Source organism: Triturus cristatus, chromosome 5_1 (assembly GCF_964204655.1).
Source record: "Triturus cristatus chromosome 5_1, aTriCri1.1, whole genome shotgun sequence".
NCBI lineage: Eukaryota > Metazoa > Chordata > Amphibia > Caudata > Salamandridae > Triturus > Triturus cristatus.
Window position 1 is genome coordinate 441575959 of NC_140587.1, and position 1153433 is coordinate 442729391.

Sequence of the window (1153433 nt, forward strand, 5' to 3'; positions counted from 1 at the left end):
TATTCTACAACTCTCTCCAATGAACTACCCTATTTCTCCCCCTATCTCTCTCTCAATATATCCTCTACCTACACTCTCTCACTCATCCCAAACCCCATTCTACTACTATGATCCCCAAAATAATCCTTTCTAGACCCTTCCCTCTTCTATCCCTTTCAATCCAAATAACAGACTAACATGTCCACCGCTCAAATTTATTTCATATTTCCTAATACTAATTCCCCACTGATCCTGTTTGGGTTCCAGAGTAGCGTTCTACCCGCCAAAAGCACTTCAACACCTCATCAGGGGTAGCAAGCGCTATATAAATGCAAACCTTTCCTTCTTCTATCCCTCCACTATCCTTTCCAAATAACAGACTAACATGTCCACTGCTCAATTCAACTTCATATTTCCCTATACTAATTCACCACTAATTCTTTTTGGGTTCCAGAGTAGCGTGCTACTCGTCGAAAAATCACTTTGACACCTCGTCAGGGGTAGTAAGAGCTATATAAAGGCAATTACAATATTTATATATAAAGATTTCTTTTTTTAATGCAACCCACAACATAACTTTGTATTTATTTTACATGATATTAGTGACACACCAAGATTCACAACTGGTTCCAGATTCTGAATTCAACCACAGCCAGAGAGCACCAAACATGCAAATGGTAAATGGGAATTAGACCCATACTGTGCAGGCCCTATGGCAATTTATTTGCCTGGGAATAGGGGGAAGAGGAGGGCTCCCTTCAGAACCTTTACTTTGTGATGGCATAGGATGGGATCTGTTAAATTAGATATGGGCAATAAGGTCCCTGTGTGTCGCTGGGTCTTGCCGTTCTGGTTGCAAGGTGGAATATGTCTCAGCCTTCAGGTTGCACCTTGTCATGCTTTTTAGTCACATCTCATTTGCCGGGGGAGGACTTTTAGCCGGGATGTCCCACTTCCATTATTGAAAGAAATTATAGGATGACAGTCACCTAATGGCTTTGGAACACCAGCTACATATCCCAGAAGTACTACCAAGGGGGCAGCTTGCATACCATAGTTCAATATAACGAAAATCATTGCTAATTCTTCATTCCATTATCCCTGTTGGATGGATGTTGGATGGATGTTGCGAGGACAGATGCATAAAGTCTGCCTGTCTAGTTCTACACCATTGCTTCCCAAAGTTTTTAGAACCACATATTTTGAGAATGATAAACATTTGCTATTCACCTAGCTTTAAAGATCATGAGGCGGTGGCGATGTTTAATGTAATAACACCAATTGTTTGTAAACATCACAACCTTGACCACACCCTTCGATATCAGTCAGTGGCCAAGTGTTGATCTGCCCATAAAAATACCAGCTAGTGAACTGCACTGGAGTCTGGAGCTGGACAACGTTTCAGAGCGGCAAGCTGGCCTGAGGTGTACATTCATTAAAATCACAAGGCTTCTGAAAAATATTGGTGTGGATTTTAGCAAATGTGAGAAACCTCTTCTCCAGCAGAGTATGGGGTAAGGCCTAATATCATTTTCTTGTTCAAATGACGCCCAGTGGTGCATTCTGGACTCCGTATACATGCCAACAGACCCCATTCAGACAGGAGACTGCAACAAATTTAAAAAAAAAATTGCCTTATTTTACCTTTCTCCCACCTACAATGGCCTATGTTTCAATACATGTCAATGTGGAAAAGCATTCCCCTGTGTAGGAATGTATGTATGTATTTTGCAGATTTATATAACAGGAACATGGCCAAAAGGTATTGGAGCACTTTACATGAGCACCAGATTATATTATTCAAGGTCAGGCTCTTTTTATTAGAAGCACAGGAGATTGAGTGATTTGCCCAGAATCAAAGGATGTTGAGACAATGACAAGACTCAAACCTGGATCCCCAGGTACAAAGTTTAAAGAAGGGTATGCAGTTCCTAAGGAACTGCATACCCTTCTTTAAACATTGTCCTGGGCACGTATGCTGGACCTTGAAAAAATCCCTTGTGTCCCTTCTCTTGTTAATCATCCCCAGGTACAAAGTCAGTAGCGCAGGCTGTAAGGCAGCATCTATATTTCTTAATGTATGTGTCAAAGTATTACATAACTGGTGCTGTATATGATCATATATACTGATCATATTCTCTTTTAAAGGGGCTTTGTGAATTAAAAAAACAGGTGTATCTAATGCTGGTAGATTCAACCAGAGTCTTGCTTGAGAATACTTGCAAGGGTTTGTTTAAAAACTGGCCTGATGGGCATTGTTCAGCAACTTTGTACTAATACACAAACAAGCCTACTCGTTTTAAATATTACTTGCATATAGACAAGGAATTTTGCAACTCACCAAATTTCGGCTTGTGACCCACCGTTGAGTACTACCCACAGTTTGGGATACGTTGCTCTACACCAACAAGTGCGATCTATCATAGCGTCTAGTTTGTGAAGTAAAGCTGGTTTGTAACTCAGGCTTTGTGAGAATTTAAAACTAAGCAGTTTGTGTCTATAACTCATAGATAAGTTGCAGGTTGAGAGCAGAAATTCGCCCATTTATCATCCGACCACTGATCACCCCCTACCCGACCTGCCGCATAGGTGGGAGCTTGTGTCCATCCTAGCTTCATTTGCCATTTTGTACATTTCAGTAATCCACACCCTGCCATCTCCAGCTATAGAATTTTCAACAACATCAGCAATCAGGAAGTCAGGCAGTTCGTCAGGAAAGTGTGAGTTCTGAGCTTTAGTTGTGAGTGGTTATTTTTAATCATGTGACCCATGCAAGTAGGGCCATTCCATGTCAGTGCCTCTTTCACTGTGCATTCAGCTAACTTGGGCTCATGGGCCTCTGGAATTATGCGATTCAGCAGCAGTGGTATTTTTGTATAGGTATGGATTTGCCGCATTTGCCACAGAATCCATCATCTACTACATAATTTGCAGATTTTAACAAAAAATGTTCTTCCTTGTTTATATGGGTCAACAGTTACTAAAAAAGAGACAAAACATGCTGCAGTTGCTTATTGCTGTATGTGGATGTTAAACTGATACTAATAAGGTAAGAACTTGGCCCAGAAAGTGTTAACGTGTAAAAAGGTCAAAACAGTGTAGTATTATTAACAAAACATGTGCTACAAAATTTTCCTTTTCTTGCCATACAATTTAGTTAATCCTGCCGCATTATTTTGTCCTACCTTCTAGCATAATTCCAGTGGCCTGGGGTTATCTAATAGAGGGCTGGGGGTAAGTATCGCTAGGTGAGTCCAGAGCACTTAGATATACTAAACTAGAAGTAAAGGCGACTGCACAAAGCGATCCCTGGGATAATGTAAACGTTTGAAGCAAGTCCAGCAAGTGAGTTTCAGCAATTATATGCGGCACGAGGGCAGCTGAAAGTGTCCCAGAGGTATCAAATAGTAGCACTCTGTATCGGGCACTGAAAACCCAACCTTCTCATATGACAAGGTCATGGTGTCCCATTAGGCTAATCTGTTTGCTGGATCAGCTCAGTTTAGTCATAGCAGTATGGGCCAGTGGCGACTCCTTTGCAATGGCGGAGGAGCGTCGCCTTACTGGCTCAGAGCCAGCAGGTGAAAAATAAAAGGATATATTACTATCATTTAATTTTTCACCTGTTGGCTCAGCCAGCAGGTGCAGGGAGGGACGAAGAGGGAGCCATGGGAGGGGGGAGGATGAGTGCTATGTGCACTTCTAAGTGCGCATGTGTGTTTGGCCAGCCGTCTCAGGCCAGCCAAACACACATGCGCACTTAGGTTTCTCCAACCCAGCTGTATTGAACAGCCGGGCTGGAGAAACAGCACAGACTCCCTGTCCTGGGCGGAGTGTCAAGCAGCCTTCTCAGGCCAAATGCAATCTCTGATGCTGCCCCAGTGCCAGCATCAGAGAACTGACGTGCGAGGCGACAGAAGCAGCATCAGGTACGTTTTTTTAATTTTTAAACCCGCACTCCCCCCTCCTGAGCTCGCACCTCTGTCCCCTCCACCCACCCACCACTGTTTACATGCGTCGGCCTCCACTAGTATGGGCAGTAGTATTACATGATTGTAAAAGTTAAATGGATGTTTACACAGTTTTGGCAGAATGCCCATCTGATGACCTCCCTCCATTTGTCCTCCGGTGGCGCCGTGCGGGATCACCAGCGCTGTGTAATTAACCGTTTGGCGAGCATCAGTGCTAAGCCCGCAAATCTGCAGTAATTTCGCCTTCTTCTGGAGTGGGAAAAGACCCAGCAAACACGCCTCCATAGTAGACAAAGGAGAGCGTTCAGTCAGCTGGGATAGACCTCAGGTGATCTCTGATCAAAACCTCCCCAATGTAGGGCACGTACATAACATGTGGGTAAAATCTGCGGGTTGATGTGAAAATCTGGGGCATACCGCAGAGGCAGCGGGATACATCCTCTGAATTGCCAACGGTGTGAGGTAGGCCCTGTGTAATATTAATAGTTGTATTGTCTTTAGCCTGAAGTTACGGGACACCCTTCGGGAATGTTCTAGGGCAGAGCTCCATTCCCCATCCTCTAATTCCTATGTCAGTGCCACTTCCCATTTCTGCTGGAGAGAGAATAGTTGTGTATTTAAGTGCTCCCTCAGTCCTCGGTACATCCATCTAACAAGATGGCGTCCGTGCCCCATTATGTGTATGGACCGCAACAATTGAAATGTAGTGGGTTCTTTCCGGTCCATTAGCCAGTACTTCCGAATATATTGTGTGATCGATGTGTGTATGAGAAACAAAGTATCTGGCACTGCGTTAGTGTGCACAAACTCATCGTGGGGCATCAAATTACCATCTAAAAAGAAGTCCCCCACAGAATTCGTCCCTGCCTGTGACCAGTCTCGCAACCAGGCATTGAACAGAACTCCACGGCGGGTGGGTAAGCCACAAAGGGGAATATTAGGGGCGTATGGGTTTGGCACTTTTGCATATTTTAGAGCTTGCTTCCAATAGTGTAATGCAATATGCAAAAGGAAGCGATGTTCTTGCATCCTGTCAGCACCAGGGCACAGCGATGCTTGTAGTATTCTGCGCTGTAATCGTGCAGGAGTATAACCAATTTCAAACAGGTTGTGACCAGCCAACCAGTATGCCAACCACTGTAGCTGCCCAACAATGCAGTATGTCTTAAAATCAGGTGCCCCATACCACCAGCGGTATTCAGGAGTTGCATTTTGGACAGGGCTATTCTGTGTCTCCCTTTCCCCCATAATAAGGATGACAGCAGGGAGTCCAGTCTTCTACAAATCCATGCCGGTATAACAACAGGAAGATTCACAAAGTGATATAGGAGTCTGGGTAACATGACCATTTTGGACACCGCTAATCGGCCTGCCAATGATAACGGCAAGGTAGTCCAAAATGTCACTTGCGACCGGACGGAGTTAATAGTCCTCACTACATTCCCATCTATAGTGTCTGTCGAATACATATAAATTTGTATCCCAAGGTACTTAAAGGTCGTGGGTTATACCCAGAACTGTAGTGGCCAAATTGCAGGTGGGGTCTCTCGTAGGTGTCATAAAAGGAGTATACCACTGACTTCAGGGCATTAAGATGTAAACCAGAGATGTCTCAGAGAAAACAGAAGCTATGGGCTGCATATTTATGCTGAGGCCCTTCAAATAAATAGTGATACTGTGTGGATTACTGTATTCATTGGGATGCCATATGGGGCCATAATACAACGTAATTGTTGTACCAGGGGTTCCATTGCCAACACAAATAATGGGGGCAAAGAGGGGCATCCCTGGTGAGTTCCACGATAAATATGATATGTAGGAGATATAACTGCACCAGTCTTAGCGTGGGCTGTGGGACTGGTATAAAGAAATTTAATCCAATTACAATATTCGGGGGGTATTCCAAACTTTGCCAGTACGGCGAGCATATATGGCCAACTCAATGTATCGAACGCTTGTCGTACATCAAGTGACAAGCATCCCGCTAGGGGTACTGTCCCAGCCACTGCATGCATCCGGGCATGTAAACGGCGAATATTAAGAGAAGTGCAACATTTGGGTATAAATTCACACTGGTCCATGTGTATTATTTTGGGAAGTAGAGGAAGTAATCTGGATGCTAGGATTTTACTAAGTATTTTGTATTCAGTGTTGAGTATTGATAAGGGTCTATAAGATGCCCGTTCAGTCTGAGAGTGCCTGGGTTAACCACAATAGAAATGTGTCTTGATCCACATTTGGAGCATAAATGGAGCCTAAGACTACCTGCCTGCCATCTAGGGTCCCCCAAAGCAAAACATACCTGCCTTGTTCATCTATTCTAGTCTCGCTATGGGCAAAGGGGACTCCCGCCTGTATCCATATTGCAGACCCTCTGGAAAAGGCGGAGTATGCCGTTGCACAAAGTTGACCTCTCCATCTTTTCTGCAATTTACTAGTCTCCAGTGGTATTAAATGAGTCTCTTGGAGATATACAATTTGAGCCCTGCAGCAGTGGAGCTGTGCAACTATTCTATGGCGCTTCTGGACCGACGCCAGCCGTTGGACATTCCAGGATATGAAAGTATACAGTTTGGCAATCCACATCGTTAGCTATTATTCAAAAAGGCTACCCTGCCCCACCCCCATCCCCTACCCCCAGGTCCTCTATCAGAATGTGCAGCAACAATAAAACCAATACAAATAAATCCTAATACTGGGTCCAACGATTTAACTTAGCCCGACCAAACTGTGCAAAAAGGGTCGACATTATACACTTTTAACTCTTGCTTTCATCTCTGGAGTAAGCTGTGTGCTCAACTCACCAGAATACTAGTATACAATAAGGGTACGTGCCCAAGACGGGCCAGGCCTCAGTACTGCCATACTACCCCCTTTGTTTTTGCGCGACATTACTTCTTGATTATTGTACATTATATACTGGTTAGAAAGACACCTAGGCCCTTCATGGTTCCTCTGCAAAGCTGGCTGTGTGTGTTTCAGATACATAGCGTCAGTGTTCTTTCTATTACCATCCTGGTTCAGCCCAGCGGGTCATGACTGTGTTGCGTAGTTCCTGACGGGGATAATGCCACACTACCTCCTGAATCAGAGTCTGTGTTCGCCTCGTCGGAAGGGCTAGTACTGATTGGTGGTTTTGAAACTCGGAGTGCCTCAGCAGATCGGAGGGCCTCCTGCCTGCCCTCCATTACCTGCTGGTGAGGCGGGGGACCGGATCCCGTGCTCTGCATAGTGTGGCCTGTCCTGCACATCTTGGGGGCTCTCTGAGATTTCGGTTGTGTTGACTCCAAGCGCCTCTCCAGCAATACTTCAGGGAAGTGCCTGTCCAACCAATCCCATGCACTGTCAAGGGTATCAAAAAATAAAGAACACTGGTTGTAGTTAATTTTGAGTTTGGCAGGGAAAAGCAGTGCAAAGTCAAGCCCGCCGCCCGGACTTTTGCTTTGACTTCCATAAATGAGATGCGTTTCCACTGAACTGCCAGTGTGCAGTCCGGGAATATGGGAATTCTTGAGTTCTCCACTTGCAGTGGGCCATTGTCTCTTGCCGCCTGTAGCACATGATCCCGGTCCCTATAGTTCAGATTTCTAGCCAATATTGGATGTGAGTTTGATCCGGGTATTGGTCGACGCGTGGGCACTCGGTGGGCTCGTTCTACAGTAAAGTGCGTAGACAGACCCGTAGGGGCCACAGAAGACTTCAGCCATTCTTCTATGTATATTGTCGGGTTGGGGCCCTCTGTCCCCTCAGGGAGACCCACTATCCTAAGATTGTTGTGACTTGCCCGCCCCTCTCCATCGTCCGCACGGGCTTGCAAGGATTCTATCTGTTGGCGCATCTGTTTCAATTGTCCATCATGTTCCATCACCTGAGGCCCCATCGTGTCTAGTAGTTGCTCAGTGTTCTTGACCTTATCGGACAGCTTTCTGTGGTCATCTTTAAGTAGGTTAAGTTCCACAGAAATTGTGCCCAGCTGGTTTTCAATCCCAGAGTGTGAATCTCAAATTTCCTTCAGGATCATGTCCAGTTTGTCCCCCGCAGGGGCGGATGCTGTCTCCAGCTCCGTCTGACGAGAGCGACCGGAAGAGGACTCCGAGGGCAGTGAGCGAGATCCCATCCTACCGGACCTCAAGGTGGTTCTCGACTTCCCTCTGCCCATGATTAATACAGATCAGGTAAACTAGATTCCATGCACTAAGGTGTTAGTTCATTTCAGTATTCTGAGTCCACCATCTATTTATCTTCACCCCGTGCTGCTCCAGTCTCACACGATCACCGGCCACTGTTCTTACAGTTCTCTACCATGTCATCACCGACTGGACACCATCAGCACTACACAACTGTTGTTGCCCTCTATAGCATGGTGTACTTTCTGGGTCACAATCCGACTACAGCACATGGTTCCACCCAGGGATCATCTCCAGACAGTCACAGTCACTCCAGTCAACGCATCCAGTGACTTTGGAATCTAGGTACCGCACAAGTCTGTCCCCTGCAGGACCCCACGATGACCATGGGGATGGAGGGGGGGCACCTCCAATACTGCTCCTGCATTGTAAATATCGTCTGTATGTCCCCAGTGGGCCGCGCAGTCAGCACTGGTCCCAAGCCATCACACAATGACTCAGTTATACCAGCCGCTGTATTTCCAGTCAATCAGACAGCCCGATAGCTTCTCCAGCCACCTACCAAGTGCCCCGTCAAGGAACACCAACACCACCGGTAGCGCGGCCCCAAAGTAGTGTGGGCACTCTACCCAATAGAGCAGGGGCACTGGTGGTGGGGATCAAGGAACTGCTCCTTGATGCTGCTAATTATGTGCCAAGTCAGCTCACGTGTTCACACTGGTTCAAACACCTCTGGGGTGCCACTTCAAGCCATACAAGTTGGAGCCGGAACGGGCAGTGTGCCCCTGTAGGCCCCCCTCAGGACCCAGGCCAGTGGGGTCCACCGTGACAGGAACGCTTCCTCGGATAACCCAGGGGGAGGAGGGTCAATCATCGCCTGCTGTGAGGGGAGGAAGATCTTATAGTCCAGCCGGCCACCCCCACACAGTCAATCGCCAACTCAGGAGTGTCTCTGACTCCGACACCTCTCACAACCTCTCTACCACTGCAGAGGGTGGGGGGGAACATACCTCGTTATTTAGTTCTTGACCCCCAGCCGTGCAGTGTCGGGACCCTCTGATCTCTTTTGTAGGGCGTGCCCCTCCAGGCCCGAAGCCTGGGCCCTGCACGAGTCAGCACTCCGCCCTCGGGTTCACTCCAGTCGGCCTGCTCTCAGGAAAGTCTGCTGCGACAGTAGGCCACTCACAATCAGCAGGCAGCCTGCACTGCCGACACCTGCATCGGTCTGTATTCGGGCACCGGTAGCGCGGTCCCAAAGTAGTGTGGGCACTCAACCCAATGGAGGAGGAGCACTGCCAGTGGGGATCAAGGAAATGCTCCTTGATGCTGCAAATTATGTGCCAAGTCGGGCCACCGCGTACACAACGGCTCCAACAACCCCGGGTGTGATTTTAAGTCGGCGCTGGATCGGGCGGAGCACCCCTGTATGCCCCTCTCAGAACCCAGGACCCCAGGGTCCACCGCAGCATGAACGCTTCCTCAGTCAACCCAGGGGGAGGTCAATCATCGCCTGCTGAGGAAGATCATCTAGTCCAGCCAACCTCCCCGGACAGACAATCGCCAACTCAGAAGTGTGTCTCCGACTCCGGTGTCTCGCTCAGCCACTTCAGGGGGTGGGGGTGGGAGGCAGCATGCCCGCTATTTAGTGAACGACCCTCAGCCACGCAGTGTTGCGACCCTCTGATCTCTTGTGCAGAGCGCGCCCCTCCAGGCCCCTAGCCTGGGCCTCGCATGCATCAACATTCTGCCATGTTCAGCGGTTCCCCAAGCTACACAACCATGAAGAGGGCCAGAGATAATTGTTCGGATTTGGCAGCCCAGTCCAGAGCTCGTCGCTTATGCGACCTCCATCTTAGGCTGCAAGCCATGCCCCCCCCGTGTCCAGTCTTATAATGAATATTAAAGCTACTGGAACCAGAATGGATACAGAGATTCAAAAGTGTGCACAATAAAGCACAAAATGCTTTGGGAACAAGTGCCAAAGCTGAAAGATTGCTTGCCATGGACTCATGTAATTCACTCATTGTAATAAGCGTGTTGGCGTACACGTTGTATAGAATTAATTAACTGATGAAGCCTCAAAAGCAACAGTGCGAACTGCTGCGGTCGCTGCAATAACTCATTCTAGAACAAGAATAGACACAGACATGAAGGCAGTCAACGCCGCATGCAATGACACCCATCTGCTGAAAGGCTTTCAACTCAAGTACTCCTACAAGTTAGATGCACAAAATATACAATTTTCTCACATTTCTGAAGTGGGAGATAGAGTGATACCAAATTCAGATCGCAGGTTAAGATTAATTCTAGCTTTTCACGCAGGTCTTGCTGCTGCACACGCGTGGGGCTGCTACAGTTTCATTATTGCAGCAACACTACGGGTGGCCAGGTCTATACAAACAGACCAAGGACTTTTTCCTCAAATTTGGCATCTGGCAGCAGATGGAGGGCACCACCATGGCACCTCCACTACAGACACCTTTGCTGATTTCAAACAAGCCTCTGGCCTGTGCTTACTTGGACCTTTGCAGCCCTTTGTCATCAGATGGGGTTTGCGAGTATATCTTGGTTGCAGCGGATTCCTGTGGGTATGGCCACAGTGATCGGCTGATACCTGAACTGTTATAGAGGGTTTCTGCAAGTCTTTGTCGGGACATACGCAGTAGGCACACTACATTCTGACCAGGGCGTACAAAGCTGCCATGGGAAATTTGGGTGTGACCCTGTGGTTTTACCCCATACCATCTTGAGGGAAATTCGGTTGTGGTGAGAAAAAACAGGACTTAAAGCAGTCTTTAACAGCTAGGGTATTAGACTAAGGTCACAGTTGGGTCCAGAGGGAATTTTACAATCTGCCTACAGAATCCCTGGGTGGTTGGACTCCCCATGAAATCCTGTTTGGGGTAAAGGTGTGGGTCCCAGACCTCGACAGTCTTAACACAGTGGCAGCAGAAACACCATTTGACATAAAACAATGTCTGGCTGTTTTACAGGAACTGAATAGCTTCCGGGATGAACAAAGCAACGTACGCCACTGAAGTGAAGGTAGTCCCGGCGAGGCCTGGTTGGATCCCAAAATGTTAGGGAGAAAATTGTGGGCCAGAAAGAATTTGGGCCATCCTACAGAGCACCTGTACCTGTCCTGACTGTTGACGGTACCAGAAAAGTACTTCTTCCGCCTGTCACGATCCGCGCTCGGGTGGCGCTGAGTGACGCATCTCCTCTACCCCTGGACTACGGCCGAGCAACTCGGCGACCGCAAGAACTACATCCCCCAGAACTCCCGGTAGTTCCCGTCCCACGTGGCAGTTCACGTTGCCGGAAACGCTGAAAAGCGGCCAATTCCGGGGAAGCAGTGCCGATGATTCTCTGAAGCCTTCGGTACCGGAAGACCCGAGCGGATGGTTCTCCTCAAGCGGCTTGAACTCCAGACCACGAGAGACTCCGACCACGCCTCTACTGCTTCTTGTTCCTCGCTCGGCAGCCTGTGAGTACTTGAGACAGGAACAGCCCGACTTTAGCCCTTTCGACTTAGACGCGACCTCGGACCATCGAGGGAGAGCGCTACGAGGCAGACAACGCCCACGGATTTCCGGGCATCTCCACCTGGGGGTTTCGCTCCTCTGCTCCCGGCTCCTCCTGGAGCATTGAGTAGCAGCGAAACGCCGCAGGCAGCGCCCACGGATTTCCGGGCATTTCCACCTGGGGTTTCGCTCCTCTGCTCCCGGCTCCTCCTGGAGCATTGAGTAGCAGCGCAACGCCACAGGCAGCGCCCACGGATTTCCGGGCATCTCCACCTGGGGGTTTCGCTCCTCTGCTCCCGGCTCCTCCTGGCGCATAGAGTAGCAGCGAAACGCCGCAGGCAGCGCCCACGGATTTCCGGGCCACAGCTTTCCCATAGTATCGCGCTCCTCGGCTCAAGACCTTGCTGAGCCTAGAGTAGCAGCGCAGACACCTGACAAGACCAACCTCCACCTCTTCCGCAAATCTGATCGCCACAGCGAGGTTCTTACAGTTCCGTGACGTAACGGTGCTGGAGACCTTCGTGCGCTCGGAAAGGAGGAGAAGACAACCCTTCTCGTTCCCTCCACAGTAGACGGAAGAGACGACCGGTAAGAGAGCTACACACAAGGGGGAGCCAGGGGAAGGGGTAAAGGGAGCCATCACTCATTGTGTGTTTGTCTATTTCACAGATCTCCCGCCAAGCCGTCCCTATCCGTCCTTCCCTCGCTCACCTACCCCTTTCGTCCGAGTGTATTACACATCCGCCGGACTAGGGGCAGATGGGAGGTGGACCCCTTTAAGCTTCAGCGTCATCCTGAGGAGCGAAACCAGTGGGATCCCGACACCGCCCCTTGCTGGCTGCAACAACAAAAAAAGAGATTCATCCCCATTGATCTGATCAAACCACACTATGTGTCCGATTCTGAACAGTAAGCCACGTGGGCTCCTGGGTAAGTACCTGCCTCCTCTTGCAACCATACAGAAATTTCAGATGGAAGCTTTAATAAATGATGAAGCACCCTCACCCCAGAAGGAGATTGTAGTAACCAACAATGAAGTATTCATGCTACTTGTTACTACAACAAAAACTGCACAAGAGATTAGTACAGAAACACAGATTTCAATCTTTAATCCTTACACGAATCCTGTTTCCGTCAACGTACCACAGATAGAGTCATCTCCCACTTCCACGAAACCTGCAGAGCTGGCAAAAATAGATTGGACTGCTTCTTGCTACTTCATTGGCTTTGATGACTTTTCCTCAGATTAATCTGATCCACTGACACAACCACCTTTACCGTTTTGGCTGATAGTGCGTGGTTTCTATCTTTGGGTTGCAATAGCGTTACTTTTCCTGGTCCTTTGGATTGGTTTTGTGACAGTCTTTTTCTTGCTTCTCAATAGACACTATCTCCCAGAATGCTCTTCAGTACAACTGGTGAACTTGGGTCTCAATTCACACTTGTCATCACACAAAGAACTAACAAACCTTTGCCTAGTGAACATTTCAGCTGTTCCAGTTCCTGATGGATTGTTTGGGAAAGGATATTGTATGATGTGTATGATCCCACTGAACTTTTACAAATTCCATATTTGTTTAGATTGTCCTCAAATGACACTGTCACGCATAGTAAAATGCTAAAAGATCTAGGGCATCCTCCTGTTTTTACATCTGATGAATTGTACAAAGGTACATCTCACTATGATGAAATTTTCTGTTTTCAACATTACAGTCATCATTTCCTGCATAAAACAGGTACTTCATGTGCTGTTATAACTACACACAATGGGAACATTGCCCTACACAACCATGGGGTTATTTAAAAACATTTTCGCAGAACTTTGTCATTTGTCTGATTATGATAACGTTAAACCCAGTGTCTTAATATTATAAGCTTGCTCCATCAACTGCAAAGAAAAATGTAAAAAAAACACCAAGCTGAGTTATTCTGCTTTTCTTTCCCAGCTGTCTACACAAGGGTTCAACTTTTGGAGGGACACAAAAGATTGGCAGGTTCAGGGGAACTAGGCTTTTTTTAGAGCATGTCTTATACCACAAAACATGATTTTCCTGAACAAAACTGTGTAACAAATGTCATGTCATGGTTTAGCTAAGATAAAAGATTTGAACACACGACGCATTCCCACATTTGCACGTTTTGAAAACTAGCAGCAATTTACAAAATAGAAGGAGGAAACACTTGACATCATGCTACACAATGGAATGTACACTACATCAGAAACCAACTGGAAGGGATGGCTAGTGTGGCAGTTAGATACTACCGGATGTTGAGCACAATTCCTGGGTAACACCGAGGGCTTTAAGATCAGCAGGCCTGACCTGCGTTACATGCAGACAGAACACTCCGGGGTGGTGACAACTTACAGTGTTGGGAAGCTGTGCCCTGATTGGCTCAAAACCTCAGCACTGTCCCAGGTGAAACAACACTTGACCCTTCTTTCAGATTGTTAGACCTGGCACCTTGGCGTGGGTCTCTCTTCCATTTTTGCTGTTGCCTCATGTGTTTTTGTTGGTGTTAGATGCTTTGGGCACTGTGCCACTGCTGTCCAGTGCCACAGTGCAAGTGCTCCCTATTGTAAATTGATGTATGAATTAGTGATTCTGTGATTGGTTGGTTTGGTTTACCTGTCAGACCCTAGTACAGTGCACCAGGAGTGCACAGGGCTTGTAAATACAAATGCTGCTGGTGGGCTTGCAGCACTGGTTGTGCCACCCACAGAAGCAGCCTGTAAAAGTGTGTCTTCCAAGGCCTGCCATTGCAGAGCCTGCGTGCAGTCTGGTACTGTCATGCTGACTGGGCAAGTGAAGTGCACCCATTTGCCAGTCCCTAAACCTTCCTTTTTCTTCATGTCATACACCCCTATGGTAGGCCCAAGGCCAGGGAGCAATGTAAGTGTAAGGTAGGACATGGCCTGGTGTGTGTGGCATGTTCTAATAGTGAATTACAGCCATTTTCGTTTTTCACTATTGCAAGGCTAACTTTTCTCCATAGGCCAGAATGGGCAGTTTGATTATTACATCTTATGGTCCTAACTGACTCAGGGAACATGGCAGAAATTCGAATTTAGTATGCCTGACCTCAGAATGATAAAATACATCTTTTAGTGAAGTTGGTTTTAATATTCTGTGTTTGAAAATACCACTTTTATAAAGTAGGTATTTTCTTGTCTAACCATCCAAACCTGCCTCTGCTAGGCTGTGTAATCATTGTCTGGAGTTTGAGTGACAGGGGCTGGGGCATTCCAGGAGACAGGGTGAGTCAGCACAGGGCTGAATCAAGAGATCTGCATCTAGATGGGTGGGAGGAGTGGCACCTGGGACCTGAATAGGGCTGTGCCTTCCCTCCACAATGCTGGCTCCACCTCCTGTGGTGCGTCTGATGTCTCTGCCCTGCACTCTGAAAGGAAAGAAGGAGTCATGTAAACAAAATGCTCTAGGACTGACCAGAACTGGTATGGACTAGGCAAAGGCCTCTCTGCCTTCAGAGAACAAAGATAAACTTGTTATAAATATTGGGACCCAAACCCAAGAACTTTAGATCACTTTGGGAAACAAGAAGAAACCTTTGCTGAGGAGTGGAACCAGAAGAAACTGAGGAGAGACCATCCCTAAGCTGAAGTGCTGCTTGGGGGATTGGCCGGCAGTGGTTGCCTGACTGCTAAAGAAAGGAGAAAGGACTTTGTGTGCACTTTTATTCAACTTGTGAAGGATCTCCAAGGACTTGGAAAAGAGCTTGCCTCCTGCTGAAGTCTCAGGGACAACAGACTTCACCCACCAGCTCCCCAAGAGCTCTTTTAAAGTGTCTGCAGTTGGGCTGGACTTTTGAGGACTTGCGTGTCGCAAGGGGCTGGAAGCGCGACTCAAGAACCAGAAGCGTGTCTCCAAACTGCCGCTGCACAACACGAAGGACCTCGCATCGCCACTTTCGTTGCCCTGCGTGTCGCATCTAAGGTACATTGAACTCTGAGTGTCGCATTTACCATCTTAAGAGAACTAAGCTAAATTCTACCACTTTAAAGTAACAGTATTGTGGATTTTTGTCGTTTATGCTCTTGTGTTAAACCTATATAAAGAATACTTATTTTTTATATAAAACTTGTGTGGTGTTCATCTGTAGTGTTGTCACTTGATTACTGTATGTGTTCACAAATTCTTTACACGCTGCCTCTGAGATAAGCTTCTCTGCTCGTGCCAAGCTACCAAGGGGGTGAGCCAACACCCTCGCCCCACTCAATAGTCCATCCCACAGCCACGCCAGCAGGAGAGCCACCTGGTTCACCGACGAGCTCCTGACCTCCAAACGCGCCTGCCGTAACCTGAAGAAGAAATGGCTCCACGAACGAACGCCAGAAAACCACGCAGCCCACAAGGACGCCACCCGCAGACATCACCACCTCATCAGACTAGCCAAGAGAGCCTCCTTCAAAGACCGCCTGGATAACAACGCACACGACAGCAAAGAGCTCTTCCGCATCGTGAAAGAACTCTCCAATCCCGACGCCAGCGCCAACGCCATCCCGCCCTCACAAGAACTGTGCAACTCTCAGGCCATCTTCTTCCACCGCAAGATCGCTAACATCCACGACAGCTTCAACTCCACGACCGCTCCAACGATGAACGACTCCACCCCCCCCCCCCCGCAATCACCAACAGCGCCGACCGCCTGACCTCCTGGGCCAACACCAACGACGATGAGACACGCAAGATCATGAACTCCATCCACTCATCCTTGACTCCTCCCTCTCCATGTCCAAGCAAGTCAACGCCATCTCCTCCTGCTACAACACCCTACGCTTGCTCCGCCGGATCTACAAATGGATCCCGACCGAAACAAGAAGAACAGTGACACAGGCCCTCGTCAGCAGCAGACTGGACTACGGCAACGCACTCTACGCAGGAATCCCAGCCAAACACCAACGGCGGCTACAACGCATCCAAAACGCCTCCGCCCGACTGATCGTCAACGCCCCCCGCCGCAGCCACATCACCCCCCTCCTCAGAGACCTGCACTGGCTCCCCATCAACAAGAGGATCACCTTCAAGCTCCTCACCCACGCAGACAAAGCACTGCACAACGCCAGACCAGCCTACCTGAACAGCAGACTCAGCTTCTACACCCCCACCCGCCAGCTCCGCTCCGCCAGCCTCGCCCTCGCAGAGGTCCCCCGCATCCAACGTACGACCGCCGGTGGCAGATCCTTCTCCTACCTCGCCGCCAAAACCTGGAACACCGTCCCTACTCACCTACGACAGTCCCAAGACCTACTCGCCTTCAGAAGACTCCTCAAGACCTGGCTCTTCGAGCAGTAGCGGCACCCGCCCCCCCCCACCCCTCAGCGCCTTGAGACCCTCACGGGTAAGTAGCGCGCTTTACTAGTACCCTGATTGATTGATTGATTGAGCAGGGGTTATTTTTAGGAGTGTACCCCCTTACCCTGACTAGATGCAAGGGTCCATATTTGTCACAGGTACCTACCTATGCCAACTAGAGACCCCCAAATCTAACATTGGTGGTCAGCGGTGAGGATCTGGACTTGCATTTGTGACTCATGTACAGTGATTGGTAAACACTACTAGTGAGTGCAGACCAAAACGCAACCACATACTTTTGGTAGATTGTTTTTTCTGGGACTTTCTATTTTTGAAAAGAACTGCCAAGTTTAATCACCATGGAGAAAGCAGCATCCATAGCATCTGTTGATCTTGAGTGGGAAGAGGAGAGACTAGAATGCTACACTGTTAACCAGCTCAAGCACTTCTGCAAGAGGTTCAAAATTTCTACGACCGGTATCGCCAGAACGGAGGATTTCCAAAAGGTGCCGAGGGCCTGGGTTGAAGCAAGGAGCACCCCTGAGCATGACGAGGGGGCAGATAATGCAGATAAGCTGTTAGGTGGGCCATTGGGTCCAGGAGGGAGGAGAGCAGCCACCCCAACAGGTAGCAGTGTTTCTGCCAGAGGCCTGTCCCCAGAAGAGCTGGCGGACAGGAAAGAAAACAGGATGCATGAGATGGAGCTGGCAAAGCTCAAGTTGGGTGGGCAACTGGAGGTAGAAAACAGGAAACTGGCCCTAGAGGAAAAGAAAATGCAGTTGAATCATGAGAAAAGTTTGAGGGAGTTGGAATTGAAAGCCAGGAGCTTAGAGATTGCTCCCTCTGGTGGCAGCACACCGTCATTGCCTGTTGAATCTAGAGTGTATATTCCCAAAGATGTGGTGAAAGAATTTTTCAAGAATGGTGATATTGGGCAGTGGTTCAAGGCCTATGAGGTAGCATTGTCTTCCCACCGGGTCCCTGAGAGGGATTGGGGAGCGGGGTTGTGGGGACGGTTCCTTAGTGAAGGGCGGGACACACTTGCCTTTTGAAGTCTATAATTCATATCCTCACATGAAAGATGCATTAATGTCCAGGTATAGTTTAACTCCTGAATTGTACAGACAGAGGTTCAGGGGTTGCAAGAAGATAGAGGACAGTACACGGGTGGAATATGTCACTTTTTTCTGCAGATCATTGGATGGTTGGGTGAAGGGTAGCAAAGTTGATGATTTTCAGGGGCTCCTTGACTTGATTGCATGGGAGCACTTGTCCAGTAATTCTTTTCCAGAGCTATACCAGCACCTGATTGATAGTAGGCTGACTAATCCTAGGAAGCTTTCTGAAGAGGTGGACCGCTGGGTCAGTACCAGGGTCCACAAGGGTCCCCAGCAGAAGAGTGGGGGGGACAAGGGTAAACAGAGGGAGTTCCAGAGAAGGCCCCAAAGTAATCCCCAAGGGAAAGTTTCCCAGCCTCCCCAACAGAAACCGTCAGGGGCCCCGACAGGTCCACCTGTTCAAGGGGGAACCCTGAGATGCTACAAATGTGGGGACCTGGGTCATAAAGTGAATGATCCCAGGTGCCGCCAGTTTGTGAAGACAGCACACCCTGGTGCAGCCCCCTGGCAGATGGCTACTGTAGCCCTGGGTGAGGAGATGGGTGCCCAAGGTGGGTGGGGGCCAGCAGAGATGTTTCTTGTCTCTTTAGGAGACTGAGAGGTGGTCCCCAGGACCCAACTGCCTGATAACACTAAGAAATACAGACAGTGGGGGACCATCAATGGTCGTAGAGTGGAGGCTCTTAGAGATACAGGAGCCAGTGTGACAGCTGTCAAGTGTCACCTGGTATCTCAAGAGCAGGTTGTCCCCAATGCATTCTATCCAGTTGTTGCCGCTGACAACACAGAGAGCCACTGCAAGGTGGCTCCGGTTCCCTTTGAGTGGGGGCAGGGGGTCTCTGGTACTCTTCAGGTAGCTGTGAGACCTGCCATGCCTTTTGACTGTTTAAGGAACGATCTGGGGAGCTCACCTTGGGCGAAGGTGGAGCGGAGTGCTCATCTGGAAATTTTGGGTCTGCCTGACTGGGCGTGTGTCACTACATGGTCCATGGCATCCAGTAGGGGTGTCAAGAGGACCTGGAGCCTGAGAGGGGGGGCCCAGGTATCTGCCTTAGAGAGAGGAGGCAGGGGTTGCGGGAAACCGGCCCCGAAGTTCCCACAGTCCAGGAGGGAGCAGACCCTAAGGGGGATGCCCTGGAGCCTACAGTGGAACAGGTAGCTGAACTGGGGGATCTGCCTGAGCTGACCCATTGGCAGCAAGAAGGAGGACCCTCCAGGGAGGAGTTCTGTGAGGAGCAGAACAAGTGCCCTTCTCTCGTGGGTCAGCGGCAGCAGGGTGCAGACTAGGCAGCAGGTGATCAGTCTGGGTCACATTGGGTCTACTTGGAGAATGGTCTCCTGTATTCGGAGTCTAAGGTCGCTGAGCCTGGGTCAGCCCGTGTGCTGGTGGTGCCCCAGCGCTTCAGAGCCTTCCTAATGTGGCTGGCTCATGATGTACCATTGTCAGGACATTTGGGGCAGGACAAGACCTTTGAGAGGCTTGTCACCCACTTTTATTGGCCCCAAATGCGCAGGAGTTCAGACACTCACTGCAGGACATGTCAGACTTGCCAGGAAAGTGAAAAGAGTGGGAGGGAGCGCAAGTCTCCTCTCCAGCCATTCCCTGTGGTCAGCATCCCCTTTGACCGGGTGGGTATTGACATTGTGGGGTCACTGGACCCCAAGACAGCCATGGGCAACAGGTTCATCCTAGTCTTGGTGGACCATGCCACCCGGAAGCCATACCTCGGAGGACAGTGACAGCCCCCGTGGTGGGACGAGCACTGATGGTAATTTTCTCCAGAGTGGGATTCCCTCGCGAGGTAGTGTCTGACCGAGGTACTAACTTCATTTCCAAGTACATGAAGTCCCTGTGGCAGGAGTGTGGGGTAATCTACAAGTTTACCAGTCCTTACCACCCCCAAGGAAATGGGTTGTTTGAAAGGTTCAACCGAACCCCGAGGGGCATGATTATGGGTCTTGAGGAACCCATGAGGCGTAAGTGGGACGTCCTCTTACCATGCCTACTCTTTGCTTACCCTGAGGTGCCACAGAAATCTCTAGGGTTCAGCCCCTTTGAGCTTCTCTATTGACACCCAGTGAGAGGATCTCTAAGTTTGATCAAAGAAGGCTGGGAGCAATCTCCCAGGAAACCTCCCCAGGATGTATATAGCTACATGCTGCCTTTAGGAACCAAACTAGGCGTTTCAGGCAACTCGCTGACGCGAATCTGGAAGTCAGCCAGGAGGAGATGAAGCGGTGGTACGACCAGAATGCCACTCTGGTAGAGCTTCAGCCTGGTCAGAAAGTGTGCGTCATGGCCCCAGTGAAGCCCTGCGTGCTCCAGGATAAGTGGACCGGAACATTTGAGGTTGTGGAGCGCAAAAGTCCGGTTACCTACTTGGTGGACTTGCGGTCTCCCCGGAACCCCTTGAGGGTCCTGCATGTCAACTGCCTGAAGCCCCACTTGGAGAGGTCCCAAGTGGGCATGCTCTTAGCGACAAATGTTGGAATGGAGGAGGCGACCGAGCCTCTTCCAGACCTCCTGTCAGCGACAGAGCAAGATGGGTCACTGGATGGTGTCAACCTCTCTTCCACCCTGACCCCTGAGCAACCCAATGACTGCCGCCAGTTGCTGGGACAGTTTTTTGATCTGTTCCCTCCGATTCCCCATGTCACTGATTGGTGCGTCCATGATGTGGACACTGGGGACAGTACACCTGTGAGGCACAAAACCTACAGGGTGACTGACCGGGTGAGAGCTTGCATCAAGGAGGTCTCCAAGATGCTTGCGTTAGGGGTGATTGAGTCCTCTAACAGTCCTTGGGCCAGCCCAGTGGTCTTGGTCCCAAAGGCTGCCGCACCGGGTGCCACGCCAGAACTCCGGTTCTGTGTGGACTACCGAGGGCTCAATTCAGTCACCAGGACTGACGTGCACCCCATCTCCAGAGCTGATGAGCTCATAGATCGGCTAGGGGCTGCACGGTACCTCAGCACGTTTGACCTAACGTCTGGGTACTGGCAAATCGCCTTGACTGATGGGGCAAGAGAGAGGTCAGCAGTCTCCACACCAGATGGGCACTACCAGTTCCGGGTTATGCCCTTTGGGATGAAGAATGCCGCTGCCACCTTTCAGAGGTTGGTCAACCAGGTGTTGGCTGGACTGGACGAGTTCAGTGCCGCCTACCTGGATGATATCGCAGTGTTCAGCGCCAGTTGGGAAGAACATCTGCGTCACCTCTGGGAAGTGTTGATGGCGCTGCGGAGAGCAGGCCTCACGATCAAGGCGAGTAAGTGTCAGATCGGGCAGGGTTCCGTGGTGTACTTGGGACACCAGGTTGGGAGCGGCCATGTGGCGCCCCTACAGCCCTTGTCAAAACACCGACCCTGGGCAACTAGGCTAGGGGATGCGTAGGAGTATACTACATACAGTATTCATATGCCAGCATATATACACCGTCTTAGCACCATGGTGGAATTATTCATTCTGTTCGCTGTTTTTATATTGTTAATTACTTATATCTGCTTCTGTCTATTAATCATTGCAGCGCATATATTTCATAAAAGAATCACAATGGTTCAATAAATATTGAAAACGCCCCTTTGTGCTTTCCATGTATATCTCTCTGAGTGAGCACGAGTGACTGAATGAAAGATTTCTAGAACGGTTACCACGATTCCTTGGGGGCCAGAGTTGTCATGTTCTGAGATTGCCCAAACTATTTGCTATTTATTTATTTATTTTGTATATTTGTAAAGCGCATCATTCATCCCAAGGGACATCACGGCGCTAAAAAGTACTAACCGAGTATAGGCGGGGAAAGAGTTTCTAGATAACAATTTATTGGTTAGGGAATAGATATGTTTTTCGTTTTTTCCTGAACATTAAGTATTCTTCAGTCAGACGCAGTTCTAAAGGAAGTATATTCCAATTTACAGCTGCTACTTTAGAGAAAGATCTATCGCCCATCCTAGCCTTGGTTGTGCGTTTGACTGAGGCCAATGCCTGATGGCGCGATCTCAAATTACACGAAGGGGTATGAAATTTTAATCTTCCATGCAGAATTTGGGGGCCAGTTTTATATAGAGCCTTGTGTGCAAAACACATGAGCTTAAAATTGGCTCTTTGACGTACGGGTAGCCAGTGTAGTTCTTTCATGCGAAAAGAGGCAGAACTATATCGGCTTTTATTACATACAAGTTTAGCAGCTGCATTTTGGACTACTTGCAGTCTAGTGAAAAGAAAATCGGCCATGCCCATATATAGTGCGTTAATTATTCCAAACAAAAGGTTCAGAGTGTACAATTCAAAAGCAAATATCCAAAAACAATAAAAGCATGAAATGTATATAAACAAAAAAGAAAAAGAAAGAAGAAAAAGAAAAAGAAGAAAAAAGAAGAAAGAGACCCTAATAGAAAAACATACAAAATGTATTCAATAAAACAGCTCAGTGTGTTAAGCTGGTACATATAACATTAAAAACATATACATGACCAGACAAGTGGCAGACAAGGAGAAAAGTACATAACATGGGAGTTTACACAATTTTTCATAAAACTCCAGTAGACAAAGAAGTGTGTGGCCACAATAGCGTTGACGGCGTTTCGACCTTTGGTGTTAATCCATGGTCATCTTTAGGACAATAAATATACTGAGCATCCTAAGCAAGTAATCTAAAATTACAGAAATTGCATTACATCATAAACATTTAAGAAAGGGCCAAAAAACAGTATTATTTTACAGAAGAGAGAAAAAGAAAATAAAAGAAAGAAAAGAAAAGAAAGAGACCAGAATTTGAAAAAAGTTATTTAGAAAAATTCAACCAAACCGGGATTAAGAATTAACAATAAAGAACCACCGGTGCAGTGGAAATGATTATGTTAGCCGTGCAAAAGATATATAATAACCTACTAAAAACCAATGTGCAGTCAGATCCTGCCACCCATTAATTTCAGAATTTCAAAGGTGACTTACTTCTGTGTTAAACAAATTAGATACCACTGTTATTTTACTTCAGCGGTCAAAATTTCAGAAGCCGCTTGAAATAATATGCAAACGTCGGGATGACTTCGACAACCTCAGTTTGAAGAGCCGATCAAAAACATTTTAGTCAATATGTAATGCTACAGTCAAAATCGTGGCTCTGTGAGTAGTTATTATCGCTTGGTTGTATTATATATGACAATAATTTGTGAAACTGCTGGGATGATGATTTTTTATCTTTAATATTTTTTTGTCTGTCTTCCCATTTTTTGTGGTGGTACTAATAATCAGTTTTCATTTCTGTCTGGTGTTGGGGCTTTTAAAGTAGTTGCTGAGTTTTCCTTTCAGTATAATCTACTTCCTTTCAGCACGGCCACTTTTCGATAAATTGCCTTTTGTAGCGGTGGTATAATTGTTTGGCATTTGAGCTCGGTATTTATTAGTGTGAGTTTTTAGCTGCCGTAAGACGGTACTTTATTTGTCGTTTAATTTTTGAAAATTGAACAACATTAAATGAGGTTCGATCCGAAAAATATCTACTTATAATAAACTGCCCTTGTATCAGTGCGATTTGAAATCAACAATGGGATTTAAGGTTGCATAATTATTGATATCCAGCACTATGATATCATTTATGTTTATTTTACTTTTGCCTGTTTCAAAATGGCGCTGTGGTTCAACTGTGGACAATGTGAAGTCCTTTTTCCATTGTTATAGCCCTTCACGGCGTCTTTATGCCTGGCGGAGACATTTTGTCCTACAGAAACTGCTGCTACTGGTCTTGTGATTTACCTTCCCCTGGAGCCCTGTTTTGATTGTATTAAATTATATGATAGATTGTTGATTAGGTTTGCATTTTCAACTAAATTACTTTGATGTATATACATAGTACAGTTGACAATATTGGTGATATATCTGTTTGTACAGGTGATTAGATACCATGTTTTTCTTTTCTTTTGTACATATGCAGCCTTGAGAAAGCCCGTTGGGCGAAACGCGCGTCGGCTGCGCTGTGAAAATATGGATACCGATTTGATTACTACAGAATAAATACTATATATCCAGTGATATCAAAAACGGATATTGATTTTGTGCTTTGAACAACATTTACTATTAACGGACTACACCCGGAAATAAGATTGGCTTGTGGGGTGTATGTGACTTTTGTGGTGTGCTGCATCGCCTGTTTGACAAATTGTAACATCTTGGGAATTTTCTATTCTTTGAGATGACTATTACTCTAGGTGGATGAGTATGTGGTGATTTGCTAGCACCTAATACAACTGTGAATAATAATCTATCGTATTACAGTGCAGACTTTACGATGTGCAGGTCCTTATAGCATATCCACTGTTAAGTATTTCCATTTATCGTGTGGTGTTTAAGTCCCGGTAAGCGCCCGTGCTAGTTTGTTTGTTTACAATGTTTTTGTGCAACTGATATGCACTCGTAACTTTAACCCCTTCAGTGCCCATGACGAGATAGTCTCGTCATGGAGCGCGGTTGCGCTGTGCCCATGACGAGACTATCTCGTCATGAACCCCGCCCGCTAATTCAACGCCCGGCACAGGGCGGGGAAAGGGCGGGGCACTGAAGAGGTTAAGTATGTTGGGTCCTGAGATTTGCCGTTTGTTTAAGTCCCGGGAAGCACCCTTGTTTGTTTGCCTTGATTGAAACGTGGTTCTCCAGCATTCGTAACTTGGAATATGCTGGATGATTCTAGTGAGGTGGACGCGAACTATTGCACAGCATATTTGAAATATATTTGGCAAGAAGTATTGAAGCCTGATTGACTTGCTTGATTGGTATATTGTGGCAAGATCTTGCACTTTAGGCATTTTTTCGTATTGCATTGCCATACATAATTTTGCAATAAAATGTATTCCGTCATTTCTAACATTAGGATGATGATTTCTTTTTCTGTTGTACTATGAATGATTACATATTCATGTGAAGCTTTTACTTAGTTAGCTTTAACATTAAATAAGTTTATCCCTACAGCGTGGATGGAAAACATGGACTGGAGCATGTTCAGGGAGAAGACAGTGTATTGTGCTCGAGGGCGCCCTCGGAAATGGCACTCTGTATGGGCGCGATGGAACCAGTACAGAGGGGGCATATGCCTGCCCCCAGACCCGGACCCGCCTGAGGAGCAGCTCTCCCTTTAGCTTTCTTTCCGGCTTTGTACTCCTTGCTGGTATGTGTTTGTCTTCTTGAGTCTCTGACTTCCCCTCCTTTCCCTTACTATAGACCTGTGTCTGATGGACGAAATGGGGCTCGCTGCCCCTGATGGGAACCCTTTTTGTGCTTTCAGTACTTATCGCCTTGCTTGTGTTTAGGTTTGGGTTTGTGTTTATTTAAAACGGAACCTTTGATTCTCCTGTCAGTGAAATGTGGACGCTCACATGTGTTGTGTTTCTAAAGCTGCCGTGCCTCCGGGTTGTCGGCTGAATAGCTGTGTCACTGATTTAAAAGAATAAAGGTTTTTGGAGAAAAAAAAATAAGTTTATCCCTTTCTCTCCCCCTCCTCCCGTGTTGTTTAGCATGGATTAAATAGGGTAAAGTTGAGGATGATTTGCTGTGAGTTGGGCACGAATTATTGCATAGCATATTTGAAATATATTTGGCAAGAAGTGTTGAAGCCTGATTGACTTGTCTGATTGGTATATTGTGGCAAGATCTTGCACTTTAGGCATTTTTTGTCTTGCATTGCCATACATAATTTTGCAATAAAATTCATTCCGTCATTTCTAACATTAGGATGACGATTTCTTTTGTACTATGACCGACTACATATGCATTTAAAGCATTTAAAGCTGTACACTTAGTGAGCTTTAACATTAAATAAGTTTATCCCTTTCTCCCCCTCCTCCCGTGCGGTTTAGCATGGATTAAATAGGGTGAAGTTGAGGACGATTTGCTCGCTCCATGACCCCCTGAATTTATGTTCGGCTCTTCAAACTGAGGTTGTCGAAGTCATCCCGACGTTTGCATATTATTTCAAGCGGCTTCTGAAATTTTGACCGCTGAAGTTAAATAACAGTGGTATCTAATTTGTTTAACACAGAAGTAAGTCACCTTTGAAATTCTGAAATTAATGGGTGGCAGGATCTGACTGTACATTGGTTTTTAGTCGGTTATTATATGTCTTTTGCACGGCTAACAATCATTTCCACTGCACCGGTGGTTCTTTATTGTTAATTCTTAATCCCGGTTTGGTTGAATGTAATGCAATTTCTGTAATTTTAGATTACTTGCTTAGGATGCTCAGTATATTTATCGTCCTGAAGATGACCATGGATTAACACCAAAGGTCGAAAGGCCGTCGACGCTATTGTGGCCGCAACTGTTGGAGGACACACTTCTTTGTCTACTGGAGTTTTATGAAAAATTGTGTAAACTCCCATGTTATGTACTTTTCTCCTTGTCTGCCACTTGTCTGGTCATGTATATGTTTTAATGTTATATGTACCAGCTTAACACACTGAGCTGTTTTATTGAATACATTTTGTATGTTTTTCTATTAGGGTCTCTTTCTTCTTTTTTCTTCTTTTTCTTTTTCTTTTTTGTTTATATAAATTTCATGCTTTTATTGTTTTTGGATATTTGCTTTTGAGTTGTACACTCTGAACCTTTTGTTTGGAATAATTATTGAATGCCCCTGGTTCAGGTGGTTTGGGCTGCCCTTGTGGTGGTTAATCATATATAGTGCGTTGCCATAGTCCAAATTACTCATCAGTAACTCCTGTGTCACAGTTTTCCTATAGTTCAAAGGAATCCATGGAAAAAGTCTTCTGAGACGTTTTAATATAGCAAAGCTTTTTCCACATAGTGAACACACCTGATTCTGCATAGACAGGGCATTATCAAAGATAATGCCCAAATTCTTGGCGGCCTGCCTAGGTTCAGGAGCAGTTCCCAAAGCCTGGGGCCACCAACTGTTATCCCAAATTGTCTGGGCTGCTCCGAAAAGTAGAATCTCTGATTTTCCGGCATTGAGTTTTAGACAATGTCCAGACATCCAATTTGGTATTTCAGTAAGACAATTGATAAGGTTTTCCTTAGAGTTCCCTTTATGTAGCTTATCCGACAGAGGAATTATCAGTTGTGTGTCGTCAGCATAGGAGCATATATCAAAGCCCCATTTCCTGCTGATATCTGCCAAGGAGGATACGTATATATTAAAAAGAGTGGGGCTCAGAGTAGCTCCCTGTGGTACTCCATAATCAATGTTCTTAACCGTGGAGGAGTATGGTCCCATTTAGATTATCTGGGTTCAGTATTTAAGAAATTACGCGAACCATGCTAAAACATTTGAACATATTCCTTTTTCATGTAGAATTCGCAATAGTTTGTTATGGGATACAGTGTCAAAAGCTGCTGTAAGATCCGAAGGATCAGTGCCACCGTTTTACCCTGATCAACTAGAGATCTGATATTATCTGATACAGCTAATAAAGTAGCCTCAGTACTGTTATTAGCTCTGAAACCGGTTTGGGAGAGGTCAAGCAAATTATTGGATTCAATAAAGGCCGTGAGTTGTTTATTGACCAATTTCTCTAGGACCTTCGATAAATACGGTAATTGTGATATCGGTCTATAATTAGCTGGATCATAGATTTCAAGGCCTGGCTTTTTTTAAAGTGGAAAGACAACAGTTTTTTTCCAGATTTCCGGAAAGGAGGCAAGTTCTAATGATTAAGGACTTTAGTAACATGAGGACAAAGTGTTAAAACCAGCCGTGAAAAAATAAAATGTGGACAGGGGTCCAATGGGGAGCCTGCCTTGATTTCAGTCATGGCTTTGGCCACTTGTTCTTCAGAAAAAGGGGTCAGCATATCTAGATGGCTGTGGGCTGCGGGATGAGGAGCTAATTTTTCCCAATCCTTGGAGTCTTCCATATTTGTGGATGCAAAAGTAGTGTACATTTTTGTCACTTTATTTATAAAGAAATTGAGTAGTTCGCAGTTCTCAGAAGAGGGTGCCATAGATTGTGACAGCAAAGTAGGCTTGCGAAGTTCTCAAATTATTTTGTAAAGTTCTTTAGATGAGCCTCCTGTTTCTTCAATTCTTTTCGAGTAATACTCAGTTTTGGCCTCTTTTAGAGCTCCATAATAAGTTTTTTGTTTTGCTATAAAAATAAGTCTATCTGTACTTGATGTTGAAAGTCTCCATTTATGTTCTTTAGTTCTACAGTCCCTATTCATAAGTTTTAAATTCGATGTATACCATCATTCTATCTATAGTCAGTGGTACTTATGGTGGCACTGTGAGCTAGCAGGTCTATAGGCAAACATATCCTAAGAGGGTGAATGGAATCAGCCTGGCACCATCCCAACATTTAAGTTGTCCAACAAACTAACATTTCCTCCTGAAAGGTGGACACCATACAAAACAATGACATAAAAAGAGATGTGTTTAATTACATTGAAAACTCATATTAACGATTTAATTGCAAAAGCAAGGGATAGAAGTGATTTGACGAAATATCGAGAAAGATTAAAGAAAGGGACAGAAAAAAAATGAATGAGAGACTGAAGGTAGTGAGAGGTAATGCAGCAGTGTTCGATTTGTAAAAGAATAAGTGGTGATGCCCAAAGTTGAACATAGAAGCCCGCATTCGGCACTATCAAGTTTCAGGGGTGTCGTATACCAAGGTTGCATAGTCTTGATTCCACCTCATGCCTCTAATCAATTCCAGGCTCTCCCTGCCCCTTTATCTCACTCCTGCAAGTTCCTTTTTCATCCCTGCCTTCTCCTTTGTCATTGTTTTTCTATCTTATTCTTCCTTCTTCTTTACCCTATTTGTGTTTTTCTTTCTCGGGCTCTTGATCAAAGTCTGTTGAGGAAAAATATGTGCTGGTCCCCAAAAATGAGTGCCGGTGGGCACCACCTGCAACCACTAGTTGAAATTAAGCACTGGTTGCAAATGATTCAGATGTTGGAACAGGAGCAGTTTTCGCATTTCCTTTGAGAGAAGTTCATGAAGGGAATTTTGTGCAGGTCTCATGGACACAAGATGATTTATATGCATTTACTAATAATTTTCTGAAATTGAGAGGATCCATTTTCCAAATGTTGTGGGCTGATTTGAATATGCTGTTTGACATTATTGTTGCTAGTGATTTGTGGGGTGGGTTTAAGGCTGTTGTTGGATGGCCTACACAAGAACCAGCTAGGATTATGACAAGTGGTGCTCCTTTTGAAGCAGTAGCTTCCAAATACAAGAATATGATTGAGCATTTGAGAAGGATAAAAATTGGACTAAAATGTTCAAAACTTCATAAGAGATGGAGTCAGTAAATGCCTTTTATGAGAGGTTTATGTAGGTTTTCAAGAGGCATAGTGGAGTCGAAGAACGTGAAAGAGATGGGGCCAGTGCATTAGTGTCTGCTTTCATGATGGGTTTGGGGCGAGATATTAGTGATCATATTCAGAAGAATGTGATACATTGGCAGATAAAGAATATAGATGAGATTTTGAAATTAGTGAAATATAGTGGTGAATATCTTGAAATTAAACCAAAAAGGAACAAGGAGAAGTTGATGATTGCCAAAACGAAGCAAACAAAGAAAGGATCCTGGAAACAAATGAGTTAAAATATGAATTTTGTTCAGTCTGTTCTGAATCAAATGGAGAAGCAAAGTAGTGGTAGAGGTGATGATATGAATATGAATGTTGAAATTATGAAAAAGAATACAGTTTGTCACTTCTGTGGGAAGTTCGAGTATTGGAAGAGGAAGTGTCTTCAGAATCCTAATAGGATTCAGGGTAATGTGGAACAACTTTCACAAATGCAGAGAAATAATGCGATGGTCTTGAATATGCAAACTTCTGAACAAAGTTTGCAGAATCAAAAACCCAGTGATGCAGCAAAACATGAGGAACAAAATGATGTAAGTGCAGGGCATGGTTCCCACCTGAGTGAACGTGCACCCCAAGGTTTCCCTCCACGCAGACACCTACAATCAGTGCACACTACAAAGGACTACATTCATTAAATGCTTCACTGGAGCCTCTGAAGTGCAGCTGATGGTGATGATGATGTGCTTCCAAATGCATTTTTAAAGACTCTTTTTTTGTCTTTAGAAATGCTAAAGGACGTTTAAATACCTACAGGGCAGTCATATAACAGCAGGAGAGAATTCCCAAAGCTTTCCCTGCAGCATGAGTCCAGTTTGCCAAGTCCACTGACCTATAGCTCTTCCACAATTTAGTTTCTCCTTCTCAGTCTTTGCACCTCATGGTGTCACTATTTTGGCTGCAGCATTACACGTGCTTGTCCAAGGCCTGATCGGTCTGCAGGCTGGTCTCAGTTCAGTGGCGTCTTCTATTTTTGCTAGCCAAGCACCTCTTCAGTAATTTATTAAACGCTCTTCACCGACATGCTGCACCTTACATCACTGCCTCCCACTAGACCACCTCTCGATTTCTCCAGTTCTTTTTTTTTTTTGCACTGTGTAGATTCACTGGCTTCGGCTGTGCTTTTCCGAGGCGATCTTAGTTTGTAAGCTGGTTTCATCCAGTACAGCACCTTCAGCTGTTATTGTTAGTCAGCTGCATCTGCAGTGACTAGTGAAACGCTTGCAACTGCATGCTGCCATTCACATTCGTGTCTCCTGCCAGATACTGCTGAATATGTTAGTTTTTATTCCAACCAGAACTTCTCTAAATTGCCAGGCTCTCTGCAGAAGGTGCTGTTGACACTGAATCGGAGATTACAGATACAGCAGCAGGGCCGGTTCTAGGGTTTGTGGTGCCCAGGGCAGTCTAGGAACATGTGAGTGCCCTTTTTCATATCTTTAGTTGGTGCAACAGGTTATTGCCAACAATATACACATGACAAAGCAAAAGAAGAACAAATAGGGCAAAAAGTTTAGGCTTAGCGGAAAGTATACTTTAAATGGCCGCTGAAAATACATGTCCAGGCACTTAGTACATGTAAGGTCACCCAGCATGTAGGGACATTTGGGGAATGATTTTGTAATATTACTTACCTGATTATAAAAGAAATATGGGAAGTACTTCGGAACGTGAGCCAGAAAGCAAGGACTTGCAGCAGACTTCCCAAACAATAGGGCTGACCCACAAACCATTTCACAGAGTACTTCCACTCACTCTTCACTCTTCTATCCCTCCACTATCCTTATCAATCAAAATAACAGGCCAACATGTCCACTTCTCAAACTTCATATTTCACTATACTAATTCACCCCTAAACCTTTATGGGTTCCAGAGTAGTGTGCTACAAGCCAAAAAAGCACTTCAACACCCCATCAGGGGTAACAAGCGCTATATAAATGCAAATCTTTTTCCCTCTTCTATCCCTTCCCCACACTTCTCAATGCAAATAACTGACTAACATATCCACCACTGAAATTACTTTCATATTTCACTACACTAATTCAACACTAATCCTTTATGGGTTCCAGAGTAGCGTGCTACTCGCCAAAAAAGTGCTTCAACACCCCATCAGGGTTAACAAGCGGTATATAAATGCAAACATGTTTTCCCTCTACTATCCGTCCGCTATACTTCCCTATCCAAATAACTGAATAACATATCCACCACTGAAATTACTTTCATATTTCACTACACTAATTCAACACTAATCCTTTATGGGTTCCAGAGTAGCGTGCTACTCGCCAAAAAAGTGCTTCAACACCCCATCAGGGTTAACAAGCGGTATATAAATGCAAACATGTTTTCCCTCTACTATCCGTCCGCTATACTTCCCTATCCAAATAACTGAATAACATATCCACCACTGAAATTACTTTCATATTTCACTACACTAATTCAACACTAATCCTTTATGGGTTCCAGAGTAGCGTGCTACTCGCCAAAAAAGTGCTTCAACACCCCATCAGGGTTAACAAGCGGTATATAAATGCAAACATGTTTTCCCTCTACTATCCGTCCGCTATACTTCCCTATCCAAATAACTGAATAACATATCCACCACTGAAATTACTTTCATATTTCACTACACTAATTCAACACTAATCCTTTATGGGTTCCAGAGTAGCGTGCTACTCGCCAAAAAAGTGCTTCAACACCCCATCAGGGTTAACAAGCGGTATATAAATGCAAACATGTTTTCCCTCTACTATCCGTCCGCTATACTTCCCTATCCAAATAACTGAATAACATATCCACCACTCAAATTACTTTCATATTTCACTATACTAATTCAACACTACTCCTTTATGAGTTCCGGAGTAGCATGCTACTTGCCAAAAAAGCCATTTGACGCCTCATCAGGGGTAGTACGCGCTTCATAAATGCAATTACAACACAATGCAATACACTCACCTCATAGACAGTTCAAGAGAATCCCTAATGGCAACCTGAAGGCCATTCCAGACAAGCCAGCCCCCAGCGTGTTGTCTGCCAGTACTTCTAGAGGAGTGACAATGTCACCCTCTGGGGCATTTCAGCTGGATCACTGTGAAATCAGATAGCCCTTTCTAAAAAGGAGATGCACTACAGTGCATTCAGCTATGTGACTGCACCCCAAATAAACCCTTTACAATATCCTCAGGCCAATCAAGTATGAAAATTAAGAGCTTAAGATAAATACATACTGTATTTATCCAATCCGTTACAAACTTTGCAAATCACATTTTTCAAACAATCATAACCGTTATAAACTAACTTTATTTGAATCCATCAATCAGCATTTGTAGAGTGCAGCACTGTCACCCCTAAGGATATCTGGGTGCTGGGGTGCAAGGTCTCTGTTGAAAAGCCAGGTCTCGAGTTTCTTTCTGAAGTCCACCAGTGAGGTTGTCCTGGGGGGATGGAGGGGTGCTGGGTGGCAGAATAAAGGGAAATGTGAGGAGGAGGGCAAGAAACAAGCAGAAAAGGCAAAATAGGGCAGGAAACAAGCAGAGAAGGCACAGACTGAGGGCAAGAAATTAGCAGAAAAGGTAAAAAGAGGGCAAGAAACAAGCAGAGAAGGCAAAAAAGAGGGCAAGAGACGAGCAGTGAAGTCAAAAACAGACCAAGATGTGAGCTGAAAAGGCTAAAAGAAGCCAAGAAACAAGCAGAGAATGCACAGAGGGCAAGATACGAGCAGAGAAGGCACAAACAGAGGGCAAGAAACTAGCAGACGTCCACCTACTGCTTTGTTTAACGTTGTTCTTGCAAGCAAACATCTGCCATTTTTAGGCTACAGCATGTTTTATTTTTTCTATTTTTATTCTTTCAATTTATTTTGCATAAGTGGCTGAACTTGTGTATGTGCTGTATTATGGTTGCGTAAGTTGGTGAATACAAGAATGAATAAGTGATTTATGGATGCACAAGTAAAAGGATGATTGACAGGGTGCATGTGTGATGACTTATTCGGTGCTTAAACCAATCAGTGACTAAGAAGTAACTTTGAATTAAATTCAAGACCTATTGGCAGAGGTAATACTTGTTATTTACCCTTTAAGTGGCAGCTGATCGACTTACCTTCTTGCACATCTGATCACTCAGTTGCGCACACAAGCAAGAAAAAAGTGTGCACACCAACATTCTATTGCCGCACGCAAGAATGAAAAATTAAAGGGAACCTTGGTTTGGACTCTACCTTAAGGTTGAGGCCCCACTCTTGGCCTAATGGCATTGCGGATGTTAGGAAATATTAGCCACAAAGCACGTCAACCAAACTAGGCAAGACAGCGTATGGACATGTATCCATACTCGACAATCAAAATTGGACTTAGAATCTCAGGGAACAAATATACTATGACGCAGCACAAGGCACAGATATCTAAACCTATTCATATGGTTTTGATTATTATTATTATTATTTTTTTTTTTTTGAAACCGTTTATTACAAGACTCAAAAATATACAAATATGGGCCTACAACCTTCCGGCCGGCCGCTAGCAATGAAAGGAGCATACGATATACATTTATAAAACACATGGTGCCGCGGCCGAGTATGCACAGGAGGTAACATCGTTGCGAGCCACACTATCCAGACCCCACTATACGGTTCCATTTTAAACTTAAAGAACAACAAATACAAACAAACCCACAAGGCAATCCTCAATCGGAAATAGCAACACGTGCTCCCCTAGAGGGGGGATCCTAGCCATCCATGGGAATCTCAAGAGGGGGGAGAGATCAAAACTAGGGCTGGGTACACCTAATGCCCAGGTACCGGGGGGATGAGTTGGCTAAGGGGACGGGGCCGGCGACGGATCAGGCAATAACGGTGGAGCACAGATTCCCCCGCGGTAGGCGTTCCAGGGGCCCCATACTTTCACCCATGTCGCAGGCTTACCTCTCGCCACATACACCACCTTTTCCCGAAACATGCACCAATCTATATGTTCCTTCCAGGCCGAGACAGTCGGGGGCCTCTGGGATCCCCACAGTTGGGCAATATCACGCTTGGCAACCATATATCCCAGAGTCACCCACCACGTCTGCGGCACAGAGTAATCGGTAGGCTCCCACACATTCAACAGGCATCTCCTCGCTTCGGGCAACAGCGCCACATGCGTGACCACTCGCAGCACCTCATGCACACCACGCCAGAACCCCTCCACCTCCGGGCACTCCCACATGATATGCAGAAAAGTCCCCAGCGCACCACACCCACGCTTACACAAACCATCCTCAGCATAGCCCATACGCAGGAGCTTTGGCCCCGTCATGTAGACCCTGTGGAGTATCTTGAGCTGGACGAAACGAAGGCGAGCCGGTATGGCCACCTCTTTCGGGGAGGCCACCGCGGAGATCCAGTCCTCTTCGTCCAGCTCCAGACCATCGGCTACCCAAGCCTCACGAAGGGCAGTCAACAAGTCTGAGCGGTCGTTGATCAGTTTTTTGTAGATCAGTGAGATCGTGCTGTCAGGGACGTGTCCATCCAGCACTCTATCCTCCAGGGGGGAACACTCCGGGATGGAGGCAACGTCCGGAAAGACGGAGCCCAGCGCATGCCGGACCTGCAAATACCGAAAGTACTCGCTGCCCTGCAACTGAAATTCCGCCTGCAGCATCTCGAACGTTTTAAATCCTCCCCTCGTCCAGAGATCCCCCACTTTGCTAATGCCTATTAGGTCCCACTTCTCAAAGCCCTTCGAGGTCCACAAGGAGCCCAACCGCTCAGACGCGTATAGTGGTGACGCCCGGGTCAAACGGTCCTTCCATCCCATAGCTGCATTGGCCGCGTGCCACACTCGCACCATGACACGCGTGGGGCCCGTTAGGCGAGCGTCGGGCGCGCTAGAGTAGAGCGCTCGATTATGGTCACCACCTGGAAGTAGCATCCTATCCATTTCAAACGCCGGGTTTAAGGCGGGCCCATATAGGCCCTGATTAATCGCAGCTAGCTGGGAGGCCCAATAGTACCGTTTAATATCCGGGAGGGCAATCCCCCCGTCATACCATGGGAGCGTCAGCTTAGCCAGGGCAATACGTGGCCTCCCGTCCCAGAACAGGCGGCGCTGCAAACTCTCCACTTCGCGGAAGTAGCGCGCTGGGACGAGGTCCATAGTGTTCTGCAACGCGTACAGGAAACGCGGCAGCGACATCATTTTAAACAATGCCGCCCGGCCGAGCGGCGAAAGCGGCAAACGCCGCCAGCGCGCGACATCCTCTTTCAGACGCTGGAGGGGGGGAAGCAAGTTCCGATCATACCGAGCCTCCGGGTCCAGAGTAATGAAGACACCCAGGTACCTAAATCCCTGCGGGGCGACCTGGATCGGACAGCCCCGCGGGAGGATAGGAGCCTCCCCGGAGAGAACATACACACACGATTTAGCCCAGTTGATGACCAGACCGGAGTTACGACCGAATGAATGCAAAACATCAACCAGTACTATGAGTGATTTACGTGGGGAAGCTAGGTACAAGAGAATGTCATCAGCGTATAGGGATACGCGGTCCTCATACTCAGGGGTCCAGCGGAGACCACGGATGGAAGGCTCCCACCGCAGCCACTCCGCCAGGGGCTCCAAGGCAAGTGCAAAGAGGAGCGGTGATAAGGGGCAGCCCTGCCGTGTGCCCCGGCCCAGCTCGAACGGAGCCGACACTCTTCCGTTCACCACCACCTGCGCCAATGGGCCCGAATACAGCAATTTGACCCAACTGATGAACCCTGGACCAAATCCAAACTTCGCAAGCATCGCCCAGATATATGGCCACTCAAGCGTGTCAAACGCCATGGTGGCGTCTAAGGACGCCAAAATGGCCGGCTCCCGTATGAACGGGGCACGTGCGAGCACACCGTGCAAACGCCGCAGATTAAGGGCTGTGTTGCGATGGGGAATAAAGCCAGACTGGTCCTGATGAACCAAATCGCCCACCACGCCGACCAGTCGATTGGCCAGTACCTTGGCGAGAATCTTGGGCTCCGCATTCAGTAGCGAAATGGGCCGATAGGATGTAACCCGGTCCCGAGGTCTCCCCTCCTTGTGGATGACCACGATTGTAGCCAGACGCTGGTCCAGCGGGAGGGAGCCCACCGAGTGTGCCGCCAGGAACATAGCCCGGAGGTGGGGTGCCAGCGTATCCGGTCGCAACTTGTACAATTCGATAGGGAGACCATTCGGACCCATGGCCTTGCCGGAAGCGACCGAGCGTATGGCAAGGGCGATCTCGTCGGAGGTGGGAGCGGCGTCCAACGACACCCTGTCATCCCCGGAAAGGGACGGCAGCGCGATATCACTGAGCAGGGCACGGGAATCCTCTTCCGAGCAGGGAGACACCGGGGAATACACCCCACGGAAATAATCCGCGAAGCAGGAGACGATTTCTTCTGGCTCAGTTACACACACACCATCCGTTTTCTCAATCAGCGGGACCACACGATTCGCTCTCTCTTTTTTGTCCAACCACGCTATAAAAGTTTACCAGCCTCATCACCCACATCATACAGTCGCCCCTGTTGCTCTCTACTGAGGCCCCTGGCCGCCTCCGTGACGAGGGCCCTATAGGCCGCTTGCTTGAGTTGGAGGACATGTAATGCGGCATCCGTCACCCCACCTTCTAAATTACCCTCCAACTCGGCTATTTCAGCCTCCATCCGGGTCACCTCCTCCCGCTCGCGCCTCCGGGCGTGGGAAATAAGGGATAGGGCCTCCCCTCGGAGTACTGTCTTGAAGGCCTCCCATAGCGGTACAGCCGAAGGCACGGACCCCACATTCTCATCAAAATATCGCTGAAGGGATTTAATCAGTCGCGCAGGTACCAAGGATTGATTGGGACCACCCTACCCTCACCCCTCGGAAAGACATCAAAGTGCAGTAGGAGCGGGGAGTGGTCCGAAATACCCCGTGGCAAATGGCGCACCTCTCCCACCCTCCCAACATAGGCCGCCGGGACAAGGACATAGTCTAGTCGTGAGAGACTACCATGGGCTCCCGAATGGAAAGTGTACTGCAGCTGCGTGGGGTGTTTTAAACGCCAGCAGTCCACTAATCCAAATGTATCCAAGAGGCCGGGTAGCCACGCCTGTGCCCGGGGGAGGTCCCTAGGGGGGTGACGATCCACAGTCCCAGATACCACCGCATTAAAATCCCCCCCCACAACCAAAAGCCCCCCCGGAAGGCCAAAGAGAAGGCGCCCAAGGTCCGCAAAGGTGGTCGACTGCAGCCCCGGTGGGATGTATACTGACACAAAGACAACCACTTTGCCCTCCAGTCTTCCCACCAAGACCGTGTAACGTCCCCTGTCATCGTGGAGCACCTCCTCAATCTCCAACGGGAGCGAGTTCTTCACCATGATGCCCACACCCCTTGAGCCGGACGTGAAGCCCGAGTGAGCCACTAGGCGATAGCCACGCCGATTCATGGCGCAGAAGGAGTTGCCAATGAGGTGTGTCTCCTGCAGAAAGACTACATCGGGCGAGATTCGCTTCAAAAACTGCAGGACCACACCCCGTTTGATCCTGTCCCCCAGTCCATTCACATTCCAAGACAACAAAGTTAGTTCCCTACCCCCCATCATATACAGAAGCCATCATTTGTCCCCCGGAGAGCACTTTAGAACTAACACAAAAATACGTTTGCCTTGTGATAAAAACGAACAACACCCCATCCCTACCCACCCACCCCAACAGAACTCCCCCCTCCCTGCACCCCTGCATGAGCCCGAACAGCCCCCCCAACGTGCAGTGTGCCTGTCGCCCCATATATAGTTAAACTAACTAGACCCCCTAGAGGAGGAGGGAGAACCCCCAATAGACCCAACACAACCTCCATAGGAGGGGAACTTACAAAAACTGACGCAGAATCGAAAGTGGCATCATTTTCGTCCAGAGTGAGGCCCAATATTAGACCCTCAGTCCCGATCCAGCGTGCAGTCTCCCCCCGCCGCCCCCCCCCCGCCCCCCGATCACGATCCCCGGGCAGAGTATCCAGCCAGTCCCCGGCCGCTTCGGGACGATCAAAGAAGTGCGTGCGACCATCCACCTCCACACGCAGCTTGGCCGGGAAAAGCATGGCGTATTTGAGGTTTAGGTCCCGAAGACGGCGTTTGACGCCTAGGAAGCTCAGTCTCTGCTTCTGGACCGCTGGGGTGAAATCAGGATAAAAATTAACCTCCATATTGTCAAGCTTGACCGGTCCATGCAGTCTGGAGGTTTGCAGGATAGCGTCTCTGTCCCGAAAATTGAAAATCCGGGCGATGAGAGGTCTCGGAGGGGCTCCGACCTTCGGCCTTCCCCCGGGAACCCTGTGGGCCCTCTCCACAGCGAAGAATTTGCTCAGCCCCCGTGGCTGGAGATGGGTAGCAATCAGGTCCTCCACATAGAGATCCGCCGCCGCCTCCTCGCGTCCCTCGGGCACCCCGATAATGCGAATGTTGTTCCTCCGTGCCCGACTCTCGGAGTCCTCCAGGCGTCGATCCATAAGCGCACTCGCCTGACTAAGCCGGCGCACCTCTGTTTGCAAGGCCGCCACATCTGTCGTTAGGCCCGATGCGGTGTGGGCCAAAGAATCTACTCGGTCGTTGGTTTTGGAAAGATCGGCCCTCACCAGGCCAACATCCACGAGGACCGAGTCAATCTTCTGCGCCAGTGTATCAAACCGCTGGCCCACCGAGGCCTTCATCTCGGCAATGGCGCCCATGACATCTCGCAGAGTCAGATCTGCGGGCAGGTCTGGGGCATCAGGAGGGCTCTCAGGGGACTTGCGCGGTCCATCGGGAGATCCCTTCTGGAGGGTATAGCGGTCCATACTGTTGGCCTGATGGACGGCGCCACGCCGGGTCGATTTGGTCTTTGCCCGGTCTCCATCTTGTTTCGTGGCCATGGCCACCAGTCTCCCAGTCGCACCAGCCACGTCGTGTAGGGCAGGAAAGCAGGGCCACGAGCTCCGGGGGGGGCCCCTCAGAGCAGCGGGGTGGATCACAGCCTGCAGGCAGGCAGGGTCTCCCAGCAAGGCCACACCAACACCAAGGGCTCCGCGACCCAACCTCGCAGAGACGACAAGGTGGTGTGAAAGCGAAAGCGAAAGTGCAGGGTACGCGAGTCGCCAGGCCCTGCCTGCCGCTGTTGTTCACTTTGTCACTGGATCACCCCACAGCGCAAATCCGGGGTCCGGCGAGGGGAAGGCCGCAAACCTCAATCGGTGCTCACTCCGGTGTCCGAGGTCCGATTCGGAAGCGGGAAACGGGTGCCACCTCAGCTCAGGTTGGTTTTGATTTTTTTAAGTCCGTTTTTTGCCCTGACCTTTCCACCACTCTTTGAATTGAAGGCTGGAACGCTCACAGTCTCAATTCATAAAAGAAGCCAGAGATTAGAACTTTTAAAGAGATTTCACTCTGATAAAAATGTTGAGATCCCTCACATAGTAGGAGGCATCTTGAAGATAAACGGAGCTCTCATGAAGATTATAAAACATAATTTTCTTCCTCGGTATCACAAATATTGATCAGATTGTTTTTCAAATTTTTTTTTTTACAAGTCAACGCATTTGAGTAGTATGAATTGGTGCTCATGCACAAATATGGATTGTGCAGATTTCGCTTCATCGTCAGTTTGCAAACAACATACACCAAGGACAAAATGTAAAAATCTGTTTAATAGCTTTTTTTCCATGACTGAATATACAAATGCCAGGGCAGTAGCGCGTTCTTCCTCTGTAAGCTTGGATGGAATACGTTAAAGTCCACTTTCCGTAGTTTACTTAAATACCTGTCCAAGGCAACCTGAAAAGTAAAACACCGGCATTAGAACCTACAGCATAAATTTAGCGTTTTTTCTTCAATACATAAATATATAATTATTTGTTGCCAACCGAAATTTTTTTTTAAAATCAAGTTGTTGAGAAAGTCATAACAAACTACACAAAACTAGCGCACCATCGAAGATTTTTCTGGTAAAAACGGAGCCAGAGTTTGTTATTCTACGACCCAGAGACAGGGGCCCTCCAGAGGTAAATGTGAAGGTTCAATCTATTTAAAACAGGCCTTCCTAGCTAATACAATCACTATTAATGCGCCGGCTGCAGATATCTGCAAGCACTAAAGAGGCTTTCCAAATCTTAAAGGCTCGTAGGCCAAATCAAGCTTTTAATTTGTCAAAGTCAAAAAGTCCATGCTTACTAATGCTAGCACTGATGCCAGGGCATCAGTCACATCTGGGGTGTGTGCCACCCCCAGGACGTATCTCCAGTGAAATGTTCTATGGGGGCATTTTAATTGAATCAGGAGGTACAGGTCCAAGATTGCAAACGGCCCTGCTGCACGAAAAGCAAGGTCAGTAGTGGGGCTCACCATAATCCTTATAAAACAAAACAATCGTGTGAAGGAGAGTAGTTGTCTGAAACAGCAAGGACAGAAGAAGGGAAGAAGAAAGGAAAGTGAACTGATGTAAACAAGCGCTCGCGCGAGGCAATAGTTTCGGGGCCGCTGAGGCAGAGCCATGTTAGGAAAATGTCAACATTAGGGAGTCCTCAGCGGTTTGGAGTAGATGTGTACATGAACAAAGTCCACTCTCTCATGGGGGAGAAACCTAAAGAGAGTGTATGATTACAGGCAGCTTTCCAAGAGATTAAGGGGTCATTAAACCCAGACATGCTGCAGTGGTTGTACTTGCGCCTTCTCACTTACATCATCTCAGGCCCCCTCCCAAATCAGTGGGTCTCTCCAATGGAGAATGTTTGGGGTGGATGTTTGTATGTCCCGGGGGAGTGGATTAGGCACAGTCACAGTCAACAGATGCTGACCGTTTTACAGCTAGGGGGGCCCAACCCAGTCATCCCGGGGCACGGGATCAAGAAGGCTGGACCCATCATTCTTCAGTCTAGGCCGGTCTTCCACCCATTCCAATGCTTTTTCTAGGCTGTCAATGAAGACCACCTTGGATTGGAAGGCCAACCTGAGTATGCCATGATATACGCGCATTTATTGTAGGTCAATCACTTGCATCACTCCCTCAAAGGATTTCCCCATGGCCTGCACATGCCTGGTGTAGTACGGAAATGCCATGATTCAGCTGGACCCAAAGAGGACATGGTCCAGAGTAAATACATGCCCTCTATTGCGCCTCAATCTCGGAAGTTGAGGATTCTGGTTATAACTGGACAAGGGGAGCCCTGGGGGGAGGTCTCTGAACGAGGAAACTTTGAGCCAACTCAATAATCAATCTGGGTAACAGACTCACCCAATGGAATAGTATCCGTCAGACACATTTCAATGATTTGTTCTGGCTGCATGTCCTCTGCTCCCTCTGAGAAACCCATGAAGCACAAGAGCAAGTTTTTGCATCTAGCACAGCCCTCTGCTACATTCATCCAGTCTTCAAGAGTTTTGGATGTTGAAACTATGCGGGCTACAGATGTCCGCAGTGCCTTGACAGTAGCCTTGAGATCTACAATTCTAGTGCTTGCCAAGGTAACTCGTTCAGCCTTATTACAGGTCTTGACATGTGGTTGATACATCCATCCTCCGGTCCCCAATCTTTGCCTCAAAGGCTCCGAGAACCTTTTTAAATTTTTTTTTATTAGAAACATGTGATCAGTGTACAGCTCGGCATCATGCCTACATCCCCTCTGGGCCGGCAATGCGACAACGAATCTTTGCATATATCGAAGCAGCTGGGGGTAGGGAAGTACACACCAAGCCGCCTACAACCCTTCCGGGCCGGCCGCGTCTAGAGGTCATTCGGCTGTATCACCTAAAGCAGTATCTGATACAAGCTATGTCTAGCATTAATAAACATCAAACAACATAAATAACAGTCAGCTCTACTTGTGACCATAATATGATGAAGTGCATCTACGCTGTTGGAGTACCGTAAGCTACCCCGTGTGGCAGTATTTCGCAACACCCCGCGCTCTCCAGTGTGCTAAATGTGTGGGCTCAGATCAAAGGCAATGGTTGGGGATATCGCTGGAGGTCCCGATGTGGGCATGTCAATATCCGTGGCAGCGGCATGTTTCAGCAGATAAGCTTGCAGGGGCCCCCATATGTCTCGTGGTCGAGGTGAGGGGGGCTGGAAATCCGCATATACCTGCAACTGTTCTTGACAATAAGTAAGATCACGGATCCAGTCTTTGAACTTCGGCGCCCGCCCTCTACCCCACCGGCAAGCAATTCTTCGTTTAGCTAACCGTAACGCCAACGAGGTGTATCTCCGCATTTTGGCAGCCAGGGGCTCAGTGTATCTGAGCAGGGCAGTAAGGGGGTCTGCAGGGATGTGTAGTCCTGTCATCAGGTTTAGCGCAGTAAAGACCTCAGCCCAGTAACGCTGAAAGGCTCTGAGAACCTTGAATTGCTTGGAGAATAGCTTCAGTGGAGGAGTGTGGTCTGGTGTTGGGGCTACACAGACAAGACAAGGAGGCTGCTGCAGAGCCACTCCCTATTAAGCTTTTCGTGTTTTTGTTCAGCTTAACCTGTCGGGGAATTGGGGAAGGGTTGTCCTTCGGCATTCTGACTTTGGATATTATTATGTTCAGGGTTGGGATTGTAAAAATACTTTAAAAAAGGCCCCTTAACATTTAGGAACCTCATCATATAAATGGCCCCGCAAGATAGACTGCGTGTAATCAATGAGAGAAAAGCAAGAATGTGAAACAGAACAAAATAAAAACCTCTGCAGTTCATCCAGAGAAATCAGGCAATTCATTCTCGCAGAGGACCGGACCACGCACTGTGGCATATCGCCCGTGAAGACCATCAATACAGTTCCCATCTCCACACCCCAAAAGACAGCCATACCCACTAACACTTTCAAGATGGCTATGTACGCGTGAATATATACAAATGTTCTAATTTTGCCAAACCAAGATACAAGGTTGTAGTATAGTTTGGCATAAACCACTAGAGGTCTGTGCTGTGAATTGGACACATCGGTTGTGAGCACAGAAAGTGCTATGAAACGGATGCAATTCAGCCCAGAACCACCAAGACGTTTAATATTAGCAAAGACTGACCCGATGCTTCGAGGCCAGCAGCAACAAGGCAGATCTTATACAGCCCAAAAGTTACATTTGTTGCTTACCGTGTGAATGAAGGCAGGAACGGCTTTAGCAGGGACAGTTTTCTGGAACGATCTCGCCTAAAAATCGAAATCAAAAGTGTTTCTTAAAGAAATGGTCAACAGAACTCCAATACGCATGTGTCATTTAAGCAGACTGTGAAATATTGAAATATTTAGACTAAGTTGGCAACATGTAGCAATGCCAACCAAGATTAAATAAAAAGGCATAAGAGGAACATGTACCCTGAAATAAATGCTCTGTCTGGGTCAAAATGAGCACGCTTTGGTTGCTAGATTTGAAAAAACAGAGGGAGCTGGGAGGACTTTTTCAAAACGCTACTTCACATCACAGAACTATAGGGCTGAGTTAGCTGTTGGCTGAGAGGGAACTCTGTCGCAACAACAGCGGAGTTCACTCCCCGGCCGACAGTGGTCCGGCCGCCAGATTTAAATGCTAGTGGACCATAGGTCTGGCTACAGAGGTGACTACTTCGTCACAGCAATAGCCAAACGTCTCTGATGGTCCCTACTCCTTCGGAGAATAAGCTGTATGTCCATCTGACTACTTAGGGTGGCGGACACAGAGCCGTTTTTTTTTATTATTCGCCACTGTCAGGAAAAGTGACAGTAAGAAACAAAAAATGACCCTTTAGTCATTAGAAATGACTCCCAAGCCGAGGAAGGTGTTGACTTTTTTATTTTCAAAAAGAAAATTCCGCTTTGGGGTTTTCTTTTTTAAAATAAAAAATCAATTAGTTGGGTGGAAGTCTCAGTAATGTTGACAGAGCCTTGCACCAAACTGCATAAAGCATTGACAGGAACCTCTGTAAGGACAGTTACCGCCAATGATTTAGAAATGACCGCCAGCTTGGGGGTCATTTCTAAATATGGCAGGAAGAATCTCCGTCAGGGTGACGGAGTAATTTAAATTGTCGTCCTGGTGGAGAAACTGGCCTCCTGCCAATATATAATAATCTGCCCCTGTGTTCTGTTCTACTCATCTCATTTGAGTCACAACAAATATTGTTTTGTAAATCCAGCTTGTTGGAAATTGCAGACATTGTGCACTTTGAGTTCAAGCAGTGAAACAAAACAAACAAGGCACACAACACTAAACATATCCGGATAAACACATGTGGCCGGATACTGCATTAACTACCAACAACAGAAGAACAAGTGTGAGTGCACAGAGTACTTCAAGGGTGTGGTGCTCTTTAACTACACTGTTCTTGAGCAACGTCATTGAGGCACAAGAATACCAGTTTGCCACAGGGCGGATGTCGGTTTTGAAAAATGCCTTATGTCTTACATCTGTCCCACGACTTGACCACAATCTGTGAGGCCGGTTTCATTTCCTGCAGGCAGGCATGCGAAGAAAATCTATGAATGGCTGTCCAAATCAAGAAGTTTAACAACTGATCATGCTCCTGCTTACATTAGAAGTAGATTTCCAACTTTGTGGGGATTCCCAAACTGTAACGGGAGTAACCCTGGAAAAGTACAACCGGATTTACACGAGTCCTTTTACTCTGCAAAATGAACCAGTCTCATTTTCAACTCTGCGGGAAACCTGCATGAGTAAATCATCTCCAAATATCCATATTTCCCTTTGGAGAAACCCCTTTTCTTGCACTCACAAGAAATGTTCTGTAATGTTTTACGACCTAAAAAGACAGCTGCCCTGCCTTTCTCAGAAATACTTTGATGTGTCTTTTCATGGTGGAAAACTAACTACACAATATTAATATTTGCTCGCAAACACACACGTTTATGGTTATTCATTTATTTTGAAAGTTTCCTATGCCTTGTTTTTCCAGCCCGAAACTTTAGACAGTAGAAAATATTTTAACATTGGAAGTGCTGATTATGATCATAAATGTTCACAAATTATGATTTTGGGATTTAGATCTCAAATGTATTATTGAAATTCCACTCAATAGCATAACATATGGTGAGTTTGGACCAGGTAAATTCCTTAGAAAGTACAGAAAGACACCGAAGCCCACAAATGAAATCCACAAAGTAGGGCATATAGAAAAAACACAATCCATAGGTATTTATTCAAGAGAAAGTTCATAACAAATCCAATGGCCCATGTGCTTGTGACATGAAGAAAAACATCTGCCACATGTTTCGTCACAACAGTGACTTTTTCAAGGCATGTAGTATACGGTCGTTACTTAGTAAACGTTAAAAATAACCGAAAGGCACCCTAGTCATCAAATGGACTCGTACACTGTTAATGTGATAGTTTTGAGAAGAGAAATATCCCTTTTATCAGGCACATACCCTTGGGTAATAGGGTAGTCGATATCAAGTGAGCACCAGTAAAAATTACTTTTGTTCCTATTAAAAGATGCTATTATCATACCACTATTACCCATCTTCAATTCTAAAGTGATTTCGTAGGAAGACGGGCTGTGCGGAACAGAAACGATTGACCACGTTTCGAATAGTTAGTATTTAAATGGATTAAGATACAATAATCCTAAGCGATCACATGAGAGCTGCAACGGATGTTGCCAATTGCGGATAAGAGATTCTTTGAAGAGGTGTATATTCAGGTCCCTACTAAAACAGAGGAGTGAAGGTGCTTATTGAATCTATATTGTGCTCATGTCACAGGTAGAAGACAGTGGCTATGCTTCGGACCTTTTATTCTCGCACTTTTTGCTTTCAAGCCCAGCAAAGTTAAGACTGCGTGTGTTGGTATGACTGCCATATATATTCATTGTGTCTGCCAGTGAATGTGGTGTGCTGGCGGTAACAGCCTTTAAAGTGACGCAGTAAATCATGAGGCTGGTGCCGGACAACCAATGCCAGTTGATTTCCTGAAGTGTGGGTGAGATCTGGTTGCATCTTCTCAGTCCTTTGAGGAGTCGTGCAGCCACAGAGTGAATGCTGTTCAATGGTGTCAGATGAGTGTCCAAGATAGCAGTGAGCATTCAGGTGTTGCTGTAGCCTGTGGGAGAAAGCACAATAGCTTAAACAGCCGTTTTGAGGTCTAATTCTGAAAAGTGACAACTTAACTTCATCCAGAAAAGTGAGACCAGGATCCAGACTACTGAGATGTTCTTGACGAGGCACGTCTTGAAGTTGGAGCTCTTCTTGATCTGAAATCTGAGAGATCTGATGCAGTTTAGAGTTATGGTGTAAATGAATCCAGATTCACTGCAAGGTCCCACTTAAGCACTTGAACTGGTCTTTTACTGGCACCGCTGTCATTTGGAATTCTACAAGTTTAGCACACTTCGTGACTTATGAAATTCATGACTAAATATTCATTGAATGGAGCAAATTTTGCATTTAAACTTGTCTATTTCTGGTGATTTGGACAACTTTCATTTTTAAGGGGTTCATCTTGAAGCAGGCCTTGAACATCCAGGCTTTAATGGCGGAGCGGCAGTTCTTTAATTGATCGAAGTTTGCATAAAATGAGATCTTCGAGTAGAGATAGGTGCCATCTGCATGCTGGTGGGTCCTGGTGTTCTTGCCAGTTCAGCAATAGGTGCAGTTTAGTGGATGAAAAAGCCCACTGACAGCACAGAGCTATGAGGAAACCCAGCAGTAGCCTATGCCACCACGGACGAAGCCCTCTCTGAACGTACACTCTCTTCTGGTAGACTGCTTGAGAGACAGCACCAGACGCAACCCTAGAGACGTATTCTGATCAAACCTACGACCCAATATTAAGGGGAATTGTTACTCCATCAGCAAACAAACTTGATTCTCTTCACTCATCGAGACCCTCCCCTCGGGGGGTCTGAATACAGACTGCCGGCTTCCAGCTCTCTGCATCTCCTCCACCCTCATCACCCTCACCACCATCTATCACCCTGGGGTGATACGCAATGCCATATCTCCCTTACTCTATCACATCTGATTTGACGTTTTGAACTGCAACATTGTACTTAAAACAAGGAAATGTTTCAGATTATGTTATTTATTAAAAAGATGATTGCTGATGTAAAGACAGATAACTGGACTAGCAAGAGGCAATATTAATGACTGTTTCAGCTATATTACAAATCAGGCCACATATATGAAAGGTCTACCATCCACCAGTGTATACTTCTTTAAGTCTCGTTGCACAATTTACTTTTTTGTTCCTAAGCAAGGAAATTGACACCTGAAATGATAATTCATTAATACTTGAATCCAGACAACAGCTACATTCTTATGGCAAACTGCTCTATAACTGCCAAGACTTATTTGACCACAAGCTTTAAAGAAAAGAGGAAACCGTACAAGCTGTGACCCCAGAACACAAGACAAGCCATGTACTGGCAAGGTGGCACATGGATCTGGATGTATGAATCAAAAGTGTGTGCAGGGGTGTTTAAACCACTGGTCAAAACATCTTTCTCCAATGCAAATACAATACCAAATTAAAGCTGGGTGAAATTGACCTGGCGTTTATAAAGAACATTCATGGGATGAACTGATGCACTTCTACACTTTGAATCATTTTTCATCATGAATGACCCGGGGCGCAGGGGGGTAATGGAGGGAGGAAAGGGGGGCATCTGCATACAGACAAAGTCAATCTAGAATCCTGATTGGGACCAGTATGTGAGAGTGGAGGAGGTGAACATTCAGGTTAAGCCTAACATCACTGGGCTGGTTTGTGAGGAGAGGTCAAGTGGAGAAGGAAAAAACAAACATGTTCGAGTGACTCTACTTTCTTGGTCTAGTACTATGCGCCCAATGCACTGAAGTATTTCTGGGAATCACAAGACAACCACTCTTGAACAGAAGTGTGGGACTGGAACTCCGTTACCTATAGGTTGAGAACAAATGTCAATGGCCCCTGCAAAAACCAGGCCATTTATTGCCACTGGAGGGCATGCCAAACATGTGACTGCTCCTGTTATGGGCTGAAAACTAAGGGAGATCAATGCTAACACAGTGATCTCTAAGTGGAGTGTAAGGCTGTAAATTTTACTACTCAAATGGAAGACATTTTACCACCATGACAAAAAGGAAAGAACACTAAAGGTCACAAAATACACCCTCCCTCCCCCCACTTCTAAAATGTGTATTACATTGCACAAAGTTAAATTGTTAATTAAAACAAGAAGGTTTTGATTTCCCTCCTTACATGCTCCAGGTGAACATGAGCTTGGCTGGCAAGGTCAAACGCCACATCCTTCACTGGTTTATCTTGACTTCCTCTGATAAAATCTTCTTGGGAGACACCGTGCTGGTGGGCAAAAGAAAACAAAATCCCCATTTAGCAAACTAGCTTAATTTTTTTTTTTGTAAAACATTTTTTATTGAGAAAACAAAGAAACAGGCATCAGCAATAGCATTACAATGTAGAAGGACCAATACAATAGGCATCAGCGGTACAGTAGGTAATGTTACAATAGATACATGTGTATGGTGGAAGGTCTAGGGTGACGGGGGATCATCCCACACAAGGGCAAGGGGGGGAAACAAGCTTAATCTTGGATTGCAAGTAACACCCTTTGTATGTAACACTCCAAGACACAATTCGGATGTTTCTAAGCGCTGTACGGAACAGATAATACTATTACCCAGTTTGATGCAAATCAATTTACAGACCTCGGAATGATGGAAGTTCAAATTTGCCTAGCCAGGGCCGGAATTTGAGATTTTTAGATCACTGGCTATAGCAGTAGCAAGAGCTCACACGTGAAGCCAATTTTTCCAGCTTGGAAGCTGGTAGAAAGCAGGGTGAAAATATGAATAAAGATTAGTGCAGACTATCACATATGGGGCAATGATTGTTCAAGACTGGTGACACGATCACTTGTTATTCATTCTGTTTCCAAATGGCCTGAGAAGATTCTTTGTTTCGAATGTTACCATACACATTGGGATATTCAGGGGCACAGGAAAGCCACACACCCCTTCTTAAGCTATAAAATTATACTAAGTGAATAAGTAATTAAAATGTGATTTGCCTTAACTAAGATATTCAAATGAAAATACTTCTGAAAGGGTTTCAGAGGGCATCACCAAGGAAATTCCTACATTATTTGAGGCATGGCATGATCACTTTACATGCTAAAATAACATGTGGAAGCCTGTGGTAATAAAGGACTTTCACATGTCCATGTGCCACAACGCTTCAAACATTCATTAGATTTTGATCCTTCTAGGTAGAATGGAATGTCCTCGGTTTTCCACTTAATCAGTAGCTGAGCGGCTATGATTTTCTCATCTTTGCCCCACTTAGTCTGCGGGTTTGGTCACAATATAAGCGAGACAACTACAGAGAGGTAGACCTGCACATCACTGAGGAAAGACTATTAATGTAATACTTTTAAGAAACAAAATATTATGTACTACCCACAGCAATCAGACAGTTCTCATGGAGTGTTGAGGCAACAAAATGTGTATATTATACTAATGGCCAATTTTTATTCATATGATTAGCTAGTGGAGTACACACTTACCATTTGGCAGGTGTGTCTCAGGCTATTTTAATACCCTAATCGAGGTACATTTCTGCGCTTACTCTTCATGTTTTTTCAAATGTGACATTGCAAATCCTGCGGCAGTACGCGATAGGGCTACATGCTGTTGGTGCTTCTGGTGCCCCACAGCTAGGAGCGCTCTATTGACCAGCTCCCATATGGCTTATGTATAGAAAGAGCCTTACACAGAAGTAATATAAACAACATTTTGAAACAAAAGTTTTGAAGTAAATGTTAGCGTAGAAGCTACTGACAAACCTGAGCCCATTTTCTCATGAACATTGCTTCATGCAATGTCCACCTGAGTGACATCTGATAGTCAAATATCTTAATATTTATCTTATTGTGTGTAAGTAAACCACTAAATAACAGATACAGAAATCCACAGAAGACAACTGATGCTGGCTGACCTTGGAGAAGCACATATATATGTATATCTTTCAGACATACAAAGAAATGGTTACTCTCTCCGGTAATTAAATACGCATTTCAGCCGCACACAGCCTTGTTCAGTGTACGGCTAAAATGCGTAGGAGTCTGTGTTCTTTGCCTAAATAAAGAGAATTATATATTTACTGAGAATACAAGTGAATATGTCACTGACATTAACGTTTCGAACTAAAAAAAACCACAGAAATTCACCAGTTATAGCATAGCCAACTACAACTTGTGCCCCCGTCATGCACCGCTTAGGACCTCACATATTACATCAATCATGACATTATATGACATAATTTATGACATAACAGATTGTGAGGGAATTGGGGGTATTACATGATGTGGTAGTGCAACCTTACCGTGTAATACACTTGCCAACCCCTTTAGGACCCTTGAGTCAACCCTGGGTAGCCGTGGCACAGAGTAGCAAGACTTACACAGGATACACTTTTTGCCCACTCCCAAGGTGAGCTGGAGTACAGACCTTCCTACCCCACCCCGGGGAGTGGCTACGTCAGGGCTACATGCCCCTGGGAAACCAGTTCAGCAACAGGTTTCCCCTCTCTGTTTCCCGTGCCAGTCTGCCTACCTCAACAATGGAGCATCCCTCCCCCAGTGCTACGCATCTGCCCTTAAAAGGTGGCTTCATCATGGAGACCTGCCTTTTGGGGCTAGCACTCAAGTGACTTCCTGCAGGAGGGAGGTGACACCTCCCTGACCTGCAATCCCTCATTGTTCTCCTTCCTGAGAGTCATTAACACATCTCTCCACGAGATCAGAAAGTGGTCTCATGGAGCAGGCATCATGTGTGCCCAGGAGTATTAAAGGAAACAAAGTGGCATTAATTTTGATTTGAGAAAGAAGTCTAGCTTACTGTAACCAGTTGTTTGATACCCTGGAGTGCCGACTTTGGTCGCACCATTTCAGAGTTAGTACGCGTGAAGGGTTAAGCTTATAGCCCTGTACTCTCTAATTGGGCAACCAAGTCTTTCCGCAGTTATACAGTCATTTCAAGTATTTAACTGTTAGGATATGTAAAGTACATGTCCTGTCTGTGTCAAATGTGGCACCCAGACTTTAGGGCTCTGTAGGCCTGGCAGAGGGGTGACTTACACATATGTCCAGGGGAAGTGGTGGCTTTGCAATTGCTTTCAACGGCAAAGTCTGGCTAGCAATGCACAACTTCTCTACCAGTCTGCAGTGGTGAACTTGTTTTACATGGGGAACCTCCAGGATGGCACAGTCAGTGCTGCAGGTTCTGGGTTACCCCTCTCATTTACATACCCTGGGTTCCATTTACTAGTGACTTACAGGTATGTTAGCCATTTCCAATTGGGTATAGCCAATTTGACGTACACTTATACGGTCATGGCACTAGCACTGAAGTCTGGTTAGCAAGCCTCAGTGCAGTTTCAGAATCGAAAATCAGCATCATCAGTCGAAAAACTTGGAGTGACTATACAAAAAGAGGCATTTCCTAACATGGCCCCTTCCCAGACGAAAGGCGACGAACAACTGACCCTTTTCCTGGTGATTCTCTTCATCGGAGTGGAAATACCTGGAAAGGTCATCTACATTTGCATGATCAGCCCAAATCGGTGTTCCACTGTGAAGCCCATCCCCTGTAGGGAAATGGACCAACTTAACATGGGGGCTCTCTCCTTTCATCTTCATTAGCTATTTGAGGGGTCTGTAGTCGGTTTGAACACTGAAGGGAGTCCCAAAGAGGTGGGGTCTTATTTCCTTCAGGGACCAAACCACAGCAAAGGCCTTCCTCTCAATGGCATGCCAATGCTGCTCTCTAGGAAGGAGTCACCTGCTGATGAAAGCAACTGGCTGATCCTGCCCCAAATCATTCACTTGTGACAACACTGCACCTATCCCTTGCTCAGAGGCATCTGTCTGTACAACAGACTCTTTGCTGGGATCAGGGGCCTTCAAAACAGGTGCTGAGCACAGTGCTTCCTTGAGAGTGTCAAAAGTCTTTTGACACTTCTCAGCCCAGATAACTTTTCTGGGCTGCTTTTTGGAGGTCAAGTCAGGAAATGGTGCCACTATGGGGCCATAACCCCTTTACAAATCACCTATAGTATTCAACTCACCTAAGGCGGCTCTGACCTGGGCCTTGGTCTTTGGAGGCTCCTAAGCCAGTAGGGACTAGATCTTTGTTTCGAGAGGTTGTACATGGCCTCCACGAACATGGTGGCCCAGGTACATAACAGAGCCTCGTCTTATCTGGCAATTACTTGACAGTAAGGCCTGCCTGCTACAAGCCCTGAAACTTCCTTGAGGTGGACCACGTGATCCTCCCCGGTGGAGCTAAATAGAGTTATATCGTCAAGATAAGCCGCACTGAAACTCTCCAATCCTGACAGTACTCCGAAGGTGGCAGAGGCATTCTTTAAAGCAAAGGGCATCACTTTGAACTGAAAGTAGTATTCTGGTGTTGAGGAGGCTGACCTCTCCTTGGCTCCTGGGGTAAGGGCAATCTGCCAAGAACATGATATCAGGTTAGAGGTGCTCAGATACTTATGTGCCCCCAACTAATCAATGAGCTCATCAGCTCTTGAGTCTTGAGATGGGGTGGGGTTCAGTCTTAGTGACTGCATTGAGGCCCTTATAGTCCACACAGAACCTCATCTCAGGTTTACCCCCTTTGAGTTTGGGCTTGGGCACCAGTATCACTGGGCTGGCCCATGGACTACTGGAGGCCTCAACATCCACAGCTCCAGCTTCTTGGCAACCTTAGCCTTGATGCGGGCATTGACCTGATCAGGCAACCTGTAAGATTTACCCTCGACAGGCAAGCAGTCACTGATGTCCACATCATGGGTACGCCATATTGTCAGACCTGGGGTCTGAGAAAACAGTCCAGCAAACTGCTTCAGCAAGTGATAACAGTCCCTTTTTGCTGGTCTGTCAGTGTGGTGGAGAGAATTACTCCTTCCACAGTTCCATTTTGGGCATCGGAAGATAGGAGCTCTGGGAGAGGGTCACTCTCTTCTTCCTCACCTCCAGCTGTTATTATTATTATTGGGAAGCTTGTAAAGCGCTCTGGTTACTCCAAACGGAGTGTCCCCGCACTAGGACATCAATGAGACCCAGCAACCCTCCCATGCTAACCAACTTCCTATCATCAACATGGTGATGTCTGCCATTTCATGGTATAGCTTGAAACGGTTCACATGGATCATCCTGTGAGGGCTCCTGGGAGTAGCCAAATAGGTGACTTTCCCCTTCTTCTCTAAGATGGGGTAGGGTCCAGTCCACTTCTCCTGTAAGCACGATCATGACTTTTTTGGTATTGTTTAGTCTCTAAACTAAACCATTGTCTTGGGGATGATATGGGGTGGTGAACTTGTACGCCACACCACATTCTTCCAACTTTGTTTTCAGATAGGTGGACATGAAATTTGTGCCTATCTGAAATTACCTCCTTAGGGACCTCAAACCTGGTGACGATTCCAAGGAGGGCTCTAGCCACTGCAACGGCAGTGAATGTCTTAAGTGGAATAGCCTCAGAATACCCAGTGGCATGGTCCACTACCACCAGGATGAACCTGTTCCCTGAAGCTCTGGGTGGGTCTAGGGAGCCAACAATATCTATCCCCACCCTCTCAAGGGGTATCGCCACCACAGGTAGTGAGTGGTATGAAGGAAGTCTTTTACTTGCCCACTGCCTTGCTAATGGCATGGCAAGTGACAAGGGAGCGACAAAAATCCTTGACCTTCTCGGACATCTGGGGCCAGTAGAAGTGGTTAATCAGTGTTTTCCATGTCCTAGTCTGCCCCAGTTGCCCAGCCAAGGGGATATCGTGGGCCAGCTTAAGAAGGAATGCCCTGTACTGATGAAGGATATAATGGGAAGTCATAAGCAGTGCCTGGCAGGGGCAGACATTATAGTTTGTTCAGTAAATATTATCTGATGAATTTCATTGTTTTTAGGTTTTCAAACTTTAGTCATCTTATTTCAAACCTAAAACGTCACTTTAATCTTTGGGGTTTTTTTAAATGAATTTCTAGTTTAACGTATGATAAGATTTTATTAACACACCGACCCATAACATCTTGTTATCATTTGTTTTTCCACATGTTTCCCATGTTTAAGATGAGGACACTTACCTGTGAAGTAAAGTCCTGCGATGTAAAAGACTGTAAAATTAACAGCTAAAACGACATCTTTCCTTTATTCCCTTCAGGACCAAGATGCTTGTGATTGATAACAACAGCCTTTCACACTTAAAGCCCCACAGTCTTTTGGTGTAAGACGATTAGGATCCAGATAGAGCAGCCAGGAATCCTTGGGAAACAATGATCAGTCTAGCTCGCAACTCTTATGGAGACCATGCTTTTTCTACAGCAGTGGCCAAACTGTGGAACTCTCGCCCTGTGAGTTTGTGGTCACGGTCATCCAAAAGCATTCCTATCTGAACTATTAGTTACCTATATTGACAGTCCTGAAAATATAATGAGCTATAATTTGCAGAAGTTGATCTTACTTCCGGTGACCATTCATCAGCAACTTTAGAGATTCCCTCACTCTATCATTATACATAATTACCAGAGTCTTTGTAATTAGAAAGAAAATATTTCACCTACTGCTCTTCAAAAGGGTGCTAAAAGTTTTGAGTAGTTGTTTGCACTCCGTAGCCCTGTTCTGCTTGTAAAGGTTAGCAATATTGAGCTAACCGAGCCATAGGGGGCCAAACGCTATGACTTGAGTGAGACTGGTGCCAACTGCCAAGCATGTCAAGTGAGACAATAAATCGTTGAAAGGTCAGCTTTATCTCGCAAGACAGTCACTTGGGTGATCACGTCAGGTGAATGTCAAATGAGGATCCCCTATGCCAGTTCACTCAGTCCTAAAATTGCCATTTTATGCTACTAAGAAAGACAGGGAAACCTTTTGTTAGAAAGCTTATAGAAAATACAAAGCAGCATCATTGCTTCAGCTTACTATATTTTATAACTATATCTCCCATTACCTGCAAGTGCTAATTGCAGTATGAATGAGGATACAGATTTCCTTTTACATTTAACAAGCAGAAACAGTCAACAACATTATGGCTTTGTTGACATATCCAACATGTATAAAAACATTTGAAATGGGCTAACAAGCATTCATTATATATCCAATTATTTTCATTTAGTTTTAACGATATAGCTACAATGCTCATTTTGTTTCAGAGGACATGAAAAAAACAAAGGTACGGACTGCTAAGAAGATGGTCAGCTCTGTGCCACGTCAGACACAAACAGGAGGAAAAAGATAACATTTTGTTTCTGCTGTCAAACAGCAGCAGTTTTGGGAGCTCAGAAAAACAAACAGAAAACAGAGAAAAGGGGAAGGACATACTGAGCCATATGTGGGGATGTTTAGGTTGAGTGCGGAAGTTTGTTACGGAATCTCTTCCTTTTAATAAATAAGAGCCATAATGTACAAAGATTCCTAATAAGAAATCGTAAACTGCATCAAATAACAATTTGCAATTTATTAGGAATCGCCATTCAAAAACATGTGATTTATTAGGAATCTACTAGAATAGATTGAGTAGAAGTGGGTGCAATATGCACACAGACTTCTACTGAATGCATCAATACTTTGTGAATGAACCTATATATTAATAGGTGGGTTCTCATAACACAGATTCGTAGTGGGTCACAAATTCCGCCTACTTCATTAATATGCATGAGGTAGGTCGCAAATCAAGACCAGTACGAGTCACAGGCATGGTGGCCTGCTCATGTCAGCAGCCCACCATGTCTGTGATTGCTTTTAAATAACGCAATCTTTTTTTCTTACATGCAGCCCATTTTTCCAAAAGGAAAACAGAATGCGTTCTGTAGGAGCAGCCAGTGGACCACTGCTTGTTCCCAAAAATATTTTTTGTTGACATTCACTAAGTGGAAGGGGCCCCTTCCAGTTTGAGAATGGGTACCACCAATCTGGATTTGGTGCCAAAATATTTTGCGACTGGATTTTGATCGCAAAAATTAATACACAAGTTAAGGAATCTGTATTTGGAAGGGACACCCTTTAGATCCCCTTCCAAATACAGATTTTGTCTGAAACACAAATTGCGATTCAGTAACCTGTAACTGAATCATAATTTGGGTTTTGTACTTTTTAAAACAAAAAAAGCCATTTTGTGGTTGCAAAGGCTCAAATTTGACCTTTACCACCGTAAAATCGCTTTGTGCATCAAGCTCAAAGACCCTTAATAAATACTCACATTCATGTCTTTACCAACCACATGATTACTTTTGGTTTCAGGGAGACAGATTCATTGTTGGTAGGCAAATCGTCCTAACCACCCAGCAGTTCAAGCACTCTATGCATGCACTACTGCTCAGCTCTAGGAGAGGAAAATCATCCCTGGTCTCTTCCAAATTTCACACCCAACATTAGAACAATGGGGCTACCACCCTAGCTAAACAACATATGAGACCATGTTTGCATGCAGCAGTTTGACATTAGAGAAGACACATCTACGAATATCTTCTAAATCATTTGGCATTTAGTAAATATTCTTACCATCATACAAATATCCATTGGCAGAAATACTTTATGTCTGCTGCTGTGGTATGGAACTGCTCTTAAACAAGTTATTATCCCATGAGCTTTCCCAATGTGGCTGGCTGCATGGTCTGCATGGACATCCTTTACTCCTGTGTTAAAGGGAAACAGAGACACACAAGACATGATTTGGATTTTCCCAGTACTACGGAAAAGTAACTTAGTTGCAACTATGGTTGGCCAACGTTGTTATTCTGTTTATTCTCACACATTTGGTAATATAGTAAAAGTCTGCCCTTCCTCACCTAAGCTGAATGAAAGTACTGGAAAGCAAAACCAATAGCTGTGTGCTCTATGGCACCGATACAAAGTCTCTACCACGAAGCAATTTACACAGATGTGTTATCATATCAATCACCTTTACAACAATACAGCATTTATAGCCAAAAAAAGTTGTTTATTTTCCCAGAAGGGCCAATACGTTCACCCACCATGTCCTTCAACTATCAGATTTACAAATATAACTTTAGTGACACCAACTGTAAATCTCAAGTCAAATCAAAGTCATGGACTGAAGGATACTTTGCGAGAGCTTCCTGCCTGAGAAAAAATTGATCTGTCAATATGGTGGTCCTTGGCAAGGAGCACCAAATGAAAATGATCACTTTGTAGCACATGTTGTGGTAGAACATATGGTGTTAACTCACATGCCCATTCAGATTAGGAATGGACCATTATAAGGGATGGTCTTCAAATTATAAGGTTCTTTCATGCATGTAAAGTAAGACTGGTGAACATGTCGTCTGAGACGCACAATGCAGTGCGACCTAGATTCATAGATAATTTTTTCTGCCATTGGGGTAAGACCTGGTGGCGCATGCTGTGTAGCTAGAGCCGAATTCATACCAACGATAGGCATTTAAATAAAAGCATAAGGTATCAAAAGATAGGGAGAGGATGTAGCCTAACGGCTAGGGCAGTCGACCTCAAATCTGGGGAACCTGGTGCAAGTCTCTGCAATGATGCTCAACATCCTGTGATTTTGGGCAAATCACTTAACCTCCCCATGCCGAACAAAAATGAATGCGTTGTTAAGTAACGAAACTGGTGCTCATATAAAGCGCTCTGATACCCAATTTCGGGTCAAGTTCGCGCTATATAAAACTTCAGAAAAACAAAATCAAATCGGAAAAAAAAAAAAAAAAGACAGCATCCAGTGCTCAAAACACTGGTTACTACTTTAACACTTAATTCATGCTCCCTAGGTCGACAACTCGTTTGAGAAAGACTCCTGGAGGTGTGGAGACTGAATTACGGAAAACATACCACTTAAACTGTGCCCTTCAGGCAGTACCGGGTTCCCTTGTATAGGCTTGCACAATGTATTTTCTTTGCCTTCATAGGGATCACAACTGACTTGCATGTTGTCCATTTTAGTGCAAGAATACAAAGTAAAAGAGAGGACAGCGCATTAAGCCCTATTGGATTCCAATTACTCTAGTGCTTTACTCAAGGCCTAAGGGGTATTTCAAGAGAATTTAGAGGGCACCAAAATGGACAGTGTGGGGAAGCATGGAAGTGACCTTCATCTGTAGGCAGACTCTAATTCAGGAGAACAATGGACTACTAGTATCCGTAATCCAGACACAAATCAGGGATCATCTATCCCGGGAAAGAGCATCATCATTAGCAAGTAAACAGGCTTCGAAATGCAATCATCAGCAAGGTACAAGTCGGCCTAGGAAACCCTGGTACCTTACACAGTGAAGACAATGTGCTTTTAGCCACAGATTAAGATTAACCCGGTCTCCAAATACTGCTAGACCACCTAGCAGCCTTCGACAAAATCTACCATCCTACCTTCCTACATACCCACAAGTTTGGAAGAAGATTCACCAGCAATGTCCTTCATTGATTCTCCTCCTACCTTTCCAACCAAAACTAGTTAGTTCACATGGACACCTCCAGGACCTCTATACCCAGTGGAATACCCTAGGGTTCCATCCTGTGTCCTGTCATCTTCAACCTGTGAATGGAGTCGCTTAGTGCTTTATGCTAAGATAACAGCATCAAGATTCACCAATATACCAATGATACATAACTGTACTTGAAAAACTCAACTTCAGCTATCCAAAACCTCAAACACGGCTTGCACATCATTCAGACCTGGATGTCCAACGCCTACCTGGAGCTCAACCCAACCAAGACAGAATTCCGGGAGTTTAACAAAAACATCAAAAAGATACAGTACAAACCGGACTAAATGACATGAACCCTGAGGGCTTCGTGCCCCAACTCTCACTGAATGCCAAGTCATTTGGATTCACCCTGGACACTAACCTCAACCTCAAGGAATATATTGCCGAAAAAACCAAAAGACCACCCAGTATCAGTTCTCTCTTTTAAAAGAACTCAGTTTCTTCCAGAAAGCATGTTCAGAACTGCTGTTCAAGCATTGTATTCTTGCATCTGGATGGACGTAGTGCCCTACTCCGTGGCATGCCAGAATCCACACTGGCTACTCTTCAGGGCATCCTACACGTCACAGCACGTCTCATCCAGGCCCTGAAGAAATATGATCATACTTCCCTATTTTGATGGAGCTCCATTGACTCTCCTTGCTGCCCCACACCATCTTCAAAACCAGCTGCATCATTTACAAAAGTATTACTCCCTGCACATCCGTTTATATGAGGACTAGCTCGCCATCTCTGGTGGTTCTAGGCACACCCGCAGCTAGGATGCCATCAGGTTGAAGACAAAAAAGATAAACAAGACAACAGGCATTTTCCAACTAAGCACTCAGGATATGGAATACCTATCCTGTATCCATCCGGCCTGCCAAAATGCTGCTCCTATTTAGGAATAAGTTGAAGACGCACCTCTTTAAAGAATGCTACATCACAGCGTATTAACTGTCAACAACAGAGCCTCCTCTTCTATTAATCACTGACTTTATGTCCTGCACTCTGCTGCCTTTTGGCTATGTTCGTGCAATAGAAACACCATATACATACATACATACATAATTGCTTCCGACATCTCAATCATTGCTGTATAAAATAATTCAGACAGACCTAGAAGAGAGACTGGGTCAAGAAAACAGGACATAACTGGTGTAGGGAAGAGAGGAGCCAAGCCACTTCAAAAGTTGCCCACACTATAGCAAAAACACGGCCCTCAGCCGCCAAAGGAGGAACCTAAAAAAAGAGATTAAGCCCCAAACTCTCCAGATATGGCAAAATATTCAAATAAAAAAAAGTCCTGAACAACCACTTGGGTGAGAAAATCCCATGGACATATGCCAAGCAGAGGCTATATTGGCCCAATAATGGATTATACTCTTAGTCGGCCCCTACCTCCAAACCCTTCCCAGTAGAAGTTTTAAAGTAGGAGACAAAACATGCTTTTAAAGTTTTGAAAAAACCTGTCAGAGGAAACTAGACAATTCCAATCTCAAAAAAAGTCAAGGTCCACCAAACCTATTAGTACCAAAGAAAGTAAGTACATGAATTCGTCCCTCAAGGAAACGAGCAAGAGGATGTATGGTGTTAATGACAGATAACTCTCACTCCATTAGTGCTTTCCTAATGGAAGATATCACTTATAGGAAGCTGGCTCTTTATACGCTATATCAAAATGAGATATATTGTGTAAAGAGTCCAGGGGTTCCCTCATGAGTGGACCGGGGGCTTGCTAAGGCAATCCTAAGGTGCTCTGTTAGGGGGTAGTGTGGTCAAGCAGACAGACTTAACACAGAGGAGTGCAAGACATCTGAAAATACACACAATGGTCAATAAGTGAGACACAGGACTCAAAAAGGAGAGCCACACACATTTATAAAAATAGCACGTATATATATGTTTAGGCATCAGAAGAAAATCATTCAGATAACTATATTTTAAATATAAATAAATATCAGTTTCAAAAAGTCGGCAATTTCAGAGTTCTGCATTGTTATCCTTTGGAAGGAAAATCAGATGTGGTTTACTAGTTCTGGTCAGCGACTTATGGAACCCTTAAGGTGAGTGGTAGGCAAGGTCCAAGGCAGACCCAGCAGAACACCACCAGCGGCACTATGGCAGCTGTGTGCAGAGGTGCCAACCAGCGTTGAGTGCCCAGTGCTATCTTATGGAGAAAAGTCGCGGTTGAAAGAGGCTGCAGAATTGGACTGTAGGACCAGTCGGTTGAAACCAAAGAGTGGCTTCAGTTCTTGCGATGTTGGGAAACGCTGGGACACCTTTGCTCCTCTTTTCCTCAGGACAGGGCGTCCGGGTACAGAGGGTCTTTGGGGTGCCGAGTTTCTCCATCCAGCAACACTCGCTGTTGAGGGGACCTGCTAACAGAGGCTGCAGGCAGCGTCAGGGAGTTCATGAGGAGTCACTCCACGGTGGACTCAGTACCTGGAGGGCTTGGGTACCACACAGACACCGTTGGCACACTTTGACACAGGCTGGGGGGCTCAGGTGCAGAGGTGCTTGGCGGCGGCGGCGGGTTTTGGCAGGGTCAAAGTCCTCTTGGTCCTTCATGTACTGTCTACGGGATGCAGGGGACAGGTCTGATGTCCCTCAGGAGGTCTTGGTTCCTGGGCGTAGGCTGGCAGGTCTCCTGGGTTTTGGAGACTCAGCAACTGCAGGACAAGTCAACTTTTGGTGCAATAGGGGAAGGCAGCAGGCCGGCCAGCAGGTTTGGCGCCAAGTCAGCTGCTGGGTCTTCTGTTCTTGCTGTGCGATCTTCTTGTCCATCTTCAGGATCTGCTCTTCTGGTACTTGGGGTTCCCCTAAACACTCACTTTAGGGGAGTGTACGGTAGTAGCCAATGCGCTACTGACCCTTGGGGTCCCTATGCCCTCTATATGACCATTTCCTGTTGGAAGTGGGCATAACCCTATCCCAGAATTCCTAAGTATGCCATCACAAAGATGGCTACTCCTGAAAAAACGTGTCCACCTCAGTTTAGCCCACCCTTCGGGGTGGTAGTAGCCTGGGGGTGCCATGCCTATCTGACTAGCTAATTCTCCCACCTGTTCCGGTATCAAAGGGGCTCTGGACAAAGGGGGTCAGCTTCCGCTCCTGTGAGGGGAGCCAGATTCACATTTCAAAGGGAGCAGCTCTTTGAAGCTTGCCGGCCTAGGAAGGCTAATCAGCAGGTCATCCTGTGGAAGTGCGTATCACACCCTCTTCCCGGACAGGCTTTTGTTCTGGGTCTTCTGACTCCTACCCTAGAAGGTCAGAACAGTGTCTCGGGTGGCAGGCTGATTGAAACTATTCAGAGAGCACACCAGAGGTTGGTAGGTTTTCAGGAGACACCTGCAAGGTGCCCTTTGAGTGCATGTATAGGTAAATCCATCACTGGAATCAGTGTGGGTTTATCAATATGAGATGTTTGATACCAAACATCCCTATCTTCAGTCCATCCATCACGTAGCTGGGGTACTTGCTTTCACCAGTGTCCATCACATGTTTTAAGATGGCTTCCCTGGTCACTTGTAATGACAGTAATGGGACTGACCAGCACAGGGGCATTTCTGCTCATGCAGGTATGCCCTCACATGCAATATTCAGCACCCTCCCTTACGGCTGTCAGGCATGCTGTAGGGGTGACATATAAATAGGGCTCCCGGTTTTCTGGCATTTTTTTTTCTACATTTCCGTTTGTATTTATCCATATTTATTTTTGGGCCATTTTATCTGTATTCATCCATATTTATTTTGTGTTTTGCCTATAAATGTAGTAGTAAAACTGTACATTTCCATATTTATTTAAATGATAGATGCACACTCATACCTTGATGTCTGTTGTGTTTAAGCTATTTAAGTTGCCAGATATTACATACCAGTAGACCCACTGGCAAAAATTAGCATTATGCCACAAATGTATGTTGACACATGTCGTTATTAAAAGAAATATCATCCTGTTTTTGAATTTCCCATGCTGTCCATCTTCTCAGCTGTTGGGCTATAATTCATGAAAGACAATACGAAGAGTCACTTAAAAGAAGCATATTTTCTGTATTTATCCATTTAAGAAAATGAATGCAGACAGAAAAAACATTATTTTCTGTCTGTATTTATCTGTAAAAATCCGTAAAACAGGGAGCCTTACTTATAAAGATTACATGCAGTGTTAGGGGACATGGCACACAGGGATGTGTGACGTTGTGTTTTCAATTTTGTCTGCCCTACGTCACGCAGCCTGCGATGGCAGCGCTGCATGTGCTTCATGAGGGGTACCTTAGGGTGGCACAATTCGTGCTGCTGCTCTCAGGGACCCTCTTTAGTACCTCAGGCCCTAGGTACCAGGGATTTACAGAGGATGCTAAAGGTTTTGCCAATTGGGTGAACCAATTGTACAGTTTTGGGAAAAAGTGCTGGTACTCGGGACCTGGTTAGCAGGAACCCAGTGCACTTCCATTCGAAATCACATCAGTTACCAGGCAAAAAGTGGGGTGACCATGTCAAAAAAGACTACTTTCCTACACCACTAAATACCATTCTGTTAATCAACAAGCAGGTTCCCAGTGTGGGGTTACAATGCAGAGAGAGCAGAAGGTAGATTTTCTGGTTGAGACTGTCAATCAGCTAGAGAAGCAATCACTATCTATCAATTAAAAAAAAACTGTTTTCAAATCCACCCCTAAGAATTCTAGGATTTAGTGAGAAATTAGATTGCCACTTCACAAGTTGAAAAAAAAAAGATCAAGAGCAAGCCAAAGGACCCCATCTACACTAGGGGTCAGTCAGTCAAATATTCTTTATTCGGCTTATCAAAAGCCATAAAAGCACACTAAAAATACTAGACCTCCCCCCTCCCCTATGAAACTATAAAAATCATCTAAAAAGGTTGTTGTAGTCCATTTGCAGTCCTTGAAATTAGGACAGCATCATCGAAATACAGTTAAATCGAGAGGGTGCTAGACTTCACTTTGGGCAGATCTTTCCCTGCTTTACTCAGACAAAACTTTATGGCATTGATATATATGAGGAACAATAAGGGGGCCATCACACACCCCTGCTGACCCCCATAGAAAATTTGATAACAGGGGAGAGTGCACCCTCAGTAGCATGCCTGACCCTGATCGAACAATCCTAGTGCATCCTCTTGCAAACCAATTACGGACTGGTCAAGTTCCATTCTTGCCATCATGCTTCAAAGCTTGGTTCTATTGACACTAGGGGTCGTTTTGCCAGACTCCTGGGGAGTTCAAACTTCAAAGCAAGAGATAACCATCTCAAACTGCTGTAGGTGGTCATCCCCATGACTACGTGTATTGATGCAGTGACTAAAAGAGTAGTGGCAGGCTAGGAACTGAACCTACACCTTCATGACGCTCTTTGGAAAAGCGTATAGGAGACTGCAAGAAAGTAAAATTAGTTGAAAGTGGGAATAAAATATGTGATGTGTTTATGAGTTGTCAGGGGTTCCTGTTTGTCTTGCCTAGTTTACAGGAGCATCTGTATGTCTGTTGGTCTGTGTGCATTGGTCTCTATTGGTATGTTTGGCTGATGTGCATGAGCAACTGTACGTGTGCTCTGAGTGCATCTATGTGTGAAAGTGTAGCTGAATATTGCATATACCTAAGTAAGTGCACTATAAAAAAAGTCATACCTAATGGCTTTGTCGATAACGTTTTTGTCTGCCAGCTACATGAATTGATCTAAATTGTCTACAACAGAAGCACAATACAAATTTAGATTGCCATTTTAGAAGGTTTTACACCATCACTAGAAACCAACCTCAAACTTAAAGTATGCTGGTGTTTGCTAAAAGTTGTTAAAGATATTTTACAAATATTCACTCTACTTGATGTTTCTCGGCTCAGGCTAAATAGCAGCAACATTATTCTACTAACATCGGTCTCTTATTTCATTGTGTGAATTTTTCATGATTTCTACATCCAAAACAGTTCTCCTTATACAGAGCCTGGAACAGGATTGGATAGAATGGAATAGATAGCAGAGGACAGAAGGTAAGGGAAGGGAATAGTGTCCACTGGTATTTTTGCATGGAATGTTATAACAACATACCCAATGTTTCTAGAGTGAGATACAGAAGTGAGCTCTGAGTGTTCTCAGCATACTTCTCAAGTTCCGAAATACTACGGTATGCTCGGTCATCCAAATTCTTTTCCTATAGAAGAAATGCAAAATGTTACAAATGAAAGAGCATAATCTCCAAAGTTATGCTGGGTTGCCATTTTCATTCAAGTTGCAGAGTCAGATTTCACAAAGAAAAACAAACAAGAGCCTCAAGCCATGTGGGTAATTCAAGCTGTTATGCCAAACCACAGAACTAAAGTTTCAATTGGTAATGACTGGGAGCAGTCAGATAACGCATTCTCCTGGACCTCTCCCAGCTGCTCTTGAAGAAAATGAGAGGTGGTAATTCAGTTACTCTCACGGCCAAACTGTAGTGATGATTCTCGTCCTCTACAACAGGCAACAAAAGAAAGTAAGTCCTTACTTATTCTGGTGCATAACATGAAAATATGTAGAACCACAAGTACCCCAACACATCCCAAGAATCATTCCCAATGTACATCATGAAGGGAACCAAGCGCTGAACTCGAACTGGGATGCATAAGGTGGTCTCAACAGGTTCCAATACTGGAGGATTATACAAGTGATTTTGTTTTCTTGATTGTTTCATTTATAAAGCACAACACACACTAGACACTACTTGTTGCTTCTTGGTACTACAGGCAAACAATAAATTCTGACTCATTAACTGTGTAGGAAAACAACAACCTGATTTATCAAATCAACAAAACTGAGCCACTTTTAAAGATTTCCTAAAAGCCAGAGGGCACAGTTCCTAAGTTTCACGAGTAAGGCTTTCTATAACTTGGCCTCCAAGTTTCTAAAACAGTACCCACTATAAAACACACTGCTGAATCGTTGGACAATGAAAGGAAGGTAACGGAGCTCAAACGTCGGGTGGAGAAAGTAGCTGCAAGAGCCGAGACCACCTTCTCATGGAAACATTAGTGGACAAAGCATAGGTGCTTGAATTTGTATACACTATTCTACAGCTAACTATGCAAGTTTCTGAGAAGTTCTGACAGATGATTAACTTTGGGCAAACAGAAAGGAGCACACCATAAAGTATTGCCCACATTGACATCTGGCAAGCATACACGAATGGAGACCCAGGTGTAAGACGGTACAATAATCTATATGCAATAATGTGCCGGAGATCACCACCATAACATTGGTATTCTCTGAAATGAATGGTATAGCTTTCCAAATAATGCAGAGGAGATGGGAAACGTGTTGAACACCGCATTTATCTTGGCTGCTACAGACTGACCTTACTCCAAAAAGATTTCACTTTCTTGTTGAAGCTTGAAGAGCCAAAACTAGTGAGCCACAGAGAAGTGCCCTAGAAGGATTTGAGGCTACCAGTCCCGAAATAGCTTGGTCTTGCTCAAACTAAGGCAAAAAAGATTATGGCTCATCCATTGCTAATAATCATTTTTTCAATTCCAGATAGTGGGGTACAGACTGCAATTCAGACCTGATAAGGGTCATCCATCTCAAAACACACCCAGATCAATTTGTCCATCGGGAAAATTAAAAGGTTTGTGCCTTAATGGAAAAGCGAAAACGGGAGCCAGAAGAGCAGATTCCTTTGAAAGGGAGACCCTCAATGCAGAAGGGTCACTCGCTATTTCCTAATGAGTATCAGAAAATGCACAGTCTCCAATCCCCACTCTATGTATTCTCTCAAGTGAAGATGCAAATCTCACAAATTTAAAAATGAAGGATTGTTCTAAGAAATTTTTTAAGATTTAACAGTATAAGAGATTTAATGCAACAGGCAATCAACATCTGTGAAAAACATGCAATACATATTTATACTAAAGGCACAGTCTTCATTAGGCCGGCAACAGAAATAGGAGAGCAATCGAAGATATTTTGAACACCTTTAAAAGACAAACGTAACTTCCTCATAACGCTTTCCCATCCCTCAATATTGGTAATAAAACACCACACTACACTGTGGAGCTGCATATATTGTTTATGTCATGTATGAATAAGTCACAAAGAAACTTATTAAACGAGAATACAAGGGGGTACATCAATGCATTGAAGGGAAAACCAAAATGGGAAGGCCGCCTGACTATTAGCACTTTGGTTTTACTATATCAAGCCATAATAAAAATGTAGTGTCAGAGACAGTAAGCAGTGTTTTCTGAAGTCAGTTTGTTACACTGTACTGTAGTAACAAAGTGTCTTTTGTACTATACTAATCCATATGGATGTGTGTTTGTTAGTACACGTGCTCTCAGCAGAGTGACACTGAGCCAGATTTAATTTAATTGGCATAGAATAAATATATACATATGTTCACTGAAAAACAACTCAGGGAGAGGTATCAATTTCAGTGGAATAACTTGTAAAATTGGCCAGTTAGAGCTACTAACAACCATAACTTGCATCCAATAGACTGCACATCACCTCACATGATGTCACAGACAGCACAAATATAATTAATTACATCGCTGGTGCCTTCACATATCACCTCACCATTAAAACACAGAGCATTCACTTGCATGACGACAAACATCTTTATCAAATTTACATTAAGTGCAATTTCAAAAATTACAATAATTTGTGGTGTTAAAGATTTTTGCTCTCATACATATCCATGTGTATACATTTTAATAACAGATGTAACTTGTGATCTATATTATGTAATGTGGTACATGTGAATACATTTGATGTAAGATAGAGTATTTGGAGGGGTTTGGAACTAAAGTTAATAAAGTAAGGTGAGGTGTGAACTAAGCTGGTTCAGTCCTGCCCTCCACGAGTCCAGACATACCTGCAGACGTCTCGAGAAGAGAAGGAGGCACAACAAAACCCCGGAAACTCGCGCAACCTTAAAATCCGCCATCAATGCACACTATCGCCTCCTGAAAACCACAAAGAAAACAGCCCTCCAAGACACAATAAACGCCAACGCACACAACAACAAAAAACTCCTCCTCTACATCGTCAAGGAGTTCACCAGGCCCAACAGCGAGACCACAGATGTGTGCCCCCTCCCAAGACCTCTGGAACAAACTCGGCACCTTCTTCCACCACAAGATCAGGAAGATCTACAACAACTTTGACACCCTTGACCCGGCCACCACGCCCGCCACCATCACACACAACCAAGCCACACCCCAACTGACCATGCTCTGCTGGACCCGTCTCTCAACAGAGGACATGCTCATGAAGAGTACCCACTCAGGTCCCCTGACGGATCCCTACCTGTACAACATCTTCCACAGAACAGCTGCCGCCATTGCCCCCCTGCTTCGCCACCCCATCGAAATCGGCACCTTCCCCATTGACTGGAAACACGCCAAGATCAACCCCCTGCTGGAGAAGCCATCCTCAGACCAGACAGACCTCAAGAACTTCAGGCCGATCTCACTCCTCCCCTTCCCAGCCAAAGTCATAGAGAAGGCCATCAACGCCCAACTCTCCGAGTTCATCGAGGTTAACCACATCCTGGACACCTCCCAATCCGGCACCTGAAGCAACCACAGTACAAAGACTGCACTCCTCGCCGCCACAGACGACATTCGCTTCCTCCTCGACCGGGGTGAGACAGCAGCCCTCATCCTACTAGACCTCTCGACCACCTTCGACACAGTCTCCCACTGCACCCTAATCAAAAGACTCCACGACGCTGGCATCCGTGACAAGGCCTTAATGTTAATGTTAATAGAGATTTATAGAGCGCACGTACGCCGATTGGCTTCATGGCGCTGAGGCTCAAGAGGTTGACAGAAAAGACAGAAGCTAACCCTGTATAAATAGCCATGTTTTCAGAGATTTCCTGAATTGAAGAAGGTCGGTGCATGATCGGATTTCAAGCGGAAAGGAATTCCACAATTTGGGGGCAAGAGTGGCGAATCTGCGACCTCCTTGGCGTACCAGTTTGAAACCCGGGATAGCAAGAAGTGAGAGATGAGCGGACCTTAAATTGCATGTGGGAATGTGCCTGAGTATCATGCTATTAATGAACTCAGGACTGGTACCATGCAGGGATTTAAAAATGAGGCAACCCGTTTTGAAGGCACAGCGCTGTGATATTGGAAGCCAATGTAGTTACCTCAACAAAGGGGTAGCGGTGTGCCATTTAGGTTGGCGATAAATCAATCGTGCTGCCTGGTTCTGGACTATCTGTAGGCGCTTAAGCAAGTAGTGAGGCATGCCCAAGTATACAGAATTGGAGTAATCTACATGGGATAAGACCGTAGAAATCATGGCCTGGTTCAAGGCGTCATGAGTGAGGAAACTGTGAATTTTCCTGATTTTGCGCATTTGAAAAAAGCACTTAGACACCACAGCTCCAACCTGAGTTTCCAGGGAGAGGTCGCTGTCCAGAAATACTCCTAAAGTTTTGGCTGACGTGGACGGGCGGGAGGAGAGCCAAGCTCTGAGGGCCAGTAGTGGGGGCCCCAGTGCTTATGGCTGTCACCAGTGAGAACTATCTCCGTCTTACCAGGATTCAGTTTAAGATGATTAAGATCCATCCAACTTTGGATATATAACATGGTATCCTGGAATTCAGTGATAGAGTTGTGGGAGCTATCAACCCTGAGGATGAGCTGAAGGTCATCAGCGTAGTTGAGAACCAGCACATTCCTGTCTTTAAGAGACTGGATCAGGGGTGCCATATAGATGTTAAATAGATGGTGAGAAAGGGACGAACCCTGAGGGACCCCACAGGTGGTATTACGTGGGGGTGCTAGAAACTGACCCAGACGGACAGCCTGAGAACGATCCTCCAGGAAGGAAGGAAGCAAACGAGCCGCAGTCCCCTGAACACCAGCCCTCCTGACACGGTCGACCAATATAATATGGTCGACCGTGTCGAAGGCTGCGGAAAGATCCAGCAAGACCAGGGACTGGGGACAGCCTCTATCAGCATTATCCCGCAAGATGTCCACAACCGTCAGGATCACAGATTCGGTGGAATGGGCAGGCCGAAAGCCAGCCTGATGAGGGTCCAAGGCTTTGGACTGGATCCACTCCTTCCTCACCTGCCGGATTTAGCTAGACAGACTACTGCTGTTCCTCTCAAAACCCATGGAGATAAACTGTGGAGTGCCCCAGGTTTCCTACCTGAGCCCCACCATCTTCAACGTCTACATGGCCCCCCACGCGGCTACCATCAGAAGCCAAGGACTCAACATAGTCTCCTATGACAACGACACTCCGTTGATCCTCTCCCTCACCAATGAGCCCACAACCGCCAGAACCAATTTCCACAGTGGAATGAAGGCCGTTGCTACCTGCATGAAAGACAGCTGCCGCAAGCTCAACTAGGACAAGACCGAAGTACTCATACTGGGACCCACCCATTCAGCCTGGGACGACTCCTGGCGGCCAACCGCTCTGGGATCTCCCCTCCCACCCTGACGGACCATGCATGCACACAACCTCAGCATCATACTGGACTCATCACTCACTATGAACTGCCAAATATACGCAGTTTCCTCAGCCTGTTTCCACACGCTCTGCCTGCTTTGAAAGCCATGCAGATGGATAACCAGAGAATCCAGAACGACGGTCACCCACGCACTCATCACCTGCAGAATAGACTACGGCAATGCACTCTATGCCTGCATCACCCAGAAACAGCTCAAGAAACCACAGAACATACAAAACGCCGCAGCCAGACTGGTCCTCGACATCCCCCGCCACAGCCACATTACGCAACACCTCCGACAACTCCACTGGCTCCCAGTCAACAAGAGAGTCACTTTCAAGCTCCTTACCCATGCCTACAAAGCTCTACATGACAAAAAAACAGCATACCTGAACTACCACCTCACATTCCACGCACCTGCCTGACTACTTTGATCCTCCCAACTCACTCTCGCCTCAGTCCCCAGGACCCACAAGACCAGAGTAGGAGGAAGGCCATTCTCCTACCTCGCCGCCATGACTTGTAACACCCTGCCCCTGCACCTCAGGCAATCTGTGTCGCTGACCGAATTCAGGAAGGACCTCAAGACTTGGCCCCGGAATGATCCTCCACCCAGTCCAACCAGCAGCCCCCCCCCCCCCCCCCCCCTAGCGCCTTGAGACACTCACGGGAGAGTAGCTTCGCTTTACAGGACTCTGATTGAAGGCTAAGTTAGAACTTTCTTAAGTTGCGAATTTGGTGTCTTTTGATGTATTGTTCTTTAGACCTTCAGCAGTGACAACTTTATTGATTTTCTTAAAGAGAATGCAGATAGATATATCTATCTATCTAAACTATGCCCAGTAGGCAAGCAGATAAAAAAGAGACATGGACGAGGCTGAAGCTCAACTCAAAGCAATGACTTTCCATAATACCCTTCTTGAAGTGTACCCCTGCATTAAATGAACAAAAGTAGCCCATTTGCCAAAGGGGAGTAGTCAAACATTAACCTACATTGGTTCCTGTAACTACTCTGTTAGATCCCTTACCAGTGGAGTCCCCCAGGGCTCCATTCTGTCTCCACTACTCTCTAATCTTTACATGATCCCACAGGCTCATCTTGTACAGTATTTTAACTTTGTCCTCTTTATGTAAGCAGACGATAAGCAAGTTATACTAGAACTCAGGCGATGCTACCAGCTGTGCTGCTAAACATTGCTTGGCCAAAATCAAAACTTGGATGTTTTAATCAGCTGAAGTTAAAAGGTGACAAGAACGGGATTCAGCTGCCCATTGCACTTTTTGGGAACGTTCATTCTGGCATTCTTCCCTTGGCCAGAAAACAGTCTTTTTTTCTTGTTTGAAGAACTTTGGTGTCAAATTCACTTCTGTCCTCGCCATGGTGGTCAGTTCATGCTTTTTTCAACTTTGCACTTTAAAATGCATTATTAATCTTTTCCCATTTCTTCAAAGTGCAAATCCAGAGATATTTTACCTCGGCACACTTGGCTACTGCAACTATGTCTACCGGATGCAACTTGTTGTGTATAACCTCAGGCAGGTGACGAATTACACTACCACACTAGTGCTGAACTTCAAGAAAATGGACTAGATTTCTTGTTCTTTAGCCTCTTTAAATTGGCTTCCTGTCAAAGAATGCATTTTCTTTAAATGTCTTTGTCTAGTACTTAAGACTATAAAAGACCATTTCCTCTTCCCCAATTCTTTAAATGGTATAATCCTGGCTGTCCCTTAGGATTAGCAGGACTGCATCTCCTTGTGGCACTCTGATTTCGTCAGCAAGGCTTCTTCAAGGGCTGTTGCATTAAAGTGGAACTCCCCTTCACCTGCCATATGGCCAGAGCTTCATTTACTCGTGTTTAGGAAGGTCCTAAACTCCTGGCTCTTCCCTCGCTTTACCAATTACATATCTTGTCAGCCTGGATCTGTAAACCTTTTACGGTTTGTCTTTTTCTCAATGCGAAGGTACCAGATTGGTGAACGCCGTCTACTATATTCAAACAGCTTATCCACTCAGAAGTTCAGATTATTCAAAAAAGCAAACAAGCCAAAAGAATGCACAGAAACGTCTAGTACACTACAAAGGACCTGGAAGGAAATATCATAACACTATATTCAGCTTTCAAGCGCTCGGCAATGTAATGGACAAACATGACCAACTTGTTCCTCAATGCAGTGATCTTCTGACCACGGGTTACAATCTCATTCATGGGCAAATTTCTCAAATTGAATCTGAAACGCACCTGAAAAGGAGGCCCTCTGAAAATGCTGCCAAGATAGGATTTCATTTTTATCGGTGGACACACTTGGCACAAATTCAGGAACAGACTCAATACAAAGCATGTGCTCCCTGGATATCAGACAAGCAGTTAAAGACTCCAGACAACAGCTGGCCACATTCTTCAGTTAGTGTTCACTTTCAGTGCAAATTAACAACCATAATGCTGCAAATATCTTTGGACCACTCACTTTGAAAATGGGTGTACTGCCCACCCCACTGCCACAACTGAACAGAAAAAATTCTGTTCCAGTCACGCAATCCAACAACATACATATATGTAAAGCAAGGACAATAAACCAACAGCACATAGCCAAATAGGTGGGCGTGCCAGGACATTTCATTTTTTTACCATAAAATATAAAGAACCCTGACAAGTTGCCGTTACTCATAATAATAAAAAAATAAAAAAAATCGAATCCTGGTATAATAAAAATAATTTGGGAAAAGGGAAGTAGGCCAGACCGAACCAATAGGCTTCAATAAGGAAGGTCAATAAGAAGGGCAGTGATGTAGGTCCTCGTCTGAAGAGGATGGGGCATGACAATGGAGAGGTATTATGTAGTGGATGAGAGCAAAAAAATGCTTACCTCATCAGGTACATAACAGAGGAACTCTTACATATCTGCAACATACTCCAGAAAACATACACTGGGGAAGACCTGAAGAACACATACTCCATAATGAGACAACACTACAAGAACTTTCAACTGCCTCAAAGTTCAGAATAACAAAGGCCCACAAATCCATACTAAACAAACATGAACCATGGACATCCCATCCACTCTGCGTCCATCTCCACTGGCTTCCTTCACTAACGTCATGCCGTTGGAAGGAAGTGAAGTACAAGGTTAACGCAGAAAATCAATGTTTTCAAACTGCAGGCAGAGCAATGGTGGCAGAGCAATGGTTGCAAATGGTCTTTGCAGCTGCCATCAGTGTTACTGTCCCAGGCTTCCTGAAATGCACAGTCATTGCAATTCTCTTGGAAAAAGCCTCGCCTGCTCGACATGCACTAGCCTATTGACTAAAAACTGATTTCATTTACCCCAGTAACAACTTGCAAATAGAAATGACTGGTCGCCTGCAGGAGAATATGGATTCAAACTACCTTCTACATATTATTTATTATTTGGCAAGATCTCCTGAAGCCCGGACAATGACTTGCTTTGAGCTTTCAAAGAAGGAAATGGAGTGAGGTAGTTTTATTAAATTTAGAGAGGTGGGGTGGCATACTTTTAATTTGCCCTTGATTGTATGAAATATGTGACCTAGTGCACCTACCTGTGGGAAAACTGCAGTACTTAGAGAAAAAATCAGAAGCATAAGTAAATATGTTGTACAAGGCCAATTATCCAGAACTGTTAAGGGAGGTATCACATTAGATGTGAAAATGCAAATGCCAATACATTGCGTGGCTGGGAACAATAGTATCCATGAAAATGTTTTAATGCCACAATCGCTATATCTAATTGAGGTTTTAAGTGTAAAACTACCCCCAAAAAAGATCTACAGATTACAAAGCCAGCTCCTTAACCCAACATGGAAAGCGATAAAAGAACGAGCTAGCAAGAGAATACGTATGCATGCAGGACAGTAAGAGCGGTTGTCATGCCCAGAGGTGGAGCAGTAAAACCACACAGCTCAGCTAAACACTTGATATCTTTAATGTACAGAAAAGGCACGGGGGATTTATGAAGCAGGCAACGGCAGGTAAACCCTTATGGAGAATCTTGTGGCTTCTCAAACAACTTAGACCCTGATCTTTGTATGCAAAAATCAAAATAACTTTTATAAAAAGCATGGGATAAACGTACATACTCCGTGCCGGAGACTACATTTCATGTTTCTTTGCTAGCCATTCATATGAGCCCAGATTTCACACCAGCACTAGATGGTTTGATATATAGTGGTTGGCTGGAAAGTGTGTAGAACGATTGTAGGCAAGTTTGGAAAGGGGCAGGTTAAATCGTTTATGATAAGCAAATATCACTTTGTAATGAAAGAGGAAAAGGTACACTACGTCCAGACTAGGCACTGAATTATGACCCTGAAAGTTATAAGCTCTGCCACAAAAGCATTTACTGACTTTAAAGTTGAGCATATATTTCTTAAAGGCATAACAGGTCAGATTTCATTGATATACACTATAGGTTTTTTTTAACACAAGTATCAATTGGGGTTGGAAACAAGCGGAGAGAGGCATCTGCACAAGAAAGGGAGTCCTTACATGAAAAAAATGCAAGTCTAATGTGAATGTCTACCGTACGGAGGTGGGTTTACAAATTGTTGAACGGTAGTACTTTGTTAGGAAGAGGATGTGTCATATATTTGGAGGGGATGCCCTAAATGGAAAACGTACTAAACAGCAGGCGAAAAAGTTGTGATTACAGGCCAAGGGCTAATGATTTGTGGTGCAGCTGCCTGGATACCATATAGTGTTAGAGCAAACAAATGATGGATGGAATGATGACAATGCAAACATTCTCCCCCAGTCAAAAGATCTGTGTTAAATCCATCGTTCTTTTGCCCACTACGCCACCCCAGTTTGGACCCAGCCATATGCAAATCAGTCTTGACCCTGTGCCCCATGGGAACAGTCCAGACCGAACTGCCAGGCCAGGTTCTCCCTGGACCGGAAACAAGCATCCTGGGACCGGTTTCAGGGTATGTCACCCTTCTTCAGCCAGGCTAGCTTGAATCCAGTGGCATGGAGAGCACAGGACCCATGTCTGGGCATACCCATCCCACTTAGGGCGAAAAGTGTTACAGCAAACAAATGATGGACGGAATGCTGACAATGGAAACATTCTCCCCCAGTCAAAAGACATGAGGCACAGGGTCAAGATTGATTTGCATATGGCTGGGTCCAAACAGATACAATGTGATATGAAAAATGAAAACATTGGTGCTTGCTTCTCATAGAGAATGCTATGTACATCATGAGAGGAGAGACAGATAATTTAGCGAAATATCAGGTCCTTTTTGGAGGTAAAGACATACAAGGCCACCACACCTCAGGACACTTCAAAGGTTTAGATAACAGTTGAGATGTTAAGTCCACATCGTGCTCAGCTGCAAGTCAAGGGATGGCATTTTTACCATCTCTGTCATCAACAAAACAGTTGACCTTCTTCTCACCAACAAACAAATGGTGGGGATGGAAGAACTCCGAGAACAGTCATAGAAATGTGGATTAGTCTGACGACAGCTACTGTGGCTGTTATCATTCACATAAATAGTCGTCCAAGGGAATAACAAACAATAGTTTAATTCATAATAAAATTAAGAAACGTGAACTTACTCTTTCATCAATAATTCTCATGAACCATCTTTTGGTGAGGTTATGCCGCTTCATTGCCTAAAAAGGTAGAGATAAATATTAAAATAAGTACATAAAGACAATAAGTAATGGAAGATGCAGAGTATGGACCTAACCACAGAAATAGAAATCACAACTCAAAACAAACGGAGACACTTCTTGCACGGATAACCATTTACTCAGAACAAAACACCTTACAGGCTGACAGCATTTAAACTCCATCCATCAAACAAAGTGAGGCTCTCTTTTTTTGTACCTTCCAGAGCTGCATGGCAACTGGTTGATGGGGAGGGTTGTCATGGTAAATATCTTCTACGGCTGTCCTCCAAAACTGCATTCTCATAAGACCAATGTTCTTCTGCGATACCATGTCTTTGACCTGGATAAAAGAAAGTTCTCGTGAAATCTATAAACACACTATGACTAGTATCCTAAAGAAAGATACAAAATATATTTAAGGTAGAAAACCCTCTAGTTGCAAGAGGCTGTTGACTGCATTTTGTGCAATACACAAAAGGCTACAATATCTTGCATTGAAAAGCTAACTTAAGCAGAGAACTTTGTGTGAACTTCTCTCCTGTAGGTCACAACATTGTAGTGATTATACTTAAAATGCATGAAGGAGAAGAAGAGTCCTCACTGCTCTTGGGGAAGGCAAAATGAATTGCAAATTGCAAGCATCTCATTGCACTATTCCCTAGCAGAACACTCTGCCTGATGGACAAAGCATATGACAAAATTATGAAACAAAAACAGATAATGTATGTACGAAGGTACAGTGTATTTGTATATTGCAAATCTAGTAAAAACAGCAAAGAGCTTAGGCGGATCGATTGCCGTGATAACATCAGTGTGTGAATCTAGACGGTTGGTGCTTGTTCTGAGAAGTTGTGTGTATGCCTAAGGTTTTAAGGACATTCATTTGATTTAATGAAAGAACCAATGAGGAGAAAATACATTTTCTGCAGATTTGGATACAAGTTGGAGGAAGCATTTCTAACACATGCGGCATCTGGCACAAAGCCATTGTAAAGACTGTCCTAACTCTATTATGAATGAGTGTAGGAAACTGGCTCCATCTATACTACACCAAAATGAGGTAGGCAGAGGTTAAAGTTAAATAGAACCTTACTCTCTATTTGTGGTAGAGTGGTCGAGCAGTAAGGCAGTATCAGAGGTCAGTGTTAAGCATTTGATGTACATAGTCAGCAAATTAATTCACACACTCAAGGACTGAACTCTAGACCAATTGTTTTTGTATTAAAAAATATACTGTGGTTTTATTTTAGAAGCAAGCAAGCCTGGCACAGGTAAGCATTAAATACTTTTCAGTAATAAGTTGCCGATTGTCATACAGTTTGAAAATGCAATAGGAATTGTACTTTGTTTGATTTACAGGGGATGCAGTAGGTTGCAATACTTAGCAAATACAGTACATTGAAATGAATAGGCTTTTTCAGTAAATTACAGGTAAGTTACTTTTTACGTTACTTTTCTAACTCAGTGCTGGATACCTAGATTCAGCACTGGGACAATTCCTGCAAACAGGTAACTAAATACGTTTTGGTTATTCGTGCGATTTTTAAAAAGAATATTTTTAGATTTAAAAACTCCACACTTAAAAACTTTTTGGAAGAAAATTGACAATGTTATCCTAAGGAGGAAAAACAGGTTATTGGTTCACAAGTAAGTTATCAACTGTGGGAGTTAAGGTTCTGGGGTTAGACTCGGGGGGGGGGGGGTCCCCCAGGGTCTGTGATGCACTCTTGTTGCACCCTCAGCGGCACTAGGGCGGCCAGGTGCAGAGTGTTGGGACCCAATGTTATCCAATAGGGGATAGAGGGCCTCCGTTTGGTGGCTGCTGGCAAGCAGGCCACTAGGTTGTGGGAGCAATGCTCCTAGGGTTTAGGTCAGGGCCAATGGGGCAACAAAGTTGCACAAAAGGTGCACCCTCAGCGGCACTGGGGCAGCCGGGTGCAGGGTGCCATTTCAGGGTCGGGTGCCCTGTTTTCAATGGAGAACCTCCGGTTTGAAAAAGCACTGCAGGCAGGGAAACAAAGGACTTCTGGGTGCGACCACCACTTCGAGAGGTAAGTTGGGAAGTTAGGGGTTGGTTAGGCACCGTCGGTTTGGGCACACAAGGCAATGGGGCGTCGGGTGCAGGGGTGCCTTTTGGGGTCGATTTTCTTACCAGCTTCGGGTCGCGGTTAGGGGGGCCTTCTGGATTTAGGCTGCAGGCATCGGCTGAGTCTTGAGGCAGGTCAGGGGTCGCCAGATCTCAGGTCAGGATCGGCGGGGTGTCTTCCTCGTGGTGTTTTTCCACTCGAGCTCAGGCCAGGTACGGCAGGTGCAGAGTGGGCTGGATTCGCGGTCTCCGGCCGCTGCCAGAGGTTGCAGTTGAACAAATCCGGTGTTCACGGGAGAAGCAGTCTTTGGGAGTGAAGGCAGGCAGGTCCTCTGGGGTTTTTGAGGTTGCTGGCTGCAGGACACACCAGGATTTCGCCGGAGCATGTTCAAGGGGGGGGGGACAGGCCTGTAGGGCTGGGGCCAAGTCAGTGGGCGTCTTCCTCCTGTTAGCTGGCTGCACGGCTGTTCGGACCTTCTTTTCTTGTCATTTCTGGATCTGAGGGAGCAAGGTATAGGGTGCCCCCTAAATACTAGATTTAGGGGTGTTACAGGTAGGTAAGGGGCAGGGACCAATGGGTCCCTTCCCTGGGGTGGGTACACCCCCCATCGTGCCACCCTCCAGTGGGAAGGGGCTGGAACCTGTGCCTGGTTGGTTGGGTCCCCCCATCCTCAAGATGGCCGGGACGCGGAGTTGTGCTTCACCTCACCTCCCCAACCAGAGGGGTGGAGTTGGCAGAGGTGGGCACACCTCTTTCCCTCACTTGTTTTCCCGCTGGTTCTCCCACCCAAAGAGGGGGGTAGAACCAGTTGGGACCAGTTGCTGAGAGCAGCAAATGGTCTGGGGAGGCTCACAAATGCGGCATGCCTTTGAAGCTCCCCCTTCGTGAACTCTGCCCATCCTGGGGGAGGAGGCTTGGCACCTCATCCCAGGATGTGCATTGTTTCAGGCCCCCCGAGAGCAGCAGGCTCTCAACCCAGGGGTCCAGAAACATGTCTGTTGGTGGCAGCCTAAGCAGCCACTCAGTCGGGACACTAGAAGTTGGTCGAGTTTCAGGGGGCATCTCTAAGATGCCCTCTGTCATGCATTTTACATTAAATACCACACTGGCATCAGTGTGGGTTTAATGTGCTGAGAAGTTTGATACCAAACTTCCCAGTTTTCAGTGTAGCCATTATGGTGCTGTGGAGTTCGTAATGACAAACTCCCAGTACTATATACTCTTAATGGCAGCACTGCACTTACAATGCCCAGGAATGGACTTGGGCACTGTAGGAGTACAAGGGCTGATGCACCCGTACCCTCACCACTGGCATAGTGCATCCAGCTAGAGGGGTGACCGATCTATGCCAGGGCAGTGGTTTGTAGGCATGGCACACGGGGATGTGTGCCATGTCAACTCTTCACTTTGTTCTACACCAAGACACGCAGCCTGCAAAGGCAGTGTGTGAGTGAAAAGGTGCAGAGCCTCTAAGGGTGGCACAATAAGTGCTGCAGCCCTTAGGGGCCTTCCCTGGTCACAGGGCCCTGGGTACCTGTGGTACCATTTCCCAGGGGCCTACCTGTGGCCAGAGTTGCCAATTGGGTCTAGGCTTCAATACAATTTTAGGGAAGGAACCTAGACCCTGGGTCCCTGATTAGCAGGAGCCCAGGGCACACTCCGTCAAAGAACATCAGCAATTTAGCAAAAAGTGGGGGCATACCATGCAGAACGAGGGCACTTTCTCACAATGAGTTCTCCAGTAAAAAGGTTGTCAGTCTAGCTTGACCCAAATTGCTAAGACTCCACCATTCCTCCTCTCTGGAGGACAAATGCAATAGCCTTACTCTTAAGTGTCTTCTGCCAAGACAGCAGAATGTCCCCTCTGAAAAAAAACACTGCTCAACAGCTATCACAACATGGTATCTACACTGACGGGCGGCTATAGTCGAAGCATGCTACTGAAGGAAACCATTGGATGAAGCATTGGGTCACGAGGAATTGTGGGAATCCTACATCATGAGATAGTGAAATAAAATCTTGAATAAATTCTGTAAAGCCCTACGAAGCGAGAATTTCACAAAATACGCGTTGGCTGTTCAAATCATTACATATTGATGAAGATGTATACCCTTTTATTTGTTGGGTTTTAATACCCATGTTATACAAACTGAAGACGAATTGTTTCAAGTGTCTGGGAGAAGGACGTGAAATAAAAAGGGATTTATATGGACAGTCAAGCTGCAATTGTGTTTTTCTCAGTTCATGATTTAAAATGATAATGATAATAATAATAACACTATTGTTGCAGCTGGCACCAGCAACCACAGAAACGTGGGTGAACCCAAAATGCTAACCACTGCTGATTTTTATGATCATTCAAGCATTTTTTTATCCCATGAAGAAAACCCATTGCTTTAGAAAAATGAATACACAAGCACCTGTTTCCCTCCCTTAAGGTTAGAAAAACATCATGGAAGTGTTTTGAGAGAGTAGGTCCCTTTTACCAGGCTAATCTGTGGCTAGCCCAAGACCATCCCTTGTTGCTTTAGCAAAAGCAGCAGTGCCAAGAGGTTTACAATCACTTTGTTTTTCACTCGCTGCCATGCTTCAGCTGCAATGCAGCCAAATGGCGCTTGGGGCATGCCATTTGTAAGTGTTTTGCCTGCACAAAGAAACCTTCGCTTATTGACCTCTCATCATTGATTAGTGTGGGATTCATTGACAAATAGTATTATGTGAGACCAGCGGTGGAATCTCTCACCTGCCCGTTTCCAGTTTCAGCTGCATGCCCTATGAACTGAGGGCTGAGATGTTCTCCACAACACAGTTGGAGTTTGAAAACATTGACTCCTTATAGGTTTGCATTGTTTTGTTCCTTTACTGATCTTGTGTTTTATGTAACTTCTATTTCATTGCTTTATTTGCATTACTACTTTAAAGTTCGAGTGACCATTTGGGGTAGCCCACCCATTTCTTCCACAATTAGTTGAACCTGCTTATTGTATGAAGTGCCTTAATGCCCAAACACTATGGAAGGTCAGCCATATTTAGCTAATGGAGAAATCGGCAATAGTGGAAGCACATTTATATCCGGCATTGGTGCTGGATTTGGTGTCTAAAATTCTCCCAATTCTAAAGCACTTGGATGAGTCAGAACACCCAACAGTTACACACACAATAAATCCGTATCCTTGTTACACATCTTTCAACATATGTTTTAAAAAAAAGGTTTTTATTGGTATTTTGCAAAATAACAATATGTTTATAGCCAAATGTAATACAAGAACATTCTCAATCGTCTTCACCATTGCTGTGTTACAAATCACACATTTTGGTTCTTAAGTCTCCTCCGAGACGGTTACAGTATACTATGTATATACCAAGGCTCAATTATATAGAAACTTAACATTGAACTTATCCCCCGTCCCTCCCCCAACAGGGTTGTGCTACGTTGTGCCATCTTAGGAGCAGTAGGAGGCACCACTTGTATGTTCATGGTTCTATATCACCTACCTTTATTAAAGAGTCCCCCAGCTCTGCCCCTAATACGTTTTCTCCTTGACCTGAATGAGTTACTTTTACCTCCCCAAGCAGGGGGTTGTCCTTTTTTAGGTCAAGCCTAACTTCTCCATGTGGGTCTGCCTCCTCTCACACATCCCATTGGCCTTTGCGTATTACTTTCAGTAATGAAAGCACGCAAATGGCCAAAGACGGGTGCATGTCCCACCTTTCCACAAACCTTTCATTCTGATGGCCTAGGGGTCTCGGGAGCGAGCAGCAGCGCGCAATGTGCCAGCAGCATTCCTCCCTTATCGTTATCTTGGCTGCACTTGTTTTTTCCGTTGTGTTTTGTAGAATGTATTTTTACAGTACATTTTCATGTCATTGTGTAGAACGTTTGTACCCCTATTGAAGAGAATGCTTTTATTATACTCGTGCTGGAAGTTGCCTGTAAATGAATACTTCTCATAGGGTCATCATCATTCGTTGTGAGATTTCAAACGCGGACTATCATGTAATATAAAACGACGCTGAAATGGAGGGGAGCATGGTGTGTGTGTGTGTTTCCCTGTTGGTCTCAGTTCACTAGAACACCCCTACACACAGTAGGGGTGTTCTAGTGATCTGAGAGCAACAGTTTACTGCATGCGCTGCCTTAGCACAATCCGAATGTTATTGTAGTTTCTGCCATCCCAGCTGCTGGGCCCTGTAAACGGATTTGTTTTCGAGAACAACTGAAAGAAGTAGATCTGGGTAGAGTTGGTGACTGCACAGTTGGTTATCTGGTGAATTTTGATTAAAGCTCTCTTCCCGTCCTTCTTACACACTCCCTCAGAACAGTTAAACATGTGTGCCAAATAGGGCTTTAAGTGGGATGAAAAGACTGGGTGGGGTTTCTATCTAGATTGTGGGTTGGGACTGATGTAATTAAGGACGTGGCTTAAATACACGTAAGCTATCACAATCTGTGCTTAGCATAGTGTGCCACCAGTGGTAAATTTTCTGCTTCTCTCATTGCATCGAGATAAATAATACAACAAGTAACCTTCTACCTAGAACAAGCCAGGACTATTGGCTTTGTCAATGGTTGTTAGTTGCATAAGCTAAAAAAACAACAACTTTGGCTCGTTGCCATAATGGTCTTAAGCTATCTAACATTCCTTTCTCACCTAGGTGTGCTGGACTATGCGTAGTTTCTATGATTATGGGTACCATTGAATCCGGTAGGAACCACACTGTTTTGTCTTATGTCACCCACCCCTGTTCAGTCTCTGTCCCTCCTGCTTCAGTCCATTTTTTCCTTTTCCTCTGGGGTGGCGTGGGCCTGTATGTCTATGATGTCTTTGGAAGGGTCTCTTACTACCAGAACTGTATCCTGTTGAATTTTATGGGAAATGGCGCTGGTACATTTGAGTTTGTGTGGGGGCTTTAGCGGGGGGTCGGGCCTGGGCCGTAGGGGCTGTGGCCTCATTCTTTCGAGGGGCATGGGGACGGGCTTGCCTTTTTCCTGTTGCTATATTATGTTTTAATACGGGACACTCCCTGACGAAGTGGCCAGGTTTCTTGCAATAATTACACGACCCCTTTTCAGTAGATTTGCTATTTTTACCCGAGTTGGATACAGTCGTTGTCTGGGCTACCAGGGCTTTCATTTTGGTGTCCTTGACGCGTCTTTCATCTTGTTCTTCTTCTTCTTTAATTCTATTGTGGTGGTACTGTAACATTTGCAGCATCTGTTGAGAGGTATTCGCTTGCCAGGTACTTTCAACTTTTTGGAGTCTATTCTTTATTGGGGGAAGCGTATTTTCCACCAATTTTGCTACAAAAAGACGTTGGTATCCATCACTGCCTGAGGAGAGGCCGCTGTTAATGGCGAAACATTTCTGTAGACTTACAAAATAATCTCCTAGATCTTCATCTAACTTTTGTTTACACGCTGATATTGCGTCCCAATCCTTTTTCTTCGTCGTTAATAATTTGGGTAATACTTGCATAAGGACATCGGGGAATGCGCATATTAGGGGTCCCAACCCATCTCCTGGTTGGCGAGCTTCATCCTCATTACCCAGTGCTGTCCAATATATAGCTGCTCCCCCATCTATATTCCAATCTTTTTCCACCAATTTTTCATATATCCCTTCGGGAAGGAGAACCTTCAGTAATATCTTTATATCCGGGAAAGTATAATTTCCCAGACTCAGAATGTCCCTTATTTCTTTATGGAATCCTGCGGGGTCTTTTTCGTGAGGTGGTACTATCTTCTTGATTTCCAATATCTCTAATTTGGTAAGAGGGGTGTATACCTGCACCCGCTCAAAAAACACCGTCATCACGTCTCCTTGGGTGTACCTCTCGCAGGGGAAATTGTCCCTGGTCATAGGTACCTACACCGGACATTTCAGTTTCGAACTGTATGTAACGTTGTCTTAGATCCAAAACTTTAGTAATGAATTCTTCATCCCTTGTGGACCAAAAACCGTCTGCACAGTCACGTAATAAGTGATATATTGTCTTAGGTGGAGGACATCTTTTTTCATATAGTGTCGCCAAACGCTGTAACATGAACATACCCGCTATTCTTTGATCAGACAGGGAGAGGGAGAGGAAGATCTGTCCTATTATATCAGGGTCATAAAGTTGGTGCTGGGCAATCCAATCAGTGGCTGATCGTGCTATTTCTTTTTCATGTGGGGTGAAAGGTGGGTCGTCCTCGAGCCAGCACTCTAATGACTGGACAGTGCACTGGAACAGTTTAGCGGAAGCGGTATCCGTTCTAGTATTTTTGTATTCAGTCCCATGACAGTAGTTCTCCCTTCCTCTTCCTCATCACTCGTCTCTTCCGAGACGTTCTCCTGTCTTTCCCTATCTTGATGGATGGAATGGATGCCCGATACCAATCGTATTACCAACTCATCTAACTGTTTGTGTTTAGTGAACTTGGACTGTTCAAGCAAGTCGATTAGGTCCAACAAATGGTTGGGCGCCTTGTGATTACTGGAGTCCAAAATTCTCAAAAAACAGGTCACCGCAAATTGTAACATGGTCTGCTTGGTCACGACCTTTCTATTTTGCATCATTGTTAACGAGGCCTGTTCATTTTGGCCCGTCCGGACGAAATCGTAAACTGCGTCCAATTGTGTTTTACTGTTGGGAATTATCTGGAGTGCGTCTAGGGCCTGTTTCAATCTACAAGATATTGTGGCCATTCTACCCTCCCCGGGGCATTCATCATAGGGACATTCCAAAAGCGGGATATCCGTTTTATCCTCCGTCCCGTCTTTAATATCTTCTGAGGGAGGAGCGGTGGCCATTTGGCCACCCGTCGGTACTGGTGGTATAAGTTGCAGGGCTTGTCGTTGAACCACATAAGGCGGGGGACTTTCTATTAAGTAAGAGGACACGAAATCCTCTGAAGGAGTCATTTTTTCCTTTTTCATATTGTCTTGGATGCACATCTCCCCACTAGTAGTCTACCCCTTCTATACCATGTTTAGTATACATGAAATGTCCAGGTGTATCTCTAGGTGGGACCGGAACGGCCTGTTCTAATAACCTTTTCTTGGTACTTAATCCTCGTAATTTGGAAAATAAAGGCATTTTAAGGTGTTTTTAACTAAGCCTTATGAAGGTGAGAATTACGAAAACAATATACTTGATATCTTTATACACTGGGAAGCCAGTGCAACTTTACCGTGTTCTGTCACAGAACCCGTCTTTATACATTCTCAGTAGTACTCACCGGGAAGCAGAACTTGAAGACCTGGTCATCGGACTGGAACGCTGCGTAGTGGACTGAGGAACAACGGGACTCTGGAAACCTCGGACTCGACAGGTTCACTGGTCGGGCTCTGGGTCGGAACACTCCGCCAATCTTCCTCACCGCCTCGTGTGGATGTTCAGTCTCAGTCTGTCTCCTCTTCGCCGCGAGGGAGTCAGCAGGAATACCCCGCTTCTTGTGCACTTGAGAGTCCGTCAGGGGGTCTGGAAGGGACAAGGACCTGACCTAGATCTCCAGCGCGTGGGGAAGGGGGAGTGTCCCTATTCGGGCGCCAGTTAATGTGGTAAATAAATTAATTACCAGATCTGAATTTCTATAAATTAGTAATACCAATAAAATAATGAACTGAGGAGTCCGTGGTGTGCGAGTTAAATGGGCCTTTATTCATTAACTCGAGTTAAGGGAGAGCTCCATCACCTCAGCAGGTTCAGGAGTGGTCTGAAGCTTTATTCACAGAGTACAGCTTTTATACATTTACACAGTATTTTGCAAGTCATTGGGAGAAACCCTCCTTCTTTGTAGCAAATGTCTTTGCAAATCAGCATTGCTCAAGGCGCATAAGCAAAACACAGATAAGCACATACTTTTCAAGGATGTAGCTTGAGGGGATGCTATCAGAGGGTGGGGGAGCTTGCGTGCCTGAGAGATAAGGGTGTGGTGCGTGGGTCATGAACAGTCAACCTTGAAGGGGACTGAAATATGTGACAATCTGCGTGGCCCCAGTGAGTCTTAGGCCAGCTGGCTTAAAAGAGATACGAGATAAACTTGTTTTCTCAGAAAAAGGGAAGACTGGTGGGCCATTTCTCAGAGTCGGCCTAACCACAAAAATGCATGGGTGTAACTGACTGAAAACAAGGGGCAGCTTGAGGAGATACGTGAACTGGCTGGCCCTGGGCAAACTAAAGTGAATTCTAAAATGGATGCTGTGTCTAAAATGGATGCTGTATAGCATTGTTTTTAGAACAGCAGAGAAAGGAAAGTGTGCGAGGGGACAGAATCGGGAGCGCGATCTTTTAATTAATTTTAATTTTTATTTTCTCAGTATAGAACATTGAAAATGTTTCAGTTATGAAATAATGATACTGTGAATTAACTATAGCGAGTCTCTTTGACGTTACATCAAAGGTAGTGAAGGGTGGTACTGCTGCCCAGTTAAGATTTTTATTTTATCTTGAAGAGTCACAAATGGAGAGCCCGATAGGGACCCGTCACAGCACCTAAGTTTTAGAACTGCCGGTGCTGAGTACCGGCAGGACCCGTCCCACTTAAAGCTCTGGTCCTTTACATGGTACATTTACCAGAAAGCAAACAAATGAAATATGACAGTACTTATCCTTTGTGAAATCGCGTCAGAGGCATGCCTCCTTATTCAAAAAGGTCTCCTTCCATACCATGTGCACCAGCACATACACAACGTGCCAGAAAAGCTTGTGTTGGAGTTTGTCTCACAAAAAGGCATCATTGAACTGTGACAGAGTTCGCTATTAGCTCATCTTTATTTGCTTTGGAATAGAACACTAATATCCATTTTACAAATTATTCAGTCGACCATAAGATTTGAATCTAGTTCCCCAGTTCCCTTGTCGGCAGCTCTGGCCATTACACCACATCCTCGCTTAACTTTAAAGCTCCTAAACTGTTTCTCACTATCACTTCCGCTTTTATTCAGCAACAACGAGCAAGCTTTGGCAAAGCCAATAGATCACCGCAATGCCCGAACTATTGGCCTCGTCAATGTGAATGTCTTTTAGCCATGTTTTATAGAGTACACTACATCAATTTAGTACAGTTACACAGAATGTACTGCTTGGCTAAACACTTACAAAATGCCCCAAAGGCGAGACCTATTGGCTATTCCAATGCTTGTTAATATGCATGTCATCATGAGGTACCAGGCTCTCGCATCATCCTCAAGCTTTTCATCTCTCCTAACTTGTGTCATACGAATAAGTTCCGCCGCTGCCAATTCATGAACATCTCTAACCCAACTTCCAACTTCGGGGGGGGAAGGGGGTGGGGGAAGGGCTCAGCCACTTGAACGCTATCTTTTGACATATGTTTATTCCAAAATTTAGATTCAAAACTTTCTCTCTACCTCCGATAAAAGAGTGAAGTGGAGCTCACAGGGTGACAACTGCTGCATTCTTTGCCTGTATTCGAAATAGGTAGACTCCATATTATATATAATCCAACACCCAAATGCCCCCTTGACAATACCTGTTAATAGAAAATACAAAATGAGGAATTTTACTTGAGTTATGCTTTGATGAGGATGCAGTGACATGAGCCCTCTTTCCCTTTTCAACGAGACATGCATCCAGGGCTATTTCTAAGCTAACGAGAAATAGGCAGTTAACTATGGCTTCTCATACGGGGAGGGCGGAACCACCAGTACAACATGACGAACCCTATGATTGCTGTGTTTCTGATAACAGGAGAGTGAGAGATGGTGATACAGAACAGCAAAACAACAGTTTTAACATGCAGATGCTACGGTGCCTCGTGCTCATCAGCAGGCTGTAAAGAGTGACACCCATTGCAACCAGTGAGTGAGTCTTAGGGCCAGCTGTACAACCATTAAATTTAGCAAGTCGCAAATTGCACAAAATTGCGACTCGCAAAACTTAATGTACAACAGTGTCTCAGACACTGTTTGTGATTCCCAAAGGGGGTCGCAAATTGCATGCCTCATGAATATTAATGAGGCTCTCGCAATTTGCCACCCCATTGGGAATGGCTTGCACTCCCAGGGATGGTGGCCTGCTGGGGTCAGCAGACCACAATGACTGTCACTACTTTTTTAATAAAGCAGTTTTTTTACATTTATTTTTTTAAATGCAGCCGGTGTTCCTTAAAGGAAAACAGGATGCATTTAAAAAATACAAATTAAACTTTCCAGTTACATTTTTCAAGGGCAGGCAGTGGTCCCTGGGACCACTGCCTACTCTTAAAAAATATTTGCAGACCCATTCACAAAGGGAACCCCTTCCAGTTTGCGAGTGGCCTACCACCCTTTTGTAAAGGGTGGTAAACTGCGAGTATTTTGCGACTGCAAATGCGGCGGCAAAACAATCATACATAGGTTTTAGACTCGCTATTAGGAAGGGACGCCCTTGGTATGCCCCTTCCAAATAGCGAGTCGCTGATAGGTTAGCGACTCGCAAAATAGGGTTAGTACATTGGGCAGATGTTTTTAGCAGTCGCAAAGGGGCCAAATTCCCCTTGGCGACCGCAAAAACGGTTGTACATCGGCCCCTAAGAGCCTATCAGCATCTGGCCTATCACTAGGCACGAGCACCGCCTCATGCTGGTGAAGGTGACCAGGGGTTTGGGCTTCCAGCCGAGTACTAAGGTGAGACAATGCACCACGTGCCATTCGTGCTTCCAGTGAGTCACCCAGGAGGGGGCTTTTAAGGAGTGCAGTACCAATAAGCAGTCTTGCACGCTGCTCACACTCCTGCAGCTGACTGCAACTGCAGAGTTGAAAGAAGCTCCAGAGACAGCTCATTGAAGGGAGACTGAACTGAACCTCAGTCACCAACATACAAGTGAACCTCAGTCACTAGCACACAAGTGAATCTCAGCCACTAGCACACAAGCCAAAGCAGCAAATACATAGCTGTGGCAAAGCACCAGCCCGGTCATGACATAGAAGACTAGGTCAAGTCTGTTGATGCTCTTATGACACTTTCACTTTTGAATAATTATACAAATTAAATAAAAAAATTAGCTCACTGTTGAGGTGCGAACTGTGTCCTGTGCAAGGGCCATAGCTTTTGAGATACATTTGAGATTAGTACCTGGGCACAGGGAAATGTATCATTGAACAAGATTGTCAAAAGCTGACTGGGTCTGACCAGGTGTTGGAATAGGAATGTGCCCAGCATGGTAAACGCACATGTACATCTACAATGAGTGACCAACTGCTTGTGAAACTGGTTCCTGACTTAGATTTTGGCCTTAGAGCCATGCTGATCTAGCCCATGTAGAGAGGCCTTGGCATGTCCATGGAAAAGCGTGGTCCAGAAATCATCCTGTAACCTGGAAGGGTGTAATGTAATGTAAGCCCTCAAACAGCCCAGCACGATTGACATAAAGTGGTAATGGCAGCATACTGCGTTTTGTGAATTAAAGGTGCGACCAGGCCTTTTTCTCTCAATCAGGGAGATAATAGCCTATTGCCACCTCTAATTTAAGGTTCCACTGTTATGTGAGACCAAGAACCTTGAGCTGGCATCCCATGTGCATTTCGCGTGAATGTATGTGCAGCGAGTGCGTAACACAAGTGTGGTAGTAGGACATTTAGTGTTGTACGAGTCTGAGTAATGTGGCAAGTGGTGTTCATTTTAGGTGGGCCAGGTTTAGCATAGCACAAGATGGAGGACGAGGACAGCTTCCGCAGACTGTGGATGTGTATTGCCTACATTCCTGGGGCTGAAAGAGGAAGACCCGGACACTGAAGTGATGGAGGATGTAGAGAGGGCTACCTTTTGAAATTCAATAAGGGCTGCTGATTAGTTCTCCGGAGCACTGTCATTAGGTAGATGGCAGGAGTGAGGGGTGTGACTGCAGTTTCTGTTGTTCAAGGTGAGGACATTTTTAGCCATGGCCTGCCCTTTGGTCTATCCCCGATTACTACTTAACCCCTTCGATGCGCATGACGGAGCGGTTCCGTCATGCGCATCGGTTGCGCTGTGCGTATGACGGAACCACTCCGTCATGGCCCCGCCCGCGCAATAGAACCTTCAGCACAGTGCGGTAATCCGCACCGCGCTGAAGGGGTTAAGGAAGCCCGATGACAGCAGAGAGTTCACTCTTGCACTGCTGTTTAGGATGCCCTTGCATGTCCCAGTGCTGCGAGACCCATCACTTTGTACGAGTGGCTGGAGCAGCCAGAATATTATATTTGATTAGAAAAGAGAACTGGCACAAACAAGTTCTGAAACCTTAGACAGCGCGTCCTAATTCTCTGTCTGGAAATTGTGTATAACGTGGAATTCATACTAAGGCTGTTACATACCAAGTAAAACTTGGATGACCTGTTGTCCGCCAAAGCTTGGAAGATGACTGCTGCCAATGCTAAAGTGACAGAAACTGAAGTCACACTGCCTCCACTGAAGCAGGAAGCCCTGATCAGCCTGAATGCCACAATTACCTAAAGTCTATCATCACAGATGACTCAGCCTGGAAGCTACCACTACCAATTCTGAACCCCCTCTGTAACGGGCCAGGAAGGCCACCGCTGCCGAAGACGCGGATTGCAGAATTGCCATACCAACCTCATGTCGCGAACACTGTCCCGATATGAAGCTGCAGTAGTGTCCCCCACACAGGAGAGGAGCTACCACCATGAGGGCAGGAGCATCAACCGCATACACTGCAGTGCTACATCCTTCCACAGTAGGTAAACATGGGAAACTGATTGTATTAGTCGCTATCTGTGCCGGAGTAATTGGTGCTGGGGACAGTAGACGTAGAATATCGGCCCTAGTAGGGAGAGAGGACTGCAGCAGGGAAGGGGTGTAAAGCCCTATTGTTAAAACGCAACTCAAATTACAACTGTTTATCATGTTCTTATCAAATTACATAGTACTTAGTTCTGCTTTGAGACTCAAAATACTTTATTTTATGCTTAAAAGCAATGGAATAGACGTTACATTATTGTGTCAGTTAGTTGGCTTGAGCGCCGACCTCTTGTCCCCGTACTATCTCCCCATGATGGCATGGACTGCTTACCAGTGGTGTAGGAGGCGGGGGGGGGGGGGGTGGAGGGCGGTCCGCCCCGGGCAGCACGAGTTTTTTTTACAAATTTTATTGCCCTTCATAGTCAACATATATGAAGTGACCTGGTTCCATAGGTTGATGTGACACAGCAGACGTAGCCAGTATATATCTTTAGGTAATTTATTAAGATGTAAAGTCCATAGAATAGCCCCATGTAGATGTACCTGCTGGTCTGTGGAGGGTCAGTGCAACTACCAACGTCTAGCCTCCAGTACTTAAGGACAACGTGCCTCTGTGAACAAGGTAATTGGTGACTGCCTGTCCAGTTTTGCTTTCTTGGGAGAGTGTCTCCATCGAGAGGAGTTTCCCAGTGGACCCACAACTGAAATGGCTAACCACCTAGTGCGTGATGTTGTGTTGGGAAAATATGTTCGGGGGCAAAAATCGGGCCCCGGTGTTAAACTTTGGTGTTTTGCAGTACCATAATAATGTTTACTGTGGTCAGTTCAAGTTTTTTAGCGCTCCATTCAGTCAGCGCTATAAGCGATCCGTGTTATTTGGAAAGCGATGCCTTTTGAGAGGACCAGTGTTTGTGCCAAGTGGAGTTACAAGCGTAAACTTGCTCGTGAGTTTCCATCAACTGGTGGCTTGTTGCGGAACGCTGCAGTGTTTCCGGTTTTTAAGTCAAGTGGAGCTACACCCTGTCATTAGCAGCATTGTGGTAGAAAGTATTACATTTTTTTTTGTGGTTTGTACTGAGAAGGCATTTTGACTAAGGGCAGTTCAACCGCCATGCTTAGTTTTAAAAATGAGGCGCGTGTCTCTGCCGGTGCGCGCTCTTACCTTTTGCACATCTGACGATCTTCCTTTGTGACGTGCCTCATTCCGATTTCACGAAGGCGACTGTGTCCTGTATCCTGAGGCGCACACATTCACCTTGAGCCATCCGGTGACAGCGTGCCGCCATCTTAGGAATGGTTTACGATCGCATACTAATCTATTGCTCGTTCAAGACTGATTTGCCAACCACGTTGTTTGCTATCAATAAAGTTTTGGAAACCTGTACCAGAGTCGAAATGGGAGGATCGTTTTGAGCCCAACCGTCATCTGTAGCGGAGTAGACTTTCAAGTTGTTTCGTATTTATTGTGTTTTTACTTGGTTGGGCATGAACACTTCACGAGTCAGGTGGTGAGTTAAAACTGACAAGTAATTTGCTGCAAAGAATTTCTTCTGCTGCCTACGCCTGTTTTTCATCATCCCAGTGACAGGCACACTAGTGACATTATTTTTGGAAAGGTCATTCGTACACAACATACTTCAGTGTGTGATTGTTTTTTTTTGTTTTTTTTAAATGTGTTGTGTTGTTTTTATGATTTAAATGTTGGAGTTGTTGCTCAAGTTTAAGGTCCGATGCAAGTGACTGAGTTTTTTTTTCATCTCATTCAACAGTGGCGTGTCACCAAGTACAGTGGCACGCACACCTATTGTGCAGCATTCTCTGACTTGTTACGCAGCTATTTTTTCACCTGGTGCTACATGTGGTTTTTGTAGTGTGTATGCACTAAGTTGGGTTTGGGTTGTAGTCTCATTTCCACGCCGTAGCTGCATTTTCCTTTTAGGGGTTGGTTAAGGGTTTTTTTTTCCTCGTATGCTGGATTTTGGTCCACTAGTGTGTGTGTGTTTTTTGTCACGTTATGCTGCTCATTGGTCATTCTGAAGGTTGTGCTCCAAATTTAGTTATTTGGAATGGGTTTTAGCCCTATTTCCATGTTGCAAGTCACTGTTTAGTTACTTTACCAGTTATGGGGGGTGAGTGTTCCATTTATTAATCAGTTATGGGTGTTAATCCTTTAGTGGTTTAAGTCCCATATACTCAGAGTTTAGGGGGTGTTAGTCCCACCTACGTTATTGGTAATGGGTGTTAGTCCCATCTACCCTGTGTACAGGGGGTCCTAGTCCCTCCTATGTTATTAGTAATGGGTATTTGTCTTTTTACTAACCACACCAACCTCCAACATTCCAGTCACGTCAACATTCCACATGGAACTCTCACACTGGCTGAGCAGCTAGTTACAAGATACAGGAGAACAGTTAACCTTATATGAAGATACTACAATATAATCTGCAATTTCAGTAATACATTTACATCTTCCAGTCTCCGTTTCACTTTCTTACATCACATCTCTGTTAATTGTATAATGCACCCGTACACTTCGGCTCTCCCCCGCACTCTTAGCCGCGGGCGCAAATGCAGGATTGTTTGCCAGCACCCCTCCCCCGCTCCTACGGCCACCGCAGGGCAGCTAAGGCTGGGACCGCCACGGGTGGCAAAAGGCCTAGCTACGCCACTGCTGGTCACCTCAATACCCTGACAGTCAAGAGTGGAAAGGGCTGTACTTGGCCTAGTTTGGAGAGATGGTTGCGGCTCAGTAGTCTCTGTCTGCCCTGTGGCTCCCTAAATGGGGCCTGACACCAGGCCTCCTTCTCGAGCCCCTGCCTATAGCAATGGTTCCCCTGGCCATCTCTATGATGGAGGTTGGTGCGACTGTTACCAACTCAAAATATTTATAGTGCACCTGTCACTTTATAAACACACACATGCAGGCATAAAAAAAAAGGAGGCGGGAAAAGTGGAAAAGAGAAAAAGGATGGTAAAAGAAAACAGACCAAGACCAGGACAGAACAAAAGAGAAGAGAAAACCCGGCAAGAGCAAGCAATGACTGAAACATAGGAAAGTGAAGCAAACTGAACCAAACTTGAGCAGGAGGAAAGAACAAAACAAAAAGGACAAAATACTCCAGTCGGAAGTAAAACTGAAATACATAAAAAGGATGAGAGATGATAGTGACTCGTAATGCATGACATAGTGGGCAGAACAAAGGGGACGGATTTAGACAAGTGGAGCAGAAAACCTAATTAAAATGATAAAAATAAAAGAGCACGCAGAAAGAGGCAATGATTAGCAAAGCGAATACATCTGGATTTAATATGCAAATGCATGCAAGTCAGGGAGCCAGTAGGAGCGGACAGAGAGGGGTATAGTTGTAAAGTAGTTCCTCATGCAGTTCAATGCAAGCACTCCAGTGTAGGCAGAAAGAAACGCAGAACAGCCGATCGCGTTAGGTGAGAGATGAATACAGCGATGGCCTGAGCCAAGACATGAGTGACAAATTCTCAAGGAAAAGGCTAATAGAGGCTGGCCATAGCCAGCCAATAGTTTAGGGGACAAGCCCAAAGACCATCCTTTGTATTTTGTCAGCAATAGGGCAGTATTTCAACTGTGCTGTCAAAGCGAGACCTAAATAGGGCTCACTGAAAAAGAGAGACACTGGACAAAACGGAAAAAAAGCTTAAAAAGTGGTACCGAAGGATAGAAAAGGGAAAGGACAGAAAATAGAAAGACAATACCTTGTATTTGGAAAATTCATGAAAAGTGTAGAGGATGTGGTAAGAGAAGAAATAAGCGTACCTGCTGATTCTATATTATCAGTGCAACTGAACTGAGAAAGATATCATGTTTTACTACTAGCACGTTTCAGAACTGTGAAAAGAAATATTTAGTAGAGATGAATGATTTACAAATATTTTAAAGAGACAAAAAATAATAGTAAAGAAGTGATTATGGTAATATGCATATTTTAATATTTCAGTTAACATTTTTGACAGCATGGTTACAGATCCACGCTCAGTGTGTCATGGTTTTATGTATCCAAATGAAACTATTAAATACATTATAATAATACAAAAGGGAAAAAGTCTCCACATGGTACTTGTCAAAACGGGTGTGAGCGATCAGATATTGAAGTAGTGACTGTAAATGTATGTGTAATCTGAAGGTCACTGGTTCTAATCCTTGGAATACGAGCAGTTCAACTGATTAATATGAAGGCTTCCAGTTTTCCATTTTAACTGATTTTTACAGATAAATACAGACTGAAAACAATATATTTCCTGACTGTATTTATTTTTAAAAGCGGAAAAATACAGAAAAGTGTGCTTCTTGTGAATGACTCTTCTTGTTGTCCTTCATGAATTCCAGACCAATCGCTAAGCAGATAGACACCATGGGGATTAAAAAAAAAAAAAAAGATGAGATTGCCTTAAATATAGGCATATGTTTACAGGTATTTGTATATAATGCTAATATTGACCTGTCAGAGTTTTGTTTTGTTCTATGTGCCTGCTTAATTTGCTAAAACGTGAAAGGCATCAAAGTATGAGTGCATGTAGACCAGTTAAATAATTGTGAAAATTTACCATTTAACGTCTCATTTTATTCTCAAAACATAAAATAAATAAGGATAAACACCACTAAAATGGCAAAAAATAAATATGGATAAATAGCAGACGGAAATATTTAAAAAATAAGTACCATAAAACCGGGAGCCCTAATTAATATACAGAATGTAGAGATTTATGATTAGCCTGCAACCTCCAAGTTCTAATTCTAGGTAGAAAACTCAGCGAGTTAAAGCATTTACTGAAGAAATTCAAGTGTTAAAATCTGTCATATTTAAATTATGGTGAAATAGATCAGTGGTTTAACGCACTTACTGCAGTGATCTGTGTGTAATCTGTGTGTTGCAGGCTCCAGTCTTACTGAGATAACTCCCACCCAGCAGTGCACTGACAGTGTGAGATCTGCAAGTTAAAAAGTCGAGAACATACACACTGAAATATGTACTTGTAAAAAGCAGGCAGGCTGCAGGAAAGTAACCACTCTAAATTCCTCCCTTAAGCCACACCGAGGGCCCTCTATGATTATTGCAAGCTGGACCCTCTACCTTACATCTGCCACAGTGGCAAGGTCACAGTCAGGTGTGTCCTATGATGATGCTTCTCTGTTCCCACATCTCCACAGTTCTCAAAGATGATATCTGCCAATATTCGAGGACCAAATACAGTAGTTTAATTTCAGCCCTTTGGCATGTTAAGGACATCATAGGATATTAATTACATGGGAAAGTGACAGAGGAAATAACAGTGTGTCTCCTGGCCCACATGGAACCTTGAAAAATAAAATGAGAGGCCTCTGTGCAAGTTGGCTGTATTAACCTCACTACCAGCCATGGCCTATCGTTAAGGGCAGTGCCCCCCCCCCCACCCCACCTTTTTCTGAGCTGGAACAGTGTCGGTCAGGTTGATCAAAGGTCAGTCTGACAGACACATTCCATCGAGTGTAAGGTAGCTAGACACTGAAGATGAGGTAAATGCAGAGGTGCCTGGCTGCCTGAGTCGAAATTTTCTGGTATGAAAATTTCACAGCCTGGTGGGCGTGACCTCCTTATGCCGCCAAAGTCTTCTGTGAGCATCCCCCTTCATGACGAGAGGGTGCGTCACTGATCAGACTCAGACCTGGGAGCTTCAGCTTTAAGGCATAAAGTGCCCATTGCCCAGTGTCCATCAGTGACGCTCATCACAGAATGAGGTGGGGTTGGCAACTCTTACTTACCCCATCCCACTCTTTGACGAGATAAGGAAGGTCACGGTCAGGCAGTGAGAGGAAGCCTATGTTGAGGAAGCCAATTAGCATCTGTTGTGTCTTCCAGAAACAACAAAGTCTTACCTCCCACCACCTGAGATCTCCGCTGTGGCCAGGCACGTTTTTTTTAAATTTAAATGTTGTTGGGTGTGTGCATGCACGTACAAAGTTTGTGTGCATGCTTGTATGCTGTGAATGGGTGTGTGCATGTGAATGTGCAGTGTGTGTGTGTGTGCGCGCACATGAATGTGGTGTCTGTGTGTGAATGTGGTGGGTAGGTGTGTGTGTATGTATGTCAATGTGATGTCTCTGTGTGTGTGTGTGTATACACACCAGAATGTGGTGTCTGAGTGTGCTAGTGAATGTGGTGTGCGAGTGCATGTGAATGTGGTGTGTGTATGTGCACGGCCGCCCCAGCTCTACTGCACATTACGGGGCTGCCACTGATGACTACCACACCTTCACCATGAGTCCCACCTGAGCAATCCAGTGTACTTGTCTGTTTTTAACTACAGTAGCAGCTGTGTGAAATGTGGTACTTCATTTAAGCAGCACATCGAAAGGTGTCCTATCAATTAATCATGTTTAAATTAAGACTTTCACATTTGGAGTCCCAGCAATTTAATTCTGGGTTTTTGTGTAAATATATACTGTGTAAATGTAAACAATAAAATCAGCATATATACAAGTATAATCCAATAATACATTTAAAATAATTAATAATTTCCCAAATGAGCTTGGCAGAAATGTGAGCGTACAGCTTTTTCGAACACTACTCTTTCTGCGAAGTGCTGTCGGGAAAAGGGAAAATCGCAGTACTTCAGCATTCTAACTCAAGTGTTGCGCATGGATTTACAAGAGCTAGTAATGTACTCAAGTCATAATGAAGAATAACAGGGGCTGAAAAGTATCCTTTTAGCAAGTAACATCACTTCAATTATCTTCTTTACATGGAATGGTCTTAACAGGGTTAAACCCCGTGTTTTCATGAAATCAACTAAAGGAAAGATATTAATGCGGAATTTCAAGAATGCCCACTTGAAGCATGATTCAGTGACTCCATGCTTAGACAGAAAGGCGGTCAATGTTCTAATTGCAAATAGTGGATGGATCCGACCACAACTCTAGACCATCAAAGGCACAAGAACAATGGAACTGACAAGAAAAGGCTTCAGTAAACACCCTGCATTGTTACCCGTGAGGCCATCCCTAATCTCTGCTCTCAGGGTCCTCAAGTCAGGTGATGACCATGATCTCAACATTGCCAAGACCAAAACAGGGAAGGAATAACTGATTGCGACCTAAACATTTCAGATAATATAAGAAAGAGTTATTGATACTGGTCAGCTTTGTGCAGCAAGCACATAGCCGAGGTTCTGCCTGATTTACGGCAGCAGAACATCTTAAGATCCTACATTTTAAGAGTCAAACCTGTTCTGATCTTTTTCCTTGAGTCACACTCCTTAACTTGACTCCTAGTTACACAAGTTCAATGACAAGCACTAACACGGTTTCCCCCCAATATGATATTTAACCCTAATATGATATTTAACGTAGTCCATGCATTCGATTTTTGCCTTATTGATAATCAAACCAATATCTTCGCAGAATGGAGCAGATGTTTATGAAGGCCATGTGGATGGTGCATGATCAGTGAAGAGTCGAGTTGGCAGCAGTTTGCCAGCCAGGTCTTAATCACATGTACAATATCAAAGTTGCATTTTATTTTTAAAAATGTGACACACAAGCCTTTCTTCCTTAAGGACACATTTATCAAGGCCTGCAAACTTTTGGAACGCCTGGTCATGTGTTCTGGCACTTTTGAAAACCTGCCTGCGTCTGGGAAATCTGCAATTCAATAATATATCACCACAGCTTTTCTGCACTGAGTTGATTAAGCTGAATGGGCCATTGTTCAGAGGAAGAACTTGTAAACCCTTCTGAAAACTAGTCCTGTGCCTAAACATGAATATGGAGGAGACTATGGTGAGCAATGGCATTGAATCAAATTTAAAAAATACGATGGCTAAATCTCTGACTTCACCCGAATGCCTGAAGGTGATCAATGTAGATGTAGGGCTTTTTTGCTGCCAACAGACCTCCTATGACCTCATGAAGTATGAAAATCAAGGGGCTTTTTTATGGCCTGGAAAAATGGGGCGCACAGAAACCTGTGGTTTTATTCTCCCCTTCTACTGCAGAGGGCTATGCCAGTGTATAGCTAGGGTTATGATATATAGACACCCACACACATACTTGCATACTATGTTCATCAGTCCCTATATTCAAGAGCTACAAACACTTCAATCAAGGTATGGGAAACGATCAGTCATAACTGATTTGAAAATCTAATACAAGCATATTTTCTCCCAGTACTGGAGAAAATCTCAATGTATTTTCTACGTCGTAAGTACCTCTTTTATTTCTCTGGTGGCAAACACTTCAAAGGTGTTGTTTTTAGCACTCGGAAATGAGGGACAACTCTTCAAGAATCATCCCTATCTCTGCTATTCAGGCCCTAATTAATCCAGATCGTCTGGTCTGGCAGAGTTACCCGAGAGTTTACAGTGGAATTCAATTTTCATTTTGTACCTTGTTTCTCTGGTGCAGTTCCTTAATAAAGGGCTGAAACGGTATCTGTGAAGTGTAGGTTACCATAGGCAAAGTTTGCATTTTTTTTCTGCTACACATCTGAAGAAAAGTGAATTTTCTTTTTTTTCTTGTCATGTCATTGGGGACTTGGCTTTTCAAAAACCCTACATAAGCTCACTGTCCATTTCAACAAAAGCAACTAAATTAGTGGTGCTGGTCTCGGTAGCTCACAGGGTTCTAAGCAAGAATAAGGATAACAGTTGAAAGACTCAAGAAAGCTGCTGTTTCTTTTGGACTCTTTTCCTAGCACTTAAAATTAGATCATAAACAAGCCAACTCTGAGGACTGTACTGGTTCTCAGTTGCAAAAATATAGCATTTTTTCAAACTGATCTGTGTTACCCACCAAAACTGAACAATAAATGTGAAATGACTACACACTGAAGCTAAACGACAAGAGGTTGCAAACAAAAGTTGCTTACAGTTTACAGGAAAAATAGCTAATCATGACCCTCCCTCCCTCAAGATCCCTACCGTTCTCTTTATTTAGAGACACTAGCATATACTGTTAACTTCAGCAATGTGTCAATACCACAATACCCGTTTTTGCGGAAGTTAGTATTCAAACATGCTAAGTATAGCATTTTTATATACCATCAATCATATCCATACATGAATGTGCATGTTGTTAGGATGCTCGGAAATAGCATAATTCTGAGTTCACGCCTTGGTTTCTCAATTAAAACAATGACATTTGGCTGGTGCTCAGAAGCTAGCTTGGCAGCTATGGAGCTGTATATAAACTGACTGCTCATAACTGGATCACCTGGTACCCTTTATGCATCTGCAACTGGTAACCTAGATTTTGGCAGACATCATTACAGTCCATTATCTCTCATCTCCATAGGCTCTTAAATTATGCAATACCTGCCTGAGCCAGTTCCACGTTGAAGGCCTTCAGTGCCAGAGCAGAACTTCGTGATTCTGGAGGTAGCAGCAAGGAGCACAGGAAGCCTTCATGGTCACGTGTCCTGAGAAGAGTTATCAGAAATGGAAATGTTACTGTTTGATCACTTCAAAAACATTACACTTAAAAAGCCAAAAAGAAAGTGTTTTTTTTAATTACGACAATTCAACTTTTTGTTCTACCAGACTTCTGTGCCTGGGTTTATTGGGGGTGCTGTGGCAGCTTCAATCTGGATTTTTTTGCTCAATGTGGGACGGCACTAGGATTGCCATAGTACGCTCTAAACACACCCACAGCCAACAGAGTCCAAGTTTAGTGTGTCTAAAGACTTCTGCCATCTTGAAAACACCCATAGTGGGTATGGTTGGCACTGAGAACCTTTACCCTATTGGTTAGGATATACCCAAGAGTCATTCCCATCCACTAGCTCGTGCCCGGCACAGATGTGACATCTCCAGGCGCCCACTTCAGAACACTCCTGGTCCAATGGCAAATTGGAAGGTGACTGAACCTGTTGTCTGAGACCTGAGAAGCCTGGTCCTGCTCTCTCTCTTATACCCAGGACACAGAAATGGGTTATCAGGCTGACCTCCTATTAAAGTCACTGGGACACAAACAGCTGTAAGAGGCATTTCCCTGCAACTGCCCAGCGGACCAGTGGCAACTGGACCTGGACCCTCTTGTTAGGCCTCTTTCTGACACCCTGTGAGTCACAAGGTGCGTTCCCTGAGGTCTTGGGGGCTGTAGAAGTGTACTCCTGTGGTGGATTGGGACTTAAAGGACTAAAGTCAGTAGGATAAATCTTTGATCAGGACGAACTTGGTTGGTGTATCCGGCCTGTGATCCAACATGGGTGGCAAATTGAGCCTAGGTCCCAGCTAGCCTCAACCATTGACCATCAGTGGCATTTTGTGCTCCTTGGTGCTATTCCTACTTAAAACTTGAAAATCATATCTCCTTTTCCTTTTATTGGAATTTTGTAGTTTTGGTGTCATTTTGTTATTTACATTTTACTCTATTTTTCAAATCCATTCGGAATGGTTATTGGTTTGTATTTTTATGTTATTACTGTTTTGGTACTGCCTAAATAATTTACACAGTTAAGCCAGTCCGCTCGGCGCCACAGCTACCAGGGCGTTGATCTCAGGTTCATTTAGTGACTGAGGGTTTGGCCTGACAACAGTTAGGATAATTTCTTTAGGTGGGCAGTCACCCACCAACCAAAAAAAAAAAACCTGAATTCTTACAATAACCATCCTGGGGGTCTTCTGAACAGTGATCTTCGAATATTGGTTTACAAAGATTGAATCCCACGGCACTTGTATTCTCAAACATGACAAGAAAAGAATTGCCATTTTGGCCGAAGTCTGCTGCTGACACCTTTGCCACATATGAGTGTGTGCAACAAACAAATTTCCTTAAGATATACATGAGACGTGTACACATCTGGGGCAATATTATACAGCGTGTTTCACATACCAAAGCAATACAGGATCTTGCTAAGCATCCACAAGCCTCAACTCACTCCCCATCGAGAGTAGGGGTCTTGAGATCTCTGTCCATCTTTCCCCATAGGATATACTATGTGCTCAGTTAAACTAAAATTCTGTTATATAAAAGGTATTATGTTGGTCTTTTCTAGTTCAAACGCTGAGAAGATTTGGATTCAGTTAAACCTTTATAGGCATGCTGAGAGCAAACTACCATTCCCCAAGGTCCAAATTCCTAGCAAATGGAGTGGCTTCGTTCTCCTTCGATCTCTCACGGGGCACAAGGCAGGGGTGCCCACTTTCCCCTCTGCTTTTTGCTCTAAATATAGAACCTTTGGCGGAACGGATCAGGGAAAACCCAGGGGTTAAGGGGGTGACATTTGGTTCGGATCACCACAAGATTTCCCTCTTTGCGGATGATGTCCTCCTACCTGTCGCTGAGCCATTGACCTCTCTGCCAACCATTCAAGTGGAGCTTCAATTCTTTGAAACAGTTTCAGGTTTCAAGGTGACACTTTCTGAATCCTTCCTGCTTAACTGGAATCTAACACGTGAAGTGATGGGGGTGCTGGAGGAGACATCGACAATCTGCGGCGCCCGAAAGGAAATAACATACTTGGGGATGAGACTTACCCCTAAAATAGCGCGTCTTTATAAGGCCAACTACCCCCCTTGATGCGATAGCTCAGGGAGGATCTGACGCGGCGGGGACCAGCCCACATCTCATGGATAGGGAGAATTAAAGCTCTCAAGATGAACGTCCTCCCCAGCCTGCTATACCTATTCCAAGGGCTCCCGATCCCGGTGGACAGAGCACGCTTTACAGAGTTGAATAAAATAACTACTAAATTCATCTGGCAGGGACAAAGGGCCCGTTTATCACACCGCCTTTTAAATAGGCCATGGGGAGGGGGGTTTGGCTCTTCTGGATTTCCGTGGGTACTACACAGCGGCTCAACTCCGGGTGATGACAGAATGCTCTCTTAGGGAATCCGAGAAACACTGGCTCCACATAGACCGACAGATCACAGGCAAGACTATCTGGAACCTCTTGTGGAAGAAGAAATAACAGACCCCCGAACGCTTACATTAGCACCCCCACGGCTACCACTCTGCAGGTGTGGGATGTGCTAACACGGGACTTGAACTTAACAACCTTTCCCTAACCTGACTCCCCCATTCACTTTAATCAGGACTTTCCCCCAGATCTTCAAGAGGGTCCCTTTGATGGGTGGAGAGTGGGGTGGCTGCCTTATTATCTCCGACTTATACAATAAAGGGAGGCTACGGACTTTTGAGGACTGTGTTAAGGCTTTCCAATTGCAACCGGCAGAAAAATATCACTACTTCCAGCTCAAGAATTGGGTGCAGCAACCCCAGGTGCGGCTGGCTGCTACCAGGGACCTGCTCCCGATTGAAAAATGTGCGCAATCAGTGGCTTCTTCCACGGGAACTATCTCCTTTCTGTACTCCCTCTACCGGGCATTGAGCCCACAGGGGACACCGAGCCACCAGAAATTCTGGGATGCTGTCCTTGCTACCCCTCTTGGGGAGAAACAATGGGGATCCCTATATAAGGACATCGTCAAATATAACAGTTCAGTGCACATACGAGAGGCCCACTATAAAATGATGTATGACTGGTACCTCCACCCCCAGAAACTACATAGAATTTTCCCAACACCACGGACAGATGCTGGAGGGGCAGTGGGCTACTAGGAACGCCACATGTGGTGGGATTGCCCTTCTATCCAACAGTTCTGGAAAGAGATCCTCTCCCAAATCAAACTGATTTTAGGCTATCTGATTCGAGACACTATAGACCATACCCTCCTAGGGATCCGGGACCCTATGCTGAAGCGTCAAACGCATGGGGACCGATCCATTATGTGGCTGTGCTTTGGGGCCGCCAAAATGGCAGTAGCGGCCGCCTGGACGAAAGCTGAGGCCCCTTCTCTTACCCATTGGCACGCCAGGCTCTGGTGAGCTCTAGCGTTGGAGCGACTGACAGACATTGCGGAGGATGCACGAAAGGGATTAGTTTATTTGGTCCCCACTGGTAGCATACATATCAGAAGGTCTGCCATTACTGGCCTGTGGCCCCAGGTTAAGGGTGCTCCATCTTTTCCAAATATAGATATATGTGTCCCGTGGACAAAGGGCAATAGGGGAGGGAGACTTATGACCCACTTCACGCCACTACACCCCACCACCTACCGATTAGATTTGTTGCGTAACCACCATGATGCATATGTTGTTCTTTGATTGTATATTATTTTTCTTTTTCTTCGGTTGGGCAATGAGCACAAGTATTATTTAGCGGATGTCCAACCTCTGAACTTACCTGAGGTATGATTCACATTTGCATTTGGGGGAACAGGGAGGGACATAAATGTAAGATGCTTAGAGAGGCTAAGACCTTGGAAACAAGCTGTGTATGTTTATTACAATATCCGTCACTCTTGGCCTAGGAATACTTCTTGTCGCAATTGCAATTTTGCTGTTCTGATACAAAAATCAATAAAAAGATTTTGAAATAAAAGGTATTATGAATGAGGTGATCAAGAAATTATCTGGACAATAAACTTTCCATGAGCTTCCAACATTTAGAGCTATAATGGAGAGGGCCCAGTAGAGCAAACGGAAGCCAGTTTAGAGGATTCAGAGAAGATAGGTCTAGTAGTTCCTGGAATGGTGAGAATGTATTATTACTAGTCAACTGAAGTGTGACAAATAATGGGGTAGGATGTAACCTAAGGCGTGGCCCTAAAGGAAATAAATGGGACTGGGGCATGGGTAGATTACCTGTGATGACCTATTACAGTCATTTCCAGACTAGCCCCCTAGGTTCGGCATTCCATGCTCTTCCACCTCGCTCGCCGACCCAAGAACTCTGTTTCATTTGTGGTATTCTATCATGCTATATACATTGCATGCAAGTCTTGGTCATGGACCATTAGGTTCAGTAATGTCCTGGTGTTATCAGTGCTATGTCACTCCTTGGTTCAGGTACAATCGTTGAATAAAGGTTTATAACGCTAAGGCCTGCAGTTTTAACTGAATATTCTGCTTCAGTATTAAGGATCAAGATACAAAGGAGAGTGCTTATGTTTTTTTATACGTTATTGAGACATTTGCCTTGCACATAGACTGCGGGGGGTGCCCCTGCTGCATTTTCCACTTCACTGAATATAGGCAGGGCCACTGGAATTATGTGGCAGGGGAGCACCTAATTATAGGGCAGAGTTGACTCAATTATGCGGCAAGAAAAGGCAAATGATGAGGCATAACAGCCTATTTTTTTTTAATAGTATAACATCATTATTTTGAACTTTTTACACAAGGTAACACTGCCTGGGCAACGATTTCACCTCAGTACCCAGTTTAACAACCAAATACAAAAATAAGCAACTGAAAGAGGACTAGTCAACCCTTGAACCCGTGAAAACACATTGCCACATTTTTAGAAACTTTTGATGGGTTATGTGGCAAATCCATAATTATGCTAAAAAACTGCATCCGCAGAATCACTTAATTCTCTGAATAAAGGTGAATGAATGTCACAGAGTTTCCCTTGAAGTTCTGCTAGGAGCTAAATGGCCCTGGGATTTTGTAAATTGGAAATGGGGCCATTGCTTCCATGATCTCCTCTGGCCTGATGGGGGGAGTACAGTTGAAGAGGTTCCTCGAGGGCAATCAAAAAAGCTGAATGAAGTCTAGAAAGAAAGCCCGGTATGACCGAGTTAAACCTTTGATCTGAGAAAGGAATGCAAACGTGAGTGTGATAACCTGCAATATCCAAGTTGCTTCTCCACAGCCTAATTTATAATCAGACTATTGTGGTGGTCTGCATAGGATAATCTAAAGCCTGCACGACATCTTGATTTGCTTTTGTGCCCCCACTTCTCTCAAACCCCCAAGTTGTCTTCTTTCAGATCATACAATACTGACCATACACACAAATGGCAAGAGAAAATGGAGAGTACAATATAGGCAGGAACATGACAACATAAGAGCAACATAAGAGCAACTTTGTGAAATAAAATAGGGCACGTTTTATAAGCCATTGTAACTGACACTACAAGGAGAAAATAACCATGTTTGCCAAGTGCAATAAATAAAATTACATAAAAGTGAAAAGAGTAACGGGCTGTGTGTAAAAAAGTCATCCTTTGCTACACTGCCGCTATTAAAACAAGTATTTACAATACAATGGTCTCGGCATTGGTAAAGTTAGAGCTATTGGCATTGCTCACGACATTATTTTTGTTTACGTTTTTGTTTTTAAAACATTTAAAGAAACGGCATTGTTATTTACAATGTCAATAGCTTAATCACTCTCAAATGCGAGACCTATTGCATTTGCACCCACACACAGAGCCACTGAGTGCTGACCGGACAGAAGCAGTGAACGGGCAGGAGCAGTGAACGGGCAGGAGCAGTGAACGGGCAGAAGCGGTGCCGGGACAGGAGAAGCGACAGGGCGGGCAGGAGAAGCGACAGGGCAGGAGAAGCAACAGGGCAGGAGAAGCGACAGGGCAGGAGAAGCGACAGGGCATGAGAAGCGACAAGGCAAGAGAAGTGATGTGGCAGGTGCTGTGATTAGGCATGAGCAGGACCAGTGAACGGGCAGGAGCGGTGACGGGGCAGGAGAAATTGACCATGCCGGAGAAAGTGACTTGTACTTATGTTCTTTGCCTAATAATTTGTATACTATTGCATGACATTCCCTGATGTGTCTGTAAAGCATACCTTTTGTCCCGAATTTTGACCTCCTGTCCTGAACTTTTGTCCTGAATTTTTACCCTTTCTCCTGAACTTTTACACGCACAGTCTTGTGTTTGCGCCCATGCCACTTGGCCACCCTACATACCCACCATATTTACTAATTCGAACCCACTGACAGAAGAGGACACAAACTCTCCCGTCCATGCTGTGCAGATGTTCACAAGCTAGGACACTGGCTTGCCGTGGGTTAATGTGCGCGCGGCATTGTGTTGTCCTTTTTGTACGTCAACGCTGCATACGAGAGAATACGCGTGCAAGCTGTTAGAACCGGCGCTGCTATCAATCCCATCGAGAGGACAGACTGCGGCTTTGTTTTAACTATCATCAGCACAAAGAAAGGGAAGCCAGACAGTTGTTTAAATGCCATTCAGGGCTGTGTGTTTGATGTATCAGGAAAGCCCACATCTAATAGCAGTCTAAAGGCAATTTGGTGAAATGAATTAACATGCTAATTGCCAGGCTGTGGAGGGTGCGGAGGCATATTTTGCTTACGCGAGAGAAGCCCGCTTCAATAAAAATAAAATAAAAAGTGTGGAAAAGAACTGGGGGCGCGTGAGCGCGTGATTTGGGGTCATGTTCTCATAGCACAATGGTTGATTATATCACTAACAGTACTCCTACTTTATGGCTTTAAAGCGAGTCGTGAGCCTTCACGTGTACGAAGGGCGATAGTTTTTTTTAAAAAAAATCTTTTCATAGTCGAGCTACTGCAACATTTCACAGCCTTCAGACACATTCAGCACCAGGGTGCACTCCTTGCCTGTGCACTGTGGCGAGTGACGCTGCGGCGGCATTGTCGGGGAACGTAACCAAAGTATTCATTTTGCCGACAGCAGGGGCATGAACGGCTGAGTGAACCCTCCGTTTAAAGCTGTAACCACGAGGGCAGTGTAGTGGAGTAAAGTGTAGTAGAGGGGAGTAGTAGATTGGAGTGGCATATAATGGAGTCTCGCAGAGTGTCGTCCAGAAACCAGGTCTCACAGAGAAAAATACTATCACGCCGACCTTGCTCCGGCACGGTTATCCCCCGTGGGTGCTTGGGGAAGGATGTAATATTTAAAAGAAGGCTCAATCACCAGAGGGGACATCAACACCAATCCCCAAGGTCTCTTGACTTCGGACCATCTGAGGGCAGCAAGTACAGAGTAATCACAGTGACCATTTTTATGAAAGCTTGATTCACATTTCTATTCTTTGGAGAAGATGGCTAAGAATAAACAGTCAAGTAAATGGCGACAGGCCCACACATGACAAGCAGCTCACAGCGTGATCATGAGCACAGGTAAAAAAACTGCTGGCAAACACTTTCTTACTGGAGTGTACGTTAAAAACACTGAACTGCATCTGCCAGAATGCAATGCATAATTGCTACCGACTTGCTGGCAGAGTCCTCCCTCCCCTCGACTGTTCGGCTCCTCCAAGAGTTATGTGTTTGACCTGCCATGGGTTGACCCCGTTTCGCTTGCAGAGGTGCTTCACATTTACAGACTCTCTGCCTGATTCGTACCGGCACACCCTTCCTTACGGACCCCTCCTCGGTGATTCACTCGCCTCGGCTAAATCTTCCTTATTGATTGATCTCCGTCCCCCTCCTGACCCTGAATTTCCACGGACCCTTCTAACATTACGTGGTCCAGCGTTGCCGTTTCATTCGGCTCGTCCTTTTAGAATAATTTGGACTCCCCCGGACCCGTCTGACTCCTTCTTGCCGATTCACCTGGCTCGCCCCTTCCACGCGACACTGTTCAAAATATGTGTAACCAGTCCTGATGATGGCCTTGATTGTCACGGGCCGAAACGCCGTCGACTTCAACAGCGTTACTGTTGGCGCATTTACAAACATGGGCATTTGCTTTACTGTCCTTTGAATTCCCATACATTTACTGTGTAAATGCCCTAATTTTTGCATATTCAAAATACCATTGTTCTCTTGCTGCGCCGTTTCACCGCTGTATATACCACTTTATGTGTCACTTGCGCCGTCACAAACTGCACGAGCACTTGTGCACAGTATCTTTTCGGTTACACTTTCACTAAGTGTCACGCAGTGCTTTTTTAACCTATATGATATGTACATATGACGCAATATGTTCATCATGTGTTGAAAATACAATCTTTCCTACTAACTTGGTCTCCTGTTGTCCTCTGTGTATGGATTCATTCCCCTGATACTGTAACATACAGCTCACCTTTAATTACTTGTCCTTCTATTGAATTCCACGTTGAGACATTGTTGTTTGATATTATGTACTGCCCCAGTCTCACTGTGGTTTATGGGCTACCTCCTGTGGTCTGATACTGCTCACATTTACAGGCAGCGTTAAGAACCCATACTTTCTGCTTAAGATCGATAAAACTCCAAAAACATCTGCAACTATCCGCTAGTCAGTAACTGTCGCAAGCTCTCCTATGCCGGTGGAGCGAATGATACTTCAGAAGCCTTAGTATTGTGCTTACCGCTTGGATCCTACGGAGTAAAGGTAGAGTGGGGGTGATGCGGGGACTGCGGGGCTGATTCCCTTCCCATTTTGTCACGTGTTCACGGTCGGTATTCCTGCCGAGAATCTTCGGAGCCGCGAATGGCAAGGTTGAGTCGGTGAGACGCTGGGAGGAGTATGGGCGGAGGCAGCAGCACGGCTCAGTCGGAGCTGCCGCCAGGACTTGCTTTCCACGGAGAGGCATCGATAGAACTCAGGTCCAAAGAGCCGCTTAAGATATTTCAAACGAAAAAAGCAGCGGGAAGTGTATCCTGGAAACTCCCCTTCTAAATCAGCGGGAGCAGGAACCGGAACCGGGACATGCCGCCAGAAGAACTAGGATGATTCCGGTAAGAAGGCGGGAGCGGGACTCATCGGAAGACGGGGATTTTGGAAAAGGGGCACGAAAGGGGGCTGAGAATTCCAAGCACAACACAACCGCAGCAAATAAGGAACAAGCCTGGGGATGCAATGATTTGCGAACATGATGCCCTCGAGAACATCTCTTCGTTGCGGTGTCTCGCCACACTGAGCACGAGACTGTCTCTTCTTCCAAAATAGCACTCGAAAATATAAGCATGCTGCTGGAGCTTAACTCTTTAGTTCACCTCAAACAAGCAGAGCAAAAGGCAAGCACACCACTGCCTTTCTCCGAGGCGAAGCAGAAATGCCTCGGAGAAACGCAGTGTCGTTTTCGGATTCGGGGGCGTGTTTTGCTGTTATCTCCTCTTGCCATTGGCTGGAGGAGAGAATTAGACTTTCTGCAAAAAACACGCCCCCCGATCCGAAAAGGACGGGGCCTGATCGGAGTGACGGGACCTCTTCTCCAATGGCTGGCCAGCATTTAAGAGGCCAGCCAATGGAGAACAGGGGAGAAGAGGGGCGGGTTCAAGCCCCTCTTCTCCAAGTCATTAAATCTCACGAGCGAGACTGCGCAAGCGCAGCCTTCGCTAGCCGAGACCTAAAAACGCTCCATCTCCATCTCACCCGGTCTTGTATTGTGCTGTTTATCAGAATGTTGAGATATGCTCATTTGCCATCAGCGCAGAAATTGAGCGCAGCAGTTATTATTGAAGCCTGATAGGGATAACACCAGTGATATATGCTGAATTTGCCTCGGTGTCATTGGCTGACACCAGGACACTCAACAGTGCTTGTAAGGTGTCTACTTTCCGTTCACAGCAGCGACCTGCAGGCGGCTTTCCTAATTTCATTTCCATCTTGGCTGAAAACAAAGGTCACATGTAAAGGGTCACCAGCCCTCTTTTTGCTCGAGTATTATTCTGTCTAGATGCCACTGCAATGGAGAGAAACAAAGGCAGGCTTAAGAGAAACTATGATTTGGAGGCAAGTGTTTGACTTTGTTCAAGTCTGTAGATGCATGCATTGTAAGAACGCCAGATGTATCGGTCTGTATAAGCAATTACACAAATAATTTAAATAGCACTATATATTTTTTACTGGATTTCTTTTATAGCACTACTCTGCTTAATGAGGGGTGTAAAAGTGATTTACATCGCAAAGACACATTATACCTAAACACTAAATCATGCTAGCGTACGATCAATATACAGGAAATGTTACATAAGACATTTAAGTTCCAAGGTGTAGGAGTCCCATATTACCCACCTGGTAAGGCATTATAAATTAAGAGTATGTGTTCTGGATTTAAAATGAAACAAAGTTATTGAGGTTGTCTTATAAAAACGTTATTACTACCCAAAGCAACCCTTTTTAGCGACCTGCAAATAACGACAGATTGTCAAAAAAATTCAATTTCTTAAGCCATGCCTTGACGTTTGCATGCAGGTTCTTGATACTGGTTCACAGCTCACTGTGCTATATTAGGACTGCAACTTATGAACTACAAGTAACAAATGGATCTCTGCTTCAAAAGCACTAACCCACTTTCCTATCTACATAAAATACAAATCTGTGATCTGCATGTTACATGATGTGCTTTGCAGCAAGCACATTAACTCCCTAGGCTACTTTGAGTTAATAATGTGACCCTCGTAACCATCTGTTCTGAATTTGAATTTGTTACTCTAAGATATCCGACGTTTCTTCCAATAACCGTTCTGCATTATAGTGTAGGCCATGAATCTCTGGTTGTAGGACACAACCAGCCATGCCTAAACCACGCATGCCTTAACCATACGGTCTTTACAACGATCGAGTCTTTGTCACACATTCCTTTACAACGAATTTCATTGTAAAGGAATGTTTGGAAAAGGTATATGTGTCGTAAATAAAGATCCCACCTCAGCACCCCCTCCCACTGAGAACCTTACAATTCGGTCCTCCTGCTTTATAATCTACCCACCCCAGCCCTATTAACTAGCCCGATCCCCTACCCCGAGTCCTAAAACAAGGCCCCCTAGCCCAAAAAACTACTCCGACCCCAGCACCCCCACCCTGAGCTCTAAAAACGGCCGCCAGCCCTGATAACTGACCCGTCCCCACCTGTCCGAAGCCCGAAAACTCTGCCTCCTGCCCTGAAAACTGCTCCTTCCTCCCAGAGTCCTAAAATTTGGCCACCTGCCCTAAAAACTACCCTGACCCCAGCCCCCACCCAGAGCCCTAAAACCGGCCCCCACCCCTAAAACCTACCAGTCCCAGCCCAACTTACCACGCTCCGTCCCGGTCCTTTCTGCAGCGATCCTTCCGGTTTCTCTCCCCGCCCGCTCAGACAGCTAGAGCGTTGACTGCCTTAACCATGAATATGCTTGGTCAGGCATATGCGTGGTTAAGACAGGCGTTTTTCAGCTAGTAGGGAAACGGCACACATGCGTAAGGCCACTTTGTAAAGGCCATTTTACCTAAATCTCTAGAATTATTCATTTAATTTTTTTTTTTTTTATAACAAATTTTATTCGTCAAAATAACACATATAATGCAGACCTCTGAATCCCAGAGACAACTGCCGCATGTACCATACAAAAAATATCGACTTTGACCATTTTACTCATTTAAGACAGGAGAATCTGAAAAGCGTTACATATAGAATCAACCCCTGCAAACCCCCAACATCCCCCCTCGCACCATCTCCTCACTCCTAAAAAGCATATCTCTAAACCAAACTGCCACTGCTCCACTTAAAGGGGCAATGAAAAAATGTCGGCTCTTGCCATGGAGATAAGGGCAACCCATGAAAGAATAAAGACAACAAAAATACAGAAAGAAAAAAAAAAGGGGGGGGGGGCCACAGATCACTCCAGGTCCCGGGTCCGGGCCTCCAGTGGCGGTTCCAGTTCCAAGCAGCAATAATCAGTCCAGCGCTTCCAGATCTTATAGTGCTTACGGGGGCACCCCCTAGCTTCAAAGATGGGAATCTCAAGACCCATGCAGAAGTCCAAACCTCTCTTCCAGACCGAAACCGAGGGAGCCACCACCACCTTCCAGGCTCTAGCTACATCTCTCTTCGCTAAGGTGAAGCCTAAGAGCAAAAGGTGGCGCTTATAAATATTACCCCCGATCCCTTCCATCACATGAAGGAGGACAAGTTTCAGCGAACTAGGAAGCTCCCATCCCAGAACCTCGTAAAGGCAGGCCAGGACCCCCCTCCAAAATCGCGCTGTGCAGTGCCAGATAGTGTGTAGCAGGATCCCTTCCTCGAGCCCACAACGAAGACACACCGGGGAAGCCACCAAGCCAGCCCTCCAGAGCCTAACCCTGGTAAAATAGACCGTATGAAGATATTTGAATTGAATAAGCCGCAGGCTTATAGCAATAGCCGCCCCACGCGGGGAGACCAAGGCCTCTGTCCAGTCCTCTTCCTCCATCTGACCTACATCACCCACCCATGCCTCACGCAGACGCTGCAAGGAGGGGGGAGCAATGCTTAACCAGAGATTGATACATTTTAGAGATCTTATGGTCCAAGAGGTCTCCCATGAATACCTTGGCCTCTATGGGGCAAAACTCCGGCAAAGAATAGAGACCCTCCAAGCTGGGGCATATTGCGTGTCTAAACTGTAGATATTTGAAGAATTGGGTTTTGGAAATCCTTCTGGATGTCCTGAAAATATTTTAGAACCGTGCCCCGCATGACGTTCCCTAGGATAGAAATCCCAATGTTGTCCCAATCACGAAACCCGGAGAGAGACAGCAACTGCGGGAAACGGCCATTGTGCCAAAGTGGGGTCTCCCGGGTCAGCCTATTCCACCAGCCCATTCTCCGCAGAGCCTGCCTCCAAAGCTGAAACACAATCCGTGTAGCCGACGGCAGGGGACGCCTCATCGGGACAGAGTAAAGGAGAGTATGTAGGGACCGATCCCCCATGCAGCGCCGCTCCACAGCATAGGCTGGGTCCGCTCTGTCCCCATACCACCACTCATTCAAAACAAGGAGATGCGACGCAACATAATAGGACCCAATATCGGAGGTAGCCAGCCCCCCACTATACGTAGATAGAAAGCACGTCCGAACCGCCACCCTCCCCGCTCCCCCATCCCAAAGAAACTGACCTAGGGCAGAATTCACCTGCCGGAACCACCGCGGGGGGAAATCGGGTAGGGATGATTTTGCAATTGATACAACAGTCGCTGGAGCAATACCATCTTAAAAATGGCGGACCGGCCGTATATAGACAGGGGCATGTGGGACCATGTCTTGATATCTTCACGCACACGCTCCCATACAGGTGCGATGTTGCGCTCCCAAGCCGTAGTGGGAGAGTCTAACAAAAATACCCCCAAATATTTCATGCCCCATGCACCACCTGAACCGACGATGCCCAATGACCAAGCTCACCCCACTCTCCCAATACCCACAGGGTGGACTTTCGAGGGTTCATATATAGACCAGAGGTTTCCCCAAAGATCTGCATGAGCCACATCAATCGGGGGCCCATGCGTTCCAGATTGGTCAGGAAAAACAAAACATCGTCTGCATACTGGGCGATGCGATCAGAAAGCCCATGTGCCCACTCAAAGCCAGACACCTGAGCGTCCATCCGCATCCAAGCAGCCAGGGGCTCCATTGCTAATGCAAAGAGATACGGGGAGAGCGGACACCCCTGCCTGGTGCCCTGCCCAATTGAAAAGCCCGATGAAGCGAAACCCGCCACCTGCACTGAGGCGTCAAATCTGTGTACAACAAGGTTAAATAGGACAAGAAACGCAGACCAAAATTCAGCCGCCGCAGAAGCGCAAATAAATAGACACAGTTCAGGGAGTCAAAGGCCCTGTCCATATCTGCCAACAGAAGCGCTGCCCTCTCCCCCAATCCCTGAACCGTCGCGACCACCACATGAGCCCGCCGAATATTATGGCGGGTGGCACACTGGGGCATGAACCCAGCCTGGTCCGGGTGCACAAGTAGAGCTATATGAGGGCGGAAGCGGCTCGCCAATGCCTTGGCAAGTATCTTAGCCTCCACATTCAGGAGGGAGATAGGGTGATATGAGGCGTGATGTTCCAGCGGTCTACCGGGCTTGTGGAAGACCACTATCTCGGCGTGCCTCCAGTCACTTGGCAGACATCCCCTGTCCCTGGCCTCCTCCACCACCCTGCAGTAGTGGGGCCCGAGCGGTCGAAAGTATTTCTTTAAACATTTGCAGGGAAAGCCATTGGGGCCAGGGGCCTTGCCTGAGTTCAGCTCCCCTAGGGCCACCCCCAGCTCCTCATCAGTAAGCGGGTCCTCCAGCCTCTACCGTATCTCATCTGGAAGTGCCTTTGGCGGAAGATCGTCTAAAAAACGATCAATAACTTCCGCCTGGAGGCACTCCGTGGGGGTATATAACCGAGCATAATATTCCGTAAAGCTGCATGCAATATCCAAAGCGCCAGATAATGGTAGCCCATCCAACCATACGATACCCGAGAGAACCTGGGGGCGAAGCGACCCCTGGCACAACCGATGTAACATTTTACTAGATTTGTCACCCCACTGGTAAATCCTACTATGGGTAGCCAGCCAGGCCTGGCGAGCCTCATCCAAAAGAATACGAGAATATTCCTGCTGCGCCAGAAGTAGCTAATGTCGAGCCAATCACCCTCCCTCTTTACTGCCGCATGTCTCCAACTCCAGAATAATAGCTTCCGCCCAGACCAGTGCCTCTCTACGCAAACATCGGGCCGTAACGCAATACGAGATGTCTACCCCCCAAATAGTGGGCTTCAAGGCCTCCCAAAGAGTATCGGCCCCCCGGGACCGAACCCAAATTAACAGCCAGATACTGATCAATGGCATCGTCCATCTAGACACCGTAATCCTCCTTCTGTAGGTTCCAGACTGATAAGCGCCAACGGAATGGCCCACTGGCCCCCCCGCTCGCACCGTAATGGCCACTGGAGAGTGGTTGGAAAGTCCTCGCGGGAGAGTGTCAGCCGCCGTCACCCTACTGTCGAAGGCCCGCTGAACAAACAAATAATCCAGACGGGAAAAGGAACCATGAACTGACGAGAGATATGTGTAGCCCTGTGTACTACCATGTATCCTACGCCAGGGGTCCACCCAATCCAAGCTCATCACCAAGGAGCATAATTTAGTGGGGAGGCGGGTATCAGATACAGCCCTGGGCCTCCACCTATCCCTGGCCACCTCCATCACATCATTCCAATCCCCTCCACCTATCCCTGGCCACCTCCATCACATCATTCCAATCCCCTCCGACGACCGCTAGGCCCTCCGGTATATCTGCCCACAGGGTCATAATATTCTCCGCCAGTCCCCAGGAAAGAGGCGGGGCGTAGACACTCCCCAGAACCAAGATCTCCCCATCCACAATGCCCTGTACAAATATATACCTGCCCTGAAGGTCCCCCCAGGTCTTGACATGCGTGTAGGCAACTCTACGATGTATTAAAATTGCAACCCCTCTGGAGCCCCTCACGAATCCGGAGTGATAGACCTGTATAAATCCAAAGCGCTGAAAACATAAGGCCTTAGTCCCCATAAAGTGGGTCTCCTGCAACAATAATATGTCTGCGCTGGCACGCTTGGCTAATTTTAGGATAGCCCCCCTTTTGATCTTATCGAGTGCCCCTCTCACATTCCAACTAAGTACTCTAAGAAGACCCAAGGCCTCCCGTGCACCAGCAGGCATTCCTACGCCATGTAGGTCCCATGCAGTCCAGTGGCAGTAGCAGGAATCCTCCACACAATACAAGAGAGTCTAGGAACCAGGTAGACGGTGCAACAACCCCAAGACACACCCCCAAAATACAACCCAACAACGCTCCCCCCCTATCCTGTACCTCCAAAACAATGAAGTACCTGTTGCGGCAGGCATAGCAGGCTGACCCCAACAGGAGGTCCCACCCCTCACCCACCAATGGATCCCCAAAACACAGCCCATTGTCACAAGGCCTCCTCTCCTTCTGTGGAGCCCCACGGAGAGACTGGCCGGCCTACTCGCTTCTCCAGTCTATGAAGAATGTTCAAGGTCGGGTAACTGCCTGGTCAACCTGACATCAGTCCGCTGATGTATGTGCCCGAGAGATGGACCCCTCCCGGGCCGCGGCCCCCGCCGACAGCGAACGACGCCTGGACTTGGAGCGCCTTCTCCCTCTCCTCCTCGGCCCACTAGGATTCCAGGCCGGCCCGCCTGAAGAAGAGTCAGATTCTCTTCCTGGGGGAGTGTGAGGGCGCAACTGCACAGTTTCATCTGCCCAATTAAGTACCTCCTCCGGTGAGTCAAAGAAGTGGGTGCGGGACCGGTAAACCACACGCAGCCTGGCCAGATAAAGCAAGGTATAGGGGGGTTTGAGTTCACTCAGACGGGCTTCGGCGGCCAGGAACGACTGCCGCCGCTTCTGTACTAACTTAGTGTAGTCTGGAAATATCAGAATGCGTGAGTTGTTGAAGAGCAGCGATTCGATTTTTTAACTTTTATTTAATTTATTTCGTGGTAATGAATCAGATGTAATTGATAGAACTTTTTATTAAGTAATAATTCATCATGTAATCCTTCCACTTCTTTAATGCTCTTCTTGATCACACCTTCTGTGCTTAGCCCACACGTGTTTCGTCGCAGTTTTAGCAACTTCTTCAGGGCTCTTATAGGACAGGACAACTATCGCTCTGGTGATAATTCCAAATCGGACACTGCAAATTCTCTTGTGTGTCTGCAAATTTGTGTTCCCATTCATCCAGAGCCCCCATATATCTAAGACCGTATGTTGTTATTGTTAGATTCCAGACGGTCTCTTATGCCTAATATTCTTGTATCATGCTCCAAACAAGTGATCCTCACTCCTGTATCTATGTATCTTGTGCCGTCTCCGCGAGTACGCTGAGCATGTAGTATCTGATTTGATTATACATTGTGATTTGATCCTAATGATCATTTACTAATGGTTTTAGGCAATGCCTAGCCCTGAGAGCAATTCAGGACATTTCAACAAGTTACTACACTAATTGGATTAGTGGGTACAGACTTTTCTTGATTATATACTTATAGCATCAATGTCATGCACCGTTCTGGGACCGATTTTCGCTCACCGCTTTTTAGATCAACCTATGGCCATTTCTCTGCCAGGGAGCATGGTATGTTTTTAGTCAGTGCATGTTTACTATTTTTGTTACCATTTGCCTACACAATTTCGAGTTACTACACCTGCATTTGCAGTGAGACACAAGAGATCTTCCAAGTTTGCAGTGCCAACACCCTCACCATTAGGAGTGTAATTAGTTCGACGTACACTTAATTCTTGGTTTCTTTCCATCCAAAACTTAATATGGGGTCTCCAACAAACACCATATGCAGTCAGTCCTGAGGATGGTATCGCGTATTTAGTACAGTAGTAGACCAAAACATTGCAGCAGATTCCACTACTTTCTCGCAGATCAACCAACACAGAAACATTCTACATCCCAAAAGATATGATCTCTGAAATGTTCCGTAAATTAGAGTGGAGTATGAATATATGAATATAAAAAAATGACATTATATATATATATATATATATTTGTCAACAGCAAAGAATTTCCAGTATCCAAGGAAAGAAGGCACGCGCGCTCCCAGCAGGTAAGTTGCATATATTAGTTTAATGAGCAGCACACTTTACGCGTTTAGACACCAGAAGTGTCTTGTTCACTATATATCTATATCCACAAGACACTTGCTCAAACAGCGGTAACATATGTGAGAACAGCAACACACACTGAATGAGATGGATTGTAGAACTCTATCTACCAAGATGCAGTTGGTGCACACACCCACTGGACGGAACATTTAAAATCATGCAGGTGCGTGACAAAAACTTTGATGCTGGACTCCATTTGCCTATGTCAGTGAGCAAGGGCTGTGTGTGCCCGAAACGCGTTTGGCGATGATTCTAATCTTAAAGGCAATGCTGTATGTGAATTGACATTACGGAATCCTGTGCAGTCTGCCGATTAAAAAGGAATATTCATCACGTTGTGTGGGCGCCTCATGCTTTTTGCGCAAGTGTCTTGTGGATATACATCTTTTTTTTTTTCAGCACACCAGTTTGTCGACAATAGGCTCCAACGTGATCTGGCTCGCTTGGAAATAGACTTTTATTGTGGCTTGAGGTAACACATTTCACCGTATCCGTGGTCTTTTTCACAACGAATGCCTGGTGTCATTTTACTCTTTTATACCACCATATTTTTAAAGTGACAGAGCAGATAATAATAAACAACATATAATGCAATATACCATTCATCCTTTTGTCATTTAGTATGATTGAAGAATCTAATTTTCTATGCAATCTATTCTTTTAATAAGATGAGACCAAATTCAAATATGGTAGAATGGATTGCACATACAAATTGCAAAAATACAATTATAAAATGTGAAAATAATAATGAAATTGAAAATGAATCACACTAAATAAAACAATTCATTCAAATAAATTACTTTGTTTGATGACTATTTCCATATTGTGCAGCATTCTGTCCCATATTGAACGATTGCACATTGGAAATTCTTAGATTAAATTCTATCTTCGTCAACCCCTGTGTCAGACTATATACTACTGCACTAAGTACTGGTACAAAAACAAATGTATATCAAAAAGGGCAAATGCCAATTTCTCTACAGGATAAAGTGAAAAAAGAGCTAGATGTAATTTTAGCATATCTGATCACACTTCTGGCTTCAACACCCTTCTATGTAGCCAAAAGTTGTTGCATAGTATATATCTATAGATTGTGCAAAACCAGCCTAAAGTGCATATGTTTTCTATTCCGACAATGTGCAAAATTATATATAAACAAAAAATATATATTTACATAATCACCAACGCTTTCACCTCACGCAGCAAGGCAACTACGGCACCATGAAGAAAGTCAGGTCTGGACAATATATTTCTTTCTCAGTATTTATTCCAATCCACCATTTGTGCAGAGATATGGACGGTCTATGCGTTTCGGCTCTATGCCTTCAACTGGATATATCTCCCAACTACGTTCCACCAGGCGGCCGAACTCTCAGCGGGTGCCTCCGTGCGACGGGTGAGGTCGTTTGTTGAACAAAAACTATCATAAGAAAACTGAGCACTCACGGGTTCTTTCCATATGATTTATTAGGCCGACGCGTTTCGGTATTATACCTTCCTCAGTGCCTTCAATCATTAAAAATTTTCTGCACAGCTTACGATATATATATATATATATCTCCACCTCTCTGTGCCTAACAAGTGGGCTGTTAAATATTCAGCAAAACCAATTCAAAAAGTTTAAGGCAATAAGATGAGAAAGCCCTGTGCAGGCTGCCACAATAAAAGCCAGTTGCCCTATAAATTAAACCATAATCATAATTTTTGTTGGACTATAAATTAATCCAAATGTTATAAATCATAAACATTAGAAACGTTATAAACATATATGTCATAATAATTCCGCCATTATATTTTTGTTGTTCTTTAATGATATTGCTCATCTATATCGAATCCACAGAGAATACTACGCTGTAAAAAATAAGAGAACTTTATCTTTGTACTTTGGATTAATATTATGATTATGTACAACCAACACACTGGATAGATGAGTGTCTATTGCTTTTCCTGTACCCCTTAAAAATTAATTTGTGTAGCTTTGTCTGGAATTTAATATAAAAAAGTGAATACTATTACTTTTGTACACTTGTTTTTTTCTTTTATTTTTGTTTTGTTCCATTATGGATAATAGCCGATTTCGATTGATTCTCATAGGTTGATTCGATGCACAGTATTCAAGAGAAACTTAAATACAGACCACTAAGCCTCAATGATACTGTAAATTACCCCCAATAGGTCAATTACCCCCAATAGGTCAGTCACTTAAGGAGATCTACTGTTACATTTGTTCTTCTTGCCAATTTCTTGTGGCATAGTTTTGTTTTTTTAAATGTATAAGTTGACTGTCAACTCCGATTTTAATGACTACGCTTCCTTTTCACCGTCACCCATTGACCCTCAATTTAAGGGTAAAAACATATATCTGCAGTTAGTCTCAATATGCGGACGACATGTTTCAGCCTAGTCACTCTCACATAGAAGTGCAGCGGCTTTCTTCAGGACCTACTGGTTAGTGCTGCTGCTCAGCGTATGTTATTCAAAATAAGAGTGAAAAAGGCATCTAACATACAAAACCATCCATTTGCTCTGCTACACTCAGGGAATGAGTCCTTTAAAAGGGATATCCCTTTACTACCCATGATACGGTTGGGGAGAGTCCGTTTGGCCTAATGCGAGGTAGATTTCCCCATTGCAAAATTAATCCGGGATGGATTGGTAGAGGCAGAAAATATGACTGGGATTATGAACTAGTAGTGAGGGAGTTCATTATAAATTCACAATCCAAAAATAAATTGTATTTTGATGCTAAACACGGCACTAGAGAAGCTTGTGTGAAAGTTGGACAAAGCGTCAGGGTTAAGCAAGGAAAAAAGTCGAGCACAGTACAATCCAAGTTTTCGGAACCAAGGACCGTTACTAGGGTCATGAGAAACACAGTGCAACTCGACGATGGCAATGCCCATCATATGAGTCGCATTGCGATTTCTGCAGATCGTGTAGTTAGGAAAAAATGTGTTTTGGAAGGGAGAAGAGACTATTGGTGGATGGATATTTTTCCTTCCTTTGAGAACCGCAATGAGAAACTTGGAAACACGGAAGCTGGGAGTAGTGTACAGTCTATAACTCTTTTGGACACATCTCAAGCACCTCAGATTTTGGAGGATGGAGTAAATGGTGAAGTCTCTCATGAACAAGATAACATCTGTGGTCAGCCCCCTAATTGTTTGGAGGAAACTGAAGGGCAGCATCAGGAGGTGGTTAGAGAGTTAGACGCACATGGCAAAGGGGTGATTAATGACTCCACCATTGAAAACAAAACTAGCAAATTTGGGAGATGCATTATTGCTCCCAAGAAACTTGATGATTTTGTGCGTTTCTGAATGTTGTGCCTGTTTATTTTTCTGTAATTTTATTTTTTTGATTGTGCTTTGTATAATTGACAGATTTGTAAAATTTCGTTAAGAAGGAAGATGTGTAGTAATGGTGTATCGCTTTAAGTGATGTTCCATTACTAGAATCTTATTATGTAATAGGAATGTTATAGTATGAACAGGAGGTCGTTAGGGCACTCTACCTGCCTTTACCTTTAGAGCTGCATGTCCTTGATATACTCAGCTTACAGAAATAAACCTTTACCTGTAATCTCCTGCCTACTTCGATCTTGCTCTTTCCTACAAGATTACGACACTAGGTCTTTGTTTTGATAGTTCATTATCTTTTAGACCCAAAGGTTTCTTGATTGTGGTATAAGTAGTGTTCTGGCCATATGGTAGGCCTGGTCGACTTGAAGGTGAGCGAAGCACGGCCGCTGCAAGCGGAGTGAAGTGTCAGCTTGCGTAGAGAAATACCAACAAAGATGTCAGTATAATAAAGTATTTATTTCAACATAAAGACCCGCATACAGCTGATAAGAAGTCGGGACAGTCAGGAACAGCCGGTAAGAAGAATGCCGTGCCTCTCAGTGACGTAGCTTAAATAACATTGGAACATTCTAAATGACGTGGAGGGAAGACAACCAATGGGAAAAGAGTGCAACCCCACATTGCGCAAGGAAGCAAAGCACGTTACGATATACTACATCTCCCTTTCTCACACAAACAAACATTAATACATTATAAAGTCTCTAAACCTGTTTGGAATACGTGTTATTCCAGAACCAGTACAAGACCCTTCACAGAGATTAGAAGCAAACAAATCATAGTTATCACTACAACTTCCATCTGTAGCTACTACCCTTGGTACTTGCATCTCTTGGTCAGTTGATGCGCCCAAAGTTTCACTGTTATGTAGCGTTTCCTTTTCAATAACAACATGCCTAGGAATCCCTGATGTCTCCTTTGGGATAGAGCATTCTCCGGTTGGTACATTTGTGTCTGATTGGGCATTTGTGGAAACACCTTCATTTTTATTTAGACTCAAGTCAAACCAACAATCACTCTGATTGGAATCTACATTCTCATTTTGTGGACATGTCATTAGTTCTTTCTGCCCACCTTTGAGCTTGATAACATCACTTTTGTTTCTCCACCCCAATTTATGCAGGCGAACAGAACCACTCAAGACCTCCATCACTTCACTAGGTTCGTAGTACTTGGACTCTCCTTTCTGCTTGACAAAAGGTTTTTTGTCAATTACCCAATCACCCTTGCAGATATCTTTAACAATGGCTCTGTGGATCTTGTCATGGTACTCTTTTGACTTAATTTGTTGCTTTAAAATCTTATCTCTCACTTTAAGGTTAGAGTCATTCAATTTTGTCACTTCCTGAATTCGTTCCTGAAGGATAGAAAACTTTGGAGTGATGGCAGTGTTACATTGCCGTCCTCTCATGAGGAAAAAAGGAGTATACCCTGTTACACTGTTAATTGTGTTGTTGTACATATCAACTCTTTCGCGAGTGAATTCAACTACTGGAAGACCTGCAGGAAGTGCCATCTGAATACCATCTTTAAGGAAACGGTTAACTCTTTTCACTTGTCCATTGGATTTGGGCGAGTAACACGGAGTCTTTTCCTGACGTATTCCATTTCTCTTTAAAAATGTGGTCATTACTTCAGAGGTAAGCTGTTTTCCATTGTCCGAAACTAAGACCTGCGGGAAACCTTCCAAAGAAAAACATGACTCCAAGAATTCTATTACACATTTGGAGTCTATGGTTGATACAAATTTGACATATATCCATTTACTATATTAGTCACATAATACAATTATAAATCTTGAATTATGTTCCAACACACTGAACGGACCTGCAAAATCAATAGCAACCTTGTTCCAAGATGAATTAGGAATATCAACTAACTGCATTTCTTGCACTCTAGGCTTCCAATGTTTATCTGACTTCAAACATATTGAACAATTATCCACAAATACATTGACATCTGAGTCCAATCCAGGCCACCAATAATACTGTTTCAACAATTTCTTGGTCATGGTTGACCCCAAATGGGAATTATGAGCTAACTCAACTAGATGTTTTCTTAGTTTTGTAGGTGGAATCAACAAATCCCCCCGGAAAATAAAACCTTTCTCAATGCTCAATTCTTCCGCAACTTGCACCTAAGTTTTTAACCCAGCATGTACATTTCTGATTGGCGGCCATTTGCTCAATATATACGCTTTTACCTTGTTTAACACTGGATCTTCCTCTATGAGGCTCAACCATTCAGATTCTTTACACACCTGTTCTGATTGGTTAAAACCATGCACATACGACACTACGCATTCAGTGTCTTCTTCCATTTTGGGTTCATCATTGTTCAATGGAAGGCGTGAAAGGAAGTCAGCACTTATGTTTTTCTTACCTGCTATGTGTTTAATAGTAAAATTGTATTCCTGAAGTTTTGATAACAATCTTACTAACCTTGCAGACACTTTGCCATTTCCCCTGCCACATCCGTCCATTAAGAAAGTCAAAGGTTTGTGATCTGTGATCAACTCAAAACGTTTTCCCCATAAGTACATTTTGAGTTTATCAACAGCCCAAACACAAGCCAGGGCTTCCCTCTCTATAGTGCTATAGTTACACTCTGCATCCAGTAAACGTCTAGAAATGAATGCGATGGTATGCACATTACCTGCTACTTTTTGAGTATAAACTGCACCTATGCCAACCGAACTTGCATCTACAGTGATGATATTGGTACCATCCGGATCATAGGGTTTCAAAGTAGGGGCTCTCAATTGCTTTTTTGATCTCTGTAAAAGCAAAATCTTGATCTTCAGACCAAACATATTTTTCTCCTTTGCGAAGCAAAACGCGTAAAGGCTCAGCTATTTCTGAGTAGTTTTCAACAAAACGTGAATAATATTCACTGAGCCCCAAAAAGGATTTAAGGGTATCTTTATCAGTTGGTTTAGGAGCATCAGTTATGGCTCTAACTAAGTTGAGTTTAGGTTTGATACCACTACCACTCAAGATATGGCCCAAGTATTCAATTTCAGTTTGTAGAATCTTACATTTGTCTTTAGCAACTGTCATACCTCTCTCGTTTAATTTGTTAAGAACAATGTCTAAAATTTCATTGTGTTCTTCGATTGAACTAGCATGAATGAGTATGTCGTCCTGAAACTTCTGAACGCCCAACACTCCTTTAAATATACATTCCATCAATTTTTGAAACACGCTGGCTGATGAAGCCAAACCGAAGGGGAGTCTTACAAATCTATAAGCACCCAACGGAGTAATGAATGTTGTTAGATCTTTAGATTCATCAGACAGTTGAACTTGGTGATAGGCTGATTTGAGATCTATCAACGAAAAATATTTTGAACGCTTCGTGGCCGCTAGAATCTCCTGGATTTTGGGTAAAGGAAAACAGTCCACTAATATATTTTTGTTTAATGATCTCAAATCAGCACACAAGCGAACTTCACCATTTTTTTTTTTAATCAAAACAATAGCAGAAACCCATTCCGCTGAATTGGTTTGTTCAATAACCCCTTCATCAACCAATTTGTTGAGAAGTTTTTGTAATTCAGCTTTTACAGACAAAGGGATGGATCTTACCTTATGCTTAACTGGTATTGCATTTTTCTTCAACTTTATGGTATGTTCAAACCCTTTTACACAACCAATTCGGTCTTCAAAAAGAGTCTCATATTTACTTAGAATTGATTCGACTTTGTCAGACGTTACGTTACGATATACTACACGGAGGTTCACACAGCGTGCCCGATTGACTAAGGCACAGCTACCAGAAGGGGACGGCCACCTGGTATGTTCGATTAACTGAAGGTGAATGAAACATGGCCGCTGTAAGATGATGAATGTTGAAGCATGTCCACCGGAAGTGAAAGTTGACGATGTCTGCCTGATTGACTGAGGCTTGGCTACCGGAATTCAAGTCGATGACCAGCAGGCATGTCTGATTGAATGAAAGTAAATTAAACATGGCTTCTGTAACATTGTGACTGTCGAAGTACTGCCACTGAAATGGAATAACATCCGGTGGTGTGCCTGACTGAGGCTCAAATACCTAAGGAGGACGCCACATGGCATGCCTGATTCACTGAAGGTCATCATGACACATGGTTTCTTTGACATGGTGATTGTAGAAGCAAAGCCATCAGAAAGGACAGGTCACCCGGGTGCCTGGCTGAGTGTCAGCTACCAGTAGTGAACAGCCACCCGGTACCGTCTGCTTGATTAACTAAAAGTGTTACCAATGAACGATGAACAGGTGGAGAAACAATATCAGAACTTCTGCTTTGAATGTAGAGCACAAAGCAAAATATGATGGATGGCTTGTAAGCGAAAGCAGCCAATACTCTTCCAAACTGAGTGAAGGGTCATTATTGCCACCTGGAGGTGGCTGACCACCACTATCAGCTCTATGCAGTTCGCCTCTGGCCTCCCGAACTAAAGTTTCTGAGCTTTGCCCTAAAGTGTAAGGCTGGCAACTGGCAGGGGCTAGGAGCTCTGCGCAATTGGGAGTTGGCATTGCTTTCCAATCAGGGCTAGCTAGTTATTTGCAACCAACCCCCGCTAGGCAGCATAATAGAGCTCTACGTAAGAGCAACGGGGTAGAGGAATATTCGGAATTGTGTGCTTGTGCGGGGAGGTTTCGAGGTGATGGGCATAGTGATTAAGACGTGGGGAGTTGCTCTACCGCATGGACTATATGTATGATCTGCAGCCGGGGGATGGGCTTACATTCAAGGGCAGCAGAGGTGGAGCGCTCGGCAGGCTCTCTGCACTCGGGTATTGGGTTGGGATCTCTCCATTCAGCTTCTGGGATCTCAGTACTCACGGGCTCGAACCAATGCACGCAGGTACGGGGCTCTCCAGAAAGATGACGCTATTACCTGACCAGTTGCAGACAGTATGCTTCATCCTGCCCCGCTGACCCGGTCGAGACTGAGCTGGCTGATACCCTGCTGGCAGTGCCCCGCGGTAGCGCCAGTACCCGGCGGTGTAGGCACAGAGGTGCCAGCCTCACTGAAACACCCATTCTAACTCCAAGGCTGTACTGCCTACTCTCTTCATAGGCAAGAGCACAGGGTCATCGCCATGGAGGGCAGCAACAGTGAAAAGGGACATGAAGAAAACGCCTGAACCCGCTGAAATAAAAAGAGGACGGGACCGCACGGAGCTTGTTCGTAAAGGACTCCCAAAGTCAAAATAAAGAATTCACTCCCCATCAGGGGTCGTTGGCATGGCTGTATTGTCGTTGTTTTTTTTCAGTACAAAAGTGTCTCCACGTCACAGTCTCACCCTAATCGGTTTCAAATCAGACACAATCACATTTTTGTAAAATAAGGAAAGACTTTTTCGCCATCATCCTAGCCTGTTTGGCTGCGGCCTCCTAATACGTCTTGGTGGTGCCCTCGTGCTGACTAATGTACGCAAGAAGTAATCTGTCAGGTTCCGCAGTAACTATAGTGATGAGAAACGCGAATGACGTAATTTTTGTGCGACCCGCTTCTTTGCTCTGGTGACGTTGTTGTGAGAGGCCGGCGTGTGTGCACTTGTGTAAAGTGAATAGGAAAGAAGCTGAAAACACCAGCGGTGCCGAGAAAGACTTCTGACAGGTACGTGAGAGTGCCTTGGGGTCAGCTATCAGCACTACACACTTTATCCTGACCGACAGTACAAACTGAGGAGTGCCACTCCGGAAGCCGGCTCCAGTGCTTCCCAGCCGACTGCCACTACACAGTATAGCAACGCTGTCTGCTGCTTCTCAGATGGTTCAGACCAGCGACCTGATGGTGGGGTGGGGGTTGGTTCGTGTGTTCGGCTATTTTATGCAAAACACATGCACTGTGGCCACATTTTAGTCTGTTGAAGTGCGGCTCTTTAGAAAGAGTTTTCATCACAGAGTTCACATAGTCAGATATTGTATTGTACTTAAATTGTGTTTATATAGCATTTATTACACCCGATGGGGCGTTAACGCGCCTTACATCGGGCGGCACGCTAATCTGGAACCAGGGTTAGTCATTAGTATTGTTATTGGGATTAGTTTTTTGCACTCACGCAAACCATTCCATTCATTCAGTCCATTTTTTTGTGGCATATAAAATTAATAGGAGTTAGAAATGTTATCCCTGGAAAGAGCATAGGAAGTTATGTGAGTTCATGCAGCTGGTTGATGATTAATAGATGCACTAAAGGAGGTGTGGTATTGTTAGTTTGCAAGAGTTTGGAGTGATGATTTTTTTTTTTTAAAACAAATTTTATTGCATCAATCGTCAAATACTATGCAGAGCCCTGTAACCCAGAGGCCAACTGCTACGTTTTACAATACAGTGAAACATTGTGTTGACTTTTATGAAATATCCCTACAAAACAACAGAATAATATGCAACAAGAATCCCTCCACCCCCCAATGCACTGTCATTGTACCATATCTTTTGCAAAGAGTGATGTGATTTGTCAAATAAGTTGGGCACAAATTGCAGAAATGCATTTATAAAGATTAAGGAAAACATGCAATTGACTTTGGTTGCGCCGAGAGGGAAAATGCATGAAGAGGATGGGAAAGGAAGGAGAGTCTTTTGAAATGAAAAATCACAGGTGACAATCAGAGGTTTTAAATAAAGATAACATTTTCATGCCTTATTTTGTGAATACACAGGACACATTTTGAGAGAGCATGCAGCCGTGAGGATGCAAGACTCTAGACAGAAGTAACATTATTTGCATGTGTCTGCCTGTAATGCAACTGATGCTCATGTAAAGCGCTTTGAAACCTTCGAGTCAAGCTCGCGTTATATAAAACTTAAAAAAAAAAATATATATATATGTCACTAAATTTGGTATTTTAGATTGGCACCAGAATTTAGTAAACAGTCTGTGTTTCAGTAAGGACCTCTGATCAGCCCCAGGATTGGAAGCATAAAATGTTGAGAGGAGAATCTGCAAATGCTGGAGCAGATGTTTTCTCAAGTTCGGCCTTGTTTGACACCCTCCTGGATTGACATGTCACAAGAAGGTGGGCGAGTACAGCTTCCCTAAATAGTACAAGTGTATTACTTACATTCCCGTGGCTGGAAATCCATACAATGAAATTCAATGAAGACTTTGTTAGCAAAGGGCTGCTGATTACATTTCCTGGAACACTGCCCTTTGTTAGATGGTAGGGGTATTGACAGAATTTGTGAAATAACCAATAGTTCACTGATACATTGATAATAACTAAGCTCATTGCTGAGGTGTAGACGCACACATAACACACCAACATCACCAGATTAAGTCAGCTAAAGGCATGTTCTATGATTGTGCTCATGACAGAAAATATTTGATTGGAGATGATGGTGCTGCAAACTGCAAAGTGACCTACAGTTCCCTGTAAGTTGCAAGCAAAATTGGTGAAAAAAATCTATAGGATTATGCAAATGTCTTCTGCAAGCCATTTAAAACATGTATACGGGACAAAAGTTAATTTCTACAATGCTCAACTCGAATAGGTTTACTTGATGCCTATGTGTAAAAAATTGGGTTATTAGTTGAAGGTGATAAGAGCCCCGTTCAAATAATTAACACAATCCTATTCAGGGTAAGTCACAAAAGTCACTTAAAAACCTATGCTTAACCCCCTAGTAGTGTGGCACAAAAGCACTCAGGGTTAAGTTAGAGGAGATGGCTGTTGTTTGTGTGAAGAGCAGTTCGTCATCAGAACTTTGCTTTGGCGGGAGACGCGGCGGTTGTTGTTGTTGATATGAAAGGTCTGCCCAGGATTGCAAAGAGCCCAAAACATCTGAATTTTCACCTGTAGCTCGGTTTTTGCAGTTTTGAAGTAGGAGGAGTACACTCTAATGCCAACCAAGGGTCCAGGACCTGTTGGGGCGCCTCTTGGCGATCAGGACTCACTCCAACAGCGGCCAGCGGCCAGCAGCAGGGCTCAAGCAGGTCCAGTTGGTGCTAGTCAGCTAGGCAGTTACTGGGAAGGCCTCTGGAAACATGTTATGTTCCTCAAACAGGAGCCCAGCATACTGACCGTTTGAGTCACTTTTGGGGATCCTGGGTTCAAGACAAGCAGGTCAAATCTTCCTTCTTCACACAGCAGGGAAGTCCTTCTACTCAATTTTCCACAGGTTCGGGAGTGTTTGTTCTGAAGAGAGGTTCTGAGGATGCCATTCTCATACCTAATGCCAGCCTGAGGGTGGGGAATGCTTCCTTTGTTTAACCTTCCCTGATTTCTGGGTTTGGCTTCAGTCCGCCTAGGAGGACAAAGGCAGACAGGCCTAGGTGTGAGGTGCATTTATTAGTACCAGGACAGGCCGCCTTAAAAGGCAGGAAGGGGGTGAGCACAGGTGCCCTTTGGAGCTGAGTAATACCCCCAGGCAATCCTGTTCAGGGGAGGAAAACCTTGCCCCGCACTGAAGGCTCTTTTGTCCCTATGTCTGGAAGGAACACACAGCACACCACAGGAGAGCCATTCACAGTCATGTGACCATGGACACTGGCAGAAAGGCACATTTGGTTTGGGCAGAAAGATAACAACTTTTGAAATGTGGCATTTCCAGAATAGTAACTTAAAATTCGACTTTACCATTTAAGAGGGTTTTGAATTGCAATTCATATGAGTAGAAGAAGCATTTCTGTACCTGTTCCCAAACCGAAGGTATCACTTATTAAGTGTATTAAGGGAACCTAGTCGTAGGCTGTGGGAGAGCTAGCCTTGCTACAGTGAAAAACAGCTTTAGGAGTTTTCACTGTCAGGACATGTAAAAGGTAAGCACACATTTCCTACTTTTTAAATACCATGCACCCTACCCTATGGTCTTTAGGGTCTACCTTAGGGGTGAGTCATAGGTATTACAAAGAAATGCCTAACAAAAGGTTTTGGCCGGGTCAAATTGACAGTTTAAAACTGCACTACAGGCTCAGTGGCAAGCCTGAGACATGTTTGACAGTGCTACTTAGTGGGTGGCATGAGGGGTACATGTAGTAATATTTATTGGGTGCTTCTAATTAAATTAAATGTGCCAATCAGTTGTATACCAGTATTATCATGTTTCAGTAAGAGAGCACAGGCTCTTTACCACTGGGTAGCAGGGGTAAAGTGCACAAAGTTCAGGCATCAAGAAATATACTCGTACACTCGCTTATGGCGAGTCAGATTTTATCAGGGAGAGCTTATTTTAGGGCCTACTACACCGTACTGGGGGGAGAGCTCGAACAGGCAAAGAACAGGTGTTCTGTTCATTCAGAACGTTAATGAGCAATAAAGATGCATTTAAATCTTGTTTTTATCTTGTCACATTTGCTGTGAATTCAAATATAGAGGTCAAATATCAGCTTATGTTTTCTTTAACGTTTGAATAACTTTATTCGATGTCAAAAAACATCATAAAAGTATAAAGCAGATTAAGAAGAACACTTCATTATTTACATTGTTTTTTACAGTATAGTGAGCTAATGGCCGCTTTCCCCAATGTAGCCATACTATATATTCGGTGGGAAATGTAACATACATAATGGAGTAATACATAAGTCGAATTGCTATACATTAAAACCCAACCATATCGAATAAACTGGGATGAAATTAGCTCACAGCAGACTTATTTATCTATTATTTCATTTTGATAAGCTTTTGTCTGATCCTCCATGTGTTTCCAAGAAACTTTGCTGTGCCACAGGTTACGCTCGGAATTAGTGTCTCGTATGTTAGGATATGTAGAGCCACCCTGTGGGATGAACAACCCAGGTTAATGCAGACTGGTTTTAGCCACCTTGACCTCACTTGACTGTATGCCCTACATGCAAACATAAAATGTGCGATGGATTCCGTGGGGGAAGCACAGCCCGGGCAGCCCTTATCATTTCCCGTCTGGCCATTCCAGCCTCCTTGGAAGTCACAGAGAGGAAGAGTACCATACCTAAATTTTAGGTAGAGGACCCTATCCCCCGGGGTCTCAATGAGGTCCAGGAAGGGTTCCAGTCTTGGGACATGCTTAGCATCCAAAAATCTCTCAGATAAAATACCATTCTGATTCTTGCTAACAGTAGCAGAAATCCAATCCCAGTAGAGCTTTTTTACTAGATGTTTAGGCGGGGGCATCTGACTCTCCCATGCCTGGTCCAAACCAATTACACCCACTAGTTTTTTCAGGTTGGACACCCAGCCTACTTTATGACCTGCACCCAGATTTAACAGTTCAGTTAGGCCAGAGGCATAATGGCTTAGGTCAGGAGACCTCCTGAGCCGGATCCAATACAGCAGGGGGCGCAGCCTCGCCACTTCATTTATTGGGTGTCTCCCAAGGTCCTAGTGGAGCGGGACTAGGGGGGTAGACGAAGGGAGCGAGACTAAATCTCTATAGAATTTATTCTCAGATCTTACTAGCTCGGAAAGATTTTCGAATCCCCACAGTTCCGCCCCGTAGAGGCACCCAGGCAGGGCCTTGCCCTCATATACTTTAATAGCTGGAGCTACAGGCCGGCTATAGGAAAGTCTCTGGTGCCTGGCTATAGCCCCTGAAATCCGTTTATGATTTAGGAGCATTTTTGTCAAATGGAGAGACCACTTCATTTTATTATTCACCCTTACCCCTAGATAGTCAAATGCCTCCACAAACTCCAAAGGGCAGTCGTTCAGCTTGATTTTATTCCTAAAGCTTTTTGGTGGTGCCAGAGCCATTAACTTGGTTTTAGTTTGTGTTAATAACCAAGCCTCTGGCTTCACAAAACAAGGTGAATCGATCAAGGAGTTTCTGCAGGCCCATGGGACTTTTAGAAATCAGGAGGGTATCGTCCGCAAAAAGTAAAGTCGGTGTTTTTTCCCCACACAGGGTTGGGGCATCGGTCATGTCCTCTCTCAAATGGTCCGCCACCCCATTTATGTAGAGAGAGAACAGGGTCGGCGCCAAAACACAACCCTGGCGTACCCCTTTCTCAACTACTATTTTCTCAGTTAGCTGGCCCTGGCCACCCCACCTCACTGTAGCAAAATTGTCTTCATGCAGGCGCTTGACAAGATTCAGGATCAGGGGAGGAATTCCTAGGTCTAGCAAAATTTGCCATAGCTTGGGACAAGGGACCAGGTCAAAAGCTGTTTTTAAGTCTATAAATGCTAAATATAGCCTACCCTTCTCGATGGTTACAGTTTTCCAATAGATCAGGCAGAGTCTAAATACCTGATCCATTGTTCCAACACCACATCTAAACCCTGCCTGAAAGTGGGACAGGACGCCCTCCTCATCGATCCATTCTTTCATCCGCGTTAAGAGGACCCTGCCAACCACTTTTTGGGCAACGTCAATTAAACTAATCGGTCTGTAATTAGCAGGGTCCTCTCTATCCCCCTTCTTAAAGATGGTCACCACCTCCGCTCCTTTCCAGGATTCTGGTACAGGGTGGCCATTCGCTATGAGATTTAAAGATCTGCAGATAAATTGAGCCCAAAGGTTTTTTTCATGGAGCATGAGATCTCCTGGGAGGCCGTCGAGTCCAGCCGCTTTACCGGGCACAATCGATGCAATAGCTGTAAGTACCTCGTTGAGCCCAAACTGCTCTCCCTCAAGTGGAAGTACAGTTGGCTCTAGATCACTCCCTTGCTCTAATAGTACTAGCCCCTCGTCACCCATGTATAGTTTCTGGAAGTGGTCGAACCATTCTCGCCCTGCAATATGGTTCGGTATTGGGTCAGCCCCCCTCCTCGTGCCAACGTTGATGAGGTCCCAAAATAGGGTAGCATCCTTCAGCTGGGCGGCGGATTTGAGTTCTTGCCAGTGTGTTTCTTCCCAAGCTCGTTTCGCTATGGCGATAGACCTATAGTATGATTTTCTTGCGGAGAGGATATTTATCTGGACCTTAGATTTTAAAGCTCTCGATAGGTCCTGCCTCCTTTTCCTGCAATCATCAGAATACCATAGGTTTTCAACCTTTGGGGAAAGACGCTTACAACCCCAATTAACTTTGGCCTGGAAAAACCCGCCCACCTTGACCACAGTTGAAAGATATATTTCCTTAAGCTTTGAAGAATAAGCAGGTGAAGGGGGAGTGTCAGGAACACCATTGAGCGTTAAAATACTGGCATTCATAATCTTCCTGATACCCTCCAAAGATAATTCTCGTTCGGCAACCTTGGGCCATTTAAGGCGCAGATTACAGTTAGAGGGCACAATTTCCCTCAACCAAGGGCTCCTGGTGCTAACATACTCGGTTGGTATAAGATCAGAGTTGCGCAAAAATTGCATGGACAAGGGGTTGTGATCGCTTTCGCATCTTGGGATAACTTCCATATCGATGAGGTCGGCCCATGACCCAACGTCCAGCAAGATATAATCGATGCGCAAAGGCATCCTGGTTCTAATAAAGGTTGGGCTTCCCGTTCGATCAGATTTTGTTCTACCATTTGTCGCCCTCAGGTTATGCTCTACGGTCAGAGCATTGATTTGTATGGCTCTTTGAGACCATTTCTTTATTGGAGGGAGGCTAAGGCAGGGAATTTCCCACTTAGTGTCTAAGTCCCTAGTGCCCTGGACATCCTCGTCGCAAAAGGGTTCGAAAGTGCAGTTAAGATCTCCTGCAACGATGATACCTGCTGTGGAAGTGATGTCCGTAAGCTCAGAGTCCAGGGACGATATAATGGGGCTTACTTGGCCTCCCGCGGTCCCTCTGGCATAGATGTTAAACATTTCTAAGCCATCTTTTAAATCTGGTCCACCAATAGAGATACGAAGGATGTCCTGAGAGGAGGTTGCATGGTTTTTAGCTGACCAATTCGAGTGGATGTTAACCCAAACAAGGAGCCCCCCTGAAGGCCTACCTCTGGATGAGCTAATCGCTGGAATATGGAAGGTGGAATAGCCTGACCTATAGAGGGGAACTAGGCTCCATGTCTCCTGAAATAGAATAATATCGAATTTGTTAATAAAGTCATTCCAGAGGGGGTCAGCGAGATTCTTTTCCAAACCCGCAATGTTCCATGATAAAAAGTGAATTGGTCTTGGGTTATTAAGGAAAATATCGCTGTTTACACCCAACACCCCATTTGGATGAGTGACTCCTCTTATTGGTTGTGCCTGGACAAAATTGTCGGTACAGACCCCACCCCGGTCCAAAGACAAGGAATAGCCTGATACGCTATATTCCGCTTGGTAATACCGTTCCGGGACAGATGGAGAGTTATCTGGGCAATTATTCGCCAGTCAGTCGACCTGTCTAAGCCCTGACTCATCATCCTCCTGCAGGTGTGGCCAAGAAGAAGAGGAGCGGATCTGTATCGAAGAGTACTCCGGTGGGGATGTCCTGAGCTCTAGCAGGAATACATTTTCTGCTAGAGAGGGATCCCTGAGTTCAATCTCCAGACAGTCCACCTGCACATCTGCCCTGGAGATCCTTCTTACTCTTATCATATCATCTCTGATAATAGATCTACATGGCGCAACCAATGGATAGCTTTATTAAATAATGAGTCCCTGCTTTCATATCCCCCCGAGTTAGCTAATTTCGGGACGTTTGTCATATACACCATGGCCCTATTGGGTGGGTGGTGTGGGCGAGGACCATGGGTGGCTCTAGAGAGGGGTGATATAGTATGAACTCGGGGGAGGGAAGATGTAGTATGGATGTGTTTCATGGATTTAGGTCTAGAGTCGGGTGCCCCATTCCAAGCTTTACCTCTCGTGATATCTGCATATGATGTAGCATTATCATTAATAAACGTCTTATTACCAACCCCCTTGTTCCTGTGGCCTTGGGGTGGTAACGAAGAAGTATTTAGGGAGGTATGTTTTATTGTCCCCTGAGTATCCCTCCCAACGGGAGCAATGTCTTCCCGTAATGGAGGTAAGGCAGGAGTCACGGGTGGTGTAACTTGTCCATGGACTAAACTGTCCAACCTCTCGGTCAGCAGTACCAACATATCCTCCAACTTCCTAATCCTAGCCAGTAGGTCCAGCTCAGAAGTCCCACTCCCTGGGCCAGTGGCTAACCTACCTATTGGGATTGAGTCCATATTATCCTCTGGGGCCGATGTAGTCATATTGCTGGTGTCTGGGTCGAGGGGAGAGAATCTGTTTGAGCATGAGACTGGAAGAGGAGTCATCTGGGCTTGCTGCAGCGCCAACCCCTGATCTAATAACGAAGGTGGAGAGCTGGACGAAACAGCGTCCGCAAGGAAATCAGGTGTTGTCAATAAAGAAGCTTGCGAAAGCTGATTGCTACTTTGCTGGTTAGCAAACATTGTAGGGATGGTTTTCTTTCGGAGTTTGTTAGAGGATTTAACACCCCTCGGTTCCACATTTTCTATACCTTTTGGAGTGTTACAGCCCAGTGTTTCCTCACAATCATTAGCAATGCCCTCAATTCTGCCCAAAACACAATTGAGAGCGGCATGTGGGCTCTTTTTGGCTTTTTTCCCTTTTTTGGTGCCAGCGGCACTGCCTCCCTCCATGTCTTTCCTCTTCCCCATTATGGTCCCCCACAGAACCTGTACAGGCTGTTTTACAATAAAAAACAATATCGCAATATAATGGGATAAAAACCCTTAAGAATCTAAGGGTAATAAAATCTAAAAGCATAAAAACAAGATAACACAGAAAAGTAATATCACGCAGTGACGGTGTATAAATGGTGTAACGTGGACTAAGACCCACATACAAGATGGTTTAAGTGGGGCAGCTACCACAGAAAATGTCTAATAATCACCACCACAGTCCAGTGCGTTATACAAGAGCTGCCAAGAATCAGCTAAAGTACCTGATGGTATGCAAGGAGGCGAGCACCAATGCTAGGAGGGGGGGGCCCAGCCCAGCCTCTGCCAGCCGCTGACGGCCACAGACGGCCCGCCCTTTGCCCGGGCTTAGCCCGGCGCCGCTCGCGCGTGTCCCGCGACGCGGGGCCTCTGTTCGCGCTTTTATGCCTCCTGGCGCGGTTGTCTAGCGGCGTCTTCCGGCCGCTGAGGCTTCTGGGGCTCGTAGTCCCCCCCCACACTGCGTCCGCGATGATTGTAGCTGCGGCGGCGGTAGGGACCAGGGTACGGTGGTTACTGTGGCCGAGTTTGGAGGTCAGTGCGCTTAGGACCCAATGCAGGAACGCAGGAAAGCAAACGGTGAGTCCCACTGCAGTCTACAAGGCTTATGTTTTCTTACAAATTGATCCTTATTTTATTGTGAAGATTGGTGTTTACTCTTCTTTCTCTTACTGCAAATTTTAGAGGATTTTGTAAAGTGAACAGTCTGGCAATCATGCTAGGCACAGAAAATGTAAATAGCTTGTAAGTGAACTGTACAAATGTTAAAACAAATATTTTAGTAGTTTAGAAAACACTTTTTTTGTAATTCGGAAGTGAGATGGAAACAAAGATTTTAACAGGATCAAAATAAATCAGAATACTTCACTTGGCGATGTACAGATGACAAATGCTGAAACCAAATTTCCACTCATTACTTTTCGTACACTATATAGTTTTACCAGTAAAAGCGCATATCAGTGAGCACGATTAGGCCCATTTCAGTGGAAAATAATGTCTGTATGCTAATGACAGTGCACTATCACATTATGCTTTAATAATCTATTTTATAAAAGTGAGATGTTTTAAATATGAACTGAGAAACATTCCTGTCATGCCATGACAATGCTGTTGGTGAACTACGAGGTAGGTCATGGGTCATTTGTGCCCTATATGTGGTTAAATTTTTATTATACAAGGAGCAAAAGTTTAGTCTCTTAAATCAGACAAAATAGTTTTTTTGTACAGATGAATTCACATGTTTGAAGGTACTCGCAAATGTGATGATGACTAAAAAGACGACTCCAAGAAATAAAGTATTTCCCTAGGATCACACAATTTGAGACCAGTTTATCGGTCAAGCACATTACAGTTAGGTTGAATAGATTATTCAAGTCACGAGACCTGCAGGTCTGGTAACATTTTTTCTGATTTTTTGAGGCCTCTCCCAATGCCAACAAAAACGAGTTCAGCAAAAAAATAGATGAATGAAGGGAAAAAGTCTGGGGTAATACCAGGTCAGGGATGTCAGGTCAAACAGTATGGTATTTGGACCACATTCCAGATTGCAAGGTTGGACAGCCCATCACAGCAGCACTTGGCCACTCTACTCCCAATTTAAACATTTCTAATGTAACTGGCATGTTTTATTTCACATAAAGACACAAGATGATGGACAGAGTGCTGAAACTTTTCAAACACTCACCCCCAGTCACAGATCTGGGTTAAATCCATTGTTCTTTTGATCACTATGCCGTCCCACTTTTGACCCAGCCATGTGCAAATCATTCTTGACCCTGCCCCCCATGGGAACAGTTCAGCCCGATCTGCCAGGCTGGGTCCTCCCTGGACTGGAAACAAGCATCCTGGGACTGGTTTTGGGGTATCACCCCTCATTTGCCAAGCTAGCTTGCATTCAGTGGCACAGCGAGCAAGGGACCCACGTCTGGACATGCCCTAGCCACTTAGTGTGAACATAGCAACACAACAAGATGATGGACTTAGTGCTAGTACTTTTCAAACACTCACCCCCAGTCACCGATCAGGGTTAAATTCATCCTTCTTTAGCTCACCAACCACACCACCCCAGTTTGGACCCAGCCATATCCAAATCAGTCTTGCCCATGCTCCCCATGGGAACAGCCCAACCCGAACCTCCAGGCCAGGTCCGCCCTGGACTGAAAACAGGCATTCCTGGGGTCGGTTTTTGGGGTGTCACCCCTCATCAGCCTTGATGAAGTTTATTTTACATAAACTCACGTTTAGAGTCTCCTGGGATGTTCTTTATGAAATTTATAGGTTGCTCACCAGAAGACTACTTGACGGTGCTGGAGATAGGATTCACTCCAAAGTGGAACTCCTTTCAAGTTGTAATACCATCACCATGAGCAGGCTACGACGGGTTCAGCTGTTGGGTGCAGCTTAATAATATTTGTGGCGTTTGAGTCTTTTTTACTGCACCCGAAGATGGAGGTAGGCTATGTGGTGGCTTCTCCCTTGTAACTCTGAGCAGTCTGTCATGCCTGGGAGCCCACACTTCTGCCAGTGTGTTTGAGGGAGGGGGTATGGGTGCAGATAGCTGTGTATATTTGTACATGGGGGTGGGGGATCTAAGCAGTTGGGGTATTCCTCAGAGCTGCCTCGGGCAGACTAAAGCGTGTTGGTCCTTGTAAAGTTAAGAAGCCACTCCCACTGGCCCACAACTGATTTAGACCAGGAACATTTGTGCCCTTTCCTCCCCCGCCTACTTAATCTAAATTCCACTGTTCTTTGGGGGTGTAATGGCTGAGAAAATAATTGTTCTTCCTGATTTCCCCAGTATACAGAAGTCAGTGTGCTGTGGACTGTATTTTAGAGTGGCTCTTTAAAGGACCGTGAATGCCTTGAATAATTTCAACATCCAGAACAAGCTCTCACTGTCAGTATATCAAAGCCCAAGATGGTGGTGTCTGATTGCCCTCCCAAGCACGGGGTGAGAGGAGTCATGGTATCTAAATAATAGGTCGACTGAGAGATCAGCTGCTTATAATTACCTTGGAATGTGGTTTGTGTAGTTGGCACGGAAGGTTAAGTTTACCGATTGGAGAAAAAAAAATTAACAAAAATAGAATCACAGTAAAAAAAAAACATGTATGAAACATACTTGGGCTGGCCCTATTGTTTAAACATTGGAAGGCAAAAATAAAAAATGAAGCACGAGGAGATTTCCAGCCTGTACCAAAAATGTAGTGGCACCAAATTGCATTTTTTAGCATTATTTTCATTCACTTTTGACTCAAATATTTCAAACTAATGGTGCAAAACGTTTAATAGAAATGCACTGTAAAACCAGAGACTGGAATTCCGCCACTACTTCCTCCCCTGCAGAGCATTTGCAGCGTAGTACACAGAAAGAGTAGGGCGCTGGGGTCTGTTGGCATCCACCCTCTCTCTCTCTCCCCTCAAGCTTGTGCACCCAATGTGATTACATGGACATGGAGGAGAGCAGGATCTACACTACACCTAAGCTAAGGTGTAGTGTAGATGTAAGAGCATGTCCACTCTTGGCAGAGTCTGTAATAGAATGTCAGCCCATGTGATGATAACATTTCCGTTATCACTTTTTCATATTCGACATTTACAGTTTGAGATACTGGGGGGCGGGGGAGGGGTTTGAGGAATCTTCATGCAAAACCTATTTTCTAGTCACATTTGGAAACTGGGATTAGAAACTAGGCCTAGAGCTGGGAAGGTTAGAATCATTACATTTGAAAATCGGGGTGATCTCACCCCCTCGTGAGCTTGCTGAAATCAGCATGTACATGAGGGTATAGTATATGAGCCATATGATTGTGGATTTGGAGGAATGGCAGAATTCCTGGTGCAGGTCTATGTTTCAGGACTTGGGGCTGACAAGACACCGGATATAGGGCTATGGTTGCACGGATCAATGTGTATGAGTTTGGGAGAGCACAAGAACACTAGTGTCAACTGCTCCCAGATACACGACCTGTAGGGGTGCAGGCTGCCTGCACGGAAATGACCCAACCCATCTTACCTAACCTTTGGTCTACTCTAGAGGAAGACTAGCCTAGTTCTCTTTACCGGCCTGTGCTTTTGGCACCGCAGCAGTAATCACACCTCCCAGCCTTTTCTGCCAGCGCTGCTGTGCCCCAGGAGCCTTGGCATGAAAAGAGAAAAATGGCTGATGGGAGCACTGCAAATGTACTGTTTTAGTTCCCCCTGGGGTTTAGTTTAAAGCTGTGCTTTTCGATTGGAACTGTAAAGCACCACTTCTGCTCTGGTGGGGATGTGTCCATGGTTACTGGTTAAAACCCAAAACAAACCCTCATGTCACAAACAAGCTGAAATTGGGGAGATTGTACGGGACTATAGATCTTAATGTGTTGTTACCATCTGTTTCTGTGGGGAATCTCTCACTCCTGTACTCCCCTAATGCAAATGTGATTAGAAATGGCAAAACAAATTTAGTGCATGAGATAAGACGTGGTCCATGCGTCATGAGCAAGCAGAATTTGGTCCCTGATTGTACAAGGTTTTTTTTATATGCTGCTGTGTTATATGAGCAATTCATCACTCTTGCAGGTCCTTAATAAACACGTTTAGAAAATTGGTTTACTGCAAATCATAAAATGCCGAATAATCATTGATTAAGACAACAGACCTGATTTGGACAGCTTCCAAAGGAACAATTATATGGCACATGTAAACATTAAGCTTCTTCTTTGGTTTTGCAACAAAGTAGATAGATGCAGGAGTAATTTATGCATTCTCTTGAATTATTTTACTGTCCTGCACTATACAGCTTCAGATAGTTTGTAATTACATTTGCCTGTAGAAAATGTGTTCTATGTAGTAAATCTCTATAATAAAACAGATATAAGGGGTGGCCTTCGAACTAGTTACGTTTTGTTTAGCCAGTGCATTTAAATGCATCACAAAGGCCTTTAAAGCAAACTTAATTTTGAGAATTTATATAAATGCAAAATCATTGGCATGGAAAAGATAAACTGTATACTTTAAACATGGCACTTGCACAACATCTTTTAGTTCACCAATTCCAAACCCTGCAATACGCCTTGATATGCTGCCATTCATTTTAATCTCCATCCTGCTATACCACGATTAAATGCCACATATAGCATAGGTTCTTGCTAACCCCCGAGAGAAAATGATTTTCACGACCACAAGGATTAGATTCCTGTAGTGTTCAAACTTTTTTTGCATTAATCTTCAACAATCCTTCACAAGGAGTTTCTTGAGATACTTTGCATTTTATTAGTTCTTGTGTAAGGCTATGCCATCATTTTTTGATTCCAACTCACAAAATAGGCTTTCAACACGTGCCACATTGAGCTATACTTAATTATCCACTCATATGGGAAGTAAAATAAATGTTTATTTTATGAGTGTGTGATTTTTTGTAGTGTGGGGAATTGAACTCTTAGGACATTTTATTTTTTCAGATGTGACCAAGTATTCAAAATGGACAAAAACCAAGCAAAGAAAATGAGCGCTGAAGCTGCCGACAGGGAAGCAGCAATAGCTGGTCGGCCTTCCACCCCACCCCAAACCTCCTGGTTTGAATTTCTTTTGGAGGAATCCTTGCTTGAAAAGCACTTGCAGAAGCCCTCACCTGGTAAGAAACCTGCACAAAGACACTGTGAGACACAGAAAAATTTAATCTTGTAATATTATCTTTTCCCTAAAACAATTGTCCAACGTCTGTTGGTGAGGGTTGGTGAGACCTTAGACTCCTGAGGCGTGAGCCGGGAGTAAGTGTAGTGCATTCTATACTGCTTAGTGTGTATTGAGATTTGTAATACATTTTATGCTTTATTTTATGTTTGATTTTAATCACTTTAGACTGTTGGGATTACCCTCCTTACCTGACTGACTTCCGTCTGCTGCGCTTTGGGGGCACTGCGGAGGAATCACTCGTGGTGGTGGTTTGGTGGGCGAGTGAAGGGGAAGCTGCTTCTCGAGCTAGGTTCGGGCGGAGTTAGGAACGCGACCGCCATCTTGGGGGTGACTCGCGGTTAGCGCTCTAGTTGCCAGAGGATTAGACGCTGTTTATGGAGGCACTGACGGGACCGCGCAGCGGACAGGCGCCGGCGGCGCGCCAAAGGCAAGCCCGTCTGTGCCCGTCCGGGCCGTCGCCAGTCACCAGCCACCTTGCCCATTCCTCAATTATATCTTGGAGTTATTCGCGTGCTGAGTTAGTGCGGCTGCAGTCTAAATGCCCCTCCTCACCATGGCATCCGCTGGACGGCCCTGTTAAATGTAAGTGTTGCTCGTTCCAACTCACAGGGGAGGAGTTGGATCCTTGCCCTTCTGACCATACGGATTTCAGGTTCCTGAACTGTCGGTCTCCGGTTAAACACCATGCAGAGGTTTTTGACCTTCTGGAGGATGAATCCCCTGATGTTCTCTTTTTAACTGAGACATGGCTTACATAAGACTCCATAGCAGAACCTTGGTTGGCTCTTCCTCCCGGGTTTGTTATGAAGAGTCTAAATAGAGTGGGGCAATGGGGGGGCGGGATTGCAATCATTATGAAAGATATTTACTCCTGTAGCTTTATTAGGGAAAATGTCATGGACTGTGAGAGTGTCCTATTTAAAATTATGCTGAACCACAACCTCACCATCTCCGGCTTTCTTATTTACCGTCCTCCTGGGCCATCAGGAGATTTTAGGGAAGACCTAGTGAATAAAGCCATGTTTTACGCCAGTCAAGCGGCCAATTTCAGCATTTTAGGGGACTTAAACCTTCATTGTGAAAACACTGGGAAGGCGGATATTGCCAGTTTTTTGGCTGATCTAGAGGCTTTTCAACTGACTCAGTGGGTGCGTGAGTGCACGCATGCCGCCGGGCATTTATTAGATCCCTTATTTTCTAATCTCGCCCTGCTGAAGGTTCAACCTCCGGCTCCACAGTGCTGGACTGATCATTTTTTGGTCGCTTTCTCACTGCGGTGACGGGGCAAGCCGGCTGGTTACTGCTCTGCCTCTGTTCTGAAACGACCTTGGCATAAGCTACATAGCAGTCGTCTGTCCGTTTTTTGGTCTAGCCACAGCCCACAATTGCCGCAGGACATGGAGGTTGCTGGTACGCATGTCCATGACTGGGTGACATTAGGCCTAGACAGCTGCATCCCGGCAAAGTTGGGTGGGAAATATCGTGGGCAGTCCAAACCCTGGTTCAACGAATCTTTGTCCAAAGCCAAGAAACACTGTAAACAGCTTGAGCGAGTGTGGAGGCGCTCGTATGATGTAGTAGGGAAAACTAACTATCGTGCTGCTATCAAACATTATCATAAATTAACTCAGAGAGCGAGGGCTGAGTATGTTGGTAATAAAATCTTAGACAGTCCTAACCTCTCCAAGACAGTTTTTTCCTTGCTTAAGAATTTGAATAATGGGGGTGTGTCCGGGATCTCCCCTATTTCATTGAATAGCCAGTGTAATGACCTGGCCAGGTATTTTATTAACCAGGTTGAGAAGATATACCAAAGTCTCCCCCCGCGGTCAGGTAGGGCAGCAAGGGCGGGTCCGATGCTCCTGGTTCCCAAGGGGCTAATAGTTTGTTATCTTTTCCTCTGCTATCTCTTGCAGATTTGGAGACCCTCTGTAAAAAAAATTAAATCAGGTTCACCAATTGACCTGTTGACACCTAATCATTTTCGCCAGTTTTTCTCCATGATCGTGCCAGTAAGCTTGGATTTGGTTAATCTCTCCTTCTCCTCAGCTACATTACCGGCAGCGTGGTAACATGCGAAAGTCACTCCTCTGCTAAAAAACCATCTCTGGATCCTGGTGAGACAGGCAACTATCGCCCTATCTCACAACTTCCTTTTCTGGCAAAGCTGGTGGAATTGCATGTGAATACTATTCTCACTGAGTTCATTGAGCATAATGCAATTCTTGACCCTTCGCATAATGGTTTTAGAGCACGTCATGGTACAGAGTCTGCTCTGTTGTCTGTGACGGACGAAATCCGAGGGATCTTGGATGTGGGTGATTGTGCGGCCTTAGTTCTTTTAGACCTAAGTGCCGCTTTTGACACTGTTTCCCACGAGATTTTGCTGAAGCGTCTGCAGGACATTGGAGTGAGGGATTTGACCTTGGATTGATGTCGGTCTTTCTTGACGACAGATCTTTCCAGGTCTGGGTGCCACCATTTCAATCGCAGGAGTTCGTTTTGCAACCGGGGGTGCCTCAGGGCTCTACTTTGAGCCCCCTTCTGTTCAATATTTACATGCAACCTCTTGCACTGGTGGCTAAGGGTGGAGGGTTGTCATTGGTGTTGTACGCTGACGACACCCAATTGGTGATCGCTTTCTCCAAGAGAAATAATGTTAGTTTGGGAAAGTTCAAGGAGGATCTGGTAGAGGTGGCAGGCTGGATGTCAACCAACTGCTTGCAGCTGAATGCTAGTAAGTCTGAGGTGCTGTTATTTGGGAAAGACCGGGACCTATGGTCCGAGCAGTGCTGGCCAGACAGCCTCAAACCGGCCCCTGTGCCTAAAGAGGCAGTTAAAAACCTGGGTGTGTGGATAGACAGTGGGCTCACCTTCGATACACAATCGAAAGCCGTGGCAGGGACATGTTTTGGGCTGCTGCGTGGCCTGAAGCCTTTGCTCGGTTTCCCCCCCCCCCCAGTGTGCGTCAGACCATTATCCAAGCGACAATCTTGTCTAGGCTGGATTATAGTAATTCTCTGTATCTTGGGGCCAACAAGTCTTGTATTAGACGCCTACAGAGAATCCAGAACGCTGCTGCACGTATTATGGTGGCACTGCCGAGATCCTGTTCAGTTTCCCATGTCTTGCCCAAGTTACACTGGTTGCCTGTTGAAAAGCAAATCCAGTTTAAGACTCTTTGCGTTTCGCACAGGATTCTGACTCAACAGGCTCCTTTGGGCCTGTCCAACCTGCCACAGTTCTATGTGCCGCGGCGTTCCCTCAGATCGGCTGACCAAGCGTTAGCGAGTGTCCCTCGTGTTCTGAGAGCCGGAGGCCGCTCTTTTCGCAGTCTTGCGCCGCAACTCTGGTTCCGATCAGAGAGATCCAGAGTCATCTTGTTTTTCGAAAAGCCATCAAGACCTGGCTTTTCCCGGTTCACGTCTAAACTGCTCTCCTTCCTGCTACTCTCATTGTCTCTGGTCGCGCAGGGGACGCCCCGTTGCTGGGGCAGCTATGCGCCATACAAATCCGACAAATAAATAAATAAATAAATTGGTGAGGGTTTTTGAGGATCATTTTAGTCAAAGATGCATATATGTCTTTGGTATTTAGACTTTAGATTTGGGGAAGCAGTGTCTGGTTTACAAAAACGCATGTATAGCAAAGGCATGTGACCCATATCCTTATAACTACATTGTTTCCTATGCATTATTTGACATGCTGAATAATCTGAAGTAACTTCTCAGTCATGGAATTTTTATTTATTGTCTTAAACACAGAGTTTTCTTGCACATATGCCAGATCCCACTGCTATTTTTCAAAACATATTTGATATCTTTTTCTAAAAACATTTTTCAATACATGTGCCTTTTGCAGCCTAGGTCCCAAGAATGTTGTTTACTTTTTCTTTTTAACTTGGCCTGGGCGGTGAACTCTGCTCCGTTCGTGGAGTTTTCTGCACTCCGCGGAGCTCCCGGAGTGCAGAAAACTGCACTGTGCGTAGTGTAGCGGAGTTTTTCCCCACTCGCGAACGCTAAGTTGGCAAGCACGAGCGGCCGTTTGAGTAGAATTTCTACCCCGAGCTGCAGGAAGATCAGCTCGAATGGCAGTTCATGCTCAGGAAAAGGTTTAAAATTAAGTTGAGCCCTTGAGATGGCTTGCTGTTTTGCAAGGGCCCGCCTCCCAAATAAATCCTCTCTCTCAAATAAATTATTGCCTGGTGGCACAGTGTAGGATCCCTGCTTCTGGGACGTGGCCCAGATGTGGTCATAGAGCCATAGTCCGTTGGCAAAACTCTCTCCTTTCCAGTGTTGCCTTTTTTTGGCAATAGTTTACCTGGGCGCCCACTGGCCAATAAACCTTTTCTCACGGCACAGGCGTTTTGAAGACTTCGTCGTGGCCTCAAGAGGTTCCCCCTTTTACACAGTCACAAAATGCACCCCACTGTGTCTCGTTGACCCCACTCAGTTGTCCTTTGACCTCCCCAATTGTTTGCTCCTAGCATCAGGAGCCACAGACTCTGCCCCCGACCACAGCGCCTAATGCGGCTTCATTCCTTGTTTTGGTGAAACCAAATGCAACAGTTCATTTCAGTCGCCCCCCCCCTCCTCCTCCCCACCACTTACACTTCTGCTCCAGATGTTACAATTGTAATGTTGCTGACTGGGCGTGCAGGGATATCTTGCATCTGTGGAGCAACAGCCAAAACACAGGAACAGAGGCAGAGGATGAGACAATGACATCGTACTGACCCCCCCCTCCCCTAGGTGCCCCGGCGTTGCCCTGGGATCCAGCAGGCCATAAACCAGCAATATATCTATGGCCACATGACAACGCCGAGCCCCTTGACACTGGCACACAATGAGGGCAGAACACACAGGGAAAGAAACACTATAACCCACCCACGTTTCTCCACACCCACTGCCAACACATTTTTCCCACCCCACAACCATTCAAACAACCCCTCCTACTTGCCACGATCTTCAGACTCACCACCCTACCCCTCTATCATCCTCACCCAGCCACCAACCCTCACTAATATCTTGCCGCAATCCAGGTCCCAACCCAACACCCTCCCACCAGTGCCACATTCACCAACCCAACCTCCATCCTGCAAACATCCAGCTCTACACCATCCAAGATGCAAATGTCATTCTGCACCATCTTTATCAGTGCTTTAAACTCAGCTGCCACCCTGAATTATCCATGCTATCATCCCCACTCCAACCCACCAAGCAATCAACTCTCACAAATACCTTGCTATAAATTGTACCTGTTATTAAAGCATGTGTAAATGAATGTGTGCCGGGACAGCGCCGGGCATTGATGCAAAGTTAAGCTACAGTGTCCAACTAGGTGTGATTAGTTGTGGCAGATAATTAAAGCACATTTATGGCAAGGACAACGTTTGTAAAAATAATAAATAAATGGAATTAGACCACACATGCAGTATAATTAATTGCATGTGTAGAAAGGAACATAAGACATTGGCAGTAATCATGAAACAAGCATTGGCATAGTCAATAGGTCTCGCTTTTGTGACCTTATTAGTATTTAGTTATGCAGCACAATATCCTTGGTGCAACAACATCAACTGTTGCATGGCTAAACACTTGTAAGGTCCCAAAGGCGAGACCTATTGGCTATGCCAATGCTTGTTTACCTCAGTTGTTGAAATTTTCCAAGCAGTGGTCAATTTTTCCTGTTTCTTGTGGTTTCTACCTTCTTGCAGTTGATATTGGAAACAGATGTGAAGCCCATGGATGAACCTGAAAAGCTATGCATTACTGAAAAGTAGACGACATTCTGAATTCAGCAAGGGGCCATTTGTGTAGGTCGCTGAAGTTTTTCCCAAAGAAACTAATCATTGAAATTAAACACTAATGATAATTAAGTAGGAAAAAATAGAAATAGGAGATAGAGTTTTCGTCCGTAATTTTTGCACTGATGGTCAATCTACCAAAGTAATTTAACATTATGTTCTAGTCTCAGCAATCTATACTGTGTTTTTAAAAAAAAATGTTTTTATTTTTATTTTGTTTTAACGAGAAAATAACATGGACAACAAAGCATGACTTGACATAATATTGGATAATCCATTGTAGTTTCGTCTGGTATATGTTCACAGTAAATGTCCTTTGCAAGGCATTACATTGAATGACACAAAAGAACTAGTGTTGTATGAAGCATAGAGTAAGGTTACGAACTTTCTGTGTGGCATCAATAGGAACATAGAATTCATCATTCAAGGGTCTTCCATTAACCTTCGTGGCGGTGCTCCCCCTCCCTTCGTTTCCCCTTCCAATTCTAAGCCAGCAATCTATATTGTTGATCACTCAAGAACACGTGATACCCTGAGCCATCAATTTGGCTGCAGCTCATAATGATTTTCCATTGTGTATTGACCATGCATCAATTCTTGTGGTAAAGCCTGAAAAATAGAAAATAGGTATGAAGGACACTTATGCATTTTTTTAGATGTGCCCAAGAATAGTGTTTTTTCTTTAGTACAAGTCTAAATTTGGGGTTGCCCATGAAACCATGTGATCCAGGGCATTTTGTCAAATATGTTCTTTCTTGCTCACTGTTTTTAAGGTTAAAAGCCAAAAATGAAGAGAAATTCAGTTGGTTATAATGAATATTATACTATACTCTCTTTCCACGTGTCTCTGTGTAGAAATTGGCCCGTCACAGGAAATTTCTCAAGACATTTCCTTTGAAATTTGCTTATGACAATGTGGGCTGGTGTGATAGTTGGTTCCGGGCACGGCTGGGACCCAGGAAAACCTATAGCTGCCCCAGACATTTCTCAAACGTAGACACCAGAGAGTCCTGGGTGGTGTGCCATGCGTGGATTGGCGTACTTTTCTTGCCCAGAATGCCTTGAAAACCTCAAACATTAGCTGCAATCAATTTTTCCGCACGTGTGTGAGGGAGAGCTCTAGAATCTGTGTGGTCCACTTAATTTTTACCATCCAGTGTTTCCACACATCGCACAATAAAAATAGTACCCCCTTGCGTGTCCTGTCCTATTGCCCATGACAGGATAGGACGAACAGTGACCAAATGAACTCCATGTGCTATCAATGTGTTCTTCACATGGTCACTGGTTTTGGTCCATTCTTGTCTCGGGCAACAAGCCTCCCCTCACAGCTGTGGTATAGTTTTCATTGGGAAAAATCTGAAATGCAGGTTTGTAAGACTTTTGCCATTCATTGTATGTTTCTGTTTTTGTTTCTCATATAATATAGACGTCATTTGAATCTGGGTATGAAATTCTTCAGGGGTTTATGCACCACCACCATGGCTCCCGAGTGTCCACTTTTTAAAAATGTCTGGGGTTTGTAGGTTTCACTGGGTTCCAGCCAACCATGTGCTCATATACTCCAGTTACCCCCTCTGTGAAGTCACCATTGACCTCATTTGGGTGGTGTGTCAAACCTTCCATTACAGAAAGTGCATACATACCAGTATAAGTATTAAGAAAGAGAACAGCTATTGGCCAAAGGGCTATGGTGCCGTGACACCTAGTTGCAAATATCTATATTTAGAGGTTTCACTATGCATCAACCTAGAGCAAAGCCTTTAAACGTAGCTAGAGAAAAATTTAGGGATATAGGAGATTATTTTGTTACAGAGAAAACTACTAAATTGCTTAGTGCTAGTTCTATTGGTACATAAATTACTTGGATGAAAAATATATGCCTTTAATGTCCCTCCATTAATATATTGGCTGTAATGTGTCACCGGAATCTATTCTGTGGTCACAATATTGTAAAGGAAAGACTCAACCCTACCTTGTGGCACATAGAATAAAATGGCAGCTGCCATTTTGTTTGTTTGAAGCCCTCACCCCTGTGAAGGTAGGCAAACAAAAGAGGCTCAGTTGGAAAGTCGGAGACTCCCCTCTCTATTGGTGCCTCTTGTATGCCTACTTTCTTGGGCAGTGTTATACCCCCGTGTTTAAAATACAAACAAACAAAATGGTGGTCACATTTCACCATGGTAGATAGTGGACCTTTTGCCTCCAATGGGAAGGAACTGGGAAAATGGTCTAGGCTCAGGAAAAGGTTTAAAATTAAGTTGAGCCGTTGGGATGGCTTGCCGTTTTGCAAGGGCCAGCCTCCCAAATTAATCCCCTCCCAAATAAATTATTGCCTGGTGGCACAGTGTAGGATCCCTGCTTCTGGGTCGTGGTACAGATGTGGTCATAGAGCCATAATCCGTTGGCAAAACTCTCTCCTTTCCAGTGTTGCCTTTTTTTGGCAATAGTTTACCTGGGGGGCAGGAAAGCTCGTATGGTGCGGTCTGCAATAAAACATGGCATATGCTATGTTCCCTGGTGACTATTAGCCCTTCTCCCATCTTGCCACGTATGGGGAGACGATGGTCCCCTTCAGGGAAAGGAAAATGTTGACTAAACACTTTGTCCCTCAAGGTGGGTTGAAGTGGGGGGAGGAAGGGTTGGTCCAGAGCAGGAATATCTTGTGGAGAAGCACCCTTGGAAAGCAGTGACTTTCGCCTTTCCAGCAGCACTTCTTCCATAATTAGAAGTGTGCAGGAAGGGACAGCTATTTCCCCAGACGGTGACCATGCAACTTGTATGTCTCCGGCTGATAAGTCTTCCTCCCACATTATGAAGTTTGCTTGTCCCCGGTTTCTCACCTCATAGTGCTTTGGCTTTGTGTTTCTGTGCTTCCCATATCTCGGCTGTGCTTGGTACCAGTAAATCAAATTCTACATCCTTCATCAAATAAAGCATCAGAACTTTTCACATACTTATTACCATTGTTGGGTACAGATTGTATTATTTGGAAACAGCATGTGACTGGAAATTAATATCAAAACAACATGTAGCTGCATGTTTTTGCATTTGGCGGCTGGGAGACTTATTCTTAGTCAGATATTTTCCACCAGTTCTGAAAATGTCCAGTTTTTCCTGCTTCTTAGAATCAACTTTCCTTATTGACCAATTTTGCAATGTGTAGTATTTATAGTTATTTGTTTAGTACGTTTAGATTTGCAATATTATGAGTCTGATTAAAAGAATAGTCATCTGATGATTTATTGTTTAACACTGTCCTATCACCCTTCTCTGTTAAGAGTAAGGTAAGCAGAATTTAGCTTTTGGAAACTATCACAACAGATCAGAATTTCATTTAAACCATATATGTTTCTTTGTTGACATCGATCTTTAAAATTTATTGGTAAAAAATTGGGTGAGTTATCTCCTTTTTCACCGGTAGTTGTATTTTTATTTTCTCACTTAATGGTCTACAATATCTTGAAATAATACCACCTGCATCACTGATTGATTTGTGAATATAGATAATATTGGATTGAGAGTGCAGTGGACAATCTTCGTAATGCTGCATATAGGAAACAAATGTCTGATGGAGGCATGAGCAGCTATTGGTATAAACCTATTTAAAATGTTTCTGTTTCCCTCACATTTAGACCCTCCACCTGTCATGCTGATTGTTCATTTCCTGGAACAAGCTTCCAAGCCCTTGGTTAATGAGCAGAACCAGGTTCAACCCCCGCTAGACAACAAGAAGAACCGTACCTTGAAACTCCTAGCTCTTAAAATCGCGGCCCACCTGAAATGGGATCTGGAAACACTTGAGAAAAGGTGTGGATTTTTTGTTTTTAATGATTATTTCTGTTTTTTTAAGTATCCAGTAGGATCTAGCTTTCCGTCAATGTGTTCCCTATATGTGCTACATATGTGCAATATATAGAAAGGGCACTGGGCAAATCAAAATGAATGCCTAGATGCTATGTGGAGAGGCCTCACAAAAGGAAAACGTAGGTGCTGTTAGCAAAGCACACTTCACTGCAGTCTCGTCTAGAGTCACGGTATGGAAGAAGCATTTAATGAGATTACTCACTTTTAGCCAGGTTTCAACATTGTGCTATATTCTGTGCCCAGTCAGAAATGCAAGCACACAGTTAGATTGCCAGCTTCAGACATCACTCTTTAGCAGTTTGCCTGAGTGCCCCTGAATCCTGGCACTGGTTTTAGGGTTCTGTTAGTTTGAAGGTGGCTGTGGCCAAGGGCTGCACTTACTTCAGGTCCTCCCTGGTCTTGTCTGCAATGACTGGGATGCAGTGGTCCATGCCCAGGCCCTTTTCTTTGCACATGGCCAGGCTGGTTGTATGACAGAGCCCGCATGTATTTACCACACATGCCTTAACACTGCAGTCAGTACTCCTACTGCGACGTTACCATGTGTTCCTTTACCACGCAAGTTGTTGCAATGACTTGCTTTAGGAGGGCGCTGGACTTTGGAATAGCATAAATTACTATTCCAACTCCAGTGGGTGTATCGGTAAGAAAGGTGTTTGACTTAATATCCAACACCAATTCAACATGGCGTTCCCTAAAGCAAGTCGTCGTAACGACTTGCGGGGTAATGGAACGCGTAGTAACGTCAGAGTAGTTACGTCAGTCGGAGTAGTGACTACATTGTAAAGGCAGGTCGTGGGTCTCCCTTCATGGTAAAGGATGTTTCCTGGCTAGGCCACCACTGCAATCCAATCTGTGAACCACCCCTCCCCCCTACCCCCTCCCTCTAGTCCCCTGTCAAAGGTACACTGGGTCAAAATCATAAAGCTGCATGAGGTACACTCTGCGCTCACTCTGAGAGGATACTTTAGACCAGGATATGAGCTTTAATGTAACATGACCTAAAGCAACCAGGGAGTCTTCCATTTACGTGGTGTTTACCCCCTTGCACATTAATTCACACCCTCTTTTCAGTCCAATCTCACAGACTTGTCATGCATAGTGCCCCAAGCTCATTTTATGTACTAATGACCCTGGAGTTCTGCACTCAGTCCTGAAGGCCAGAAAACACATTTTATTATGCTGATAGTTCAAGTTTTGTGTGGCTCTTTGAGTGTGCATTACAGGTGTAAACAAATAAAACGATAACGTGTAGAGATGAGGCTTCCTTCACATACTCTGGAAGTGTCCTGCAATCCAGAGACACTGGCGAACGATAGGGAACATCCTCAGCAGGGCTCTGAAATGTCAGATTCAACTCACACTTAAGTTGGGGCTCTCAAACTATGGGCGACTGTGAGGCTCCAATGAAACAAGGTCCCTCGATGATGGGGAACACCCTCAGCAGGGCTCTGAAATGTCAGATTCAACTCTCACTGAAGTTGAGGCTCTCAAACTATGGGCGACCGTGAGGCTCCAATGAAACAAGGTCCCTCGATGATGGGGAACATCCTCAGCAGGGCTCTGAAATGTCAGATTCAACTCACACTTAAGTTGGGTGTCTTAAAAACCCTGGGCGACCGCGAGGCTCCAATAAAACAAGGTCCCTCGTGCGTACGGGTTGTCTGTTACCAAACGTGACATTTCATGCTGATGATGATTGGACAGAGCCTCACGTTTTGTTGACTGGTTGCTCCTAAGTTAAGGTGGCTTACTTTGCGAGGGTGTGCCTGGCTACACACGGAAAGACCTAGAGTTCCAAGGAGGATCATTGTGGTTTGGATGGGCTGTAATATATCCGAATGTCTTACACATGCTTCTTATGGCTGCTGTGAAGCATACAAGTTGAGTGTCCTCTCCATGTTACTCATTGCCTAATGAATGAATACTGTTACCTCTTCTTTCCTGTTGGTGATTGGTAATAAAAGTGTTTAAACAATAGTAGCTCCCAGCTCAGCGACCTCTCTATCGTCCTTTCTGCCATGTTAAAGAATAGTGGGGCTCTGGCCTTGCTGCTTGCTACACCTGGGTATTTTATACCTGGATGTAAATCGTGGGTACCAAAAACCTGGTCCAAAAAACATTAGCTAGAGGGTGCAGGAGGTATTTGAGTTCAGTTTATACCTAGCTCTAAATTATTGGACAATAACAAACCTGTGCAATTTTGTGCCACTGGTGCGCTGTATCTTCCCCTCGCACTGTGGTTTGAACAAGCACTTACCACCAAGTAGGACCTAGTGGTACTTGGCTGCGGGAGCTAAGGAGTGAGTGTAATTTGCATACAGCTCCTGATCTGCAGTCGTTTAAAAACTGGTACAAATAGCTTTTGGACCCAGTTTTAAACCAAGGACTGATTTTAATGGTCCCATTAAACATTTCCTTTATCTCTCATCTTTTAAAGTGATCTAATCCAAAAACACTGCTGCTGTGTCCTTCCTTGAAAGAAGAGCAATTTGGATTTCCCAGGCTAATGAGAGGAGCAGGCCCCTAACCCGAAAGCTAACCTGAAAAAAGATCCCCTTTTGAGTGTTTGAGCTTCCCAGGAGCAATGCCGACCTTGCTTGTTGGTCCAAATGTGCTGCTGGGCTGCATGTATGTAACCAGAGGTGGATAATTTACGCAGGAATGTGAATGTTGTCAAATGCAAAAGTGGTGAACCTGCAGCATCGCCAGCCCACTGGAGCCCATATCCACCAATTCACCCTCCCAGGGGTAGACAGAGTAGTTTCCTATTTTATCTCCGGTCCTGTGAAACATTAACACTGACTATCGGTACCGTATGTAATGTTGCTAGAGTGTCTGACCGTCTAAGCATTTGTACAAGTATTTGAAGTTGTTGGCTCATATTTTAACTGCTGCAGGTTTGCCCTTAAGTATGCAATTACTGCTTGTCTGTCTAACTTCTGGATAGTCGAGTGTACAAAGAGAATACTGGGGTTATTTATTTGGAGTGCATTAGTACCTGAGAGCTGTGACAACTAGTGGTAAACCACAGTACCTACCATCAATGTTGACCGTTAACCACGTGTCTGTCTGTCTGTCCCCATGTCCGGTAAGGATGTATTGTGGTCCAGTAATGACACTGAGGGTTTCTGGTGACAGAAAAAAATACTTGGGTAAATCCAGAGTAGCTTTTTATGTGATGTAATACATTTATCTGGTATATAGTCTTAGATTGCATGTTTAATATCATGTAGTTTGCATTAAAATGATTCTGTAAACAGGAAAATATATATTTTAAATACACCGTATCCTGGACATACCACTTGCTTGTCTTCAATAAGCAGAAAATTAACTGTTAATTATATTATCCAGAAGGGTAGCTTTAGTGAACAAATGCTAAGAAGCACATTATTTTTATTGAAGGCACGTTTATGAAGCAGCTGCTTGCATTGTTCAATTACTAATGGATCCTGAAGACAATTAAACTTTTCAGTTTTTTGTCTTTCATGAAGAGGGTGTTGATACAGTAAAGCGCAGTGGCTCAGCAGTGTTGTTTTGGACGTGATTATCTAAATGCAATCCTGCTTTATTGTTTTTACATAATGCTAGTAGCCAAATATTAAAAATATATATTTCTTTCTGCAGATTTGGTCGGATGTAGAAACACGTCTAATTCCCTGCATAGTTAACGCTGTGTCTTATTTTTTAGTCTGTCTGTTCCTGTGTTAAATATGCTGTTGAACGAATTACTGTGTGTGAGTAAAGTTCCTCCTGGGACGAAACATGTGGACATGGACCTGACGAGCCTGCCTCCCACCACTGCCATGGCTATCATTCTCTACAACAGATGGTACTGCTTTTTACTTTTCTTAATTCAGATCCAGCATTGCTGTGTGTTTATTCCATGAAGGCACACTAGGAGCAGTTTCTTTATAGCATAGATGTGTTTTAGACATAAATGACCTACGCTTGCACACCTGATCTCCATAAGTGGTGAAGTAGTATTTTTTCCAATCTCCTGTACTTGGTGGATTTTTAATGCGTGTGTTAAAACCTTTAAATAGACTTTGTGGACAGGTATAGTCTTTCATAGAAGGAGTAAATGGGATTATCTTGTATGTTGACATTATCTCACAATCATTTTGTGGCTATCCATGATATGGGAGAGTTTCTGTATGGTTTTCCGTTAGCCTTAACTATATTCAGGCATTGTTATGTGACTGATTGTTTCTGCTGTTCAGCATTCCTGGTGACCTGTAAGGGAGAGGTCTGGACACTTTTTGTTCATGGATGTCTCTTCCATGATCTGTTTCCAGGAGAGTAGCCTATATTGTCTTTTATTCTTTTAAATTAGTTGCAACCTCGTTTTTGTCTTACAACACTTTATCGTTGTACACTGTGTGAATAATTTGCACGTCTGACACTGCCCTTATTGGATGTATTTATGCTGCTGGGGTTGCGTTTGTCTGTTTCGAAAACTCTTAGTAGCAAGAAACTGTGTCTTGTTTATTCTATTTACTTTGTACCTCCTGAATGCAAAGACATTGGAGCGCTATCCATCGCAAAGGAATTCATTGAACCTTATTTTTTTTAGCTATTTCGGCTTGGTGGGTACGACCTGTTTACAGGTATATAGCACATTTGCTTTAGATACTTAAAGTGAATAATGCACAAATTACAGTTGGGTGTGAGTATATTGAGTTGTGTGCAGCATAATGCCCAGTTCACCTGCTCCAGTGGCCGGTCCAGTACTGCATTCCATCTCTAGCGCTGGATGCCGGGCCGTCCGCCTATGCCGCATTGTAAAGTTTTGTGATCGGGTTCCTATATTTGTCACTCCTTATCAAGGTTTGTAAGGCACAGTGTGGGAAGGATGCATTAGGGAATTGAGGATAGCACATGCGCAAAGCAGCTCTGAGGCGATAGTATGTCAAGATCAATAGTGGGGTGTGATGCTGTGTCTGTGAGATGTCATTCAAGGTTATGCACTTGCCATTGGGGTAGGCATCCACCACTGTCTTCAGCCCAGTCCGACCAAGCAGTCCCAACGCCTTATTTTAGTGCGCGACTGATAAGGCAGGGTGGAATTTCAGGGGGAGTTCCGGAGTGTATAAGGGATCTTGCCAGACTGCACCACCAGATCCCGACAGGCATGTGCGATGGAGTGTATCGTGTTGATTTTAGTGTACATCATGCCCTCGTGTTTATGTAGCGAAATGGGAAACGCATCCTTATTTTCTACCGCTAGATGAGGGACATATTCCTGGGTAACATACCAGTAGTGAGTGAAATGGGCCCGGGCACATACATAGTACAGATGTAGGTATTGAAAGTATGAGTTTCACAGGAGCATAATCTGATAATGTCCTGGGGGGATGAATAGCTTATTTTGTATATTCACTAACCTCGCGGGTGACCAACCAATAGTCAAGCCGAGAACACGATTCGTGTACATGAACATGCCGTTGCGGTGAGTCAGTTATCGAAGTCTCCATATATCCACAATACCATATTCTTCCATACCGTCACATGCAAAGTGATTAGAGTGCTTACCGTGCCAGTCCACTACACCCGACCAATCAAGTACGGGGTCTAGATATGTGTTGAGGTCCCCCCCACCCCATTCACTGGTCATCGGAGGCAAGGCATGAACGTGCCGCCAGATTGTCATGTAAAATCCCAGATCATCTGCATTAGGGCCATATGTATATATTGACCGGAGCGATAGGTGTTCCACAGAGCGTACCCTGTGCTATGGTATAACTGCCCTGGTCATCTACTACAGAGTGTGTAGCTGTGAATGGTACCTCTTTTTGATCAAAATCATGACTCCCCTGGAGTATGAGGAGTAAGTAGAAGCCAATTTATAAGCTGGCCAACAGGACCGTGTAGCTGGGACCGTGTGGCGTGAGGTGCGTTTTTTGTAGGAATGCAATCTGTATATGATGCGTGTCTAGGTAGGATAGTACCTGTCTAGTCTTGCGAGGATTGTAAAGCTCCTGAACGTTCCAAGTTAGGGACTACTTGTCCGCGGGCGGTTCCAATTGATTAACTTGTAGGCCACCAGTGTATTACAGATCAGGGTAGAGTTTATGATGTACAGAAGCAAGATAATGACAATGAGCACTTGCATGGTCACCAAAACAACAAGCAAATATCCCTCCCCCACCCACTTCAGCATCCCAACCATGCTAAAGACCGTCCCACAGTCAAAAGACATAGAAATCATAAACCAAAACATAATAGTAAACATTATCTCAGTCAACCAATTACCATAATTAGGTGGCGTAAGGGGTGTTCCCTCAGGAGGGGTCATCAGATTCCCAGTATTCCTCTTTGTGATTGGAGGTGACTAGGACAAACAACAGCAGTATTCCGGCCTGTGTAGGCGAACCAGAAGTTTAAGGCAGGACATGTCGCAGGAAGGCCAGAGCCCCCACATGTCCTTTACACACGCTGCTCCTCATGTGCCGTTGGTATGTACTGGACCAAGGCATCTCATAAGCTCACAGTTAATTTCCATTCTCATCAATGTCCTCCGCAGGCTGACCCCGTCGTTTCTGGGTAATGGTCTAGAGATAGTCCTTGGCAGCACATGGAGTAGTGAGATTTTCTGGGTACCTTGATAGTCTATGCGTTGGCGTGCTGGGTATAGCATAAAATAGCATAAGGAATTTCGGCCTTTTGCAATTGCTTCTTCCTGGGTGAGGACTCTCTGCGGGCAGCCTTTAACGCTACTGTAAAATCAGGGGAAAAAGCAATGTGGTTACCCTGGTAAGTGATGTCCTTCATCTTGTGTGCCAGCCTGAGTACTGTGCCAAGGTCACGATAGTTTAGCAATTTTGTTATTATTGCGCACGGAGGCTCACCCAGAGGTGGATGCGCCCAGAGGGAGCGATGTGCTCTCTCCACCACCAGCAATTGCGATATTTGTTCAGGGCCAAAGAACGATGTGAGGAGTGTTTCTATATAGGTTTCCATTTTACCCATGTTGGTGGATTCCGGAATGCCAGTGATGCGCAAGTTGTTTCTATGGGAGCATGCTTCTAAAACTTCATTTTTAGCATGTATGACTGCCAGGATTTTCTCGATATTCAGGCATTTCAGGCTCACCGACTGTATGTCGCCTTCCGCTGTGGCGATGCGCTGTTTCTCTGCCTTGATGTGTGCTGTGTGGACATGTGGTCGATCCGCAGGTTTAAAGAGTCTATCTTAACATCTATGGACTGGAGGCTGTGGTGCATGGAAGCCAGCGTGGCCTCCAGGGCAGACGCCCCCTGTGATCCCGCTTCTTTTTCCTGCTGTGATATGGTCTCTGGCAGCTGCCTAGTGGAGCACTTAGAATCGAAAGTTAGGCAAGCCTGGGTTCAGTCCACCTTTCCCAGGCAATTGAACTCTAGATCTCTTTGTGAGACTTTAAGGCGCATAGCATGTACTTCTCTGCACAACTCTGTACTCCGGGCCAGTTTTGATGTCATACAGCAAATAACTGTGTACTGTAAGCACATTTCTCTCGCTTTGTGTTTGACTCGGATATTTCTATCAACCTCACAAGGGAGCAAGAACCCTGACCTGCTCGTCTGTTGGATCCATTTCACGGGGTAAAAAATGCAGCTACTCCACTTCTAACTGGGCCATTGACGTGCAGCCAGGGCCTGGGGTGTCACAGTGGGGGAGGCTAGGGTGGCCAGGGGTCTCAGAACTATCTACTTAACAGAAGATTAGCATTCTAACACTTACCATTACCGAGGACCAGGCACCAAAACACATGTGCATGCATCCACTCCTACGTGTGATGAAAGGGGAAGTGGGGGATCTATGCCTGTGAATGACAGACCGCTGCTCTCACGCAGGGATGGAGATTACAGCGCCCAAAACCATGATGCTGAAAGCGTCACTGGCCTATAGTGAATATTGCCTTTGGCTACAATGGCATTGATTCATTATGAAGGGCTGTGCGTCGTGCGTAAAAGTTCAGAAACTTGATTTACTGCCTGGCTTCCGTCTCCTACTCCAGTGGCAGGCGGGGCAGGCAGACTGGGACAGACCGCCCATACTTAAATACTTTGATTTGTTTAGAGATGCGATCTAAATAAATTGATCTATTTAATATTCGTACCGCAATGTTAAGGATATAATTTCAGGGAGGCACAGCCCCATAGCCCTAATGGATTATCTGCCCCTGCTTTTAGGTTCTATAAAATAAATTCAGCAGTGCAACACACGCTCTTCAAATTAAATTTAAAGTTTGAAATAAATGCAAATTGTAAACAAGAGTGTGCCATGTTTCGGTAGTTTGAATACATGAAAAATGATATGTGAAAAAACTTCACCTCTATGCTTTGTACGAGTATAAAGTCTAAAAAAAATTAACATAATCAAAGTGAATTAGCATAAGAATATTGCAGGACAATAACATACTTCATATACAAATATGGTCCATCTCAATAAAAACAAAGGAGCAGAACTACTATTTCTTTTATTTTTTGCTTATAAATATGTATACACTAAGGGAACCATGAAATGGATATTTGTTGTATAAATTATTTAGCTTCACAGTGCTGTGCTGTTTTTTATGGCACTATAGCCTCCTCTTCCAAAACATCTATTTTTCATGTAATACTGAGAGAAATAAGCAATGTTCCCCAGGTATATCATTTTAGCACCCTAATTAAAATATAAGTGGCACCTAAAATATACTTTTATCTGTGCTGCATTATACTAATCATACAATTATTATCGAACTTAAGCGATTTCAATGTTCAGGTCATGTGAGATCACTTCCCTTTGAAAAGTCAGGTCCAGGGGTCATATGATGACATTTTATGTGATGCAATTGGGGTTATTATAGGCTGTGTACTACTGGCATTTTGGGGAATCGATTTTCATATTAAGTTCAAAAATGGCACTCTGTTTCTTTCCATTGGGTTGCGTTCTATACACGCAGGCCTTTCTGGGACTTGAGCGCTAGGTGGCAGTATTGCCTTAATATAGTAATGTTTCAGTGAATTTTTACATTGGATTGCGTCATGAAAGAACAATCGCCGAACTGCTGAAACCTCAATGAAAAGATAAACACTATTTTGAAATGAAAAACTGAAGCCAATGAAAACGTCAACAAACTGTTGTTACCTCCGAACAAACACGCTCCGCGTGAACGCACACGCCATTTCAGGTTTGTTTGCTTTTAATTCTATAGAAAACTTGGCATTACCTTTACCTAACACATTATGAAATGCCTGGAAGCTTTTAAAGTGCAACAGAATGCGCTAAATTATGAGCACGTTGCTGTTCAGGGCGTCTCCAAATCCCGCGTTACATAATATACAAAAAAGGATATACGGTATAACCAAATTTATCCTGTTTGGATTTTCCACACACGAAGTGTTATTTTCTTTGTTTTTACTATGATAAAAATTGCCCCAGTTCCTGTATTTCTCCTCCCTCCTGTTCACAGTAAACTGTAATGAACCTCAGTATTCCAGAGAATTCACTTGCCCCCTTCAGGCCTAACCCGATCCATTCTCCTGAATAAAGTCTTGCAAGCGTCTGTGTGTTTATAGTAAACATCAGCCTGTCTAGGGGGCAGTGCTTCATCTTTAAAGGCAAAGGTTGCTTGATTTATTTGGGTTCTCCGTACCTGTGATCGTCAACTTCAGTAGATAACCATAGTTGCGGCCTTGCTACTTTTGGGAGACATTGTGTATGTTTTTCTCAGCCAGTCTTGCAACTTGTCTTTGGCAGAACGTGAAGAGTCCGCGGAGCAGCACAGTGGAATCGAAAGAGACTATTTTCCAGCGGACCTATTTTGTAGGTCTCTCTTGGAAGAGCAGAATTAAATGAAAGCATAATGGCCACTTTGGCATGAACCACCACATCACAGAAGAGCTACCTGTAGTACTCTGCTTCACCAGGCTTTCTGAGGTCATTACCTATTTACAGTCCGAATGTTTGGCGTGCGGGATTCCTCTCGAGTCAGCTGCTCTGTGGCTGGCGAGGGAGGAATCCCGCCGCGTTTGGTGTTCTCCAATAAACCGTTTCTGCCGGATTAACTTCTGTGTGTGTGACGTGTGTAGTCACGTCAACATTTTGGCGACGAGGGTGGGATACGAACCCGTAGTCACTTCAACACTACCATAGCATCATGAGGCATATGGGCGCATCATAGTTCCTCCGATTCGTATTTGTATATATATATATATATATATATCGTCCCAAGTGGTTCAGTTTTTCTCTGCTCCATATATATATATATATTTTTTTTTTTAAATGTATGCTATTCTGCATCGGCAAAACAGCAGTTTTTTATTCATGTCGGTGCAGAACAGAGCATCGTCAAAAGCAATTGCAAATTCAAAAGGTTAGATACCACTATTGGCAGGAGAGATCTGCCGGCTTCTTTCAGCGTGTTTGTCCCATAACATAAGACTTAACAATGCCTAAGGTTTATCTTGGATATTTATACAAAAGCAGTTAAGCCCATCAGGCATCAATAATTTTCAAAAAATGTCTGGAATGATTTTGTTTTCTCAGGTCTCTTAATTTTTTTTATTTATTTGGGCTTTCCTACCTCACGAGAAAAACGCTGGATGTAGTTGTTGTTTTTACAGTGTCGGCTGCCGAGTTCGAAAGCCATGGAGCACTATGTATCTAGTGGGGTTGGAAGGCAGTTCAAAGTCCTCTACGTGGTGAGTCTCTACTATTATGGCTGGGGTGGACACTTGTTAGCTCCTGATTTATGACTAATTAAAAGATGTGGAAATATTTTAAAATTTTGCACAGGGAATGTAGAAAGCCTGGTGTGCAAAGCTAGATTATTCAAATTGTGGATTGCAGCCACAATCTGCATATTTTACTTGTATTCTGGCAGTATCTCAGCTATTTGTCTTGCAATGGCCCCCCCTTAGATGTTCATTTTTTCCAGCAGATTTGCTGAGGGATTGATAACCTTTGCTGTGTAGGTGATGCATCAGGCCTTACAAATGAGGCTTAAAGTTCTGTCTCTCTCTATCGGCTAGCTTCACTGTGAGTGACAGCATTCTGTTCTTTCACAAAGAGCATATTGGCACACAGTTGTTTTGTTCAGTGTCAGGAACTACTGTGGCAATGTATGCTTTTTGAAACCAAAACAATGTTTGCTTTTGCCAATGTTTATTATAATGGGGAGGGCCCGGCATCTCCCACAACAATAAAAGTTTTACAAAAACCATGTCAAAACAAGTCACGCATTGATAAAACCAAAAGTCTGGCCAACAATTTCAGACCTACTGGCTTTACCAATGCCTATTTATTTTTATGTTTCCCATAAGCTTATTAAAACTGGTTACACTGATTTTTCATTATGAATATTTTTGGGAAATACTAGCATACATCAACACATGTTACTAAATGATGCTTCAAACAAATGCTACCTAAAAGTTTACAGTAGTTTAGTGAACTGTCTTTGAATTTTTTGGTGAACATTGTATTTTGAAAGCAAAGAATCATCAAACTTAGTTTCAAGCTTCTGCAAATATTTGCATCTAATCAGAGAGCATTCTGGGAGCATTATACATAACCTCGTATTGCTAAACAGTGAAAACGTGTGTACACATTTTTATACTAGAACCACTGTCAGTAGTGCAGTCTGAGCTTACAACATTTACTTAGAGCTCTCACCCTAATAATAAATGCTTTGCATTAATGAACCATAAATACAAGTTTGAACAGCATTAACACTGATCCATAATGTGGTACTGTAAACTGGCAGCCAAAGGGTTTGTGCTGTAGGGGGCTGGACCTACTTATCCCAAGGACAAAATACACATGAAAACGTTTTGCCCTTGACCCCAAACAATATGTCCCGGGCTTTGGGCTATAGGAATTCCACATCCAGAACATTAGAAGTTCTAAACTTCTAGGTGTAACTTAAATTTAGAATTCACGTGTCACCATCAAATTACTATACGTTGTACATTGCTGTACACAGTCTTGTCGCATCACTCGCCACACTACATTAAATTAACACTCCACTCTACCATGCACGTGTTCTCACAAATTATGTTAAATAAATGTTATCATTGCTTTCATTTCCTATGGTATAAGTGATGAAATTTGCAAGGGTATAATAAGTAGTGCATGGCATAGCGGTGAGTTATAGTTAATGTAGTGTGGCGAGTGATGATACTGAACTCGGTAGCCAGACTACATTAACTATAACTCGTGCATTCTACATGCACTGCTTAAACTCTGTAATATTATATTACTTGTACCATCCTGAAATCATACCATTTACAACAACAATTATGATATCGTAAATCGCTTAATTAGTGAGCACACAGTGTATCGTAGGGTGTTGAGTTATAGCTAATATAGTGTGGGTACCGAGTTCAAACATTGTGTATGGAGGTGCGTGACTTATAATCATTTGAAGGTGTCGTGTACATTCTAAATTTAAGGAAGAAATATAACTCCGAATTTCTAATGCCTGTGTGGTTTGAGTTTGTTTTACATAGAAAGAAGAATTAAAGTTATAGTAATTTAAAGATGGTGTGTAAATAATACATTTTAGGTATTACTTGAACATTTGTAATGTTTGTGTAGTTTGCTTGGTGTCTATAGAAAGACTAAATAATGTCTTCCTAACTATAACCAAGGTTTAACCTTTGTTGTTTCTCATTGAATTTTAATGTTTTAAAAATAAAATTAAAATGCTTTTCAAATTGTAGAGTGGAGTGTCGTACTGTAGAGTCGAGTGGAGTGTCGTACTGTAGAGTCGAGTAGAGTATCGTAGAGTGGAGAGGCGTGTTGTACAGTAGGGTGGCTTTGAGTGCAGTACAGTGGAGAAGCGTAGTGTCGAGTAAACTGTCATAAATTGAAATGGCGTCTTGTACAGTGGAGTGGTGTATCATAGTGTGTTGGAAAGTGTCATAGAGTAGAGCAGAGGGTTGTACTGTGTACTACAGTGGCATAGAGTGGAGTGGAGTACATTGTGTTATAGTGGTACAGAGTCTTTTAGAGTCTTGTATAGCGGAGTTGCTTGGAGTGAAGTAGAGTGTGGTGGAGTATCGTACACTAGCATAGAGTGAGGTAAAGTGTCATGCAGTAGAGTGGAGTAGAGTTGAGTGAAGTGGCATAGCATAGTGTGGAATAGCGTGTTGGAAAGTCGAGTGGCATGGAGTGTACTGGTGTAACATACAGTGGAGTTGAGTGTTGTGGAGTGGTGTGTCATACAGTGGAGTGGACTGGCGTGTTGTAGAGAAGAGTGCCATAGAGTGGATTATAGTGTACAGTGGAGTAGAGTAGAATGTGGTACAGCAAGGTAGAGTGGAGTTTCATAGACTGTGGTAGAGTTGAGAGGCATAGAGTGGAGTAGAATAAAGTAGTTTCTCGTAGAGAAGCGTATAGTAAAGAGGGGTGTAGTGGCTTAGAGGGAGCTGCGTAGAGTGTTGTAGACTGAAGTAGCGTTGTGCAGCGGCATAAAATAAAGTAGAGTGCTGTAGACTCGCATTGACAGGAGTACGTTGTTGTACAGTGGAGTGCTAAAGAGTGAAGTATAGTGTGGTAGAGTGGAGGGGTGTAGACTTGTTGAATTGAGTACAGTGTGATTGAGCGGGGTAGAGTCAAGTGGTGTACAGGGAAGTGACGTGGAATGATGTACAGTGAAATAGCATTGAGGGAAATGAGGTACAGTGGAGTGGTGTAGACTGGAGAGGTGTACAGTGGAATGACTTATAGTGGAGTAGCATACAGTAAAGTGGTGTGGTGTGGCATAGACTGGAGAGGATTGGCATAAAGTGGAATAGCATACAATAGGGTGGCATAGAGTAGAGTGAAATAGTGTACATTAGAATATCGTACAATAGAGTGGCGTGGCATAGAGTGTAATCACGTGCTGTTTCGCAGAGTGGAGTGGCACAGCGTGGAGTTGGTTAGAGTGGCGCAGAGTGGCATAGATTGGAATAGTGTGGAGTGGTGTAGAGTGGAATAGCATAATGTGGAGTGGCGTAAAGTGGAATAGCATAATGTGGAGTGACGTAGAGTGGAATAGTATATTGTGGAGTGTTGTAGAATTGAGTGGTGTTCAGTGGCATAGTGTGGAGTGGCATAGCGTGACATGGCATTGGATTAAGTACCGTAGAGTGGAATAGCGTTGAGTGTAGTGATGTACATTGGAGTGATGTGGAGTAGCATATAGTGGAATGGCGCAGAGTCAATTGGCCTAGCGTGGACTGTTGTAGTGTGTAATAGCGAAGAGTTGAGTAGTGTGGAGTGTCATACACCGGAATAGCATACACTGTAGTGGCATGGAGTAGAATAGCATAGAGTGTAGTGGCATAGAATGGAGTTGCTTATAGTGGAGTGGCATACACTGGAGTGTAATAGAATGGAGTGGCATGAAGTGTAATAGCGTGGAGTGGCATACAGTGTATTCGTGTAGAGTGGAGTGGTATATAGTGGAGTGGCATAGAGTGGAATAGCGTTCATTGGAGTGGAGTGTGGTAGTTTAAACAGACGTGGCGTGAAAGTGGTTACACGGAATTAGATGTAATGTTACAGGAATATAGATCATGGGGTGTAAATGGCAATTTTTGGTACGGGTGTAAATAGTTTAAGTAGTGTTAAAGCTGTCAGTCTCAAAATGCTTAGTTATATATTGTGCTGTGGTATACAGCACTAACTTCATAGTATAACGCGCTAACTGGGCTCTCTACCACTGTAAATGCCAATTGCAAGGCAGTATATGATTGGCTAATGGCTGCCTTTACAAAACGGGCTGCGTTGTGGGTTAGGGCCTTAGATATAGGTAAATAGTAGGTTGAATTGTTTTTACCTACCTATTTCCACCTTATTAAAGGGATAATACTTATTGAAATTTATTTATTTTTCTATAGATTTTCAAAACGCTTTGCGGAGAAATGTGCTAGTACCCACAAAGGTCCGTGGTAGTTACAGGAAAAAATATATATATATACAGCAAAAAAAATCAAATGTACTGTAGTACACTATGTTAGTGAAGTATAGTGTAGTACAGTATATTTATAATTTAACAAATGTAATAAAAATAATGATGTAGCAATGTAATTTGGAGGAATTACTGAGGTGCTCCTGAGACATTTTTGTAAAGAATTAAATATGTAAGAAAAAAATGAAAATGTTCTGTAGTTCACTATATTTGTGAAGTATAGTGTAGTACAGCAAATGTTTAATTTTTTTACATATTTAATTTTCTGAACATTATTTTAAGTACAGTGGTACTTCCAAGGTAGTACCTCAGTATTCCGTAATTATTTTTTAAATATATAGAAACTTATAATTTTCCCTACCTATTACCACTTTAATAAAGTGGTAACAGGTAAGGAAATTTTTTTAAACCTAATACTTACCTATACCTAAGGCCCTAACCCAGAACAGAGCCAAAGTGTACGTAAAACAACATTGCAACCTTTACGTTTTGTAAAGGCATTCATTAGCCAATCACATAATGCCATGTCACTGGCAAGTACCATGGTAATTTCCCTAAACTACCGTGGCCACAGATATCACCAAGTTAAAATGCCTTATAACTTTAAAAATACTTACCTGTTCTATGAAAAAGGCTAATCGGCACACCATAATGTATAATCTTGCAAAATCTCATGAAAATCTGACTTTCACTTTTGGCTCTATGTCCAATACAAATGTCTAGGGAAAATACATTGGGAGAACTGTGCGTTTTTGCACCCAATTCATTTTCCTTTGCGCCTCCTTGACGAATAACCACAAACCTTTGCGTCATCTGCCAATTTAGAAAAAGCTATAGGTCTGCAAAGTTTTGTGGACATTTGTCAAACGGGCGCAAAGTTATTACAGATCAAAAATCTGAGGCATTCCAATCTCTGGAAATCCTGACTATAACTATAGAGTGGCTACCAAGAGTACACTGTACGATTTGAAACACTTTTTTTATTCTAAAAAATAAATAAAATGCAAACCATTGAAATTCAACGAGAAACCAAAGGATAAAACTTAGTTACAGAATTCTTAAATTCATAATTAATGCAAACCCTTCAGATTATTATAACTCGCGCACCTTCATATACGGTGTATTCAACTCAGTAGCCGCACTACATACTGTGACTCGCCAGTCTTCCATACAATGTGATATCACATATGTGATTTGCGATGTCATAAGTGTTGTTGTAAAGGCTATGATTTCAGATGGTATAAGTGATGTAATATGAAATAGCATAAGCAGTGCATGTTGAAAGCACGAGTTATATTTAATGTAGTGTGGCATTGAAATGGGATCTGTGTGAGTACCCCCTAACCAAGCCCATGAGGGGGGCCCAGAGTGATACTCCATGAATGAAATACTAAATAAAAAAAATGCAGGTTTTGACTTGATGTTCACAGACCTCAAGGCTAGATTTGCCCCTCCCAGCGGATCCCCTGAGATCTGTGAGACCTTAGAACCAGTGTAGGCACATGCAGCCTTAAGGGATTTGCGATGCGATACTCGCACCAGGTTTGTGGCCCCAGTCTTGCTTGGGTTCTTCCCAAGCCTATGAAACCTGCTGTGAGTTCGCAAACTCATATTTGTTTTTTAAAACAATCGGGTCTGGACACAGGGTGTAGGTTGTAGGGCCTAACCTGGGACAGGGCCTGCATCAACTCCCCACTATGCACTGCCTTAAGCCCTGTAATGTGAGGGTTGGCCACTTGAGGTGGGTGGGCACATGGCGTGGGCATAGGCTTGGCCCTGCGGCTGACCAATGCTGTGCACTGCATTCTGGCGTTTGCCTGTTGGGTTGGGCACAGGCCATCCAGCCCCAAACCCAGTAGCACCCAGCCTTCAGCTGGACATGGCAATGTGGGTGTGGTGGTTTTGACATTGTCCATCCCCATTAGTTTGGGCGCAAGGTCTGGCCAGAGGCCAGGTCCTGAGACTAGCCTCCACCACACACACACGGCGGTGCACTATGGATGTTGGCTACCTGCAGCAAGTTGAAAAACTATTGGATCTGGTATATTCTAGCAAAACACCAAAAATTAACTGAAAAATTAATGAAGGTGAAAGTGAAGTTATGGGTAACCTTAGTTATAACACCTACGGTTTTGAAACACAGTTTAAAATGTAGTTACGGTTACGAAATAATTAGGATCTTAATCCGTAACTCGCACAACAGACATGCAAACGTATATAGCCAACCAAATATAATGCCTATAACCTAACAACATCAATTCCAATAAATAGCAACAAAACCTCAATAACTTGTGTATTTAAGCAGTTTCTTGGTTTTAATCTGTAACCATGAGTGCAATTTTTTTTCCTTCAAAAAGTATAATCGGAGTCCAAGGAAAATATTTCAAAAAGCATATTTTGGGCCAAAGGATAACTTTAGTGTTCGGCAATAGCCAGCAGGTATTTATAGTTGGGACCAAAATTTCCATAGGAAAAGCGTAATTTGGTTTGCCAATAATTTTGTCGCTGCTTAACGAATTCTCACGAAGTTTTAAAAAAACTTCACCTTTTTGGTTCAGCTGCTGTGTTGAAAATTTCTTGGTGATCTGACAAGCAGGCCAAGAAAAAAGGGGGGCCCCAAAATACATTGTCCCGATGTTATGTATATGGGTATATTTCAATTCTGAACACGACTACAGCCCGAATCGCTGAACGGAATTACACAATATTTGGCAGAAAGCTAGATGTTTGTCCATAAACCGTGGTTTAAATCCCTTCAGTAGTTTGAGATATTTCAGTTAAAAAAATATAGATATCTAGGAGCCCAGAATCCTACTGAAATTTGATTGGCTGCCAATACTTCAACCAGGTAGTGTTGGCATCTGACTTGGGTTGTAGAGAGTTCCATAGTAAAAGTGAAAAACAAAGATAAAGGGGCAGGGTAGGTTTTGCGCTGGATCAGCGAATCCTGCTGAGAATAAAAGAAAAAACAAAGCACATTATTTACTGGCCCCTGGGTGGGCCAGGTCCTGAGGGCATTGTGTAAATAAAAAAGGGGGCGCACAGGCCCTCACCCCCCAGTGGGGCTTATTATGCCTTGGGGACCACCACCTCCCTGGGGCTTATTTACTAATTAATGCAGGGGAGACTCGAACAGCATCCCCTGCTGGCCAGCGGACGGCCACCTCCCCGGGGCTTCTTACATTTTAGTAATGGGTGTACTCTCGGACCACTCCAGACCCAGGGACTGCCATTTCCCTGGGGTTTTTCTTAAAGGAATTCAGGGAGCCGCATGGAAGCCCTGCAGCCCAATGGGCCGCCACCTCTCCAGGGCCGGGGACCGCCACCTCCCCAGGGCAAATGACAAATATGGAGGGGGGGCCATGCAAACCCCCCTCCTGTAGCCATAGATGGGCCTCCTGACCGCCACCCCCAGACCCATCTCCTGCTATGTCTCGGGGTGCCCATCCTCGGGACATAGCTGTTTACTGTGGCTTAGCAGGAGCTTTACCGATCCCACCAAGCCATAGAAAACGCTGTTCCACTTTCAGCAAGCGAGAGCATTAAAAATGTTCTCGCTTGCTGAAAGAAGAGCAGAATTGCTTTTGGACAATGGGAACTGCATGTTCAGCAGCTCCCTCTGTCCAAAAGCAATGCCTGTTCCTGCAGGAGGCCAGGAGCTGGCAGGGACCGCAGGGTCGTTGAGGATCTTCCCACGGTCCTCAACAAAATGTCTGGGTGCCCTGAGTGGAACCAGGGCACCCAGACTACAGGCTGTGCCCCGAGGGATGGGGTCCCCAGGACCGAAATCAACCCTGGAGGGGGGCCGCACGCACCCCTCCCTTTTAAAAAAAAATAAAATAAAATGGGGCAAGCTCTGCGGAATGGGGTACCTGGGGCTAAATAAGGGATGGGAGTGGGGCTGGACGGCCCTCCTCCCTTTATTGATAAAACAGGAAAAAACTGAAAGGCTGGGCCCAGGGGTTAAGGTCCCTGGGGCCAAAATCGGCCCGGAGAGGGGGGCCACACGGTCTCCCTCCCCATTCCAAAAAATGCATTGGTGATGGGGTCTCCGAGACTGAAATCGGCCCAGGGAAGGAGGGCTACGCAGCCCCCTTACCTAAAAAAACACAATAAAAATAAATGCCTGGCGAATCGATGGAGGCCCGCCCCCTTTCTTCACCACTCTGCAAAAGCACCTCCTGGCGCACCGCTCGTTGGGGAATGAAGTCCCTTCGGCTAGAGAGGGTCCTTGGGGGGCCAACAAGCCCTCCTGTTACCTCTAGTAACTCCCACACAGCGGGATTGCTGAGAGGTTGTCAAAGGCCACGCCCCTTTTCCCGCCACTCTGCAAATGCACCTCCAGGTGCATTGCTGGTTGGGGGCTGAAGTCCCCTTGGATGCTGAGAGTCTTTGGGGGCCAGGAGCCCCTTCTGTTACCTCCAGTATGTCCCAGACAGCGGGATTGCTGAGAGCTGGTCGGAGGCCCCGCCCCATTTCTCAAACAACATTTACAGGCAAGTTATAGTTAGAAATAGGCATTTAAAAAAACCTTTGAATTTCACTGAAAAAACTAAAGGTTACAGGGATGTTATAGTTTGGGAATGGAAAAAAAACCTTAAAAATTCATTGAAAAGACCGTAGGTTAGAGCGAAGTTATAGTTAGGCTCCGGTCTCACACATACAAAACCAGTGAAATTCAGCACTCGTCCCCCACAATGCACTGCTTATGACCTCACATATTACATCAGTCGTGACATGGTCAGTGACATCACTGATTATATCGTCCACAGAATTACTGATGCACCCACTCACACCCCCACAGAACCTTTCATACACCGACTCCCACGCACCCATTCACAGACCAATATCAGTACTTAAACACTCACTTCCTGATTCATATATCTACACACACATCCATTCACTCATCCAGACAGTCACTCATACACCCACTCACCCACAAATACAGCCACTGACCTATCCACTTATACACCAGTACAGCCACTCACACACCGAGTCAGTCACCCATAGAGTTACCCACACACACACCTAGTGTAGGAAGCTTGCTCTGTATTTACTATCCAGTGAATCCCCAAAGGTATAGCAGAGGCTAAATTCGATATTACCTTACTCTCTTCTGTGGTAGTGTGGTTGAGCAGTCAAGCTTATCAGGAGGGTAGTGTTAAGCATTTGTTACACACTCCGGCAAGAAAGCATTTCACACACTCAAGATTGAATCCGGACCAATTGTTTGTATAAAAAGTTATTATTTTGTTATTTTATTTCTAGAACCAAGATGGGTTCAGTAGCAGGTAAGTTAAATTATTCATACAATGTTTGAGAAATACAGTGAACACTGGATGTGTAGGAACATTCAGACTACTTTTTCAATGCAGAAAAGGATTTGTAAACTGTTTAAAAATGCTTGTAATTACTTATTGATTACTCTTTGATTACTTTTAGATTACTGTTCTTGTTTGGCATGAAACACACTCCTAACACAGTTTACACAGGACATTTGCAAAGAGGTTAACTATTGTGCAAGCAATAGGTTACGTTTTGTGCAGTACAAGACTGTTCAGAGAAAACCCACTGTTCAGTCCTATTGGGAAAAACGAAGGGTTAGGTTTGCAGGTAAGTAAACAGTTTCTTAGTTAGATTTTTGGAGGGTAGAACCAAGGTTCAGGTTCCGCGCGAGCTGCCACCGCCGGGGACTGCTCACAGGCAGGCCACTCTGTCTCAGGAGCCAAGCTCCTAGGGTTAAGGTCCGGGCAAAGGGGGTCCTAGATTGGCACCAAGTCCACATCACCAGCGGCGGCCAGGTGCAGTGTGCTCAGGAGGTGTCCAGAGCCCAATGCTTTTCAATGGTGAACGTCGGATGAAGGGAACCAACAACTGTAGAATGAAGAGTTGGTGGAAACCGTCAGTCGGGAACCTCAGGAGCTGTGAGTGCAGGGGTGTCCTTTCATGTCAGATTCTTCTCACCGGTTCCAGTTGCGGTTGGTGGGACCCTTCGGCTGCAGGCGTCGAGGAGAAGGTTGGTGGAGGTTGTCTAATGCTGGCAAGCAGGTCAGCATGGCCAGGGGGACCTCGCTACGGTGTTGGGCTACTCTGCACCCGATGCCCACGGCCCGAGTTCGAGTGGCGAGGACTCATGGATCCGGCTGGATCTGAAGTCTTGGCTTGGGTTGGTGTTTGACCAATCCGATGTCCACAGGAGATCAGAGTCTTTTAAGAATGCAGGGCAGGTCCCCTGGGTTTTTGGAGGCTGCTGGCTGCAGGACTCGCTGGTTTCAGCTTGCAGGAGCTTCAGAGCAGGAGACAGGCCGGGAAGGCTGGGACCAAAGCAGTTGTCTTCGTCGTCCTCTTCTGTAGCACGGCTCCTCGATCCTTCTTCTTGTCACGTCGAATCTGCAGAGGTTCAGGTGCCCCTAAATACTAGATTTAGGGGTGTGCAGGTTGGGACCAAAGGAGCCCTTCCCTGGAGTGTCTACACCCCCTAGTATGCCACCCTCCAGTGGGAGGGGGCGGGGGCATAAGCCTCTTTATAAACATATCAAAAAATTAACATTTATTTATAGGTTTATTAAAACCGAGTACATTGAGTTGGTACAAAATTAAATGACCGTGCATATGTATAATATCCCCTAGCACACAGTTGCATAGATATCAATTACAGCTTAGTTAATACAGCACAGAGGTTGGTTAATATGCACTAATTTGAACGTAGAGCTTACAAAAAACCTCAACAACTACAAAAAGCAACAATAGCAGTGCAGTACAATAGCGTATTTAGGGTCACAGTCAAATAAGTATCAGCCAGTCATCATCAAGGCAAAGCAGCGTGTACAGTTCAGTGCTGGATTACCAAATAGCCAGCATCTACAACACATCTGGGTTTTGCAACATGTAGCTCGTGAATGGTGCCCAAATGTCCTTAGGAAGCCTCTGGCAGTTCTTCCGCATATGTGGCCAGTTGCTCTTTACAGTACACAATCTCTTGGAGCCATTGCGACAGTTTGGGCTCATATTTCCCGCCCCTATGCTGAGCGACCAGTCGTTTGGCCAACAATGCAGTAACAGCCACTAGATGCCTGTTGCAAGGTTTAAGTTTATTTACATTGCCTAATAAACAGATCTCAGGTGTGCATTCAGCAGTGTCGCCTATAATCACCGTCAGCGTGCGCATGACATCCACCCAGAATCTGGATATAGGTGCACATACCCAAGAAAGATGTACAAAGTCGGCCCCCTCTGTCCCGCATCTAGTGCATGTTGCGTCATCGCGCAGCCCAAACCTTTTTTAGCTTCAGCAGTGTGTAGTATAGCTGATGCAAAAATTTGAAGTGGATTATATGGAGGATACAATTGGCCGTCCGTGAGGCAGCCAGTTAGTGCACAGCATTCAACCCAATCCTCCCGAAAGAGGGGCCTGTCCAATTGCTAATTCCACTTATCTAAGGATTTACAATCGTGCACCTCTGATTCCCTTTGTGAGGCATTATAAAGTCTGGTAATAAGGCCAGCGGGGTTCCCCTGCGACAGTATCACTTATAATGCTTTCAACCTTTTCGGCTCCGTAGGAAACCGGGGTCCAATGCTCTGATGGCCAGACGTAGCCTGGAGTAGCTGAACCTCTGCATCGGGTGTGTGAAGACCCTTTCTTAAAATGGGCTAATTATAGAAATGTGCCAGACTTAAAGATATCCCCCATTTTTGTGATAACCGCAGTTGCTAGTATGCTCAATGCACCCTTCTCACATGTGGCTAAGATATCCAGGTGTTCTACTATCGGCATAGCTGGTGCATATAAAGTTGAGAGTCCGGCATGTTTTACAAGTGCCCACCACACATGGACAGTGCATGCCACTGTTTCGAAGCCAGTCACATCTTGCAATTTGTTATAATGTAGTACCAGAGCGGGTAGCGGTGTTGGGTGTGCATTATCTGCTTTGACTGCTAGGTGCGGGAGATAGCACTGTGGAAAGAACCAGTTATGTGCAAACTGGGCCTGCGTGCAGAGTTAATATAGATGCATATCTGGAGCTTCAAAGCCGCCCCTGGCAAATGGCAATGTTAGCTTTTTCCCAACTACATCTGGGCGGTTTTCCAGCCCATACCATCCCCAACAAACAAGACTGTAAAGACTGGAAGGTGGCTCTATTGAGTTTTAAGGGAATATTTATAAACCGGTACAGTAGTTTGGGTAGGATTTTCATTTTGGTGACCGCTATTCTATCAGCCAGTGACAGAGGAAGGCGTGTCCACCTAGTAACCTGATCGTTTAACTTAGCAAGCACCCTACCATAGTTCATATTAATTACAATGTTCCGATCCCTATGCACCCAGACACCCAGATAGCGCACCGGCTCCCAAGATCACTCCAGCGTCGATTCTAACTCAGTCTGTGTAGTGCAAGCAGTGAGGAGCATCACCGTGGACTTGTTCCAATTGATGGCAAGTCCAGAGTATCTCTCGAAGCAAACATATTCTCGCAATAAAGGTTCCAAATGCACTGTTGGTTCCCTGAAGTATAATAGCATGTCGTCCGCATATAAAGAAATCACCAATGGTCGCTGTCTAAAACCCAGTCCTGCAGCAGCATGATTCTGCCTAATCTTACACGCCAAGGGTTCCAGTGCCAAGGAAAATAGCAGAGGGGATAAAGGGCAGGCCTGCCGGGTGCCTCTGCATATGGCTATGGGATCTCTATCCTCTCCATTGACCCGTATCCTGGCCACCGGCCTATTATACAAAAGCCAAACCCAGTCCAGGAAAAACCGTGGCATTCCCATGCGCTGCAGCACCGTAAACATGAAGTCCCATCTCAGGGAGTCAACAGGCTTGGCTGCGTCCAATAGGACAGCAGTCGCAGGGAGCTCAGGATTCAGCTGTTCAAGAACCACAAAAAGGGTTAGTAAATTATCTGTTGTAGATCTTTTTGGTATAAATCCGCATTGGTCCGGCAATACCAGCTTAGGGACTAGAGGCTGTAGCCTATTGGTAATTATTATGGCCAAAATCTTGGTGTCTATGTTTATCATAGATGGGGGGGCGATATGACTCACATTTGTTTACAGCTTTATCAGGCTTCAGTAGTGCAACAATTAGGGCTTCTCGGAGGGAGGGGGAGAATACCAGATTCTTAAGCTTCTGCATATACTTCCAGTATTCGTGGGGCAAGCGAGTCCACATATGTCTTATAGAATTCACTTGGTAGGCCGTCCAGTCTAGCCACCTTACCATAGGGAAGGGACATTATAGTCTCTTTTACATCCTCCACTGTGATGGGCTGCGTAAGGTATTCTCGCTGTCAAGCGGTCAGCCAGCCCAATGCCATATCGTCTAAGTATTGTGCAGTTTCTGTTTCCTCAATCTGGGACGTAGGTCCATATAGCGTAGAGTAAAACTTCATAAATACTGCACCGATACGCGGGGTAGTGTACTGAGGGTCGGAGTTATCATCTAGCAGCTCAACAATAGGTTCCTGCCTTCTAATAGGCTTGAGTTTGCTCGCTAATGAACGGCCAGGTCTACCTCCCTCTCCAAACTGCTGCGCAATCCACCATCTAGATATGTTACGCATTTCCTGTTCAGCAGTTTTGTTGTATTCAGAAATTAGTTCCCTAGTTTGAGCTAATAGTGCAGAGTCCGGTTGTCGTGCATATGTACGCTCCAGTTCACGTATCTTGTCTTCTAGCGTACGTAACCTGGATCTCAGCGCTTTTAACAGCCCCGCTCGGGCTGCAATACACTCCCCCCTCACAGTGACTTTAAATGCCTCCCATAGTAGACCTGCCCCCTCTACCGTTCCCTCATTGTCTGAGAAATAGTTAGTAATGGCAGTACCAATTTGAACTCGAAATACTTGATCCAGCAGAGGGTTACAGTCACCATTGAAATGCTGGCTTCCGGAAGGCAGGCACTCCAGAAGCACCGGAGAGTGATCCGAGAGTGTTCGTGCAAGGTGTTTGACAGATGTGACCCATGCAGCAGCTTCTCTGGACACCAGCCAATAGTCCAATCTGGATCACAAGCCATGTACAGTGGATACAAACTACTCTCCCTGCTACCCGGTTTCCGCACCCTCCATATGTCCACAAGGCCTTCCACTTCCATTAGTTCACTAATAATTTGCGCTGCCTGCTTGCCATGCCATGCAGTGTCTGCAGATCTGTTCATATCGGGGTCCAAATAGACATTAAGGTCCCCACCCTATAGCACTGCGCAGGGGGTAGTGCGGCCATTCGCCTCCATATGTCGTTCTGAAATGCAGGGTCATCTACATTAGGGCTATTTGCATTAATGAACAGTAGTCTCGTGCCACCCAGGCAGCCCTGAATCAGAAGTACTCTCCCCTGATCATCCATTTCAGTGTGTGTCAGGACAAATGGGGTTCCCCACTTAATCAAAATTAACACCCCCCTAAAATAGGTTGAATATGATGATGCCACCCTAATTGCAGCCCAGCGTGCACCCACCTTGTGTTCCGGATATTTAGTGAGGTGTGTCTCCTGCAAGAAGGCCACTTGGACATTATTCCTGGCTAAATACGCTAACACCTGACGGATCTTTTTAGGGTTGTTGAGGCCCCGCCCATTCCATGTTAATAATTTAATAGAACCACCACCATTGCATTATAACTATTCGCCAGACACCTCTACAGCAAATATTTGAGAGCCGGACCCTGTATGCTTTTGAATCATCTACTATGTGTTTTCCATACTGCAACTGACCCCAATAGAAACCCCACCCACTTCAGCGACCACAACATGCCAAAGCCATCCTTAAAACAAGTGAAAACGACCGAATGCAAAAACATGCATGGGTACACCCATAAGGGGTGCCAGAGCCTCCCAGGTGTGAAGGGAGGTGGCTGAACAGCAGAATCCTATCTCATCTAGAAAAAATAGGTACTCAGTAGAACTATATTTACTATACCATGTTTTCCCAGTCAGAGCTTGTTCCAAGCTTGCTCACTCCCTGATGCATAAAGATAAACAGCATTTTAACAGTGATCGAATAGCCAATTACAGATATATAAGTTCGTATACAGGCCTCAGTGTGGAGATGCGTCCGCCAGTTGGCCTGACAGACCACTGACAGTTCGATTTGTTGAGCAGTTGGTCATATATTTGGTCCTCCTAAAAGGATACAGCATGGCATACGGACTTTCTCTGCGATCAGCGGCTTCTTGACGACTGAAAATCCCGCCTGGCGGCCTGGACCGACACCTTGAAATCAGGGAAAAAGAACAAATTCTTACCCCGATAGGTTATTGCACCCTTCTCGCTGGACATTCTCAGGATCGCGTCCCGATCCCGGTAATTCAGGAACCGGACAATAATGGGCGTCGGAGGGGCCCCAGGTGGAGGACAGGTGGCCAAGGCCCAGTGAGCTCTCTCGACCACCAGCATTGCAGACAGGTGCTCAGATCCAAAGCTTTCACAAATTATGCCCTCTACATATGTCTCCATCCTGCCGGTGTTGGTTGATTCCGGCAGGCCTGTTATCCTGATGTTATTACGGCAGGACCTAGCTTCCAAATCCCCGTTTTTCGCTTGGATTACTGTTAGCACCTTCTCCATATTGAGTGTCTTCGAGGTAACAACGTGCAGGCCATCCTCAGCGTCCGATATTCGCTTTTCTGCTTTGCCCAGTCTAGCGCCCTGTTTGTCTAACTTAGCACACATACGATCGATTTGAAGATTGAGAGCGTCAATTTTACCATCAATAGATTGCAAGCTGCTCTGCATGGCCAACAGTGTGGAATCCAGTTAGGTGGTACTCTCCGTGGGGGTATCCAGCTGAGAGTTAGATGTTGCCCCCTGCTGCGCGTGGCTGAGTTTTGTCTGGTTTACCCATTTTGTATCTGGGTAGGTGCAGTAAGAAGTCTCAGCTGGTCATACACCGTAAGCAGACTGCACAATATGTCTCTCACAATATAATGGGTGCTTGGGCTCAGCAGGATTAGACTAGTGGGCGCCACTAATGCAGACCGATCATTGTCCACTCTCAAAGTGGCACGCTCAACTCCAGTGCCCAGAACTCCCCAGGTCGCCAGTTATCCAGCCAATGTTTGCAGTGGAGACGCGGTACAGTTCTCAGGGTCAAACCATGTCCCAATTCACCTTTGAACCCGCCAGATTAGTGTCCCCAGAGTAGCACAGGTGTGGGAATGCAGCTTGGGCTCCACTCTCATCCAAATGTGCGGCGCTAATTATAAAGGTGGCCCTCAATCACATCGGGCACAGTGTGCCCCACAGACACCACACAGGAGAATGGGTAGTCTGGTAAATAAGCTCCACCACCCGATCCACACTCCCACCCAGCAATACCTGCAGATATGGAGAATAACCAGACCGTCGGGCGTGAGCCGCTTCTGAGGTCCGTGTAACTCAGACTCGTGGTCTTATGATCGGTGTGGTCAGGTTTGTTTGTTTGTTTTGTTGTCCCCCTGCAAGACTTCTGGTAAAGCCTTCTGCTGCAATGTAGCTCCGCAAGTGCGGCCCAGCAGGGACACAGCATGAGGCCCTCAAGCGTCCCGCACTGCGCTCCAATATCCCTCCTTCAGGACAGCGACCAGCCAGGGAGTCCGATCCTAACTGCTACTTTTGCAGCCCCCAACGTAGGTCACTCACCGGAGGCATTTTCAGAGGCAACGAGTCACGATCTCAAACACCTCCATTTCTCCGCCGCTGATTCCAGTGCCTGCTCTCTCCCACACGCAGCAGGGATCGCCGCTCTAGCCCGAGGCTCACGCTCAGCCTCCAGGGTTCCGCTATAAATTTCGACGGGTGTCACAGCACTCCAGCCGCAGATAAGCGAACGTTCCGGGTGGAGAGCATTGCCTCAAGGGTTCCGGCAGTCCCATCTCCCACACAGCTCGTGACTCGCAGAGTCAACGGGTAAGGGCCGCAGGGTAGCAGCCTGCCGCCATGATTTAAGTAGGCCTGTTCAGGCAGGGCTGGCAAAACGTTGATTTCTGCGCACAGCGACGCTCCAAAGTCGCCCCAGCTGCATGTAGGGTGTCGTGGCGACTTCGCCCCAGGGTGCGGGGCGAAGGATGGCGAGATTAGAGCAGGATAATGATCGGATGTAGTGTTCAGCCGGCGGAGCTGCACTAAGGCACAGCCATATTGCCATGTGCCCTCTAGCACCCCCCACCCGGCATATGCCTCTTTCTGATTGGAGGAGTTCCCCATCTACAAGATGGCAAGGGACTGAGGTGTTCTTCTTCACCTCGCGCCCCCCTACCTGTGGTGTGGAGTTGGCAAAGGTGGGCATACCTCCCTTTCTGGCTAGGTTTTCCTGCCAGTTCTTGCGCCCAAAAACGGGGGTCTGAACCGGTGGGAGGCAGTTGCTGATAGCAGCAAAGGGTTGGTGGTAGCTAACAAAGGCTGCAGGCCTTTGAAGTTTCCTCTTCGAGGACCCTGCCCATCCTGTGGGCGGAGGCATGACACCTCTGCCCAGGATGTTCGTTGTTCCCAGAGAGCGGAGGGCTCTGTACCCAAGGGCCCAGAAACCTGTCTGGTGGTGGCAGATGGCTGGGAGCCAGTCAGCAACCACACCAGAGTTGATCGTTTTTCTGGGGGCATCTCTAAGATGCCCTCTGTGTGCATTTTTATTAATTCCAACACTGGCATCAGTGTGGGTTTAATGTGCTGGGAAGTTTGATACCAAACTTTCCAGACTTTAGTCAAGTCATCATGGAGCTGTGGAGTTTGTGTTTAAAAACTCTACTCAAAATGGCTTCACTGCACTTACAATGTCTGTAAATGGCACAGACACCAAAGGGGCATATTACTTTTGCAGGACTGCGTTGCCCCCCTCCTGGGCCATATTTGGTCCTGGGACTGCCACCCTCTAGTTCTGCCATCTGCTTTCTTCTGAGGTGCCCACCCTTGGTAGGTAGCTGTTTGCTTTTCCTTTGCAAGAGCTGTGACAGCTCCCGCCAAGCAAAAGCAAACACTGTCAAACTGCTCCCACTTGCTGGAAGCGGAGTTTTCATCTGGGGAGGGAAGGAGATGAAAGTATTGCTTCCTCACGCATGGGGCTGCATTACTAGCATCTCCCTGTGTGAGAGAGCAATGCTGGATCCTGCATAAGGCAGGGAGCCAGCTGGGACCATGGCGGCATTCAGGCACCCTGCGGTCCCCAATATGCACACTGGGTGCCCTGGGTCGAAATTGGCCTTGGGATGGGGGCCCCCCCCCTTTGAATTTCAGCCGGACCCTGGGGGATGGAGTCCCCGGGTTGAAATCGCCCCCCTCTGAATTTCGATCCTGCTTTGTAGCCCTGAACATCTCTCCCAAGTAGGGAGCAAAGTCGATTCGAAGGCATTTGAAAAATTCTGGAGGGAATTGTTTGAGCCTGGGACTTTCTTACTGTACAGGTGTGTCAGGGCTTCTGCTATCTTGGCTTTCTTAATTTCGACCTCTAGGGTGTCCCGGGCCTCATCCTCCAGCTTGGGAATAGAGAGTTCCCTAATGAATTTGGTAGTTCTTCTCTTCTCACGGGAGGCCTGTTCTATAAACTCACCTCGAGTAAGTCACGAGCTGCTGGGCTATGCCTGCAGGCATCTCTCTCGGGCACCATCTTGTTCCGCAAATGATCTATCCATGACTGCCCCTCCTTTTACCTCCCCTTGTCTGCCACACCAGGAGTTTCCAAGCTTTATCTCCCAGTTCGTACATATGCCCCTGTTTCACCCAGTATCGGGCCAGACTTCCTTTTGTGATCTTACGCGCCATTCCAGGGGTTGGCGAGGCAATAAATGTGAGAAGTTGGCCTGGTATATGCTGTACACTAGTTAAAGTGGGCACCTTGCACCAGTCCAAACAACCCTTATTGATGATTAGGTTAAAGACAACCTTTATTGAAAGCTATACTAGTGTTAGCTATGGAGAGCAGCCTTCAGGCTAAGTCTCGAAGGAATGTAAAGCTGCTTGGTTTGCCAGATTATAACCTCCTGAATGACCAAATGAAAGGAGAACCACACAAGGTATATATAAAATATATGTATTTATTTCTAAACACTATCTACTAACCTCTTTATGAGATTAGAGAACAAGGCACACAATATTAATGCACTAGAATGAAGTAAATAGCACAATGCACAGTGGGCCCTAGGGGAAGACCAAACCATATATTAAGAAAGTGCTGTACGAAAGGCATAACTGTATTGCATGACCATTTTTCTTGTTCAATAAACAGAATAAAAAAATTAAAAAAAAGAAAGTGGTATAACAACCACGACCTGACTAGACACAGTGCCTAGAGCATGTTGAATCGCTGGGACCCCAAGGAACTACCCAAGGTAGTGAAACAGGGGACCCACGGGGACGCGTGCAGTGTGAGAACACAGCCGCGAGCTCCATACAATCCTATGGGAAAGTCGCGGTTAAAATTTTAAAGATTAAGGACACTTAGGAGAGGACTTTGAGACCACCCTTTCAAACTTAAAAGGTCTCGAGGCCAGCACCCATGTGAGCACCGGAGTACTCGTGTTACCTAACCCAGGGAAGCCGGGTGCATAGGTGTCAAATGGTATCGGGAATCTTCGTCGTTTTCAATGGCGTGATGCTGCAAAGTGCTGCTGCCGGGTAGATGAGAAGTGTCCGGTGTGATCCAAGCCTGGATCGGAGCTGAGAAGAACCTGAAAGCAGAGGGGACAGAGTCTGAGTCACTTCAGGGTGACCAGGGGCACGATAGACCAATGCCCACCAATGTCGGGTGTTTCAGGTGAGATGAGGTGAAACTTGACTCTGCAGCCACGGGGACTAGGAGACGTCGACGATGACCAAAGTCTGCAGGCGAGCTGTCCCACGAAGGATGTCGAGTGCTGGGGGGGTCAGTGTCCGGATTGGAGACCAACAATCCTTGGCAACTGCAACCCACGCGGTTAGAGAAAAGATGCTTCGGTGTAGACCAGCAAGGTCCTGGGGACTCCCCAAGCGATGGAGAGTCAGGGCACGTCTGGAGCAACCAGAAAAGCCCACTGAAAGTTAAAGTTCCCTTCTCAGGGACCCACAGGTCGACGGACCAGGGATCGCGAAGGGACCTCGAGAGGAATCAGGGTCTCAGGTTTGCTGAGAGCACTAGTCGACCTCGGGGAAGCGTGGCAACCCACCTCCTGTGTTACAAAATCTGCAGAGTCCTTCAGGAGCTGCGTAGATGCAAACCGGTCACATGTGTTTCAGGAGCCTGCCTTGCGAGGGAGTAACTCCTTTACTCCAAGGGAGATTCTTCGGTCATCCAACGTAGTGTAGATAGTTGAAGTACTTGGTTTCTGTAGTAGAGTTTCGTCCAGGTGAATGTAAAGTCCTGTAGCCAGGGGTTCCTACTTTATACCCAAGGAAGGGGTGGGACAAACTCTGGGGACCCACCTATGGGAGGGTCAGGACAGAGGGGAGGCTGCACCCATGTCCTTTGTCCAGTTTCGCGCCAGAGCAGGGGCTGATAGCCCCTGCAACCGGTTTGAGCTGGACTATGCATAGGGACACCAAATGTGCCCCCAGTGCAGACATCAAAGCACTCTGAGTGCACCCACCCAGCCCCAATACACTAAAGCCTGTCTGGGAGGTGGTCACACCTCCCTGTGACAGGAAACCTATTGTCCAGCCTTCCCCTGCCGGAGTTTCGTCCAGCAGCAGGAGGGCAGACTCATGTCTGTAGCTGGCAGCATCCATTTTGTGATGCCAGGGTCTGTGAAGCTGGTACCGGGTGTACCGGTGCTGTCATATTTCTCCCTCTAGTAGGGTGGAATCATACCTCCCACACCAGTTACTGGTGTGGAGGTATGATTCCAAGGTGTTTTGACACCAAACAAGACATGTTTCCATGCAGCCGTTTTAAAGTTAGCATTTACCGCAAGGTTATAATGCACTTAAGTATATATGGTTGGCTGCATCACAAACAACCCCGGAATATAGGTTCTGAAAGCTGCAGAGGGGCCCTGCTCATGCATGGGCACACTCTCACATAAAACACAGCACCCTGCCTTCAGGATTGATAAGGCCTGCCATAGGGGTGACTGATAGGTTTATATGTGCAGTGATTAGGATAGATATAGTGCACCTATACCTAAGTAAGGGGTGCATACACCACCTTACACAGGCTGCTGTAGCAGACCTGTTGTGTCATTTTGAATGGTCTCCCAGGGGTGGCTTAATACATGCTGCAGCCCCTGAGAGGCCTCTGAGGTACCTATGCCCTAGGTACATAGTATACCATATACTAGGGACTTATAAGGGTACCTCAGAATCCAATCTGGAGTGTACCTAAAATACATGCAATCAATTTAGGGAGAAAGCAGATAGACTGGGGTCCTGATTAGCAGGATCCCAGGCAAACTAAGTCGAAAACCAGCAAAAGACCAGGCAAAAAGGGGGGGTAACCATGCAGTCAGATTCCACCTTCCTACAATAAAGTCCGCATCCCACCATGCCAGTCTTGCCATCAAGTCTGTGGCCTCCTGGTCTCTCTGTCTCCTTTACCCCACTACTTGGGTAATAATTTGCCCTAAGTGTCCGCTTTGTATGCCTCCATAAAACCACCTCTGAGTCCTCTGACACCTTATTGCCCTCAAAGTTCCTCTTCATGGCCTCCACTACATACTGCCTGGTGCCCCAGTCTCAGAGCTCCCATGGGTTGAGCCGCCATCCCCGCCCTGAGCTACCTAAAGTCCCCCCATACGTTGTGGTCATCTGGGAGCTGTCTGATATTCTGCTGGGCAGGTATCTAGTTGCCGAGAACCAGTCATTTTGATGTTTTGGGACTAGGATGTAATCAATCCTAGATAGTGACCTCATGTCGTTTGCTGCGTATAAATATTACCTCTTTTCCAGGTTCTGGGTCCTCCGGAAGTCCACCAAACCCACTTGAATTTAAAAAGGTGGCTGGTCGAGTGCCCATCCTTGGGGCATCACCGGAGCGTGTCACTCTATCCCAGTCTCCCTGTGGGGTCATGTTGAGGTCACCTCCTCAGGGTCATTAGTGCTTCGGGTGCAGTCAGAAGCCAGTCCACCAGTTTTAATTACCCCTCTGATTACAATCCCGGTAGTAGATAGCACGATGCTACCAGCAGAGGTGTACCATTCATGTGAGCCGCTGCTCAGCCATTGGGGGGGGGGGGGTCACCCATGTTTGTGTTATGTGGAAGGGGACTGTTTTCCGTACCAGAATCCTAACTCCCCTGGAGCCTGCCGAGTATCCAGCGTGGGCCACCATGGTATATCTCCCTTGATTGAATCATCCGCACTTATGTCGCACTAGGTGGTCTTTCAGCAACAGGGCAATGTCAGGGTCATGTCATGCCAGGAAATTTACGACAGTACTTCTTTTTAATCTGTTGCCCAGCCCATTGACATTCCAAGAAAGGATCCGTAGAATCCCTCTCCCATGCGCTGGGGCTCTGACCCCTCTATCGCAGGCTCATCCATCATCCATTGTCTCTCAATGTGACGTCTCCTCCATCGCTATTTTTATTTCCGATGTCCGGAAATGAGTAACCCCCCAACTAAAACGACCCCCCCTCCCTATAACCTTGTACAGTGAGCTTAGAACTGCCCACCACCCAAGGTATCTTCGCCCCCATCCTTGTCCACCGGTCTCCTTGGCCTCTCAATACATCATTTTGCCTGCACGCTGTGTGCCATATGGAGGGAGGCATTGTCCCGCAGAGAATCCTTGTCTTGTCAGATTATCGTATCTGGGGTCATGGGGCTAAACTCCAGCAGCATCCCTTTTTCCTGATCGTTCTCGGTGTTGGAGGCTTCCCCATCTGTGGTGTTTCTGTCCACAGCCAGCGCCTCCCACTGAGTGTCTACAGTCCTGGTCTTGTGTCTTCGAATTTCTGCAACAGCCTCAGATTCTGGTGGGGTGGAGCCTGGTCAGTTTCTTCAGTGTCATTGCGCCCTTGGCTGCTTCCAGGCTTCCTTCTGATTGCTCTTGGACTGCCCAGGCATGTGGTAGCCTTTTGCCTCCAGTCAGTTCCATGCTGCAGCTGAAGATTCAAAGAAAGTTTTAACCAGCATCTGTTATTCATAGCCTTCGAGGGTACTTGATGCTCAGTTGGCACAGTGCACGCATCACTTTCCTAAACGTCTCTCTCTCTTTCTGCACTTTGGAGGTGTAGTCTGGATAGATATTTACTACTCCCCCACCCCCTCCAGCTGCCACAGTCTGAGTGCGAGCTGCCTCTATGATGTGGTCCCTGTCTCGAAAATGAAGAAGTCTGACCACTATGGTTCACAGCGCGGCCCACGAAGGCTTTGGCTGCTCCGGCACCCTATGCCCCTTCTCCACCGTGAATAGTCTCTAGGTCCGTCCCTCCAACACTTCAGAGCCCAGCCATTCTTCCGTGAACAGTTTGGGGATGGGCCCTCTGCTGGCTCTTGGATACCAATTATCCGGACGTTGTTGTGTCACGAGCGGCTCTCCGAGTCTTCTAACTTCGCTGCCATGGGCGGGGTGTGGTCTGGCCACGCAAGAAGATGGCCACTTAGAACCGGAGCTCCAGCTGTGGGGAGCCCCGGACCGGCAGCTGCAGCTCTTCGGTGGGACAGAGATGATTTATAAACTGCTTCTGTGACAGCGGAGAGAGAGCGGATGAGGCAGTGTTATTTTTTTTTTTTCAAATGAGGGCACCTGCTGCTTGTCACAGCCCTTGTAAATAATTTCTCCAATGCTGACAGGAAAATTACCTCATGGACTGCGGAGCGGCTAACGTGTGAAAAGACCGGAAGGTGAGGCAGTTGCTTCGCTTTCCTTAGGAAGACGAGGTGATTTACTCAGCTCAGCCCAAGGGTTCATGTCAGCTGAGGAAAATCTGGAGAGCTTCTGCTTAAATTGCAACATTGTATGCCAGTGACTTGTATTTGACCCTTTTGTGCAGTGAAGGGTTTCAATTGAAGACAGGAGTTCTCTGACAGCTTTTACCATAATTTATTAACAGTGAAGACTTTCAGAGTAAAAAGATAGTTTCTTTCATTCTATATAATGGTGGAAATCTACAGTTTAAAAATAAATAGACTGTGTATTGAAGATTTAACACCTCATAAAACACAGAGGCTATGTTGATGAGGTAATTTATGTGAACCACTTATAACAACATTTGACTTTCTGCTCTACAACACTGGCCTTTCAGTCATTTGCAACAGCAATATTGTAAAGAAAGACTATTGACGGCTGACTTCCTCAGACAGAAATTCACTCTTTGAAAACACTTGCCTGCTACCCTGAACACCTGGTATGTCCCATCTCTGAAATTAAAGGTGATGCTTTCACACTTGTTGGAAACAGCTGAGCTTGCACCTCTTCTAGATGTACTGCATAGCATTGCCATTTTCGCTACCAGAGAAGACAGTGTTTTTTTTTTTCTTTTCGTTTTTTTTTCTCTTCATCTGCAACACTTCAGTTCTTGACAGAAGGCAGCTGTCTGGATTTATGCCTCTTGGAATACAGGTACAGTGTTGCACTACAAAGTTATAATTATTCTGCCCAATCCCAGCTTCATTTGAATGATTGGCAGAACGTGGTCCTGTCTGGTATATTTATGGACAGGCAACCTGTTATGGTGTTCTGGCAGTTAATGGAAGCAAACTACAATTGGAGTGCCTTTGAAATGCATGGAACAGAATAGAACTGTTTAATAAAGCGCGCCTTATGAAATGTGGTGAATGACCCTTTGTTTCCTCAGACGGAAATCTGCTACTTAATATACACCTGTCTGCCCTGAACGGCTGGTGTGTCACAACCCCACTATTAAAGGTAGTGCTTTTAAGTTATTAATAGCAGCTGCATTTGCGCCTCTTTTGACTGAGTTAAGTGTCTCCTACATTTGAGCTGGCAAAGAAGACAAAGCATTTTCCATTGTCATAATTCACATTTTGAAATGAGGCAACTGTTTGGACTCGTGCCTTTTAACCAACGTGACCAACAACACCACGGTAAGCGGCATTCTGCGTCTGTTCACACCCTTTGACAGACCTCGTGCCTCTGAAAATGTGGTGAGTGACTCCTTAATCTTAGAAACATCCGCAGAAACTTTGTAATTACTGTTACCGGCTTTATCAGACAAGGATCCATTGCTTTGGCTATATTTGTCTTCTACTCTATGTACTCTTTGTGATAAGACTTTACTATTAACCACAATACTTTGACACTGTTAAGAACGGAGGATAGCCGACTGAGTTTACATCATCTTTGATTATACTTTGTGATTTCTACATTCCTAAACCTGTCTGAAGAGACTTCATTGCTGATATATTATTGACATGGCGTACCAGTGTTGATTGGAGTCAGACTGCCTTTAGCTTCTGCACGTTTCTATTCTGTGCTGAAAATACTTGCACTACAACTTTTAAACAGAACTATACAGTAATGCCTTCCGGTAAAACCTCTGGTAAATCCACAAAGCAACCTTCATACTCTGAAATCCTGAATCAAGGTAGTTCCACTTCAGATACTTGGGATTCTAACCTACCAGCCCAAAAATCCTCTAGTTCCCTGATGTCTACCGCGCCAGACCCCAACATGGAAAAAATACTTCAAGAAATCACTGCGGTCGGACGCCGTTTAGAAGGAATGAAGTCATCCATATCTACCCTTACTATTGAAACAAAATCGAATTCCAGGGACATCTAGATGGACTTACTGACCGTATAGCCACAGTTGAAAACCGCTTCTCTTCCTCAGAAGTAAGATGATGGATTTGGAAGATAGAAGTCGTCGTGACAATGTGCACTTCTTTGGATTTCCAGAGGGATTGGAAGGATCTGATGCCAAGTCCTTTCTTATAGCAACCCTCCCAAAAATGACAGGACTCACTTTTGATCCACCGTTAGAGTTGCAAAGAGCACATTGTATTGGTCCTTTTAAGAGTGGGAAAAATCTGCATCCACGTACACTTATTGTTTGCTTTCTAAGACATGAACAGGCACGTCAACTAATTAATGCAGCTCGAATGCATGGTCCATACCAATTTGAAGGTTAGCAAATTCAAATGGCAGCAGATTTTTCAAAAGAAACAAATGATCGCCGTAAAGCCTTTCTTTCTTTTAGACCCTGCTTACGTCAGTTGGACATCAAATATGGCCTCTTTGAACCAGCGCGTCTACGAATCACAAAAGATGGCATCTCCAAAGACTTCTTTAACCCAAAGGATCTTCGTATTTTTCTTGACACTCTCCCTCCTCAAAGTATGGAATGTAACACACCTATACCTGAACTTCCATCTACACTTCCTTCCCTGCAACCCAAAAAAACTCCTGATGAATCCTATCACTTTCCAAATAGATCGCAAAGCAGAGGAACAGATTCTGATCGACATATTCGCTCTTTTGGAGATCAAGCTCAAGCCCTACAAGCAGTAACTACTATTACACAGGAAAGAGACAGAGATAAGTCACGTTCCCCCTTAAAATCTCTTCCATCGTCTGAAGATGTTACCTGAACTATAGTCCATCATTTATTTTGATACCACTGTAAAGCAGTAAAGAAGTAATTTACTTCACTATTTGCTGACACTGCGATCTGACGTAACAGCCACTCGCTTTGTTATATATTGAAACTTCACTCTGATGAACATTTCGATATTTATTCATTATGTTATACATTGTTTATAGGGTTACATTCATTATATTCTATAATATATAGTATTAGACTATATACTATATTATGCTATCTTATATTATATTTCTTCTCCTAAATCTTTTCTCCTTCCCTTCTTTTCTTTACTTTTTACTAATATATAAATATAATAAAAATCCAACTATTTCATAGTGTTATAATAAAATGTATGTTATGAATTTTAGGAATATTTTTTAAAAATTGGTAAGTATCAATATTTAATTTTAAAGACATACATTTTTTTCTCCTCTCCCTCTCTTTACTCTGAAAAATCCTACTGACATATAAATCCTACACAATTAAGGATTACAGTTCTTTTATCCCTACGTCTCTTCCTTTTCACCTTTTCTTCCTTACCATATAGTATGAATGTTATGAATTAATATACGATGTTTAATATCGATGTTCTCTCGTCTTTACATTTATTTTCTTTTATTCTCTTATTCACTCAACTCCATTATCACATTATTTAAACTTTATTATATTTAATATTGAATATAAATATCATACTATGTAATTTTCATATATCTAACTTGTACACTTATCACACTGTTTTTTCCCCTTTCCTCTCTATCATTATTTATATTACACTTTTTTTTCTATTCCTTTCATTATACCTTCTCTTCCCTCCTTTACCTTCTTTATCTCCTTTCATTTCCACATAACAGGATTACAATTATTTTGTAATTTTGCACTGTTATAATTTCAATGTTATGAATTTTATCTCTAATATGGATTAAGATTTAATATATATATATATGCAAGTCAAAATGTAATATTACTCACCGGAATTTCATGGATATGTATAGTACAGACGTGTCTCCTTCCTACTTTAATTTCTTTTCTTCTTCCTCTAGCTATCAATTTTTCATTGCGCCACTTATTATGTTAAGTAAATGTTAAAACATCAAAGTAACTAATTAAGATAACACCTTATCATATTACAATGCCTTTGCTGTATTATATTATTCATTGTAAATGTCCTATTACCTAAATATGTTTTTATCCAATACTCATTCCCATTACCATACCATTTAAGATATTAAGTGTATTATTCTATAAGTTTATCTCTTTACTTTCCTTCTTCCTCTCTTCCTTTCTTTCTCTTTTATCTTTTTGTAATTTCTTTTATGTCTATCTCTATTTATACAATGTTTTGTAAATATCGCTAGTCTAATATTTATCTTACTCATTTATATCTATCTAATTAATTATGGTAACGCTTAAACTATATTACTATACAGCTGTTTTACTATTTAGTTGTTATATTATCTTAACATGATTGTCTTTTTTTTTTACTATCATTATATTGTATAAGATCTCCCATATATTAAATTATTTTATATATTGTTCGTTACTATTCATATGATGACTTTATCATAACCTTTTCACCTACTTTATTGCCAGATGGGGCTCCCCCGGCGCATGTAGCCCGAAAGTTTAGATCCACAGGAAACAGTTTTATCCCCTTAACTATCGTATTACTTTTACGTAGTATAATTACCCTTTTTCTATTTTTTCCTTTATTAATTCTTTCTTAGCTCTAGTATACCAATCTCCTTTTAATCAATTATCCTACTATCTATTGTCAGTCATCTGATACTTCTTCCTCCTTGTCCAACGCTTTCTCTTTCATCCTTTTTCCTTGTACGTTCCCTTATCCTTCACAGAGGTTAATATCCTTTCGTCTCAACGTTCAAATGGCATTTAGTGTCCCTTCCACTTCTCATCCACTGCGTATCGTTTCATGGAATGTTCATGGCCTCACACATTTTATTAAACGGAAAAAAGTATTATCATACCTAAAAACTAAAAAGACGGATATTGCACTTTTACAAGAAACTCATCAGAATGCTTTAGAATCCTCTAAGCTACGAAGAGACTGGGTAGGAAAAGCTTATACATTGTGGCCTGACAACACAGCCTCTTTCTAATGATGCTCAACCAAGGAAATGTGGAGTGGCCATTCTACTTCATAAATCCTTACCTTTTACTGTTATTAAAACCTGGATTGATCCAGAGGGCAGATACATTTTTGCAAAGCTAAAAATACTTCACAAGATCCTTTGTGTAGGCTCTGTGTACGCCCCAACAGGAGCCAAACGTTCCTTTTTTCTTAGCTTAAATCGTCTGTTGATTGAAATAGGCGCATCCAAATATATAATTGGTGGTGACTGGAATTTAGCCTGTGACCCTGTATTAGATCAAACGGGCCCTTTAGTCAAATGTAATGTAGGGGATAGAGCTTTATTAAGCGACATAACCTCAGATCATGCACTAATAGATCACTGGCACCTTTGCCATCCATTGGACCAGGAGTTTACCTTCCTCTCTTCTGCCCATGGCACCCAATCCAGAATAGAATATTTTCTTATCTCACATACGATGACTAGTAACACCACTGATTCCCAAATCTTAGAAACTGCAATCTCCGATTATGCGCCTGTTCTTCTTTCCTTAGAAGTAGGTTTAATCTCTCCAGGCCGCAAACCATGGCGTCTAAATATCCAAAGGTATCGCCCACCTAAAGGTAAAACCCTACTGCGCTCTCACCTCTCTGATTATTTGAAGATTAACAAGTTTTCAGTTTCTTCTAATAGAACTGTTTGGGCAGCTGCTAAAGCAACCATTTGTGGTCAATTAATGAGAGATGCAGCAGAAGCCAATAAGTCGGTGTCACTTCGTCGTATTGAGTTGGAGACTCAAATTATTTCCCTAACGCGACAATATTCGCCCCACCCTACAATACCCAACCGTCGTAAATTAGAACTTGCTAAAATGGAACTTAATAACTTATAAACTTCCAAAGCGGAATATGCCCTACAACGCCTTAAGGGTAGACACTATGAACAAGGGTAGAAAGCAGGTCGATTGCTCGCAGCCCAACTGAAACAACGTGAAGCAGCTATGGCCATTCCTGCAATATGTAGTGAAACGGGTGAGACCCTTACAAAACCGCAAGAAATTGTCGACACCTTTGCATCTTTCTATAAACATCTTTATTCTCCCGATACGTCAAAAACCGAAGATCAATTAGCCGTCTACCTTGCTGACATCAATCTTCCTTCCCTTACAGATGAAGGTAGAGCCTTCCTTGATGGAAAAATTACCAAAGAAGAAATAGCTGCAGCCATTACCAAATTACCTTACCATAAATCTCCTGGGGAAGACGGTTTTCCTGCAGAATTTTATAAATGGACTGGATCAGAAACAGTTGACACCTTGTTTTCTGCTTTTCAGGAAGCTGTCCAAGTAAATTCACTTGGTCCTATTTCTAATAAAGCATTAATTGCAGTTATTCCTAAATCTGGTAAAGATCGATTACTCTGTAGTAGTTATCGACCTATATCATTAATAAATACTGATATTAAGATCTTTGCAAGTATTTTAGAATCACGCCTCCGCAAAGTTATCCCTTCTCTTATACACAGATCACAAGTGGGTTTTGTTCCAGGTCGTTCATCTAGAAATCACCTTCGAACCTTGGCCCACACCTTATAGACTGCAAACGAGTTGACAGAAGATGCTGTTGCTCTATCATTAGATGCAGAAAAAGCATTCGATCGAATTGACAGCCGATACCTGTTCACAACCATGAAACGCTTTGGCCTGGGTGATTCATTTATTTCCAAAGTTCGTCTTCTATATGATAACCCAATAGCTCAGGTTAACTGTGGTGGTTTTCTCTCAGACCCTTTTCCAATTCGTAGAGGCACCCGTCAAGGTTGCCCCCTTTCTCCCCTTTTTATTTCAATTAGCAATAGAACCTCTTGCCTCTTTAATTCGACACTCGCCACAAATACAAGGTATACCTATGCCACACGGTGATTCTAAATTATATTTGTATGCTGACGATATCCTTCTTACGCTTAAAGATCTTCCATGTTCCTTACCAGCTTTACTTGAAATTATTGACAATTTTGCAGCTCATTCTGGTTACAAAGTAAACTGGGATAAAAGCGAGGCTCTTCCACTTTCTCCTGGTACCACAAAAGCTTCAATAGATGGCCATCCTTTCTGTTGGAAATCATCACAATTGAAATATCTTGGAGTTCTAGTTAATAGAGGCCTATCCAATATGATTTCAGGTAATCTCAATCCTCTTATAACGCAAATGGAAATTGATTTTGCTAAATGGTCTCTTTTAGGCTTTTCCATGTGGGGAAGGGTGCAGGCTGTTAGGATGGTCACCTTGCCTCTCTTCACTTACATATTAGGAATGCTCCAGATAGTTATTCTCTTATCTACATTGCGTCGAATAGACAATTGTATTAGGTCTTTTGTTTGGGGTTCTATCCGTCCTCGCTTAGCTGCCACCAAACTAATGGCTCGACGTCCTTATTTTGGTTTGGGGTTACCATCTTTGGAACATTACTCCTTAGCCCTACACCTTTCACAACTAGTTTTACTCCCAAACTACACCGACCCTCCACAGTGGGTTCAAATTGAACAATCTCTTCTGCATCGAAACGATGGCCTCAACTTTCTTTATGGTATTAGATATCCACGTTCTTCCCCTCCACATCCGGTGATGCAAGCTACTTATCAAGCATGGCATCGAGCACATCGATTAACACAAACGTCTTACCGATTACATTATAAAGCTCCACTTTGGAACAATGAAAGTATTCGAATAAATAGTAAAGCACTTCAATGGTCTATTTGGATGTTATGTGGCATCAATACACTTGATCAAGTCTTATCAAATGGGGAGCTAAAATCATTTGATCTGCTTCATAAAGAATTTGATCTTCCATTGCATCAAATATCACAATACTCACAATTACAACACTGTCTAAGGAGATGTTTAGGTTCTCCCCCCTGGATATTACACCCCTCACCATTATTGGATTATCTTTCTGTTTGGGGACGACAGAAAGGAGTGATGTCAGGCTTATATAATACTTTAACTCGTCACTTATTTTCACAACCGCTTGCTAAAACTCTTCAAATTAAATGGCAGGAACGCCTGCACATTTCTATTGAAGATAACGTATGGTTGGATAACTTGGAAGATCTTGATAAAGGCACCCGAGAAGCTCGCTTGAAATTATGTCTTTTTAAAATCTTGCATGACTGGTATTGGACCCCTTTGAAATTACAAAAAGCCGGACTATTGTCGCACTCTAAATGCTGGAGATGCTCGGGACTTAATTGTGATCTTCCCCACTTACTTCATGATTGCCCCTCCATAATGAATTATTGGACTTTTATAGGGACCACACTACAGAAAACTATTCTTTCCCTTCGTCTTCCACTCACCCCTTTTATTACTTTATTACATGATTTTCAAACTCTTCCTTCCATTACACGTCCACAACGTCGCCTTTTACACACTGCACTCTCCACTGCTAAAATATGTATCTTAAGACATTGGCAGTCATCTAACCCTCCCTCAAATGAAGAATGGCTTGTAACAATGGTTCAAACAGCGTCTCATGAACGTATTATATACCGACTTCAAGATCAAGAGGAAATCTTTCAACAAGTATGGAATCCCTTTCTTAAAGACCCCTAAACGCCCTTTTTCTCCTTTCATATATTCTCTTTAATTTCTACCTCTTTATGCTGAGACAAGGAGTCTATCTATATCTATCTCTATATCTATATCTTAATCTATTTCTACAATTACGCTTGCATAAACTTATTTCTTTATAAACTTGTATCTATTTAAATTTTACTTCCTTGTATACTTGTACTTGCGTTAATATTCACTTATGTATTCCTCTTACTTATGCTTTATTATTATTATAATTTTTTTTCCTTTCCATTTACATTTCACTCCCTATCAATTTCCCTTATATCTTTCAATTCTCAACCCACTTTACCCTTTTTTCTATATCTTTATAAATATCTCAATGATACTTGCATATTAAAATAAGTGTACTTATAAACTTACTCTTTATATCATATAAGATACCTTATGTAAATTTCTAATTTTCTACGTTTTATGTGATAATGATATTCTATATGCTTAAAATGTTATTTGCAATTATATATCTTTATATATGTATTTATTACAAGTTTTTCAATAAAAAATTTTGACACAAAAATAACTTCGCTGCCATGGCTGCGTTTTCTTTTTCTAGGGACACCAGCCAGGCTTGCCCCTTCTTTACCACTGGTGTCAACTTTATGAGGGTGTGTTCCGTCGCCCCCCACTCTGTCAACCTCTGGTGGTCCGCCCTTAGCAATCCCACTTCCAGGGCCACTATTCCTATGTTCTGTTCCAGGGCAGTTTGGGTGTCCTTCATGGCTGCCAGGATGACCACCGTATATGACTCGAAGCTCTGATCGGACTCCGCTAGGCGGTCCACAAAGCCGAGCTGTTCGAGGTGGTCTTCCTTCTCTTTTTTTGCTCCCTTGATGTGGCCCATAATCGTGTTTGTACCCCTAGCCCTTCTCCCCTCCAAGGCGATGCTGCTCTGTGCCAGTCACTGTTGGGCCTGGTGCGCCTCTGCAGACTCACATCTGCGGTCTCTTCCAGTGGGTCGCTCGGTGGGGCTATCCGGACCAGCCCTGCTTTGCTATGACTACCCCCCAGGGCACAACCCCTACAGAGCCCCCTTGCCCGGGGCCGCTATCAACTCCCCGACCAGCGCCCCAGCCGCAGGTGCACAGCCACCCTGGGTGGAGCAGCCAGCCACTGCAACAGGAAATGAGCACCCCTCTCCCCACATTCCCCCACTCACCACCCTGTCCAGGTAGGCCTGGCTCACTCGCCTCCTTGTGGCCGCCGCTGCTCCCACCGGGCCATCCACGTGCTGAATTCAGCTGCTGGTGTGCCTCCACGACGGGAAGCGTCCCTTTGCCCCCGCACCCACTACTCCAGGCTGAGTTTGTTTGGCCTTCACGCCCCCTTCACGTCGGCCCACCCTTCTCCACAGCCCCAATCCCCCAGGCGGATCTGCTGCCATTTTGCTGTGCTACCTTGGCTGCTCACCGGCTCGGTCGCCTGCCTCGCCATTGGTCTGCAGCTGTCTATGGGGGTCTCATTGCCTTGGGGCACCTCTGGTCCAGGTGACGGGTCACACAAGATCTCCCTCGTGCAGGATAACTGCCTCTATGGGCCGTGTACACCAAGAGCTCCTAACTCACATGACCCGTGCCATATTGCTTCAGGCCACTGCCTCCCAGTAATGGCATACATTGTGTGTGTTGCCTACCATAACATGCTCATTTCAGTGGTTTTGTGCATTTGAACTATAACTATAACTCTGTTTTTAGTTGGTTTTTTTAAGTATATGTTTAACGATGTGGAGGTATTTTGATGTAAGAAGATAGTTATCTGGATTGGATATGTACTCTGTTTTTTGCACATTTGTTTTAACCACTTGTGATGTTTGGAGATTTCCCGCTATATGGATAAATAAGGTGAGTGGTCAATAGCATTACATTTCTTCAAAGGGAGGTGCCTAAGAATATATATTTTTTTCTTTCTTTAATATAATTTTGTCCTTCGTTCTGTTTTGCAGGGCTATTCGGACTATAGTGCAAAGCACTTTCCCGTTGAAACCAGTGAAGCCTGGCCCCCCTCAGTTAAGTGTGTAAGTGAGCAAGCCTACGTCAAGATACTTTTCAAAAGTTCTTTGTTCTGATGTGCCTGTGAAACTATTGCTACAGGATGAAAACAATGAATAGCTTGATATTTAGGGCTACCGTTCATCATGGTACACGTCATCTAAGACTAGTGCAAGGATTTTTTTTACCTAGATAATGTTATTAGATCCTCCTCTCTATCTGAATTTAAATCACATTTGATACTTGTTGTGGTTATTTGGTGGTGGTAGCTCCCTAGGTGGCCAGCTATGCCTCGACTGAACTAGAATCATACCTGACACTATAAGCAGACCTAGGAGTACACCAATTCAAATTAGTCCATAATTTCGGCAACCTTGGCTGGATTACTGTAACTTTCTGTTTGTAACCTTTGCCACTTGCTTCCTATTATACTATTGCAATTTAAATATGTCTATGTGAAAACCAATGCACTTCATGGTGACAATCTTACTTGTGAACAAACCCCCTTCTCTAGATACATACCAGATGATTCTCCCACATTGTCAAAGTGTAAGTGGCAGGGTTGCTGGTCTTTCTCTCCATCTGATTTTGAAAGTTTGCATACTTACACCAAGACTGCCCCCAGCTAGTGAAGATTGAAGGCATGCAACCTTTAGAGTGCTCCAAGACTCTATTGTCGCTTGTATATATATTTTTCTATTTTTGCACATACCTGGAGACGAAATTGTGGGCTACCCGTCTTTCCATTCATGTATATTTGTATGGTAATAGGCTACGCATTCAAAGTAATATAATTGCCAACGTGGTGCATTGCTTTGAAAAACATAGACCAATGTGGCACAGCAGCACCTTCTGTTAACCCTAGAAAAGATGAAGTTCCTTCACTACTTCTGTCATTCCAACATTGTGGTCTAAAATTGGGACAATGCTTACCTTAGTATGGGTTTCTCAACTACATGTTTCGTTTCATTTTGGACACCAAAACACAATTCAGGTTGAAAACTGGCATATGTGAAACGGGAAAAAAAACTACACCCAAATGAACCTTCTGTTCGCTTGTGCAGGACTTTGTGCTTTCTCGACTTGACTTGGAAAACTCTCCTTAAAGGTTTTGCATGTTACTAGTCTTAATCAAGTACTGCAAGCTGCAGTAAACTATGGTTACATGCATGTTTTTGCAACCGTCCACCTGCCTCCATTTGTCTAAGTATTTGTGGAAAATAAATCTCTTCGCTCTAAGGCCAAGGGTAGTTTGGTTGCAATGAGTTCTAAGGTTCAGAAGGATTGCTTCCGAAAGTGTGGACCCCTCACTACCTGCAGTTGTGCCAGTCCTTGAGACCTTTGTTGCAGTCCTGGGACAGTAAGTGTTTACCTGTAAATTAGTGCACTTGTTTACCACAGTTGGCTAGGGCCACCAATACTATTGTACTTCAACCAGGTAACTAGGTTACTCTTTTTGCAAACTTGACCCTCCAAGGGTTTAGAAGTAAAGCAACCAAGGCTTAATGTGAGAGGAGTGCATGGTTAGAGGCTCCAGTATAGCATGACACAGTAAACAAAACTCAGAAATCTGAGGCACAGTGATGGTAAGGATAACAAAGTGCTGGCCTGGTTGTCCTTAACTTTAGAATTATTATTATTAAGTTGCTCGCCTTATGTACGTGACGCAGTAGTGATCGGTCCATATAAGCGCCCGTTGGGGAATGCATTTGGGCTCAGATTGCCTTATCAAACATTCCTTTATGTTCCAAGAAGGGTGGAGCAAGCCGCACTTAGCCAAAAGAAATCGCAAGTCTGCAGCCATTATTAATTTGAAAACCTTGCTTAGATTTATGGCTTAACTATGCAGGGACAGGTTCCGGGTTTCCAGTAGTGGAAGACAACACCAGCGTAATCTAGAGACCAATATATAGATGCACTATTAGGGTAAACTGCATCAACTGTGTCATACTGTCTGCTGCCATGCACTATTACCGAACACCTGTTTTGGGAAATCTGCAGTGCTACGATGTGATGTTATCTAAATACACTCTGTATGCATTCCTCACCTAACACCAACTCCATTTTGTTATCCCAGTTTGGTGAGGCTGTGCTGTAGGTGAATAGCAGGTTACTTACCCAGTAACAGTGTTTTTCACGCCTCAAAAGAGCCTCTCACCACACTACACTGGTCTCTGATTTATTCTTCTGGGCAGTAAAGCTTGTAGCAGAGTCACGGCATGACATGCTGACCATGTTGCATGGATAATTATTTTCATAATAATTTTCTCAATAATTTTTGCATCTTTATTGTTTTTTTCCAGTTGAGTTTTACTGTGTTCAGAGGCATGTTATGTTATGTTATGTTAAACACATTTGTAAAACGCATGGCTGCCCCAGCAACAGGGCATCCCCACGCTGGCGGACAGGAGGCCAGAGAAAATAGGGCTGGATGGAAGAGAAAAGCCAAGTTTTAATAAATTTCCTGAATGCCCAGTAATCTTGTGTACTACGGGCAGCCAGTGGAATGGAGTTCCATAAGGCAGGAGCCTGAGCCTTGAAGGAGCGTCCTCCTGCTCTACACCTGCGCACCGAGGAGTGCAAGCCAGATACAGGTCAACGGAGCGCAGTGCTCGCGATGGAACATATGAAGTGCACAATCCCTGTAGAATTTGGGGACCCTTGCCATGTAGAATCTTCTGTGTGGTGCAGAGAGTTCTAAACTGGACTCTGTGTTTGATTGGCAGCCAGTGAAAACGGTGAAGAAGATTGGAGGTGTAGCAGTACTTTGGTAGGGCAAAAAGAATGCGTACCGCAGCATTCTGTGCCCGCTGGAGACTTTTAATGACTGGTTTATTCACGCCAAGCAGAAGCCCATTGCAGTAATCTAGGCACAATTGGACTACAGATTGAACAATCAATTGGCGGGTAGGGGCATCAAAAAACCCCAGAATGGGTTTTAGGTCACGTAGGAGGCCAAACCATGTCCCGGCCACTTTTTTTTGTGTGAGGCTCAAATGAGAGGGCGTTATCAATCAGGACCCCCAAGTCCTTGACTGCAGTTTTCGGTTGGGGAGGGGTACCCAAAGCCGTGGGCCACCATTGGTAGTCCCATGTATGGGTATCACGGCCTACCAAGAGCACCTACATCTTGGTGGAATTAAGTTGTAGATAGTTGTCCGCCATTCAGACCGAGATGGCCAGGACATCCTCAAGATCAGGATTGTTCGAGAAAGTGAACACCAACTGGGTATCATCAGCTTAATATACCATATTAATGTTCCGTGCTTTGGCCAAGAGTGCCAGTGGGCGGACATACACGTTGAACAACGTGGGACTCAAGGCAGAACCTTGAGGAACACCACAACTAAGGTGGTAGATACTGGACAGATAGGGAGGGGCATGGACCTGAAAGGAGCGCTCGGATAGAAAAGAGGAAAACCAGGCCAAGGCCTTGCCTTTGACACCGATCTACCTTAGCAGTTGGAGTAGAATCATGTAGGAGACCGTGTCAAAGGCCGCACTGAGGTCAAGTAGAAATAGAGCTGAAGTGTTACCCTCTTCTAGCATGTCCCACAGCTGCTCTGTGACCACCAGAAGGGCTGATTCCGTAGTGTGTCTGGACCGGAACCCATTTTGTGAGCTGTCTAGAATCTCATTAGCTTCCAGATATTTGGTCAGAGAGATGTTAACATGGGACTTCATAATCTTGGCCGAATATGAGAGCAGAGAGATTAGCCGAAAGTTCTCCGGCAGAGACGTGTCTAGTGTGGGCTTTTTCAACAATGGAACGACCTTAGCATGCTTCCATGACTTGGGGATCTCTGCCGACAGAAGCGATCTATTGATGAGTTCCCTGCCCTCAATCATGAGACAATCTTAGAATTTCCTAAAGATGTCCAGTTTTATAGGATCATCAGGAGAGCCTGATTTAACCTTCAGCTGCCAGGACATCCAAATCTTTGGCAGATCTTGTAGGGAGTAAGGGAGGACTGTTGAGGTGGAGATCACCAAAGATTTGGAGGCACCCCGCCTCGAGTCGATTGTGTTGTAGATGCATTCTACTTTATTAATTAAATACCTCTCCAGTGATTCACATTGTGTATTAGTGGATATGGTATCATTGGTTCCTGTTGGGGATTTTAACTTATCTTTCATAAAAGAAAAAATAGTTTTAGAGGGGTTGGAGCTCGACAAGATCGAATTGGCATAGAACGAGACTTTAGTCTTTTGAACTAATTTGTGGTAGACTTTGATTGCCTTCCTATGGGTATTTTTTGCAGTGGCGTCATAAGTACGCCTCCAAGCTTGTTTCAAAATGTTACAGTTTTTCTTTTGCTAATCCATGGAGCATCTCATTGATGGGGATAACTACATTTTATGTAGGATTTCTTCTTAACTAGGACCAACTATAAATTCAACTTGAGGCCTATGTCCGGACACTCTACGTGCAATATCAGTATAGCTTTTTGATGATTTGAGTGATGCGCATGGGATACAGCAGCACCGCCTGTTTTGTTGAATTATATGATACCATGGATGTGTTTGGTACCATATTTACCATATTGGTAATGCATAATTGTATTCAAATAATCTCTTATCTTGCCATTCACATAACTTTGCTTCATTCCTCTTTTAGAATAAATCAAATGCAGCAAGAAAAGGAATTAACAGATAACATATTAAAAGTGGTGAGTTGAAAGCTTTTTTTGTAGTAATGTTGCTTAATTGATGTTTTGATAAATGTTTTTTTATATTTAACAAGATGTTGGTGGCTGTGTGGCGGGACTGAGTGAAACTGAATAGCATCTATCAACCCTTAAAATTGTTCTACAGAACGATGCATTAATGGAACACCTTCCCTCGTTCCCCACTTTTGCCAACTATGACTTTGCTATAACAACGTGGTTGCTTTTTAATCTTTTTTTGCACCAAATTCAAATTTCTGAATTTATAACCTTACAGAGTTTGGCAGCAGCTCAGTTAGTCCACCAGGACAGCAGGATGGTGGACTCCGCTGCCTCTGTGGAAGACTGATCTCCATATTCAGAGATTTGGCATGTGTAATGCGGTTGCTCAACAAAGGTGGAGTTTGTTTGTGAAAATTGAAAAATAAATATCTCTGCCATGCTGGGAATTTTCTCTCTGCATGTGAGGGTAATTTGTTTGCTTTCCTGACCAGCTTTCTTTTGTGCTCTTAAAACAGGTCAAAAAAGTACATTTGACCGTCCGCCAACTGACATTTGGCAGACAGTCTAGGGTACATTGACTGACCGCCCAGTGTCAGTTTGTACCAGCAGAGGCTCACTCAGTGGAATGTGGCGGTTCACGCCACTCAAAGAAGAGTAGATGGACCGTATATTTTGCAGGCAGTGTACTCTACAACATGTTATGCTGCGTACCCTCTCTACCAAACTTCCACCAAACTCTAAGTAAGGTCCTCATTCTCTTACATTCGTTTTGTGCCCACCTGCCCATTGTCAGCCTAAAATACTGCAGTGGTAAAAAACGTCATGATGAGTTTTGACTTGTGTCCTTTTGAAGATCCTGAACTAGTTAATTTTAGTTGATTTTTAAGGTTCAGAAGTTGTGATGTCTTCATTGACTTGCGTCCGCCTTCATTTGTTTGTTCACATCCTCTTTAGATTATTGTAATTTTTAAAATATTTATTCTAGCTGATGTCCAGAAATAACTTCTTTCCTGAAAGTCAGCTCTTGTCATACTTGTAACATAATAAACTGGCAACTCCTCCCTCCAACTTTGGCTGCATTGGTTAGTTGCTGGCCTCCTTCAGGATCTGTATTTTAAAGTCTTCGTTTCTTTGGTTGTGGCCCTTATAAACACAGGTAGGATCTACGGGGGATTTGTTCGTGCACCTTTTGTTTGGGGCTACCTTTCTCTCACCCTATTTTGTTAAGAAAGTGAATTGCAAGGTTTGTTGTCTGCCTCCATGCAATACAAGGATCATTTTCCTAGAATGTATTGTTTATGCAAGTAGATATGTGCTAAGTCTACCCTTATAACGCCTGCCGTTAGCCAACACCTTTTGATTTTACTATAATTATATATGTAACATACGTACAAGGGCTTTCAGCCAGCCTTCGTCTTCTACTGGACTGTTGTTGCATCATTCTCATGTTTCTTCTACACTATACAGCCTGGGGCACAGGGTCAGCTCACTTGACCTACCGGCTACCATCACTGTGAGTGATGGCTTTCCGATCTTTCAAGAAGAGCGCGTTCACACAAAGTAGGCCCTTCAGTATCAGGAACCACTATGGCCAAGCGTGCTTGCGTTTATCCAATGTTTGTTTTTTATATTGGCAAGGCCCTGATAGTTTCTCCCCCAAAAAGTTTTACCACAGCCGTGACAAAATAAAACAAGCATTGACGAAGCCAAAAAACTGACAGCCAACGCCAGACCTATTGGCTCTGCCAATGTTAGTTTCCATTGCATTGAACCTTGTGTTACCAAAGTGATGGACCACAATTTTCTATTGGTTATTATTGACTATATTTTCTGCTACTGTTTGCTTTTGTGATTCTCCCAGCCTACTTAATGCTGCAGATTAACCGGCATGGAATTACGATGCTAAGTGGTAATGCAATGCAGATTCATTCAGTCTTTTTTTTTTTTTAGAAGAGTTACACTCTGGTATTAGTTTGAAGATCGCTTATATTTTCTCAGTGTTGTCTGCTCTCCTTCTGTCAACTACGAAGTAGAACCTCTCATTTAGCTTTTCAGTGGAAATTAGGTTTCTTCAAAGACAATATTTGTATGCATTAAAAGGGAAGATCCAGCTCTTCCCACTTGTGATTTCTGAGTGTCGATTCAACTCATACATGATTTTTTTTCTGGGATTTATATTTACTAGCCCAGAATCTGTTTTAAACCATTTGGATAAAAGCTGTGCTGTAGATTGTTGACACTGTTATGTGTGACGTCATAGACCTCCTGAATTACTTTTCTGAGCCCCTGTAAGGGGTTGGGACGCAAGTCATCAAATATCATTCTGTTTCCAAGATTTGAATCACTTGTAACTTTTTTCAGAACTCTTTCAAAGCCATTTTAACCATTTCCTGGGTTTCCAAAAAGGCTCTGCTCCCAGGAGAGCTCATAAATTATTTCAACCAGCCTGTGTTCTCCTTCAAGTCTTAGCATTCTTTTAAACACTGACTATTTCTGTTTGTCTTTTATCTTAGTTAAAAGAACAGGCTGAAGATTCTATTCTGGTGTTGGAAGCTGCTCTTCAAATGCAAAAAGATCTGTACATTCACACCATGAGGACCCTGGATTTATTAGCAATGGACCCTGGTACTCTGAACGGCGAAACGGAAAACTCAACTGCTGGGCTAAGAATTAGCTCTGAAGAGATACAGTGTCAGGTAAGGATTTGAATTATGAGTTTTTGTCATTTTTCTGCATGGATAAACTTTAAAATCGATATTGGACATTTTGGGCATGGGGCAGGAATGAATAGTATGCTTCTCTATCTCATCAAAAGAGTGTTTGATAGCAATGCATCCTGCTGTGGTGGATGTTGGTGCAAGCATAGTCTTCTCTTACACTTGTATGAAAACCAACAGTGCTAGCCTGTTATCAGTCACTTTAAGTATACATCCAAATTAAGTAGCCATCTTGAATTGTTGATGTTCCTTAGAGATTGCAAAAGGGGGTTAAAATTTTACTAGGTGTTCATTGTTTATATGTATATTTTCTTCAGTTGCATTTTTCATAGCAAAGTAGTAAAACTATGTAAGGAAGTAAAACCAAGAGGTGGAATGGAGAAACAGAAGAAAGTGTCATTAGTTTCTATACTAGAAACACTGGTCCCACCGTTGAAAACAGTACAATCAATACAAATGAACCAAATGGTTAATTTCATCATTAGTTAGAATAAATCATGTATAAAAAACTTTTATAAAAAACATATACTTTGTGACAGCGCAGTGGGTATGTAATGAGAAAAGTGCTCGGTGTTCTCATCAAAGTGATACACACGTGAAAAAATTTGGTGATCAAAGTTGTGTATCTTTTTGATAAACAAGTTTTATTAGGTTTTGTAAAAACACAGTAAGAAACGTTGAGCCTGACAAACCACCACTGTACAAGCGCACGGTGTGGGATCACGCCCCCCCCGTCCCCACCCGGGGCAGGAAGCGGGGATGGGAGCACCATACAGGCGATCCAAAATGAAGGGGAAACCCAAGTCAGCTAGTTCCACCCTGTAGGCCGGGTCGGACCATCCCCCTCCGAACCAATCATGAATGACGAGAAGGCGAGTGGCCAAATAGTAGAGGTAGAGATTGGTCATACCGAGCCCTCCATCAAAGGTGGGCAGGCGACACGTCGACAGGGCCAGTCGCGGTCTCCCACCACCCCAGAGAAATCGAGTCGCCAACCCGTCCATCTCTCGGAACCAAGGCCTCGGAAAGGACACAGGGGTGTTTTGTAGTACATAAAGGAACCGGGGGAGAATCATCATTTTGTAGAGTGCCACCCTCCCCAGCGGGTTGAGCAGGAGCGAGTGCCAGCGTGCCAGATCCGCCTTGGCCTTCTTGACCAGGGGGGCCACGTTAAGGGCCCAACTCAGCTCTGGGAGAAGGGAGACCCAAATACCCAGGTATTTGAAAGACAGTCGGCGGAGGGGAATCCTGTCCTGCCAGTCAAAGCATTCCCGGGAGGGGTGCAGAGGCACTAGGACCGATTTGTGCGGGTTTAAATAGAGGCCAGACGCACGGCCAAAAAGGCCCAGGAGATGGAGTGCACGGGGACCAGATCGCGCCGGATCGCTAAGGTACAACAAAACGTCGTCCGCATAAAGGGCTATTGTGTCGGGCGCAAGATCCGGCCACTCCCAGCCCCGAAGAAGAGGGTCCACGCGGACCAGGGCGGCAAGGGGTTCCATAGCAAGGGCAAAGAGGAGGGGCGACAGTGGGCACCCCGGCCGTGTCCCCCGGCCGATCCGAAACGGCCGCGACAGCGCCCCAAAGTTGTGTATCTTAAAAACAAAAACAACATGGCCCATTTGTATATAATATATCTAGTGACGTAGTTTAGTCCACAACATTTCAGTCCCTCAAGAAGATGGGGGGACCCTCATCAGGACTCATAAGATAAAGAGGAGAACAAGGGCTGAAAGAATTATAAACATAGTTCCGAAAGGATAGAGTTATGGTGTGAGGTGTAAGCCTTTAATATAGAGTGTATACTCAGAGAGTGAAAATTGAAAACTTCTATGGAGAAGAAAGGCATCCTTCCCTAAAATAAGAGGTCGAAATTCAAGATCTAGCTGGTAGGCTGCTCAATAAAAACAAACATTGCAGAAGTGGGGAGAACAAGCTCTGTCTGAATCCTGGTAGGTCGAATGAACAGATATCTATTGTAACTGTGATGCCTGTCCCACTGAAGTATGGCTGGTAAAGACAATTATAAACAAGCATTGGCATAGCCAATAGGTCTCGTCTTAGAGACCCTGTATGTGTTTAGCCATGCAGTACATTATCCATTACGTTACATTAGCTCCTCGCTAAAGCATAGATATACTGGTGTTCAAAGATGGCCGGCTTTACCATACACACCAAGGGATGTGCAAACCAACATCACTGTTGTTTCATGAGGCTGTGCTCGGGGCTCAGTGAAGTACCAGCCTTAGGTGTGCAAGATCCTAGAGCACTGAAGGGGCGTGCCAGACCCCATCATGGAAACTCAGGATTGAATGTGGTAGTGGCAGTACTAGGTTGGCCTGCCAGGCGGAGACACCATGCTGGCTGCGGGCAGGGGCTAGCGGGCTGTGCTACAGTGCACGAAAAGAGCAGCGAGTGGACCTTGGCGGCGGGTGTGTTGTGTGTGAGAGCACAGCACCAATCACATTTGAAACTTTATTTAAGCAGCATTACACCCCGTCAGGCAACTGAATGATTTGTATGCTTCACTCCAGGGCTATGCACACTTACTTTGGAGCGAGGGCTGGTGGCCGGGAAGAGCAGCTGCAATTTAACACGGCCTAGCTCGCCTCTCTCTGTTCAGCACAGTCGGGGGTTACCAGTGCTCTGGGCAGGCAGCGGAGCTGTGAACGAACCACCACGCCTACTCTCAGCATTTCCAGCGCAACCCTATAAAAAGCATTCATAAAGAATCACAGATACTGACTTTCAGTAAACAAGCTTGTTGGCAAATAAAGCAGCCATTCACGTTTCTTGTCTGAAAATGCCGCCCAAAGTTAACAAAACACAAACACTGCTCCTAAAGCAAATTAAAACAAGCACACAGTAAGAATAAAAAAGGATCAACATCAGTAATTATAACGACCTACATTTCCTCTCTTCAAAAGACACACAGCTGTGCCGTTAAATACAATAAAAACGCGCCCAGTTCCTGGCATGTTCCTCCACAAGTTTTCCGTAGAGACAGACCTGGCCGAATCCCTCTCTGGATAAATAATGTAATCTAGAAAGCTGGACATGTGGCGGTCACACTGTAAATCAACTAACTGCTCCTGAAAGCATCCCTTCACCGAAGCAATTTAGGCCCAGACACCAAAAGTGCCTTGAAGGCGCACCAGGGACCGAAGAGCGCTGTGAGATCAGATTACAATTATACAGTCTGTCAGGCACGCCTGGCAGGGTGCAAATAACGACAACCAAAAGCGAAAGCACAGCGTGGCGCATTGCGTGTAACCTGACCCACCAGGAATGCAGCTGCCACCCTGCGCGCCGCTGCTCGCACCCGAGAACAAAACGCCGTGGGAGTGACACATTGGAAAGGAGGTGGGACATGCACTCGCCTTTGGCCATTTCACAAGAAGCCTCCCATAGAGCAGCACATACGCGCTGTGCTAGGCTCGACCTAAAATGGAGGGAAAAGGTCTTCAAGTGTCCTGAGGGAAGAAGTGTGAATAAAAAACGTATAAAATGAAAAAGTCCATACCTCTCAGAGTTACCAGATGAAAAATTATAATGGGTGGGAAATAATACCAATTCCTTGATATCGGAGGTAATTTGGGGTTCCAAAAGTCCTTACTGTATTCTCCAGGAAGGTAGAAATAAAGCCAGCATATATACACACAGAAATCATGCACACTGTGTTGCAGGGTGTGCAAGCGGGTACATAGAGTGGTCACCGCGCTCAGGAAATAAAAAGGGGTTCCCAAAGAATGGTCTGTTGATAGCAGATCTACACACCGGTCGGGTAAATTCCGGCGAAGAAAGAGCTTTGCCCGGATATATAGATTAGTGTCTCTCACTGTAAATGCTCAGTGGGGAAGGCCTTCAATGCCATCGGAGAGTGGTGGAGGACAAAGAAGGACTTAGGGAAAAAGTGGCTGCCATGTTGGTAAAACACTGTTTGTCTTACGGAAAGGTCACAGGAATGAAGACTAGGAAAAATAGCTAGATCAACAGATTAGAAACAGATGTATTGTCATGCAGAAGAAATCAATAGAGGTAATGTGTGACACAACAATATAGTATACATGATACATGTAGAGACCAGCCAAGTTAAACCACTTAATCAGTACATTATAGTAGTGCCAATCATCAAAAATAAGGCAAAATCAAGGGAGGAAAAGTGATGGAGTCCGAAGCAGTCCAGTTGAAAACCCAGAACTGATATCCGATTAAAGGGCCTATAGTGAAGGTGCTAATCATCGTGCACTGGGGATTGCTGAAATCAAATTAGTCAATTTTTCCTGCCAGTTCAGGCCGATCGGCCCAACTTTAATATACTTCTGTTATAATTAAGCAGTTGGATTGAGTATTGCAGGTATTTTGGGGAGAAAAGATGTTGGCAATGTTCTTTTTTTCTCTTTTGGTTTATTGTCTGTCCCAGAGTTTTTACTGAATTAAGTGGAGTCCCGTTAATAGTTTACATAGGCAGCGTTTTATTGACGGCTAAGGATCAGAACTGGGAACAAAAATGTTATATGACAGTTGTTGGAAAGTCTGGGTAACATGCTAAGCATGGAGAAATCAATTTTAGATGTTTATGTAAGTGGAGTTTCTAGGTTTCATAGTAGATTCTGAACAGGCCATGTTGTGCCTATCCTCAAGGAATAGAAGAAAAGTCCGGAGGGTGTTAAGGACGACTTTATTCAGAAAATAGTTTCTGGTGAAGGATTTGGCTCACAAAAGGCTTGTTGTCGTCAATGATTCAAACTGTTTTCTAGTAGTTGTTACATGTGTGCCTTACAGAGACTGTAAGGAGATTACCTATGGAGGGATTGATGGTATCATCACTAACTAAGATTTAACATTGATGCAAGAACAGAGGTTTTATGGTGGATTAAGAATGTCCAGGCCTGTAATGGCAAGGCAATATTTGTAAACAGATTAGATAGAGATGGTGATCAAGTCTATGCAAGTCAAACTGGATGGGAAGAAAATACTGTCCCTTGTACAACAGGTAGAAATTGTACGGAGAAGGAGAAGTATTTTGCGCTAAAGTGTTTGGTGGAAGGAAGGAACAAGTCTACGTTGTTGAGAATGGATGATATGTCAGTAGTTTATTATCTGAATTGTTTATGATGAACGAAATCAAAGAAGATGGAAGATTTATCCTAGGAACCTTGACATTACTGTGTGAACTATCAGATAAGGCCAGGTTCCGGGCATGGCAGAATAAAATACGTGTTTGGAATTCAAGGATATTTTTGAGGATTCAAGCAAGTAGATGTTGGGCAGGGAAGAAATTCTGAGGTTTCAGGACAGGCGGGAGATCACTGAATGTGGATCTCTTTGCTTCAAGGATATCAAGACCGTTTTAGAGGTCATCATGGCAGTTGCTGTTGATTGCTTGGATAATTTCAAGCTTCTGTTGCCTTCAGATGCCTTTCTTGAGGAGCTCAGAGGTGCAGGTGCGGGGGAGCTAGGAAGGTAAATAATTCAGCTTGGATAGCTTGGCATTAATATTATTCTGAACACTGTTTGGGTCTTGTGGGAGCACCTGTAGTAGAAGCAGTTCATTTGTTTGTTGGCCTAGTTATTGTCAGATTCCTATGACGGTGAAGTGTCTCACCTGTGTTTCTGCAGAGGCGCCCCGGAACTGATGACAATGTCCACAACTTCCCTCAACCACCACCTAAGCATATCAGACTCTATACTATGGAGGTGATTAGGGGAAGAAGGGAAACAAAACAAGGGAAGAAACAAAAGGGATGAACGTCTTGCACAGTCTCTGCCTTCAATCTCTTCACTGTAAGGTAGCTAAAAGAAAGAAGGAGGGGTTAGCTAACAAATGAGATGACGTATCCTATCTAACCCTCCCAAGGCAGTGCTGTACCTTATATCTCTCTTCTTCGTGTTCAGGTATGGGGAACATGTAAAAAGGGGCCACCCAGGAGGCTGTAAGAACAAGGAGAGTACACTAAATATATATACATAGCATAGAGAGATAGTAGTTGTAGCTAATTAGATTCAGGCTCACCATTAATCCCTCCTAACTAGCGTATAACGCTGCACTTGTAAAGTCTGGATTTCAGGATGCAACAGTCCATGCATAAGGCTAGCAGCAGTTGAAGCAACACAGTTACAGACGGAAAGAAAATAAAGGAAAAGAGCGACCTTCAAATGTTACCGGAGTTCAGGTGTTTTCTTGATGTCGCCTGATGTCCGGTGTACTCACAGTTGTGTCGCATTGAGGGAATGGGAAACTCCGTAGAGGGTGGCTGCAGGCAATACGATGCGAAACCAAGGGCTCAGGCAGAGAGTTCGGGAATCCCAAGATTGAGTGGATTGAAGTCAGGAGACAAAGGCAAGCGACGTTCGAATTGCAGGGGCCAGGGGCAGTGGAAAACCGTTCGGGAAGTTAAACGCAGAGTCTTCAGCCCGACCCACCGGCGGGACGCTGGGTCAGCATACAAGCTAACCACAGATCCGATCGGCAGGCGGAAAGTAAGCTCTCACGCCACAACACCACAGCGGAATCCCTCCCTCTCTGCTAATGCCGCCGGGCAGCCCTACGAAGTCAGGGATGACAAGGGCAGCGGTGAGGGCCAACGGCGGTCAAAGGCAAAGCGGGCAGAGAGAAATACGGGACACGAAATCGAACCAAGACACGGAAGAGCTTCGGGAATACGGGGCTTCAGGATTCAGTACGCAAAGCGCTTCTTCCGGGGGAAGCCAGGCTTTTATTCCTGCCTGACTCCTCCGCGCATGCGTGTTCTCTAGGCGCCATCTTTGGGTTGGCGCGGCGACAGTCCTGACAGTACACTCCTCCCAACGACCCTCCCACGGGTCTGGGTTTATCGGTATGTCGTCTGTGGAAGAGGCGAAGCAGTCTGGGTGCAAGCACATTACTAGCTGGTTCCCATGACTGTTCGTCGATTCCATAACCTTTCCAGTGAATCAAGTATTGCAGTCTTTGTCGGACTCTTCTGGAGTCTATGATTCTTTCTACTTCGTATTCTGGTTCCTCGTCTATAAGAAGAGGTGCAGGAGAGGGCAGCAGCCGAGTTCCTGGCTCAACAGGCTTCAACAACGATATGTGGAAGACAGGATGGATTTTTAGAGATGGGGGAAGAGCTAATTTCATGGCCACCGGGTTGACTACCTTGAGTATCTGGTATGGACCTATGAACCTAGGCTTGAACTTGCAGGAACCCTTTAGAGCTACATTCTTTGCAGATAACCATACCTTGTCTCCCTGTTTATACTCCGGCCCGGGTCTTCTATGAGCATCTGCTCCTTCCTTATACCGAGCCTTTGCCTGTTCAAGATTACTTTTAGCTGTCTGATGCACTATTTGAAGGTCTTGTATCATGTCTATGGCTTTGGGAGTAGAACAAGAAGAATAGACAGGTTGACAGATGGTTCTGGGATGATACCCGTAAGTGCACATGTAAGGGGTGGTCTTGATAGCTGTGTGGTAGCTGTTGTTATAGGCTATCTCTGCCACCTAAACTAAGTCGTCCCATTCTCTAGTAGACTGCATGACCTGATACCTGATATACTGCTCGAAGCATTGATTTACTCTTTCTGTTTGTCCGTCCGTCTGAGGGTGGTGGCTGGATGACAAACGGGCCTCTATCTCTAGTAAGGTACACAATCCGTTCCAAAACTTAGAAACGAATTGAGCTCCTCTGTCCGAAATGACGACTGACGGGAGTCCATGCACTCGAACTATCTGTTGTAAGAAGATCTGAGCCAATGTTCGTGATGTGGGGAGTTTGGTTAAAGGAATGAAGTGTGCCAATTTTGAGAACATGTCCACAACCACTAATAACGTAGTGTGTCCCTTTACTGTAAGTGGTAGGTCTACTATAAAATCAAGTGAAATGGTATGCCATGGGCGAGGAGGTGTGGGCAAAGGAAGTAAAAGCCCCATTGGTCTTTGAGTGGACGACTTGCCTTGGGGGCAAATGCTGCATCGCTGAATATAGTGTTTGGTGTCTTTTCTCATATCAGGCCACCAGAACCGTCTACGTAAGGACTCTAGCGTCTTCACATACCCTGGATGTCCTGCAAGGGGATGTGAATGGGTCCATTGTAATGCTTGTTCCTGTAGCTCGACAGTGGGAAGCACCAGGCCGCCTTCTATGTAAGAACAACCAGCTTCGTTTGTGACCGGATTTGAACCAATTATGTCCTTCATATCAGCGGCAATTTGTTCTCGCCGGACTCGATCAAGAAAATCTTCTTCAGAACAGATTCCCCCTACTATCTTCTTGTGGGCTATGATAAGGGGTGGTTCTAGATGGGTTTCTTCGTTTTCGTAGCCTAGTCGGGATAAAGCGTCCGCCTTCCCATTCTTTTTTCCTGCCTGATAACGAATAAGGAAGTCCAATTCATTAAAAAACTGTGACCAGCGTAACTGTCTCAAGGAAAGGGCTCTTGCAGATTTTAAATATTGTAAATTTCGATGATCAGTCAATACTGTGAATGTGTGATTGGCTCCTAGTAAGTATTGCCTCCATTCTTCAAACGCCTTTCTTATGGCCAATAATTCTTTGTCCCCTATAGCCTAGTTTACTTCAGCGGGAGTAAGCTTTCGTGAAAAGTATGCCACTGGATGCAATATTCCAGTCTGGGGGTCGTACTGTGAGAGAACACCTCCTACAGCTACATTGGAGGCGTCTGCTTTCACTACAAATTCGTGAGCAGGGTTCGGATGTCTTAGCACTGGGGCTTGAGTAAAAGCTTTCTTCAGTCTTTGAAATGCGTCTTCCGCTTCTGGGGTCCACAGGAATTTTACGCCTTTTTTCAAGAGAGCAGTAATGGGGGAAACCAACTGGGAGAAATTACAAATAAACCTACGATAAAAGTTGGCAAAGCCAATTAAACTCTGTGTCACTTTTACCGTCTGGGGAGCTGCCCAACGGTGTGTGTCGCTTCCACTTTTATCGGATCCATCCTAAGACCTTGGGGGGAAATGATGAAACCTAAGAAGGGCACTTCTTGTACATGAAAGATGCATTTCTCCAGTTTACAATAGAGTTTGTTAGTTCTTAACCTCTCAAGTACATTTCTAACATGTTTCTCATGTTCTGCCATGGAACGGGAAAAAATAAGCAGGTCGTCGATATAAACAATCACATACTTATTAATCATGTCCTTGAGGGTTTCATTGATGAAGAACTGGAATGCCGAAGGGGCATTACACAGCCCAAACGGCATCACTAAATATTCGTAGAGACCGTATTTAGTGCAAAATGCCGTCTTCCATTCATCCCCCTCTCTAACACGGACGAGATGATATGCTCCGCGTAAATCCAGCTTAGTGAACACTGTTGCACCCATTACATGGTCGAGAAGGTCAGAAATCAGAGGCAACGGGTACCTGTTGTTTATGGTAACCGTGTTAAGCGCGCTGTAATCTATGCAACATCTCAGACCTCCCTCTCTCTTTGGTATAAAGAAAAGAGAGGAAGAAGCCGGAGAGCGTGAGGGACGAATAAACCCCATATGTAGCATTTTATCTAGGTATTCTCGGAGATAGATGTTCTCTTTTTCAGTAAGGTTATATACTCGACTGCATGGTATACGAGCTCCTGCCTGTAAATCTATCCGGCAGTCGTAGATTCTATGCGGAGGAAGCCTGGTGGCCTCCTTCTCATCAAATATAGAGTGCAGATCACGGTACACCGGGGGCAAAGACCCCTCTTCAACAGTACTCGAGGCTACTTGATCACTCCCAGAGATCAAAAAGGAAGATTTGGTATCCGAACTAGGTTCTTGCCTAAATTCCAAAGTTAAGTCTTTCCAATTGATAAGAGGGTTGTGTTGACGCAACCAGGGCAACCCTAAAATAACTGGGAACTGGGGAGCTCCGATCAGGTCAAAGACCATAATCTCCGAATGCTGGTCTTCTATGTCAACCCGTAGGGGTGCTGTATGGTGGGTAACAGGACCAGAGGTTAAGGTACTGCCATCTATGGTCGTTACGTCTTCCCAGACCTCTTTAGCTACTTGCTCGATATTGTGATTCCTGGCCCATAGGAGGTCCACAAAATTCCCAGACGCTCCTGAATCGATCATCACCGGGACCACGACCTTGTGCCGACCCCATGTAATACAAGCTTTGACAAAGAAATGACGAGCTTGTCTTAAAAGCATGTCAGAAGAGGAGACAATTAATCCTGAAGTACCCGAGAACCCTGTCTCCTTAGATCCCGGGCTTCTTAGTTTTCCGAGCGTGAACTTTGTTTTGGTCTCACAGGACACTCTCTAAGGAAATGACCTGATTTCCCACAGTACAGACAGAGCTTATTATCTCTTCGTCTTTGTCTTTCTTCGTTGGTCAATGGTCCTTTCACAGTCCCTATTTGCATGGGTTCCGTATCATCAAGACTCTTCTCTGTATCAGGTTTCTTCTCACGGTAAGGCATCCATTTATAATCCCCCTTACCCTTCTCTCTCTTTCTTTCGTTAAGACGGTGATCGATCATTACCACTAAGTCTATCAGAGCTGGACAAGTATCGGGGGGATCCACTACCTGCGCTAGGGCATCCTTTAACTCCTCTCTTAATCCCTTATAGAAAAGTGCACTCCGCTTTTCCTCCGGCCAACCCGCCTCTACTACTAATCTCTGGAAGGTGGTTATATAACTGGCTAAATCTTTGGTACCCTGCCGTAAATTCAAGAGTTCAGTGTCAGCTGAATGTGTAAACGTGTGTTTATCGAATAGCTTCCTAAGCTCTCGACGAAAAGCATTGTAGTCATGCAATAAGGGGTCGTCTCTCTCTATGAGTGGTATGGTCCAATTAGCGGCTACCCCACCCAGATAGGATATAACAAAAGCTACCTTGGCTTGTTCTGTGGGAAAGCAAGAGGCTTTGCACATAAAGTGCAACTGGCATTGGCTAATAAATACAGGGAATTTAGCAGAGTGCCCAAAAACCCTTTCAGGGGGAGCTAGAGGTATAGTTTGGGGCGTTGACACCTGTATCACTGGGGAGGCAGTGCTCGAACCTGGTCTACCTCCTTCACTCTCTACCCTCCGGTCTCTTTGTAGGGAATCTACCCTGGTTGCCAAAGACTGAGTCTCCACCTGGAGATTTCCTATCATATGCGCCAGATCCGCTAAAGATACCTGGCTCAGTTCCATGGCGCCTGGGCAGAAATATCAGTTATATCGTTTTAGGCTTTGCGTTCTGTCAGATTCCTATGACGGTGAAATGTCTCACCTGTGTTTCTGCAGAGGCGCCCCGGAACTGATGACAATGTCCACAACTTCCCTCAACCACCACCTAAGCATATCAGACTCTATACTATGGAGGTGATTAGGGGAAGAAGAGAAACAAAACAAGGGAAGAAACAAAAGGGATGAACGTCTTGCACAGTCTCTGCCTTCAATCTCTTCACTGTAAGGTAGCTAAAAGAAAGAAGGAGGGGTTAGCTAACAAATGAGATGACGTATCCTATCTAACCCTCCCAAGGCAGTGCTGTACCTTATCTCTCTTGTTCGTGTTCAGGTATGGGGAACATGTAAAATGGGGCCACCCAGGAGGCTGTAAGAACAAGGAGAGTACACTAAATATATATACATAGCATAGAGAGATAGTAGTTGTAGCTAATTAGATTCAGGCTCACCATTAATCCCTCCTAACTAGCGTATAACGCTGCACTTGTAAAGTCTGGATTTCAGGATGCAACAGTCCATGCATAAGGCTAGCAGCAGTTGAAGCAACACAGTTACAGACGGAAAGAAAATAAAGGAAAAGAGCGACCTTCAAATGTTACCGGAGTTCAGGTGTTTTCTTGATGTCGTCTGATGTCCGGGTACTCACAGTTGTGTCGCATTGAGGGAATGGGAAACTCCGTAGAGGGTGGCTGCAGGCAATACGATGCGAAACCAAGGGCTCAGGCAGAGAGTTCGGGAATCCCAAGATTGAGTGGATTGAAGTCAGGAGACAAAGGCAAGCGGCGTTCGAATTGCAGGGGCCAGGGGCAGTGGAAAACCGTTCGGGAAGTTAAACGCAGAGTCTTCAGCCCGACCCACCGGCGGGACGCTGGGTCAGCATACAAGCTAACCACAGATCCGATCGGCAGGCGGAAAGTAAGCTCTCACGCCACAACACCGCGGCGGAATCCCTCCCTCTCTGCTAATGCCGCCGGGCAGCCCTACGAAGTCAGGGATGACAAGGGCAGCGGTGAGGTCCAACGGCGGTCAAAGGCAAAGCGGGCAGAGAGAAATACGGGACACGAAATCCAACCAAGACACAGAAGAGCTTCGGGAATACGGGGCTTCAGGATTCAGTACGCAAAGCGCTTCTTCCGGGGGAAGCCAGGCTTTTATTCCTGCCTGACTCCTCCGCGCATGCGTGTTCTCTAGGCGCCATCTTTGGGTTGGCGCGGCGACAGTCCTGACAGTTATATGAGAAAAGATTTAATTATCACTCATTGAAAGGATATGGAAGATGCATTGCTGCTAGACATGTGCAGGAGGAAGGAATTTTAGTAGGGAGAAATGTACGTTAATGGGGAATATTCATAAAGAGCCCTATGAAGCCAAACTATTCCATCTTTTGGGGTGTAGCTTTGTTTTTGAGTTTCCTTAGGGATTATCTGACAGTAAAGATTTGAGATTGAAGCAGTAGGCATGATGAACAATGTTACTTTGTTTGGTTCTTTTAAGGGCAATTCAGATTTTGGAATATTAGACCCTTAAATGGTTGAGTTTAACATCACTGGGTGGAGGAAAACATTAGTGAGAGTAGCCAAATATCCAGTATTTCGTTAGCAACTTGAGATTTGTGTAATGCGTTGTGTCATGGAGTTTGAAGTGAAAGGAAGGGTTGTTAGCCATCTGGTGCATTACATTTGATGATTTTGCATGTAGAGCTGTTCAAGCCTGTTTCATTGACTACTATTGCGAGATGGTTTATATGTATAATGTGAGGTATGTTCGATTAGTGAGATGGCTTCAAAAGAGTTTGTGAAAGGAGGATGAATGGCAGACATTTTGTATTCTACAGTTTGGTTGAATGTTTCTGCATTTTTCAATTTTTATTTTAAGCCATTTGGGCATGTTTATGGGTGTGTTGTCCTGTGATGCGTAAGAAAAGTCTTTGGGGGGGTATTGAACCTCAGCATGGTTTCTTCAAGAACAGCCTAGGGCAGTTAACAGTCGCCTTCTTACCATTTCCAGTTACAGGTTTCTCTGAACTACCCTCATAACAAACAGCAACACTTATTTTTCCACACGTCTTAACAATTTGGCTTTAGTTTAAGTCCTACCTGGTTTTTTATTACATTGCGCCCACTCTAACCTCCACTCTCTTCACACCCCACTTCCAGTCATGGCGTTTTTTTCTTGAGCCCTCCTCAATCTTTCCTTTATTTCTTCAACATTCACTTAACTCTTACTACCCATACATATCCTCTGTGGTTAGCTTGGTACTGGGTTTTCTTCCTCTTCAATTCATATGGACTGTAGCCTGTAATTGCTTGAATGGTTGTTCACTAGGCCCGTATCATTTGGTTGACAAACTCCATGCAAGGTGTACAACGGCAGCCTGAATACGATTTTTGATCACTCTATTGATATGTTCAACTAGACCATTTGCCTTGGAATTATACAAAACCATCCTATTGTGATTTGAAATGCTTATCTATTTCCTCCAAATAATACTGCACACCATCATATGAATTATCAAACTTATTCTGAATATGCCTTGCTAAGAAACATCATTTCTGTAAACCATACGACTGGGAACAATACTCAAATATGATCTGAAACTGCTTTGAAAAATAGTCAACCATCATCAAAACTAACTTGCTCTGCATTTCTAAAACCACTGTTTGGCCCATGATAACGTATTGCCACTTTAGCTCATGCCCCCATTGGATACTGCACCGGCTCCAACAGTTGAACATTTGTTTTGGGTACCTTGTAGCTATTACTACACACATGGCAGTCTTGCACCTCCTTTTTCAGTCTCCTCTTCCATTTGAGGTCACCAGAATAACTCCTTAAGTCTTGTTTTGATCCCGCTAAGGCCCAGCTGTCCTTTTTGAGCAGCCTCAATAAGTTTTCCTATCAGTATCTTAAGCGGAATCAATTTGTTTCCACTTCTCAAAGCCCAGCAATCCTCTCTCAATTACTTGCTAATGTGCTTACAGTTTTCTAAACCTTCATATTGCTTTGGCCAGCAGCCTCCTTAGCGCCTCCCTAAATCCCAAATATATGTGGACATTTTTTATAACTCCTCATCCTCCATAACATGTTGTTTTTACATTGCCTCCGAAATCACCTCTACCCTAATAGTGCAGATGACTGCTACCCATCATTGTCCTTCTACTGTCTCCTTTGCTATGCAACATCCATCCATGTTGCTTAATCCTAGATGAAAAAATCAGCCAGTCCATCTTCGCTAGACGAAAACTCCACAACAGAATTTCTCTCCAAATTTTCTAACAATATGGCAGTACTAAGAGAAGCCCATCCAGACCCTTTAGAGGTTAACAAATGTATCATAGATTTATGGTCTATTCAGACTTTGAACGGTTGCCCCACACATATGTTTTAATGTACTTCATACCCCAAAACATGGGAACATTATGCATGTGCCACAGCAATTTCTTCCTGATTCTGGATGTGCATCAAAGTGGCCACTAAACCATAGGTAAAGGCATTAGTGGTAATAATTCCATCTTAAAGTAAACTTTCCCAAAGATGGGACCACCATAATCTATTTTTTTTTTTATTTTGTCAAATTTATGCTGATGGTTCTTATCCCATGCAAACTTGTTTTCTTTTTCAAATGCTCTCACATTCCCTTAGTCATTTTTGAAAAGTTCAAAATAATCTTTAAATAATATTCTACAAGTGAATAATTCCCTTATCATCAGTAATGTCACAAATATCTAACACTATTGTAGGAAGCTGGCACCTTATGTGGTACATCAAAAATCTGATATATCATATAAAGAGTCCAGGGGTTCCCTTATGAGCGGACAGGGCTTGCTGTGCAATCCCAAAGTGCTCTATTAAGGGGGTAGTGTGGTCGAGCAGCCTTCGGCTTAACGCAGATACACACAATGATTATTAAATAATGTCACAACTCAAGAAGGAGATCGACATCAATTTATAAAACTAGCAAGTTTTTTTTTAATATGTTTAGGCATCAGGAGAAAATCGTTCGGGTAAGTACTTTTTTAAATATAAATTCTTTTCTGTTCAAAAAGTGCAATTTTTGAGTTCTGCAATGTATTCCTAAGGGAGGAATAGTAAGTTCTACAAAGAGGTACAGTACATTGACTTACAGGACCAATCTCTGGAAGTTAAGGTGAGTGGTGGGCAAGGTCCAAGGCAGGCCCAGCCTTACACCACCAGCAGCACGAGGGCGGCCGAGTGCAGGTTGCAAAACAATGTTGGGAGAACAATAAGTTTTAATGGAGATCGATCCCTGCAGAAAGAGGCTGCAGGCTCTGACTGAGAGACCAGTTGGGGTGAACCAACTGGGGGGGTTTAAGACTTGCAATGCTCTGGGACATCGGGACACCAGGGGACCTCTTCTCCGCGGCCCAGGAGTGACTGATGCAGAGCCATCTTTAGGCGTTGGGTTTCGTTAATGGTAGCAGTTGCAGCCGAGGGGGCCTGTGTGCAGAGGCTGCAAACGACGTCTGGGAGACCGCGCTGGACTCGAAATCTGGAGCGCTGGGGAGACTTGTTCGCACCGGTGGGCCACTTCAACTTGGGTAGGAGGCTTTGGGTGCAGAGATGACCATGTGTGTCAGAACTGACACGTAGTCAATGGAATCACCACTAACCTGTATCTTTACCCAGCAGGGGCGATGTGAAGCTAAATCTCCAAGTTCCCTTTGTGATACCTCTCAAGAGCATTGATAAAAAGCTATCAGTGGAAGAGACAGGTCTTGAGGTCCTTCCTGAACGTGTGCAGGGTTGGGGAGCGTTTGATGTCCACCGGGAGCTTGTTCCAGGTCTTGGCTGCGATGTAGGAGAAGGCTCTCCCACCTGCTCTGTTCCTGCGGATGCGGGGGACTTCTGCCAGGGTGAGGTTGGCGGAGCGGAGGTTCCTCTTGGGTACGTGGAAGGATACTCTCTCGTTGGGGTATTTGGGTCCGATGTTGTAGAGGGATTTATAGGTGTGGGTGAGGAGCTTGAAGGTGATTCTCTTCTCGACGGGGAGCCAGTGAAGGTCTCGTAGGTGTTGGGTCATGTGTTCGTGACGTGGTGTCCTGAGGACGAGTCTGGCTGTGGCGTTCTGGATGGTTTGAAGTTTGTGTAGAAGAGTTCTGTTGATTCCGGCGTATAGGGCGTTGCCATAGTCCAGTCTGCTGGTTATGAGCGCGTGGGTGACGGTCCTTCTGCAATCGTGGGGGATCCATTGGAATGATTTGCGGAGGATGCGCAGGTAGTTAAAACTGGTGGAGGCGACGGCGTTGATCTGGCAGTTCATGGTGAGGGAGGAGTTGAGTATGACGCCGAGGTTTTGTGCGTGGTCTGTAGGGGTCGGTGGGTTCCCGAGAGCGGAGGGTCACCAGGTGTTGTCCCAGGCGGAGGTGGAGGGGCCGAGGATGAGGACCTCGTTTTTTTCTGAGTTGCGCTTTAGGCAGCTATCTTTCATCCAAGCTGTGACGTCTTTCATTCCTTCATGGCAGCAGAGAAAAGCACAATCCGCGAGAGAATCCGGGCGAATTGTCAAGCACCTTTCTCTTCCAGGTCGGATCTTAAATAACCGTTCCACAGGTGCTTCCTTTTAGCTTCTTGCACTCGCTTTCCTAGGATTTCTGGGAGTTGTAGTTTTTATGTTGCTCCACATTCTTCCCCCAGTCATACCGTTCTAGAGAAAAGGGGGAGTGAAAGGGGGAATGCTGACTCTGGTGCAGATAACCATGTCAGAGTGTTGGGTCTTTGGCAGTTCCGCAGGTGTCAGAGTCTTTTCTTAGGAGTTTCCTTTGAACAGGTCCGCTGTTCGCAGGAGGTCTTGGTCTTCATTGAAGGCAGGCAGCCCTCCCAGATTCTGGAGGCACTCATCTGCAGAATGAGTCGACTTTGGCGCAGAGTAGGTGGAGAACGGCAGACAAGTCAGCGGGACTAGGGCCAGGTCAGGTACTCTCTTATGCTTTCGCAACTCTTCCTGTCCTCCTTCTTCGTAAGTCATCGAGATCTGCTTCTCTGGTGCCACAGACTCCCCTAAATCCTGAATTCAGGGGTGTTAGGGGAGTGTAGGGTAGTAGCCAATGGTATCCTATATGACCACATCCTGTGGGAAGTAGACATCACCTTGTCCCAGAATTCCTAAGTATGCCATCACAAAGATGGCTACTTCGAAAAATGTGTGTCCACCTTAAAGTAGCCCAGTGCTTAATTTGCAAAACAATAAGTGTTAGGGCCCTTCTCGGGAGACCACTGTAGCCTGCACCTCCCATTGCCCCTGCAGCACTGCCAATAGCAGTACCAATTGAACTACTAACCACCGCACTCCTACAAGTGTGAAAATTCAGCTGATTCTAGGTCATCTAAAGCTTTAACTGCATGAGTCGCAGGTTATGTTCTTTTTTGATGTATATTGACTTAGTAAACCCTGTTGTAGTGCTCATGGCAAAATTAGGGAAACCGCGCCGCCATGTGGTGGACTGTCACTAGAGCCGGTGCTAACAATTACGTGCCGGTGCTCGGCACCGGAAACCCCTGACTCATATTAAGCACTGCAGTAGCCCGTCTGGAGGTGGCACTCCAACCTGATTAGCTAATTTTCCCACCTTTCCAGGTGTTAAGTTGGGCTCTGGACAGGGGAGCAGCTTCCTCTCCTTTGAGTGGAGCCAGATTTGCAGTCCAAAGGTGGCAGCTTCTTTAAAGCTTACTTGCCCAGGAAGGCTAATCAGCAGGTCATCCTGTGGGAGGGGGTGTTACACCCCTTTCCCGGACAGGCTTTTGTTCTGAGTTGCCTGGGCGTAAAGACTCTATCCCTAGGAGGTCAGAACAGCATCTCAGGTAGCAGGCTGGCAGAAACCAGTCAGCAAGGACACTAGAGGCTGGTAGGTTTTCAGGGGGCACGTCTAAGGTGCCCTCTGGGTGTATGTATTTGTAAATTCATCACTGGCATCAGTGGGGGTTTACCAATACGAGATGTTTAATACCGAACATCCCTATTTTCAGTGAAGTCATCATGTGTTTTTAAAATAGCTTCCCTGGTCACTTGCACTGGCAGCAATAGGACTGACCAGCACAGGGGCATATCTGCTCATGCAGGTATGCCCTCACATGGAATATTCAGTACCGTGCCTTAGGGCTGTTAGGCCTGCAGTAGCGGTGACTTACAAATATTGCATGCAGTGGTAGGGGACATGGCAGACAGGGATGTGTGACATGTTGTGTTTCACTTTTGTCTGCACCAAGACACGCAGCCTGCAATGGCAGTCTTGCATGTGGCTGGTGAGGGGTACCTTAGGATGGCACAATTCATGCAGAAACCCTTAGGGGCCTTCTTTAGTAACTCGGGCCCTACGTACCATTTAACAGGGACTTACTGAGGGTGCTAAACGTTTTGCCATTTGGGGGAACAATTGTACAGTTTTGTGAAAGAGCTATGGCACTGGGGACCTGATTAGCAGTAACCCAGGGCACTTTCAGTCGAAATCACATCATTACTAGGCAAAAAGGGGGGGTGACCTTGTCAAAAAGAGCCACTTTCCTACAGCTATTGAGTTTAAGTCTGCATTTTTTATGCTTTAACCTTCAAACTCTCCACCTCTAACTTATTCCAAATGTTGCACAACCTATTACCATGTTGTCTGTTTCAATGTAAACCAAGATGATGTTCTGAAAATTTCACACGCCACGAGTCCCCGAAGATATCCTGAATCATTATTTGAAACAAATGCTGAAAGCAGATGCCAACTCAAACAGCATGTGTGTGTGTGGTGAAATGCTTCAAATGATGTTATAAACAACGTTAAGATGCAGTTGTAATTCTGTTTGATGATATGATCATGATTCTAGGTCAATCTTGGAAAACCATTTTGCTTTTCCTATCGTAGCTAATATTTCTCCAGTATGTGGGAGTAGATGACCATCTACCCACATTTAATTATTTAAGTCTGAATGGTTAAAACACACTCCCTCATATTTATCCGGTTTTCAAACTGTCATTGTGTGTCTGGGTTTAAGTCATCCAGATGCCTCTATTTCTTCTATAATTCCTGCTTCACATAATTTAAAGATGTCTTCCTTTACTTACTAGCTAGCTGCTAATGTAATATTTCTGTATTTCTTGCTTTGTGCTGGGCTCATCTTCGCAATATGATCTTGTACATAAACTCTTTCACTTTCCCTAATTTGTCTGAAAACACTGTTTGGTACCGTTCTACCCAGGAATCAGTCTCTTCTGCAGGTTCATCTAACATTCTCTTTTCTTTAGGGTATGGTCTTCGTTTGGTATTCCTAAAGTAGGTTAATGGATCTAACCCAAAATACTTGTTCCCTTCTTTGTGGTGTACCTACCCTTGATTTCCTGTTTCTGAACTCAGTTTCTGCCACAAGATATATAGTCATCTCTAGCCTTTCTCACCTATAACCTTTGAACCTTACATTTGTCTTGTATATGTTTTTGTTCTCTAGGTTTAGCAGACACTGACAATCCTATTGAGCTATGGTAGTGTATCTTGCTCTCGATTCAACTAGTATTTCAAATACATAATTGTCTACTTTAATAATGCATTTAGGATCGCTCGCATGTTTCTCTGTATGATCACAATCCATATTTAGGACATAATCTTTGTTGTAACCCCTCTGAGCTTTTTATTCTTTAATGGTGTTGGAAACCGGGCAACCGGGTCAGCAGTCACCAGGTTTCCAAGCACAACGGTTGCTTGGCTCGAGCGGTCGGGGGTCAGGCACCGTGCTAAGCGTACGTCACACCCTCACAATAACCATGCGTTCATCCGTTCCAAAAACGACACTACACCGTAAAAATTATGAAAGAAAGTAGCTTGTCTTTATCTTTTTCTCTTAGTTGCAGGTTTCATAAAAATAAATACAATACAATACAATAAGGTTTTCCTCAAAAGAGCAGGTCAAATAAATAATACCACAGTGGGGTTTCAATAAATAGGATCAGGTCATAAATAAACACGGAATAAATATAGGTGCAATAAATACAGAGGGCAATTAAATACTGTCAGACAATAAATACTATGCAGGAATAAATACAGTCAGACCATAGATAAAACGCCTTCAATAAATAATATAAGCAATCACTAACAATGGCAAATCAGATCACACTTATGAGGTAGTCTGGTTTTACTATGCCCAGGTACAGCTTGTGGTCATTTGGATGACATGAGGGGTGTCCCACCTAGATTGATCAAGGCTGGGCATGCACTGAGGTAGAATAAGGGTAACCTAAGGATCTGGCTCTCCCCAAAACACACAACCCCTCACAGAGGTCACTGCACCAGTCTCAGTTCACCCCTGGCACTCCCAGGCTGGTTCTAACACCCCTCTAGCCCCTAGAATGGTCTTTTAGGGCTCCACAGGGCCTCAGATGCCCCCTCTACCACTTACTGCCCTTTTCAAGATGATCGGCTCCGCTCGGCGCCGTGTCGACGTCGCTGGACGGCTCCGGTTCGATGTCGCGTCGGCCTGTTCCACTTGACGCCGTGTCGATGCCGTCTGGCGGTTCCAGTTCGATGTCGCTGGGCGGCCTCGGTTCGATGTCGCGTCGATCTGCTTTACCTGACGCCGGGTCGGTGCCGTGAGGCGGCTCCGGATCGATGTCGCTGGGCGGCCTTGGCTCGATGTCGTGTTCCGGCGTCACAGGGTCACGGTCTCCCCGCTTCCGGGTGTCTCCGGAGTGCGACCTCCACTCCCGACCTCCATCGGCTCCACCTCGGGTTCCGGCGACTCCGGAGTGCGATCTCCACTCCCGACCTCCTGCGCGCTTCACCTCGACCTCAGGCGACTCCGGAGTGCGATCTCCACTCCCGACCTCCTGCGCGCTTCACCTCGGTTTCCGGCGACTCCGGAGGGCGGACTTCACTCCCCCGTCGACGCCTCACCTCGACCTCAGGTGACTTCCTACTCGACCTCCGGTGACTCTCCACGACCTCCGTCGGCGCCCTCTATCGACCTCTGGCGGCTCCGGGTACGACGTCTGCTTTCCGTCAGCGCCGCTTCTCCACCTCGGGCTCCAGGTCTCCAGGCTTCTCGACGTCGGGACTCCAGGAGGACACTGCTGTACAGGTCAGGAACTTGCTGGTTGTCTTTTTTAAGGCCTCTTCACAATCTTTAGGTCCTTAAGATGGTGTTTCTGGTCTTGGTCCCACACAGGGCTCTAGGCTGGGCTTGGTCAGTAGGGACTAGCATCAAGGGTGGGTTTCTGGACCCCACTCCAAGCACTGGTTTCCACCCCTGCTGCCTCACTCCTTCCTCCTTCTGAATCTCTGTCCTCTCTCCTCTCCAGTCAAGTGCCAACTGCCACACTGAGATGGCTTCCCAACATTCCAAACTGCCTCCAACTGTCACAGGGTTCCAGAATGTTGCAGAAGGTTCTAGAAATCTCCAGTGGGTTCTGATGATGTCACAGGTGGCCTCCATTTTGTGTCACAGGCCCTCAGACAGAAGTTCCAGGGGTAGGGAAAATGGCTCCCTGACCCTGCATCAACACTAAAAAGTCTGGTGGTTCCCAAAAAAGGAAAAATTCATAACAGGGTTTGAGGCAAAAGTGGGACAAAATAAATAATGATGAGGAGGGACCACCCAAAGGGCTGACAGGTCTAACAAATGGTCAAAGCATACTAGTAGTTTTCATGATCTTCACTGCTGATCATTTTTCTTTCTAGGACAGTGTTCAAACTACAATATTTCTGTTTATCCTTGCTACTCTTAGACTTGTTAGCATAATGATCTAACTTCTGGCATTGAATACGAGTTGCGTTATGTACAAGACAGTTCTTATCGATCGCCTAATGACTTCCACACCTTCCACAATTGTTTTCAAATTTCTGTTACCTAGTGCGTTTGTCTCCCTTTTCATTGTCACTATGTTTATTATATTTGTGACTGTAGACTTAATTGCACATACATTGTCACCTTTATTACCTATCCTTTCCCCTTTGGGCTTGTAACACCCTTCCTTCTTCATCTTTTTTCTTATTTATGTATCAGACACATCATGACGTTATATCTTGCCCTGGGTATGTCCGACGGTTCTCACAGTTTTGGATTTGTGCACTCCACAGCTTTTCTAATATTGTTTTAGCAGATGTATGCATCATCATTTGTCATCTTATTTATTCATTGTGGTTTCCCGTAAAAGCCCAGTTTATTATTAGACCTCCTAAATTAGTCAGAAAATTGTCCGTGTACTAATTTCTCCCCTTCAGGTTGCAATTCTGGAATGGGTACGATCAGCTATTAAGACTTCTGCCCCTAATCATTGCAAGAAAGTTGCTGGGTTTGTATACTCGGGCAACTTCCCTTCCAGAAGCAAGATTAAATGTCTTGAATGCATTAATTCAATCCTCCCAGGGGATTTCAGGGTTTCTCAGATAAGGTAAAACAATTCTAGAAGTGTAATTTGAGACATAACACACTGCCTGTAGCTTACTGTAAGATAAGATACCGTATGAGTCTGTTGATTTCTTTGAATAATCTCTAGAAGGTGGTAGCTCTGAATGTAATGTTTTGAAATAATAATTTAAAACCACTAAAGTACTTCACATTGTCAGTGAGAGCTGCTGTGCTGTCTCCACATTTCTTTGTTGGTGGCCTTTCTTAAGTGAATTTAAGTTTCAATTTGATGAAGTTTTATTCTACACACAAGGGATCATCGGGGATCAAAAGGAAGCCAGGGGGTGCTAATCCCTATAAATTGCTAAATATCACACAGAGTACGCCTGGCTGTGTGTGGAAAAAAGGAGGAGAAAACTAGAAGTCGTTGAATGTCAGAAGAACTACGAAGAAAGAAATGGAGGAGAATTTCCCTTTAGGACGAGAACCCTCACTCACGTTAGGTGACATGCTTTATCATATGGGTTCCCTCCTCACACCGAGGTGTGGGCTACAACTCTCGCCAGGACGTCCATACAATTTGAGCACCACACAAATGAGTTGGGCACAATGAGGCGTACCTAGAGCTTGGCGAGTTGGTTTGGTACATCATTTTAGAGAAAAGACGAACCCCTTTGAAGTTATTGGGTTGTTGATCCCCTGACCTCCCTATTCCTGTGGTGGCCAGTATATTCATATTTATATATTTTTGCACATATGCAGAGTGACTGTTAAACAAAGGTCCTGACGAATGCCACTGGATCCCTTTAGGGGACTAATTTATGTCAGAAATATGTTGACCTACATCTAGGGATATATTGGTTTGATCCCTAGTCCTCTCTTTTTAACCATGGCCTTGAGGCCACCCAATAAACATTTAGTGGACCCAGAGAGACAATTTTAAATCACTACTCTTTTTTGCACTCTGCCCCGCATTGACTTCTTTTCAAACGCTCATCTTGAGAAAACACCTCAGCTCCTTCCTTCGGGAAGTTGTAGCCCATACCTCCGTGAGAGGAGGGGAACCCATGTGATGAAGCATGTCACCGAACGGTGAGTGAGGATTCTCGTCCTGAAAGGAAATTCTCCTCCCTTTCTTTCTTCACAGTTCTTCTGACATTACACGACTTCTAATTCTATTAAGGAAATGGATCCGAGGAATATGCTTTCTTCCTTCACTTTAATGACACAATTTACAACACAGCAGCCATTTTTAACATTATTAAAGTACTTTTCCCATTAACACCAGGGAATATCAGAACAAGTTCATAAGTCGTCCTTCTACTCTGGCAGCATGGCCCCAACATAGTCCTATGTAGCTGCTTGCACTCTTTCTTTCTTTGCACGAATCACGCTATAACTGTATCCACATTGTCCTGTTTAGATTAATAATTTTCTGCATAGACAAGCTTCATCAGTGACCCGTTCTAAACCAACAGTATGATCATAACATCAGCAATATATGCCATTAACCATCATTATAATTAGTAACCTAAATAAGCATAGCCTTCTAACAAAGACTTTCAATCATGGAATAGATTTACTCACTCCAAACGGGAAGGGTCAGCATCTGAATTGATAACCGGGTGGGATAATCCTCATCTCTGTGTCCTTAATAGAATTTAAATCGATCTTCACTTAAGGTATGCAATTTTTCATTCTATGTCAGGAACGGAAGCAAGGATTATGCTAGTTCAAAGCTTGCTCACTACCAACTGTGCCACTTTCTTCTTTTTCTAATCTGGTTATTAAAATAGTGCTATCTTTTATCACAGTGTAAAAACTGAACCACTTTCAACACTGGCATAAAGTAGAACCTTTTAAAGGTGCATGCATTAGGTCCTCCAAACCTTCTCCCAGGCAAAAAGCCTTTGAAGCCATTGCTCCTCTCACTGAATGCGCTCCAAACACTTTGGTATCTATACCTGCCTCCTGCATGACCCAACAGACCAATCTGGGTATTGTAGGGGAAGATACCACTTTGAACGGTTTTCTCAAAGCAGTGAGAAGCTGTTTTCCCCTGGAGGGCGGACTTCCTCAGTCATTTCCTGATAAACCTTAAGGCACTAAACCACACACAGCTTGGGTGAATTCCTGAAGGCCAGGTAAGAAATTATACGAGTGTTGTACTTGGTACGGCTACTCACCTTAAAAGACACCCCATCAAGGAAAAATAATCTGCCCAAAATGTCCAGGGCTCTCACATTCAAAACTTGCCTGCACAAAACAAGACATAGAAGCATTGCCAATTTGGCTGAGAGTTCCTTCTGTAAAATCTATTCGTTTGCTGTGTTAAAAAAAGATTAAAAACCACGTGAGCGAGGAGCCAAGATGGCGACCGGGACGGCAGCGTAGACTCCCGGCTCCGTGAACCTCCGCATCCCGCACGGATATCCTGCACGAGATCCTCAGCCTGTGCTATGCGATTGTGTTTCTGAAGGAGAGTGGCACCCGATCGTGTGACTCCGAGGTTTCTGGCTGCGGTATCGCCGGAGAAATGTGCATTTGAACTTTGCGGCCCGTGCAGCCCTGGAGCCAGGACCTCGAGTGGACGCCTTGGCCGGGTGGCAGTTCAACAACAGCGGCCTGTGTTGACTGGGTGGAGTCGGTCCACCGGAGCGGTGCCAAACTCGGCCTACATTTCGTCGTGGTCGTTCCTACTGTCAAGCGTAGCGGACCGAGTGCATGCCCGGGGGTGCAATTCTCAGATCCTCCGGTGATTGCCCCTGCCTTTGATGGTGAGCTGCCCGGACGCCGCCCGTATCTCGCCCTGATCCTTGCGGGCCGCTCCCGGATTTTCGCGGGAGCTGGTCCGTGGTGGGGACGACTGTTGCCCGTGACCACGCAACGGATAACTTTTTTGCCTGCCCCCGGAACCCTGTCTCCAGCGACGTGGACCTCGAGGCGCTTGTCCCTGGGTCCCGGCCCCAATACGGGTCGGGCATACTTGGCGGCCATCTTGTTGCGATGCGGCCTACCATCCTGTCCACTGGGTCGCAGCAGGATTGGGAGTGTGTGACTTTTGGGAGTGTGGCGGAGCGATCGCAGAGAGCTGTGCTGGGGTACGGCGACCTCCTCGAGGCCCTTGGTGCTCTTCATTCCTCCTTGGTTCATGGCGTCGGGGTCTTGGGGAGTAAGCTCGACGGTGTGGCATCAGCGTTGGGACAGTGGCGGCCCGCCTGTCCTCGGGTACACAGGGACTTCCCACACTGCGCACAGGAGGACACTGTTGCGGCCACCCCTGAGATTAGCGCACAGCTGGACACTCCGGACAATGTGCTACCATGTGATCGGCTAGCTGAGGGTCTGATCTGTCCCGGAGGTATTGGACCTGAGTGGGAGGTGGTGGCCTCGTCCCGTACACAGCCTCCGGCGACCCGGGGACAATTCCAGCAACAATTGTCTACTTTGGCTGCTTCTGCCTTCCTGGACCTCGAGTGCAGTGCAGCTCCTGGGGCAGCACTGGGAAGCCCGTCCCTCCATGATGCGGACTGTGTTGGTGCTCAGAGACTTCCACCCCACCTGTGTGCGTCGCGTCTTGGTCGTTTTTGGACACTCCTCTACCTTGGAACATCGGACATGGCGCTGGGTCGAGGGGTAGGCATGGGCGGAATTGCAAAGAGTGGTCAGGGATAAGGCTGATCCTTCAGGGGTGGTCATCTAGTGGACGGGCGGGCTCAGGGGTTGCGTGCTCTCATGGCATAGCTATTAGCATAATAGGTGCATAATGCTCCCCATCTTTCTTTGATACGATCGATTTTGTGCTGTTTATTGTCTACTTTGGGGAAAACTTACCGTGCGGGAGGGAGAAGCCGGGGGTATGTTGTTGAAGGCCCTCCTCCAGTTTATTAACACTTTCTACACCCCCCCCCCGTCTGGTGGGGTTCTTTTCCTACTTCCTTTTTCCTATTCTTCTATATTTCGGGTCTGGTTCTAGGGCGACAGGCACACTGCTGGGGGGGGGGGCCGTACTCATTTGCAGAGGTGCAGGGTGGGGGGTTGGGGGAGGGGATTCTTTAGTCTTTCACCTCTTTTTCCATGGCCTCCTTTTTCTTCTCTGATTCCTCTTGTTTTTCTTTTTCTGGGATCAGCGTGATACACCTCCTTTGTTATGGCTCGTTGCCGTTTCACGTGTGCCACAATTTCCGGGGTGTTCTCTGGGAGTTCGGGCGGGGGACTGCAGGCGCAACTGTTTATGATATTGTTCCCCATCCTGAATTTCCTGTGTCTGCGCCATTGATCCAATAGATTGCTGTTTATTGCTTACGTCTATTACTCTGCATACCTTTTATCGCTGTTGGGAAATTGTTCGGCACCTGATCCTTCTGTCTTGTTCCATTGTAAAATGAAAACCTTCTTTCTCCTGGTGTCCTACCTGCGCGGTTCACAGTATTAGCATGAAGATTCTGCTCCCCGAGGTGCTGCCGGTGTTTACATTTGATCTTTGTTGCTCTGATTGCTTAGCGGCCGGCCCCGGGGGGTTGTAGGCCCATACTTGTTCTTGATTGACATGTCAATAAAGGTTTTTCAAAAAAAAAAAAAAAAAAACACGTGAGCATCCCAAAGAGCTGAGTACCATGGTGCTGGGGGAAGAGAGAGGCAAATCTCCCTAAGCAACCAGCCAACAAAAGGATGTTCGCCCACACAGGCCCCTTCAATGGGGGCATGTCCCTCTGAAGGCATTGATTGAACAATAAGCCATCCCATCATCCGCTAGGTTGGACAGAAAATGAAGCACTTGTACTATTTCGGCGCCCACGCGATTCACACCCCATCGCAGACACCAACGCACCCATCTCGACTTTGAAGAACAATATAATTTGGTTGTGCTGTCCACCCATGCTCTGGATATGAGGAATTCAGTGTGAGAAAATCCGGTATTGCATGCAATCCTTTAAGCCATCAGCTGTAAGGAACCTTCCGTTATCAGCCGATGCAACACTAGATCCGGGCTCAACAGAATGAGAGGAAAGAGGGTGAGTCGAATTGGAAAATCTCTGGAAAGTTCCAGTAGCACCGGAAACTACACTTGAGACTTCCATATCATCGTTATCATGATCTGCTGGGGGCCAGTTTCGGGAATGAGGGCTAGGTGTTTTCAGGGCGTTTTTAGGGCTGGTGTTAGGGTCATTTTCAGGGCAGGGAGCTGGGTTTTAAGGCTCTGGTCGAGGGGCTAGGGTGTAACCTTTACCACGCATATACCTTTATCAATCATACCTTTACAACGAAATTCGTTGTAAAGGCATGCGTGTTAAAGGCATGTGTGGTAAAGACGCGGCCATGGTAAAGACCACGTTGTTAAGGCATGCAATGCAATTGCATGCATAGTTCCATCATACAACCCCAACTGGGAGTATGTCAGGCCTTTGCTCAAATGATATGCTTTAAGGCGCTTTAGAGCCCGATAGTGAAGAGGTCCCTGAATCGATGAAGAGAGGAGACCCACCAAACAAGCAATCTGTCAAAGGGGCGTGTGAGGCTTAGCCAGATTTTGGTGGAGCTCGTTCCTGACCTTTGCCATCTTCTTAGAAGGGAGGCTCAGGGAAAATGTAGTGGAATTTATGACAAACCCTAGGAAAGTCATTCTCTGGACAGGAGAAAGAAGCATCTTCTATTCGTTGATTACGAACCCCTGGCCCTGTAAGAGGTCCACCTCTGTCTGTAGGTGCAGAGCCAGTTTTTTGGGGCATTGGGCCAGGAGGAGCATGTCTTTTACGTAAATGATCAGCCTTATTTCCTGGGCCCTGAGGAACTCTATTGCCGGCTTAAGGACCTTTGTGAAGCACCAAGGTCCCGACGACAGTCCGAAGGGGAGAGTGACTAACTCAAAGGTCTGGGAGTGCCGTATGAACTGAAGAAATTGATGAGGAGGGGAGGAAAACTGTAACTTTCAGGTACACATCCTTCAGCTCTAAGTGCACCATCCAGTCAGAGAGGATTAAAACGTCTTTGAGAAGGTGAATACCCTCCATCTTGAAGTGGCGGTACACCAGCCACTCGTTGAAGTCTCTGAGGTTGATAACCGTTCTGCGGCAGCCACGGGACTTGTCGACCAGAAAAAGGTTACTCCGAAAACCAACCATTGGGGTGTAGGACTGACCGGCAGATGGCCCCTTTTTGTAGGAGGACTAAGACCTCTTCATTGATGAGAGCTGCACAGCGCTGGGAAAAGCATATAGGATGCGGTCGGGAGGTTTGCTGAGGGTAGTCGTAGAACTCTATATAGAAGCCCTGCACTGTCTGTAAGACCCATGCATCTGAGGTGATAGAGGCCCATGCTGGGAGAAAACATGGATGACAGCCCCCTACCCTTATCTGAGAGGAAGGGAGGACACTTCCAGAAGTGCCGCCAGCTCAGCCCTTGTAGCCTCGATGACCTTTTAACCTCTGTCCTGTTGTCGGGTAGAAAATGTTAAAGCGCAGATTGTTCTGGTATTGGCCACGCGCTGAGACTTGGCCCATGGGGGGCAGGTAGGAGAAGTGGGCGGTCGAGCTGTCCTTGCATCGGCCGCCCCTTTGGAAAACCTTTGGGGTAAAGATGTGCTTTAGGTTGGACTGCGCCTTATCCAGCAAAGTGAAAGTTGCCACGAACTTTACAAGTTCCTTCACAAACAGATCCCCAAATAACTCCCGTGGGCTACCACTCCTGCCTCAGAAGCAGCCAGGTGCCCCAGCTTTGGGTCCACCTTAACCCCTTCAGTGCCACGCCCTTTCCCCCTCCTGTGCCGGGCGTTGCATTAGTGGGTGGGGTTCATGACGACATAGTCTCGTCATGGGCACAGCGCAACCGTGCTCCATGAGGAGACTATCTCGTCATGGGCACAGAAGAGGTTAATGAGTAGAGAGCAACAAAGCTCTGTAGAAAAAGCGCAGTTTTCCTTCCCCATAAAAAATAATTGTGCGCTCTGCCCACTCCGAGAGGACGTCCAGGGAATGAGGGAACCCGAGGCTTTGGCCTCTTCCACCATATCCAAGATTTTGGTCGTGGGACCTATGGCATCTAGAAGCTTGTCTTGGCAAGAGCCCCACCACCGGTCTATGCCCTCCTTTTGATCTTTAATGAACTTGGCCAAGACGGTGGCCATCTTGGAGTCTGTCTGGAGTGAGGCCGACCTTCCCCTCCAACGTGGGGCACAGGCCGTGTGCCCGAAGGCGGCTACAGGCAACCTTCTCTAAGGGTTTGTGACATCTGCTACCTACTTCGCCACTTTACCAGGTGTAACCCAGTTCGCCAACCTGAGATGGATGATATCATCTGGTTTCAGCATATCCAAAGTACCGTCCATCACGACAGCTGGATCTGTAGCTGGGTCCCAGGGTCTGGAGGTGCCCGCTTCGTCGTCCAAATTCCCTGTGGAATCTCCGTCATGCAGGTCTGGCGTGTCTGGCCGAGGGGTCTCGGGATAAACCTCCGGGGGTCTCTGCAGGACCCTCAGGAGGGGAAACCTGCACCAAGAAGACCTTCTTGAGGCACGCAAAGGTGTCGCAGTAAACCCCTTCCTCACATTTTTTCTTTGGGGGTGGAAACCCATCACCTGGGGCGTCTTGGGTGGGCTTAACTGATTCGGGTTTTGTAGATTTAGTAAGTTTTGGCACTCCCAAGTGATCAGTTTGGAGATGTGCTGTTTAAGTGGAGCCATAGCTTCATTCACTGCCCTGTAGATGGAGGCGTCTACTGCCTCGTAAAAGTCTTCGTCCTCCTGAAGGAAGGACAATGAGTTTTCCTCTTCATAGGTGGTCTGAGAGAAGTCCATGGTTAATTTACGTCATCTGGCTATATAAATGCGCTTTGCGCTATGCCCTGGGGTCACTAGTGGCAAGAATACGGCCTGAGAACAAGTAATATGGGCTAGGGAAGCCCAGATAATGTACACGCGGAGTGTATGAGATAAGGTGCTGGGAAGGAGCCCATGCGCTAGGTGTGGGCCGGAGGCGCACTATAGGGTCCTGGGGACACACGCACACCCTGTACTATTTAGACGGGTTCACTGGCTCCCTGGAACGGTGTCTCACTACTGGCCTTCAGCAGCCGTGCAACATACAGACCCTGCAGGACGTTCAAAACAAGGCAGAATACAGACTCCGAGGGGGCGTCAAGAAATTGAATGTATATGGGGGAATACAGATCCAGAGTTTACTGGGCGTCACCAGGGAAGCAGAGGGACAAGACTCTGCAGCTGCAGGCTGCGACGCACGCCTGACTCCCGCTGTGTGGGAGACGTGCATTGCAGAGACATGCCACTAGCAGCACCCTCTAGCGGGCAGAGGACTGCTCCGTGGTCAAGTATTGGACAAAAGTTGCGTAAGGAGCACAGTAGCGGTCCTGCAACGGTACGGGGATCTGAAAAATAAGAGCCGCAGTGTTAACATGGTCAATTCATCATATGCCAACAATTAATTAGCAGACACATAAATCTTTATAAAACGGGAGTAAATAGAAACACCACTTAACTGGTGATGAGCAGCAAAGAAAGAGGGAGTGCAAGCAGTGACAAAGGACTATGTTGGGGACATGCTGCAGGAGTAGAAGGACTTATGAACTTGTTCTGATTTTTCCCTGGTATTCATGGGAAAAGTAGTTTAATAATGTTAAAAATTGCTGCTGTAGTTGGTGTGGCAAAGCTGTCCAACATGGCGGACACGCTTTAGACGAGCTCCAGAGGCCCGCTTTTAAATCCTTCCATTATCCTGTGCCATCAGCTAATTTTTTCCCCCCAGTCTTTCATACACCAAGCCTATCTGCGCCCGCCATATCGTGGCGGCACCTAACGGCTGAATCAGCGACGGTGCGGCCAGCCGGCAGAGTCATTTGCCAGACCGGGGCCTGCCGCTCGGGCCCTTGCTGCGCTGCATCCCGGCTCTTCCGACGTATTGCGGCCAGATTACACCTGAGACCCACTGATGGACGTGCGGAAGATCCATGAGGACGACCTGGGTTGGGATTGTGATACATCCACCCCGAAGACCACGGGGAGAATACGCGGGAGCTGCAGTGTCATACTACCGGCCCCGTGCGGTGAGAGGATAGGAGCCGTAGACCTGCGCTCGAGTGTTCCCCTCCGTTGGCCTTGCTTAGAGGCTCTAGTGACGGTTGACTCCGCGCCTGCCACCCTGCCTGTCATGTAGACGAACACTGTCTGGATTGACTGTTCACTGTTGGGACCCCTTCTCTTCTCTCAACCCTCAAGTGCTACTATCACCACGACCGCCAATTTGGGTGAGAGCGTGCCACTTACTGGTTTCTATAGAACTCTGCTGGCGCTGTGAGGGCCTATCTGTTGTCGCTAAACATGACTCGCGACAAGCTGCAGAGCACCTAACAAAGCACGCTCGATCGCTATGCCGGCTCTGGGGCGCAATCGGTGGATCCAACGAATCAGGGCTCTGCTGGTCCAGACAACGCTGCGTTGATGGCAGCAATAACTCAGTCACGAGATGCGCTGGAGGCCTGAATCGGGGCCGTAGGGTCGGATGTGATGTTGATCCGCCAGGACCGCCACAAGGCGGTGGACAGGATAACAGAAGCCGAAACCCGGATATCCACCACGGAAGACACAGTTGCATCCCCCACAAGAAAGTGTCCTCTCTGGAACCCATCACCAAGGGTCTCGCGCTCAGGACGGAGAACGCCAAAGGCAGGGCCTGGAGGAACAATCTTCGCTTTGTGTGCTTTTCTGAGGGCTGCGAAGATAATAATGTGGAACAATTCCTCACCGTGTGGATTATGGGCTGGGTCCCTCAGACGTCTCTTTCTAAATGTTTCATCATTCAACGCGCGCACAGCGCTTTGCTGCAAAAACCTCCGCCAGGGGCCAGGCCTCGGCCCATTATAGCTAGATTCCTAAATTTTCATGACCGAGATGCGATCCTCACACAGGCCAGATTGGCGGGCAAACTCCAGTATGACTCCCATCACATTCTAATCTTTCCTGATTACACGAGACTTGTACAGCAACGTCGGCAATCGTTTAGGGCTGCTAAAGCCCGACTGCGAGATCTCAAGCTCCAATATGCACTGCTCTTCCCGGCCCGGCTGAGAGTCATCTACGAATCACGTACACTTTTCTTTGATACTCCCAAGGAAGTTTTCGCCTGGACGGACGAAAGACAGAAACTCAAACCACACGCCCTGCCGCGTTTTGACTCGGAATCGTCCTCTGGGGAGCCCACGTGGCAGCTTACCCAGCCTAAAGGGAAAATAAATCGAAGATCACGTTCGCAGCGCCGCTCGCACTCTCAAGGCGCTTCCAGCTCCCGGGTGGATGGAGGTCCACGAGACTCATTGCTGTCGCATTATGGAGACTGAGGGCAACTGACAACGTCTTTATGCGGACCGGACTTGCTGGTGAACCCTACCTCACTTACCCTCTTATATGTACCAATTTAGACTATACGATATTGGAATTGGGGCCTAAGAACTGGGACCTGTTTGTTTATTATGCTGATGTCACTCTGCATAGGCCTACGTGAGGCCTCCTCCCTCCCCCATCCCTCTTTTCTCAGTATCTGAGAATATATTATTGGTTTGGGGACTGTTCTATGGGGAACCGTTGGTGTGGGGCTGTGCCTTGCTCCCGTTGGGGCAGCAGTACGACGCCCACCGCGAGGGGAGGGGTTGGGTTTCTTGAACTGTTTGATGCTATTTGTCACTGCCACTAGGTCTTCCGTCATATGTGCTCCTGCGATTGCCAATGTCACTCACTTTGTTAGTTTCCTATGCACATGCCACTACTGTCTATGCTGCAGGATTTACCAGGGGTCGGGAGTAGAGAGCTCCAAGTCCTTAGTTGGAATGTCAATGGTCTACTCTGTAAGATTAAACGAGGAGCCGTGCTGCGCCAAGCAAAGCGACACAGGGCGGGTGTCCTCCTCTTACAGGAGACCCACTTAGTGGGCACTAAGACACCTTGTTTGGGACGGTTTGGCTTTGCTCACACATATCATGCTGGTTTCACTAGAGGCTCTCGAGGAGTTGCAACCCTCATACATCGCAGTGTCCCCTTCGTTCATAGCTGAACGTGGTCAGACCCGCAGGGTAGATTCATGGTGATATACAGAACACTATATGGTAAAACCTATTGTTTTAGGTAGTGTATACGCCACCCCCTCTCTCGTGGTCCCTAGTCGAAAAATTGACGATTGGACTGACCTTCCATCGGTATTGACTCTAGTTAGGGGGGACTGGAAAGATGTTATGTCCCCGTCACAACATAGGTGGCGCGTCACGGTCCAAATTGCAGAGACCCCGGACTCCAAATTATTGCCCCTGGTCCAAGGCTTGGGGTGGGTTGACTCGTAGAGGACCATACACCCCCAACACACGTGCACACACCGATTTCTCTGGAGCCCATGCATCCTTCTCTCGTTTAGATTACATTTTCCTCTCGGGGGCGCACACCCATAGGTTGACCGAGCCTGTGATTCTTCCCAGGGGGCTATCTGACCATTCACCGGTGTCCATTCTCCTGTCCCTGGATCCCAAGCGTTCCCAATTTTAGTGGCATCTGTCGCCGTGGCTGCTCTGGGATGATAACTATAGGACGCTTATTCATAAATCTTTAGCGGATTTTCTATTACTCAACATGGACACGTTGGAGTGTCCAGTCACCCTGTGTGAGGCAATGAAGCCCACTCTCAGGGTAGCAGAAATTGCTTTCTGTACCGCACAACACAGACAGCGATAAGGTGACAAAAAATGGAGGCCCAGTTACTTAACCTAGAGTGCGCTATTAGGGACACAGCGGGGCAGGTTGCATGCAGACAATAACTGAACGTACAGCAATCATACGCCAGTGAACTCCTAAATGAAGCCCAGCTCTATTGGCTTGCCACCCGTAGCCGGATATACCAATGTGGAGACAAATCCGGTGCTCGGTTGCATCGCCTGTGCCAGCAGACACTACGCCCTCAGATGCTGCTGAGTGTACGGGGCCCCGATGGGACGGCTCCTATGGACCCGTCCGCCATTGCTGTCAGTTTTGCCTCGTATTTTGCAGACCTGTATGCCCCCCATGAAGTACTGCCTGCTGCCCTTGTACAGAAATGTATCGATGACTTTCCTCCCCAGGCACTATCCGATACAACACAGGGATGTGCTGGACGCCCCTCTGTCAGTGGATGAACTGCTGCTCGCACTACTAGATATGCGGGTGGGAAAAGCACCAGGCCCAAATGGCTACCCTGGTGAGTTTTTCCAAAAATATTACCCGCAACTCTTAAAACCCTACCTAGCGGCGCTGGAGGCTTCCTCGAAGAGTGGGTCTCCCGCCAGATTGGCGGCATGCGGAGATCGTTGTGTTCTTGAAGCTGGGTCGTCCACCGGAGCACTACTCATCCTATTGCCCGATCTCTTTACTTAATGTGGAAGCTAAGCTTCTGGCCAAGGTGATTGCAAACCGCCTAGTCCCCTATATTGCGGAGCGGATTTACCCGGATCAGGCCGGATTTATGCCAAACCGTGCTACACGGCACAATATCAGACGTGCCCATAATGCTATCGCCACTGTTGATAAACTCGATACCCCTGCTATGCTCCTGTTGGCGGACATGAACAAGGCTTTTGATTCCCTCAGCTGGACGGATCTCTCTGCCTTGCTCGATCGCCTAAATATCGGTCCCCTGTTGCTGAGCCTTATTCGCTTGCTCTACACAGACATAACCGCCTCAGTCTGAGTGGCCGACTCGGTTTCCAGAAGTTTGCCTATTGGGCGGGGGAGGCGCCAGGGCTGCCCGCTGTACCCTTATCTTTTTGCTTTTGCTATGGAGCCACTTGTGACTTGGATACATATAGACGCGCAGTTGCGCTATTTCGAGTGGGCACCGGGCATATCCGACCGCATATCGCTTTATGCGGATGATGTTTTGTTTTTCCTCACATTATGCAGATCTTTGGCGAAAAGTCCGGCCTCTATATGAACCGGGGAAATCCTTTTTGTGGCTGCTGCGGGGCGGAGATCGGCTGGGCAAGTGGTCGCGGGAAGTGGTGGTGGTCCCAGACGGTTTTAAGTATCTGGGAGTATATCTCTCATCGTCTCAGGCATTGGCGTGGAACAAGAACCTCGCCCCCCTATGGACACAGGTGGGTGACCAGACGCGAGTGTGGTCCCACCTACCTTTATCTCTCTTTGGTAGGTTCGCTATTTTTAAAATGATTTCCCTGCTTCGTCTCCTTTATCAATTACAGAACCATCCCTATCCGATAAAACTAACATGGGCCAATTGAATGCCTATTTTTGGCCCGTTTTGTCTGGGGGTGCGGTGTCTCGCGAGAGGCCCTGAGGACTTGCTTCTAATCTACCTACTCAGGCGGAGGTGCCACTCCGGACATTCAGGCATATTTCATGGCCTCCCACCTACTTGTCCTCAATGATTGGTGGTATGGCGACAGCGGGGACCCGGCGTATGCTGTGGAACGTTGGCTGCTGGGAGACAATGCTCTCCATATAGTTCTCTTTTCAGTGGCACTACTTCGAGTGCTACCACCCGCTACAGCCACGATCTTCAAGATTTAGAAGTCGGCGCTACGTCAGATGGGTTGGTGGGGGAGACTCACTTGGGAAAATCCACTGTGAAGTAATGGACAATTACCGCAGATGACGCAGTTGTCCAGCTTTCAGTGCTGGGAGACCATTGGGATAGATACGGTGGGGGCAGTTGTACACTAATGCACTCTTAAGTCCTTTTTTGATATACAAACGGAATATGATATGCCCCGCAACCAATTCTACCGCTATCTCCAGTTCCGACACGCCTTTACCCCATACATATCTCACCTAACAGAGATTCCTGAATTTAACCCCATTGAGGCTAAGGTTTTTATGGGTGACTTGGGGGACCATAAAATAACTAAAATATACTGCACACTTATCAACAATACCCTTTCTACACTACACAAAAACTAGAGAGGCATGGCAGCAGGACTTAGGTCCCTTAGTGTAGGATGACTGGGTAGAGGCTCTTGAATCCCCGCGCAGCACAGCAATCGCAGCCCGTCTGCATCTTATCCAGTTTAAATACTTACACAGAGCCTATTATACCAGGCACAGGCTGTGGCGTCCTGGGCTCATCGCGTCCCCACATTGCCTATGCTGTAAATCTATGGAGGGTACCTTCCTACATATTGTCTGGTCCTGCCCAACACTGTCAAGGTTCTGGAGGGTGGTGTTTGCTTTCTTGTCTGAGGTTTTGGGGTGGGACATTGCATCCTCACCGAGGCTAGCCATGCTGCATATTACGGAGGACATAGGTGGAAATAGGTGTAAGCGCCACCTCCTGTTTCTGGGACTCATGCTGGCAAAAGGAGATGTCACCCGCGTATGGAAAGACGAATCTCCACCGTCGCTTGGGGTGTGGAAAAAAGGGGTCTAGACTTTTGTATGGGCCTGGAACTCCCGGTCTTCAAAGCGAGGGGATGTCCCTGGAAGCACTACAAAATTTGGAAAAGGCGGGCTGACTACAGGGGACTGTATCTGGAGCAGGACCCCCCTCACCTCCCCCCCCCCCAACTGACGCTGAAGAACCATTGCTATGACACTAGTCGACTGGCATTTGCATAGTGCTTTTATTCAATGTGACTATGAGTGGCAAAAACTCTCCCTATATTCAGGATTGTTGTATTTGTTAAACGGAGGTAATGTGGCACAGTTGTTTCCTTTTTAGGTCGAGGGACCGTCCGGTCTGCCGAAGGCAGACCCGGAAGTCCGGAGATCTTATGTTTCTTAGAGTGGCTATTTAACCCGCCTCTCTTTTTGGCTCTCCTCCATTGGCTGGCTTCCTAAACGGAGGCCAGCCATTGGAGGAGAGAGCCGTCCCTCAGAATAGGCTCCGTCTTTTTCAGATTCGGGGGCGTGTTCCGTGCTCTTCTTTCCCCTTTTTTGCCACACCCTTTTTAGGCGTGTTTTTCTCTCCTCCAGCCAATGGCAAGAGGAGAGAAAAAGAAACACGCCCCCGAATACGAAAACGCCACTGCGTTTCTCCGAGGCATTTCTGCTTTGCCTCGGAGAAAGGCGGCAGTGTGTGTTTTCTTTCCATAGATGCTCGCTTATCTCCCTGCCTTTCTGTCCTTCGCCCCCCTACTCTCGTCTCTTGTTCCAAGAGTCCGCTGATTAGGCATATAGCACTCAAATACGGGATTCAGTCACTCTGGCCATGTGTATACTGTGCCCCTCTCAGGCCACAATCCTCGGGTGATGTGTAAACCCACCTCCCCCTCAGGCCTATCCCTCTCACCCGGAGTATACCACCCCGTCTTCAATCCCGCCCAAATCCATCCTCTCCCTGACCCTGCGCATCCCACTCCCTTCTCAGGCCCCTGTGTATCCATCTTTGGTTGCACGCCCTGTAACCATGGACCCGGTTTTCTCTCTCCCTTGTCTGGCCTTGCCCCACGTTTCCGTGGTCCCCTCCTGCCCATCCGGTCCCACCCACTGATCCTGTGTATCCCACTCCCATCACAGAGCCTGTCCTTCCGGTTTGGTATTGCCCTTTTCTGAGGTCTTTCCTCTGTCGCCCCCTCCTCGCTCAGGGTTTGCCCCTGGCTCCTTGTCATTGCAGATAATGTCACTATTGTACCCTGTGCCTCAGTGTTCTTTCCTGGAAGAGCCGGATGCTTGGGGGTCCGGGGCTCTTCCGGGACATCTCGTGAGATGGAGAGACACCAACAAATGCGCCTTTGCCACACACAGTTGGTGAGATCGCGGGGCATGTATACACGGACAGGGTTCAGTTTTCATCTCTGAGAATGAATGCAAAACTCATTCAGCTCTAGAACATAAACCACGTGTAAAGCAAACACCAGTTGTTTGTTGCCTCTTTAAATATGCATCATTAATCGACTCATTTCATAAATCGGAAAGGGGTGATACACTGAGTCAGCCAGGCTGTGTTTTGCACGTCACAGGCAGTTCTAGGCAGCAAGGACTCAACCCACTGAGCTATTTTTGCCCCAGTGCAGGCAGCTGAGATCCAGCGTAACTTAGAGCGGTCGAGGGGTTTTTTCTCAAGTCCATCGAGTTATACCCTTGCCTCTCACCCAACCTGTTTTCATTTTACCATCTAACCATTAACCTGCTATCTCCGGGGAACTCAGGGCTAGATAACCGCGCAGGAGCGGTCTGCGGATCGTACATTAAATAGTCACTGAAGAGAGCTGGGATTTCTCATTTCTAATACTCCGTGCGGTGTCACGCTCAACCATCTATCCTACACTTTTGACCCGATTTACAGACTTTTTGGCACACAAGTTGAACACAGGTGCAATACAAGCTTTTTTTTATAAGCATTAATTCCTCGTTGCTCACAGAATGGTGGAATATTATGTCTTTACGGTGCAGTAACTTGTATGGCGGAGGAAATGCAGTGCTCGCATGTTTAGCGTTAACAGTAGGATCGTGGGGCTGTTTCATAAGTAAATGAAAAACCCCGCTCGTGCGAGATACGTTTCAGAAGCAGGGTGAACATGCTTACACTTTGTAGTTTCTGGATATTTACTCGCCTCATGCATAATTTCCCAACCCTGGAAACACTCACAGATTTGCCCCTGTACTTTTCCATTGTGGCGAAGGCGAGGGATCACCCCCATATTTCATGGTAGCAGGAGTACGGGTCCTCATCAAAAAATAAATAGATCACCATGGAGAAAAAACGTAAGAATTTACCAGTATTCATTACCTTTTTAGGTCGAGGGACCGTCCGGTCTGCCGAAGGCAGAACCGGAAGTCCGGAGATCTTATGTTTCTTAGAGTGGCTATTTAGCCTGCCTCTCTTTTTGCCTCTCATCCATTGGCTGGCTTTCTAAACGGAGGCCAGCCATTGGAGGAGAGAGCCGTCCCTCCAAATAGGCTCCGTCTTTTTCAGATTCGGGGGCGTGTTCCGTGCTCTTCTTTCCACTTTTTAGCCACGCCCTTTTTTAAGGCGTGTTTTTCTCTCCTCCAGCCAATGGCAAGAGGAGAGAAAAAGAAACACGCCCCCGAATCCGAAAACGCCACTGCGTTTCTCCGAGGCATTTCTGCTTTCCAATCGCACCCTAGCGCTACACCTTCGATTTTATTAATATAGTGTGGAATTTAAAGTTGCGTATGCTGTGCCAGCTGTTAAGTGCCAAGAAGCAGTTCATTGTTCACTGTTCTACAACAATGTGCTAGTCAGTGTATATGTTTCTCAGTTGAGTTGCACAAAGGGGAACGCTCTTGCAGTCATCCATTGACGGTGTGTATTTTTATTTTTAAGTATTATTATTTTATGTTTTCAGTTTAATCAGACTGAATTAGTTTTCCATTTAGGAAGATTCTTCCTACTCTGGCTGAAGCGCGCAGTTTCATTCTACCTGGGTTATTTCTGCTTCGACGCAACTTCGTGCATTAATTAAAACGTCACCTTTAAAATGCAGGCGAAATGTTCATGGGGAATTTGATGCAACACATTGCGCTTTGAAAGATTAAGTGCGTCTCGCAATACAGTGGGTTTGCAAAGTGCTAATTTCTCAGACTAACGTTATCAGCACGGACTGATTCAGAGGGATGTGAATTGAACAGGTCTGTTGGCGGCGTCTAGGAGTAGGTATGCCAACTAATTGGTATTCACCTATTCAAGCTCAGGAGGAACGGAAGATGCACTAGCCTTTGTAGCCACACATACCGAAATCAGCTACATTCACCCAGTAAACTCAATATTGTCAGACAAGTACGTGTGCAGCCTCAGACAAACATTGAAGTAAGGGACAAGCTTTGATTATATGCTATGAAAATGTGTATAGCGCTTCCGTCGCTTGGCGAGGCGCTGCAGCACTTTGCAGAAGGGGCACTACGTTACTCTGCGTTGTCAGAGGTCCTTCCTCATTTACACTCACAAATGGGGGCTTTGTTTTGTGTTGCCAAGGCTGATACTAAGTTGTGTTGTTTCCCCGCCTTGAAATACAGGATGTTACTACCTCCTGTCAGTTTCAGAATTATTGTCTTTCTTTTCTGGAGTGCTGTAAGAATTCTTAGAAAACATGCTTTTATTTGTATTTCTTTACATCAGCAAATAGATGAAGAGACGGTACTGAAACTAACAAGACAGGAATCGGATGCAAAAAAAGTGCAGTTTAGAACGTCTGTGAATTTTATGGTGCAGGGATAGCTTAGTGAGTTTAGTGGCACTGCCGAGAGCATACATGCTATTTTTTATGTAATCTGCTTGAAAAAGATTCCAATATTACATTCGGGACGGTTAATGCTACCCATTAATCTCGTAGTGATGTTGGTGCAATATGGTACCTGCAAAGCCATTTGAATTATGCAACAGGAAAGGAGCCAATTATGTTGCAGGATTGACTAAATTATGGGGCAATACAAGGCACATTATGCATCATAATGCGGTGCATTTAGTGATGGTATTGCTTAATTAGTTTGTCATTTTTACATATTAAAACTGCATGGACAAAGGTTTTTACACCATTGGTACCAGTTTCACACGCAAGTACAGCCATAAGCAATAAAGAGACCAGTTAACATTTAAACAGGAGGTGAAGTGGGTGCCACTTCTGCTTTGGCTCCCAAGATCAATGTGTATGTGTCTAGATCTGTGTGTGTGTGTGTGTGGCTCTCTGTGTGTGTATGGCTCTCTATGTGGGTGTGTGGTTCTGTATGTGGGTGTGTGGTTCTGTATGTGGGTGTGTATGTGGCTCTGTGTATGTATGTGCGGCTCTGTGTGTGTGGCTGTGTGTGCGTGTGGTTCTATGTGTGTAGCTGTGCATGTGTGTGGCTCAGTGTATGTGTAGCTCAAAAAGTGCATAGGTGCCTCTGTGTGTGTGTGTATAGATGGCTCAGTATCTTTATGTGGCTAGCTCGGTATGTGTTAGGTGACTATGTCTCTAGCTAGCTCTGTATGTGTAAGTCAGTGGCTCTGTATGTGGATGTCTGTAGCTCTGAATATTTGTGTGGATAGCTCTCTGTGTCTGGCTGACTCTGTAGGTGTGGCTCTGTATGTATGTCTGGGGGATACACTTTGTATGTGTGTGGCTCTGTGTGGGTGGTTCTGTATGTGTGTGGGGTTGGCTCTCTCACTACGTCACTCTCTCTCCCTAACTCTCTCTCTCACTATCTCTCACTATACTACACTCTCTCTCACTAACTCTCTACCTCACTCTCTAACTCACTACTCAACTCTCTCTTTCTCACAGCAACACAATATCACTACCACAGTAACTATCTCTCACTACAACACACTACTTAGAAACTTCACTCTCTCTCTATCTCACTACCTCACTCTCTATCACTACATCACTATCTATTTCTATCTCACTCTCACTACCTCACTATGGGCCATATGTAGGGAGCATCACATTTACCGATTCATAAATACCGAATTTTACCGATTCGGTATTTATGAATCGGTAATTAAGATGTAGGTAATAATTCGGTAAATTTTACCGAATCGGAAAAATTCGGTAATTATGAATCGGTATTTACCGATTCGGTAATGAGGCATACCTTCCCATTGATTCCTATGGGCCTGGAGGCCCATAGGAATCAATGGGAAGCCATTCACCATTACCAATTCGGTAAATACCGATTCGGTAATGGGGGGAGCATATTCAAGGGTGGCAGGGTGTCACATTGACACCCTGTTGCACCCCTGAATCTTGCATGTGTGCACATGTGGCGCACATACATGCCCTAAGGGCATGTATGTCTGCCACATGGCACTCTTAAATCTGCAAAATATTACTTTTTGCAAGGTATTCGTTATTTATCACCAACCTGTATTTGGTGGTAAATAACGAATTCTTAATACTAATTTTCATTCTTTAGAGTGCTCCCTACATCTGATTTCAGGATTCGGTATTTACCGAATCGGTATTTTACCGATTCGGTAATTTACCGAATCCTGAAATTATGCCTCCTACATCTCAAATAGCTAAATACCGGTCGGTAACGGGATATTTACCGAATTTCGGCCGATACCGACCGGTATTTAGCTACCTACATGAGGCCCTATATCACAACACACTCTCTCAAAACTTCACTACATCATTCTCTCACTACCTCGCAAATTCACTCTCTCTTTCTAACTCACTAATTCACTCTCTCTATCTCACTACCTCACTCTCCCTCTCAAATACACTAAGTCACTTAAACTCACTCTTTCACTACCTCACTCTATCTCACTACTTGACTACATCACTCTCTGTTTCTATCTTAATACCTCACAACATCCCTCACTACCTCACTCTCTCTTTCACTACCTCAATCTTTCTCTATCTTACAACATCACTCACTGTTTCTAGCTCACTACGTCAGAAAATACCTCACTCACTAACTCACTCTTTCACTACCTCACTCTCTATCTACCTCACTCTCTCTCACTACCTCACTCTCTATTTCAATACCTCACTCTCTCTCTCTATCTCACTACCTCACTCTCTCTCTGCTAATGCAATAGATATCACATATGCAAAAAAAAACTAATGCCAATAGAAATGACAATGCCATTTATTTAGAGATACAAAAATGCTCAAAAAATAATGAGCAATACCAATAGCTCTACCTAGAATATTGCCGAGACCATTGCATTGTAAATGCTTGTTCTTTTCTGTTCTTATTTTTCCTCGCAATATATCTTCTGTGTAACGAATCCTCTATTTTTGCTGATAATATCGACTTTCATATATGTCACCCTGTTTACATACCTTGGGTGCCCTGTAAGACCTGTGTATCGTATTGGCTGTCAACAATAAAATTATGTTGTGAGAAAAAAAAATGGCTGCTGTATTATAACTGGTGTTATTAAAGTGAAGGAAAAAAGCATAATCCTCACCTCCGGTCTGGACCTAGAATCAACGTTTCCCCTGCTCGCCTCTGATGTTGTCTGGCTCTCACTCAAGGTCCTTGTGGCAGGACCTCTTACTGTATTCAGTGCGGTTGGTTATTTATGCTCTACAAACAGGAGAGCACTGCAGGCCACCTCTCAAACTGTCATTGTGGGGTTCTGCTTGCCTTTCCGTAGGTATTATTACTTCTGCATCGCTCTGTCTCTCCACCATCAAACTCTGTTCAATATCCTTGTCCGCTCTCATACCCTCTCTTCCACCAAAGATCTCACAAATACCTCAGCAGGTTCTTCTCCATTTCCTTTGTTGTCTTTGCAATCCCTGCCTTTTCACTCTCAAACTGCTTTCTGACAGCAATCCATATTTATTACAATTATTTTATTGTTCATGAGGAGTTTAGAGGAATTACACTTGTTGTGGTGACCATAATTCTGCAATAAAACACAATGGGTGTATATTTAGAGTGTGCATTCACCTTATAGGTATATCTTGGCACTACTGACAGGTATCTGATGCATATTGCCGTCAAACTAAATAGTACTCCTTTTATCAATTTCGTAAGTGTCCCACCCCATTTGTTCTCTGTCACCACAGTGTCAAACAAATCACTCAGTGGATGCATTTGTCCTTAGAGTCACTAGACCTGCCTTGCAAATACAATGTAGACTTTTGAAAGTACATCTTGTATTAATGTAAATTAAGTGTTTTTATTCATGAAGTCATGATTTACACTGTATGTTTTCTTTCCTCTAAAAGTCTATGTAAAACATATGTTTGGTGTTAAAGCCGAGAATCTGTTATAACATAAATATGTATTTTACAGGTTTCTTACGACTTGGGCACCATGTACTTCCAGCAGGGTTCCTCGGACTCCTCTGCTTATGAAAAGGCTAGGGAAAAAATCTTCAGAACAAAAGAGCTGGTTTCAAAGGTATTTTGAAATACTTCTTAATGTAATGTCTAAATCTTAACAGATTGAGTTTCTTAAAAAGGCAGTTATTAGTAACCAAACTGTTGACTTTATGTGGACTTCATGAAGAAGAGAAGTAACGACTGAAGAATATTAAACAGGGGCAACCGCTTTCAAGTAACTAACCTCCCCATCTTAGCACAGCTTTGCCAAACTCCCTAGTACTATGACATATTAGAAAGTCAACAAACAGTCATTTTAAAAGCTATTTAATAAAAAACAAGGACATCTGTGTTTTCAGGAGGGTGACCATGCTGCAGTTTTTAATTAAAAAATTAGCAGTCTTAGTGTTATTTTTATAATATTACCTTGCAAGAAGAAATTTGCTAGCGATGTGTGTATACTGCTTTTTGCTTCAGTGCTTTCTGTCAACTTCTGTAAAAAATAAAAAAAAGTAGTCTTTTGAAGTCCATCTTAGGCCTACAACTGAGGAAAGAGTAGTGTTACTTGATTTTTAAAATGTATGTATGAGAAACCCTGTCATTTGCCCACCCACAGTACAATGGTCAGTTATGATGTCATGTTTAACTTTGATTATTGCATTATTTTTCAGTTGCATCCATATTAGCAGTATTTTTAAAAGTAATTAGTTACATCAACAATCAGAGCACCACAAAAAATGCATCAATCCTATTGTGATAATTTCATTTTATATTAAAATGCAACCTGAATGCTGGATCATCTCGGAAGAGAAGGGAGCAGTATTAATATGTAACCGTAATCCTTCTTTTAATATATAGCTCATTGTGAACAGTCAAACTGGATGGCACAAGCTAGAGAGTCCTAACTTTTACTTGAGTTAGTGCTTTGTACTGAATGGCACTATGTCTATGCAGCTATCTTCTAGACGGGTACATATGTTTACCTACTTTCAAACTCATACCTGGTCTCCCCTTCCCATGAACTGATTAGAGTATCCATGTATGGAAAAATAAAACGTTCCCCTTGTCCTGGATCTGGTGCCTCCCTAGACCCTAAGCTGTGGCCAGAGTATCTGGACTCCTTGTGCTTTTCCTGGAAAGCTGCATTTCTTTACACTTTAAAATCTCAGTAGGCTTCGGATCTTGAAACAAGTGTTTACTTCTTACAATCTTGTCTCCTGACACTATTTGCTTGAATTCTAAATGAGTTCTTCACTTTTATTGGAAGGGCGGTTACCTCGTAGCGCACAGTTGTAGAGAGAAAAGTCTTCATGTTCTGCTACAGCCAACCTAACATTGGACTGTACGCTGCCCATTATCTGCAATCTGAATATGGCATATGCATCACATTTCTGGAAGTCTGCTAGTCATACCTAAGATGTGCCCTATCTTAACCTAACCTTTGTTTTTTTGTCTTTTGTTCTTGCTGCTTCCTCTTGCTCTAACCCCCCCCTATTTTTCCCTGCTCTTTTCCCCCTTCCCGTGGTGTGTGCGCGCAGTGCAGTGTGGATCACATGGCACACAGGATGGAGCAGCAAACAAGACTCACTGGGCTTTTCGCCTAACCTTTCTTACTCCTTAGCAATAGCTTACGTTCAACGTCCAATACTGACTTCAAGCCCACACTGAAGTTCTACTGAGGTTGCTAGATTGGTTGGGTGGGTTACTTAAAATGCATGGGAAGACACTTAGTGAGTGATGGACATGGCTGGTGTTACTTTTTGAAATGGCTGACGTAGTGCGCATGCTGACATAGAATGTGCAGGGGCTGAATTGATTGTCAAATGATATAGAACCCACACTTACCTTAGGAGGCCAGGAGTGCGCTTTGCGTTCCTCCAGGAGATACACCTCTTGGAGGCCGAAGCCCAGAAACCCCATAAAAAATGCGGGGCAACTAGATTCCTTCACTTATTCCTCCTGTGCCAGAGGGGTGTCCATATGGATGGCCCCGGGTAGCCGATTCCAAATGCGAGGGATGGTTGCTGACATGGCTGGGCAGTATGTACTGGTACATGGTATACTGGACGGACGGGAACTTTGCATGCTTAATGTATGTACACCTAACACTGACGATGAAGAGTTCTTCAGAGCTCTAGAAACTGAGTTACTACCCTACGCTGGACTGCATATCATTTGGGCGGTTGATTTAATTGTGTTTTCGATGGTCACCTAGACCTAGGGTTGCGTGAAACAATGAATAGACTTCAATTTTCTGACGTATGGAGGAAGCTCCACCCCACAGTAAAAGAATATTCTTGTTATTCCCCCACTCATAGTCGGTTGGACTGTTTTCTCCTTACGAATGAGGCCATCTTTAATATCGTGAAGGTAAGCTACCCGGTACAGTTTCTGTCCAACCACGCCCCCTTACTATTGGAGTGTGAAGTGATGGGGTCACAGGTCCCATGTCCCCTTGTGGAGTTTTCGACCTGATGTGTTAAGAGACCCAGAATATAACATGGATATGAAGGAAACTCTCCAAGGCTTCTTTACTACAAATTGGAATACTTAAGGTGGTTGTCCGAAGTGTAAACCTTCGCAAGACATGGCATCAGAAGGAAATTGGAGCAGGAGTTGAGGCAAGCACTGGGACATGAAGTGGGCGGTGCGTCTTTAGCGTAGGCGAACAGGAAAATGGCGGCCATCTGGGACAGACTAGGCTGTCATGTTCGGAAAGAGTACAGACAGCGTCTTCACAGAGAAGGTGATAGATTGGCCTGGCTGCTTAAACGTGAACGCCCCCACCGCTTATTTTCACCCTCCGTAGACCTGATGGTTTGGTAATCATGGGTCAGGTAGTGATTACCCAATTATTATGCGCCCACCTCGTTGGGGTGTATGCTGCTCCGGCACATGTGAAAGCCCCTGGAGTCAAGGGTTTTCTAGCTCAAGTGACCATTTCCCGGTTGATGGAGGCTCAGGCAGAGGGGCTCGTAGGGGTCATAACACTGGAGGAATTGGGCAAAGCCTTTCGGGACATGGCCGGGGTAAATGTCGAGGACCAGATGGTTGAATAGTTCCAGGCAAACTCCGCCACCTTGCTCCCCGAGACTTTCTTCGAGGCACGTAAAGCTGGCACACTCCCAGCTCATATGCGGGACGGCCTTACAGTAATGCTCCCCAAACCAGTCAAAGACCCCGCTGACCCTGGATCTTGTAGGTCTTTATGCCTAATGTTGATGTGAAACTGCTTGCCAAGTTCTGGCACTATAGTTGACCTGGGGGATTATACATCTAGTTCCGGATAATCAATGTGGCTTTATGCTGAGAAGAGGTACCCATATGAACTTGAGACAACTGTCTCATGTAATGCGTGAAACCCAGGGCACTGACTTAAGAACACCAGTCCTCTGGCAGATGGGACTCGGTGAAGAGTTCCTAGAGTCGTTGCAACTCCTGTATAAGGGGCATAGTGCGAGACTGTACGTGGGTACTGAGGTGTCCGACAACTTTTGCATTGAGAGGGATACCGACAGGACTGCCCATTGTCGCTGCTCCTGTGTGCCCTCGCTATGGAGCCCCTGGCGACGTATCTCAGGGATCCGATGCGAGATTGGGGCATATGGGTGAGAGACAAGACACACATCATGTCCACATATGCTGATGATACGTTGACTTATTTGAGGGATCCGGAGTGCTCTGTTCCTCTTCTCCTGTGACTGATGGCGAACTTCGGCGAGGTGTTGGGGCTCCGCGTTAATCGCCACAAGACGGTACTGTACCGCCTGGCAGCACTGGATGAATCTGATCTCCCAGCTGTGAGCTTGTATTGGGAAACCCAGAGTTTCTGCTATCCTGGTCTGCAGATAACTCATGACCGCCGCCTCTAATACGAGCTGAACATTGGTAGAGTAATGGAAGGCCTTACAGGCTCTGTGCGGTTCTGGGTTACACTGCCTTTGTCGGCGATAGGTAGGGTGGCTTAAAGCATTATGGTCTTGTTACCCCCGCTGGCTGTAAGCAATGCAAAATTTGTTTTGTTTGCTGCCATCCATGCTGTTTCAGCAGATCGATATGCTGTTGGTGAATCTGGTCTGGGCGGGTAAGACTAGCAGGAGCTGCCTGGAGATCATGAAATTGGATCTCCGCCGGGTTGGACTTGGTCTCCCGGATCTCCAACTACATTATCTAGCGGTTCTATTACCATACGCTGCAATGTGGTGCGATGACAGACCTAACTGGGAGAAGGAATTGCCCACTGGATCCTCTGTGACTCCTAAGCTCCCCAAGCTGCTTTTGAGCGGTAGTAGTCTCCCGGTGGATACCCCGAATATTGTTACTCAGGTGGCCCAAGCATGGGAAGACCCTATCACGAAGGTTCTAAAGTGGGCACGCTATGCCAGGCTCCTACCGATCTGATGGCTGTACCCCTTCTTGCATGTTCAGGATTTTATGGATGTTACTAAGTGGCTGGAGGGGGTTTGCCAGAGTATGGGAGATCTATTCCTAACTGGCAACTTTATGTCCATGGAGGAAGTTGGAACGTACTGTGGCATATACCGGGGACAGTTTTTGCAATATGCAAGCATATTTCGCACAGCCCAAGAGATCTGGAAAAAATTTCCTGAGGAACCAGAGCAGTCGCAAGTCCTACAGGTGATTCTAGATCCTGGCTCATTTAAGGGTATTACCTCCCGGCTAAATGCAACACTAGAAAACGACAGGCAGACGAATATTGCACTGAAGCGTGCCACCTGGGATAGAGAGTTGGAGAACCCGCTTATGGACTGGGAATGGAACAGAGGTGTGAGAAGTAGCCAGCAATGCCAGATTTAGGTTGGTGCAATTTTACTTCCTGTATAGAGCATACTTGATGCCACGGCGCTTGCACACGGCTTATCTGACGCATCCTGCCGGTTGTGCTAGGTGTGGTGCGATCCCATCAGATTTTGGATATGTAGTGGGACTGTGCGCAGTTACAGACATTTTAGGGTGAGGTACAACACAGGGTGACAAAGGTGACTGTAGAACTTACGACCCGGCACTGCCTACTGGGGCTGTTGCCTCTTCCCAAGAAGGGGGGAAAAAAATAATCCACATTTGCTCAACTGGGCTTAGTACTGGCACGACAGCGCATAACCATACACTGGGCCAGCCCTACCTTGCTAACTCTGTCTAAAGGGAGGGCTGGCTTCCTGGAATGGGCGGCAGCGGAGGAGTCCTGGCTCCGAAGCGTTCGCACGTGTAACATAGAAAGAGACCTTGAGGAATGGGGGAACATTCTAGATACGTTGGGTGAACATGATGCAGCCCTGAGAGATGAGTCTGATTCAGCCGCACCCGAGGGGGGTGGCAGGACCTCTGCTGCGATAGCTGATGCTCGGACTGAACTAGTTAAGCCGTTAAATCTCCCACACCCACACACTCCTGCTTTGTCTACTGCTGGTGGGTCCACTTCAGAATCACAAATAGACTAGCCTTACGCATTATTTCCTCCTGTAGCGCCTGTCAGTATGTGGATGCCTGGTAATGGTCTGTCCCTCTTATTTCTTTGCCCTCATTTGCGAAGCTTCTGATTCTGCGCCAACCACATCCATAATGTGAAAGTACCTAATGATGCTATGCTGCACTAATTTGTTTTGTGTTGTCTTGAAAGCTGAATAAACACATTTTCATGAGAAAAAATAGATGTGCCCTATTACTGAGCACTCCCCTCTTCTACAATGCTGCATAACTGACTACAGCAAAATCACAAGAACATGTGGAAGCCATGCAGCTCTATCTCCTCCTCCAACTCAGTTATGGGAGAATTCCTCCTTTTGTTCAATGCTGATGGTGGATCAGATAACGTCTGGACCACCTTCGAACACAGTCTTTGAGCTTAAAGTTTTCTCACAGTAAATGAGCAACTTCCGATTGGATCCTGCCCATTCACACAGATGTAGAAAGGTTCAAAGTTCCCATTGAACATACTACAAAGGTGATTTACATCTCTATAGAGAATATTGTGAAAAAAGTACAATGTGAAACTAGGGAATCAATAGAAACTTAAAAAAGTTAAGAGTAGAACATAGAAGGATTTTCTTTTCTCTTTCTGCTGAAAGGCTCAATGGAAGACATGCTTCCTAAATATAATAGTACTACGAATGCATTTGTAAACACAAATACCCCTAACAAGAGGCAGTCAAAGCCGGGATTAAAATGAATGAAAATGAGGACCAGAAACCTCATGGCAAAACATCACTCTTTAACTATGATAGAGCAGCTAAGGCAATATTGAATAAAAATGATGGAAATAAAAATTAGTTTTACTAATGGAATTAAAGAAATTAGCAATTCTACCGGAAACATATTAAATATCCTTACAACTATGACCTACAGACAATTCATAGACTCACACTTTAGAATAAACCTTTTTCTTAACGGATTTATGAATTTGTCTTGAGCTAGAACATCCTGTAGAACAAAAGGTAGCCTCGATATCCCTCATTAGTATAACAACAATACTGGATAGTACAGAGCCCAACAAAAATGACAGGCTGATTTACAGCATCCCCTTTACCTTCAACATTACCTAGAGATGAACAGTGTTTTGGGGACTCATTAGTCTGGTTTTAGGGATAATCAAGGTGCAAAGACTGCCCTGTTCTTCAAATACAAGGATGACTCTACTCTTTTCATATATTAGATTTCTTAGCTGCTTTTGATAAGCTTTGCCACACTATTATTTTTGTGTCACTGCCTGACACAACAAGGAAGGGGGGGTATGACTTCTCAGTGATTGGAGGGCGATGGTCTGTGTAATGTAGGCAAATTCCTTCTTCAAATTCCTTCTTGTAGAGAAGTTGGTGTAGCCCAGAGATCATATCATTACTAAAATTAAAGATTATCTTTCATAACTGATTTGACGACACCCAGGTAGTTGTTCACTTGACTAAAGACCATTAAAAAATTCAAGATTCTGTTTGAAATGTAGTGAACATTAAGTAATGGATGGATCTGAACTGGCCAAATCTCATTGAGCATATGATGGACTTTTTATTATGAGACTGATGTAACTATAAAATGGGGTAAAAAAAAGTATCCTCGTTCTGTAGAGAGCACTTCAACAGTTGTATTGAGGGACAAAAATGGAAACTTTAGGGATCTACTTTGACTTGATAATGTTTGAGTAGTCATTTCAGTGTAACTTTCTGTGGCTTAATAGCATATCAACTTTCTGAGACAAGCCACTTCTGTTTTAGAATTGTAAGAGATGGCCACATCTCAAGAATAACGATTGAAGCCAAAATAGATTATTTTAAAGCACTTTTGGTGACTACTATCAAAGAAAGACGGTTACTTCAAGCAATTGATAATATAGCTTTGAGGGGTGTAAATGACCTCCCAAGGAGGAAACACATTACTCCAGGCTTGATGGAAAGATTCAGGTTGCCCTTTGAGATGAGGGTTGAGTTTAAATACCTACCCTTAATGCATAAATCTGCATTGGTAAAGTGCTAGTACACTAAGAAAATGTAACAAATGTACCGACTAGACAGTGAGCTTAGGTCATGGGGATAAACTCTAATTAGCTGCCCTTGATCGAATAAGCTATGTCAGAATGGAGATCTTTTCTCTCTCGAGCCATTAAAATATTGAATTGCCCTACCTGTTTTCAACTTTACACCAAGTTATTGCCATTCAAGAAAGAAAAGAAAACTCTTATGTTCTAGGTAACAGTCATTATGATATGACACTGTTGCTGAGCCTTTGGATGCCCAAGGCTTTTTGTTTTTTATACTATACCAATTTATAATTACAAACATAAATGCATAATTGAAGCCTCTCTATTTTGACCTTTGTTGTCATAATTTTTGCACTTGTTTTCACCTTTTTGTGCGCTTTGGGGCCAGTAAGGAGACCATTCAGACTTGCTCTCCCCTCAATTGACTTTTGCGTCACTGCTTACAAAGTCTTTCTTTTTCTACTTCAGTATCTAATCAAGGGATCTTCTTTACCTTGGCTGAAAGTACTTATTTTGTTCACTTGAGCATACCTTCAGAAAAAGTGTTGCAAATTCTGTGTACTCACTTTCCTACAACTTCTCTCTCCATTGTGGGGTTGTGAAGCACTTACAAAATATTTGAAAATGGTTGAGTCCTGGGGTATTTAAAGGTCCCGATTGTGAGACAGATATCCACACTGGAGAAATTTGTTTTTCAGTTACTTTTGTCATTTTCTGCCTCTGCTCTATAACAATTGCCTTCATTTTTGTAGATTGGTTCAGTATCGGTCCATTGCACGATTGATGAGAAGAGGCTAGCTGGTTATTGTCAAGCGTGTGGTGTTCTTGCTCTCTCTTCTGATATGCCATCGTCTCAAGGATCACTCTATAGTGTAATCCATAACTGCCTGAGATCTGGAAACTGCCAAGTAAGAAACATGAGAGCACAGTTTGTTTGATATATTTCCTGTGTTGTCCCTTTCTTTTTTACTTTTGAACCATGCATGATATCCTGTAAGTTAGAGAGATCCCTTGGGTTAGTAATTTGTATGTTACTTCATCGACTAGTCAGTCCAGCAGTTAGTCTGATTGAATTTTGGAGTACAATGAATTGCTAGTAGATCATTGAATGTTATTTCACAGACCCCATCTGTCTTGGGTGGAAAGAATACTAGCTACAGTTTCCACTTTTAGAAACATCTATTGTTTCTTGCTATACTTCATTTTGAAGTGATAATTTGAAACACTGTTTACATGCACAACTAATGAGAAATGTAGACTAGTAGTTTTGGTGATTTGAACAGTATAAATAACAGGTGCAATTATTACTCACCTAATAGAAGTTAGTAATAACATAAAACATAACATTTGTATTTGTAAAGCGCCCGTTCTTTCAGAAGGGTAACTTGGCACTGGATAACAGATGTTTATTGCCACCCAATTCAATGGTAGTCGTTTAATCGACCTCAGAAGGATAAAAGGCTGAATGGACCCACCAGGATGTAAACCTGTGACAGTGAGGTCAAACACTGACCCCTTCAGTGGACGCATTAGTCCACTAAGCCACCAGACCCTCAGAAGGGTGAAGGGCTCCAGCTCACATTTAAACTTGTGATCTGTAAGTCAAATCTGATGTCAGCAGTGAGTACTGATCTCGGAGAGATGTGATTCCAGCTACCTGCTTTTACTTGTTTTCCAATCTGAAAAAATGTAAATAGAGTGAACAGGGTGCAATTTATTTTGTGTCATCTCGAAATGTTGGTTCTTTGAATCAGAACAGCTTTATTGCAAATTGTATTCAAAATATCTTTAGGATCATGAATTGAGCAGTAGTAATGGCGAGTTAGACTCAAACAGCTTGGCATATATACAACATTGACAGTGTTACAATATAGTTTTAAATTGAGAATATTTTTCAAGTAACTGATGCAGTGCGGTGTACCATTTTTTCAGCCAATAGTCAAGATTTTCCTTGAAGACAATCAAACAAACAGTTTACCTGACCAGTTCCGGCAGTCTGTTCTAAGGGAACTCTTCCAGAAAGCTCAACAAGGGTAAGAAATTGAGTGGCAAATCCCTGAGGAAAAATCATTTGTTAAAATGTACCTAAATAAAAATGTAGAAGCCATGTAATAATCCTCTGATTTCTCTGCATTCATAGAATATTGGTGTCTGGTCAACTGGTCTTGACGTTATAGACATGCCCTAAATTAGCTTTCCCATTTTCATGTTTCCTGTTTTAATTTTTTGATGGTTAATATGAAGACATGTGTATGTCTTCTGTGCATGTAAGTATGTTGTGTACTTTGGATGCTCCCCTTGTGCATCAGATTCTGAGCCCTTCTTGTATATCAGGAATGTTGACGTGGGTGAGGGCTAACCCTCATGAAGTGCTTGCTGAGGGACGTACTATCTCTTGGCACCACATTGTACTTCCTTCCCATTTGTGGCATGCAGTTAGGAATTGTTATAGCTCCGAATTCATCAAAATTATCAGTTGAGAGAAAATAAGACTTTTGGTTCTGTGTGATTTCGACATGAGTTTGTTCAGAACGCTATGCCAGAGTAAACAGGTAGCGAACACAGAATGCCCTATTACCATTGTCTTTATTTTATATGAATGGTTCTCTGGAAATTTTGTTGTTGATTTTGAGACAAATTAATAATTGAAAAAAAGCTGTCCACTGAAGAGAACAGGGTGAAGCATTAAAGAAGGAAGATCATACTCAGTAATTCAGCCTCAATTTGGAAAGTTTTTACAGCTTTTCTGCAGAAGTGGATGTTTCGAATCAGTCTTTGCGAGTGAGTTACACTGTCCAGCATGTTTACAAAATCTGTTGCCTCTAAAAAGTTGGACTGTTGATTTGAAGAAGACCATATTTGCTAGATCTCGAAGTATGTGATTACTTGACAGCTAGGCTGTAAATATATTTGAATCTTAACTCAGATTGAAAGTAACACTCTTGATGACTGTGAGGCAATACAGTTAAATAATGGCTTTAAAGACGATGTCCTATTGTTTGGCCTTGAAAACCAAATGAGTAGGAACTTGTGCACAAACTGGAGCACAACCACTTGATATATTAGCAGCCCCTAAACAAAGCTTTGTTTTTTTCTAGTTTACTATTAATATGGGCGCCCTCTAACCCTTCAGCAAGATTCCGTCTATGCCAGTGAGTGTGTGTTTAAGCAGGTCATAGAGACCTGAACCACTACTCCTATATCAGCATTGAATTGTTTGCACACAAATACTTTCCCAGATTAGGTGCCTGTTTGAGAAAAAAAGGATGATCACCAAAAAGATGGTGGATGACACCCTTTTTCCCCGTAGTGTAGCATTAGCCTATCAAAGCCACAGTCTCCTCTAACCCCTAAGTTATCAATGAAAAATCATCTCCACACCACCAACGCACATACTCCTGCATGTCACTGGCCTTATGAGTATAACTGCTGTATATTTTGACCTGATTAAGTGAAATAAAGCTCTTAAGAAAATATTGAGTAACAAACTTGACAGAGAAGAGCCCTGCAGGGATCTTACATTTAATTCCAAACTACCAGGAGAAGACATTACCCAGTTTGCTACATTGTTTCTTCCTGACCATAAATGCGTGTATCAAATACAGGGCTTGGTTTCAAAACAGCAGCTCGAAACCCATGTTGTCAATGACTTTACTCTTCTGTGGTAGCAAGAACATTATCCAGCAGAGATATCTTCTTGTGCAGGGACAGAAGGTATTCTAATAATCAGTGCAGTGGTAGTGATCAACAAAGCCCTGCAAGTGCTGTGTTACAACTCTCACTGTTATCTTTGCAAAGTGAGGGAAGGGTGAAATGGGATAATAACTTTAAATGCTGTTTGATCAGGGAGATGTGTCTTAGCGATACTTCTTCGTAGAATGTAATTTTAATAGTGTTTGAGGATGATGCATTGAAAATCTTTCTGTTCATATTAAACACATCTTTCTTTAATAGAACATGTTGGCTTCTGTCTCGGCATTGGATGATTCCAAGTTGCAAACTTTCTTTTTAGTCCATGAGATGATGGGGTTGACATCTCTCCTCAGTTGAGGCACGTTGGTATAACTGTATTCTAAGTTACAGATCCGTTCTTTTAACCAACCTAAATTAAGTGTAGCTTCCATTGTTGTAGCTTTTGTAATTCTATTCTTGTATATGACAGCTTATTTGGAGCAGGTTTATAACTTTCAAACAAAACAATATCACGGTTATAGATATTTGATTGGTGGTACAGTTGTAACTAGATGTTGCCAATATGAAAATCAAAAATTGGTATTAGGCATCTGGGTATAAAAGATGAGATGCACCTGTATCCTGACCTTAGGAAGACTTAGTCCTGTTGCCTCTGAAGTAGAAGTATTTGTCTTTACTGGCTAACAGCACATTGTGGGTCTCTCAAGTACCATTGCCAGCCTTACAACTCTGACTCTCTCACATCATTAGTACATATTCGCTACTTGTATCTAATCTGAAAACGTCCCTCCTTCCAACTATTGGACTCCCAAAACCTCTAACAATCTGCAGCATCTCATTTGAGTCAAGCTAATTATTACTTAGGAGGTCCGGCAATTCATTGTATCACCCCACCTGCTCAATGTCTTCCAGGCAGGATTCCTGTGCTCCAGTGGTACAGTGTCTGTATAATCATTAGTCCTAAATTACCTCTACAGACAGCGAATCCATCTCCTCTTTTATTTTCTTTGGCCTAGCTGTAACGTGAAACTCAATAGTCCATCAGACTTCCTTGTTACTTACTGGACTTGAACCTACATCTGAACTGACTTCTAAACTGACTTGAATCCTTCCTCTGCATTTGATGTTCCTCTCCACCATGGTAATCCAGATCTCTCCAACAGTAACATTGGAAGCAGACCCCATTCTGTTGTGAGTTTTCATGTGCATCTACAGCCTTCAAGCCCTTCTTAAGCTCATTGTACAACAAGACTCAAATAATATACAACTTCTTTGCTGCCTTCAGTCTGGGCTACACCAGATATAATTCTAACCAAAAAACCTTGTGAACTCATGGTAGCAAGAAGAAAGAAAATATCCTCTACTGGCATCCTCAGGTCAATCTGTTCAGTGCCTTCTATGAAAGACAACGGTTTCTGATTTGGCAAGCTCCCCCCCCCCCCCCCCCCCTTGTCCCAGAGACGGACTTGGTGGGAAATTCCTGCTACATCCAATTAATGATTGTTCATAAATGTTGGCTTATTTGTCAGTGAGGTAAAGTAAGCAAGGTTATGTAAAATGTAGATTATTGCCAACTATTCAGTAGTCAGGTGAAAGGTCCTGATATGATGAGCTCTTTTTATTTTTTACTCTCTAGTGAACTCCATTCCTCTTAGACCATTTGGCTATGCTCTCATTTTGAGGGGGGACAGGAGAGGGCTGCTGGAGGATACATGTAGTAGTGTGGAGTACATATTACCACATCACTAATCATTTCCTCCGGTGCTTCTACATTTAAGCAGTCAGGGACCACTGAGCAGATCTAACCTTAAGTTCATTTTATTTATGTTCATTGCATTTAGAGTGTACTCCACGGATGCAGGACTTGATTTTCAGAAACAGTAATCTCAGCAAGAGAGATGGTCCTGCATTGTAACCTAAGATCCTTATACCTCCAGAATTGAATGCTGAAAGGCTAATTTTGAAACAATCCTGTTACAGCAATCAGTGAGTTCTTGGGCATAGTAGCACAAAGTTAAGACTGAAATTAATCAAAATCACATTTCTCTCGTCTAGATGTATTCTTGTGTTGGGAGCAACTGGAGTGAGGGAATATCTGAAGGTTGAGACTTATCTTGAAGATGTGGTGACCTGCCACTTCGACAAGGATTCTTCAATACTGTATTTAGAGTGTGACTAGCAGAGTGTATAGGAACAGAGATCACCTAGCTTGAGTTAAGCGCTTAGAGATTACTTAAGAAGAGTTTGGCTTCCCAAAGCGGGTGTTGAGATCTCCAAAGCTACGTAGGGAGGGATTGTCAATCGCAATATAAGAGTTTGAATCCAGCAATCCAAGAAGGCATCATGTCTGACTGAATTGTATGGAGTTGGTTGGGTAAATATTGAGTAATGAAGGAGAGAATGTTGAAGGGAGTGAACAGTAAGCAAGTAGGTAGTCACAGGGGGATGCTGAGAAAACTGTAATACTAGATGTAGAAAGTAGTAGCTAGACCGCCTCATTTATTCATGTTCAAGTTATTCCTAAATGTGGTTAGGTAACCCTCAGAGATGGCCTCCTGAAGGATTGGTGCTTAACTGCTTCCTAAATGATGAAGAGGAGGTCAAGATTGTTATCCGGTATGAGGTTGTAGCTGTAGATCTTATTCTTGGTTAATGATCTGATGTTTGTTATAAAGCGTGATACGTGGTTGTGGCAATGAAAAGAAATTTGGGTATTCCCAGAAAGAACAGGAGAAATTGTGGATCCTTTTTGCCAGAGAGGAAGAAGTGGGTAAAAGAACGAGATTGTGGAGATTCCAGGTATTTGGGAATTGATTAACCAGTGCTCTGGTGACAGTCCTGGCAATTGTTCTGGTTGATCTGACGGCAGAGAATGTGTGCAGGATGCAGAAAGATGCAGCAGAAGGTTTATTGAGTTGCACCGGGAGGCAGTGATTTACAGCGGTTAGGATAAAGAACATAACAATGTATTTACCTATATGCTTTAGTGATTGCTTATGTACTGTGAAAATGCACCTCCACATGTGTGCCTTAACATTAGATGACAGATTTGTATTAATAACTCGTGATTTCATTTTGGTACCCGTTTGAAGCCCAGTAAAGCCTTAGTATTATTGTACACATGCATGAGTTCCTGTTTTGTCATTTCATGTTGTATAATTCACATTTTAGCTGAACCGTTCTAGTAAGCCTTGTTCTGAAGTCGGTACATCGAAGCGGGGATTTCAGAAAGCAGTAGAGTCTACTCTTGCTGGCATTACGTGTATCTCTTCTTTCAAGGTCTTCTTATATTCTTCCACGGAAAGAGTCACACTTGCTTATTAGTGCCTGTTGGTAGGTTTCGATTTTCACGTGTTCTAGCTTCCATTCACTTCCATTAAGAAATAGTGTATAAATGTTGTACCAAAATGTATGTATTTTTGCATTTTATGCTCCAAGTGATAGATTGTGAAGCTCTGGGTAGTTGGTCAGGTAATTGCCTTGCCTATTTTGAATGCTTGCTGGCTGTTTTTGCATTAAATACGTTAGACTTCTATGCACTATCCCACTAGTTTGTGTTTTTCTTCACAGGATGGCTAGGAGCTATATATAGGGCAAGAGTACTCCGTATAACATTGAAAGGTCAGTGATTAACAGATGAAGTTACAAAAATGGGGTTGTGGGCAATAGGTCTGGTGCAAGGAAGTGAAGGACACAATAGGAATGCGTGCAGGAGGGCAAGTGTGATAGGATAGCATGTAGGCGGGGAAGGTAAAGTGAGAAGGATGTGCACTTAGGGAAATGATGTTGGTTTGTGTCTCACCCATGACGCATGAGTAAGAGGGCGAAGGCGAAAGTCAGAGGAAAGAGGTTAGTGTGATTTGTAGAGCAAGAAAGAGATAATGGCTGAGAGGAGAGAAAAACTTCAGATGGGGACCACAAGTGGCAGAGTAAAAGAAGACAAAGTAGAGTGTGAGGGTGTGAAAACTTAGTGACTGGAGAGTGTGAGGAAATGGGGCAGGCCTAGATGGCTTTTGGAGGGAGAGTGATTAGTCAGTTGGAGGCTAAAGGGGTTAGTTAGGTAAAGATAATGCAAGTTAGATATAGGGTTGCGGGAGAAAGAATTCCACTTCAGGTGGGAGGAAGTAAAGAAGGGTGGGTAGAGACGACATGTTAGAAGTGTGATTGAAGATGTGAGCTATAATGAAATTGAACAGTGCGAGGATGTGGTGAAAGATAGTACCAGCTGAATGATAATTGTGATGAAGACATGAATGGGTCAGAGGAAACTGGGTGAGAACAGGAAGATGGGTGAAATGAAGTATCTTCAAGCAAGGGAGTGGGTAGGTGGGAATGGTCAGAGAAGAATGCAGAGTGGAATTTTGGAGGGAGAGGCCTATCCGGAAAGTATCAGCACATGTAAATATGCTGAAATGATGTGGGATGATTTTGCCTGCTTTGGTACTTCATGAAGAAGACTGTAAGGCTGTAGTTGAGAGAGAAGCTCTTTGGGATTTTCTCTATGGAGTTAAATGTGGATCAACTCTACAAAGACATCTCGTAAGAGAGGAAGAGCTGCTCAAGTAGGTCTGCCTATAAGTGAAAGAGGAGCAACCCACAGATGGCATGGCCTAAGAGGAAGTGATACCCTCATTGGAGTTTACATTAAAGTGAAAGAGGAGCAACCAATAGGAAGACACATTTAGGGAACAGAAGGGAGATGCTTTAGGAGGTTCACACTTGAGTGAGGGCAGAGCGGCATACAGATGGGCAATGCTACACCAGGAAAGCACAGTAAGGAATCCACAGGCAGATACTGTATCCACCAGAAAAAGCGTTACCGAAGGTAAGTAACTTTTTCTTCTGATGGATACATCTGCCAGTGGATTCCTCACCTTGTGAATAGAGTCCCACAGCAGTCCCCACTCCCGGAGGAGGGTGTTCACCCTTCTATACCAAAAAGTCCTGAAGGACGGAACGTGCAAAGTGTCCGTCCCTCCTCACCTCGGAATCTAAGCAGTAATGCTTCGCAAAAGTGTGGAGGGAGGCCCAAGTTGCTGCTCTACAAATGTCCTCCACAGGAACATCTCTAGATAAGGCAGATGTAGAAGAGTTTGCCCTGGTAGAGTGAGCCCTTATACCCCCTGGAGGTTCCTTACTGGCCAAAGAGTAACAGATCTTGATGCACAAGATAATCCATCTAGAAAGGGTGCGCTTGTGCACTGCTCTGCCTTTCCTGCAGCCAATGAAGCCCACGAAGAGCTGGTCATCCACTCGAAAGTCTTTAGTTCTATCGAGGTAAAAACTCACTGCCCTTTTAGGGTCCAACCTTAGGCAGAAAAGCAGCCCTGGTCCTGAGTACCATTCTTTCAGCATGAATGGTCAAGAACGGGGGTTTCAAACTCAGAGCTTGAAGCTCACTTACCCTCCTTGCCGAGGTAATGGAGATGAGAAAAACTGTTTTAAGAGACAATAGCCTTAAGGCACACTTGTGCAAGGGTTCAAAGGGAGATCCCATCAAGTAAGTTAAGACCATATTGAAGTCCCATTGAGGCACAATAAATGGAGTGGGCGGAAATTTGTTGGTAAGGCCCTTAATGAACCGTAACACAATAGGTGATTTAAACAAGGACGGCTGATACGGCAAGCAAAGGAATGCCGACAAAGCCAATAAATAACCCTTCACAGTAGCTGCAGCAAAACCTTGCTGAGCTAGAGAGAGAGCAAACTGAAGGATGTTGGATAAACGAGCCCTCAAAGGGTCAATAGACTTCTCCCCACACCAATGGACACATTTGCACAACCTATAGGAATAGATAGACTTGATGGAGTGATGCCTGGCAGACAAAATCACGTCCACCACGTCAGGCGGGAGAGAAAAAGAATTCAGGTTGCCCCGTTCAATCTCCAGGCATGAAGGTGTAAGCTCTGGAGGTGGGGGTGTAGAACCCGCCCCTGTGACTGCGAGAGGCGGTCTGCCCTGAGAGGGAGATGGAGCGGAGGGCACAAGGAGAGGTGGAGAAGATCTTTATACCACACCCTTCTTGGCCAATCCGGGGCGATCAATATGACTTGGGCCCGTTCTTGGCGAATCTTCCTCAGAACCCGAGGAATCAAGGGTATGGGAGGTAACGCGTAAAGGAGATGTGAGTCTCATCTCAACTGAAACGCGTCCCCCAAAGCTCCCTGCATCGGATACTGGAGACTGCAGAATGACAGGCAGTGAGCGTTCTCGTGAGTGGCAAACAGGTACACCCGAGGAGTTCCCCCTCGTCCGAAAGACGTGACGAACCACCTCCGGATGGAGCCTCCACTCGTGGTCGGTAGAGAACTGCCGACTGAGACTGCACGCACGTTTAGAACTCCGGCCAGATGATTTGCCATCAGACATATCTGATGATCCTGAACCCAGGACCAGAGACGCAGAGCCTCTCTGCAGAGACAATGCGACCCCACTCTTCCCTGCTTGTTAACATACCACATCGCGGTAGTGTTGTCCGTCAGGACTTGAACCGACTGACCGCAAAGGGAAGGGAGGAAGGCCTTGAGTGCCAAACGTATCGCCCGCTACTCCAAAAGGTTGATGTGAAGCAACCTTTCCTCAGGAGACCAAAGACCCTTGATCTCCAGATCCCCCAGATGCGCACCCCATCCTAAAGTGGATGCATCCTTTATCTCTGCGGCCACCGATGGAGGTAGATGGAAGGGCTTTCCTTGAGACAGATTGCCCTCCACGCTCCACCAAGACAGATCCGCTGCAGCTTCTCTGGAGATCCTCACAGACTCCCTGAGCTCTCCGTTGTGCTGTAACCACTGCCTGCGGAGGCACCACTGGAGCGCCCTCATGTGCCAGCGTGCATGGTTGACCAACAGAATGCAGGAAGCAAACAGACCGAGCAGACAAAGGACCTTCAGGACTGGAACGACCGCTCCATTGTAAAACAAGGGGATAATTTCCTGTATGTCGAGAATCCTTTGTGGAGGTGGGAATGCTCAACACACAGTAGTGTCCAGTACCGTCCCTATGAACAGGTTGCGCTGAGAGGGCACCAGGTGAGATTTGGGCACGTTTATCGAGAAACCCAATTTGTACAACAGCTGAGTTGTAACCTGCAGATGATAAAGCACCTTCTCTGGCAACTCCGCTTTGATCAGCCAGTCGTCCAGATAGGGGAAAACTGGAATCCCCGACCTTCTGAGATGGGCTGCCATCACTGCCATCACATTGGTGAAGACTCGAGGTGCAGTAGTAAGACCAAACGGGAGAACCGCAAACTGATAATGTTGCGACCCTACCGTAAAACGGAGCTACTTCTTGTGCGACTCCAGGATCGGAATATGAAAATACGCATCCTGCAAGTCGATCGACACCATCCAGTCCTCCTGTTGCAGCGCTTGAAGAACGTGCGCAAGGGCAAGCATCTTGAACTTCTCCTGCTTCAGAAAAAGGTTCAAGATCCTGAGATCCAGGATTGGACGTAGCCTGCCATCCTTCTTGGGTATCAGGAAATACCGGGAGTAGCATCCCTGACCCCTTTCCCGCTCTGGAACCACCTCTATCGCATCTTTTTTCAGTAATGTTAGGACTTCCTCCTGCAGGAGAAGAAGGTGGTCCTCCGAGCAAGCACCTTGGTAAGGAGGGTAATTTGGAGGGAATTCCCGAAAGGGAAGATCATACCCATTTTCCACAAGATTTAGAACCCAAAGGTCTGTAGTGACCGATTCCCAATCTTGCAGAAAATGGGTAAGCTGACCCCCCACAGGACCAACATGATCCAGAATGGTGGATCTAGGGCTGCTTTGCTGTGGCAAGAGGTAGGGAGGTAGAGGAGGAGGAGGAGGAGGGCTGACGACCTTGTGGACGACCTCTGTTCTTGCCCCTGTAGGTCTTATACAGGGTATTTTGCCGCTGCTGCTGAGGCTGCCTGTAGGTCCGAAAGGACGACCTCCCAGGACCTCTGTACCTTCTGAAAGAGGAACCTCTAAGCTGTACCTGCAGGCCCAGAGACTTAGCTGTGGCTTTGCTATCCTGGAACCTTTCCAAGGCTGCATCTGCTTTCTTTCCAAACAGTCCAAAACCATCAAAGGGTAGGTCTAGAAGTGTTGCCTGCACATCTGGAGAGAACTCCGACGACTTAAGCCAAGCACTTCTTCTTGTGGCAACCGAGGAGCCCATGATCCTGGCAACAGAGTCCACAGTGTCCAAACCACTCTGAATAACTTGACGTGCAGCTGCCTAAGTGTCCGACAAGACTTCATTAAAATTCTGCCTGTCCTCCTCAGACAATTTAGGAGCCAGCTGTTTTGCAGAGTCCATTAGGGCATGGATGTAACGGCCCAAAAGACAGATGGCATTTGTGGACTTCAAGGCCATACTTGCCGAGGAGAACACCTTCTTGGCTGACTGGTCAAGCTTTTTTGACTCTCTATCACCAGGAACTTGAGGAAAGGCTCCAAAAGACTTCTCCGAACAGGCAGCTTGAACCACTAGGCTCTCAGGAGAAGGATGGGATGTTAGGAAGTCCGGATCTCCTGGAGCCGCCCTGTACCTCCTAGCAATAGATTTTGACACTGCTGGAGCCGAAAAGGGCTTACGCTAAACCTCCATAACTGGCTCAGTGATGGCATCATTGAAAGGAAGCAAAGGTTCTACTACAGTGAAGGGAGAATGAAGAACCTCCGTCAAGATATTGGACTTAAATTCAGCGTTGGGAGCTGCAAGTCTAAGAGCTCCACTGCCTTCCTTATAACTGTGTGGTAAGGAACCACATCCTTAGAGGGAGCATCTGAAGGAGGAGAAAGCTCCCATTCTGGGGACATATCAAGGCCACTTGCCTCCCTTAAGTCTTCAAATAAGTAATCTGACTCTTGAAGTTCACCTTCCTCCATTTCTTTTGCCCGATACTCCTGCTCTTCCAAAATCCTCTGCGCCTCCCGCCTGGATCTTATCCTCGGAAACGGCGTCGGCGACGCCACACACGACTCAGCTGGAGCCGGCGTCGAACACGGATCCGGAGGCACAGTCTGATCCGAATGAGGTTGAGCTGACGGAGCCGGAGATGAAGGGAACGGCATCGACGTCTTCGGCGCTGGGAAATGCCAGGACGGCGCCGCTGGAAGGAATGGCATAAAGGGAGCCTGAGCCAAGGCCTGAGGAACCCCCAAATTAAAGGCCATTGGACCCATGGGACCCGAAGGTGCTCCAGAGGGGTACATTGCTCTTGTAAAGACACCATACATGGCATTCACGTAATGCGATGGGTCTTGACCCGGGACAGGGAAAGGTGGGTAAGGGCCAGATAAAGGCTCAGGCTGAGGCATTACCGGACTCGGGCCAATCGGCGCCGACGGTGGAGCCAATGGAGTCGACGACTCATCAGGTACCGGAGCCTCTTCCACTGGAGCCGGAGAATGCGTCGGCGTCAGAAATGGAGCCGGAGCTGGAGAACGCTCCTGAAAAGCTGCAGGCGAAGCCGGACGAACAGGTGAAGCCGGATTCGATCCCGAAGGAGAAACATAGTCCTTACGATGCCGAGGAACTGGAGAAGTCGATTTTGGAGCAGTCTCCTTATCTGAACGGCGTCGAGAGCCGTGCCTCTTCTTCTTCTTATGCTTCTTTGATTTTGAAGCATGACCCGACGTCGACTTTGAACCCGACCTCGACCGCCTTCGACCTCTCTTCTCTTTCCTCATCTTTGCCATGAACAGCTTTGCCTCTCTCTCCTTTAAAGCCTTCGGGTTCATCTTACGGCAGCAAGAGCACCCCTCGACGTCGTGATCCGACGACCGGCAGCAGACACAATCTTCGTGAGGATCCGTGATGGACATATGTCCTCCGCACTCTCTACAGGGCTTGAACCCTGACTTCCTCGACGACATCTTCAGGAAAGAAGCAAGAGAAGACCAGAAACACAATCCAGAAATACAAAGTAACTAGACAAGCTACGGAGAGTCCCAGAAAACCGTTAGCGTTGACGGCGCGGAAAAAAGGGAACTGACGTCATCACGCTGACGAGGCTCTCTTATGGCTCCAGTGACGTCAGCGGAGCTGCGTTCGGAGCCATGCTATTGTGACGTCGTCCTCGTCGGCGTGGAGAGCTACGAAAAATTTCCGAATGTTGCTGGCGCAGGGGATATTCACAAGGTGAGGAATCCACTGGCAGATGTATCCATCAGAAGACCCAGTTAATGCATGTGTTTGAATGACATTTTAGTCCTATTGGGCCTTAGAATGGAGCCATAGTAATCGCTATACCGTACATTTCAAAGCTGGATATTTCCAATAATGCCAAACATAGGCAATTAATTACAGTTCAATTGTAGTGGATTTAGTGAAAACACATCAAGAATGGTGCGGTAAGCTACAGGTTGCTCTGAGGCCTGGTTCACACACACATCTACTTTGTTTTTTCATCTCCACTAGTCCATATCAGAATTGGCATAATAGGAGTAGTACGAAAATCTACAATTTGCCCTGTGGGCAGGTTCAAGGAGACACTGATTATCATCCAATGTCACTGGTCCAGTTTATGTCCACCCAGACATTTGGGATTTTAATCTCATGATCTCATACGGTGATGACACTCCGCTGCTTTTCTCTTGTGGTAAGGGAGAAGAGATTGTGGGCAATCCGTCAAATCCTGCCTTACAGCTGTATTCCACTGGATGACCACCCATCAACTAAAATGCAACACAGACAAAACCGAAATACTATTTTTTGGTCATAAACCCCTGGAAACATGGCAGACCTTCTGGCCTGAGGACGTAGGCTACCACGCTAATACTTTACCTATTGGTGAGATAATTGAAGATCAAAGTGACAATGCAACTCTTAATTCTCCTTCCTTTAGTCTCTCTAGGATGGAATGTTGTTGACCTCTGTTAAAAGCAAACAATAGGCCAAGTTGAAGGGCTGCAACCCCATGCCTGTCCAGGGTTTTGCATGCTGTCTTCCCATGGAGAGCAAAGGAGATTATGTGACTCTCCATGGGTAAACCTGTTTTGTTGGTCTGATAATAGCTTGTTTTCCTCAAGCAAGTTGCAGATCTTTGAAAAAGATGTTTTTTCTGTGAGTTTTCTAAGAATGGCCATTTTGATATTAGCCTGTAGCTGGCTGAAACTTCGGGACCGAGACAGTTTTTTGATGAGTTGTCATATGTAGGTTATATTGAGCTCTGTGGTTATAGTACCCATTAAGTAATTGCGGAGGATTCAGCGCCAGTAGATAGCAAGGTTATTGAAGGTTTGTAGAGTTTGGGGTGATCTTATGGCAAGTCCAGTGGCCGGGCCCAAATTGTGGAATTCAAAAACCTAGTTGCTTGAAAGGTATAAGTATAGGGTGATCTTTCTTTAGTGCAATTCACCTTGCCTTGCATCAGGGCTCTGGAAAGACTGATGAAGATCCAGTATCTTAGCTTTGGCTCAAGACAGTCTTCACTGGAGTAACAGAAGTCTTAAGATTGGAGAATTTTTCAGCAGGTGCATGTTGTGTTGTGGAATGCCAATGGTATTCTTTTGAGCTTGCTTGCAAGGCACTTGGCATAGGAGACCCTGTTTGAGTAGCGAAGCATTTTTGCATTCTTGAAGGTATATTGGTAGCTCTTATGTCTCTGGAGGTTGATTTTTATCAAGCATGTTTCTTGATTTCTTCCATTAACTCTGAGGTGTGGCCAATTTTTATTTGTCTGTATTCCTTTATCAATCCATAGCGACTTGCAGGATCATTTTGGGTGTTTAGCTGTTTTGAAGGGGCTCAGCTTGTCTAGTACTTTGTAGAGCTAATTGTACAATGCTTCACATCCATTATTTGATTGGTTCGGAGGAGTGCAAAAAGGTGAGTCTAATTTGGTCCAGTTTAAGTGGTTGATGTTGGTGGTGACAGGAAGCCACGATGAGAGGTTATGAGCATTTAAATGTGTATGTGGGTAGCCTAAGCAGCGAGTGAAAGAGATGAGGTGGCAGTCACTGCAGCAGATGGGTTCATTCCCTGTTATAGTGATGATTACATGTGAGCAACATATTATATTCAGGGTATGACCTGCTTGTGTTTTGACCCAGTGACTAGCTGTCAAAGAGAGTTTTTTCAGATTTGTTGTAATGTTTCTTGGCTGTGAAGTTTGCTGGAATTAAATGTTAACATTACTACGGATGTGCAGGTTGGTGTGTTTGGTGGAGATGTTTGTGGTGGTTTTCAGAGTGGCTTCTGTGAAACCTCCATTGTTCAGCTGTGTCTATTTAACAGTAGGAATGTCGATGAGCATTTAGGGGCAGGTGTGCCTTGCACTAGAAGGGTTTTGAAATTGTGAGGCTTATGTCGTCTTTCTTGGTGATTTGTAGTATTTTTTTTAACATTACTGACATTTTCCTCTGGCTATTCTCAAGTTTTTTTGGGGGGGTTTGGGTTTGATATTCTATTGAGATGGTCTTATGAAGTACTAGTGCATTGTCTTCTCCAAGCCATGTTTTTGTTTTGAATAGTATGTCTGTTTTGAGTCTGTTAGTCATAAAAGACTTAAGAAACTGTGAGGATTCCATTTATGATTGAGGGCACAACAGATGTGAGGTAGGTGAGAGAGACGAGGAGGTTGCAGGGTACCAATACCATCTGGTAGGTGTTCTTTCCAGCTCAAGGAAATTAAGTAGAGACGTAACCATATTAGTTGGGTAGGGTAATGGCGGGTGGTGATTTCGGCAATTGGTGTCTGTGGATGTAGAGAGGAGGACTTAGACTGGGGTTTAAGCTGGGGGAGAAGCTGAGAGTTGAGAATGGTGAGTCTATGAAACCTTTGTTTATTCCTTTCATGCTGTCTGTTGAAGATTGGTGTGTGTTAGGAAGGGTTGGAAAAATGCTTTGAAGGGGCGTTGAGTTTGCAAGGCTGCTATGGATCTTAAAAGCTTAGCTTTGTCCCATTAGTGTGAATATGAAAGGAGAAGGAAGAACTTGCAGAAGAATAACTATAGTGACAGTCAGCAACTGTGATGCGTTACAAACATTCCACAACCTAGTACTCCTGTACCTGATTTTACACCACCATAAAGCCACTGTCACCATATAACATTGGAGGAGTTGCAAACACGACCATAGAAAAAAAGATGTAAGGTGCCAAGAAAAGGTGTAACATTACAGCAGTATAGTTTGACTCACTAAAAGCACTCATCCTGATGGAGCTCCATTGGCTTCCCCTGCCAGCTGCAGCATTTACAGAGCCATCACAACCATCATCCCTGCTTCTGTTGCTTCTGTTGTCAACACGCTCACCCCCTCTGGTGGCTCTCCCTCACCATCAGACTGGAGACTTAGAGGTTTACAAAAAAGAAAGAAATACAAAGCTGCAGTCCTTTTCCACCTATGCACCCAGAATCTGTCTCTACCACGAGAGTTCCAATGCAGTTTCACTTTAGGAAAGGGTTGAAGTTGCACCTCGTGGTAGAAGACTACATCACAGTGCAGTCACAGTGCAGTTCTGCTCTCAGAATCCAGCTGCCTCCCCTATGCCTCGATGCCTTAATGCTGGCCTTTGGCGGGGGCCTGTGCAGCGTTCGCTGCCATACATACTCACGCCGAGACCGGAAGTGTTCTTTTCAGTGGCAAGCATTGCACCTCAGACGTTTGCTTCGCTGCAGTGTTTTTCCAACAAGCTAGAAACAGCTCTGACCACCCCCACACTACACGACTATCTCTGATCCTGGAGCGCAAGGAACAAAACACATTGCGTAATCCTGTGCTCGCAGCCTGCAGTCAATAATTGTTCAGGACATTGTATGCCCGCAGGTTTGTGAAATGAGACAGCCTGTTTTCTCGTCATATCAGTCATTGTGTTTACACGTTCTGTCTTTTGAAAACACTTCTCCCAGTAGCCGGCATGGGACATTATGTTTATTTCCGGAGTTCTTCCCTGGTGCAGAAAAGCAATTAAACTGTACTTCAAAATGAGTTCTGTAAAATCTGCCAACCGAGTTTCCTGATGGAACAGTGATTGGGAGGCGCTTTACGTACTGCAGATAAAATGAGGAGCTCATGCAGTGCACCCAGGCTGAAAGGGATGCGTGGGAACAGGCCTTGGCAAAATATGCATTTTAGTTTGTAAAACGTTTTTAAAGTCTTGTCTTTTTTTTTTTTCTTTTTTTTTTTATTGGTGCATGATTACTATTAGAATACTGTATTACATACATACAGACATGTATACATTAGGACATATATATTTATGCAGTAGATATAAATTAAATCTTACGCTATACAGCATGCACAGTATTTTAATAAACTTTTCGCCCCCCCTCCCTACCCTCCCATCCCCCGGGTTGGACATAAAAATTCATATAGGTAATAATGACAGATCTGACTCATTAAATTAAATTTATTTACTCTCGAGCCATATAGCCAGTGGTTCCCATATCCTTAAGCCTTTCCTTCGAGCATGCATCCCTCTATTCCGATAAATAGGTTTTTCAAAATTATAATTAGAAATTAATCGTATTAACCTTTGATGAAATCCTGGTGGGGATGGATCTAACCAAGCTGATGCTAAACAAAGCCGATATATTGCCATGCAGATAAAGACCAATTGTTCTCCCGGTTTTCCACAGCTCTCCTTATCCACCCCAAGGCAGATCAGAGATGGTGAGAAATCAAAGTCCCTTCCGAGCCCTTCTTTTATAAAGTATGCGATCTCTTGTTTCAAACTACTTAATTTATTACATGAAGCAAACATGTGACTAAGATCTGCCTGGTTCAAGGAGCATCTAGGACAGAGGGTCCCCTTCCCTGTCCCCCATTTCGCGATCCTTTTTGGAGTATAATATAATGAGAAGCAGGAATTATAATACTGGGCTTGTAATCTCGCCAGGATTAACAGACTCAGTGCTAATTCGATTGAGTAAAAAAATAAATCTTCCGAAATATCAATTTCCTCTTCCCATTTCCTCGCACGCAATGTTTTTTAATTATTAAGTCATTAAACATTTCTGGCAAGTTAGGATTATTATAAATTGGAGTGTAATAGTTCAAACGACCCAGTCCTAACATTTTACGAATCGACTTCATGATTTTAAACCCGGCAATGAGCGTTTTAAAGCGGACTTTCTTGTAATGTGAATCGTTTAGGAATCTCCAGATCCATCCCCATGGGTCTCTACCCATTATAAGTTCTATTGGGGTGGGTATGTCTCCCAAACAGCTACCTATGGGCTTGTTGCAAAAAAGAGTTACATTATAAAGAATAGTTGTTGCCCAATAATAAAGTTTTATATTTGGGAGTGCCAACCCCCCTCTTTCCCTTGGTAGAGAGAGAAACTTATAAGCTCTCTGAGGCTTTTCGTACGCCCATATAAATCGAGAAAATAAATCTTCAATCCTTTTCAAACAAGGGGTGCTAAATTCTAACGGAATAGCTCATATGAAATACAAAAATTTAGGGGAAAAAAGCATCTTAATTAAGTTACATCGACCAATTATTGAGAGATGAAAGTTGTGTAGTCGGATTAATTCCGGTTTCATTTGTTTGATCAGGGGGTCTATATTGCACTCCACTATCCGATACACATTGGCCAAGATATCAACACCCAGATATGTAGCCTTTTCTACCTGACGTATATCGGTGCCCATGCTGACGTTCTTACAGATAATCTGAGTTTTTGATCTGTTGAGAGAGTATCCCGATAAAGCTCCAGATCTTTCCGCCTCTTTTTCTAGCTCATCCATCGATGTTCTAGGGTTAGTTGTTACTAGAGCTTTGTCGTCGGCATAGGCCAAGACTTTGGTTACCCAACCATAACTAATAATAGGGCTAATCTTTTCATTAATTTCCAGTATTCGTAAAAAGGGATCTATGTATAAAGCAAACAAAAGTGGTGAACTCGGGCATCCCTGGCGGGTACCTTTGATGATTTTAAATGTATCTGTCAACATACCATTTATGAGTAGTTTTGCAGTAGGCTCAACATACAACATTTTAAAAGCCTGTATAAATCCCTGGCCAATCCCAGCCCTTGTCTCCCACAAAAAAGACCAGGAAACCCTGTCAAAGGCCTTTTCCGCGTCCAGTAGAATAAGTGCTATTGGGTCTTTAGATATTTGAGCAGCATCAAACAATGCTATAGCTCTCCGAATATGGTCTATGGTACCACGGCCGGGGATAAAACCATGTTGCCATGGTGATATTACTTTATGTATGACCCCGGCTAGACGACCTGCCAAATTTTTGAATACATTTTACTATCTACATTGATTAGTGTAATAGGGCGATAGGAGGCTGGTTCTTAAGGAGATGTATGCTTTTTCACGATAATGATGATTTTCGCTTGTGACCATGATTCTGGTGGCTTCCGCCCCATAAATACATGAATGAACAACTGCAGCATAACCTTTTTTAGTTCAGTAGAAAATGTTTTATCGAATTCCAAAGGAATGTTGTCCAGCCCAGTAGCTTTTCCATTGGGAAGACTATTGATACATAATAAAATGTCTATCCATTGGGGAGGCTCCTCAAGTAGCTCCTGGTCCTCTTGGACTAACTGTAACGCTGGAATTTGTTTGAGGTATATATTAATATCTTGAAGCGATGCTATGTTAGTTTCGTGATATAAATTTTGATAATAGATAAAAAATACATTTCAAATTCCCTCGGGATCTGTAATTATGTTATGAGTGTTGTCTTTAATTTCGTAATAATATTTCTGGTAGGATTTTTGCCTCGCTCTAACCGCAAGATGATGGCCAACCTGTTCGCTGCATTCATATGCTTCCATCCCCCAGGTAGATAATCTATCCTAAGCTTTTTTGGCGATTTGCTCTAGCAGGAGTGATTTTACCGACATTATTTTGGCAAGTGCTTCTGCTGGCTCAATACCATTTATGATGACCGTAATTAAATTCTCCTCTGCGGCTGCGAGTTGGGCTTGCAAATTGTTCAAGAGCTGTCGCTTATCCCTATTTAAAGTTAGAGAAAAACTCAGTGTTTCTCCCCTGATTGAAGGTTTTAATGCATCCCATACAATTTCGATCCCGGTGCTGCCTAAATTGTCCTTAATAAATTGTGGGATCCAATGCTTCATACGTTTACAATAATCATCATTTAAATGAAAGGATCGTTCAAACGTCCAATTAGACAGTTTTCTAATACCATCTATGGTCCCCTTTATTTCTACCACTAACGGATTATGATCAGAAATGATACGTGGGGTCTTTTCAATTGAATATGATCGAAGAATTGAATGAGATGCAAAGACGAAATCTAATCTTACCAACCTATTATGTGGAAAAGAATAAAAAGTGTAGCCGGAATCGGTAGGGTTTTGTGCATGCCAAATATCAGTTAATGCCTGTTGATAACATAGTGTCTTCAAAGCTTTAAAAACCAAGGATATATCCAATCTTTATCTAACACTATGTTCTTATTGGCAGGTAAGTTTATATTGAGGTCGCCATAGAATGTAAACATAGAATATCGGCTTTAAGTAACTGAAGGGCTTCAGCGGCATTTCGTCGTTTCTTGGGGTCATTAAGTCCACAAACATTGATTGTTGCTATACGTAAACTACTCATTGAAGATTAACAAAACTATGCAAACGAACCAAAAAGATGAGTCAACTCTCTCCTTGCCAACCCCTTCCCCCACCCTGCCCTAACGCAATGAACTCCCTCCCCCGCCACCCATACGGGCAACCTGGTTCACTAAGAACCAGGGTGTGGACATCTGAGCAAACAGGACCTCATGCCCCTCCCCCGTCCAGCCCCTTCCCCAGACCCTCCCCAAATCAGCCACACTGGCAGTGTGATTGTAAATTATAGTAACCAATTTAAGCAGTATTCATTAATTGAAAAGGTGGTCTTTTTGCCCATAAGTGTCCATAAGCGTCTAAAATATTTAAGCCTTGGTTGTGTCTCTTCTTGTTTCTACCACTTCTTTCAAATAAGCTTGGGCTTGCACTTCAGAATTGAAGCTACGTGTGACTCCATTAAAAATAATTTTTAAGCTCGCTGGATTCTGCAAATAAACCGTTGCTCCTATTTGCTGGAATGGAGCAAATAACTGCCTCAGCCTCCAACGACGCTCGACTGTGGCATGGGCAAAGTCGGGACTGCTGAAAAACGTGACGCCATTAAACCCCCTCTTACTAGTAGGTTTCGCTAAGTCAAAAAGTGCTTGACGTAAAAGAAAATTCCCAAAATATACTAAAAATGCACCGGGATATTGCTGTGGAGATGGAGATCTTTTAGAAAGTATTAACGGGAAGCGGTGGGCCCTTTGAATTTCCTTGTCCCAGGACTGCAACTTCGGAAATGTTCCTTTGAAAAGTGAAAATATATAGGCCCTGGGATCACTCCCTTCCACTCCTTCTGGGACACCAAGGATGCAGAGATTATTCCATCGCAGTCTATTCTCCCGCTTCTCAACCTTTGTCATTAGGTCCTTGACTATACAGTCGTGTGCTTCCCCTTGAACTTTTAGTGAAGAAACATCTTTCTCCAGATTCTCCGTGCTCACTTCGACAGACGACATTCTATCAACAATTTCGGTGCAAGTACGACCGACTTTCCTGATTGCTCCCTGTAATTTCTGTGTCGCTTGTCGGTTCTTAAGGTTGTCCAACTTTACCTCTTCTTGGAAGCCCTTGATTGACTGTAGGACTTCCGCCAAAGTGGGCTCTTTTTCTTTATTTCTTAAGATTTCAGAGTTCTTGCCGCCCAGGTCTCCCATAGCCGAGAGGTTACCACCTGAGCGAATAGTACAATCCGATGGACTCGCAAACTGAGAAGAAGAATAATCCCATCTAAGCTCAGCACTGCTTCCTTGTTCCGTAGACTCCCTGCTTTTTTGTCTGTTTTGCGTTGTTTTTTTTTTCAATCTACTTACTGTTTTTTTTTTTCCGCACAACGATCTGCCCCGGGGTCTCTGAATCAGTCTCTGAGTTGGTAGTAGTCCCCCAATCTCGCTTCTTCTCCCAGTCTTCGGCTTCGCTGGATGTTGAAATGCCAGTCTCATATAGCTCTGACTCCTCTGTAACCAAATGGATTTTTTCTCCAATGGTGTCTGACATATCAGGATTGCCTAAATTATTAAGATTGTCTGGTTGAGTGCTTATAGGGTCTGCTGATATGAGTAAATTTTTAGAACACGTAGCACTCGTATTTGCGATGATTTCATCCATTACCACTGTATTTATGAAAGATTCTGTCACTGATATTCTTGAGTCAGAGGGTAATGTTGTTGGTGATAATAAAGCTTCTAGCTGGGCAGTGTTTGACTGCATATTACTGACATTTGCCGCTGTTTCCTCAGCTGATCCTAGATTGACCATTGGAATGGGGAGACTTGCAGCCAGTATTGTTGAGATGTCTAGCGGAGTAACCCCAGAGTCATTGGCGCTTGCAGAAGGTGCCTCTAGAGCAGTTAGGGTGAGCTGATCCTCTGATACCGCTTCCCCTAGCTCATTTTGTAGATCATGGGCCAAACATGTTAGAGATTAGCGGTTGTGAATTAGGGATTTGAGCAGTATTAGTGATTTTTCCCTTAACAATTCTTAAATTTTGCTTAACTTGCTTAACATGCTTAGTATGCTTGGCCACTCGCACACTGCTAACTTCTGGATTAATTCTCTCCTCATAGTCTTTATTTGTCTGCCCTCGAGTCTCTGGGCGATGTAGTAAAGTTTCTGAGCGTTTCTCTGAGTCGATTAGCTGGCTGCCTTTAGCTTTAATGCCTTTTCCTGAACGCCCTGCCATCCTTACTTGGCTTTCCGGCTTACTCCGTGAGCTCTGAACACAATGTATCCTCTGCTGAATCCGGGAACAGTAGCTGCCTCTCTTCTCGGCGTCTTGCAAAGCCGTCAGAGCCCTGTGGATCGCTGATAGCACTGTCTCGAAGCAAGGCAGCGTCGAGCGCCGCCGCCGCAGGGCAGAGTGGAGCGTGGATGTTTGAGCCACTCGGCGCGCTGCATGGGACGCTACGGTCAAGTGCGTCCCGTCATGAACGCGTTCCTCAGGTGAGTCTGTCGAGAGGGAGACAACGGACATAGAGAGAAGCCACCCCATACGGTAGGCAGACCAGCAGTTTTCCTGCTTCTTTTGCGGAATTGTCACTGCCCCATGGCAGCGTTATGGTCCTTGATTAGGGGCTGAACCGGCGGAGCTGCGGTGAGTGGCCGCTACCCAGATGCCATCTTGCTTCCCAGTCCTCCTTATTGAGCAAGGTCAAGCAAGTCTTGTCTTATTTAGTTTTATTTGTAAAACATTTTGTCAGCAAATGGAGGGAGATATTTAGTTGACAGTAACTGGAATCGAAACCTTTTTTTTTAAATTTACATAATACCGTTTGTTCCGTTTGCAGAAACTGAAATCAAAAATGTTATGTTGTATTGCATCATATATATAGTGCTTCCTACCCCGTTATAATGTGAGAACGCTGATTTGTGGATGCAGAGAAAGCTATTCCGAGGGCAAGTGTGTTGTATTTGTGGGGTTCTTACACGGGGCGGGAAGAGTTTTAGTGCCGTGTTTGAGTGACCAGAAAAGTGCTCTTGTGTTGGGGCAGAGCACCTACCAAGTCACAACATGTTATTGCGATTAGCACACAGTTTTAACTTACATTGAAGATCTATGTTATGTCTCATGATTTCTCTTATACTAAAGGCTTGGGGAAAAGGCAGCAATCTGCATGGATGGACTGTGTGGTATGTAGTCAACTGCGGGTGGTGGGTAGGGACGGGGGACTAAAACATGCATGCAGTACACAGCACCAGCCTTGTGAGGGGAGCAGCGATGTGTGTGCACACCAATAAAGAGCGGTAACCAGTGAAAGTGCAGGTATCCATATGGCAACATGCACCAGGCAGTAATTGATGTCATAAGAGTAAAAGGATGCTCAATGGGCAGGTTTAGAAGTTAGTAACAGTAGCCATGCAGATTTGTAAGGCCAGGGATATACTGCCTACTGCTGCACAAGTACAATTTGTGAGCGACAAAAGAATTGAATTAGTAATCAAGTTTGGCAATATGAGCAGGAATTACATAATTGTTAAGACCTAGGTTCCACCCACACCTGCTATGGGGAAGAAGGCTCCCAAAGACAGATGGGAACTGTTGGACCAGTTCTAATCTGGTCATGGCTCAGTGGCCAAACTAATACCTTTCCATGTCTATAAATTGACATACGTATTCATCAAACGGATATATGGGTACCTTTGCCTGTTCCATCAATGCTCTAAACACCTGCTTTGCCATGATGCCTTCTGTGGTGGAACTAGCCGCGTCTGTACAAGATATTTACAGATAAAGCACTCTCCATCCACCATTGCACACACTTTGCTGTTTCCAATCGACTACTGAAATGCTTAAGTGACAAAGCCTTTTTCTAGTCTCTATTTGGACATTGGGTGCAGTCCTCTTTTGTTTCTGCCACCACCCAAGACACTCAGCATCACTTTTTACATCACTGATACTCTAAAACTGCTTCCTCAGCCCCATGTTAAACTTGCTTCACTCAAAACTGATGAAAAGATGGATTTTCTCCTCTGTGACATAAAGCTTCACTGAATATAGATATCATTAGCCCAAAGAATAATACTGACTTGTACTTTTGTAACTGATAGAGACCTCTATGCGCAGATTCCTTACCTTTGAATATCTCCAGGCGTGAAACTGGATCCGGAAAATGTTATTGTAGTACCCTTCCATGCTGGTAGGTGGCTTTGTTTGTTTTCGCATCGGCGTTGTTCTCCCTGGAAGTGATGTGCGCAGTACCTATAACTGCACCACCTTGGTGCGCTGACGTTAGTTAATTCCTTTCCACTTCAGATAGCGCTGTTCCAGATTGGGCTACCCCTCAGTCATTATTTGACTGACCTTCTTTTGTCAACCATTTGTCGGGTCATCGGCGAAGTCCAGAAAGTCCCACAAACACAAGTAGTTCAAACATTCTTCGACTTCCCCCGCATCCCTCAAAGTCAGCCGATGAAACAAGGTAGCATCAGCACCCCAGGGCCTGCGAGTTGGCAGGGACTGAACCTGGGTTCTCTCCTCACTTCTCTGATTTTCCCAGAGCTGCAGTAACCCCACCAAGCTAAAGGAATTTTTTGAGGTCATGCGCCTCATTTTTGGGCGGGCCCAGCCCCTGGAGCAAATACGGGCCCGACAGGCGCGGGAGGTGCCTCTATTGGAACCATGCCGGTGAGGTTGCCCGCTGCACCAGTTGTCCCCCAAGGATTCCCAACTGGATGTGGAGCAGAGCAGCCGGTGAGACCGAGACCTTCCTCGGTGCCTGCTCCAGTGTTGATGCCCCAAGTGCCACCAACACCCCTAGGCGGCACCATCCCCATTGTCATACTAGACTGTGGCACAGAGCTGTATGGTCGTCAACCGACGCCCCCTCCCACTCCGATCGAGGACATCCCTCCCTCCCGGAGCGGAGCCAGTGCCTTGTTTAATGGATATGCCTGGAGAGGGAGACATTTGGGAGGGGTCTATGGACCCTTATGGAAAGGACCCACTTGAGGAGGACAATTGGTATGAGAAACTGGGTGAGGCCAGTGAATTAGACACATCACCGGACACTGGCCTGGTTTCCCCTCCTACTGTGGCCATGCAGGAGGGAGCCTCTTTTGCAAAAGTGGTGCATGGGCCGGCTGAGGTCCTAGACCTTAACCTACCCTCAGTGGCAGTCAAAACAAACATTTTGGCAGAGGTGCTTCTGCTGGACGTTTTCCTCTCTGAACCCTTATTTCCATTTAATGAAGCCCTGATGGACATTCTACTTGGGACCTGGTCCAAGCCCTGCACAGGGTCTTCTGTGAATAGGACGATTGCCTGATCCCATCATTCCACTCCTTTGTGATCCCAGTTTCCTTACCCAGCATCCCACCCGGAGAGTTTAGTGGTCCAAATCGCCTCATCCCGCATTCAGCCTGGCACATTCCCTACCACTCCATCGGATAGGTAATCCAAGAGGCTGTACTGGATGACTTTGGTAAGAGAATGTTCTCTTTCTCCAGCCTTGCTCTGTACTGCATGCCTATTTAGCCATGATTCCCATACACAATGGGATTCTTTTGTGCAATTGCTGCCTATGGTCCTGTAGGAGGCTCGGGTCATAGTCTCACAGGTAGTTGCCGATGGAAGAAATGCAGCAAAGTTCTCTATCATGTGTGGACTTGATACAACCGACTTGCCAAGCAGAGCAATTTCGTTGGTGGCTTTGCAGCGCCATGCCTGGCTGAGAACATCTGGATTTTCAGGGGATAACCAGGCTTCCCTCATGGAGATGCCCTTGGATGGCTCTCACCTTTTTGGAGACAAGGCAGATTCAGCGCCAGAGCGTTTCAAGGACAGCAGATCCACGGGCAGGTCCCTGGGCTCGTCTGTGGCCCCTCATCAACCCCAATCCACATTCTGCCCCTTTCATGGCTACGGAAGGGGTCTACAGCCACGCCCATACCCTCCCAGCCACCCGGCTTCCCAGTCTTTTTGTGGCTGAGGGAGTAGTTCTCACAGACAAACAAAACAGACATCCAGCGGTCAGGTCAATCCACCGCACCCCCTGCCTCCAAAGCCTCTTAAGGCTGCCTTCAGACAATCAAGGGCACCCAGTGGGAGGCAGGATATGCCATCACCTCCCCCACTGGTGGTCAGTAACATCAGACAGTTGGATATTACTTTCCTTCCTTTGCGGTACCCCCTTCACCCATCCCACCCACTTACGATCAGCTGACAGATTACCATCTCTCCTTGCTCCATCAAGAAGTGCAGGCTCTCTTAGCTAATGGAGCCATCAAGAGGGTGCCTGCATCAGTAGTATGTAGTGGTTGCTATTCTGCTACGTTCTGGTGCCAAAAGAGGATGGAGGACTTCGTCCTATCCTAGGTCTGATCTGCAGCATCTCAACCTCTTCTTTAAGAAGGAGAAATTAAAAATGCTTACGCTTGCCCAAGTTTTTTCTGCCCCGAATCTGGGAGACTGGATGGTAGCGTTGGACTTGCATGACGCTTATTTCCACATCCTCGTCCTGCCTGCCTGCAGACGTTATCTGCAGTTCACGGTGGGCCACAAGCACTTTCAATTCGCTGTGCTCCCCTTCAGCCTTACTCGCGCCCCTTAGGTGTTCACCAAGGTGAGGACTGTGGTTGCAGCTCATCTGCGGAGGGCCGGGAATCCAGTCTTCCTCTACCTCGACAACTGGTTGTTAAAGGTGGGTTCACCCCAGAAAGTCGTGTCCCACCTTCATACTAAAGTGAATGTCCTGCGCTCTCTGAGGTTCAATATCAATATGCCGTAGTCACACCTGACTCCCTCACAGACACTCACTTTGATCTGAGCTGTTCTGGCCATGGTGCGTATAGGACCTATTATCCCGAGCGGCTAATCCAGCATATTCAGGCAATGATACCGATGTTTTGGACTCTATCCTTGATTTTGGTGAGAAGGACTCTGAGGCTGTTGAGCCTCATGGTCTCCTGGATCCTGCTGGTGACACATGCCCGCTGGCATATGCAGGCTCTGCAGTCGGACCTCAAGGCCCAGTGATCTCAGCATCAGGGGAATGTCACTGACATGGTCCAGATCTTGGAGGGAACTGCAAAAGACCTGCAGTAGTGGCTAAAGAACAGTGATTCGGTCAGTGGCAACCCCTCTCCCTACCCTAAACCAGAGCTGACTGTAGTGACAGATGTGGCACTTTTGGGCTGGGATATCCACCTGGTAGAGGTGGAGGTGGAGATCCTAGGACTCTGGTCCCCGAAGTAGTCAGAGTTCCACATCAACCCGTTGAAGCTCTGGGAGATTAGGTAGGCTTTGAAAGCCCTCTTCTTCGATCGAGGTAAGGCTGGTGCAGGTCTTCATGGACAACACCACCGCCATGTGGTACCACGACAAACAGGGCGAGTGGTGTCGCGGACTCTGTGTCAAGAGGCTCTGCGTCTCTGGACATGGCTGGAACGGTAGGGCATTTCTCTGGTGATTCAACACTTGACAAGCTCCTTGGAATGCCAGGATACACAAACTCAGCCGAAGATGCCTAGTGGATCACGATTTGCATATCCACCCGGAGGTGGTCCAAGGTCTCTTTCAGCAGTAGGGAGAGCCTTGGTTAGATCTGTTTGCCACAGCCGGAAATGTGTAGTGCTAGCTATTCTGTGTGCTGGAGTTTCCAAGGAGGCTCTGTCTTGGAGACTCTTTTCATCTAAAGTGGAGCTCCGGCCTCCTGTACTCTTTCCTGTCAATACTACTCCGGCCCGGAGTAGTAGAAGTAGATCAGGAGCGACCGGTCCCAAGTTATTTTTGTGGCTCCGGATTGGACATGGAGAGTCTGCAATCCAGATCTGTTGAGCTTGACCATCGGTCCACAGGTTAGGAAACCTCTTCTGGAGAATCTTCTGTTGCAGCAACAGGGAAGGATTCTGCACCCAAACCTGCGCACCCTTCACCTCAATGCATGGAGATTGAGCAGCGACACTTGACAGCTTTCGACTTTTTTCTCGAAGTCTGTGATGTTGTTCTGGCAACTAGGCATCCCTCCACCCCAATGGTATATGTTTGCCTTTGGGAAACGTTTGTATCATGGTGTGCCTCCCACAACGTTGACCTCTCACCTGCACCTCTTTCATTAGATCTTGTGTTTGTACTTTGTTTGGCTTTCAGAACTCTGCTTTGGGCACACTTAAGGGTTACCTGTCTGCCATCTCGGTTTTTTGTGGTTGCCGGACCAACCTTCTCTTTTTAAATTATCAGTTGTGGCTACGTCCCTTAAAGGCCTGCAACATATGTTTCCACCTAAGCTATTTATCATGCCTCGGTTGGACCTCATCCTGGTTCTCACCTTTCTCATATGTGCACCATTTGAGCCTTTACACAATTGTCCTCTTAGGAAGCTCACCATCAAAATTGCCTTTTTAGTGGCCTTAACATTGGTCAGTTGGTCAGCGAGCTACAAGCGTTCTCATTGCACCCTCCTTATACCACTTTTTGCCCAGATAAACTGGTCTTCCGGACCCGTGCCTCCTTCATTATAAAAGTTGTCACTCCTGTCCATGTAGGCCAGAATATCACTTTGCCTACCTTCTTAGCATCATCTCATCCATCCAAAGAAGAGGAGAGACTCTACCGCCTAGACCCAAAAAGAGCACTGTCGTTCTACCTTGACTGCACAAGAGAGTTCCAGGTTGACGATCAACTCTTTGTGGGTTATTTGTGAGCAAAGAAAGGAAAACCTATAAAGAAAAGAACCATCTCACTGTGAATTGTCCTGTGCATTAAGATCTGCTGCGCATTGGCCAATAAACAGTGACTGAGGGCTTGCAGGCTTCCTCTGTCAGAGCCAAGTCTATGAGCACGGCGTTATCATGCAGTGTTCCTCTCATGGATATCTGTCAGGCAGCGATGTGGGCATCCTTGCATACATTCACAAACATTACTGCATGGACAGTCCGGTCTGTCATGATGGGCACTTCTCCTGTTCAGTCCTACAACACTTTTTGTTTTAATTAGATTTGCAGACCCACCTCCAGGGAGTATTGCTTGTTTATCTATTCAAAGATAAGGAATGTGCGGAATGAGGACTCTATCGGATGAACAAGTTACTTACCATTGGTATCGTCTTATCTGGTAGAGACTGTATCCAGTAACAGATTCCTCCTCGCTTTGCAAACCAGTTCAGGTATATAAGGGACACCCCTTTCAGGGCCTTAGTCTTTTCTGCACCATTTGTCAGTAATCATCGTGGCTCCATGCTCCTGGCGTAGAAAGTCAGGAAAGTAACTGACGTCCGCACGCTGAGTTGGCACATATATAGGTACCCCGCATGTCACTTCTGGTGCGGACGACTCCGAGGGGGAACCAAACAATGCCACCTACCAGCGTGCAGGGCTACTGCTTGAAAATCTTCCATATCTAGTCTGACGCCTAGTCAGGAATATGCATCTAGATAGAGTCTCTACCAGATAAGGCGTTACCGAAGGTAAGTAACTTATTCAATATGCCCTTTTTTTCCCCAATCTTTCTGTTTTGTTGTGAGCTTAGTTATTAAATTACTACCATTTTTTACTTGGGATGGTTTAAACTGAGTTTCCTTAGTTGAGCTAGTAACTTTGTATTAAGTAACTCAGCTGACCTGCCTCAATATGGTGAGGTAAGACCCCCCCACACACACACCTCCCATCTCTCCAATACAATGGCATATACTCGGCTAGTCACAGTAAGCACCTGACTGAACATGGAAGTAAAGATGCAATTTAGCCATCCACATACAATGGGCTGATGTTACCAGTTTGTGTCGGTGCGTGGGAGAATGCTGAAATCTCCATCTGCCCTTATTGGCAAGTTTTCTTGGCACCATTTATCAACCATCTGTATGGACTGGCGACTGATGATGAGTTTCTCTCCGAGGTGGAATGAAACCATTATCCCAAACAAGGCAGGCCATAGATGTCCACTGTATCCTAACTGAATAAATACTATCCAAAGAATGTGCTGTGTGCCCCACTTCAATCATTTACAGAGCCAGTACCTCAACACTCATAGTTTTCTGGTCACATCCAGCTCTCTGGAAAATAATCTTTGAATTCTAGAGATTGGCCCTTTGACAAGACGTTAGAAGCCTGATCGCAGATTGTTTCTCTGTACATGATTCGGCCTGACTAATGCATTTACTCCAGAACTTATCATGTGCATGAATGACAGTTTAGCATATAGAGAACAAAATGGCACAGCTGTTTACATTGGCTGCATCCAGATTGTCAGGAGATGGCAACTAGTGGGTGGACTCCAGGACTGTAGGCGAGCTTTGCACTTACCGACTGATAATCAGGCAGTCGATCACTCATCCTACAGCCACACATTAGAACCACATTTTAAATCTGGTTTGATTCCGGACTGATCAATAGCTTGAGGCCTGGAAATATTCTAGAATGGCAACCTTTTGTATTGGTTTTATATTATTTTCCCCTGCCTTTCATCATAATTAAGGCTCCCTGTTTTCCGTTTTTACTGATTTTTACAGATAAATACAGACAGAAAACATTTAGTTTCTTGTCTGTATTTATTTTTAAATGTGGATAAAAACGGAAATTGGGTTGCTTTTTGAGTAATTCTAAATACTGTCTGCCAGGCCAATAGCTGTGTGAATTGATAGGCGAGGAGGTTAAAAAAGAAATTCATTTTAGTATACAGGCTTGAACACCAGTAGATATGCACAAGGTTGATACTGAAATGTGCATATTTTCATATGAGTGCATTGATTTATCTTCTGCGGGTGTTAATATCTCTGAAATCTGGTAGGCATGCAAGCATGAGTGTGTATTTATTGGTTAAATAAACGTGGAAATATACTAATTTCAGATTAATTTTTCCACAAAACCCAAAATAAATATGGATACATACAGATAAACTAAGCAAAAAATAAATATGGATAAATACAGACGGAAATGTCAAAAAAATAAATTCCATAAAACCGGGAGCCCTAATCATAATCAAAACATAACCACCATCCGTTCAAAACAGATGAAGGAAAATGGACTGAATACTTTCCTGTCAATCAAGGCCAACAAGAGAACTAGGGTATAGCCTGTAGCAGTAGAATGACTTTCCCTTACAAACCAAGGTGAAGTCTTTTGCCGCAGAATAACTTTGTCAGCGAGCCAGAGATAAAGCATGTAACAGCAGAATATGTTTTTTAACCAGCAAGCTCGGATAAAGCCTGTGATGGCAGAATACTTTTCACCCTGCAAGTCAAGATAAAGTTTGTACCAGCAGAACACCTTTGCACCTCCGAGCAGGAACTCGGACTGTAGTAGCGGAATTCTTTTTAACATGCAAACCAGTGTAACACGTGTAGCAGTAAGATACATTTTGACTTGCATGCCAAGTACAACCCCTTCCGCACTTGACTACAAGGAGCAGAGAGGTCAAGCAGTCAAGTGCTTGTTATATACGTAATATGACAGTGCTTGCCCTCAAAGCTCACCGCCAACCAGCAGTCCCAATAAGGTAAATGTTCAGCACAGTGTTTGTCTTTGTAAGAAAGAAAGTACATTCATCTCACAGTTGTATGCAAGACTACACACTCCTGTAGTCATACTTAATTAATGTCTCCCTAACTGTCCCGTCCCAGGGCTCTTCCTGAGTACTGCGTCCCTTTACTGCAAGGGCAATCCGGTGTAGTGTGTATTCAGCTCAACTGCAGACTTGATCACCCACATTTCACAAGATGCACTCAGTCTGTACTTCTTACCCCTTCACGGCTAGAACAGTATCTAGAGCCCTTTTGGCTACTGCCTTGTGCTCCGAGAAGGTTCTCTCTCAGGCTTGTGGAAAGTCACTGAGAAGCGCTGTGTTTGGAAGCGAATCTGCCAGTCATCTTCTTGCCGTTGCTGCACCAGGTCCCTTGAAGCTTTTTGTAGACCAAGCCACTGCAGCCTGTATGCTAACTGTCCCAGCTGCAAGCGTAGCATGTAGCTTGGCAATTGGAGGTCATGAAGTGGTATAGTCCTAACCAGACTGTAGGTAGGTGTGGTCCCAAGGGAATCCTCTGCAATTGTCCATTGCAGCTTATGTTTAGGCCTATTCTGGAATTGTTGCCCCAACTTGTTTTTAAATAATTCGCCAGCTGCAAGCGTCTCAAGCATTCAGATATTTGTAGTTGCAGACTCGATTGGGCCTTCAGTAATCACATAAATGTAGCCCCAGCTGATATTTGACAGTTGTGGTATTGCAGCAGTCAGCTTCTTCCTGAGAATCTCACAGCCACCAAGGATGTGATGGACCTCGCTCGTTCCTGGGCAGCTTCTCTTCCTGCAGGTCAAGGCAGGCTCCTTCCCTTTCTCAACAGGCAGGTAGACTTCTCATTTCAGGACAGGCACATAGCGCTGCCATCTGGAAACCCAGACTTCAAATGATATGGTTTTACCTCTGGGACTGGCTTTGAGGCAGACACACGATCTGGTTGCACAGCAGTCCTTTGAGTATTCTGCGGAGCACTCCCTTGGTCCTAGAGTACTTTGAACTGGAAAAAAAGTGGGTTGGTTTGGGTAAATCTTTTGTATACACCTTCCAGACAGGGGTTGTATTGCCACTGTCACAAACTATAGAACCCGTTTCAAGTGGTTATCGTTTGAAGTGTCCATCCCAAGTTATACTCCTTGTGTAAAGTGTGGTTTCACACAGGAGGTTGCACAGGAGCTGTCTCTATTCTGGAGTAACCACTCCAGAGCCACTAAGAGGAGTGAGGTTTCTGCAACTGACTATCATCAGCCCATCTGAAGGCATAATCCGGGAAAGACTAAAGGTCAGACCTCTCCTATAGACTTTTTCCTCTTTTTTAATAGAACCTGTAGTCCTACCCCTCTCCCCCATCATCCGCCAAATGGCAGTGCTCAGGAAGACTGATCAGCTCCCTCTTAATTAAAAGGCCTTGTATACTATTTAAAAGAGTCCTGTCTGGCCTCGTCATACTTCATGGTCTGGGTCTAAGCCCTCCAGCTGCATAAATGTAACCAGTACACTTCCAGGGTCTGGGAGCACAGTCCTCAAACTATCTCTTGTGCTAGGCTAATTTAGGAGTATCCAAAATGGATCCCACTGTCCTCCATACTCTGCACATACGTTTAGATTAGCTTGATGCCAGGGCCAAAATAAAAGTCAAAAAAAATAACCATAAAAACCCAAGGATCACATTGCCCTGGCAGCATTATTGTTCAGAGAATTCTGTATTCCAGGATCTCTGCATCAAGCTATCTAGATTCTTGCAAAAAATGTTTTATGACACAGACTGCCAGACAATTGCCATGCAAAAGGCAGCGCGCTATTCACGTTTCATATTATTGTATTTTAAAGTCCTGTTTTCACATTTAGCAAAATTTTGATTATGAGGGTAGCATCTCAATTGGGAAGCTGTACATATTTGGAAGCTGTGAGACATAAACGTTCATCGAGGAGTCTCAGTGGTGATGAAATCAGCAGCAACATTGTTAGTAAGTATACAGTACAGCATTTTAGATTTTTTTTGTCTTACCTTATTTGATTTGTCTTAAAAACTAGTTATTTTCCAAAGTGGGACAGGGCTTGGTCAAGCTGAGTCACCTGTCCCAACCACTTCAAACTGCCAACCATATCACAATTCATTCCCAAATGAACATGAACTCAGTATGAGAAATGAATTTAAACATTTTATAGCTGTTGCAGAATGCATCTCCAGTACCCCGTGCTGGACTGAGGCACCAGGCCACATCTAAATACACAACACAGCTATCCTTGTCCTCCAGTAAGCCCAGCTGTTTAACCACAATCCTGATGCTGTGGAATAAACACCTTGCAACCAGATCCACCATAATATCAGAAATGCTTAATCATCCTCTGCCCTTGGAGTTCACACCCCGTACACATGACAACTGGCATGCTGGCATTCTGCGAGCCACTGAAAATTAAAGGTACAACTGATGTCAGTCCACCAAAACCAAAAGAACACCTCCAAAAAAAGGATGAAAACCACTTTAGTGCTGTACCCCCAAATGAGATGATCAAGAAGGATGGGCACTAGGAGTTTCCCGCACTCTAGTCATGAAAGTTTCTGTCTCCTTCTTATATTATGTTGGTAACATAGAGCTAGTGCCAGCAGGCAGTTGATTCAACAATTTTTTCATGGTTTGCTTTTGTTATCCCATTTAAGAACTTTATGGTGTTAATTCATATTGCCACTCAGTCAAACAGTTGTTTTTGCAAAGAAAGTCAATGATTTGGTATTCAGTTTTAAGCCATGTTTACATAAACAATTAAACTGTTAAATGTCTCCATCTTTCAAAGGGGTGATTCTTTGGCGGACGTTTGTTTTAAAGTCTGTGCCTGCAACACGGTTCGTGATATCCTCCAGGGTCGACCTATTAGTGTCCAATTCAACCAGTTGTTTCTTAAACCAAACAAAGATAAAATTGAGTTTCTCCTTGAGGTAAGTGTGTTTGTTTCATAATGTCCTTAATCAGTGAACATAATGTATACCAACACCCTGCTATGAATTGCGCCTTTTGATTAGATTGCTGCATATTAAAGCAAATTACACTGGAACGCATCTGTCTTTAAAAAGTCACCATGGATTGGCTAACTCAGTAAAGTAAGGTAGGTGGTTGATTTCCAGTTAACCTTGATTCAGATCCTCTTTCCTGGGTGTTCAGAGAAGGTGTATATTCAGGATCTCCTGAGAGGTTAGAACATTGTTTTATCCTGTATATTATTTCTACAGACAGTTACTTAAAAAAAAATCCAAGATAATTTTTAAGAATTCTTTTTAAGAATTAGTAGCTCTCCAACAAGAATATATATTTCCCATAGCGGTGCAGGTGTCAAAAAGGAGTACATTGCCTCGCTGATAAGACCTTCACTGAAACAAATGACTACCAGTGTCTGCTTCCAATTGTGAGACCTCTATAATTTATTGAAGGGCAATGTTTTAGCTTTTTTAATAATTTTGTTCAAACATGACATGTGTAGACACACTTTTTAGCATAATTTGTGAAAGATTGTAGCGTAGATGGGAGTTGAACTCTGGTTAAGGAGTAGTGTAATGCAGGAAAATTGGTGTAAAAGAAAGAGCTCAGTCAATAAAATTAGTGGCATTCGCTTGCGTGTATTGCTCAGGCCTTGCAGGTGAGAAAATAACCTTCATATTATTTCAATCTAGATACTTCTAATGCTGATTCCTGACATTTCGAATATCCCTGGCACCCGACTGGGTCCAGAATATTCTCACAGCAACGACACCTACACACTGCCATATGGTATGGTGGTGACCTCACAAGTGACAGAGTGAAGTCACATAAGGCGCCACCCCTGCTTGCTGACAACAGTTGCTTATATTTCTGCATCCTACAACATTACCCAGAGTTCTGGGCTCCTTATAAAAATAAATTTCCAGTGTTTTAGGAAAGCTGTCAGCCCCCGAAGACGACAGGATTCAAGCCCTGTCACGACTGCAGGAACTACATGTCAGTCACAGACCATTGCAATGTATCTTTGGTGCCTGGGCTCCGGTCAAGACTCGAAGTAGTTTGAGAGATGTGCCATCCTACCCCCAAAGTCGATATAAGAGTAAGAAGCAAAGCTTTACATCACCGACCATAATAAAAATTAAACTCAAAGAAGAAGTCCTGCTTCAGGTTGTGAGGCTGCTTCTGGTCACTGGTTCAATACCACATGAAGTCCTGCTCCCATTCCAAGTCTTCGGGTAAGTCAACGTCAAAAACTAAACAAGTTCAAAAAAAACAAGTAGGATTTGACTTCCCTGCCACTCTAAATGAAGCAAAAAGTCACAAGGGTGACATTCAAAGTTCCCCTCTCCTCCAGGGCCTTCTAGCAGCAATCTGGTTCCCCAGTTGGTACAGGCGTACCTCAGATTCAACGCTGCAGCAGGTTGAGGCCTTTAGTAAAGGCCATGTTGCATAGCTATAAGACACTGGTTGACCCCTTAGAAATACTGTCAGATCCCATGGAGCGTTATAGTCCTCCAGTTCAAATGACACCTGCAGACACTCCCACAATGCAGACTGCTTACATGGTATTTGCTTCTTTCCCCCATATTAGCACTCGTACAGACAACCACTCTGGGTCCAAGGCCTACGCCAGTCCCTTCCGTGTCGATGCCGCCACTGTCTCTGCTGGCATGTGTGCCAGATCCAGTTCTGATGTCAGTCTCAGAGCGCAGACTGACTTTGGCCCATACTGTGTGTAGGAAAGTAGAATCTGCTTTCATGGTCACCCCCACTTTTTGCTGGTGTCATTATGTTTTACTGACGAGTCTGAATGGAATCCTGCTAATCAGGAGCCCAGTCTCTGTGCCTCTCCGCTAAATTGGGCATGGTGTGTACACTCCAGATTGGCTACTGGTGTACCTTTGCAAGTTCCATTTTTCTTCAACTACGTTGTTTGCCGATGCCAAGGTGTGTTGGTGCCCCTGCCAGACACTGACCTCTTGGCATCCAACGTGGGGCAGCTTGTGCACGGCTCCTGGACTTCCTTTGCGTTGCCTGGTCTGCACAGCTGCAACTTGAAGGGCACCGTCAACCCGCCGGCCTCCTCGACATCGGTGGGCATTCATCTTCCGTGCCTCCTGGTCACTCCTGAGTGGTATAGACTCTGTCCCCTCTGTTTGCCGGTATCTCTCACCTTGGACCCACCTTTGGGTTCCACTGGACTCTTCTCACCTTCTTCATCAGCGGCATCTTCCTGAAGTGGTTTTCGACACCACTTCTCACCAATGCACCCGGCTTCCCAAGTGTAGGTATCCTGGTTCTTGGGGTATCCACGGGTGGAGTGGCTCTCCACCTTTCCGTCTTCCATGGGGTGCCTTTAGGGTCCACTGGGAAGGGTCCTTTTTCTTTAAAACTGCAGCAGCGACTTACCTATTGACTAACATTGAGCACGCGGTTGTGTTCCCACTCTGCACACAACCTCCATGGGGTTCCTAGATACTCACCTTGGGTGGTTCCTTGGGTCCCCGGCTCTTCTACGTCTTGTGGGTCCACTCTTGTCTTGAGTCGTGGTTCGCATTCCACTATTTTAGTATAGGGTTTGGTCTCCCCCTGGAGACCACTATGTATTTGTGCTACTTATGTACTCTATTTCCTAAGTATTGTGTTTGTATCTGCGGGTAGGAGATAATACAATGTGTTAGTGAGTGTTTGTAATAAAATACATATTTGTATACCTACACTGTGCGATTCTTTTTCACTTAACCTATACTATAAGATTAAGCACTGGTAAAACAAGCTGCTTTACACTCCTTCTGGACTAAGCCTGAAGGCTGCTCTCCACAGCTACCACTTAGAAAGCTTTCTACGGTTGTCTAAAATCTCTAAAATCACCATAAGGGTTGCCCGGATTAGTGCAGGGTGCTGCACTTACAAAAATGAGCACCATATACTAAGCCAGCCTCTCAAAGTAGTTCACAGTGGGGTCAGGACACTTCCAGTTTGCTGTGTTGCTCTTTGCCTTACACCAGTCCCTTGACTGGTTCTTAATAGAGGTTGCATGGTGGGCAAAAAACAATGGACTGTGGTATGACTGTGATTAATTCTAGCATTTCACTCATCACTTTTTTGTATACCTCATTGCTACTCCCTAAGTGCGGCCGGTATACCCAAGCATAGGTCCCATGCTTCCTGTTTCATAAGGCGCAGATATGCACACCAGGGCAGTCACTAGTAGACACCTTCACAAGTGATGGGACACTGGTCTCGGGTGTGTTTCTGCTGTTGCCTCTTCTGCCTCATGTTCTGAGAAAAGGCAGAGCAGATTAGAACCCAGGTCATCTTAATAGCATTTACCCTCCTATCTGGCTTCCACTTGTGAAATATCTCCTTTCTCAGCAACTACTTGTGGAAGACCTCCTGTCTCAGCAACCACATGTGGACAACTTCCTGTCTGAGCAACAGGGGAGGGACTTCCACCAGAATCTCTCTGACCGATACATCCATGCAGTTACTTCTACTTGCCGCCCAAGGTAATTGATGTCATCCTTACAGCTGGATGTCCTTCAATGAAATCTATTTATGCTGGATGCTGAGAGAATTTTGTGGGCTGGGATGTGGGATCCATCATCTTATTCCTTTGCAGGCCAGCTTTCTGATGCGTTATTTGGACAGTCATTGGCAGGAAGGCGAGTTCATGACCGCCCTCGACCCTAAAGAGACATACCTCCACATGACCGTCCTCGACCCTAAAGACACATACCTCCCAATGACCGCCCTCGACCTTAAAGACACATACATCCACATTCACATCCATCCTGTTCACCACAAATACTTGAAGTTCGTGGTAAGTGGCCACCATTATCAGTTTAAAGTATTAACCTTCGGAGTTGCAACAGGTCCAAGGGTATTCGCAAAATGTCTTGCAGTAATATCAGCTCACCTGAGGAGACAGAATATTCATGTCTTCCCCCTATCTGGACTGTTGGTTGATAGAGTGCAGACAGAGCCAAATGGGTACAGGATACACAAGGCACCATCTCCCTACTCCACAGATTGGAATTCACAATAAATGCTACAAAGCCTCACCTAGATCCTCTCCAGATCCAACCTTATTAGGGAGTAATTCTCACCTCTGCCACAGCCAAAGCCTACCCCAATTCCCAGGGGGTTTTCAGTCTCCAGAAACAATTTGCTTTTTTTCCAGCCCAGTCATAACCTGCCAGTCAAGACGGTAATGGGTCTCGTAGGCACGATGGTCTCTTGCATCGCCATCGTACCCCTTGCGAGACCACATATGCTTCCATTAAGGATTGCTTAGTGTCACAGTGGTCACATGCGGAGGGCAGTCTAAAAGATCTAGTGTTGATTCAGCCCACAGTACATTGGTTGCTGCAGTGGTGGAAGGGAAACAATCTGATGCTGGGAACGGCTTTCATGGACCCACTCCCCCAGGTAATCATTACCACAAACGCATCACTCAAGGGTTGGGTGCGCATATGTCTGAGAAGACAGTCTAAGGGGTTTGGACTGCTCAAGAAAGATTAATCGCTTCAGCTTTTCAGCGCTCTAGTGATGCAGCTTACGCTCAAAGTCTTCCTCGCTTACATTCACCACAAAATAATCCTCATAAAGATGGACAATATGAAGGCAATGTATTACATAAAGAAACAAGGAGGCACCCTGTAGTAGCGCCGGCGAACAGACCGACCGTTCTAAGATAGCCACCGTCTTGACCAGGACCGAATGGGGGATAGGCGCTAGTTGCAGGAGGAGCTTGGGTCGTAAAGAGGAAGACTCACAACCTAGAAGAGGAGAGAGAGTTGGAAAGAGAAGAGGCAAAAGAAGGCACTGCCAAGACGGACGTGAGGATGGAAGATTCTCCAGAACTGACGAGAGCAGCAGAAGTGGAGCCCGGTGGAGGTTGTAGATCCGATGTAATGGGATAGAATGCCCAGGCGGCGGTAGGAGCTGTGGGAGCAGAGCGAGGCGACACACAGAGAACAGACGCCACAGAGGAGGGGCCAGAGAGAAGCTGATGGCTCAACAACTCCTAGGACAAATCATCAGAACAAATGCAGCTACCTGGCCTCGCTTAAAGCTGTATCTCTCAGAAGAGGAGATATGAGAAGAATTGGTCAATAAGGCATTCAAGAATACATCAGACTGTCCGTTGAGGCGGAAAACAATGCCTCTAATCTTCGTGTGCTGCATCCCACCATGAATGCAGGGAAATGCCAAGTATCTGCATTCATCGTGGGATTGGGGCAGACCAAGATTAGCAGCATTGTTTTCCGCCTCTATGGACAGTATGATGTATTCTTAATATCTTCTTTTCTGAGGGATAAAGATTTAAGCTAGGTCAGGTAGCTGCATGTGTCCTGATGAAGAACATTTCTAAATCTTATTCTTAGGGTCCAGACATTCACTTGTTATCAACCACATGTTCATTCAATGGAAGGACTACCAGTTTTGCGTGATTTTGCATTTCTGTATAAGCATCCCTTTGTCCTTCTAGTTTACTAATTTCTTATTCTGTTTCCTTCTTTGTGTGTTGTGTTCTGTATATATTTATCCACATTTTTCCTCACTTGATCACCTTTGCACTGCACCAGCACATGTAGCGCCACATTATTTATTGGAATTGTCATATGAGGAGTTTTGAATATGAGTAATCCAATCATTAATTTTGGAATTTTCTTCACGTTACTTTTCTTGTCACATTTTGTCTGAGTAGGAATTTTTCTTTCTACTTCATCCATATTGTATATAGGCGCTTGCCTTGGGAAACATTTTTAGCTTGATTACCCTTGTTCCTTGGGATCACAGCGTTTCCCCAATGTGTTTAATGACCTGCTCTGTCACAGACCATTCAGGATGGTCATGATGCGGACAAGTTTACAATTTGTTGTGGCCAGGACACCACCGACTTCGTCGTACAGGCTGTATGCACCAATGTTGTCATGCTTGTTATATTATGTGGATTTGCGCAGCACGCTAATCACCCGTTAAGGTATCCACGCGCTTGAGCAGGCGTGTAGGCGCTGGGCCCCTCCGAGTTAGTCAAAGAGCCAGGTCTACAGCTTCCTGCAGAATTTGAGAATTGAGGAGAAGGCTCTGATATGTTGAGGAAGGTTGTTCCAGAATTTGGGTGCTATGTAGGAAAATGGGCGACCTCCATTTCTGCTTTTGTGGATGCTGGGTGTGTGCTTGCAAGTGAGAATGTGGCTGACTGTAGGTGTCTTTTTGACTTGTTATAGTTTATGCAGTTGTTCAGTTAGGCTGATCCAATGTTGTGAAGTAATATGCCTGCGTGAGGAGTTTTAATTGGCTCTGTTTGTGTATGGGGGGGCCAATAGATCCCTCCGAGGTGTGGTGATTTGTGAATACTATGTGGGAGGTTGGGGATGAGTCTTGCTCCTGCATTGTGTAAGGTCTGGAGTCTGTGTAGGAACTGTTTGGAGATCCGAGTCTACTTGTGATGAGTGCTCGTACAAGGGTACGCTTGGTGTTCTGGGGCAACCATTTGAAGATCTTGCATAGCATTCATAGGATGTGGAAGTAGGAGAAGCTTACTTGCGCTGTTATGTTCAGTTTATCGTCTAAGGTGATTCTCAGGTTTCTGGCATGGTCAGTGGATTTAGGTATTGATTCTAGCTCTGACAGCAACCAGGTAGAGTCCCAGGGACAGTTGTTGGTTCTGAAGACCTGCACTTGCATCTTGTCAGAGCTGAGCTTCAGGCAATTGGTTCTTATCCCTCCTGCTACCTTGATCGTTTATTTGTTGAAGTTGGTTCTGGTGGTGGTCTTTGTACTGTCGGTCAGGGATAGGATGAGTTGGGTGTCACTGGCGTATGATATGATGGCTATGCCTTTGGTTCTGATGATGATAGTGAGCGGAGTCAGTCATGTAGATGTTCAACAGGGTGGGACTGAGAGATGAGCCCGGAGGGACTCCGCAGATCAGGGTCTTGGATTCAGATGTGTAGGGTGGTAGTCTGACTCTGCGTTGTTCTCGTGAGGAAGGAGTCTATCCAGTTGAGGGACGGTCCTTGGATGTTGATGTGGAATCTTCTGATGAGTATCTAGTGAGAGACTGTGTCAAATGCTACGGAGATGTCCAGTAGGATGAGTGTTACGGTCTGTTCTAGGTCCAGTATTTATTTATTTATAAAGTTTGTATAGTGCGAGCGTTACCCTTACGGGTATCAGAGCGCTTCCCAATTTTGGGTTAGAGGGATAAAGTATTGGGTAGCAAAACATTAGTTACATAGTCATGCCAGGTGTGTGCAAGACTCCTGTAGGTATCAAAACATTTCACATAAGGGTAGGGCGGATACAGTAATGTGTGAGGAACATTCAAACATATGTATGTACAACGCATGCTAACAATGTCATTCCCAGGTATATACCCATGCCAAAAGTCAATCAAGACGACCAAATGGAGGGAATTAATGAGGTCTAGGAGCCAAGGCCAATTAGGGCAGGAACTTGAGCATTAGAATTTTTTTCACTTCCTTTTTGAAGGAAGCAGAGAAGGAGATTGTACGGATTTCCAGAGAAAGAGAGTTCCAAATCTTTGGGGCAATGCCTGAAAAGGCTCTGTTACTCAATCTCTTTTTGTTGAAAATCTGTGGTTCAGGAGCATTGTACTTGCACTTCGTGATGCTCTGCAGCCCCCTGATAGTTCTAGTTTTTGAGCCAGATAGATGGGAGTCTTGAAATGAAGGGCTTTGTGCGTCATGCAGGCACTTTTAACTGTGTTCTTGCCTTGCATGGTAACCAGTTTAGGGTTTTCAGGGCTAGGGATATGTGTTCTTTTTTGTCCCAGTAATCAATCTAGCTGCGGCATTAAGGGAAGCCCTTAGTGGGGCCAGGCTCTGTTTGGGGAGACCACATAGCGTGGAACTACCGTAGTCTAGTCTTGGCAAAACTAGAGCTTGTACCGCCAATTTGAAGTCTTTTTGTGGAAGGAATAGTTTGAGACTCCTTAGAATACTCAACTGATGTTTACCTCCGTTGGTTGCATTGCTGATATGGTTCTCCATATTCAAGTGCATGTCTAGCGTTATTTTGAGGGATTCGGCTGATTCAATAATGTGAGGGGAGCAGTTGAAGGCTGTGAAGTGTTTCTCCCAAAGGTCAATCTTGGGAATGTGATTAGGGGGAGCGATGAGAAGGAATTCAGTTTTGGATGTGTTGAGCATGAGGTAGTTGTCAGTGAGCCAGTTTTGAGTGTTCATCAGGATTGAGTTGAGTGAGATGAAGTCTTACGGGGAGGTGATTTTCTGATAGTTGAGTGTCATCCGTGTACATAGGAACAAGAATGTTCTTGGAGTTCAAGGCATTTGCTAACTGCTCCAAGAGTAAATAGAAGAGTATGGGTGATAGGGTGGACCCCTGTGGAACTCCCATAGTTACTGTACGGGGCTGAGAAAGAGATTGATTCATCTTGATTCTTTGGGATTTGTTTTGAAGGAAGGAAGTGAACCAATTTAATACCGGCCCTGATAAGCCCATCCTGTGTTCTAGAGTAGATAGTAGTTTGATATGGTTCACAATGTCGAAGGCAGAAGATAAGTCAAGGAGGATCAATAAGCAAGATTCATTATGGTCTAGGAACTTTAAAATGTCATCCATGATGTGCGTGAATGCAGATTCGGTGCTGTGCCCAGATTGATGATGATCCAACAGTTGGAATTTCTCGATGTGTGAGCAGAGTTGAATTAACACGCATTTTTCAAGAAGTTTCGCCAGAGTGGGAATGTTGGAAATAGGAAGGAAGTTGTTTAGATCGGAGCTGTTTGCGTTAGTTATTTTTTTTAGAATGGGGGTTACCTGTGCTGCTTTTAGACAGTCTGGGATTGTGCCTTGCACTAGTAAAACATTGACTATCTTAGTCCATAAAGGGAGGATGGAGGCTTTTATTTCCTTGAAGATAGGAGGTGGAAGAGGGTCGCTGAAGTGGTTAGACGGATTGATTGCCAGATGAGGGTTGTAGATGTCACTTTCACTGAGGTGAGTAAAGGTGTGTATGGTTTGTATGTTGTCGGTGGACGCGACGAGTGCAGTGTCGGTGCTATGATTACTTCGGAATCCTGATTGGGTGTGATCCAGAAGGTATTGTAGTTTGAGGTGGCTGGTGAGTAGTTTATTGGTGGCCTTCTCTATCACTTTGCCTGACGAGGGGAGCAGTGAGATGGGACGGAAGTTGCTCAGTTTGTTTTGGTTGGCTTATGGTATTTTAAGAAGGGCGTTGACTGCTGCCCACCCACCCAGGTCTTCCGGGAAAGTGGTGGATCTGATAGAAGTGTTGATGATGTGGGTCAGGGTGTTACTGATCGGTGATCCTTCCATGTTGTAGATGTGGTGGGGACATGGATCTGTTGTGGTAAGTGTTTTTCATTCTGTCAAGTGTCCTACTTGGTTGATGGTGGGTGGCTAGGTTGGTGATGAGGTCTCTGGGGTGCGGTTGGTGTTCAAAGTTAATGTAGATGTTTTCTATTTTGCTGTGGTAGAAGTATGATAAGTTGTTACAGAATTCCTGTGAGGGGGTGATGCCGTTATCTGCAGCATCCGGCATGGGGAATTTTTTAACAGTGGAGATTTCCTTGTAGCTGTTGGTGTTTGCCTCGTTGCGTTTAGCTAGTGCTGTTTTTTTTGTTGGTGTTTCTTAGTTGCTGGTGGTAGCTTCTGAGAGCTGCCTTGTATGTGGTCTCCAGGTTGGTTCTCCATTTCCTTTCCAGCTGTTTGCAATGATGTTTGGATAATCTGAGGTTTTCTGTGTATCAGCTGGCTTGTTTGTTGGCTCTTTATCTGTTGGTTGTGTCAGATTTGAAGGTGTCTGTGCAGTTTTTGCTCCATTCGTTGAAGTTGATTCATGGCTATGTTCCACTTGGTTCTCTGGCGATGTCCAGTCCTCCCTGATGGGCACGCCATTCGATGGGACTCACCTTTTTGGGGACCAGGCTGAAACTGCCCTTTAACGCTTTAAGGAGAGTAGGGCCACCGCTTGTTCTCTGAGTCTCCCCACCGAACCTCAGCAGCAACATTTCCAACATTCCTTTTGTGGTTCAACCGAAGGACTCCTCTTTTTTTTTTTGTTAATTTTTTTTTTAAATATCTTTTATTGGTTTTCATATAAGTAAACATACAGTTGCACATGTATCTTACACAGTAAGGATGATGCTTTCACGAGCTTGTGTACATATAGACGGATGTTCCCATCATGAGATCGTGACAATATACACTGTAATAGCAGATGTACTTGTTTACATGTACTGAGCATAACTTTCTCCTTTGACATGCGCAAGTCGTTACCTCCATTGACAAACTGTATTGTCATCTTATGAGTGCATATTTCTGCCAATTATTTCAAATCTTTGAGTTCACCCGTTAACTTACAGGTATTTTCCAACATATATATCTCATGCTGTAGCATCACTGGTGATTACATACGATTAATATATATAAACATCATTGAGGATGATAGATATTATTGCTTTAATGTGAAAATTGAAAACTAAGAAAAAAAAGGGGGAAAAAAAAGAATAACAAAATTATGGTGATACCAATGATAAAGGCCTTGTTAAGGGTGCCGTCTAGGTTGTACTGTAGCTAATTCTCATTATTTGAGGTCAGTGTGAGCTGTGTCTCATGTTCTACATGTGGCCGAGTGGGCTGCAGAATGGAGTATTGCAGAGCTTACTTTAGCAGAATGTCTCTGAGGCATGCGGGTGCGGGTTTTATCCCAACAGGCACACTGAGTGCCGTCGACACGTATAGTGTGACGGACTCACTGAGCACACCGAAGGACTCCCTATTGCCAGCCTAACCCATCCTAACAGGGAACTCAGCAGTTTTGTGGGAGAGGCCGTGATACCCACTACCCCCGCAGCCAAGAGAAGCATGCCAAACCATACACCTCCCACTCTCTGCACCCCTCACCTGCCAAGCCTCTTAAGTGTACCCTTACAGGGTCACAGCCACCTAATGGGAGGCAGAATCCACAGATTATATTCTTGTTGGGAAACAATCACATCAGACAGGTGGTGCTCCAAATTGTTTGCGAAGCCTACACCTTACCCTTCCTTTTGTCCCCGCCGCACCTTCCACCCAGTGACTGACAGAGGACTATCTCTCCATTTTGCGGCAGGAACTGCAAGTCCTTTTAGCCAAATGGGCTATCAAGAGGGTCACATCACATGACACAGTGGTCAGTTGGATAGGTATAATTTTTTTTCTTAGTTCCTTATCTGAGACTTCTCGTATACTTAGGTTACCTTCCTAATCAAGATCTCGACAATTCCTAGAGTTGGATGAGGTGGGCTCATTCACGTAGTTTGACATGCTTCATCCTAGGCCACCTCATCTCCCCCTGGTAAGGCGATACTACCAGGGCGGACTCAACCTCAAGTGGGATTGTCTCGAGGGAGCTCTAAGAAATTATTTATCTAGACACTTGTCTGGGATCCAGTACTCCTGCATAAAAATACATTGGGATAAACCACAAGACATTCTTTAGTAGGTGGTACCCTAAGTATGAGTAAAAAAACATCAAGAGTATCTTCAGAGGACGTTCCTGGATACCATGGCCCTTACTTACCTCTTGGTGCCAACTTGATTCTGCCCACAGTTAGCCTAGCAAAGGTCTGAGACATAACAGGTGTGTCCCATTCTATGTATGTGGAAAAGTCCCAAAGAGTCTGTAGTGATTGATCAGGAAGCAGGAGATGTCTTGAGTAATTTATTTGTAGGTTACATGGATAGCGAGCCAGATTAACTATATCCAGCTCCAACAGACACCAACTCAAGAATGACACATGTACATTCTAATGTAACTAAGCAGCATAAGAATGTCCCTAAAGAAACACTAGACTAGAAACTAACCAATGGGTATTTCAGAATACTACATTACCTTCCCTTCTTATAACAACAAAAAAACAATTAAAAAAAACAAAAACAACCCCCCCCCCCAAAAAAAAAAATAACTCAATACAACATAAGTGTACAAAAACTTAACTACCGGAAACAGAAAGTTTAGATGACATTACCAAGAGTTCAATCACTAAACCTTTCAGGTTTTTTGATGGTGCGCAGACTTCTCCTGAAGATTCCAGTGGCATGTCTCACTCTAGAAGAAGTATTTTTATTAATTTTTGAGGATACCTGCTGGTTAGAACACTGAACCTTAGCTACTTTGCTCAAGTTCCACCAACAACCACCCTCAACTTGAACAGCATTCCCAACAATTTTAATAACTTTAACAAGAGGGCCAAATTTACTTTCACCTTTGTTGACATGAATAGATTTCCTTATTTTAGCCGTGTCCCCAACCTTCAGGATAACCATTTTTGAACCCATCTCGATGTCAAAATTAAGCTTCTGCTTGGCTTGGGTGATGGAAGCATTCCCTTTTACCAAACACATCAATTTATGTACATCTGACCCAGTATTAAGCCACTTGGACATCCACCCTGGACTGAAAGAAGTATTGGGCTTCCTTCCCCTCATCAATTCAAAAGCAGACACTTTCGTGGAGGAATGCGGGGTGGTTCTATAAAACCATATCATGCTATTAAGTGATTTCACAACATCATGATTACTGGCTTTTGCTCACTTTACACAATCCCCAATCACCCGATTCATCCTCTCGACAAGTCCATTTCCTTGAGGGTGATAAAGAGAATCCTTGCTGATGAATTGTTTGCCATTGTCAGAAACAAGAGTCTCTGGCAAACCTTCTCTAGACCAGACCTCGCTTAGAAAATCGATGATGGTTTTAGTATCGGCTTCCCTAACTAACTTGTATTCGGGCCATTTCGATGCATAATCAACTAAAACCAAAATAAATCTAGAACTGCCACAGAGAGTCATATAGGGTCCCATGATATCTACACCAGCCTTCTCCCAGGGATGGTCAGGACACTCAACAGGAATGAGAGGAGGAACCGAAGTTTTAAGAGACTTGTCAGATGAGTTGCATATACAACAATCCATCACAAACCCGTCAACTTCTGAGTCCATACCTGGCCACCAAAACGTGTCACGTATGCGACGCTTAGAAAAACGAAGATCCCAAATGACCTTCATGGGCCCTAACAATAATACCTTTCCTAAACGAATGTGGAGGAATAAGTTTGTCATTCCGTAGTAGAATATCATCTTCCACTGATAACTCATCTTCAATTTTTGAAAAAGGTTGAAGAGAGGGAGACAAGACTTTTTCTCTTGGCCAACCACAACTAACGAATTTACAAACTTCTTGAAGAATACAATCATTAGCAAAAGCTAACCTCCACTCATCCTCAGAACAAAACTTTAATTCCGGAATGTTGACACCTGCTACAAGGCAATCTTCACAATCCTCATTAATGAGGTCAGAAAAAGAAACTTCATATTCGTGGGAGTCTATGGAGGGAAATCGAGAAAGAAAGTCCGCTCTACCATTCTTACCTCACAGAGACCAGGTCTGGGCTTGATACCATCTTGAGTGAGAATATGACCTAAATATTCCACTTCTGTACAAAAAAACGTACATTTTTCTAATTTTAAAACAACTCCATGCTCTTGGAATAAACCCAAAACTTTGTGTAGAATAAGGTCATGTGACGAAGCATCCTTTGCAAAAATGAGTACGTCATCTTGGACAACTAATACTCCATCAACTCCTCTGAGGATGTTGCTCATCACCCTTTGAAATACCGCCGCCGACGATGCCAAACCGAAAGGCATGCACCGATATTGGAACGTCCCCAGAGGAGAGATAAAGGCGGTAAGATGATGCGGCTCAGGATGCAATTCAACCTGGTGATAAGCACTAGCCAGATCTAATTTAGTGAAGAACTTTGCACCTTTGGTCGATGCAAACAGATGATTGATTTTAGGAAGAGGATGCGAGTCCACCCAAATCTCTTTGTTTAGGGACCTTAAGTCAACACACACTCTAAGTTGACCACACCTCTTCCTAGCAACGACCAAAGGAGAAAGCCAAAGTGAGGACTCCGCTGGCTCAATAACTCCTTTCTCACACAGTTGTCTTAGTTCCTTCTCTAAATCTTCCCTGACACTGTAGGGTACACCCCTAAGCTTGTGCTTTACAGGCAAACATCCTTCTTTAACTATTATTCTGTGTTTGAATCCCTTAATTTTACCTAGGTCAGAACTAAAAACAGAGGGACATTTATCTTGAAGGACTTGGACTTCATTTGAACAACCTACAACAAGTACTTGCTCTTTGGTTCCAGGTTTCAGGATCATCTTAAAAAGTCCTTGGTGGAACCAACCTAAGATATTAAGACCTTTAACAGAAACATAGATTTTCCATCTAATTCTTCTTCCTTTAAAACACAACTCCTCTTCAAAATACCCCACACGATCAATTTTCCGACCTTCATATGATACTGGTGTGCGGTCGGGAGGAAGAAGGGGTTGAGTACCTTCCTAAGTTTCATTAAAGAGTTTCTGGGTGATCATGGTTATTTTGGCACCAGAGTCAACCAGAAGCTTGATACATTTGCTTCCAACCTGAATATCCACTATAGGATCAACACAGTCTTTGGGATCCCCTTCTATGACTTCACAAACGGAAAGGTCAGTAACGACAGAAACAACTTTTGAATCGGAAGGAGATTCAGAATCAATCATGCAAACAGTGGGTTTCTTAAAATTCTTTTGACCCTTTAACTTTAGGCAAACCTTTGCAAAATGTCAGATTTTTTTTACAATAATTACAGGTGACATTAGAAGCAGGACATCTCGATCCCTTAGAAATAGGCGAGTTACCACACCTTATACAAATTGCAGTATCGGTACGGACGGGTATGGAAGGCTTGGTTGACTTTACTACTTTGTTAGCCGAGGATTTGACACCCTTCTTATTTGTTTTAAGGGAAGAATTAAGGTTAATGGCATTAACCGGTTCTACAACTTTCTCCTCCAACTCATTTAGAGAGACCATTGAGATCTCTATGCTTTTAGCTAATTTTATCGTTTCATCCAAAGAAGGGTCACCCATAGTAAGTAGTTTCTGTCTTATATTCTTGTCCTTACAATGGCACACAAACTGGTCTCTGATAAGTTGGTCGGTGAAGTTTTCAAACCTACAATCAGCCGCCAACCTTCGTAAAACTGAAATATGAGTCGACATCTTCACCTTCACATTGTTTTCTCTTAAAGAACTTATGCCTGAGAACCATGAGACTTGGTTGCTTGTCAAAGCGCAGTTTGAGTTTTCCAACAGTTTCTTGGTACACATCGTTCAGTGCAGAATCACCTTCTGGAAGACTTGGCAAGTGTTTAAAAATGGACCTCCCCTCGAAACCTAGAGAGTGTAGAAGTAGGCTTTTCTTTCTATCTGCAGCGAATCTGGATGCACCTATTGCTCCTAAGTAGGTCTCAAAGGCATCGTGCCAAATTTCCCATCTGATTGGTGGTTCCCCAGGAGTGTCCAAAAAAGCTGGTGGGGGATTGACTGACTGACGAGTACACATTATTAAAAATAATGTGTCTATAATCTTAGAAAGTTGGTAAAACGTTGCTAAAACATATGAACTGCAATGTGTACGAAAAAGGGAAACAAGTTAACACAAGTAATGGAAAAAAAAAACGAACATCAAAAGGGAAAAGTGTGTTTGAGTGGAATCTCAACGAGTTTGAACACATAGTGGGCAAAACTACTTGTAAGAGTGATGAAACAGGAGCTGTGTGTATCAGCGTTGTGACAAATAAACACAGATAGCTGTGCGTGTCAGCGTAGTAAATTCCGCAATTTACTAAGGGCACAATTAAACAAGGTGTGTGTATCACCGTAGAATGCACACTGAAGGGATAAAATGTTATGAAAATCCCACACGAAATGCACACATGAAGAAAACAAGCTGTGAGGAAGCTGTGAGTAATTTGTGTATATCGGCGTTAATTTTCATTGCTCAGCGCAAAGAAGAATGAAATTAAAGTTAGCTGTGCGTATCAGCGTATGTTTCAGTGAATCAAATGCCAGAGAGCTTGAGATTAGCTGAGCGCAATGTGAGGCAAGCTGTCCTCATTAGCGTTAACCTTGGCAGCTCGATCGCAACAGGCAAAGCTTGCGTGTCAGCATTGGTGTAGTTGCTAGGAGACAGAAAGCGTCACAAAGCACGTTGCCGTATCGCCGCGCTGATGCACGAGTGTAGGACGCTGCAGTGATGACTTCACCAGTGGCGTATCGCGTTGACTTGAATCGATCGCGAGCAGAGAACAGGACGCACAAGGTAATCCAAGTGAGGTGCGAGTTACTTTTCAAATAATGCGTTGAGATTGAGTCCTCTTGCATAAGTCATTACGCGTAACTTATACATAAAGAGAAACAATAATAGATTAGCGCGGCAGGTCAGGAACAAATGAAATAGTTTGTATAATGAATTGTGGCCGTTAACGGGGTGAACAGTCAAAGAGCACACTGCGCAGGGTGAAATCCAATACAAGAAAAGAAAAAAACACACCCTACCGTGTCTGCTGACTTGACATGCCTTGACTAACGTAAAATGCTGAGATGTACTGTTGCAAATTAGAAACAAAACTTGAAGCTGTAGTCTGAGGCCTGTGATTGAAAACTTCAGGTTGAGGCTTTAGGCTTGATAGAAGATAGTCTTCATGAAAACAGTCTTGCACTCTGGGTTCTCCATGTAACCAGGATCGTCGTCAATAAATGAAGTGATTGAGCATGAAGCAGGAGATGTCTTGAGTAATTTATTTGTAGGTTACATGGATGAAGAGCCAGATTAACTATATCCAGCTCCAACAGACACCAACTCAAGACTTACACATGTACATTCTAATGCAACTAAGCAGCATAAGAATGCCCTTAAAGAACCACTAGACTAGAAACTAACCAATGGGTATTGCAGAATACTACATTATCTCTTTCTATACACCACAACAGCAGACACTTTAGTAACTGTAAATACACTGCGGACAACAATGAGTAGTACATAATAGAAAACTTGATCAAAGAAGCACTAACATGAACAAGGCACTCCTCAAATATGAACAGCGATGGGTGTTTAGACTCCAAACCCAGGGACTTAACAATGACATCCCGTGGGGATGCCTTGGGAGATAGCTGTACCTGAGTGAAGAATAGCAAACTATATGGGCCTAATATTCCAAAACTGTATGGAATAATCTCCCTGGTCTATGTCTAGGTCTGCAGCAAAAACCTTAACAATGAATAACTAGTACCAATGACATATAGAGCAACCAGGTTCAGCTCTATAATGAAAATGTAATGTTCGAGGCATATGAGCTGCAGATTAACACTTGTGCATAGATCGCCATCTGGTGTTGGGCCCGGATGTTTGTAGTTTGTTTTTCCTCTTGGAAAGTCTTTGGAAGTCACGAGGTCGGTGAGTCCTCCTTTGGATCGTATTGCGCATGGGCTTCGGCTCCATCCTCAGATTGTTTTTTTCCGCCATTCGGATGTAATTTTCGCGCTCCGGTTCCGAACAGCTTCCAGTTCGACGATCGACGCGCAATCCTCACCTCAAACCGCGGTATTGTTTCGATCGCGATCTCCACTACTCGACGAGCCTTCTCATCGGCACAGACCTTCAGTTCCAGTCGTCGACGGCGGCCTTTGGGCCTCTCCAAGCTTCGGTCCTAGCTAATGGAAAGGACTCCATTTAAAAAGTGCCCTCGATGTGGGTCAAAATTTTCCCACACCGATTTCCACGAGGTATGCAATCTCTGCCTCTCCCCTGAACACGAGGCTCGAGACTGTCCGGCGTGTAAGTCCTTCCGGTCCAAAAAGACTATTCGAGACCGAAGAGCCAGAAGAAAAGCTAGGGCCAACGAACTAATTCAAGAGGGTAAAACTATTACTAACACCTCTATACGCTGTGCCCTAGATGCAGCAGACACAGCTTCCAGGGCCATCAATACCAGCGTCCTCCTCCGTCGCCATGCTTGGCTAAGAATATCAGGGTTTAAACCGGAGGTACAAGCCTCCATCCTGAACCATCCCTTTGACCAGGAACATCTATTTGGCCCAAAAGTGGATGAGGCCCTAGAAAAAATTAAGAAGGATACGGATACGGCGAAGTCCATGGGAGCCTTGCAGTCACACCCTCCTAGACGCTCCTTTCGCCGCTCTTCCTTTCAAAGTACATCTAGAGGCTACTCCTCAGACACCGCGTCCACTTCATACAAATCCCCTACTCAGTCTACCTTCACGAGGGGTTATCAAAGAGGCGGCTATAGGGGTAACAATAATAAAGGCAGAGGCAAAACAAACAACGCCCGCTCTGCCACAACGCCTACCCAGTGACTTCCCCCCGCTCCCCCCAGACCATTCCACTCCGGTCGGGGTCAGACTCCAACATTTCCTTCCTGTCTGGGCTACCATCACCTCAGACAAATGGGTAACACAAATAATTCGGTCAGGCCACTGCCTAGAGCTAATATCTACCCCCCCCAAACATTCCACCCAGGCAGCGCCCAATGTCACAAGAACATTTAATACTCCTAAAGCAGGAGGTAATCTCCCTCCTACAGAAACAGGCAATAGAACCCGTTCCTACCAACCAACAAAACATGGGAGTCTACTCCCTATATTTTCTCATACCAAAAAGGGACGAGACTCTGTGGCCCATCCTAGATCTCTGGCCCCTAAACACATACACTCAGACCATTTTCATATGGTAACGCTTCAGCAAGTACTTCCGCTCCTCTCCCAAAACGACTTTTTGACCACCTTAGACCTAAAAGATGCTTATTTCCACATTCCAGTGCACAAAGCTCACCGGAAGTACCTCAGATTTGTAGTGGACGGACAACACTTCCAATTCAAAGTGCTCCCCTTCGGAGTCACAACAGCGTCAAGGGTATTCACCAAGTGCCTTGCAGTGGTGGCAGCACATTTGCGAAGACAACACATCCACGTCTTCCCATACTTAGACGACTGGCTGATAAAGGCCAGGTCATACAATCAGTGTGTACAACACACGTCTACCACCATTCAACTACTCCACCAGCTGGGCTTCACAGTAAACCACCAGAAGTCCCATCTCCAACCATCCCACATAAAACAATACCTCGGTGCCACCATAGACACCTCAAGAGCACTAGCCTACCCCAATCCTGCCAGGATTGCAAGCATTCAAGCTCTACGCACAAGATTCACAGCACAACACTCCCTTCCAGCTCGAGTGTTTATGCAACTGATAGGGATGATGGCCTCTTGCATTTTCATAGTGCCTCACGCAAGACTCCAGATGCGTCCTCTCCAAGAGTGCTTAGCGCGCCAATGTAACCAGGCCCAGGATCAATTAACAGATCTGGTGTAGGTAGACGGTCACACCCATCGCTCTCTGCAGTGGTGGAACACCACAAACCTTTCCAAAGGTCGACCGTTCCTGGACCCGGTTCCTGAAATAGTACTGACAACGGACGCATCGCTCTCTGACTGGGGAGCTCATCTACTACATCTCACGTTACTCCATATCAACCATCTGGAGTTACTAGCAATCTTCTTAGCCCTAAAATCTTTTCAAACTCAAATTTCAGACAAGGCAGTCCTGATCCGAACAGACAACATGACAGCCATGTATTATATTCAAAAACAAGGTGGCACACACTCTCCACAGCTCTCTCACCTAGCACAGAGCATATGGAGATGGGCAATACCCCAGAAAATCTTTCTCCTAGCTCAGCATGTCCCAGCAGTCCAAAACACAGTGGCAGATCTGCTCAGCAGGCAGACACAACAGATCCACGAGTGGGAGCTTCACCCGCAAGTTCTTTACCCGTACTTTCAAATGTGGGGGCATCCATAGATAGACCTCTTCGCCACCCACGAAAACACCAAATGCCCAAGCTTCGCCGCCAGATACCCACACCCATTGTCCAAAGGAAATGCGATATGGATGAACTGGTCAGGCAGATTTGCGTACGCTTTTCCGCCTCTCCCACTCATTCCACTAGTGGTGCGCAAACTACAACAACACTCCCTCACACTAATCGTAGTAGCTCCAACGTGGGCCAGACAACCGTGGTATACCACACTGCTGAAACTATCTGTAGTACCGCACCAAAAACTACACCTCTCTCCACACCTCTTAACCCAGAACCATGGAGAGATCAAACACCCGGACCCAGCGATCTGGCTCCTGAAATCCTAGAATTCGAGTACCTAAATCTTCCCCCCTTTTGTATGAACGTCATCAGAGAAGCTAGAAGACCTACTACTAGAGCGTGCTACGCCGCTAAGTGGAAACGTTTTGTTGTTTATTGCCATAACAACACCATCAATCCACTGGACGTGTCCATTCAACACATCATAGGCTACTTACTCCACCTACAAAGGTGCAATCTAGCCTACACGTCCATTCGGCTACACCTCGCAGCTATTGCAGCTTACCTACAAAACAGGCAACATCTATCACTCTTTAGAGTGCCTGCCATCAAAGCCTTCATGGAAGGCCTTAAAAGAATAATTCCCCTCAGAGTGCCACCCTCACCTGTTTGGAACTTAAATATCGTTCTCACAAGGCTAATGGGGCCTCTCTTCGAACCTCTGCACAAATGCGAACTACAATTTCTAACATGGAAAACCGCTTTTCTTGTAGCCATCACTTCCCTTAGAAGGGTCAGTGAGATACAAGCACTTGACATTCAAGAACATTTTCTCCAAATGCACCACAACAAGGTTGTTCTCCGTACCAACCCAAAATTCCTCCCTAAAGTCATTTCTCCCTTTCACCTAAACCAAACAGTAGAACTACCAGTATTTTTCTCGCAACCACAGACCGTTGCAGAAAGGGCTCTTCACACACTGGATGTCAAAAGAGCCTTACTCTACTACATTCAAAGAACACAACCCTTCCGTAAGACCAAACAACTGTTTGTTTCTTTCTCTCCACCGCACAAACCCATCTCAAAATCAGGGATAGCTAGGTGGATTGTAAAATGCATTCAAATCTGCTACCATAAAGCAAAGCGAACGCTATCCATTCCCCTGAAAGCCGATTCTACACGAAAAATAGGGGCTTCCATTGCATTCTTAGGGAACATCCCATTAGATGATATCTGCAAAGCAGCTACATGGTCAACACCGCACACTTTCACCAAACACTATTGTGTAGATGTGCAAACTAAGCAACAAGCTAGTGTGGGCCAGGCTGTACTCCAAACATTATTTCAAACCACTGCAACCTATACGGGTGGTCGCCGCTAACGGTGGGCACTGCTATATAATCTATGCGCAAGTGTGTAATCTGCAGCTCATATGCCTCAAACTTACCAGTATGCATCTGTTCTTGGCATGTAGAGCTGCAGATCTACGCACGCCCACCTGCCTCCCCGGCTACCTGTATCTGTCCCAGTTTTATCTTATTTAGACAGCACACACATGGGCATCTTCACTGTTATTACTACACTCCATCTTTCCCTGCTGGCGAAAAACAATCTGAGGATGGAGCCAAAGCCCATGCGCAGTACGATCCAAAGGAGGAGTCACCGACCTCGTGACTTCCAAAGACTTTCCAAGAGGAAAAACAAACTGCAAACATCCGGGCCCAACAACAGATGGCGATCTATGTACAAGTGTGTAGATCTGCAGCTCTACATGCCAAGAACAGATGCATACTGGTAAGTAGCATATTCCTTTTTACACCTCCTTTTGTTCGAATTTGTGCTGGTAACCACGTGACACAAGTATAATGGATAAACAGTGTGAGTTACCAAACAGGGAATAAGGAATAACATGCCTCTTTTTATATTTTTAAAACAAAGGGTAACGCCCCCGTCCCATTTCCTCGTTGATTTTGCCCAAGAATTAATGGGACTTTCCACATACATAGCACGGGATACACCCGTTAAACGACTTCACCTCCCAGCGTGTCCCATTGGGAGTCACATGTTCAGTGGACTAAGGGCGTGTCATGATTCAACACCTTTGCCCTCCTGTAGCATGCCGACATTCAGCACACACGGGGCATGTCAAAAGCAGAGTCGATCCGTTTTGCTGCACGTCGTCCTGCACTCCATCACGGTTTACATGCCGCCTCAAAGAAGAGGTCTGTCCCACCACTGCACCCAGGGAGCAATAGCTGCAAGCCAGACTCGCTGACCTCAGGTAACAGCAATACACTTAATAATTAAGGGGCATATTTAGGTGAGATGAAGTAAACCCAATTAAGTGTGGCACATGACGATATAAAAATGCAGCTTTCTCTTTAGGTCCTTCAACCAGACATCTGTACTTGGGGGCGTGGGGGGGCAGGGGAAGGGTGAATCTCCTTGATGAAGTAAGTGACTTGTTACATTTTGGCCATCCTGAAAATGTGTTACAAGACATTTCAGTCCCTGCTGCAGCCCACACTTCTACATGTGGGGATGAGGCATTTTGAAGGGAATATGGATGCCTTAATTGAAGACTGCACATTATTGCATAATAGAAACCAATATAGAGCAATATTTAACCCCGTACTCTTTAGGAGCCCTAATCTAATTATTACTTCAGAGAGAGATATATATGTATGTATGTATATATATGTATGTATGTATATGTATGTATGTGTATGTGTGTGTATATATATATATTCACTTAAAAAACCATAGGTTTCACACATGTTATAGTTAGCTGGACATTTCCCTCGTAAAAAACCAATGAAATTCCCCCGTTATAGTTAGTAAAGGGAACTATAACTCACGCGACCGCAATCCACTGCTGATGACGTCAGATATTACATCACTGTATTTATTCACTTATTTACCCATTTTTATTTCCTTTAACCTTTAGCTATACATATTTAATAAATATTTATTTTACAGAAAGACACATATGTCATCAGTGATGTAATATCTGACGTCATCAGCAGTGGATTGCGGTCGCGTGAGTTATAGTTCCCTTTACTAACTATAACGGGGGAATTTCATTGGTTTTTTACGAGGGAAATGTCCAGCTAACTATAACATGTGTGAAACCTATGGTTTTTTAAGTGAATTTGCAAGGTTTTTTAAATGCTAATTCCTAACTATAACATGTGTGAAACCTATGGTTTTTTCAGTGAATTTGTACGGTTTTTTAAATGCTAAGTTATGTATTTATTTTATTTTTTTTAAGGTTTTTCACCGTGCGCGCACGGTGCGCTTCGCACACCGTGCGCCCACGTTACGCCGTTCGCGTAATTTTCCCGTTTCTACCGTGCGCGTACGGTAAGCGCACTCCGCGATTTTTCGTAAAAATCTTAAAAACATTTATGGCCCTTGGGGGTCCTTTGGGGACCCCCTGACAATGGCTAGGGGGTCAGGAACTGTCCACCCTGCCCCCTTTTCATGTTCTCCACCTTTATTTTTCACCTCCCTCGGACTGCAAGAGACAAAATGGCGGCCGACACTTCCTGGTTTCGACCGATTCGAATGTTTACTAAGATCTAACAACCAATCAGAATTGCGCTCGCGCACGGCAGGGTGCGCTTACCGTACGCGCACGGTGCGCGCCTATAGATATATATATGCTTTTAAATGCTATTTTCTCATAAAATACTGAACAGATTTACACCAGACCTGCAAAAGGCACATCCCTGACCTGAGGACTACCTCTCTGCCAAATTTCAAGGTTTTCTGTTCAGCCGTTAGGGCTGTAGCGCGGACTAAAGGTCCTATGGGAAAATGCATGGGGAAAACGCGTTTTGGGACCCCCCCTTTTTCTCAGCCCCCGCTTGACGAATTCACCCGAGACTTTCAGGGAAGGAGCGGAGCGCCCCACCTATTTTGAAAATTTTGCGAGGATTCGTCAATCGACGCAAAAGTTATTCCAAATAGAATGTTGCGGATTTCCTATGGAAACACGGTCCTAACTATAACTATCTACTGGCGACCGCCAGTAGATAATATATCTATCCCAACGTAACTTTGCCTTGATGCGGGAACAGACACAGCAGCTGGTAGGTTTGAAGACCTTTATTCAGAAACCGGCAAAACAAGCTCCGTAAAAAAGTAAAATCCTGACGCGTTTCGGGGCTGGCAAAGGCCCCTTATTCATAGGATGACTGCTTGCTTGCGTGCTGGAAAGCTCATTTAGGCGCCATTGCTTGCATGCTGTTAAACTTTGCTTGGACTCAAAACTACAGGTACCAGCATGCTGCAATTGTGACTCACATGAGAAGCCCACGTGGGCTGTATATATATATGCATGCAGTTAATGACACCTACCTTGCATTTCAGTTTGGCAGTGTCATCCTCTGAAGAAAGAGCCTGGGGGCTCTGAAACGCATCAGGAACTTGCAAATGTTTGGAGCTGAAAATGCCGGTTTTCAACAATAAAGGCTTTTGAAAAGCAACTCAGCTGGGAAGTTGCGTCCTTGCTTCAGGGCAAACTTTTTTGTGGATTTATACTCGGCAACCCGGCCGAGAAGGATGCCTCACCATGGAGTCAAAATGGGGCCACAGAGGTTTGAACATTCATGACCTTTAGGCGCAGCTGAGTTATGGAAAAAGAAAACTGGGGATTTCATTCCGAAACCCACTGTGGTATTTAATTTGTTTAAAAGAAAGGATACTGTTACCTAAACTGAACCCACATGGGGAATACTTTGCTTGGACTCAAAACTACAGGTACCAGCATGCTGCAATTGTGACTCACATGAGAAGCCCACGTGGGCTTTATATATATATATGCATGCAGTTAATGGCACCTACCTTGCATTTCAGTTTAGCAGTGTCATCCTCTGAAGAAAGAGCCTGGGGGCTCTGAAACGCATCAGGAACTTGCAAATGTTTGGAGCTGAAAATGCCGGTTTTCAACAATAAAGGCTTTTGAAAAGCAACTCAGCTGGGAAGTTGCGTCCTTGCTTCAGGATAGATATATATCTATCTATCGATCTATCGATCTATCGATCTATCGATCTAATCTGTCGCCAGTATATAGTTAGGACAGTGTTTCCATAGGAAATCTCAAAATTCTATTTTGAATAACTTTGGCGCCGGTTGACGAATCCTCGCGAAATTTTCAAAACTAATGGGGCGCTCCGTTCAGCTCCTACCCTGAAAGTCTCGGGGTGATTCGTCAAGCGGGGGCCGAGAAAAAAGGGGGGTCCCAAAACGCGTTTTCCCCATACATTTTTCCATAGGACCTTTAGACGCAGCTACAGCCCGAACGGCTGAACAGAATTACTTGAAATTTGGCAGAGAGGTAGCCATAAGGTCAGGGAAGTGCCTTTTGCAGGTCTGGTGTAAATCTGTTCAGTATTTCCTGAGAAAATAGCATTTAAAAGCATATCAATATCTATACGCGCGCAGGGTACGCGCACCGTGCGAGCACCCTAACGTGCGCGAGCGTAATTCTGATTGGTGGTTACATGTTAGTCAACGTTCGAATAGGTCGAAATCAGGAAGTGTCGGCCGCCATTTTGTTTGTTTTCAGTGCGAGAGTGAAAAAGGAAGGTGGCGAACGTGAAAAGGGGGCAGGGTAGAGAGTTCCTGACCCCCTAGCCTTTGTCAGGGAGTCCCTGAAGGACCCCGAAGGCAGAATTTGTTTTTTTTTTAAATCGCGGGGTGCGCGCACGGTGAAAACCAAAAAAAAGAAAAAAAAAAATGTAATACGTAGTTTATTGTAAAATAAATATATAAAAAAAATAATAATACATAAATAAATTAGCATTTCACACACGTTATAGTTAGGAATTAGCATTTAAAAAACCTTGCAAATTCACTTAAAAAACCATAGGTTTCACACATGTTATAGTTAGGTGGATATATCACTCGTAAAAAACCAATGAAATTCCCCCGTTATAGTTAGTTCAGATAACTATAACTCGCGCGACCGCCACTCTATCACAAGGATGATGTCATCAGTGATGTCATGAGTGATGCCACTGACCATGTCATGAGTGATGTATTATGTGACGTCATGAGCAGTGGATTGCGGGTGCGCGAGTCATAGGTTTCACACGTTATAGTTAGCTGGACATTTCACTACCATTGAAATTCCCCCGTTATAGTTAGTTCAGCTAACTATAACTCGCGCGACCGCAATCCACTGCTGATGACGTCACATATCACATCACTCATGACATGCTCAGTGACATCACTCATGACTTCACTGATGACATCTCAAATTACATCACTGATGACATCATCCAGTGAATATGTCTTTCTGAAAAATGAATATTTTTTATATATGTATATCTAAAGGTTAATGGAAGAATAAATGGGTAAATAAGTGTCTAAATGGATGTTTTTTTTTGTAAAATTAATTGTATAACTGGCTTATTAACAGTATCTTAGTGAATACAAGTATTAGTGAGTAATGTTTAAATATTTAAATATCTGTATCAGTGTCTCACTTTGTGTATAAGTGGCTGCATGGGTTGGTGAGTAGCTACATGAGTGTGTATATGGGTTATTAGTTCGTTTTTAGAGTATGAGTGTGTATGGTTCAGTGGGGGATGTTACTTAGTGTATAGATGCATGAATGAGTGACTCACTGTTTGTATGTGTTTTTAAGACGGTATGTGAGCAGGACAGTATGGGTGGATGAGTGTGTGTATGGGTGAGTAAGAGAGTGAATGACTGTCTCAATAGTGTCTTTATGATTAAGTCCATATGTTTTAAACTAGTATATGTGAGTATTGATGTATGTAAGTGAGGATATATGAGAGTGAGAGATTGGAAGAGTTCCTGTATAAATAAGTATGTGTTTCTATAAGTGATTGTTTTATAGAGTAAGTATGTGCACGTTTCTGTAGAAGTAAGTGTAGTGGTGTGTGTATAGCTGTATATGCAAGTAAATGGATGTTTATTTGCATGTGTGACTATGTGTGTGAGTAACTCTATGTATGAGTGTAGGTGTGTAACAGGATGTATAGGTGTATGAGTACATATGATGACTGAGTACATGTATGAGTGACTATATAGAAGTGTTGATGAATGAGTGGATGCGTATGTAGATTTTGGAATTACTGAATAGGTTGTTCTAACTGGTATTGGTATCTCTATAGTTTTCAAAAATTTTGTTTGTATTTTTCAATGTGTGTATCAAAGTTTATATTAGGATAAGAGGAGATCTGCCACTCTTACACAAGGATGATGTCATCAGTGATGTCATCAGTGATGTCATTTGAGATGTCATCAGTGATGTCACTGAGCATGTCATGAGTGATGTAATATGTGAAGTCATCAGCAGTGGATTGCGGTCGCGCGAGTTATAGTTAGCTGAACTAACTTTAACGGGGTAATTTCAATGGTTTTGTACGAGTGAAATGTCCAGCTAACTATAACATGTGTGAAACCTATGGTTTTTTCAGTGAATTTGCAAGGTTTTTTAAATGCTAATTCCCAACTATAACGTGTGTGAAACCTATGGTTTTTTCAGTGAATTTCAAAGGCTTTTTAAATGCTAATTTATGAATGTATTATTATATTTTTTAAATATTTATTTTACAATAAGCTACCTATGTATACAGTTATAGAATGACTGTATCCTGTAATATGGAATGGCTCAGCTCTTTTTTTTTTTTTTATTTGGATAAAGTTGAACAGCATAGTTAATATCTTCTATAAACTGATAAACAGTTAAAAAAAAATTTATAATTTAGTTTTAGGGCTTTTGACGGTGCGCGCACGAATACGTGCTCCGTGTGCGCATGCGTACGTGCTCCGTGTGCGCATGCGTACGTCGTGCGAGCTCCGTGCGCGCGTGATCCGTACGCGCGTGCGTGCTCTGTACGCACATGCGCACACGGTGTGCGCACGGCAAGTCATGTGATTACGAAATAACACTTTTCATTGGTTCATAGTAGTTTCAGTTCCAGAATCTTCCAACACCACACCCACTCCCCTCATTACATCTTCTGATTCCCTGGGAGAAGCAGCTGAGCAGCTTTTCCAGTACTCCAGTACTTGAAAATGGCAGAGCAGCAGTCATCTTCTGGGAGTGAGGAGGAGAGCTTTGTGCCACCAAGACAGAGGAAACAAAAAGACTCATTTGTTTGGAAATATTTTACTTTTCCAGAGGGCCAGAAGAAGGTGAATGCTCCTAAAGTCTCCTGCACTATTTGTGGAGTGGTCTTATCAAGAGGAGATCCTAAAAAAAAATGCTCTTTTAGTATCTACTCTATGTTAAGGCACTTTAGTGGAGTACATCCTGTGGCTCGGGAGTGTACTCGAGGAGCTGCAAGAGACAACCCTCCAGCAACTCAGCCAGCAGCTCAGCCGAGCACTTCATCTGCGGCCGCAGCTTCACCTTCTTCTCGACCTCTGGATATCCACCCTCTTTTCCAGAGGGTTCATATACGGTGCAATATGTGCAATGCTGTTCTCTCTTATGGTGACATCAGCATTAACCTAATAGAGACCAAGATACAGCAGCACACATGCCCCACCCCATAATTTTTGTTTTTTTTTGTTCCTCTGTTCCTCAATTAACACAACGGCTCTTTTTAGAGCCAACCAACATCTAAACACTTGCACTTGATTTTTAATTCTATTTTTTTTAATGATTTTTTTCTACCGTGCGCGCACCCCGTGATTTTTTGAAAAAAAAATAAAATGTTTTTTTCACCCTTCAGGGACCCCCTGACAAAGGCTAGGGGGTCAGGAACTCTGTACCCTGCTCCCTTTTCACGTTCTCCACCTTTCTTTTTCCCTGTCACACACACAACACACAAAATGGCGGCCGACACTTCCTGATTTCGACCGATTCGAATGTTGACTGACATGTAACCACCAATCAGAATTACGCTCCCGCACGTTATGGTGCGCGCACCGTGCGCGGCTATAGATATTTATGTACTTTTAACTGCAATTTTCTCAGGAACTACTGAACAGATTGACACCATATATGCAAAAGGCACATGCCTGACCTGAGGACTACCTCTTTGCCAAATTTCAAGTAATTCTGTTCAGCCGTTCGGGCTGTACCTTCGACTAAAGGTCCTATGGGAAAATGCATGGGGAAAACGCGTTTTTGGACCCCCCTTTTTTCTCAGCCCCCGCTTGACGAATCACCCCGAGACTTTCAGGGTAGGAGCTGAGCGGAGCGCCCCATTAGTTTTGAAAATTTCACGAGGATTCGTCAACCGGCGCCAAAGTTATTCAAAATAGAATTTTCAGATTTCCTATGGAAACTCGGTCCTAACTATAAGTATCTACTGGCGACCGCCAGTAGATAATATATACATATCTGGGTCCCAGACAAATGTCCAGATACATAATTTCAAGAACTCCCTCAAGACAGTCCTACTTCAGGTTGAGTTCACCCTGTTAATATAATCTTACCAGGGTGGAATGAGGTGGCCTTTGATGAAGCATGTCACATTACGTGAATGAGCCCACCTCATCCAGATCTTGAGTAGGAAGGCAGCACCTCCTGGTATCACTTTAAACACGCCTAGTCACACCTGTCTCCTTCTCAGATACTCCCCTTCATCTGAGCCAATTCGGAAAGAGTGCCCATTAAAATTCAGGCTATGATCCTGATCTTTCAGCCTTTGTCCTGGATTTCAGTAAAGTTGACTCTGAAGCTGGTTGGACTGATGGACTCCTGCATCCTGCTTGACTAGCACATGCAAGCTCTGCAGTAGGAACTGAAGTACCAGTGGGCCCAAAATAAAGGGGGCCACTCCAACCACATCCATATCTCAGAGGATACTGTGAAAGATCTGCAGTGATGTCTTCTGGACCGCTATTAAGACAGTGCCAGACCGCTCCCCCTGCCCCACCCAGAAGTGGCAGTGGTGACCGATGCATCACTTCTCGGTTGGGTCTGCCATCTGGGAGAGTTGGACATTAGAGGCCTCTGGTCTCCAGTGCAGTCCCAGCTCCCTATCAGCCTTCTTGAGCTGAGGGCCATCTGTTTCCAACTAAAAGCATTCCTGCCATTAATCAAGGCGAGGCTGATATAGGTGCTTACGGACCATAAACAGGGCGGGGAGGCTCACGGACCCTGTGCCTGGGAGGCCTTCCGCCTCTGAGAATGGCCGAACCCCCAAATAATTTTTCAGGCAGGCTCTTTGAATGCCAGGGCGGCAAACTCGGCCTTCTGCACCTAGCGGATCATGAATGACATCTACATCTGTAGGTGGCGCAATGTCTGTTTCGCAAATGAGGAGAACCATGGCTCAATCTAGCCCCAGCCGAGAATGCGCAGTGTCAGCACTGCTGCGCATTTGAGTTTCCAAGGCATTTCTCACTCAGAGACTCGTTCCTCAAGTGGAAGTTGGGACTCCTGTATGGCTCCCCACCGATACAACTCCTGCCTCGAGTTCTCAAGAAGATCAGGACACCTTGCTCAAGTCATCCTGGTGGCTTCGGACTGGGCACTGAGTGTATAGTATCCAGAATGCCCAGGCTTGAGCATCTTTTCTCAAATCAGGATGACCTTCTGTGAAAACCTGCTGTCACAGCAGAATTGTTGGGTTCCCCACCCTGGTCTTCGCAATCTCCACCTTCATGCATGGATATTAAGCGGTGACATTTGGATACCTTAAACCTGCCTCCGGAGGTGGCTGCAGGTCATTTTGGCAGCCAGGCGTCCCTCAATGAAAACTGTATAAGCCTGTCGTTGGACAAATTTGTCGTTTGGTGCGGCGCTCGCCTGATTGACCCCCTCCAGGTCTCAGTGTCTAATGTTTTAAAATGTGTGCCATCTCTTGCCTGCAAGGCTTTTCCCTGGGCACTGTTAAAGGTTATTTTGTGGCCCTCTTGGCCTTCTTACGGTTACCTGATAGGCCAGCTTTATTTAAATCAACGTTTGTGATGCCCCAATGGGACCTCAATATTGTCTGTAAGTATTTGATGTGTACTCCATTCAAGCCACTCCACAGTTGTCCTTTACAACTTCTCACCCTCATAACCGTGTTCCTTGTTGCCATCCCTTCCGCACGGCGCCAGTGAGCTTTAGGCTTTGTGTGTTCATCCTCCATACACTACCACCTTCTCTGGCAAGCTGGTTCTGCATACTAGGGCATCCTTTCTTCCGAACATTGTGACCCCGTTCAACGTAGTCCAATCAGTCACTCTACTGGTGTTTTATGCCCCACCTCACCCCTCTAAGGAGAAGGAGAGACTCCGTGCTTGGACCCAAAGAAAGAACTCCGCTTTTAAATTGATCGCACAAAAGATCACCAGGTCGACAATTAGCTCTTTGTGGGGTTTGTTGGAGTGAACAAAGGCAAGGTTGTGAAGAAGCTTACAATCTTATGCTGGATCATGCTCTGCATTAATATCCATTAATGCAGAGCATGACGCACTGGCGAAACAGCCTCCAGAAGGATTACATGCCCATTCCACCAGGGCCAAATCTGCTACCACTGCATTAGCACACAGCGTCCTTGCCATGGGGGTCTGCCAGGCATCTAAGTTGTTGTCCCTTCATACGTTCACGAAGCATTATTGTCCAGATAACCAAGTCCACAGGGAAGGGCACTTTGCGTGCTCAACTGTGCAGGCCTTCCTGGTTTAAGTCCATTCACAGCCCTCCTCCCTCGAGTACTGATCTAGTATCTATTCAAAAGGCGAGGAATCTGCGGCTAGAAGTCTCCATCAAGAGAATAATTACCTTCGGTAACGCTCTTTCTGGTAGAGACTCTCTATAGCCGCAGATTCCAGACAAGATTTGACCCACTAATCATCAACAACTTATCCTTGAGTTAATGCATAATGAATAAAATCAGTCCTGCCAGAGACTACAAGAATACATTTATTTAAAGTGGGTTACCGGAGCACGTTTCCCTAAAGATGAACATCCAAGACATCCTCGATATAGTTTAATAGGCTTTATTGATTATTTATGTACAGGCCCATTGCAGTGCAGATGATATAAACAAAAGTAGTTGCAGATGTGCAAATTGTGGTGAATAGAATAACTGCAAAATATGAAAAGTAAAAAATTGGCAAGATATCAAAAGGAAATGTTTAGGTTAGTGTATGAAGGGATCCTTTCTTAGCCGCCAGGTAGCGTCTACATTAGCATCAAAATGTAATTGATAGGAGTTGCCTCAGTGGCCTGCCTGTGACACACGCACCTGCTCAGAATGCAATGTTCTCTCAGTCTGCAGCCTGCTTGAGAACCAAGGACAATCTTCATTAAGTTGTGTCAATGTTATCTGAAGAAGCAGGTAGGTAGGTGGCCAACGAAGGACCTTAATGCAGACTGTTTATGAATTCAATGCTGTTTGTGAATTTGATGCTCCCTCCAAGAATGACAAGGCTTCACTCCAGCTAAGAGTCTCTTGGTTAAATTATATACTGTTTCTCAGCATTAATATAAAAAAGTGATCCTCGAGATTCATGATGCAAGGTGTGAAAAGAAACGTGCGAGTTGTCTTGCATATATGTCTAAGAAATGGCTTATCATTCTAAATATCTTATTGTGTTAACATATCATATGAACTAGTGATGTACTATCAAGCTTTAGCAAAGCATCATTGTTACTGTCAATATATATATATAAATTAATTATCAAACACAATCATGCACTTTAAGATATATACTTCGATAACAATGTGTACACAAACAATTGAATACTGTGAGGGTTCAAAAAGCTGGAAATGTCCAAAGTATTTGCCAATTTCTTGAGTGGTACACTCCAATGCTTTTCATCTAAATTGCCACTAGACTTAAAAAGCAAGAGTCTACCATAACAAGGTGGTAACGGTTCCTAAGTGGGAAAGATAAGGGTTCTGCGACCGGTTATGGTCCAGAGCGACTTCTCAATTTTCCAGATAACAGTTGAGTGTGCTTGGGGTGGGGATAAAACCTCCTGTGGTTTTTCTGTGCCCTCACACACCCTTAAGAGTGTAAAGCATCATCATCGGGCAGTGCTCCTCATGGGGGTGGCGCTGAAGTCCCTCATGGGCCCTCCCAGAGGGCTCTTTGTTGGAGATCTTTTAGTGGAGGTGCCGCATTTGTGCATGAGGGTATCTGGGCCAAATGTGTGGGTGTGGGTTAAAATTACCTCTCGGTACCCTAACAAATTTAATAATGGGTTCTAGGGGTAAAATAAAAGGTTGGAGGGGCTTGGAGACTGTCCTTAAAGCTAAATCAAGGACGGGACCGATGTGTTCCCACCGCCCTCAAAACATGAACAGGGTATGTGGTGTGCTAAAATAGGTGATGATCGACATGTTTCACACACTTTAATGGTCCCTAGTGGATCCCCGTGCGCTTCATCAGGACCGGGTGTGAAAAAAATAAAAAATAATGGGAGTCAGGGAAAGACACCCTATAGTCCCACTTTACCTATTGTTAGGTTCGGTTAGACGTCTCTGCGTCCGAGACACGTGTTATCCGTGTTCTCTCGAAACCCAAAACCCTCCCCACGTTGAAGAAGGGCCGCGTCGGCGGGTATTCAGGCCCCAGAGGAAGCGTATCGTCCTCGTAACAGTGCCTTGTGCACCTAACGCCTGATCGGGTACCGCCGGCGTCTAACCGAACCTAACAATAGGTAAATTGGGACTATAGGGTGTCTTTCCCTGACTCCCATTATTTTAGATTTTTTCACACCCGGTCCTGATGAAGCGCACGGGGATCCACTAGGGACCATTAAAGTGCGTGAAACGTGTCGACCATCACCAATTTTAGCACACCACATACCCTGTTCATGGTTTGAGAGCGGTGGGAACACACCGTTCTCCCGTCCTTGATTTAGCTTTAAGGACAGTCTCCAAACCCCTCCAACCTTTTATTTTACCCCTAGAACCCATTATTAAATTTGTAGGGTACCTAGAGGTAATTTTAACCCACACCCACACATTTGGCCCACATACCCTCATGCACAAATGCGGCACCTCCACTAAAAGATCTCCAACAAAGAGCCCTCTTGTAGGGCCCGTGAGGGACTGCAGCCCCACCCCCACGAGGAGCACTGCCCGATGATGATGCTCTACACTCGCAAGGGTGTGTGAGGGCACAGAAAAACCACAGGAGGTTTTATCCCCACCCCAAGCACACTCAACTGTTATCTGGAAAATTGAGAAGTCGCTCTGGACCATAACCGGTCGCAGAACCCTTATCTTTCCCCCTTAGGAACTGTTACCACCTTGTTATAGTATATTATTGTAGGAGCATAGGTACAGGACCTTTTCTTTCTCTTCTTTTTTAACCGCTCCCAGTCCCCCTTCTTATGATAGTGCTTAATTAAAAAGCAAAAGCACATGAAACCCACCTGAGAAGCACTTTTAGTGAAATTGCTCAAACTCTGTTACTCCATGCTCAATACCATAAAGCCTGCAGGCTCTTCACTGCCAAAGGACCTATAATCGTACGAGACTAAGTTGAGCTGCACCTTAAAGTTGACTGGCAAATTCAAATGGGCTTGGCTTTCCAGGTACAGGACTGCAGGCTCTGTGGTGCTTAGCCCTTTCTGAAGAGCAAAACCAAGCTATTTGCTCATCTGAAAATTCTTGGAAACCAGTCTGTTCAAACAAATCTTCAACTGTTTTTGTATAAACAAATAAGCAAACATATTTTTCATTTACAGAACAACTGAAACAAATAAATACATGGAAAAAAAGTGAATCTGTTGTGCTAAAAAGCTTCAACTAAGCAATGCTATGCCTTCTGGCTCTTTAGCGCCAACCTGAACTTTACTCATTGATACCGATACCATACATTTTGAGCAACAAGCCATACGAGAAAATTCAAGAATATTGAACAAAAGAGAAATGTGAAATAATGTGATGAATCGGTAAAAATAATAAATAAGACCTAATTATTTTTCATTTTTTAATTCCTGACATCTAGGTATGTTCCAGGTCATTAAAGTTGGACCAGGCCTCCGATGCTTTGAAACAAACTATGGCAGCTTTTCTGAAGTAAGCATCCGATAAATCTTCATCTTTAACGCTCTAAATTGCCTTATGCTTGCACAAATAAATCTTGGTTGTTTCTGAAGGTGACAAAATGTGAGCAATTCAGGTTGGTAGTGATGATTTTTCAGCACTTTCATCACCAAGACATATCACTCTTTTTTACATTTAAAGTACAGTAATTCTAGAAATACAGTACAAACCACAAACTATTCGTATTGTGTGTCTAGCACTAACTAAAACACTTTAGTTAATTTAGCATCTTTAATTATCATTTATTTCTCTTTGCTCTTTCTCAGACTAATGACTTATTACTCTTGAAATACCATTTTGCCAAGTTTTTCTCTTCTTTGTGAACATTCTTAATTCTTTGAGAGAGATCTACCCATGAACCAGGCACATTGCTTTAAAAACCTATAGCCCTTCAACATTATTTTGATTCCATCCGTCTCATATTGTAGAATATCCCTTCTTATGCAGCCCGCAGTTTGACCACGAAGGTTTACATAAATTGACCAGAAAGGAAGGGAAGAAGTGAATGCAAGAATTATGATTGTGAATAATAGGATTATCAACAAGTATTCATGTTAATACAACCATGCCCCTTCTCTCATCACTATCCTTATTTTTGGGGGACATAGCAAACACAGAATTAGACTGTTAGAAACTCAGTGTAGAGTCAAATGTATTGCTAATCCCAGTTTTCTTAGTACATAGTGTCAACATGGAATCTAACAGTTTCTCCCTAGAGAACAGGGGATGCAAAATCACAAATAGCCAAACCTCAACCATGACTATCCATGACTATCATGGAGAACAAATGTACTTTGAGAAGCCTGTGTTGGTCCTCCACAAGCATCAGTTGGTGAAACCTTCCTCTTCACACCCCTACCAAGGTATCTGTTATACCCCTTAGTTGAGTCAGTTGTGCCAACGATGTGAACTCTTTGAACATATGAACATTATAATAGCATTTCTAGACACAACTTGGAGAGCACCAAAAATAAACCATCTTTTTAGGCTGGTGGGGGAACCACAGCCCCCTATTCATAGGCTCCTCCGACTCATTGAATTAATCTAAATAATCTCTCACGTGTGATGAGGTTGATTTTGTAAAAAGGCGGGTAAAAAAACAGCCTAATTCCAATGAAAGCTTGACAAGATTTTAGCCAAACTCAAACTATAGGCCTGCATTCCAGACTAATTGGTTCAAGAAAATCTTTAGATGGGACTCCATCTCCCCAGAATGTCTAACTAAGGTCATGCACTTCAGCTCCTAGAACACTCCAATGTATGTCAGGCGAAGCTCTACAAATTAAATAGCAGAGCTGGTGGCACCAGGGGAGTGTCGTCAGATAGAACCAGTAATGGTCGAGCTGGCTGAACAAACAGTTATGAATTAGAAGGTTTACATGTCTATAAACACAGATATCTGCCATTTGTGGTAAATAAGGACAAATTCAAATGGAAACAGTTGTGCAAAAGTGGAATAATGTCTAATGAAACCCTTATTATTTGGGGTATAAAGCATATGAATTGTTCTAGTTGTGATCGGTCACCAGTCATAGGCATATGCTTGTAACTTGGAAGAGTTCCAAGAATCCTGGACTGGTAGCATGAATACCCTAAACCCCTTTCAATTTCCAGACTGGGAAATTAAAATTCCTGATTAACAAGTAAGATATGGAAACCTTTGGAGAGGTCCTGTGCCAATGGCTCGTCATAATATGGCACTATGTATAGCTCATGGAAAAATTGGAACCATGTAGAGCTATAAGATGTCCCAACTCTATACTACTCCCGCTTGATTTTGAATGGCACTATGGGTATCAATAGGTGGGATGAAAGACTTGCATTAAACCACCTGTGGGCACATCGCGCACTTCCAGATCACATTGTTCATGGACATTGTTCCTGCCTGCAACCAGTATCTAGCTAGGATTGCTGAACCTATAGGCTGCCTGTGGGGAGAAAAAACTGGATGAATACAAAGTTCTTAGAATTTAGAAATCTTTGTTTGGTTTCTGTGTGGTATTTTTCCAAAAGGTAAATTAGGGCTCAGCTCTACTAAGCAATTAAGCTTGTTCCATTCTAATATTCAACTGGATCAACACTGCTTGCCGTATCACAACCTTTTAACATGTTGAAGATCTAAACAAAACTGCTGATTTGTGAGAATGTCTTAAGTCTATTGCTCAGATCTTGCTACCTCTGGCTCATGCTTTGGCTACCCTGTCACTGCCCCATCTACCCTTAAACGTGGGATCATGACAGCAGCCAAAGGGGCAGAAAGAGTGAGATCATGATATTTCTACTTCTTGCCCTTATTCTTTCCCAGCAAATAGGAGGCTGTTGAGGGGCTAATGATTTCTAGAAGTTTTGACCTTTAAGTGTCTTGGATAAATGGTGTTTGATGTTCTCCCTACAGCACTTGAGAAGCTGTCACCATTAACAATATTAGGGTTGGTGGCTCACAAACAAAGGCACCCTTCTGGGGAACTGAGGAGCAACCACCATTCACAGACTTCATGTACAACTTGTGAACTTGCTTAAGGTTCCTAGGTTTGAATTCAGAGTCTGACCTAATGATGAAACTAAGGGTGCAACCAAATTCTGATGCATGGTACCACTGCTGTGGTAAACGCTATATTTCTTCCTTAACTTTTAACTGATTTGCTGAAGGCCACTTTGCAGACTTCAGCTTGCAAGCCTGAGACTGACTCAGATGTGACTTGTGTAAGTTGGTTTACAATCCATACTACTGTATGAGACCAACTATTAGGTGGGAATCACGAAAAATCTGTTAAGTCTGAAATAAATGAGCCAGCCATGTAAATGAGGATGAGTTTGAATACCTGTAAAGAAAAGTCCACGGGTGTGAATACCATCTGTCCCCTCCCACCAATCTATACTTTGTGCCCACTGTATTTTCCCCTTTTGAGAGGCTCTTACCTCCCAGACTGTATCTCTAGTATGTTCTAGGGCAGTGCTTCCTGAACATTTTAGAACCACAACCCAGTATTTAGAACAACAAGTTTTTGCTCCCCTCCTAGCTTTAATGGACATGAAGTGGGCGAGCTTTAAATGTAACTAAAGCATCATGTGGTAGCGCATGGTCATGTACAGTCAGCACATTTTCCATTGAAATGGTCACTAGATTTATACACTCATTCATTTTTACTGATAAAACTATATTGCTCACAAATGATAATGTGTGCAAATCGAATTTCAGTGAATATTTATCATTTGTGCATAACCAAGTCGTTTCTTGATTTGTTTTGATCCTACTAAAATCTTTCTTTCCATCACACTTCAAAGGTTTTGCCTTCCTAACTGTTTAATGTGTACAGTTCATTTACAGGTATTTACATTTTGTTGCGTTACAAAAAAGTACATCCGACACTCCCTATACCACAGCAAGATTGTCACATAATTCACTTTACTTTTCTTTCCCTGCCTGTAAAGCGAGAGGAGTTTGTAAATATCAATCCCCATGTTAAAAAATCAGCAGAACTTTGTCAGAAGACCTCTATCTTTGAAGTGCAGCAAATGTGACAAGATAAATAAAAAATTTAAAGGCATCTTTATTTATTGCTTAGACTTTCACATCCCACCAAAATCAGCTTGCGATCCACATGTGGGCACAAACCCACCATTGTGGAAACACTGTTCTACGGACACCCATAGCCAGCCATGTGAGAAGGTAGGACCTAAACTACTCTTTCTCAACCAATATGTCTCAAGGGACTAATCCCTGTTGCTCTCGTACTGGGGGTCCTGACTAGTGACCTCATATTTAGTTTTGGCACGAAGGAACTGTACCATGTGGTACTGTGTAAATTTAGTCCAGTAGCGTCTCATAACAGGAAGCTTTTTAAAAAAAAAAATGTTTTTATTGCGTTTTTAAGCAACAAAAAATAAACAGATACAGAGAAAAAAAATAAAACCGATCACATTTCCAAGTATCACATTTGTTTGATTACATAGGGGGCCGTGATTGCGCTGTCCAATGAGAATTGGGCCTACTCGCTACAACCATTCAGCAACCAAGGCAGCGTTAGATATACATAACCAAAAGGCCAAATCACCCAGCCGGGATGTCATATCGTCATTACACAGTTCTTTGATACAGTATCCTCTGTCAGCGGAATAGGTAGCACAAACAGTAAGTCAACATGTACATCGCTCTGCCCAATCCCCCCAATCCTGCCCCAATAGACAGCTACTAGTCTTGATCCACATTTCTGTCTTGTTGCGCTGCTTGCTACTGTACATACAGACCCCAGAAACATTTTGGTCGACTACAGGGGGGTAACATTTCATTATATACCTCCGATTGGGTATTACAATATATCATGCCTTTTTACTACTCAGCCACCGTTGGAACGGGCCCAGCATCCAGCACATTGCTAGCCTACGTTCCGCTAAGAGCAAACCCATAGCTACCAATTTACGAACACTCGTTCGAAGTGGTTTTGTATGGCCCAAAAGCGCCATTAGGGGGTCAGGGGCGAGAGTTAACCCCACAACCTCAGTTAGCACTTGAAAAATGCTCCTCCAATAGCCCTCCACCAGGGGACATTGCCAAGCAATGTGGAAAAACCCAGCTCCCGGCAAATCGCATCTATCACAGCAATCAGTGTTTCGCAATCTGTACCTACAGAGCCATTGTGGAGTGTAATGTACCCTGTGCAAGAATTTAAAATGAGACTTTGCAAGTTGTCTCACAGCAGTAGAACCATATAACATCGGTGATTGGGACCCCAAGATCCGCCTGCCATTCCAGCCGGGCCTTAGTGTATGAAGTGATCATTGTAAGTTGTGCTGAAGCATATAGGCGGGAGACTAATTTCACAGGTGATTGTGATCGCACCAGCATAGATAGGACCGGGATCTCCAGTGGCTCCAAAAGCTTGTCACCGAGGACCGCGCGCAGCACATGGCGAGTCCTGAAGATGTAGAAGCGCGTCCGTGCCGAGGGCTCCGCTATCCCAGCGGCCAGCTCCTCCCATGAGCGCACTCCGCCGTCCTTAAACAAATCAGCCATTTCATACACATTAAGACTGTTCAGCGAGCGAAGAGCCCCACGCTCGGAGCTGAGCGTAAACCACTGACACCACACCACTCTCAAGTGCGGAAGTAGATCTGAGCCCCATCATGCATACGAAGCAGTACGTGCCAGGCATGGACTACGGAGTTGACCGAGTCTAGAACTCCGCAGCGCCGGATGGCATAACAGGAAGTTGTCCTTGGTTTATTTTTTTATGAATGTGCAGCAAGTCCTACTCTTATATAGGTGTATGTACAGTTAATCTCTGCAGGTATCTTTCTTTAGCACAGCTGCCTATTCCAAGTATGGATCTATGTTCTTCCACTTTAATATGTGCTTGATGCTGTTTGGTATTCACTCTCTCTGCTGGTCTGAGGCCGTTGATGTGAGCCTTTTCCACATTTGGAGAACTATAAAGAGGGGTTCCTACACATGCAATCTTAGAGAGAGAAACAGGATGGAAACCCAAGCATGTCCTCCTAATTAGACAATAAAGTTGCACAAAGGTGTTCAAATATGGAATGAGCCTTGGTGAAGATTTATTTCAATGAATTGGTGAGGTCCTAACCTACGGGATCAAAAAAGATATTTGGGAGGTCACCTCACCCACAACCTATCGTTACAGGCTTGGCGACCCCACCACACTCCACATTAGAGTAAGATAATACTACTACTCCAGCAGACTCAAACAAACTGGAGTTTCTCAATATTCTTTTCTTCCAGACCTTTGTAGGGGTGCAAATCTTACATTAAAAATACTTCAGGGTAAACCCAAAGAATTGCTCTTTATTAGTAGGTTCCCTTGGTCTATATATAAAAATTAAATGTTGGTGTAAGGGTGAGGAATTATGTTTCACCTGACCACCTATGACTGCCAACATGTTTTGACCAAGGTGTGTGCTTATACTGGTCATTGATCTTCTTCAGGTCTTAAGAACTCCCTGCCTGAATCTTACATATAACATATGCAAACATATGAGGCATACTGCTGTCATATCTGTCAGCTGTAACTCAGTGGTGAACCCTGTAGATAGGAACAAAATGTGAAATGATATATGTAGAGGAACCTTGAAAGAGATATACATTTAAAATGTCTATTATGTGAAACTTAGCATACTCACCCCACTAGGTTTTCTAAAGGTTAAAAAAAAGTGTGTGCAGTTCTTGTGTGTGAACTGTACTGTAATATTAAAACTGTGTTTTTTACATGTTGGTGAAGATCATAGTCATAAATACAAGATGGAGAGATACCCTATCTTAAAATACATCTGAGCATCATGGTTCAGAGTGGGGGGCATCTCCCCTGTAGTCACACACACACTAGGTGTATGGTAAATAAAACTAGTGAAATTAAATAACATAACCAAATAAAATGGTATTGTCCAAAAAAATGAGTAACACTCATGGATATCTGCTACAAGCAAGAATGATTGATAAGGGGCATATAGTCCAGGAGAATCTGCTTCTAGTGATCCCTATGTACAGACAGATTTAAGATGGCACTTATTGCGCAGATAAAAGTCCACCTTGCAGTGTGCTCTTAAAATGAGTGTCTGTTGACACATAAAACTTTATAGATTTGTGTAGATGCATCACAAAGGACGGACAAAAAAAATCATACAAACATAATACAACACATGTCAGTTACTCATAGTGTCCTCATGTAAATGAGTTTGTAACTGATCGTAATCAAGCAGATACTAAAGAGGGGACGTCTGCTGTCAGAACAATACCCTTTATTTTAATTGGAGTCTCTTTAAAATAAAAGAGTACTTACTTTATCAAGACCTTCTATACCTAATGGGCTCTCAAACCGCAGCATAGTAGACGCTGTGTCCTCGCGATACAGGATATTTTGCACATATCCATATTGCAACGTACGTAATGAGAATTGAAGTTTATTTGGTGGCGTGATCGCAGACACGGACACACCTATGAAAAGTTACTCAGAGGGAATAAACACAACAGATGTATCAATAGTAACTTCATGTATTAAAAACAGCCTCTAATAGAAAATGTTGTGGTCATCAAACCACTAGCAATGATGTCTCTAAAAAGTGTGCATCTCACACGTCGATGTAATAACTGAACTCTAACATGTACTGGAGAGTGGTAGGTGTAAACCAGTAGGAAAAACCCATGAACCGATATTAATGGTAAATTCCTGTTTGATGTAAATAAGGTAGTATACAACATTTATGTGTAATACCATTGCCTGACTATAAAGTGTGAAAAGTATTTCAATATGCAGGTAGTTCCACTAATAGCAAAATATATGGTATTGAGGGAGGGATACCCCTAGCTGGAGGTGTAAACATTTGTTAAAGTGTATAACCTAATATGAGTGGGCAATAGTTGCTTAATATATATGGAAAATACACAGTATGTGGAGAGCAGATTCGCTATTGTTTTTTGCGTGAAAGGCAATCAAATGTGTGAAATATTGCACTAGTAGCAATAGTCATGATAAGGTATGTGGGAGACCAATAACCTGCGGTATTAAGTATACTACAATACAGGTGAAGTGATTAGAGCTGTGTCCACTGACTTTTTTCGTTGAGACCCATGTGTGACGTTCCCAACCAATAAATCCACTTTGAATATTGATCAAAAGCTTCTCTGTGCTGAACAGTGTTTAATAGCACATGTTCAATGACTGTCCATTCCAGATCGCTTTCAAAATGGTTTTTTTCCAAGAAATGTTGCATAATTCTTGTAGTTGTATTCATACCCTTATGATGCTCCTATGCTCATTGATTTTGATCTGTGTCATCATCCCTATGTACCTAAGCCTGTAGGTATATCTGTTTAGCACAGCTGCCCACTCTAAATATCGATCCTAATCTTCCAGGTTAATATGTGCTTGGTGCTGTGTGGTACTCACTCTTTCAGCAAAACTGTTTAGTACAAACTATTTTACTCTTGTTTGTGCTTCCATCTGCATATAATCATAAACATTCATGTAAATCATGTATAATGCAATCCACGCAGCTGAGTTCTGTATTTTATTCCTAGATGAGGCATCATAAGCTCAGTACAAAATGTGTTACAGACCAGATGCCTGTTTATTCAGTAAAACATATAAATGTTCTAAAAATGTAAACAATGACTGAAATGCTAAATATAACACAAATGTCCATGTGCCAGCATCCTTGCCAATTAGAGAGCTCACTTACTCTCTCTTCTTCAATACTGTTAGGTGATTCCCATCAATTTCACATATCTTGGAAAAAGCTTTACCGAGGCAGCTGGTCATCTAAGTCTAGACTTCAGTGCATTAACATAGTCTAATAAAATTAAACTTCATCCCTTCAAGGAATGAAACCAGATTCAAACGCTAGAAATCAATTAGGCGGTGCTTGCAATAAATGTTGAAGAACTATGTAAAAATAGGTGTGTAAAAACCACTAGGCTCAAGATGCCTTGTGCAGAACAGTTTGCAGTGTCCCAGCAAATGATGGATCCTGACCTTTGAAAATCTGTAATTTGGATCCCTCCCACTGATTCTTCCTCAGCCAAATTCATCAGACTGGTCCAAGCTTTGTGAAATTTTTTTCTACAGGAGTGTTGGCCTTTCAGCTCAAGCAACAATTAAACACAGTCATACCTGTATTTGGCCTCTTTTTCCGAGAAGACGTGGACACTCCAGAAAGTGGTACTGTAAATCTTTCAAATATAAGAATGAACTAGTCCTCATAGATAAGTAAATTGGAACACAGGTTGTTTCAGAGCCCCTTCACTCTTCACTCTTTTGTCTTCCCAGTCTGAAGGAGCTTCATCATCTGATGGTGTTTCCAGCTTGCCTGCTAAATTCAGAAGCATGGAATGGTCGGGTACATTTTCCCATAATACAGAAATAGCAACCAAGTGGTTGCTTACAGAATTCATGCATGGCATTAAAGCTTGTCCCAATTCTTTCACGGTTCCATATCATTTGCTTCATTTCACATTATGAACCTGCAGTAGAACCTGTGCCTGGGCCGACTCAGTACTTCACCCAACTTTCCAGGAGCCAGAGCTACCCCCAGCCAACAAAAAGAGTTCTTTGAGGCTATGCACCTCATTTTTGGGGAAGTCGACCCCTCAGGCTTTCACTGAAAAACCAACCAACATGGAGCCATATCTGACGCCAGCAAGAACTTTGCTTCCTAGATCAAAGCCTGAGCGCTATTCCCTTGAGTTAGGACTCAGGGAGGAATGGGATGGGTCGCTGGACCCTACAAGTTACTAGCCCTATAAGGAAGACCCTTCTGAACAGGTGTGAGGAACTGGGTGAAACCAGTGGACTGGATACTTCTCTAGATACTGGTATGCTTTCTCCCCCTACCATGGCTATGTAGGAGGTAGCTTCATATGCAATGGTGGTGCGGAGGACGGCTAAGGTCCTTGACCTTCATTTGACCTTGGTGGCAGTCAAAGCCAACATCTTGATGGCGGTGCTACAACCAGAATTCTACACATCCGCTACTACCATTGGGGTACCTGGTCCAAATCCTGCATAGGGGATCCTGTGACTGGAATGATTGCCCACCTCCACTGCCCTGCTCCAGGGGACCCAAACATCCTCACGCAACACTCTATCCCAGAGAGCTTGGTGGGTGGTCCTAAGGCGAATTCCCTGCTGCTCCCCTGGATAGGGAATAAAAGAGGCTGGATGCTTTGGAGAAGATGTTTTCTTCCTCCAGCCTGGCATTACAGTCTGTGAACACCGCATGCCTTTTGGGCCATTACTCCCAGACTCTGTGGGACATGTTTGCGCAAGTGCTGGCACAGGTCCTATAAGAGTCCCGGGGCATCCTCTCTCAGGCTGTTGCCGTCTCGAAAGATGCAGCACAGTTCACAATATGATGTGGACACAACTGGCTCACTGGGCAGGGCAATTTTATTGGCAGTGGCCCTGATGCTCTACATATTGTTGAGAATGACTGGCTTTTCAGTAGGATGTCAAAGTTTCCCTTATGGACATGCTCTTCGATGTCTGACTTCAGAGACAAGGTGGATTCGGTGCTCGAGTGCTTCAAGGACAGTCTGGTTACGGCCAAGTCTTTGGGCTTTCTACGGCCCCACGTCCCCCCCAGTCCACCCTTCACTCATTTTGTGGCTACAGAAGGGGCTTCCAGCCATGCCAGTCTCCACCCAGCAACAGAGCCCTGCATGCTGCCCAGCCTCTGCATGGACGAGGGCACTGAAACCACAGATCTCGTGGGTCAGGTAGCCAGTGGTCTGGGCAGTCCATCATCCTCCCCGGCGCCCTCCAAACCTTCATAATCTGCCCATTTACCACCATGTGCATCCATTGGCGGCAGGATTCGCCATCACCTACCCCACTGGGTGTCTATAATATCGGACAGGTGGGTTTTACAGATTGTTCTGCCCCTTCGAGACTACCCCTCCCTCCATGCCTCCATCTCTCGACTGGCCGACGGTGGATTAACTGTCCCTTCTCCATGATGAAGTCACAGCTCTCTTGGCCAAGAGACCCATAGAGAGGATTCCAGGGCTAGAAGTAGGCTGTGGTTCCTATTCCCGCTACTTTCTGGTCCCCAAAAAAGATATAGGCCTTCGTCCTATTCTAGATCTGAGAGTCCTCCACTTCTTCCTCAGGAAGGAGAAAATCAAAATGTTCACATTGGCTCAGGTGTTGTCTGCCCTGAACACAGGAGACTGGATAGTAGTTTTGGACTTGCAGGACACCTACGTGCATATTCCCGTCCTACCCGCCCATCGGCGCTACCTGTGGTTTACGGTAGGCCACAACCATTTTCAGTTTACTGTGCCCCTCCTTTGGCCTTTCCAGCGCCACTCAGTGTTCACCAAGGTGATGGCGGCGATTGCAGCTGATCTGTGGAATCAGGGGTGCCAGTATTCCCCGTAGCTCGATGACTGGCTGTTGATGGCGGGCCCCCCGCAGGCTTTCATCTCCCACCTCTAGACTATGGTGAATCTCCTACTTTCGCTGGGGTTCACTATCAACATGCCAAAGTGTCACCAGACTCCCTCTCAGATGCTCCTTTTCAACTGAGCTGTTCTTGGCGCAGTGTAATTTCAGGCTTATCCTCCTGAGCAAGTCCAGGATATTCAGGTTATGATACCGATGTTTCAGCCTCTATCCTGGATTCTGGTGAGGCAGATCTTGAGGCTCTTGGGACTCATTGCCTCCTGCATCATACATGTGACACATGACCAATGGCATATGCAGGCTCTACAGTAGGACCTGAAGTTCCAGTGTGTGCAGCATCAGTGGAACCTCTCCGACATGGTCCAGACCTTAGAATAAACTGCAAAAGCTCTGCAGTGGTGACTAACGAACCACAATTGGGTCAGAGGCAGACCCCTGTCCCTTTCCCAACCAGATCTCTCAGTAGTGACAGATGCGTCACTCCTGGCACGTGGCGGCCATCTTGGAGAGGTGGAGATCAGAGGACTATGATCTCCTGCCGAATCTGCACTCCACATCAACCGGCTGGAGCTCCACGTGATCCATCTGGCTTTGAAAGCCTTTCTACCCTTCATCAAGGGAAGGCTAGTACAGGTGTTCACGGACAACACCGCCGCCATGGGTTACTGCAACAAACAGGGTGGGGTGCGATCGTGAATGCTGTGCCTCTGGACATGGCTATAACAGCCGGGCATATCCCTGGTGGTTCAACACCTGACAGGTTCCCTGAATGCCAGAGCAGAAAAACTCAGCCGTTGATGCCTAGCAGGTCACGAATGGCGTCTTCATCTAGAGGTGGTGAAAGGTCTCTTTCAACAGTGGGGAGATCCTTGGTTAGATCTGTTTGCCTCAGTCGAGAACGCAGTGTTAAAGGTGGCTCTCGCCCGGAGGCGCTTTTCGTCTCGAGTGGAGCTCAGGCATCCTGTACGCCTTTCTGCCCATACCACTTCTGCCCAGAGTTCTCAAGAAGATCAAGAACGGCCGAGCCCAAGTCTTCCTTGTGGCTCCGGACTGGGCACGGATAGTCTGGTATTCCAAGCTACTGAGCGTGGCCATTGTTCCCCCGATCAGGCTGCCCCTTCAGGAGGAACTTCTGTTGCAGCAGCAGGGGAGGTCCACCTGAACCTGCCCACTTTCTGCCTTCATGCGTGTAGATAGAGCGGTGACAGTTGTCAGCTTTTGACCTTCCTCCCTTAGTCTGTAATGTTATCTTGCCTGCTAGGTTTTCCTTCCCTAAGATGTTATACGCCTTCTGTTTCGAAGAAATTTGTGGCATGGTGTGCAGAAAAACATATTGGTCCCCTTTCTACCCCCCTTTCTGAAGTTTTCCTCTTCATTCTTTCCCTTGCGCATGGCTCTGCTCTGGGCCCTTTCAATGCTATCTGTTTGCTCTTTCTGCCTTTTTGCGGCAGCCTTACCAACCCTTATTATTTAACCCCCCTATTGTACTCAATTCTTAGTGTGTTGTCCATCTCTTCCCTCCTTCACCATTTATTATGCGTCAGTCTGACCTTAATTTGGTTCTTTTTTAATGTGTGCTCCTTTCGAGCTTCTACATAATTGTTCCCTCAGGCTTCAGACTATCAAAACGGCATTTCCTGTGGCGATTACATCTGCCCGTAAAGTGAGTAAGCTGCAGGTCTCATGATCTAAACGGCCTTACTTCTCAGTCTATCCTAACAAATTGGTGCTTCGCACAAGGGCCTTTTTTTCTTCCATAAGTCGTCAGCCCATTTTATGTAGGCCAATCTATTACACTGCCTACCTTTTATGCTCTCCCATATCCCTCTAAAGAAGCGACTCCACCGTTTGAATCCAAAAATGAGCTTTGTCACTCTACCTTGACCGCACACAAGACTTCCGGGTGGACGACCAACTCTTTGTAGGGTATGTTGGTGCGAAGAAAGGTTGAGCGGTGCAGAAGCAGACTATTTCAGACGGGTTGTGCTGTACATCAAAATATGCTACGCACTTCACAAGAAGCATCCTCCTGAAAGCTTCATTCCACCACTGTCAGGACTGTCAGGTCCATAAGGATGGGCTCTTCGTCCGTTTGGTCCTGCAGGTCTTCCTTGTTTGAAATTGGTCCACAGACACACCTCCAGGGAGGTATTGCTTGGAAATCTATTCAAAGGTAAGGAATCTGCAACTATAAGTCTCTATCAGATTAACATGTTTCTTACCTTTGGGAACGCCTTGTCTAGTAAAGACTATATCTAGCTGCCAATTCCTTACTGATCCTCCCCGCTGTCAGAACGGATTTCTAGGGACAGGGTTGACCCCTTTCAGGGCATTAGTTTTCCACACCAGAGGTCAGTAATGTTCATGGCTCTGCGTTTCTGGCGTGGAAAGTCGGGAAAATAAACTGACGTCAGCCTGCCTACATAGGTGCCGCAGACGTCGCTTCTGGGGCAGATGATGCTGACGGCTGCTCATTATCAAAATCTTTATTCGGATATTAAAAACAAACAGCCATAAAAGCACACGCAATATAGTACAATAAAAAAGATTAACACATTTTAAAAGATACCAACATTAAGATCTTTCATTCCTAGTTTATAGCACAATGCTTTTTCTTGCGTTAATCGATTTCAAAATGAACAGGGCAACATTATAGCACGTCAATGGGTCCTCTAGAGTTACAAGAAATTTCATTGCAATTTTATGAAACCTAATTTTATGGATAACTAACAGGGGCTTAAAAAAACCAACTAAAATTACAGTAAAATTTACAGAAAGATAGAAAGTGCAGCGTGCTTTGTTTGCCCTTATTGTCAAACGGACATGGTATCGAGTCTGGGGGATGTGTTTTTATTTTGGGAAAAGCAACACAATAATGTGCAATACCACATCTTAGCCTCAGTAAAACAAATCGATGCTGTGCATGGGTCACGTATGGCAAATAACTATTAACTCCCTCTTCTAACATAAAAGATTTGTATAAAACCACAGTTGGTTTAGTCAGGTCCCATTTTACTCTGAGGTTCTGTCTTAGTAACAGGAAAGAAACCTTGATCTTTTTCTTTGTGATAATTAATATTTTTTCAGGATCCGACCATACAGACATATTAAGATTCCCCAATGTGGCATTAATATAAAACAACCAAAGGAATTTTCAGAGCATCATCCAAATTTAAACAATCTAAAATAATAGACCTAGTAAAAGCAGTCTCTTCTCGTCTCCAAATTGATGCCCATAATAACAATGTCCCTACCATCAAGGTAACCCCTAAAAATTGCAACCCCACCTCGTGGTGTACGATGGTATTTGATAAAGATGATGGTAAAGACAACAGGCGTTTTAAGAAACCGTTTTCTTCTGTTTGCAGGGCCGCACTATTAGTGTAGCCCCAAAGACCGGCCCCATATGTGGCAGTATTTATTCCTTTGGCTTTATAAATAGTTACCATCTCCTTGATTAGTCGGTTACCCAATTTAGCTGCAAATTTAAAAATCCCTTGGTTGGCCCTACTCATTTTTGCTCTTGTATTTACAATGTGTTTTGTACCATTTCCTGAGAATTGTATACCAAGATAACAAAAAGAATTTAATGTATATATTGAGGTTCTATCTATATAAAAGGTTTAACAGGATTTCTTTTTGGACCCAAATATCATGGTGAATGTTTTCGGTTTGTTGATTACCTTCCTCCGTTGTTTCATGAAACCTGAAAAACCATCCATCAATCTTTGGAAGACTACTGGGGTCCGTGCCAACAGTACTGCATCGTCCGCATATATTAATACGGGTATCGAACGACCAGCCACCCTCTGAGCATCAGCCTGTATTTTTTGTAAATATATGTCGACCTCATCAATAAAAAGGGAGAATAAAATTGGTGCTAGCACGCATCCTTGTTGTATACCCCGTCCCACTTTAAATTTAGGTGTGCATTCAGCCTGGGGCCAAACCGGACTGCACTAGTTAATTTTTCATTTAGGTGGGAAAGAAAACTGATAATCGCCCTAGGGGTTCCTAGGTATGTCAGTTTCCCAAAGTAAATAATGGTCAAATAAATCGAAAGCACTGCCCAAATCGGCAAAACATAAATATAAGGTACCTGTCTTTGCTCTAGTGTATTTGCCGATGAGTAGCTCCGAATTAAGACATTGTTCAATTGTTCCCAAGCGTTTCCTAAACTCATACTGCATTGGCGTTAAAATATGGTACTCCTCAGCCCATTCCTCCAGCCTTTTATGTAAAACCCTACTCCTAACAAGAGGTATCTAGGAGGGAAATCGGGCGTTAATTTTTAGGGTCAGTTTCGTCCCACTTTTTATAAATCGGGACAATAATAGACTCGCCCCATGTTTGTGGTGTTTTTTCCATTGCAGCTGAATTAAACACTCTTGATAAAACAGGTCTCCATAGTTGCGGTTCGGATTTAAAACAAGTCAACTGGGACTCCATTGGGACCTGGTGCCCACCCCCCAGCACTCTCCTGGATTGCCTGGAGGACTTCTTCACATGTAATGTCTAGGAAGCAGGACCTCCCTTCGTGGGGTTCCTGACCTGATTCCCCCACCATCTCCGCATTGTTTTTTTTTTTTTTAAAAACCTTTATTTCTTCAAGAGTCTGGACACAGCTATTCAGCCGACAACCCGGAGGTTCGGCAGCTTCGGTAGAGAAGGACAGAGAAGCGTCCACATTGCATTAAGGAGCAGTGAAAAGGTTCCATTTTTAAATAAACGCAAACACACAACAAACCCCAGCAAGGCAAGAACACTGAATGCCCATGGTGATAGCCCCCCAGGGGAGGCCGGACCCCAATCATCTAACAGTCACAGTACTGTGATAAGAGGAAGAAGGGGGACAGCAGAGGCCCAAGAAGTCAATTAACCATCACATCTTATATACTGAGCTGGAAAGAATGTCAAGAAGAAAGCTGTTCCTCGGGGGGATCCAAATCAGGGGCAAGACATATTCCCCCCCTGTATTGATTCCACCGCCCCCAGATGGCGTGCCACTTCCGAGGGCGGCCTCTAGCGCAATATACTGTCTTTTCCCTGAGCATACTCCAGTCCATATTTTCTTTCCACGCGGTCAATGTGGGGGGCCCCACGGAGCCCCACAATCGCGCGATATCTCTCTTAGCAACCATGTTACCCAGAGTCACCCATTGGGTCTGTGCCTCATCGTGATCAGTGGGCCCCCAGACATTCAGGAGACAACACCGCGCTTCCGGCTGCATAGCAATGCCCGTCACCTCCCCCATCACTGCATGGACTCTCCTCCAGAATTCCGTGATGACACCACATTCCCAAATGATATGCAGGAAAGTACCCACCATACCACATCCCCTCCTACATAGGCCTTCCTCAGAGAATCCCATATGAACCAGCCTTGGCCCCGTCACATACACTCGATGCAGTATTTTGAGCTGCACCAGCCTCAGACGCGACGGGATCGCAACCTCCTTGGGAGAGGAAACAGCAGACTGCCAATCCTCGTCATCCAACTCGAGTCCATCCCTAGTCCACTGGTCCCGCAGCCCCAGAAGCATATCCGCCCGGACATTTATCAATTTCTTGTAGATGAGCGAGATCGTGCTCTTAGGCATATGGCCATCAAGGATCCGGTCCTCCAAAGGAGAGGACTCAGGCACCTTCTCACCCTCCACGAGCACTGACCGGAGGGCATGACGCACCTGAACATAGCGGAAAAACTCGGATGTCCCCAGCTCATACTCCTTCTGCAACTCTTCAAAGGACTTCACCCTCCCCTTAATCAGCACATCTCCGACCCTGGAGATGCCGATCAAGTCCCATTTATCAAAACCTTTTGTATGCCAAAGCCTACCCAATCTTTCAGATTCAAAAAACGGGGTAGCAAGGGTGAGCCTATCCTTCCAGCCCAGCGAGTCAGTTGCCATCTTCCACACACGCACCGCCACCCCAGTGGGCCCCGTGAGGGACGAGTCCAGGGACCGCGAGTACAACGCCCTGTGATAGTTACCACCACGCAGCAACCACCTGTCCATGGCATAACCAGGGCTGAGGACGGGGCCATAGAGACCATGATTAATCGCGCTCAGCTGGGCGGCCCAATAGTAGCGTCGGATGTCTGGAAGCGCAATACCCCCATCATACCATGGAAGCGTCAACTTAGCAATTGCTATTCGCGGCCGCCCATCCCACAACAACGTCCGTTGGAGGCTTTCGACCTCCCGAAAGTAGTTGGCCGGTACCCAATCTAGAGTATTCTGCAATGCGTAGAGGAACCGGGGAAGAGACATCATTTTGAACAAGGCAGCGCGCCCAACGAGGGAGAGCGGCAGCCTCCGCCAGCCCTCTACATCCCGCCGCAGGCGCGCCAGGGGGGGGGAGCAGGTTCCTCTCATACCGCAAAGCGGAGTCCGTGGAGATAAAGATCCCCAGATACACGAAGCCCTGCTGAGCGATCTGGATCGAACAAGTTCGCGGGATCGGTGGAGCCTCGCCACTCAGAACATATAAATACGATTTACTCCAGTTGATGACGAGACCCGAATTCCTACCGAAAGATGTAAGAACGTCACAGACCACTATAAGTGATTTCTTGGGCGAGGCAAGATACAACAGGATGTCATCAGCATATAGCGAAATGCGGTCCTCGTGCTCGCGCGACCATCTAAGTCCCCGTATATCCGGGTGCCAGCATATCCACGCTGCCAGCGGCTCAAGGGCGAGGACGAACAACAATGGCGACAGGGGGCAACCTTGCCGAGTACCCCTCCCAAGCTGAAACGGAGTCGATGCCCGGCCATTTACCACCACACTCGCAAGGGTCCCTCATACAGCAACCTCACCCAGCTCACAAAACCATGGCCAAAGCCGAACTTGGCCAGCACAGCCCACAAATATGCCCATTCCACCGTATCAAAGGCCATCGTGGCATCGAGAGACGCCACAATAGCTGGTTCACGCAGCGTGCCCGCCCTGGCGATTACACCATGAAGGCGCCGAAGGTTTAACGCAGTGTTACGATGCGGAATAAAGCCGGATTGATCTGGGTGGATCAAGTCTCCAAGTACCCTGACCAATCGGGCCGCCAGGATTTTAGCCAGAATCTTCGGCTCGGCGTTTAGGAGTGAGATAGGCCTATATGAGGCACACTTATCTCGGGGTTTACCATCTTTGTGTATAACAACAATTGTCGCCAGTCGCTGATCCAACGGGAGGGTCCCACTCCCCCGCGCCTCCACGAACATGGCGCGCAGGTGAGGGGCGACCCTATCCGGAAACAGCTTATACAGGTCAACCGGCAAGCCATTCGGGCCCGAGGCCTTACCCGAGTTCAGCGCGCGGATAGCTCCCGCCACCTCATCGACCGTTATGTCACCATCAAGATCATCCCTATCTACGTCAGAGAGACAGGGCAAAGCGATATCACGCAAGAGGTCACGCGAGTCCTCGGGCGGCCTATCCGACACTGAGGCATAAACCATACGGAAATAGTCAGAGAAACACTGTACAATCCTCTCAGGTTCCACAATCACCTCTCCCCCCTCTCCCGTCAGCTCCGGCACTACTCTATTAACCCGTTCTTTTTTGTCCAGCCAAGCTAGGAGTTTCCCGGCCTTGTCACCAACATCATACAGGCGGCCCTGCTGTTCCCTACTGAGGGTCTTAGCGGCATTCGTCACCAGGTCCTTATACTCGGCTTGCTTCAAGCTCAGCTCATGCAGTGAGGCCTCTGTAACCTCCTCCTCTAGCGCTCCCTCCAAAGCCACGATCTCCTCCTCAACCTGCATAACCTCGCCATCTCTCCGCCGCTTGGCCGCCACTACAAGGGAGAGAGCCTCCCCTCGCAGCACGGTCTTAAATGCTTCCCACAGCGACACAGCCGAGTCCACGGATCCCTGATTTTCCTTGAAAAAATTATCAACTGTCTTCACCAGTGCGCTGCGCATCTTGGGGTCTCGAAAGTACCAAGGGTTAATAGGAGCCACCCTTCCCCCTCCCTCACGGCCGACATCCAGCCTGACCCACACTGGCGAATGGTCCGATATACCACGCGCCATGTGCCTGGCCTCGGACACCAATGAGGCGTGCGCAGCCAGAGTGAGCAGGTAATCAATCCTAGAGAGGCTACCATGCGCCCCGGAGTGGAAGGTGTATTGGCTCTGTGTGGGGTGCCGGAGCCTCCAGCAGTCTATCAGGCCGAGTGTGTCTAGAAAGTCTGGAAGCCACTTCTGAGCCCCCCCTGTGTCTCTGGGCGGGTATCTATCCAGCAGCCCAGAGCCGACAGCGTTGAAGTCACCCCCCACCACAAGCATACCCCCCGGGAGATCCAGCAAGGCCCTACCCAGATCTGTAAACGTGGAGGCCTGCAGGGCCGGCGGGACATAAACCGAAACTAAAACCAAAGTTCTTCCCTCCCACCGCCCCGCCACCGCCACAAACCTCCCCCTATCGTCAACAATGGTGGAGTCCACCTCAAATGGTAACGAGGCTCTGACTAGGATGCCCACACCCCTGGACCCAGAGGAGAATCCCGAATGAGCTATGAATTTATAACCCTTCCTATTAAGAGCATAGCACGTGTTACCTATAAGGTGCGTCTCCTGCAGTAGGGCGACATCTGGCAATGACCGTTTCAAGAATTGCAAAACAATCCCGCGCTTAATGCGATCCCCCAAACCATTAACATTCCAGCTAATAACACTTAAACCCCTACCCCCCATCCCCACACGTGAAGAGGCCCACCCCACCCCCGAAGAGCCACCATGGAACAGTCCTGAAAATAATCACTACGCCTTGCAGAAACGAAACCCCCAACAACAAACCCAAAATCCCAACTATCCCCCCCACCCTGCACCCCTGCTGCAGCTTACAAAGCCCCCCCAACTTGCAGTGTGCCTGTCGCCCTACCAAACCCAAAATCTACAAAAAGTACCCTAAGGGAGGAAAGAGCTCCCCTCGTCCTCCCACAACCCTCCGTATTTACTGCATTCTGTTCAAGTCATTAGCTAGAGTCAAATCGAGTCAGTCCGGTTCCGAAGACATCAACCTTGTTCATCCCGGCCACTGTCCCCGTCTGCGGCAGTGACCTCTCCCGTCCGTCGTCGGGGCAGAGCGTCCAGCCATTCATCGGCCATGACAGGCGACTCAAAGAAGAATGTTCGGTCTTCGTACACCACACGTAGTCTGGCAGGGAAGAGCATGGCATATTTCAGTTCCCTCTCCCGAAGCCGCCTCTTCACCCCCAGGAAGCCCTGCCTCTGCCTCTGCACCTGCTGGGTGAAGTCAGGGTAGAAATTCACCGACGCGTTCTGGAAGGGGACCGGGCCCTTCACCCCCGACGCTTGCAGGATAGCGTCCCGATCTCGAAAATGGAAGAGCCGGGCGACAATCGGCCTCGGTGGGGCTCCCACCTTGGGCCTCCCACCCGGCACTCTATGGGCCCTCTCAACTGCGAAAAACTTCCCAAGACCCTTAGGCTGCAGATGGTTAAGCACCAAGTCCTCCACGAGCAGGTCTACAGAAGTCTCGTCCGAGGACTCCGGGACCCCAATAACGCGCACGTTGTTGCGCCTGGCCCGGCTCTCAAAGTCCTCCAGCCGACGGGCGGCGAGATCACTCTCGGTCCGCAACTTACGGACCTCGGTCTGTAGTTCCGAGACTTCATCAGCGAGGCCCGTGGTCCTGAGGTCCAGGGTTTTAACTCGTTCATTTGTTTTGCCCAGATCCGCGCGGATCAGATTAACGTCCACCAAGATGGTATCCACTTTGTGCGCCAGGGCATCAAACTGTCTCCCAATCGAAGTCTGCAGCCCTTCGAGCGCGCCCATGACATCCTGCAGCGAGAGCTCCGAGGCCAAGGGTGAGGCAGTCTTCTGTGTATCCGGCGACTGGCTCGATCCACCCGGTGACCCCTTCTGCTGGGCATAGCGGTCCATATTATTGGCTTGAGTATAGGCTCCCCGCCTGGTGGCCTTAGGCTTCAGCCGATCCACCTCTGCTTTGCCCGACATGGTTGGTTCAAGCAGGTCGGTTCAAACAGGACGGCCCTCTCTCAGTGAAAGGAATCAGGAGTGCTCAGTCCTGCGATGGGCCGCCAGAGTAGCGTGCAGAGCGTCCAAATGATAATAAAGCAGCCGAGAGCACTCCCTGGGCAGGGCAAACAAAGGGCGAGAAAGTGAAAGCGAAACGATGGGGACCTCGGTCCGGTAGTTCACACCTCGCCTGGCCGCTGTTGTTCAATTAGAGGTCGGGCATCCTGCCAACTCTAGCCCCTGGCATCCCTCGGAGATAGGCCTCAATCCTCCGCCATGCGTAACTCCGGTTCCCGGTGGGCGATCCGACCTCGGGTAGCATCAATCGCCTCCCTGACAAGTCATCTGCACGATGCCATGCATACAGACAGGATTAGAGACAGGATAGTCGACGGAGGGCACGAGGGTCTCGGGAGCTCAAAGCTCACGCGGCCATCTTGGTCAAGCGATAGGCTCCTCCCCCTCCTCATTGTTTTTAAAGATTCCAGAAAATATGTGTCACCCATTTGTCTGCCGGAATAAAGGAACCAAACTCTGGTATAACATCATGCTTTAGAAATGAGGCATTTACTTTATCCTAGAAGAGTTTATTAATCTCGGATTCTGAGGAGATGATCAGATTTTCCCACGCTTCTTCTTGTGATACCTTTTTTCCGGGCTACTAGGGCTATTTTATACTCTTAACTGAAAATTAACCCTGCACCCAAGCTGAGTATTTAATGTATAACTGTCATGTTACAGGTTGTTCTAATAATGAGAAACACAATATATGTACAAATGAATAGCTTCCCCAAGCAAGAAGTCACATATATCTTGATAGTAGTTCTAGAAATCTTTTATTGTAGAGTTCATATTCCGTTATTTGTTAAAATCACCACACAATTGCTTTGCCTTGCCAACGCGTTTCGTCCCTCATGGGACTTCTTCAGGGCTTAATGAAGTTGTTGTTGATTTTGTAAATAGTAAGTACAGCTCCAAGGCAACCTTCACAGCAATGTTTGTACAAGTCGTATATTAGTGAGATTCTCCCCAGAAGGACCACAATAAGTCAGTATAGTAGATGTTTTGTATTATTCCCAGCGTTTGTCAGACCAAACAATATTTCATGCCTTCATAAAGTATCGATATAGCAATGTAGCTTTCTCTATGCGAAAAAGATCTAGGGATGTCTCCAAAGTATTTTATACTCTTGTAGGGATTGACTCGCCAGTACATCTTGTGGTGTTTTCGACAGTGCATATTTTAGCACCTGAAGTGCTTTAGTGCAAGTACTGTCGAACCACCCCTTTTTGTTTTTGGGTATTTAATCAATCTGCCTAGTTAGAAGTGTTGTAATAAACGTGGTAATACAATTAAAATTTCTGATTACTATGATTGGGGAAATCTCATCCTGGAGGCAGTAAGCCATTTCACGCTGATTGTGTGTTAATATTTGCTTTAGTGTCCTACTTGGATCAACACCCATCCACTTTGTTCTACCATTTATCCTAAAAGGAGTGATATGGTCAGTTAGATCAAAAACTTTGCTCCTGGAGCCCCCCCCCCCCGAGCCCCCCCCCCCCAAAAAAAAAGATAAGGCAAGTAAATTGTGGTCACTCAGAATAGAGGGAATGACGATGGGGTTGCCACACCTTAATATATCCAGGGTAGACACTAATATGTGGTCAATAACCGAGTACATATTTCTCCCTATAAAGGTTGGGAATATGACCCCATTTTGACCGCAACCGCCTCTAAGTAGGAGGAGGTCATATTTGGATATCATCTGGTTTAGGGCTTCCCCGTACTTGTTATGACAAAAGTGGTCAGTTCCCTCCCCATCACCATGGATGGGGCTGCATGCCTGAATATTGGGCGTATCGCTTGCCTGCATATCTAAATTTCCTTCCCACAGAAGGACAGATCAGTACTAATTCGAGCTAAAAATAATTCCAGTTGCTGGTCAAGAACTGTTACCACGTTAATACACCTCAAATCAAAGATGTTATTATAAAAATTTAGTAAGATAAGGTCTTTCCCTCCCTTCTTGCTTAACCATAAGATCTGAGCATGAGGTTCCACTAATGTAACTTTTTTAATCTTTATAGAAATTTTATTGGAGATAAGTGTCTGTAGACCCCCCTTTGCTCGACCCGATTGTGAACCAGTTGCTGGAAGGAAATAGGAGGAATATCAATAAATATGTACAGGATTTATGCACCAAGTTTCCTGCAAACATATAATATCCTAGCAGGATATAAAATTAACCCAGTCAATGTTATCAACCTTCTTTATCAGCCCATTCACATTCCAGGTTGCAAAATCAAACCCTTCCCCATGGGGTTGTCCTGTTGGCCCGGTATCTGTTGTTCTAGTGCCAAGGGGATATTATTTTGGTGCCTCATATGCCTCCCCTGCATCGGACACTATAGTTTCAGCCTGCCCACCCATATGAACGACCTTTGTTGTATGTGGGTCTTCCCTGAGCCCTGGTTTACTTAGCTGACTATCAATAAGTGACAGAGTGGGCGACCCTTTGTGATCTAAATTTAGCAGTGATTTCAGTCAATCACATTGTTCCAGATCACTGATGGGGGCAAATCTATTGTCGAGGGCTAACACTCTATTGCCGCTCTCGATTGGAGCAATGGTTATCATTTGTCCCTCCCCCCAAGTGATCTACATTCATTTACCGGTGTCGAAGGGTATCTAGAAGAGAAAGTAGGGTAAAACTTTTATCTGTGTACCCCTTGGGGAGTCCCTACACAAATGGCCCAGAAGAGCTCTAGGGCGGTTATTAAAATTCAGAATAACACCGACGACTCATGCAGAGCTGATCGACGCACCTACCGCGGTTAGAGGTACTGCTCACAAAAAATCTTACAAATCCAGTCTGACCCCTGGGGAAATTCAAAGGTTAAAAATCAGCGTCTAGATATAGTCTCTACCAGATAAGGTGTTACCGAACGTACAAATCTTGTTCTTCAACAACTAAAGATAATGTGTATATGTATATGTATATATATATATATATATATACATATATATATAATGTGTGTGTGTGTGTGTGTGTGTATGTTGTATGTTGTATTTGTTTCAGTTAATACATTGTAGTGTTCATGCTTTCTTGTGTAAATCTTCATAATTACTGCAGGTCAAGGTAATTTTGTTATCAGAATTTGAAAATGTAACCAATCAATAAATCTGGGAAAACAAGACTGTCTTAGAACAGATTCTGTTTTATGAATATATATGTAACTTTCTACATTGCTGTAGTTCCTTTAGTGTACACAGGCTTTCCAGGCTAAATGAAATAATGTTATTTTTAAAGAAAAACCTGTTTTGGCTTGGTCTCGATATATGTGAAAAAAATATATATTTGCCTTTCTTACATATTTTGCACTAAGACCCCAGAAGCGTTATCTGGTTGCCCAAATGTTTTACATCCTATGCTGACTGGTAGCATCTGTGCATTATTTTCATGGAAGGTACTTTGTAGCTTACATCAGTTGAAAAATGTCTTGAGGGGTGCATTCCACATCGAGTTCCATGTATTCATGCATAGGTTGCAAGTCGAATACATTTATTTTTTAATTCTGCTCAGACAGTGCATTCACTAAGAGGAAAAACCCTGTCTGCATTTGAGTGTTTTCTGCATTTGAGTGTTTGCTACTTTTGCAGCCCTTCAATCAATGGTGTCCCACCCACACCTGTCCGTTTCTGCTGTATAGCATACTGAGTTACTGCAACCCTGGGCCAAGTAATCCTCAGCTTTGTATATGATTTCTAAGCAACAAGAAGCTGTCAGTGAAGCATACATCTGTGTTAGTGAGGGCTATCAGGACTGGAATGTTGAGTAAGAGACAGATTTTCTACAGTTTACAAGAGGAATACGCATTTCATTGTATTTTCATTTAATTTTTATTTCATATCTTATTTATATTTGTTAAATTTTGAGTATTGGGTTTTTGTCTCCGAGTGGGGAAGAGGAGACATTAAGGTGAATATATATTTAGCTCCATTTTATTTTCGATTTTGCTGCCTTTGTTTAATGATCGCATGCGTTAGAAGACACTATGAGACTATAATCTAAGTATGCAATCAAAATATGGGTGTCTGTGCCCATTACTACTTCATTCCTCCATCCCTACTCTCTGAGATCAGCCAAAAAGGAACTCCCTTTTCCAAAAAGTAGTAAAGGCTTGGCTCTTATAAAATAGGTCCCTCTAACCCCCTCTGACTAGTCTGTGCCACACACTCAGCACTGGGATGTCTGCCGTTAGCTTCGCACTTTATAATTGCTGTATAGAATAGAATGGTATGGTCCGTGAAATTTAAGGTCAGGTCCATATAAAGGAAGCATAAGTGTCCCTTTTATAATAAAATGTTGTTGTCATCCCCAACCATATAACTAAATTGTGCTGGTCCTTCTCTCCCCAACCGCACACCCACAGCTTAGAAATCACTTTTCATCTTTTTGGAGGAGAATAGAAACCTCATTTTTGAGTGTTGGAACTGTATCTTTCCAAATTATTTTTCTTTTGCTTTGCTTACATTTGTAATTATTATTATTATTTTTTTACGTTTTCATTAGAAAGCAATTACAATCTGCATATTACATTTGTAATTATTGTCTTTGTGATGTGCCTTCAAGAGGCCATGTTGTATCAGGGCAAGACCATATTTGTTGTCTCTGTTGTCAATATTTCCTTTTAATATTCTATCAGGTTTATCCATTACAGTGCATCTGTCACAGGACAACTGGATTCGTAGGGAGAAGGTTCATGTGATCCTTGTTAAGTTAAAGTTTACGTTACTTGAGGAGTCTATGTTTGCCCATGGAGTCCTTAGCTTCTCTTTAGCTAAGTGAAGTAGGTTGTTGTTTTTTCCTATTAGTCTGTTATCCTTGATATACTTCTCCTGTATCATGCCAACTTGGTGGCTCAGCTCTATACTCCACCACTCAAATATTGGGATTAACTGCTCCCAGGGCTTAGAGATGTCTCCCACCATTTCAGAGCTTCGGGAGCAGTGTTTTCCTTGTCTAATCTGTTCTCCCTCCTACCTGCACCTCTGCTCTTGATTATCCCCTCCTTAAGGTTTCTGGTGGTAATGAGGCAGTGTGCTTTTGAAGGCCAAGGCCTTCAAACTGTTTGGTGTTCTAACCCGCCACCCCCCTCTTTCCCTTGAGTCCTGGAGAGGGCAGTTGTTTTCAATACCAGTTAAAGGATTATTCAGTGTAAGCTAGTTGTTGGCTAAGCAATGAGCCTCTGTTCCCACATTCATTAGCTCTGTTCTTTTACAATAAGATTGGTTATGGGTAAAATAATAAACACATTGTGCCTCCTAAAATTCAGTAGAAATCTGTGGTGCATACATAATCAGCAATCTGTTTTATTTTCTTTGGGCATGTATAACATATTCAAAGTGGTTAAATTAGCAGACATTTTCCTCGCTGGGGCCTTCAGCGCTTTGACAAAACTTGAACAATTTTGCAGACAAAATGTAGAGGTGAATCGGAGATATATGAAACTGTGCAAAAAAAGGGCAAGAGAAAGTTGTATCAATTGAAATAATTTGTATATAACCTTAGCACAGGGTTCAGATGCCATACATAATCTTATAATAGGAGGTAGTGCATCAAAGTAGCAAAAACCAACATTGTTAATTTACATTTAAATTAAATGAGTTTCAGCCTTCTATTAACCATTCAATACACTGATGGTATGTAGCATTAATGGTCCATTGGAATTCTATTTTTGAACATTTTGTGTTTCTCATTGTTTGAGTTGAGGGGGGGGGGGGAATCTTTGTGCTGTTGTGGAGAAGGGTTATTGTTAAACAGCCATTGAATGAAACGGTCACTTGGTGACTGAGTGCATTTGGCGATCGAAACTGCATGTGTGGGTTTAGAGGAACACTGAAGCAATTTGAAGTTGTTGTGCAGTGGATTGCTTACACACAAAGAAAGTCATTGTGATCTGGCTGGCTAGATCGCGTCCTGCACTGACATAACGTATAATGTTTATGTAGTGACCATCTTGAACATACTATTTTCATGGAAACAAGCCAGATTGCATTTTAAAACTTTTGTGTTTCTCACAAGCTATATTGGCTTTAGAAATAAAGCTCCAACTACGTGACTGCCATCAGCTGACATGAGGAACTTCACATTGTGTTGGAAATGTTAAATTTTTTCTCCAGACATCAACTTACTAATGAGTCTGTTGATTCATCTGTGTGAGCATTATGAATTCTTGCAGTTTGTGCATTTGGAGTGACAGTTGATACGTAAATCAGGAACAGCTTTAAGACAACACAAACCTTCATTGCAAGAGACTATTAATACTGCCAAGCGTGTAGAATGTTCTATCTAATCATTTAACCCCATTAGTGTTCATATTGTTGCTAGTTAAGTTCCAGTATTGTCCAGTGATGATGGTTTGAAAGTCTTTAATACAAAAGGAAAGTTCACAAAGACTAAGCAATCAACTAATGTGAATCCAATTAGTAATTCTTTGAAGTTAATTTGTAATTGCTAGGGTTCAAAGACACACTCTTCACAATTCAAGTTTTGTGCGGCTAAAGGGAAGGAAAGTTCTAAGAGTGAAAAAATTTGTCATTTTGGTAGCGTGTTCATGTCTTTAGCTAATAGAAGAATTTAGTTAAATAACATAATGATCCTGCCAGTGATGATTGTGACAATGTTGTGCTTTATGTGGTAGAAAATCTTCAGAGTGTGTGTGAAAATTAAAATATTTAAATTGATGAATATTTGGAAAGTGTTGGGGGTTAAAGCAAGGTAAAAATTGTATGTCTGATCAAATTGTAGTTTCTAATAGCACTCTTGTTGACAGTCAACCTCCAGTGTATGAAATTTCAATCGGTAATAAACATGTTAGTTATTGCAGATTCTATTTCTCCATATACTATTTTATCAGATGATTATTTTTACAAAAATTGGAGCAACAAAAGCTTAAACACAATGATGTAACTGTGTATGATTTTGATATTAAGGAAATAAATATGCTTGGGTATTTTATAGCGTAAATTATATTCCAGAAAGGATCTATTATTGGAAAAGTGTACCTAGCAAATGATGGTGTACAAGTTTTAGGATGTTGTCATCAAGTAAAGTTTGGTATTACACTTAATCCCAATGTGAAGAATCCTGTTTATGTTTCATAATCAGTACAAATTGTGCATGAGTGTGGTTATGATAGTGATAGCTTAGAATGGTTACTGAAGAAACACAAGGATCTGTTTTGGAAAGTACAGGAGAAACAGTTGGGATTCTCTCATCACATTCAGCTTAATAAGAATTCATCACCTATTAGACATGAACTAAGACCTGTTCCATTGTCTGTGAGGAGTGAATGATCTCCTAAGATGAAAAATGTGTGCAACAAAGGTGTGATTAAGTTAGTCAATGCACTTGAATGGGTGTCTCTGATTGTTTTGGTTAAAAAGAAAACAGGTGATCTTTGGATATGTGTGGATTTACATTTAGTTAAACAGATTTTGGTTGATTGTCACCCTCTTCAGTGTATTCAGGACTTATTTTCAAAGTTGGATGGTGCAAGATTTTTAAAACCATCGATCTTAAGGCAGAATATCATAAGATTGAATTGACACTTGAGTCTTATCACATCACTACTTATTACTCGAGAAGGGGCCTTCAGATATACACCTATACCATTTGGACTGGCATCCACTGCATCAGTGTTTCAAAAATTAATGTTTTGTTTGTTTGGAAGAATAGATGGAGTGGTTGCATTTCAGTATGATATCCTGTTTTACAATGATTCAGAAGACAATCACTGCCAGCTACATTATAAGTTATGTTCATTTTAAATCAAAAAGGGATGACAATTCAGCAAGATAAGTGTAAAAACATTGCCGCCGAAGTAGAATGTTTGAGTCATTCTATTTCTAAGGATGGCATTTCACCTAAGAAAGATTTGTTGAAATCCATTCAAGACATTACTGTGCCCCTGTTAACAAAGACCCTGACCTAATCATTCTTAGGTTTATGTGAATACTATTCTGGATTTGTACAAAACGTTGATTTTGCCATGCCATTCAGATCATTACTTTAAAAATGTGCTAAGTTTCAATGGACTCTTGAACATGCAAATGTGTTTACTGTGTTAAAACAAAAAAGTTTGATTCACAACCATTGTCTCCTTTTTCTAATGCTGCGCTGAGTGTTGTTTCTGTTGATGCAGGTTCATTGGGTTTAGGTGCAGTATTAAGTTAGATTAAAGGTAATGTGTAATGTACTGTTGATTTAGCATCTAGACCATTGACAGAGGCGGAGTGTAAATATTCTACAATTGAATATGAAATGTTGCCTTTTGCGTGGTTAGTGGAGCATTTTAAAATGTATTTGTGGGGCAAGCTGTTTCATTTTTGAATGTATCATAAACCTTTAATTGCTTTGTTATCCAATAATGGTGTTGGTAAAGCTTCCTTTAAGTTGATCAGGCTTCTGGCTAAACTATGAATATAATTTTTAAATTGCATATCTTCCTGGTGCACATAGTGTAAGAGCGGACTGCTAATCTAGATTGTCTAGAAATTGTGATTACTCTGATGGTAATGACAATATTGATGAGTGTGTGGTAGTTAGTGTCAACAGTGTTGTTTTGGACATGCTGGACAAATGTTATCAGACATGACTGGCTAGTAGCTTCTGTCAGGGTTGAAATTCTGAATTCTGTGAAAGATTATATTGTTAATGGTTGGCCTTTAAAGAAGAATTTATTGAAAGAATTGCAAATGTTTTGGAAAGTCAAAGATGAATTATTTATTGGGAATGTGTCTGTGATGAATGGAGAATGTGTTGTTCCTTCTGTATGTATTACAAATAAGTTAATATTTATTGCACATCTATTTCATATTGGTCCACCGGGCACTATCAAGAAGATAAGGGAAGTGTTTTGGTGGCCATTTATCGATGCTGATGTTATGCTCATCAGGGATTGTTCTTTGCATCAAAATGCTGATAAGGTCTTGAAGTTGCAGAAAACTGATTTTGTCAAACTATCATTACCAGAAGAACCTCAGAGATTTGACTATTGATTTGTTGGGACCTTATGAAGGAATTGAACAAGAAAAGTTATATGCTTTCGTTCTCTTTGAATATGCAGGGAGTTCAAGTGAATTGTGAAACCTAACACAGATGACATGATTGTTTTTCTTCAGGAATGTTTTAGAAGAGAAGGATATCCTTATTCTATCACTTCTGATAATGGTGTGCAGTTTACTTTGGTTAAGCTACAGGATTATTTTGCTAGTTTAGATATAAAGCACAAACGCACAACATTATATTCACCAAAAATGAATGGCCTTTTGGAAAGGTTTAATAAGACTTTGGTTCAATGAATTCAATTGGCAATAAACGCAAGAATTGATGTCAAATATCATGTTGCTAAATTGATTTGCTCATACCACTGTACTCCTCAGTGTGCTGCCAAGTTTACTCCTTTCTTATTACTCAAAGGTAGGATACCCAGGCAGGGTTTAAATCCCAGTTCATTGAAAAATAAACATCCCAGTGTTGGCGTGAAGGAGGTTTACCATGAAGCTAAGATGAATATGTTTAATAAGAACAATGGACCAATCATGGTCTTGTCATGATGTGCGTGCAGTAACCCAAATTGGTGATTGGGTTCAATTTAAGCTGCCATGGCATGCTTCTAAAGGTACTTCTATGTTTTTAAAACCTTTCAAAATTTTGGAAGTGGGTCACGTGCAAGTCACATGATGAGTGGTAATGGTAATTCTCTTTCATTTTCTTCAGATGGAGATGTTCTTTATCAACTGATTCTAATATGCCTTCTTTTTCAACTTTGAAAACTCCTCATAATTCTTAAGTTATCGGTACTAAGCTTTCAAGGAGTGGGAAGATGCCGAAAAAATGCAATGATTTTGTCATATATTAATTTGATTGTCATTTTTTTTGCTTTGTTTTTGTTTTCTATTTGTACAAAGAAAAAGGAGGTGGGTACTATTCATGGTTCATTAGAATTCAGTCTTTGAGCATTCTGTCTTTCTCATTGGTTGTGTGTCTTATGGTTTAAATGGCATTCACATTCTTTAGGAGTTAGGTGTTACTTCTGTGTTTTTGGGTGCTCCAATACACACCGTAATTGAAAATTATCTTTTTGGATCGCATTACTACATGGTGCAGTCAGATGTACATGTCTAGTGATACATTATTATTATTTTTTGGGGGGGAATCTTCTTATTGAGAAAATCAAATCAAATAATATCACACACATCAACACAAATACAAAAAGCAGTCGTGAAAATATACAATAAGGATAAAATCAAATGTGGCCAATAACGAATCCTACACAGTACATAAGGGGCACATTTTACAAGAGCTTAAATCTGTGTGTCTCCATTAGGACTGTGGTCAAAGAGCACAAGATTACAGTGGTTCATTGTTAACCGCAAACGGAGAGGTATCCCCAAAGGGGGTGCACAACCAACCTCTTCTTTCGTTCTATGGGGCCCAGATTTTGGTCAACTTACCCGGGCAACCCCTGCTTTCGTACAACGATCTCTCAGCCTGCATGCACCAATCAATATCAGATTCCCAATCTGAGCATTTCAATTCAGTTCCACCTTTCCGGCAATATTCAGTTTAGCCACCATGCACCCCAGGGAGACCCACAGTCGCTCAGGCCTAATCAGATCAGTGGCCTCACAAATATTCAAGAGACAGAATCTCTGAGTAATTTCAATATCTTTCCCGCAGACCTTGGATAAAGCAGTGATAATCTCCCTCGAGTACCTCTGGAGTATAGGGTACTCTCACCATTGATGTAGATAAGTGCCCACCTGCCCACAGCCCCGCGGACAGACAGGAGAGTTCAGAAGACCCATTTTAACCAAGACAGAGCTCCTATAATAGGTCCTATGCAGCAACTTAAGTTGGATTAAATTGAACCGGGACCGAATCGCAACCCCGCGAGGTGAGGGCCTCCCTCCAGTCCTCATCATCAATTTCACCCACATCGGAACACAATTTTGCACGGACTTTGACGAGAAAGTCAGGTGAGTTGTTAAGGAGTTTACGATAGGTTAGAGAGATGGACTTGTCTGTAAGGTAGTCATCCAAGAGCCTGTCCCCTGGAGAGCACCTTAGTGCACTACGCACCTGAAGATAGCGGAAAATTTCGTTCTCATGCAAGTCAAATTTCCGCTGCATGTCACCAAAAGGTATTATTGTACCCCCTACCCATATATCACACACCTTTGACAATCAAATCAAGTCCCATTTATCGAACCCGGGCTGACGCCAAAGCAGACTCAGGCGACAGGAATCAAACAATGGGTGTCGCTTGTGTAAGTCTACCCCTCCAGCCGAGTTCGCCGCGTGCCAGATAGAGACAGTCGTCGAGGTCGGAGTAAATTTGGGTTCTAGTTTTGATCCGCCATACAGCGCTCTTAAATAAGTGCCAGGCAGCATATTGTGCCTGTCCATTTTATATGCCGGATCAGTAATGGATCGGTACATTTAATGATTGAGAACAATAAGTTGTGAAGCTCAGTAATAAGACCTGATGGCCGGCAGCGCAATTCCGCCATCATACCAGCTTTTGGTTAGCTTGGCCAGTGCGATTCGGGGTGGAGCATCGCTCCACAGCAGACTACGCACCTCAGACTAAATGGAGGTAAAATGGTGTTTTGTAGTGCATATAGGAAGCGGGGGAGTGCCATCATCTTATAAAGAGCTGCCCGCCCCAAGAGTGTAAGAGGAAGAGTCTTCCAATGTTGGACGTCAGCTTTGAGACGCAGAAGGGGGGCAGCAAGTTGCGTTGATAGAAAATCTCTGCGTCTGTCGTGATATATATACCCAGGTATCGAAAGCCCTCACAATTTTGGCCCCACAACCCGATGGGAGCAGGGGGGATGGCCACTGAGGATGTATATAAGGGACTTATCCCAGTTAATGGTACAGCCGGAATATTTTTGGAAAAGGGTAAATATATGGAGGACATTATTAATCAAAAATCTGGGCCTGGCCAGGTATAGCAGAATATCATCCTCTTAGAGGGACACTTTGTCCATCCAGTCCGTCGACCAAATAAGTCCCCGAATCTTAGGATCGCCACTGAGCCATATAGCGAGAGGTTCAAGCACAAGGGCAAACAGCAAGGGAGAAAATGGACACCTTTGTCTCGTGCCCCGCCCCAACTCAAAAACTGCCGACTTACTCCCATTCACTGCAATTCGCTCCAGAGGTTTCGAATAAAGGAGACGCACCAAAGATAGAAATCGACCGCCAAGGGGGGCGCTAGAGGGTGCTGAGCAAGATGGACGCACCTCTGTGAGGCCCCTGCCGCTCGGGACAAGAATCAACATTCATCCTCCCTCGATCCAGTTCAGCACACTTGAAAATGGTCTGATCTGGTAGACCTCACTCTTTTTTTTTTGAAAAACGTTTTTATTGGCATTTATATGGAAAGACATACACAGGCACAGGAGGTAACGCCATCAGCACAGAGATTTACATAGCAAGCGCGCTCAGTCGTAGCCTTCTGGACCTCACAGTCTTGTGGGCACCCAGGCCACCCAGCCCTATCCTGAGTAGGGCCACCGGTGTGTGTTCCCGGGAGCAGCCATTGTGCGTGTCCTACCGGAGCGCGGCCTGATCTCTGCGCCGCAGGGGCGCCGCGCAGTGTGTTTGGACCCTTGTGCGTAGTGTCGCGAAGGCGAGAGAAATGCAGCCAGTGGATAACTATGAACGAACTGGGGGCAAGGAACCAGGGGGTTGGGAAGGGTGCACTATGTCGGCTATCAGGAATGCTTGTAGCTATGCGCTCGAGAGCTGGACCAGCGTGAGAGAGCAAGGACAGAAAAGGGGGGGGGGGAGCCAGGGGGGCACGGACGCCGGGAGGGGGGAGCGCGCCGGGGGGCCGGGGCATCAGCCGCAGCCTATGAGGGGTCCGGTGGCAGAGCATGCGGCACCTGCCACTGCGAGGCACCGGGCGTTTGGACTGCCCGCGCCGCTCCCCGGGAGGGCTCTGCGGTCGCTGGCGCCCCCAGGGGATCTATCGGTTGAGTACTCGCTGCAGCCGCTGTTTCCTGCGTGAAGGAGTGCAATAACATGGCCCAGGGCATGGAGATCGGGTGTTTGCGCATCCCTCGGGCCTCCTCCGTTCTAAGTGCGGTTTCCTCCGCCTTGCCCCATTTCTTGACCGCCCCCACCCATGCCGCCGCCGGGGGCCCCCCCGGCGACTTCCAGTGCATACCGATGCATCGCTTAGCAAGGAGCAACATTAAGAAAGCGAACCTCCGTTCCACTTTCTGCGACTTGTGACGGTCATGAATCCCCAGCGCACACGCCTCCCATGTGTCAAGGTCTCGGAATGGTAGACCTCACTCTTAGCCACCCTCTGCTACAACTATTTCGATGTGATTTAGTAGAAAACCCCAACTGCTGACCTCATCCTTGCCACGCCGGACCTCAGCAAAATGGCGGATGCGGCGATCGCGGCTGATTACTCAGTCTGAAAGCGGGTAACGTGACTCATTAACGGCTGCCAATCACCAACTCTGAGGTTCTGCGGAACAAACTCCTTCCCGCTGCCTAGACCGGGACCCCTGTGGCTTCGGCGGTACCGAGTCGGAACCCCCACGATGAGCTCAGGATCGGGCCCCGCTGCTGCTTGGAGCTCCGGCGAGATCTGCCCAGGTGGAGCGCCTGCTGCGGCGCCTCCTGGCCCCGAGAGACCTACCCAGTTGCACATCGTGAAGAGGGGAGCGTGGTAGATGCGACCGCTGCTCCCGGTCCTGACAGGGAATACTACGCTGCCCTGCCGGGAACCTGGGGGAACCAAGGTGAGCCGTTCCCGGGCCTGGGAGCAGACGCTGGCGCGGCCCCTCCGAGCGCCACTGAGTTCTGACACGGGCTGCCCGCGGACCTGGAGGCAGGCGCTAGCGCGGCCCTGCTGGGAGCCTTTGGGATCCGGTGTAAGCGGAGAGACATCTTCACGCCGCTCAACGACCTCCGGCCCCAGTGAGTCTAAATCTGCTGCTTGCTGCTGCCGCTCTGCGCCCCTCCGCTGGCCTCTCCGGTCCGCGGGGCTCCTGCCTATGTGGGCCGCTCGCACTGGGATAACCGCACTGCACACTACCCGGCTGCATCTGCCCGACACCCGCTGACTGGGGAAAACCAACTGTTATCACCGGACGGCTCCTCCGTCCTACTATTGAGGCGATTGTCCGCCTAAAGGAAAATTTGCAATATAAATACCTGCGGACGCTGCCGACATCCTGCAGGGGTAGGAGGAAAACACTGAGCTACAGCAACGCTACCTGGCTGATGACCGCACTTGTACACAATCCCCTGCTGTTCAGTTGCTTCATCATTGCCATTTGTGTGCCTTCTGCCTAACGAGCCTGCCTGCTAATAGCACTAAAGACAGGAGGGACCGGTGTCCTGCACATTTCTGAGCTTGCGGCCCCATCTGATCTCCACGCACCTGTGCCACCAAATTCTGCAGGAAAGTGGGGACACACTGTGCAGACCCGCCGACACCCTTTCATCGTGACAAATTTGCGTTTCCAACTCGATATGGCGCCTCCTGCCATCCCTCCTGTGCCATCAACACCCCGCCATGGGCCGCACTGACACTAAACAGCCTAAAATAAACTTTGAAGCTCGAAAATCTTCACGGTCCCAAGCAGCAATGGAGGGAGAACAAGCCACTACCTCTGAACAACCCACATCTACAGACGACCTGAAAGCCCTCCTCCTCGCCATACAATCCAGCCTAACCTCCATAAAAACGAAAATCGACACTATGAACGTGTGCATTGACCACCTGGCGCACAAAAGTGACCAACATGAAGAAAGACTTGAGGAAACTGAACAGCGTATTTCTGACCTCGACGATGCTTCCACCACCACCATCACCAAAACGCTAGACATGGAAAAAAAATTGAAACTTATAGCTGCAAAAAACGAAGATTTAGAATCGGGCTCTAGGCGCAACAATCTGCGTATTTTAGGCATGCCAGAATCCACCGCCGCTGGCAAAATGAAGGACTATGTGGCGCGAATGCTTGTGGCCGCCTTTGGCAGGGAAGCGTTCTCCCCAGTGTTCATTGTAGAAAGGAAGCACCGTTCGCTGGCCCCCCCGCCCAGTGCCCGGGGCTCCTCCCCGCCCTATTATTGCGAGAATTCTCAACTATCGATACCGGGACGCAGTCCTCCGACTCACCAGAGGACACAAGAAGGTACTTTTCGATGACATTGAGGTTTCAGTATACCCGGACTTCACACAGGCCGTTCAGGACGGCCGTAGAAAATTCCACCCCATGAAGAAAAAACTTCAGCAGCTGAATATTGAATACGCCATGCTTTTTCCCGCGCGACTTAAGATCATCCACCTGGGGAAACGGCACTTCTTCACAAACCCTCAACATGTCTATGATTTCCTAAAAACGATCCCGAAGACAACGACGAATCATTCGTCTCCCTCGAGCCGATACCGAGATGAAGGTGATATGCCAGACGTAGAGTGATCACTACACATAGAATTATGATACCCATCTCCATATTTACAGGACACACCCCAAGATGGAGGACTCCTCCTAAGAATCCCCCCACACTGCATGATGGCCTGTGCACCCCATGCTGAAACTGGCCATACCATGCGCTACTGGTGGCCCCAATTCACTATGGACTGAAGAAGAATGCCACTCTCCTCCCCCCCGAGCACCCTTGGTGAAACAAGGGGTGAATGGCTGCCCTCTTTCCGCTTCCTGCTCAGGTGAACCCTACACTGACTTGTTTCGAAAGGGTTAAAATGTTGTTCCCACTATCCCCGGTTGGCAGGGGCGTAACACAGGCCCTGCAGCCCCTGCGGTGCGGGGGGCCCTCGAGCTGCAGGGGGCCCCCCTCAGCACGATAATCAGGCCCAAGAATTCCGGTGGTACATGGGATCTATGGGGAGGGGGGGGAGGGAATTGTCACAGCGGGTTTGGGCTGCTGTTGTGGGAGGGGGGAGGACATGGGAAATGGTTTGATGCCACTTTTTATTATACCATTTTGCACACGCATGCTGACGTTGGAAATTCTGACTACACAACACGCATTCTCCACCACTATTATTCTCCACAAAATACTATGGAGTCCCGCCCTAGCTCCCTTCACTATAACTACTTGACATGGAACATGCGTGGGTTAGGAGATCTCCGCAAACGACGCCATATTCTATCCTACTTGGACTGCCACAATATCCACTGTGCCATGCTCCTGGAAACACATCTTGCTCCCACTACATCCACTACATTTGCAACACACTGGGCGGCCAGCAGATGCTTCTCGTCCTACTCCTCATATGCCCGGTGAACTCTTATTCTGGTGAAACGCATGCTTCCCTACACCCCCATTAGATCTTATGGAGACCCACAAGGCCGCTACAGCATCCGTTGGGGACGAATATCCGCACAATCCATCACACATGTCTCTTACTATGGGTCTAACACTGATGAGCCGGAATTTTTTCAGATCCTTTGGGGTAAAATACTGGATAAAGGCTCCACGCACCTGATATGTGGGGGGGGACTTTAATGTCACCTTAAACCCGACAATGGACAGGTCACATCCACAGTCGCATCACTACTCTAATGCACAACACACCCTCAAAGACATTGTAGACGAACATGGCCTCATAGACGCCTGTCGAACCCTACATCCGCAAGCTCGTGAAGGGTCCTGCTACTCTACTGCCCACTCCTCCTGGTCGCGCATAGATAGCTGGCTAATAAATAAAGGATTGGCAACCTGGATGTCACACGCGTCGCATCTCTTACGCACATACTCGAACCACTTGCCTGCACTCGTCACCCCGCCCCATGAAGACCCACCTTACATCTACTGGCGTCTCGCCCCACAGACACCACTAGATACCGTTTTCAAATCGGAACTCGAGCAAGAATTATCAGACTTCTTCCCCGAAACGATAACTCAGTTCCACAATATTCCACGGTATGGGAGGCCTTTCAGGTCACCATATGTGGTATCTGTATTGCCAAAAGTGGAGGGGTCTTAAAAGATATCCGGGCCATACTTTGTAAGTTAGAACTTGACATCAAACAAACAGAACTGTCGACACAAACTACACCCACCCCTGAACTGAGAGCGCGCCTACGCGATCTGCTCACCGACTACCACTACCAGGAGACGGCTGAAAGGGAATGTAAATTTAGAGGGAAGTACCATCAGGCATGCCCCTATGGCGAGGGAGAAAGGCCGGTTAAGGCGCTGGCCTCCGTGATTTGCCCCCCCCTGCTTTGCCAATACCATGCTAGAGACCACCACCACAGAATCCGAGGCCACTCCCCGTAATACTGAAGATGTATCCCAAAGTAGAGATGTGAACTAATGCGAGACGACACACACTGTTCAAGGGAGACAATGGGCCACCACCCAATACCACTCCATACCTAAATGATCAAAATGCGTCAACACACATAGGCATGGCTCACCTACACAAGGCATAATAGTGGTAATGTTATTTTTATTGTTTGTTGTTTGAAACTAAATGATTACAGACTATCTACTATTATTAACTCTCCTTGCACCACTTAACGCGGCCGGCCCGATGTAGTTGTAGGCGGCTTGCTGTGTATTCCGTCTCCGCCTTTAACAATTCATAGTACATTACATCGCAATGCCGGCCCATTCAGGGATGTTGGCAGTATGCTGTGGATGATTCTTTTTGCCTTTAATAAAGGTTTTTTTTAAAAGAAAAAAAAGAAATCAACCGTCAAAACCGTACCTCTCAAGGGCAGCAAAGAGGAAGGGCCATTCGATCTCATGAAATGCCATTTTGGTGTTCAAGGTCATAATAACCAAGTCCTCCTGTATTGTGGCAGCATGCCCTAACACCCCAAATAAACGGCGAGGGTTAAGTGCCGTATTTTTGGTTGGCTAAAGCCATTTCGATCCGGATGTATCAATTTATGAAGAAGGGGGGCTATTCGAAGAGCCAGGATCTTAACCAAAAACCCAGTCTGATCGCCTCAGACTGGGTACACAGATTCTGGTTCGCTGAGCTCTTATTCCTTAATGTTATGCCACCTCATTCCCTCTTACTCAGAACGAGCCTGCTCTTGCAGCAATGAGGGCAGGTCCTCCATCCCACTCCCTACATGCTACAGCTGTGTGTGTGGAGATTTAGCAGGTATAACTGGGGTCCTTTTGTCTTTTTAATGAGGTTACAGATGTCATCCTGGCTGCTTGAAAATCTTCTAGCATATCCGTCTGGACCAAGTCGCTTAAGAGATGTCAATCGGAAGTGCCAACCCTTTTAAATCTCGCCTTTCTTGCGCGTTCTGATTTATTGTGTCCCTTACATGGAATGATTTGACGTTGCCCACAGCTAAGGGCTATCTGACATCACTATCTGCTTTCATATGCTTTCCTGCTCAACCTTCTCTGTTCAGATTATCTCTAGTGGCACATTATCTGAAAGTGTTAATTTTTTTGTTCCCTCCCTTACATTTTATTGTTCTACATTGGAATTTGACTTTCATTTTAACGTTTTTGATGACGGCTCTAGTCAAGCCAATGATAGTTGGTAGGTTTGACTTCTGCCTTTTAAAACACTCATGTTGGTGTGTGAGTAAGTTAGATTACCTTGTTTTTATTCCAGAACACGCAAAGAGGATGTATTGCTCAAAATGTATCCTCATGTTTCACAGTATTTTTGCCTTACTAAGTTCTAGTCTAATACTCAAATAGTGTCTTTCCTTTCTCACTACACATTCAGTCTTTTCCCAGGTAATATTACTTCATGTCCTCCTTGGAATCAGGGAAGTTTGCAATATAGAGGATAGGGATTTTCTTTCCCCTTCATACCCTGTATCACTGAGGTTGGGCATGGTCTCCTCCCTTCTTTAATCTTCCTCAGAGTAGGATTGCCTCTTTTGAAGAAAAAAAAGAGCAGCAATTATGCCCAGCCTACTGTTTGGAGTCTCTCCCAATTCCGCTTTTCTTCCCTCTTCTGTATCCTGGCGAATCATCTGACAGTGTATTGGTCTACCTGTGGAAAGAGAGAAGCAACAATTATCCCCAGTCTCTTGTTAGGAGAATTTTCCATTGCCTGTGTCTCTCGGGCCTTTATTGGTCTGTATAGGGGTGTAGTACCAGGAGAGCCCGCCTCAATTATTTCATTGAGCTCCTGTTTCCCCTCTTGGATGTACCTATAACCTTCTGAGAACACCTCAGTGGTGTATGACTCTCACCTCCTTTATAATCCTGCAATCTCGGTCTCTTTTGTTCAGGAATGTCGTCTTAGCCTTTTGTATGGGTGTTTTCCATCAAATCGCCCACTCCAATTGGCTCTTTCCTGGTGTGAATCTGCCTGTTGCTGGCATGGTCGGTTCCCTCTGAATACAGCCACCTGCCAAAATCTGCCAACTAGCACTTGTCAGTGGCTTCAGGTGTACTCATGTTGCATCAGGTTTCTCCACAGTGTTTGCCTATAAGGCGGTCTCCTGTGCTGGCTTACTCATTTCCACTGTAAGTTATGAGTTTCAACTGTACAAGAGAGTTGAGGGAGTGAGAACGCCAACTGGTCCCATTTACCATTTCTTAACTTTAGATCCTCATCATTGACAAATTAGCTTATGCACATTCACAAATATCAGATGGAACTGTCGACAGCATTTGTGAATAGAAAGGACTCTACCAGGAAACAGTCCAAAAGCAAATAACTAAGGTTTTGTTACTGTGCCCTACAGATTTCTAAATCTTCCGATAGCACCTTTGCTTGATGTCTTGAGTTTCATGTGATATTTTACCTTTGCAAGTCTTTACTGGGAATAACAAAACCGGTCTGAATATCTGTTTCGCAGAGGTTAAATCTACTACTGCCTGATGTATTGTCTCTTATATTCCCACATTGTACATTATCTGAGAGGTTCAGTCTCCTCAGATGTCTTGCTCTTTCCACCAAAGTATATTCCACATTAGTGGACATGAAAAGACATGCACACATTGCAGGCATTTGTTAGCCACAAGCTTGGGCTCCTCCACATTTTTCTGGAAGCATTGTTGTCAAACACATCCTCTACAAAGAATGCAGCTTTTATCCAGGACTTCCTGCACAGCCTATTTACTTTAATCGTGTCTGATATTTGGTGTCTCCTCCTTGCATTCAAAGCTATGAAGCCAGTTTTCCAAACTCGTTAGGAATCGATTGATCAGAGCAAGGAGAAATTACCTTAATAGTTTTTAAGTTTCTCTATTTGTGCTGTCCCTTCTTTATACCACTAAACTTTATTTGGCCTACGCACAACCACTTGTAAGTATAGATATTTGTAACAGTTTTTTTCAGGTTTTTAAACCATTTTTTGGGTGCTCCCGGGGTGGCATCTTCCGTCCTGGAGAACGTCACTGTCGTAAATACTGTTTTTTTGGGAGTCCCAAACACCATTGGTTGCATTCCCCTAGGCACTCCAGAGATCCTGTGACAAGGATTGATCAAATCATGTCGATTTGTGGTTTATGTTGCAATAAACATTGCCTCTTGTGTCATTTTTTCAATTGAATTATTTAAATTTTCACGTCGAAATTAATTTCATTTCAACTTGCTTTTACGGCATCTTAATTACAAAATACTTTTTTGGGGCTCCAATGCATTTCAGGCTACTCGCCCTTCTTCAGGGAGCATTACTTAACAAAATCATAGCACACATACAGTTCAGAGAATTTTTTCAATTAAATTGGTTACCCTATCCCCCCGTGTTTTCATGTCATAATGATTAGATGAGCGTAACATACTGACTTCAATGCGCGTGATATTTATCATGCAGTTTTAAATATTTGTCTTCACCTGTATTTCTTTATACATAAATCATTGCAGTGTGACAGTTTTGTGTGAACGTTAAGTGAACTCGAAGTGTGTGCGCTCAATCATTGTTGATATGACATTTTGTGATTGAAAAGTGAAAAACACTTGTGGATAAACATGCAGTTTACTCACGGTGCTTCGCTTCCGGCTTCGCCCCTTATGCTAGAATGAAAGGGGACGGTTCGATTAAACAAGCGTTCAGATATTAGTCATAGTGCTACTTGTTCGGGCGCAATACATTGTGTTGTTGCTTTCAGCTTACTTGTAAAAGTTCCGTGCGGTGTTTTCAGTAATGACGGCATCTTGTTTTCGGCTTTTCCCCTAATTAAACTTTCGTTCAGATTTTAATCATAGCGCAGATTGTTCGGGCGCAATACGTTGTATCACTGATGTCCGCTTACTTGTAAAAGTTCTGTGCGGTATTTTCAGCAGTGTCGGCATCTCGTTTTCGGCACAGTCGGCGTTTCTGTGCTTGCAGAATTCACGGATCAGGTGGATGATATTGGTATAGGACTATGGTACCAAGGTAGACATAATAGTAGGACTAGCCGGTTTATTTTTATGGCGGCCATATTGAGTGTACGGAAGTGTCAGTTAAAACTATATTAACAGTGAAGACTATATTCCAAAATACGTCAGGCTGTTGCCTTAATGTGTACAGTTGCGAATTTCTAAAGGGGTATTCCAATAATTAGAATATATGTACCAGTGAACAATTCTCTGAACTGTATGTGTGCTATGATTTTGTTACAGTAATCCTCCCTTCTTTATACCACCCACCGAGCAATGACCTTAAATGACCATGTCTAGCAACTGAGTATTGTGGTAGGCGAGTCCTAAATATATGGGTCTCATAGGTGTAAAGGAAATCCTGCTTTTTGGGGTACCAACATTCTTTTAAGGGGATAGTGTTCTATTAGATTCTTTTTTTTTCCTTTTCTGCATGCAGGACTGACCGTTCTCAACCAGATGTCATGGAAAGAGAGCTAAGACCGAGAGTTTGAGTATCACAATGAAAGCAATTATTCCTGCTTTGACTAGAGTTTTTTTTTTTGTTGATTTGAGCTGTAATGTTTTTATTGATATTCGCTGTAATGATAACTTTAAATAAAAACGTTTTTATAAAAAAAGATCTAGTTGTAAAATGTGCTTTAGAAAACACAATTTACTTCACTGTAGTTAGTGTCATCATATCTGTCAGGTCAAACTTTTTTTTCTTTTTTAATTTTCAAAAACCTTTATTGACAAAGTTGCATAGACAAATTACATTCTTGTACTTGAATCAAAGCTCCATGCACATGAGTACAATTGAAACTCGCAAAGGGGACCATAGCTCAGAACATCATAAAGCGACAGCATAGCATAGCAGATGTTATATAGGCACGTTTGGACAATAAACAGTCATTGGTATGAGGCTCGCAAGTCACGAAGGGAATGGCGAGCCCCGCTGAGAAGGAGAAGGAGCAGGGTGGGGAGGCCAATTACTATCCCACACCGGCGGCCACCGCGGGCGGAGTGCCGGTGGGGAGCGCGGGAGAGGAAGCCAGGCGCTGGGGGGAACGAGCAAGGAGGTATGACACAAGGGGCCCCCATATGTTGTGTGGGCGAGATCTGGCTGGCATAAGGTCCCAGAATTCAGATAATAGGGTCTGGCAGCGCGATGCATCCTCAAGCCACTGAGCGAATTTAGGTGCAGGTTTGCGACCCCAGAGCATGGAAACCCTGCGCCATGTGAGAACAAGCAGCATGGCAATGAGGTGGCGGGAAGCGTCCCAGCAGATTTTATCAAAGCCAAGGAGACAGAGTGGGGGGTCGAGTTGAACCGACGAGGAAGTGATCTCAGAAATAGTAGAACAGACCTCGCGTCAGTAAGCGGAGACCTTGGGGAACAGCCAGGCAAGATGAGAGAAGTCCGCTGCAGGAGTAGAACAGCGCAGACATCTGTCACTGGGGATAAGTCCCAGCTTATGCAGCTGAACGGGGGTGCGGTAGAGCCTATGCAGATATTTAAAGTGAATAAGGTGCAGGCGATAGTTAGGGGACAGTCGCCTAGTCGGTTTACAGCAATAAAGCCAATCAGCTTGGGAAATCTCAATACCATGGTCCACGCCCCACGCCACGCGGGCACGATCAGTGGAGATAGAGGTGGCAGCCAGCGTGTGGGCGTAAAGTTTGGTTACCAATTTCCGAGGCGAGGAAGACGAATATAGTAACTCAAGAGCAGTCATCGAGGGAGGAGGCAGAGGGAACGTAGAATGTAGTTCCCTGCAGAGAGCCCGTAGCTGATAAAAGAGCAAAGTGTCCCTGGGGCCGGAGCCTTCAGCAAGGGAGTAGAATATGTTTCCCGGATAGAGATCTGCTACCGCATTCAGCCCCAGGCAGGTGGCGTGTTTAACCATACCGGAGGGTTGGAGAGGAGGAAAAGCCGGATGGCGAACTATCTGCATTGAATTTGCCGAGAGCATAGGGGCACCTGAGAAGCGGCAAAGTCCCTCCCAGGCCCGTACGCAAGGTCTCGACCGTGTCTATTTCAGTACGTGGGAGTTTAGCCGGGGCAAACAGGGCAGTGGTAAGCGGCCATGGGTCAGCAAGATCCGCCTCAAACGCCACGTGCGGCTGAAAAGGAGTGGGGTGAAGCCAAAAGTGTAAAAAACTGGCCTGAGCGAACATTGCGTAGAGTTTGAAGTCGGGGGCGCCGAGGACACCGCACGTCGTCGGAAGAGTGAGAATGTCGTACGCTATCCTAGATTGCTTACCGGTCCAGATAAGAGAGATGATCAACGAGCGGACCCTGCGAAAAAAATGGGCGGGGAGGGGAACAGGTACATTCAGGAACAAATATAGGAATTTGGGTAGGACCACCATCTTGGCAATTACTATTCAACCGGCTAACGATAGGGGCAGCCGGCTCCGGAGCGGAACCCTGGATTTGAGCCAGTCCACCGTGCGCCCGAAGTTGGCCCTCCAAAGTTCGTCTATGTCCCTGCTCAACCAGATTCCTAAATAGCGAGTAGGACCCGACGCCCGCATGAAGGGGTGGTGGCATCCGTGAGGGGAAAAGTATTGACTTGTTCCAGTTAGCTTGTATGCCGGAGTAGCCACCAAACCGTATAATCTCACGCACCAGAGGACTAAGATTTTCCTGGGGGTGGCGAACATATAAGGAGATGTCGTCCGCATACATGGAGACCAGGAGGGCGCGTGCCGCGAACCCGATGGCCCTCTGGGTGTGGTGTTGTCGGAGTCTAGCTGCCAGTTATTCCATCGCGATAGCAAATAGCATAGGCAAAAGCGGGCACCCCTGGCGGGTGCCCGTCCGATTGGGATGGTATCCGACACTAGGCCATTGATCCAGAAGCGGGCCGTAGGAAGAGTGTACAGGAGTAAGATTTTGCGTATATAAAAACTGGACTGAAGCCAAGACGCGGGAGGAGCGAGAATAGAAAGGGCCACTTCAAAGTATCGAATGCCTTGGTGGCATCCAGCAGGGCGGCCACTGCAGGGAGCGCTGGGTTAGTATGGTGAAGGACGGAGAAGATTGTACGGAGATTGTGGGAGGTTGCGCGGCCCGGAATGAAGCCGTACTGATCTGGGCGAGCAATGTGTGGCATGAGAGGGAGAAGACGCGAGGCAAGCAATTTAGAGAAAATGTTATCAGTATTGATGAGGGATAGTGGACGATAGGAATCGCGCAATTCAGGGGGTTTGTCTGGTTTTAGGAGAAGAGTCAGCATAGCCTCTCGGAGCGAAGGCAGAAATTGGCCACTTTCGAAGGATTCGTTGTACATGGCGGCAAGATGTGGCACCAAAAGAGGAGCAAACGTTTTGTAAAAAGAAACGGGCAAACCATCTAGACCAGGGGCCTTGTCGCCAGGCATGCCGTTGATAGCGGCCAGTATTTCCTCTTTAGAGAATGGCTCGTCAAGGTATTCTCAGTGGTGGTTTTCGAGCCATAAGAGCTCGAGGGTATCGAAGTACTGGTCAATGACCTCATGCGGGGGGGGCTGATCCTGCAGTGTAAAGGAGCGTGTAAAACTCCATGAAGCATGCCTTAATTTCTTCAGGGGAGGTGGTCCGAGCTGGGCCACCATCCTGGAGCGCTGTAATATAGGATGCAGCGCGGGGCGGACGGAGGAGGTTGGCCAGGGTTTTACCGGGTCGGTCGCCCTCATTAAAGCGGCGTGTCCGGGCCTTTCTGCTGAAGAACGAGAGTTCTCTATCGGCCTCCTTGGTGAATTCGGTGTGCTTCTCGTGAAGACGGGCGAGTGTGACGGGGCTGGGAGCAAGAGCGTGAGAGGAGTCCAATGATTTAATTTCGGATTCCAGTTTGTTTAGAGCATTACGGATGGAGCACAAGACCCCGGACTGTCTAGAGATACATTCGCCGCGAATGACGACTTTGAATCCCTCCCAGAGAGTGGAGGGAGAATCCACAGAGCCCACATTGAGCTCAAAGTAGTTAGTAATCGCGGTCTGGATCTCGTCTCAAAAGACGGAATTGCGCAGCGCGTTGGAAGGGAGCCGGCAGGAGAGAGTGCGCAGAGGGGACTGAGACAGACAGAGACATAGATGAACTGGCACGTGATCTGAAAGAGTGCACGCCTTATGATCAACGGAAGTGAGCCAGGCGAGGATATCTGGAGAAGAAATCCAAAGATCTAGCCGGGACCAACAACCACGGGTGCCAGTGACGCAGGTGCCCTCACGAGCATCAGGGCCCATGTGACGCCAAACGTCGTACAAGGAGTTCTCAGCGAAGATGGACGTTAAAAGTGTAGCAGCGCACGGGTGGGAGGCATGGTGGCCAGAACGGTCCAGGACAGTGGATAATGTGACATTAAAGTCCACCCCCCAGAGGAGCGCAGCGGGGCCAAAGGAGGAGATGTGTTGCCAAATCTGCGCAAAAAAGTCAGGGTCGTCATTATTAGGGCCGTAGATTGCGGCTATCGTCAAGGATTGGGCTTGTAGGGAGCCGTGGAGGATAACGAATCGCCCTGCGGAGTCAGTGATTGCGCAGGAGGTTTGCCAAGGGAGTCCCCTACGTATAAGGATAGAGACCCCACGAGAATAGTTGGAGTAAAAAGAGGAGTGCGATTCTCCCCAGTGCTGGGAGTGCAGTCTAGCAGCAGAGGCAGGGAGCAGGTGGGTCTCCTGTAACAGACAGATATCCACCTTGTGCCGGAGGAGATGCGCGTGAACTAGTCGAGGTTTGCGGTGGTCATTTAGACCACGGATGTTCCATGTCCAGAGAATAGTGTCTGTCATACCGACATATTGTGGGGGGTTAGCAGGCGGAGCATGGTGTAACTGGCCAGGGCCCTTGCGCAGGTGCGTATGGAAGTGCAATCCAACGGTGAAGTAAAAAAGCAGTGCAACAACAATGGAAATTCGCCGCGACAGATAGCCGGGCGGCAAGGGGGAACCATAAGCGTCAAACCCAGGGGGTAGGATGCCGATGAGGGTTGTGCCCAGGAACAAAAACTTGGGGCAGTACACAGAGCAGCACGGCATGTCATAACAGAGCAAGTGCAGAATGGTGTTGCAAGGCAAACTGAAGGGCAAAACAATACATACTGACAAAAACAAACCCGCCTCGGAAGGAGGCAGCAAATCCCAAAGAACTACCCACCCCCCACCCACATCAACCCCCCAAACAGGTTGAGATACCACCCACAACCACCCGAGGAAACCCCAACTTAGAGGGAAAAGACAGTGTCCGAAGTGGGAATTATCCCGCGGGGGCATGGCGAACTCGGCGTACACCCCTGCCAACAAAACAGGGTGGCCAAGCAAACAATAGTAGCAGACAACAGAGTGATAAAAGTCTCACAATCATACAGTGGTGGGTGGCCCCGGAGCATTATAGTGAGGGGGCAAAGCAGCCTGGAGCCAAGCTGAGTGAGTTTAATCAAAGGAGGGGTGGCGAGCATGAAACCATAGGAGTGAAGATATATCAGCAGTATAGCTGCAGGAAATCGAGTCAGTCATTATCACTCAGGGCGCTAGGGGCAGATTCTTGAGAGTTTGCAGGTGTGCAGCGATGAGAGCGATCAAGCTTCTTGGCGAAGACGAGGGCAGCCGTTGGATCCGGGAAGATGAGTCTTGGAACCCTGACGGACTCGTAGCTTGGCTGGATATGCCAACGAGTAGGAGATCTCGTGCTTCTGAAGAAGGCGCTTCGCTGGCAGGTATTCGTGGCGGGCAGCCTGTACCGCTAGGGTGTAGTCCGGGTAGAAGGACAAGGAATTTCCCTGATGACGAATCTCGCCCTTGTCCCTGGCCACACGGATATTGCGTCCCGGTCCCGGAAATTGAGGATTTTAGCAATTATTGGGCGGGCCGGCAATCCGGGGCCTGGGCGAGGGCCAAGGGATCGGTGGGCTCTGTCCACAATAAACACCGGAGACAGCACCTCACCGAAAAGTTCACGTATTGGAGTCTCCACAAAATCTTCCATACGCGTAATGTTGGTGGATTCAGGCACCCCCGTGATGCGTAGGTTGCTCCTACGGGAGCGCGCCTCCAAATCCTCATTTTTGTTGCAGATTAAGTCCAGGATTTCTGACGATCCTGTGTGGTGGCGTCCTCTGCATCCGAGACCCTCGATTCGACATGTAGCAGGCGATTGTCACGTGAGTCCACTCGCGACTTGACAACATCCAGGCGTGAAGTCAACTGTTCCAGTTGAGCAGCAATACCAGAAACGGCGGACTTGACCTCCAGCAGGATGGACTTTAGGTCGTCCTCCCGGGAGGCGGCCATCTCCGTGGGTCCTGGCACGTTTGGCGACACTGGTCGAAGGTGAGTCGAGGCTGCTTGGGGTCCGCCTTAACCATATTAAGCACTGTCCGTGGGAGGACTAAAAGGGGAGCACAACTGGCAGGCGGCGCAGCAGAACCTAATAGTACGAGAGATCTGAACAATGAGGAAAGAGCAAGAGGCCGGTGTCGATGCTTGGAGGGGTGTCCGGAGAGAGGAAGCAGTGATAGACGCAAGAGTCCTCAGCACCACAGGGCAACAACATAAATCCCCAGGTAAGTCGGGTGACAGTCATAGCGGGGGTGTATCCGCCCCATGGGCAAACACAGCCCCAAGGGAGTAAATTGCAGGCAGTTTCCCAAGCCACACAATGGAAGACAACCTACGCAGCAGTTTTGAGATAGCGGTGTTGGAGAGAAGATGCAGCCGCCAGGGGCAGGGCAGCGGGGATGCACGGAGGGAGCGCGTCCCGCCACACGGGGACGTCACAAGGCCAATAGCGATGTGGCAGAGTAGGTGTTTGTACATATTATCGGGGGTCCCGTGATGTGGCGCGCGCCACCCCCCGACCCTGCCGCAGCGGCACACCGCGGCGAGCTGTTCCTACCACCTCCTGCAGGGTGCTAATTGCTGGAGAGTTGTGGTTCAGGCCAGCAAGTAGGGTGTCTGGTGAGTATGAGGATAGGAGGCGGGTGAAGTCACAGTATAGAGGGACCCTCGCTGCTGTCCGGCGTGTGAGAACGAAACCACTGCAGAAAGACAGGAGCCGGGTCCGGCGTGGCACAGGATGATGAGAGTCACAGGGAAGGGCTCGACCAATACGCCGGAGTCAGCCAGGCCGCCACGCGTCGTAGAGGCAGGTCCTTGAAGAAGGCATTCTGAAGGGGGTGCAGGGCAAGGAGATAATGTCCGGTCCGCAGATGGGGCTGGAGCCAGGCGGCAGTGGGGATGCGTGGGGGCGCGCCGCCCCCTTCGCCCGGCCTACGTGTGGGTGTAAAGGTCCTAACGGGCACCGGATCACTGCCCAGCGGTGCCCATCCAAGGTGTCAGAGGCCAGGCGGCGCGGAAGACGAGCCCCCAACCCCGCCACTCACCGGCGTCTCCAGGCGGTCAGAGGAGGGCAGAGAACCCCGGGATGACTCACCAAGCACAGCGGGCCAGGAGGAGGAGGGCCCTCCAGCGGCGGCGAGAAGGCCCGGCCTCGAGGAGCGGGCCCAGGCAGCAAAACCCGGCCCTGGAATCCCAGAGGGGGTCGCAGAAGGTACCAGGCGAATCCCCCAAGACGCGGTGAGGTCAAATGCGCTGGATCCGATCGAAGTAAGGGCCATGGTCTGCAGGATGATGGCGGATTTAGTGCTTGGATGGCAGAGCCCACTTACAGTGCGGCCATCTTGCAGCCGTCCAAGCCACGCCCCCCTGCTTTGACTAGAGTTAGGTGATATTTCAGTTTGACCTGCATTTACGGAATCCTCCGTATCCTCTGCTATCAGTTGCCTCAGGAGTGCGGTGACTAATAACAGACATGATTTTATTTCTTCTGTTTTATACATATAGCCTTTTTAACATGCCTTCCTTACACAATCCTAATTGTAACAAACAATGTATATGTTAGTATCCCACTTCATGGCTTTTTCCATGATCGTGTTCTCTAATGTCACTGGAAAGCTTCCAGGGCAAAAATGAAAGGTGATCTGATATATAATCTAAGAACAGGTTCGATGACTCACATGAATTCCATACTTTACACTTGTCTGATTTTGTTTTCTGTATTAGTGATGGGGTTCCCAGCATTAAAATATTGATGTTTACAAAGATGAGTATTCTCGGCGTTCAAGTATTGACATTTACAAACTATTAGAATGGTACGAGGAATGAATACTAGAGTCAAACCATTCCTTCCAAAGATGCTAGCCTGTTTTGAATTGCCTACTTGCTGTATAAAAAAGGAAATTTTCTTTGGTTTCAGGAATTTGTGTTTGAGTCTGGAAGATCTGCAGTTTGTTTTCATGATTTCCTCACATGATCTCTTCATAAAGCTTCTAAAAGACGACGAGAGGAAGTTACTTCTTGACCAGATGAGGAAACGATCGCCTCGAGTTAATCTGTGCACCAAACCTGTCACTTCTTTTTATGATATTCCAGGTTGGTCTACTGTATTTTTTGATTCCTTTACTTTCTGAAAAATGCTTTCTAGCATAGTTTGTTCTGCTTGTTTTGTTGAGTATGTTTACCATATTAATTTGCAACATACTTCCCAAACACTCAAGTTGTGTTCACCTTTCACATCTGTGTAGTGTGAATCTTCGAATACTACTGTGTTACCACAAATGGAAAAGTCACTTACAGAAGTAATGTATACAGTCTTGAGTTCAAAGGGAATTGAAACTGTGCAAACAGGTTTAAAGATTCAGCCGACCACCTTATATCTTACCTTGACAACTCTCTGCGAGCATTGCCTGTCAGCCCTTGCTATTTGATGATGCCCAGTTGAAAGAAACACTTCAGATACCACGGTTTTCTTTTTTGGGGAGGGGCTGAGAGGGTCGCGCGAACATAGGAAAGACATGACTGGAAAATTCCTAGCCACAGCATCACATAACTAGTGGTTACTGTTCCTCTGATCACCTTGGAAAAAGAATTTATAGATTGAGCAAGATGGTCATCACTGTCAAACTGCCTGGGACGTTTTATAATCTCTAACAGTAGTTAAAGTTGGCGTCAAATCCGAATTGTCTCGGATAGTGCTTCTCAACCTTTATAGAACCACCACCCACATTTTAGAATGACAAACTTTCGCGACCCACCTAGCTTTAATGAAAGTGAGGTTGGCGATTTTTTTTTTTAATTAACTAAAGCATCGTTTGGCAGCACACTCATTTACAGACAACACATTATTCATTAAAATTGCTCCTAAATTTGCAGAGACTTAGTTTTATTGATAAAACTATATTGCACACATATGATAATGTATGGAAATCAGATTTCAATGAATATTTCGCATTTGTGCATTACAAGTAAAGTGTCTTGATTTGTTGTGACTCTATTAAAATCTTTGCTTCTATTACAGTTCAGGATTACAAAAAAAAGTCTTCGTTTTTGCTCTCCTATTTCCTGAATGTGTACAGTTTATTTACAGGAATTTACATTGTATCGTTCACTACAAAAAAGGAAATCCCACACCCTGTCCTTTCTCACTCTCTGTACTTCCGCAAGATTATCACATAATTTACTTTACGTTACTTTCTCTGACTGGAAAGTGAGAAGAGTTTGTAAATACCAATACCCATGTCACATAAATAAGTAGCAATTTGTCAGAAGCCATAGCCTGACATTTGACCTCTCCTTAAAGCGCAGCAAAAGTGACAAGATAAATTCAGAATTTAAAGGCATCTTGATTAATTGTTTGGAATTTCAATAACAACCAAAAATCGACTTACTACCCACGAGTGGGTCATCACCCACATTTTGGGAAACACTAGTCTAGTATGTAAACATTGAAGTTTTGGGTGAATAGAAGAAAAATGCTTACCAAAATCAGAGATGAGCTTTGAATGAGGCATGGACCGATATTGATGGGTATCTCGCCTGTGGAAGAGCGAAATAGATCCACACAGTGCTTAAACATTTGAGAGGAGGTCTTGCCAGTGCCCCGGTCTAAATACATTTCCTTCTTATATATGTTGAAAGAGCACTAGTCATTGTAATGAGTATTTCTGTGAGCTCAAATGGCTGTTATATAACTTGTACCTGTATCATCTCAAAACTTCATGAAAGCAGTAGACCTGTTATTTTTTAGGTCTCGCCTAAGAAGTGCTTGAGCTGTCTCTTCGAGACATGCTGTATCAAGGGTATGGGCTTGAAAAAACACCCATCTTTTTCATTGGTTTCTCTTGCTGTCCTTTAAAAATGCTGGCTTTTCAATGATGAATACACTTAGTAGTCCCTACTTTTGAAATTTGGTATGCTCCCATGAGGACTTCCTCTCTTACATGTGTTCTTACTGTTCACGTTATTTATACTTCGGGAGAACTCTTTTTTAGTTGGCCTGCCTCTGTGCTCTTAACTGTTCTGTTTACTTGTGCAAATTAAACTTCAGTCGCTTCATTTGCTTGCCATCCCTTGCCTACCCCTCACTCAACAATGCTTCAGTTGCTTCATTTGCTTGCCTCTATTAATCACCCCGTGCCACCCCCTCATTCAACACTGCTCGCAGGCCCCCACCACCCCTCCGAGGCCACTGCTGTTTTGCTAGATGTTTTGTTTGATAAATTTACGCATAATCGCTGCATTGAATTATGTTATTTTACATTAATTCCATGCGCTCAGGTAAATTTAACAATCAGGCCTTTATCAAAGGATGTTGAGCCGACACCAGACTCGAACACGGAGCCCCAGTTCTCCAGTCGGCAACTTTCACCGCTGCACCATATCCTTTCCTTAGCCATGTTGCAGGGTACAGTACCATACATGGCCAAAAGAGCTCCCAAGGGACACCTCGTGGCAGCCTGTGGTACTGCACCCTCACAACACTGCTTGTTTTTCTTCGTGGCAGCAGAGCTCCAGAATACTGCAATAAAAACTGACAGCAGAAGGAAAAGCCTCAGCAGTCAAGGGGGTAATTCTCACAGTGCTTGGAAACGTACCCATTAAAAATTGGCCGACTGTTACGAAAACACAAACACTTTTGAAAAAATGTCATTCAGGATATACAAATGCACGGTACAAAGTGCTTCCTATGACAGATAATGCGTGCCTTCTGATAACCTACATTAAAATATTTAGACGACTATATAGTTTTACCTTTAGACATCTTTCCAGAGGCGGTTTCTTCCAATTGGCTCGGGAAAGGTTTTTGCATACAAAGTCTTGCCTCGAGATCAGCTACCAAGATTCAGTTATTATCATTTGAAAATGCCCACCTCCATTTCCTGTAATTCTCTCTGGCATGGAAAAAAATGGCAAATTTTTATGTTCCACAGACGCAGAGAGCTGTGATTTGTGGCCCTTTTCCTCCTGTTCTGCATACAAGTTCCAGTCTGCAGTGTACAACAGGAAGCAGCTGCCAGGCTTTGTGGCTCGGGAAATACTCAGAGATACCTGAGCGATGGGCTTCACTAATGCCGAGCCCTTTGGCAAGATCTTGCTCAGGTTGATGTAGCCCAGCGCGGGGCTCGTTTCTCAGGAAGCGTACTTCCTAGCAAAGCCTGGATTTACGTTTCTGAATTCTATAGTTTCATCTTGGAATGGCTAGTTTGAATAACTGTATGTGGATTCTATGTGCAGTGAGATAATTTTTTTTTTTAGTTCCTGCACTGTTTGTTTCGCTACACTTTCCACTGCTTTCAGGTTCGGTCAAACTAGGATCGGAATTTTTGCTTGAATTAGGACTCTTGGAAATCGCATGTAGACAGTGCGCCCCAGTGGCCTCTTTGAGGTCCTCCCTTGTGACCTAGGTATGCGTCTTCCTCCTGGGTATCCTCTGCCTGGGCACTGCAGCAGTCTGGATCCTGGAGTCGCCTGCCTTCAACTGTTCTCAGGAGGTGAGTGTTAGCGCTTAGGTAAACAACATGGCCTTCTGACCTCCGATATGTTCTTCACTAGTCACCCCGGCAATGTAGTCACTAAGTAAATACTCCAACCTCTTATATTCATGGACAACTTTCCAGGGCTCCTTTTTCCCATCCAACTCTTTTGAGGTCTCGCCTAGGCAACGCTTCCGCTGTCTCTTCGAGGCATGCTGTATCTGGGATGTGGGCTTGAAAAAACACCCAACTTTTGCATTGGTTCCTCTTGCTGTCCTTTAGAAAGGCTGGCTTTTCATTGGTGAATACACTTAGTAGTCCCTCCTTTTATAATTTTGTATCCTCCCATGAGGACTGCCCCTCTTACATGTGTTCTTATTGTTGACGTTATTTATACTTAGAGAGAACTCTTTTTTTAGTTGGCCTGCCTCTTTGCTCTTAACTGTTCTGTTTACTTGTGCAATGAAACTTCAGTCACTTCATTGCTTGATGTTCCTAAATCTCCCCGTGCCTCACCCCTTCCACAACACTGCTTCGGACACTTCATTTGCTTTCTGTCTCTTAATCTCCCCACCCCTCCCACAACACTGCTTGCAGGCCCCCACCACCCCTCCGTGGCCACTGTTGGTTTGCTCTTTTTTTGTTTGATTAATCTACACATACTTTGCAGTACAGTGCCCTCCTTTAATCTCCCTTTGCTGACACTGCTTGACCGCCACGAGATCGCTGCATTTATATAGAGCACCTATTCATGTACTTAGGGAAATTAAACAATCAAGCCATTATCACAGTATGTTGAGCCAACACCAGACTCGAACACGGATCCCCAGCTCTCCAGTCGGCGGCTCTCACAGTATGCCAAATCCTTTCCTTAGTGGAGTGGAATTTAACTGGATGCACAGTATGGGCCCAAATATGTCACCTAAACATAAAAGGGAAGATGGGTGATCAAAAGGGGTACTTCAAGAAACTGAAGGGGGATGCTTCCTGAAACCACAGGGACCTGGCATGACTGATGGCCCATGGTATTCTGAAATGCATGCTGACGCTGGCAAACCCAGAGGGGGTGGTAGTGCTTTCTGATTCTTTCCTCTTTTCTGGAAAGTGTTCTTTATTTACGTAGGTGGTCGAAAATTGTACTTATAGGCAATACAGCAAACGAGCAAAAGGCTGCGTGGTGCTTGCATGAGTGTTCACTACTGAGCACCGGCGTGGTATGTGGCTGGCTTCCGCCTATTGCGAAAGATAAGGAGAATAAACCTTCAGTCGTGTTTAATAGAGGCAGGCAACTAAAAGGTGCATTGGGGTCCTGGCACTGCCTAATCCTATGGACGCTCAGAAAGGCTTCCTGGATGCTCTGGGTGGTAAAGGTGACCTCTTAGAGACCTTTAAATCAATATAAGAGAGGGATGTCCCCGGGCAATGACTGTTTTCCAACAAAGATTTATCAGGAATTTGACAGGATGCTATCAGAAGACATACGAGGGAGGGAGGTTACCACACACATTGAGGGAGACAGGTGTTACATTGTTTCTGAAACCAGACAGGGATCCAACATCTATTTGATCTTATTGCCCATTTACATGAAAAACACAGATCCAAAGAGAGTAAGCAAAACACTGACCAGGAGATTGTTGAAAGTCTTCAGGTCTTTCATTCAGTGATGATTTGCCCTAAATAGGACTACACTTTACAACCTATGGAGTCTTACACGTGTTATGCACAGCCTGACTGGATTTGAAAAACAATTTGTGCTGACTGTGTGAGTCCTCGAGAAGGCCTTTGATACAGTGGAGAGGAATTATTATCTGTGGAGTTCTGGACTGCATTTAGTTTGGGCCCAAATATCTTAACTAGGAAAATGTCCTGCACTCCTCCCTGGAAACAATCGTTAAACCTTGGTGCATAGGCTCTTATTAGAGCTCAGTGCTTTCAGAGAAATATCTGGACTGCATACTAATTGGCCGTAACAGCACTTAACTTGCATTTAAGGAGACACAGGATAGCGTCAGGATTGGGGCTGGACAGCTTTTACCACATGAGGCCCTCCTGACCTTTACATGCGGCCTGGGCAGCAGCTGTTTCCTCGACTCAGCACTAGCATAGAAAAACGTTAAATATACAGCAAGCACTTTTTTAAGGGTTATTTGAGAGATTGAGAGGTAGGGGTGTAAGGGTGATGGACAGATGTACCCTAGCTGCAGAACTAGGGTTGCAGGTTTTTGTAGACTCCCTGATGTATTTAGTATCTGACCACTGCCTTGTCAAAATACTTGTTGGGTTGGCTGCCCAGAGTTAAGCTGAGGTGTGTTGTGAGTATATATTCTAAACCAACTCTTTGACCTCTATTGATAACGCTTATTTGAAACTTCGGCGTCAAACTGGAGCGGGAGAATTTTTTTCTTAGCAGTACTCCTGCGCATTGGTAGGTGGCATTAGTTGACTCCGCGTCCATCGTCTGAGTCATGGTCACCGGGATTGCGGTGTCTACTTAGATGCCGCCCCGCGCGCTGACGTCAGTTCTTCCTTTTCCGCGCCAGCCAGCTCAGATCCGGAGAGAGCGTGCCCCTTAAAGTCACTTTTTGACGAACTCTTTTTCGACTTTTGTTGACATCTTTTTTGTCTTACGACTCCTGGTGCACGAGGGGTTTCCAGTTGTCGGTCCGGTTTCAAGCCCTGTGACTCCTGTCACAAGTTGACGTCTGTCACCGATCTTCACCTCGTGTGCCTTTGGTGCCTGGAGCGCAACCACGACCCGAAGTTGTGCTCCGACTGCTGGGCCCTGAACCCGAAGTCTTTGCGGGAGTGGTCCCGAAAGCTTTCGGAGGCCCAGCAGTCCGCTCCGCGCCGTTCGAGGGGAAGGTCATGGGACCGGTCGCAGAGCCATCACCATTCGTCATCGAAGTCATCGCACTCATGTGGTAAGTCGAAGCACAAGAAGAAGGGAAAGTAGCATCGTTGCTCTTCGCCTTCTCCTCGTCCGTCGGCCGACATGACGTGGAACCCGGAGCGTCGCCGCTCTCCGACTCGGTGCTTGGAGCCCGCTGGGACGCTCCACGCTTCCCTCCCTTTCTGGGAGCCGGTGCGTCCCCTGCCCAGCTGCGGCATTTTACGAAGCCCTCCACTCCATCTATTGGCAGGCCGACTCCGCCGCCACTCCTTCAGGCCCAGCGGACTCGACTGGGGGCTCTATCTTTCGATGCCGGTGGCTCTGGCCTTGGCACTGCAAGACCCCTATGGATCCAGGCCTAGATCCAGATCGGCACTGGTCGACCTCACGGTACTTTCCCTGTGCCGATTCCAGTGGCGACACCCCCGACGTCAGCTGCGCCCCCAGCCGGCGTCGAGCCCAGCATCTCCCCCGACTTGGACACGGCGCCAGACCGACGTCGGCTGACGCCGGTACCGGAGCCAGAGGGTACTTTTGTACCGCTGTTCTTCCCTGGCGTTCCCTACCTCCCTAACTGGCAGCCAAAGGAGGACTGGGATGGGTTTGTTGACCCTTTAACAGACCAACTTGAAGAGCCGGACTGGAGAGAGGAGTTGGGTGATGCCAGTGGTCTGAATCCCTCCCCAGACCTTGGTATGCTTTCTCCCCCTACTGTGGCTAGGGATGAGGGAGCTTCCTTCGCTGTGGTCTTGCGTAGAGCGGCTGAGGCCTTGGGCTTTGAGCTTCCTACAGTGGCAGTCAGGACTAACCTCCTGGGCTCCTGTGGACAGGATGAATGCCCAACGCCACCGCCCGGGCGACCCACTTTTCCTCTCCCAACACCCTATCCCCGAGAGCTTGGTGGTCCAAGCCTCAAGCTCAAAAGGCGCATATACTACAGCTCCCCCAGATAGGGAATCCAAGAAGCTGGACCATCTTGGGAAGAAGATGTTTTCTTCCACCAGCTAGGACTGCAGTCAGTGAGCACCGCATGTCTCGTGGACCGTTCCACACACACTGTGTGGGACATGGTTGCGTAAGTGCTGCCACAGTGCCAGGAGGTGGCCTGGGCCATGCTCTCCTGCGCTGTCATAGAGGGTAGAGACGCAGCAAAGTTCACCATCCGGTGTGGGCTGGATACCACCGACTCGCTGGGTAGAACGATGTCAACGTCAGTAGCCCTGAGGCTTCTCTGAGGAAGTCCAATCGACCCTTTTGGACATGCCTTTTGATGGCCGTTGCCTGTTTGGTGACAAGGTGGACAACGTGCTCAAGTGTTTCAAGGACTCGAGGGCTACGGCCAGATCCTTGAGCCTCGCTGCCACCTCTCGCCCCATGCAGTCTGCCTTCGTTGCTACAGAAGGGGTGCCCCACCACATTCCACCCAGAGCCACAGGCCTGCGCAAGCTACCCAGCCTCTGTGTGGCTGGGGACATGGGACCCAGCATTGTGGGTCTGGGGGCCAGCGGGCGAGCCAGTCCACCAACTCCTCCCCTGCAGAAGCCTCCAAACCTTTCTAGTCCGACATTTCGGAGCCACCAGTTGCCAGTGGCCGGCAGTATCTGCCATCATCTCACCCACTGGTGCAACATCATGTCGGACAGGTGGGTTTTGCAAATATTCCGAAGGGGCAACTCCCTCCCCTTCGAGACTACCCCTCCCTCCATGCCACCTACTCTCCATCGCATGGAGGATGATCATCTGGCCCTTCTCCACCAGGAAGTTACAGCTCTCTTGGCCAAGGGAGCCACCAAACATGTCCCTGTGCCAGAAGTAGGTTGTGGTTGCTACTCCCACTACTTTCTGGTACCCAAGAAAGACAAAAGCCTGCGTCCTATCTTAGACCTCTGGGACGTCTACCGCTTCCTCCTGAAGGAGAAGTTCAAAATGCTAAACATAGCTCAGGTCTTGTCTGCCCTTGACCCTGGAGACTGGATGGTAGCGTTGGACTTGCAGTATGCTTATTTTCACATCCCCTTCCTGCCAGCCCACCGGCGTTACCTCAGGTTCACGGTAGGCCAGGAGCATTTTCAGTTACCATGCTCCCCTTTGGCCCTACCAAAGCCCCTCGGGTGTTCACGAAAGTGATGGTGGTGGTCGCAGCTCATGTGCGCAGATCAGAGATTCCAGTCTTCCCTTATCTTGACGACTGGCTGTTGAAGGCGGGCTCGCCCCAGGCTGTCGCCTCCCACCTCCAGGCTACAGCGGGCCTCCTACATTCGCTGGGATACAGCGAGTCTGGGATATTTGGGCTATGATACCGATGTTTCAGCCTCTATCCTGGATTTCAGGGAGATTGACTGTGAGGCTGTTGGGTCGCATGGCCTCCTGCATCCTGCTGGTGGATCGTGCCAGGTGGCGTATGTGGGCTCTGCCTTGGGACCTGAAGATCCAGTGGGCACAGCATCAGGGGAATCTTTCCAATGTCATCCAGATCTCTGAGAGAACTGCAAGTCAGTTGCAATGGTGGCTCACGAACCAGGATTGGGTCAACGGCAGATCCCTCTCCCTTCCCCAACCAGAGTTCACAGTGGTGACTGATGCGTCACCCCTGGGATGGGGCGGCCACATGGGAGAGGCGGAGATCAGAGGCCTCTGGTCTCTGGCAGAGCCTGGGCTTCACATCAACCTTCTGGATCTTCGGGGATTCATCTTGCAGTGAAGGTATTCTTTCCTTCTGTCAAAAGGAAGAGTAGTGCAGGTGTTTACGGACAACACCAACATCATGTAGTGCTGCAACAAACAGGGCGGGTGGGGTTGTGGACCCTGTGTCAAGAGGCCCTTTGCGTTTGGACATTGCTGGAACATCAGGGTATATCTCTGGTGGTTCAACACCTAGCAGGTTCCCTGAACGCCAGGGTGGACGAACTCAGCTGCTGGTGCATGATGGATCACGAATGGCGTGGTGCAAGGTATCTTTCAGCTGTGGGGAGAGCCTTGGTTGGATCTATACGCCACGAAGAGAACGCGCAATATCAGCAATTATGCGCGTTGGAGTTTCCAGTGGAAACGCGAGTGGAATTGCGGCCTCCTGTATGCCTTTCTGCCAGTATCACTTCTATCCAGAGTGCTGAAGAAGATCAAGCGCGACCGGGCCCAAATCATTCTTGTGATCCGGACTGGGTACGAAGAGTCTGGTACCCACGAGCTCTTGAACATGGCCATCGATCCTCCGATCAGACTGCCTCTTCGGGAGGATCTTGTGTCGCAGCAGCAGGGGACGGTCCTCCACCCAAACCTGTCCAGCGTCCACCTCCTTGCATGGAGATTGAGCAGCGACAGTTGACAGCTTTCGACCTTCCTCCCAAAGTCTGTAATGTCATCTTGGCAGCCAGGCGTCCCTCCACTAAAATGATATACGCCTTTAGATGGAACAAATTTGTGCCATGGTGCACAGCAAAGGCTGTGGATCCCCTTTCTGCCCCTCTTTCAGAGGCTCTCATCTTCATTCTTTCTTTGGCCCAGTATGGCTCTGCTCTGGGCACTCTTAAAGGCTATCTTACTGCCATTTTGGCCTTTCTTCGCCTTCCTGATCAGCCTTCTCTTTTCAAGTACCCAATTGTTAACCAATTTCTGAAGGGCATTATTCATCTCTTTCATCCTTTTCATTCGTAATTCCCCAGTGGGACTTGAACCTTGTCCTCACTTGTTTTATGTGTTCTCCCTTTGAGCCACTACATAATTGTCCTCGTCATCTCCTTACTTTGAAGACTGCTTTCTTGCTTGCCATTACCTCTGCTCTCAGGGTGAGTGAGCGTCAGGCCTTATCTTCCAAGCCTCCCTTTTTTTGCTGTCCGTCCGGACAAAGTAGTCCTCCGTACTAGGTCCTCTTTTCTGCCCAAAGTGGTTGCCTCTTTCCACATAGGTCAGACCATCACCTTGCCCACCTTCTTCCCGCCTCCGCACCCTTCAAAGAGGAGGAGAGACCCCACCGTCTTGACCCAAAACGTGCGCTGTCTTTCTATCTTGACTACACAAAAGACTTCTGGGTGGACAATCAACTCTTCGTGGGTTATGGGGGCGCTAAGAAAGGTCGGGCAGGGCACAAACGTACCATCTCTCTGGTTGTTTTATGCATTAAGATCTGCTATTCTTTGGCTAAAAAGGAACTTCCAATGGGACTGCGCGCCCACTCTACCAGGGCGATGGCAGCCACTACTGCTTTGGGACTTGGAGTTTCCTTAGTCGACATCTGTCAGGCAGCCACATGGGCATCCCTGCACACATTCATAAAACATTACTGCCTGGACAGCCAAGTCTGGAGAGACAGCTTCTTTGGCCGTTCTGTTCTCCAGGACTTCCTGGTGTGAACTTAGTTTGCAGACCCACCTCCGGGGATGGCATTGCTGGGGTATCTATCTAAGGTAAGGAATCTATAACTACGATCTCTTTCAGATGAACAAGTTATTTACCTTCGGTAACAATGTATCTGTAAGGGACATATGTAGTTATAGATTCCTTATCCCCCCCCCACCCATCCTCCCTGTTCTGCAAACTGACTTCTAGGGTTAGGGACTCCCTTCCAGGGCCCTAGTTTTGTGCACCAGTGGTCAGTGTCTTACATGGCTCTGCGCTTCTGGCGTGGAAAGTCGTGTCAGAACTAACGTCAGCACGCAGGGGCATTATCTAAGTAGACACCGCAATGTCATCCCGGCGACCACGACGCTGACGACGGACACGGAGTTGACCGACGTCACCTACCAAAGCGCAGGGGTACTGCTAAGAAAAAATTGCTCCGGATCCAGTCTGATGCCTGGGGGTAATTCTAAGGTAAGGAATCTATGACTACATGTGTCTCTTACAGATACATTGTTACCGAAGGTAAGTAACTTGTTCTCCAATACCGTCATTACATAAGCAGACCACATAGAGTTTATTGACTAATTTACATACAAATCTATGCATATCTGGTTACCTTAAAAATATCGCTCAGGCTTATGAAACCGACTTCCTGTGGGATGCACTCTGTCCCCCCGTGCCACATGTTATGGTGCCATTAATAAAACGGTTCTGTACAGCTTACCTCCTATTTGATCTGTAATCATTCATTTATTTAGAGTTTTTATGTAGCTCTGAACGGCATCCTTTCTGTGACTTTAGAGTGCTAGCCAAGTTCCAGAGAAATGTATGTTATAGTCATTCAGTGAACGAGAGGGAGATCCCAGTCCAATATTCTCCTGTCACTGCCCCTGGAGGTATTGGCCTTAGTTCAAAACACTCTGGAAAAGTTCATTTGTGTGCCTTTCTGAAAAGATTGTAGACCAGAGGCTAGGGTTCAGTGAGTTTCACAGTATAGACCCCTGAATTGTGAAAGATCTCCCACCACATTTATTATATATGAAGACTTGTTGAGATAGAAGGTTTTGCATTGCTGATTGGTGGTTTCCTGAATTCCCAGAGTGATGGGGCTTTTTCTGAGGTGCAGAGGAAGGTCGCTCCAAGCTTTGGCTGCCAGATGTGAGAAGGAGCTTCCTCTGCTGTAGCTTCAGCAAATACAGGGGGTGTCTGCAGGGAAGAGGGAGGCAGAACGTAGGTGTCTGGTCTGTTGGTGGAAGGTCATGGGTTTGTTGATGTATGCTGGTCCTTTGTTGTGCAAAGCTTTATATGCATGGGTCAACATCTTGAACTGGCATCTCTTCTGGATCGGGAGCCATTGTAGCTGCTTGAGGTGCGGTGTGATGTGGGTCCATCTTTGGATGTCGAGGATGAGTCTTGTCGCCAGCGGCGTCACTATGAGGGTGCGGGGGGGTGCGGACCGCACCGGGTGACACCCTCACATGGGGTGACACCAACAGGGCCGGTGTGCGCAGAGCAACCTAACCTTTTAGGAGGAGGAGGTGCCTGTGTGCAGTGCGCACTGTCTCCTCTCCTTTCTTTTATTTGCTTCCCTGTGAAATGGATCCAAAAAAGAAAATCACTTTTGCTGGAAATCAATGTCGTATTTTTCTGACATTTAATTCCAAAGTGCAGCATCGGGAATAAAAGTTTAAAAATATGAAAAATAAATAACTAAATAAAGTAAGACCGAGTGGTAGCAAACTGTCCAGATTGATTTTATTCACACCCAAACACATTAGCGCCACTTTTACATTGTCTGTCAGTGAAGAGCTATTTGTGTTTTCTTGTCTTTGTTTTCCCTGGGCTTGGAACTAGTGCACCAATCCTGGAGGTACTGCAAAGTGTGGATTGGAAAACAAAATTTGTACTGCTGCTCTGTATCTAGGGATGTTGTCTTTTTTTACCATACTGCTTACGTTTTGTAAGGATATAAGCAATGGCCATGGAAATGGGTCCATTCAGGGCCCTGTTGTCATGTCCTTAACTTTTCAGGCAAAAGCACTCACTGATTTCTGAACAGTGAGTGTAAAAGCGTTAAGGTAACCATGTTGTTCCTGCTTACATTTCACATGGTTTGCAAAATTTTGCATTCCCTATGATTGTTTGCGTTTTCCAGGATGCTGTCACTTTTCTTTTTTGTAGGCCACATATTGCTCTTGCCCAGTGCGTAATTTAAATTGAGCCGCATCCAGGTGTTTATAGCTGGCAACAATTGGGTTGTAGTTGAAGGCAGTCTGAGTTTTTCTCAGTGGGGCAGTATGGTGTTCAGTTGGGGAGAGGATGTGGCACTATGGCCAGAGCTGCTGAATTTGGAACTGGGGAACCAGGTTCAGCCTTAATAACCAGTCCGCCAGACCACTCTCCTGAGAGAGCACTATCTCATGCTAGACCTTAGAAGGCTTTGCAAGACATTAGAAGCCCCGGTGTCTTAGCACCAGCAGGTGGACCCTAGCATGACAAGTGTAGGTTAACCTTCAAGGCTTGTCCACCACTATTCATACTGAAGTTCACCTCCAGTCTTGCGGGCAGGCCTATGAAGCAGTACACCCTAGAACACTGACCCTGTCACTGAGATCACAGGACCCTTGAGAAGGGCCAGCTCTAGGGCGGTGTAACCGGTGTGACCGCACCAGGTGCTCACTTTAGGTGGAGGCATCATTTTTGCAAGTATATTATGGTTTTAAAAGTGCTTGCTGCCTCCTTCCTGGCCTCCAGTAATTTTCGGTAACAATAAAAATGTCATGATGACTCTGGTGATTAATGTTCTTCCTAGAGAGAGATCGGAATTTTGTCTTATGGAAGATTTGACTAATTCTGTCAGGACCCCACAAGTCTTACCTGTTACACTCGTGGAGCTATCTCGCAGGGACGCCTTGAGCAACCTCCACCGTTCCCCCTCCCTACCTGATCAAAGGGAAGAAGCAGACCCAAGCATGGAGGAGACCAGGGAAAGATGCCGAATAGGATCAGGGGCAGACGTCGTTGTGGATCAGAGATGGAGTCACGCTAGGCTTGGAATGTTCTCTGAGGAATCACCAGCTAAACAGAGGAACAACAAGGATCAGTGCATCCGCTTTCCATTCGTGGTTCACACGTACAGACGTAACAACCATACACGCTACAGGTCTGGTATTAGGAGTTTATAGTCACCTGGCAAGTGATTGTGGGTTCTTTCGATACTCCAGGCAGAGGGTTGTCGTGCTCCCGACGTCTCCGGTGCAGAGGGTTAAATGGTTATCATACATGTTTGTTAGAACAGCAGCATGTGATGGGGTCTATAAATGCGCTCCTGCGCGGTGAGGGGGCAAAAGAAGTAAGATGCGACCACGCTTTCCTGTGCGTGTCGCGCTGGTAATTGTAAGGCGCTCCTGCGCGGTGAGGGGGCAAAAGAAGTAAGACGCGACCACGCTTCCCTGTGCGTGTCGCGCTGGTAATTGTAAGGCGCTCCTGCGCGGTGAGGAAACAAGGTAAATCCGTAACCACGCCTCTTGCGTGTGTCACGGTAGGAGACTGGGCTGAAAGTGCTCCGGAGCTGGGACGGGGCAAAGCAAGTCCGTGACCACGCTCCTGCGTGTCACGGAAGAAGAACAGGGCAAAGCAAGTCCATGACCACGCTCCTGCGTGTCACGGAAGAAGAACAGGGCAAAGCAAGTCCGTGACCACGCTCCTGCGTGTCACGGAACAGGAACAGGGCTTGAAGCGCTCCGGCGCTGAGAAGGGGCAAGTAAGTCCGTGTCCACGCTCCTGCGTGTCACGGAAGTAACCTGTGGTAATAGTGGAAGCAGGCAGCCACGCATTAATACGTCCAGTACTGGAAGCACTGACGGGTGCGGCTGCCGTGGTTAAATGCGGCCGCACCCGGAAGCGCTTCCCATGGTTTTCCTGAGCACTAGACCGCAGACCCAAAAGCGGTGCGCGCTCCGAAAACCGGAAGTCGGTTTCCTGCCGTAGTACGTCCCCGGCTGGAACCATGACACATGGAAAGGTAGCTCAGAGGGTTAATGTACCTGCTGCAAAGAACATGTACCATGCAGATCACAAAGTGCACATAATGTAAATAGGCCAGTGGGCTACTGCTTTTGTCAGAGAGATCCTTTTGTTACTTGCAGTTTATAAGTTAAAATCCCAACATAGAACAGTGAGCTATTAACTGTCATCTACTCCGCAGCAACAGAAGTCACATTTTTTATTAACTTTTGATACGTTTGAGCTACAAACAATTTATTAGTTTAAATGGTCAGATCATACTGCAGATCTTGCATTATGAGGCAAATATGGCAGAGCCATTATTATTTAGAAAACATTTGCAAACTAGGATTTTTAGCCATTCATTTTTGAACTGCTGTTTTGGAAAAGGAAGAAGTGCTGATGACAGAAACTCCATGGCTAGAAGACAAATGGCTTGTGCTTCCACATTTTATCGTATTTGGGGACATTCTGTGATTAGAAGCATATCCCACTTTGTGAACACATTTTACTGTCAATAACTCATAACCTTAAATAATCATGTGTATCCATTGGTTGATAAAACTAGGCAGTGAAACCAAACAAATACAAAAAATTGGGACGTTTGCGCATTCTGGCCACGCCTCTGGCTCTGCCCACTGATCCAATCCTTGGGTTATTCCCGCCCTCTGATTCTCCGCCCACAGTTCCCCTACTTTTTTTTCCCCCACTTCGACCACTGATATATCGTGTTGCTGGATAGTGGGAACACCACACCAGTAAAAAGTACCATACCTATGATATTATAAATTCCAATAAACTGTTGACTAGCAGGTAGCCCACTGTACAACCTGATTAATGAATCATTATCACACTGTTGTTAACAGGCACATTTTGTAAATATAGTACCTACATTTACAAACGTTACTTAGGATTCTGTATGGTCCTGTTATTTGCCAACTGTGTCCACTGGCGGACTCGGGCGGACTCGGTCCATGCGGTAAGTCGTGAGGGGGTGACACCATGAGTTACCCGCACCGGCTGACACCAACCCTAGTGACGACACTGCTTGCTGCTGAGTTTTGTATTGCCTGCAGTCTCTTAAAGAGGTGTGCAGTGGTTCCTACGTAGAGCATGTTCCCGTAGTCCAGCCTGCTAATAACGAGGGCCTGCGTGACAGTCCTTCTGGTGTTGACTGGGAGCCACCTGAAGATCTTGCGGAGCATGGGTAGGGTGTAGAAGCAGACGGACGAGACTATGTTTACCTGTTTCTTCATAGATAGCTTGCTGTCCTAGACAATGCCGAGGTTGCGGGAGTAGTCTGTCGGGGAGGGGGGATGGGCCGGGTTCTGCCTTCCACCATGCGTCATTCCATGGCGTGGTGTTGTTCCCAAAGAAGAGGACCTCATCTTGTCTATGTTGAGCTTGAGACAGTTGTCCTACATCCAGTCGACGACGTTCATCATACGTTTGTGGAAGCTGGCTCTGGTAGTGGTGGGGTCTTCTGACAGCGAGGGGATGAGCTGGGTGTTGTTGGCGTAGTAGAAGATGTTGAGCCCGTGCGTTCTCACAGTGTTCGCCAGGAGGGTCATGGCTGGGAAGAGGTGAAGGAATATATTTTGGGTTCAAATAACCATAATAACCACAACATTTCTAAATCATTAAATGTATAATAAACAAATATATTCCATAAAAATATAAGCATTAATAGGAAGTTCAAATATAACACATGATTATTCAGTTGCATATTAAAGCTTAAAATATCAAGGCAATATTGGAAACATTTACAATCAAGGAAATAATTAATTGTACCTCACATGGTTCTGTGGTGCAAACTTTCTTTGTTTTGCAACTGAAAGTTTTTTTTCAAGGACACAGATATGGGTTATATTTTAATTTATTTGCTGTCTGAAACAGCTGCATTTTACAACTACAGGAATATTTCAATCAAAATCAATACATTTTCAGAACTTAGTGATTAGCTCTGAGCATTCCATTGACTCGCACAGCCAAAATATACCATAACAGAGTCTGATAGAAATTGCAAAATGATATCCAGTTTCTGTGCTATTGTATAAATAAGTACTGTGTAACAATTTTCCTAATATTGCCGCTTTTTCAAGTTCATACACTAAAACATAGGAGAAAAAGGGCACTCATCTGAAGCTGCTGTGCATCAAAGAAAGATGCCTACTGTGCTGTGCCGGTGAAAAATGTAGGGATGTGGAGCTGGGACTGAACATTCACATTATTTCTCTTGTTGATTTTCATGGAGCAACATGGATTTCAAAGTTTGATGTTTATTAAAATATTACTGTATTTCAAACAGCAGTAAAGCAAGTATAGCATAATCCTCCCCTCTGGCCCTGACACAAAAATTGGAAAAGTAATCATTATCTAAGCAAATACTAGCCTTTCGCTCTTATCACCCATCATACTTCCTTTAACCATATTTTCCTCATTGACTACAACTCTGTATTAGAATTACAATAAGCAACCAAACTGATTTCCCTTCTACTAAACAAATCAAAATTGTATATATATCTGATAGTGCTGTAAATGACCACCGATTTTAATGCTCACCTGCAGAAATGCAAAGGTGATCAACTGAACTTGGCCAGTTTTATACTGCAGATGTCTAATTGGACGCCAACCTCCTGTATTTTTGCCCAAAATAAAACCAGATGCTTACAATTCATGCTTTGAACATCTATTGATAAAATATGTACTAATGTTGGCTATGGGATTCTGGACCTTGTGTAGAGTAATAGTCATGTGATTTAACAGAACGAGTTTAGTAGCCACCTTCATGAACTTCACTGACCATATACAGGTATTTGAAACTGGGTCATAGCCACAGTTTCCGTTGACACTGACCAACCTTTGAGAATGAGAAATGTACACTGGATAGCCATTACTATTCTCCGCTAAGATACTTCTTTAACTTTGACTAATCTTCAAAGTTTATATATGCAATATTCGAGAGCTTGTTAATTGAAAGTGTTAAGTGGTCCAAGCTGAGTCTTTGTTGCCTATCCTATAAAAGGCTCATCCGCTTTCTATTTTTCCTTACACACAGACTGGGGTGATTTTATTTAAACCCTTCCATTTTTCTTCCAGCTGAGCAGTCTAGCTCTTAATTGAAATAATCGTGATTCGATCATTTCCCTTATGATCACATAAGACATACACGATTTTAAAAACACGCAATTAATATAAAAACAGTAAAATATTAAAATGTTTTAAGATGCATCAATCGAAATAAAATATGTATCAGGCACAAAGCCATAAAAAACACCTACTCTTAAAGCATGGACTAATATAATACATGATAAAATTTGAACATGCAATCACAAAGGCCAGGACGTAAGGTACAAATAGAATAGTCTAGCTCATAAATTAAGTTAATGACTTGTACTCTTCTGACTGATATGTATGCTTGTCTAACCGTAAATACAGATTAAGTATTGCTTTTTAATACGGTGCTAATTACTTACTTTTATCAATGGGATTGAAAAAGTCTTTGACGACAGCACTTGTTTGCCTGTTTAAGTTTTGTATCCTTTATAAAGTTGTATGATGAAGAACCCTCTCTAAGTTTGATTATTAGGTAAATGTGTAGATATTTGGGCTACTCTTTAGAAAGTTAAATACACCTTCTTTATGTTTTTTTTAATTAGATTTTCTTGCCATCACTATTCCAATCTGGAATTCATGTTTATTGTAGATATCTCATTGTAGATATCGTAACCTGAAAAAGAACGTCTGGAGGAGATTTTCTTTTTGTCTTTTTGACTGTCTCTGCCATTAGGATGCATTTTAATGACCTTTAACTTGTGCTTATTTGTGTTATGGAGGCCATTTATATTGTGACCTTGCAATTCCTACTGTGCTGTTGACAAGTTTCCTCTAAAGCACTAGGTGGGGGGTGCAGCCATACTTGCTCAAGGTTGGCCACAAATAATTCTGGAGCTCTATGCGTGACACCATTTCACTCTGCCATGCATGTGCAGAGGATTTTGTTCCAGAGTCTACTCCACCTGGTGTACAACTAAACCTATGAGGTGTCGTGAGGCAGAGCGACACTTCAGAGGATTGGAAGTGGACCAGAAAAACTGGTAGGAGAGGCAGCCTCTCCCTGACAGGGAATTATATTGCCTGATACGCTCACTGAGACGGACTGTCTCTGAGCTTAAAATGAGGTGTAGGAAGCTGCCATTACCACCGGAAGTGTCAGAAGTAGCCAACCGAGCTCTGTAGACTTAATTGGTGCTTGGCCTGCAGCCTCGGTTGTGGTTTCAACATCTCCCTGTCCTAGCCCACCTCTGGAGTCTAGATTAACTTAAAACATCTTTCCCTCCATAGTGGAGCTTCTTTAGTGTCTTTTCCCTTTAATTCCAAAGCACTATTGGTGGCTTTCTAAGGTCTTAGAAAGCGAGATTGTTAATCACAGCTAAATTTGCAGCCAGATATTCATTATAGAGAATAGTCAGGAAGATTCTAACTTCAAAAATCTCTTTGTCGAGCTTTCACATTGAAATTCTTTGTGTACCTCACTCCCAGAGGAAACTCCATGGTATGTTTTCCAGCATTTTGAAAAAATACTTTTGATCCCTGAAAGGGGCGTTTTGTAATAAATAGTTATATATAGGGAGCTCTATCATTTTATATAATTTGCCTGCCCAATAGGGAAAGTGGCACCACTATCATCCAGAAACAAGACAATAATTACTTTAGTTCTCCAGTATTGAATCTTTCATAGATTCACATGCTTGAATCGTCCACCCCCATCGTCATGGTGGGAGTCCCACTGTACTTAATTAAGCAGTACTATTAGAAGTACATTAGACAGCATTGGGAAAGATAGTACATTTGTAAACCAATCCACATTATTAGAATAGACCCAAACTTCAACCAATAAGAGACAAGCCTCAGACCTCATCTCCCCTGCAGAGCCAGCACACATCAGATGTCTTACCTCACGTTGTGTGTTAGGGAGTCTCCCTGAGCTCTGCTCAGTTCTTACACTTTGTGAACTTTTGAACCTGCTCTGTTCCTCTCTGGAACAATTTTACTGATTTCAGCATAAGGTATTGTGCTTTATCTTCATCTTCACTATCTTTTCAAGATGATACAAGGATCTAAGAAGAGACTGTTCAGACCTTGCAGGTCTTGTGGGAAGGCAAGTCTATTCTCAGAAAATCCTCACAAAGGCTGCCTTTAGTGCTTATATCTCAAGCATACTGCCAGGGATTGTAAACATTGCAGAACCTTCTCTGCCAAAACTCTTAAGGACAGGGAGGCCAGATTATTGTTATGGCTCCAAAAGAAGAACACCAGATCAGACTCTGATGAGGAGGAAGGTCCTAGTCGCTCCACACCTGAGCGAAAGCGTAAAAATGAGGGCTTTGCCTCATTAAAGGCAGACTCAAAAAAGACGAAGGCTGTGAAACCCTCTATTTCAGAGAGAGCAGCCCATAAACAGCCATCAAAAACTTCTGCCCAGAAGAAACCTTCCACTTCTTCTTTAGCATCTGTGCCTGTAACTCCCCAAATGCAGTCTTCGTCGACTAAAAAGGACCATTGATAAACCCGTCATCGAGAATGACATCCAGAATACCGCTGACGATTGTTTCTACTGCTGTGCCGACGACGACCACTCCAGCGACGGCAGTGACGACGGCCTCTTCGATGAGAACAGTGACAACAATCACCTCGTCAACGGCTTCTACCACTGCAACCGTGTCGACGGCCCCATCTACAACTTCGACGGCTACTTCGTTGACGACGGTTTTCAAGTCACTGATGAGGATTCTGGTTTCGAGAACACTCACCGTAAAACGCCTTTCTACATCGACGGAGCACAAAAAAGACATTCTAATGCATGAAATTGGCCAAAAGTCTCCAGGTCTGACATCTCTTAGTAAAGTATCACCTATACCTCCATCTCAACATTTGGATACAGAGAAGTCAGGAGACAAGAGCCTATTTGGATCAGCCTACAGCCCTTCACAATTGAATGTAAAATGTCAGGACACTGATAATGAAGACGAAAATACTATCCAGGATACATCAGAATAAATGGAAGGAGACTACTCTTTCACGGCTCGTCATTAGCTACGTCGTTATGATTCTTTTCAGGACCATTACCCATATGAGACATTTGAGAAACAACAAGATATAAGAGGCGATGCCATGTTAGTGCCAACTACTCTGGTCACAGATCTCAGGCATATGCTCAATGAATACTGCAAACATTTTCCAGGCACTCATGCTCCAGTTCCTCTCACTCCGGGGTGCCCTGGCATGCAGGTTAGATCACTGCTACCCAGCCGCAGTGCGTCCATTGGGGCGGAGGGGCGTAGCCCCACCAGCCAGCCCTGCTTGGACCCGCGGCTGCCCACTTCTCTAATCTCTTCTTCCCTTTAACCTCTTCGAGCCAGAAACGCCCGGGTGAGGGAAGTAAGGAAGACTTGGCAGCCCCGCCCCCTCAGCACCTGGGGACTGAACAGAACAACTGACAATTATGTCAGTCAACGTGACGTCACCCGTGGGCGGTCCGGCGTCATGTTGACTGACATGCAGTCAGACCGTCACCAGGGGCATGGAGCAGCACAATGCACAAGTGCGCATGAGTGGGGACGGAGGACGAATTTTCGCACCGTGCCCAGTCATGCGCACTTGTGTTTGCAGTTCTGGCGCATGCCCATTAGGAGAGCGAGGGTTGAGCAAAGGCTCAAACCTCGGTCTCCTAATGGGCAGGCGGGCGGAGTGTAAAACGTGCCCCAGCCAATCCTGGCGCTGCCAGCAGCGCCAGGATTGGCTGAGAGGGTTTTGCACGCCCACTTGCAAGCAGTCAGTGATGTGTGCGTAGTGCGTGGCTGTTCCCGAGTGTAGGTGCCATTGTGCCAACGGACCCGAGGCAGCGGACCGACCTGCTCAGGTAGGATTTTTTAATTTTATTTCAAAACTTCCCCCCCCCCCCACCTCTGCGATACACCCCCTCCCCCCCCCCCCCCCCCCACGAGCCGCAACTGCTTTCCATAGATCCATTTTCATGTAGGACACTGTTCCGAATCCTTCTTGTGAATGTTGAACCCCCCAGCTTCCCATCCTCTCTCAGGTCGCACCTCTTGAGATTTACAGTAGGCGACTCCGAAGCTTTCCATGAACAGTCAGACATTCCATGTTTAGGAAGGAAAGATACTTTGCTGTTTGGTGCATATGAGAGGCTACGTCGTTGAGGGAAAGGGCGGGCAAACTAGACAGCTGATGCTCTGCACATGTGTGCGTTTGAAACATCCTGCTCAAAGTACCCAGAAATGGCTGTTTTGGGGAAGATCAATACCATTAAAGCCAACATCAGATATAGCTATAACTATGGGAGGTAACCTTGGCCTGTGGTCGTCACATTAATTGTAAAAATGCATCGAATGATTGTAAAGTGGAGGGAAAAGCGACGTGGTAAGTACACACTCTCTCTCTGTCTCTCTCACCCCTCCTCTCTCACTGACCTACATACATTTCTGTGCAAATGTTAAATTGATGGGACAGAGAAGTGGAGACTGAGGTGATTGCTATGGCACATTTATCCCTAAAGGTGTCTGGGGTACACGCTTCCCTCAGATGAACAAAAGCTTTAGATTAAAAGATGCTTCAGCTTTTGAGATGCTCAGTGGCTGCCCAAACACATCTCCCTCTTCCTTTCTGGATGGGATTCACCTGTTGCAGGCGGCTGGTGATTCTGGATGACGTGGATAGCAGACAGCAGCTTCATGCTTGCTGTTCGTTTGTGAGAGGCTGTCCCAGTTAGGCCCATTTGACCTTCATTCTGCCTTGATATCACGGTCTGCTGTTAGCAATGCTTAATTTGTAAAAGTATAGTTACAGGGATGCAAGATTTTGCTCAGAAGTCCACTGGCGGTGATTTCTAATGTCTAGGCCTAACCATAGTGTGCTCTGGAAGCAGGGCTGTCTGAAGCAGATGCAGGCTTGAATACACGCCTATGAAAAGGCCTGTGTCAACCTTGGGGTGGCAGTGCTCACTTTGCCTGTGCATGGTCTTTGCTATGCATAGTGGAACTGTGATTTTTTTTATTTTATCTTTTTTCTGGATTTTTCTGGATGTCCCCTTTCGCTGCTACTATTTGCTCTGGCTATTGAACCCATGGCGGTGTGGGCCATGGGGGATCTCATGCAATGGGGAATACGGGTGGGGACTGGTGCTTACCTGCTATCGCTATACTCGAATGATGCGCTGTTTTATGTTGCGTCTCCCCGTGTAGCGATCTCCAAACTCCTCCGGCTCTTGGCTAGCTATTCAGGGTTACACCTCAATAGGAATAACTCCTTAATCTTCCCGTTGGCAGGACTGGCAGCACAAAATAATGAAGACCTGCCGAGGCTTGGCTTCCGGTGGGAGACCGGTCACTTCCGTTACCTAGGCATACAGGTGGCCTATGGGGATGCACAAGTGTTACGCTTAAACATAAATAGGGTACTTGATTCCCTGAAGCGCTATGTGGCCTTTTGGAACACTCTGTCGCTATCCCTCATGGGCAGGATTTCTGTGGCCAAAATAGTGGTGATTCCTCGGTGTCTCTACATGCTGCAACACTCGTTGTGTAATAAACTATTGACAGTCTTCAGACAACTGAATTAAGTTTTGGTATCTCTATACTGGGCAGGCAAGCACAGTAGGGTGGCATTGCAGGTTCTGTCAAGGGGATATGAAGATGGGCACCCAGACTAGACCTATATTATTATGCGGCACAGCTGCAACATGCAGCTCGGTGGCTGGATGACGGGTATAGTTGGGAGAAACATCTACTCAGTGGACGACTGCAGCCAGACCACTTACCGGAAATTCTGATGCAGGTGGCAGGTGTGCCCACAGACTTACCATACACTGTTAAACAGACAGCATATCTCTGGCAAAAGTTTGTAGAGCGAACCTCCAACATGCACCATTTCACCGGGAACTGAGCATTTGGATCATAGCCCCAATAGAAAAAATGGTTAAAAATATGAAATGTCAGGCTTGGAGAGCACGCGGCTGTCGGGTGTTGGCAGATCTGTATTCCAACGACACCTTTGTCACATTTGAATGGGCATGCAAGGAGTTTGGTTTGGGGCAGGGGCAATATCTTCAGTACGCCGGCCTTACAGAACTGGTCAGAACAAAAAGGCCAACGTATCCAAACACACTAGAAACAACTGAAATACCGGCTGTATTGCTTACATGTGGAGGTGGGCGGTGATTGGTGTCATTATATATCACTCACATACTCTATAGCATCACTGATTATATCACTGCAACATTTACAATGATATCATTGAAGACAAAACTGTGCATGGCAGGGTTACCTTGGTTAATGAGTTATAGTTGCTAAAGAAAACTATAACCGGTGAGTTTCAGTGTTTTTTTTAAAGTTTATAATGTTACGTTTTCACTGAAATTTTCACCTAACTATAATGTCACTTTAAACTTTGTTTTTTTCAGTGAATATTTTTATATATAGAATTGAAACTCAAAGGCGGACAAATGTGATTGACAGTTTTGCAGTATAATGTCTTGTCTATACAGGTTGCAGCTTTATATTTCCACTTCGAAAAAAATAATATGGATAAATAGTGATAAAATTACATATAGTGCGGATAAATTAAGTCTTACTTGGAAAAAATAAAAAAAGCATACAACTAAGCGCTGTAATTAGGAGAGGAAATTGTTGATGCGCGTGATACAAATAGGAGTTATACGCCTGGGTATCAGTTGGAAGAAGATTCTTTGTATGAGTTCTGAAAATTGTAGCAGCAAATGCTGTATGGTATGTTTGTAGAAATTCAATGAGTTTGTTATGAATCTGAGCTCTAAGTCACTGAAGCATGAATCTAGGGATTTAGGGATCAGAGGTAGGCTAATTCATGTACAGGGTTTGAGTGAATTGTCACATGATTCTAGTAATAATTATTCACGGTCATCAGGACAAGGCTCTCTGCAGAACAGAGTTGGCTCTATCAGTGGTCCCCTGAAAGTCTGGCGCCCTGGGCAGCTACCTATGTTATGCCATCTATTAATGTAATAACTGCACTTTCACAATTGCTTTATTAACCTTCCTGCTTTCTCAAATTTGCTTGAAAATGCACGATTTTTCTTCTTTTTTTTCAAAATTTTCTTGGGGGGGGGGGGTAATCACCCCAAACCCCCCTTTTGGGGTTCGGGCTCGCTCGCTGCGCTCGCTCGCTACGGTGCTGTATGCTAATTCGTTTGCGCCCCACCACTTTAAAATCTCACCCACCGACCCTGCTGCTACCTGTTACTCCTCATCCTCCTCCAGTGCAGGAAGAAAGTCCAGCCCATTGTAGTGTTACCATCAGGGATGATTACATTGAAAGTGATCCTGATGAACAGCCAGAGGAAGGAGAGCTCATTCAAGATCCAGGCATGGTTGGCCAGGAATGGGATGATTATATCGCTCCTTCTTCACTGTCGCCTTCTCCAGCAAGTTCTCCTCCAGGGGATATCGGAGGATTCCACAAGTTGTTAGATAGAGCTTCCAAAAGATTTGGCCTACTGCTTCCTACAACTGAATGTTTCCTTTACGATTTTAAGGACTCTACTAGGAACCCAGCTGTGGTCACGGTTGTGTTGTTGATAATGGATAAATAATATATAGCCCCTGATTCTGCTCCTCAGTGTTTAATTGGACATCATCGGCCGGATTCAGTGATTATGCAGGCAGTGCATCAGCACTCCAGGAATCTGTCAGCCCCTTGCTCAGCATCCACTGATTCGGAAGGAAAAAGGCTGGATAATATTGGAAAGCGCATTGCTGCAATGGCGGCTACATCCATTAAGGCCTCCAATGCCTTAGCTATTCTGGGGCGCTATGACCGCCAGATGTGGTGCGATCTAGCACCTCTTCTGGATCATCTCCCTGAGGAAAAGAAAAAGGAGGCAAAAGACATTTTGCAGGAAGGTGCCTGAAAATCTTCTGAGGTAATAGATATGGCTATGGACTTGTCTTCCATTGCTTTCAGACCGATGGCAGTTGCATCTGTTCTCTGTAGACAGGGTCGGTTGAAGGCTACATTTTTTCACCCAGAGATTCAATAGAAAATCCTGGACATGCTCTTCGACAGGGAGAATCTATTCGGAAAGTATGTGGACGGTGTGTTACAGGGAATTAAAATGGATATGGAGACGGCACGTTCCCTAGGTACACTTCAGCAGCGATGTTACCAGTCCTTTCTTGGAGGAAGGGGAAGAGGTCAGTTCCAGCAGAGGCCTTTCGTCCAGTCATATCGATACCAGCCCTATTCTCAACAGGGCTATAGACCACATTACGTCGGTCAGCAACAACAGTTTCAAGCTTCCAACATCTCTTACACCCAGCAATTGGCTCGATGCCGACCTTCAACATGAGGAAAGTCTCAAGACACCTCCAGACGTCAGTGATGTTTTTCACTTACCTATCATCACCAGCCTCAGGGGGATCCATCATCTGTCCGCATTTTTCCATTAATGAAACACCATCACGAAGGACAAATGGGCGTTGCACATTATTCATCGAGGTCACACCCTGGACTTTGTCCAAAAGCCTCCTTGTCATTCACCTTTCAAGAGGGCACATTAACATCTTACTCTCTTAAACCAAGAAGTTGCAACTTTTCTGTTAAAGGAGGCAATAAAGGCAGTTCCTTTCCAGCAATGCAGAAAAGATTTTTACTCTAATTTCTTCCTCATAAAGAAGAAATGCGGAAAATGGAGACAGGTCATGGATTTCAGACAACAGAACAAATTTATCAAGACACAGCCTTTCAAAATGCTTTAGTTCCAAGAGATTCACTTGTCAATAAACAAAGGGGACTTCATGACGCCCTCGATCACTGAGACGCATATTTTCACATTCTAATTCATGTCAGACATCGTCGGTTCCTGAGGTTCGAGATGTCAGGGATGCCATTATCAATTCAAGGTCCTCCCTTTCGGCCTTCGTTCAGCCCTTAGGGTATTTACAAAGTGCATGGCGCCGGTAGCGGCTTTTATGAGAAGGCAAGGCCACCAGGTCTTTCCCTACCTGGACGATTTACTCGTAGAAGGGTCCACATTCCATTCTGCAAAAGAATCTACTTTGGCTTGTCTGCGGCTTTTCAGATATCTGGGGCTGCAGCTAAATGTACAAAAGTAATTTCTCATCCCAAGTCAAACACAGATATTCCTTGGAGCAGTCTTGGACACCAAGGTACCGAAGGCATGTCCCATCCCAGACGAAGGCGCAAGATAATACAGATGGCGGCTCAACTTCAAGCAAAAAAGTCTGCTTCATTAACAATGTTCAAGTCTATGCTGAGAATGCTATCCTCATGCATCCCAAATTGCCACTTGCATATGCATTCCTGGTGGGGAAAAGAGCTCAATATTTCTCTAGGCCTATCCTTCGAGGCGACACGCCCCAGCTACATTATGTCAACAGATGCCTCTCTAGACAGTTATGGAGCGCATCTCCAAGACATGGATATTCATGGAAAATGGTCTGTCCAGGAAGTGCAGCTCCATATAAACTCCTAGAGTTGAGGAAATTGTTTCTATGGCTGCAAGCATTCCTTCCCAGAATATAAGGCTCTCCTGTTCTGGTAAGACCAGACTACACCACAACTATGTTCTGCGTGGATAAAACAAGGGAGTACAAGATCTCACATGCTATCGGTTTAGGCACAACAGATCTGGAGGTGGTTGCTAAAGCACAAAATATCTCTGCAAGGAGAGCATATCTCGGGCATAGCAACGAATGGGCAGATTCTCTCAGCAGGACAGGCAGCCAGTGCCACGGATGGGAACTGAATCAGGTGCTGCTGGAACAAGTATTCGAGATGTGGGGCACTCCAAACGTAGATCTATTTGCAACTCTGACCAACCAAAGTGTATATGGTTTACCAGCAGAATTCCTCAGAAAAAATCTTGAGGGAATGCTCTCCACATGCAGTAAACAGGAATGTTTGTTTATGCATTTCCACTAATTCCTCTCATCCTAAGAGAAATATGCAAAATGGAGAAAGAGTCATGCCATCTCATTCTGGTAGCGCATGCATTGGCCAAGACAGCTTTGGTATTCGGAGCTCCTAATACTGTCAATCTCTCCACACATTCAAATTCAAATAACTTTATTCAGTTTACAGCTGGAAAACCATAAAAGTTCACATATATAAAAACAGTAATACAATTTCATAAAACCAATACACAGTTCATTACATACGGGCACCATTTCGTAGATAAAATGCCCAGCAAAATGCTTAATCCCCTGAAAACAAAGATTCAAATAAACCAGTGATTAGATTATCCTGGTGGTGATTATATCACATAAAGGGGGCGAAATTGTTTAATGACCCTCAAAAATGCTACCAGCTATTCAGAAGGGGCCCTACATTTCACTGCAGATTTAGGAAAATTAAGAACAAACAAGACGGAGTCTTCGTGCAACAACTGTAGATACATAAGAGCTGGGCGTGCCTGTCTGAATTTCAACCTCCTTAAAATCGGGCCGATAAAGTTTTTCTGGGGGGGTCATATAAAATTCTGCAAAAGAATAGAAAATGAAGCAAATCCTGTGGAGACACACCGTTGCAGCCACAGGATGCTAAGTTCTGTCCTCTGGTACACCCCCAAGGCGGAGCCAACAGGAGGCAAAAAAACCCCAGACAAAACCTAGCCAGCAAAAAACGATGATATGTACTAAAAAAAAAACAGGAGATAAGGCTCGGTGGATAATGTTGTTTTCAAGGCTAAAAAATGTCAACGCTGGGTTTCCGCAGTTCCTGTTCTTCCCTCTCCAGTTTCCTTAGACTGGAGAAGGACTCCCTAACCCAAGCCAGATACTTTTTTGATACCATTTCGAGATTGTTGTATAGTTCAACCAGTATCTCCATCCTACATTAACTGTCGATCAAATTTGTGGTGGCTTACAATGGCATTCATTTCAGTTTCTTGTGTGATCAAACTGCACTCAGGACAGTTTAACGTTTGTTGGGAAGGCTTCTTTAATGAGGATTGCTTTTTAGATTGTTTTTTGAAAGATGTAAAATCATTTTTTCTTAGATTTGGCAAGCTGTGTGTACCAAAGCTGGGACTGACCTTCCACCATGAGATTTTCAGTTATATGTAATCTGAACACATTATTTTGAAATACTGGATCTCAGATTGCTTTCAGGATTGCACCCTAAGAATATCGACTTGAGGTATTTGGATCATTTTCTCATAGATCTGTGGTACAGAGAATTTTTTGCTTTATTCTTTGTGCTGCCAGAAGCCAATTTAGTTATTTGAGAACTATGGTGCTGGCGGAAGATTCTTTATGTTGAAATGGAGTCCAGTTTCTTGGTATGGCTGCCTTGGGTTTCAGTATCTTGTTCTTTGGCTTTCCAGTGCAAACATTATATCACTTCAAGTATGAATGACACCAACGCTCTGGTCATTTCAGCATAATGAGATCACTCTAGCAGCAGGAACACCCTTCTTAGCAGCATGCAAACAAAGTTGATACCCAGACTTTTGGATATGTGAAGAATCTTACAAATATTTATGTTCATTTGCTATTGCTATCTCTGCCCCTGTCCATTCCTTATCATCTATCTTTATGTATCAGAGTCAAAGCTGGAGATGTTGCATGTATTTGACCTCTTGGCATCATGGACCCTATTGAGGAACTGTACCTTCTTAGTCCACCTTTCCCTCGCCACATGGATGTGCACATTTTGTAGCCAAAAGGTTAGGTCATGTAAACAAAATATGTAGAACTCTAGTGTTCATGAGGGAAGTAACATTTAATATTAAATACCTATTTTTTATTACTTCTAGTAAGTAAGGCTAATGCAGTTTATTAACCTGTTGAAGTCAAATGTGACTCTTCAGTACCTTCTGTGTACAGGAAAAATAATACATTTTGTTTCTTTTACTGTTTATTCTATCCTCTTTCAGCATCAGCAAGTGTGAACATTGGTCAGCTTGAACATCAGCTTATTTTGTCAGTAGACCCATGGAGGATCCGTCAAATTCTCATTGAGTTGCATGGCATGACTAACGAGCGTCAGTTCTGGACAGTCTCTAACAAGGTATACTGTATGTTATGCTGTATTTTCTCTTTGGTATGTTTCATTAATCATTGAAAGATGTGTCCTCCTTCAGAGTCCAAATGTGTCTCAGGCTCACTGATGTTATGCACACAACTGCTATTTCTAGGCTGTACAATAAATCTACTTATTAAGATATTTCCTTTGTACTAATGATGGTAATGTAAAAACCAATCTGCTTAAACCTTTCACTCTTCTATTCCCATATTTATATACCCTATTGAAATGTTTTTTTTAATACCACAGAGTTTAGAAAATAGATGCCTTGGAATTTCATGATTTTTGTGCAAATACCAGAACATATGACCCTAATAGGCATGGTATATAGTTCCACTCTATAAATTGGTGTAAGTTTATATCATATACAAGTTGTATATCATGTTCCAGAAATCACCTTAAGAAATGTTGTTCAGCGGTCTCCTGATTTTGATAAATGTTGATATAACAAGTCATCTAGGCACCCTCCCGCTAACTTCGTCTGTGTCAAGTGTATTATTTCATTACACCTCAGGCCAATCCGTCTTACCAATTGTTACTGTTGTCCAAGGTACGAAGGCAACACAACTGAACTCACCTGTGTATCCTTAGAAACATGACATGAGAATGGAACCCCGCCTGTATTGGTGATTTCCCCCCAACTGACCGGCAGAAATTCAAACAACTTTGGGAGAACAACATATGCCTGTTTAATAACCCTTAGCAGGAAATACATTTTTTCTATTTCTTTATGACTTGCAGGCATGAAGTAGTTGTTTTTTCCTCAGATGTCTCAGTAAGAAATACGTTTAGAACTTCTACTAGGGACTCTCCAGCTGATTATTTGACAGTAGATATCAAATATTCTGGACTTTCAGGTGTTCAGAATGTTGTAAAATCACCATGGTCTAAATATTGTACTTCCTCTAATGATAAACCATCTTCATACATTTTTTTACCTCCCACAATTTTAACTTTGACCTGTGACAACCCAGTAGCAGTTATACAACAACATGAGCAGGCCATCGTTTTTCACCATTAGTGCAATCAAGAATGTAGGTTTCGTAAGACACGGTTGATTTGTAAGCTCAAGGAGGATTTCGTCTCCTTTCTTCTTAGATTTAGGTTAAGGTATAAGAATCTGCTGAAAAGGAATCCGAATTTCATTTGAGAAATTGTGATTAACTTTACTTAGTCTTACAATAAAATGAGAGGAAGGAATTTTGGATTATAGTGCCTTAGGGTACTAGGACTGTGGGCCTGGGCTCCTCGTCACATTTTCTGATGGTCAGCGGTACACCCGTTACTCTCGCCTTTATTTTACAGTTGGAGGCCTGGATCTCCGCAAGCCAAAGATTGACGTATGGACAGCCTAGAACCTATTAGCCTCCAGGAAGTCCTTGCTACACCAGACAGGGTTAAATTAGGCAATGTACCAGGGTTGGACTGGATACCCAAGGACCTTTATAAGAATTATCTAGTAGTTTGGAGAGCATTTATTCTCTGCATATGAAATCTATTATTAATTGAAGGAAGGTTCCTAGGTTAGGGAGGACGGCTCCACTTGTTCCAATCCATAAGACTGGTTCCCAGTCAGATCCATCCAATATCTGAACAATTTTCCTTATAAATGTAATGAGGAACATTTGTTTGCAAACTATTCCTGCAGAGGTTATGTTCTGAACTAAAGCCTTGTTCTATAGTGTGGGCAAAGGCTGATTTCCAGGAGGTTCTCTGTGGTATCGACCAAGGTTTTTACTTGCACATTAAGATAAAGAAGTATGTTCATCTGCAAGGCATTACTCTTTCGTTTTTTAGATTAAAAAGGTGCTTATGATACTTATAGACCAACACCATTCAGGGTTACGATAAATGCTAAATATGTGCATTTCTCCTTTCTTTGTTGACATGTTAAAACGTTTGCTTGCTCAAACCTCCATGCGGGTCAGATTTGACCCTTTGTGGAATCTCACAGATGAAATTTCCTTCAATAAGAAAATACACCAATAATGCTCTAAAGCTCTTGTACCATCTGATACATATTAACAACTTGGATGCCAACCTAAAAACCCTAAAGTTCATACCCTGAAACTTGGAAAATAGTCAGTCCCCATTCTGACTAATGCAGGCTGTGCATTTCTTAGTACCTAAAATTGCCTTGTTAAAGTGCTGGCTGGCTTTGAAACCTTTTGTAAACCTAATGAGCTATTGAATAATGTTTCCCAATACAAAATACTTGTGGTTAGCAATATGTATAAACTTAGGAGACAAATGCTCTTCGAGGCTCTGATACTAGATCAGGTCAAAACTTTTGACTCCTTGAGCATATGCTTTTCACTGTCTGGTAAATGGTGTGGAAAAAGGTACAAGTCCCAATATGGCCTGACTGCATCCATCAGGTACAAAGTAATTTAACAAGAGATTTTTGGGATCCTGGAAGACCCCAGAGGGGCCCTGAATACAGGGTTGGCTATCAAAACTACATAAATAGACTGGTTGCAAGGGAACAGTATTAAGCAGACGCGGGGTGGGGGTGCGTCCTGGGAGCTGAGTGGAGGCCTGGACACAACTACTGGAAGATTTACCACAACTGGGGAGGGACGGACAGGTAGTGAGGCGAGAAGCAGCGGATTTGGGATCGCCCTGACTCTCATATAGACTAGAGACCATGTTTAGTTGTAACCCTGCACCACTAGCAATGACTCACCCCCAGAAGGATGGAGATTCAGCCCAGGAGACCCGGGGACAACAAGGTATAGGAACTCCACCTACGCAATATACCCCTCAAAATGTAGTATTTTACTGTTTGTGTTTTTGTCCTAATTTCTTCTTAATTCACTACTGGATCACACACTCCTATAATTGCACCTGCTGACTTCTGCTATCAAATGATTTGGCTGTTAACACAAGCAGAAATAGTATAAGTTACAATCATAATTAAATGGGGTCCAGAATAGATCCGGTTTGTTGTGGTGGAGCGAGAAGCAACTGTAATATTATATGATTCACCTCTACTCTGAAACTCAATTAAAAAAAAACTTTAAAAAAAATGAGATTTGTTGGCTGTCCATGGCTAATTTGATCCCAGAGGAAGGATCGTCTGCCTGCTTCCCGTTTGGATGATGAACATTTAGACTCTGCCTTCCCTGCAAAACAGGGCATGATGAAGCACTTAGAGTTAGTTATTTCAGTTTATGGAGCAGGGAATATTGAGAAGCTTGTTGCAAGGATTTGAATTTGTGCTCACCTGTATGTGCTGTATTTTGAGCACTTTAAGACTAATAACAAGTTCCACCAACCTTTATATATGCTAATATTAAAAATATGTATTACTCTAATGATACCTAGAGTATAGGCGCATGCGATGAAGAGAAATATTCTTAATCTCAAGATTCATGTGAATATATCCGACAAAGGGTAGATTTCCTATCTAAACAAATACTCAATGACAAAAAAATGTAAAAGACACAGAAAACTCTACAATTACCTCAATAATTAAACATCCTCATGTTAGCCTTAATACAAAATAGGTCCATACCATGATGAAAGAAGAAATGCTTTTAAGTTGTTCTTTGATAAGGTCCATAAGTGTAAGTGTCAACTGAAGGTTTACTATTCACAGGACTGGAGAGTAACTAAACTTGAAACCAAAAGCCCTAATAAATTACTTATATCACTATCATTATCACACCTGATGGTTATTTTCTTTTGCCCCCTTTAAGTGCCAGTAAAAAGGTACATAAAATGAATGTTCTATATAAATATGAATTCCATCTTGATTTTGTTGTTATTTTATGATTCTGTTGAGTCAAATATGTGGAATTTTCAATAGTGCTGTAAACATTTTAAAAGTTAAATATGCTTTATGCTGATCCTAAACCTGTAATAATAAATAGGAATAATGACTTTTGAATGCAAATGAGCATGATACCCAGCTTTGGTACCCTCTACGGTTATCACTGTATCTCTTGCATCGAAAAATGTCAAGGAAAGTGACTCTTCAATATCATCATCATTAATGTTCTTAAATTCCTCTTAGCAAACACAAGGAGATGATGGACAGAGTGCTGAAACTTTTCAGACACTCAACCCCAGTCACAGATCTGGGTTGAATCCATCATCATCCTTTAGTTCACTTCGCCACCCCAGTTCAGACATAGCTATATGCAAATCAGTCTTGACCCTGTGCCTCATGGGAACAGTCCAGCCCGAACTGCCAAGCCATATCTTCCCCTGCCGGAAACAAGCATCCTGGGACCGGTTTCGGGCTAACAGCCCTCATCAGCCAGATTAGCTTGAATCCAGTGGCAAAGTGAGCAAGGGACCCACATCTGAGCATACCCTGCCAACTTAGGGCGAACAAAGCAAACACAAGGAGATAGACAGAGCGCTGAAACGTTTCCTTTCCACTCAAACTTAAAATAATTCAGCTAGACCTCAAGGTTGCAAAATCTGAACTTGATGGCTTAGTCACTTCATCTTTTTCTTTTCTCCTTCCTATGATATTGTATCTTCAAACTTTAATATTCCCAGCACTGTCCTGAACGTATCAACATACTTTACTCAGTAGGTTGGTTGGTCTACTAGTTGAAAACCCAGGTTGTTGAGATCATCTATTAATCGTTGGGCAAAACATAATAGATGTCATGTTAGTTCACACTTATTTCATGATGCAAACCCTCTTTGAGATGGATTTAATTAACTGTACAAGGTCAGAAACGTTTCCAGAGAGGCAAGCATAACATTTCTTAGTAGGATGGTAGACCACTGTACTTTTAAAAGAGGTTATTGGGCGTGTTGCATATTTCATCAACATATACTTGAAAGAAGGAAAAGCCAGTATCCGGATTTCTGTGTAGGAGGCAATTTGTAATAATAGATGACACAATCCTCATTCTCCTCCTGGTCTTGATTAGGGTTCTATAGCTGTAGTGGATAGGTCTTTAATTGTCAGTCCTGATGCGTAATTGAACCATGTCTCAATTTGTGCCATATGATGTGGAAAAGTGTAGTTGAGCAAGTAAGTAGTTAATAAGTTCTGTATTTTTATTTTAGATTGTGCATTTAGGAATGCACCCACAAAGGATTCTAGGATTATGCGGTGCTCTGGTAGTCCTTTTAACCAAAATGGATGTGCGAGCATTATAGCATGATTGTTGTGCACATTGTTGTTTTTTGTATCATAGAAATTATTGTTGTGTGAATGTGCAAATTGGGCATGTCTTTAGTTTGTGTTGAATATCTCATATGAAATCTCTAAGTTAATTGTGTCTTTGGCACAGTTTGAGTCAACCAATGTATGTTCTGTTAAGGGTATTGATTGCTTGATAGTTTCCATATCTGATAGAAAATTCCAGGTGCAAATTCCACATGCATCAGACTGGTTCTGCATATTTTTGAGCAGTCAGTCAGTCGGTCATCATCGTGATCCTGGACTTTTTCAGGTAAGTCCCACAAAAAGTTAAAGCTCTCTTCGACTTCTCTATGCCGATCCCATTCATCGGACGAGGCTTTGGAACGACTTCACAAATCCAGGCCCCACTCTCAGGTCATCCCTGTGGAGCCCGCGTCTGAGACTGGGTTCACTCCATGCTTCCCAGACTTTCTGAAGCCATAGCAATCCCTGCCCAACTTTGAGACGTTCATGGAGCCATGAGTCTAATTTTTGGATGGACGGACCCCTATGGAGCGGCTTCGGGAACCAGGGGAATGGGAGGGACTCCAACTGGGACTCCATCAGCAGGCCCGCTCTTGGTGTCAGTTGGGCCCTCTAGATCCGTTGGTGGATCAGCTCCAACTGCGACTTTGCAACTTCCTCTGGGGAGTGTTCCAGTGGAGTTTTAAAAAAAAATTATTCCGTTTTTTTGGTATTTAACATATACTTCAACAGTGGTACATGGGCAGTGAGAAAACATATATCATACATGCATCAGTTGTTTGCTATAACCAAAACTTGAAATATTATTTTCATATGCAGTATGCTTGATCATATATACAGGCATATTCATCTAATTGCAATAAATAAACAATATAATTTCCTTCTCATTCATTTATCCTTTTTCAATTCCCGAGTATATCTCGGGTTATCCACCTGTGGCAGTCTATGCCTAAACATGTCTCTAAATTTCAAGCTCTTTATACGTCTTGACTTTCAACATCTAACGTCCTGTTCCATACCCATTTATCTCCCTTCAGCGTGACGTTTGGTCACTCATGACTTCTAGTGGCTGAGATAACAAATATGTTTTTAAAGGGTCCCATATGTCCTTCGGACGAGAAGTGGGTGGAAGCAGCTCCGCTTATGTGAGTGTTTGTTCCTGCCACAATAACATGTCTCTGATCCACTCCTTAAGCTCGGGGGCCCTTCCTCGTCCCCATCTGCAGGCAACTCTACGCTTAGCAAGTAGGAGCCCAAGCGATACGTACTTCCTATATCCTGCATCTATCTGTTCAGTGTTTCCCGGTAGGGCTAATGATGGAGATGCTGCTAATGGCATTGCTATCATCTGTGCCATTGCTGTAAAAACATGTTGCCAGTATTGATTTATTATGTTACAGCCCTAGGCGAGGTGTAAAATGTCTGCCCCTTCAGTTCCACATCTGTCATGATCTCTAACTTGAAATTTGTAAATTCTGACAGGCATGTAATAAGTGGGATACAGAAACTAAAAATGAATAATGCGTAAGCGGCTAAATGCAGATACCTGTCCTGTTTTTGTACAGCAATATTCCCATTGTTTATCTGTCATTTCAAGGCCAATGTCTCTGTCCCACTGCTCCCGTGCGGCACATTGGCCTACCAACTGGGTAGTTTGGGTAGTATGATATTACAAGAAGACCACATGCGTTGGTGCCTCAGATTGCAATAATGTATTTAGCGGGGATTAAACCGGTGGTTCCAAAGGGAAGGAGGGCGTGCTCTCTCTAATGCCCTGTCTCATTCTCACATATAGGAATATAAACATGTTGGGGAGATCTGAATTGTGAAAAAACTGTTCCATTGTGCAGAACTTCCCATCTTTGTATAGATTTCCCCAGCACTGTATATTTGTCTTTCTCAGTACCTGTTTGAAGCTTGATTCTTGAAGCACCCGTATGCGGGTGATACACGAGAGGAACTAAAGGTGAGTATATTATTGGGGCTTTTAGTGCCTCAGCTATGCGTCTCCACACAATGACAGTACGTCACTGTCGTGGGATCATTCTCGCGAGGTTTGGGAATAATATTTATAACTCCCATCAGAGGGATCGGATCTGTGAACCCCCATTTCATTGTTAAATGTGGCATGCATGGAGGTAGGTGGAACCACTAAGTTGCGTAATGAGTTTGGGCACATATATAATACAGTTCTAAATTGGGAACTTCAAAACCACCTTGTGAATAAGGCCTAGTGAGTGTTTGCCACCCCATGTAAATCTAATCATTTCCATCCTCAAGGCTGCAAAAATATTTCTACCATGTTAGTACGGTATATTCATAAATCAATATAATAACTTCGGGAGGACTACCATTTTGATGAGAGGCGTTATCCCCGCCAAAGACAGCGGCAATGAGATCCAACGTGTGACACAGCTTGTAATGGAAGCCAATGCAGTTTCGTAATTAAGTCTCATTAGTTATGCACAATCTGCTGGGACATTTATCCCCAGGTATTTCACTTCTGACTCGCACCATTCTATAGGATAGGCAAGTGGGAAAGGAGTCGTAACAGTTGTCAACGGAAAGAGGTGCGACTATCCCCAATTAATATGTATGCCAGATTTCTATCCGAATGCAAAAAACTCCCTCAATATAGGATTCAAGTTCTGTTGTGTGTCTCTGATGTATAAAGTGGCGTCTTCCGCATAAAGGGAGACAAGTATATGTCGCATGGGGTAGCGTAAAGCCCTTTCCTAGTGGTGTTGTCGCAATTTGGCCGCCACCGGTTCAATAGCCAAAGCAAATAGTAAAGGGGATAAGGGCAGCTCTGCCACATGCCCCCAGGGATTGAAAAGGGTGGCAATGTCTGTCCATTAATTAGAACTCTGGCTTTTGGAGAACTATATAACAGTCTTATCCAAGAGAGGAAGCCTATTGGCATTCCCATTCGTTCCAGTATCCCTAATAGATAATCCCATTCCACCGAGTCAAAAGCCTTTGTGGCGTCTAGGAAGACTACCACGGCAGCCAACTCGAGATCAATGTCCTGCAGAATAGAGAAAAGGGTACGGAGGTTGAGGGATGTCGCCCTCCCGGGGATAAAGCCTTCCTGATAAGGCAATGCCAACTTCTCCATTAAAATACTTAGACTTTTAGACAGCATTTTTGCGAGGATCTTTGCATCATTATTGATAAGGGATAGCGGTCTATACGACTCACACTGATCTATCAGTTTCCCAGGCTTTAGGAGCAAGGTCATCAGTGCTTCTCTCATGAATTGAGGAAGAGCTCCAGTTTCTTGTGCCTCCTCATACATGTTTTTTAATATGGGTGCAAGCTGATCTACATAAGCTTTATAGAAGTCTATCGGAAGGCCATCTAGACCAGGTGCCTTGTCAGATTTCATCTGCATTATTGCAGCACGAATTTCATCCTTTTCTAGCGGCGCAGCCAAAACCTCTTGCTGTGTATTCCCCAACCAGCTGAGGGCTACACCATCTGGGTATGTAGCTAGGTCGAGCGATTGACATAGTCTAGTGTTGTATAATGTGGAGTAATGTGTAGTAAACACCTTAAGTATGTCGGTACTATCTCTATGCCTCGTGATCCATGACTTCCAATACATAGCTAGAGTAATAAGGTCTGCGGATTTCCTCTGCTAGTGCCTTGCCAGGGCGTTCCCCATTTCCATACTTGCGAGCTATAAAATACTTCCCTCGAAATAAACTCTCCCGGTCTGCCGTATCTTTATACTCCGATAGTTTGTCCCTGAACTCATTTTGAAGTGTTCCGTCTACGCCACTGCTCCTATCTCGTTCTAACCATTTCAATTCCACTTCTAGCTTCTGTAGTGACCTGCAAATATCTCGAAGGACCCCAGAACCCTTAGCAATGCAGATTCTCCTAATTGTGACCTTAAAGGCCTCCCATAACGTGGCTATATGTGTGACCTTACCAATGTTTCGCTGAAAGAAATCAGTGATTTCTTGACCTAGCTCTGCACCGAACTCTGTTTCTAGCAATGTTAATGGCATAAGTCTCCAGTTCTTATAGGATGCATTGATCTCCAGTGGGGACAACATCAAATGGAGCGGTGGATGGTCTGAGTGTGTTCTTGCCAAGAACCTACCTTGGTGATGCATGGTCCTATACCCTTGGATACTACCCAGTAATATAATCTGGACCAGGATGAGTGGAGTGCTGAGTAATGTGTACCTTCCTTCTCCCCAGGATGTGTGTGTCTCCGTGCATCTATGAGGCAATTCAGTTAGTATGCCCTGTAGCAGTTTATGTGTTTTAGTGTAATGATGTGGAAGGGGGGTGGACCTATACCACAAAGGGTTCGGCGTCGTGTTAAAATCACCTCCCCAGATCAAATGTGTAGAACCAATCTCAAGCATCTTCCCCCGCAATGTAGTGTAAAATTCTGAGTTATCTACATTAGGCCCATAACTCACCAGCATGAGCCAATCAGAGCCTAGTCTCCCCCACACAGTAGAGTACCTCCCTAATTGGTCTTGAGTCGATCCCAGTGGGATGTACGGAGTATGTTTTTTAATCAAATTTGCTGTCCCCTTGGAATAGGGAGAATACGATGGGAAAGTCCGGTGCACAGCCCATTTACCAGCAAATGGAGGAGTCCCGCGGGGATCCGGATGGGTCTCCTGCAACATTGCACTTTGGACATGATGGTGATCGAAATATGCTAGTATCTGCCTGCGTTTGCATGGGTCACCTAGCTCTCTGACATTCCATGTTAATAGCTGTAGTTTCCGTATCTTGTTATTGTGTGTCACATCAGCATCAAGAGGTATATTGAATTAGTTGCCTGGACCATATTTCTGCTGTACTTTCTTGTGCATATATTAGTGTCTCAGTGCATCTCTTGACCTGCCCTGTACCAATTCCCAAACATATTTCCTGTTCCTTCCCCTTCCACAATGGCATCTCAATCATGCCGGAATCTCCATTCCCACCCCCTCCCAAACATTCCTAAACAGTAAACTTAGAGTTCATTTCGACCTAAGGGGTGGAGGATCTCCCTTTGGGGTATGCCAGGGGGCTCACAACATATCTCCCTTCCCCTCCAGGTGGTAGAGTATCTATTGCGGGGGAAGGGGTGCCCGGTTCTGATTTGTTAACAAGTCCCAACAGTTGATTTATCTGCTTAATGTGTCCAATCGTGGTCCTGACAGTCTCATCCAGTAGTATCGACTCCTAGCATTTGTCTGATTGCAGCTGTCTCGTATATATTCAATGTACTACAACTTAGTCAAATGAATATAGTTTTGCTCAAGTTTGAATTTTGACGGTTCCTGGCTTTCCGGTCATTCACCCAGTTTCCTTTACTCCGATGTAGGGGATACTCTCCTCGAAGTATGCCGGAGCGATTCCTGACATGTTGTGCGTTTCAAGAATTCATCCACTTGATGCGCATTGACAAAAAATTGCTGTTTGCCTTGATGTGTGACTCTAAGGCGTGCCCGGTACATTAGAGCATAATCTATTTGCGCCTGTCTCAGCTTGCGTTTAGCCGTGATGAATTTTCTCCTCGCTTCTTGTACAGCAGCTGGGAAGTCGGGGTAAATTGTGAATTTGGTTCCTTCATAGTGCAGTTGCCTCTTTACCCGAGCCAACCTCAGTGCCACATCGCGGTCACGTTAGTTCAGACATCTTGTAATAATTGGGCGTGGTGGAGTTCCTGGGTGTGGTCGAGGACCCAGTGAACGATGAGCCCTTTCTACCACCATCTGTGATGAAAATGAGTCTGCCCAAACACTGTGCATAATAACCGCTCAATAAATTTTTCCATCTGTCCAGTGTTCGTGCTCGCCAGTATCCCAATGGCCCGTATATTTTTGCGTCTACTGCACGCTTCCAAATCTTAATTCTTGGCAGCAATTACCTTAAGCAATTTATCCATCTGCGCCATTTGCTTCTGTACGCCGGACGTGGTATCTTCTGCGTCGGAGATCCGGCGTTCTGCTTTATGATTCATGCATCATGTTTTTCCAGTTTATGTACTATAGAGTCCATGCGGGTTGTCATTGAGTCCATCTTAGCCTCAGTAGAAGTGAGACTGTGCCTCATGGCCAGAAGGAGCTCTTTAACCTCATCATCTTGGGGTTGTGATTGGTCCATTCCCGCAAGATCAGTTTCGTCTTGCTGTCAGCGCATTAGCTTCTTAGATTCAAAGGGTAGTTTTGATTATTTGCCATCTGTCTTCCCCATGGCAGAATAAAAGACAGCTACTACTAAGGAGCCAAGATGGCGGACGGACAGGACGTCTGAGCTCCCGGCTCCGCAGCCCGTCTGCTGTTTGCATGATATCCTGATCTTTAATCCTGCCTACGGCGCGAGCAATTGTCACCACGGATGCGCTGATACTTTCCGCAGTCCTCCGATGTTCCCGCCGGCGTTTTTGGTCGAGGAATCATAGAGTTTGCTGACTTTGGACTTTGCCCACGCAATCTGGCCCGACCACCGCCACCGGACACCGCTTATCACGTACGGTGAGACGACCTGGGGCTGGACCGGCGACTGGGGAAATGTGACTGGACGTGGAGTGGGCGGCCCGGCGGAGCCTTCTTCGCGACGGAGAGAATTCTGGTACGATTGGGTCCTGGCCGGTGTATTTTCCTTTGTCCTCCCGCCAGCGGTCAGAGCGGTGTCCGTTCGAGGGCGCCCACCACCCGCATTGCAACACAGCCTAGGGCTCTCCCATCGTGGGAGCCCCGTCTAGCAAGCAGTAACCCCTCTTGCCGTAACTACTGTCCCTCCATCCCGTGGTGTCGCCCTCACCCCTCCGAGGTGGGCTAACGGCAAAACTGGTACCGGTGCCGGTCTACCTCGCCGGATAGGCGGAAGCCGCCATATCCCTGACGCAAGCTTCCCTGCCTACTGTCGAGCTGGAGGGTGTCCCGGTGGCGCCTCTACATACTGTCGGCATGCTGAAGCAGGGGGCAGACCTAACCTATGGTGATATCCTTTTAGCCCTGGGGGACTTGCGGGCGACATGGTGCCAACGCACTCGAGAACTGGAGCGGAAGTTCGATACCGCTATGCCACCCAGGGAGCTACAGCGGTTGTCTGACCCCCCAAGGCCTCTCATTCCCTTCGAGGCGGATACAAATTGGCGACAGGGGGATACTGTGGAACGTCCTCTCCCTGGTAACAGTGTCGAGGGTTCTTTTCAGGACAAAGTTGCAGATACAAAGCTCCCTTCCACTTTCCAAGCCGAGACTCTGCCTCTGCAAGTGTTGCCATGTCTGCCTCAACATCGCCGGAGTGTGAGCCGTTCTGTGGGGAAAACTGTGTTTGTCACTATCGATGTGGTGATGGTCTCTGACTGGGAACTCTCGCTTCTTCCCCCTCTGTGTCATCGTTGCCGGGAGCGGCCATCTTGCTCCTTTGTTCTGCCTGAGGTACACTCCCAGCGGCGGCCATGTTTGGTGGGGTCTCCGCGTTCAGGCCAGGGTTGAAGTTGCCACCCATGATGATCCTGCCTGACCGCCTGGCATGACCCGGACTAGAATATCTGTTTATGTATCGGTTGTGCCGCATGTGTGTAATTTGCTACTGTTTCTTGCGGGGGTGGATTTGTGGGGCCGCTTAGGATCGGGCCGGGTCTGGGCGATTCCCTTTAGTTTACTGTACGTATTGGCGGGCGGGGACTAGGACGGGACTGCTAATTGTTTGCTTTACTCGCACATTTGGAATGGAGTCTCCCCACCTGCCGTCTTGCTTGCTATTTCAGTAGTGCTGACGATATACAGGGTGGGGGACGCTTAAGGGGCTGTGGTGACCGGGAGTATGTGAAAATTCCTCCTCCTGCTTTCTCTGGGAGTCGGCGGCTGGGAGGTTCTTTCCCACTCTCCAGACTCCCTTTCCTACTTGGGGTTCATCTGGGGCGACAGGCATGCCTATTGGGGGGGGGTGGGCCGTGGCCTTCCGCTGGTATGCAGGGTGGGGGACGGGATGTGTTCTATGTCTTCTTTGTCTCTATGGCCCTCTTTCTCTTCTGGTCTCTCTGCCTCTTTGGTTTCTTTCTTTTTTATGTTTTTTTTGTTTCTCCGGAGTCGGGGCTCAGTGTTAGTAGGGAGTTTCTTGAGTTCTATCATTCTGTGATATAGTGTATGCTCTTAGTTCCTGGATGGTGGCCACCTGCTTTCCTACTAATGCCTTCCTATATAACGCCACCTTCTGGGTGCTCCTTGACCAGTGATGTCTCTCCTGGTCAGTGATTAGCTTCGACTCCTTTCGATGTTCACTACATCGTACTCGACTACACCATAAAATTAAACCTTTTCTTATCCTGACATTATTGTTCTATGTTTACGAATTGTCATTGCAGCCGGCCCCGAGGGGTTGTAGGCAGACGCTGTGTATTTTGCATCTACCGAAATAAAGGTTTTAAAAAAAAAAAAAAAAAAAAAAAAAAAAAGACAGCTACTATCTGTGCATTGGTATGTTATCAGGTTCTGCCGAGTCTGCCCGCTCTATTAAGTGCCGAGCGTGGCTTGCAATGGATTTGCACAACAAGCCTGGTATTTGAAGTGTGTGGTTCCTAGAATTTGAGGTAGCGGCTTTAATTAAGTACATCCGATCTTCAGTTATTTGCCAGTTTGCCACTGATAACCCCACCGGAGCACTGCAATTCTATATGAAAATATACGTAGTAGCCTATATGCACCACTTGCAGTGACCTGAGAAGCTACATCCAGTACTCTTTAGACTAGAAGGTGTTATATGCACATAACAGCTGTTCTCACATTATGGCTTATGGCACAGGGCTTGTACCATCACAGCTGGGAGGGCCTCCCCGAATGTTCACTGATCACAAAAGTTTAGCCCCTTCTATCCGGCCAATCGCTTTTGCGAATTATATAATCCGTACTGTTCCCAGTGCCATCTAGGAGCAAGTCTTGATCTCTTGCTTGCCTCCTCAATCCTTCGTATGTTGTCCATTTCACCACAATGCCTCGCACACCTCTAGCAGCCTCCATGTGTCATGCCCCACCGAGGTCAGGAAACAGGACAGAAGCGCTTCACCACATTTGCGTTGGCTTCCACGCTGTGTTGCACGATCGTCCGGTCGTCACTCCCGTCTATGATACTGCTGAATATTCAGATGCTTGCCCTGTTCTTTTATATATGCCTCCACATGTAGCTGCCGCAACAAAGCTCTCGCGTGCTCCTTACTGGTTGCCGTTGTTACGGCTTTGTCTCCGAACTTGGTGGCCAGAGAGGGGTGACAATGGACAACAGGGGTGAGGGTTACCTTCTGCTTGCAAGCGCGCTACGACATTACGGCCTCTGACCCCCTAGCCGTGGGCCTTGTCTGCTTGTAGGCGCTGCGGCGTTGCCTCTGCCCACCGCAAGGCGCATCTATGTGTCGGCCGGGCAGCTGCCTCTACTGCTGGTCGATTTTCTAGCGCATTCCGGCACTATACGTCTCCGTTGAGTACTCAAATGAAAGGCTTGACACAGGATATCTTAGTCGCTGCCAGTTTGTCACATTTTATGAGTTTCTGGGCAGGATATTTTGCCGGATACTGGTGCCGAGCTGCTGGAGCCTCACTGAAGTGCGGCCATCTTGCTTGTACGCCACATAGCGCACCACGTTCCAGTGGATTTTTACTTGGTGCCAATGATGCCCATCAGCTACGCCAACAGCATTGTGATTCCCAATTCTGATATGGAGCAGGACAGGTGTCACACAGGCCCACACAAGATGAATTGCCGATGGATCCCTAGTTTCCTGAAGGGCCCTCAGAAGAACAGGAATGGAGGGTATAAGAGGATCCCTAGGACTATACCAATACCCTAGAGCAGTCCATAGCCGACGACACCTGTTATGAGGACCTGAGTGACACCAGTGGTCTGGACACTTCCCCAGACACTAGCCTCCTTCCTCCCACAGTGGTTACAGAGGAAGGGGCTTCCTTTGTGATGGTGGTCCGGAGGGTGGCTGAGGTCCTGGACTTTAAACTGCCCACGATGGAGCTCAAGGCCAATGTATTTACATATGTGCTTCAAATCGGGGTGTCCCCTCAGGACTCTTACTCGCCTTCAATAAAGTCCTCACTTATGTCCTGGCAAAACCCTGCACAGGCACTCCTGCGTACGGGACTACCTCCCACCACCATCTCCCCCTCTCCCAGGGACCCAGCCCTTTTTTAAAATTTGTATTATGTTTATTAGTTTCATAGCAGAGATATAACATCAGTAGCGTCCCCAAAACATTTCAGACATCAAACATCTAACAAACAGCACGTGGGTGGCCTATTCGCCAAATGATCACTTGTTTAGACATTAATGACATAAATTTATAGCAACATTTCAAGGAACATGCATACATAAGGCTATCAGGCATTGTTGCTTGGTGATGCTGTCCGGGCTTGTGCCTGTAGATATTGCCTCAAGGGTTCCCAAATGTCTTTAGGTCGTGAGGACGATGGCAGCTCTTATGCATACATTTCAAGATTCTCCTTACAGTAGACCAGATCCTTTAGCCAGTGCTCTGGTCTCGATGTCTGAACGCTTTCCCAGGTTATTGCCACCCGCCGTTTTGCCAGTAGGAGTGCAATTCTGACAAATTTGCCTATTGCTCCCTTTAACTGTGGAATGCAACTCAATAAGCAGATCTTCGGTGTGCATTGTACAGGGGTCCCTGACATATCTTGAATACGCCGTACTATCTCCACCCAGACACCCGCTTGCAATCCCATTCCAAGTGCCAAAAGTCCACCTCCAGCTGCCTACATCTTTTACACCTACTGTTATCTCGTAACCACATTTATTTAGCCATAGTGGTGTGTGGTAAACCTGATGGATATACTTGAAATGAATGATTTGCAAGTTACCATTGGGGGTGAGGGCGCTAGTGAGCTTGCAGCAGTGTTCCCATTCCATGGGCGTTAGTGGTGGAGTGAGTCTAGCTTGCCAACGTGCGAAGCTTTTATCTTCTTTGTGTACTTTTTCCGCTCTTGCGGACATGTACAATTTAGTGATGAGTTTGTGACGAGTGGGAGTAACAAGAAGCAACTGCAATGTTTGCAGCGTGGGCGTCTCTACAGGAAACGTATCATAATCCGCCTGCTATGCCTGCTTTAGTCTGTGTAGTATGAACCGGAACAGTGGTGACGGGTTGTGGATATACTGCACCACCTCTGCTGTGAGGAAGCTGCCATTTGGAAACACATCTTGCATTGTGTCAATACCTGCCTGTCGTAAGGAGTGCATCGCACCATTTTCCTGCGTCACCGAGAGTGCAGTATGTTGTGCCAGTGGGAGCGCAGGTGCATAAAGTGGGAGTTTCGCCGCCAGCCTGCTGATAGAGTGCCAGGCAGCAATGGTGGTGTCTATCACGTTAATTTCATGTTTGAGCGTGCCTCTATGTGTGTGTGTTAATATATACTTTAGAGGAATCGGATGTACGCCCCCATCTTCAACAGCAACATGTGGTATGAAATCATGATGACTGTACCAGTAGTAGGAGTACAGCCCCTGCGCTCAGAGATAGTACAGGTGCATATCAGGCACACAGAACCCACCCTAATCTTAATCCAATATAAGTGTGTCTCAGCTCACTCGAGCCTGTTTCCCTCCCCAGATTAAATTTACCAATAATGACCGCACTGTAGTAAAAAACTGATGAGTTAATTTTATTGGGATGTTACTGAACAGATAGAGAAATCGAGGCAGCACAATCATTTTAATGAGGGCAATCCGATCCACCAAAGATAGCAGCAGTGCTACCCATCCAACTTGCTGCTTGAGTTGGACGCAAGCTCTCCCGTAGTTTTCTCTAATCACTATCTCAGGGTCCCGGTGCACCCATATCCCCAGGTTTTTGATGGGATCTGTAGACCACACCAACGGAAACTCCAAAGGGAGCGACACCGTGTGCTGTGTTAGAGGCATTATCACCGATTTGTCCCAGTTAATAGACAGGCCCGAAAAGAAGCTAAATCTAATATATTCCCTTAGCACCGGTGCTAGGTATCTGTGCGGTTCTCTAATGGGAAACAGGCTCGAGTGAGCTGGGACACACTTATATTGGATTAAGATAAAGGTGGCTTCTGTGTGCCAGATATGCACCTGTATTATCTCTGCGCGCAGGGGCAGTACGCCTACTACTGGTACAGTCATCACAATTTCATACCACATGTTGCGGTTGAAGATTGGGATGTACAACAAGACAATGTTGTCAGTATAAAGAGATATGCCCAGAGGCCGGTGTGCAAATCTGATGGCTGAATCTCTGTGTCTTTGTCTGATTATACAAGCTAGGGGCTCAAGCATGATGGAGAACAGAAGCAGTGAAAAAGAACACCCCTGTCTGGTCCCCCTGTGAATCTGGAATCATGGCCTGTCTTCGCGATGGGGGGAGTTTGCCAGTTTTGTGCACTTCGGCATACATTTCTAGCAGATGGGGTACCAGTAATTCAGCATATTCTTTAGAGAATTCTGCTGTTAGACCGTCCGGCCTGTGCACCTTTTTGTCTGGTAGACTGCGAATTGCCTCCTTAATGTCAGATTCTTCTAATGGTTGACTCGGATAATCTTGATGGCCCTTAGTTAGCCACGCACAGGCTATGTCTGCTAAGTAGTCATTGAGCTCCAATGGGTCAGTCCCCCCTTGCGAAGTGTACATTTTTTTGTAACAGGTGCGGAATTATTCAATTATGTCTTGCAGCGTGTAGTGATCCACACCTTGAGCATCCGTTATTTTCGTTATGGTGTGGTGTTCTGTGCGGTGTTTAAGCTTGGTCGCTAAATTATGCCCTGGTCTGCCCCCCTCTCTGTATGCCCGCGCCACATGTCTTTTGGACAAATAGCGGATCTCTGACGTTGCCATTTCGTCATGTTCCACCAGGATATCCCTAATGTGGGATAGTTTATGTGCACTGGGAAGCCTCTCGTATTCTCGTTCAAGCTCTTACAAAGTCGTCTCAAGTCTTTTGATTTGTCCCCTGATATCCTTGAGAATGCCTGATGCCGTGCAGATGCATGTGCCCCTAATAGTCACCTTAAAAGCCTCCAAAAGGGTCGCCGCACTGTCCACTGAACCCTTGTTATGACAAAAAACTGAATTATGGCCTCCCTGATTGTGGTAGCATAGATGGGATCTAATAGTGCTTCAGATCGGAATCTCCACGTGAATTGATGCGGAATTCTCGTTGGGATATGGAGAGTTAGTTTGACTGGGTTGTGATCTGACAGAGTGCGAGGGAGTGAGAGTATACCCGACACCCAGGCATTCACCCCTTCACTTAGCAGCCAATAGTCCAGGCGGGACCAGCTGCTGTGCGCAGCAGCAGCATGTGTACCTGCTAAAGTGTCATTGTTGTGAAGCCACCACGTGTCTACTAGGCCAAGTTCGATCATGTCATCTCTTACGTGCTGCGCGGTTCTAGGTGTGCGCCCGCCCTGCTTGCTGGACTTGTTCTTACTTGGGTCTAAGTGCATGTTAAATTCGCCTCCCCACAGCACCTCAGCATCTAGCCAGCAACGCAGTATACCAAAAATACCAGCAAACAGTTCAGGTTCATCTGTGTTGGGCCCATACACATTAACTATGGTTAGAAGCGAAACGCCCAATTTGCCATGCACAATAGGGTAGCGCCCCCCTCATCTATGCACGTTTTAATCTCAGTGAAGGCGGTGCCCCTCTTTATGAGCGCCATGACCCCTCACGCATAGGAGGAATATGAGGATGCCAGACGATAACCCGCCCATTTGAAGCAATCCTGGCCTCCCAGTGCCTAGTCAGATGTGTCTCTTGGAGTAGAGCGATCTGACCTTCATGGCGGTCCAGATAGGCAAACACCTGTATAATTTTTCTAGAGGAATTCAACCCACGGACATTCCATGTTAGACACGTAACCCTATCTTTAGCCTGCGGCATTAGAAATGTTGATCAGAAATATACATCGTCCCAATATTTGCGAAAACTAAAATTTGCCTTTCATCAACGGATGTCGTGTCAAGACAACCACATGCAACGAACCCCAAGAGCCCTGGACCCCCCCCCCGCTATCCCCCACTCACTTTAGCATACCCAACTTGCCAAAGCCATCCCAGTACTTAAACAGAAACCCTCGAGCGTAAGTTATGAACATATGGTAAGTTGGGGTGCACGCATTTGGGATGCCGGAGCACAACAGACTCCCTAGATGTAAAGGGAGGTGGCCGACTAGTGGAACAATGGTCCCGAATCACATTCTAACAAAACCTGTTAGCATACAGCTTATAAATCAAAGCATCTTGATAATTTTACGAAACAACCAATTTGATATAAGAAAAAACAGGATCATATGATATAGATTATACGTATAACCATGGTTCCCACCCCAGGGGGAGACCTACCTCCTACCAGCGTGAGGCCTCATATTTAACAACATTAAGAACTTTATCCAATGTGGACACAGTACTCATTAGGGAACCCCCCTAAAATACATGTTGCAAGAGTCAGCCTTCCTCTTCTGAAGCATCGGGGGCCGCCTTCTTGCGCCTTACAGACTTGGCATACTCCATGGCTTGTTTGGGATTGGTAAAGATCTTGACCTTGTCATCTGATCCGATGCTAAGCCGGCATATTGCATGTTTTCTGCCATTAATATTTTTTTCACTGGTTGAAATTCCTTCCTCGCTGCTTGGACTGCGGCCGTGAAGTTGGGGTAAAATGCCAATTGGTTGCCCTGGTTATGTTGCCTTTATGGCGCGACAGGCACAGCACCGAGTCACGGACCCTGTAATTGAGGAGACGAGCAATAATAGGTCTGGGAGGAGCACTTGGGGGGGTGGGGCGAGCCGTCAGCGATCGATGAGCCCTCTCCACTATCAGCAGATGTGACCGGCTCCCCGCGCCAAAAATTTCCCGCAGCAGATTTTCGATGTAAGTCTCCAGCTTGCCCACACTTGTCGACTCCGGCAAGCCTGAGATACGAAGATTATTGCGCCGAGATCTGGCCTCCAAATCCTCGTTCTTGGCTTGGATCACCGCAACTACTTTCTCCATATTCAGGGTCTTGGAAGTCACCTACTCCAGACCATCTTCGCAACCGATATGCATTTTTCGGCTTCGCCCAGCCGCGCCGTCTGCTTGTCGAGTTTTGCGGAGGTGTGCTCCATGCGGCCTCTGAGGGCCTCAATTTTCCCATCAATGGACGGTAGACTTGCCTGTATTGCCAATAACGTTGTCTCCAGAGGAGACGGGGATTCCGCCGGGGCGTCCAATTCAGAGTCCGATGTGGCTCTTTGCTGCAGCATTCTGGTTTTTCGCGAGTCAAATGTGAGTCTCGACTGATTTTTATCCGGTTACCCATGTTGTGCGTTCCCCACTGCACCGCGGCAGTGCTGTGTGCCCGCCACGCCTGTTCAGGTCACCCTGCGCCTCAGGGCGCCACCTTGCAAGTAATATTACATATAGCTTTGCGGGCATGCAAATAATAACTCAACAAACAGAAATACAGAAGACGAAAAATATAATCAATAATAAACAGAAGATTGGACATTTTCTATTCAAACCAGCAAAAATAGTTCTATTTCATATATAATAGTAAAAAAATTGGAGGAGCGCTAGGTGGCGCTAACCAAGATGGCCGCACCGATGTGAGGCTCCTTGATGCTTGACCCCTCGCATCCGACCTACATCCGTTTAATGCTGTCCTAGGAGCGATCCAGAGGTTACCGCATAGAGAGGAGCTGCTGCACTACCCTCGGTGCGATTTCCGGCCGATTTCCAGCTACCGGAGCCGAGATAGGAGGCCCGTTGGCTGCACCGGCAAGAGGGACGCACCCGGCCAGTTCCACGGCCGGCACTGCGAGCTACGTGAGCGTACTGCGAGGTGCGAAGGCCGTGTGGCCGGCGGCGGCCAGCCATCCATCGCGGGAGCCTGCGGAGGGGAGCCCACGCCCTCCACGGACCTCAAGTGAGTTGGGGGGGGGCGGCGGCTGGTGAAGCGCCCCCAGAGCTGCCACGGGGTGGACGCCCAAGATCTGTAGCGGCGAGGCCCTATAATACGGGCGGATCGGCCCGAGCGGTGCGGGCCTGAACGAGAGGCCGGATCTGGCTTTGCTGTCACGGGCGCCCACTCTCCACCTACGCTGCCAGGTGAGGATCGACGCCAGCCGGGGGGGACGGCTCCCCCTGGCCCCCATCATCCGGTCCTGTGCACCCGACGGGGGAACTCTTGTCTGGGTGATCCCCGAGGCGGTGACATCCCGCCGGACCCTGAGGGTGGACGCCACATACGGGGCTGCGACGCTTCCTGGGCGCAAACAGCGGCGGCCTGTGGGAGATGTTGAGCCTGGCCTAGCGGCCGCTGGAGCCCACCCTTGTCCTGTACCACTGGCCGGGAGGCGCTGCCGGCGGGAGCGCCCCCCTCCCCCCCCCCATCAGACTTTGCCCATCTTGACCAGGCGGGGTGGCCCCCGGCACTGCTGTCGGACGGGCGGGGGCGACCCCTGGCCCTTGCGCCCGAGGGGGTCCAGCTGTCTGCCCGGGGCCGAAAGTGGATGCGGAGTGGACCCACTGATTGGGACAGGCCTGTGGGCCGGGGCGGGCGACAGTGATTCGACGGCCCTGGAGCTGCGCCTCAACTGATGACCGCCACATGTGCGGATTACGGCGAGGTGCCTGCGGCGAGGTGAGAGAGGCCCAGCCCGGGTCAAACCGGGGAGGTGGCGTGCCCGACGGACTCTGGGCCCTCCCTCACTGGGGACAAGACGTACCTCTACCCTTCCCCTCGCCTCGATTTCTCAGTCTCAGGCCCTGCGCCGGAGGCCTATTTGATTGGCGGGCGAGGGCCGACTGGCGGTCCACCACACCAAACCTAAAGCCCGGCACACACTCCCCGGGGGCCACCATGGGCAAGGATAGGGGCCCCAAACCGCCGACAACGTCCCACCAAACAAAGATCGACCAATTTGCGAGCTCGGACATCATCTCATGCAGCTGGGGGATCTCTGCGCCATCTGTTGCCTCTGCCGGATGGGTCTCCGACCCCCCTCAGCGCGCAAATAGACCTGTCAGACCTCTCCCGCAGCCCTACTATATGACTTTCTCTTTGTTCTCTGTATTCACAGGGGGAGGCGGCGACCTTGCCCGGTGGCGGGGGCGCTGCAGTCTCCTGCTTTCGCGTAGAAACCTAGGACAGGACACTGGAATCCGTACTTCAGGAGGGGTCCACCACGCTCTTTACACCCGAGCGCCCATGCTTGGGGCCTTGTAATTGTTAGTTAAAGTTAGGGCGACAGATGCTTCCTTTCTTGAAGTGTAGGGTGGGGGGTGGGTTGGTTGGGGTTGGGTATTAGTTGGTTGTTCCTCCTTGGGAGGGTGTTTTGTTTGGTTTGGGTTTGTTCTCCACTGTGCCTCTCATGCAGCACCACACCACAAGTGTCGCCACGATACTCCATGCAGACACTGACATGCACTCCGCCGTCACTCGTTTTCCGCCGCCGTCCGCTGGCTTCCCCTAGCGCGAGATCCGTCGTCCCTCTGGGGCCCACATGCTCCTTGTTCCCTCCCTGCGCACCCACGCCATTGGGTATCTTCCCGGCGTCCCCTGGCCGCTTCGCTCCCAGCGCGACCCGCTCCCACCGCTGTCATGGATGGCCTAGCTCCCAAGGCCCAGCTGCGCATCCTGTCCTGGAACGTGAACGGCCTGTTGAATAGGCTCAAGCGTACCGCAGTCCTTAAATATGCCCATTGCGCAGAGGTAGATGTGCTCATGCTTCAAGAAACCCACCTGCTTGGTGAGAGATGTCCCTTTCTGGCGCGCTATGGTAATGACCGGGTGTGGCATTCCGGGTTCTCACGCGGATCGCGGGGGGACGCCATCCTGCTGCGCCGCTCCCTCCCCATTGTTTTTACCCGGGCGATCCACGACCCCCACGGAATGGGGATTGCCGTTTGCGGCACGCTCGAGGGTAGGCCGATCAGCTTCCTGTCGCTCTACGCGCCGCCCTCCGGGCTGTCTCAGGCTTGATCTCATGTCGCATCTCTGCTGGCAACTCTCCCACTGGGCACTATTGTTATTGGAGGGGATTTCAACGCAGTCTCTGCCCCGCAGCTCGACTCATCTGGACCGATTTCAGACTCGCGCACCGCGCGGGCGAAGCAACTGGCGGGTTGGGCGGAAGCTCAGGGCTTGTGCGACGCATGGCGGATCTGGCACCCACACACACGTCAATACACTCATACTTCGGCCGCCCATCACACTCATGCACGCATTGACGCGATCTTCGTCCCCCCCACCGATTGTGTAGGCATCCAAGACATCCGCATTCTCCCCAGAGGGATATCTGATCACTCTCCGGTCCTCCTGGGTCTGGGCCCCCCCGCCCCGCGTGGCCCACCAGATGTGGCGCTTTAACGCTTGGTTCCTCCAGGACAAGATGCTCCGTAAGGAGGTGGGGTCCGCGCTGACGCACTACTATGGTGACAATGAAGGTTCGGTCTCCTCGGCGGGCACCCTTTGGGAGGCCTGTAAGGCAACCATTAGGGGGGCTGCCAAGGCGCACGTGGTACGGCACCGCCAGACGCAACTGCAGCAGCTCACCGCCTGTGAGGCCCGAGCGCTGCGACTGGAGCAATCTCTCTCTGAGTCCGGGGACCCGGCCGGGATTCGGCAATTGCGACTTCTGCGTGATGAGATTCGTCAACGGTCGATTGACGCGGCCAAGCTCCTCTGCCAATCCTCGCTGGCGAGGGTGTACGGGTGGGGCGACAAGAACGGTGCGCTGCTGCATCAGCTGGCCACTTACCCCAGGGCATCGCGCATCATCCCGGCGATTGCCGACTCCGATGGCGTGCTCCAATCTTCCTCCCTGGCGATAGCGGAAGCTTTCGCCCAGTACTATTCGCAGCTGTATCGGGCCCGAGCACCGGACCTTTCCCTGGCCTCTCTGCTCGCCGCCAGTAACTTACGACTCAACCAACTTAGGCCAGGAGACTGGGAGAGTCTGGAGGTGCCCATTTCTCCTGAAGAGATCGGGGATGCGATAGAGCGTACATCCGCGGGTAAGACCCCGGGACCGGATGGCTTCCCCCAGGAATTTTATACCACCTATAAAGATCACCTGGTCCAGAGGCTGTGTGATCTCTTTGTGGAGGCGGTCGAGAAAGGCTCCTTCCCTCCGGAAGCCGACATAGCCACGATTGTGGTTCTGCCCAAGTCTACGCCGCCACCCATTGATAGAGCGGCCTACCGGCCGATCTCTCTTATTAATACTGACATCAAGCTTTACGCGGCAGTCCTGGCCCAGCGGCTTCGCCCCTTTTTGTCGTGCTTGGTCCACCCGGACCAATGCGGTTTTATGCCGAACCGGGGCACTCGCCACTGCCTCTGTTGCCTTCACGTGGCCTTGGCTCACCGCCATCGTTTACCTCCATATCTCACCCTCCTGCTCGCTGATTTCGAAAAAGCTTTCGACTCGGTTGGGTGGGCCTACTTGTTTGACGTCCTGACCCACATGGGTGTCAGCCCCAAGTTCGTGGGAATGGTACGGGTCCTTTACTCACGCCCCCGCGCCAGAGTGTTGGTTAACGGGGCGCTGTCGGGGCCATTCCGGATCGGCCGGGGAACGCGGCAGGGGTGCCCACTATCGCCCCTTCTCTTCGCGCTTGCGATGGAACCCCTTGCTGCCCTGATCAGAACTGACCCTTTCCTTCAGGGCTGGGAGTGGCCGGGCCTGGAGGTGGACAAAATCGCCCTCTTCGCGGACGACGTCCTGTTGTACCTTGGTAATCCGGTGCGCTCGGGACCGTGCGCACTACACATCTTGGGCCGCTTTGGCCGCGCATCTGGCCTCTACTTAAACCCGCGAAAATCGGTCCTTGTGCCTCTGCATCCCTCCCGGGAATGTTTCGAATGGCAGGACACTATTCCCCTTCGCCGGTTGTCTGGGCATCTGGGTCTCCCTTCTCCCGGAGTTGAGCTGGGCGCTTAACGTGACCCCCCTGGTCAAGATAGCCAAGGTAGATCTGGCGAGATGGCAATAGCTCCCGCTCAATCCGCTGGGGAGGGTGGCCCTATACAAAATGATGATTCTCCCCCGGTTCCTATATGTGCTGCAAAACACTCCCCTGTCCTTTCCAAGGCCTTGGTTTCGTGAGCTGGACGGGATGGCGACAAGATTCCTTTGGGGTGGTTGGCCCTGTCGGTATGCCGCCTGCCCACCTTTGATGGGGGTCTGGGCATGACCAATCTCTACCTCTACTACCTGGCCACCCGCCTCCTGGTCGTCCATGATTGGTTTGGGGGGGATGGTCCGACCCGGCCTACAGAGTGGAATTGGAGGACCTGGGTTTCTCACGTATTCAGGACCGCCTGTACGGCGCCCCCGTCCCCGCCTCCTGCCCAGACATCACTAAAGCGATCTTCCTGGCTTGGCGAGCGGCGCTTCGCCACACCCGGTGGACCGGGAAGCTGACTCGCGCCACTCCCCTCTGGCACGGGACATGGTTGCGGGAAGTTGCGGAACTAGAGGGTTTTAAATCATGGGATCTACTCGGTATTTCCCAGCTGGGAGATGTCTGGCGGGGGGGACGTATGTGCTCATACCCAGAATTGCAAGCGCGCTTCTCCCTCCACTCATCCCAATTTTATAAATACCTCCAACTGCGCCACGCCATACGCACTTACACCCCACTGGACATTAGGCTGCCAGATCACAGCCCCCCGGAGGCTCAGGTCATGCTGGGCAACCTGGGGAGGGGGGGTATTTCCAGGATCTACCGTTCTCTTATCAACAATACCCCCATGTCCCGGGAAGGCCTAAAGGAACGATGGGAGGGGTGGGTGGGTCCCCTGGACGAGGCCGACTGGCGGGATGCCCTTATAGCCCCCAGGCTGGTGACTGCCTCCGCCAAACTGAGGCTTATTCAAATGTACTACCTCCACAATGCCTACCTCACACCGGCTCGACTGCACCGTGCGGGCCTCTCCGCTGACGCAGCTTGCCCCCGTTGTGGCTTTGAGCCGGCCGACTTCATCCACATGGTGTGGTCTTGTCCGGAACTGGCGGGTACTGGAGGGGCATAGAAACCGAACTCACGGAGGTCTTGGGGTGGGAGGTGCCACATGACCCTAGACACACCATACTGGGCGCCAGTGAGGGCCTGGATGGCACACGCCCGGAGAAGTTATTCCTCATGACAGCGTTAATGGTAGCGAAACGTGACATTGCAGCGGCATGGAAGCAACCGCAGCCGCCTAGCTTGGCCAAGTGGAGCACCAGAGTGGACTGGTGTGCGACACAGGAACGGACTCTCTACCAGGCAAGGGGCTGCCCCAAGAAATACCGAAGGGTCTGGGGGAAATGGTTGGGCAATGTACCATAAGCGCGCTGTTCGGGGGGAGGGGACGGGGGAGAGTTTCGGGGGGGGGGCGGGAATGTGGCGTGTTCTCATGCTATGTTATTGTATGATGGTGGTTCGAAAGGCTCAAAGTTTTTATGTTGTATCACTCAAAACAACAAAAACTTGTTTATCAAAAAAAAAAAAATTTGCTAAAGCTAAAATGTCATTGAAACATTTGTTAGACAGCCGTTTAGAAGTTGTCCTTAGCATTCATAGATACTTAAATATCAAAAAAGCATATGATAAAGCAGTTTAGTGTAGGTGCAAAAGAGAAAACATCATCTCCGTTACACATTAATAATTGTTGTGTATTACTGAGGGCAAAGAATTATGAATAATAATTATATATCAGACATAATCAGGGATCATATTGAGGAAGGCTTGAAGATGTGGTTACTACGCACATTTCGGCAGGAGTGCCTTCATCAGGATGCCGTCACATCAATATCTATGAAAGAACACAAAAGCAAACGGTCTACATGTATATTATGCCCGCAAAATGATAATGCTTCAATTTCTTAATCTGATAAAAATAAGGAAAACCATAAAAAACAGTTGATGTGTTGTCCCTGAGATATCCACCGCAATCACTGTGCTTTAACTTAAAAAATAAATATTCACAAATGTTCGTAAGTAGAGCTAAGTGAGTGGTTAGCAGTATTCAGCCACAGTGTGTAGATCAAAAGATCTGTCTAAAGAAAGCTTGAAAATAGTTTGTTAGGTGAGTTCCCAATAGACCTGAAGAGTGCTGTTGCATCAGTCCAAAAACCACGAGAGCGCCCAAAACAGCAAAAACAGTACCTTTCTATAAATATAAAGGAAGTTCGCTTAGGCTTAGACTAGTCTGTTAGGTGAGTTCCCAATAAACCTAAAGAATGCTATTACTTCGGTCAAAGAACCAATAGAGTGCCCGAAGCTGCAAAAACAGTACCTTTCCATAGATGTAAGGGAAGTTTGCTGAGAACCAATGGTTCGGGAGGGCAAACTTGAACTGTGTTGGGGGCCAGCGGGACTGATCCGATGTTACAATGATGACAAAGGTTTTGATGCTGTCCTAAAGCATCGATGCCAGCAACTTTGGCGCAGGAGGGCCCCCGAGGATCCAGGCCTGGATCCGGATCAGCGCCAGTCGACCTCACAGTACCTTCCCCAGCGCCGATTCCAGTGACAACGCCTCTGACTCTGGTTGTGCCCCCAACCGGCATCGATCCCAGCCTCACCCCCGACTTGGACCCAGTGCCGGACCGATGCCGGAGGGCACTTTTGTAATGCTGTTCATCCCTGGCGTTCCCTATCGCCCTGAGTGGCAGCCGGAGGAGGGTGAGGAGGACTGGGAGGGGTCTACTAAACCTTTAGCTGACCAGCTTGAAGAGACGGACTGGCAAGAGGAGTTTCATGATGCCAGTGGTTTGGATACCTCCCCAGACCTTGCCATGCTTTCCCCCTACCTTGGCTACGTGCTGTGGTGCTGCGTACGGCGGCTGAGGCCTTGGGCCTCGAGCTTCCTACGGTGGCAGTCAGGACTAACCTCCTGACAGAGGTGCTTCAGCCGGCAGCAACCTCTTCGGAGCCCCTGCTGCCTTTTAATGAAGTTCTCACCGAAGTCCTTCTGGGCACTTGGTCCAAGCTTGGTCCAGTATGATTGCCCGACGCCACCTCCCAGCCCTGGGTGCCCCACTTTTCCTCTCCCAACACCCGACCCTTGAGAGCTTGGTGGTCCAAGCCTCGTCTTATAAGGGAGCATTCCCTACTGCTACCCCAGAGAGGGAATCCAAGAAGCTCGACCACCTTGAGAAGAAGATGTTTTCTTCCGCCAGCTTAGTGCTGCGGTCAGTGAACACCGCATGCCTCTTGGGCTGTTATACACACAGGGAGTGGGATACGGTTGCGCAAGTGCTGCCACAGTGCCCAGAGGAGGCCCGGGCCGTTCTTACCCACGCAGTTGCTGAGGGCTGAGACGCAGCTTAGTTCACCATCCGGTGTGGGCTGGGTACCGCCAACTCTCTGAGCAGAACGGTTTCCACATCGGTAGCCTTGAGGCGCTGCGCCTGGTTGAGGACGTCTGGTTTTTCCGGGGATGTCCAGTCTACCCTTTTAGACATGCACTTTGATGGCCGTCGTCTGTTCGGTGACAAGGCTGACTCATCGCTCGAGAATTTCAAGGACTCTAGGGCTACGACCAGATCCTTGGGCCTCGTGGCAAACTCTCGCCCCATGCAGTCTGCCTTTCACCCCTTTCATGGCTACGGAAGGGGTGCCTCATCACGTTCCACCCAATCGAGCCACAGGGCCACGCATGCTACCCAGTCTATGTGTGGCTGCGGACGTTTGACCCAGCGATGCAGGTCTGGGGGCCAGAGGGTGGGCCAGTTCCCCCATAACCCCCCACCTCCACCCCCCGCAGCAGCCGCCAAAGCTTCCTAGTCCAACCTCTCAGGGCCACCAGAGGCCAGTGGGCAGCAGGATTCGCCATCACCTCCCCCACTGGCAAAAAATCACATCGGACAGTTGGGTTTTGCAGATAGTCCAAAGGGGCTACCTCCTCCCCTTCAAGACTACCCCTCCCTCCATGCCACCAGCCCTCCCTTGCATGTTAGAGGATCACTTGGCACTTCTCCGCCAGGAAGTTGCAGCTCTCTTGGCCAAGGGAGCTATGGAACGGGTCCCTGTGCCAGAAGTTAGTTGTGGTTGCTATTCCCACTACTTTCTGGTACCCAAGAAGGACAAATGCCTGCGGCCTCAGGGCCCTCAACCGCTTCCTCTGGAAGGAGAAGTTCAAAATGCTCACATTGGATGAGGTCCTCTCTGCCCTCGATCCTGGAGACTGGATGGTAGCGATGGACTTGCAGGATGCCTATTTCCACATCCCCGTCCTGCCAGCCCACAGGCGTTACCCACGGTTCACGATAGGCCACAAGCATTTTCAGTTTACGGTGCTCCCCTTTGGCCTTACCAGCGCCCCGCCGGCGTTCATGAAAGTGATGGCAGTGGTTGCAGCTCATCTGCGCAGATCAGGGGTTCCAGTCTTTCCCTCTCTCAATGACTGGCTGTTGAAGGCGGGTTCGCCCCAGACTATCCGCTCCCACCTCCAGACTATGGCGGACCTCCTGCATTCACTGGGGTTCACTATCAACGTGACGAAGTTCCACCTGATTCCCTCTCAGAAGCTTCTTTTCATCTGAGCAGTTCTGGATACAGCACAGTTTCGGGCTTATCCTTCAGAGCAGTGAGTCCGGGATATTCGGGCTATGATACCAAAGTTTCAGCCTCTATCCCGGATTTCGGTGAGAATGACCCTGAGGCTTCCGGGCCTCATGGCCTCCTGCAGGTGGATCATGCCAGATGGCATATGCGGGCTCTGCAGTGGGACCTGAAGTTCCAGTGGGTGCAGCATCAGGGGAATCTTTCCGATGTTGTCCAGATCTCGGAGGGGACTGCACGTCAGTTGCAGTGGTGGCTCACAAACCAGGATTGGGTCAACAGCAGATCCATCTCCCTTCCCCAACCAGAGTTCATAGTGGTGACAGATGCATCACTCCTGGGATGGGGCGGCCACATGGGAGAGGCGGAGATCAGGGGTCTCTGGTCTCCGGCGGGGTCCGGGCTCCACATCAACCTTCTAGAGCTTCGGCCATCTGTCTTGCACTGAAGGCATTCCTCCCTTCTGTCAAAGTAAGAGTAGTGTAGATGTTCACGGATTACACCACCGCCATGTGGTACTGCAAGAAACAAAATGGGTGGGGTCGTGGACCCTATGTCAAGAGGTTCTTCGCCTCTGGACATGGCTGGAACATCAGGGTATATCCCTGGTGGTTCAACACCTAGCAGGTTCATTGAACACCAGGGCAGACGAACTCAGCCGCCGGTGCAAGATGGATCACGAATGGTGTCTTCACTTGGAGGTGGTGCAAAGTCTCTTTCAGCAGTGGGGAGAGCCTTGGTTAAATCTGTACGCCACCGAAGAGAACGCGCAATGTCAGCAGTTCTGCGCATTGAAGTTTCGAAGGCGATGCCTTTCGTCGCGAGTGGAGTTGCGGCCTCCTGTACACGTTTCCGCCTGTACCACTTCTACCCAAAGTGCTGAAGAAGATCAAGCGCGACCGGGCCCAAGTCATTCTTGTGGCTCCAGAATGGGCACGAAGAGTCTGGTACCCCGAGTTCTTGAGCTTGGCCATCGATCCTCCGATCAGACTGCCTCTTCGGGAGGATCGTCTGTCGCAGCACCACCTGAACCTGTCCAGCCTCCACCTCCTTGCTTGGAGATTGAGTGGTAACTGTTGACAGCTTTCAACCTTCCTCCCAAAGTCTGTAACATCATCTTGGCAGCCAGGCGTCCCTCCACTAAAACTGTATACTCCTGTAGATGAAACAAATTTGTGGCATGGTGCACAGCAAAGGCTGTGGATCCCCTTTCTATTCCTCTTTGAGGTTCTCCTCTTCATTCTCTCTTTGGCTCAGGAGGGCTCTGCTCTGAGCACTCTTAAAAACTATCTTTCGGCCATTTCGGCCTTTCTTCGCCTTCCTGATTCTCTTTTCAAGTCCCCGATTGTAAATAGAGTTCTAAAGGGCAGTACTCATCTCTTTCCTCCTTCTCCTTTTGTAATTTAATCTTGTCCTTACCTACCTTATGTGTGCTCCCTTCGAGCCACTACATAATTGTCCTCTTGGTCTTCTTACTTTAAAGACGGCTTTCCTGCTCGCCATCACCACTGCCCGCAGGGTGAGTGAGCTTCAGGCTCTGTCCTCCAAGCCTCCCTTTCTTGCTGTTCTTCCAGTCGAAGTGGTCCTTCGCACTACGCCCTCTTTTCTGCCCAAAGTGGTTACCTCTTTCCACATCACATTGCCCACCTTCTTCTTGCCTCCGCTCCCTTCCAAAGAGGAGGAGAGACTCCACTTGGACCCAAAACATGCGCTGTCCTTCTACCTTGACCGCACTAAAGATTTCCGGGTGGACGATCAACTCTTTGTGGGTTATGTGGCCGTCAAGAAAGGTCGGGCCATGCACAAACGTACCATCTCTCGATGGGTTGTCCTATGTGTAGGAGAGTAGGGTCTGCAATCCTATGATCACCCAGATTTTTTGCTTTTGCTTCATTGGTTTATGACTTTCCCCGGCTGTGGGCCTGCCAATCAGACCCACAGCCTAGCTGTTCTCTCTCGAAATTACACACATGTACATTAGGTGCATCCACCAATTGGAACTGGGCCGCCTTGTCAGTCCCTGTCTTAGCATACCTCAGGTATCCAGGGCATCGGTGTACCCAGGGCCTACCAGGGGCTGCAGCATGTATTATGCCACCCCTGGAATGGCCGCCCAAATCTGACACAACTGGCTGCACGACAGCTGGGGCAACGTGGTGTAATCACCCGTTGCTGTAGGTGTAGTATTCCTACACCTAACCCTAAAATGGACACATGGATTCCTATCAGTCACTCCTATGGCAGGCCTTATCAATCCTGAAGGCAGAGTGCAGGGAATCATGTGGGACGGTGCTCTGGCGCGAGCTGAGCCCGTCGACGGCTTGCGGAACCAAGTCCTAATAGCCGTTCCATGGTGACGCGGGCCAACTACTTTTAAATGCATTATAATCCTCGCGGTTATTTGCTAACTTTGGCATCGCATCACCTACACATGTCGAGTAAGGTGTCATACGAATGGGAATACGAACCCCTCGCCAGTTCTGGCGACGGGGCTAGCATTCCCCCCTTTTAGAGGGGCACGACATGGAAGTAACCTTGAACCCCGGTTAAAGTTGACTCAAGCCTCAGCATCACAAAATGGATGCTGCCACCAGACACAAGTCTGACCTCCTGCTGCTGGGAGACCTTCCAGCGAGGGGAGCTTGGACAAAGGGTTTCCTGTCGAGGGCGGTGTTAGCACCATCCCAGACAGGGTTTGTGTATCCCAGGTAGGCAGGGCTGAAAGGAAGGTGATTGCCAGTGGCACCCCGGTGCTCACTGTGCATAGCCCGGCTCAAACCAGTTTCGGGGGCACACCAGCCCCTGAGCTGGGGCGAAGCCGGACAAAGGATAGGGGTGTAACCACCCCCCTCCTGGCTCCACCCATAGGTAGAACCTAGTCACGGGCCAGCCCCTTTTCGTAGAATAAAGGTAGGAGCGAGTCCCCTTCCCAAATTGGATAATTCTGAATCTTGAACTACTTTCCACGAAAGGAACTCTTGACTATTTCTGAAGACTCTCCCTTGTGGCTAAGGAGTAGCCACCCTGCACCAGCAGGCACCACCTAATCGCTTGCGGTTTGCTGTAAGTCTCTCCAACGGATCAAGACTGCCCAGCTCGACGAGACCCGAGTTCCCTGCCATCTCTGACCTTTTACCTCCCTCATCAGCTCAGCTGAGAGTCGTAGGTGTGACGAGACCTGCGGGACCGGCTATCTTCAGAACCTGCACGACGCTTATCTAGCACGCCCACCGAGGGACCCTCGAGTGAGTGCACCTAGGGTTTGAGAAGCCCTAACCCTGAGCAGCTCCAGCACCGAAGTCTGCCTCCCCAGCATCCCCGAGATCTGCGTGGGGGCCCTTCCGCTCCTTGCTGTTCACCGCGTTGTTCGACCACTTGCCGACCGGCTTGTGGCCCTCTTCACGACGCACCACGTTTGTTTCATCACTAGTCTGGTTGCTCCAGACTGGCTCTTGCTCCCCTTCAACAGAGGAGTACCACGGACCCTCCTGGTCCACTCCAGACGCCATCTTGACTCCACCGCGTGGGCTTGCCACTGCCAAGATCCGCTGCCCCATTCCTGGGCCCAGCATCATCGACAGCAGACACCTTCGTGGGACAGCTCGCCCTCCATCCTGGTCGCCGCCGCGCCTCCTGGTCCGAGGAACAGCCGAGTCCGACGTCATCCACTCACCTGGTCGAGGTGACTTCAGCCGGTACCCTCCTGGTGCCCACACGATCGCTGGCTAGCGGTTGAGAACTGAGTCCCCTCTGCTTTCAGGTTTCCTTCATCACCGCTCCAGGTTTGGATCTCGCTGAACATCGACACTGGTCGCCTGCCAGCAACTCTTCTTTCAGGCTCCTGAGACTACAACGAGGACTTCCGACATCTTGCCGAACCTTCCACAGCCGCAGCCTCTGGGCTAGGTAACTCGAGCATTTCGGTGCTCCATCGCAGGTTCGCTTTACAAGTGTCCAGTTCCTTTTACGTTTAGTCCCACTGATCGGATCACTCCGGAATCAGTCACTTTAGACTTTCTAAAACTTCTCCCCTTCCACTGGTAGTGTAATGGTTTCGTGCCCTCGGGCATTTGTGTAAATTGTGCAACCAGAAGTATTTTCCTAAGAGTTGTGTATTGTGCTTAGCTCCCTGACTCATAAAGAGCCAGGGTAGTCTTGTTATAAATAAATATCCTTTATTTTCATAACAACTTGTGTGGTGTCCTTTCACTTGGTGTTCAAGGGGTATATGTGATGGTAAACAGCTGGCTTAACACGCCCTCTAGAGTTTAGCCTAAGACTGCTCATATCCACGCTACTAGGATAGCTGGTCTATAAGGTTGACTTACAACCAATCATCAATAAGGGTTGTTTGGAATGATACACAGAGATCACTAGAATAGTGAGCACTACATATCAGGCCAACTTCTCACACTATGCATCAAAATCTGCTATTCTTCTGCGAAAAAGGAACCTCCAGTAGGACTGCGCGCCCATTCTACTAGGGCGATGGCAACCACTACTGCTTTGGGGCGTGGAGTTCTGCTGACTGACATCTGCCAGGCAGCCACGTGTGCATCCATGCACACGTTCACAAAACATTACTGCCTGGACAGCCAAGTCCGGAGAGACAGCTTATTCTGCCGACCTGTTCTCCAGGACTTCCTGGTGTGAACTTAATTCGCAGACCCACTTCCGGGGTTGGCATTGCTGGGGTATCTATTCTAAAAGTAAGGAATCTAGAACTACAGTCTCTTTCAGATGAACAAGTTACTTTGCTTCGGTAACAATGTATCTTTAAGAGACATATGTAATTATAGATTCCTTACCACCCCACCCATCTGCCAGTTCTGCAATCTGACTTCTAGGGATAGGGACTCCCTTCCAGGGCCCTAGTTATATGCACCAGCTGTCAGTGTCTTGCATGGCTCTGCACTTCTGTTGTGGAAAGTTGTGTCAGAACTGACATCATCGCGCAGGGGCGGCGTCTAAGTAGACATCGCAACGTCATCCCGGCGATCACGATGTCAACGACAAACCTGGAGTCAACCGACGCCACCTACCGACGCACAAGGGGACTGCTACAGAAAAATTCTCCTGATCCAGTCTGACGCCTGGTAATTCTAAAGGTAAGGAATCTATAACTACATGTGTCTCTTACAGATACATTATTACCGAAGGTAAGTATTTTGTTATTCACTTTGCTATGAAATCATATAATTTTCTTTCCCCTTATGGCGTTGGAGAGCAATATTGATAAAGGAGGCCTGAAAGTCTTATACCAAGCAAGGATTACCTATAAGCAGAGTAGAAGTTCAGTGTTTAAGTTACTTTTGAATGGGCAGAGCTAACTGTCCGCTGACAAGATCTCTGGGTGTTGAGAGCATTTCTTTGGTGTAATATTTCCTCCATTTTTTAAAAGGTGCATGATTGAAAGATGATTTTGAAGCTTGGAGGACCAGATCTGTGGCAGTAGCTTGTTTTAGTGGTGGGTGAAACCATGATCTAGTTTCTAGTGGTGATTAAATTACTGTTGATAAAATAGATAGGTTTTGAGTAGATGTGGGCCAAGTTAGAAGTTTCACTCCTCGGAGTTACATAAAAACTCTGCAAGATTCCACAGAGTTCCACGAGAGCCCGCAATTCTGCACCTCGTGCTGATTTAACCCCGGGAGCTTGTTCTGTGCTGTAAAATCACTGCACCACGTGGCATACTAGAGGGTGCTGCTTCTTCTTGCCGCTCGAGTAGATTTTCTACTCGAGCGGCAGCTTTCTCAACACGAACGGTCGCAAGCTGGTGCAACCACCTGCATTGAAAAATCTCGCCAAGAGATGGTCTAGGGCGCCGAAAATCTCGCTAGCAGGTGCAAATTCTTGCTCGCACTCACTAACTAAATATTGCCATGCGAGAAAAAAATCCACCACGCAGCAATTGGCAAAGTTTTGCCAGAACTCAGCTCTCCAAGTGGAACGCAGAGTAGGCAAAACCCTGCGAACTCCGCTGGCGAAGTGAGGTTTTTCGCCCACCCCTAGTTTTGAGTATTGCGGAGATTAAGTAAATCTGGGAAGCTAGGTGGACCTTATAGATCAGATTGATGTATCTACTTTTTTTTTGGGACATATGTTTTACTGGGCTCAATGCAGATGCTGTTCGAGTATGTGGCCCATTCATATTTGGTGTTTGCATAATTGTAAAGATAAATTTGATAAAATATTGTGATTAGAAAATGCACCATTTGTTTGGAGGTAACTGAGAGATAATTTGTCTTTTCCCACTCCAAATCCAAGGGATAGAGAATACTGGAAAATGTTCCAGCCAAGTCCTAACCCTAAAGTCTGGTTCAGATTTAGCTTTGCTGAGTAAATGGTATTTTATTTGTGCTCCGTATTTTGGTAGCTCAGCTAAGCGTAAAGTTTCTCTTCAGAAAAATGAAGTGAAAAAGTATAAGAGTATAGTTCAATCTAAAAAAAATATAACAAACAAAATTATGGAAGACCAAATATAAATAAATAAGACTTTATTAGGCTGCAGTTGTGAACATCTGGGAATAGGGCTATAATGAAAACGTGTAAGTTTGAGAGTAAATGGATACAAATCTAGGATGACGCTAAATGATAAAAGCACTCCGAAACGGCTCTAGCGGTAAAGAGCAACAAATCAAAGTCAAATTAAGTAATGCAGTGAAACCCAGCTCTCCCTCCAACTATCTTGCGTTTGAATTTAGGGACTACAAAATTCAGTTTGGAGGCTGATCTTAATGAGCGGGAGGGGCAGTATAATTTGAAATGTTGTAAATCACATTTTGCAGCAGACACAGTGATTTAGATAAAACTCTTTCCTTAACTGAGTTAAGCCAGGACCAGAGCAATATGTGAACTACGCTGTTCCCTGGTAGCTAATCTTGCAGCAAATTTTGTACCCATTGAAGTTTCTTATTAATTTACCTGGTTGGCCCAAGTAGATCGAGTTTCAGTAATCGAGGTGTGGTGACATAAGCACATGTAAATAGTTATCTTTTGCGAGGGAGCAAAAACATGCTGCACTCGCTTAAGAAATCATGAGCAATTAATGCTGTTGATGGAATTGTTTTGAATAAAGGTGGTTGGTTTTCACCACACTTTTGCTGATATTGGAGGCAACATTAAATACGAAGTAACGTGGCTGCACATCTTTTCCAAGGTGAATTTCAGCCCTATGGTGATAGTAATTGCTGTGAAACGTGTCAAAAGGTTACTTACATATATTGTGTACAGTCAATAAAATTGCAATATAAAATCACAGATTTGAGGTCTATGTATATGAGAATACAGCTGGGACAAACTAAGTGCAAACATTGACATTTTTGAGTTATTTCATGTAAGAGTACAACTGGCCACTTCTCAATAAAAGGTCAGCAACCAGAATCACAGGAAATCTTTCACTTTATTGCCAACACTACTTTTACTGTCTCTTTTGTGCAGAAACATGGCTCGTCCTAAACAGCTGCTCCAAGCCAAAGAAATTCTCCTTAATGAAGGCGTACATGGTGACAACCAGAAAAGAGAAGCACGGTGTCTTATACTTCTAAAATGGTACCAACCCTAGATCCCTGAAGAGGGTTAAATTGTCCTTCCAGAAAAATGATTGCCCTAAAACTCCAACCAGACTAGCAAGAAACTATTGACATACATCTCATACATCTGATACAAACCACCAGAATATCCCTATGTTTGACACCAGTCATTTGTTCATTTAATCTCGGGCGTCCCAGGGTAAACTACAACCTCCAAATGCACCGAGGTTTTTATTTATGGATATGCTTCATCTGTGACTCCACTCTACATCAATGATTTGAATGCCTAGGCTCTAGACCAGTAGGTCAAAACCCCACTCACACCTCAAACTGATCTTTCAAGGGAACCTGATGACCAATAGTCTTTTCTCCGAACCATCCATTGAGAAGATCAATTTGTCATCCGCTTCATGACCACTTCCCCCTTCCTAAGTGGCATGCAGCACCCATACCACCCACTTACCTGGCAAGATCCCTGAAGAAACAGCTCTCGCCACTGTGCCATGTCTTGTTCGACAATATCTCAGAAACACAGTCTCTACACTCTGCACTTTTTCTGCATCACCCTTCAACAATTCTCTTAGGCAGCAGATTGAAACACTGAATAATCAAGCCACCATGGCATGGAACTCTTCACGAAATTATTCTAAACCTTTCACAACAAAAACTGCCTTCAGCATATCATAAAGCTATCTTTACTTCAAACATTGACCACTTCCTGCTCTGCTCACTGCAGCAACTTCCCATATAAGTAACTCAAATTTCCCTGTGCTCCACATAACACCTCTTACAACATCCAATTTATCTTACTTTTCAAACTTTTTGATGATAAAATTACCAAGGTCAACAGTGACATTCAACAGACGTCAGTCCTGCCGAAAACGCCTTCAAAATTGACCTGCACTTGGACTTCCAACCTATTGGGCGCCTTTATAGCAGCCTAGTCACAGAGCTCCCACCTATCCCAAGATCACGAGCAGACAAACAGCACTGCTGGTACTTTGAGTCCGCTTACCTTTGGATATAAATTACCATAGACAGAATTCTAGTCCCTGCTTGAGAGCTGATAAAGGCTTAAAGTTCAGGTAATGCGACATGCATGGATGGAGTTCGGTCATGGTGAACAGCAACAAATATGCAAGCGGCCCACGATTGGAACAGAGGTCTGACCAGATGACAGTGTCTGAGTGGCAGGATCAAAGGTTGGGTTGCTTTCTTTCTCAAAGAACAATATTAACCTTTTCCTATTTTTGTTCAGATTCTGAAAAGACCGGAAACTGGTACTTGAATAAGATATTATATAAAAACCTCTGGATTTTTAGCATGGCTCGTATGCCTCTGTTTGCTTTAATAATAATTTGAGAGAAAAACTTGAAACTCTAAAATACTTTTGAAGTGAAAGGTTCTTGTATATTTGCTTTAAGTTCAGATTTCAAAAAGTAAAAAATGCCTGATTTATAGATTTTTTGGCAAGTTTTTACAGGCCTGGACATTAAAATACTGGCAATGCCAATAGAATATGGTCTTGTCACAACACTCCTTGGGGCAGTACCAAACAGAGCAGTCTGAAACTTGTTCCAGACCCCTGTGGATTGTGACTGTACTAGGAGGGCCATGAAGAGTAGGAGGCAGTAAGGGACAGTAGTTGAGCTTGTGACAACTTGGGCTCTCTAAAGCAGAGTGAGAGCAGGAAATGCAGCAGAAGGCTGGTATTTACAGTCATACCTGAAACAACAAGGAGGCAACTTGAGCAGACAATCAGCAGCAGTTGGACCCTCATGCAAGAGTCCAAAGTAAATGAGAGGACAATTCCCACGTATTGAGAACTGGGCAAAAGCAAAAATCAGAAGTGAGCCCCTCTTATGAACAACCACACTATCTTAAATCAGAAGGCATGAAAGCCTGCTTGCTGAACAGTGGAGGGACAAATGCTGAGAGGGATTGGCAGGCTTATGGAAAAAGTAAGGCAAAGCATAGTATTTAGTACCACGGCTTAATCCGCTCCCACTGTGAGCCAACCCCCTCTTCCCCTCCCCCTCCACAGGGAGGCTTTTCTAATGACTTGATCAGAGTAGTTGACGCTCCAGGTTGGCAACTCTCTGTGAATGAACCCTGATAGGGAAGACTCGCACCAGCATCATTTGCAAACATTCATTGAATGACTACTGAGCTGTGCCTGTGTACGATCACATATGGGATTATGAGAAGGCATGCTAGGAGACTGGAAGAGCACAGAGTACGAGGCAGATGATCTCAGACCTTATGTTCAAAGCACATAACCATTCAAGACAACCTCCGTTCTTTTGTGCACAGTAAAGGAGAGCTAAGGGACACATTGGCCATACACAGCAACAGAATGATAGCGAAGGCGACCATAGGGCCCGCAAAGAAAGGACTTAAGACCAGCTAGCAGAACTCAAGGCAGACTTTGCTAAATCCATGTTTGAAAACCTCTTTCAGCTGACAACTAACATTAGCATGGACAAAGTGAAGCTGAAAGTCATTATGCAGACTCGACTCTAGAGGAGAGTCTATAGAGAAGGAAATTCACACACTTCATTTGGAACAAAAAGGAGCCAATGGTTTCATCAGCAAAGCAAGGCGCTAATGGGGCTCCAAAGTATACAAAAACTGGACATCAATCCTGGTCAGTAACAGAAAAATTCATGAAAGAGAACAGGATGCACGGTTGGAGAAGCCCTGTCAAGTATTTTTTTATTTTTTTATTGAACTTTCTGTACAAAACTCCCGACACGCACATGCCATCAAAAAGCGCTGAGAGTTGAGGGAGTAATAAATCAAGAAAAGCCTTATAGAAGCCAACAGTGAGGCCATCCACCCCCGGGGCGCTATTGGTTTTCATACTTGATAAGGCCAATAGAATTTCGTCTTTTTCTATGGGCCTCATAAGAAACTCCCGGTGCGTATTGGTGAGGAATGGCAATTTAATGTGCGCAAGATAGTCTAAGATTTCATCCTCTGTGCCGGAAGACCGCGATGTGTAAAGCTCTGCGTAAAACTGTTTAAACCTTTCCGCTATGCCCGACTACTCAGAAAGCAGTTTCCCCTCTGCAGATTTAAGTTCGGAAACCCGCGTTTTACTATGTTTTTTCTTCAAGCCCTGCGCCAGCACAGATCAAGGCCTGTCCCCTCCCCATAAACCCGCTCCGTGCCGTATTTGCCTAAGTGCTTGACTTCGCTGTCGGCCGCTTCATGGTATTCTCCCAGCAGTGCTTGAATTTCACGTGATATTGCCTCAGCATTACCCGCTAATTGCTGTCTTTCCAAGGCTCCCAGTTTCTTTTCCACATCCGCCAGTCGCTGGCGGATAGAATGGAGAACCCCTGAATGCTTGGCCATGAAAATGCCACAAATGTAGACCTTGAAGTTCTCCCATACAACCCGGAAGCTATCCACTGACCCCACATTAATGGTAAAGAACGTTTCTATAGCTTCAGCCAGTTCTTCTCTAAAGACCGGGTCCAGCAATGAATAAGGGGGGAACCTCCAAGTGAATGGCGGTATATTCTTCCAAGGGGTGGTTAGCATGAGCAGAAGGGGGGAGTGATCCGACAGAGTACGAGGCAGTACCAAGCACTCCCGAATGTGAGCTATGAGTGGCGAGGAAGTCAACCAGTAGTCGATGCGAGTGTGCAAGTTGTGATAAGCGAAGTAGTGGGTATAACCTCCCCTATCCGGGTGACGCGTTCGCCAGACATCGCATAGGTCCATGTCGACCATGACGCTCTCAAGTGATCTGGCTGCTGCAGAGGGACACCTCATTGGTCCCACCGAGTGGTCCACGTTTGGGTTTCTAAGCAGGTTAAATTCCCCCCCCCCCCCCCAAAGGAGCTGTGCTTCCGAGTACCTACTGGCGGTGTTTGCAAGTGTTGTGTAAAATTCCGGGCAATCATAGTTGGGGCTGTAAACGTTCACTATGACTAAGTCCACACCCTTCCTGTGGCATCTGGAAATCACATATCGGCCGTCCCTGTCCATGACTAATGGGACCAGTGAGTATGAAGATTTGGGATTAACTCAGGTTAGCACCCCTCGGGCATGTGTGGTGAAACCTGAGACATTGATATTGTCTAACAATCCTCTGCTGCGGAGTAATGTGCTAGTAAGAGGGAGGTGTGTCTCCTGTAAAAGGGTAATCGCAATATTCTGTCTGTAAATAATTCAGCACCTTTCGCGGTTTCCGTTGACATTCAGCCCCCTGACATTCCACGTAAGCGTGCGGAGGGTATCTAGCGTTGTAGAAACATCAACATCACTGGGTCCCACCATCTAGCGCATTAAAGCGTGTTATGCAACCTGACCTGTGCAGCAAATTATGAGTTAGTACACCATGTGCAAACTGGCAAAAAACATCAATCAACAATAACAACAATACTCTTCTCTCAACCCGTCCTCCCCCCACCCACGACAGACCTTCCCCAAGTCGGCTGCGGTACATCCCCTAAAGTTCCCAATGAACCCCCTCCACCCCAAAATCAAAATATACTCCCTTGTGTTATTCACTCGCGGGCGGATGTTGCTCGATTAACAAGAAAAACTATCTGGACATGAAAGAGCCCACCCCGTGTATCGTCTGAGTATAAGTATGCAGCCACGTGGTCCAAACAGTCTCAGACCTCCGCAATCGTATGTGACCTAGCCAAGCAGTGCTCTCTCGGTTTACGAGATATATTGCCTCGGGGATCGAATCCAGCCACCGACCATAGTCCTGGAGTAGTCTCTCTGGGCCTGAGGTACAGACGCTCCACAAAGCCCTGTTAAGTATTAAACAAAATAGAGCACCACTAGAGGGCCCTGTCCGATTGGGAAGGCACTCATACGATCCAGGGTCTGCTCTGCATTATTATCCTGAAGCTTGCAGGAATGGATTGACTGGTGGTTTACTGTAGGAGGCTGGGGGGACAAATAACCTAGAGCTCTGATAACCGTGTGTTTTTAATTTCCCTGGTATCTTATAATATGGTGCTGTGTGAGTAAGAGCCTTACAAAGGGCAGAGAGGTTTTGCTTTTTGAACTGGTAGTTCATCTTAAGTGCAGTACATTTGTCTGTGGGATTTCTTGTGGTTAAGTGGAACTCAGTCTTGGTTTCTTTGAGCCACGCTTCCCTCTTCGGTATGGATTGGTGAATTAGTTTGATTTTGGTTTAAAAGAGGGAGAGGAGGTCCCTATGGATGGAATGAAGCTAGAGAGAGGTTTCTCTATGCTGGTGTGCTATGGAGCTCTCAACATTTAAACTGAATGTGACGGGCCTCAAGTCTACACATGAATGTCAGAGGATGTTTCTTTTGTTTATTTATTTGAAGATTTTGTAAAGCGTTACAAACCACCAAAGGTAATCTCCGAGCGCTTTATGTTTAGATGCAATGTGTTGTATTATGTTAAGATTACTTGTAAAGTGCATGTGCACCAAAGTTTCTTTGCGCTGATATAACCTTAATCCTACATGCAGCAGCTAAGTTACCCAGCTAGTTAGAGAACAGGAACGTTTTCAATCACTTTCTGAAACAAATGAAAGATTTTTCAGATCAATTGGATAAAGGTAGAGTATTCCACATCCTGGCAGTGGCCACAAAATAATTGTGGTGACCAAACATAGCAGTTCTGGTTCTAGCACACTGATCATTTGCCCTTAGATAGTTGGGGAACCTAGTGCCAGTTGGCTTAGGGTGCAATTAAATCTGCTAAGTGTTGAAAAACTGTTTGATAAGCAATAACCATTGCAGTAAAGACACTTTGTTTTAGTGAACTAGAACCCAATGTAGGTGCTTCAAAAAAAAAGAGAGATTGTTGACGTCTGGGTACCTTACAAACCAACTGGGCAGCCACATTATGGATCAATTGAAGTTGTTTTATGGATTTTGAAGGAGCTGATAAGTCTGGTTTCCCTAATCCAAGCCAGATAGAACAAGTGCATTGATGACAGGAATATAGGAGCTGTTATCAAGAAATGGGAATGTTAGGAAGGAAGTCAACAAATGTCACATGTAACAATAACCCTAAAATAAGTACGATGATAACAAATGATAAAAGATGATGAAGCCTTGCAAAGAGAAAACAGCCCATGTTGCTGGCAGTAGTTGGTTGTCTAACCAGTCCAGCGTTCTCCCACATCTTTGAGCTCATCTTCATGCAAGATATCAGTTTTATTGGGGCAGACAAGTTTAGCATAACATCAATCCCCAATAGGTCAAGTCTTCGAACACTCCTCTAAGACAGCAGAAGTAGCAATTTTATGCAGGCCACGGCCTAAAGTTTTGAGGGCTCCCCACTGAAGGTATATTTTACCTACAGTCCACCTGCAGGGCAAAGATGACTTATAGAAACATATGTGGCCCAAATGTCTGAGAGGAACAGTTTGTGTTGAATTATCTTACAGATGTAGTGAGGAAAGTAAGAGGAAGACCTGGTAATGGGAGGAGGTGGTAATTTATCATGGGATGCTAAACTACATTGAACGTGTAACACAGCCATCTTGGTCGGAAAACCAGAAACTGAAGAATTTGTTCACCGAGCAAAGGTCAGCACATACATGGTGATATCTACATCCAGAGCTGAGGAACATCTCCTTTTATTCCCATTTTCCAGAGCAGAAATGGCATTGATTTCCATCTCTTAGCATGCAAATAGTGTGCATTTAGATTACACAGAGCCCTTCTCAGGGATCCAATGCACAGAATATGCGCAACTAGAAGAGATTTAAAAATAAATTAACAATAGCTTGTCAGTCCAGTGAATTTGGATGCTTTTGAAAAGGTGTCTTACTGGGGATCTTATTGCATTGGCTGGGGTTAATTTGTGCCGGTGCCCATCGTTGGCACTTATTTCTAGAGACTGGTACACATTTTGTAGTACCCGGACCCCAGTCAGACAGTTCACAGAGCATGTTGAATGATTGCATGCACCACCACTAACTACCCTGTCTGGGGTGCCATCTCCCCTCCGGGTATGGTCAGCACTGTGCGAGGACCACAGTATCTGAAACCGACTGAGTGTTTTGCCTGTAACTCAAGTGAGTGAGGACGCTCTGGGGCTTAGGTGTGCTACTCTCCCAGGCATGCACCATCATAAATGTATATCTGGTCCGCCCCAGCCATGGAAGACAGTAAACATTTTGGACACCGGCACTTAATGTATTTCTTTATTTCTTATTATCTCTAGTGAGCCTTGGGAGCATGCCCAACCCTTTCCAGTGATATCAATCTACTGAGTGTGACCTGAGTTACCGCAATATTTGCTGCCAATAGATTTTGACTTACTTTTTTTAGTACATTTTTAATCTGAACATAATGTTTAGTAACGAACAGCCAGAACCTCTAGAGGCTCCCTAGGGATGTTTTTAAGAACCTTCACTGTCCAGGGGGTTGTGTCAATATTTACTATAATTTTAGATTCTGCTTAATCTGCTTTATACATTGCTTGACATAACGTCCTAGAACCGATGTGTGGGGAGGACTCAAAATATTCATCCTCTGTAATTAAAAAGGCCTCCAAGAAATCGGATGCCCCAGAACATGCCTGGGCTAGTCAGTTAGCAATGTTGACAGTTCATGTTTTAGTTCCTGCAACCTGTTTTTTTAATTTATATTTAATTTGCATATGGCAGCTGTCATTTGCAGTCAGAATTTTATGACCCTCATCAAATTGCACATAGCTTTACAAATGGACAAGTAAACGCAGTAACTGTGACGTGACGAAGAGATGTGGGGGGGAGGCATTTTAGGGTTTAGTAGTCATTATGTGTCAAGGAAACATTTCTTGACTCAATGTGGATTTGATGTAACCCCTCCAAAACCTAATAATCATCCTTTGGCAGGAGCTATTTTCTGAGAGGCAGAGGATAGCAAACAATGCAGATCAGTAATGGGCTTTTTATAGAGAGATAGACCCCCATCACGAACACAAGTGACAACCAGTAAAAGGAGACACTGCTAGGTCCAGGAACCAAGGTGCCAAGACTGTGGTAGCTTTTCCTTGTGAAGGGAATTAGCTGTGGACATAGATGTTCGGTTTTAGACAGTGCCTATGTGAAAGAGTGGAAGGGGCCAGAGAGTGCAATCTGGTCAACAAAACTGCAGTATACACCATCAGAAAGAGAGTTGCATTGTCCCTTTGGCATGCTTGGAGAATGATTGCCTGCAAATACTTTCAAACCGCAGATCAATAAACTCAGTTGCGGCTTTTTTTTTTTCTCTCTTAAAATCCACATGAAACATGTTCTTCTACTTCCACTCAGTAGCAGGAAAATGGTTATCCAATCTGCCACACGTTTCTGCCCAGACCATGGCAATATTCTAAATTAAAACTTCCCTAAGTGCATTCTGGTCACCCGTCAGCTGTTGCAGATTGTAGCATCTAACTTCATCTTATGTCCCTCGCATAGTCATCAGACCTATAATTATTATATCAAGCTGCACTGTAGCACAGAACCCAAAAGAATAATGTTTAAATGTATGTGCACTTTTCACAAAAAATCAGGCTTTCATACCTCCTTTCTGTACCATCTCTTTGCCTTTTCTTTAGCGGTAGTTGGTATCTCAAATCTTGTTTGTAAACTTTGGACTCTGTTGCCACCTAGTCTTGGAAATCGATCTAGTCTTAAAGTTAGGACACAACTCTTTTTTACCTCTCTATCTGGTTATGCTTGTCTTGAGCTCTTTGCTAAATCATCACAATCAAGCCTATAGTCTACAATGTCTTTGTGAAATTTACTTACTCTCCATGTTTGCTCCCATTTCCGCAACCAGCGTAAAGCTTCAACAGAACCAGAACCATTGTCCATGCAACTGAGACCCTCCGCCATCGCTCAAGCTATCCTCCAGCTCCAGAGATCAGGGCACTCCTGTTGTACTTTGAGAACAATTTCCTATGGGACTTTTTGACGTTGGACTGGGGAGGATTGAGGATCTTATTACCACCAATACTGACATCTGGGTAACTTGGGTTAGGCATTGGAAGGTCTGGGGTGGTAACATTAAAACCATTTCGAGAGATGCATATCCGTGCAGCTTGAAAACACTGTCTAGCAGAAGCAGCTGTTGCCCATCAGGTGGCCAGTGTGTAGGGCGATCTGAGAGTCTCCTGAACCAGAAGATGAGCTATCCTACACTTCTCTCATTTGCGCCCCCAAAACTGCACTACAGCTCTATTTCACCTCCCTCCAACATTTTCTTCTAGATCTCCTCGTTATTCATAGATTCACTGGCTGTGCTTCGGCTTCTTCTGTCTTGTTGTGCCTGCTGGAGCAGATTTGGATGGCTCCCACTTCTCCTTCCACCTGGACCTTTTGATTGATTGAGGCAGAAAGGAGTTAACATTCAGTTAAACAAATTTAACATTTTTGTAACCAATGTGGCTACACAAGGAAGACGAGGAATCAGATAAAGTGTAGTAGTTTTATTACAAATTTGCAATTAGTCAAGAATTTATGCAAGTCATGATTATATCAATGACATCCAGAATAGATAAATTCAGATTTCAGGAAAAGTTCAGCATTTGAAGTTGAAAAACAAAAGCAGTCACAAAGATACAAACCGTAGCTAACAAAATGTGGTGTTCCTTACGGAAACTCAGATTCTCCTCATTTGAAATCATCTGCTCAAGTGCAATTCTAAGCATGGGTAATTAGGATAATGTAGGAAAGTTTGGGAGGTTAGAAAAGTCATAAAGGTGTCAGCATTGCGGAAACCCTCTTTAGAAGTATTCCAAAGAGAAGGTCACACCACAATCCTGCAATGAGAATGAGAAAACAGTGTTCAGGTGCTTTGCAACATAGCTCACAATTCCCAACGTCTCGACATAGCCAGCAGTTTTCGGCCTTGAACAACTTGCCACTCCTGGTACATGATGAACATGGAGGCATTCATGTAACATGTTAGATCATTTCGTTCTTTCCAAGAGTTTCATGTCAGCCTTACTATCTCTAATAAATTGTCCTTCTAACTCCTACTAATAAATCCACAAGAAGGCACCTACAAGGGAAAACTTTATTCATAGCAAAATATGGAAAAGACAACTTCACGTTAAAAGAAATGCAGACCTAGATAGGCTAACGGTAACATAAAACTGCAAAATGCTCACATTTAAATGTGGCTATGAGTGCACTTACAACTACAAATAAATGCAAATATTATTAATCAGGATTATTTTCATGTTATACTTTCAGTAGCTGTCATGTAATTCAAAATATGCAGATGTAAAAGTGAACAAGAGCTATGTGTTATTCTTTTCATGGAAACGTTAGAGCACACGTTTATGAATGAATCTCTAGTTTCTACTGGGAATACGTTTCTAATGGGGGCTACATGTTAAACTTCTTATAAAAATGTGGAGGCGCTCAGTACAGATGTTGTCAGGTACATGTAAATAATGCACTATCAGTGACGTGTAAAGAAGGAGCCAAAATGATGCTGCTCTACGCCATACTGATATCTGGCAACTGGGCAGGCCGATCTGTACCTTCCCCTACATAGCATTGTCTAGTCCTGGTTATATGCTAATCCCTGCCTAACAGGCCTGGCTCCCTTCGAGTTTCAGCTGTGTCTGCAGTGAGAGGCTTGATGAAGAGAGGTTGGAGTTGTACAAGCTTCATGCTTATTGTCCTTAATCTGTGGATTCACTTGTAAGATCAAGTCGTTAACAGGATCGCCTTATGTATTTTCTATAGTGACCTTTCATCACTGGATTACTGGGTACAGTGGTTCATCATTTTGTTTTTCTCTCAGCAAAATTCCAGACTCTGCTGGATTGGGGTACACACAAAGTATATCCCAGCTAGGCTTTGGGTAGAATGAAGGTTGATGGAAGCAGTCTGTGGAAAGGATAAAAGCGTTTTATGGGCACCCATTTGAGAGTAACCTACTGGCCTATTCGGAAAATCCATTCTGTCCTTCATAACGAGGGTCCTTTACATCTCTTCAATGCATGCTACTGTCCTTCATAACAAGGGCCTTTACATTTCTTGATTGCATGATGAGTGGGGGAGAGGGGTAGTAGGAATCGTGTCCTGTGCAAGTACACAGTCACTAACACAAGGCAAAGGCTCACCTTTATCTCTTCTCATAGGGACTGCACCTATTATACCACATTGTCTTTTCGTGTAGCTATAATGTCTGTAGTAAAATGGCAAATTTACAGTAAAATTTGGATATACAAAATGCCTAGAATGTGTCTTTGAAAAAAGTACATGAAATGTTCTCTGAGTGTGTGGCGTTGTTAATGATAGTATTGCAAAGGATAATAAACTAACATCCAGAGGTAAGTGGGTTCACATAAATATTGTCAGGTTTCTTGAAGCCTGCAAATTCCTTGATGTTGACTGCCCCTGCCTGGATATTGACTGACATCTACATTCAGGCTCAATTGATTCCTAACCACAGCTCCTGGCTGCTTCACCAGGAAGCGCACAACTTATTTTTCAGATGCTTGTATTGAGATGGCTAATTCATATACTAACTGGCTTCTTTTTTCATTCCTGAACTTCTACTCCCAGAGTAGAGTGGTTGCAACTCTCACATTCAAAGACATCTCGAGGGTTGATTGGGTGATGTCTTTCCATCAGTCTCTTAAGTTTTAAATAAATACAAGCCACCTGGAACTAGCATTTTATACTTGAGTCGATGTCCTTAGAAGGTTCTGCATTCTCTCTAAAACAAGTGTTGCTAACACCACAACCCTGTCACCTTTCCCCTCATGGCTCGGTTACGGCCAGACAGGCCAAAGACAATAGGATGAAAACACCCGAAACTGCTGGAAGAATAGGATATGGCCTACCCTGACTTTAAGGTAAAACCCAGTAAGGTTCAACTCATTAATGACCAGCCCAGTAGGCCTGAGGGCCTGCAGTTCAGGATCATAGAGCAAAAAGTAATTATAAGTGACTTTCTTTTTTTTTGTTATATATAACACATTTTATTGTTTTGTACGTTACAAGAAACAAAAGCACCCTTGTGACTGCGGCCCTGTGACAGCACCAAGTCCTTAATATGCATACACGTTTTATTGCAATAACGGAGTATGGTAAAGAAAAACATAATGAAATCGTAAAACAATGGGTTCGCCACTTCGGTTATCACTTTGTCTCCCAGAATGGCTGGGGTTGTAAGTCTGTCTTTCGGCTGTCTGAGTACATTAAGGGCAGAGTTTGCTATAGTTCCTCCAGGGCGTCCATATTCGCTCATGTTTGTGTCGAACCTCTCATGCCTTATATACCAGCCTTTCCATCGCTGCGCAGTGATCCATGCCCCTAACCCATTTATGCAGTGAATCCCTGTACATCCCTCCAGAACCTAGCCACGTCTCTCTTGGCCACCAGATATGCCGTAGCTGTATGGGAACATTCTGCACGTGTCTCTCCCAACGTGTCGATTTTCTCTAGCAGTCCTGGCTTGTGGTCCAATACCAGCTGTCGGCCAACCACCCACCCTGTTCTATTGGTGACCTCCTGCCAATTGCTGCGCACAATGGGACATTTCCATACGCCTGGCCCTGTCTTTAATCCCAATTACTGCAACCAGTCAACCACGTGAGACTCAGGGGTGGTGGGACATAAAAGGAGGCTAAGGACTCCTGCACAGACATGCCCAGTAGGCCCTGCAAACAACCATTCCATCTTTGCGGTGTATTTGGGGGGAGTAGTCAGACTTCTTAGGCACAGTTTATTATGAAGTGCGAAATTAAAGGTGATGTGCATGAAGTACACTTTAGCAAGGTGCCTTTATTTCTTTCCATGGGAAAATAGCTTTATCTGCTTTGTATTCATCACTGTCTCGCTGGCAGGTAATGTTGTTACTTTCTACAGGTTCATATCATGAGATTGCATACTGTTTCAAAAAACTTCTTCACACTATATTCCTAAAACCCTGTGTGAAAAATGACCTTGACTTGAAATGTTTGATTGTTCTCTTTCCTTTACTTCCATCTTATGCATGCACCCTCTTTCTGAGTTGAGTATAACCTATCCTGGCAACCTTATTTCAAGTGCCCCTGGTCATATGCGTTGGTTACCGCACCCGATAAATTCTGACAAAGAGGTGTTTGGAGTATGTCATAAGTAGTTGTTATCTCCTATTCTGCCTTTTTGGGGAATAACATGCTTATACTGATACTCACTACAACAAGGCTCACAGGTTCTTCCCATCTGCCTTCATCTTTTACTGTATTTCTGAAAATTGGCCACTCCTCATTTAATAGATCACACACTCTCCATACTTAAAACCAAATCCTTTCAACCTAACAATATCTAATCTCATCCAGCCTATCTCTTCATCCCATCAATAATTTTCTTGAACTCACAGAGCCCCAACTAGCGAACATTCCTTTCTTCCATTAATGTAATCTGCCGTAAAGAAACCTGAGTAAATGCATGGAGTGTGTCCCTCAAAAGCATAAGCCCCATCTCAATAATCAGTCAATTGACCACTAACCTTGAGTTCCGTAGTAGCCAGCTACTCACCATGAATCGCCCCAACACCTTTTCAAGGGTAGTAAGCGCTTTATAAATGTATTACAATACAATGTTATGCCTCATGAAGTGCGTTGGTACTTCTGCTATAGGAACATACAACCCAAAATTTCATAGAAATATGCCTATTAAAGGCTCTTCTTAAGTCACTTCAAGATGCTTTTACAGCTGCTGTTTTTTTCTTCTGCATCATGTTCGACTGTATTCCATCAGCATGCTTCGCTGGATCTTTGGCTCTTAGTTGGGAATCTGTAAACTATATTTGTGTTCATCAAACTATGAATTCTCCTGAAAGTGGTCTTAGTTTATTGTGTGCACTAATTTGACAATGGAAATGAGATTTCAAAATTTTAACATATATTGTTCTAGGAGTGGAGCAATATGGGCCGCTGATTGCAGTATGTTTATTTTTAACTGTGCCGCTTTACAGCAAGGCTACATATCATTGCCAAAGTCAGCAATGCCCATGTTGTACAGAATGAACAAAAGGCAGTGGCAGAGCCAATAGTCTTAAAGGCAAGGCCTATTGGCTTTGCCACTGCTTGTTTGTCTTAGCACCACATCCCTATGATTCTCAGCAAATCAGTTAATCACCCCATGTGTGAAAAAGAAAAAAAGGACATTTGGCAAAAACCCTATCATATGAAGAAAGCAATTGCACCCATGTCCATGTCATAGTGAAAATATATTTGAAAGCAGATAACATCTGTTGTCACAATGAAAATAGATAACCTCTGTTGCCACAATAAATATCAATTTCAAAGGAGAAATGGGCGTACACAAAGTCCGTGTGGTACAGTAAAACATATCCGCAAAAAATACTACAAATGGCAAGAGGTATAAGAAGGACGACAGGAAAGAAGAAAAAATATTGGTACCTCAATCACAGTATGATAGGTGGAAGGACAGTAATCTAGATGAAGCAATCTATACTTGGTCCATGCTCCAGCTGAAAGAAGAGGAAGTGAAACCAGCACACGCTGGTCAGTTAGAAGGCAGCAAATAAGAGTGGCAGTGAAGCCAACACATGTTAAGCAATGGATAGGCTCCAAGCCCCTTATTTTTGCAATATCTATAGCAAGAGAGAGCAAATGCACTGTCACAGGCAAGACCTAAAATTACCCATGGCATAATTTATCATACTTCACTGCTAACCAAATGTAAAGGCTTTATTGTTAAACTTTCAGGTGCTCAGTCACAATTGTATGTAATTGTACTTTTGTATCAGAAACCTAGCTATAAATTAACAAATTACTTTACATGACGAGGTAGCGTATGTCTTCATTGAAGAACAGGGACCTCTTTTAAACTATATTGGAACATATGCAGTGCTGGCTTTTGCAGACAAGACATTTCTGGAAGAGGTGATTCTTGAGTTCTTGCCTGAAATAGAGGGGTAATGGTGCTGGTCAAATGCTCCATCATGTTCTCTCTACAAAGGAGAAATCCTTCTTCTAGTCTTCTCCTTCTTGCACCTCTTTAAAACTAGCTTAGCAATATCAAGGCGGTGTGTGTTGTTAATTATGTCTGTCAAATAGTGGCATGTTCCTGAAGGGTCGAAGTAATTGGCTGTACTTCTGTAAACCTTTCAGTGTCAGACTTTCTTAATCTTAAGTGTTGCTTGATGAATGTTTGGGATGAAAGCTGGGAGGGGACAATGCCAGTGTCTATCGGAGGGTGTTTCTTCCTTCAGTGTGAAAGAGGACCGGTGCTTGAACACCACTGTGGCAATGTAGTTGACCCTGGCTGCACTGACTGTGTCTCCTTAGTGATGTGTATCTTGAAGTTTGAGTTTCTTAAAATAGAAGCTGAATGATTTTATGTTGTCCTTGAGCTTGTGTGTATCTGTCCAGGTTCAGAGCTGAGTGATGAGGACAACTCATGTTTCAAAGTGGTTCAGCTTCAACTAGGTCTTTGACATACAGACTTCAGTGGCTGAGAGACAGTCCTTTAGACGGCTACTAATGCTGTTAGTTAAGGCCTTCAAGTAAAGCAGTGTTTTATCAGTGTAATGGTGAATGCTGAGACTTATGTCAACCGGAAACATACTGTGAGCATCAATGCAAAGTTTATAATTAACCAGTGACCGAATAGAACCTTAAAGTACACTGAAGGTATTCAGCTATGTAATCTGGTGCCTCTTGGCCAGGCAGGAGGTATGCTATTGCAGAATGGTGTCATTTAATCCCATCTGTGTAGAGTGCTTGTTGATCTGGCCTGTATAATCCACTTTGCTGGCATTTACTAACTAGCGACGTTATTCAGTTTTCAGACATCTCTCATCAGATGCCCTGGAGTGTTAGGTTTCAGTACCTGACCCTCGCCCAGTAAGTCTTTCTCAAAAATCAGACTCTTAATTTATACAAAAAACATTTACACATACCAAAGAAGATTAGATATAGACTGCTATATGAGATCGTGGTTGCTTCAGATTGTAACTTGCTCTTTAAAAATTCATGACGTGCTGTCTGTACCCATGTTAGTGTTCCATTGCTTAAATGTCCAATCCCATCTTTCTTTCAGTTGCAAATTATGACGACCCCTATAATTTATCTATGTTGTCGTTTATGATTTGACATATGATGTGGACACTTGTGACGTAACCCAGAGCCGAGGTGTCCTTAAATCAACCAACCAGCCAGAATCCCCCACTTAAGTGTTTATGCCTGCTATGAGCTAGGAGTTTTATCATTCCTTTGTTTGTGTTCGTACTATCAATTGTCAAGCACTATCCCATCACATTATTAGACCTTAGCTCAAACATACGCTTATAGGCTTTGACCTGCCGGTGCACAGATATCTTGATCCTGAACAATACCAAAGCAATGCATGTGCAGATGGGGGTAGTTCAAAATTGTTGCCGACCCCTGGTGCCATCAAAGTTTATAAAGCAGCAGGGATACAAAGCCAGGAAGTGTACCAAGCCTTGATGGCGCACGTACCACCAGTTCAAAAACAGTCAAACCAGTTTCTAGAGCTTTGCTCTGCTTACACATAGAGGCCAGTGGATATATGGAAAACTGTGAATCTCTTAAATTGTTTGACTAGGTTTGCACGGGAAAGCCCAGGTGTCTCCTGCAATTTATCAGCTTCTAGCAGTGCAAGTTCCAGACTCAGAAGACCCAGAGAAAGGAGGTCTGTAGCAAACTTTTGAAGGCGTAGGACTCACTGGCTCTAACGTACAGCTCACATCCGTCTCCTATTTGCCATGTCAAGTCTTCTACCCAGGTTTGGAAACTTGTGTTTGTAGGTTCTAGCATACTGGAGTGGTTTTATTTTGTTAGCGGTGGTTCTTAAAGCATTTATGCATTTTACGTGGTTTATCTGGCGGCAGAATCCTGCAATAAAACTAAATAATAATTATTCCATGTTTCTCTTTTCTTTTAGTGGGAAGTACCAAATATTTATGGTGGAATTATCCTAGGAATAAAAGACAACTTGGCAAAAGATTTGGTGTATATTCTGATGGCAAAGGGATTGCACTGCAGTGCTGTGAAGGTCAGTTGTTTGTAATTCTGCAATTGTTAAACCTCGCATTATTTTTGTTTTCAATTGAACACACTAACATAAAGGTATAATGACAGTTCATCGAAAAAGAGTGATTGAAGGGTAAAAATAAACAACTGTAGCACTTGATGCAAATTTTCGTGTGTGTGTCTGTCTGCCTGTCTATCTGGACTGCATTGTAGTGCTGCGAAGATGAGCCTTCCATTCTTCAGTAAGTGTTAAACTGGAGGTTGACATTTTCCCAGGATACTAAAAACACGTTAAAATTGTACATGCAAAATACATATGTTATTGTGTATGCGTGTTTAATCCTCTGAGCTCTGCGTAGCCCAATCCCTGGCTGATGGAATGTTTGCCACATGGAGCTCCTGTGACAACATGGGGTTCTGCGTGTTTTGAATCATGCGTAGGCAGTTATTGGCTGAGCCTGGCTTGGGATGCTGTGAAGGATTTTTCCTCCTGATGGTATAAAAGAACTTAATACATTGTGGTGTAATTTTAGAAGACCAGTCGTAACATTGGATGCACGTGTTGTTACACATAATGTTTATTTTCCTAGCACTATTTTCTGGAAAATTGTTGTGAAAACAAGACTTTTTCTGGCCACAATGCTTTTTGACATGTGCCTAATGTAGGAGCTCCAGCACACAGAAGATCCGTTATGTAGGAATTCTTTACTGGAGCAAGCAGGTACGTCCTACAGCTTCAGTAGCCCCCTTCAACTGCCGCCCTAACTTCATCGGTCTAGAATATCTCTAGAACCTGTGGCTTCCTGTTATCAATGAAACTGTAACCAGGATACCACATCTCTCTTCTTTACAGAAATGAAACCCATATTTTATTTATTTTAAATATAATGAGCATCACACCCAAATCGTAAGTTCAACAGGATGTGTAAGTTGCATGGTATAATCTTGTTTACAAATACAACATCTAGAACACTAAAGGAAGGTTTTGCAAATACCAACTAGGTAATCTAGGGTACTAACAAAGTATCTTCCTAAAAAGATAACCAATAGAGCTGGTTAGAACAATAGAATGACGTCCAAGTTAAATACAAAGCATAATTTATTTCACATGCTCAAATGTAATTAGTTACACCGCATCCTCCTCCTCTATAAAATGAATCACAGGACAAAACTTCTAAATCTCTTGGGTAAGACCACTGGTCTGCCCTTGCGTGTAATTGTCACACCTCCAGACTAGCCAGGGAATTGTGACAAACACTCACTGGATGTACCTTACCTCGAAGGAGAAATAGGTATGGTAGCATTTCCTGTGTTAGTATTTGTCACTTCCTCCCACATCCAATCCATAGAAGTTGATGATTCAGATCTTTTGGCGTTTTCCATTGCACCTTGCCATTCTGTTGTGATGCCTCACCTTATCATCACTCAGTTTTGCTGACTTGGAAAATGCTTTAATCACTTGTATGGTACGGAAAACTTGTTTTCACTTTTTTTTGTTTTAGACCCCATTTTACTCCCTCAATCTCCTGGCTTTAAATATACGTCTTTCGTACCGTGTTTCTTATCAAAATAAGATTTGTAGACTTGTTTTATTTTTTATTACGAATCCAGAGGTGAAAGAATCTCTCCCAAACAGATCAGACAGCAGAGTTTCAATGAACACATCCATTCGGCAAGTGGCAGTGGACTCAGGGGCACCTAGTATGCGGATGTTATTGCGCCTCCTGCGCGCTTCTAAGTCTTCGTTCTTTATGGCCACTTCTTTGAGGATGTGTTCGACACGCTCCAACCGTTTCAGGGATTGGGCCATGCCATCTTCAATATCAGAGATGCGGGCCTCAGCCACGTCTAGTCGCCGGTCGTGCACCTGGATTTTGGCCCCCCTGTCCACTAGACTCTTGTCCAGCGTATCAAATCGCCCATCAAGGGTCCTGAATCCAGCCCTCATCTCCTGAAGCAAAGAAGTGGCCAATGCCGTGAGGTCCTCTTGCGCACCATCCGCAATGATTGCGCCTTCTTCCAAGGGTTTGTCTCGATTTTCTGTAAGATCAGGGGATCTACGTTTGAGGCAGGTCCGACACCATGGTCCGATTAACCTCACAGGTCCCTCAGCTGGCAGCACCACTGAGGTTGAGCCACCGCAGCTGCTACGCAACCAGCACTGTCTTAACCTCAGCGGGCCCCCACCCACCCACCACCCCCTACCTCTGTCACCTCGCCGCCACAGTCGCCGATGTCCGCAAGGCCTCGGGGCTCCGCACCACTCCCCGCTTTGGCCCTAGTGCGTAAGGGCAATATCTCAGCAAATTCAGGTCCGACCGGCTGCGGCGGCAGCCCGCTGGACTCAGGGCGATCTCTGTGACTCAACTCCGTCGAACATGAGGTAAGATTCATAGGATTTGCCAGGGATAATGCCGGATATGCTGGACCAGACCACGGAGCTTCAACAGCAAGCGGTCATCTTGGTCGCTTGTGTGGCCACACCCCTAAGATTTGTACACTTCATGTATTTTTCTCATATTGGACCTCACCACAGCGGGTGACCATTTCTCACATACTCTTATTTTGTTCCATGCAATATTGTCCTTAGTGAACGGTTCCCTACCTCTCAGGCTCCTAAATGGACTGTAACCTGCACCTCTGGGTGTTATTTTGTACGCCCAAATGGTGCTATGGAGTTCCTTTATCCAATTCTTACCCGCATTTATGGAAGCTTGCAAGCTCCCCATGACAGCTCTGTTAAAGCGTTCCACAACTTTACCAGCTGGATGATAAATAGGCGTTTCTTCCCACAAATACCATTCCTACTTAGGAATCCTTCAAACCTGTCAGAAACAAATTGAGGACCATTATCACTAAGGATGGATTTTGGAATCCCCTCCTGCAAAAGCAAATTCTCAAGGAAATTTGCTACACGCTTGCTGTCACAACTGTCAGTTACTTCCACCTCAGGCCATTTGAAATAATTGTCAATGGCAACTAAAACAGGTTTGTATTCTCCTTTGTCATCCAAAATAAAACCCCAACAAATCTATGCTTAATTCCTCCCAAGGACGCTCAGGGATTTGTCTGACACCTAAAGTTGATCTTAACATATGTTGTGCTTAATCTGAATTGGCACACGTTGTACACTGTTATACAGACCTCTAAATATCATTGTCCATGCCTGGCCAACAACATGATGATTTGACTCTATTTTTCAAATTGACAATGCCCAGATGTCCCTCATGATTTATCTTTAGTACCCTTGCTCTTAACTTCTTTGAAACCACCAATCTGCCGCCTCTGAAAACATAATTTGCGTTATTGATAGACAACTCTTCTTTGATTTCCCATAACGCTCTTAGCACTTCTTGTAAATCATTCTTCCCAGGCCATCCTTTAACAATAAATTTAGTCACATTGCACAACATGGTGTCTTCGCTGTAATCCACATCCCATTCCTCCTTCAAAATGGCATCATTTTTCTCCCTGATTATAGCCACCCTAAAATCATCCCAATCCTCCTCAATTATATCTCTACACAGTAATGAAGATCTACTTAAGTAATTAGCTACTTGATTCCATTTCCCTGGTAGATACTCCACATCATACATAAAATCAAGCAACTTTAAAGTCATCTTCGCAATTTTATGAGTAGTTTTAACTATCCCTTTAGAGGTCAAAACTTTTACTAAAGGTTTGTGGTTGTTACACAGGTTGAACTGTGACCCCCAAACATATTGCCTGAATTTCTCTATAACCCAAACTTTGGCTAACATTTCCTTCTCTATCAGAGAAAATTTCTCTTCTGCCAGGGACAAGGATTGAGACACAAATGCTACTTTGGCCTCCTCACCTGAGATAGTAACTTGTGTCAGGACTTCCCCTAATCCCTTCCCACTGGTATCAGTAGTTATAATACTATGTGCCATTGTGTCAAAACCTTGTAAAGACAGAGCAGTACACAAATCTTGTTTTATCCTTTCAAAATCATTTTGCAGATTATCCTTCCAGATAAACTCCTGTTTTGATTTCAGTAATTGCCTCAGCCCATGCGTTTTCCTAGCAAATTTTTGTACAAGTTTAGAATAGAATTCTGCTAACTCTAAGAAAGATCTAACTTCCTCCTTGGACTTAGGAGTAGACGCATTGCTGATAGCTTCGATTAAACCTTTCTTGGGAGAAATGCCATCACCTCCTACCTCATGACCCAATTAAGTGACAAATTTCATAGCACTTGCATTTTTTAAATTCTGCTGCCAATCCCATCTCAGCTAACCTGCTTAGAACTGCTTTTACTCTCATCGTGTTCAGATTTGTCTCGTTCCATCACCAGGATGTCATCTGGAAAATACGTCACACCCTTCATGTCCCTAAACATCCTATGCATTAAGGGTTGGAAAACATCGGATGCGAGATCTAAAGGAATGCGTATGAACCTGTAACCACCAAAGGGAGTAATAAACGCAGTCAAGTTCCTACTAGAGGTATGCAACTGACCCTGGTGATAGTCAATAGTGGAGAACCATTTTACTCCTTTGGATTGTGCAAGAAGCGCATCAATCCTGGGTATCCACCACAATTTTTTTGTTTAGATCTCTGAGATCAGTGCATAAACGCCAACGACCATCTGATTTGCATGCGACAACCAAGGGAGCCAACCAGTCTGCACTTTCAACCGGTTCCCTTTATGCAACTTCCTTTTACAAACCTTTGCAAAGTGGCCTACAATCCCACAAAAAGTACATTTGGATTTCATAGTTGGGCAACACTTATCCCTGCCCATATGCCCCTTATTACCACAATTAAAACAGGAGAGGCGTTTGTCTTCCACCACTGATTTGTTTTTACCTATACTCTTCTTACTAGAATCCTTATAAGTGCCTCTATCACTCTTCTCCCCATCTACCTTGGGGTTAGACACATTACCAATAGTTTCCCCCTCGCCATTGTCCTTTAAAGCAGCTTTGGCACATCATCTAGACATTTCACCCTTTTTCAGTGTCGCCACAATTTCATTCAGAGAAGCATCTCCACACACTGACAATTTTTCTTGTATCGCTGCATTGTTAAAATGCATTACAAGTTGATCTCTTATAAAATCGTCATGCAATGCACTAAATTTACAAGTTACAGACAGTTTCTTTAACGCTGCCACATAATCTTCCACAGTTTGTTTTCATCTGCTTCCTTTGAAAAAGGAGTATCGGTCAATGCCTGCACAAACAGTCGGATTGTAATGAATATCTAAATCCTACATTGCTTCCAAGAAAACATTTACATTCTCTGTCTGCCTTGAATTTTTTTCTCCATCTGGTTATACACCTGTGACCCTTCTGGCCCTAAACTGTGCAGAAGGATTTTTTTTTCCTTGAAGGTGTGAACTCTTCTTCATTTTCCTCTTACAGTGCTGCTACATAATTCAGAAAATAATCTTTCCAGTCAAACCATTTCAGTAAGGTTTACCGGGACGAGCAAGAAATGGTGCAGGAGGTTGAGACTGCAACTTTGAGAAGTCATTTCATGTAGATAAATAGGTTTGCTTAAAATGTTGTCTAATGACTATCCAACTTTTGAATGAAAAGAGAAAAAAAGAATAAAAACTGAAAAAAACACAATGTGCTTTATCTAGAAAAATATGAAGGAAAAAAAAATCTGTGTAAATCAGTACAGTGTACTTTTGTCAATTGTGCATGAAATATTCTTTTGTACACTAAAATATATGAACGGTGCATGTTGTATGTCCAAATCCATGTGTAGTAATGATAACTATAATTGCTTAATCCGGCAATAATTATGGCCAAACTAAGGTGTGCACGTCACCGAATGCATGTTGCGCCTGCTCTGTGTTCAAAGTATTTATGCCCAATACAAAGGTGTGCATGTCACCGAAATGCACGCACCATGAAATGAATTCCGTTACCATTCAAAGGTGTTCATATCACTGAGTGCATGTTGCCGAGCCCTTCTCCGATTTAGCGGGAACACGCCGAGTATGTAGGCTTGAAGAGAGAGAAGGAAAGAAAGAAAAAAATGGCTTTGACGTTGTGTTGTGTGTGTGTAGACGATCCTAAGAAGGACGCTAGAAGCGTTGTCAGGGAATGCCGCTCCCATTACACTTTAGCCACAACCAGACAATTTGTTGCTAGGAAACTGATTGCTTGCGTTGCTCTCACACCACCTCTCGTTCCGACTCTTGCGCTGACCTCACAGTAGCCTCCCAATTTCATATGGTGCTCTGTAAGGCGATCCTGCCGTCACCACTCGCCGGAATCGACGGCTTAGGAATCGCAAACACCAACTCCCTTCCCCTGCTGTTGGTGGATGCAGCACGCCGGAACTGCTTGTGGCCAACACGGCAACCTCCAGTTCAACTCATCGCCAATTGTAGGAACTCCAGGACACGGAAGATCAGGTATGTAAGTATGCTTTATTAGAGCAAGTAGGTACGTCCTACTTGCTCAGTAGCCACCTTCAACTGCCACCCTCACTTCATCGTTCTAGAGTATCTCTAGAACCTTTGACATCCTGTTACCAAGAAACTGGTTACCAGTATACCACACCTAAGGTCTACAAATTAAAAGTAGAAAACTCTGTTAATATCGTAAGAGGTTAGAAAGTGAAGAACATTACCTCACGCATACAGGCGAAACCTGCTGAGTGTCCTATTTACACGCTTTCCTAAAAGACTGCAGTCGGGACGTAATGAATGTTTGTGTGCTACTGAAAATATTCAAGTTTAACAAATCAGTTGATATTGACCCTCTGTGCCCCCGCATCCTATTGTTCTGGCTGTCTCTGTGCTGCTGAAGGAGCTATGAAGCTGGTTTAGTATATTTTAAAGAAGAGTCATTCTGCATTGACTACATGAGGTGATAGCATCATCAATCATCATCAATAATTGCTTTAATCGACAATACATGTCATAAAAGCATTGCAGATAGAAACTTAAAAACAGTGTACAGATGAAACATGGATAAAAAGATTTTTGTTCAAAGGTAGACAGCCGTCTTCAGATAACTAAATACAGTCAGACATTTAGTTCATTATTAAAAATACATAAAACAGTATATACAGAAGGGTCCTGGGGAATCACATTTGCAGCATAATTAGGCATGTTGGAACCCACGATTCACAGTTGGCCTAAATTGAATGCAAGAGTATAGATGGGTACCAATTATCAATTTTCAAACACAGTTTGCTGTGTACGGATTAGCCACATCCACTTTAAGAACTTTGCTACCGGGATGGCATAACTGAGTGATGGATCTGTGGAAAGAATACGAAGGGCTATGCTACACAATCTTGTGCCCATGTTCCTGCAGATTTGCGCTAGACATGTTTTGCGCCGGGCTGCGTATGCAGGACACCCAAATAATACATGTGATGGAATTTCTACCTGATCTCTACATGTATTACATCTATTGTCCTTTGAGATGGACCATTTGGATGTGAGACACTTTAAAGGAAGGGACCCCAGTTTTAATTGGGAGTAGAGTTTCCAGTCCAGTGGCTTTTTGTGTAATAGCATCCCAGAACAGCTTAAGACTTGGGGGAGATTTAATCTGTAGGAAGAAACCTGTGAGTGAACTGGAGCCGTGCCACCTACTCTCTTCAGATGCAACCATCTCCCAGTATATTTCTTTAAGCTTGTCTTTCGTCGGAAACAAAGAGCCGTTGGGGCTATCCCAAAAATGTGCGAGGCCCATTCCATAAAACAGACCCTTAAGATTTCTCTGCCAGCTGATCTTATGGAATAGATCTTTTTCTATAACGTTCCTTAAACCTTCAGCATATACTTTCAGTACCGGCGTATTCCACAGCCTATGCCAGTACACAATTGTCCAGAGTCTAGTGAGGTCTGCTATAGCTTTTCTACCTAAATCACTCCTTAAATTGTGGTAAATAATTTAATTACCGGGAATTAATTTGATACAGAAACATAATAAAAATAGCTCAGTAAATAAGAGGCAGAATCCGTGGTATTAGAGGTTCGGAATGGGCTTTATTCCAATGGATGATTCGAATCGGTTGCTCCAAGTTCCATCACCACGAAGGTTCAGGAAGTGAAGTACATACATTATTGATAATTATTCACTTTTATACAATAGGCATTACAGTGAAGCAAATGCAAGAGGCGTAACAATTGATAGCAAAGATAACATTTCACATGCGTAGCTGAAGGAGGCGTAATTGGGTGTAGCAAGGAAAACGTCATTGGTTATGATGTCACATATGGGTGGACCTATGAAATAATTTCGCAATGTCAGCAGAAATACTTGGCAGAGATGCGCGCGCAGCAGTATGACGTGTGATTGACGTGCAACTAGGGGGTGAAGGGGACTTGACATTTAACTCTACATGTGGCGACAGAAGTCTGGAGGGTCAAGTCAACCTAATCCCAAATCATATCTAACATCCTATGTTTAAAGAACTATGTTATCCAGAAGAGAGGTCTCTTAGAGTAGAATCTTATTCTATACTGACTATACTGACTGTTAGTGCGTGTACAAGCGTCTAAGTGTCTACACTAGATGCGAGGGCAGGAATCTTCCATAGTAACAGGGCTATGAATTACTTGCATGAAGACAGAGAAACCGGGCCTTTGCTCGGTAGCTGGAAGAATGTTTACTTAAACTTCTAGACAGGAATGCATTGGGCAGGGGGCTGAGCAGATAATTTCGAAGGTGAAATACAGTTTCTTGGCAGGCAACAGGCTGATGTCAGGCTTCGTGAGCCGCGCAGGGAATGAGACAAAGTTCATGGTCACAGATGCAGGCTCAGACTGGAGCTTCAGAGGCAGAAAGCAAGAAAAGCTTGATGACAGAATCAGGGCCTACTTGCCTGGACTGTAAAATGGCATAAGTGAACCATATAAAACCGGTGGCCTTTCATACTTAGGAATGGAATATCCGGCCTATTCATGGCGGATCTGAAAGAGGACATGTTGACGGTGGACGCACATGTGTTTGCGTCTTCATAACTGGAACTGGAGGGAGCATACATGTACTTGTGATTCATACATGAAACCGTTGGGGTCCAAGATAGGGGACATAACTGATCAGAAAAATCCATATTTCCACATTCCCTCCTTGTCCCCTACTTGCCCGTCAAGAGATATCAATCTTCATCAATCCATTGATCTGTTCATATAGCATCATTTGTTCTTCTTTTTTCTTCTGGGACGAATGAAATCTTGGTGATGGGACACACGACGTGGCACACAGACCACAAATCGCTGGTCCACATTGTAGGCATAGACAGCAACTGAATAGTATGAGGAAGCCAATACCTAGGAAGGATAGGACCTTCCATCCAAAGGTAGATAATACACTCCAAAACCAACCGGACCAAGTCCAGGTGCCTGGATTCTGGTGTATCTGGCTTACAATCTTATGAAGGCGAGTTATGGCTTTATATACAGATGGCGAATTTTCTGGTATGAAAATGCAACAACTTGATCCGATGACCCTACAAGCTCCGCCTCTATCGGCCAGGATGACGTCAAGGACAAGACGATTTTGAAGCACAACAATCCGCATAGCAGACTGTTCTTCTGTTAAATTGCCTAAGGCAGAAATAGTTTTGTTCACTACTGCTTCAAGGGTTCTAGTTAATCTACGTATCAGCTTACTATTAGTAACGGTACCTATATAGGGAAAGAGACCTTTATTGAAATCTGTGTATTTTTCCCATGCTGTTTCAGTGTAATCGACAATTGGGAGATCTCTCCTTTCTCTATTGTGTACTAAATGAGTATTTCTGTGATAATCGGGAGGAGCTAGGAAAACAGGTGGCAAAAGAAATCCAATGTAGCAGGTACCATCCCAATCTAGAGGCAAACGTACATATGCCGTCTGACCACATATAAAATAGGAATGGCGGGAAGCTCTGAATGTCGACTTGCCTTGATCACTGAATTCTATTACAGTGGTGCATCTACTATGGCCCATATGTATGGAACCATTCTTTCTTACACATAATTCACCTTTTACTGGAAATACTGACATGGCGGGCAAAATTGGAGTAGCTTCGGATTCGACATTTAGGATCATAAGATTAAGCGTAAAATTACCTAATCCATATACTTCATTTTCTAGATCAGTTCCTGTTCTCTTGGGAAGTCCCTCCTTGTTAGGGTAGCAGACTTTAAGTAAAACTAAGTTCAAATTTCCCCATACCCAGTTGTCTTGATAAACTGCAGAATTTGAATCTAGGGAATTAATTAAACTAAACCATGCTCCACAGGAGCCGTTGTGTGTGAATGGGTATGGAAAAAGAGGTAGAATTCCTTTATAATTCTGATAGGGAGGGAGTCGGCCACATATCCAACAATTTGTAGCATTGCTAACCTGATGGGAATGATGTAACATACTAATAAAAGTGTTATTGCGCAGCGCAAATCTATACGATAATTCATGCGGGGGTAGGTCACTAAAAGAATGTTCAGCAGTAACATTATAAACATGTCTAGAAATAGGATAATATATGTGCAACAATATACTTGCAGTAATTATTAAAAGACTTAGGAAAAACAAAATTAATAACGTCACTGTGCAATGACTACGCAGTGATTTACAGTATGCATGTCGTTTCCACATTTTTCGGGTGTTTTCTCTATTCAGATCTAAGGGATACATGTCAGGGACAAATTCAACCGCTTCACCTTGGAGAGGACTTAAACAATCAAATTTCCCGACCGGTTAGATCTGAGTTTTAGTTTATATTGTTCGTGACTACTGGTTTCAACAAAAGGAAGTTTTGAGTCAATGGGTGAAGACACACAAGGTGTGGTGTTTACGTCCGATGGTAGTCCATGAAATTTCTTGATATGACTTGAATGTATCCAGCCTTTTCTGCCCTCGATCTTCACGGCTGTCCTTGTGGTGAGCAAGACCAATTGCGGTGACTTCCACCTAGGATCCAGCTGAGTCTTTCGATCAAAGTTCCTCACGAGGACCAGATCCCCCGGAACTATGTCATGGGGTTTCACCTCAGTGTTGTCAGGAAAAGCTGCAGCTACCTGTGAACGACAAGATTGTAGTGCAGACATCAAAGAAGCCAGGTAATCTGTCAGCATATTACAGTCAACATCAGTTATTTTGCGTGGTATAGGCGTCCCCCACATATTTGGTGGTCTGCCAAAGATCACCTCATACGGGGATAGCCCTGTTCGATAGTGTGCTACCATTCTCATGTAAAAGAGTGCAACTGGTAAGGCTACTACCCAGTCGACACCCTTCTCTCTGCATATCTTGGACAATCTGATTTTCAGAATCTGATTATGTCTTTCTACGAGACCTGCTGCTTCGGGGTGTCGGACACAGTGGAATTTCCACTGATAGCCTAACAAAAGTGAAACGTGTTTCATTAGTTCGGATGAGAACGGCTGGCCGTTATCTGAGTAGACAGCACGTGGTAAACCGTATCGTGGGAAGAATTCTCGAACTAACTGTTTGGCAGTAGTCGGGGCAGTGTAATCTGAAACCGGGTATGCCTCTGTCCAACGGGAAAGAGCACAGACAACTACGAGAACATATTTGAATCCTCGACATCGTTCCATCTGGATATAATCCATCTGGAGGACTTCAAAAGGGTGATCAGGAGACTGAAATCCACCCTGCTCTACGGGAACGCTTTTTCCTGGGTTGAACTGACAACAGATCATACAGGTACGAACCTTTTGTTTAGCTGCTGCTCGTAAATGTTTATTGAACCAAATGTGTTGGATGCTGTCTAGCATAGCTTTTTCTCCTAGATGCGCTGGACTATGTATAGTGTTAATAATAACTTGGACCATTGAATCAGGAAGGAACCACACAGATTTTTCCTTCGTCATCCATCCTTGGTCCGTTTGAATCCCTCCTAATTCAGTCCATTTCTTTATTTCGTCTGGAGTAGCATGTGTCTGTATGTCAATTACGTCAAGAGCGGGATCTTTAATCGTCATACAATGTGTTGGCGTCGGGACTATTGTCTTTGTCATGTCGGATGTTTGAGTTTGAGCAGTCTGTTTAGCTGTTCTGTCAGCTAGATCATTGCCTTGAGAAATGATATCAGTAACTTTCGTATGAGCTTTACATTTCATAATTGATATTGCAGTGGGTAGATGTATTGCATCTAATAAAGCATGAATGAGGGGTCCGTGCTGAATGTGGGCACCGTGAGAAGTTAAATAACCTCTCTCTCGCCACAGCACGCCGAAGTCATGTACAACTCCGAATGCATAACGTGAATCAGTGTATATGTTGACTTTTTTATTTGTGGCTTGAATACAGGCTTGTGTCAGAGCGACGAGCTCTGCTGCTTGAGCGGACAAGGTATTTATGCAATTTGTTTCAATGATTTCAGTGTCTGTTGTGACTGCGTAAGCGGCCACTAACTCTCCTGTACTTGTTCTCATACATGAGCCATCTACATACAACGTCAGGTCTGGGTCTGACAATGGGACATCTGTCAAGTCTTGTCTGGGTTTCGTCGTGATTGTAATAACGTCAATACAGTCATGCGCTAGTGGGTCCGTTCCAATTACGGGTAAAAGTGTGGCAGGATTCAATGTGTTACAACGTCTGATTTCTATATGTGGTTGGAACAATGTTAATTCATACCCTGTAAGTCGCGCTATAGTTAAATGTTGTGTTTGCGTTCGATTCAAAAGAACCTCTACTGCATGCGGTACTCGTACTGTCAATGGATGTCCTAACACTATGGCATCGCTTTGTCTGATTGCTAAAGCTGTCGCTGCCACTGATTTTAGGCACGCAGGCAGAGCCTGAGCTACGGGATCTAATGTACTAGAAAAATAAGCACACGGTTTGTGTGATCCTGCTTGTTCCTGTGTGAGTACTGACAAAGCAGTACCTTCGCGTTCTGTAACAAAAAGTGTAAACTGTTTATTGTAACATGGTGTTGCTAAAACCGGTGCTTGACATAAAGCTTTCTTTAAGCTTTCAAAAGCTTGTGTATGTTCCTGAGTCCAAGGGAGAACAGTCGATGTGGCTGCCTCCTGTGTTGTCAACTGAATGAGTTGTTTTGCTAGAAATGCATACTGAGGGATCCATTGCCTACAATATGAAGTGAGGCCTATAAAAGCCCGCACCTCCTTTTGTGTCTTGGGCATTGGCATGTTAGCTATTAACTGAATGCGGTCGGGTGTAAGCTGCCTTCCCTCCTTGGACAGCGAGTGTCCAAGATAAACAACTCGCTGGACACAGAATTGCAGCTTAGAAGGGGACACCTTGTGCCCCTTTTCGGCTAGAAATTGTAAAACTGTCAGCGATGCTTTCTCACATTCAGGTTCGCTTCTAGCGGTGATCAGCAGATCATCGACATATTGAAGCAGGGCAGTGTTTACTGGCATGTGGATACTGTCGAGTTCTCGTTTCAGTGCTTGGCTATAGATGCTGGGGCTTTCTGTAAATCCTTGAGGTGCGCGTGAGAATTTAAAGCTACGTCCATTTAAACTAAATCCGAACAAGTATTGGCTTTCCGGATCTATAGGGACGCTGAAAAAGGCATTTTTGAGATCAATTACAGTAAAGAATGTTGCTTCGGAATCAATAGCTGTCAGTAATGACGAGATATCTGGGACCACAGGGAATTGTGGCACAATGCATTTGTTCAATTCGCGCAGATCAATAACCAATCGATATACTGGCGGGGCCTTCGGATCTGTTCGTTTAAGAATCGGAATTATCGGTGAATTACATACATTGGAGTCTGTTTCTACAACCACTCCTTGGGCAATGAGCTCGTCAATGATTTGTAGTAAAGCCACTACAGCATCTGGTGGTAACTTGTATTGTCGCATTCGTGGTAGTACCACTCCTGCCTTTAGGGTAACTCGATATGGTGTAATATTCATGCAACCAACATCAGTAGGGCCTTGTGCCCATAGATGTGTAGGTAAAGTCTGCAGTCGGGGATCCATGTCTCGAGACACATAGTGACCTTTGAAATCACGTAAAAACAATCTTACTCCTTCCGGAGAACAACATATTATAGCTCCTAGAGCTTTCAGTGTTTTTATACCTAACAAGTTTTCTGGACATGATTTAGTAAGCAATAAATCTGTAGTTCTGGTCAAGGGTCCTATCGTAAGTGGAAGAGGCTGTGATACTTCATTAACAATAGGTTTTCCTGAAAAACCAAGGGAAATATTCTGTGAGCCTGAGAGGGGTGCCCCTGGAACTTCACTACGTTTTATGGTTGTTCGACTTGCCCCTGTATCTAGTAAAAATTTTCTATCTTGACCTAATAATTCACTATGTACATAAGGTCCTTCTTGGTCTACAGGAACCTCGATAAGGGGTAAGTCAACTTCCCTCTCTAGGCTGTTTCATGCATATCGTTGATAATCAGGATAGTCATACTGTGCGGTCTGGTACAGCTGTCGTGTCGTGGTTTGTGTGGCAGCAACAGGCAGCGCATGTGCAGCTGGCACAAACTGTATAGACTGTTGTGGAGCTGGCATGGACTGTGCATGCTGCGAGGCTCCTTGTTCATTCTGATCCTGTCTAAGTGGCCGTGGTCTTTCTTTTGTAATACCTGTGGCGATATTACGCTTCAGGACTGGACAATCGTGTATATAATGACCTGGTTGTTTACAATAGTTGCATGTCCCTTTTACAGGTCCTGCTGAATCACCGGAATGTGTCGTACCCTTTTTATGTCCTTCAGCTGGAACTGTCTGGGAGACTAGCATTTTCATTTTCGTGTCTTTCATGCGTCTTTGTTCATGATCTTGTTCCTCTCTAATTCTATTGTGATGATACTGTAACATTTGTAACATTTGTGATGGGGTGTTACCTTGCCAGGTACTCTCGAATTTTAATACTCTATTCTTCACTTGGGGCAAGGAATTTTCAACTAATTTTGTCACAAACAGATGTGGGTATGATTCGCTACTTGCTTTTATGCCACTATTTATACCAAAACATTTTTCAAATCGTGCATAGAAATCACTAGTGTCTTCATCTTGCTTTTGTTTACAGGCTGAAATTGCACCCCAGTCTTCCTTTTTCGTAGTTAATAAACGTGGCAGTACCTGTACTAGTAAACCTGGTAGTGCTTTAGTTTTGTCCCCAAGCCCCGAACCTGGACCTCGGGCCTTTTCTTCATTTTCTAATGCTGTCCAGTCTATCTTTTGGTCTCCCACCTCCCACTCTTTTTCCTTGAGTTTTTCATAAATGCCAGCAGGCATCAATACCTTTAATATTGTCATAATGTCGGGATAGGTATACTCTCCCATGAGTAACATGTCTTTTATTTCTCGGTGGAAACCCGCTGGGTCTTTGTCATGACTGGGTACCACTTTCTTCATTTCTAACAATTCTATTTTCGATATGGGCGTATATACAAATACACGTTTAAACTCATTGTCCTCGCCCTTTATTGGGTGTACTTCTCGTAAGGGATTCTGTCTGTCCATGTAATACATCGGTCTTTCCTTGATGGGCAGTGAGACATGTTCTGAACATACGAAAAGAATGTACTGCTTTCTTGATTCTAGTATTTCTTTAATTAGCTTAGTACCTGAACCTCTCCATCTATTCGTGAGTAATTCAGTCAATATATCAGGTAAGGGACCAGGATCTGAATGTTGGCTTTTATATAGTATAAGAAGTTGTTGAATCATATAAATCCCAACTAAACGCTGTTCATCTGGGGTGAGATTCAAAAATGTGTGTGCTACTGTATCATCATCATACTTTCCGGGACTGTCAACCCAATGAACGGCTGACCTGGCTAATTCTTGTTCATCCATAGAATCGAGAAAATGATAACCCCTTCGTTCTCGCAGTAATTTGTCAGCGGCTTGGAACGAATGCTCGGGGGACCTTATATTTATTATAGGTGTTTGAAAATTCCTGTTATTTTCTAGACATATCGGACGTATCGGGTCAGTAAGACATCTAGTACTATTACAAGATCTTCCTCTACCTACATAGGCTATGGTTTCTGACTGTCCTGTGGGCAGTCCTGATCCTTCCTCCTCCTCATTTTGTTCAAACTGGTCTACCGCTAATCTCTCTTCGTGTAGGCGTTCTATTTCTTTACGGATCTTTCGGCACATGGCTATTATACAGTTTTGCTTATCATGTCTCCCTTCTGATATATTCTGGCTCCATCTGGTAAGAATTTGCATTGCTTCCGGGTCTACCCCCGGTCGGTCTTGATTTCTGATCACACAATTTATGAGGAAACGTAACAGTTCCCCCTGTATTTCCACTTTCTGGTATTCCATAGCTCTGTTAATACATTCAGAATCTCGCCCTGTTTGGACAAAATGGTATATATTATCTAGATGCATAGTCATTCCTGGTAACTTCCCTAAATACACCGCGGCTCGTCTGATACGTAGTGATGCCATGATCATTTCGTCCTCTTTTCCGGGCACAGGGTCATATCTACAATCTATAAGAAGTTCCTTAAGCGTGCGGGCATTTATGAGTTTGGGGGTACGTGGATGTGCTGACTCTTGAAAAGTAAGTTTATTTATTCTGGGTGGCGTAGAAAAAATATTGGTAGCACCTCCCGTAGCCCCGTCTGGGGTATCGGGCGTGAAAGGATTCGTTGAACGCGATACAGCAACTATAGGTGTGGACACAGCTATAGAAGTAGCTGTAGGAACAGATGTGGAAACAGATGTGCTTGCCGGGACTTGTGTCAGGATTTGGTGCTGTAGAGATATAGATACAGGATCTTGGCGTTGAACCTCCCCGGCCAACGGTCTATGTGGGGCGGGGTTAGCATACTCGGGAGCTGCGTCATCTAAATATGAGGAAAGAAAAACATCTTCTGCGGTTCTAGGATGCCCCTTGGGATGTACCTTTATTGGAAATAATGGGGGTGGCAAGTCTTTTGGTATCCCCGCAGTAGCCTTAGGTAATCCCTCGGCCAGAAGGGGATACATACCCTTCATAAGGGCATGTCTTTGTCTGTCTACTTGTTCTGATTTTACTCGTGTACCTTCTTCAATTAATAGATTTTCTCGGACTTCATTTGAATTCTCTTTACTCTTTTCTTCCTGTCTACGTGCTTTTTCTGTACGTCTATACGATTCTTTACGCCATAATTCAATGGCGTCTTTCTGTGATTGTCTAGCTTTCTTTTTCCATAATTCTTCCTCTACTTTCACGATGCACTCTGCATCCCAGGTCCCAGCTGCGGGCCACCTCTGACTTTCTGGTAATTCCTTAGTGTAGTCTACCCATAAATCAAGAAATAATATGGCGTCTAGGCCATGTTTATGATACATGAAGTACCCTGGAGTGTCCCTAGGAGGAATAGGAACAGCTTCTTCGAGTACCCCTTTTCTAGTTGTGATCTGTCTTAATTTCGAAAAGAGCGGCATTTTGAGAACTGATCTGATACTTGATCTTGAACAAACTTAATACAAATAAACACGATAATGAACAGTCATTCATACCACAATATGCAGAACGTATTAACACATTTAACATTTAACATTTAAGTGAGCACAATGATGATACGATCTAAGGAAACTTAATTACTAAACATAATACTCGGCATTAACTGAATTATTCTGAATTTATATACTAGATATACTAGATATACTGCTAAACAGTACAGATACACTGCTAAAACAGTGCAGACCGGATTTGTGTACCCAAACCCGTCTGGACCGGCACAACTTATGTGCACGCCAGAACGCCTCCCCAGTAATGGTACTCACCGGGTAGCTCGGAACGGAAGGCCTCGGAACGGAACTGAACTGAACTGGACCGGACTGGACTCGACTCGACAACTTCGGACACTTCTGAGCTTCGGAAACCTGGTGGGCCTCTGTATACCTCGGATCTTGCTCTCTCAGCTAGGCTCTGGTCGGGATACTTCGCACTTCTCACCGCCTCGTCTGGGTGTTGATCGCAGCCTCAGTCGCCCCCGCTTGACCGGAGGGAGATACAGGAAATCCTGCTGGTACGCGTTGTTGTCCGTCCAGCTGTGGCAGGAGACCGGGCCTGCAACGCACCGCCGGCGCGTGAGATGAGAAAGTGTCCCTGTTCGGGCGCCATTCATGTGGTAAATAATTTAATTACCGGGACTTAATTTGATACAGAAACATAATAAAAATAGCTCAGTAAATAAGAGGCAGAATCCGTGGTATTAGAGGTTCGGAATGGGCTTTATTCCAATGGATGATTCGAATCGGTTGCTCCAAGTTCCATCACCACGAAGGTTCAGGAAGTGAAGTACATACATTATTGATAATTATTCACTTTTATACAATAGGCATTACAGTGAAGCAAATGCAAGAGGCGTAACAATTGATAGCAAAGATAACATTTCACATGCGTAGCTGAAGGAGGCGTAATTGGGTGTAGCAAGGAAAACGTCATTGGTTATGATGTCACATATGGGTGGACCTATGAAATAATTTCGCAATGTCAGCAGAAATACTTGGCAGAGATGCGCGCGCAGCAGTATGACGTGTGATTGACGTGCAACTAGGGGGTGAAGGGGACTTGACATTTAACTCTACATGTGGCGACAGAAGTCTGGAGGGTCAAGTCAACCTAATCCCAAATCATATCTAACATCCTATGTTTAAAGAACTATGTTATCCAGAAGAGAGGTCTCTTAGAGTAGAATCTTATTCTATACTGACTATACTGACTGTTAGTGCGTGTACAAGCGTCTAAGTGTCTACACTAGATGCGAGGGCAGGAATCTTCCATAGTAACAGGGCTATGAATTACTTGCATGAAGACAGAGAAACCGGGCCTTTGCTCGGTAGCTGGAAGAATGTTTACTTAAACTTCTAGACAGGAATGCATTGGGCAGGGGGCGGAGCAGATAATTTCGAAGGTGAAATACAGTTTCTTGGCAGGCAACAGGCTGATGTCAGGCTTCGTGAGCCGCGCAGGGAATGAGACAAAGTTCATGGTCACAGATGCAGGCTCAGACTGGAGCTTCAGAGGCAGAAAGCAAGAAAAGCTTGATGACAGAATCAGGGCCTACTTGCCTGGACTGTAAAATGGCATAAGTGAACCATATAAAACCGGTGGCCTTTCATACTTAGGAATGGAATATCCGGCCTATTCATGGCGGATCTGAAAGAGGACATGTTGACGGTGGACGCACATGTGTTTGCGTCTTCATAACTGGAACTGGAGGGAGCATACATGTACTTGTGATTCATACATGAAACCGTTGGGGTCCAAGATAGGGGACATAACTGATCAGAAAAATCCATATTTCCACAAAATAACAATCGGTGTACTTTGCGGTAGACTAGTTATCGCTTGGAAGAATGTGTTTTCCGCAACAGTCAGCTGCGGAAAGTTTCCTAATCCCCACAGCTTGGCACCATATAGTGCCGAGCTCACCACCTTGATGTTATAGATTTGGAGTACTGGACTGAGCTGTTTTGTCAGGGAAGTTCTAAATTCCTTTCTTAAAATACCCGATAGCTGTCTATGTTTTAGTACCATAGCATCTAAATGCGACTTCCAGCTAATGTCCTTGTGTAATCTGATGCCCAAGTAGGTGAATGAGTCAACCTGCTCAAGTGGGAACCCTTCCATAAATATGCTGCCTTTAAAAGAACGATGCTGGTTAAAAGCGATGAACTTTGTCTTATCTGCATTGAGGTAATAGCAATGTTTATCTATCCCGAGCACACTAGTATGGGATCATTTGGATGGCCCATAATCTTATCTTATTACCTGCCTCAGAATCTGTTCCTTGTCTTCCCAAAAGTGGTTCTACTCAAATATTGGGTGTCCCAGTTCCTACCATATGCTACCCGAACATTGTGTATTGACTAATGCAATGCTGTATTAGGGTGTGTCCCAAATATCAAATTAACACTGGTTGACTGTCCAGTACCGATGGACTGACTGGCCCACTCTTACCTGGATATTTTCTTTTTTGAGCTGCCTTAGTTGCCTTAGATTCAGCTCTGTGATTGAAACAAAACCCACTGGATTGTCAGCTACTGAAAAGACCGACTGGGGCGACTTTATTTTTCCAGTATGCATTTCCGATGGCTATATTTGGTTACAAGTGACAGTTTGTGAATTGTCCCAGTGCATTATGTTTGCCTGCCAGTGCTTCTAGTCAGTACAATATTTGCTGGCTGAATGGCACAGTGTGCAACTTCTGATAATTGCATAGTGTTGCCTCTGCCACACCTGGATTGCCCTAGATTATGGTACTGGTGCCTCCTGCTCATTGCCCCTGTAGTCTTTTCAGCCCTTGCTTGCAGCAAATTCCTTCGATTTACAGTTTGCTCGAAAGGTCTGCTACCCGCTGATTGTCTCATTTCCTACTGACTAGTATGCTATCTTCCACTTTTGATTAAACTATGTTTGTGCTGTTCTTGGGTACTTTCCTGTCTTCTGTATCTGGTTGCCCTATGCCTCTGTGAATCACATTGCTACAGTCATCACCCACATACAGACTCCCACAGATTATGCCTCTCACTGAGTTCCTGCTTTTTTCTGCCTATTGATTATTTTAGTGCTCTTTTGCATGCTTTTTGACACTGTCTTTTGATTGCCACAGTGTTTGCTACCGTTGCTTGCCGAGGTGCATGCTTTGCTTTATTGTCAAAATATGTACTACCATCTGACAGCTCCAGTTTCTGCTTCCTACATACAGTCCTCTTTGCTGCTTGTGGACAGCTCAGATGTGGTTATGTCTTATCTGCCTTTCAGATACTATCCCTGTGTTTACTGCCCGCAAATTACCTCGGTGTCCGATCTCCACTGCTGGCCCTCTGTTTGTGTTCTAATGACAGTATATTTTCCACCCTTGGACTAATTCTAGAAAATAATCCGCTTTTCATGAAAGTTCTGTGCTAACTGCTCTTATGTTCTCTGCTCTCTCTTTATTGCCTCTTTTCTGGCATCTTTGAACTTCTCGTTTCTGCTCCTGGTCAAACACATCCTATCTGCATCAGCTGTGATTCCTGCCTTCCCAGTCTCTGCTGTCTGGTGACTGTTTACTGACCTCTGTCCACTAAATGCTTGAGTGTCTGCCCACTTCTGGCACACCTCAGAACCTGGTTATCTGCTGCACATACCATCTTGACTAGCATCTGCCTAGAATAAGCACATATCTGATATACTCCACTGCCCATTTGCTTCCCCCAGCGGCTCCACTTTTTTCTCCTTTTGCCCAACTGTCCCTTAACTCTTTGCAGGCAAGTTATCACCTTAGTAGTTAACTATCTAGAAGACTTACTGTCTGGGCTACTGTCCCCTAATGCTTTTGCTGGCCTTCCCCCCCCAAACAATTTCACACATTTTTCCTCCATATCCATTGCCTATTTCAGGACTAAATATTGGGATAATATGGTTTCTGCAGTATGCTGTCATAGCTGTGGCATTGCAAGTATATGAAACCTAAGCATCATTTCGATTAACCACCACAAAGATGCAGCAGATCTGGAGCTTCATGAGTTTTATTGCTTCATTATCTCATTATTTCTGATTATCAGATTTTTTTTTTCCCCCACAATTTTTGGGATTACGTTCCCTGTCATTTCAAGAAATTATAACATCTGTAAAGATTTCAGACACCATCCGACTGTTTGGGATTGATACCAGAGACACATGTAGGAGTTTTCTCTGGCATGTCCTTTTAGTCCTGTGTTTGTTTTCATTTTCAACCTATCATAAAGTTTGAGGCCGAACATTTTCCTAACCTTACATCATCCTAAATAACCCAATAAAGGGGAAACCCAAATGGAGTTGTCTAAGAATGAGGATCATACAAACTTAAAAGGGATCTTTTTTAATTGACCATTCACCGTTTGAAGATACAAGTGTACTGTGGTCCCTTTTCGGTGCATTTCTATTTATGATTTATAAATTGCTTGGCTTCCCAAATAGGGTTTCTCAGCCCTGCAGAAGAAACAGAATTCAGCTGCATGGAAACCAACACAGCCCTTTAGTTTGACCTGTTAGTATAACCAAGTTTTGAGTTGTTACTGGAAAATTGCTTCCAAGGGACTGAGACGGAGTTGTAAAGGAAGGGAGTTCCATAACTTTGGTACCGGATATCTCAAACAGCACCCTCCCTGTCTCACATGCTACATCTGAGGAACCTGGGCCTGTCTGACTTTGGCCGAGCATAGGGATCTGGTGAGAAGAGAATGCACTTCCATACGCCTGAGATAATATGTTCCCAATTACATCAAACCTCTGTACGTTTAGCAGAGAGACTTAAATTGAATGCACTTCGCAATTGGCAAATAACTCAATTTCTTTTGTTGAGCAGTCATGGAGGCATTCTTGGGGGTGTGACCTTAGAGGCAAGTGTCTGCATTATGAATTGTTTGGATCATTCTTACGAAGGCCTTCGGCAGTCGCAATTGCAGAACATGTCTATAATCAGGGCAGACAGTGATCAGGGCCTGTTTGATAGTTTTTGGAGTGGAAGCTAGTAGATGCCAGAGAATCTTCCTGATACACCTTAGGAGACCAACTCAGCAGGATGTCACTTTATTGATCTGGTGATCCAGCCTAAGTTCACTGACTAGCTGGATTCCTAAATTCAATCACCAGACACACACAGTTTATAGTGAGCCAGGATACATGATGATACATGCTTTCAAGAGTCCAGCCTGGAGTGACAAAGGAGCAACCTCTGGTATACCAAGGTTTACAGACAGCTAGGACCTCTGTCAGAAATGAACATGCAGGCCCGCAAGCAGAAAAAAATAGAAATTAGCCACCCTGCAAAGAAGAAAAACAGATAGGGCAAGTAATAAACTCAAGCAGATTTTGGCCTAATGCCACGCAGCAACATGTCAGATTCTGTCCTTTCCTGTATTATTAACAGTTGTCGCTGCCAGGTAGATTTAGTGAATTGCCTGACAGACAATGAAGTAGTTTTTGGGGTTGTGCGGAGTCAGGTGGGGCCAGTGCCTGAGATGCAGTTGTGCACCAACACCTATGATCTGTTAAACCAAGCCTCTGCAGTGACAAAAACAGCTCTGCGCCACAGTGAGCACTACATCCTTGTATTAGGGCAGGCTGTGCGGATGATCTAGACAGGTGAGGCAGAGAATGGTAAGCCACAGTATCAACGTGTTCCACATTGCGGATTACAGTGACTGTAACTTTGCAGTGGCATACGTGCCAAGATTTTGTAATCAAAACGAGAGAGATTTTGAAAACAAATAATGGGAATTTATTTTTCTCATTGACCTTCATCAAAGTGGAAGTTTTAGATGGAAGACAGCTAAAATAAAGCACTTTTGGGCTTTAAAAATTGTGAGTCTTCTGCCTGAATCAGGTGTGTTGGAATGTATACAGTGGAAACATGCGAAGTGCATCCCATGCTGTGCGCAGTCGATAGAAAAAAGCAGGGTAAGGGTGTGCTCAAGGTAGCCCTCGAGCTCTAATCCATGATGCGCGCCCTACCCAGCTCAGCGGCCAGCATCAAGGATTCTCCCATCGCCTGCCGCTCTTTCTCCCCTCCTTCACAGTTCCGTTGAGGCCCTGGTGGTGAGCAGATACTTTCCCACAATTCTCCACACCCTACCTCTGCATGTGACAGTGACAGTTGAACAACAACACCGTGGAGGAGAATCTGTCGCCTGAGGCTAGCAGCAGGGATCACGAGAAGGTGAGCAGTTCTGAGCTTCTGCCAGTGTCACTATCAGCAAACAGCGTGTGGCTGACTCTGTCTGCAATATTCCCCTAAGGTATGCACTTAATCATTATGTTGTACAGGCATCAGCACATAAGGTACTTTAACATTATAAATGGTGCATTGATCTAGAGTGTTGTCATTATAAACATTATGAATAAATACTTTGGGTTGCCTATTGGAAGATTATGAGTTGACAGAAGGGCAATGCACAGGCCTCATTTCTTCATGTTTTGCTTTTGATTATTCTGGACTGGTACTTTAGATGTGGTGGTTCAGGCAGCACATTAATAGAGAGAGGGGTAGTGGTCTTTCTTCCTCATACGAGCCAGAGCATGAGTTAAGCCATCCAAATATTTGGCATGTGAATTGTGCAACAGACTTCATTTAAAAATAACAATCTTCAAAATCAAATAGTATGTATTCCTTCAGCATTTAGTAATTTCACTTTAGTATACTTGGTTTTATCACTGCGTGAGTGGCATTTATCAGGTATGATAGTTTCTAAACATGACCTTAGAAACAATCATAAACTGCCACACCACCTTCTTCCCTGGCAATGATGCCATATTGATGCAAGAGGCCTTGTCATGTTCGCTGATAAAAAGCCTATCACAGTATTATGAATGGAGCAAGACAGTCCATTAACCTATGGAGAAGAAAGGTTTTTGTACAGCTGAGCCCTGATCTGAATTATTTCAAAGTGCTCTCAAATGTGCTGATCGGAGTAAAGGAGGCACAGAAGTAAATACTTAGGATCACACAATTTGGTCAAGATAGAAGCTGGGTTTGTAACCTGTTTAACTGCTTATAAATTGTGCAATTCAGACACTGAGTATCTCCTTATGCCACATTTAAGAATAGTTATTTGAAAAGCTAAATGTAAAATGTCCTATCTTCTGTCACTGTAAGTTTCAGTTCTACTAAGGTCATACAGGTGTGGAGTATGCAGAACTTTCTTCACTTTATTCGTTAGAACAGTCTTCAAACCAACATTAAGAACTACATTTTCCATGAACCCAAGGGATAAAGGAAATAGAAAAATCTGTAACCAATCACAGTCCACAATATCCTTAATTATTCAGTGTTTCTCTGTATGCCCCCTCTTTCTTCATGCAACAGTAGCCAGTTTTTGTTTAAAGGTGTCATTCCGTGCAAAAAATTGAAATGCAATTTTTAAGTCATGCTTCCCATACCATTACAACATAACCTGCTCTTGATCTCGTCAAATGATTAAAGCATATAACACACAAATGTGCCTGAACATCAACATACCCTTCTGTTTATCCTGTACCCTTTACCTCAGGGTGGGCATACAAGAGTTTTTATCTTGATGGGTGGAATCATCCTTGCCTCTATGTCCGTAACAGAATTTAAACTTTCCGTCACGGAAGCTAGGACATTTTACATTCTGTATCAGCACTGGAGGCGAGGATTATTCTTGTTCAAAGCTTATCGACCACCAATGATGCCATATCCAGGACTGGTTTAAAATAGAATCTTTTAAATATGTAATCTGAAGACCTGTCTATGGCATTAATGATGTCTTTCATCCTCGCCCCCGGGAAAGAAGCCTTGGAGACCAATGCTCCGCTGGTCGAGCGTGTCACAGAAATAGACCTATCTATACCTGCCTCTTGTATAATCGGTTTCACCCACCATGCTATGATTGGGGAAGAAATCACCTTCAAAGGCGTGCATATGGAAATCAAGAGCTGATTTTCACATGGGGATCTCAGTCCTTAAGATATATTCTCGTAAGCCAGCAGGCATCTGGTCACACATATCTTGGGTGTATTATCAAAAGATGGAAAGGGAACTGTCCTAGATTTCATTTTGTTCTCCTCGAAATATGAAATGTATCTCCTCGCGGGCTAAAATCCCTACCTGTAATATCCAACGCCCAGACATCTGTCATTCGCCGATAAGAAAAAAGACACAACAGCATAGCCAGCTTACCTGATAATTGTTTCTTTGAGAGATCGCTATTACTATGCCACTATAGAAGGAGATTAAGAACTCTGTTCACATCCCACAAGGATGAGTATCGAAGTTCTGGGGAAAGAGACAACAGAATTCCCCTCATCAACTTGCTTACCAAAGGGTGTTCCTCTGCAGTCCTGGAGAAAGGCATTGGTTGCTGTGGCTAGGGGGGCCGGTCTCATGCTGAAGAACCTGTCCAACTGGTGATCAAACCTCAAAGTGAATAGTTCCACTGAGAAGCAGCCCCACCTGCTTTCCTTTTCGGCAAATATCCCTGGTTCAAACTTCCACAGACTCCTATCTTGTGAATTCCGTGAGTACCAATCTGCTACCTTGTTGGCTGTGCCCAGAAGATACTCCGCCAAGACCACAATATTGTTGCCCAGACGGAACTTCCAGTCTATGGTCTATGACTGGTAGCCCCCCCCCCCACCCATCCAAACAGATGGTCGATGTAGCGCACAGCTGACATGCTGTCCATTTTCAGCAAGACGCAGTATTGAACCCTCTTTCTGGTCCAACATTGGACCGTGAAAGGAACCCACCAGTAGGTCCAAACAGTTTACATTCAGTTGTTGCTCATGAGCAAACCACTGTCCTCTTGTGGGAAGATCTTCACAGCGTGCACAACCCCCAGAAACTTAGTCTGTTGGGCTGGTGTGGGCAGGGATTTCCTCTCATTGATGACAAAGCCGAGACCTTCCAGCATATGTACGGCTTTCTGAAGATACACTCACAGTCACCTCAGGCATTGATCCATCAATAAGATGTCACCCAAGTACATGATCATATGCCCTCCTTGGACTCTCAGATATTCCATGGCCAGCTTTAGTACTTTCTTAAAACACCACAATGCCAAAGAGAGGCTGAAAGGTAGCATTTGAAACTCGAGCCTCTGTTGCCTCTGAAGATTTGTGCCATTTGTCTGAGGGGGTGGATAGAGCGAGATCGTCGAATAAGAGTCCTTGAGGTCTAGACGAACCATCCCGTTGTCAGGCCTCAGAAGATCCCTCAACAGATTGATGCCCTCCACCTTGAAATGGCAGTACACCAGCCACTCATTGAATTCTTGTTGATTGATTACTGAATGCCCTCCACCCTTTCTCTTGTCCACTAAAATGAGGTTGCTCACAAACCTGCTTGGATGAATGACGATACGTGAGATCACCTCCTTTTGCTAGGTCTGCAACCTCTTGGTCAAGGAGGGAAGCTTCCAGCTCACAAAAGGACAGGGTTTTGGCCTTTGTGGTTGGAAAGGAATGCCACAGATGTGAGATGTGAACACCCTCTACGGTTTGCAGGACCCAAGCATGGGAGGTCAGTGCCCACCAATTTTGAATGAAGCCAGCCAGCGGGCCCCCCTACTTTTAGTAGAGAAAAATTGAGAATTCTCACCTGAATTAGATCCTTGAAGTGGCACTGCAGCTTTCTTCTGGCTCCACGTTGTTTCAGAAAACCACTGGGGTGGGGGGAACTTCAAACCAGGTCTGATCCTGCCAGTGGCTTCGTCGGGAGCTTTGACCTCTTGTCTGAGCTTGGGAGTAAAATTAACTGACCGAGCACCTTCTCCTATGACCAGCCCCTGCAAAAACCTTAGGCGCAAAGATTTTCTTTATTGAGGCCTGAGCCTTATCCAAGGATGTAAAAGGGGAGACAAACTTCTCCAATTCTGGGTGGAAATGAGCAGTCGATGCCCTTCTTCGGGTCGCGAATGTATTTACCTAGGAACAATGTCATCCCAGTATCAATCTCTGGAGTCATGACCACCTTGCCCTCCAAAGGGGGACAGGAGGGTTCTGACCTCTTTTTCTGAAGGCTTGCGGAGCCTGTCCATCAAGTAAGTGGCCACTTTTTTGGCCTGCGACGATTCTGAGGAGCCAGTGATGCAACAAGACTTCAGGATCTAATATTTCTGAGTGGAGCATAATCCTTCCCTCCAGTACTGACATAGAATTAGGAAATATGTGTAGCATGTTAAATCAGGAACAAAACGTCTTTCTGGAAAAAAGTGCACGTTAAGGAAAGGTAGGGCACACTATTTTTATACTGATATCACTGACTTCTGGCTCTGTAAAGAGATTTTGTTTCGTCCGGAAAGGTTTAACACCTCAGTTAAGGCAATTACAAGTTTTAGCAAAACAAAGGGGACTCACTTAGAGATTCCGCAGTTCTACAGTTATGCACTGAGACACAAGTAAATTGTAGAGCCAATCTGCACTCAGGCGTTTGAAACAAAGCTCACCCAGGTAACTGCCTTTTTTGCTCTTTCAATTAGCCTCTGGAAGAAGGGGGCAGCTATTCAAATGGACTGTGAAGTGATGGAAAAGTGCTCAGAGAGGAATGTAATACTAGTGATTTTCTAAATTGCCCAGTCACTTAACAAGGTATTTGAAAAAAGTGCGTCAGAAAGCCCATTCCCGAGCACTTTCCAGCACTTTAATAGGACTCCACAGCATCCTAATCCTTGCTCAAGCTGGAATTTAAAAAAGTAATACAGTGGAGCTCTTCCTCTGCTACTTCTCAGGCTGGGAGAATGGGGCTGCAAGACTGTGGGTGTCAGGCAGAAACGCATTAAAGATTTGCTAATGAGTCCAAAAGGACCTAAGGATGAGTCATAGCTAGATAAGTCACCCACCTCTGTGGTTCTAGAATGCTGGTAATTTATGTGAAGACTTTAATTTTATTTAACATGTCTGTTCTGCCTCTGCTGCAACATCAATTAGAAATAGTTTAAATAAGTTAAAATATTGTAGTGTTTTTTTGCATTTGCTGTTTTTGTTTGTATTTCCCATGTGTAAATACTAACTTTTAATGACTTGCCGTATTTTCTTATGGGCCTTTGCCTCTCTAATGCGAAGGATGTTATGTTTACGTCCTCCACATTACCTCTGGAATGTGGATGATATGAACGTCTCATACTCTGTATTTAAAGAGGAATTCTTCCGGTGCTTGCACGAGAAGGATTGAGTCTGTCAAAAAAAATGATTTCAGCACTTATTGAAGTAATTGTTGTGGCACTTTGATGTACCACATGCTTATGTCAGTGAAAAAAAGTGAAAGTACACTGCTATTAGGCATGGTCACTTTCACTGCTTCTTGCAGCATAACTCTCTCTCCCAAGCACTGATCAGCATGGGAGAGGTCCTGCTGGAAAGATGACAAGTTCTGTGCTTGGTGACTGTGATCTCCAAGCAGATATCCACTCACTAGTCATTAGGGAGGAAGGGGAGCAGCTCCCAAGGCATGGACAAGTGCTTCTCCCCCCAATTTGTAAAATTTAAACTGTCTTTCTGTCCTCTTGGAAGTGAGGAGGGGAGGATTTACCCCCCATTGCTCCCCCAGGGGGGCAGAAAACCTACTAGTCAGCAAGGCTAACTTAAACAAACATTTGCAGTGCTATAGGTCTCGCATTAGTGATTGTTTGAGCTAATAGCATTGCAAATGAAAAAATTAAGTAACAAAAGAAATTCCATGAAGCAAGGAAAGGGCTTCGTACCACAGGCTGTTACTAGGTGTTCCTGTGGAGTTTATTAGTATTTATTGATATTTTTTATTTTACAGAGTTTTATATAGCGCAAACTTGACCCGAATCGGGTATCAGAGCGCTTTACATAGCACTGGTTGCATTACATGAGGACACTTTTTTTAGGCACGGGGAGATTGAGTGATTTGCCCAGAATCACAAGATGTCCAGCGTCATTGCTGAGACTCGAACCCAGGTCCCCAGATTCAAGGTCGACCGCCCTAGCCGTTAGGCCAACTCCTCTCCCCATTGTTGTAAAGGGACCTCTATTAGCTGCATAAGGTACTGCACCCTTAATGCAATTCTCAGCTGCAATCTTTCTGTTTATAATTGCATTAAGGGTAAAGTACCTTATGTGGCTAATAGATGTCTCTTTATAACACCACAGGGACACCTAGTAATAGCCTGCGATACTGCACCCTTTACTAGCTTAGTGCATTTGTGGCCGCCATTAATAAATATAATGCGCAGCGTGCCCTGTTGCAGATTAACACTTTTATTTTTGCTAAAACTGTAGTTGGGTGAGCTGCGCAACCGCAGCCACCACTATTAATGATTAAGCGTGCGGCACGCCGTGCTGCTTCTGCAATGTACATAAGAGTTGGGGGAGCCGCACAACAGAAAGCAGAGCCGTGCGGCCGCTTTTAATGTTGGTGAAAAGCGCTGCATGTAAAGAATGTGACTTTTACAAAATGTACTTGTGAGAGCAGCACAAAATAAAAGAAAGTCACTAGGCCGCCATTAGTAAAGATTTAGCGTGCCGCATACTGGGCTGCTTACACATCGACTGGCGTGTCGTGCTTCTGAAATAAACATGTACTATTTAAAAAATGTTGTTGTGCGAGCCGCGCAAAATGTAATAAAGTTGCGCGGCTGCCATTATTAAATATTAAGCGTGTATCAAGCTGCGCTGTTTAAAAAAACATACACATACCATGTACACGCAAGCCATGGAGTTGTGCCTGCAACAGCATTAACAAAATTGTGCTCACCAAGTGTATTTGAAACCAATTGAGTAACAACACATGTAAAAGTGGGTGTCCTTATGGGAGGAAACAATAGAAAAGAGGGAGGTACTAAAGAGGGACAATGAGGGACTACTGAAAAAATAAACCAATGAAATACAAAGATTTAAAAAAAAAAAAACACTGACAGGAGCCTATAAAATACATGAGCGGAACATAGGCGGAGCCTCATGCCCATATCCTGAATACAGCATGTCTCCAAAAGACAGAGCAAGCTCTGCCTAGGCGAGACCTAAAAAATGGGTGGCATTGGGCAGTGCCGCCATGTCAGAAAGGCTTCACCAGTCTTTCTGTGCCCCCGAGAGGGCAGACTGGTGGTGTTTACCCTCAATCTGACCCCCTCCCCCCATGGGGAACGGTCAGACAGTGCTATAGAAACTAAATAGTTGGCAGGGGTTAACCCCACTCTGCCCCCTCCTGCCTACGCGGAAAGCCCACTAGACACCTGGGTATGTTTGCATATAAAAAAGGGAGTGGGGCAGCCCACCCTAGCATCTAACTATGCCCCAAGATTCTTTCAGGTGGGCAGACTTGGGTTGTTTATCCCTAATCTAACCTTCCCACTGGGGGACAGAAAGCCAATTGCCACTAGACAGCAGGGGAAATAAAGAGTAGGAGTTGTATGCCCTAGGATTGAACTGTGCCTCCACCACAAAATGGACCTAACAGTCTTTCTGCACCCCCCTGGTTTTACCCGAGGTTGCAAGGCTGAACGCCCACTTGACACCAGGGATGATAGTTAGAAAAGTAGACAGACCGATTTCTTTTTTAGGAAGATGAAAAATGAGGTGGGAGCATTCCTGCCCATGCATCATGCCTAATCTCCACTAATAAAGCCCAAAAGTCTTTCAGCCTTACTGAGGCCTAGAGCATCCTCAACCCCATGGCAAGCAAGAAGTTTTGATTCTTTTTGGTGTAGTTCTGATTTATGAGATGGCAGAGAAGATAGGTAATCTCAATTTCCCCTCACTTGCTATGGTGAATGGCTGCAGTATTTGGGCTGCAGATCGGCGGGCAACCAGAGAAATCTGCAAACCCTGAGAATTTTCTGAAACTTCAAGACTGAAGCAAATACAGGGTGGTGTGGCTTGCATGGCTCTTCCTATGTTTTAATACCCAGAATGCCCGGCATACCTGGCCAAAGTCATGCATTTTCCTCACATTTCTGTGAAGAAACATTTCAGAATCTGCGGTGATCCTCACATTTCTTACTTCCCAGCGTTTTCACACTTTTCCAGATAAAAATGGTACCCCACTTCTGTGGCTGAGCTTTTTGCTCAGAACTGCTGCAATCCGCACAATGACTATGAGGATAAGAATGATAAGGAGGTGGACTATTGCCTCTTTTTGCGTCATACTGGTGCTGGCCTTTATCTTGACACCTGATTCGACCCTTGATTTACCACATGATCCTCCTACTGATGAGAATGCTTCCTTAGAAGCTGATATCAGGGGTGCTGTAAAATTGGACTCCCTCTTCCCTCTGAGCAAACAACATCTAATTATTTTGTTGAGATCCTTTAGCCTGGGCCCTTTACTTCTGAGACCCTTTCTGCTTTTCAAGAAATCTTTGGTTGACCCTTTAATGGCAGCCTTTAAGAGCTTTGTGGCTCTTACTGTTAGCATCTCCATTGTGAGACGCTATAAACCAGCAAAGCACCTGGGGACCTTATGTCTACAAATCTAATGGTGCAAGTCTCCACTTATAAAGGTAGCCTGAACACTTCCTCTCTATTTCTCCACAGAGATGCGTGGGGACCCTTTGAAAGTTCTTTGCACAAACATTTCAAGATGGTTAGAACACACCAAGCAGATAAATATTCTGGCCTGGTATCCGGGAACTGGGTTGCCTGCGCTATGGGAATCAGTATTGTCATCTACAGGCATGCCTGAAAGTGCTCCACTGGTTTTCTGGGGATTCCAAGGCTTCATTAATGAAAATGCCCGTCAATAGAGCCTGGCTGTTTGGTGAAGAAGCTGACTCACCATTAGAGAAATATCACAATAGCCACATGTTCCTGGCTTTAGCTACTCCAGCATGCCAGTTCCACCAGCACTATTGGAAGTTCAGAAGTTGTTCCAGGGAGCCTTATCTTTTGTCACCATTATCCTTTGCAACTCACCTAGCAGCCCATACAGAGTTTTCGGGCTTTTAAATGTAGAGGCAAAGCTTAGAGGAGTGGGAAACAGCAATCTTCCTTCTCCTCCCCAATAAAACTGCTTTAGTTTGTTCCTGGGTGAATATATGCACCAAGTATGTGTGGAGGGTTGTTCAGCATTTCCTATTCCACTGGTGGGTCTTGCAGATTGTCCTAGTTTGGGGATACTCTAATCTTTGTCGATGTTCTTGCTTATTTATCCCAGATTCTGATGCTGGTTTTGGCAAGTCATACCTAATCCTGTCAAGGTAGATGGTTATATTACTTGTTATGGTTTTAATTGAGATAAAACTCAGACAGGGGCTCTGATATAACCCCCTTTACTTCCTTCTCCAACTCCTCCAAATGTAGAAGTTAAAGGTGATCACAATTCTGCAAGTTCTGCTGGCCTTTAACGAAGAGGACTGCTTGGTCTCCCTGGACTTTCAGAACACATTCTTTCATGTACTGATCCTATAATCCCATAGGAGAGACCTGCATTTTGTGGTGTGATCCATTCACTTTCAATTCACCATCCTACCTTTGGGCCTTACATTGGCTTGTGGGTCTATACTAAAGCCACATCATTGATTAAAGCTCATCTTTCGGTTGGGGCTCCGGAAACCAAATCCGCAGCTCCCTTAATGAGCAGGAGCCTGATGCAGTCACTTACCAAAGGGGTGGGGTTTCACACTGGTTTTGGCAATACTATTCCAGTCCTACTCAGTGCATGCAGTCAAACGTGTTTTTTTCTCTCTTCTATCAATCAATCAAGTAGTACTTGTATAGCACATTTGATCACCCGAGAGGGTATCCAGGTGCTTGCTGCAGGTCCAAGTCGAAGAGCCAGGTCTTGAGCTCCTTCCTGAAATAGGTCAGCGAGGGTGCGGTGCGGAGGGGGAGGATGTTCCAGGCTTTGACAGTGAGATGGGAGATCGAGCGTCCTCCATCGTGGCATATGAGAGGGACCTATGCAAGGGCGAGATGAGCAGTGCAGAGGGTCCTGGGGGGTCCGTGGAAGTGCAAGCGGTGGTACATGTAGGCAGGTCCTTGGTTATGGAGGGCTTTGTAGAAGTGGGTCAGGAGCTTGAAATGGCATCTCTTCTGGTCCGGGTGCCAGTGGAGGTTTTCAGGTGCTGGTTAATGTGGGTTCTCTTAGGCAGGTTGAGGATCAGTCTGTCGGCTGAATTCTGGATCGTCTGGAGTCTTTGCATAAATTCGGTGGTGGTGTCTGCATAGAGTGCATTGCCATAGTACAGTCAGCTGGTGATGAGGGCCTGAGTCATTCCAAAGGGCGGCGTTTGCCGCAGATCAGAACTTCAGTTCTGTATGTGTTGAGCTTCAGGCTGTTGTCCTTTATCCAGTCTTAGACGTTCTTCATGCAGTTGTGGAAGTAAGTGTTTGTTGAGGTGGGGTCGGCTGAGAGCGAGAGGACGAGCTGAGTGTTGTCGGCGTAGGAGATAATGTTGAGGCGGTGTTGAAGGCTGCGGAGAGGTCACAGAGGATCAGGGCAACTGATTCACCTCTGTCTATAAGGGTGTGGATCTCATCTGTTGCAGCGATCAGAGCTGTGTTGGTGTTGTGGTTGGCTCTGAAACCTTATTGGGAAGGGTCCAGTAGGTTGTTTCTCTCCAGGTGTTTGGTGAGTTGGAAGGTGATGGCCTTCTCGAGGACTTTGGTGGGGAACGGGGGCAGGGAGATGGAGCAGTAGTTCTGGAGTTTTGCTGGGGTCTGCAGAGGGTTTCTTGAGGACAGGTCTGACCTCCTCGTGTTTCCATGAGTTGGAAAAGTGGTGGTGGTTATCGAGGCGTTGAGGATGGAGGTGAACTGGCAGCTGATCGATTTTTCGCGGGCTCGTGGATTGGTGAACTCTGATGATGAAGAGTTCCTTGGCTTGGTTGGTGCTAGTCTCTATCCATTGGGTCAGGGCTTCCTTTTTTGCAGCTTTGATCTGGTGGTGGTAGTCGTTGAGGATTGATTTGAAATTGGCTCTGTCAGTGTGGTTTCTGCTGGTGCACCATCTTCTTTCTAGTTGTTTGCACCTGTGTTTTGACGTGCTGAGTTCCGGGGTGTACCATCTGGCTTGTTTGGAGGGTCTGTGTGTTTTGGCTGGTTTGGTTGGAGTGACTCAGTCGGTGGCGCTGGTGATCCATTTGTTGAAGGTCTGTACTGCTTCATTCAAGTTGGTGGGTTCTTTGAGTTGTGAGGTGCTGAGGGTTGCTGAGTGACTTTGGACCAGCTGCGGAAGGGGGTGCTGTGGCTTTTGGGGGTGGTGCGGGTAAGTCCGGCGATGGTGTAGTGTACAATGGAGTGGTCTGACCAGGTGAGTTCCAAGGTGTGGTTGCATCTGATTCTGTTGCTGGACATATAGATGGGGTCCAGTGTGTGTCCTGCTTTGTGCGTGGGGCCGATGACCAGCTGCTTGAGTCTAATGTTGTCCAATCTTTCCAGGAGGTCAGTGGGGTCGTCCAAGTGGAAGTTGAGTTCTTCCAGGAAGACGTTGCTTTTGGATTCGATGGTGAGCGGGGTGATGAATTACGTGATGACATCGCTGTGGCCGGTTCGTGGTCCTGGCGGTCTGTACACGAGGGTGCCTCTAATGGTGATTTTATCATCGGTGAGGAGCTGGCAATTCATGTGTTCCACGATTGGCGTGGTGTCGTCTGAGATCCTGCAGGTGATTGATTCCTTGTGTACAATGGCAATGCCGCCTCTGTGTCTGTTGGTGCGATCGCGGTGTTTCATCTTGTAGCCGGTGAGTGTTGCCGTGGCCGATACAGGGGTGAGCCAGATCTCTAATGAATGTCACGTTGGGGTCAAGGGTGGAGATGGTGTCCCAGACTTCAGTGGCATGTTTGTAGAGTGATCTGGCATTGATCAGGAGACCGCTGTTTTGTTCTGGGGCAGTCTCGGCCTCGGGGCTGGTGGTTAGTGCTGGGGTGGAGGTGAATCGGCAGTGGAGGCAAGTGAAGGGTCCTGCTGTGGAGCGAGGTAATGTGAGGCAGCAATTGTTGTTGCATCCGGGGTCCAAGGCACGAAGGTCAGCAGCGGAATACCTGTGGGAGTGCAGCGGAATACCTGTGGGAGTGCAGTGGGCCAGGGTAAGTGGCACTATGCGAGGTCCAGGTGCGGACGGATGCAGACAGGCTTGCCTTTGGCACAGCAGCGCAGTGGCCTCCATAAGTAGTCCTGGGAGGGGCTGGCAGGGAGGGCAATGAGCAGGGAAACGACAGGAGCGGTAAAAACGTCAGAATAATTGCGCAATTACTGGCAGAGCATGTGCCCAAGAGAAATTCTAAAATGCAAAAGGCCAAAGTAAATACCAAATAAATACCAAAAACAACTACAATTAGAATTACAGTTATTGTCGTTTCAGTGCACAGATGCACTGAAACAATCTGGGGCAAGAGAACCAACGAGCGGCCACCTGACCACAGGAGAGCGACTGGAACTGGCGGCATGGGGGCTGCAAGCGAGGCAGCAGAGCCACGGACCTTGACAGTGACAGCGGGGATGGCGCAAGACCAGGGATCAAGGGCTACTCCACTTCTAACAAGTGTTTGGTTACATGCTCAAGCACAGCACAGTGCTTTGTAACCCTTTTCTTCTAGCATCGTTTCTCCTTTGGATCTTCTTACAGCAGAAAGCAGTTCACAGTACTTTCAGACTTCTAGAGAACACACACTGAGTAGCCTTGCGAGATGTCACTACATGTCGGGTCTGGTGGCTTACTGGACTAATGCGTCCACTGTAGGGACCTGTGTTAGAGCTCATGGTCACAGGTTCAGCCTTTCATCCTTCTGAGGTCGATAGAATGAGTACCATTGTGTTGGATAACAATAAACCTGTGTTATTCAGCGTCAAGATACCCTTCTGTGTGAACGTGTGCTTTACAAATACACGTTATGTTAATTTATGTTATGTTAGATGTGTCACTGTTAATAGAAGCAAACACATCAATAATTGAGCCATGTATTGCAATATCAGCAGTGGCAGTATGTTTTTACATCTCCGGTCATATGTACCAGGACAAGCTCAAAATATAGAGACAGCTAGTGCCCTGTCACATCTTCGAAACGGTCCGTTTTAAAATATGCAGTATTGTGTAGAAATGTCTCAGTTTCCTTTCATTACTCGATGCCTCCTGACAGTCAGTTAGGCCATCTATCTAACAGACCTTTGTGATTAATGACTCGCCCCAGCTTACTCTGTTGAGTTTGATATTCTTATTTTCGTTACTTGCCTTCTCCATAGTTAATCTTTTTCCCTCCAAAATATTTGGAATAACTGAGGTAATGTTTTTAAAAATGAAGTGTTTTCCCAGAACCGATGAATGTGTTCGTATTTGTGTGAGCCATTTTTCCACCTCAGTGAGAAGTAGAAGAGTAAATCACTGCTACAAAGGTGCCCCGGAATTCAGATACATTCAGCAGTGCATTGCTATGTTGCATGTATGTATGTAGGTGCCCACAAGTGTATCTTTGCTAGTATTCTATTACATCACACACCAGCTATGCTTTGTCCTGTACTTTTTCATGCTTATAAAAAATATTTTGTAATTCTTGTATTGCTTATTATAGTTTTTTCATATTTCTCCCAGGATTTTGTCCGTGCAAAGCAGATATTTTCTGCCTGCCTGGAGCTGGTAACAGAGTTCTCCCCTAAGCTGCGGCAGATCATGCTGCATGAGACCCTGCTTCTGGACGTCCGCACTCATGAAGCTAGAGCAGGTCCTTCTGGAGAGCGCCCTCCTGCAGAGCTGATCAGCAGGATACGAGGTTACCTGGAAATGAGACTCCCTGGTATGAATGCACTCAGTGTCTTTTACATAATTTATCTGGCATTGTTGGTCACGACTAACTTGGTGAAAAGTGTATTGGGTATTAATCAGATCTCTGTAGAGCATTAAGGTCGCAATGTGAAATCAGTGTGAACAAGTAAAGATATTTTAATAAAAGAAGCTAATATATTTTCTAGGTAAATAAACCCTTTTTCATTAATACATCAGAATCTGAAATGTCAAGAATTTCAATAATTAAGACCATGTTTCGGGGTAAAGTATGGAAGGTTTATGATATGCCTTCATGACATTGGCGATTCTCCATGGGACGTTAGGCACCCATGAAAAGTGTTGGAAACACTTTTATCAGAGCCATCCTCAGGTAGGCTCCATTTTTAGGTCTCGACCTTGCTATCGCGTAAGCGATGGCAAAGCGAGACTATAGAAAGCGGGTTTGAAAAGTGCTCCCAAAAAGCGGATTGCATGGCTAGCACGCGCAAAATCACGCGCATCGTGCCGCCATGCAATCCGCCTTTTGGGAGCACTTCAAAGGGTCCGCTCCCCCGCCTGGAATGCGCTCCCCCACCCCCAAGCGCGTGCGCCCCACGCTCCGCCGGGCTTGTTTTGTTTACCATCTGGTTGTTGTCGACACAGTGAGCTTCATCTTTTAACATGGCGGGCACCAATTCTTTTTAATTCACCCCCTCACTTAGCGCTCCGGGACCAAGGACCAGAGAAAGTTCTGTGTGTTACTGCAATCAGACACACGCCCACAAAAAAGTATTACAGCTAGCACGTGGACTGTTTTAACTTACAGATGTTAGTTTGTTGTGTTTGGCAGTCCGTGGGTTGCACTGGACTGACAAGTGGAGTTGGCGTCCAACCCTCATAATGCGTGCGAGGCACCCTAGATGTACGAGGTGTTTGCGACGATCGAGACTGTGCAGAGAAGTATAACCCTTCTTTACTCCAGTCTTTTAACCCCTTCAGTGCCCATGACGAGATAGTCTCGTCATGGAGCGCGGTTGCGCTGTGCCCATGACGAGACTATCTCGTCATGAACCCCGCCCGCTAATGCAACGCCCGGCACAGGGCGTGGAAAGGGCGGGGCACTGAAGAGGTTAAATGTGTGTGATACTGTTAGGCGCATGCATACATTTGTGCCCTTTGCTTTAAATCCTGTAACCACAAAACAACGCATTGCAAATGCTTGTTATTTAAAAGCATATGCGCACTCGGGGTGAAATCACTTTACACATTGTGTGTGTCTGCATGCACAGATTTCCTGTATAGGCTGGTTCCGGTTTGGTGAGTGCATATGTAGTTACGCTCGCTACAATTAATGTTGCAATGCCTTTAACTTATATGTTTTGTGTAGCTTCTTATTTTGTTTTGAGACCGTGCAACCTGAGGCACAAATGAATGCTAGAGCCACTTAAACACTCACCAAAAGTTAGATGGACTATGGAATGGGATTTACCACACGTGGAAAATACCATTATCACATATCTCTTAATTCCAATCCCTTTTTTTTGCCCAGGGACAGGAATTTAACTTTACACTTTAAAGGCGGGCGTAAGTGTAAGACTTGATAGCAATCAACTGTATTGGGCGTCTGGAAATGTATCTCTGTTGAGCTTGGCATGGTTATATCACAGTTACCTTAACCGCCATACTGTGTCTTCCATGATTATGAGTATATATCACCGAGCATTATAAATAACGCCCTTGCTGCAAAATAATTTGCTCCGATAAAATTAAGTTAAAAAAACTCTCCATTCTGCCCCTAATATTGGTCTAAATCTTGAGAAAGCTGTTTATTTTTGCTGTGTATTGTACACCAGGAGATAACGTTTGAATTGATTTTAAATCCAGTCTATGTTAATGTCTATTTGTCTGGTTTTACCGACCACATCAGAGTTTGTATCTACACTCCCGTTGCTCTGTCACAGCTTGGCTGGTATCAGAAGGCAGAGAACTGTATTGTTTTTAATTGTTTTCTTTTATGCCTCTCTCAACCACAACTTTATTGTCTTGCAAGCCTCATGTAATATATGTATTAAAAAATACATACTGCTCCTCCATTGCTTCCTTTAGGCTGTTCTCTGGTCTGCAGGATCAGTCCCCAACATCAAGATGTTACTGTGGTTGCTCCCAAGGACCTGGGCGGATGTGGTCATAACTCCCTTGTTGTTTCCATCTAACCTTTTGTAGACTCAGGTTAGCAGGAGTAAGTCCTGGATATAATGCACGCTTCATCAGCATAAAGATGTAACAGTGCTTGCTCCTAAGGACCTGTGCGAATGTGGTTGTAACTCCTTTGTTGTTTCCTGTTATCCTATTGTAGACCGAGGTTAGCAGGAGTAAGTCATTGGTATAATGAATGCATCACCAACAGCAAGATGTGATAGTGCTTGCTTCCAAGGACCTGGGCGGATGTGGTCATAACTCTAGTGCGGTTTTCGTTTACCCTTTTCCTTCCAAGAGCTGGAAATATTGACTCACAAGTAGATGGGGGCCTGAGCCGTTCTGCTCTAATCTTTTCCTCACAAACTCACAACCACACCCTGATTCCCTTTCCGTCTCATATTCCTTCTCCCCTGCCCCATTCTTCCCTAGCCATATCTTTCTCCCTGTCACTCACGCACACTTGCTCTAAACCCTCTTTCACTCTCTCTGTCTCTCACACACATATCCTGCTCCAATATCACGCTTTCTCCTGTCATTTGTGTTATTTTCCAGCTCCTCTCCCTCGTAACCTATCGCTATTGTCCTGTTTCTACAGCCCCACAAGAGTATACGAATGGCAACAGTCCTATGAAAATGTGATCACTCCACTGCAAACAGAAAAACAAAAGTAAACAAGCATTTGCAATGCAATAGGTCTCGCATTTACGCGAGTTTAAGCTATTGGCATTGTAAATGACGATGCCTTTTATTTATGTTTGAAAAACGAAAACGCAAATAAAAGCCATTGTTATTTGCAATGTGAATAGCTCAAACTCGCGTAAATACGAAACCTATTGCATTGTAAATGCTTGTTTTTCAAGCAAGGGATGGGCGAACTTGCAGCGGGATCTTTCAATGTAGTGCATTGTATGTCTGATCACCATCGCAACACTTTATCGTCCCACTGTAGATCAAAGCTGACGCCAACAAACTTAATCATTCTCACTCAGTTTTCAATCTCCCCATCGTCCCGAAATCAAACAAAGAACAAGTCACACACCAGCTACAAGTGTACTTCTAGCAGTATGGGACAGATACACATATATTTCTTCTGTATGTTGATGTGACTTCCTGTGTATTGAAGTGCGCTTTTTAATGGGATAGGCTGAAGTCAGGATGGAGAAGTACATCCACATCGGAGAGGACCATAACTTGTATAGTAGTTCCAAAGTTTGTATCAGGGTTTAAGGGTAGCACTAAATGGTTGTGAGAGTTAGTTGTTATTCTGTGTATTCTTGGCCATGTGGGTTTTGAATGTAGAGATAAAATTCAATGAGGAAGTTGGATTTGGCACCCATCTGCCCTCCCCCGCCGCCGCCCCTTCTATTCCCCTACTCGCCAACAATACACAAATGGACAGGAACCATGATGACCTTGGCCACATACGAAAGACTAATTTACAAACTGAACAATCAAGTCCACCTCTTTGAGTAGATCTGGATTCCAGATTTGAGGGTGATCCATACCAACGTTAAAGAAGTTCAAAGCTGACCTGAGGCCAACGCCTGGTGTATAGTGAAACCCTTTGATCTGAGACGTACAGACCACTTAAGGGAGGACGATGTTACGGTAACATCTTCCTTGAGAAGGCAGACAATCTTGAGCATGAATAATATATTCTCTCTCTTTATCTACTTCTTTTCCTCTCTTTCTTTCAGTCATTTTTCTTGAATTACTTCAGCTGAGACTTTGCTGTGAAGGCCACCTTGAAGCATAAGCCCGAGTTACATTGTACACGCTCAGACTGTATTTTGAGGCCATACTATGACTGTATCTTCATTCTTTATTGTAAAATTGTATTAGATGAGTTGGCAATCGAGGTCATTGACAACCCATAGTTATGTTGCATTTGTCGTCCTCATCATGATTATCAAATAGCTGTTCTTAGATTAAAAAGACATGCAAAATAAATGCAAACACATACCTTAAAAATGTACTTTACAACACACAAAATTATACAAAAATATGCTGGACAATCTCTCATCTACCAACCCACAAATGCAGATACATTTCATCTGTGTATGTCATTATTGATTGGCTGTTCATAATCCAGTCTCAGGCTAGCATCTAGTGTGTCTAAGCTGCCAACTCACCCTACACAGAGTCTTTCTGGCATATAACTATTCATAAACCGACCCTGAATGCATAATAAAGAGTAATAGCTTATTCTGCCACATTAATGTATTTTGTCCGTTTTTCCCACAGTATGACTATACATTCAGAGACTGTATATACTAATGTCTCATTAAATGGCATTCTGCACATTAACAGTGCAGGTGCTGTACCCAGAAACCTGTGCTGCTTTTAGGGCTAGCTTTAGCCAGTATATCCTTGTTGCCAAGTGCAGAGGACATTGTAGTAGAAAGTGCTTAATCATTTCTTTTTTGTCCTTCTAAAGCGGGCCATTTGGCCTAGCTATTAGTGTTTGCTCCCCCGTTGCATACAAATTATGCTAATCTCAAAATCCTACATTTGACACTCAGCTGCAAGAATGTATGACATTGTTCTGCATTCCGTCCATCAATTGTTCTTTTTGCAGGTGAATGTATGACATTGTTCTGCATTCCGTCCATCAATTGTTCTTTTTACATTGGTCACCCCGAGTGGGACAGGTATGCCCAGGCGTGGTTCCCGTGCTCTCCGTGCCACTGGAGTCAAGCTATCCTGGCTGATGAGGGCAGAAAGCCCGAAACCTGTCCTAGGATGCTTGTTTCCAGTCCAGGGCGCACCTGGCCTGGCAGTTCGGGCTGGACTGTTCCCATTGGGCGCAGGGTCAAGACTGATTTGCATATGGCTGGGTCCAAACTGGAATGGCATAATGAGCAAAAAACGATGGATTTAGGCCTAGATCTCTGTACTGGAGTGAACGTATGACATTGTTCTGCATTCCGTCCATAAATTGTTCTTTTTGCAAGAAATAGACAGGCATAATTACATCAAACTATAATTCTCTTCCCTCATATGATTTGACTTCTTATGTACAGACATGTTCATTTCCAATCGAGTACGTACCTTGTCCACCCGGCTTCAACTAAGGCACACCGTTTTTATTCGATCTTGCAGGTAATTATTCCCATCATTTCCAATAATGCATCAATCCTGGATCATTTATGGAATTCTCAGTACATTTAAACCAGGCAAGCAAATCTGAACCTAGGGCCCAGTATATTCTTAAGGCTCTGTATGCCATAAGCCCTATAGTTTTGCCAAAGCAATAAGAGCTTCAGTGCCTTTGAGACCAAATTCCACCAGGGGGCATATTATGTATTAGGGCGCAATTTCCCTGTTTGCGCCTTGCGCACTTTAAAACAGGAGCACCGGGGGGGGGTGGCGGGGGGGGGGGGGTTGGCTTGATCGGCCATCGTGGCGGACGCAGCTTAGTAGAGGTCTGGTCCCCACGGCATTATCTGCCGCATATCCTACAGTATCCTGGCTCGTAGACGACTTACCTTGCCTCGTTGCCTCCCGGAGAAGACCGGGCGCGTGGCGGTGTCATCGGCTGGGCGCCCGGCGGGGGATTGCGGAGTTCTCCCTCGCCCGCTCCTCTGGCTGGTATCGATCGCTGCTCCTGCACCGCGGCCCGCTCGGGCCGGATGGAGGGGACGGCGGCTGTGGTCCTCGCGGCAGGGGTCATACTGACGTCCTGGGGCCTGGAGCGGATGAGCCCAGTGCTTTTGGTGTGCGGCCCCAGGGTGCGAAGTTGCGCGGATCCCGGCGCGCCCCCATCGACCTCTCGGCCGCCATCTTGCTGGCAGGGCCTGGGGCGCGTCTCCACGCCGGCGGATCGGCGCGGCCTGGCTCATCGCGGCGCTCCTGGGTGTTCTGGTGAGGCCGGCGGAGTTGCCCTGCTGTGGGGTGACCGCAATTGTACTGCCTGCTTCTCCTGCTGTGGGTGACGCTCCTAAAAAGATTGCCCGGATGTTCTCCTGTGGCTGCCCTGGGGGAACTGTACACACATGGGGCACTGACAGGAGTCTCCCGACGGTGAGTGGCCTGCCGTCCTTTCATTACCTCCCGGCGCTGGCGGCCTCTGTGCTCGGGGGCCTTTTCCTGCATGCTGTGGGGCGCCTATGCTACCATCGCAGTGATTGAGGGCCGTACCTATGCCATTTCACCGGCAGATTCCTCAGGCGAAGACGGCCCTGGGCTGGAACACAAGGGCCTTGAGTGGACTCTGACTGTGCGTGGGGCAAAGGGATGCGGTCCTCCGCCTTCAGCCCGAAGAGCCCGGTGAACTTCAACTTGCCCGGGTGCTTGTTCTGTGCGCGGGTTGGAGGTGGGCGCCTCCCCGCGGTCTCCTTTTCAACCCTGATTTGCTACCTTGGTTATGGTGCACACTCCGTGACTGTATCCCACTGGCCTTTGGCATTCAGTCCTTTGCACAGCCTGCGGCCATATATCCAGATGGGCAAGGGGGGGCCCGGCGGTGCCAGTCCAAAGCAGGACACCATGGACCAATTTCCCATGGCTACCGGGGGCGCTACGGGTGGGGATGGGGGCAGCTCTGCTCCGGATAACGCTGCCCTTCTGGCTGCCATCAACAATGCCCGAGATATGCTGGACGCAAAAATTGGCGCAGTGGGATTAGAGGTTTCCTTTCTCCGTCAAGATCTCCGCAAAGCAGTAGACCGGATCACAGTGGCGGAAACTAGGGTCTCAACGGTGGAGGATTCGGTAACCTCACTCCAAAAGAAAGTCAATAAGCTGACTGTCGTCACACAGGAATTGGCTTCTAGGGTGGAGGATGCGGAGGGGCGGGCCCAGAGGAACAACCTGCGCTTCGTGGGCCTGGCCGAAGGTTGTGAAGGGTCATCTATGATGGACTTTATAACTAAATGGCTTAAGGATATCCTGCCCCCTGATTTCCTGTCCTCTGCTTTCATCATGGAACGGGCGCACAGGGCCCTGACGCAGAGGCCCCCGCCGGGTGAGACCCCGAGGCCAGTTATCGCCAAAATCCTGAACTACGCCGACAGGGATGCTATCCTACGATTCGCCAGGACACTTAAAGACAGCTTTGTATATGAATCTAGGTCTATCATGGTCTTCCCGGACTACACACGCTTAGTCCAGCAACAACGCCAATCCTTTATGGCCGCGAAGCGTAGACTTTGAGAACTGAATGTACAATATATGTTGCTGTATCCGGCTCGCATGCGGGTAATCTATAATTCCAAGTCCTATTTCTTCGACACCCCGGAGGCGGTCTTTGAATGGGCCGATGAGCGCCCACGGATCCGTGTGGGTTCCCCGTCGGCCTTGGATTCAGACTCCTCTCGCAGCTCTAGATCTCAGCGGCCGTGACGCAACGATTCCCAGAAGCGGTGGGGCCCGGGGCCAGAGAGGGCTTCGCCGAGCTCCGGGCTACCGCCCTGATGGCTTCCGTCTACTCCAGTTCCCCAACGGTGCTTGGTAAGACAATGTGTTTTTCTGAAACTTTGCATAAGAGATGTCGTCTTTCGAGGTAGCGTGAGGCCTGCTTCGCGGGCTGCTAGGCCATGACTGTTCTGCACCTCCCGGTTTCTTATGTTGAGTGGGTGCGTTGGGTACCTTTGGTGTGGTACCGGAGGGTCCCCAGTTGGGGGTCCTTCGTCCTCTATACCGCGACAGATGCTTCTTGTTTCTGGTAGTGTCGGATGGGGGGTGAGGGGGGTCTGGTGTTCTCTTTTTTGAAAGTTTGATTCATTTTGTTTATGTTCGGCTCATGCATACAGGCAGTGTGTTATGTTACATATGGTCTCTTATACAGATCCCTTGCTTTATTCAACATCTTTCCAAGACTCAATGGCGTCCGGTGAGGCATATCTCCTTGGGGACTTAACGGTGGTCTCCTGGAATGTTCGAGGATTACTAAATAAGGTGAAACGGGGGGCTGTCTTGCGACAGGCAAAGAGATATGGGGCAGATATCCTGCTTCTGCAAGATACCCACATGCTGGGCACGAAAGTTCCGTGCCTTGCTCGGTTTGGCTTCTATTACATCTACCATGCGGGTTTCATGAGGGGTTCCAGAGGGGTGGCGGTCCTTATACACCGCAGAGTCCAGTTTCAATATATAGCACATAGAGCAGACCCTGGGGGCCGGTTTCTTTTCGTCACGGGCAAGGTACATGGGGAGCAGGTCACCATAGGGAGTATCTATGCCCCTCCACCTCTAGACGCCACCTTCATTGACAATTTATTGGGGGTCTGGGGATCCTTTTCACCTGGCTTGACCCTGATGGGGGCCGATTGGAATGACACGATGGGACCCTCCGATAGACAGCGCACCTTAGATACCCCTATACCTCAGGGTCCAACTAAGCTGCATACCTTAGCGTCGACACTAGACTGGGCAGACATATGGCGCGAACTCCACCTACGGAACATGATTACACATATCTGTCTGCGGTCCACGGATCACAGTCTCGACTCGACTATTTTTTTGTTCCGCGGGTATTTCTCCACAGATTCTCCCAGGTGCAACACAGGCGGCGAGGTCTGTCCGACCACTCCCCGGTCACATTGCGCTTTCACACGTGCTCACGCAGGCCTCCATTCCGCTGGCGCATGTCTCCTTGGCACCTCCGTTGTCCGGCATATCAGGACATGCTCAACGCAGCGATCACTACATATCTCGCCGACAATGGCCCATCCGCCCCCTCGAACACTACCCTTTGGGAGGCTCTTAAGCCGACCGTGAGGGGTTCCGACATTAGCTACCGCACACAGGAGAAAGGGAAGCACCGCGAGCAACGCGCCACCCTTGAAGCGCGCCAGACGTCCTTATCTGCCCAAGTCAGTGCTAATCCCTGCCCCGTCCTTCGCCGGAACTTGCTTCTAGCACAGCAAGAACTACGTCAACACCTCCTGGATGAAGCCAAGGCGATTTGGGAGGCATCTCAACATCGAATATATCAGTGGGGGGACAAGTCAAGCATGTCCCTTCCTCTTTCTCCCTCTTCTTCATTCATAAAGCAAGTTCAAAATCTGATGGGCCATCTCCACCTTTCATCTTTCTCACGTTAATAAATTATGTACTGTTAAACAGGGTAATAATCACACTTGTTTTTATATATATTTGAATGGTGCAGCAGGTGCAATGGCACAAGGCGAAAAAGTTGTCAGAACTCCTCTAAACACCTAATATTGCTATATTTTACTACTAGACGGGCAGTCAAATTGCAGTTACCTTGCAGTTGAAAGAGGCTTTATTTAGATGGTCCAGTAGGTGTGGTGACACTGGGGCCCAAAGCTGTAGGAGCCCCTCAAACCACCAACTATTGCAATATTTTACTACTAAACAGGCAGTCGCAAGTGCTCTACAACATAGCTGAAACACATTAACAAAGCCAATAACTCAGGCAAAACACTTATAAGGTCCCAAAGGCGAGACCTATTGGCTGTGCCAATGTTTGTTATATATAAGCACAGTCTCCAACATTGTTCTTAACTTTTGCATTTGTGCTTAGTCCTGGTCTGTAGCTGAGTAATTGTAATAGAGCCATTCTTGGATCAGGGCTTGTTTGCTGCTGTTCACAAAGAGGATGGCTTTTGTATTTAATTATTATTCTTATATAGCATATAAACCTAAGCCTCAAGAAGAGGTATCTCAACGCTGACAAAACTGTTTTTTTATTTTTTTTTAGCTGCGATATTAATACCAGGACCAAAGGCAAGCTGGGCGACAAACCTACTTTTTACTATTGAAGAGATATGTTTTAACCCCTTTTTTAAATATCCGGAGGTCTGGTTGAGAGCGCAGATGGATAGGCATTTTGTTCGAAGCTGCAGGTGTTAACACAGAGAACATCTCCCACCAGTTCTGGTATTTGTAAAGTTTGGGACGTCAAGCAGAAATTTAGATGAGGATCTCAAATGTCTAATGGGAATGTGTCTGAAGAACGTGTCCTTCATGGAGTTGTCGGTCTTATCACTGTAGACTGGATTATGACAAATACAGAGGGCTTTGTATAGGCTTCTTTTTTAAAAAAAAATCTTTTTATTGCATAAACAAAAACAAAAGCAACAGAAACAAAAAACAACAAAGCGCAGTGCAATCTCTATAATGTCCAGTATTCCCAGTGCAGTAGTACAACAATTGTCATATCGTTTCAATGGATCAATAATGTAGTTGCGTGCCTTATTCAGTGCTTTGTGATCTAAACATTACTCCACCTCGTGGTCCGTCGATAGTGGGGAAGCATCATTGAAAGGTGTACATATCGACCCTCTACTTACATTCCAAGGACCCCAGATTTTAGACCATTTGTGGGGGCATCCACTGCCTTCATAAATTACCCGCTCTGCCTGCATGCACCAGTCCATATAGATTCCCAGTCCCTGAACCTTGGCTTAGCTACCCCTTTCCACGTCCTGGCTATGTTACGCTTTACAACCATACAACCCAGGGAGACCCACAGTCTCTCAGTTCTCGATAAGTCAGTTGCATCCCAGATATTAAGAAGACACAGGCGGGGTGACACTTAAAAGTTTTATGACAGGTTAAAGACAGCGCTGATGTGACCCTCCCCAATATGTCTGGAGAATCGGGCAGTCCCACCACTGATGCAGGTAGATGCCGGTATGACCGCCTCCTCTGGGACAGGCAGAGGAGCCCAAGGCACCCATTGTGACAAGCACCAAACTGATGTAATAAGCTCTGTGTAGAAGTTTGAGTAGGATAAATGTAAAACAGGATCGGATCGCCACCTCCCGGGGGAAGCCAGTGCCTCCTGCCAGTCTTCGTTGCTAATGTACCCATCATCTAATGTCCCCATCATCCACCCATTTTGCACAAATTCTCCCCAGTGTATCCGGTGTATTGTTTAGTATTTTTGGATATGTCAGTGAGATGGCCTTTTCCTGGAGGTAATCGTTTAGAAGTCTGTCCTCTAGGGGTGAGGAGACCGGCAGGTCAGTATCTTTGGGTATCGCCCTTTGTAGTGCACTTCGGGCTTGAAGGTATCTAAAAGTTTCTCCGCTATGTAATTGATAATCCCGTTGAAGATCACTGAACGGGATCACCTTGCCTCCCGCCCATAAGTCACCAACCTTCGAGAGACCTATCAAGTCCCACTTATCGAAACCTGGGTGTTTCGATAACACTCTCAACTGGTATGTGTCGAGCAATGGGGTGACTTGTGTGATTTTAGTTTTCCACCCCAAGGCGGCAGTCGCCGTGTGGCATATATCAATAGTGATGGAGGTTGGAGTGTATTTTGGTGCATATTTCCCCCCTCCATAGATTGCCCTGGGATAATTGCCGGGGAGCATATTGTGTCTATCCATCCTGTAAGCGGGATCTGTCCCTGGTCAGTGCACCCAGTGGTTGATAACTACTAGTTGGGAGGCCCAATAATAGCTTTTGATTGCAGGCAGGGCTATACCTCCGTTGTATCAGCTTTTGTAAGTTTAGCCAAAGCTATTCGAGGGGTACCGTTATTCCAGAGCAAGGTGCGGACCTCAGATTCAATGGAATTAAAGTATTGTGTTAGGACCAAATAAGGTGTGTTCTGTAGGGCATAGAGGAATCAAGGCAGTGTTATCATCTTATAGAGGGCAGCCCTGCCCAATAAAGTAAGGGGGCAGGGTCTTCCAATGTTGCAAGTCAGCATGAAAGCGGCGCAGAGGAGTAGCAAGGTTGCGATCGTAAAATATTGTAGGGTTAGTAGTAACGTATATTCCCAAGTACAAAAAAACGTCTATAACTATCTTAGCCTCACAGCCCCTGGGCAGGGCTGGGCGCTCCACACTCAGAACCTATACCAGGGATTTGTCCCAGTTAATGGTATAGCCAGAGTACTTTCGAAATAGAGTAAAAATATGTAGGACACGGTGAATGGAAAAACGGGGCCTGGCCAAATAAAGCAAAATATTGTGAGCGTAGAGGAAGATTAATGCCATCCAGTCCGCTGACCAATTGAGGCCTCTAATGAGGGGGTCCCACTGCTCCAGATCGCCAGGGGCTCCAGAGCTAAGGCAAAAAGTAAGGGGGAAAAGGGACATCCTTGCCTCGTTCCCTTCTGTAATGTGAATGTTGTTGACCGCCCCCCATTTACTGTAATTTGGGCCAGCGGCTAAGAGTAAAGAAGTCGCACCCAGGATAAAAACCTGTCCCCGAACCCGTATCTTTCAAGTGCAGCAAATAAGAAGGGCCATTCGATCATGTCGACTGCCATCCTGGCATCTAGAGACATGATCACTGCGTCTTCTCGAATTGTGGCTGCCCTACCCAGGACTCAGTGAAGGCGTCAAAGGTTCAGAGCTGTATTTCTAGCCGGCATAAAACCTGATTGATCTGGGTGGATCAGTTTAAGAAGAAAAGGTGAGAGACGCAGTACCAGGATTTTGGCTAGTATTTTGACTTCTGGGTCTAGGAGGGTGATAGGCCTGTACGCCACAGTGCTCGGGGGGTTTACCCTTTTTGTGTATGACGACAATGTTGGCCAATCTCTGCGTTTTGGGCAGGACACCCCTATCCACACTCTCCTTGTACATCCGTATGAGGTATGGGGCAATTGTAGATGCATTGGATTTGTAAAGTTCATTTGGAAGGCCAAAGTACGCTGCTAGTGGGGAATTATCATAAATACCCCTAGGAAGAAAGGCGATCCCTCCAAACTTGAGTAGCTGGGTGGCTTTGCAAAAGATATAGTCTATTTGGGACATGCTACTGTGGACTCCGGAGAGGAAGGTGTATTGTCTGGCCGAGGGGTTGCATACTCTCCAGTCCTCTATCAGGCCCAAAGCCCCAAGGAAATCTGCCAGCATCCTCCCGGGCGCTTTCCCCCGTCTGGGCGGTCGCATATCTAGATCTCCATTGAGGGCTGCATTACAATCACTGCCCAACATTAGGGCATCCCCTGGTAGATATAATATATGTAAATCCGAAGGTGCACTCATTGAAATTAAACACGAGATCAAGTAGTCCAGAAAACGTAATGTTTTTCTCTTTATTTCGATGGTTTTAACACGAACAGCACACAGCCAACGCGTTTCGTTCCAAGCGACAACTTCGTCAGGGCTAATTAGAAGGCAAGCAAATTATCCAAAAAAGGTTTATATAATCCTTTAGGACACGTTTCGTCTCGGGAAAGGAAGGGCAATAGGAAGAAAATTGTATTCCTATACCTTACGTATTTTTGTATGTATATAAATATATATACAAAACAGGACCCTCATATAGTCCCAATGGTGATGCACATAAAGAAAAACGAGATGAGCAGAGGATGATGAGTATTATCCTGAAACGCTGATGCAGGTGGTGCCGGAGAACAACAAGCCAGGCAGAGGTCAACTTCTGGACTACTTGATCTCGTGTTTAATTTCAATGAGTGCACCTTCCACCTTTGGATTTACGTTTTGATTTGCTTTGCACCTTTGGACGACGGATGCAGGAAGTGTTTTTGCACCAATTTGTTGACTGTTAATAATACATGTGTTTTGGTTGAGCTGGACCTTGGTCGGTCGTTCTGTTTTTTTGTTTCTTTTTTATTTATTTTTTTAATTTTTTTTTTAAACCGTTTATTACAAAATTAAAAAAATATACAAAGATGGGCCTACAACCTTCAGGCCGGCCGCTAGCAAACAGAAGGAGCATATGGTACAAACAATAGCGCGCATGCTGCGGCAAAGGGAAATGCACAGGAGTTAGCAGCGTTGATAGCCACACCATCCGGACCCCACATAACGGTTTCTTTTTGATATAAATAACAACAGGAAACAAATCCACAAGGCAACCCACAATCGGAAACAGCAACATGTGCTCCCCTAGAAGGGGGACCCTACCAATCCATAGGAGTATCAAGGGGGGGAAAAGGTCAGGACAGGGACTAGGTGGACTCAGTGCCCGGTACCGGGGCGATAAACCGGCTAAGGGGACGGGGCCGGAGACGGATCGGGCAATAACGGCGGGGTACAGATTCCCCCGCGGTAGGCGTTCCAGGGGCCCCATACTTTCACCCATGTCCCAGGCTTACCTCTCGCAACATACACCACCTTTTCCCGAAACATGCACCAGTCCATGTTGTCCTTCCAGGCCGAGACGGTCGGCGACCTCTGGGAACCCCACAGTTGGGCAATGTCGCGTTTGGCCACCATATATCCCAGAGTCACCCACCACGTCTGTGGCGCCGAGTAGTCGGTTGGTTCCCACACATTCAGAAGGCATCTCCTCGCTTCAGGCAGCAGCGACACACGCGTAACCACCCGCAGGACCTCATGCACACCACGCCAGAATCGCTCCACCTCCGGGCAGTCCCACAAAATATGAAGAAAGGTCCCCAAAGAACCACACCCACGCTTACACAGCCCGTCCACAGCATAGCCCATACGCAATAGCCTTGGCCCCGTGACGTAGACCCTATGGAGTATCTTGAGCTGGACGAAGCGAAGGCGGGCCGGTATGGCCACCTCTTTCGGGGAGGCCACCGCAGAGACCCAGTCCTCGTCGTCCAGCTCCAATCCATCGGCAACCCATGCCTCACGAAGGCTAGTTAGCAATCCCGTGCGGTCATTAATAAGTTTTTTATAGATTAGTGAAATCGTGCTTTCCGGTACATGTCCATCTAGCACTCTGTCCTCCAGAGGGGAATACTCCGGGATGGAGGCAACATCCGGGAAGACGGAGCATAGCGCATGACGGATCTGCATATACCGAAAGTACTCCCTGTCCTGCAACTGGAATTCCGTCTGCAGCATCTCGAACGTTTTGAATCCCCCCCCTAGTCCAGAGATCACCCACCCTGCTGATGCCTATCATGTCCCACCTCTCGAAGCCCTTCGAAGTCCACAGGGTGCCCAACTGCTCAGATGCGTATAGTGGCGACGCCCCGGTCAAACGATCTTTCCACCCCATCGCTACATTAGCCGCGTGCCACACTCGTACCATGACACGCGTGGGGCCCGTCAGACGTGCGTCGAGCGAGCTGGAGTAAAGCGCTCTGTTATAATCACCACCCGGCAGTAACATCTTATCCATTTCAAAGGCCGGGTTTAGAGCGGGCCCGTACAGGCCGTGATTAATCGCAGCCAGCTGGGAGGCCCAATAATACCGTTTGATATCCGGGAGGGCAATCCCCCCGTCATACCACGGGAGCGTCAGCTTCGCCAGGGCGAGACGCGGTCTCCCTTCCCAGAACAGGCGGCGTTGCAAACTCTCCACTTCGCGGAAGTAGCGCGCCGGGACGACGTCCATTGTGTTCTGCAGAGCGTACAGGAAACGCGGCAGCGACATCATCTTAAACAATGCCGCCCGGCCGAGCGGCGAGAGCGGCAAGCGCCTCCAACGTGCGACATCCTCCTTCAGGCGCTGGAGGGGGGGAAGCAAGTTCTGACTATATATCGGGCCTCCGCATCCAGGGTAATGAAGACACCCAGGTACCTAAATCCCCGCGGGGCGATCTGGATAGGACAGCCCCGCGGAAGGATAGGAGCCTCCCCGGAGAGAACATACACGCACGATTTAGCCCAGTTGATGACAAGGCCGGAGTTATGGCCAAATGAATGCAGTACATCAACCAGTACTATCAGTGATTTACGTGGGGAAGCCAGGTACAGGAGAATGTCATCAGCGTATAGGGATACGCGGTCCTCATACTCGGGGGTCCAGCGGAGACCACGGATAGAAGGATGCCACCGCAGCCACTCCGCCAGGGGCTCCAAGGCGAGCGCGAAAAGGAGCGACGATAACGGGCAGCCCTGCCGCGTGCCTCTGCCCAGCTCGAACGGAGCCGATACTCTACCGTTCACGACCACCTGTGCCAGCGGGCCAGAGTACAACAATTTAACCCAACTGATAAACCCAGGGCCAAACCCAAATTTCGCGAGCGTCGCCCAAATATATGGCCATTCCAGTGTGTCAAACGCCATAGTGGCGTCCAAGGACGCCAAGATGGCCGGCTCCCGTATGTACGGGACACGTGCGAGCACCCCATGCAAACGCCGCAGGTTAAGCTCTGTGTTGCGATGGGGGATGAAGCCGGACTGATCCTGGTGAATCAAGTCACACACTACGCCGACTAGCCGATTGGCCAACACTTTGGCAAGAATTTTGGGCTCCGCATTCAATAACGAAATGGGCCGATAGGATGTGACTCGGTCCCGCGGCCTTCCCTCCTTGTGGATAACCACAATTGTAGCCAGACGCTGGTCTAGCGGGAGGGAACCCGTCGAGTGGGCCGCAAGGAACATAGCACGGAGATGTGGTGCCAGCGTATCCGGTCGCAGTTTATACAACTCGATGGGAAGACCATTAGGACCCATGGCCTTGCCGGAAGCGACCGAGCGTATGGTGAGGGCAATTTCTTCAGAAGTTGGAGCGGCGTCCAACCACACTCTGTCCTCCTCCGAAAGGGAAGGCAGCGCGATATCTCTGAGCAGGGCATGGGAATCCTCTTCAGAGCGGGAGGACACCGGGGAATACACCCCACGGAAATAGTCTGCAAAGCAAGAAACCATTTCTTCCGGTTCAGTGACACACACACCATTCTGTTTCTCAATCAAAGGGACAACGCGACTCGCTCTCTCCTTTTTGTCCAGCCACGCAATCAATTTACCAGCCTTATCACCCACATCATACAGTCTCCCCTGTTGCTCTCTACTGAGGCCCCTGGTCGCCTCCGTGACGAGGGCCTTATAGGCCGCTTGCTTGAGTCGGAGAACATGTAATTTATCATCCGTCACCCCATATTCTAGATCACCCTCCAACTCGGTTATCTCAGCTTCAACACGGGTCACCTCCTCCCGCTCGCGCCTCCGGGAGTGGGAAATAAGGGACAGGGCCTCTCCCCGGAGTACCGTTTTGAACGCCTCCCACAGTGAGACCGCCGATGACACAGACCCCACATTCTCGTCAAAGTAGCGCTTAAGGGATTTAACCAGCTCCGCGCGAATGGTGGGGTCACGCAGGTACCAGGGATTAATCGGGGCCACCCTACCCTCTCCCCTCGGAAGAATATCAAAGCGCAACAAGAGCGGGGAGTGGTCCGAGATACCCCGTGCCAAATGGCTCACCTCTCCCACCCTCCCCACATGAGCCGCCGGAACCAGGACATAATCTAGCCGTGAGAGACTACCATGAGCCCCGGAATGGAAGGTGTACTGTAGCTGCGTGGAATGTTTCAAACGCCAACAATCCACCAGCCCCAAGGTATCCAAGAGGCCAGGCAACCACGCCTGGGCCCGAGGGAGATCCCTAGGGGGGTGACGGTCCACCGTTCCGGAAACCACAGCATTAAAATCCCCCCCCACCACTAGAATCCCCTCCGGAAGGCCAAGGAGGAGGCGCCCCAGGTCCGCAAAGGTGGTCGTCTGCAGCCCCGGCGGGACATATACTGACACAAAAACGACCACTCTGCCCTCCATTCAGCCCACCAAAACCGTGTAACGTCCCCTGTCGTCATGGAGCACCTCATCAATCTCCAACGGGAGCGAGTTCTTAACCATAATGCCCACACCCCTTGAACCAGACGTGAAGCCCGAATGGGCCACAAGGCGGTAGCCCCGTCGATTCATAGCACGAAAGGAGTTGCCAATGAGGTGTGTCTCCTGCAGAAAAACTATATCGGGTGAAATTCGCTTCAAGAACTGCAGTACCACACCTCGTTTTATCCTGTCCCCCAGTCCATTAACATTCCAGGACAACAAACTCAGTACCCTACCCCCCATCATAAACAGAAGCCATCACTCGTCCCCCAGAGAGCATTTTAGAGATAACACAATGATACATTTGCCTTGTGGTGTAAACGAACAACACCCCACCCCAACCCACCCGCCCCAACAAAACTCCCCCCTCCCTGCACCCCTGCATGAGCCCGGACAGCCCCCCCAACTTGCAGTGTGCCTGTCGCCCCTATATAATGAAACTAGCTAGACCCCCTAGAGGAGGAAAGAGTACCCCTTCCAGACCCCACCCAACCTCCATGGGAGAGGAAAGAACAAAGACAGAAGCTTGGTCGAAAGTGGCATCATAGTCGTCCAGAGTGAGGACCAATATCAACCCCTCAGTCCCGATCCAGTGGGCCGTCTCCTCCCGCCGCCCCCCCCCCCCGCCATCTCGATCACGATCCCCAGACAGAGTATCCAGCCAGTCCCCGGCCGCTTCGGGACGATCAAAAAAGTGCGTGCGACCATCCACCTCCACTCGCAGCTTGGCCGGGAAGAGCATGGCATACTTTAGGTTCATGTCCCGAAGTCGGCGCTTGACGCCCAGGAAGCTCAGTCTCTGCTTTTGGACCGCTTGGGTAAAATCAGGGTAAAAGTTCACCTCCATATTTTCCAGCTTAATCGGCCCTTGCAGTCTGGAGGCTTGCAAGATCGCGTCCCTGTCCCGAAAGTTAAAAATCCGGGCAATGAGAGGTCGCGGAGGGGCTCCGACCTTCGGCCTTCCCCCGGGAACTCTGTGGGCCCTCTCCACGGCAAAACATTTACTCAGTCCCCGAGGCTGGAGATGGGTAGCGATCAGGTCTTCCACAAATAGATCCGCCGCCGCTTCCTCCCGTCCCTCGGGTACCCCGATGATGCGGATGTTGTTCCTCCGGGCCCGACTCTCGGAATCCTCAAGGCGCCGATCCATAAGTGCACTCGCCTGACGAAGTCGGCGCACCTCCGTTTGTAGGGCCGCCACCTCAGTCGTGAGGCCCGATGCGGTTTGGGCCAAAGAATCAACCCGGTCGTTGGTCTTGGAGAGATCAGCCCTCACCAGGCCAACATCCACGAGGACCGCGTCGATCTTATGTGCCAGGGTATCGAACCGCTGGCCCACCGAGGCCTTCATCTCGGCAATGGCGCCCATGACGTCTTGCAGAGTCAGATCCGTGGGCAAGTCCGGGGCATCAGAAGGGCCCTCAGAGGACTTGTGTGGTCCGCCAGGAGATCCCCTCTGGAGGGTATAGCGGTCCATGATGTTGGCCTGATGTACGGCGCCACGCCGGGTCGACTTGGTCTTTGATCGATCTCCATCTTGTTTCGTGGCCATCGCCACAGTCCTCACACTCGCACCAGCGACGCCGTAGAGGGCAGGCAATCGGGGCCACGAGCTCCGGGGGGGGCCACCCCAGATCGGCGGGGTGGGTCATTGCCGGCAGGCAGGCAGGGTCCCCCAGCGAGGCCACACCAACACAAAGAACTCCGCGATCTCACTCGCAGAGAAGGCGAGGGGGTGCGAAAGTGAAAGCGAAAGTGCGGGGTACGCGACTCGCCAGGCCCAGCCCGCCGTTGTTGTTCACTTTGCCACCAGGTCACCCCCCAGCGCAAATCCGGGGTCCGGCGAGGAGAAGGCCGCAAACTTCAATCGGTGCTCACTCCGGCACCCGAGGTCCGATTTGAGAACGGGAAACTGGTACCACCTCAGCTCAGGCTCACCAACACAGTCCTCTCAACCGAGGCAGGATGAATACAGGATAAATGTAGGAGGTTGCGGAGGTCCTCGGGAGCCTCGCACCTACGCGGCCATCTTGGTTGCGCGCTAGGCTCCTCCTCTGTTTTTGTGTTTCTTAATCTAGATATAATATATGTTAACCGAGATCGGTCAATGTCGTAGGGTGAAGTCTAGGAGGCACATATAGTGATGTCACATTAAGGGACCTACCCTCCCACAGGCCCGACACTGTGACACATCTTCCCAGTGGATCATGTGTGACCATTTGGATCTGGAAGGGGAAGGAGTTAAGCAAGATAATACCCAGCCCTCTAGACCCTCTCGCATACCCCGAATGGGGTACCAGTTTATACCCCCCATCTATTGAGTGCACAGTAAGAGGATCCTTGTACATGAGTTTCCTGTAAAAGTACCACATCTGGGGCCTGCCTCTTCAGATATTGCACCACTATCCCATGTTTAATTCGATCCCCTAAGCCATTTACGTTCCAAGAGAGTGACGGAGCCGTATCATGGTCGTCGCCCATTTAATTGTTGTGTATGGGGCCAACCGCCACAGAGGACAGTAGGAAGCAAAATCGAGGACCCACAGTCCTATCCCCACACGGCGACCACATCTGAGACACTTTGAACATTATCCATGGTAATCTATCTCTTGTACGACCGTCAGTCCTCGATGCACTGGGAAGAGCACCGTTTTCAAGACTGCACCATAAAAACAAACTCAGTCTACAACTATTCCCATTGAAACACCCTGGAACCCCCCACCCTGCTTCCCTACAACATGGACGTAAAACTGCCCACCCCCCAATTTTGCAGAGTGCCTGTGTACCCTTAACTAGTATGCTTTGTGAAGAGGTGCGCTACACAGCCGGAACTTTCCCAACAAGAGAACCAGGTTCCCCATATTCTCGACTATACGAGCCCATAATGTAACATATTGCAAACTTTAGTCAGTGTCTGTTGTCTAACATATAAAGCATCTGTAAACAATCCTGCATCCCACAACAGCACGTAAAGCTAGGCAGCGTGACCTAGTCACTTCTGGCCTGTCCCCATAAATTATACATACTTAACAATGCAAGCACAAGTCCATCATCCAGCATGGTATATTTACCCAGCTCTCGTAGGGACAGATCTACACTCGTCGTCCCTCTGGCATATGATGTCCCTCCGCAGTTCGCGGAGGGTCGGCAAGTTAGCCATTTAGCGTGACCGTTGTAGATGTGCAAACACCATTCTTCACAATCTGAACTTTCCCGGCGACTCTCTTGTCTCTTGTCTTTGCAGTCATCTGTTAGAGTTATGTTTCTGAGCGCCAGGAGTTCTTCATCCTTCTAACCAGTCCCAAGTTTCCTCTGGGGTCTGAAAAAAACAGGACTTCCCCTCTGCCAGCACACGCCGTTTGGCCGGAAAAAGCATTGCGTATTTCAAGTTTTTGTCTCGGAGTGCCCGCTTCACTTCCAGAAAGGTTCTAAGCATCTGTTGCACTTTTAGTGTGAAGTTCGGGGAAAAAAGTAATCGTTGAATTTTCGAACTTGAGTGGGGGGGGCAGTGCGCGCCGTTTGAAGGATAATGTCTCTATCACGGTAATTGAATATTCTCACCAAGATGGGACGTGGAGGAGCGCCTGGTTTTGGGGGACCTCCAGGAACTCTGAGAGTACTTTCAATATTGTGACAGAGTCCGGGGCTGTAGATGTTTCTGAATCAAGTCCTCGGCAAAGGGGTCTGTTGTTTGCCCCTCCGCTCTCTCGGGAACCCCCAAAATGCGCACATTATTTTGCGTGCGTGCCCCTCGTAGTCTTCAAGTTTCGCCTCCAGGCCCGACGTTTGCGCCTGGAGCCTTTTGACAGTTGTTTCCAGTGTTTTCGTAGATTTTTGGAGCGTTGACACTGAATCTTCGGTCACTTTGACCCTTTCTCCCAGATTGCGTTGGTCAGCGTGCATGAGGGTCAGCCATTACCGTGTCGATTTTGTGTTCCAGCGCCTAGCGGACCCCCTGTATGGCTTCAATGACATCCACTAGAGTCGGGGCCCTTTCCTCCGACTGTTGCTTCGCGCTGTGCACTGCGGTTCTCTCCTCTGTGGTATCAGTCTTGGAGTGTGCAAATTTGTCCAATTTTGTCTGGTGGGTCAAAATCCGTATTTGTAAAGCGCGAACTACTCACCCTTACGGGTCTTAAGGCGCTGGGGGCTGTCGTGGAAATTAAGTGAGCTATTGCCCAGAGTCACATGGTGCCGAGCTGCCCCCGGAACCGGGGATTGAACCGTGAACCCTGTGCTCCGAAGTCAGCTGCCCTGGCCGCTGCACCACCTGCTTGGACCCTTTCGCGGTGGACATGGTGACAGAGTCTTTGCCTGAAAATAGCCCCAACAGCGTGGGATTCGAGCGCGCCCAAAAGACAGGAGGAAGTACTAATTACCAGCGCCCCACCTAACTGCGTTGACGATCGATCACCTCCTTCGATACTTCCAGAATGGGGTACAACTCCTGTTGTTAGAGCCCACCACTCCACCCTAGATCGTTTCAGCACCAAGCGTCGCCGATTTCACTCCTTTCACTAGGCCACAAGCAGAAACGTTACTGTGCAACACAATCTCCAACCTCCCTGGCTGCACGGTCAAAATTAACGTTGTTGATCCTCCAGTTATACCTGAAGGGGGCTCTTGCGCTGATTTTCCCTCTCGCTCTCTCCGCAGGCTCCCCTGCACCAAGTTGGCTGGCCCAGTGCGTGATGTAGACAGTGGGGGAGGGGGAGCAGACAATGTTCCGTAATTAGGCCTCGTGACGGAACATGACTTGTGGGCCCCAGATATCAGGCACAATGCTCAGGAAAGAAGGGGGGGGGGAGACTGCACTCTCCCCCGCAATGGAGCTGTGAACCTTGTGGTCTGCGTGTGAGGCCATCCACGGCCCATAGCTCTGGCAGAGGATCACCCGGCCACGTAGGCTTACCGGCTGGTTTCAAGGTTTTGCCTGGGGCCGCAGCAGGATTCCCGAGTGTTGGTGCAGGAGGAGCGGTGGCCGTGCCCATGATCCAGGAAAGCGGGCCGCACAAAGAAGTCTTGGCCTGGTGCTCGCGGGTCTCAACTCCAGAGACCAGGGCGGCGCAAGGTGTCGCACAGTGCCATCGCGGCCGGGACTCCCTCCGCCTCACAGCGCGTCCTGTTGCCTGCAGCGATATCTCAGATCGGGGCCATCGGAACTTCGCCGTTTTGGAACCGAGTCTCCTATAGGTGTCAGGGAGCTTGGGACAAAAGGAATATTTGGACAAATGCGGATAATTAGACGGATGTAGGGGAACTTAGAATGCTGTCGATCGGAGCTCTAGTCCTTTGCGGCCATCTTGGGTGCCGGCTGGCCACGCCCCCCCTGTATAGGCTTCTTTTGAACAATTTTCATCTTCTGCATCACATACTTCACACGCCAAAGAATAGAGTTGCCGTAGTCCAGGCGTGATAGAATAAGCGCTCGGACTATGTTTATTTGAGAGGGCGCTAGGAACTGGGGAAGAATTATACAGAGAATTCCAAGAAGACACATAAAAGTGGCTGCCGTTTTATTTCTATGTGGTAAGAAGGACAGCTTAGTGTCAAACACCACCCTATCTTTTTGGCCGAAGGAATTGGATTAGGACTTGGCCTCCGTTTTGCCCACCGCCAGTCATGAGACCATAACTATTGGTTCCTGAAGATAAGAACTTTGTTTTTTGCCCATTTAAGGTCAATGAAATGAACTTCATCCACTCAAAGATATCTGCCATGCAGGTCGAAAATACTTGGAGTTCTGTATTTAAACTCTGGATCATCTACATATCATCAGCATAAGAAAGACATTTGGCCGGCAATTAGCTTAGCCAGAGGAGTAACGTATACATTAAACAGTGCTGGACTAACCGCAGAGCCCTGTGGGACTCCCATTGTTATAGATCTCGCTGGAGACTTGAAGTTCCCAAGGCTGACATACTGTGTACTATCTGTTCGGAATGAGATAAACCAATTCAGCACTGTTCCAGTGATACCTAAAATTCCCAGCTTCTCCAACAAAATTACATGGGAGATGGCATCAAAAGCAGTTGACAGATCAAGGTTAATGGCCACTGAACCTCCCATGTCCAGTATGTCACGAATATCATTTGTGGCTTTAGCCAGTGCTATTTTGCTGCTTAGCTCTTTCCTAAAAACGTATAGTGCTGGGTGTAGGAAGTGGTGTTCTCCTTGATAGCCCCTAGCTGTCTGATTTACTTCTGCTTACGTGATTTTCTCATCATGGGAAGTAGTGAAAAGGGGAGCTAATTCGCCATGGTTTTTGGGTCCAGTCTGTATCTTCTTGGGTGGCCAAGTGAAAAGATGACCATGCTGTGTGAGAAAGAATTTTCTCAATAGGTGATGTGAATATAAGAGCCCTATGAATGTCTTCATCATACTGTCCTAAGTTTCTCAAGAAGTTTAGATATTTGTTCATTAACCTCTTCGGTGCTCAGGACGGCTTCTGGCCGTCCAACGTCACGGTGGGCGTATGCGGATGATGGCCGGGGGCTGTCCCAACCCCACCCGCTCATTAATTCTCCTGCACAGCGTCGAAGGGGTTAAAGATGTCCTCTAGCGTGTTGCAAAGCTCTTGTGATGGAGAAGTACGGTTGATAGCAGCTTCAAGTTGGGCAAGGCTATTATGGATATTAAACACCTCCTTCATAGGGTTTGAAGCTGAGGAAATCCTCTCATAATAGTATGCTGCTTTTGTGGTTTATAACAGCTTTTTGTATTGTTTCAACAGCTGTTTGTATGTATACTTTGTTCTCTTAGAGTCTGTCTTGAGCCAAATTGTTTTTGCCCTTTTGCACACTTGCTTAGCCAACCTACATTCTGCCAAATATCAGGGAACGGAGAGTTTATACCTCTTGTATCTTTGGAATAATTTGCTATAAGACGTGATCCAATTATTCTTGAGCCATGCGCTGGGTCTGATCCCAGAAAAGTTGGCTAGTGTCTTCAAGACAATTTTTCAATTTTGTCTAATCTAGTTTGTTCCAAGGCCCAACTACCTTATGGGACATGCTACTGCTGATATTTGCTTTGCGGACACACCCAAAAAGACTCCAGACTTGATTAGGGTATGTTTCTGAGAGGTGCTTGAATTCATGATTGGATGATATAAGAGCAATATTTGATGTATTCTATTTCCTTGGTTGTGGGAGATTTTACGTTCAGTTGGCAATTAAAAACATATTTGAGAATCTTGATGCCATGGATTTCAAGGAATGGACACTATTGGAGGTGGGCTGGGAGCAGTTAAGCTGAGCCTGTAGTAGATAAACAATTGGAGTGCTAAAACTGCCCTTCAATTAAAGCTACCATATTATTCTGCAGCACACATTTAGAAAGAGTGAAACAAAATGTGTCGAAAAAATGAATTTATTCTTTTGTTTGATTAACTCAATATTTTTTGGTAATCTAATTTATAGATTTTTAGAACCTTCCTGTTGCCAGAACGGCTGAATTTTTCTAGAAAAAGTGAATAATACAATATTTACAATACAACACTTATACATTCAATGCTAACATATCACAAACACATGCATTCACATCCATTCTTACAGTCACACAAGCTGAGTTCAAGTAGAAAAACGGTTTTACAGTCAAAGGACCACAGAGTCAATTGTAAGAGCAACAAGCTTGATTACAAACAATTCTTAAATTTCAGTGTTTTAGCCTCTTGTGGTCACGGTATAAGGTCTACGCGTTTCGAGACCCATAAATCACTGGGTCTCTCCTCAGGACCTTGTATCAGATGGAGACGGACGGGATTAGTTGTTGTACGGGGTTTCAAGGAGGAACTTTCACCTGTTCCATATACAGATCAAAGTTCACTGGCAGGTGTGGATCAATATCAGATTCCACATTTTGTTTACTTGAAATATTTTTATTGAAAGTTTATTCAAATACATTACGAAGCATGACATGTCATCCAAGGAAGTAAGCTGAATTGTACCCCACACATAGCATTGCAAGACAGTTAGATGCAACAGTGTCCGGAGGACACTTAACAGCGACAAGTAGCAATATGCATGATGGGAGGCATCCAACCTATGGCTGACTCCTTCGATTGCTCTCCCCCCAGGATACACACCGTACTGACAGAGCCTGTTGCCATTAGCGGGAGGATAGGGAAAGGCGGAATCCCTCCTGCATCTCCTGAGGGGGGGTCACGTTCCACATTTCAGACTCCGACCTAGGCACGCACTGCGTCTGTCTCGGTCTGCGTTGTTTGGTGGCCACAGTCTCCCCGGGCCCCCCAGAGCTGCCCAGCAGGTCCAGGGCGATGAGGCAGGAAACAAGAAGGCGGACCGGCGAGGCAAGCCTGGGCCGCAGGTCTCCGTGCGTGGATATGAGAGCTAGGAGGCCAAAAATGGTCCATCCGTGGGTCCCAGGAAGTCCCCTAAGCAGGGCAAGCACAATTCCAGCAAGCGGAGACGGAGGACAGACCCTCCCCACCACCGCCGTAGTTCATGGGCCCATTGTGCTAGTGCGCCGCCCCTCTCAGTGATCTCCTGGGAGCAGCGCTCATTAGTGTATGGCTTCCAGGGCAGACTCAACCTCCACTGCTGCTCTACTTGGTTGCTGGCTCAGGCGACTGTCTCTGTGGGCTCTCTGACTCTGCCCGATGGTCCCATAGGTGAGGCAGCTGGCAAGACGGATGCCCAGCGAGGCCTTCCCAGACCATGGGTCGGCAAACGTGTGCTTCACAGGCTGTCTTTCAGGCTCATAATGCCCTCACCATCTTATCCGCATAGTCCCAGGAGCTGCCTCAAGACGATTGCTGCAGGATTGGCGTTTTATGGCCCTGGGAGTAGCTGGGTAGGTAGGTCCTCAGGGATCCGGAGCTGAGGCCAGATGAGTCTCACTCTATTCCCATTCTGGCTACGCCATCCCAGACTCCATATTTTAATGATATCCACTGGCATCTGAAAGTGCCTGTCTGGATGAGTTTGAACTCCTTGGATAATAGCATGAGAACAAATGAAGTATGGTGTTTAATTCAAATATGCATCCAAAGGACTTTGATGGAGACTTGATGAGCCACAGTGTCAAAGGCTGTGAGAGATTAAATAGAGCGAGGAGGCAAGGGTTGTCGTTATCTGCAATGCGGAACACATCGACAACTTGGGTGGTGGCCCCCTCTGTTATGGGGCCTAATTTGAGGCTTTATTAATATTCATGGAGAGGGCAATTGGTGTCACTCTGCTGTTAGAATTGTATGGCAGCTAATGTTTGTATTATTTTCCCAATGAATGAAAGGTGTGTGATGGGTCGGTAGATTGCTGTGTGAGCTGGCCCAGTTGGCTTTCTTTGGTAATGGTAGTGTCTTGCTTTATTTTGTGAATGCACAGTAAGATGCATTTGTGAGTAAAGTATTGAATATGTTGAGAAATGGGAGTTGCTTTCCATGAGAGCTTGGCAGTTTGTTTGTGTGGACTGCAATTAAGAATGTCTTCAAGGTGTAAGATTTTGGAGATGTATGAATTGTGTAGTAGTGGTTTGGTTAGTGCTGTTGTTGCTGGAGCTTGTTAATCTTGTAGAGAAATGTATTTATCTGAAAGAAACACGTTAGTTAGATTCCTCACCTTAGAATATCCCCAGGCGTCGGGCTGGATCCGGAAAGATTTTTCGTCAGCAATACCCCTTGCGCGCCGCTAGGCGTCGTCTGTGGCTCCGCGTCCGTCGTCGGCGTCGTGCGCCGGAATGACGTCGTCGGAGTACTTAGACGCCGCCCTCGCACGCTGACGTCAGTTCTTCTTTTTTCCGCGCCAGACAGCGCTGATCCGGGAAGAGCTTACCTCTTAGTCATTTTTTGACTAAACGTTTTTGACTCTTTTTGGTCTACTTGTCGACTCGACTCTGGTGCCGGTAGGATGCCTGGGTTTAAATCCTGTGACTCCTGTCACCGACTGATGTCGGTGACGGATCACCATCGCCAGTGCTTTTACTGCCTGGGGGCCGACCACGATGCGGAGTCGTGCCTCGACTGCCAGGCCTTGACCTCGAAGGCTAGGCGGGAGCGGTCCCGTAAGCTTCTCGAGCTTCAATACACTCAGCTCCGCGCGGTTCAAGGTCCCGGTCCAGGAGGAGGTCGAAGGACCGTTTGCGGAGCCACAGCCACCATCACCGCTCGTCGGGTTCGAAGTCTTCAGGTAAGTCAAAGCACTCAAAGAAGTCCAAGAAGCGACACCGCTCTTCGGACTCCCCTCGCCAGTCGCGCGACTCGGTCGAGGGTCAGGGTGGTCCCACCCCGGCGGCTCCGTTGGAGCCACGTCCGTCCCCATACCCGCTGGTCCCTGGGACTGACGCGACTCCGGCGGAGATCAGTGGCTTCCTCTCGGCCATGAGGGTCCTGGCTCCGCCGTCGACACCTGCCGCCGCACCTTCAGGCCCCGCGGGCTCGACTGGGCAACCTCGCGAGCCGGCGGCTCCGGCCCCGGCGACGACTTCAGTCCCGACGTCGCAGGTCCCCGAGGGATCCAGGCCTGGATCTCTGCCGGTGCCGGTCGACCTCACGACGCCTCCTCCACCGACGCCGACACTGGTTCCACCTCTGTCTCCGGACGACGACGTTCCCCGGTTCAGCCCCGGTCCGGGCCCGGCGCCGATGCGGCGCCGTCCGACGCTGCATCCGACGCCGATGGATGAACATTTCATCTGCCGCCCGGCTCCGGTTATTCCCCCTGTTTATCAGGAATCGGATGACGGGGGCAACTGGGAGGGGTCTGAGGACCCTATCACAGGACTGGGCAAACGAACTGGGGGATGCCAGTGGTCTGGACACCTCCCCCGGACACTGGCTTCATCTCTCCTGATTGTGGCCACGGAGGAAGGTGCTGCTTTTTCAGTGGTGCTGAGCAAGGCGGCCAAAGCCCTCGGGCTGGAGCTGCCTGCTGTGGCCGTGAGGCCTAACCTCCTCACAGAAGTGCTTCAACCGTCAGCAAGCTCCTCGGAGCCTCTGCTGCAGTTTAATGAGGCACTAGTGGACGTTCTGCAGGGCACCTGGTCCAAGCCCTCAACAGTACCTCCTGTGGATCGAACCGTGGCCCGGTGCCACCGCCCTGCTCCGGGCGACCCCACACACCACGCCCAAAAGTCTGGTTATCCAGGCCTCTACTTCCCAATCCTCCTTCCCGTCCGCTCCTCCGGATCGGGAATCCAAGAGGCTAGAACAGTTCGGAAGGAAGCTGTTCTCTTCCCTTAGTTTGGGACTGCGGTCCTTGAATACCGCTTGCCTCTTGGACCGTTATTCCCACTCTCTGTGGGATACGGTGGAGGACGTGCTGCCTCTGTGTCCGGAGGAGGCCCGGACACGGCTCCCCAGGCTCTTGCCGACGGGCGAGATGCAGCACGCCATGCTATACGATGTGGACTAGACACTACGGACTCGCTGGGTAGGGTGATGTCAACCACGGTGGCGCACCGTCGCCACGCCTGGCTGCGGTCCACGTCTTTCTCGGGGGATGTCCAGAGTACCCTCATGGATATGCCCTTTGATAGCACTCGCCTTTTTGGCGAGAAGGCGGATAGTGCGCTGGCGCGGTTCGAGGACTCCCGGGCTACAGCCAAGTCCTTGGGCCTCTCGGCCCCGCGACCGCAAACTTCCGCCCCTTTCATGGCCAAGGAAGGGGCGCCCCCTCACGTCCGCCTAGCCACTGGCCCCAGACTCAACCTGCACGCGGATGTGGATTCCGCCGAGGCGGTACCAGGGGACAATGTACCGGTCAGTCCACATCCACCCCGGCAGTATCCGCCTCAAAGCCCTCTAGTCCGAGCTTTCAGGCCCATTCCACGCCAGTGGGCGTCAGAGTTCGCCATCACCTGCTCCACTGGCGTTCCACCACGTCGGACAGGTGGGTGCTGCAAATCGTCCGAAGGGCTACTCCCTTCCCTTCGAGACGACCCCTCCAGCCATGCCACCGCAGTGCCACCGTATGTCGGGGATCAATTGAATCTTCTGCGGGAGGAAGTTACGGCCCTCTTGGCCAAAGGGGCCGTCGAGCGCATTCCTGGTCCAGAAGTAGGTCGTGGTTGCTATTCCCTCTACTTTCTGGTTCCCAAGAAGGGCAAAGGGGGCCTACACCCTATCTTGGACCTCAGGAGCGTCAATGCCTTCCTCCGGAAGGAGAGGTTCAAGATGCTCACCTTAGCTCAGGTTCTGGCTGCCCTAGACCCAGGAGACTGGATGGTAGCGTTGGACTTGCAGGACGCTTATTTCCACATCCCCGTCCTGCCGGCCCACCGGCGTTACCTGCGATTCACTGTGGGTCAGGAGCATTTTCAGTTCACCGTGCTCCTCTTTGGCCTCACCAGTGCCCCTCGGGTGTTCACGAAAGTGATGGCGGTGGTCGCAGCTCATCGGTAGTGAAGCCTTAAGAGGCATAGATGCAAAACTGCTGGACACAACAATCTCAAAAGCTTACAGAGTCCTCTTAAACCTACCATCATACACCTCACAGGCTCAAATCCGGCTAGAATTTGGTTTAACCAAGCAACTACTCGCTAGGCGAGGATCATACATCAAATGCTGGTACAAAATAAAGAACTCGCCTGAAAACACACTGAATCACCAGCTCTGGGAAAACCTGCGTGGCAGTTCCACCGCACTTTCAAAAAACTACCTAGAGGAGTCACTAGCAAAGACAGGTCTAGAAGATCCATGGGAAACTTCCCTTTCGAACACACAATTTAAACGCGTTGTAAATAAGAACATAAAGCGACTCTCCTTTATAGAGGACAAAGCCACCTTTGCCCACAGACGCCACGCATGGATGATACTGAGCTCTTATAAATCGCCCGGGTTACAGGCATACTTCGGGCTGGGTTATTGCAGGAAATCAAAAGAAGCATTTTTAAAACACAGGCTTGGAATCTTACCAGCCACACCCCACTTACAACCCTGGCTGAGAAAAGACTGTGGGCCCATATGTAGGCTGTGTGGCTCAGGGAAAGAAGATATGGAACACCTGATATGCTCCTGCTAAAAGAGGAAAGAGTAGCTCTCCTGAAAACCACCTTCAACGAACTTAACATACGTACCCGGAGACAAGCAGTCATTGCATGCTTTGACCCAAGACTTTTACATCTGAATGGTCTGTTGGTAAAATTTCTGAAACTAGTTAAGTCCAAACAACCTAAAACAGATGACGGTGTACAGAAAAACAAGGAATCATGAACATTTCTTAAACTTTTATTTTTTAACCTATTTTCTTTTTAAGACTGCTCTTAAATTCAAAAATTTATGAAATGTATACTTACTATGAACTTGTAATGGTTTTAATTAATCAGAAACAATACATTTTTACTTACTTACTCATCTGCGCAGATTAGGGGTTCCAGTCTTCCCCTATCTCGACGACTGGCTGTTGAAGGCGGGCTCGCCCCAGCAAGTAGTCTCCCACCTCCAGACTACGGCCGACCTCCTGCATTTGCTGGGGTTCTCCATCAATGTGCCGAAGTCGCACCTGAGTCCCTCCCAGAAGCTCCTCTTCATCGGAGCAGTTCTGGACTTGGCGCAGTTCCGGGCCTATCCACCGGAACAGCGGGTCCGGGATATTCAGGCTCTGATTCCCATCTTTCAGCCTCTATCCCGGGTTTCGGTCAGGTTGGTGCTGCGGCTTCTGGGTCTGATGGCCTCCTGCATCCTGTTAGTGCATTACGCCAGGGGGCGAATGCGGGCTCTGCAGTGGGACCTGAAGTTTCAGTGGCCTCAGCATCGGGGCAACCTGTCCGACCATGTCTTGATCTCGGAGGGCACTGCAAGACAGTTGCAGTGGTGGCTCATGAACCGCGATTGGGTCAGCGGCAGATCCCTCTCCCTACCCCAACCGGAGCACGTAGTAGTGACGGATGTGTCCCTCCTGGGATGGGGGGGCCATATGGGGGAGGCGGAGATCAGAGACCTCTGGTCTCCGGCGCAGTCTCAGCTCCATATCAACCTTTTGGAGCTGAGAGCGATCCGACTTGCACTGAAGGCATTCCTTCCCGTTATCCGGGGAAGTGTGGTGCAGGTGTTCACGGACAACACCACCGCCATGTGGTATTGTAACAAACAGGGCGGGGTGGGGTCGTGGACCTTTTGTCAGGAGGCTCTGCACCTCTGGACATGGCTGGAACATCAGTGCATCACCCTGGTGGTTCAACATCTGGCGGGCTCTCTGAACGCCAGAGCAGACAAACTCAGCCGCTGATGCATAATGGATCACGAATGGTGTCTAAACTCGGATGTGGCGCAAGGCCTCTTTCTGCAGTGGGGAGAGCCTTGGTTAGATCTATTCGCCACCGAAGAGAACGCGCAATGTCAGCAGTTATGCGCGTTGGAGTTTCCAAGGCGGCACTCGCTCAGGGACGCCTTTCGTCTCGAGTGGAGTTGCGGTCGGTTGTACACCTTTCCGCCTATACCACTTCTGCCGAGAGTGCTGAAGAAGATCAGGCGCGACCGGGCCCAAGTCATCTTGGTGGCTCCGGATTGGGCACGAAGGTACTGGTATCCCGAGCTACTCAGTATGTCAATCTATCCCCCGATAGGACTGCCTCTTCAGGAGGACCTTCTGTCGCAGCAGCAGGGGACGGTCCTCCACCCGAACTTGTCCAGTCTCCACCTCCATGCGTGGAGATTGAGCGGCGGCAGTTGATGTCATTTGACTTGCCTCCTGAAGTCTGCGATGTTATTCTGGCAGCCAGGCGTCCCACCACAAAAACGGTATACGCCTGCCGGTGGAACAAATTTGTGGCATGGTGCACAGCAAAGGCAGTGGATCCCCTTTCCGTCCCTCTTTCTGAGGTTCTCCTCTCTCTTCTTTCTATGGCCCAGCAGGGCTCTGCCCTGGGCACCCTAAAAGGTTATCTTTCTGCTATCTCTGCTTTCTTACCGCTTCCTGATCAGCCTTCTCTTTTCAAATCCCCTGTTGTTTCTCGTTTCTTCAAGGGCATTACTCACATGTTTCCTCCTGTCCCCTTCGTAATGCCTCAGTGGTATTTGAATCTAGTCTTGACTTTTCTGATGTGCGCTCCCTTTGAGCCTCTACACAATTGTCCCATTCGTCTTCTGACTCTTAAGACTGCTTTCCTGGTAGCCATCACCTCGGCTAGACGGGTGAGTGAGCTCCAGGCTCTATCTTCTAAGCCTCCTTTTCTTTCTATTCATCCGGACAAGGTTGTCCTCCGGACTCGTCCTTCCTTTCTTCCGAAAGTGGTGACTCCCTTTCACATCGGGCAATCTGTCATGTTGCTCATCTTCTTTCCGCATCCCTCGAAAGAGGAAGAGCGGCTCCACCGTCTGGATCCAAAACGGGCGCTGTCCTTTTATTTGGACCGCACCAAACCGTTCCGGGTGGACGACCTGCTTTTTGTTGGATATGTGGGTGCTAAGAAGGGGAGTGCGGTACACAAGCGGACCATCTCGCGGTGGGTCGTCTTGTGTATAAAGGCTTGTTACTCCTTGGCTAAAAAGGACCCTCCTGTAGGGCTGAGAGCCCTTTCCACCCGGGCCACAGCGGCGACTACTGCCCTGGGCCGAGGGGTCCCCTTGCAGGACATCTGTCAGGCAGCAACGTGGGCCTCGCTGCACACTATTACCTGGACAGCCAAGTCCGGAGAGACGGCTTCTTTGGCCGTTCTGTTCTCCAGGACTTTCTGGTGTGAGCTTGGTTCGCAGACCCACCACCGGGGTTGGTATTGCTGGGGTATCTATTCTAAGGTGAGGAATCTAACGCGTTTCTTTCAGATGAACAAGTTACTTACCTTTGGTAATGATGTATCTGTAAGAAACATTAGTTAGTTTAGATTCCTCACCGACCCACCCATCCTCCCCGACATCTAGAGTTAAGGCTATCCTTTTCAGGGTCCTAGATTTTTTGGCACCAGTGTCGGTCTCTTGCATGGCTCTGCGTTCCTGGCGCGGAAAGCTATGTACAAGAACTGACGTCAGTGCGCGAGGGCGGCGTCTAAGTACTCCGACGATTTCATTCCGGCGCACGACGCCGACGACGGACGCGGAGCCGCAGACGACGCCTAGCGACGCGCAAGGGGTATTGCTGACGAAAAATCTTTCCGGATCCAGCCTGACGCCTGGGGATATTCTAAGGTGAGGAATCTAACTAACTAATGTTTCGTACAGATACATCGTAACCAAAGGTAAGTAACTTGTTCATCTGTTACACTTATCTTTGAGCAAGGCTTGCACTGGCACGATGAAGATGAAGCAGTGTTTGTTGGATTTGTTCTGCTTTTGTGCTGATAGATGGGATGGAAGCGTTTTGGCTTGATGGTTAGGTTTTTACATGTTACACCTGGCCTGTGTTTAGTTAGATTGTCCTAGGACACTGTCGCCCTTTTTAGGTCTTGCCTACAAATATATTTTGGGAGTCTGTTGTTGGAGACATATTTACACACCCGTACTTAAGAGTGGGCGTTGGGTCAGCTCATTGCTTATCATTTGCTGACTCTTAATGATCTCATTTGCTTGCTTATCATTCACTAGCTTTCCTTCCTTTTCTTGTATTTGAACCTATCCTGAATCATTGCTTCTTTACCATCCTTTTAAGTGGATGATTTGGTGTCTTTCTATGGCTGATATCATGGAACTTATTTTTTTTTCCTTTAATCACATTAACTACAAGTGTATCTTTACTCTTTCCCCATGTGCTGCTTTTCCCCTTGCACCCGCCCCCTCTACTCCTCTTGTTGTTCCCCACCCATCCCTTTTCATCAGTGAAAGCATACAACAGACATAATTTTGCCACATTTGACTTAGAAGCAGACTTTATCTTGATTTTCTTTTGTCTCCTGACTACCACATGTTCAAAGAAAGCCCAGGTTTTCGCACACAAAGGCAGCATTTATGGCCTTGGAGAGTGGTGCAGGTGCAGCTCTCACTCACTAGAGTACCAAATTGGAGTCAAAAGGGACTGGGTCATTCAACAAAATAAAAAACAAATATCCCCTTTGTGCTCTGTAAAACTTGACCCACCTTTAAACAAACAGAGTGCACTGAACCGGACATTTACCAAAGGGTAGTCATGTGGGATGTAAATGGCACGCATTTTCTTTAAATTCTGATACTTCCTCAGGTAGCTGTTATGTCGTTATAAGTACCTGCAAGTAGTCCTCTGTGTTATCTTTAATCTGGTTCATGTGCAACAGGCTTTTTCAGTTTCAAGATGCCAAAAGATAGGTTTCCTTTTCCTCCAGTATTTCGATTTTGTTTCTATTACTTTTTTAACAATGCTTTACAAACAAGCCTAGGTACTCCAAAAACGTAATATTCGCTTTACAACTGGGATCCAATGTTTGTTCTTGTTTTCAGTTGAAATGTTTGAGAACTGAAAGCTCATGGTTGTACTAAAGAGTGGAGGGTTCCATCTTTCTGGTGTATAGTTTCACATATTATTGAGAGTCTAAGAGTGCATTTATGTTGGATATGCTTTTCACATGAGAAAAGATCCTTACTTTCTCAGGGCTGTGTTTAGCTACTTGTGATCGGTAGTGCGTCTGTGTGGGTTGGAAGGAGAGTTGCTTTTATGGGCTCAATTTGAGCAAAAGCATATTCAGTTAAGTATTTCCTTTAGGGTAAATGATGATGGTGTGATTGATTCATGTGTTGGTGCTTATGTTGGTGATCTCACTGATAACATTACTGTCCCAGGTCTGTGTACATCAAGTTGATCATGGTTGTCTGTCAGGTGGTGATAGGAAGTGGAAGCTGAAGAGTTATGTGAAGGTTAATTTAGAGGGTTCTGTGAGAATACATGAGAGTATGAGAACACATGAGAAATCTTTGATGGCATCCTGTGGACATGGAGCAGAAAGCACTTTAAAAAAAAAAAAAAGAGCATTTTGTGACTTGCAGATGGCAAATTGGCATGTGGACAATAACCATACCAGTTTGAAGGTAGGACTATTGTTGAGTTTGAGATTCTATATTAGTGATTCGCTAATATGTTCTAAAAGGGAGTCTCAAAGAGACATGCACTGGTGACATTTCGCCCACTGATAGTTACAATTAATGCAGTGCTGGCATGCAGAGAGGCAAAGCAGCGTAGCAGAGATCGCGGTAGCCCTCCAAGAGATGTCAACAATGCAGCATGTCAGACCGGGACAGTTCAGGTTGCTAAAGAAAGAGGAAAGAGTTTTTTGGGGCTCCAAGTCGGTCCTTCTTGTTGCTGAATGACCTTTTAGAGCATAGCAAGCTCTTTGATAACACTTCAGTGGCGGCTCCTTCGCTAAGGCACAGGAGCGTTGCCCCACTGCTATTCAAGCAGTGCACAAACAAAAAATAATATGATAATAACAGGAAGTTATTATCATTTTATTTTTCTATGCGGCACTCGGAGCCAGGTGTTGGTGGGGCTGGTGTCTTGACACCAAGCAGAGTGAGGAGTGGTTTTGCACTCTAAGTGCACGTGACAGTTTGGCCGGCCCTATGCGGTCAGCCAAGCCGTCATGCACACATGGCATGTTCCCAATTGGGCTGTGTTGCATAGCCCCGTGGATAACATGTCCAGCCTCCCCAGGCACTGCCTGAGCATCCAAACAGGATGCTTAGACCAATCAGGACGCTGCTTCTTCAGCGTCATGATTGGCTGGGAGAGCCCGGAAGCCTGGGTGCTTCTGGTGCTATAGCAGACCTGAAGAGGACAGAGGAGAGGCGGTGGCGAAGGAAAAGGTAAGTAAAATGTTTGTTCTTTTGTTTTTTTAATGCATTTACACCCTCCTCCCCGCCACGCCCCTCTCCCGCCCACCTCACCACCCCCGTTCCGAGGAGGCAACCGCCACTGCAACACTTTGTATTTTACAAACGCCAAATGGCCAAAGGAGGCTGGGCACTACAGCTCTAGCGCTACTAGCTGCAAAAAGCATAGAATTGCTACTGGGAATTACTCCATCCACCCTAAGACAATATTTGTAGTTAGAAGTCTTTTGAAGAGGGAGACCTGAAACTCATGCACTTTTCAGATCGCATTTCCAACCAATCTCCTTCAACCTGAAGTTGGTCTGTATTGTAGTACTGCTGCCCTGACATTGTTCACGGTCATTGTCTGCTTTAATGTTGAAGAACTTCTTTATGCTTTAAACCATGATGTTGAAAACCTCTTCGACATCAGTGCCTCTATCGACATTTAGATCTACTTTGTTTGCCATTGAACCATCAACATGAATACTTCAGATCTATACTTCTCACTGCAGATTCTTCACTTCTAGATTATCCCCCAGGCGCCAGACTGGATCTTGAAGTTTTCTTAGCAGTGCTCCTGTGCACTGATAGATGGTGCTGTGCAGCTTCATGTTGGTCAAGTTCAAGCCCCGAAGTGACGGAGTAAAGCAGCATATATTCGGCACCTCTGCATGTTGAATTCAGTCCTTTCTTTCCGAGCTTTTGAACGTAGACCTGGAGCACCGCTTACTTTTTCGTCTTGGCACATGCTCTCAATTCCTTTCCAGTGTGCAAAGGAATGATGTACCCACTGAAGTCTACAGGGTTCAAAGTGTACTGTGACTGTTGGAAACAGATTTTAACCACAGATCCAGATGAAGTCTGATATTTTGGCTGTCATGACTCCAAGGTGTGTCAAGAATGTGCCCTCACGCCCCCAAAGGCGATCTGAGAATGAAGTGAAGCTGTAAGTCGCTGAAGCTTGTAAGAAGTTACAGACTTCTCGTAAGTCCTGATCAAATTCAAGTGTGCTGACCCACTCCCAAGGCCGTTCCTGCGACAAGTCCTCCCCGTAGTAGAAGTCGTCAGGTAAGCCCAAATCAAAGTCTAAAAAGAAGCATAAGAAGTCGAAGCAGGACTCAAGCCCATCCTGCCACTCTGTCTAAAAAGAAAGTTGGAAGGGCATTATGGTGCCAGTGAATTTTGCTCCTGATTGAAAAATCAGTTCCACAACTGTTCCTGATGCACCCCAAAATACCTGAGTCATTGGCGATGCTGCAGCAGGTCATGGGTGTTAAGGAGGTCATGCTGTATATTTTTGTTAGTCTTCCGGCTCTCTCTGGTGTGCCTTTGGGCCCCAAGGATATGCAGAAGCCTCAGGTCGGACTGCCATCAACAGACCCATTGTGTGCAATATCTAAGCTGCTAGAAGCTGGTTCGGGTTCTGCAGCAGCCTTGGGCAAATGTTCATTACAGCTTCAAGACCTACACTGTCCCAAGACCTACACTGTCCCGTCTTCATCCACCCCAGTTTTGCCAACATCCGAGATCAAGTCCCTGTTGACTCTAGTGTGTGATCCCAAGACAAATCCATCTCAACCCCAGCGAAGGTTGCACTCTTAATGCAGTTCAGTGCACCAAGTTCCCAAACTTACTTATTCAGACAAAACATCCTCTGAGGCCCCACCATCTTGTTAAATAGGATTCAGACCAGAGTTGTCCATCAGCGGATGATGGATGACTGTGATGATGAGAGAGATGATTCGCCCCATATTACGATGATGATGCTTTCTATTTGGATTTACAGGTGGCCAGTGTGCTTCATAAGTCTCTTGATACAGGGAAGTGAGTGTTTCATTTAGCGATTAACAAAGCTGCTGAGGACTTGGACCCACTGTAGCCTTCTGTTAAAGACTAGACAAATGTGCTTTCTGAGTTTTTGGGTCAGCCTTATCTGAGCCCTTACTTCCATTTTATGAAAACCTGACTGACACCCTAATTGTCAATTATGCTAAGCCATGCCCAGTGGGGAACAGATAAGTAGCCAAACACCTGATCAGTGTCAGTTCATTATCCTCAAGGCCAGGCACCCTTCAACGAAGTCCATTTATGCCAGGCACTGGGATAGTCCGCCACACAGACCCTTACAAGCCAAACTGCTACAGGTTTTATTGTTTTGTTTTTTGTCTTTGTCCTAGTAAGGTTGTGCAGTGGGCACTATGAAAGGTTATTTGTTAGCTCTTTCAGCCTTTTTGTGTTTGCTGGGCCATCCGTCTTTGTTTAAGTCACCTGCTGTGATGCAGTTTATTTAAAGGTTTAACACACTTGTTCCCTACAAACTGTTTGTGATGCTATAGTGGAATCTTAGTTTGTTGCATACGTTCTTCATGTGCACCCCCCTTTGAGCCAAAGTATAGCTGATCGTTGCATCTTCTGACTCTCAAAACTGTCTTCCTCCTCATGATCACTTCAGCTCGTCATGTGAGGTATCTCCAGGCTTCCTCGGTGCAGCTGCCTTTCACCACTTTTTTTTTACAAACAAACTGGTCTTAAGGACCAGGAAGGCCTGTTTACCAAAGGAAAGGACTCCTTTTCATGTTGGGCAATCCATCACCATCCCAACTTTCTTTGCTCTACCTCACCCCTCGAAAGAGGAGGAAAGGCTTCATCGTCTGGACCAAAAAGATCCTTCAGCTTTTACAACAATTGTACCAAAGGCCATTGGGTGGACAATCAGCTTTTTGTGGGGTACATGCGAGCAAAGAAATGTCAGACAGTGCAGAAAATGACTTTGTCAAGATGGAAAGCAATTTGCAATAAGATCTGTTATGCCTTGGCCAAGAATCAGCCTTTGGAAGACTGAGGGCTCATTCCACCTGGGCAAAGGCTGCTACTATTACGTTTGCATGCAGAATGCCTGTCCTCAACATCAGTCAGGCCGTGACGTGGACAAACATTCACAAAGCGCTTCTGAACTCACTTCCAGGTTTGACGGGCAGAGAATTTTCCTGTTCAGTCCTGCAAGATTTTTTGGTCTGATTTCACTCGACTGACCCTTCACCTTGGGTGGTACTGCTTTCGTATCTATGCTCGATGTGAGGAATCTGCTATGAGAGGCATCCATCAGAAGAGCAAATTGCTTAACCATTGGTAACGCTGTATCTGGTGGATACTCTGCCTAACGGCAGATTCCTCACTGCCCTCCATCACCCCAGTCTGTGGGTTGTCTTTTTTTTAACCATCTAAGAAGGTACCAATTTAGAGATCTGCCCACTTGTTACCGAAAATTGTTTTGTGCTCCACATCCTAGGGTGCTGAAAGAATGAAGCAAGAAACTAAGGTCACTGGGCAATGGTGGTGATTATATGAGGCTCTACTCCTTCGCTTCAAGGCCAGCACAATGCCACATGGCACCACCAAGTGGCACATGGAAGCACTGCTCTGAAAACTTCCAGATCCAATTTAGCACCCGTGGGATATTGTTGAGGTGAAGAGTCTGCGGTTGTACAGAGTATCCACCAGATAAAAACTCTATTGCAAGTAAGTAACTTGTTCTTCCCTCACACTGTCTATTCAAAAGACATTCCTCCTTTACATAAGAACATATGAAAGGTACTAAGAAAATACCCTTCTCTGCCACAAAAACCTCCTGCTACTTTGCCTAATCATCTTCCAGGCGCTTTTCCTACGAGAGATACATTGGAAAAAAAAGAGAAGGAATCTTAACATCATTCTTCTACCAGACTGTACACATCTCCACGTTACTCCACATTTCAAGAATGTCCTCTCTCTCTCATGACATCTCTTGGAAGACGTGTCATTCTAGATCTCCAACATGAAATCCAGATATTAATTAGCCGGGAGGATCCTGTGTCCATGGAACTCCATATAAAGGCATGTCCTTAGAATCTCTCTTTGACAAGTAATATTGTAACCTTTACAGGCATCCTCATTAGGGAGCAACTAAGGTAAGCATATTGCTGGTCCCTCTTCAAACGAAAATATCTTTAATTGTTTACCCTTTGTAATATTGTGCCTCTTCTACATCTATCCTTCCTTCTGTTCCAGGAGTTACAGAGCAAGCTATTGATATTTTCAGCTTCCTGCAGCTAAGAAATCTGCTCTTTCCCATATGCAGATGAAGTATAAAGCACCTGGGTCTGGATGAGGGCATGCTCATAGCCTGACTTGTGGTATTGGTGGTGAAATACAACATTTGTCAGCTGTGAATACCAGTGGTCCTCTTAACAGTGAGACGACATCTTGATGCAGTAACATCTGAGTGGTGTAAGAACATCAGTTATCACCATGAAAGTAGCCAGCTTTGATGGTTAATATGACTCTGCCCTTTGTGCAGCTGGCCTTGCCCATGCTTCTGTTGTATGGTCTCTAAGTTTCTAATCAGTTGATCAGCATGCAGCAGATATGCCTTAAGGGTGTCTGTATGGGTGTACCTTTGAAGCTCTCCGTTTATAAGAGGTTTGGTCCACACGCAAATGTCCTTAAACTGGATCCTCAGATACTTCGCACCTCATGAAAACAATCTTTGATGTTCATGCTGAGGTTTATAAGATGGGTGAAAGCCAATATTTAAAAACTTGTAGGGTTGTAAAAGAATACAGCAGGTTTCACAGCAGATCTGGTGAAGTAAGATACCACCATCCAAAAGCTCAACATTCCGTTTTCCCAGTCAACAGCAGCCAAGCAACCGCTGTCGTAGCATGAAGTTTCATGCTAATTAAAAAAAATATGTATCTATTTTTCTATTTTCGCTTTTATACGTAACCAAACATGTACAGCAGGTAAAACAGGACACCAGTGTAAAGCACATAGAAGACATTAACACCAATTGAACTATTCTGTGTGTTTGGGTGGGGGTGTAAGAAGGTGCTCGATGGTGGGGGCCAACCGTTCAACAGCCACTAGGGGGAGGAGGCTATTGTTAGTGTCCAGTCCCAGGCTCAATAAGTGGTGATTCTATATCTGGGGATTCCGCCTGCGACGTTAGAGGGCCCTCTGATCCCAATTCACAATACGCCCTCCAGCGGCCCCATATCTTATCAAATTTCCGAGGACAACCTCTAGCAGCATACACCAATTTTCAGCCTCCATGTACTTGTCCATCCCTGTTATTCACTGTCCTTTTGTGGGCAGATTTTGCACCCCCTAAATCTATTATATATCTCCCTTGGCAACCACTAGGCCCAGGTAACAAAATACCAATTTGATGTGGGATGGATCGATACCCCCGGGAACCCCAGGAGAATGAAGTGGGGATTAAGCAGGATTTCTTCTTCCAATTTGTTCCCAAGATCCCTTAGTATGCCCACCCAATATGTACGTATTGCCGGAACTTCTATAGTGTGTGGAAAAGGCATCCTTCAGTGCCCCACATCGTAAGCAGTATGTTCTGGAAATTTTCCCCATATTATGGAATTTTATCTCTAGCTATGTATACTCTGTGGAGAATTTGTAACTGTATCAAGCGGAAGCGAGCCTTGATGGCAACCTCTCGAGGATTAATCGGAGCCACCTCCCAGTCTATGTCCTCCATGTCACCCATATCTCGTTCACATCATTTCCGGAGGCTCCCATGGTTGTCTTGTAAATTGTTTATGATCACTTTGTAAGTTGCGGAGACTGCCCCCTGTCCAAACAGACCATACACTTAGTGGCTCTCCAGAAGGGAAGCGCTCAGGATGTCCGACCAGTCCACCATCTCAGCCGTCAGGGCGTGTCTAAGTTTTGTGTATTTGTAACATTGTGTGCTCACTAGCTCATAATTCTTCCGCAAGCACGCAAAAGGTTTCACTGTCCCTCCTTCAATCACATCCCAGAGGGTGGAGATGTCAGTCAGATTCCATCGGACAAAGCCCTGTCATTAACAGACTTTGCATAGCATGCCACCCTTCCAGAGAGTCGTGGCCTTGGTCACTCTTCCCCTCCAGCCCACAAGTGCCCTAGCCTTGTCCTTGGCTACCAGTACCGCTCGTATTGGGACCCACAGACCAGACCTGCCAGCTCCCTTATAAAATACGTGCCTCCAAGAGGGCTCCTCAATGAAGCATCTCTTAAGGTGCACTGCAAGGTTGTTAATTACCTGGAGCTGAGAGGCCTAGTAGTATGCACGAAGATGGTGAGGGCGATCCTGCCATTATATACAAAGCAGTAAAGCATCCCCAGTGGGATCCTAGGGGCCTCACCGACCCTTAGAAGTCACCGGACCTCCCTAGCTAGCCGGATAAAAAAGGATTCTGGCATCAGAAAAGCGGTGTTCTCAATAACATATAGCAGTTTAGGGAGGGTAATCGTTTTGTGGATGGCTGCCCTACCTAGCATCATCAGGGGAACTGTCCTCCATCTTGCCACATCCCCTTGCAGGTTTGCCATTTGAGGCTACAAATTCCGCTCTTGGGAGTGTCCAGGGTCCAGCGTTACATATATGCCTAGGTACATAGCCTCTGGTCCCATCTACCAGTTTGGCAAAGTATTGACTTGCCCCAGTTCACCATTTTCCTGCCCAAATTTAAGGCAGGATCCATAAAGCATAAACATAAAGCATATAAAGAAATCTTCTTTCACCATTGCTCCATACCATATCCATTCTCCATAACCCTAATCCAGCTAGCCAAGAGCTCTATGCAGAGGGAAAATAGGAGGGAGGAGAGTGGGCACCCCTGTTTGGTGTCGTATTTCCATGGGAATGAGGCCGAAGTTGCCCTGTTCACCCTCACCACCACTATGGGTTCAGCATAAAGGAGGGTCACCCAGTTACAAAAAGGCAGGATGGAGCCAAAACACCTCAGTAGCGCAAACAGATAGTGCCAGTGTATTGAGTAGAATACCTTCTCAGCATAGGTGCAATCAATTGCCAGGGGACAAGGGTTATCCCTTGCCGCATCTAGCCAGCTATACAGTCATCCGAGATTTTGCTGTGTTGGTCAGCCAAGCATGAAGCCCGTCCTATCCCTGTGAATCAATGTAGTTATCACCCTGTTGACCCTGTGGGCTAGAATTGTGGCCAACAGTTTAGTCTCCACATTCATCAGGGAGATTGTGCGGAAAGACCCGCAGTCTTCTCTTAGCTCGCCCTCCTTAGGTATTACTGTAATCAGAGCTTGCCGGAGGTTTAGGGGGAGTAATCTCCATTCTTGGGAATCCTCATACGTCGCTAAGAGATGTGGACCTACGAAGTTCCCCAGTTCTTTCAAAAAAATTCTGCTGGAAATCCATTGGGTGTCCTCACACTTCGCAAAGACGTTAATGCCTTGGAGATCTCCTGTATAGTAATGTCGCCATCCAACGTTTCAACTGTCTCCCTTTCCAGGCAGGGAAGGTTCAAGGAATTCAAGAAATTAATTATATTCACCTCATTCCTCCGCAGTCCAGGGGTGTAAAACTCCCGCTAATAGCAGACTAATTTCTCAGCAATTTCGGTTGCCTGGGTAATCTTTTCTCTAGTGGTGGCCATCGCCCCCCCCCCACCCGTCTCGCCACCTCCTCTCAGCGGCTCAACCACACCAGCAGGCTCTGTATTTGACCCTGGCTAGCTCCATGAGGTGGAAAGTCTCCTCCCCTGGCTCCAGCACTATCTGGCACTCCAGGCATGAACCACGGCGTTCTAGAGTTAGAATTTGTGCCTTTCGTGTCTCATTCTTGTGGACTATGATTGACTGCAATCTATCTCGCAAGACTGCTCTATAGGCTTCGTACACCAGCCCCAGAAATCCATTGAGTCCTTATCTTTTTTTCAAAGTAGACAGTAGAGTCTACCCTTAATTGAGTCGCCGTGTCAGGGTCCTCTATTGTCAGCACTGTCTCGTGGGTGAGAATAAGTATGCCAGTCTGGAGAAAGTTCCTTGGGTTCCCGAGTATCAGAATAGGTCACCTCAGTCGGGTGTTTCAGTCTCCATATGTCCACGAGTTCCAAGACTGATAAATCGTGCTAACTGTGTGTGATGGGGCATCCCCTCATTTCACTATCTTGATCTGTCCAGTGCAGGTGCGAAAACATCATTCCAGTCTCCCCCCTTCCACCAATGATGAAAAGGAATTCCAGCTTCTAGTAATATCGGGTCCACCTTGTCCAGAGCTTCATTTTACAGTTGTGAAGGGGAATAGACATTAAAGAATGTAAAGACTTGGGTCCCCCTAATCCCAAGCAGCATACAATCTGAGTCCTGCCATTTCCGTGTGATTCTTAAAAGGAGGATTTGTCTTGGCAAATATCGCCACCCATCATGAGCCCTTAGAAAACCTGTGACTCCTATCTGCCCCTTCCTAAAAATGTGATGTCCGTGCCCAAGATATGAGTATCCTGTAGGAAGATAACATCCAGGGTGTGGGGGCAAATGTACTGGGAGACTGCCCCGGTAACCTTGTTACCGAGGCCATTTATATTCCAGGATAAGAGTTTGAGGTGATCTATCCCACAGTCCTCCACTGCCATAACACATCATACACATCTGCCCTTGGCCTTCTCTGACCTCGCCTGTGATGATGAGTGACGTCTGCCCACCGGCAAGGTCGCTCGTGGATGTCGCTGCTGTCTCCTCCTGCCAGCTGGCTGGCAGGTGCTGTCCCCTCCAATGGGCAACTCCCTTCCACTTCAGCCAGTGCCAGTTCTTTCACGGCATTGTGAAGAAATATGCAGTGTTTTTTTTCATTACCTCTAGGAAGATACTCCTTTGTCTTTCGACCTGCAGTTTAAAGTCAGAAAAAAGATGCACCACGTTGCCCTCCACATTTCAGGGGCCATGGGCTCTGGCGATCTCTAGATTCTGGTCTCTGCCTCTAACGGTCAACTGTCTGGCGACCATTGGGTGAAGAAGGGCCAACGGAGGGGCTTTATGGCACCTGATGCCCCCTCTCAATGGTGAATAGAGTAGAAGAGTTGCCATTATACATTTTTAGTTATGAGTCATTGCTCTGCTGATTAGCCCTCAGTTTTCTCTGGGTGGTCCATTATCTGAACTTTATTGCAGTTTTTGTCATCTCCTAGAGCCTCTCCACCATATATATTTCCCCCAGGTCTGGTGTCAGACCGCCCACAGTATCCTCTATTTCAGCAACCCTGGCAGCCAATTTTCTGTGGTCCTCTCTGAGGAGCTCCATGTCAAATGCCACGTCATCAGTCTTCATCTCCAGGGAGTTTTTTAGGCCTGCAATTGCGCCTAGAATCTTTTCTAGCTGGTCCGCCTGACTTGCTAGGGCATCCCCCTTTGATCTCAGTGAGGGCTCCTCGCATTAATCTTCCCCCACTTGTGGATGTTGGTGCCCCCTGGCCTCTTGACCTGTTTTTGCCTGACCATTGTCCCGCCTCATCGCCAAGGGGCCAAGCCTTCACTGATCGGTTTCAAATGACCACCTAACTCAGCACCCTCTGTTCCACAGCCGTGACGCTCGCAGGCCCTCTGTATCTCCCTAGTGGGTTGTGGGTTTCCACAGCCTTTTGTCTCTGTATCGGGGGGCTTCTGTGGGCAGGGCTACCACCAGAGCCCTGGCAAATCCCTCGCCCACCTCCCAACTCTGCAATGACTCCAGTCTCTTACCTCTTCCTCTGGGCCTGTCCGTTCCGAGGTGATTGAGGGGATGGATACTCGCGCCACCTCTCACCAATGCCACCAGCAGCCGTTCTGCAGCTTAGCGGGCCACCTCTATCTTGGGTAGGCGGACCCAGGCCTCTCTCCACTTGCTAGCTGTGGCTATGCTCCCACTTTCATCATCCACCCGAATACGCTTCCTGCCAAGTCCAGGAGGTTCCTGTGGGTGTGTCATTACCCTGTGGGGACTTGGACGTTTGTTTTTTCACTGCCCCGAACAGCGCAATCTGCCTACCGCTATAACGCCTTCCGAGGAGGGGCCGTGCACACATCCACCTTCTCAGTCTTCAGATGGGCAGATATTGTTACTGCCCTATCCTGGTGGTTCCCAACGGTGTCCCTCAACAATTGGGCACTTCTGGGACCCAGGTTCGTTTAGTATTTTTGCCTGGAGTGGGCGCGCCCGACTGAGCTCCAGAGTGAGCATTCCAGTTGCGGCTGGCACCACTAGAGAGAAAATAGGGGCAGGGTGGGGAACAAATTAAGTAAAGAAAATAAGAAACGTAGAAATAAAGAAAAAAAACCTTACCTGCACGATCGTGCTCCGGTCCGGTTTTCATCTTCTCGTCTTCTCCTCCAGCACGGTACCCTCAACAACTCTCCTCACCAATCCTGGTGGTGCTGCTCTCATGCTGCATGAGAGCAGTGCCAGGATTGGAGGGAGCGGCCTCTCTTGCCTCTCCCGAGGACACTGGAGCCAGGCACTTGCTCTAACCCAGCTGTCTTAAGACAGCTGGATAAGAGCTTTCAAAGTGAGCATGTCTGGCTGGCCTCCCTCCTCCCTGCTGCTACCACGCAGCAAGCCTCGCACTCCCCATCCTGACACTGTTCGGGACGGGGAGGATGAAAAAAAACATGGTAATAAAAAAACTTTATTACTATTTTATTTTTCATCTCGGGGGCATTTTTGGCATTTTGGTTAGTGGTGCGACATTCCTCTGCTCAAACGGAGGAGCCGCCCCTGGAGCAGCGTACTCCATCTTTTTTTTTTTTTTTTTTTTTTTTTTTTTTTGAAACCGTTTATTGCAGTTTGAAAAAGTTACAGGTATGGGCCTACAACCACTCGGCCGGCCGCTAGAGTGACAAAAGCATATTGCATACATACAGTAAGAATCTCTTGGCAGTGCAACTTAGCAAAACAGGAGAAATCAATGTTGCAGGCCGCATAGCTCCATGCCCACAGTACGGTTCCCTTTTATCAAAACAAAACAACACAAAAAACCACACCCGCAAGGCAACCCGCGATCCAAAGTGACAGCACGTGCTCCATAAGTGGGGGATCCCAACCAGCAGCAGAACTCTGGAGAGGGGAATGGGAATAAATCAGGGACTGGGGGACCGCGTGCCCAAGGCCAAGGGAGGGGGGCCATCTAGGGAGACGGAGCAGGCGAGGCAGCCGGTAGCTGTGGCGGCTCACAAATACCCCCGCGGTAGGCGTTCCAGGGGCCCCAGATTTTCACCCACGCCCCAGGCTTACCCCTCGCCACATACACCACCTTTTCACGAAACATACACCAATCCATATGTTCTTTCCAGGCCAACACCGCAGGGGGCCTCTGGGATCCCCACAATTGAGCAATGTCACGCTTAGCTATCATGTATCCCAGAGTCACCCACCGCGTCTGCGGGACCGAATAGTCATTTGGTTCCCACACATTCAGCAAGCATCTCCTCGCTTCAGGCAACAGCGCGACACGCGTAACCACACGCAGGACCTCATGCACACCACGCCAGAATCGCTCCACCTTTGGGCACTCCCACAGTATATGCATGAAAGTTGCCAACGCGCCACAGCCACGCTTACACATTCCGTCACCAGCAAAGCCCATACGTAGAAGCCTTGGCCCCGTCACGTAAACCCGGTGAAGGATCTTAAGCTGGACAAAACGAAGGCGAGCCGGGATGGCCACCTCTTTTGGAGAGGCCACCGCGGAAATCCAATCCTCGTCGTCCAGCTCTAGCCCGTCGGCAACCCAGGCCTCGCGGAGACTAGTCAGCAGGCACGATCTGTCGTTGATCAGTTTTTTATATATGAGGGAGATCGTGCTGTCTGGGACATGGCCATCCAGCACTCTGTCCTCCAGGGGGGAAGACTCCGGAATGGACGCGACATCCGGGAAGACGGAGCCCAGCGCATGGCGGACTTGTAGGTACCGAAAGTACTCACTGCCCTGCAGCTGAAACTCCGCCTGCAGCGTCGCAAAAGTCTTGAATCCCCCCCTCGTCCAGAGATCTCCCACAGTGCTGATTCCGATCGTGTCCCACTTCTCAAAGCCCTTCGATGTCCACAGGGAGCCCAACCTCTCTGACGCATATAGCGGTGACGCCCGGGTCAAACGGTCCTTCCACCCCATAGCTGCATTAGCCGCGTGCCAGACACGCACCATGACGCGCGTCGGTCCCGTCAGACGGGGGCTGGGCGCGGCAGAGTAAAGCGCTCGATTGTAGTCGCCACCGGGCAGGAGCATCTTGTCCATCTCAAACGCCGGGTTCAAGGCGGGCCCGTAAAGGCCATGATTAATTGCAGCCAGTTGGGTGGCCCAGTAATACCGTTTAATGTCCGGGAGGGCGACCCCCCCATCGTACCACGGGAGCGTCAATTTAGCCAGAGCAATGCGCGGCCTCCCGTCCCAGAACAGGCGCCGCTGGAGGCCCTCCACCTCACGGAAGTAGCGTGCCGGAACCAAGTCCATAGTATTCTGGAGGGCGTAGAGGAAGCGCGGCAGGGACATCATTTTAAACAAGGCCGCTCGGCCGAGCGGCGAAAGCGGCAGACGCCGCCAGCGCACCACGTCCTCCTTCAAGCGCTGGAGGGGGGGCAGCAAATTCCGCTCATAACGGGCCTCCGGGTCAAGAGTGATATATATCCCCAGGTACCGAAACCCCTGGGAGGCAATCTGGATCGGACAGTCCCGTGGTAGGACCGGAGCCTCCCCGGAAAGCACATATACACAGGATTTCGCCCAGTTGATGACAAGGCCTGAGTTGCGACCGAATGAGCGCAAAACATCAACCAGGACGATCAGTGATTTACGCGGGGAGGCGAGATAGAGGAGGATATCATCAGCATAGAGGGACACACGGTCCTCATGCTCGGGGGTCCAGCGGAGACCACGGATGGAAGGGTGCCACCGCAGCCACTCCGCCAGGGGCTCCAGGGCCAGTGCAAACAGGAGAGGTGACAAGGGGCAACCCTGTCGCGTGCCCCGCCCCAGCGCGAACGGGGCCGAGACTCGCCCATTCACCGCCACCTGCGCCAAGGGGCCCGAGTACAACAATTTGACCCAGCTAATAAAGCCCGGTCCAAATCCAAATTTCGCCAGCATCGCCCAGATGTATGGCCACTCAAGCGTGTCAAACGCCATGGTGGCGTCCAAGGACGCCAAGATGGCCGGCTCCCGCACAAATGGGACACGCGCGAGCACACCGTGCAAGCGCCGTAGATTGAGCGCCGTGTTGCGGTGTGGTATAAAGCCAGATTGGTCTTGGTGGACCAAGTCGCCCACCACGCCAACCAACCGGTTGGCCAACACCTTGGCGAGGATTTTGGGCTCCGCGTTCAAGAGCGAGATCGGCCTATAGGATGCGACCCGTTCACGGGGCTTCCCCTCCTTGTGGATCACCACGATTGTAGCCAGACGCTGGTCCGGCGGGAGGGAACCCTGCGAGTGTGCCGCCAGGAACATCGCACGCAGGTGGGGCGCCAACACATCCGGGCGTAGCTTGTATAGTTCGATGGGGATACCATTGGGGCCCATGGCCTTGCCGGATGCAACCGAGCGAATAGCCAAGGCAATTTCGTCCGAGGTGGGAGGAGCGTCCAGCGAATCCCTGTCCTCCACCGTAAGGGAGGGCAGTGCGATGTCCCGAAGCAGGGCATGGGAATCTTCCTCCGAGCAGGGGGAAACTGGGGAGTAGACTTCGCGGAAATAATCCGCAAAGCAGGAGACAATGGCTTCCGGCTCGGTGACACACGCACCATCCGCACTCTCAATCAAAGGAACCACGCGACTCGCTCTCTCCCTCTTGTCCAACCACGCAATCAATTTGCCAGCCTTATCACCCACATCATACAATCGCCCCTGCTGCTCTCGACTGAGGCCCCTGGCCGCCTCCGTGACGAGGGCCCGATAGGCCGCCTGCTTTAGGTGTAGAACATGCAGCTGGGCATCTGTTACCCCGCTCCCCAGGTCACCCTCCAATTCTGCAATCTCGGCCTCTACCCGGGTCACCTCCTCCCGCTCGCGCCGCCGGGCATGGGAGATAAAGGAGAGGGCCTCCCCTCTAAGAACTACCTTAAAAGCCTCCCACAGGGAGATGGCCGAAGGGACCGACCCCACATTCTCGTCGAAATAACGCTGTAAGGATTTGATCAAATCGGCACGAATGGTGGGGTCGCGCAAATACCATGCATTGATTGGAGCCACCCTGCCATCCCCCCTCGGGAAGACATCGAAATATAACAGCAATGGGGAGTGGTCTGAGATACCCCGCGCCAGATGGCGCACCTCCCCCACCCTCCCTGCATGGGCCGCCGGGACAAGGATGTAATCAAGCCGCGAGAGGCTACCATGGGCACCCGAGTGGAAGGTGTATTGCCGCTGTGAGGGATGCTTTAGTCGCCAGCAATCCACCAGGCCCAACGTGTCTAAAAGGCCGGGCAGCCACGCCTGTGCCCGGGGGAGGTCCCTGGGGGGATGGCGATCCATAGACCCAGAAGCTACCGCATTAAAGTCCCCTCCAACCACCAGCAGTCCACTCGGAAGGTCCAGGAGGAGGTGCCCCAGGTCCGCAAATGTGGTGGCTTGTAACCCAGGCGGGACGTACACTGATATCAAAATAAACACTCTACCCTCCATTCTTCCCACCAGGACAGTGTAGCGTCCCCTCTCATCATGGCGCACCTCATCGATCTCCAACGGGAGCGAGTTCTTGATCATAATACCCACCCCCCGCGAGCCCGAAGTGAAGCCAGAATGGGCCGCCAAACGATAGCCCCGCCGATTCATTGCCTGAAAGGAGTTACCTATAAGGTGTGTCTCCTGCAGGAAGACAACATCTGGTGAAATACGTTTCAAGTACTGCAGGACCACACCACGCTTAATCCTATCCCCCAGGCCGTTAACATTCCATGACAACACAGTCAAATCCCTACCCCCCATCATACGTCGAAACAATCGGTCGCCCCCCACAGAGCATCTTAAAAACAACAATATAGTAGCGGGTTTGCCTTGCGGTGCAAACAAACAACACCCCCCCCCCACCCCCCCATCCCAACAGAACTCCCCCCTCCCTGCACCCCTGCATGAGCCCAGACAGCCCCCCCAAAGTGCAGTGTGCCTGTCGCCCCATAGCTAAAAACTAACTAGTCCCCCAGAGGAGGAGGGAAGCCCCCAACAGACCCCGCACGACCTCCATAGGAGGGGTACATATGCAATCAATAAATGGGGAAGGAACATCGTCCAGAGCAAGGCCTATTCAGTCACCCCTCAATTCTGATCCGGCGGGCCCTCCTCGCCAGCCCCGCCCCCCCGGCCCCGATCTCCCGGCAGAGTGTCCAACCAGTCCCCAGCCGCCTCTGGCCGGTCAAAGAAGTGCGTGCGACCATCCACCTCCACCCTCAGCTTAGCTAGAAAAAGCATTGAGTACTTAAGGTTCAGGTCCCGTAGGCGACGTTTAACACCAAGAAAGCTCTGTCTCTGCTTCTGAACCGCCGGAGTAAAGTCTGGGTAGAAATGCACATCCATATTGTCAAGCTTGACCGGTCCCTGTTGCCTGGAGGTCTGGAGGATAGCATCTCTGTCCCGAAAGTTAAAAATCCGGGCAATGAGAGGCCGCGGCGGGGCACCGGCCTTAGGTCTGCCCCCAGGGACCCGGTGAGCACGCTCCACCGCAAAAAACTTACTCAGCCCCCGGGGTTGGAGATGGGTAAGGATCAATTCTTCCACATAAAGATCCGCCGCCTCCGCCTCTCGTCCCTCCGGCACCCCCACAATACGGACATTATTCCTCCGGGCCCGCCCCTCGGAATCCTCCAGTCGCCGGTCCATCAGGGCGCTCGCCTGGCCAAGCCGGCGCACCTCCTTCTGGAGGGCCACCACATCCGTCGTGAGGCTCGTTGCGGTGTGGGCCAGGGAATCAACCCGGTCGTTCGTTTTGGACAAGTCTGCCCTCACAAGGCTCACATCCACCAGGACCGAGTCTATTTTCTGCGCTAGGGTGTCGAAACGCTGGTCCACCGAGGCCTTCATCTCTGCAATGGCGCCCATGACGTCCCGGAGGGTCAGATCCACAGGCTGAGCAGATGCCTCCGTCGGGCCCGCCGGGGATGTGCGCGATGTCTCCGGAGAACCCTTCTGGAGAGTGTAGCGGTCCATACTGTTAGCTTGGTGCGCCGTGCCACGGCGGGTCGTCTTCACCTTCGCCCGGTCGCCATCTTGTTTGGTGGACATGCTTGCCCTCCCACTGTCGTGCCAATCTCCTCGAACGGGCCGCTATACCAATTCACGGGCGCCGGGGGGAGGCGGGGGCGGCCACAGAGCCGCAGGTCAACCCACAGCCGGCGGGTCAGCCGGGCACTTAGACAAGACCACACCACCGCGCCCCGCTCCGCAACCCTACCTCGCTTGAGGGCAAGGAGGGCGCAAAAGTGAAAGTGCGGGGTACGCGAGTCGCCCAGCCTTGCCCGCCGCTGTTGTTCACTTTGTCCCCGGATCGCCCCACTACTCCAATCCGGGGGGCCGGCGAGGAGAAGGCCGCAACCTTCGATCGGTGCTCCCACCGGTGTCCGGGGTCCAATTCGAGCCCGAAAAACGGGTGGCGCCTCAGCTCGGGTTCCCCGACACAGTCCCCTCAACAAGGACAGGATATCGCCAGGATTAATTCAGGAGGTCGCGGAGGTCCTCGGGAGCCTCGCACCTACGCGGCCATCTTGGTTGCGCGCTAGGCTCCTCCCCCAGCGTACTCCATCTTGACCTTGGCCACGCCCCCTTTCATAAACTTGGTCGCTGCTGCCTATTAACACAAAGGAGAAGCAGTGAGGGTTCTGTCTTTATTGCTAGCCTACAGAGCTCAAAATTCAGAAAGAAATCACTTGTGTAAATCTCAATGATATATACACAGATAAATTCAGGTAAAAGAAGTGCCGATCTTTAAAATGCATGGAGGCCTGTGATGTTCTTTAAAACTTTTACCTTCGTTCCTTGCTACATACTAGCTGGGCCATTCGTACTCACTGTCATAAATATCACTTACTGGACTTCAGCATAATTACAGTATTAGCCACAGCACCTGCAAGTAGATTTGGTAAAAATGAGCTTGTTAAACAGAGCACCAGCTTTCGCTTAGGAAATTTAAAGGGATGGCTATCTTTCCAGCTCCCTTTCTTATGAACTTTGTGTGCATTGAAAGTTCAGTTATTAGTTGATAAGGAAAGGTAAATTGCAATAAGTTTGTTTCAAATGACTTTCCAGGCTGCTCTTCAGACACTGCCTTAGTATAGTGATGTTCCTGACAGCAGGAACATCTACAGCATGACATTCCACAACAGAGGGCTCTGCACTGAAGCGTGATCAAGTTATACTAAGGGCTTGGCCTCACCTAAAGGGTGCACTTCAACCTATAGCTCCACCTCTCCTCACCCATAACATCTACAAAATGGACAGTGTTACCGTAAGTCTAATCAGCAGCCATTTGCTAACAAGTGTTCACTGAATTTTTAAAGGGAGCCCTTTCACCAGCCCTGACTCACACCTGTGTTTGCTTCTTCTGCCATCCAGCCACTGGAATGCAGGTAATACACTTCCATTGTCTGGGAAGCTGTCTTCATTTTTCATCTGGGCCAAACCAAACCATAGGCCTTCAAATGGATCCCACACTGCTTTGTAATTAATCGTGTAAGGCAAACCCGAGGATGAACACCAGAAAGATATCAACTCCAGTATTTGCAGAATCTCCTTTTCAATGTGTACATCATTTATCATGTAAATTATTACACTGCTATGATTGTTGAAGTTACTGCTCCCTCCGAGTACATCCTAAAGCACTTGCTATTTCTCAACATAAGCATCCAGCCATTATTTTTAGCTTTCAACCCTTGAGCTGATCAACTGACCTTGCTGAATCGGTGGTCTAGCAGGAGCCTAGCAGCGGAGAAATACTTTACCTGATTCTAGTACCTATCAAAAATTCCTAATAGGGGAGGAGCCTAGCGCGCAACCAAGATGGCCGCGTAGGTGCGAGGCTCCCGAGGACCTCCGCGACCTCCTGCATTAATCCTGACTATATCCTGTCCTAGATGAGGGGACTGTGTTTGTGAGCCCGAGCTGAGGTGACACCCGTTTTCCGTTTCCAAATCGGACCTCGAACACCGGCGGGAGCACCGATTGAGGTTTGCGGCCTTCTCCACGGCCCCCCGGATTGGAGTAGTGGGGCGATCCGGAGACAAAGTGAACAACAGCGGCGGGCAAGGCTGGGCGACTCGCGTACCCCGCACTTTCACTTTCGCGCCCTCCTTGCTGACGGGCGAGGTAGGGTTGCGGGGCGGTGTGTGGTGGTGTGGCCCTGCCCGGGTGCCCGGCCGACCCGCTGTCTGTGATTCGGCCTGCGGACCTGTAGTCGCCCCCCCCCCCGGAGCCCGTGAACTGGTTTGTCGGCCCTTTCGAGGAGATTGGCACGATTTGGGGACTGCAACCATGTCCACAAAGCAAGATGGCGACCGGGCAAAGGTGAAATCGACCCGCCGTGGCACGGCCCATCAGTCCAACAACATGGACCGCTACACCCTCCAGAAGGGATCTCCTGAGGCACCGAGTACGTCCCCCGCGGGCCCGACTGATGCTCCTGCTCTGCCCGCGGATCTGACCCTCCGAGACGTCATGGGCGCCATCGCCGAGATGAAGGCCTCGGTGGACCAGCGCTTCGACACTCTGGCGCAGAAGATAGACTCGGTCCTCGCGGATGTGGGCCTGGTAAGGGCCGATTTGTCCATAACAAATGACCGGGTCGACTCTTTGGTCCACACTACCTCGGGCCTCACAACGGACGTGGCGGCCCTCCAAAAGGAGGTGCGCCGGCTTGGCCAGGCGAGCGCCCTGATGGATCGTCGACTGGAGGATTCCGAGGGTCGGGCCCGGAGGAACAATGTTCGCATTCTTGGGGTGCCGGAGGGACGAGAGGAGGAGGCGGCGGATCTGTTTGTGGAGGACTTGATTCTTACCCATCTCCAGCCCCGGGGGCTGAGTAAACTCTTTGCGGTGGAACGTGCCCACAGGGTCCCCGGGGGAAGACCTAAGGTCGGAGCCCCGCCGAGGCCTCTTATTGCCCGGATTTTCAATTTTCGGGACAGGGACGCTATCCTGCAGACTTCTAGGCTACAAGGACCGGTCAGACTCGACAACATGGACGTCAATTTCTACCCTGATTTTACTCCGGCGGTCCAAAAGCAGAGACTGAGTTTTCTCGGAGTTAAACGTCGCTTACGGGACCTGAACCTTAAGTACGCAATGCTTTTTCCAGCTAAGCTGAGGGTAGAGGTGGATGGCCGCACGCACTTTTTTGATCGTCCCGAGGCGGCCGGAGACTGGTTGGACACTTTGCCCGGGGATCGGGGTCGGGGGGGTGGGGGGGGTGCGGTTGGTGGGGAGGGCCCGCCGGATCAGGACTGAGGGACAAATAGTAGGCCTTGCTCGGGACAATATTGCTGCTATCATTGACTGCTCGTGTATGTTCCCCTCCTGTGGAGGTTGTGCGGGGTTCCTTGGGGGCTTTCCCTCCTCCTCTGGGGGACTAGTTAGTTTTTTCATCTATGGGGCGACAGGCACACTGCACTTTGGGGGGGCTGTCTGGGCTCATGCAGGGGTGCAGGGAGGGGGGAGTTCTGTTGGGACGGGTGGGTTGGGGTGGGGTGTTGTTCGTTTTTACCGCAAGGCAAACCCTTTACTGTGTTGGTGTTTTTGAGGTGCTCTTGGGGGGACAAATGATGGCTTCTGTTTGTGATGGGGGGTAGGGACTTGACTCTGTTGTCGTGGAACGTTAATGGACTGGGGGATAGGATTAAGCGAGGTGTGGTCCTGCAGTATCTGAAACGAATTTTTCCAGATGTGGTCTTTCTGCAGGAGACACACCTTATTGGTAATTCCTTTTATGCCATGAATCGGCGGGGCTATCGCTTGGTGGCCCACTCGGGCTTCACGTCAGGCTCGCGGGGGGTGGGCATCATGGTTAAGAACTCGCTCCCGCTGGAAATAGATGAGGTGCGCCATGATGAGAGGGGACGCTACACGGTCTTGGTGGGGAGAATGGAGGGCAAAGTAGTCGTTTTTGTATCAGTGTACGTCCCACCGGGGTTACAATCTACCACTTTTGCGGACCTGGGGCGCCTCCTCCTTGACCTCCCGGGGGGGCTTCTGGTGGTTGGGGGAGACTTCAATGCGGTGGCTTCTGGGACTATGGATCGTTACCCCCCTAGGGACCTCCCCCGGGCACAGGCGTGGCTGCCCGGCCTCTTAGATACATTGGGATTGGTAGACTGCTGGCGACTAAAACATCCCGCGCAGCTGCAGTACACCTTTCATTCGGGTGTCCATGGTAGCCTCTCGCGGCTTGATCATGTCCTTGTCCCTGCGGCCTATGCTGGGAGAGTGGGAGAGGTGCGCCATCTGGCTCGGGGTATTTCAGACCACTCCCCGCTCCTGTTGCATTTAGATGTCTTCCCGAGGGGGGAGGGTAGGGTAGCCCCAATCAATGCATGGTACCTGCGCGACCCCACTATTCGTACCGACTTGATTAAATCCTTGCAGCGGTACTTTGAGGAGAATGTGGGGTCTGTCCCCTCGGCTATCTCCCTGTGGGAGGCCTTCAAGACAGTTCTTAGAGGGGAGGCCCTCTCCTCTATCTCCCATGCCCGGAGGCGCGAACAGGAGGAGGTGACCCGGGTGGAAGCCGAAATCACTGAACTAGAGGGTGACCTGGGGAGTGGGGTGACGGATGCCACAATACATGTTCTACACCTTAAGCAGGCGGCCTATAGGGCCCTCGTCACGGAGGCGGCCAGGGGCCTCAGCAGAGAGCAACAGGGGCGACTGTATGATGTGGGTGATAAGGCTGGTAAATTGATTGCGTGGTTGGATAAAAAGGAGAGAGCGAATCGTGTGGTCCCGCTGATCGAGAGAATGGATGGTGTACGTGTCACCGAGCCAGAAGACATTGTCTCTTGCTTCGCGGATTATTTCCGCGAGGTGTATTCCCCGGTTTCTCCCTGCTCGGAGGAGGATTCCCATGCCCTGCTTCGGGACATCGCGCTGCCCTCCCTTTCGGTGGAGGACAGGGAGTCGTTGGAGGCTGCTCCCACCTCGGATGAAATTGCCCTCGCCATACGCTCGGTCGCATCTGGCAAGGCCCTGGGCCCAAACGGCATCCCTATCGAGCTGTAACAGCTGCGACCGGATGTGCTGGCGCCCCACCTTCGCGCGATGTTCCTGGCGGCCCACTCGCGGGGCTCCCTCCCGCCGGACCAGCGTCTGGCTACAATCGTAGTGATCCACAAGGAGGGGAGACCCAGAGAACGGGTCACATCCTATAGGCCTATCTCGCTCTTGAATGCGGAGCCCAAAATCCTCGCCAAGGTGCTCGCCAACCGGCTGGTCGGTGTGGTGGGCGATCTGGTCCACCAAGACCAGTCCGGCTTTATACCCCATCGCAACACGGCCCTTAATCTGCGGCGCCTGCACGGGGTGCTCGCGCGTGTTCCGTTTGTGCGGGAGCCGGCCATCTTGGCGTCCCTAGATGCCACCATGGCGTTTGATACACTCGAGTGGCCATACATTTGGGCGATGTTGGCGAAATTTGGATTTGGACCGGGATTCATCAGCTGGGTCAAATTGTTGTATTCGGGCCCATTGGCGCAGGTGGTGGTGAATGGGCGAGTCTCGGCCCCATTCGCGCTGGGACGAGGCACGCGACAGGGCTGCCCCTTGTCGCCTCTCCTGTTTGCACTGGCCTTGGAACCCCTGGCGGAGTGGCTGCGGTGGCACCCTTCCATCCGTGGTCTCCGTTGGACCCCCGAGTATGAGGACCGCGTGTCCCTATATGCTGACGATATCCTTTTGTACCTCGCCTCCCCGCGTAAATCACTGATTGTCCTGGTTGATGTTTTGCGTTCATTCGGTCGCAACTCAGGCCTTGTCATCAACTGGGCTAAATCATGTGTGTATGTGCTTTCCGGGGAGGCTCCCGTCCTCCCGCGGGACTGTCCGATCCAGATTGCATCTCAGGGGTTCCGGTACCTGGGTATCTATATCACTCTGGACCCGGAGGCCCGCTACGAGCGGAATTTGCTTCCCCCCCTCCAGCGCTTGAAGGAGGACGTCGCGCGTTGGCGGCGCCTGCCGCTTTCGCCGCTCGGCCGGGCGGCATTGTTTAAGATGATGTCGTTGCCACGCTTCCTGTACGCTCTCCAGAACACTATGGACTTGGTCCCGGCGCGCTACTTCCGTGAGGTGGAGAGTCTACAGCGTCGTTTGTTCTGGGACGGGAGGCCGCGTATTGCCTTGGCGAAGTTGACGCTCCCGTGGTACGACGGGGGGGTTGCCCTCCCGGATATTAAACGGTATTACTGGGCCTCCCAGCTAGCTGCAATTAATCATGGCCTTTACGGGCCCGCCTTAAACCCGGCATTTGAAATGGACAAGATGCTCCTGCCTGGTGGCGACTACAATCGAGCGCTCTACTCTGGCGCGCCCGACCCCCGCCTGACGGGACCTACGCGTGTCATGGTGCGAGTATGGCACGCGGCTAACGCAGCTATGGGGTGGAAGGACCGTTTGACCCGGGCGTCACCGCTATATGCGTCTGAGAGGTTGGGCTCCCTGTGGACCTCGAAGGGCTTCGAGAAGTGGGACACGATCGGCATCAGTACAGTGGGGGACCTCTGGACGAAGGGGGGATTTAAAACATTCGAGATGCTGCAGACGGAGTTTCAGCTGCAGGGCAGTGAATACTTTCGGTACTTGCAGGTCCGCCACGCACTGAGCTCCGTCTTCCCAGACGTCGCCTCCATTCCGGAGTCATCCCCCCTGGAGGATAGAGTGCTGGATGGCCATGTTCCGGACAGCACGATCTCCCTCATATATAAAAAACTGATTAATGATCGCTCGGGCTTGCTGACTGGCCTCCGCGAGGCCTGGGTTGCCGATGGGCTGGAGTTGGACGACGAGGACTGGATTTCCGCGGTGGCCTCTCCGAAGGAGGTGGCCATACCGGCTCGCCTTCGCTTCGTCCAGCTAAAGATCCTCCACCGGGCTTACATGACGGGGCCAAGGCTTCTGCGTATGGGCTATGCCGAGGATGGGCTGTGTAAGCGTGGGTGTGGTGCTTTGGCGACTTTTTTGCATATTCTGTGGGAGTGCCCGAAGGTGGAGCGATTCTGGCGTGGTGTGCATGAGGTCCTGCGAGTGGTTACGCGTGTCGCGCTGTTGCCTGAAGCGAGGAGATGCTTGCTGAATGTGTGGGAACCAACTGACTACTCGGTTCCGCAGACACGATGGGTGACTCTGGGATATATGGTAGCTAAGCGTGACATCGCGCAGCTGTGGGGGTCCCAGAGGCCCCCGGCGGTGTCGGCCTGGAAAGAGCACATGGATTGGTGCATGTTCCGAGAAAAGGTGGTGTACGTGGCGAGAGGTAAGCCTGGGGCGTGGGTGAAAGTTTGGGGCCCCTGGAACGCCTACCGCGGGGGTATTTGTGAGCCGCCGCTGCTGCCGGCGGCTTCGCCAGCTCCGTCCCCCTAGTTGACCCCCTCCCCCGGCCCCGGGCACAGGGTCCCCCGGTCCGTGCTCTCTTCCCGTTCCCCTCTTTAGATTCTCGTGGATGGTTGGGGTCCCCCACTTACGGAGCACGTGCTGTCACTTCGGATTGCGGGTTGCCTTGCGGGTGTGGTTTTTGTGTGTTGTTGTGTTCTTATAAAATGAAACCGTATTGCGGGCTCGGAGTTATGTGGCCCACGTCGTTGATACCTCCTGATTTACCTCTCTGCAATGCCAAAAGCCTTTTTTGTATGTATGTCATATTCTCCTGTCACTCTAGCGGCCGGCCAGAAGGTTGTAGGCCCATACTTGTATATATTTGAAGACTGCAATAAACGGTTTCAAACAAAAAAAAAAAAAAAATTCCTAATATAGCACAATCTTAACAAGTTAATAATGTTGTTTCTTTCTACATTCTTGCATCCTTAAACTGCATTCTGTCCCAAAAATATTTTCTACGTTCCTTAAATCCGGCATTATAAAGTGACCTTTAATTAAAACTTCTGTTTGTCACCTCTCCTTTTTACTTCTCTTTCAAATGTCCCTCTCCTTCCATTCCATCCTCCGCATGCCTCCTCTCTCAGCACAACCTGCTCTGACACATGCCTTTTCTTTCTTATTTTATGTACTTCTGCAAAATACCCACCACTCGTTTACAAGATCACAACCTCTCCTCCTTCCTCTTAAATTAATACCTATTCAACCTAGCAATACCCGATCTCCTCTAACTCATCTATCAATCCCTCCAACGAGGTGTATGAGCTTACACACCCCACTAATGATCACAGCTAACCACTATTAATGTAATCCACCATAAAGAAACTAGAATGACTGCATGAAATGGTTTGGTTTGAGTGCACAAGACTAATCCCAAAACAGTAACCAATAAAACTGGACTAACCACTAACCTTGGGTTCCGTAGCAGCGTGCTGCTCGGCGTAAAGCGCTTTGCTGCCTTGTCTGGGGTAGTAAGCATGGTATAAATGCAATTACAATTCACTGAAACAGCCATATCATCAGTGAAGGCAGCTAAAAGGCAAAGCTTCTGGTTGCTGCAAGGAATCCCTCTGCGAACACATAACAATGACTATCTCACTACCCCCCTCTTCCATTGCCTACTTTGGTGAGGGGAGATGAGGAACATGTCATACAGTCTGGCATGGTGGCTGAAGATTAAGAGACAGTGGACACTGAATATAGTGCATAAAGGTTGTAACTTGGGGTTGAGCTTATGTCCTTTTGCTTGAGCGTTTTTCAAATATGAAACATTTGTCGGAAGAAATATTAGAAAAATAAGTTACTTACCTCCTGCATCACTTTTTCTGGTGGATACTTTGTTTTCCTGCATATTCCAGTATCCCACCCCCCTCAAAAACATTAATTATTAGTTGTTTGCCCTTTCCTTTTTAGGTTGAGCTTGGGCAGTGTATGCTCTGCTCTGCGAGGCATGCTGTATTGAGGTAGGGACTTGAAGCTTATTTTTCTTTGGCTTGTGTCACTGTCCACTGTAAACTTTGGCTGTTCATTGGTCAATAGGCTTAGTAGTCCCTCCTTAGTACCGCCTTGTCTCATTTTGTAACCTCCCATGACGACACCCCCGTTACTCTGTAGGCTTTAATTACAGCCTCTGAGCACTATTTTCTCAAATAGCTTTGTCCTGCCTGCTTTTGCAGGCCAGACACGCTCTCTCCTAACGCTTTTATTTTTTTATTTTTATAGCACTTATTTGCAATGGAATAGGTCTCGCATTTGCAAGAGTTTAAGCTATTGGCATTGTTAATGTAATGCCTTTTATTTATCTGTTTTAAAGACAACACATAAATAAAAGGCATTTTCAATTACAATGCCAATAGCTCAAACTCGCGTAAATGCGAGACCTACTGCATTGCAAATGCTTGTTCCCTAGAACTTCTGTGGATAACAGAAAACGAAATTGAACTAATGTTGGAGAAGCAGGTGGCTCCTTTACGGATGTGCAACTACATTTCCACTGTGGCTGGAGTCTCAGCAGCTCCTAGTGACAAAATACTAGCTAATGCTACAATTCATTGTTCCAGATCCAGTCTCATGCCTGGATGAGAAATCTATGTGACCATACCATAGACATTATTACTTAGCTTTTTCTTTGCTGCCAGACCTGCCAAACACATATATAAGGCCCTGAACTCTGCCGCCAGCTACTCACTGTGTATGCCCAAGCCAGGTCCAGTTGTTGCAGAAGCAAGAGCCCTTGTGAGTGCTGTAAATATCAGCTTTCACTCAGCTCCATCAGAAAGGAACAGCAAATATCGGCTTCAAAGTAGCTAACAGCCTGTTGTCCAGTAAGAGCTTCTCGCTCTGCTGTACTCCTCGATGAATAGGGCTATGGACCACAAACACCGAAAAAAGATGGGTTTGTGATTTCCGTTACTACTGAAGGCTAAACAAATACAAACAAAATCTACCTCGGCTGAATTGCAGACGTTTATCCAAATGTTCCATCAAAAACTTTATTGGGATGAATTTGTTAGGAAAAAAACATGAATTACTTGCAGCCCCTTTTAAAACTTAACTTTGACACGCAAAACCCTTTGTCAAAAGCAAGGGAGGCTCTAACGGATTAGAGAAAATATCTGCATCCTTCTATAGAGCCAGAAGCAGTGCTTAATTTGAGCCGGTGGGGGCCACTAACACTCATTTTAGGGAACCAATTCTTATTTCTACTAAGCGCAAGAAAGGGAAAATCACAAATCAGAACGAAAGAAGGAAAAAGGGGCACAAGGGGAGAAAGCAGGAACCTGCAAGAGTGAAAAAGGAGCAGGAAGGGCCTGGTAGTAGATTAAAGCGACATGAGGTGGATTTAAAACTCCCAGCCTTGGTATTCGGAGCATTGACATTTAATTTTGCCGTCTTCAAGCTTCTGAGCAGAACTTCCGCCCCAGGAACAATTTGTTTTACAAATTAAGCACTAGGAAGAACCATATAGTTCGAGAGACAATGACCTCTATAGCTCTGGCTTGTTTTAAGCATATGTGGTGGGTCTCCTGTGACATGTCCGAATACAATAATAGAATAATCCGAGAAGCGCGCAAAAACTGGTCAGGTGGCTATGTGAAGGGCAGGAATTTAGCTTACATGTTTTAAGCCACACCCTAGTTACATAAGCCAAGCCTCTTAGAAAGATTTCCAAATTACGATTCTTTGGCCTCGCTTTTAGAGACAACCATCCTTTCTTGGCCCATATTCAACACTGCTGGTGCCCCAAAGGCACCTTTTGTTATTCCATCTGTCACTTGTAAATTATGCACTGCAATACCAATGCATACATTATTTTGGATGCATTGGTTCTTCATTTTGAAAAATAATGCACTTAAATATTTTAGTGAAAAATATGTTGATACCTAGTTTTTAGAGACTTAGGGCGGATTTATATATGGGCAGACGGCCCGTCGTTCCCTAGGGGGACGTAGTACATTAAAGAAGCACTTCCAAATGTAAAGGTGTACTATAAAAGAAACACCATCAAAGCAATATACTATTGGGACACTTTAGAGGAGGGACAGTCAAATCAACGAGCAGTAAACTGCTGCTGTTGAACAACAGATGCCAAAAGTGAAGAGAAACACCATAACTTCGAGATCTGTTCTTCCGAGGGACACTCTAGAGGAGGGATCATCAGCGACATTTTATGTGACCTGTGCTTACGTTTAGAGATGAGGCAGATGGACAAGAAGACCAGACTTCAGGAGGGGCTCATCTGAACAACAACTGCCAGCGTATAGCCCATAGAGGAAGGGTTTCAGGTGGCTTCAGCTGCCATGAACCTGTTTTTAGGATTGTTCTCACCATTGGACACTGTAGTGGTACAGTAATACGAAAGTGATCAAGAGTAAGAACACATTTTCCGTGTGACAATTTCACAAGAAAAGCACCTCCTTTGTGTCTGCTTTTAAAAACACAGATGGTACAGATGGAGCAGTGTTTAATCAGTGTAATGGGGTTACAAATAGCAGAAATCTAAAATCATTCAATGACAAATTCAGACCTATTACATGATTAAATCTTTTTCTCTTTCTAGCAATTGATTTAAAGGCAGCAAATTGTCGAAAAATACAGTGATAGCTTTTTACTTTGGAGCCAATGATCAATAATTACTATCTCACCTTTAGACACCAGCACTGGGAAGAGGAAAACATTCAACACTGCAGTGGTTAGAGTCAAATATCAAGGACAAATATGTGGTTACGTTGTCGATCCTGGATCCAGGAGAACTGTGATCTAATCTCGGCCTCCTAATGCAGTCACTTTGTCTTATTCTGTGCAAGTCCATAAACTTGTAGTGCTCTCCGCGTGCAGAAAAGATAGCACAAATACATTGGATCGAGACATTGGTAAGAGTTGCTAAGAGGTTTGTGAGTAACATGAGGAAATCTTTTTAACACAAGGTGCAATGAGCAAACAAAACACCATCCCATTGATCACACACTGCCTAAACCTTTGAACCTTGCAGTTAGAGGGAGTTGTTTACAGCTTCTTAAAATGCTGCTTCCGAATAAAACACACTCAGCTGCTCATCAACAGTTACGTCTGAACGAACAAACACATTATTCTAATTCTCAGCATCCAAAGTGTAAACGCTCAGGAGGCAAGCTTCCCCTTTCCTGCCCCACAGCATACTCTAGATTGGCTGCACTGTGGCCAGGTAGAATTGTGCAGTATTAAAAGGCCACCGAGCCCCTCACTCGCCACAACCATAGAAATCAGCCTGATGCATCCGTGCTTTCTGATGGATACTTTGAACCGTAGATTCCTCACCTTTTGAATATTGCCCAGGCAAAAGACTGGATCCAGCAACTTTTTTCAGCAGAACCTCTGTGCAGATAGGTGCCCCCATGCTGCTTCGCACTGATGCCGTTCCACTTAGGAAATGACGTGCTGAGACTGTATAGGTGCCACTCATGTGAATCCAAAGCTACCCTCGTCTCTTTGAGATACTTTTCTTCAAAAACTTTTTCTATTGGGTGTGGCTTAGCACTGCGGCAAGATGGCGGCGTTTTAACTCCGCTCCGCCGGCCGGAGCAAATATCCTGCTGATAATCCCAATACTCTGCTTAATATTCGGCGGCATCGGGATATGTACTGCCTGCCAGCGATTCTGCTCTCCCAAAGGGGATGATGGACGAAGCGTTTGAGCAAATCAAACACTCACCCCAGTCAACTGATCTGGGTTTAATCCATCATCATTCTTTAGCTCACTCCACCACCCCAGTTCAGACATGGCCATATGCAAATCAGTCTGACCCTGTGCCTCATGGGAACAGTCCAGCCCGAACTGCCAAGCCATGTCTTCCCTGGACCGGAAACAACTATCCTGGGACCGGTTTCGGGTTCATAACCCTCATCAGCCAGACTATCTTGAATTCAGTGGCAAAGTGAGCAAGGGACCCACGTCTGGGCATACCCTGCCAACTTAGGGCGAACAAAGCGATACCCATGCGAATCCGAAGCTACCTCTCGTCTCTTTGAGATACTTTTCTTCAAAATCTTTTTCTATTGGTTGTGGCTTAGCACTGCGGCAAGATGGCTGTGTTTTAACTCCGCTCCGCCGGCCGGAGCAAATATCCTGCTGATAATCCCAATGCTCTGCTTAATATTCGGCGGCATCGGGATGTGTACTGCCTGCCAGCAATTCTGCACTCAGCGGTGTGATTGGGACCCGCCAAGGCGCCTAGCGGATGAACAGTGGAGGAAGACCCATATTCCCATGGTGCGGCGTTGTCAAATGTTCTCGCTCGTGGAGGTAACTCGCTGCACTGTGTCGGGCAGGGACTGCTGGGATGGGAGCCGCTGGACGGCAACATTGATTGACTAGAGTTGGATGCCACATTGAGTTATTTGTCCTGACTGATTTACTTCTGTTACCGCTGAGTATAATGTTTATACTATGTGCTTCAACACTGGCTGGCTGATTGCAATTTTCTTATCAGTGCTCTGGCCACCTCCTTCTTTAGGCCGAGTATATCATATGGCATATGATACTTGTTACAGTTTGTTTCGCTCTTCTAGATATGTCTGTATTTAATGTTTGAGGATATCACTAGGAGTTTGGGTCCTGGTGTGGGTGGGTTGGGTGAGGGGTTTAAGGGTGGTTCGATATTTTTTTTTTTTTTTTTTTTTTTTTTTTTGAAACCGTTTATTGCAATCTCAAATATATACAGGTATGGGCCTACAACCTTCCGGCCGGCCGCTAAAGTGACGATAGCAAATGACAGACATACAATGAGGCACTTGGCTTTGCATAGACACTAAGGCAGGAGGTATCAACAGCGCGGGCCATATGGCTCAGAGCCCACAATACGGTTTCATTTTATACAACACAACAACATAAAAAACACACACCCGCAAGGCAACCCACGGTCGAAAGTGGCAGCACGTGCTCCTCAAATGGGGGACCCCAAACCATCCACTAAAAACCCCCCCGAGAGGGGAAGGGAAACAGGTCCGGGACTGGGAGAACACTGTGCTCGGGACTGAGGGAGGGAGTAAACTAGGGGGATGGAGCTGGTGAAGCGGGAGGCAACAACGGCGGCTCGCAGATACCCCCGCGGTAGGCGTTCCAGGGGCCCCATATCTTCACCCATGCCCCAGGCTTACCCCGCGCCACATACACCACCTTTTCTCGGAACATGCACCAATCCATGTGTTCTTTCCAGGCCGACACCGCCGGGGACCTCTGGGATCCCCACAGCTGTGCAACGTCCCGTTTAGCCACCATATAGCCCAGAGTCACCCATCGCGTCTGCGGAACCGAGTAATCGGTCGGTTCCCACACATTCAGCAAACATCTCCTCGCTTCAGGCAACAGCGCGACATGCGTAACCGCTCGCAGGACCTCATGCACACCACGCCAGAATCGCTCCACCCTCGGACATTCCCACAAAATGTGCAGAAAAGTCGCTGAAGCACCACACCCACGCTTACACAATCCGTCCTCGGCATAGCCCATACGCAGAAGCCTTGGCCCCGTCATGTACACCCGGTGGAGTATCTTAAGCTGGACGAAACGAAGGCGAGCCGGGATGGCCACCTCCTTCGGAGAGGCCACCGCGGAAATCCAGTCCTCGTCGTCCAACTCCAGCCCATCGGCAACCCAGGCCTCGCGGAGGCCAGTCAGTAAGCCCGAGCGATCATTTATCAATTTCTTGTAAATGAGGGAGATCGTGCTGTCCGGAACATGGCCATCTAGCACTCGATCCTCCAGGGGGGAGGACTCCGGGATGGAGGCCACGTCTGGGAAGACGGAGCCCAGTGCGTGACGGACCTGCAGGTACCGAAAGTATTCACTGCCCCGCAGCTGAAACTCCGCCTGCAGCGTCTCGAATGTTTTGAATCCTCCCCTCGTCCAGAGATCCCCCACTGTACTGATGCCTATCGTGTCCCACTGCTCAAAGCCCTTCGAGGTCCACAGAGAGCCCAACCTCTCAGACGCATACAGCGGTGACGCCCGGGTCAAACGGTCCTTCCAGCCCATAGCTGCATTAGCCGCGTGCCATACTCGCACCATGACACGCGTGGGTCCCGTCAAGCGGGAATCGGGCACGCTAGCGTAGAGCGCTCGATTGTAGTCGCCACCGGGCAGGAGCATCTTGTCCATTTCAAATGCCGGGTTTAGGGCGGGCCCATAGAGGCCATGATTAATTGCAGCTAACTGGGAGGCCCAGTAATACCGTTTAATATCCGGGAGGGCAATCCCTCCGTCGTACCACGGGAGCGTCAACTTTGCCAAGGCTATACGCGGCCTCCCGTCCCAGAACAGGCGGCGCTGTAAACCTTCCACTTCACGGAAGTAGCGCGCTGGGACCAAGTCCATAGTGTTCTGGAGAGCGTACAGGAAGCGCGGCAGTGACATCATCTTGAACAACGCCGCCCGGCCGAGCGGCGAAAGCGGCAAGCGCCTCCAGCGCGCGACATCCTCCTTCAAGCGCTGGAGGGGGGGAAGCAAATTTCGCTCGTAGCGGGCCACCGGGTCCAGCGTGATGTAGACACCCAAGTATCGAAATCCCTCCGAGGCAATCTGGATCGGACAGCCCCGCGGGAGGACAGGAGCCTCCCCGGAGAGCACATAGACACAGGATTTGGCCCAGTTGATGACAAGGCCAGAATTGCGGCCAAAAGAGTGCAGAACATCGACCAGGACAATCAGTGATTTGCGCGGGGAGGCTAAGTACAAAAGGATGTCGTCTGCATAGAGAGACACGCGGTCCTCATACTCGGGGGTCCAACGGAGACCTCGGATAGAAGGGTGCCACCGCAGCCACTCTGCCAGGGGTTCCAAGGCCAGTGCGAACAGGAGCGGCGACAGGGGGCAACCCTGTCGCGTGCCCCGTCCCAGCACGAATGGGGCCGAGACTCGACCATTCACCACCACTTGCGCAAGTGGGTCCGAGTACAACAATTTGACCCAGCTGATGAATCCCGGCCCAAAGCCAAATTTCGCCAGCATCGCCCAGATGTACGGCCACTCGAGTGTGTCAAACGCCATAGTGGCGTCCAAAGACGCCAAGATGGCCGGCTCCCGCACGAGCGGAACACGCGCCAGCACGCCGTGCAGGCGTCGCAGATTAAGAGCCGTATTGCGATGGGGAATAAAGCCGGACTGGTCTTGGTGGACCAGGTCGCCCACCACGCCGACCAGCCGGTTGGCGAGCACCTTGGCGAGGATTTTAGGCTCCGCATTCAAGAGCGAGATAGGCCGATAGGATGTGACCCGGTCTCGAGGTCTCCCCTCCTTGTGGATGACCACGATGGTAGCCAGACGCTGGTCCGGCGGGAGGGAGCCCCGCGAGTGGGCCGCAAGGAACATTGCGCGGAAGTGGGGTGCCAGTACATCCGGTCGCAGCTTGTATAACTCGATAGGAATGCCGTTTGGGCCCATGGCCTTGCCAGAAGCGACCGAGCGGATGGCGAGGGCGATTTCGTCCGAGGTGGGGGCGGCATCCAGCAACTCCCTGTCCTCCACAGAAAGGGAGGGGAGCGCGATGTCACGCAGCAGGGCATGGGAATCCTCCTCCGAGCAGGGAGAAACCGGGGAATATACCTCGCGGAAATAATCCGCGAAGCAAGAAACCATGCCTTCCGGCTCAATAACACGCACGCCATCCGTCCTCTCAATCAACGGGACCACACGACTCGCTCTCTCCTTCTTATCCAACCACGCAATCAACTTGCCCGCCTTATCACCCACATCATACAATCGCCCCTGTTGCTCTCTGCTGAGGCCCCTGGCCGCCTCCGTGACGAGGGCCCTATAGGCCGCCTGCTTAAGGTGCAGAACGTGGAGCGCAGCGTCAGTCACCCCGCTCCCCAAATCACCCTCCAATTCAGTAATTTCGGCCTCCACCCGGGTCACCTCCTCCTGTGCGCGCCTCCGGGCATGGGAAATAAAGGAGAGGGCCTCCCCTCTCAGCACTGTCTTGAAAGCCTCCCACAGGGAGATAGCCGACAGGACTGACCCCACATTCTCCTCAAAATACCGTTGCAAGGATTTAATCAAGTCAGCGCGAATAGTGGGGTCGCGCAGGTACCAAGCATTGATTGGAGCTACCCTGCCCTCCCCCCTCGGGAAGACATCAAAGTGCAACAGGAGTGGGGAGTGATCTGAAATGCCCCTCGCCAGATGGCGCACCTCCCCCACTCTCCCGGCATAGGCCGCAGGGACAAGGATATGATCAAGCCGCGAAAGGCTACCATGGGCACCCGAATGGAAAGTGTACTGCAGCTGAGTGGGATGCTTTAAACGCCAGCAGTCCACCAATCCCAGTGTGTCCAAAAGGCCCGACAGCCACGCCTGTGCCCGGGGGAGGTCCCTAGGGGGATAACGATCCATAGTCCCAGAAACCACCGCGTTGAAGTCCCCCCCAACCACCAGAAGCCCCCCCGGAAGGTCAAGAAGGAGGCGTCCCAGGTCCGCAAAGGTGGTGGACTGTAACCCCGGTGGGACGTACACTGAGACAAAGACGACTACTTTGCCCTCCATTCTCCCCACCAAAACAGTGTAGCGTCCCCTCTCATCATGGCGCACCTCGTCTATTTCTAGCGGGAGCGAGGTCTTGACCATAATGCCCACCCCTCGTGAGCCTGATGTAAAGCCCGAGTGGGCCACCAAACGATAACCACGTCGATTCATGGCACAAAAGGAGTTACCAATAAGGTGTGTCTCCTGCAGAAAGACCACATCAGGCGAAATCCGTTTCAGATACTGCAGGACCACACCCCGCTTAATCCTATCCCCCAGCCCGTTAACGTTCCAGGACAACAAAGTCAGGTCCCTATCCCCCATCACATACAGAAGCCATCATTTGTCCCCCCGAGAGCAGCTCAAAAACACCAGTACAATAAAGGGTTTGCCTTGCGGTAGAAACGAACCACACCCCACCCCAACCCACCCATCCCAACAGAACTCCCCCCACCCTGCACCCCTGCATGAGCCCAAACAGCCCCCCCAAAGTGCAGTGTGCCTGTCGCCCCATAGAAAGAAAACTAACTAGTCCCCCAGAGGAGGAGGGAGATCCCCCAAGAGACCCCACACGACCTCCACAGGAGGGGAACTTACCCTAACAGTCAATGGTGACAATAATACAGTCCGGAGCAAGGCCTACCATTAGTCCCTTAGTGCTGATCCGGCGGGCCCTCCCCACCAACCGCTCCCCCCCCCGCTCCCCCGGCCCCGATCTCCGGGCAAAGTGTCCAGCCAGTCCCCGGCCGCCTCGGGACGATCAAAAAAGTGCGTGCGGCCATCTACCTCCACCCTCAGCTTAGCTGGAAAAAGCATCGAATATTTGAGATTCAGGTCCCGTAGGCGACGTTTGACACCCAGAAAGCTCAGTCTCTGCTTTTGGACCGCCGGGGTAAAGTCAGGATAGAAATTAATATCCATGTTGTCAAGTCTGACTGGCCCTTGGAGCCTAGAAGTCTGCAGGATAGCGTCTCTGTCCCTAAAATTGAAGATCCGGGCGATGAGAGGCCTCGGAGGGGCGCCGATCTTAGGCCTACCCCCGGGGACCCTATGGGCCCGTTCCACTGCAAAGAATTTGCGCAGCCCCCGAGGCTGTAGATGGGTGAGGACCAGGTCCTCCACGAACAGGTCCGCTGCCTCCGCCTCTCGTCCCTCCGGCACCCCGATGATGCGGACGTTGTTTCTCCGGGCCCGACCCTCGGAATCCTCCAGTCGACGATTCATCAGGGCGCTCGCCTGGCCAAGCCTGCGCACCTCCTGTTGGAGGGCCGCCACGTCAGTTGTGAGGCCCGAGGTAGAGTGGGCCAAAGAATCGACCCGGTCATTTGTTTTAGACAGATCGGCTCTCACGAGGCCCACGTCCACGAGGACCGAGTCGATCTTCTGCGCCAGAGTGTCAAAGCGCTGGTCCACCGAGGCCTTCATCTCGGCGATGGCGCCCATGACGTCCCGGAGGGTCAGGTCCGTGGGCAGAGCAGGAGCATCAGTCGGGCCCGTGGGGGACCTACGCAGCGCCTCTGGAGATCCCTTCTGGAGGGTGTAGCGGTCCATGTTATTGGATTGATGGGCCGTGCCACGACGGGTCGACTTCACCTTGGCCCGGTCGCCATCTTGTTTTGTGGCCATGGTCGCAATCCCCAAATCGAGCCAATCTCCTTAGAAAGGGGGCAGGCAATCCCGTTCAGGGGCTCCGGGGGGGGGGCGACCACCGCTCCCCAGGACGGATCGCAGCCGGCGGGCCGGCAGGGCAGCCCAACGAGGCCACAGCACCGCACACCGCTCCGCAACCCCACCTCGCCTGGCAGCAAGGAGGGCGCAAAAGCGAAAGCGAAAGTGCGGGGCACGCGAGTCGCCCAGCCTTGCCCGCCGCTGTTGTTCGCTTTGTCGCCGGATCGCCCCACTACTCCAGTACGGGGGGCCGGTGTGGAGAAGGCCGCAAACCTCAATCGGTGCTCCCGCCGGTGTCCGAAGTCCGATTGAAAAACGGAAAACGGGCGTCACCTCAGCTCGGGTTCACAAATTCAGTCCCCTCATTCAGGACAGGATTCGGTCAGGATTTATGCAGGAGGTCGCGGAGGTCCTCGGGAGCCTCGCACCTACGCGGCCATCTTGGTTGCGCGCTAGGCTCCTCCCCGGTGGTTCGATATTTAACATCAAACTCATACTACATTTCAGCATGAGATTGGCAGTCTCTTTACATTATCCTAATAGTTCTGTCTTTCTCAAGTTTTATGGTATACACACACACTATTATGGTGAGCTTCCCAAAAGATTTGTCACTTGGAATGTCCGAGGTCTCAATAATCCTTGAAAATGCAGACAGTTTCTTGCTTATCTCAACCGCCATGAGGTGATTATAATATTTTAGCAGGAGACTCATTTACTGCCTGGAAGGGAGTCACGGTTACTTGCAGCGTGGGGCCCCCACCAGTACTTTGCCTTTATTCCCCCTATTCTAGAGGAGTTGCCATAATTATTTGAAAGAAAGTACCCTTTCTGCATCTCACGATCATTGTTGACCTTGACGGTTGATATCTGTTGGTGAAGGGCCTAATTGGTTGCACATATGTCACATTCATGAATACCGGACAGCCCTGATTTTTCTCAGTCCGTCCTTAATTATTGCTTGGCAGTCGACCCACATTCAATTATTTGGGGTGGAGACCACAATCTTGTTCTGTGTATTGAATTAGATTGCTGAGATCGCCACGAGCGATGCCTCACCAAGACTCGTACAGCCTTTCTTGCCGCTATGGCGTAGTTTGACATAAACGACCTTTGGCGATCACTTCATGGCATGACTCGAGAATACATATTCCACTCCTCTGTTCATGACCCTCTTCACCGCTTGACTTTTGGGCGGGATCGCAAGATGTTTTGGGATGGACAAAGGACATTCAGCATCTACCCAGAACCTTGTCCGACCACTCTCCGGTCATAAAACAAATAGCTCTGCCAAATAGATGGACACGCAGGCCACTGTTGTGCCTCCAATCCAAAAATGTACTAGATACAGTATTTAAGGAAGAGATTTGAACTGCCATTGAAGATTATATCACACTAAATAAGGGTTCAGTAAACTGGGTTGTCACCTTTTGGGCAGCCCTTAAGGTTTTCATTCGGGGGAATGTATGGCTAAAGGGCATGGTATCCTTAAATCTGTAAGAGGTAGACTTGCTAAGTTGGAACAAGACATTAACATGCTGGATATCCATAATGAGGATACTAAGGACAGTAGCCTATTAGATCCCATGTGCTCTCTCCTACTTGAGTTTCAAGAAGAAGCTGATAGAGAGGTGAAGTTTCTGAGCAAACACACCCAGGCTAGTAGGTATGGGGAGGGTGATAGACCGGGGCACACTCTTGCTATGTTGCTCAAACCCGAATAGGCCGCTAATCATGTTTATAGCCTGCACACATCTCATGGGCAAACTGTGTATGATCCAGTGGATTTATTGCAGTAATGTGTTACCTTCTACCAACATTTGTACACATCACAATCGCTGGTGGATCCCATAAACATGTCAGCTTATTGAAATAGACTGACCTTGGTGTGGTTAGAACAGGTGGAACTGGATCTTCTCTGTCAACCCCCGGCGGAAGCAGAGATCAAATATGTTGTTAAACAACTGAACAACAGGAAGGCGCCGGTAAGTGACACCCTCCCCGTTGAATTCTATAAGATATTTGCTTATGCGCTGCCACTCACACTGTTGGCTGTCAATGAAGAGGCGTTTCAGACGGGGTCAGCTTCCTTTGACAATGCGGGAGTCCATTATAATCATACTCCTTGTGCCAGATAAGCCTCCGCCTAAATGTGAGTTGTATAGTTCCCTCTCCCTTATCAATGTCAGTAGCAGAATGTTTGCCAAACTGTTGACAAACAAACTACTCCCATTGATGTCAAGACTGATTCGTCCTGACCAGTCCGGCTTCATTCCTGGCCGGTGCACAGTTGATAACCTTTGCTCTCTTTTTACCCCTACACACCAGCTAAACCCGGATATACCAACTGTCACTGTGTTTTAGGATGACGCTAAACCATTTGATACTGTTGAGTGGTCATTTCTACTCACTAAACTGTCCGGATTGAGTGGTTCAGATTCAGTATACTACTGCCTTGGGTAGGTTGCACCTAAATGATGGGCTATCTGAGCTGTTTATGATTGGTCGAAATGCGAGGCAGGGATGCCTCCTGTCGCCCCTTCTTTTTGCCGTAACCGTTGAGCCCATAGTTTGTGTTCTGCATGAGTTTCATTGTCATCGGGAGGGTGAATATTGGATTCCACTATAAACTATTATCCATGTATGCCAATGATGCCATGATGGTTAAAAATGTTAATTTGACTCCTTTTATTGAGGAAATAGTGGAATTTGGCTGCTGGTCCGGCCTTCAGATTAATTGGGTTAAATCTGCCCTGGTCCCCCTAACAAAAGCTATTATTAGATTGGACATACCATACCCTTTGCTATGACAGACTGTGCCCGTTAGATATCAGGGTATTTTCTACCATACAGATATCCCCGCTGTGATCCTGAAATATTTTGGACACTATATGAAAACCCTGCAGTCCCAAGTCGACCATTGGAGCACCCTGCCACTTTCTCTGGTGGGTAGAGTGCCTCTGATGAAAATGATTGTCTTGGCTAAGCTGCTTTATCTGTTACATAATATTCCCATTCCTTTAAACAAGGTCTTTTTTGCTCAACTATGTTCCCTTATGATCAAGCTGGCATGGGCAGGCCGATAGCCAAAGATAGGGTGGCACACATTACAGCTACTGTATCATAGGTGGGATTTGCGGCCCCACGCTTTGAGGTGGTATTATATGGTGACACAGGTGCAATCCATCAACCACTGGTTTAACAATAGCAGACAGTCCTCCCATGTTTTTATTGCGTTTGCCCTACCCCTCTTCCTGCTGCCTCGTATATGCTGTCCTGAGACCGGCTTGGGAAATTCACCCCGCCCGTTTTACTGTTTAGGCTTGGAACAGGTTGTTCTCTTTATGTAATGTATCAGTGCCATACTCACCGCAAATACCCCTCGAATATTATCACATGCTGTTGCTCGACCGTAACTGTCTCTTGAAAGGAAAAATCTTAAAACATTAGGCGATTTATTCACAGCACATAAGTTTAAAACGTACCGAGAATACTTGAGCGAGTCCCCCGCCACCTTGATGGATGTTCTTACCTACAGTAAACTCTCTCAGGAAGTTTGCTGCCTCTTTACTGTGTTCCCAAAGGAGCCTCCGGTGTGGCCAGTTTTGGCAATATTGCTTTATAACCCACTCTCCTTCAAACTTATCACACAATTATATGCTGCGGTGATGGAGTGCATGCTTATAGAGGCCCACAGTGCTCACACTGCATGGGAGGGCGACTTGGGACGTTGCATTTCAGATGACCAATGGTAATTCTGTTGTCAACAAATGAAGTAGGTGTCCCCCTAACGGTAGATATCGGCTAATTCATTATACATTTTTATTGAGAGCATGATGATACCAAGTGTAAGAAATGTAGGGGGCAGATTTCCTCCACCTGGCATGGTCCTGCATGGCCGTGCCCATTTTTGCAATCAGATAGTTGCAGCGATACTAGACATGACAGCCAACGCTTTCCAACTAGTTCCTATGATGGGTCTGTTGGGTTATGTATAAGGAGGTACCTAAAAAGTTTAGTAAATTCACTGCCACTGGTCTGCTAGTGGATGAGCGTAGAGTAGCCAGGATGTAGCAGGTATGCTCTGAAATTTCACGATTGGCTCACAGATATGTCTTTGTGTGAGGACTGGTCGGGGACATATACCGCAAACTTACCGCGGCTGCTCGTCCCCATGACTTTTGGGACCTTCTGCATTCCTATTTGTTGAAGTTAAATCCCGATTAATGACTACACCCTGTTACTGCATTAATGTTTATTACAAGATATATCTGACTGCTTAATATGTTTAAACATACTTGACTGTATATGGTCACCATATGAAATGTTGCGATATTTGGGCATTGTGGAAACCCCTTCTGTATCTGTATTACTCTTCTGTAATTTTAATGTGATCTGTATGTACTGTATGACTGTTGTTGCCATATTACCTTTTTCAGTGATCATGCCATGTATCGTCTTGCCAAACTGCGTACTATGTAAGTAATGCATTTTAAAATTTACGAATAAATAAATAGATTAGGAAAAAAACGTTTTCTGCGTGCAGGGAAAACTTCACTTCCCAAAAGACTGGTTTTAAGCCTGTCGTGAACAAATGTCAATGATCGATCCTCATCAGGTATGCCTGTGGTACCTGGGGTCAATCCACAACTCGAAAGCCTGCAGTGACTGTACGTCGATGATCCCAAAGGAATTATTAGATCATTAGGTAAAACTCAGTCGCCAAGCACTGGAAAACCCCACAACGAGACTGGTCCAAGTTGAAGGGTCAGTTACTGTCCTGTTCCTGGTCCAGAAGTTGTATGAGACTTTTCCGAGGTCTGTCCTCGTCAAGCTCCAAGTACTCGGGGGAGTCGAAGAAAAAACATAAAAAATCCAAGCGGGACTTTCCACCACTCACTTCACCTGAGATGGCACAAGAGTGTTGAAATGCCTCTCCACTTCGCTTCTGAAGTCGATCGACCTTGCAGCCCATTCCTGTTCCGCTAGGCCATGCTTCAACTCATCGGATCCTTACCGACTCTCTCTGGCACTCCTAAGAGTCTCAAAGAAACAAAAGGCCCTCCACCTTGGATACTGCCAACAGGTTCACCCTTGGCACCAGGTGGACACTTCTAATCCAACCTCAGTCCTCCCCTGGCTCCTGTACCGCCTCCGATTCCCGGAGCCTCGATGCCAATGCCAACTCCATCACTGCCCGAGGATGAAGTGCCCATTGTGATCTCCGAGTCGGTGCCCATACGACCTCAACTGAGACAGTGTTCTAGTTCAGTTGAAGCGCTTCTCCCCCAAAACCACCCAGTTACACCCTCCCACCCCAGCTTGACTTGCCTCCCTGATAAGGAAGGACATATTATTTGGTATAAATTTAGACAACAATTATTACCGCAAACTGATTTGGTATGATGACCTCCAAGCCAGTGGCCTTGATACTACCCCAGAGTTAGGACTTCTGTCACCCCCAGGTCCTGCCATGAAAGAGTGTACATCTTACACAATGGTCATGCGTAGGGTAGCTGAAGTTCTTGACCTCTTAGGGCCCCTCCTTATAGGTCAAAACCAATGTGTTGACAGAAGTGCTCCTACTAGGACAAACATCAACACAGCCTCTCCTCCCCTTCAGTATGAGGCACTTACAGATACTGTGTTAGGGGCCTGGGCCAGACCTTGCACTGGCCCCTCAGTCATTCGCCAAATTGTGACTCACCCCTGTCCAGCCCTGGGTGACCCCACGTTTTTGTTTCTGCACCTCTCCCCTGAACGCTTGGTGGTGCAGACAAACCTGAATACCTTTCTGACTACTTTCCCCAATATGGAGTCCAAACGCTTTGAAACCTTTGGGAACAGAGTATTTTCTTCCACCAACTTCGCCCTCAGGTCTGTGAATGCTAGTTGCCTATCTGGCTAATATTTTCAGTCTCTTAGGGATATGCTGGTGGAAGTCCTTTCCGGTGTCTAAGAAGATCTCCGACCTGTCCTATTACCTGGCTATTACCCGCCTTCGTGGTGAGAGGCGGGTAATAGCCAGGCAATGGACCTACCTTGATGAATGTGTGACTACAGGGGGCCGCTCCCCCTCCCTCCCTTGTTCAACCTATATGTTCAATGGAACTCGGTTATACAGAGAGTGTGAGTTTGAAAAACCCTACCTTGGAGGGGAAGAGACCCAGAAAATCCACAATTAGGATCAGAGGGTGTTGCGTTTTGTTATCCTGAAGGCCAGAGCGACCCAACATTGTGGGCACAGTTGAATCATGTTGACACCTTTGCAGTAAGGAGAGGTGAAGTGATCCTAATCTTCTCCTATCACCACCGTCCTTCACGTTTTTAAACCTGGCCGGGTGGCCCAGGAATAAAATTAGAATTAGGGACACATCCGAGCTAGTTTTAACTGTCACAAACTGCACTTCTCTTTGGTGATCCCGCAACTTTATGTTTGTATCATATTCCCATCCTATTTGCTCCACCCCAGGCATTAGTCTGTGCAAGGGTGTCAGTTAGCAAGCCCGATGATGAAGCATGTCACAAATTTATGAGTGAGGGCTGATTTTACTCACAGAGCATGTGCCACCACCGGAAAACACATTCCTACCTCCTTTTTCTGTGTTATAGATTGTGACTGGGGAGGTCAGGGTAGGAATGTAACCTCTCCCCCTTCTTTATGTGTGTTGGAAAATTAGTTAAAGGACACATCCAAATTTGATCCAAAAATAACCATGAAGCTGTATGGAGAACCTTCTACATCCTAGATGTTAAAAAGGCTTAAAACTAGCCAAACTAGTCAATCGTTTTAATACAACTTCTGAACTATTAGTAATCTATGATGAAAGGCCACAAAGTAACCAAATCAGCAGTAGTCGGGTGTCTTGAGGACAACATATAATATGCCAATGAAAAAGGAAATAAAAAAGCTGCCTAAAGTAAAAGCAATTACTCAGAATCTGACCATAATCATGGATTGGGGTTGAGTTAAGATGCCAGCAGGTGCAAAGAAATTTGGATACAAATCTTTACTGATCTTAGTAAATAATCCAAAGAAATTGTGCTCGTTATAGTCTTTTCAGTCTGACATGGGAAATATTAAAAACACATATGTGTCTATATACACATTTTAGTATTTGGAGAACAGCATGTTCAGGTAAGTAACAGATGGTTTCCAGTCTGGTTTTGGGTATCTTAAAAATAGTTTACAGAAGGTTTACCAGTCATTGAATTACTTTTAGGGACCATAGTAGATCTTTGCTGGGAAACCTTATATGTTCTCAAATATATCTGCCAACCATATCCCTCTCAGTACCCTCTAGGTATAGGCACAAATATAAACATGAAGGTATTGGGAGATATTGGTGGTTGGTCACTGTGGGATGCACATTCACTCCTTTATCCCTTGCAGATTATTGCTTCTGTACTGTTTATGAGATGTTCTGCGCCACTAGGTTGTGGCTGGGATATCCCAGGAGTCTGTATGATGGGAGGCTAAGGAACCTCTGCTGCGCGTAGCTCAGTAGATATTAAAAAGTGTCATCATTACTTTAGTAACGGCTTACATTTTTGTTCTTTTAGATATTCCACTTCGACAAGTCATATCGGAAGAATGTGTTGCATTTTTGTTGAACTGGCGGGAGAATGATTACTTAACCCTTCATGTTCCAGTGTCTCTGGTCCAGAATAATCCTTACGTGAAGGTAGTTTGTTATTGTGATTTGGTTTTCCTGTAAAGTATTTAAATGCAGCTACCAATAATAATGTATGCTTTGGTTTAGAGCAGTGATACTCAAAGTACGGCCCGGGGGCCGCATGCGGTCCACCTGACCTTTACGTGTGACCCCCTGGGCAACAGCAGCACTGGGCTGCTGTTTACTGAACTCAGTGCTAACATTACAAAACGTTAAATAAACAGCAAGTGTTTATATAAAGGTTATTTGCAGTTGAAGAAAGGAAGTAACTAGGGTGTACAGTACCCCTTAACTTTAGGAACACCTTCATTTTTTATGTCAGCAAACGTGTAGAACTTAGTAAATCAGATTAGAGCAGTGCATTCAGAAGTGGGTTTAAAAAACAAATATGATAGTTTTCAAACATGACTTTTGAAACGTTCACGCTCCCCCCACCATGACAACAATGACATTACTGATTAAATCCAAACACAGGAGAAGGTTTTGTGCAGCACAAATCCAGAAGTCATGTATTTCAAGGTCCTCTTAAATGTAAGTATTATTGGAAATATTTTCCCACTTTTTAATGCCTATTGAATTTTGTAAAATTCCTCCTCATTCCGCTAGTACAAGAAATAATGTTTTGCAATAGAATGAGTTAATATGAATGTATAATGTGACAATGGGTTAGATACTATTTTAAAGTTTGAATTTGTCAGTGGTTGGTTCTTTCAAAGTATTGTGGGGTAATGTTTTACTGCCCTTTTCAGCTATGACTTGGAGTGAGTGGGGATAGTAGCACATTAAGCATTAATTACTATTACTGCTTTCTTCAAGACATCCCTGAAAAGAGTCTTCTTTAAGGAAGCTCTGAGCCACCTTCCAAACACCACCAGGAACACTCCATCTCATTGGATGGAATAGGCTTCAGGACCAATGCATGAGATTGTACAAAGCCTGTCATGGCCTTGCACTAACTGGTACACAAAGCTTAGGTAACTGCTGACTCACTGGCCGTAAAGGTCAACCCTCCACACTGCTCAGTGTATGGTTCAGTTTCTCTCGAAGGTGAAATACTAGCACACTGTACATTTGGACTGTCACCCTCTTTTATTTCTGCCTTAGGATAATTTTATTCTGAACCACTTTTGCTATTTTCATAGTATTAGCTTTTCGGTGTAGGTTATGGCAAAACCTGGTTGTACGAACAGAGAGGAACCTCCTTGATTCCTACTCAAGCTGCACAGCCACGTCCGTTACTGAATGAATCCAATAAATCGAATTTATATTAATACTCTAAAATATATCCACATTTTACTCCATTACTCTTCACCTTTTTCCACTTTACTTCAATTTGTTTTACTCGTTCCCACACTTATTCAAGAATTTTCACTAAAACATAGGAGAAATAGATGTTTCCACATGTCACGACTTTCTTTAAAAGTCACCCAATGCATTTCGGGATTATTCCCTTCGTCAGGGGTATCTAAAATACACAAAATTCATAAACACTACCATCAACATGGTGATTAGGTTCTTGATACACTACACAAACTTAAATGCATCTATATTACTTTAAATTTGTTTGCGTATAACACACTGCGTGTCATTTATTTTAAATTTGTTCTCCGATAAAACGCTACATATAAAACAACTCAAATTCATAACTCAGCTGCAATTCTATGCCATGAGCAATTCGTCAACTTATGCAACAGTCCTAGTTGGACACCCCAGCTTTTAAGGTCATCGCATATTTTCAATTCGAGCCTCCAATACTTAGATGGTATCTTTTTTGACCCCACGTTAACCCATTAAACCTCTTAAATGTGCCCTTTACAACAATAACCAGGAGTAAGGAAATGCAATTAATTTGTCAGAAATATAGATTTCCAGGGATAAAAAAGTTGTGAAATACAGCTCATTGATTTTTATTAAACTCTGACCGTTCTGTTGCAAAAGTTGGCATAAGTACTATGATCTTTAACTTTGAACTTCTTCCAGGGTAGGAACTCCACAGTGCGAGGCATGTTCCAAATCTTTGTGAAAGACCAACTTCTAGAGTGCTATTCTTGGTCAGATGTACCCCTGTACATGCCCTGCTGAACTTTTACAGAATATTCCTAATTGGATCCATAGTGGCTGCAGGAGATATTTATCTAAAACTAAGTGCACTGGTAGGAAGCCAAAGCCCATCAAATCTGGGTGATCGCCGCTGAAAAAAAAGAGAGCTTATTGGCTTTCTTTCTTCTGGTTTCACAGAGGAGGCAATGGGCATTCACCACTTATTAAAGGAATGAGGAGGTAGACTATAGGTTGTGAACAGGGCTCTTCTCAAGTTCAGACACCCTGACCAAGTATTTTGTTATCTCCAGAGAGATCTGAAAGCTGATCTCCTGAGGCAGGCAGTCATAGCAAGTTAATCAAGGCAGTTATTTTGAGATAGATATCTGGGCTAAATGTTTCCTGCAGCCATAAGCAGGACAAGGGTGAAATAGTCATTGATTATCTTCGGGTGCAGCTTGTGAAGCTGTTACAGGGATAAAAAGTGGGATAAAAAGTGGCCTAACCTGTGCAGTAATATGCTGTCCTAAAAAGGCCGCCATTCCTACTACATTCAGTTTCCATGTAGGTCAGATCTAAACACAAATTAATAACCCAGCAGAAAAGAGAAACACCAGTTATGGGGGGTCTCAGCATTTGTACCTAGTGAGGGTCAAAAGACTCTTTAATTTCACAATTAGCTTTTCAGTATACATGGCATGAAATGCATTAAGAAACAACAAATCCATTGTAATAAAGGCCTCTAATGAAGGCTGGAATTTTGTTATCATGGATAAATCCATATATTTCATTCTGGGTGCTTTCTTATATAAAAAGGTAAACACTTTACCTAAAATCATAGATTACAATTCAGGCACAAGTTATTAGCATCTTTACATGTGAAATTTTAATAGCTAAGGAATTCAGACCGCAACCAGTATCTCTTCTCAGAGTGTAAAGATTTGCATAGGTATAGTACATGCATGGTAATTTCTGATGCTTATAGAATTGCCCCAGCTTGGAAAATTGGCCCAATTACCTCTGGAATCCCAAATTTGAAATTTAAGTAAGTGCAAGCGAATAATTTTAGCTCTTAAGACTGAGCCTATAGTTGGTTCTGAACTGATACATTTTAGATTCATCGGAAATGAGTAAGTATCATGAGATCTCTTACCTATAAATTCGAAATAATCTGAAAGTCCTGATTTAATAATGTACTGAAAAAACCTTAAACGTCATTGTTTCATAAATATTCTGCCAAGCCTCTTGTGTGTCTACATTTTCCTTCATGCTTTTGTGGAAATGTGGATTTTCCTGATCAGTTATGTCCCCTATCTTGGACCCCAACGGTTCTATATGCATGTTACAAGTACATGTATGTTCCCTCCAGTTCCAGTTTCTAAGACGCAAACATATGTGTGTCTACCGTCAACATGTTCTCTGTCAGATCCGCCATCGATGGGCTGGATATTCGATTCCTAGGTATGAAAGGCCACCGACTTTATATGGCTAAGTTACTCCATTTTTACAGTTCAGGCAAGTAGGCCCGATTCTGTCCTCAAAGCCTTTCCCTGCTCTCTGTCTTTGACAGCTTCAGCTTGAGCTCGCATCTGTATCCATGAACTTTGTCCTACTCCCTGTGCAGCTAACGGTGCCTGCCTCGGCCAGTTTTCGCATGCCTGCCAAGAAGCTGTATTTCACCTTCGAATTATCTATTTTGCTCTTCAGCCGATGCATTCCTGTCAAGTGATTTAGGTAAACATTTCCTTTAGCTCACAAGCAAGGACTCAGCCTTTCCGTCCTCCTGCAAGTGATTCATAGCCCTGCTGCCATGGAAAGTTTTCTGCCCCTCGCATCTCATATAGACACTTAGACGCTTGTACACGCACACACAGTTAGTATAGAATAGATTCTGTCCGAGAGTCCTTCCTTGTGGATAACATAGTTCTCCAAACATAGGATGGTAGATATGATTTGGGATTAGGTTGACTTGACCCCCCAGACTTCTCGTCTCCACATGTAGAGCTAAATGTCAAGTCCCCTTCACCCCCTAGTTGCACGTCAATTACACGTCATGCTGCTGCGCGCGCATCTATGCCAAGTATTATCTTATAGATCCACCTATGTCTGATAATGCAAACCAATCATGTTTCTTTTATTCCTTGTTACGCCTAGTTTCGATTATGTCACTGTCACGTCATTTTTCTTATCAAATGTTACGCCTTTTACATTCGTTTCATTGTAATGCACTTATTATAAAAATACATGTCTGTCAATGAATTATTGTACTTCACTTCCTGAACCCTCGTGGTGACGGAACCTGAAGGCCGCGACTCGAGTCGGCCATTTTGAATGGAATAAAGCCCATTAGAAAACCTCTTATACCACGGATTCTGCCTCTTGTTATTTTGAGCTATTTTACTTTATTTAAGATCCCGTATGAAATTCAGTCCGGTATATTTTATTTACCACAGAATGGCGCCCGAACAGGGACACTTTCTCATCTCACGCGCCGGCGGTGCGTTGCAGGCCCGGTCTCCTGCCACAGCTGGACGGACCATAAACGCGTACCTGCAGGATTTCCTGTAAGCTCCCTCCGGTCAAGCGGGGGCGACTGAGGCTGCGATCAACCCAGACGAGGCGGTGAGAAGTGCGAAGTATCCCGACCAGAGCCTAGCTGAGAGAGCAAGATCCGAGGTATACAGAGGCCCACCAGGTTTTCCGAAATCCCGATGTCCAGAGGGTCCGCTGTCCGCAGTCATCGAGTCCTGTCCATTCTCTGAGGCCTTCCGTTTCAAGGAGCTACTCGGTGAGTACCATCGCCGGGGAGGCGTGTTGACGCGCACATAGGTTGTGCCGGTCAAGACGGATTTGGGTACACAAATCCGGTCTGCACTGTTTAGCAGTGTATATGTACTGTTTAGCAGTATATCAAGTATTCCGAAGTATTCAGTTATTGTCAAGAATTCAGCGTGGTGATTAGTTAGGCAGACTGTCATCATTGTCGATCATTGTTATAATGTTTAATGTTTAATGTTTAAAGTATTCAGAAATGTCTTGCATATTGTGGTATGAATGACTGTTCATTGTTCACTGTTCATTTATTGTGTTTTTCATATTAAGTAAATTCAAGAGTAAGTATCAGATCAGTTGTAAATATGCCGCTCTTCTCGAAGTTAAGACAGATTACTACCAGAAAAGGGGTGCTTGAAGAAGCAGTTCCTATTCCTCCTAGGGACACTCCAGGGCATTTTATGTACCATAAACATGGCTTAGATGCCATATTATTTCTTGATCTATGGGTAGATTATACCAAGGGATTACCGGAAAGTCAAAGGTGGCCCGTAGCGGGAACCTGGGATGCAGAGTGCATCATGAAAGTGGAGGAAGAGTTATGGAAAAGAAAGGTCAGACAGTCACAGAAAGACGCTGTTGAGTTATGGCGTAAAGAATCTCATAGACGAACAGAAAAAGCACGTAGACAAGAAGAGAGGAGTAAAGAAAGTTCAAATAAAGTTCAAGAAAATCTATTAATTGAGGAAGGTATCCGAGTGAGATCAGAACAAGTAAATAGACAAAGAAATGCTCTTATGAATGGTATGTATCCCCTACTAGCCGAAGGATTACCTAAGGCTGCTCCAGAGATACCAAAAGACTTGCCACCCCCATTATTTCCAATTAAGGTACATCCAAAGGGGCTTCCCAGAACCGCAGAAGATGTTTTTCTTTCCTCATATCTAGATGACGTAGCTCCCGAGTATGCTAACGCCACACCACATAGACCGTCTGGCGGAGGGGTTGAACGTCAGGATCAGGTATCTGTCCCCGTGCAACAGCAAGTTCCGACACAAGCGTCGGCAAGCACATCTGTTTCCGCATCTGTCTCCGCAGTCGACTCTACAGGGGTATCGACACCCATAGTTGCTGTGTCACGTTCAACGAACCCATTCACACCCGACGCCCCAGATAGGGCCACGGGAGGTGCTAGCAGTACTTTTACACCACCTAGAATAAATAAACTTGTCTTTCAAGAGTCAGCACATTCACGTACACCTAAATTCGTAAGTGAACGTACGCTTAAGGAACTCCTTGTAAATTGTAGATATGACCCGGTGGTTGGTAAAGAGGACGAAATGGTCCTGGCATCATTACGTATCAGGCGAGCCGCAGAGTATTTAGCGAGGTTACCAGGGATGACTACGCATCTAGACAACATATATCATTTTGTTCAAACAGGACGAGATCCAGGATGTATTAACAGAGCTATGGAATTCCAGAAAGTAGAGATCCAGGGGGAACTGTTACGTTTCCTCATAAACTGTATGATCAGAAATCAAGATCGTCCGGGGGTAGACCCGAATGCAATGCTTATTCTTACAAAATGGAGTCAGAATATATCAGAAGGGAGACACGATAAGCAAAATTGTATAATAGCCATGTGCCGAAAAATACGTAAAGAAATAGAGCGTATTCATGAAGAAAGATTGGGAACAGACGAGTTTGAGCAAGATGAAGTGTCCGAATCAGGGAATTCCGCAAGACAGTCAGAGACCATAGCCTATGTAGGCAGAGGAAGATCCTGTGAAAATACTAGATGTTTTCCTGATCCAATACATTCTGTATGCCCAAAAAACAGCAGAACGTATCCGACGCCTGTAATAAATCTGAAGTCTCCTGAACATTCGTTTCAAGCCGCAGATAAGATACTACGAGAACGAAGGGGTTACCACCTCCTCGATTCCATGGATGAGCAAGAATTAGCCAGATCAGCCGTTCACTGGATTGACAGTCCTGAAAAATACGGTGATGAGACCGTAGCACACACGTTTCTCAATCTCAGTACAGATGAACAACGCTTAGCTGGAATCTATATGATTCAGCAACTCCTCATATTATATAAGTGCCAACATGCTGACCCTGGTCCTTTACCTGATATATTAACGGAACTACTCACAAACAGGTGGAGAGGTTCTAGTAACAAGCTAATTAAAGAGATATTAGTGTCACGTAAACAGTATGTCCTTTTTGTAAATCCAGATTCTCTCTCCCTGCCCCGCAGAGAAAGAGCACCGTACTATATGGATAGACAAAATCCTTTACGAGAAGTGCACCCAATAAAAGGCGAAGACAATGAGTTTCACCGTGTATTTGTTTACACACCCATATCAAAAATGGAATTATTAGAAATGAAGAAAGTAGTACCTAGTCATGACAAAGACCCAGCGGGTTTCCACCGAGAAATTAAAGACATGTTACTGATGGGAGAGTACACCTTTCCTGATATTATGACGATATTAAAGGTGCTTTTGCCTGCTGGCATTTATGAAAAACTGAAAGAAAAAGAGTGGGAAGTAGGAGACCAAAAGATAGACTGGACAGCATTAGCAGAGGAAGAAAGGGGCCGAACTGCAGGTTCGGGGCTCGGGGATAAAGTTAAACTGTTACCAGGTTTACTAGTACAGGTACTGCCACGTTTATTAACTACAAAAAAGGAAGATTGGGGTGCAATCACAGCCTGCAAACAAAAGCAAGATGAAGACACAAGCGATTATTATGCTCGATTTGAAAAATGTTTTGGTATAAATAGTGGTATAAAAGCAAGTAGTGACTCATATCCACATTTATTTGTGACAAAATTGGTGGAAAATGCATTGCCTCCAGTGAAGAATAGAATATTGAAATTCGAGAGTACCTGGCAAAGTAACACTCCGTCGCAAATGCTACAAATGTTACAGTATCATCACAATAGAATTAGGGATGAACAAGAACACGAGCATAGACGCATGAAGGATACAAAAATGAAAATGCTAGTTTCTCAGACAGTACCAGCAGATGGTCACAAAAGGGGTGTGACACATTCTGGTGATTCTGCAGTTCCTGTAAAAGGAACCTGCAATTACTGTAAACAACTAGGCCATTATGTACATGATTGTCCAGTCCTGAAACGTAATATAGCTACAGGTATTGCAAAAGAGAGACCACGATTAGTTAGACAAGATCAGAATGAACAAGGAGCTATGCAGCATGGACAGTCCATGCCAGTTCAGCAACAGTCCATGCCAGCCTCACAGCAACCCATACAGTTTGTGCCAGCTGCACCACCGTTGCCTGCTACTGCCACACAAACCACAACACGACAAATGTATCAGACTGCACAGTATGAATACCCTGAATATCAGCGCTACGCATGAACCAGCCTAGAGAGGGAAGTCGACTTACCGCTTATCGAGATTCCTGTAGATCAAGAAGGACCTTATGTACATAGTGAATTATTAGGTCAAGATAGAAAATTCTTACTCGATACAGGGGCAAGTCGAACAACTATAAAACGTAGTGAAGTTCCAGGGGCACCCCTCTCAGGCTCTCAAAATGTTTCCCTTGGTTTTTCGGGAAAACCTATTGTTAATGAAGTATCACAGCCTCTACCACTTACGATAGGACCTTTGACACGAACTACAGATTTATTGCTTACTAAATCATGCCCAGAAAATCTGTTAGGAATTAAAACTCTGAAAGCACTAGGAGCCATAATATGTTGTTCTCCGGAAGGAGTAAGGTTGTTTTTGCGGGATTTTAAAGGTCACTATGTGTCTAGAGACATGGATCCCCGACTACAGACTTTACCAGTACATCTATGGGCACAAGGCCCTACGGATGTTGGCTGCATGAACATTACACCCTATCGAGTTACATTGAAAGCAGGAGTGGTACTACCACGAATGCGACAATACAAGTTACCGCATGATGCTGTAGTGGCTTTGCTGAAAATCATTGATGAGCTGATTGCCCAGGGAGTAGTTATAGAAACAGACTCCAATATATGTAATTCACCGATAATGCCGATTCTTAAACGAACTGACCCTACTGCCCCACCAGTATACCGATTGGTTATTGATTTGCGTGAACTAAACAAGTGTATTGTACCACAATTCCCTGTGGTCCCTGATATATCATCATTGTTGACAGCAATTGATTCCGAAGCAACATTCTTTACTGTAATCGATCTCAAGAATGCCTTTTTCAGCGTCCCAATAGATCCGGAAAGCCAATACTTGTTCGGATTCAGTTTAAATGGGCGCAGCTTTAAATTCTCACGCGCTCCCCAAAGATTTACAGAAAGCCCCAGCATCTACAGCCAAGCACTGAAACGAGAACTTGACAGTATCCACATGCCAGTCAATACTGCACTGCTTCAATATGTCGATGATCTGCTGATCACCGCAAGAAGCGAGCCAGAATGTGAAAAGGCTTCTCTGACAGTTTTACATTGCCTAGCCGACAAGGGGCACAAGGTGTCCCCTTCTAAGCTGCAATTCTGTGTTCAGCGAGTTATTTATCTTGGTCACTCGCTGTCCAAGGAGGGAAGGCAGCTTACACCAGATCGCATTCAGTTAATTGCTAACATGTCAATACCCCAGACACAGAAGGAGGTGCGGGCTTTCATAGGCCTCACTTCATATTGTAGGCAGTGGATCCCTCAGTACGCATTTCTAGCAAAACCACTCATTCAGTTAACCACACAGGAGGCAGCCATATCGACTGTTCTCCCTTGGACTCAGGAACATACACAAGCTTTTGAAAGCCTAAAGAAAGCTTTATGTCAAGCACCTGTTTTAGCAACGCCATGTTATAGCAAACATTTTACACTTTTTGTTACAGAACGCGAAGGTACTGCCTTGTCAGTACTCACTCAGGATCAAGCAGGATCACGCAAGCCATGTGCTTATTTTTCCAGTACATTAGATCCCGTAGCTCAGGCTTTGCCTGCATGCCTGAAATCAGTGGCAGCGACAGCTTTAGCAATCAGACAAAGCGATGCCATAGTATTAGGACACCCATTGACAGTACAAGTACCACATGCAGTAGAGGTTCTTGTGAACCGAACACAAACACAACACTTGACCATAGCAAGACTTACCGGTTATGAACTGACATTGTTTCAACCACACATAGAGATCCGACGGTGTAATACATTGAATCCTGCTACACTATTACCTGTAATTGGAACAGACCCACTAGCTCATGATTGTGTTGAAATCATTGAAATAAAGACGAAACCTAGACAAGACTTGACAGACGTTCCATTGTTAGATCCAGACCTGACGTTGTATGTAGACGGATCGTGCATGAGAACAAGTACAGGAGATTTAGTGGCCGCGTATGCAGTCACAACAGACACTGAAGTTATTGAAACAAATTGTATAGATACTTTGTCAGCCCAAGCAGCAGAACTTATTGCTCTAACACAAGCCTGTATTCAAGCCACAAATAAGAAAGTTAATGTATACACTGACTCACGTTATGCATTCGGAGTTGTACACGACTTCGGCGTGCTGTGGCGAGAGAGAGGTTATTTAACGTCCCATGGTGCCCACATTCAGCACGGACCCCTCATTCATGCTTTGTTAGACGCAATACATCTACCCACTGCTATATCGATTATGAAATGTAAAGCACACACGAAGGTTACTGATACCATTTCTCAAGGCAATGATTTAGCTGACAAAACAGCTAAACAGACTGCTCAGAATCGCACATTAGACATGACAAAGCCAATAGTTCAGACACCAACACAGTGTATGACAATTAAGGATCCCGCACTTGACGTAATTGACATACAGACACATGCCACAGCAGAAGAAATAAAGAAGTGGACTGAACTAGGAGGGATCCAGACAGATCAAGGATGGATGACGAAGGAGAAATCTGTATGGTTTCTCCCTGATTCCATGGTTCAAGTCATTATAGCTACAGTTCACAGTCCAGCACATTTAGGAGAGAAGGCTATGCTAGACAGCATTCAACACATTTGGTTCAATAAACATTTACGAGCAGCAGCTAAACAAAAAGTTCGTACCTGTATGATATGTTGTCAGTTTAATCCAGGAAAGAGTGTTTCCGTAGAGCAGGGTGGATTTCAGCCTCCTGACCATCCTTTTGAAGTCCTCCAGATGGATTATATTCAGATGGAACGTTGTCGAGGATTCAAATATGTTCTCGTAGTTGTCTGCGCTCTCTCCCGTTGGACAGAGGCGTATCCCGTATCAGATTACACTGCCTCGACTACTGCCAAGCAGCTAGTTCGAGAATTCTTCCCACGGTACGGTTTACCACGTGTTGTATATTCAGATAACGGTCAGCCTTTCTCATCCGAATTAATGAAATATGTCTCACTTTTGTTGGGATATCAGTGGAAATTCCACTGTGTCCGACACCCCGAGGCAGCAGGTCTCGTGGAACGACATAATCAACTTTTAAAAATCAGATTGTCTAAAATATGTCAGGAAAAAGGTGTGGACTGGATAGTAGCCTTACCAGTTGCGCTATTCTACATGAGGATGGTAGCACACTCTCGAACAGGGCTATCGCCTTATGAGGTGATCTTTGGTAGGCCACCGAATATGTGGGGGACGCCTATACCCCGTAAAATAACTGATGTTGACTGTAATATGCTGACAGATTACCTGGCTTCCTTGATGTCTGCACTACAATCTTGTCGTTCACAGGTAGTCGCAGCTTTTCCCGACAACACCGAGGTGAAACCTCATGATGTAATTCCCGGTGATTATGTTCTCGTCAGGAATTTTGATCGGAAAACCCAACTGGAGCCAAGGTGGAGGCTTCCTAAGTTGGTCCTGCTGACGACCAGAACAGCTGTGAAGATCGAAGGAAGAAAAGGATGGGTGCATTCCACCCATATAAAAAAATTTAATGGACTTCCTCCTGACACAAACAGTACTTCCCGTGTGTCTTCCCCCATTGACTCAAAGCTACCTTTGGCTGAGGCCAGTAGCACCGAACTCTATAAACAGAAACTCAGGTCCAGATCTAAACTGTCGGACGATTTGATTGTTTAAGTCCTCTCCAAGGTGAAGCGGTTGAATCTGTCCCGACATGTATCCCTTAGGTCTGAATGATGTAGAGTCCAGAATCATAATGAAACGACATGCTTATTGTAAATCACTGCGTAGCCACTGTATTGTGACTTTATTAATTTTGTTTTTCTTGAGTTTTTTAATAGTTACTGCAAGTATATTGTTGCATATGTATTATCCTGTTTCTAAACGTGCTTTCAATATAACTGATGAACATTCTTTTAGTGACTTACCCCCACATGAGTTGTCCTATAGACTTGCGCTGCGTAGTAACACATTCATTAGTATGTTACATCATTTCCATAAGACTAGTAATGCCACAAATTGTTGGGTGTGTGGCCGACTTCCTCCCTATCAGAATAACAAAGGAGTTCTGCCTTTCTTTCCACATCCGTTCACACACAATGGCTCCTGTGGAGCATGGTTTAGTTTATTAAATTCCATAGACCCAGACACAGCAGTTTATCAACAACATTGGATATGGGGAAATCTGAATCTAGTTTTATTCAAAGTCTGTCACCCTAATAAGGAGGGTCACCCCAGTAGAACAGGAACTGATTTAGAAAATGAAGTGTATAAATTAGGTAATTTTACGCCTAATCTTATGATTTTGAATGTCAAATCCGAAGTTGAACTAATTCTGCCCACTATGTCAGTATTTCCAGTTAAGGGTGAATTATGTGTGAGAAAAGTTGGTTCCATACATATGGGCCATAGCCAATGCGTTACTATAGTAGAATATAGTGATCAAGGTAAATCTTCATTTAGAGCTTCTCGCCATTCTTACTTCATATGTGGCCAGACGGCATATATGCGTCTGCCTCTAGATTGGGATGGTACCTGTTACATAGCATTCCTTTTGCCACCTGTTTTCCTAGCTCCCCCTGATTATTATCAAAATGTTCATTTAGTACACAATAGAGAGCGAAGAGATCTCCCAGTTGTCGATTATACTGAGACAGCATGGGACAAATATGTAGATTTCAATAAAGGTATCTTTCCCTATATAGGTACTATATCAAATAGTAAGCTGATACGCAGACTCACCAAGACTCTTGAAGCTGTAGTAAACGAGACTATAGCCGCCCTAGGCAATCTGACAGAGGAACAATCAGTGATGAGAATTGTTGTTCTCCAGAATCGTCTTGTCCTTGACGTCATCCTGGCCGATAGGGGCGGAGCTTGCAGGGTCATCGGATCCAGCTGCTGCATATTCATACCAGAAAATTCGCCATCTGTATATAAAGCTATAACACGCCTTCATAAGATTGTAAGCCAGATACACGAGAATCCAGGCATTTGGACGTGGTCCGGGTGGTTTTGGAGTGTGATATCAGCCTGGGGATGGAGAGTTCTATCCTTCCTAGGTATTGGCCTTCTCATACTATTCAGTTGCTGTCTATGTCTACAATGTGGACCAGCGATTTGTGGTCTGTGTGCCACATCGTGTATTCCACCACCAAGGTCTCGTTCAGAATGCCGGAAGAAGAAGGAAGAAGAAATGATGCTCCATGAGCAAATCGATGGAATGATGAAGATTGATGTCTCTTGAAGGGCAAGAAGGGGACAAGGAGGGAATGTGGAAATGTGGATTTTCCTGATCAGTTATGTCCCCTATCTTGGACCCCAACGGTTCTATATGCATGTTACAAGTACATGTATGTTCCCTCCAGTTCCAGTTTCTAAGACGCAAACATATGTGTGTCTACCGTCAACATGTTCTCTGTCAGATCCGCCATCGATGGGCTGGATATTCGATTCCTAGGTATGAAAGGCCACCGACTTTATATGGCTAAGTTACTCCATTTTTACAGTTCAGGCAAGTAGGCCCGATTCTGTCCTCAAAGCCTTTCCCTGCTCTCTGTCTTTGACAGCTTCAGCTTGAGCTCGCATCTGTATCCATGAACTTTGTCCTACTCCCTGTGCAGCTAACGGTGCCTGCCTCGGCCAGTTTTCGCATGCCTGCCAAGAAGCTGTATTTCACCTTCGAATTATCTATTTTGCTCTTCAGCCGATGCATTCCTGTCAAGTGATTTAGGTAAACATTTCCTTTAGCTCACAAGCAAGGACTCAGCCTTTCCGTCCTCCTGCAAGTGATTCATAGCCCTGCTGCCATGGAAAGTTTTCTGCCCCTCGCATCTCATATAGACACTTAGACGCTTGTACACGCACACACAGTTAGTATAGAATAGATTCTGTCCGAGAGTCCTTCCTTGTGGATAACATAGTTCTCCAAACATAGGATGGTAGATATGATTTGGGATTAGGTTGACTTGACCCCCCAGACTTCTCGTCTCCACATGTAGAGCTAAATGTCAAGTCCCCTTCACCCCCTAGTTGCACGTCAATTACACGTCATGCTGCTGCGCGCGCATCTATGCCAAGTATTATCTTATAGATCCACCTATGTCTGATAATGCAAACCAATCATGTTTCTTTTATTCCTTGTTACGCCTAGTTTCGATTATGTCACTGTCACGTCATTTTTCTTATCAAATGTTACGCCTTTTACATTCGTTTCATTGTAATGCACTTATTATAAAAATACATGTCTGTCAATGAATTATTGTACTTCACTTCCTGAACCCTCGTGGTGACGGAACCTGAAGGCCGCGACTCGAGTCGGCCATTTTGAATGGAATAAAGCCCATTAGAAAACCTCTTATACCACGGATTCTGCCTCTTGTTATTTTGAGCTATTTTACTTTATTTAAGATCCCGTATGAAATTCAGTCCGGTATATTTTATTTACCACACTTTATCAAATATGTTGAACATGGGTTAGCTGCTATTTCCTTTTTCAGATTAATATGATTTCCAATTAATTCTTTTAATGTATTAGAATGCTCTGCTGAATCTTTTCTTAATCCATGATAACCACTTTAAAAAAAAAAGCCTTATTCGCCAAGTTGTCTCGCTTGACTGAACTGTAACCAAATATGTGCTTAGCTTGATGATCTCAGAGTTTAAATACCCTCTGGTGAATACTACACTGACGTCTGTCCATCCGGACAGCCTGATCACTTTCCTATTGCGGAGATTGACAGATTCTATGACAGATTCTATAACCTCAACTGCAATCTATGATGTGCAAAATCTGAAAGATCTATTTCTTATAATTTTATTTGGCTAAGGGATAACGATGTAATCTAGTGTCTGTTAGCCATACTCAGAAGTTGTTGACAATATTAGTAATTCCACTGGCTATGGTTTTATCGCCCTTACTACAAGTTTACTATCAAAGTCTAAGGTCTTAGTTTTTTCATTGTGAGCAATTAATGTTTTGAAAATTATATGCCTGTTAACTCGTTCCGTGCTCATGGCGGAACCATGCCGTCATGAGCCACGGTTGCGGTGTGCTCATGACGGAGTGGTTCCGTCATGCTGCGGCCGTTGGCGGCCGCGCCGCCCACGCGGCGCTAATTCCCCGCCTGTGCGGGCGATTAGCGCTGTGGGCGGAGTCATGACGGAACCACTCCGTCATGAGCACAGCCCAACCGTGGCTCATGACTGAGTGGCTCCGTCATGAGCACCGCGCCACCGCGCTGCCCCCCCCCCGCACCGCCCAGCGCTGCGGCGGAATTTCCGCCGCAGCGAAGGGGTTAAAGATCTTTGCAGACCTTACTGGGTGCAGTTCAAAATGACAATGTCATCAGCATTCTGAATAACTAGAATATGCTTTTACCTAATTATAAACCTATGTTTAAAATCAATAAACAGTTTACAACATAAACATTAAAACGTGAAGGGACCAAGAATGCACCACTTTTGGACCTTTGTTCATATGTATGCATCTTAACAACAAAGGACCTCCATGGCTGAACTTGACCTGGACCCACATTCTCTCGTATAGCCCACTATTGGCTCTAAGCACAGTTGGGTTAATCCCTGCCCTGTATTTAATTCACAATAACCCTCTTAGTTACCCATCAGTAACCTTGCTAAAATCTATAAAACTGACAATTTGCAACTTGATAATGTGTACTCACAGCGGTCCTAAGGCTGTTGTCTAATGTATTGCACTTTGTCCTGAAGTCAGTTTGGTAGAATGGCCACATATTGTTTTCTTCGGCCAGTGCTTCCAGAGAACGAACAATAAATCTCTATTTCATGCGGTTGTATGCATTTCCACTTTTATATCATGGACATAAAATGCAGCCTCCCCAATGAATCTGTGACATGTACTGACTGCAGAGCTGCACTATGTAGTAAGGTAAATTGCAATGTCCAACCTTTTGGTTCTGTTTTAAAGATTGCTGCCGGTATTCCATTGGGTCCTATACTTCCCTTCTAAGTGGTCTGATATGGTTTTCAACTATTTGCAATCATTGTTTTATATTCCCATGCTCAGACATTATGGATAAATAAAGTACGTTCGGAGAAAAAGGATGTAACAATTGGGATGCTGCAGCACTTGTTCTCTGATAAGTATTACTTAATGGATTCAGAAGTAACATTGCTCACTTTTAATTTTTGAGTATATCCATTTGGTGCAAGCTTTTTTGTCTTTGCTTACTGTTTATAAGTAAACTGTTTTTATGTAAAAAGAAATGGAACAAAATTGTCCTTTTGAAAACAAAATGTAACAAATCTGTTTTTATGTCAAAGAAGAAACAAAATTGTCCTTTTCTAAACTAAACTGCTATGTCACCCACAGGGTTTTGGTCTTTCTGTGTACAACAGTTAAATTGTAAATAGATGATATAGTTCTCTCTCGTGGAGTTAATAACACAGCTCACGTTCAATACAGTTCAAATTCCTATGTAAAGAAATCAGGATGTGAAGGGATATTCAGATGGGACCAGCAACTGGGGAGTATCTTGGGGTTTCCTGTCAAGTGACCTCAGACTGCTTCCAAATATTACATGGATTTTGGGTGTGCAAGTGTTTCATCACAACGGTGGGACAAAGGATGTTGTCACTGTAACCACTGGTAGTGAGGTCTTGTCTCCAGAAAGAAGACAACAGATTGATCGACCCTTCTTAGATAATCTGCCACATTGGTTTATTTTTAATTCATATGTGGGGAGGCTTGAGAATTTGAAAATGTTACATTGTTGCTAATAATCTTTTAACCCAGTCCCCCTACAACTGTATCATGACACTAAATTACATTTACTTTCTTATAAGAATGCCCTGATGTCACTATTGTCAATTTACCAAGTAATGAACTCTGGAGCACTTAATGACCTTTACTAAAAAGGAGAACCAGAAAATGTATCAAGGAATTGTTGAGGTAGATAATTCTTTACTAAAGGCAACACAATTTTCAGATCTTACCCAGTAAACCTATACATTCGCTGTTGATTTTGGCTTAGGATAAGTTTGGTGTGAAATCATGACAGTTATGTATGAATTTGATTAGAGAAATCACTTTTGAATTGTGACACTGTTCCAAGCCATGAAGCCAGGTGTATCCCAGAAAGGAAGGAAGTTAAATGAATTTTCTTTATCTTTTAAACCAAGTTTGTTTCTTTTCTACGGTGCACTGGTGAAACTTCAGATGTATAGCCTAAAAACTGGAAGGGCTATGACACAGTATCTAGAAACACCTTTTGAATTGGAATAGCTCAGCGGACTTTCATTATTCTAGAAGTATTTGAGTAATAGAGCTGTGACATCCCTTTCGTATTGCATAATGCATGCCCAAACAGGTCACAGTGTCCCAAAATTAACACAGCCATTCCAATTGTGTTGATCAAGTCCGAAAAGTTACAAAAAGCCTCTCTTGCCTGATAAATAAATATTGTAATATTAAGAAGAAGATACTAGCAGTTTGGTCAGTTATCTTTACCTTTATTTCAAATCTGCGATAGCTGTAACACCCCATTCTACGTGGAGATGATCCACGTTCAGCATCATAAACTAATCACATAGTGAATGGAACACAGTATTGATGAGATAATTACTTGGTTTCATTTACATTCTCAGAGGTACCCAATCTTGTTTAAGCACACACTCACCTTGTGCTATTCTGCATCTAGTTGCTACTTTCTCTCAAAATAGCGTATGAGTTGGTTAATGGGAAACATTTAACACCGAGTGACTCTTTCAATGTAACAATTGCTGCATTGAATGCTGAAAATATAAAACCCTTGAAGTAATATATGGCCCAAAGCATTACTGTAGCCTCCTTGATTTTTGATGATGTCAATTTTCTTCAGAAATGATTCTTATCTACTTCCCTTTTGACTTGACTTATATCAGTCTTGTTATGCTCAAAATCCGTAATTGTATCGTATTCCTTAGAGAGTACAAATATTTATTGCACTAAATCTTTTAGCTGTTATTTGCATTTTCTTAATGAACACTTTAAAGTCTTTTTTTAAACAGTCCTGCCATTTGGATATATTTGTTTAATGTTGAAATGGATCTGCAAACGATGGAGAAATGTACTCTTCGCTTGAGAACATCAGTGAGAGATATATATATATTCACTGAAAAAACCATAGGTGTCAGGCATGTTCTGGTTAGAAATTAGCATTTAAAAACCATTGAAATTCACTGAAGAAAGCATAGGTTTCAGGCACGTTATAGTTAGAAATTAGCATTTAAATAACCTTAGAAATTCACTGAAAAAATCATAGGTTTCAGGGACGTTATAGTTAGTTGGACATTTCACTCGTACAACACCATAGAAATTCCCCCGTTATAGTTAGTTCTGCTAACTATAACTCACGCCCCAACAATGCACTGCTGATGTCATCACATATTACATCATTCATGACCAGGTCAGTGACATCACTGATGACATCTCAAATGACATCACTGATGACATCATCCAGTGACTGTGTGTTTCTGTAAAGTTTAAATATGTTTTATATATATGCCATGGTGTATTGAAGAATAAGTGGGTGTATAAGTGTCTGGATGATCGATTTAGTAGGTGCATGACTGACTGTATAAGTGAGTGATTAAATGTGTCTTACTGAATGCATGGGTTAGTGACTAAACTGTCTGAATGTGTGCACCAGTATGTCTATTGTTGTGTAAGCTGCTGCATGTGTTGGTCAGTAGCTACATGAGTGTCTATATGGGTTATTGATTGGTTGCCTGAGTATTTGTATGGGAGAGAGAGAGTGTGTGTGTGTGTGTGTGTGTGTGTGTGTGTGTGTGTGTGTGTGTGTGTGTGTGTGTGTGTGTGTGTGTGTGTGTGTGTGTGTGTGTGTGTGTGTGTGTGTGTGTGTGTGTGTGTGTGTGTGTGTGTGTGGTGTGTGACTGTGCATAGATGTGTGAGTGGTTGATTCACTGGGTGTATGGGTTCAAGAGTTCATGTGTAAACAGCTGTATGGCGGGTGAGTGTGTGTATGGGTGTGTTGGTGAGAGATTGGATGTCTCAGTATACATGTCCAAGTAACTACATATGTAAAAGGCAATGTATGTCAGAGTTGAAGTATATAAATGACTATACGTGAGAGTCAGTGATTGTGAGAGTGCCTGTATGGATGAGCGTGTACTTGTATCAGTGATTGTATAAGTGAGTAAGTATGTGTTAGTATATGTTTGAATAAGTGAGGTGGTGTGTGTATAACTGTATAGGTGAGGAAATGGGAGTGTGATTGATTCTTTGCATGACTGACTAGGTGTGTGAGTAACTCCATGGATGAGTGGCAGTGTGTGAGTGTCTGTATAGGTGTATGAGTGCATATGATAGTGTTGTATTGATGAGTGACTGTATATAGGAGTGATTGTTTGGGTGAAAGAGTGGATGTGTGTGTAGACCTAGGAATCAGTGAGTGCGTATGTAGTAACTGGTATTGGTGTGTCGATGGTTTCGATAATGGTAGTCTGTATTTTACAGTGGGTGTATCAAAGGTTATATTAGAGTGTGAGTAGGTGCATCAGATTTTGACATGGATGATGTAATCAGTGATGTCACTGACCATGTCATGAATGATGTAATATGTGACGTCATCAGCAGTGCATTGCGGAGGCGCGAGTTATAGTCAGCTGAACTAACTATAACGGGGGAATTCTATGGTTTTGTACGAGTGAAATGTCCAACTAACTATAACGTCCCTGAAACCTATGTTTTTTTCAGTGAATTTCAATGGATTTTTAAATGCTAATTTCTAACTATGCCTACAAAGTTAGGACATGTGAAGAAAGAGGAAGAAATGCGCAGAAAGAAGCAAGACAAATGCAAAAAGAGGCAACAGAAGTCCAGAAAGACGAAGAAAAGTGCAGGAAGAAGCAAGAGAGGAGCAGAAAGTCCTCCTGTGCCCCCAACTTTTTACTGATGGGTACTGGTGGTAACTGACTCTGAATAACCAGGACCGGAGCCAGTGCTATGCTAAAAGACACTTAGTATACAGTGAAAACACCTACATACACTAGGGAACATTATGCATTGGGTTACCCCTGTAATTAGCATGACCTTCTCTGTATTTGCCATGAGTTAGTGCCTGGGTCATTGCATGAGTACATGAGTAGTGACTGGATGATTAGAGTACTGCAAGCACAGTGCATGGTGAATTTATAAGTGCCTGGATTTTGGCGGAGTGATTGGATAAGTACATGGTGCGCGCTGGGTGATTGGAGGAGTGCATGGGTAGTGACAGAGCGATGGCTGGACTGCATGGGTACTGCTCAGGGTATTGTAGCAGTGCATGAGTTAGTGCATGGGTAGTGACTGGATGATTAGAGTGCTGCAAGGAGAGTGCATGGTGAATTTATAAGTGCTTGGGTTCTAGCGGAGCGATTGCATAAGTACACACATGTCACATCAGGCCCCGCCCCCTCCCTTCACCACTGTGGAAACGCACCCCCTGGCGGGTTTTAAGTTGGGGGATTAATTCCCCTTGAATCCTGAGGGTCCCTGGGGGCCAACTAGCCCACCAGGTACCTCCAGTAAGCACCACAGTGCTGCGTTGCAAAGAGGGGGTCAGAGGCCTCGCCCCTTTTTACACCTCTCTGCAACGCAACTCTGTGGTGCTTACTGGACGTACCTGGTGGACTAGTGAGCCCCAGGGACCCTCCGGATTCAAGGGGACTTATTTCCCCAACTTAAAACGCACCACAGGGCACGTTTGCACACTTGTCACATCAGGCCTCACCCCCTCCCTGCACCACTGTGCAAACGCACCCCCTGGTGCATTGTAAATTGGGGGATTAAGTTCCCTTCAGTCCTGAGGGTCCCTGGGGCCAACTAGCCCTCCAGCTACCTCCAGCAAGCACAACAGAGCTGTGTTGCAGAGAGGTGTAAAAAGGGACGTGGCCTCTGAACACCTCTCTGCAACGCAGCTCCCTGGCGCATACTGGAGGTACCTGGTGGGCTAGTTGGCCCCCAGGGACCCTCAGGATTCAAGGGGACTTAATCCCCCAACTTAAAACGCACCATAGGGCGCGTTTGCACACTTGTCACATCAGGCCACGCCCCCCTCCCTGCACCACTGTGCAAACGCGCCCCCTGGAGTGTTGTAAATTGGGGGATTAAATCCCCTTGAGTCCTGAGGGTCCCTGGGGGCCACCTAGCCCACCAGCTACCTCCAGTAAGCGCCAAAGAGCTGCGTTGCAGAGAGGTGTGAAAAGGGACGTGGCCTCTGAACACCTCTCTGCAACGCAGCTCCCTGGCGCATACTGGAGGTACCTGGTGGGCTAGTTTGCTCCCAGGGACCCTCAGGATTGAAGGGGACTTAATCCCCCAATTTACAATGTGCCAGGGGGTGCGTTTGCACACTTGCTATGTCAGGCCCCGCCCCCCTCCCTGCACCATGGTGCAAAATTTGCTGAGTGCTGCAGGGAGGGGGTGAGGCCTAGCCGTGATGCTGACTTTTGGGGCCCCCTTTTTTTAAAAAATGTAAACGGGAGGGGGGCCGCGTGGGCCCCCCATCCCGTGGCCAATTCCGGCCCCGGGGACCCCATCCCCCGGGGCATGGCTACATATATTTATTTTATAGGAAGGGGGGCTGCGTGGCCCCCCCTCCTGAGGCCTATATTGGCCCTGGAACCCCATCCCCCGGGGCCAGCCTTCATTATTTTTTTTATTTGGGGAGGGGGGCCGCGTGGCCCCCCTCCCTGGCCACTTCTGGCCACTTCTGGCCCCGGGGACCCCATCCCCCGGGGCCTGGCCATCCTTTTTTATTATTTGTTTTTGGGAGGGGGGCTGCGTGGCCCCCTCCTCAGGCTAAATATGGCCCCGGGGACCCCATACCCCGGGGCCTGGCCTCTCCGTTTAAAAACAAATTATTACACACAGGGGAGGGGGGCCGCGTGGACCCCCTCCCGGGCCACTTCTGGCCCCGGGGACCCCATCCCCCGGGGCCTGGCCTCTTCGTTGGGGATCGTGGGGGGAGCCCCAATTCCTCCACGGTCCCACCGGCTACCCGCCTCCTGCGGGAGCCGGCATTGCTTTTCCACAAGGGGAGCTGCTGACATGCAGCTCCCCTCGTGGAAAAGCAATGTGGTTTGAATTTTGTAAGCGAGAGCAGGAAACCTGCTCTCGCTTACAAAATTCAAAGCACAGTTGGCTATGACAGCGGCTCCCGCCCTGCTATAGCAAACAGCAGTGTCCCAGGGGTGGGCACCCCGGGACACTGCAGGAGCCGGCCCTGGGGGGGTGGCGGTCCCCAGGGCCATGGAGGGCTCGAGGAAGTGGGCCGCACGGCCCCCCTCCCAACGTTTGCAAAGCCCCTGGGGGTGGTGGTCCCCGGGGCTCGGGGGTCCGTAATGGACCCCCACATTTGCATCTTAGTGCCCCGGGCTTGTGGCAGCCCCCGGGGCGTGTGGGGGCGCTTGAGCCCCCCACACGTTTAATTATTTATTAAAAAAGCCCTGAGGGTGGCGGTCCCCGGGGCAGCGGGGGGGTGCTGTGTGCCCCCGCAAATAATTAATTAAAGCCCGGGGTGGCGGTCCCTGGGCCTTGGAGGCCCCCCACACCTTTAAAAATTTGTCTCGGGGGTGGCGGTCCCCGGGGCTGCGGGGGGGCAACTCTTAAATCAAGCCTCGGGGAGGTGCCGGTCTCCAGGGCAGTGTGGGGGGATTGGGGCCCCCCGCCCACACATTATTTCAGTGCCCCCGGCCCACCCGGGGGCTTCAATACAACGAAGCGCTTCGTTATTTTAAATTTTCTTTTAGTTTTTTATTTGTTTTTTAAAAAGATGCTTTTTTGGGCACTGGGGGTCCTTGTGGGACCCCCTGAGCAGGCCTAGGGGCTCAGGGTGTTTCTACCCTGCCCCCTTTTCTGGCTTTTCGCGTTTGTTTTTCTCTTTTCTTGTGACTCTGTTCTACCAAGTCACAAGATGGCTGCCAACACTTCCTGGTTTGGAGTGTTGACAGCCAATTAGAATAAAGCTCGTAGTCGGGAGGGTGCGCGGATCCACCGCGCCTCTAGATAACGATATTTTTATTTTTTTAATTTCTCAGTAACTACTGAACGGATTTACAGCATTTAAAAAAAAAAGGTCGCTTTCTGATCCAAACGCTACCTTTTTGGCAAATTTGGTGTCATTCCGTTCAGCGGTTTTGGCTGTAGCCTTGCCCAAAGTTTCCTATGGGAAATTGATTTTTTGACTCTTATTTTTTGAATTTCTCAAAAACTACTGAACGGATTTACACAATTTAAAAAAAAGGTCGCTTTCTGAACCAAGCTCTACCTTTTTGCCAAATGTGGGGTAATTCCGTTCAGCAGTTTGGGCTGTAGCCCGTCTCAAAATTTCCTAGGGAAATTAACATGGGGAAAACGCGTTTTGGGACCCCCCTTTTTTCTCAAGCCCCACTTGACGAATCATCCCCAAACTTTCAGAATAGGAGCTGACCTGGATAGACTTTTGTTTTTGGAGAATTTCGCAAAGATTCGTTAAATGACGCCAAATTTATTAGCAAATCAGAAAATGCTTTTCCTGATAGTTATAGTTAGGACCGTGTTTCCATAGGAAATCCGCAACATTCTATTTGGAATAACTTTTGCGCCGGTTGACGAATCCTCGCGAAATTTTCAAAATAGGTGGGGCGCTCCGCTCCACCCCTACCCTGACAGTCTCGGGGGGGGATTCGTCAAGCGGGGGCTGAGAAAAAAGGGGGGTCCCAAAACACGTTTTCCCCATGCAATTTTCCATAGGGACCTTTAGTCCAAGGTACAGCCCGAACGGCTGAACAGAATTACTTGAAATTTGGCAGTGAGGTAGTCCTCAGCTCAGGGATGTGCCTTTTGCATATATGGAGTCAATCTGTTCAGTAGTTCCTGAGAAAATTGCAGTTAAAAGCATATACATATCTATAGCCGCGCACCGTGCGAGCACCCTAACGTGCGCGAGCGTAATTTTGATTGGTGGTTACATGTTAGTCAACGTTCGAATCGGTCGAAATCAGGAAGTGTCGGCCGCCATTTTGTTTGTTTTCAGTGCGAGAGTGAAAAAGGAAGGTGGCGAACGTGAAAAGGGGGCAGGGTAGAGAGTTCCTGACCCCCTAGCCTTTGTTAGGGGGTCCCTGAAGGACCCCGAAGGCAGAAAAAAATATTTTTTTTTTTATTTATTTTTTTAAATCGTTGGGGTTAATACGTAGTTTATTGTAAAATAAATATATAAAGAAAATAATAATACATACATAACTTAGCATTTAAAAAACCGTACAAATTCACTGAAAAAAACATAGGTTTCACACATGTTATAGTTAGGTGGATATTTCACTCGTAAAAAACCAATGAAATTCCCCCGTTATAGTTAGTTCAGATAACTATAACTCGCGCGGCCGCCACTCTATCACAAGGATGATGTCATCAGTGATGTCATGAGTGATGCCACTGACCATGTCATGAGTGATGTAATATGTGACGTCATCAGCAGTGGATTGCGGGCGCGCGAGTTATAGTTATCTCAACTAACTATAACGGGGGAATTTCATTGGTTTTTTACGAGTGAAATATCCACCTAACTATAACATGTGTGAAACCTATGGTTTTTTAAGTGAATTTGCAAGGTTTTTTAAATGCTAATTCCTAACTATAACGTGTGTGAAAGCTATGTTTTTTTCAGTGAATATATATATATATATATATATATATATATGTATATATATATATATCCGTATATATCCAAAACTCTCCGAAGGAGAAAATCAGGGTCGCACTCCGCAAGATGAATTCAATTCTTTTATTTCAATTTAGCCCAATTGTGATCACAGAGAAAATCCAAAATAAATCAACTCGTTTCGGTCTTGCCTCAAGACCTTGATCACGATACCGTTCACCCACTGAAACTCACACATATAACAGTGTTCTTAGAGTCCCTGGCACTTCCTGTCATGTGCTAATCAGAGCATTGTGGGAGTTGTAGTTTGCAAACAACCAAATTAAAAATGTATTGAAATCAAAACAACTGAACAATGCATCATGGTAAATACGTGTGTAATACTGATACTAACACAGTCCTGTGTTTCAAAACTAACCAACATCGTTTCACTGATTGGTTCAATATTTAACGATATTATTTATGGTGCCCAACTAAGGAACGGTTCAAACTAGCATGAAATTCAACAAGTATTGTTCCTTAGTGCATTGAAACTCCTCCAGTGGGGAGTTCAGATCTACCATTGGGAACTGGCTCGTGTACCTCAAATCCAATTCCTATTAGGCACCAAAATATTAATACGAGACAGCTAAAAGAAAACAAAAAAATGGCAATTAAGGTTTTCAACCCATAACAATAGCAAGTAAAGTCAAAAAATGTGAATCGAACTTTATATGTCTATGGCATCAGAGCTACATCAGGAATCCAAGAGTATAACAACGATTCACTTCAGAGATGGCTGTATAGTTCCTCACTTTGGTTCAGGCCATGAGGTGTTAATGTCCTGAGTTTAATAATGTAGCGAGACTCTTTCTGACGCAAAATTTTCTCTCTGTTCCCACCTCTGATAGTTAATGGGATTGATTCAATGCCGTAAAATTTCAAAAGTTTCCAATTGTTGGGGGCGTGGCTTGCGCGCCGCTACAAGATGGCGGTTTGCTCTTGAGCTCCGGGACGAGCGAGGGCCGTTGGAGGCTTTTATGCTGCTTCGAAGTGCCCCGTACCTGCTGAAAGCTGGCCTCATGCGTTTGAAGATGGAGTGTACTGTCTGAGGGTCTTTTCTGCTCCTTGTCACTACCGGTGACTATCTTTATGTCATTTTATGATAGCGCTCGGTGTTTTCACGAGCAGCCGCCATTTTGTTTTTCTTTTTTTTTTCCTCACTGAAGGAGCTGGCTGTTCTCCACAACACGACGGCGTTTTTTTCATATATCCTGGCCAGGAATGAGGATTAACAGGCGCTGGTGACTATTTCTTGATTTACAAAGTGTATTTTGGATTTCTTTTTTTTCCCGCATTTACATTGCTGCCTGGGTTTGAGCAGTTTGGATTTTATTCTTCCATTCCTCTCCTCAGTGCGCCTTCATTGCCTTTATATGGCGCCTCTATGATTTATGATACCCTGCTTCTTGGTTTTTACTTTTGTTTCCGGATGACGTCTTTTTGATATATGCAGGGTATGGTATTTTTGTGATGGACATTCTCTCCTTTGTCATGTAAGCCCGCCATTATTATTATCCTGGATTGATTGCTGTCAGTGCGCTTTCCACTTTTTGTGCATCTCTGTTTTGCATATTGTGCTTCTAGTTTCCACTGGCTTTTTCCTTCCCTTCATTTTTCTGAAGTGGGGTATTTTGCTCCCGTTGTGGCTGTAGGCTCTATGGCTGCAAATATGGGCTTGTCACCAAATGCTAAAGACGCCAAAGATTCTAAAGCTTCTCTTAAAAGGTCCAAGCAAGTGTCTCCTACACCTGTGGCTGCTCAAAAAGACACCAATTCCACTCTTGAGACTATTCTGACACGCCTTAATGATGTCTATGCAATTGCGCAATCTACTAAGACTAACACAGATTTGTTGCAGGTGGAGATGTCAGCCATCAGGAATGATTTCAAAGCTTTGTCCCTTTGTGTTTCAGCCACAGAAACACGTATTAGTGGTGCAGAGGACACTATGCAAAAGCAATCTAGGTCTCTTTGCCAGTTTGAACGCTCAATGGCGGCATTGCGAAGGGATCTCACTGAACAAGAAGATCATAATCTCAGATCCAATCTGCGCATTTTTGGTCTTCCAGAGGAAGTTGAGAAAGATGCACCCTCTATGATTGATTTCTTATATAAATGGATTCCTTCTGCGTTGCAAATATCGTTCCAAAGAGACTTCGAGTTGGAACGAGCACACCGGGTTCCCACCTTTCGATCTAAATCAGCCACGCAACCAAGAGCGATAATTTTTAAGCCACTGCGCCATCAACATACGGAACAAATTCTGGCTCATATGCGGAAGGTTAAAGTTGTCTCATGGAATGGCCATCGCATTTCAATTTCTCAGGACTTTGCCAGAGACACGGTAATAAGGAGGAAAGGCTTTCTTAATCTCCGGAAGCGTCTCTCTGAAATGAATATCCCCTTCTCTTTTTCTGGTCCTTCAAAATTCCGCATTACTTTCAAAGGTCGTTCCAGAATTTTCGATGAACCTGCTGATTTGGCCTCGTTTTTGGATAATCAGATGGAACTGCAGATGGATCTTCAAATGGAAGCCTCGCGTGATCCCGGTCCTTCTGGCACCTGATGTGGTTTCATATAACTGCAATGAGTTTTCTCTTTTCCAGATCTATTAAGTCTGTCTTTTTAAATATGCATGGTGGTTTTACTGTCCACTGCTGTTGGTGTGCTTTTGCTGTGTTTCGTGCGTGGCTTTGTAAGCTTTGTAAGTTATGTAATGGGCTGTGTTCTTTTCTCCTTTTCCTTATCTGTTCTACCTTCATATCTTTATGTTGTAGTGGACCATTATCTCCGATATCTCTTCCTTTTGTATTTTCTATTCTTTGGTAGTATTATTGCTTCATAGGATTTCCTCACTCCTGCTCGCTGTTTTTTGTCCATGTTAGGTCTCGGATCTTTTTACCTCACTTTATGACTTCTTTTTTTTCCTTGAATTTTTGTGTAGACTTGGTCTTCCTTTCTCTCTGACTCCAATTAATGTTACTTCCATTGCCATATTTTTATTTGGTCTGTTCGCGTGCTGTTTTTCTCTTTTTGTTTTGTTTCCATGGAGTACGCCATTGATTGTTAAATGTAATATTTTCTGGTTTGGTTTTATAAATTGCTCATAGATACTTATTAATTGCTATATATAGTGTTCATCTTACTTTTTGTACAGGAATTTTATATCTATTTTATTGTTGTATCATCGATTGGTTTGTTTATTTATTATTATTAATTGCCTCTCTTTACTAGTTCTAAATTATTATATGTATACTACATTTTATAATCTCATGTTTTTTACTTCTATGGCTATAGGTTAACGATATTCTTATCTCTTTAAGTTAAACTAGTATAACATGTTTTATATATTTGTGTATGGTCAACTAGTTGTCTTTCCTTAGATTTTACATATTTAAATATTTATTTGTTTCTTATATTTATCTTTCATAGAGCTTCATTGTTTATTTTTTTTATGGATTACTTACCTAAATGGCCTTATAGATACTTATGAATTGCTGTATATAGAGTTCATTCTAATTTCTGTATAGTTATTTCTTATATTTATTCTATTGCTATATCATTGATTGGTTTCTGTATTTTTTATTATTAACTGCCTCTCTTTATTAGTTCTAATTAATATTGGTATATTGCTCTTTATAGTCTCAGGTTTTTACTTCTATGGCTCTATACCTATGATATTCTTCCTCTTGAATTACATTAGTATAACAGGTTTTATATATTTACGGACAGTCAACTAGATGTTTATCTCTAGATTTTATATATTTAAATATATATTTGTTTCTTCTATTTTCCTGCCAAAGGGTTTCCTTGATTGTTATAACGGTTCAGTTATTTCATGCCTTTTTTTATTATGTCTCATTTATTCTCTTCATTTTTCTTTCCTTATAGTCTTCTTTTGAATATATTTCTTTCTCTTTATTCTCTACGGCTTTTCATGCTGTCTGCTTCGATTTCATTTTACCTACTATTAGAGATAGTTATGAGTTTAATTTTTATTATTTCTTCATTTGTAGAGTTTGTTTACTTTTTCTCTCCTGCTTTCTCTATTCTTTTATGATATACTTTTTATGTTACCTTTCTATCATTGGCATATACATGTCGCCTTTATAGTTTTATATGATGAATTATTTTTAGAATACTATAATTAATGTTAGCTCATATTTCAGACATTTCTTTTTCTTAAATAAGTATAATCAGTTATGTATTGTATTGGGGCCTTTTATGCTGTTTGCATTAATTCCTCGTGATGGTCTCCTTGCTCATCTTCCCATGTTCCCCCTAGTATGAATTTGGTCTCTTTCAGACCCTTCTTGTTGGCTCTTCTCTTTCTTCTTTTTTCTACTTTCCTTCTTTCGTTTTCCTCTTCTTTCTCTTTTTCTCTTTGGATTTCCTTTTTGGATTCTTCCTGTTTCGTGTTGTGGGCTAGTGTGTGGGGGTGCATTTCTATGGTTGTTGTATATCCTCTATCATTTTTGGTGCTTCTTCTTTCCCTATTATTGGTTCTATGACTGGATTGAATATACTTTCCCTTAATGTGAAAGGATTGAATCACCCAGTTAAAAGGTCAAAGATATTGGACTACTGCAAATCTCTTTCTTCGGATCTAGTCCTTTTTCAAGAGACGAAGGTCTCTGCCAGAGAGGCGCTTTTTTTGAAGAAAGATTGGGTTGCTGATGTCGCTTGTTCAGATGCTTGTGGCAAGAGAAATGGGGTAATTACTTTAGTTTCTAAACATTCTGGTTTGTCTATTGTTTCCTCTGAACAGGATACGGAGGGCCGTTGGTTATTATCTAAGTTGTCTGATGGTAATGCTGTTCTCTTTGTCATGAATATTTATGCCCCTAATAACGATGATCCGTTTTTTTGGAAAGCAATCACCAAAAAGCTAAATGACACTCCACATTCTGGTAATCTGATTGTAGGTGGGGACTTTAATCTACCAATGGACCCCATTCTAGATAGGAATTCTGCTTTTCATTTTCGTCCCCCTAAATCACATAAACAAATGATTAATATGTGCTCTATTATCCATCTGCAGGATGTCTGGCGTCTTCATAATCCCACTGGCAGTGATTTCTCCTTTTTTTCTTCCCCCCATTCGTCTTTTTCGCGCATTGATTATCTTTTGGTTCATTCATCTCTTGTTCAATCTTCTTCTTCTCCGCTTATTCACCCTATTTTGATTTCAGACCATGCCGCGGTGACTTTCACACTTTTGTCTTTTGCCCCTAGAGCGCGATCTCGATCTTGGAGACTCAATACAGAAATCCTACATGATGTCTCCCAGGTTCGAGAGTTTTCCAATGATATTGAGACGTTTTTCCTTGAGAATGTTGGTTCCGTCGATTCCCCTGTTGTTCTCTGGGACTCTTTTAAATGCACTTTCCGTGGTCAGATCATCAAATGTATGTCCAGAAGAAACGCGGCCATTAGAAAGGAACTCACTGACTTAGCAGCTGAGATAAAAAGTCAGGAATCTTTTTTTCGACAATCTAAAGATAAATCTTGCCTTCAATCTATTAAGAATTTAAAATATACATACAACACTATAGTTACTAAGAGAGCTCATATAGGTCTTCAGGCTCAGAAATCTAAGAAGTTGTTGTTAAAAAATCGTGCTGGCAAGATGCTTGCAGCTACATTAAAGTTCCAGGAATCTTCTTATAAATCTTCCCAAATTTCTTCTATTAATGACCATCTTGGCAAGAAAAAATTTCAGAATGAAGAAATTCTTGAGGTCTTTCGAGATTTTTATAATAACTTATATACTCCCTCTAATCAATCTTCTTTTGAACAATGCCAAGAGTTCTTAAAGACAGTTCCTGTGAAAACCATATCGGAGGAAGATAATAGCTCTTTGAATGGCCCGATTACCTCTGACGAAATTATTTTTGCAATTAAAGCTACTCGCTCCGGTAAAGCTCCAGGTTCTGATGGATATCCTATTTTGTTTTATAAAACCTTTTTATCTGTGATTGTGCCTCACCTTCAATCCGTCTTTGATGCTTTTATTAAAGATGGTTCTGTGTCTGGTTCTGCTGCTGATGCTACTATTGTAGTAATTCCCAAAGAAGGAAAAGATCATTCGGACCCCAAAAATTTTCGCCCTATTTCCCTTCTTAACATGGAAGCTAAGATTTTTGCTAAAATCTTAGCTAAACGCTTAGAATCCTTTATTCCGCAATTGGTTCAACCTTCCCAAACAGGGTTTGTAAAGGGTCGTCTCGCACGTGATAATATCCGTACTTTTTGTCACATTCTCGGTTCAGCCAAGAGATCCAACCTTCCGGCGGCGGCCTTGGCCCTTGATGCTGAAAAGGCCTTTGATAAGGTCTTGTGGCCTTTTTTACGAGCGGTTTTATGTGCACACAATCTCGGTGATTCCTTTATTCTTATGGTGATGTCTCTTTATTCCCGTCCTAGAGCTAACATAAGAGTAAATGGAGCTACGTCGTCCTTTTTTAATCTTCGCCAGGGTACTAGGCAAGGATGCCCCTTGTCTCCTCTTTTATTTTTGTTATCCATTGATCCTCTTCTCAGAATGATTGAGTTACATCCAGACATTAAGGGGTTCTCTTTTGGGTCTCATCAGATAAAAACAGCTGCGTATGCGGATGATGTTCTTATTTTCTCTGATGATATTGCACTGGCCATCCCTGCTATCTCTGATACGATCTCTTTTCTCGAAGGTTTCAGGATATACCCTGAACAAAGATAAGACAGAGATGTTCCCCTTAAATGCTTATTGTTTCTCTTCTCATATGGGTTCGGCGGGTTTTAAGTGGCAATCTAAGCAATTAAAATATCTGGGTATTTATTTTTGTTCCACCCTTTATGCTACGGCTACTTATAATGAATCTCAAACTATTCTTAAGGTGCGACGTCTTTTAGAAACTTGGTCTCCGAAACATATTTCATGGTGGAGTCGACTGCAGACTCTTAAAATGATGATAACTCCCATTATTAATTTTTTTTCCTCTATGCTTCCGGTAAAGCTTTCTGATTCCTTTTTTTTTTTTTTATACCTTTATTACAATTTCAGAGAAATACAAGTATGGGCCTACAACCAACAGGCCGGCCGCTAAAAATGCAGTGTAACCCCAGCTGAACATTCAGATCGATGAGGCAACAAAAAAGGAGTCACTGGAGAGTTGATCATCGCAGTCGGCCGCAGCCGCAGTCCATAAACAAACAAAAAAAGGTTTCATATTTTTAGGAAACGAAAAACAGCAAACACACAAGGCCGAGGAAATTAATAGCAGTAGCATGTGCCCCTCGTATCGAGGGAGTAATCCAACCCGGATAAACAGAGGGGGGGGGGGCAAGGCCGAAGAAACCAAATTCGCATGTCGCAGGAGCATACAGGAATGCGCGGGCTAGGGAGACAGAGCGGCATCTATCTCACGCATCTGAGGCGGGGCGCATATACCTCCACGATAGGAGTTCCAGGGACCCCACACCTTAATCCACTTCCCAGGCTTGCCTCTCGCCACATACACTGTTTTCTCTCTGAACATACACCAGTCCATGTGTTCTTTCCACTCGGAGACCGTGGGTGGCCTCTGGGAGCCCCACAATTGTGCAATGTCGCGCTTCGCTACCATATAGCCCAGAGTCACCCATTGCGTCTGCGTCACATTGTAATCAGTCGGCTCCCAAACATTCAGCAAACATCTTCGTGCCTCCGGCAACAAGGCAACATGCGTGACTTCTTCTAACACCGCATGCACTCTGCACCAAAACCGAGTCACCTCCGGACACTCCCACAGGATATGGAGGAAACTCCCCAGGAGTCCACAGCCTCGCTTACACAAACCATCCACCGAATACCCCATACGCATCAGAGCGGGCCCCGTGACGTACACTCTATGGAGTATTTTAAGCTGGACGAACCGCAACCGGGCCGGGATAGCCACCTCTTTCGGGGAGGCCACCGCCGACACCCAATCCTCGTCGTCCAGTTCTAAGCCGTCGGCAATCCATGTCTCCCGCAATGAAGCCAGCAAACCCATCCGATCATTAATAAGCTTCTTATAAATCAGCGAAATGGTGCTATCCGGCACATAGCCGTCCAATATCCTGTCCTCCAACGGGGAATGCTCCGGAATAGCCGCCACGTCCGAAAACACTGAACACAAGGCATGATGGACCTGAGCATACCGATAGTATTCCCTATCATTCAACTGGTATTCAGTTTTCAGCATGTCGAACGTCTTAAATTTCCCTTTCGTCCAGAGGTCCCCTACCGTGCTGATACCAATCGTATCCCACTTATCAAAGCCTTTCGTAGTATACAGATAACCCAAACGCTGGGACGCATACAATGGCGTAGCCCGAGTCAAACGATCCCTCCACCCCATCGCCGCATTTGCTGCATGCCACACCTGTACCGCGACCCGCGTCGGGCCCCTCAACCGAGCATCAAGGGACCCCGAGTATAGCGCTCGATTATAGTCTCCGCCCGGCAATAGCAATTTGTCCATCTCAAAAGCCGGGTTCAAAGCAGGGCCATACATCCCGTGATTGACGGCAGCCAACTGGGAGGCCCAGTAATATCGCTTAATGTCAGGGAGGGCGACCCCCCCATCATACCACGGTAGAGTTAGTTTGGCAAGAGCAATCCGCGGCCGCCCATCCCAAAACAATCGACGCTGGAGACACTCCACCTCCCGAAAAACACGGGCCGGCACTACGTCCATGGTGTTCTGCAGGGCGTACAAAAAGCGTGGCAGCGACATCATTTTGAACAGTGCTGCCCGGCCAAGTGGCGAGAGCGGCAACCGCCGCCAACCCGCCACATCCGCCCTTAGGCGTTGAAGGGGGGGGGAGAAGATTTTGTTCGTAGCGGGCCACCGGGTCCAGTGTTATAAAAATTCCCAAATACGTAAATCCCGTCGGCGCAATCTGGATAGGGCACCCCCGCGGAAGGGGGGGGCCTCCCCGGAAAGAACGTATACACAGGACTTAGCCCAGTTGATGACCAATCCGGAATTGCGACCAAAGGAGCTCAAAACATCCACCAACACAATGAGCGATTTGCGCGGTGATGCAAGATTCAAAAGGATATCGTCCGCGTATAGGGAGACCCGATCCTCGTATTCAGGCGTCCATCTAAGGCCACGCATCGAGGGTTCCCACTGCAACCACTCCGCAAGGGGCTCCAGACAAAGCGCAAAAAGAAGAGGCGACAGTGGACATCCCTGTCGGGTGCCCCTACCCAAAACAAAGGGAGCCGACACACGTCCGTTGACCACCACCTGTGCCAGTGGATTGTCATAAAGCAATTTCACCCAACCGATAAAACCCGGGCCAAAACCAAACTTCGCCAATGCTGCCCAGATGTACGGCCATTCCAAGGTATCAAACGCCATGGTAGCGTCCAAGGACGCCAAAATGGCCGGCTCACGAATGATTGGAGCGCGAGCAAGGATGCCATGCAATCGCCGCAGGTTCAAAGCGGTATTGCGGTGGGGTATAAAGCCGGATTGATCCTGATGAATCAGGTCGCCCACAACCCGGATCAGACGATTGGCCAGTACCTTGGCGAGGATTTTGGGCTCCGCGTTTAACAAGGAGATGGGCCTGTAAGATGCACACCGATCCCGCGGCTTCCCCTCCTTATGGATAACCACAATAGTAGCAAGACGTTGGTCAGGGGGGAGGGAGCCCGCCGCCTTAGCCTCAAGGAACATGTCTCGGAGATAAGGCGCAATCACATCTGGGCGCAACTTGTATAATTCGATGGGAAGTCCGTTGGGACCCATGGCCTTACCCGAGGCAATAGAGCGAATGGCCAAAGCAATCTCATCTGGCGACAGGGCCGCATCCATCAATACTTTATCCTCATCAGATAGGGAAGGCAGAGCGATGTCTCGAAGCAGCAGTCGGGAGTCTTCCTCCGAGCGCTCTGAGACCAGAGAATAGACCCCGTGAAAATACTCCGCGAAGCAATCAACTATATCACCGGGGTCCGTCACACACACACCGTCCACCCTCTCAACCTCCGGTACCACTCGACTCGCTCTCTCCTTCTTATCCAACCAAGCAATCAACTTCCCGGCCTTATCACCCATATCATACAAACGCCCCTGTTGCTCCCTGCTCACACTCCTAGCAGATTCAGTAACCAGCGCCTTATAGTCGGCCTGCTTAAGCTCCAACACATGCAATCTATCATCTTGCTCCAAATCACTCTCCAACTCAGTGATCTCATCTTCTAGCCGAACAACCTCCTGCGCAGCGCATTTTTTGGTGTAGGAAATGAGAGATAGGGCCTGGCCCTGGAGCACCGTCTTAAAGGCCTCCCAAAGGGAGATGGCGGAAGACACCGACCCCACGTTGTCATTTAAGTAATGTTCCAGAGACTTAACCAGGTCTGCACGAATCATGGGGTTTCGTAGGTACCAGGGGTTGATCGGCGCCACCCTCCCCTCCGCCCCCAGGGCGATATCTAGGTGTAACAAGAGGGGGGAGTGATCTGATATACCGCGTGCCAAATGTCGCACCTCCCCGATCATCCCAGCTTGGGCCGCAGGCACTAGCATATAGTCATCTGATTCCTTTTTTCACGAGCTTGACATACTTCCAAATTTTTATGGAATGATAAAAGAGCTAGAATTGCTTATAAATTCTTACGGAAATCTTTTGATATGGGAGGTTGCAATCTTCCTGATTGGGGGAAATATCAAACTGCTTTCCTGGCGTCTCAGGGTGCTCTTTGGTTTTCTTCTCCCTCTACTCATGTTCCATCTTGGTTGCTAATAGAACAAGAATTGGCCTCCCCTCTGCCGACGGCTTCTTTTTTAACCACGAATACCCTTTCTATTTCATTCTCTCGATCTATTATCTTAGACACTATTGCTGCGGTTCGCAAGGCAACTCCACTGCATAAAACTAGATGGTCGTCTATATGGCGTAATTCTAGAATCAAAATTAATATTGAACCAGAGTTGATGTCTTATTGGGCTGGGAAAGGTATCTCACTTGTTAAACATCTCTATGATTCCAATAATGATCCTTTCCCTTTCTCTTCCTTAGCTCAATAATTTGCTTTATCTAACTTAGACTTTTATACCTTTCTTAAGATTAAGGTAGCACTTGCTAAAATGCACCTTCACCCCTCGTCTCCTACGATTACGCTTTTTCAATTATGGATCAGGACTGGTCATGTGGCGTCTAGGATTTATACATTTTTATCGTCCTCTACACTTCTCTCCCATACGGTCACACAGCAAAAATGGCTACATCATTTTGATCATAGTGTTACCGATCATATTTCTTCAGAAACATGGCAAGACATTGGTAAACTTTCTCTTCATAACAAAATTGCTCCCTCATTAATGCAGTCTAAGTTTTTCTCTATTAATCTTCTTCATTGGACTCCCATTCGTTTGTATTCGTTGAAGCTCAAAGAGGATAATCTATGTTGGAGTTGTAGGCTTTTACCTGGTGATTTTCAGCATATGTTCTTTGATTGTTCCCTTCTCCAACCCTTTTGGAATTTAATACACAAACACCTCAGGATTATCTTTAACATTGAGTTTCAACTCTCTTTTCCATTAATTATATTAGGTCCGCTGGCGGCCCAGGTCCCTTTGCCTTTAGACTCCATGGAATTACAACTGTTGGATCTGTTATTGACTGTTGCAGTCAAAGTTATTCTCATGGAGTGGAAATCCTTCTCTTCTGTCTCCTACCATACTTGGTGGGCTTGGGTTTCCTTCTTACGAAGTGCTCATACGTCAGTTGATCATGCTCATCTCTCCCCTTCTATATCTGCTGGTGTTTGGAAAGCCTTAGATACGTATATGGACTTGGCCTCGGAGGGGTTGGTGGATCAATATCCTTTTGATTTGTCTGGTTAATGTTATCTGTTTGCTGTTGTCTTGTGTGTTGGATGAATTCTTTGGAAATCCTCTCCTCTTCTTTCACTCCTCCCTGTCTTTCTTTCTCTTTCTTCATCTCTTTCCTACTGTCTCTGTCTTTTCTTCCTTCCTTTCTTTCTTCCTCTTATCCCTATTTTGATATCTGATGGTGATACTATTGATAATTTCTTCTGCAGGTTATCAATGTTTTCTTCCTTAATTATTTTATTTATATGATATCTGCGGAATAATGTTTGCTAATGTTGTATCTCTTTTTATTTAATTTCATTCTATTATATTCTTTATTCTTGTCTGCTATCAATTGTATCACTTTTGCTTGTATCTTATGTCCTTATTTACTCCTTTAAAATAATAAAATTCTTTTGAAATCAAAAAGTTTCCAATTGTTTGTGTGGACTTTTTTCCATGTGTTTAGCTACAGCATTAGTGGCATCTTTGTTAGTAATTGCTCGTGTGTGTTCTAAGATACGCTTTTTTAGTTCACAAGTGGTACTACCCACGTATTTTAATTTGCATGGGCATTCAATGACGTAGATTGTAAATTGACTTTTACACGAGATAAGCTGTTTGATTTGCCAAGTTTTTACATTTGCTAAACTGAATTCCGTTGTAGGTTTGGCAATTTCACATACTTTGCATTTCTGACATTTGAAAAATCCGTTACTTTTTAGCCAATGTACATTCTTTTCTCCTTTAAAATGACTGTTGACCAGACGATCTTTGAGATTTCGAGCTCTACGATACGTTATCAGCGGGTGATTACCGATGATTTTTCTGACAGTTTCATCCATTTGTAATATCTTCCAATTATTTCTCAAGATTTTACTGATTTTTTTAGCATCATTTGAGAAATCCATGATCATTCTTATGGGTTCAATATTGGATTTGATCTCTTGTTTGGGCTTCAAACATTCTTCTCTTGGTTTATCATTTGCCCGTTGCCAACATTTTCTAATGAGTGTTTTGTTGTATTTTCTCAGTTCGAATCTCTTTGCTGTGAGTAGGCTCTGATTTCTCCATTCCTCTTGTTCTGTGCATATCCTGCGGATTCTTAAAAATTCCCCATAGGGTATACTAGCAATGAGTGACGGCTGGTGAAAACTGGTTGCTTGTAATGTCGCAATGTGACGGCTCCCTTCGTCGTGAAAAATTGGCGCTGCACACCAGATACCCCTTGGCAGGACAGCTATCATCTTATCACCATGGATGTCATATCCTTATACACAAACATTGAGAACGAAATGGGCATGAAGGCTGTTGAATTTTTTCTAAAGGAAAGAAACATTCACTATTGTGATCACAACAACATGTTATTGGAAATGATATCCATATGCCTTACGAGAAACATCTTTGTATTTGGGGACGAAATTTACCGCCAGAACATGGGTACGGCTATGGGTCTTTCCTTTAGCCCAAACTATGCCTGCCTAGTGATGGGATGGTGGGAGAAAGAAGTAGCCTGGCATCCACAACATGACCAGTATGTCAACAAGATCATTATGTGGAACCGCTTTATTGACGATTTGCTTATCATTTGGGACGGTACCAAAGCAGAATTTGACGAATACTTTCAGATTTTAAACTCAAGTATGGCTAAATTGAAATTCACCTTTGAGATAAGCAATGAGAAAGTAATTTTTCTGGATACAGAAATATATATAAAAAATGGCCAAATCGAGACTACGTTACACCGGAAAGCCACAGCTACCAATGCGACATTACAAGCAACCAGTTTTCACCAGCTGTCACTCATTACTAGTATACCCTATGGGGAATTTTTAAGAATCCGCAGGATATGCACAGAACAAGAGGAATGGAGAAATCAGAGCCTACTCACAGCAAAGAGATTCGAACTGAGAAAATACAACAAAACACTCATTAGAAAATGTTGGCAACGGGCAAATGATAAACCAAGAGAAGAATGTTTGAAGCCCAAACAAGAGATCAAATCCAATATTGAACCCATAAGAATGATCATGGATTTCTCAAATGATGCTAAAAAAATCAGTAAAATCTTGAGAAATAATTGGAAGATATTACAAATGGATGAAACTGTCAGAAAAATCATCGGTAATCACCCGCTGATAACGTATCGTAGAGCTCGAAATCTCAAAGATCGTCTGGTCAACAGTCATTTTAAAGGAAAAAAGAATGTACATTGGCTAAAAAGTAATGGATTTTTCAAATGTCAGAAATGCAAAGTATGTGAAATTGCCAAACCTACAACGGAATTCAGTTTAGCAAATGGAAAATCTTGGCAAATCAAACAGCTTATCTCGTGTAAAAGTCAATTTACAATCTACGTCATTGAATGCCCATGCAAATTAAAATACGTGGGTAGTACCACTTGTGAACTAAAAAAAGCGCATCTTAGAACACACACAAGCAATTACTAACAGAGATGCCACTAATGCTGTAGCTAAACACATGGAACAAGTCCACACAAACAATTGGAAACTTTTGAAATTTTACGGCATTGAATCAATCCCATTAACTATCAGAGGTGGGAACAGAGAGAAAATTTTGCGTCAGAAAGAGTCTTGCTACATTATTAAACTCAGGACAGTAACACCTCATGGCCTGAACCAAAGTGAGGAACTATACAGCCATCTCTGAAGTGAATCGTTATACTCTTGGATTCCTGATGTAGCTCTGATGCCATAGACATATACAGTTCGATTCACATTTTTTGACTTTACTTGCTATTGTTATGGGTTGAAAACCTTAATTGCCATTTCTTTGTTTTCTTTTAGCTGTCTCGTATTAATATTTTAGTGCCTAATAGGAATTGGATTTGAGGTACATGAGCCAGTTCCCAATGGTAGATCTGAACTCCCCACTGGAGGGGTTTCAATGCACTAAGGAACAATACTTGTTGAATTTCATGCTAGTTTGAACCGTTCCTTAGTTGGGCACCATAAATAATATCGTTAAATATTGAACCAATCAGTGAAACGATGTTGGTTAGTTTTGCAACACAGGACTGTGTTAGTATCAGTATTACACACGTATTTACCATGATGCAATGTTCAGTTGTTTTGATTTCAATGCATTTTTAATTTGGTTGTTTGCAAACTACAACTCCCACAATGCTCTGATTAGCACATGACAGGAAGTGCCTGGGACTCTAAGAACACTGTTATATGTGTGAGTTTCAGTGGGTGAACGGTATCGTGATCAAGGTCTTGAGGCAAGACCGAAACGCGTTGATTTAATTTGGATTTTCTCTGTGATCACAATTGGGCTAAATTGAAATAAAAGAATTGAATTCATCTTGCGGAGTGCGACCCTGATTTTCTCCTTCGGAGAGTTTTGGATACATTGTAACGGTCTGGCTCGACCGTCAGGATACCGCTCTGGTGTGCAGCGCCAATTTTTCACGACGAAGGGAGCCGTCATGTTGGGATTTATATATATATATTTTTATATATATATATATATATATATATATATATATACACTATTCGAGGCAGGCGGCAATCTAGCAGTCAAGGCATATTGGCTTACTTAGTAGGCAAATTTTTTTCAATGCTGTGATAATATCATAGCTACTTCTGTTGTCCAGATTGTATGGTTTGTCTGGTCTTAAGTCGTTTTGAAATAATTAACTGTTTCTAAATAGCAGTAATTACAGAATATGTATTCCCTGTGCCTCCTCTTCACTCTGACATTGCCTTTAAATTCTTGAAATGGAGAAGTGTGTATAATAGTCTTCTGCATATGTGTTGTATTTAGCAATCTCACATAAAATATTCCACAGAAAATCTGTTGCGGTTCATTCATTTTTACCTCAATTACCATAGCAATTGCAACCCTTTGTTATAATATAGTTATTGGAAACATGGATAGCATTTACCTTAGCCCCAACCACAAAATGCCTCTAGTAATAAAAGACAGTATTGTTTATGGTTACTGCTCTTCATTTTAAAGTCGCACATTTTCGCGTTTTTCTTCTTTGTTTTTAGCTGGGTCAACTTTTGGCTGCAACGTGTAAAGAACTGTCAGGCCCGGAGAGCAGGCGAACTGCAAAGGACCTGTGGGAAGTTGTTGTACAGATCTGCAGTGTATCCAACCAGCACAAACGAAGTAACGATGGAAGAGTTAGTTTAATAAAGCATAGAGATTCTAATTTAGGAATCATGTATAGGTATGGCTCCTTTTAATTCAATCGGTACATTATAGAACATCAAATCTGTTTGAGCTATTGTGGATGATTTTGAGTGTGTGATACTTACAGTGATGGTGCTCCAAATTATAGAAATTAAAATGTCCCTTTTATGCATGCCTGATTGATATGGGAGGAGATCAAAATAATTTGCATGTCTACAAAATGGGTTTGTTTTATCACTTCATTTTATTGCTTCAACACAGGAGAAAGGCTGTCAGTTTGTTGTGTTTAATTTTTTCAGGAGGCCACAAAAGCCGTTGGCTCTAAACAAATATTAAAAAACATAAAAACAATATTTATTAGATTAGCCCTGCATTGGTGTTCAAATAACTAGCGTTGAGACCATGAGGATGGGATTTGTTAGACGATCTGGCTGACCACAGCAACAGTTGATTAAAAATGTTGGCAAGCTGGATTAAGCTTAGTCTGCAAAGTCATGTTTTGAGATTTTACCAGCTGCTTGTCATGGATTTTATTTGCTGCATAATTTTCTTTTATTCATCTTTTAGACCGGTAAAAATGTATCATTTTTGTATTCTCAAATGATTGCAGCCTATGGGCAGAGGAGTGGCTTTATAGGAGCAGAGCATACTCATCTGTTCTGACCTGGTCCTTTTCTTCAATGATTGGAAATAGATTAGTGTGCCAGCGATCAGAGCGGGTGGTTATGAGGCGGATAGTATTGAATCGAGTTTGAAATGAAGCTACTTTGAGACTAGACATTGGTTTACAAACATTCAAAGCAATTTTGATTACTTGGTTTTGTTCAGTTCTTCTTCCCAGAGGGAGCCAATCATCCGAGGTCTCTGGCCACAAAGTTATTTGGGATCATATGCAAAGATCCTAACACAGAGAAAAAAGCAGAAATATTTAATACATAGGGCTATTGGCAGGTTATTGGCATACAATACCATCTAAGGTTATTCTCTGTGGTTAGTTATACCTCAGTAGAGACTGTGTGCCTGTAGTATTGGGGATCTTTGATTCGTTGAGTGCAGCGTTTTGGTAGTTCACTTTTTCAAATCTAGTTCAGTTTAACTGCACTGAGCTGGGTAAGGACTTACTCTAACCTAAGATTTCATGCAAACTAAACATATTTGCTCCATAGCAAAGCAGAAGTATTAAATATTTTTGTTTATTCTTTTCATCAAATGTTTCCTACAAAATGGGTCCAACGCTATTGCCAAGTAATACTAATTTTATTTTTTTATTTTCTGAACTTCGCGTAGAGAAAGGCTAGTTAATGTCAGCCTCTGAACTTACAGATATAAACTACCTCAGGTTTTGTAATGCTAAACGTTGTAGATTATTTGCAAGCTGCTGCTGAGTTTCTGGTGTTCTTCCAGGCTCTAGCTATGACACCAGTGGCTGGTGTGTGGGGTGAACTGTTTTTTATAGCATATTCTCCCCAAGACTAGTCTTGCATAATTTCCAGGAGATTGCGCCATGAAAACCTATGAGTATCTATAATAACCCTCAAGTGTACCAGTAAGCACTTTTGTTGAGATGGCAGTATCAAAGATTGTATCACCAGCCAAGAAGCTCACTGCCTCAAAGTTCCCTGATAATACACCATTGAGCAGACACCTGCACAGAAGGCATTGCGATCTGAACCACCACAAGAAGAGTGGGGGGTGCAGAGAGTGATGGGGCCAGGTCATAACACCTTAGCTACATGCCAAGTTTTCTTTCTAATTTTCTACTGCCACTGACATAATTAAGGGACATGGTGCATGTCCTCTACCTGTTTACCATTGCTGAGACATTTTGCTTTATTTACCCCATTCCCACCTTGGAGAAATGTAATCGGTTTCTGACAGGGCCTGGCCATTGCCGAAGGGAGTGGTGTATTGTGCTTCTTCCTAGCTGCACATTGTTCTTCCGTCTACAGCTCTGTATCAGTCTGAAGACCTATCCCTTTTTGCATTTACGTAGCAGCCTATTTTATTCATATTATTAAACATTTGGAGGATTCTTAGTGTGCCCAGATGTGTGTGTGCTTTTAGAAAGTTCACTTCCTCTCCATCCATTGTTTCATGTTTGCCTTTCGATTGCTCTCATATCATTGTACAGAGGTTCTTGTATAATCCTCTGATGGCTCTGGCAAGTCTGTAACAGCCAGGTTATGCTTCTTGGCATCATTTAGATTGACTATTGGCTCCATCAGTGGCCTGAGTGGAACTGTTGAGGAATTTGTCAATTTGCATGATTTTTAAACCTCCTTAATTGGGGCCATGTTTTATTTTAGGGAGTTGTCCACTGCTGGTGTCTTAATTCTTCATCTCCCACCATTTCCCTTATCAAGGTTTCTTGAAACATTAGACATCTGTATTTTCTTATTGAAAACTCTGAAATGTGGGTTATTTGTTTTGGCTTACATTCAAACTGGTTATTGAAATTGCTGATACATAATTATGCAGAGTTTAATTATGCATGTTCTTCTCATGGCGATGAAGAACTCCATCTTTAATAGTTCGGGTATTGTGGTTTGCTTTTTTGAACAGCACCACCTCTGACTGTTGCTTTGAGGGCTGCCATGCAATGTGTCTAGATAAGGACCTTCAGCTGGCAGGGAATGATTATATGCCTTTCACTTGAGGGTCCAGTGGTATTCTTAGTACTTGCATGGATTAAGCTTTGCTGGTTTGAAAAAATATATATATCTTTTTTTTAAGAGTTTGGCGTTGTAAGTGCGCCTTCAGCACCTTGAAGGGTGCAGTAATAAATATGAAAGTAATTTCCTGTTTATGGTGGTTTTTCCCTGTCTCAGACTGTGCCATTAGTGAAACAGTGCCAAACATTTCTGGTTCTCCATTCAAGGAAGTTAATAAAGGGGCTTGGGTTGTTTGGCTTTGCGAAGCATATTCAACCTATTATTGACATGACGACACCGGCTTATATTAGATGCCAACAAGTGTGTTGACGTCAGTTCCTGTTTTTCTGCACCCCTCTGAAGCATGCAGAGAGCAGCCGAAGAGTAACAACAGTGACAAAAACAGCACGAATGGGTTTGTACGTCTGGGATCTTATGGATCTTCAGGAAGATTATGTATCCTCCAGAAATATTATTAACAAATGTAGTTAACTTTTTCTTCTGTTGACTGCATCTTCCTCACTTTATGATTGAGTCCGCAAGTAATACCTCCCTGGTGGAAATTGCTGTCAAAACAGTTTCGGCTTTTGTAAAAGGAGCATGTAGCCCATCTGGAGGATCATTCTTTGCCATGACGTGCCAGATCATAATACAGATAATGACCCAGCATAAAGTAGTGTAGTTGGTCAACACCTTGCCTTTTCTAGCTCTGGCGAAGCCCGCAAAGAGCTGATTATCGTCTCTTTCCTGACATATGCCCTTAATGTAATATAACACAGCAGGCCTGGGGTATAGTCTATGCAGCTGCTCCTCCTCCTTGGAGGATGAAAGGATGATAGACTGGCCCATATGAAATGAAGAAACCATCTTGGGTTAGAGGGATGGGAAGGTGCAAAGAACCAACTTATGTGTACAAAAAAGGTGGGCGAACGGAGTGAATCTGAACTTCCCGTCCCTATGTCCAAAGTCATTGCCACCAACAAAATTGTCTTCAATGTAAGAAGCTGAAGTGGTGAACTGTGGATTGGCTCAAATGGGGATACCATCATGAAGATCTGTAAAAAATGTAAATGCTGCTCAGAAATACTGAATGCTATGAAAGGAAACAAGCAAAGCAAACCTTTTAAAAGCATCTTGCTAGCACTGATCTAAATAGTGGGTTATTTGGGATGACATATAAAAGCAGTCAGGACCCCCAGGTAGCCATTAACTGTAGCGACCGCCAGGCCCTACTTCTCAACAAACAACACAAGCAGGCAGATGTTGGAAAGGAGATTTTAAAAAGTTGTTACTTTACGACTCATACCACTGGATGACCTTGTTCCAGTGACATGTATAGATGGATTTGGTTTCTGGCTTCCTTGCTGTCAAGATAGCATCTGCAATCTCATCAGGAAGGCAAAAGCATTCTAGCTGGCACCTCTCAATCGTCGCACATGCAGCTGCAGCATGTCAATATCGGGGTGGAAGATTTGGTCTTCCTGCCGTAAGAGTACATGTGTTGTGTATAGAAGAGGAAGAGGTGATCGAATTCGGAGTACCAACAAATCAGTGTACCAAATCTTTCTTTTCCAATGTGGGGTAATCAAGTGGAATTGGCAAGAATGCGTACAACAATCTCTGAGGCCAGTTGAACATGAACGCATTCCTCAGGGAGCTGTTCAGAGGCAAGTGTGTGGCACAAAACTGAGGACACTTTATGTTCTAGGCTGTGGAGATCTGAGGATGGGAACCCCAGTCTGCAGAAGATCACGTCCTTAACTTTGTGTGCAGCTTCCACTTGTGGTCCTTCATTGAGAAATGACAGAGAGCATTCACTCTCTTGTTGAGGGAGTCAATGTGCTTTCCAAGATAAGGTCCATGACCCTGCATCCCACGGTTTGTTCATAAAGGATGGTAATAGTATTTTCTGAGAGAATCTGAGTGTTGCTCAGCGAGATGGACGGGCAAATGCACTTATTACAAGATGGACCATTCTCTGCTCAAGCACATTTATGTGCAGACGCTGCTCCAACGAAGCCCTAAGGCTCTTGGTAAAACAAGTCACATGTGCACCCCAGCCTAGTGATAAGGTATCTGACCACAGGGATCCGAGTTAGCCAGTAACCTCAGAATTGTCCCCCTAATATCTGCAATCCTCTGCAGAAGAAGACCTGCTTTTCAGTATAACCAACATAAAGGCTAACCTCTGTGAAAGGGATATTCTGAAGTCTGGGGTAATTCATACTGTGAGGAATCTGCAACAAAAATATCGTTACTGGATGTAACTTTTTTATTGTGACATCTTTGGGGTTGCAATGTACTGTATAAATAGGTGTTTATATTTCCCACCTCTTGATGAGCTGTGGGTTGTCATCACAGCCAATGTTCTACTGAGATTAGTGTGTGAGGGATGTTTGGGGGTTTCCTTGCCTAGAGTTCAGTGTAATTCCCAAAGGCTTTTTGGAAAACTTTGGTTTTCAGGCACTTTTATAAATAGCATGTTCCTTCCAATAGTGTGGCAGGGATTGTTACTAATAGTCCATGGCCACCATAGTTATAGCCACAGTTATGTACAGATTCCCTACCCCCAATTTTTGTCATGGATTATTTCAATTTAGCCAGGGGCACCATTATTCCAAACCGTCGCTATTATGCCAGGGATAGTCGGAGTTAGGTCTATAATGTTACCACTATGTCAGGGATGGGTACTTTTATGCCGGGAGTCAAAGTTTGGTTCAGAATTCCCCCTCCATTATTTCAATGATGGGTACCATTAGCTGCAGCCCAGGGACACTGGTGTATGCCAAGGAACATTCTCTGTCCCCCCCTAAAAACAAACATAGCCATTCATTCACTGAAAGAACTCTTACGATCAGACCTTTGAATACATTGGGTGATCTTCTGGATACTCTTTTGGCTGTACAGTTCTGCTCCTGCCAGGAAGTATGTATACTAGCGGGAAAATGAGAAGACATTGATTATTGACGGTTTCCACTTGCCTCAGTCAGGTTTACGAGCCTGTACTTCTCCCAGGTTTTAAACTTACCCGGTCAGAATCCAGGATAGGACCGCAAGTGGACCCTCCTTCTCTCCTTAGTGCCGCCCCTGCTCTATCCCAGCTTCTAATACAGCAGTGGTGTTGAAGATGGAAAATCACTACTGAAGCCCATATGCATTGCATTCTTTCCTTCCTGAGACATGTGGAGCATGTCATCCGTGTACCTCTGTGAGGGGAGCACTGCTGAGAACTCTAGCAGTCCCCAGCAATGGCAGCTGAGTTTGAGAACATTTGTTTTCATGTAACCGCTGTAACAAGTTGAGCAGCTATGTAGGTTTTGTTGGTGGAGTCTTGCGCTAATCCTCCTATTTGTACTCCTAGTGTATTCCTCTTATGGACCAGCTGCTTCTTTGGAAGACTGCCCAAAGTTTCCTTTTCCCTTATAGCTCCCTTCACCAGCAACCCTACTGCAACAATGGTAGCACCAGAGTAGCAGAGCCCTTTATGAATACAGAGCCCCGTGGCTCAAATCCTCTGTTCTCTTCTTGCCAGTGCACTTCTCTGAATTGTCTGATCAACTTTGCAGTCATGAAGAAACACTTTGGGGATGGAGGGCATTATTGGTCTGCTGAACACCATCAGACAAGGAACTACATGCTTTTAATGAAACGCAGGATCTGTACAACATCTTGTCCTCAGTGGTCTGCTAGATAGATATGAGGGGTGCTTGTAAAAGTCTTTTGAACACATGGCTCAGTATTTAATTTTATGGTTACCATGCAATCAATTAAGTTAAGCCAAAAATTAATTGGATTTATTGGTTAGTAGGTATTTGCATGGGCTCACAAAAATGCTCTTAACTTTGCTGTTAAGTGTTGCTGTTTGATACTATACTGAATATTTTTGATGTGCCTTTCTTGAGCTTCTTGTGTTTTTTTGGACAACATACTGACGAAGAGCTGGTAAAAAAGAAAGACTGAGTTAAATACTGGGTCTGGAACAGCGACTGAAGCATGCCCAGGGGTTTATACAAGTTTCCAAACTAGAAGGTCCAAGTTCCATTATTAGATCAGTAGCAGTATCCAACCCAAAACCAGAAATGTTATTCAAAAGCTGAGTTAGCAGAAATGAGTAGGGGACAGGGGCCTTTGTCGTCAGAACATGTGCTGAAATAATCTCATACAATTTACATACAATCATTCACATTCTTTTATCCTTGCAAACACCGAGGTGGCAGGAAACATTTGAACACTTCTTTGGTAATTCGGTATTGTAAAGAACAGGTATGCTGTTTGGTTCAAACACCCCCACCAAACATCCCTCTGCAAAATTCCTGCAAGCCTCTTCCTGGAATGTCTAATTCTTGAATTCTGGGATAGCTAAACAAAAGGATCATTGCTTAGCAGATTCCAAAACATTTGAAATTAAAGTAACTCAAGTCCCAACTGTTTTGTACTGGCAAAAATAGGAAAAAACAAGAGTACATGCCAGTCAGAGACTTCAAAACTGTAAACAGGCATGCCAAAAAGGGAAATCTAAGGATGCTTGCCTTTTACCAGATGTCTCCACAACTGAATAGAGAACACTGGCTGTGTCTCATAAACCTTCAAGCTACTTACTTTCACAGTCCCATTCTCAAGAAGCACTCAGGGATTTGAAATGTTTTTCAAGTCCATTGCCAAGATGCATGCAGGGATTTTAAGATTTTTCGTAAGTAATCAGCTTTACGAGTATATACGCAGCTGCTCTTTGGTCAAAACTCCAGAGCTGCCTTCAAATGCGTGGAAATGGTAGCAGCCCACCTTTAGAGGTTAATTATTTACATGTAACCCTGCTTCGACGACTGGTTGCTGAAAGTGCATTCTTAAAAAAAGACTCTTCAAGATTTCCATATTAGCTTGTTTGTCCTCTAGAATCAGGAACCCAAGGTAACTTTCCTTAAAGTGATTCTAAAACCAATCAGATATGTGGGAATGACTACCTGAAATTTCTTCACTGCTAGAATCTGTAGCTTCCTGCATTTTTGTAGTTCCTCTTGCGAGTCTGCACCTGAGGCGCCTTCAAAAGTGTATAGAGGACCAATGAGGAACTTTGAGGTGGGGGGGCCTCTGGAAGGAAGGCTGGAATATAGACAGGTTCTATCTTCTTCAGTCCCTCTGTCTGTCACCTAATGGTATCAGAATAACTTGAGGTGAACCATTGTAGAAGCAGTAGTGGTTCAATTAATTATGATGGATACATAAATTATTAAACAGGAAGAATCCTGGGATAAAGTCATGTAAGAATGACCCCTGGGAAAATGGTATGGAGAACACACTTTTTAAGTTTTGCTCTAACTGTAATAGTTAGTTTCAGTGGACAGACCAGTATTGGGTTTGCAATCTGCCTAATGGAAGACCACAACAATGCCACCTTTTGGGCGTGCCAAGGATTTCTGTGCAAATTTACTAGTCACACCAACAGATAGATGGTGAGTACGCCACAGAATGCAATGTCGGGGCTCTGCTGAGCCACCAACCAAGTAGGGCACGGAAGAAGCTGAAGGGGCTTACTCTGATAGTGCTGCATGAGGAGGAGAGTTCCAAATATGTGTCCTCTAGCTACTCTGACTTTGAATACCATTCTTCTCCACGGCCCTCATTGAAACCCACACCTTGGACAAAGGCCACTCCTAGGGTTTTACACACTCCTCACTCCAAGGATCTTACTGGGATTTGACCTAGAATGAATCCTCTGTTACACGAGCAAACAATAGCCCAGATAGCGCCATGCAACAGCCAATGCCTCCACTGTTCCCAAAGCCACTCAGAGTATTTGGCACCAGAGATACCTGGAGCTGCAGAGATTGAGCCTCAACACTGAGAACCTGCTGAGCCCATCTCTGGACTGAGATTCACTCTGAATTTGGCTTTGAAGCCTTACTCAAGGGCAGAGGGAGAGGAAGAACTATATTGACCAGCCTCCGACTTCAGCCTCACGTGAACTATGCCTCCTGGCCAACACCAATGTGCACCTTTGAAGAGGTAATTTTCAGTGAAGCTCAGGGCTTACCACATACAAAAAACAATTCAACTTTCCTGGCTCTGTCCATTCACACAGTTTCAGACCAGGACCCCTCTTCAGGTCAACTAACCCCACATGATGATCCAGATTACCTTAAATAGGTAGACCTTGCAGTGGTGTAAAACGAATTTGAGAGATTTTCACTTCTAGGACATGTAAAACTTAAAAGTACATAGCCAACTTTTAAAATTCAAGTCATCCTGCCTTATGGGCTGTTTAGGGCCTACACTACGGGTGACTTATGTGCATTAAAAAGAAAGGTTTAGGCCTGGCAAAGGGTTTAAATGACAGCTTAAAACCAGGCCTGGGCGTAGTTTGCGAGTTTTGCTACGCGGAACTCCGCGAAGTGACAAAAAAAGTTCCACGTAGTTCCACAAGTGGCGGAGTGCAATTGCGAACTGCCCTTTGCGCTGGTCTTCATACCGCTTGGGTAGAAATTCTACCTGAACAGCAACTTGGTCGTGCGAACTTACCCATCGCGAGCACGAAAGGGGAAAAAACTCCACTGCACTATGTGAAGCGGAATTTACTACACTGTGAGCCCTGCGGAGCGAGAAGTGCAGAAAACTCCGTGAGCAAAGTTCACCACCCAGGCCTACTGCACACACAGGCGGCATTGGGAGGCCTGAGACATATTTTTAAGGGCTACCTAAGTGGTTGGCACAATAATTTGTGCAGATCTACTACTAACAGGTAATTTACAGGCCCTGGGTACCTGTAGTACCACTTTACTAAGGGTTTTTAAGTCAATTAAATGTGCCAATTGGGGGTGAGCCAGGTTTACCCTGTTTGAAGGAGATAGCACAAGCATTTTAGCACTGGTTAGCAGTTGTAATATGTACTGAGTCCTAAAAGCCAACAAAAACAGGTTCAGAGAACAGGAGAGTTGAATAGAAAGGTTTTGGGGGTGAGCCTGCAGAGAGGACCAGTACCAACATGGATCCTATAAACATCTCCTCATTAGTGCCTTATTCTGTCAAGCCCTAGAAGAGCGATGATACTGCTGCCTGCCCACTACGTTCTCACTCAATGCGCGACATTCCATCACATGGTCAAAACCCCGTGGAGAAAGAGGAAGATGACTTTCATTAGAAGACTCAGAAGTCTGTCCGATACCTGTCAACATTAAAAGCATATTCAAATGCTCCTGTGAGAATTTTAAGGGCCTGATGAAAACGGAAGTGAGGCACATTCAGAAGGGAGAAATAACATAAGCTTGCTCTGCAATACTTTTTAGGAGGACGTGTTCCACCCAATTCCACTGCTATCCACAGAGCATGCAAAAGGGCATTCGTTCAGTGCACAAAAGATAGCCAACAATCACCTTGCATAATTGTCAATGTTGGTTTACTTTCCTCGTGTCTGAAGTTCCTAAGTGTTCTTGCTCCCCTTTTGGGAGGTATATACCTGTTTTCTTCGTCTAATTGTTTTCTTTTGGTTGCTGTATCCTGCATCTGGTGTATTTTAATTTTTAGCTTATGTATTTGTGGAGTTAGTGATCAAAATGCTTTCATCTAAGCATCATCTCTAGGTTACCCTGAGATGTGGCAATATTAGATGATTAAAAAAGTTAATGAATTCAGGTCAGGTGTGTCAGAAATGTCACTTTTTTTCACAAACGCCTGATGTCACGATGAGAAGCAAAACATTGCTTTAACGATCATGTGAAAGACCTTTTAGTGTTACTTTACGAATTATTTACTTTGTAGGTTTGTGAAGAGCGGTGCTTAATATTTGACCCTTTTCATATGAGTAATGAGAAGTTAATCAGATTGGTTGTAAGTGGAAGCGAAAATTCTGTGTTCTGTTGCTTCATCCTTCTTGCAGTTCAGTTGAAGGTGTACCTGATTGATTTATTTACAAGATGTTACTGAAGCAAGTGTAATTAGGTTCCACCTCTGGGGTTTCTCTCAAGGAATTGCATTTGTTCCATCTTCTGAAGGCGTGTTAGTTTGTGGACCATGGACCACAGGTTCGTGGCTACTACCATGTATAATGGCTTGTGTCACCTTACTGTTTTCTCATTTCATTTTATTCATTTTATTTTTTGAAGGGTGCTTAGGTTGTAGTGGAAGACATCTTTGTTCTGGGAACCTGGGCAGCTTAAAAGCATCTGGGTTATGTACTGAGTTCATATGGTTAGACAAGTGAGCTAGAATATGTGGGTCAGAAGGGTGCCTATGACCTAGGGATGGTGAACTAGGGCTTCCTGACCTCTGGTGATATTACTAGGCAGCACAACTTTGGTATCTCACTGAGTGGAGTAGGAAGGAGACAACCAAAACGTGGTGCATGATAGACCATTGCGTAGCGAGTAGGGGATTGAGTATGTGGACTCAAATGCCATTGTAACAAGAAATTATATGTTTCCCCATCACAGGGGCAACTTTACAGGTATGAGACCAGAAGGTAGATAAAATTCCCTTCTGCTATGAGATAGAGAAGACTTTTTCTCAGTGTCAAAAATGGCTAATTTAATATATGGAAAGAGGGAGTGTGCTGAACCATATGCGATATGTTCAATGAGGGAATGGTGAATTCCTTTGGTGAGACAAAGGAAGATTTTGGACTGGAGAAAATGGAATGTTTCACGATCCACAGAGGAGATATTGGTTTATGCAACACTCAATCAGAGAAGGGGCTAGGAGGCACCCCACACCCTTTATCAAATGTATTTGTTTGAGACCCCCTCAAACCCCTCAGTCTCTATCATATACAAACTACTTACTGGCCCAGATGGGGGGGGTGTAGAAGCTTCCCTTGCAGGTACCATGGGGGCATGAAATAGGAATAGACTTAGATGAAGATCAACGGGAAGAACTACTGTTTAGGGCGAACCGCTTAGTGTTGTATACAGATGAGAAGGAATTAAAAAAGTATATATCCTACTGATGGTACTATACTCCAGAGAAACTACACAAGTTCGATCTATCCAGGTCTGAAGATTGCCCGAGGTATTTTGTGGTTGCTGGGTCATTGTCTCGCCTACTATGGGCATGCCCCAGAATTCAACACTTGTGGTGGAATTCTTTCACATTCAAAGAGAACTTAGCAGGATCAGAAATAGGGAAATGCCCTTAAATGATACTGGTAGGTAGTCTGGCAGAAATACATTATCCAGCACACTCCAGGAGAGGCAAATGTATATCTCATTATTTCTTGTGGCTGATGCTGGTTGCATACTGGTTTTCACAAATCATGTCCACAAGTGACATATGACTACACAGAATTTAGCACAAATTACCGATGGAGAAGTTTGCTCAGACAGCCAAGGATAGGAAAAGTGCCTTTCCCAAGCAGTAGACTCTGGTGTTGATTTATATGCTACAGGAATTAAGGGAATTAAACTGTCCCCTCCTCATTAGCATTCTGAAGCTCCTGGACGAGGCAACACAACTGGTACTGTTAATAAAGACAACTGAACTAAAAGACACAGGTTGAACTGGAGGGTTGAGGGGGATTTAAAACACGCTCTAAATCAGCAGGTCATTTACGGGTAATGGTGGGGAGGCTGGGTGTCCAAGGATTAGCGAAGGTAGGGGTACAGAGTGGTGTTTTGGGGGATCATGTTTGTTATGATTTTAAAATTCAATAAAGACTAATGGCATATATCTCTGTGCCTTAGGCAAAATGTTTGTTGAAATTTACCTCCAACTGGAAGAGGCCCACTTTTTATGCTGATTGTCTGCCTGGTGGCAGAATGTTCTGGCTTGTGCATCTTATTCATGTTCCTTCAAATAAATAATGGTATTTCTCTAAGACCTTCCCTGGTGCTAAATGAATGGATATTTCTAGTTTAGATACTTGTGATGATGGTGTGCTTGAAGTCCATGCAAATGTATAGCTCATTCTGATAGCTTGTATGATTTTGATCAGGTGAATCAAATCTAGGTTGAATTTGTTAATTTCCTCTTGCTTAGTGGTTGAGGAAATTGAAGGTGGTCAACTTGCTGAAACCAATGTAAAATCTGATCACATATAGCAAGGGTAGAAGGGGAGCCTAATAATATACACATTGAGCTGCTGCTGCTAATCACTACCGCTGCTTACAATAGTATCATTAATTGTGGCATCATTGACATGGAGTGAGTGAGCAAAATATATGTTTAAAAGTTTAATGACCGTATTATAAATATTTATAAGTTTTGATAATCTAATAAATATATTTTTTTTGTTTAGGAGTGAACTACATGCTTTTATCAAAAAGTTACGGGTACGTTAAGCGAACTACGAAAATGGAATTGCTTGACTTTTGACTCTTAAAATATCTTAATGTGTTTTTCCATGTCCGAATTGGTGCATGATTTTATGTGTATGTCCGTCTGTGCCCCATTTACACAATTTTTAGTAAGTAGTGTCTCAAGAAACTTTCCATACATGTTTAAAGACGAATGTACCCATTATTGCTAACTGAGAAAACACCAATGGAAGGTGATATTGTTAATTGATATATTTTATTCAATTAGAGTCTGGTAAAGAGTCCTTGGTTGACTTGCGGCAAAAGAAAAGCAACAAAACAACAGACCAGGATTTATATTACATAAACCTCTTCATTGATCAAAGTACAAGATGAAATGCGCACTTCTCAAGACCCACAAATAGTTAGATCTGAGGAAAAGGAATTGGAAAACAGTGCACTTAGATCCATAAACTGATTATTCAACTGCTTTTATATGTTTAATACATATCTTTATTTTCATGCATAATTGCAGCATTTTGTAGCATAATGTCCATTTATCATTATAGTACCCTCTGTTGTCGAACAAGGGCTTTAATTGGTGAGGGAGAATGTTATGGTGGAAGAAATATAAACTCTATAATAACCTTTCCACTGTTTGGACCACAAATGTTATTTTTTCAGTCCCAGTAAGGCCAGAAAGGTTCTTCCAGATATCAGTATTTAGTGCCCAAGAGTACAGTTTGACAGCAGTGCATCAAGTCTCAAGGCGAATTGAAAATTTATTGTCCAGCATAGTTGCAAGAGGCAATGTTTTTTGCCCTGTTTGAGGAGTCAAGTGCTTCTCGAATGGCCTTATATTTCATTTCTATAAGTATACGCTATTTCCCTTTTTAGGGTACTCTGAGTCTAGCATTTCCCTTTGAGCTACCAGTTCTCTTCATTGATCCTGCCTACTGTCTTGAAGCCTTTGTGGACAAATATGGGAACATCAGGTTTCTGATTCCTGTATTTGAGGGTTTGTCATTCTTGCTGTGCAGCAGAACACAGATTCTTTCTCCCTTTGGTTTTTTTTGCTCTGTGTAACTATCACTTAACCGTACCAGCCTTCCATTTATTTTCTGGCAAGTAAGCAAAATCATTTCTGAAACTCAGCGTTAGGTGGCATAGTACTGAAGTATCTCATGTCAATTTACATTTCCAGCCCCAGAAAATTGATTTTTGGCTACCTCAGCTTCCATTTCAAGTTTCTCCATTTACTTCTTTAAAATCTGTCACTTTGTTTCAGCACTAGAGAACTTATTTGAGCATTTTCAGTTTTTTTCTATTTCAAAGACTCTTTTAATTGCATTGCCTGTGATCTGAACATCTTCCACCTTCAGCGAGTCTTGGCATTTTCAGCAAAGGGGCTTTATCCTCTCATACTTTCTGTCTTCTCCTGCATTAACATTCTCAGCAAAACCCCAGCTCCTCACTTCTTTCATTCACTCTCTTGGGTGGGGAATTTATTGTAAAGAAAATGCCCTTTCTTTTTTTAAGAATGCTTCCTCACTACTTCTGAGCTGGGCAAAACAGTCACTATATTGATAAGTTGGTTGCTGCTTGGCCTGGGAGACCTGATCAGTTTTGAGACAGTGGGAGAGAAAGGAACAATTAATCTCCTCATCGTTCTTCACATTGCCGCCTGCCTGTGGACAGCATTATTGCTCTGGTTTGGCGTTTGCTCCTCAAATGGGTTCTTCAACTTTCTCATTGCACTCTTCTCTTTCACCTTCACTTTAGCCTGCTGCACCTTTGCACACCCCATAACTCAGGCCTGGTCCTGTTGATCATAGCCAGCTTAGGTGTTTGGTTAGTGTTTTTAAATTAATTTTAATAAATTAATGTAAGGTGTCATGGTTGTGTAAGGATTACAGTTGGGTTAAGACATGGGTTTAACATAATGGTTAGAGTTAGATTTAAGGTTGTAGTTAGGTTAAGGGATAGGCCTAAACCTTAGGGTAAGGTTTAAGGTTAGGATTGGGGTAAGGGATGGCAAAGGGTGAAGAAGTGGGGTTTACTGTGAATTTATCTGTAAAGGGTTAAGGGTATTGAAAGGGTTTAGGGTTAGCTATGGGATAGGCCTTAGGTTATTGTCCTTTTATGTTTGGGTTTAGTGATTAGGCAAAAGCTAAGGGTTAAGATAAGAGACAGTTTAAGGGTGAAGTCTGGGTAGGTTTAAGGGGCAAGGTTGGAGTAGTGGGTGCAAGGTTAAGGTAATAGTTAAATTATCATGAATTAGATTTTGACATGTTCAACACTGTTTTTGTATTTCTAATTGAAATACATAAAACATTTTTACACAACATTTATAGGTACCAATTATTGTGACTACTGTATTTTTTTGTATGGAACATTTGTATATTCAACTTGCGCTAGCCCAGTAAAGAGAGCCATGTGACACATACCTGGATTTTAGGGAATTCTAAGTATATAACTCATTTTCAGGTTTTGTCAGAACCGGTATGGGTTGACATAAGTTTAGAAGCTGGATCCGCAGTTGAGAATGCCTTGGCCCAATTATCAATATTTTGTGTTTTGGTGGATTACCAAACATCTAGAACTACATGTTTGAGAGGCAGTGTAGTAACTATGTAAATGCCAGGACAGTCAGGGTTATTCTATATGATGAATTTTGGGCATGGTGTAAAGGAAGTACATTTTACAAAGTGTTAGGGACATGAATTTGAACTTGCACTGCTTATTACTAGTGGTGTAATTTTGTGGGCAGCGAAGATATGGGTGCTGCTTGCTGTACAATAGATCAAGATGGTTAAGTCAACACCAATGGAAAGTAGCACAGATGCTTTCACCAGCTGTGGGTATATGAAATGTCAGTTGTTTATTTTAATGGAATTATTGATAGTGAAAACTGCTCCAAGGTTACATTGGTATGTGTTTAGCTTCCAAATACATTTTAGGGTAAGATATCATTTTAGATAGCTGCTTTGTTTTTTATGTTACAATGAAAAGATGCCCAACCAGTATCACTGGTACTCCTTTTACTTCTTCCCGGCACATGACTGGTGTTGTATATTGTATCAGGGAAGATTATTTAGGTTTCACAAAATCTTCCTGGTAAACAACCAGAAATGTATTTCCATAAAAGTATATACAATCCTAATGTGTCAATATACTCTAAATGGCTTTTATTGTACCAATGTCATCTGTTCTCAGCACTTGCTAGGTTTGGTTGACTTCCAATATTTGGGGATCTCAATTAACCTCATATGGGCAACCTCTGTAGATCTTGAAATGGTGTGACTTACCAAAGTCCAGAGGTCAAGGACATAAGTTAATCAGCTGTCCACATATACCATAGACTGCTCACAAATCTAGTTGCAATATTCGAAGCAATAGTTGTTAGTCCAAAGAGCACAGGGATGACCTTTCATCTACTGGTTTGATCCCTTATGTTTGATCAGTCCCAATCCTATTTAGGTCAGACTACCTCTGGAATTATAAGGTGATCATGTTCTCAGGGTTAAGCCCCAAGTGCTTCTTTTAAATGGGCCTTGATTTGGAGATCACAAATGGGTATTACAAGTTTACATGGATTATCGACATATATTGTAGTGTATGTTTCTGTAGTCTATTGCAGAAATGAAAATTATCCAATTACACAGTCAAACTACCTTTCAAGGACAAAATGTTAAGGTCCATTTAAAAAATAATCGTTATGAATGACCCCATTACTCAATTTAAAAGTTAGAGCGTGGGCAGAGTCATAAGAAGGTACACATTCAAGACCCCATTCAAGAGACCAGCTGAAAAGTTGGTGCAGGCACATAAAATCCTAAGTAGGGGTTCTTCTAAATTGGGAATATCGCATATCTCTTCTGCACAATTTATTTGAACACCTAGGTTGATAAATGGGTCAAACATAGTTTTAAAATAATTTACAACAATTACATCTGAAGTATCATGTCAGTCACATCAAGGTGACTAATATATTGTTTTCTGAGAAGGTGTTCAGAAGCGCACACCTTTCAAAAGACTTCCTTGCTTTTGTTGACAAATACTTGTCTAGCATAACCCATGTCGTGTTTAGTTAAACCCAGACTGTCACTCCAGTTGGTGCCTTGTAACTGAATAAAATAATTCTTATCAAAGCTGACGAACATCCTTGTACATTTTCAGTAATGAAACACTACAAAACACGTTTTGCTGCAAGTTGAGATAACCATTTCCTAAATCTGCAAAAATGATACAGAAATTGTGGTGTGGATTTGCTTTCAGAATCACACACCGTGCCTGTATCACTTCCCCAGAAAAGTTATACATTTGAGGAAATTCACTGCTAGTTTCTTTAGTTAAGTCAACACGTTTGTATGTAGCAGATCTTTTAAGATGGTGTATACAATCATTGTTTAATTTGAGCCAGTACAAAACGATGGAAAAACAGTGACAAAGACAGAAAGCAGGAATGAAAAAAAGCCTTCAAGAGTGAGCTAAAGAGGTACGGAATGTCTGGTGTTCATTTAATGAGCCATGAGATGGAATAAAGACTAGGCATCCTTGGTATTCACCACAGTGGCATTTAATGGTGCTGGTCATATGAGCTCCTGCACTTAGTCTTTTACAAATTAACCACTGCATGCAATATTTGATTGGCTGCTTCTTCAAAGCTTTTTGGTCAACTTATGATGTTTCTTGTGTTAACGATTCAGGAGGGAACTAAACACTCACCTATTCTGATTCACCTACTAACTGCCTCCTCATGATAGGACATATTTTCCCAAAATAATATATAAAACCTGTTTCCTCTCCAGTACAAAACATGATTCCTAAGCACTTCCCTGCTTTTGACCCCTATCAACTCTAGAAAACAGCCGAGAGGCCTGTTGAGCATTGTACTAAAAACTTAAACAAAAGAACTTAAATAAACCTTGAATTAACTTATGCCTTTTTTCGGAGTTTTATATAGCGCAAACTTGACCCGAAGGTATCGGGTAACAGAGCGCTTTACATGAGCACCAGTTTCGTTACACAAGGACACATTCATTTTTTGTTAGGCACAGGAAGATTAAGTATATTGACACAAGGACCACAGTGTATGGGACCTTAGTGACTGCACCTATCCGTTAATTGTGTTATAATTAATTTCTTCTCAGGGTGCCAAGGACCTGAGGCTCAATACCCCTAATCCCCCTATGGAAGACTCCACAAAATTCTTTAAGCAAACAAAGAGATCCAGCACTCCACTCAGTATCAAAACATGTTACAATTGACAAAATTTCAGATCCAATCAGCAGGTCTTGTGCAAGTTTTCTTTATTCAAAATCTTATTTAAAAGGAAACGACCGTAGCCAACGCGTTTCGTCCCTAATGACTTCTTCAGGGCCAATGTATTTCCAATGAATCTGTTTCTGTTTTCGTCCATGAGATACTTGCAATATGTCACTCCCTCCCAGAACAACCTCCTATATGTCGAAAGCTCAGTTGAGTCTAGGGTTGTTTTGTCCCAAATGTCAATATCGTTATTTGTTAGGTATTCAATTCCGACATCTATTAGTGGTAGAGGTGCAGCATTTAGTCTATCGCAATCCATGTATTATGAGACAGCGTCAGTTCTCGCCCGTCATGTTGCATCCGTCGTGTAGGTTTTCTGCTATACCTTTTTTCTGAGTTTTATATAGCACGAACTTGACCCGAAGGTATCAGGTAACAGAGCACTTTACATGAGCACCAGTTTCGTTACACAAGGACACATTCATTTAGGCACAGAAAGATTACGTGATGTGCCCAGAATCACAGAATGTTGAGCGTCGAACCCACTTCCCCAGATTTGAGGTCGACCGCCTTAGACGTTAGGCCACATCCTCTCCCCATGCCTCACATTTGAGACATCATTGTTTGTTGAGAAACAGCAGCATTTAAGTGGAAGAAATTCTGGTTGGTTAGCAATAAAGTTAATTGTTTTGTTATTGTCTTTCTATTATTATAGGAACCACTCGTTTTGACTACTCTGCTATCCCTCTTTGTCAAGCTTCACAATGTTCGGGTTCGTATTTTGTCACTTAATACAGTTTTTTTTTTAATGTATGTATTTTTGTTTTTTTACATTTGTTCACATAATCATTTTTTTTTAGGAGGATATAGTAAATGACATCACTGCTGAACACATGTCTATTTGGCCGTCCTCCATTCCGAAGTAAGGTTTGCTAATTATTGTGAAGAATTTTTAGTGGTGTAATAAGATTCTACTTTGTAATTATGTTAATGCTTTACAGATGTGCAAATTATTTTTATTCGCAAAGCTGGAGTCTTGGGTATTCTTCTTTAAAGTCATCATTAGTAGCAGGGGGTGTCAAAGGGAAGTGTTCAATTTTGAATAAAAAGTGTATTTGTTGCAAACATTGCAATTCCGAACATCATGTGTGTCTAAATTCAGTAGAAAATCTTTAGAATGTGTAATCTCAGTATGAATCTAGTCTCTTAAAGGCTAGATAGGTTTAAGAGGCAAAGTTGGAAACTTTGGGCCACCATATCCCTTTCGCGATTCAGCGCTGCCTGTTACTCCTGCCCTGTGATTTCCTCTCTTCGAGGCAGGACCAAGGGAGGTCTCTCCATTTGGGTTTGTTTAGATCTTAATGTTGATGTATTGGCACTTGATACTAATAGCTCTGCTTTTCAAGCCCTTCATATCAAAGACAGCTAGAGTTATTTTTATTTGATACATTTTTATAACAATGATTTTTCAAAATTTTTGTGCTCTCATTGTAATACGTTGTTTGGTTTTCTGACTCATTTTAAATCCCCAGCTGCAGGATTTTTTCCCAGCCGAACGATATTCTTTGCAGGGATTGTATTGCTAAACCTGTGATGTGCTCCAATGAGCATGGAGCACTGCAACATGTAGATGACATGGGATTTATAGACACTAGAGAGAAGGTGCTTGGTCAGCATATTGCAGCAGATGACCTAGTTGACCTGGTTCAGCATTTTGCAGAAGGCTGGTGCACTTTGCCGTCTTTTAGAGGCAATGGGCGGGCATCAGTCATAGATAATATATTTACCACAAGAAATCTTGCATTTTTTATTTTCACGGGTTCTGTTCTTCAAACTGAGTGAGGGGATCATAACACTGTAATTATAGTGGAGTGTTTTCCTGTGCTAAGGGTTAAAAAGCCAGATACTCCTCCTTTATCTTTGCAGCCCTCAAATGATGGCCTTAGACTTTTCTGGCATCTGAATGAACCTTGGGGCTACCCTCAGCTCCCTTATGCAGAAATACTGGTTTTATTCTTGAATTGCTTGCCCGATAACCGTGGCGACCCTGTGCTAGTTCATTATGAAGCGTAATGCACTTGTATTAAAAACAGTCTGCTCAAACCCATGCGACATGGGCAGGAGGGCCCTAGATGGTTTGATAAGCAGTGCTCTTTAGCAAATCGCCTGTTAAGGAAGGCCTTGTCAGTTAAACAGAGAGATTCTTACAAGATTCGTATAGAACGTCCGCATTATAAATACATCCTACAATCTAGGAGGGAGCAATTGAATAAAAAAGACAGGGAACTCCTAGGAACTGCCGCAATTTTGAAGAATAAGAAATCATTTTGGGACTTGGTTAATAAAATTAAATCAAGGAATGCCCCACTAAATCCTATTTTGAGTAGTGATGTTCCTGGCCCAGTTTGGGTTAGACATTTCAAAGCTATTTATCAGGTAGAAGAAGCAAAAAACAAGCGAGAGTCACTATTGTTGAAATTATGTGATCCCACTAAGTATTGAATCACCCTAATGTAACTAGAGGAGGCAATAAGACATAGTCTGGCTGGTAAAGCCTCAGGACCAGATTAGGCCCCTATGGATCTTATAAAGTGTAATATTGGTATATGGGTGCCCTTTACAGAAAAACGTATTTAATACCTCTTTATGCAATTGGATTCCTAGGTCATGGGTTATTTTGACAGTTGTCTCCATTTCTAAAAAGGTGATCGTATGTGCCCTAAAAGTTATTGACACATTTTGCTTATTGATAGCACAGTGAAGATTTTGAAGGAGGATAATTTTTAATTATCTGAGATCCTGAGTAGATCAAAAGCATATATTGTGTCCTTATCAATATGGTTTTCAAACTGGCTGAGTACAGTCGAGCAATGTTTAAATTTACATGTGATTTCTGGAAAATACACCATTGCCCTAAAATGTCCCCTGTACCTGGCGTTTATGGACCTCTCAACAGCGTTTTACTGCGTAAATCACACCAAGCTCTGTTTGGTGATGTTAGATATGTGGTTGGATATGGCCTTAGTTAACTTTTTGTTTTTTCTGCATGAAAATCTTACAGCTAAGGTTTGATTTGGTCTCATGGGGGAGTTAAGCAACTCCTTCCTTTTAGACAGAGGGGAATGACAGGGCTGTATCCTGGCCCCTCTGCTGTTTATCATGTATCTTAACAACTTGAGTCCTTTCTTGGCAACCCTGATTTCTTAACGCAACACCCTGCACCCAAAGGTTTGGTGGGTCAGGCCTCCATGAGCAGTGTAAACTCTAATTCTTCCTCTACAAACCCACCAGACAGAGTGTCAAAAAGAATTGTGGCATTTGGGAAACAAATGTTTTCATCAGCCGGTTGGTCATTGGCAGCTGCTTGTTTGGGTGAAATTCAATAAAACCAAGTTCATGGTCCTGACTAAGAAAAAGCCACTGAGGGGCCATGTTTTAATGAATGGGTCTAGATTGGAGCAGGTTGATGTAATGACTTATCTTGGTGTTACCTTGGATTATAGGCTACAATGGAAAGATCAGGTAGCAGCACTCTGTTTGAAATTTGCCCGCCTGACTGGTTGTTTAGTAAAAGAACAGCGGTGTTCCCTGACTAAAAGAGTACTGCCCGCTCTTAAAATTTATAGTGCTAAAATCAGCCCAGCCATATTATATGGGGCCGATATTTGGGGATGTGTGGACCTGGTTGCCTTGGATAGGATACAGAATAAATTCCTTCGAAACCTAGTTAGTCTCCCCCCCTCAACACCAGTCCTTCCACTTTTGATGGACATGGGCATGCATACCATTAAACACCAGGCCCTCTATAGGATGGTGGCGTTATGGAGACGCATATGGTCCACCCCGGAGTTGGCCATGTTTGCCCGTGAATTACAGGATGTGAGAATGCAACAAGGGGCAGGTGACGTACCGTGGCTAAAGCTAATTAAGAACACTCTTACCGAAATGGGTCTTCCCTTGCTTTGGTCGGAGCCGGGTTCTCAAATATTCCCTACTAAGAATGAATTTAAACTTCTCTTTTGGTCTATGGTAAAAACGGAACTTGTGGCTCTTTCTGAGAAAATGAATCTGACAGGCCAGTTTTTGCTCCACAAAATAGTACCTAACAAAGAAGTATACTGGGATGTTATCCTTAAAACATTAGATAGGAAACTATACCATCAGTTCCGTGTAGGTACACTGCCTCTGAGGGCTTTTACTAATGGCTGGCAGAGGTTGGAGTCAAGTTTTTGTCCCTGTTGTACCGTTTGCAAAGAAACACTAGGTCATTTTTTATTTGTCTGCACTGCTTATTGTGAACCACGTAATAAGTGGCTGAAACCTATATGTTCTAGACTAAACACCCGAGTGAGTAGTGAAGCATTGTACATCTTGAGAACCAACACTTCTGAATGGCTAACCATAGGATTGGCCAAATTCCTTGGGTGGGCTTGGCTGATAAGGATTAAGTCAGTCAGCTCATAGTATCATGACCCAAATAACTGGTATATTGTGTTATCCCACTGTTTTTTTTTTTTTTTTTTGTCCCATGATTTTATTAGTATTGATGATCTGCTATTTTTTTATATATGCCCAAATGTTTATACAATTTTTTTTTGACGTCTTTATAAGTATGTTTAATTGAGATTTTTAACTAGTTTTGCCTTGCCTTCATTTTTCTTGTTTTGTTTCTTTTTGATTTGTTTGTTAGTATGTGTATTTAAATATTTATGATTTTATGACTTTGGCGCACTAATTGTATCTAATGTAATTTTGTGTATATGTGTGTCTTTTATGATGAAAAAATCGAAATAAAGACGTTAAAAACTGAACTGAAATTCACATGCACTCTGGACATGGTCAGCAAGATCTTGTCAGCATTTCCAGGATGATCAGTATGAAGCCAAATACATAATACTTTACTCAACAGACACTAGTTACTACTTGAGCAGAGCAGTTGTAACTAGCAGGTACTGCAGCGCCATGCTTTGATGATATCCACCTGGAAACGTGCAGGCATCACTCATGAACATGCCTTTCGATGGGTCTGGTCTGTTTGGTGAAAATGCTAATTCAGTCCTGGAATGCTTTAAAGGGAGTCAGGCTACAGTACTTTCCTTGTGCCTTTCTACTCCTGCTAGGCAATTACCTCCACAGTTTTGTCCCTTGATGGGATACTCCAGTGGTTTGACATACCTGCAAAACCAAGGCCCACTGTTCCTACCAGCCACCCCAGTCCTTTTGGGGTCAGGCCGGGATCAAACAGACCACATCCAGGTCACCAGGGGCTGCGAACATCCCAGTCCCTCCCACTGCAGTGGCAGCCGCCAAGCCAATTTAGTCTATATTAATGGCACATGACAACCCTGTAGGAGGCAGGGTCAAAAGTGATCCAAGTGTGGCAAAATATAACATCCAAAAGGTGGGTCCTTCAGATTGTTAAACAGGACTATGCTCTGCCCTTCGTTTTCGACCCACTGCATGTTCTGCCCACATCATAGCTGCTGTCAAAGGAGCATCTTTCCATCTTGCTTCTAGATGTGGAATCTCTTTTGACCAAAGGTGCCATAGAGAAGGTGCCATCCTCAGAAGTAGGAATAGGATGTAACTCCCACTATTTCCTCGTGCCAAAGAAAGATGGAAGTGTTCATCCTATTTTAGATCTTTGCTCTCTAAATGCCTTCAGAAGGACAAATCCAAAATGCTCACCCTGGCCCAAGTTCTGACTGCCCTGAAGCCTGGAGACTGCATGGTTTCTTTGGACTTGCAGGCAGCATACTTTCATGAGTCCGTCCTGCAGTCCCACAGATGTTACCTGCAGTTCAAGGTAAGCCTGGAGCTTTAACAGTTCTCTGTGCTCCACTTCGGCTTTACCAGCACCGCTCGGGTGTCCACAGAAGTGATGGCGGGGGTTACAGCGCACCTTTGGATGATGGAGATTTAAGTTATCCCTTACCTGGACAACTGGCATTTGAAGGCTGGCTCTCCATAGTCAGTCATCAATCAGCTCCAGACGACTGAAAACCTCCTGATATTGTTGGGGTTCACTAGCAAGATGCCACAGTCACACCTGACTCCTTTTTGCATGAGTCTCCCTTTCATTGCTGCCATTTTGGATACGGTGCAGTTCAAGGTCTTCCTTCCCTCACAAGTCAAGGACATTCGGGCAGTGATACTAATGTTTCAGCTTCAACCAGGGTCTCAGTGAGAGTGACTCTGAGGCTTCTTGATCTTTTGAACTCTTGCAACCTGCTTGTCAACTATGACAGGTGACATATGTGGACTCTGCTGTGGAACCTGAAGTCTCAGTGGGCCAAACACCAAGGCAAACTGATAGATTCCAACCAGGCTTCAGAGGAAGCTGCAAAAGATCTTCAGGGGTGGCTGCTTTACTGTAATTAGACCGGTTGCAGATCCCCCTCCCCACCCCATCCCCAACTGACTATGCTGACTGATGTGTCACTGCTGGGCTGGGGAGGTCATCGGGGATAGGCAGAGATCAGAGAACTCTGGTCTCTGACAGAGACCCAACACCACACCAACCCGTTGGAGTTGCGGGCCATTTGTCTGGCGCTGAAAGTCTTCCTACCATCTTTCAAGGGGAGGCTCATTCAGGTTCTCATGGAAAACCCAACTGCCATGTGCTACTGCAGCAAGTAGGGAGGGTGGGGTTCTGGGCCACTAGAGATGGCTGGACTATCCCATTTCCTTGGTCATGTACCACCTGGCAAGATCTTTCAATGCCAAGGTAGACAAACTCAGTTGACGGCGTTGGTTCATAGTGAGTGGTTATTACCCCAAGAGGTGGCACAGGGTGTCTTCCAGCAGCTAGGAGAACCCTAGTTAGATCTTTTCACCATAGTCGGAAACTGACAAGTTCTATACTTTTTCTCACTGAAGTTCCCAAGAACGCTCTCTAGGAGACGCATTCATGCTAGAATGGCGCACCAGGACTTTACGTCTCTGTCTCTTCTACCTCGATTTCTGAAGATCAGGAATGACTGGAACGAAGTCCTGTTTGGGCCAGGAGAGGGTGCTACCCTGAACTTCTGGACATGAGCATCTGTCTTCCAGTCATGCTACCACTTCAGAAGGATCTTCTGTCACAGCAGCAGGGCAGGGTTCTGAACTCAGGCCTGCGTGATCTACACCTCAATGTGTGGAGAATGAGTAGAGGCACTTAACTGTATTTGATTTCCCTCTTAAAGTTGTGGATATCAGACGTCCGTTGACAAAGTTTGTAAATTCCAGGCAATAGGACAATTTTATAGCCTGGCGTGGCAACAGCAATATGGACCCGTTTCAATCCAAACTGTTTGGTGTCTTGTTTTTTATCTTTGTCCCAGCAAGGGCTTACAGTGGGCACTATCAAAAGTTATTTGTCTGCCCTTCAACTTAATTTTGCATTTGGTGGACAAGCCGTCTTGTTTAAATCGTTGGTTGTGATGAGGTATTTACAAGGTTTGACACACGTGTCCCCCAAACCCTTTGTGATGCCACAGTAGAATCTTAATTTGGTTCTCACTTTCCTCATATGCACTCTCTTTGAGCTTCGATGTCTGCTGCCCCTGAAGACTATTCTTTGTTGCGCTAACATCAACACGTTGCAAGCTTTCTCAGTGCAGCTGCCCTACACACCTTTTTCCGGACAAACTGATGTTGAGGACCAGAGCAACCTTTTGCCAAAGTCATGACGCCTCTTTTTTTTTTTTTTTAATAAATTTTATTGGCATACATTCAATTGCTGAAATATTCATCATGTTACATCATTATATTGGGAATGCATACTCGAATTGGGAAATCTTATGCTTTATACTAACATAACTTTACAACAAAATAACTCCAATGCAATCATATGAGTCAGCTGCATATGTAATAGATAGGTATAAATTGTAGTTACGATCGTTCGTTATGACTCCTTTTCATATCAAACAGTCCATTACTGTTCCAATGGTCTTTGCTCCGCCTCACCCCTTGAAAGAGGAGGAGAGACTCCATCTGCATTAAGAGAGCTTTGAGTTTCTATATCGATCGTACCAAAGACTATCGGGTGGCTGATCACCTCTTTTGGGGAATCTCTTGTGCAAAGAAAGGCAAAACAGTGCAGAAAAAGGCTTTTTTCACAGCGTGTAGTCTTCTGCATCTGAAAGAAACACGTTAGTTAGATTCCTCACCTTAGAATATCCCCAGGCGTCAGACTGGATCCGGAAGATTTTTCGTCAGCAATACCCCTTGCGCGTCGCTAGGCGTCGTCTGCGGCTCCGCGTCCGTCGTCGGCGTCGTGCGCAGGAATGACGTCGACGGAGTACTTAGACGCCGCCCTCGCGCGCTGACGTCAGTTCTTCTTTTTTCCACGCCAGTAAGCGCAGATCCGGGAGAGCTACCCCTTTAGTCACTTTTTGACTAACTTTTTCGATCCTTTTTGATCTTGTCTCGACTCCGGTGCCGGTAGGATGCCTGGTTTTAAAGCCTGTGCTGACTGTAGCCGCTTGATGTCGGTTACGGACCATCACCGCCGGTACCTTTACTGCTTGGGCCTCGACCACGACGCGGAGTCGTGTTCGGACTGCAGGGCCCTGACCTCGAAGGCTAGATGGGAGCGGTCCCGTAAGCTTCTCGAGATTCGCCACTCGGCTCCGTGCCCCTCTCGATCCCGGTCCAGGGGGAGGTCCAAGGATCGGTCGCGGAGCCGCAGCCGACGTCATCATCGGTCGTCGGGATCCAAGTCTTCGGGTAAGTCGAAGCAGTCCAAGAGGAGACACCGCTCTTCGGACTCCCCTCGCCAGTCGCGCGACTCGGCGGAGGTGCCGCGTAAGTCCCCATACCCACCGGTCCCTGGGACTGACGCGACGCCGGCGGAAGTCAGTGCCTTCCTCTTGGCCATGAGGAACCTGGCTCCGCCGTCGACGCCCGCTGGCGCGCCTTCGTGCCCCGTGGACCCGACTGGGCAACCTTGCCTGCCGACGGCTCCGGCCTCGACGCCGCAAGCGCCCGAGGGACCCGTTCCCGAGTCCCCACCGACGCCGGTTGACCTCGTCACGCCTCCTCCGCCGGCGTCGACACCGGTACCACCTCTGACGCCGACTCCGCTCGGCGTCGAGCCCCAGTTCAGCCCCACTCCGGGCCCGGTGCCGATACGGCGTCGATGGACGCCGCATTCGGCGCCGCTGGAGACACATTTTGTCTATCGCCCGGCTCCGATCCTTCCTCCTGCATACCAGGAATCGGATGATGGGGGTGAATGGGAGGGATCCGAGGATCCTATGGCCGCTCAGGCTCAACTGTCACAGGACTGGGCAGATGAACTGGGGGAGGCCAGTGGTCTGGATACCTCTCCGGACACTGGATTCATCTCTCCTCCGACTGTGGCTTCGGAGGAGGGTGCTGCTTTCTCTGTGGTGCTGCGCAAGGCGGCCGCAGCCCTTGGGCTCGAGCTACCTGCCGTGGCTGTGAGGACTAACGTCCTCACTGAGGTGCTTCAGTCTGCAGCAAGCTCCACTGAGCCTCTGCTGCAATTCAATGAGGCCCTCATTGACGTTCTGCAGGGCACCTGGTCCAAGCCCTTCACAGTTCCTCCTGTGGACAGGAACGTCGCCAGGCCCCACCGCCCTGCTCCGGGCGACCCCAGTTTTCTGTCCCAACACCCTACCCCCGAGAGCCTGGTTATCCAGGCCTCTACCTCCCAATCCTCCTTCCCGACCACTCCGCCGGACCGGGATTCCAAGAGACTGGAACAGTTTGGCAAAAAGCTGTTCTCCTACCTTAGTTTGGTCCTGCGGTCTTTGAACACCGCCTGTCTCTTGGACCATTATTCCCACTCTCTGTGGGATACGGTGGAGGACGTGCTGCCCCTGTGTCCGGAGGAGGTCCAGACACGACTTACCCAGGCTCTGGCCGATGGGAGGGATGCACGCGACATGCTATCCGATGTGGGCTTGACACTACGGACTCGCTGGGTAGGGCAATTTCTACCACAGTGGCGCTTAGACGTCACGCCTGGCTGCGGTCCACGTCCTTTTCGGGCGATGTCCAGAGCACTCTCATGGACATGCCCTTTGATGGCACTCGCCTTTTTGGCGAGAAAGCGGACAGTGCGCTGAATCGCTTTAAGGACTTCCGGGCTACGGCCAAGTCCTTGGGCCTCTCGGCCCCGCGGTCGCAAACTTCCGCCTTTCGCCCCTTTCGTGGCCAAGGAAGGGGTGCCTCCTCACGTACGCCTAGCCACCAGCCGCAGAACCAACCTTCGCGCGGTCGCGGACGTGGTTTCCGCCGAGGCGGATCTGGAGGACGACGCGGTCAGCCCACATCCACCCCGGCAGCATCCGCCTCAAAGCCTTCCTAGTCCGAGCTTTCAGGCCCATTCCACGCCAGTGGGCGGCAGAGTTCGCCATCACCTGCTCCACTGGCGGTCCATCACATCGGACAGGTGGGTGCTGCAAATCGTCCGAAGGGGCTACTCCCTCCCCTTCGAGACGACCCCTCCAGCCATGCCACCGCAGCACCACCGTATCTCGGGGGATCATTTGAATCTTCTCCACGAGGAAGTTTCGGCCCTCTTGGCCAAGGGGGCCGTCGAGCGCGTTCCGAGCCCAGAAGTAGGTCGTGGTTGTTATTCCCACTACTTTCTGGTTCCCAATAAGGGCAAAGGGGGCCTACGCCCTATCTTGGACCTACGGAACGTCAATGCCTTCCTCCGGAAGGAGAGGTTCAAGATGTTAACTTTGGCTCAGGTTCTAGCTGCCCTAGACCCTGGAGACTGGATGGTAGCGTTGGACTTGCAGGATGCATATTTCCACATCCCCGTCCTGCCGGCCCACCGGCGTTACCTGCGGTTCACGGTGGGTCAAGAGCACTTTCAGTTTACCGTGCTCCCCTTCGGCCTCACCAGTGCCCCTCGGGTGTTCACGAAAGTGATGGCGGTGGTCGCAGCTCATCTGCGCAGATCAGGGGTTCCAGTCTTCCCCTATCTCGACGACTGGTTGTTGAAGGCGGGCTCGCCCCAGGCAGTCGTCTCCCACCTCCAGACTACGGCGGATCTCCTGCATTTGCTGGGGTTTTCCATCAACGTGCCGAAGTCACACCTGAGTCCCTCTCAGAAGCTCCTCTTCATCGGAGCGGTTCTCGATTCGGCGCAGTTCCGGGTCTATCCACCGGAACAGCGGGTCCGGGATATTCAGGCCCTGATTCCCATCTTTCGGCCTCTATCCTGGGTTTCGGTCAGGCTAGTGTTGCGGCTTCTGGGGCTGATGGCCTCCTGCATCCTACTAGTGCATCACGCCAGATGGCGCATGCGGGCTCTGCAGTGGGACCTGAAGTTTTAGTGGGCCCAGCATCACGGCAACCTGTCCGACCATGTCTTGATCTCGGAGGGCACTGCACAGCAGTTGCAGTGGTGGCTCACGGACCGCGATTGGGTCATGGGCAGAAGCCTCTCCCTTCCCCAACCGGAGCATGTCGTAGTGACGGATGCGTCCCTCCTGGGATGGGGTGGCCATATGGGAGAGGCGGAAATCAGAGGCCTCTGGTCTCCGGCGGAGTCTCGTCTCCACATCAACCTGTTGGAGTTGAGAGCGATCCGACTTGCACTGAAAGCCTTCCTTCCCTCTGTCAGGGGAAGTGTCGTGCAGGTGTTCACGGACAACACCACCGCCATGTGGTATTGCAACAAACAGGGCGGGGTGGGGTCGTGGACCCTTTGTCAGGAGGCTCTGCGCCTCTGGACGTGGCTGGAACACCAGGGCGTCACCCTAGTGGTTCAACATCTGGCGGGCTCTCTGAACGCCAGAGCAGACGAACTCAGCCGCCGGTGCATGATGGATCACGAATGGCGTCTGAACTCCGAAGTGGCGCAAGGTCTCTTTCAGCAGTGGGGAGAGCCTTGGTTAGATCTATTCGCCACCGAAGAGAACGCGCAATGTCAGCAGTTCTGCGCGTTGGAATTTCCAAGGCGGCACTCGCTCGGCGACGCTTTTCGTCACGAGTGGAGTTGCGGTCTGTTGTACGCCTTTCCGCCTATACCACTTCTGCCGAGAGTGCTGAAGAAGATCAGGCGCGACCGGGCCCAAGTCATCTTGGTGGCTCCGGATTGGGCACGAAGATACTGGTATCCCGAGCTACTCAGTATGTTGACCGATCCTCCGATACGTCTGCCCCTTCGGGAGGAACTTCTGTCGCAGCAGCAGGGGACGGTCCTCTACCCGAACCTGTCCAGCCTCCACCTCCATGCGTGGAGATTGAGCGGCGGCAGTTGATGCCATTTGACTTGCCTCCTGAAGTCTGTGATATCATTCTGGCAGCCAGGCGTCCCTCCACAAAGACGGTATACGCCTGCCGGTGGAACAAATTTGTGGCATGGTGCACAGCAAAGGCTGTGGATCCCCTTTCCGCCCCTCTTTCTGAGGTTCTCCTCTTTCTTCTTTCTTTGGCCCGGCAGGGCTCTGCCCTGGGCACCCTGAAAGGTTATCTTGCTGCCATCTCTGCCTTCTTGCGGCTTCCTGATCAGCCTTCTCTTTTCAAGTCCCCTGTAGTTACACGCTTTCTAAAGGGCATTACTCACACGTTCCCTCCTGTCCCTTTTGTAATGCCTCAGTGGGATCTTGAATCTTGTTCTCACGTTTCTAATGTGCGCTCCCTTTGAGCCTCTTCATAATTGTCCTCTTCGTCTGCTGACGCTTAAGACTGCTTTTCTGGTAGCCATCACCTCGGCTAGACGGGTGAGTGAGCTCCAGGCTTTATCTTCAAAGCCTCCTTTTCTCTCTGTTCATCCGGACAAGGTTGTCCTTCGGCCTCGTCCCTCCTTTCTTCCGAAAGTGGTGACTCCATTTCATCTTGGGCAGTCTGTCACCTTGCCCACCTTCTTTCCGCCTCCGCATCCTTCCAAAGAGGAAGAGAGGCTCCACCGTCTGGACCCAAAACGTGCGCTCTCCTTTTATTTGGACCACACCAAGCAGTTCCGGGTGGACAACCAACTTTTCGTTGGATACGTGGGTGCTAAGAAGGGGAAAGCTGTGCACAAACGGACCATCTCTCGGTGGGTCGTTTTGTGCATCAAAATTTGTTATTCCTTGGCAAAAAAGGACCCTCCTGTTGGGCTGCGCGCCCATTCCACTCGGGCCACAGCGGCTACTACTGCTTTGGGACGGGGTGTCCCTTTGCAGGACATCTGTCAGGCGGCGACGTGGGCTTCGCTACACACATTTGCCAGGCATTATTGCCTTGACAGCCAAGTCCGGAGGGATGGCTTCTTTGGCCGTTCTGTCCTCCAGGACTTTCTGGTGTGATCTTGGTTTGCAGACCCACCACCGGGGATGGTATTGCTTGGGTATCTATTCTAAGGTGAGGAATCTAACTAACGTGTTTTTTTCAGATGAACAAGTTACTTACCTTCGGTAATGATGTATCTGTAAGAAACATTAGTTAGTTAGATTCCTCACCGACCCACCCATCCTCCCCGTTCTGCGAACTGACATCTAGGGTTAAGGTTATCCTTTTCAGGCCCCTAGATTTTATTTTTGGCACCAGTGTCGGTCTTTGCATGGCTCTGCATTCCTGGCGCGGAAAGCTATGTACAAGAACTGACGTCAGCGCGCGAGGGCGGCGTCTAAGTACTCCGACGTCATTCCGGCGCACGACGCCGACGACGGACGCGGAGCCGCAGACGACGCCTAGCGACGCGCAAGGGGTATTGCTGACGAAAAATCTTCCGGATCCAGTCTGACGCCTGGGGATATTCTAAGGTGAGGAATCTAACTAACTAATGTTTCTTACAGATACATCGTTACCGAAGGTAAGTAACTTGTTCATTAAAATCTGCTATGTGCTGGCCAAAAAGCCGCTTTCAGGTGGACCAAATAAATCCACCAGGGCCAAGGTTGCCACCACTGATTTGGCACCAGTTCTGGATACCTGTTAGGCTGTGAAGTGGGAATCAGTGCACACGTTCACAAAGCACTTCTGCCGTGACAGCCATGTCAACAGGAGGGTCATTTTGCCTGTTCAGTCCTGCAAGGCTTTTTGATCAGAATCTTTCCACAGACCCACCACCCTGGGAGGAACTGCTTTGGTATCTATTCTGAAGGGCAGAAACCTACAGTTAGAATTATACATCAGAAGTTATTTGTCTTCTGTAACGCTCTTTCTAGTTGATACTCTATCTAATCTCAGATTCCTCACTGCCCTTTTACATCCCTGTTCTGTGAAACTGTATTTTTGTTTTCCATCTAAAGAGTTCCCAAACTCATGATCTGCACGCTGGTACCTCTGATTATTGTTGGGATCCACGTATGGAGGGCTCGGACCGTGTCAAGAAAGAAACTGACATTAATGGGATCAAGCTTGTATACAGCGCTATCATCAGTCCCAGGGCATAATGAAGTGAACGCAGAGCCACATGGCGCCACCTGCTGGTGGGCAGAAGCCATGCTGTTTTAAATCCACCTGATCCAGTATGCCATCTCGGAATAGTCTAAAGGTGAGGAATCTGCGCTCCTTCTGGCGAGTTGTCTAAAGTGCTCTCTCTCTGCAGCTGCCTCCCATAGTTGCTGTTATCAAGCCACACTGGATTTCCCCATGCCTGATCTCCGTTGGCATCCCACCTACCAACTTCACTTCACCTTGACCATGGAGATTGCACTTCAATTAGTTGTTGTTTGCCTTAACTGCTTCCTTACTGAGCAGTATATTTCTCCAGAGTTGGAACCTTCACCCCAATTCCACACACCCATACTGCCTTTTACTGGATGCACAAATCTTAAATGCACAGCCCTAACTCCAACAGCACCCAGAGCCTGGTGGGTTGGCCATTGGATGCTGACAATCTGTTTAACATGGCCTCTGAGTCCAAAGACAACACCAACTCTAATACATGCCACCAGGAACATATGGACTTCCAACAAAGCTTGCTAAACATCCCACACATAGGTCACAATAAGTCTTTGAACATGGGGTGTTACCTGTTCTCTATTCCAGTGTACACTCTGGGCATACGTTTTGCTAGGACATAGACGTCATGAGGTTGTCCCAGAACTGGCTATAAATGTTTCAGTTGTGAAACTGCTACTTTAAAACTAAACTATCGAAACCCAATAGAGAATAAAAGTACTAGTGCGTTTCCAAAGTAATGGAACTAGCTGGACAATATATTTGTTATCTGTATATAAGCCTTTAAAACTCACTCTCCATGAGCAAGCCTAGGCTGTTTGACCTTTGTATCCTCTAAAAGTGACAAGTCCCAATCAAAATTCGGTGAGCCTGCAATGGTATCTAGTTCTTGAAGTTCCAGAGGGGACAGGCAATACGTGTGAGAAGGATTACCCCAAGTGCCCTGGTTCCCTGTCCTTACAACGGTAATAGAATACACAAGCCAGAGAGTCAATATGGCCTACTGGTCAAGATGTCACCCTTGGCAAATAGGACTTTGGTTGACTTCCTTCTGTGTGCACTTCTCTGTCTATTCTTAGAAAGTTTTCAGAATGCAGTGGGAAAAACAAATCTAAGGAGATATTACTTTAAATTCCTGTACAGCAGTGTATCTTCTCAAGGGGTGTGTCATGTTGCACTCGATTCTCCTTCCCTTACTTGTAATTTATGACTGTGTGCTACCTTTCAAAAGCAAGTGACATTAGTGGAAAAACTTTTACATAACTGTGGAACTAGACGAATAAAATGTAAACCAGCCTTAATATTGCACCATGCCTTTAGTAGTAGTATCACAAATGGGGACTGTACTGTCACAAGATACACATTTTGTGCTTTGCACTGCACATATTTTCAACGTTGTACTTTCTGCATAACGTGATGCACGTATTGTTTTTGACGTCATCACTTTTTTGCAAAATAGACTTGTGTCACTTAAGAAAAGGAATGTAGTGATTCGTAGCTTCTTACATCTGTGCAGGACTGAAACATTTGTGGTTTTGTCTCACATGCTGTAGTTTCAGCTATCATGCTTATTTTTTCTGTGGTAGATGATGTGTTTTTCTGCATTAAAGCATGAAGCTAGTAAACACAAATATTTTTAGTATAAAAGTATGCATAATAAAATTCGGTAATTAAGGTATCTAATCTTTTATTTTCAAGCCTCCAGTCAGTCGATTTTGAGGCTGTGGCAGTGACCATGAAGGAATTGGTAAACTATGCACTGACAATAAATTCAAGCAATCACTCTTGGTTAATCATACAAGCAGACATATATTTTGGTAAGTGAAACTAACTATGTTTCTGTTTTTCAGTTGTCTTCTTTAGGTTTCGCCTATACAGTGCTGTGCTTGAGAAATCTATTTTTTAAATATAAATTTAAAAGCGACTTACATCCCGCCTCTTCTCTTTCCTGGCTTCTCATTGGATCCTGTGCGTGCCACTTACCTTTCCTCAATTCCCTGCATTTACCAATGCTTGTTCATCACCTGCCACTTTGGTAGAACTATATTTTCATAAAGTTTTGCCTTTTACTATTGAAGCATATTTTTATAACAATTTATCACCTGGAGAGATTAAGTGATTTGCATAGAATCACAGGATGTTGCTCGGCACCGCCGAGACTCAAACCGGCATCCCCAGCTGTCCAGTCAGCAGCTCTGGCTGCTGCGCCACATCCTCCCCACTCCCGTGTTATCTGTCAGGGAACACTTTCCTTTTCCCAGATGATGATTGATGAAAACATTACCAATGCTTTTTTTCCTGTGCAATGTTTCCTAGCTTTCCATGCCATCTTCCAATTATTTGTGCAATTGCTCGGTGATATGTAAAGAGAATTGCAAAACACCAATTTCTCAATTATTTTTGTACAGCATACACAACTTTGAAGCTGAATTACAGGATAAAGACACATTTCTGTATCTTACTGGAAATATCTCCTTTTGCACGGAAGATGTAAAACTTGTTTTGTGCTCGTAATTCAACAGCAGGCTCAAAGAAAGAAAAATGGATTGAAATGCTGGAGTTAAAAAAGCCACTGACTATTACTAATGTTTGCATCCATTCCTTTGTTTGTGTGCTCACTCTGTCCCCGGATCCCAAAGGCGAAGTGGTAGAACCGAGAAGAATATCCACATAGGATTACATTTATGTTTCAAGTAAAGTTTTATTAATTTATTTCTCAGAGAATCGCGAGAGTACTTCTAGAAATGAAGCCAAATGTAGTTTTGCATAAGTACAGATTTGCATACATATTTCCTTTTTTATATAATTACTGCTAAGTTTGTTTAAATATATATGACGTTGACATAAACTAGAAGAAATAAAGATGAACGCAGTGATAGGTGGATCAACAAAATAACAAGCAGTTTCTGACATTTAAATAGTAAAAATGGAAAATTCATTCTTGTAAAATTAAAAATTGTTAGACAAAGTATAACACACAAGATTTTTAAACCTTTATGAACAAAAACATTTTTCAGTATCAAATACCATTTATTTTTTCCATTTGAGAATGACCTGATCAGATTTTACTGTCCATTTTTGTGTGAAAAAGCCAAGCATGCTGTAATCCCTGAAACCGAAAAATAAAACTACCATCAAATAATGTAGACAGACCAAGCAGGACAGTTTGTATATGAAGATCAATAGTCTTCTAGGTAATTCAGTAGTTTTCCGTATAAAATAAATCTCATAAAGAGATGAAGCCGAAAGCCATTGAGGATTGCAAGGTGAAACAGTATGTCCCCAAATATCGTAAAACTCCACCCCTTGACCGGTCGAAAAGATTGTCCTGTTACCACTGCAGATAATCATCACTGTCAAAGTTTTCGGGTAAGTCCAAGAAGAAACATAGGAAATCGAAGTGGGAATCGGCCCCTTCCTGCCACTCTCAAACTCCAGTTAGGGTACAAGGGTGTCAACATGTTGCCAATCTTGCTCCCAGTCTCCATCAGAGCCATTCCAGAGTCTAGTCCCAATGCATCCCTAACTTCAGGGTTCATCTGCAATGTCACAGCAAGTGCAGTCCTTTAGGCAGAACCCCCAGGATAGTGTTAGATTTGCAAATTTTGCGGTGCAAAAATCTAAATTTTGTAGCATAATTTCCGCATTTGATTAAATTCTTAATCATCCATTTTCAGTCCTAATTCTATGGAAAGTGTTGTAGCAGACTTTTCCATTTTGAACCAGGCAGGTCTAAAGTGTCTGAGAGCGAATGTCTAGGGATTGTCACTGGACTGTTCATTATGGCACTTGCCTTGTGATGGGGTGTACAAAAGTGGACTTAAGGATGCGTTTTGTTTTTTCCAGATGGCATTGCAGGCACACCCCGAGAAATTACGGGGGGAAAGAGAGAATCCTACCGGCGTACCATTCTTGGCGCTAGGAATGCCTGTCAACGGCCACCTGACAAGCCTCAAGGCTGCTGCCATTAGCTGCTCTGAGAGGAAGGAATGCGTGGAGCTAATTCTACCTATCTGCAATGTTATCTCGAAGGAAGCCTTCTAACTTCTCTCATTGAGAGTCAGTGTGGACCCGCGGGCAGAGTTTCTGATCCGGCAGTGTGACTGAGGTCTGTACCACCGGGGCAGGTGCTGGGTTCAGATGGGCTCGGCTGAGCAGTGTTCCAACATGTCCTCCTCGGGATCTCGTGTTGCTTCTTAAAGAAGAGGCTACCTTGTTCTTAAGTGTGTCTGACAGCCAGACTTAGTTACTAGAGAGAGCAGAGGTTCCAAAAAGGAGTCTCAGAGACTGAGCCTGTTTAGTGACTTCTCGGGCAAACTGTAATGCGGCAAGGGGAAGCAGGTATTACGGTGGCACGTAGTGAAGTGTGTGTGTACAGCCACGGCCAATAAGAAGTCACCTTTTTTTGCGGTCTGTTGGAAGACCTCTTTTTGCTGTCTATGGTACATATATCGTTCATTGCTCTCCTAAGCTGATTTCACGATTATTTAGCGAATCGCTAAATCGCAACATGCTGGAGGGTCTGTTTAGGGAGGCAGTGCTGTGCTTTTTTGGCATTTTACTGGTTCCCTCTGGCGTGCCTTCTGGGAACCAAGGATTCATAGAGGCTTCCAGAGTTCCTCCATCTGTGCCTCTTCTGAGGTCAACTGGCTTCTCTGGGGATGGCCAATCGACCCTTTTGGACATGCCCTTTGATGGCTGTTGCCTGTTTGGCGACAAGGCGGACAGTGGGCTCGAGCGCTTCAAGGACTCTAGAGCTACAGCCAGATCATTGTGCCTCGCTGCCACCTCTCCCCGTTCAGTCTGCCTTTCGCAGCTACGGAAGTGGTGCCCCACCATGTTCCACGTAGGGCCTCAGGCCGGCGCAAGCTATCCAGCCTCTGCGCAGCCGGGGACGTGGGACCCAGTGCCGTGGGTCTGGGGGCCAGCGGGTGGGCAAGTTCGCCAGTGCCCCCTTTGCAGCAGCCTCCAAACCTTCCTAGTCCGACATTTCAGGGCCACCAGCTGCCAGTGGGCGGCAGGATGCGCCATCACCTCCCCCACTGGCACAACATCACGTCGGACAGGTGGGTTTTGCAGACAGTCCGAAGGGGCTACTCCCTCCCCTTCGAGACTACCCCTCCCTCCATGCCACCAACACTCCATCGCATGTCAGAGGATCACTTGTCCCTTCTCCGTCATGAAATTACATCTCTCTTGGCCAAGGGAGCTATCGAGCGAGTTCAGCACCAGCTATAGTGCCAACTTGGGGTCCAGTGCTACCCACTGTGCACTTTCTCTTCACTGACACTGGAGAAGGATTGGCAACCTATTGTGCTTTTAGACTTTGAGCAAAATCCACCACGACCTTGACTAAGGCTGTACCCTGATCCCACCAGAGCACAGCCAGCTGGCAATACTTCTGATTCTGAAACTTTGCCCTTAACACAATATACGGCTTAGACTTTACACATTCTTTTCGGCACTGACTCGTACAGTGCCAATTTTGGTGAAGGGGATGAGTACTTCCCCAAATTTGATGAGGAAAATTGATATGAAGAAGTACAAGATGCCAGTGCCCTTGATACTTCTCCAGACACTTGCCTTTTTTCTCCTTCCAGCTCTACCACCAAAGAAAGGGCATCCTTCACTGTTATTATGTGGAGAGCGGAAGTACTCAACTGACTAATCCGTACTATGTAGGTGAAGTCTAATGTTCTGACAGAGGTTCTTAAGCCTGCCTAAGCCCCTACTGAACTTTGGTTACCATGTGATGAGGCTCTCATGGATACGCACATGGGCGAAACCATTTTTAGGACCACCAGTTATTAGGCTTGTTGCTCTGTGACACCCCCACCAGCTAGCACCAGGCGTCACTGACTTTCTCACACAACATCCCCCACCTGAAAGCTTTGTGGTGCAGGCATCCAACAGTAATTCAATCCAACACCTTCCCCACCATATCACCTGACCGTTTGTCTAAGGAAATAGAAACATTTGGCAAGTGCATGGGTTCCTCCATGAGCCTTGCTCTGCGATCATAAACCCCAACTGTCTTCTAGGCTGCTACTCCCATGCCCTATGGGACACTGTGGCCAACGTTTTAACAGCAGTTGTGCACGGCCTTAGCATGTCTCTGACACAAGCTATCCAGGATGGCTGCGACACAGTTAAATTTGCAATTTGCTCTGTCTTGGGCACCACCGACTTCATCCAGGCACCCTTCTTAAACATGCCATTCAATGGCTCGTCTTTTCTGTGCCTAAGCTGATTCAGCCGAGAAATGATTTAAGGAGAGCATGGCCACAGCACATTGCTTGGGTTTGTCTGCCCCCCACCTGGCAGTTTCACCAGCAAATTTTTCCCCTCTGAGGCCATGGCAGGCCTCTGCAAGCCCGGCCAGACTTCCAGCCTTTTTGTAGCTGAGGTCGCAGATCACAAAGACAACAGCCAGGACTTCAGGGACAATGTGCAGTTCTGTCCCACACCTTTCCAGCAAATGCAGCCACGAACCTGCTTTAGTGTGTCCTTAATGGAATACAGTCATCCTGTCGGAGGCAGGATCTAATATTTCCATTCTGGTGTGACAAGCCATCAGTCAGCCAAGCGGGTCCTGCCAATTGTTCATCGGGGCTATGCCCTCCCATTTCTTTCCATCCTTCTACCACCATCAGAGCAGCTGACGGAGGATCACCCATCCTTCTTGCAGCACGAAGTGCTGGCCCTATGGTCAAACAGGCCACAGAGGGTAGTAGGAGTAGAACTGAAAAAGGAACTGACTGTTGCTCCGGCTTTTTCCTGGTGCCAAAAAAGTACAGAAGTCTTTGTCCTATTTTAGAGCTTTGCCCTCTCAATGCCTTCCTGTGGGAGGAAACATTTAAGAGGCTCAGGCTAGCCCAGGGCCTGTCTGCCCTGTAGTTTGGAGTGCGACATTGGAACTGCAGTATGCTTTTTTTTGCATATCCTCTGTTGTTAACAAAAGTGATTGCAGTGGTCACAGCACATCTTCGGCGCTTGGGGATTCCAGTCTTCCCCAACCTCGACAACTGGCTGTTCAAGGCCTACTCACCCCAGGCAGTTGTCATCCACCACCAGACAACGGCAGACCTTCTCTTGTTGTTGGCGTTTACGATTCACCTGCTGTAGTCACACTTGACTCCTTTGCAGATGCTCCCTTTCATCCCAGCCATTCTGGATAATGTACGGTTTCGTGCCTCTCCCCCAGAGGGAAGATTTTAGTACATTTGTGCTATGATCCAGATGTTTCTGGCTCTGTCCTGGATCTCAGTGTGAATGTGTGAATGACTTTGAGGCTACTGAGATTGTTGACCTCCTAGATCCTGCTGGTGAAACATGGCAGATGGCATGTGCAAACTCTGCAGTGTTACCTGACGTCCCAGTGGGCACAGCAGCAGGGAAATCTGTCACATTGCATCCAGATTTCGTAGGAGACTGCAAACGACCTGCAGTGTTGACTGGTAGACTGCGATTGGGTCAGTGTCTGACCCCTCTCTTACCCTATCCAGATTTGACAGTGGTGATGGATTCATCACTTCTGGGTTGGGATGGCCATCTGAGAGCCGTGGAGATCAGAGTCCTATGGGCTCCAGCAGAGGCTTGACTCCACTATCAGTTGAAAGTGTGGGTGATTCACGTGGCTTCGGAGCCTTCCTGTCTACCATCAAAAGAAAGCTGGTGCAGTTGCTCATGGACAACACCACCGCCATATGGTACTGCAATAAGCATGGCTGAGTGAGATCTTGGGTCCTGTGCCAAGTGGTTCTACGCCTCTGGAACTGGCTGTATCCCAGGGAATTTCTCTAGTTGTACATCACCTGGAGAGATTTCTAAATACTAGGGCAGACTAACTAAGCCTCCGTTGCTTAGTGGTCATAAATGGCTGTTGCACCTAGAGGTGGGACATGGCGTAGAATATCGGGAACGACTGTGCCCAGTTCACCTTAGTGACATCGGATTGGGTCAGAAGAATGTGGTAATTAGAAATACTGGGTATGGGCATCTGTCCTCCGATGAAGATGTCGCTTTAGAAGGGTCTAAAGTCGCAGCTGCAGGGCAGGGTGCTGCACCCGGGCCTCCACAATCTGCATCTCCATGCCTGGAGATTGAGGAACGACAGTTGACCTCTTTCGACCTGAGGTCGTTGATGTCTCATCTTGACAGCGAGGTATCCCATCACAAAATCAGTGTACACCAGTTGGATCAATCTTTTTGTCCGTTACCCAGCAAGGACTTGCTTTGTGCACTGTTAAATGATACGTATTGGCCCTTACAGCTTTTCTGTGGTTGCGGGATCAGCCTTTGCCATATAAATCACCTATTGTGATGAAATTTTGAAAGGTATGCAACCTTTGTTTCTCAAAAAAAACCTTTTTGGTGCCTCAGTGGGACTTTAATTTAATCCTCACTTTTTTATGTGCACCTTTTTTGAGGCGTTGCACATGTGTTCATTAAGACTATTGATGTTGAAAATGTACTTTCTCATCACCATTACATCAGCGAGGCATGTGAGTGAGCTGCAGGCTTTCTGTCAACCCATCTTATACTACATTTTTACCTGAGAAGTTGGTGTTTAGGACCTGAGCTTTCTTTCTGGTGAAAGTGGCCACTCCATTTCATGTTGGGCAGAATATCACCCTTCCAGCCTTCTTTACCCCACCTTATCCCTCTGAGGAGGACAAGAGACATCACCATTAAATCCCAAGAGGGCACTAAGCTTTTATATTGTGCACAACAAAGAACATCAGGTCGACGATCAACTCTTTGTGGGTTTGTCAGAGGCAAAGAAGGACAAGACAGTGCAAAAACAGGCCATCTTTCAAAGGATGGTTCTCTGTATAAAGACCTGCTGCACACTAGTGAAGATGTATCCAGACTTGTGTCCCGTGCACACTGTGTTAGTGGAACCAAGCTGTACCCAGCTGATGAGCCCATAATAAGGGCAAAACCAGTTCTGGGTTGCTTGTGTTCCAGTTCAGAACCACCCTGCGAAATGCATTAAGATCATTTTTACAATGGACAGTGTTTTTCAAACCTTTAACAGACGCATAGCTTATGCATGTTGTTTGAGGGATCATTTTGTTTAAAAATATAATTTCTCTGGGAATCACCCATGCTGCAAACAGAGTAGCTATGCCCTTAATCTGCCAAAACACACTTTTCTCATTTATATATTTTTTCCAATATGCATAATCCTGTTCTGCAAGTAATTCAATGAACTGTGTAGAATAAAATCTGATTAGTGATCAGGATTTTTTGAGTTTATCTAATTCTTAAGACTAATAAAAGACAGATGGGTCAGAGCTGCCACCACTATTAAATATTGTATTGTATTGTAATTGCATTTATATAGCGCTTACTACCCCTGACGAGGCATCAAAGAGCTTTTTCGGCGAGTAGCACGCTACTCCGGATCCCATAAAGGATTAGTGTTGAATTAGTATAGTAGTGAAATATGAAAGTAATTTGAGCGGTGGATATGTTAGTTAGTTATTTGGATTGGGGAGGGGAGGAATAACAGAGGGAAAAAGGTTTGCATTTTATAGCGCTTGTTAACCCTGATGGGGTGTTGAAGGGCTTTTTTGGCGAGTAGCACGCTACTCCGGAACCCATAAAGGATTAGTGTTGACAATTAGTATAGTGAAATATGAAATTAATTTGAGTGGTGGATATGTTATTCAGTTATTTGGATAGAGAAGGGTAGCAGAGGGATAGAAGAGGGAAAGAGGTTTACATTTATATAGTGCTTGCTACCCCTGATGTGTTGAAGCACTTTTTCGGTGAGTAGCAGGCTACTCTGGAACCCATAAAGGATTAGTGGTGAATTAGTATAGTGAAATATGAAAAGTGGACATGTAAGTCTGTTATTTTGATTGAAAAGGCTAGTGGAGGGATGGAACAGTGAAGGATTTACACTTTTTTGTTTGTTTGTTTTGGAGGTCATAGTAGTTGGAGGTGGCTTGGGATGAGTAAAAAGGGATGTGCAGGGGAAGAGTCAGAGGGCAGAGTTTAGAAAGGTTTGTTTTGGGGGATCGGTATAGTAAAAGAGGTGTCAGATAATGCAAGGAGGGGTAGAGTAGGGGAAAGTCTAGAATTGGTTATTTGGGGATCATAGTAGTGGTATGGGGGTTGAGATACATGAGAAGAGTGGATGTAGAGGATATATTGATCGAGGTACAGGGTGAGAAATAGGGTAGTGCATTGGAAAGAGTAGTAGAAAAGTTCTAGATGAGTCAGAAAGTTGGGATATAAGATATATTGAGAGAGGTATAGGGTGAGAAATAGGGTAGTGCATTGGATATGCTGAATTAGAAGTAATAAATATATAGATCCATAAGTACATGGAAAGTATATAGATGCCTAAAGGAGGTAAGTATTTGTAGATTAAATATATTGATAGAGGTATAGGATGAGAAATAGGGTAGTGCTTTGAATATGCTTTTCAGGAGAAAAGTAATAAATATATAGATCCAAGTGCATGAAAGGTATATAGATGAATAAATGAAGTATGTATATGTAGATTAAAGATGCATTAGATAAACTCTGGTTTTCAAGTGTTGTTGCTCTTAAAAATGTATTTTATTTATTTTTTAACAACATAATTATTCTACATGTTTATACAAAGCAATAGATAAAGATAGGTACATTTGTATAGTACAAATACATGATTATATACAGAGGGATATGCTCTATATTTCTGTTTGTTTATGGTGCTTATGTGGGTAAGTGCCAATTCTGGAGTCGTTTTCTGAAGATAAGGTGGTTGTCCGTGGATCTTACGTTGGGGGTAAAGCGTTCTATAGTTTGGTTGCTTAAACAGAGAAGGGTGTGCCACCCACGTTTTTATTTCTTGTATCTTGGAATTTTGAGGCGAGGTGACACTCTAGAGCGGAGGTTCCTTTGTTGAATCGGTTTGGTGATTTTATTCCTGATGAAGAATGGTCCTATTCCATGTATCGCTTTGTGGGTGATACAAAGCAGCTTGAACGTGGATCTTCTGGCAACCGGTAACCAATGTAGGGCTTTCAAGGCAGGTGAGATGTGGTCTTGCGGTTTGATATGCAAGAGTAGTCCAGAAGCCGAGTTCTGAATCCATTGTAGTCTTTGATGGTCGTTAAAGGTGATCCGTGGTAGAGGCTATTGGCGTAATCGAGTTTGGACAGAACAAGGGAGATGGTAGCTTGGACCTTGTGTGGAAACCCCAAATGAGGGAAGATTTGTCGCAGAATTTTTATAGTGACAAAGCTTGATCTTGCTAGTTTGTCCACTAGGGCATTCATCGATAGCATCGACTCCATGGTCATTCTGAGGTTTCTTACTTCCTTCAATGCTTTAGGTGGTGATCCCAGTTAATCAGGCCAGGCAGCAAGTGAGTCATAATGTTTCCAATCGCCACACGTGAGTATTACCGTTTTGGGTGCATTCAGTTTGAGATGGCTCCAAGTAATCCACTGATCTGAGACAACTGAAAATTGGAGAGTTCCCAATGTCTTTGGGGCATTCCAGTTGAAGGAGTATTTGTGTGTCATCTGCAAAGTCATAGCACGTGAGGTGAAGGTGATTGATCAGTAGCAGTAATGACTTCATGTAGATGTTGAAAAGCATGGGCGAGATGATAGAGCCTTGAGGGACCCCTGCTTTTGTGGAGTATGGTTTGGATGAGAAAGGTGGGGTATGGATGACATTAGTTCTGTTTCAAAGGTAGGACGCGATCCAGTCTAGAGCAATCTCCTCTATGCTGGCTTCGTAGAGTCTTTGTTTCAGAGTGTCATGGTCAACTGTGTCAAAGGCAGCCAAGAGGTCCAAGAGTAGTCGCACAGCAACCCTGTTTTGGTCAACTGTGTTCTTCAGGTCATCCCAGATGACAAGGAGGGCAGATTATGTGCCTCTTCCCAGACAGAATCCTATTTGGAAGTCTGAAAGTATGGCATTCTCTTCAATGAATTGTGACATCTGGGTGAACGCTTCTCTTTCTATCAGGTTGCCGAGGAAAGGACCATTTGCAGTGGGTCTGTAGTTGTCAGGGTTCAGCGGGTCCAAGTTTGTTTTCTTCAGTAAAGGGCGTATGTATGACTTTTTGAGTTCTTCTGGAAATATTCCGGTAGTTAAAGAATTGTTGTTGATTCTTTTTACTGGAGTGGTAGCAGAGGTTGTCAAAAGAATTGTCTTGAAAGTTTGCGGCGGACAAGGGTCAGAAGGGCTGCTGGCAGGCCTGCTTCCTTCGACCATGCCTCTGTGAGTACAACAAATGCTTAGCACTACCCTCTGATAAGCCTAACTGCTCGCCCACACTATCATAAATAGAGCATTAGTATTCTCTACTTTTGTCTCTGTATACCAATCTGGGTCTCACTGGACTCTCTACACAGTGAACTTCCTTTTAGTGCACTATATAGAGAGCTAGCGTCCTACAATAACCAAGTGGCAGTCACCACTGGAAGTTATAGTTAGGCCTGTTTTTCTTATTGCATTTCTTGGTTTGCTAATAACTTTGGCCCCGTTTGACAAATCTTCACAAAACTTTCCAAAAAAGAAGTTCATCTACCTCAGCTCCTTCCTGGAAAGATTTCGGCTCACTGGTCCAGCGGGGACCGAGAAAAAAGGGGGTCCCAAAACACACAATCCACATGAATTTCCCATAGACTTCTTTTTACAAGTATACAGCAAAATCTGCTGCACAGAACTACACCAAATATGGCAGGAAGCTAGATCTTGGTCCACGGATTGTTTTTTTGTGATTTGGTGTAAATCAGCTCAGTAGTTTCTGAGAAATTAAGGTTGAAAGTAATTGTATATTTGTACGGTTGGGTCCACAAGAATCTCGCGAGGCAATTTAAAAATAGAGCGTTCTGACTGGCCCAGGGAACTTTATTTCCCTTTTACCATCTCGCTCCTGCAGGAGTCAGACTCTCACGAGAGCAAGCACTGTGATTGGTTGTCATCAATAATGTAATTTGAGATGACATCAGTGATGTCGTAAATGATGTCATTTAACATGTCATGAGTGATGTCATATGTGAGGTCAAAAGCAGTGCACGGTGGGGGTGCTTGTTTAGTTCAAAACTTTAATGTGGTCGTTGACAAATTAACTTAACTATGACGTTACCTTAACCTTTTTTTTGTGAATACATATATAGAGATCTATACACACACATCACCCAAGATACGTAGCTGTGGAGTTACGTATACAAAATGAATAGAAACTTGCCTTTTGATATTTTGGCCCTCGATATTGTATTAACAATATTCTGTCCCATCAATATTTGGGATTCAATATTCCCATCCTACACCATTATTTTGGCAGCTAAAACCCAAAACAGCATTTCTCAAGATGAACTGTTATGAGGTTGTATTAAAAGGCCAAAAAAGAGGAAGATGTAATGTTGGACTTGGCCCTTTTTGCAGGGTCATCCCTGAACTTTTTGCCTTCCTCCTAATCTTTTTTCTGACATGGTGTTGGTGGTTTTAGGACTCTGGGCACTTTAGCACTGCTGTCCAGTGGAAAGTGTGTGTGCTCTCTGTGGTAAACATGGTAAGTTGGTCTAAACCTGTTTGGCATGTTTAATGTACCTGTCAGTCCCCAATAATGTGGTATCTCATATACCGGGGGCCGGTAAATTAAATGCTACTGGGCTTGCAGCGCTGATTGCGCCACCCACCAAAGTAGCCTTTCAAACCTGTCTCAGGCCTCTGCCATTGCAAGGCCTGTGCGCGTAGTGTACTGCCGCTGTGACGTGACACCTAAAGTGTGTGCCACGTCTGTGGCCCCCTTTTTCTGCATGTCAGGCACCCCTAAGGTAGGCCCTAGCTAGCCCGGCAGGGTGCGTTGTAGTTAAAAGGTAGGACATGTACTTTAAGTGCGTGACATGTCCTGGTAGTAACAAACAGCCATTTTGGTTTCTCACTGCTGTGAGGCTGCCCTCTCCTAGGAATGCATTGGGGATTCCCCGATAAGTGTTTCAGTGGTAATTCCTGATATGAGAGGAGCAGCGTGGTAAAGTTTGGTATGTTTGGAATAGTAATAATAAATGCTGCGCAATGGTGTGCGCAGATTTATTGTCACTATTTTAGAAATGCCACTTTTAGAAGTTGGCATTTCTGTGCGCTATGTGTCTGCCTGCCTGATGTGTATTGCATGTCTGGCTCTTGAGTGACAGGGGCTGGTGAGGTGTGTGTGGCTCCAGGGAGGGCAGGGTGAGTCAGCGCTAGGCTGAATAGGAGAACTGCATTTGGAGTAGTGGGAGGAGTAGTCCCCAGACCCTGAATAGGTCTGTGCCTGCCTGAGTGAATGCTAGCTCCGCACCCTGTGGTGTGTCTGATGACCGAGCCCCCACCTGACAAAGGGGAAGAGGAGCCCTGTAAACCAAGTGCTCCAATACCCCCCAGAAACAGTTGGGACTGGTTCCCCCAGCCCTATGCCAGGGCAGAACAAAGGAAAATATGGTATAAGTACTGGGGCTGTGACCTCATGTTTGTGTACTTGTGCTTCCCTGCTTGCTACTTGGGGACTGCTGCTGCTGGGCCCCAGGAGGAACCGTCACGAGGGACTGCCTCCCTGCTGGAGGGTCCTGTGAGCTGGCCTGCCTAGGCCCAGCCTTGTGCCCCTCAAACCTTTGCCTGAGCGCCTTGTGGGCACTTTATCCTTCTCTCCCTGGACGGGTAGAGTGCTAGGGCTTCACAGCGCTGAGCTGCGACATATTTAGAGGGAATCCTGATGTGGGGATTCCCCCACATTGATGTCTTGGAAGCGGGAACCCACCCCACATTGGTGTTGCTGAAAGCGGGAGCCTACCCCTCTGTTTTGTGCTCCTGCAAGCAAGAGCCTACCTCTAGAACCGAGGCGGGAGCCCACACCGCATTGGTGTAGTTGGAAGCGGGAGCCTACCCCGCATTTGTCTGGTGAAGGAGCTGCCGAGAACACCGAAACCTGCTGAGAACTCGCTCCCCGATTCCCCGTGCCCCCGCAGCCACAGGAAGTCAGGCAAGCTACCTGGTGGTAGTCGGGGCTGACACGGAAGCCAATTGCTGCCCAGCACCACCGAAAGACAGGCAACCCTGAGCTTAATGTGAGGCGGGGCTCACGGTGGGCTGCACTGCCGCAACGGAGAACAGAAGCCAGGTGAGCAGTTACCCCCGGGTGTGGTCACAGATGTCAGCAGAGTCTGGCCAGAGTCCCCGGGTGGCCATCCGGAGACTCCGGTGAGTGGGGCTCAAATTGGCACAGTGTTAGTGCCAAAGCTAAGCTGCACAGCTGCACCGCGAGAGAGCGGGCAGCTGCAACAATGGCCCCCTGTTGTTTTGGAAGTCCCGGAGTGTGGCTTCAGTGACACAGTTTGTGCCAGGGCTCATTTTTTTACTCAGCTGCACCGCAGGTGAGCGGGCAGCTACCACACAGGGCATTTTCCTTTTTTGAGGAGTGAGGAAGGGGTGAGACGCCTCCCACGCCCCACTTCATGACGCAGAATGGTTTTTGCTGCAAGGCAGCCAGAGGGCCAGTGAAAGGCCCTACATTTACGCCCAGACATTTTGGAGAAAGGCCAGTTGGTCTGGGGTCAGGTTTGGCCATTTTGCGTTCTGGTGGGGGCCGCAAAGAGGATGAATGCACCGTGTAGGTTTACTGTGGTGCTTTACTAATGTGATGCCTATTGCATAATGTGTTGATGCTTAGGAGGTTTATGCGTAATATGTTTTATGCCTGATGTTATTGCTAATGCGGTGATGCCTAATGCAAATGTCATGCTATGATGTTTTTGGCCCAAAGTGATGCAGACATAATGCTTTTATGTTGCATGTGATAACGCTAAGTGCGGTACTGTACCAGTAGTTACTGGTAGTGTTTTATTTGTACTACTTGTCCTTGTGATGGTTCTGACAGTGGCCTGATTGCCCCTGTCATATATATAATCCCCTGTAAATTATGACCTGGTGCCAGTTGGCACAGTGTATACAGTGTTATTATGACTCTAATGTGTTTTGGATAATACAAAGGCTATTTTTTATATAACCTTGTGTGGAGTTCCTTTTGTGGTGTGCCTAGTGTGTTGCTGCTGTGTCTGTGTGTTGCGCAAACGCTTTAAACATTGCCTCTGGGATAAGCCTGCCTGCTCGTGCCAAACTACCAAGGGGGTGAGCAGGGTTATCTTCAGCATTTAACTCCCTTGCCCTGAGTAGAGTGGTGGTTTCTGCCTGGCTTAGGCGCAAGCCCTAGCCAACCAGAAATCCCATTTCTAACAGGTACCTTCAACGTATACCAATATAGCAAAAAAAAGAATGGGAAATAGTTGGGCACTGGCGAGTGCCCCTCCACTCCCCAATTTAGAAAACATTTAATAAAAAATAATCCCACCACAAAAAAAAGAAATACCTGTGATATACAAAAAAGGTATGTGTTTATATCCACTAACGTTATTTTGTTGAACTTATAAACAGATTCTGTAAAGTATATGATAAGTAATACAAATAATCTAACGGAGTAGCAATTCCGCTGAGGAAGTAACAGCTGTTTGAAGTACAGTCACGAGTGCCGATCCACTGTGTAGTAGCCATCATTTTTTTTTTTTAATCAGGCCAACACTTCCAAAATTCTTAAATTTCCAAAATCCAATTTTTTTAAAAATGTGTCTGTAATGATGAAAACTAAATAGTTCTAAAAGAATTTATGCATTTAAATAGGGATCTTCACTGTCTAAGAAGGCATATGAAACTAGGTCTAGCATTAACTGTTTGACAGCGTTTATGTCCCATGCATTTGCAAAAGGGCTAGGAATCATAATGGCATCAAGGGATATGTTTAAAACATAAGGATTTTGAATAACTTCTGTCAGGTTCATGATGTGGTGAGAAACCCTGTACCAAACAATAACATCCAGCACAGCATATGTAGTGATGTTCACAGCATGATAATCCTGGTGTGCCCTGTGAGAAGAAGAATGTGGCTGAAATTCCTGAACAACTGGAAATGTCACTGTTCTATCAGCCTTAAGGAAACTCTCCTTACAAATTCAAATGAATAATTTGCATGTGGCCAGGTTGCATCTAACTGTTTATTGATTATCAGTTTTGTAGTCTTGTAAATATATCCTCTTTACTTTTCTACACACTTTGAGCGCTCTTGACTCCTATATGTACACTTGAGCACTCCTTCTTACACATTCCCTAGAACATTTTCCCACCTTCTTGACCCTCTAATGATTGTTCCTTTAAATGACTAAATAAATATATTGTAATATGGGAAAAGATATCTGTCACACAACCAACAGCAAGCAAGAAACCATCTGTATCGTTGATTGACTGGAAGAAGGAGGATTATTTATTTTCTTTTTATCTGTATCAGATGCGTTATCGTACACCACAATTTATTGTAGTAGTATAATTACAGCTGATGTGGGTTCCGTCTATGGTTCATTATAAACCATAAAGAAACATGTTTGCTCGTTGAAGTTGGCAATTGGTTTAAAGCTGTAGACACCGCAATCTTCTCAATCCCCATAAAGGTGTTGAAGTTGTGCACTTTTTAGGTAGTTCCTCCAGAGAAGGGAGAGGATATGTTGATTTACTCCAGAGGCACCTTGGTTTTAATGGAAATCTGCTGAACAGTGCACATAGTGCTTTTTGATGTGATCCATAAACACCTTCCTGTTATTCTTTGTACCAAGGAGTGGTGACAAGATGAATGTCTGAGTGCCTTCTACCCCTAGAACCCTAACTTGTGGTTGGTTTGATGGTCCAAAGACTTACTTTTCAGGGATTCTTTCCAGAAATAGCTCTTCCACTTGAGGTAGCCACCCGTCAGCAGCTTTAGTAACTTTGTTTTTGTTGGTGGCAGAGTCAGAGTTGTTCACTTTGGACAATTTAGTTCTAATTTCTTGAACTGTCTGTAACATATTCAAGCAGTGTTTTCAACTTTGACTCTCTGCCACAAACATCTAGATCAGGCAGATACATTGGTATTCCAAATGGTAATACATATGGGGTGTGACCACCTAATACTAATACTACCCTGTACAAGGTGTGTAACCAGGTCAATCTTGTATGCAATCCAAAGGAGGTTTTAAAGTTTGATGAGAAGGTCGATTCAGCTTTGGAATGCTTTACAGAAAACTGAACCACGGCGCACTCCCTCAGCCTTTATATTCCTGCAAGGCAGCATCCTCAGCAATTTGGCCACATTCGTAGCTAATGCCGGGGGTTTATTGTACTGCCAATGTCAAGGCCGACAGCTTTGCAACAGGCACCCAGTCCTTTTAGGGCTGGGGACAGGAAGCAATCAGGCAACATCCAGACCACCACGGAAAAATAACTTCTCAGTCCCCTGTCCCTATGGCAACAGCCTCCAAGCCACTTTAGTTTGCTCTTAGTGGCACATGACCACTCCGTGAGGGGCAGAATCGCACATTTCCTCCAATGATGGCAAAATATAACATCCAACAGGTAGGTCCTCCAGATCGTTTATGGCTATGTCCTGCCATTCCTTTTCACCCGTTGCATCTACCACCTACTTCAGAACATCTTTCAGAGGAGCACTTGTCCATTTTGCACCATGAAATTAAGGCTGTTTTGGCCAAAGGAACCATAGAGACAATCCAGGCCCGGTAAATACGTATGGATTGTTGTATCTGATAGAGACTACTAGCCGCAGATTCCTTCACGTAGAATTATCCCCAGGCGTGAGACTGGATCCGCAAAACTTTCTTGCCCAGCATCCCTGCACGCCGGGGGGACGGCATCACGCGACTCTGCCCAGGCGTCTACCACGTATGTGACGTCAGGGAGGTCACATAAGTCCCACCCCGGCGCGCCTACGTCCGTTTTTTCCATTTCAGCGTGCAACGCGGATCCGGTTTGTGCTCTGGGCCTGTTTAGGCCTTTCCTTTATGCTATTGCTGCGTGTGTGGGAACAGTGTGCGAATGCCTTCGGGTTTTAAAACGTGCTCGTCGTGTGGCCGCCTCATGTCGGTGACGGATCCTCACCCCATCTGTATGTGGTGTTTGGGGGAGCACCACAACTCCACTGATTGTGAGGCGTGTCAGCAGATGAAGCCGAAGTCCCGGCGGGAGCGCCAGATGAAACTTCTTTCAGCTCGTGTGTCCAGGTCGGCGTCGACACCTCGCTCGGCCCCTGCGGAGGGTTCTAGGACCCGCAGCTTCCCTCGCCGACTTCGATTTTTCCACAGGTCGCAAGAGTGCCGCTCACCTATTGGTAAGTGTCGCAGTTTGTCCCCGAGGGTCGGGTTCCGGCCTGTCAGGGGTGTGGGCTCTCCGCAGGTTTGTGCGGCCCCACGTGTCGTCCCCTAATCCGCCGTTTTCCAGCGTGGGGGTGACCAGAGCCCAGATGGAGACATATGCGGCGGCTTTGTAGGCTTCGCTGGCGTCTCCTTCCCCTCCTGGGACGTCAGCGGATCCCTTGCAGTGTGCAGGGCCCTCCGCGGTGGCGCCGGCAGCTCCGGCCCCGACTGGTTCAGATCCAGGCTCGGAGGATGTGGTGCCGTTGGTGTGCGACCCTTCGGGGGTCCCTCCTAAGGACCACGGCACCTCTGCTTCGCTGCAAACTCCAGCAGGAGTCCCTGTGGTGTCGCAGGAGGTCGCCGGGGCTCGGGTCGCACCCCCGAGCCCCTCTCGGTCCTCAGGACAGGCCGTGGCCTTGTCCGAGGCCGAGGTGACGCCGCTACGGCGCCGGTGGCTGCTGGCCCTGGCGGCGCCACAGGGGTCAGCGGAGGGCCCATCTCGCCCTGTCACGAGTCGCGGCTGTCGGGGGGCTCCTCGTCCCTCCCCAGGCCCTTCTCGTCCTTCCATGCAGGCGGCTGCCTTGTCGGAGGTCGAGTCGGCGCCGCTCCTTCACCACCCCGGCTCCGGCCCAGCTCCGGTCCCCTGCACCGTGTGCTGTGTCGGAGGTCGTTCCTGCGCCTCCTCCGGCGCTGGTCGACGACAGTGTCCTACCTCAGGTTGCGGACTGTACGGCGCCGGGCCGACGTCGGGTTGTTGACTCGTCTTCGGACACCTCCTCTTATCCAGAGGTTCAGCGGTTGCTGGTGTCATCCTCGCCGGAGACGGACCGCCGTGTCGTGACTTTTTCCCTGACGTCGTCTAAAGGCGGTTCCTCGCCGTCTCCACGACCACGGTATTTGCAGGAGGAGCCGCAGGTCCCCCATTCCTCGATCCCTCTTCCCTCGGTCCCTCTTCCTTCCGGCCTTGGCCCTTCCTTCCTCGGTTGCCTTGAGGGATGGCTGCCTTAGCTTGCAGCCGTCGCCTAACGAGGATCTGCTTTCTCCTCCGTGGGGCCCTACTGAGGCGGGTGCGGCTTACGCCCGTGCTGTTTCCACGGCTGTGGCAATTTTGCGCATGGGTGATCCAGCTACCCATTTCCCCGCAGATCATCTTCTGGAGGTTCTCCATCAGGGCTCTGGTGGTAGGGAACTGTTGCTTCCCTTCGAGGGTTCACTTCACTCTTCTCTCTTGGGGACTTGGGGCCGTCCCGCCACTGGGGACCCGGTGCCCCAGCACCTTCTGCACTGCCACCATCCGGCACCGCGTGATCCGGTGTGCCTTTTTCTTCACCCTTCGACCAGAGGCCCCCTTTTGCAGTCTACCTTTCCTGCTTTGCCACAGCTGTTGTCTCCCCCGTCACGGGAGGCCCGCTGGCTGGACTCCTGGGGGCGCAATATGTTTGCCTCGACCAGTGCGGCTCTGCGGGCCCTTAACACACTGTGTGTTCTGGCTAGGGCCACTTCTTGCTTGTGGGACTCTGCGGAGTCCCTTATGTCTGCCGCTTCTCAGGAGGGTGCCTGTGTGGATTTGAGACAGCATGTCTTGGATGGTCGGGAGCTGGTGGCGTTTATCCTTCGCTCCGCTCTGGACATCTCGGAGGTGCTGAGTCGTGCCATGGCTTCTTCGGTTGCCCTTCGTCACCATGTCTGGTTCCGGGACAGTGTGTTCCCGGAGAATGTTCGAGAACGGCTGGTGGACCTTCCCTTCGATGGTGCTCTTTTGTTCCATGCACCTGCGGACTCAGCCATCCAGAGGTTCTTGGCGGGGCTTCGTCCTCCTCCTCCTCCTCCTCCTCAGTGACCTGTGTGATGATCTGGTTCTTGGAGCTGTACTTCCGTTGGGGCGGGTCGCCCCGGTTGTCTGTTCTGTGGGCTTCATGGCCACTCGAGTCCTCCTTGCTGAGGCTGTGGTTCTGGTGGCTGCTGGCCATCCCTTTTTGACTTTGTGTTTTTCCCTTGGGTTTTTTACACCATAAAGGGCCTGAGATTGGGCCTTCTGCGTTTCCCCTCTGGCTGCTTGATAGGCCTCCTGCGGTTTTTTTTTTGCCGCAGGTCTTTTTTGTTGTCCTCTGCTGCGGAAGTTTCTTCCTAAGAGGTTCCCATGTCTTGGGATGTGACATGCCCTATGTGGGGCAGGGTTGGCTGTTATATAGCCCTGATATGTGCTGGAGAGTTTTGGTCACCTGCAGGCTTCTGCTCTTCGTGGCGTTATAGTATGTTGCAGATGCAACCTTCTTCTTCGCCTTTTTGCTTTGAGCGTTTCGTTCTGTAGTGTCCCTGGCGTCTGGCGGAGCTTGCCAGTGCCGCCCTCTTGTTCTTTCTGCACCGTTGTGCCTTCTTGGGGCTTTAGTGGGACTGTCATCATGCCTTCTCCGCTGCTTCCAGTGGGCCTTGCACTCGGTTCTACTTTTCTCCCTGTGGGGGGGATGGTCCCGGACTTCTGGACCCTCTTACGGGTGCAGTTTGTCTCTGTGGGGCGTTGGACGATTCTTCGTGGATGACCTTGTGTTCCCCTTTTCGGCTTCCGCCTGCTTCTTGCTGCCGGCGCCGTCCTTTCTGGGATTGCCTTTGCTCTGCCTCTTCTTTTTGGAGTATCTAGGTTGCTCTTCTCCTTCGGTGCTCCTTTCCTTGCATTGGCCTTGGGCAGAGGTATTTGTTGCTTCACATGGCCGTGGGGTGTTTGGCCTCTTTGCGCCTTGCCTTGTTTCTTCTGCTGAGTGAGGACAGGCTATCTTCTTCTCTTCCCTTTGCCTGGGGGGCGGGGCTCCTCGTCCTGTTTTCGGACTCTGCCCCCGTGCGGCCCTCTGTTGTGCCCCGGTGGGTGGGGTCCTCTCGTAGACCCTCATTCCCCTTGGGTATGGCTAGGGTATCTATTTTACGTGAAGGAATCTGCGGCTAGTAGTCTCTATCAGATGTACGAGTTACTTACCTTCGGTTAACGATGTATCTGGTAGAGATGATTCTAGCTGCAGATTCCTTCACGGCCCGCTCTTCCTCCCCGTTCTGCGAGGGCTTGTGATTTGGTCTTTTGCACTCGCTTCCCTGTGGGTGGCTGTGTATTCTATGAGTACATTATTTCCTTCTTTTTGTCAGGCTGTCCCTTTTTCCTCCCCGTTGTTACGTGGGAGGATAGGTTTATTGCTACTTCTGGCTCTTGGCGATCCTTGAGGTTGGGGTCTTTCGGCTGTGCCTCTGCCCTTGTTCCTGATGGGGGTTGTCACACTCTGTGTTGGGGGATGTCTTGGAGTTCTGCCGTTCCCTGTGTGTCCCCGTCTGGTTCCCCTTCCTTGTCTTTGGTTAGGGTTGTAGTCCCATTTTTACATATGTCCCTTGTGTCGCTGTACTGGCAGGGTTGCAGCTCTGTTCTTTATTCTTTCCCTGCTTTTGGGTACTGCAGTGCCGGGCACTGCTCTTTATGGTGTTGATCCTCACCATTCCTTTTTTGGTTCTTTCGCACACTGTTCCTATACTCTCACAGTTATGTCTGCTGGCTCTGCGTTGTGGTGGGGAAATGTTCTCCGAAGAAAACTGACGTAGGCGCTCCGGGTTGGGACATATGTGACCTCGCTGACGTCCCGTATGCGGACGACGCCTGGGCGGAGTTGCGTGATGGTATGCTGGGCAATAATGTTTTCCGTGTCCGGTCTCATGCCTGGGGATAATTCTACAGCTAGAATAGTCTCTACCAGATACATCGTTACCGAAGGTAAGTAACTCGTACTTCAGCTATTTTCTTGTGACGAAGAAGATTAAGGTCTCCATCCTGTTTTCTATCTCTGACCTTTGAATGCCTTTTCGAAGAAGGACAAATGCAAGATGCTCAACTGGTCCAGGTTCCATCTGCCCTGGATCCAGGTGACTGGATGGTGGCTCTGGACCCACCGCACGCCTTCGTTCATATACCTGTCGTTAAGTGCTACAGATGGTGCTTGCAGTTTAAGGTGGGCCGGGAGTATTTTCTATTTGCTGTGCTTCCCTTTGGCCTCCCCAGTGCCCCTTGGGTGTTCACGAAGGTGATGGCTGTGTTTGCAGCACACCTTCTGCGATGGGGATCCCTGTTTATCTCTACCTTGACAACTGGCATTGAGACGGTCAGTATCAATGTTCTGAACTTACATCTGATTCCTTTGCAGAGTCTCTTTTTTAATGGAGCCATCCTGGATAAGGTGCACTTTTGGGCCTTCCCTCCAGGACATTTGGGCTATGATCCCATTGTTTCAGCCTTGGTCCTGGGTTTTGGTGAGAGTAGCTTTGAGGCTTCAGGGGCTTTTAGCATCCTGCATTCTGTTTGTCGACAATGCCAGGTGACATATGCGGGCTCTGTAGTGAAAGCTAAAGTTTCAGTGGTCCCAGCACAAGGAAACCTATTAGATTCCATGCAGGTTTTGCTGGAGACTGCAAAAGGCCTACATTGGTGGCTCAACCGGAATTGGACTGGTGGCAGACCCCTCTCCCTATTCCAACCAGAGTTGATGGTGATGACCAATGCATCCCTCCTGGGATGGGGGGGGGGGGGGGTCATATTGGAGAGGCTGAGATCAGAGGATTCTGGAGTTAGACCCAGGAGTTTGAGTTGTGGGAAAATTGCTTGGCACGGAAAGCCTTCCTACTGTCCTTTACTTTGAGGTTGGTTCAGGTCTTCACGGCCAACACCCCCTCCATGTGGTACTGTAACAAACAGATCTGAAAGAGCCTATTAGTTATAGATTTCTTACCTTAGAATTACCGCCAGGCGTCAGACAGGATCCGAAGAATTTTTTCTTACAGTACCCCTGCGTGCGGATGTTGTGCCTCCTCGACCGATTCTCCAGGTCCTCCAGGTGGGTTTGGATGTCCACTTGTTGGTCGTGGAGCCGGAGAAGATCCTGGTGGACCAGGGAGAGTTCCGTGTCTTGTGCGTCCGCCCTGTCTTCCACCGCTTGCACCCTCTCCCCCAGGCCATCCAGGTCCCTCCGGACCTCCCGTAGCTCTGCCGCCAGCTCCTGCCGCATGCCTTTAAGTTCCTCCTTCTGTTCCGCGAATAGCGACAGCAGGAGGGCCTTGGTAATCGGTTCCGCTCCGTCATCTCCGGACCCCTTCGACGGCTTCGCCTCAGCCGTGGTCGACCGCGTATCAGGAGCCACCGTCGGCGCCCCCCCCTTGGGTCTTGGCAAACAGCTCCTGCAGCGACTTGCCCTGGGCCTTGTCCTTGCCCTTACCCCTCTGTGTCGCCATCGTGCTGGTAGGCTCGCCTCCGTAGCGTCCCTCCAAGTGGGGCCCCAGGAATCGCGCCCCTCTCGGGCCAGGCAGGTCCCCGGGGCTTGCCCTCCGCGGCTCCGCGGGTCGCTGCGCCTCCCACCTACGTTGCTTTTAGAGGCCTGGCAATTGGCTCCGCGCTGTTCATGGTCCCGATCAAGGGGAAGGTCGCGGGACCACCACCATTTGTCATCGAAGTCTTCGTCTTTGGGTAAGTTGAAGCACAAGAAGAAGGCGAAGAAGCATCTTCGCTCTTCGCCTTCTCCCCGTCTGTCGGCCGACGCGACACAGGACAAGGAGGGTCGTTGTTCCCCAGCTCCGCCCTCGTAGCCTACTGGGACGGCTCCGCGCTTCCCTCCCTTTCCGGGAGCCGATGCGTTCCCTGCCCAGCTTCGTGCATTTTACGAAGCCCTCCATTCCATCTTTGGGCAACTCGACTCCACCGGCGTGCCTTTGGGCCCCGTGGACTCGACTGGGGGCCTAGGCCTTCGTTGCTGGCGGCTCTGGCATCTGCTCCACAGGGCCCACAAGGATCCAGGCCTGGATCCGGATCGGTGCTGGTCGACCTCATGGTACCTTCCCCGGCGCCGATCCTTCTGACGACGCCCCTGCCGCCGGTTGGACACCCGGCCGGCGTCGACCCTGGCCTACTTCCCGAATTGGACACGGGGCCGGAGCGGCGCCGACCGGTACTTTTGTACCACTGTTCTTCCTTGTCGCCCTGAGTGGCAGCCAGAGGAGGGTGAGGAGGACTGGGAGGGGTCTGTTGACCCTCTGGCAGACCAGCTTGAAGAGCCAGACTGGAGAGAGGAGTAGGGTGATGTCAGTGGTCTGGCTACCTCCCCAGACCTTGGTATGCTTTCTCCCCCTAACGTGGCTACGGAGAAGGGAGCTTCCTACGCTGTGGTGTTGCGTAGGGCGGCTTCGGAGCCCCTGCTGCCCTTTAATGAGGCCCACATGGACATCGTTCTGAGCACTTGGTCCAAGCCCAGCACAGGGGCTCCTGTGGATAGGATGATTGCCCGACGCCACCGCCCGGCCCCGGGAGACCCACTTTTCCTCTCCCAACATCCAAAGGCGCATTCCCTACTGCTCCCCCAGATAGGGAATCGAAGAGGCTGGACCTTCTTGGGAAGAAGATGTTTTCTTCCGCCAGCTTAGGGCTGTGGTCGGTGAACACTGCATGTCTCTTGGGCCGTTCTACCCACTCTGTGTGGGACACGGTTGCGCAAGTGCTGCCACAGTGCCCGGAGGAGGCCCGGGTCGTACTACCCCGTGCTGTCGCTGAGTGTAGAGACACAGCAAAGGTCGCCATTTGATGTGGGCTGGATACCGCTGACTCGCTGTGTACAACGATTTCTACGTCAGTAGCCTTGAGGTGCTATGCCTGGCTGAGGTCCACCGGCTTCTCCAGGGATGTCCAATCAACCCTTTTGGACATGCCCTTTGATGGCCGTTGCCTGTTTGGCGAAGAGGCGGACAATGCGCTCGAGCGCTTCAAGGACTCTAGAGCTACGGCCAGATCCTTGGGCCTCGCTGCCACCTCTCGCCCTGTTCAGTCTGCCTTTCCCCCCTTTTGTGTCTACAGAAGTGGTGCCCCTCAATGTTCCACCCAGGGCCACAGGCCGGCGCAAGCTAACCAGCCTCTCCCCGGCTGGGGACGTGGAACCCAGCGCCGTGGGTTTGGGGGCCAGTGGTTGGGCCAGTCCACCAGTGCCCCCTTTGCAGCAGCCTCCAAACATTCCTAAGCCGCCCTTTCAGGGCCACCAGCAGCCAGTGGGCAGCAGGATGCGCCATCACCTCCCCCACTGGCACAACATCACGTCGGACAGGTGGGTTTTGCAGATAGTACGAAGGGGCTTCTCCTTCCCCTTTGAGACTACCCCTCCCTCCATGCCACCAACACTCCATCGCATGTCAGAGGATCACTTGGCTCCTCTCCGTCGAGAAGTTACGGCTCTCTTGGCCAAGGGAGCTATCAAGCGAAATCCCTGCACCAGAAGTAGGTTGTGATTGTTACTCCCACTACTTCCTGGTACCAAAGAAGGACAAAGGCCTGCGTCCTATCTTGGGTCTCAGGGACATCAGCCGCTTCCTCTGGAAGGAGAAGTTCAAAATGTTGACATTAGCTCAGGTCCGGTCTGCCCTCAACCCTGTAGACTGGATGGTAGTACTGGACTTGCAGGACGCTTACTTCCACATCCCCGTCCTGCCAGCCCGCAGGCGATACCTACGGTTCACAGTAGGCCACGAGCATTTTCAGTTTGCCGTGCTCCCCTTTGGCCTTTCCAGTGCCCCTCGGGTGTTCACGAAAGTGATGGCGGTGGTCGCAGCTCATCTGCGCAGATCAGGGGTTCCAGTCTTCCCCTATCTTGACGACTGGCTGTTGAAGACGGGCTCGCCCAGGCTGTCATCTCCCACCTCCAGACTATGGCGGACCTTCTGCACTCACTGGGGTTCACTATCAACATGACGAAGTCACACCCGATTCTCTCTCAGAAGCTCCATTTCATCGGAGCAGTTCTGGATACAGAGCTGTTTCGGGCTTATCCTCCTGAGCAGCGAGTCCGGGATATTCGGGCTATACCAATATTTCAGCCTCTATTCCGGATTTCGGTGAGAATGACCCTGAGGCTGCTGGTCCTCGTGGCCTCCTGCATGCTGCTGGTGGATCATGCCAGGTGGCATATGCGGGCTCTACAGTGGGACCTGAAGTTCCAGTGGGTGCAGCATCAGGGGAATCTTTCTGATTGCGTCCAGATCTTGGAGGGCACTGCACACCAATTGCAGTGGTGGCTAACAGACCAGGATTGGGTCAGCGGCAGATCCCTTTCCCTTCCCCAACCAGAGTTCACAGTGGTGACAGATGCGTCAGTCCTGGGATGGGGCGGCCACATGGGAGAGGCAGAGATCAGAGGTCTCTGGTCTCCAGCGGAGTCCGGGCTCCACATCAATCTTCTGGAGCTCCGGACGATTCATCTGGCACTGAAGGCATTCATTCCTTCCTTCTGTCAAAGGACGGGTAGTGCAGGTTTTCCCGTACAACACCACCGCCATGTGGTACTGCAACAAATAGGGCGGGGTGGGGTCATGTGCCCTGTGTCAAGAGGCTCTTCACCTTTGGACGTGGCTGGAACATCGGGGCATGTCCCTGGTGGTTCAACACCTGCCAACTTCTCTGAACGCAAGGGCGGACGAACTCAGCCGTCGGTGTATAATGGATCACGAATGGCGTCTTCACTCAGAGGTGGTGCAAGGTCTCTTTCAGCAGTGGGGAGAGCTTTGGTTAGATCTGTTCGCCACCTAAGAGAACGCACAATGCCAGCAGTTCTGCGCGTTGGAATTTCCAAGGTGGCACTCTGCACCGCTTTTCGTCGCAGGTGGAATTGCGATCTTCTATACAGCTCTCCGCCTATACCACTACTGCCCAGAGTGCTAAAGAAGATCAAGCGCGGCCGGGCCCAAGACTTTCTGGCACGAAGAGTCTGGTATCCCGAGCTCTTCAACATGGCCATAGATCCTCCGCTCAGACTGCTTCTTCGGAAGGATCTTCTGTCGCAGCAGCAGGGGAGCACCGAACCTGTCCAGCCTCCACCTCCTTGCGTGGAGATTGAGCAGGGACAGTTGACAGCTTCCGACCTTCCTCCTGAAGTCTGTAATGTCATAATGGCAGCCAGGTGTCCCTCTACTAAGACAATATATGCCTGTAGATGGAACAAATTTGTGCCATGGTGCACAGCAAAGGCTGTGGATCCCCTTTCTAAATCGTTTCCTTAAGGGCACTTGTTTCCTCCTATTCCTATCATAATGCCCCAGAGGGACTTGAACCTGGTTCTGACCTACCTTATGTGCGCTCCTTTCGAGCCGCTACATAACTGTCCTCTCAGACTTTTGACACTCAAAACTGCCTTTTTGGTTGCCATCACCTCTGCTCGCAGGGTGAGTGAGCTTCTGGCTCTTTCTTCCAAACCTCCTGTCCAGCCTCCACCTCCTTTCGACCTTCCTCCCGAAGTCTGTAACGTTATCTTGGCAGCCAGGCGTCCCTCCACTAAAACAATATACAGCTGTAAAATGAACAAATTTGTGGCATGGTGCGCAGCAAAGGCTGTGGATCCCCTTTATGCCCCTCTTTCTGAGGTTTTCCTATTCACCGTTTCTTTGGCCCAGCATGGCTCTGCTTTGGGCACCCTTAAAGGCTAGCCTTTCAGCCATTTCGGCCTTTCTTTGCCTTCCTGATCAGGCTTCTCTTTTCAAGTCCCATATTGTAAATAGATTTCCTAAGGGCATTACTCACCTCTTTCCTCCTTTTCCTTTCGTAATGCCCCAGTGGGACTTGAATCTGGTCTTAACTTACCTTATGTGCGCTCCCTTTGAGCCCATACATAATTGTCCTCTCAGGCTCTTGACTTTAAAAACTGCTTTTCTGGTTGCCGCCTCCTCTGCTCGCAGGGTGAGTGAGCTGCAGGATTTATCTTCAAGACCTCTTTTCCTTGCTGTCCGTCTGGACACGGTTGTCCTTCGAAGTAGGCCTTCTTCTCTACCCAAAACGGTTACTTCTTTCCACATAGGACAGACCATCACTTTGCCCAACTTCTTCCGCCATTCTTCCAAGGAGGAGGAAAGACTCCACCGTCTGTATCCAAAACGTGCATTATCATTTTATCTTGATCGCACAAAACAGTTCAGGGTGGACGATCAACTCTTTGTGGGCTGGGTGGGTGCCAAGTAAGGTCGGGCCGTGCAAAAACAGACCATCTCTCGATGGGTCGTCCTTTGCATTAAGATCTGGTATTCCTTGGCATAAAAGGAGCCTCCGTTAGGACTGCGCGCCCATTCCACCAGGGCGACGGCAGCCACTACTGCTTTGGGACGTAGAGTCCCCCCCCCCCCCCGTGACATCTTCCAGGCAGCCACGCGGGCATCGCTGCACACATTCACTAAACATTATTGCCTGGCCAGTCAAGTCCAGAGAGACAGCTTCTTTGGCCATTCAGTTCTCCAGGATTTTCTGCTGTGAACTTAGTTCGCAGACCCATCTTCAGGGTTTGTATTGCTGGGGTAACTATTCTAAGGTACGGAATCTATAACTAATAGTCTCTTTCAGATGAACAAGTTACTTACCTTCGGTAACGATATATCTGTAAGAGACATATATTAGTTATAGATTCCTTATCGCCCCACCCATCCTCCCCATTCTACGAACTGACTTCTAGAGTAAGGGAATCCCTTTCAGGGCCCTGGTTTTGTGTACCAGTGGTCAGTGTCTTGCATGGCTCTGCACTTCTGGCGTGGAATGTCATGTAAAAAAACTGACATCAGCGCGCATGGGCGGCGTCTAAGTAGATACCACGATGTCATCCCGGCAATCACGATGACGAATGCAGAGTCGACCGACACCACCTACCGACGCGCAGGGGTACTGCTGAGAAAAAAATCTCGGTATCCAGTCTGGCGCCTTGGGGTAATTCTAAGGGAAGGAATCTATAACTAATATATGTCTGTTACAGATATATCATTACTGAAGGTACGTAACTTGTTCGACTGGCTGAGGTCCTGTTTCTTGTGCCAAGAGGCACTTCATCTCTGGAGCTGACTGGAGTTCTAGGGCATTTTCCTAGTCGTGAACCACCTGGCAGCAGCTTTGAATGCCAGAGCAGACACACTCAGTTGGTGGTGTCTGGCAGATTACAAATAGCAGTTACATCTCGAGTTGGCACAGACAATCTTCCAGCAATAGGGAGAAACCTGGCTAGATTGCCACCAAGAGAATGCACAGTGTCAAAATATTTGCACACTGGAGTTTCCAAGAAGGCTTTTTCTCTCTGAGACACATTCCAGGTAGTGTGGAGCATGGGATTCCTGTACGTTCTTCCGCCACGCCACTTCCTTTTCTGCCTGCAGTTATGAAGAAAGTCAGGAATGACTGGGCCTAACTGATCCTAGTGGCTCTGGATTGGACAAGGAGTTTATGGTACCAGAACTTCTGGGCATGGCCTCCAACCATGCTACCACTTGTGGAATATCTCTTGTTAAAACGGCAAGGCAGGGCTCCTGCACCTGAACCTACCAAATCTCCACCTCCATGGGGGGGCAGTGAGCATCGGCAGTTAACTGTGTTTGACCTTCTTCCCGCGTTTGTGGATGTCATCCTTGCTGCCAGGTGTCCTTCTATAAACTCTGTTTATGCCAAACACTGGAAAGGTTTCTAACCTGGTGTGGCCCCCGCAGTAATGACCTGTTACAGGCCAAACTGTTGGATGTCTTATTTGTTTTGTCCCTGGACAAGCAAAGGCTTTCTGTGGGCACCGTTAAAAGTTATTTGCTGGCCCTTGTATTTAGGTTCCACAACCAGGGATGGATGGGAACATGGTTTACCAAAAGTGGAGGGGTGGTGAATAGGGCCGGGGGATCGGTCTCAAAGACCCTATTTGGCCCAAACAGTGAAGATGCCCTAGAAACACTGAATTAATACATCCACTGTTTGTTTGGATGCATTGGCAGGAGAGTTTAAGTAGAAGGGAGGAAGATAGAGCCAGGGAGGGGTAGAGGAGAGCAGAGCCTCTGCTGGACTTTTTGTGATTTAGAAGCAAGTGAATTTCTTCAGAGAACTGTGGATGTGTGCACTATCCAGTGCAGTATATGTATTGTATTGTATTGGTTGGTAGAGACTTATAGATATAGTTCTATTCTTAACTGACATTGCAGTTTTTTAAATGATTTTGTATTCAACTCAAGTACAGCTGTAAATGTCTTTCTAAATTTCATTCATTCTGCCAAAGTATCCTCTCTATATAATCCAAAAGGGGTAGCAACTTTGAATGTTTGTAGGTCATGGCAAAAAAGACCTTACCCCCATCCAGCAGAACTGTTTCCAGTATTAGCCACCAGTGTCAAGAGCAGTCCTTCTTGGCGACAGGTGAAGGATTTTCCTTGCATGCCGATATGGTCTATTATATCAAGCAGCAACATCAGACTCCAGGATTAGCTTGGAAGCCTGAGATTACTTTTACAAAAAGTCTACAGCAGGAAGGGGCAAAAAAAATGGAGTGCCGAAAAAACCTTCCAACTGCCCAGGCCAAACAACCAGGCGACAATAAAGAAATGGATAGCTGAATCACTAGGAACCAGGAATCCCAAAGGAATCCAGTGAGCAACCACCCAGGCAAAGCCCAACTACGACACTGACTCAAAATGGACTTCTGTATATAGGATGTCACCTGGAAAGCAATCAGAAAGTAAAGGCCTCCATCTTTAAATAGGAAGGCTTCTTTTGCTTAAAAAGAATGTTGAGTCAAAAAATTGCAGGAGCTCAAAAAAAACTGTCAAGCCAACAAAACACAAAAAGAATATCACCTTGACCTACAGCATCTGATAGAGACCTCTACCCACAGATTTCTTACCTTAGAATTATCTCCAGGCGGCAGACTGGATAGGCAAATATTTTCATTAGCAGTACACCTGCACACTGGTAGGTTGCATAGTTCGCCATCCCCATTCTTATCCATGACTGCCGACACTGAGCCGAATGGGCGTCATCTGATGCAGACTTCGGAGCACACTGGAGGTATTTCATCCAAGCTGGAGCCTGAGCACTTTTCCTATGGACTACGACTTGAGAAAGATTGGGAGGGGCACTGGACCCTTATGAATACCAGCCCCTAGACCCCAATGAGGCCAGCTAGTGTGAGGATTTGGAGGATGCCAGTGGACTGGACACCTCCCCAGTTACTGGCTTGGCCCACCTTCCAACCATGGCTACGGAGGAGTGAGCGTCATTTGCAATAGTGGTGAGGAGGGCGGCTAATGTACTGGGCCTGCAGCTTCTTTCCATGACTATCGAGACAAATGTCTTGATGGAGATCCTTCAGCCCGGAGTCACCCCTTCCGAACCGCTTCTCCCTTTTAATGAAGCCTTCACAGACGTCCTACTCAGGTCTTAGTTCAAGCCCTGCACAGGGGCACCTGCGAATGAGACAATTTGTTCTATCCTAGACCTGCGCCCTCTCAATTTTGTCCTGAATAAGGAGAGATTAAAAAATTCTCATGCTTGCTCAAGTTCTGTTTGCCCTGTACTCTGAAGACTGGATGGTAGTGCTGGACTTGCAGGATGCCTAGTTCCACATCCCCGTCCTGCCTGCCCATAGACATTGCCTGTGGTTCACGTTAGGCCACGAGCAGTTTCAGTTCACTGTGCTCACATTTGGCCTTACTAGCGCCCCTTAGGTTTACACCAAGGTGATGGCGGGGGTAGCAGCTCATCTACAGAGATCAGGGGTGCCAGTCTTCCCCTATCTTTTTTTTAAACTTGTTTTTATTTTATTCATTAGTAGCAGTACAACACAGCAATCGAACACGCAGTTTTCCATAATGACGAGCCATTCAGTAGCCACTGATAAAGACAAATTTGCAGATACCAGTTCCACAACATTGCACATCTTCAATATCCACCACCCCGCTCCCATACCTCTGGGCCCCCCCACTTTAGTCTGAGTCTGAGGCATCATCGTCAGGATCTGAGGGCGGGTCACAGATGCCAGCTCTGTAGGTATTCCACGCCCCCCATACTTTACTCCATTTACGAGGGCAGCCCCGTCTAACAAAGGCCAACCTCTCAGCAAACATGGCCTCGTCCATGTCCGTTCCCCATGTAGTGAGTCTCGGCAATTCCCCTGTCCCCCATTTTTGAGCTATGCTGCGTTTGGCTATCATCCCTAGCGTGGCCCAGCCCTGAGCCGGGCGCCAGAGGTCATTAGGTTCCCATATATTCAGCAGGCAGCGTCTGGGTTCTGGCACCAGCGGGACTCCACCCGACTGTGACAGCATATGCATCACCCCCTTCCAGTACTCCTGGAGTATGGAGCATTCCCATATGGTATGGAAGAAGTTTCCCACCTCCCCGCAGCCGTGCAAGCAGAACGGATGTGTCGCACTGCCTATACTGTGCAGAGTGTGCCTGGTGTAGTAGGAGCGTTGTAGGACGCGGAGCTGTAACAGCTGGAGCCTCGATGGTATACCCGCCTCCCGCGGCGAAGCCAACGCCTCCCGCCACTCCGGGTCATCAAATTCCGCCACATCACGGGACCATTTCTCACGGAGAGGGCCCATTGGGTCTGGCAGGTTGTTGATCAGCTTGCGGTATGTAAACGATGTGGCCCTTTTCGGCATATAATCCGATAATAACCGGCCCTCCAAGGGCGATGCCTCTGGTACCGCCACACCTGGTGTTAGCCGTGCCAGCAAGGCGTGTTTGATTTGCGTGTATCGGAACCACTCGGAGGGCGCCAGCTCATACTGCTGTTGGAGACGTTCAAATGCAATAATGTCATTCTTGTGCCACATGTCGCCAATCGTAGAGATCCCGATAGTGTCCCACTTATCAAAGCCCCTGCTGTTTCTGAGCCTCCCAAGTTGTTTTGTGTCCCACAGAGGTGTGAGTTTGGTCAAGACCCCGCGCCACCCTAACTTGGCCTGCGCCGCATGCCAAATGGCAACAGTCTGTCTAAGAGGGCCGATGAGCGCAGGAGTCAGTTTACCATCATACAGGGTTGTCAACACACCTCGCTCTCCCAGTAGGTCCCTATCTGCTTTGAATGCCGGGTCTGTATGCGGAACATGGAGCCACTGGTTAATTACTTTTAGCTGCGCTGCCCAATAATAAAGCGGAATGTCTGGAAGCGCTATCCCTCCGTCATACCAGCCGCGAGTTAATTTGGACTGCGCTATACGCGGTGGTCTGCCACCCCACAGAAGGGTAGTCACCTGTGCCGCTATTGCGCGGAAGTAATCCGGCGGTATGCGACACGGTGTATTTTCCAGTATATATACGAATCGAGGCAGGGCCATCATTTTAAATAGGGCAGCTTTCCCCAGCAACGTGAGCGGCAGCGTACCCCAGTGACGCGCATCGCACTTGAGACGGTCTAGTGGGGGTTGCAGATTCAGTTTTAGAAAGTCCGCGGGGTTTGCCGTGACATGGATACCCAGATACTTAAACGACCCCGTTGCCGTCTGTAACGGGCAGTTCACGGGGAGCCGAGGAGAAGGGCCGCACAGCACATAGAGCACCGATTTTGACCAGTTGATAGTATAGCCAGACGCTCTCCCGAAGATTTCACAAATGTTAAGTAGTGCGAGGATTGAGCGCCTCGGGGAAGACAGATAGAGCAGCACGTCATCCGCGTAAAGGGAGATACGGTCCTCCCAGTCATTTGTCCACTTAAGTCCCCGTATCTGGGGCTCCCAGCGGATCCAAGCCGCCAAGGGCTCCAGCACCAGGGCGAAGAGCAGAGGCGACAGGGGGCATCCCTGTCGAGTGCCACGTGTCAGGGGAAAGTCTTTAGACATGTGTCCGTTAACGGCCACATGGGCCATTGGTTTAGCGTAGAGAAGCCGGACCCAGGCACTAAATTTGGGTCCAAAGCCCAAATGCGATAATACAGCGAAGAGGAAGGGCCATTCGACCATGTCAAGTGCAATTCGCGCATCTAACGAGAGCAGCACCGCTGGCTCCCGCAACTGCCCCACTCGGGCCAACACGCCGTGTAATCGCCTCAAATTAAAGGCCGTGCTCCTGCCGGGCATAAAGCCAGATTGGTCTGGGTGTATAATGTCCGGCAAATGCGATGTTAGTCTGGATGCCAAGAGTTTCGCAAGGATCTTCGCCTCCGCATTTAGCAGCGATATAGGACGATAGGAGTTACACTCCGAAGCAGGTTTGCCAGGTTTCGGTATAGCCACGATGGTGGCTGTTCGCTGGTCCTGCGGGAGTACGCCCACACGGAGACTATCCGTAAACATATTAAGCAAATGAGGGGCAACCGTCCCGGCTGTTCGCTTATAAAGCTCGACCGGTATGCCATTCGGTCCCGCCGCCTTACCCGATTGCAGCGCAATGATTGCCATTTGCACCTCCTCTACTGTGATGTCAGCCTCCGAGACACCCGCCGCCTCAGGGGTGAGCCGGGGCATCGCCAAATCCCGCACATATGTCCCTGCCTCCTGTTCTGTCATGGAGGAGGTGGAGGAGTAGACCAGCTGAAAATGACGCGCGAGAGCTTCCGCTATCGCGTTAGGCTCCGTCAGTACCTGGCCTTCCTCAGATTTGAGTTGCGGTATCCACCTGGCTCCACCCTCCCTCCTGTCAAGCCACGCGAGGAGCTCCCCAGTCTTATCTCCCAGGTCGTATATGCTGTGCCGCATGGCTATCAACTGTTGCTTCGTGTACTCCGTGAGGTGCGCCCTGTACTTGGTCTGTGCGGCCTTCAGGACCGCGGCCGACTCCGGAGATGGGTCCCGAGCCTGGCGTGCCTCTGCCGAGTGCAGCTCCTGTTCGAGCGGCTGCATCTCTGCCAGCTTCGCTCGCTTATGCGCTGCTATGGCTGTGAGCGCCTGATCTCGGAGGACCGTTTTGTATGCCTCCCATAAGATCGTCGGTGAGGCAGCAGAGGGGGCATTTTCCGCAAAGAAGAGGCCCGTTGCCTTCGAAAGCGCCTTATGTATCGTTGGGACCTGGAGATAACCAGGACGAATTGATGGGATACGGCGACGTGCGAGGTGGTAACATTCGTACTTCAGAAATAGCGGGGAATGGTCGGAGATACCCCTGGGTCTGATCTCAACACTGTCTATATTGCGAAGGCAATTAGCGGAGCCCAGGAAGTAGTCAATCCTAGTGAGACTGTTATGCACCCCCGAGTGATACGTGTATTGCTTTGTTGTTGGATGGTGCAACCGCCATAAGTCCGACAGCCCCAGGGCTTCTATAAAACCTCCGAAGCAGGACAGTCCCGCCCCACCCGCTCGCTGAGGGTGTCTATTGAGCGCTTTGTGTACTACTGCATTAAAATCACCACCAAGGAGCAGCTCCCCTTCCGGTAGGTCAAGGAGAAACTCACTGAGTGCCGGCAGCGCAGTGGCGTGCATTGCGGGAGGGATATATACGGAGACTATGTTAAGGGGGCGTCCCTCCCATTGGGTGGCTATCGCCGCGAACCTCCCCGATCTGTCCGTTTTATGTTTGTGTATAATTAGTGGGTATTGCTTCCGCACTAGAATGCCCACCCCCCTAGACCCGGAGGTAAATTCCGAATGTACTGCCATTTTGTATCCCCACCGGTCCATTGCTTTACTAGTGGTGTTAGTCAGATGAGTTTCCTGCAGCAGGACAATCGCCGGAACGCATCTCTTAAGACTATACAAGACGAGGCCACGTTTAATTTTGTCCTCCAAGCCACGCACATTCCACGTGAGCAGGGAGAGTGGCGGTATCGGAGTGAAGGAATTCGGCGCAGGCGCGCCCTCACAAACAGCAGACATTAGACCGCTAAATAACCAGGGGAAGTAGCAGCGCACAACAAGCGACGCGCAGTATGCGTTCTGTAGTGGCTGTGTGTATTGCATTGCAAACATTACTGTCTATTTGAACCTTAAGTACTGAAAAGAACCGAAAGAGTACCCCCATTCCCCCCAACCCCCTCCCTGCCTCACTGCCATGCGGACTCCAAACTGCCCGCCACCCCAACTCAGCAGAGTGCTTTGACCCCATATCCCAGTACCTAACTTGTGTGTAAGGAGCGGAAGGTCCGAGGAGGACCAGAGCCATCCCCATTTCGAGTGTCCAAATGTTCCGAGCCACAGTAGGAATGCACGGACACCTCACCACCCAGGAGCCATCCCCCTTACTCTGCACCGTCTATTAAGGAGTCAAAGTTTATCGCCTTTGGATTAAGCCTCGTGTTGCAGCCGGGCCGCAGCTTCCAGAGCATCATCTCGGCCAGTGGGGTCCGTCGCCTCTCCAGGTGGTCGTTTTCGCCTGTCTGAATGGCCTGTTTCATCTGCTGCCATTCCTCAAGCCAGTCATGCGCTTCCTCCGGCGATTCGAAAAACCAGGTATTTCCATCTGCCACCACTCGCAGTCTGGCCGGAAATAGCATGGAATAGGAAAGTTCACGGGCCCTCAGTCTCTTTTTGACTTCCAAGATGCTCCTCTGGCGCGCCGACACAGCCGCCGTGTAGTCCGGAAAGAAGGACACTTGTGAATTCTGTATACGCAAGGGTGGAGCCACGCGGGCCGTCTGCAGAATGACATCGCGAAAGTTGAAAATGCGGGCCAGGACCGGCCGGGGGGGAGCTCCGATCTTAGGCCTACCCCCGGGCACCCTGTGCGCCCGCTCCACTGAGAAGAAGGCAGAGAGTCCCCTGGGCTGCAGTTTAGTTTTTATGAGGTTCTCCACGTAAAGATCCATGGCTGGGCGCCCCTCGCTCTCCGGAATGCCCGTAATGCGTACATTGTTGCGGCGGGAGCGTCCTTCCTGGTCCTCAAGCCTCTCAACCATGCGTTTGTTTTCGGCCTCTAATTGCGACACTTTTTGAAGCAGCAAGCTAGAGTCTTTCGTCAGAGTTGCAGTCACCTGTTCAACCTCCGTGACTCTGGCGGACATTTTCTGGAAGTCAGCCCGGAGGATATCGACCCCACCGTCGTTTGCACATTAGTCAGGGCGGCCATGATATCCTCTAATGTCACTTTAGGCGGGCCGGTTGTAGCGGGGGCCCTCTCTGCGCGATCGGCGTGTTCCGTCAATGGGGGAGAGTCTTTAGTATATGCGTATTTATCCAGTTTCCCGTGCTGGTGCGCCTTACTCCCTTTACCGCTCATGGTGGGGCCGGGGACCAGGCTCCACAGAGGGCTGTCAGCACCACGGCTCGAGGGACAAAACCAGGCACTTTTTCACTCCACGCTGAGCCCGAGGCGGCGCTGCCACTTCTCAGGCGCTGGCACTTCGTGGGGGCAAGACGGACACTGGACGGCACACTATCGAGCCACTCGCCATCACTCCAGGGCTCCTACAGCCGCGTGTGCCCTTAAATCACACTCATCCGCTCCCCTCGCCTTAGAGAGTGTGGTCCGTCGCAGTCCCGCAGATCACCGCTTCTGTACCTGGCTCGTGCGGGCAGTACACACACTTTATACTGTGCAGTCCGGGCGGTTCAGACGGCTATTCGGGCCCTTACAGCAGTCCCCGGAACATCCAGGCCGGCAGCCCCATCACTCCCGGCGTCGCAGGTGCCGTGTAGCCGCCATTGCTCCGCAGCGCCGCTCCGCCCCCTTCTCGCCGGCTCGGCGGTGCCTCCGATGTGCTGTGAGTCCGTTTGGCAATTGGGCGTCCGCCAAGGCAGTCAGGCTCCAGGCATTACCCCCAGGTCGTCTGCGGCGCAGTCCGTCTGACTTCAGGGCAGGGGGCACTTCTATGCAGCGATCCCGGGTCTCATGTGCAGTACCCGGGTCGCGCCTCCCTAATCGAGGCCCCGGCTTCAGCCGAGGAGACAGGCCCAAACTCTCGGTGCGGCGCCGGCTGCTTCACCGGCCACGGGGAGACTCCGGAGCGGTACCGCTGGGTGTCGCTTCGTTGCGGCGTTATAGGCGCTGGCTTTGGGCTCGCAACAAGACGCGGATCAGTGAGCGGATGGCGGGGAGGACGGTCTCACCCCCGGAGCTCCTTCAGGCTGCAGCCATTACGCTCGACAGCTAGCCACGCCCCCGTCTTGATGACTGGTTGTTGAAGGCAGGCTCCTCCCAAGCAGCTGTCTCTTACCTCCAGACTATGGCGAACTTCCTGCACTCGCTGGGGTTCACTGTCAACGTGCCAGAGTAACGCCTGACCCCTACTCACCTGCCCCTTTCATCAGAGCTATTCTGGACACAGTGCAGTTTTAGACTTAACCTCCCGAATGCGAGTCTAGGATATTCAGGCTAGATTTCGGTGAGACTGACTTTGAGGCTGCTGGGCCTCATGGCCTACTGCATCCTGCTTGTGACGCATGCCCGATGGCATATGCGGGTTCTGCAGCGGGACCTGAAGTTCCAGTGGTCCAGATCTCGGAGGGCACTGTTAAAGATCTTCAGTGGTGGTTAACAAACCGTGATTGGGTGAGATACACATCCCTCTCTCTTCTCTAACGAGATCTGACAGTAGTGACAGATGTGTCACTCTTGGGCTGAGGCAGCCTTCTGGGAGAGTTAGAGATTAGAGGCCTCTAGTCTCTGGCAGAATCAGGACTCCACATCAACCTGTTGGAGCTCCAAGCGATCCGACTGGCATTGAAAGCCTTTCTTCCCTGCATCAAGGGAAGGCTAGTGCAGGTGTTCACAGACAATACCACAGCCATGTGGTGATGCATCAAATAAGGTGGATGGGGTCGTGGACCCTTTGTCAAAAGGCCCTGCGTCTCTGGATATGGCTAGAACATTGGGCATTTCCCTGGTGGTTCAACACCTGGCAGAATCTCTGAACCCCAGAGCGGACAAGCTCAGCCAAAGATGTCTAGCAGATCACAAATGACATCTTCATCTGGAAGTGGTGCAAGGTCTCTTTTCAGCAGTGTGGAGACCCTTGGTTAGATGTGTTCGCCACCACAGAGAACGTGCCGTGTCAGCTGTTCTGGGCACTGGAGTTTCCTAGGCGACTGTTGCTCGCAAACTGTTTGTCTCTGGTGGAGCTCCAGCCTACTGTACACATTTCTGTCTATACCACTCCTTCCCAGAGTTCTCAAGACGATCAGGAATGACCTGGCCCAAGTCATTCTTGTGGCTCCCGATTGGGCATGGAGACGCTGATATTCCTAGCTGTTGAGCATGGTCATCGATTCTCCGATCAGGCTTCCTCTTCAGGAAGATCTTCTGCCGCAGCAACAGGGCAGGGTCTTGCACCAGAAACTGCACTACACCTCCATACGTGGAGATCTAGCAAAAACAGTTGACAGCCTGCGACCTTACTCCTGAAGTCTGTGATGTTATTCTGACAGCCAGGCGTCCATTCCCACCGGACGATATATGCCTACCTTTCAGAAAAATGTGTATCATGGTGTTCCTCTCATAATGTTAACCCCGTCTGCACCTGTATCACAAGTTCTCTTGTTTGCACTGTATTTGCCCAGCATGGCTTTGCTTAGGGTTACCTATCTGCCATCTCTGCGTTTTTTAAGTTGCCGGACTAACCTTCTCTCTTTAAGTCACCGGTTGTGTCTAGGATCCATGAAGGGTTACAATACTTTCACACCTAAACACTTATTATGCCTCAGTTGGACCTCAGCCTGGTCCTAACTTTTTTTGATGTGCGCTCCATTTGAGACTCTACTTAATTGTCCTCTTAGGCTGTTGACCATAAAAACTACATTTTTAGTGTCCATAACATTAAACAACAAACTCCAAGCGCACTCGGCGCACTCTCCTTTTACTCAGACAAACCAGTCCTCCGGACATGTTGCTCTTTTCTATCAAAGGTTGTCACTTGTTTTCATGTAGGGCATATCATCACCCTGACTACCTTATTTGCTCCTCCTCATCCCTCCAAAGAAGAGGAGAGACTACAACGCCTGGACCCAAAAAGACTGTTGTTGTTCTACCTTGACTGCACGAAAGAACAAGCATTTGCAATGCAATAGGTCTCGCTTTGTGAGTGTTTGAAATGACAATGCCTTTTAAATATGCATTTTGAAAGCCTGCAAGAGGTGCGTAAACACTCACTTTGTACTTACAGTTGCTGGTTATGAAAAGTATTTTTGGCAGTAACTACACTTCTTTTACTGCCAGCCTTGATTTTCGTAAGCAAGACCTATAAGTACAAAGTGCGTGTTTACGCATAGTTTACAGCTTTTCAAAACAGATAAATAAAAGGCACTGTCATTTACAATACCAATAGCTCAAACGCTTGTAAATGTGAGACCTATTGCATTGCAAATGCTTGTTTTCTTTATGCTCACAATATGCTTACTGATCTGGCACTTGGAGTAACCAGAATAAACTGATTAGACAAGTGCAAGCTGCACTTCGGGAAGTATTTTTAAAATGTAGAAGCAACAAGTTTGAGATATAAAATGTCTTGGACTGAATTGGTACGTCAATGCAGGGATTTCAATGCCAGGAAAATAGGTAATTCCTTGCTAATCTGGAGCAATGCTGAGTTGCCATGTTTTACCCTGCTGAATAAGGTGGATGTTCTTAATTGGTGACACTAAATGTATTACATTTGGGTAGTCTAAAATTGATCAAATGAATATGAGCTGAGACTTGATACTTTTTTTTTTCTTTCTTAATTTTCACCTGGCTGAAGCAGGTTTAAGCCCCTTTCAGCCAGCTTAAAAGTATCTTCTTCACCAATGATCTTCAACTAATGAAAAGAAGGAGCAGACCCCATAGAAGATGATGGTTCAGATCAAACTAATGCGTGGACCAAATTGAGGAATAGAGCCCCTATCCAGACTATATATAAACTTGCACGCATGAGTCCTAAAAAGGCCTGTTCCCAAGCTGGGATCATGTATACCATTAGCTCCTTCAAAGAACTGTTTTGAAAATACAATGATCAAGAGCCCTAATAAGAAGCATAGGCTATGCAAAGAACTTCTCAAGAACTGAACCTCTTTGGACTAGCATTAAATCAAAAGCTCCAAAGCCTCAGAGGAAATCGGCAAGAAAATTCGATCTTTAAACAAAAAAAATAAATCACACATTTGTATGTAATGAAAAGGAAATTTACTTGGGTCTAACTGCAACATACCAAAGATTGGTATGGCAAAATGAGCACCCTGTTGAAACAGCCAAATGCGCATTAAGGCCCTCTATCAATCCATATCAGGGCTTCTCTGCATCTCAAGAATACTGGAAACTGTAAGTCACTCCTCTTTTCACAGACACTTCAGAAACATTCCATGCCAAATACCACATTGTATAAAACATTAGGTGCTAATCCACTGCCTCACTTCTCTCATCTGTAGAGGTAAACCACCCTATCCTAGTTTCAGCTTCCTGGGCAACCAAACAGGTCAAATACAAATCCATTCTCCTGATATATAACCACCACCATCAAATGAGCAGTGGAACATTGCATCAGTCATCTCACACATTTTCTTAAACTTTTAAATGACTCGAGTCCACATTCTTCACCACCTCTATGCTGACAATATTTATATCTACCTAAGAAAGGAAGTGGTATAGAAAGTGGCAAACTGTCATAGTATGTCCACCACTGGATAAAAAGCAAGCAGCTCAGCCAAAATGACCAGTTGACAGAGATTCGACACACGAGTCTAGTGGCCTCCTTCCTCTTCAGTTAAACAGGTGCGCACACACACACAGACACATAAACCAAAGCCCAATCCATAACGCAACTTTGCCACGCAAATACAAACATAAAACATGTGTTCTTCCACTTTTGCTAAGGAATCCAAGCCTTCCTAAGTAAACTGCTTTAGCTATAGTGGTAGTAACAATCAAACTTCACTATTCAAAGTCTATAAATATTGGGTGCCCTAGAAATTAAAACTTCAGCTAGAAAAAAGTCCTAGCTCATTCGTGGTCTCAAATGTTGCAGACATACCACATTCATCTTCAAAACTCTTCAATCATTCTCCAAAGATCACAATTTAAGTTACTCTGTCTTACTTGCGTCACACTACATGGAAATTCCCCAAGCTACTGTTCCAAGATGCTACTATCAATTGAAAGGCCATACAGAATCTAATCATCTAGATTAGGCTAGACAAGATTGCTATGAATTATGGAAAGGCATAATGACTCAGCTCATCCGAGTGACTAGTAACTTGGACAGTATTAACTCCTGGTTCTCCCCATCCTTAATTAAAAAAACTAAAAAACTAAAACTCAGTTGTGCTTCAAACTCGGTGGTCCTACCCTAAATAATGTTGTACAGCTCTCCATTTTTAGTTTTCTACGACAGAGTGTATAATCTGTCAGTGAAACCTATTATTATTTTTTTTAAAGCCTAAAAGATATGCTGCTGTGCAACTTGTCTAAAGAAACATTAACAAAACCAGTAGATTTTGCAGAGGCAAAACCTACTGGCTTTGTCCATGCTTGTTAATCCTCTCAATTAATCCTCTCATGAAGCATCACAGAAGCATCAGACGACCATCCCAAATGACTAGCTTCTTTCACCTGTGGAGATACTGGATTTCTTTGTACATTCCCCAACAGAGCACTTTGGGGCTGGTATCAATTGCATGCAAGAACTTACAAAAATACAAAATGAAATATAACGAACAATGGCAAAACCAGCAGATATGGGTTAAACAGTACTATGAATTCAAAAAGGTAAGCAGAAATTATGTCTCCATGAAATAGCACATTAAAGCTCAATCTAGTGGCTTTGTCAATGCTTGGTTTTGAGACTGTTGTAACTTTCATTCTGACTGAGTACTGGTGCTAGTGGTATTATTGCTATTACTGTATTGCATGGCATTGTATTCTAACATTTCTAGTGTGCTTTCCTACATCTTGTTGAGCCCTTGGGGCACTTTCTGAATGGTCCAGTTAGCAATTACTACATCAATAATTCATGGATGGTAGCAGGGTACTGGTCAGCGCTATTAGTTATGTTTTAGTGCTGTGTGTCTGGCTAGACAGTCGAAGGGTACTGTAGTAGTCAACATCTATTAGAATTGAGATTTAGTGTTGTGTTGTGTAAAGCCAGAGTGTGTGCTTCAGAGTTGATGCAGTGACAATTACGTGCAACTTATATGTATTTTTGTAAGCAAAGGAGTGTGAGGATAGGACTGCAAGCAGCATAAAAAATCAGTCAGTAATTTCGGAATAGGGCTGATGGTGGCAGTGTGGTATTGGTGGTGTAAAGTGTATTTTGATGGTGGTGTTGGTGCTATGTGTGCTTATGGTACTGGTGAAGATACTGTTGGTGGCAATAATGGTGGCAGTGGGGGTAATACTGGGAGTATTGACGACAGCATTGATGACAGTATTTGTAAATTGTGGCATTAGTGCTGGGGTTACACTGGAACTGTGGTGGCATTAGTGACACTGGTAGTGGTTTTCGAGGCATTTGTAGTGGCTGTGTGGTTATGGTGGTATTTGTATGATGATGCTGTTGAGGCATTTATGTTATTGCTGATGACTGGATTTATTTTTTTGCTCCTGGTATTGATGATATGTGCTGTTGAGGGTGGTACTGGTATTAGTGATAGTAGTATCAGTGGTGGTATTGTAGAGGTGGTCTGTAGTGCCACATGAAGTAAATAATACATTTCTTTCTCTGTGTCACACATGTATGATATGCTGAACTGAATATGACAAAAACCGTGAAGGTTAAGTGTTTTTTAGGCGTAAAATAGTCACTCATGCATAGCAGTATTGGCATTTTTATACGCCAGGGAACAATAAACTGTACAATCGATAGCATGAGAGTAGGAAGAACTACTTCTCTGGGCTGATCTAAGGTGTGATGGACAATGTCTCATGCCAATCCCTGTGCGAGCCTGACCTGAATAAGCCAATGATTGACGAGGGCTGACACAAAGCCCACTTTATGTACACTGTAAGCAGTACCTGCAGACACGTGCTGTTGCTCAGGTCCAAAACTTATACATTTCATAAAATTATAAGAGGCCGTGTCAACGGACAAGCACTGATTATTTGAATGGTCTTCGGAAACTATAGCTTTCAATACAACTTTTTTTGTGGAATTGCATTGTAAAACATTTTATCCCATTTTTAGTACTCGTCTACAGATTGTTTTTAGTTGTTTGTGAAAAACAGTTTGTGAACCATAACAAAAACTTAAAATGGGCTTAGAGCCAGCCCCTTGATTAACATTGAGTGGATTTCTTACTGCTCATTTGCTTGCTTCTTACATGATGGTTGCCTTCCTTTTCTTGTGTTTGCCCCTCTTCTGGAGCATGGTCTCTCTACCATTCTTTTGTCTGAATTACCGAGTGCTGCCAACATGGTCTTGACGTGCACTCGTGCATGTGTTCATGTGGTTGCACCATTATTTCTGGGTGTAACCAATTGATCAAAAAGGTGAGACCCATTACTTTTGTCAACGCTTGTGTTTTTATGTTCAAGACAACAGAACTAGCTTAGTAACATAAGGAATGTTCAGTTTTTTCCCAGCTCAACCTTTAAAATATTCTACTTTTTACTGAAATGTCTTGGAAAATTGCCCTGTAAAGTTCATTATATTGTTACCTGTATTGAGGGCAAAGGGGGGAGAATGAGTAAGAAAGAGGTCGGGACTTCCCTGTGCAATCTGAGCAAGGTACTGACACCCATCTTGTAAGTAGACAACATTGGTGCAACCTCATGGAAAGAATGGAATAGGCCATAGAGAAATGTGTTTGGCATAGTGTTACTGTTACTCTCCACGTCTCATACACTGCATATTTCCTGTTCTCTTCGGCCTGAGAAAGTGCTCCAACTGTCTAACGCCGTCATTGTTTGCCATTTAAGCTTTATTAGTGTTCTGGCTGACAAAGAAACAAAGTATTTTGTCAATTCCTAATAAACATTTTAAAGAGCTATTTTATACATCGTAGCGTACTGATGAAACGGAGATCTGAAAGAATTGAACACGGATGAATGCTTTACATAGGTTTTGACTCGCGAGTGACGAGAAATATTCCGGTGTCTTGCTGGTAATGACGTGTGAACTGCCAGTGGTTACACACTTCTACCTACACAAAAGTCAGGCATTTCAGTTGCAGCCAATGTCGCGACTGTCTACATAATCCGCAGGGCCTCGCATTACTGACGGTGCTGCGAGACGTCTTAATCGGAGAAAGATGTGAGAAAGATACGGAGAAATCCGCAAGGGACAACACTGATATAGATCTTAGGAAAACAGAAACAAGCCCGCGAGCAAAAGAGATGCCGTGCAGTGCGCGTGCTACGCATTGACAAAGAAACTGCCCACTGAGGGCTTGCAGGCTCACTCTACGAGAGCCAAGGCTACGAGCAGTGCATTAGCGTGCAGCATTCCTCTCCTGGATATCCATCAGGCAGCAACGTGGGCATCCCTGCACACAATTACAAGACATTACTGCCTGGACTATCAGGTCCATCGTGACGGGCGCTTCGTCTGTTCGATCCTGCAGGACTTTCTGGTTTGATCAGATTCACAGTCCCGCCTCCGGGGAGGTATTGCTTGAATATCTATTCAAAGGTAAGGAATCTGCAGTAAGAAGTCTCTTATCAGATGGGCAAGTTACATACCTTCGGACACGCCTTATCTAAAAGAGAGTCTATCTTGCCGCAGATTCTTTACTGACCCTCCCATCCTCCCATCTTTGCAAATCACTTTAGGTATAAAGGACACCACCTTTCAGGGTCTTAGTCTTTTCCAAACCAGTTTTCAGTTCTCATCATAGCTCTGTTCTCCTGGCATGGAAAGTCACAAAAGTAATTGATGTCAGTGCAGCGAGGCAGTGCCTATATAGGTCCCACGCACATTACTTCTGGTGCGGCTGACGTGGAACCAAACAATGCCACATTCCGTCTTGCATGGGGTACTGCTCGAAAATCTTCCAGATTCAGTCTGACGCTTGGGGATATTCAAAGGTATGTAATCTGCGTCGGTGCTTTTTTTTTTTTTTTTTTTTATATTCAAAGGTGATATTCTTGTATTTATTATTAGATAAATGTATCAAAAAATATACAATGGATATAAAAAAAATGTTATACAATATATCATTAGACAAAACTTCCCATGGCTTTACATTTATTCATCATTTGCATAATCAATCAAAGCACAGAGGGCAAACTATAACAACTTAGATCAAAAACAATATATACAATGCAGGTAATATCAATGGTGTACATTTATTGATATTAATACAGTCTCATTGACAACAATGGTATTTGTTTGTGGCTTGTTGAAATGATTCTTCTAATTACAACTTTACTCCCAGGTAGCCAAAATATTTGACTCTTTCTAGTGGTGCAACATTTATAGTAAACGTTGGTTTCAATTGAGACTTCTGTGTTAGGATCACAGTCTGATCAATTATACTTATGCCTGCTCTGAGCCTTGCTGGGGCTTTAGAGAGTTTGTTGTCCCTTTCAATCCAGCCTTGACATTCATTTATTAGTAATTTTACATATATTTTACCTACAGGTCTAATAGTGATATCAAGTGGTAATTTGCGCAATTCAAGCAATTGCCTTTCTTATGTATGGGTTAACAACGTCTTAACTCCAAAAATAGGGAACATATAGTGAGTTGTAACTAGCATTAAAAACCATACACAATAACGGGGCCCACGTCCATACTAATAACCAATAGATGCCTACTGGCACTCTATTCAGACTATGGGCCTGAGGTATGATTTAGGAGTCAGTAAACAGTCACAAATGGTTTACGCATGCTAAAAAGATCATTTTCAATGTAGTAAAGGCTTCTAAGGAAGGATTTCTTAAAGCAGCACAACAAACCGAAATATCACTGAATCTTTATTTTGCGTGTTAGCGAATCCTAAATACAGATTCTGTATTAGAGAAATGCAATTTTTAGGTATTAAGCAACAATTAGCCAATAGTCTCAAAAGATGGAAATTGCATAGGCAAAATACAATCAATTTGAAACAGGCAGTAACCAGGTGCAAAATATAAAAGAGGGGGGGGGGGGGGGGGATACTCACATTTCAATCTTTTAAAATGGCTGCACTGTATGCTCTGATGAGGCGAATACGAAGCCTGGCTGCACAACAAGGGCAACGGGAGAGAACGGAAAGGATTTTCTTTTTTTTTTTTTTTTTCTTTTTTTAAAACCTTTATTTCTTCAAGAATCTGGACACAGCTATTCAGCCGACAACCCGGAGGTTCGGCAGCTTCGATAGGAAAGTACCAAGAATCGTCCACAGTACATTGAAGGAGCAGTGAGAAGGTTCCATTTTTAATAATTACAAACACACAACAAACCCCAGCAAGGCAACAACACTGAATGCCCACGGTGGTAGCCCCCCAGGGGGAGCCGGACCCCAATCGTCTAACAGTCACAGTACTATGATAAGAGGAAAAAGGGGGAAAAGCAGAGGCCCAAGAAGTCAATTAACCATCACATCTGCATACTGAGCTGGAAAGAAGGTCAAGAAGAAAGCTGTTCCTCGGGGGGATCTAGATCAGGGGCAAGACATATTCCCCCCCTGTATTGATTCCACCGCCCCCAGATGGCATGCCACTTCCGAGGGCGGCCTCTGGCGCAATATACTGTCTTCTCCCTGAGCATACTCCAGTCCATATTTTCTTTCCACGCAGTTAACGTGGGGTCCCCCCGGAACCCCACAAGCGCGCGATGTCCCTCTTAGCAACCATGTTACCCAGGGTCACCCACTGGGTCTGTGCCTCATCATGGTCAGTGGGCCCCCAGACATTCAGGAGACAGCACCGCGCTTCCGGCTGCATAGCAATGCCCGTCACCTCCCCCATCACCGCATAAACTCGCCTCCAAAATTCCGTGATGACACCACATTCCCAGATGATATGTAGGAAAGTACCCACCATACCGCATCCTCTCCTACATAGGCCTTCCTCAGAGAATCCCATATGAACCAGTCGCGGCCCCGTCACATACACTCGATGCAGGATCTTGAGCTGCACCAGCCTCAGACGCGACGGGATCGCAACCTCCTTAGGAGAGGAAACAGCAGACTGCCAGTCCTCATCATCCAACTCGAGTCCGTCCCTAGTCCACTGGTCCCGCAGCCCCAGTAGCATATCAGCCCGAACATTTATCAGTTTCTTGTAGATGAGCGAGATCGTGCTCTCCGGCATATGGCCATCAAGGATCCGATCCTCCAAAGGAGAGGACTCAGGCACCTTCTCACCCTCCACGAGGACTGACCGCAGGGCATGACGCACCTGAACATATCGGAAAAACTCAGACGCCCCCAACTCATACTCCTTCTGCAACTCTTCAAAGGACTTCACCCTACCCTTAATCAGCATATCTCCAACCCTGGAGATGCCGATCAAGTCCCATTTATCAAACCCTTTCGTATGCCAAAGCCTACCCAACCTTTCAGATTCAAACAACGGGGCAGCCCAGAGAGTCAGTCGCCATCTTCCATACACGCACCGCCACCCCAGTGGGCCCCGTGAGGGATGAGTCGAGGGACCGCGAGTACAACGCCCTAAGATAGTTCCCACCGCGCAACAACCATCTGTCCATGGCATAACCAGGGCTGAGGGCCGGGCCATAGAAACCATGGTTAATCGCGGACAACTGGGTGGCCCAGTAATAGCGTCGGATGTCTGGAAGCGCGATACCCCCGTCATACCATGGAAGCGTCAATTTAGCAATCGCTATCCGCGGCCGCCCATCCCACAACAACGTCCGTTGGAGGCTTTCGACCTCCCGAAAGTACTTGGCCGGCACCCAATCTAGAGTATTTTGCAATGCGTAGAGGAACCGAGGAAGGGACATCATTTTGAACAAGGCAGCGCGCCCGACGAGGGAGAGCGGCAGCCTCCGCCAGCCCTCAACATCCCGCCGCAGGCGCGCCAGGGGGGGGAGCAGGTTTCTCTCATACCGCAAAGCGGGGTCCATGGAGATAAAGATCCCCAGATACACGAAGCCCTGCTGAGCAATCTGTATCGAACAAGTTCGCGGGACCGGCGGAACCTCACCACTCAGGACGTATAAATACGATTTACTCCAGTTGATGACGAGACCCGAATTCCTACCGAAGGATGTAAGAACGTCACAGACCACTATGAGTGAGTTCTTGGGCGAGGCAAGATACAACAAGATGTCATCAGCATATAGCGAAATGCGGTCCTCGTGTTCGGGCGACCACCGAAGGCCACGTATATCCGGGTGCCAGCGTATCCACGCCGCCAGCGGTTCTAGAGCAAGGGCGAACAACAGAGGCGACAGGGGGCAGCCCTGCTGAGTCCCCCTCCCAAGCCGGAACGGAGTCGATGCCCGGCCATTCACCACCACACTCGCAAGGGGTCCCTCATACAGCAACCTCACCCAGCTCACAAAACCAGGGCCAAAGCCGAACTTGGCTAGCACTGCCCACAAATACTCCCATTCCACCGTATCGAAGGCCATCGTGGCATCAAGAGACGCCACAATAGCCGGTTCTCGCAGCGTGCCAGCCTTGGCGATCACCCCATGAAGGCGCCGAAGGTTCAACGCAGTGTTGCGATGCGGAATAAAACCAGATTGATCAGGGTGAATCAAGTCTCCAAGTACCCTGACCAATCGGCCCGCCAGGATTTTAGCCAGGATCTTCGGCTCGGCGTTGAGGAGTGATATGGGCCTATATGAGGCACACTTATCTCGGGGTTTACCATCTTTATGTATCACAACAATTGTCGCCAGCCTCTGGTCCAACGGGAGGGTCCCACTCCCCCGCGCCTCCACGAACATGGCGCGCAGGTGAGGGGCCACCCTATCCGGGAACAGTTTATACAAGTCAATCGGCAAGCCATTCGGGCCGGAGGCCTTGCCCGAGTTCAGCGCGCGAATAGCTCCCGCCACCTCATCGACCGTTAAGTCTCCATCAAGATCATCTCTATCTACATCAGAAAGACAGGGCAGAGCGATATCCCGCAAGAGGTCACGCGAGTCCTCGGGCGGCCTATCCGACACTGAGGCATAAACCTTACGGAAATAGTCCGAGAAACACTGGACAATCCCCTCAGGTTCCACAATCACCTCTCCCCCCTCTCCCGTCAGCTCCGGCACTACTCTATTAACCCGTTCTTTTTTATCCAGCCAAGCTAGGAGCTTCCCGGCCTTGTCACCAACATCATACAGGCGGCCCTGCTGTTCCCTACTGAGGGTCTTAGCGGCATTTGTCACAAGGTCCTTATACTCGGCTTGCTTCAAGCTCAGCTCATGCAGTGAGGCCGCTGTTACCTCCTCCTCTAGCGCTCCCTCCAAAGCCACGATCTCCTCCTCCACCTGCATAACCTCGCCATCTCTCCGCTGCTTGGCCGCCACTACAAGTGAGAGGGCCTCCCCTCGCAGCACGGTCTTAAATGCTTCCCAGAGCGACACTGCCGAATCCACGGACCCCTGATTATCCTTGAAAAAATTATCAACTGTCTTCACCAGTGCGCTGCGCATCTTGGAATCTCGAAAGTACCAGGGGTTAATAGGAGCCACCCTTCCCCCTCCCTCTCGGCCGACATCCAGCCTGACCCACACTGGCGAATGGTCCGATATGCCACGCGCCATGTGCCTGGCCTCAGACACCAAAGGGGCGTGCACAGCCAAAGTGAGCAGATAGTCAATCCTAGAAAGGCTACCATGCGCCCCGGAGTGGAAGGTGTATTGACGCTGTGTGGGGTGTCGGAGCCTCCAGCAGTCTATCAGGCCGAGTGTGTCTAGGAAGTCTGGAAGCCACTTCTGAGCCCCCCCTGTGTCTCTGGGCGGGTACCTATCCAGCAGCCCAGAGCCGACAGCATTGAAGTCCCCCCCTACCACTAACATACCCCCCGGGAGATCCAGCAAGGCCCTACCCAGATCTACAAACGTGGAGGCCTGCAGGGCTGGAGGGACATAAACCGAAACTAAAACCAAAGTTCTACCTTCCCACCTCCCCGCCACCGCCACAAACCTCCCCCTATCGTCAACAACGGTGGAGTCCACCTCAAATGGTAGCGAGGCCCTGACTAGGATGCCCACACCCCTAGACCCGGAGGAAAATCCCGAATGAGCTATGAATTTATAACCCTTCCTATTAAGAGCATAGCACGTGTTACCTATAAGGTGTGTCTCCTGCAGTAGGGCAACATCTGGCATTGACCGTTTCAAGTGTTGCAAAACTATCCCGCGCTTAATGCGATCCCCCAAACCATTAACATTCCAGCTAATAACACTTAAACCTCTACCCCCCATCCCCAAACACAAAGAGGCCCACCCCCCCCCCGAAGAGCCACCATGGGACAATACCGAAGATGATCACTACGCCTTGCAGAAACAGACCCCCCAACAACAACCCCAAAATCCCAACCATCCCCCCCACCCTGCACCCCTGCTGCAGCTTACAAAGCCCCCCCAACTTGCAGTGTGCCTGTCGCCCTACCAAACCCAAAATCTACAAAAAGCACCCTAAGGGAGGAAAGAGCTCCCCTCGTCCTCCCGCAACCCTCCGCATTTACTGCACTCTAATCAAGTCATCAAATGAAGTCAAATCGAGTCAGACCGGCTCCGAAAAATCAGCCTTGCCCATCCCGGCCACTGTCCCCATCCGCGGCAGTGTCCTCTCCCGTCCGCCGCCGGGGCAAAGAGTCCAGCCATTCATCGGCCATGACAGGAGACTCAAAGAAGAATGTCCGATCTTCGTACACCACACGTAGTCTCGCAGGGAAGAGCATGGCATAATTCAGATCCCTCTTCCGAAGTCGCCTCTTCACCCCCAGAAAGTCCTGTCTCTGCCTCTGCACCTGCTGGGTGAAGTCCGGATAGAAATTCACCGACGCGTTCTGGAAGGGGACCGGGCCCGTCACCCTCGATGCTTGCAGGATAGCGTCCCGATCTCGAAAATGAAAGAGCCGGGCAACAATCGGCCTCGGTGGGGCTCCCACCTTGGGCCTCCCACCCGGCACTCTATGGGCCCCTTCAACCGCAAAGAACTTCCCAAGACCCTTAGGCTGCAGATGGTTAAGCACCAAGTCCTCGACGAGCAGGTCAACCGAAGCCTCATCCGGGGACTCCGGGACCCCGATAACGCGCACGTTGTTGCGCCTGGCCCGGCTCTCAAAGTCCTCCAGCCGGCGGGCGGCGAGATCACTCTCGGTCCTCAGCTTACGAACCTCGGTCTGCAGTTCCATGACATCATCGGCGAGGCCCGTGGTCTTGAGGTCCAGGGTTTTAACCCGTTCATTCGTTTTGCCCAAGTCCGCACGGATCAGGTTAACATCCACCAAGATGGCATCCACCTTATGCGCCAGGGCGTCAAACTGTCTCCCAATCGAAGTCTGCATCCCTTCGAGCGCGCCCATGACATCCTGCAGCGAGAGCTCCGGGGCCAGGGGCGAGGCCGCCTTCTGGGTATCCGGCGACTGGCTCGACCCACTCGGTGATCCCTTCTGCAGAGCATAGCGGTCCATATTATTGACTTGAGTATAGGCTCCCCGCCTGGTAGACTTAGGCTTCAGCCGATCCACCTCTGCTTTGCCCGACATGGTTGGTACCAAGCAGGTCGGTTCAGATAAGACGGCCCTCTCTCAACGAGAGGAATCAGGAGTAATCAGTTCTGCAATGGGCCGCCAGAGTAGCATGTAGAGCGTCCAAAGGATAATAAAGCCACCAAGAGCTCTCCAGGGGCAGGGCAGACAAAGGGAGAGAAAACGAAAGTGAAAGGACGGGGACCTCCATCCGACAGTTCACACCTCGCCTGGTCGTTGTTGTTCAACTAGAAGTCGGGCATCCTGCCAACTCTAGCCCCTGGCATCCCTCGGAGATAGGCCGCAATCTTCCGCCATGCATAACTCCGGTTCCCGGTGGGCGATCCGACCGCGGGTAGCATCAGTCGCCTCCCTGACAGGTCATCTACACGATGCCATGCATACAGACAGGATTAGAGACAGGATAGTCGACGGAGGGCGCGAGGGTCTCGGGAGCTCAGAGCTCACGCGGCCATCTTGGTCAAGCGCTAGGCTCCTCCCCTGCGTCGGTGCTTTAAGTGGGCCTGGTCCAGCCGGTGCTTAGCACCGGCAGTTCTGAAAAGCAGGTGTTGAGACAGGTCCCTATCTGGCTCTTCATTTTTGCCTTCGCCCTCAGAAAGAAAGAAAGAAAAAAATCTTACCTCTGCAACAGTACCACGCTTCGCTGTCTTTAATCTAACTTCAAAGAGACTCGTTATAGTTCTTTCACAGTCTCATCATTTCAGAACTGAAGAATTTTCAATACTCCATACAACGAAGCTATAGTTGTTGCTTATTGATCTTATGCAACTAACAACCATTGGCAAAGCCAATAGTTCTTGCTTGTTGTAGGTGTAATTTTACTTGTTGTATTGTATATCTGGATGCAATGACAGAAGCAGAAAATCACCAGTCGAGTGGCACGCTATGCTAAGGACAGATTTTTAGCTTACTTTTTAAGCCACACCCCTTTTAGAGACCCTTCCGTTTTTTCATCCCACTTAAAGCCCTGATATGTGGCTAGATAGTCTCTACCAGATAAGATGTTACAGAAGGTAAGTAACTTGTTCTTTGTATCTAGGAGAAACTCATTAATTGGGATAAAGAACAAACAGCTAGTGCTGTAGCAATGGTTATTTTCCACAAACATGGAGTATTTCACTAAGGCTACACATATATATAGTCTCTGTGTGCGAGGAGGTGCAAATTGCTTCCACCTTTTTTTTTTTGCACAGTGAGCTTTCACTGATGATCCACATGTTGTACCACTTGTATGCGAGCGGTGACGCTGCTGCACAGCTTGTATCTCTTCTGGTGAGTAAGCACACACTGCTGCTTCCGCGCCATAACTATTTAAGGAGGGGGCAGAGGCAGCCAAGTGGGGGACAGGAGAACATGGTGCAGTGGAGAAGGGAGTGCGGGCTGCAATCGGTGTGTAGTGTAGGGTGCATGCGGTCGGTAGTGCATGAGTGTGGTACTGGAAGTGCAGGGAGCAAAGAATGTAATGAGGAGGGAGGACGGAGTGGAGTGAGATGTGTTGCGTAAGGTGGTGTGGCGTGAAGGGAGCGATGACAATCACTCACACATATACTCAAAAATACACTCACAGGTTAGTCACAATGGGGATTTGGGGGGCAGCCGACTGAAGGGAGGTCTGCCCCCCCCAGGGTTTTTGGGCAAGTGGTGCAGTCCAGAGGACAGCACTTCGGGTTGGGCTATATTTGGGCTATTTTATAGCCCAACATATATAGTGCCTCCATTTCGAGTGCCAGACACCATTTTAAAGTGGTGACACGGTGGCTGGAACTCCCCGCTAGTTTTTGTCCACCTCCCTCCCCGCCTCCTTTTGAATAGGCTGTAAGCCAGATAATTGTTGGAGTTATCCCATCCTCTGTGGGCCGTTTCCATTGGCACAGATGCACAAAGGGGAGCTATGTATTTTGGTTGTCGCTTGAGTCAGGTGCATCAGCGGACAGTTGAGAAGTTGCCAGGATTTACACAAGTTTATTGTTTGTCAGCGGCACTTCACGCTGAAGGGAAATGGGTAGGAAGTTCACGCCTGGATGACATAGGAAGTTAAAAACATTAGGTAGGAAGTTCAATGAGGTTCAAAGGGTAGTTGAGGTAGGAAAAGGGGAACAGTTGTTAGAGATCCCACTTTCTGTTGAGCAGCTCTGATGCAAGTATGTTATTCAACTTTAAAGAGGTTATCGGGGGAGGGCTCTTTTAGGGGTGGGGGTAGTTCATCTTAGGGAGTCCTATGTATAGTGAGGCTATAGTTTTGTAAGGCAAAGGCCCAGGTTATGTTGTAATGTGCACCTGTCTCAATAAAGCGGCCTTTTTCACACAACCCAGTTGTCAGTGGTCTGTGCTGCCCCTTCTTCCCCAAACAAACGCTTACTCTCGAAGATAAGCATACATACAACCACATAGAAACGAACATTCGTACGCGCTCAGATATATCCAAACAATGGCAGTCTCCCTTTCTCGCTCCCTCGCCTACACATGCGCGCTTTTACACATCACACAAACGCAACTCGGTTTTCGCACCTGCTGATTTTTCAATTATTAGCTGCTGGGGGTTGCCGTAACAGTATGTGAGTAGTACCTGTATGAAATCACTATAAGGTTTCCTATCTTTTCGTGTTTGTGGAGATCATATATTGTTCATATATTTACATAATCCGAATTTCTCGCATTTTTACCACAATTAATTGTTCATAGTTATAATTTTATGACCTACTTTTCTCCGCGATGCTCCCTCTTGAGTTTTTATGTTTTCTCGATATTTCGACTCAATACAAATACATTTGTTTTAGGCGCATGCCCCAGTAGTCATGCTCTTCTAACTATCATTTTTTATATCCTGTTATCAGTATTTGAATTGCACTTCTCTGCCACATGTGTAACCGTATAGCCAGCAATTTAAATGGGTTGGTACTGTCCGGTACGAAGTGCTGGCACCTTTTCATTTTGAGAGGGAGACACTTCTCAAGAGTGACGTAATACTTTTAATTGGAGAGTACCGGCACTTCTTAGAAACAAGCAGGTACTCTGGTACAGAGTACCTGCACTTCTATTTATCCATTTCAATCACTGTGTATAGCACTTTTGTAGCCTAAGCACCTATCTAGCACTCTCCTTGGCCGCACTCGGTCTGCTCTACTGTTGTGTTAGTTGCTGTATATTGGTTTCTCCAGTGTGTTTATAGAGAGAAAAAATAACGGTGTCGAATCCTATATGGTACCTGTGTCTATAGGTGCATGTTCTTGGGGAGACTGTTCTGTTGTGCGGCATCATTAGCTAATTGTACGGCCAGTGCTACAATACAACAATGGAATACCACCACTGTAGAATGTATGTACCACAGAGCCTTTCTTAAGCATATGTATGTTCTTTCACTAATAATGGACTTTATTTTTAAAACAATATAGTCGCCGTGTAACTGATGTAACTCATGATGGGCGTGGCATCAATTTATGTTGGATTTAATATAGCATTATAGCCAGCTGCTGAGGGCGATAATGACTGGTAAGGGCGGAACAAGCTAATACAAAAGGGAATATTCTTGTTTGTTACACTTATGTGCTTTCCATCATGGTTTTCTCTCCTTTTGAGGCTCTTTTAAAGTGCCACAGCCTTGAAACCGCGATAGTGCCTGCAACCATCGGCTGTTGTGAGATTATGGTGAAAATAATTAACTGAAGAATTGATAAGAAAATACATCTAATCAATACATTGAAGCATACGAACTACGCTCTACCTTGTTGCAAATAACCTAACAGTTGTTGGTATTGAATGCTTGTAATCATGTATTTTTTGTATAAATAAACACTGATGCCAGTACACACATGTCAGTGCACAAAGACGCATCTGCTGTGAAGAGCATCTATGCTTCTGGTTCCCAAAACCCAAATGTGTATCTTCCATTGTCATTCTGTTTTGTATCTCATGGTGTCTTCTCCTACCAAAATTTAAATCAAGTGTGGCTGCCTCCTGTTTTAAGAAGGATAATCTGTAACATTGTGTTTTTTTTGTTTTTCTTTGTTTTCTCAACAGCCACAAATCAATATTCAGCTGCTCTGCATTACTATCTTCAGGCTGGAGCAGTGTGCTCAGATTTCTTCAACAAATCAGTGCCACCTGATGTTTACACTGACCAGGTGAGTTATAGCATTACAAGGCGTTTTCCCTCTTTCAGACAACCATGCGATTGGTTGTTTAATAGCATGTGATTAGCATTTTAGCTGTTAACCTGGTGACTAGAGCCTGTATTAAACATACTGTTGTGTGGCAGAGTAAGTAACCAAGTCACGATTTGCATAATATATATAATACTAAAGCATACGGCAGATAATTTTTACAACTGACATTAACACATGATCTTAGGATAACAGACTGTAGAGGACTAGCCAGATTTACTGTTGTAGGATTGTATATTTTAGGACAGATGCAGTACCAGGAATCTAGACAGTCATAAAAAATTAATCCTATCCAAAAGATCTTTGACAATTACAGTATTTCGTTCTGCAATGATGCCGTGCAAATTGCACCCATTATTCCCATTTCCTACTCCTCCTCACATTAAGTTCTGAAATCAGACAAAGGTTTAGAAATTCCAGATCAATTGTGTATGCGCTGTAACTTACTGGCGGTCTTCCCATTTTGCAACAAAGATATGAAAACCTGAACAAGGGTAAGTAGGCAAAAGCAGAATGGCGATCAGACAGCATTCCCGCTTGACAGGCAGCAAAGGGATCAAATGCTGCTGTAAAAAATTGGCTCTTATGTCAGCAGTCGGTGGTTCTGCCTCCATCACAGCCTTTCAGTATGAACAGCACAGTACTTTGAATCCTGTATCATGTGTGTTTTTTCAGTCTTTGCAATAACTCAAGAAATCAGTATCTCCAGAACAAAATACTGTTACCTGAGGGTTGGGGCTAGATGATGAGTAGAATTGCCGCTGTCCTTTATGCTCCTTACACCACTCCCATACTATATGCCTCGGAGCTGTTTACGGAGCAAATTTGTCTACCCACAGACACCACTGAGGCAGGAAGCTGATAGAAAGACACCCAAGAGCATAGAAATGTGTGGCGAGTGGCAGTCACAGAGGACTGAAAGAGAGCACAGAAAATATAGTGTTAGAGTTGAGAAGGCCGTGGTGTGGGATTTTAATGTAAAGGCTGCCCTCCCTTTATTTTCATGTTGCGGGTGTCCATATTTGGGGCAGTCCTTCCTTCATTTCGATTACCCAGAAAAATTAGCCATCTTAAGGAGCACCCCCAGCTGACTTCACTCAGCGCCCAGGAAGATCTCACGGTACTCTTCTGGAGGCCCATTTACATTTTAGAAGCTGCCGACTCTGCCTATCTCCCATTATCAGATATGCACCCTTATGATAGGGCTTTCCTTCCTACATAATTTCTTTACCGACCAATTTTTTTTGTTTAACTGACATTACTTTCTGACACCTCGCTTTAGATCCCCCCCTGGATCACATCCATGCTACATTGGCAATTTTTAACAACTTTTGGAGTCTATTCAATCCTTGCACAGGTAATTTTGAGACTCTTGAGATTTACTCTAATCCCATTCACCATGCCCCCTCCATTTTTAGCTGCTATTTTGGCTGGTGTCTTGTGTATTTTGAATCTATAGGTGTAGTTGAATTGAGCCCATTGGTACCTTCAGTAATGTTTCATTAGTGTCCAGTAAGTATCCACTCACAGTATATATTGTAATCCCACACTATGAGCTTCTCTACTCTAACACTATATTTTCTGTGCACTCTTCCAGTCCCCTATTTTTCTCGGGCTTGTGTATTCTTAGAGCCCTGATGATTATCCTTCTATCTGTCTAAAGGATTGAAACTTAGTTGACTAGTTCTGTGGACCCAATTTGATTGTACATAGGAATAAAATAGGCCGTGTTGATCTTACTTGATACACACTATTGATCACGTACTGTCACACGTGTGTATCACTTGAATGAGAGCACCGAGCACATTTCTCACCACACATTCACTGCGCCGTCACATTGTTTTTAATGGTTTTTAAATAAAATTGAAGAAATTGATCATTTGATACATTTGTTCATTGATTGTGATATCTATGGTCTTGGGACCACTGCTCTTTACGCATAAGCTCACCCAAGGTCCCAGACAACACTTGGGATCCATTGTTACCTATACCATAGTATATGGAGTAGCCTGCCAGTTCAAGCACTACTCCACCAACACTTCCTGGATCTTGTGCTGTCCCATGCATGTGTTCTTTCTGGCACGTAATACCAGTATGATGCTATCATTTTATTTTTTTTTCACAACAAATGTTATTTATTTTGAAAGGTACAGAGTGGGCAGAGCCCTGCAGAGACAATACATTTATTATATACGACATACAGTACCTAGTTGTAATATGCAAAAACCACATGGCCTGCAGAACATCACACCGAAAATATAACAAACTACATCGAGCACACCCAAGGAATCGTAATTGCGTATTAATAACAAAAACATATCTGTAAAGAGTCAATGTCATCAGACTATACAAGTGGATTTCTAACCAACAATTGCTCAATAGGATCGTGAGAGTCTGGATGTGGAAACGCGGGTAAGTCAATGACTCTGTATGTTGCCCAGCGGGCCCAAATTTTCTTGTGCTTCTGTGGGCATCCCCTCGCTTGAAAAACGATGATTTCTGCCGCCATACACCTGTCCATTGCCTTCTTCCACCCCACTATACTGGGTGGGGATGTAGCTTTCCAATTCTGTGCAATATCTCTCTTAGCGAGGGTGAGATCCAAGAACAGGAATGATGCTATCTTTAGAATTGTTTCTTTAATGGTAGCGCTAGTGAAGGATATTTTTGCCCTGAAGTGTATGGAAGGCCATTCCTATGTTTGCGTTTGTCCCAGCTCTGGCGCCCGTCTTTTTTGCCCTGTGGATTTATCTATGGTGTGTTAACTTTGCAGAAACATATATTTAGAAAGTAAATATTTATCTCCAGATTTGGTTAGTAACCATTTCTCAAATATGTGTTGGTCATCTCGCTGCTCGCTACAGGAGGCTTTTTGTTATACAGTATTGAATTTGCATACATCTATTATGTTCTTTATCCAGAACACCACAATCTGCTTTAATTTTCTGAAGCTATTTGATATCGGCATGGTCATAAAAGTCCCCTATCCACTGACAGTCGAGTCCTTGGCATGTCGAAACTTCTAGACCCTCCACCACTGGAGCGAAGTTCGGGTTACTAATAAAAGGAGCAGGAGAAGTAAGTGTAGAGAGACCGGTCCCTATTATCGCCTTTTACAATGCTGCTAAAACCTCCTCCATGATTGGAGATGCTCTTTTTCCCCAGGGTCTGTGCTTTCTAAGTTGCCATGGTGTCTTCCAAATGTGGAGTCCAGCTACTGCTTGGCCCAAAAGAACCAGTGACTTTCACTCTCCTTACGGTACCATTTAACCAGATATCCGAGTTGCGCTGCATAACAATAGTCAACAATGTTTGGCATGCCTAGGTCACCCTCCTTATAGTCCTGTATATCTTTTTATTTTGCTATACATGGACATTTTCCTGCCCAGACAACTTTTTAATCATCCTCTGGATCGCTAGTAGCGTTCCTCTAGGAGGTCACAGCGGTAATGCTTAAACCAAATAGAGGACTGTTGGGAGTATAGTCATTTTAACAGCTGCCAGTCGACCCAGCCATCAGAAGCACCCTCTATGCCAGGACTGACAGTCCTGCTGCAGTTATTTCATTAGTGTAGTGTAGGTACCCCGGCATATCTTAGCTAACATCTGAGCTATTGTCACCCCAGTTAATGTATAGAATCCCTGCTCTCACTGTTTTGGAAATTGTTTCTGTAAGTGGGCAGTGTGTGTGTGGCTTACTGTTAAAATATGTAATTTCTTCAGGCTTTTTTTTAAAGAAGGAAACCATAGTACTCAGTCGGTTATAGGAAATAGTACAAGGTCCAAACAGTCAGGGCTTGTGTTGAACAACAGTTTTCTTTATTGCAGATATGGAAGATTATGTATTCTTCGGTACATTTGTATTTCACAAATTCTTTCTTTGGAAATGGACTACAGCTGACACGTGTTTCGTCACACAGTGACTTTTTCAAGGCTGTGAGATATTTACAATAAAGTACAGGTTAAAGCAAGTCTTAAGACAAGTGAAAAAGAAAAAAATAAGAAAAAAAGGACAAAGAACAGAAACAAGCCTAACAACAGAAGAATTCTTTACGTAGGGTGAATTGACCATTAATTAGGTCTACACACAATTTCCTACTCAGACACTTGCTCTTACACTGTAGGTTGGGATACTTTTACATTCTTTGATATAAGGGATCTCTAATTGGGATACTTGCTCTGGTACTACTGGCTGGAATAATTCTCATTCTGGTCAATGATTTGACTTATTTATTTGCTGCTCCTTGCATTGCTAGGATTATTGTTTTTGTTTCATTAAAGAGTCGGACGTATCAGTGTTAGGATGTGACGAGATGCTTTCGAAAATAAAGGGGAGTCCCCATCTGATCACTGGCATTTCTGTAGTTTGAGGCAGGCTACCGCAAATATCACCTCTTCAATCTTTATTTGGCTCTCCAGAGCTTGGCCTGGGACTCTGTCAACCCAGGGAGTGTGACCACGTTTAGAAAGTCTGTCATGTTCGTTCATGTATATCTTGTGCTGTGTGTGAGTCCAAGTAAAATTCTTTAAATGAGGATTAGGTCTCTGCTTTAGTTTGCTTGCTTTTGTTCATATGGTAGCTGTTTGTTTCTGTGTCACTTTGGCCCTAAGCCTACAGGCTGTAGCTTTCCCACTTTATTCCCACCCTGACAATATTTCTGTTTGGTTATAAGTACATCATGTTCTGCCCTATCCTTATCTATAGCTTTGAGTTGAACTCTACATGCCACCAACTTGTGCCAGATCTTAGAAGACCCATTTGTTTGTGCTGGTCTTCCAACTCTTTCACCTGTATCACAATTTGTTGCCTTTTTTCCCCCAACGTTCTTGGTTGTTTTGCATAGCAAGAAATATCAATGTACCCTTTGTTGTTGCCCTCAATGCATCTCAGAAGGTATGTATGTCTATGCCTGCTGTATCGTTATTGTTTATGTATGTGGCAATAGTTGACCCAACTTCTTCTCTGTTTTTCGTGTTATTTAGGATAGTGTCTCTGTGAATCGTGTTATCTAGGATAGTGTCCCACACCGACAATACCCAGCTCATCATCTCACTATCAGAAGACACATCACACCCCTGCCACGCTGTCTAACTTCCACAGGTGCATGACGAACATTGTCGACTGGATGAGAAACAACTGCCTACAACTCAACACAGACAACACAGAAGTGCTGATCTTTGGAAACCCCTTCCCATGGAACAGCGCCTAGTGGGTCCCCAAACTAGGACCCTCATCCACGCCTGCAACCTTGGCATCATCCTGGACTGTAAGCTCATCATGAAAAAACAGATCAACGCTGTCTCATCCGCCTGTTTCCTCACCCTCAGCATGCTCCGCAAGATTTTCAATTGGCTCCCCGTCGACACCAAATTCACTGTCACACAAGCCCTGTTCTCCAGCCGACTGGACTACGGCAATGCACTCTACTGATGAATCACCTCGCACCTCCTCAAGAGACTACAGACAATACAGAACGCAGTGGTCAGACTCATCCTAAACCTCCCCAAGCACATCCACATCACCCTCCACCTCAAGAAGCTCCACTGGCTCCCCATTCAGAAGAGATGCCAGTTCAAGATGCTGATCCTTGCCTTCAAAGCCCTCCACAACCAGGGACCAGCATACATCAGCCACTGTCTGGACTTCCACCTTCCCTCCAGACACCTGCTCTCCATCTCCCTCTGCCTTGCCCACACCCCTAGTATCCATCACAGCAACAGTGGAGTTCAAAAAAGGACTCAAGGCCTGGATGTTCAACTGAGCCCCCTACAGCAGCACTCTCAGCGTCTTGATACCCTCACAAGTGAATAGCTGTGCTATACAAATCCAGATTGATGGATTGAGGCGCCAGCTATTGGTAAGCCAAGGTCCCCTTGCTGTTCAGAGGGTAGTTGTGATCACAGCATGGTCTGATAGTGAGTTTCTTTCTCAGAAGCAACAATCTCATTTATAGAGTGTTGTGAACTCATAAAACGATTCAAACGAGCATTTGTTTTTATGTGCCACAGAGAAGTGTGTGTGTAACTTCTAGTGTGCAGGTGATGGTGTCTCCAGAAATCTGTGCCCTATTTCTTTTAACCTCTGTATCCCTGCTGGAGACAGAGGGCCCACCTGCTCTGATCTCTGTGCTGACCTGTGTCGCTCATTGCACATCACTTGGCTTAAATCTCTCTCTGTCCCACCTCGCCGCAGTCCAAACCCCGCGCCCCTGAGGATATCTTTTTCTGGGGTTTTCAGGGTAAGCGGGATAGTTACCTTGAGAAGCTTCTCTTGCCCTGAGTTAGGTGCTTATATGGGTGCGATTGGAAAGGTGCTTTCTCTCATAAAGATTCTCACCACAAACATCCTGCCTAGTGTTTTCGCCATAGTTTCTTTCACAGACCCTTTGGAAAAAATGGCCAATAATATTCCATTAATTTCTTCTTCTGCATGTCAGAGGAAAGGTTTTGCCTGGGTAACCATCACGAATGAAGCCTATGCCAGTTTTTCTTGAGTAGGTGAGTTTCTGGTAGTAAGCAAATCTTACATCCTCAGTCTCTTAGCAGTGATAAGTAGGCACCTTTTTTCACGGGGCCTTGCGCATTGAGAACTTTAAACTCTGCCATTTGTAGTCTCAGATGTCCTCTTACGTGTGTCCCAAATTTGTGGTGTTTTTGTTGTGCTCACTATGTCTGTAGTAGGTATTTTGGCGAGTATTGTATGGCAGAGCGCCCCTTGGTAATCTATTGTAGTCTGTTTACTTCTCCCGACCCCCTCAAACTCCAAACCACAAAATCAACATAGAAAAATAAACAATAAGTGTACCAACATCCCCAATGTGGCTTTCTCCAGCCTGTGGGTCAAGAAGTTCCTGGAGTAATTAAGGTTCCCTTTCCGTTATGGTCTATCACTTGGGAGAGGCTCCTCCATCTCGTCCTGATCGTCGCATGGATAGTCCCCAGAGCCCAGTTTCCTTATGGTTGATATTAAGAGGGTGCGCTCATGGCTATCATTTGTCACCGTCACTCCTCCGTAGTCTCGCCCTCGCTTTGTGGTTGTGATAATAAGGCCAGTCCCTCTGCTTGTGCCGACTCTTTACTCGGTTTTATGGGGTTCAAGATGTTCTGGATCCTTTTCAATCTCCCCAATCTGGTGGTCAGGAGTTGTGTAGGCAACATGTAGGAAAGTAGTAACTGCTTCTTATGGATACCCCCACTTTTTGCTGATATCACACCGTTTTTGGACTAGTCTGACTGGGATCCTGCTATCCAGGACCCCAGTATATCTGCTTTCTCCCTTAAATTGCTATGTATGTACTTTAGGTACACTCCAGATTGGATACTGGGGTACCCTTATCAGTCCCTAGTATTTGGTACACCATGTACCCAGGGCATAGGTACCCCAGAGGCCTCCCATGTGCTGAAGCATGTATTATGCCAACCATGAGAGGCCATTCAAAATGACACTGGTTTCATCTCTCCTTCTTCCTTGGCTACGGAGGAGGGTGCGACTTATGCTGTGGTGCTGCGCAGGGCTACCCAGGCCTTGCACCTGAAGCTTCCTGCAGCGGCCGTGAGGACTAACCTCCTCACTGAGGTGCTTCAACCGCCAGTAAGCTCTTTCGGAGCCTCTGCTGCAGTTTAATGAGGCCCTCACCAACGTTCTGATGGGCACTTGGTCCAAGCCCTCCACAGTCTCTCCTGTGGATCGGAACGTGGCCCGGCGCCACCGCCCAGCTCCGGGCGACCCCAGCTTTCTGTCTGTACACCCCACCCCTGAGAGTCTGGTTATCCAGGCCTCCACGTCCCAAACCGCCTTCCCGTCCGCACCTCCGGATCGGGAATCCAAAAGGTTGGAGCAGTTTGGCAAGAAACTGTTTTCCTCCCTCAGTCTAGGGTTGCGGTCCATTAATATCACGTGCCTTTTGGACCGTTACACCCACTCTTTGTGGGATACGGTGGCGGACGTGCTGCCCCAGTGTCCGGAGGAGGCCAGGAAACAGCTCGCGCTGAGGGGCATGATGGAACAAGGTATTCCATCCGATGTGGACTTGACACCACGGACTCTCTGGGTAGAGCGATTGCAACGATGGTGGTGATTCATCGTCACACCTGGCTGAGGTCCACGAACTTTTCAGGGGATGTCCAGAGCACCCTCATGGACATGCCCTTTGATGGCCATCGCCTTTTTGGCGACAAACTGGATAGCGCACTGGAGCGCTTTAAGGATTCCAGGGCTACGGCCAAGTCCTTGGGCCTCTCGGCCCTGCGCCAGCAAACTCTTGCTTTTCGCCCCTTTCGTGGCCAAGGAAGGGGCGCCTCCGCACGTTCGTCCAGCCACAGGCCGCAGAACCAGCCTCAACGCGGTCGCAGACGTGGATTCCGCCTTGGTGGAGCAGGGGGACAGAAAGCCACATCCACATCTGCTCCCACAGCATCTGCATCAAAGCCTTCCTAGTCTGAGCTTTCAGGCCCATTCCACGCCAGTAGGAGGCAGAGTTCGCCATCACCTGCTCCACTGGCGTACCATCACTTCGGACAGGTGGGTGCTGCAAATCGTCCAAAGGGTCTACTCCCTCCCCTTCGAGGCGACCCCTCCAGCCATGCCACCGCAGTACCACCGCATGTCGGGGAATCACTTGCAACTTCTGCAGGAGGAAGTTGCGGCCCTCTTGGCCAAGGGGGCCATCGAGCGCGTTCCTGGACCAGAAGTAGGACGGGGTTGTTACTCCCACTACTTTCTGGTTCCAAAGAAGGGCAAAGGGGGCCTACGCCCAATCTTGGACCTCAGGAGCGTCAACGCCTTCCTCCGGAAGGAGAAGTTTAAGATGCTGACTTTAGCTCAGGTTCTGGCTGCCCTAGACCCTGGAGACTGGATGGTAGCGTTGGACTTGCAGGACGCTTAATTCCACATCCCCGTCCTGCCAGCCCACCAGCGTTACCTGTGGTTCACGGTAGGCCACGAGCACTTTCAGTTTACCGTGCTCCCCTTCGGCCTCACAAGTGTCCCTCGGGTGTTCACCAAAGTGATGGCGTTGGTCGCAGCGCATCTGCGCAGATTAGGGGTTCCAGTCTTCCCCTATCTCGACGACTGGTTGTGGAAGGCAGGCTCGCCCCGAACAGTCGTCTCCCACCTCCAGACAACAGCCAACCTCCTGCATTTGCTGGGGTTCTCCATCAACGTGCCGAAGTCACATCTGAGTCCCTCCCAGAAGCTCCTCTTCATCGGAGTGGTTCTGGACTCGAGTTTCGGTCAGGATGGCCCTACGGGTGCTTGGTCTGATGGCCTCCTGCATTCTGCTGGTACATCACGCCAGGTGGCGGATGCGGGCTCTGCAGTGGGACCTGAAGTACCAGTGGGCTCAACATCAGGGCAACCTGTCCGACCACGTCCTGATCTTGGAGGGCACTGCAAGACAGTTGCAGTGGTGGCTCACGGATCGCGATTGGGTCAGTGACAGATCCCTCTCCCTACCCCAACCAGAGCACGTGGTGGTGACGGATGCAACCCTCCTGGGATGGGGGGGGGCACATGGGAAAGGCGGAGATCAGAGGCCACTGGTCTCTGGCGTAGTCCCGTCTCCATATCAACCTATTGGAGCTGCGGGCGATCCGGCTTGCACTAAAGGCATTCCTTCCCTCTGTCCGGGGAAGTGTAGTGCAGGTGTTCACGGACAACACCACCGCCATGTGGTATTGTTACAAACAGGTCAGGGTGGGGTCGTGGACCCTTTGTCAGGAGGCTCTGCGCCTCTGGACATGGCTGGAACATCAGGGCATCACCCTGTTGGTTCAACAACTGGCGGGCTCTCTGAACGCCAGGGCGGATGAACTCAGCCGCCGGTGCATGATGGATCACGAATGGCGTCTGAACTCGGACGTGGCGCAAGGCCTCTTTCGGCAGTGGGGAGAGTCTTGATTAGATCTATTCACCACCGAAGAGAACGCGCAATGTCATCAGTTCTGCGCGTTGGAATTTCCAAGGCGGCACTCGCTTGGAGACGCTTTTTGTCGCGAGTGGAGTTGGGGTCTGTCATACGCCTTTCCGCCTATACCACTTCTGCCCAGAGTGCTGAAGAAGATCAGGCGCGACCGGGCCCAAGTCATCCTAGTGGCTCCGGATTGGGCACGAAGATACTGGTATCTCGAGCTACACAGTCTGTCAATCGATCCCCCGATTCGACTGCCTCTTCAGGAGGACCTTCTGTCGCAGCAGCAGGGGACAGTCCTCCACCCGAACCTGTCCAGATGGAGCGGCGGCAGTTGATGCCATTTGACTTGCCTTCTGAAGTCTGTGATGTCATTCTGGCAGCCAGGCGTCACTCCACTAAAAAGGTATACGCCTGCAGGTGGAACAAATTTGTGGCATGGTGCACAGCAAAGGCTGTGGATCCCCTTTCCGCCCCTCTTTCTGAGGTTCTCCTCTTTCTTCTTTCCCTGGCCCAGCAGGGCTCTGCTCTGGGCACCATCAAGGGATATCTTTCAGCTGTTTCAGCCTTCTTAAGGCTTCCTGATCAGCCTTCTCATTTCAAGTCCCCTGTTGTAAATAGATTCTTAAAAGGCATTACTCACATGTTTCCTCCTGTCCCCTTTGTAATGCCTCAGTGGGACTTGAATCTGGTGTTAACCTATCTGATGTGCGCAACCTTTGAGCTGCTTCATAACTGTCCTCTTCGTCTTTTGACTCTCAAGACTGCTTTCCTGGTTGCCATCACCTCTGCCAGAAGAGTGAGTGAGCTCCAGGCTTTTTCTTCTAAGCCTCCTTTCCTCTCTGTCCATCAGGACAAGGTTGTTCTGAGGACTCGCCCTTCTTTTCTTCCTAAGGTGGTTACTGCCTTTCACATTGGGCAGTCCGTTACCTTACCCACCTTCTTTCCTCCTCCGCATCCCTCGAAAGAGGAAGAGAGGCTCCACCGTCTGGACCCAAAACGCGCGCTCTCCTATCTGGATCGCACAAAACAGTTCCGGGTTGACGACCAACTCTTTGTTGGCTACGTGGGCGCTAAGAAGCGGCGGGCAGTGCACAAGCAAACCATCTCTCGGTGGGTCGTTTTGTGGATTAAGGTCTGTTATTCCTTGGCTAAGAAGGATCCTCCTGTGGGGCTGAGGGCCCATTCCGCTCGGGCCACAGCGGCTACTACTGCCTTGGGACGGGGAGTCCCTCTGCAGGACATTTGTCAGGCAGCAACGTGGGTCTCGCTGCACACGTTTGCCAGGCATTACTGCCTGGACAGCCAAGTCCGGAGAGACGGCTTCTTTGGCCGTTCCGTTCTCCAGGACTTTCTGGTGTGATCTTGGTTCGCAGACCCACCACCGGGGTTGGTATTGCTGGGGTAGCTATTCTAAGGTAAGGAATCTAACTAACGTGTTTCTTTCAGATGCACAAGTTACTTACCTTCGGTAACGATATATCTGTAAGAAACATTAGTTAGATCCCTTACCGTCCCACCCATCCTTCCCGTTCTGCGAACCGATAGCTAGGGTTAAGGTCATCCCCTTCAGGGCCCTGGTTTCATGGCACCAGTGTCGGTTTCTTGCATGGCTCTGTGTTCCTGGCGCGGAACGCTATGTACAGAACTGACGTCAGCGCGCAAGGGCGGCGTCTAAGTACTCAGACGACGTCATCCCGGCGGTCACGACGACGGACGCGGAGTCGCAGACGACGCCTACCGACGCGCAAGGGTACTGCTGACGAAAAATCTTTCCGGATCCAGCCTGACGCCTGGGGATATTCTAAGGTAAGGAATCTAACTAACTAATGTTTCTTACAAATATATTGTTACCGAAGGTAAGTAACTTGTGCGTCTCCTCCTCTGAAGCTGCACTGGCCTTGCGGCGGGGCGCTGTGTCTCCTCTTCCTGACACGGTCACACCACAGATACAGAGTCTGGCTGCAACCCAGCACGGAGAGCTGGAAATATCTATCTGGAGCCTGTGGGATCAAAAAAGACATGTGGTCACCGCCATCATAGCTTCCAAACAGGCAAGTGGTGCACGCAGGGAGGGCACTGGAACTGCGGCGAACCCCCTGACCTAGACTACAACTAAGCTAAGCTGGCTTTACTATATGAGGTGGCAGGGTGGGTTTCTTCGTGGCTATGTATTAATCTATATCTCTTCAATACCTGACCCTAATATGGCTGCCATTCGGGACACTCCATTTTCAATCTACTGGTAAGCCCCATGATACAGCATATGCCCTGAACATCCTGAAAACCGCAGAGAGGGGCTAGAGGAGAGCACAAAGACCACACTATTAAGCGACTGGCTTGTTGTGAAGGGAGAAGCGGAGTACGGCGACGCACCTAAACCAGTCGTCAAAGAACTAGCGCACCTGGTCGCAAGAACCCCGACCACCGGAGCCTTGCGAAACGTCCAGCAAGTTCGGTACCCCCTTCAGCAGCAGCGCCTTCGGCCAGCTGGAAACGTAAGGCGGCCAGTGGCTGACCCGGCGGCGCCCGCCTAATGCCGCCCAAAAAGACCACAAACAATAAGGTCTCACAATACTTCGAGGCGGCAGCCACCAAGACCCCTGAAAAGGGAGCGACGTCACGATCCTCGACAATGGCGTTAACACGCGAAGATCTTATGGCCTCCCTTCGAGAATTTCAGCAGGACCTCCGAGCAGATATTAAAGCAGATATTAAAGCAGACATGGAAGCTTCATTTGCATCACTTCGCACAGAGGTGCGGGAGAAGCTGGTAGCTCTACAGGCGGATGTAGACTCGATGGGGACACGGACGCTTGACCTCGAAGCCAACTACCTAGATGTGGAGAACCGCCTCAAACCCCTGGAAGAAGGAGTAGTGGAACCACGTAGTCCGCTCCGAGCGGCCCCAATCAAATGCGAAGATCTGGAGAATCGCGCCCGGCGCGACAATATCCACGTTCGTAGCCTGGCGGAAGAAAGCGAAGGAGTCTAAAAAACCAAGAGACATTTTAGCAAAATTCAGCTCTGTTAAAGTGAAGGAGAGGGTTTTACAAAAGGCGAGATTACTGGACACCATCTCCTTTCAAAACACCACCTGCACGCTCTACCAAGACGTGGCCCAAGCTACGCTCCTGAAGCGCCAGCAATTTCGTCCGATCACTAATTTTCTAAGGAACAAGAGCATTAAATATCGCTGGACCTACCCCTTTGGGATCACATTTCAATGCAACAACAAAACTTGCCACTGCGAGGAGATGACGGAGGTGGCAGACATACTTGGTCTGGAGATACCTGATAATCCAATGGACGACCCTTGGGCCCAGGGAAGACCCGACCGTCTGGAGGGGGCTCAGTGGAGACAGATGGGCAGGAAAACTACGAAACAGTCCAGATAAACTGCAGGCCGGCTGGACATATGGGGAGATCTTTCTCCAACGGGAGGGGATTACAGATGATTGGCTGGAGAGATGGATGGAGCGGAGGACTTGCAATGAACACCTGAGAAGAATACTGTTCTCTAATTGATTCCCCCTCTACGCTTTCCCACCCACGAGTGTGTAACCAGGGAACACCTGTGGCTTCGCCTCGACGGCCCGTGTGTGGGAGAAGGGCGCAACACACGCGGGGCGTCCGGGTCTGCCGGAGGTGTGGTAAGGAGGGGAAGCGGGGGGAGGTCGCACAGCCTGCGGTGGGCCGCCCAGACTGAGATACATTCTGGCATTTACCTCCTGCTACTCAGGAAACGAGGAGGAGAAGCAAAACAAACTGTTGCACACAAGATATATCATGTTCTTTACATGTTTGCCTTAATACATTTACTGTTCAAGGGGCCTGGGACACGGGAATGGTCACGCTCTTTGAGTGTGTTCATATAAGGAGTCTTCCCTCTATGATGGGAACTCTCCACAATCGTTTTTATAGTTTAAGTAGTTTTGTTAAATTAGTTTGGTGTCGTGGTGCCTGGTTTTTTTTTCTTCCTTTCTTTCTTTCCACTTGCATTGGGGGGTGGCAATCCAGAAAGGGGCGAGGCAGGACTTGCGCGGGGTCAAGGAAGGACGCACAATCATAGAGGAGGTTACACATGGCAATTAAGTCAATAACTTGGAATGTTCGGGGACTTAACTCTCCGCATAAACGTCAGCGTATGTGGAAATACTTGATAGACCATAAAGTTCAAGTGGACGCTTTGCAAGAGACGCACCTCAAAAAAACAGAAATACACCGATTAAAAGATAGGGCCTACCCGCAAATGTTTAGTTCATCTCATATTAATAAACATAATGGGGTGGCGTTGATGTTTCATACGGGGGTCCCATTTCAGATGCAAGACACCAAAGCTGACAAATTGGGGCGATATATCCTGGTCAGGGGGAAGCTGGGGGGCAGGGCCTGCACATTCTCTGCGCTCTACGCCCCCAACCAAGGACAATAGGACTTTCTACTCTCCTTTTTTTCGCGACCCTTGAAAATTTTGCGGAGGGGGATATCCTTATCTTTGGGGACCTTAACCTTATATGGGATCCAGCTCTAGACACCTCTAATTCCAACAGAACGGCAGCGGGGATCGCTGGTAGGGCGCTTAAAGCACAGCTGCAACGCTTGGGACTGATGGATACTTGGAGGGACAGTAATCCCGCTGTGCGCGATTACACCTTTTTCTCTCACTCCCATAGAACATACTCCCATATTGGCTATATATTCCTTGGCCAATCCCTGCTGCCCTTACTACTACAAATGCACATACACCCGATCTGCTTATCCGACCACGCCCCACTTGAACTGACCCTTTCCTGGCCGAACCCCCACCCTAAACACGTGCGCTGGTATTTCCCCAACTTCCTATGTCGAGATAGACTACTCCGGGATGAGATTAGACAATCTATAAAACAATTTTTTGAGCAAAACGACCCCGCCCTCACTTCCCACGTCACAACCTGGGACGCCTTCAAGGCCGTCATTCGCGGGAAATGCATTGAATTGGCCTCCGTTCTGAAGTCCCAACAAAAGGAGAAACGTCTCCTATTGGAAACTGAATTACAAGCCGCAGAAACAGCACATAAAACCTCCCCTTCAGCTCCTGCATTGAGAAAAGTCACTGCGTTAAAGGGGAAATTGCAGGCAATATATTCCAATAGGGCGGAAAAGACTCTCCTACGGCTTCAAACTGGGAACTACACAGGGGGAAATAAAGTGGGATCCCTTCTTGCACACCAATTGAGGATTAAACAACAACGTGAGTATATTAAGCTTATTGTGGATGACGCGGGCGTCACCCACAAGACGGAAGAAGAGAAGGCACTAGCCTTTGAAACCTTCTATCACAAGCTATATACCTTAGACGACCCACTGCCCCAAGATCAACAGTCTTATCTAGATTCCACGGATCTCCCCCAGGTCCCCAAGTCAGTCAATGAAGATCTGGCCCTACCTATCACCCAGGAGGAGATGCAGAAAGCGATTGATGCACTTAAACTCCGGAAATCGCCAGGGCCCTACAGATACACGGCTCATTTTTATCGTACCTTTGCCCCCGAAATAACTCCCTTTTTAACTACCTTATTTAATGACATCGCCTCACCACAACAGACCACTCTGTCTCTGAGAGAGACGATAGTAGCACTGATCCCCAACCCAGGCCCATGGCCTGCTCTTCATGTCGCCCAATTGCCCTCCTAAATTTGGACGCCAAGATTTATACAAAAATTTTAGCCACCAGCCTTGAATCGGTGCTCCCTTCCCTCATTGATCCGGATCAATCTGGCTTTATTAAGGGCCGACAAACTCACGATAACTTGAGACGCATTATCCATGTTCTAGAAAAAGCTCAGAGGAAACATATTCCAATGGCTCTTCTCGCGCTCGATGCAGAGAAGGCGTTTGACCGGGTCGAATGGTCCTTCTTGTTTCAAGTTTTACAGAGATTTGGCTTCCCTGAGGCCTTCATTGGGATGATCCGAGCCAATTACCATGCTCCAACCTCGCGGGTACTAGTCAATGGGGTGGCATCTTCCCCGTTCCCCCTGGCTCGCGGGACGAGGCAGGGGTGCCCGCTATCCCCCCTTCTCTTTGCTTTGTGCATTGAGCCACTGGCACACAAGATTAGGCAGAACCCTGCTATCACAGAGATGCGCTTCGGTCTGGACGATCACAAGGTTTCATTATTCGCCGACGATGTGCTCCTCCCGATTACTAATCCGCAAATTTCTCTCTCAGCCATCCAAGAAGAACTGGCACAGTTTGAGTCTGCGTCCGGATTCAAAACTAATCTGACCATGTCCTTTCTGCTTAATTTAACCCTTCTGCCGAAGTCTGGCGTCGGATAGGGAGCACCACTCCATTCTCTTGTGTAACCAAGGAAATCACATACTTAGGAGTTGGACTCACTCCTCCGCTGCTTCGCCAATTAAAGAACGATATGGTCCGTTGGAGTACAGCATCTATCACATGGCTGGGTGGCATCAACGCCATTAAAATGAACGCACTCCCTCGTTTGCTCTACCTCTTTCAGGGTCTCCCAATCCCTGTGGACAGGGGCCTCTTCACAGAACTCAAAAGAATGGTGACTAAGTTAATCTGGCAAGGGAAAAGGGCCCGCCTGCCCTACAGCCTGTTGACGCGCCCCCGTCGAGAGGGAGGGTTGGCCCTCCCCGACTTCCAGGGGTACTATAGAGCAGCTCAGCTTCAGGTGATCACGGAGTGGTCGCTCCGAGAGTCAGAGAAGCATTGGCTTCACATAGATTGCCAACTCACAGGCAGTACTATCTGGGACTTGCTCTGGAAGCCCAAAGTTGACAGGCCAACCAATGCGTATATCAGCACACCCACCTCCACCACACTCCGGGTCTGGGACACGCTTACTACACGACTACAGCTGACCACTTTCCCCTCCCCATACATGCCCGTCCATTACAATGCGGCCTTCCCCCCTGCACTGCACGAGGGACCTTTTGAGGCTTGGAAGGAGGGTGGATGCCACACGATTTCCCATCTGTTTCACAAAGGAGAGCTCCTCACGTTTAGTGAATGCCAGCAGCAGTTTGCATTAACAAGTAGGGAACATTTCCACTACTTACAGCTCAAACACTGGGTGATGCAGCCCTCGGTGCGGCAGGCCGCCACCAGGGATCTGCTCTCCATTGAAAAATTTGCCTAATCAGGAATTGGCTCTAAGGGGTGCATCTCCTTCCTTTACTCACTTATTCAGTCCTTAAGCCCCCGCACCACCCCAAGATACAGAGGCTTCTGGGATACCCTAATAGACACTCCACCTGAGGGAAAACAATGGGAACGTCTACACAACGACATTACGAAATTTAACCGATCAATGTACTTGCGAGAAGCGCACTACAAGGTTGTGTACGACTGGTATCTATACCATCAGAAACTACACAGGATTTTTCCCAATACCTCAGACAGATGTTGGAGGGGATGTGGCCTTCTGGGCGACTTTAAACATATCTGGTGGGACTGCCCACATATCCAGCCTTTCTGGGAGGAGATCCTCTCTCAAATTAAGCTTATGTTAGGATACCCAATCCCTCAGACCCTAGAACACAGCATGTTAGGGATACGAGACCCCCTTTTAAAGCGTCAAACATGAAGTGATCGCTTGGTTATGTGGCTGTGCCTGGGGGCCGCTAAAATGGCCCTAGCAGCTGCATGGAAGCGGACCAGAGGCACCCTCACTGACTCAGTGGCACGCAAGATTGTGGAGGGCATTGGCCCTCGAGCGTATGGCGGACATGATAGATGACACCAGGAAGGAATTTGAATATACATGGTCCCAGCTGGTGGGCTACCTTTCTGAAGGCCTTCCACTTATGGCCTGCTCGCCAAGGCTTAGAGCCCTCAACTTGTTCCTTATCTAGGGGCCTAGCTTCTCAGCTGCTTGTGCGCATCGCCCAAAATCAACAAGGAGAACACAGACACCTAGCCCCCGCAATACACATATTTTGTTTCTGGCACCACGGCACACTTGTTTTTGTTTTTCTACTGTTTTGTTATATCTGCCAAAATTCTCTGTAACGCCTCCTATAGGGGGGGGAAACTGGTATGCTGTTAAAGACTTGCACATAAAAATACTTGTTGTATATTCTTGGAATGGGGACCTTTTCGAGCCATAGAACTTGGGACGAAGATGATACTCCTACTAGCTCTCTGTAACTCCTGGCTCTCCCCCTATATTTGCTCTGTTTGTATGTATTGTGCATGATGCTCGTCTATGGTCATATTAAAACCAAATAAACAGATTTTGACAACAAAATGACACGACAGGCCTGCTACAGCAGACTGTGTAAGATGGTGCTTGCACCACTTACTAAGATATAGGTTCACTATATCTATCTAATCACTACACTTAAAAACCTATCAGTCACCCCTATGGCAGGCCTAATCAATCCTGAAGGCAGGGTGCTGAGTTTTACGTGAGAGGGTGCCCCTGCATGAGCAGAGCTTGCAGCCTTCGGAGACCATTCTCCGGGGTTGTCTGTGATGCAGCCAGACATATATGTTTAAGTGCATTTTGACCTTGCGGTAAATGCTAACTTTAAAACAGCTGCTTAGAAACATGTCATGTTTGATGTCAAACACCTTGGAAACATACCTCCACACCAATAACTGGTGTGGGAGGAATGATTCCACCCTTCCAAAGGGACATGTGTGGGTCACCCGTCTACCCAGTACCAGCTTTCTCGACCTGTGCAGCACAAAATGGATGCTGCCAGCCACAGACACGATTCTGCTCTCCTGCTGCTGAGCCAAGCTCGCACAGAGGAAGGCATGACAATAGGCATCCTGTCACAGGGAGGTGTGACCACCTCCCAGACAGGGTTTAGTGTATTGGGGCTGGGTGGGTGCACTCTGAGAATGCCAGAAAGTCTGCACTGGGGGCAAATTTGATGTCCCTGTGCATAGTCCAGGTCAAACCAGTTCTGGGATCCATTGGCTCCTGCTCTGGCGCGAAACTGGACAAGGGACATGGGTGTAGCCAACCCTCTGTCCTGCCCTTCCCCTAGGAGGGTCCACAGAATCTTTCCAACCCCTTCCCATGGGTATAAAGTGGGTTACCTGGCTACAGGGCTTTAGATTTTACCTGGACAAGATTCTGCTAAGAAGAAACCAAGTACTTTGACGGTCTGCACGACGCTGGACAACTGAAGAATCTCCCTTGGAGTAAAGCAGTTACTCCCCTGCAGAAGCAGGCACCTAAACGCATCTGACCGGTTTGCTTCTACCGAGCTCCTGAGGACTCCAAAGATTTCAGCAATACAGGAGGTGGGTTCCCGAAGGTCCCGGAGGTAGATCTGACCTCTCAGCGATTCTGAGACCAGTATCCATCGTGGGGGCCGTGCAACCCGAACCCCTGTGCACCGTATACATTGGCAAGTGCATATGCTTGTTGACAATTCCCAAGCTTGTGCATTGGACTCTGTGTAGTCCTGACCCCGAGCAGTAATTGCACCGAAGATATCCGGCCTCCATTCACCGAGTGTCCTGTGGGCTGGTACTTTGCAAGCTTGCTTAAGGTCTCCTCGCGATCCCAGGTCAGTTGGCCTGTGGGTCCTGGCGAGGGTTACCTTGTTTGTTCTTGGGATTACCTGGTTGATGCGGTTTTCCAGGAGATCGAGCTGTGTCTTCCAAAGACTCGAGATTAAGCAGCTGGCTGGACTCTTACAATGAGCGCAGATGATGTTGTAGTCCTTCCCATGGGAAGATGATGTGAAAGGGGTGGCCCTATTTTGATATCTTTGCTTCTCCGGACGTCCGTTAACAATCTGAAGCGCCTTCTTTTTTAGGTCTCGCCTAAGCGATGCAGCGCATGCGCTGCTCGCTCCTGGCGAGATCTATTGTCGTCGCTTTTCTTCCGAAGCGAGGGTGGAAGCTCCACCCACGCTTCTTACTGGCGCGCTTGCCAAATCCCTGCTTTCTATTGGGAGGGAAGCCTGTTTGGTTCTCTCCCTGTCTTCCTTCGGCTTGCCTGCCCGGACAGGGTATGTGCACACGCCTGGACTCCTCTTTGAAATGCCTCCACGTGGGCACAACGCTTCGGCACACTTTCACTTTCGACTTGTGCAGTTTTAGCAGCCGGTTGTGATTTTTCAGCACTGTTTAGATTGTGAACTTGGCTAAACGGTCTCGCTCTCGGAATGCTGAACAGCAGCTGCAACCTGCACCTATGAATGAAGGTCCTGTGCCGGTAGAAGTGGTTGCGATCTGCCTTTGTCCAAGAGGACAGTGAGGGGGTACATTAGTTTTGCCAGATGCCGCGAAAGGTTTCACTCATAAAAGAAACTTGTTAGTTTGGATTTATATGTTGTGTATAATTACATAGGAAATGTAACCAATGATCTCTAAAACTTTATCGAAACAAATGCCTGTTACATTCAATTGTAAATGCCGATTTTACGTATATGACCGGGTTGTAAGAAAAAGTATGACAATGTTCTTTTTCTGTTCACTTGTTGTGCAAAATCATGTTGTTTAATCACAGCATAGGGTTGCCGCCAAGGTATTCATTCTATAATTCCCATCTCCACGCTTCCAAGTAACCAACTTGTTATATGCCTCGATTAATTCGTTGTTATGGTTACGGCCGACGTCAGTGCAGCACCACAGACGCTTACGGCATACCAACAGCTGTCCCGGTTCTCCTTGACGCGACCTGGGTTACCTGGCAACCATTACGGCACGTTCAGTTACTCACGTCATACGGGGCGGGATTAGCTCGTTTACATATATCAGCCGTCCTGTCACTTGCGTTTCGAACGCGGATTCCCCCACATCAACGAAAGGTGGCCTAGTAGCGGGATTTATAACCGTCTACAAGCATTTTTGCCTCTACTCAAAGTGAGTATCACGCACTAGCGTCCTCTCTGGGTTTTCTTTGTCGAGAACATGGAGCTAAGCATGCATCTCCCATTTATATTTTAGACGCTGTTACCAAACTATTTTGGTTTCCCACGTCAACGAAAGGTGGCCTATTAGCGTGACTTTTAACCGCTTGCAAGCAATCCAGCTGCCACTCTAAGTGAGTATTACGCACAAGCGTCCCCTCTCTGTTTAAAGCATGCAACTAAGCGCGCATCTCCCGCTCATACTTTAGACGCTGTTAGTTTTTCCAATGGTGTCGGCCTCAGAGTGGATCTGACAGCCTCCATCTAAACAACTAGATCTCGTAGCCAGGGATTCAGTCACAATCTGTGGTTTTCCTTGGGGTTGACTGCATTAACCCCTCTAGCGGTCCTCCAATCAGCCACCGTTTAATGACTTATTCACCGCAGTATGCTTTTTCCAATTTAGAAACCGCCACTCAAGCTTGATTCAATGGGAGATAAGTCGCCTTTGAGCTATTCGCCATCTATAAGGGGCTTTTGCGGTTTGTAGTTCCCTAATCGTCCTTTGAGCTCTTTCTTCATTAGTAGTAATGGCGGGTTGATTACATCATATCCAATTCCTTTGTCCTAGGTTCAATTTAATTGAATCCACACTTCAGACTCCTCATTGGATGAGTGCTTCGTCTCTTCAACGTTTGAAAATTAGGCAGCCCTAGACTATCGGCTAGGTGAGTTTTGGCCTCTTTTGTGACCACAATCCTGTAGGTCTAGGACCACACGTAGTGGAGTATTAAGGACCTTCTTTTGACACGCACTTTAATTGCCCCCTTTAATTGCCCCTGCAGGTTGCCATTGCTTCTTTTAAACGTCCTGATGAAGACCTGCATGACGATTTAATATCGCTTATACTGGGTTGAAACGTCGACAATACCTAGGACCAGTGTGTGACCCGTTTTCATACAGAACTTGAGTCATTCGTGGAAACTGTGTCATGTTACTTTTCTAGATACTGGCCCTTTTTATATTCTGTATATAAAACTTTTTTCATTCCTGTACATATTATGCACTAACGTTGTCACTTATGTCACTGGTTCACTGATGCACGATTTCACTTTAAGGATTGTAATTTTGGTAGCCTTGCTTTGCTATAAAGAATGACATAGATGCTAATATAAATGATGCAATTTGTATATAAAAAACAATGTCATCCAACAAATCTGATTTCATCGTGATTTTCACTGTCATCTGTTTATGTGGTCCTCTTGAAAAAGAAAATTTTCCTCTATGATTGATTTTTCCATTTGAATGTATTCAGTTTCTCTCGATCCATTCGTAAAACAAAGTAATTGTTTGTATATACCCGACAGAACCATTGTATTCTATATTATTCATACCCAGGTTCTGTGGGACACAGGGTCACCCCATTGTTTATGATACATGTCTCATATTCTGAGCAGGAGCCTGAGAGTGTCTCTAGGGTCACAGAGAAGGGTGGGAGGAAAGCTTCTCAGCATTAGCAATGTTTCCGAAATGGAGTTAACTGTATTTATCTTGTAAATGCTTCTTTCGCCTGCCCCACCTTCAGAGCACTAAGTCCGGGCGGTGACCTGCCACACCTGCCCCATAGGTGTGTCGTACCACATTCTGGGATTTTGCAGGGGTATGTGGATGGGTGTGCGAAATTACAGAAACTCACATGTTCAATTCTTCAAAAAACTTCACAGTCTCATGAATTTTTCAAACTTTATCAGCAGTGAGGGTAAAAATGAAAATAGCTTTGTAAAACAGTCACAGGGGTGATTGTTTAAAACAAATGCTGATGATGTATTTCGCATGAGAGCTGTAGTTTCACGCAATCCTAGATTTTGATATTCCTTTTTATGATGGGTACATGCCGATGAGCTTGGCGGGGGTCAGCAGGGGGTAAAAGACATTTTCATTTACAACGCGATTTACAACGGCAATAGCTCTAAATTAAGCAAATGCGAGACCTGTTGCATTTCCAATGCTTGTTTGTTATGTAATCGTGGAGAGATCTTGAATAAGAGATACTTTTCTGCCCTCATAGGTGATTTGCTCCATGTATCTGGCTGCTGCTAGTATAGCTTCTTTCTGCCTGTAGGCATGTCAGAATGTCAGGTGGCTGTTTCTGCCACCTCTGCTTGAGTTCACTCAGTGTGTGCAGTCTAGAAGGATTTCTTCTTCTCCTAACACGGGTCGGACATGCCTAAATAGTCTTTAACATAGGACACTATGTTGCCTCCTCCTGTGTTGTGTAGGTCACCCTTAAGCCGAACGTTCTACCTTCTCGAACAGTTTGCAAGATCATCTATGTGTGTCTGATTGTGGATTGCTTGGTCTTGGAGGGAGAATATCTCTTGGTAAAGGAATTGTAATTTTCCTCCCAGGCGTCACTGAAGTTCTTTTGATTTGAGACTCTGCCCCCAGAGGTAATTAATGCCTTGAGGTTTGCTCTTCCTGTTTGAATTTGCTGCACTGAACCTGGAGGTCTTCTTGCAGGCCCCTAAAGAGTTCCACCAAGAACGTTTGCACCACTGAGCCTCTTGTGCGTCAGGAGATTGTTATTGGAGGTTTCTTTTGAGGGGGGGTTGTTGGTTGTTTTGCTTATAGTGCCTTGTTTAGTTGATCCCGTCTGGGTTAGCATATCTTATATGGAAGAATCCTTTCGGTCTCTGGTGGACGCCAAGTCTGCCACATTTGTGATACAACCTTATAGGTTATAAAGCACTATGTTTTGGGCAGTAGGGAAGCCTCTCCTGTACTGCTGTGATAGTTTGACACTGCAGCTATATAGTTCTGGGGGGGGGTCACTTGAAAGCAGGTTGCTTGGGTGATATTTGATCTTCATGCTGCGGATCAGGCAGAGGTTTTGCTGGAGGGAGGTTTGTGAATTCACTAGAGCACCTCGATTCCGTTGTCTAGTTCTCTGTTGGGTGGTGGTGGAACAGCCCCCCTCAAGTTCTCACCCGTTCTTACCAGTAGCCCACCTCTGCACCACTGAGTGGGTCTAGGGGGTCGCCTCTTCTCTGACCCTCGGCGTCTCAGCAGACCTGCTGCTGGAGCTATGGAGCATTAAATGAAGTAGGGGTGGCATCGTAATGAACCAACCGGTTTAGGCCCTCGAGGCTCCATATGATGATCCGGTGTGGGCCTCTAGCAGTCTAGCTGGGTGCTAGATCAAGCCCGGCTGCTCGCCTGCGGTGTACGTGGCCTATGCAGAGGAGTGCCTTTGTCTGTCAGTGGTTTCTGTTTTCATGTCCATGGGTTGTTTGTCCAGGCTCTCAGGCCCGCGTCGCTGCATTGTTCTCTCTGGCGCCGTCACTCCCCCCGCCCCCCCTCCCCTCCTCCATTCCATCAGAATCGGCAGTGTCTTTGGTCCCCGGTCCTGGAGCGACAATTCGTTTGCCCCTGTGGTCCAGGCTCACAATTAACTTTGCCCCAGTTTACTTATAAAGCCTGGCCCTGGCGGCCGCAGCCGTCACTCTTCTCCTCTAAGCCTCAATCGGCCCTCGGTTCTCTTCTTGTTCTGGCTGCCCAAACCCTCTGCCTCGCAGTGCCTCCTCTTCCATGGGCCGCCGGGTTCACTGCAAGCTGTCCCGGGATCTCTAGCGCGGCTGGCTTTCCGTACCAGCTCCGCCCCCTCACCCCCCCCCACCCCCATGACCCAGCGGCCGTCTGGCTCTTTTCGCCCTGGTAGGCCCTCTATAGATTGGCCATGCTGCCCTCAAAGCTGGCTCTGATCAGCTCGCTTCGGGATGCTTCCAAAATCCCAGGCCCCCCACCTCGATCTCAAATCACACTCTGATTGTTTCTCGGGGCTCTGGGTGGGGGAACAGTTTAATTTTATAGCATTTGGGCGGAGGAGCGTGTCTGGCGTCTCAAAAGTCCGTCTAGCCCCCACCACCTCTAGTATTCTCTCTTTAAGAGCCATAGATGCCTCATCTCGGGCTCAGCCCAGCATGCACCTGCCACATTTTAAGTTTGCCTGACTTTAAATGCTACTGGATCTCACACAGCAAATGCGGTTTCAGTGAAAAACCAACCCATACACAATGATTTAAACATGTTAAAAAAAGACCAGAGGGTTGTGCTTAGAGAATAGGGCGACCAACTGGCATAGTTGCAAATTCAGGACGGTGAGTGTAAAAATTCAGGACAAAGGGTCAAAATTCGGGACAGGAGGTCAACATTTAGAACAAAAGGTAAGTTTTACAGGCATATCAGAAGAGGTCGCACAATAGTATATAAGTAAGTAAATAGACAACCACTTTAGTACAAGTGAAAAGAAGTTTATATTAGGTTGAGACAATTGTGCACTTTATGGTTTTTCAGTATGCGCAGCTTTGAGCAAATGTGCAGGTCTTTTTGTGTTAACAAAACCGCCCCCCCCCCCTCCCCTCCCTTTACAGCCTCTCAGGGAAACGCCCAATGCCCGGTACGGCCTTGTTACCACCCTCCAATGGTGACCATCCTCTTCACATAGACCCTCTCTCATGTGTGTTTTAATTTTTTTTATAGTGCTACTCATCCCAAGTAAGTAGGACCGGGTATCGGAGTGCGTTACATAACACACATATTATATGAGACAATGACTCATATAAATGTGAAAGTTAATCTATAGGAAATGTACTTAAGATAATCGGGGTTACAAGGTGTAATCATTCTTTCATCCATTATTCAGTCTTTCACCATTCATTCTGTCCTTCCATCTGTGTGCCCATCCATATTAATATTCAACCATTTGCAAACCATCATTTATCCTTCCATCCATCCAGCCATCATTCCACTCTTCCATCCCTCCATCCACCATTTCACTCATCCATCCTTGCATTCATCCTTTCACCTTATCCATCCGTACACTCGTCCGTCCACTGTACCACTCATCCATCCATTCACTCATCCATCCAGCCATCTACACTTTCACGCATCCAGCCATCCTTTCATTTACTCATTCATCCACCCAGTCACTCATCCTTCCACCCATCCACCCCTTCAGTCATCCATCCTTCCATCCATCCTCCCTTTCTCTCTCCATTCCTCTTTCATTTAGCCATCCATCCTTCCATCCATCTATTCATCCATTCATGAATCCATCCATTGACCCTATCACCCATCCATCCTTTAACTCATCCATCTACCCTTCCACTCCTTTCCTCATCCATAGCATCCTTCATCCATCCACCCTTTCACTCCCCTATCCATCCTTTCTCTCATCCATCCACCCTTTCTCTCCTTTACTCATCTATCCACCCTTCTGTCCATCCACCCTTCATTTCAATCACTGATACAGCCCTACATCCACCCTTTCACTCATCCATCCATCCATCCATTCAGCCTTTCACTTATCAGTTAATCAATCCATACATCAGTTCACTCATCCATCCACCCGTTCACTCACCTGCCATCCACCCTTTCACTCATCCATCCATCCATCCTTTTACCTGTCCATCTACCCTTCCACCCATACATACGTCTATTTACCCTAATCCAACCATCCTTCTACTCACTCATCCATCCTCTCATTATCCATCCATTCACCATTTCATTCATCCATTCACCCTTTCACTAATCCATCCACCCATCCCTTCACTTACTCACTCACCCACCTTTTCACATATATTATGAGCTGAGCCTTTGTCTGCTGAGTTGCAGACAGAAGAGGCCCATCAAGGACTTCACCCCTGCTGTAGTTCCTAAAGCAGGGCGTGGGGCCGGGAGGGGTGGGGGTGGGTGGAGGTATCACTATGCCCCTGTACATAGACACTCCGAAAAAGTGGAAGTCATAAGTCTTGCATGATGCACAGTGCCACTGTGACATGGTGCTGTTTCCAGGGCTTTAAATGGGATGAAAAAACTGGGGGTTCTCTCTAAGGGGGGTGTTCACTGTAATTAAGGGCATGGCTTAAATTACCTAAACTAAAAATCTGTGCTCAGCATAGCATAGTGTGCCTTCTGACTTTTAATGTGCTGCTTCTGTCATTGCATCCAGATATATAACACCAGTAGTGTTACACCTACAAGCCAGAACTATTGGCTTTGTCAATGGTTGCTAGTTGCATAAAATAAAAAAAGCACAAACCATGGCTTTGTTGAATGTAACATTGAAAATGTGTCAGTTTTAAAATGAAGAAACGGTGAAATACCCATAACCCTTTTTTTAAACTTCTTTCACCACCTTTGCATGAACTGGATTCTCACCTAGCAGCATGGGCGTTTTTGTTCATTTCTTCCACCTAACTGGATGTCCTGCCCTAGACCTCGGAGGATGAGGCCCACCACATGCAGTAGGAGCCCAGACCGGCCCATTGTCATTCTGTATGTGGTAATCAGCAGCATACAGAATGACCGTGGGCGGGGTGGGGCTGCTATTGTGCTCAGAGGAATGCGAGGCGGCCCCATCAGGGAGCTGAGGCTTCTGGCAGGGGAACAGTGGTGTTCCCTGGAATGCCCAAAATTACGGACAACAGGCGTCCGTAAAAGGGACTGTCACGGACAACGGACGGGAGATCGAAATTACGGACGGTCCGTGAAATTTACGGACGGTTGGTCACCTTATTAGAGGACTGTACAAGCGTTGTATTTAGAAAGAAAATTAGGTATACTCCTCCCCCATCCCCTCTACTGTCATACATAGTTTTCCCAAGGAAGCAAATAACTAAAGTGTATTGCTGCGGAGGAAAACTGGGCAAGGATGGAAATACATAAGGATTAAGGTGTTGTTAAAGATTCTGGAGTAGTAGTGTTACAGGGCCTTCCTTTTCCCACTCAGGGTATGCTCAGGGGTCATTGACAATGGACCAGACTGTGTTCTAAAATTAGAGGTCTGCTAACTGGTCAGATACCGATCATGGGTGGATAAATTAATTCTACAAATTGTAGCCTATATTTTCAAAATCTCTAAACATTAAGACCGTTTTGTTTTCTAGGCTTCTAAAATATTTTATCTGTTGCGCTTTGTTAAAACTGGGGGTCGCTAGTTGGCTGAGGTAGGTACCTTAGGCCAAATATGGACCCTTGATTCCACGTCAGGGAAAGGAAGGACACCTTCTCAGATAGCCCCTGCTCACCCCCTCGGTAGCTTGGCACGAGCAGCCAGGCAATTCTTCAAGGCAAGTTTGTAAAGTATTTGCAACCACGCTCTCAGTAACCCAATGATGACACCACAAATGGACTCCAAACGAGTTTCATAAAACAAGTGTATATTCATATAAAAAGATATACGATGAGACCACACGATATAAATCCAACATATGGGTATTTGTAATATTCCTCCTGGCCGGTTATTAGGCCAGGCAGCCCTTGTAGGTCTGGCGATATTAATGAGCAATTCTAGATGATCCAATGCAGTCCTAGTGCAATGCTATGCAGTTCGTAATGCAAGAATCAGGCACTTCGCAGTGTAAAAAGAATGCAGTTCGTTAAGCAACAATCAAGCAGTTTGTAATGCCAATATAATGCAATGCATAATGCAACAATCAGGCAGTTCATTATGCAAACTAATGCAATGTGTAATGCAACAATCAGGCAGTTCATTATGCAAAAATAATGCAATGCGTAATACAGTCACGCACCAATCACGGTGTTTTAGGCAGTCTCTCCACCACTCGTACTGACTCGAAGTCAGCTTCCGCCGACATATGCCCCCAACACCGGTATGATGTAAACCACAGTGCAGCTCCGCACTCCAACCCCGCTACTGCCACTCCTCGGCAAGTACGGGCCACGATGCGAGCTGAAGCAGAAGCTCGCGCTGCAAGAAGGAGAGAGGCAGAGAGTGTTCCTCTCCGAGCCCGCACCCTGCTCCAGACGGCGACACACGTTACCTGGGGGGTGCGCACTCGCTCTCCTTCCCTCTTCTCTCGACTTGGGCCTCTGATGCGACTTTGTGGATTCCGGGCAGTTGTGATAATGAAGATCTCAGACTGCAACAGGGCACACGCACTCAGCGTTGCTGAGACTCCCTTGAGCTTCGGGTGTGCACGATCACAGGGCAATCCTCACGAAGGTCTCCGGCTGCAAGAAGCACACGCACACAGCGTTGTTGAGACTCACTTGAGTTCCGGGTGCACGCGATCACAGGGCAATCCTTACGAGGGTCTCAGGCTGTAAAAAGCACACGCACAAAGCGTCGCTGAGACTCTCCTGGAAACTTTTGTATTCCTGAGTTTCCACAACAGGGAGATAGCTCTCCTCAGGCCCTTGGGGATAAGTTCCTTCAGGACACAGCACAATGCAAAGTCCTTCCAAGCAGGGAGACACAGCACACAGCAAAGTCCCTTTAGCTTCTCCTTGGTTAAAACAGCGAACTGCAGTCCAGCCCCAGAACACACAGCAAGGGTCAGTCCTTTCCTTAAGTCTCTTCAGCTGTTTCTTCCTTGGCAGAGGTTCCTCTTGACCACAAACTAGTTTTCAATCCTTTTCAGTCATGATCAATCCAATTCCAACGTTCAGGGGTTTCAGCTCTCATAGTTATACCCCTAAATGTCTTTGGAGTCTTTGTGTTCAGGGGGCACTGACCCCTGCCCAAACCAGTTCTGGGTGTCTCCCTGCCAGTGACACCTTCTTCCTTTGATAGTGGGGGTCTGGATCCTTAATCACTCAGCAGGGGATGCAGCCATTGTTTTATGTTGTCAGCGCAGGTCTCTTCACCTCCAGGGGCTACTCCTCCCCCCTACACTCCAGATGCAAGTCAGCCTGTTGCTGTCTCACCTCCTCCCCTGGGTCAAGACATTCCCCAGATCCTATCACTTTCAGATCCAGACGGTCAATCTCAACCAGGCAGAGACACACCGAAATGGTAGAGCACAAAAACCCAGCCACTTCTAAAAGAGTGGTTTCTAAACACACAATGCAAAAACCACCTTCACAAAAAGATGCGTTTTTTTTTTTTTTTTTGTCCTCATCTGCCATACGAGTTTAAATATGCAATCTTGCTGGTGCACACACATTGCGCTGCCTCAGTTACTAGAACCGGTAGGAGCAGTAATGGAAGGTAAGGCTCACCCCTCAGCAACAATGCTTACAACCAGCCATGATCACTAATTTATAACCATACAAGCAATTGCCAGAATCACTACACGGGACTAAACTTAGTCTCGTGAGACACGGAGCCCCCTGAATGGGGATAATGTCATAATCATTGGACCTGGGGGAAAAAAGAAGAAAAAAAAAACCCCAGGTATTCAATGAGATCAGTTCAATGAGACCAATTCAGGAGATGCCAAAAAGATCTTGTATTTGGATTACCGGATCTAGCCAGGTCCAACTGAGAAACCATCAGAGCAGAAGCATACCAGTCGTTAATAGAAGGAGATAAAGAATCTTTCCATTTCATACATATTTCCCTCCTTGCTAGAAGGGTGGTATAAAAAATAAGCTTTTTTTCCAAGGAGGGGACCCCTTGGTAGCAGCCAAAAATTACTGTTGTTAAATCCAAGGTGATGTTGACTCCAAGAGATAGTGATAGAGTCTTACTGATAGCTTCCCAAAACTGGGCCAAATGCGAGCATTCAAAAAACATATGAATGTCAGAAGCAGCCACCATACCACACTTCGCATAGGCCACACTACTCCCCTCAGAAAATTTAGATAGAGGAAGGGGTGAGTAGTATGCTCGATGAATCGTGAAAAAGTGATTCCTACGTAACCATGCAGGTTTAACAATATCCCACATCATCCTGCAAGAAGAGTTCCAAAGTTGTTGCAAGTCGGAATTGATGACACATTGGGACCAGAGGTCTTCTGGGAGTGAGAAAGTTCCGTCCATTTCCTCAAGGATTAAATTGTACCATAATGAAATTTCCTTCTTGGCAAGCTGTTTATCAAGCAAAAGCGTTATAAGATGACTATGTACACCCAAGGGAAATTTGGAACTATGTAACGGTTGAACGGAATATTCCCGAGCCCAGCTTGACATTTGAAAATACTTAAGCCTAGAAAAGTGTGGGCCAATCTTTGTACAGAGATACTCCCAGGGTACCAAATCCCCATCAACAAATAGGTCTCCCCACTCCTCCAGGCCAGCCTCTCTCATAGGTGTAGCTAATGCATCCCCCAACCATAGTGGCCCGTCGGGTAGGTCCCACAGCGGTGTCTTGCTTCCATAGTACCCCACTTTAATTACTTTAGACATTTGAGCCCATATTCTTGCCATACCCTTTAAGATTTTCAATTAAATTTTTTTGAAAAACTTAGGGTTCCCAAACTTAAAGAGAAAACCTGACTGATTTACGCCTTCCACATCCAATAACTTTGAATAAAGAAACGACACTCCATGCCCCACTGGGCTCTTTAGTAAGATCCTGGCATGTGATAGCTGGAAAGCCCAGGCATAAGCCTGGAGATCAGGTGCAGCAAGCCCTCCTTTTTCCCTACGCCTCCTGATTTTTTTCCAGGAGATTCTTGGAAGATGTTTATTCCAAATGAAGGTAGTAATATCAGACTGCAATTTCCTAATAGAGGTGGGATCAAAATATAAAGGTATCGTATTAAATAAAAAAGTAACCTTAGGGAGAATAGACATTTTAACCAGGCTGATCCTGCCCAATAGAGAAAGTGGAAGATGAGCCCAGGTCTGGAACAATTTACGACACTCCTTTGCAACCCTTGCAAAATTAATAGTAGTAGTCTGGTCAAGATCCGCTACAATATCCAGACCTAAATATCTCATACGATTTACTGGCCGGGTCACAGAAACAAAGGAACTTTGGTCAATATTCCAGGTCATCATCTCGGTTTTTAAAGTATTAATTTCGTAACCAGAGACCACTCCGAATTCTGAAGCTAGCTCGAATATTGCTGGGAGAGCCTCATGAGGATCAGAGGTAAATATAAGAATGTCGTCGGCGTATAGGGCCACCTTTCTCTCCCAACCCCCGCACGCAAATGCCTTGATGTTACAACAATCCATCAAAATCTGAGCAAAAGGCTCAGCATATAGGTCGAACAAGAGCGGGGAGAGAGGGCAGCCCTGTCGGGTACCCCTCGAGATGTCAAATGAGTCGGAGAGTATACCATTAACCGAGACTCGAGCACTGGGGTTGCGATAAAGAAGACCAATCGCCCGACGAAACCCGGCCCCCACGCCAAATTTTGCCAAGGCCTCCGACAGGTACAACCAATTGACTCTGTCGAAGGCCTTGGTGGCGTCCAGCGTGAGAACCGCCAAGGGTAACAACCTCAAGCATGCCATGTCAATTGACCCAAACAAATCATACGTCAATTCAAAAAGCTGTCGTCCCTTAATAAATCCCTTCTGGTCTGTATGTAGGATGGAGGGAGCAACCAAAGACAATCTCTTTGCAAGAATAGAGGCAAAGATCTTATAGTCTCCATTCAATACAGAAATTGGTCTATATGAACCACAGGCAGTTGGAGACTTACCTGGTTTCAAGATAACGGTTATGGATGCATTATCCCATGAAGTTGGTGGACGAACTCCATCCGTCAAGATCTGATTAAACAGTACAGCCATAAAGGGGACAAGTTCCTGCTCCAATGACTTATATATTTCAGCAGGCAACCCATCAGGCCCAGACGCCTTGCCTTTCCTGGCATCCTGAATGGCTTCCCTTACCTCCTCTTCCGAGATTATACTATCTAACGTTCCTGACTGGTCAACTGAAAGCTTTGGTAGATCTACTTTTCCAAGCCAATCATTGATCTTAATAATATCCACATTTTTATCTTCATGATAGATGTCTTGATAATAATCTCTGAATGCTGCTCTAATGTCTACATCAGAGGAAAGAGGAGCGTTATTGACATGGATCTGGGTAATGTTATTACGAACCTGATCAGTTTTTACTTTCCATGCCAATAACTTACCAGCACATTCACCATACTGGAAGTGTGCGATTTTACTGGCCTCCCATCTTTCCTGAAGCCGCAGATTAAGAATTGAGGTAAGTTCACCCCTTAGGGTCAATAATTTAGCCCGTATAGGTGTTAAGACATTATCTGCGGATTCCAAGTTGTTATCGACTTCAGCCTGCGTTTTAATCAAATTTGCCTCAACTAAGGCAATAGCCTCTCTATATTCCCTCCGTCTATGTGATGTCTTAACTGTGATGAGACCCCTCAGGAAGGCTTTAAGTGAGTCCCAGACCACACCAGATTCCACAGAACCCACATTCACCTCCAAAAAAGATCCCACTTCAGTTTTTAGAAAGGTAACATCTTCAGGGTGGGAGAGCAAAGAACGGTCAAAGGACCAGGTCCTTACTACCTCAGAAGTAGGAACCATTAGCTCCAAAAAGACAGCAGAATGATCCGATAAATGTAAAGGGAGGTAGTGAATGTCCTTGACTGCATCAGATAGACTATTACTAATTAATATAAAATCTATCCTTGATTGATGACTATATTTATAATTTCTAAAGGACACCCCCTGTTGCTGTCCGACCCTTAATCTCCAGATGTCGACATATCCGTATTGTTTCATTTCATTCAACAGATAAGATCTTGATTTAGAGGGGGTATGGGATCTACTATTATAAGATTTATCCAGAAGTGGATCTAAAACAATATTGAAATCTCCTGCCAATATAACTGGTTCCGGAAAAGACAAAAGATGAGAGAAAATCGCTTCCAAAGATGAAGGGTCGTCCACATTAGGACCATAGTATCCAACCACAGTAAATGAAGCACCCAAAATTATCATAGAGGCAATAACCCATCTTCCAGCAGGGTCAGCTTTAAAATCTAATACCCTGGCTCTAAGCTGCTTTTTAAAGATCAAAGACACACCACGGGAGGTCATAGACTGGGATGTCGATAATATAAAATCAATCCATTTATTCCCTTTTACCAAGGTATCAATTTCAGACTGTGTCAAGTGTGTCTCCTGAAGAATGATGACCTGGGCATCAGAGTCCCGGAGATATTGCATCAGTGTCCTAGCCCTAGGATTGGTCCGGAGCCCATTAATGTTCCAAGACATACTTTTTAAACTAGCCATCTCCACTGAACCAGAACCCTGTCAGCCTAGATTGACCCACCTCCACTAGGAAAATAAACTCGCAACAAGATAAAGAAATCAACAAAATCAACAAGAAAACACCACAAAATGACTGATGAGGAATTTTTAAATTTGCCCATGTGCCCCACCCCTCCCCTCCCTCACCCCCCCATGGAGAACCCACGGTGTACCTAACTGGATCAAACCAGTAATGGCACCCCAACCTCAGGCTCCCGTTATTCCCCCCACTCAAGACCAACAACTAAACAAGATAGAAAGTAATACCACGCTACCCATTACTAGAAAGAGGAAGTATCCCTCACTATTTTTCTTTTTCCTTCCCCTTTTTCAACTAGAACTCTAGAATAATGGAATTTAATGTGTCATAGTAGCTGTATGCGACCATAGAACCTAAACTCCAAGAAGAAATTTAACTATGATTATCTGATGACTTGCTACCTATATTCAAAAGAAATTCATCAGCAGCTTGGACTGTTCTAATGTTAACCATCTTATTATTATACATAATCCTCAAAGAGGCAGGGAACACCAGTTGAGCAGAAGCGCCCAACTTCTTGAAAGCCTCCAAACGCCTACCAAACTCCCATTGCCTCTCAAGTGTAACCCTAGATAAGTCAGACCTGATGAGGAAAGTAAAGCCCTTACCAGGTAGGGACTTTTGTTTGAGGGCTGCATTCAAAATTTGCTCTTTGATACTATACGTAAGAAAATTAACAAGAATTTTGCGTGGTTTTTGCCTTTGTGGGTTCTGTCTAAAAGGTTCCCTATGGACCCTCTGGATGTCAGTTAATAGTTGATCCAGGGAATATTCCAAACACAATCCTTCCTTCAACAGGCGAACAACAAATTGCTTAATATCCCCACCTTCAGATCCCTCAGGAACATTGAGGATGCGAATATTACATCTTCTTGCATTGTTTTCTAATACCTCCATCCTGTCAAACAGGACCTGATCGTCTCTTTTAAGATTGATAATGTCCTCCTCTGCCTTATCTAGATGTTCTGACATTATAGTTAATTTTCCCTCCAGGACTTCTGTCCTTGTTGACAACCCATCGATCTTATTATCCAGTAACTGGCAGTAGTCCCGAATCTCCTTCTGCATACCTGAAGATTGCTCGAACCCTCTTTTTATGTCTTGAGACAAGGCAGTAAGCATCGCTAGTAGAGTAACTGATGAAATATCTCCCGAAGATGCCTCTTCACAAGATGGAATGGAAGGTATAGGAGCGGGGATAGACACTGCCGGTTCCATAATGCTAACCCCACCTGCACCCCGCATGATGCAGTCATCCTCACTTGCTTTTGCTGGACCAGAGTTAGTACATATTATGCCCCCTCCTGCCTCACCCCCCGAAAAAACTCCAATCTTGGATATATTCAAACATGGGGAGGAACCAAATCTACAGAAGCAACTGGAACAGCTGGAACAGCTAAAGCAGTCATCCCAGGATCAACAGGGGGTGTAAGGACGGAAATAGCAGCCAAAGGGGGAGAAATCGTAAGAGACGGTGTCAAAGAAGGGGAAGCCATTTGGTCTGAATCCTTTAATGTGGCCATTGCCTTGGAATCTGCTAGGCGCAGGACCTGGGGGACGACCTTAAAGTATGTCCTAAGAGACGGAGTAATTTTTGATGTAGGCTCAACCCCAACAGTATTACGTAATGCTTTACCTTTAACTCCCTTAGATTTCACTTCCTTAGATAAATAGGAGGAGGCTCTTTTATCTGATCTATCTGTGTGGGATAAAATATCAGTGACAGATGGATTATGTCCAGTGACAAAAGTCCGTTTAGGCACTTTAGCTTGTTCCTTACCTCGTCCTCGAATGGATTTACCACCTCTCCCCTTACCTTTAGGCACTTTATAGTGTTGGTATTGGTGCAAACCTTCTAGATCCTCTAACGCCCCACCTTGGGGCGATTCCAGCGATGACTCTTGCGCCTTCGTATCGTTGTATCCGCTATGTCCGTTGTAACTGTATTTGTCAATTGTCGTGGTGACAGACTCTGTGACAGTCTCTGTATTTTCTGTACTTTCGGCTATAGCTATAGCCTGACCGGTTTTACCCAAATAGTGCGTAAGAGCGTTTCCAACTCCAAAAGCACGCACCAAACTGCGCGCCTTCCTACCTCGCCGCAGCTCCAGGGCGGCTGAAAACCAAAACCACCGAGCTGGCGAACTAATGGAAGTTGAACAATTAGGGAAAACCAGAGCACCAGCCCCACCTCGAGGGATTCCAAAAGTGTCTCCTGTATAGACACCGCTGCTGCTGCTGCTGAGTCCGCTGAGCACACAAAACATGAGAAAAAAGAAAAGAAAACGGACCCAAAACGGACCCAACCAGCAGAAAGGGAAAGAGGACCAGCGCCTGTACGAACTACAAGCAGCCCGCAGTTCTGCAGCCGGCATCAAAAGAACCGGGAACCAGGAACCTAGGGCACGAGCCTCACAAGTTCAAGTTCAACCTGCCACCAGAAAATCAAAGGGAAAGGTAAAAACTGAGGTAAGGAGCTAAGAAACTAGGCTAGCGTCCGCCATCGTTAAGTCAGACAGGGAAAAAAACCGGGAGCCTAACTCGCGGAGCACCACGGCAGATCAGCCGTCTGCCGCCATGTTCTCCTGAACTGTCCCACAAAAAGATGTGTTATTGAATTGTGAGTTCAGGCACTCTGAACTTCACCTCTCCATCTGAAGCCTTTGGGAAGATAGGCTGGAAACATATTACACAGCCTCTCCAAGATAGGCTGGAAACATAGTACACAGCCTCCCCATTCCGTCCTATAGGCAAGATGGCCTTTCAACAGTGAAAAACGAAATGGAGAGTATTTCACTGCCAGGACATGATACACACCTTAGTACATGTCCTACCTTTCACCTACACCGCACCCTGCCCAGGGGGTACTTGGACCTACCATAGGGGTTTCTGATGTGCATAGAAAGGGAAGGGTAAGGCCTGGCAAGCGGGTGCACTTGTCAGGACAACATGGCAGTTTAACAAACTGCGTGCAGGCACTGCAGGGGCAGGCCTGAGTTCTCTCTTTTAAGGCTACTTGTGTGGGTGGCACAATTAGTGCTGCATGCCCACTAGTAGCATTTGAATTTCCAGCCCTGGCACACATAGTGCACTTTACTAGGGACTTTACTAGTAAGGCAAACATACCAATCATGGACAACCAATTTCCATTACACTTTACACAGGGAGCACTTGCACTTTGACACTGATCAGCAGTGTCAAAGTGCCCAAAGCATCTAAGTTGGAAAAACAAAATCCATCACAGCATCAAAAATAGAGGAGGTAGAGGCTAAACGTCAGGGGTAATCACACCAAGAAATGCCAGGTCTAACGTGTCCACTCCAGCCGGGGGGGGGGGGGAAACTACCCACCCTCATGGGAGTTCTCCTCACTAAGGTGGAAAAATCTGGACAGACCATCAGCATTGGCGTTTTCTGTTCCAGGTCGGTGTTCCACTGTGAAGTCCATTCCATGTAGGGAGATGGACCACCTCAACAGTTTTGGGTTCTCACCCCTCATCTGCATCAACCATCTGAGGGGCCTGTGGTCGGTCTGAACCAGGAAGTGAGTCCCAAACAAGTAGCGCCTCAGCTTCTTCAGCGCCCAGACCACAGCAAAAGCTTCCCTTTCAATGGCAGTCCATCTCTGTTCCCTGGGAAGTAGCCTCCTGCTAATGAAAGCTACAGGTTGGTCCAAGCCCTCGTCATTCAGTTGTGAGAGTACTGCTCACACACCATGCTCTGAAGCATCTGTCTGCACCACAAACTCTTTGGAGAAATCAGGCGCCTTGAGCACAGGTGCCGTGCACATGGCAGTTTTCAGGGCATCAAAAGCGTTCTGGCAGGCATCAGTCCAGATCACCTTCTTGGGCTGTTTCCTTGACGTCAGTTCTGTCAAGGGGGCAACAATGGTGCCATACCCCTTCACAAACCGTCTGTAATCCCCTGTGAGTCCGAAAAAGGCCCTCACTCCTGTCTGGGTCTTGGGGGATTCCCAAGCCAGAATTATGTAAATCTTTGCCTGTAGGGGCGCCACCTGGCCGCTCCCTACCTGGTGTCCCAAGTACACCACAGAACCCTGCCCTATCTGGCACTTACTTGCCTTGATAGTTAGGCCTGCACTCGGCAAGGCCCTCAACACTTCACAAAGGTGTCGCAAATGTTCCTCCCAACTGGAGCTGAAAACAGCTATGTCGTCCAGGTAGGCAGCGCTGAATTCCTCCAGCCCTCTCAGCACCTGGTTAACCAGTCCCCGGAAGGTGGCAGGGGCGTTCTTCAACCCAAAAGGCATAACCCTGAACTGGTAGTGCCCCTCTGGCGTTGAGAATGCTGACCTCTCTTTGGCCCCCTTGGTTAAGGCAATCTGCCAGTACCCAGCTGTCAAGTCAAATGTACTGAGTTACCGGGCAGCTCCCAGCCGATCCACAAGCTCATCAGCTCTGGGGATGGGGTGAGCGTCAGTCTTGGTGACTGCATTGAGCCCACGGTAATCCACACAGAACCGGAGGTCTGGGGTGGCACCTGGTGCAGCAGCTTTTGGCACAAGGACTACTGGGCTAGCCTAGGGGCTGCTGGATGTCTCAATCACCCCTAGCGCCAGCATCTTGGAAACCTCCTCCATGATGCTGGCCCTGACCTTATCCGCTACTCTGTAAAATATTTGTTTTACAGGCAGACTATCTCCAGTGTCCACATCATGGACGCACCAATGGGTGACTCCTGGGGTCAGGGAGAACAGGGAGGTGAACTGACCCAATACCTGGCAACAGTTCCTCTGCGGTTACGGTGTCAGGGTAGGCGAGAGGTTCACCCCATTCACTGACCCATCCTTCTCCTTGGCTGACAGGAGGTTAGGAAGAGGTTTACTCTCCTCTTCCGCCTGTCATCTGTAGCCAAGAGCATGGTCACCTCAGACCTCTCAAAGTGGGGTTTGAGGCGGTTCACATGGAGAACCGTCAAAGAGTTCCTAGGAGACTAAGTCAACCAGGTAGGTCACTTCGCTCCTGCGCTCTACCACCTCATAAGGCCCAGTCCACTTGTTCTGGAGCGCGCAAGGCTCTACTGGCCCCATCACCCACAGCTTTTGCCCAGGTTGAAACTCGACCAGTGTGGCATTCGTGTCGTACCACCGTTTCATTTCTTCCCGGCTGGCTTCCAGATTCGCCTGAGCGAGTTGCCTGAAACGCCTAGTTTGGTTCCTGAAGGCCAGCATGTAGCTATATACATCCTGGTGGGGTTTACTAGGAGCCCTCTCCAAGCCCTCCTTCTCCAAGCCCTTCTTCACCAAACTCAAGGGTCCTCTTACAGGGTGCCCATACAGGAGCTCAAAGGAACTGAACGCTAAGGACTTCTGTGGCACCTCTCTGTAAGCAAACAGCAGGCATGGTAAGAGGAAGTCCCACTTACGCCCCATGGGTTCCTCAAGACCCATAATCGTGCCCTTCAGGGTCCTGTTAAATCTCTCAACCAGACCGTTACCCTGGGGGTGGTAAGGCGTGGTGAAGTTATAGGTTACACCGCACTCCTTCCACAGAGATTTCATATACCTAGATATGAAATTAGTACCCCTGTCCCTCTCAGGGAAACCTCGCGGGAGAAAATCCCCATCAGTGCACGGCCCACCACGGGGGCTGTCACCGTCCGGAGAGGGATGGCTTCCGGGTACCGGGTGGCATGGTCCACCAAGACCAGGATGAACCTGTTGCCCATGGCTGTCTTGGGATCCAGAGGCTCCACAATTCCAATGCCCACCCTTTCAAAGGGGGTGCTGACCACAGGGAAAGGTTGGAGGGGAGCCTTGCGCTTCCTTCCACTCTTACCACTTGTCAAGCAAGTCTGACAGGTCCTGCAATGAGTATCAGAACTCTTGCGCATTTGAGGCCAGTAGAAGTGGGTGACACGCCTCTCAAAGGTCTTGTCCTGCCCCAAATGTCCTGCTAAAGGTACTTCATGTGCCAACCCCAGTAGGAAGGCTCTGAAGCTCTGGGGTGCCACCAGCGCACGGGCTGACCCAGGCTCAGCAACCTTAGGCTCACTATATAGAAGATTATTCACCCAGTAAATCAAGTGTGACCCGGACTGATCACCTGCTGCCTGATTTGCTGCCTGTTGCCGCAAACCTACAAGAGAAGGGCACTTCTTCTGCTCCTCACAGAATTCCTCCCTGGAGGGCCTTCCCACCTGCTGCCATTCGGTCAGCTCAGGTCGGTCCCCCAGTTCAGCTACTTGCTCCCCCGTAGGCTCCAGGGCATCCCCCTCAAAGAATATAGCACGTTACTATGCATGCCATTACCACGCAGTAGGTTACAACGCAGTCGTTACAACAACCACGTTGTTACCACGCGTGGCTTTACATCGCAAGTCATTTCTACGACTTGCGCTAGGAATAGTATAAATTACTATTCCTACTCCAGTTAGCGCAACAGCAGGAAATGTGTTGTATTTAAAATCCAACACATTCCCTGGTGTTGCACGTCACCTAGCGCAATTCGTAGAAACGACTTGTGATGTAAAGCCACGCGTGGTAACAACGCGGTCGTTTTAATGACCGCGTTGTTACCTACCTGCGTGGTAACAGCAGCATTGTAAACGCTGTTTCCCCCCCTCAAATGGTGCCTCTTCCTGGACCGTGAGAACTGTGGGGCCGGTTTCCCGCGCTCCCTGCCTCTTCTCTTAAAGGCAGGCACCTGAGCCACTGTTTCAGGCTCCAGGTCCTCTTGAACACCTTTACTGGCTGCCATAGACCGAGTGGTCACACAAGCCCACTCAGGCAGACCCAACATCTTCAAATGCGCCTGGCGCTCCACCTCTTTCCAGGGGGAACTCTCCAGGTCATTCCCCAGCAGACAGCCTACAGGCATGGATGGGCTTACAACGACCTTCAAGGAACCTGAGACCCCCCCCCACCCCACTCAAAGGGAACTAGCGTCACCTTGCAGAGGCACACGGAGTTGTCTGCTGCAACTACAGGGTGAAGTACATTGGGAATCACCTGCTCCTCAGACACCCACTGACACCTGACAGATGTCAAACTGGCTCCTGTGTCTCTCAGAGCCTCCACCCTCCTTCCATTGATGGTCACCCACTACCTGTACTTCTTAGTATTCTCTGGCAGAGAAATTTCCTGGACCATCTCTCAATCTCCTAATGAGACCAGGGTCATAACTGCTTGCTCCTCCCCATTCCAAGGACTCAATTCCTCCCCCAACGCTAAACTCACTAAACCTGGTGTTGGAGCACCAGTGGGTGAAGGTGACTTCTTGGGGCATTTATGGGCAATGTGACCCACTTCTTAGCAGAAAAAACAAGTAGGAGGACCTCTGTTGTCCCGCTTGCCCTTATGGGGCCAGGACCTCTTAGCCTTGGGGGACCTGGACACTTTCACCTGGGAACTACTTTGGGGCCCTTTAGAGAACCCCTTGTGGTTACCTGTGTCCTCCCCCACCTTCTGCGGGGGACCCTGTATACTTTTGGTAGTGGTACCACCAGTCCCCCTTTGGACCCTGGTGCTGGTCCAGCGGTCCGCCTCTCTAGCAAGCTTACCGGGATCAGTCAGCTTACTGTCCAAAAGATGCTGGCGCAGCTCTGGAACACACAGACTACTCAAGTGCTCCCAACTAATTAAATCGCATAAGCCCTTAAAATCAGTTACCTTGGTGCCCTTCATCTAACCATCCAGTGCACACGTGTATGCATTCACACACTCAACCCAAGTACTGTATTCCAGTTTCTTTAATTTCCTGAATTTCGGCCTGTACTGTTTAGGAGTGAGCCCATACCTGAGGCATAAAGTCTCTTTCATATTGGCGTAGATCAGGGTTCCCACACTCTCTAAAGGGGGTAAAACATCCCTCCCAGAAGCCTCAAAGTGTTTCCATAGGCCCACCCCCCCAATGCTTCTCAGGCACCTCATTCTTCCTCAGTTCAATCTCATATGCCGTAAACCACGCATCAATATCATCACCCCTTTGGTAATCTCGCACTAAGTCTTTGGGAATGTACACCGTCCCCATTGGCACTGGGTGTTTGCTGCCACCATTTGAACTGGGCTCTGCCTGTTTAACCTCATTTCCAGTTCCCTCATGCTTAACTCATGAGCTAAGCGAATCTTTTTCCTGCTCTCCTCTGCTCGTTTTTCACTTTCTATGAGCAGCTTCTTCTCTTCTGCTTGAGTTTTAAGTTTTCTTATCTCCAACTCATGCTCTCTGACCCTTTGGTTTTCCTCCAGCTCCTCTGGTGAAACACTTCCCCCTGAATGATTATCCACTTCAACATCACCTGTCTCCTGAGCCCCTTCGGCTTCCCACCAGGCCCTCAAGGCTATTTGCAGCTCCTCCTTCTTGGCGCTACTTTTCATGGGGCATCCCAAAGCTCTGCAGAATTGCCTCAATTGATCAATATTGCAGGTAAACAATGCCTCAATGTCGAACTCTGATTCTGCAGCCTCACTGGCTACTCGACTCCTCTGAGACATGATGTGTGGCTTAAAGGTCGCTCAAAAATGGAACCAAAAAATCAAAACACAATATGTGGTTATGTCATGGTTTGCTCTACTAGTGATGTACACCAATTACTGTGAGTGAATTTGCAAATACACGTTCAAATCCCACTGCTGCCACCAATGTTAGAACTATGGGTCGCTAGTTGGCTGAGGTAGGTACATTAGGCGAAATAGGGACCCTTGCTTCCACGTCTGGGAAAGAAAGGACACCTTCTCAGATAGCCCCTGCTCACCCCCTCGGTAGCTTAGCTCGAGCAGCCAGGCTTATCTTCAAGGCAAGTGTGTAAAGTATTTGCAACCACGCTCTCAGTAACCCAATGATGACACCACAAATGGACTCCACACAAGTGTTATAAAAACAATATATATTTATATAAAAAGATATACGATGAGACCACACAATATGAATCCAACATATGCGTATTTGTAATATTCCCCCTGGCCGGTTATTAGGCCAGCAAGCCCTTGTAGGTTCTGGCGATATTAATGAGCAATTCTAGATGATCCAATGCAGTCCTAATGCAATGCTATGCAGTCCGTAATGCAAGAATCAGACACTTCGCAATGTAAAAATAATGCATTTCGTTATGCAAAAATCAAGCACTTCGCAATGTAAAAATAATGCAGTTCGTTATGCAACAATCGAGCAGTTCGTAATGCCAAAACAATGCAATGTGTAACGCAACAATTAGGCAGTTCGTTATGCAAACTAATGCAATGCGTAATGCAACAATCAGGTAGTTCATTATGCAAAAATAGTGCAATGCGTAATGCTACAATCAGGTAGTTCGTTATGCAAAAATAATGCAATGCGTAATACACTCCCGCACCAATCACGCTGCTTTAGGCGGTCTATCCGCCACTCGTACTGACTCGATGTCAGCTTCCACCGACATATGCCCCCAACACGGGTATGATGTAAACCACAGTGCAGCTCCGCACTCCGGCCCCGGTATTGCCACTCCTCGGCAAGTACGGTCCGCGATGCGAGCTAACACACGTTACCTGGGGGGTGCGCACTCGCTCTCCTCCCCTCCCCTCCCCTCTTCTTTCAACTTGGGCCTCTGATGCGACTTTGTGGAGTCCGGGCACTTGCGATAACGAAAATCTCAGGCTTCAGCAGGGCACACATACACAGCGTGGCTGACTCTCCCTTGAACTTCGGGTGTGCATCATCACAGGGCAATCCTCATGAAGGTCTCAGGCTGCAAGAAGCACACGCACACAGCGTCGTTGAGACTCACTTGAGTTCCGGGTGCACACGATCACAGGGCAATCCTCACAAAGGTCTCAGGCTTCAAGAAGCACACGCACTCAGCGTCGCTGAGACTCACTTGGACTCCGCGGGTGCACGATAAAAGGGCAATCCTCACGAAGGTCTCAGGCTGCAAAAAGCACACGCACACAGCGTCGCTGAGACTCTCCTGGAAACTTTTGTGTTCCTGAGTTTCCACAACAGGGAGCCAGCTCTCCTCGAGCCCTTGGGGATAAGTTACTTCAGGAAACAGCACACAGCAAAGTCCTTCCAAGCAGGGGGACACAGCACACAGTAAAGTCCCTTTAGCCTCTGTTTGGTTAAAACAGCAAACTTCAGGCCAGCCCCAGAACACACAGCAAGGGTCAGTCCTTTCCGTCCGTCTCTTCAGCTGTTTCTTCCTTGGCAGAGGTTCCTCTTGACCACAAAGTAGTTTTCAATCCTTTTCAGTCTTGATCAATCCAATTCCAACGTTCATGGGTTTCAGCTCTCATAGTTATTCCCCTAAATGTCTTTGGAGTCTTTGTGTTCAGGGGGGCAGTGACCCCTGTCCAAACCAGTTCTGGGTGTCTCCCTGCCAGTGACACCTTCTTCCTTTGATAATGGGGGTCTGGATCCTTAATCAATCAGCAGGGGATGGAGCCATTGTTTTATGGTGGCAACCCAGGCCTATTCACCTCCTGAGGCTACTCCTCCCCCCTACACTCCAGATGCTGGTCGCCTGTTGCTGTCTCACCTCCTCCCCGGTCGAGAGGGCTGTCGCAGGACTGGCCGCTTAGCCATGACCACCACTCCTCGTCGAAGTCTTCGTCTTCAAGTAAGTCGCAGCACAAAAAGAAGGTGAAGAAGTACCATCGCTCTTCGTGTTCTTCCCATCCGTCGGCTGACGTGACGAGGGATGTGGAAGGTAGTCATCCGGCTCTGCCCGTGGAGCCTGTTGGGTTGACTCCGGCCATCCCGGGAGCCGGAGCGACCCCTGCCCAACTTCTTAGCTTTTACAAAGCCCTCCACTCCATCTTTGGGCAACCCGACTCCGTCAGCACGCCTTCGGCTGGGGGTTCTAGGCCTTCGATGCCGGCGGCTTCGGTTCCGGCACCACAGGGGCCCCCAGGGATCCAGGCCTGGATCTGTGCCAGTCAACCTTATAACATCTCCTCCGGCGCCGCATCCATTGGCGACACCTCTGCCCCCTCCGACGCTGGTTGTGTCTCCAACTGACGTTGACTTCAGCATCCCACTCGACGTGGACACGGAGCCGGACCAGTACTTTTGTGCCCCTGCTCTCCCCTGGTGTTCCCTATCGCCTTGAGTGGCTACCAGAGGAGGGTGAGGAGGACTGGGAGGGGTCTGTGGACCCTCTGGCAGACCAGTTAGAAGAATCGTACTGGAGTGAGAAGTTGGGTGAGGCAAGTGGTCTGGACACCTCTCCAGACCTTGGCATGCTATCTCCTCCTATCGTGGCTACGGAAGAGGGTGCATCATATGCAGTGGTGTTGCGTAGGGCGGCTGAGGCCTTAACCCTTGAGCTTCCTACGGTGGTGGTCAGAACTAACCTCCTGACCGAGGTACTTTAAATGGCGGTGGCCTCTGCGGAGCCCCTGCTGCCATTCAATAAGGCCGCCATGGACATCCTTCTGGGCATTTGGGCCAAGCCCAACGCAGGGGCTCCTGTGGATAGGATGATTGCCCGACGCCACCGCCCGCCCCCGGGCGACCCCATTTTCCTCTCCCAGTACCCTACCCCAGAGAGCATGGTGGTCGAAGCCTCGACTTCCAAGGGCTCATTCTCTACCGCTCCACCTGATAGGGAATCCGAGAAGCTGGATAATCTTGAGAAGAAAATGTTTTCTTCCATAGGACTGCAGTCGGTGAACACCGCATGTCTCTTGGGCCGTTACTCTCATTCAGTGTGGGACACAGTCGCGCAGGTGCTGCCACAGTGCCCGGAGGAGGCCCGGGCCGTGCTCTCCTGTGTAGTTGTCGAAGGGAGAGACACAGCCAAGTTCACCGTACGATGTGGACTGGACACCGCTGACTCGCTGGGCAGGACGATTTCAACGTCAGTAGCCCTGAGGTGAGATCCACTGGCTTTTTGGGTGATGTCCAAGCTACACATTTGGACATGCCTTTTGATGGCCGTCGCTTGTTTGGTGACAAAGCATGCTACGCGCTCGATCGCTTTAAGGACTCCAGGGCTACGGCCAGGTCCTTGCGCCTCGCTTCTACCTCTCGCCCCGCGCAGTCTGCATTTCGCCCCTTTTGTGGCTACGGAAGGGTGCCCTGCCATATTCCGTCCAGAGCTACAGGCCTGCGTAAGCTGTCCAGCCTCTGTGCGGCCGGGGACGTGGGACCCACCGTCGTGGGTCTGGGGGCCAGCGGGTGGACCAGTCCAACAGCGTCTCCTCTGCAGCAGCCTCCAAGCCCTCCTAGTCCAACCTTTCAGGGCCACCATTCGCCAGTGGATGGCAGGATCTGCCATCACCTCCCCCACTGGCTCAACAATAAGTCGGACAAGTGGGTTTTGCAGATAGCCCGAAGGGGCTACTCCCTCCCCTCTGAGACTACCCCTCCATCCATCCCACCTCAATTCCTTCACATGTTGGAGGAACACTTGGCCCTTCTCTGCCAGGAAGTGACGTCTCTCTTGGCCAAGGGAGCCATAGTGCGAGTTCCTGCCCCAGATTTAGGTCGTGGTTGTTATTCCCACTACTTTCTGGTGCCCAAGAAGGCCAAGGGCCTGTGTCCGATCTTGGATCTCAGGAACATGTACTGCTTCCTCCGGAAGGAGAAGTTAAAAATATTGACATTGGCTCAGGTCCTGTCTGCCCTCGACCCTGAAGACTGGATGGTAGCGTTGGACTTGCAGGACGCTTATTTTCACATCCCCATCCTGCCGACCCACAGGTGTTACCTGCGGTTCACAGTAGGCCACGAGCACTTTCAGTTTACTGTGCTCCCGTTTGACCTTACCAGCGCCACTCGGTTATTCACGAAAGTGAGGGCGGTGGTCGCAGCTCATCTGCACAGATCAGGGGTTCCAGTCTTCGCCTGTCTCGACGCCTGGCTGTTGAAGACGGGAACCCCGCAGGCTGTCGTCTCCCACCTCCAGACTACGGATGACCTCCTGCATTCGCTGGGGTTCACCATCAAGGTGCCGAAGTCACACCTGATTCCCTCTCAGAAGCTCCTTCTCATCGGAGCAGTTCTAGACACAGCGCAGTTTCAGGCTTATCCTCCCAAGCAGCGATTCTGGGATATTCGGGCTATGATTCTGATCTTTTAGCCTCTATCCCGGGTTTTGGTCAAAATGACCCTGAGGCTACTTGGCCTCATGACCTCCTGCATCCTGCTGGTGGACTATGCCAGGTGGCATATGCGGGCTGTACAGTGAGACCTGAAGTTCCAGTGGGCACAGCATCAGGGAAATCTTTCCGATTGCGTCCAGATCTCGGAGGGCACTGCACACCAATTGCAGTGATGGCTAACGAACCAGGATTGGGTCAACGGCAGATCCCTCTCCCTTCCCCAACCAGAGTTCACAGTGGTAACAGATGCATCACTTCTGGGGTCGGGTGGCCACATTGGGGAGGCGGAGATCAGAGGCCTCTGGTCTCCGGCAGAGTCCGGGCTCCATATCAACCTTCTGGAGCTCCAGGCGAGTCGTCTTGCACTGAAGGCATTCCTTCCTTCTATCAAAGGAAGAGTAGTGCAGGTGTTCAAGGACAACACCACTGCCATGTGGTACTGCAACAAACAGGGCGGGGTGGGGTTGTGGACCCCATGTCAAGAGGCTCTTCATCTTTGGACATGGCTAGAACATGAGTGCATGTCCCTGGTGGTTCAATACCTGGCAGGTTTGTTGAACGCCAGGGCGGACGAACTCAGCCGCCTGTGCATGATGGATCACGAATGGCATCTTCACGCGGAGGTGGTGCAAGGTCTCTATCAGCAGTGGGGAGAGCCTTGGTTAGATCTATTCGCCACCGAAGAGAACAGCCATTGACGGCAGTCCTGCACGTTGGAATTTCCAAGGCGACACTCACTAGGCAACACTTTTCGTCGCGAGTGGAGTTGCGGTCTTCTGTACGCCTTTCTGCCTATGCCACTTCTACCCAGAGTGCTGAAGAAGATTATTAGACTGCCCCTTCGGGAAGATCTTCTGTTGCAGCAGCAGGGGACGGTCCTCCATCCGAACCTGTCCAGCCTCCACCTCCTTTCGACCTTCCTCCCGAAGTCTGTAACGTTATCTTGGCAGCCAGGCATCCCTCCACCAAAACGGTATACGCCTGTAGATGGAACACATTTGTGGCATGGTGCACAGCAAAGGCTGTGGATCCCCTTTCTGCCCCCCTTTCACAGGTTCTCCTCTTCATTCTTTCCTTGGCCCAGCAGGGCTCTGCTCTTGGCACTCTCGGGGCTATCTTTTGGCCATTTCGGCCTTACTTCCCCTTCCAGATCAACCTTCTCTTTTCAAGTCCCCTATTGTAAATCGTTTCCTTAAAGGCATTACTCACTTGTTTCCTCCTATTCCTTTCGTAATGCCCCAGAGGGACTTGAACCTGGTTCTGACCTACCTTATGTGCGCTCCTTTCGAGCCGCTACATAACTGTCCTCTCAGACTTTTCACACTCAAAACTGCCTTTTTGGTTGCCATCACCTCTGCTCGCAGGGTGAGTGAGCTTCTGGCTCTTTCTTCCAAACCTCCTTTCCTGGATGTTCATTCGGACATGGTTGTCCTTCGCACTAGGTTTTCTTTTCTTCCCAAAGTGGTTACTTCTTTCCACATAGGACAGACCATCACTTTGCCCACCTTCTTCCTGCCCCTGCATCCTTTTAAAGAGGAGGAGAGGCCCCAGCGTTTGGATCCAAAATGTGCGCTTTCATTCTATCTGGATAACACAAAACAATTCCGGGTGGATGACCAGCTCTTTGTTGGCTATGTGGGCGCCAAGAAAGGCCGGGCCATGCAAAAACGGACCATCTCTCGATGGGTTGTTCTTTGTAACAAAATCTGCTATTCCTTAGCGAAGAAGGAACCTCCAGTGGGGCTGCGCGCCCATTCCACCAGGGCGACGGCAGCCGCTACTGCTTTGGGATGTGGTGTCCCTCTTCATGACATCTGCCAGGCAGCCACATGGACTTCATTGCACACGTTCACCAAACATTACTGCCTTGACAGCCAAGTCCGGAGAGACTGCTTCTTTGGCCGTTCAGTTCTCCAGGACTTTCTGGTGTGAACTTAGTTTGCAGACCCACCTCCGGGGTTGGTATTGCTGGGGTATCTATTCTAAGGTGAGGAATCCATATCTAATAGTCTCTTTCAGATGAACAAGTTACTTACCTTCGGTAACAATATATCTGTAAGAGACATATATTAGTTATGGATTCCTCACCGCCTCACCCATCCTCACCGTTCTGCGAACTGACTTCTAGGGTAAGGGACACCCTTTCAGGGCCCTAGTTTTGTGCAACAGTGGTCAGTGTCTTGCATGGCTCTGTGTTCCTGGCGGGGAATGTCGTGTAAAGAACAGGGGCGGTGTCTAAGTAGATACCGCAACGTCATTACGGCGATCACGACGCCAACGACGAACGAGGAGTCCGCAGATGCCACATAACGATGCGCAGGGGTACTGCTGAAGAAAAAATTCTTCGGATCCAGTCTGACGCCTGGGGGTAATTATAAGGTGAGGAATCCATAACTAATATATGTCTCTTACAAATGTATTGTTACCGAAGGTAAGTAACTTGTTCGACAGGCTTACATGTGAGACCCCAAGACACCACCTTCAGAACACTCTGGAACTGTGGTGTCGCGTAGTTCCTATATACCCTGTACAGGATCTGCTCGTTTGGATAACATAAACTGTGGGATTGGTGGCAGACTGGTTACGAGCACCCCCACCGGATATGTTAGACTGTCTTTATCACCTAGCTCACAGTGCCAATATAATCTCCTCTTACCAAGGAGAGAATAGATTCTGGCAACCTCAGAACATTACAACCCTGATCCCTCAGAATCATGGAAACAATATACTACCTTTCGCTCAGTCACTCGTGCTCACTTAGTTGGTCTCAGAGATACACTGAATAAACATACTGGGCGTTTTGTCAAAAAGAATGCATTGAACAGTTGTTATTCTAGTGTAGAATAGATGAGTTGTAACAACCATTAGACAGTAGCAGAGATATATGATTAGCAGTACTACGAAAGTGAAAGGATGGTACAGTTATACCATTTTGCAATAATCATTAATATATACAAGCACATAAAATACATGATAAAAAGTGCGTACTCCTACGATGCCTTCCTAACTAGATGTACCTAGCATCTGTGTAGGTTTTATGCCAAGAATCCCTCTAGGATCTAGTCAACCCCATTACCTGAGAATGAGAGAATATGGGACCCCGTACTGGTCTTGAGTTGGACACTCTGCCAGGAATGTTAGACCACTGTGAGCTGGAGCGTCTGCATGCAGGTACCTGAGCGTCTCTGGTCAGTGTGTCAGCCGGGAAGTCACGTCTTCTCTGTCTTTCTAAGGAAGACATGATGTATATATATCCATTGGTCTCCCCAGGGGTCCTACCTTGCAGTGTTACTGTGTCGGCCTAAAGGATGACATCGGACCTGAACTTTATACAGAGATATTATACAGGAGATGGTAGTCCTGCTGTGCTTCCAAGAAACCTCATGCATAATGTATGAGATTCGAACTTAGGGAAAACCCGCGTCCTAAATGCAGTGGCGTATCTAGGTAAAAGTTCAGTCCCTAAGAACCGTTATGTATGTAATGTAGGGAAGAATATAGGTGAAAGGTTGCAATGTTACCTGTGCCTATATAGGGTACCTATACGGAATATAACACTGCTCTGTTCCGACTGGACGACATACGTAACTTGTTACCGTACTACTAGCCTAAATAGATATAGGTATGCTTAAAGTTCATAAAACATTTGTTTTGCTAAAATGTTTAAAAAGATCTAAAATAAATTCTAAAATGTTAAAAGAAAAATATTTTGCAAGCCATAGCTCTAAACTGTCCGTAGTTGTAGTCCAAACCACTATTAGCAATAGAAAGCCATGTATGCCCAAAAAATGAAAGGAATGTCAATTTTGTTTTTGAGTTCAAAATTTTGAGCTTGTTTAAAAAAGGGCGAATTTCTTCCAGAACACGACGAGCCAAATGAGTAAATTGTTTATGTGTCCTGGCTGGTAGACGCAACATTTTCGTTGCTTGCTTACACAGTAGACGGCCCCTGTAGCACCTCGAAGAGTACGTCAATTGAGCGCAGATGATGTTCCATGCTGTCCGCAGCCAGTGCTGGGGCAGCCTGTGTGCCGTCCAAAGCCTGGGTGTCAGTGGAGGAGCCGGTGTCCATACCAACAGGTGCAGCTACTACCTGTGGTGGCTCAAGTAATGCTGCCATCAACATTGGAACACACTGAGGACACTGCAGAACATGGGCCGTTCTCGGGTCCAGCCGAGCATTCACGTCCGGTTGTGCTCAAGATGGGAGTGTCAAACAAAGGTCTAACACGCATTCTTCCCCACAAAATAGGCATCGGAGGACAGGTAAGATGCAGTCCATCCAGACTGGTCGAAATGACAAGAACCAAGATGCACTTAGTTATCTTAGGCGAGGCATGCCTAGATGTTGTACCATGCGGTCACTGTATTTACGCTCCAGGAGTGCTTTTTCCATCTCCTTAGTGACTGGGACGTCCATTGCTTAGCAGATAGACGATAATCAGGATACCTGCTATTAGAAACAGGATTAGCGGAAGTCCTCCAAAGATGCTTCCAAATACGGAGTGTATGAAGTCTGGTATAACTCTAAGTACCGTCTGAATGGTGCCTAGAAGTCCAGAACCTATGGTCTTAAATAGGTGGACTATGCCTGTCGTATTAGACATGTTGAAGATACAATTTACCATGTCTGCCAAATGGAAAGGGCAGTTTGTATGGATAAGCGCCTGTATCTCTGCCGAAGACCTTGCGATCTGGAGATCAAAAGTCTCTCAAGCGGAGGTTAAGAGCTCAGACTTCTGTAAAAGCATGGCTTTCATTCTGCTTAGAGTATCAAACCGTATTAAAGAAACATTCAGTGAAGGCCATAACGGCGCCTCCCTGACTGTGTGTGCCGGTGAAAACAATACTTGCATACAATAAGTAACCCTGGAGCTCACTGTTACCAGATATGCGATGCCCTGGAGCATTCCGCAGCAGCCTTGACTGTTCAGCATCAAGTAACTCCTGTTCGAAAGTAGCCCGAATACTGGAGTAAGCACTGCAGTTGGGGAACTCCTCAGAAGACAGGACAAGTTCGCTACAGAACCATTATAAGCCCCGTGTAGCATTATATCCTGGCATATGAGTGACCCACTTAAAGCGTTCTCACAGTTTGTACTGCTTAGAAACACTTCTCAATCCCCACTCCGGCATCGAAATCTGTATGGTAATTCCCATGATTCCTTAATGTATTCCCTACCCGTTTTTTCATATCTGCCGGCCTGCTTTTGTTGAAGGCAATACTGAAACTAAAAAGTAGTGAGCGGTAGAGTTATGTGGCCATGGGTTAGCCATTCCGTGGACGGTGATTCAGCCACTGTATATGGTAATCTATCCAGTTTTTTGATATGCAACATTGTATATTCTGCTCCCCTTTGTGCCATTTCTATCTGTTTATCTGTGACATTGTATTAAGAAAATAGAGACGTGCTGTTGATAAAACGCCAAGGCACGTTGCCTGCATGCAAAGATTGTAGCATCCAGCTTAACAACATGATAGAACGTAATTGAGATTGCCTGTGTTGTAATATGGCCAAATTTTGTTCTAGTATGTCTATCGCAGAAGATACAATGTTGCCTAAGGAATATATCCTGGAGGTCAATGTTGTTAACCCATTGTCTACCACTGCTAGAGATTTTTCTAGATTTAAACGGTCTATCTCCCGTAATCTCTCCTTGGCCACTTGTTTGGATATTTCATTGTAGGCAGCATAAATGCCAGCATAAATGAAACGTTTCTGACGTGGCTTCCTGGGACCTAGTAAAAAATCCCTAAGATCCACATCCTGTGACATTAAGGATAAGTGTTGTTTCACCTGTGTGAGTGTTGAGGTTTTTAGCCAATCAAGGCACAACTTCTCAACACTGTAGGATGTCACTACCCCTGGATGTTCTCTCTGAACATAGCGTGGAAATGGCCTGTGGATAGCGAACCCTTCAGTTTTACCCACTAATCTTGCATAACAACTATTGGTGTCTGTGGGCCAAATCAACCATTTCTTCCAATCAGGATCTGATCTATTATATTGAATGACGTCATCTAATGTAACTTCTTTTTGTGATGTTTCGTTACCCTCGGTCAGTGATGGTTTGGCAGCCAAGGTGTGTTCAAGTCTTTGTTCTTGGCTAGTCCAAGGCAAGACGTCTGTTGCACTGTCTCGTTCAAAAATATGATCTGTTGAGGGATGAGGCATGCTCTAAATAAAGCTTCCGTTCCCTGATCTTGCCGTTCTCTAGTACCAGAGACTAATTTTAAGTCTATGGTGTGTTTCCATAAGTCATAACCTTGTTCAGACAACTGGGCAATAAAGGATGCAGAGTAAATCTGTTTGGTATCTGTTAACATATTTTTTTGTGCAGATGTTGGTGCAAACTTATAATAATATGAGGCTGGGTCAGACATATTAAACCCTGAAAAATATGGAAATGTTTGTGCAAAAGTTTTTGAACTGCCATTTGGCGGTGTTGGACAATGTTCCCATTGATGGTGTGTGAACACATTTCTAGGATTAGCAGATTTATGCAAAAAATGATGACCATAATGTTGAAAACAATACATAGTCTCGTAATCTGGTGTGCTTTCCAATGTTTCACTATTAGAAAATGCAGCAGATTTTTCTAAATCAGACAACATGTTATTCACAGTTTCAAAGTCCCAATCATCTGCAAATTTACTTGAGGTAATGATATCACTCAATGATATTTTAAATAAGTGTGGAATTTTTAAAATTTCTAGAAATCAACCTTGTCCCAAACTATACCATCCTGTATAGGAACTGCTGTAATGTTCACTGATGACAAGTCTCTTTGTTCTCGATGAGATGATTGATGTGGTTTTAAAATTAAATTTACCTTTTGGGCTGCAGAGCTTTGTCGAAGGTATTTGCCATTAACAAGCATGCTAAAAACTATTACTTAGCCTACCCAGAAAAGAAAGAAAAGTATCCCGGTTATTAACCATAGTTCTACCCAAGGTGACACCAGGTAAGTCTTTTTAAGAAAGTTCAGAAAGTCTTTAACTTGCGTGATTTATTTATATTCTCTTTATATTAAACAAAAGTGATAGTACAGTGGTGGGCCATAAAGTCATACAAAATTGGACACGGTGATAATTTCTCATAAACATTTTCACAGATTAAATCCTGTCCCTATACAACATTAGAAATTAAGAAAGGCAACGTCTAATTTTTTTTTCCACAGGTCAACTGAAGGAGATTGACAGATATCACCCCGCGATGTGTTCCATTTTGCCCATTTGTTGTCCCATTTTGCAGGACAACCTCTGTGTTTGAAGACATCTTTTTCTGCAACCATTGCATTGTCCATATCTTTGGCACATTTAGAGAACTTAGCCAAATCTCCGACCCCAGCAACCCTGAGCAATATTCCGTTTGGCCAGAACAAACCCCAAGGATGCCCATGTGCATTCTGTTTAAGTCAAGTCTGTGGCTTCCCACACATTCAAAAGACATAGACGCGGAGATGCTTGCGTGATTTTTGTGCTGGCATCGTTTCAGATTCAATTGGATCCAAAGAAAACGTATCAAAGTTTATGAAGTAGCCAGAAGCAGTTCGATCAGTTGTTGGTATTGCATCCGGATTTGTAGAAGTCGTTGATTGCTCTTGTTGAGGCATGTTGATGTAGACATCTGTATTTGGTCGAATTGAAATTTGTCTATCATTTTGATTCTAAATTTGAACTTCAGGTTCAAGGGGAAAGAGTTCCTTGGCATTATTGCACAATCCTTCATTCCATACAGGGGACTCTACGAACGTGATGAGTCTTTCCGTTTGAACTTCTTGAATTGTAGCGAGAGGAGGGCGTCTGCTTACTTTGGAGTCCACGTGGCCTACTACTCCGTATCGGCCACATAGTGTGGTTTGATTCTATCAATTGAGGCAAATCTTTTCTCCTTTTTTCCGGCAAGAGGCGGTAGAAGTACAGTTCTTGTTCCTTTTACTGCTAGGACCTGTACAGGCTTTCTGTAGGATGGCCCAAATTCTTTCCTGTCTGCTATTTTCTCTCTGACCAGATCCCTGACTTTTGGGATCCAGACAGGTCTTGCCGTGACTGATTTGACTTCCCCAGTGGTGGTCTGCTTCAGGTGGACATTACTTTGTTGTGTCCTAGATTCATTTAGATCCTGTAAAACAGCCAAACGATCATGGATGTCAAAAGGTTTTTCACCCTCCACTGCGCCATCAATCAAGATCAGATACCCACATTCTTGTCCCAAATAGGACCTCATATGGAATGACCCCCCCTAGAGAACTTCTTGGCATATTCAGAGCTCGCTGCACTCCATGCAGATGTTTTACCCAGCTCTCACCCGTGCCTAATACTCTAGCTGTTAAAGACTGCTTTAAGTCTAGGTTTTTCCTCTCCACAACCGAATTTCCCTCGGGATGGTACAGAGAGGAGTACCGCAATGCTACACCCAATCCTTGCATGTCCTCCTTGTAAGCCCGAAAGCTAAAAGCAGGGCCCTGGTCAGTATGTAATGTGCCAATTGCGTATGTCCTTATGAAGACTCCCAAATCTTTTTTAACAATTTGAGCGTCAGCCAAGCGTTGGGGCCACACCTATAGGAATCTCGAGCAGGAATCCACTGCAACCATGATATACCTGTAAGCCCCATCTATTTTTAAGGGGCCACAGGCAAATCTTTTCTCCTTTTTTCCGGCAAGAGGCGGTAGAAGTACAGTTCTTGTTCCTTTTACTGCTAGGGCCTGTACAGTCTTTCTGTAGGATGGCCCAAATTCTTTCCTGTCTGCTATTTTTTCTCTGACCAGATCCCCGACTTTTGGGATCCAGACAGGTCTTGCCATGACTGATTTGACTTCCCCAGTGGTGGTCTGCTTCAGGTGGACATTACTTTGTTGTGTCCTAGATTCATTTAGATCCTGTAAAACAGCCAAACGATCATGGATGTCAAAAGGTTTTTCACCCTCCACTGCGCCTTCAATCAAGTTCAGGTACCCACATTCTTGTCCCAAATAGGACCTCATATGGAGTGACCCCCCCTAGAGAACTTCTTGGCATATTGTTCAGAGCTCGCTGCACTCCATGCAGATGTTTTACCCAGCTCTCACCCGTGCCTAATACTCTAGCTGTTAAAGACTGCTTTAAGTCTAGGTTTTTCCTCTCCACAACCGAATTTCCCTCGGGATGGTACAGAGAGGAGTACCGCAATGCTACACCCAATCCTTGCATGTCCTCCTTGTAAGCCCGAAAGCTAAAAGCAGGGCCCTGGTCAGTATGTAATGTGCCAATTGCGTATGTCCTTATGAAGACTCACAAATCTTTTTTAACAATTTGAGCGTCAGCCAAGCGTTGGGGCCACACCTATAGGAATCTCGAGCAGGAATCCACTGCAACCATGATATACCTGTAAGCCCCATCTATTTTTAAGGGGCCACAGTGGTCCAAGTAAACACACGCTAGTGGAACAATGGTGTCTGCGCTGGACGTGTTACGGTGGAACCTTTCATCTGCTGGCAGATGTTGCATTTCAAAACATAGTCCTTAGTCTGCTTTGTTAATCCAGGCCACCAATAGCGTTGTTTCAATAAAGAAACTGTTGCCGTAACTCCTTCATGTGCAGAACCTATCCCTTTGTGTGCTGCTAGAATTAAACCTAACCTACGATCCATATTTGGAATTATCCTATCCCCCATTCCAGAAACCTGAGCAAATGGAATGTTATTGGCATCTAACTTGTAGGAGTACTTGAGTGGAAATCTTTTCGGTACTGCTTTGCTGTTTTTGCACGAAGCAATGACAGCCACCATAATCTCACCGTCTATTCTCGTTTTAGAACGAGTGATTACAGCTATGGAAGCCGCTCGTACAGCCCCCTTTGCGGCTTCATCCGCCAATGAATTCCATTCAACATGAACGCCATCACGCTGATGACTCAGTATATGTATCACGTGAGCCCTCGGTAGTTCGGTGTTCAACTCCACTATCTGTTCCCAAGCATTTTATTCTTAATTGTGCCACCTTTTGCATCTTTGAACCCATTTAAGATCCAGTGTTGCAAGTATTCATTATATGACTGTACACAGTAAAACGAATCGCACAAAATTACTGTGGGGAATTCTCGATCCGTATTTGCTAGCGCCAGTATCCGGGCTTTTCACTCTGCCATCTGTGCTGTGCCTTCTCCTAGAGACTGCGTTTTCGTACAACTTGGATGGAACTTTCCATCCCTCATGCGACCTTTAACAATTGCACATGCTGCGCTATATTGTTGCTTACTTCCTATGGCCGGTTGAGCATATCCGTCAGTGTAAATTATACAGTCATACTGAACTAGAGGCATTATTTCATTTGGTAGAGGATGTTATTGGTCTTATTGCAGGAATGCTTGTGTCTTTAAATTTGGGTCGTACCTATATTCCAAATCTGTTGCAGTGAAAGAATGAGCCCATTGTATCCATCTTGGATGTAAGGCTTTAGCGTTAGGAACGCTCGCCTTTGTTGCAGCCTCCAAGGCTGGACCTGGAGTCACTACTATTATTCGTTTCCCCTGAGCCAGTGCTTTTTCACTTTTTACTACAGCAGTCTGTACTGCTGTCAGAATCTTTTCTGTAGATGCGAAGCGCATCTCCGCTTTTGTTTACAAATGTGATTTGTATGCAATTGGTACTGTTTCACCTTCATTTTTTGTCAGATAGGTGTACCTAGATTGACCCGCAATTATACGGATCACCAGGTTGCGTACGTTTACGCGTGTCTGTAAGTGTTTGGAAGCTATCATTTCAGCTTGTAAGGAACAAAGTGTATCTGTTTGTTCCTGTGTCCATTGTCTTACTGAAAAATCAGGTTTTATTAAATCGTAGAAAGGTTTTACTTTTTCTGCGTAATCTAAAATGTATGTACTACCGAAATATTGGAATCCCAGGATTGATTGTAATTTTTTTAATGATTTTGGAGGTTGGAGCAGCGCGCATGTTTCTAAAAAATTGGCTGCCAGGCTTTAACTCAGTTACTCTGGCCGAAAACAACCCCAGGCTGTTCTTATACCCTTGGGGGAGTCGACAAAATTGCAGCTGGGACCCTAGCAAAGAGAATGCTGTTAGATACCTGCTTTCAGGGGCTATATTTTGGCAGAAAAATCAATTTGAGATATCAAGTGTAGTTTTTTATTTTTTCCGCACAATGTTATTCATTAATGTTGCACTGTGTGCATTTTGAACTGTAAATGTCTTAGTGCTAGTGTTTAAATGTCTGTAATCTAAAACTAGATGATATGAATTGTCAGGTTTCATGACCGGAAACAAAGGATTGTTCGTCGATGTGGTTCAATTTTCGATCATCCCTTGGTATTCAAGTCGATCTAAGACCTCCCTGACCTGTTTTTTAGCTTCTTGCTTTATTGGATACTGCCTCTGTGCAATAGGAGTGTTTTTTAAAGGAATTATGTGGTGGGTTGAATCCTCATCCCATCCAACATGGTTTTTGTATAATGCTGGAGCCTGGGCTACTGCCCTCTCCTGCGCATATGTGTGTTGTAAGTGCCTGGGAATATGGTCTGAGAATGCCGGTAGAATTACTGTTTCTCCTTTAGGGCAATCCATGACGAATGCTGGCGGCCAATCTCGTTCAGCCTACAAAATGTCATAGCCAAACGTCAGGTTCTCCCAAAAAAGACCTCTCACTGTTCTACATTTGTCCAGCCCTCCATCTTGAGCGTTATTTCATATACTTTATGTGGAACACTTACCCTAGTATCGGGTGTTTCTACTGTGATATAATCATTCAAGTCCGCTATCACCAGAAATTCCATTAGGTTCTGGCGAGCTATTGTTACTTCTGCCGCACTGTCTAGCATCGTCAGAGCCCATTCCCCGTTCAGTAGTCGAGTCCTCAGAATTTTGGGCTTGTCTGATCTTTAAACCTGCAACCTTCTTCTTTTTAAACTGTGGCTTTTGCTTTGGATTCTCTTTTTTTTTTTAGAAGTGTATTTCTGAGCGTGTTGCTTGTCTCTGGACTTTGTATGCTCTTCTTGTCTTTTTGACCGTCCTTCCCTCTCGGAGTTTGTCGATGAACCCTGAAATGAACGAGAGGAACGTGTATCATTATCCTGATACCTGTCAGGTTTCTTAATATTATCACTATTCCTGAGGTTATACCTCTTTTCGGAGAGCTCCTGTGAAGGAGATCTACCTCGGGATTGAGATCTGTTTCCTTTAAATGTTTGTTGTTTTTTATTATCCCACTTCTTTTTAGTTGAAGCAGGTGTCTGCTTGGAACTGTCCCTTTCAGAACTGCCCATCAGTTGTGATTTTAAAGCTTTCCCACCCAAACTGTCTCTGCCTAATTCAGTATATGCAGTTTCAATTATTTTTGGTAGTTCATGTTCCTGTTCTAAAGGACTAAACTCCCTTAGGCGTTGGTGGATAGCCACTGAAGGGGCTTCCCCTTTAATATTAGCTAATATTATAGCTGATACCTGGGCATTGTTACCTAGTAACTTCATCCCTAAGTTCAGAGCAGGCTCTGCTCCATACTCGTTTTGTATTTGTCTTAATACATCTGGTATCACTGCTAATGACGGAATACCATGAGTCCTGGTATAAATGGTAGCAAAGACTGTACCCCAAGTGGTACAGTCTTCTACTTGTGGTGTTATGCCCATGGGCAAGCAGATTGTTAGCATTCTGTGTTTTTCATACGGGGTAGTATTCAGGAATACTTCTTCTAGCTGTGTTTTTTTCTGAGCTACCCAGAATGGCATTTGTTCGCATTTTGTGGGCATCTTGCCCATCACTGCGTGTAATGTTTGTGGTGTGATTTTAGTTGCTGTACCCTGAGATTGAGTTCTATGTGTTGCAACTATTGCTAGTTGGGCTGTAAGTGTCTTCATGACAAATTGCGTCAAGTTTCTGTATATTTTTATCACTTCTTTGTGTTGTGTGAGTAAGTCTTCCACTGGCATTGTTTCAATGTCAGGATGTGATGTGTAGGTCGCTAATATTGGCCAAGTTGCCCCTTCTCTTCCGAGTGGGCCAAGTCTCACTCTTCTTGTTATGTGGGGTAGGGCGCCTTTAAACCAGTAGAAGTGTTCATGGTACGTGAACGGAACTTCAGTGTACTCAAACAGCTGTATCCCTCTGGTGCATCTCCTTCTTTGTAGGAGTGAAATGTTTGTGTCCTGGCATTTGCTGCTGGGAATGTAACCCACCAATAAAAATACCTTTGTTCTGTATGATTTGTGTGCCTCAATCACAAAACCTACTATGTCACCCCTAGGTGTTAAACCATGGTCTAGTAATTTCAGGGTGACTGTATTTACTGAATTTTTCTGCAATTTGTATTGCATCTGCATCTTCTTCTCTGGCTGGGAGGTTCAGATTTACTATAGCGTCATCTCTGGTCTCAGTCATTTTTGTAAAGAAAAAGTTTGTCCAAGGGAACTAAGATAAGGTTTTTTTAAGCACAATTTTAGGAACAATGTGTCCTTCAAGCTTTATTAACCAACAGCCAATAAATAGGATTATTTCGCCTACTCAGCTATGGCGGAATTTGTGCCCACCCACTTCAGACGTCTCTGGTATTTTGTGAGTAGGGGTCTCTGAGAATAGCACGACTGAACTACTCAGATTCTACTGTTAAATAAGTACCCAACCAACGTCGGCGGCACCATGTTGTGTAGTTGCTATATACCCTATACAGGATCTGCGCGTTTGAATAACATAAACTGTGGGATTGGTGGCAGGCTGGTTCCGAGCACCCCCACCGGATATGTTAGCCTGTCTGTATCAGATAGCTCACAGTGCCACTATAATCTCCGCTTACCAAGGAGAGAATAGATTCTGGCAACCTCCGAACGTGACAACCCTGATCCCTCAGAATCTTGGAAACAATATACTACCTTTCGCACAGTCACTCCTGCTCACTTAGTTGGTCTCAGAGAGACACTTAATAAACATACTGGGCATTTTGTCAAAAAGAATGTATTGAACAGTTGTTATTCTAGTGTAGAATAGGTGAGCTGTAACAGCCATTAGACAGTAGCATAGATATATGATTAGCAGCAGTACAAAAGTGAAAGGATGGTACAGTTCTACCATTTTGCAGTAATCATGAAAATATACAAGTACATAAAATACATGATAAAAAGTGCGTACTCCTACGATGCCTCCCTAACTAGATGTACTTAAATGTACCTAGCATCTGTGTAGGTGTTATGCCAAGAATCCCTCTAGGATCTAGTCAACCCCATTACCTGAGAATGAGAGAATATGGGCCCCCGTCCTGGTCTCGAGTTGGACACCCCACGAGGGATGTTAGACCACTGCGAGCTCTAGCGTCTGCATGCAGGAACCACATCATCTCTGGTCAGTGTGTCAGCCGGGAAGTCACGGTCTCCTCTGTCTTTCTAAGCAAGATGTGATGTATATATACCCATTGATCTCCCCAGGGGTCCTACCTTGCAGTTAAACTGTGTCAGCCTAAAATATGACGTCGGGCCTGAACTTTATACAGAGATATTATACAAGAAATGGTGGTCCTACTGTGCTTAAAGAAACCTCATGCATAATGCGAAAACCTGCATTCTGAATGCAGTGTCTTATCTAGGTAAAACGTCAGTCCCTAAGAACCATTATGTATGTAATGCAGGGAAGAATATTGGTGAAAGGTTGCAATGTTACCTGTGCCTATATAGGGTACCTATATGGAATATAACGGTGGAAGAACAGAAGACGGATAGCATCTGCTGCATGAGACCTGTGAGGAGACTTGATGGGCTGGACCTGCTCCTACATATACCCAGAGCAAAGAAGGTGGACTCCAAAGGTCTGTTGGCTGACCTGTGTGGTCACAGGGACACAACAAGCTACAGGAGTCCTTTTTCTGACGTGCCCAGCTGACCAGTACCAACTGGAGCTGACCTGGACCCTGCTGGGGGCCTCTTTGGAATGAGCCTTGACCCCCATGTGTTGTTCCTGAGGTTGTGGTATCTTTGGCTGTGTTTAACTGAACCTCTCCTGAAAACCACGAACATAGAAAGTGTTTGGACTTCAAGACCTTTGGAGGACCAAGGCAAACCTGCTAAGCCAATCCACCAAAGGCACGATTTTGCTGGTCCAAAGAAACTGTTTGTGTTGTGTTTTTGACTTTTTACCTGATGTGGTATTACTAAATGCTTTACATATTTTCTCTAAGTTAAGCCTGTCTTATCTGTGCCATAGCTACCAAGGGTTGAGCTTAGGTTTAAATTACTGAAACCTTTTACTGGGCCTGACAAGATATTGCCTTTATTACTTGTGGTGAACCTCAATCCATCCCAACTAACAACCCAGTTTCTTACAGTTAACACTTCTTAATTCATCACACAGTATGCTAAGTCTAACTCCCATATATTTTAGGCTAGCTACACAGTATGGCACATGCTGCTCAGCCAATGCAATATATAAAATCTCACTTTTCTGTAAGTCAAGTTTATAACCTGCAGTAGCTCCAAAGTGTACCAATAGTTCTTTGATTATAGATAGTGCTTGTTTGAAATCATGTGTAACCATTAAACATTCTATGCGTAGGCCATGACTTTAATTTCTATCTAAGGTCTTATTGGTTCAGTAGCAAATTGTACTGTCGAAGTTTTCACTAATCATTCTATATATAATGCATATAAACAGGGTGATAATGGGCATACTTGATGTGTCCTTCTGGTAACTGAAAAAATAGTAAAAGTAGCCCAGTTGATAAACTCGATAACTCTTGGACTACAATAAATATCCTATGTCCATTTTATTACACCTTGGGGAAACAAAATGATGCAAAAGTCCCAAAGTAATATCCATTCCACCCGGTCAAAAGTCCTCTTTACATCCAAGGATTCTAAATGGTGTCAAGACTTTAACAACTATATGGTACTGCTAAACACAAATTCTGGATGCCACAGCTAGGCATCAGTATGGTGAAATGCGGTGTATTATATAGTGTGGTTGGGCGACTTCACTGAGTGATATACTTACCAACCCCGTTAGGACCAGGGGGTTTCAATTGACAAACCTTCAGCTCACCCCTGGGTAGCTGTTATTCTGAGCTGCAAGACTTAAACAAAGGAAAATGTGTAAAGCATTTAAACAGCAACAAAACAATTGAAGAAGAAATTGCAATACCCAGAAGAAATCAGACACCAGTATATAAAACAAGGTTATATTTGTATGTATTTGTAGATAGATACAACAATGAAAACGATCACCAGAGGATTCCGGAGATATAGAATTTACAAGGTATAGTAAACCACAGCATTTCACTCAATCGTCAACAAGCATTGGCAAATTCAAAGAGTTTGACGCTTTGTAACATTTTCACCAAAAAGCTGGGTTTTTGGTAATGCGATCACTTTAGGCAACCAGCTCCAGTACGGTGCCAGTCAGGGGGACCAGCATGGTCCTCAGAAACAGTTACCTCAGCAGGGGAAGCAGTCCTCAGTCCTTTCCAGGAACTTTGATCCATTACAGTGGCTTCCTATGGTAGTGGCCCTGTTGTAAGAGATGAAGAATGCTGTGGATGTGATGCAGTCAGTGGGCGTCTTTCTGTGGCTACTCCTTGGTCCGCGAAGGGTGTGAGGCTGTCCTGGTCACAGGTTCGACGTCCCTTGAAGTCCTCTCATTGCTGCTGGAAGTCCAGTCGTCCATTGCGATTATGGACAAATCCCTTTCCTGGACAATAACTCAGCTTCTGGGTGATCAAGTCTCACTCAGACGACTTTCCGGGCTCAGCAAACTCGGCTACAACTTTGAGCATCGAGTCATGGTCTCTGGTGCTGCACAGCGGCGATCTGAAGATTCTGGGCTACCAACTAGCCCCAGCAGTCTTCTTAGCTGTTGTGGCCCTGCACTGTGGTTAGGAGGTTAGCCAACTAACCCTTGGAGTCTCCTTACTTTGGATGGGCTCCGGAGATGACTTCTCCATGAGCAGGATACAGCAGGTACAGTCCCTCTTCTTTGCTAGCCACCAGATTCAGCAGGTGCAGTCCTCGCCGGTGTAGCCTCTCTTTGTTTGTGCCACGGTGCAGCAGGGCAGTCCTTCGGTCCTTCTTCTAGTCCAGTAGAGATCTGAGTTCTGGGTGCCAAAGTTCCCTATTTATGTACAGGAAATGCCCGCAGGGTAGTATGCGGTTGGTAGCCAAGGAGACTATACGTCCCTAAAGAAAACGTTTTGACAACCGTTTCTCCCCCCCCCCCCCCCCCTCCCCCCTTCCCTGGTGCCAGGTAGTCCACCCTAAAACACTGGGCTGCCCCTCTTCCAAGTGTTCCCCATTTTGCTTTCAAAGGATGCTTCAGATTTAAAGCTCACCTTTTGGGCCAACACACATGTGGCATCCTACGGGAGGGTGGTAACTCCTCTTTCCAGTGCAGGCCCTTATTGTCTCCTTTCCTGGGAGTAGTTAGCATGTCTCCTTAGAACGGCAGCAAGCTGTCTTTGTTTCAGACTTTATGAGCAAACTTTAAGGGCATAGGAGATTAAAAACTACAAAATAAAGGAACTACAAGTGAAACACGAACTGGCACCCACAGAGATTTTCAGGTACCTACAAATGCGTCACGCGCTCACCACAGCATTACCAGACCTGACGACTGTCCCGGACTCGTCCCATCTGGAAGGCCAACTTCTCTCTGAGCCCCTCCCCACTAAGGCCATTTCCCTTGCGTACCGTAAGCTGTGTAACAATCTCCCAGATACCTTCCTTACTCTTAGAGACAGATGGCAATCAGATTTAGGACAGCTTGACGATAAGGACTGGCAAACGGCCCTGATGTCCCCTAGGGAATCTGCAATTAACCAACGCTTCAGACTGATTCAACTGAAGATCCTGCATAGGACATATCTTACCGGGGCAACGCTAGCCAAGATAGGGGCACGACAAGATGCGCTTTGCTTGCGTGGCTGCAACCAAACCGCTACATTCTATCACATATTATGGGACTGCCCCTATATGCGGCACATTTGGGTACGAGCCACGAATAAGATGCAGGAAGCGCTGGGAAAATCACTAGTGCTGACACCCCCACTGAGAATCCAGAATGTTTGGGTAGCAAATGATCTTACAGACATAGAAAAACAATTCACCACCCTGGGATAAACCCTGGTTAAGAGAGCCATTGCTATGATATGGGGGGCTGCTGACACGCCGTTGGTGATTGGGTAGGTGATGGAAATGGACAAATGCATGGTTGCCGAAAAAGAAGTATATAAAGGTAGAGGATGTCCTCAGAAATGGGATAAAAAGTGGGGGGCCTGGAATGCATATCGGGGGGCACTCTGCATTTCGCCGACTGTAGAACTTGAAATGTCACGAAGGAAATCACGTGAATGTAACTCTGATCATATAGTTGCTTAATATACTGCATCTTTTTTCTTTTACACGATACAGTGTATACTATTAAGATCTGTATACGACGTATGCTTTATTCTCAATAAAATTTTATAATAAAAAATAACAAAGGAACAACTTTGTAAAAGTTGCACACTTTAACTTGTTACATTAATTTTGACTTGAGAACCAGGTCCGGTGTAATGCCACAAGTTGTTCGATACCTTGGAGTATCAACTTTCGTCGCACCGTTCAGGAGTTAGCACAGCTGAGGGGCCAGCTTGTAATCCTGCACTTGCCTCTGGGGCAACCAAGTCTTTCCACAGAAAACAGGCAGCTTCGAGTTTTTACTGCCAGAACACGAAAAAAACCACCAAGGTGACTTCTATTGTCTCAGCTAGACATTTGACTTTGCAATAGCTTAAACTGGCAGAGTCAGGCTAGCAGTTTAAACTGCTCTTTCAGTCTGCAATGGTGGGCTGGAAGACTCATTTTAGATTTGTCACTCCTAGGGTGGCACAACCAGTGCTGCAATCCCTAGGGTGGCTGTCTAACTTACAGGCCATGAGTACCATATACTAGGGGCTTACCAGTAAATTAGCCTATGCCAATTGGATATAACCAACGTAATATACACATTTCGGGGTCAGGTTACTGGGACCAAGGCCTGGTTGGCAGGCCTCCGTGCACTTTAAGTCGAAAAGCCAGCAACATCAGTCAAAAAACCTGGGGGGGTGACCATACAAAAGAGGCATTTTCCTTACAGATACGTGACATGGCATATTGGAAAGTAGTAATGGGTGAGCACAGTGAACCTATACACCCTAAAGCGCGGGAGCCATGCAGCCACTTTCTGAGACAACAAGAGACAAAGCCTACTTTGAGACGAAACTAAACTGACTAATGCATTTATAAGTGTAAACATGAACTCTGAATAATATGCCTTATCCTGCGATCACTGCTGTCATTGTGGCGGGGCATAAATATGAATGTGCTTTGATGTATTATTTTGATAGTTGCATAATGTCTACACATGAAAAGCATATTCTAATGTCATGACTGTGTTTTGATATTATACAATAGATGGAAATAAAATGTTTTTTAAAATTCAGCAATAGTTCTGGCTCCCACCCCATCCCTCTATTTGTATTATGGAACAGGATCACTCTGTCCAAGGGCAAGAGGCCTCCAGGAACAGGGCTTATTATAACATTTTTAAGAATCATGTTTATATCTTCACATTTAACCTCCCTGTGCAGACTTATCCACTTCCTCCTAGCTTTTAATACTTAATGGGCCTTCTGTGTCATTTTAGGTGGCATCAGCATGCATTTCATTTTTTGCCTCCCATTAAACTGGGGGTCTGGTAGTCTTTAACAACAGGTCAATGCCAAACTGCCTACACTCTAGGTAAACTCTGGGGCTGAAAAGCCCATGCAGCATCTCCTCCCAACCCTTGCAAAGCAAACTCTGATAGAAGACCATTTCTTGACATAGATGCATTATCTGAGCAGATCGCTGTGCACTTTTGGAAACACTGGACTTCCCAGAGCCACCCTTGTGACCAGTGACCTGGTCTGTGACCACAAAGCCCATTTCTAGCCACCTCTCTTGATTAGGGAAGGTGGCTTCCATGCATACTGCCTGCTGGGTATGCTTGCTGCCCTCAGCCACCCTATTACTCAGAGCTTGTGGTTTCCAGGCTTGTTGGTGTGTCGTATATATCCCCATGAACAGGCACAGATGTCATATGAGCACCCTAAGGGGCCTCTCAGTTTATCATCTACTCCTCGACACCCATTATTTAGGCAGGTGGTGTCTGGTCATGCTGCATGCCCCAAGGCTCACTGCAGCCAGTGACCTCTATGCATACTGTGCACCTCCAGTCATAGTCCAACAAGGGTCAAGTAGCCTCTTGGCATGGTTCTGGCCATTCAGCCAACCCCATCACAATTTTCTTAGGGGAATAGAGGGCGGTCTGACTCACAAATATTTTGCTGAGGGGGTTCAGCAATATAATGTTTGAAGCCGTTGCTATACATAGAACATTTTTTTAAAAGTGGTACTTATTGTGTAGGATTAGTTATTAGAATATCTGATATTTTTCAATGCAAAATGAGTAGATTTGTACACCCAAAACTAGATGGCAAGCTCCCCCATGACTGTTTGTGTTGCTGGCCTTAACATCATTTGTACTGTGATAAGAGACCTCAATCTGTAACCATTACTTTGTGGGAAGACCAGTTTCTAAAAGGGTCTAAGAGTGTGTTGGATGTTGGATGTTGCACGCTGTGTACATGTTACTAAAGAAATATTTTCCTGGGAAATATTATAAAAATAATGTTTTTATTTTTTTCTACAGGTGATAAAAAGAATGATAAAATGCTGCTCATTACTTAATTGTCACACACAGGCAAGTACCTTTAGAATTTCTATGCTTTAAATACCTATTATATAAAATGGCATATCTCCTTAGGTATTGTTCTAATATTCATTGGCCCAAAGAGATAACAATACCCAATGACCCCTGTGTGAATGTAGGTTTGTTTCTATGTGGTCTTATAAAGATCGAACCTAGCTACAAACAAATGGTGCACTGTACAGATGAGGGGGCACAGTATTATGGTAGAAGCATTAGGGATGGAGACAGGTTGGAGTTGTCATAGGTTGTGTTGAGCCAGTAGTCTGGAAATCCTATTATAGAGTGACGGGGCGAAGAGGGTGATTATGGATGGACAATTACAGACCGCTTGAACTCATATGATGAGGTATTGCTTGAAGAAAAGAGGGTCTTGGGCTCTTTTTTGAGGTAGGCGAATGATAATACAAAGGTTAAATAAGCCCCTACCATATTTCATCATATATCACTATCCTACTATCTTTACTTAAGTTGTGACTGACTGTTTAATAGTGTGGTTGAGTATGTTCTAAATAATATCCCAAGTCATGCAATGCCTTCCGGTGTACCTTATTGTGCCTTTAGGCCTGAAGTCGGAAATTTGTGATTTAGCAAGAATCCCCTCCATTAACCTGTCAGTGTGTCTAACCCTGCCCCTAAACTAAAACATCACATACCTTATCTGATAGAGATTTCTAGTTGCAGATTCCTTACCTGAAATGATTCCCCAGTCGTCAGACTGGATCCGGATATTTTTCTGAGCAGTCCCCATTATGCTCCAGTAGGAGGTGCTGATCGACTGGGTGTCGTCTGCACTGGAATTGATGTGTGCAGTGCCTATTTGGGCATCACCCCAGCGCACGGATCTCTGTTCCTTCTTTTCTGTGCCATCAGTGTAGATCCGTATTGAGCTCGCTTAGTTATTTTTAGCTGGATTTTTTCTACCCTCTTGGCATTTTGACAAGTGTGTCTTTTCTCCAATATTTTTTGGAAGAAGTCCTTGAAAAAACCTGTGGAATTTAAGCCTTGTGGTGCCTGTTAAAGGAAAATGTCTATGACGAACCCCCACTTGGTTTGCCTTTGGTGCCAAGAGGTGGATCACAACTCCACGGCCTGTACGCAGTGCAAGACCATGTATCCGTAAGCTATACAGGAGCAAATCATGATGCTTCTGGACACTTGATAAACGGCTCTGCACAGCTTAAGGTCCTGCTGGCAAGGAAGGTCCAGGGATTCTTGGAGTCATTCCTGCTGTTCATTGTTGGTATCCTGGATTTCATCTGGTAAGTCCCACAAAAAGAAGTCCGTGTTCTTTGACTTCTCCGTACCCATCCAAGTCACCAGACAATGCGCAGGAACAATGCCACAGTTAAAGGCCACGCTCCCATGTTATCCCCGTGGAGCCTGTCCGCTCTGCGCCTCCCTGAGTTTCCTGGAGCGACCCCCACCCAACTTGAAGAATTTTATGAGGCCATGCTCCTTGTTTTTGGGCGGATGTACCCCTCTGGAGTGCCTTTGGGCCCCATGGGTCCAAGAGGGGCCCTGACTGGGTTTCTGCCGGCAGGTTCGCCCTTAGCTTCAGTCGAGCCCTGTTCATTCATTCCTGGATCCTTACTGACCCCTGTCGCAAAGCCACAACTTCCACTGTGGATCATTCCAGTGGTGCAGTTCCAGACCCCTCTGATGCCCATTGGTGATGCCAATCCCATCGTAAATCCTGATTTCAATCCGGAACTAGCCCGGTGTTGACCAGACCCAGACGGTTTGAATTAGAGACAGATCCTTATTTTCCTGAACAACCTTGTGAGAAGTATGATTGGAGGGGATCTGAGGATCCATATAGTTATCTTGAGCACTACAAGCGGCCATGTCCAAGAATGACTGGTACGAGGAACCGGCTGATACCAGTGGCCTCCCTACCTCATTAGACACTGGTCTCCTTTCCCGTCCTACTGTGGCTATGTAGGAAGGGGCCTCCTTTTCAATGGTGATGAGGAGGATGGCTGAGGTCCCTGACCTCACCCTACCCTCAGGGGATGTCAAGGCCAACGTCTTGACAGAGGTGCTTCAACCTGGGTTATTAGGTCGGAAAAGTCCCCTGCAAAAGTCCCCTGCCCTGAGTGCCAAACTATACTGTTGTTTGGCTCCCGAATGCTGATATATATATATATTATGTTTTGTTGCCATAGGTAAACATGGATCATGCATGCCATGATATAGGCCTGTCTCATGGACTGTAGTCTTGTTGGAATGGTAGAGACACCCAAAGTGCTAGCCTCATAGTGGTGGAAGACTACCGCCTTAACCAGGAGTTACGCAGCACAAGCGCGGTGGTGGCAGCAGATCGTGTAGTGATCAGTAGTAGTGAACAGAACCTTTTTACCCTATGTTACTGGAGTGAGGCCTATATGCTTACTCACCATTTTAAAAGTTCTGCTACTGTTTGCCTAACTCACCCTTGAGATGTGGAGTCCTGCGCAGCGCAGGAGTAGTGACTGTGCTGGATGAATGTGTGCCTGCGAAGGATATACTACAGTGATAGAGCAGTTTTCTGCATTGTATGTATGGTTAGTGCATGTACTAAGTATGTATGCCTGCGAAAAATACATTACATGAGAGATGTTCTGCAGTGCGTGCGCACTGAAAGTATGTCTTGGATGTGTGTATTTTTGTGCGAAGTGCGGTACATGAAGGGTGAAGTGTTCTGCAGTGCGCACACGGTGAGTGTGTATGCTGGCAGAGTTTGTGTTTGCAAATAGCACATCCTGGTACTGTATAGAAACGCTTCAGTGCTGAACAGTGCGCACAAACTTGGATGTGTGTACTGAATGTATGTGTACTTGTAATGGTACAATCCATGGAATGAACAGTGCTGGGCAGTAAGTGTGCTGTGACTGTCCACTGAGTAAATGGGCCTGCAGTGGTACCTTAAAAGGAGGACCCTGAGATACATTTTGGGAAGCTCAGGCTTGCCTGATGAAGACATGAGGAGGAAAGGAATCCCCCAGACAGATCTGTGTATTGCTGCATTCCTGTGAGCAGGGTGGATTGCACACTGGTGGAAAGGAGGAAAGGACCCCTCCGTAAGACTTCAAAAGTCTGCTCTTTGACTCAGTGATAGATCACAAGAAAGGGGGTGACACATTTCGGAAAGGGAGATGGGGCTAATAAGATAATCATGAAGAGTAGAGATGGGAGCCTGGGATTAACCTTTTGATGCATATAACACTGTGGCTGACATCCAGGTGTGTGCTCTGGTCACTCCCATGAATTGTGGTGTGAATCATTCCACTTCAGAGTCTTGCCTGCTGTGACAGACAGCCATTTATGAGGAAAAAAGTAAAAGAGAAGTGGCCACTTGAAAAGAAGCAGAATCCTAATGTAAAACTTCAAAGACTTAGACTATAAGTTGCATTTTGGCGTCTGGAAATGGACTATAAGAAGCGGAGGTTGAGAACCCAGACTTTGTCATCTGCCTAGCAGCAGAAGGTGATGCTCTGCAAAACTTCTGCCTGTGACATAGACTGTGTACAAAGGCTTGCTAGTCTCCCTGCCGGATGAGGGGAAATGACCCAGGAAAACAAAGATCACCCGCCCTGGAGCCTGAAGCATCAGTACCTGTCTGCTTGCCGAGACCAGTGTACCCTGTGATGAAGAGGAGACCGTTGGAGGGAGTGAGGTTCAGTGGGAAGCCCTCCAGTGTCTTCTCTTCGTGCCAGGTGTGAGGATTCGGCTGTTCACCAACTGGGTTGTAACCTAAAGTGCAGAAGTGTTGGTTCAGCGACCAATGTATGCCAGGAGAGGACCGTCGTGTGTTGAGTACCGTGCAAGTCTTGCTAAGCCCGTATCGCCGCGCTGCAGTGACTTCATATGCTGAAGGAGAGCTGAGACTTGTACCCACTGTGATGGAGGCGTTTACAGCGGAGGAGTCTTTGCCTGATTTACCAAGTACCTCACAACCACATAGGCCAGGAGGGGCTGCCAGTACCTACATTGCCAAGAAGTTTGGGCTGTCACTGGAAGAAAGACTGAGGCAGCATTCGGTGTGTCGAGCCAGCACAGCGAGAGAACTGCCCCAGACTGACTACTGAGGATGTGCAAAGGATGCCGTGGAGAACGACGCACCCTCGCTGGACTTCAGTCAGGAGTTGATGAAAGAATTCCCTCCCATCACACCAAAGCCCTGAGGAAGGTTGATTTACAGCATCTTTGGGAGCTGGCAGCTGCTCTGATAACTGGAGAAGACGGCAGTGCCACTCAATACGGAGAACCTGTGCCGCAGGGTGCTGCCACGTGGTCCGCAAGCATCCAAAATTCTCTGACTAGGATCAGAACTCGTGGGTGTCTGCACTAAAGACACCCACTGCGACACTGAATGTTCTCGTGCTGCAGGAGCGTGGGGTAAAACATAAATCTGGACTGTTGGGTCCCGGGGAAGGGGGGGAGGGGGAGGCTGGCTGCTAAAGGTGTTTCTGCAATATGGACACTTTTGACTAATTCCTGAAGTGTCAAAGGGGAACTCTTGAGTACAGCCTACTAGTGATCATTCCCTAGATGCTGCCACTAGTGAATGGGTAATATCCCCAAACACGTTGCAAGAAGGATAGTGAGACAGGGATTTACCTGATAACTACTAGACCCCGACATCAAGGGGATTGTGTTGTCGCTTCTGAATGCTGTATCTTATGTAGAGGTTGAAATACATGTACTTCTTTGCTTATAAAAGCAAATATCTGACTGGACATTGATTTATTGTTTGTACTATTTGCTTTTTGAGTTATGAGTCATGTTCACCTACCTGTATCTACAGTCTGGCCCTTCTCCCACCCCGAGGGAGCTACTTGTCCACTGCTACCACTTAGAATCAAGTGCAGAAGGGGTACTTTGCCCAGTTGCTCATGATTTATAATAGGTCGGGCCCCAAGACTTCTGAAGTAAAAGACCACAACCACTACGGTTGGGCCCAGTAGTCCCTGCCTGCCTGCCCCGTGGCCCATCTGAAAGGGCTCCTGAATGGGGTATCCTCCTCAGAAACCCTACTCCCTTTTAATGAAGCCCTCACTTATGTCCTTCTCTTGGCCTGGGCTAAACCCTGCACAGGCACTCCTGTGCACAGGTTCATCGCCTGCCACATTTGCCACTCCCCCGGAGACCCAGCCTTTCTCACCCAGCACCCAACCCGAGAGCCTGGTGGTTCAGTTAACCCTTTCTATTCCTTACCTATGCCCTCTCAACTACCTGTTGAAAAAGCAAAAGTCCAAAATGCTTACACTGGCTCAGGTCCTGTCTGCCCTGTATCCCAGAGACTCTATGTTAGGGCTAGATTTGCAGAACACATATTTTCACATTCCCGTCCTGCCAGCCCACAGATGTTACCTGTGGTTCATGGTGGGTCATGAGCATTTTTATTTCACTATGCTCCCTTTCGGACTTACTAGCACCCCACATCGGATGTTCACGATGGTGATGGTTACAGCCCATCTGTGGAGGTCAGCTGTTCCAGTCTTCCCCTACCTCAACGACTGGCTGTTGAAGGCCGCCTCTCCCTGGGCAATCATCACCCACCTTCAGACTATGGCGACCCTCTTGCATTTGCTAGAGTTCTCTATCAATGTACCAAAGTCAAACCTAATCCCCTCTCAGACTTTCCCTTTCATTCGAGCCATTCTGGACATAATGCACTTTAGCACCAGTCCTCCAGAGTGGCTAATCCAGAATATTCAGACTATTATACCATTGTTTCAGCCTCTATCCTGGATTTTGGTGAGACTGGCTCTGAGGCTACTGGGCATTATGGCCTCATGCATCCTACTGGTGAAGCATGCCCAGTGGCTTATGCATTCTCTTCAGTGGGACCCAAAGTTCCAGTTGACTCAGCACAGGGAAATCTCTCCAAGCTGGTTCAGATATCGGTGGGAACTGCAAAAGACCTGCAGTGGTGGCTGACAATCCGAGATTGGGTCAGTGGCAGACCCCTGTCTATTCCCCACCCGGAACTCATAGTGGTCACGGATGCGTCACTTCTGCGTTGGGGGGGCCATCATGGAGTTGCGGAGATCAGAGGACTCTGGTATCTGGCGGACTCTCAGCTCTACATCAACATGTTGAAGTTGAGAACGGTACGCTTGGCATTTAAAGCCTTCCGTCCATCAATGGAGCATGGTTCAGGTGTTCACGAACAGCACCACCTCCATGTGGTACTGCAACAACCAGGGTGGAGTGGGGTCCTGGACCCTCTTCCAGGAGGATCTACACCTCTGGACATGGGTGGAACGCATGGCTTTAAGCGGGCCGAGTCTCATCGGTGCTGAGCACCTGCAGTTTTTTAAAGGGAGCCTCGAAACGGGTCTCTATCGGGCTCGGTTTTGTGCCCTGGCACAGGCGGTCCCTTTTTCCCCAGACTGCAGTGACAGCCAGCACATCGATGTGCGCTGCTCACTCTGCTCACTTCTCACTAGTGAGAAGTTACGGCATGACGTCATGCCAGGTGAGCACATCGATGTGCGCATGCTCACACTGCTCACTTCTCCCTAGTGGAGCAGTGAGGGCATGACATCATGCCAGGTGAGGCTCTATGGGAAGGGAAATCCTTTAAAGAGTCATTTTCTCTCTGGATTTCCCTTCTCTTTTTGAAACTCAGGAGCAGCAACATTGTCGTGGTGTCACCGGGGCTTGAAGTTCAATAGTATATATAAGCCATAGTTGCTGCCTATTTATCTTATGCAACTAACAACCATTGACAAAACCAATAGTCCTGACTTGTTTTAGGTATGATGTTACTTCTTGTATCATATATCTGGATGCAATGACAGGAACAGCAAAATACAAGTCGGATGGCACACTACGCTAAGCACAGATTTTTAGCTTACGTGTTTTTAAGCCACGCCCTTAATTACATTGGACACCCCCAGTTTTTTCATCCCACTTAAAGCCCTGGTGGAATGTCAAGACATTTTTCTGGTCGTACAACACCTGGCTAGATCTCTGAATGCCAGGGATAATAAGCCGCCAATGCCTCGCTGATCACAAATGGCATCTCCTTCCAGAGGTGCTGCAAGGTGAAGCGTTAGCAAACTACAGGCACTCTCGGTTAACCCCTCCCCCGTACACTACCTTATTTCCAGACAAACTGGTCCTTCGTACCGTGCTATCTTTCTGCCAAAAGTGGTAACCCCTTCCACAACAGTCCTGATGTCCACCTCGGACATCACGATGCAGACATTCATTGCTCCACCTCACCCTTCCAAGGAAGAGGAGAGACTTCACTGTCTGGATCTAAAAAGAGTGTTATCTACATTGACTGTACAAGAGATATTCGGGTGGACAATCCTCCCTTTGTTAGGTTTGCTGGAGCTAAAAGGGGCTTTCAGTGCCAAAATGAACCATCTCCAGGTGGATTATACACTGCATCAAGATCTGCTACGCATTGGCCAAGAGGCAACCCCCTGAAAGCTTGCAGACTCATTCTACCAGACCCAAGGCTACGTTCCACAGCGTTCGCTGGCAGAGTCCCAATTCTGGATATCGGTCAGGCAGCCATGTGGGCATCACTGCACACATTTGCCAGGCACTACTGCCTAGCAAGTCAGTCCCGGCGTGATGGGAAACAGCCTTTACCACGCATTTATTACCATGCATGCCTTTACAATAAAATTATAAGTATATATAAGGAAGGTGAGTAGGTGTATGTGTGTATATATACATTCACTGAAAAAACCATAGGTTTCACACACGTTATAGTTAGGAATTAGCATTTAAAAAACCTTGAAAATTCACTGAAAAAACCATAGGTTTCACACATGTTATAGTTAGCTGGACTTTTCACTCGTACAAAACCATTGAAATTCCCCCGTTATAGTTAGTTCAGCTAACTATAACTCGCGCGCCCGCAATCCACTGCTGATGACGTCACATATTACATCACTCATGACATGGTCAGTGACATCACGCATGAAAATCACTGATGACATCTCAAATGACATCACTGATGACATCACTGATGACGTCATCCATTGAGTATGTGTTTCTGAACAGTTTTAATATGGTTAATATATATAGGGAAAGGCCTGTTGAAGAATAAGTGGATGTACAAGTGTGTAAATGGATGATTTTCTGTGGTGCATAACTGACTCTATAAGTGAGTCATTAAATGTATCTTACTGCAGACTAGTGACTAAACTGTGTGAATGTCTGTATGTGTCTGTATGTTGGTGTATAAGTGGCTGTATGGTTTTTTGAATAGCTATGAGTGTCTATATGAGTTATTGATTGCTTGTCTGAGTATCTGTATGGGTTCCTGAGTTTTTGTGTGGGTAGGGTGTGTGTTATTCTGTGACTAGATGTGTGAGTGGGTGATTCAGTGGGTGCATGGTTTTAAGAGTGCATCTGTGATGAACTGTATGGTTGAGTGAGTGTATGTATGGGTGTATTAGGGATTGAATGTATATCTCAGTGGTACATTTGTGACTAACTACATATGTGAAAGGCAGTATATATGCGTGTAAGAGTATATAAGTGGGTAGATGTGAGAGTGTGTGATTGTGAGAGTCACTGTATGGATGAGTGTGTGCTTGTATCAATGATTCTATAAGAGCGTAAGAATGTGGTACTATTTTTATGAGTAAGTGAACTTGAGTGTGTATAACCGCATAGGTGAGTAAATGGGAGTGTGATTATTTGCATGACTGACTAGGTGTGAGAGTACCTCTATGGATGATTTGTGGTGTGTGAGTGTCTATATAGGTGTATAAATGCATATGATAGTCTTGTATGGAGTGACTGTAAGTATGAGTGACTGTACAGGTGAATGAGTGGAGGTGTATGTAGACCTAAGAGTTAATAAGTGGGTATGTAGTTATTGGTATTGGAGTATGTATGGTTTTGAGAATGGAACTCTGAAATTTTGAGTCGGTGTATCAAAGGTTATATTGGGGTGTGAGAAGATGTGGTAATTTATCACATGGATGACGTCATCAGTGATGTCATCAGTGATGTCATTTGAGATGTCATCAGTGATGTCATGAGTGATGTCACTGACCATGTCATGAGTGATGTAATATGTGACGTCATCAGCAGTGGATTGCGGGCGCGCGAGTTATAGTTAGCTGAACTAACTATAACGTGGGAATTTCAATGGTTTTGTACGAGTGAAATGTCCAGCTAACTATAACGTGTGTGAAACCTATGGTTTTTTCAGTGAATTTGCATGGTTTTTTAAATGCTAATTCCTAACTATAACGTATGTGAAACCTTTGGTTTTTTCAGTGAATTTCAAAGGTTTTTTAAATGCTAATTCCCAACTATAATGTGTGTGAAACCTATGTTTTTTTTACTGAATTTGCAAGTTTTTTTAAATGCTAATTTATGTATGTGTTATTATATTTTTTATATATTTATTTTACAATATACTACCTATATATATAGTTATAGATTGACTGTATCCTGTAATATGGAATGGCTCAGCTCTTTTTTTTTTGAATTTGGATAAAGTTGAACAGCATAGTTAATATCTTCCATAAACTTACAAACAGTTTTTTTTTTTTTAGGGTTTTTCACGGTGCGCGCACCGTCTCTGTGTGTGCATGCGTGCGTGCTCCGTGCGTGCTCCATGTGCGCATGCGTGCGTGCTCCGTGCGCGCATGCGTGCGTGCTCCGTGCGTGCTCCGTGTGCGCATGCGTGTGTGCTCCGTGTGCGCATGCGTGCGTGCTCCGTGCGTGCTCCGTGTGCGCAACACTTTTCATTGGTTCATAGTAGTTTCAGTTCCAGAATCTTCAAACACCACACCCACTCCCCTCATTATTTCTTCTTATTTCCTGGGAGAAGGAGCTGAACAGCTTTTCCACTACGTGAAAATGGCAGAACAGCAATCTTCTACAGAGAGTGAAGAGGAGACCTTTGTGCCACCAAGCCAGAGGAAACAAAAGGACTCATTCATATGGAAGTTCTTTACTTTTCCAGAGGGCCAGAAGAAGGTGAATGCCCCAGAAGTCACATGCACTGTTTGTGGAGTTGTCTTATCTAGAGGAGATCCAAAAAAAAAATACTCCTTTAGTATTTATTCTATGTTGAGGCACTTCCAAAAAGTGCATCCTGTGGCTTATGCTCGTGAATCTACAAGAGCAACAAGAGACAACCCTCCAGGAGCTCAGCCGAGCACATCATCTGCGGCCGCAGATTCACCTGCTTCAAGACCTCTGGATATCCACCCTCTGTTCCAGAAGGTTCATATACGGTGCAATGTGTGCAATGTTGTTCTCTGTTATGGTGAGAGCAGCATCAACTTAATAGAGAACAAAATACAGCAGCACACATGCTCCACCCCATAATTTTTTCCATTTTCTTTTGTTCCTGTTGAACAGTTTTTCATTCCCTGGTTTTTTTTGCTGCTCTAAAAAAATCAAAAAAAATACAAAATTGTTAAACTAAAAAAAAAATACAAAACAAAGAAGACAAAAAAAACAGTTCTTTTCAGAACTCACCAACATCTAAACACTTAAACTTGATTTTTAATTCTATTTTTTTAATGAATTTTTTGCCGCCGTGCGCGCACCGTGTGCGCACGGTGCGCGCACCCCGCGAATTTTGGAAAAATAAATAAAATGTTTTTTTTCACCCTTCGGGGTCCTTCAGGGACCCCCTGACAAAGGCTAGGGGGTCAGGAACTCTCTACCCTGCCCCCTTTTCACGTTATCCACCTTTGTTTTTCACTGCCACACACAAAATGGCGTCCAACACTTCCTGATTTCGACCGATTCGAATGTTGACTGACATCTAACCACCAATCAGAATTACTCTCGCGCACGGCACCGTGCGCGCACGGTGCGCGCCTATAGATATTTATGTACTTTTAACTGCAGTTTTCTCAGAAACTACTGAACAGATTGACACCATATATGCAAAAGGCACATCCCTGACCTGAGGACTACCTCTTTGCCAAATTTCAAGTAATTCTGTTCAGCCGTTCGGGCTGTACCTTCAACTAAAGGTCCTATGGGAAAATGCATGGGGAAAACGCGTTTTGGGACCCCCCTTTTTTCTCAGCCCCCGCTTGACGAATCACCCAGAGACTTTCAGGGTAGGAGCTCAGCGGAGCGCCCCATTAGTTTTGAAAATTTCGCGAGGATTCGTCAACCGGCGCCAAAGTTATTCAAAATAGAATTTTCAAGTTTCCTATGAGAACTCGGTCCTAACTATAACTATCTACTGGCGACCGCCAATAGATAATATATATATATATTATGTGTGTGTGTGTGTATATGCACAAAACAATGATTTATCCCTCTATACCATTTGTTTATATATTCTATATGCACAAAAGAAGCAGAGAACTCTGGGTAGTCCACAAGTTTAGGTGGAGAGCAGCTCCTGTATAGAGCAGCCTACAACACTAGCAACACTCCGAATCCACTCACCTCAAATGTCTATTTTTCTAGCAAAGTTTTAAAGCATAAGATTAGTGCAGTGCCATCCTCGCAGAGCTAGAAAGGGACAAAGTCTTTTGCCATTTCTACAGCAAAGTCTTCGTGTTGGATTAGCAAGTGCTATTCACCCTGAGCTGTAAAATGACAAAAGCCTTTTACCACTCCAAGCACAGTATTACTCCTTCGAATTGGTGAAATACCATCCAAGACAACCTGGAATGAATAAAAGCATCCACTGACACCAATTTCGCTATCATTATAGCTCTTCAGAGAGGTTTAGCTTTGTCCAGACACAAGGGAACATCCAATAAAAGTTAAAACAGTTCCCTTTCAGGCTTAGAGTGCCGCATAAATTATGCAAAAAAGCAGCAGAGAACTCTGGGTAGTAGGGATAAGGGTCAGGGTGTTTTTAGGGTTTAGGATAGGTAAGGGTGTAGTGTGGTAAGTGTGTTTATAGGGTTATGGATGTCTAAGGGTATTGGATGGTTAGGGTGTTTTTAGGCCATAGGGTGGTAAGGTTGTTTTCAGGGTTTAAGGGTCAGTAAGGGTGATTTTAGGGTTTATAGGTGGGTAAGGCAATTGGGTGGTACGGAGGATTTTGGGGATTTTGAGGTGGGTAAGGGGGATTGGGTGGCATGGGTGTTTTTAGGATTTAGCTGTGAGTAAGGAATTGGTTGGTAAGGGTGTTTTTAAGGTTTAGAGGTGTTTTAAGGGAATTGTGTCGTAATTGTGTTTTAGGTGTGGGTAAAGGAATTGTTTCATAAGGGTGTTTTTAGGGGTTAGGTGTGGGTAAGGGATTTGTGTGGTAAGGGTGTTTTTAGTGTTTAAGGGTTTCACTTACCTTATATATACTTAACTTGCGATTTAAAGACATGCATGTTAAAGGTATATGCATGGTAAGAGTTTGCATGGCCGCCTGATGGCGGCGGACGCGTGAGCTTGGAGTTCCGCGCCGGCCTCCTGATTTATCAGCTCATCCCGGCCGCCCTGTCCCCGGGGGCAAAGTGAGATCCTACTGCCGTGGTGCACAGTCCCGAAGAGCTGTTTGGGGACATCCGAAGACGGACTGAGGGAGCTGAACAGCGGAGACGGCCAACAGTAGTTTCGGTTCCTGTTCTCCAGATGACGCTGACCGGCGAGCTACGGAGCTGGGGGAAACCCGAGCAGTCGTGTGCTCCGAGCAAGATTGCTGGCAGCTGCATGCCCCGGCGAAGAGCGAGTGCTTGCTGCTGGGGCTGCCTGTGGGGGTCCGTCCCTCTGAGTATACGGATGAAGCCGGTGCTGCGATGGCAGGGCCTGGATCCTGGCCTGACTGACCGGAGAGGCTGGGCGCTCATTGGAAACTGCACCGGCAGACCCTACTGGGCGGATGAGGACCATCCATTGCTGCTGACCGCAACTGCGCACTGGTAAGCTGCACATCGCGATATCGGCGGAGCAGCACCGAGTGACCCAGCGGCTGTGTTGCCGGGCGGATTCTGCCACACTCGGGGAGATCCTGGGTCGGACCCCTGCCGCTACTCGGCGTCTGCGAGCAGTAGATTGCTGCGGGTCCCGGGGTACATTGGACACCGGAACCGTAGGAGGCGACCCTCCCCCACTCCTCCTGCGGACAGTTTATCAGCATAGGCCGTTGGGAGGGCAAGTGCGGGCATTGCGCTGGTTAATGCACCATGAAGAGGACTCGGCATAAAGTGGGGGACGGCGTGGAGCTATCTGGGTTCTTGGTCCCTCAAATCTGTGCTGGGAGAAGTTACCGTGGAACCTGCTATACTCAACTTATGCCCTGTGGAGTGGTAGCTTTTCTGGACCCTGGAGACCTGCGCACTGAGAGTCCCACCACGGGCGGGGGGGCCTCTGAGAGCACCGAGGTGTAAAGTGACGAGCGACCCAATTCGTGGGGATCGCCTTTGCCTGTACCCCGCCTTGCATGATGGGAAAACCAAGGGGCAAACCGGCGTTGGCCCCGCCACAACACGATGACCCGGGACAGGAAGATGCGCCTGAGGGGCCCGCGGACCCAGGAGTGCAGCAGCAGTTGGCTCGCATTTTGCAGGCCATTACGGACACGAGAGAGGCCCTACATCAAGACATAGCCACAGTGTCGGCGGGCCTGGGACTGTTGCGCGCTGAACATTCTAAGCTGGCGGATAGGGTGGAGCGGACCGAAGCGACCCTAACAGCGCTGGAACAGGCGCAGAAGTCCCTGGCTGATCAGATGGGGCTTCTCACAGAGGTTATTATCCTTGGAAAGACGGGCCGAGGACGCTGAGAGCCATAATCTGAGAAATAACATTCGCATTTTGGGCCTGCCAAAAGGAGTGGAGGGGGCCAATATGATCCAATATCTTGAAGACTGGCTTCGCAACAAGGTGGCACCGGTTGGACTGACCCAGTTTTTCACCCTTGAGAGAGATCATCGGGGTTCCGGCTCGCTTACCACAACCTGGCAGGCTGCCGCGACCGGTGGTGGCCAAGGTCCTTCACTATAAGGACAGGGACCTCCTCCTGCAGGCAGCACGAAACTCTGGTCCCTACCAGGTGGATAATAGCAAGGTCTCCATTTCCCCAGACTATACGCTAGAAGTCCAACGACGCCGTGCTTCTTTCCTGGCCGTCAAGAAAGCCCTGAGAGATGAGGGTCTTCAATATTCCTTGATGTTTCCGGCTCGGCTTCGAATCATCCTTGATGGCACGACTCACTTCTGCGATAACCCATCGGAGGCATGGGACTGGCTCGAAACTTACAAGATGGGTCACCGCCCGCCTGGGAGGCTTGCGGCACAAGCTTCTCCACTGCGGCTGCCCCAACGTCTCCGTGGACCACGGCGGTTCTCTACCACCCTGAAGACACCTTGCTCATCCCAGACAGCGACGGAGAGATCTGGGGCACTGCAGGCGGTGTCTGAACTACTTCGAGATCGGAAGCAGCTGTCGCCAGCTGGAACGGAATCAGATAAGACTCCTGAGGGCACGGATACTTATGCGTCCCAAGCGAATAGCCTGCAGTTGCTGCATGTCACGCCTGGCACGGCTGACGAGATTGTTTGATGGGGGTTCTCTTTGTGTCTGTCTATGATTACTTCTCTAGCGTTTCTTTGCAGGTGCCCCTGAGCAGGTACCGATTTTGAAAATTTCTGATCTGCATACAATGTACTGTGATTGTTTGATGGTTTGATGGCCACGGTGGGGGGGATGCATACAGGGGTATCTGAGAGGGACAGAGCCCCGGGGATGGAGGGGTACTACACTATATGGAGCTTGAGCGCGGTAGCCTTCCCCTACATTTGCAGACGGTTGTCACCGGTTAGCGGCCGCCTGCCCCCTTGTTCCTCGGTAACTACCAGAGGGCAGTTAATTCTTGGACAGTTTGGATGGGGCCTAGTTTTTTGGTACCTGTCCTGGGGTGGGGGTGTTGGGGTTGTTGTTCTTTCTTTTATTGTAAGGGGGTCTCTGAGGGGTGGTGGCGTAATTTGTCTGAATGTACTGTTGCTGGGCAGAGAGGAACGAGGTCATGGGTTCAATGTCTGAGCTGAAATGTCTGACTTGGAATGTCAGGGGTATGCACACCATGCTACGTAGACATAAGATATATGCATACTTAGTGCGTAGGGGCATCCAACTGGCTTTCCTTCCGGAAAATCATATTGCACACGGCGAAGATGTGGCGTTTCAACGCAGGTGGAGAGGGCATGTTTTTTGTACAACCTCTTCTGCCTTTGCAAGGGGGGTGCTGATCTGGATCCGGACGGGAGTTCCGTTCCAACCCACACGCCAACTAAAAGACCCTGATGGGCGCTACGTTCTAGTGGCGGGCCGCCTGAATGGTAGGGATGTGGTGTTGGCCAGTGTCTATGCTTCCAAACGGGACAAGCAGCTTTTTTTACACGCTTGTCGCGAACATTTGCTCCATTTTTAACCGGGTCTGTTCTCATGGGTGGAGATTTTAATTCTGTAATGGACATCTCTTTGGATAGATCTCACCCGCCTCTCCCGGATGCTCCAGCCCACAAATTATCAAAGCTCCGACGAGACTGGCAGCATAGCTGGGGGCTAGTGGATACCTGGCGGGCTCACCACCCGACTAATCGGGACTATTCTTTCTTTTCTGCCCTGCACGCCCTTCATGTCCATCTGGATGCGTTGCTCTGTTCCCCTGACGTACATGCAGAGGTTCAACACAGCGAGTACCTTACTAGAACGCTGTCACATCACAATCCTCTATTTTTGCACGTTAATCTTTTACCAGGATGCTCTAGTGTCCCAACTTGGCGCCTGGCCCCGGAGTCATTGGAAGATCAGGTATTCCGTGAGATGGTGGGAACTGGGATCAATAATTATTTTCAGGAAAACACTGGCACTGCCTCTTCTTTGGCAGTGGAATGGGACGCATTCAAAAGTGTTATAAGAGGACAATGCATAGCGAATAAGATGGGAGTGTGACGAGTGTTGCTGCAGGACCTAGAAAGGGCAGATCAGAAGCTAAGGGAGGCCGAAAGGGAAAGGCCTAACCACCCTGATAGTCACCAGGTATTAATGGATGCAAGAGAGGCAGTAGCAGTGCAAGTTGAAAGGCTGCGCTGCTTTGATTATAAACGATATGTAACAAGTGCACACGCGGAGCGAGATAAATCTGGGGCGCTACTGGCATGGTTGGCCAGCCCAGCGAGGAGGGGCATGGGTCTGACGGGGAAGTCCACTACACGCAGCGGGGGTTCAATGATCAGTTTTTGGCCTATTACACCAATTTATATCAAAGTAAAGTGACACCTAGTGAGGAGTCCATTCAAGACTTTTTGGAGGGAGCAGATCTCCCGGCATTAGATAGGGAGCAGGCTGAATTATTGGGACAGGATATCACTATAGGGGAGGTTTGCGGAGCAATTAAGCATATGGCCCGAAGAAATACACCTGGGGTGGATGGTCTGCCTGTAGAATTTAAGAGTACATATATTGATCTTCTGACTCCTCGACTAGTGACATTATATAATACTGCTCGAAAAGAGCACATTTTACCCGCCACTACCCGCGAAGCAGTGATCATACCACTTTTAAAACCGGTAAAACCTCCCCATGACAGGACGGCCTATCGCCCGCTGTCAATGCTGACTACGGATTATAAAATATTAAGCCGGATACTGGCGACCCGACTGCTACTGCATATGGTACACTTAATACACACGGATCAGGCGGGGTTTATACCCTCCCGGAATACAGCCCAGAATGTGTGGCGCCTTCTCAATATTTTGGATGCTGATACATACCCCAAGCACTCCGCTGTTGTGTTGGCAATAGATATTGAGAAGGTTTTCCATAGCTTGGAATGGCAGTATCTGTTCCAAATAATGCAACGGTTTGGCCTAGGGGATGAGTTTGTGGACTGGACAGCTCTCTTTTATCGCCAGTCTACAGCGCGGGTTAAAACGGGTGGGATAATTTCAGATGCTTGTGTTGTGAGCCGGGGAACGAGACAAGGCTGTCCCCTATCCCCACTACTGTTCGCCCTGGCCATGGAGCCGCTGGCGGCCCGGTCCAGGTCGGGATTGCATTATCAGGGACTTCAAGTGCGCGAGCCTCCCACCACATCGTACTTTATGCAGATGATCTTCTTATGTTTTTGGCGAATACGGAAGACGCTCTTAGGGGCGCTGGGACCCTGTTGGCTGACCTAGGCACCATTGCTGGTCTCAAGGTAAACTGGGCAAAGGTCTGTTTTTTCCCACAGCGCCTACGGCTGAAAGTCCACCGACAACGCAAGGAATACAATGGGAGTGTCAATGTCTGACATACCTCGGTACCCGTATTTATTATACAAACCTGACTTATTGGAGGGTAACGTGGGTAGGGCCATCAGGGGGCTCAGGGGCTGTATCGATTTTTGGGGAACACTTCCCCTGTCGGTGGCCGGGCGGGTGGTTCTTATTAAAATGATAGCACTTCCCAGGCTGTTGTATTATTTTAGAACGCTATCTGGATCCCGGCCTCTGTTTTTAAACAGCTTCGGTCCATGATGGTTGGGTTTTTATGGGCCTCGGGCAGGCGGAGAGTGGCACTTAGCACGTTGATGAGACTGAGATCGGAGGATGGCTTGGCAGTCCCAGACTTTGAAACCTATTACATAGCGGCGCAGCTGCAGTGGCTTACTCAGACGGTTGCACGGATATTTCGGGACCCATCTGCTATAGACGAGTCTCGGGGCACTAGACAGACACTGTCCAGATTGCTATTGCAATTGCCACTTCCGGCCTCCTCTCTCACTTGTGTGATGCTGACTTTTAAGCTCTGCTGGAATAGAAGCCAACGCCGAACGCATATCGAGCAGCCATATGCTCCCGAAATCCCGCTACTTATGTATGCGGTCCTACCGCATGGGGGGAATTGGGGGGCGCTGACTGACTGGTCGACGAAGGGCCTGACTGCCATGGGGGATCTTTACGAGGATGGTGTTGCACTTCCGTACGAGACACTGCAAGACAGGTTTGAACTGGCCCGGGGGGATTATTTACTGCATATGGTGCTCACGACAGCTGTTCAGGTGCATTGGAAGGTGGGGTTGAGAGAACCTTCCACCTCAATGGGGTGCAAATACGTAGTTATGGCAGCCGGCACCATTAAGGCGTTTATGTGCTTGTACCGCCGAATGACGCACGAGAACCTCACCCCTCTGGGTTCACTTTGACAAAAATGGGAGGAAGACTTCGGTGTGGAAATCCCTGAGAAAACATGGGCAAGCTTCTTGGAGCGAGCGTGGAAAAGCACGAGGAACGCACGCTTCCAATTGATAGATTTTTTAATGCTCCACAGGGCTTATCTTACACCAGCAAAATGTAGCCAGCATTTTGGGATCATTTCGGCAATGTGCCCGCGTTGCAGTACAGTGGGAGCGGATTTCTCCCACATGATGTGGGGGTGCCCTTAACTGGGAACGTATTGGGAGGAGGTGGTAATGCTTCTACAGGATATCATGACTAGAGACATAGAACCCACCATAGGCCTCTGTTTGTTACATTGGTTCCCACGCACCTCTAGGAAGAGGGTGACAAGCAAATTCATAGACTCAGGGCTCTTGCTAGCGAAGAGGGAAATCACAACTCACTGGAAGGCCAAGAAGGGTCCTAGTTATCGGAGATGGCACGCCAAATTTCTTAAGTGGGTGGAATGTGAAGGGACTACGAGACTGCAGTTGGCGACCCACGCCAACAGCGAATAGGTCCTGGAGTTGGCGAGGGCATGGGAGGCACTGGTGGCGTTATTGAAAATTCCAGACACAGACTCTGACTTGGATTCGGACAAACCAGCATTAGATGTGCTTCCTTGAGAGCTTGCCCTGCCTGGGTGAGATGGGCGCGCTGTTACCTTGCTTGGGGGCTACCTCTGACAGCTATAAACGGTACCAATGTTTGATGTTGTATTGTTGCCTAATGTCGCTCTACCTAGCTCATGTGACTACAAATGAACGTATATAATTGTTACGCCACCAGGGAAGAGGGTGGAATACAAGGGAGGGACAGGTGTTTATATCTTAGTAATGCCAGGGTAGTGATACTTTCATTTGCTCACCAGGTTGGGCGACGGGAACATATGTTTAACAGTTTCCATGCCTCATTACATGCTGCCCTGATTGCATATTTTCTTTTTTGGGGATTGTATTTATATATGTTGTCTGTATTAAAACAATAAAAATATATTTATAAAATAAAATGGTAATAGTTTGCATGGTAAAGACATTGGGTTGTAATGGATGCGTGATAAAAGCATGCATTGTAAACACATGTGTGCTAACTTCATACAAGTGGCATGATGAGCATTTCGCCCATTTGGTCGTCCAGGACTTTCTAGTTGATCCAGTTTGCAGACCATCCTCCGGGGAGGTATTGCTTGGATATCTATTCTTAGATAAGGATTCTGCAGCTAGAAATCTCTATCAGATGAACAAGTTCGGTAACACCTTATCTGGTAAGAACTGTACCTAACTGCAAATTCCTTACCAACCCTCCCATCCTTTCAGCTCTGCAAACTGTAGATTCATTCTAAAGAGGTTCTTGTGGACCTCACATTGGCATATCTCAGTATGGTTCTGTGCTTCTGGCGTGGAAAGTAGTCACAAAACTGAGGTCAGCGCACTGGGGTGGTGACAAGGTACCACTCAGTCACTTCAGGCGTCTACAACGTTGATGCGGAGCCAGTTGCCACCACTTATCTGATAGAGACATCTAGCCGCAGATTCCTTAACTTTTGAATTCTCCCCTGGCGTCATACTGGATTCAGACATTTTTCAGCAGTACCTCTGCGCACCGGGGGACAGCGTCATACAACTCCGTGATGACGTCGACTCAGATTGTGATGTCAGTGGAGTCATATAAGTCCCTTCTGGCACGCAGACATCAGTTTCTTCTTTTCCGCACTGCAACGTGGATATGCAGCAGTGGTTCCTAAGGCCATTTTCTGGCCTACTTGTAAATTGATACTTGTATAGCGCACTACTCGCCCGCAAGGGTCTCAAGGCGCTTGTACGAATACCGCTGTGGAACCCATCCTGGCTTTCCCTGTGAGGCGTCCACTCCAGGGCACCCCCAAGGTGGAGGCCAGGCATCCTTAGCGTTGTGTGGACAGTTTTCTCAGTTGGAAGTGTGCCTTATATCATTCATTTCTTCAGACTTTATGGCTTTTGAGTCTTGTGCACGACAGATGTCTGCTGCAGACCCGCATTCCATGTGTATGTGGTATTTGGGAGAGCACCACGACTCCGAAGATTACGGCTCCTGCCAGAAGCTGAAGGCACTCAAGGAATACTGAATTAAACATTGGGCAGCGCGGCTGACGCGGTCTTCGGACACTTCATTTCGGCCTTGGTCATCTACTTCTCATTCAGAGGTACTGGGCCGTTCCAGGAGCCGGAACCATTCAAGGGGACGTCATTCTCCGTTGACTTCTAAAGTTAAGCGCAGACGGTTGAAGTCGCGGCACCTCTTGACTTCACTGTTTTGGGACTTTGTCCCTCACAGCTCCTTCCGCTCGCTGGTTGAGGAGTCCAGACACGACTCCGCCACATGCCTCCCCATCTTTCCGGGAGCCAGGGTGTTGATGCCCAAATGAGAGAATACTATAATTCTCTGCATCTCATCTTTGTGCCTTCTCCTCCTCCTTACCCTGGAGTGCCGTCGGGTCCCATGGAGGAGAGAGGAGTAACGCTTTTGGGTCACCGTCAGTGTCGGTTGGGCCGTCTGATTCATTGGATCAGTGGCAGTTAGCATCTGCTGACTGCACTTTGGCGCCAGTGCAAAGCCCTTCCAGGTTTCCACCTTTGGCGTCTATTCTCGATCAACCGGCACTGACAGCGGCACTGATAGGAGCCATTCCTCCTCAGCATATAACTGTTCCTACAAGCTTTTCAGTGACCACGAGCGACTAAGCCCTGTAGATTGTGTTCCTTGCTCGTTCTGACCATCGTGATGTCACTGTGGACCAAAATGTCCCTCATGCTGTGCCCCCTTCTGTATGTGATCCTAGGCCTTTCCTGTATGATGTGGCCTATAGTGGAATCGCTTGTGAGTATGTCCAGACTTTTGACCAAAATCTTTTGATCTTTTGATAATTATGATTGTATGTCAAGATAATTCTCGTTCCTCCTTCACCATCTTCCTCCTTACTTTTAATGGGGTTGAATAATGTCTGACCCCTTGTGAGTTTGCCTACATTGTAGATGGCTCGGTTAAGGACCCATTGTGGGTAGCCCCTCTTTCTAAATCTGTTGATCATAATTAGGGCTCCCGGTTTTATGGTATTTATTTTTTTGCCATTTCAGTCTGTATTTATCCATATTTATTTTTGGGCATTTTATCTGTATTTATCCACATTTATTTTTCCCACAAGTAAAAGACGACGCTGCAGCTAGTATTTTTCCACATTTATTTAAATTGACAATGCATACATGCACTTGTTTGTTATTGGTCAACACAATAACTTTAACATGAAAACTTTGCCATTCTCAGAATATCGCAAATACAACTAAAAGTGCTATCAAAAGCCATTTGTCTCAGAGCCTTGCAGTTTATGTCAGTGGCACATCCTCTCCCACACTGAACACCATACTGCCCCAGTGAGAGAACCTCACACTGCCTTCAGATATAACCCAATTGTGCCCCACTATAAACACCTGGAAACAACTCAATTCAAATTATGCACTAGACAAGAGTAATATACTGCCTGATAAAGTATGTCTGTCTGTGCCCAACACTACTTTCTAAACTTCATGTTATCATTTTTGAATTGGGAAAAATATCGGGATTTTCCATACCCTAACTGACACATATTGTACAGTGAGAGTGGCTTGCACTTTACTGTTTCCTTATAATTCCATGGTTATTAATATTTTAGTTTTTGCCATTGTCCGCTTGAGATCCGCAATTATGGTCAGACACACAGGGGCAAGGGATGCACTAAGAGAAAAAAGAAACCCATTTTAACAGTACAGGTTTGACTGAACTCTGTTCACAGTATATATCGGCACCAGGGGTGGGCTTCTAAGCAAAAACTTTAAGCCCCTCCATTTATTTTAACTTACTTTTTACAAAAGATGTTAGACCCTTTTAAGACAAGTGTTTGTGGATTGTCTTAATTATTAAAGGGTTAACGCATGATCCAGAAATAATAGTTTTCTTGGAGTGTGTTTTTTTTCCTATAATAATTTAACATATATGATACAAAGCTGGAACCTAGTGAAAATTACTTAAGTGCAGGCACTTTCTTGAAGTGAGTTAAGGTACGGTGCCACCAGCAGGAGGCAGCATAGGAAACAATGTCACAGCTGGGGACTATAAATATTACCCTTTTGTCGGGAGTGCGGAATGATACGCATTTGCCTGGGACTTTATAAATCCTTGCACCGTTTCCTTTAATGTGCAAACACTGCCTGCACAGTTCACGACTTTTTCACATTTACTGGTTGTCTTCTGTTTTGCTAAGGTATGTAGGGCCCAGTTTAAAAAGATAGCAGTACATCTAAGCTTGGAGATTTACAACTATGTCCGAGAGGTTTAGGTGCAAGTTTCGCATAGGGTTCTATGCCTATTTTGCAGAGTTCTACATAGTAGAGAACTTTGCACATGGGGAAATAGTACCCTGCTCAAGCGCAATCTTTTTTTCCTCCACAGAAAAAATATTTTTCCACATGGATAACCTCCTTTCTCTAAACGACAACCAAAAATGAGGGTGATCAATTCCATTTTACGTTCTGAAAAGGGATTTGCTCACGCCCTTCTGGAGGGAAATGCGATCTTTTCCAGGCGGGAAAGGGGAAGGGAGTAGTTTGTGAATACTGTCAAACACCGGTATCCATTGGCGTTGGCGTTCATATACTTCAAGGCTAATCACACTTTAGAAGACCCACATTTCCACCCTGTGCCAAGCTCTACACTGTTGGTAGAGCTCTTCGCACATAGAAATAGATGGGAAAACACCTGCTAGGAACCACTTTCTGAATTTCTGGCTGGCTTAAGTATGGTAAATTACATCGTGAACATAGCTTTAGGGGTGATTTATGCCTGAATTTGCCTTTGTGAATAGGCCCATGTAAGTGTGTTAAACAAAAAATCCACTTTACAACATGTAGCACGTTATTAAATCAACCTGTTTGACAACTTTAGTTAACATTTCAACTTAGCAATCATGTGTGTCAGCCTGGGCTGGGACAGCTTCCTGGGCACACACACATCCGCACCCGAGTACTTCACAGGTCTTTAAAAGAGCATTCACTTGCTAACGAGGCTATGTTGTAAATACTGATAACACCAGAGGCAATACTTACTCTGTGTGCAATCACCATACCATCCTGTTTTGCAACTCTCTGCTGGAGTACGGCAGCGCCACAAAATATGCTAGTATTTTCCTGTTTTTACATATAAATACAGACAAAGGAACTTCTTTTCCGTCTGTATTTATATGTAAAAATCCGTTTAAACGGAAAACTGGGAGCCCTAATCATAATGGACTGTTCTCTCTTGAAAGCCTCCTCCATGTTACAGTTGCATTTTGCCCTCAGCAGTTCCCCAACCGGTATACTCCATTTGTGTGTCCGGGTGGCTGCTGAGGGCGTGCAAGATGCTATTGCCCGCAGTCTCCTTATGGAAGAGGTTGGTATGTATACCATCTTGTAAGATTCCAATCCTAACATCAAGATAGTCTACTGTTTTGCTGCTTATGGTATGTGTAAGGCAAAGGTTATATGTGTTGTTGAGTTTATCAATGAAATTGTTACCCTCAACTACACTCCCTTTCCAGATGATGAACAGGTCATCAATGTACCTGAGCCAAAGTATGATCTGTTCAACCTCTGGAAAGTTAGTGGTGTCCTTGACAATCTCTTCTTCCCATAGCCCAGGAACAGGTTGGCACAACTCGGAGCAAAGCACGTGCCCATGGCAGTCCCCATTATCCGTTTGAATAGGGTGCCATCAAAGAGGAAGATGTTGTTTTTCAAGCAGTGTTCAATCATTTTAAGGATCATGTCCATGTGGGCTTAGTACCTTATTTGTCTTGTACGGAGAAAGTGTTGGCAAGCGTGGATACCCTGTTCATGGTCAATTATGGTGTACAGGGAGTTGACATCCGAAGTGATCAGGAGAACATTGTTTTCCCAGTGGATGCCTTCCAGCTTGCCTAAAAAATCTTTAGTGACTCTAAAATGGGAAGGGAGATTGGATACCAGATCTCTCAGAAAATGGTCTACATATTTAGAGACATTTACAAGGGCACTGCCCCTGGATGACACTATGGGCCTTCCCAGGGGATTGATAGGGTCCTTATGCACTTTTGGCAGAAGGTAAAGGACCGGGAGTTTGGGGAAGTCTTTTTTCAAAAAGTAGTACTCCTCCCATTCGAGTATCCCTTTATCTTTCCAGTAAGCTAATTTGTCCCATATCTCTTCGACACTGTTAGTGTATGCCTCCCTTTGAATAATGGTGTAGATTTTCTTATCACTGAGTTGACGGTTAGCTTCATTGATACACATGCCCCTAGTAAGCAAGACAATGTTCCCTCCTTTATCTGCGGGACGCACAATAATGCTTATATCTTCAGCCAATGATTTAAGAACCTGTTTTTTTGTGAATGTGAGATTATGAGAAGACTGATTCTTAAACCATGTTTTATGTCAGAATTCGATTGCTTGTTACAATATCATGAAAGGTATCAATATTATCATGTGATAACACAGGGTAAAAGGTGGAACGTGGTTTGAAGGTGGTACGAGCGTTTGCATCAGTTGTAATGTCCAACCCGTCTAAAAGTGTATCCACGTTTGTTCTGACCACTTCCGTGTCTTCCTCTGTTTGTAATTCATGCAACGTCAGAAGTGTATCAATGTCTCCAATGTTGAGATCTTCCTCAGATGCATCTCCTGACTATCCTTCAGTTCCTGTGTTCTCCCTATTTTGAGACTTTGCTACTTCTTTAACTTAAGTTTTCTTATCAACTTTGAAAGGTCTATCCATGACTATGTGTGTGTGCTTGAGACTGTACAGTTTTTTTGTTACTTGGAAAGGATTGCAGTAATTGCAAATATAAGTGGGCATTACAGGTTGATATAATTCTCTCCCAACAGGAGATCCCTGGTTAGATTACCTACATAGGCACAGGTACACCCCGCTGTTAATCCACTCTGGGTACTTTGACTCACTCGACCCTGAACTCAGAGGAGTTCAGGTTTTATCCGTGGAACTTCCATGGGTTTCACTCTACAAATGGGCTGGTCCACTTCTCAGGCACTTGCCATTACCCTTTTATCCCGGTCCACCATTCCCTTGGGCACCTTGCCCCCCACCGGGTGGGACTGACTCGAGGACATTGGGTCAGCACAATGTTGTACACCATGAGACGGGAGGTAGCGTGGGTTCCCTTTGATCTAATTACCCCCGTGTCATGTACCGTGAAGGTGCAGGATGGCCACTACTGGGCACTAGTCCCTTCATTATTACTATTATTTTATTATGTGTTACTCCAACACATGGAAGGGTAGGCACTAGTTGTCTGATTACCAATTACTCTATAGCAATGACACGGCAGCTGTCTTACTTGACTCACCTTTGACTGTCATTTCGTGCCCTGTACCGTAAGAAAGTTTTCTGTTTATGTAATCATGGAAACATATGACTGCAATGAGAGTAATTCTGATAATAATATAATTGTTTTGGGATTTATACACTTAGTGTACCGCATGTACTTGTTGATCTACGTCGTCATTGAAATTTTGAGCACTATGTCAGTTACTGTGAAGATATTGGATGCATTTTATGACTTTAATATGGCACAGGAATTTATTCATATAGGATTATTATGTGCATGTCGTGCAAAGATTTTGCTTTTGTGCAATTCATTAAAATATGGCCGACACTAAGATAACATGTAGATCCTTTGTTTATGTCTGTTACACAACCTTATTATGTTCATTTCGTGCAAAGATTTTACTTTTGTTTAACTCATTACAATATGGCCGACACTAAGACAATATGTGGATTTCTCCTTTGTCTGTTACACAGCCATTTAAAAATGCACATCATTAGTGGAGACTTCCCATGTGATCAAGGCTACTGCTTAGCTGAAATTCGTTATGAGAAGATGTACTAAATGGATTATTGGCAGTAAATCCCTTATAGTGTCCTGAGAGTGTGATACTTGTTACTTTACCTTTGAGAATATTATTTGTCGGCCTGCTCTGCCGGCACGCACGCTACCTCCCATGGGGGGGGGGGGGGGTTAGTATGGCTCTATATATGCACGTAGAGTATGAGCTATATAGATTTGGGCATTGTTTGATCATTATTTATGGCAGATTCATATTTGGATAATTGCCACCTGTAGGAAAGTAGGATCTGCTTTCATGGTTACCCCCACTTTTTGCCTGGTGTCAGTATGTTTTTGACCTAGTCCGACTGGGATCCTGCTAATCAGGACCCCAGCCACTGTGCTTTCTCCCTACATTGGCCATGGTAAGTGCTTTTGTACATCCACAATTGGCTACTGGTGTACCCTTGTAGGTCCTTAGCATATGCTACTAAGGTACCAAGGGCATAGGTACACCAGGGGTCTCCCATGGGCTACAGCATGTATTGTGCCATCCATGGGAGTCCAATTACACTGTGACTACAGGCCTGCCATTGTAGCCTGAGAAAAGTTTTTGATTGCACTTCTCACAACAGATATAAGTTCCCTTATATCTGAGGTCACTGCACTTAAAACATATAAGTCACCACTATGGTAGGCTCTACAGTCCTGGGGGCAGGGTGATTGTTTATAAGTGTGAGGGTGACCCTGCATGAGCAAGACACCCCTACAATCCCCGGAGTTGATTCTCCAGGCTTTGTAAGTCAATACGAGATGTCTAACTATAGAGTGACTGCTCTGAAACTGGTCATGTTTGGTATCAAACAAGTTGGAACCGTACTGCAACACTGATTCCAGTGTTGGGAGTACGAAATCATGTACTGGGGGGGCTTCCTTGGGGTACACTCCTGAGATCCCGGTAACAGCCTTTTAGGGTCTGACAGCAACCCACTGCTGGTGCCGACTACAGATGCGATTCTCCCCTCCTGCTGCTGAGCCACGCCCAAGCAAGGGAAGTTAGAACAATAGGTTTCCTGTCATAGACAGGACTTAGTGTATTGGGCTGGGATGGGGGTGCTTGTCAGCACCACCAGACTGCTTTGATGGGCACATTTTGTGCCCTCCTTGCATACTCTAATTTGAGGCAGTTCAGGGGCTCTGGGCTCCCACTCTGGCAAGAAACTGGACAAAGGACATGGAAGTATCCTCGCCTCTGTCCAGCCCCTCCTCTGGGAGGGACCCCTGAGTTGTTCCAACCCTTTCCTTAGGGTACTTAAGGGCTTATCTGTGGGTGGTTCCTTAGATTCATCATGAAACAAGACTCAAGCCTGAAACCACATCACTCTTCGACCGGTTGAATACTTGGACTTCGCCTGGAACAGAGACTACACCAAGGAAGACTCCTTCTGCTCCTGGTCTTGCTGTTCTGCAAGTCTTAATCGTCGTCTGTGTCTATGCTCCTTCCAGGATCTTTAGAAGAACTGTGGGCATCAAGGACATCCCAAGTAATCGCCCTTGGAATGAAGGAGTCACTCCTCTGCATCTGCAGGCACCGCAACAAAGTGGACTGGTCTGCTGCTCCTTTCATCCTACCGACTTCCCGAGGCTCAGCAGCACAGGTGGTGGTTCTACAACTCCCTCGAGGCCTGCCCTGTCCTTTCTGCCAGGATCCCTCGTCTGAACCCCCGGCACTGAACCCCTGTGCACCGTGATGACTTGCCATTGCCAAGGCTTGTTGGCTCTGCAATCCAAGATCTTCGGGTTACAAGAAGCTCCAACATCTCTTCCTGCCAAGTATAGTGTCCTCAACGCATTCTCTGCACCCTGGGCCCTCCTTCTTGGTGAGCTGCTCGAGGTCCTCTTGCGACTCCTGTGCCTTTGGCCTGTGGGTCTTCTTGAGGGTCTTCTCCTGTTTTGGTGAGCTCCCCTGTGTGCTCAGCACCTGCTCTGACTCTCCTGCTGTTGGTAAGTCACTTGGACCTTGTTTGTCTCAATGTTGCTCCTTCTTCGTTCTCCACACCAGTTGTGGCTACCTAGGCTTGTTGATGCTCCTGCTGGACACCGACCACCTAGTCACCGACATCCTACGTGGGACAGCTCGTGCATGGCTCCTTGTCTTCCTCAGCATCTCCCGGTCCTCACAGCTGCAACTGTCCAACATCGGTGGGTATTGCTCTTCCGTGCCTCATAGTCACTCCTGAGTGGCATAGACTCTGTCCCCTCTGTTTGCAGGTTCTTCATTTCCAGAATCCACCCTTGGATTCCATCGGACTTCTTCTCCAGAGGCGTTTTTCTCCCATTCTTTCATTGTCGTCTAAGGTTTTCAACGTCTTTTCGCCCTATGCACCTGGCTTCCCTGGTGTGTGTAACCTGGTTCCTGTGGAATCCGTGGGGGTGGGTGGGCTCTCCATCCTTCCGTCCTCCAAGGGAATTCTTCAGGGTCCTCTGAAAAGTGTCCTTCTTCTTCAAAACTGCAACCACGACTACATTGACTTGCATTGGTCATGCAGCTGTGTTCTCTGCGTTTACCTTTTAGATCTTGACTTGGTATTGCCATACCATTCATTTCTGTTTTCTAGTTATTGTTTCAAAGATTGCATTGATCTTTTTTGGCACACTGTTTCCACAGCCAGTTTCTGTAGTGGCTCCGCGTTGCAGCGCGGAAGGTTCACAGAAGAAACTGATGTCAGCATGCTGGAGGAGACTTGTATGACTCCACAGACATCACAATCAGAGTAGACGTCATCATGGAGTCGTTCGATGCCTTCCCCCGGTGCATAGATGTACTGCTTAAAAATCTCTGGATCCAGTGTGACGTCTAGGGAGAATTTAAATGTTGAGGAATCTGCAGCTAGACTATGTCACTAACAGATAAGGCGTTGCCGAAGGTAAGTAACTTGTTCTTTTAGGCATGGTGTTCAGTGGAGCAAGGAGGGGATCAGCTCCTGTTTCATTACACAGAATATTTGAAAAATGCTGCTTTTTCAGGAAAATGCATGCAGAAGGTTACTGTATGTTCCTTCCTTCTTCCTATCAGCTATCCTTTAGCTGCTGTGTTTACAAACAGTGCATGCACCAGCTAATGGTATATTTCCTGCACGGTACTGTTAGCAGGAGTAAATAAAAACTATGCAATACAAATATACAAGATAGTCTGATTTCTAGGCTTATCACTTGCACTAAGCATGCACAATATCTGAATGTAAGGACATTATATGCTACCCTCTCCGCATACAACCTGGCCTGTTATCACATTTAATACAAAAAATACACATAGACGCCTTGCCGCGCATGACAGAGAGAAAGCCCGCTTTAGTTAGCTACAACTGTTTGCTTAACATCCTGTAATATGTCACCATCATCCAATCATACTTGTTTGTCCCCCTCATATCAGCTGTTTATAATGAGCCAGGTTGCATGGAATAGGGTACCCCAAAGTCCCCTTTAACGTAACTCAAGCACCTCTTTCCAATACATCTGTGTTATGGGACATAACCACCAAATGTGTATTTCGTCCCCCTTCACTCACACTGCCTCCAATATTTACCATCAATATTAGCATGTGTGTGAATTAGCTTATGTGAGGTTAATACCAGTAAAACATTTACTTAAACATGTTGCTTCTGTTTTGTGCTGTTCGAAGTATTTACACACTGTCCCTCCATAAAATTTGCCACTGGGGTTGCATTATCTCTTTTTCTAACAAGATTCCTCGCTTATCCATATAAGGTCAAGTGGCCCAAACAGCCTTATAAGTCAGTAGCGAGCATATATCAGAGACTAAAACTCTATTAGAAGGAATGGTTGCAAGCGTATTAATGTGTGTTTTGAAGTTGCCATCAGTGAGGAGGCTGAGATTTGAGGAGTAAAGTCGTCCAAGTAAATGTTTTCCAGTTACCCTGAACCATATGTTATTTGCTAACATTATGGTTGAGGACAGTCACAGTGCGGATCAGATTCACTTCGAGGTGGGCCTTGGAAATCCTAGCTTAGATGTGTGTGAGGCAAGTCTGCAATCAAGTGGTGTCTTGATTTGATGCAATCCTAAGGTATATGTGGATGTCATCTACATATCTTGCTATCCAACCATGCCAGAATGACACCCAGGCCTACCATTTATACTTTGAAAATTGCTGGTTAGGGGACTATGGGGGGGGGGGGGCAACACTGCATTTTACAAGAATGAACTCCAGTCTGCAAACACTTGCACTGGGAACATTTAATGGTTATTTGTGGGCTCTTTCCACCACCTTAAGTTTGCCTGATCAACCAACTCTCTCTGTAAAGCCACCTACTATGATTAATTTTCTTAAAGGCCTGTCTTACATGTTTCTCAAAAGCCATTTGTCATGTCCAGACTGCTTTGAAACCGTTCTTAATTTGTTATGCGTAAGTCATTTGATCCGATGCACAGTTGCTCACTATGACTCCTGTCACTTAAAACAGTCTCCCTTATTGCCATTACATCAGCGTGTTGCATGAGAGAACTGCGGCAGCTCTCAGTGCACCTTCTCTATACCACTTTTTTAGGATACAATTTAGGGCTGAGGACACTTGACAGCCTTCTGCGCAAGGTAGTATCACCTTTTCACATTGACCAGTCGATCACTCTTTCAAAAGAAAAGAAGAGGCTCCATTGGCTTAACCATAAGAGGAATCTTGAATTTCAATATTGACCGCACAAAGGATCATTTTGTGGCTGATCAGCTCTTTGTGGATTTTTCTGGAACAAAGAAGAGGAAGGCAGTGCAAAAGAGGACCCTATCCATGTAGATTGTCCTCTGCCTCAAAACCTGCTACACTCTGGACAGAAGGCCTGTGGATTTATTCCACCACGCCAAGGCAGCAACAACAGCATTAGGGAGGTGAGTGTTAGTTGTGGACATATTCTGGGCTACGATGGGGGCATTGGTGCACACATTCACAAAGTGCTACTGCCTTGACTGTCCGGTCCGACGTGAGAGCCATTTTGTCTCTAGGTCCTGCAATACTTTCTGATCTGAGCCTGCTTTTTAGACACTTCATCTTTGGGATATACAGCTGTGGCATATATTCTAAGGATGATAAATCTGCAGTTAAAGGTATCCATCAGAAGAACAAATAACTTCCCTTCATTAATACTCTTTCTGGTGGATGCTCTATATAACTGCAGAGTCTAATGGATATTTATAACTACAGATTCCTCACCTTTAGAATGTTCACTAGGAGCCAGACTGTATCTGGTAACGTTTCATAGCAATGCTTCTGCACACCACTGGGTGGAGCCTTGAAGTGACAAAGGCAACCCACATACTCCTGCACACCAACATTGGGAAATCCATCTATACATAAAGTTTTATAAAAAAAAGAAACTGTGGGCAATCCATCACTGTCTCAGCGTTCTTTGCCCCACCACATCCCTCTAAGGAAGAGGAGAGCTCCATCAGTTAGATTCCAAAAGAGTTTTACGTTTTTACATCGATTGTGACTGAGACCATCGGGTGGATAATAATCTTTCTGTGGGGTTCTCTGGGGAGAACAAAGGAAAGGCTGTGCAGAAAAGGACTGTTGATTTGTTTATTCCTCTGCAGTAGAGTGCTTCTCCACTTCTTTCTTTCTGCTTCTTAGAACACGGATCCAGAGCTCTGCTCCCACTTTTGTTGGTGTTTTGATGACTCCCAAAACGAAATCCAGTGTGCAAAAGTACAATGTCACCTCCTAAAACCACGTGCTTAAAACCATGCCATGACTGCAGAAAACAGATGTCGATCACGGACCTGTATGAGGTGGGTCTTTGGTTCGGGACATGACTCAAAGTCATGCGATGAGTTTGCCCTCTTGCACCAAAAGACGATCCAGGGCCATGAAACTGTACATCGTCGAGCACATTTAAATTCGAGTCTATGAACCTGCTCCCAAGGCCACTCCCATGAGAAGTTGTCTTTGCAGTCAAAGTCCTCTGGTAAGTCGGAGTCGAAATATTAGCATAAGATAGCGAAGCGGGACTCGACCCCATTCCACAACCCTTTATGAAATGAAAAGTCACAAGGTGCCAATCACCTGATTAAAGAGTTGATCCCGCAGTTGATCCCAAAGTGCCCAAGTTCCCGTGGGCCATTAGTAATGCCACAGCAGGTCGAGGTCTTTAACAAGACCATGTTGCACATCTTTGGCACTCTTACTGCTCCCTCTGCCTCACCTTCGAACCTCAAGGATCCACAGGGGCTCCGTTAAGATTATCTGTGGCAGATCCATTCTTGGCGCAATCTCAACAAGTTGGACTGGTCACAGGTTCAGCAGCAACACCAGTGCAGAATTCTACCCCAGCTTAGAGAGTCCCTCCCTTACCACCGCTGATCCTGGAGGATATTCCAGTATGAACTCCGATGTCCGACCACGAACCAGCATTGACTCGACACCAACCTAGGATGTGCTCCGAATCTGCTACCGCACACCAGGTCCCCATTCAGCCTGACCCTATGCTTCACTGTCCTTTAGGCTCTGAATGTGAACAGAGCTTGCCACCACTCAGAGATGACGATGGTTGGAATGGGTCTGATTTTCAAACCTCTGACCCCCTCATGCTTATTATCATATATCTGCCCTGCAGTCCCACAGGCGTTACCTGCGGTTCAAGCTAGGCCAAAGAGCATTTTCAGTTTTATGTGCTCTCCTTTGGCTTCACGAAATTGATGGTGGTAGTCGCCATCCATTTTCGGAGGTGGGGGATACCAGTTTTCCCCTACCTCAACAATTGGCTGTTGAAGGTGGACTTGCCACAGCCTTTCATGGAAAACCTCTAGATGATGGTAAACCGCCTAACATCGTTGGGGTTCATAATCAACAAGCCAAAGTGTCACTTGACTCCTTTACAGAATGCAGTTCATGGCCTTTCCTTTGTTGCAAAGAGCCCTGGACATTTGGACTATGAAAATGTTATTTTAGCCTTGTGTCAGGTGCCTTATGCGGGCTCTGTGGTGGAATCTGAATTCCCAGTCGGCCCAGTACCAAGACAACCTGTCAGATACCATCTGGGTTTTAGAGACTGCACGCAATGCGCAGTGCTGGCTGCTCTACCTCAATTGGACCAGCAGCATACCCCTCTTCATTCCCCATTAAGAGGTGAGGGTGGGTGGTGGATGTGTCTCTTATGTGTTGGGGAGATCATCTATAGTAAGTAGAGATCAGAGGACTCGGGTCTCTGGTAAAACCCTGCTCCATATAAATGTGATGGAACTGCGGGACATTCAGCTGGCACTGAAAGTCCTGCTGTCCATCAACGGAAGGCTGCTACAGGTTCTCACGGACAATACCACTACAATATGGTAGTGCAACGAGCAGGACAGAATGGGGTCCTGTGGCAAGAGACTCGGAGTCTCTAGAGTTGACTAGAGCGTCGGGGCATATCCCTAATCCTGAACCACCTGGCGGGATGCTTGAATGCCAGGGCAGACAAGCTCGACCAGCAGCGCTGGTAGGGGAAGCCTGACAGATGACAACACAAAGTGTCAAACAAAACTTTTGCACTTTGGAGTTCCTTTGACAGCTCTGCTAGGAGATGCATTCTGGCTCAAGCAGAGCAGAGGAGTCCTATGTGCATTCCTGCCTCTGCCTCTCCTAGTTCTGTAAAAGATAAGGAGAAACCTGGCCACGGGTCATCCTAGTGGTTCAGGATTGGGGCAGAAGAATGTGGTACTTAGAACTTCTAGGCATGAGCATCTGTTCCCCGATCAGGTTGCCACTCAAGACTATATTCTGTCGCAGTAGCAGGGCACGATTTTGCACCCAAACCTGTGCAATCTACACCTCAGTGCATGGAGAATGAGCAGCAGCAGTTCACTGCATTTTATCTCTCATCTGGGGTTACGGGTGTATCCTTGCTGCCATCTGTCTGTCTCAGACTTTCATTTACGCTGGGCGCTCGGGCAAATTTGTGGCCTGGTGTGGAGTTTGCACAACATACTCTTTACAAGCTAAACTGTCAGATGTCCTATTGTTTGCTTCGTCTTTGGCCTTGCAAGCCCTAGCAGTCAGTACTATTAAAGATTATTTGAATGCCCTTTTGGTCTTTTCTCTGTGGGACCAAATGTCCTTGTTTAAATCATCTGTTTGGATGTGGTTTATTAAAGGTTTAAAACATGTTCCTTCCCAAACCTTTTGTGATGCCACAGTCAGACCTTAGTCTGGTCTTGAATGTTTTCATGTGTATTCCCTTCGAGCTGATACACAGCTGCAAGTTGAGTATTCTGACCCTATTGTAATCACTTCAGCTTGTTTCACGAGTGTACTTCAGGCTCTTGCGATACAACCGCCCCGCACCACATTTTTTCCCCAGACTTACTGCTGCTAAGGACTTGGATGGCCTTCTTGCTGAAAGTCGTAACTCCTTTCCACTTTCGGCAATCCATCACTCTGTGTTCTTTGCCCCACCACATCCTGCAAAGAAAGACCAAAAGCTCCATCAGTTTGATCCCAAAAGAGCTTTAGGATTTTACATTGCTCGTAACAAAGACCATCAGGTTGATAGTCAGCTTTTTGTGGGGTTATTTAGGGCGAAGAAAGGAAAGGCTTTCCGTGATATCTGTCAGGCTGTGATGTGAGCATTGGTACAAAGCGCTACTGCCTCGACAGTCAGGTCCGACGGAAGGGCATTTCACCGATTCAGTCCTACAAGATTTTCTGCCCTGAGCCCATTCCACAGACCTTCCATCTTCAGGAAGTACTGCTTTGGTTTGATTGTAAATGTGAGGAATCTGCTAATACAAGTATCCATCATAGTAACAAGTACTTACCTTCAGTATCAGTGTTTCTGGTGGATACTCCACTAAACACAGATTCCTCACTGCCCTCCGCCATCTCTGTTAACTGATCTCTCTTGACCATCTAAAAAGATCCCTAATCAGAAATCTAACACTAGTGCTGACATTTGTTTTGTGCTCCGTGTCCGGGGCGTGAAAAGAGATCAGCAAGAAATGGATGCTTGCGCGCAGGTGTGGAGCTTACATGCGGCTTTGCTCTGTCACTTTTGGGTGGAATAAAGCCTATGCGGAGCCGCAAAGCACCACCCAACAGCGGCGCGTGAGCACTGCGATGAAAAGTTTCCGCATCCAGTCTGGCACCTGGGGAGTATTCTAAACTTGAGGAATCAGCGGTTAGAGTATTCACCAGAAAGAGCATTACTGAAGGTAAGTAACTTGTTCTTCATTACTGCTGTACCTCCTCCCTGTTCTGTGGAGTGGACAGTTCAGTTGAACAATATCATATGGTTTCAACTTGAATTCTGGCACACCGTCATCTGCAATTTCTTCAAGCTGCTCTTCTTCCGAGGGCACCGAAGAAGGAGAAAATGACATCCGCGCAAGCGGCACTTAGGTTACTTGTTTGTTGGGGTATTGTTTGGGGAGGGTTAGTTTGGGAGGGGGATGTAATGGGTACTGCACAAGATTCCACTTATTAGTATAGTAGTTACCTGTCTGGATATACAAATTGCAAATTTATACTGTAAATCATGTTGTAATTTCTGTAAGATGAATGTATGCCTTATCTTACCATGCGACCAGGATCCGGGCCGTCTTGCTAATATGCAAGGCCTTCAAAATGTTTATGATTTCATTACAAGACCGGAGGCTACCATTATGCTTACACTTTTAATTGCGTCACCAGGACAGCCGCATACATCACAAAGGAAGTATTCCAAATAGAACATTAACAATAGTAAAAGGCATGAGCCCACAGTATTCTGCCTCTTTTAAATGCAGCTCCAGGACAGATAAGTTCTCTTTTGTGATCCTTATCTAACTTGCTTCTATATTGTCTTGTTCAATTTATGCGATGCTCTTAGAATGTTTTAATCCATTTTGATGTATTTTACATGTACCCGTTGATGTAGTTTACTGGGTGTCTTTCCCTATACCCTGCGCGCTCGCATTCTGGTGTTATCGTGCTTCTGCACCTTTCACACGCTGTTTCGGGACTCTCCCCCCCCCCCCCCCCCGCGCTTCCGCACCTTTCTCACGCTGTTTCGGGACTTTTTCTCCCTCCCTCAGCGCCGTTTCTATCCCTTCCGCCTCCAATTTATGGAGGTTGGACCCTACCTTGCACTGGTGCCGTTTCCCGACGCTCTTAGCCGATTTTACATCCCGCAGTCTGCCCCACGGTACACTCTGTTATTCTGCATGTTCTGCCCTTTTGGGGGCTTTCAGCGGTACATTTCCCCTCCTCCAATAGAGGAATGAACCTTGGCAACGCGTCGCTAACGTCGTCGTGTTGCCAAGGAACATTCCTCTCTCCTCTCAGCCTGTATTACACGCGTCATGCTCGTCATGACAACCAGGCCATAAACAACCTCCGGTGATCGCGCTCGAGCGCATTTCGATCACCGGAGGAAGACAGTTGTTTACCAGATAGCGTTTTCTCTCCAGCCTACGCTCCCTCTAGTTTAATAAGCAGACTGCACTGCAGATTTAAAATTAACAGACTGTTGAGCTATTCCCCAATCAATTTATTTCTCAACCTTATTTAAAAAAAAAGAAAAAAAAATCAAAATCTAACTCAATATTATTATTTACATCCCCATCATTATATTTATTAAAAAAAAAAAAAGAGAGAGTGAGTATTTTATTTATTAATATTTAATTATTAAGATAATATTATCCCTACCTTCATCTATCATGTCTGATTTCGACTCAGACGAAGCAGAGGCTAGTGCGCCTACCCCCAATTTAAATAATGAGGCTTTTAAAGAGATCATTCAAGAGGAAATGAGATCATGTATGTTGGAGACCTTGTCCAAAGTGATGACTTCTAAAAGACCTTTCCTATCTGATGAAGAGATTAGCTCCCTTGACCAACATACTCTCTCTAATGATGATCTCACTCACACAAGGGGAAAAAGAACCAAAAAAAGTAAGAACATAGAATTTTTCCCCAAGAGCACTGAAGGGGCTAGTACCTCTACTTTTACGGGAGGTCATCGTACCTCTTTTTCCCTGGGTGTCCCTAGCGGCACAACATATAAAGGTGTCCCTAGCGGCACAACACATAAAGGTGTCCTCAGCGGCACAAAATATCATGGTGTGCCCTGCGGCACAAAATATCAAAGTGCTCTAAACAATGACCTCGCTACTGATGATGATCTCTACATTGATGACGCCTCTGACTCTCCGGACGAATATGTCCTAGACCTAGATCAAGACGATCTTGAATTCAACTCTCTAGATGAAGACCTCTCTCACTCAAAAGATACCATCTTAGACCCTTTGGGCCAAGAGATGTTTTCTCCTCTCAACATTAAACATCCCAGGAGCTCAGATTGGATTCCTCAGGACCATGTGAGCAAATTTATAAACAAATGGCTGAGAAACCCCCTTGATAGAGATGCTCGGAACCTACTAAGAGCTGAATGCTCTCGTCCTTCCATTGCAGATAAGACTTGCCAGACTCCTAATCTCGACCCAGAACTTATCAAGTACATCTTCAAACTCGGAAGAGATCCTAGAAAGGGTATGGAGAGGTCCTTAAAAGGCTGCCAGGATAGGGTCCTTGACATTCTGGGCCCACTGGCAAGAATCATCGATATTTCGGAAGAAAGCCATATTAATGGCACTCCCCTCGACACAGAACTCATTAGAGGACTTAGTCAGAGAGCCCTTGTTCTGTTAGGCAACGCTAATGCCAGCCTGAATTCTGAGAGGAGAAGAGTGGTCCTAACCAAGATTAGCCCGAAACTCAGTGATCTAGCAGACAAAGAGCCTTCTGCCAACCCTAAAGGCTTGCTTTTCGGGGAAGACCTGATTAAGACCCTAGGGAAATACGTTTCTACGTTCACAGCCCTTGATAAAGCACATCAGAATATGAAGAGAGTGTTTAACTCTAATAACCTTTTCGCAAGGGCCGGTAGACGGGGCCAGTCTTCCGGCCGATTCAACAGAAGGCCCTACCCTAGAGGAAGAGGTTATGCAGGAAGAGGCTTCTTCAACCCAAACACTCCCCAATTCTTTCCGCAAAGAGGAAGAGGGTTTCGCTCAAGAAGCTTCAGATCCCGCGGACCATCTACCGACAACAGCAACCAAAGTGAGTATAATTTCTACCCTTTCCCCTCATTCCCCTATCCCCAAAGTGGGTGGAAGACTCAAACTCTTTTTCAACAACTGGAAGTTGATAACACAAGACTCATGGGTTTTAAATACCGTGAAGGGATTCATGATAGACTTTATCCAAACTCCTTACCAATCTTCTTTCCCAAAAGAAATGCCTCTTTCCCTAGATCAGGAAAAGATTATAGAGGAGGAGATCTCCTCTATGCTTCAGAAGGGTGCTATAGTATAAGTCCCTTTAGAGATGCTAAAATTCATAAGCACCCTGTTCCTTGTCAAGAAAAAAGACAAAGGGTGGAGACCCGTCATAAATTTAAGAGCCCTCAACAAATTCCTTGTCTACAGACACTTCAAGATGGAAGGTATTCACCTTCTGAGGGATTTACTTCTAAAAGACGACTGGCTTGTAAAGTTAGACCTAAAAGACGCCTACTTCACGATTCCTATGGCCAAAACCCACCAACCCTTCCTTCAATTTCTTTGGAAAAACCGTCTTTTCCAATTCAAGGCTCTCCCCTTCGGACTTTCTTCAGCCCCCTGGTGTTTCACCAAGGTAATGAGATCAATCGCTTCCTGTTTAAGAAAAAAAGGTATCCGCATGATAGTTTATCTAGACGATATCCTCATCCTCTCTCAGGACCATTGTCAAATTCTCCAAGATCTAAATACTGTGATGGACCTTTTGGAAAACCTGGGGTTTATTATAAACAGAGAAAAATCCATCCTTTCACCTTCAAAAAAACTAGAATTCCTTGGTTTTTCAGTAGATACCACAAGTTGTCTACTACTCCTTCCTCCAAAAAAGATATCCAAAATAAAAAAAGAAATAAGACATATCCTAAAACTTCAGAGTTTTCCCCTAAGGGAATTAGCCAGATTACTAGGTCTCCTTTCCTCTTCGATTCAAGCCATCTTCCCAGGCCCTCTAAATTACCGTGCACTTCAGAGGGTGAAAGCGAGGGCCCTTCAATCGGGCCTCTGGTACGGAGACCTTATCTCGCTAGACCAGGAGGCCAAGGTAGAATTGACCTGGTGGTTAGACAACCTAGATGCATGGAATGGGAAAGCAATTTTTGTCTCAACTCCAGAATTCGTTTTAGAATCAGATGCCAGCCTTCATGGCTGGGGAGCATGCTTTCAAGGCCAGAACACTGGTGGAATTTGGTCTCCGGAAGAATCCTTACATCATATAAATTTTCTGGAATTGACAGCTGGTCTTTACGCCTTGATGAGTTTCAAACAATTCATTCAGGGCAGGTCTATCATCCTGAAAATGGACAATATTTCCGCCGTCGCCTACATAAATCGGCTAGGTGGAACCAAATCTGCCGACCTCTCCAATCTTGCCAAGAAACTTTGGATGGGGGGAGGAGCCAAGATGGCGACCGGGACGGCAGCGTAGACTCCCGGCTCCGTTAACCTCCGCATCCCGCACGGATATCCTGCCTGAGATCCTCACCCTGTGCTACGTGGTCGTGTTTCTGAAGGAGAGGGGCTCCCGACTGTGTGACTCCGAGGTTTCTAGCTGTGGTATCGCCTGAGAAAACTGCATCTGAACTTTGCTGCCTGTGCGGCCCTGGAGCCGGGACATCGAGTGGACGCCGTGGCCGGGTGGCAATGCGACAACAGCGGCCGGTGGTGACTGGGTGGAGTCGGCCCACCGGAGCGGTTCCAAACTCGGCCTACATTTCGGCGTGATTACTTCTACTGCCCAGCGTAGCGGACCGAGTGCATGACCGGGGGTGCAAATCTTCGATCCTCCGGTGGCTGCCCCTGCCTTGCTGGTGAGCTGCCCGGCAGCCGTCCGTATCCTGCCCCGACCATTGCGGGCCGCCCCCGGATTTCTACGGGGGCTGGTCCGTGGTGAGGACGACTGTTGCCCGTGACCACGGATAGTTTTTTTGCCTGCCCCCGGAACCCGGTCACCCGCGACGTGGACATCGCGACGCTTGTCCCGGGGGTCCCGGCCCCGGTGAGGGTCGGGCATACTTGGCGGCCATCTTGGGGCGATGAAGCCTACCATCCTGTCCGCTGGGCCGCAGCGTGCCTGTGAGCGTACGACTTTTGGGAGTGTGGCGGCGAGATCACAGAGAGCTGAGCTGGGGTACGGCGACCTCCTCGAGGCTCTTGGTACTCTTCACTCCTCCCTGGTTCATGGTTTCGTGATCTTGGGGAGTAAGCTCGATGGTGTGGCGTCGGAGTTGGGGCAGTGGCGGCCCGCCTGTCCGCACGAACACAGAGACTACCCACACTGCGCGCAGGAGGACGCTGTGGTGGCCGCCCCTGAGGTTAGTACACGACTGGACGCTCCGGCCAGTATGCTACAGTGTGTTCGACCTTCTGAGGGCCTGATCTGTCCCGGAGGCGTTGGACCTGCGTGGGATGTGGTGGCCTCATCCCGTACATGCCCTCCTGCGACCCAGGGACAACTCCAGCAACTAATGTCCGCTTTGGCTGCTCCTGCCTTCCTGAACCTTGCGTGCAGTTCAGATTCTAGGGCAGCACTGGGAAGCCTGTTTCTTCACGCGGCGGACTGTGTTGATGCTCAGAGACTTCCACCCCACCTGTGTGCGTCGCTTCTCGGTCGTTGTTGGACATTCCTCTGCCTAGGAACATTGGGTATGGTGCTGGGTCGAGGGGTTGGCGTGGGCAGACTTCCAAAGAGTGGTCAGGGATGAGGCTGACCCCTCGGGGGTGGTCGCCTAGTGGACGGGCGGGCTTAGGGGTGGCGTGCTCTCCTGACATGGCTACTGGCACAATAGGTGCATAATGCTCCCCATCGTGGCTTGAGAAGATTGTTTTTGTGTTGTTCCTTGTTCACTTTAGAGGGAACCTTACCGTGCGGGAGGGAGAAGCCGGGGGTCTGTTATGAAGGCCCTCCTCCAGTTTATAACTACCTTCTCTACCCCCCCGTCTGGTGGGGGTCCTTTCCTACTTCTTTTTCCCTATTCTCCTATATTTCGGGTCTGGTTCCAGGGCGACAGGCACACTGCTGGGGGGGGGGGCCGTACTCATCTGCAGAGGTGCAGGGTGGGGGGTTGGGGGAGGGGATTCTGTATTCTTTCATCTCTTTTTCCATGGCCTCCTTTTTCTTCTCTGATTCTTATTGTTTTTCCTTTTCTGGGATCAGTGTGATACACCTCCTTTCGCTATGCCTCGTTGCCGTTCCATGTGTTCACAACTTCCGGGGTGTTCATGGGGAGTTCTGGCGGGGGACTGCAGGCGCAACTGTATATTATGTTCTTCCCCATCCTGATGTTCTTGTGTTTGCGCCATTGACCTAATAGCTTGCTGTAAATCGCTAACGTTCTTTACTCTGCACATCCGTGATCGTTGTTTTAAAATTGCTTGTCACCTGATCCTACTGCCTTGTTTCATCACAAAATGAAAACCTCTTTCTCCTGGTGCCCTACTTACGCTGTTCACAGTATTAGCAGTACGATTTTGCTCCCCGAAGTGCTGCCTGTGTTTGTACTTGTCGTTCTTGCTCTGATTGCTTAGCGGCCGGCCCTGGGGGGTTGTAGGCCCATACTTGTTCTTACTGAACTGTCAATAAAGGTTTTCAAAAAAAAAAAAAAAAGAAACTTTGGATGTTCTGCTTGGAACACAAAATCGCCTTAAGAGCCGAATATCTCCCAGGCAAATCCAATGTATCGGCAGACTGGAATTCAAGGTTCCTTCTGGACTTCAGCGATTGGAAACTCAACGTCTCCGTCTTCAATTCCCTCAACTTCTATTGGGGACCTCTGGTTTTAGACCTCTTTGCCAGCAGACTAACCTTCCAAATCGAGAATTATTACAGTTGGATGCCAGATCCGGGTGCTCTGGCAGTGAATGCCTTCCTCCAACCTTGGCAAGGCAGAAACAGCTACGCCTTTCCCCCCTTTTCCATGATTCAAAGAGTGCTTCAGAAAGTCAGACTCCACCAATGCTCAATCGTGTTAATCACTCCCTTCTGGCCCTCTCAAGCCTGGTTCCCAACTGCCCTAGAGATGAGCTACGACTCCCCATTCCTAATTCCCTTCCTTGCGGACCTTCTTACAGACATAGACGGTCATCTTCACCCCATGGTTCAATGAGGGAAACTGAACCTTCTTGCCTGGAGAGTGTCAGGAGATCCAATGATCTCTCAGGACTTTCATCAACAGCTTCAACTCTCCTCGGCGAATCCTGGGCCCCTGGCACACACTACCGATACAACAACATTTGGAAATCTTGGGTTCGTTGGTGCTTGGAAAGGAATCTGGATTCCGTTCAGGCACCTATCGTTGACATAATCAACTTTCTAGTGGAACAATTTGAAAGAGGCCTTAGTTATAGATCTATCAATTGTTATAGATCTGCCATCTCCGCCGGCCACTCCCTCGTCAACGGTAAAACTATTGGTAAAAATGCAATTATTTGCAGGGTCCTTAAAAGTATCAGACTCAGAAGACCTCCTAGACCCAGATATCAATCCCTTTGGGATGTGAACCTAATCCTTGACCTTTTTTCAGATTGGCCCATTAATTCACTCTTAGACAATAAAAAACTTTCTATTAAACTAGCTACTTTACTTTGCTTAATTTCCTGTCGTAGAGTCTCTGATGTCAAGGCTATGGAGATATCTAATAGATCTTATAGCATGTTCGGAGTAAACTTTGAGCTCTTCAGAAGAACAAAGACCATGTCCAATACTATTTTTTACCCTCGTTTTGATGATTATCCCAAACTCTGTGTAGTTGACTGTATGAAAGAATATGACTCTAGAATGAATTCTCTTCGACCTCCTAGTGCAAACCAATTGCTCATTTCCTTCTAGTGCAAACCAATTGCTCATTTCCTTTGTTAAACCACATAAGCCTGTTTCTTCCAGTTCTATCTCTAGATGGGTTAAAATTGTGATGAACCTAGCAGGTATCGACCTTAATATTTTTAAACCACACTCTATCAGAGGAGCTATGGCCAGTAAGTCCTTCTGGTCCGGAGGTAAGTTGGATGATATCCTCAAGGCTGCTGATTGGTCTAATGCTCGGACCTTTGCTCATCATTACTGTAAACCTATCCCGCATGTGTCTGACGTAGTATTACAAAGCTACCAACAAGCATAATGGTAGCCTCCGGTCTTGTAATGAAATTGCGATTCTCCTATTAACATGACCAGAGAATCTGGATTTCATTAAAGACACGGAGGCTATCATTATCCCCCCCTCCTCTTTCCCTTTGGAGGTTGTTATGCTTCTATAGAAATTAATCTAATGTTTATTATTATATTCTATAGATTTTATATTGTTGACTTGACTTGTTATTGTTGACTTGACATACTCTTCTTGCCTTTTATACATTGTTGTTTTACATGAGTCTTTTGCTCTTATTATACTTGCACTAATTCTCTCTCTTTTGCAGATGCTCTTTAAAGAATTTTTGGATTTGATTTTCTTCTCCTTCTCCATCTTCGGTGTCCTTCCTTCTACGACTTCCTACATTTCACCAAGACGTTTTTTTCTTCACTTACTAAGTTCAAAGGATTTTATTGAACTTTTCCTGTTGTTTTTCGCGATTTAAAAGAGGCAGAATACTGTGGGCTCATGCCTTTTACTATTGTTAATGTTCTATTTGGAATACTTCCTTTGTGATGTATGCGGCTGTCCTGGTGACGCAATTAAAAGTGTAAGCATAATGTTAGCCTCCGTGTCTTTAATGAAATCCAGATTCTCTGGTCATGTTAATAGGAGAATCGCAATTTACCGTGTACACCTGTGTGTTATTTGCTGTGCTAAATAAAAATATATATTTTTTAAATGACATCCGCGCACAGGGGTGGCACTTATATGTGACTCCGTTCTGTCACTTACGGGGCAGTACATAGTCAGCCCAAGCCGTATGGCACCACCATGCAGCACGTCGGATCTTTCCTGAGTCTCCAGATCCAGTCTGATACCAGAGAATTTTTTTAAATTGGGGAATATGCGTCAAGTTAGTGTCTTTTGAAAGTAAAAGGACCTGACAGTCCCGCATTCATGCTTAGTCAAACATAATGTTGAGCAAAATGAATTACACGTCTCCATTAACTGTGACCCACTGTGGACCTAGGAATTTCACATCATGTTAAAATGTATGAAATTCATGTTATCTACAACCTACAAGATGACGAGCATCAGAGCCTTATTTTACTTTGAAAATCTAAAGAAAAACAAATTAAACACACAATTCCTGTCTCGTTTGCTGAAAATGTTGTTTTCCCAAACTCACAAAAAGCTACAAAACACAAAGGAAAAAGCAAAAAATGGACACGCTCCGTATTTTGACTCATTTCATTGTTATACCAATGTAAAGGCCCTGTGTGATGCTTTTTATGCAGTTGTGAAACTCCCAATCTCTCTATATTATGATAAATAGTTACACTCAACCAACGGTTGGTGAAGGGGATGAATGATATTTTAAACAACCAAGGGCTGAACTCCGTGCCCCTCTCTGTAGAGATTAGATGGGCACTGTGAGATAGTTTAGGCTGGCTTTACCAGATTTCAATAGGGAAGTAAGTTTGGCCTTCTGCATTCGGTTTCGACCTTGGCATCACTAGCCTTCTTGTTTGTGAGCATTGATTGAGGAAAGTGTTATATCATTGGTGATCCAAGAAATGGAGGCAAGGATGGCACCTAAAAAGATGGGTTTCCTGAAGAACTGTATAAAATATGTCAAAATCAGTTGGTACCCTTTTTGTCGCATTTATACAAAGAAGCAGAAAATAAAGGCTCAGTTTTGTGAAATTTTATGTAGACATTGTTTCGCTGATTCTTAGCCAAACGTAAAAATTATATGTAAGCAATACATAATTGAATCAGATTGCCCCATGCCAGTAACGTGTAAGCTATCATGTATTTTGGCTTAGAAAACCTTGCTTGCTTACATCACAAAGACACATTCTGCCAAGAGCCGTGGAGGTTCTGGACCACTTTTATTACCTTTATAGCTAAATCAATTGTGTAAATCTTATTGTATTTGTAATTATCACGTTTGTTTTGGGAAAGTTGCAAGAATGATGAGGATGAAGTATTTTTTTCACATGTTTTTTGTAAATACAATTGTGATCTCGATCCCTTCGTTTTGTATTGATATAGGTAGCGATTCTCTGCCAGTTCCTTCGTGAAATAGACTATAAGACTGCATTTAAAGCTTTGCAGGAACAGAACAGGTAAAGGAATTTTATAGTGCATGCTAATGATATGCAGTGTGTCATCAGACGAGGTTTACTATTATTTTGTCTCTTTCAGCCATGATGCCATGGACTCGTACTACGATTATATCTGGGATGTCACCATTCTGGAGTATTTGACATGTATCCTTTCTTTAGAAGAAAATGCAAAAATAAATGACAACTTCCTCAAATATGTTGCCTTTCATATTACTGTATACTGCACATGTAAGGACAGCAAATGTAACTGTTCACAAGAACTCCCTCAACTAATGCTTCGGAATGATGTACATATGTTTAACTTTCAACTGGCACTTTCAAGTCAGTACAAAACGTGCAGGTTTATCGTTTCATTCAAAAAGCAAACGGGCCTTAATATCTTCTCTTTTTATCTCCACCTGAAATCTATTTTCACAGATTCATCTCTTATGTACACCATAAAATAAGAACTAGCTCAGCAGTTTACCACTTACCCCAGCTCCTTTTAGCACTAGGTGCAAGTGTGCAGATTGGGCGTGAAAAATAAACAGGGCTGGATTCACAAGGGGAACATACTTTTTTACGTAAGGTTACACTTTTCAGTATTCACAAATTGCGCTTTTGTAGTAATTTACAATTTTTAAGTAACTTCCTCTTTTGGAGTGTGTCCAGCACTACACATGGCCAGCCATTGATACTGCAATGCCCTCCCATAGTAAATAGTGGGGCGACACCACGCCGGTATTGTTCCCCATCGAGTGGAAGGGAGCGGTAGCGGAGTCCGAGATCTTCGTTGCACTTGAAATCATCAGGCCACTCGAGTAAGCCCACAAGAAGAAGAAAAGTAAGAAGTCGAAGAGGTCTTCGACTTAGCCACATCCATTGGCACAAGGGAGCATCGACACGCCAGGCCTGGCTCCACGGTTGAGCCAGGGCCTGGGTCATCTCCAGGCCTCCAAGTTTCCAGGACTGGAGCAAACCCCACTCAATTCCTGGAGTTCTATGAGGCAATGTGCCTCATATAGGTATGACTTGCCCCACCAGAGCGCCTTTGGGCCTGCAGGTTCTGGAAGAGCCCCTACTGTTGCCACTCCAGCTGTGTCGGCCCAAACGCCAAACAGGCCCTTGGATCCACGGATGAAACCAGACCTGCACCAGTCGTACCACCTCGACCATCTGCGTTGCCGGTCCCGATGCCAATGCTCCCGATGCCCCCCCTGCGGTGCTGTCTCCATTCTGATCCCCGACACTGAGCGGGAGGGGCGTCGCCAGACTCCGACTGGAGCAATGCCATCTAGGCCAGAGCCTGAGCCCTATTCCTATGAGCTAGGACTTAGGGAGGAATGGGAGGGGGGCTGGACCCTGGTGAATACCAGCCTTTATACCCCAATATGGACTGGTGTGAGGATTTGGCAGAGGCCAGTGGACTAGATACTTCTCCAGATACTGGCATGCATTTTTCCCTTACTGTGGCTACGGGGGAGGGAGCGTCATTTGCTATGGGGGTGAGAAGGGCAGCTAAGGTCCTGGACCTTCAGTTGCCCTCTGTGGCAGACAAGACCAATGTCTTGACAGGTGTTTCAGCCGGTAGTGACCCCCTCCGAACTGCTTCACCCTTTTAATAATGTCCTACTTGGGACTTGGTCCAAGCCCAGCACAGGGGCTACTGTGAACAGGACAATTGATCACCACCATTGCCCTGCTGCAGGTGACCCCAATTTCCTCACACAACACCCTACCCCATAGAGATTGGTGGTCCAAGCCTCTACCTCCCATGTAAATCCTGGGGCATTCCCTACCACCCCACTGGATAGGTAATCCAAGAGGCTGGACACCTTAGGGAAGATTGTTTTCTTCCACCAGCCTGGCACTGCGGATTGTACACACCGCATGCCCTTAGGGCCATTATTCCCGTGCCCAATGACATTCGGTTATGCAGGTGCTGCCCATGGTTCCGGCCGAGGGCAAGGCCATACTCCTCCCTCCCACCCAGGCTGTTGCCGACAAGAGAGGTGCAGCTAAGCTCACGATCCGATGTGGACTGTATACCACCAACTTGTTGGGCAGAGTGCCTTCAACGACAGTGGCCGTAAGGCGCTACACCTGGCTGAGAGCAACTGGATTTTCCAGGCATGTGTAAGCATTGCTTACAGACATGTCTATTCAGAGACCAGGAGGATTCAGCGCTAGAGTGCCTTAAGGATAGTAGAGCTATAGCCAGGTCCTTGTGCCCCTCGCCACTCCCAATCCACCTTTCGTGGCCACAGAAGGGGTTTCCAGCTGCATCTCTACCCTCCCAGCCACCCCAGTGAGCAAGCTTCCTAGCCTCTGTGTGGCCGAGGATGCGGTACCCACACACCTTGTGGTTCGGGCAGCCAGAGGTCGCGCTAGTCCACCAGCAGCCGCAGCCTCCAAACCCCTTCAGTTTACCCTCGTACCATCAGGGGCACCCAGTAGGAGGCAGGATACACCATCACCTGCCCCACTGGAGTTCTATCACAGACCAATGGGCTTTGCAGATTATCTGGAGAGGCTACTCCTTCCCCCGCCCTTTGTGACTACCCCTCCACCCATGCCACCTGCTTACTACAGGATGATGGAGGAACATCATTCCTTACTCCACCACAAAGTGATGTCTCTCTTACTCAAGCGAGCCATAGAGATGGTGCCGATGCCAGAAATAGGTTGTGGTTGCTATTACCGTTACTTTCTGGTGCCCAAGAAGGACAGAGGTCATCGTCCTATCCTAGACCTGCACACTCTCAATTTCTTTCTCAAGAAGGAGAAGTTTAAAATGCTCACGCTTGCACAAGTCATCTTTGCCATGGACCCGGGAGGACACGTATTTTTCACATTCCCGTCCTGTCTGTCCTAGGCATTACTCGTGTTTCACAGTGGGCCACGAGCACTTTAAGTTTGCGGTGCTCCCTTTTGGCCTTACGAGCGCCCCTCAGGTGTTCACCAAGGTGATGGCAGTGGTTGCAGCTCCTTTGTGCAGATCAGGGATGCCAGTCTTCCCCAGTCTCGATGACTATATGTTGAAAGTGGACTCACCCCAGGTTGTCATCTCCCACCTCCAGACCACAGCAGACCTCCTGCATTTGCTGGAGTTCACTATTAACGTGCTGAAGTCACACCTAACTCCCTCTCAGACTCTCCCTTTCATCGTAGCTGTTCTCGCCACAGTGCTATTTCGGGCCTATGCTCCCGAACAGCAAGTACAGGATATTCAGGGTATGATATGGTTGTTTTAGCTCCTATCTTGGAATTTGGTGAGACTGGCTCTGAGTCTTCTGTGCTTCCTGGCCTCCTGCATCCTGCTTGTGGTACATACCCACTGTTATATGCGGCATCAGGGAAATCTCTCAGACATTTTTGACAATGGCCTCACTATGGAGCCACAAGTTAACAATCTCACAGCCACCTGTTTTACAATTCTGAGATGGCTTAGAAAAATCATTTGGATGCTCCCAGACGACACACAAAAGTCTGTGGTTAACGCCCTTATCACCTCCCGCTTAGACTACGGCAATGTTCTTTACCTGGGGGTAACACAGGCAGTCATGCGACGTCTCCAGCTGGTTCAAAATGCTGCAGCCAGACTGCTATGCAAATGCAGTAGGAGGGAACACATGTCCGGTCACCTTAAGGCGCTTCATTGGCTAAAAGTTATAAATAGGGTCAAATTCAAAGCTCTCAGCCTCATGCATAGAATAAGATGGGGCAATGCCCCTAGATACCTCCAAACCCTAGTGCACACTTACATGCCTGCTCGCTGCCTGAGGTCTTCCACTCAAGGCTTTTTCTGTGTTCCCAAAACTCTCCGAGTAAGGATGGGAGGAAGATCTTTCTCCCTTTTAGGCCCTAAGCTTTGGAACTCCCTCCCACAATCTCTCCGTTTGGAAACCCGCTACATTCAGTTCCGCAAAGCCATTAAGACCTGGCTTTTCAACCAGTAACATGCTCCGGTCTCTTTCTTATGACCTTCTCCTGCCTTCTTTCTTTTGCTCCAGTGTTCTATAGCGCCGGGAAACCCTTTTTGGGTAGCTGTCGCGCTCAATAAGCCCAATAAATAAATAAATAAATAAATAAACTGCAGAAGATCTGCAGTGGTGGTTAACAAACCACGGTTTGGTCAGTGGCAGACCCCTCTTCCTTCCCCAACAAGATCTGACAGTGGTGACAGATGAGTCACTCCTGAGATGGGGTGGCTATCTGGGAGAAATGGAGATCAGAGGCCTCTGGTTCTTGGCAGAATCCGGACTCCGCATCAACCTTCTAGAGCTTCGAGCAATCCGGCTGGCATTGAAAGCCTTTTTACCCTCCATTAAGGGAAGGCTAGTGCAGGTGTTCATGTACAACACCACCAACGTGTGGTACTGCAACAAACAGGGTGGGGTATGGTTGTGGTACCTTTGTCAGAAGGCCCTGCTTCTTTGGACATCGCTGGAACATCAGGCCATTTCCATGGTGGTTCAACACCTGGCAGGGTCCCTGAACACCAAGGCACACCAACTCAGCCGTCGATGCCTAGTGGATCACGAGTGGCGTCTCGATCCGGAGGAGGCGCAAGGTCTCTTTCAGCAGTGGGGAGAGCCTTGGTTAGATCTGTTCACCTCTAATAAGAACATGCAATGTCAGCAGTTTTGCGTGTTGGAGTTTCCAAGGCGGCTGTCGCTCAGAGATGCTTTTCGTCTCAAGTGGAGCTCCGGCCTGCAATACGTCTTTCCACCCTTACCACTCCTACCCAGAGTGCTCAAGAAGATCAGGAGCCACCTGGCCGAAGTCATTCTTGTGGCTCCGGACTTGGCACTGAGAGTCTGGTATCCTAAGCATCTCCAGTTGAGCATCGATCCTCCAATCAGGCTGCCCTTTCAGAAGGATCTTCTGTCGCAGCAGCAGGGGAGGATCTTCCTCCCGAACCTGTCAACTCTACACCTTCTTGCGTGGAGATTGAGTGGCGGCAGTTGATACATTTGACCTTCCTTCCGAAGTCTGTAATGTTATTTTGTCAGCAAGGTGTCCCTCTACCAAGACCATATACGCCTGCCGGTGGAGCAAATTTGTAAAATATTGTACAAAAAAATCTATTGATCCTTTTTCTGCTCCCCTCTCTCAAGTCTTATTGTTTATTTTGACCCTTGCCCAGCAGGCCTCAGCTCTAGGCACTCTTAAGGGGTACCTTTCGGCCTTGTCAGCCTTCTTGAGGCTGGCAGACCTACCCTCTTTATTTAAATCCCCTATTGTACATAGGTTTCTTAAGGGGCTTGTACATATGTTTCCACCTGCCCCTTTCATCATGCCTCTGTGGGAACTTAATTTGGTTATCACCTTCTTGATGTGTGCTCTCCTCTAGCTGCACAGCTTCCTCCTCCAGCTGCTTACCATCAAAACAGCCTTTTTAGTGGCAATAACTTCTGACAGGAGGGTGAGAGAATTGCAGGCTATGCCAGCCAAGCCTCCTAACCGGGCCATCTTCCCTGATAAGTTGATGCTTTGTACTAGGGCCTCTTTCTTACTGAAAGTGGTAACACCATTCCACATGGGTCAATAAATCACCTTGCTCACTTTCTACGCTCCTCCACAACTCCACCGTCTGGATCCAAAAGAGCATTGTCATTCTACCATGACCGCACTAAAGAGTTGCGGGTGGACAACCAACTCTTCCTGGGGTACGTTGGATATAAGAAAGGTTGTACGGTGCAGAAGAGGACTATCTCGCGATGGGTCGTCCTCTGCATCAAAATTTACTATGCTCTGGCAAAAAAGCAGCCCCCTGAAGGTTTAAGGGCCCATTCCACCAGAGCTAAGGCTGCTACCACGGCATTGCAACATGGAGTTCCAGTCCTCGACATTTGTCAAGCAGCAATGTGGGCATGTTTACCAAGCACTACTTCCTCGACAGTCAAGCACGACTTCCTGGTCTAACTTTGTCCGCAGTCCCTCCTCCGGGTATGGTATTGCTTGGGTATCTATTCAAAGGTAAGGAATCTGCAGCTAGATGTCTTTATCAGATGTACAATTAACTTTCAGTAACGCCTTATCTGGTAGAGACATGATCTAGCCACAGATTCCTTACCGACCCACCCACCCTTTCCGCACTGTGGACAGGTTTTTAATGTCAGGGCTGTTCCATTTCAGGGTCCAAGTTGTTCTAAACACACCAATGTCCGTGCACTTCATAGCTCCGCTCTCCTGGCGTGGATAGTTGTAAAAAGTAGCTGACATCAGCGACTGAGGTGGCGCCTATATAGATGATGCGGACGTCACTTCTGGCAAGGACAACGTCATGTTGACCCGGCTGATACCACCTACAAGAGTATTGCTCATGCAAAAGTCTTCATGATCCCGTCTGGCACCTGGAAAATTCAAAGGTAAGGCATCTGAGGCCAAATCATGTCGCTACCAGATAAGGTGTTACCGAAGGTAAGTAACTTGTCCAATAAAATGCACTTCCATTAGCATTTCAAGAGTTTGTGTTACACATTCTTGAACGGTTCTTGCACGAGTGAAAATCCACTTTTCTAGAATATGTGTTATGTCTGTGCCTTTCCTTAATCACTGTTAAAGATCTTCATCATAAAAGAGGAGAGACAGACAAAAGGCAAATCGCAGTAAGTAACTTAACTGAATGAAATGTTCAGATAGTTGAAAAGTAAAAGATCCAACATCTTCTGGGCCCCTACCCGTCTTTAGTTTTGAGATGAAAGAAGGCTTTTAAACGCTGCAGGGCATTTATTTTTGAGTGTTTTGTGGTAAATATTGCCCTGCGGCCCCCCTCCCCGAACATCATTAGGCCCTGGGACCCCATCCCCCAAGGCCGCATTTAATTTTTTTATAACGAGGAGGGGGGCCATGTGGACCCCCTTCTAGAGCCTCATTAGGCCCTGGGTATCCCATCCCCCAGGGTCTTATGTATTTTAATGGGGAGGGGACACGCCTCCCTGATCTGTTTTTGGTCCTGGGGAACCCATCCCGAGGGCCTCCTGTTTAATTGGGTGGGTGCCCCAGTGCCCACCCAGGGCACCCACCACGCACACATTGGGGGCTGCAAGTGGAGCCCCAGGGTCCCCGCGGCCCCAGCCGACTCCCCGTATGCTGGGGGAATCGGCATTGCTCCTGCCCGGAGGGAGCAGCTATTTATGCTGTTCCCACCGGGCGGGAGCAATATGTTGATCTGTTTCCCTGTCCGCATCAGTGCAGGTAGGGAAACTGATCACAAAGTCTGCTCCCAGCTGGCAAACGCATTTTTAAAGCTTCTGCCCACTGGGAGCAGACTTTGTGTTTGCTCCCATTTGGCAGGAGATTTAAACATGCTCCTGCCAGGCAGGAGCAAACACATTTCCCTGTCCGCTGTAGTGCAGGCAGTGAAACTACTGTGCCCCGGGCGTGGTCTCCCTGGGACACAGCAAGTGAACTGGTCCTGGGGGATGGGGTCCCTGGTGACATTGAAGGCTCAGGGAGGGGTGCCATGCAGCGCTATCCCTTTTAATTAAGTTACGCCCTGGGGAATGGTGTCCCCAGGGCTTTTTAAGGCTCTGGGAGGGGGGTTGTTCTTGTTCCCTTGCCCTAAGTAATACAATTGGGTCACAGGGACTGGAAACTTCTCTGGCGGGGCTCCACGCATCACCCCCTTAAATATACATCGCCCTGGGAGATGGAGTCCAGAGGTCCTAAATAGGCTGTAGAGGTGGGCTCCACTGACGCCCTCCTCCCCATATATATTTATTAAAATGGCTGCAGCCATTTTTTTTCATGCTTGTGTTTTGACATCCCTATTTTTTTTCCAGCCGAAGCTTGATGAATCACCATGAAACTTTTCATATGCAAACTAGTCACCAAGTAGCACCCCTTTAGAAAGTTTTCTGACGATTTTGTCAAATGGGTCCACAGTTATTCGCAACCAAGAAACGAATTTCCTATGGAAGTGCTGATATAACTATTCAGTGGCAACCGTCACAGGGGGCGGGCGGGCTGGTGACAGAGGTGCTTTACCCAGGTGCTAGTTTTGTGGAACCTGTGCTCCCATTTAATGAAGCCCTCGCAGACGTTCTCCAGGGGGCCTGGGCTAAACCATGCATGGGGCACTTATGCATCGCATGATTGCCCATCGACATTGATTTGCCATGTCATTCCTCTCCCAGCATCCGTCCCAAGAAACTGGTGGTACAGGTCTCGACAGCCATATTTTGCCTGTACGCATTCCCTTTCGCCCCACCAGATAGGGAATCCAAGAGACTTGATACCTTTGTGAAGCTACTTTTCTCTTTCACTAGCTTGACTTTGTGGTTGGTGAACACCGCATGACTTTAGGCCGATACTCCCTTGAGGTATGGTACTCTGCTTCCTGAAGAGGGCAGCACCATCTTGAACGAAGCCTTGGTGGACGAAAGGGATGCAGCGAAGTTCGCCATCAGGTGTGGGATGGACACCATGAACTCTCTAGGCAGGGCCAATACCCTGTACAGTGGCTCTACGTTACCATGCCTGGTTTTGATCCAGTGGGTTTTTCAGGGATGTGCAAAGGGACCTGCCTTTTGATTGCTTCTGCTTTTTTGGTAACAAAGCTGATTTAGCGCTTGAGTGTGTTCAGGAAAGCCAAGCCACCACCATGTACTTGGGCGGCCTCTCTCTGGCTTACTAATCGCAGCAGCAGTCTTTTTGCCTCTGTCAAGGCCACAGTCAGGGCACCCTATGAGGATCTGCAATATCAATCTTACTCCCCCGTCCAGCAGGCTACCCAGCCCTTTCTTTAAAGGGGTCCCGCATCTCAAAAAGGACACAAGAGTAATGCCCAGCATTCTCAAGTCCCCCTCCCCTCTGGCTACCTAAGCTCCCATGCTGCTTGATCAAGCCCTCCACCCAGCACAATCCTCCTCTTGCTGTCAGGATCCAATACCACCTGCCCCAATGGAGCAACATAACCTCTGACAAGTGGGTGCTTCAAATTGTGCAGAGGGATTACACCCTTCCATTGGTGGAAATCCCTCCCACTTCACCACCATCTCCAGAACGATTGATGAAGGAACATCTCTACTTGCTCCATCAGGAAGTGTAGGCTCTGTTGGACAAAGGAGCCATCGAGAGTGTGCCAGCACCAGAAATAGTATGTGGTTTCTATTCCTGCTACTATCTGGTCCGAACAAGGATGGAAGACTTTGTCCTATACTAGATCTGTTCCCTCTCAACGACTTTCTATGCAAAGAGAAATTCGAGATGCTCACCTTAGCTGAGTCTTGTCTGCCCTGGACCCTAGGAAGTGTATGGTAAAGCTGGACTTTTAGGACTCTTATTTTCACATATTTGTCCTGCAAGGCAACAGGCGTTACCTGCGGTTGGTGGGCCATGTGCTTTTTCAGTTTGCTGTGCTCCCCTTTGACCATACCTGTGCCCCTCTTGCGTTCACAAAATTAATGGCAGTGGTTGCAGCACATCTTCGGGGGTTCAGGCCCCCATCTTGCCCTACCTTGATGACTGTCTGCTGAAGGCAGGCCTGCCCCAGGCCATCGTCACCCACCTCCAGACTGTGGCGAACCTCATGCATTCACTGGGGTACACCATCGGCATGCAAAGTCTCATCTGACTTTGTCCCAAATACACCGTTTCATTGGATACAGCATAGTTCCACGTCTCCCTTCCGGAGTGGCGAGCCCAGGACAATCATACTATAATGCTGATGTTTTAACCTCTCTCCTGGATTTTTGTTAGACTGACTCTGAGACTTTTGGGCCTGATAGCATCCTGCATTCTGCTTGTGAAGCACACTCTATGGCACATGCAGGCTTTGAGGTGGGACATCAAGTCCCAGGTGGCGCAGCATCAGGGGAATCTCTGCAACCTGGTCTGGATTTCAAAAGAGACTGCAACAGATCTACAGTGGTGGCTAACGAATTCCGATTGGCCCAGCAGGAGACCCCTCTCCCTTCCCAACCAGAGCTGATAGTGGTTACCGATGCACCACTTCTGGGATGAGGTGGCTACCCGGGAGAGGTGGAGATCCAAGGACTCTGGTCTCAGGTGGAGTCCCAGCTCCACATTAACCTGCTGAAGCTAAGGGTGATTCGCTTCACATTGTTAGCTTTTCTCCCCAAAAGTTACTTCATATGATCTGACAACACCACCGCTATGTGGTGTTGAACCAAACAGGGTGGGGTGGGGTTGTGGGCCCTGTGCCAAGAGAATCTGTTCCAGACATCTTCCTGGTTATGAAGCACCTGGCGGGATCTCTGAACGCGATAGCAGCCGAGCTCAAACGTCAATGCCTTGCAAATCATTGAATTGAATGTACATCCAGAGGTAGCACAAGGTCTCTTCTGAGAATGGGGAGAACCTTGGCTCAATCTGTTTGCCACCACTGAGATCACGCAATGTCAGCACTTCTGCATGTTGGTATTTTTCCAGTTGGGTTCTAGCTTGGAGACGTGTTCTGTTTAGACTGGAACACGTGATTCCTGCATGGCTTTCTGCTGATTCCGCTCCTACCCTGAGTTTTCAAGATCTGAACCATCCTAGTGGCTCCGGACTCGCCATGGGGAGTTTGGTATACCGCACTCCTTAGCATGAGCATCTGTCCTCCAATCAGACTGCCCCTTCTGAAGGACCTTCTGTCAAAGCAGCAGGGCAGAGTTCTACACCTCAACCTGCACCCTCCCCACCTTCATGTGTGGTGATTGAGCGGCAACAGTTAAAGGTCTTTCAATGACATCTAGGCAACCTGGCATCCCTCGACAAAGACTGTATATGCCTGCTGTTGGAACATATTTGTGACTTGGTGCGCCTCTCGCCAGCTTTGCCTGCTTTCAAAACCTTGTCGGAGGTTTTACTGCCTGTTTTCTTTTTAGACCTGCAGGGCCTTACCCTAGGTACCGTTAAAGGTTACCATTCGACCATATCAGCTTTTTTGCAGTTACCGAATTAGTACTTGTTGTTTGAATCACACATTGTGACAAATATCTGATAGAGACTACTAGCCGCAGATTCCTTCACGTAAAATTATCCCCAAGCGTGAGACTGGATCCGGAAACTTCTTTGCCACATCATCCCTGCGTGCCGGGGGCGGGGCGGCGTCACGCGACTCTGCCCAGGCGTCGTCCGCATACGTGACGTCAGCGAGGTCACATAAGACCCGGCGCGCCCACGTCAGTTTTTTCCTTTTCCGCGTGCAACGCCGATCCGATCCTTGCTACGGGCCTGTTAGAGCCCCCTTTTTTCTTCCATTTTCTAGTGAAACAGTGTGCAAATGCCTTCGGGCTTTAAGACTTGCACGTCTTGTGGACATCTTATGTCGGCGATGGACCCTCACCTCATTTGTATGTGGTGTTTGGGGGAGGATCACAGCACCACAGACTGTACGCAGTGCCAACAGTTGAAGCCGAAGTCGCGGCGGGAGCGCCGGATGAAACTTCTCTTGGCGCGTCTCTCCAGGTCGACGTCTTCCCCTCGGTCTGCTTCGACGGACGGCTTCAGATTCGGCCGTGGTCGTCGTCTTCGCCTTTCTCCGATGTCACGTGAGCGTCGCTCCCCGGTGGGTAAGTGTTGCAGTTTGTCCCTGGGGGCTGGTTTCCGGCCTACCGGGGGCGTGGACTCTCCGCGGTTTATGCGGGCCCGCGTGTCGTCCTATCCACTGTTTCCCGGTGTTGGGGCGTCGAGAGTCCAAATGGATAAATACACGGCGGCTTTGCAGGCCTCGCTGGCTTCTCCTCCTCCTTCCCCTACTGGGGCGTCGGCGGATCCCTCGCTCTGCGCAGGGCCCTCTGCGGCGCCGCCGGTGGCTCCGGCCCCGGCGCCGACTGGTTCGGATCCAGCCTTGGAGGATGTGGTACTGTTGGGGTGCGGCTCCTCTGGGGCACCTCCTTCAGGCCATGGCATCTCTGCCTCGCTGCAAACTCCCACGGGGGGTCCCTGTGGTGTCGTGGGAGGTCGCCGGGGCTCGGGTCGCATCCCCGAGCCCCTGTTGGTCCTTTGACAAGGTGGTCCTGTCTAAGGCCGAGGTGATGCCGCTACGGCGCCGGCAGCAGCTGGACCGTGCGGAGCCACAGGGGTCGGTGGACACTCCTCGTCCCGCTCCGGGTCGAGGCCTAGGGAAGACCCCTCGTCCCTCTTCGGGCCATCTATTGGCGGTCCTCCACCAGGGCTCTGGTGGGAAGGAAATCTTACTTCCCTTTGAGGGTTCGCTCCTTTCTTCCTTGACGGGGGCTCGGAGGCGTCCTGCCTCAGGGGACCCGGTGCCTCAGCAGCTTCTGCACCGGCACCTCCTGTCGCTGCGTGACCCGGTGTGTCTTTCCCTTCACCCCTCAGCCGCCAGCCCCCTTTTGCGGACTGCTTTTCCCTCCCTGCCACCACTGTTGACTCCACCGTCCCGAGAGGCCCGCTGGCTGGACTCTTTTGGACGCAACATGTTCCCCTCGACCAGTGCGTCCCTGCGGGCCCTTAACACCTTGTGTGTGCTGGCTAGGGCCTCCCCCTGTTTGTGGGACTTGGCTGAGTCTCTGGGATCTGCAGCGTCCCAAGAGTCTGGCCTGGTGGACTTACGGCATGATGCATTGGATGGCCGGGAGCTTGCGGCGTTTATTCTCAGCTCCGCTCTGGACATCTCAGTACTGCTGGGCCGGGCCATGGCTTCCTCAGTCGCTCTCCGTCGCCATGCTTGGCTTTGGGACGGAGTATTCCCTGAGAATATTCGGTAGCGACTCATCGACCTTCCGTTTGATGGCAGCCTGTTATTCCATGCCCCGGCCGACACCGCCATCCAAAGGCTCTTGGCAGGGCTCCGTCCTCCTCCTCCACCTAATCCTCCTCCTCCTCCGTCCCTCCTCAGTGACTTCGGAGTTGGGTTGATTCTGGGCCTTCTTAAGTTGGCTGTTCTGGCTGTGCAGTGTGTTTTCTGGCCGTTACGTCCTTCCTTGGGACTTTGGCATTGTTGGCTGCTGGACGGCCCTTGTGTTGATTGTGTGTGGTGGTTCTGCAGGAGATGTTGTGCAGGCTTGACCCTGAGATTGGGCATTCTGCTTTGCTTGGGCTGCTTGTCAAGCCTTCAGCGGGGGTGTTATTTTCCCCGTGGCTCTTTTGTTTTTTCCTCTGCTGCGGAAGTTCTTCCAAAGAGGGTTCCCATATCTTGGGACTTAACGTACCCTATGTGGGGTAGTAGTAGCTGTTATATGGCTTGCGCTCTGCTAGGGGGTTCTGGTCGCCTTCGGATGCCTGTTCTCCATGGCGTTTAGGTAGGTTGCTTTTGCTTCCTGAGTTCGTGTGCGCGGCCACTCGTAGTGGTGGCCCGGGCATCTCCTTCTCTCCCTGCTCCTGTCCTGAGGTCTGGGATGATCCTGTGTCTCCCTTGTCGGGCGTCGCCTACTCTGCCTTTCTGGGCCCTCGGGCTGTTCTTCTTGCTTCTGGCTTTGACGGCCAGCGCTGTTCTGGCTGACAGGCTACTCTCCATCTGGAATGGGTTCGCCCTCTTTCCCCTGGTTACCTTGGGCCCTCTAGGCTTCTTCTTCTTTTTTCTTCCGCTTTTCCTGTCTTGGCATTGGGCGGAAACTCTGTTGCCTTGTGGGGGAGTGGGGTGCTTCGGCCTCTCAGACCTTGCCCTTGGTTATTCTGCTGTGAGTGTACAGGCCTCTTCAGCCTTCTTTCCCTCCTACAGCCCCTTGGGGTCGGTGGGGTCCTGCTTGTGGGGTTCCCTTGGCCTGGCAGGGACAAGGTTCTACCTGGTCCACAGATCTGGTCCCCTGTGGGGCCCTCTGTTCTGCATGGCTGGTGGGGTCCTTTCGCAGACCCTCCTTCCCAGGGGGTATTGCTAGGGTATCTATTCTGGGTGAAGGAGTCTGCGGCTAGTAGTCTCTATCAGATGTACGAGTTACTTACCTTCGGTAACGATGTATCTGGTAGAGACGATTCTAGCCGCAGATTCCTTCACGGCCCGCCCTTCCTCCCCAATTTTGCGAGGACCCTTGGGTTGGTCTTCGGTTCTCGCCTCCCGGTGGGGGGCTGTGTCTCCTGTGAGTGCCTTCCTTGTTCTTGACGGGTGGCTCCGTCTGGGGGCGGTTCATTCCTCCTTTGGTCCTTTGGAGGATGGGGTCCCGGTGCTCCGGTGCCCTGCTGCTTTGGCTACTCCAGGTTTTGGGGGTTGCTTTCTATCTCTGTTCTCCCCTCCCTTCCTTCTATTGCTATCCTCTGATTAAGGGTCATCTGGCCGTGCCTTGCCCTTGTGCCTTGTGGGTGGTTGCCCTCTAGGTTGGGGTGGCTTGGTGGTTTGTTGTCCCTGTCTGTCTTGGGACTGGTCCCATTCCTTGCTCAGGATGGGGGAGGTGGGTTTCCTACGTGTGACATGACTTTTACGCATGTTCTTGCCTCCGGGGCACAGGGATGGGAGGTTGTCTATGTGCTGGCAGGGTGACTGCGCAGGTTTCTGCTTGTTCTTCTTCTTTCTTCTTTCCCTGCCCTTGGATTCTGCGGTGTTGGCACTACTCTGGTGGTGTTGTTAGTCACTGTTTCTTTTTTCTGCTCTTTGCACACTGTTCCCATGTTCCACAGTTTTTTATCCGGTGGTTCCGCGTTGTGGTGCGGAAAAGTTCTCCGAAGAAAACTGACGTGGGCGCGCCGGGACGGGTCTTATGTGACCTTGCTGACGTCACGTATGTGGACGACGCCTGGGCGGAGTCGCGTGATGTCGCCCCGCCCCTGGCGCACAGGGATGCTGTGGTAAAAAAGTCTTGATCATAAAAAATGAAGACGACACTACCGTAGAAACTTGAGCTTTAAAACTCAACTTTTCATCTATAATAACCCCAAGATTTTTTGCTTTATCTACCAGTGTAGGGGGAGGGCCAAGATTGTCTGGCCACCAAGCTGGGGACCAGGGGGGAGAAAGATTTCTGAACATGATCACCCCTGTTTTACTCGAGTTTAGCTTTAAGCAATGAGTGCTCATCCAGTGGCTTAAGGACAGCATACAGTTATGAAGATTTAATGGGTGATTGATGTCCTTATCCACTGTCGAGATCACCAGCTGGGTGTTGTCAGCATAAGACGTCGGAATCAGATTAAAGCTTATCATCAGTGGTGCTAATTCCGCCACATAGATATTAAAGAATGTAGCGCTCAATGATGAGCCCTGCGGAACACCACATGGAAGAGAAAAAGGTGCTGACTTAAATTTAACCAAGTGAACTGATTGAGTCCTCTCCGATAAAAACGACGTCAGCAGGGCAAGGGCTTTACCTCCTATCCCAATTTCTTTTAAACGATAAACCAGAAGAGAGTGATCCACCGTATCAAATGCAGCAGATAGGTCCAGCAGTACCAAGGCTGCTGACCCACCGCTGTCCAGCGAAGAGTGGATTTCTTCTGTAGTCTTAGTCAACGCTGACTCAGTACTATGATTCGCTCTAATCTTAGTGATAACTTAGTGATAACTTTGTCTGATCATTTTACTTGGTTTTTTTTCCTCCATGAATTTTGCAATTTTTGTTATGGTTTTAATTGACTAAACAATACATTTTTTTACTTACTTACTGGTCAAAATGTTCCCAAGTGACTCGCCATTCGACCCCTTACATAGTTTCCCATTCAGGCTTCTTACTTTCAAGACTGACTTTTTGGTGGCTATTACATCGGCCAGGAAGGTCAGCAAGCTTCAAGCCCGCTCAGTTGGCAAGCTTCAAGCCTGCTCAGTTAACCCTCCGTATTTCAGCTTTTACCTAGACAAACTGGTTCTTCGTACACGTGCCTCTTTCTGCCTAAGGTGGTCACTCACTTTCCTGCTGGCCAGAACATCATGCTGCCGACATTTTCCGCTCCGCCTCATCCTTCTAAGGAGTAGGAGAGAGCCATCGCCTGAGACAAAGAGAGCTCTCTCTTTCTACATCAGTAGAAACCCTCCAACCCTCCCTTTTCTGCGACATGGGCTCTTCTCCATAAACATCCCTTTAGACACTGACTAGTCAAACATTGGTTTTTACGTGGCTCTGTTTAAAGCACGGAAATAGTCACAAAATAAACTGATGTCAGCAAACCCGGGGTGGCACATATATGGGCACTGCAACATTACTTCCGATATGGATGATGCCATAGTGGAGGCAATCAATGCCACCTCCCGGCGCCCAGATATACTGGTCAATATTTTCTAGATCCAGTCCGATGCCTGGGGAATATTCTTAAGGTGAGGAATTTGCGGTGAGATAGAGACTCTATGAGAAGAAGCGTCAACAAAATTAAGTAAACTTATTTTTCCTTCCTCAGTTATTTAAAATGAGGAAACATGCTATCATCTAGCTCTGTCTTCAAGGCTCCTGGGCATCACCATTAGCGACAAATGATAAATTATTTTAAAATGTGGTGCCCAATTTTGTGTATGAAAAGCTTGTGTCGTGTGTCTTTTTAAAAACATTTGGTAATAGTATGGTTTCTATAAGACTTTTGTTTGTGTAAATTATTTGACTGCATGGTAATGGTGTTGAAAGATGTATATCTTTCAAGAAAAATGTGGTGGGTAACCCCTTTCTATGCTGTTAGGGTCATAATTGATTACACCAAATATAAATGTAAACTTATAACTGGTTGACTGAAAATCAAGATTCAAAAGAAGGTTTTATATAGGGATTCTTAGGGGGTACAGATAACACATGTTTACTCCCTCCCGTAACTGCATCAATTTACATGCCGTTTCAAGTTGACAAATCCGCCTTCTGAGTACCTGGCATCATCTGGCATAAGCCATAAAGCAACATGTTCATGCATTTCATAATAAACACAGCCTTAAGGTTTTGGACTTTAACCGCACAGGTATATCAACATATCAGCATGTTGGTCAATTCTCCAGAACTTCCAAACGCGGTTTTTAAGAGCTCCTTCTCAATGTGGCCAGACTGTTTTAAGCACCTTTTTACCCATGAGTTTCTTCTAGGACACTCAAGCCATGCCTTCATTATGCTTGCAATTGCCATGGTTTGTTAATAGAACCTCATGAAGGGAAAAAACGTGTGTTTACTCGTAAAGTTAATTGTCCTCATGCTTTTTTTCAGAGACCGCTCTCTATCTCTCTGGAATTGCGGTGTTTTTTTAAAAACCTGTGGTGTGGTTATTGCAAGTTACTTTCCACTGGGTCCTGTGACTTCAATTGATTATACTACATTTGATTCATTGGGCATCTAATTGATGCTTCCCGTCTGTGTATTTCCTGTGTATTGCTTAGTTCCTCACTTGGGTCCAGCTTCTAAATTGTTTAATTCATCTTTGTGCGCCTTTTGCAAAAGATTTTGTTCCACACCCAGGTGTGCTACCCTGTATGAGGATGTTACTTGTGCTTTATTTTGCTTTTTGAATAACTTCAAATTGTCTTATACTGGACTTCTTTGCTATTCAGCATCTTGGATCCTTGGTGCTGTTGCTAAGTGAGCGTATTTTGCACCCCGGTGCTAAGTACAAATTGTTCTGTCTTATAATGGTAATGCTGCTTATGGATTAGGGGATTTATTCCTGGGTGCAAGCATGCATCAGGGAAATGCATTTCTGAATGTATTTCATACAATGTCCTTTGAAGACACTAAGACTGCTTCTCTGCGTCATGACGTTACCTATGAACTGTTTAGTCTGTATTGGGCAACCATTAAATTATCTTACATTGACCGTAGGTGTGTTTTGCCACTGGGTGTTGCATCTAAATGATGTGTCATGCATTTGGGTGCCCCTGTTTAGTAATCGTATAGTGCACCTGTGTACAACCTGCTCTGCCTCATGATTTGGTTTGATACCTGAGTATGAATCTGTAACAGCCCTATTGTCAAGAACCAGAATCCTTGCTGCACCTCAGTACCAGCATGCTTTGACTCATTACCTGTGTATTGTTTTGTTTTGCATTGGGGTACTACGTCTGAGCTAATGTTTATCGATATGGGTGCCACTTGCACCAGGGTGCTACCACTGAGTTTTCTTTTTCTGCCTCTGAAGCCAACTAATGAATTTGTATTTTGCCTATTTTGGTGCTGCTGTGCATCTGGGTATTGTGGGTGAATCGTTTTTTCTGTATTGGAGAGCTATATTCAAAGTATTTTGTTATGCTTTTATGTACTGCTTCAAGATTGCTTTATACTGCTTCTGTTACTTGTAGCCTAATCTACATCTTAGTGCTACTGTGTATTTACGTTATAAATGTTAATTGTTTTACAGTGCATTTGGAAGCGGCTTCTGGGTTGTTTTCATCACCCTTCTGCTTGTTAACTGTTACAATATACCATAGTGATGTTGTGCGTTGGGGCTTAAAGGGTGAATTCTTTCATTGGTATCAGGGTGCTTCCTGTAGATTATTTACCATGTGTGGGTATTCATAATTCTGCTTTGGAGCGCTATTCCACAATGAGGTGTTCAGCGACTTATTCATTGCATCTTGTTTTTCCCTATGCTTGAGTACCCAAGGCCTGCTCCTGAGTGCCACTGCCCTTGCGTGCGCTTTACCAACTGCTTTATTGTGTTGGGTATCTACTTGAAGCGCATGTTTTTCAACTGGGTAATACTCTTAAAATATCCATTGGACTAACCAGATACGGGAGCAGATGGAATGTAAACAAGCATAACATCCTCTTAATTCCCTCCCTATTGTACACTTATCTATCCCCCTCCTCTCTTATCTCTTCCTTTACTTTCCCATAATCCTCAGTGCACCTCAACCAACCTCCCTCATAGTTCAAGCAGGATCCCAACTACTCACTCACCCTCCTTATTTTTGCCGTTACAATTCTACACAACTCTTCCTTCAACCATTATCTTACATCACAGCTCAACTATTAATTTCTGAATCTCCACTACTTCCCCTCTTTTCTTTCCTTTTCTCGTCTCCCTACTTGCCCTCCCCTTCACTACTTATCCTCCCCACCTTTTTTTTCCTAATCGTTCACCTCCCCATGTGTGTTTTCAAAGCTAGCAATAGGGTGTGTAACCAGATATGTTGTGAGGGGTCCCCAATTGTCCCGAGGGTGGGAGGTAAGTGGGAGCAGGTCAGCAAACGCGTACATTTGGTCCTGCCAGAATACCATGTCCCGAATCCACTCCTTAAATTTAGGTGCCCATGCCCGACCCCATCGGCATGCAATGCGCCGTTAGGTGTGAAGGAGACTAAATGAAACGAGTTTTCTGTGTTTCACTGCTATGGTTGCAGTATACCCAAGAAGTGAGAAAAGAGGAGTATGCGGGAGGCGTGGTAATGTCATCTGTTCCAGCGCTTCCAATACCTGAAGCCAATACTCCTGCACAGCAGTGCAGTCCCACGCCAGGTGAAGAAAATCAGCCCCTGTAGCCCCACATCGGTCGCACAGATCATCATCCCGCAGCTTAAAGCGATGAAGTTTAGCTGGTGTATAATATGTGCGGTGTAAGTATTTGTAATGAAGGATCCGGAGGCGGCTACTGGATGTGCTGTGTTCCGTTTGCTTGCAGCAATAGGTCCACTGCTCCTCAGTAATAGCATGCTCCAGTTCTGCAGACCATTTATCCCTGGAGGTTTTTTGTGAGATATACTAAGTAGTTTATAGAGAGTGGTAAAGGGAGGAAACTAAATGAGGTGCTGCATCACTGGGCAATATTAGACGAAGCGTGGCGACCTCCAGAGGCTCTTGGGGGAAGGAAGGAGTATGTTCTTTGAACCCCTGCTGCAACCGGATATATAAAAAGATGTCCATGGGGAAGGGGGGGGGAGGGGGGGGGGGGGTCGCGCGGAGAAGAGTTGTTGCGAGGTTCGAAATTTACCTTGCAGGTAAAGGTCTCCCCAGGACTTAATCCCAGTTTTCTTAAATATTCCTTCCTGAAGGACTGGCATTTTTGGGGTGATAAGTCAAGGGAAGCAAAGGCGAGTACAGCATAGGGGCCCGGGTGCGCTCAACAATACGCTGCCACGCCTGAACAGTACTTGTAATTGGAGACGAAGCCTCTGCGCGCGAAGTGCTAGCAGTGAATATGGCGCCGTCTAAAGGAATGGGATCCAATAGCCAGTGTTCGGCGGCCACATGAGGCATGTATCTGGGGGGATGGAACCAGAAGTGGGCTTGCTCACAGGTATAATAGAGTTCGAAATTGGGTATGTTGAACCCCCCCTTGCGCGTAGGGTCGAGTGAGGATGTCCCACTGCACTCTGGCTTGTTTACCACCCCAGGTGAGGCGTATAAGTTCAGTCCGGAGCATCGAAAAAAGGCTCTGCCTGGGTTATAGGGTATGTTCGTAAATAAATAAAGAAGTTTAGGAAGGATAACCATTTTTCTTAAGGATATACAGCCTGCAATGGATAACGGGAGGGCGATCCAGCGCATGACCTTGTCCCTTATCCCATCTAGGGCACGGCCGTAATTAAGACGCATCAATTTGTCGCGATTCGTGGAGATCCAGATGCCAAGGTATTTAACCTCGTCGGGGCACCACTCAATCGGAAAGTCCGGAGCGAATTCCGTAACTGAGGAGGTAAGGGGGAAGAGTTGAGATTTGGACCAGTTTATATGGATCCCAGACAGCCCCCCGAATCTCACAAACACGCGAAGCAATGGATTAAGGTTTGTCTGGGGCTCCCTGACATATAGCGTGATATCATCCGCATACAGAGAAATCAGGATATGTCGGAGTGGGCAGCGGAGGGCCTTATCGTGATGGTATTGTCTGACTCTAGCAGCAAGGGGTTCAATCGCCAGGGCGAATAGAAGTGGCGACAGCGGACACCCCTGCCGGGTGCCGCAAGATATCGGGATAGGAGGTGAGGAGTGGCCATTAATAAGGACTTTGGCTACTTTCGGTGTAGAGGAGGCGAACCTAAGATATAATCCCCCGCGGAAAGCCCATGTTTTGTACACATAATGGAAACCTTTTGTCATCCTTTCCTGTTCATGTGGCTAGCACTGAGCCTGTCGGAGCTTCACAACTGCGTCAACGTCATTTTTATGGGGCCAACATGTCACTTTCTCCATCTGATGTCACCTACAAAAATTCTCACGACTAGTAACTCATTTAAGGACTCTCTCAGAATTCTCTTATCTTTTGAATCAATGGATAAGCAGCTTAATCTTCCACGTTATGATTCACGTTTGGGCCCTTGTCGCTCTCATATCTGATCTTTCTGCCAGTCAGGTTGCTTTAGAACTCAGATTTATGCAGTTCTTCACTATGTTCTACCACAGTGCCTGCTTCCTGGAAACAAGCATTTGCAATGCAATAGGTCTTGCATTTATGAGAGTTTAAGCTATTGGCATCGTAAATGACAATGCCTTTTATTTGTGTTGTTTTTAAAACACATAAATAAGAGGCTTTGTCATTTACAATGTAATTTACAATGCCAATAGCTTAAATGCTCGCAAATGCAAGACCCATTGCATTGCAAATGTGTGCTATAATTTCTTTTTAAAGCGTTGGAGAGCGTGTCTTGCCTGCAACAGTAGGCAGGACAATGCTATTTGAGAAAATAGTCCTCGGAGGCTGTAATTAAAGCCTACTGAGCAACAACACACGTAACAGGGGATGTTGCCATGGGAGTTGCAAAATAAGACAAGGCGGTACTAAGGAGGGACTACTAAGCATTTTGACCAATGAACAGCCACAGTTTACTGTGGACAATGACACAAGACAATGAAAAATGTGGACGGAGAGTGGGAGGAGCTTCAAGTCCTTACCTCAATACAGCATGACTTGCTGAGCAGTGTATGCGCTGCCAAGGCTCGACCAAAAAAGGCTTGGTGGCCCTCACATGGGCCTTATGTGTTTTGGACTGGATGCAGCACTGGATATCCTCTATGCCCCCAACAACCTCTTTGACTACTTCTTTGCTTCTCTCAGCATCCTGAATTGGTAGAGCTATTGACACCCTCCAGCAAATCTGAAACCCCAGCCTTTCGTTGCTTAACTATATTTTTTAAGAACCTTCTCATCTGCATCCCTGCCATTGCTGACCATTTGGACCTCCTCTCATTATAGACTTTATCCAACTGAATTTAACACCTTAGAAAAGCTTTTTTCTAGAAATGTTCACCTGACTACAATCTCATATAAATGCAAGCATAATGTCTGTTCTTGGGCCAAAGTCATTTGAAAAACAGTGTTCCAGCAACGTATCCATTAGACTGGAACACATAGCTTGCTTACTGATGTTCAAGTTGGTTTCCTCCCTTACCTTGGACCTGTCTCATACTTTATTACCAGTAGAAGATAATACAGTTGCTGTCGTCGTATCGCTCTGTTTGATTCAGTTCAGCACACCCACTTTCCTTTGTTGCCTTCAGGACTTTGGGTTCAAATGAGGTCATTCAATGGATTTCATCCTTCCTCTTGAACAGAGTCCAGATAATCTCCGCTTAACCATCTATGCCTTACATACTGACATAGGGCTAGGGCTATTCAACCCTATACATCTGTCTGTCTTTCAATTTACCAGATTGAATGATGCTCAGATTTTTAGTGATCAGGAGCCGTTGGTAGCTCACCAAGACTGTGAAATCGATTTTCCTTGCTCTTGCGCCAGAAGAGTAGCACAGTTTGTGACTAAGGTGTCCCTGGTTACACATTATTCTCTCTTTATGTAGCATAGTCTCTTCAAAATGAAAGCTGGGCTTTCAAGATCACACAGCACAAAGTAAGGTGGGGCCCCACCAACAAGAACCCATTTGCAGGACCCACTGCTGCGAGCAGTGTTGGATGCAGATCCATCCCTAAACTCCGTTCTGCTACAGTTGAGCTCAGCAGTGTTGGCCTTGAGTCAAGTCTCCCCTCTTGGTGCTACTTTACTCTTTCCTGGTTGTGATTCGCTGCAGAGGAACCCAGGCTGAGCTGTGAGCTCTTCATAGTCCTTGCACAGGAGAGCATAGGGATCTGGCACCCTCCACACTCGCAGTCACACAGTTATGAGCAGACCTGCCCAAGCACACTTAGGGGTGAACTATGACTATGGACTGGAGCAATGCACTTCAGATGCAAAACATTACTACAATGGGTTTGGGCAGACTTCAGGTTGGCAGATGTAAACAAAAAATACTCCCAGCATCAGGTATTTGGGAGGTGGGGAGGAGACAATGGAAGTGTTAATAATTACAACATGCCTTTATTGTAGAGGATGGCGGCTCATGGCCTGCCATCGCTGTGGCCTTCTGCTCCAAACCCACAACCAGCCACATCCACTTGTATCACCCCCATAGCCCCCCTTCCCTGGAAACATAAGCTCTACATAATTCTTTGGGTTAGGGGTTGTAAACCCCAGGCGTATTTTATTACAAACATTATTAAAACAAAACATACAGCATTTCCTTGTTTGCATACGCAGTAACCCTTTGTATTTACTGCTTTATTTACACAAAGTGATGCATACTTAATCTTAACAGAGACACTGGACATCATCTTCCTGCCACTATCTTGACATGTTCCTGCATATCCCAATTTATGCCCTGAGATCGATCATGATTGGCTCCTGTGATATCTCCCCGGTCCAGGCCCAGCCTCTCCGCCCAATGACCTGTGGTGGGTCCCTCCTTAGGGGAGGACCCCACTCATCCACATTGCAGCCAATTTGGCCCCCAGTCATGACCTCACCTGCCACAGACCAGCTTAGTTCACCCACTATCTAGCCTCTCCTAACCCACCCCCACCCGATTTGCTACTCTACCAAGGGCGATGCGCAAGCCATGCCAAAATATTCTCAAACAGATCGATTTACCACCCCTCCACTGCAACCTTGGGATAATGTATGATCATGCCAGCACCGCCTTTGGGTATTTCCCTGCCAGACAACCCAGTTCAGTTATCAGCATCTCCAACAGCCGTTGCGAACAACATGCACCAAGTTGTTGCCACCCAAATGCAGTATAATGACCCCAGGAGGCGTGACCCCTCCCCCCCCTTAGTTAATATTTGTCCAAAGCAGTCTTCAGTTGAGCCAGCTGCAATACCCCCTGGCCGTAAAATTGCAGGCAGTAACCTGCTCGCCACACTCTTGTTGGGAAATCACCTACAAGATATGCCTCCTTAGCACGCCGGATATAGGAATGGCCAAAGACTCAAGCATCTGTAATCCTGGTCATCTCCACGTTGGCAGGGGCTGCCAAGACTTCCAGTCGCTTGATCAGCTTGCCACTCCAACAGCCATGACAGGTAGGATAGAAAGAGAGGGGGAAATCAGAAAATTGCCACCGCTATTATAATATATGTAGCCTCACATAGCGCTTGTAGCAATCTGAAGACCATCTGCCAATACTCTGCGCCAGAAGACCCCATTGCTGTTATGTTGCTGCTGTGGCCACCCCAATCCTAAAAGAGCGAGACCCAAATTCTGAGGGGTCATAGCCCACCACCCACAGGGCCTTGCTAAGAATTCTGCAAAATTGATACCTGGTTTGAGAGGTCCTGTTATCATGGACCAGTAAGGGCCCCCCCGCCACACCCTGACAGCGGCCAGCCCAGAACACCCCAGACTTTCAAATAGGCAGCATGTGTTACCTGGGGCCTTCTGCAGCAAGATGTGGTCACCCACCCCTGCTTGATCAGTCTTGGACCTGGGGATATTAATCGCCAAGGACCTATACCCATCAAACTAGTGGACGTCCGCAAGTTGCAACGCCCTGCCAATGTCCTTCTTGTTCCTGGCTACCAACTCGCCTACCTGGAAAGCACCATAGAAGATGATGGTAAACACTGCCTTAAATAGACTGACCTCCCCCAGTGACCCCAGAATCGCGGCTAATTTGCCTCCATCAATGGGTCACCTCGTATCTGGCTTTCAGCCTTCAAGGCGTCCCCAGCCCTTCAAGGCCAGGAAGGACCTGGTTACATTGGTGCCCCCAACATTTTTGCAAAAAAAGGAAATTGCACGCCACAAAGTGCCCCCAGGAATCCCATGAGTGACATGAAGGTAAACAAGGACCCAGACCCCCGCCTGCCCCAAGTTGCAGTAAGCGCAGAATGCCCCTTCGTAAGCCGTCCTGGGAGCTAAGCTGGCTGCTAAGAGGTCTTCTAAGCTGGAGAACCAATTTGCCACAGATGGTCTAAGAAGTGCATAGGTGAAACTGCTATTCCTGTGTGCTGGAACCTGAAAGCCTGCATCTTTAAACAAGACAATATGTCAGCTGCATTGTTAAATATGCCTGGCACATTCTTGGCTGTAAACGGCACATTTAGTTTCAGGCATGACAACACAATCTCCTTTAGAAGCCTGATTGATGATTAATGCACTCAACCAGTCATATCAGACCAGAACATGACTGTTTGCGTAATCGATCCAGCCAAATAGTGCTACCAAAATAGTTAAATCAAGGAAGCCTATTTTGCTAACCAGCCCCGATTGCACCCACTCCCGAGGACACCGCTGCACACACCAAGCTGAACCTAAAATAGCTCTAAAGCCCTCACTCCATGCCGCATTGGTGAACAGACCTAGCTCCTCACTCCTTATGGGTCACCCAGGCCACACCTCTGACCTATTGAAGTCCTGTAGAAGTGATGTCCTGCCTGACATCATAATGCGCAACCTTAGTCCAGACTTGGCCTGGGCGATGGACCGAGAAACGGGGCGGCCCCTGGGAGTGATCTGGAGAGCGAAGTTCAGCTGCCCAACCAAGACCTGCAACTGATGCAAGGTGACTGTAGCCCCCTGACATGCCCGTAAGGCTTAGGAAAAAGCATGGACTTCCAGGAAAGTGCTGAATTTCTCAGAGCAGCCCATGGGCATACACTTGTCAAAATAGAAGGTACCCTCAAATTGAATACCAAGCAGGGGAAAATCATGTGGATGCACGGGCAGCAAGCAGATTCAATGTCCAATTTAGCTAGCTAAGTCCCATGTCCCAGCATCTGAATCGCCTGACCGAGTGAAGTGTACTTCACCTAGCATAGAGTCCTATCAATAGCCTCAATCACGGACTGCTGTCTGGGTGCCGATAGGTTATGAATAAGCCTATAATCCCCAGGCTTTTTCTTAAGGACTGCCCCAAGAAGGGAGCATACAAAACCATCCATGGGGATCGCTTTGAGTGGCCAAGATCCAACTCCTTCAGGGCTTTTGCCCTGGCCACATCTGGGTTAGCCCTGAGCAACTGCTGATTTTTGCAGTAGAGGGAACCCACTGCGGGGATCCTAAAACCTTCCTTGAAACCCTCAAACAATATCTGCGGTCACTTTATTATTGTACAAATTGAGATATGCAACTATTGCCAACAAACTAACCAGTGAGTAAGCCATCTCAAAGATGATCAATCCTGCTTCTTGACACCTCTGTCCCTGGATTTCTTAAACCTCTTGAATTTGTGGTGCGAAGACAAACCACAGAAGGAGCAGCAGTGCTTAAATGGACACGCCCCCCTGGTCTGGTCCTGGTGAGCTAGTGCGGCCCCCAGACTGGAGACGGCTGTGCGGTCTTTATTTTAATGGATCTTTTAAAGCACGACTGTTAACCAAGGGTGTCCTGGCGCTGAGCACTGCCTAAATGGTTGCCAAAGAAGAGGTGGCTATTCAGAAAAGAGCCAGGTTTTCAGCCCCAATCATGGAGATAAGGAGCTCAGTACATTTTCTTAGATGCAGTGGTAGATTGTTCCAAGTTTTAGCAGCACAAAAGATGAAACTCCCGCCACCCCAGTTGGCTTTTTTGACTCTCGGGGGGGGGGGTCAGGATGGTCACTTGCTTTGCTTCCGAGGAACACAACATTCTTCTGGGGACTACCATTGCAGCAGTTGTCTCAGTAAGTCAGGGCCACTGCCCTTCAAGGACTTAAAGACCGTGCAAAGTGCTTTAAATTGTGCACGTTGTTTTACTGGACGCCAGTGAAGATGTTGAAGTCCCTTTCTCACTGAGACAAACCTTGGTGTGCCAGTTAGCCGCATTTTGCATGAGCCAGTTCAGATGTTTCTTTTGGATGTTCAAGTACAGACTGTTACAGTAATCCAGTTGTGACAAAATGAGCGCTGTGACTGCTGTCCTAAAGCTATCTCCTGGGAGAAGGAATTTTATTTTCCCCAGGATTCTGAGGAGGAAGAAGCTAGTAGAGACAACCCCGCTGACATGATCGCCAAAGGTAAGTTTGTTGTCCATGATCACCCCAGGTTCTTGGCTTTCGTAGTAGGGGCTGGAGGCGTTCACATTTCTTCTGGCCACCAATCCGGCGTCCAGAGGTAAGAGTTGTTGCCAAATATGATGACCTCTGTTTTACCTGCATTGAGTTTCAAGCAGTTCAAAGACAACCAGCCTGCAATGGCTTTCATGCAATCATGATCCAGTTTCTGCTTCTTTGCCTCACTGGACGGTCAGCACAATTTGTGTGTCATCCGCATAAGATGTTAGTTCGAACCCAAATTATCTTATCAGGGCTGCCACGTATATATTAAAGAGTGTAAGACTATGGGACGACCCCTGCGGCACCCTACAAGGAAGGGAAAAAGGCTTAGACCTATCCCTACCCAAATCCACCGTTTGGGTTCTGTCGGCAAGAAAAGATTTTAGGAGATTCCAGGTCTTACCCTGAACTCCTGCTGTCGATAAACGGTCCATCAGAACTTCATGATCGACCGTATCGAAGGCTGCTGAAAGATCCAGCATAATCAGGATCGCAGCGCCTCCCTGTTCCACGGCCTCTTGTACCTCCTCCGTAGCTTCAATCAGGGCTAGCTCAGTGCTGTGTTCAGCACAAAAGCTGTATTGCGTGGGATCTAGTAGACAGTTGGTCTGGAAGAAGGTGCTAAGTTGAACGTTCATGGCCCTCTTGATCATTTTTGCCGGCAATGGGAGGCGCGAGATAGGTCTATAGTTGTTAGGATCATTAGGATCCAGGTTTGGCTTTATCAAATGAAGTATTGAAGGCGATATCCAGGTTTTAGGAAACTGGCCTGAATTGATGATGATATTAAACAAAGGGGTAAGGATAGAACCAATGACAGCCGGGATGTGTTTGATCACAGACACTGGACATGGGTCCAGGGGAGATCCGGATCGAGTCGCCATCGAGAGGATTACATCTTGAGTCTCTAGAGGTGTAAAGCCCTCTAATATAGGTGATGATTTGGTGACTGACCTAACTAAAACCTCAGGGTCCTCTCTTTGCTAATGGATGAAGGAGGAGAAAATGAGGCGTGTTTCGCAGAGTTCTGGGCTGCTATGTGTGTTGGGCCTAGCAGGGTTTGTAAGTTTAGTTATAGTTTAAAAAAGTTCTTTGGAGGATTTGGCCTCGTTGGTCTGCTCCCAAAAATATGCCCTTTTAGTTTCGAAGAGTAATTTTTTAGAGTGAGAGACTTGCTCTATAAGCCTCTTTATTGGTAATATTGTACCCTTTTCTCCAGGCCCGTTCTAGCCGCTTACAATCAGTTTTGTGCTTTTGCAGGTTTTCACAGTACCAGGGAACGGAAGGAAGGGCTCGCTTGGGGGATATACAATTTGACCTGGGCTAGTTTACTGCATGCGGCCTCAATCCATCCAGAGTATGCAGCCGTAGCCTCCTCCACTCTGGCTGGAAGAATGGGGGCTGTTGCTTTCAGAAGATTCCCTAAATCCTGACTGTTAACTTTTTTCCAGGCCAGTATTGGCATCTTATCCTTGGGCTTTGGTTTCTGTTGATGATGAGAAGTCTTCAATAGTTTAAGGCTAGGATTGTTGCAATTCGATCCAAAATGTACCCTGCTACATGAGTAGGGCCTTCTACAAGCTGCTCAAGGTCCCCCTCTGTTCATAACTTGCTTCAGCCTCAAATTATCGGGGTCCGAGTGATCCTCTAGATGAAAATTAAAGTCCCCCATTATTGTGAAAGAGTTCGCACAAAGCCCCTCCTCCAGGAGCGTTCCAATGGATTCAAGGAACACACCTCTGGGGCCGATAGATGAGGATGGCTTTAAATGTGTCATGGGAGGAAATGCGTACACTTAATAAATGACAGCGCTTTGCAAGCTAGATTGGAGGCTGTAACGAATTTGGGCTCTAGGCTATTATGATAAATAACTGCCAGCCCTCCATTCCTCGTTTGTGGTCTGTCGAGTGTATGGCTGAGGAACTCCGGGGGAGATGCTTTAACAATATCAGGTCCTGAGGTGTTCAGTCCAGGACTGTTATAAAAGCCATCGTGATATTTTGTTCCTCAGTGAACAGTGCGCATACTATGCTTAAATCAAACAATCTGGCGTTAAGTAGGCATTTAATGGGAAGTGTCACTTTGCTTGGTTACATCTCCTGTCTGATTAGGATGGGCCATGAAGTGGGGGAGGGACAGAAGGCATTTGACACGAGACTGCCAGATCTTCCGGGTGGATACTAGGCAGAAACCTTGGGCAGCTCGCCTTTCCACCCTCTGGATCTAGCCCCATAAGGTCTCTGGAGTAAGTCAAGAAGTCTGGCCTTAAAGAGCCAGGGGGACGGGCTTGTCTTAGGCACGCCAGCGGCGCAGCGTCCGCTGTGTCGTCACGTCAGCATGCGTCTATCGGAAGCATCTAAGAACTAGTCCGCTAACCTCTGATGGCTGCCGCGCTCCCCGCCCCCCAGTTCCTTCAGAGCAGTGTCTAGCGAGCAGCTACGGGCGATTAAAGTGCCCCGTGCTTTAAAACACACGTGCTAGCAGCAATGGCCGGCAGGTAAGATCGGATTTCAAAAGTAAGTCAATATTTAGAAGTAAGTCATATTCCGATTCAAATATAAAAACAAATCAGTTTCACCCAAGTGCTAAAAACAGTCCTGGCGAGCATTAAACGCAGCCTGTAACACCAGGAAGGCAGCGCTCTGTTGTCACCAAATACAGTGCGGACACGTCGCCGTTAGGCAGTTTTGGCAGGAGCAGTGTCCATGCAAGGCGCCGATTGGGAACGAAAAGATCCACCTGCCGCCTCAGTCTGATCGGACGAATGTGCCAGAAGCATATCCCATGCCTTCTGGAGTCTCAGCCCAGGCACCGTCGTCTGGGCAGCAGGAAAAGAGGGCGCTCTGAGGGCAGGAAAGGTATAAGTGAAGTGATGCTGCTCAGGGGGACCCCCCCCCCCCCCCCGGGGGCACTAAGGATGGCCGCAACACAGAATGCCTGCAGTGTAGGCAAATTGAATGACACTTCTGAACTGGCAGTGGCTGAAGGCCTCACTCAGCTCATCTGTGTGTTGAGCTTTGGAAAAGAGACACAGGGCGAGGTCAGCAGGAGAGACCAACAGGAATGGTTCTTGGTTCCAAAATTCTAATATAAATATCCATTTCCTTTGCAGCATGGTTCAGTCACCAAGATGGCGGGTAGTTGGCTGTACGAGGATTCTCATTGTAGAGCACTATGGGCCGGATTACACTGTTTTCATGGTGAGAAAAATGTGCCAGCGCTAGGCCTCACTGGTAGATTTGTGTACCCAAAAACTCCTACAAGAAGATTTTTAGCCTAATTAAGACTTACGATTTTAATACTGAACATATAAATGTAGACACCATGGTGAAACTTCGCATATGCAATTACTGCATCACAAACGTGAACACACTATATAATCCGGACACCACTGTCAGTTAAGACTTTACTTTGTTTTATAGATAAAAGCTATTGGACAAACGGAACTGAATTCCAGCAACCCAGAAGATGTATTACAACTTGCCGCGCAACGAAGAAAAAAGAAGTTTCTGCAAGCTATGGCAAAACTTTACTTTTGACGCTGCATGGCAGCGTAGTGGCGTGTATAACTGAAGGTGGCAGAGAAGAGCAGAAGATACATGAAAATATTTTTTATTTTCCTCCAGAACTCATTTTTACAAATAAACCATTAAAACATGTTTATAGTCTTTGTACAAAATACATATTTACACATTTGATCAACATATTAACCAGCACCTTAATTCATTGTCTCTTTTGGAAGATTTTCAAACACAAAAGTTGCAATTATTACAAAAAAAGAAAACAGCAAATTCCATTTCACATAAAGGAATTGTGATCATGTATAAAAATTTGTACAAAAATACGTTTTTTTAATGCACATTATAAAAATCCAATATATTAAACATGGGATGCACAAACTCTGGGTTACATCCAAGACCCGGCCGTATCAGTGCACCATCCACAATGGGAACATGCTCAACATGAGCCACCACTAAAGTTTAATAGTAACGACTGCAATTATACATTCGGGGGTATTAAAAAAGATCATTGAATATTACGTTATCACCAAACATTTCATTTAAAAAGTTATGAATCAGAAGAGTGGCAAAAGTACACCTGAACATGGCTTACAAAATATAATAATAGTATGCAAAGTTCTAAACCGTGGATACAAAATCTACATGTGCTCCACTAATGAAACGGGTTTGTAATCATGTGGTCACAGATGCTTATACTGTTTGCACATCTTAATTACTATAGTTAACGTTTGCAGATTTTTCATTGGCCAAATTCGAGCACCTTAGTTATTTTTTATTTGACAAAATATTAGAAAGATTGAAAAGTAACTTCCATGTTCAGCTGTCTAGGGTCATGCCCAATGTTCCCACAACTCTAAATTTAAAACCCATGTGCTTTACTGAAGACATACTTTATTTAAACTGCCCTAAGGTTGGATATCCGTGAATATGGCACAATGTTGAAAGATAGTTCCAAATAAATAAGTGCAATTACGGACTACCCTGCAGCAACCACTCGCCTCTTTCATTCGCCAAAATAAATAGAACATGTGCTCAGCCATTCCTATCTAGTGATAAACCCATTAGGATAGTCTTATCAATTTTTGTAAAAACCGTAACATGTTGCATGTTACTTAAAATTAATTTACAAGCTACCCTAATAAATAATTTAAGAACAAGCAAAACTAAATCAAAGGTTAATTTACTGTACGAGTTGCTAGTTACATTTTTGAAAATGTGATACAGTATTCATATAGAACTCGGTCTTTAGCCCCTCATATCAACAGTTTTATCATTGTATGGCGTTGACATATTGTATAGTGTTGGTCCATTGTAAGGGAACAGCAAAGTTTGCATATAGAACATTGTATGTATTAGCTTGTATCCTAGAAGTACAAGGTCTGTAATACATTGCATTCTAGCATTTACAACATTAGCAAAAGACATAACCCAAGCAATGTGTACATATTGTTACAACCAATATTTAACTTTCTTTTGCAGGAATGGGTCATGTTTTAAAAAAATCTCGAGTAAAACCTCAGTGCAAGCAAACCGATGAAGTGAATGCCACTTCATTCTATATAAATTGTAAACTATGAAACACTTTTGTACAATATTTACTTAAATAATGTTCGAGGCGATTGGCTCAGCTCTCAAGTCAGTCTGTATTCTCACACTTCAGGGTGGGCAGGCAAAAACAGAAGCCTGGCCCTTTAGTGAATGGTGACCACGAAACATCTCCCAGATTTATTCGCGAATCACATTTGTATAGCACCAATATAACAGTCTTTCCTCCGGCTGCAGTCCTCCACCATTAATGCTTTGCATGTAGTGTTTTTTCTGTACTCTTTGGTGGAGTTAGGATGCCTCCAATACACACTGGAGATTGCCGTCCCACGACTACACAGTTTGGTTTCACATAAACTTCATCCTAAACATATCAAGGGAATAAAATAAAACATTCAGTTAGTTCATGCAGGAAAAATATTAGGCCGTCAATAGTTGCATTACATCTGACCTGGCCTCATTATTGCAAGGTCCAGGAAAACATTTGTGTGCTGAACCAACAAATCCCAACACAGATCCATTGTTGGATAAAAGAATGGTAGGTTGGTGAAAGATTGTGGTCGAAACGGATTACGTGACACAATACCCCACTTAAATTTGACTGACTGGATTATCTTGTCAGAGGGTTGGACTGAACCCATGGAGTAACCACTACTATTCAGCCATCAATCTAGTCTAAGCCATTTATATGAATATAATTGCAATTACATACACACAGACGACTCCCTGATTCACTTTAGCCAGGGAGCATGCTACTCCGGAACCCCAGTGTAGTGGCTAAGCCAGAGGTATTGAGCTCTGAACAAAACCATTCCATACATTGGTCCCAGTTTTTTTTGTGGCAGATTAAATCAAGGTGAGCTCATGGGGTCGGGGTATGAGCATTCATGCAGTTGGTTGGGGAAATTAACAGATAAGCTGAGGAAATTTGGTATTGTTAAATTGCAGATATATGTCTTTTAAAGAATGAGGTTGTCATCTCTAAAGTGAGGCATGGCCAGTTGCAGAACTACAATAGACTGGCAAATATGCATGTGACAGAATCTGCTTAGAAGAGGCATGCAGAGGACGGAAAGTAGGCAGGAGGCAATCAATGGTTTTAAATTAAGGTCAGTTTTTCATGCCGGATTTTAGGACGATATGTGAGGCTTTTTGAGATAGCATATGGTCTGAGGATGCAACATTGTAGAAAAATAACATTTGAATGGAAGACAGGAACTTGTGATATGCAGTGGAGAATCAGGTGAATAGTCTGTATACTGCTAGGCTTCTACTAGACACCTGCTTTAGCAAGGAAAGCTGATCAGTTCATGGGTTGGAAGTGTAAAGTAATTGGTGGACTCGTGTATAGGGAAATATCAGGAGAAAACAGCGCCTCGTGACTATAGCAATGGGAGGGAACAGAAGGGATAAATAATGCAAACACCAATTCTGCAAATGCTGGGGTGGATGCCTGATGTTCACCCTTAAAAGGACTAGCTTGCAGTTTTAATTAAAGAGAAGTGGGAACCACGTGGATACCACTGGTTTAGCATGGCACAGGATGGGGACAACTACCCCACAGTGGATTGCTTGCATTCCTGTGGCTGAAGACCCATGAAGACTGGGCCACGCATTGAAATTACATGAAGACTATTTGCATGGGTCTGCTAATTAGTGGTTCCTGGGCACTGCTATTTGGTGGGTGGGGGCTGTCGTTTTGTTTTCTCCTCAAGGTAAGGTATGCTGTTTCGGGAAGGTGGATGACTGCCAGGTGTATAAATATCACACTTAATTGGGTGTACTGTTCAGCCCTACATGCACAAGAAAGAATAATAAAGGGACAAACAGATGAAAGCATACAACTTTTCAATAGGTTTAAAACAGTTAAATAAGCTTGGTAGAAAACTTATTAATGAAGATAGACCACTTTTGCATTAGTAATAGTTTTCACACCCAAAGTACTTTTTATAACTGGCAAAGTGAAGCAATCAGTACTCAAGTCGATATTCTAGTGGTTTGGGATACAAATACATTCAGAGAGCAGATAAGTCGAGCCATTCGGACCTATTTGGTGATAGTGTCCATAGTAGTTTGGAAAGTCTAATGGCGAGTTGCACCGTTTGCGGTTAACAGATAGTTTCCCAGTTAGAGCAAATCCAGTTATTTACTTTTGCATAGCATGTTCGAGTAGGATAGCAACAGATGTTGCCATCCGGTTTGTTGCAGGACATGCAGTATTGCTTAATGGTAGGCAGACATTACCACAGAAAACAGACAGTGCCTCCTGCTTCGAAACACACCAAATTTTGGGCAATATGGATCTCTTAATACATCGACTGATGCAGCTGTGTGTCTATCTGGGAATCTCTCTTCATCCTTTTTTTTTTTAATAGAGAAATAGAGTTTTATATAACGCAAACTAGACCCAAGACATCGGGTACCAGAGCACCAGTTTCGTTACAGAAGGACACATTCATTTTTGTTAGGCACAAGGAGATAAAGTGATGTGTCCAGAATCACAAGATGTTGGGCGTCATTGCCAAGACTCGCCTGGTTACCCAGCTTCGAGGTCGACCACTCTAACCGTAAGGCTACATCCTTTCCCCTTCAGGAGTTAACAGAATTGTGGACACAAATCATTGCTCACTTTGAGGCGCAGGCCAGGTAAAACGCACCATTTCTAACCTGACCACTGCTAATCAAGAACTTTGAGGTAGTTTGCAAACAAAATGTGAAGAATGCTCTTACCAGCATGTCTAAATAGTTTGTGTGGGTCTGTATGTTATGCCGGTCCTCTGCAGCAACTTTCTTAAAGATCTTCACTTTCACGGTTATTCCTTTAACGGTGTTGAAAAATGGTTCCATCCAATTTACACATTCAGAAATGCAGTTCCAATCTAGACCTAAAGAAAAAATGAGAAGGTTTTACACTGTTCTATTTATACTTCTTATGGCAGATTTTTAGAAAATGTTTTTTTTGCCACTTTCGACATCGTAAATTAAATACACAGCCTTTGGAAAGAAAAAACAGACTATCCACCACCAGGGAGGTAGTTACAATATGGAAATTGATCTGTAGCTTCACACATACGGAACAAATGCTATAAGAAGACATTGCGGTGCTGTCAATGGGTTGAGTGAGCAATCATTTGTGGTTACATTTCGTGAGTTTTTAGCTGTGGTTAAAGAGGTGGGTAGGCTGCAGTCCGCATAAGATTCACTATTTGCAGGAAAGAAATGGTACATCAAATAGTGGGTATTATCCCGAGGGGGATATATGGTAAACAGCATTATATTTTGGATGCTCCTTGTGTTTAACTTGTTAATTCTATGTCTAGCTGAGCTCTACCAAATTACCTTATTTGTTTTATCTAGGAAAACTCACAAGACTTCTACTGCTTTTAAAGAATGTTTACCTGACAGTGGAAAAAGTCAGGACCTCCAGTAGACCCATGTCCGCCATCTATCATCCAGCTTACTCCAGATATTGCATACCAGTTAACGAAAATGTTTAACAATATGTTCTCTACAGGTGTATTTGATACTTTGGGAAAAGACCTCAGTTTTACCACCCATAAAAAAGTCTAACCTTGATCCCCAAGATGTGATCAACTATTGCCCTGTCAAGGCTTCCCCTTCCGACCAAATTGGCCGAAAAGGCTATGAATATTCAGCTGGCAGCATTTATCGAGTCAAAAAATCTTTTGGATGCGACTCAGTTTGGTTTCTACAGTGGTAACTGTACAGACAGCTCTTATCGTGGCCCAAGAAGAAATCTTGATAAGGACGGCAGAGCTGCCTCTATCCTGTTGGACCTATCCGCAGCCGTCGATACGGTTGATCATTCTGGTTGAGGAAGCTGGGGATTAAGGAAACAGCCTTGCCCATGCTTCATTCCTTTCTGGCTAACAGGATACAATCAGTGGCTCTTAGCGATTACATACCTGAACCATATTTTCTGCCTTGTGGTGTTCCACAGGGCTCACTGCTAAGTCCTACATTATTCAATTTATACATCACCCCCTTGGCTTTCCTAATTAAATCCTTTGTGTCCTATGTCAACGATACCCAAATAGTGGTGTCGCTTTCTAAATCAGATCGTAGCATAGATATGACCTTTCAGTTCAGTATGCCTTTATTTAGATTGAAAGTCTTAAAAGACGTTGACATTAAAAACATAATTAGCCAGTTCATTTTCGTAGGCAGTTACATAGTTATACATTAAAAATGGTCACAAGGAGAATAGATCCACGATGATAAAGTGCTTATATATGATAAATAAATATTTTAAAATGAATACAAACTTCTGACGGTTGTACCACAAAAATCTATAACAGTAGATTCAACTTGTTAGTAAAATTGACCAGGTCGGTACACTTGCAACAAGTTAAAATGACCTCATCTTTTGACCTCATCTTTTTAGCTCATATGGCCCACATCCAACTTAGAAACTGCAATCACTATAGGTTCATCAGTTTGTTCTCAAGATCTTGAATGCTTCGTTGCCAGAGCAAGTGACCAAAGACAAACAAATAGGTTTTAGCCACTTGTGTCTAGGAAGTTAATAAACGGGGCAAATGAATAAAATATGTACTAGAGATTCGTTCTGAGTTGGACAAAAGGGGCATTTGCTGTGATTCATGGCACACCATTTACTAACTAATTGATTGGGAGTGAACCCTCTCTTAGTTGGTGATAAAGATCCCTATCATTAAAAACAGTGATAAAATCCCAGTACCCTTCATACTCTGTATCATGTTTAAGCTCTAAGAACTCCCTTGTTAAGGAGGAAAAGCGCTTCATTTTGACCATACTCCAATACATCGCCTTGAATTCCTTCTTTGAGGGAACAACATCGACAGTCCGCTCATTCCCATTTCGCTCAATAGGACTTTAACCGGTCTCAGCCAGGGGATTTTACGCATATGGTCTGCCTCCCTGACTTCGAGAAGGGCCTGAGCGTACAGGGACAATTCTGGTGTAACCCAGAGCCTTCTCAAGTAAGCCACTTGTCTATATCGTGCCGTATCCTCAATAAGATGGCAACCCATATCTAAATAGAGGGGCAGCAAAGGAGTTGATTGGGGAAGACCAGTTATGCCCCTTAGGAATTTATTTTGGGCTATCGCCAAAAGGGGCTAGGTTGTCAAATCCCCATAATTCTGCCCCGTATAAAAAGAGGCACTAATTTTGGAGCTGTACATTTTTAGGACGGGAGCTACAGGCTTAGTATGGGAAAGACGTTGTTCCTTCGAAAGGGCACCAGACAATTGGGCGTGTTTGAGGACCAATTGGTCAATGTGCGGTTTCCAATTGAGTTTCTATCTAGAGTAATGCCCAAATATGTAAAAACATGAGTCTGCTCTAGAGTGACTTCATTCATGGCTACTCTACCATTTATGATCTTATGTTTATGTAGAATCATACATTTGGTTTTCTCCACATCAACTATAAGGTCGTGGTCCTGACAAAACTCCTCAAATCTAAGAATGGCCGCCTGGAGACCTTTTTGAGTCAGGGTATCATCCGCAAACATGAGCATGGGGATCTTCATGCCCGCTAGGGTAGGAGCGTCAGTGGGATGATTCTTAAAATACTGCACTGCCCTATTGATGTACAGGGAGAAGAGGGTTGGTGCTAAAACGCACCCCTGTCACACCCCCTTTGCAATAGGAAACCTATCGGTGACACTCCCCTGCTGTCCCCAAGGTACCTGTGCAAAGTTGGAATTGTGTAGTGTAATTAGAAAAGCCAGTAATTCCAAGGGCATACCTTGTTCCTCAAAGGCTCTTCACATTTTGGCAAGACTAAAGCAGACTTACGGTCTATAAAAGCTGTGTAAATGCTACCACCGCCTATGATCCAACACGCCAATCAATTAAAATAAAGCTAAAAACCTGGTCAATGGTGCTGGTATGTGAGCGAAACCCTGCCTGCAATGGAGAAAGAATATTAAATTTGTCTATCCAGGCCTGGATTCGACTCAATACCAGCCTAGCTGTGACTTTTTGTATACAGTCAATGAGGCTTATAGGCCTATAATTGCCTGGGTTAGAGCGGTCCCCTTTCTTAGAGATTGGGAGAATGTCTGCTCCTGACCAAGTTTCTGGTATGGGGGCACCACTGGCAATGGCATTCGTAAGAAACTGGATATATGCTAGCCAGATTGCTTTATCGTGCAGGAACAGATCAACTGGAACACTATCCAACCCAGGCGCCCTGCCTCTCGGGACTGAGTTTAACGCCAATTCTACCTCTTGCCTAGTGAAGTGCAAAGAGCAGTTGACATGGGGTATTACATACTGTTCTGGGTCTTGTTCCCCTATAGCGAACTGGGCCCTATAGTGAGATAACCACGTAGCCCCCGAACAGTGGGTAACGGGAGCCTGACTTGATATGCCCCTGCTCCATTTCACAAGGTGCCAAAAAGTGACTACATTTCTCCCTTTACTAGCCTTAAATAACTCATTCCAGGCCCTTTCAGCTTCCTGCTGGGCTGACTTGTACCCAACCCTTGCCCTTCTGATATCTCCCATAGTCTTGGATCCAATTGCCCTGGCTAGTGCTCTATAAGCCTCTCTACAAGATTTCCGTACCATGCGGCCACCTTAGGGCCAGAGTTTTTCTGGGATTTTTTTAGCCTTTGTAATAAAAAAGCCTTTAAGCTTGTTAAACTATTCATTATGGACCTAGGAGCTAGTTTCCTCTTGTGTAACACAACTTTGAAGTGTAGCTGTTGCACTTACCACCAGCTGCCTCATCTGCTCCAATTGCTCCTCTTTATTAATACATTTAGCCCATTTAACTCTCCTGGTGTCATTACTAAGCTGCACTTCTACAAAGCCACTTTCTGCTGCCGGACAATCAGTGACAGAAAATCCCTTAGGCTTCAGTGAAAGTACTAGGGGGTTATGGTCACTTTCAGACGGCTCCTGAACTACCATGTCTATTAGGGATGGACAAAGTTCCTTATTGAGAAAAATGCAGTCTATACGACTACTTCTCCAACCGTTATTGTAAGTGGGCAAGCCCTGCTTATCAGAAAAAGACCTCCCGTTGACAGCCCTAACCCCCCATTCCAAACATAGCACTTTTAGCTGCAACGCAGCTTCAGTCCATTTTTTAATTGGCGAGTGCCAGTGGCGGAATATTCCACTGAGCATCCTCCTCTAAGCTAAGGTTTACATCGTTGGCATCTAGAGGTTCAAAGGAACAGTTAAAATCTCCGGCAATTATCAGATTATACGCGCCTTTGTGCTGGTCTAAAAAAGTATCTAGGCAAGCAACAGTACTGAAAGCTTTTCCACCTGGCAACCCTCTCGCATAGACATTAATGATCAACAGATCTGGGACATGTATGGTAATAACTAGATATAAAATTAATGTTGCCTTTATTATCAACAGCTCTGAAATTGAAATGGGTGGGACCTCTTCCAGCTTCAACAATCTAATCTCAAGACTGGCTTCAGAAGATGAGCACCACCCTCACAGCAATCACAAACGTCACAGTCCAGATTAATTACATTTAACTGTGGAAAACAAAATCTTTCTATTTGAGAAACTCAACGCAATCAAAAATCCAAATCCAACAAAGTTCCTACACACGCATTACCCAACCGTATAATTTCTTGCCCCAAAAAACAAAATGTATGTGGGCGATGTAGCTCGCAGATATTTTTGTGGGATTAAATAAGCAAAATTGCAATGTCAAGACAGAAGAGGATGTAGGTCTATGTTAGCTACTCCAATCAAGACATGCCATCACGGTTCTATTTTACTTCAAGCTGGATATTGGAACCAACCTTTAGAAAGTCTCCCATGTGGCTCCATCTCACAGAGTTCTTAATCCTTAGCCACAACATTTTATTTGCAGAATCAAAACAAGATAATTATTCTACGTGTACTAGTTTTGAAAGGTAGGCAACAAAAAGGTGTATCTAAGCAAAGCCACTTAAAACGTATAACCAAGCAGAAGCCTGTATCTGGTATGGTCACATGATCTGGGGTAATCAAATCATTCCATTTGTCCAGTGAAACTAGAAACAAAAATTGGCATCTCACTATTGTAGTGTTTTCTGCAACCAGATAATACAAACAGCAATACCTACAGCAATGGTAAAATCAACATATGAACAAAGATCACTCGGTTTGCTTGAAAAATTCACATTCCATGTTACTAGAGTGCTATTAATTTTTGGGCCTAGGTCTTCGGCTGAATTCCATTCCTCTAAACATTTTCTGGAATTTACTCATTCCAAGTAACACACTCTAAAAGTGAATCAAAGAGACCACATGGGTGTCTTGCAGCACACAATTAATGCTATTGAATTATTTACCTGTTGCTTTTTTGACAACTTCAGCTGAATTATAGTGGAACAGTGCTGATGCGGCCAATATCCTGTACGAAAACTGCAATGACTCTATATCCAGAATGCATAAATCTAAAAGCTGGAAGAGAAATAGATTGATTGAATTGGTTTGCAAGACAGAATTTCCTCCCCTTATCTTCACAGCTAACTTATTGCTTACAAACAAGCATCTTGCCAGCAGAGTCATGCTAAAAGTGGTCTAACGATAAATACACATAGCTCTCAAAAACTAATTTCTGTGCTATTCAGTCTACTAGCTGTAGACACTACCCATCAACCCACTTATAAAGATGGGCAGCAAATGCTCCTTCACTAATTATATCAAACACTAGATACTGGTATTGTGCCAGTATAAAAAGGTATTAGTACTCAAGTGATCTTTACTTTCTAATGATTGATGCTTCGGGACCTTCTGACATATGGGGGCCATTAACTAATCACATGCCAGTTTCTCATAATTTGGCAAACAGCATCATCTACTGTTTTCTGAATCTGCTGATTTTGCCCAATTATGTAGCAGGTGGAATGGCTTTGTGAGATGCCACTAATGTGCCCAGTTGCTCACTCCAAGACCCCTTTGAGTAATAGGTGGACATCCTACCCTCCAGTCACTTCGGGCAGAGCAAGAACTTGCTTTTTTGTGTAACATGCATACACAATTTTAACTAACTAGCTACATAACCTATTTTTCTGTTCTGTGACATTGCTTTTATTAGTGGAAACAATTTAATTGGGATTTATCACGCGTTGCCATGCTTTAAACCAGTTGTTTTATTAACTTCTGGGGACCCCTACTTAATATTGGAATTTGGGGGAACCCCACTGAGTTATTGCTAGAGCTGTGGACCCCCAACTTAGTCATTTTTGATTATTTAAACTGCAAAAAAAAAAAAACTAGCATTCATCAAAAAAAATAACATATTTCACAAATATATATTTATAAAAATTAAATTTTAATTTCAATAGGAATGTTGGCCCATTTATAATTTCAATTTAGGCCACTCGTCTGTGCCATGTTCTGTTTGATACACGTGCAGGGTTCCCACAAATCAATCTAGGGATACTACCATAATTTTTAGCTTCCAATTTCAAATTCCTGAACATTCATAGAACACTTAAAAAAAAGTACAGTGTGCGTCTTTATTTATATGCAGTGTATTAATCTGTTGATATTTCATTTTCTAAAAAGTCGCGGACCCCCTGAGTAGTATTCACAGACCCCCGACCACAGGTTAAGAATCACTGCTCTAATCTACTTAATAAATCACCGTGAAATAATTTAAAGAGCACAGTCGAAACAAATGTTCAGATCCTGGGAAATTACAAGACTGTTTCAATTGTAAATGTAACGCCATGATTTTTTTTTTCAAAAATTGAAGTGACCTCATTGTGTCTGTTGCATGTGCTTAAAGAAAATGTACTGAAAAATACATAAGACCATGCTATATAGCACAAATATAAACAATACAAATGTCTAAGTTCTTTAAAAACAGAAAATCCTTACCTGTGCGATCTGTATGAATTTCTCCTGAGAATACTGAGGTTGGAGTACTTTTGGAAATTCCTTAAGCGAGTCCACTTGAAGGTACAGATTCAGCCACGAAATTACGCTCACTGGACACAGTTCCCATTTTAAAGCCTAAGTCCAAACAGAATATTTGAAAGTTAAAAAAAAAAAAAATAGCAAATCTTTCAATCATAAAATTAATGGTGTACACTTTTGCATCAGTTCCATCTACAAGTCATACTAGACCTCCGTTGTCAAATCAAATAGCGCCTCAGAAACAAGACATTGGCAGTGACTGGAATTACGAGAAGGGAGTGCGACCAAGGGAGTCCATTGTGGGGGTTAAAGGTATGCGAAAGGCTTAGTAGAAGGGAATGTACATTACAGATTTAAGATGCAAGATGTCTTGTGCAGATTATCCCCATGGAAAACAAATCGAAGCGTAGGGCACTGCAACAGGATTTAGATCAACTGGTTGGTTTCATTTAGGATGCAATCAATACAAGTACCCTCATCTCTTAACCCCCACCTGCAGTCTGCACACATTAAAAACTTTACGGTTTAGAAACCTAGTTTTTTTCCCCACATACCACAAGGTTAGCCCTACCAAACATGTAGGCAACAAACATCCTCAGGATAGTACAGTAACATTCATACATAACTTGCTGTAATCCACTAGAATAGAAAGCTTTAAATATCATAGAGCCAAAATATGGATGACTATCTCGACAACCAAGATATTTTAACATAAATATAGTATATATTAACTTCTATCATATATATATATATATCTCTCTCTCTCCAGCTCACACTCCAACCAAATGAAGAGACCGCACTCGTGGATGGTGAAAGGACTCAGTATTTATTTTACAGGGTCCACAAAAACAGGACGTGTTTCGGCTCATGCCTTTTTCAACTATATATAGATCCTTCAAGAAAACCTCACTCCTTCCGAAAATTTGAGCCCGTGGGGGTGGCGCGTTTGCTGGCGGATAGACCGGCATGCAAATCCAATCAAAATTGTTACAGTAAAGACGCGCTCTCAGGACAAAAGTTCAGCAAACTCCAATCAATAGTAAGGAGTTGTATTAAACTTCATAAACCCTCCGTTATGAAGTTTAATAAATCCCCTTACTATTTTTCGGAGTTTGCTGAGCTTTTGTCCCGAAAGCGTGTTTCTATCGTAACAATTTTGATTGGATATATTTAGTCATGGTAGGAGGCTGTGTGGTACAGTTAATTTACAAGCACTTCGATATTTTAGCATCACAATATTTCTGTGCTCCTTATTTTGCCCCACAATCTAACTATCATTACATATTTTCATATGACGTTTCCTTCTTAGATCTAGAATACTGGAACTGCTATTAGGCAATTACTCTTTCACTGACCCTTTCCAGTGCTGCGTCACTGCCATAGGAACACTTTTTTAAAGCCCTTCCTGGCTCGTATAACTAAGATCTTTAAAACTCCTTGTGTTGCCTTTTTAGGTCTCGGCTCGAAGGCTGCACTTGCGCAGTCTCGCTCCGAGATTTAATGTTTAGGAGTGGGACTTTAACCCGCCCCCTTTTTTTTTTTACCTCTTCTCCATTGGCTGGCCTCTGAAATACTGGTCAGCCATTGGAGAAGAGCATTGTCTCTCCAAACAAGCCCCGTCTTTTTCGGCTTCGGGGGCGTGTTTTTTCGATTCTTTTTCTCCTCTGGAATGTAAACATTCCAGCCAATGGCAAGAGAGAAAGAAAAAAACACGCCCCCGAATCCGAAAACGCCGCTGCGTTTCTCCGAGGCATTTCTGCTTGACCTCGGAGAAAGGCGGCGGTGTTCATGGCTCTCGCTGCCCTATCCTCGATCGAGAGCAGTCGTGAATGGGTGAGTACACACGTGCCCATAGCGCATGTTACAGTCTGAGCACGGGTCTGAGTGAGTGCATTTCCGTAGTTAAGATTACAGACTGAGCTACGGTTTGGGTGGGTGCGTACATTACTACAGCCAATATTAGAGGCGGAGCTCAGGCTTGATTGAGTGCGTACATTCTCGGAGTTCATTCAAGAGACTGACTTCAGGTCTGAACGTGTGTGTACATTTCCATTGTTAATACTAGAAACTGAGCGCAGGCCAGAGTGAGTACACACATTTTCATAACGCATAGTGCAGACTACACTTAGGCCTGCGTGTGTACATTTTCATGGTTAATATTACAGACTGACCTCAAGTCTGCGTGAGTGCGTACATGCCATGGCTTACTTTTCAGACTGAGCTGACCTTGCTACCTGTGACCGGGGTCTGTTGACTGAGCCAGCATTCCCCGCGCATAGAAGCGCCTCAGCTGGGCTGCAGAGGAGATAACGGGGCCGCGGATCCTTGGTCCGCTCACAGCTGCGTAAACCGGCAGCGGTCTCAATTAGACGACAAGCAACAATTGATATCCTTTCATCCGGACCCCTAGCACTGCGATTGCTCAGCATTTGCCGTGAAAGCGGCTCAATAAAGGAAATGTCCCTTTGTCCCCTGGAGGTTAGCGTCTGCTCTCTCTATTGGAGGGATGCGGTCTCTGTAATCAGGTGCTGTCGGTGTGCAAGAATGATTAAACCTGCTTTTTTACGGGGCGGCCGTGACATTCCTACGGGCTCTTAAATTAAATGATTAAACCTACGAAACATGCTTGTTTTGTAGGGCTTTTTTTGTGTTTGTCTGCCTCAATGAAGCAGGTTGTCTCTCTTCCTGTCGCTGTTCATTCCCGAGCAATTGGGCTAATGAATATTCGGAAGAAGAAATCCGTGTTTAACCTGCTGTATGTCATGTTTATATTCCTACCGCTGGTAGTTGCAAAACAATGTGATGCAGTGAGCAGCTAAGGTAATTGGGAAATAATATTAGTGATTGTGGTGCGGCTGTGGTGGGAAGGGAATGTTTGGGAGTACTTGTGAGGGGGGAGATTAAAGGAAACAACCGGACTGTTCGGGGCAACGCGTTCTGCTTACATGAGGAGTGTGAGCTCCGATGCATGATGGGTCGTGTAGTTTCCTTGGTCCTTGCGAGGGTAGTTAATCCTACCCAGATTGTATTTTTGTTTCATGTTCGGATTTATAATTCTCCTGTAAGAATGAGTTAAAAGTAGGGCTACAAGTCTTAGAAGGCACAGCGAAAAACCTGAACTCGGTGAGCTGCTCACGCATGGATCAGGGTACACGAGAACTTAAACAAATTCGCCTTCAAAGTCTCCTAAGTGGTCGAGGTCAAGAGGCAGGTCAGTGGGTCCTATAATTCAAACAGAGGACGTAGACTTAGGGCTAGAGCTGCCGACTTTGGAGCTGACGCACAGGGTTCGAGCGTCGGCCTTGGTTTAGCATCCTGTGATATCTTAATCTTCCAGTGTTTATAAAAAATGAATGTGTCTTGTGTAAGGAAACTGGTGGTCATTTAAAGCGATCCAATACCTGCGAGTAGAGGTTGCGCTATATCAATCTGCAATAAAATAAACTATGGATTTAGGAAGAGAAGGGGGCCGCAGAGGTGGGTGTTCATAGCTCTTTGACTTCACAGCCTGTAAGCACTTTGTGAATATACACATTGTTAGTTTAAACAAGCGCGCGCCTAGCGCTACAAGTGTGTGTGGGGGGGGGGGGGGAAGGTCAACAGCACACAAAGCGTTTCCCTTGCAGGAGCATTTGAGTGTGATTAAGCTATTGACAACAATGCAAATAATGCCGTTTCTTTAAATCTTTTAAAAACAACAACTTAAACAAAAATAATGTCATGAGCAATGCCAATAGCTCTAACTTTAACAATGCCGAGACCATTGCATTGTAAATGCTTGTTCTCTCAAGTGTTCACCTTGGGATCCAGATTTGTGCAGGATAGGTGGGAAGTGCTGTAGATCTGTGATCAACATGCGGTTAATGGACCAGGGAATATCAGTCAGAATGCACCCTATTGTTCCTTTTCTTCTAGTTGGTCTTTTCAGTTGCCACCGCCTGCCACTCCAAGACGATTGCACCCACCGTTCGATTTCCTTTTTCTTCTGGATTATCACCCTATTATTGATTCACTGGCCTGTCTGGGAACAGTATGGGTGCTGGACCAATGGGGCCGCTGCTGGCCTGTCTGGGAACAGTATGGGTGCTGGACAAATGGGGCCGCTGCGTTCTCCCTTTACACACATAGATAGTACAGCTCTCGTTGAACTGCACTCCATTGCAGTATTAAGGCTCACACTTTAGCAGGCTATACGCTTTAGCTCTGAAGTTGGAAACAATATGTTAAAGGAGAGTAAGCATGGATAAACTTGGATATAAATATTGAGGGAAGTGTTACCTTTAAAATGATGAGCTCCATTGTTAGGATATCCTCTTCGCTGCATGCTCCATCTGTGACGTACGCAAACTCCTGCAATTTAGGAGGGTAGATTTCCTGCAGGGGTTTAAAGGCATTGTGCATGTTAAAAAACAAGCAAGCAACAATATCAAGAGTACGCATAGACCTACAGCAGAGATTGTGGTCGCCCAGACAAGATGGTATTCTGATCCTTTAATTTCACCTCCACGATTGCAAGTGTCAGCTACTAGAAGTGATTTGTAATACCACTGAAGGGCGTGGCATGTTTTACTGTAAATCTCCCTGAAACACAGCCTCAGTTTATTGTGCCCTGCCTCATTGCGGCCGGTGATTGTATCTTCTTGTGGGAACGTCAATGCACCCTTCTAGCATCCTCAGTATCAGTGGATGACGCTGGAGGAGCCCAAATATTTTGGGATCAGCCTTACCCAGAGTGCTGCAGCACAATGACCAGCCTGTCACTGAAACTTTGTGGTGGCGTGCTGAAACCCACTTTACCCATTAGCTCCATACACTTTGAATGCCAAGCCCACACCTATTAACACTACCAATGTTTGAGCTCACTGACACCTTTAAGGAGATATTTTGTGCTCCTCCTGCACAACCATGAAGAGTATTGCACCTGTAACAGATCTCTAGTTGTCTGATGTTCTGTGGACACAGCAAGAAGCAATGGTAAGGTGGGTATGCAGTTCCTATTAGGATGTGTAGTTCTACTGAGGTCAGATAAGTTATAAGGAGTCAGCAGGGAGCGCAACTCTTTAGGAACAAATGCCCCGACACACCTAGGTATGTGTCATGCTTCGCCATTGGGCTTTTGCTCCACATCGGGTCAGCGCTGCATTGCCCGACGGGCACCCTCAATGGAGACTCTTTACCGTAGATCTTTTAATAAGCCACCGGTGAAGGATAGGTGTGGGACCCTGTGTAGATTGGTGTAGTAAGTATCGGTGTGAGTGTAATGATAAAAATGCCAAATTGCGCAAGAGTCTTGTATTATCGCCTATCTAGGTGTCTGAGGGCATTTGTCCCTAAGGAGTCACGCTCCCCGACTCTTTAGAACTTGTCTGACCTAAGTAGAATTACACTTTAGTAGGGACTGCATACACCCCCCCCCCCCCCCCCCCCCCCCCCCCATACCATTGACTATTGATCTGGACCAAGTATGCTGGATCTTAATGTTACCCGAGTTCCTTCATCTTGATAAAAAACCTTGGAAGAAGCACTCACAAAACCCAGTCTAAAGTTAAAAAAAGCTTTTTTAGGGTGCTGAAGACATTGGGTAAGTTGGTTTAGTATCAACACTTAGTCATGCACTGCCATTTCAGAAATAGCTTAACTGTCCCCTGCGGCGAGCACTATGGTGCATATGCAACTTTCCACATAGAGGTATCGGAACGATTACTAATGGTCAAAGTTTTAGTGACTGAATATCAGAATATGTAAACTGTTTGACTTACCTCAAGCTTGGCTGCAATGAACAATGCGGAGATCCCAATAAGCTGGAGCATATTTTTGTGGATATCACTTTGTGTGACCATGAATCTGTCAAAGAAATCTTGTGCTAGGTAGAATGTGTCCCTGTGCAGAGTGTAAACTTCACACACCTAAAATTGGAGGGAAAAAAATATATTAACATAATAATTACATTTTCACAGGCAATACAACAAAACAACTTGCCCAAAATAGTGTGCCAACCACACAATCTTTAAATTGCCATTGAACCTTTTATTACCTTCCTGCTTACACTTCTTTCACCTCTTGTTACCAATTATACAATATTGTAAATCCAACCTCTGGCTTTTGATGCCACCATAACTCTTCTTGGTCTGATCCATTCTAGATTTTTTCTACTCTTAATTAGGCTTCTTAATGCTAGATTTGCTCATTTTGAATTGATATTCAACTATGCCATGCACGTTGGGTTTTAAAATATTCTACTACTCCATCCACAAAGGCTGCCCGTCCATTCCAGGTTTGATTTTGAAAGCGTAGTCTTCAGAGGCTCAGGTATCCCTACCCTGGCGCCCATCTCCTAGAATGTCATGTCAGCTCCAGTCTTCCTCTAACATTACCTTATCACACAACTGGCCAAACCAGTTTTTGTGCATTACACAGTATCAATTAAGAAAGTTCCTCCAAGCACCCCTCCTTTTACTCGTCTTTTAAATGCCCACGGTTTGTGTGCCACCAGATGTCTGTAGAGCACATGGTTTTATGCGTTAGTGAGATGTATAAAGTATACAAGAACCCCTTTTACAATCGGGATGAAACACAGGCCTGCTAGTATTGTATAATTAAGCCCAAACACAAACCTCAAAGAGCCAGTCCAGTAGTATCGCTCTCATGTTTGGTTTCAGCGTTGGATGCTGCAGCAGCCAATGTTTGTCATGGACATATCTGGTCTCCTTGTTCACCATTTTGCGCCAGACATCTTTTGAGCTTCCCCAGCTGCAAAAGTAAAAAGAGTGCGTAAAACTTGATGCCCATTTTTTGACCCCATTGCCCTACAACAGCAAAACTATATTAATCTTTCAGACAGTGCACATTACTCATCAGCATTCAATTCAGGCTTCGCCTGGAAAGACACAGGTAATGTGACAAAACAGTTTTTGCAACAACAAAAATACTATCAAGTCACATATTTACAAGTCGTACATGGCAGTGATCCAGAGGCTAAAAACCGAATGTCCCTGGATGTGATCTAGAAAATATCTGCTTTGACAACAGTGGCTTTTTAGAGAGCTGGAAAGTGTTATATGTATACAATTATTTGTTGTTTTGTCTGCCAAATAATGCCCAATACTACCTAGTAAATTATGGTGTTTTCAAGACGTTGTGAATCTTAGCTTTGTATTTAATTGTGGCGAACAGCCTGCACTGGTGTGAATTGAGCAAATCGTTAAGCAGAAAGACCAGTCTGACACAGACGCCTGCAACCCTGGTACAAATGGGTCTGTAATTTGAGTATTAGTCTAGTTGTGACATCACTAATCGCCTGTGATAAACTTACACAACTCCTATACTATAGGAGATTCAGGGCATACAATTCCTAATCCATGCCCCAAGTCGTTTTGTTTGGATTCGAGGGCAAGACGTTTTTATGTCTATTTACACCAAAGGTCCACGGGGTGATGTGCTTCCCAGTGCCAGGACTGGGGGGGGGGGGGGGACGGGTGCATTAAAGAGTGGAAGCACAACAGAGGACGCCAACGGGAGAGGTTGCAGGTATGCGATTGATGGGTCCCTTAGCACCCAATCCCGCCACTTCCCCTGCCTTCCTTTTGGTATGCAGAGAGGGTGAGGACACTTCGCTCCAGGGAAGGGGCAGGAACGTGACCTTTTGTTTGACAAAGAAGGGGAGGGGGTTGGCGTTAGCAGTGCTACCAGTTGCTGATGTGCATTTAATTCCCTTTTCAAGTCAGGGCATTTATGGGTTGTTTTTCTTATAAAAATACCACATGGGCGGTTGGTGTATTCATATTGTACTATGAATCTTCCCAGAATTTTGTGGTCAGCGGCGAATCCAAGGTAAAATTTCACAAATAAGACAGTACGTAAAAAGAGAAACGTCGATTAGCTGTCAACTGCCCACCCCCAAGTTTCTCATGTATAAAACAGAAGCTGAAATAACACGAATACACCAATTAGAACTTGCCTGAGGCTGGGCAGCGGGGAAGGCGTTATGAAGAAGTTTTTAAACCGGTACTGTGTGAAGCTGGAGAGATCACTCGTAATGCCCATGTCTTTGTGCGGAGTTTCAATTAGGATGCAGGGGCTAACGCCTCCGGATATCAGGGGGGACCAGCAGCTCTGCAAAGAAAACAAATGTCACTGTGTTGGTTCGACGCTGCTCGCTTACAAGACATGGCGCAATTAACAGCCTGTAACAGCTCAGGTAGGCGCATTCCCCTGCAGACATATGGAAGTATGCGCTTGACGGCTCTGTCTGATATAAACACTATTGGTACATATGCCAAACTAAAAATGGAAGCGTATTAGCATAGAAGGCTGGGTGAACGCTTAGGATGACCTACGCTGCACCATTTCCCAAGGAGGAACAGTTTATTATCAAAACACACAAGTGCTAAATAAATCTGCATCGCGGTGGATTGCTATTTGCAGAAACCCAGTGACTACGCAAGATGCGCGACCAGTCGCTCCACGAGCCGGGCAATGCTCGCGATAAGGACTGGAGCGTCCATGAGTAAGTTCAGTGTATGATTCCTGTGTCTGATATTGATGGGCCCCTCTGTATTCCGTCTCAGTGTGAAAGGAGACACCTCTTCCTGTTCCTCCTCCGAAGCGGAAGTTTACAGTGAGACTATGTACAGTCTGCAGCGAGCCTATTGGCTGGACAGCGTCACGTGGAATTTTCCCCGGGACTTTCAAAAGTGCTCTATGGAAGAGTTTCCCAGCTGAACATGAGCTGCTGCATGCGCGGTAAATAAGAGCTTCGGGGGCAGCGATCAAAGATCGGGAAAGAGGGTGGGCAACCAGCAAGGGGGAGGGGGGGGGAGGAGGATGTGAATGCAAGAAACTAGCGGTGACACCAGCTTTGTTTCTGCAAATTGTATGCTGGCGGTGTTAGCAAGGAACACGAAGCACCCAAGCTCTGCAGGGAGGTTCCCGGTAACAGGAAAGTGGTTAAAGCCAGTCCAACCGCAGCAGACATCTGGCGCTAAATTAAATTTCTAATCAGACGCAAAATAATGCCTCTGACACATGGCGGGATGCCGCAGATGCCCCCATCCGACCTGCAGTCCATTCTCTGGCCGGATATAGTTCTCTTTGCCAACTACTTGAGGGCCACACTCGTGAAGAGCAGCTCGCTTGGAGATGAAAACATTCAGTGAGCCACGGAATTACGCGGTATATACGAACACGGAGAAGGCGCGCGCGCCAAGATCAGCAGGAGCTTAGAAAGGGGAGCAGCTGTTCTGCACGCGCTGGAGGGTTACTCCTGTTACGCCAGGACATGGGGTCGGCTATGGCGCTGGGCATGTCAGGCTGCCATAAGGGCAGTGTATACAGCAAAGCAATATATTAGTGTAGTCGGAAGCGTCCTGACACACACTCATTTCAATTCTACACCAGCATCGGGCTTCTAAGCACTCTCCCATGGCACATACCTGGATCTCGTACTGTTGCTTTTTAATCCTGTGGTGGTTGTCGTATTTTCCATTCGAATCCTGAAAGGGGAAGACAGAATGTCAACTCTTGTCTAGCACATGCATTAAGGGCCAATTCCCGCCACATCTCCCAGCGCAGGTCCTTACCTCCGTTTTCCTCTTCTTGGGATGCAGCACAGACAGGGCAGTCTCTCCGCCCGTCTCCAGCTTGGGGTTTCTAGCTTGCAAGCGATCACTGCAGAGTACAAACAAGTCAGGGCCAGGGACACCACACAACGAAGGGACAGTGAATAAGACATTGGTACAAGAGCTCACCTGCGTCTGGACATCCTGCTTGGTGTCTTTCAGGTCTCCTGAAAAAGAAGGCAAACGGATTGCACGTCAGAATTATGACTACTAGGCTGGAAGACAAACCACCCAAAAGGAAGAGCACCCCCATCCTGTATAGGCGCGCAATTGTGTGACAAAAGAGCACCTTTGGAGCGGTTACTAAAAACCGCGCATCGCAAAGAATGAATTGTCTAATACAGCCATATGCGATGAGATTTCAAGCAGAAGTCACCCTGGTTTAAAAACATGCAAATGTGCTAATGAATGAGTAGTCAGTGCAGATGGCAGCTGCTGTCATTGCAGCCCTTCTCCCTCGAAATGAGAACACACAAGTCTCCCCTGCACGAAGAAGAACCCCTGAACACAGGAACTGCCCTTTATAATGTATCCTGCGTTCCGGGGGGACACTCCGGCTTTCGGATGTTTGAATTTAAGAGGGAAGAATGCGTTCCGCGCCAAATCGCTGCGGCCGGTAAAGACGCCTCCCGCGCCCGAATGCCCGCGTCCGGCTCAAGGTTTCCTCAAATTATCCGATCTTTAACCGAGGGTAGGTGGGGGGTATTGAGACCACACCGGGGGGCAGAGAACCCTGCACAGCAGCAAATGACGGTGCTCGGATTGTAAAAGCCGGGGAAAGACGTCTGACTCCTGTTTCCCGATCATAATCCTCGTGCAGGGGTAGCCTACTGTAGCAGAAAAATGGGCTGGGGGGGTCCTGTCCCGCCAATGGCCACCATATCTTCAAAGATGGGGTGCAAGTACTCCGACCCCCTCCTCAAACTCGCGGCACGATGTCGTCTCTCACTCCCTGAAAAATATTCTACGGCCAGGGGTCGAGCCTGTGTGTGCCGGGGTGCTGGCTGCCCAGCGAGGGGGTTCTACCTCTCTGCTCAGGGTCCGGCAGCTACTCACCACAAGAAGCTCTGGGTGGATGTCAGCTGCTGTTGCTGGCGCCAAGCTCTTATATTCAGAGCGGCAGCTGCCGCTGCGCATGCGCGACCCGCCACCGGCTCTGCACCTCAACCCAGACACAGGAGACCCCTGAGCGGGAGACCGCCCCCAGAAATAAAGACCTCCCTAGCCAGGACAACAGAGACCCGCCGAACTGGGAAAAGACACTCTCAGAAATATTTTTATTTATTTTTGGAAGTTTTATAAAGCGCGAACAAGTCCCAGGTGGGCGTCAAAGCGCCCCACGATGCACATTAGTGTTATTAATTTATACACAAAATAATACATAATAAAAATGGGACATACGGTTGCAGAAATAATTCGTGGGACACAGTGTGAAAAGTCAGCTGGATCCTACATAATATAGCACATTAAGAGTCTGATGTAGCCAAGAAGATTTGCATTCTCAAAGAGAAGCCATTCATGGGTTTTGAAAGACATTTAAATCAACAGTAGGTTTCAGGGAGAACTTAAAAAAGCCTCAAATAGTTGAGCAGTCTAAACGTTACTGGTCTAGAGTTCTATATTTTGGGTCCTTGCCTAGGAAAAGAAAGGACATTGGGGGATTTTATAGATTAGACCCCATAGCCATGAGCCAGGGTGACACCCTCCTTAACCTCATCGTGCTCAGGCCAAAGCCCCCCGAACGGGACGCCACCTTCACTGAACACAGACCCCCCTAGATAGGAAAAGGCGGAGACTCATCCAACTGGGAAAGAGACCTCGTCCCTCCAGGAATAAACCTCCCCAGTCATGGGCCAGATACTCTCTTTCGGCTAGGGGTTCCCAACCTGGGGTGCCCGCACCCCAAGGAAGTGCGAGATGGCATTTCATGGAGTGGGACAAGAGGGGAAGTATTTACTGTATGCATGTTAGGAATCCAGCAAGACTTTTGTAGGGGGTGCGAACAATAATCAAACGCTTCCCTGAGGTGCAGGCATAGAAAAGGTTGGGAACCCCTGTTTTAGGTTCTGAGCTCTGGAGAGAGACCCCCTAAGCAGGGGAGCTCGCTTGAGAATCAAGGCTCCTCCAGTCAGGGGAGCACCCCAGACCCAGTTTCCACACTCCCATGAATAACGACACCCCATCTATGCTGACAAGATCACACCATGATGCCCATTGAACAGGGCATATCCGTTCAGTCAAAGAAGGACTGAGATGGATACTCCTAGCTCAGCAGAAAAGCAGTTCACAGAGTAGGGAAATCAGCAATACTATTCCTGGGCAAGACACTTCCCTTTTCCATATACAGGGAGTAAAGATAGCAGGTAGGTCGGACAAAGGCATGCATAGAGCACAGCCCCTCTAGGGAAAAAAAGCATGGACAAAGCCAACAGGCATATTCAGGAAATAAGCAAAGGCGCCAGGCACACAGACAACACACATGTGACCCAGATACACAATATACCAACATAAATGTACATGTACGTGATTGATAAGATTCAGGAGTGTGTGGTTGAATGACAGTGGATGCATATGTGGGCATAGAATGATGAAAGAAAATAGATTTTAGGTTTGCCAATTTGTCTTGTGGTTTTTATGCAGTTAGTGGATTCAATTGGTCTTTTGATAGCCTGTTTTTCAAGAGAATCACAAAATTAAAACAACCTGTTTTCAATATGCAGTGCTTGTATGAAGAACTGAAGAAAGTTTCTAATGTTAACTCTGCAGTTATAACTTCTAGTATTGTAAATATATAAAGTAGTAAAACCTGTCTGTTCTCTGCTATGTTTTGAACCATGCAATCCTTCTATGTTGCAGATTCTGCATGCTCATTCTGGGCTCATCCACTTTAGCAGGGGCAGAACCTTGTGTGAAACTAAGATTATACTGCAACTATAGGATCTATGAACCAAAATATCTGCTCCAGCTTACACCACAGCAGTCACGGCAATGGCATACACAATGGTTGGCTTGCGCCACATCTGACTAGGGAATATGGTGCACCAGCGCATATCATCTAACTGGACAAAGCAACAAGACATGCAAGTAATAGGTTGCCCAAAATCCGACAGCGTAATTTTGACTGCAACTTGCTATACTAATACCAGTGTAACACTACACATGTTTTTGAATTAGAAAATGCAGAAAAAAATTAATTGTGAGAAAATCAGCCTTAGAAAGAAAAATAGGCGATGCTCTTTTTAGGTCTCGCGCCTAGCGTTGCACTGCGCAGAGGTGCTCGCGCAGTGAGAGTCCTTTTGTCCGGGGTTCAGAAATGGACCCTGGAATCGTACACGCTCGTGCGTGTGTTTTTTGTTTTTTCTTCTATTATTGGGCTTTTAGTGGCTGTATTTTTTAGACAGAGCACGCAATAGGCAAAAGGCGGGCGCATCGCTCCGCCCACGGCCTATTGGTGTCTGTTACGCGCACTCTAAAGCCTATCTGGTTTCAATTATCATGCCCAGACACGGGCGCAATAATTGAAAGCATATGGCTGTCTGTGGCGCGTGCGCGTGCACCATTGGCGGCTGTCTCTGCTTCCAAAAGCAATTGCTTTCGGTTTCGCAATTGCTTTACTTGTGGCTTTGCTTTCAGTTTTACTATCACTTTACTTGTGGCTTTGCGGCTGCAATACAGTTTGTTGCTTAATTGGGAGGAATGCGTGGCTAATCTTTGCGTGGTTACAAGGTAAAATAAATGAAGGCGATTACAAGGCAAAGTAAATGAAAATGCGCGGCAAATATTTATGCGGTTACAAGGTAAACAATGCGTGCCTAATAATTGCACTATACTTCTCTTTTTCTAATGTCGCGTCAGGCTTACTGAAATAATTGACTGTATCTGCTTAGCTACAAAACAAGGACTCGTTGGGGCTAAGTCATACTTTCTGACTGGACTGAAAACGTGTGATTTTGGATAGAGTTCTTTCTCTTTCCGTTACCCGATTCCCTTAATCTAAAATGGTGCTTGCTTACAAATAGAGTTATAGACATATAGACAGAAATACACAGAGCTAGACCTAGGTACAGGAAAACAGACGTACACACATATAGAAAAGGAGATTAACAAGCAAAGAGATATACAGAAACAGAGGCACATACACAAAGCTAGAAACTGAGACAGATAGACAAAGAGGAACAAAGGCTGAGATAAAGACAGAAACTTATAAACACTAAAAGGCACATATAGAGTTTGATACATACACGCAAATACAGTGTACACAGGTAGACACATATAGCGGAGATTGACGGGCACAGAGGAGCATATACAAAGACAGAGACACACAGATAGACTGAGAGAGAGATAGAAACGCACAAACTGAGAGAAAGATGAATACACTATGAGAGAAGTAACAGTCAAATAAATACATCTTGTGGCTTTGCTTTCAATTTTGCGATCACTTTACTTGTGGCTTTGCGGCTGCAATACAGTTTGTTGCTTAATTGGGAGGAATGCGTGGCTAATCTTTACGTGGTTACAAGGTAAAATAGAGGTTACAAGGCAAAGTAAATGAAAATGCGCTGCAAATATTTACTTCGTTACAAGGTAAAATAAATGAAGGCGGTTACAAGGTAAAAAAAATGAAAATGCGCGGCAAATATTTACGCGGTTACAAGGTAAAGAATGCGTGCCTAATAATTGCACTATACTTCTCTTTTTCTAATGTTGCGTCAGGCTTACTGAAATAATTGAGTGTATCTGCTTAGCTACAAAACAAGGACTCGTTGGGGCTAAGTCATACGTTCTGACTGGACTGAAAACGTGTGATTTTGGATAGAGTTCTTTCTCTTTTTGTTACCCGATTCCCTTAAGTTGTGTGTGGTTGTTTGGGTGGCTGTGTGTGGTTGTGTGTGTGTGCTTGTGGTTGTGTGTGTGGTTGTGTGTGAGTGTGGTTGGGTGGTTGTGTGTGTGGTTGTGTGTGTGTGTGGGGTTGTGGGTGTGTGTGTGGTTGTATGCGTGGTTGTGGTTGTGTGTGTGGTTGTGTGTGTGGTTGTGGTGGTTGTGTGTGTTGTGGTTGTGTGTGTGTGGTTGGTTGTGTGTGTGTGGTTGGATGTGGTTGTGTGATTACACATCACATAATTACACTGTATTCAATACAACATAAATACACTCCACATACCACTCAGTACTACATAATTGCACGTCACATAATTACTCACTACTTAATGCAAGATAAATACACTCCACTCAATACCACTCTGTGCCACATAATAACACAACACATAATTACACTGTACTCAATGCAACATAAATACACACCTTTCACTCAAGTTCGTGCTATATAAAAAAAAAAACAATTGCAATGCAATAGGTCTCACATTACTGAATCTTTGAGCTGCTATTGGTGGTGCATTATTATTAGCAATGCCAACAGCTCAAACTTTAATAATGCGAGAACTATTGCATTGAAAATGCTTGTTTTAGATGCCCATGTTGAGAATGCTTGACTCACTTACGTAGACTGCAAGGACAGAATATTTTTTATAAGATGATGTACCACCAACAGAAAGACATTCCAGAGAATGGTGCAAGATTTAAACTGCATTCCCTACTAACAAACATACTATTCACAAATCTTGCAATTTCACTTATCAGCATGTCTTCCTTTTGTATCTTGTATATGAGACAATTATATAATAAACAGGGTTAACATTCGGTTAGAAACAAACCTAAAGGGTCCAGTGAGAGTGCCAAAGACTTGTAAGAACATCAAGATACCTAGGTTTCGTAAAGGGATGCCAAGTGAGACCTCTCACTGGATTCAGGTGTGCTCTTTCATGAGCAGAGTTTACAAGAACCCTGAGTATGGCAGACTCCATCCAGGGTTTGACAACACACCAAGTTCCGGCAGAAGCATTGTGCAGTACTTGCATTTATATGGTACGTGTGTCCTGCCAAGATGACAAAGCCCATTTCTGGACTGGTAGCATGCTCCGGGATTGGTATGCTATTCACATTTGTATAGCACCAACCAGCATTGGTATGGCATCACAGGACATTGCTTACCTGGTTGTCCTTTCATAGGGATCTCAGAAGGTCATCAATCAGATGGGAGGAACCATCTCTTGATAGTGTCTGTATTTTGGTGGTTAGATGGAAGAGTGTTGTTATCATATGAGCTATATGGGTAGTGTTTGACGTTGTGCATGAGGACTAGGGTTGTAATGTTGCTGTGTTTTGTTTCTACGGCTATGTATCATATTTTATTGCATTTGCATTTACTTAGCGTTTGTGAATTCAAAGCAAAAATGATTAAGTGATAGAATGCTTAAGCATTAATATGATTATATATGGATGGATAGAAAGAGCCAGAGTAGAAGCCTTAGGTATCCACCCTGGTGGGGTGGGGCATTTCTTCGTTTGAGCTTGTGTTTGCAGGTGGAGGCCCTCCAGTGCTCTTATCTGGGGACGGGCACTTATTTTTCCTCAACAAACTTTGATCTCGAGCAAGCGAGAAAAATACAAACAGAGGGAAGAAGAATGAAGAGAAAGATGAAAAAATAGGCACAAAGGGAGAATGCAGGAATGAAAAAAGAACTTGCAAGACTGGGATAAAGGAGCAGGCACTGCCGATGGTGTATTAAAGGATCATGAGATATATTTAAGACTACAGAGCCTTAGTATTTGGCACTCTGACATTCAGTAGCACTGACCTTGGGCAGCTGAACAAAAGTTTGTGTCCCAACACTTATTCTTTTACAAATTAAGCACTAAATAGAAGACAGCCAATAGAAATGAGCATTAATGAGTCTTCCATATTATGTGCTCTTTGGAGTAGACCCAGAAGCATAGGCAAGCGTCAAGCTATGAGTTACTGGAGGAAAAAAAACATAACTGCATTTAGGACACCAATGACCAGCAAGAAGGGCAAGAAAATGAAATCCCTGAACTGGGTACAACAGCAAGTCTTCCGAAACAGGGCACACCAGGTGCTTTTCCTGTGGCATTTGGAGATTGAAACACAAAGGAGAAAGTTAGAACAGGGGGTACTATACCTCCCGTAGTTATGACTGTTTCTACATGAGGAGACTGGATAGAGGAGAAGAACATACCATTCAGATATTTGACATTAATGAAGTCCTAAGGGACGAAACGCGTTGGCTGGGCTGAATGAAAAAAAGTTGTTTAACTAATAAAGTCGGAATTTGAATGCATGTACAAGACTCCTGAATAATTGAATCACAACGAATCTTCAATATTGGATGTACTTGGGATAATATAATGCTTTCATTTAGCTAATTACCTGAGCGAAATTTCTGTGATTATAATCTACGCTCCTTTTCTGTTGTGGTATCACACCAGCATACTCCCTGAATATGGTAGAATCTTATATATGAAAAAAAAAGGAACTTGCATGTTCCACTTTAGTATTTATTGTAAATTGATTAAGTGGAAACAGATAAGTTGATCAACAAATTCCAATTTCATTAAACATTTGTTTATTCTTTTTCGGAAACACGTTATTTTTCAATAAATTCATATTGTATCAAACAGAGAAAGAGGAACAGTTGATCACATTCTTGCATCATATGCCTTAACTACTCGTGAAGTAAAAAGTCTGTCCTTCACCAGTGACTAAAGATAGTGTTAAAGGATTATAGAGAACAAAGTTAAGGTTACAAAAGCTTTGTACAGCGTGAATGTTTTTCGAAGAATGGTAGTTGCTTCTGCGGTTGTCTCTAGGGAAGATGGGTTGTCTTTTTAAGTTAATATTTTGATATTTTAAGGTAAAGGGAAGTGCATGCATTTTTGTATCCTATTACTAATAACAGAGGGATTCTTGGACTCTGAAGGGCCACGTTTAGTCCTTTGGTGAGGCCATTTCTGACAAACTAAGAGCAAAGAAAATGCCCCTCAAGATTGTTGTTGACACTTTTAAACTCCCTCTTGTCTGGGGTCTCCTCAGAATGAAGAACTAGTGGGACCTATGTCTTCTATTACATTGTGGGATATGGAGCGTCTTCAGAGAAAACAATCTCTTTTAATAATTGAACTGCTTATGGAGTGATGTTCCTTAAATTGTCTTTTTGGTGTTATGGCTGCTTGGTTGAAAAATTTCCAGTTTTCTTGATGATTTTGTGATATGCAAGCTCTGTGTCAGGTGAGTCGCGTCACTTCTGTGCCTTGTGTTTTAATACAGAAGTCTCAAATTTGGCAACTCAACATCTCACATGGGCTGTACCAGAAGATACAAGAATAACAAAAATCTTGACTCGACTCAAAGAAAAAAAAACATGTCAGATCCCTCTCCCTTTCCAAGTATTTCCCTCCTCTATTTTGCTCTAAAGCATTTCACTTCTGAGCTGCCTTGATTAAGGGAAGATCCACTTCTCATCGCTCGGTATAAAATGTGGGGTCTTCTCTGAAAGGATTATCTTTGTGCATCTGTCCAGGTTACCTGGAGTTTTCTGGTTGCTAATAGTTTTTTTTATTGATGTGATCATTGCATTGAACAGAGCTGACTCTTAGAGTACTATACCCAAAAGATAATGTTATCCTGTAATGTGATAGCCGACTTCTTGCTTTATCCTCTTCCCCTTCCTTTTTTTATTTTTTATAAAATCTATTTTAACTGTTTATGAAATTTTAACTTTGCCTGTTAGTTATCGCATATTGCTGAAAGATACCCCATGTGTTAAAACTGCCACATATCTCACAGCGTCTGTCCTGCAAGTACTTCTGATGTATTTACTAAAGGTATTAAAACAGTACACGCAAGTTCCCTTTCTTTTCATATAGTGATCTAACCTCCTAAAGTATTAAGGACCCACCCACTGGCCTCATGTTTTTAGGTTGAGCCTGGGCAGCGCATGCGCTGTTCTGCGAGGCATGCTGTATTCAGGTATGGACTTGAAGCTCCGCCCACTCTCTGCCCAGATTTTTCATTGGCTTGTGTCATTGCCCACAGTAAACTGTGGCTTTTCATTGGTCAATAGGCTTGGTAGTCCCTCCTTAGTACCGCCTTGTCTTATTTTGTAACCTCTCACGAGGCCAGACCCCATTACGTGTGTTGTTACTTGGTAGCAGGGCACGAGTCGGGGGGTACACGGCGTCCACCCACTATTTTCACAGAGTGGACGCCGTCCAACTTGCCAAGAAGTTGGGCCCTACAGAAATATGTTGAACTTGTCCCAGTGTCATTTTCATACACCGGACACGTTCAGCAGCTGCTGCACATTGTCTGCTTTTCATTCTCAACAGCAACGTGCAGGCAGTTAGGGGGCCTTTTTTCACCTCCAGCTGTGCCAAAGATAAAGGCAGAAGTTAAGGGGCCATTAGACCTCCTTTTTTTTTCTTTCCATTGAGTATCGGACTGGAGGCGGCCTGGAATCTCTCACTTAAATGCAAATGAACAGGAGAGGAAACAAAACCACACAGCTTGTTATCTCTTCACAGATACTTAAGAGATGCATGCTTTTTACTTTTTTCAGTCGCTACATATAAATGCACGCACTGTAAGAATGTCAGATGAGTTGGTCTGTTACACAACAAACAATATAAATAGCACTATTTTATTTCTTTTATAGCGCTACTCCTCCTAATGCAAAGTCTTCCAGTGAGGTCACTTCTTGTGCTGCCACGTGGGATGTCCTGTGTCGTGACGTCATGTGCTGTGTTGGCACGGGTCATGATGTCACTTGCATACTGCCTAACTTGATCAGCCACCTCCCCCCACTTCTCATTGTAGGACTTGTGCCCTGCTCGGTAGGCTTTAATTACAGCCTCCGAGCACTATTTTCTCAAATGGCTCTATCCTCGCTCTCTCCTAATGCTTTAAAAAAATTCTTTATAGCACTGGCACTGAACGCATTTGCAATGCAATAGCTCTCGCATTTGCGAGAGTTTAAGCTGTTGGTATTGTAAATGACAATGCCTCTAAGTTATCTGTTTTAAAACCAACACATACATAAAAGGCATTGTCATTTACAATGCCAATAGCTCAAACACTCGTAAATGCAAGACCTATTGCATTGCAAATGCTTGTTTTCTGAGCAGTGAGATTCATAGTAGAATCTGCGGCACCCCAGCAAGACTTTCCCCATGCAGGGAACCAATACACAGCCAGCATTGACATGGGTATGGCCACTTAACTAACACCAGCCGTAGTGATGCAGCCGGATAGGACGGGGATCCAGGAAGCACGGCAGAAAGGCTCATTACTATTCCTGGGCGCCTGCAGGCTTGCCTTGAGCGGCGCCTTTTCCCGCGCTCCGCTTTGTCCTAGAGGAGCGCGGAACACCCGGTCCCCTGTGACAGGCTGCGGGTATAGCGGGCTGCCTGCTCCCGGTAGCAGACGTAACACCAACTCCTCTGACAACAGCAATAACTGTCTTCTACAACGCCTCCTTCCACGCCTCTGTTTCTTTTCTGTCTTGGTTTTAAAGCAAGCATGGCCCTCCCAAGGGGAGGGGTTTGGCGGGACCAGCTGTCCAATCAGGTGAGCATAAGTAAGAGCAACGTGTCCGCTGAGAAGGATGTAAACACGGCCAAGAGCAAGGACCGCGGTGACAAGATTCACGTGCGTGTGAAGTCCCAAAGCTCTGCCACGACGTTGAACGGATGGGTACGGAATGTGTGGCTGTCACGACTCACACGTCTGATATGCAGCAGGATTAATACAACGAAAGCAGCACACCGCTGCCAAGTACAATGTAAGGCTGCCCGGGGGGGGGGGGGGTTGCGCAGCGGCCCGCCCCTTTGAGGGCGGCCGCCTTAGTGCCACAGGAAGGCACAGGGGTGGGAGCTCGTGTCCCTGGGATGGACCAAGGGAGACCCCAGCAGATAGCTGCTTCCGGCGGGGAGGAGCCGGGGGGTACATATTCTGTCTCCGCCCCCTCCTCGCCCTCTTGTCCGCTCGTTCGCCTTGCGTCCGTTTGGTCGTGTCGGCGTAAGACTTCACGCGGTGGACATCCGGGGTGGACAGGCCGAGCCGAGGGTCGTGTGTATCGCGTATTGGAGGTGAGCGTAGGGTATCGGGGCTCGGGAGGCGAAGCTCCTGACCTGCACCCCGTGATGTCCACATGTTCAAGGGCTCGGGAGTGTTGGGATGCGTGCTCAGTTCCTCGGGGAGGCTTCATGCGTTTCCTTGCACAGTTAACAGTGAGACATACTCTGTTGGAACACAGAGATGTAAATTAACTTTCGCGCCTCTTTTATGCTGGCTTGACGCTGTTTGGGTCGTGCTGTCGGGTTATTATTCAGCCATGGTGGGGCACGGTCGGCCGAAGTCGTAAGCGAGGTGAGCGGCACCCATACCCCCCTGCCCCCTCCCCCGGGTCCCACCACGCAGGCCGTGCCCGGGTGGGACCTTCGCCTCGTTAAAAGTTCCTGCGGGTGGAGTTGTGGCGAGGGTTTGGAATGGGGGGCACGGCAGGGGGGGTTCCAACTTCCCATTCGACCGCCGCTTAGGCTTGCACGGTCCGCCGTAGTATGGGGAGCAAGTTTCGCTCATCCTGCACGCGCCCCCCCCCCCCCTTTCCCGCATCTGCGCGGGGAAGTGAGTACTTGTTCTCCCGACCGGGTATCTGGTCGGGCACTGATTAGCTGGATTACACGGAGACGGGCTTAATGCTATTTGAGTGTTTTGGGGGCGCTTTGATGGTCTTCGGCAGCAGTGCAGAGTGGGGGGCGCTGGCTGAGCTCCGACGGTGATGCGACAGTGGTGGTTGAGGTGAGCCCGCATTGGGAGGCCCCTCGGCCCTCACGGTGCACTGGAGTCATTGGTGGTTGTTGAGAGTGTTTGTTGACATCGTGGGGGCTGCGCACCTGGTCGTACTTTGTACCCTTTTGTGTGCCTCTGATGTTTCTGGACGAGGCTGTGTCTTGGGGTGCTTTCGATTACGTGGCTTTGATGATCGAGATCAATGGAGATTCCTCATTCTCTCACAAAAGGGATAGTGTGCATTACTGGTGCATGACCCCTCTTGATGCATCGACCACCCACTGTCGGACTCGGGTGTGAGGCCCAGGAGAGAAGTTCCCCTGTTCCTAGGCATGCTGGGGGGGCAGGACTCGGGGCCGGGTGGCTATAGGCCTGGTCAGACGCACGCGCTCCTTGAGTCTACGCGCACGAGAGTCACTGTGGCCTAAGGTTTAAGATCCGACTCTTACCCTCAAGGTTAGAGTTCAATTCCTCATGTTGCCTTGGACCGGTTTCTTCATAATAGGGTGGGCAGTGGTAATCCATTTGACTAAGGTTTTAGTTTTTGAGCTTCCCCTTTTTGCGCGGAGGGCCGGGACCGGTCTGAGGCTTCGGGGGTTGTCCTGTTTCCTCCACCCCTTATCTCACGGACTGCAGCAGGTCATTCATGGCCCGCAGTGCCTCGTGCACGGACAGACTGCCTTCGCCCGGCCATCTTCAGGGTGGCCACCTTACTCCATGTCATAGTGATAGACTGTGTTCCATTCGGGAACAGTGCGTGGCAAACCAGTGCATTCTGGGTGATGTAGTTTTGACCGTCTTCCGTCACTGTGATTAGTATAGTACTCACTCAATGATTTGGAGGATTAATGCCGCCAGGGCTGGAATCATTCTATGAGATGCATCAAGTTGTTTTCCAGCCCACCATTGCAGGGACGCCCAACGTAGGTACAAGAGGCCTGGTCCATACCAGTTATTGAGATTACCCACTGCCCACGTAAATGCACCATGTACACGGATTGTACGTATAGTTATGTGACTTGACTAGCCTGAACTTCTTAATACTTTTCAGTACGAATTTTCAGGTTAGCGTCTACGTTGAATAAAAGGTGCACACCTTTGATTACTCTAATTAAACAAGTCGGACATGAATAATTTAGCCATATCAAATAGTGAGTGGGTGGAAAGCCTAATGGGGCAAGACTTTGTAATTTAGGTCGGTTTGATCTTTGAAAGGAAGAAGGTGACGAGTCACACATGTAGGACAGATTCATTTCAACAGTGGTAATTGTCCGTTGTCGGTCATGCTGCTGTTCTCAGTGATTTTCCCCGAGTCGCGGGTGCACGGGGAATGCAATGCAGGCCTAAGAACCATGGTTTTCTTTAAAAAAAAACAAAAAAAAAACTGTTTTACCCTTTCCATTTTCTCTTAGATCGTGCCAGGTGTCCGTCTGACCGGTGGGACTCGCGCCGTACTGGACGGTCATCTTTAGCGTTGGGCGCACGTTTGTTCTCCCTCGGCATCGCTCTCATATGCGGTGGCTAGTCTTGTGGTGATTACAGGGCACTGTGTGTAAGTTGAGCAGGGTTGGGCACGGTTAGTACTTGGATGGGAGGCCTGTTGTGTGTCTCAGCGGTTATAGGTTGTGACCTTCTGATCTGTTGGCGTTGTATGTACTGCGTGAAGCCCTGCCCCTTGGCCACAGCTCTGCCGTTTCTCCCCGATGGTTGGGGAGTTCTACAGCATTTTAGTCATGTTATGGAGACGAGCATAGCTGAGTAGACTACCTCAAGTCTTTAGTTGACTAGGCACTGCTTTAAGAACTCTCCCCTTGTGGGTGAGATGATTTTCATCTGGCAAGGAAATATATGGAAAGGGCTTTTAGGGGACGACATATTCTGATTGGCACGAATTAGAAATAACCTTGAGGAGGAAGGTAGGGGTCATGTATATCATTGCTTTGTTTGTGAAATGTGATATATGGTTTAATAAAACACAGGGGCTGCATCACACAATTTGGTACTGAAGTAGTCGCTATGCAGCACAAACGGTGAACGGCAGCTATATGCAGGGGCCTTGAGTTGGAATGTATTCGTGCAAATAGCTATTTGTTAGATCCCTTGGAGAATGCAACATATTTGGAGAAGAAACCTTACAAACCTCCATAAATTCCTTCATAGTGGGAGAATGAAGAAAGAAGTAGGGAAAGAACTTTGTCTATATGCAGCAAGAACTGCTAAGAGCCAAAAGTTGAACTTAATTAAATACAAAACAGGGCCTCGCACTTCTCTTTTGGGTCCTTTAGTGAATCACCTGACCGCTTGGCAAACTTGATGCACAGCTTCTTCTACTTGCATGTGGAAGATGGCCTGATGCTCTTGGGGTTCAACGTCGACTTTATGTCCCAACAGTTTCCTTTAATTAAGGAACTGTTTAAGTCTACGGTGCCTCTCTTCTAAATTATTGTGCTGGTGGCGAATGGACAATAATTAGGATTAATACAACGAAAGCAGCACACCGCTGCCAAGTACAATGGAAAGGGAACTGTCTGCCCACTGTTAACAAGCAGACTCTACGCAGTGAAGCACAAATGTTTTGTAGAGAGATTTTGTTGACGTCAGTGGTGACCATCGTATTTGAGAGGGTGATTCCACCACTGGGTCATAAGGGCGCATTTACCCTGCTGTGAGGGCTGTCTCATATTGAGGATTTTGGGGGGCCGCTTGTAGCAGATATTTTGGGAGCCCCTGTATGGAACTAACTTGAATTTAATTATCCATTTCCAGCTAATTCAAGCCCATACAATGCCAAACAATATCACATTATATGTTAATATTTCACACAGTCAGACAAAAGCAGCTGAAATATGCCTTGTGTGGGACCTCAAAAAGCATTTTTAACAGGTGTTTAACGCCCATAGGGCTCAAAGGACTTCACCCCCTTCACACCCCCATCCTCCCCCCACAATAGTGTGTGTCAGCCCTGGCTGAGAAAGCTTCCCAGACACACAGTTCTTGAGCTGCTGTGAGCTGGCTGGTCTGACTTCTTATCAGAGAGTTACCAGAGTATTTCACAGGTCTTTAAAAGACCATTTACTCAATAACGAGGTTTGTTGTTTTTTCACCCGTTCCTAGAGCCCCTGCATCTTCACTCTGCCTATTCCTTAAAGTTGCTATTTACTTTTGCTACCACAGTGTGAGAATGCATTTCCTGAAAAGTAACCTTAGGCTTTTGTTTTTTTGTCATTTTATCTAGCTCGAACTCCACCCAAAGGTATTGAGGCACTTTGCATGAGCACCAGTTATATTATGCAAGAACACATTGCTGGAAGTATTAGCCCCCCGCACCCCGAAATTTATCTCTATATTGCTTGAAGTTTTAGCCCCTCTCCCCTGAAATTTGTCTCCACATTGCCGGAAGTATTAGCACCCCCCCAAAAACAAATTGGGCTCTAGTTGCACCCCTGCTGGGTAGAAAGACAGAGGTAGAGGTAGTCAAAGAGGATATCTTTGCACTCCTGTGAGAGGTTTACATTCCTAAATTCATCAAACTCAGGATCCATGTGTGTAAATAAAGAGAAGCTGATCGAGGTGACTAATCTGATCGTTTTAGACGTAGTTGGTAAGAGACAAATGGGTTTGGTCTCTGAGAGGAGGAGAAGCTCAGAAAACCAGTGTTGCCTGTGCCTCTTGGGAGCGATAAATATTAGGCGACAGTGTTCCACCTTCATCTTGGTGAGGACACTGGAAATCAGTGGAATGGGGGGAAAAATCATACGATTAGATCCCTGACCAGTGCATTGACGGAGCATTCTCCCATTACCCCGGGAGTGGAAATTCGATTTGCGTAGAACCAGTATTTTGCATTTGTTGATGTCGCAAAGCGATCCAACACCATATTGCCCCACTCTGAGAAGATCCTGCCCAGTTGCCTTTGGTCAAGTTCCCACTTGTGGCAGTTATCATTGGCCCTGCTCAGGGAGTCCGCCAGTGTGTTCTGTTACTCCCTGTTTGTTGATAAAATACAACACATATTGTCGCTACAAAACAGCAAGAGCGTCAGCAAATCCCTGAAGTTGGGATCCCCGCAATGGATCAGGTCTAGGCGAAAGTCGGTCTCGAAGGCCGTCCATAGTCAAATTAAAGTCCCCCCCAGTATCAAGGATCCCACTGGCAGGGCCAATACCAAAGCCCCTATATTTTGAAAGGTTGGGCGTTGCAGTCCAGGAGGGGCATACACAGAAACCACAATGACTACTCTACCCTCCCACAACCCTGTGGCCGCTGCATACCTGCCTAGCATGTCAGTCCAGGTGTTTTGTACCATGTATGGACAACCCTTACGCAGGAGTATCCCCACCCCTCTGGAGCCCGTAGTAAACCCAGAGTGTACAATCATACAGTAGCCCTTCCTATTCAGTGCCATACAAGTATTTCCTATCAAGTGAGTCTCCTGTAGCAGCACTATATCAAGTTCATGACGGTAAATATATTGCAGGACTATACCCCTTTTAATTTTGTCCCCCAGGCCATTCACATTCCAGGTGGACGATCTAAGTCCCTGACCAGGTGCCATCAGAACTCAACCAACGTACCACCAACCAAAGAAATCGGTCGACCTCACATGTACCCACCCACCTATTATCTAGAATCAAGCTGAGACGATCAGTTGCCCTGAACTTGTCCTGATACAGAATACCACCGTCCACAGTACCAATGCCACATAAGATATGTGCAATCAAATGATTACCACTGTCCGATGCACAAAACCAAAAAATGCCCCAACAGAACCAAGAAACCCCCCAACCTGTCCACCCCATCCCCCCCCAACTCCCGTTTAACTCCCACCCCCTCCCTGCCTCCCTGCTCAGCGGGACAGAAACCGCCCGCCACCCCCAACATGCAGAGTGCCTGTCGCCCACCCTAACACAACTTCAGGGAACTTTAGCAACTCCATCCCTGTAACAATTGTAAATATAACACCAGGTCCTCTCCGGCCCCACTGCCCCCATTTAGGAACTGGGATCCGTGAACCATCATGTCCTGCACATAGGAACCTGTGACCCCATCTTTAGCAGTCGCCCGGACATTATGGGCCTCCCAACTGCAAGAAAAGCATTAGTTAGGGTTAAAGTGTAAAGCACAGCTAGCGGCCTACCATAAGAGCGCCCATGTGTGCCCCATTCACCCAGGAATTGGCAAACCAATCGAACTCAATACACTGTTTCAGCACCCTCCCGTATGGGACTGAGAGTCAGAGTCAGAGTGTGGAGGGGAACGCCTTTGGTTTCGCCAGTCTCCCACCCCATCAGCTGTGGAAGGGACCTTGCGCGCCTTCTGTCCAACAGTGTGCCACCCCTGAAGCAAGTCCCATGCCTCCTCCGGCCTCGTGAAAAACCAGGATTTACCGTTAGATTCAACTCTGAGTTTGGCGGGAAATAACATTGCATACTTTATCTCCTGGTCCCTGAGAGCGTGTTTTACCTCCAGGAAGCTGCGGCGCTGCTTCTGTACTCTCAGGGTAAAGTGGGAGAAGAAGGCTATCTTGCTGTTCTCAAAGGTCAGCGGGGGGGCAGCTCTCGCAGTTTGTAATATAACATCGCGGTCACGAAAGGTAAACACCCAGGCCAAGAGCGGCCGCGGTGGCGCCCTGGGCTTTGGGCGGCAGGCACACGATGGGCTCGTTCTATGGAAAAACAATTGGACAGGCCTCATGGTTGCAGCTGCTTGAGAATGAGGTCCTCGACGAACATGTCTGCGGCATGTCCCTCCGCCCGCTCCGGTACGCCAAGAATCCTGGTGTTCCAAAGGGTCCATTGACCCCTTCTATCCCTCTCTGGAGCCTAAACATCTTCAAAAGTGTTCAGACGACAACATAGAACCTCTGGGTTCAATGAACATCAGAATCAGCATCGAGCGACACCGTTACGGCTCCGTGTGGTTGGGGATAAGGATGGGGCTGGTACCGCTGGTGGGGACTGGCGACACCGGTTTCAGGTCCAACATCAGGGGTGGGGGTGTCACAATTGCACGAACGCCGTCGTCCTGGATTGGATCTCTGAGGCTCCACCGTAGCCGTGGCCCAAGCCAATGGCGTCCAATCCAATGGGGCCCCTTTCGACCCCGCGTGGCCCATAGGCTCACCAGAGGGGTCGGCCCGCTCAAAAACATGACGCATGGCCTCGTAAAATTATTTAATTTGAGCGGGGTCTCATCGGCTCCCAGAAAGGGAGGGAGGCACAAAGTCGACTCTGGCTCAGGCTCTGCAGAACCGTGCCTAGAGCGTTAGTGTTCCTTACCTTGTTTGTTGGCGATGACAGTCGAGGCAAAGATGAAGTCCCCTTGGACTTCTTTTTCTTGTGCCTCTTCCCCGAGTGCCCCGAAGACCTCGAGTGGGACGAAGAGGACTTGGGGCTCCTGGAGCGGTCTTGTGACGACCTCTTCTACAATCAGGACTGGGACCTCAGTGGAGTTTCGCGAGATGGTGTCGACTGCCAGGCAGCAAGGAGCTTTCTAGCCCACTTCCGTAAGGCTTTGAGAGCCATAGCCCGACAGTCCGAGCACAACATCTAGTCGTGGTCGGGCTCGAGACACCAGAGACAGACAAGGTGTGGGTGGTAATTGACATCATGCGGTGACAGGTACAGCATGGTTTGAACCCAGTCTTCCTCGAAGACATCCTCGCACACTAAACTGGAAAAATCCTGAAGTCAACAAAAAGTCGGATAAAGGCCAATCAAAAAGTGACAGAAGGGTAGTTCTTGCCATATCAGCACTTAACTGGCACGGAAAGAAAAGATCTGACGTCCGTGCAGCTGGGGGCGCCTATATAGGTGACTGCGACATCATAACCAATGCCAACGTCACACGTAGCCAAATGGAGCCACCCGACGGCGCGCGCAAGGGGTATTGCTCACCAAAATTTTCCACATCCAGCCTGACGCCTGGAAAATTCAAAGGTAAGGAATCTGAAGCTAGAAGTCTCTATCAGATATACAATTTGTTCAGGGTGTAGCCCAGAGAGTGCCAAGTGAGTACACCTAATTGGGAAAGAAGTTAAAGTCACATAGTAAGACAATAATCACTCAATGTTATAAAAACAAAAACCAGAAGCAATAACAGTGTGTAAACTTCTAATGCAAGCATTCTTTCTGCAATAGTCAAAAACATTATCAACAGGCAAGATAATAAGATTGAAAGATTGAAGCACCAGATAAACATAGAATAAGAGCCTGGCGAGCGGATCTCACCCCTGCAATAAGTAAGGGGCATTTTAAACTAATATAACATGTATTAAGCAGGTTTGGGCAAACACAAACAATGTGCAACTGAGTTTCTCGCGAAAGCCCACAGTCTACAATTATTAGTTGTCCATTGCTGAACCCAATTTGGCGTGCTGTCTTTAATATGATACCTGCCAAGTGGCACTTTTAATATTTATCTGACATATGGTAGGAAAAGAAAGAAGTCACATAAGGCTGAATTACCATACTCTGATGCAAGTATCTAACTGTAGATTCTTCACCTTGTGCATATCCTCAGGTGTCAGATTGGATTCAGAAACTTTTGTAGTAATTCTCCTGTGCATCGGTAGATGGCATAGTGTAGCTGCATGACGGCTCCGCCCTCCTCGTATATGGCATTGGGGTCCCTATATATGCACTTTCTCCGCATACTGATGTCGGTTTCTTTCTGAACACTGACCGCACTGACAGACGTGGAGCCCATAGAAATTAACATGTGACAGTGTGCAGATGTTTTCAATAGACTGAACCATCTTAATAGACAGTATGAATCCACTCCAGAAGACGGAAAGAGGGTGGATAGGTGAGGTAAGTCTCTTGTTCTTCTGATACGACTTCTAACTGCTGATTCATCACCTTGTGAATAGACGCCAAAGCAGAACATCCCCCCAGGTGGAGTGGAATGTCTCTGACACGGAAATCAGTCAAAATGACAATCCTTCCGGATTTGGCTATCTAGGCAGTAATGCTTTGTGAACATATGGAGGAACGCCCATGCAGCAGCATGGCAGATGTCCAAGACTGGTCCACCGCCTGCCAGCGCAATAGTAACAGCCTTTGCTATGGTGGAATTAGCATGCAAACCTTCAAGGAGGTTGCTTTTTGGCCAGCCCATAGCAGATTGTGATGCAGAGCACAATCCATCAGGAGATGGTTCACTTCCGCACCGCTTTTCCTTTCTCACCTTTGTTGAAAAGTTGGTCATTATTTCTGTGAAAAATCAATGTATAACCTTAGGGCTCTTATTGGGTCGAGAGGGTGGACCCGTTCTTCCTCCTTAGAGGAATGAGGCGGTACATAGAAAGCAAGCAAGGTGCTGGATTGCCCCATTCGAAAGGGTGCGACTACCGTGGGCAGGAATGCTGCTTTTGTCTTGAGGACCAGTTTGTCTGCAAACAAAGAACTGTACGGTTTACAGCATGAAGTGTACTGTGGCACTGCAGACAATACCTGCAGGTAACTCACTAGCTTGGCTGATGTTATAGGGATGAGGAGAACTGTCTTGAAGGTTACCAGGCAAAGGGAAGAACTGTACATGGGACTGAAAGGAGTGTGCAGTAGATAGGTGAGAACCAAATGAAGGTCCATCTGTGGCATCAGAAATGGAGTTGGTGGGAACTAATAGTTTTTTACTTGTCGGTGTAGTTTTGCAGCTTGAAGAATTTTCTGGATTCACATGCTGTGCATTATTCCGCCATCTAGTGGTTAGGCCCGGAATAATAGTATTTCTTTCTTTACTTTTTTTTCTTGTTGGTAGGCGTCGACATACCAGCCTTTGGTATCCTCCTTTGACGTTGACGGGCTTTCCTCTGGAAGCTCCCACCTTTGGTCACCATCTTCGGATTCTTTTTTTTCTCTCTCCTCCTCCTCTCATCTTTCCTGGCAGAGGAGGGTGGGTTCGCTAGTGAAGCCAAAAAATTCTTCAAGCTGCAAAACTACACCGACAGGTAAGAAACTATTCGCTTTGCAGCGTGAATCTTTTCTGGATTCACATGCTGTGCATAGACTTTGTAGCGGTTTGCTAGTCTTGTGGTGGCTGGGTGGAAGATGAGCTTTGGTTTGTGAATAGATGTCCTAAGACCTTTTGTCCTACTTGTGCTTCTTTATTCATTTGAATGTCCACACAGTAATGTTTTGTGAAAGTGTGCACAGAAGACCATGTTGCAGCCATGCAGATGTCTTGAATCGGAGTATTAGCTAGAAAAGCAATAGTTGTTCCTTTCTTTCTTGTTGAGTGTTACTGCGGGGCACCTGTAAGGCCTGCCCTGCCTGCTTGTGGCATAACTGTATGGCTTGGGTTATTCATCTTGCAATGGTGTTTTTGGTCACTGGTCTTCCCCAAAAACTATTTGCAAAGGATACAAAGAACTGTTTTGTTTTCCTGAATTCTTGGTTCTTCAATGTAATACATGACCGCCCTTCTAGAGTCAAGTGTATGCAAAGCTCTTCCTGCTTTGGTCTTTGGTTTTTGAAAGAAATTTGGTATTTGTTTACTCTGATTTATGTGGAATCTTGATACCACTTTTAGTATAAATTGAGGATCTGTCCTAATGACAATCCTATTATTATGTATTTGAAAGTAAGGTTCCTGTAGTGTTAGCACCTGTAGTTAACTAACTCTACGTAAGGATGTTATTGCCACTAAAAAGGCAGTCTTTAGTGTGAGCATGTGTGGCGTTGCTTTGTGCAGTGGTTCGAATGATGATTTCATCCTTTGTGCTAGAACTATGTTCAGGTTCCATGTGGGTACTGGCACCATTTTTGGTGGTGTCATTCTTTTTGATCCTTTTAGGAACCTTTTGACCACATGAGAAGTGAAGAAACTTTACCCTGTTTCTCCTCTGGTATACGCTACAATTGCCACTTGTGCACTTTCAATGATGTGTAGCATAATTTACTTTCTAGTAAATGTGTCAAGTACTTAAGCACTGTTCTCTCCTTTGCAGTTTTCTTTGAAAGACGTTTTTTAAGGCACCATTGTGTATATCTCTTCCATTTTGCTGTATAACATTTCCTTGTTGTTGGTTTTCTAGCTTCTCTTAGAACAGCCAATTTGCTTTCTGGTAGTTTGAAATATGCAAATTCTAAGTCCTCAGGAGCGATGCTGCTAGGCCTAAGCTCTCTGGTTCTGGGTGAAGTACTTTTCCGTTTTGCATTGTTAGCAAATCTGCATTTTCCCTTGAGGCATCTCCATTATTTCTGAGAACCAAGTTTGTCTGGCCCACTGTGTTGCAATGAGAATCATTGTCATTTGGCTGATCTTGCATTTGTTGATCACCCTGTTCAGTAATGGTATTTGGGAAAAAGCGTAAGCAAATATCCCTGACCAGTCTATCCATAGCGCATTCCCTAGGGACTGATTGTAGGGTCGCCTGGATGAGAAGTTTTGGCATTGTGGAGTGTTGCAAATAGATTTATTTGTGGCGTCCCCAGCTTGCTGAAAATCTTTTGGAGTTCTGCTCGATTTAGTTCCCATTCGTGGGATGATGACGTTTGTCTGCACAGTCTGTCTGCTTCTACATTGTCCTTTCCTGGTAGGTGTATTGCTATCATGTCTATTTTGTTTGGGATTGCCCATCTCCAAATCTCTTGAGCTAGTGTTGAGAGTGCTACAGACTTGAGTTCCTCCTTACTTGTTTATGCAAAACATGGTGGTTGTGTTGTCTGTTTGTATCAACACCTTTTCCCTGTAGAGCTCTTTCTGAAAGGCTTTTAAGGCTAAGAATGTTCTTTTCAATTCCAAGATAGTGATGTGTTTCACTGATTCCTGCTGTGTCCACAATCCCCTCACTTTGAGGTTGTACATGTGTGCTCCCCATCCCTTTTGGGGCGCATCTGTTGTTATGGTCACTGTCGGAGTTGGCTGTGTGAAAAGTCTGCCCTGTGCTATGTTTGTTTTGCTCCACCATGCCATCTCCTGATGAACTGTCTGCGAGACAACCACTACATTCTCCCAACTCCCTGTTGCCTGCGACCATTGTGTCTGGAGCCATTCTTGAAATGGTCTCCCGTGTAATCGAATGTTGGGAATTAAATGAATGCATGAGGCAATAATTCCCAGTAATTTCCCCACTGATCTCACTGTCAGATGTTGCCCCTTCTGGTATAGATGAGTCTCCTTCAATAAGGCTAATCTCCTCTTTTCGCTTGGGAACGCTTTCCTTAACACTGTATTTATTTCTGCGCCTCAAAACACCTTCATGAGTTCTGGCGCTGGTGATGATTATTCCCAATGTATGGAGGAACCCAGTTGAACTAGTGTCTCTATCACCTGCTGTATATGCTGTTTGCATAGACTCTAGGAGCTTGCTCTTACTAACATGTTGTCCATGTAGGGGTAAATATGAATCCCCTGCCTTCTGAGATGTGCTGCTACTGCTGCTAGGCACTTTGTAAACACTCTTGGTGCTGATTTTAGACCGAAATCCAGTACTTTAAATAGGTAGTGTCTTTTGTTGACCATAAATCTTAACAGACTCTTGTGTTTTTGTTCATAGGGATGTGTAAGTATGCATCCTTTAAGTCTATGGTAGCCATGTAATCTCCTTTTTGCAACTGAGGTATCACTTCTTGCAGTGTAGTCATTTTGAATCTTTGTTTTTTTAATAAATTTGTTTAGAAACCTTAGGTCTAATATTGGGCGGAATGTTCCATCTATATTTGGGATCAGGAAGTATGTAGAATATACTCTGTTGTTTTTTTTCCTTGTGTGGTACGTGCTCTATTGCATGTTTCCCCTGAAGTTCCTGCACCTCTTTGAGTAGCTGAGATAATTCTGTTTTTGAATGTATATTTTGTTCTGGTCTCCTGTTTGGACCGTACTGTAGTATGTTTAAGATCCATTTGTCTGATGTTATGTCCTTCCATCTTTGCTGGAGAAATGTCAGTCTGACCCCTACTGGTGTAGTGTGCTGGAGGAACTGTGAACTTACAGGGTGTTGTCTCAGTATAGGTTGATTTTCTGTGTGTACACTCACTGTTGTTCTTTGTGAGTGTGCAAGTTTTTGAATGCAGTCACTTAGTAGTGGTCTGTTGTCCGCCGCCTTGTGGCTGTCCTCTGCCACCTGGGCACTCTAGAAAGGATTTTCTTCCTTGTTGATATTGCCAGTTCTGCTGCTGTCCTTGCTGCTGTTCCTGGCTAGCTCCTTGGTATGTTTGCTGGTACATTTGATGTGAGGTAGTAGGTTGGTGTGTACTTCTACCTGCTAGTCTCCTTGAAGGGGTGCCTCTACGAATGCCTCTGAATTGTAGAGCACCCATGGACCTAGCTGTCTAGTCGTCCTTCTTTAATTGATTGAGTTTGTCGTCAATGACCTTTCCAAACAGTTGTTCGCCATTGAACGGTGAGTTAATATTACTTTGCACTTCTGGTTTGAAGCCTGAGATTCTCAACCATGCATGCCTCCTTTCTGTGATGCCAATCATCATTTGTCTGCTTGATGTCTCTGCGGCATCTAGGGCTGATTTCAAACACGTGTTTCCAATGTTTTTACCCTCTTCCACCAAGTGGCTTGCTCTTCTTTGGAATTACTCAGGTAGGCTCTTTAACAGTTCTCCTACCTCCTCCCAATGTTGATAAGCATGTCTGTTTAGCAATGCATTAGAATTAGCTATGCGCCATTGGTTTGCTGCACTTCTTTCTACTTTCCTCCATACAGGGTCCTTCCTTTCGCTTTCCTTGTCTGGAGGTGGACCCACTGTTGGTGGTATATTTGCTCTTTACCTTACTGTGGAAGTAATAATAGTCAGCTGGTACAGACCCTCTGATGTATATAGGGTCTTTAGAGGAGTGCTTGCACTTCTTTTCTGCTCTTGGTGTGATAGCCTTGCATGTTGCAGGCTCCTTGAAGGCCTCCTTTCCCTGGTCCAATACACTTGGCAGCATTGGAAGAAATTGATTTCTTGATTGTGTTGGCATCAAAGTCTCCAGTAGAAAACATGATTGGGGTTTTTCTTCCTCCAGCTGAACCCCATATGTTTCAGCAGCTTTTTTAATTACCTGATTATACATGCCAAATGTCATCTGGCGGTGATGGCCTCAAGGGATATGTTTCCACAGCCTCCTCCTGTGATTCGGCGTCGAGATCTTGCCATTGTAGTGTCTGAGATCGCCGATCCCTCATACGTTTGTTCCTCATCTTCGACCTCTTCTCCGAAGAAGAATTCTTCTTCCTCTTTTTCGTCAAGCAGCTCCGGTGTTGTTGGAGGCATTAGTTCCTCGAAGACCTTCTCCACTTTTGTTGTTGTTTTCTGCGGTATCTTGAATTGTTTCAAGCTTTCATCAGAATCTTTATGTTGTCAAATAGTTGCCATTTTGGTTTAGAGCCTTTTCCTTTTCTTCTCCATCTCGGCTCCGTGTATTTCGGCATTGAGACCTTCTGCTTTTCGCTTTGTGCTCGTCAACGCCGCCCCAGTTGTCGAAGCTTGTTTGGACCCCTCTTTTTTCAACGCCGAGGCGTCCTTCTCTTGACTGTTTTTTGACGTCTTTGGTTTTTCGAGGGTCTTTGCCGTTACGGAGTCCTTATCCAAGAATCCTAAGGAGTGTTTTTGTTTTAGTTTGCAACTGTGGTCGTCGAGTGCTTGGACGCTGAGGTTCCCTGTGCGGGACTAGAGTCAGACTTTCGAGACTTCTAATTTTTTCGAGGTCGAGGATTCTCTTACCTCCTTCGAAGTCTTCTTCTTGACCTCCACGTTTGTAACGTCTCTGTCCTCGTCGCCTTCTGGCCCTTCGGCGACGTTGTCCTCCTCTTTGCTGGAGAGGCCCAGGTCTCTCAGCGATGGTGGTGGGCCTTGGCCTTGCATGGTATAGTTGGCTCTTTGCTGTCTTTCCATCACCCTCAACGTCTTCGGGGTGAAGTCGAAGCACGCGTTACAGTCCTCGCTTCGGTGATCCAGCGGGAGGCAAAGTTTGCAGCCCAGATGCTGATCTTTTTGAGCGTACTTGTGGTGAAAATATTTGCAAAACTTGAACGGTGTCTGGTCTATTACTGTGCACAGGGAGCCCCCTGCATGCGCATTCTCCAATCGTCGTCGAAGATTTGGTTCTTTCACCTTTGGTAGAACTCGTTCGGATTAAAGTCTTGAAAGTCTATAAACGTTCTACCGCAGTTCTTCTGACGTTTTTTTCTTATTTTCGTTGATTCTTCTCTCCAATCTTGGGAGTTCCTTCAGTATCGATCCAGACCCAATGGCGGAAAAAAATAATCTGAAGCTGGCGACCAAAAGGTGGGAGCTTCCGAATGAAGCCCGCCGACGTTACAGGAGGACACCAAATGTTGGTATGTCGATGCCTACTAACAACAGCAACAAAAACAAAAAAAAGGAAAGAAATACTACTATTCTTTACCCAACCACTAGATGGAGTAGTAATGCACAGAATGTGAATCCAGAAAAGATTCACGCTGCAAAACATGTGGATCAACCCCTTTTAAAATGCACATCCCAACAGATGATTTGAAGAGAGAAGGCCGATCTGGTAAATGTAGAAAGGCTGATAAATAACCTTTAACCGTGGTCACAGCAAGGCCTTGTTAGGCCAGTGAAAGGCAAAGCAGAAGAATGTAAGGGTGGAACATGACGGGAGGAACACCATGCTACAAACTTCTCCCAGATCGAAAGTCTTTAACTGTTGCTGCTCAATCTCCACGAGTATAGGTGAAGGTTGTGCAAGCTTGGGTGCAGCACCTGGCTCGCTGCTGTACAGGAGATTCTCCCAAATGGGCAGATGGATCAGAGGACAAATGCTCATGGCCATAAGTTCTTGGTACCATAATCTCCTTGTCCAGTCCGGGGCCACTAGGATAACTTCAGAAGCAAGAAGCTCAGAGTCTGAAGATCGAGAATGGGATGGAGGCCTTCATACTTTTTCGGCACCAGAATGTAATAGAAGTAGCAACCATTCCCGATTGGGTACTCTGTCGCTACTGTTTCCTTGGCCAAAAGAGCCTGAACTTCTCCTTGAAGTATGGACAACTGGTCCTTTGCTGTGTGGTTGGCATATCCAAGCGATGGACAAGAAGGGTAGGGAATAGCCTTGTTCTACGATCTGGAGCACCTATTGGTCAGAAATAATGATCCTCCAACCAGAGAGGTGAAAGATGACTCAACGTCATATGAGGCGATCGTGTGCCCCAGAATGCAACATTAAGTAGTTTTGTGGCAGCTGCGTAACTGGTGGATAGAGGGTTGGATTGAACATTGTCACAGGGGGCCTGGACATTGGCACCCTGCTTACCTCTCTCTACCACAAAAGGATTGGGAGGCTTGCTGTTGCGACATGTGAAGCTAGGTCTAGTGAGTGAGCTGTGGCCTTTCTCTCTTTAAAGTGTTTTAAGGCAGAGTCTATCTTCGCTCCACACGGGCGAGAACCATCAAATGGCATGTCCATTAGGGACTGCTAGATGTCTGAATAAAAGCCTGTGAAGCACATCCTGGCATGGCCCTACCCAGACACTCGGTCATGTCTAGGCCAGATCCGAAGGTGTATTTCGCAGCTATTGACCATCTAAGATTAGTCTCTGCAAAGTGACTCAGACAGTGTTCAAGACAGCTGGCAAAACCTCTGCCACTTTGTCCCACAGTAGTAAAGAACCCCGATATGTGAACTTGGGGTGGTATAATGTATGGAGGGACATGCAGGTCAATTTATGACTGTTGTTTATTTTCAAAACAATAGTATTCAGGTGCTCACACAGGTAAGTGACAACAAGTGTGACGTGAAAAGTGAGGGCGATTTTAAAAACAAAAACATCGCATTGACGACAATAAGGGGAACTCCTCAAGAGTTTACAGAGTGTAAGGAGTTCCTGTTGTAGGGGGTCGATAGCTCTTGAGGAGTTCCCATTATTGTTGTCAATGCAATGTTTTTGTTTTTAAAATCACCCTCACTTTTCACGTCACGCTTGTTGTCACTTACCTGCGAGCACCTGAATACTATTGTTTTGAAAATAAACAACAGTCATAAATTGACCTGCATGGTCCTGCATATATTACTTATCGCTCCCTAAAATATTAACTATAGTTTTTAAATACTAACATAGTGTCCCCCGCGGGTCACTTTCTATTGGACCTTTTTGGCCACAACAGAACCATTGTTTTCCCTAAAACTTTGTCCCACAGTGCGCGCCCTTACCTGCCCAGGAGACAAGATGTATTCACTGATCTCAGGGAAAGACTGGCGGACGAAAATGTGAATAGTCTGCAAATGTTTCCATTCGCTTTGACTATGTGGGGGAGTTGTGGGCAAGGCATTTGGGTTTAGTGGGCTAGTGGATGAATGCAGTACTAAACTTAGGTGTGGGAAGTTGAAGTAGAAATTCTGGATCCACGGAGGCAGGATCATGCTGCCTTGCCTTTTGCCTACTGACTGGAAGGATGATCCGGTCTTTGCCAGGGTGCCTACTAGCACATCAGTTATTGCCTTATTTCGATCGGGCACTTGAAGTTCTGCCCCATTATTCCATGGTTTGCTAACTGTTTATGGAGACACACTAGGGGAGAGTGGGTGGAGTGCTAGCACTTTTCAATTGGGGTGGTCTTTCTGTGGCATGATACCAACAGGGACTTTATAGTTACCGCCACTGTTGAGAGGCCTCCAATGTTGGTATGGGACACGGAGATGCACCCACCCCTCATTAATGAATGTACACCTGCCTGGGTAAATACCAACGATACAAATACTAATGTAAGTTGCTCTGGCTTCAAAATGTACTGTAAACCTTGTTAAACTCCAATAAACAGATTTATAAATGAAAATAAATGAGGATCAGTTATTGCCTTATTGAAGGGCAGAAGAGGTTCCTGGTTTGTTTGCGTAGGGTCGCAGACTTCAGTAAGCACATTAGTTTTGACCTCTGCAGTTGACAAGGTGAGGTGTAGGACTTCCACTGCTTTCATGATCACTGTTGAAAATGAGGCAGAGTGCGTTATTGCTGTAGTTGGGCAAGGTGAGTACACATCAATGTCTGGGGAAGTGTCTTGACCACTGGCATCCTGTAGGTCCATGTTATAATATCATCATCAGCACATGTGGGGTATTATCTGGTTCTGAGTAGGCACAGTGCCGGGATCTAGATGGGGGATTCTTTTTGAAGTCCAATAAAACAATGAGATCCGTGTCCGGCATTGGTGACATTAGACCAGACGTCGGGATATTAACTGATGGCACTTGCCTCTCCAGTGTAGGACACGTTTGGCATGGCACCAGTCTCGGAGCTAACGGAGCCGGTGCCGAACTCAGGGTCAGAGTCAGTCATGGGGCCAGATCAGCACGAGGGTCTGGCGTTGGGTCGAGTGGCGTGTTCAGTAATAGGAGATGGCTCCGCTGATGGGAACCAGACTTCAATCACCTTGTAACGCACTCCAGAGGTCTGGTGAGGCAACAAAAATGTATTCATCATGGCCAGGTGAACCTTAGGGGGCTGTTGTAGCATCGCTGTTTGTTGCAGATTGGGACCAGTGGAAGTGTTCCAGGTGCAGAGTTCGACTTTTTTGGGCTGGGTGTGCCTGGAATGTTGTGCGACTCGGCGTGGTGGGATGAAAGAGACCCGTACTTGGAATTTTTTTGTGGAATTGTTCATAGACTTATATTGGTTTTGAGAACAACCGTGGGAGCGACAGGGAGTCTATGCGCTCGACTTCAATTGAGATCGTGTTGATGATTTCCTGAGTCTGGCAACAAGAAGCTTGGCATCTCGATCTCAAATGGCCTTCCTATTTATTTGGGCATAGCAGTCGCATCACCACTTCAAATCATGTTTGGTGCCACGGCACTGCAGATAGTTATCATGGGTGTCAGTAATCAACACCTATCGATTACATGAACAACAGAGTTTAAACCCTGTAGTTTGAGGATTGTTTCCTCCCAGCTACTGCCATGGAATGCATGACAGTGGGCATGAAAAAATTGTTTGGAAGAGGTGTCTTAAAGAGGTCAAGCTTTCTGGTGCCATAGGTCTGGGGCCTGATTTATCAAGGGCAACCCAAGCTCCTAACTGAGTTTTGCTATGCTATGCAGACCTACCGTGCCTGGCTCTGCGTCGCATAGTAAATTTGGAGTAAAGTAAGGCTGCCTTGCGTTACTGTGCCTTGGGAAGGTGTTCCATGGGTGGAACTTGGGTGTTCCATGGGCATCCACCCATAGTTTCTGGTACATTCACAGATTTACGTACACTAATAAACTAAGAATGTGTCAAAATGTTACGCCTTCTCAGGTGAGGCATAATGAGGAGAAATATCTTTGTTTCTCCTGGTTATTTCCTCTTTCTACTTGTGCCGCTTTCTGCTGCACACACAAAAAAGGAAAATGCCACAGTGAATTGTTTTTGTGCAGGAAGGTATTCCTTCCTGCACAAAAACAATCCTGCCTATAACTCAGGCACCCCTGCACCATGGCGCTAGGGTGCCTGTGTTGGTGCTTAGGCTGCACTCAGTGCCCAAGCATGGAGGCAGAGTAGGTATGCACCATATCTTAGTATAGACCTGGCCCTTTTCTGCCCTCTCTCCGTTTGAGTAGCACAGCCAATTGTTTTGCTGGGTTGGTTGAATTCGTTGTAAATCTGCCCACTGGTGTATGATAGCTGGCCTGGTGCAAAGGGTTCTGACAGGAAAGACTCTGCCATCACATCAGAAGTGGTTCCCCAATCTCTAAATGAGGCAGGGAATCAAGAGTAGGTGAAAAGGGAATGAACTGCTTTTTCTAGATTAAATTAACAGTCACCGCTCAATAACCATCTTAATGCCTCCAACATAAAGCAAGATTTGTGAGCTTTTTCCCCCCCAAATACACCCCATATATGAATACACTTAATACGCCAGCATTTGTGGAAAATTAGAAAGCATGCCTGGGCGAGTCATTAAAGTATTGTTAGCAAGATAAGGACTCTGGTTAACCATCTAACACCTACATCCATTGTCTACAGGTGTCAAAAAGGATTCCTGTAGAAAATGTACTCATTAAACCATAATCAATAAAGAGATGTTAACCTCTATAAATTATTGGGTGACAGGTTGTATACTTATTATGCAGGAAGTATCACCCAATAATTTATAGATGTGTGCAAAGTTTTACTGATCAATATACCACATATATTTTGTCTGGCTCTAATGAACAACTTTTGTCATCTTTGAGAAGTCAAGTCAACCTCAGAGTATTTATCCTTTTCAATAACATACTGTGTGTTGTGTTGCAGCACCTAAGTACTTCGGGGCATATCATCAAGACAATTATCGCCGCTTAAATCGGCCGTTTTCGGCCGGAAAGTGGCGACAATTGTATCGCACTATTAGCAAGGTCATGCTATCGCGTGAATCCTTGCCTCAGCACCCTTTCCCTTAACGCCCAGCTTTGCATCTCTAATGAGATGCAAAGTGGGCGTTCCTCCCCCAAAATAACGGGAGAAATGTCGCTAACCGACATTTCTCCTATTTACAAGCTGCACGCTAAAGAGCATAGCGATAAGAAAAGTAGCGCTAACCTTGGTTATCGCTACTTTCCCTACGCCTGCTTTCAGGCCATTATATCCAATGGAAGGTGGATATAATGGCTAAGTCCACCCTGCCCTATCAGAAAGGTATCGCCTGTTTTTTGTGTGATTAGCGCTGGTTTTCCAGCGATGATCGCACATTTTGTAGCTATCGCTGGTATTACTATCGCTTTTGAGATAAGCGTCACTGATAGCGCGCTATCTCAGCAATAAAATACAGCGATAATTATCCTAGCGCTAAGTGCGCTTACGAATAAGTATCGCCCCCTCTTGATGATATCCCCCTTCTTTCTTGGTGTTGCTGACCCTGAAGTGATTCCTCTTCTTTTTTCAACTCCTGTTTTGTTTCAAATTACTTAAGTTAGGTCTTGTGCTTTGAAGGCCAGTGTGTCTGGGTCACTGTAGGCTTGGAGTGTTTCGGCAAAACTTATAAATACCTTTCAGAACCGACTTTGAACAACACCATGCAACTTCAGTCCGGTTCCTCATAACAATTCCAAAAATACTTATATTGTGCTAATTCTGTATATTCAACTTTGGAGCTTTCTACATTGAGGCTTAACTCCTGCAACACTGGCTATGAAACTTCAGCATCACTCGAATCCAGCCATGACCGGTGTTTTCCTTGTTTTTTATTCAGGGTATTGGCTTGAAAGCAGTCTGCCACTAAATGTTGCAAATCTGTGAGAGACTCAAGTTACACACAGAGTATAAATCTACCCATGGATACTGACAATGACACTACATGCAGAACTCAAATGGTATTCTATTCATTAACAAAACAATATGTAAACAACACCAAACAAATAAACCTTCAAGACTTATTCTGCACAGCCTCTACCACCGGTATTCCAAGTCAGTAGCATAGGAAGCATCAAAACTTCATCCCGATACCGCGTGTTCTGTTGCCCAGTGTTGTTTTCCTTCTGGGTCAACTTTTCAATGTTTGAAGAATAATTTCAATTCTGACTGTCCCAGTTACCAACCCCGATGATGGATATGTTGTGAAGTATGGTGAGCTAAGGTTTGACATCACATTGAGTAATCAAATTCTACCGGTTTGTGGAAACCATAAAGTTATTACAGTTGTTTTCCTGAGCCCTGCCACCATATTGCAACGGCAAGGTAGGCATTAGCATGATAATAAACAACATGTATGTGAAGCTGATTACATTTATTTTAACATTTATTAGTGTAGGCCTCGGTTTAAAAATTGCTAAAGTTATTTGCTGCCATCTATCAGTGCACAGTAATTATCTTAACCTACGTTCCACCCGGGTACAGATTGTTTTTTTAAAAATTGTATTTAGAGTCCTGTAGCACTCTGTTCCACTGAGAGGGAATTTTCCCAAGGCCTCACCTCTTTGGATCCCGACGTGATTCTCATAAGAACCTGCCCTTGTATTTAAAATAACAACATTTGTACTAACTTGAGGTGCCTGAAGAGCATCAGGGATGGGAACACATTACACAAATATGAACTGCGAAAAGGTATCGTTCTTTATTTAACGTGATTGGTTCAAACCATGTGAATCTTACAAAAGTATATTGAATGTATGACTTCCTTTATAAAATGAATTATAAACGAAGCCCATTCTTGGGGGTGTTGGGCTCATTCTCCCTTAACTTTTAAGGTGCAGAAACACGTCGGTCTGACCACTAATTTATGCCTTTGGAGGAAAACTATATCTGATTCTACTTATTCGTTGCCTGCATTTTATTCTGAGCTTAATTTATTCCTGATTTATATACTGATTTAAATTATTTAGTCTACTTCAATGATTTTAACCTTTAATAAACCTTCGTTTTTTTTCATCATATTTGTCCCGCCTTCATTGTAAAGCCTAACATGCTTTACAGCTTGCATTGTAATTTGATGACTAGATCCAGTTGAGGAGGAACAAAATCCATGGGGGATTAACACTTTTCCCAGTCCGTCAGAAGCGATTTAAATTGACATGAAGAAGGTATTTTGAGCTTCTAGAATGTGTTTATGGTACAAAAGTACCAGGGCCATTTTTCCACTACCTCAATCGATTAAATACCCCATGGTATGTTTATATCTGTAGCATGCCAATTATGTACACCGTAATACAATGTGACCAATTCCTCATTTATTTGTATCAAAATAAACAACCTGTGTGGCAAAATACAGACACACCAACTTCATTTAACAATGTAACTGAACCTTTGATAATAAAATGTTCAAGATCAATTCACATATTCCACTGGCAACTTATTCCATTTGCAATTTTGATTATGTGCAGTACATTTACTCATCTTTACAAAAACTCATACCCACACCAGTTAGAAAAATTACTGTATAAAGTGTTCATTTGAATTGCATTGACCCTGAGAATAACTCTATACTTGATAGTTTGTAAATATTACAGAAAAATGTAACCAAAGACCTTCCACCTTTTACCTACACTTTAAGAAAAAGGTAAACATTATCTAAAACTCACTCGTACAGTATGTAACAAAACAGATAAAAACGCACATGCATACAAACACTATACATAATGGCTATTTTTAGGAAACTATGCATTTTAAACAGTCAGGCATTTTACAGCAAGGCATTTTGTGATACACAGTATTAAATAGTTTCCAAAATAGTGTCAGAACACGTTTCATGATTGTGTCTTACAAAAAGGATCATCGGTTTGGGAAAAAAACCTTCATTGTCTACACAAAAAAGAAAAAACATTTTGAAAAATTATTAATCTAAAATAGTAGATTTGAGAATAGTCACATCCTCAATAGTTATACTGACGCTGGCAAGGCTGGCGAACAAACAGTCCATTGTGCTTGATTTGCCTGGAGTGGCAATTCCTAGTAAGGTTTTGGCGGCGTAGGCGATTCCTGTTCAGATAAGGCCTTTCATTATGTTCTTTAGCCCACTGTGTGGGATGAAATCTCTTGGCTTGTTCCAGAAAGGTATGATGAGCAGCAAGAGCTGAAATATAGCAACGAATATGTTGGCCCATTTCATTTTTTGCATCCACTCTAAAATGAAAGAAAGGAAACTATATTAAGAACATTGCCTTTAGGAAGAGGGTGCGTAAGTGTTAAACCATTTTGACAATCTTTTGTATCACAAGTGATTATGTTTTTTAATCCAATAAATAGGAAAGTTTATACATATTTTAAGTGTTATGAGCCTAAACAAAAAGCGACTTGGGTACGATCATGTAGGACATCGAATCCCCATTATCAATCAGCGTGCTGCATGAACACACTGCACCCGGAGATGTTCAGCTAAGACAATGGAGGACAGCAGTAAGCTGTAAAACTTACTGACATTTGTGAGACACAGTAAATTGGACTAACCTGCACAAACAAAATCATGAACAACTCTGATGATATGTATGTCTCCAGGATCCAAAGAAATATACTTTGTTCAAGATTCATTGCACAAAATAGAAAAGAGGGCATGGTAAACAATGCAAATGCCCCGCCCCCCAAATAATAATTATATGTATCACAAGAATAACAAACGTTTTCCTAAAGACAAGTTAAAATCAGTGAAGGAAATGGTGCTAGCAGTTGCGTTAAGCAGACAGGGAACATACAAGTAGAAAAATCAGAAAATGGTTACTTACTTGCAGTCATAATTCTGCATTGTATTTGAAATCATAAATTTGAGAATAAGTCCCTGCTGTGTACATGTGGACCCTGGAGCACTATTCATTAATATATTGTCTATTGAAATGTCACACAGGGTGCTAATGCCCATCTGTCCTTATGATGAGCAACACCCTGTAATAGCCTTCCGGATAAGAAGGGGGAAGAAAAATGGTCCCAATCCCTTACTGGCCGTATTATTGAGTGTAGTAAGTGACCCCCATCCCAATTGCGATACAGAATTCCCAAAAGATTGTCAGGACAAATTAAGCAGATAATAGTTCATTCACAGAAAAATTCCACGAGTCGATTGATCATATGCAGTGTTTTATATACAGTTTTTAGAGGTTAAGGCTTCCTCTCTGGAGAGTGGCAAAAATGTGACAGCCAACACGTGTTTCGCCCCTACACGGCCATCCGGCCTGGGGCTATGATTTAGTGCTATGAGGCATTTCGCCATGAATTACAAGCTGACGTGACCGAGAACCGTACTTACTGGGACAGATTGTGTCCCCAACCCGATTACTTACGCCCTGAGAAAGCCCCAGGCCGGATGGTCATGTAGGGGGCGAAACACGTGTTGGCTGTCACATTTTTGCCACTCTCCAGATAGGAAGCCGTAACCTCTAAAAACTGTATATAAAACACTGCATATGATCAATCGACTCATGGAATTTTTCTGTGAATTAACTATTACCCTGTAATAGCCTATCAGGGCCTTTTTTTCCCTGGAAATCCACTGATGAACCCTAATGAGCAGTTTCACACCTACACTTCAGCATCTGAGGTACAAGAAAGGTGTGAAAATGTATGATATAGAAGGAATAAATGCAGACAGACTCACCTTGATCGGTAAGGGAAAAAAAATCTGTTTCTTTAAGAGTCCGGAACCTCACTCTGCCCATGATGCACTGCATTGGCAGTTGCCTCACAGCGCAAGTTCTTTTTTACAGTTACATTGGTGATACATTTGATTTCATATTTGTTTCGCAATGCCCAACCATACCCAGTTGGAGAGGTGGGTGGGTCGTCTATGAATAAGTAACCCTTCCTTCAGCATTGTAGGATCTTCATTGATAGTCATAAACACTAGAATAAAGTAGCAAGCTAATTTTATCAACCAGAAGGTAGCTCTTGGGCAGAAAGAAGAAATCAGAAACAACAAAAATCTTAAGGGGACAGAGTATAGATTGACACAATAGTGTTTCTCTGTTTAAAGAGATTTCTCAGGGTTTCCTGCAGTGTCTTGTGAATGTATAGATCAATTTCCATGTAGCTGCCTTACATATGGCAGCAATTGGTATATTCCTAATCCAAGCGGTCATGGCTGCTTTGTCCTCTGGTAGAATCTGCCCTAGGATTTCCTGGCAAACGTTGGTTTGCTAGTTGGTAGAATAAAGCGATAGATGCTTTTATCCATCTAGTAATAGATTGCCTGGATGTGGCTAGACCTTGTCTGATATAGCCATAGTTACTAAACAGATGCTCCATTTTTCTCAGGTATTTTTTGTCCAGGTAGAAGCAAAGGCATCTTCTTCATATCTAGTGAATGGAAGGCACGCTCTGCATCTGAGGAATGACTTTGAAAGAAAGTAGGCAAGAGTAATAGTTAGATAACCAGAAATTACTTCTGGGAGGAATGTAGGATGTGTTCTCATACCACCAAATTAGAGTGAAAATAGGGTAGGGCTCTACTGCCTATAAAGCTTGCAACTTGCTCACTCTGAGTTGGGATAATGCCAGCTAGCAAAGCTCAATGAGAGATGCTGCAATGTAGCCTCATGTATCTGTTCAAAAGGGGAGCCAATCAGTTTTGATTAAACAATGTTCAACTCCCATGGTTGAGAAGAATGTCTAATTGGAGTGAACTATTTAAGTCCTTCCAAAAAGTCTTTGATGATGGGCATGTTAAAAAATTACAGTTGATTTATATATTTTCTGAAGGCAGTAATAGGGGCCAGATGAAACTTTGTTGATGTGAATTGAAGCTTGGTTTGATCGAAATGAAGGAGATAAGGTGATTTGATTGTGTTAATTAACCTAGCATCATAAGCAGAATATTTCCATTCTATGGAATATCATAGTTGTGTGATGGAATGCTTTGCATCTCTTAATATCTCCATACAGGCTGGTGGAAGATTCAAATGACCATACTGTCGGACTTCAGGAATCATGCTGCCAACTACAATGATGTTTAAAGTAAGATTTTGAATTTACCAGTGAAGACTGGTCAGTAGATCTGGCCTGAATGGAAGTCTCTATGAGGTACCATGGATACTAGCAGAAGGTCAGGCACCCCTACTTTCTTGTCCAACATGGTGCTATTATTATAATTTTTGCTAGATATTTCTGCAGTTTCAGTATTGCTTGGGGGTATTAATGGAATCAGTGGAAAACGTAAAGAAACAAGTCTTGATCATATGGTAAAAAGGGTATTTCTTAGGACATCAGTTCTGGTGGCCTGGATGCATTTGTCATGACCCAGGGTGTCAGCATTTGCTGTTCCAAAGAGGTCTAAGTGTTCCCCACTCTTTGAAGAGGTATTTTAATGCTTTGTCATCCAGAACTCACTTGTGAGTGTCTTTGTAATAACGATGGAGAAAGTCTCCTTGCTGACTCATTGTTCCTGGAATATGAACACTTGTTACTGTCAGTTCCCTGGCCAAGTCCCATTACCAGATTGGTTGTGCTTCCACAGAAAGTGGTCTCCACCTGGTGCCTCCTTTTCTTTTCAGGTAAAGCATGGTAGTGGTGCTGTCTGTTTGAATCTGGATTGTTGATCTTTTTGAGGGATGGTAGAAAAGTCTTGAGGTACAGGTAGACGGCTCCCAAGTCCAGACAGTTTATGTGGTTTGAATTTTCCTTGGATGTCCACTGTTCCTGCACCGTCAAATGTTGTAAATGGGCGCCCCAACAGGGCAGCATCCATCACTTTGATCTGCGATGGTAGATCCCTCTGAAAGGGAACTCCCTTAAGCAATCTTTGTGTCTTGAACCACCATGCTAGAGATTGTCTTGCCGCAGAGGTTAAGATCAATTGGTCTTCCCAGTTGCTCCTCTTAGGACACCACTGGTCCTGTAGGCATTGCTGCAAGGGTTTGAGTGCAACCGTCATCTGGGACAATGTAGATACACGATGCCATATAGCCTAGAAGGGAGGCAATTTTTTTTGCTGCTGGTTGGAGATTTTCTCTAGGAGACAGCATTTGTCCCAAGATAGATGACACTCCCGCCTCTGAAGGAAACACTCTTTTTGTGTGGTGACTAACATTGACCCCAAATAAGATAGTCTTTGCACTCGTGTTGAAACTGATTTTTGATGGTTAACCCCCACATTAGCTCAACCGAGGCCCAAGATGGAAATAGTTTCCAAAAAGATGTACAATCACCCCAAAAGTCTGCTTTGGACTACCAGAGCACTGACTGAGAAACACCCTCAGAATGAAGGTAATTTGTCTGAATGTGCCCCTAGGCCAGAGGTTCCCAACTTTTTCTATGCCCGCACCCCTAGGAAATGTTTGATTTATGTCTCAGTCTTTCTCTGACTGAGCGGATATGCCCTGTTGGATGGCCATCATTGTGTGATCTTGTCAGCCTAGATGGGGTGTTGTTATTCATGGGAGTGTGGAAACTGGGACTGGGGTTTTCCCATGACTGGAGAAGCCTTGATTCTCAAGCGTGCTCCCCTGCTTAGGGGGTCTCTCTCCAGAGTACAGAACCTAAAACAGGGGTTCCCAACCTTTTCTGTGCCCGCAACCCTAGAAAATGTTTGACTCATGTTCGCCCCCCTACAAAAGTGTCGCCAGATTTGTATTATGCATACAGTACATTCTTTCCCTCTTTGTCGCACACCCTAAAATGCCATCTCGCACCCCACCCCCCAGGTTTGGAAACCCTGCCCTAGTCTGTACTGCTCACCTTCTTATAGCACCTAGTTTTGCATGGCGTTTCTGTGCCTCTGAGAAGACATCATGAGGGATTCCGGGACCACCAGAGACAGAATCACTTTCTGGAGTGTATCCCTTGATGCACTCACTTATTTGTTCTTTCATTGCTATACCACCTCAGTTCCAATTGAACACAGCCAGAAAGAATATAAACTGGTGGCTGGAACCCATAATGACCATCTGGTGCCAATAACCAGCGCCGAAAACTGGCAAAAAAGATATGTTATATTATGTGTCCGGATCTGCTCACAATGTCAAGTAGAACCATGTTACAAAAAGATACTAGACATCAAATATGAGGATGAGGATGTAGCCTTACGGCTAGAGCGGTCGACCTCGAAGTTGGGAAACCAGGTTCGAGTCTCGGCATCGACGCTCAACATCCTGTGATTCTGGCCAAATCACATAATCTCCCCGTGCCTAATAAAAATGAATATGCCCGTCTGTAACGAAACTGGTGCTCATGTAAAGCGCTCTGATACCGGATATCTTCGGGTGTAGTTCGCGCTATATAACCCCCCCCCCCCCCCCCAAAAAAAAATAACATATAACCTAGGATTTAACAAGCAATCGATACATGAACAAATTAACCATTATTTTGATGATTGGGGTAAAGACACGCTATGCAGAGGTTGGCCATGCTATCGCCTTTCATGCCACAACATGATACAGGTATACTCTGCATGCAGAGTAATCTTTCGTTGCGAGCCCTTCATGTTCTTAAAAAATTGAACCGTACTTAGTTCTTTTTCAAGAAATAGATGAAGATCTATGTGACATTCTTACCCTGTACTGGCCAAAGGAAAAGCTGGCAACAGCGGCTCTTCCTCATGACTTCCACCTTAACAAGTCATCATTTACTAACGGCTCACTGAATTGGTGAACTGAAAAGCGGAGGTGCTTGCTTCGGGATGCCTCGCATACATTAGGACATCATGGAGAAATTACTGAGATACAGAGTGCACACTTTAGACACAGGACTCACCTTGCAGTAGGAGTATACAATGTGCATGCCATTTTTCTGTGGCCCACCAAAGGCAGCCAATAAAGGGTGGTTGCCGTGTATGTTCAGTAGCCTCATAAGCACTATGACATCATGCTATGAGCCCTCTTGGTCAACTGGTTTGTAGTCTTGCCTGCTGTACCAAAGAGATGGGTGCCCAAGTAGCATGGATAAACAGTGGTTGGGAGGATACAAAAGGATGGGCAGGAGTGGAGAAAGAAGAAAGAGGGGCTTTACAGGATGAGAAATGTTTAGCTCAAAATTACTGGGGGAAGAGATTGGAAATCCTGGGCCAGGTTGAGAGCGACAGCCCTGAAAAAGAAGGTGCAGGCTGCAATCGTCCTAGCCCGACCATCAGCTTTTGGTTAAGGTAAAGACAGATCCTAACATCCTTAACCACTGGTTATCGGGACAGTTTCAAAGAGCTTAGTAAACAGTTTTTGTTTTACATCAGTTTATTGCTAATTTTCTGGGTTTGCCGGGTAGCTTTTTAGCTCTATCGGGACATCGTCACTTAGGAAGATCAACAGTGCATTTATAATCTACTGTTAAATAAAAACTGTGGCTCAATATGTTCACTTCAACTTCCATCTTGGTCCATTGACCCCCTATTGGCAGCACCCTCGAGCTGCATCCATGCTATTGGCAGCACCCTGGCACACTGAGTAAGCATTATGTTAACCACAACAAGAGCTGTTCCTAGTGTAGTGACCACTGTGAAATTATGGTTGACTTGCGAGTATAGGCATCTCACAAAATGTGACGGACTGGTGTCACACACCACCTGGTGTCATGATTCATCATTGACCAGTCCTCGCCCTCTAAAACCTTGGTTTGATAGAAGGCGGGCATACACCTGACGACAGGGGTGCACTTCTAAACTAAGTGGGGGCTCATGAGAAAGTGAGTGAGAATAAAAATCATTATAGTTATCTAATTGTGTTTTTAATGTGACTGGTAACTATAGGATATTAAAATAAATGGACGGTTAATGGGGAAATTATTGTCCCCTAACCGTGGTTTAAGCGGTCTTCATGTTTCTGCCGAAATAGCCCAAGTGGGTCCAGGGCATTCATCAGGACCTAAGTACAAACAAGCATTGGCATAGCCAATAGGTCTCGCCTTTGGGACCTTATAAGTGTTTAGCCATGCAACAGTTGCATAACTAAATACTTATAAGGTCCCAAAAACGAAACCTATTGGCTATGCCAAGCGGCCGTGCGGCCGTGAAAGTGATCCCGATCACAATCAAACAACAACAAAGCGGCCCTGCGGCCGCGAAAGTGAAAGTAATCGCGGTAAACCGCGGTGCGCGCTCCCGCGCACATGCACTGTAGCTCTAGGCTGGCCTGGTAGCACTTTTTGGAGCCCTCGCAATAAGTCTCGCCAGACCAGCGCATGCGCTGGGTCAGGCGAGACCTAAAAAGGGGGGGCTCCGTTCTTACCAACTGGTGGTAGGAAGATACCACTGTGCAGGTGTGACCTGTGTCACTCTCCACTTTAGAAATGGCTTCTAAGTTCAAGCCCTAACTAACAAAACTACTTGCCCCATGGGAGGAGGGGAGAGGAAAACCCCGGATGTCAAACCTGTCTCAAGGGAAGTTCTCTGCGTTGCTCCTAGGTGACTGCTCTCAGTCCTCCCCGATGTTCCTCTCCCCTCCTCCCATGGGGCATGAGGTGAATATTTCCTAGAGACACACTGTTAGAAAAACACACTCCCACACTGGAAGGGTGGTGGTGTTCTCCCAGACATACACTGTGGTAGCTTGGCTCGAGTGGTCAGGAATCAGGCTCCGTGCTAAGCATACGACATACCCAAACAATAACCATGCGTGCATCCGTTCCAAAAACGACTCTACACCGTAAAAATTATGAAAATATCTCTGTGTTTATCTTCTTTTCTCTTAGTTGCTGATTAGATAAATAATAACACAATCACAATATACAAGGCTTTTTAAATAGTGCAGGTCAAATAAATACTGGCTTAATGATTCAATAAATAGGGGTGATCATAAATAATGAAGGCATAAATATAAGTGCAATACATACAGGCAATTAAATATTCTGAGGCAATAAAAACTGTAAACCAATAAATATTGTGCATCAATAAATACTGTGGACCAATAAATACAGTGAAGCAATAAATAGGTTAAATACAATAAATACAGTGCCCCTAATAAATAATTAAAAGCTGACAGTGACACTCATAGAATCAGATCACATTTGAATTCCTAAGGGCTGATTTGGCCCAGGTACAGCTTGTGGGGATGTGGAAGGCTTGAGGGTGTCTACTCCCTGGCTTGGACAAGGCTGAGGCCTAAACTGAGGTAGATCAAGGGGGGAATACCAGAGACCTGGCTCTCGCACTCCACACAACCCCTCTAAATTAGTCTCAGCTCACCCCTGGCACAGTCAGGCTGGTTCCAGCACCTCCCTAGCCCCTTAGAGCAGTCTCTCAGGTCTCCACAGGGCCTTAGGCGCCCTCTACTCCACTTACTGCCCTTTTTCTGATGCTCCGACGCCGCTGGAGTCGTGTCGACGCCGTGAGGCGGTTCCGATTCGATGTCGGCGGCCTCGGCGCAATGTCAGTTCTTGACGACGCCGGTAGGCGGTTCCGGTTTCGATCTCGACCTCCGATTCGATGACGTCGGGCAGTCTTGGCTCGGTGTCGACGTCGGGCGGCTCCGGTCCGATGGCGACCTCGGATTCGATGACGTCGGCCGGCCTTGGCTCGATGTCGACTTCCGGCGGCTCCGGAGTGCGATCTCCACTCCCGACCTCCGGTGCTCCTCTCCTCAGGTTTCCGGCGACTCCGGAGTGCGATCTCCACTCCCGACCTCCGGCACGATTCTCCTCAGGTTCCGGCGACTCCGGAGTGCGATCTCCACTCCCCACCTCCGGCACGCTTCACCTCGGTCTCCGACGACTCCGGAGGGCGGACTTCACTCCTCCGATGACGCCGCTCACTCGACCTCGGGTGACTTCCTCCTCGACCTCTGGTACTCTCTACGACCTCCGTCGGCACCCTCTCTCGACCTCTGGCGGCTCCGGGTACGACGTCTGCTTTTCCAGTCAGCGCCGCTTCTCCACCTCGGGCTCCGGGTCTCAGGCTACTCGACGTCGGACTCCAGGGAAACCAGTTTCCAGGTCAGGATCTTGCTGTTCTCTGTTTCTAAGGCCTGTTCCTGCTGTCCAGGTCCTTAGGATGGTTTTTCTTGCTTCTTCCCACACAGGGCTCCAGGCTGGGCTCAGTCAGTAGGGACTAGTATCAAGGGTGGGTTTATGGACCCCACTCCAGGCACAAGTTTCCACCCCTGCTGCCTCACTCCTTCCTCCTTCAGGTTTCTGCTGCTCACTCTTCACCAGTCAGGTGCCAACTGCCAGATCCAACTGCCAACTCTCTGTCTTAGCTTCCCAACATTCTAAACCGCCTCCAACGGTCACAGGGTTCTGGAATGTTCTGGAAGGTGCTAGTAGGTTCCAGTGGATGCTGGTGATGTCACAGGTGGCCACCATTTTGTGCTCCAGGCCCTCAGACAGAAGTTTCAGGGGTAGCTAAAATGGCTCCCTGAATCTGCAGCAACACGAAAAAGTCTGGTGGTTCCCAAAAAGGAAAAATTCAAACAGGGTTTGAGGCAAAAGTGGGACAAAATAAATAATGATGAGGAGGGACCACCCAAAGGGCTGACAGGTCTAACACACACGCAGATGTTGTGGTAATGCAATGTTTGGTTTGATGTTCCTGACAGACAATCGATGAAAAGATCTCCAGCCACGATGATGGTAAAGTACTTCCAGGAGAAGAGGTAACCTGGAAATTAGGTCAGTCATGGGCAAGTATGAATGTGAAACAGAGAAAGCGCTCAGTCTTTGCAACTTCTGTGGTAGGGACATTGGCTAAATCAAAGCAACTCTGGTTTCGCTTGCCATAGGTGTTGTGCCAGTGATGACTTCTTAGTGTACCAGTGAAGTACTTGTTCCACGTACTCCATCCAGTAAGGCCTAAAGTCATGTCTACTCTGGATGCCAGGATCAGCTCTAAAGCGAACCTGTGTACCATTTACTATTTACCTTTGTATAGCATTAAAGACCAGGGAGGATATTTTATGTGTTCAGTAGTGTTGGTATTTTTGGGCTTTTGTGGGCGACTGTGGGGCTGTTGACACTTTCACTTATGTTGGGCAAATCATGGTAATTTGCACTTTTTTGATGTGTTACTTCCGAGTGCAGAAGTTGGTGTTAATATTATGTGTGGGGGAGATGGCAAGATCACATCTATACATCAGATCAAATGGACAGCCGATCAATTAAGAAAAGACATCATTTAAAAAAAACGGATTGAGGGTAGGGAGGGGAGCGGTCGGCCTTCATACAGCGGGTAGACATTAATATCCTCTAAAAAGTAGTTCATCAACAGTGAAAAAGGCTAGTGAATGAGGACATATTAACATTTATGTAAGAAAAGCCACACTCCAGACAAAATGAAGTACGGTAGTATTGTCTGTATTTTCATGACCTCTTCTAGGAACAATCTTGTCTAGGCACTGTATGCTTCGAAATGCAAAGTAACTCACCCCATTTGAGAAACCGATATGGACCGACACTGGTGATATACAATTAATTTCTCAAACACACCTGATCATATGGCTTTGTGTGACCCGCAAGTACCACGAAGATTGGAGAATGATCCGAATGAGTGTTGCACCATTTTCTTTCACTAAACCAACATTATAGCTGGGTTGTTTTGTGTAAGAAAAGAGCGCACCTTCCAAATCCAAATGGAAATGTACTGAAGTGAACTAATTGTTAATATAAAGGGTAAAATGTCAATTCAGGCCTTAAGATAAAGACCGCTCCTGAAAAAGAGGAACAAGAAACAAGAGGTGCCTTACACTTAGGTCTCAACTAAAACACAGTGCTTCCTGAATAATTAATGGACTTCATTGCACATGCAGGGTAGAACTACTATGAAAGGCAACAGAACACTAACTTTACTGCCCAGGTACGGGACTGATGGACCCCACTCGGTCTGCATATTTAATAAGGGTATTCACTAAGATAAAAGGGACTACATCAGGAAAGGCCAACTAGGGCCTAGCTACTAAATCATACATTTGTGATTTGCAAAGGAGTTTGTAGCTGCTCTCATGTTCAAAGAACAGAACTTTAATCTGGAGGAACATGGCTGTAGGATTAAGAAAATAAGCGCAATCTTTTACTGTTTGCACGGATGGATAAAATAAACCTGGCCACAAACTCTTGGCTGCCATTACATTATTCTCACCCATAAGACTTCAATATAAATTGCGGACTGTATTTTAAAGCTCATCTAGAAAACAAACTGTCTACATCATGGTTATCCTTTCTTTTCAAGGTTACTTGCTTGCCTGTAACCCATGGACACAGGACCTCTGACAGGGTGCTACGCACGTGCAATAAGCATCTTTGTTTGGCAGGAAACACTGAAGATGACAGATCTCGTGCTTGTCAAGTTCGTTGCATCACATGAGAGCGACAACAAGTGTACCAATGTACAGTTTAGTGTATGGGGTGAGCAGCTGCATGGAAATAAACCGAGATCGCATATATATTTCATCACAGCTGCCATGCCGCTACGACTCTGTCTGGAAAGATTGGCGTTGGCTTAAATGTAAATTATAGGGCTCATTTTGTACTGACGACACCGGTGAACAGTGGCATCCCAATTCCTAATCGAACACTGGTGGAAGCAGACTGGAAAAAGGCCCATGTAAAACATTTAATAATAACTAAAGATACAAGTGAAATAGATCAAGAGGTATATGATGTCCTTTAATAACCAATGGTGTTCGGCAAAGACCCTGTCATGACACAGAGAACGAAATTGTCATAAATAAAAACACACCCTGCCTAGAGCACTGGAATCCTTCCCAAAAAACTAATCACACCTACTGACATCACCGTAAAAGGTACAACTCAACCAAACTATGAGACGCCCATCGCAGAAGGAACAACAACAACCATATTCTAAGCAAAACAATACCTGTGCAACTGAAAACAATATTTAATTATAAGGCACGCGCTCGCCATTGCTTGATAAACATGGAGAAATTACCTCAATTTGCTTGGGTTAGGACAGGACGCTGGCTCGCAGTTCGTCTCCTGTGCGTTGCGGCAAGGTTTGGGGCAGGCATAGACGGACATGCTGGGATGTTCAATCAGAAGGTTCTCCATGGGGCTAGTCTCCACCGTGAGAGTGGTTAATCCACCTGCAGTGAAACATGGAGGAGGGGTAACAAACCAGCTCTCCTCCAGAGGGCAGTGTTCAAACTGGATAAAACAGGATTCAGTGGCATCGGCCAGGCACTCGAACGACGATGAACAGGAAAAAATGGGCGTAAAGTCAGCAGTGGATGAGGTTTCAATTTCCGCTTCCTCTGTTGCGCAATGAGTGCAAGTGTCTACCCAGTAACATTGGTCATGTCACCACAACAGTCCAGATGAAAATGTTTTAGGTTCACCAGCAGAAACGAAAAAAAGATGAGGGAGGGAGGAAACAAACAACACAATTACAAAAGTACAGTGCCAACACACAAATACACACAAGCTTCATCAACAGGCCCGTTTCAGGACAAATTGTACAACACAAGAGCATCACGTGCAGTTTTGGAAAGGGCAATGGTTCATAACTGGTACAGTGCCAACACAGACACCAAGAATTACTTGAGTTGAGTACCTTTACATAAAGAGCATTTTTGCAAAGTCAGATACAACAGTGGAAAAAGAAAAACAATTAACAAGGTGCAATCTAGTACCCTAACGCCATAGGATACTCTGCTCAAAACAACTTGAGGCAGGACATTACACTGCCTCGACACACACAAAAAGCTAAGCGGCCACAAGATGCAATGCATGCCCACAGCTATACCTGCTCCTACACACCACACCTTTACCGCTCACTTCTGAACGGGGGTGAGAAAGGAGGAGGAAAGACCCACTTGTAGAACCATGAGAATAAATGATTGGAGACGGGTTTTAGTAACAGAAGAGAGACTATGTTAAGGATTATTTATACAGTGCACACAACAAACCCACTTGTATACAGTTGCTTGAGTAAGAGGCGTCATAAGCAAACTTAATGGCATTCTCATTGACCACAGAAGTACAAAGCACTGGTTCGCCATGCAACAATCTCTAAATGTGAGCGAAAGGGATCTGCGCTGGAGCTCAGGTAATTCAAATCAAAGGCCAAATAGAGTATCAAATGTTACTACTCGTAACTGAGACCACAAAAAGTGATAGATGGAAATATTCAAATCCGTCATTTGTTTGCTTGTCATTGCCATTACAACGGGAACCAATAATATGTAAATCATTTTTGGTCCTGACCCAACCCTATGCCTGAAAGTAATGAGTAACTTGCACAATCCCCCCCCCCCCCTTATTCTGGCTGTTTTCCATTCCCTAGTCGTGGTAGCAAAAGGAATATGAAGCAAAGAGAGCTGGAAGGATGAATACTGTATAAATTTAGCCAGGCATCACGTTTTAAAAGGCTCTTTTGACAAATAAACACGCGCTTCGGTTTACACCCGAAGTATGTTTGGGAAAGGAATTTTGCGTGGCCCTTTGTGCTGTTTCGTGAATCTCTGGAACAGGTACAAAGGACCTTATTTAGAGTTTGGCAAACAGGGTACTTTGCCACAAACACAAACTTTGCCACACGCAGTACCATGTCCGTCAAACACCCGGTCTTCCCACTCTAACAGGAACCGTAGTTTCTGCCAAAGGGCCCCTGCTGGATCAGTCATTAGAAACCGGAGACCAGCTGCCTGGCTGAAATCGGGCCATCAGTCAAAGTACCTCACGGGCGGGTCATCCAAAGAGACGTGGGGGTGTTGACCCCCGGACCTCCCCACTGCATCACGGCAGTCCAGCGAGATGACCTGACGCGGTCTCTACGGAACTGCGCATGTCTGATTGGCCTGCGTTTTCACTGCGGCCAGCCTGATATACCGTAGTTCAGCCTTCTGCAATCAACAGCTGAAAGGCAGCTGAGATGCAGAGGCACAGCCCCATTGGTGTCCAACAGAGCACTGTGTTTGCCTGCCCCAGCCAATCCTAGCACTGCTCTTCTACTGTTTAGCATTGCAAGCATTGCATTTAGCATTGCAAGCAGCAAATGCTTGGATTGGCTAGATGGTACGCTCCAGCAAGCAGTGAGAGGCCGGGGGAACTTGAGGAGTGTTTGCTGTCGTACGTGTGCTGCAGATCATCATTCAAGGTAAGTTTTATTTTAAAATTTTCTTGGAATTTTTTGTGTGCCTCACAACTTTTAAAATGTATCAGCTGCCACTGATTCCTCATACTAGCTTAACTGTTTATGGCAGATGTGTCTACATTGGTTTCATTTTCTATTCCTGCACTGAACATGGCACCTGCACGGAAAGCTTCAGTGCCTTCAGAGGGCTCTGCTCAAGGCACATTGATCACCATGCAGACAGATCTCGAACTACGGTGAGCTGTAGTCTGCCAGCACAGAGGTGTACATCCCTCCACTGATGAGTCCCGAATGGAGTACAGCCCACCAAAGAAAAAATAAGCCCCAAAGTTCTTAAACCCAACAAACTAGATCATTGTTCTTTCCAGGACATAAACCGAGAATTTAGCACAATATTTCGCGTAGCAAAATAGGATTAAAAACAAACTTCGCACCTCGAAATGAAGGGTCGTCCACAGAAGCGGATGCATTGATACCATAAACAAATAAAAAGCAGAGGAGCGGACCGAACACCTTAGATGATTTGATGTAAAACACACGACCACATTAAACATCCAAAATATTCTTAGCACCATTAAAGGAAAAGCCCTCAAAAGAAGACATGGTAGAGAAAAACTTTGGTAGATATAGAAAAATAAGACGGCCGTGGCGGTGAAAGATGGAGGGATCAAAAGTACCAACATGCTATAGAAAATAATTTATTGTTCTGAAGAAGTAAGTCTTAAAGATCAAGAACTGGGTGGGTGGGAAGATTGACAACAATATAGGTCGCCCTTCAAGTCAAATTTGTAGATGCACAGGAAGACCTATTTTTAGTTTTCCTTGAGGATCCCTCACTGGAGGAATTATGGGAAAGTTCAGAAGGTTTCTTGATCGAAGGGGTGCAAAGAATGAAGTATTCAGGAATATACCTCAAGTCCCAACCCCTTGCCATGACATATTAGAGTCATATCATAGCAGTTGCATCAATGAAGCCTTACTTGCAAAGCTTACCTATAAAATCCACTAGAATCCATTCATCATCTTCTTTTTCGCTGAATTCTGGCTCTTGGCTTGATACATTTTCATGTTCTCCCATAAACATATTATTAAGTCTCTGAAACATTGTTAAGGCAAGATGAAAACTTTGGCAGAAAACTCTGGATCTCCCGTTCCAGAGGCCGTGAAATCCCAGACGCAGATATGAACCAAGTGGCAAAAACACAAGGTTAAAGTGCATAGATGTGCTCCAGGTTCAGGTACGGAATATAAACACCTGCAAGAAATTAAGAAGTCATTGAGAACCTGTTTCAATTGGTAGCGAGTAATAAAAACAAGCAAGATTTAGTTACATAAATTGAGACCACGCAAATTAAAGCAAAATGGGTGCTTAGATCATTTAACTAAGTAGTTAAAATACAAGGGCGAAACTACAAGTCATATAATTCAACACATGTTTTTCTTAGTGGTTAAGTCACTCAAATGTTAGGAGTAATGTAAATGTAAGGAGTTTTGCAGGATGCTATCTTTACTGAAAATCCTTCCTGACTGGATTCTATAGGCGTGGTCTGGTTTAATGTACCACTCTTTCTACTGTGGTTGAATGCGAAAAATTACTGCGCTACCCAGTGGCGTAGGAAGGGTGGTGCGGGCCGCCCTGGGTGTCATGTCATCACTGAGTCGGGGGGGGGGGGGGGGTGACAAAATGGCAAAAATATGTGTTTTAAACACATATTTTTGCCATTTTGTCAAGCCGAGGGTGACAAGAAATCTTCCGCACCGGGCACCACCTGACCTTGCTATGCCACTGGCGCTATCTTCCATTCACCCAAGTCACTTTTCCATTTTCCCTGGAATTTATCGTGTTTTCCATTTACTTCATGTTAGCCTAGAGGTGTTGTGTTAATTACTCTGTGCTATGTTGCTTTTCAGTCGGTTTACCCCTCGACATTGCTGCTGGGCAATGTACCGTGACAACACTTTTGCATAATTTCATTCTGAGAATATACTGCAAATAAATTCTGTTTATGAGTACACATTTCTAAAAACACAACCATTCGTAAATCACTCTTGGGTGACTAAAAGAATGTTTAAAAATGAACACACACACACACACACACCAAGTCTTACAAAACTAAACAAAGGCAGGTCAAGTAAGGTGGATAAAAATCTGGTACAAACTACAAAGTGAAACAACTTATTTCAGATGCAGCACCCATCTATAAATCTATATATAAGATGCTTTCATTTGTCAATTGTCTAAATAAAGTTAATGAACACACCTTTCTTGCACAGAAAATCTGGTACTACTGCCAAGAACCTCAAAAAAAGCTCTTGGGGCTGACTTCAGTCCAACTGATAGAACCGTATACTGGCACTGTTACTTTCTCAGCCCTGAAAAAGTAAGACGTTTCTGTGGTTGGCACACATGGGTTCATGAAATTGAGCACCTTGAAGACCTAAAGCACACATCCACTCATCTTCCTGTAAACGTGGGAAGGTATGATGAACAGCCATCATTGTGAATTTCTTCTTCTTAACCCATCTGTTCTTATTTTTGAGGTCTACAATACGACAACATTCCTGCTTGGGTCCGGTCTTTTAATTAGAAAATAAAGGGGGGCAGACATCTCTCGTCCACAGATGTTTTGGAACAAGCTATATTGCTTTTTAGGTCGAGGCTAGAGCCAGCGTGCACGCGCTGCTCTGTTCGACTTGTGGCGGAGTAGCGAATAGAAGCCCTGCCCACTCTCCGCCCATATTTGCCATTGACTTGTGTCATATGTCCTAAATGCTGGCTTCTGATTCATATATAGGCTTGTTAGTTCTTCCCTAGTACCGCCTCCTCTTAATTGGTCACCTCCCATGGCGACTGGCCCCTTTACTTCAGTTGTTACACGGTACGTGTTATTTAGAACGTGAGTACTATTTTCTTTAATGAGGTTCTCCTACTGCAGGCACGACATGCTTTGATGCCTTCTTTACCCCCCTCCCTCCAAGCGTTGAGATATGGAAATTACTCTACACTGAATACTTTAACACTGAACTGTTGTGAGATGCCTTGTGACCTGGAATGAGAGCACCGGTGACCTCAAGATGCTGCCTAATCATCTCCGGGAGTGGCAGAAGCAGAATCATAGGAGTGAGAACTGGACACTTTCCCTTTGAGGTAGATGCAGAAAGAGACAATCTTCTCTACCAATCTCACTCTTTTAGCACTAAGGCGGGACACCACGCCTGTCCCTCTCAATACTGTATGACATCTTCATGCAGATGTTGTAGTCCTTGGTATAGTGAGGGTCAAGAAGAAAAAGAAAGAAACATGAGGGTCATTCCGGGACATTTTTCCCCTACAGGATGGACATTTGTTAAAAAGAGCTGACATGGTGGCTCCCGACAAAAGGGAGATTAAATACCTTAGCGGAAAAAAACATGCGCATACAAATGGTTAAACAATGCAAACAAATAAGAACGGACACTAAAAACCACAAAGAGATAGCTTTCGGTATCCAAAATTAGCTTCAAAGAAAGCAGAGCTGTTTGACTCATTCTCACAGAGCGGAAAAAGACAGTTTGACTAACTGGCGCCCCCCGCTGGACACAGTGGAACTAAGCTGCTTTCCAAGATTCTTAAAGAAGAAGGGTCCTTTTTCAACATTTAATAGTATTTGAACACACAGACAACATTTCGGCTTCTTTTTTTTATGACACTGTTTTTAAGTAATGTATCGGCCAATTGTACTATGAGCAGTAAAACTGCTAAACTGAAAAGAATGTTGCATATGTTTTCAAACATTAAAAAAAAGTGAAGAGATGTGTTACGCCATCTCACATATGAGGAAATATTATTTTTTTGTATCGATATCAGAAGAATCCCGTGGTGAAAAGCTATGAGGTTACACTGTTGTAGCGTCTGCGCGCTACAACTGTTGAAGAAACCACTTGATGGCAAGGTTATCAGTGTTTATTCTTACTTGTTTCACAACCATTGTGAAGCAAATTGGCATCAACGGACGTGTCAAAATTCGCAACTCTGCAACGAATGAAGAAACTAAGTTCCAACGGCATGGCCTAGACTGGACAAGAAAATAACTCAAGTATGTACCAGGAACACATCAGTGGGAAGTCAAAACAGAACCTTAGCAAAGGTTAGAGACTGAAGACACAACGCAGATCTTGATTAAAGGCACGGGCGGCTCCCACAACGAGGGAGAAAAAGCTTCAAGTATGGCAATCAAGACTTTCATCTTCCACAGAATTACATCTATTGGGAAATCATGGCAATATGTACCAACATGCTCAAATCAGTAGCGTAACGCAAGAGGACCGGACCTCCGTGCAGATGTGAGGAGATGCCCGAGTGCCACATATCTTCATTGGTCTTGGGCTCACAGGGGGCACCCAGAAAGGACTGGACACCCCCCTCCCAGGGCTGCCTGCGCCCGTCCTCCTCCTAGGTCCTGCGTTACACCCTTGGCTTGAAATACGAAGTTCGGTATATGAAATGGACACCTCTTAATTTCTGGTTATCGCCATCTCTCTGATAACGTAATCGTCCCGTGGCCCTATTTTACCACTTCTGGTGTTGTTTCCGCTCCTGAGGGAAGAAATCCAGTGTATATTACAGCATGCCGTAAAGAATACCGGAGCGTGGTACACGTTATGGGCTGTAGCAATCGGTAGAAGTGCACAGAGGACGAGCCCTATTATTTGCTCCACATCACACCCGACATTTAACGTGCAAATGTATTCGGTAAGGCGGATCTGGCCGCTTTACATTGCCTTAGGGTATGTATGTCCTTCTTGGTCACCTCCTCTTTGTCCCTACAGGGGACGTGGTCATGGCAATGAAGGGCGTAGCTTTACGCAGAGTGAAGGGTGTGGGCGTGGCTTCGGGTGTGGGCGTGGCTAAACTTGTAAACAGAAGCGGCAGCCGGTGCAGTAATCCGACACCGCCGGCTCGGAACGTCACCAGGCGCTGAGCAGGGGGATCCTGAGGACGGTTGCGGCATACTGCGCACCCACAATCTCTAGGACAGCCGACAACACACTGCACGACTACCTCAAACCGGACTAGTTATATCGCCGCCTTTATTCTGGGAGCAGTCCACGAATCACAAACGGAAAAGACACTTAAGAGTAGCTTCGTCCAAGCGTCTGTTTCATCTCTGCGTGACTACGCCCTCCGGGTCTAGAAGCAGTAGCATCCGGGAGGGCGTACGCTGTGTTGAGGGATCGAGGAACCTGTCTGCTCTGCTTACGGCTCAACAGTTGAGAAGGGAGTGACAGGCAACATCTCCAGTGGTCTTGCCTTTTGTTCCTCTTCTCAGCCGATCGCCCGTATTGCTTTTCATCCATGTATGGATGACTTGTTTTTCTGAGATGAGTACTTTTATAAACCACCAAAGCTTTAAAAAAAAGAGAACCTCACTCACCCGAACACTCTTTTGAAAATAACCGTAGCTATTCCAGATCACACAGTGTGTGTCCCCAGGGTGGGCTCTGCCCGCTTGGGGTTGAGGTAGATGTGGACCGTTGAATATGTGCATCGAGGGTGGCTTGGGCGTCGCGCGGTTCCTTCTTGTCCCAGCCGTTGGGCCCGTACCGTAGAGCTCGCGCTCGCTCCGTCTCTTTTTTCGAGTCTGATCTTTCAGACTTCGGGTCCCAACTGATTCTTTTGTTGTTGTCAGAAAACAGTTTTCAACAGCTGATCGAGGAGACGTCATAGAGAGATCGCCACCAGCCAATGGGAGCAGACTTGGGAGGTCGGACTTGAAGTTGGCAGAAGCTGTCGCCGAGGCACGTGACTTCTTGGTGGGTTCGGGGAAGACACGCAGCAGGGGGAAGATTTCTAGAGACCAATTGGCACCTGTTGCGCGATACTTGCGTCATATTGGTCGCCATCTTTCAGTCAGGCACTAAGAACCTCCCAGTTCACATTATAGACCAATTTAGACAGGTGGATTCAATTTTCTCCTTTCTGACGCCTCGCTATTTTGGCTGGACTCCTCCCAGTATGAGCTGGGATGCACTCTAAATATTCATGTGTTAATCCGGTTCAGACAAGTCCAGGCAACACAACGCAGAGCAGGGGCTGTTAAAATCCCTGGAGAGAAACTCGACTGAAACATGATGATCTAGTGTCGCCTTTCAAATGGTAATATTTTACTCATGAAAACCGAGCGGTGGTTTCTCGGTAGGTGCAAGTTATGTGTCAGACTAAAACTTTCTAGAAAACGTTTCTGAGCCTCGTTGCGAGTTGAAACTTGGGTGATGCAGTACATCGGATACAATTGATACTGTAAGGGTCACCAGAAACCCATAAAATGTATTTTTACTGGAAAGTTTGAGTAAAACTATGTTCTGACATTCGAAACGAGGATACAGTGGTAGCAACCCTACTGTCAGCGAAAAGACTACCTTGGAACTAAAACGCTGGCGTACAAAACTGACGAGTTTGAGGTTTAAAAACATGTTTTACTGAATGGTTAATATGTTTGTATATTACACTTTCTGTAAACTCGGTCGGTAGGGTATCTGCTGGAGACTGAAAAAGAAGTATTAATTAGGTCGCAGTCTACAAATTGTGGCTCATCAAACACGTGAAGGGGATTGAAGCCCGCTCGTTGCTTACCGTTAATTGGCTTTCCTTATCCCTCTGATTTGCCTGCTTTTTATTTGTGTTCCAGTTGTTCAATCTTGCTTTTGTCCCTGTCACTTTACTTCTCTTTTGATTGATTGCCTTCACTGCTCTCTAGTCTTGCTTTTCAATAAAACTAATGGGCGTTTGCTTCCTTGTGGACATTTTGAAAGCTTCCCTGGGAATGGATACGGACCATTTCTTACCATTGGCTTTGTTGTTTGGCACTCCACGCAATGCTTTCTGTTTGCTGGCTTTATTTGTTTTTGGCTGTCCAGCGTGTCTTTTTCCCTACTGTGGTGCATTGCCAGCTTAACATTGCTCCTTGTATTCTTCAATGATTGCTTGCTTTCTGTTAACAGGCCTTTTAACTTTTGTTCTTATCTTGTCATATTTGCTGTGTATTCAAAGACAGAGATCAAATGGCAGACTCTGTTTTCCGAGGGAGCTTGGTGTTTTACTTTTCTTTCTCTGACTTTAAATTGACAGGATTTATGTGACAATCCTGCTGGGTACCCTTGTGAGAGGAAAGGCTGTGGAATATTATTTTTTCTAGCACACAACAACATTTAAATGCCTGTAAATGAACTGTGCAAATATTTTAGCCTATATCAGTATTAGGAAAGCACAAATGTAATGGTAATTTCAATTGAAAATATGTTGTCTCTAATGGCAATGCGCTACCACACCATACTCCTTTCTATGCAACTCCATTCTACAAGACTCTACGCTAGTCCACTCCACTCTACGCCAGTCTACTCTACATCACTTCACTCCAATCTACACCACTCCATTCTGCACCACTCTGCTCTACGTTGCTCTATGACACTCTATGCCACTTTGTACCACTTCACTCTAGGCCGCTCTACTCTATGGCACTCCACAACACTCCATGATACTCCACTCTAACACCCTACTCTATTCCACTCTAGTCCCCTCTGTGAGACTCTGACACTTTACTCCCCTCCATGCCACTCCCCTCCATGCCACTCCACAACTCTTTACTCTACACTACTTTGCACCACTCCACAGGACTCCACTCCATCTATTCTATGGCACTCCACTGTGCACCATTCTGACACTTTACTCCAATCATTGCTACGCCACACTACGCCCCACCACTCTGCGTCACTCTACTCCACTCTATGCAATCTCACTCTATGCCAATCTACTCTACTCTGCTGCACAACACTTGACGCTCCTCCACTCTACGACACTCCATGCTGTGCCACTTCCCTCTACTTCTTTCTTCTGTACTACTCCACGGCCCCCACTCTACGACACTCTATGCCCTTCACTTTATTCAGCTATTTCACACTCTACACCGCTCCACTCTGTGCCACTACACTCTATGATTCTTCACTATGAAACTCTACTTCTTTCCACTCTACGGCAGTCCACTCTAGGACACTCTACGGCACCTCACTGTAAGGCACGCTACAACCCCCACTCTGTTACTCCATGACACTGTGCACCCCTCCACAGCACTGTACAACACTTTACTATACTCTATACCACTCCAATCTTTGGCGTACCACAACACTCCACTCAACTTTTTGTAGTTTTATATAGGGAAAACTCGACCCGAAGGTTGTGGAGCGCTTTACATGAGCACCAGTTACATTACACAAGGACAAATTCATTTTTTAAAGTGTTTTGCCCAAAATCCTCAGGATGTTGACCCAACACAGAGACCCAAACCTGGTTCCCCAGTTCCAAAGTCGGCAGCTCTAGCTGTTACACCACATTTTACACCACATCCTTGCCATCATAGAAGTAATCAAAAACTGACTCAATCTATGTTTCTTTCAATCACATTGCTAACCAACATTTCCATCGCCATGAAATTCCATTGTCTCATGTGGGTGTGTGGTAGTTGGTATGTCTTGCTTTCTCTAGTGAGCCGCCAGTTTCGGTTTCGCAACCCGTAGGCCGTTCCAAAGTAGGATTCTATCGGCTTTAGTCTGATAGTGCAGTTCAGGTGTTCTCACCTCCAATATAATCAGTCAACTAGTTTGAGATGGAGTCCCCAGAATAGCTTGAAGTTCAACTGATACCTCTGACCAGTAGGGCTCCACTGTTCCTTGTTCTCCCTGCTTCTTGGCCTGTGCTCTAGTCATCACAGACACATTCACAGAGATTCCAGGTATGGCTGCATGAGTCCTCAACTCAACTTCAGCCCATGCTAACGTTTCCAAATCATTGCCCATAAGACACCCTACAGGAGTATTAGAGGATATTACCGTAACCTTTTTAGGGCCATTAACTACCCCCCCCCCCACCCACCAGCTGAGATTGATCACTGCCAGGGTGTGGCTATTAGTGATATTGTCTGCGTTGGTTACTTGGTAAGTGTGCCCTAGTAAGTATTGCTCAGGTGACACCAGTTTTTTCAGCCACCATTGTGACACTGGCACCTGGGTCCCTGTACGCTTCTGCTTACATACCATTGATGAGGGGGAACTGCCTGTATTTCCTCATATTAGGAGGCCAGGCAGCCAAAGTAGGAAGGTCAGTGCCACCTCTTAATATCAGGACAGCCTGAGTAACTTCTCTTACTAGGTCAGAGCTCACTGTTGTGCCCAAGGTGAACTCAGCTACACCCTGTGGAGGTTTATTGCTACTAGTGCCACTGGTAGGAGCACTAGGGGGGTAGTAGCTGTCTTTTTGCCTTTCTAAGGACAAATTGGATCATTTTTCCTATGGCCTTTTTGCTTACAAACAACGCACCAATGAGGTTTGTTGCTAGTGGAAGAGAAGGATTGTGATCCACCTCCAGAAGGCAGATTTTGGCAGACCTGAAGAAGATTATTTCTTGTTATCTTTAAATTTCTCCCCATCTTGCCCTTGGGCCTTTTTCTGGTCACCTCAACTTGAGACTTATTACTCACACTGTTGGGAACCCATTTGTTTGTCTTCTTTCCATATTCGTGGGGAGAGGTCAGATAAGAGTCTACCAGGTAGTGGTGCTGTTTTTCAGACACACAGTGTTAAAAGGTGGTTCTCACCCACAGTGAACTCAGGATGTAAGAGACTGCATGGGGATTTTACTGGTGTTCCCCTGGCTTGACCAGGCCACTGCGCAGCAGCTGGAGTAAGGGACACCGGTCTGGTTACATGCAGACACATGTGTACATGCGTGTGCACACGTGTACGGGCTGCGCAGGGGAGATTCCTAGCGTGCGCAGTCCAGGAGCAGCTACAAAGTGAATGGTGTGGCAGGACTTATGCAGTATTGGGTGGTGACATGGAATAGTCTTTATACACTGAAAAGAAACATGCCAGGGAAAGACAGTGTGTTTTACTGTGTTTTCACTTCATTATTCCCCTATGGGGATGTGGGGCCCATGGCTAGATTAACTTCTGTTAGGCCTACAGATTCCAGACACGCACTTAAGTCCAATGTAGCGAATGTGAAAATAAGTATTCTGCAGAGTCCAAAGTCATATTTGTACTGCTTTTGGGTCATCCAGAACTGTCCTATTTCTCTGAGCCAGCCATGACCAGACCCAGGCTGAGGGCTGACCTCAGCTGGATGGATTGATAACCTTTCTTCCACAAGCGAGGGCCTGCTCTCCATGAAGAGATGATGGATGGGGCTACAGGCTCATCCATCACTAGGTGCCAGGAGGCACCAGGCTGCACCAAGGAGGGAAGGAGTTGGGTTTCAGAGGCCATGTGGCCAGAGACACTGGATGACGCCATTGTTTAACAAACCCAGAGGCTGGACAAGAAGGAGGGAGCAGGGGCAGGAAAGTGATGTGTCGCTGTTTGATAGGACCAACAGGGACTTCCTGCCAGCCCCCTACTCAACTTTTAACAAGCATTGGCATAGCCAATAGGTCTCGCCTTTGGGACCTTATAAGTGTTTAGCCATGCAACAGTTGCGTAACTAAATACTTATAAGGTCCCAAAATCGAGACCTATTGGCTATTCCAAGCGGCCTTGAGGCCACGAAAATTAAAGTGATCGCGATTGCGATCAACATCAAAGCGGCGGCAAGGCGAAAGTGAAAGTAATTGCGGTAAAACGCAGCGCGCGTGCCCGTGCACATGCACTGTAGCTCTAGGCTGGCCTGGTAGCACTTTTTGGAGCCCTCTCAATAAGTCTCGCCAGACCAGCGCAAGCGCTGGGTCAGGCGAGACCTAAAAAGTGCTTGCACAGGAAGAAAAGCTCTCTCTGGGGTGTGGTCTGCTGAGGCTGAAGGTGCTGGAGCCTGGCGCAATGGGCAGTTGGAGGGAGAGACCCCCTGACTGCCCCCAGGACACTAACAGCACCAGAAGAGCCCAGGACCGGTGCTCAGGAGTAGTGGCCTCTGCGCAGGGAGTAGAGAGGCCACGGAGGAGAGCCAGGCGAAAGGCTGGCGCAGGGAGCCAGTGAAGACAGCACCCTGCTGAATCAGAGATACCGAGGGCGGAGGAGAGTGTTCCCAGTGGCTCGGGCTGGTAAAGAGGAGCATGAAGCGCCCCATAATGCCTCGCCAGGCATTTGGAAATCTGCAGTTTTGGTGCTTTGTGGCCCCCAGTAGAGGGGGGTCACTTGTGAAAAGGTGCTGGGGGAGCTGCTGGTGAAGCGCAGTCTCTCCCCCCCCCCCCCCCCCATCCCCCCCCCCAGCACGAAGAAATCTGCAGTTTTGGTGCCGGGTGGCCCCCAGAGGAGGGGGTCACCCTCATGTGTGAAAGGGGGTGCAGGGGGGCTGCAGGAGCACCGCAGCCTCCCCCAGCATAAAGAACAGTCCACCCATAAGTTTCACGGGGCATCTGAAAGAATAACCCCTCAAGTGCTCAGCCAGCCTTTAACACCTTCTAGGCTGGAACTTATGTTCTACAGCTGAGGGTGTACTATGAAGTGCATCATGGAGTGAAGGGCTGAGTTGGGGATGTCTGAAGAAGGGCATCCCCTGGAGGTGAAGTGGTGTAATTGCACCGAAATGCATTTACTATTGGTTATTTCTTTTTAGGTGGACTGAAAGTCGCATGTGTAAAGTGAAGTACCTGTGTAAAGTGATGTTAAGCTAAATGGAGTTATGTTGCTGGTCCTTCCTGCTAGGGGGTCTGGCTGTATTTATGTAATCCCATGCTTTTACCTGTGATTCCTTTTAAAGTGAAGAGGCGCACTGCAGGAGAAGTATAGTTGCCAGGAGTACTTCTTTTGAAGGGACTGTAAGTCACATGTGTAAGGAGATGTCATAAGCCAAGTGGGGCTATGTTGCCAGACAGTCCTGCTAGGGTGTCTGGCTGTATTTGCGCAATCCTGTGATTTCATCTGTGATGCCTTTAGGGGCTGTAATAGCAATGCATTCAAATGATCAACCAAGGTGATGAGTACTGTCATTCTAAAGTGTGCGTAAACATGGATTCTTGCTGCTGCGCTTAGGTGAAGACCCCAGACTGCTAGCCCTTAAGATATAGAGGTGCATACTTTATGGTCAGTAGGAGATGCTCAGTCAGGGTCATATGTCACCAAGGCAGGTTTACCCCTTTTTCAATGCTTGTTGAGGTAATGGGGTGGGTCGCCACTGGGATGGTGCCAGTGCGCAGGGCCTTCGCTCCAGGTTATGTTCAACTATCTGCATTGGGGGCAAGTTGATGTGCATACATGGGAGTGGTGGTACTAGACCCCATCCCCCCCTTTGCGGGAGGGGTGGAAATGTTATGCAAAGTCACAAAGTAATTCCAACAGCTTATGTATATTTGTAAATTGGTGCATAGTATTGAGTAGTGTGCGTGTTTAATAAATGTACTTTTACATTTATAAAGCAAAGTACAGACTGGACAATCAATTATTGAGTGTTATTTTTGTGCACCTGCAAATGGCGATTACTAGCCCACACCACCTCCCTTGAGTAAGCCTCAGACTGCTCTGCAACGCTACCCTCTGAGAGTCAGGCGCTACAATTGGGTGTTTGGTTCCCAGTGAAGGACAAATGTAGTCATGTTATTTGTGCAGGCCTCACAGATGCTGCCTCGTTTTCCAACACACAGTTATTAAGGATGTGCTCTCTCATGATCAAATTATACAGTCCCATTATAGTCATGTACATTACTACCATGTAACCAGTCTTCCAGAGCCTTAACTGCACAGTCTATGAAATCAACCCAGTCTTGTGAAGAGGCCTTCACGCTCCTTGTGCCCAGGACGCTACGCTGCTTTTGGGGGCCTTGGACTGCCTAAACAACGGGACTGCGAGGACCTTGGAGCATTGCGCTCCGCTAACTCTGCTCACCTGCTCCTCTTCCCGCTGGTCTCTCCACCCACGCCACGCCTCGCGGCCCCCGCTGCGCGGGAGCCGCTCGTAGGCTCCTGTATTTAAGATCTGGGCTGCTGCACTTCAGGCTGGGTTTCCTTCCCGCTCCTTGTGCCCAGGACGCTACGCTGCTTTTGGGGGCCTTGGACTGCCTAAACAACGGGACTGCGAGGACCTTGGAGCATTGCGCTCCGCTAACTCTGCTCACCTGCTCCTCTTCCCGCTGGTCTCTCCACCCACGCCACGCGGCCCCCGCTGCGCGGGAGCCGCTCGTAGGCTCCTGTATTTAAGATCTGGGCTGCTGCACTTCAGGCTGGGTTTCCTTCACGCTCCTTGTGCCCAGGACGCTACGCTGCTTTTGGGGGCCTTGGACTGCCTAAACAACGGGACTGCGAGGACCTTGGAGCATTGCGCTCCGCTAACTCTGCTCACCTGCTCCTCTTCCCGCTGGTCTCTCCACCCACGCCACGCCTCGCGGCCCCCGCTGCGCGGGTGCCGCTCGTAGGCTCCTGTATTTAAGATCTGGGCTGCTGCACTTCAGGCTGGGTTTCCTTCACGCTCCTTGTGCCCAGGACGCTACGCTGCTTTTGGGGGCCTTGGACTGCCTAAACAACGGGACTGCGAGGACCTTGGAGCATTGCGCTCCGCTAACTCTGCTCACCTGCTCCTCTTCCCGCTGGTCTCTCCACCCACGCCACGCCTCGCGGCCCCCACTGCGCGGGTGCCGCTCGTAGGCTCCTGTATTTAAGATCTGGGCTGCTGCACTTCAGGCTGGGTTTCCTTCACGCTCCTTGTGCCCAGGACGCTACGCTGCTTTTGGGGGCCTTGGACTGCCTAAACAACGGGACTGCGAGGACCTTGGAGCATTGCGCTCCGCTATCTCTGCTCACCTGCTCCTCTTCCCAAAGCCCCGACCCCCTCATTATTTATTTCCGGTCACGTATTTCCGCAGCGCGGGCGAAGCCCGGGCCAAGGGCGGGCCCGTTGTATCCCGTTCGAGCCCGCAAGAGACCGGACCGGGCTACCTCCCTTTCATCCACGGACTTGTGTGTAGGTTCCTATAGGGTTTAGTAATCACACCGTTGTATTGTTGCTGGTTGACAGAGTTTAGCGGGTACAGTGGGTGTTAGGCATTGCATGACATAGCTGTGGGTGCTCTAACGCTTACTCCTCCCGATATTCTGATTATAGCGCAATGGCCACCAAAGTGGGCAGGAATCTTGCCCGTAATGACAACCTCACGGGCACCTTAGATAATTTCATTATCAGAGCTAACTCAGTGATAGATCAGGGCATAGTTCTAATGGAACGCAGAGTTTCGCAAGAACTTGCACAGGCCAGACGTTCTTCTCTGGGTCCTCTGGCCTCTGCTTGTACCCCCCGAGCCATCGAGGGTACTCCTAACTGCCCAGGCGCCAAATCATCCACACACCCACTGACCCAATTCATAGATGACACACCACAAAGTGACACCACAAGCTGTGATGAATTATTAACATCTCCGAAAGCTAGATCCCCCCCACCGCTGTGTTCAGGCCCTACCCTGCGAAATAAGAAGGATAAAACTCTGACAATGCCTTCGAAAAACAAATCCACAGCTCCGAGTGGGAAAAGAACCTATCCTGGGGGTACTAAAACCCTAAAGCGGCGGGATAATCTAACCATTGAAGCTCCCAGTATGTTAAGTGAAGATCCCGAGTCATGTACCCCGCACCTAGCTGCCCCTACTGTTACAGTTGATGCAAGTGCCTCTTCCAACATCTCGCTTCAAACTGAAGGGGTTGCAACAATGTTGCAACTTAACTCATTGCTGTACACCTTACTCGATCCTGTTATTAAAAGGTTAGATAGCATAACGACCCACCTGGCACAGCTTGAGACTCATATTAATGGTGCATTCGGAAAAGTCCACAATACCACACACTTGCAATGCTCCTGCCAATGCATCCACAATAGCAGGACGGACGGAATAACACCAGCTGCACCTCCAAACCACCCAAATACTCAGCTACTGTCTAACCACCCTGCAACAGATCAGGCAGCTTCTGATCATATTGCCAACTCAGCACCTTTTCAACTTGAAGACAGGCTCACTAACACCCAACTACCTGTTCCTATTATTCCAGCATCTGTTCCTGTGGCAAAGGGTAGTGATAGTGGAAGATCGTCAAGAAGGGGAGATCTGGGAGAGGTACTTGGGCCCACTTTGACAATTGATTTACCTCCCGAATCATGTCCCCTTGTGGTCGTTCTGACAGGCGTCCCTGAAATCGGTGAAGCCACCACAGAAGATTTTAATTCCCTAAAGAATAAGACGATGCAATGGCTGTGTATCCACAGGCCTCTGCCCCCCACGCCAGTAGTGAAATTATTATGGTTAGAAGGGTGGGTTGGATAGGGCGCACCTCTAAAACTATACAAGGTGACTGCGTCATAGTCAACTTCAGGGACCCCAAAACAGTGGAATACATATGCAGGTGGGGATCCTCCCACCCTGAAACTAAAATTGCAACCTGCCCACTTACTTCTTTTTACCCTAGTGAATCTGTGTCACGGCAAGAAACTGAATGGACCCTTGTACCCCATTCCCGATGGGGGCGTGTCGGGAAAACAAGGCGAGAAGTCCATACCCTGCCACGCACTTCCATCCCCCTTTACAACCGGTTCAGCCAGTTAGATCAGGTGGACTGACTGATTAGGTCGTTAGATGGAACCCAGGTTTCCAACCAGATTGAGGCAACTCGCGAAGGCAGCATGCTCCCCTGCATCAGGGAGGTTCCTTCCCCCCCTGGAGGGCTCAGTTCTGGCCATTTCCTGGAGCGTATTGGCTGTAGTCCCAGTGAGCAACACCTCACAGAAAATCCAGCCAACGATAGTATTGCTTCCGTGGCCCCCATTGATCCTAATCCACCGGAGAGTTCTTCCAATTTGCCTGTACTCCTATCCCCACCCATAAGCCACGCTCAGCACATGACTATAACATCTTGGAACGTGGCGGGAATAAGCACTAAACTCAAGTGCCCTGAATGGGGCACCTTTGTAGATACTTTCGATGTGATCTTATTTCAAGAGACTTGGGCTAGGGAGGGAGCACACAGACTGGGGTATGTGGCCTTTAACACCCTGGCGCGATGGGGAGGCATTGGGAGGCCGTCCGGTGGCCTGACCACGTGGGTTGGTATCCACCTGGGCTGCAAAGCAGAATTAATTCAGACCAACTCAGCTGACATCTTATGTGTCTTACTGACATGGCCACCCTCCTTCAAACTAGCACTAATTAACGTCTACTCCCGCCCTACAGCACTGGCAAGGGGATCCAACACCATCAGGGAACTCTCAGCTTTCCTCGACTCTTTGAATCGGGAAACCCAGTATATAATTGCAGGAGATTTCAACTGCCATTATGAGCCCTTATTAGGGATGAACGAGGGGGCCCTGTTGGAAGAGGATGAGTTCTGGGGAATTCTTCCCTGCAACTCTGCTCCAGCTAAGGCTTGGTCCCCGCTAGCCACACAGATTATGTCCCTTACCCTCCACAATTCAGTTAGGGCGGTTAATGGTAGGAAACCTTCGGACATCCCCTCTAGGTCCACATACAATAAAAAAGATCATGAATCTCACCTAGACTATGTCATGGCTGAGACCAGGCTTTGGCCAAAGATCGTGGATCTGGAGGTACTGCCCAGGACTGACAGCGATCATAACGCTCTGGTGTTAAAGATGGTATCCCCCCTTGTTTCAAGGCGACAAACCGAAGTGCCAACTGATCCTGGCCTTGTTTTATCCAATAATAGGCGGCGAGTCAAATGGGTGAAACTGCGAGAGAAGAGGGATGCACTCTCCAGCTTATATTCAACCATCCTCCCTTTCCTCACCATGGCAAGGGACATCCTGATCGCAGAAGAGCATTCTGTTCCTCCTGTGAACTTGCTTACTCTCCACCAGGATCTGGTGGATACGCTAGCCGATATTTTTAATCCAACTGTAACTACCAACAAACCTATGGCGCCCCGCCCTTCCTCCTGGTATAATGCTGCGTGCAGGAAGTCAAAAACCACACTGGTGAATGCAATTAAGGATGGTACTGATAGCTCAACTATTCGTGCTCTCAGACGCTCCTATAAGGAAGTAATGGAACAGGCAAAAATTGCCTGGGACTGGGAGCGCTGGCACAATCTTGCCTCTGCACTTACTAATAAGGAATCGCGGAGATTCTGGGCAATTGTGAATAATGGGACTGCTGAACCCCGCAACGCAATAGAAGTAAATTTAGATCCTGGGGTTTGGGAATCACACTTTAAGTCTCTTTATGCAGGATCATCCGACCTAGACGTTCTGCATTCACATTCTTACACACCTGGAGACGATGAGGATGAGACCCTGGTTTTTACTCACGAGGATATCACCACTGCCCTGGGAAAACTGATGTGGGGCAAAGCGCCAGGTTTAGATAAGCTTCCCAGTGACATGTTCAAGGATCAGCCCTTGATTTGGGCACCGTACCTGTGCGCTCTATTTAATACTATCCTGCGAGGTGCAGAAGTTCCAGGCTCATGGTTGGGAGCTGAAATTATACCTATCTTCAAAAAGGGATCACCCCTGCTCCCAATAAATTACAGACCCATCAGTCTCATTGATGTCCCCCCAAAAATATTTGCGCGACTCATTCTAGATCGTTTGCAAGAGTGGATCAATGAGAACGAAATTCTGTCACCCTACCAGGCAGGATTTAGGAGTAAAACATCTACTACGGATCAGTTATTCCGTCTAGCTTTGCTGTATTGGAAGACTGTCACAATAGAGGGTGGCAGCCTCTATATGGTGTTTGTTGATCTCCGTTCAGCATTTGACACCGTGCCAAGGGGGAAACTGTGGGCTGTTCTCCGGGATATGGGTGTACCCAATGCTCTGCTGAATATACTAGTGAGACTGCACACACAGAATTTTGCACAGGTCAGGTGTGCGAGGGGAGGAGTCTTGTCTGCGAGGTTCCCGGTAAACAAGGGAGTTAGGCAAGGGTGCGTCCTTGCCCCCACCTTGTTTTGCCTATATGTGAACGGGTTGATTTCCTGCCTGGATGCAGTACTAAACAACAACGCACCCAGGCTGGCAGGCAAGAAAATCGCGGCCATAATGTTTGCCGACGATACTCTTTTACTATCTAAGTCACCCATGGGGATACAGCGCATACTGGTAGGGTTTCATGAATTGTGTATTGATCATGGTCTACAGATCAACGTAGACAAAACCAAATTCATGATTTTTAATCCCCCACGACGCACCAGACCCCCTCCTATCTTGGATACAGCCTCGCTTGAGAGAGTGCAGACCTTTCAATATCTAGGTGTCACATTGAGCGAAAACCTTTCCTGGGTGCCCCATCTCTTAAAATCCCAGCTCAAATTGACTCAAATAGCGGGTGGAATACTGAAAATGAACAATGCCTCAACATACAGGCCCATAAGCCCAGGGCTTGAAATTTATAAATCCAGGGCAAGGGCAGCGTCCTTGTATGGTGGGGAACTATGGGGGCACGTTGTGAGCCCCGAACTAACCAAAGCAGAGAATAGATTCCTGAGGCAGCTGCTAATGCTCCCACAAAGTACTCCCCTTATTCCTCTAAGGCTCGACCTGGGCTTACTCCCTATCCAGGAGGAACTATCTATTAAACCCCTTAGATTCTGGAGGAGATTATGGTTAACTCCCGAACTCATACAATATAGAACTGAACTGCAGGAAGTATTAAACCTGAGCAAAGCTGTGCATATTCCCCGGCTCTCCTATGTTAAACAGGAATTAATGTTAATGGGTCTTGCAGACATGTGGCATCAGCCAGCGATTGCCTGTAGTGAGATCTCAGGGAAACTGCTTACCCAGTCATATAGATCTAGATGCACTAGTGTATGGTTGCATGACTCACGTAATGGTCTTATGGTAAATTCATTCCTAGAGATAAAAACTGTATACTCTTTTGAGGACTATTTGAATGTAATTTACCCTGTATTGGCCAGAAAGTTATATATCCAATGGAGGTTTGGCTGCCTCCCTCTTGCATGCCTTACTAACAAGTGGTCTAGCACCGGGGTTTCTAAATGCCCAGGATGCGGCACGGACATAGAGAATGAATGTCACATCCTCTTCTTCTGTCCCATGTATAGCAGAGCCTGGAAGCACTGGATTGTACCTGTATGTAGGAACCTGGGCTTCCGCAAACATGCTGATGCACTTAGAATTTTTAAATCGAACACAACCGGTTATATTGTGTTTGCACTTTCTAAGTATCTTCATGCATTTTGGATAAAAAGGAGTTTTATAATTCGAAACAGTGCCTAGACAAATTTGGGTTGCCAGCTGTAAATTGTAGTATTGATGTGTTTTTTACCGTGTGTTTTAATGTACTGTGTTTTAAATGCTGCTTTTATGGCCGAAACAGGTCGAAATAAAGTATTATTGAATTGAATTGAAGAGGCCTTCTGGGTATCCTTAAACTTAATCCTGTATTCTTAACAAGTAAGTCCTAACCACTCAATATGTGCCTCTTTCAAAACCTTATAGTTGTCTGCATCCTCTTACTTACTCTGCAAGGGAGAGCCATAGGATAGCTGCCTACTGCTTCTGAGGGACCTTCTGGACTTTGCAGGGCCTCTCCATAGCAGTAATCTACTTGTGGACATCATCCCCTGTTTTTAAAAGGGCACTATCCTGCTAAGATTTCTAAAGTCAAAGTGTTCTTCCCTGACTGGTCTCTTTATTGCTGTCACCATTGGGGTCTAACCCCAAATTTTACGGCAAGACCGGAGGCTCCTATTATGCTTTCCAAGCGGTCTTTGCTTGGTGCAGTTGCGCCTCCAGCCCGTCTCCCCGAGCGTATTCAGCCTCCTCAGCTCTTTGTTGTCTCCGCTTTGTCCAGACCCCTTTAGGAGTGGTATCCTCTCTCCCGGTCGGTTTCTGGATTTAATTCACGCCCACTGGGTGGGGCTCAATATTTTCCTCCCTTAACCCTTTTTTGTCTGGTTTGCCTTTCTGTCATGGAGCTGGATGGTTTGCCAGGCTTCGACTTGCACAATGAAGAAGGGGAGGCTTTTAAGAGTGTTTTGAATGTATTTATCAATTCTTCACTTGAACATGCTGTTGAGGCATCCATGAAACGTTTTTCCAAGGATATGGAAAACTCTATGTTATCACTTACGTCCAAATCTTTAGCCAAGTCTGCAGGGGATAGCAGAAAAAGGAAATTAGTACCTTCCAGCAATAAAGGTGATTTTTCTGTTGCGTCACATAGATTGAATGAGGTTTTTCCTCACAAGGTTGAGGTCTTGGTACTTCCCAGGCCTCCTCCTAAGGAGGGGATTTCTTCTTCTGACGACGGCAAGCGTAAAATGAAAACTAAACACGCTGAGGTACCTGAGCAATTTATAATTTCCCATATTTTGGACACTGATGATGAATTTGGTGACGCAGATGATTTGATGGTTAATTTTGATGCCGATGATCCTTCTCCACCTAAAAAAGCAAAAACCGATCCTTTTTGTCTAATCCCATTGTGGATGCAGAAGGTACTCCCATGTTTGACCCTTCTTTGATTCATCGCCCTAATTCCACTGAATGGTTTCCTGTTTCCCATGTGGCTGATTATATCTCAGCTAGATTGCGTTTACCGTTAGATAAATCCATTAGGTCTAAACTCAAATCAGAATGCCCTAAGCCTTCCCTTCCTTCTCATATTACTAGTACCCCGATTGATCAGCCTTTGTTGACCTTCTTTTCCAAGTTTGGGAAAGATCCACGCAAGGGCGTGGATAGGGCTTGGTCCATTTGCCAGGAAAAGTTGTTGGACGTAGTTGGTCCCCTGGCACGTATTTTTGACTTGGCAGAATCAGCCCGTCTAGACGGTACGGATCTGGACCCCCATGATATTTCTCTATGGGTTCAAAGAGCCTTCTGTTTTCTTGGCAATGCCAATTCGGCTATCACCCACGAACGTCGCAAGGGCCTCCTAATTAAGTTGGATCCTAAATTGGCTAACATAGCTACTTAAGCTCCCGGCATCAAGGCCGATGGTCTTTTGCTTGAACGATTGGATGGTCACAGGGACAAGATACGAAGGTAGGTCCCAACTTCCCACACACACCAATGTCTACCCAACAGTGTCAAAGCTAACACAGTAGATATGGGGGAAGAGGGAAAACAAAACAAGGAAAGGGAGAAGGGAAAGAAAACACAGCATCAACATGCATCAGGTATGGATATTCTTTTCGGATGGTCCTTATGTGATTCCTATAGTAGAGATAAGGTAATATGTATTACAAAAAGCATGCAGAATGTTATAACACTGAGGTTAAATTTATAATGCGATAGGATAACTAACTGGAGAATTCCTTCTTCCACTAGGGTATATCGATATTTAGCAACGGGGTTAGTGGTGTATATATATGGAAGAGATATGATATTATGAACAAATACTTATGACATGACACTAATCAATAGAGGTATGCATATAACCACCCTTAAATAGGTTCAGCGTAGAATTCAAATAAACCCCAGCTTATTTATACCCATTAGAACCAAGAGAAAACCAAAAACCTATTTTCCCGAGAAAAAAAAAAAAACACACAAATTCGCAACGCTAGTTCCTTAGAATATAATACAGCCCCTTTACTCTCAGGAGACTTATATTATTTATCCTTCTTATTTATAGTCATCAAGTAATGCCAGCAAAGGAACAGAATCTCCATGTACCAAGGAGACTTTCTCAGATAAGTATATATATGATTTATGCAGAAGTAAAATAATTTTTTTGCGCTTAGAGGAATGTAGATTCTTTGTAAGCAATATCTTTGTTTATCTTTAAAGAAAACAACTAAATATCCCCGTGGCGTAGAGCAAACCGCTCTAATCTGGGAAACTCAATAGGCCCTGCTACGTAGGAAAACATCAGTGAAGCAGTACGTGTAACAAAGGCCCCCGCACTGTCCGTAAACGTCAACAAAGCGGAAAATTCAATAAAGGCCACCGCAGTGTCGGGAAACGTCAGCTATTCAGAACAGGTAATGAAGGCCCCTGCTGCGTAGCAGCACCAAGGATTCTTGCAAGAAGATTTCCACGCTCGCTGGAGCACCCGGAGAAATCCGGTACATAACAAAAGGCAGGGAGACATGCACATGTAAGTAAGAATGCAAAGCGCTCTTCCGTCCTCCTCAGACCCTTCTGTTTCCGGCTTGCTCCGCCCTCTCCCCCCCCCCCCCCTCCCCTCCCCCCAAAACATGCGATAGACAGCGCAACACTTATTGGAGGTTTTGCTCATTGACATAGCTTCAAAACCTATGAGATTGGGACATATTTGGGGATTCAAGATAAAATTGTGATTTCCTGTAAAAGGCAAAAGTAAACCACAACCTGATGTTCTGCTTCACTAACTTGGGCATGATTATTAGTGTTGAATATGAACATTGAGTTTTGCATGTGTACGAGGAGCATATCCCTACTCCTAAGCCCTGAAGTTCTATATGAACAGATTGCGTTGGCTGTCCGCATATCAATTGTCAATAAAGAAAGAATGAGCACAATATGTACTTGTAACACCTGTTTCTTGAAAGAAGGATCCAGGATATTGGACTTAACTGGATGTTAGAGTGCATGTGAAGATAAAAAGAACCTTAATGTACTCTTTCTTTTGACTGATCGAGGTTGCAGCAAATTCAGCAAACTCTGGTGACATGCACTAACATTTGTGGGACTTTCTTGAAGGAATATATATTGAACATATATCCACAAAGTACTTCCAGACTGTATGTTCCACTTAGAATACACGCACAGTTATGTGCTGCAATTTAAATGTATTTTGTGCTGTGCTGCAATTTAAATGTATTTTGTCGTATTAACGCGTTTCGGCTTTTAGAAAGCCATGATCACATATCGCAGCCGCTATTGACAAAAATGTACATGTGCTTTGTCATCCTCATGTGATTGTGTGTCACCATTGAAAGAGTAAACGTACTATGTAGTTTATACGTTTTTTACACATTTTATTTTCCTTTCTGTTTGGAATTCACCTCTGTTATTTAATTCATTTGCTGCATGTTCTTTATCAAGTCTCATGCGCTCACTAACTAATTTCATTAGTTTGTGTGACTTGAGTTGAAGAACAAATGTTTATAGATGTATCAAATGCTCACAACTGTGCCCCAGTGGGAAATTGAAATCTCTAACAATGTGGCTAAAACATTTAGGCGTCTGGTAACCAATTCAATTAATTGAAGTGTTGTACATTGATGCTTACTGTGATGTAACCCCAGACAACTTTGTGAACATTCTTAACATAATATGTACAAAAATCGCATATTTCAAGCACAACTAATTTGCATTTTGTCTTTCAATTAATTGCTTGTGTGAACCCATGATTATTCTCATCGGCGTATTTTGTCGTTGAACAAAATTGTGCCCTGACAGTCTAGATGCAACATTTCAATTTTTGATGACCTTATCATGTAAAGGATGTACATTGATGCTCACTAGGATATGACCCAACATTTCTTTATGAACCACCGGCTAACTCGAAAAAAGCAGTGTCAGGTGTGGAATAGAGTGATATACAAGTGCATTTTTTGCTAACTCAGCATATTATACAAAGAAACTTAAAAATGTATATTCTACGGAAATGGTTTGGATGTAATGCACAATGTTTTTGCTTTCAAATATGAGAATACATTTCTTCATCTATATTTAATAAACCTCATGGGAGCTGTGGGAGAAAGTGCCATCTTTCTTGCATGGTATGCCCCCACTTTTAGCTGAATTGCTGATGTACTTTGACTGAGTGTGCCCTGGGCTCCTACCAATCAGGTACCCAGGGCCTGTGTTTCTTCCCTAAAACTGCATGAAGCCTAAACCCAATTGGCATCTCTGGCCACATGTCAGCCCCTGGTAAATGGTACCCTAGGTACCCATTGTCCTGTGACCAGAGAAGGCCCCTAAGGGCTGTAGCCCTTATCGTGCCACACTTAGAGGCCCTGTACCCTGATACACACACACTTCCTTTGCAGGCTGAGTGTCTTGGTGCAGAACAAAACAGAGAGTCGACATGGCACACATCTCTGTGTGCCATGTCCACAAACACACTGCCCTGGCATACCTCCGTCACACCTCTAGCTGGCTGCACTATGCCAGTGGTGTGGGTACAGGTGCATGAGCCCTGTACCCCTACAGTACCCAGGTCCATTCCTGGGCATTGTAAGTGCAGTGCAACCATTAAGAGTATATGGTGCTGGGAGGTAATCAACACTAACTTCACAGCACCATGATGGCTACACTGAAGACTGAGAAGTTTGGTGTCAAACTTCTCAGCACATTAAACCCACGCTGATGCCAGTGTGGGATTTAATGTAAGATGCACGACAGAGGGCAATTTAGAGTTGTCCCCTGAACCTAACCTACAATCCACGTCCTGTCTGAGAGACTGCCTAGGCTGCCACACAGCAGACCTGTTGCTGGACCCCTGGGTTGTGAGCCATCCGCTCTCCTGGGCCTGCAACAATGCACATCCTGGGCAAGGTCCTAGGTCTCCTCCAGGATGGGCAGGGGAAGCTTCAAAGGCATGCCGCCTTTGTGAGCTTCTCCAGGCCACTTGCTGTACTCAGCAACTGGCCCCCACCGGTTCTGACCCCCACTCTGGCGGGGAGATCGTCAGGGAAAACCCAAGTGAGGAAAGGAGGTGTGCCAGCCTTTGGCAACCCTACCTCTCAGTTGGGGGAGGCGAGGTGAAGCACAACTCCGAACTCTCGCCATCTTGAGGATGAGGAGTCCTGCCCAATCAGGATTAGGTTACTGCCCCCCTCCCACTGGAGAGTGACAGGATAGGGGGTGTACCCACCCCAGGGAAGGGACCCATTGTTCCCTGACCTCTACGTACCTGTAATGCCCCAAAATTTCGTATTTAGGGGCACCCTGAACCTTCCTTCCTCAGATCCCGAATCCGAAATAAGCAAGAAGAACGAAGACCTGCCGTGCAGCTGCTAACAAGAGGACGACACCAACTGACTTGGTCCCAGCCCTACAGGCCTGTCGACCCTCAAACCTGCTCCTGCTGAAACCCGGCGTCTCCAGTGGTCAGCAGCCTCAAAAAGCCCGGAGGACCTGACTGCCTTGTGACTCTAAAAAGACTGGGACTCCCACGAGCAGTGGTTCTGCTCAAAGCAAGTAAAGAGCCCCTGGTGCCAACCAGTAACCGTGACTCCTGCACCCGCCAAGCCTGGCCTGTGCCTGAGTGGACAAAGACCCAGATGACGTCCCCCCGGCGACTGTGACCAAGAATCCAGGACCCAAGGACCCACCTCGACGCTCCTGACGATGCCTGCAGCCTCAGAACCAGGGACATCTCCAACCACGACCAGCTGAGGGTAAGATTTCCCGACGCGAAAAGCCAACCCTGCACCCGGCGCCCTGCGGCCCCCTGTGCCCAGTTCCTGGGTGCCTACCTAACCTACAGCTTCCCAACGTACCTCTCGAAGTGGTGGTCGCACCTGAATAATATCCGTCACGAGCTTGCAGCCTTTGTTCGTCATAGAGCTTCTCCATTGAAATCCATTAAGCGCCCGACGGCTCAAAAGCACCCTGCACCCAGCCGCCCGAGTGCCCCTGGGAGTGCAACCTCTGTCCTATTTTTCTTCCCCACTTGCCCTGAGCAAGTGATCAGGAGCCCAGCTTCCACAGCCGCGTGGCCTGCCTGCTAGCAGCCACCAACCAAAGGCCCCCTGCCCGCCATAGGTTAACATTGGGCCTAACTCTCTCTGCACCCGGCTGCCCCTGTGCCGCTGAGGGTGTAACAACTGTACCTACCTGACCATGGTAGACCCCTGAGTCTATGCTCAGAACCTTAACTCTGCCAGTCAAGTACTTACCCAAAAGCCGATAACTCACTTTTCCTCCATAGGGTAACATTGACTGGTTTCACTTGGAAATTCTTCTAAGTGTTGAGCTTTGAAACATTAAAATATTCACTAAAAATCAGCCGATCAAGGAAAACAAAATTACTCACCTGTTATCAGGAGAGATCCCAGTGCTGGATCTTGGTGCCCAGCACTGACCCTGAAAAGTAATTACAACCGTACTTACCGATAACTTGATTTTCCTCCATAGGATAACATTGCCTGGTTTTTGCCAGAAATTCTTCTAAGTGTTGATTTTTGAAACTTACAAAAATTCCTTAAAAATCGCCTGTGTAACAAACGATTTCTTTAAACTGTTTACAGGAAATGCACCAGGGTTGAATCCAGGATCCAACCCTGAGTAAGAAAATCATACGTAAAGTAACTGAAATTGCATTTACTTAAAAAGTCCCTTTGAGCTCAATGTTATAATTGTGTTTGAATTGTGTTGCCTATTGCAACAACTGTAACTATTGCATTCAAAAGTCTATTGCCTATTTAAAGTATTTAACTGAATCATCTCATTCTGTGAACGTATATTTTGATACCTATTGTTGGTTCTTAAAATAAAACAACAATATATTTTTATATACAAACCATTGGCCTAGAGTCCAGTTCTTGAGTGTGTGAGACCATTTGCTGACTGAGTGTGTACAACACATGCTTTACACTGTCCTCTGATACTGCCTTACTGCTCGACCAAGCTACCACTTTAGAGAGTAAGGTTATGTCTAACTTTAGCCTCTGCCAAACCTCTGGGGACTGTGGACTCTGTGCACACTGAACCTTACTTTGGTGCAGTATATACAGAGCCACTTTCTTACAAGCTGTGCTGTTGAATCTTAATATGTAGTTGGATTCCAGTATTCTAAAAGTCTTTTCTTGATCACCTCCCCTCATGGTGTAGGGTACACTGTCAGTCACATAATATCTCATGTGTCTTTCCTAGTTGTTATGGGTGGTTGTAAAATGTTGTGGTACTGGATATGTGGTATCCTGTTTTTTTATGGCTCTTGTGTGTTGTAATATACGCTTGTGTGCTGGAAGTGTTGCGCTGCCTATGTACTGTAGTCTTCAAGGACATTCCAAAGCGTAGATGGCATGGTCTGTCCTGTTGTTTAAGGCTTCCTTGATTGTGTTTGGCCATGGTTCTAAAGATGTGGAATGGGTTTTGTTGATGCCATGTTCACATGCCTTGCACTTACTGCATTTGCGAAAACCTTGTCTGGCCGTCAACCAATTGCCTGTGTCTGGTTCTGCTAGAGTATTTCTTAGTAGGTCATCTTTCATTGACCTCGCCCTTTTCTAAGTGATGCCTAATCTTCTCGGAACCTCTTTGCCAATGATTGGATCACTGCTTACTAAATGCCAATATTTATTTAGTACTTTGCTTATGATTTGCTGTCTGCTGTAATGTGTCACGAATCTTATTTTGGCAATCTCCTGACCCTTTTCTTGTTTTTTGCGTGGCTTGAATAGCACTGTTTCTTGTTTTAAACCACTGGTCTTATATATTGCTCTCTCTACTACTTCTTCTGTGTATCTTCGCTCCTTGAATCTCACAGCCATTTCTTCTCTGGCTATTTTAAATTCTCCATCTTTGCTACACTTTCTACGTAACCTTTATGCTTCACCGTAGGGTATACTCACCTTTAAATTGCTTGGGTGAAAACTGCGGGCATGTAGTACCATGTTGCTGGCTGTGGGTTTTCTGTAACACTTTGGAATTAAGTTAGCCTCGTTTCTCAAAAACTGTTAAGTCTAGGAAGACTACTTCTTTCCTATTGATTGTACTTGTGAAGTGTAGGTTTAGTTGATTGATTTTAATACTGTGAATGAATTTGAGAACGCTCTCTTAAGAGCATTTCCAGATTATAAATAAATCATCATTAAACCTAGACCATCAAACCACATTTTCGTTAGTTATCATGAAATTATTGCCCTAGCACCTGCCCCTCCCACCAGCTCATATGCAAATTTGCATAGCTGGGGGCGAAGCAGGTGGCCATGGCAGTGCCCCTCATATGTTTGTACACCTGTTTCTCAAACAAAAATATGTTGTTCTCAAGACATTACACAACCATTTCTAATAATGTTTTACTCTGGTTGAAGAATGCCAATGGTCTCATTCCCAAAAAATGCTTTAGTGCCCTTAGGCCGTCCTTGTGTCCGATACTGGTGTATAGTGATGTAACATATATAGAAATGAATAAATAAGCATGTTCCCATGCTATATCAAAGATCAGTTTCAAGAAATCAGCAGAGCCTTGGATGTAAGATGGCAAATTCTTTAAATGTTTCTGTAAAAAAAGTCAACATACTTCTAAGTATTTTCCATTAGACTACCTCTGGCAGAGATTATCGGACGACCAGGTGGCTCAGTGGGATTCTTGTGTATTTTCGAGATTAGATACATGACTTGTGTTGTTGGATATTCATTTCTCAGAAAATTATATTCGTCTTGTGATAGAAGTCCCATGCCATGCCACTCTTTGAGTTTGTTGAGAAAAAATTCTTGTGCCTGCTTGACCACCAAGGTTTTGACTTTATTGTAACAATTTGTGTCATTTAATTGTAGCATTGTGTTGGAAAAACCCCACTCCCACGCCTGAAGAGGTTGGTGGTAACGGGGTCGTTCCAGGACATACACAGTGGTAGCTTGGCTCGAGTGGTCAGGAATCAGGCACCGTGCTAAGCATACGACATACCCATACAATAACCATGCGTGCATCCGTTCCAAAAACGACTCTACACCGTAAAAATTATGAAAATATCTTTCTTTATCTTCTTTTTCTCTTAGTTGCTGATTAAATAATTAATAACACAATCACAATATACAAGGCTTTTCAAATAATGCAGGTCAAATAAATACTGTCTTAATGATTCGATAAATAGGGGTGATCATAAATAATTAAGGCATAAATATAAGTGCAATACATACAGGCAATTAAATATTCTGAGGCAATTAATACTGCAAGCCAATAAATATTGTGCGACAATAAATACTGTGGAACAATAAATACAGTGAAGCAATAAATAGGTTAAATACAATAAATACAGTGCTCTCAATAAATAATTAAAAGCTGACAGTGAATCAGATCACATTTAGATTCCTATGGGCTGATTTGGCCCAGTCACAGCTTGTGGTTAGATGGATGGCTTGAGGGTGTCTACTCCCTGGCTTGGACAAGGCTGAGGCCTAAACTGAGGCAGATCAAGGGGGGGGGTTCTAGAGACCTGGCTCCCTCACTCTACACAACCCCTCTGAATTAGTCTCAGCTCACCCCTGGCACAATCAAGCTGGTTCCAGCACCTCTCTAGCCCCTAGGGTAGTCTCTCAGGATTCCACAGGGCCTTAGGCGCCCTCTATTCCACTTACTGCCCTTTTTCTGAAGCTCCGACGCCGCTGGAGTCGTGTCGACGCCGTGAGGCGGTTCCGGTTCGATGTCGGCGGCCTCGGCGCAATGTCAGTTCTTGACGACGCCGGTAGGCGGTTCCGGTTCGATCTCGTCCTTCCGGTTCGATGATGTCGGGCAGTCTTGGCTCGATGTCGACTTCAGGCGGCTCCGGTCCGATGGCGACCTCGGGTTCGATGACGTCGGCCGGCCTTGACTCGATGTCGACTTCCGGCGGCTCCGGAGTGCGATCCCCACTCCCGACCTCCGGTGCTCCTCTCCTCAGGTTCCGGCGACTCCGGAGTGCGACCTCCACTCCCGACCTCCGGTGCTCCTCTCCTCAGGTTCCGGCGACTCCGGAGTGCGATCTCCACTCCCGACCTCCGGCACGCTTCACCTCGGTCTCCGGCGATTCCGGAGGGTGGACTTCACTTCCCCGTCGACGCCGCTCACTCGACCTCGGGTGACTTCCTCCTCGACCTCTGGTACTCTCTACGACCTCCGTCGGCGCCCTCTCTCGACCTCTGGCGGCTCCGGGTACGACGTCTGCTTTTCCAGTCAGCGCCGCTTCTCCACCTCGGGCTCCGGGTCTCTAGGCTTCTCGACGTCGGTCTCCAGGAAAACCAATAATCAGGTCAGGACTTTGCTGTTCTTTGCTTCTAAGGCCTGTTCCTGCTGTCCATGTCCTTAAGATGGTTTTTCTTGCTTCTTCCCACACAGGGCTCCAGGCTGGGCTCAGTCAGTAGGGACTAGTATCAAGGGTGGGTTTATGAACCCCACTCCAGGCACAAGTTTCCACCCCTGCTGCCTCACTCCTTCCTCCTTCAGGTTTCTGCTGCTCTCTCTTCACCAGTCAGGTGCCAACTGCCAGCTCCAACTGCCAACTCTCTGTCTTAGCTTCCCAACATTCTAAACCGCCTCCAACTGTCACAGGGCTCCAGAATGTTGCAGAAGGTTCTAGTAGGTTCCAGTGGGTGCTGGTGATGTCACAGGTGGCCACCATTTTGTGCTCCAGGCCCTCAGACAGAAGTTCCAGGGGTAGCTAAAATGGCTCCCTGAATCTGCATCAATACGAAAAAGTCTGGTGGTTCCCAAAAAGGAAAAATACCAACAGGGCTTGAGGCAAAAGTGGGACAAAATAAATAATGATGAGGAGGGACCACCCAAAGGGCTGACAGGTCTAACACATTGCTTCTTTGATATGTTGTTGTCTAGGCCAGAGAACCAAATTTGCACCCTTTATCTGCATTACGAAACACCACATTGGCATCTTTTTGTAATTTCTTTACTAGTTTGTCATAGATTTGTCTTTTAGATTGCTGATAATTCCCTTTGATTTGCATGGCTATTAGAAGTTTTTTCAATTTTTCTATGATCAAATCAGAAAATATACCCAAGTTATCTCTGGGTAAGCTTGGTATGAACTTTGAAGGTGGTTTGAATGTGCTTGTTGCCTCTTCATCAACTTGTAAGCTTATGTTGGCAATCAGTTCTTCCTCAGTCATGTTGACATTTATGCCTTCTGTTTCATTTTCCAAAAGTCTCCGGTCCAGCAAGATTTGCATTTCTGATATCATTAAATTGGTTTCTGCCAGCATTGATGTTGTTGCTATCATCCATTTTCCATTTTACTTGTGTCGTATGATATTTGTTCAACTTGAGTTTCCTTATGAATTTGTATAAATCAACTCTGGTTGTGACCTAGTTGAAGTTTTTCCGGACAGAATGATAATCTGAGATTGAGTATTTTAATTTCTGGTTCATTTAAACTAATGTCCAAGAGGCTTACTAGTGATGGTCCTTGTCCCGTTATTTGCGGTTCACTTTGTGTTTGTCTTTTTGTTGTTGTGGTGCGCTGTTTTTCTGTCTTGATATTTTAATGTTGGTGTTAGATTTTGAAGTCTGTCTGCGCAGAAAAAACGGAGTTAATCAATTACAGAATGCACATTGCGTCTCATTGTGGGCTCGTCTTGGTCAGTTGCAACTTCAGCGCTCACAGCAGAGCTTGCAGCTGATGCCCAATTGCTTGGATTGTGTTATTGCCTTTGCCGATTACATTCTGACAATCTTTGTTTCCTGATGGTGTCGAACCTACATGCGAATGTGGAGCTTTGCCCCCTTTCGAAAATGTTTTTATTGCGCCTGAATGTCAGCGCATTGCGATTCACAATGATGCTTTCTTCTTTGTCTTTGCCTGTCTTCATTTCCCCCTCTGAAAGTGTTGATTTTTTTCTTGTTCTGATAAGGTAGCCAATTCCACATTAACTGTGTTTAATTCTTGCATCACGACTTGTCTGTCAATCTCTGCATACTTGACTACAATTTGTAATAGCCGCATTGTAGTGTAGTGTATTCTAATTGTATTTATATAGCGCTTACTACCCCTGACGAGGCGTCAAAGCGCTTTTTTCGTCGAGTAGCACGCTACTCCAGAACCCATAAAGGATTAGTGGTGAATTAGTATAGTGAAATATGAAAGTCAATTGAGTGGTGGATGTGTTAGTCAGATATTTGGATTGGAAGGATAGCGGAGGGAAAAAGGTTTGCATTTATATAGCGCTTGCTAACCCTGATGGAGTTTAGAAGCGTTGTTTTCGGCAAGTAGCACGCTGCTGCGAAACCTATAAAGAATTAGTATAGTGAAATATGAAAGTAAATGAACATTTTTTTATGATAATTTAGAATGAAAAAGTTTAATCTGTGATGTCCTTCTGTGCCCAACAGCCCGCTGATAGCATCACAGTGGTGGAGAGGTGATACTGTTAATGCTTTCCAGCAAAGAGTCCAGGGTTTGTCAATCCTGGATGATGGAGCCTCTCCACAAGTTCAGGACTACAGCGATGAAACGGAAATTCAGCATAGTAGTTCCGGGGGGGCAGGGGGTGTCAAGGTTTTGATTCCAACAAAATAGGAACATTTTGGAAGTTGCTCATCTAGTTGCGTTATCTTTCGTCCTCCATTCTGAGCAACCTCAAGTAAGTTATCAAACCTGCTCTCTTCCGCATTGACACCTCTGTGTTACTCTGCACCCATCCCCTTAACATCTCAGGGTGCTGGCTTTTCAAAACTTTGGGGCTACCAGTATACGTAAGCCCCTGGGTATTCTTCTGACTTCCAGGTACCTCTGGAGAGACTTGCTCTCCCACCACTTTGTTAGCTGAACCCGAGTTAGTTTTTCCAGCTTTTTAAGTTTTGTTCCTAAGTCTGTACTATGCGCTCCATCTCATGTGTTTGTGCTTGTGTCTCCAGCTCTGCTGCCCTCTTCAAATGCCTTTCTGGCTCTCTCTTCCCTATCCTGCATAGCAGAGGACAACAATGGTATCGTAGTACCTCTGTGTGAAATATGGTTGTTGCATGCAAGTTACCCACTTGGTATTTCTCTCCGATTGCACCTCTCCAGCCTTTGCTGATCTTACCTGGCAAGGTATTCTGGTGTTTGTGTGTCCTCGACACTCAGAGTACCTTCTCCGAGCTGGTAGGATGTAACTTTTGCTACAGTTTGTTTAGCTGCTGTGTTGAAAGTTTCAGGGTGTCTGTCAAGCGGGCTGAGAAAAAAAGGGGCCCCAAAACGCATTTTCCCCTTGCATTTTTCCATAGCGATTTAGAATACGGCTACAGCCCGAACCGCTGAACGAAATTACACCAAATTTGGCAGAAAGCTAGATGTTGGTCCAGAAAGTGTGCTTTTTATGATTTGGTCTACATCCGTTCAGTAGTTTTAGAGATATTTAAGTTTAAAAATATATAGATATCTGGGGACATGGATCCTTGCAGTTGGCTTGTGGATCCTACTGAAATTTGATTGGCTGCCAACACTTCAACCAGGAAGTGTTGGCAACCATCTTGGGACTTGGCTTGAATTAAAAAAAAAAAGAAATAAAGAAAACAGAGCAGTATAGTAATACCCTGACCCCCAGATATGGTGGGGGGTCCCACAATGACCCCACCGGGCGGTAAAAGCATTTTAAAAAATGACATTTTGCAAAATCGAAAGAAAAAACACGCAACGTGGCTCCCGTGCTTCCATATTAATCATCCCCCACTCCTGGTGTTCATTGTTGTCCCGGGGACCACCACCTCTCTGGGGCTTATTTTACAAAAAATGTGGGGGAGGTCCATTTGGCCCAACCCAGCCCTGGGGTCTACCACCTCCCCGGGGCAAATTCTATCAAAGGAGGGGGGGTGCGTGACCGCCTTCTGCTATGTCCCGAGATGCCCACCTCGGGACGTACCTGCACCAAGCCATAGCAAACTGTGCTTGCTTTCAGCATGCAAGAGCATCGAAAAGCTCTCGCTTGTTGAGAGCGGAGCACAATTGGTTTGACAGAGAGGGAGCTGCATGTTAACAGCTCAATCTCTGTAAAATCAATGCCGGCTCCCCCAGGAGGCGAGCAGCTGGCAAGGACCGATGGGGCCTTGAGGCTCCCCCCCCCCCCACCACAGAGTTGGTGCCCTGGATGGGACCAGGACACCCACAATTGAGGCCGGGGGGATGGGTCCCTGGGGCCAAATCGGCCAAGGATGGTGATTGCGCTGCCCCCTTTCATTATGAATATTTAAAAAAACAGAGGCCAGGACATGGGGGGGAATGGGGTCCCTGTGGCCCAAATGATCCCAGATAGGGGGTCCTCATTGTCCCCTCCCACATTCAAAATAAGCCTGTCCCGGGGAAGGAGGGGGCACGCGGCACCCACTTTCTCCACAACTCTGCGAACGCGCCTCCTCGTGCACTGCTGGTTGGGGATGAAGTTCCCTTGGATGCTGAGAGTCCTTGGGGGGGGGGGGGAGAGTCAACAAGCCCTCCCTTTACCTCCAGTAAGTCCCACAGAGCGAGATTGCTGAGAGGGCTTTGGAGGCCCTGCCCCCATTCTCCACCACTCTGCAAATGCGCCTTGTAGCGCACTGCTAGTTGGGGTACGAAGTCCTCTTGGCTGCAGAGGTTCCTTGGGGGCCAATAAGCCCTCTGCTACCTCCAGTAAGTCTCACACAGCTGGATTACTGAGAGTTGGTTGGAGACCCCACCCCTTTTTCCACCACTCTGTAAACGCAACTACTAATTTAAAAAATCAAAGAAATTCACTTAAACCAAAGGTTACGGGGTCATTATAGTTAGCAAATATATTGTTTTCAAATTTCGAAATTCACTGAAAAAAATAAAAGGTTACAGGGACGTTCTAGAAATGCAGCAGTGATAGTTATCTGAGCTAACTATAACTTGCGCCCCCTGCAATGCACTGCTTAGGACCTCACATATTACATTACTCATGACATATGTGTGTGAGTGGTTGTACAAGTGAGTGGGTGTGTGAGCACTAGTATGGGACTGTGAATGGGTACAGGGGCATAACACAGGCCCCCGCAGCCCCCGCGGTTTAGGGGGGCCTCAAAGCTCCAGTGGGCCCCCTCAGCACAGCACCTCGGCCGGAGAGCTCCTATGTGTGTGGGTGGGTGAGTAAGTGGGCATATGAGAGGCTGTATGGGGTGTGAGTGGGTGTGTGAGTGGTTCCGTGGATGATGCCATCAGCGATGTCATCAGTGATGTCATTTGAGATATCATCAGTGATGTCACTGACCATGTCTTGAGTGATGTAATATGTGAGGTCATAAGCAGTGCATTGCGGGGGCATAGATTATAGTTAGCTCAGGTAACTATAACTGCTGAATTTCACTGGTTTTGTACGAGTGAAATCTGAGCCTAACTCTGATGTCCCTCTAACCTTTGGTTTTTGGACAGTGAAAACACACACACACGCTACTAACTGGCGGTCGCCAGTAGGCAGTTATAGTTAGGACCCAGTTTCCCCAGGAAAAGCATTTTTTGGCTTGGCTATAACTTTGGTGTTGTATGACCAATCTGCATTAGATATTCCCTAAATAAGTGTCACAGTGGGTTCTATTGTTATGGAAAGTTTGGCCGTGATCTGTGCAGTGGGGACCGAAAATTTGGGGCACGAAAAAAGGTTGCGTTTGTAATGTTAATTCCCATAGGACCCTTTAGCCATGCCTACAGCCGGAACTGCTGAACAGACTTGCACCAAATTAGTCAGGGAGGTAGCTGTCGGTTCAAGAAAGTGCTTGTTGCTCCTTTGGTGTAAATCCATTCAGTAGTTGTTGAAAAATCCAAGTTTAAAATTACAGTGGTCTCTCTGGGCATGGATCTTACGCAATTGACTGGAACTTGCACCCCCCCGTATCCCCCCTCCCAGCGCCTTGAGACCCGTACAGGTGAGTAGTCACGCTTAACAAATACAGGATTGATTGATTGAGTGGTTTCACAATGAATTGTGAATGCACGCACCAACGGCAATGTTCTGATTGGCTGGAAGCACCCTGATTAGAAAGTTGCAGCTGCCATTTTATCTATCATTAATGGTTCCCGAGGCTTAACATTTGTGATAAAACCCACATAAGGGGTGCGGGTGAAGATACTCTGACCCCTTGGTTGAGAAATGGGGGTGTTAGTGACACAAGTTAGGTGTCCAACATTGATTTTTTTAATCTGTGCGATATTCGTGATGGCGACGTGACTGCCAGCGCAGTCCCCCGTGTACCAACGTCGTTGTGAAGATTAGTACAGATATTTTAAAAATCAGTGAATCATTTATATGCATTATTATAGAGATATTGAGATTTTGATAAATGTTTATATAGAGTTATTATATAGTGAGTTATCTGCTGTGATGGCTAGAATTAATTTTATTTATAATATTTTTTATGTGGTGGTGTCTAGTGAATTCCTGCTTTTGCTTTCTGCTTTCGCGCTGTAACGGGAGGGGTCACGATTACTGACGTCATCTTGATCCCTGGTCTCACCGCGAAAATGGAAAATAGGTTTTAGATATATTTGTTCTAGAAATACATGAGTTTGAAGTGTACAGTAATAAACCCCAAGTGTGTAAGATACTGTAATATGGAAATGGAAAATAGGTCTGAAATATGTTTTTTAAAGAAGTATGTATATAACAATATGTGTAGGGTAATGTTTATAATGGATTTTTTAATATATTATTTTTGGATGTGTTGGTGGCCATTGAATATCTGCTTTTGTTTCCCATTTTCGCAATGTGTCCACGGGGATCGCGATAACCGACGTCATCGTGACCTCTGGAGTCACTGTGACCTCTGGAGTCACTGTGAAAACACAAAATAGGTTTTAGAAATGGTTTTATAAAACTTTAATAGAAAAACATGACTTTAGAGAATACTTTAAGAAACACCTAGTGTATAAAATATGGAAATGGCGTGATTGTCGCGGTTAACGACATCGCAACATCCTGAATAACCGCAAAAACTGAAAATAGTTCTCAAAGAATGGTTTAAAAAGAAACTTAGTCCAAAAAGATGAGTTTAAACCTGCTTAGAAAGAAGTATGTATATAGTAATATGTGTAGTGCAATTTTCAGAATGGATTTTTTTACATATTATTTTTGGGTGTGTTAGTCATTGAATGTCTGCTTTTGTTTTCCGTTTTCGTAACGTTTCCACAGGGATCACGACATTGGCGTGAAGATCCCCAAAAACATACCACTTAGAAAACAAATTCACAATATTTTGCTACTAGGGTGGCTCTGACAAGAGCCGTTATGTTGGTTGTGTGTATTTGGCTGCTATACATAAGACCGGAGGCGAAGTTTCAGGTTACTTAGAAACACCCTGTTGCCTTTATCTGTAAACTGCGCTCCATCATTTCTTGAAATTCTATGCATGTCAAAACGCAGATTGTATTTATATATATTCAGCTCATAAGATGGTCTCTGAGTAATGCAGAAACAGTTTTATTAACATGTTTCCTGGCTTTGTCAAACTGTGGACTGAATTGATTTGACTACTTCCATTTCTGTCTTTGGCATTTATTACAGTACACCAAGACAGCGTGAGGGAAAAGCGACATCAGTTCTCCAGAGGTTTCTTTCATTAGGATTTCCAGCCCTACTTTAGTCAATGTGCCTAGCTCATTGTCCCCACAGTGCACACTCATGAGGTGAGGAGCTTGGGAATCCACAATGGATTTAACCAAAGCCAGCAACTGATGAAACTGTAACCCTTTCTGGCCAATCCAAGTAATCTGCATATTTGGCAATGTCTCTGTCTCTGTCAATACCTCTCTTTTTTGCAGCCTCTGTAGCCCAAAAGATATAGCTATGGCCCACAATCCAAACTCTAAGCATTTTGAAGTGAAGGAACAATAGTAGTCAGGAGAAGGCTGGAGCTCAATTAGGTAGTTTTTTCAAGGAAAGCAGTTAAAATTGAGGTTTTGTTTTAAAGATATATTTAATTGCATGCTGTCAGCACGAGAGTGAATAAAATTAGGTAGTGTGTTGGATGCCTTAGCAAGAAGTCTTATTAGCTGTTGTTTAAGAAAATAATTGAAATTCAGACATGGATATGCTTTCGAATCTGTGGAGTAAAGCACACCTGCTGTACTTATTTGGAAGCAACTTGTTCCTTTTAGAATGTGCTGTGAATTTGTGACTTACTGATTCCATTGGGCTGCTAGGTACACTGAGTTAAGACTGTATCGGGAGGGGGGGAAGGGTGATAAAGAGACAGATTTTTTTTTTTTTTTTTTAAGTTGAGGAGTGATGACATAATGTAAGTAATGGCAAGTTTTAATTTCCAACTCGGGACTATGTAATAAACTGATGTGTAGTATTTACATTTTGGAAAAATAAAGCTAGATATAGGTTTGAAAACGTGCCGACATGAACCTCGTTTTGAAAGAGCACCTCCTGGCGCTCTACTGGTTGGGGGGATGAAGTCCACTTTACTTCAGAATGACCTCGGTAGCCAAGAAGCCCTCCTGGTACCTCCTGTAGTTCCTACGCATCGGAATTCCTGGGAGCTGATTTCGGCCGGGGATCCCATCCTCCGAGGCACGGCCAATTAAAAAAGAAAAGAATTCCTGATCCCATCTACTATGTTGCCCTGGGGAGGTGGTGGATCCTGGGGCTGGGGGTCTGCAATGGACACCCGCCTTTACTTGATTTCAACCCCAGGGAGACATTCTATTTAATATGTAGCCATGGGGAGGTGGTGGTCCGCGGGGGGCATGTGCCCCCGCATCTTATTACAAATAGTCTCGGGGAGGTGGAAGTACCCAGGGTTGGAGCCCCCCAATCATTCTATTTAATATGTAGCCCCGGGAGGTGGTGGTCACCGGGGCAGCTGGGGGGGGGGGGGGGCGGGCGCGTGGCCTCCGCATTTTAATGAAAATAGCCCCTTGGAGGTGTGGGTCCCCAGGGCTTCATGGGAGTAGCAGGAGCCCCCCACGCATTCATTTCATAAACAAAGCCCTGGGGAGGTGGCGGAGCCCAGGGCTGCAGGGGACCTGCATGGCCCCCCACATTTAATAAACATAGCCCGCACTGCTAACCCAACGCAAATCCAGCCGAAAATTATAAAAGAAAATGGCTTTTTGTGGCCCAGGGGGTCAGGGTATTTCTACCCTGACTACTTTTCTTGCGTTTTTCACGTTTTTTAAAACCTTTTTCCTTGGGACTCAACTGAGTCACAAGATGGCTGCCAACACTTGTTGGAACTGTTGGCAGCCAATCGGATCGTAGGCTCGAGATCGGAAGGGTTTGCGGATCCTCCACGGCCATATTTGTATATATGAGTAATGTTTAAATTTCTCAGGAACTACTGAACAGATTTACACCATTTAACAGAGTGCTTTTTGAACCAAGAGCTATCTTTCTGTCAAATTTGGTGTAATTCTGTTCAGCAGTTCGGGCTGTAGCCGTGTCTAAAGTTTCCTATGGAAATTAACATGGAGAAAAAACGTTTTGAGATCACCCCTTTTTCTCAGCACCCGCTTGACGAATAACCCCGAAACTTTCAACACAGCAGCTGACCTGACTGCTTCATTAGTTTTGAAAAGTTTGCGAAGATTATTGGCAAACCAAAAAACCCTTTTCCTATGGAAACTAGGTCCTCACTATAACTACCGCCAGTAGGATATATATATATATATATATATATATATATATATATATATATCCAAAGTAGAGAAAAAGCAATCCCAGTGCGCTCTCAGGAGACAAAGCCACAGACACGAAATGCAAAGAGGGGTTGTTTATTCCACAACGCGTTTCAGCTCGGAAGCCTTGATCACGTGGAAGAATGTGTACAACAGGGTAACTGATAAAGTTGTAATTCATAAACATGGACATGGGACTGAAAGGCCAGCCCAAAGGCATATTCGCCGACTATGGCAGACAGGTTGTATTACATACAAATTTGACCCTTCTGCCTGACATACACGCTGTTACCTATCGTAACGCGAACCCATTTGGGTTCACATTTTCATTTTATTTTATTTTCATTTTACTTCATTCATTTTATTTTTATCCCCTTATCCAAACCCAGTTGGGTCATACATTTAATTTGTTTTTGATGAGCCTATGCCAGGCACCAGCCCCGTTCTCGAGTTCGTAAGCACTATGCATTTACTCACAATAACGCTACAATTCGTTTGATTCTAGGCATTTTTCCTATTATTTTCATTTTCTTGTAGCGTATATATTTGAAACAGTGTGTTTTATTCATGCATTATTTTCAATCACATTGTTGTTTGATCACTTGATAATTATGAATGCATACCCAGACAATTATTACTCTTTGTTGCACATTCCATCATGTCTGCCATAGTCGGCGAATATGCCTTTGGGCTGGCCTTTCAGTCCCATGTCCATGTTTATGAATTACAACTTTATCAGTTACCCTGTTGTACACATTCTTCCACGTGATCAAGGCTTCCGAGCTGAAACGCGTTGTGGAATAAACAACCCCTCTTTGCATTTCGTGTCTGTGGCTTTGTCTCCTGAGAGCGCACTGGGATTGCTTTTTCTCTACTTTGGAACTTAATTACCGGCACGCTCCGCCGGAGTGTGCGCCACCTCCCATCTGGGTCAATACAGTCGGAAGGGGCATTTTTGTGAATATTTAAATATATATATATATATATATATATATATATATATATATATATATATATATACGCTCCGATATTTCTCTCATCAAAGAAAAATAAAAGCCCTCGCGGGTTTGCGTGTTAACGGGTCTTTATTGCCAGAACAAACGCGTTTCGGCGGTCTGCCTTCTTCGGTGTTACCGGCACACCGTACGCTGCCGTCATTTAAACACCTCTATGTGTGATGGAAATAAACAAAGGACAATTCCTGTATTACAAAAGCGGTGGCCCGTTAACACGCAAACCCGTGAGTGCTTTTATTTTTCTTTGATGAGAGAAATAGCGGAGCGTTAATAAATTGCGGCAGGCACCGCCGCATTAACAGCACCCGACCGTATATATATATATATATATATATATATATATATATATATATATATATAAATTCACTGAAAAAACCATAGGTTTCACACATGTTATAGTTAGCTGGACATTTTATTGATAAAAAACCAATGAAATTCCCCCGTTATAGTTAGTGCAGGCAACTATAACTCACGCGACCGCAATCCTCTGCTGATGCTAATACTGTATTTAGACACTTATTTGCCCATGTCTTCTTCCATTAAATTTTAGCTATACATATATTACAAATATTTTTTTTTCATAAAGACACATATGTCATCAGCAGAAGATTGCGGCCGCGTGAGTTATAGTTGCCTGCACTAACTATAACGGGGGAATTTCATTGGTTTTTTATCAATAAAATGTCCAGCTAACTATAACATGTGTGAAACCTATGGTTTTTTCAGTGAATTTGCAAGGTTTTTTAAATGCTAATTCCTAACTATAACGTGTGTGAAACCTATGGTTTTTTCAGTGAATTTGTACGGTTTTTTAAATGCTAAGTTACTTTACGCCATTCGTGGCGTGCGCGCCCAGTTAACGCAGTTCGTTCCGTGCGCGCACGGTGCGCTTCGCGCACCGCGCGCCCACTTTACGCAGTTAGTGCCGTGCACGCACGGTGGTAGCGCACCGCGTGCCCACGTTTTGCGGGATGGGCCATGTACGCACGATGCGCTTCGCGCACCGTGCGCACATGGGGGACATATTATGCGCATCTTTGTGAAATTTATTCTTTGTTTATTTCTTACCTTTAATAAGCCATGCACAAATGGTGCCCTTCGGGCACCTTTTGCACACGGGGTGGGGAGGGTGTGGATAATTTTTTTAAAAAATTTTGGAAAACTTTGTATACTCAGCTAGGATTTACAGGGAATTGGACCCTTGTACTCTGTGCTTGTGTGGAAGGAAGGAAGGAAGGCAGACAAGCTTTTTTTCATCAAAGGTTTGCCAACGTATGCCACGACTTTGTGTTGAAGTGTTCCTGAATCTCTGCCATAAATGGAATTATTCCTCTAAAGGCACGTAAGAGACTACGGAATCATACTTGCAGACAAAGGATTGAAGGTATGAACATTTGGAGACGATTGGGACATGTGTACTCGTTTTGCCAAAATAAGGCATTGTGGGAACTGTGGTTCAGTAACATACAAGGAACTATAAACATTGCGCAAATCAATAATGATATAAAATAAGAACTTTCATGGATTTATCCGGACAGTTAATTTAAAGAAATAACAAAGACTGTTGATAATTGCAATGTTTAATGTGAAGGTGCACATGAACTGCAGTGACACCTTGCGCCTTTTGAATTGCCGTTTGAAAGTGTGTACCTTGCCCCTCATCACTTTCTATGAATACCAGATATAAATTAAATCAGGTGGTGACCATACGATATTTGCATATGATTAAGACCGTCTTGCGGTCGAAACGCGTAATGCTACTATTGCCGCCACATTAAAGAACTTTTGGAACTACAGCACAGTGGTTGGGCCTGATTATACATTCCAGGAGGTGGAGTGCATTTTTTCGTTTGGAATATACAGAGCATTGACACTCCTCAACAGGCCCCGATCCGTGAGGCTGGGCGGCTTTGTGTGTCAAAGTTCATTTGGATATATATATATATATATATATATATATATATATACACAAATGCCCAAGAGCTAGAGAAGCACTCGACAGCTTGCCCACCATCAGGTATTCAGAATCAGCTTGCCTTGATTTCCCAGATTCGTATCTTCATGCCTGACGCGTTTCGCGGCTCTGCGCCGCTTTCTCAAAGGCAATTAGCAAACAGATGGCGCGGTGGACGCTTTCTTCATTTAAAGTTTAAGGCATGTTTTAATTGGATATTTACCTCTGGTGGGGCTCGCTCAGTGCGTCAACTTATCTGATGACAGTGGTGGCTGGTGACATTTGAAAGTGGTGGGGCGTAAAAAAAGGGTCTAAATGTGTTTTGTGTCATAGCGAGCCTGATTGACTAAAGGGGAACTGCAGGACCCTCACGCCAAGGAAATTTTGAAGAACAAAAAAAAAGGCCCAAAGGATGCAGGTTAAACCACATTTCAGAAAGCAAGAATATTTATAAAAGTAGGTAGGATATGTAGACTTGAAATAATTAAACACATTTAAAACTGTCCCATATCGTGCTTCATTCCTGCTTGCACCCGTGCCATCCATTTAGCCTGACTGCATTATTTTAAAAGAATAGGGAATATTGGCGTTAGCCGCCTGACCTTATTGCCAAAGAAAGATGAACTATATGTCACCTCAGGTCTCCATTAGGGCCAAAGATTGGGTGGCGAAAACAGTGACCAAGTCTCCATAACCACACTCTCTCAGATGCATTGAATTAGTTATATAGCGCCACTCATACCAGTGCAGGGTGTCTGAGCACTTTGCATCACATTCATATTACACACAGACATTGAATCATACATGTGTAAATCACTGTGTAGGAAATGTTACGTAAGCCAAAGGACTAAAAGTGTAGGAGTCGCATGTCATCCATACTGGTAGGCAGCATAGTTTAAGAGTGCTTGGTGTGGAGAAGCACAAACTCAGAGTCGAAAAAGAAACAGCATAGTTGGGAGTTTTCTTTAATAATAAGAATCAATTTCTAGCCAAATTAACCCTTTTTGCAACATTGATCAATGTTCTGTACTTTGCAGAGTGTATGCAGTTCTAGGATGAAAGTTAATACCTCACTATTCTATATTAGGACTTTAAATTATACATTGCAAGTAACCTGCTGATCTGTTTACATCTGTAATCTACATGGTACACGTTCTCTGCAGCAGGCATATTAACCCTCTGCACTAAGGTCACCTAAGTCAAAACCACAACTATACAAAATGCTGATCTCTCTCTCCACGAAGATAATTAATCACACGAGTTATCTTGACATTTATGTGAGTCCTGGTAATTGCGGGGTGAAAGAAACGCTGCAGCAGGTGCTTCAAAGGCATAATAAACTTTCAAACACGGCGCCCCCAGGATTCCAGCAGCCGGTGCGGTGGCACCGATCGCACCGCCCTAAAGCCGGCCCTGACTGGCATTGATACAGCACCGGAGGGTCTAAAATAGTAATGAATGTGCATAACTATTTTAGGCCTAAGGAGGGCCTAAAATAGTTTTGTATAAACGTTTGAATACTTGCCATCTACAAGTCATGAGAGACCTGAGCAGACCAGTACAAAACACCAAGTAACATTTTAACTCCTGTTTCAGTGTGGCTATCTGGGCCTCTCACGTTCCTTGAGTGCTTGAGGATATATTCCGACTCCAGCGCGGAGCATTCAGAAGTTAAATACCATAATTCGCCCATGATTACAAACATAGCGTCTAGTAAATACAGCTCGGGCTGGAGGCGTTGTAAACCCGTAATTGCAGTGCAGCGCACAAGTACGGAGCAATCATATCTCACAGAGCTGCTATGTACCTTTGCATCTCCCCGTTACCCACTAATAGTAGTTATTATTAATTCTGGCGCTTGGAAAGTGAACGTGCTTTTCCATTTGTGGAGCCGAGCGGATAATCCAATGCGGAGACTTCCAGCCGGTCTGCCTTGGGCAACTCATACTTCTGTCAACAGTAACGGCCGGCATGGTGGGGGTCGTCACGGGGGGTGGAGGCGGGTGGGTAAATTAAAGAATATTATAAAACTTACCATCCTCGTCTTGCAACATCTTCTGGATGCGTTTCAACTCCCGCTCCGTCCTGCAACACCGCAGCTTCTGGATGCGTCCAAACTGCCGCTCCCGCCGCCCTGAAGCTCTCGTCGTGATGTCGTCATCAATGAAAGGCAGCCTCCCTGCCTCCGCTCTGCCAATCACAACGCTGAAGCGCAGTGGAGAGCGCCCCAGCCGGGACCATTTTCACTATGTAGAGTGGGCGCCGTGGGCGGTGCTGCTCGAGGGCATGGGGGGAGTGGCTTGCCCACTGTTGTACATACGGACTGTTTGATCGGCCCCAGGGGGGACCAAACAGTCCCTATGCACAACAGTGGGCAAGCCACTCCCCCCTGCCCTCAAGCAGGACCGCCCACCCCCGATCAGGCACTTCTGCTTTCTCGCAGTGCGAGAAGGCAGAAACATAAATGGTAGTTATTACCATTTATGTTTCTGCCTTCTCGCACTGCGAGAAAGCAGGGGGGCGGCGCCCAAACGCCCCTATGGAGGAGCCGCCACTGTCTGATGACGCTTTAAGGACTACATGTCCCATCAGGCATCAGATAAGTTGACGCATTGAGCGAGCCCCACCAGGGGTAAATATCCAATAAAAACATGCCTTACACTTTAAATGAAGAAAGCGTCCACCGCGCCATCTGTTTGCTAATTGCCTTTGAGAAAGCGGCGCAGAGCCGCGAAACGCGTCAGGCATGAAGATACGAATCTGGGAAATCAAGGCAAGCTGATTCTGAATACCTGATGGTGGGCGAGCTGTCGAGTGCTTCTCTAGCTCTTGGGCATTTGTTTATATATATATATATATATATATATATATATATATATATTCCACCCAGCAAAATCACGTTTGCTCCCCGCCGCTTCATGTGAGGAGTGCTCGGCGAGGTACAGAACCTCGTATATCCAACAACCAACTGCAAACATGCACCTTGAAAATATCCTTAGTAGATAATCACAGAGCTGACAAGCGTTGCCGTGTGTGAATAAAACATACGCTGGATCTTGAATAGAGTGTCGGCTCTGTGATTATCAACTATTGATATTTTCAAGGTGGATGTTTGCAGTTTGTTGTTGGGGGGGGGGGGAATATATATATATATATATATATATATATATATATATATATATATATATATATATCAACATTGAATAATAAATAGAAAAACATGAGTATATTAAAATCATTTAGTGAATGAAAGGCACTGTATAAAAAGCAAAGCACGGAATGAATGCACTGAATAAATGAATATTAAAATGCAAAGCATTATATAAACAAGTAAGTGAAAAACATTGAAAAATACAATGCGTTTTTGATAAAGGAGCAATTTGGTCTTTAATTAATGCAGATGGGTGCAAAAAAGGGTAATAATGAAAAGGTATGGGGCGTGGCCGAGCAACATGGCCGACAGGACGTGAGCTCCTGGCTGGGCTGTCACAAATATCCTGTAAAATCCTTTGCTTAGATGCCCACAGCTGCCCTGTAACCGTGGAAGAGGTCCTGTATGCGGTGGGGCCTCTTGAGAGGGGGAGAGCCCGGAAAAAATACTACCATCCCGACGCTGCAGCCGAGCTGAGCTGAGGTCCCCGGCAGCTGCGAAGCGGAGCGGATCATGCGAGGCCGCGGCTGAGCAGAGTCTGGCCCGGAGAGACGGCAGCCCTGCAATCGGGGATCCTGCGGAAGGCGGAGGGGGGCCTCCCTCAGCACTGGGAGCCCCCCGGAGCGTGGTGCATCACCCGCTGCATTGGACCTGCACCTGCGAGAGACTGCGGGCTGGGGAGCAGGCCACGAGTGCTGCAGGTGGGGGAGAGCCGGAGCGGGCCTGGCCTGAGGCTACTATCCCTGGGAGGCACGTAGTCACTGCTTGACCTATGCTGCCGTAGGGGCCTGTAGAGAGAGAGGATTGAGGGGACCTTGCCCTGCGGCCCCTGCCGTGGACCACGCGTGGCTGCGGCCTATGTGTGGCCGGAGTGTAACGGGCCTGAGACACCTGTGGTCCCTGCCTTCGGAATTTTTGTGGATCCTGCTGCCAGCGGTGGGGGCCCCCTCCTGTGCAGTGGGATCCCCTGGTGCGGTGAGCCTGCTACCGAGCTGGGGCCGTGCTGGCTAGACGCTGCTGGTCCGAGACCAGCCCGTTGATAGAAGGCTTGAGATGGGAGGGACCGGCCCTGGGACACCCATTTCGTGGAAACTCGCAATGCCTGCTTAAACCCTGCTAGATGCTCCAGGTGTACTGGGTTAGTGTGGACCCCACAGGGACATTGAACTGTGGCTGCTGGTGGCGCAGCTGGTGCGGGGGACCCTGCTGAGAAGCCGTGGCACAGCGCGGTAGATACTGGGCTCGCCGCGCCTGAGGACTGCCTCCAGGACGGGGAGCACAATGGAGCAGACTGCAGATATCCCCGCCGGAGAGTCGGGAGACTACGGAGAACAGGTCGGCACCCTGCGGATACCTGAATAGTGGGAATACCAAGGTGAGCGGCTTCGAGGAACCTGCGGGGCCGGGCCTTTGCGTTCGGGGATTAAGACTTGATCTCGACTGGCGTACCCTTGGTGGAGGTGTTATTTGGCTGGAAGAGACTTGAAAAGTTTACTTGGGTGGAGTGGCAGTGGTGCTCCGGGGACCCGCAGGGCTTTCACCAATACTTTGGGGCACACCTGAGCTGGAATTCCAATCTGTTCCTGGCAAGTGCAGGTACCACTCGGCCGCAGGTAAAGAGTGGGGCGTCTCCACGACAGAGTACGGGTAGCCCAGGGACAACGCTGTCTGGGCACCTGTGGGGGATTTCTAATCCCGTTAATCCTGTAAAACCGGAGGCCGTAGAGGGGAGTTAAGCGGCAGGACAACAACCCCCTGGGTGAAACAGAGAGAGTACTGGAACTTGCTTCCCGGGAAGCCCTGTCATCCTGAAGAATGGGTAAAGATAAACTAGCCCGCGCTTCTAACCCCAACACAATCACTCAATATACTACTCCGCGCCTCTCCACGCAACGGATCACACGACAAACAGGCCTAGAAGGGGATGGTGAGGCTGTTAATGAACCATCTCGAGCGGAGCTCCTGGAGGCCATTCAGGGGTCACAAACCGCCCTAGAGAAGCAAATCGAAACTGTCTCCATTGACGTAAATTTGCTTAGTGCGGACCTGCGGAAGGTAGCTGACAAGGTTTTCACAGCGGAGGGAGACATTGTGCAACTTCAAGGAGAGGTGGCGTCTCTAAAGCAGCGGGTGTCCCAGTTGACTAGCACCACCGGGGATGCTGGAGCGCTGGCCGGAGGAAGCGGAAGGAAGGGACCGCCGCAACATTATCAGGGTCCTGGGCATTCCGGAACACGCGGAGGAGGGCAATGCTGAGCGTTTTCTGGAGCGCTGGATACGCACCAAGCTCTGCCCCAGTGGTCTTTTGGAGGTCTTTGTGGTGGAAAGGGCCCATAGGGCGTTGGTCCCTCCGCCACCGCCGGTGGCGCCTTCCAAGGTCCTCATAGCCAAAATACTGAGTTACAGGGATAGGAACTGCATACTGAAAGCTGCGAGAGAAGCACCGGATCTCACCTATAACAACGCAAAAATTTCAATATACCCGGACTATACCCGTCAGGTGCAGGAACAGAGGAAATCATTCCTCGGCATCAAGCAAAAGCTTCGAGAGCTACACCTCAAGTAAATGTTACTGTACCCCGTGAAACTAAAGGTGATATCCCAGGGAAAAGCCCATTTCTTCGACTCCCCAGAAGAAGTATGGGAGGGGCTAGAAATCTGAGGAGAGGCACTTCCTGAGCAGGAGCCGAGGGGCTCCCCGAGCGCATGGGGGACCAGGCCCCCCAAGAAACGGAGCGTCAGGTGCAGGAATCGGTCTGTTGGCGGCGCCCAAGCTGAACGACAGAGAATCACAGTAGGGGAAGACGGAGCCCTGCGAGTGGAATCTTCGGACTCCGGGGACTCTCCGCTGCAAACCTTGAAGGACACTCCAGAAATGGGACTAGTGCCTGAGACTCTGAGTCCTACCAATCATGTGGTCCCGGAGACTGTTATGGATCCTCATACGTCCCCTCCAGAACTGGAATGATGGTAAAGGTTTTGAGGTATGGGGGTTCCAGGTTGATAGCCTGGCGGCACCTGACTTCCTAAGAACTTAGCGATGAGGTCTAAGATATGAACCTCTGGGAGGGTGCCTTTCAGGGAAGTACGGAGTGGGGATAGGCAATCTGTCTGATACCCTGTATACACTGCTGGTTTCTAAATGCAGGGTGGTCGTGATATGTCAGGAACATAGCACAGGGTGATCCAGGGCCTTGGTACCTGGTAAATGGTGACTGGGCTGGGTCGGGAGTCAGACCTAGTTTTTTGAGGGAAGTTTTTCAGCCTCTGTTGGGCTGATGGGGCAGCTGTGCACGTCCTGGCACCAGCATGGGAAGAGCATTTATGCATTTATAGTTGTAGCACATTGCTCGTTGGTGGGGGGAGGGAATTCTTGGGAGTTAATTTTATTGTTTATTCGTGTATTGTTTATACAGCAGGCAGAGGATAGGTTGAATGTAGCTAGGATGGAGTGGAGGCACAAAGAGGCAGGTTGTTATACCACCTATGGGGACTAAACTAATGAGCTGGAATGTGAGAGGGCTGGGTACGTGTACCAAAAGATACAAGGTGCTATCCTTCCTCTGGAGACACCAGGTGTCTATAGCATGCCTCCAGGAAACCCACCTCAATGAAGAGGGAGCCCAAAGACTGCCGAAAAAATGGCGGGGGCAGGTTTTCCATTCCTCATTACCTACGCCAGGGTAGTTCTTGTGTGGGTGGACCCGGGGACCCTATTCGCCCTACAGTTTATGGAAGCTGACATCCATGGGAGATATATACTCCTCAGACTTAAGTTAGATGGCCGAGACGTTACTATATTGAATACCTATGCCCCAAACACAGACGACCCAGACTTTTTTCAAGCCCTCCTTGAGGTAAAGGTGTCGGAACTAGAGGTCCCCCTGATCTGGGTGGGAGATTTTAATTGTGTACTGGACCCTGATCTCGACCGGTTCCCCCCTCGCAGGGGCACAAAACCACGGATGACAGCGAAGCTTCGGGAGGTTATGGGGAATATAGGGGCCCAGGACATATGGCGTCAGACACCCCACACAAAAGCTGTACACTTGCTTCTCCCCCACTCACAACACTCACAGTTGCCTAGATAGAATTTTAGTGGCGAACCCGAACATTGCTATGTCCTTAGAGGTGACACATCAGGCATGTTTCCTATCTAATCACTCCCCTGTGGCCTGTGTGGTTGGTTGGGGGCCCCCGGCTGGCCGCCCTCGGACCTGGAGGCTGCCTGTGGAGGTACTTGAGGACCCTATAGGGAAGCAACACATAGAGACTGCAATAAGTGAATATATCGACCTAAACTGGGAGGGACCGAATTTGTCAAGAGCTAGGAAGTGGGAGGCCTTGAAAGCGGTAGTGAGGGGTATCTGCCTTAGCCTAACATGTTCGCAGACAGCTCCAACGGGAACTGCAAATAGAGGAGCGTGACCTCTTGGAGACGCAGATTCAAGAAGGGCTGGACGCAGTGGACGGGACTTGGGAGCGGGCCATTCGAGCACGCATCCAAGACGTCGGGGACAGGCTCGACAAATCTACCCTCACACGCCTACACAGGGAATGGGACAAATCAGGTCGATTGTTGGCCTGGATTCTCCGACAAGAACAAACCCCTGCCACAATAGTGGCACTACGTGAACCTTCAGGCGGCCTGATCCACGCCAAGGTGGGGCTACTACGAGTCCTGAAGTCCCATTTACAGATGGTATATACTACGGACCCAGCAGTTAGTGCGACAGCTTTTCTCCTCTACCTGCAAGCTCTGACCCTAAGGTGCATCCCTGAATCGGTACGGAAGGAGTTTGAAGTGCCATTAACACTAGATGAGGTGCAATCTGCGCTGCAGCGATTGCCGAGGGCTAAATCCCCGGGGAGTGATGGGTACCCCTCTGAGTTTTACCAGGCCTTTGCGGGCACACTGCCCAGTCTCCTCTTACATGTATATCTGGAGGCCTTCGAGCGTGGTGCCCTTCCACCCAGCATGAAGCAGGGGGAGATCTGCATGATTCTAAAACCCGGAGGAGATGCCCATGAGTCTTCCTCATACCGACCAATTACTATGATCAACACGGATGCTAAAATTATGTGTAAGCTGTTGGCATCCCGCCTAAGGCCCTATATGCCGCACCTGGTGCATGAGGACAAATGTGACTTCCTTCCTGGAACACGGCCATGAACGTACGACGGCTTATTCATATTATGCACGAAGTACGTGGTCGGGAGGAACAGATTTCCATCGATCTAGCCAAGGCATTCGATACGGTGGACTGGGAATACCTCTTGGAGGTGCTCCGGGTCGTGGGGCTGGGACCCATATTCCATTACTGGATCCGTATACCGTATACAGGGAAGAGATGTGGCGCCGCAGCTAGGGTGACTGACTCTGGAATCTGGGGATCACGGTTCCATCCCCGGCACCGGCGGCAGATTAGCCCAGCACCATGTGACTCTGGGCAATAGCTTGATTAATCTTCCCGACGGGCCCCAGCGCCTAGAGACGCTTATGGGTGATTGTTCGCGCTTTACAAATGTGGATTATTATTACAGAGCCTTGCGCGAGGGTCAAACTAGGCGGCGCGCTTTCGGAAGAGTGGCATCTGGGTAGGGGCACTCGCAAGGGGTGCCCACTTTCGCCCCTATTGTTTGCCCTAGCACCACTGGCGGTCCATGTGAGAGCGGAATTGGGTCAGTGGGGAATCGGAGGGGGTGGGATGAGTCATGTTATCTCCCTATGTGCAGACTATGCCCTTTTTGGCTTCCCCTCAGGATGCGGTACCTGAACTGCTGCGTCCACTGGAGAGGTTTGGAGAGGTATCTGGGGTTGAGGCTTAACCAAAATAAATCGCTGATCTTTCCATTGGCGGGACTGGCTTCGGTGCCCCTGGAAGATCTCCCGGACCTGGGACTTAGATGGGAGCGGGTGGGTTTCCGATACCTGGGGATACAGGTGACGCCATCAGACGCACAGGCGCTGGCCATGAATATTGATCGGGTACTTACGCCCCTACAGAACTCGGTGACATTTTGGAATACCCTTCCACTGTCACTGATGGGCAGGCTGGCCATCACCTAGATGGTGATGCTCCCAAGAGCCCTATATGCATTACAGAACTCACTTTGCCCGCTACTGACACGCGTCTTCAAAACACCTAATATGATTCTCCCGTCACTGCTCTGGGCCGGAAGGATGAGTAGAGTAGCCCTCAACACTATTATATGCAGCTATGAGGAGGGAGGTCTGGAGGCTCCACGCATTGACTTATATTATTACGCCACTCAATGGCAACCTGCGGCCCAATGGTTGGCAGAACCAGACAATTGTGAAAAACGCCTATTGGATAGAAGGGCAGATACATTGACACTTCAGAATGCATTAATGCAGGGCAAGGCAGCGGAGGCGACTCCCCCATATGTGGTGAGACACACGGCTGACATCTGGCAGAGATTCGTGGAGAGGGTCTTAGGGAAAGCACCATTCCATAGGGAGTTACTGATCTGGATACTGGCCCCCTTTAAAGAAATGGGAACGCACTTGTTGTTTCAGACCTGGAGGGATGGCGGCTGTGAGGTACTTGCTGACCTTTTCCCCAATGATAAATTTATAACCTATGAACAGGCAGATGAGAGCTTTGGCCTAGGGCAGGGACATTTCCTACACTACAGAGGTATCCAGGAGGTGGTAAAGGTCACCTGGCCACAATACCCAGACATTCCCTAACCGACACAAACATTAGATATCCTACTCATGTGTGGAACTGGTCGTAGAATGGTCTCCCTCCTATATAAAGCCATAGCCATGAAACAAGACTCCAAGCCCTCGGTGCCACCGTCTAGGGCAGCCTGGGAGAAAGACCTAGGCACTCAGTTGGAAGAGAAACAGTGGGCGTATATAGGCGCTCTTACACACACCGTCTCCTGCAATGCTAAATTTAAAATAACACACTATAATTTCTTACATCGCACTTACTTAACGCTGGTCACAATAAGACGCATTTCACATGGCAGGGATAGTAGATGCCCGAGGTGCGCCGCAGAGAACGTGGATTTTCTTCACCTGGTATGGGAGCGTTCAGCGGTCAGGCAGTTCTGGACGGGAGTGGTCCGCAGGATAAGTGAAGCTACAGGCCTTCAGTTGAGGACAGAACCATTGCACTGCCTATTAGCATATGTATGGAAGCCCAAGAAACGGAAACTGCCCTTTAAATTACTACAATTAATGCTAATGTTAGGTAGACGTAGGGTGGCCATAACATGGATGGGACAGAGAGGTCCGGAATTGCCGGTTTGGCTCAAGGATGTGTGTGAATGGACACTAGCCGAAGAAGCACATATGAAACTCACACGTAGGGACGATAACTATAAGCTGATCTGATGGAATGGTGAGAACTGTAATTCAGAGTTAACGGAGGGGGACGAATCCGCTCACAATACTCCAGAAAGTGGGGAGAGCGGGTCGGATGAGGAAGATCAACTTGATAATGGAGGCCGGGAAAATGAATGCTATAAGTGTACAGCCTATATGTATTTGGTTTACCCCATGCCCTGTTCCTCACTGTATTATATACAAGGATGAATATGTACCCCTATTGTGATTGTCTATCTCCAATGCTGCAACCTGTACCAAGAATCAACAACAAAAAAGAAGGTTATGGCCCTGTCTGCTGTATTGTTGACGATATGTTTTTCTTATTGTAAAATGAAAAATAAAGTTAATAAATAAATAATGAAATGGTACAAAACTGCCCAACACAAAATACTGTCCTTCATTTGGTTTCAGAAAAGAATAAACAGTCTCTACCTTTCTTGTTGCTGATAAAGCAGGTATTTTGTTCACTGGTTCCCTAGCGATGATGCTGTCATATACACTCTATTCTTATTGGGATACTTTGCAACAACATGTGAGGTGGTGACATTAGGAATGGTCAATGCGGTAGGTTGGCTCTTCTGGTTGGGGCACCAACTACTAGTTAAGAAGATTCACAAACATATTAGAACAGATCCTGTTGCTCCATGGCATTTAAAGATGGTGATATTACTTAATTCTTTGTTTGCATTTGTACAATAGGCTGAGACATAGAAGCTAGATATGACTTGAATGTTGAGAATAGGCCATCATATTAAGCATAATTCACAATTGTTAGGTACATTGATCTGCTGTAAGCTTGGTGCAACTTCGATGGTCTCAGAAATTATTTTATATTGATGGATGCCATTGGAGTTAGCTTTAGATGTTTTCTTACCTATAGCTCATGCACAAAAATAATGGTCTCATTTGCAGAGAATTCATTTTGAGAAACAACAAAGTCTAGTACTTAGTACCGAGAGCTAATCATAACTAAAGCTCCCTGTTTTCCGTTTTTACTGATTTTTAAAGATAAATACAGACAGAAAACCTTCATTTTTTTTGTCTGTATTTATTTTTAAATGTGGCTAAATACCGAAATTGGGTTTCTTTTTGAGTAATTCTAAATACTGTTTGCCTTGACTGCCAGACCAATAGATATGTGGATTGATAGATAAGGCAGTTAAAAAAGAAAGGAATTTTAGTAAAGAGGCTTTAACAGCAGTAGATGTGCACAAGGTTGATACTGAAATGTGCTGGTTTTCCAAATAAGTGCACTGATTTATCTTCTGTGGGTGTTCACAGCACTGAAACCTGGCAGGCATTCAGGCATGAGTGCATGTTTATCGGTTAAATAAATGAGGAAATATACAAATTTCAGCAAAATTTTAACACAAAACTCAAAATAAATATAGAGAAGTACAGATAAAATTTGCAAAAATAAATATGGATAAATACTGACAGAAATGGCAAAGAAATACATACCATAAAACCGGGAGCCCTAATCATAACCCAGATAGAATGCTAGCAGCTCTGCATTTCTGTTCAGCTGGGTAGGTAGGTGTACTCCATTTTGCTGACAAGACTGTTACACATTCTCTGCTTGAAAGAGAAGGAGCATGCCAGAGCCAATGATTAAAAGGATTGTAGGAAATCTGCCAGACTTGAAAACAAGGCTTGGAGAAACAAAGGAATCAGTCCAAGTACAGCTTTAAATCCAGTCACAAGACTAGATCTGATGACTTTGAAGAACAATGCTTCTTTTGCTTGATGAATTGAAGATCGTGTTCACAAAGTCTGCAAAATGAGTCGGATACTGGGTCTGCAAAGGTCTCTGAATCAGAACAGAATGCCTAGAAATAAAATGTTTCTGTTGCCCAGGGAATAGGGACTTCTGTCTGTGCCAGATGGCTACAAGCTTGCTGAGCCATATGTAATACTTGAAAGAATGGGAACAGGATGCCAAGGCAGTTCTTGTGTATCATAGGTAACTATGGCACTCAAAGGAGATTAACTCCTCCTGTGTCGTAAGCGCAGAGAGGAAATCTCTAGTGGGAGTACGCCCTCCCGTGTTAAACACTATATCACGAAAAGTACCCCACAATAATACAACTAACATTTGCTAACCCTGGTTAGATGTGGGAAGGTTTTGTCTGAAGCATCCTAATTGTTACCCACTACGCAGTGGGGGAGGAAACAATTACTTTTTTTTATATTACCCTCACCCATTCTAGTGGTGTCATGCTTCATCATCGGGTCACCCTGACTCCTAAAGATCTGGTTGGGATTGACCATGTTCCAGGGAGTTCTTGAGAGATGTGGCCAGGGGTTTTTAACCCCTTGCATGCCCGCCCCTTTCCCCGCCCAGTGCCGCGCTTTGCATTAGCGGGCGGAGTTCATGACGAGCTGGACTCGTCATGGGCACAGCGCCACCGCAGCCCATGACGAGTCCAGCTCGTCATGGGCACTGAAGGGGTTAAAGATTAAAAATCCTCAGACAGAGGGAGGAGCCTAGCGCGCATCCAAGATGGTCGCGTGAGCACAGGGCTCCCCGGACCCTTTCTGCTCCTCGGAACATATCCTGAGACTATCCTGATTTGGTGTATGGAATCTGGGAGATGAAGACCCGCTGATCATATATCTCTTTTCAAAACTCTAATCGGACCTGGGAATCCTGAGTTGTCGTCGTCGGAACTTTTGGGACCCACCCGGCGGAGGTGGCCGGGGTGAAGGTGATCCGTGGGGCCGGGCTGCAATTGAACAACAGCGGCCTCAGCGCGGTGCCAGTTACCGATTCAGCACTTTCGGTTTCAGTTTTGGCCTTCAGGAGATCAGCTGGCGTGCGTGCTCAAGGTGGCGAGGGGCCTCCTGGGCCTCTGCCCTAGGCTTGTTTCTATCTGCTACTGGTGGGCCTCACGCCTCCGACCCCTACACCGACATTTTGTGGTCCTTTTGCTGGCGCCCGCACACCCCTCGATCGGAGGTCCCATTGAGAGACTGCGCTCACATGGCGGGCAAAGGGGGTCCGGAGGGGCGCAAGACCAAGGCTTCACTGCGCGGGGGAGCGGTCCAGAGCAACAACATGGACCGCTATACCCAGGGCAGGGGGTCCCCTGGCGCTGCTGGCCTCTCCCCGGATGCTGCAGGGGGAGGCACGACCGTCTCTGCGGAACCTTCCCTACAGGACATTATGGGTGCCATCGAGGGCATCAGGGAAACTATCGCGACGCAATATGAGGCCCTGGCCCGTAAGATCGACACGGTCGCGATCGACGTCACCCTGATTCGGGCCGACCTCTCTAAAACCAACGAGAAGGTCCAGGCCCTTGATACACGGACCTCCACCCTGGGTGCGGAGGTGTCGGATCTGCGGGCCGCGCTTGGGGACATTAGAGTGGTCAACGACCATATGGCCCGGCGGCTTGAGGACTTCGAGGGACGGGCCCGACGCAACAATATCCGCATCATTGGGGTACCGGAGTCCTCCGACAGCCGCCCGGTGGACCTCGTGGTCGAGGAACTTATCCTGCAACAGCTGTCCCCGGTTGGCCTAAGCAAATTCTTCGCTGTGGAGCGGGCCCATCGAGTTCCGGGCGGCCGGCCGCGGCCGGGGGCCCCCCCAAGGCCTATCGTGGCTAAACTGTTCCACTACAGGGACCGCGATGCTATTCTGCAGGCTTCACGGACCCGTGGCCCGGTCCGCTACGAGAACTCCGCCGTCAACTTTTATCCGGACTTCACGCAACTGGTCCAGAAACAGCGGATGGGATTCCAAGGGGTGAAGCGCCGTCTCCGCGAGCTAGGCCTGAAGTATTCGATGATCTACCCGGCGAAACTTCGAGTGGAGCATGGAGAGCGGACAGTCTTTCTTGACTCTCCTGTGGCCGCAAGTGACTGGCTGGACTCGCTGCCGGACGGGGGTGGCCGGCCCGGGCCCTCTGGGGGTACCGCAGGTGACGGGTTCCCTTAGACTGACCTTTGGTCCTTGCTTTTGCATTTTTGCACTGTACAGTTGGGTCTTACTTCTTTTGCATACTGTGTTTTACCAGGACCCGTGAGGGGTGCGGGCGGGTTCGGGTCCCTTTCCTCCTCCGGGGTCTTCTTGTAGAATGGGGTTAGTGGGGCGACAGGCACACTGCAAGTTGGGGGGGGTCTTTGGCCCGCAGGGGTGCAGGGTGGGGGGCGTTGGACTTGGGGTGGGGTTGGGGGGGAAGAGGGGTTGTTTAGTTGTGTGTTTTTTGTTTACAGGGCGAGGTATTGACTTTTATCCATATTTGGGAGCAGTGCTGCGGGCTGGGGGCCTCTTGATCTATTGGAGGGGATGGGGGGAGACGGGTTGAGGCTTATGTCATGGAACGTCAATGGGTTGGGGGACCGTATTAAGCGGGGTGTTGTACTGCAATATTTGCGTCGTTTGACTCCTGATGTGGTGTTTCTCCAGGAGACGCATTTGGTCGGCAATGTCTGCCATGCGATGACCAGGGGGGGATACCGCCTCGTAGCCCATTCTGGTTTCACAACTGGCTCCAGGGGGGTGGGCATTCTCCTGCGAACCTCCCTTCCGGTGGAGATCACGAGGATAGTCTCGGATGACAGAGGGCGCTACGTGTGTTTGATCGGGAGGTGGGAGGGGCAGCCCCTTACCCTGGTTTCAGTCTACGTCCCCCCGGGCCTCCAGAACTCCACCTTTACTGACTTGGGTCGAATGCTGCTTGACCTTCCGGACGGCCTCCTGCTCATGGGCGGGGACTTTAATTCTGTGGTTTCGGGTGAACTGGATCGTCACCCACCGAGGACCCTCCCCGCTGCCCAGTCATGGCTGGGTGGGATGTTGGAGACCTTCGGCTTGGTGGATAGTTGGAGACTAATGCATCCGACCCAGTGCCAGTTCACCTTTCATTCGGGGGCGCATGGGAGTCTCTCCAGGTTAGACTACTTCCTTATGCCCGCGGCGCAGACTGGTCGGATTCGAGAGGTCAGACACCTGGCGCGTGGTATCTCCGACCATTCTCCGCTGTGGCTTCTCTTTGACACCGGGTCGCGGTCCGCAGGGCGGATAGCTCCCATTAACCCCTGGTACCTGCGGGACCCTGTGACTCGTGACAGCCTGGTTAAGGCCATGGACCAATACTTCAGTGAAAACGAGGGGTCGGTGTCGTCTGCGTTGTCCCTTTGGGAAGCCTTTAAAACTGTTATACGCGGACACGCCCTCGCCCAGATAGTGGTGGCCAAGAAGGTTAGGAGCGAGGCGGTGGTGAAGCTGGAGACTGACATCTCGGGGCTGGAGTCGGCCTTGGAGGCGAATGTTACTCAGGACGGGCTACATGCCCTTAGCCTGAAACAGTTCGAATATAGGTCCCTGGTCACTGACGCGGCCAAAACCATGTATAGGGAGCAGCAGGGCCGATTGTATGACGCGGGGGACAAGGCGGGAAAGTTGATTGCGTGGCTGGACAAAAAGGAGAGAGTGAATCGTGTGGTCCCCGAGTTGCGTGCCGCGGATGGTGTGTGTGTGACTGAGCCGGATGAGATTGTGGAATGCTTCGCTGACCACCTCCGGGCGGTGTACTCCCCGGTGACTGACAGGGATGAGGATGATTCTTGCCTCCTACTGAGAGATATTGCTCTGCCCGGCCTGTCCGTTGAGGACCGGGAGCGGCTGGACGCCCCCTTATCGTCGGATGAAATAGCGACCGCGATTCGTTCCCTTCGCTCGGGCAAGGCTATGGGTCCTAACGGTCTGCCCATTGAACTATACAAATTGCGTCCTGATAAACTTGCGCCCTTCCTCAGCCGCATGTTCCGCGACTCTCTTGCGGCGGGTTCCCTTCCGGCCGACCAGCGCTTGGCCACTATAGTCGTTATCCCCAAGGAGGGCAAGCCGCGTGACCGCTGTACTTCTTACCGGCCTATTTCACTGCTCAATGCGGAGCCTAAAATCCTGGCGAAAGTCCTGGCCAATCGATTGTTGAGTGTCGTGTGCGACCTTATTCATCCGGACCAATGCGGCTTTATCCCGCACCGCAACACCGCTCTTAACTTGCGGCGTCTGCACGGTGTCCTCGCCAGGGCGGAGTTCCTCTCCGAACCGGCTGTGCTGGTTTCTTTGGATGCCACGATGGCATTTGACACTATTGAGTGGCCATTCCTCTGGGCCGTCTTGGATAAATTCGGCTTTGGAGAGGGATTTATTGGCTGGGTGAGGCTCCTTTACACGGGACCCATGGCTCAAGTGGTGGTGAATGGGCGGGTCTCTCGGCCCTTTGCCCTCGGCAGGGGCACGAGGCAGGGGTGCCCGTTGTCCCCGTTGCTTTTTGCTCTCGCCCTGGAGCCACTCGCTGCCTGGCTCCGTTGGGAGCCCTCGCTTAGAGGGATCCGGTGGGGCCCGGGCCTCGAAGATCGGGTCTCGCTGTATGCGGACGACATTCTCCTGTATCTCACCTCACCGCGGCAGTCACTCAACGTCCTTTTTGACGTTCTGACCTCCTTTGGGAACAATTCGGGTCTCACGATCAATTGGTCTAAATCCTGCGTTTATCCCATCTCTGGTGGTCCTCCTCTCCTGCCGCCTCGGCTCCCGATTCAAATATCTCTGAGCGGCTTTAAGTACCTGGGGATATACGTTTCGCTGGACCCGGTGGCTCGCTATGAGCAGAATCTCCTGCGTCCACTTCGGCGACTGCGTGAGGACACGGCCCGGTGGGGCAGGCTGCCCCTGTCCCCGCTGGGTCGGGCCGCGCTGTTTAAAATGATGTCCCTTCCCAGGTTCCTCTATGCACTCCAGAACTCCTTCGACGTTATCCCAGTGGCCTACTTTCGGGAGGTGGAGAGCCTGCAGAGGAGACTGGTGTGGAACGGACGGGCGCGTATTGCTCTTGCCAAGCTCACTCTCCCCTGGTATGACGGGGGCATCGCGCTTCCGGACATTCGCAGGTACTATTGGGCCTCGCAGCTATCTGCCATTAACCACGCCACGTATGCGCCCGGCTTGAATCCGGCGTATGAGATGGACAAGTTCCTGCTTCCCGGCGGGAACTACAACAGGGCACTTTATTCCCGCCTGGCTGGCCGGACCCTTACGGGTCCTACTAAGATTGCTGTGCGGACCTGGAGGGCTGCCACTGCGGCCATGGGCTGGAGTGAGCGAATGACATGTGCTACTCCCTTGTTTGCCTCTGACCGCCTGGGCAGCTTGTGGACCACCAAGGGGTTTGACCAGTGGGACACGATTGGTATCAGCAAAGTGGGAGACCTGTGGCACAAGGGCGCGGTCAAGACTTTCGCGGTGCTCCAGGCCGAATACGAGCTGACCGACAGGGAGTTCTTCCGCTACGCCCAGGTTCGACACGCCCTGCTCTCGGTCTTCGGGGAGGGGACCAAGATCCCTGTTTACTCGCCCCTCGAGGACCGCATACTTGACGGACATGTCCCTGATAGTACTATTTCTTTAATTTATAAAAAATTGATTAATCACCGGGCGGATCTCCTGGTGCGCCTTCGGGAGGCTTGGACTGGGGATGGGGTCGAATTGGACGACGAAGACTGGCAGTCTGCACTGTCGTCCCCCAAGGAGGTGGCCATTCCGGCTCGTCTCCGGTTGGTACAGCTCAAGATTCTCCACCGGGTGTATGTGACGGGTCCGCGCTTGGTCTCGATGGGATTTTCCGACGACGGGCTCTGTAAGCGAGGCTGTGGGCTCAGCGCCACCTTTCTTCATATCCTTTGGGAGTGCCGCGAGGTGGCGGACTACTGGCGCCGGGTCCACACGGTTATGGGACAGGTCACCGGGGTTGTGCTGCTGCCGGAGGTGCGTCGCTGTGTCCTGAATGTGTGGGAGCCCAATGACTACAGCGCGGCTCAGACTCGGTGGGCGGCCCTAGGGAACATGATTGCCAAGAGGGATATAGCGCAACTTTGGGGCGCTCAACGGCCGCCCACCGTGTCAGTATGGAAGGAGAATATGGACTGGTGTTTCGGGAGAAGACAGTGTATGTGGCCCGTGGCAAGCCGGGGGCATGGGGTAGAATTTGGGGTCAATGGAATGCGTATCGCGGAGGCATCTGTACGCCCCCCCTGGTAGACACTGATATCGCCATGTCCCCCTGACCCTTGATGGCTCCTGGCGCTTTTTGTAACAACCACATATGGACGTTCATCTCCCTTGACCCCCTTCCCCCCCCCCCCTCCGTCCCCGGCCTCCCGGTACTCCTTTCTTTAGCGGAGGGCTCAAATACTCTGACTGGAGTTTCCCGGGGGGAGCCTGATCCGCACTGGTATCCCTCATAACTCGCCTTTTGTTTTTATTGTTTTTCCTTTTGTTTCTGTTATTGTTGGACTGACGCTTGCTGTTCTTCGAGAACTATCTTGAGCCACTGCGGGGCAGTGCCCTGGGAACTGATTGTAGCCTTGATATGTGTATATTTCCTAATGTACCTAGCGGCCGGCCCGGGTGGTTGTAGGCCCATACTTGTAACCGAATTATTGTTCAATAAAGAAAGAGAAATTTAAAAAAAAAAAAAAAAAAAAAAAATCCTCAGACAGATCCCAGTGTCCCTTTATTCATAGAACTGTCGGGGATATTAAAATACTAAATATTAAGGGGTCAATTGGGTTTTTATGGTCATATGACCCTAGTGCCGACATGTTTCAGTCTAAAGTGTGGCCAAAAAAAGTCCTGGACTTTCTTCAGGGCAACAATTGGGGGTATCCTCCCTTGTAACAGCAGAGGGGATGTTTCCAATCTACTCATATTTTTTATAAGGGCAGGTAGCTGCTCCTTTTCTTAAAAGGATAAACTTATCTCTCTCTTCCATTCTGGGATATGGCCTAGTGCTGTTATTCCATCCCGTATTCACACGGGTGTGGTCTTTCGCCCTCCGGGTCGTCTTGTGGTGCCTTTTGGCTCCCATTGTCTTTTGCCCTTCCGAGCTGCTTGGTCTGCTGATTGGCTGCTCCGCCACAGCTTTCCTTATAGTCTGTCACCCTGTTGCCGGCTCAGTGCTCTCGGGCACTTTTTGTTGTTCTGTCGCAGCCCCACCTCCCCCCTTGGGGTATGGCTGTGGTATGTATTCTAAGTTAAGGAATCTGCGGCTAGATGTCTCTTTCAGATGTACAAGTTACTTACCTTCAGTAACGATGTATCTGATAAAGACGTTGTCAAGCCGCATATTCCTTAACTCCCACCCATCCTCCCAGTTCTGGCAGGACCTTTCCAGGTGGGGTTCTCCACCTTGCCTCATTTCAGTTGGCGCTGGTCTCCATCCAGGGTGCTCAAGTTGGTGTGAGCCTCTCAGACTTTGCCTTCTGCAGCTGCCTCCCTCTGGGTGGCTTCTCTTCCGGTGGAACGGTGCTTTTCGCTTCGCCTTCACAGGGGATTTATTTTTCCCTTTCTCTGTATTCCTCCACTCTGGTCCTACCAGTGTGGGGTCTTCTCCTATTCTTTCCCTCCCTCCCGCCTCCTCCTTCGGTTTAGGGTTTCTTGTCTCCTCTGCAGTCGCCTTCCTTGGGATCTGATGGGCTGTGCCTCGACCCTTCGATCTCTACAGGGGAAAGCGCCATTCCTTGTAATGTCATCTCGCAGTGGATTGTTGTTCTTCCTGTGCTCCACCCTTGTTGGCCAGAACAGTTCTGAGTTGTAATGGCAGTCTTACTGTTGTCTGTCGGGATATTCTTCCCTTGTTACTTAGCCTCTGGGGAGGGTCTCTGCTTCGTGGGGTTGTTTCTCAGAGCGATGCTCTGCCTTTGGATTTTTCCTTCTTCGCACACTGTTCCCATACTTTCACAGTTTTGTTGGTGGCTCTGCGTTGTGCCGTGGAAAAGTTTCTCCGAAGAAAACTGACGTCAGCGCGCCGGGAGGGACTTGTATGACCTCGCTGACGTCACGTCCGTGGACGACCTCAGGGCGGGGTCATGTGGCGCCGTCCCCCGGCGCGCAGGGGTGCTGCTGCTGCTGCAAAAAAAATTCCGGATCCAGTCTGACGCCTGGGGATAATTCTAAGTTAAGGAATCTGAGGCTAGACAACATCTCTACCAGATACATCGTTACCGAAGGTAAGTAACTCGTACGTTTTGTGCGATGAAAGCATACCTGTATGTGGGGATTTCAACCATTCACCCTTCTCTATACTTACTCCACCAAGGGTCCTGGCCCGTGTTTCAACCTATTTGGCTTTGCGTTCCCAGGCTTTCGCCCCGTTGTTTGTCTGCCATCCGTTTTCGAGCCAAAGTTGCAGCTGTTTTCCCGGATGCGGGGGGGGGGGTGTGTCCACTCGTTCGAGCACGTGTCCATGGGTGTGAACGTACGTACGTGAGGCGTTCACCTTGCGGAACTGTCAGAATCCTGGTACATGTAGTCCCATTCAAGTATTAACAGTTATCACAAACATCACCTAGTTCGTATCCAAGTGACTTTGCACTGTAACGCATAAAAGTAGGCGATTTAAAAGCAGTGAGACTCTGGAGTCGACTACCCCTTTACCCAGTGTGACTCCAATCGTAGGGATATTACAGTCCAATAAATGGCTGCCATTTTGCAAACAAGCATTGGCAAAGCCAATAGGTCTCGCCTTTGGGAACTACTGGCTTTGTCAGTGGGTTTTAGCCACACTAGGCGTATTCTCAATGTTGTGCTGGTTGACTAAAGGAGAGAAAAGGGTCATGATTTATTTGGCTGCATTATTCTATCAGGCGCGCACCTACAAGAAGACTCAGACACTTTTTCCCCCCGTTTTTTTTCCAATCGAAGTTGAATCTGCGAATAAATAGAAAAAAAAAATTTGAAAGTGTGGTGTTATTTTTTGAAAAGCATGCAGTAGAAGCGATATAGTAAGGGATGGCGCAGTTGGAGGAAAGCAAATGACTCAGAGCAATGTGGAGCCGGAGGGGTGAGGGAGAAAAGCAAATGAGAGAGTGCTACATTGACCTATGGGGACAAACATACAGGTGAAAAAGCAGTGGGAGGAGAGCAGCGCATTCAGGTGAGCACATCAAGGAGGGACGCAGTGGAGAAACAAATGGTTGACAGAAAGGGCCCGAAAGAAGGGGTTGTGGGAGAATTACACAGGAGAGCGGTAGAAAACACATGCACTCCCATAGCGTGCTTAACCAAAAACAAGTAGGTAGTGCTTTGAAGCAAACATTAAAAGGACAGAAGTAATGTATCCATGCTCCAAGGGAGAGACCAACACAACAAAAGGAAGTAAAGTCCACACACGGTAACAAATAAGAAGCATTCAAATAAAAGTGACAATAAAGCAAGCCAATGGTAGGCAAAGGTGGGCTCTAAACCTACTAATTGTAAGTTAATACAGTTTGTGCTGTCTAGTAAGCAAGACCTAGTGAGGACTACAAGCCGCAGAATGCACAGAACCCCTCCCCCCGCCCAGGCTTGATTGGCTACTGGAACATGGACAAGGCAGTCTTGGTGGCTCTGTGGATGCCTTACATTTATGGTAAGTGATTGGAGTTTCGGGAAAAAGAAAAGAATGCCTTAGTCAGCTGAATCAAACATATAAACTGTAGCCACTGAAGCGGCCACTGGGACCTTGAATCGCGCGCCTGCGTGGGCAGCCTTATTCAGATTGACCAAATAGTCAAGTCTGCACTTTCGCTCTGACGGATGCCCATCCTGCTAGAAACCACGCTCATGTTTTGTGGAATTTTGTGCAGACCCGAGCAGCGATGTGCAAAGTGCGGTCTTGCTCTGCTGCTCGCTGCCGTGTAATGTTAATGTGACAGTCTGTTTATGGTGACTCGGAGACCTCGGGTTTTATCTTGTTCGATGTGACACGTCTGTACATGATCCAGCGACGCACGTCTAGAATCGAAAAGTACACGTGGCGCCTGGCAGGAAACGTGAGAGGATGGATATGTAAAGCTCAACAAATCGAAGCTTTCGGACTGTTCACCCACTTTTACAGGCAACAAATTACTTGAAGGATTTATCCTTGTTACAGTTGCTTTACATTTAATCCATGTTACCTTTTTCTGAAAAGCAAAAATGTAACATTATCAGCATTTTTTTTTTAGGTATATATCCGTAGCCTAAACGGGTATGGGATTTTGATGTTTCAGAAAGCTTGTCTGCATTACAAACTAGAAATATGGGAGACAGATAGGGACTCACCTGGTCAAGAGGGGAGTCTGAAGTATTGCAAAAAACTGAAAACAAACAAGGAAGCGCCCGGTACCCTCTAACGACCGGGGCTTCCCTACGCCTGGCAAAGAAGATCTGAGTGCGCCCAGGACAGGAGAGCGCCGCCCCCTCTCTCTGTGTCCACATGCTCGTGCATTGTTGACAGCCCGACGGCATTAGCAGCTCAAAGCGCTGCTCTCGCCATGCGAGGGCCTTTTATATGTGCACACGTACAGAGGGACAAAGATGGCGTCGGGCTGTCCACATGCACGTGCATTTGCAGCTGTATGTGGACAGCCCGACGCCATCTTTGTCCCTCTGTACGCGTGCACAAAACTTAATTGAACACGCCCTCGTTGATTTTTGTATGTCGATTTAGTTGTAAACATGCAGACCCGACATCCGTTTAAGGTGTCAAACGACCTATATTAATATTCGTACCCCATTGGTTTGGCTACCAAATCTATTACTGAATGAATTTCAATAAAACCACCTTAAAAACTCATGTAGCAGAGGTTTTTTATCAGAGAACCATGATCATTATTTTGTTATAGATGTATATTGAGAACTCTTCGAAGGTCAATGAACTATCTATTAATGTTCAATCCCCTTAGATATATTATAAGCCTTGGGTCTAGTTACAGATTCACCTAACCCATAAGTTAAAGAAAGTCAGTTTAGTCTACCTCATAATATGAAATAACTCAGTTTCATTTCATCTGCCCCATCGATTTATAGTTATATTAATGTGATCAAAAATCCAAAATATCAGATATTTCAGTTGATCAACATAAAAATAATCATATTCGTTGGCAGTAGAAATGGCTTCGTTACTATTCTAGATAGGGTATGATGTTGTACCAGAATGCCTGGGATAGGCCGCACAACAAATGTTGGTGCCTTCTTAACAATACCTGGTGGTTTTTAACTTTCGGTGAATATTTCTGGCTACTTTCGAGGTGGGATGTGTTGAAAAAACCTCTAAAAATGTTTTTTTAGTAAAATCTATTTCTGATTCAATTGATTCCAAGGAATGGAATCGTTCAATCCGTGTATGTGAGTCCTCAGCCGATAGACCCAGCGTTGTTCACGTTCAAGCAGTCGCATTGACAACTTGCCACCACCCTTGATTTTCTCTATGACCGTCCACTTCAAGTCCTGATCACTGATTTTTTTCTAGATAGTGGGATGTCAATTTGGTTGCTGTTATGGACCACCTTATTGTGCTGCGGTGTTTGCTGATACGTGGCTTCACCTTCCTGCTCGTCATTCCGACATACATCAGTTGGCAGGGGCACGTAATTAGGTACACCACATTGTCTGAATTACAATTTGTATGTGACCGTTGTTCCCACGGATAACCTAAGCCTAGGTTAATCTGTTTTGTATGTTCTGTAAATGGGCATACAATGCATGAACCGCATGGATAGTGGCCCATGGCCGGGGGTTGGCTCCACAGTGTCATTTGGGTGATGTTCTTAGGTCTATATGTATTCAAGAGAGTCCCTAAGACTTCTATTTCTTTTGAAGGAGTACATTGGTTTTTCAAATGTTAGTTTATTTGATTTTAGGATGGACCATTTCTTATTTATAATCTTCTTGACCTCATTTGAGGAAGAATTATATGTTTTGACACATATCAATGAATCTGTTTCTGGCCTCTGAGTTGTTTCTAGGAGTTCTGCTCTGGGAGTATTTCTTGATCTTTTTCGTACCTTGTCTATGATGTTTTTTGGATAGACTTTCTGTAGTAATTTGTAAAACACCTGCTGAACCTGCTCACCGACATGGAATATGACCCAGAAAGGAACATCATGATGTGCCTAGACGTAGAGGCACTCTACACCAGTATCCCTCAAGAGGAGAGCCTGCATGTGATTGAAGAACTACTACGCAAGGAGGAATGGCAATGGGAGGCACCAGTGGAATGAGTCATAAAAGTAATGCATCTGGCTCTCACAGAAAATTGCTTTAAATTTGAAGATCAGCTATTCCTCCAAGTCCATGGGACTTCCATGGGCAGCACCTTTGCGCCAAGTATAGCGTGTCTGTACATGAGCCATTTTGAAGAGAAACACATTTGGTCCGCAAGACTAAGCAGAAACTGGTCAGCAATCGACAAGCCGCACTGCAGACCGGAAGTGGCGCCCCAGGAGGAACTCGATGTCTTGGAGGAACAGGTGGCTACAGTCATCTGTGAGTAGTCGGTGGTTGGAGTAGAGGGACTGCACAGTGTCCGGAACGGCAAGCATTGCGCCTGCATTGAACTACATGTCCCAGAAAGCCCTACTATGCAGGGGGCGGAGCCACGTCCTTAAATAGGACAAAACACACCTGGTAGGCATGCGTTCTACTGGATGCGAGCCTGTTGCATTCAGACCCGGATATCGAAGCGAAGCAGACGCGCGGTCGCGTCTATTTCACAGACCTGGTTTGTTTTCCCGGATTTCAGTAGCTTGGAGCTGCGACCTCGGCGAGCGTTTCCAGCCCGCACCTTGGAAGGCGGGAGAAGCGCCATCACAAACGCTTGGCTTTCTCAGCACCGCTTAGGAGACAGAGGAAGGACTTCCGTTCTTTCACGGGGTTGCCTACTTGGGTGAGAACTCGTCGCATTAAAAAAAAAAACACTGCGCTCTAAGGTAAGAGCGGATACTTTGGACTGCCATGAGTAGAGAGATCTTGGATTCTGCTAATCCCCCCACAGGGTGAGACTCCTTTTTGTTTGTTCTGATTTTTAGAGCGCGACGGAGAGACGCGCTATACCTCTCTCACCATTGACCCACCAGGATTGCAAGACTTAATTACTTTTATGGTTCCTAGAAAGAGCTCCGACAAAGGAGCCTGATTTATTTGATTTGATTTATATTTGGGAAAGGATCAGGAAAACACCTGTGACGTTAAACGAGTGGTCACTCCTTGGGGTATTGTTTGGAACGGTGACTGTTGGCAATATACTGGTAGCCTCCCTTTTCCTACCACCTGGATAACACTGTCAGAGACACTCTATGTAGTATCGTACTGGGTATGAAGAAATACAGTGCTTTGGAGTGTAAGGGGAAGGCTGCTTGAGTTGTGAAACCTGTCAGGTACTGGATAAACCTAGTGAGACCATTTGAGTGTAGTGTTGCATGCACTTGTATTTTCATTGTGCTGTTCTTTGTTTTACAGATTCTACTCCCTGCTGTTCCCTTCCTTTCCCTTCCCTCACTTGATCGCCCTAATACTCTGTGCAGTCATTGTAGGAGTTGGGGATGTCAAGGGGTGGAACCCCTATTGCGTCGCACGAATCCTGAGGAGTACCCGTCTTCGGGCAGGATCGTTACAGAATAACGCACCCACGATACCTACTCCTCCCGGTTTGTGTGCCGTAATACGGGGTGATTATGGAGGAGGTTCTAGGGGCATTGGCATTGGTTCAGCAGGAGTTGGCAGCCTCCAGAGCAGAGACTGCGGCCCTGAGGGAAAGGGTGGAAAAACTCACCAAAAACCCATTTGCGATAGCTTCGGGGAGCCCCCAAATACATGTTACCGTTCCTTCCCCCATTCCGTTAGCCAGCCCTGAACGCTATGCCGTGACCCCCTAAAGATACAGGTGTTTTTAACCCAGATCATGATGCATTCCTCGTGCAAGCCCTCATAGTTTACTAACCATCACTCTAGGGTAGCTTTTGCTATATCATACCCGATAGGGGATGCCGCCAACTGGGCGGTGCCTCTGGTACGGAATAACGACCCTATTTTGTCAGACTGGGATGATTTCCGATCGGCTTTGGAAGGGGTGTTCTACAGAAGAACCACTACCTTCAGCACCGATAAAGAACTCCTGGAGTTAAGACAAGGGAGACGCGACCTGGTGTCCTACCTGACCACTTTCAACAGACTGGTGACGGAAGCAGCATGGCCAGAGGAAAAAAGGATGTCCCTTTTTTACCAAGGCCTTTGTGACGATCTGAAGGACGTCATAGCTAGGATAGATCCACAGCCTCGTCTTGTACAGATCTCATCAGTCTTGCATTGAGGCTGGTTGGACGTATAGCCGATAGAGGGGGAGAAAGACGTAGGGGGGAAAAGCCATTGTCCCTGCTGGATAGGAGCTTCAAAAGAGACATGCCAGGGAGCGAAGCCTCCTAAGAACCTATGGAGGTCAGTGCCCTACGGGCACCCCTCTCCAGGAGTGAGAGGGAAAGCAGACGTACTCAGGGGTTATGTATGTACTGCGGAAAGAAAGGGCACTACGTTCGTGAGTGCCCCGCTAGGCCCAAAACACCAGGGGGTACATATAGAAACAAGAAGGCGGCAGCATCGACATCGAGCACCGACCTTAGCAGTGTTTCTGCTGTTTCTTCAGGGCCGGTGGTGGATAAGGAATGGAGGATACCTTCTTTGGACACCACTCGGGTGAAGACTACAGAGTCCCATATAGTGCTCCTGATGGGTCTAGAGTATAAACAGCACATCTTCCAGGTAAAGACCATGTTAGACTCCGGGGCTACCGGGAACTTCATAGATAACGGTTTGGTTCAACACCTAGACATACACAGGATGCCCCTGGAAATCCCTGAGGACGTTTTGGCCGTGGATGGCAAACCCCTTAAATCAGGGCTCATTACGGAGCAAACGGAGACAGTACATCTGTCGGTTGGGGTAGGAGGGGGACAACACATAGAGGACCTGGCTTTAAATATCATTGACGCACCTCAGTATGAGGTGATACTGGGGATGCCATGGTTCTGCCACCACAACCCCACCATAAATTGGGGAGACAAGACCGTACAGTTCCTGTCAGAAGCGTGCAGGGATCATATATCCCTCGAACCTATCTCCTGTGTGACGACCTTGGCCCACCCGTATTTGGTGGCCATGGCCGCCGAGAAGGAGATAGTTCTGCTGAGCGAATATATACCATACGCTGATGTGTTCAGCGAAACCCAGGCAGAAAGCCTCCCACCCTATAGGCGGTATGGCTGCCAGATCGACTTTGTAGAAGGAGCCACCATCCCGGCTTGTCGAGTATATGCCCTGTCAGAGCCTGAGACCCAACACCTAAGGGATTATTTGGACCATTTCTTGAAAATAGGGTTCATTAGGCCATCCCGTTCTCCGGCAGCATCCCCTCTGTTTGTCATAGCAAAGGCAAGTGGAGAGTTGAGAGCCTGCTGCGACTACTGCATGCTAAACAAAAACACAATTCGTAATCGTTACCCACTACCCCTTATACCCGTTTTGTTGGACCAGGTGTGTGAGGCAAAGGTCTATACTAGGCTAGATCTTAGAGGGGCGTATCATTTGATACGCATGCGAGAGGGGGACGAGTGGAAGACAGCCTTCAAGACACGCTGTGGCCTATTCGAGTACACCGTGATGCTGTTCAGACTGCAACGCCCCTGCGGCATTTCAGTTCTTCCCGAATGTCGTCCTAAAAGAGTACGTGGATCATACAGTAGTCGTCTATATAGACGACATACTGATTTACTCGAAGTCGGAGGAAGATCACCAGGGACATGTCATACAGGTCCTGGAGGCTCTACGGAAGCACCGATTATACTGCAAGTTAAGCAAGTGTGAGTTTGGGGTGCATGAGGTAGAGTTTTTGGGGGTTATGCTCCGTCCTGAAGGTTTGGGTATGGCAGAAAGGAAGGTACAGGCTGTACAGGAATGGCCGGTACCAACAAATGTCAAAGGTGTGCAAAGCTTCCTTGGGTTCGCCAACTACTATCGCAGGTTTATCCATGACTTCTCACAAAAGGCGATTCCGATCACCAGGCTCCTCAGAAAAGGAGCACCCTTCGAATGGACCAAAGAAGCCGCAGATGCCTTTAAATACTTGAAACACGCTTTTACCTCTGCACCAGTTCTCAGGCATCCCCAGTTGGACGCTCCCTTCATAGTAGAAGCCGATGCTTCCGATGAGGCAATAGGGGCTATCCTCTCCCAAAGAGACAAACATACAGGACGGCTACATCCGGTAACTTATCTGTCCCGAAAGCTTAATCCGGCAGAAAGGAATTACAACATCACGGAGGAGGAGTTGTCCAACAAAAAGGCCTTCCAGGAATGACGTCCATATTTGTGGGGAGCCCGGTATCCCATCACGGTGTACTCCGACCATCGGAACCTCCAATACATCAAGACCGCTAGACATCTATCCCAAAGACAGATGAGGTGGATGCTCTTCTTTGAGGAGTACGACTTCATCATCACATTCCGGCCTGGAGCGGAGAACCACAAAGCAGATTCCTTGTCCCGTCTGGCTTCCAATGGCGACCAGGCCATCGTCCCTCCTGCAGCCATCATTAATCCCTCTAAGGTGGTGTGCGTTCTCAAGGCCGAACAGTACCTGGAAGAAGTTCGGCGCTACAGGACCACCCAAGAGTGGGAGGAATGGGCTGGAGCGAAGCCTACCCGAGCCATTAAGCATGGTTTGCCTTTTCAGAGCGGTAAGCTGTATCTCCCCACAGTGCCTTTAAGGAAGAAGGCCTATGCTTTGTGTCACGATTCACCGTTGGCTGGACATCCCGGCATTCGTAAGACTATCCTATTGATGCAAAGACATTTCTTGTGGGATACGTTGGTCCGAGATATCAAAGGTTGGGTCTTAAGGTGCGAGAGCTGTGCTCGAGGAAAAGGGGACACGACAAAAAAGAAAGGGAGACTGATTCCCATGCCTACTCCTCACTTGCCATGGCAGCACATCAGTTTGGACTTTGTCACAGGTCTACCCAGGGATCAGGGGTATTCCGCGCTTCTGGTGGTAGTGGACAGCCTTACCAAAATGGATCATTTCGTTCCCTGCAAAAATCTGCCCACAGCCGGACAAACTGCACAGCTAGTGCTCCAGAACATTGTTAAGCTACACGGAACCCCCAAGGTCATTGTGTTGGATAGGGGCCCGCAGTTCATAGCGAGTTTCTGGAGGATGTGGTGCCAAGCCTTGCACATGGAGTCTGCGGTGTCTACGAGCTTCCATCCGCAGACAGATGGGCAGACTGAGAGGCTCAACCAGACGTTGAAGAAGTACCTGAGGTGTTACGCCAATGAAGCACAGGAATCCTGGGTTTCCATGTTATGGATGGCTGAGTTGGCTTACATCAATGCTTCACATAGCTCTACGGGTGTCTCTCTGTTCGCAGCCAATTATGGCTTCTGTGCCCCTATCTTGCCCATTGACCTGCCCGAAGACATAGCCAATCAGCCCTCTGTTCGTGCCCATATCAAAGCCCTGCAGGAGGTACACAAGAAGGTGAGGAAACAGCTGTTGCGGGCAAAACTGACTTATAAAGGATGGGAAGATCGCCACCGGATTGATGGACCTCAGTACGATGCGGGAGACATGGTGTAGTTGTCCAACAGAAACATCCGGTTTAAACTACGCAGTGTGTTTCATCCTAAGTACATAGGCCCTTACCCGGTGGTGAAGAGGATCAATCAAGTGGCGTAGCAGTTGAGGTTACCATGCTCTCTCCGGATCCATCCGGTGTTCCACTGCAGTCTTCTGAAGGCCGCAGTAGGAGCAAAGCGGAGATCGCCTCCTCCGATAGCTAAGAACGGTGGGCTGGAATACGAGGTGAAGAGCATTTTGGATTCCAAGTACAAGAGAGGGAAGTTGTGGTTTCTGGTGTCATGGAAAGGCTACACCCCGGAAGATGATTCATGGGAACCTTGCACCAATGTACATGCCCCGGTTGCAGTCAACACTTTCTACCGTAAACATCCCGATAAACCTGGTTCTAGGAGGCACCTGGCAGGGGGACCTACTGTCAGGAACGGCAAGCGTTGCGCCTGCATTGAACTACATGTCCCAGAAAGCCCTGCTATGCGGGGGGCGGAGCCACGTCCTTCAATAGGACGAAACACGCCTGGTAGGCATGCGTTATACTGGATGCGAGCCTGTTGCATTCAGAACCGGATATCGAAGCGAAGCAGACGCGCGGTCGCGTCCATTTCACGGACCTTGTTTGTTTTCCCGGATTTCAGCAGCTTGGAGCTGCGACCTCGGCGAGCGTTTCCAGCCCACGCCTTGGAAGGCGGGAGAATCGCAATCGCAAACGCTCAGCTTCCTCAGCACCGCTCAGGAGACAGAGGAAGGACTTCCGTTCCTTCACGGGGTTGCCTACTTGGGTGAGAACTCGTCACATTAAAAAAAAAAAAAACACTGTGCTCTAAGGTAAGAGTGGATACTTCGGACTGCCGTGAGTAGAGTGTATTTGGATTCTGCTAATCCCCCCCCACAGGGTGAGACTCCTTTTTGTTTGTTCCGTTTTTTAGTGCGCGACGGAGAGACACGCTATACCTCTCTCACCATTGACCGACCAGGATTGCAAGACTTAATTACTTTTATGGTTCCCAGAAAGAGCTCCGACGAAGCAGCCTGATTTATTTGATTTGATTTATATTTGGGAAAGGATCAGGAAAACACCTGTGACGTTAAACGAGTGGTCACTCCTTGGGGTATTGTTTGGAACGGTGACTGTTGGCAATATACTGGTAGCCTCCCTTTTCCTACCACCTGGATAATACTGTCAGAGACACTCTATGTAGTGTCGTACTGGGTATGAAGAAATACCGTGCTTTGGAGTGTAGGGGGAAGGCTGCTTGAGTTGTGAAACCTGTCGGGTACTGGATAAACCTAGTGAGACCATTTGAGTGTAGTGTTGCATGCACTTGTATTTTCATCGTGTTGTTCTTTGTTTTACAGATTCTGCTCCCTGCTGTTCCCTTCCTTTCCCTTCCCTCACTTGATCGCCCTAATACTCTGTGCAATCATTGTTGGAGTTGGGGATGTCCTGATGAGTACCCGTCTTCGGACAGGATCGTTACAGACAGTGCTGACTGTGCTGACTATGATCCACTACATCAACAATATGGTAAGTAACAACAAGGGGGAAAATATGTCATGTTGTACAGTCTAGGCACCTATGCCTCAGCGCTATCTCACATTGTGTGCAGGTCAAAAAGTAGCCGCATAGGTACTCTGGGGCTTATTCCAAGTCCTTTGTGCTGCTGGTATGTCACTTTTTCCATTATTGAAAGTGACATACCGGTGGCACAAGGGTCTTGTAACTAAACCCTTAATGTGCACAAACATTGACAAGTAAACAGTCATGTGTCTCTTACCTAAATGTCTGCATCAGACAGTGTTGCAAATCTCAGTCATTCTAGATTAACACACATTGTAATAGCAGTCATGTGCATTGTTGTCAAGATATGGCGCTTTCTTGTACTAACTATGGGACATATATACCATAATCTAGCGGAGCACGGTGTTATCCCAAAATTGGTAGCACGGTGCTCCGACCGAATAGAAATGCAGGGGTGCGCTGTAGGCACAAAAAATACAACACACCCCTGCATGTTCCTTAGCCCTGAGGTCTTTAAAATGTACTGGCTCAAGCGGAGCCACCTTTGTGCCATGCTGCTAGGGTATCTGCGCAGCAGTGCCAATTGTTGGTATGCAGGAAGGAACACCTTCCTGCATAGAAACAATCCTTACAGGAGATTTGCTGTTTCTATGTGTGCAGCAGAATGCAGAACATGTACAAAGAGCAAAATTTGACGAGAAATGTATAATTGTGTTTTCCACATTTTGGTCTCCTGAGAACAGGGCCATAATTTACAAGCCCCTTGCGCAGCTGACTCGTCTACTCAATATTAGAAAAAGTGACATACTGGTGGCACAATGGGTTGTAAATAAGGCCCCAGTGTTTACCTGTCTTTAGTTGTTGGGTCTGATCCAGCCTTGTAGATATGGGATAGTCAAACATGTACATGCCTGTTCTGGCGGAATGCTCATAGAAACACGCATTGCACTTCTCTTTCATGGGAGGGTGGGAAAGGGACTCACTCACAAGGTGGCATTAATCAACGGTAACTGGCTAAACGCTGCATTGCCAATAAGGAGAAGTGCATTTCTCCATCAGAATGTCGATAAAAGTGATGTTCTGCTGACAATATGACATAGTATTTTTCGCCCTGGGTTTTGTGGTGAATGACACCTATGTACATATGTGGAACATGGACCCTAGTTAATGTCAAAAGTAGCTGATTGCAAATGCATACAAATTGGTTTATGTCAACATGCATCCTTTCACAAATGCATGGAGGGACCCTATATACGGGAGTATGTCTTATCCATGTGCACACCCCTGTGCTGTTGTAAATAGGTCTGCTGTGCACCAATGCAGCCATCCTTGAATCCTGGCTTAAAGTTGTCTGTCTTGCAGCTTTCCTTTTGGCATTATTGCCACTGCAGGGAAAAACATAACGGGAGGACACGCTCCGTCTTAGTATGGGGCAGTCCTGTGTATGTGGAAATATTCTGGGTAACAAAGATAATGTGCTTATCGCACCATGTCTAATCAAAAAGGACCATCCCTTGGGAAATCTGACCATCACAAAAAACAAACTTTCATCTTGGGTGCTGCATGCCACATCACCTCGTAACAGCTTGCAATATCAGTCTGTTGTGGATAGCCACATGTGATGCAAGTGTACTAGGTTCAGGATAAGCCACTCATCGTCATGGTCACATAACTGTGTGACAGTAAGTTGGTTGTCTGGACCTTTGTCTTCAACGCACAGCGGGATCAATGCACACATACACATGTGTGGAAGAAATACATAAGATGTCTCGCACCCTGCAGAACACCCACTGTAGGAGTCGTGCACACTGCCAGGGTACTTTGTAACTACATTGATGAAAACACCAAGCTGGTCCACAGTAGCCTGCTCAATCATGGAGTAGTTGTGCTTCCTGTTTCTGTAAATGTGTTCAGTTTCTGCAGGAGGCACAAGTTGCACATGGGTGCAGTCCTTTGCCCCCAACACATGTGGGAAGCCAGCAATAGCATAAAAGCCTTGCTTATGGTCGAGTTTTTCTTCCACAGCATTTGAGAAGTGGAGGTACTATGGCGTCAGGCTTATAATGGCATCCAGGACAGTACGGAGGAACCTGGAAAAGGATGCCTTTGATACTCCTGCCACTCTGGCAGGTTGAAAAGTTCCTGACGCCAACATGTGGAGGACAACGAATAGCTTAGTCTGTAGAGGGATGTTAGTGCAGCGTTGGGATGTGGGCTGCAGCCTTGGCGCTATCTGGTTCAGGATGTGGACAATAGACCCTCTCCTAAGTCAGTAATGCGCTATAACCACCTTTTGCCGGAGGTGAATGAGTGTGATCCTCTGGCGGTAGATCCACTCCCTTCTCCGGTGCTGCCTCTGTGGTGGTGATGGTGGTGGCACCTTGGTGCTCCCAGCTGCAATAGTAGAAGATCCATGGCATAGTTGAGCTTACCAAGGATGAATTGGGGGAGTTCTACTTTTATACAAGTGTTTCAGCGTAATTTTTAAGACCAGGTAATTCCTAGCAGTAAACACGTGCCACGAATGGAACTTAGCCGCAGTTTTTCTATTTTAGCAGCGTACAAGGAAATTCTTATGAATATCGCTTGTTTGTTTTGAAGGAGTTTTAACGCGGGAACACCTACCTTGCATTTAAGTTTCAGTAGGTCACGCTAACTGAAGTGGCGCTCTGAAAAATTGTTGCTAACTGTGTGAAAATGTTGCTAAAGGGTCTTCGCGACAATATGTAAATATGGCAATTTAATAAAAAAAAGCTGCTGTAGGGTCAAAAAATGTACGCTTACGGCGTCGTTAAATCCTTATAAATATGTCACTAAGTCAGTAAAACCTTTTACTAGGATGAATCTGGTGGGTGTATCTGACTCAAGCTCCTTTGAGGTCAGCCTGAAATACTCCTAGGTCCCAGTCTATAGTAACCACTGAGTATCGTTAGAGCTTTACTTTTTCTTGGTGCTAGATAATACTTAAAATGTTAAAACATTATCTCTGTAGCTCTACTGATTGGATTTTTGCCATTGTAGTGGCATTTTGTGTGGCAAACATTACTCTATCTTTCCAGTTTGCTTTGGAATTTTTCGTTTTTGGCATTTTGACTATGTTCCTGTTTTAGTACTGCATAAAAACTCTACACATGGCCCTAAGTTAAGCCTGTCTGCTCAGTGTCATAATTTAGGGACTTTGTGGGGTCATACTGAGAAGGGATGTGATTACTCCTTGAGGCGGCCAGTTGCCCACCCCAAATAATAATATAATTTCTTACATTCTTAATTTATAATTTCATAGTTGGAAGGGTGGTCAAATTTCATCCCATTGAACAGGGACATAAAAGAATGTCATATAACTGGTGTAAGAAATGGATTCTGCCCTTTTACTCGCCCTGGATTTTTCACATTTTGGACTACCTGGTCTATGGACTTCTGCATAAGTTAGTATCATTCACTGTAAGCTCTGTTATGATCGATTGGGAGTGCTTAACCACGAGTGTCTGTCTTTTAAGATAAAGCCAGCTGCTACGCTAGAGTAAGAAGCTCTGGGTTGGTTGTGCTCAACACATGCACAAATGAATGAGCTCACATGTGGACTGAGCATGTGAGACTACCATCTTGTTCAGCCCGGTGTTTGTGCATTAGTAGCCTGTTGCAAAAGAGACCCTTCATTGATTGGTGCTGACCTGTGTAGAAATTATACTATCAGTGGGCATTAATAGTGTAGATGGGCCCATCTGAAGTACTTCACTGCAGCCAGCAGTGTGCGTACTGTATTATACCCAATGGGCAAAATCTGCACCACAAGTACGATTTCACCAAAGATGAGTGCGAAGCAACAGTCCAATAGGAAACCAGTATACTGATTGCAGATCTTTAATTAATTTGCACATATCTGCACTCCCTTGTTGCACCTCAATATTTATCATTATTCTCTAACTGGTTCAAGGTAATTGCTCTTCCCGCCAGCTGGAGGATCAAAAGCTGCCCCACACAATAGGGCCATTTGTCAGAAATGTGGCCTGCTCCTGTGAGAAGAGACGGTGTGGTTGAAATCTGCATGTGCTATTACATTTCCCACTGACATGGCCTGAAAAGTTTCAACCCCACAGAAGCAAAGGGGGACAGCCAGATCTCTGAAGCCAATTAAAACAGGGGCTGCCCATTGATGTTTTGGATGGAAGGAAGCAGGCTGATATTTAGTTATTGGCAAGGCTTGGGCTCTTTCAACGGGCTATTTGATTGCGCCATCTTGGAAAGTCCCAAAATGCTGTGCAGGAGGATTCGGACAGGGGTGGATTGATGATGTGTCACCCTAGGATTGGGCAAAGTTGCCTACCTTCTGGAACTCCCCACCTCCCCCGCACAATGGAGAGACTTTTGAGGACAGTCTTGACCTGCAGAAAGTGATGTTAAAGTAACACCCATCTGGAAGAGAGGAGTCACCTGACCCCTACTGCAAGATTGGATTCAAAGACTTTTTACTTCATTTGGCACCCAGTGAGTGAGATTTGTTTATCAAGGGACAGCAGCACTGGCCCCCCATGCACCCTTGGGGGAAAGTAGATGAGTGGACTTGCTGAGGGTAACCTCAGAAGCTTACCCTGGATCTTTTATGGACTCGTCCTGCAGGTGTGATACTTACAGAAGAAGGAGGCTCCTTACTCCTGCTAGCACACAGGTGCCTTGCAAGCGGCTAAGGAGCTATAGGACGTGGACAGTGCAGGGAGGTAGAGCACTCCGCCTTAGTGGCCCTAGGGATTCTGCTGAGGAATATCCTGTCCCCAGGAGAGGTTTCAGGTGCCCAGACAGGAAACCGGATTCTTGGCGGCTAAGGTTGACCACAAGGAGCACTGGGACACCAGTATCACCCAAATTGGCCCAATAGGGCAGGGGTAAAATAAGAAAACCAGGGCGGCTCCTCTAGGAAACCAAAGTGGCCTAGGGGCGCGCATGTTAGTACACATCCCACCTTCTTAAAACATCCTGGGGAAGCCAGGCCTCTGGAGAAAATTAAATCACCACCAGGAGTGAGGGTATGAGTGTTCCCCACTTATAATCATTTATTTCTCCGGGTCCCCCACTGTCCCTAAGACCAACAAAGACAAAATTAACACCCTGAAAACGTGGGCGCTGCCTCGCTTAGTGTGACTGTGTGCCCTGGGGGGGAAAGAAAAAGGAAATGCCACTGTGCCTTTGTATGGGGGAAACAGGAAGAACATTGCCATAGCAGTGTCTGCTGGCCGTGCTGAGCGGCGCTAAGGACCTTTCAGGGCCTAGTGCTCAATGGAGGAGCAGAGGCATCAGGATGCCCTAAAAAAGCAGGGTCCCCATCCCCACGTGGCCTCCGCTATTAGGCCTGGAGAGCACCCGCGGTGCCCCCCAAACATCCATGCATAATATGGCAGTCTTCGCATGGGGCCTGCCACACGGCGCATGAATGTTTAAAAAGTGTATTTTTCCTATTGCGGCTTGTGCTGTGGCCCGCAGCACAAGCTGCAATAGGAAACATACTATTTCTGACAGCCGTGAAGCCGTAAAGGCTGTCTCATTCTAATTTGGGAGCAGTTACTTGTAGGGTACTTTCCAGCGCAGCGCGCACTCTACCTGTCTCACGCGCGCAGCCTCTGTTGTGAAGTGCGCACACATTAGTACATCTTCACATGAGATACCATTTCGCACCTCTGCTTAAAAAATGCAAGCGGCACAGGAACAAACTCACTTTCTTGTTTATGGCGCATGGGGAGCAGTGGAGGAGATTTCGGGTGAAGGAGAATACCGCCGTGTAAGAGGAGGGTACGAGCAGCAGGTCAGTTTTCCTCATCCATGGTAGTCTGTTAAGGGTGCAGAGGGTCACAAGTTGCGTTGCAAGTTGCGTCTGCACATGCCACTTGCTGCGTTCGTTTGAGAGATGGGCAGCATCTTCAGGGCTTAACAAGCAGCAGTGGAATCTCGCATAATGACGCTCGCTTTACTGATAAATGTATTTTTTAATGCTGTGCAATAATCGTGCACGAGCTCGTTCTGTCAGTCAGCATCCCGCTCCCTCTCCAAATGACAGACCTGTATTTGTGTTAGTCATGTAGTGTGCCAGTGGCACCAGTGTGCATTCCTGTGCAGAGTGCATGTCTAGAGTCATGAGCCGTGCAGAATGATATATCTCGACCTCTCTGTGACTCACTGATTCCCATTCACCTCATGTTTTTATCGTGGGCTCACAATCTGCCTCGGTTTCAAACCAGGGTGTGTGCTTTCCCTGTGTTCTGTACATTAAGTGCCTGTAAGCTGCATGACCCACGTTTTTAGGTCTCGCGCCTAGCGATGTACTGCGTAGCACTGCTTGCGCAGCAAGTGTCCTTTTGTCCGGGGTTCCGAAACGGAGCCTGGAATTGTACACACTCGTGCGTGTGTTTTTAGGTCTCGCCTGGCGAACGCAGCGCGAAGCGCTGTCGCCAGCGAGATCTATTGTTACTGACTTGCCTCGGAAGTGGGACAGGAGATGGGCACGCGCATGGTCTCGGCGGATTTGAGTTGGTGTACGCGCTTTCAGCCACGCGGCGTGCACATCTCCTGTCTCTCTTCCCTCAGCAAGTCAGTATCCAGTTTCACTTTCTTCCTCATTAGTGTCTGTGAACGCTCATACATAGGCCCCAGCATTCAGTGACTCACATCAGCGTTTGCTTAGTTGACTGTTTTCGCCACGTTAATTTGCCTCTTGCGTTGCTACATAATTAGCATGGCTCCAAACACATTTTTACTCGTATTTACCCATTTGCGCTCTCCTACTAACACTAATATTTAAATATAGTCTATACTCCCCTGCAACCTAGCACTTACTCTATCTGCAATACATAAACACTACACTACCAACGCGGTTACTACGCCATACCTTTTCTCTTCTTACAACATTCAATCCTTTTACTTTAGCATTCTTACAACTATTTCATCATGCTAGGATTCTACGCTCCTCTTAATGTAATAATCTTTTAAGGTACTTACAGTTAGCAGCATTTAAAATAGCCTCGCTACGAGTTTCCGTGTGCCCATCCAGCTAACGTTTCCATTGTGCCTGTGTATAAACGAAAGCAAAATGCTCCCAGCAGCAATGTGCACGAGCACGCTAGCAAGGTCGTATCACGTGATATTTTTTTTTCCCAACTAGCATACGTTCAGCATGACGAACAGTTTTAAGATAAATGTTAGTTGTTATTAAAAATACTCTATAAATAAAGATATATTTTATATATTGCTTTTACGATGTTGCTCTTTCAGCAACGCACTAATTATATGCATATTTGAACACATATTGTAAACACGTGTATACGTGTTTAAAGTCTTTACTTAAAAGTGATAAACCATAACACAAAAGCATTAAACAAGCTTTTACAATGCAAAAATCTCGGCATTGGTAAACTTACAGCTATTACCTTGCTCATAACATTATTTTTGCTTATGTTTTTTTTTTAAATTCATTTTCAAAAACGTACATAGCTATCAACATTACACTGTGCATTAAAAAAATAAATATGTGTAATATTTACCTTATTATTAAAATGTTTTCGTAACACCTACTATTCAACAAAAACTGATTTAAATGCAAAAAAAATAATTAAAAATGCTTACTGTTTTTACACATACTTTGCATAATATTTTTTTTAAAAGGGCTTAAATTACAATGTGTATTAATATAACCAAATAATTATTAATGTTATAACAGAAAATGCATGTTTACCAAATAAATTTAAAAACCTATATTCTTAAGATATGCATTATTAAAACAAAAAATTAGCTGCGCAGCTCACACTGATGCACGCCTCACACTGCTGCACGCCTCACACTACTGCACGCCACATACTGCTACACGCCACACACTGCTGCACGCCACACTGCTGCATGTCACTGCACAAAACACACTACTGCATGCCACACACTGCTGCACACCTCACACTACAGCACACCACACAATAATGCACACTCTGCTGCATTACACACTGCTGCACGCCTCACAATGCTGCACCCTTAACTGCTGCACGCCACACACTGCTGCACGCCACACACTGCTGCACACCTCACACTGCTGCACACCTCACACTGCTACACGCCTCACACTGCTACACGCCTCACACTGCTACACGCCTCACACTGCTGCACAACGCACACTGCTGCACATCGCACAATGCTACACAAAACGCTACTGCACAACACACACTACTGCACACCGCACCCTGATGCACGTCACACACTGCTGCACACTGCTGAAATACTCATTGCTGCATGCTGCACGCTACACACTGCTGCACGCCACACACTGCTGCACGCCACACACTACTACACACCACACAATGTTGCACATCACACACTGCTACACTCCATACACTGCTTTTATGCAAGTTTATGCTACTGACATTGTAAAAGACAATGCCTATTTACAATGCCAATAGCTCAAACTCTATCATTGCGAGACCTATTGCATTGCAAATGCTTGTTACTTTTGTGTCCTGCTATTGGCCTTTGCCTGCTTGTTTGTTTTTAAGACAGCACGCAATAGGCCAAAGGCTGGCGCATTGCTCCGCCCATGGCCTATTGGTGTCTATTACGCGCATTGCTGCCATATGGTTTCAGTTATCGTGCCCAGACACAGGCGCGATAATTGAAACCATATGGCTTGCTGTGGCGCACGCGAGCGCTCCACTCGCGGTTTCCTATGTTTCCAAAAGCGATTGCTTTCAGTTTCGCGATCGCTTTACTTGTGGCTTTGCGGCTCCAAAACACTTTGTTGCTTGTTTTTTGTGGCCAAAGCTTCATTTTGAACTTCTGATTCGGAGCCTAAACCATACTGTGTCGTATTTTCCATTTGAAAATGGATACCGTTTGCATGAGTAAGAGGGAAGTGTTTGGAATGGCATTTGAGCTCCCCTGCAAGCTAAAATAACCTGACTGTGAAAGGCAATGTGTCTTGACAAGTCCGAAGTTCAGACACTGTCAGGCGCGTGCTGCTCACATAGATTGGATTGAGGTGCAGCCTGTATGATTGTGGAAGCACAGATGATTCACGCAGACATATATTTAATTGAACACAGCTTTACGGCTACATGGTGTTCTTCGAAGCTTTCTTTTTTAATTGATTTTGACCCACAAACTACACGCTAAAGGCGCTGCTTGCTCTTGGTTCTGCAAGCGAAGTCCATGTCCACCAATAAGCTGTCATTGGAAGGATCATGAGCCAGTCTCCTCGGTGATGCTTTTTGCTCTTTTTCTGTGTGTTGGGGGGTAGGTAGATGGGACTATGGTGAAATTGTTCTCCTTGAATGCTCCTTGCCTCTAGAAGTAGTGCAAGATACAGCTGATTATCCATGCTGAAAATGTTGTTGGTCCCTTGGTGAAGCGCCTGCCTCTGGCCCTCAACCCAGTTGAGTCAGACTCCTTTTCTCAGCCTTCTTCTGGGATATGTACTTTCACTTAGGTGTGTTCCCTTTTTTTCACTTGTTTGTCTGTTTCTTCCCTCTCAGTATCTCTACTCCCTTCCATCGCTTCTGGTCTCCTCTCCGTCTCCATCTGCCTCTGTTGCCTGTTTCTCCCTCTCTCTCTCCTCTTGCTTTCTTTTCCCTCTGTCTCCTCTGTACTCTCCCTCTTCTGTGATTCTTTCTCACCTCTGCCTTTTTCACTTGTTCCTCTTTGTCGCTCTCTCTCTCCTCCTCCCCCCCCCCCCTCAGTGTGTAAGTTTCTTGTCCTTATCATCAGTTCTGTTTTACCAGCACATGTTCTTAGGTTGGATTTTATTACCAACTGCTCTCTTACTAGGAGTTTCTTGTGATAAATGTTTCCTAAAACCATACCCTCCTGCTTTGCAGCAGTGCAGTTTCACTCTCTTCCTTTGGGTCCAACTGTTACTGTTAAACTCTTTTCTATTCCTCTTTGCTTTTCTTTCCTAAGGTATATCCTCCTTTACCCTTTAAATCTGATAAACGCTGTTGATGTATTTAACTGTTTTTTGTATTCTCTTCGCAAGGATAGCCTTTCTGAGGGAGCATTTAGAAATAAAGTTTATAAGCTACGTTTTGAAAAGTTTCTACACTCCTATTTGAAGTGGACAATAGTCCTTTAGAACATTGTGTCATTGTTTTGTAGCATTTTGCTAAAAACACCCAGTGACCATGAAACCTCTCCAGTTGACTCTGTATTGGCTTAAGCTGAGATTTAGGATGTGGCTCATTATTCTAAGATATGACCTCGGAGTCGCTTCTAGTTAGAAGTTGTTAATGCATATTTAACAACTTTCATCGGGCTGAGTCCCTGCTGTGGGTGCAGAACTGCTATATGGTCTTCGCTGCACGCCATCACAAATGTTAGTGTTTGGACTCTCAGAAGGTCAATGGCAGGTTCGGTATATTTTTAGGGTTTATTTCCAACATGCCATTTTGCTACAGGTTCTGCAAATCTTCATTTGCGCACAAGATCGAAGGGCGCGTCGGCATCGAGCGGAGTCAGCGGCCCCCGTGTAAACTCTTTTTGCCCTTTTCCTTTTATGGTACGCTTCGTGAAGAAACTGCAGTCCACAAATTTTAGTTCAGCTCCAAATGTATTTGTGTGCTACCTAAATTACCACCAGCCTCATTTTGGCTGTCCTGTAGTCTTACCCAATGATAGTGAGGCGCCATCATGCGTGTGTATTTACAAAAAGGTGGCGCGTCATCATAATAGACGAGCAGAAAAGACTTTCGTCAAGATTGCCAAAATCTTAGATATTATCGTATGGGTCATAATTCATTTACATATGCTCTGCATTTCAAATGGGCGTTCATGTGAAACGAGTGAACACAAAATTACATAATACTCGTTACTTTTGAAATTAAAAATAAAAAGTGATAGATACTAAATCACAAAGAATCTGGCAAATCCTATCAGGCTTTTCATTTTATTAGTTACCCATGGTGGGTTCACTCCTAAATATTATACATTCAATCAAGAATAAACTCATTGTGATTAGCATTGCTAATATAAATATTAAATGTGGTGAGTAAAATTAAACAAATTAGAATAATGCCACAACAGCTAAAACAATTATAAAGGAAGTCAATATCAAAGAAATGTAGCCCAAGTGGGCTGTTCCATTCAAAGCACTACCTATTCGTCAAGATACACATATGCTCCATTAAAACCCTCCGTGGTTAACATACCTAAACAATTCCTAAAACATCATCTTAATTACATAACTAAGTAGCTAATTACACAAGGAACACTCATTAGGGAAAGCTAAAGTCCATATTGACATACTTCACGAATAGTGTGCTCTTAACTTTTAAATGAAATGCATAATAGTAAAGTATAATACAAATTTGAGTCCATGTATGCTGTGCCAATATTAATAAATACAACAATCTCATATTCCACATAAAGCTGTATGCTAATGCAAGATGCTAGCCTTCATTGCAATCAATATATATGTCCGAAAATAAATATCATAAATTCACTGTTATACATTCGGATCACACCTTGTTTCATGAGAGAGATATACATACCATAGGCGCCAGGCCTGCGGCTCCTCCCTGAATTCCTCACCCGTCTCTGCTTATTTATACCGTATTTATTCCACCGAAGTTCCGCACCAGAAGGTGGGCCGCTTCACAAAGATGGCGGCTGTAATCTGTCAATTACAGACTGGCAGGCAGCTTTACAGAGATGGCGGCTGTAATGTGCCAATTACAGACTGACAGGCCGCTGCATCGGTCATAATTTGCTTTGTTGGCTAACATTTTTTTTTAAAGTGTCCAGTGTGCTTTCTTCACATTACACGTGACTGTCTGTTTCCCTTTTCTTTCCTCTATCAACTTTAACACTATTATCTTTTCTCCTTTTTTCGTGCGTCAACTGCGCCCCGCACGATTAAAGTTTGAGCTATTGGCATTGCTAAATAATACAACACCAATAGCTCAAACTTTAATAATGCGAGACCTGTTGCATTGCAAACGCTTGTTGTATTAGTTGTGCCTAAAAGGTCTGTTTTTCTGTATTTTGGAATCCATGGCATGCCTATATGAAAGCCTGGGCGAGGATAGTGATAGATTGAGAGTGTTGAGGAAAATGTTTATGTTGGTTGATGTGGCCTGAGTTCAGTACTGAAGCTGCCTCAAAGGCTGAGAGGGTAGAGTAAAGGTGGGCGCAGGAAGAGGGAATGAGGGAAGAGCTTTGAGATTAGACAAGCTTCCCAAAAATGCTCGATAGAGCAAAATTGTGTCTAGGCGCCTTCATCGGGAAAGAGCGGTTGAACAGGAAACAAGGGTATAAATATATTTTGTGAAATCTGCATTGTTCGGCGTCCAAGCGCACGCCCCGTGGCTTGCAGAGAACAGGCATTTTAATCTCAGTACCATGGGCATTTCTAGTGATTTACAGCGGACAGCAGATGCGAGGGCTCCTGCTGATGTTGGGAGATAATGATTAGCCTACCCACTCTTTGTGCTTTAGTGCACAGGCCCTAAGTGATGTGCTTGTTGTGGAAATTTTTGGAAACGTTACCGATGTCACCTTTGTAAACGAAATGCTGGCTACTATTCAGGTTTAAGGCCTGCAAGGGCCCTGTCGAGATATTTCAAAAGAACAACAACTGAAGTAATCTGTGTTCATTTGTAAAAGGACCTGTCTGTTTTTGTTTACTTGTCAGTCAGGGACCATCAGGCAGCTCACACGCCCTTTTTAAAGTGTTGTCTGCTTATGTATTCAGCAAGCGGCATCTGCAGGCTGTTGGTAGAAATAAAGACAAAGCATATCTGTACATAGGAACCCCAGAGTGCCTCCAGTTGTCCTTACCTGTCCCAAGCAGTACAGTGTCACAATGACCCAGTGTTAGTCAATGTCACTCTGGTAATTTGTGGTGTCCCTGCACTTTAGGAATGGGTGTTCCCTTCTTTGTAGCGTAAGGTGATAATGTTCTGCTAACCTAGTTGTTCATCAACGTTCTGTCTAGAGGTGGGCGAGCCACTGAAAACTGGAGTCTGTAGTCTGGCTCAGCTCGAGGTCCTGTTAGTGACTTCTAGTCCACAATGAGCCGAGCTGTAATGTGGCTACTTACAGTCACCTTCCCTCTTCCTAGGATGTGGCTTTATGGCCAGAGCTGCTGACTTTGGAACTGGTAGACCGGGGTCATGTCTCGATGTGGACTCGACATCCTGTTAGTCTGGGCTAATCAGGTAAAATCCCTGAGCCTTCTCAAAAATGAATGTGAGGTCGTGTAATGTAACTGGTGCTCACATAAAACCTTAATTACCTTCAGGTCAAGTTTGCGCTATATTAAAACTATTAAAAACGTAGACAGAGGTAAAAACCAAGCGTCAACACAAGGAAAGACAAATATATACTCATTTACAGGCCGATTTGTACAAAGTGAAACCAGAAAAAAACAGGTCATTCCTGCTTGAATTGTGTGATCTCAGGCAAATACTTTATTTTAAAAGAATGCCTCCTTTTTCTTCATTATTGGGTAAGAAAGCACTTTTAAGTAGGCGAGTTCAGAATACTAATTGCACAAAAACGTATTTTGTTTGATTTAATCAACTATAATGTTGCTCTATAATCTCGGCCATGTACAGGCCTTCTGTGAGAACATTTGTGCCTCTTAGTTTGCTAATGTTTCATGTATAAAAAATCTCAGTGCAGTGCGCTAATTTGGCTTGTTAATGACAATCTCTCTCAAGATTCTATGAGGTGGAGCTGTATGTGTGGAAATGTGTCTTTTTTCATTTTTTTTGTAAACAAGTATGGAATGGTATTTGCCACTGATAATTGCAGCTACACTCTCACATGGTTGAAATCTTGGTGCACATAGGCTTGGCTGTAGCACACGGAGACCTTACACTTCTACACACAAAGGACACAAATTAGAGGGAAAATTGGTTGCTACATGCTAAAAGGTATTTTGCCACTCACAAACGGCCATTTGCATGCGGTAAAATGCTTCGTACAGCTCACCCTAAGGACTTACTATGTAGAATCCTTCAATGTGCCCGTGCAACCGGTGTATTATGCTCGTCTTTCTGTCCATATTTCAAACAGCGCTCTTTCTCACACAATGACTATACCCCACTATGTGTGGCTGTTAGATATTAGAGTGATATAAACGCAGAGGAGTTTGATGTAACCCACAACACAAAGAGAAAGCCCAAAAATGAATACTCTTGAAGCCATGTGGGGAAATCTCTGAACACCTCGTGAGTCATTGTGGAGTGTAACAAACAGCCTCATTGGAAGTGCACTCAGTGTACGTGATATTGGGACAGTCGAGTCGTAATGCAGGCTTTTACACTGTGTTGATCTGCAGGACCGTAACACCTACCAATCAAAGCTTTAATTCCTAGGTGTTACTGTCTGGCAGATCCCAACATCACCTTCACTGACTGTACTACCAATGAGGCTGTTTTTTACACTCCAAAAAGGACTCGTGAGGTTTCAAGATCATGGCTGAATGTACGAAAACGTGAACATGTCAAACGAGCTATGAAAGATCAATAGCGCCTCCTAGTGGGCATGAAGGTTAAGTTACAATTCTTCTCTACAGCCCACCAGAATAACAATGCCCTTTCATGTCACTATTTCAGCAACTTGACAGAGCAGAGATAGATTCGAAATGTGAAAATGGTATTTTCTTTATCAAACTGCTTATGAGGTCCCAGACTTTGGCGTTTCTGTTGGTGACAAAATGGCACGGATTGGAACGAACACAATGCACAATTTGGGAAAACGTCATAATGTAGATAGCAGCTACGGTTCGAGGTGTAAAACTTTAGTTTGGGCACGAAAGCTTAACAAAATAATTAGTGTAGATTTTTCTTGCAGAGAGTGTTTTCTCGAAGCTAACGAGTTTAAACGAAGTTACTTTTTAATCAATGGATTAATGTCAACTGTCTTGGGTGTTTGTACCCAGGTTTCTTGTCACGTGCTGCTGAATTAGCTTCTACGGTGTTAATGGTATCTCAGCATCCCTCAGCAGAACAGAAAGGCAAGCGAGAATGACCTCGGCTGTTTCAGTGTGTTTCCCTGTGCAGCTAGTTAAAGTCTATACAATTATGAACCCAGTGGAAGGACTCTCAGAAACACTGGTTTATGCAGAGGAAAAACTCGTCAAATTGTTCATAGGAACTAAGGGCCTCATTCATTAAAAGTGTAGTATGGCTGCGTGAAAGCAGAGATGCAACACTTTTCCCTGCGCCCTCCTTGCGACACCATAGATGTGCCATATTTACTGTACAGCGCTCCATGTCGCAAGGAATGAAAGATGTGTCACGAATCCTGACGTATCTGTCGGCCCAAAAGTCACGCATTGCTGGAGTTGTGTCGTAAGTATGATGCAACTCCAGCACTGATTGGGGAGGCCTATACACATTGGACTGCGTCACCCTTACGCCTGCCATGAGGTAGGCGTAAGGTTTTGATGCAGTGGTGTCCTAGAAGAGTCGCAGTGGAATCTGATAGATTTCACTGCCTCACTTCTATGAGGCTTTTTGGCGGGGGAACACCCAGTCTGCATACATTATACCTGACGCAAGTTTAATGTGGTGCAGGGGTTTACTAGGTGACGCATTTGCCTAGATGCGTCACTTTGTAAATCAGGAGTAATATGGCGCATTATTTACGCCGCTGCTGTGTCACAAAAAGTGATGCAACAGCGGCGTAAAAGTGTTGCAAGCCTTCATAAATAAGGCCCTGAAGTTTTTTCAGCCCATTACATCCATATCATTGCAGCCACAAGGGTGGACATATACAGGACAATGGAAATCTAACTGCTCGGAGAGAGACGCATGCCTACACTTGATGTAACTATATAGCATTGTTTTCACTGGGTACAGGATCACACTGTGTCACACTAGGTCTCTATTTATGCAGCCATCTGCCTCGTCAGTGCCGGTCGCTCTACCCGCCGCGTGGCCCCTCCAGGAAGTCACTGGTTCCCTGCTGCCGCCGCCGCTCGCATCGCTGCCCTGATTGTGCCCCCACTGTGGTTTGTAGGATCGCCGTAGTATTGCCCTGATTTGTACAGTTCTGTCTGCTCCTGTTGCCTTGTGCTGTGTACTGTTCTGCTCCCTGTTTCGCCGTAGTCTTGCCCTGATTGTACTCTTCTGTTCCTGTTGCTCTAGCGCTTCTGTCCCTGCTGTTGCCCACCCCGCTTCCTGCCGCTGCTCCCCCGCGACCCCCGCCCCCACTCCTGCTGGTTTCCCTCGACCCTCCCATTCGCCACCCCGCTCCCACCTCCCAGCTGCTCCTCCCTCCCACTGATTACTTAATGGAGTGACTGGGCGACGGGGAGCTGTGACCTAGCCTGACCTCGTCAGTGCCGGTCGCTCTACCCGCCGCGTGGCCCCTCCAGGAAGTCACCGGTTCCCTGCTGCCGCTCGCATCGCTGCCCTGATTGTGCCCCCACTGTCGTTTGTAGGATCGCCGTAGTATTGCCCTGATTTGTACTGTTCTGTCTGCTCCTGTTGCCTTGTGCTGTGTACTGTTCTGCCCCCTGTTTCGCCGTAGTCTTGCCCTGATTGTACTCTTCTGTTCCTGTTGCCCTAGCGCTTCTGTCCCCACCGTTGCCCACCCCGCTCCCTGCCGCTGCTCCCCCGCGGCCCCCGCCCCCACTCCTGCTGGTTTCCCTCGACCCTCCCATTCGCCACCCCGCTCCCACCTCCCAGCTGCTCCTCCCTCGCTCCGCCCCCCTACACTCTCCACTTATGGCAGAGTCCGCGCATGCGCGCAGCGTTCACGTGCAGCGAGCGCGCCAATGGTGCGCCGAAGGTGCGCCAAAGGCAAGCCCGTCTACGCCCGTCCACGCCTGGACCGCGCCCAGCGCCAGACCCCCTGGCCCTGCAGATGCCATCACACCTGCCGGACGTACGACGCCGCCACCCTCAGCGCACTCAACCCCGGCCGCCTCCCCAGATGCCACCGAGGCACCCCAGGACGCACCCACGGACCCTTCTCCTGCCAACCCTGCAAGTTCTCCTGCATCCGGACCTGCAACGCACCCGCACCCGCCAAGCCGAGCACCAACAGCAATCACCTGAAGTGCATCCTGCTCAACACCCGCTCTGTCCACAGACATGCTGTGGAACTATGGAACCTACTCGACACCACCTCTCCGGACGTCGCCTTCCTCACGGAGACCTGGATGAACGCCTCCTCAGCACCCGACGTCGCCATAGCCATCCCGGACGGATGCAAGATCACCCGGAGGGACTGCGTCAACCAGACTGGAGGAGGCATCGCCATCGTCCACAAGAATACCATCCGCATCACGACCAACTCCGACGACACCCTCACAGCCGCCGAACATCTTCACTTCCAGATACACACCGACCCCAAGACCACACTCAGAGGCACACTCATCTACAGACCCCCAGGACCCCGCACACAATTCAGCGAAGACATCGCAGACTTCATCAGCCCACACGCCCTCCCCTCCGCTGACTACATCCTCCTAGGGGACCTCAACTTCCACCTGGAGAACGACAACAACACCACCACCCTGCTGGACAACCTCGCCAACCTCGGACTCAAGCAACTGGTGAACACCCCCACCCACTATGCCGGACACACGCTTGACCCTATCTTCTCCTCCAGCAAGCACATCTCCTTCAGCCACTCCACCGGACTCCACTGGACAGACCACAGCTGCGTCCACTTCAGCTTCAGAAAGACCACGACTCGCTACCTCCCGCAACAGGTTCCCCGCAGGAACTGGAACAAGATCACCACCGACCAACTCACCACATCACTGAACCAGAACCCTCCCGCCAGATCAACGGACCCCAACCAAGCAGCCCACAACTTCGCACAGTGGATCACCAACTGCGCCGACGACCTCGCACCCCTGAAAACCCAGCCCAGTAGGCCCGGAAGCAAGAGAGCCCCATGGTTCAACGACGACCTCAAGAACTCCAAGAAGAACTGCCGCACCCTCGAGAAAGCCTGGCGAAAGAACCCGACCACAGACAACTTGACCGCCCTCAAGCACGCCACCCGCAAACACCACCAGCTGATCCACACCACCAAGAAGTCAGCATTCAAGGAGCGACTAAACAACGCACACAACAGCAAGGAGCTCTTCAGCATCGTCCAAGAACTCTCCAACCCCAGCGCCGGAACCAACGACATCACTCCCTCACAAGACCTCTGCGACTCACTCGCCGTGTTCTTCCACAACAAGATCGTAGACATACACAACAGCTTCGGCGAACAGTCCACGCACCCAACCACAGAACCAACGCCCACCACCACCACCCTCCGCGCTTGGACCCCAGTCAACACCGAAGACACCACCCACACGATGAACACCATCCACTCCGGATCGCCAACCGACCCATGCCCCCACCACGTCTTCAACAAGGCTGACTACGTCATCGCACCCCAACTCCGGGACATCATCAACTGCTCCTTCAACACAGCCACCTTCCCGGAGAGCTGGAAGCATGCCAAACTCAGCGCCCTCCTGAAGAAACCATCAGCAGACCCCACCGACCTCAAGAACTACCGCCCCATCTCGCTCCTCCCGTTCCCTGCCAAAGTAATCGAGAAAAACGTCAACAGACAGCTTGCCGCCTTCCTCTAGACGAACGGATCCCTCGACCACTCACAGTCCGGCTTCCGAGCCAACCACAGCACCGAGACCGCCCTCATCGCAGCCACTGACGACATCCGAACCCTGCTCGACAACGGGGAAACAGCGGCCCTCATCCTCCTGGACCACTCCGCAGCGTTCGATACTGTCTGCCACCGCACCCTAGTACAACGTCGGAATCCAATAGAAGGCACTGGAGTGGATCATCTCGTTCCTCGCCGGAAGAACCCAGAGAGTCCGCCTCCCCCCGTTCAGATCCGAGGCCACCAAAGTAATCTGCGGCGTACCACAAGGATCATCACTCAGCCCCACCCTCTTCAACGTATACATGAGCCCCCTCGCAGCCAACACAGCCTCAACATCATCTCCTACGCTGACGACACCCAGCTGATCCTCTCCCTCACCAACGACCCCGCCACCGCCAGAACCAACCTACACAAAGGGATGAAAGAAGTAGCCGAGTGGATGAAGAACAGCCGCTTGAAACTGAACTCAGACAAGACGGAAGTCCTCATCCTTGGATCATCACCATCTGCCTGGGACGACTCCTGGTGGCCCCCGGCCCTAGGCAGCGCACCCGAACCAACGGACCACACACGCACCCAACCTGGGTTTCGTCCTGGACTCCTCCCTTTCGATGACCAGACAAGTCAACGCCGTCTCGTCATCGTGTTTCAACATCCTACACATGCTCCGAAAGATCTTCCGATGGATCCCCACCGAAACCAGGAAGACGGTCACCCAGGCACTCGTCACCAGCCGACTGGATCACGGAAACACCCTCTACACCGGAACCACAGCCAAACTGCAGAAAAGACTCCCAACGCATCCAGAACGCCTCCGCACGACTCATCCTGGACCTCCCCCGTCACAGCCACATCTCCGGACACCTGAAAGACCTGCACTGGCTCCCCGTCAGCAAAAGAATCACGTTCCGCCTCCTCACCTACGCACACAAAGCCCTCCACGACCTAGGCCCCAGATACCTCAACAACCGCCTGACCTTCTACACACCCACCCGCCAACTACGATGGACCAGCCGCGCCCTCGCCGCCGTTCCGCGCATTCGAAGAGCCACCATGGGAGGAAGATCCTTCTCCTACCTGGCAGCCAAGACCTGGAATTCCCTCCCCATCCACCTCCGTCTTACCCAAGACCACCTCTCCTTCAGGAAGCAACTCAAGACCTGGCTGTTCGAGCAGTAGCGGACCCCCCCGCCCCCTCCTCCCCCAAGCACCTTGAGACCCTCCGGGTGAGTAGCGCGCTATACACATTTCTTGATTGATTGATTGACTCTCCACGTGCCAGCGGAAGAGGGTAGCAAGTTGGCATTGGTGGTCATCCAATCTGGGAATTTATCACACCTTGATGGGCAGCAGCGGGTAAAACTGGCTTTTGTGAGAAAAAATTGTATAAAACCTCTCTTTCTGGAAATTTCCCTCATCTATGTTTGTTCTCCACCTCCTAGGCCCTGATCACGAGTGACCCAGGCGGTTATGGGCATACTTCCGTATGTTTCTGGGCCCGGGATTACCTGCTCTGAAAATACCGGATCCAGTATTCCTGAATTTAGAGGCAACAGACCCAGAACCTTGCCGATGACCGCGGCCCCCGCAGGGGGCCACTACAGCGGTCGGCGCCCTAGTGCCACCGGGGCACCGGTCACCCCTCCCCACCCCCTCCCAAGGGGAGGGGGCGGGAACGCCGACCAGTGTCCCCCTCCTCGTGCTGGCCAGAAGTGACGCGCAAGCGCGTCACTTCCAGCCCCTGTAGGGAAGGGGAGGCTATTTAGCCTTCCCCCCACCCTCCTGGCGACCTCTTTGTCGCCCACCACGCCACATCATCGGTCGTGTCTCGTCGCCGTGTCCCCGGATCCACGCCGCTTCGGTCGTCGTCTCGTTCAGATCTACGGTGAGTCTTGCTGCGCCAACTCCGCCCCTGCCCTGTCCCTGGGCAGCACCAGGAGGACGGGGCCCTGTGGCTCGGATGGCCGCGGGCAGAGGGGGCGCAACATTCAGGCATGATTGGCGTCTTGAGTGGGCGGCTATGAGCAGTACAGGGGCGGAAGCGTAGCGGGATCAATTTTAATGGTAGCGAGATCACGCCCGCACCCCCCCAAGATTTTCGCCCGCGCTTCGAACTGCCATCCCGGGCTAATTATCACCCTACATCGTGCTAGGGCCGCAGGGGTTTCGATTCCCTTACCCTACTCGCGCACTCGCATAATTATTGTGGCCTACCGTTAAGGTCGCAGACTCTTATGTGCACGCCTGCAGGCTCAAATCTCTTGACTGGGTTCAAGTAGGTCTGCGATTATTACTCGCAGGGCTGCGGTTTCAATTCCCATGGACTGCGTGCGTGTAGATATATCTTACAATGGTCTTTGCTTGAGTGTTTGTCGGGCGAGGGCTGGTTGCCGCAAGGCCGTCTGGGGGTGCCGGGGCGAATTTCGAGCCTCGTGGTCGCCTCCACATACTAAGCTAGTAGGACAGATCAGTGGGAGCACGCAGGCTCCATGGTAATGTTGCCTGCTGGTTACAGGTCCGATTCCCATATAGTGCTTTATTGATTTAAGGGAAGTCATCCTCCACCCCCCCTCACGCTGCTTGCGCGGCCGCCGAGGGTGCGGGGGGTAGGTAGCCGGCCTCGTTTTCCGGGGCATAATAGTGCGCTGTCGACGAGTAAGGTTGCGTGCCATCCTTTACTGGGCCCCCCGGGTGCGATGCTGTCCGGGGGGGGGGGGCCGCGAGGAGGTGTGTCGTCTGCTGCACTAACGTCGCAATGAGGAGATGTAGCTCCGGGGTAGCGCGTATGCTTTGTAGGTACAGGCCCCGGGTTCGAGCCACGGCTTCTCCACGTAATTGCGATTTCTTGCAAAGAACCTTTCGTATTTGCAGCGGGCTACCGGTTGTGTACATTCAACCGTAGCGCAGCGGGTAGTCCCTCTGAGGTATGTTTATGCGAGCACCCCTCTTCAATGCGTCATTGCATAAGTTGTTTCGTCGAACGGCCCGAAATGCTTCTCGAGAGCGGGTAGAACGGGCCCTTGTTCGAAATAAGGGGAGAGGATGGGGTCCGTCGCCTGCGCTGCCGCCTCTGTTGCATGATACCAGGGTTCGAGTCTCGGGGTCGCGTCCGCGTAATGGGATCCCGAGCAAATTTCTTAATTTCAAGAGGCCTTCTCTTTATCGGTGCCTGAATCTGTAATGTAAACACTGTACTATGTAAAGCGCTCCAATACCTTCGGGTTGAGCCCGCGCTGTATAATAGGAGCAAATTATTTAATTTCAAGAAGCCTTCTCTTTATCGGTGCCTGAATCGGTAATGTAAACACGGTACTATGTAAAGCGCTCCAATACCTTTTGGGTATTGCTTGCGCTATATTATATGAGCAAATTACTTAATTTCAAGAAGCCTTCTCTTTATCGGTGCCTGAATCTGTAATGTAAACACTGTAATATGTAAAGCGCTCCAATACCTTCGGGTGGAGCTCGCGCTATATAATATGCAATTATGAGCCCTTCTCTTTATCCTGTCGTCGGAAAGGGCGGGGGTTGAACTAGGTGTTTTCACGGGTTGGAGTTAGGCGGGAACCCTAGTCGCGCTATCCCCCATTTGCCTGTGATATATACGTGTTATATTCCCGGTCTGAACTGGCTGCATGCTCTGCTGCTGCTGTCTTAGTGCATGGCTTCCTGATTTAGTATTGGTCAGTGCTACGGCAAGCCACCCACCAATACCACAAAGGTAATGCGGTATAGATACCATACAGTGTACGACGTGTCTGTTGGTGCCACGCTTAATGGCCCGTGCATGGTATCACGGGAAATGGAACCCTGTCACTTATGCCAAATCACCCAAAAAAGTTTTGAGTGGCTTTTGATAGACAAAAGACTCGAAGAGGTGCATGGTGTCGCTGGGGAGGCAGTTCCGTTATGGTGGAGCACTTGCTCGGCACGCGGGAGGTGGCGGGATCGATGCCCGCACTCCATTTAAAAAAATAAAAAAAAATAAAACCTTTAAATTACGTACTCACTGGGGCAAGGATGTGGTCCGTCCGCTGCACAGCCGCCATAGGTGCGGTAAGCAGATTGCGAGCCTCGCAGGCGCGTCCACATTCCGTGATTGTGGGCAAATCACTTATTCTCCCCGTGCCTGAATGATCAAGGTAAATACGGTGCCATTGAAGGCGCTCCAACACCCTCGGGCGAACTCACGCTATATATATATATATATATAATATGCAACAAAATCAATTAAGATAGTCTTGGGGCCCCGCGCCTCCGGGCGCAGGTCTGGTTCTCGGCAGCCGAGTAGCGGGATCGATGCCCGCACCATAAAATTTGCAAAATTTTAAAATCACGTAATCTCCTTGACAGTGGCGTGGTCCGTCGGCTGCGCTGCCGCCTTTGGTGCGGGAAAAGTTCTGCAGCTAGCTCAGTTGGTTTGGGTTTGATTTCAACGTCGTGGGTTCGATCCCCACAGTAGGCACGAGGACTTCATTTGCAGGTTGCGAGCCTCGTGATCGCGTGCACTCCTGTGATTCTGGGCAAATCACTTATCCTCCCGTGCCGGAATCAGAAATGTACAGACGGTGCTATTTAAGGCGCTCTAATACCCTCGGGCAAATCCGTGCTATATAAATATGCAAGAAACAATTAAGTAGCTTTGGGGCCCGCGCCTCCAGGTACCGGTCCAGACCTCGGCAGCCGAATAGTGTTTAGCGGGGAGGTGGGGCGTAGGGGTGCGCGTGCCGCCGCGATTTGACCCTTCAACGCCGCAGCACCCGCATGCATGCCGTGGCTAGACATTTGCGGTGGGAGGAGGCCCCCCCCAAATCACTAATCTCCCCAGGCCTGAATAGGTAAACACGGTGCTCAAGGTGCAGCTGTTCACTTTGTTGCAGGAATCCAGGGTTTGAGCCTCGAGGTCGCGTCCTGTGATTCTGGGCAAATCAATCAATCTCCCCCTGTGCCCGAATAGGTAATGTAAATACGGCACTCAGGTACAGCGCTCCTATACCTTCGGGTCGAGTCCGCGCGCCTTGCTGACTGAATGTCTAATCTAGAAGGTGTTGCTTCTAGAAGGTGTCGCTTCTAGTACACAAGACAGACACTAGTTACAGGCTTGCCCATGTTGCAAATGGTACGCCAACGGTTGGCACTGTGGCTATGCTGTACCAGCGCTAAGCCTGAAAGTAGTGGAGCCATCGAGGGAATTCGAATTATGCCGGCAGATTGCATCACGTGTCCCTCGTCCCCAACCTTTTGCTGAAAGGGGGCTTGGGTAGTTTGTTATTGTTGTTGTCTTGACATCCAACCCCCATTGCTTAAGACCCCGCGCACCCAAGTGCATTAGTCCTTGGGCAGGGCGGACCAGAGTGGGGACAGTCCTAACGTAGAACGGTCATTGGGCTATGTTAGTAACAGTTAAACACGGGACGCTGCTGACTGTCTAAAAGAGGTGTGCTATAAGTCCGCAACTCTGCCCCTCCAACATGCTTATGTGGGCCTTGACCTGAGCCCGGTGCGGTTTTGCTCGCAAGAAAGGGCCAGTCTTAGGCCTTCACCTGTCACTCATAGTTGTACAGATATGGGAGAAATCACACATATCTAACTGAAACCTAGCCACCCAGGTGGGTGCCTAGTTCTGGGAGGGCAATGCAACCAAGATAGAATGGTAGTTTATTATCTAATGCTAATGGAAGCCTGGATTAAGCCATTAGATGGGTGTAGATATGGGTGTAGCTCATTGCCCCAATCGCACTGAATACGGGGATGCACTGTCATAGTGGCAAAAGAATAAGTGGTCACCACATAGCGCCTCTCTAGGGCCAAAATCACGGCACAAAGTTACCGGTGTGATTTGACCAAGTGGTTGCGGTTGCGCCGCTCGCGAGCGAATTGCAACCTGGCGCTGGGGACAGTCTGCCACAAGCCGGGGCGGCCTGTATATAGTAGAGATGACCCAACAGGCTTGGATCTATGCATTTGGGTTTAAATTCACTGTTGCCAGCTGAATAAGTATACAGGGTTCCGTAGAACTGCCTGCGGTGGAAGCGCGCGTGTATACCAATTTCTAGTCTTGCGCAATCTGGTTCTCTAGGTACATCTTGCCGTGAATATCTCTAGGTCGGTGGTTGTGTGTCACTCTGCCTACAGCTGGCATTGCAGTACGCCTGCCTTGGGGGTATCCGGACAGGGTATTTGTCCCTTCACTTGAGGAGCGATTCATTCAAGGATTTCTTCATAGAACTATTCTCACCGTTGTTATTTTGGTGTTTTGGAGTGTACCTCTGTCCCAAACCCACCAATAGTTCATTGTTAGGCCGATTTCTTACTGACCACCGGTCCGTGTTCCAGACCGCCTCATGGCACCCAAGTTAGAACTTGGACCATGCAGGTTGCAATTATTCAATACAACTTCTGTCTGGGCAATCAACCCGATCGGGTTGCAAGTGATCACTCAGTCGGTCATTGCTTCCCAGAACCCCCGCCACTAGATTACCTGGGAATCCAATTTTCACTGCATGCGAAGAGGGGTCCCGCACTAAGGAGCAGTGGAACTGCGGGAATAACCTCTGTCTTGGATGCGGCCTGGAATTTTGGTAGGCGCAACATTGCACAGGGCAGGCTGTAAGCACAGCGCCCTGTGGGGTGTCAGGCAGAGAACACTAGCATGGGACTACCCACATGCCACGTTACTTAGTATAACGTTGGCCGCATGGCGACGCGGTGCCCGCGGCACATGCCAGGGGCGAGCTTGCTATTCACTGAAGGGAGACACCTAGGCTACTCAACACAGAAAGGTGACAGTCCCACCATTGCAGAATGGAAGCATTTTGCTACGAGGCGAAGCCAGAACTGTGGCTTCGGTCATCTTCTACAACTCACAAGCCTTGTCAAGCCATCGGCACTGGGGTGTTGTAGGGGTAGTGTGATCTTGAAATATACATTTGGTGGCCATGTGGGAAGCCGCAAATCACCAGCTGGCATCACACTGAGCTGGGTTAGGCCTGCAGGAGGATCAGCTGAAGGCACCATATAGAAACAGGTCCAGATGTACACTTGGGGGGCATTCCCCTGCAACCAAAGGCAGTTTTCGGGCTGCTTCAAAGTTTGGTAAACAGCACTCTCAACATTCAGGATAGGGCCGGTATTTGCACCAAAGTTTCCTGTTGGTTCCCACAGACTTGCCTGCCCCCAGGGTTATCCTCTATGGGTTAGAATTTGAGACTGAGGGGGCATCTCCTGCTTCGGCGTCCCAAATAAGTCTATAGCCACACTGGGGTGGAGCTACCGTGCAGGTCCTGTCCACCACTGGGTTCCCCCCAGGCGATGGGATCAATCTAGGTGGGACCACGAAATCCACGGTTCTTGGGAAGCTTCCAGCGGTAGGGCATTTAGCAACAGATAGAGTATCAGCGTGTGGGTAACAGACATCTGCTCTCCAGCAGCACCGTGCCCTGGGAGCACGCGTGTTGCCCATACTCTGAGGCCTACCCATAAGGGGGCCGAGTAGCACAAAACAAGTAAATAGGTTTCATAGGCGGGCCTCTGGCCTTACAGCTCGGTGAAATCACCCTCATTTAGAGATAGGCCCAGGTAAAAATAGGGCATTTCTTAATGTCCGGAGGACCACTGCGGCTGGTGGTATCCCCCAGCGGAATCACTGGTCGCGTACCGCAGCTGCAGGAAACTGGGAACTTGGTTTACCGACACTTTTACCTCGCTTAGGGGACGCGGCCAGCCAACACATGGTGCTGCCGTCCCAATAACTGGGGTGCCAGCGGGGCAAACACAAGGGGACATTATGTCAATAGAACATTTGTCACGCCAAGGGTGTCACTAAAACTCTACTTCAACGGAGCAGGAATTTGGCACCGCTGGGGATGCTCTGGGTTTGCGGGGGGGGGCACCCCACCGCCACCCCCCACTGGGGAGCATGATGGGAGGGGCGAAGTAGGACTTAGTCAATCCTCATTGCTTGAACTTTACAGACAGCGCGCACTGCTTAAACCAGACAGATTCCCGAAGCTGGTATGCCTAGGGGGTTTAATCACTGAGGGATCTGTAGGGGCATAATTCCCATAAGGAATAAGGGATAGTGGGCAGGGGCAAGAGTCGCCCCTTGCCCATGGTCACGCGCTGTCAGCTAGGAGCACTCCTGTGCTCCAGGTTTAGCACACAGAGGGGACTGTCCAAAGGTTGAGCGAAACCCTTCTCGCCATAATAGCCAAGGCAGGCAGGCGGATGGGGGAGTGGCACCTAGCAAGTGGGCTGCTGTCCCAGAGATGGGCACGCAGGTTCAGGTACACCCGTTGCGGAGGGCGGCAGCTAGGTGAGATCATCAAATTGATGGGGCTTTGCGAGCCTGGGGGCCGGCATCCTCCCGCCTAGATTTGTGAGGAGGTGTAACTTTCCCGCAGGGGGGCGAATAGTTCTTGGCACTCTTCTCAGGCCCAACGGGTCCTTTATTTCAGCAGACCCTATCCGACCCAGGATAGCGTCTAGGGCTTTGGGGACGTAGATGGGGCCATCTACAACACCAGGAGCTATAGCTCACTGGTAAGTCTTGTGCCTGAGGTTGTAAAGGATCTCACAGGACAAGGGTTGAGTCCCGCCAGCGCTGTCAAAGTGTCATAAGGTGGCAACATTTCAAACTCTCCTTTCTGCAGGCATGGTTCCTTCCAGCTAGTTGCAGGAAGCCCTAGACAGGAGAGGTTGCAGGTAAGACTATAGCGGGTTGGTGGGGGGCCCTGGTTGCGACGGTGAGCCGCCTCCAGTGCTGTGGCGGAGTTACAGGGCGATCTGGAAGCAGGCCGGTACAAAGGGTACCTCTGCACGGCACCATAGGGGGAGCCTGAGCCAAAACCGAGGAGCCTCATGGGAGATCCCGGAAGCCGTGTCGGCGCCCCACTAGTCCTGCGGGCGGTTGTGGGCCTGAACAACCGGGGGTTTGCTAAGCGACGCTCCGCCCCGAGAGGGGGGGCGTGAGTAGAAGTTACCAACGGCACGTGATCGTAGAAAGAATCACATGGTTGGCAGCAACGGCGGGTATCGCTCCCGCGCTGCCCGGCTCATCAGGCGGGCAGGCGACCCAGTTGGTTGCCTGCCCTTGGATCGCCCGTAAGATAACCCACACATTACATATTCTGGATTATGTAATAAACCTGCAGCAATTTTACCCAACTCAACAGTCTGTGTGTGTGTGTTATTTGGGTATGCAATTTGGGGGAGGGGGGACAGAGGGGTGTCCCTGGGGGTACTATGCCGCTGACCGCGGCCCCCGCAGGGGGCCACTACAGCGGTCGGCGCCCTAGTGCCACCGGGGCACCGGTCACCCCTCCCGAGGGGGCGGGGACGCCGACCAGTGTCCCCCTCCTCGTGCTGGGCGGAAGTGACGCGCAAGCGCGTCACATCCCGGCCCCTGTAGGGAAGGGGAGGCTATTTAGCCTTCCCCCACCCTCCTGGCGACCTCTTTGTCGCCCACCACGCTGCAGTGGCTGCACTGTCCCCTGCACGCCCCCCCGACTCGATAACAGGAGTCGCACTTAAATCCAGGGTATTCCTGGGTATTCCTAATGTTAGATATAATGATATGGTGTGGAACACCCGAGGTAAGAGAAACGTCATCGATCAGAAACAGTTTGCATTCAGTCAGCATGTGTTTGTTGAGTAAGCTGGGGTAACGGGCAGACATCAAAGGAATCAGTCTGTCAAAAGCCATTCTGACTCACACACAACTTTCCTATTGAATGTGCAGGGTTGCCAGGTTTGTTGAAGATGTCGTGTTCCTCCATGGTTGTGTATACCTTCCAGAAATCGCACTGATATCATCACTGGTACAATAGCTTTATTTCATCTCTTGTTAGTAATTGGACATTCCTGCCTACCCTTTGTTTACACTCCTTGCTGTGAAAAGTTAGAGTCAAGCAGCACACTGTTCTTGTCTGGCGGATGTTCTCTCACTTCCATTCTGTGCATTTGAGCTTCCTACATTCCAATTTTAGTGTGCATGAACTTTTCCCCTGTGTCACCCGAGCCGTTTCTGAACAATGTTAGGGTCCAGTTTAACACTGGTGATTTACTCTTGTCCTAATGAAGATCCCACTTTAAATTTTTAACTTAATGGGGTGAAATTTATGTCAACAATGTTGGACAGTTTTACACTGCTGTCAATGGTTCCTAACTTACCCTGCTCTCTTTGTTGCCTGAACAGTACCTCTACCAGCTCAACCTTTTTTATTTTTATGCTTTCTCTGTTCTTCACTGTTTGAATGTTTTTCTCACATGGCTACTGTGCCATCCCTCCACTATGCCAGATTAGCACATTTCCCTCTTTAAACTATGGGGCACATTTACAAGGGGCCTGCGCCTCTGTTGCATCAATATTTGTGAGCACCGGCAGCGCAGTAAGTACTCCATATTTACAATGCAGCACATCTGGGCCAATGCATCGTTTTTTGTAGGCCTGCTTCGGAAAATACCTGCACCTCAACTGGCTGGCTGTACAACACACTTTTTAGGTCTCGGCTCGAAGGCTGCGCTTGCGCAGTCTCGCTCCGAGATTTAATGTTAGGAGTGGGGCTTTAACCCGCCCCTTTTTTGTACCTCTTCTCCATTGGCTGGCCTCTGAAATACTTTCTTTCTCTCCTCTGGAATGTAAACATTCCAGCCAATGGCAAGAGGAGAGAAAGAAAAACACGCCCCCGAATCTGAAAACGCCGCTGCGTTTCTCCGAGGCATTTCTGCTTGACCTCGGAGAAAGGCGGTGGTGTTAATGGCGTCCTCTCCCCCTGCTGTCGGCTCCCGTGTTTGGCTGCTGCTCTGGTCTCCTCCCCCCTGTCCTCTCCGGCTGGCCCAGCGTGGGGCTCCCGGGGGTCTTTTGTGCGCGGTAATTGGTTAAAGATAGGTTTCTGTAGCGGTTGTTAACTTTTGCGATTTAATTATAATTGAATTTGACTCTCTGGTGGTTGTGAAGAATTATATCAGATGGGGAGTCTCATCTTGGCTGATTTAACTCTAACTTCACTTCCATTATTTCTGATCCAACCCAGCGCTCTGAAGTAAATATAAGCCAGCAAACAGAGCTCTACCAAACTCCTTAATAAAGACATATGTCTGGTGCTCAGGCATCGGTGTATGTGCCTCTATTCTGTAGGTTTGTGTACGGTTTCTGAACCAAGTGGAGTCACAGATGTATATATCCCTGATTTCCATTCGTCATTTGGGTCCCATTGTGGTTGTACTCTTCATTCACATGTAAACACATCCCACGAAGGAAAAGTCCTGTAAGCCATGCACAGGTGATCATTAGCGGGCTACAAGTTTCCCATATGAGTGAGGAATGGAGCTACTTGTAACTAGGATGGACCAAACGCATGACTGACCTGATCCCTTCGCTGTACCCGCGACTGGGATGCTCCAAAGATGCTGCTGAAACCCTGCTGCGTTTCGTCTGAAGCGCAGTCTTCACCTGTGAAGTTCCCTGCGCCTGTAACTGGATTGCAGAGCGCTATCTTCATTCACTACGAGTAACTAAGCGGCTCACAAGAAACTGGGCTCTCCTTGCACGAGCCTGAAGTGACAGCCAACCCGCGTGGGGATGGGGAGGTCTTTTCCGGGGTTGCCGAATATTCTTTTCCGGGGCGGATGTTTCTACCCCCCCCCCAACCTATTGTAATTCATATTTCGACTCTCTTACCTGTCAATCACGGTACAATTAGCGTTCCAATATCTGTTTTTTGTCCACTTTGTTAAAGACTTTTTTAATTGAAACCAAGAGACGAGCAAATGGTTTTCAATCCTTGGTGTACAATAAAAACAAACACCATTGTTTTTCCAATTGAATTTAGAGGCATTTCATTTCAATAAGGACTACTCGGAGAGATGCACTGTAAAACGTGCCACTTCGAAAGCTGTCCTTACTCATAGCCGTCTCCCTCATAGATATATAGCCGGAGTACCCCAGGCAGGGCCCCATTTTAGAACACAAGGTCTAACCCGTTTTTAGGTCTCGGCTCGAAGGCTGCGCTTGCGCAGTCTCGCTCCGAGATTTAATGTTAGGAGTGGGGCTTTAACCCGCCCCTTTTTTTTACCTCTTCTCCATTGGCTGGCCTCTGAAATACTGGTCAGCCATTGGAGAAGAGCATTGTCTCTCCAAACAAGCCCCGTCTTTTTCGGATTTGGGGGCGTGTTTTTTACTTTCTTTATCTCCTCTGGAATGTAAACATTCCAGCCAATGGCAAGAGGAGAGAAAGAAAACACACCCCCGAATCCAAAAACGCAGCTGCGTTTCGACGAGGCATTTCTGCTTGACCGCGGAGAAATGCGGTGGTGTTAATGGCGTCCTCTCCCCCTGCTGTCGGCTCCCGTGTTCGGCTGCTGCTCTGGTCTTCTCCCCCCTGTCCTCTCAGGCTGGCCCAGCTTGGGGCTCCCGGGGGCCTTTTGTGCGCGGTAATTGGTTAAAGATATATGGCACTGTGCTGCAGCGGAGAGTCCGGCTCTGCCAAGCTACGCGCTGTCTGACCCTGGACACTGGGCTGGGAGTCACCAAATTTACGCGTCTGGGGCTGACTCTAGCGGTCTTTAGAGTGACATTCCAATGGAGTCGCCCTCACTGCCGCTTCTACACTCTCTTTAGGAAACAGCCGCCTCCCGTTTCACTGCGAGCACACGTATATACCCGCAGGGGTGTTAACCTGAGCCAGCTTGGGCTGCACTTTAAACATTGTCCTGTGCTTATTGGTCCAGAAGCTGAACAGCAGGAGTTAGGACGCCCTGTGCCATTAAACGTGCGTCTCAAGCACATTACTGTCCCAATATATATATTTTAATTTTTGGAGTGTTATATAGGGCGACCCGAAAGTATCAGAACGCTTTACACGCGCACCAGTTGCGTTCCAGACGGACACATTTATTTTGACACGGGGAGATTAAGTTTAAGCGTCCCAGCCGAGACTCGAAAATATATATTTTTAACCATCACATGTTCGCAAATTTGAAGCACTTCTGAAGGATTTTCAGAGATGGAAACGCTCTTGGAAAACACGAGTCTCTGGGGTAATGCCAGCTCATAAGAAATGTGCATAACAGGCATTTCTAGGTTTCTTAATGTCTGTATTCAATGCCAGGAGCTGCTTTCACTTGCGAGATCACAGCGAACTGCTCCGTTTTTCGAAGCTGCAGGACACAACATAAAGACCGAGCCTGCAGGAGTAAGGTATTGTCATACTGAATTAGCATATTTTGGAGTGATGTTGCATACATTTATATATGGCCCAGCAAATACAGCGGAAATGTTAGCTCTAACTGGGAACTCGGTTTTATAGACTTGGAAGTAATTTGATTTTCTCTTTCAGTTAGCCAAGGTTATACCCAGTTTATTCATCTAATCATCCATCATCAATAGAAATCCATTTATTAGATTGGGCATTTTTGACTCATTTTGTAATAGTTTAACGAGCTGCACGGTACTAGAGCGTTACCATAAAAAAATAAACATATTGTGTCTGATAAAACTATCACCCTAAGAAAAGCAAGATGCATGTATAGATTTGAAAAGTATTGTCTGGATTACCTATATTGCAGAGTTTTATTTTATATAACGCGAACTTGACCCGAATCCAATCAGGTATCAGAACGCTGTTCAGTGTCATTACCGAGACTCAAACCCAGTTCCCTGGGCTCCTTGATGGGGGAAGGTTTCTCTTAATCTTGATAGAGCCTGTTGAGGGGTTTGTCAGTTGATCCTGCAAAAAGTAAATATGTGTCAAATTTTGAGGTTACTGTGTGGCTCTGTGTGTGTGGCTCTGTGTGTGTGGCTCTGTGGGGGTGGCTCTGTGTGGGGGTGGCTCTGTGTGGGGGTGGCTCTGTGTGTGCGTGGGGGTGGCTCTGTGTGTGGGGGTGGCTCTGTGTGTGGGGGTGGCTCTGTGTGTGTGTAGGTGGCTCTGTGTGTGGGGGTGGCTTTTTTTGTAGGTGGCTCTATGCGTGGTGGGTCTGTCTGTGTGTGGGTAACTGTGTGTGTGTGTAGGTGGCTCTGTGGGTGGCTCTATGGGTGGCTCTATTTGTGTGTGGGTTGCTCTATGTGAGTGGCTCTATGTGGGTGGCTCTGTGTGTGTGGGTGGCTTTGGGTGTGTGGCTCTGTGTGGGTGCAAATGCAATAGGTCTCGCATTTGAGAGTGATTAAGCTATTGACATTGTAAATAACAATGCCGTTTCTTTAAATGTTTTAAAAACATAAACAAAAATAATGTCATGAGCAATGCCAATAGCTTTAACTTTAACAATGCCGAGACCATTGCATTGTAAATGCTTGTTAAAATACTTCAGGTAGGCATTCCTGCGTTAATACTAACATAAAACCGACGCAGTGATATTTACGAGTTTTTGAACAAGTGACGCATCATCGGCACACGGCACACAGACCATGAAATGAGTCACACATTCTGCACACTTGCAGCCCAGACTGTTCCAATCTCTGGAGCGGAGGGCAAGTGCCTCTTATTGCCTCAGAGGTGTCCTTATTGGGACTGATTATTATAACAACTACAGTGGTTCAAGAAATTACTTCATAAACGACATTACGCTACTATTGTTTTGCATAAATGAAGCAATTACGTTTAAAAACAGAGAACACAGGAAATCAAAAAAACCATGAGTAGGTACTCATAACAATTATTCAAAAAACATATATTATTGCCAATATTTATTAAAAAATGGATACAAAGTTTCTCTCTCTGCAGTAAAATGGAGATATGTCAATGGTGAGCTGTGCTAGACCTTGACATGAGTAATCTGGCTAATATACAGGGGCTTATTTATGTGAGCCCTGCATCACTTTTGCGTCACGTAAAGAGGTACATGCATGATGCAGGGCTCTCATAAAGATTTATGAAGCCATGCAGAGCCATCCTGGGTCGCTTTGAGTGGCTTAATAGATCACGAGTAAGGCGACGTAGCCCAAATCGCTGTGTTGCCTTATTCTGTGCCTGGGAGTCATTCCATCAGTGTTGCAGTGGGTATTCCAAAGCAACACCCATGCTTTTTGGTGCTGCCCCAGATTTACAAAATGATGAAAACCTGGAGAAGTGTTAAATCTGTACGCCTCCCAAGGTGAGTCGTAATGAGGAGAAATATGGTAATTTCTCCTAGTTTTTTCTTCTTTCCATGTATGCTGCACTATGCACGCATAGAAAGAGGAAAACGCCTCATAGGTTTGTTTTTGTGTATGAAGGTGCCCATTCTTGCACAAAAACAACCCTGCCTGCAACAGAGACACCCAAAACCATGGTGCAAGGGTGCCTACATTGACGCTAGGCAGCCAAAACTGCCCCAGTGCAGACAGAAAGAACAGGAATGCACTGTATTGCTTAAATATGGTGCCTTCCTGCCCTTTCACTTTGGCGTAGGGCAGCGTAACTATGCTAGAATAGCATAAATGAGGCCTACAGTATTTATCCTCATTCATTTTCATTTCGACATTGATGTGTAGCACCTATGTGACTTGTATGTATTGAGGCCATGTGGCACTGTCATTGCCTCTCAGATGGCAGTCTCTGTGCATTATTGACACACCACTGTGTGACAAGGGTGATTGTTTGTGGCATGCCACACAGTGCAACACAGTTACACAGCTTGCTGGCCTGCCCTGCCAATGCGGATAAGTTGAGGTAAGGTCCACATCTGCCTTGGACATTAGCTTTTCATAAAAATCATAATGGATATACTGAATATGTCTTCAGATATTGACAGCACTACTGTGTAAATTGCACCAAGTCACCAAGATGTCATGCATTCCATCTGGCCACTACTCAGGCCACAGTTCCTGCTAAAGTGATGTGGGTTTGGTAATGTATTTCATTGAATCCTGCAGTCTGCCACACGCAGTCTGCCTTGTTGTGCTGTTTTGCATGCATATGGTGCATTCATGTGGACAAGGGCTCATATTGGTCACACATCCACACTGTTCTATAGAGCTAGCAACCTTGCTAACCTGCAGAAATGTGCGAGGGCATGCACTTGCCATGGTTTTGGTATCTGTGTATACACACAGATGGATTCGTATTTGAAAACAGTGGCCAGCGTGTACTAACTGACATTCACTCCATTTCATCATTGCCAGAGTTGGCTATCGGGACAGTATCACCCATCGTTTGACTAACACATACTCACTTGTACATGACTCCTCTGGCATTGTCATTTTGGCCCAGGGACTCCCCTTGCTGTCACACACTGATGCCACCTGGATCATACATTGACTCTAATGTGACAGCAAGCCCTACAATATGAGTCACCACTTCCAATTCCCCAACATGGCTGGCTGTAATTTAGGGCTATGTGTCAAGCTATACCCCCGCATACTGATAGTTGTGTTAATCATTGACATGTACCTACCATGGTTTGCCGTACAACTAGACCCATACTTCTCAGCCGCCAACCATCACTGTATCATGCACATAGTTGTGGAAACCTAGCTCAACCTGTCACTTCACAATTCCCAGTTTGACATCCCCCTTCTTTCACATTTGTAGCCTCGTAATAGATTTCTTCTCCTGTCTACCTGCTGACCCATGCTACATCTTCATCCATGTCCACATCACATGCAGAATGTAATACACCTATGCCCTCTTCTATGTCATCCCTTCCCGGCTGCAACAGAAGTTTGATACTATCAGACACAGCAGTGCATGTGTCTTGCTCAGTATATCTTGCAGTACACATGTCACTTCTCACCTCCTTGCTATGCAATAAGTCCCCATTTAAACAGTGCCAGTTCAATGTGCTCAGCCACACCTATAATGCACAGCACTACCAGGGGCCAACCAGGCTCACACACCATCTATCGTTTTAACAAACACATGTTCTGCTGGTGTGCATCACTTGCATCCCCCTCTCAAGAATTTGTACATAACCGGAGTTAGGGTGGTGTCTACCATGGCAGGTACCAGTGTGCTCTCACCCTACACATCAGGAAAGGTGTGTAATGTAGGCCTAGATGGAGTTCGCAGAGTACCGCTATGCAGAACCCTGCGAAGTGCTGAAAAAACTCCACCGCGCTCCACGAGTTTCACAAGCGATGGAGTGAGGTAAGTCATGCAGCTCACGCTGATTTTTAGTGCCAGGAGTTTGTCCCGCACTATGAAATCCGTGCGAACAGCACCACGTGCAGCGCAAGAGGGTGCTATTTCTTTCTGCTGCTCGACTAGATGTTCTACTCGAGCAGCAGCTTCCTAAACTCGAGCGGCAGGTTTCATAATGCAAGTAGTAGCGACCTGCTGTGACCGCCTGTGTTGAGAAGTCTCACCAGGAGGTGGTCTAGCATACGATTTTCCTCAGTAGCGCTCGCCAACTTAACATTAGCAAGCAGCGAGAGAGAAACTCCTCTACGTGGAGTTTTTCTGAACTCTGTGCTCTATGCTGAGCGCGCAGTACGAAAAACTCAGCGAGCAGAGCAGAATTTTACACCCAGGCCTAGTGTAATGTAGTTTCATGCTAATGACTATAGACGTGCCTCTTCACATGTTCCCATGTGATGGTACTTCACATGCCAGACACCTGACCCCATCTCAGGTGAGAAGTTTATCTTCTGACAACCCCATTGCATTTCATAGCTTTACAGTCCATATTTGACTGCATGGCCCAAAGACTAACACACTACCCTCAAGGTGCAAGGTGGTATGCATTATACAAGTCCAGGTGAGCAGGGTTCCAGTGTCCTGGCATATTGTGGTGTTCCAGTCCAGATGTTTTGCTCGGTATTGTGGGACTTGCAGTTCTGGTCACTAATGTTATACATTGCACAACAATTGACGGTATACAAATGTGAACCTGGACTGGTGCTGCGCATCAAACATGGACTGGACAAGCTTGACAGAGCTGGACTGGGCTGTGCAACATGTGACTGGTCATTTTTTAGGTCTCGCCTGACCCAGCTGTGGCCGGCGGTAGCATTTTCCCCCCGCGATCACTCTCACTTTGGCCCCGCAGTTAACTTCCTTGTTTTCCTTCGGTAGCATTACAAGCATTTCTGTAAATTACTAGGACGAGCCCCTGTAGTACGCAACTCCGTTCACTTCTAGAATAAATATCTGTCATTCAGCGGCAAGATACCTGGCGCGGTGAACGTGCGCTTTACAAATACACGTTATGTGTTTCCAGCTTCTCTAGCACCTATTTGCTCCCAAAGGCGTTTTCGTGGTGATCAACGACAGACAATATTGCGAGCAGCTATTCCCTAGACACTATGGCCACGTTCGAAATATTGCACAAATGGTTGCCATTAATGTTAATCCAGGGCCCGCTGTTTCTGCAGTATGTACCAGAAAGTTTACATTCCTGGTCAGTGTGCTCAGTCCATATTATATCATTGTTTCTGTATCCGAACAGAAATTTAGGTAATGGATTGTGAAATCATTGTAAAATAATTTATGCATCTTTTGCATGTGAGCGATTTTTACACTGGAAATGGAATATTTGTTTGCTCAGAAAAGGAGCACGCTGATTTTGCCTCAAACCTGGGCCCAACTCACATATAGAAAATGCCGAAGGCAGAACCGGAAGTCGAGAGATTTAATGTTTTGGAGAAGAGGGGCTTGAACCCGCCCCTCTTCTCCCCTGTTCTCCATTGGCTGGCCTCTTCAATGCTGGCCAGCCATTGGAAAAGAGGTCCCGTCACTCCGATCAGGCACCGTCCTTTTCGGATCGGGGGGCGTGTTTTTTGCAGAAAGTCTAATTATCTCCTCCAGCCAATGGCTGGAGGAGATAACAGCAAAACACGCCCCCGAATCCGAAAACTACGCTGCGTTTCTCCGTGGCATTTCTGCTCTGCCTCGGAGAAAGGCAGCGGTGTTCGATGACTGCTTGGAAATATGCTTTTTACAAAACGCTGCAAGTACTGAGGTACCTGTTGCAGCAAGGCACTGAGTGGCGGTAAAAGGAGTTTGATGTAAATATACATGCGTCAGCAGCGGAGGTGCAATAAGCGTGTATCTCAAACAGAAACTGAAACTTCTCTATCAAGGGGAAACATCACTGCCAAAGTTCAGAGCTTGTGAAAAAGCGACCAGCGAAATCACTTGCTAGTTAATGTTCGGGGGGGGGGGGGCTGAATCTTTAAACAGTAGGCAGAGTGGCGCTGATTTCGGGGGTGGGGGGGGCTGAATCTAGGCAGAGTGGAGCTGCGGGGGTTGTTAGAAGGGGTGAACCAACAGCGAGGCCTCATTAACATGCAAATGGTCTTTTTAAAGACCTGTGAAGTGCTCGGGCGCGGCTTTGTGTCTGCCCGGGAAGCGGTCTCATCCCGGGCTGCCACACACGACGGGGAGGGGGGGGGCTGAAGCCCTTTGAGTTCAATGGGTGATGCGCGCCTGATCACAGGTAAATGCGGGAGAGAACGGGGTTGTTGAGCAGGGCCGGGCTGGCTTGCCCGGGCATCGGGCGTTTCCTGTAGCAAAAGTGCTTCACAGTTAACCTCCCCCATGACCCTCCAGCTGGTCCGACATAATTGCCAGGCCTACTTTGGGGTTCCAGTTCGGCCCTGTTGTTGAGTATCCTACCCAGGGCTTTAAGTGGGATAAAAAAAAATGGGTGGGGGTGGGGGGCGGTGTTGCGCGGGGTCTATACGACTTGTATTTTGCTGTCTCTTTTGTCATTGCATCCAGGCATAATGATACAGCAAGTAACATGATACCTACAACAAGTTAGGACTATTGGCTTTGTCAATCGTTGTTAGTTGCATAAGATAAATTAGCAGTAACTGTGGCTTGTATATAATATTGAAAAAGCATCCACTTGAAGCCCTAGTGACACCACGACAATGTAAATGCTCCTGAGTTTCAAAAAGAGACAACAATATAATCATGCAGTGGCTGAACTCGACAGATTAAGAAATATATCCCAAATTATATATAACAGTCGGTAGACGCATGCCTCTACAGTGTTCTCTTATATTTTGACACCAGAATTGGTCAAGTTCGTATCCTTTCAAAGTTCCCTTTTCAAACAATCATTATCAACGCCAAGTCTGGCCCTGGCACGGTAGTGCGATTTTTGTTTAGTATTAATAAAATTTGACACTTCAGACAGCAGTTTCAGCAGAGAGGACAAAGAAGGAATGGGCATGGAATCCAAATACTAATCATGCATATTAGTCTGGGCCACTGGCATTTTGCGATGCTGCAGCGTTTTCCTCATAATTATGGATTTGCCAAACTTCCCAAATAATGCTCGCATAATAAATCTCGCTTTTGAGAGTGATTAAGCTATTGACATTGTAAATAACAATGCCGTTTATTTAAATGTTTTAAAAACATAAACAAAAATAATGTCCTGAACAATGCCAATAGCTCTAACTTTAACAATGCCTAGACCGTTGCATTGTAAATGCTTGTTTATTGTTTCGATACAGTAATAGGTCAACTCGGTTTGCTGTGTTCTCCCCTAGTACAAATGTTTGTGGTCCAAATTCTATAGGCTTATATGCTAACACAGAAACAGAACACATTTCTCAAGGTGTGTTTGCATCACATTTTTGCACAAGTGCAAGACATTACAATATAGCAATGTGTACTACTGCCTTCCTCAAAACATCCAAATTGTGTTAGATGATTAGCCCTGAGTGGCGCTGTCACCAAGCGGCTGGGTTAGCATAAGCACTACCTCCCTAGCTGCAGGCCCCTGCCATACCTAGTGCACCCCAGCGTTACAGCAAAAAAAAACAAGCATTGGCATAGCCAATAGGTCTCGCTTTTGGGACCTTTTAAGTATTTAGTTATGCAGCACAATATCCTTGGTGCAACAACATCAACTGTTGCATGGCTAAACACTTATAAGGTCCCAAAAGCGAGACCTATTGGCTATGCCAATGCTTGTACTTACATTTCTATGATGTATTACTGGACATGTGACCAATTCTATCCCTTTCCCTTACACTCAGCACAGGAATGTAGCATGATGCGCTGCAGGGCATGACATATTTGGTGATATTGTCCTTTGATGCCACTTACCCTGTAGGTCTTGTTGGTCCTCATAGACTTCACTGTCAGGTCCTTCCACTACTGTCACCAACTCTGCTGGGATGACTGCTGCCACCCTCTCCTCCAATGATGTCAGCTCCTCTGGGACCTAGGATCCTCCTCCTCCGATCTGCATGGCTGCACTTAGGTTGCTGGTCAGTTTCTCCTCCACATGTAATCGTACCAGCTCTTCGTGCACTCTGTCACTGTTCTTTTAACTTGCCCTACAATGTTGATCTTGTTCAAAATGGACTGCCAAATCGTCTCTTTCTTCCCTAATGGCATTTTTGAGGTGACAAAGAGTTGATGTTCATACTTTGTCACGTCTGTTATGAGTATTTGACTTCCCCTAGGGGCCTGTCTGGACATCCTGGCTGGTGCTGGGGTTGTTGGGGTTCATACCCTGGTTTCTACTGTCTGCTCCATTGCTCCCTTTAGATGTAATGGGAAATGTTTTTTTTTAAATGCGTCACTTTTTGTAGCATTTCTAATGCATTGCGCACTGAAACGTGACGCATGGCCGATTTGTGTTGATTAACGTGCCGCAAAGCACCCTAGCATAATTTTTGTTGTACATGCATCAGTTTTTGCCACGACATCCCTCCCATGGATGCTTCATGTTTTTTTGACTCAGCCTGGGACCTTAAGTCATGGTGCGCCATATCATAAATATGATGCATCCAAGCCGTCTAGAACTGTTGTACCGCTGCACAAGTAATTCTGGTGCATCGCTGCCTTACCGCAGCAATGCATCAGTTCTTCTAACTATGTCCCTATGTGTCTCCTTGTATGATAGTAATATTGACATACATATGAGATATACGATTGCTTCCTCCCTTTTTTACGTCGTAGTACTGGCCGCTTTTTTTTGCTTGACTTAACTATGCATTGTGACTAGCAGTTTTCATTAAACATTTCTGTTATATAGTGTGCACCTTTGTTGCCTAGTAAGTTTTTTACTTGAACCTTCTAATTATAAATTCTGCTGAAACTGCCCCACAGCAACCCCTGTGTTTTATATTACATATTGCCCAAGTTCCTAGGGATACAGGGCAGCCTTTGTATGCTATAGGCTTGAAGCGCTAGAAGCAGCCAATGAGGTGTGGATGCATGCAGCACGGCTGGCTACCTCGTGGGTGTCTACACTCCATTTCTTTTCTGGCTTCTATTCTAGACTGATCCTTGAAGGCAGCATCTTATCCAGCAAAAGTTTGGTGTGACAGAAGTTCATCGCTGTGTATTTCCTGCCAAAGTTCGATTGAGATTCTCAGTCACACAGCAGCCTGTTAGAGGAGGACACAGCAGGAGGAAGTTGTAATTGTAATAGTATTTATATAGCGCTTACTAACCCTGACGAGGCAATGAAGGACATGGAACACCAAAGTAGGGAAATCGAGAGGGAATTCCCATACTGTTTTGCACCACTTTTCAATGACAAGGTAGGGCCTTTTCCTCCTCCTTGTTTGCCCTTTTGTCTGTAAATATTGCATTTTCTGTCTGGCTTAGGCCATCTGGTAAGACACAGGCTCAATCAGGACCGGCCCTAGGCATGGGCTGCGTGGGGAGCTGCCCAGGGCCCCACGTCTGCTCGCAGCCCTGGGGCCTCGCACCATTAAAGACTCCAGAGGTTCGAGGCCCAGGGGGCCCCCTGAGAGTTTAGATGTTGTCTTTATTTTATCAATCTCCCCTGCTGGCCCCTCTCTGTGGTCCTAAAGGCTGCATCTGCATGTTGATGACAGCGCATTTGACAGGTACTTAAAGTGTGTGTGAAGGCCGCACTGCCCCTGTATGAATGAAAAACAGGATATCCTGCAGGGTGCACATCAATCGATAGAATGGCGGAGAATCACAATGGAAACTGCTCACCTAGGAGGAGGGGAAAAGGGAGCAGAGAGGTGAAAAAAGGGGGAAGATAAACCGAATAAAGTGAGGGGGTGCACACAGAGGAGCAGAATCAGCATGTAAAAGTGGAGGGAGCCGGGTTTAAAGTGTGCTGGGTCACTCAAGTCCTAGACCCGGTAATAAATTAAAATGGACATTGAAAAGAGCCCCTATCAGGCCCTATATTCATGTTCTTAACGTTTCCTGCAAAAACATGGATCCAGTGTCTGCACAATGAATTTATAACACATCAGCAGGCTCAGATTGGTCTATAGGGCACTCAGGCTGTGCCCCACGGTCTAATCTGTCAGGCAGGGCTTTAAGTGGGCCGGGTCCTGCCATTGCACAGCACCGGCAGTTCTAACAAGCATTGGCATAGCCAATAGGTCTCGCCTTTGGGACTTTATAAGTGTTTAGCCATGCAACAGTTGATGCTGTTGTACCAATGATATTGTGCTGCAAAACTAAATACTTATAAGGTCCCAAAGGTGAGACCTATTGGCTATGCCAGTGGCTAATTTTTTTAAAAAAAGAGAGATGTGCACGCCACACGCGTTCTTGTCCCAGTAAAAGAAAATGCTTGCACGAGTGAATAACTAATGCTTAAATTTAGAAGCACGCAGCTAATGTTATCTTTCCTTGTGGGAGAATACAAACAAACAAAAATTTGATAGAGTGCGCGAACTACAGAGACCCGTGTACAAGTGAATAAGTAAGGCTGATATTTGTAAGCAATGCGTATATTTAAAAGCACATTCACTAATGCTGATATTTTAAAGCAATGCGGATATAAGGCTGATATTTAAAAGCAATGCAGAAATGTTAAAGCACATTTACTAATGCTGATATTTCTTGCCCGGGAGTGGTGCTGATATTTTAAAGCAATGCGGATATGAGGCTGATATTTAAAAGCAATGCGGTGTGTGCGTGTATGCGTGCGCACGCAGTGTGCTCTTTTTCAAAGCACATACTTGTGCTTGTGGCGCCCCGCTGCGCACTCCCGCAAGGCGTATGCCGCAACAACCACGAGTATGCGCTTCTAAAAAGAGCTGCACGACGGCTGAAGGTCCTCCTATGCAGCGCATGCGCGCTGCGTAGGCGAGACCTAAAAATCAGGTGCCGAGATGGGCCGGTTCTCCATTTTTGCGCTCACCCTCTGAAAAAAAGATCTTATCTCTGCAGCAGTGCCACCCTTCAATGTAACTTCGAGACTCATTATAGTTCTTTCACAGTCTCACCATGTCAGAACGGAAGCATTATCAATATTATTTACACTAAGCCGTAGATGTTGCTTATTCATCTTATGCAACTAATAACCACTGGCAAAGCCAATAGTCCTGGCTTGTTGTAGGTGTAATTTTACTTGTTGTATTATATATCTGGAGGCAATGGCCGAAGCAGCAAAATGGCAACACAAACAGGCCACCATGGGTCGGACTAGTAACAACGGAGTGCAAAGACGTCCCTTTTTAAAGGACTAATTCCCTCACCTACCCGCAGAAATTCGTCCTTTAAAAAGGGACCTCTTTGCACTCCGTTGTAACTATTCCGACCCAGGGTGGCACGTTTGTGTTGCCATATTTACTGCGCGGGGAGTTGCCCCCTGCAGGTCGTTAAACTTCCTCAGGCCTTTTTTGTGTGTTACGCAAAAGCAGCAAAATAACAGTCGGGAGGCACGCTATGCTATGCACTGATTTTTAGCTTAAATGTTTTTAAGCCATGCCCTTAATTACATCAGCCATGCCCTTAGGATAGACCCCGCAAGTTTTTTCATCCCACTTAAAGCCCTGCTGTCAAGTCAAGATGTAGCCCGTTTTTTTGGCTATTTGTTGACGTGCTTTATGGTCAGATGATCCGGTTTTTACTGTTGATTTTCATGATATTAAAGAAAACATTGCCTGCAGCAAACTCAAATCAATGCAGTCTTCTATACCTTACAAAAAAACTTTTTACAGCATGTCTTTACAAGTTGAAAACTGTCCTAGTTTGCAAACATTAGACACTTTTCTAGCTAACTAACTCACTAATGGGGGCCCATTTTATTTTGGTACCAGGGGCCTATTTCCTATCCCATTCTGACGCTGCATGTTACGCAGGACCACTAGAATTATGCAATTGTGTGGTGGCAGCAATTTATACAGCATGTCTTTACAAGATGAAAACTGTCCTAGTTTGCAAACATTAGACACTTTTCTAGCTAACTAACTCACTAATGGGAGCCCCTTTTATTTTGGTACCGGGGGCCTATTTTCTATCCCATTCTGACGCCGCATGTTACACAGGACCACTCAATTATGCAATTGTGTGGCGGAAGCGATTTATATAGCATGTCTTTACAAGATGAAAACTGTCCTAGTTTGCAAACATTAGACATTTTTCTAGCTAACTAACTCACTAATGGGAGCCCCTTTAATTTTGGTACCGGGGGCCTATTTTCTGTCCCAGTCTGACGCTGCATGTTACGCAGGGCCACTGGAATTATGCAATTGTGCGGGGTGGCGATTTTCGCATACTTATTCATTTGCTGCATTTGCCACAGAATCCATCATCTGCTGCACAATGTTCAGATTTTAACAAAAAAGTTGTTTCTAGCTCAAACAGTTCAAAAGTTACGTCTTGCTGTCTGGTGGAAGGCCCCCTGCAAAGCTGGAATAGTCAACTTTCTGTTTCCCACTGCTAAATCTGGGTTTGGGTGTTAAATTGGTACTAATGGGGTGCAACCAATGCCCAAAGAGTGTTACCAAGTTTGAAAATGGCAAAAAAAATTAAGTAATACTATTTCAAAATGTGACACATTATGCCGCATAATTAGCAATTTTTTTGCCACATAATTTGTTCACCCTGCCACATAATTTAGCCCTCTCCTGATGCATAATTCCAGTGGCCCTGATGTTAGGGTAATCCATGACAGTAATTTTGTTCCTGTTTATATTTCCTATGCTTTACTTGATCTTGCATTCCCCATGAGTGCTAGCTATTTCCAGCATGTGTGTTTCTGTATTTCATTTCCAGCATATTACTCTTGGATGATGCATACTTTGTACTGAGTCCCCTCCAAGTGTTTATAACAGAGTACAGTTGAGCACTTTGGAGTTGAGGCTCTCACAATGTGCCTGTCTGTGGGTCAAATAGGTGTTCAGATTACATGATCATTCAATATATGGCCTCTCTGCAGAGCACAAAGAGCAATAGTCCTGCATTCCAGTTGTGATTCAGTGCAAATGTGTGTGAAGGAGCTACTTATTGGTCGAAACAGTGACAAGGTGAAAGTAAAATAACGTATTGTTGTTACTTTTTTAGCTTAAACAGCTAACAAAAATTGACAAAACCAATACTCCTGGCTGTTTTTAGGTGTATGTCAGTTGTTGTGTTATATTTCTGGATTCAATCACAGAAAGCACAGAGAGGAACCAAAGTACCAGTCAGATGGAACACTATGCGAATCACAGAAATTTAACTTCTGTGTTTAAGCTAAGCCCTTAATTACATAGTCCACACCTCTTTTAGAGACCCACCCATTTTTTTCAGCTCACTTAAAGCCCTGGGCTGGCGGAAAGGGAGACAGGGGAAGAGGAGAGATAGATGTAATGTGCAGAATTAATGCAAACATGGTGGTAGAGAGATGAGGTTTAGGGAATTGCATGTAAAAGACAATGATGTAAGAGGAACAGAATCCGCACAAAAAAGGTAAGAGGCAGGGAGACTGATGAACTTTGAAATGCAGAGGTCCCTAATAAAACATACAATAATTTGTGGTGTGCCGGGCAACCTTTACCCTTCCCAGTGGTTTGTGGTATTAGCCCTCCCCAAGAATACTTTGAAAAGTGGCAGAAGATAGTATTTGTGGCTCAGGTTTCATAAATATGTGAAGCTACATGTGTGAACTATTCTAACCAGTCTGCATCACTTTCCTGTGCCTCATTCTCATGTAAGAACCGCACTCCTGTCTTTTCCCTTCTTCCTTCTGTAATCCCCACTTTCCCATGTGCTCCATTTTACCCTTCCAATCAAGACACTTTCCTGTCTGCAACATTCTCCCCAAGTAATCACCTCTCCATATTGTGTACTGTTCTCAACAGGGGCGGCGCCTCCACTAGGGCGAAGGAGCGTCGCCCCACTGCTTTCTCGCAGTGCGAGAAGCAGAAACATAAAATGGTAATAACTACCATTTTATGTTTCTGTTTCTCGCACTGCGAGAAAGCAGAAGGGTTTGGTTGGGGGCGGGTCGGTGGGCGGGGCTGCTCTAGGGCAGGGGAGGAGTGGCTTGCCCACTCCTGAGGGCGCTGCCTGTTTGGTTGGCTCTCTGGGACTGCCCAAACCAGTCATGCGCACTCTGCCCTTTCTCCATGTAGGCTGCAATGCAGGTGGATGATGTGAGTGACTTCACCCACCAACGGGAAGATTCCTGGGACCCTTTAGCCACTTCTTTGGGGTGCCCTTGGGAAGGGTAGGGTGCACTGACTGTATTCCACATCTGTGTGACATGCACTGTGCCTCCTGATGGCCTCTTTACCTTCATATTAATACAGAGCAGGTACAGAGGCAAAGTGTTTCCTGCTTTGTGGGATGTAGTACCTCCATGCAAATCAGGGAACAACCCCTTTTGATGAGCCAGTGTAATCCATATTATAGAATGGGCCACACAGTTCTCTCCAGACACTTCTATGATACCAGAGTGCACCGGGGACGCAAAAGTGGACCAAAATAACCATGGAGCCCCCACAACACTTACTGTAATATGGCCCAAGGCAGTGGCTTTGCAAGGGGAGGGCAGAGGTAAGGTCTGCCCCAGGCGGCACGAGTTTTGAGGACAGTGGTCTCCCCCACCCTGCTCTTACCTGTGGCCGTCGCAGGGTGGCGGCCGCAGGAATCGCCAGCACCCCCCAGCTCTTACATTCGCCCGCCGTGGTCGGCAAATGCAGGGGCCGTCACGGGCAGCATAAGGCCTAGATACAGCACTGGCCCAATGTACTAATTTGCGCCAGCTCGGAAGGACTATGGCCCTTTACAGTTTGGAGAGGTGAAGGAATTCTGAATCCCAAGAGGGGGCCACTGCCTTGTACTCTTGTTTGCCGGATAACAAGCTTTCTATATTTCCACACCATTTCCTTCCTCTTTCTGGTCATTTGTGTCTGTCTTCACTTCCCCAGTGAGCTTCGCAATCCGAGCAACTCTGAAAATATTGTCTACTATAGCACTACCAGCAGGGGTCAAGGGAACACAAAGCTCCCAACATGCAGGCAAGAATGGTGTTAAACCTTTGCATTATTTCACCATCAATATCACCATCTATTTAATCTACTACAGCTATCAAATGAACACTGCAAGGACAGATAAAAAACTCATTATCTGGAAATCCCTGTGATTACCTTTCGTGTCATAATGACGATTGTGCTGTGCTTTATTTACCATGCAGACATATACACCTATAATTTGAGTAAAAAACTTGCCCTTGAAGTGGACAAGAAAAAGTGTATAAAAAGAGGGAACTACATTTCAGAGTGGGTAGAGTTGAAGGAAATTGCACCCAGATAGAAGGGTGAGGTTAGTAGAAACGTTAATTCAGATTGCTAACTTTCTTTCAGGGGGGGAAGGAAAACATATTCCTTAAATGGCTAAGGAAAATAGGGGAGGCATAGATGTGAGTCCCTGAGGAAGGAGATAAGCAGAGAACCAGTCATCACAGAAAAATCATTCAGCCGTAGTACAGAAGGCTAGATTTGTTGCAAGTAGTTCCACATGAGCTCCTCCCCAAATTCAGGGGCAGATTTATCAAAATGACACGCAGCGCAGGAAGACACCTTACTGAGCTGCGTTGTGTGACCGGGACAGGGAAGGAATGCACCGTATTTTTAGAGTTTTATATAGCACAATCTAGACCCGAAGATATTTAACTTCATATGTCATCTCCTTTCGCTAGCACACTTTTAGCTGCCTAGTGCCAACGCAGGTACCCTTGCGTCATGGTGCAAGGGTGCTTGGGCTGCAGGCAGGAAGTCCTCGGAGGAGTTTTCCTCTTTCTATGTGTTCTGCAAAAGCAGCGCACATAAAAAGGAAAAAAATAAAGCAGGAAAAAACCTATTTCTCTTTGTTACGCCTCCTGTGGGAAGGAGTAGCATTTTGACACATTCCCAGGTCTCCCACTCATGGTAAATCTGGGAATGCACCAAAATACATGGGTGGATGTGTGGGAACACCCTCGATCAACCCATTGAACACCTCCCTGGGGCAGAGTAACACAAGGCAGCGACTTGTGCTGCCTTGCGTTACTCAAGATTGATCAAGCCATGCAGGGCCATACAAGGTGGCCTTGCGTGGTCTGATAAATCTCGCTGTAGGTTTTGCATCGCCCCGCGTCCCCTTGCAAGGTGCAAGGGCGATGCAAAACCTTTGATATATCTTCCCCCTAGATCATATTTCTTCTTTTGATCTAGTTCAGCATGTCTGTTTTCATATCCACTCTTGTATGAATATTCTTGGTTTAATTTTTTGTGAGACCTTATTGTCTTGCAGTTGGCACTCCTGCTGTGCCTGGTTGATCATCCTAATGGTCTCATTCCATTTGATTGCTATGTTACTCTCTTAAGAGTTCCTGCTATAAATCCTCTTGAACAATGTGAGTGGCAGCAGCATGTTCGCTCTCAGTAGATTGCCTAGAAAGTTTATCAAGCATAGGTCAAGCAAGCACATGCATACACAGGGAACCCTCCAGGAGCAGATAACAATCGCTCAGCCCAGAACCTCCTGGATCACCTAGAACCCCAAGCACCTAAGTGTTCCTTAACATCACTAGAAACCCTGAGAGGTGGGACATCACATCCAGATTTATCTATTTACAAATGGTGCTTTAGAAATGTCTCGCCCAAACTACTTTCTGAAAGCTGGATTCTAACTACTATCTAGGAACTTGACCCTGGTTGCATAGTGATGTGAGGACCTTAAAAACCCTCTGCGCATCGAAAAAAACCACAAAAAAAAAACCCCTCTGCGCGTTGGTACTTCGTGCAATAAAAAAGTCTTTCTCATGGTATTCCTAAAACAGCCATGTGGAGTAATCTATTGTTTGTCCCCTTGAAAATGGAGTGAAATGTGAGGCACCATTTGTCTTTCTGAGCTTTTTACACTGAGAGGGCACCTTAAAAAGCCTCCGTTGTGTTGTAAAGCCTGTCATATGCATATGTATAAATAATGCAAAACCGTGTTCTAGGCATGTATTTTTTAGGTTAAATCCTGTTAAACCCTCTGTGGGAGCCGTGGTATCACCAAGTAGATCTCCCAAAAGAAACCTTTTTTTATTACATAAATTGAGTATTTAATTTGTTCAAATCTCAGTGATCTAACAGCTTGACCTTGGTGGTCTGTTCCACAGTACCGTCTAGTAATTGTAAAGCTAGCAAAAACCATGAGAATATTTACCAAGTAGTTTAGTTTCTCCACGTCCACAGTTTACTAGGATGATATTTCCCTGGTAATCTTATTGAAACAAATTCTTCATAGTTTTTTAAAACCATTTAGCGCCCTTTTGCATAAGGTTTGTTTTGAAATTTCTTGAAGGCAGGTACAGTTCTATCATTATTGAAATAATGACTAATGCAGACCCTAGCGAGTTGCCTAACTATGTTCCTTTTACTGCTCTTCCAACCTTAGGTAACTTCTGTGAATTTTGTGTGGTAACCCAACTCCAAAAACACTTCACTTGCTGAGCATAACTTCCTCCATTTCTATCAATCTGGTTTTGTTCATGTTGTACCACAGAGATGCTAGACTGAAGTTTGTAGATGACACCACAAGATGTCTGGGTGGTGGAGACTCCCCTTTGCTAGCTCTCTTTGGCCCCTGTTTGGTTTCCTTTATCCTTGCACAGGCTTGGGGGGTGGTTATTCTGGATTCTTTGGAATCCTACCTTTCTAGCCAACCCCAGTTCGTTCAGTTCATTGCATCCAGATCTCTGCAATATGAAGCCCTTCATTTTCTTTTTAACTTTAACCCATTGAAACAAAAGTTTGAAGCCCTGGTTATTTGCACAATCTTCACTTGGAAATCTCGCCAGTATTTGTGTTCACTGTAAAATCCCTGGGTTTTACGCTAGTTTCAAAGCGGTCTTTTAATTTGCAAATTTATAAGATCATGAAGTCAAGTTTTTTTCCAACTGCCAGTGCTAAAGATAAACTCCTCTTATTCCAGGACCACTATCCAAGTTCTGGTAGTATCTTGCTTAGACCATGGTAATGACATATTTGTTTTATTTACCAACTTTTGCACTTTCTCCCCTGATATAAGTTGTGCACACGGTTGTCTGGTTCATTGGTTTTACATATATATTTGAGAATACTACCCACGTTTTAGTTCATTTACTCTGTTTCTTAGTGCAACGTCTTAGGGGCATATTATCAAGCCAGGCGATAAAATTATCGCCGCTAAAACGGCGATAATGGGCTTGATAATATGCTCTATGGAATTCCAATTGAAGCTCAGGTTAGATGTCCTTCACATCTAACATGGGCTTCAATTGGAATTCCATAGAGCATATTATCAAGCCCCATTATCGCCGTTTTAGCGGCAGTTTTCTGCCGCTAAAGCGGCGATAATTTTATCGCCTGTCTTGATAATATGCCCCTTATTATTATGAAATCTGTTTATTGGCATTTTAGTTGCAAACAATTTACATATTACAATGTAGGATCCAATTGGTTAATCATTGCAGTAAATCCCATGATACATCACTTGTCATGCGCACAGTAATGAATGGAATCTGGTTCTACGCCCACTGACCTTGATAATATGCCCCTTAATACTTAAACAGCCAGAGCAGGTCTGGGCAGATAGGATTAGTCCAGCAGGTCGCCTCTCGTACTGAGATAGTTGCTGAGACACTGCCCTTTTTATGGCTGTTCCTGTTTGTAGGCCTTTTATTGCCTGCTAATTGGTGTCCGTTGTGCTAGTTTGGTGTGTGAGAGAGGGGCAGGGCCCTACCAGAATTACTCACGCTATAAAGACCGAGCTTACTTCCCAGCGACTTCCACCTCCCTGCACAGAGCCTGTGTTTCTGGAGCCCATCGCTGTCTGGACTGCCACCCACCACAATGGCCACTGTCTCCCTGGTGCTCTACCCCACTGCTGCAGTCTCTTGTGGCCACCTATTCTTCTGTGACAAGGCTTTGTGTGTGAGTGGGACGCAATGCCTGCAGCGGAGTGGGGGCGTTTGGTGGTAGGAGGGCAGTTGAGCCAAGTCCTAGCACTCTGTCACAGGCATGTTCTGCCTATCCTGCCCCCTCTGTTGGCAAAATCGTTTTTAGGTTTCGCCTGACCCAGCGCATGCGCTGGTCTGGCGAGACTTATTGAGAGGGCTCCAAAAAGTGCTACCAGGCCTGCCTAGAGCTACGGTGCATGTGCGCGGGCGCGCGCGCCACTTTTACCGCGATTACTTTCACTTTCGCGGCCGCTTTGATGTTTGATCGCGATCACTTTCACTTTCGCGGCCGCTTGGCATAGCCAATAGGTCTCACTTTTGGGACCTTATAAGTGTTTAGTTATGCAACTGTTGCATGGCTAAACACTCATAAGGTCCCAAAGACGAGACCTATTGGTTATGCCAATGCTTGTCTGCATTGCGGATAAGTGAAGGTATGTTGAGCGGCTGTTGACACATAGGGCCTTCACTCGCAAACCATGTATTGTAGTTTGAGCAGAAGCTGTCCTGAGTTGACACTTGTCTTGCCTGTCCTGTGCCTGTGTAGAGGCATTCTTGGATGCACGTCATGAAGCCACCATCGCTCATCATGATTATGGGCAGTACAGCTCCTGTTCCTTAGAACAACATGTGCTGTACAGGGGAGAGAGCAGGAGCCAAGATTAGCTGGTGTCCAGCATTTTAGGCTACGACACTCATCCCCCGTCCTCAGCAGCCTTTGCCGCCATCTGTCTCGCTATCACCATGCATTGGTTTCATACATTTCTCTTGGGTTCCCAGACTCAGAGAGTTGTGGTGACCCTAGGCAGGGACTCGGCCAGAGGGCAACTACTGCCTGCCAAGGTGCATAGTACTGACAGTACGCCACTCCTTGGACATGGACGGAGGAACGCAGCGCACCCCCCGAGACAAGCTACTGCCAGGTAAGCTGCACAACTGGCCTGACCCACACGACCGCAGCGCAGACTACCGCCAGCAAAACTGTGCAATGTCAGAGCCTACACGGCCACAGTCAGACTACTGCCAGCTAAGCTGTGCAACTGCAGGGCCTACATGACCAAAGCGCAGACTACTGCCAGCTAAGCTGTGCAACTGCAGGGCCTACACGACCGAAGCTCAGACTACTGCCAGCTAAACTGCAGGGCTTACACGACCGCAGCACAGACTACTGCCAGCTCAGTTGAGCTACTGTCAGGGCCAGGGGCGCAACCAGACCCGAACCTCGGGGGAGGGGTGTGCTAACACTCCCAGCCAGGGCTGGCCCTAGCACTAGTTGCACATGGCGCACCATTTGTTTGGGCATCCCCACCCCCATTTACTCCTTTTCCATTAATTCCCTCAGTACCACTCACCAGCAATGCACCTCATCTCTCTATAGCACCTTTCTGACAAACGTTTCATGTTTTATAGCGCTACTCATAGTACACTCACACTCATTTCTGTGATCTGCATGGTATACGTTCTTTGTAGCAGGCACATTAATCCTCTGCACTGTGTGGGTGGCAGGAGTGCCCATGTGAGTGCACGGTGAGCGGTGCAACAGTGTGACTGTAGGGTAAGAGGAGTGACTGCAGGGTGAGTGAAGTGACCCTATGGTGCGGATGTAAGTGCAGAGTGGGATGAATTAATGCATGGTTAGTGATGGGCTTGTTTGAGTGAGATTGCAGATTAGGCAGTGAGGGGGACAGGTTGGTGAAGTGTCACATGAGTGCGGGTGAGTAGTGTGTTCGTGTGACTACAGAGTGAGGTACAGGGTGAAAAGCGCAAGTGCATTGTGAGTGCAAAGTGATCACTGCAAGTGCAGGGTGAATGGTGTGAGTGCATAGTGATCAGTGTGAGTGCATGGTGATCGCTGGGAGTGCAGGGTGAGCGTGAAAGTGAAGGGCGAGAAGGAGGAGTGAGTTGTCTGAATGCAGGGTGCATTCCCAGACACTTGAAGTAACTCAGCATGCTATTGACGGCGGCATAGAGTTTCAGATATAAGTTAAACTATTGCTATTATGCAGGGCTTTAAGTGGGAAGAAAAAAGAAAAAACTGGGGAGTGTAGGAAGCTGGGTTTCTGTTGCAGTAACCCCCCCACCTTTTGCTAGATTTTTAATGCGCTTTGACTTGGTGTGTCCTGGGTCCCTGCCAATCAAGTTCCCAGGGTCTGTGTTCTTTCCCAAAATTGTACCTTTGTACCCCCAATTGGCACCTCCCTGGCCACATGTAAGTCCCTTGTAAAAAGTACCATGGGTATCAAGGGCACTGTGACCAGGGAAGGCCTCTAAGGGCTGCAGCACATGTTGTGTCACCCTTAGAGGTCCTGTACATTAACACACACACACTGCCATTGTAGGCTGCGTGTTTTTGTGCAGACAAAGGGAAGAGTCGACATGGCACACATTCCTGTGTGCCATGCCTGCAACCCACTGCATATGGTATAGTTAAGACACCCCTCTAGCTAGGTGCACAATACCACTGGTGAAGGTACAGTTGCATGAACACTGTACCCCTACAGTGTAAGTCCATTTTTAGACAGGGTAAGTGCAGTAAAGCCATAAAGAGTATATGGTCTGGGGGTTTGTCATTATGAACTCCACAGCACCATAATGGCATTACTGAATTCTGGGAAGTTTGGTAGCAAACTTCTCAGCATAATAAACCCACACTGATGCCAGTGTGGGATTTATTATACAATGCACTCAGAGGGCATCTTAGAGATGCCCCCTGAAAAACGACCAGCCTCTGGTGGGTTCCCTGACAGGTACACACCAGTCTGCTACCATGAGACATGTTTCTGGATCCCTGGGGTGGGAGCCTTCGTTCCAGAGCCCAGAAACAAAGCCTTTCCTGGGCGGAGGTGGTCACACCTACCCCATGCCAGGAAGAGCCATCTGTGGCAGGGGAGCTTCAAAGGCCTTGCTGCCTTTGTAAGGCGATCCCCAGCCTCTCCTGCTATCAGGAGCAGGCCCCCTTCCCGTCTCCCCTCCTTTTCGGCGGGAAGACAGGCGGGAAAAATTAGCACAGCCCAGAAGGTGTGCCCACCTCTGTCAATCACACCCCTAAGGTGGGGGAGGCGAGGTGAAGCCCAATCTTCACTGCTTGCCATCTTGCAGATGGCAGGCACTCTCCAATCAGGATTAGTGATTGTGCCCACTCTCCCACGTGGGGTGAACACACCGAGGGTGTAGTCACCCAAAGGTCCGTAGCCCATTGGCTACTGACCTCGAACGCTAAAACGTCCCCTAAATTCCGTATTTAAGGGGCAGCCCTGAACCAAGAAGACAGATTCCCGCAATCTAAGAAGAAGAAGGACGAAAGAAGACGCCCAGCAGAGAAGACTGCAGAGAAGAACTGACTTGGCCCCAGCCCTACCGGCCCGTCTGCAGTTTCCAGAGATCCTGTGCCAAAATATCGCCTTGTCCTGCAGCCAGTGACATCCAGAACCCTTAGGAGAACTGACTGCCTTCAACAAAGACCGGATCGCCTGTGAACAGCAGCTCTGTTCAAAAGAAACTCCCCAGACAGACTCTGAGCCTGCTGCGGACAAAGAAACCTGACACCTGGAACCACCACTGCACCCGATGCCTACGGCCTAAACTTGAGCGGCTCACCGGTCCCAGCGAGGTCCCCCAGCACTCCAGAGTCTGAGTCCACTGTGGGTTGACCCCTCCAGGACTCCTTGACGTCACCTGCAGCCTCTGCATGAAGACCCACGCAACCGTGAGTGGGCCGCTAAGGTGAAATCAGACCTCAAATGACACTCCTGCATCCAGCCGGCCAGCGTCCTGGAAAAGAGAACCCGAAGTGCACCTACATCCCAGAGCGCTCCAATTTAACCGCCCAGCTGTTGGTTCCTCCCGGAAGTCTTCCTGGACCGAGCCTGTAGCCAAAAACCCAAACCGGCAATCCCCATTGAAATCAACAGGGCACCAGACGCCAAAACAGCACCCTGCAACCGGCCTCCCCTATGCCGCTGTGGGTGCACCTTGTGTGCTAACTTTGACCCCCATTTGCCCTGAGCCTAACACCAGGAGCTTTGCTCCCACAACCATGGGGCCTGCTTGTGAGCAGCCACCAACCTGAGGCCCCTATCCCCCATTGGATAACATAGGGCCTCAGCACTCTGTATCCGGCCGCCCTAGTGCAGCTGAGGGTGGTCTGAGAGTGCATCCTCGACCCTGGGGGAGCCCTGGTTGTAACCCCAGAATGCCAACTCCCACAAACCAGTACTTACCTGCAAACCGATAACTTAATTTCCTCCCATAGGATTGCATTGACTGCTTTTTCTTGAAAATTCTTCAGTGTGGAGTTGGTTTGTATGAAACATTGAAAAACTGCATATGTGTAAAAACTGAATTACTTACCTTTTGTCTAGGAAATGTCTCAGTGTGATATCTAGGCATATCACATTGGTCGGCAAAAATAACTCAAAAAGTAATCTAAAAAGCAACATGCACAGTAATCTGTAAAGTAACTGAAAAGTAATTTTGAAGTGTTTACTTACCTGTGAATCAACCAAATGCATTTGAACCTGCATTCAACTGTAAATCACTGTATACGATTTTGCAAAGTATTATTTCACTTACCTGCGCCAGGTCCGGCTTGGTTTTAGAAATAAAATAACTAAATAATATTTTTATACATACAAATTGATCTGAGTTCAGTCTTTGAGTGTGTGACATAATTTCTTGCCTGAGTGTGTACAATAAATGCTTAACACTACCCTCTGATAAAGCCTTACTGCTCGCCCACATTACCGCAAATAGAGAGTAAGGTGCTTTCTGATTTTACCTCTGCCTATTTCGGTATAGTATATATAGAGGCAGCCCCCCACAGGGGGGCTTGCAAAGGGGCGATATAATTAATGGTGTGGTTTAAAACATTTATGCTAAAAATCTGTGCTCAGTATAATGTGCCACCCGACTGGTATTTTGCTAACATTACACCTACAACAAGCCAGGACTATTGGCTTTGTCAAAGGTTGTTAGTTGCATAAGATAAATATACTACATGCAATTATGGCTTCTTTGTATATAATATTGAAAATGCTTTAGTTCTTGTGCAAGAGGTTGTGGCATAACGGCTAGAGCTGCCAACTTTAAAGCTGAGGAAGCAGGTTTGAGTCTCAGCGTCGGCTCAATCTCCTGTGTTTCTGGGCAAATCACTTAATCGTCCGTGCCTACCAAGAAATAAATGAAGATGTCCTTGTTGGTGCTCATGTAAAGCACTTCAAGTTTAACAATACAGAACTGCAAAAAAATAAAAGTTACATCAAAACAGTGAACTGCTGCAGAGTTAAAAAAAAAATTCCCAGTCTGAGTGTGAGGGTGAAATTGAAGAGCCCGATAATAACCCATCTCGGTGCCTGTTTTTACGAACTGCTGGTGCTGAGGACTTTAAGACCTGCTATTATGGCATTACTCAGGGATCGAGGGTGAGGAAATAAATAATGTGCTGATCCTGCAACAAACTTCCAGTCTTATGATTAGGGTTGCCAGATTATTATTTTGATGTCCCAGGCGGTACAAAAATAAGCAGTCACCTAAAGCTTTATTTTCAGCACTTATCTGTGCATACTTTGAACTGCTAATATAAATAAAAGCACTTTTAAATTTGTTCTACGGCTGCCTGAATGATCCATGACTAATAATTAAAGGGAACGAAGACAGAGAAGTCACATTACAAATGAATACATACTTTTTTTATTTATAACCCTATTTAGTGTCAAGATGAGGTTTTTGCAAACAACACATGGCTGGCATTTTTCTTTTGGCAACACTACTTTATATTCCTTTTTATGAATTGCATTCTCACACTACAGCAGTAAATGTAAAATACAAAGTACGGACTAGGCAGAGTGGGGGCTCAGGGGGTACTGGAACCAGAAAAAAACCAAGCATTGGCATAGCCAATAGGTCTCGCCTTTGGGACCTTATAAGTGTTTAGCCATGCAACAGTTGCATAACTAAATACTTATAAGGTCCCAAAAGCGAGACCTATTGGCTATGCAAAGTGGCCCTGCAGCCGCGAAAGTGATCGCGATCACGAACAAAGATCAAAGCGGCCGCGAAACCGAAAGTAATGTCGGTAAAGCGCGGCGCGCGCGCCCACGCACACGCACTGTGGCTCTAGGCTGGCCTGGTAGCACTTTTTGGAGCCCTCTCAATAAGTCTCGCCAGACCAGCACATGCGCTGGGTCAGGCGAGACCTAATAAGCCTTGGTAACCAGTTTACCAAGGTATGTAAATATGCAAATGGTCTTTAAAGACCTGTGATAAACCAGTGTGTACCGGAGATAAGATTCCAGATACTGCAAAGCCGAGCCCACAGCTGTAGTAGCCCAGACTGAGACACACGGCGGGAAGGGATGGGGGGACCTGAAGGCCATTCAGCCCACTGGGCGTTGTGCGCCTGGTCAGGGCCTACACTGCCGAAGTCAGACTACTGCCAGCGAAGCTAAGCGACTGTCAGGCCTACACTGCCGCAGCCGGACTACTGCCAGCTAAACTGCGCAACTGCGGGGCCTACACGACCCCAGCGCAAGGCAGAGCTCTGGTAGGGTGAAAGGTAAATAAAATGCATTATTTCTGTCCACCGAGCCTGTTCCAGAAGAATATCTCCATTTGTAAGCGGTGTGTTCTTGTTATGTATTAAAACACATGGCCCATAGTCTTGAAGTTTTTCAAGGTTGCGGTAGCAGTGATAAGCTGTCTGGGCTTCAGACAAGATTTTGCTCTTTAATAATATCACATTTCGGCTTTGTTAGCAGCATGAGCGCTTCCATGCTCTTGGAAGGACAGCTCCAGTTTGAGCATCACTGGCGTTACCAGTGTATTCAGGAAGTCTGAGGCTCTCTTATTCGAAGGAGAATTGGCAAAGTATTGCCTCAGAGCAATGACCTCGCTTAGAGGGTCATAGGCAGTGTGGGGACAAGTCTGATAGCCTTAAAAAGTTGGTAGTAGTTGTAAGCTACTTATCAAACATCTAAACATCTTCAAACTGGGGGGCTGGCCACTCTGGGGGGCCTTAAGTGATCCCGAGAGGGAAAGGGGGGCAGGCTCTGGTCAAGAGAAGCATCATGCATTGTTTTACATGATAAAAAATGATTGTAATGGGCCATCAATAACATATTTTGTTATGTATATCCTCACTGGGGGGCAGATTTACAAGAAAGTGACGCATCTGTACAATTTACAATACGGCGCACCATGGTGGAAGGATTGACATGCATCAGAAATTATGATGCATCTGTTGACGCAAAAGTCACGCAGTGCTGGAGTCATATCGCAAGCACAACGCACCTCCAGCAATGCAGGGGGAGGCCTATCCTCATTGTGCTGCATCACTCCTTGCGCTTGCTTCAAGCAGGCGTAAAAATTTGACGCAGAGGCCTCCTAGAAGTGGCGCAGTAAAATCTTGTAGATTTCACTGCGCCACTTCTATGAGGCTTATTTGCGTTGGAACTCCCACCCTGACGCAGGTATAATGTGACGCAGGGCTTTACAACGTGACACATCTCCCTAGATGCGTCAGGTTGTAAATGGGCCGTATTTTTACGCAGCGGCTGCATCGCAAAAAGTGACGCAATGGCAGCGCAAAAATGACGCAAGGGGCTTGTAAATCTGCCCCTTGGTGTATGTGTAAAAAGGGTAACAAAACTTAACTGCAGTGTTTAAATAGGTTTAGACATATTTTAACATTGCCTATTTAACAGAATAATTGTGAAAAATTTAGGGGGGTGCCCGATGGATTTTTGTTTCCCATGGAGGTGGGGGGCGGGAGGGTGCGGCATTAATAAGTTTGAAGACTACTGCTGGTCCTGGTCTTAAGCACAGAGTCACATTATCCTAAATTTAAAGTCTTAGTGCTCTCATTATGATTGGCTGGGTCCAGGCCATTCTGACTTGCCCGAAAGAAACTGCACTCGAAGTGCTGCGGGAGTTGCAGGCAGTTCCTGCACCTGTCCCAGACTCACCCGCAGTTATCCCCTTAACTAAGCTGCTTCACCCGCTCTCCCTCCCAGAGCCCCGCCTATACATACCACAGCGCATCAATTAGCCCTAGCACCTATTTACCACTTGCTCCAAGCTGGTGATATAGAAGTGCAGATGTGGGCCTGTTATGTACACAGAAAGAGGTAAAACATGTCGAATGTAACATGGTATTCCCGGGTCTGCATGTTATTCCCCAATAACTCTTCCGTCCCTAAATTTAGGTGCGGGGATACCAGTCCGAATCGGAGATTTCGCCTCCTTGTAGCTTCGCACCTAAATTAGAGAAACTCGCAATGTGCCCCTAAGTGCCTGATCTAGAAAATTGGAGTAACTTGTATCGCGTCAAAAAGACAAAGTAACTTAATTTCCTGTACAAGAATAAATTTGACGACAAGTGAGTGTTTGATTGATTTCTCATAAAATAATAAAGATATATTTAAAACAAAAGCCTATGAAATCTATAAGAGGATTTTCGCTGGAGGAACTGCCTTCACTGGTGTTAACTGTTCCAGCTCTCTACTAGAAACCACACTAGTGGAAGAAATCTGCGGTATATCCAGCCAACTTCCCATGCTCTCTACCTTCTCTTTTTTATGATTTATAATTTCTTAGAAATATGTACTGTTTTGCAACGTATTGTTGTCTTTCCATTTTGTCTGTGGGGTAAGGGCCAGAAGCGCCTAAGTTGGAACTTGTGAGTGTGGAGTTCAGCTACATGTCTATGCTTAGGAGTCGGGTGATGGGCTGGATACGTCACTAGGGCCCACGCGTTACATGTTGATCTTTCAAATTAGTGCTTTTATTCTGAAACATTAAATTGTTCTGAGAAAAGCTTTACCCTTTTCAAATTGTATGTACATAGCTGAAAATATGTGATTACAGGTATTACGTAATATATGCCCAGTGGCGTTTCAAGCCACAATATTGTTGTTCCTTCAGGGCTGGTTGAACCTCTGCTCCAACTATGAACCTGCAGTGCCAATTTTTATAATGACAGTGGGCATTATTTGGGCCAGGGCTGCCTCCATGGAGTGTTTCATTTTTCCCCACACCATTTTGGTATGAGAAAACTATGATTTCATGGGCTTGGGAGCAGGGACAAGCCGTGGGACTAGAGGTGTTGGGGTCAGTTGGGGGACTACGGTGGAGCAGAGACATTAGTCTACTTAAGCCTTTGTTACATCTCACCTTGACCTCCAACTATCTCCACCTTCCAGAGGTGGTTCCTGGTTTCCCCACCCTCATAATCCTTGAATTAGGTTTGATTTCCTGCAGTAGCTGAGGTATGTATCATACTTCTAAGTCAATGAGCTACAATAAACAGAAGGGGTTGGGGTACTCTTTCATCGAACCAATTTGCAGCTTTTATCTGAACAGGTAATGCCGTATGTCCTAGTGTTCTGGGTGGGGTTGGCTTGAAGGCAAGGTTTGCCTACTCACCATGGCCTACAGGGTCAACCCAGTCTGTCTACTGGGAAAGCTTAGGAGTAGGGAAGAGACATCTGCTCGTAGGATAATCAACTGAGATCAGTATTGTGTTCCAAAGCATCTTTTTGATTTTTTTTAAATTCTGAACTGTACTGGCGTCTACAGAGTAGGCTTAGATTATTCTACTTCTGTTGACTACATCCAGTGCATTGTAGGCTAAAGCTAGACACACATATGCCTTCTTCTCGCCGTCGGGTCTGAACAGTGTGTTAACCATGGCAACATCAATATTACCCAGCTTCTTTACAGCCTGTTTGATCTGGTGCTTGTTAGCCTTGACAGCAAGAATGAAGACCAGCATGTTGTTATCTTCAGTCTTCTTCATGGCAGACTCTGTGGTAAGCTGAAACTTAATGTTAGCACAATGGTCACGTTAGTTCCTAGGCACTCTGCCTGGGATACTATGGTTGCCTACTTAACCTCAAGGTCCTCGGCCTCCTTTAGGTGGCGGTTGTCCTAATTGTCTTCTTCTTGTGACTGTTTACTCCCCCCCCCCCCCCCCCCCCCCTTCAGGACAGCCTTTTAAGCTTTTAAAGCCTTGGATTTTGCTTTGGTTTTAACAGGGACAGCTTCCTTCGTGGCCTTCTGTGCCATGTTGGGGGTGGTCCGTAACATCTTAACCTTTTTTGCATATCAGTGTCCATAACTGACAAATGATGATTTTTTTTCTTTCTAGCTGTCATGTAATTAAATGCACCACAACCTTTTCCTTTACTACATGCTTATCCCATAAGACTTGCAAATAAGTCTCTTTTCATAGAGCAAGACCTCTAATTTTATCAGGAATGCCCTTTTTACCTATATCGTTTCCTCCTCTGGTGTCTATGACGTTACCAAATACTTACATGGCACCCAATCTGGAATACCCGGAATACATGTATAGTAGAAATAAGGAAGCCTAATCTCAGGTAAGAGAGTTTTATTAAAAAGAATTCTAGAAATATTGGCAAAAGAATCAGAAATGGCGCTTCCAAAATTACAAATGACTGAACTCCAAGACTGCACGCCAGGATAGTTCCTGCACCTCAGGAAAAGGAAGTTCAATTGCTGCAGTGGATCTCGCGTTTTGCTGCATAGTATTAAAAATTCAATAAACAACTGCATCTGTAGGCACACAAAAATAGTCCTTGGTCAGTCCTCTGTTGGCTTTCCGGTCCCTTAATGCTCCTGTGAGCTATTTTAAGTGCAGCAATCCCTCCCAGGGTTTCAAGTGGCAGGTTTATGTGCGAAGGTGGTGAAGTCACATTTTTGCCCGATAATGCTCACGGGGCAATGGACTTGATCTTTCTGCTAACGCTTACAAAATGCAATTTTCTTCGAAAGAGACAAAAATAAACCACGGCATATTTAGAAAGTACATCTTTTCAAGCATTAATCCAAAATAGTTAAAAATATGCCATTCAAAGCCATTTAAATTCGGATTTTTACATTTGTACAGTGCTTATAAAATGATGCTTCCAGTTGATTGTCGTAAGAGAAATGTGAACCATACAGATTCAACTAACATTAAAAAAGGGAATGCAATAAATAAATAAATATTTACATGATGAAAAGTACTTGTGTCACAGGATCCTGTGGGTAGCTGCCGTCAGCCACAACCATCAGGGTATTTCTGCGCTTCCCATTGTAGCGTTCGACAGTGCTTTCTGTACAGTTCACTGGATGGATCTCAACTGACTGTATCCACCATTTTCTACTGAGCTCTTACGTCCACACTAAAATATCCGGTAGATCACAGCTCAGTCCTCTCACAAAAGTAGGAGCAGGGATAAGTTCTCTCTCTCATGCTTGTATATCTGAGATTTCATAGAGTTCTTTAAGTTTATCAAACTTGGAGCCCCACTCTCTGAGGTAGTCATAGTTCAGGTCTTCATCCACACTGCTCGAGTCCAAGGAGCTGAGGCTCCCGGCCAGTGAGCCGTGGCCCTCCAAGCAGTAGATGTGCAGGAGGTCGGCCGGGCAGTTTTTTGGGTCGTTGTCCGCCTCCCATATGATGTGAGACACGTACTCTTTGAAGTCTGGCGCTCCCGCTGCAGGCGCATGTGGTCCTTTTTGTTGTGGGCTCTTCGTTAGTGTAGAGCACATCAGCTTCTTGGGACATGCCTGTGTCTTGTGGAGCAGCTCTTTGGCTCCTACTGGTGACTGGGGGATAATAGGACGCAGCGGTCTTTTCAGCTCATGCATGTCATACCCATTCTGAAATTAGAAATGCAAAAACAAGCATCACATTAGCATGTGTTTGTCACCATGCAAAAACAGCAACATCTGAACCACCTCCTTTGCACAAGGAAGTGTTGTGGGATTGTAGTGGCGACCTAGTCATGTGACAAATTAAAATAGTTTTCATACACCAGACAGAAATAGTAAGTGAAATCTACTCAGTTCTGGAGCTATAGATGCAGCTTCGGCTGTCCAGTACCATGCAATAAGTTAATCATTAAAAACGTGGACTCTACTGGAGTAACAAAGTTTATCTTATTTACACTGTTACAACACGTAGTCGGTTAAGCAATGCTCACAAATACTTAAATAAGTAAATAAAATAAAGCATTATAGAGAAACGAAATTCACAGGAAATCAGTAAATGCAAAACAGTCGATCCAAAGTCAACCAGACTCTCCCCTTTTTTTTTCGAAAGGGGAATTCTATCATTACCCAAGACCATGTTGACTGCTTTACGATTCTTTCTACTTGTTGTCTGGTTCTGCTTTGTTCTCGCACTGCGATTACTTTCATGTATCTAAGACACGAGTAACTTTGATCACCAGTATCAACAGCAAACTAAAATGACACTGCTCTTCTATAGTACATAGCACTGATTTCAGGCCTATATTCATTGTTTTCTGTGTGAATCTCCCCGATCGGGGACTATTTTGTAATTTTAACAAACTGCTCTTCTATAGGTCTTTCGTTTTATTTTGATTCGCTTGTTTAAGTTAAAAAAATATAGATGTTTGAATAAATCATTTAACTTGGAGCATATAGAATGAATCGAAGAACAGTCTATTTTCCTTATGCAAACCATGTGTTTTTTGTGAATCACATAATTTGTGGCCTTAAAAAGGCTCTGTAGACCTCACCATAAGATCGTAACAGTGGGAATGTATTGATCCCAAAATTCCCAGCTCTGGTCAATTATTATTATTATTAGATCTTTCCGCTCTTAAGAGAGCTGCAGATTGCAGTGGAAAAGACTCCTGTTGACCCGAGCTATACATCTGTTTTTGAATCACGTTTGTTAGACACACAGGGGCAGATCTACAAGAAACTAAAGGAGCGCGGTGCCGCAAGGCATTTTGCTGTGCCGTGCTGCATTCGTTTAGAAGCACAGGGATGCAACATATTTACAACAATATGTCTCATCTCTGTGCTTCCCCCTGCGCTGGCGCGCAAACTGCTGCCAGGCGCCGGTGCAGGCACCCTTGCACCATGGTGCAAGGATGCCTGCGTCTTGGGGAGATTGTTTTTGTGCAGGAAGAGGCACCTTCCTGCACAAAAACAATTAATGTCGGTGATTTCCTCTTCCAGTGTGTGCTGTACAATGCAGCACACATTGAAAGAGGAAAAAACGAGGAGAAATGAAAACATTTCTCCTCATTGCACCTCGCTATGCCACCCCTAGGGTGGCGTAGCATTCTGACACATTACCAGATTTATGATTTCTAGTAAATCTGGAAATGCATCAGTGGACATGGGTGTTGCGTGGGAACACCCACAGCAACACTCATGTCACACCCCTAACATGCAAAGTGTTCCGTGAACAGGGGCGATATTTACAAGCACAGGTTAAGTCATGCAGGGTGACTTTACCTGTTCTTGTAAATAGCACTTAGCAGGCTGTGCCACCAGTGCGTCACGCAAAGTGATACACCGGCGGCGCAAGGGGCTTGTAAATCTCCCCCAATGAGCTTTTTTATGGGCACTTGCGTCACTTTTGCGCCGCTGGTGCATCACTTTTTGTGACGAACCAGCTGTGTAAAACATTTGCCCTACTGCGTCTTATTTACAAAGTGACGAAACTAGGTAGATGCGTCACTTTGTAAACCTCTGCGCCACATTATACCCACGCCAGGTATAATGTGTGCAGGGGGGGGCGTTCCAACGCAAGAAAGGGTCGTAGAAGTGGCGCAGTGAAATCTATGAGATTTCACTGCACCACTTCTAGGACGCAAATGCGTCAATATCTAACGCCTGCACTCATGGCAGGCGTAAGACTGACGCAGACACGTTTAACATGGGACTTGCCCATGTGTAATGACCCATTGCTGGAGTTGCGTCACTTTTGTGACACTCCAGCAATGCGTCATTACTGCGCCTACAGATAAGTCAGAAATACTGACGTATCTGTAACTCCTTGCTCATGATGCGTCATACTTTAAATATGACGCATCATTGGTGTCGCAAGGAGGGCGCAATGAATGAAGTGGACACCACTGTTTTCTCGCAGTGATGCGTCACTTTTCATAAAAGAGGGCCACAATTCTTTACTGAGAATTGCCATGGGGAAAGGGCCACACTAAAAGACACCGCTTTGTTTTTCGCCTCACTCTTAGCAGTGAAGGGAGTTGGTGACTTGTGGCCGCAGAGCGTGCATGGACAAGTCGAGCACAGTCAAGAGAAGTGTTAGAGATAACTTGTAAATATCCGCGCTGTACCTGGTCGTGCTCTCCGCCCCCTTCTTCATTGTAGTTCAGGACGTTTTCTCGGATGTCCTCCCAGCTTTCATGTTCAGCAGGAATGTGGTAAACAGCGCCTTTGCGAAACTTTGATCTTCCCCACTGGCTCCACACTGTGTAAGAGACCAGCAGAGCTGAAATGATAGGGGCAGGCACAGCTGAGTGATGTGCGCCGAGACCAGACATCCAAGAATGTACATTTCCTAGAACGACTACATACAACACACTGTTTATCTCACCTAACGTCAGTGACACGAACAAAACTCGGGTTTCTTCAACGCAATGTAAAAATGGCCAGCATGAAAACATCTTTATATTTTGAATTTAGAGCTATAGAAAATGTTTTTAATAGATTGTTACGGTTTTAGCAATTAGGCAACAATATTTAAGAGACATGGGCATATTGTGTCAAGTTTGCATCGGTGCAAAAAATTTAGAAAATGAGTTTGACACCATTTCCCTGCTTGTGATAAAGGTCATGGAGCAATAACCAAAAAGTACATACTTTTTTTTCTTTCGTCAAAAATCGAGTAAACTGACCTGTAATAAAACTTGGTCACATCTTTCACATTTGAAAAGTATTTACAAATGTATATTTGTTTCTTCATTTATTATGTACAGAATAAAAAAATATGTGTACAGTGTCGAGTGCTCAATGTTTCCTTCCTGTGCGATATGTAACATCTTCAGGATAAATTTGAGTGAACACCTGTTTACTCCATTTCCTCTTATGCAACTATCAAATGTTTACCCTACAACGTGTTTAAGTGATAGAGACTGAGGCAAAACCTGTTTGCTTGACTGCTATTGTATTATTAAAGTATTCAATATGGCGGATTACGAATTTGCTCCCTTTTTTGTAAACTTTATGTAATATTGCCAATAATTTGTAAAGACGTGCACATGTTTAACAGGTTTACTTGCTTCCTGTGCCATGGATTCTGTGTGGTATTGTGCAAGTCTCTTCATATCCTCTTAGTTTCACAGCAACACCGTAAAGTATGTCTACATTGGAAGGAGGCAGGAAAAAGTCCCACAGCCAAGGCATTGTCAAATGCCCATATTTCAAACCTTTAAGTAGTGGCCAATGAGATTGGGTGATTGATTTCTCAGTGCAGTCTCTCCCTATCAACGTTTCTCAGTATACAAAACGGAATTATAGGTATTGCGCCTGCCTTGGTTATAGGGTTATTTAAACACTGCTGTATTAGAAAATCCCAGAGTCTCAGGAAACATCTTGGGTGCTAAATGTTTTTGTGTGTAGACCCTAGTATTAGTGAGACTTTTGAAGCACTGCATGTGCGACATTTAATGGCTCAAGGGTGCCTTTTTGACCAAATGAAAGCAAGAAAGCAATGGTATAAGCATTTATACATGTATACAAGCAGCAGGCACCCCGTCCAGTGTTAGCGGTTATTGAGGTGTAAGAGTTGTAGATAGTCATGTTGTTTCCATTTGTGCCATGCAGTTTTGGAAAATTCTGGCCATGCAGGTTACTGCGAGATAGTGCAGGCTGCAGTGCAATGCTAATTTCATGTACTTGTTGATAGGATGTTTCACACCATAACTAGCATTGCCATGCATATGGGTAATAGACATAATGGACTATACACATGCATGTGAGTAATGGCTTGTCGTGCCGTTCGTGCAGTTTTCACACCCTTAATTCTGGGATAGAAATGTGTTTGATAAATTATTGAAAGTTGCTATGTAGTTTGACGAGTACAACTGATTCAGGCTGTAGTGTAGCATTGTGTTTGATGGCAATGCAAAAAAATGTTTGTAGTTCAAGCATATTCTAGCAGGACCAGCTGTTACAAAGCAGCATGCGCTTTCATGCTCATTGTAAATCATGCAGTAAGGGGTTTATTGTTCATCAGATTGCTGTGGAGCAACTTGGGAAAGACAAGTACCACAGTGGTGGTATTTTCATGATATAATCAGAGGCAGATATTGGAGCTACCCAGAGGTGGTCATGGTCCTACAGCAGCGGTTCTTATGGGCTGTCACAGGTCACAAAGTGGTGGTCCTTTGGAGTATTTCCAGAAGCCATGCTATGCCCTGCAGCACGGGTACCACCGTAGTGGGTCTTACAGGCTATTGCAGCAGCTCAGGGAAGGACACGGTGCCACCCTTATAGGCTGTACTGAGAGGTAGCATTGAGGAAGGGACTGTACCATACCTTAGGGGCTATACCCCACGTCCCAGAGCAGGGGTTCTCTTGGCTATACCCAGACAGGGTCGGATTGGTAACGCAGGCACTCGGAAAATGGCAGAAGGGCCGATAGCCGAGTTCCAGCTGTGGGCTGCTTTTTTGGACAGCCTGGGGGCTGTCTATGCTGTTAGGATGCCGCCAGCGGCCCAGTTGGTGCCTGAGTGGCCTTTCTAGAGGCAGATGGGTGGAGGTATCACTCCCTTTCTCTTGCTGGGCCGGCCCATTAATGTATGCTGATTAAGCGGGGAAGGGGGCTTGAGCAGAAGTGGTCTCACTTACATTTATGTGTGGCTCAGCAGTGTGAACTAATCTGTGCATTTTTAAAATCTAAGTGAAGTTACTAAAACATGCCCCCCACCCCCTTTCTTTTCGCAAGACTTCACTGAAGCAGTGTGGGCCACTTTTCTTTGGTGTGCCCGTGCAGATTTTTGATCCCAATGCAACCCTGTACCCAGAAGCAGTCCACAAAGAATGGGTACTGTAATGCTTTTCATGTACTACACCCAGAGGCATTGTTGGAGCAATTCAGGAAGGACTGGTACCACAGCAGTGGCCTTTATGCGCCGCACCCAGAGGTTGTGTTGGAGAAATGTCAGAAGGTTCCTATGGACTGTTTCCAGAAACTCAGGGAGAGGACTCGGTGCCACGGTAGGGATTCTAATGATCTATAAGAAGACAGCAATATTTCATGTGGCGCGGGTCCCCCATATGCTGGGCTCCAGTACTCATGACCAGCACTGTCGACTCACCAGTGAAAAGATCACAAAAATGTTCCTTCAATGTTTTGTGGCTTGGTGGCTTCTTATAAATACTGCTATACTTCCCATTTCTTTATACATTGCCTCTTTCAGAGATAGGACTGTGCACATGTGGCAGACATGAGGTAATAATGCGTGTTGGGGATACACTATGGGTTCCGGAGTAGCGTGCTACTCGCCAAAAAAGCGCTTCAACCCCCCATCAGGGGTAACAAGCGCTATATATAAATGCAAACTTTTTTCCCTCTTCTATCCCTCCCCTACCCTTCTCAATCCAAATAACTGACTAACATATCCACCACTCAAATTACTTTCATATTTCATTATACTAATTCAACACTAATCCTTTATGGGTTCCAGAGTAGTCTGCTACTCGCCAAAAAAGCGCTTCAACACCCCATCAGGAGTAGCAAGCGCTATATAATGCAAACATCTTTCCTTCTTCTATCCCGCCGCTACCCTTCTCTATCCAAATAATTTGAATAATATATCCACCACTCAAATTACTTTCATAGTTCAATATACAAATTTTCAACACTAATCCTTTATGGGTTCCGGAGTAGCATGCTACTCGCCAAAAAAGCGCTTCAACACCGCATCAGGGGTAACAAGCGCTATATAAATGCAAACCTTTTTCCCTCTTCTATCCCTCGGCTATCCTTCTCACTCAAAATAACCGACTAATATCCACCACTCAAATTACTTTAATTTTTCACTATACTAATTCACCACTAATCCTCGTCAGGGGTAGTAAGCGCTATATAAATGCAATTACAATACAATACAATACAGGCCCGGTTCTAGCGGGTGGGCCAGGCCCACCCAAACAAGATCCTTAGCCCTCGCAGTGAGGACATGAAGGCCAATATAAAATGGCATCTTTAATTTAAAACGTTCCTCCGAACGTTGTTTTTCTTCCTTTCTGGGAGTTGCGTAATTGGACCTGGGCTCTTTCTCACAGGCACCCCCACACATCTCCTTTTATAGGGTGGGCGGTGTTGTGCAGGTACAGTGGGGCATGGCGAAGGGGACACCTTGTTTATTTGGTACCGAGTAACTTCCATCCTCCTGTGTATTCAGCGCTGGAGAAAAGACATTTGTTTATCCTTATTCACCTTTCCGGACCCCTGCAGCAGCTTATCAGATCAGGCTGTGACACAAAGTTTGACTAGCTGAGTAGGTAAGAGAATGTGTTACTATTTGTTCTTATTTTTAAAATCCGCACAGGCCCAGCAAGGCACATACTTTGTGTTTGCTTCATTTACATAGTTTTTTCATTATCATGGCCATGGATGCAAGACAACAATAAAAATATCCAGGTTACTGGTGATTAATGATCCTGCTGGAGAGCAATCCTTTGTCTGTTGGTAGTTTTGAAATGCAGATAAGATGTATTTTAAATGGATAGCTCAGTGGGTTACTACCCTTGTCACAGAGATTATTTTGTTACCTGCAGTTCAGAAGTTACAATCCTAACATAGGACAGTGACCTATGAACTGTTATCAAAGAGCTGCCTACAAACATGAATGGCAAAGTTAGAACTTCACTTTGTTGTGTTGCTATATAGTTAGAGCTTCCACACTCTTTCATTATTTAAAGTTGCTAAAAAGAGTTTGGGCCAATATACATTTTTGTTAGTAAAGCCAACCCCCAACCATTGGGGTATGCTTTAAATCCCGAGTTTGTGCTTCCCCAGCCCAAACCCTCTTAAAATATACTGCCCACCAGTATGGATGACAACTGATTCCTCCACCTTTTAATCCTCATTGGCTTATGTGACATTCCCTATAGGCTGATTTACAAACTTCTATGATTCATTGTCTCTGTGTAATGTGTGTGTGATGTAAAGTACTGTGACACCCTACACTGATATAAGTAGCGCTATACAACAAATGAAATGCATATGAGAGAAGGGCTACAAAGAGATGAAGGGCACTGCTGGAGGGTGGTAGTAATGGTATATGCGAATAAAGAAGTCACTGGCGCGGCGCCAAAAAAGACTTTTGCGCTAGCGCTAAAGCCGGCCCTGTCATGGCCTTTCCGTTTTTGTTTATTTAATTAGCAGTCAGGCCATTAGGGCAACTGTGGAACATATTTTAAAGTGTGTGCTAATTATATTTACTAATATATTCAGTGTTTTAAGTTTGAAGATGATTTTAGTAATGTTTTTTATGCAGTGCTTTAAATGGGCCGGTACTCACAGGTACTGAGTACCGGCACTTCTTATTTTTAGCGCTCTGAGTACTGGCACTTTTCCACAGCAAGGGAGAGTACCGGTACTCATGAAAGGTAAGGTCACTGATGCGCTCGAGGGTATCAGAGCGAAGCAGATCTATAGGGCATTCTGACATCCAAAGCATCCTTCCTACCTCTTACCTGAGTCACTGCTGAACCATTCAGCAGTGGCTCATTTGCGTTATGCAGGGAATGCCCGGCTGTTGAACATTTCACTGTCCTGCTGTGTTTGATAGAGTAGGGCCTGTTAATCACATTCACACTGTCCTTGCTGTGAGGAAACGCAGGAAGAATCCCAAGTGAAAAGAGAGAGCGAGAGATTCAAAGAAATGTGTGGAGTGCTTTAGTGTGTGCATGTCCGCTTGTTTCTGTGTGATGTGCGCGTGCACTCTAGAATATATGGATATTGTGCCAAATGCAACCAAGTAAGAACAGTATGATAGTAAGAAGCTGCAAATATTGCAAAAAAAAGAAAAGATTAACATATTGTGTTTGGCCTTCCATTTTGTGTAATGAGTTAAGTTTTGTTTCTATTGATACATTACTCACATGTTTTGATATGTCCTGCAACTGGTGTACAACTCATTATTAATGCTGCTATTCAAAAGTCTCTCTTGTTCGGAGGCACACTGAATTTTAGCCTCAATAGTGCTGTTGATGGTTTGCTTTCATTTAAAAGCTACTTCTGTTATGATTTAGGGCCTATTCCCAGCAGGTCTTCACACCACCTTTTATTAACATATCCAGATATTAATCTGCAGATATGGGAAGTTTGAAACTACTATCAACGGAAATGTAAGGGCACAATGAATACTCGATAGAAATGTCTATCACTATGTTTCGTTCCGCCTCCAGCCCCGCCCACTAACCACGCCCGAGCTCAATTTAATGAGTACCTGCACTTATGTTTCCCCATTTAAAGCACAGTTTTTACGGGAATAATAAAAGTGGAGCTGGATGGTGGCTGATATGGGGCTGGGGGCCCAAGGTCAGCTGTGAGATAAGGCGCAACGGAGAGGGATGGTAGAAAAGTGTTTAATCTGGCCTGGAAGATCTTGTGTTGAAGCCTGGCCTGCTGGAATTTGAGGGTTTGCACTTGGGTCCAGACATTACTCTTACTTTCAAATAACTCTCCACATGCTCTGTATACACACAGAATCGATCTGTTGTATCATGATGGCTGTTTGCAAGTAGATATGATGTAATCTAGGTCCTGTAGGCTACCACAAGAAGTGACAAATTGGGCCCGCAGTGGCCCACCCAAATAAAAATTCCTGGAGCCGGGCCTGATACAATACATTTCACTTCCCAATGCATAATTCTGTCTTTGGTTAGTGCGATTCAAGATATGCAGAGTTGCTGCCACGTGTGTTACAGTTAAGGCTGCCGCCTGGATATGCTCTCACTGCCATGACCAGTATTACTATGTCAAGGCCAATAAAAAAAGACCTGGAAACTGAGCCTAAGACAGTGTTCCCCCTTTCAGTGGCAGCAAATACAAGATCACTTTACCCGTGTTCTAGAGCTGCCTAAATGATCAAATAAACAGAGACAAAATGCCATATTTGCAATGAGTGTAGGGGATTTTGCATGAATTCTAAGTATTGTGGGGCATATTATCAAGCACGGCGTCAAAATGATCGCCGCTTTAGCGGCAGAAAACTGCCGCTGAAGCGGCGATAATGGGCTTGATAATATGCCCTGGAGAATTCCAATAGAAGCCCATTTTCTGGTGTCAACATGGGCTTCTATGGGAATTCTCTGCGGCATATTATCAAGCCCATTATCGCCGCTTTAGTGGCAGTTTTCTGCCGCTAAAGCGGCGATAATTTTAACCCCGTGCTTGATAATATGCCCCTATGTCCCGATCCTCACAGAATTGTAACAAATTCACATATGGGCATTATTTTTCTCCCCTTGTTGCACTATAACACAATTTTGCGTCACAGTACCTATAAAGACAAGCAGGCACATGCTTATTGCCAAGATGGAGCCGGAGTTCAGGCCCATCGTTCTCCCAGCTTTCACGAGGCTGATTTCACAAGTCTTTCCTTTGTACCCGTCGGCGCACTGACACACAAACTTGTACGGTGACTGCGCCACACACGTGCCCCCATTTCGGCAGCTCCATTGTCCACAAGGGGAAGGGCTGCACACCTTCACACCCGTCTGAGCATCCGTCACTTCCACTTTGTTCAATGGGCACCTGAAAAATAAAAGACGAAAAAGACAGTTATACCACTATCTAGAATATGCCGCCATCTGTTGGCCAGAAGAGGTAACCGTGGAAAGTATTTTTAAAATGATAGGCCACAGTCACATATCGCTCTAGTTATATGTATTCAGTAACAGGCCCTCCTGTGTGACAAATAGGCAGCTTTACTCTCAAGGTCAAACCTTATTATCCCTTATAGTGTATTTGGTAGGATAGGGCCCCGAGTTACAGGGACAGAAAACAACAACTCCCAGCTATTCATTGCACTTTCAAGGCATGTTTAAAGTGAGAGGAAAAGTGGCTTGCCCAAGAACAAAGAGCTCTGATACTTTAAAACCAAATTTTGTTTAGACTTTGACAGTGCACGAGTCAATTCATTTATTTGTGCAACTAAAAGTTTATCAATAACTTAAAAGATTATTTATATATTATATTAAGTACAATTGTGATATTTCTCACTTTGGCCTATAGGATAGTCATATAAAATACAAGTATGCCGGGTCTGGTGGCTCAGTGGACTAATGTATCTACTGCAGGGGCCTGTGTTCAACCTCATGGTCACAGGTTCAAATCCCGGCGGGTCCACTCAGCCTTTAATCCATCTGAGGTCGATAAAATGAGTACCATTGAGTTGGGTAACAACAAACATCTGTTATTCAGCGCCAAGATATCCGTAGTGGTGAACGTGCGCTTTACAAATACACTTGTTATGTTAGGTGGTAAGCTCACCATTTGAAATCCCCAACATTTAAGATGGTGGGTCGGAGCTCACCACAAAGGCAGAGTCGGATTCACCCTAATCCTCACCTAGGGATCAGGTTATCAGTGAAAAGAAGGAACAGGAAAATATTGGGATTCTTATTTCCTGCCATCACCACATGCTAAGTACATTCTTCAGGTTAGCGCTGGTAGACAATACTAGCTAGAGAGGCCCAAAGGCGGGGAACCTCCCAGCAGTAGCCTCCTGCGGGGAGAAAAGGAAGGTACACGCAACGATCCGGAAGTGAAAGCCAGCAGGTGCCATTCCAGGTCACCACTTCCCGTATCATTGTGAATGCCTGTTTCAATGTAATGCCAAGTGAACAGCAAACCAGTGGCAACAAGACAGGGGAGCAGATTCAATTTGTTCTTCAAAAATTCAAAGGCAGAACCTGTTGCTTTTATACTGCAATTATTTTCAGACATTCTTTGGTATATTAATAACTTCCCAGAAAAGGAGACATTCTGTGGGCCATATTTATCAAAATGGCAGGCAATGCCGCAAGACAACTTGCTGCGCTGCGTGACAGGGAGAGAGCAGGAATGCATCCTATCTACCAAGAAATGAAGAATTCCTGCTCTCTTCCTGCACTGGTCCACTGAGTGCTGCCTAGCGCCAATGCAGGCGCCCTTGAGGCATGGTGCAAGAGTGCGTGCATTACAGGCAGGATTGTTATTGTGCAGGAAGGAATTCCTTCCTGCACAAAAACACTCCTTAGAGGCATTTTTTGCTTTCTATGTGTGCTGCATTCAAGAAAGAGGAAATAACGTGGGGAAATAACGATATTTCTCCTCGTTACACCTCTATTGGGAAGGCATACCATTTTGATGCATTCCCACGTTTACTACCCTTAGTAAATCTGGGATTGCATCAACATTTCTAGATGGATGCCTGGGGATGCCCATGCTCCACCCATGGCATGCCTACCTAACACAGAGAAATGCAAGGAAGTGATTTGCGCTACCTTGCATTACTCTGGATTTACCAAGCCACGCAAGGTGGATTAGTGCATCTCACTTAAGGTTTGTGCGACGCAGGGGCTTAGGAAATCTAGCCCTTGGTTGCTGGAAAAAAAAGATCTCCTTCATTTAAGTAAAGCAACTGCAGGGAGTTTGCTGGTCATGTGCTGAAGAGGTGTTGCTGCAGAGGAAGGCTGAGGGTGGCACATTCTGGACCCAGAGCGGTTAAAGACTGGAAGGCAAGATGAAGATGGAAAATGTATGTTTCTCTCCCTATAAATCCACGGACTTCTAGAAGCCATCTGAAGTGCTAATGTTTGCAGAGATAGTGTGGCTCTCTGATATTAATGACATGAGATCTGCTTATAATGTGGTATTTGTCGAACTCAATACAGCACTTGGTTCTTTGCACTGTAGCAGAGGCACAAAAGTGGGTATCCAGGGTGACATTTGACTGAATGTGTTGATTAGTGAAACCCTCAGTGGCTGGTGCAACATTTCTTAAGACCCTCCTCATGGCACTGTGAACTACAGTACAGGAGACGATTTTTAGGAATAAGGAAAATCGTATGTATCTCCGGAGCAGTCATTATTGCAGGACCATTTTATGCAGTGAGGCTGGAAGCTAGTAACCACTGGGCAAGGGCTTCAGACACAGGACGGTCTTCCTCATCCACTGGTAGGTATGATGTGAGCTATCTGTGGTGCGAATATGTCTCTTTACACCGTGGGCGTTACATCGTCCGCGTTGTTACCACGCATGGCTTTACATCGCAAGTGGTTTCTACGACTTGCACTAGATGGCGCGCTGGATTTAGGAATAGTATAAATTACTATTCCTACTCCAGTTAGTGCAACAGCAGGGAATGTTTTAGATGTAAAATCCAACACATTCCCTGGTGTTGCGTGCCATCTAGCGCAAGTCGTTGAAACGACTTAATATGTAATGCCATGCGTGGTAACGCCGACGTTGTAACCTACCCGCGTGGTATTACCCGCGTTGAAACCGCGGTTTCCCCTGTGGTGCTGGTCTGACTCCTGGCTTTGCACAGTAGAAAGGTGTTACAAGAGGCCTGTACTACAGGCCCATCTTTTAGGAGATGTTTGCATCCACGCATAGAAATCTAGCTGGAGATTGATTACCCCGATGCAGAATAAAAATGCAGCTCGTCAGCATTCTCAGAAAACACATTTCCGGTCATAGGCTTTCATTTGACAATATATGGAATTTGGCTGCTAGCTTGGAGTGAGGTGGTAACTGTACTTTACAGCCTCATCCCACAGGAAGGGTTTTGCTCAGAACTAGAATAGACCATTTCAGTAGTACCTGCACTCATACTTTCTCCACAGGTCTGCACAACGAAAGGGGCTTTGACATGGCTGGCTGATGCAGGCATCTGAGTGACAGCCGCCGGTGGTACCCTGCTGGCTCAGGATTGTGCTGAATCCAGTGCTGTCGTCGAAGGAAAGAAGCCGACCATTCAGGCGGACATCACGCATGCAACCTAAGGGAGGAGGAGCACAGCTTTATTCCCAACCAGGCATCTTTTCACTGAACTATTATACAAAAACCTGTAGAGCACACATGCAGGGATCTGCTTACGCACTCTAGAGGAGCACTCTTGCAAACGGCATGCAGCATATCTTTGCTTAAAGCTATATTTCAAAAACACAAAACACACTTTTTTTATTTAATTTTTTATAGGTATGTCTGGGTACACATTGCCTTAAATCTGTCTTTCTGCAGTCAGATTTCTTGAATAAAAACATACCCCGATACATCTCAATGAAAAGCGATAATGTAGAAAGAGACAATCCACAAAGAATTTCACTGTACAGTGACCCGCCTGAATCAGTACAGCTGTCACGCTGTCTGCACTGTTGAATAATCTCACCCATGTGCTCAACTGATAAAGAGGACATGACAAGATGTTTCCTATATGGTACTAAGTGAACTCTTGTTCTACCTTTGCACTTGCACAGAAGCTGAAGCATTACTCATGGTCCTTTATGCACTGCACCCTGACTCATGGCACTAGCATCTATTTTAAGACATCTGGACAGAGGCACATCCAGTTAAAGGAAGGATGCAGTTTGACTTGGACTTTAAGTTCCTAGTAGGCCTCAAATGTGGACATTGGGCCATTCTTTGGAATTGAATAAGGCTATATTTTTTATGACCTGGGTCTCATTAGCTAGAAGTGGCCCAGCACTTTGTAGATCATTGAGAAGTCCTATGTAGAGCCATATAAATGGTGGCAGCACCCGTTACCTGTGATAGACCAGGACCCCTATGCAGGGATTTCCTGGGGAGCTGTTGACCTCAGTATGGCAGTTACTGGAGGCATTTGACCAGGGCTGGTTGGCTTGTTGCAGGGCTTGGCTAATGCTGATTCACCTCCCAGTGCTCCAGTTCTCAGAGAGCCCGGGTTTCAAGGTTCCTCCTTGCAAATGGACATTTCAGAACAGTGTCTGATTTGAGTAAGTGCGCCTGTGCAGGAGGAACGCTCACGAAACTCTGTGGCTTTGCCCATTGCGAGTCCCTTCTCTCAGACTTAAGGTGTGGCGTCGAAAAGGAGAAGCTCCTCTAGGTAGCATGCTTAAAACCGGTCCCCTATTTTTAACACCAGTGTTTATAGCATTTTTATATGAATTAGTGTTCAAATTCAATCACTTATTGTTAGAATAATCGGAATGCTAAACTCATGAGCCAGCACCCCCCTGCCAGCTCAGCGAACCCCAGCCAGGCCGCCGACAACCTCACGAAGTGGATCAGCAACTGCGCAGACGAACTCGCCCCACTGAGGACCCCGCCCAGCAGACCCAGCAGCAAGAAAGCCCCATGGTTCACCGACGAACTCAAGAGCTCCAAGAAGAACTGCCGAGCCCTCGAGAAAGTCTGGAGAAGGGAACCGACACTGGACAACAGGACCTCCTTCAAACTTGCCACCCGGAAACACCACCAGCTGATCCGCGCCGCCAAGAAAACAGCATTCAAGGACCGGTTGGACAACAACGCACACAACTGCAAGGAACTCTTCAACATCGTGAAAGAGCTCTCCAACCCCAGCGCAGGAAACAACGACATCACCCCATCGCAAGACCTCTGCAACTCCCTCGCTTCATACTTCCACAACAAGATCGCGGACATACACAACAACTTCAACAACCAACCGACGCACACCATGACCGAGCAACCACCCCCCACCACCACCCTCCACGCCTGGACCCCGATCAGCACCGAAGACACCATCCGCACGATGAACTCCATCCACTCCGGATCACCGACCGACCCCTGCCCTCACCACGTCTTCAACATGGCCGACGCTGTCATCGCACCCCACCTGCGAGACATCATCAACACATCCTTCGACACCACCATCTTCCCTGAGAGCTGGAAACACGCCGAACTCAGCGCTCTACTCAAGAAACCAACAGCGGACCCCACCGACCTCAAGAATTACCGCCCCATCTCGCTCCTCCCGTTTCCAGCCAAAGTCATCGAGAAGACCGTCAACCAGCAGATGGCCGCTTTCCTCGAGACGAACGGATCCCTCGACCCCTCACAGTCCGGTTTCCGAGCCAACCACAGCACCGAGACCGCCCTCATCGCCGCCACCGATGACATCCGAGCCCTGATGGACAATGGAGAAACAGCGGCCCTCATCCTCCTAGACCTCTCCGCGGCATTCGACACGGTCTGCCACCGAACCCTAGTACGGTGCCTCAGCAACATCGGAATCCAGGACAAAGCGCTGGAATGGATCATCTCCTTCCTCGACGGAAGAACACAGAGAGTCCGCCTACCACCGTACAAGTCAGAGGCCTCCGGAGTCATCTGCGGCGTCCCCCAAGGATCATCTCTGAGCCCCACCCTCTTCAACGTCTACATGAGCCCCCTCGCGGCCATCGTACGCAAACACAACCTCAGCATTATCTCCTACGCCGACGACACCCAGCTGATCCTCTCCCTGACCAACGACCCCGCCGCCGCCAGAGCCAACCTGCACGAAGGGATGAAAGAGGTAGCCGAGTGGATGACGACCAGCCGCCTGAAACTGAACTCGGACAAGACGGAGGTCCTCATCCTGGGCTCCTCTCCCTCCGCCTGGGACGACTCCTGGTGGCCCCCCGCCCTGGGCACCGCACCCAAACCGACAGACCATGCACGCAACCTGGGCTTCATCCTGGACTCCTCCCTCTCCATGACCAGGCAAGTCAACAACGTCTCCTCGGCATGCTTCAACATCCTACGCATGCTACGGAAGATCTTCTGGTGGATCCCCACCGAGACCAGGAAGACCGTCACCCAGGCCCTCGTCACCAGCCGACTGGACTACGGCAACGCCCTCTATGCCGGTACCACCGCCAAGCTCCAGAAAAGACTCCAGCGGATCCAGAACGCCTCAGCCAGACTCATCCTCGACATCCCACGAACCAGCCACATCTCCGGACATCTGAGAGACCTTCACTGGCTCCCCGTCAACAAAAGAATCACCTTCCGCCTCCTCACCCACGCACACAAAGCCCTACACGACCAAGGCCCGAGCTACCTCAACAGCCGAGTCAACTTCTACGCTCCCAAACGCCACCTCCGATCAGCCAACCACGCCCTCGCCGCCGTCCCCCGCATCCGGAAAGCGACTACAGGAGGAAGGTCCTTCTCCTACCTGGCCGCCAAGACCTGGAACTCCCTCCCGACCGACCTGCGCCTGACCCAAGACCACCTCCCCTTCAGGAAGAAGCTGAAGACCTGGCTGTTCGAGCAGTAGCGGCTCCCCCCCCCCCCCCCCCCCCCCCCCCAGCGCCTTGAGACCCTACGGGTATGTAGCGCGCTTTACAAGTGTCACTGATTGATAGTATTATTTTTGGCATCCCTGTCGTTATATTAATTATAATTAATATGATTAAAATATAAGGACAAAGAAGCATTAAATGATGTTACTCTTTGAAATAGCCTCTGCACATTGTCAACTCATGTACCCGCATAATGCAGAGAGGGGGCTTGTTTCATGGAGAACATTGGTATAAATTATTTCAAACCAACTGATCTAAGATGGATTAGTATTATATAGAAGTAGGGGGTATATTTACAAGAATTGCCACTAACTAACGCTATCGTTAGTCAGCAGCAATTTTCTTAACGCAACCTATCACCAAAAACTATCGCCCTGTTAGCGATGTAGTGACAATACGTCGCTACATGGCGATAGAAACAGCTAGCCGTGGTAAAAACAGCCGCTAACACTAGCGTCAAGGCTATACAAATTTTGATGTTAGCGAGAGAAAAGTGACGAAAGGCCCATTAGCATTAAAAAAAAACTCCCATTAGTCAGCTCAACGTGACTTTTTTTTGACTCAAGAGGCAAAAATAGCCTATAAGTCCACCTCCAATGAAAACTAGGAAATAAAACCAATGGAATGCAGAATGGAGCAGCCAGGGCCAAGTGCAGCACAGAACAACACCCGCCCCCCCCAAACCTTCCAACAGCCAGGATGACCAGCCAGAGTCCCTGGGGAAGAGGAAATGCAGATTCAGGGCTACAGTTATGAAACGAGGCGCATCGGTGGGAAAAATCAGTGATGCATCACTTTTCATAGCGCCCTCCTTGCAATACCATGGCAGCCAAAACCTTGAAAGCAGGGACAGTCCCCGGAGGCCTCGCTGTGCCTGCGTCTGTGACCAGGAGTGGGAGGCAGAGGTGCTGTGGAGTTGCGGGGCTGTGGTGGTAGACATTGAGGCATCGGTGATCGCCCTTACCTGGTGGTGAAGTCTGGTAGGTCGCATGGAGACACGTTGCTGACCTGTGTGAGAACACCGCCTGGCGCCCCTTGGAGCTGTGAACAGTAGAGGCGCTCCTGCGCACCAACGTAGGGAGGTCTGCATCGCATACAAGGTGCCACCACTACACTGTGGTTGACAGAGGAGATTATCAATGGTGGGCCGCGCCTCTCTGCATCACAGGCCGGAGGATGTTGCGCTGGCTGGACGCTGTGGAGGGTGAGGACCCTGAGCTGCATCAAACTTGTCTGGTGGGAGCACTGCAACTTCATGCCTAAGGGGGCTCTGTTGCATCCCCAGCGGACTTGGCGGTGACTGCTGTACCCAGGCTTGCGAAAAACCGCCTGGCAGAGGCTCCTGCTTGCTGAGTCACAGATTTGGAGAAAGTACAACGCATTGAGCCCCGGTATCAATTTCCAGGTGAGGAGAAGGTGGGACACGTAGCGGAGGAGGACCGGGGGCAAGTTGGGCCCAGGCCTCGCGCCTGTGGGTGACACACACCTTGCCTTGAGCAATCCCTGCACTGAGGCTGGCCTACATCACCGAGGGCACCGCACAAGACTGGTGGGGTACTCCACTAACTGGCTCAAGTCACTGAGATCAGCCATTGGTGGCAGTGGGTGCCAGGGGCACTGGGGCCGGTTCTGGCTCAGGCCCTTGGGTATGCAGCTTGAACCGCTGTTATTTGCTGGGGAACACAGAATCTGGTCGACACTCTTAGATCGGAAGAGGCAACCAGGTGGTGCTGCCTTTCCTTGCATCCTGTTAGTTTGCTTTTGGGTGTACGGAGGACTAACTCTTAGTGGAGTTCCTCCTACCACAGCCCTGCACTGTCTTGCTGCTGCTGCTGCTGTCCCCATCTGCTGCTGCTGGTTCCTCTGACCCTAAGGTCAGGTGTTCGAGTCCTTCCTCCACCCACAGGCTCCTGCCTGCGCCTCATCCCTGGTGGTCCAGTGGTAGAGCGTCACTGCTGTGCAGCTTGACTGCCCTCCTGTCCCTCTTTTCTGCTGTCCTTGTTCATCTTTCTGCTCTTCTCCGTTGATTTTCTACCTTTGTTTTTCCTATAATCTTTGCTTTGGTTGGCTTTTATTTTCATGTGCTTTTTTGCAGTCCCTTTTTCCCTAGCCTCTCTCTCATTCTTGCTGCAATCCCTGCGTCACCACCCCCTCCAATGTCCTTTCCCGTGTTTCCCGCCTCCCAGCTGTCCAGCCCCCCCTGGCAGATGCTGTGCAGCCATGCACAGAGGGCGTGCCATTGGTGCGCCAAAGGCAAGCCCTTCTGCGTCCGTCCGCCCCTCTACCGTGCCCAGCACCAGGGATCCTGCCTCTTGGACACTCCACTGCTATGACGCCAGCACCCTCCTCGCCCTCAACCCTGGACGCCATGCCGCCTGCCATCTAGCATCACCGAAGAATACCCTTGCACCCTGTGCCTGCCAAAACTGCAAGCGCACCCCCTGCCACATCAGCACACTAGCGCCTCTTGCCGCCCAGCCTACCAACAAGCACCCGACCGGATCAACTGCATTGTCCTCAACGTGCGCTCCCTCCACAAATATGCCACAGAAATCTGGGACCTTCTCGACGCCACTTCATCAGACATCGCCTTCTTCATGGAAACTTGGACCAACCTCTGCTCCGGACCAGACATTGCCATCGCCATCCCCATCCCCGACAGCTACAAAATCACCCGCAAGGACCACCCTGACCGTCCAGGAGAAGGCATTACCATTGTCTACAAAAGCACACATTCTAATGACCCAACGGCGAACATGGAACACCTCCACTTCCACTTCCAGATCCAGACCAACCCCAACACCACCCTCTGCAGCACCCTCATCTACAGGCCCCCGGGCCATGAACCCCCATTCACCGATGCCATTGTAGACATCATTGCACCCCAGGCTCTCCCATCCACGGACTACATCCTACTCGGAGACCTGAAGTTCCACTTGGACAACCCCAGTGACCAGAACACCACCCCCCTTCTGGGCAACCTCGCCAACATTGGACTCAAGTAGCTAGTCATCAAACCAACACACATAGCCGGAGACACGCTCAAGCCTGTCTTCTCCGCCAGCGGGAACATCAACTACAGCCACACCAAAGAACTCTACTGGACCGACCATCGTTGTATACATCACGCCTTCACCACGCCCACCGTGCACCACCGCCATCATCGCCCCCCTGTCGCAGCTGGATCAAGGCCACCGAAGAACTTCTCGTCAACTCCCTCAGCACCACCACTTCGCCAACGCTTACAGACACCAACACTGCAGCACGCAACCTCCACCAATGGATCTCCAACTGTGCCGACACCCTGCCACCCCTCAAGAAAAGACCAAGTAAACAGCACTCCAAGAAGGCCAACTGGTTCACTCCCACCCTCCACTAGTCCAGACGCACCGGCAGACGTCTTGAGAAGAGATGGAGCCCCAACAATACCCCTGAAATTCACACAACCTTGAAATCCCCCGTCAACGCACACCACACAGAAGAAAATGAAATACCCTGGATTGATAGGTTTTGTGCAGGTAGGTGTCCCTTCCTGCACAACATCAATCAACTCCGCAACACCATGGCGCAAGGGTGCCTGCATTGGCGCATGGCAGCCATTGTGCGTCAATGTAGGGGAAAAATACAGGGGGGCTCATTCATGAGCCTGTTGATCCCTTCCGGTGCACCGTATTTACAAAGTGACGCATCTAGGCATATGCGTGACCTTGTGAAACCCTTTGCCACATTATTCCTGTGACAGGTATGATGTATGCAGGGTGGGCGTTCCCACACAACAAAGCCTCATAAGAGTGGCGCAGTGAAATCCATCAGATTTCACTGCAAGAATTCTAGGACGCCACTGTGTCAGAACCTTACGCTTGCTTCATGGCAGAAGTAAGGGTGATGCAGTGCCATAGGGATAGGCTGGCCCCATGCATTGCTGGAGTTGCATCATGCTTGTGACACAACTGCAGAAATGCGTGACTTTACCACTGACAGATACGTCAGGATTCCAGACGTATCTGTCGTTAATTGTGCCATGGAGTGCTGTACAGTGAATACGGCACATCGCAAGAAGGATGCAGTGAAAAGTGTTGCAATGCTGTTTTGTCACAAAGATGCAACACTTTTCATGAACGAGGCCTAGGAACGCACCCTATCTTATTGATAGTACACATTCCTGCCCTTTTGCTTTGTCGCAGGGCAGCGCAGCAACATTCCTTGCAGCCTTGTCCAGCACCAAAACCCCTGAAATGAGGCCCCAAGTGTTTGCACCAATTTTAAGAGCAGCTATTTTCTGGTCTTTAAAAACGGCCTCTAATTGGACTTAGTGGTACTTTTGGAGTGGTTATCGCCGGACGGAAATTTAATTGTAAATATCGCGAAGTGGAGTAAGCGGCAGTTTTTGCATGGGAACGCCCACCTTGCATCTCATTTTTGTTAAGTCCTGCAAGCAGAAGTGGCGATTTTGAAAATTAACATTCACACTGGAAAAGTGGCTCTAACTGCAGTTAGCGGCACTTTGTAAATAAGGCGATAAAAAAAAGCAGCTGTAACGTAAAATAATTGACGCTATGGCGGTGTTAAGTTCTTGTAAATATGCCCCAACAACTTTTCTACTGAATGGTGATTAACAACCTTTCTGCAAGTAGAACGCAAGTGGGATTGGAACCAAAAGGCATCAGTAAATGCAATCGGTTCACCCTTTTATGGTCAATAATGGGACAAGGCTTTTATTAGAGATCAAGTGGCATGAACATGACAGTACATACAATAACAGCACATGTAGTAGTCAAGATATAGGAACTACTAACAGAACCCAAGGTATCTATTGTAATTCCATATGACAAAATGGCCCTCGAAAGTATAATACAGACAACGATTCGGGGGCCATATGTTGCAATAAAGGGCCCTGTTAATAAAATCAACCTACCCATTGTAAACCTCCAGGGGTACTTCGAGTCTGCAAGGTAGAAAGTTTATAGGAGCGCACACAGTGCTAATATGGGAGGGCACACTTCTCTTTGATTGATTTTCACTAAGGCGAAAATATTTTCCATTGGAGAAACCCCGTCTCCTAAACCCACGTAAGTTACAGGATGTACTCTTTCCTTTCCCACCATAGAAAGGACCTTGCTCCTGCCTACAAGAGTAGTTTTACTTGCATTACCATAGTGAAAAACAGCACAGAAAATATTTGTACCATCCACAAACATCTGAGTTGCGCTTGCCATATCTTCTGCCGTGACGGATCAGATCTGTGTGTGGAAATGCCCCCTCATCCTGATCTCGCGGATCATGAACCTTTTGCAAACAGACTTTTTAAGCACGTAAGTTGTGTGTACTTGTGCATACAAAGTTGTGAGTCACACCCATGTATGTTAATTTGGATGTAGAAAAAAATTCCACTGTAGCGTGGAACATGTCTCTGGGGTTCTGGGTGATAAAAGCTTTTGCACCGTGCCATCTGTGGGGTTTCAAAAAGTTATGTGGCCACCCCTATTTCCAAATTAGGATGAGGGGCCCCTAAAATTCCTAATACCTTGACTGCACAAAACCTCTAAACCATTTGTGATTCAGCCCTTTTGTACTCCAACTACATTCTTAGTATATCTCCAAATAGAGTTCATCTACGCTGCTAGAAACTACACTTATGTTTGCAACATGTAGGTTTTACCTTGTCTTTATGTGCTATTATTCTTATTTGCATATCTATTACTAAACATTTATCAAAACATCTCTTTATGTTTAATATCATAACATAAATGTGTTTTAGGTATTGAAATTACTCTGAAAAAACATGATGATGAAAAAGGCGGAGGCAAGTATTTGGGGAAGGTTTTTAGGAAGGACTCAATTATGCTAGCAGTCAGTGGTGCACACCTCTGCAGACGTACTGGCAATCACAAAGTTACTTTCCAGTACATTACCTCACTATTGAGCATTGATGAAAACAGCGGTACGTTCCTATACCTCTTGGAAACCGCAGCTGATGAAATGTGTACTACATTTTACAACAGAGATAAAAGATCATGAGATGCCATAGCTACACCTCTGTTACACTGTTAACAAATTTCCTAAAGTTCACCAGCCTTCAGATACTCCACCGCTTCTTATATGGATGAATAATTGGAGAACTAACCTTGGAAATCACTGTCAGGGTGGACAGGAAGGCTGTTTCCCAGTATGACTCTTGTTGCTGCTATAAGAGAGTGGCTTCGCCGTGCACCCATGTCCGCAGTCACCTCGCGATCGCCTGCTCCGTTGTTTATGCGCAAAGTGAACGTACTGCTGTGTCGCTCCATGCTCAGCAAAACCCACTGGCCATGGTCTATGTACAGACTGGGCAGGACCAGAGAATGCTCTTTGTCCCCAAAGTTATACCGAACCCCGAAATTACCATGAACCACCTGCAAGAAGAGAGAGAACTGGGATTCATAATAGCCTATACAAAGGACATTCCAACATGCATTCTTGTGATCAAACTCAATTTTGAAGCATCACACTACACCCAACACACCATCACACCACACCCAACACACAGTGTTCACATAACATTAATGATAAATAAGACTAAACAATGTCCAGTGAAATTATACTTCTACAAGTTTATGTTTTGGTTAGCACATTAACAGACAGTTGACTCTGAAGGACATTTATATCCCCATTTCTTGAATATATGCACAATTGCTTAACTCAGTGGGAGGGCCGCACTGTGGACCTCAGAGAATGAGTTGTTCCTGTTGCTGAACATGAGAATGAGGTTTTAGCTTCTCAGGTGGGACCAAGATTGGGAGAGGTGTTGGCCTAACGGCTAGGGCGCTCGACCTTGGAAACTGGGTTCGAGTCTCGGTAACGACGCTGAACATCCTGTGATTATGGGCAAATCACATAATCTCCCCGTGCCTAACAAAAAAATGAATGTGTGTCCTCATGTAACGTAACTGGTGCTATGTAAAGCCCTCTGATACCTGATTGGATTCGGATCAAGTTTGCGCTATATAAAACTCTGCAAAAAAGAAAAAAAAAAATTCTGGTTCAACAAAGCTACATGATAACCAGGCCTCCAGGCTGTGAGTGATGCTGTCAGTCTCTGCCTCCTCCCGCTGTCCGTTTCATGCTGACTGATGCTAGGCTGCTCCTGCCTGTGAGCAAGCCTAGTTAGTCAGACAGCAAAGCTTCAGTTCAGTTCTTAGGGTTCCTGGTCCCAGGACAGCTCCCCTTGCTCGCTATTTTTTTCCAGCCACCCAGTTCCTGCCGCCCGCCTCCCCAGGGCCCCTCCCAGGACCTACTTGATGGAGGCCGCAAGGCAGCCACACAGCAGACCGGCCCAGCAGGCATGCCGCCAGCGCACCAAAGGCAAGCCCATCTGCGCCAGGTCGCGCCTGGACCGCGCCAAGCACAAGGAACCCTGGCCCTCTGGACTTCCAGAGGTACTCTGCCGCGGATCTCAGCGCCCTGGACCTGACGCAACAACAACTGCTGCCTCGCATCGCCTTGCTCCACAGCAGGACCATTTACCGGCCTCCGCTGCCGATTCACTGCCATCCCACGACTGACCACCCTTGCAGAAAGCCACACTAAGCCCTCCCTGCCGGCTGTTACCTGCCTGGAACTACTCCAGTGCCTCCTAATCAATGGCAGATCACTATGCAAATAAGCTACCGAAGTCTGGGGCACGATCTCCGCCCTTGCCCTGGACGTGACCTTCAGCACAGAGACCTGGCTCATCCCCACATTGGCCCCTGACATCGCCACTGCAACACCCAAAGGCTACAAGATAAAACATTGGGACAGCACCAACAGACACTGAGGTAGCATCGCCATCAAACACATGGAATCAATCATCTGCACCACCACCGAAAACGAACCTACACCGCTCGTGGAACACCTGAACTACCAACTTGACACCGACGACAAAACCACAATCAAAGGCACCCTCACATACAGACCGCAGGAACACTTACCAGACTCAGGGACACCATCACAGAGTTTATCACCCTGCTCCCTATCGAATCCAAACACTACATCCTGGGAGATCTCAACTTCTTCCTGGACAAACCTGCAGACACCAACTCCACTGACCTTCTGGAATGAATGGAAAACATCAGCCTCATGCAGCTGGTCTCAGACCCCACGCAGAGCAGGACGCCCCCTGGACCATATCTTTACATCCAGCAACAAAGTCAGATTTAGCCACACCACAGAACTCACCTGGGCCGACCATTTCATTATCCACTTCACCATCGCTAGCCCACCCTGCCCCACAGCGCCCCCTTTCGCAGCTAGACCAAAGTCACCCAGCACCAATGGACCGACGCCCTCAGCATCACCCACCCCGCCAGATCCACCAACATGAACTGGGTAGTAGAGAACTTCAACGCTTGGATCAACGCCGACCACGTCGCACCCACCAACCCAGCCAAAATGCTCAGATCCATCAAACGAGCCAGCTGGTACACTCCAGTACTCAGCACATTGAAACGCAGATGGAAACAACTAGAAAGAAGATGGTGCACCAGCAGAAACGACAATGACGAGCCACCTTCAAGTCCGCCCTCAACAACTACAACCACCAACTGAAAGACACGAAAAAGGAGGCTCTAGCAAACCGCATCGAAGCCAGCGCCAACCAGACCAAGGAACTTTTCACCATCGTCAGAGAGTTCACCTGCCCATCAGCCCCTGAAAACTCGATCCACCACCTCACAGAAACTCTGCGACGCTCTAGCAGATCACTTCCACAAGATAGCCACAATATACAGAAACTTGAACCCCAAATCCACTGACCCCCTCAGCCTCCCCATGCTAAGATGGCCACCGACCACACACTCATCACATGGGAATAGCTCAGCACACTGAACACCACTGCCTTAATGAACTCCATCCACTCTAGAGCACCCTCTGACCCATGTCCCCATCAACTCTTCAACCTCGGAAGCGACAAGATCAGCCACCAGCTCACCATCATCCTCAATGCCTCCAACGCCATAGCCACCTTTCCCAACTCCTGGAAACACTCAGAGGTTAGACCCCTCCTCAAGAAACCCTCCGCAGACCCCAGCGAGCTCCAGAACTACTGCCCCATCTCGATGCTCCCGTTTCCCACCAAAGTCCTGAAGAAGGCCATCAACCTCAAACTCACCGAACACCTGGAGAGAAACATCTTGCTAAAACCCTCCCAATCAGGATTCAGAGCAAACCACTGCACTGAGACGGCCCTGATCACCGCCACAGATGACATCCACACCTCACTCGACAGAGGAGAATCAGCCGCCCTGATCCTGCTCGACCTCTCCACAGCTTTCAACACTGTCTCCCACCACACACTCCTCAAACAACTATAACCGATCGGAATCAAAGATGACACTCTTGGATGGTATAATTTTTAACGGGGCGCACCCAGAGAATCTGTCTCCCTCCCTTCACCTCACAACCCAAGTGCACCATCTGCGGCATCCCTCAAGGTTCAGCCCTCAAAACAACCCCCTTCAACATCTACATGACGCCAGTAGTGGACATCGTCACAACATCAATATCATTTCCTATGCCGATGACACACAGTTGACCCCACCACTATGAAATCCAACTTCCACAACTGCATGAAGAACGTCTCAGCCTGGATGAAGGACAACTGCCTGAAGCTCAACACGGACAAAACTAAAGTGCTGATTTTCAGCAGCCACACCTCCCTCTGGAATGACACCTAGTGGCCATCGGAACTTGGACCCACCCCCACACAGAGAGACCACACCAACAACCTTGGCATCATCCTAGACATCAAAATCTCCATGAAACAACAGGTCAATGCCATCTTCTCAGCCCGCTTCGACACTTTTCACATGCTCCTCAGAATCTTAAAGTGGGTCCCGATCAGCACCAGGAAAACAGTGACGCAGGCTCACATCAGCAGCCGCCTGAACTACAGCAACACACTCTATACAGGCACCTCCAGCAAACTCATGAGAAGACTCCAGACGATACAGAACGCAGCAGCTAGACTGATCCTCAACCTGCCCAAAAGGCCACACATCACCCAGCACCCGAGAGACCTCCACTGGCTCCCCATCCAGAAAAAAAGGTCATTTCAAACTACTGACCCAGGCCTACAGAGCCCTCCACAACCAAGGACCTGAAAACATGAACAACCGCCTGAACCTCCATCAACCATTCAGAAACCTCCGCTCCACCCACCTCACCCTCACATAGACACCGCACATCCGCTGCAGCCACACCGGAGGATGCTGCTTCTCCCACCTCGCCGCCAAGTCTTGGAACGCCCCCCCTCACCTCCGAACATCACCCTCACTGACAGACTTCAGGAAGAAGCTTTAGACCTGGCTCTTCGACTGAAAGCTGCAGTATATGGCTTTGTCTCCCCCTGGAGACCACTGTGCATTTGTGCTACTTACCTGTTTTACGGTTTAAGTATTGTGTGTATAGTGATTATATCTCCGGGTAGGAGATATCCCATTGTGTTAGTGAATGTTTATAATAAATACATATTTTTATAACTACACTATGTGGTTCTTTTTCACTTAACCTATACTTTATGATTAGTACTGGTAAAACAAGCTGCTTTACACCCCTTCTGGACTAGGCCTGAAGGCTGCTCTCCACAGCTACCATTCAGAGAGCCTTCTATGGTTTTCTAAGACCACTATAATCACCATAAGGATTGTCTGGATTAGTGCAGGGTGCTTCACTTAAATACGTGTGCACCATATACTAAGCCAGCCTCCTACAGTCATCTTCTGCAGTAGAGATGGCTCATCATTGGGACATCTCCTGCAGCATCAGGCTGAATACCTATATCTTAATTAGCACACATCTACTCCCAAGGGGGCTCTGCTTTACCTGAAGAAGCAGCAAGATGGATGTGGTGTGACATACAAGTAACACGTTTAAATCAATGCATAGCCAAAGCAGATTTTTATCCTTCTGAGGTTGATACATTGAGTACTATTAAATTGTGTAACAGTGTCATCTGTTATTTACCATATCTTCAAATTTTACGAATGTTGGAAGTATTATGGAAAAAAGGCATTAATACTGGGTGACTCAGGCTCCTGTCATAAGGTCTGGGTCTTACAAGCAGTATTTGAATTTTCGGTTGAATTATACAATTTGGGGGGTCAACTAGTAGAACCATGTATATAGTAAATGGTGCAAACGTAACTGCCTCTTGGTGCTGACCATTGTGACATTGCGAGGTGTAGTGCCCCGCTATTGATGCCAAGTATGATTTACTTCAGAGATCTCCATAAGGCTTCCTGAGCAGTATCAGTGGTACTATGTAGGTCTTTAGGGATCTATAGCTCGGACTGATACTGGGTAAGGTTGAAGTGAATGCATTTGTCCAAGAAGCATACACCACGACTTAAATCCAGAGGAAATTAGAATCCAGTGAAAATGGTGGTTAGCTAAGGAGACACTGGCTGCTACTAAAAACCCCTCCCATCTGTGGAGACCGTGTTGACTTCAGAGGAGAATCTGCAGGCAAAGTGTCCCCCCTCCATACTTCCTCTATGATTTTGGAAGTTCTTCTTGTTGATTCTCCTCTGGATTTAGCATTACATTCATGGATCAGGGATTCTTCCATGGTCCCTTATTTCCAGACCAAGTAGAAAGCAGACTGCGGAGTGTCGAAGGTGGCGGGAGTGCTGCAAGAGGTTATTGTATGGCAAGCTGTCATAGTCAAAAAGAGTATTAACAAGAGGGGCTGACTTCAGTGAGATGTTTTCTAAAGTGCTCGTTCACCTAGTGGGTTTATTGGTGCTTGTGGTTAAATTACTGACTTAATGCATGGGCTGGAGAGAGCACAACACATTACCAGAGCAGTGGTTGAACCTCCTGATTCAGTTTGTCTGTAGGACCCTCCCTACCCCTTAACGGGGCTCAGAATAGTCCAATGAGAGTCGGTGCAGGATTAGACCTTTTACAGGAGGTAATTCAGGAAGAATTTTGGCTTACTGGCAGGGGAAGTGGATCTCCACCCACTTTTAAGACTATATTGCAGTTTGTCCAGCAGATTACCACTGCGAGTGGGACCATTTTTTATCCGCTGCAGCTTACAAGATGGCTACCTCCACACCCTGAGCTGTGATGTGCTGTGGCCTCATTGCAGACTGCGACAGGTGCATCGACATGAGGCATGGATGATATCTGCTCAGCAGGTAATGCAGACAAATAATGATATGAGGTGAGCCACTCCTCTCTTTGTGGGTGGAGAGGAGCTAGCTGATCATTGGACAATCATCAAAGATGAACCTGTGGTGACAAGGGACAGAGAGAGCTCTTCTCAAGCTGATATTGGGTCTGACTTGTATCTTGCTGGAAATGCGGGGACAGATTCAATACCTTCTGAGCACTATTCAGTTGAGCACTACTGGCACAGTTGATGACACCCCATTTAGGACTTGCTTACATGAAGAGATCTGTTGCTTGGAACATCAGCAGAGGTATCTTGGCAGGTCAAGTAGTAACCTAAACCTAACTTAACTAAGAAAAACGACTTTCCGCTTAGAGATGAAGTCTATTCAGACTCAGAGTACCATAGCAACTTCAAAATGGAGGCCGTGGTGGACTTGGCAAAGGTGACAACGCCCTGTTGGCCTATTCACAAGCATATCCTAAAAATAATGATAAAATAGAGAACACAAGAGATGGGTTTGTGAATTCTTTATAGGGTTATTGGATTCCAAAACAGCAGTCTTGGATATCAAACTGACCATCTTGAACAGCAATTTTAGTAACTGGGAGCAGATTTGAATTTGGGTCTCTCACTGCTACAAATGCCATAAAGAATTCCGGTGATGGACTGCCAATTCCAGCATCAGGCTGAAGAACAAAGATGAACCCTAGCAAACTCTAGGTGGGTGGCCGGTATTATATTCCTGAAGACGCAGATGGCGGCAGATGAAACGTAGGAGATAGTAGAATTCTTGTCTACCCTTGTGTACTCTAAAATAAATTGTTGTCCTATCCACTTGAAAGAGTCGATCATAATGGTTGCCAAAGTGAAATGGCAGCAGGAAACCTAGTGCCACACTGCAGGAAAAGTCTGTGGAAAAAAAAACCTAAAGATCGTTCTCTGCCTACGACATATCGTAGGGGGACTGACAAATTCTGAGGTTTCTGGACCTGAGTTTTGAATCACTGGAGCTTAGGAGTGAGTTTCAGAAGCTGTGTAAAGAACTGTTAGAGTTAGGGGTCAGGGCATCGGGCCGATCTCCTGTGAAACTGGGGGCGCAACAGGATGAGAACATCCTTATGTTCAAACAAACCAACGCAGCTAACAGTCGCAGCCGGCATTAATCATGGTGTGGGGGGCAAGTTGTCACGCGGGGAGGGAGGGGGTTACATTTAATAATAAGAATTAAAAAGCATACCAGTCCACCGACCGTGTCCCGTGTTTTCTCGGCTCCTGCTCCTGCTCTCCTGCCTCTGGCAGGAACAGAAAGCAGGTAGCCTCCCTACCCTCCCCTAAGCCAATCACAACGCTTCAATGGCAGCGTTGTGATTGGTGGGGATGCCTCCCAGCCAGGGGCTTATAGGAAGGCCATTTTCTCCATGTAGGGTGCATTGCAGCCTGCATGGAGAAAGGGCAGAGTGCGCGTGACTGGTTTGAGCGGCCCCAGAGGACCGGCCAAACAGTCATTGCGCCCTCAGGAGTGGGCACACCACTCCTCCCCTGCTCACAGAGCAGCCCCGCCCACCCACCTGCCCACCACCAAAAGCCTTCTGCTTTCTTGCAGTGCGAGAAGCAGAAACATAAGATGGTAGTAATTATGAGAAAGTAGTGGGGCGACACTCCTCCGCCCTAATGGAGGAGCCACCCCTGGTAGCTAAGCACTATATGGACTGTATTACACCAAAGAATGATTCTGGTTGGGCGAATGTGAAAGGTTTCTGGACTGAGAAGTTGTGTATAAGAAGTGCCTTTAGTTGAGGATGGGTAATATTCCATTTTCAACAATCCATACAAAAGTACATATTAGATCATTTATTGTGTGAAACCATCTGCAAGGGAATCAATGTTGACATCATAAAGGATAGCATATACCTACCTCCAGCCTGATGTAGGCCCTTGCATCTGTAGATGGTATCATGAGGATGGTGCCAAAAGTTGTGCGTGTCCGCATCATCAGCTGGACTCGAGTACTCTGGGTGCTGAGAGGGTCTTTCAATTGATAATCAATCCAACTGTCTTTTCCAAAAGACCACTCAGGAAGTACTGAAAGGGAAGACATGGGAAGAAAGTGAGAAATGCTTTGGGGAAATAGCTCAAGTAGGAAAGTCCCCCCTTATCACAGTCAGCTTTACATCATGGTTACATAGTTGTCACAGTGGTGGGCTTCAGAAAGGAGCACCTGTATGTTAGATGTTATGTTATGTATATTTGTATACGCAGCTTATAACCCGGAAGGGTATCCAGGACTCGGAGCAGGAGTATAGGCATGGGAACCTGTCATTTAAAACCGTATAAGATCATGGAGTTATCTAACTAAAAAGAGACTTTATCCAATGAGTTTCCCTCCAACTTAGTTTTTTATTACCTGTTGGGTGTTATGGTGCTGAAGTGGGTGTAACACTTCATCTAAAGAGAGGAGCTTTGGGAATCTATCTGGTGAAAATCATGGGTCTGCAAAGTAAATTGATTATGATGTGTCTCCTTTTTTAATGAAAAATCTCTTGCAGTTGTCCAATGTTGAGGTCATTTCAGGGCTTCTACCTTTGGTGCGATTTAGAAAGTGATTAGTGTTTACAGCTATCAGACTTGAAGATGTGTGGGCTGGATGTCTATCTCAGTTGTCCAGATTTTAGTATGTTATTTACTGTGCATATTGTTTCAATTATTATTAAAAATATGCTTGCCCGCATAGGTTCGCCTGCTGACCAATGTATCCCTCCAAAGCATGGATGCAAATGAACCATCAGCGTGTTTCTTTTCTACATTATGGATTTACTGAGAGAATTTAGAAACTTTGCAGGGAAAATAACTGGAGTTCAGCATGCAGTCAGTAAAGAGAGGGTACCATTCCATTCCTCTTCAGTTTGAGTTTGGTTGCAAGAAAGGCATGAGTCCAGTGAGTTCCACATACCTTTGCTACAGCTGCCGCCCGAATAGCCAGGGTTGCAGTCACAGCTGAAAGAGCCCCAGTCGCTGAGGCACACCCCATGGACTCCACAGGAGGGCATCCTTGCCACCTGGCACACTCCGTCTGTCAGGGCACAGCCCGGCTCACTGTTCAGAGATTCTGCAGGTCTCTCCAAATCATACACCTGGCAATTAAGAGAACTGTCAGGAAGCGTGCCTCCCATACCACATTCTAGTGGAAGATCTTGATCTTCCAAGAATTAAAAAAGGCATCTACAAATACATTCTCTACCCTTTCCCTTTTTAAAATTTGAATAAATCCACTTAATTCTGTTAAGATATCAGACCTTGTACTTGAAAGCTCTCACCGACCGTCTTATAAGCATTTTATTCTCTCTTGAAATGCTAGACTAGAGTCTGCATAAAATATAAATTCTCATTATACAGGCATACCCGTTGCGATGGTTAAGGCTGTCTCATATGTAGTTGCCTTGTGTTTTTATCTTACTCATACCAGAGAGACTCCCTTACAGCCTACAGTAGCAATGCCCTGGTAATTAACTTGTGCATTGTTGTTATGCACAGGAGTCCACCAGTATAAGGCCTATGGGGCTTATTTGGAATCTGGCCGCTGATCTGTCAGTCTGCAAGGGCAGTGGAAGGATTTATTCTGCTGCCCTTGCGGAAGACCGAACGCCATATTTAGACATCTCCACCGGCCATGTAGAGAGCTCTTTGCCTTCAGCAGGGCTGCCGTGATGGTGGCTCCACTGAAGGCACTGAAAGTTTCCTGAGCAGATGCCAGATTTAATATGACTGCTCAGCAAAGGTTTTTGTTTCTTAACTACAGACTCCCAAAGCGGGATCAATAGATGCCTCAGCCAGCCCTAAACCCACCGTTAAACACCCCAGCTAGTCATTAGACAACACCCTCAGAAACTCAAAGCCTAGGTGCAGACAACCTGAGCAGAACCGCAAAAAACACAAGCTAGTAACTAGAGACATTTCGTGCCTGATTCCAATCTTGGTGGATGGGATACTCTGTCACAAACGTGACTGACATCACGTCTGCCATATTACAAGTTCCATAGGATATAATGGAATTTTAATTTGGTTGATGGGATATCTGTCACGTTTTTGACGTAGTAACCCTGTTTGCCAAGATCGGAATCAGGCCGTTAGTCTCTTCCGAAACCTTAAGTCCGCCCTGACACCGTCCATAGGCCATCAGAGACCCTCCAATGATATTATGAAGACCCAATTCATCCATATATACCTCAGCTCACCCTCTATCCACCTTCAAATACCCCTATATGGTCCTTAGACAGTACCAGAGATCTTCAACCTGTCTTCAGGTACCCTCAAATGGTTCTTTGAGACTAACTGGAGACGGAGTGCCTGAATTGAGATGTTCCCAGCTTGACGTCAAACACTCTAGTGAGCCTGAATACATTATCAGAGACCCTCAACTTGCCATCAGTCATCCACAGTTGTTACTTAAGCGCACATGGTCTACTCTCAGAATTTCATGGGTTACCCAAGAACCTACCACCTACTCACCAAAAACATTGGCAAACCCTCAAAGGGCCCTCAGCCGGCCTCCAATTTATCCCATGTACATACTGCTTGTCCTTACACAACTGGCTCACAACAGAGACCCAAGCCCGTGAACATCTCTCACATGTCGTCAAACACCAGGAGACCCTCAGTTAGACTTCTGAGACACCTGCCTGCTTATTAGAAACTATCTGCTCACCTTCAGACACAATTAGCTGGCAATTAGATACCTTCATTCAGCCTTCAGACTCCCAGCTGTTACACCATAATTTCGGCCTCCGTGAGCTTCAGGGACTTGTATTTTGCCCTCGGTCACCAGCAGCTAACACTTCAATATTTTCATCCAACCCTCAGTAGCTCATGGATTTCAATCAGACACCACCCCAGCTCCTTCTTCAACAGCCCGAATCGACACTCAGAAACCCCTTGCCATGCCCTTTGACACCTCCTGCAGGCCGTCATAGAACTTCGCCTGCCCCCAGATACTCTCACTCTCCCTTCACACAACCCCAGGCCACTAAAACACATTAAGGCCGTAAGACATACCGACCCATCCCCAGCCAGCCTTCAGGCACCATCAGCTGGTATTTACACAAACTGCTCTCAGAGGCCAGTGGTTTGACACCTCCAAAATGTCCTCCAGCATGCCCTCATAATCCAGAAGCATCTCCTTAGAGGCCCATAGGCTGTCCCCACCCTCGGCTGGTCCTTAAACAATTCCCTCAGAAACTACTAGTGGGCCTAGCAAGCCCTCAAAGGCCCCTCCACCTACCTCCAGTCACCTCCAGCTTACACTCCTCTTGCATCCCTCAGAAACTTCAAGCCGGCCATCAGAGCTCCACTCAAGACACAACCAGCTGGCCTTCTGGCAGCACTATCCTGCCTTCAGACCCCCCTCCCCCAGTCAACACTCCTTAACTTGTCAAATATGTTCTGACGTTCAATAAAGGGTCACATGCTGCATCCCTACCCAAACCTACATGCAGCTTACCCCCACTGGATAGAGATGACTACTTCATTTTTCTTGTTTGATGACTTTTTGTAGCTGTTTATCTTTGTGTTCAAACTACTGGTTTTACTTGTGACTATTGAAACTCCTGGACATTCTTCACTACAAGGGTTGGATTAGGCTTGAATGGAAACTTGTTAAGTAGAATTTAAATAGAAAGTCTACCAAGAATGGCTTATCTTAATCCACTGTTGCTCTTTATTTTATATTCCAGTAACATGGTGATATAGGTAACTGAAAAACTTGAACATTTCATGCACTGGAAATCAGAAATAACCATTTCCACAATACTGTGGTAGATAAGTGTTGGTGATAAGGTTATATGATAGAGAATGTTGAATGTACTGTCTAGTTACTGTAAGCTAACTATTAAAAAAACAGGACAAAGAAACAAGGATCTTCCTCTTTTGTCCGAACTGTAAAACAATCCTATTCCTCTCATTCCTGACCTATAGGAATTAACTCAAGTCCCTCCTCTAACCATCAACAATTCCTTTTCCAAAGTCCCACTCTCCAGCCCTCTCAGCCTGACCTATCAGCATATATAGCAGATACTTTGTTGAACTGCAGAATACCCCAATCCCAAGACATATATCAATAAAGACCAGAATTTAACAAGCATATTGATCATGTACAACATGAAAACATCAGTTTCCTATATACATAACCACCCCCACCAAAACAAATATGTTCACACAGACAAGCACTTATTGACGTATAAGAGCATCAGTTCAGTTCTACAAAGGTCAGGTCATGATGTAAGTAGTAAAGTATTTTGATGACCTTTGAACTAGACTAACAGTAAATAGAAGGGGTATTACACTGAATAAATGTTCGTAAATGCAGACATCTTATATTCCTGCAGCCTCACTGGGACAGCCTATTTCAATTTCCGAAGCAGTCTCTAGGTTCAAAATGCATGTTGAAGATCCTATGGTGTGAGTTTTTTGGCACCCTCATACATCCAAACGCTTTAAATAAAGCCACAGATCATCGGAATGTAGCCATGGACAGCACAAGGGCGGTGAAGTCCCTAGCTTTTGCCTTGAACTTACAGATCGTTCTCAATAGTAACGTAGGCCTTAACATACTATATTCAACCCTAGTAATGACTCCCAGGTTTTCCTCACCAATTCTGATCATCAAATTGGCCAGTTTCTCTACAGATAATCTTACCTTGCTGTCAACAATTAGATTCCTAATGCATCCTATGAATCCCTTATAGTTTAGTCCGTGATCGGGATGAGATAGCACATCCTTGATGCCTCCAAGCTGCAAAGGCTGGTAAACATTTAGGAATCTGAAAAGAAATTGAATGAAAACAAACGGAAAATGTAACCAAAAGATGAATTTTTCTAACTTTTTCTGAAGCTCCTATTTTTCTGGTGTATTCTCTGAACTTACCTCTCATAACCTGGCGTCTCGCCTGAAACCTCACATGCCACTTGTGCCTCTTGTGACATCCCGACTGCGGAGGCTCTTCCGTCATTCACCACAACACTTGAACAGTGATCGAGAATCATCTGCACCTTCTGAACAACAAAGTTTGTATTAACACGTCCGGTTTGGGAAAAACATATCTCCCCACTCCAAGCAACCCCATTACAATAATTGATAATGTCCTCCAACCCAGCTGGTTTTGTTTCCGACCTTTCGTCCCGCCTCTTTCGTGAAAGCAAATAGACATGGGGGTTCTTCCTAGGATCATAAAATACTTGATTTGCTAACCGAAAAAATCTTCCCATTTGTGTAGCTAGCACCGGTTGAGTAACTGGAGAAAGTTGTAAATCCAACATTGCAGAATTCTCCACTTGTGAAGAATACTCTGATGGAATTACCTTTGAATTATCTCTTAGGTACTTGAAGGTAATTACAATGGAGGATTCTCCACTGGCAAAGAATATTTTTTGGGACAATTTTCCACCTCCACCACAAATCGGATCATTTTCCATTTAACAATATCAACTTTAAATTAGGCCCAAATAATTAAAATAGATGGATTGCCAATATTTTTTCAACCAGCATCAATATCCAATTCTAATTTATTTAATCAATAGTTTTGCAAAGTACTGCACATAACCTTTTGGGCTCTTTACATTGTAGCAGACTTTAGATTGCTCACACTGTGCAAAACAAGCCAGTCTCTAATTTTTTCTAGCTTTAAATTCTATTTGATGAATCTCACCTGATTCTTGACCCAAAATTGGTGTTCAAATGTTTATCCTATTTCTGTGTGGCAGGTTAGTACGAATTATAGTGATAATGATATAATCTGGTTGCGGTGAAAATAAGTAGTACTCTGTCAACTGTTAGGTGTTCAGGATGATAGTAACCAGCATTATACTACACCTCTCCAATCCTGAAATGAATCAGACTGAGACTGTAGCACATACAATATGGCTGGTAGTAGTGGTCTTCAGGCCGCACCTCTTACAGCAAATATAAGTGGAAGTGTCTATAAGTTACACAATAGCAAGTCCAATAATGTTGGTGCTAATATGGTACCCAATATCAGGGATGCCAACACACATGGGTCCAAAAGTTTCTCTGTGTAAACAATGTAGACAAGAATACTAAGCTCTCAACAGCATGTACAGATTACAGTTACCTGGCTTTTGTCTTCAATAAATCACAGACTTGCCACATCTACAAGAATCCTTATTTTATGGACTGTCTTTGTCTGGATTTCTACTGAGTGCTTTGGTATTCTTGTCTACATTGAGACTGTAGTGCCACAGTTGGATACAGACTGGGATGGTAGTAGATTTATTGGTGAAATATATGAGAAAACAGGGTCGTGGAGAATAGGTAAAGGGCTGAGTATTGACCCAAAAAGGTGATGGGTTGAATGCTTGCAAATGTATCAGTCACTGGCATTGGCTTGGCTCAGGGTTGCATTAGAGTCGGGTTTTTGGCCACTGTACCACACAAGACAGTGAGCAATCAAATGAACATTAGTCTTGGTCCTGCCCCGACTTAAACAGTCCAGCCCGAACTAACAAGTCATGTCCGCTCTGAACAGAAACACAAGCAACCCCAGACTGGTTTCAATGACCTCCATGATATACAAGGATGGGATCCTTGGCGGGTTTGTGTGTGAACGTAAATGCGTCTGGAAGAGCGCCTGCACCGACTTACACCAGTAAGCGAAGTGCCTCCTCCTTCACATCTACCTACAGATATTTTTGTTCCATGGAGTACAGTGAGATGACAGTTAGTGGAAGAACAGAGAAAGATGTCCAATAAACCTTCAGTGTCCTGTGTCCCATACCTTTCCATTGCTTGTAATCTGTATGTTGTGCCAGCGACGGTCGGCCACGTTGACGTTTGACGGGAACCGAAGGACTAGTGACCCAGAGCCATGGCTGATCGTTAAAGATGGCGTGCCTCTCTTTAGTTCTATTGGAAAAACAAAGCTTTATTTATCAATCATTATACTTTCGTTTGTGACATTTTAATTTATAGCATAAAAGGTCTGTCTGCTCATAGGTTCTCCGGATTATTTATAGACCTAGCCGGAATAACTTTGCTCTCTGCTGTTTGGAATATTGAACTGTTGTTGGTGCAACTTTTAGGAACAGGTTATGCCCTACGTAATATTCGAGCTTGCATTTTGTTTCAGTTTTGTGCATAATAACTTTGGAAATATGTAAAATAAAACATTTTTTTTTTTTTTTTTTTTAATTCTTTTTTTATTAAACCAATTCGACAATCAGACAGCATATATTCATTGGCAGGCGTAGTCAGTTACAATCGGCCACAAAGTTTACATCTCAATACATATTTCCAACGGAGTCACAGGGTAATTAGGGGGTTACATGAGCCTCATCCGCGGCTAGTCTGCTTGGTGGGGGACACACATTGCCTCTGTAGTGGTTCCAAGATCCCCACACTTTACTCCACTTTCCGGGAAAACCACTAGCCACAAACACCGCCTTTTCCCTCCACATGCACCAGTCTAAATCTTCCTTCCATTTCCCCAGACCGGGTGGCTGTACCGCTCCCCACAATTGCGCGATGTTACGCTTCGCTATCATAAACGCCAGCGTAGCCCACTGTGTAGTGCACACGTTGAGGTCCGTAGGCTCTCAGACATTGAGCAGGCACCTACGCGCCTCTGGGTGGATGTCAACCCCTAGCACAGCCTGCATTACGCGGTGCACACCTCGCCAATACTCTGCTATCCGCCGGCACTCCCAAAGGGTATGGAAAAGGTCCCCAGTTCCCCGCACCCCCGTCTACACTCCCCGCTTTCCGCCCGCCCCATACGAACCAGCCCCGGACCCGTTATGTATGTCATATGCAAAATATTGAGCTGAACCAGCCTAAGCCGGGCCTGTGTTGCTACCACCCTGAGGGAGGAGACTGCCTCCTGCCAGTCTTCGTCGTCAAGTTCAAGGCCTTCCGCATTCCATCTCTCCCTAAGGCGCACCAGCGGATCCTCCCTATTGTTGATTAGCTTCTTATAAATAAGGGAGATGGTTTTCTCTGGGATATGCCCGTCTAGGACCCTAGTCTCCAAGGGTGACGCCTCCGGCAGCGACTCACCCTCTGGGGTCTTTGCCAATAACGCATGCCGGATCTGCAGATACCTGAAGTGCTCGGTGTCTGCCATGCCATATTGCTCCTTGAGGGCAGCGAACGAACCGCGCCCCGTCCCCACATGTCCTTGATCTGCGCGATACCTATAAGATCCCATTTGTCAAAGCCCTTGGATTTCCAAAGACTCCCCAATTTTTCAGAACTCCACAGAGGCGTGGCCTGTGTCAGCTGACCGTCCCATCCCAGATGCTTGTTGACTGCATGCCACACCTGGACTGCGTGGGCAGTAGGGCCTGTCAACGAGAATCTACCCGGCCTAGCATACAGCGCCCTCGTATAATCTCCCCCCGGCATCAGCCACCTATCCATGGCGTACCCGGGATCACTAGGGCTGCCGTGCATCCCATGATTAATCGCCGCCAGCTGGGCCGCCCAATAGTACTTCCGAATGTCAGGGAGACTAATCCCCCCGTCATACCAGTTCAGGGTCAATTTGGTGAATGCAATCCGCGGTCTGCCATCCCATAAAAGCTTCCTTTGGAGGCCCTCAACCTCCTTGAAGTAGGACCCCGGGACCGGGTCCATCGTGTTGTGGAGCACGTACAAGAAACGCGGAAGTGCCATCATTTTGAAGAGGACCGCCCTCCCCAGCATAGAGAGAGGAAGGGACCTCCAACGTGCGACATCCGCTTTAAGCCGCTGCAGGGGCGGATCCAGATTGAAAGCAAAACGCCGCCCCGAATCTAGGGACACATAAATCCCGCGGTAACGGAAGCCATCAGCAGCGATTGTGATTGGGCAACCTGGCGGTATCTCTGGCGGGTCACCTGCCAGCACATAAATGACAGACTTGGACCAATTAACTGTGTACCCGGAATACCTACCAAAGATGGCTAGTAAAATAAAACCTTTAATCTAGGCAGACTGGCATCAATAGTTGGTCATTTTGCAGAAGTCTGTCTCTAGCTGTAAAAGGATGCATGGCTGCAGGATTGCTAATGCCAACAAGAGAGTCAGGGTCAAGATTATAGCGACAGATTGAACTCATGCGTGTTCTGCATTAAGTTGGGGATCCCATGACTTAAGCAGGTGCAGGTCATCAGAGCAAGTAGCCATGGGCGTGAAAGGATAACTAGCAATAGAAAGTGAATTTTCAAGTTCATCAAAGGCAGTTGAAGATGCATATATGTAAAATAAGTCATTTTTGCATGAATAACTTTTTGTGAAGCGTTCAAATGATTTAAAGTGATTTCTAAAATGCTATTTAAAGGGTGTTGTGTAATATAACATTTTCTATAGATACAGAGCAAGGATGCCGCAGGTAGAAAAGAAATGTGCTCTTCATTTTTTCCTTAATAATTTGCGCTGTGGTTCGATTTCAAACGTACACTTAATTAAGAGTCCTGTGGCTGATAGATCTACCGAGGATTGAAATATGTGATGGCTGGGAGATACATTTTCAGTATTTGTTTTCTAGTGGCGAGATGTGCATGCGCGGGTGTGCTTTTAGTTCCATCTGATCGACAACCATTACAGGGGCTTACCATGACATCGGCAATACCTTTGCATTGACATGGCTATTAGTTCAACCTGCATTTCGATGGCTGGTCAAATTTACTCTTCTAACTCAAGAATTGGCAATGGGGGCACGACAGCAAGGTCGAGGTCACAGCAATAAGGGTATGGGCAATATTGGTGTGAAGGTTTGTTGATGTTAAGGCACGTCGAGGTGAAGGCTGCTGATGTGAAGGTGCATCATGCTAGGTACTCCATTGCAAGGTACGGTCGGTGGACCGTTACTAACATTTCAAACGCTATCTTTGTGCTTTACTGAACGTCTCTTTTTCGAAGTGATCATATCAGGTATTTGTAAGCGTGCAAAACGACCTCCCGCCAATTTGAGTTGATATACATGGTGCTCACTTGGGCGTGGTTTAGAAAACCAAAGAAATCACCCACTCAACAAGTTGTTTAGGTTAAACACCTCTAGGTCAAACCAAGGTTATTGGGCGTACCCTGCGAGGACAACCTTTGACTCTAGCCTGATCCATTCTTGTTGCAAGCACTAGGTCAAGACACACAAGTGGGCTAGCGTTTTTATTGGGACAAGTGAGGGATTGCTGGGTGGTAGGACTTTTCTGGATCTCTACAGATTCCAGAAGTTACATCACAGAAATGCAAGGAAAATTTGTGATTTTAGGCAAAGTTTGAGGTTTCCAGGGCATTATGGGTATGAAGAAAGCCGGGTCAGTTGACCATTTCGGCTGAAACATGTCGACCCTATGAGACCAAATCAAGTAATAGTCTATTCTTTCAAGACTATCTGGTCCTTTTAGACATGACACCTGGTCAATCCTTATTAAAGATAGCTTTTTGCCCACGTAGTCATTTTTAGCACACTATCTTATTTTAGCACTGCACTTATGTTTTAGTTTTCTTTTGAGTCTTAACTAATTGGATCACACATTGTGTCAGGAGTCTCTACGATCTGGGATCATTAGGTCGGGCACTCAGCAGAGCCGGCTGGTTCGATAGTGTTGGCCCAGACTTTGACCCCTTAGAGTCTCAAATGACGAAGCTCCGCCTATAAGGGTGGGCTGATGGACTCTTTACTTCTGACACAATGATGTACTGATTATCTGGAGAGGTTCTCTCACTTTGTTCATAGCTTCCTAGTGGCCCTCTTGTTCTGTGTTGTTTGACTTAGTACCTTTTTCTGTTTTTTTCTGTGTACTCTGGGGAACAAAGGTACTTTAGTCGTTAAACTAGTTTCCCCTTGGACCCTTGTATATATGGTGTTTTCGGAACAGGACCACGCCACGAGGCCGGCTCCAACAAGCGTCCCCCCCAGCTGAAGGCAGGGAGAGTCACCCATCTCCTTGGGGGTTCTCCTCGCCGAGGCGGAAGAATCTGGATAGGCCGTCGGCATTGGCGTGGTCGTTGCCGGGCCGGTGCTCTACGGTGAAGTCCATCCCTTGCAGCGAGATGGACCATCGCAACAATTTGGGGTTCTCGCCCCGCATCTGCATTAGCCACCGCAGGGGCCGGTGGTCAGTCTGGACTCGGAAGTGGGTGCCGAAAAGGTAGGGCCGGAGCTTTTTGAGAGCCCATAACACGGCGAAGGCCTCCCGCTCGATGGTGCTCCACCTCTGTTCTCGGGGCAGCAGTCGGCGGCTGATGAAGGCCACAGGTCTGTCGAGGCCCTCGGTGTCCATCTGGGAGAGGACCGCCCCAACCCCGTACTCCGAGGCATCTGTCTGAACCACGAATTCCTTGCCGTAGTCAGGGGCCTGTAGTACAGGGGCAGCGCACATTGCCGCCTTGAGGGTTTCAAAAGCGGTCTGACAGCGGGGTGTCCAGTGCACCGTCTTGGGCTGCTTTTTGGAAGTGAGCTCCGTGAGGGGGCCCACAATACTGCCATAGTCTTTGATAAATCGCCGGTAGTAGCCTGTGAGGCCTAAGAAGGCCTGGACAGCTGTTTGGGTGGCGGGGGGCTCCCACGCCTGGATGGCATCGACCTTCAACGGGAGGGGCGCCACCTGGCCACTCCCCACCTGATGGCCCAGATAGGTCACTGATCCTTGACCGATCTGGCACTTGCTGGCCTTAATCGTGAGCCCGGCCCTGGAGAGCGGCCAGGACTTCTCTGAGGTGTCCTAGGTGCGCGGCCCAGTGGTTGCTGAAGACTGCAATGTCGTCTAAGTAGGCCGCGCTGTAGGCTTCTAGTCCGGCCAGGACCTTGTTCACCAGTCTCTGGAAGGTCGCTGGGGCGTTCTTCATACCGAAGGGCATCACCCGAAAGTGGTAGTGCCCATCGGGGGTGGAGAAGGCGGATCGTTCCTGGGCGCCGGGGGTGAGCCTGATCTGCCAGTACCCAGCGGTGAGATCAAAAGTGCTTAGGTAGCGGGCGGCCCCTAAGCGGTCGATCAGCTCGTCTGCCCGTGGCAGGGGGTGGGCATCGGTCCTGGTGACTGCGTTTAGGCCCCTGTAGTCCACACAAAATCTGAGTTCCGGGGGGTGCCGGGGGCGGCGGCCTTCGGCACCAAGACCACAGGGCTGGCCCACGGGCTGTCGGATGGCTCGATGACTCCGAGGGCGAGCATCTTGGAGACCTCCATTTGTATGCAGGCTCGGACTCGGTCGGGCACTCTGTAGGCGCGGTGTCGCACAGGGGGGCTGTCCCCGGTATCCACATCGTGGACGCACCAGGGGGTCACCCCGGGCGTGAGAGAGAAGAGGGCAGCGAAGGGTTGCAGCAGCTGCTGGCAGTCATGGCGCTGTTCTGGGGTCAGGGTGGTGGAGAGTTTGACGCCCTCCATGGAGCCGTCTTGATCCGAGGACCCCAGGGGGTCGGGTAGGGGCTCGGAGTCGCTTTCGCCCCCATCGTCGGTAGCCAGCAGCAGGCTTAGTTCGGTTCGGGCAAAGTGAGGCTTGAGCCGGTTGGCGTGTAGGACCCGGAGGGGGTTCCTTGGGGACTCCATGTCGACCAAGTAGGTGACGGGGCTCTTCTTCTCAACCACCTTGAAGGGCCCGGTCCATTTGTCCTGAAGGGCGCAGGGGTCCACGGGCGACATGACCCAGACTTGCTGGCCCGGCTCGAACTCTATGGTCGAGGCATTTTCGTCATAACAGCGTTTCATGTCTTCTTGGCTGGCTTCGAGGTTGGCTTTTGCCAGGGCCCGGAACTTCCGAGTCTGGTTCAGCAGGGTCATGAGGTACCTGTAGACGTCGGGGGGGGCATCTTGGACGCTCGCCTCCCAGCCCTCTTTGACCAGGCTGAGGGCCCCCCGGACGGGGTGCCCATACAACAGTTCGAAGGGGCTGAAGCCCAGGGATTTCTGTGGAACCTCTCGATAGGCGAACAGGAGGCATGGCAGCAGGACGTCCCATCTCCTCCTCAGGGGCTCTTCCAGGCCCTTGATCATTCCTTTCAAGGTTCTGTTGAACCGCTCGACCAGTCCGTTCCCCTGGGGGTGGTAAGGGGTGGTGAACTTGTAGGTGACCCCACATTGCTGCCAGAGGGATCTCATGTATTTCGAGATGAAGTTCGTACCCCTGTCGCTCACCACTTCTCGGGGGAACCCCACCCTGGAGAAGATGCCCATCAGGGCCCGGCCCACCACTGGCGCTGTCACAGTTCGGAGGGGGATGGCCTCTGGGTATCGGGTGGCGTGGTCGACCAGTACCAGGATGAAGCGGCGGCCCAGGGTGGTTCGGGGGTCGAGGGGCCCCACGATGTCGATCCCTACCCGTTCGAACGGGGTGTGGACGGCTGGAAATGGTTGGAGGGGGGCCTTGACTCGACCCCCAGTCTTCCCGCTGGCTTGGCAGGTCTGGCAGGACCGGCAGTGTTGGTCCACGTCTCTCCGCATTCGGGGCCAATAAAAATGGGTCACCAAGCGGCTGTAGGTCTTGTCTCGCCCGAGGTGTCCGGCGAGGGGCACGTCATGCGCCAGGTTCAGGAGGAACTCTTGGAATCGGAGGGGAACCACCAACACACGGCCGGCTCCTAGGCGACTTTCTGTTCGCTATATAACAAGTCATTGTCCCAATAGATCCAGTGGGTTCCCGTGGGGTCCCCCGTGGCCTGGGCGGCCGCTTGCTGTCGGGGCCCCCTCGAGGGACGGGCAGGCCTTCTGTTCTTGTTGGAACTGTTCGCGGGTTGGGCCCCCGTCATGGCGCCACTGGGCCAGCTCGGGGATCTCGCTGAGGGAGGCGGCCTCGACGGGGGAAAGTTCGGATGGCCCGGCCTCATCGTCAGGCTCCTCCGTGCCGGAGGAGGGTAGCAGTTCTGGACCCGCAGGCTCGACGGGGGCCGCTGCAGCGGCTGGTTGGGCGGTCATGGACCGGGTGGTGGCGCAGGCCCATTCGGGCAGCCCTAGCATCCCCAGATGCTCTCGGCGCTCCACCTGGGCCAGGGGGAGCTCTCCAGGTCGTTCCCCAGGAGGCAGTCCACTGGAGCGTCGTCGCGGACAGTTACTTTCAGGGTGCCTGATACTCCTCCCCACTCGAAGGGGATCCGGGCCATCCGGCACATGCTTTCGGTGTTGTCCGCGGTCCGGACAGGGCATAGGACATGCGGCAGGATCTGTTCGGGGGTCACCAGGTGGCAGCGGACAGCGGCCCCAGTGTCACGGAGGGCTTCGGCCCGTTGCCCATTGATGGTGACCCACTGCTGGTACTTCTGGGTGTTGCTCGGGATGGGGGCTCGGGGCACCATTTCTCGGGTGCCCAGGCATACGAGGGACATGGCAGCCGGTTCCCACTCGGGGGACCCGACGTCACGGTTTCCCTCCTCCTCTTCTCCTTCCACCAGGGCTGCGGCGGCTATTTGTCGGGGAGGGGGCCCAGCGGTCCCGTTTCGTCGGTTCACGGGGCAGGCCGCATAGTGGCCTGTCTGTTGGCAGCCGAAGCAGGTCACTGTTGGTCGGGGTCCTGGCCTGGCGATGGGGGTCCCCCTACGGACCAGGGTCGGGGACGTGTGGTTGGCGGCTTGGCCTCGTGGCGGGCTTCGGGGCGGCCCGACCGGGAATTCTCGTCTGCGGTGGGACCCTCCTCCTCCGCCCCGCTGGCGAGGAGGTCCCGTGGTACTCCATTGGTAGTCCCCCACGGGGTTCCGGGGGACCCGGGTGTTGACCCATCGGTCGGCTTCGGCGGCGAGCTTCCGGGGCTCGGTCAGTTTGCTGTCAAGGAGGTGTTGCCTTAGTTCGACAAAGCAGTTGTTGGCGAGGTGCTCCCAGACAATGAGGTCGAACAGTTCGTTGTACGAGGTGACCTTGCTCCCTCTTATCCACCCTTTAAAGGCTCTACTGAAGAAGTCCACGTATTCGACCCATGTGGTACCGGGAGCTTCTTGCAGTCCCGGAAGCGCTGCCGGTACATCTCGGCTGATAGTCCGTAGCGGGTGAGTAGGGCCTCTTTCATGTGGTCGTACGAGGTCATCACCGCGTCGGGGAGTTGCAGCAGAGTATCCCGGCCCTCGCTGAGGAACCTCCCCCATAGGCCGGCACCCCAATCCTTCCGGGGTACCCGGTGGGAGGTCATGGCTACCTCGTATGCTCGGAACCATTGCTGGATGTCGTTGTTTTTATAGTACTCCTTGACAACATCCTTGGGGATATGAACCTTTGGCTCGGTCAGTGGCAGAGCGTCCCGGGATCCGGGGGTGCTGGTCTCCCCCGTTTTCGATTTTAGTTCGAGTTCCTTGAGGCCCCTCTCGTGCTCGAGGGTTAGCCGTTTCTCTTCTAGTTCTCGATGCCGTTTCTTTTCTTCGATTTCCTCCTGCAGCCGTAGTTGCTCCAAGGCCAACTTTTTCTCCGCCAGCAGGAGTTCACCGTCCAGCCGGAGTCGTGCGAGTTCCAATTCGTGTGTCCGGACCCTCTCCCGTTCTCGCATTTCTTCGTGGGGTAGGCCGGCTTCCGGGATGCTTCGTCCCCCATCTGCCAGGGTCATGGTCGGCGGCAGGTTTTCGTCCCAGGCCGAGGTCCCTTCGCCTTGGGGTGGAGTGGCCTCGGATTCTGCCCAAGCTTTCAGGGCTTTCTGCATTTCTTCCTTGGTGCCCAATCCTGTGGTTGGGATCCCTTTGTCCTTGCAGAATTGTTTCAATTCTTTGTGGGTGTATTCTTCCAACCTTTCTTGCTGGAAGGTTGCGGCCACGGTTGTTTCTTGGCTGCTCATGGTTCTCTTTCTTTTTCCGTCTGGTTAGGCAGCGGGTGCGTTACTTGCCTGTACGATTGCGTCTGGCTCGGATCCCGTCGCTGGCCACCAAATGTTGGAGGGAAGACCACCGAGGAGTCAGGGGACCCACTCCGAGGCACCTTCCTACCGCAAAGTTATAGCCGAGCGCCGCTGAGAAGCCTCTTAGGAGAGGTCCTTCTCCTATGATCGTACTAGGCCCAGTAACACCACCACACAGGACTCCGTATCAGTTGCTTATCTAGGTACTTTATCAATAGTAGCACTTTCGAAATATTTACAGGGGGATCGAGAGATCCAGAAAGAGTCTCAATGTCTTTGTAGGGACAGGGTAGCGGGACAGTCTTAGTACCAGCCTGGTACGGGGAAGCTCTGCGCCAGACCTTGCGTTAGGCCGAAGGTGGCTCCGAGGATCGGAGCGGCAGGTGCTGGTCTCAAAGCAGCTCGGACGTGGAGAGCCGCGACGGTGTCTGCAGGGCTCGGGTGGTAGTTCCGCTTGGGTCGAGCCGCGACGAGGTCAGCTTGGCTCTGATGGCAAGTTCAACAAGGTCGAGCCGCGACACAGTCAGCAGGGCTCCGGTGGTAGGTCCGCTTCGGTCGAGCCGCGACGAGGTCAGCTGGGCTCTGATGGCAAGTTCAACAAGGTCGGGCCGCGACAGCGTCAGCAGGGCCCCAAAGGTTCGTGAAGGTCTTTAAGCACGGTGGAGCCGCGACGTAGTCAGCAGGGCTCAGAGCGTGGTTCCAGGATGAGTCTTTCTCCGTAGGGTCAGCCGCGATCCGATCAGCAGGGCTCTTGACTCCGGGATACAACTGCTGTCCTGTTGCAGGGTCACCCCAGATATAGGTCTGGAGCCCTTTGATGTCCGGACCCTTGCGCCCGGGGGGGCGGAGAGGCCGGGTCGGGAGCGGCCAGACGCTCAGCAGGAGAGGCGCCAGGCCCAGGAGAGCTGGGGGGCGATCGCACCTAGGTGTGGGAGGATGGTTGGGGGTCCCATCGATACTGCCCTCCGCCGGGAGTGGGGAAGTGTTCACGTGGTACCCTGTAGTGAATCAGCCACTTTTGTGGTCTGACACCCTATGATGACCCTCAACCACCACCATTCTGTACTGACTTAAGTGTGTTATGTTACCTTAGCCTTAATGTAGGATGGGTTTGCATATGCCTGCATTTCTTCTGTCTTTTAGTGGAATAGTCTTTCCAAGAATAGAAGGTATGGGATGTTGAGGTGCAGTCTTGTGGGTGGTGGTGCACACATGTGCTCAATGTTGTATACTGAGGGATTAAGTGTATAATGTTATATGGGTTAGGTGAATTATGACTTTGACCTATTGGCTTTGACGTAGTCTAATGTCATTCTGCCTTCTGACTTTACCTTGCTTCAAACTTTTCTGTGTGCACAGTGGTGCTTGTAAGTTGTGTGGATGAGAATTATAGGTGCGGACTATTGCCTTTGACAGGGCCTCATGTCTGACTCTGCCTTGCTGCTGCGTGCACAGCCGTGCTTGCAAGTTGTTTGGGTTATTCACATTCAAGGTCTTGGTGTTTTCCTGAGCGATTGTTTTTGTTTAGTGTACTGTGAAAGGCCTTGTGAGAGCTTCGTCAAGACAGAGGCTGGAAGAAGTGCGAATGGAGGAAGAGACTTGAGAGCTCCTTACTGCCATGGAGATGCTTGCTTGGAACTTGGCCAGTTCTGGTAAAATTCCTCTGGCGGTGGGAGGAGGTCTTTCACGAATCTTCTAGTGTGTTTATAGCTGAGGGTTGCAGGCTGAGAAACTGGGAGTTTGTATTCCGAGCGAGGGCAGACGTGTCTATCTCGGATTGAACCCTGGCTTGCTGAGCTCTGATCCCCGGCTGTAATTCCCCCAGTCAGAAGTGGGCAGTGTATGCACCAGGTGATGTATTGAGTTGTGTGGTTCTTTAATCATTGGAGGTGTTTTCTTTATGGTGTGGGAGGTGCACATCCAGAGTACTCCTCTGCTCTCTATATATGTATATCTTTCTGATCTCTTGCAGGACGTCCAGTGTACCTTATCTTATATCAGTTATTGCTTGTTTATTAATCAGTATTATAGTTTGCTCAGTTATTGATTCATGCCTTTAGATTATAAGTTTGCTACATATATTTGAATCTTATGCATTTGGTATCTGAGACAGCTTTTGTTTAGAGAGTATTATATAATAAACCCCAAGCCTTATTCTAAAAGTGATAGTGTCTTTGCATTTTGTTATATGCCTCCCAGGTGGGAGTGCAGGGATTGGGTGTGGCTTATTGGTGAGAACCTATATTCAAAACATTTTGGCGTAGTCGGCAGGATCTGAACATTGATTTAAAAGGGGAAGAAATGTTTTTTTTTTTGTTTAGAAATTGAAAGCAGACCTTTAGATATCAATTGATTTATTTGCATGGGGGTAGCCCATATGATGTGCTGGCTCGTGAAGTGAGCTAATTGTGCTGAGTTAGAATTGGTGTGTGTGTGTGTTTAAGTGTGTTTTGTAAAAAGTGCTTATAAATAGCTTGCTACGTGAGGCAGAAAGGGCTGGCTCCCTTTCAAGTGTTTGTTAAGGAATGCATATAAAATGTTTTCAGTTGCAAAGTGAATGTAAGATATCAAAGCATAACTCTGAAACGTGGGACTCCCTTGAGATTCCAGACTCCGGAGTTGCGATGCAGGGTGTTAATCAGAGGGAGATTAATTACATTTTAGACAGAGACAGCGGTGTTATTTTAAATGTGTTCGTTAATATGCATCAAACATGTGAGCATTTGCTAAAAGATCGTAGTGAGTTGAAAACAGAGCTAGTTGATGCCCAGTTTGAAAATAGATCTTTGAAGACAGAATTAAACGTGTACCAGGCTGTGAAGCGGTTTACTTTGACCTGCCAGAATGATTCAGATGTGCCAGGAAGGAATGTGCAGGAAAGTGAACAGACTAATGTTTTAGGCTTAACGATCACCGGTTGCGGACATAAATTAGACATGACAGTGAATGATACATTTTGCTTCGAAAGAAAAATGCAACAATATGATTTTGAATGTGAACAGCAGATTGTGTACAATGATTACAGGAAAGTGCAGGGAAATGAAAAGTTACTTTTAAATTCAGATGCTGGACAAATGTTGTGCTTTTGCGCACCAACAGATACTGGACAGAACAGAGTTAGAGAAAATGTGGTTTGCCTATGGGAGATTGCAATGGTTATTAAGTGGCATGTACAGACAGAAAAACAGTTTGCACAGGATTTGATAGAAAGTCTTGAAGTGGAGTTTGAAACACAAGATTTCCCAGTGAAGGTGCCCTATGTTATAAAGGAAATTAATTTGAAACAGTACAGAATGCCAGATGGGCGTGAAGGGATCAGTGAGATCATTCAGGGCTTGACAGGTTGAGGTGGTGACAATACTTGGCGCATGACAGTTGATTATTATTAACTGAACAAATATATACCTTCTTTGACTGATGCTGTCCCAGATATTGTTACAGAAGTAGCATGGGACTTGATATGTGACTTTTTATATTGCCAATGCTTTTTTCTTTTTGATATGTCAAGAGCAGTTTAGTTTTTTGTTTTCATGTGGTGATAGACTAATGACAATAAGAATTTGCTTGAATTAGTTAGACAGAATGGGGGAGCATTTTCAGATTAAAGAATGTGAAGTCTTGCTGGAGGTAAGGAGAGGTTAAAGCTGTTTTTCCTCTCAGACATGTAACGAGTTGTTCTGGGAGTGGGTCATTTGAAAGCGTCTTTGAGACTGATGTTTGGGAGGCTTGCAGTGAGATCATCCAGCAACGCTGAGAAGAGCTCAGGCTTTCTGTGATGACTTAGGAGGAATTCCTACGGGAGGGGTCATCCCAGCTCCTCTCCCCAGTAGAGAGAGTCACAGAGCAGATAGGTACAGATGAAAGTTGGCAGCAGGAGTTCAGAGCACGTTGACCTTGAAGAGATAAGGTGTGAGCTAGAGACAGCTGGAGAAATCTCTGCTTGTTATGTTTGGCAAGGGGCCATTTAGTGTCCGCAGAGATTTGTGAAGGGGGGCAGCACTTGTGAGGGGTGCAGTGAGAGAAGTGAGAGAAGGAGACTGCCCCAGCCCTTCTTGCTGTGTATAGAAAAAGAGAGATTTTACCAAGAATTCAGAGGCTAAAGCGTTGGTAGTATTCTTAGACAATTCCCCAGAGCTAGAAGATAGCTATGTAAAAATGAAAGTGTGCTTTTGAAAAATGTTTTTTGCTAGAAGAGTGATGCTTGTTTCTTTTTCAGATTCGCCCAGTTCTCTGCGTGTGAGTGGGACTCCCTTCTCCCGTGTGAGTGGGGCCCTCCCTCTCCCCTCTCCCCTCTCCCCTCCCCCCCCCCCCAAGCCTGGAGTGATCGTCAGAACAGATGGTGGCGGCTGATGCCTGTGGCTAACCAGACTGGATGGGGTCCTCCCTTGTCAAGGAGATACAGATATATACCGGAGAACATGATGGACTGCTTCTTTCCAAGCAAAGAGGGATCAGCAGTGTGTGGAACTGTTTCCGTCACGTGAGGTCGACCTTACATATATGAAGGCTGTGTGTCTTTCACACAGGGTACCTGCCTGTGTGGCAGCAAAGACAAAACAAATGAGAGAACTACAGGATGTGCTTTGCCAGAACTGTTTTATCAACGTGAAGTTCAGATGCGATGGGAGACGGCTGTGTGTTTTTTCACACAGAAGGACTGTTTTTGATTTTAGAGAGAAAAAACTGAGAGACGCTTAGCTGCAATCAGAGTAGATATTTTCTGAGTTAGTAACTGAACAGTAATAACCTGTAGCTGTTGCTACAATATATGAGTTTGGCAGTAGAGTTTCCAGTTTAACAATTAGAGGCATTAGGAGCATTCAAAAGCTTGATTCATTTATTTTGTGTATTCATTTAAACATGTATCCAGATATCTATGAGCAATTTCTAGATGCACCTGAGTTATTGCTTTTACATGTATTTAGAGAATGCAGACTTTATTTGCTCTAAAGTGATTATCATATACTTTTGATGAGTTTTTCAGTTTTGCAATGGAGCATTTCGATCATAGTTGCTTTTTAGTCATGATTTGTTTTGAATTATATATTTTTGTGTAGCGACTTCAAAACATGAGTTGCTGTTTCAACATGTGCTTTTTAGTAATTGTGACTTTTAATTTAGAAATGTGGTTTTAAATGATTTTGCTTTCAATTGAGATATGCAGTGCTTTAATGATAGTTTTGTTTTTCAGTTATGATATACAGTTGCTATTTGCTTTGCAATGATTTAAGAAATGCAGTGCTTCATTAGATTTTGTTTTTGACATATGTGAATGGTGATGATCAAGGGTCATGGGGTGCAATGTAGTGAATCAGCCACTTTTGTGGTCTGACACCCTATGATGACCCTCAACCACCACCATTCTGTACTGACTTAAGTGTGTTATGTTACCTTAGCCTTAATGTAGGATGGGTTTGCATATGCCTGCATTTCTTCTGTCTTTTAGTGGAATAGTCTTTCCAAGAATAGAAGGTATGGGATGTTGAGGTGCAGTCTTGTGGGTGGTGGTGCACACATGTGCTCAATGTTGTATACTGAGGGATTAAGTGTATAATGTTATATGGGTTAGGTGAATTATGACTTTGACCTATTGGCTTTGACGTAGTCTAATGTCATTCTGCCTTCTGACTTTACCTTGCTTCAAACTTTTCTGTGTGCCCAGTGGTGCTTGTAAGTTGTGTGGATGAGAATTATAGGTGCGGACTATTGCCTTTGACAGGGCCTCATGTCTGACTCTGCCTTGCTGCTGCGTGCACAGCCGTGCTTGCAAGTTGTTTGGGTTATTCACATTCAAGGTCTTGGTGTTTTCCTGAGCGATTGTTTTTGTTTAGTGTACTGTGAAAGGCCTTGTGAGAGCTTCGTCAAGACAGAGGCTGGAAGAAGTGCGAATGGAGGAAGAGACTTGAGAGCTCCTTACTGCCATGGAGATGCTTGCTTGGAACTTGGCCAGTTCTGGTAAAATTCCTCTGGCGGTGGGAGGAGGTCTTTCACGAATCTTCTAGTGTGTTTATAGCTGAGGGTTGCAGGCTGAGAAACTGGGAGTTTGGATTCCGAGCGAGGGCAGACGTGTCTATCTCGGATTGAACCCTGGCTTGCTGAGCTCTGATCCCCGGCTTTAATTCCCCCAGTCAGAAGTGGGCAGTGTATGCACCAGGTGATGTATTGAGTTGTGTGGTTCTTTAATCATTGGAGGTGTTTTCTTTGTGGTGTGGGAGGTGCACATCCAGAGTACTCCTCTGCTCTCTATATATGTATATCTTTCTGATCTCTTGCAGGACGTCCAGTGTACCTTATCTTATATCAGTTATTGCTTGTTTATTAATCAGTATTATAGTTTGCTCAGTTATTGATTCATGCCTTTAGATTATAAGTTTGCTACATATATTTGAATCTTATGCATTTGGTATCTGAGACAGCTTTTGTTTAGAGAGTATTATATAATAAACCCCAAGCCTTATTCTAAAAGTGATAGAGTCTTTGCATTTTGTTATATGCCTCCCAGGTGGGAGTGCAGGGATTGGGTGTGGCTTATTGGTGAGAAGCTATATTCAAAACATTTCCCCTGGCCAGTTGTTGGTGCCTTGATGTCGGGGCCTGCTGGGGCCGAGGCCGGGTTGAGCGGGGTCACGTAGGCTGGTGCGCAGAGTCACGTACAATCCAAAATGGAGGAGCCCCGAGGTGCAGGGGACCTCGTGCGGCTTGGCGAGGGGGAACAGGACCACGCCACGAGGCCGGCTCCAACAATATTTTTCAGATGCTTACAGATATTACGCACATTCCCATATCCCCGGAACCCGTGCTTTTATTATTTGTCTCATCCCATGCCACTTGAATGGCCAATGAGAGCGTTCAGTGTCTGCTCTATATTGGCATTACTGGGGCTCGTAGCCTTGCAGAGTGGAGAATAGGGGAGATCCCTTCTTTGGGACACTGGCAGGCCAAAATGCAAAAACAATGGTATTTGAGGAGGCGGACGCCAGAAGGGTGGGGCGCTTCTCATAATTCACTGCAATATAGGCTAGTCTGCAGTCTGAACAAGCTTTACATCGCTGGCAAAGGGTAAATATTGTTGCTACTAACTGCATATTAATTGATGGTTTGAGCTGCTGATTTCTTGAAGCAGATTACACAGTCATTTAGGATGCATAGATGTATGTAGACTTTTTGTTTTGAGCTATATTTTTGCACTGGACATTTACTTGATCCGTAACAAATGTTACAATTCTAAAGTTGTCTGTCTTCAGGAGTTATACCATATGAGTTTGCACTATGAATTGCACTTGACACTTTTACGTCAGCACTTTATATCGAATATATGGTGTATGTGATGTGATTCAATGGAGATTTATTTATGTATTTTGTATCAGTACCAAAATATTTGCTTCTGTTTTCTCATCTTTTTCATGTTATGGCTAGGAACTGCCGTTCATGACGGAATATGCCATGTGCCAAACTCTAAATAAAGCCCCTTAGTGTTCGAGTGCTATGCTTGAGAGGATGTTTGTTGTTTAGAGTGTCAGAGCCATGATAATGTAAAATAAAGTACCTGGTGTACCACACGTAGGTCCCTGCCATATGGCGGTACCTACCTGATGTGCTGGCAGCCCCAGTCCTTGTTTCTAGGCTTACTTGAAAAGTATACTTGTCTCGGGTTTGCTGAGGAGCAGGTAGCAAGATTGTGCTCGAATGACAGGTCTAAAATCCAATTAAAAAGACTGAGGCCAGGGACCATAAAATGAGTCCCATCACATATCACTGGTCTACCCCCTGCTTTCCCAAACCTGAGTTCTGAAATAGGCTGTCTACTCAGAAAGAATCATGATTTGGCTAGAGATGATGGATTGCTTTATCAATAGAAATTGCAGAGGTCTAAAAGTTCGGGGATGAAAACTCTTAGATGAGTGTGGAAACCTAGGGCAGATGGGGCATCCAGCTCATAGATTCCACAAGTGGTGTCTATATTATGACTAGAGGCTGTAATACGCGGCTGTCCTACAGACCGAAAAGGTAGCCATTTGTGGAAAGCCAGAAAGGCTGACTTTGCTTTGGAAATTGGTGTTAAATCAACGGGCATGCCAAAATGACCTAAAAGCATGACACCTGTACAGTTCTTAATTTGTGCTGGTGGTAGGCCTTGGCACTCATTTTTGGGGACCAGGTGTGATTATTCACCTTTAAACTTTTGACCCAGAGCAAGACAGAGAAAGGCAAACAAAGGAGAACGAAGGATGAAGAGAAAGATTGAAAATAGTGATGAAGCGAGAAAGCAGGGATCAGAAAGTACTTGCAAGAGTGGGACAGACAGGAAGGATAGAGTGGTGCGGGAAAAAGACAAAGGCAGTCTTGCTATCTTGGCACCCAACAGCCCTACAGAACAAATTAAGCACTGCGTCTGCATCAGGCGTGTCACTGATGTCTTTCTTTAGTTGCTGCAGTCATCACACAAGTCTGCATTTAGACTGTGACATTAATCTGAGCATTTGTTGGAATCAAGGAAGCTTAAAACTCTGTTTTGTCAGAGATGAGCCTTTACTCTGCCTTTATTTGGGAGAAGGAGATGGATGGTTAAAGGTCTACAGTTGGCTCAATGGTGTGTGGATTATGGGAAATGCTTCATTGCTAACGTAGACTGCAGCGGAGGAGTTCTTCAAAGTATTGGGTCACGACCGTCAATTAACGTCACCAAACAAATGTGTGGCAGTAAAATAAAAAATGAAAATACCCATGGAGAAATGGAAATTGACTAGGGGTGCTGTCAGGGAGGGATGGAGGGGAGAAGCAAGGCGGGGAAGAGGCGAGACGACCAAAAGTCATGGAGAAATAGGAATAAGAATGGATGATGTGGAGATAAGGGATAAGCACAGTGAAGAGGTATATGGGTGGTGAGTTGTAATCAGAAACTGAAGAAGGCTGGAAGAGAACCGGACAATGTCAGAGAACAGTCCATTGACTGCAGAGACCACTGGGAGAGGACTAGTAATGAATCGCCCGTTTAATGAATGCCTATTATAGTATGAACAATAAAATGTGAAAACAAATGCCACATCTCTTCATTAGAGTGAATGACAATCGTAGACACACACTGTAGTATATCTGCAGCAAAACTAAAATTCAATGGATCAGCCAGTGCTTTAGGAACAATGCTATGGCAGAAGAGGACTCCTAAATGTCTTTCCTCACTAAGCATTGCAATGTGCACACACAAATCCCTCTGCTTCCAAAAACCACAAAGAGCAATAACAAATGTTCTGACCTAGAAGAATGAAATCTTCCGCTTCCTCTGGCTGCTGGTGGGTCATTGGTCCAGAGTAGAGTAGAAGGCCATCTGCTACCTCTGTGATGAACTCCAGAGATATTCGACTCTCAAAGCAAAGGCTAGGAGCGGGAAACCAGGCATAGCCGTGGCCAGTGAATGTGCGTTGTGTCTGCTGGCATTCAACACCATAGAAAAAAGGCGGGCACTGGCATCTGGGAAAAGAAAGCGTTGCCTTGGGTTTAGTTGTCTGCTGTATAGCTGTTGCAAACACATTTTCACATTAGGTGGATATGGAAGGAGGCATCATGGACATTGCCTTATATTAGAACAAGCTGCTACAAACACTAAGGGCCTGATTACGAGTTTGGCAGACAAGGTTACTACATCACGAACGCAAGGATATCCCGTCCGCAATATTACAATTCCATTATATCCAATGTAAATTGTAATATGGCGGACGGAATATCTGTCACGTTTGTGAAAGAGAATCCCATCCGCCAAACTCGTAATCAGGCCCTAAGTGATTACAGTTAATTTATTATAATCTGTTGATTTGAAAGTGAAACTATATCCAGTACGAAAATATGCTCTCACATGTAGCCCAGATGTGTGTCAACACAGGTTCCTCCGTTCAGGCATGGGTTGGCAGGGTACGAGGCGCAGGAGAGGTGCTGACTTTCCCGTGCCGCGCAGGCGCACTCTGCTGCGGTCAGTACAGTCACTGAAACCAGTGAGACACCACCAGCAGCAACGACCGTCGGCACGTGCTTGAAAGTCTTGGTACTGATACATCCAGTGCTATCGCTGCAGTTCGTATTGGCACACTCATTCACACCGATCTGCTGAATGTGCACACCCAAAGAGGTTTGTAACTGCGAAGCAGAAAGAAAGAAAGGACAAGCAGTAAGTCACATGAAGAACAATTGAAAAGACTATAAAAACGGGGGAACTCGGTGCTGCTCTTTGGGGATTTGAGCCTGGTGTCTTTCACAGGATCAAACTATTGTGTCCACTTGTCCATGCCATTGTGCAGTACTAATATTGAATAACCTACAGTTTTGTCTTTACTATAAACACCTTGCAGTCCCACCTTGGCCACAAAAGAAGATATTACAATTCTATATTTGCCAAAAAATAACTCTGTGCTGTTCCCCTTTCTGAAGAATCCTGCGAAAGTCAACCTTCAAATCACTATCTCTCCCAGATCTTGCTGACATTCTCTACTCCCCAAAGCCACTTCTTATGAAGATAATCTCTTAGATTATATTGTCCTTCATCAAAGCTATCTCTCTGGGAACGCTCTCTTACCCCTACTTACCACAGGCGCTCTCAAGACAGGCTGGTTCGTCCCACTCTAAAAGAAACCTACAATAGATCCTGATGACCTCAGCAACTACAGGCCCATCACTCAACTATCATTCATCGGCAAAATCAATAGGAGCACTGTCTGACTCCAAGTTCACATCAATGTGAACCATCTCCTCACTCCTACAAGTCTGGCTTCACATCATGCTGCAGCACAGAAAGCGCTACCTTAACATCGTAGACTATGCCCTGCTGACCACAGATAAAGATGACCTGTGTCTCATGATATTGCTGTACATCTCAGCTGCCTTTGACACAGTCAACCACCTCACCCTCATACGTACCCTGGTGTCTCAAAGGGGATTCACAGGCTATGTCCTTCACTGGTTCTTCTTCTTCCTTTCCAACCAACACCAGTTTGTTTACAAAGGCACCTCCAGATCACCAAAGATGCCTATACCCTGGGGGTCACCCAGGATTTCATACTGTCTTGTCATCTTCACCCTTTACATGGGGCCACTTGGTGCTCTTTTCACAGATAACAGAGTTGTGTATGCCAGTGATACACAACTCTACTTGAAAGTCTTCTCTGCATCAGACATCCAACGTCTCAAACACTGTCTGCACATCCTCCAAACCTGGATGTCCATTACCTACCTCAAGCTCAACCCAACCAAGATACCAAGACATAATTCCTGTTATTTGCAAAGAACAACAAATGGTACAACATAAACCTGGCTCAATTATATGAACATTGACAACTTTGAATCCCAACTTTCAACGAATGCTAAGTCACTCTGATTGTCCCACATCACCACGTCACCACCCAGGAAACGCATTGCCAAAAACAAAGATGGCGTGGTACCAGTTCTCTCTTCTGTAGAAAGTCAAACTCTTTTTTCCAGATGTTCAAGTCTTTGAAATTCTTGCAACTAGATGGTAGCAATGCCTACTCCATGGCTTTCCAAACTCCACAATGTCCACCGTATGGGCATCCTACATATTACATGACATCTCATCCAGAGCCTGAAGAAATATAATCACATCACCCATATTCTGGTAAAACTCAATTTGCTCTCCTTACAAGCAGTCATCATCTTCAAAACCAGCTGCATCATTTGCAAAACCATCACAAGCAGCACTGCTGCTTACTTTGCAGACAAGATCACCATCTCTGGTGGTTCTCTGCACACCCTCAGCCAGGATACCATCAGACTGCAGACTAAGAAGTGTAAAACAGAAAAAATAAGAAAGCAGGGCTTTCCCATCTATGCATGCAGGATCTGGACCAACATTCCTGTATCCATCAGGACTACCCCAACTCTGCTCCAATTTAGTAAAGAGTTGAAGACTCACTTCCTGAAAGAACACTACATAGCAAAGCATTAACTGCCCAGAACCGAGCTTTCTCTTCTATTGCCCTTTGAATTTATGCTTGTCTTTGATTGTGTAGTGATCCGCCAGGTTTTGGCTTAGTCTGTACTATTGAAATACCATGTACGTACATTCTATCTAGGACAAAAAGATCACACTCCATTTCGATCATTGCAAAAACACAGAGAACATCAAATAGTTCTACATTTGCCAAAATGAACATTCTGCAATCCCTCCTTGGACAGAGAAAACTACCTTCGGCTCTGACTCTGGGCAAGTAAACCTCTCTCTATTTCTACCCCAGTACCAAGTTTTCCAAAAATAAAGAAGACCCCTTAGTTCTACAAACACTCGGTAACATAGAACCCACTGCTGCCTCGCATTGGCACAAAACAATGGCATTTGAAATTCGATCTAGAACAAAAATGTCCCTACTTTTTAGTACCCACAATGGCCCACACTACGATACTCTAGGGTGTAAATTTACACAGAATTTCCCGTCCCTGCTCTGGCTTACTTAAGACTGCCTTGGAAAGTGCAAGAGTGTGTGCGATATCGACCATAGGTTTTAGTGTATAAAGGGACCCTTTGAGTACAGTTTGCTTTGACATCGTTTTAACACTTTTATACGTTTGTGCTCTACAGTACAGCACACATGCAAAGTTAGAAACGTTTTGGGAAAAGCTAAGGTTACTCCTGTCTCAAGATAGCTACATTTGTGACCCAAATCCCCACCTACCAATGTCAGAAAGTAGGGATTTGTGACAAACCCAAGGGTGGTTGAATGGCAACGCCCATGTACCAACTATAGTACACCGTCTTCACAAATACGGAGCTTCTTTCTGGCACAAAACATGTTTTGCACTAGAAAGCAATTCCCAAAATCTACACTTTGTGTTGATTTGTGCTACATTTGCGGTGCAATCCCAGTGCAAATTGGTAGTAAATTTCCTCTTAGGAATTTAAACAGTAGATAACATAACATCTAAAATGATCTACAGTGAGGTTATATGGCATGCCCTACAAGCGCATGAAAGAATTCCATCTTTAGCAAAAAATATATATTAATAATAATGAACAGGACCCACATTTATTTCAAATCATTATCTGGTCAATAAAAGATAACAGAGTCCACTGTTTTCATGTTAGGTTAAATAGTTCCCTATTGAGAATGATAGAAAAATTATGAGCGGTATTAATAAGTATGTTAAAATATATATCAAGGATTTTCTCTTTGAGACTGTTACTCTGCAAATCCTAAATGAATTACACAGAGAGCCACTGCACACACAACGTACCTGCTCTTTCGAAGCCGCTACGTTGCCTTCAAGTTTCACAGGCGGGTAATAGGGTGAGCCATGAGCTGCAAACCACACGTCAATCCCGCGTGACTGACCCGGAACATTTAGGACGCTGAACAGATAGAGGTTCTCCACGCGGGCAGGGATGGTCTGAGCGAGCAGCTTCTTCAGGGTGTTGTACCTACTTTCTTTTTCTGGAGATTCAGCTATAAATTCCTCAGCTGTCACACCTGCATAATACAGAGTAAAATCTAATTACTGGAGCATCTTTCTTTGTTCACTGGAACAGGATATCGCATTGAAATGGTTGTAGTTAGAGGGCCTCAGTACCCTTAGACCTAACATGTAACAGTGCCACAATAATAGGTTAAGGGACATATCATAGAATATATGTTGGGGGTAAGGGTGCGTAGTATATGTTTTGTGACAATGACAAGTGTTGAACAGCAATGATTAATATAGTCAATAGCTTAGATGGATATATCATATATGCAAAAACAAGATGTATAAAGTACCTAATTTGTAAAAACAACAAAAGAGTATGGGGCCCAAAGTTTTTCTTAGAAGCCCACCGGTGATGCAACCAAATTCTGTGGTTGCCTAATATCAAAGTTGCCTAGTCCAATTTCTACCTCCTGGCTCTTTCTGCCACCAAGCTACACTTCCTATCTCTTTAGTACTCTAGTATGTCCTTTATTATCTCCACTTTCTCCTTTTGTCACTGTGGTCCTTTACGTTATTCCTTCTTTCTTCCTTTTAGGCCGTTCCCTCTCTTTTGCTGGGCCGAAATCGGATGATGAAAATGCTGACTTGGTCTTACACAACTAACTGCTATTGTTCACCACCTGCAAGCACCTGCACAAAATAAGCAATGCATATACCAATTCGCTTGGATCTTAATACTGGTAGCACAGTTGTAGATGTGCATGTCCTTACACTGTGCAGGCAGCAGCACTATCTTTTCATTTTTGATAAAGACTTCTAACAGCAGTTTCTTCACCTTAGAATATTCCCCAGGCTTCAGACTGGATCCAGAAAACCTTGAGCAGTACTGCTGCACACCGGTAGGTGGCGTTGATTGGCTCTGCGTTGGAAGTGATGTTGCAGTGCCCATGTAAGAGCCACCTGGCGCGCTGGCATCAGTTTCTTTCATGACTATTTTCATGCCAAAAACACAGAGCTATGTAAAAACCAATGTTTTGTTCCTGCTTTTTTTCGGCACCAACAGCGTGGATCCGGAGCGCTACCTACGTAATTTTTTGGACCCTTTTGGACCCTTTTTTGTGCAATTGCTCCCAGTGTCACGGTCAGATGTCTGTGTCTGTTACCCACTTGGCCTGTCTTTGGGGCCTGGGGTCAAATCACGACTCCAAGGCCTCTGCAAGTGGATTTCAATGCATCCGAAGGCGATTGTGAACGTACAATGAAGTGCCCGATGGCACGGCAGAAGGCAACTCCGTGACATTCCCATTCCCACTTTCGGTCCGTTCTCAGTGTCGTTCCCATGGACATCATCTTCGTGCTCCAATACCTCTTCCTCCAAGTCAAGTAAGTCAAAGAATTACAAGAAAAATAAGTTGAAGCATTCCTCAGCTTGGCCCTCCAAATGCCAGGATTCTAGGCCCCACTCCTGCACTCCACCTGCGGAGCTAGCAACAGAGCCCACTCTGCACTACCCCGGGTTCCCTTGAGCAGGAATGATGGTTGCTCATCTAATTTTATGATGCCATGCACACACTCTTTGGGCCACCGACTCCCTCCGGCATGCCTTCAGGCGCCATGAAGCCGTGAGGTGTCCTGGCTGGGTTACCACTGACGCGAGCTGCACCCTCTGGATCTACACCGACGTCGACACGGTTGCCTTCTTCCATTCTGGTTTCCTTCATTCCAGTGCCAGCCTGGTCTCCGCTGGCGCTGCTTGATAACAGCAAGCCCATACTTATCCCCGACTCTGAGCTGGCACCGTCCAAGCCCTACCGACCCCTGGACTTCTTGCCACTTGATAGTCCCTTCCTTCCTGCAGTGGGAAATGAGAAGGATGGGTTTGGTCCTATGGAGGAGGGCCCTGATTCAGCTGAGAACTGGTACAAGGAGCTGGGTGATGCCAGTGGGCAGGACACTTCCCCGCACTCTACCATAATTCCCTCTCTGGCCTGGTTTCAGAGGAAGGCACATCCTTCACCACCGTGATGTGCAGGCCAGAGGAGGTTCTTGACCTGCAGCTGCCAGCATTCAAGACCAATGTCTTGACCGAGGTGCTTCAACCAGAGGCTGGATTCGCTGAGCCCTTGCGTCCTTTCAATGAAGCCCTCACAGACATGCTACTGGGAGCCTGGGCCAAATCCTGCATAGGGGCTACTGTGCACTGCATGACTGCCCAATGCCATCGTCCCACCCCATGAGACCCAGCCTATACACCTATAATACAGCCTTCCTTTCCCAGCAACCCTCCCCTGAGAGTCTGGAGGTGCAGGCCACAACCTCTAAGGTCAACCCAAGTGCGTTCCTGTCCACACAACTGGACAAGGAATCCAAGAGGTTGGACACCTTTGGGAAGCACATCTTCTTTTCCACCAGCCTAGCATTGCAGTCAGTGAACACCGCATGCCTCTTGGGCTGTTACTCCCATCCATTTTAAGTTTCGATTGCAAAGCTGCTTCCCATGCTGCATGAGGAGGGTCACGCCATCCTCAATCTAGCCCTCATAGATAAGGAAGCAGAAAAGTTCTGCATTATGAGTAGGCTGGGCACAACAGACTCCATAGGCAGAGCCATAGCCTCCACACTGTCGCTGTGTTGTCATGCCTGGTCGCTGTCCAGTTGTTTCTCAAAGGATGTCCAGGCTTCACTGATTGACATGCCATTTGGCAACTCCTGCCAATTTGGCGATAAGGCTGACACAGCGGCGGAGCTCTTTCAAGAGAGCTGGTCACTGCCATATCTTTCTGGCTCTCTCTATGTGCCTGGTTCAGCAGCAGTCATTTTCCCCATATGGCTGACTTTTTTGAGGCACCAGTGGGTGTCCACTATACAAGCTGTACCCGCTGGTGCAGCAACCTGTCCAGTCCTTTCGGTGATGGGGCTGAGGACCCCATAAAGGATGTGAGAGCCAGGCCCGGCGATCTGTCCAATCCCCCACCCTCCGGCAGCCTCTAATCCCCTTTAGTATACCCTTCATCCCACACAAGCATCCTGTTGGTGGCAGGATCAGTCACCGCCTGCCACATGGTATGCGGTCACTTCCAGCAAGTGGATACTTCAGCTTGTGTGGAGCCCAGGATATCCGAGGCTGCTGGTTCTGATGGCTTTGTGCATCCTGTTGGTAAAGCACGCCAGATGGAATATGTGTGTCAGCAGTGGGATCCGAATTTCCAGTAGGCGCAGCACAAGGAGAACCTCTATGTCCTGGCCCAGATTTCGAAGGATTTCGAAGGAGACTGCAAAAGACCTGCAGTGGCAGGTGACTAATTACGATTAACCCAGCGGCAGACCTCTGTCTCTTCCCAACCCAGAGCTGACTGCGGTGACCGATGCTTCACTTTCGGGCTGGGACGGCTATCTAGGAGAGGTGGAGATTAGAGGACTCTGTTATACAGTGGAATCTAAGCATCATATCAATCTTTTAGAACTGAGAGCGACCCGCTAGGGATTGAAAGCCTTCCTTCCATCCATCAAAGAAAGGCTGATTCAGGTGTACATGGCGAACACCACTGCCATGCGGTATTGCAACAAATAGGGTAGGGTGGCGTCGTGCCCCTCTGCCAAGAGGCTCAATGCCTCTGGACTTTGCTGGAGCACCAGGACAGTTTTGTGGTGGTGCAGCACTTGGTAGTTTCTTCAATGTCAGGTCAGATAAGCCCAGCCTGCAGTGCCTTGTTGTTCACAAATGCCGAGTACACCCAGAGGCAAGGTCTCTTCCAAGAACGGGAAAACCCTTGGCTCAATCTATTTGCCACCTCAGAGAACGTGCAATATCAGCACTTCTAAACATTGGAGTTTCTAAAGCAGTTCTTGCTCGGAGACGTTTAGAATGGAACTTGGGACTCTTGTACGCCTTTCCACGAATACCACTCCAGCCCTGAGTTCACAAGAAATTCGAGTTCAACCAGGCTTAAGTCATGTTAGTACTCTGGATTTGGATTTGGCATGGGACGTATGGTATCCTGAACTCCTGAGCATGAACATGGATCCTTCCATCTGGCTGCCTCTTTGGGAGTATCAGCAGCAAGGTAGGGTTTTGCACATAAATCTGCGCATTCTGCACCTTTGTGCTTGGAGTTTGAATGGCAGCAGTTGAGAGTCTTCAATCGCCCTCTCGAGGTTTGTGATATCATCTTGGAGCCAGGCGTCCCTCCACCAAAACATTACAATTTTTAACAAAAGGCTGACATACCTGAGAAGTTAGGCTGGTACTAGTAAAACATATATATTTGGCAGGAAACTGGTACACACAGAAACAGGAGGACATACACATTGAGTGTAAGGGGAGATAGGCCACAGATTGAGGGAGTGGATTGTATTAAATAAAGATGTGCAGGCTATGGAGTTTGGTATTCCCACTGGATATTTTAGCAGTGCATTAGTATTGCAGGGGTGTATTTCTTTCCCAGACAGTTATGGTTTATTTACTGTGGAACGACCAATAGTTTTGACCACTGCTCAAGCCATCCGGCCTAAATCAGCAAAGCATCTTATATAGCTATTGTCCTTCGTGGATTGCACAGTGATGTGAGAAGATAAACCAAACCCTGGAAATATGATGGAAAGCTCTAAGCTTCTACTGCAACGGCGAGACCTATTGATGCTGCTAGTGCTTGTTTAAATTATAGCTCGGTCCAGGAAACTAGCAATTTCCTGACATATATTTGCCAATTGGTGCTGGGCAGCTATTGCATAGAATCTCATACGACTCCTTGTAAACACCTATAATACCTCGTAGGGAAGAGTGTTGGTATGTAATCAGAGTAATTGGAAAGGTTCTATAGAAAAGGAAACAGACTGGCCTTTGGATAGCACTTAAATTCTCCAGTGAAGCATGTAAGCACTATACCTTTTTGTAAAGGTCAAATAACTTTTTCGGTCTCGCTACTAATTAGAAGTAGACAAAAATAGTTGCAGAGTAGGCTTTTCACACATGCTTAAGACACACACACACACACAGTGATGGGCAGAATAGCATAGTGCAGTGGTGTTATGTGAGTGATTTGCATGTAGAGTCACTGTATGTACATTGGTAAGTAAATATTTATCTACCGTGGATATCCTGAAATCCTGGCATAGATCCGCCCACACTGCGACCTACCTGAAAATCTCAGGGATCCCGCATTGCGAGCTGCTTCGGATGAGATTTCTTTCACCACAATCTTCACGGTAGAAACCACATCGGGCCATAAGCCATCTATGACTTTCACCTTTAAGTGGTAGACTCCAGGGGCCGTGCCCTCTTTGATGCTGAGTTGACCTGAGTTTTCACTGAGAATGAAGTGCCTAAGACAAGTTTTCAGAAAAGGGCAAACTTTAGGAAAAGCATCACAGTGTAATTTACATGCCAATCAGATTCTGAAGATGCAATTAGTTTTGTTAGCATGGGTCATTCCAAAAATAAATTACAACCAGGAGAGACTTCTCTGCTTTTAAAAATAAATCTTTTAATTTGATAAAATGCGATTACAATTTCCATTGGTTTCAACTCGCCTTTCCCCAAGCCCACCTACATCTGAATTTCACCATTATATAAAAAAAACCAGTTACCTTTGTTGACCAAACCTGTCAGGACCACTAATAGAAATAATGTCAGTCGGCATCAAAGTTTGTAGACTCAAGTTTTCTTTTACAATAAACAAATGTTTACTGTCATGCAAGAGATAAATAGCGCTAGCAACAATTTAGGTTTTCAAATTACCCTTATACGTTTCAATATTTTAGCTCTTAAGCTCATCTTATTGGGCTCCTTCAGACACCACAGACTATGGATCTATGCACCCAAAACCTTTAAAGTCAGATAGTCAAAACAAGAAGTGGCCCTCATGTTTTATCTAGAGGAGAAAGGGAGATTCTATGATCATCTCTTGACTGAATTGAGCGCTACATTCTGCAGTGATTGCTTTCCATGGCTAATGTCCGCCATATCTTAGTCCACCACGTCTCTGAACAGGGAAGTATCAGCCATTTGTAAAACTGAGCTATAGACAGACAGACTACAGCTAGAATATCAGTAATTAGTTTCCATATATCTGATCAAAGAGGGCATTCATCCTAGGGTCCCGCCAGTCCCAATGTAATCTCTAGGCAGTGCAATGGAAATAATGCCTCTGTAATACTGGGTTCTGTGAATAACATTTGCTTCCTGAATATCTTGCTATATGGATAGGTCCAGTAATATGTGTCCTGTTCACCCTTCTGCTCATCGGGCCATCAACACTATATGAACTTCCAAGGAATAGTTTGCTTAGGTGGCCCAGTGTCAAATACCATCTACATATCACTCTGTAAGACAGAGCATTATCCTGTGTGTGGATGTACTTAGCAGAGTTAGCTATTTTGTTTTCATAAAATCCCTCATCTCTGTGTGGGTACATAACAATCTAGCTTCCTCTCCAAGCATAACAATTTATTTAACATTTTTGTGAGAACCTTAATTGTGGTATATTATTAAAAAATACAAAAAAATCTGGAATATTCATATCGCTTAACACCAACAAAATATAATCATGTTTTATAAACAGTAAGTTCAATAATTTCTCTTACGCATTATTAATTTGGAGCTCTAAGCCATTCGATAATGCACTATGCACTCCACATTATAGTATTGGTTAATTAAAAGGATGAAGAAAATTATCTTAAATATTATCAGTTGCGAGCATGAGTTTCTGTGAAACAGGATGCATATTTTGGGACTGAGTGAAGGGCATTACTTGTGGCTGGTGTGTGCTCTTTGTGCTAGTATGATTCCTATATAATGCTGGGTCACTGCAGGTGCTGTCTCTCTTCTTCTGTCACTACCGCTCTGGTTCTAGTCGGCACTGCCAATCTCCATGGCAGACTGGTCAATCCTTCAAAACCACCACCAGCTGAACACGAGGAGCAGGACTTGCTGCGTGCGATTCTTCAAGATGTACACAAAACACGAATGACGCAGGAGGCCAAGATTAACACTGTCGCATCTAATGTAGGCCTGCTCGGCAGCAACCTGCGAAGTCTTGGACAATGTTTTTTGCGAAGCCATCAGTGATTCAACTGAAGTTAGATGTTGCTACATCAAGCTGAAGATGCAGAGACTCATAAAGTACCTTATAAAATGTGTACAAGATATAACAGTATCAATGTAGTGGGATTGTCAGAAAGAGCAGAAAGCCTCGGTGTAGTTCGCTATCAGTCGCAATGAAAGGACTCTGTGGAGCGGGCACTGTATATCCATCACATTGAGGGCCCTATAGTCGGGATGTGGGGTGCTACCTGTGCAATGGCCTCGATTCATCATGAGGAATCTTAGCACATACAGCGTATTGACTTTGAATGGGCCCAGTGGAAAGCCACAGGGTCTTGGTGTAGTTGAACCAATCAATGTCCATCTTGTCATTCTACAAAAGTCACATTTATCAAAGAATGGTGCTGCTAGACTCAATAGGAGGTGGAGGGGTCAGCTGTAGGGAGACAAACTGACCTCAAGCTCAAATGCACGTTAGACTCTACCTTGGATAAGAATATTTGATGTATAGGGCCAAACATACATGCCTGATGGAAGAATTATGGTTTGTGGACTGGCAGTCATACATCACCAGGATGTGTCTTAAATGGCCATAAACCAGAGAAAATGGTGGAACGGCTACTCTACAGTGAGGCTTCTAAAAGTGAGCTGAGTTACGAACGGCCGGCAGACATACTCATATGGAGCTATCAGTTAGATTTTGGTTAACTACTGCAAACTACTATACACACAGCCATTCTACCACATCTAAGGATTTCTGACTGACGCACCTCTCCTTCACCGGGCAGTCTCAGGCACCTGTTCCATTTGATGGCCGGAACACCAATTAATGGCATCATCTCTTCAGTCTCCAATCTGGACACAAAGAGGGCCTTCAATATAAGAAGCTGGAAATACCTGTCCATGGTACTACCTCAGATTAATATTTGCCTGTAGATGATGAGATAAATTCACCTTTTGCATACTGACTTGGTGGCCCATGCCATACTAGCACATACTCTCACCCCATGGGCACACTGAACCAGTAGCTTGGGAACTTGGCATGGCTCTACATTGTTGCTTTAGATGTTTGAACAGACAATGGAACTGATGGCCTGCCATGTTCAACAGCTGGGTTTAGTCGGGTCCAAATCTGACTCAAGAGAAACATCTGATATCTCTATACGCAGAAGGCATGCATCTATAGGTCAATGATTGCCCCTTAGAGATGTAGTCTGTGGAGAACTTTGGTTACTTGCCAGATTCTGGGTAATTTAGGGCTTATTTTACCTCTTCCCGGTGTGTAAGGCATCTCCATTAATGCATTGGTTGGAGCATCTTTTCAGGGTTTCTGAATCAGAGCAATAGGTACCATATGCATACACCTTTTGGAAGATGCTTTCCCTGTTAGTGCTAGGTAGAGAAGTCGAGACTAAAATAGAGGCCCTCCACCTCTTCATGTACTTCTTCCAGAATTTCCTAGTTCTCCTTACGCCATCACTTTTCAACCAATACGTTTTCTTTGTCTCATATTTCATAAATTGCCGTGCAATGTAGAAGATGGCACTAGACAAGCTCATACTTCTGCTGACTGGTGGCAGGCTGGGCGGTCCTGACCCAGAACTGTAATACTTGGTTGCGCAGCTCCATTTTAATGCCAAGTGACTGTCAGGGACATGTTGGTTGAGTAGACGCTGCTGATAAATAATGCCCAACCCATGGTACTTCCCATGACTCTGTTCAGAGATAGTATTGCTTGGCAACCTCTACCCTTGTTCTGTAACTGGTGATGATGACTCGTTGCACGAGACGATGCTTAAAGCGACCAAAGTCTGCACTGGTCTATGCACCAGCTACCCTGCTGTGGGACTTCTCAACTTTGGCAAAAAAAAAGGTATTCAAGTGTTCATATGGACTTGTAGATTTCACACTCGTAGGGGCCCTCCATACATTTGTCATAATGTGTTCTTTCACTAATATTGGATTGAGCTGCTTCATTCCTGCTGGTCTTATGGCCAGCAACTTGGTGTGCCCACCTCACCTGGTGCATCGGCACACATGAATCCCCCAATCACTGTGTTGCGTAGACCCTGCTAGATGTGGTAGAATGTAGTGAAGTGGTAATACATTTGTACTGGGCACTAAAGGTTATGCAGGGCTTTATGTTAGATTATCTTTGAATGGGTTAAATGGTTCAAGAATATTGATAGAGATCTGTCAGATGAAGAATGAGGGAGGATGGTGCCCCACCCTACAAAGATCTTACGTAATACACGCTTTAAGCTTGTGCAATTTATCTCTCTACTACACACCTACTCACACCTGTCAGACTCCACATCATTTTTAGTTCACTCTCAGCTGCCTTATCCGAGGTGCTGTGCTTAGTGTCTTGACCTCCTTCACAGGAGTGCCCAGTGTTAGTGCCCTTTTCGAAAAGGTGACAGAAAAGGTGACTTCAACTGTAAGGTCAAACCTGCTTTATCACAATTTGTGTATTGTGGGCTGGGTGACACCCTAAATAGTATACAAGTATAAAAATGTTGATTAGGTGCCAAACTCAAAAAAGTCAGAGTTTCCACCCACCACTACAGGCTGCACCAAGGCCACCAATAACTGTTCTACTTCTGAGTGCTCTGCCTTTATGGCCAAGGTAGGGACTCTGGAATCTACAGACTTCACTGGTATATGGGAGGCTGAGCTCTCCAGGGATCTCCAACATGATCAGTGATACAGCTCTGTTGTGCAGACCATTGTTGACAGAACTCCAGTGATTTTGGGTATGATGCCCCCAGGTTTGGGTGGAAGTCATGAGCACCAGAGAGAGAAACCTGCTGGAATGATGTATTATGTCTGAGTATTAACTCTAATGTCAGTGTACCATTCCCTTTATGCTGATAGAGCCTACCATTTGATCTGTGCACTCATGTAAGTGTGTGTTATAATTTATTGAAAATAATATTAAAAACAATAGAAGACTAATTATTGGTATGTCAAAAGAAATAATATAGCATAGTTTAGTCAACAAGGTTAGATAACAATTGGCTATTTGCTAAGTTAATAATATCCAAGTAAATGTATTTAATGAATTTAAATTAAAAAAAATATTTTTTAAAATGGACTAACAATCGGTCTCCATCTTTGTTTTATAGATAATCTTTCCTCATTTCTTCTTGACACTCAATCCTATATTGGTTTGTCAGTTCACTAGATTATTTTGCTATGTAATACTGACAAAGGGGCATTAAACATAAATGCTTCAAATTCTCTGCAGACCTATCTGACACATTACAATTGGAATCTCTAAATGTTTATGGAATACAACTGGTTGAAATTATTATTCAAAGAAAGTCTAAATGTGTCGTTAACACATATTGAATTTAACTGTTCATAGAGGCAGACTCCATAATTGTGCCCTAAAGATTAAATGTTACTAATCATTTCATAAGCATGCTCGAATGAGAGAGTCAATTGCTGACCATCCATATTCTCAACTATATTTCCTAAGTGGTTTCATTAAGACCAGAACTAAGCTACATATTTTATTAATAGGTACTAATCAGTTAATTCATAATGTAACCAATGATCCAAGCTATACAAAAGCGTTAATGTCTAACAAGACATTGACTTTTGACATTCTAATTTGTTTTACATGGATATTGACTGAGCACGATTATTTTGGTATAACAAACGTTTTTCAGTGGATAGTCATAGTTCATGTGTACTGCTAGCTGTGCCAGCTGAAAGTGTAACCCTTCAGAACAATTACGCAACATCCTTTGCATTCATTATAGTATTTGCTTCCTCTGCAAAACTTTGAAGAATGGACCGGTTACCATGAATAGTACGATAATCCAAAATAGCTCAGGTGCTAAAGCAAAGTCTCATCTTAGTCCATTTCAAGCTTGGGGTCTCATCCTGGCCCATTTTTACCCTTCGCCAAGTAGTTGAATGGCCAATCAGTCCCAAATAAGCCCAAAGGAATTCCTTTGGAGAGTATCCTTTCGGATAGCAATTTACATCTTCTACCACTTCACTGTGCCTCATACCAGAAGCATTTTATAGACCTATACATTCTACATAGAAACTGACTTTAATAATTGAGGCTTGCTTTTTAGTTATGTGTTACAATATATAGCTGATCATGAACACTATATGCCCATTTCACAAAAAGGGCTATTTAGAATGTTGATCCCTTAGAGAGAAGTTTTTTGATTTATCAAAGAATTCCAATGGTAGTCCTGCAAATCTGATGCAGGACTACCCAAGTCCTTATACATTTCTGCACACAAAAATGTAGCAGGTCTGTATTTCTGCATGCATTAATTTAACAAATAATAAGGGCATTTGCACTCTTTTTTCTCCAAAGGGAAAATGGAGAAATCACTTTTGCTACTCACCCATTAGTCCAGGGAATGTTTCCTACTATTCCCCATTGTGAAAATGTTTGTACTCCTGCTTCAGGAGTAAATATCTGTTCCATTTCAGAGTGGAAAACAACTTCTAAAGGTATGTGACTAAACTACCAAGATTTATGATATTCACCACCTTTTCCAGATGCCCCACATGAAATGTCAGCAGTGTTACTCAATTTTAAAATACTAATTGTTAAAATCAGAGAATTTTAAGTTTGAGTAAATCCATTTGGGGAGGCAAAAATCCCACATGCTAAATGCACGGGGTTTTTCTCTGGATCATGCAGCTTTTTTTTTGTTTCAGTTACAGTGAAGTACACATATGGTTTTGGAACTGGTCTGCGTGTGAATATCTAAATCTCGCCTGAACTGCCATAAATTATGATTGTCCTAAACCTCTTTTGGTAGATGCTTTCTTGATGATTCTTGCGAAAAGTTACTAACAGTATACATTAGCAAGATCATTTTTTTTATGAAACTCCAATGCCCCCCCCCCCTTTTGTTTCATAAATATAGCTTTAAAACATAATCTATGTGCTACTGTATGGTCAACACTTTCAAACAGAGTAGATAAATATTAATTCTGTCGATATATAAATATATATATATTCAGCCTTTATCCTATTTAATCAAACTAACAGATTCAAGTTCACCACTCAAATTAACAACTTATATTTCCTTATACTAATCCACCAGTAATCTTTTGAGATCTGGAGTAGCATGCTACTCACAGAAAATATATCATTTATAATAATAATATTGTTTAGATCGGTGACTGAGGCCAATTTATCTTTAAACAGTGAAACAACTGCTTTATTTGTATCAGTTGTAACTTTAGAAATGATCACTCATTGGGAACAAACTCTACTTCTGACATACTTGTTACACTTTGTACATTGATAGGTATCCCATCCTATCATTACTAGTCCTTTGCTATCAAGCCTTTTGAAACTAAGACCTCAAACCCTTGTACACTATTGTTCATTACATTTCAATGTATTTGTTTTTTTCACAGTTATTTGCCCCTTTCTTTATGAGAATGTCTTCACTGACTAAAATGATGTCTCCTTAGTATTACAGTTTCCAAATCAAACCAATTTATCTTCATTATGTTATATGATTGTCTGTTTCTTCCTCTTTTGGAAAGGGCTTCCACCAACTAGAACTTTATATAATCATTCAACACTAGCATTCAGTCAACCTAATTTCCGAGCACTTTTTTACCTGTAGTTGTTCTCCTTGATTTGAAATTCAGTTTCCTGAGGCTTTTGCGCACCATCTCATTGAGCTAGCACACTATATCCCTTAATTCTAATACAAAATTCAGCACTAACAAACACATACTCTGAAGTTGAGCAATCAGGAAATCCAGAAAAAAGGGTATCACTGAGCTAACCTTTAAACAAATGCAACCATTAGAGAAAATCAACTGAGTATGTAATAACAACTTCAGATTTCCACTTTTGTTTACCTTGGGAGTGCTATTTAGTGCCCCAACCCAGTTTGGCTTGGATCCATCCCCTTAATCCCATTTAAATGTGAATTAAAGTTCTAAGTAGAATTATTAGGAATCAGGGTGTTCTAGCTGTAAATATAGTTTTCATTATTATCAACACTTAGGTATACATTTATTACAATTGATCATGCTTATTGCAGTATCATTTTCTTAATATACAGGGTAAAAAAATGTTGATTGGTTTCCATTATTCTCTTAACATGGTTAATACATTGTTCCCTAAATGCTTTCCCACTTGTATATACACTTCAAATTCAATTAAATCAAGAGACCACATCTCTTGTAACATAATGTTTCTTTATTTTTGGATTAAATTAGGACAAAAACTAGGTCCTCTTAATATTAGTAAGTCCTGCTATATCCAAGGTTAAATTATTATTTGGAGCAGTTGCTCCAAAAAACGTTCGATCTGGAGCCCCAAGAGTCAGCTGAAAGAGAATATAAATTTTTTTTAAAACCATGGCACTCCGTAAGACCACACTTGGTCCCTGGAAATGAGGTAGTCTTGAAAGTTTCTATAAGATATTTATTTTGGAATATGTGATAGAAAACACTCTATTCTGTTCACTTGTTTCCTGGCCAAAAAAATCCCACTTAGCTCTTGCAGTGCACAGAGATCCGCTGTGCGTCCTTTGAGATTTTTATGTCAACTTTTAGTTTTTTATTTTGCACCTTTAAATCAGGTTATTTTGTTTATAATTTGAGTGAATTTTAGCACGGAAGAAGAGCTTTATGACATTTAGGTGCCGATTCCGATCCGGGTCGGAAAGCACTCCGACGGAGTCGGATCCGGAGTGTTTTCCGACCGAGCCGGACACCTACAGTCCGACTGAGCAAGCACGATACGCACGTATGCTGTCGGACTCGGTTCGGTCGGACTCCCATAGAAGTCAATGAGAGCCAGTTGTACGATGTGTACATGCGCTCCCATTGACTGAATGGGTACGTCTCCAACAAGTGCGCCCCCTACAGTGGGTACGCGTCGGTGCCATCCGCGCCGTACATGCCTGTGTGGGGGAGACCCATGGGTCTCCCCCTGTGTGCGAGTCGTACGGCTGCGGGAGTCGGGGGGTCCGACGCAGACCCCCGAAGTCCGACTCCGGGAGCTTTTACAAGCCGGACGCTCCAACTCGGTCGAGCTGTCCGATTCGAGCATCGTACTCGTTTGGTCGAGAATTGTCTCCATTGCGTGCATCGGTTTGCGTGCGACCGAGTCGGACGGATCGGGTCGGATCCGGGAACGAGTCGGTCGGAGAATTTGCGCGTCTTTGCATCGTACTTCGTCGTCCGGACCCGTGTACGGATCAGTCGGAAAAGAAGCATCAGAATCGGATCCGCTACGGCTGAACCCGATTCGGTGCCCTTCCGACAGAGATCGGAATCGGCCCCTTAATGTTAAATGTATGCTTGTCACTACATAATCCATAGTCCAGTCGATTGAACACATTTTTCCTCATTTATCTTTGATGCTGGGCTGGTTTGGTGTTAGAATTACCAGCAGGCATGTTTCAGTATTTTTGTAAACGTTTTGTGATTTGGTGGAATATTTGCCAATGATAATGTGCACACCGAGCATGGATAATAGTTTTAAAATGTTTGCATTGGCCAGACCCATCATTTCCTAGCTAACCCCTTTCTTGAAGCCTGGATTTACCTTGATGGCTTTCCTTCAAAGCGATATCTCTTGTGTTCCCAGTCATCTAAGTCAGGTGCTTGAACTTTCCCAAGGGCAGTTGTCGGAAGGACACCTGTATATATTGTGAAAAAATGATTAAGTTAATATCATAAACATCTCATGACTGAGGTTGATAGTCCAAATACCATATTTAAATTCAAACAAATCTTCAAGAATAGCCTCTCTGAAAAGACAGAGATTAATGTCAAGCCTTAGAGCAAGGCATTGACACTGTTACTTAATGAGTCTCTAGGCCTTGGCAGCACAGTTGCTATTCTGAGATAATTTGTACTTGAAAATATTTGTCCTTTGATCCCTTTGGGGGCATGATGGCTAATAATATTTAGCACAACAATATGGCCAGAATTCTAGAGGTATACCACTTAATGCAACTCAGCAGGACACAGCTAGTGGAGAGTGCACATCAATACACATTGTGGTTTTAGGACACCACAGTCAGCAAGATTGGGAAGCCAATTATTCTTTTTCTATGCAACAGTTTTCTAAATTTAATATGAATAATAACAACAGTGTAATGTTGCTAAGGACAATGGCAATAAAACGATGTTAATGATGAAATATTAATACACATAATTAAACAGTACAAATCAATAACAATATCATAAACTGCATTGCAACTTGATGCAGAAATGTGTTCACATTATAAACACAACATCGCTTTATATACTTACTGTTAGACCTGTCAGCCCTTTTGGCTGTTCCTTCCTCTTTTTATGTTTTTTCCCTTTCCCTGCTCATATTTTTTTCCTGTCCACTAACTACTTTTTGGGTGTTGATGTAGAGGCTCTGGGCGCCCTCTTCTTACTATCTGAGGGAGAGGCGCAAGGTGCTTCAATGAGGAAACCAGTAGAGGGAGGTTAGTCACAAAATGGTCGTTCCAACTGTCACCTCAGCACCTGGGCCATAGACTGCCATGAGAGGTTCCGGAACCTTCTGGGCCACTCTGGCCAGTCAGGCCCCAGGTGATAAATAGAGGTGGGGGCAGGGCGGCCATTTTAGGACTCAGTTGAGCTGTGAGGTAGTCAGGAGTAAGGCACCTGAGTGGGGAGGTGGCTGCGCTAGATAGGGAATTGACAGGTCTTAGGGTCTGCGTGACTTCCCTCATCAGCTGACACCACCCTCAACCTTCTGACCGGTCCCTGAGCACAGCCAATGACTTTGAGGAACAACTTCACCTCATGAGACACCTGTTTAGTCAGAATTACTGAAAGAAGATTAGAGGGGAAGCCTCCGTCCTGAGCTCTACCTCCCACACCCTTCTGGTGCCCGGGATTTGAAATCAAACAAGACTCAACGTCTGACTACCAGTCCTGCCTGTCTGGAAGGTGACTGGGACCAAGAGATAAGCATTTGGCTGGCCTATTCGATTGCCCTGGAGTGAACGCGGCACCCTTAATTTTAGCCCCCCCTGACATAAATCCCCGCTGGGAGCACTCACCGCCGTAACCCCGAGATTGGGAAGCTGCCCGCCTCTGCTGGGAGGCTGCTGGTAATCCCTGGGAGGTCCGGGGAGAGAGTCGGGACTCCCTGGAGAGGGCCGGTGAGCAGGCGACGCGCCTGAGAAACTGAGGAGAAGGACATCCACGAAGTGGAGGTTGCGCAAGGCCGTGAAGCGCCTTTCCAGTGTCATCTGACGAGGGCTGATTCTGTAGCGCCGCCCCACTGTTGCCGGAAAGGAGAAGGCCGCGCCCCCCGCGAGCTGCATTGCCTCAGGCAGCCGAGGGCGCGGATCAAAGCAGCAGCGGAGTGACGCCGAGTCAGCGCCTGGCCTGTGGAGCCGTGTGGGGTCCGGAGACGACTCCGCGCCCCTGTTGACACCGCGGGTCCCCATACCCCCTCCCCCCCGCAAGAAGATCCCGCATTCAGGAAACCCTTGGGGGAGGTGACCTGTGGGACTTCCCTTGCCGATCCCTTGAGCCCCGCCTGCCCCGCGTGAATGGGGAAGTACTCTACCCGTACCGCCGATCTTCCCAAGCAGAGGAGGACGCCGAGGTGGAACCGTAAACTGGGATTAAGGGAAGATGGGAAGGAGTGAGGGAAGGGGGGGGAGTTACCAAGCAGGTGAAGGCCTGGCAGTCCCGGCTGATGGTCCCAGGGGAAGCCAGGATGTGATACTAAGATCGCCAGTACAAAGAGTAATTCATGTGAAATGTTTAAAGTGTGATACTAATGTCGCCAGTACAAAGAGTAATTCATGTGAAATGTTTAAAGTGTGATACTAAGATCGCCAGTACAAAGAGTAATTCATGTGAAATGTTTAAAGCGTGATACGAAGATCGCCAGTACAAAGAGTAATTCATGTGAAATGTTTAAAGTGTGATACTAAGATCGCCAGTACAACGAGTAATTCATGTGAGATGTTTAAAGTGTGATAATAAGATCGCCAGTACAAAGAGTAATTCATGTGACATGTTTAAAGTGTAATAGTCAGATCGCCAGTACAAAGAATAATTCAAGTGTAATGTTTAAAGTGTAATGGTAAGTTCACCAGTACAGAGAAGAATTCATGTGTCAGGCCTAACTGTAATAGTAAGATCCGGTGTAATGTTCAATTGTAATACCTTGATTTCCCGCAACAGACTAGTTTGGCAGTATAGCGCCTAATGGTAGAAGTGTGGTTGCATACCACAGCCTCAGTTCCAGGTAACAAAGAGAATAGTGCAGACATCGGACTGAGGGGCAACGAGGTGGGGGGGTATTGACCTTTTAATATTCCCTTGCCAAGAAACCGTTGTGGGAAAGCTATACGAGTGGGAAATTAATAAGGCGTTCTGGGGCCTAGGCGCGGGATTGTCCCATCTGATGGAGTTTAGGTGGGGGATCATACTGAAGTAACAGAAGGAATTGTATTGTTGACTGAAATACTATGAAATATTTGCACCGGAAATGTGATGGTTAGAATTGGTTGAGTGCAATTAAAAAGGAAATATAAAACTTCCTCTTATCAGTTTGGCTTATTCGGTGTAGTGTCCTTTTTAAGTGGTGTTGCGTCAAGGTGTGAACTGGGTGTGATGCAAGCACGATATGCCATGTTGGGATAGAAGCCTGTTGGCCTGAGCCAAGCTACCTCTAGGACGTTAGGTCCAACAAGTTGGTGTTCAGCGGTGGGATCCTGAATCTGTGCTTGCATCCGCTCATTAGCAGTTTGGCGCGCGCCACACCCTACACCTGATTGTTTTTACTGGAGTTTTCTCCAAGTTGTCTCCCTGATTGGAGTTTTTCAAAATTGTCCTGTCCTGTGGTGTACTTCCTCTTAAAGGAAAGGTCTCCTATTGTAAAGTTCTGTTCTGCAGTGTTGGGTCCCACCTGGTAGGATGGAGTTTGAGTTGGGTAGGCTGGAAGAATATACTGTGACCCAACTGAAGGAATTCTGCCAGGAGAGGGAGGTATTCTTCAAGCAGGGGGCAAAGAAAATAGAACTCCAAACTAGCTTGAGAGCCTGGGTTATGGCCCACCCTAGCGGGAAACAGGAGGAGGGACCAGGACTGGACATCACAGAAGAAACAGAATTACTTTTCCCCCCTGGGACTGGCAACATGGACGTAGGACCTAGTGCCTCTTCAAGAGCGGGTAGTAGCGCCTCGGGGGGAAGCCTGTCATCAGCTGACTTAGCTGACAGGAGGGAGGAGAGGCGGTTCAAAATGGATCTGGCCCGTTTGGAGAAAGAGAGGGAGGAGAGGAAGTTCCTCCATGAGCTCCATTTAAAGGAATTGGAACTCAAAGCCCTACAGTTTGGAACCCCCAGCAGTCCCGTTGGTGGCAGCGTACCTAGAGAGATCCCCAGGGAGCCCAGACCCTACCTGCCAAAAGATGTAGTCGCCTGCTATGGTGTCGGGGATGACATTGTAAAATGGTTGGCTGCCTATGTGGTCTCCTTACGAGCCCATGGGGTCCCTGAAGCTCAGTGGGGGGATGGTCTATACAGGTATATGCCTCCGGTGGGGAGGGATGCCCTGTTAGCTTTGGAACAGCAAGATCAGACCAATTACCCCATCATGAAGGTCGCCCTAGTTAGGAAGTTTGGGTTGACCCCTGAGAAATTCAGGCAGAGGTTTCGGGGCAGTCAAAAGTTGGCCACCTAGAATTGGGTAGACTTCCTGGACTATGCCAAGAAGGCCTTGGAGGACTGGGTACAGGGCAGTGAGGTAAAGGACTACGAGGGATTGTATAATCTGATTTTAAAGGAGCACCTCCTCGAGAAAAGTTTTCCGGAGCTGCGTCAACACCTGGTGGACAGCAAGCTAACTAATCCTAGGAAGCTTGCAGAGGAGGCGGATATCTGGGCAAGTACCCGGGTATCCTCAAAAGGGACTGGAGGGAATTTCCAAGGGGCTGGACAGGGCGCCCCCCAGAAGAAAGAGGCGGGAGACAAAAAGAAGGAGTTCTCTAAAGGCCCCCAAAAGAGTTCACAAGGAAGGGGAGTAGGATTCCCTCCTAAGGTTGGCCCCCACAAACCCCCTTATCCTGACCGTGGTCAGCAGCCTAGGGTTGTCCGTTGTTATGAGTGTGGCAAGATTGGGCACTATAAGGGGGATGCCAAGTGTCCCAAGAGACCAAACCCTCCCATTGGAGGAAAGACCCCTGGGGTGGCGAGCGTAGTGCTCGGGGAGGAGTTGCCCCTAGATAAGGGAGGTGAGTGGGCAGGGCTAACCTTAGTGTCCTTAGGGGATTGTGAGATGGTTCCTAAGACCCAGGTGCCCTCGAATACTACTAAGTACAGGCAATGGGTCACCATCAATGCCCAGAGGGTGGAGACTCTGAGGGACACAGGAGCCAGCATGACTATGGTAAGGAGTCAGCTGGTGTCCCCAGAGCAGGTGGTTCCCAATGTAGTCCACCCGGTTGTGATGGCTGACAACCGAGAGGGTCACTATCCGGTGGCCCAGATTCCCTTTGAGTGGGGAGGGGTTGCGGGTCCTCTACGAGTTGCGATAAGCCCTGCCATGCCGGTCGACTGTCTGTTGGGAAATGACCTTGAACATTCGGCGTGGAAGGAGGTCGAGTTCAGGGCCCACATGGACATGTTGGGGACACCTGAGTGGACGTGTGCCAATACACGGTCCGTGACTGCCCGAAGAGGGAGTTCACAGAGGTTGGAGCCTGGGACAAAGGCCCAACCAGCTGCCAGAAAGGGTAAACGGGGACAGGGGAAGCCTGCCCCGGCATCTGAACCTCAGAAGGTGGATGGGGCGACTGAAGTGGTCCCGGAGTCTACGGAGGGGGATGTGACTTCCCTGGAGGGCTTACCTACCCCTCCAGACTGGCAGGTGGAGGGAGGACCTACTAGGGAGGAGCTTTGAGGGGGCCCAGAAGGAGTGCCCGACCCTTGAGGGTTTGCGGCGACAGGCCGAAGCCCAGACAGCGGGTAACGATTCGGGGAACTTCCACATATACTGGGAAGATGGTCTCATTTATAGCGAACCCAAGGCTCCGGTGCATGGATCATCCCTGGCCTTGGTAGTTCCCCAGCGTTACCGAGCCTTCCTTTTGGGATTGGCTCACGAAATACCCTTGGCAGGACACTTGGGACAGGACAAGACCTTTGCTCGGTTTGTCCCTCATTTCTACTGGCCTCAGATGAGGATTACGTCCGACACTTTTTGTAGGACGTGTGTAACCTGCCAAGCTAGTGGGAAAACAGGGGTGAAGCTGAAGGCTCCACTGGAACCACTGCCTGTCGTTGGCATCCCCTTTGAAAGGGTGGGCATCGACATTGTTGGGCCATTGGATCCACCAACGTCTGCCGGTCACAGGTTTATCCTGGTTCTGGTGGATCATGCCACCCGGTACCCCGAGGCTATCCCTCTGAGGACCATTACTGCACCTGCGGTGGCACGGGCTCTGATGGGGATTTTCACCCGGATGGGGTTCCCCAAGGAAGTTGTGTCGGACAGAGGTACCAACTTCATGTCGGCATACATGCGGGCTATGTGGAAAGAGTGTGGAGTCACTTACCGGTTCTCCACCCCTTATCACCCCCAGACCAATGGTCTGGTGGAATGGTTTAACAAAACCTTAAAGGGCATGATCAGGAGTCTGCCCGAGAGCCTGTGGAGGAAATGGGACGTCCTCCTACCTTGTTTGCTATTTTCCTACAGGAAGGTACCACAGAAGGGAGTGGGCTTCAGCCCCTTCGAACTGTTGTACGGACACCCTGTTCGTGGACCCCTCAGCCTGGTGAAGGATGGATGGGAAAGGACTCCCAGAAAACTTCCCCAAGATGTGGTGAGCTATATGCTGGCCTTTCGTAGCCAAATGGCTCGGTTGTGGAAACAGGCTTCCGAGAATTTAGAAGCCAGCCAGACGGTCATGAAGGAATGGTATGACCGAAATGCTCACCCGGTGGAGCTAGAGCCTGGCCAGAAGGTGTGGGTGATGGAACCTGGAGAGCTTAGCGCCCTCCAGGATCGCTGGTCAGGCCCCTTTGAGGTGGTTGAGAAGAAGGGCAAGGTCACCTATGTGGTGGATCTTAAGACCCCCAGGCAGCCCCATCGGGTGCTCCATGTCAACCGCCTCAAGCCTCACCAAGAGAGACCCGAGGTCACTTTGATGATGGTGACTGATGGGTCAGAGGAAGAGGAAAGTGAACCTCTTTCTGATCTTTTTGCGTCCCAAGAGAAGGATGGGTCGGTGGAGGGAGTGATCCTTTCACCATCCCTAACTCCCGAACAGCGGAGAGACTGCCGCCGAGTTTTGGAGCAGTTTGCTTCCTTGTTCTCACTTATCCCGGGAAGGACTCATCTGTGTACCCATGACGTGGACACAGGGGACAGCCCACCTGTGAAGTCCAAGTCTTACCGGTTGTCAGATAAGGTGAAGGCTAGCATCCATGGAGAAGTCACCAAGATGCTAGACCTGGGAGTGATTGAACCTTCAAACAGTCCCTGGTCCAGTCCGGTGGTACTGGTACCCAAAGCTGCCCCGCCGGGCACGACCCCAGAACTCCGGTTCTGTGTGGATTACAGGGGACTGAACTCTGTGACAAAGACCGATGCTCATCCTATCCCGAGGGCGGATGAGCTCATTGACCGGTTGGGAGCTGCCCAATATCGGAGTACCTTTGACCTTACATCCGGGTACTGGCAGATCTCCCTGACAGATGGAGCAAAGGAAAGATCAGCCTTCTCCACACCTGAGGGTCACTACCAGTTCTGTGTGATGCCCTTTGGGCTCAAGAACGCCCCTGCCACTTTTCAGCGGCTGGTGAACCAGGTCCTCTCCGGGATGGAGGCCTTTTCGGTTGCGTACCTGGATGACATCGCTGTCTTCAGCAGCAACTGGGAGGACCATTTGTGTCACCTTCAGGCTGTCCTTCAGGCCTTGCAGCAGGCGGGTCTGACGATCAAGGCCAGTAAGTGCCAGATCGGGCAGGGGTCGGTAGTGTACCTCGGTCACTTGGTGGGTCGGGGCAAGGTGCAACCCCTCCAGGCCAAGATTGAAACCATCATGGCCTGGGAACCCCCCAAGACTCAGATGGAGGTCCGAGCCTTTCTGGGCCTCACTGGCTACTACCGACGCTTCGTCAAGGGATACGGTACTATTGTGACTCCCTTGACTGAGCTCACTTCTAAAAAGCACCCTCGACGGGTAATCTGGACCGAGGGGTGTCAACAAGCCTTTGACACCTTGAAAAAGGTAATGTGTGCGGCACCTGTCCTCAGGGCCCCTGACTTCTCCAAGGAGTTCATCGTCCAAACGGATGCGTCGGAGCATGGCATCGGGGCGGTGCTGTCGCAACTCAATGAAGAGGGTCTGGACCAACCGGTGGTTTTCCTGTCTAGGAGACTACTCCCCCGGGAACAGAGGTGGAGTGCGATTGAGAGGGAGGCTTTTGCGGTGGTGTGGGCTCTGAAGAAGCTGCGGCCATACCTGTTTGGCTCGCACTTCCTGGTTCAGACCGACCACCGGCCCCTCAGGTGGCTGATGCAAATGAGGGGCGAGAATCCCAAGTTGTTGAGGTGGTCCATCTCCCTACAGGGAATGGACTTTAGGGTGGAACATCGCCCAGGAGTGGACCACGCCAATGCTGACGGTCTCTCCAGGTATTTCCGCCTTAGTGAAGAGAACTCCCAAGGGATTGGGTAGCTCTCCCCACTTTCAGCTGGGGGGGGACGCGTGTTAGACCTGTCAGCCCTTTTGGCTGTTCCCTCCTCTTTTTATGTTTTTTCCCTTTCCCTTCTCATATTTTTTTCCTGTCCACTAACTACTTTTTGGGTGTTGATGTAGAGGCTCTGGGTGCCCTCTTCTTACTATCTGAGGGAGAGGCGCAAGGTGCTTCAATGAGGAAACCAGTAGAGGGAGGTTAGTCACAAAATGGTGGTTCCGACTGTCACCTCAGCACCTGGGCCATAGACTGCCATGAGAGGTTCCGGAACCTTCTGGGCCACTCTGGCCAGTCAGGCCCCAGGTGATAAATAGAGGTGGGGGCAGGGCGGCCATTTTAGGACTCAGTTGAGCTGTGAGGTAGTCAGGAGTAAGGCACCTGAGTGGGGAGGTGGCTGCGCTAGATAGGGAATTGACAGGTCTTAGGGTCTGCGTGACTTCCCTCATCAGCTGACACCACCCTCAACCTTCTGACCGGTCCCTGAGCACAGCCAATGACTTTGAGGAACAACTTCACCTCATGAGACACCTGTTTAGTCAGAATTACTGAAAGAAGATTAGAGGGGAAGGCTCCGTCCTGAGCTCTACCTCCCACACCCTTCTGGTGCCCGGGATTTGAAATCAAACAAGACTCAACGTCTGACTACCAGTCCTGCCTGTCTGGAAGGTGACTGGGACCAAGAGATAAGCATTTGGCTGGCCCATTCGATTGCCCTGGAGTGAACGCGGCACCCTTAATTTTAGCCCCCCCTGACATAAATCCCCGCCGGGAGCACTCACCGCCGTAACCCCGAGATGGGGAAGCTGCCCGCCTCTGCTGGGAGGCTGCTGGTAATCCCTGGGAGGTCTGGGGAGAGAGTCGGGACTCCCTGGAGAGGGCCGGTGAGCAGGCGACGCGCCTGAGAAACTGAGGAGAAGGACATCCAGGAAGTGGAGGATGCGCAAGGCCGTGAAGCGCCTTCTCAGTGTCATCTGACGAGGGCCGATTCTGTAGCGCCGCCCCACTGTTGCCGGAAAGGAGAAGGCCGCGCCCCCCCACGAGCTGCATTGCCTCAGACAGCCGCGGGCGCGGATCAAAGCAGCAGCGGAGTGACGCCGAGTCAGCGCCTGGCCTGTGGAGCCGTGTGGGGTCCGGAGACGACTCCGCGCCCCTGTTGACGCTGGGGGTGCGAGGATTTTCCTTCCCCCCCCCCCCCCCGCGAGAAGGCCCCGCATTCAGGAAACCCTTGGGGGAGGTGGCCTGTGGGTGTTCCCCGTGTTCGCCCCCTCTGGGGACTTCCCTTGCCGATCCCTTGAGCCCCGCCTGCCCCGCCTGCCCCGCCTGCCCCGCCTGCCCCGCGTGAAGGGGGAAGTACTCTACCCGTACCGCCGATCTTCCCAAGCAGAGGAGGACGCCGAGGTGGAACCGTAAACTGGGATTAAGGGAAGAAGGGAAGGAGTTAGGGAAGGGGGGAGTTACCAAGCAGGTGAAGGCCTGGCAGTCACGGCTGATGGTCCCAGGGGAAGCCAGGATGTGATGCTAAGATCGCCAGTACAAAGAGTAATTCATGTGAAATGTTTAAAGTGTGATACGAAGATCGCCAGTACAAAGAGTAATTCATGTGAAATGTTTAAAGTGTGATACTAAGATCGCCAGTACAAAGAGTAATTCATGTGAAATGTTTAAAGTGTGATACTAAGATCGCCAGTACAACGAGTAATTCATGTGACATGTTTAAAGTGTAATAGTCAGATCGCCAGTACAAAGAATAATTCAAGTGTAATGTTTAAAGTGTAATGGTAAGCTCGCCAGTACAGAGAAGAATTCATGTGTCAGGCCTAACTGTAATAGTAAGATCCGGTGTAATGTTCAATTGTAATACCTTGATTTCCCGCAACAGACTAGTTTGGCAGTATAGCGCCTAATGGTAGAAGTGTGGTTGCATACCACAGCCTCAGTTCCAGGTAACAAAGAGAATAGTGCAGACACCGGGGCAACGAGGTGGGGGGGTATTGACCTTTTAATATCCCCATGCCAAGAAACCATTGTGGGAAAGCTATACGAGTGGGAAATTAATAAGGCGTTCTGGGGCCTAGGCGCGGGATTGTCCCATCTGATGGAGTTTAGGTGGGGGATCATACTGAAGTAACAGAAGGAATTGTATTGATGACTGAAATACTATGAAATATTTGCAAAGGAAATGTGATGGTTAGAATTGGTTGAGTGCAATTAAAAAGGAAATATAAAACTTCCTCTTATCAGTTTGGCTTATTCGGTGTAGTGTCCTTTTTAAGTGGTGTTGCGTCAAGGTGTGAACTGGGTGTGATGCAAGCACGATATGCCATGTTGGGATAGAAGCCTGTTGGCCTGAGCCAAGCTACCTCTAGGACGTTAGGTCCAACACTTACGCTATCCCACTTCTTTACTTATGCTATCCCACTTCTTTACTTAAGCTATCCCACTTCTTTACTTACGCTATCCCACTTCTTTACTTACGCTATCCCACTTCGCCCTCTCCGTCTCCCCCACTATGTGGGATGAAATGTGATTTACAGAAACCTGCCAGGGAACTTGACTGAGAGACTCCAAAAACTCCAACACCAAGCCTCCTAAATTTATAGATATGTGCCCATGCCTACCCAGCCCTGAAAGTGATCCACTGGCTCCCAGACGATACCAAGATTAAGTTTTAAGTACTATGCATCTTCCATAGAGCCAACTGGAAGAAAAGGACCAGAATATTCGCAAAAATTGGCCACACGTTGCATCTTCACTGGGAGAATACAGTCCTTGTCTCCAAATCGGATTCCTCTGCACCTCTTCAGTCATCAGAAGCACACGGTGATTTCTTTGTGTGATGGGTGCACAACTTTGGAGTGCACTAGCCCACAAACTCACAGCCTTCGTAATAACAAACTTTTTAAGAAAGCCTTTGCCTAATCCTGTCAACTGTAGCTTTGAAAAAAAATCGAAAATAATACCATCCTACCCAAGTGGACTCCAGCAGTTAAATTATTTTCTGCACCATATTTTTCAAATTTGATTAATAGTTCCAAGGTTCCAAACTATGACGACCAGTAGTATATTAAGTACCAAAATAAGTCAATAAGTGCTGAACTACGCTGCCTCTGGTTGTAAAAGCCCTCTGCTAGCATAAGAATACTGGCAAAAATGCATCTTTGCAAATTTCACAATAAACAGGTAAGTATATATTGTGGGTCCTTTGTACTTGATAAATCTCATCCGGACCTCGGTTTATGTTCTGAAATTTGATGATGGAGAGACTCCCCCTTTTCATCTCCCTGATCGCTCAACAGGGATGTTCATTGGTGATGAGATCACATGTGCTGGCACCCTTGGGTGCTTCTTAAGTAAGTGGTAAGGGTATGACAGTCTCTCCAACTAGAGAATTTGGGCAGCCTTTGTAGTTAGCTTTGGCTTAGTTGTCTATAGTTCCCCAGTAAATAGCTCTACTCTGATGAGTAAAAGTAACTCCATAACTGCTTATCTTATTGCATGCCTCATTCCTGGGCTCAGGAGCAGGGGCGGAGGAGCGTCACCCCACTTGTCAGAGTCAGTCGCAGAGAAATAAAATGATATTAAAACAATAATATCTTTGTATTTTTCTGTGAGGTGCTCTGGCTGATGGTGTGTGCGTGCGGGGTTGGGCCAAACAGGCAGGAGTGGTAGGCACTTAGAAGTGTGCATGTAAGTTTGGCCGGCCATCTTAGGTCGGCTAAACAGACATGCGCACTTCTATTTCTGCAACTCAGCTGTGTTTACAGCTGGGTTGGAGAAAAGCTACCGGCTCCCAGGCAGTTTATGAGTGGCTCATACAACGATAAAGATTTTTCTTCTAGTTAGCTTCAGGCAGTTGCACCATTTTGGTGCAAACCCATGTCTACATCTCTTTGTAAATGTGGGTTTGCATCAAAATCCATGGGTGGATGCATTAAAACCCCCACGCACCAGCCATGGAATGCAATGGAATTCCATGGAATGCCTACCTGATGCAACGTATTGCACAGCAGCGCAATGTCTTGTGTTGCATTACTTTTTATTACAAAGCCACAACACACGAACATTTGCATGGGTTTATAAATACCCAAAAAGATTTTTGAGTTGTGGCAGCATCAAAAAATTGAGGCAAGCCAACGCAAAATCTTTGTAAATCTGGGTCTAGATAATCATGTGCGCTGCATACTTTTGTTGTCTAGTAGTTGGTAACTTCCTGTTAAAATATTTTTAGTTTCAAACATTGAACTTTTCTGTAATGAGCCTGTCTTATTTCAACTAGTAGTCCACGGTTCCCAACAAACTGTCATCTTTAAATTATGTTTTGTGTGCCTTCTGTTACCTGGGATCACGCGCTGGAAGATAACTGAATTATTACACCCCTCCAGGATGTAGGTAGGGTCGTATATGAAACTTTGATGTCTTCAATCTGTAGAACTATCGCTACAGGTCAGAAACTGTATTCTTTTTTTTGCCATATGAATTGCTATAGCTTTCTATGCTTTGGACAGGGTAGCAATTAATATTTATTCAGGTGGCGGGTTTGAGGAGGGAGCATTGCTTAATAAGTTCATCACGGTTGCTAGCCCCACCTATTAATGCAATCGTGTATATAAGTGCTACTAAAATAGTGATTGCAGATATCATGTAATGGAAAGCTATGCAAGAAATATGTTGTAGACTTTACAGCCTTTGATTGCTTGTTCACGATCTGCAATTGGTTTTGTAAATGTTCTTATGTTTTTGGTGCAGCAACCGGTGCTAATTGATTCAGTTACTTCCTATTTTGCCTCGAGATGCCTAATTGGATCCCTTGGTAGCCAACTGTCTGTTCCTCTAGGGCTTCCGTTGGCACGCTGCCTGTTTCTCCTCTATGGTTACTTTTGTGAGGCGTTGAGGACTATTTTGTCTGGATGGTGACTATCAGCCATGCCAGAGCAGAAAAGGAGTAGATTACAGTGCAGGACTACTGAGCCAGTTCGTTATTCTTACATATTTTTCAAACATATGCAAAAGAAAATTGGCAAAAATGTAAGTAAATAAACACTTGCCAAGCCCAACCCATTGGCTTTGCCAATGCTTGTTGGCGTATGTACTGTAGAGCTCCTTCACTAGGAGCATATGTGGCTGAGACTCAGACAGTGGATCATCACTGCAGCCTCCTCCTCTCCAGAGTACTTGGCTTTGGTAATTTCCTTTATGTCACCTAGGTATAAATCCCTATCAGTGTACAAGATGTCATGACAGCCTAGATTTCTGCTTCCTCCATTCTTTACCGTGGCGAGTTCCTGGCTTTGTAATTGTCCAAAAATATGCACCAGTTTAAACTGGGGGCTAAACTATTCATGTGAACGAACTGTCTCGAGCAACCGGGTTAAAACTTAAACAGGGAGGTTTCATTCTCCACAAACAAAGCAATTGTTGAAACCCAAAAAGTATCATTAATCATGAACAGTCTAATACACTGCTCTCGAATCACCCAGTTCAATAAGTGAATACCTCATCAATTCCAAGTTGTATCTTTGAATGCTGGCATTTGTTGTCCCTTTTAAGCCGTTCTACAAGTCCTGTAATTTAAAGAAAATTCCTGGACTGGATGGGCTACTTACCAATGGAACTGGGAAACAGAAGAGCTCTATCTCATTTGTTTAAATTACTAATTAAATAAGTCTTCGCCTGTTGGATATTTCTGCAGATAGTTTGAATCGCAAAGTCGATGCCCACATTTGCCTATACCCACAGTAAACAACGCAGGGCACTTTTCGAACAGAGCACTAGGTGGCAGTAGTACGCAAATAATTTAACTGTAACGATTCGTGATTTACAGGGAAAATCAAGTTCTTACTCATTCAAAGGTAACGGACAGACAGCGGCACACATCTGCCTAAGAATATACCGGATTACATATGTGAATCAGGCATACAAGCATACACGACGGGCTGATGGTGCAATGCCTGCAAAGTTTCTGGACAGTTTGATTTTGAGACACGGACCGGGAAACTGTGTTAATTATTTTTGTTCCTCTTAAAAAAAAATAACCAATTGAGTTCGCACCTGCCCCTGTTTGTCAACCATGTTTTTTCAGCAGTGTGAGTCATGTCGGCGCGCGTGTGTTGGTGTCATACACTGTTGAACAGCGAGAGGTGGGCATGCATCGAAACATACAGAATAAGTTATTGGACAGATTTTGGTACTCAGCGTCCACAGTGAGCACTTCAGGGAGCAGGATGAAAGATGTGATATGAACTCCATTACCTCCTCATCCCTCTGGCCATGATGAATCACTGATTGAGGACTGTTAGAAATGTCACTTAGGGTGGTCTCCCCTAACCTTTTGCCTGCTTATACCTCTACTTTTTGCTGTATCTTTATGTTGGCCTTAGGAGTCGGAGCACTTTACCACTGCGACCCAGTGCTGAAGTGCATGTGCTTCTCCCCTAAACATGGTGACATTGATGAATACCTGATTGGCATATTTAGTTTACTTATAAGTCCTTTGTAAAGTTGTATACCATATACCCAGGGCCTATAATCTAAAAGCTACTATGGTGCTTGCAGGCCTGGTTGTGTCACCCACACAAGTAGCCCCTCAGGTCTGCCATTGCAAGGCCTGTGTGTGCAGTTCGTTGCCACTTTCGACTTGGCATTAAATGCCAAGCCTTAAACTCCCCATTTATTACACATAAGTCACCCATGAGGTAGGCCTTAGGCAGCCCTAAGGGCAGGCTGAAGTAGTTAAAAGGTAGGAAATGTACTTTTAAGTTTTACATGTCCTGGTAATGACAAACAGCTAAATTCATTTTTCACTACTGTGAGGCCTACTCCTCTCATCGGTTAACACTGGGAATTCCTTAAAGTACTATTAAGTAATTACTGATTAGACAGGAGTGGCTGCATCATGTTTCATATTTTGGAATGGTAATGATAAATCCTCTTTACTGGTAAAGTTGGATTTAACATTTCTGTTTTAGAAATGCCACTTTTAGAAAGTGGACATTTCTCTGCTCTTACAGCTCTGTGTGCCTTGCATCCTGTTTCCAATACAAGTCTGGGATGAGTGATAGCTACACTTTCTGTATTACCTCTAGACAATCACAAACATGGGAAGGGTGGGTATGACAGAGAACTTAGCTGCATTCATCTGCATTCTGATAGCTCTTCCTGGGGAAGAAGAGGGAGGAGGAATTGACACACCTGAATAGACAATGGCTTGCTGTCTTGCCCCCTGTTCTCAAGTCTCAGGGCAATCAAAGACTTCGTACAACACTGCTGCTGCTGGACTCTGCCATCTGCGAGTCCTCTTTTGCCTGAGGTGCCAATCCAGTCCTGGGCCTCAGAAGTAGGTTCTATAGCTGTTTTGCTTCAAAATCATGCAGTGACGACTTTGCGCCGATCGGAACCAATCCAGTGTCCTTCAATGCTGGCGACGATGCAGGACCTGACTGCGAGGTTCGACGATGACGCAGTGCCTGCATCGTAAGGGGTTCGATGACGACGCGGGACCTGACTGCGAGGCACGACATCGACACATTGTCCCGACAGAGTGAAACGAGACTGACACATCGAGTCTTCAGCGCCGATGCTTGCTCCATCCAAGGTACCTTTTCAGCAGGTCTTGCATCGGTCCTGTAGCTGGCATGCACTCCATCAAGGTCGGCCTGAACTTTGGATTTACCCTGGTCCAGCGCAACCTCAGCGTAACCTCAAGTAACCCCTTAGCACTATTGGCTTCTAAGCACTACTTTTTGATTTATTCTTTAAAAATGTATAACTCTGGTTATACTTATTGTATTTTTGTTGTGTTGGTCTTGTATTATTACTAAATGTACCTTCTATCTTTCTAAACCTGTGTGGAGTATTTTTGTGGTGTTTTCATTATGTTACTGTGTGTGTATGTTGCACAAACACTTTACATATTGCCTCTTTAGATAAGCCTGACTGCTCTGTGCTAAGCTACCAGAGAGTGAGCACATTTTTGTTGTGTATCTAGCTTAACCTTACTGGGATTGCGGTCCCTATTTGGACAGGGTGCATACCTCTGCCAACTAGAGACACAATTTCTAACAAGGCCCCTGTGTCTCCTTTCACAACTTTTTCCAAAGTATAAAAGCCCCCTACTAGCTTTCAGTTCTTTTTTTGTGTCATGACTCTTGGGCAGGGGCGGTGAGCTTGCGCCAGAGCATTCTAAGCCCCTTTACTGCTACGTGGTACAGGACCGGCTGGGGCAGTTGGTTCCTCCTAAATGGGAATAGACATGTGTTGCTCACCTGCCTGCAGTGCAGCAGGCTGGAGTGTGCACATCTCCTCTTTTCACCCTTCTCAGCTGGATACAGGAGTGAGATGCCTCCCTCGGGCCTGCAGAAGGGGCGTGCCTGGTAGCTGGGGAGATAAATGACTCCTCGGCAACCGGCAATAGTGCTTCCTGTAAAGCTCTCACAGCCTGCTGTGCATGAATGGCATTTCTAGATTGTAGGGTTGTTCCCTATTGGTATCTGGTTTTTCAGATATCTTTTGACTGATTGTGAACTTTTAGTGTTAAAATTACAGGTTCAGCTTTCTTGGAGGTAAATTCTGTCCAACGGAATCTCTTTTTGAGCTATTTATACAGGTCTTTTTTATGGGTAAGGTTACTGTGTGTGTTACTATGGAGAAAAGAGCTGCTAAACAATGGAGGTCATAGTCTCCTTCTTCTTCTGAGGAGGGAGATAATCGTCAGGATCTGCTGGTGAAGGGTTCTGGTGGTAACTCTGCTGCGGCCCCTGTTTCCCTGTTGGCAATGCCGGTCCAGCCTATGATTAATGCGGCGGTCTCTAAGGCTTTAGCTCCCAAACATCAGGCTAAGCGTACCTTTCCCTGTTGGAGTATGGTCCAGATTTGGCTTCTTCTACAAACTCAGGACCTGAAAGGCATGTGGAGGCTGGAGGAAAATGTATATCCAGAGAGAAACTAGCTGATATTTTGTCACATATCAGAGACAATCTGGGTATGGCGCTGCCTCCGGTGGAGGGGGCTGCTGAGGATCTCTTTCCCCAATTTGCTAAGCCTGCAGCGCTTGATTTACCCTTACACCCAAGATTAAGGAGTCCATCTCCCAATAATGGGAAGAGGCTGAACATAGTTAAATTCCTAATTTTTTCCAGACATATTATGCCTTGGAGGATGGGGATAAGGTGTTGTCTCGTGCTGTTAACCCCTTCGGCGCTCATGACGGAACGGTTCCGTCATGAGCGTCGGTTGAGCTGTGCTCATGACGGAACCGTTCCGTCATGACCACGCCCGCGCAAGAAACGGTCAGCGCTGAGCGGGAATCGGCGCCGCATCGAAGGGGTTAAAGTGGACTCAATCCTGGCCCCACTCATTGGCAGATCCTTGTTAAACCCAGATGACTGTTTTCCCTCGGATCATGTAGTTCGCAAGGGGGATGTTGATCTTAAGAAGTCTTCCACTGCCTCTAATCTGGTTCTCAAGGCGGCGTCTTATGGGGCTTTGACTGCACAGTCCTTGGTGAAGGATTTTGAGGCTCTGGCAGAAGCCATGCCGGAAGGTTGTCGTGTGGCTGATGTCCTGATACATATGGAGCAACAAGCAAAGTTCCTAGCAGATTTGTCAGAGAACGGGATCAATGCTACTTCTGTGGCATCTTTAACTACAATCATGGCCAGACGGAACCTCTGATTGCAGGACTGGAAGGCTGATCTGGCTGGGAGGTCTTCTTTTCTGTAACTGCCTTTTGAGGGTGGCAGCTTGTTTGGCGAGCGATTGGATGGTCTTATCTGGAAATCCTTTGAAGACAAGAAACACACATGGTCATATAGGGCATCTTCTGGTAAATCAGCCAAGGATTGGAATCGGATGGATTCCAAGGACACCCACTCATATTCATTCCGTAGTAGGAGGCTTCACCCTGGAAGAGGCAAGCAGCAGGATGTTTCTGTTAAGACTGGGCTTTCCGGGACCGGATGGGCTACCATCGGAGTACTACAAGGCCTACCGGGTCTCCCTGGTGAAACGCCTTGATACAGTGCTTACAACGGCCCAAGATACACGGCAGCTTCCTCCCTCAATGTGCGAGGCACATCTGGTGTCATTGTTGATGCCGGGCAAAGATCCAGAGGAAATGGGCTCCTACCGACCCCTGGCCCTGCTCAACACTGACTATAAAATACTCGCAAAGATACTAGCAGACAGGCTGGCACAGGCCGTTCCAGGACTAGTCCATGCGGATCAAAATGGCATTGTACCTGCGCGTAGTACTTTGCTCAATTTGCGTCGGTTCTTTAGGGTGGCCACCTATGCAGTGGAGGAATGGCCCAGAGCAGGCTGCCTTGTTTTGGACCTTGAGAAGGCCTTCAACTCCCTGGAGTGGCCTTACCTATTTGCGGTGCTTGAGAAATTTAACTTTGGCCCGGAGTTTATTCAATTAGTACGCCTTCTCTATACTGGCCCTACCGTAAGAGCCAGGGTAGGCCCCTACATTTCGGACTCTCTTCCTGTGCTGAGGGGTACTCGCCAGGGGTGTCCTCTATCCCCGCTCCTATTCGCGTTCGCAATGGAGCCGTTGGCGGAAGCATTACGCACCCAGTTGGAGGATGGGGTGCCTCTGGGAGATGCTACTCATCAAGTTTCGCTTTACGCGGATGACCTCCTCATTTATATTAGGGATATTGACCACGTCCCTGCCCAAATAGCCCAGTTGCTGGAGGACTTTGCTGCACTTTCCGGATTGAAAGTGAATGTGGCTAAATCGTGCCTCTACCCTTTCAAAGATGGACTTTGTGATCCGGCTTCGCTATAGGTGGCACCCAGGTTCAGTGGGCACCCGCTACGTTTCGTTACTTGGGAATCCAGGTTTACCGCCACCTGCAGGACCTTTTTGAGGGGAACCTAGGTATAGCGTGACTTCCATCAGGTCACAGATGCGATTCTGGAGTACATTACCATTGGCTGTGACAGGTAGGATACCACTCGCCAAAATGGTGATCCTTCCGCGACTCCTATATTATTTTACGAACTTTCCTTTGTATGTGCCAGCTTCCTTTTCCACTGCTCTCGAAAGGCAGCTTAGAGATTTTATCTGGGGTAGTGCTAGACACAGGATGACACTAAAGAAATTGTACCTACCATCAGATCAGGATGGACTAGCAGCCCCCTGCTTTGAGCAGTCCTACCTACCTTCTCAGCTGCAGTGGATTGCGCGGTGGCTGTCGGATCGGCATTGCGTGGATGCAGCTACCACAAAACCGCCCTATACCGTAGAGCTCATAGTCTGACTATTGCACCCAGGGACGCGTACACGGCCGCCGGAGCCTCTGCTACCTGCGGTGGCCTACTGTTGTTTTCATAGGAGTCTCTTTTTAATGCGCAGCGTAACCCCTTATGCACCAGCGATACCTCTGGAGGACACACCCAGTGGACAATCAGTGCTGACAACACCCACACTCAGAGAATGGCACGACAAAGGTATCCACACCCTGGGAGACCTATATCGTGAAGGGACACTCACACCCTATACAACACTTGTAGACGAGGAAGGACTGCCACCCGGGCGTCAAGATGGGGAGACGTCGCTGTAGAACTGAAGACACACCTCACAATGCAGTACTTACACGTCATGGGACAGGGCAGGCACTTGATGCGCTGGTTTGCAGCCTCACTCCGAAACCACACAGCAGTAAATCTCACACCGCTCTTCCACAAGTGGGAACAAGACCTCGGTGTCCCGCTCACAGACAAGGAGTGAGCCCAGATACTTGAGAGCCCAACACTCATCCCTAGGAACATGCGCTTTAAACAGATACAGATATACATCATCCACAGAGCATACCTCACACCGGCGAACATCAATAAATACTTTAATCGAGAAGAAGCCATATTCTCAAGATGCGAAGAGACAGGAGTCGATCTGCTACACATGTTTTGAGCTTGCCCTAGGGTGAATACATATTGGAGGAAGGTGGCCACCCTACTACAAGAGTGTACCGACCGGGAACTCCCTTTCAATTGCCCTACCTATGCATACTTTTCGTAGAACCTCTGCCACGAAAGTCACATCCAGATTTATAGACCTGGGAATGATAGTGGCCGAGCACCTAATCAGCAAAAGGTGGAAAGCGCCGGACCCTCCCCACATACAAACTTGGTGGCACTCTATGCTTGCATGGGCCAAAGCGGATAGCCTAGCCATTAAGAGCGAGGAGACCATGGGACTGTGCAAAATCCCTATTGCCACATACTGGGACACTATCTACATCGCACTACAAGGTAGCCTAGATGCACCACTTTCGGACCTCTCCGACACACAAGCCTTAGGCAGTGAACAGCCCCACTGGCAGCTGTAGTGTATGAGCCACAACATACTTTTGCTGTTAAGAATAGATCATTTGTGTCACTCAGTAGGCGCACATCCTAAACATGAAATGGCAGCTGGACGTTATTAGTCACATGAGCTGTGGGTAATTTTGAACACGGAAATGAAAGGGGGAGGTACGGGTTATACGTTTGGTTACATATGTTGTGCATCACTTTTCTTTTTTTCCCTTCCCCTGTTATATGCACAGTTCTTAGTTTCTACTATCTAATTACGAATCTATTACTGGCACCCAATTGCTAATGAATGCCAGCATTCCTGTGAGAGCTATGGGACAATACAAGCAGATGCGTGAGGCAATAGACGTTCGCCAATACTCCTGTTTCAGAGGACTCTCAATTTGCAGGCCACAGAGGTTTTCACTGTATGTACTTGCCTACTTGCGTTATCCATCTTTTCTTCATGCACCTGGTTGTTAATGTAATGTCACAAGAATACCTGTAAACCTTGCCCCTTGAGAATTTCGCACAGTGCCTGGGACATGAACTGTAAATCTACTATTTATAAGCGCGGTGCCATATATGCTGGCTATACTACCCAACGGTGATCGATATTGTATGCATAACGCTGTACTAAACTTTAAAAATCAATAAAATAGACCCACCCAAAAAAAAACTGGGCTTTCGAGTCAGCAGTCCTGACTATGGTAGTTCCTCAGATCCACGGCCTGTGGGTTGAAGAATAACAGCAATTCTTCCACATGGGGCCTCTCCATCTCGGACATGTGAGTTTAGAGTATCATCCGGGGTGGTTATCTTATCAACTTTGTCTCTCTCCCTCCTGACACGGGGTACATTCCTGCTCCCGTTCCAAAGAATCCGGTGAAGAAGGAAGCCCTGTTGGCTGGGGTCACTGCTCTGCTGGAAAAGAGGCATCCATTTCTGTGCCGCTGGATCAGGTGGGCCAAGGGGGTATATTCTATACTCTTTCTTGTCCATAAGGTGTCGTGGAATTTTTGGCCTGTGTTGGACCTGGAGCGCCTCAATAGCTGGGTAGCTACTATGCCATTGAAGGTGCTGTCATTGCAGCAGCTCCTTCTTCTGCTGTCATGGTGACCACCGAACTTCAGGATGCATACCTGCATGTCACTGTCCGTCCACCCGAGTCATCAGATGTTTCTGAGGTTTGCCGTGGGTTCAACTAATTTTCAATTTCAGGTTATTCCCTACGGGGTGAAGTCTGCTCCATGTGTGCTTACCAAAGTTTTGCCCCTCTGATGGCTGTTCTCCAACTTCAGGGAATTTCCATCTTTCTTTATCTCAATAATTTCCTAGTCCAGTGCACTTCTCTTCTCCTGACTCCTAAACTGAGAAACATCCTAACTTTAAGACTTTCGGTATTCACAGAAGGCATTTAGGAGTCCTAAAGTTAGGAGTCCTAACTTTACTACTCCTAAACTGAGAAAAATCCTAACTTTAAGACTTTCGGTATTCACAGAAGACATTTAGGAGTCCTAAAGTTAGAAGTCCTAACTTTACTACTCCTAAACTGAGAAAAATCCTAACTTTAAGACTTTCGGTATTCACAGAAGGCATTTAGGAGTCCTAAAGTTAGGACTCCTAACTTCTGTGAATACCGAAATGAGTAAGTGCCTTCTGTGAATACCAAAATGAGTAAGTGCATTCTGTGAATAGCAAAATGGTAGTAAGTTTAGAATTTTATCTTAAGTTAGTTATGTGAATCGGGCCCAAGGTGTTGGCATCTGTTTTGTACCAGTTGTTTTTGGTGTCCGCGTATACTGTACAGTTGTCCCGGTCCGTTTTTGTGGCTTGGGTACATCTCAATCAGTGATTGATCATGGTGAGAGGGAGGAGGAGGTAATGCTGCGATTACTTACCAGTAATAGCATTATTCTGAGTCCTCTCTCCATGATGAATCCGACACTCTCTTCTGCCCTGTCGACCAGTCCAACAGAGTGATATTATGGGGAAGAGGGCTTTTATACTTGGAGGAAGTTGTGAAGGGAGGCACAGAAGTCTCAATCAGTGATTTATCCCGGCGAGAGACAGACTCAGAGTAATGCTATTACAGGTAAGTAATCACAGCATTTTCAATATGTACATGTGATAATTTAGGAGGAAGAGGGGTGTTCTGGTGCCAACCTGCTGAATTTGAAAGTGGGTTTTAATCTTTGTTTTGGCGAAATTGGGGACTTCTGGGAAAATCACCTAATTCCATGTGCCTAAAATTGTAAATGTGTGAAATGTAATGCAGTTTCAAATGTGTTATATGTATTTTAAATGTATAAATCCTTGTAAATCCACAACTGATGTGAACAACCTAGCATTGTGTCTTCTAAATCCCAATTACTCTATAGAATTCCTTGGCTGTCCAGTGTGCTTTGAGCTACAAGAATACACATACAAGCATTAATTGTACTTTCTGGACTTGTGCTAGAAAGTGTATTGAGGCATACATTACTCTTTTTTACACATGCCGAATACATATTTCAATGCTTTTTTACTTGTTACAGGGAAACCCATTCTGCTGCTGCCTGCAGTAAATGAAAGGATTCAGAAAACACAAATAACAGAGCTCTCGATAACTATCCTAGCAGACTGCTCCACATGAAGCAGTGTGAATGGTCACAGAATACGTTACCCTCATAGCTGTAGATTGTACATTCCAGATGCCCGGCAGAATGTGGATGGTCATTCCTGTCTCCGATAGTAATCATCAAGGTGTTGGTGGAGCTCAAGGGAGGCTCCCCACTGTCGGTAATAATAATGGGAAGGTAAAAGGCTTTATACTCCTCCCTGTCGAAGGTCCGTAAAGCCATCAGCATGGCACTTCCATTGCCATAGTCCCTCAGACTGAAATAACTGCTGTTGCCCAAGCCACTCAGTAAGAAAGAAAACGGGGCTCCATTGGCTGCACTGTCTTTATCAGTGGCATGCATCAAAGCAGAAGTTTCATTCATGTGCACGACATGTGGCGATGCGGTATTCTCCCAAACCA

General features: G+C 46.3%; 5 protein-coding genes and 1 long non-coding RNA gene across 9 annotated transcripts in view; 2 read left to right on the plus strand and 4 right to left on the minus strand.

Annotated features, from left to right (window-relative positions):
* Positions 1–40001: 40001 nt before the first annotated feature.
* Positions 40002–126270, minus strand: NDUFAF6 (NADH:ubiquinone oxidoreductase complex assembly factor 6). 3 transcript variants are annotated; one of them, XM_085605231.1, is made up of 9 exons: positions 126043–126269; positions 99975–100074; positions 76114–76236; positions 75840–75896; positions 64851–64953; positions 56842–56975; positions 48524–48625; positions 43444–43500; positions 40002–40148 (listed from the first exon to the last, which is right to left on the minus strand). In XM_085605231.1, exons 1-9 carry the CDS (start codon positions 126186–126188, stop codon positions 40020–40022), a joined length of 951 nt encoding a protein of 316 aa, XP_085461357.1. In that variant the 5' UTR covers positions 126189–126269; the 3' UTR covers positions 40002–40019. The 3 variants fall into 3 exon arrangements, with proteins under 3 accessions (XP_085461357.1, XP_085461359.1, XP_085461358.1); XM_085605233.1 differs by having other exon boundaries at positions 125891–126264; XM_085605232.1 differs by lacking the exon at positions 43444–43500 and having other exon boundaries at positions 126043–126270.
* A 348-nt stretch (positions 126271–126618) lies between these two features.
* INTS8 (integrator complex subunit 8) lies at positions 126619–850736 on the plus strand. The gene is made up of 28 exons (XM_085605229.1): positions 126619–126768; positions 141104–141276; positions 150780–150954; positions 154703–154843; positions 196024–196095; positions 200688–200739; positions 203253–203435; positions 247636–247743; positions 255906–256061; positions 257086–257186; positions 290603–290744; positions 325480–325550; positions 376099–376274; positions 405841–405974; positions 460079–460189; positions 497047–497248; positions 576135–576256; positions 617002–617183; positions 630020–630053; positions 636004–636060; positions 636149–636210; positions 651345–651463; positions 707106–707209; positions 774746–774796; positions 819975–820048; positions 820128–820192; positions 826598–826641; positions 850500–850736. Exons 2-28 carry the CDS (start codon positions 141123–141125, stop codon positions 850614–850616), a joined length of 3009 nt encoding a protein of 1002 aa, XP_085461355.1. The 5' UTR covers positions 126619–126768; positions 141104–141122; the 3' UTR covers positions 850617–850736.
* Positions 850674–872782, minus strand: CCNE2 (cyclin E2). Its single transcript, XM_085605230.1, has 12 exons — positions 872711–872782; positions 871784–871821; positions 871616–871703; positions 871469–871528; positions 869995–870149; positions 868652–868787; positions 867797–867943; positions 866316–866411; positions 861999–862133; positions 860462–860573; positions 854874–855028; positions 850674–852507 (listed from the first exon to the last, which is right to left on the minus strand). Exons 2-12 carry the CDS (start codon positions 871795–871797, stop codon positions 852391–852393), a joined length of 1215 nt encoding a protein of 404 aa, XP_085461356.1. The 5' UTR covers positions 871798–871821; positions 872711–872782; the 3' UTR covers positions 850674–852390.
* A 9415-nt stretch (positions 872783–882197) lies between these two features.
* On the plus strand, positions 882198–1108429 carry LOC146831025 (uncharacterized). 2 transcript variants are annotated; one of them, XR_014961515.1, is made up of 4 exons: positions 882198–882345; positions 908593–908664; positions 993124–993292; positions 1106181–1108429. It is a non-coding gene; the product is annotated as an uncharacterized LOC146831025 (long non-coding RNA). The 2 variants fall into 2 exon arrangements; XR_014961514.1 differs by lacking the exons at positions 882198–882345; positions 908593–908664 and adding an exon at positions 925459–925808.
* On the minus strand, positions 904941–925400 carry TP53INP1 (tumor protein p53 inducible nuclear protein 1). Its single transcript, XM_085605234.1, has 4 exons — positions 925087–925400; positions 920666–920927; positions 917510–917855; positions 904941–905847 (listed from the first exon to the last, which is right to left on the minus strand). Exons 2-4 carry the CDS (start codon positions 920889–920891, stop codon positions 905598–905600), a joined length of 822 nt encoding a protein of 273 aa, XP_085461360.1. The 5' UTR covers positions 920892–920927; positions 925087–925400; the 3' UTR covers positions 904941–905597.
* The window catches only part of LOC146831027 (neural-cadherin-like), a 473840-nt gene continuing 374735 nt past the window's right edge, over positions 1054329–1153433 (minus strand). The window contains exons 18-33 of the mRNA XM_085605228.1: positions 1153077–1153433; positions 1129969–1130062; positions 1120503–1120687; positions 1115198–1115430; positions 1111815–1112092; positions 1111218–1111432; positions 1092957–1093084; positions 1091090–1091217; positions 1090862–1090985; positions 1087124–1087304; positions 1086089–1086255; positions 1078162–1078429; positions 1068568–1068745; positions 1065259–1065512; positions 1058077–1058231; positions 1054329–1055617 (exon numbers count right to left, since the gene is read on the minus strand). The exon at positions 1153077–1153433 is cut by the window's right edge and continues 1258 nt beyond it. Of these exons, the coding sequence (XP_085461354.1) occupies positions 1055204–1055617; positions 1058077–1058231; positions 1065259–1065512; positions 1068568–1068745; positions 1078162–1078429; positions 1086089–1086255; positions 1087124–1087304; positions 1090862–1090985; positions 1091090–1091217; positions 1092957–1093084; positions 1111218–1111432; positions 1111815–1112092; positions 1115198–1115430; positions 1120503–1120687; positions 1129969–1130062; positions 1153077–1153433 (3359 nt within the window). The 3' untranslated portion in view covers positions 1054329–1055203. The remainder of the gene's footprint in view (positions 1055618–1058076; positions 1058232–1065258; positions 1065513–1068567; positions 1068746–1078161; positions 1078430–1086088; positions 1086256–1087123; positions 1087305–1090861; positions 1090986–1091089; positions 1091218–1092956; positions 1093085–1111217; positions 1111433–1111814; positions 1112093–1115197; positions 1115431–1120502; positions 1120688–1129968; positions 1130063–1153076) is intronic.

Excerpts from the sequence above, each read along its gene's own strand:
- NDUFAF6 (XM_085605231.1), bottom strand. The coding sequence starts at position 126,188 with ATGGGTGTTTCAGTGAGGCTGGCACCTCTGTGCCTACACCGCCGGGTA. Across the intron at positions 75,897-76,113 it reads TTGCCATGCAGCTCTGGAAG|GCAATGAAGCGGCATAACCT; the intron begins GTACAAAAAAAG and ends CTACCTTTTTAG. Across the intron at positions 43,501-48,523 it reads CTCATGTTCACCTGGAGCAT|GCGAGATCGTTCCAGAAAAC; the intron begins GTAAGGAGGGAA and ends TTCGATTTTTAG.
- INTS8 (XM_085605229.1), top strand. The coding sequence starts at position 141,123 with ATGGACAAAAACCAAGCAAAGAAAATGAGCGCTGAAGCTGCCGACAGG. Across the intron at positions 196,096-200,687 it reads GGCCCCCCTCAGTTAAGTGT|AATAAATCAAATGCAGCAAG; the intron begins GTAAGTGAGCAA and ends TTCCTCTTTTAG. Across the intron at positions 256,062-257,085 it reads TGAGATCTGGAAACTGCCAA|CCAATAGTCAAGATTTTCCT; the intron begins GTAAGAAACATG and ends CCATTTTTTCAG.
- CCNE2 (XM_085605230.1), bottom strand. Across the intron at positions 867,944-868,651 it reads TACTGGACTGGCTCTTTGAG|GTGTGTGAAGTTTACACTCT; the intron begins GTTTGTGTTTGG and ends CTCCAATTTTAG. Across the intron at positions 866,412-867,796 it reads TCATTGCAGCCAAGCTTGAG|GAAATCTACCCTCCTAAATT; the intron begins GTAAGTCAAACA and ends AAACCCCTGCAG.
- TP53INP1 (XM_085605234.1), bottom strand. The coding sequence starts at position 920,891 with ATGCACTTTAACCTTGTGTTTTTGCCACTTGGTTCATATCTGCGTCTG. Across the intron at positions 917,856-920,665 it reads GATTCTAGTGGATTTTATAG|ACACTTGCACTCATTGCGCA; the intron begins GTAAGCTTTGCA and ends GTTACTGGGTAG. Across the intron at positions 905,848-917,509 it reads CCTAACCCAAGCAAATTGAG|AGTGGATGCAAAAAATGAAA; the intron begins GTAATTTCTCCA and ends CTTTCATTTTAG.